We start from the raw sequence: 1,020,752 nt of genomic DNA, 5'->3' as shown, positions 1-1,020,752 counted from the left end.
GTACCCACGGAGAGAGAGTAAGTTAACATTTAAAGTCTAGATGATTCTTTATCAGAGCTGAAATGAAGTATGGAGAGGCTAATGTTTATGCTATAGTAGTGGAGGGGGGTGTGGGGGATGGTGAGCAGGATGGAGGTTACGTGGGAAGGTGCCGTGGAGAGGGCAGGGGACGAGTGGTGTTGGTGGTTGTGGAATGTACTAGGGTGTTCCAGAGGAACAATCCCTGTGAAATGCAGACGGGGGAGTGAAGGGAAGATGTGTTTGGTGGTGGTGTTCTGCTGGAGTTGTCTGAAATGGCAAAGAATAATCCTTTGAATGTGGAGGATGGTGGGATGAAAAGTGAGGACAAGGGGAACCCGATCATGCTAGTGTGAGTGATGGGAAGGGGCAAGGGTGGAAGCACGATTGATAGGTCAGGTACAGTTGAGAGCCTTGTCAACTACAGTAGGTGGGACATTTGGCTAGATTAACTACTTCACTGGTAGATAAAAATGGGAATTTAGTGGAAGGAGATTAGAGTCAGAGAGTCATATAGATGGACAGCATGGAAACAGACCCTTCGGTCCAACTCGTCCATGCCGACCAGATATCTCAACCTAATCTAGTCCCATTTGCCAACACCTGGCCCATATCCCTCTAAACCTTCCTATTCATATACCCATCCAGATGCCTCTTAAATGTTTTAATTATACCAGCCTCCACCACTTCCTCTGGCAGCTCATTCCCTACACGCACCACCCTCTACGTGAAAAAGTTGCCCCTTAGGTCCCTTTTATATCCTTCCCCTCTCACCCTAAACCTATGCCCTCTAGTTGTGGACTGCCCAACCCCAGGGAAAAGACCAGAAACCCACGGACGTAGTCTCTGGGAAGCAATAGTTGGGGAAAATTCCCTACACTTTGTGCAGAAGGCGCAGATCATAGTTGCTGCTTTATGAGAGATGAAAGAATGCTTGGGATTCTACCAAACATTAGTGAGAGCTGAGAATTCTGAAGAACCTGGAAGGAAAACTCCCACTCCTCCTACTCTATAAGAAGTTCAGTGACCAGCAAAGTTTCAAAACCTACCTGGGCCTTCTCTGACCAGTCACTTATCCAGTCATGTTGCTACTGTCCACCTGTAGACAGCATAAAACGCAAAAACTGAAAGAACTACAGATGCTATAAATCAGAAACAAAACCAGAAATTGCTGGAAAAGCTCAGCAGGCCTGGAAACATCTGGAAGAACAGTTTTGAGGAAGGACCACTCTATCTGAAATGTCAACTCTCGATTTCTCTCCACAGCTGCTGTCAGATCTGCTGAGTTTTTCCAGAGGTTTCAATTTTTGTCTCTGACAGCACAAGACATGCCTGCATTGATTATAAAATCATCTTGGAGGTATCAATGACATATTCTGGCCATGATTTTCAGTCTTAAGTATGGTCCCCATCTGCTTTAAGTAGAAGCCTGGTCTAAAGCCCGAATTACCATCATCTGTGATCCACTGGTCAGGAACAGAGCTGCTTGGCAGCAGAACTCTCATTTTCAAGATTTTAAGTAATCATCTCTCCATTTCCTGCACGGAGACTAATAGGAGGGGGCAAAAACCAAAGTCACCACTTTAGGAAAGTAAATTCAATTTCACCCCCTCCCCAGCATCATCCCCTTTCCACTCCTCCCCCACCCCAAGGTGTAGGGCTTGTCTGTTAGCTTTGCTATTCGGGGAAAGATGAAACCACTGACCATGGTCCACACTAATTAGTCCCTGTTGACCAGCAGTCACAATCACTTCTTTATTTTACTCTATCTTCTTTCATGTTCCATGCATCCAAAAGGCCAAATTCATAAACAAAACTCCATTATCTTCCAGTCATACAGAATGAAGACCACCAAAGAAACATTGGGAGATTGCCTGGAGATTTTGAACCTTTTATTTTGCATCGTACAGTCCCTTTATAAAGAAATCTTATATGCTGTAATTTTTATCCTTTTATCCCAGTGCCACTGGCTGCCTCCAGGGCAGTTTCACAAATTTCCAGCTCCTCTGTAAAGGCAGACACCTGAGAGCTGCCTGTGGTGGTGCACATGCCTGCCAAGTTTATGTTAATGAAAGAACATCCCCCTGATCGTGCATAATTTGGTACAGTCACAGCCAGAAGTTCCCAGAAGATGGATCTCATCATTTATATCAAGATCAAAGGCCCACAGGGTTTCAGGACCCTCTGCATTGAGAGATGGAAGAAACGCAAAGTACTTTGTTCTCAAATATTTCCTTTCTGAAAATAATTGCTTGGATATTGCTGTGAGCATGTGAATCCATTTCTAATATAAACTGCTTCATATAATGAGCATTTTGATGCTGCTTCCAATTCTGCAAATATCTAATATTACAAGGCTATGGAACTATCATAGATGCGTAAGTTTTCAAATGTCACTGTCTCAATTACCTTACCACTGAAAGTGCATGGAAAGTGCACTTGTTTCCTCTGAGCCTATTATGATGCATTAATAGCTATTTTACTGAATGGATCAAAGCTTTTCATAAGAACAAGGATACAAGAAACAGACTTGAACAAATGGATATCAATTTATACAACATGAGTAGAGTTTGCTGATCGGTTGGGCCATCATTGGAATGAGATATAGCAGGAAAGATTCATTGTCAATCTTAGTTCCCAGACCAGGAAGGTAAACTCTGATTTGGTCAGAATGGTAATACAGCAGAGATTAGAAGTCTTTGTGACCCTTTTTTTTTCCCAGTGAAAAAGGTGCAACATCAGTGTGAATTCCTTTTGTCTTCTGTCATGAAAATAAATCATAACCCAAAATTACTTCCAGATACATTGAACCTCAAAGTGAAACTTGTACATTTTAAAGCAATGACATACAAGCCACAAGCTGACTAACAGTGTAAATGCAGTGTTCTTCTGAAATCCATGTAAAGAGTTCTGAGAAGAATCATGTAATCCCACATCTGAAGAGTGCCATGGGAATTTCAAAGTTAAAAATCACACAACACCAGGTTATAGTCCAACAGGTTTATTTGGAAGCAGGTAGCAGTGATGACGAAGGCGCAGTGCTTTGAAAGCTAGTGCTTCCAAATTAACCTATTGGACTATAACCTGGTGTTGTGTGATTTTTAACTTTGTCCACCCCAGTCCAAGACTGGCTCCTCCATATCATGGGAATTTCAGACAATAGTATTTTGAAGGGAGATACGCCATTGAGAAAGCGAGCTGTGATTTCCCTTGGTTTGTCTCCCAAACTGTTGACGTGATGAGTTGATAGAAAGGCTGGTCTGGAAAAAAAGACATATTTGTGTCTTGCTCTTCCAGGAAGTCACAAGAAAGAGGAACAACCATCAGTTGCAAGGCCTTGTCCGTGTATTGTGTGCTAGAGAGCTGAGGTGCGAGTATGCCAACATGTTTGGCTTGTGCTTTCAAGTCCTGTTGTGTTAAAGTGTGCTGTGAAGATGTGCAGCTGAGAAATTCCAGCAAATACCCCTGTGTCCCAGATATCCCAGCACCTAAAGAGGAATACAATCTCTCTGACTGCTGAAAAACAAGTAAAGCCACTTGAGAAGGAAGCAGGACAAATCTCTCTGTGGATTGCAGAACCAGGATTTTTCAAATAACCACTTAACTGCCAAAATCAACATTATCCAAAACACCCACCTTAGCATTGCTTTGTTTCACAATCTATTTGTCATTGGTCACCCAAACTGCTTCATAACTCTTTTCCATTTTTCACTCACCTTGCATTTCTGATCCATGTGGATTTATGCCACATATTTTCATCTTTTCTCTCAATTTAATTGCTAATGACTCAAGAAAGCCTGTTTAAATTACAACATAAATATATTTCAGATGGTGAAAGCTATCCACAAGAGAAGTGATCCTTCATTAATCTTGTTGTTGAGAATATTCTTAGGAGAAGATCAATAAAGGAGGAGACTAGTTCATCCATCCTCATAAGCAACTGGGACCCTTCCTCAAAGACTGGTCGGACACCTACATAAAAGAGGGTCCTGTGTTAATATGCATAGTTTATAGCACACACCTAGACACCCACTGCGAGCCCAACTGCTATTCTTAAATTGGTTTCCAGTGTAAAGTTCAACTTCTTTCGCAGAATCAAATCGAATGAAGTGTGTACTGTTCTGAGTTTTGCAAGCTTGGGAACTCTAAGATGCATTTGTTGCAAAATCTACCAATGAGTTCCTATGGTGTAATGCATTTGCATGTGCAGTAGGTAATACACAGAACCCCATTTTATGTAGGCAAAAGGAATTTTTACGTACAATTTGCCACAGTCCCAGGGTAACACAATAAACAATCAGAGTCTTCCTGCCTGATGTGAGAACAAAGATTGTCAGTTAACAGTCCTGCTGCATCTTCATGCCAATGCTCAATCCTTTTACCCAGCCGTAAAAATTGGTGCCTCTTTTTTCAAGTCTATTTCTTACATCCTAGTCCTAGATGAGTGCAAGGCACTATGCTTCAATGTCTTGGCTCCTTTTAGCAATGTTTAAGTTCTGTATTGCCAAGCAATTAGTTATAATTATACACATGAACAGTATAATTCTTGCAATGGGATAAGCTGAATATATTATTTTCAATGCTTTGGACCTAGCTAACAGGGAAATTTAGATAGGATATTAATGGTAATGAAGAAGATAGGGTTAGCAATGAGTGCACAGGAGCATAAAAGGCTAAACTAATTTATCACTGTGCCCGATTTATACATGACAAATATATGCTCTTCCTTTCCTTGCATAGTGGATTTGTAATGGTGCAAATGTAATGAAGGCACACTTGAACAACACCATCCATCAGCTCTCTGAGAAGGTTGTATTCGACATTTTAAGTGCTGAGCCCTGGAGTAGAACAGACAATGCAACATTTGGGAGAAAACATAGTGTCTCTCAATGGACAAATTTGTGCATTTCAATACAACACCAATTGAAACTTTATTATCTACAGACAAAGCACGTAATGGACTAGAATTTTTTTGGGGGAACTCCCAATACCTGAAGTTCATGTAAACCCAGTCTTTAAGAAGACCATTCATCCAATTGTATGAAAATATCCCTTTTGTTCACGTATTCTGCTGAGTAATCCATAAAGAGCACAATTGAACCAGATAGTTCTTTGCCTTTTTGGTTCTTCAGTTTTCTAATCACTACGTGGTAAAACACATTGCAGTTTGCAAAAGCTGTCGCTACAAATAAATCAAAACTGCCTTTGTCTTTCTTGCAGCTGATGTAAAGGAGGTAAGGTGTAAGTTACTAAAAAAAATTGGCACTGTAACTTGTCTTGATCATGCCATGCCTGCTGCTGGTCACTAGCGAGTCCTTGATAAACAGAGCTTCAATGCAGTAGCTACTTTGATTGCTACTGAGACAGTGATACGAAGAGCTAAGTGTATCTCTAGGTCTAATTCTAAAAGTGGCACATATTCCCAGCCTATTTTTTAAACTTGGTTGGAGACTGCTTTAGCATTGGTTCTGTGACAGCTCGAAATAACAGATCCAGAAGCTTTACAGTCAATAATAGTAATAGGGATGTGTGCTGAGTGTTCGCCAATACCGACTACTATCTACTCCACCCTCTCCTCCCTGACCTATCACCTTCATCCCCTCCCCCACTCACCTATTGTACTCTATGCTACTTTCTCCCCATTCCCACCCTCCTCTAGCTTATCTCTCCATGCTTCAGGCTCTCTGCCTTTTTTCCTGATGAAGGACTTTTGCCCGAAACGTCGATTTCGCTGCTCCTTGGATGCTGCCTGAACTGCTGTGCTCTTCCAGCACCACTAATCCAGAATCTGGTTTCCCGCATCGGCAGTCATTGTTTTTACCTCTACAATCTGGAGTTGTCAACTTCTCTCGATTTCCTAATACTTCATTATTATTGGTGCTGATTGTCCCATCTTGCTGATGTGGACAATTTAAATTAAAAACCTGTTTTAGAAATTGAGTTGATGCTGAGCATTCCTATTTTCAAGAGCTAACTCTTCGGAAAGAAATGTTTTAAAATATAACCAGTGTGCGGCTGCTGGATTTGGCAAATGGTCTTTGCACAGACATTTTACAATGAAAGCGGGGCAAAGGTGATAAAAAAGCAACTTCAACAGCTTTGGGAATGAGGCTGTAAAAGGATAAATCATTGCCACTAGATCACATTACTCACTGCTAACACATAAACAATTGCTGTCTCATGTAACTGATTTCTCCTCAAATGTTGATTTTGATACAATGTGAATAAATTGACTTATTGTCCCCAATTAAAATCTTTTTGATTAAGATTGTTTAGGTATTTGATTTATTATGTTGTGTTTAATTTAGCCATAGAATCTCATTGAAATGCCAATGTTATCTTGAAATCATAGTATGGTGAAATGATACAGCAAATAAAAGGTAAAGAAAACACATCATGCCTGTGGGAGTCTAATTCATTGGAAGAGCCATACAATTATACCTCTGTTCTTTCTTCATACCGATAAATCTTCCTATTTCAACAATTTGCCAATTTCCTTGGAAAATGATTATCGAATCTTCCATCAGATCATTTTGAGGCAGTGCATTTCAAATCACAACAACTCACGGTGTGAAAATATGTTTCCCCATGTTACGTCTTATTTGTATGCTTGTATCTTTTCACCATTGTGCTTCTGCCACTGGATACAAGACGGTGCACATCAGTGGGGAGGCAATAAGTGGGAAAACCAGCTTGGTATATAGAGAGCCCCTAATTCACACAAAACTCTACCCCCCCCCCTCCCCAATCGAATTCACTGAAAATCAGTCCCCTCTCTCTTCGACCTACCCTCCCACTGACTGCATTAGGGCATGTGGTATATTCTTGACGCCATTGGCTTCCTAACAAGATTAATTGCCGAGTAAGGATTTTTAAAAAAATGGCAGGGGAGCTGTCTATTTCCATGTCTAACCCGCCTAACCTATAATGAAAAACTGACAGGTTAACTGCAGGTTTGTAACTTGATGTCATCGTGCCGAATTTTACACATTCAGCTTTGCAAACACAAAACCCCAAGCTATATAATTATTTAAAAGTACAGAACAGAGGGAGGCCATTTGGCCCATTAACTCTGCACTTGCTTTTCAAAATGTAGTCCCATTAGTCTCAATTTCTCAAACATTTCAAATATCACTGGAATGTTTTGTCTGTGTCTAATACCCTTTTGAAAGCTACCACTGAAGCTACACTCACCATTCTATCAGCAAGTACATTCCAAATTCTGAAGTTCATTTGCCAATGAATTTGTGGCCTTCAATTCAAGCGCAGGAAACTGTTTCCCTTGATTTACTGTATATAGGCATCTTAAGATTTTTTTAAAAACTTCTTTCATGTTCACTTTTAGCCTTCTGTGCTGTAAGGAGAACTATTCCAGTTTTTCCAGTCTATCCATATAACTGTAATCCATTCTATTAAATCTCTCCTGTATCCTCTTGAAAGACTTCAAGTCCTTCCTAAATTGTGGCACCTAGAATATGACACGATGCTTCAGCTGAGGCCAAAGAAATTCAACATAACTTACTGGTTTTGATATGCTATGGCTATTATTTATAATGGGGAATCTTTATAATGGGGAACTTCTATCACTTACAATTAACCTGGAAATAGAATTAAGGGCAGAAAGGGCAAATGTTCTTAGATTGTGTTCAAAAGAATTTTTTGACAGCACTATGAATCCAGGAGAAAGTGAGGTCTGCAGATGCTGGAGACCAGAGTCGAGAATGTGTTGCTGGAAAAGCACAGCTGGTCAGGCAGCATCCAAGGTGCAGGAGAATCGACATTTTGGGCCAGAGTCCTTCATTCCTGAAACGTCGATTCTCCTGCTCCTCAAGCACTATGTATCCAGTCCAACCAGAAAGGAGGTACTGCTTGACCTTGTTCTTATAATATCTAATGTATATCTATAATATAATCTTCTAATATTTTGAAATATCCCTTTAAATGTTTATTATTGCATCTCTATTCATTTATCCTGCAATCCAATTTCCCAGTTTGGTTTAGCAAGCTCTGCTTTCACGTCATCTTAATTGCTCTCATGAAAAGTTTAAAACTTTGGTCTTGGATCTAATCTTCTTTCCCTGAAACTGAATGTAAAATTCAATCATATTATGATCGCTGCTACCTAGGGGTGCCTTCGTTATGATGTCTTGTTGCAGCATGTCAGGTCCAGTCCAGCCTGCTCTTTGTGCCCGAGAATGTGCTTTGCTCAGGAGACTACCCTGAAAGCATTCTATGAACTCTTCAACAAGACTACCATTGCCCATGTGTTTTTAAAATCTATATGTAAATTAAAAATACCCATGATTATTATCATACCTTTCTGACAAGCACTCATTTGTCTTCCCTTATTTCCATCCTACAGTTAGGTGACTTTTTTACATCATTCCCACAGGTGATGTCTTGTCATTTCTGTCCAAATTTCTTCAACATCCTTGTTTCCTGAATTTAGGTGCTCCCTCTCTATTGTCCTAATGTTATCATAATTAACAAAGGCACTTCTCCCTATTGTCCAAGATTCTAATACTGGAATGGCATGTGCTAATCTATATCATCCTGCAACCATGATTCTGTAATGGCTATCAGATGAAGAAATTGTGGAAAGACCTATCACATTTCAGGCTAAAGCCTTTACTTTGGATCTAGGAAGAAAAGTGGAAGAAGCAGTGTGGGATAGAAACAGCTTAAAGACCAGTTACATTCATCAGTTACAGATTTAATCAGGAGATGTAGACCAGTCAGAGCATTTCAAGTAAAAAATTCCACTAGGAAGTAATTGTGTCAGAACACCATGACTGAAGTTAAAAATCCCTGTTGGGTAATGGAAAAAAAAATTTAATTAATGACACAAAAAGCAGAATGAGAAGGCTGGAGGTAAGAAAAAATAAATACTTTTAATCTCAGATTATATGTCAGCTTCTTCAAAAGAAAGAAGCCTACTTTATCCCTTTTCTTCTGAAGAAAGCTCTGCCTTTTTTAAATTAAATGCTAGCTATAAACAAAGGGACCCATGGGACACAGCTTTCTATTTTAATTGAAGCAGAGGGTGCTCATGGTGGAAATGGAGTGTATCAAACCCCCTGGATGGAACACAGTATGCATATTTTGCTTTCAGAGACAGCTGAAAAGTCACCCAAAATATATTGGTGACAGTGGCTCAAACAAGCTGATCCCAGTGTGGGATAGTGAGAATGCATATGTTAAATATATGACGCTGCATGTGATAATGTAAGTCTGACCTCAATTGTCACACACTATCGAGACTCTTGGGGAAATCTGTGTTAAACATTTGCAGCTCAAAGAACATTGGATCCAAGTTGAGGAACTGGAGTCTGAGCTGCAGCCATTGTGCCGCATCAGGGAGAGGGAGAGTTAGCTGGATACTTAGCTCCAGCAGGTGATCACACCCCTAGGTCATTCAGTTTGATCTATGATCAGGCATGAGAGGGTAGGACTGAAGGTGAGGCAGATATAGGGATGCAGAGCATAGGATGAGATGAGCTTCATTCTTTACAATTATTCTACAGTTACAAGGCTCTTGTAAACTATATGCAAATGAGTGGGAACTGCAGGGAGGATGATTACAGGGGACCAAATGAGGAGAGCCATTAAGTATGTAATAGTGGTAGGCGACAGAATAATTAGGGAGGTAGATGCTGTTCTCTACAGTTGGGAGTGTGAGTCCTGCAGGCAGTGTGGTCTTCCTAGTGGCTAGAGTTAAGGACATCTCCTCAGGGCTAGGGATGAACTTGGAATTAAGGGGAGGTTCCCAGGTGTTGTCATCCACTTTGGTACAAATGGATTTGATAGGACTAGAAAGAATGTTCGGCTGGAATATTTTGAAGTTAAGAATTGAATTCTTTAGATTACTACCTGACCCAAAAGCAAAATGGCAGAGGCCAAGTAAAGTCACGGAATTAACTGTATGGCTTAAAGATTGATGTGATTGGAATATGTTTCAGTTCATGGGACACTGGCACCAGTACAGAGTTGGAAGGGAGGGGCTTCACTTGACCACACTGAAAGCAGTGACCTTGTGAATCAAACAACTGAGGCTCTAGCGAGGGATTTAAACTAACTGGGAGGGGAGGGAGAAGTGTTGGGGAGATGAGAAATATACGTTTAGAAAGCTGAAGGAAAAAGCAGCATTGCAGGCCAGCTATTTGGATAATGATATCCGGAATGGAATAGGAATGAGAATAGTTTACACACACAGCAGGAAATTGAGTCATAGAGGTGAACAGCATGGAAATAGACCCTTCAGTCCAACCAGTCCATGCCAACCAGATATCCCAACCCAATCTAGTCCCACCTGCCAGCACTCAGCCCATATCCCTCCAAACCCCTCCTATTCATATACCCATCCAAATGCCCCTTAAGTATTGCATTTGTACCAGCCTCCACCACATCCTCTGACAGCTCATTCCATACATGTACTACCCTCTGTGTGAAAATGTTGCCCCTTACATCTTTCCCCTCTCACCCTAAACCAAGTCCTCTAGTTCTGGACTCCCCAACCCCAGGGAAAGAAAAATTGTAAGGAGGAAAAATTAATGGCACTTTGCATAAGTACACTTAGTATTCAGAAAAGAAAAGTGAATTAACAGCACAAATACAGGATTTGATATGTGTGATAATACAGCCATTGCAGACACACAGCTACAAGAAGCAAAACTATACAAGACACTAGTCAGACCACATCTAGATTTTGTCCCCTAACTTAAAGAAAGATATATGGCATTGGAGGTGGTCCAGAACAGCTTCACTTGGTTGATGCCTGGTATAAAATTATTTTCTTATGAAGACACACAGATTAGATTGAGCCTGGAAAATGAGAGACAACCTCACTGAAACAAAAATGATTCTTAGGCAGCTTGATAGGGTAAATGCTGTGAGATTTTTTGCCTTGTTGGAGTCAAGGACCAGAGGACCTTATCTCAGAGTAAGGAGTCACCTAATTGGGACACAGAAAAGATGTTCTCAATGACTCAGGAGTCCTGAACCAGGAGTCACAACATAAGGATACATTGCCATTTAGGACTGAGATAAAGCAAAATTACTTCACTGACACAATGGTAAATTGTAGAATTTCCAGCGCCTCACTGTTTGACTCTGATCTCCAGCATCTGCAGTCCTCACTTACTCCTTGTGGAATTCTCTGGCATGCAAAGTGGTTGAGGCCAATATATTAAATGTTTTTAAGAAGGACTTACACCTTCAGACTAAAGAGATCAAACGGTATGGAGAGAAAGCAGGAAATTGAGAAGAATGATCAACCTTGATCATATCGAATGGTAGATCAGGGTCAAAGGACCAAATGGCCACTTTTCCATGTAATGTATACCAATTCACAGTGGCAGTACAAACTACACACAATCTATTCTAGGAGGTGTAAATAAGTGCAATTTTTCTATCTCTGACTCTTTATTTGAGTACATTAATCATTCATTGTAGCACGAGGTTTCCACTTTTGATTGTTCATCAAGCCTAATGCAAATTAATGAATAAAATAAAATTTCTCATGGAAGGGGAACTTTATTGTTTGACATTGTTTTGAGTCTTAACAGATAACAGATTAGAAGGTGACATGTATCAAAGTTTATGTATATCTCCCAGAATATTTTTCTGATTGGCAGCAAACTGGCTATTCATAAACCAAAATGAAATGTGAAAATGATGAGTAGGAAAAGACCATCTGGTCTGTCAGGCCATGCCTGAAGTTAATTCCAGTAAATTGTGCTATCTATTCTCTTGTCCTGTAATAGAGTAGAACTGGTCGCACAAAAGGCAAGAATACATTATTAGGCTTTTGAAAATAAGTTATAAACCTGTTTATTTTGAAGATTTAAAAATCAAACAGCTAAAGGTGTGGTGTAGCAAACATTTCAAAGATACAACTCTGATCTTAGTGTGGTTGGCGCAAAGGTATTCCATGTTAAAGAATCTTCAATGTTTTGATGGAGAAGGATATCGAGGGACATAAAACAGCCAGAGATGAATGAAATGGAAGTACAGAAGCAAAGCAACATTGACCTTATTGGCTGTGAGGTGCTTGTTTCCAATCATTCAAAATGGCGACAACCCTTGTCCGTCAAGCCGCCTCATGCTTTGAATCCAAAAGCCTTTATGATAGATCAGAGCAATGGATCAGATCAGAAAGAAAGCCCTGCACTCCAGATCTGACTGCCTCATGGGATACCTGTCCTATGTGACCAAAGATTTGCAGGTTCAGAATCAATCTGTTCAGTCACGTGAAGACATGGAGCAGAAATTCCAATATTGTTTAGACATTATTCCCAAATTGATGGACTGCTGATGTAAATCAGTAATGACCTAATTCAATAAAGGGATGGGCTCTGAGGGCTGAATGGTTTGGGTCTGTTTCAGTGTCCCTTTTCACTGTTCCAGACGCAGATTCCTCCATTATCCTATTCATTCACTTCATGCTCTCCCAGGAACATACTTAGATTTCTCATACAGACACAAGCTTAAATATCTGGGAGTTGTATTCAGTCCTTGTAACATCATAACTTCCAACTCATCATGAATTACACAATGACAGATGTGACCTAGTTCTGTATTAAAAATCTTGCCTCCAGTTCTGTCAAAGTGTCACATTTTCCATTTCTGAAAATACTACTCGTGCTAACTATTTCTGATAATCAGAAACAAGTCACTGCCCAACAAGTAGGAAGCTTCCTAGAAAGGGATAGTGATAGAGTAGGTATAGAGAAAATGTATCGACTTGTGGTATGTCCAAATCATGTATACACCATAAACACAAGGTGCTCACAAATGAATCCAAAATAAAATGATAATGCATGGAAAAGTGGAACCAGGCTTTTGAGATAAATGAGGAGCTGATCAGGATGGCACGGAGACAATATTCATTCAAAAAGGGATGTAAATGATGTTAGTATTAAACTGGAGGTGATGAAATTGGCCTCACTGAGTGTGGTGACTGTTGTGCTGAAAGGTCAGGACAAGCAGACCCTATTATGATTCTGGGATGGAAGGCTAGGGGTCACAGCAGAAGACAGAAAATGGAACAGACAGAATCTTGTCAAGTGTGATAGAGAGGAAGCCTTAGCCAAGAGAAAAGGTAATATATTTAAAACTGTTGCACAAAGAGGCACAATCACAACAAATACAACAGAAAACTGAGGTAATGGAATACAATCCTTACAAGAAAGAGGGTCAGAGGATGTTTATGCAAGGTGGCCAGTGGATTAATTAAGAATATTAGTTAGGGGCCTCAGTCCAAACATGAAAACATGAAGAATGAGGTGACAGAATGACAGAAAAGACAGAGGTGAATTATGTCAAAGTGAGGGAAGAGTGTAATTGATAGATGATTGCATTTCTTCTCCAGTCAAATTACATTTTGTGGCGACAAAGAAGCTTAGTTAATTAAATATAGATTTGTCTGTTGTCTGTGCTTTGGACAATTGAACCAGTTTACATATGAAAACCATTTTACCCAAGTGCTCTGGTCGGTGAGGCGGACAAAGGGACACAGAATTTGGTTAATGGTTCAATTTGATTTTATTAATGAAATATTTCTTATTAAAAACATTATGTGAGCATTTCTGAAATTCCCACAATATTTACCTTCCATTTAGCTCTATCGGTCTGGGGAAGGATATTACCCGCAATGATCCATAAGTTTGAGCTAGACCATTGGAAACTCCTTTTTCTTGGATGTAGGGCTGGCTCTCTTCCAAGAAGGTGGATCTTGCATGGGGCAGGGTGGATCTTTTCTATCCCTATCCCTATCCCTATCCCTATCCCCCTTGCTCCCCCCTCCCTCTCTCTGTCTCTCTCTCTCTCTCTTTCTCTCTCTCTCTCCCCCTCCCTCTCCCACTCCCTCTCTGTCCAGGTGGTCAGAGCCCTGCTGCTGGGTCAAATCATTAATAGTCTAGGTCAAATCATTGTTGTGTGTCTTTGCTGAGGGATGTAGGACCAGGGCCAGGTGGGGTGGGGGGAAGAGGGTGGGGGTGTTCTTAAACCCCTCATTCCTGGAGCTTCTGGAATGTTCTACGGCTTTTGGCCAATGGGGTCATGAGCTGAGTTCAAAGCATCCGATGGGGGCCACGCCAATACCCTTCACTTGCTCTGCTAGATAGGTTAAAGTATACGGGTCACTCACTACCTCCTAGTCAAGGTACCAGGAAATCCAATCTAAGTTTCTCCAACACGCTATCCTCAGGCTGGATATAACTGGTTCCCCCAAACCTTTGTGACTTCTTTAATCTTGGTTACCACTGTTCTATATAGCTGATAGCTGCTGTTTAAATCAGGTTGGCCAATTTTCCGTCAGTCTCGATTTCTCTGTTTAATTTTGACCTGTGGTCGCTTGACCACACACGCAAGTAGAAAAGTGATGGCATCATGGTAGTCCCTTATTTCCTGTTAAGAAAATAATAGAAAGGCATAGCTACTCCTCTAATCAATATACAATAAGAGATTGTGAACTGCACGATTAATGCTTTTGATACTGTATCTTCCAACTTATAATAAGCAATGCCTTAATAAATTTTGTAATATTTTAAAAAGAACTCTGTAAATGTAAGACTGTTGTGGGAGTAAATTCATAGCTGCATTTTTCCATAACATTCTCCTTTAAGTTTGCACATGTTTCCTTTACACCAAAGAGAATGGTGCTGAAAATTATGCATTAATGAATCTTAACAACAATAAATCAAAATGTCATGTTTCAAATCAAATCTGCATGACTGTATTGTTATTCACATCACGTTGGGATTATTTTTGGCTGATTTCCAAAACCTTTGTTGTCAGCATTATTATGGAGGGATTTTTGTGAGCACTGCTCACTTATCTAGTTTAATATGTGTTTCTATTCATATTAAGATAATTTGTTTCTGTTGGAACAATACAATGATGAAAATCTGTACTCTTTCAATGTGAGATAAGAGTATCTATTTTGTTACAGTATAAACTATATTTAGTGCTGTTTTGCTTTGATTTGAGTAAAATGAGTATTATTTTAGCACTCTGTACAGTCAGTTACCATGCCCCACAACATGAATAGTCCTGCTGATGAGATTAGGGACAACTGGATCCCTATGGCACCAAGATTGAATTTATATTTGACAATCTGCTAATATCGCCAGAATCTAGTGTTATGTTTTATTTTTTCCTCAAAAATGTCTATTCTGTTCAATAACTCAAGAATCTTGTGTCTATTCCTGCGATGGTCCATAATTAATTAAAAATCAAAAATATCCCCGAGATTCTAGATTATTTTCTCCCATTTTTAACACTGCTCAGACAGCAGGAATGGGCAGTACGATGAGCCAAAAATGTCAGTTGAGTGCTGACAATTGAGTTTTTAATGTATTTCACTGCCTGATATCTTAATGGCAAAGCACTTGGAGACAGTTATTGATTCCTATGTTTTTAACTAGTTTCAGACATGGGTGTCTTAGATGTAACACATACCATTCCACCAGCAGTCTTGCCCCCTGTCCCATAAAAGCAATGTAATTATCTTTCCCTCTCTATCGATTTTGAAACTGTTAGGCGAGTGCGTGATGCATGCTCTGACCAATTCCCTCCTAAAAAAAGACAAAGAGATACGATGTATATAATAGATCCTTTTTTTTTAATGTATTGAGGAGCTTCCTACCTGAAGCAAGGAGTTGCTATGCTCAAAACTTAACTTGGCTTTCTCTCCACAGATGCTGCCAGATATGCTGAATTTATCCATCACTATCTGTTTTTGCTTCACTTCCTGTAAGTGACTGCAAACTGATTATCAGCATGAAAGTAGTAGTAAATCCAATAACTCCATTTTGAGTCTTTTAACAGGCCACACCTTTTGATTTTGGCAAGTTGAAGTTGATTGAAGTTTTCTGTTGAACCAAAAACAGTTGTCTGAATTTCAAAGACAACTGATAATCTTAGTTATGATTTGTGAACAAGCAGAGAAACCAAATGCTCTGATTGGTTACAACTGTCAAACATTGATGCTGCTAAAAACTATTGAGAAGGGCGAACATGAGTAATTTGAATTGTCAAATAAAATACACTTAGAGACATAGAGTCATAGAATCATACAGCACAGGAACAGACCGTTCAGTCCAACCAATCAATACCAGCCATACACCTACACTAAACGAGTCCCATCCACCTCTTCTTGGCCCATAGCCTTCTAAACCTTTCTTATTTATGCACTTATCCAAATAACTCTTAAATGTTGTAACCTATACTCCATTGAAAAATGTCCCAGCCTGACCAGCCTCTCTCTATATCTCAAAGCTTCCATTCCCAGCAACATCTTGGTAAATCTTTTCTGAACCCTACCCAGCTTGATACTATCCTACCTATAACAGAGTAACCAGAACTGAGCATAGTACTCCAGAAGAGCCTCACTAATGTCCTGTATAACCTCAACATGATGTCCCAACTCCTACTCAAAGGCCTGAGCAATGAAGACATGTGTTTTAAATGTCTTCTTAACCACCCTGTCCACATGTGATGCAAACTTCAAAGAATTATGTACCTGAACCCTGTCTCTCTGTTGTCCAACCCTGTACCTGTCTCTCTGTTGTCCAACACTACTCAAGCCCCTACTTTTAATTGTATTAGTCCTGCCCTTGTTAGTTTTACCAAAATGCAATACCTTACATTTATCAAAATTAAACTCCATCTGCTACTCCTCAGCCCATTGACGTAATTGATAAAGATCTATTCATAATCTTAGATATCCTTCTTCACTGCCGACAGTACAACCAATTTAGGTTTCATCTGCAAATGTACTAACCATGCCTTCTAAATTCTCATCTAAATCATTTACATAAATGATGAACAAAAGCAAACCTAGCATCAATGCTTGTGGAACACTGATGGTAATGGTCCTCCAGTCCGAGAAACAACACTCCATAACCACTCCATGTCTCCTGCAGTTAAGTCGATTTTTTATCCAATTGGCAAACACACCTTGAATGCCATGTAATCCAATTTTACTAATTACTCTACCATGTGGAAGTTCGTCAAAGGCTTTACTAAAGTTCAAGTAAACAACATTTACTGCTCTGCCATCATCAATCTTTTTGATTACTTCCTCAAAAACCTCAGTCAAGACATGATTTTCCTCACACAAAGCCATGCTCACTATCCCTAATCATTCCTTGCCTCTCCAAATGCATATAAATCCCATCTTTCAGAATCACCTCCAACAGCTTACCCACGACCAAAGCCAGACTCACAGGTGTATAGTTCCCCGTTTCTCATTACATCCTTTCTTAAACAAAGACACATTAGCTGGTCTCCAGCTATCCAGCACCTCACCCATAGCTATAGATGACACAAATGTTTCTGTAAGCACTCCTGCAATTTCCTCCAATCTGCCCCATGATATCCTGGGATACATGAGATCAGATCCCAGAGAATTATCCACCTTTATATTTTCTAAGATCTCCAGCACACCTTCTTCTGTAATATGAACTGTTTCAAAGCGTCAATATTTATTTCCCTGCACTCTCTAGCCTCTATTGCTTTTTCTGCGATAAAACCAAGTACAAAATATTCATTTACAATCTCTCTCATTTCATGAGGTTCAACACAACAATATTTTCTTTGACCTTTAAGAGGTCTGACTCTCTCCTTAGTTGCTCTTTTGCTCTTAATGTGCTCATAGAATCTCTTTTGATTATCTTTAACGTTACCTACCAAGGCTTCTCATATCCTTTCTTTGCCCTCCTGATTTTCTTCTTAAGAATGCTCCTGCACTCTTTTTATTGTTTAAGAGACTCATTTGAACCCATTCATCTATATCTAATTTATGATTCTTCTTTATTCTTGACTGGAACCATTCGTCATCCATTGATCGCTAATCCTATCAACCTTACCTTTCACTCTAACAGGAATATAATGAATTTGAACTCTCGTTATCACACTTTTGAAAGCTTTCCACTTGTCAGACGTCCCTTCACTTACTTCAATCAAGAAAGCTCTTGTCTCATATCATTAAAATTTGCCTTACTCCAATTAAAAATTTTAACCATTCTCCTTCTCCATGAACATTTTAAAACAAATAGAATTATGATCACTAGATCCAAAGTGTTCCCCTGCTATCACAATATTTCACTTTATACATTAGTGATCTAGATGAAAAAACTGAGGACATTCTGGCTAAGTTTGCAAATGATACAAAGTTAGATGGAGGGGCAGGCAATACTGAGGAGGCAGGGAGGCTGCAGAAGAATTTGGACAGGTTAGGAGACTGGGCAAAGAAGTGGCAGATGGAATGCAATGTGGGAAAGTGTGAGGTCATGCACTTTAGTCCCATAAAATTTCTAAATGGGGAGAAAATTAAGAAATCTAAAGTGACTTGGGAGTCCCAGCCCAGCGTTTTTTTAAGGTAAACTTGCAGGTTGAGTCGGTAGTTTAGAAGGCAATACACCTGTACAATGTTGGCATTTATTTCGAGAGGACTAGAAGAGAAGAGCAGGGATATACTTCTGAGGCTTTACAAGGCTCTGTCAGACCACATTTAGAGCAATTTTGTGTCCCATACCTCAGGAAACATGTGCTGGCTCTGGAGAGGGTCCAAAGGAGGTTCAGGAGAATGATGCCAGGAATGAATGGCTTAACATATGAGGAACGTTTGAGGTCTCTGGGCGATTTCAAGTTAAATGTCACAACAGAATAAGGTGAAATTACCAGACTGAATGGATAATTTGAAAAAAACACAAAATGTATTTTTATCCTTTCATAGTTTGTGAGCATAAGCGATGAGGCTAACATTTCTTGTGGTACTGTGTATTCCTTAATTCAGTGTCCCCAGTGGCAGGGCCGCCAGTTTAATCAGTACTTCCAAAGTAAATGAAATACCTATGAGCGTGCAACTCATCTTTTACCAGTGGACTGGTTAAATATTTGTACTAATTGGTCTTGGATGTATCCTTATCTGGTATGCTTCTGTCATTTTCTCTTCCACATGCTCCTGTTTGAACTTTGCTTTCAGGATGTATTGGTGAATATGTTTTCTGCACTCTGTGACCACTGGATGAGAAACAAGTCTCTGTTGTCTGAAATTACTGAAAAGCAAAGTTGAAGGAATGCAGAGATCTTGTGGCAGGTGGGGAGAGGGGAGGCATGCGATTAGTGGATGGTTGAAATCAAAGCCATGTTACAAAGGAGAGGGGGACTAGGCCATAGAGACATTTGAACATGAGGATAGGAATCTTTAATTTTATGCATTAATACACTGAGTCATAATGTTGGTCAAATGGGTAGATGAAACTTGCTGTAAGGGACAGAAAATAAGAGATACATTATTAGATTTTGAAGGGATATGGAGAGGAAGTGAGAGCATGAAATTGAGATGGAGGAGAAGCCATGACCATACTGAATTGCAGAGCAGGTTCAAAAGGCCAATCAACCTACTCCTGTAATGAATTACTATGCAAGCACAGATACAGAACTTGATTTGCTGAGAGATTGAAATCGAACCAGTAGAGAACTGGAATAATCAAATCTAAAGATGATGAAAGACGAGGTGGGCAAAAGTTGGAGTGAGGCAAGCCTTTTTTTTATTCATGAGCATACAGTAAGTCTAAGCTTTGAATCCCTCATGCCTTCATTCCTCATAATTTAACTATAAAGTTAGGATGAATTATTCATAATAACACCCCTAGTTATAAAAGTTGCTCAGCGCTACAACAATGATACAAAGTAGAATGACCTGAAACTGAAGTCTGGAAGAAGGCAAGAGGAAGCTGGAATAATCTTGGAATCATGACAAATCAAGTAAGGAAGATACAATAGAACTTAGACATTTATTGTCACTGTTCTTTGTTTAGTTTCTTGGGTAGCCACAAAAAATGTTTGGCTTCAGTACATTCTCACCTGATTTGATATTGGACAGATTCATAAATTCATACATGAGGCATCTGGATGTCCAAACCAGTAGTGAAAATATTTCAGCTGTAGTAAAAATACTAAAAATATTTCAGCGACTGCTAGGAATATACAAAATTATAATTTCAAATTTCTGTGCGAAGTCTGAGAGTCTCAGTATCGTTCACAGATTTTGGAGAAGTCTTTTTAGTAGAGATTGTTTTATTTTCCCTCAGAGATTACTTCTCTCCAGAGTTGTCCAAGTGGAAGACTGCATTGGACAGCATCTGGTTTATTTTACAGTTTTATATAACTTAGTCAACAGCAAGTATCTCATTGTCATTTCTTAAAGTTTATTTGAACCACATTTTTTTTTGTTTGAGATGACTACAAGTTGAAACATTCCCTCGCTCTTGTTTTTGGTCCCATCTCTTGCTTTTCTTCATTTTTAATGCTTTCCACCTTTAACATTGTGGTCAACTTCCAACTCATGATAACTAACTTGTTCAAATAAACAGCATTATGGGGTTCAGGTGGATGAGAGGGACTGAATTCCAATTTTAGGAACAATGATGGAAAGGAGATTCCTGAGTGAAGCACAGAGCATCGGCACCGACCGCTGCCCCGGACCCTGTAATACTCCTCACATCAGCTCCTGTGAAGCTGGGTGCAAAATTACGAATGCCATGCAGCTAATTTCTGTAAGTTGCACTCTTATTCATTCAGTTATAATTATTAAACCTGGGTGCACTATCATGTTTCTCAACAACTGGACTGTTTAAAACTAGTGCAATTTAATTAATTTAATTTGCAATTCTTTGATAAACTACTGCATAAAGTAAAAACTATCATACTTGTCAATAAAGATTTCTCTTCAGTGTTTGTAATAATGTTAAAATCATCCTTTTAAAGAAAATAGATTGCAAATATGCAAATCTTATTATCTGAAGGCAAAACATTTTGTCTATTTTGCATTTTACTTCGTTTTCAGCCTTTTGCACCAGCAGTACTGCAGTGCAGTAAATAAGGATCAGTGAATTTAACGATTAAAAGAAAGGTCAGTAATTACGGAAAAGCCATTGCAAAAAGGCAAGAATGACATTTGGATGGATCGGACTTCACAACCTTCGCTCAACAAACATTTCTGAGACATTGCTTCCCATTTTCAATTCAGTCTTGGACCAACTTGCCACGCCTTTAAAACTCTATTTTCCTTTAAAAATACAATTTCTGTTCAATATTTCTTTAAACGGGTACATTGGCTAGACATGTTCTGAAACAGAGTTACCAGCAAATTCATTGGACAGCAAACTGTGGATTAGTAAACGTTTTTCTGAGACCGAAGAGCAGAAGTAGGTCATTGGTTCCTTAGTGTCTGCTCTATCTTCCATCAAGTAAACTCCACTTTCCTGGCTTTTCCCCATAATCCTTGATTCTCTTCCTTAAAAATCTATCTCAGTCTCAAAAATACTTAAGAACAAACCAGGATAGCCCTCTACCAGAGAGAATTCCACAGATTTACTACCCTTTGAGAAAAAAGATTCTCCTCTTCTCTGTGTTAAATGTGTCATCCCTTATTCTGATACTACACACTGTGGTCCTAGACTTTCCAACAATGGGAAACAACTTCTCTTCATCTATTCTGTCAAGTCCCTGAATGATCATACATGTTTCAATAAGATTCTCTCTCCTTTTAAATTCCAATAAATACAGGATCAGTTTAATTAACCTCTCTTCAGAAGAAAACCTTTCATGCCCAGTGATCAATCTCGTGAACCTTCTCCAGATTGCCTCCAATGGCAAAATATTTTTCCTCAGATAATGGGCCCAAAGCTGTGCACAGTATTCTAGATGTGGTCTGACTTAATGTTTAAATATTTTTATACTCCATTCCCTTTGCAACAAAGGCTAGCATTCCATTTGTCCTCCCTATTTTCTGCTGAACATGAATGCTAGTTTTTTGTGATTCATAAGAGGATTTCCAAATTCCTTGCCCAGACCATTCTCCACCTAAATAATATTTCCAACATATCTACTCCTGCCAAAGTACATTATTCCATCTATTAAGTTTTGGCCCATTCAGTTAGCTTGACTATATTCCTCCCAAGACTGGCATACAGTCATAGAGCTGTACAGCATGGAAACAGATACTATGGTCCAACTTGTCCACGCTGACCAGATACCCTAAACTAATCTAGTCCCATTAACCAGCTTTTGGCCCACATCCCTCGAAACTCTTCCTATTCATATACCCATCCAGATGACTTTTAAACGTTGTAATCGTATCAGCCTCCAACATTTCCTCTGGCAGCTCATTTCATACACGCATCACCCTCTGTGTGAAAATGTTGCCCCTTAGCTCCCTTTTAAGTCTTTCCTCTCTCACCCTACACCTAGATTTGGACTCCAAAAGACTCTGGCTATTCACCCTATGGATACACCTCATTGTTTTATAAACTTCTATAAGCTTACCCCTCAGCTTCCGATGCTCCAGGGAAAACAGCCCCAGCCTATGCAGGTTCTCTCTGTATAGCTCAACCTTTCACTTGGATTACATAAATGCATTCAATATTGTGTTCATTGCTTCCCCTTTGTCTATCCTGCTGATTACTTCTTCAAAGAGTTCTAATAAATTTGTCAGGCATGATTTCTCCTTTCATGAAGCCATGCTGACTCTGTTTATTGTGTGTTTCTGAATACTCTCTTTTTACATTCTTTATAATAGACTCTAACATTTTTCTAATAGCAGATGTTAATGTAACCAGTTAATAGTTACCTATTTCTTTTTGTCTCCATCTCTTTTTGCATAGGGATGTTACATCGGCATTGTCCCATCCTCCGGCACTTTTCCAGAATCTAAGGATCCTTGGCAGATTACTGCCAACGCATCCAATATTTCGGTAGGTACTTCCTTTAATATCCTGGAATACATCCCATAAGATCCTGCGGACATATCAGTATTTAGCTTCCTTTTCATTTCCTAGTACTTTTTTTCTCTGTTCTATGTATTTATTTCCTCTCCTCCTTTTGTCCCTTGACTATTTCGTATTTTTGGAGTATCTTTAGTGTCTTTTACCATGAAGACTGATGCAAAGTATTTTCTGGTAGCCCATTATTATTTCCCAGTCTCAATGTCTAAGGGGCCTTGATTCACTTTTGTGCTTCTCTTCCTTTTTATAGTTAAGAGGAGCTTTTACATCCATCTTCACATTACTTGCAAGTTTACCCTCAAGTTTACCTTCTCTCTGTTTATTATGTTTTTGATCATCTTTGGCTTTTAAACCTTCTCCAAACCTTTAGCTGACCATTAATCTTTGCCACTTTGCATTTTTTCTCTCAGTTTGATACTATTCTTAATTTCCTTCATTAAACACGGTTGACTCATCTTCTTCCTACAATCCTTCTTTCTCACTGAGATACATCTTTGTTGTGAGTCATGAACTATGTTCTTAAAAGTCTGCCCCTGTTCCTTACCTACCTTTGCTGCTAAACCCCTTGCCCAGTTCACTCCAGCTAGCTTTCCCCACAGTCTTACTTAGGTTTAGCACAGTAGTTTCCACCCCAAGTTCTTCCCTCTCAGACTGAATGCTGAGTTCTACCATCTTATGGTCACTTTTTTTTAAATCTAGGGGATCAATTTTCACTGAGATCATTTATTAAATGTGCTTAATTATGCATCATATTCAAAATAGCCTGGGTCCTTTCCTACAGGATTTACTCTTAATGCCATTTTTGAGCCTGTGGTCTACAAAAACAGAGAGTCTTGCCCCATACATGTGGTCATTGATGGCAAAATAGAACATATGCAGCAGAGTGATATCAGGGCTTAAAGGATTAAATAGTGAGGGCATGTTTCATAAATGTTGTTTGCGTTTCCTTTTATGTAGAAAGATGATAGGTGTGATGGTTAAGATGTGTAAATAAGTATTAATAATGTAGATACATAGAGGTAGTATTTCTAATGGGGATTCCAAAGCAAGGTACTGTTTGAAGTAAAGCTAAGCTATTTTGGAGTGAAATGATGAAATATTTGTCCTGTTGAAGGCTTGTGAAAATTTGATCTTGCTCTGCCATTGCTCCAATCAATACTGAGCAAGTTGAAATTTTCAAGTCTACAATGATGTATTCTTGACAGCTAACATGCATTAAGAAAACTGGATCAAAGGGAGGTTAATTGAACTTGAATGGGTGAGGTGGATTTCAATCAAATAGAATGGTGGAATAGACATGAAAATCGAAATAGCCAACTTCCATCCTCATGGGAAGGAAGCAGCTCAAACAGTATCATTGAACAGGTTATTGGATGATTTATCTAATTTTTGTGAGTGGAATTTTTCTGTGTAAGATATCTGCGATGTTTCTCATGTTTAAAACATGATTATAATTCCTGATTACTTTATTGGTTGGTTGTGAAACACTTGGGATGTCATTAGGTGAAGGAAATGTTTTCAAATTTAGTGACTTTGACAGAACTGTAAGCACATCCGATATAAGTCACTGTAAGTCATAAATGTACATGGCCCCCAAACCCAAAGATATCTAATGTACCAGGTATAGGAACAGGTACCAACACTTCATCATTTTCAAAGTGATTGACACACTTGCTCTGCCCTGGCATTTCACGTGTGTAAAATCCCAGGGTCCTGCCCGAAACATTGACTCTCCTACTCTTCTGATGCTGTTTACCTGCTGTACTTTATTCAGCTCCACATTTCACCGTCTGCAGTGCTCAGTATCTCCAACATTTTTCTCGTACAAACATCAAAAAAATTTGGATTCCACGCAATACAATGGAAGTGTCAAGTGTTAAGAGAACAAACTGTCCTGTTTCTAACATGCCAGTAGCAGTCACCAGTCAACTTCTTACATAGATTAAAGCAAAACACGGAAGATTCTGGAAAATAATCCAGATGCAGTGTTATCAAGTTGAAACTCAATATTCACTGATATACCCCAAGGGACTGAGTTTTCTGCTTTTTTTTGTATGTTTGCATGTCGCAGCTGGAGGAAGAACACCTCACCTTCCACCTTGGGACCTCACTACCTTATGACCACAACACAGAATTCAACACCTTCCGAATCTCCCTATCCCAGGTCCAGACCCACCCCCTTCCCCCTCCACCCCACCTGACCTAATCTGTCCCTCTTCCTTCCCACCAATTGGCTGCAACTCTCACCTGCATCCACCTATCACCATCCCAACAACCTTTCCACCAGCCTCACCTCCCTGACCCCTATTTATTTCTCAGCCCCCTTCTCTCTCCCCATATCTGATAAAGGGTCCTGCCCATAACGTTAATGCTCCTGCTTGCCCTGCTATGCTTCTTCCAGCTTCACATTTTATCGACTAGAAAAATATTGTTTGAGTGTACTTTCCTTCAAAATGTTAACACTGAATATTTAGCTGAGTGACCAGAATCTGAAGGAATAATATTAAACGGATAAATATGCATTGAGTTACTCTTTGAATTCCTCAACTCTCCTTTTAATATTGCATAGGACTTTTTTTGTTGATGTGTAAGAGGGCAGCTGGAGCTGCAAATTAACATCGCTTTTAAATGGTGGTCCATTGAACAATACAGCAGTCAGTCTAGCCTGAGACTTCAGTACTTTCTCTTTAAGACACAGAATCGCAGACACAGACCCAGTATATCTACACAGGCTCTTAAAATGAGCGTTATTACCTTCTGCCAAGCTCCTGCTTTTCCCTAATCCATTGCACACTGTTTCTATCCAAATAATCATCCAACACTCTCTTGAATACCTCACTTGGAACAGGACTTCAATCTTCTGACTCAGCAGACACAGATGAAGAACAAAGCTTACTTCATGGTGGTTTAACAAGCTGCACAAGTATAGCTTCTGATGTTTTAAATCTGGAAAAATCAACAGTTTAGCAGAATTGCATCATGCTCTCAATTGTCATTGATTAGTGGCAAAAGTAAAGTCCTGCTGAGTTTGTAATCTTGACCAAAAGCAACAACTTGCGTTTATTTAGCTGCTTTAACATAGTGGAAGGTTTCATGGCATGTCACAACAGTGTTATCGACAAAACAATTGCACCAGGACTGATACCCAAAAACATAGTCAAAGACCTTTTTAAGCATTGCTATAAAGAAGCAATGATAGAGCTAGAGAGGCAGAGAGTTGGTGAGGGAATTGCAGATCTTCCTTCCTAGGAAATTACAGACATTGCTGAAACTAGTGGAATCATGAATTTTGTAGGTGTGCAAAGAACTAGAATTTGATATGTATAGAGGTTTGGAGGGTAATAGGGCTGGCAGACTTTAGAGTTAGGGAGGAGAAAGGACATACTGTTATTCAGCAAATAGGAAATAGTTAAAATTAAGGCATTTGCTTCCTGTTTGATTGAGGTGATCAATGAATGACAGTTGAATTGAATTGAATTGGAATAATAGGTATCAATGTTTTGAATCATAACATCATTTTTGAAGTTACACATTGAACGGCTGGCCAAATGAATCTTCAAATAATTATGTCTGGAGCTCGCAAATGAATGGATGATACAGGCACACAATCCTTTATCCAAAATTCCAAAATCTGGAAAGCTCCAAAATCCAAAATTCTTTTCACGGAGTGTCGAGCGTCATTTTGGTGTGCAAACAGGTGACCCAACTCCACACCCACTCAAACCATGTTATTCAGATGTGACGTGGCAGTGTGGCCCAGCACTGGCAGGAGTCAATTCTGTCATACTATTCACACATGCGTCTGCTGTTAGGTAATTTTTTTTAATTTCACTGTGAAAATGTAGTTTATTCCGAAATCCTAAAAATTCCAAATTCCGAAAAACAACTGGCCCCAAGGATTTCAGATAAAGGTTTGTGTGCCTGTAGTTTCTGCAGCAGATGTGCTAGGACAAGGGACAGAGATTAGTGATGTTTTGCATGTGGAATTATGTGCTTTTGATGATCAAGTAAACATAGAGCTGGAACCTCACCTCAGGATCACATTTGATATTACATTTGCATGCACTGTGCTTTACCTGCAGGCAGTAGCAAGGAAGTGGTGTGAAGTTATTAGCTAGCAAAGTGACTTTGACACAGGGTTGATGGTTTTGATCTTGCCTATATGTCACTTGGAAGATGTTTTTGCTCATTCAATGTAGACTTTTTGACAATTGGAGAAAGAAAACAATGGTGTTAATGTAGAGATAGGAATGATCCTATATGCAGTGTACGGTGTTTTGTGATGTTGCTGAGATTTTAAGGGCTTCACAGTCACACTAGCTTCTCAATGTGCCCTCTGAAACACAGCCTTCCCACTGCTCTAGAAAAGCTGGCCAGTGCTGGTAGTAGTGGCCAAAAAGCTGGGGTTTCATTCCCATCGCACTCCACTTGTTTTACCAGTCTTCCAAAGCTATCGCTCCAGGGTCAGTAAAATTTAGCCTTGACTACTGTGTTATTTAAGTTCAGAGATAGCCCACCCCTGTACTGACTATTTCTTCAGTAATCACTTCAGTGGTACAGGAACCGTGATTGGGATCCGTGTCGTAGCCAGAAATGTGGAAACTGAACAAATTAATCAGACTTCTGAACTAGTCTATCTAGTGATAGGATTGCAGAAGTCGAGAGTGTGGTGCTCGAAAACCACAGCAGGTCAGGCAGCATCCGAGGAGCAGGAGAATCGACGTTTCAAGCATAAGCCCTCCATCCGGAATGCATTTGAATGCATAAGCAGTCATTTGTTTATTTATTAACCTTTGTATGAATTTTGCTGGGTTGGTAAAAGCTACACTACACTCCTGACATCTTGTCTCTTCCATCAACTGCCTTTAGCCTGTTACTTTATATTGGCATCAATTTCCAGACCATTAACTACAAATGGTTGGTTGGAATTGAATAAAATGTATAATATTGCAACTTCACAAGCTCAAAACGGGGAAAATTAATAAAGTAGAGTAGTATTCTATTTTGAGCACATTTATGTACATCCATTAATGTGAAATTGAAGCAAATTATTGGTTAATCAGTAAGAAATCGTAAGTATCACTTCCTGGTGTCAGTTTGTGATAGACACGGCAGGCTACCCAACTACATATGAAAAATATCGTATTGACAGATCAATCTGTGAGACTGATGATCGGAGAAATGTCAGGCTCTTTCGAAAGAAATTCTAAAGAAAGCTGCTGCTCTGAGTACATAGTTCTTCACCAATGCTATTGTGGCAGAAATGGAACAATGACTTCTGTCTACTAGAAGTGATTATGAGAGATCACTGATGAATTAGACTGAAGCAATCATTGCATGTCATGAAACATATCAATATTTGTTTTCCACCCTGATGCTTGAATCATTAGTTTCAAGGTCTATGATTGTTTGCTCAGGGAATTCGATTAGGCTTAAATAAGACTGTGGATGATACACAATGAACCAGCTCGGATTGCTCCTGATGCAGGGGGCACACCACCTTCTCATCCACTTGATTGCGTTCTGCACCAGGCTGCAAACTTCTGTGAGGCCAGTGTGGCTTTCAGCTAGTCTGTACTTCTTAGAGCTAATCTTTACCCCTTAAATGAGAGGTACATTTTGGCTGGACATGGGTGCTGGAAGCAGTCAGGGAAATCTGTATGACTTGCATGAATACTGCCTGTGGGTGCAACAGGTTTCATAGTGTTCCCTGCCTGAGCAATTGGAGAGGGGAAGCCTGTTGGGGGAAGCAGACAGGTCGATAAAAGGTTCTCTACAAACATGAGGGAACATAGCTTTCAGATTCAATGCCAGCAGCGTAGCCCTTCTTCACGGATGTTGTGCTGCAAGAAATTCAACAACCTCACATCATATTCTACTAACTGTGCCATGAGGAGAAAATGAGGATTGCAGATACTGGAGATCAGAGTCGAAAGTGTGGTGCTGGAAAAGCACAGCAGGTCAGACAGCATCTGAAGAACAGGAGAATTGATGTTTCAGGCATAAGCCTTTTATCAGGAATGCAGCCCTCATTCCTGATGAAGGTCTTATGCCCAAAAACATCGATTCTCCTACTCCTCGGATGCTGCCTGATCTGCTGTACTTTTCCAGCACCATAGTCTCAACTCTAATTGTACCACTTGCCCCATAGTGCTTCATACTACAATAAATAACTAACAGTAAATATCTGGAATTAGGAGTCTAATGATGACCATGAAACCATTGTCGATTGTTGGAAAATCTCATCTGGTTCACTAATGTCCTTTAGGGGAGGAAATTGCTGTCCTCACCTGGTTTGGATTACATGTGACTCCAGACCCACAACAATGTGGTTGACACTTAACTGCTCTCTGGGCAATTAGGGATGGGCAATAAATGTTGGCTTGGCCAGTGATGCCCAAATCAGTGATTAAATGAATAATGAATAAAAACGAAATACACACCATCACTTCACAAAAATCTCCACTCAAATCGCTCATACCTCACATTCATGGCCACATCTTCCCATCACAGGAAGTACATTTAAAAGTGGCTGATCGTGTCTTTAAATAGTGTCCTAAAAGAGGTACTTTCAACTACTTAACACATGCTGAGCTATGCATGATTCTGAAACAATGTTGGTTGGAGTACAGAGTTTGAAAGTAGCCCTGTTAGAGTTAAATAAGTGTTCCACATTGACTGACTGGATGACTACTCAGCACAGCTGCCCAACTCTCACGTCAACATCTACTTCACAAAGTCCTCACCAGAAACATGCGTCCATGGGGCTAGTGCAACTTTTGAGTCAAAACTATACTTGTACTGCCCAAAGTACATAAACTCCCAAATAATATTTCAGCCTTTACCTCTGAAGATCAGGACTCACACGGCTGTTGACTTCTGATCAATTGCTCCTTAGGAACTTGACAGCGTGCACTTTATAAGAACAGTAGGACCAACAAACAATCAGGAATATTCATCCAATATACAAGGACACATCTGTGGTTTGACTCCCATTCAAGAGCAGGGATGAAAGATAGCTAAAGGTAGCAACATCTCCAGAAATTTATTTAACTTCCATTGGAATTAATTGATGGGGAGGAATCAGTCAGTCTGGGATGATGATGCTTTCTTTCCTTCAAATTGCAGTGATTCACCTTTGTCCTTTCCATTCCTCTTGCATCAGGCTGCTATTGGATAAATCCTGGGTAATAGTATTAGAAATATTTAGCTTGAAATTCAACTCACTTAACCGATCCAGCTCTTTCTCTCTTTCCATTAAAAATACATTTTCATTCATGATGATGTAGATGATAGATTACTACATGGACCAATAAAAAGACCAGAATTGAACTGTTTCTTACTGTTACGAACACAGACATTTCATATCAGTAAGTTGCAATTAAACTTCTTCAATTCTGTCGTCCAATTTGAATGGTGTTAGAAACATACACCTCTTCTAATACCTAGCGCCTTATACAAACATATTATAATTCCCAATAATCTTCACATCCATGAACAACTGGCACGTAGATATGCCAGGTCACTTATTTACTCTTTGCTTTCTCAGATTGTTGCTAACTTAAGGGTTACACAGGGGCTCAGCTAAGACAATATATTTTTATGACCCTTTTAACCATCTACAGACATGTGATCTTGATGGCTTCTCTTCTCTCCCTGGTAAGGAATGTTTGTTGCATTATGCTTTTGTGGGAAAATTGGCACTCATATTTTCACAAGCAATCTGAGGATCATTTTGAAGAAATTGCTCCAATACCTTCCTTAGATTAACATTACAGCTGGCAGTTTGTTAGCTGTCAATGTTCTGACATAAATTCAATAATATCAACATGTAACAGCAATCAAGACTATAATTTGAACATGAAGCTTTTGTTCAATATTCAGTATTTTAATTGAATTTCATGTTTAGTCCCACTGCTGGTAATTCTGAAAAACCGTTCAGCTGAAAAACCAAAAACAAATGATTTAGCCACATTTTTATTTATAATGTTTAGTTTAGATATTAGATTAAACTACCCTTTTAAATCCCTAAAGTTTGCAACAATCTGAGAATAAATAAATGCCAGTTGTTCATTGATGTGAAGATTATTGGGAATTACAATATGTTTATATAAGGTGACAGATATTAAAAGAGCTGAATATTTCTAACACCATTCAAACTGGATTACAGAATTGTAGAAGTTTATTTGCAAATTACTGATATGTGATCCCCACAGAGAATGATGCGCTTGAACTTGCAGTAGCTGCCTGAGAAGATCACGCAATATTTCGAGTTTTAAGCCTTTTACTGTAACAAGTGTAAACATGAAGCGCTGAAATAAAAGCAGAAAGTGCAGGAGAAACTCATTAGCTCTGGCCAGAGCTGTGGGGAAAAGAACAGTGTTAATATGAGTCCAACATGACTCTTCTGCTTTTAGATCAGATTTCCATCATCAGAAGCACTTCACTTATATTATCTAAGTATTCTTCAGTGGGCAACTTATACTTGAAATAACAGGCAAGGATTTTTTCAACTAACTTCTAGCATGGCAGTCAATCTCCCACTACAGTATATGTTACACATGTCTTAAATGGACACTTCAGCCCAAAATCAAACTTCCAATCTAAGCTTATTTTCAGTTCTGAATAGTTTGCTTCCTTTATCCTTTCCCCAGTTGAATAACTTCTCATCCCAGAACTGATTTTCACTGAGGATTACATTGAACACTGACTTGTGTTTGTGAATTTCAGCACATTTTGGAAACACTCTAACCTGATATTACAATCGTTAGCTAGGAACATTTTTTATAATTCATTGGCAGCATATAACATCGCTTTCTAAGCTACCATTTATTGTCCATCCCTCATTGCCCTGGAAAAAATAGTGGTGAGCTTTCTTATTGAATCACAGGGTTCCCTGGGAGTAGGTTGTGGGAATTTGACCCAGTGATAGTGAAGGGATGACAACATAGTTGCAAGTTAGGATTGTGTGCAACCAGGAGGGAAACCTGCAGGTTAAAATGCTTCTATGCATCTGTCGCCCCTTCTACATGGCAGATGTTTTGGTTTTGGAGCTGTTGAAGTAGCCTTGATGAGTTACTACACTACATCTTATAGATGGTACATCCTGCTGCAACTATGCATCAGTAGTGAAGGGCTGAATGTTGAAGCTGGTTTATTGGCTTCTAATCAAGCGGGATGCTTTGTCCTGGATGATGTCAAGATTCTTGACTGTTTTGGATCTGCACAAATCCAGGCAGATGGAGAATATTCCATCATACTCCTGATTTGGTGAACAGACAGGAGGTGAGTCACTCACCACAGAATTTCTGATTTCTGACCTGCTCTCATAGCAACAGTACTTACATTGCTGGTCTCATTCAATTTCTAGTCAATGGTAATCACCAGGATATTTATAGTGAGGAATGCAACAATAATAATGCCATTGAACTGATCTTCTTATGACTTCAATGTCAACATGAATCACATGCATCATGTATTCAGCTGGAAATGCTAATTATCTTTCTTCTGGACCCCACTTTATCTTGGAATGAAATAAATCACTTAAAATGTAATCATTTATTAAGCCTAACATTTCCAATACCTCCCTTTGAGACTTGGAGACTGCCTACCCACAGTGAGCACAATTGTACTTGCTGCTTCTATCGGTGAGAAAGCCAAGTGCCTTCTTCTCAGTAAATCAACTTGTACCTCTTCTGGCCTTTAACCATCCAGCCAAGAAGGCTTGTCTTCAGAAATAACGTGGGGAAAAAAATGCCTTCACTTCTCCAGTTTACCTTAAAGAGACAGTCCCAAAGCATACCACTTACAAATATGAAGTTTATAAAATTAGTTATAACTTTGTTAAAGGTGACTATTCTGCAGTTACCTTTCAAAGCTAGAAATGTTTATTCAAACTTGGCTAATAATTTGTCTTTGCAGAATGTTACTATTCTCTGTCAGTGGATTTGCAGCCAGAGGCCTTGCAAAATTCAAAAGTGATCTTCCCTCCTGTCCCTGACCTGTTCATGTTTTTATGTGGATTGTGAGTTATTGGCTGACCTACTAACTTTGCCTGAATTGAGGCCTTTACATGGTTAACTCGTGGTTTAGTAACAGCAGATTTTTTTTGACAAACTCGTTGATTTTAAAAAACTTGATACATTAAAAATACTTCACTAAACTCTAATAAAAACAATAGATTGTATTCTACAACCAATTAAGACTGCTAGTCAAACTGTCCATTTAACAGGCACCCCACTATGACAAGGTTAGATGGTAAAATTAGTCATACAACACAAATCTTACAATTGTAATCCTCAGACTCTTTTCAAAGATAGAGAGAAACAGCAAAAAGTTGTCTATATAAAGCAAAATATCTACAAACTGTATTTTAAAATTTAAAGCCCAGAGTGTTCAGCCACTTGATAGCCTTGACAGTTCACTGAAAGGTTTGACAATTGCTGAATAATTTTATAGTTTGGTAGATCTATTAGACATATGCACTTTTTAATGTAAATTTATGCATAATCTACATTATCACAAAGGAATCCTGAATTCCAAACCACCGCCAGCTCAAGCATGACCTCTCAACCCCCAAACACATATGGGCACCATATGCAAATGGTATTTTATGTCTCCAAACGATTACCTGGGCCATCCAACTGATCTATCAAGTTTAGACCTGCTTTTAGCAGATTTGTTCACTTCAGGCTGTTACGTGCTATTGTAATATCTCATTGGTATATCTTGCTGAAAATCAATCCCAGTATACCCAGAGCTATCACAAAAGGCAAAGATTTTGGAAAGTACACAGAATTCCCAATTTTAGACCTAGGTTGACAGAAGGCACCAACCAGGTTTCTCTACTTAACAAGAGAGAATATTTATTCCAAATAAACAGACTCTAGCTACAGGTAAACAAATATGGAACATTGGCATATAACTCCATTAGTTAAAATTCTAACCTCTTATAAAACCTCCCTACACAATGACACAGACAGACAGACAGACAGACAGATGAGGTAAAAAAAAAACAAATATGGGTGCTATGTGTAAAAGGAAAGACTGGAAAGGCAGGTCATTGACTCCTGATCGCAGGGTTTGCTCAGATGATTCTTGTGCTGATCAGAATGCTGCTTCACGTTCTTCCTTCTCTGGAAGCTTTCACTTGTTTATGAAATAACTCCACCTTGGCCAGTATCCCATCATCAAGTCACCCTTTACTTACACGTGCATAATACTTGACACTGGTCTGACATCCTCAGAGCCAGCTCTCAGAGTGAATAGAACTCCTGACACTCCTGCTTATATCTGTCAGCCAGGGCTCCCTGATTGGACCAGGTTGGCAGCCCCAATCAGGAAACTCATATTCTATGAGGTCCACCTGGCTGACCTCGTTTCAATCATTACAATTTATAGGAGGCACAGAGTGACCAGTTAACACTTATGAAAGCCCCTGACCTATCATTTAAAAATCGCAGCTTACAGCAACTACTGAATAAAAAAATCTGCCTTTCTTTAGGCTAAAAGTTTTTGTTACTGTACAGAACAGAAAGAGTCCTTGAACCTGCGGAGATCTGATAGTCTGTACGTATCTTGTCCACAGCCCCAAGCTGCTCAGCTACCTGCAAACAAAGCAAGTAGTTATTGGTAGGCAGAAGGCCTTTGTCATTGATAACTAGTTAGTAGTCTAGAAACTTATCAACTATTTTCAGCTGAATCTCTACTTGTAGACAATCCTTGGCTCTCTTCTGTCTGCAAACCGTATACAGTTCGAAGACAATACTCACGGTGAGTGTCAGGTTACCAACTTCCCAAAAAAATGCAGTAATCTCTCAATAATAATTTGTTTCAAACTAGTTCTTTCCCCATTTCAGTCCACTATCAAAATACAGCGAAAATAAAAAAGATATTGTCATTACACTACAGGGATGTTAAAATGTACTTCATTGGAAGCAGATGATGATTTAAATAATCAGATGCCTCTATAAATTGCATATGTGCAGAACCTGAACTGACACTAATCTTAATTCTGTGAATATGAGAAGTGCAGTGTACATAGAAACTATTAATAAGAATTGGCTTTTCAGCATTTTAAGCCTTCTCCTTTATTCATTATGATCAAGGCTAATCCTCTATTCCTCTCTCTACCCATACCCCTTAATGCCTTCAAAATCTATAGAAAATTTATCTATTTTTAATATAATTTAGTGATCACACAGTCTTCTGTGATTGAAGATTCCATAAGTTCACCACCTTTTGAGTGGATAAGTTTCCACATCGCAATCCTAAATGCTCAATCCAATTTCTAGAGATTGTGTTCCCTGATTCTAGACTCCCCACCAAAGGAAAACATCCTCCCTGAATTTAATCTGTCCAGTCCTGTTTGAATGCTATATGTTTCAATCAGACCCCCTCTCATCCTTCTAGACTCTAATGAATACAGGCCCATTCAAACCAATCTTTCCTCATAGGTTAGTCCTGCCATCCCCAATGACACCATGCTGAATCTCTGCTGAATTCTGCCTATGGCTGCTATATCCATTCTGAGGTAGGGAGATAAAACTGCTTATAATACTCCAGGTATGGCCTCACCACGGCCCTGTGTAACTGCAGTGAAACACCTCTATGTCATTTGACTTCCTAATTGCTCGCTGCATCTGCCTATATACTTTTAGTGAATGCTCTATCAAGACACACATTGTATGACAACATTTGCCAATATATCATCATTTAAGTAATACAGTCTTTCTGTTTTTCACACCAAAGTGTATGCCTTCATATTTAATCATGTTGTGCTAAAGGTGTTTTGCATCATCATCGCAACTCACAATCCTGCCCGGTTTTGTATCATCAGCAAACCTGAAACGCTGCATTTGGTTACCTCACTCATTTATTTATAAATATTATGTATGTTGGGGGAGCAAGCAGTGCCTCATACACATTCAGTTTAGGTGGATTGGCCATGCAAAATTACCCCATTCTGTCTAGGATTAGCCATAGTAAATGTGGAGCTATACGGATAGGTTATGAGTGGGTCTAGGTGTGATGCTCTTCAAAGGGTTTGTGTAGACCTGTTGGGCCGAATAACCCATTTCTACACTGTCATGAGTCTACGATTCTATGAATCACTGCCTGTCACTTGGCAGAAGACCAGTTTAATCCCGTTTCATGTTTCCTATCTGTAAACAATTTGCAATCCATGCCAATTATTCCCTATCCTATATGCAATAACTTTGCCCATTAAGTTCTAATGAGGGACCTTCTTGAAAGCCATGAGAAAATCCATTGACACATATTCACCATTTCTCCCTTATCTGTTGTACTAATTACATTGTCAAAAAAAACTGAAGTAGATTTATTAAGGACGATTTCCATTTAATAAATCCATGCTATCTCTGTCTTGTCCCATTCATGCTTTACAAAGGTTCTGTTCTCATGATTCTTATAATAGACTCAAGCATTTTTTCCATGACTGATGTTAAGCTAGCTGTCCATAATTTCCTTTTTTTCCCCTTTTCGCAAATTTTTAAATAATGGGGTTATACTTGCCACCATCCAATCTGTAGAAACTACTCCAGTTCAGGAGCAGGAGGTCTAAGTTTGGCCACTTGCACAATTTTCACTGGACAGAAAAGCTCCCTGTTGTGGCAACGTCTGGGTTTTATTTTCTCTGAAAGCTGGGAAGGTCAATTTCCTTCCTCAGCTTCCCTTTTAAGTTACTTTTCCAATTATAATCTGCATTTTAAAAATAAAACAAGCTTTGAAACCACTGATTCATTTCATTTTATGACTCTGGAAACACAGAGGAATGTATCGATGACTAGACAGCTTCACTTACAATCAAATTTGTAAATTTACCACTTTTAGAGAATGCGGTCCAATTTGACAAAAGGTCAATCAATTTTTCATGGTGCAATAGAACCTTCTTCTTTTAATAAATGAAATCTTGTTATAATAAACAGAGAAAATAATGAGCTTGCAGAACAATTTTTAGAATTAGAAGATGAAAAGCCATTATAGCTTTGTAATGTTTTTAAAAGCACTCAATTTATGAGTAAAGGTATAAGCTGAATGTTGAATTCGACTAATTTCATTTTACAATTAATCTTGTAGCTCAGGCTCCCTTTAAGAATCATGTGCTCTTTTTGCAATGTGGTTACAAAGCCCAAAAAATCTATATTTCAGCTCAACAGATGACAATATTCTTTTTGTTATATAACTACAGCAATTACATGAGAAATTAATCAGAATTCTAAATAAACAATTTAAATTAACCTTTGCATAAAGTTTTCACAATTGTAATATTTTTAACAAGTCTTTTTAAAATATGTAAATTAATAATTGTTGTAGCTTTTATAAAACTGCATACTAAAGAATTGCTTTTGTTTCACAGTAAATTTGTATTCAGAGTATCTATTTAGCAGACTAATTAGGCAGCTTACAGGTTACTTCATAAAAATTCTTACAGGTGCAGAACTATCACGAGGTGTTACAGAACAAGATCATTCATAATTTCAGAATATGTTTGAGACACTGCACTTCAATAGTTCTTGTGGTAGATTTTAGTCATCTGTCAGTTCTTTATTTTTGCTGGATCTTTACAGTTTTTGCCACACTTCCAAAAATTGAATGGACTGTGTTTGACTTCAACAGTTTTTGCAATATACAAACAAGGTTGAACGTTCAAGCCTCCCGCACAGTGGAACTAAGATAGTAAGGCCCACAACTCACAGGGAAAGATTTACTGTCCCGTCAATAGCAATGACAGTGCCTTTTTTCCCCAAGGACCTCAAGTTAGACAGTCTAAACCCACACACTTTTGACAATACTAATTACTATGACAATATTAAACAGAATTATGCTAACAGTAAAGAAACATTAGGTGAAGTGCTGGCTGAATTGACTCTTTGCCTCGGGGGAGTTCAGTGGGAAGAGGAGAAATGGAAATGATTCAATAACCCAAATTATAGTCAGAAGAGATAAAACAGCAATAGGAGCAGCAAAGGCAGCATGCTGGAGTTGCACTAGGCCTCATCAAGACACCACATTGAAGGGGGAGCAATCCTACTTGGATATTCGACTTGATGACTACCTACCATCAAATGATTGGGAACTTGGAAAATGCCACCACTGCTCGGAAAACCACTGAGTTATTGCCTGCATCATAGAATTCCTCAGTCTGGAAACAGACTATTCAGTCCATATCAATCATCCGTTGAGCATCCCATCCCTGTTACCCTGCATTCCCAAGACCAATCCATTGTAGGACTTTGGCTCAATCTACCAACTTACTTTCTTCTATGTGTGAGCCCAGTCCTGCGTGTTCTTTAAATAAAGCAATAGGAGAAGATATTCAATCTCACACTCTTAGTTTATTTTAGCAGTAAGTGGACAAAGTATACAGAGCTCTGGGTCTAGACCTTTCTGTCCCTGACAAACTACAAAGTGTGTCAGTTCAAAAAAGTAAGACCTATTCCTGTCCCTGACCCAGTCTTTTATATAATAAAAAACGTCATGCGATCACTGAGGTAGGATTGTCTTCTGATTGGCTGTTGATCTGACTCCATTCTCCACCTCCTCGCGTTCCCAGATGTCCGACCCCACGTGACCTTCGTTTGCCCGCGAAACGGAGCACCACGTGACCTCCTTTGGCCCGCGAAACAGAGCATCACGTGACCTCCTCACCCTCCTCCGGCGCGAAACAGAGCATCACATGACCTCCTTCTGCGCGCGTTACACAACATCACCACAGGCTTCCGAATGCCGAGTATATTTACACTCGCAGCCAGCCATCTATTTTACAAGTAAGCCATATAGTTACAAGTCCCCCTTTTGGTCTCATAAAAATGAGACCAACCAACCAGTTCTATACATCACATTCACTCTCCGATGCATAGTCATCCCTTCTTGCCAGAGCCATGGTTTCCGTCTCCATCTGTGACATCCGGTAGGACGGGGCAGCCTTCCCTTCAATTGCTGTAATGATTACCCTGTTCAACAAAGATCCAATACAGGGGATACAACAACATCCAGACAACACTAACACAATGATCACACCAACGAGGGACATAAACACAGACACAATTAATCCTTTCCATTTCCCAGTCCATGAGTTGAAAATGCCTCCTAGAGGGTTGTCAATACCTGAATGTTCATGCATTTCTTCAGACAAGGTTCTTAGTCCTTCCAGAGCCCTGGTTACCGAGCCATCAGGTGCCGTATTGTTGGGGATGAACGTACAACATTGATCTCCGAACATAGAGCACACTTCCCCCCTTTTCTGCTAACAACATACCTAAGGCCATTCTATTTTGGACTGTCATCAATGAGGTCGCTGCCAATTGTTCAGAGTCCTGCACCGCATTTCTAGTTCTATTGGCTAGCCTGAGTACATTATAATGTACATAATTAATTCTGTCGACATTTTTATTCGGCGTAACTGGGAATAGAACACCGATAATTGGGAGATTCTCAAATCCTGCTGCTATCTTGTCTGCCAATTTATATTCATCAGGTGCACCGCGCGGAACACCTATTGCATCTATGTAAGTGGTTGAGCCAGATGTAACATCAATCAAATCCCTGCGTGTTCGTGTATATGGATTTATTCCCTGTTGTCGTTCTCCTAAGAGGAATAAGGGTACCCCTAACCTGACCATTGCACAGGTTCCAGACCAGTCTGGAGGTAGACTAATATGCAGTGTTCTATCTCCACAGTACCAAAAAAGATCAGCTCTGGCCCAAACCATTGTGCTAGCATTCTGCCAGCCGGTTACATTAATCGTATCCTGACACCAGTCAGTGGGCATGTCTCCCAAGATTATATTAGACCTTCGAGCAAAACAAGTGTAATTGTTTGCCCTTGGGGTAAACACTGGAGGTAACGTGGAATTCTTTACAGGTGGGAAAATAGCACTTAAGGTGGTACAATTTGGAGGGTCCGCCTGCATGCTGAGGGCCATCATGCAGTGAAATCCTGTTGGGTCTTATCTAGGGAACAATGGGGCTGGGGTAGTAAATAGGGTTGGCCTGGCCGAGGAACACGCGACGCCATTACTCATATTCATTGAGGTTGCGGTCGCTGTCATCCAGTCTAGCCATAGGTTCTTATCCCCGTACCCGATGGCTAATTTAATAATGTCCCTTCTCGTGAGGTTGTTGTGGTCTATTACCACGACTCCTGAACTTGGTCCTACCACCATACTTGTGTTTTCAGTTTGTGGCTGGCTCGTAGGAGGGTCCACTAAGGTTACCTTCACTAATCCCATGTTATCCACTCCAGATTGATCTACACCTATTACAAAATAAAAGCTTCTGTCATCACTCTCACAGTAAATCTGTACCTCTTTGGGACTAGGATTAATATCGAATTTTGTCAGGGTTAACAAGAGTGGATTTTTTAGCTCTGAGGAATGATCGAGTTGCCCCTTAGTCAGGCTCACATGGTCTCGAATGTTCCATCTATTATCCTAGGGTGACGACTTCTTAGGGATTCATCGTACCCCAGTCCAAGTTAATACATGATCCCACGACGGGCATGAGTCATAGTAAATGGCATAAAAGCAAAGATATACATCATACTCCCTCCAGCTCCCTGTATCTTGGCCACAATCAATTACTTTGCATAAGTCAAACTGGTATGTTGTACCATGGTTTCTATCATGTCTGATGTGTACCTGGCACCTCGTCTCCCTTAAACATTTGTCTGCCTCTTGTCCTGTTGATCTTTTGTTCCTGGGACTTCCTCCCTCGCCTGTGTGTTTGTCCCTCATGGTTAATGCCCCTATTAACAGTGACATAACACTTATACATAAAATAATAGCAAAAACTCCCAACCTCAACAGCCTAGGGTAATGTGGGCTGCTTACAGAAATAGACATTATATCCTTTACACAACCTTCCTATATTTTTAAACAAATTCTTCTTGTGTTCCGGTCCTGTCCTCACTTATGCTCTCCAAGAAAAAAAAAACTTTCCTTGGAGATCTTGAGAACCTCTCCCCCTTTCTCCAGAACCCTTTTCCTGCCAAAGTTAAAAGTTTAAGACCCTTCTACTCTTTTTCTGTTCTTAGTTGTTCTAGAGTTCTTGTTGGCAGTTCCGTAGCTGCACATTGGCTCCAATGGTACCAGCTTTCTCCTTTCCCCTGTAGTCTGATCGCATGAGATGTCCTCTCCACCACCTTATAAGGTCCTGTCCACCTTGGCTCTGACCACTTCCGTTTGATCACCTTCAACAGGACCCAGTCTGTGGTAGATGGCGCCTGGCTCTGTAGATCCCCCTTTACCGATCCAACCTGTTTGGAGAAAGCTGACACCAGAGCTGTTGGTTGGTCATAGTAAGGTTTGTACCTTAGAGAGGCTCCTCCTCCCTCTAACATCTGTATTCCAGCTCCTGGTCCCGGGAACTGCTGCCCTGTTGTTAGCTCATACGGGGTAAACCCTGTGATAGAGTTTACTGAGCTTCTAATGGACATTAAAGCTAAAGGTAGGGCATCCACCCAGCTTAACTTCATTTCTGCACACACTTTTCCTATTTTTCTTTTTATGGACTGATTCATTCTTTCCACTTTTCCCTGTGACTGAGGATGGTACACTGTTGCTCTCACATTGTATTCTGTACACGATCTACATTCCCTGATATAATTTTGAATCATTGCTGGCAAGAACAGATGCCACCAATGTGTCAGATACCTCTGCATCTGTGTTTTTCCACAATGTGTCAACCCATGAGCTTCCTGGAGCATGGAAGCTGTCAAACCTGGGGGTAGCACTGGTCTACCGTCCGGTGACCTCGAAATCCCTTCTGACTCTGTGGCCCCTCTCTCTCTCCATACTGTCAGTTCCTGAGGAGAGGCTTTCTGCTGCTCTTTTATTAACACATTTGCATCGCAAGCGGGCAGGTCATACACTGTTCTCTCTGTTTGCATCATTATATACTGTGCTGTATACCCTGCTGCTTTCTTAGCTGCTAAGTCTGCTTCCTGATTGCCCTTCGCTACTACTGTATCTGCTTTATCATGTCCTCTATACTTGAACACCGCCACTTCTGCAGGTTTCATTAGGGCCTCTGCTAATCTTTTCATATCTTTTTCATGTTAAGTTGGGGTTTTTGCTGCTGTTAAGAATCCTGCCTTGATCTATTGACTGAGTTCTACCTGTATAGCCTCTGCCACATATGCAGAGTCAGTGTAGATATTTACTCTTTTTCCCTCTGACCATTCTAACACAGCTATCATTGCCTGTAGTTCAGCCAGCTGGGCTGATTCTTTGCCTATCACTTTTCCTGTCAACACTTCCTCAAGTCCCTCACTTGTCTGTCGCACCACTGCATAGGCTGCTTTAAGTGCTTCAGTTGGATGTCTGTAACAGCAACCATCTGTGAACAGCACTTCTTCTGGGTCTACTAATGGAGTTGCCTGTAAATCTGCCCTAACTTTGGTGTCTCTCTGTACCCTTTCCTCACACATGTGTGGATCTCCTTCTCCCATGTTATCAGCCATGTTAATTCTTTCATGTGTGAAAATTATATGTGGTGCATTCAGGATTTTCTCTAACCTGGTTTGTCACAGTGACGTCATTGTAAAGGCTGTTGAGTTCACATAGGCCACTATACTGTGTGTCGTCGGTACTGTTAGTGAATGGCCCATGCCTATATGTGCCACCTTTTGGAGAATTTTTGCTACCCCTGCTGCATGTCTTGTACATGGCGGGTGTCTGTCCTCTATTGGGTCAAGGGTAACACTTACATACATCAGCACCTGCCTGCCTCCCCCTTTTTTCTGAAAAAGAACACCATTTATTGTGTGTAATTTTTCAGAAATATCAAGGAAAAATGGCTCTTTGTAATCCGGGACCACTAAATCAGCAGCCCGCGTTAAGGCCTGTTTAAGAGATATGAAACTTTCGTCTGCCTCCGTGGTTCACTGCAAATGGGCCGACAAATTTCTCACGCCTTGCTCATTTACCATGGCCCTTAGAGGGAAAGTGAGCTCCCCATATGATGCAACAAATTGTCTGCTGTATCCTGCCAACCCAAGAAATGAGAGCATGTCTTTTACAGTGACTGGTTTGGTATGATTCAGAATGGAGGATCTATGGGACGGAGACACACCTGTTCCTTTAGCGGAAATAACTCTACCCAAAAAAGACACCGTTTGTCTGCAGCATTGCAATTTAGCCCGTGAGACTTTGAAACCGACGCTCTCCAGGTGAAGCAGCAACAGCTTTGTGGCTGCCAAACAAGAAACATGGTCGGGTGCCGCCAAAAGAATGTCATCCACATACTGGATCAATACCACCCCCTTTGGGAGCACCAGATCCTTCAGCTGCTGTTTCAGTACCTGATTAAACACCCCAGGCGACAAAATAAACCCTTGAGAGACCCTTGTATAACGTAGTTGTTGGCCTTTGTAGGTGAACGAAAAAATGTCCCTCAAATGATCAGCTAGGGGCAAACAGAAGAACGCGTTGGCCAGATCAATGCACAAGAACCACTTATGGTCAGGGGTCAGCACAGACATCGCAGTGTAGGGGTTTGGAACTGGAACTGTTGGAGTAGAAATGACACTATTGATCCGTCTAAGATCATGCGCCATCCTATATTTACCTGTATTCTGCTTCTCTACAGGTAAGATAGGAATGTTCCAGGGTGACCGGGAGGGTTCTAGCACCCCTGCTGCTAACAATCCTTCAATTGTGTCGGCAATGCCGGCTTCAGTCTCTGGTTTGTGTGAGTATTGTCTCTGCCAAATCGGAGTGTGGTCTATTAAATCGAATGTGATTGATGTGACGTGTTTGCAGTGACCAACGTCCGTTGAACCTGCTGACCACAAGGTATCTGGTAGAATGTCAAGCATCACTGCAGCCTGTGGATGATCTGTTTTCTCCCTGCCATGAAACCTTTCAATCTGCCTATGTTCCAGCAGCACCTTGTCAGTTGTCCTGTACATAATTCTGTAGGCTTCCTCTGATGACGAATATTATAAACCAGGTAACTGAGTCCAAACCCAGTCCGTCAGCGCCATCAAGCATTTGGACATAGGTCCCAGATCCTTGGCCTGATATTCAGCATGCATGGCCAATATAACATGAGGTATAGCTTCTTCAGACATCTCATAGCATTCCAACTGTTCTGCAGTTAGTTCAACAATACCCGCCACACCTTCTTTTCCTAGCAGAATGCAACTGGAGGAAATATCCCATTGAGTCCCTTCTAGGTGCTGATAGAATGCATGCTGATAGATTTCATTATCATCTCCATCATAATATAGGGTAACAAGAAGGGGATCTGCAGGAGGAGCATAGGGATGCAGCATCTGAACCCAGGGTCACCATTGGTTGTATAAAGACTGTATGCTGTTGTTCTGCCTGTTTTCGGGTTCGAGGAGTCCCCAGTACATATCTGCCCACTGCCCTTCTGCCATTGGTGATGTGTCCGCTGATAACATCATTTGAGATCCAGAGTGAATCATTGTCATAGAACAGTTGACGGAATGGCCATTAGGAAAGGTCACTACCAGTCCGTCTGGTCCGCACAGAACCGAGACCCCGCATCTCACCAGCAAGTCACGTCCCATCAGATTCACAGGGCATGCAGGTGATGAAATATACTGGTGACGAAAGGTCTGTCCAGCCACTGATGTGATCAGTGGCGATGTCAAAGGCAGATTTTCTGGTTTACCTGAGAACCCTACTAACTGGATGCTGGAGGATGACATGTTTGACCGAAGTATATCACAAGTGATGGTAGAAAATCTTGCACCCGTGTCAACCAAAAAAGACAGATTCTTGTCCATTACCCTCATTTGCATACAGGGGTCTGCCAACCCCACATGCCCCTGGGTTCTCGGGCCCCGTCAATAGTCGTACCCCTGCCCTTCCGGCATAGTTTGGGGGTACTGTCCTTGCACCGGGGCTGCGGCTACATTTGAGACTTGGCAAGGCTGAACAGCTTGTTGAGAAGGAGGCTGACTTGAGCGGACATACTGTCCTCGGATCAATCCCTGGCCTCCCTGGGGTCCCCACAGCATGGGACAATTTCTTCTCCAATGCCCGGGTTGGCCACATTCAAAACAGGTGTTGGGTGGCTGACCTCTGAGTCCTCCGCGGCCCCTTCCTCTACCACGCATTCCTCCTGGAACACCTGTAGGCCTGCCCCCATAGTGGGGGTGGTGTGGCATCCAATCAGGTGTTGGGTCTAGACTCGGCGGGTTGTTTTGTGGCGGCGGTCGCTGAACCATCTGATTAGTCATCTTTTGGGAGACTTCTTTGTATCATTAGCCTTCCCTCTAGCCTCATCGAGCTGTAACGTCAGCAACTGCACTTGAGCTGACTCATTGCTGTTTATCTTCATCCTGTTTTGTCCTGTAACGCTTCATGTGGTGCGTCAAGTGTTTTTCCCACTGTTCTGTAGAACAATCTGGGATATCAGGATTACTCTCCATTGCCTCTTTTGCTTCCTTAGGCATCCCTGCCATAACGGCATTCCTAAATAGCGTGGTCTGTAGCTGACCCGACCCTGGATGGCTCCGCACAGTATCTGTCCACGTGCCCATACACCTAGCCAAAAAGGCAGGCATATCCTCACCCTCCTTCATTGTGAAGGTTAGTGAGTGAATCGCTCCTGGTGGAATCGGGAATCTCTCCCTCATTGCCCTTCCCACACAGGTGGCATGCTGCGCAAACGGGTCCAAATCAGGTAGTAAGGTGTTCCCCGCAGAAGCTTCAATCTGCTGTATTCCCACATACTCAATTGCTTACCCAACAATGCTCTCCCCAGTCGCCCATAGCTAACTTGTAGCCTAGTGTATATTGAGAAAATTTAGTCATCCAGTGCCCACCTCCCTCCATGGGTGGGGGCATTTTATCCAGAATGCAGTTCATGTCAGTATATGTGAAGGGCTGATAAACATCCCCCATATAAGAGCCTCTGTAAAGTAATGGCATTTTGTGGTGCTGATACTTTATGGGTTGTCGTAATGTGTCTCTGTGACGCAGGTTGTAACTTGGTTCAGGTAGGGGCTTCAGTGGAGGGCCATATACAGTATGCATTGTGAATGAGCCTTTCAAAATGACGGGGTAGGTGTGTGGGTCATCGTCTGTCAGGGATTCTTCGTCCTCAATGTCTGTACTATTTTTAGACTCCTCCCCATCCAATTTCTCTCTATCTCATTCTTCCCTCAAATCTCTCCTTCTTCTGTCTGAGAACCCATCATCTAGTAACTGACCTGAGCTATATAATCTTCCCCTCTTTTCATTTTCAGCACTATACGGTGTCGAGTAAGCATCTGGCTCTTGCACTACTGAATATCTCCCCTGTTTTGGCTGTTCTTTATTTCTGCTGTGCGTCATTATCACCCTGTTTGCTTCCTCTGCTTCCTTAACCCTCTGTTCAACTTCTAGTGTTAATTTTTCTACTTTTCTGATGCTTTCTTCTACTGCTTCCGCCAGTCTCTCTTTTGCTACGTTGTACTCTCTTGTTCCTACTTCTTGCACATCTAACACCCCTTCTTGAACATGCATAAGTGGCATTTGTGTTACAGGATATGGGGGCGGTGATTGTACCCCAGGCAATTTAGGATATAATGGCGCGGATGGTCCTGCCATTTCTGTCTCCTTTGCCAGTTCTGTTTTAGAGGTACCACCTACTCTCTTTTGTAATGTTTCTACTGCCATACAGGCAAATGTCATGTTATGCAGATGAATCCTCCTCTCTTCTTTCTCCCTGCCTTCTTTTGTCCACTTTCTTCTAACTAATATTGACCCTCTCTTTCCCTTCATGTGCTCTTCTACTTCTAATTTAGCTTGCTCTTCTGCTTTTCCTAAAAACGGTGACAATTTCTTCCTCTCCTCATCTTTAGGGACTTTGCCCTGTTTTTGTAATTCTTCCCAAACCTTGTCATATTTCTCCATCATTGTTTTTTGTTTGTGCTTTGCAAGCCCACTGACTAACTGACTTCTGGCTTTACCCCACTGCTGTTTTACGGGCAACATTAAGTCGGAAGAACATCCTCCGTATTCTTCACACTCTTTATCAAATTCCCCTTCCATTTTATGTATTTTTGTTTTTAATCCTCCCGTCCAGTAGTCAGTTGGTTTGGATATAAATATAACCGAGCAACCAACCCAATCAGAGACAAATCCGGTGGCCAGTCAGTTTGTATGGAGTACACCTGAGTAACTGACCCTTTCAGCGAGATTTATCAGCAGTTTCATTGTCACCGTTAGGTTTCCACTGCCAACTCTCTCTCGCTGAGACACCACCGTCTTTGTCTTCAAAACACTACTGGCTTTTCTGCCACCCTCCGTACATTCCCCAATATAATTTTTAAAACTTACAACACATCAATCATAAACCAAAATTTGTGAGCGTTGCTTTTATGAGATCCTGCTCGATGGACTTTAAACCTCCTCATACTTACGTACCTTGTTGCTTTTATGGGGACTCTAACCCCATGGGACTTTAAACCCGTACGTACCTTGTTGCTTTTATGGGGACTCTAACCCCACGGGACTTTAAACCTGTACGTACTATATCAATACTTTATCCACTTACTATTACTAGGACACTTGCAGTATAATGACAACAATCAATTTAGTATCTCCAATTGCAGAACTTCGATATAAACAGGCGTCTGCTCACCTTTTTATGCGGCGCCGCTTGTTGTTGTCATCAGACGTCAATTGTCCGTTGTTACTATTTTTCTCTCTTTTCCGTCACTTCTCCATCTTCATCATGTCGGGGTCACCAAATTGTAGGACTTTGGCTCAATCTACCAACTTACTTTCTTCTATGTGTGAGCCCAGTCCTGCATGTTCTTTAAATAAAGCAATAGGAGAAGATATTCAATCTCACACTCTTAGTTTATTTTAGCAGTAAGTGGACAAAGTATACAGAGCTCTGGGTCTAGACCTTTCTGTCCCCGACAAACTACAAAGTGTGTCAGTTCAAAAAAGTAAGACCTATTCCTGTCCCTGACCCAGTCTTTTATGCAATGAAAAAAGTCATGCAATCACTGAGGTAGGATTGTCTTCTGATTGGCTGTTGATCTGACTCCATTCTCCGCCTCCTCGCGTTCCCGATGTCCGACCCCATGTGACCTTCTTTTGCCCGCGAAACGGAGCACCACGTGACCTCCTTCTGCGCGCGTTACACAACATCACCACAGGCTTCCGAATGCCGAGTATATTTACACTCGCAGCCAGCCATCCATTTTACAAGTAAGCCATATATTTACACCATCTAGCCTTCAAATCTCTGGACACTTTGGGTAATGTAGCATGGCCAATCTAGCTAACCTGAACATCTTTGAACTGTGGGAGCCTATGATTTTAACCCAGGGTTCCTCTGCACTTTAAGATCAAGATTTTCACTATGATAGAGAGCATCTCTGCTATTGTGAAAATGTCAGAAGTTGAGAATCCCAAGTATTGTCCTCTAACCCAGGGATTTTCATTTTAGCAAGGGTTTGGATTGTTATACACTTAGAAGATAAACAGTTCTGAACAGTCCAAGTCCATTTTTTTAAAGAGATCTTTCTTTTAGTTAACCACATTCCATAAAACTCAGATCCCACTGCTTATTAGCTCCCTGCATATGCAATTAATTTTCACCCAATCAACCCTTAATATATGCAACATTTGTTCCATCAAGTCTTCAGACTCAGACTTTAATAGATGATAACATGTGGGCTTGGGGGAGGTTCATGGTTAACACCTGCACAGTTCCAAGAAATCAGAGTTCGGAGTCTCCATAGTGCGTATATTAAATTAGGTTAGAGCAGGTCTGTTCTCCATGTATTTCTATTGAATAGTTAGGGTGCCCTGAGAACTATGGTACCTCTTTGCATCTGGTAGTAGAACACCAATGCAAAAGTTAACTTGCCCTTAGGAGTTGAGAAAAACAAGCATTCTTGTGTAAGTACTTGCTGAACTGATAAATACATTCTATAGATAAGTACAGAAACTTAGATTTTTATATTTGTTGATGGGATGTAGGCATCAGTGGCTAGCCTAGCATTTATTATCTGTCAATAATGGTTCTACAGAAGATAGTGGCAAGTTTTGTTCCTGAACTGCTGCCATCTCCTGGGTGTAGCGATACCCACAGTGCTGTTGGGAAAGGAGTTCCAGGATTAGTGCTTGGTGAAGATGAAGGAATAGCAATGCAATGGACCAGACTAAAGCCCCTCAAAATATTCAGAAGGATTCCCACCCTCTGATATACTCTTATAGCCATAGTATTTAAATGTCTGCTCCAATTAAGTTTCTGATCAATGGCAACCTCCAAGTTGTTAATAGTGGGTGATTCAGGAATGGTAATGCAACTTCAGTACCAATGGACACTGGTTAGATTTTCTCTTGTTTGACATAGTCCATTGCATAGAATCCCAACAGAAGCAGGCCATTTGGCCTATCAAGTCCACACCAACCCTCTGAAGAGTATCCCAACCAGACTCCACTCCCCTACTCTATCCCCATAACCCTGCCTTAACTAGGGCTAACCCACATACCCCTAGACACTATGGGTAATTTAGCACAGCCAATCCATCTAACATGCATAGCTTTGGACTGTGGGAAGAAACTCACACTGACACAGGGAGAACATACAAACTCCCCACAGATAGTCACTCAGGGGTGGAATTGAACCCGGGTCACTGGCAGTGCAAGGTAGCAGTGCTAACCACTGAGCCACTGTGCTGCCCAAGTGTCATTTCCTGACAGTAGTGTGTTCAAATGTTACTTTCAGTTATTAGCTCAAACCTGGGTGTTGACCAGGTTGTGCTGCATCTGAACATGCACTGCTTCAGTATCTCAAGAACTGTGAATGGTATAACCATCAGCGAACATCCCCACTTCTGACTTCATGATGAACCAGCTAAATGTGGTTGAGTCTCGGATACTACTCTAAGGAATCCCTGCAGTGATGTCCTGCAACTGAAATGACTGACCTCCAGCAATCACAATTATGTTCCTTTATGCAAGGTATGACTCTAACCAGTGCTGAATTTTTACTTGATTCCCTTTGACTCCAGTTTTGCAGGGATCCTTGATGCCACACTTCTTCAAATGTGGCTGTGATGTTGAGAGCAGTTACTCTCACTCAACTTTGGAGTTCAGCTTTTTTATCCATGTTTAGACCAGGGTTAGGTATCTCTGGCGGAATATAACTAAGCACCAGTGAGCAGATTATTGCTGAATAAATGTTGCTGAGGAGCACAGTTCATGACCCCTTCCATCATTTTGCTGATGACTAGAATGATGATTGGGACTGCCAAAGCTGTCAAGGAACTGTCAAACAAATATGTGGAGTTAAAGCAAAACTACAACACTCGGTATTTCAGTGTTCCAGTTGACACACGCCTATTTTCAGATTTATGTTGTACGACTGATTTCATAGAAGTATGGAAGCAGGCCATTTAGCCCATCAAGTACATACCAACCTTCAGAAAATTTCCCATTCAGACCCATCCCCCCTACCCAATCCCTGTAACCCTGCATTTCCTATGGCTAACCCATCCACTTGCACATCCCTAGACACTTTGGGAATTTAGCATGGCCAATCCACTTAACCTCACATCTTTGGACTGTGGGAGGAATCTGTAACATCCAGAGGAAGCCCACACAGAGACAGGGAGAATGTGCAAACTCCACACAGACAGCCACCTAAGGCTTGAATAGAACCTGGATTGCTAGTGAATTGGCAGTGCTAACCACTGCGCCACTGTACCATCCAAGCTATAGCTTTTGATGACAAGCTCCTTATAGTAAGGCTTTCCAAACTCTGGGTCCTGACCCACAATGGGATCAGAAGCTCAAAAATAGCAAGCGTAGCTGTGGAACATTGAATGCTATCAGCTGAATGGTCTCTTTAATTCATCAAAGCTTTGTTTTTAATGGTGAACTAGATTTCCAATCTTATCCTGAATAATCTAATGGAGAGATTGGTTGTTTTATCATTACAATTAAATACCTCCACACCTCCACAACTGCTGCTCACAAATGTCTTTGAGTTCCTCCCCATATAACTCTCCTCAGCACAGTTTGGTCAACTACCATTATACCGCCACAACCTCCTGGCTCTTTCCCCACAACCTCACAACTCCACCCACCTTAGCACCAATCAACTCTTATAGTTCTAGGATCTCAGCAACTTGAAGCACCAAAACAGGACTGCAATATGAAAACGGTTGGGAAGATCTAGCCTCCCAAAAGTTCTAGATTTTGTTTTGGAAGAAATCAATCTGTCTGGATGTGTTTTCATGCATCTTGGCATCATATCCTGACATAACACTAGGAACCAGACCTTCTAGTTTCTGTACCACAAGTCTCTATTAGAATAGAAATCTGCGCTTAGATAGGGATTGAGCACTTCAGTGAAATGTCAGCTTTTATAAGGGATTAGTTGAATAATTTTCAATGTATTGAATTTTTGTATCAATGAGTGCCTTTTTTTCGGTAGTGACATCTTTAATAGACAGAATTTTCTATCAATATGTCTCCTGAGATAGACTCCTGATGGATACCAGGTGGCATGGAGAGGCAAGTGCAAAGGGTAGATCATGCAAGGAAATGCATTGACACTGAGATACATGGAGTTATAAAATGACGCAGGAGTAATTGAATGCATGGGTGGATGAAGGGTCATGGGGGCTGGGTTGATGCGCATAGAGCTTACAGGCTGGCATGAAGGATGGTTACAAGTGCATAGGTTGATATGAAGGGTGCGATGGCCTTGAAGGGTCTGCAGTGCGTAGGTGGCATGGATGAAGTGTGGAGAGGGATTGAGAGCAAGAACAATGCTTTATACTTTAAATCTTTATTCCAACTTTGAATGCAATGCTGGAGTCCCCAAACTGTATTTTCACACAGTCTGCCTCAAGAACTACCATCCTCCCCACTCTTCCTGAGTGAACTTGCCTGGGTCCTCCAGCAGATCACCACCTCTCGTCCCACAGACCAAAGTGGAAAGTGTGGGCATCCATCTTTTGAAATTGAGTTTGTGAAGCTGGACTTTCTCCTACCTCTGTACGCCTGACCAAGGATTGAAAATCTGGGTTCATGTACTCCAAAAGTAAATTATGACAGCAACATTTAAGCTAGGAGCTAGAAAATTACACATTTCAGTTGGAGTAAGTGTTACATTAAGTGAATCAATCATAAGAAACTTGGCACAGAGTGGGTGTTGAGGCATTAATTAACATTCATGGCTTAAACGAAATACTAATTATTTTGTGAGAAATGGAATTGAGATACTTTTCCTTAGATCACAGATGACAGACTGAGACCAGTTGTTTGCAATTCCTGCGCTACATAGGAACTTTGGGCACTTCTTGAAGGACTACACGCGTAATAAACATCTCTGGACTCCTGAGCTTGAGCACTGGATTTTTAAGCTTGAGGGTTAACTGGAGTCAGTTATTATTTTTACACCTAATTTAGGTGCATCTCCTCCTTAAAAAGAGCACTGGGGGGATGACAACTCCCTGGATCTCGCATTCAAAGAGATAGCCAGTTCCACAGCAGTGAGAGGTCAATATAATAAATTGGCGGCCATTAAGAAGAAGCAGGAAGTACTGGAGTCTTCAGGGTATGCGCCATTTTCATTAGAGATGGCTGTGAGTGACAACACCAGTTCAGACCATGGGACAATAGGAAAAGGATTGTACTGGAGGAAACAGCAAAATGCTGAAATATGGTTGTTTGGAGAGACTCCAACATTAGAGGGACAGACAGGCAATCTGACAACTATCATCAGGAATGTCAACGATATTGTAGAAAGGGTGCAGAATATTCTGTTGGGGGAAGGTCTGAATCATAAATTATGTTTCATAACAGTTTCAACAACTGTACATGCCTTCTGGTCCTGCAGTCTGATTTCAGGAGCTAGGACAAATTTAAAAAGTAGGACTACCAATGTCATGGACAGGCAAGAGTGAAAATAGATGGATGGAGAGAATCAATGCGTGGCTTGTGGAATGATATAGGAGGGACGATATTAGATTGCACTGGGATCACTTCTCTGACACCTATTCAAAAGAATTAAATGATACCTCAAAGGATAGGGTCAATTTTCTTTTATTTGTCAATGGGATGAGGATGTTGCTGGCCAGGCCAGCATTTATTGCCCTTTCCTAATTACCCAGAGGGTTTTTTTTAAGAGTCAACCACCTTGCTGTGGGTCTGGAGTCACATGTAGGCCACACCAGTTAAGAATGACAGTTTCCTTCCTTGAAGGACATTAGTCAACCAGATCAGTTTTTCCTACAATTGGCTACGATTTCAAGGTCATCATCAGATTTTGGATTTTTAGATTTAGATTTTATTGTCGCGTGTACTCAATTACAGAAGTATAGCAGTACAAAGTGTATAATGTGGCCACACATTGCACCATCTTAGGTACCAAGGTACCCAGGTACAAAAAAAACATAAGTACAAAGTAGTAAGAGAAATGAGAGTTAAAAAGTTAAGTATTACTTCATAGAATAGTAGAAAAATAAAGAAGTAGGTAATACAGTCAGTTCTGCTATAATGTGATAGTTCTATTCTGGTGCAATCCTGTCTCACAAGAAAATCGCATAATAGCAGTACCATTAAACTAATGGAGCTGGAATTGCATTATCACTAATACACACTTTAAAAGTTTGCGCTACAGAAACAGTGTCCCCAATTCATCAATGGCATTATAGCAACATTACCTGGGTCTCTGGATTTATAGTCTAATGGTAATACCTCTAGACCATCATCTCTCCTGCACTGGTTTCACTGGGGAAAGTTTAAACTAAATTGGAAGGGGGTGGGCACCAACATGTAAAAGTTGAAAAGGCAATTCAGGTACATTGTGAGATTGTTGGACAGTAATTGAAAAGGGAAAAGTTCCACATGAGATAAAAACAAATCAAGGAGAGCTTCAAAAATTCTGTCACATGCAGGTTGCTGAGCTACAAATAGCCATAAAGAAATATGGTGTTGTGGCAAATGTGGCTTAAAAATGGTGAAGATTGGGTGCTCAAAATGCAAAAGCATAATACTGTTAGATAAAACATAGCAATGTTGGAAAGAACAGATGTCCTTGAGGGAGCAAGGTTGATAGCTATTTGGTTAGATTTGAGAAGCAAAAACCCTATAATAGCGACACTGGGATCTGTGGACTTACAAATAATGGGAGAGAGAAATGGAGAAGCAAATCTGCAGAGAAATTTCAGGCATTTAATTATTATCCAAACATCAATTGTGTTAGTGTTAAAGTAGGGGGCACAGAAGGTAATGGAATTTCTGAAATGCATTGATGAGAACTTCATTGGGTATGTTCTTAATTCAATTAGAAAAGAAGTATTGCTGGACCTGATGCTGGGAAGCGAGGTGAATCAAATGGAGCAAATGGTTGCTTGACAGCTCTTGGATGAGTGAGTTCATTGTATCACAAGTTGTGAATTTGATGTGTCCCTGCCTGTTGTGTTTCTGACAGGGTGGCACATGAAACAAATCAAGTGTCGAACTCACCATGTTCCTAACTATCCAAACGTTCACCCCCACAGAACTCCAGGATGCTGCAATTGGCAGTCAACTGGCTATCTTCAAAGGAGCAATTAAAGATCTATGAGACTTTGCTAACAAGCCTATTGACCTGAACAGCGTACGGTCTACATTAAATTACCATTGGTCTCGGCAGGGCTGCAACTGTGGGTCAGCATTTTTCCATGAGCTATATGAAAAAATATGGAAAGGAATGCAGCACATTGTTTGCTTTGTGTGTACTGGAGTCACCTCCAAAGGTGTGAAGCATGTTTTCTTGGCATGAGTTGACTTATGGTCGACTTTCCTTCAGGGGACCTGGAATGCTCAACCACCACCTACAACACAACATTAGTAATGCAGAAAAGCAAGGAACAGTTTAGCGAGAACTCAATTATTTTAAAAAAAGGGCTATTTTAAATTGATGAGAATGGACCTAGCCATAGTTAACTGAATTGAGCAACTGCAGAAAAAGATTGCAACAAGCAGTGGATGATTTTTAAGGAGGACATGCACCTATATTTGGGGTAAAAATAGTGGAACCAAAACTACAACTCTGGATGATACAGCAGATAGAGAATATGATGAAATAAAAGTGTGCATATTGTTCAGGTCAGGAGAATAGGTTCAAATATATTAGTTTGAGAGGGGAAGTGGAGAGGAAAATAAGACTGGAAAAGGTGGAACGTGAAAATCAACATAAAAAGGAATGATAAATCTTTGTACCAACAAGTAAACAGAAAGCAGGCAGTCAGCCTTACAGCAAGTCCCATTACGGACAAAGAACCTGATACGTTTTTTTGAAGTATGGGCAAGGTTAGACCAAGTAATTACTTTTTTGCATTGGTATGTACCAAGAAAGAGGAATCTGACAAAAGCTGGGAGAAACAGAGATGGTAGAAATATTTGATAAATGAAAGTTGAGAGACAGGGTGTACTGGAAAGACTGGCTAAATATAGAGTTAATAAGTCATTTGGGCGGGGTAACCTGGATCCAAGTTGCGAAAGGAAGTAGGGATAGAGATTGTGAAAAGGCTGATTATAATCTTCTGATCTTCCCTAGACAAAGAGAAGGTACCAGAGAGTTAGAAAATGGCAAATGTGAATTTTTTTTTCAAGACAGCGTGTAAAGACAATCCTGGCTACTATCGGTCAGTCCATTTAATATCAGTACTGGGTAAGGCTTCAGCAACAATAATCAAGAATAAAATCAACAAACTCATGAAGACGAGTCGAAAAGTGTCTTACTGGAAAAGCACAGCAGATCAGGCAGCATCTGAGGAGCAGGAGAGTTAATGTTTCGGGCATAAGCCCTTCATCAGGCTTTTCCAGTGCCACACTTTTCAACTCTGATCTCCAGCAGCTGTCATCCTCACTTTCTCCGAAACACATGAAGATGTTTGAGTTTAATTAAAGCGAGGCCTGGTCAGGCCATCTTAACTAGATGATTGTGTGTAATTCTGTTACCACTATTTAGGAAGGATTAGAGGATCCTTAAGAGTTACCAGAATGGTTCTAGATTTCAGATTTTAAAAAGAAGAATTGGTTGGAATAGTTGGGGTTGTTCCCCTTAGAGCAAAGGAGATCGAGGGAAGATATGATGGAGGTGTACACGGGTATGACTAAAGATTGCATCTTTTAATCTTTCTTTATTTTTGTTACCTGATTAAAGGGTTATTAAGCAAAGACTGTAGAAGGAGTTAATGCACCTTTAAAAACTAAAGGAACTCTGAATTAGCTTTACACAGCTGCTTTGCAAGCAGTGGGGTGTGTGTGTGTGACAGAGAGAAATAAATTCACAATTAGTGCACCAATCATGCAGGACCTCCTGTGAACAAGTGTGAGGATCTAGAAAGGAGATTGGAGAGTAGTATGGCTTGCAAAGCAAAAGGAACAGCTTATTAAATTGTGGTGTGAATAAACTGTTTCCCCGGTAACACCGATGTTCTGTTTATATGTGTGAAGAGGTATTAAGAGGGGTTTAGCATTTCAATTAGTCAAGTTATATGTTGACCATTCATAAAATTATTTTGCCTGCAGTTTGCACTTATTTATTTGAAATAAATGGTAGTTCATGTCAAGATGTGGAGGTGCAGGTGTTGGACTGAGGTGGACAAAGTTAAAAATCACACAATGCCAGGTTATAGTCCAACAGGTTTATTGGGACGTACACGCTTTCGGAGTTCTGCTCCTTCATCAGTTCTTGTCAAATACAGGAACGTGGTAAGTGTTATCTATTATCCTGCATCAATCAGGCAGAAAATTTGAGGACACCTTTTGTGACAACCTCAGGAATGTTAGGCTTCTGATATCAGTGAACATTCCTGAGTGGGTTCTAATAACCAGTTTAGAGAAGGTGGACAAGATATAAGTGTTCCTGTTAGCTGATAGTATAAGACTAAGTGAAACATATTTAAGAGATGTTGAGGAAGAATCTCAATAGTGATTGATTATGACCTCGAATTTTTGAAGTCCATGAGGCTGTGGAAGCATCAAAAAAGAACAATTTCACAAGGAAATTTGATGCACGCTTGAAATAAATAAACTTGCAGGGCTATGATGGTACAGCATGGAAGTGGAACTTAGTGGATTTCCCCGGAGGCTAGCTAATATATATTTGATGAATGGATTGACCTCCTTTGTGCTATAAATGTCTAAAGGACTCTAATAAAGGAAACTTTATGATTAGCTGACCATGTTACAGAGTAAATTTTTCTCATGTTTAGTTACCAGTCATGACCATACCATCTCAGAGTTACTTCCCAGAGAAGTCACTGCAGTTGCTGCTGTTAATTAATTACCTAATAGATGCAATCATTCAGTGGCAAATAAATAGACCTCAGACGTTGTTTTTTAAGGTTATTTATAAATAACAATTTTTTTTAAATAACAAAAGGAAACCAACTGATGCTCATCGTTTTTTTAATATAATGTAATTGACATGCTCAGACATAGTACACGGCACAGGGACAGACATAGTACAGGGACAGAAAATTTCATGATCGCTGAAACCTGATAGTCACAAGGATGAGGTATGTAAGAAAATAAGTCATGATCACTGCTATATTGTTTTTACTGCAAAAAAAACACAAGGATGGATGAATTTAGCTGAGCTGAAATATGAATCTAAAAAAATAGCAAGAGTAGAACATTTGGTTGGACATCAGTAATGTTCAATTTAGTTGGAATAAGGTTGATCAAGAATAGTTATAATTTTGCATGACACTGTGTAATATTTTGCTATAAATTCTGTATCTTATGTCCTCCACAACCTCCTGAAGAAGAGTGGCACTCTGAAAGTAAGTGCTTCCAAATTATCCTGTCCGACTATAACCTCGTTTTGTGCGATTTTTACAATTTCGCAGTTAGACCTAAAAGGATAGGGCTGTCATTTCTGAGGGAATTTAGTTGGCTCAAAATGATGATTGGCCGGGCAGTCTTGGAATAGTTTACAATGCACTAACAAATGATTTATTTTGTCAATAATAATGCTAATCTTGGCCTACAGAAACAATGACTGCCTGTACTTCTTCAGAACTCAAAATATATAGACCCAAGTGTGTCTATATCTTTGTGTGATTGTTCCTTAGCAACCTGCATCTTCTTTCTCAGGACATGTGTTCAAAGAAAAATGCAAAATTCAAGGAAACAGTGAAGATCATTTCCTTACAGGGATGCAATATAGTTAAGAAGTGGTATATTGAAAAAAAGTTGCAATATTTAAGAAGGAATATCTTGGCTAATGAGTGTGTCAGTTTTAAATTTGCAGTGATGTCCTATCCATTGTTTAGCTCCCCTACTGACCAGCTCAGAATTATGTTTCAGAATTATGTTTCCAAATGACCTTCTGCATTTCTTACTTGGTACTTACATACTCATTTTTGTCAATTTGCATTCTTTAAATATCATTTGCTCCCATTGTTGAATCCAAAATATATGCAATGAAGAGAAGTTGGACACTTGAAATATGATAGGTTTGAACCTTCTCCACACTCCAACTTAAACTGTAGAAATTTCAGGAGGCAAGATCTGTTCCTTCCTCACTATATTACCAGTATTTCCTGCCCTGTCCCTATTCAATCACTACCAACCATGCCTTGCCTCAATAGTCCATTGGAAAGAAGTTCAGGTTCAAGTCTAATTCTGTTCCATCTTCCTATTTTACTGCCCTTCACATAATATGTAGATAAGAATGTCAAGAGATCCAGGAAGTCTTAGTAAACATTCTGAAGCCCTCCCTGTGGAAGAAGAGGTAGCAGTCTCCCCTGCATTAATAACTTGCTAATGGTATTTTACATTTTTTGAAATCTATTTTGATTTGAATTTGTGAACTGAGTTGAAGGCTAAAGGTGACCTTTGGAATCTGAGCAGTGGCTTAATTTTAAAAAAACAGCATTTAAACTAATATTTGGTTATGAGGCTAAGCTTGGAAGGTAATTGTAGGTTGATTCATATTCAAAGAATGCTCTCGACATTTCAGTTCTCAAGATGCATTATACTGAAACGGATTGAAGATGTTAACTGGAACCTCATAGGGAGGCATCCAGTTAAAGAAAGAGAAATGAAAGTTTGAACTGGTTTTGGAACTGTTTAAGTCAGAAGAATTGTGGCTGTAAAAGTTACAGGGCGGAGATTTGCTTGTTCTCTGATTGTCCTCCCATTAATGACTGACTGAAAGGTAGGAGAATAAATTCTCAGTAATATGTATTAAGTAAACATTCCTCACAGCCGCCTGGAAGCTATTTGCTCGTATTGGCATTTCAAAAGTCAAGCAAGATACAATCCCATGTGCCTGTGATGTTACAGATTTTGCATTTTGCTGAAGTGAACTGGCCAGTTATGTCTCTTTTTGTTTTGTTTTGATTTATCCCTTAACTGTGTTTTTTTGTCTGCCTTTCTGTGTGTGGGGAGGGAATAGAATCAAAGAAAATTGGTTTTAAGTCATAGACATGAATTAGATTCCTTTATCGTTTAACTTTTTTCTGATAAAATTAGAGTGAACAGCATGGTGGCTCAGTGGTTAGCACTGCCCTCCATGGATTGTCACCTTGTCATTGTGGAGAAGATTGTGTGGTCCAAGATCTCGTAAGCGATGCCGTCTGGAGCTGTGCTCCTGGGAGTGTCACCCATGGCAGTCAGCTCAAGGGTGAGGGCCTTGACAAAGAACAATCCAATGAAGAACTCAACGTGGAACAGGTGGACAAAGTTATCTCAAACTCAACAGCTGTGGAGGTGGATGAAGGCTGCAACAAATCCACCAGCTCCAATCATCGTGGTCTCCGTGTCAGTGGAATCAATTGGTTGATTTGTGAAGTATTGTGTGCTTCTTGGAGTCCGACATCGAGTATACATTAAACAAATACACGCACAGGCGTCTTCGCTCTGTGGGCTACTTCGACATCAACAATTGGGAAACCAAAGCCAAGGACAGGAAACTCTGGCAAACCCGTGAAGGAACAGCAACTTTCGAACCCAACAGTTGTGCAGAACTGGAAGAAAAGAGAAGAAAGCAGAAAGCGAGGCAGCAACAACCAAAGCCCAGTCTGCCACCTGGAACTGCTTGTTCTGAATACGAAGGAATTTTCAAAGCCAAGATTGGACTCATAAGCCACCTGAGAGCCCATAAATAGATCAACAGAACGAGAACCATCATCCTTGACCTCGAGGGATAGCGACTACAATGGTTAGCACTGCTGCCTCACAGTGCCAGGGACCTGGGTTCAATTCCATCTTTGGGCAACTGTCTGTGTTGAGTTTGCACATTTTCCTGTGACTGCGTGGGTTTTCTCTGGGTGCTCTGGTCTCCTCCCACAATCCATCGATGTGCAGGTTAGGTGAATTCATCATGCAAAATTGCCCATGGTGTTCAGAGATATGTAGGTTAGATGCATAGGCAAGGGAAAATTGGAGTAATGAGGTGGGCGAATAGGTCTGGGTAGATTACTCTTCAAAGAGTCAGTGTGGACTTGTTGGGCCAAATGGCCTGTTTCAATACTGTAGGGATCCGATGAAAGCTACAATACTATTAATAAACTGTTAATTTTTTTTGTTTAAACTATAGAACTAGTGTCTGCTATCAGTTACTCACAAAGTCTGGTACTGGCTACTCAAAAGGTCTGGTTAGAAAGCATTGGAATTAATTTTGAGCGTCGTTGACTGTTACTTTTACTGTGTTACAAATAGAGGAAAGGGAAGCAGATTTGATTTGGCTGTCTGCCTTCATTCTCCATGTCATAACACTAAATACTCTCCAATTCAAGGAGATATTGCTTACAGATTTCTCAACTCTGTGATAGCCACCTTTTCTGCTGCCGTATTAACATTCCTGCTGAACCATTGGCATGATCCTCAGCCAGGCAGTGAGGATCTATTTTCTTGGCAGTAAAAAAATTCTTAGAAGCACACAATGTATTGTTGGGTCAGATTCCAGCCAATTCCAGTTTCGAAGAGAAGATGGAAGTTCCTCCCTCTGGTAGGTGAATCCTGACATGCTCAGAGAGAGATGAATAGCCTTTTGTAGACATTTTTAATCAACTTGTTCAAAAATATCATTATACACCTCTTCAGCAGGTGAGACTTGAACCTACAACACTGAAAAAGCCCTCATAATCATTTATATCCCTAATAGATCTTACATGGAATTGATAATGTTAATGCAAGACATGAAGGGGAAGAGCATCATCTCCTGTGAAAGAATTAATATTATTATTTCTCCCCAGGAAAAATGAAACATGTTTACTCATTTGTAATTATTTTATCCATAACAAGGTATAAATAAATATCTAGTACAGCTACTTAATTAAATGCACCTATAAACAATTATTAATTTATAATTTGGAGTACAAGCAAAATAAAGTGCAAGCTATGTTATTTTATCATTTTATCTATGTTATTTTAACCTATTTTATCTTTCTTCTGTATTCAACCTTCAGAAGTAAAAACAATGGCATATTACTCGAAGCTTCATAAATTTACCTACCAAATCATTTGGAGAAAGTAACTCAAATATTTATGATCTGAACATACATTTCTGTCATTGATTAATTTCTAAAACACGTTAGTATTACAAAATGCACCATATCACCATTTCATCTTTCTAGAGTTTAAAAAAACCTATTATTAGTTTAAAGTTTACGCTAAAAAGCTTCTAAAATATATTCTGCAATTCATAGAATCTCATAATTGTTCGGAGACCATTTGACCCATTCTGCTTGCTCTGCCTCTCTGAGCATTTTAACTTGGTGTTGACCTCTTGCTTTTCTCCATAATCCTGCAGAATGTTTCTGATTTCTGATATTGCCTTTGATTTTTGCATTATTTTGAAAACAAAGAAGCAAAATAGCAATTTGTCTTTTACCAGTTTAAATCTCCATGATTTTCACAATTAAAGCATGATGCATTTTCTCAACTATATACCTGCATAAGATCACAGTGAGGCCTTGCCTTTTATGGGCTAGATTTTTTTTAAAATGACCACGTACCCAAAGAGTTGTGGCAGCCCCGCATGTATTTAATATGCTGAGGTGTATTAATTGCTTGGAAATGGGACCTTCATCTGAGCAAGGGACAAAAGTTTAGTGAGACCCCATCTGGAGTATTGTGTGAGGTTATGGCCTCCCTACCTAAGAAAAGATATGTGTCATGGAGGGAGAGCAGACTGATTTCTGGGATGGCAGGATTGTCAAGTTAGAAGAAATTGTGTCAACTGAGCCTACATTCACTGGAGATTCAAGGAATAAGAGGGTATACCATTGAAATGATTACATTTCTAACTGGATTGGACAGATTGAATGCAGGAATGCTGTTTCCCATGCTGGGGTAGAGGTGGTGTGGTAGATTTGATTTGATTTATTATTGCCATACATACCAAAATATAGTGAAAAGTATTGTTCTGCATGCTAACCAGACAATCATACCTGACATAAATATATTAGGATAATAGAACAGAATGCAGAATATAATGTTCCAGCTACAGAGAAGGTGGAAAAGGTGAACAAGGGGTCATGGTCTGGTGACACGGAGTAGACCATTTTGGACTGAGATAAGGAGAAAGTTCTTCTCTCACAGAATACTGAACTTGAGGAATTCTCTCCCACATTCCTAGAAATTGCAGAGAAGCAGAAGTAGCTCCTAATTGGCTACTTAAGGGCCAATTGGAATCAAGCTGGGCAATTTGACTTCGATCTTCACTGCCTATGGTAAAATTGTGGACAAGTGGAGGTCAGGCAGGATGGTGTTGGGGAAGCCTCCAAGTGCAATTTAAATCTGCCACCTGCCAATTCACTGGAAGAAATGATAAAATTATGTCAATTTCTCTGGTGACTACAACTGAGAGTGCGAATATGAATGAATTATCTTGTTGTATAGACTTCAGATGGTTTAGATAAATTTATAAAATATAACATTCAGGTCCATAGTAATCTGGAGAAATGAAAATAAAAATCTCAGCATCAGTTTAATAAAGGGAAACTTTTGGTAAAGAGTTTGATCATTATTTTTACTAGTGGTGTGATTTATTAATATTTCATGTCTTGAGTACAAATTCCTTATGGGTATATTAATAAAGGATAAATGGAAGAACACACTGTAAGCTAACTTAATGAGTATGAGTCTTGAAACTACATTTCTGGTTTGCCTCATTAAGTTTGAATTACAGTATTAACAACTATTTATAGATTAAAGCAAAATGACACAGGAAGGTTTGTTTTAAACTTTGACATAATTCATTGATTATTTCTGAAAAAAATCACAAACTCCAAATAATCTGGAATTTTCCATTTGCATTATTAGAATATAAATATGCTAAGCCTCTGTAGAACATTTCATCCTATTTTTAAATAGAGGTATTAATCCATTTGAAAGAAATACATTATTTGTCCCATTCATAACCAGGCATGCCACATGGATGTAGTAGCATGTTTGACATCCTTACATGAATGTCATGAGCAATATATTTCAGGCTAATTTCTTTTATACAGCGAGGAGTTGCAGCTAGCTTTGCCTTTGCAGGTACAATCCATAGCTTTTATTGTTTCCTGTCAACTGGCTGCACATAATAACTTCCGATAAATGGGTGCTATTAATTCTACTGAATGAATTTACACAGTATCTTCCTGTAACAGACAACGTTGTCTGAAATTTTTTGTTTTTTTTTCTCAAGGTATTTTTGTCCTGCATTTGTCTTATGCTGTCCTGCACAGTGGATATGTTGGATTCTTTCTCATTTGCTCTTATTTGCTGTTATACTAACACGATTCACATTGCTTGCTTATGTGAGGAAAGTGAAGAAGGCCAACATGTCAGAGTGAGAATATCATGTGAAGCCATTGTCAATGTCTGCTGCAAGCAACTATTCCTTAAATTAGCAGTGAAAATTGTTAATTAGGAGGGAAAATTGCCCAATTAGTTGAACTAATTATGACCTGTATTTCATATCTGGTGGTAAGTGGAAATCTCATGCTCCACAACTTTCCACAAATGCAAATATCAGAGAGAGTTTGGTTTGCGAAAGCAGTTGTTATGTTGGTCCCATGTTTTTTCATACAAAATCTTCAAATTATATCAAGGCTCAGTCTGTTTTGTTCTGTAGTCCATTTTATCATGATGGTCATTGTAATTACTTATTAGATGACACAAGTGCGCAAATGGTTATAGAAAATATTGCATTTACAATGGATTTTGAAAATATTCTGGTTTCCATTGGCATTATTATTTTCAGTTACAGTTCACAACGTTTCCTGCTATATCTGGAGGGCAGCATGAGAAACAGGGGACATTTTATGTGCATGTTGCCTGGACTCAAAGAACAAGGAAAATTACAGCACAGCAACAGGCCCTTCAGTTCTCCAAGCCTGCACCGATCCAGATCCTCTATCTAAACCTGTCGCCTATTTTCTAAGAATCTATATCCCTTTGCTCCCTACCCATTCATGTATCTGTCTGACTACATCTTAAATGATGCTATTGTGCCCACCTCTACCACCTCTGCTGGCAACGCATTCCAAGCATCCACCACCCTCTACATAAAGAACTTTCCACGCATATCTCCCTTAAACGTTCTCCCCCCTCACACTGAACTCATGATCCCTCATAACTGAGGCCCCACTCTGGGGGAAAAAAACGTCTTACTATCCACCCTGTCTATATCTCTCGTGATTTTGCAGACTTCAATCAGTACCCCTTCAATCTTCGTCTTTCTAATGAAAATAATCCTAATCCACTCAACCTCTCTTCATAGCTCGCATGTTCCATACCAGGCAACATCCTGCTGAACCTCCTCTACATCCGTCCAAAGCATCTACATCCTTTTGATAATGTGGTGACCAGAACTGTACCCAGTATTCTAAATGTGTCCAAAACAAAGTCTTATACAACTGTAAAATGACCTGATAACTTATGTACTCAATACCCCATCCGATGAGGGAAAGCATACCGTATGCCTTCTTGACCACTGTATGGGTCAGGCATGCAATGAAATATTCTTTATTTGTCTGGATGGGTGCAGATCCAACAACACTCAAGCAACTTAAAGCCATTCAGGACAGAGAAGCCTGCTTGATAGACATCCCATCCATCATCTTAAACATTCACTTCCTGTAGAACTGGTGCACAATTGGTGCAGTGTGTAGTGTCTACAAGATGAACTGCAGCAACTAACCAAGCCTTTTTTAAGTGAACCTTCCAAACCCACAACTTAAGCATTAAACATTTGTGAACACTCTACATTGAAGTTCCTCTCCAAACCCCAAGTCATCCTGGCTTGGAACTGCATTACTGCTCCTTGAATTGTTGGGGAATAAAAATCTGCAACTTCCCTCCTAACTGTTAGTGATGTGACTAAACCAGTTGAAACCGGTGACTCATCATCACCTTTTCAAGAGTCAATTACGAATGAACAACAAATTCTGGCAGAGTCACATATATCCACACCAAATGAAAGAATAGAAGAATATATTTACTCTAATTGCAGAACAGCTATATTTGCATCATGATAAGAATCTAATTTGCATATAGTTCTGAGGCAGGTCAGTCCTTTAACAGCTCAAGGGACTGTCACAGGGTCTCGGTGCTGTTAGTTAAAGGGAATACTATTTCCACCTTATGTTCACTTACACACCTGCACCTTAAAGAATATATGCATTGCCCATTTATACGTACCGATCCCAAACTTAATTATTTTTTCTCGTAAATTAAGCAAACTGTCCAAACGTCCCAAAATAATTTGATTTGTTTGGTCACCTCTTCTGAATACCATATTTTGTCAACTTCTCCAACTTAGTCCTCCAAGAAAACTATCTTCTCCATGTCTTTACAAGAAATAATATTTATGGATACCCTACAATAGGACTGTAATATTTTCAAATTGTAAGTAATACACAGCTCTCAAAGGGTGACTCTACTGTTGCTGAATAATAAATCCTCAATGTTGTCTCTGTGAATTGCAGTGAAATGCAATGTCCATTAAATTGAAATGATTCTTTGATTTAACAGTTATGAATACAGATAAATCAGTCTTTGTTCTGTTACATTACTTGAGATGTGCACAGTGTAAGGAGCTAACTCTCATTATCCTATCACTTTCTCTGATTATGGTGAAATTGTTTTGCATAACTAGGATCCCTGGCATTTCTTACAAAATATAATTTTAATCCTGCATGAAATTTCTTTAAAAATATGTCTGTACCACAATTAATTTGAAACAACAGCTTACATCGGTTACATAAGTGCATTGGTGTTTCACATTTGCTTTTGACTGTAGATCTTTGGACATTGTTCCTTTCATGGGGCAGTTCTGTTCTGTGCTTTTAAATACCTCTCACTGATGTAGAATCCCTACAATGTGGAAACAGGTCTTCATCCCAACCTGACCTACCCCACTCATAACCACTCCCCTACTATATCCCTGTAACCCTGCATTTACCACGGCTAAAGCACCTAACACACACATCTTTGGACTGTGAGAGGAAACTAGAGCATCCAAAACAAACCGAAGCAACCATGGGGAGAATGTGCAAACTCCACACACAAAGTCACCCAAAGATGAAACTGAAACCAGGTCCTTGGTGCTATGAGACAGCAGTGCTAACCATGCCACTCTCAGTTCCTTAAACCACACCTGGCAGCATGTAGGTCATTCTGCTACACTGTGCGTTTCTTTAACCTGAATTTGCTGAAATACAGTTGATGAATTGTGACGCTGTTTCCAATGTGCGAACTTTTAAAATGTGTGTTGGCTACAATGCAATTACATCGCCAACACCTTAAGCGCTGTTTCTAAAGCACAATTTTTGTATAATATGGGGTTGTACAAGAACCCAACCATTTTGCTATAGAAAAACTGTCTCTAGTTGACACCACGGCAAGGAGGTAAGAAATAGCCTTGCTCTTTTACGGTATTATTGAATATATCTGTATATTGCATTTATAGAAATCTTTTATTTCTACATTAGTGATGATTAGACATTCTGTATAATGTTGGAAACTATTTGTGAGCTAGTTATAGATTAATGTTAAAGTAGGGATTTGTAATTACATAATTCACTTGCACATTGTTACAATGTATCTGTTTATCTTCATTGCTTGGGAGTTAATCTAGAAGAGCAGATCACCCAAGCATTGTCAAATCTATCTGTTATCCATCCTTTAACAGAATGAAGATCAGTTGTCTTTGTCACAACACGCTGTTGATTTATTCTACTAGCATATTTCCCAGCTGTTGACAATAAAAATAATGCCAATGTATATTATTTCAAAGCCTCAACACAGATGTTTATGAGCAGGAATATATACCAAAGTATGTTGTTATTTTACAGTGATGTTCCAAAGCATAATCCTATACTGTACAGATCATTCCCTCATTAAAATGTTGGTGGTTTACAAACTTTAAGCTATCTCCTGTGCTCCATATATTTTGTGAGTAGGTACCTCAAAGACTTAATGCGTGGTTTGCACACAGGTTCTTAGAAACAAACATGCAGATACATTGTAGTCTCAAATATGGATTGTTAATTAATCTCTCAGAGCAACAAGACAAATTTGAAAATAGGATTAGAGAGTGTGAATAATAAAAGGAATAGAGAGGAGGAGAAGGAGGAGAAAGAGGCAAACCAATAAAGACAGTGACAGAAAGAAGTCAAATAGATAGAAGATGAGATAGAATAAGAGATACTGAAGAGAAAGGAGATATTGAAATTAGTGGGATGATAAACAGAAGGGAGAAAGAGTAGAGAAGCGCAGTTGGACGATAGATAAAATTGACTCAGGAGAGAAAGGAAGGAGGAGTGAGGTGGGACAGAGAATAGAGAGGGTATAGGGGATGATGAACAGATAGAGGAAGAAGGACAGAAAAGGGGTAGAACAGAGAGAACAGGGGAAAGGAGAATGAAGAGGGAGGGAATTAGGAGAGGGGAGATAAGGCAAAAGAAGAAGGAAAAGTGAATGGAGGAAGGGCGACCACAGAACAGAGGTCAAGTGAAGGAAGGAAGAGATTGGGTGTGAATGGAGCAACAAACAGGAAGGTAAGGGGAAAGAGGAGGAAAGGTGGAGGGATGAAAAAGGCGCAAGAGTAGTGCAGTAAGTGAGAGGAGCAATTGCATAAGTGGTTGGGTGTATCTGTACCTATTTAAGTGGAAGGGGATAGGGATGCCAATGAATAGAGAAATGAATTGGCAGTCAGTAGGTGGGGAACAATAAGAAATGGAGAGGAAGGCATTTGTAAGGGAGACAAACAAACAGCAATAAACAAATACAAAGCTGAACCAGTGAAGGGTTTGACTGGCAACCAACAACTTATTGCTCTTTCAAGTAGCAATGCAAGATTCCCTCCCAGATGGGGGTTTCAGTCAGAGGGTCAGGTGTGGAGAAAGGGGTCTTATTTATAGCTTGTTTCAATCAGATGCTCGAAACTTCACTATCTCTTCTGGGTTTGAGTATCTAACAATCATTTGATTACTTGTGCTCACTGTCTTCCAGCTTATGTTTACCAAGAACCTTTGGTGACACTACTCCGCTCCTCCCCCCCCCCACTCTCAGTTTGTATTTTTAAAGAGAATCTTTCTAAGGGGTCAAAACTTGCTCAATAGAGGGAGAGGGGCAATTGATACATCTGGCTACATGCCAGGCTGAGAAAGACTAGATCAAAGCTTGTTCAGTTGGGTTGAGGATTATAGGAATGGAAACTAAATTGATGCTTCATGGTACAAAATATTTTTGTTGCATTAGTCCTGTGTAACCATAATCAATCTAATTTTTTGTTTTCAAGGCCCTGGTAGCTTTCCACATCAGAACCAGAAATTGCTTTTGTCTCTCACTTGTACCTACACTTTCTCGATTTCTTTTATTAGCAAGACATTTCTTTTGCATCTCATAATCAGTGACCTTTTTAATATTCATTCATTTGATGTACATGCAGCTGGGGAAGGTGGTAGTGAGTTGCGTTCTTGAGTCACTGCAGTCTATGGGTGTAGGAACACTCACAGTGCAGTTCGGAAAGGAGTTCCTGGATTCTGACATAACAACCATAATATAGTTCTAAGTTAGGATGGTGTGCGGTTTACAGGGGACCTTGCAGGTGATGGTATTTCTATGCATCAGCTACCCTTGTGTTTTCAGATGGTAGTGATTATGGGTTTGGAAGGAAGCTTAATGGGTTGTTGTATTCCACCTACCTCTGTGTATTACTTGTGAGAAGGAATGAATATTAAAGATGGTAGATGAGGAGCCAATCAAGCAGGCTGCTTTGTCCTGGGAGTTATCAATTTGCTTCAGTGAAGTTAGAACTGCAGTCATTCAGGCAAGTGTAACACCACATTCCTGTCTTGTGCCTTGCAGATGGTGGACAGGCTTTGGAATTCTAGTCTCTTACCTGCTTTTGTAGTTAGGGTTTTTTTATGACTGGTCCAGTTCAGTTTCTGATCACTGGTGACCCCCAGGATGTGGAAAATGGGGAATTTAGAATCGATAATGCATTTGAATATCAAGGGAAATGTTTAGAAGGTTATTTGTTGGGGAGAGTCATTGAGTGGCTCTTGTGAGGCAATGAAGCACTTTGGGAGCCCTTTCTTTTATCAGATTTTTCAGACACTTTGTGATTAAGGACAGAAATGACAACCCAAGGTCTTCATTGAGAAATCCACAATTTTGATCCCATACAGACTCTCCCACTAAATCTCTCAATTGCACATTGCAGCTTAGCTCCTTGGTTTTGTCATAATTTCTCTAGGACGAGCCAGAAAAAAATATAAAAATTTGAGATCATTTTAAGAACCATAAAGAAAATAACTTAAATGTGTTATAAATAGAATTGCTCAGCATCTCAGCTTGGAAAATATAACAATTTAACATGCTTCATTACTCAGTCCTTTGACTATAGGAATTAAGAAGTCATACTGAGGTTGTACAGGACATTAATGAGGCCTCTTCTGGAGGACTGTGTCCAATTCTGGTCTCCCAGTTATAGGATGAATATTATTAGGCTAAGGTTCAGAAGAGATTTACCAAGATGTTGCCAGTATGGAAGGTTTGAGTTATGAAGATAAGCTGAATAGGCTGGGACTTTTTTTTTAATGGAACAAGGTAGGTTGAGAGGTGAACTTAAAGAATTTTATAAAATCTTGAGGAGTAGTCTTAATGGTAGGTCCTTCGTCTGGGAGATTTCAAACCGAGGGGACATTATTTTAAGATGAGACTAGAAAGGTTTAAAGGAAGACATGAGGGGTAAACTTTTTTACACAGTGTGTGGTTCACATATGGAATGAACTTCCTGAGGAAGTGGCGACTGCAGGTGCAGGTGCAGTTTAATAGACATTTAGATAAATACATGAATAGGATATGCACCAGCAGCAGGCAGGTGGGATTAGTTTTGTTTGGGATTATATTCAGCATGAACTGGTTGGACCAAAGGGTCTGTTTTCATGCTGCATGACACTATGACTCTTTCACTATTCACCTTTAACTTCACAAGCCAGGTATTAACTGTATTTTAGACAAAAAAATGATTTTCTTCTACAAGTTCTTTTATTTCATTACTGTATTTGTGTCAATTCAAGAGTAATCCAACTATTACAGCACAAAGAGTCTGTTTCACCTAACTTCTGAGATGTGTGTTCTTTTGCCAGCCTACTGTTATTTCAACTAAATCTGATCCCAGCAGATGGTCATCCCATAAATATGTCAGTTTGCTACATGCAAAAGAATGAGTGGTTTTACATAATACTCCAAACTGCACCCCTAAAACATGAAATAAATTGTTTCAAAATAGCATAAACATCTAGCTTGAACAACTATCCACTCGCAATTCTAAAATAATTTACTTGAATACCAGCATGATTCCAACTTAACATCAGTGCGTGTATCGGTGCAGTTTCTTGCACTAGTCTTTACATTGCTGTGTAGATTCAAGACCTGACAGGCAGTGTATCTTCAGGACAGTTACAGGCCATCATTATGTGCAGTATTGTGATATAAAGATGCCTTCAATCAGGCTTTCAATGCAATGGGATTAGTCATATGTGTTCAGTTAGTAAGTTATGTGTATATCATGAGCAACAACATCAAGAGTTCAGCACCAAAACTCTGTAAAATATGTGACATGAGAGTAATGTAACCTGCAAGTATTGTTGATAAACTTCAAGATATCTGTCTCAACAAGAACTTCTTTGTGGTACAGCAAACATGTTTTAACTGGTATCTAATGAACTAGAGCTGCCAATAAAGTGGAAAAAATACCTGAAATATCAGAAGTGGACTGTCCTGTATTATTGTAATCGCTGCATGTCCAAGTCATCATTTGAGGGTATGAGTGAAAAGGTTCTCTGTTGGTAAGTTTTATTATTGTGACTCACACTGTAAATAAATTATAACAGTGATGTATGTACCCACCTGCATCATGTTTCTACTGTTTCATTTGTTTTTACACTGATCATGGGGACCTCTTGATTCTCCATAAAATTTGATCAACCCATACTCTCCAGGTCTCATCAGTGCCAGTTAATTTAAAAATTGGTTTACGTGAAAACTGATAAGGTAACTCAAGAATCCATGTCATGATGGCAGCACTCAAAGCTAATAGTGATAGATAGTTAGTGGTAGCCAATTAGCACCAAAAGATGGTAGCAACAATTGTAGAGTATTTATTTTTCTAGCAATCATTCCTCGTCGTCCATTTGAGTTCAAAGCTGAAGTTACAACTAAAACCAAGACCCAAATGTTACTACGTGTACTGAAACAAGGTAACCCCAAAGGAGAAGAAACCTTTGTGAGTAACCTTCCTCTTTCTTTAAAAATGGGGGAGGCCATGTTTGATTTGATTTTTAAAAAGTGAGTTTTGTAAGTACTGAAGGACATCTCCAATCTACCATGCTTGACAGGAATCTTGACCTGTCCAACCAATTCTTGTCCTTTCACTCTATTCCTTCTCCTTTCTCCTAGAACCTTAATAAGCATGCTCCCTTCTTCACCATTCACCAGCCTTCACACTCACTACATCATTCTAAATCAATGCAGGCATTTCCAGCATTATACTACCAACAAACCCAGTTCCCCTCCATGTGCTCCAAACTTTTTTCAATATTTGTCACAAAGCTGGTCCCTTATTTCGAAAAGCTGCTCCTTTTCTCAAGGATGCTGTGTCCTTGATTTTTTTCAGAGGGGTCGTGAAACTCTCCCAGTTCCAATTAGATTGGTTTGGTACGGAGATTAAAGGGCATTGAGAGGCCTTTTGTGTATATATAAACAGATGAGACTTCAGGCCAAAGTGGTCAAGTGTTAGTAATGACCTGTATAATGGAAGGGGAGTAGTTAGCTCTCTAGCTGAGCAGTTCAGCCAGAACTAGTTGGAAGCTCAGCAGTGGACTGTGTGAACAGGCTCTCTCTCTTTCTGCCCCTGTAACTTCAACCTGTAAGCATCGGTTCTATTTTTTAACTGTTTTTTAAGGCGGGGGGGTTGCTCATTGGGACTGTTGCATATATTTGGAACAGCACAATTAAGTCTAGTTTGGATAGACTGAGTTCTATTTGGGTTCTTTATTCTGTTCTTTGTGTTTCATTGTGTAATCTTGTGAATAAATGTTTGTCTATTTTAAAACCTAGTAGTCAACCTCACTAACTTACTCTGGGTAATTTTCACTGTACACTTACAGAAGCAAATAGCAAAGTTATGGTCTGGGCTGCCTGCTTAAGAATGTTTTGAGTGGTCTGGCCTCGTCCATAACACCATTCTCTCTTCAATATTCTTCTACAGACCTCAATCACACTAAAACCTTTCCTTTTTCAACGCTTCTTCCTGTTCAAATGAAGAATATGCAAATTTATATCCACTTACACTGCACTCATAAGTTATGTCCAGTCCACTCTGTGACACTTTCTGTACCTCTAAATAGTGAAATAACGATTTACATCCTTAAGGTTATTGTCTTGTCATTGATGCTCATGTTGTGGTCTCTACAGTGGTGATATCAAAGCACATTGGTTGATCCAATGGCTCTACTTAATGTGTAAGCATGACCCTAAGTTTCTGGTTGTTTGCTACTTTAAATCTTAGTCTCACTCTGATACCCTGTCCTTGGACTTCTACATAGTCCAAATGCTAAAAGCATTTCATCTATCTAAGAGGCAATTTATAGACTTTGAACTTTACCAGTGAATTGAGCAATTTTCAATGTTAATTATTGCTTCCACTTTTTTTCAGACAGTGTGCATCAATAATGGGACGATGGCTGCATTTGAGTTGTTTGGAGTGAATAAAGTGTGGGGGCTGGATGTTGGGGGGAGAAACCCCAGTTGGTACATGGGCTGTGAGGTGGATTATTAACATGGGTGCTACCCACCTTTCCTCTATTAGTTCCAAGGCCACACCAAATCTGTTTTGTTGGATTTTTTTTGTACTTCACAGGTGATTCTCAGTCACTCTGCATCAATCACTTACACCTCATCTGGTCCACCTTTGCTCATGTTTGTCTCATTATCACCACCCATTGCCTTCCAGAATATTGCAGCAATGCCAAAATAGATGACAAACTAGCCACAGACGGGGCCATTGATGTCACTTCATTGAGACACAGCCTTATTCAGCAAGTTGCATTTGTTGATACCACAGACAGTCAATGTGAAGCCAATCCCCTTCCAGTTGTTATTGTAACAATTGAGATACAGGAGTATCAGTAAAATCAGGGAGATATTTGTTCACACAAACCAACCTCCTCAGAATTTCTTTTGAAGTTCCAAATTGTGTAAAATGTTCATTACTTTCGGCGAGCTGACAGTCAGGCGTTTGACACGACTCATAGAATCCCTACAGTGTGGAAGCAGGCCATTCAGCCTATCGGGTTCACACGGAACCTCCGAAGAGCATCCCACTCTGACTCCTATCCTATAACCCTGCATTTCTCATGTAAAGGGTAGGTGGATTGGCCATGGGAAAAATGGGATGACATGGGTAGGATAGGGAGGTGGGTCACTCTTCAGAGGGTGGATGTGGACTCAATGGCTGCTTCCAAACTGTAGCCTGCCCATCCCTAAACAGGATGGGCAATTTTCATGTGGCAATCCATCTCATGTGCACATCTTTGGACTGTGGGAGGATACTGGAGCATCAGAAGGAATCCCATGCAGACACTGGGAGGGAGAATATGCAAACTCCACATGGACTGTCACCGATGGTAGATTCAAACCCAAGTCCCTGGTGCTGTGAGGCAGCAGTACGAACCACTGAGCCACTGTGCCACCCCACATACGTTGCAGTGTCATCATGTGGGCATTTTGTTCCACTGCCAAGCAGGGTTTGTACACACGCATTATCACCATTTAGTGCAGCTGTAGAATTTTAGCTTTGTTACTTAGTAATTCCAGCTAATTAATTTCATTCTTCTCCTGTCTCACTTACCCCTCTGTTCACTTTAATATCATTTTGTGCTGATGAAAGATAATTTCAGGTCAAATGTTAACTCTCTTTCTCCCTCTATAGATGCTGTCTGATCTGTTGAGTGTTTGTGGCATTTTCTGTTTAATTACAGATTTCCAGCATCCACAGTATTTTGCCATTGTTTGGTCTTTGCATTTTTGATGAGGGCTAGCATGTAACCAAAACTATTAAACTTTATTGACAGTTGTAGAGATTAGATCTCTGTTTCCAGCCATTCGCAAGCAATGCTCATAAAATCTACAGAGGTGGCATTTTATCTTCAACACCAATATTGCTGTCTTCTATCTGCAACATCCTGAGAATCATCACTGACCAGAAGCTGAACTGGACCCATGATCAATAAGAGAACAACAATTAGTGATTGACGCAATGAGTGGCTCAGTAAAATTGTTTAAAACATAATGGATAATGGTACTTTATCACATTGGGTGTGTTCATTATTCTTTACATTCAGAGTGGCAGTAATTGGGGGAAAGTTAAATCCATTGTTGTGAGACTTGATCTGACTCAGGTAAATTGAAGATAGAGTTGCAGATAAGATCATTGGCTGCCTTTACAGGGGAGATAGTTTTGCTCCAGTTGAGGTAAGCTACTTTTTGGGAAAGGGAGGCCAACCACAGTAAGAGTCTGAAGTGAGACAACTTGAGAAATTTGATTAAAGTTGATATTTAAATGCATATTCATAGTTTTAGAATAGAAAACATGTAGCTAATAGCACCATTTTTAAGTTTGATGGGATATATATCCAATACTATGGGAACTTAGCTGAGAATGGAAGTTTCTAAAACAACTAAACAAACTTCACTAAGCTGAATAAACACACTAGAGGTGATAAAGCAGTAAGCAGAAGGAGTATGTAGAGCTACTGTGATAAAAATGCATCATTGGATTAATAAGAACATGAAAGGGACATCCACAGCCCTGGTTATTGATAAGAAAATGTGATGTTATTGCTAAAATAGTCAATGACAAATGAACTGTGAAATACTGTAATGAAATATGAGAGTTAAGACTATAAATTATCACACTGTTTTTGTTTCAGGGAGAGAATATAGTGAGCTTTTTATCAAGTGTAGTTCCAGCATATGCTTGAATAAAAACTTTAATTAATGTACTGAAGCCTCAAAGTGATTGTTAACTTCCAACAACAATTCCGTGGATCCGGACTGAGGGAAGAGTGAGATGAAGCTAAAGAGATCTGCACTGACTGTTTATGACAAGAGCCATTCAATCTAATGCCAAGCAGCCGTGGGCAATGCCAGCAGTGGATAGGTGGAAAAGGAGATAGGCAGGTCAGACAAGTCCGGACAAGTCATGGGGACAGTGCTGAGCTGGAAGTTTGAAACTAGGATGAGGTGGGGGAAGGGGAAATGAGGAAACTGTTGAAGTCCACATTGATGCCCTGGGGTTGAAGTGTTCCGAGGCAGAAGATAAGGCGTTCTTCCTCCAGGCGTCTGGTGGTGAAGGAGGCCCGGGACCTCCATGATATTAGTGGATGTGCAGGTAAAACTTTGGATGTGGAAGGCTTGATATCATTTATTGTATCCATTGCTCCCGATGTGGTCTCCTCTACATTGGGGAGACTGGGCGCCTCCTAGCAGAGCGCTTTAGGGAACATCTCCAAGACACCCGCACCAATCAACCAAACCAGCCCGTGGCCCAACATTTCAACTCCCCCTCCCACTCTGCCAAGGACATGGAGGAACTGGGCCTCCTTCACTGCACTCCACTCCACCCTCCCCTCCCTGACCTATCACCTTCATCTCCTCCCCCACTCACCCATTGTACTCTATGCTACTCTCTCCCCACCCCCACCCTCCTCTAGCTTATCTCTCCACGCTTCAGGCTCACTGCCTTTATTCCTGATGAAGGGCTTTTGCCCGAAACGTCGATTTCGCTGCTCGTTGGATGCTGCCTGAACTGCTGTGCTCTTCCAGCACCACTAATCCAGTATTTGGTTTACAGCATCTGCAGTCATTGTTTTTGCCTCGCTCTTAAATGGTACATTATTGGTATCTCAACAGCCCCACCTGGTGGTGACATGGGCTGTTTGGCCATGGACCCTCCAGTTCTGAAAGGAATTCCATTGGAGGAAGGAAGAGAGTCGCGTGCAGGTATGACACCTTACTTAATTAAGGTGACCTTCCCACCTCCAAGCTCATCAAATCCGGCAGCACAAGATTCCTCCCAGGATAGATATCATACAAATTTGATCTCATTTGATCATACAAATGAGAATCAATCTGAATATAGAAAGTTCACTGCGAAAGTGAAAAAGAATCAAGCAAAAATGCAAAGTAGAGGCAAAATCTGGTAATGGTGTTAAAAAGGAATAAAAATGTATTCCATGGATATGAAAGGAATACACGAGTCGGGCAGGTTAAGGATCTAAAAGGAGATTTACATGTTGTAGCAGAGGGAAAATCTCAGGTACTAGATGAATATTTTGGATATGTCTTTACCGAGAAAAAATTGCCAAATTCAGTGAAAAAAAGAGACAATTGAGACAATTCTGGGATTAAGAATTGGTGATGAAGACATATTACATAGTTTGGCTGCAGTTAAAGTTAATCAGTCACCAGGACCAGATGACACGGGGACGATACTGGGAGAAGCAAGGGTGGTAATTGTAATGGCACTGGTCATAGTTTTCCAAAGCTCCTTAGATATAGGTGTGAACCAGAGACTGAGAGAATTGCAAATGTTCAAAAAAAAGGATGTAAGGATAAACCCAACTATTAGAAGTCAGTTAGTTTAATCTCAACAGCGATAAATCTTTTCAAAATGATTACCACATTTAATTAATTAAATTTAGTTTTTATGCATGTTTTCTTCCAAAAGGCGTCCAACAAGACTCCACATAACAGTATAATAAGCAAATTGAAGCTTATAGAGTAAAAGAGACAGAGGAAATATTAATATGAAGTTGGCAGAATGACAGGTAAAAGAAGATAATGATAAATTGTTGTTTATTCAACTCAATCTCTAGTGGGTGTCTCCAGGGGTCTATATTAGGACATGGTTTTGCATCATGTATTTCAAAACTTGAAGATGACACAAAACTTGAAGTATTGCAGGCTGTGAAGAGACAGTAATAGACTTTAAGAGATCACAGACAGTCTGATGAAATATGCAGAAATGTACCAGGCGATGTTTAATACAGAGAAGGTTGGGAGGTAATAAAAGGTACAATTCTAAAAGGGATGCAGGGGCAAAGTTACATTAGACCTGTTGTGGCCATCACTTTTCTTCTTTATTTTTCACATTTTTGGTTTGAAACAGTGAGCCAAGATTGGGAGTTAAATGCTGGACTCTGATCAGCAGCATTTTTTTCTAAAGAACAAATGCATACTTTTTTATGGGAACTAGTCTGAAAAGTTAATTGCAGGTTGATTATTGTTCTAAGAATGCTGCAGACATCTCATTACTTGAGATTTTTGTGCTCAAGGACTGACAGCTGCTTGGTCTTCTTACGGCACAGTGGTAGTGTCCCTCTCTTAGATTGAATGGCCTGGGTTCAAGCTTCACCTGCTCTGGAGATAACATCTCTGAGCAGATTGATTAGAAAAATTGTTTAATATAAAAAGAACTTGAATGTTAAAATAGTCAATTAAAGGGAGGCCAGTGTCAACCAGTCAATAAAAAGATAATGTGACATAAAAAAAACCATAGTTTGAACTGATTTGGACAGAAGGCAGTGTGGCTGTGATAGTTGCTGGACAGCATTTTGGCTCCTCTCTAGTTATTCATCTGTTATTGAATAATTGAAAGTTCTGAGAAAGAACCCCAGTCTGTAAGACATAAGTAAATGTCTCCACTAGTCTGCTGAAGCTATTGTATTGGCCTGTGATTTCGGAATTCAAACAAAATACACAGAGCTAGGTACCTGTGAACAACTTAACATCCAAGGATTGCATGACGGTTGAACAACCATCATTTGAAGTTACTTAAATGAACTGGCCTTTATTTTTATTTTCTTTTAATTTATTCCTTAACTGTATCTGTCTGCCTACATGTATGAATGAAGATTATGATCAAAGAAGAAGAGGCTTAAATGGTAGACATTAATTAGACTACCCATATTATTTAACTTTGCTAACTTTAGAGTATTAAGCATAAACTGTAAATTAATGTTTCAGCTATAAACTTGGTGTCTAATATCTGTTATTCATAAAGCCTGGTTATGAACAATTGGGCAATTTGAGTGTCATTGAATATTTTAATTTCACTATGTTGCAATATCCAGAATCAGCAAGTCTGATTTGCGAGCTCATTGGGTTGAATGGTAGATTCTTCTTCCTAAGAAGAAGCTGGTAGGAGACAGAACTGAGGTTAGTGTATTCATAACAGTCCCTCGGCTATGTAGGTCACATTCATGTAATCTACAAATAGATGCAGTAATGCAATAAACTTCAACTTTTTTACTCAATGAGACTTTTCTAATTAGACAAGAAAGCTGGCTAGTGTCATCTGATCCATAGACTCCCCAGTGTGGAAACAGGCTAATCTGCCCAACAAATCCACACCAACTCCCTGTAGATCATCCCACCCAGACTCACACCCTTCCACCCGGTTCCTGTAACCCTGCATTTCCCATGGCTAATCTTTGAACTGTGGGAGGAAACCGGAGCACCTGGAGGAAACCCACGCAGACACGGAAGAATGTGCAAACTCCACACAGACAGTCACCCAAGGCTGGAATTGAAGCCAGTCCCTGCCACTGTGAGGCATCAGTGCTAACCACTGAGCTACCGTGCTGCCCCATGCAACATTGGGCTTGAAGGAACCTAATGACACAACACATATGTGTTTAGATCACTGAAGGTAAAAAGGCTGATTGAGAAAGTATTATGAAGGCTTACAAGACCCTGGGCGTTATAAATAAATTCATAAAGCACACAAAGCAATGAAGTTATAGCAGACCATTGTATATGCTCAACTTCAACAGAAGTCTTGTGTCCATGTTTGAACACCACACTTTAAGAAGAATGTGGAGGCACTGATGAGGGTTCAGAAAGGATTTGAGAGTATCGATCCAGGAATGAGGCTCTTCAGTTATGTGGATGGATTCAAGAAACTAAGTCCTCAAAAAAAGGTTGAGTGTAATGTTCAAAATCAGGTGAGGTATGATCAGAATAGATAAGGAGAAATTGTTTCTTTTGAGGAAGAGCTGAGAACCAGAGGACACTGATTTAATGCCATCCAATAAAGAGTCAAAGGTGACATAAGGATTTCTTTTCACACAGTGAGTGGTTAAGATCTGGACTGGAGTGTAATGGAGTCAGATTCAATTGTCACTTTAAAAGGGGAATTGATAACTATTCGAACAGAAAAAAGATGCAGGTGTATCGGGAAGTGGTTGAGCAATGTATAAGTTGAGTTTTTGCTTTTACAGAGAGCTAGCATGGGTATGATGGACCACATGGCCTCCTCTGTGCTGTAACCACTCTGTGATATTCGTGAAATTATTCTGTAATTTTAGAAGCAACTTTGATTAAAGTTAGCAGGAAGGAGAGGTTCATTAGCTCTAACAATTAGCACTTTTCTTTGAAAATAAACCGATGGGTAATTTCTCCTTGAACTGTAGAAAATTGTCTCCCAAGACTCAAAAAAGCAATAAAAGGCCAGACTAATTCCAGTATTTCCATATGTTTCACATAAAGTCTCCTGATAGCTAAGAAAACATTTTTGTTTCAATCTAATATCATGGTTATTTATTCTGTTTAGATCTAAAATAATCTAATGCAAGTCTGTCATCTGTCTTTACAATAACAAGGTCAGAAACAGACCACACAATCATACAGAATTGAGTACTGCATGTATCTAGAAACAACTTTTGATAAATGGTTTTCATTTTAATTTCTTTTCGTTTGATTCTGAGGATGGCATGCACACAATCAGCATCCAATGTATTTTTAGTAATAGGTCATGCTTCCCAATCAACTACAATTCTTTACGAAGCTCACTAAATTAAATGAGCTTTTTTTTCAGATTTTTCTAAAGTGTTTAACTTCTACTTCATTTCGGAGTCCAAGGGAAAGTATACAATACTGGTTGTAAAAGGAGAAAAGCTGATGGTGGATCTGAATCAACATCCCTGTTAATCATGTGCTCTATAAACAATGCATAAAGAAAGTGTACTGCTAACAGCATCATTACATTTGGGAAATATGCCAATATGAGGCCAGATTTCAAATTAAAGGGAAAGATATTATTCAAAGAGAACTAGGCCACTTCAGTGCTGCACAGAGGAACAAGAGAAGTAATGTAATCTGGGTAAATACGAAGTTGTGCACATTTCAACAGGAAATACCAGGCATTAATGACAGGGTGTAGAAGAAAGGTGAGCTAATGTGATTATTGAGCATTTATTTAAATAATTGAGTCAATCTGACTCTGTGAACAACAAGGCTAAAACAAGCATTAAGATTAACCTTAAGGTTAATTTGATCATAATTTGATGTAGAGTATTGGTAAGGCATTAAAACAATTTTTATCTTGATGCTATTGAGGTTTTTGCATTGTCAGTTACTGAAGTGGAAGTGTTGTTCAGCTACTGGAATATTAATGTAAATTGGATACATTTGCTGGGACAGCCATCAAATTTACTGCTGAAGCCATAGAATAATTTGTTGAATTTCAAAACATCATAGAATGGTTACAGTACAGAAGAGACTTCAGCCTATTACATCCATGCCAGCAGTCTGTAAGAGCAATCCAGCCAATCCAGCCAATCCCACTCCTCTACCTTTGCCATGTGGTCCTGCACATATTTTCTCTTTTAAAAAAAATCCTCTCCCTTTAAAAGCCACAGTCGGAACCTAAGACCATCATACTATGAGTCTGAGCAAAAAAAAACAATGGCACTTTGATGTATTAATACTTTGTGTAGAATGTAATTGATTTTTTATTCATTCATGGGATGAGGGCTTCGCTAGCTGTGCCCACATTTATTGCCCATTCCTAACTGGCCAGAAGGCAGTTTAAGAGTCAACCACAGTGCTGTGGGTCTCAAGTCACATGTAGGCCAGATCATGTAAGGATAGCAGTTCCCTTCCCTAAAGGACATCAGTGAGCCAGATGGGTTTTTCTTGACAATTGATAGTAAATTCATGGTTATCATTAAAGTTTTAATTCCAGATTGTTATTGAATTCAAATTCCACCATCTGCCATGGCAGGATTTGAACCCAGACCCCCATAACATTATCTGGGTTTCTGGACTGACACAAGACTATGTATAGACTATGACATGTCTAGCTTGATTTCTAATCTAGATTCTAGCTTGATTTCTGCCATGCTTATGCAATCTATAATTTAACTGTGTCCTACTATTTTATCTAATTTTATTAGCACTTCCTCTCACCTCTCACAATCTCTTTAATCTCTTCCCTCACAGGTATTTTGTCTGGCCTCCACTCCCCTCATCATGAACCCTTCTCTACTGCCATTCCCCAGAACAATTCTCAATTACTGTAAAGGTCTCACAGCACCAGCATCACTACCATATCTATGGTTTACCTTTTGAAGTTACCACATCTGTCACATCCTTCATAGTCACTGATGTTTTTAACCTCCTTTTTGTCCTATTCATTTACCTACTATGATACCAAGTATTTTTCTGTAACATCAATCTGCCTTCACTCTCCTTGCTTCACAACAGAATTGCATACGAAACATTGGCCAAGAAACAATTTCTTTGTAGGTGTCCATGTTAATATTCTGACTGTAACCAAGATGACACAGACAAATAGCGACTCCTCCCATCAGCGAGACCTTCTTGCCGGCTGCACTTCACACAGGCTACCCTCTGATGCTAAAAAATGTCATGTGATAAAATGGAACTCATTAGCAATGCTCACATTGGCTCCTCTGCCATTATCCTCCTTCATAGCTCTCCAGAAGCTGCTGATCATTTAACACTGCTCCCAAAAAATCTGCCTGATATTGCACCAAGGTAATTACTTCCTTCAGCCTCTCCACCAAAGCAGCTGCTGATCTTCCATGGTTTTGATGTTCACTTCAGTTTCCCTTTCCTTTCTATATGTGCTATTCTTCTGTCCTTTCTCACCACTTTTATACTGATTTCTCTAATTCATGGTTCGTCCCCCAATGTGGCCACATTGAGAAATAGTACTGCCTCTGCTTCAGAACTTGTTTTTTGTTTAAGGTACCACTCCAGAAACCTCCAGTCCTGAGAGAAGCTCAGCCCAGATTGCTTCACGCAATGGAATTAAATGCAGAACTAAAACAGAAACTGCTGGAAAAGATCAGAAGGTCTGGCAGCATCTGTGGAGAGAAATCAGAGTTAACACTTCTGATCCAATGACCTTTCCTCAGAAGTTTCTAATTTATAACATCCACTGTTCTTTTGGAATTAAATACAAATGCGGCAGCCTTCAAAAGCAAGCACAGAGCAAATCCCAAACCGTCAATCCATTCAAAACTCTATCATGTGTGGCACCCTGACATTTTGCAGCAGAACCTTCTGAGAACAGATTGACCTTAGCAGTCACCCCTCCAACCAAACCAGCCAGGTGATGGAAGTGGTGGCCATCTTCACCTGAATGAACAAAGAAGAAAGAGAAAGACTCGGAAACTCTTTTTGAAAAATTCAAGCCTTTGAGAAGAAAAGCAGAGACGTGACATTTGAGCCTTCAAGTACAATTCAGCGTAGCAGCAAGATCCTGATAGCAAAGGAATCCAAGGGTCAAATGTGAAAAGAGCATAAAAAATGCAGAACTGGCAAGGTCAGAGAACGGGCAATGTGCTGTGTAGCTCAATCAAGTTACTCCCTTGTATCAGACAGCACCCCCATAAATTTGAATTAAAACAGAAACAGTTGGAAATAACAAGTGGAGAGATAAAAGTTCACATTTCATATTATGAATCTTATTGCATAATGATGTAGTTGTATTAAATTCCACCCCATGTGATGATGTCATACATTCTTTGGTTGGAAAAGTGACAATCCAACATGAGGTTGACAGATGTGTCCTATCTGGCTTCCTGATAGTCAATCTAAGTATATTTAACTAGTCAATGTAGCTAATGACAAGAGGAGGGAACAGCTCAGTGGTTTTATCACTGGGCTGTTAATCCAGACAGGCAATTAAGGGGTTCTGGGGAACTGGGTTCAAACTCATACCACGGCAGATGGTATTTGAATTCAATAAAAGTTTAGAGTTAAGAGTTTAAAGATGACCATGAATTCATTATTAATTTTTGGGAAGACCATCTGATTCCCCTTTAGGGAAGGAAATCCTTACTTTGTCTGGCTTGTATGTGACTCAGACCTACAGCAATGTGGTTGACCCTTAACTGTTCTCTGGACAATTAGGGATGCATCTCATCCCATGAATGAATAAAGAAAAATAAATATTTATCATGGTAGTTGTTGTGTGAAGCTGACAAAGTTATAGATAGGAGAAAGTGAGGACTGCAGATGCTGGAGATCAGAGTTGAGAGTTGGAAAAGCACAGCAGGTTAGGCAACATCCAAGGAGCAGGAGAATCGACGTTTTGGGCATAAGCCCTTCCTCAGGAATGAGGCAGTTCCATCACCATTGAATACAGATATGGTTATGTAGCTCACATGTGGATGCACACAGTTAAAACGTTGAGGTAATCAAGCTCCTATGTTACAATATAGATAGATGCTGTGCTGTGACATTATTCATAGGCAGCAATGAGAGGTTGACAATGATGTTTTCACAAATAACAGAAAGTCAAAGGATCAGGGCTCTCAAGTTTAATTCATAATGGAATCAAAGATTAGAGTGAAAAGTCTGGAAAGTGGAGTTGAGAATAATCAGATCAGCCGTAATCTCATTAAATGGCAGAACAGACTTAATGATCTAAATGACCCACTCTTGCTCCTATATTTTATTATCTTAAAGTCCTGCTTGTGGTGATTCTTCCATCTCCTTGAACTTGATGCCACATCACTTCAGGTTTTCCTTCGGCATGCCTTTGTAGTTCTTGTGTGGCTGACGTTGGTTTCTTTTGCCAGACGTCATTGCTCCATACCGTAACTGTCTTGGAATGTGATGGACCTCTACTCTCATCACATGCCCTACTCAGCAACATTGGGTTTTCAGGACCTTTGCCTCAATATGAGGATCTCAATCGAAGATTTTGAGTTTGGTGATCTGGCCTCACCAGTTGATGTTGAGGGTAGAGCGAACAACATGCATATAAAGTTGTTCCAACAGCCTTATCTGTTTAGCCATAATGAGTCCAAGTTTCACAACCATAAAGGAGAAGAGTTTTGACAACAACATTGTTAATGTTGATATCTGTAGACAGTTTAATGCCGTGGCAGTCTAGTACTCTGGTGCAAAGCCTTCCTCGCACTGGCTTACTCTGCTCATCCTAGCAGATATCTGTTATCAAAAACATCATCATTGAATTCAAGGCATTTAAAACTATCAATGTCCTTCAACTTTGTGTCATCAATGGAAATGTATGGTTGAATGGTGCTTGAATTTGGCGGTTCATGTTCCAAAGAGGAGTAACCAGACCTGAAATGCTAACTTTGTCTCTTTCTCCACAGATGCTGCCACACCCGCTGAGTTTCTTCAGCACTTTCTGATTTTATTTCAGATCTCCAGTATCCATGACTCTTTGTTTTAATTAAGCAGTTGGCAGCATTCAAGGAGGCAGCAGTCGGTCAAAAGCTGCACACCAAAAGAAAACCTTCACCTCGGAGTTGGTAAGAGGTACAGGAAAAACAGCGTGGGTTAGGAAGAGATGAAGAACTGGTCATGCTGGGAGGTGTCCGAATCCTCAGAGAACAAGGATCTGTGCATTCTGAAGCAAGGTCACTGGACCTGAAATGTTAACTGATTTCTCTCCACAGATACTGCCAGACCTGATGAGATTTTTGAACAATTTATGTTAAGGATCTGTGCAAATTATTTGAAGTTCTGTGTGTAAACTTTTCCCTATGGGAAAAAGTGAAAAACTCCAAGCTATCAGTACAAATGGAGGATAAGAGCTAAAAAGGAGTCCGTGTTTTTCAACACAAAAATTGCCAAGAAAAGCTGTGGAAACAGGTTCAATCGTCGCATTGAATAGGGCACTGCATGATTGATTGGATAGAAAGAGTGTGCAAGAGTATGAGGAAAATGCAGGAAGTTGGAACTAGAGAAAGATGCTCGTTTAAAGATGCAGGCACAATGGGCCAAATGGCCTCCTCCTGCGCCACAACAATTCTGTGATTCTGAGAAAATGTGCATCACCACCATTGTAAGCAGATTACATGAGATATAGCTACAAGGACAGAGCAAGCATCAGGCATTAAATTATATCAAGACCAGAGTGCTCGAAAAATGACAATATACATTTAAAGCAACAAAAGAACAATTTAAAAGGTTTTGAAGATAGAAGCTAATGGAAGATAGTTAAGAGAATTTCAAGATTCTGGTTAGACTAGGACATTCATGATTTAAGCCACAAAGATTTATTAAAGCATTAGTCAAAAAAGTGTTGCAAAATTGATCAAGGGAGCATGTTTTAGACCATGAAGGGTGGGAAAATATTCAGTCTGACTATGAAGGAGCTGGAACTATCCATCTTGGCAGCAGATGGTGAGAAAAACATCAAGAAGGTGGGAACAAACCATTTTGATCAGGAAAAAGGCAGAAAAATTCCCAATAAGCAATACGAAGATACAATATTGGCATAAAACAGAAGTTAAACATTTATTGGAGGAACATCAGATTGCATCATTATAATAGAGTTCATAAAAGATGCAGACAAAGAAGTATTGCAACATTATATAAAGTTTAAAAATTTAAATCAAGAGAATTAAAACAACTTTGATCTAACATGTATACAGAAAATGCTGGTGAACCTCAACAAAACTTGCTAGCATTTATAGAGAGGGAAACAGATTAATTGTTCATAGTCCAATATGATTCCTCTTCAAACTAAAAGAGGTTGGAAAATAGTGCGTTTATGTACCCATTCTATATCTCTATTTCTCTTTTACCACAATTAGCAACAACAATGTCTTTTGCATTGGGCCTCCACACCATGCATTCCCCTTTTTGCTCCACATCTGCCTGAAGTAAGTAGAAAAACCATCGTTTTCCAAACTCTTTCAGTTCTGAAGTAGTAATACTGGACTCAAATTGTTTCTCTACCAATACAATCAGATCTTCTAAGTTTCTCCATCATTTTCTACCTTTGTTCACATTCCCAGCATTTTGCTTTTATATAGCCTTGTTTAATGTAAGAGTAAAAACTTTGAAGCCAATCATATCATAGAATCCCTAAAGTGTGGGAGGAGGTAATTAAGCCCATCGTGTCCACACCAACCCCCTGAACAGCATCCCATCCAGAGCTACCTTGCACATCCTATCCCTCTAACCTTGCATTTCCCACCTAGTCTACACATCTGTGGACACTTTAGCATGGTCAATCCACTTAGCCTGTATATCTTTGGACTGTGGGAGGAAACCACAACACCCAGAGGGAACCCACGCAGACACAGGGAGAATGTGCAAACTTGAAACAGACAGTTGCTCGAGGCTGGAATTGAACCCAGTCCCTGGTGCTGTGAGGCAGCAGTGCTAACCACTGAGCCACCATGCAGTTATCATTGCAGACTCATTAAACTTTTGAGGACATTAAAAGAAATGAAATTGAGATGTTACAGATTTAAAACGGCTTGAAAGTGAGAAGAATACTTCACTACCTTAAAAAGAAATGGCACGAGAAATAATATTCCAACAAGAATTAATGTCTGGGAAGGGCTGAACAGAACACAGGATTCGGTATCCTGAATTATTCAGTTCTTAAGATACAGCATTGCTTTAAAATTAAATTCTAAATCTCAAGCTGAACATGTGATAACAGAACTGTATTCAATAAGTCCTACAGCAGACCATTGAATCAAAACTTTACAGGACGGAAGGAGGCCTCAGCCCATGATGTCAATACCAGCTCCAAAAAGAGCTACTCAACTTGTCTCATTCTCCAGCCCTATCTCTGTAGCCCTCAAAGTTCATCACTTTCAAATATATATCTAACTCTCTTTTGAAATCTCCAATGGAATCTAACTCCACCATTCTCCAACAGCACATTCCAAATGCTAACAACTCTCTCAGTAAAAAAGTTTCTCCTCATTTCACTCTGAGCTCTCTTGCTGACAATCTTGAAATTTGATCCCCATAGATATTGACATACCAACTCATGGAAACACAAATCTTTCTTTGCACTGGCCAAATTGTTCATAGTTTTGAATACTTCAGTAAGGTCACCTCTTAATCTTCTCTGCTCCAAGGGCAATAAGCCCAATTTCTTTAATCTTTCTTTGTATTTAAAGTCCCTCAATTCTAGTACCATTCTAGTAAATCTTCTGTGTAGTTTCTCTGGCACTTTAACACCTTTCATGAAATAAAGTACCCAGATCTGAAAACAAAACTTCAAATGTAGTCTGACCAATGATTGGCAGAAGTGCAGCATCACTTGTTTGCTTTTGTACTCTTTGCCTCTATTTATAAACACAAAGATTCCATAAGCCTTCTAAATAACTGTTTCAGCTTGCCTGCTCACCTTAAGACAAGTTGTACATTGAGCTTGTATTTACTGTCTCTCTGTGTTTCTTCAATGAACATGTATTACCTGCCCATTTGACCAACTTGTCAATGTCTTTCTGAATTCAATGAAGATGATGTTATAAATTGCCAAAACATAAATCAAGGCACAGATATATTTCATAAAGTTTGAATAGCTTTTGATAATGACTTTAATCCAAGAAAAATCAAAATATTTGAACGGGCAAAATTTAACAGAAGAATTCAACATCCACAATTAATATAGTTGAGAACTTTACAGATTGGTGAAGAACTGTGAAAAACTTGTATGAAGCTTTGAAATTAGAATTCAAAAGAGACAGAACTGTTTTCCTTTACATTTGCTCATAGGATTTGGATATCACCAGCTAGACCAGCGTTTACTGCCCATACCTAATTGCCCAAAGAGCAGTTAAGAATAAATCACATTGCTTTGGGTCTGGAGTTGCATGTAGGCCAAACCAGGAATGGATGGCAAATGTCCTTTTCTAAAAGACATTACTGAACTTGATGAGCTTTTGCACCAATTAACTGTAGTCACATAATTTCCATTAGAATAGATTGTATTCCAGTTTCTTTTTAATGAATTAAAATTTTACCATCTCCTGTGGTGAAAATTTTGAATTCATGTTCCTTGAAAATAGCCTGAGGTTCTGGATTACTCATCCAGAGCTAAAATTATTGATGAGCTTGTGTCCAATTTATTACACTCCGAGGAAGATTTGACTTTGGAGAAAACCATTCAAGTGATACTGGAAGCAGAAACCAGGAAGATTCTCAGACAAGTCCTGAGGGAAGAAGAATAACTTCACTATAGGAGACCAACAGAACACAACCACTTTATAAGATGCAACTACTCTGCAGATCTAAGTCATAAGTTAACACAGAGTAATTGGTAGAAAATATCATTGGGCTTTCCAGATGCATGGCATGACCAAAAATAAGGAAGTATCCACTGAGCTTACCTAACCTGGCAAAGGAGATTTGTTTCACACTGTCAACAGGAGTGAATTTTCAGATTTTACAAAGAGTTGGGGAAATGTGTCTTGCTCTGCTTGTCACCGATGAAACAAATATTAGGAACAAAAATGAGCAGTGCACTCTTCAGCTCATTATTAATCTTTAACTGAAGTCGTTCAAACAGCAAAACAGTCTGTTGCGCAAATAGATACTGGAGATTGAAGTTGATTGTCAGATAATAAGCTGACAGAAGTTCAAAAACAATATTTTATCCTTTGCCTTTCAAAGAAAAGTGATCAGTACCAGAGATAGAAAAAGGGAATGCTTAATAAGTAGCAATCCTCCTGTACAGAGCTGAAGATGTGAAAGTAGCTTTTTTAGATTAGATTACTTACAGTGTGGAAACAGGCCCTTCAGCCCAACTAGTCCACACCCATTCCCCTACACCTAACACTATGGGCAATTAAGCATGGCCAATTCACCTAACCTGCACATTTTTGGACTGTGGGAGGAAACCAGAGCAAACACAGGGAGAATGTACAAACTCCACACAGTCAGTCACCTGAGGCAGGAATTGAACCCAGGTCTCTGGTGCTGTGAGGTAGCAGTGCTAACCACTGTGCCACCGTGCCACTTTTACTGGTACGGCAGAAAGGAAATTAAGATATCCAACCCACTCATCAAGTTAAAGAGCTTAGATACTTTAACAGAGATGTATCAGCAGATTGAAAGTAAAAAATTTGCTCGAACAAAATGTAGATGAGCTGCATATGACCCTAGGGAAATGAGATGGATGGCAATAGATTCAGGACATGGCCAATCAGGAATGTTCTTGTTTCAATCGAACAACTGTCTTCTATGATCAACATTTATGAGATTAACTCCCTGTCCCAGACCAACTAACTCAAGCTACAGATGATGCTAAGGGATCAATGTTAGGCAACAAGGAAGAGTTCACCTGTAAGTGAATTTAGGAGATTAAAGGCCCTCTCATTTAAGGTACCTGACCAACTACAGTATATGGTTTTGCAGAAGGGACAGTCCTCAGATAAAAGATCATCTAGCAGAGAAAAGGTTCACTGTTATGATCAAGATCAATCTGAAGGTTAACAGTCCTCAAACAAAAGGTCTAGCAATGTTCCAACTTAGAAGAAGTTACTGAAATAGGAGTCATATTGTTGAAGCTTTTTTTTTGGCAGAATGCATTCAGGAAGAATTGTGAAACTCTTCAGTCAGTCTGAATATGTGAAGCTAGAGATTTGGAGTAGGGAAGAAGGGGTAGAGATAAATACAAATATAGTAACATAAGTTAATGTTAACTAAATGGGTTTAAGGCTTTGGGGAAAAGGGCTTGGGGTGGAAATATTTCCTAAGTTAATGGTGCTGAAAATTTAAACATTGAAATAGTAGAAAGCCCCTTCAGACCTGAAGATGTCATGAAATAGTTGGGTGGAGAAATGGCAGTCTAATATGGGGTCCTGATGCAGACATTGTGTCATTGCTGGCAGTAAAGCCTGAATGCCACGGATGCTGGAAAAATAAAACAGACACAGAGAATGACAGAAAAGCACAGCAGGCCTTACAGGATCTGTGGAGGAAGAACAGAGTTAATGCTGCAAGTTAGAAATGACTCTTCTTCAGAACCTGGAAGAGACATTACACGAGTCATACCAGACCTGTTGGTCACTTTGATCACTCCCTCAGAGCTTTTATTGAAGATACAGGGGATGCTCACTCTTGCCTTCGGGTATAAAAGGCAGCCTTGGGTCAGGTCTGAGGTTCTGAGTCTCCTTCTTACAAAGTGTGGGCAGACACTGGCGTGCCTTCACAGTCAAGCCGTAATTTTTCATCTTTTGATCCTGCAGAGTTAACTTTATGTCAAGCCTCCACCTAGATGATGAAGTACACAGGTACACAGCCTCGATTCAGACATGCAGCTTTATTGCTGCTATCCTTCTCATTGAAGCAAGAGGTCATATTCTCACAGAGGGTAATATCACACCCAGCCAAGGTATCATGCTCTCCATGTGATTCTGCATTGCTGTGTGGCTTGAGAGGACATTGCCTTGACCACTACTGTTGGATCACCTCCTTGGCTGACCATTGCCATTCACAGTGACATTAATTCTGACCTCATGCAAGATGACCCAAGAAATGTGATGCAGTTGCAAGGATGCAGCTACTAGCGAACCGTACCAATTCAACTGTCCTCTCTCCTTGCAATACTGCCAGAGGAGAGCTCTCCAACTACACTTCATCTCATGTGTGAGGACTTGCAGTCCTGGTGACTACATTTCATTTCCAAATGGGGAAAGTGATGTTTTAAGTGAATGCACCTTTACAATTGCCTCTTGTTAACCTGAGAGATCACGAGATGACAATCAGACCATAATATACTCTATATACTCTATATACTCTATACGCCATGTGAACAGTTCTGAATCAAATGGAGTGAAGTTTAAAAAAATGTTTTTGTGAATATTTTAAAATACTAAAGCAGCCTATTTAGATGTGTTATAATACAACTCCATGGTCATCATATTCTGAGGTAAGACTTGACTCTGATCTTCGGGTGTAGATACACTCCCACAGTGACTAAGTCCCTTCTAATCACATTGCCATTGATTGGACAGAAAACATACTCAGACGTCTGCACTGCAGGCAAGAATTTGCCACTCAACCACATGATGGTACAATGCAAAAATGAATAAATAAGCTATTGTTAATTCATTTATTCATTTTTTGTATAACTGTGCAAGATAACTCATTGCTGGGCACTGGCTGATGTGATACCAATTAAGTTTCTTGCCACACTTAACTCCAAAATGGACAATCCAGGCCATTGATAAAATGGGATTATTGGGAGGTAATTCATGGCTGGGAGCAAAACTAATCTTCTCGTGCAGAGCTTTGTGAAGCCGTTCAGTGCAGTACTGGATTTAGTATTTGTGGCTGACCTCATGTTAATATCTAAGAATAGTTTAGAAAGGTAGTGGAAGGCAAGTTGAAGAACGAGAAAACTAAAGCAAGATATGACAAAGATGCTGAGACCTAAAATCAAAAGAGAAATTTCTGGCAAGTTTTTGCATGTATGGCAGTATTTTTGGACAGAAAGAGTTAATGTGCTTAATGTTAATGGCCTGACGTGGTTCTGGGAAGTTGAGTGCCAATTCTCTTGGCTAAGGCTCTTTTTACTGATCCACTTTGCCACTGGCAAGGGCAGCTCTCCATCTTGTTCAGACGCTGCTATCTTAATGGAGGCATCCCTACCAACAGTCCTTTTCTCCTCTGATCCTTGATCCCCTGAATTTTGTTTTTGAACTCTAGGCAGTGCGGTGGCTCAGTGATTAGCAGTACTGCCTCACAGTGCCAGGGACATGTGTTCGATTCCACCCTTGGTTGACAGTGTGTTCTTCCTGTGCCTCTGTGGGTTTCCTCCTACAGTGGGAGAAAGTGAGGACTGGAGATCAGAGCTTAACAATGTGTTGCTGGAAAAGTGCAGCAGATCAGGCAGCATCAAAGGAACAGGAGAACCGATGTTTCGGGCATAAGCCCTTCTTCCTGAAGAAGGGCTTTTGCCCGAAACATTGATTCTCCTGTTCCTTTGATGCTGCCTGACCTGCTGCACTTTTCCAGCAACACATTTTTAAGTTCTTTCCTCCTACAGTTCAAAGATGTGCTGCTTAAGTGGATTGGCCAAGCTAATCTGCCCATAGTGGCCAGGCATGTTCATGCTAGATGGACTAGACATGGGAAATGCAGGGTTACAGAAATGGGATGAATCTGAGTGGGACGCCCTATGGAAGGTTGGTGTGGACTTGATGGGCTGAATGGCTCACTTCCACAGAGTAGGGATTTTATGATTTTAACTTACCTGTCGAAAGCTTGAGGTCTGTTACTTGCCTCAGTAGCAAATATCCCTCACAATGATTTCAGATGTGTGTGGGCAAGGAGCATCAGGAACCTACTGGCTTCGTAACTGGACAGGGCATACATCGGGAGATAATAAGGAAGATGCCTACATTCAAATCATCAAGCTGGTTCTCCCTGGCAATTTTTTTTTTACCCCACGTCCAATACTGAAACCAGCAATAAATTTCAGCTTGTTGACTTCTCCTCAAAACTAGAAGGTGACAAAAGTGACCAGCTTTTTGAAACAAACATAGTGCCAGAGACATAAGTGGTTGGAAAGATTGAAAGGGAAAGCAATGGTCATCAATCTGAAATATTGCCACTATTTCTCTTCCACAGATATTGAGTGATCAGCTGAATATTTCTTGTTTTTAAATCAAAAGGGAATGGTCTGTGATAGATTAGATATTGAGCGTGATTTATGTAACAAAAGTGCCAAACCCACAAGTAATGATGGGTCAAGTAATGGAGTAAAAGATGAGTCGAAGTGCAGCATAAACAATAACAATAGAAGACTAGGGGTAGGAAATTGTAGAAAAGAGAGGGCTGCTGTTGCTATGGTTGATGAATCTGATAAGTCAAAAAAGGTGGACCTCAGGGATGTGCATGACCCATTGATGATCCTAAACATGAGAACAAATTCGTACCTCCTTCATTCCCTGTAACTCTGACATTGCTGACTTCCACTATCAGCCCTTGCTAATTGAGGGAAAATGACAGTGAAAATCATGTTGGATCTTTGTGCGCCATCAACTCCAATTGCAGTTCATTTCAGTTGAAAGGGCCATCAAGGTGCAACATTGATTCTGTTTCTTCCTCGACAGAAGTGTTAAGCATTTTGTATGCACAATGAGATATGGACACAGAATGAGAACATCAAATTAGGACTAATGCACACATGGGGAATAAACAGCTAAACAGACTGTGTGGTTGGTACAAATATGAGGGTGGCTAATGTGGCATCAGTATTTAAGAAAGGTGGTAAGGAAAAGCCTGGGAACTATAAACCAGTGAGCCTGACATCGGTGGTGGGCAAATTGTTGGAGGGAATTGTGAGGGACAGGATTTACATGCATTTGAAAAGGCATAGATTGATTAGGGATAGTCAATACGGCTATTTATGTGAGAAATCATGTCTCATGAACTCGACTGAATTTTTAAAGAAGTAACAAAGAGGATTAATGAGAGCAGAATGGTACACGTGATCTATATGGACTTCAGTAAGGTGTTCGACAAGTTTCTTCATGGGAGACTGTTTAGCAAGGTTAGATTTTATGGAATACAGGAAGAAATAGCATTTTGGATATAGATCTGGCTCAAAGGTAGAAGACAGAGGGTGGTGGTGGAGGGTTGCTTTTCAGGCTGGAGGCTTATGACCACCAGTGTACCACAAGGATTAGTGCTGGGTCCACTGCCTTTTGGAATTTATATAAATGATTTGGATGTGAACGTAGGAGGTATAGTTAGTAAGTTTGCAGCTGACACCAAAATTGGAGGTGTAGTGGACAGCGAAGAAGGTTACCTGAGAGTATCAAGATCAGATGGGCCAATGGGCTGAGGAGTGTTGGATGGAATTTAATTTAGATAAATGTGAGGTGCTGTATTTTGGAAAAGCAAATCAGAGCAGGACGTATTCACTTAATTTTTAGATTACACATTAGATTACTTACAGTGTGGAAACACGCCCTTTGGCCCAACAAGTCAACAACAACCCTCCAAAGAGCAACCCACCCAGACCCATTCCCCTACATTTATCCCTTCAGCTAATACTGCGGGCAATTTAGCATGGCCAATTCACCTAACCTGCATATTTTTTTTGGACTGTGGGAGGAAACTGAAGCACCCGGAGGAAACCCACGCAGACACGGGGAGAATTTGCAAATTCCACACGGACAGTTGCCTGAGGCAGGAATTGAACCCAGGTCTCTGGCGCTGTGAGCCCAGTGGTAAGGTCCTAAGGAATGTTGCTGAATTAAGAGACCTTGGAGTGCAGGTTCATAGCTCCTTGAAAGTATAGTCACAGGTAGATTGGATAGTAAAGAAGGCATTGTTATGCTTTCTGTTATTGGCCAGAGCATTGAGTTCAGGTGTTGGGATGTCATGTTGCAGCTATACAGGACATTGGTTAGGCCACTTTTGGAATATTGCATGCAATTCTGGTCTCCTTTTTATCGGAAAGATGTTGTGAAACGTGAAAGGGTTCAGAAAAGATTTACAAGGATATTGCCAGGTTTGGAAGATTTGGCCTGTAGGGAGAGGCTGAATGGGCAAGGGCTATTTTCCCTGGACCGTCAGAAGCTGAGGAGTGACCTCATAGAAGTTCATAAAATCATGAGGGGCATGGATAGGATAAAAAGACAAGGACTTTTCCCTGGGGTGGGGGAGTCTGGTTTAGGGTGAGAGGGAAAAGATATAAAAGAGACCTAAGGGGCAACTTTTTCCTACTGAGGGTGGTGCGTGTATGGAAAGAGCTGCCAGAGGAAGTAGTGGAGGCTGGTATAATTACAGCATTTTAAAGGCATCTGGATGGGTATATAAATAGGAAGGGTTTAGAGGGATTTGGGCCAAATGCTGGCAAATGGGACTAGATTAGGTTAGGAAATCTGGTTGGCATGGATGAGTTGGACCGAAGGGTCTATTTCATTGCTGAACATCTCAATGACTCTGTGATTCTATGTTACAATTTCTGTATTATGTTATTAATTAGGTTCCATGTTTGGAGCAGAAGTAATAAATGCATCAAGCAGTCTCCCATTTTCTGCTAACCTATCATAACTGCTACTGATGTACAAACAGAGAGGCCTCTCCTGTTGAGGACATTCAGGCCCATGTGCAAACTTTCGATCGTTGCAGAAAATATAGCCGCACTCATTTATAAAATTAACTAATTTTCATACATACAGGCAGTTCCTGGGTTGCAAATGAGTTCCATTCTGAAGTCCATTCACAAATCGATTTGTATGCAAGTCTGAAAACAATGCAGGCCAACATAACGGAGCCATCGGTAAGTACAGGACTATATATCAGATTGTATATCAGATCTCTAAAATTATCCCCCTGTGTGAGTTTGCATTCCTAAGTCAGATATTCATAAATTGGGGACCCCCTGTACTGCTCCTGTAATATGAAATTATGGATTTGATGTGAATTTCCTGTTTGACACAGTGCTTTCTCACAGTAGAAGTCTGGCACTCGGCACTATGGGCCAAATGTGGTGTACCATTCTGTAATTTCAAGTAGCAGAGCTATTTTCCAAAGCAAAATATAAAGAAACAAAAGCAACAGGACAGGAGCACAACAGACCAACTTTGTGCATTTTCTATCCATTATGTTTCAAATGTCATATGTTCTTAAAAGAAAAGAACTTTCTAGAACATCACACTTGAGCTGGAATGTCTACAGCCTTTTAATTAACTTCCATATGAACCCATCCACTTCTGTCGAACAAGACTATGATTTGATTATCATTAGATAAATCCTGATATTTTTCTTTTCTTTCATTCAACTCAAACAATGGTTCTGGAATCAAACTTTAGTTTAATATCTAAAAATTATTTTTCAACATTGTCAAATTTCATATTCAGAAATTGCACCTTTGCAAATATTCAATACTTTTATGGTATATTGGAGTGTTTATCACAAAAGCACACTTTTTAAAATAGAAGTAGCGCATTTTAAAGCATTGAACCTAAATTGATCACAATCTTCTTCATCTTCACAGTTTACATGTTTTCTGTCTGAGTAATTTGATCAATACAATACACACTATGCACAGATGTATTTACATATTTTAATTTAAAATTATAGCACAGCTTTCATCTTGCTTTGAACATTATTGTTTTGCTTATTTCTCATTCAGGTGTCAGGTTTTCCATGTTCACATAATTTCCTGCAATTTTATTTTCTATGCTGTTAAAACAATTATCTGTCATTTTCAATTTGCATTACAAATGAAATATTTTTTGCAATAAAGATGGGAAATGTCGATATGGAAATATTGCAAATTCTATGTGCAGTTTATTGTAACAGGCAAAAGAAGAAAAATCAAATGTAAATAAAATGCAGGCAGCTCTCTTCTTGGCTAGGACAAAACATCAAAGCATTATTTGTGTGTAATGTCTTCAAAGGTAATGTAACCTTCAATACTTCACAGTGGCGTCACTGTAAGCCGACATCCACTTTCTTCTTCTTAGCCTTTGCGGTATTTCATTCGTACTCTGCAAGTCATTTTACTCACAATTTATTCTGTGTGTGTCAGATGGTTGACTTCAGAGGACTTGATGGACGCACTGTTACAGCCAAACCTTCATCCTTGTGATGGCATTTTATTTGACTTGATGATCAAAAGTCAATTTAAGCAATTCAAATATAGTCAAACTAAACATTCTGATCATTTTTAAAATAAAATTTACAGTTGTTTGCAAAGTAATTTGTTCATAGATGTGTAATTGTCAAGTTAACACAGCTTTTATTAATGAGATGCAACAAGATGATAGGAAGAACTCTAGAAAATGAAATTAGACACGGCAAAAAACCAGCGCAAACACATTGAGCCAAAACACTTCCTTCTTCACTGTAAGGAACGAGCAGTTCACATAAATTGAGTATAAATTAATTATTCTAATGATACATATAAAGTTCCTCCAAATCCAAGCTAAAAACACTTGCAAAAGGTGGCAATTGTTCAAATATTGTACTAAAGTATATTGTTGGGCATGAAGCAAAAAGAATTTTGTTTCATGTGGCTCACTAAAGGGTTATTGATAATAACCTTCATTTAGAGCAGTACATTAGATGTTAAGTATTTTCCCTCATATAGTTAAAGGAAATATTTACTAAATATTTTGGTTACTTAGAAGTGATTCTCTTTTGATTTCTTCAAACGGTAAGTAGTTTCTGGTGATTTTTTTTTACCGTCCCAGAAACCTTGCACCTTAAAACAACTTAGCACCTTAAAATGAATGTTCTTCACTGTACCTACAGTCACCATGGTAACCCAAGGCAGCAAGCACTGAACTTATAACCCAACACTTATTTAACTGAGTGAATGAAAGAAAAACCTTACAAGCAGAGCATTTACTAAAGAAAAATACAAATCTGTGTCTCTTTTTCTTGTTACAAGGTCAGTTGCTAAGCTAGGTAACACTATACATTATGGCATTTTGTGAGATGGAAACTGTCACAGTTTCTTTCAGAATACCATTTATACAACTCCAAAGTGAAAATCCAAGCAATAGGCATTTAACCAAATTGACAATACCAGATCTAGCTCTCTTGTTCATTCAAAATCAGATTCATGCATTATATAGCAAATCCAAACCAAGCAAAACATTTGGAATTGAATCACTTTTCACATCTGTTAATTTGAATGAGGATGTAGCTTTGAGTTGAAGTGGTAACAGTAGGATCGGAACAAAATAAGGGAATGAAAACTAAGCTGATAATACATCACCAGTCCTTTGTCTTGAATGAACTGTACCAGCACAATATGGATACAACTGAAAAGATTAATTACTGTTTCATATTCTCCTTGCTGTAACAAATACGTAAATTTGCATATTTTCACTTTCAAGCATCACGACAGAGCAAAATAGCTTGGACCAGAAAAAAATGACTTGGGCAATGCATTTTCCTGCAGATACACAATATGCTTTAATGTCAAAAGAATAAGTCATCTGTAATGAAAATGGAATTTGCACTTTTGCACCCCTATCCCTGCCTTAATTTTTGTTTTGTTCTTTTTTCACACTTCATAGTGGCATCATTAAGCTGACAGTCAACTTTGACTCTCCAATCACATCATTGAGACCAATTGTGTTGTGTAATCATTTGCTGGAGCCTCATTCTTCAGTTTTCCTTGCCTTCCAGTCGAAAAGAACTCTACTTTTGCTGCCAGTCCCAAAAGTTCCACAAAGATTTTAAAGAAGTGTCAAAACTGAGAATCATGGTTTTTCTTAATGATTCTTTGTGTACTATCCTCCCCTCTGCACCCGACATGAATTTATGTATTCAAGTTTGTGTGTGCTGAATTTGTGCATCCCATTTTTATGTAATTTTTGATTGTGTCATTTGGAGAGTAACCATAATTTACTCTTACTAACAAATGTCAGCTTGGCTCAATGGAAAACCTTTCAGTCAGAAGTTTATGGATTTAATTCCCATTGCAGACTCGATTACATATCCTGCACTGTATCAAAGGAGTGATGTACTGTTAAATTTAAAACCAAGTGGTGTCCATGTAGACATTAAAAATTACACTGCAATACTTAAAGATGGACAGGCCACTGCTCTGTTCAATGCTTATTGACAAAAGATTGATGTGTAATTGACTTGCTCTTTGTGGGAAATTGCTGTTGACTTTGCATCTTAAAAAAGCATAATTCTCTCATTGCAATCCATTTGAGGTTTGAAGATTCAATGTGGCGCTAAATAAATGTAAGTTTCCTTTTTTTAAATTGCCAGTACATTGCAGGCAAACAGATATCTATCAGAACACATTAATATGCATACCATTTAAGTTTAGCAAAGTGCTTTGTAGTTTATCAGATTTAATATATTGCTTGTTAAGTTGCTTTAGCTACGCAGAACTAGAAAGTACTGAGACATAGGCCCTGAAAGGTTGCACAGGGCATGTGATGTGCAATTAACCCTTGGCCATTGTCGACAATGCAAGCAGCACCAACTTTGTGCTGCCTGCAAATTTGAATGATCATTGCATCCAACCACAGAAGGCTTTTTGACTGACGAGTTCCACTCTAAGCTAACGGTGCACTACTTAAAGGGATGGCTCATTAAAGAGGTGGATTTTAGACACCCATTCTGTCAGATCTGAAAGCATGGTCACATGCAATAAAGGGGTTATCTACTCACCACTCCTTGCTGCACCTGAATCGTCTGAAGTCTCATTGGATTGGGGGAGGCATTAGGAAGCCTGGTGGTCTTTGTTCCTATGCATGCCCATTTCAGGGAATCATCCTGCCCCTTTCTGTATTTTCTCCATGAAACAGGAAGGCTCGTGCCAGCTAGGAAGCAAAGTAGCTTTAGCTGTGTAGGTTGGTTTCAGGCAGGACCTCCTTTCCCTAGTCCCACCAGAGGCACTGCCCCTTCCGCCCACCCCCTCCCCAGGACACCTTACCCCTTCCTCTGGCCGATTATACAATCCCAACACATCACCTTCATTGATAATCTTGACCTCAGATTCTCAATGCAGTAAGACTGCCTGTAGTTCCAGCAGATGCCACTTCCTCCTGGGTGGCACGGCTTGGATTACAGAGCTTTAAGCTATGTGATTGGTTGGCAGTTCGATAAAATGAGACTTTCTCTTGAGACAGTGTTGAATTACTAGAGGTAAGTCATTAGAATTATGGCTTCTGCTTCCCACTTCCTGTCGCTGTCCACAACCCACATTTGAGATCACCATAATAACGGGGTAGCACGGTGGCTCAGTGGTTAGCACTGCTGCCTCATAGTACCAGAGACCCAGGTTTGATTCCCACCTTGGGTGACTGTCTGTGTGGAGTTTGCACATTCTCCCTGTGTCTGCGTGGGTTTCCTCCGGGTGCTCTGTTTACCTCCCACAATCCAAAAATGTGCAGGTTAGGTGAATTGGCCATGCTAAATTGCCCATAGTGTTAGGTACGTTAGTCAGGGGTAAATGGGTCTGGGTGGGTTGCTTTTCGGAGGGTCGGTGTGGACTTGTTGGGCTGAAGGGCCTGTTTCCACACTGTAGGGAATCTAATCTAATCTAATATCCAGTAAAACTCAACCTAACGAGCTTAGAATAGGTGAGGTAATTCATGATGGAAGAAAATCTTACTTAGGAATTAGACAGTGGGGGAGAGGCTGAGCTCCAAGATTTTAAGACATAACACTGAGTGGAGGAGGTGGAAAGGAAGAGAGATGTTCTCTATTCGGGGGAGATGGGGGAAGGTCCTCCATTACATTGCCAAAAAGTAATGGAAAGGGATAGCTGTGGAGGCAAATGTAGGAGGACAAACCCAAATGACTTGTGTAGTGATTGTAATGAGGTCAGCCATGCGGACCTCTTAGAATATGACTTCCCTGCTTGGGGCTGTTAATCTGATCTAATCAGGGAGCCCTGGCTGGCAGATATAAACAGGCGTGTCATGTTTCTCAATCAGAGAGCTGGCTCTGAGGGAGCTGGATCAGTGTCAAGGACATTCCACATGTAAGTAAAGGGTGATTTCGTGACAAGATACCGACCTCAGGATGCATTGCTACAAGATATTCGCTGTTTTCACAAAAGAAACCAAAGTCAGGGAATGCATCTTCAAACTCCAGATTCCAACATCTGCTCAGTAACCATAGGCCACTGCTTAAATCATCCTGCTCCCGTCATTCCTTTCCCAAAAATCTCGCACGATTAGGCCTCATATCTAATATTCATATGCCCTCACACTCAGCATCGCTTCAAGCTTCACACACACAGCTTAACTTGCACACACTGCCAGCTATCCATCCATGATAACAACAATACATATGAGAGTGTGCTGCTGGAAAAGCACAGCAGGTCAGGCAGCATCCAAGGAGCAGGAGAACTTACGTTTCAGGCCAGAGCCCTTCATCAGGATTTGCCAATTCTCCTCACCGGCTGTGCTTTTCCAGCACCACACTCTCAACTCTGATCTCCAGCATCTGTAGACCTCACTTTCTTCAACTACAAACCATACACCTGTTAAATAGTACTCACTGAAACAGTTCCCTATTAATTGCAGACATGGTGGCACACAATAGGAAGCAACATGTTTCAAAAATTCATTATTAGAGTTGGAATTAGAATTCCTCCAGTGTGGAAACAGGCCCTTCGGCCCACACCGAACCTCTGAAGAGTAACTCACCCAGACCCATTCCCCTACCACTGAGTATTTACCCCTGATTAATGCACCTAACGTACACATCCCTGAGCACTATGGGCAATTTTAGCATGGCCAATTCACCGAACCTGCACATCTTTGGATTGTAGAAGCACCCGGAGGAAACCCACAAAGACACAGGAAGAATGTGCAAACTCCACACAGACAGTCACCAAGGCAGGAATCGAAGCCGTGTCCCAGATGAGGTAGCAGTGCTAACCACTGACCCACCATGCCACCCCTTTTTCTGTACTATAAAATAAAGAAAAATTAGGAAGCAAACATTGCTAGAAAGACTTATATTCATTGCCTATTCCCACTGCCATTGAAGTAAATGACTTACCAATAGACCATTCTAGAGGGCATTTACGAGGCATGAACCAAATTTACTTATTCTCCCGATTTATTAGTTAATTGGATATAAATTCTGCTGTGGTGGGATGTCAATTCATCTCCTCAGAGCATTAGTCCAGGTCTGTAGATTTCTTGTCTAGTGCCATTAGCACTGTGCATCCAATCCCATTCTCAAAACATGCTGTATTGTCAGGAGAAAGTGCAAGTGCAATTATGTTTGGGAGAAAGAAGTTCATACAGAAGGCTTGAAGTTAGTAAAAAAAACCTTGCAGCACTTTGCTGCTTCACTCCTTATTGAAGTTTGCAACTAGGAGCCATTAGAAAAAGAATCAAACACATTTAACATCAAAGCAACAGCCAGCAGAAATTACTCAGCAGTTAATCTGCAAATAATTGCTGGTCCATTTGAATTGCAAGGCAGGGGTTGTGGGAGTGAGGTGGCAGAGAGATTCCATCCTACTATTGAATGTGTCTTTGGTTGTGAATACATGAAAAAAGCGGGTGTTTAAAAATCTCACTATCAGCATAAAATCAGTGCTGCTCTATATGTGTTCAGCAAATATTCAATGCATAAATAATGCAGGCAAGAATTTATTTGCATCACTGGCTGCAGACAATATTTTGGATTAAGGGCGGTTATAGTGCCCCACAATTCAGACCAAACTCTCCCTCTGTAAGTTTCAAATCATAGTTGTTCTTAAGCCAGTAGACGGTAGTAGGAACATTAAAAGTGGTGTGGTTTAGGAAAGGAAAGTCGATCGGACATACTGTGGCTAATGGCGAGCCAATATCTGCTACTGGCATTGGGTTAGGGTGAAATAGTATTTGCATCATAATGATCCTACAGTTGAAAATCCTGTTGACACTTTCTGGCTGGGCTAACAGGTCAACAGTTCCAGAAGTATCACAACCAATTCAAAACCAAAGTCTTGATAATTGGACATTTGAAAGTGCACCTGTAAATGGCTTGTTGCCATTTTTTTTTGCAGAAGTGGCGACAGAAGAAAGTGGGTAAAAAGTTAAATATAGGTTGCAAGGAATAAAAATAAATGACCATAGATGACCTTGTCTGTTAATGAGATTATGGGAATAGAGAGAGAGGTCAGGAGAATTGGCAGAGTTGGCAGCTTGTTGGCACATATGGATCTTTGAGTTGTTACTGAATTATAATTTTTCTTACAATTGGTAAACAAGAAAAGAAACCTGCTGTGTTTCCATTTTGTACTTCAGAAATACATAAATTAATTCACTCCTTGGAATCACCTGGCTGAGATCAGAATCTACACTATCTTTTCAAAGTTTCTGTAGCTCTCCTGTCAAAGGTATGACACAACTAGGAAAACATCTGTAGCAATTCATTTTCTCAATGCTGGCACTATGGAAGAAAACCTGTTAAGATTTCAACAAACAACACCTTTTAGAACGTATGTACCATGCAGATAGATAACCATGTATACCTGTCAATCAAAAATGACACTGTTGACCTCAAATAGTCGTCGTATCGTTCATCTTTCAAAAATGGGTTAAATATTCTATGAGACAGAATCTTTAGTTTCTTTAACAGCTTATGTTTGAAACATAATGCGAAAGATAGTAAAGTGTATTGTGAATATGCAGTCTTTCTCTCTTTAACTGATCTTTCTTATTGCAAAAGAAACATGCTAGTAATGCTTTAAAACATAAAGCAAATACGAAGGTGTTCATTATGCAAGTGTTTGCTGTGCCCATGGAAGATTTTTTTATTTGTACTAAAAATCTAAAAGGGCTCATGACTACAGTCAATTCAATTCTGTTTTTCATTTGAATTTAAACAGTAACATTGCAATATCTTGCCTCGCGGATGGTTTTTTTGTGCTTATTTTGACATTTTAAGACCCGTTAATCAAAATGCGAATGCTGACCAGTTTCATCTTATTAATTTATAAAACATAAATTCAGCAGCAATAATGACAAGAAACTTATAATTATGCTGCCTTCACATTTCTGAAGCAACTAAATTGCTTGATTAAATCTTTTAAGATTCATTGATTTAGCTATGGATGGAACGACAAATCAATTACAGATTGAAATAGCAGAGTTGGAGTACTGCTATCACATATACCACGAAAGGAATAGTAAAATAACACCATCCGAAATGGATGTAGATTGCATAATTTTCAATTCACGCAGGTCATTCTGTTCACCATCAAAATTGATATACAAATAGTATCCTGGGGTTCTGCAGTCATATAATATTGAATAATCAAAAATAGATGGAAACCTTCAATGACGATGACCTGATAATAACAAAGAGGCTGGAAAGTTCCAAAAAAATCAGTCAAGTTGTGAGTACCTTGTGGACCAGCTCAGACCAAATAAATAGTCTGTTGAGCTATTTGGAAAGAAGACAAGTGGTGGAGGCTACGGCAACCAAATCCTGGCATTTGGGGTAATGGTCATCAATCAGAGCTGGGGTTGAACTGGAGAGAAGGGTTGCCATTGTCAGGAATTGGAGTTTAGACAGGCCACAAACAGGGGATGGAGGGGAAAGAGGCTGCCATTAGGCAGGTTGGAAGAGAAATGCTGAAAATGGCAGGTGAAGGGCCCAATTTTCCTTTTGCAGCCAGTGAAAAGGCACATTCCTTACTCATATGGAATGATGAATCAGGCACTCATCTTGAATGTGGTAACTCCTGTCTCCTTTTCACCGCACAGCAACAGTTAATTACAAATTAGGCTCTCAAGTTACAGTGAAAGCTTGATTATTGTATGCTAATTTATGAGTTCTACCACTCCACAGTGACTCATTTGGATGTCCCAACATCCATTGATGAAAGAAAGGCATCAGGCATATTCTTGAGAAGCATTTCACAAATTTAAATCTTGAAACCAACCCCACAGTGTCCTACCCTGTGCTCCAAACACTTTCCTTTGTTGTAAGGTGTTTAATATTAAATCCATCAAGTTTATGGGAGGATCCCCCTGCAATTAGTAATAAGTTACAGAGTTTCCATTCACACTCCGATTGCCATAACAGTTTACTTATTTATTCATAGGTTATGGGCTGCTGACTGGCCAGCATATATTGCCCATCCCAGTTGCCCTTAAGAAAGTGACAATGAGCTGTCCTCTTGAACTGCTGCAGTCCATTTGGTGTGAATACATCTACAATACCATTAGGGTCAGATTTTAACATAGCAACACTGAATGAACAGTGATATATTTCCAAGTCACTATGATGAGTGGCTTGGAAGGAAACTTGCAGCTGGTGGTGTTCCCATGTATCTGTTGCCCTTATCTTTCTAGATGGAAATGGTTGTGGGGTTGGAAAGTGCTGTTTAAGGAGTTCTGTTGAATTTCTGCAGTCAAGGGTACTCACTATTACTACTGTGCATCAGTGGTGGAGACAGTAAATGTTTGTGGATGTGTCGCCAATCAAGCAAGCTGTTTTGCTCTGAATGGTGTCAAGTTTCTTGAATTTTGTTGGAGCTGCAAGACAATCTAATGTTTTGGTGCAATGTCGATATGAAAGACATAGATTATTGTGGTTATAAACCAAGAAGTCAAGACCATGTTCTCTTTGCAGATGCACATGCAGTAAAAGAAGCAATATCATGTCGGACGACTTGTCATTCTTAACAGGAAGGGGGTTAAACTAGCTGCCCATTATAAAGTGCTGTATACTACAATGTGAACTGCTCCTGTCTTCTGATGGAGAATGTGAACAACTTGATTGCACTAGTCAGTCATATTGCTGTATGTCTGTCCAGCATTAATGGCAACTGGAATAGCTCACTTAATAAGAATACATGCAGAAACCCATGGTTGATCAAATACAGTCAAGCAACAGGGAGAAATTTGGAGTCCTCATTCAAACCCACTGGGAGTAATTTTCAACTCCTGGCTGCCATTTCTCATCTGTTTCCAACAGAGATCTGCTGAAGTGCGTGGATCAGGGTTTTGTGCTGATTGTAGAAGCCTGAGTGCACATTTCAGGTGGAAACAAGTGGAATTTGTGCCAGTGCATTCCATTTATTTGTAGGATGTATTGAGCAGACTGGACTGTGTTAAGACTGCCTTTAGACTGCTAAGAACCAGGTTTATCAATCTTTTATTGGGGCAGAAAGAGCTCATAAGCAGACTGCACCTCCCTGCCAATATTCCCTTTCATCTTTTTTTGAGAGTATGCCATGATTTGTTTTGTGCGTATTCTCTTTATTTTATTTTCCACAGCTGCACTTCACACATGCGGTAATTTAAATGGTCTGATTTGAGTATGGCCTGTGGGCACTTTAGGATTGTTATGGAGCTCCTCAGCTAAGTGCAACCATTGATCCCAACCCCAGACTGGATGTGCTTTCCAAATATTCACAAATTGTTCTCCCACATCTGCTGAGCTATTATAGGATGCCTGTAGCTACCTGCCAGCGTTTAAATGTGGTCCAAAGTTGGAAATAATTCAGACTTCCCAACAAAGGAATATAAAGAAAGACAGTAATTTGGTTTAATTGTGTGATTAAGTTTTTCAAAAGGCTATAAAGAGAGTCAGTGCTTCTTTGAGGGGCTCTAAATTAGTTAATTAGTTTAATTGTTTTCACAGAAGTGTATAAAGAAAGATTATTTCCGTCCAACCTGATCCGCAATCAGACAAAATTCCACTTTGGTGGATCCCAGACCTCGTTCAGGAGCCCATCACCACAAGTTGAGCAAGCCCATGAAAATTCCCTCCGTGTCCTTCCATTCGGTGCAGCGAGGTTTCCTGGCCAGGCTGCTTCCGTTGACCCTTGACCTCCTCACCCTCATCCGCTGTCTGGACACACCTTGATATTCCATATGTCCTGCAGTGGCTGAGATGCACGATAGAGGACTGTCTATAGGAGTCCTCCATTTTACCATCAGAGACTAGGCATGTAGTTGTTGCATGCAGCAATGTCATACAAGGGGCACTGAAGTGGTTCATAGACTCCCAGGCTGCCTGCATTTTGTGGTCATGTCAAGTTTGTGTTCGATGAAGGTCTTTAGGATGCAGCCTCTATTTTGCTTTTTGAGCTTCTCAGGTTGCGCCTGCACTTCAGCTCCTGACCTGAGGTCATCCGTGCAGAGGGATTTGATTGCCCTTCTGTCTCATGCTCCTGATCCTTTGGCAACCAGTGGGACATGGGCAGGTACAGCAGACAAACCCTCATAGGTCTGGCCAAGGCAGTCATTAACAAGCCAGGGAGTGGGCCCTGGGGTAATTTGTCAGACTCCCCTGCCTACCCCTCTTTAGTAGTTATGTCTGTTCTAGATGAAGAGGGGGCATGAGGAATCCATTGTACACTTGAGGCTTTCTGTGACTTCTTAACACCATGGGGACTGGAATGCATTCCCTCCTCCCAAATCCAATTTTAATTATTGTTTCCTTTCATGGTTTGAAATTGCTTCTTTAAGTAACCATTCTCTGGTTAAATTGATGAATATGTTGCAATGGGTTAATGAAAAGAATATATCATGAGACTGTCTGCTATGACCTTGGCTAATGATGGGACTTATGGTGTCAAAGCATTGTAGGTTAGTGGTGGATTCCCATCTAAACAATTCCAGTTTGTACAGAATTTCACATTGGCCCAGCTCCAAAGGTGCACTTGTAACCTCAGCCTCACAATTTGAGCTATGCCGTTGGACAAGTATCCCAGAAGCCCAGGCTACTGTTGTTTGGACATGGATTCAAATCCCATTATAGAACAAAACAGAAATGTATTGTAACCTGCACTTTTATCTGAAAAATACAGTGAAAAGTTTTGTAAGTTTCCACATTAATTCTATTCGTTTTAAAATAGTGATGGAAAAGGATAGACCAGATCTAAAAGTTGAAGTTCTAAATTAGAGAAAGGCCAATTTTGACGGTATTAGGAAAGAACTTTTGAAAGCTGATTGGAGGCAGATGTTCACAGGTAAAGGGACGGCTGGAAAATGGGAAGCCTTCAAAAATGACATAACAAGAGCCCAGAGAAAGTATATTCCTGTCAGGGTGAAAGGAAAGGCTGGTGGGGATAGGGAATGCTGGATGACTAAAGAAATTGAGGGTTTGGTTAAGAAAAAGAAGGAAGCATATGTCAGGTATAGACAGGATAGATCGAGTGAAGCCTGAGAAGAGTATAAAGAAAGTAGGAGTATACTTAAGAGGGAAATCAGGAGGGCAAAATGGGGACATGAGATAGCTTTGGCAAATATAAATAAAGAGAATCCAAAGGGTTTTTACAAATATATTAAGGACAAAAGGGTAACTAGGGAGAGAATAGGGCCCCTCAAAGATCAGCAAGGTGGCCTTTGGGTGGAGCCACAGAAAATGGGGGAGATAATAAATGGATATTTTGCATCAGTATTTACTGTGGAAAAGGACATGGAAGATATAGATTGTAGGGAAATAGATGATGACATCTTTCAAAATGTCCAGGTTACAGAGGAGGAAGTGCTGGATATCTTGAAATGGTTAAAGGTGGATAAGTCCCCAGGACCTGATCAGGTGTACCTAAGAACGCTGTGGGAAGCTAGAGAAGTGATTGCTGGGCCTCTTGCTGTGATATTTGTATCATTGATAGTCACAGGTGAGGTGCCGGAAGACTGGAGGTTGGCAAACGTGGTGCCACTGTTTAAGAAGGGCGGTAAAGACAAACGAGGGAACTATAGACTGGTGAGCCTGACCTCGGTGGTGGGCAAGTTGTTGGAGGGAATCCTGAGGGACAGGATGTACATGTATTTGGAAAGGCAATGACTGATTCGGGATAGTCAACATGGCTTTGTGTGTGAGAAATCATGTCTCACAAACTTGATAGAGTTTTTTGAAAAGTAACAAAGAAGATTAATGAGGGCAGAGCAGTAGATGTGATTTATATGGACTTCAGTAAGGCGTTCGACAAGGTTCCCCATGGGAGACTGATTAGCAAAGTTAGATCTCATGGAATACAGGGAGAAATAGCCATTTGGATACAGAACTGGATCAAAGGTAGAAGACAGAGGGTGGTGGTGGAGGGTTGTTTTTCAGACTGGCGGTCTGTGACCAGTGGAGTGCCTCAAGGATCGGTGCTGGGTCCTCTACTTTTTGTCATTTACATAAATTATTTCGATGCGAACATAAGAGGTATAGTTAGTAAGTTTGCAGATGACACCAAAATTGGAGGTGTAGTGGACAGCGAAGAGGGTTACCTCAGATTATAACAGGATCTGGACCAGATGGGCCAATGGGCTGAGAAGTGGCAGATGGAGTTTAATTCCGATAAATGCGAGGTGCTGCATTTTGGGAAAGCAAATCTTAGCAGGATTTATACACTTAATGGTAAGATCCTAGGAAGTGTTGCTGAACAAAGAGACCTTGGAGTGCAGGTTCATAGCTCCTTGAAAGTGGAGTCGCAGGTAGATAGGATAGTGAAGAAGGTGTTTGGTATGCTTTCCTTTATTGGTCAGATTATTGAGTACAGGAGTTGGGAGATCATGTTGCGGCTGTACAGGACATTGGTTAGGCCACTATTGGAATACTGAGTGCAATTCTAGTCTCCTTCATATCGGAAAGATGTTGTGAAAGTTGAAAGGGTTCAGAAAAGATTTACAAGGATGTTACCAAGGTTGGAGGATCTGAGCTACAGGGAGAGAATGAACAGGATGGAGCTGTTTTCCCTGGAGTGTCGGAGGCTGAGGGGTGACCTTATAGAGTTTTACAAAATTATGAGGTGCATGGATAGGATAAATAGACAAAGTCTTTTCCCTAGAGTCGGGGAGTCCAGAACTAGAGAGTATAGGTTTAGGGTGAGAGGGGAAAGATATAAAAGAGACCTATGGGGCAGCGTTTTCACACAGAGGGTGGTACGTGTATGGAATGACTGCCAGAGGATGTGGTGGAGGCTGGTACAATTGCAACATTTAAGAGGCATTTGAATGGGTATATGAATAGGAAGGGTTTGGAGGGATATGGTCCGGGTGCTGGCAGGTGGGACTAGATTGGGTTGAGATATCTGGTTGGCATGGGCGGGTTGGACCGAACGATCTGTTTCCATGCTGTACATCTCTATGACTCTATGACTATGGCACTGATATTATTGCAGGTGGAGAAATTTAAATTAAATTTATAAAAATTCCAGAAATTTAACTTTCCCTCAACACTGGTGGCCATGAAATCATAATCAATTGTCATAAAAATCCAATTCCTGGGTGAGATTCCCTAATTTATTCCCCAGATGGGTTACCTCAAACCGTCAACCTCCTGGATGAGGAGGGATGAGCTGGCTCACCTGCTTTCTTCACCATCCACTTGCTTAGTTGCAGCAAGGTTAGTTACAAAAGAGCCCTTCCCTTGCCACTGTGCTTTTCCCAGATCAAATGAATTTCTGTTTAAAGGTTTCAATTGACCCAGATTTTCTTCAGCTAAAGGAAAAGTGAGTTGTTTTAGCCACTAAATGTGAAGTGAAGCAGTAATGTAACACAAATACACAAATATTAGAAGTGAGAATTGACTGAAAAGAGATAAAGTTGAAAGATATCCAGATCAGTTGATCATATAGAATAACATTGGAACATTGCATGTTGATAGTTGTGCAGTTGATTTCAAGATTTTCAGCTTTGCAGGCTAACTTATTACCAAACATTTTTGTACCTGTTTATTTTCAATGATGGGTGGTTTGTTGACTGGTTTCCATTACTCAAAGTGAGAGTTCCTATATGTTTTACTTTCAGTGTAGGGGTATTTAATGGTTGTCCTTAAGCAAAGCCTTCACAGCGCATTAGTCCATGCCAACACATCAATCTACACACACACCTGAACCTGGAGTTGCAGTCAGCTCTTAACCACAGTTTTGCATACTTTTGGAAAGGTAAGACACAATAATATAATTCGACTCAAGTCCACCATAAGAATATAACCTGCAATAAATGTTTTCCTGCGAAGATCATTAGATTCCCATGCTTCTCTTCTTTTTTGAAGGTTGGAGGACCTTCTCATGGATCTATTAATGGGTCTAGCCCTCGTGACCATTATCAGGTCCAGATAGCATGTCATGTGGAGGGCACAGGGTTATTGAGAGGACCCAGTTGTCTGCCTCTCTTTTGTGGTTATGCCCACGCCAGGAAGACCATAGAAAGACACCACATACACTTGAGGCTATTGGAGCCAGTGGGCACGACTGGTGCTGGAGTTTTTCCCTTTGTCTAAGTACTTAATTTTAACCAATATAGAAGTTTCCTTTTAAAGTTGGATTTTGTTAGAACACCCCTTTAAGCAATAGTTCCTCAAATAATTAGTTGATTTAATGGGGTTTTTTCAATAAAAGATTGCCCACAATTATGGGCTCGTGTGACAGGCTGAAAGGTGGGCTTGGGCTGCTGGAATGAAGAGTCAGGGTCAATGAGCCAAATGTCAGCATTAGGTCTGTGCTGTGTCTATGTGAGTGTACAGCCAGTGCAGCCGAAGGCATTTGGTGCCTTAAAAACATGGCGCTCAGCCTCAACTGCTTTTATGACAAGTTGCCTTAAATCGTGTGGAGGATACCCATCTAAACTGACCTGAGTTCAGATGATATTTCACATTGATCCCAACCCCACGAGATCATCCTTCGCAACACCAGTGCAAATTTGAGCCATCTCAGAGAAACTCCTTCTGTGTCATTCCATTCTGAACAGTTTCCTGCTTTGACTAATGCTGCAAAGTCTCCACATTCTCCACAAAGTCTGGAGGTAACCAGGCCCCATCCCCATGGGAGGTTGTCCCATGTAACATCTGCAATCTGACACAGAGGGTGGTGCATGCAATGATCCTGGCCAACCATATCCTGAATAAGCTCATGGATTCCCAGGCCTCCTATAATGTCTGTGGCCACCTGTAATTTCTGTGGCCTTGAGGAGTCTGTATTCCATATTTGTACAGGTTGTGTGAGTTTGCAGCCCCCTACCTTGTTATGTGAATGGACTCCTCCTCGGGTTGAGACTGTACTTCAGTCTTACACTCCTAAACTTTAGGCACTGATTTCAGAAGGGGGTAGATTGGATGTGGCAGTGGAATGGGATGTGAGATCCACCTATCTGGCTGTCTTCAGTTATTACGTCCACGTCTAGGTGCCCCTGAAGAGCAGTATATAGTGCCTGGCGATGTGCTTGAGGCCTTGAGCAACCAATGGCCACTGCAGGAGTTGGAATACATCATCAGGCCCGGCGATGATACTTAGAATTGATAAGTTTCTACCGAAGTTTTTGCTTTAGTTACAGTGCCCCTTTAAGATATCATCAATTCATTCATTTACATCATAATCATTTGTGTACACCTCAAAAATACTTAAAGAGATTTGATTGCTCTTTAAAAGGACTGTCAACTTGCTATTGTGTTAATTTGATTATGGTTTTCTCAAAAGACCATGTGTAATGCTGCAATCTATGAATAATCCCATTAACAAGAAATTTACTGAGCTTCACACTTCACTAACTGGTTTGAGATTGAAACAAAATAAGTTACAAGACTCCCCCCCCACTGTCCTGCAGTCATATAGAACAGTAGCTGACAAGTGGAAATGCCTTCATGATACAAAAGGCAAGAAGATCTAAGGAAAAGTAAAAACAGAGCCAGTTCTGTGCCAATATCATGACTTACACTAGTGAATTTAAGTGAGATAAAGTGATCTAAGTAATGCACAAGCTCACTGATGAGGAAATTTTGTGGTTAGTCACCCTGCAACAAATGCATATCATTTAAAATTGGACACTAAAGAGTTTATACACAATTAACTAGCAGTTCTTCACCCTCAATGTGAGAAGCACATGAAGGAAAGGTGCAGGCAGTTGGCACATAATAAAATTTCACAGTTTAGAAGCTTATGGGGTAAGAGCAATCATAAAACATTTTAAATAAGTTGGGCATGTGCAAAAAGTGATCACATGTACCTAAGAGAGCACTGCATACCTAATAAACAACAATAAAATGTTTCCTCAGCACAGGCACTGTGCACAACATATTTATTCTGAATACATAATTTCATCACTTTCTAGAATATATTGAATAGTAATATGTAAGTATCGCTGTAAGATATAAATTGGTGAACATTATAGCACATAATAGGCCTCATTGAAGGCACTGCACAATTAGAATAATGTGAACTTATTTCCTTGGCGGCTTTTCGAGGCTGATAGTGGTAACTGTTGCTTATTGGCATCCTTTTTGTCCAACATATTTCTTGGACAAAATGAAGCAAGCAAGTTTAAGTTTTTCCAACATGACAGGCAAATATAAGAATCTCTTTCTTCTCCCTTCATTTTTGATTCTAATATTTGGATCATTTCTTTAAAATTCCCCAGTTTGCTATGAGATCAGTTTGGTTCTCCCAAAGATGTATCTTTGTCTCTGATCCTGCTCAATGCAGAAATTATGCAAATCAGTTACAAGCAAAGTTAGAACCTAATAGCCTATATATCCCAGGAGCTATTCTTTAACATTTTCCTCCTCTGGAAAACACCGTTCATGTTTAATTGCCTCACAAATAAAAAATCATCCATATTTCATTGGAAACATTCATTAACATGTAGAAACTTGCAACAGCTATCACACACAATTTGCACACTGATGAAATGAAATCCTTTGCAATTGACGCACACATCTTGATTGTGACTGGAAACATGAATTACAATGTGTGTACAATCAATCACCTTTGGCACATTGGGAACCTGGCAACCCTGCAAGTTGCAGTTGTTTCTGCTTCTGTTCCCTGCTGAATGTAATGAACCTTTCTGCAAAGGAGCTTTCTGAATGTAGCAGTTCTCTATGTAGTGATTCATCCATGATAAATTAATCACATAATATTTCAATGCTGTAGTCACCTTGACTTCAATTGACAGTAACAATGGAAAATGTGATTGGATGAAGTGATACTACTCAGAACCTGCACAAATGGACACCTATGGTCACAGGTGTGAATATTTTTCTGCAGGTTGAGGTCAGTGCATTGGGACCATTCATTTCTCTCCTGGGAATAATTGCTTAATTCCATTGTGCACCAATTTTACTTCTAATTTTTACAGATGTGTTGTCAATATTGTGTACTTGCAAAGTTTAAACATGAGAAATGCAAGGACACAAAGCTTACAATCTTAAATTGCATTTACTTTTATTTAATAATTGGATGGCTTACTTTCAATTTTAAAAACATTGTTTATTTCAACTGATAAAAATCTTCTATATAAGGAAACAATGTGGTTAGCAAATAGAAAAGACAGTAAAAATAGATTTGCATTTTGCAAGGCTCCATAAAATGTAACTTTGTAAGAATCACACTGAAAATACATATAGTGCTGTACTGGTAGAAGTACCCAACAGGTGGTAAATGCAATTGTCATTAAATGCTGCTTGAATCAGAACTTTTTTTTGAAGTTGCTGTTTCTGTGGTCCTGGAAGGTCATCTCTGAAGCTCACTGAGAAGATCATGATGGGAACAACTTCACCAGCAAAATTTAAAAGGATCCAAACTTATTAAGTTAACTATCTACATTCTCATATAAGTATGTTGGGTACTTTTGGGTCAGGCTTCTGATGACTGTACTCAGTATTTGTAAACAGAGATAGGAATTAGGAGGTACCTTAGTTCATATTTTGAAGTTATTTTTGAAATTTTGTTATGAGCTAATATTCCAAGAAACTTCCTCTCCAATGTTTTCCATACCGTCTGAATGCAGGCATCACTGGAAAATACAACTGCTCAATTGATCCTCATTTATGTCCTGGGTAGATTGAGGGGCCCTTTCAAATTCTGCCCAGAGCGAAGAACCAGTCTCAGGTTCACTAAGTCAGTGTCACTGGCAGTATTACTCCATAACATACCTGTTTTTTCTAAAACCTCTGACTCACCACCAGCAATAGCAGGAGAGATCTGCTGTTTAAACAATACACTATAAAAGATTCTGAATCATGCTGATGCTTTGCTTCAGTGTGAAATAGCAAAAAAAAATCGTGAATTATTTAAACCTAACAACACCGAAAATTAAAACATTGGTATTATTTGTTACTGGACAACACAAAGCAATTTTATGCAAATTTGAAATGTGAAACTGGAATGAATTAAAGAGCAATAACACCTGAAAATATATCTTAAATACCTGCAGCATTAATTGGAACAAGCCGAATGGAAGCCTTTTTCTAGGTACAGAAATGCTGTAACCTTCTTTAAATCAAAAGACAAGGTCATTCCAGTCCTACTAGACCATACAGCTGCTCTTTCATTATAGGGGGGTTTAACCTGAGCATCACCTCATGTGAGGGGAGAAGTTGAGAGGGAGAGACTTTCATGGTAAACGCAGCTGATGGAGGAATTAAACTCATAGTGAGCACTACTCTGTAGTGCAAACGAGCTGTCTAACCAACTAAGCTAACCACTCACATCTCCCTTATAAACATTGATATACATAATTTGAAGCAATAAATGACAATTATGCAAATTTTAATTTGGATAAAGTAACAAGCTTTGTCCTGATTTAATCACTGTAAACACATAATATCCCGTAACATCATTTTTCATGCATATATCCTCCAGTTAATAAAGAATGGTGATTTCATTTTAAGTTATAGATGAAAAAAAACTAAACTAATAAACTAAATATAGGAAAATATCTGGAGTGAAATTTCCTGGCTTTATACACAACATCAATTGGGAATTGCAAATATTACAAAATCTGGGAGGTCATACCACATTTTAATTTATGGAGAATACTTTGGTGGGCTTCTTAATGAGCTCGCACTCTTTGACACACCCCATTTGTATTCCAGTTGATCCAGACGACCAGATGCAGATTGTAGAAACTTGAAAATTTCTGTCATGTTTGCATTTTGTTGCAATAAATACATTCTTGAATTTAGACAAGGTCTCTTCATCTTTCATAACAGCGTTCAATTCCAAAGGAGGGTTGCTCGGTTAATTTCCATTGTTTCACATAATGACTAATAAAATACAAAACCATATTAGACATATGCAGGATTAAATTTTTTGTTATATTTTTCATTTGCTAATTTAAACTTTGAATTAGATTTATGGTGCTATGATACTATAACCAGTTTATCTGGGTGTGTGGCATTTAATTTTATCTGAATTTGTCAGTATTTATAATATTATTAAGTACATATGTTGAACATTTGTTCTCCTAAAGCACTTGGACAGAAAATCCACAGGTTAACATCTCAGCAAACACTTACATACACACCATACACATATGCATATAAGCAGTCCCCCTGCTGCGAATGGGTTTTGTTGTGGAGTCCATTGCTTTATGTGCAAATCGGAACACAATTCAAGGCCATTTAAACCAGCCATTCATAAGTACAGGGAATATTTGAATGTCAATCATTAAAATTACACCCCAGCATGGATTGCATTTGACCCTATGAGAATTCGTAGATTGGATTTTTATAAGTTGGAGACTCCTGTATTCATAACTCTCCCATGGCACAGCTCATTGTAGTTGTACATTCCTGCGGCTTAATAGCTGATAAACATGTATAATATTATTAGTTGGAATTTGGATTTTAACATAGAAGCAAATGGGTTTTTTTGTTTCAGTTCTGTGATGCTAAGTTTTTTTTATTGAGGTCAGAAACTAAACAAACCATTTCTAAGAAAGTTGTTGACTTAAGTTAACTACTTAGCAAGATTAGTAGGATTAGTAGGATTAATTGATGGAGTGTTTACAGTGCTTGACTTTATGACATAGACAAGGTCCATTAGGCCCACTAGTTCAAAGGTGTCAAGTGTCAAATCTGAATTACAGTAGCACCTGAGCAGAAGATCATTTTATTTAGCTTGTAGAATCTCTAGGTTATGACAGCACATAGAAGATTTCTGGCTATCAGAACTGAAAATTAATCCAGGCCCTTAGAAGTAGAAATAGGTTTCTATAATATTCGAAACAAAAGGAAGTCTCAAAGCTGTTTCAGCAGTCCAAGAAGAAGGGCTGGAAAGACTTGGCTGAGTATGAAATCTTAAAGTTAATGTAGTAGTAATTCGCTGGGACTGAGTGAACGTAAAAGATATTGCTGGGAAAGGGATGAATCTTTATTTTAGCTCTCTAATAAGAATTTTCTAAGTTGTCATATAAATGGTCTGGTACTAACCATGATGTTAAGATTGCTGCACTGAATCAACAAATACAAGTAACTGTAACTAATTGTAAACTATTGAGACCAATCAGAGGCAAACTGCCAAATAAAAACAAAATACTGCAGATGCTGGAAATGCAAAATATAAACAGTAAGCGCTGGAAAAACCCAACAAGTCTAGCAGCATCTGTGAAAGGTAAAACAGAGTTAATGTGTAAAGTCCAATAGAATGGCCATAAATTGATACAAAAGCTGTAGCATTGTTGCAATTCCTGGGACCCTGGTGCCTCAGGGACAAGATCATCTGGCTACCTCCATCTACATGTTGGTGGCCACCACTGAAAGCCAATCTAGCAGTCTCAGAAACTGCTGGAAATGTGAATGAACCTGCACTTCATCATCCTCGTCACTGGTTCTCAATACCAATGGCAGGATGACAATGGGATGAAGGATCATGACCCCAATGACAAGGATCTGGATTAGTGGTGCTGGAAGAGCACAGCAGTTCAGGCAGCATCCAAGGAGCTTCGAAATCGACGTTTCGGGCAAAAGCCCTTCATCAGGAATAAAGCTCTGGATTAGTGGTGCTGGAGGAGCACAGCAGTTCGGGCAGCATCCAAGGAGCTTTGAAATCGACGTTTCGGGCAAAAGCCCTTCATCAGGAATAAACGTGGATTTCGAAGCTCCTTGGATGCTGCCTGAACTGCTGTGCTCTTCCAGCACCACTAATCCAGAATCTGGTTTCCAGCATCTGCAGTCATTGTTTTTACCCCAATGACAAGGAGATAGGGTAGAGCCAGTAGGAACCATACACAAAAGACTTCTCACAGGAGATTCCAGCGGTGGTCAGGTCTTCCAAGTCCAGCTTACCACCCTCAGGAGTTCAAGGCAAGGAGTTTGCACTTGCCTCTGGAAAGGAAACATTTAGCATGTGTAGGCTGCCTGTACTGAAACACTCCTGACCAGATCACCAAGGTGAGTGGGCACCATTGTAGGGCAAGCTCCCTCAACCCCAGCTATGGGATGTGGGCATACAGTGAGATGTAATGGTAGGGAAAAGAAAAAGAAGATATTCTGAGGGCACATTGATGGCACGCATGATACATTAATGATATCAGTTGTCTGCATCTTCTTCAGTGCATAAACATTGCAATTGTATTACTGGGATCAGTAGGATTTGGTTGTTAGCCTGTGTGAAATGATCAGGGGGTCCTTGGAGAAAGGAGTTGGACTGTACACAGTTGACTAATGTCATAAGATCATAAGACATAGGAGTGAAAGTAAGGCCATTCGGCCCATCGAGTCCATTCCATCATTCAATCATGGCTGATGGGCATTTCAGCACGACTTACCTGCACTCTCCCCGTATCCCTTAATTCCTTGTGAGATTAAGAATTTATCAAGTTCTGACTTGAAGACATTTAACGTCCCAGCCTCCACTGCGCTCTGTGGCAACAAATTCCACAGGTCCACCACTCTTGCAATGTTTATGAACTAAAGAAGATGCAGGCACCTGCAATCATTAATGTGTCAATTCATCAATGTCCAAGGGGCATAAAGACTGCTAAGCTCACAGTATGTCTCACCTTCACTGTATAGGGGTGTGTCTAATGGTGTTGCCCTTTGAAGAGCCTCACTTTGCTTGAACTTAACCTGGCCACTGCCATTTTCTTTTCCATTGTGCACTTGTGATTTACAGGACCGTGGAAAGCAACAGTGGTCACTCCTCGGCCTGTGAGTTCCAGGCTTTGATTCTCTGTGACAATGAACACTAAAACATAAAGATTGTCTTTCTGATAGTCCTCCACACCAACCTCATAAGGTTTGCACCTTTCCAATTTGACACTCAACCCCTCTATCTAAGTTTCCATCTGTCCACTTCACAACTCCAGCTACCTCAAGCACATGAGGTAGATACGCTGGGCATGATAGTACATGTCCTTCCCAGGAAACCAGAATGCAGCTCATGTTGATGACCCTATCTCTCGCATGACTCCTTTCCCTTCCATGCAATATCATCTTCTTGCACCTTTCATATTGACTGCTCCCCGTGAATATTGTTATCCTCTCTGCATCCCAGTAATCTGACTCCAAGCCAAACAATTAAGTTCCCTAGCCTCCCTCCTGCAGCACTGACCCCTTGATAATATTTCTTTCTCTAAAGGATAGCAGTATACAAATGGGTTTTTTACAACAATTGATGGAAGGTTCATTGTCATCATTACTCAGCTTTCAATTCCAGATTTTGTGAAATAATTTTCAGTGTTATGCCTTGCCAAGTGGTAGCCAGACCTGTGGATTACTAATCGAGTAACATTATGAAAATGATATTGTCACTATCTGATGAACATATAGCAAATCAAATCTGTTAGGGATAGGGTGGCTTCATATCTTGCACCTTTAGTGATGGCTAATACTCTACCAAGGCATATTGTGCAAAGGTGCAGCAGAGGGCAGGAGTATTGCATTGTTGTTATGTCATGTTGCTATGAAACGTTGTAGCAACTGATTGTCCAGCTGATCCATAATGATCCACAGGTGATGTCACCATTTCCCCCTCTTGTCAGCTCGTGCCTTCTGGTAATCTTTAGGATCTCCGTGTTATTCTTACCAGCAGTAAGATTGCAGATGACACCTAAAATAGAAGTGTAGTGGACAGCCAAGAAGGTTTTCTCAGAGTTCAATAGGACTTTGATCAGATGAGCTGATGGGCCAAGGACTGGCAGATGGAGTTTATTTTAGGTAAATGTGAGGTGCTGCTTTTTGGAGAAGCAAATCAAGGTTGGACTTATATATCAATGGTAAGGGACTGTGACCGAGCAAACAGGCCTTGGAGTGCAGGTTAATAGTTCCTTAAAAGTTGAGTCGCAAGTAGTCAGAATAGTGAAGAAGGCATTTGGTACACTTGCCTTTATTGGTCAGTGAGTTGGAAGGAAATGTTGCAGCTGTACAAAATGTTGGTGAGGTCATGTTTTGGAATACTGTGTTCAATTCTAGTCTCCAGGTTATGTTGTGAAACTTGAAAGGGTGCAGAAAAGACTTACAAGCATGATGCCAGGGTTGGAGGATTGAGTTATAGGGAGAGGTTGAACAGGCTGGGGCTGTTTTCCCCGGAGCATCGATGGCTGAGGCGTGACCTTATAGAGGTTTATAAAATTATGACGGATGTAGATAGGGTGAACAGCCAAGGTCTTTTCCCCAGGATGTAGAGGACATAGATTAGATTACATTACAGTGTGGAAACAGGCCCTTCGGCCCAACAAGTCCACACTGACCCGCCGAAGCGCAACCCACCCATACCCCTACATTTACCCCTTACCTAACACTACGGGCAATTTAGCATGGCCAATTCACCTGACCTGCACATCTTTGGACTGTGGGAGGAAACCGGAGTACCCGGAGAAAACCCACGCAGACACGGGGAGAATGTGCAAACTCCACACAGTCAGTCGCCTGAGGTGGGAATTGACCTGGGTCTCTGGCGCTGTGAGGCAGCAGTGCTAACCACTGTGCCACCGTGCCGCCCAAGGGTTAAGGTGAGATGGGAAAGATATAAAAGGGACCTAAGGAGTAACCATTTCACGCAGAGGGTAGTGCATGTACGGAATGAGTTACCAGAGAAGCGGTAGAGGCTGGTACAATTACAAGATTTAAAAGGAATCTGGATGGGTATATGAATAGGAAAGGTTTCGAAGGATATGGACCAAATGCTGGCAAATGGGACTAGATTAATTTAGGCTATTTGGTCAACATGGACAAGTTGGACCGAAGGATCTATTTCTGTGCTGTACATCTCTATGACTCTATAACTCTGTGACACTGGTTAAGCAAAGCTTTAGACACCGACTTGTGTAGAAAATCTGTCTGTCTTTCAACTTCAAACGTACTCAAGTTAGCAGAGTCCTGTCCCTTGATAAATACCAACATTTTTGGGAGATCTTACGTTTGAGAAGACACACCAGGCAGAGTTACTCACAGGCTAGTCATCCACCCTGACTTCTCTACTTCCTCATCAAGTAATTTTATGATAAGAATGGTATATTATGATCACAAAAGCACTTCCTATTTAGTTCGCACATACTGGGTAATTTATGCATGCTTGGCAAACAAGAATAAAAGAAAAAACCAAACATGTTTTTGTAATATGGTTGTTTATTTAGACATCTACCCAGTCACAATTGCAGAGGCATCAGATGACCAAGCTTTGGCTCTTCAGTTATTCGTTTCCCTGTGCCTGAGGCAATTGTTCAATATCCAAAATCTCACTCCATTTTTTCTATTGAAATAAAATTCACAGCAGTAATTTAATTCTGAACATCCCTTTTGAGCTAAATATCATTTATGATTCTGCACATCTTCCTAATTTCTAACAGAACTCCTGCTTTAGATACACAGAGTATTAGTTTGGTCACACCTGGAGGCTTTGAGCAGTGCAGCAGCACCATTTAAGAAGTATAAAGGGCAAAGCTTTAGAGGAGATATGAGGATTTTTTTTTCACTCAGAGGGTTATGGCTATCTTGAACTCACTGCCTGAAAGGGTGGTTGGAGTAGAAACCCTCAACAGATGTACGAATGATTTAAGATGAGAACTTGAAATGCAATAGCATACAAAGTTGTGGGCAAAGTGCTGGAAAATAGAATTAGAATAAATCAATGTCTGATTGCCAGTACAGATGCGGTGGGCTAACAGGCCTCTTTCAGTGTTGTAAGAACTCGCTGATTAAACTTTCAAGATTCAATGCACTCTGGAATAGTTTGTATGGACTGGGGGACAGTGAATGTAATCCTACTATTTAAAAAAGGTAGAAAGAAAATGGACTTACAGACAGGTTAGCTGAACACTGGAAATAGTGATAAAACTAGAGCATATTATAAAAGCTTTAATAGCATAGCACTTGGAAAATAGTGACAGGATTGATCAGAATCAGTATAGAGTTACGTGGGGGACATGGTGGCTCAGTGGTTAGCATTGTTGCCGCACAGCACCAGGGACCTGGGTTTGATTCCATCCTCAGGTGTCTCTCTGACATTCTCCCCTTGTCTGCGAAGGTTTCCTCTGGGTGCTCCAGTTTCCTCAGTACAAAGATATGCAGGTCAGGTGGGTTGGCCACGGTAAATGCAGGGTTGCGAGGATGGGTAAGGGGCTGAGTCCAGGTGCAATGCTCTTTGAAGGGTCAGTGCCGACATGACAGGCCAAATGGCCTCTTTGTACACTGCACAGATTCTATGAGTCAGCATGGATTTACAAAAGGAAAATCATGCTTGACAAATCTATTGGAGTTATTCAAGGATGTAGTTGGTAGAGTTGATAATGTGGAACCAGTAAATGTAGTTTACTTGGATTTACAGGAGGCTTTATAAAAGATCCCACATAAGAGATTGGCATGTAAATTTAAAGGGCATGGGATTGGGTGTGATGTACTGACACAAACAGAGAACTGACTGGCAGTCACAAAACAAAGAATAGGGATAAAGGGGTCATTTTCTGAGTGGCAGCTAGAGACCAGAGGGGTATGTCAAGGATCAGTGCTTGGACCAAAGCTATTCATAATATATATTGATTATTTAGATGAGAGAATTAAATGAAGTAGCTCCAAGTTTGCAGATGATACAAAGCGAGGTGGCAGGGTGAACTTTGAGGAGGATAGAGAGATGCTTCAGTGTAATTTGGACAAGGTGAGTGAGTGTGCAAATGTATGGCAGATGAAGAATAATGTGGATAAATATTAGGTTATTCACATTGGTAGAATAAAACAAAAAAGCAGATTATTATCTTAATGAAAATAGATTGAGAAAGGGGGAGGTGTAATGAAGCCTGGGTGTCCTTGTATACCAGTCACTGAAAACGAAGAACAGGCAGCTGAGGTCTCCCGGAGAGCGAGATGAGAAGAGGACTCATCAAAGACTGTTGAACTTTTAATGTATTCCTTTATTTTCCCTGTTTAAACAACAAAAGACTTTAATGTAAACTATTAGCTTATTTCATTATTGTTCTACTATTCTATGAAGTAATGTTTAACTTTTTAGCTGTTGTTTCTCTTACTACTTTGAACCTAAGTTTTTTTGTATCCGGGTACCTTGGTTCCTAAGATGGCACCAAGTGTGGCAACATTATACACATGTCAAGATACTCCTGTATTTCTGTACTTGAGTACACATGACAGTAAAATCTATAAAACCTAAATCTAAAAAATGGTAAGTGTGCAGGTGTAGTAGGTGATCAAGAAGGCAAATGCTATGTTGCCCTTCATAGTGAAAGGATTTGAATACAGGAGCAGGAGTGTCTTGCTGCAATTGTACAGGGCATTGGTGAAACCACTCCTGAAATATTGTGTGCAGTTTGGTCTCCTCACATGGGGAGGGATGTTCTGGCTATGGAGGGAGTGCAGTGGAGGTTTATCAGACTGATTCCTGGTATGGCAGGACTGACACAAGCCAAGAAACTGGATCAGTTAGGATTATATTCATTCGAGACTAGAATGAGGGGGGAATCTCAAAATCCTATAAAATTCTAACAGGACGCTACAGGGTAAAGGCAGAAAGGATATTCCTGATGACCATGGAGTTGTGTTCTCGGGTGTCATAGTCTAACAATACAGAATAGGATGTTTAGGATTGCAATGCAGAGAAATTTCTTCACCCAGACAGTGGTGAACCTATGGATTTCTCTGTGACACAAACCAGTTGAGGCCAATGGATTGAATGTTTTCAAGATAGGGGTGAAAGTCACAACAGCCTTTTGATTTGGATGATCAGCTTTGATCAACTTGAATGTCAAAATAGGCTTGAAAGACTGAATTGCCGACTCCTGTTCTTAATCTCTCTATTTCTATGACATTTTCTTGGAGAAACTTACCAGATTGGCACTTGGCCTCCAACAAAGATTACCTTAACAGGTTTATATTTTCTGAATTTTAAAAGTTTAAGACCTAATCAGATCAAAGCTGATTTGATTCAATTTATTAATAATATCTGGAATTAAAATTTAGTCCCAGTAATGGTCCCTATAAAACAATCGTCAATTGTCATAAAATCTCATTCAGTTCACTAGCATCTTTCCAGGAAGAACATCTGCTATTTTTAGGCGGTTTGACTTGGATCTGACTCCAAACACACAACAATGTGATTGACTCTTGTCCGCCCTCTGACAGGGCTGCCAGAGCTACTCAATTGTACTAAATTGTTTTAAATTCAAACAGCAATGAAACCAGAAGGATCACCCAGTACTAGCCAGTGGACCCTATAAATTTCTCCTAATTAATTTCTGAGAACTTGTGCCAAAATTGGGAGAGCTGTCTCATAGGCGAGTCAATACAGTCACATTCACAGTATCATACCTTCCAAACAATGTCCTGAAACCATCACCAACCTCTCCAACCAGTCGGACAGACCTAACAAGGGTAGAGGCACAGTGGTATATAGAGACAGGAGGTAGTCTAGTCCTATGTAGTTATGCGGCATGATGTCACGCTTTGGCAAAGGAAAGTTCTGTTGATTATCATGTACTGTCTGCATTTTCACTCCTCTCAATTTATGAATCAGTACTAGTCCACATTCAGAGCTAATTAGAAGAAACACAGAGAGTGAAAAGGGCAGTGTATGTACTAAAGGTTGGGACGCCAGTGGCTCAAACAAACCACGAATGACAGAACTGGCCAAGTCCTAAAGTCCAAGTCTGAGTACAACTCTGAACAATGGTCAGGGTCTATTCCATACTTAAGGTTCAAAATCATATCGGAACTGGTGGCAAGATTAATAAACTATATAAAAAGAAAAATAAACAATGAAGTAAATTAATTAATTAATTAACCACATTGAAGATGGTACAACAGGCGATAGCTCATGGATGTAGCATATGGGAACTCCTGGATGCCATCTCATCCAGTACAAACATGTCTTTAAAAAGTGTTTGCAGCTTTAGAAGGTTATTCAACTACTTGCATACTTTATTTCAGGAGGTGGTTACACCCCTTGGCACAGCATCTTTTGATTTGGATACTAGTCAGGAGAATACGGGTGTGACTGCAAATGAAGCAGGTAAGGACAAGAATGCAGGAGCCTCAGTTTTTGCAATTATCCAGCAAGTTTGAAATCCTTTCAATTGGTTTCATGAGATTGAGACCTGAAGGGTAAATTAGTTAACTGACCATTGCATTGTGGTACAGGAATGCGTTCAAGAGCAAAGAGGAATGTAGCAATAATAGAAATAATATATTGTAAGAAATTCACACTGTCTTCAGCAAAAAAGAGCAGGAGTCCAGTAGACTGTGTTGCCTAAAATAAAAAAACCCAGAAAATGCTGGAGAAAGCCCAGCCCAGGCAGCATCTGAGGAGAAAAGAACAGAATGAATGTTTCTTGCTGAGTAAGGTGAGGGCCCATGGTTTTCGAGGTAAATTACTGGCATGGATTAAGGAGTGGCTGTCTGACAGAAGGCAGAGAGTTGGGATAAAAGGTTCTTTTTTGGAAAGGCAGCTGGTAATAAGTGGTGTCCCACAGGGTTCAGTGTTGGGGCAAGGCTGTTCACTTTATATATAAATGATCTGGATGAAGAACAGGGGACATTCTGCCGAAGTTCGCCGATGATACTAAGTTAGGTGGACAGGCAGGTAGTACTGAGTAGGTGGGGAGGCTACAGAAAGATTTAGACAGTTTAGGAGAATGGTCCAAGAAATGGCTGATGAAACTCAATGTGAGCAAATGTGAGGTCTTGCACTTTGGAAAAAAGAACACAGGCAAGGACTATTTTATAAATGGTGAGAAAATTCATAAAGCCAAAGTACAAAGGGATCTGGGAGTGCTAGTACAGGATTCTCTAAAGGTTGTCTTGCAGTTGAGTCCGTGGTTAAGAAAGCAAATGTAATGTTGTCATTTATTTCAAGAGGGTTGGAATGTAAAAGCAGTGAGGTGCTACTAAGACTTTATAAAGCTTTGGTTAGGCCCCACTTAGAATACTGTGTCCAGTTTTGGGCCCCACATCTCAGGGAGGACGTGTCCAGTGGAGATTCACATGGATGAACCCTGGAATGGTAGGCCTAACCTACGATCAATGGCTGAGGATCCTGGGATTGTATTCATTAGAGCTCAGAAGGTTGAGGGGAGATCTAATAGAAACTTACAAGATAATGCATGGCTTAGAATGGGTGGATGCTGGGAAATTGTTTCCGTCAGGCGGGGATACTAGGACTTGTGGGCACAGCCTTAGAACCAGAGGGAGTCAATTTAGGCCAGAAATGAGGAGACATTTCTTCAGGCAGAGAGTGTTGGGCCTGTGGAATTCACTGCCACAGAGGCAATGGAGGCCGGGACGTTAAATGTCTTCAAGGCAGCGATTGATAAATTCTTAATCTCACAAGGAATTAAGGGATACAGGGAGAGTGCGGATAAGTGGTGCTGAAATGCCCATCAACCATGACTGAATGGCAGATTGAACACGATGGGCCAAATGGCCTTACTTCCACTCCTATTTCTTATGGTTTTATGGTATAAGTCAATTAGATGAGTCTGAGATGCAGTTCTAAGAAGTTATTCCCATAAAAAGAAGTAGACTCATATTGAATTCAAAGCATTAGCTCTGTTTCTGTCTCCACAGATGCTCCCAGACCTGCTGAGTTTCTCCAGCACTTACTGTTTCATTTCCAATTTCCAACATTTGCAATATTTTCCTTTGCTTTTATTCGATAGTGTTTCCTCCTGGTGACCAGGGTTTGGGATATCTAATCAGGAGAGTAACTTTTAGTGGTCCGTGTAGGTGCCAAATACATAGGCAGGGCAGGGAAAGAAGTTCTGCACAGGCAATATGAAGTATTAGACATCAAATTAAGAAGCAAAGGTACTAATTTATGGATTATTACCAAGGTCATGTGCAAACCAGCAAGAGGCAAATAGGATTGGAGAAATTAATGCATGGCTTACAGAATGGTAGGTAGAAGTGGGTACTGGTTTGTGTGGTAATAAAACCAATACTGGGGAAATCGGGACCTCTATCTCTGAGACAGTCTCCATCTGATCAGTGTTCCAGTGAAACAAAAACAGAAATTGCTAGAAATTCTTAGCAGCTCTCTCAAATTTGATGAGCTACGTAACTACTAATCAATGGGACAGGGATCAAATTAGTGAAGAAATGGTAGAGACAAGGCAAAAGAGAATGTGATCAATGCCTATGAGAAATTGGCCACATGGTGTCTCAAGCCAGGTCCACAATTCAATAAGATCATGGCCTTGAATTCCCATTTCTCCCTATTCCTGATAAGCTCTTACTTCCCTGTTTGACAAGAATCTAATTACCTCTGCCTTAAAAAGATTCAAGGACTCTGCTATCAACACCTTTTCAGGAACAGAATTCTGAAGACTAACAATCTTTTGGAGAAAAAAAATGCCTTATCTCTGTTTTAAATTGGCCATCTTTAAATAGTTGACCCAAGTTCTTGATTCTTTTATAACCAACCCATTAGGATTTCTCGGGGTCTAATATATTTCAATCAAATGAATAGGAAATAATGTGACAAGAAGGGATAAATAGTATCAATGTAATACATAGTAAGTCAACAGATAAAACTAGAGGTTACAAAATAATAAATGGGCAAAAATAAAGATGTTCTGTTTGGGTGCATGGAGTGATATACAGACCCCTCAAACAGTGTAGGATGGAGTATAAAGGAAGAAATAATGGAAGCTTGTCAGAAAGCATGTCAATACACAGGGTGTATATTTTATATATAATATAATTAACATAAGAACTATGAGATGGAGTGGTAGTTCAGTCTCAAGCCTACTCTGCCATTTAATATTACCATGGCTGATCTCATCTTGGCCTTATCTCTACTTTCCTTCCCCTTCCCAAATCCCTTCCACTTGTTATCTGTCTCTTTTCTCCTTTAACTTTATTCTGTTTCCCTGCATCCACCAGTGAATTCCACAGATTTACAACTCTTTGAGAGACGTAATTTGTCTTTTTAAAATCTGCCACCCCTTATCTCAAAACTGTTGGTCTTAATACAAGAGGAAACATCCATTCTCTGTCTACTTTGTCAGTCCACTTTCATAGAATCACTAAGAGTGGAAGCAGGCCATTCAGCTCATCAAGTCCACACCAAGCCTCCAAACAGCCTCCCAATTAGACCCACACCATCCCTATAACCGTGTATTTCCCATGGCTAATCCACCTAATCTCCACATCCCTGCACACTATGGGCAATTCAGCAAGGCCAATCCACCAAACTTGCACATCTTTGGACTGTGGGAGGAAACTGGAGTACGTGGAAGAAACTCACACAGGACACAGAGAGAATGTGTAATTTCCACACAAACAGTTACCTGAGACTGGAATCAAACTTAGGTCCCTAATGATGTAAGGCAGCAGTGTTAACTACTGAACCACTGAGCCACCCCCATTTTAGCATCTGGAAAAGTCAAATGGGCAAGGGTAGTAAGATAAAGAGTTCATACAACGTTGGCAGGATAATTTCTTAGAAATGCATGTCTGAAGCCAACCAACGGGGCAAGCAAAACTAATCCTACAATAGCACCTTGAGATAGGATTAATTAATATCTTCATTATGAAGGTGTGTCCAGGTAGCAACAATCATACTATGATTGAATTATTTTTCAGTTTGAGGGAAAGAAGAGTTGATTCAAAATTTATATTTTGAACTTAAATAGGGCAATCATGAAGGCATGAAAGCAGAGCTGGCTAAAGTGAACCAGCAAATTAGAATTGCAGTGGCAGATATTTAAGAGGACATTTCAAAGTGTGCAGAATAGATACATTTCAAAGAGAAGGAAAAGTTCCAAAGGGATGACTCACCGTCTGTGGATAACTGGAAAAATGAAAGATAGTATCACACAAATAAAAAGCATATATTGTGCAAAGATGAGTGACAGATTAGAAGTTTGAACAGAATATAAAAACAGCAAAGAAACTAATAATTCAACAAGGTGAGGGAAATTCAATAGGTGAAATTAGAATGCTTGCTACAAATATTAGATCAGAAACATGGATTTTGTTAGATATTTAAAAGGATAAGCTAACAAAATGAGCAATGGTCATGTAGAACATGAGTCTTGGAAATTAGTAAGGACAAATAAGGTGATAGCAGAAGTGAATGGGTATTTTGTATCAGTCTTCACTGTAGGGAATATAAGCAACATTTCAGAAATAGCTGTAATCTGGAGATGGAAGGGGAGGAGGAATTCCGGAAGATTATATTAAACTAGAATTAGAATTAGCTTTATTGTCACATGTTCTCAAGTGAGTAGTCATATGAGTACATGTGACAATAAAGCTAATCCTGAACTAGGAAGTGGTGCTGAGCAGATTGTCAGCGCTGTAGGCTTCCAGTGCTCGGGTCCTGATGGACATCATCTTTACAGAAGATCCTTCTGGAATGTGCCTATGCAGAGGAAGTCTGGAGAGGAATGCAGTGGTGCTTGTCGAGGTTCGTCCCGAGCAGCGCCGTGACGCGGGACTCCGTGCTCTACGGCCTGTTCCCCGGGACTCACACCGAGACGAACATTAACTGCGCCTGGAAGATCATCAACTCGGTGAAGGACGCTCTCTGGGCGGTCCGAAACCTGTTGATCTTCCAGCTGAAGGAGTTGACCCCGACCGAGTGTTGCAGACTGGCACATTCCAAGGTCCAAGACTACGTGTTGAGGGACGCGCTGAAGCTTGGGGCAGCTGCCGCCAAGGCGCGGTGGGGAAAGACCACCGTGTAAGATCGGCCTGCCGAAAAAAGAACAGGGGGCCCATACAGACGTTTTTTTGGGCTCTGCTGATGCCTCAGCCAAATATATGTATATATACAAGATTGAAAAAATGCACAGGATTGTAAAGGACAAGAATAAAGTCGAATCTGTGTTTGTAAATATGGACATATGTATGGCATGATCCAATGTACAGACCATCAAATCATTTATGAATAAAGTATATTTTTGAAATAAAAAAAAAAATCTTTACAGAAGATCACGTTAATCAGAGAGAGAAAGAAAGAAAGAGAGAGAGAGGTTTTGTGAACTGGAAATCATGGTTCATCAACTTATTAGTGTTTTTTTTAAGTTACATGTGGTGTGGATAAAGGGGAACTGGTGGATGTACCATCTATACATTTCAAATAGGCAATTAATAAGATGCCACATCAAAAGTTGTGGAAAACTAAATTTCTTGGTGTAGTGTTAATATATTGGCATGGATAGAAGATTAACTAGCTAATAGGAAAGAGTGAGTGGACATAAATAAGATCAAATCCTGGTTAGAAAAATGCATCGAGTATTATCATAGGCATCAGTGCTAGGGTCTCAGCATCTTAGATTTGTACGAATGACTTGGATGCAGGAACTGAGGTATGGTTGATTATTTTGCTGATGATACAAAGATAGGTTGGAAAGTATGTTGAGAAGAGGACATAAGGAAGCTATAAAAGGATATAAATTGATTAAGTAAGTGGACAGAGGTAGACAAATTGAGTATAATGTCAGAAACTGTGGAATTGTCCATTTTGACAAGAAGAATCAAAAAAGAAGCATATTATTTAAATGGTGAGAGATTGCAGAGAGACTTGCATGTTCTAATGCATTAATTGCAAAAAAAAGGTATGCAGATACAGAAAGAAGTTAAGAAAGTGCATATGTTGTTTTTGACTATAGTGGAGAGAATTCAGTACAAACAGAGGGAGGTTATGCTTCAGTTTTATGAGGCATTGCTAAGACTACAGCTATAGCACTAACTACAGCGTTAAATAAAAACTGAAAGAACTGTGGATGCTGTAAATCAGAAACAAAAACAGAAATCACTGGAAAAGCTCAGCAGATCTGGCAACATCTGTGGAGAGAAATCTGTAAAGAGTAAACAATAGGTGGGGATAGAGCCCAAAGAGAGAGAGATTAACACTTTGGACAGACAAAGGATTGGATAACGATCTGGCAAGGAGGGTGGATAGCTGTGAATGGCGACTATTAGTTGCTAAAAATGGGTTATGTGTAATAGAAGACTATGCGATAGCAAGGCCTGATGTGTGGGGTTTGGGGTAAGGGACAGTCTGCAAAACAGATCCCAAGCTTCCAGTTGCCTGCCACTTTAACACACCACCATGTACCTGTGGACACTGCAGCTTTCTTGACTCAATATTGAGTTCAATAGCTTTAGGGCTTGAGATCTCCTATGTCCTTACCCCAACCGCCCACGTATCAGGCCTTGTTATCACCTGTTATTACAGACAACCCATTGTTAGTCACTAACAGTCCCCATTAACAGCTATCCACTCTCTTTGCCAGATTGTTATCCAATCCTTTGTCGGTCCAACTGTTCTTCTCTCTCTTCTGGCTCTATCCCCACTTATTGTTTACTCCTTACCCCCTCTCCCCACCCTACATATAAATCAGCATTTTCTCAGCTACCATAAGTTCTGAGAAAGGGTCAAAACGTTAATTCTGATTTCTCTCCAAAGATGCTGCCAGACCTGCTGAGCTTTTCCAGTAATTTCAATTACTGCAGTATTGTTCTCTTTATTCAAGAAGGTTGTAAATATATTGGAAGCAGTTCAGGGAAGGTTTACTCAACAGATAACTGGAATGGCAGGTTGTCTTATGAGCTGAAAATGTGTTGCTGGAAAAGCGCAGCAGGTCAGGCAGCATCCAAGGAACAGGAGAATCGACGTTTCGGACATCAGCCCTTCTTCAGGAATGAGGAAAGTGTGTCCAGCAGGCCAAGATAAAAGGTAGGGAGGAGGGACTTGGGGGGAGGGGCATTGGAAATGCAATAGGTGGAAGGAGGTCAAGGTGAGGGTGATAGGCTGGAGTGGGGTGGGGGTGGAGAGGTCAGGAAGAAGATTGCAGGTTAGGAAGGTGGTGCTGAGTTTGAGGGATTTGACTGAGACAAGGTGGGAGGAGGGGAAATGCGGAAACTGGAGAAATCTGAGTTCATCCCTTGTGGTTGGAGGGTTCCCAGGTGGAAGATGAGGCGCTCTTCCTCCAACCGTCGTGTTGCCATGGTCTGGCGATGGAGGAGTCCAAGGACCTGCATGTCCTTGGTGGAGTGGGAAGGGGAGTTGAAGTGTTGGGCTACGGGGTGGTTGGGTTGGTTGGTCCGGGTGTCCCAGAGGTGTTTTCTGAAACGTTCCGTAAGTAGGCGGCCTGTCTCCCCAATATAGAGGAGGCCACATCGGGTGCAGCGGATGCAATAGATGATGTGTGTGGAGGTGCAGGTGAATTTGTGGTGGATATGGAAGCGTCCCTTGGGGCCTTGGAGGGAGGTAAGGGGGGAGGTGTGGGCGCAAGTTTTGCATTTCTAGCGGTTGCAGGGGAAGGTGCCGGGAGTGGAGGTTGGGTTGGTGGGGGGTGTGGACCTGACGAGGGATGCTGCCTGACCTGCTGCGCTTTTCCAGCAACACATTTTCAGCTCTGATCTCCAGCATCTGCAGTCCTCACTTTCTCCTCAAAGGTTGTCTTATGAGGAAACATTGGACAGGTGAGAGTTTATATCCATTGGAGTTTAGAAGGCAGGCAGTTTAAGTCATGAAGCCTATCCTCAGATACCTGCTTCTGGTCTTGCCCTGGTGAGTTTGGGAGAATCTGAGTTAGCTGCTCTGGATCGGGTCTGCATTTATAATATTGAAATGAGGCACTTTTCGTCACATCTTGGGAACTGTTTGCATTTTGCTGCTGCAGACCAGGTTTTCCTGAGTTAGGAAAACCCAACAGCTAATAGAATTATGGAATCTCCACAGTGTGAAGGCAGGCCATTCGGGCCATCAAGTCCACACCGAACCTCTGAAGAGTATCCCACCCAGACCCAATTCCCCCTACCCTACACCCGTCACCCTGCATTTCCCATGGCTAATTCACCTAGCCTGCCCATCTCCAGACACTATGGGCAATTTAGCATGGCCAATCCACCTAACCTGCACATCATTGGACTAGGAATAGGATGGGAGAACCACCAGATGCAGCATGTGAGAGTGATTTGAGCAATGTTTGTGAATCAGGAGGCGTGGGAATGCTTTCACCTGGTCCCTCATAAGGAATATATCCTCCACCCAGCAATTTGTTTTCCTCTTGAATACTTCAATCCATACTACCACAGTACTGTCTTGTCCAGTGGGCTCTATTTAACACATGTGGCCATGGTTGAGGCCTGCCCACTCCCTTTCCCAACTGATCCTTGACAAAAACCTTTTGCTTCAGGGTGTCCCACAAATACAAACGTAATTTGACAAAAGCAGCAAAAACAATGCTCAATAAAATCTTTTAATGCTGTGGTTTCAGTTTTGGAAAGCACTATCTGAGAGTTTGGTGGAAGCACTTGCAATCAAAGCACTAAAGAAGGAATTCCACTGTTATCTCTATGGAAAGAAAGTAGAGGGTTATGCGTGAATGCAGGAGAATGGCACCAAGTGAATTGCTCATTTAGAGAACCAGTGCAGACATGCTGGCTCTTTCTGCAATAAAACAACTCTGTGATTCTGAGATCCTATCATTAAATTTGGCACAATATCTAAGTTGTGGGTTTTGTGCAGGTCACAAAAATGTACTGGCCCCACCTCCTGATATACTTCAGAGTTATTGTCTCACTTTCTTTCATGCTGTCTGACAGCTGTCAGCTATATGAATGTTTATGTCTCCTGATCTGTCAATCTACATTTGATAACCAGTCTGTTCTATGTGTGGGAAGGTAACAATAATTAGAGGCTACTTGCTTCAAAATTAAACATTTTTTCTTGAAATTTAACAAATGGACAATGAGAAAAGGCACAGTAATTGAGTTCAATGCACTCTTTTATATTCAGTGGTCTTTTTCCCATCGTTTCTCTCACTTTCTCTATGAATATCATACCATAAGATGTAAGGGCATGAATGCACCCATCACGTCTGCTCTGCCATTCAATGAGATCATGACTGATCTGATAATCCTCAACTCTACTTTCCAGCCTTTTCCCCATAACCCCTGATTCCTTTACTGATTAAAATTCGGTCTACCCGTTTGAATATTCTTAATGATCCAGCCTTGACAGCCTTCTGCAGTAAAGGATCCACAGGTTCATTAGCCTTTGAGAGAAGAAATTTCTCATCTCTGTCTTAAATGGTCTACCACTTATTCTGGGATCACACCCTCTGGTCCTATATTCTCATACAAGGGGAAACAATCAACCCTGTTAAGTTCCCTAAAGATCTTATATGTTCCAATAAGGTCACATCTCATTCTTTTAAACTCCAAACCAGTCAACCTCTCCTCATAAAAACTCTGTTTTTTTCCCATAGTCAACCTAATACTTTCTCTGGATTGCTTCCAATGCCTGTATGTTTTTCCTTAGATAAGTAGATCCAGCCTATTTAGTCTTCTTGGTGTTCTCTAACTAGTGTCTTGTACAATTTTAGCAAGACATCTCTTTTTTTAATCGTTCATTCTCTTTGAAACAATGACCAACATTTAAATAATATTCAACTCTTCTATTGTTCCTGCCAGTATGTAAAATAGGGTGACACAATGGCTCAGTAGATAGTAACGTTGTCTTACAGTGTCAGGGACCCAGGTTCAATTCCAGCCTTGGGTAACTGTCTATGTGGAGTCTACACATTTTTACTGTGTCTGTGTGGGTTTACTTCGGGTGCTCTGGTTTCCTTCTACAGTCCAAAGATGTGCAGGTCAGGTGAATTGGCCATGCTAAATTGCCCATAGTGTGAGTCAGAGGTCTGGGTGGATTACTCTTTGGAGGTTGGTGTGGACTTGTTGGTCTGAAGGTCCTATTTCCACACAAGAAGAAATCTAATCTATTAACCTCACTCTTTTCAGTGCCAAATTTTTACCACTCATTTAATCCATCTACATCCCTCTGTACACTTTGTCATTCTCACCTCTTGCCTTCCCACTTATTTTTGTGTACATTCACATCTCTCATCCAAGTTAATACTACACATTGTAAATATTTGCAATCCCAGCACTAAGCCCTGTGGCATTCCACTAGTTACAAGTTGCCATCCTGAAAATGTCTCCTTTATTCCAAATCTTTATCTTTTATTAGTTAGCCAGTCCTCTATGTTTGCTAAAATACTATGGCAAGCATCACTACCTCTTATCTTGCAAAGTAATCTAAAGTGCAGTTTTATAACACATGTATTTTGGAAATAATAAATAAACTACAGTACATGTACTGGTTCCCCTTTATCTATCCTGATTGTTACCTCCCACAGGGTTCTAATAAGTTTGTCAGGCATTATTTCCCCTTAATTAAGCCACGATGAATCTACCTTATTACATTATACATGCTAAATGCTTGCTATTACATCCTTTATAGTATTTTATCAATGACAAATGTTAAGATAAATGGCCTATAGTTACCTGTATGTTATCTCCTTCTCTATTAGTTTCCCTCGCACTATTTATGCAGTGATAGTTATTGTATTTATTTCCTGACCTCGTTTCCCCCGATTTAGTGTTTTAGAATGCTATTAGTCTCCTCATGAAGATTGATGCAAATTAAATATTCAATTCCTCTGCTATATCCTGGTTCCCTTTTATTATTATTATCTCAGCATCATTCTCTGAGGAGCCTATGTTAACTTTGGCCTCTCTCTTCCTTTCTTATATATGAAAATCAACTCTTCCTGTCTGTTTATATAATGCGGGGTCGAGGGTGTGCAGCTGGAAAAGCACAGCAGGCCACGTAGCATCTGAGGAGCAGGAGCAGCATAAGCCCTTCATGATTCCTGATACTGCCTGACCTACTGTGCTTTTCCAGTGGCACACTCTCAACTCTGATCTCCACAATCTGCAGTCCTCACTTTCTCCCTGTTTATATAATGCAAGTTTACTGTCATTGTTGGTTTATCTTCTCTTTTAGTATTTTTTGGCCATATTTTGCTGGATTTTAAATCTTCTCCAATCCTTTGATTTACCACTAATCTTTGCCACTTGATTCTTTTCTTTCAATTTTATATTGCCTTTAACTACCGTGGTTAACAATGATTGGTTTATCCCCTGCCTAGAATCCTTCTCCCTCACTAGGATATAGCAATGCTGTTTTTCATGAACTGCTTTCTTAAACATCTTCCATTGTTCATCAACTGTCTTTTCTGCTATACCCCTTTCCCAGTCGGCCTTCATCCCTATGTGATTGCCCTTATTTGGGGTGGCATGGTGGCTCAGTGGTCAGCACTGCTGCCTCATGGTTCTAAGGACCTGGATTCAATTCCAGCCTCAGGTGGCTATATGTGTGAGTTTGCACATTCTTCCTGTGTCTGCATGGATTTGTTCTGGGTGCTCTGGTTTCCTCGCACAATCCAAAGTTTAGGTTTGATTGGTCATGGTAAATTGCCCATAGTATCCAGGGATGTGCAGGTTAGGTGAATTAGCAATAGGAAATATAAGGTTATAGAGAAAGGGTGGGGCTGTGTTGGTATGGGCTGATGGCTGGATTCCACACTAGTGATTCTATGATTTAAATTTTGCAGTTGTTTTGGACCTAAGTTTCTCATTCTCAAACCAAATGCTTGATTCAGCTATGGTATGGTCACTATTCCCGAGGGGATCTTTTACCGTGCGATCATTTATTAAGTCTGCCTCATTACACAATATCAGATCCAAAATAGCCTGATCACTGGTTCTAGGAAACTCACTTAAATACACTGCTTGAACTTTTCCCCATGTCTACCTCTGCCAATTTGATTTTCCCAATCTGTATGAATATTAAAGTCACCCATAATTAATGCATTGTGTTTTAAACATGCCCTCTTATTTCTTGATTTATTCTGTTCTAAGTGCTGCTACTGTTAAGGGGTCTATAAGCTACACCCATTAGTGTCTTTTTCACTTATTATTTCTTACCTCCACCCACATGGATTCTACATTTTCCAAATCACGATCATTTCTTGCTATGGTACTTATAGAACCTCTTGTATACAAAGTTGCCCCACCACACCTTCCTTCCTGCCCTTTTGAAAGCTCACATATCCCTGAATATTTAGTTTCCAGCTATTATCTCCATGTAACCATAATGGACCCATTAACTTCTATTTGGCAATTAATTCATTTATTTTGCTCGAAATATTGTGTGCATTAAGAGCCATGCATTTTATCTTTCTGCCATTTTTCTCCCTTAGATCTTATTTGCTGCATAACAAAAATATGCTTGCACATTCTGACCCTTCCTGTCACATTCTGGATATCATTACAAAACAGCTGCACTGAAAGGTTACCATATCCCTTTGCTTTGTGAGCTTATGATTTCCATCTCCTGAACGTACCCTCCCTATTTCATTTAAAGCCCTCTCAAAGACCTAGTTATTCAATGTGCGAGGGCAATAGTCCCACCATAATTCAAGTGAAGCCCACTCCACCAGAACAGCTTCCTACTACCTAAGTGCCCCACAAACTGAAATGCATTCCACCCACACCAATCTTTGAGCCACGCATTTAGCTCCTTGTCTTTATTTACCTGATGCTAGTTGGCCAGTGGCACAAGTCATAATCTTGAGATATTCCCTTACAAATTCTGCTTTTTAGTTTAACTTCTAACTATTCAAAATCTTTCAATGACATTTTTACCAAAATGGACAAGTGGATCCCCGACAAATGCTCACAAGGAGCCCAATAGCCTGCAAATTATTTGCAATAATTTAGGAGATGTGGGCTTCACTGGGTAGCCCAATATTTAATGCCCATTCCTACCTGCCCTTGAGAAGGTGGTGATGAGCTGTCTTTTTGAACTGCTGCGAGGTGGCTCAGTGGCTAGCACTGCTGCCTCACAACACCAGGGACATGGGTTTGATTCTACCTTTGGGCAACTCTCTGTGTGGAGTTTGCAAGTTCTTCCCATGTCTGCTTCCTTCTGTTTCCTCCATAGTTCAAAGATGTGCAGGTTAGATAGATTGGCTAAGCTAAAGTGTCCAGGATGCGCAGGCCAGTGGATTAGGCATGGGAAATGCAGAGATAAGAAAGGAGGGGTGAATTTGGGTGAAATGCTGTTCAGGGTTAGTGTGGACTTGATGGGCTGAATGGCTCACTTCCACACTCGTGGGATTCTATGCTGCAATCTATTTGGTGTAGCTCCATATACATTGCAGTTAGGAAGAGTGTTTCATCAGTTTGACTGAGAGATAGTGAAGGAATGGTAATATATTTCCAAGTCAAAATTGTGAATGACTTGGAGAGGAGCTTGTAGATGTTTCAGTCTTATCTTTTCCACTGATCTGCTGGGCCCCAATCACTGAGGATGGGGATGTTTGTGGACTCTCCTCCCGTCAGTGATTTGTTTATTTGTCCATCGTCATTCATAACTAATATATTGAGAAGTAACTGGAAATCTCTAATTTTGGATGCATTTAGAAGTTAAATCTTATGAAAAATACAAAGTATGAATGAAGAATATGATTTTGTTTCAAAAGTGTCACAAGTGAGCGACAGATTAAATAGTTAGGAAAATGACAAACTATTCAGGTGAAGTACGAGTCGTCGATCATCGTAATGTTTGATGTCTATAGGCTTGACACATTTAAACCAGTATGATTCAGCTGCAAGTGCCGTCTGTCAAGGAGAGTTTATTTGATTTCACTTTGTCACCTATTTTCCACTCCTGGCAAATATCATGTGTAAAATGGATGAGTATTTATGATCAAATTATTTGAACTGAAGTCTTAAAAAGCACCAGTTTACTCCATTCTACAAGGGACTAGTATATCTAGCCTAACCAATAACAAAATTGAGAGTTAAATGACATGGGCATGGGTGTGTGTGTACGCGTGCATCTATGTGTATCTCACTCCCCTCCCTGCAACATTTGACACACACCATGTGAATATGCTGCCATGCTCTGATAGCATTATTTTTGGGGAGGTTCATAGTTGAAAAAATTACTGCAAATCCAATTTTTCATTTGTTGCTAACGTAGGAATGAATATGATATATGTTAGTAAGGTGAAAAATACCGGCAATAATTATTGCCTGCCATCTTGTAGTTTAAGCTGGCCTTTAGGAATTGTCCACTCACCTTCTCAAATATATCTCAATGAAAGAGTGGTTCTAAACCCTGCAAATAATAAAGAACAATGGCACTAATGAGTATTTACTTATACCCTCTTGAATTAAAGAAACTCAATATGGTTATGGTTTGCATTTGATAATTTGCCAATAATTCTTCTGTAGAAGCTAAAAAAATGTTCCGGTGTAACAAACTGCAAGTTCAACAGGAAATTCCAGTTGGTTCTGTTTATTAGCATAAAATAAAACATCATTCAAGTGCTGAAACTATTGTTTCCATTTTGAGTTTTATTTTCATTTCCATGCACTATAATTCATGAGATTGCTAACTGGTGTGTAATAAATAGCACGTAAGTGATAATATATGTTCCATAAGATTATAATTACAGTACTGAGACATTTTTCGTCTAATGTTCAGATTTTGCCTTGTGTTCTATTTAACCGTGGCGAACTAAAATACTGTGCTGATGCAAGAATCATCAAGTATAGTATTCACCCAAGGTTACATCAAGGCCAAAAATACATTTGAAGGCAACAATGAACCGCCTTGGTACAGTTACTTATAAATAATTATAATTTTTCCTAGTCTCTGGTGCAGTGCAGTGCCCACCATTAAAAAAATGCAGGCTGTAACTTGAATAGCTAGGTTCCATACAGAGCGAAAAAAAAACCTCAGCTTGGGCTTCTTCGAAGTGCTGATGGCCCCAAGTAAAGGTGACAGTTCCCCTGTGGGTCCTAATGATTACAAATCATCTGCTGCAACAGAACGTTTGCCCTACTCGTTTGCTTTGTGTGCTTCTGCGCAGCACTTTCCATTACCTCTCTGCTCTATTGCTTCACACCAGTGAGAAACATTTCAAGTCAAAGTCCAGAGCAGCTTAAACCACCCCCTCCAGACACACAGTCATAGATATTTACAAAAAAAAACCCTGATATCTTAATGTGAAACAAAATGCTAAAAGGACAAACTGGGGAGGGCTAGTGTACTGGAGGCAAAGAGTGTTTGTGGGGTTTGACAATAAGTTTATTTCTTTCTGCACGTTAGTTTTTCAAATGTGAAAAGCAATGTAGAAGTGATTCCCCAAAATTGGATGTCAATCGAGATGCAGACAACCACTGCCTCGGCGTTACCTGAAGCTGCTGAAAAAAAAACTGATTCGAAAGTGGCAGTATAAATCAAAAGATCCGATTATCAAGCACACAGCAGGCATGACACTTGATGGCGGATGAAATCAGTTCTGAGTTTCATCCATCCTCTCTCCAGTTGCGGGTTTGGCAACGACTGAGTGCATATAATTGTTTGAGACCAGTTTTAAAAATTCTAACACGTATTTCTTTCTAAGGGGAAAAGAGAATATAAGTAGATGGACAGTTGCAAATCATTTTGAAATTTCCGATCAACAGTTTTATAATAATTTGCGAAGCCGACAAATTTAATGGGAGAAGTGCACGATAAATAGTTGTGCTTCAATCAATCCAGCAAAAAAAACCCACCTAATAAACATCACTCTGACCCCCGCAATACCTGAAATTGATTTTCTTTCACTTTTACTGTCAAACTAATTCACTAATGAGTTGACATCACCACTAATTTCCTACTTTAAAAATATTCTGGGTGTAGTTCATATTTAGAAAATAAATAGTTCATATATATGTAGTTCATATATAGACGTTCACTTTGTCGCAAATGGGGCCGGAAAAGTTACCTGCAAGTCGTCACCAGTGACAATTTACCTGATGCCCTTTTCCCAGGCGCTAGTGTGAATATTGCATCAGTTTGGGATGCGTTCCAACTCCCCCCTTTAATCACAGAAAGGACCTGCAGCACACAGTGCAGCTTCACGGTCAAAACTCTCAGTTATTTCACATTCCAGCTCTGAAGGAAAAGCCGTCAGTGTCACGATGAGACGCTGTCCTTTGCACGAGTGCACTGTCGGTCTGTTACTTTCCTGCTGTGAGTGTGCAACATGGGCATTGAGGGAGAGAGAGAGAGAGACAGACAGACAGACAGAAAGAAAGGAAGGGGATGATTTGGTGAGTGCGCGGCCAACCAGCAGAGGACGCTCTGGCCTCCCTCCTGCTCTGTGAGTGTGTGTCTGGGTGACGTCAGAGGCTGGCCGGGGGCTCCTCTCGCTGTTACAAAGTATTGAAGTGGAGGGGAATGTATCGGCCAGGTTCTGGGAGCGCTGAGCTGGAGTGAGGAGCCTGAGAGTGAGAGAGAGAGAGAAAAAACACAACCACGAAAACAATCTGCAGAAGTCTGACTCGAACATTATGAATGCAGCGCCCTTAGTGCTTTTGCTGTTGTTGTATGAAACTTGTGGCAGTGCCGCTGTGGAATTCTCCTCTGGTGAGTCTCACCGTTCCAGGGAGTAGCAACTACCCCCCCCCCCCCCCCCCCAGCCCCGAGCCTCCTCCTCAAGGTGTGTGTGTGTGTCCCGGGCTCCTGTGTGCTAGAATTGTTTTTGGAACTGGACTCGGCGACAACAAACAAAAGCTATTGATTCAGCAGCTAATGAGAACAGTTTTCTTTCTATTTAGTTTGTGTTGTTGAGGAGAGGAAGAGGTTTGCTCAGCTGCTGGTAGTTTGTTGAAGGGGTGCCGGTGAGAGCCAGGGGAACGCGGCTTGTTGAATCTGAGCGGTTGGGGCAGTGTGAGACGGCGGGGTCGGTGGCTGAGCTTCGAAGTTTGTTTTAAAATTCTCTTTCGTGTCAGGCAGAATGAAGGAACACTTTTTTTCCCCCAGTTGTTTAATTGGTGATTTATTTCCATATTGTTCTGTTTGCTGTGGAAGTGTGAGGAGTGGGGAGGCTGCTCAAGGTTAGCCACTTGCTGAGAGGTGAGGGGACCGTGGCTTTGACTCCGGGTCGAGCGGGTACGTTGTTACAAACGGCCACTGCCTCCTATTTCCTTTTTTTAAAAAAAAATAATGTCGGTAGGTATTTATTTTCTTGACTCCACGTCGCAGGATATATGCAGAGATAAATATCTTTCTTTCGCCTAATGTTCATCCCACTTTACAGACTAACATTTAGAGCCGAAGAGGACATAAAGCAACTGGTTACTTTCGAATCTAGTTGTAATTAATCCAGCTGTAATTTCGCTGACCTCACTCACTTGGTAAAATAAGTTTGCATTGAAAAGCGAGGGGGAAGGTGGCGTCTTTCAGGACAATAGGTATGCCCCAGTGGTATGTAATTTAAAATGGAGTACCTTAGTAATGAAAAAGTACAAGCAAGCAACTCATTGATTTCCTGGTAATTTTACACCCAGGGAAAGTTGCTGTCTTTCTGTTCAACAACAGTACAATGCTTTCATTGTAATTCTATAGTTTGTGTGAAAGGTACATCCTTTCCTCCTCGTTCACACACAATAAAATCTAAACTTATATTTCTTAAATGCGGCACCTAACAATTAGTAGCTTAGTAAAGGGAGGGTGGAGGAAGTACTGTAGATGGAAAGAGTGGGAGGTAAGACAAACTGTTTCAAGTATTCTTAAATATATTTTTGCAATTCCAGAGTGATGCTTGAAATCACTCTTTCCTGCAACTGAGTGGGTTAATTAACATTACAGTATGTGTAGTGCAATTTATTTTTTCCCTCAAAGACTATTAGAGTGCCCAATAAAAAAACAACTCTTAACAGTTACTGCAAAAGCAGCCTCAAACCTGTTTTGCAATGTGAAATTGAAGACTTTATCCATACCAATCCAGAACTTGGCCAAATAACTGACAAACCTGTAATATATTGCAATTCTATACAATGAACATTCTGGTTTGTTCAATGATGTATTGTCATTTGGAATGTTGTCAGATCATAAACAACTCAACAATTCTTGTGTATGATTTCAATTGCAGGTGGATTTAGGCCACCATGTTCTCAAAAAACACAGGGTATGAGGGAGAAGAGTTGAATGTGAAGCACAATTTAAAAATGCATGCCACTTTTGAGTACAGTTTTGAAAGGAATAAAGACTGCTTGATGGGTGTCTAAGTGATAAATAAATCTATTATCTCAAATACTCGGATCGATATTGGAGGTACAAAGTTTGATCACTATCGAATAATTTAATGGTTATTGCGCATGAATCCTTGCTGTGAAAGTCCAAAAAGTATTTTGTCCATTAGAGTTCAAGATTATTTGTTGAATGGTTTCACAGTGCAGCCAAATGTGGCAAGATTCATAGGCAAGTTGCAACGTTTTTGTTAAGCGAATGAAATATACAAATACGTTAATTGCATTATTAAAGATAAACATTAAGTAGAATTTTTTCCCTAGTAGTGTTACCCCCTCTCATTTGCTTCTGGAGGATATCATTTATTTTCCTGTATGTAATAGCATTTCATTGTATGCTTGAAAGAGGAGCAGCAGGCTATTTCACCCCTCCAGCCTGTTGATAAGATCGTGGCTGATCAGATTTTGACCTCCGCTCTTAATTTATTACGCTATAACATAAGATTCCCTTGTCTTAGAGAAATACAGCATGGAAACAGATCCTTTGGTGTAAATCGTCCACGTCAAACAAATATCCTAAATGCTGCATTTGGCTCATATCCCTCTTAACCCTTCCCATTCACATATCCATCCAGATGCCTTTTAAATGCTGTAATTGTACCAGCCTGCACCACTTGCTCTGACAGCTCATTCCATACACACATCACCCTCTGTGTGAAAAGTTTGCCCTTAGGTTCCTTTTAACTCTTTCCTTTATCACTTTAAATCTATGTCCTGTAATTTTGAACTACCCTATCCTGCCTAAAAGACCTTGTCTGTTCACCCTATGCATGCCCCTCATGATTTTATAAACCTCTGTAAGGTCATGCCTCAGCCTTCGATGCTCCAGCAAAAAGAGCCCCAGCCTATTCAATGTCTTCCTACTGCTCAAACCCTCCAACACCGACAACATCCTTGTAAATCCTTTCTGAACCCTTTCAAGTTTAACAACATCTTTCCTGTAGCAGTGAGACCAGAACTGCACACCGTATTCCAAAAGTGGCCTAGCTAATGACCTGCAACATGACCTTTCAACTCCTATACTCAAAACACTGACCAATAAAGTGTATCAAATGCCACCTTCACCACCCTGTCGACTTGCAACTCCACTTTGAAGGAAGTATGAACCTGCACCTCAAGGTCTTTTTGATCAGCAACACTCACCAGGACCTTACCATTAAGTGTATAAGTCCTACTAAGATTTGCTTTTCCAAAATGCAGTGTGCATTTATCTTAAATTAAACTCAATCTGCCACTCCTCGGCCCATTAACCCATCTGATCAGGGTCCAGTTGTATACTGAGGTAAGCCTCTTCTGTCTGTCTGCAGCATGAACTTTGTCATCTGTAAACTTATTAATCATACCACTTGAATTCGCATCCAAATCATTTCCATAAATGACACAAAGCAGTGGACCCACACCAACCCTTGCAGCACACTATTGGTTACAGGCCTCCAGTCTGAAAAGCAACCCTCCACCACCATCCTCTACCTCCTACTTTCAACCCAATTTTGTTGCCAAATGGCTAGCTAGCTCTGTATTCGATGTGAATGCCTTCCTGAAGTTCTGATATGGAGATGCCGGTGTTGGACTGGGGTGTACAACATTAAAAATCACACCACACCAGGTTATAATCCAACAGTTGTAATTTGAAGCACTAGCTGGACAGCCACCTGATGAAGGAGCAGCACTCTGAAAGCTAGTGCGGACTATAACCTGCTGTGTGATTTTTAACTTCCTGAAGTCCATACAGGTAATGCCCACCGCTTTGCCTTCATCATTTCTTCAAAAAACTCAATCAACATGTTTACTGTTGAAGTTTAGAGGGAGAGGAGGAAAGGTATTGTGTGTTTTTGGTTATTAAAGAAATCAATAGTTAAGGAGACTTCCTTTTGGATGAGACGCATTTGTTTCAAATGATATGTTTTCTGCTTGGTGCCAGACTGAGGGACAGTGCAGAGCAGCTGAAAGAAAGATATTGGGAGGGTTGGATGGGTGGTGGATGTGGAAAGAGAGAGGTTTCAGTGATTGTGATCCATGCTGGAACTACCAATGAAAATATACAAGAGTTTCCATTTGGAGAATGTCAGCAGTTAAATTAAAGAACAGGATAGTGGCATTGTCTTTGTTGATTAATAGGTAAGCCATGTGCAAATTTGCCCAAGAATGGTATCAGTGAACGCTCAGGTGTGAAGAGCAAGGGGTATTTAAACCAACACTGAGACAGCGAGGAACTGTATTATTGAAACAGGTTCCACCTAAAAGTTGTGATCAGGAATCTAGTAAAAATAAAAACAAGGCAGTTTTTATTGCCAGTACATTGTTGGCAATAAGAGCAGGCTTCAGATGTAAAATATGACCTAAATATCCATTCCAAAGGAAAGACAGTAATAATTGCAGATTTTACATAAAACACAGCAGGTACAAGAAAACTTGCGGAAAAGAAATGTTTCACCAGGGTACTTGGCCTCTGGCCTTATTATAGCCTTTGCCTGAACATGGGCGATTCATTTACTGAGCTTGGAATGAATGCCATTGATGTGCAGGTAGCAGTTGACCAATTGTGGCATCGGAAATGTTGAGAATCAGCTGGTAGGAAATCTTCAGTGGTTGGAGTTAGAGTAAGCAACCAAGTAAAATGATCATAATGGTTGGACATCACTATAGGCAGTCTCGGATGGTTATTTGTTTTGACATGTTGTGGCACACGTCTGGGGCAGATGAAACTTGAACATGAACCCTCTCTACCACTGTGCCACAAGAGTCTCTTGCATGAGTTTTATAATATACTCAGTTCAACCATCTTCAATAGCTTCATCAATAGTCTTCCGTCATAAATGCACAAGCAAAGATGTTTGTTGATTATACAGTGTTCAGTCCCATTCATAACTTATTGCACATTCATATGCACCAAGCCCAGGACAATATGCAGCCTTGGGCAGATAAATGGTAAGCAGTATTTACACTACACCCAGGCAGTGACCATTTCCAATGATGGAGAATTTAATCATCTTTCCATGACATTAAGTGATATTAGAAATGCTGAAGCCCCCACCATTAACGTTCTTGGAGAGGCTGGTAGAAACTAAACTTATCTGGAACCAGCCATATAAATACTGTGGTTACAAGAGTAGGTCAGGCTTGCAATTTTGTGATGAGTAGCTCACCACTTCACTCCTCAAGGAGTCTACAATGAGTGTGATGGTATATCCTGTAATGGATAAGACCAAACTTCTCTCAAAATATATGATGATGGTCTAGACCCTAACCTTTTCTTATTTTAAAGTTAAGTGTAAGGCATTGCATTCCAGATGCAATTTGATAGTTTAAACTATCATCTTCAAAAGAAAAACACATTTCATTTTTCCACTACAGATAAAATAGTCAAAATAGAAATAAAAGAATTGGCGTAATTGTATCTCTACCACAATGCTGAACAAAATAGTATATATTAACTATTAATTAACAGTTCCAATATAGTAACGTCCCATAAACACACCCTTAGCAAATGCAAATTTTGTAAAATAGGTTGTCTCACATGCAATACAATACAAAATACTCCTCTTAAAGCCTATGGCATCATCGTAATACACTTCATTTGCCTGACTGAGTGCGATTCCAGCAACACAAAGCTTGACTCCAGGCAGAAAAAAGCATACCACTTGATTGGCAAACTCCCACCCCCTTCACTGGTCAGCTCTCTGTGACTGAAGTACAGTGGCAGTAGTGTACCTCGTCCAAATGACAGTGCAATAATTGGCTAATCCTTCATCAGCCCTTTCCAAACATGCAACTTCAACACCGCGAAGGCCAACAGCAGTAGATGCGTGGGAACACTATAACCTGCAAGTTCTCCTCCAAGCCAGTTGGCATCCTGACTCAGTCTTGCTATGCCTTCATGGCTAATGGAACTCTCTGCCAGCACTATAGATGTATTTCTGCCAGGTGAACTTGTGTGGTGCTGGAAATGCACAGCAGGTCAGGCAGCATCTGAGGAGCAGGAGAATCTGCATTTTGGGCATAAGCCCATCATCAGGAATGAGGCTAGTGGGCTGAGGAGCTGAGAGATAAATGCGAGGGTGGTGGGGCTGGGGGGAAGTTAGCTGAGAATATGATAGGTAGATGAAGGTAAGGGAGAAGAGGAGGTTGGAGAGGAAGTTGGAGCGGATAGGTGGGAAAGGTGATGGAGAGGTTAGGAGGGCAGTGCTGAGTTGGAGGCTTGACTGGGATAATGTAGGGGGAGAGGAGAAATGAGCAAACTGTTGAAATCCACATTGATCCCATGTGGTTGCAGGGTCCTAAGGCAGGATATGAGTTGTTCTTCCTCCAGGCATCGGGTGGTAAGGGTTTGGCAATGGAGGAGGCCCAGGACCTACATGTCCTTGGCACAGTAGGATGGGGAGTGGAAGTGTTCAGCCACGGGGCGGTGGGGTTGGTTGGAGCGGGTGTCCAAGAGATGTTCTCTGAAATGATCCGCAAATAAGCGTCCTGCCTTCCCAATGTAGAGGAGACCACATCGGGTGCGATGAATACAGTGGATGACATTGTTGGAGGTACAGGTAAATTTCTGTCAGGTGTGGAAGGATCCTCTGGAGCCTTGGACAGAAGTGAGGGGAATGGTGTGGCTGTGGGTTTTGCACTTTCTGCAGCGGTAGGGGCAGGGGAAGGTGTTGGGAGGGAGGTTTGAGCTGTTGGGGGCGTGGACCTGATGAGGGAGTCGTGGAGGGAATGGTCTCTCTGGAACTTTGATAGGGGTGGGGAGGGAAATATATCTCTGGTGTTTGGGTCTGTTTGTAGGTGGTGGAAATGGCGGAGGATGATGCAATGTATGTGGAGGTTGGTGGGATGGAAAGTGAGGACTGGGATGTTCTGTCCTTGTTGCATTTTGAGGGGTGGTGTTCAAGGGCAGAGATGCAGAAAGTGGAGGAGATGTGCTGGTGGGCATCATCAATCACATGGGAAGGGAAATTGTGATCTTGGAAGGAGGCGGCCATCTGGGATTTTCTAAGGTGGAATTGGTCATCTTCTGAACAGATGTGGTAAAGGCGGAGGCATTGGGAATAAGGGATGGTGTATTTACAGGAGGTAGGGTGAGAGGAGGTATAGTCTAGGTAGCTGTAGGAGTCGGTGGGCTTGTATTAGATGTCCGTGGTTAGTTGGTTGCCAGAGACAGTGATGGAGAGGTCCAGGAAGGAGAGGGAGGTTTCTGAGATGGTTCAGGTAAAGTTGAGGTCGGGGTGAAAGATGTTGGTGAAGTTGATGAACTGTTCAGTCTCCTCGTGGGAGCACAAGGTAGTGCCGATACAGTCATCGATGTAGTGGAGGAACAGGTGGGGGGTGGTGCCGGTGTAATTCCAGAAGATGGACTGTTCCATGTACCCGACAAAGAGGCAGGCATAGCTGACACTCATGCGGTAGCCCAGGACTACCCCTTTGGTTTGGAGGAAGTGGGAGGATTGAAAGAAGTTGTTGAGGGTGACGACCAGTTCAGCAAGGCAGATGAGGGTGTTGGTGAAAGGGTGCTGGTTGGGATGTTGTGTGAGGCTTGGAGGCCTTTATAGGTGTGGATGGATGTGTACAGGGACTGGATGTCCATAATGAAAAGGAGACTTTGGAGGCCAGGGAAATGAAAATCTTGGATGTGAAGGGAATGGGTAATGTCCCGAATGTAGCCAGACTGACTCCCACAGTTCAGAAAAACAGCTCCTAACCACTTTCAGCGTAAGTGCAGATGGGGAGCAAAGATCGGGTTTTGCCATTTATGCTTACTTCTCATGAGAGAATAAAATATTCCATGGATTAACAAACATCACAACCAAATGATGGATTAGCACGTGTAGTCCAAATAATTCCAAACAAACTTTTAGTTCAAGGGATAACTTGATTTGTCTGCACAAACTCAGCTTGTCAGGTGTGCCATTGTGGTTAACACTGATGCATGGCTGCATTGTCAACACCGGGAACTAAATATTCCAAACTTTTGGATGTACAGGAAGGATAGGGTAATAGTTGACGGAGAGAGTCACTTAAATGATTCAGGCTCAAAACATTTCAATGAGGGGTACATTGGGGAAGGGAGCAGACAGAAAACATTATTGACTTTAAAATAGAGGTGGATGGGAATTGTGCACCTGGTAGTAGTAGGGAAGTGGTAGACTGTATAAATGCAGCAGAGAGGCAGAGGTAGGTAAGGCAGAATGATATTAATGAGGAATGTTACAATTTCTTGAAAGATTGGCATAAGAGTAACTCATGTCAGAGGGAACTTATTGTATTTAGATCAGTTTTCTGCAACAATATTCGTTGTCACTACCATGGAGGTAGGCCAGATCGAGCTAACAACGCACAAACATTTCTCTGACATTGATCATAGCTTGATTGAGTTCATTGCAACTACTCAGATTTTAGACTTGGGTGATGCTGACTTTAACATGATGAGAAAGAGGAAACTGCAAATCTGTTAATGGTTAAAGTGATAAATCATCAGTGGGAGGTGTTCAAGGAAAAAAAGGGCTGCAGAACTTGTATATATCTCTGAGGGATAGAGTTCTACTTGCCAGTTTTAACAGAAAAGGAGTGATTGAAGAGGTAAGGGACAGCGTAAGAAAAGACAAATGCAAATACTTGCACAGATTCTGGTCGCAGGAATAGATACAGAGAACAAGATTGGATGGGAAAACTGCTTGAAAGAGTTACAAAAGCGATCTGTGTTATGAAATTTGAGAGAGAAAGAGAGAGATATACGTTTTTAAAATTAGATTTAAGGGGTGGGCTCCTTGAAGACTGACAGCAATGATAGAGTCATTGAAAGGAAATGCTGGCCATATGAAATATTCATTGCATCAGTATTTGCTGTTGAGAAAGAGGATGATATAACCAACACTGTGACAAAAGTAACATTGAATCAAATGTTCAGCAAAATTAAAGGAAGCAAATGAATAAGAGTGAAGAAAATATTGGGACTTTAAAAAATCCTCCATTTTTAATATATACCAGGACCAGATGCTTTCCATCCAATATTCTAAAGGTGGTAGATAAAAATATTGCAAATGTCCTAAGTATAATATTAAAAACAATGTGGGATCTTTTCATTTTCTTTCAAAAATTACACTTGTCTTTCTAAGAAAGGTGACAGAGGGAAACCAGGGAATTATAGATCAGTTAGCTTAATATCTGTTGTTTGGAAATTACTAATCTATAATTCAACATAGTGAATTAATGCTGTGACGTTTTAGCTCATCGGGAATAGCAGCGTGGTACTGACTGGGAATGTCTGATGTGCCTGACTGTTCACTAGTCACCTCTACAAAAAAAAAATCAAGGGATTTCTCTGGATTTTATTTATATGAATATTCAGAATACATCTGAAAGCCATGTCATAGCTTCCAAGTTGAAGTTACACCTGTGTTTGTTCAATATGTTCTTCATATTCTTTTATAAAGTTAATTCACCTTAAATTTGGGCATTGGTGGGTCTCTAACTGACACCACCTCAGAAACTCTAATTTAAAGACAGTGTCTTAGATTGTTAAACCATTCTGTCCAAGATAATTTATTCTTTATAATTTCTGTTTTTGTCCGAAGAAAATATATTCAAGCCATAAAATCTAAACACACAGTTCTACTTTGAAAATTAGTCTCATAGTGACTGAAAGTTCAAGCTGCAGATCATGAAATCGAAGATCAATTATCTACACGGTTAGGAAATTGGCTGAATGGCAGGAGACAGAATAGCAATGGCAGGCAATCCAGTTTGCGAAATATGGCTAGTGTTCTTCAAGGGTTAGTGTTGATGTCAGAATTATTAACTGAATTCTTAACGACTTGGATACAAAATCATCTCATCCCAGTAGTCAGATACAATTAAAAGCAGTGTAGATAGAAGCATGAAACTGCAAGATATATTAATAGGATAAGTGGGGAAAAAGTGTAGAAAAGATTGGATCAGCATACGATTATAATAATTTGAAACAGTGGAGTTCTGTGTACTGTACAAAGCTGATTAAGATATCAAGAACTGTTGAAGAATATAATTAAAAGTCAATGGAATGCTCACCTATATGTATTGAATGTAAGCTGTTAGAAGTTATACTACTGCAAAATCCCTGCATATATGAAAGAGAGATTAGAATAAACCTGGGGGCTCGCTGAGAAGTTTTGAGCTCTCTGTACCTCATGAAAGTTATGTTGCACTTGGAGGGAGGAAGAACAGTTTAGATTTTATGAGAACGACTTGACTTCTAAGTGTTATCATACCTTATAATTTAACATCAGTGGGCTTCTTAACCACAGATTGATCACCATCAATCCCAATACTATTTTGACTGGTTGCAGAATTCCCAAAGGAACTCAATGGCTATGTATTCTGTGAAATTTAGAAGGTTTGTTGATTTAATCAAGTTTTTAAAAAATGAGAAACTGAAGGTAGATAAAAACTATTTCCGCTGATTGGAAAATCTAGGACAAGATGACATTGTCTAAAAGTTAGCACTGCATCAAGTTAGGAGGCATTTCATAAGCAAAAGGTGTTAGAAGTTTGGAACTCTTTTCTGCAAACTGCATTTGCTGCTTGAGCAATTGAATGTTTTACATCTGTGATTGATAGATTTACGTTAACTAAAGGTCTCAAGGGTTATGGGGCAAAGCCACCTTTGGCACTAAGTCACAAATCAGCCATGAACTTATTGTCTGGCATAATATCTTCCAGAAGCTAAATGGCATTCTAGTATTAATGGGAACATGGGAAATTGAAGCAGGAGTAGGCCATTTGATGTATTTTTACGTTCTTGCCTAGAAGAACTATACTGATGCTACAAGTAACTTCAGTTTCTCCAGGCTAGGGAATACAATTACTGTACTTACATTGAGTTTAGTTGGGAATTCTGCAACCAGTCAAAATAGTATTGGGATTGATGGTGATCAACCTGTGGTTAAGTAGCCCACTGGTGCTATTTTCTTGGGTTACAATGGCCATTTAGATACAAAGTGCTTTGACGCTTTTTTTTTTGATTCCATTCTAGCAAAAAGATAAAACTTAAAAAGGTTTAGAAGGGCGGCACGGTGGCACAGTGGTTAGCACTGCTGTCTCACAGCGCCAGAGGCCTGGGTTCAATTCCTGCCTCAGGCAACTGACTGTGTGGAGTTTGCACATTCTCCCCGTGTCTGCGTGGGTTTGCTCCGGTTTCCTCCCACAGTCCAAAGATGTGCAGGTCAGGTGAATTGGCCATGCTAAATTGCCCGTAGTGTTAGGTAAGGGGTAGATGTATGGGTGGGTTGCGCTTCGGCGGGGCGGTGTGGACTTGTTGGGCCGAAGGGCCTGTTTCCACACTGTAAGTAATCTAATCTAATCTAGAAGGATTATACTTCAAATTACCATAAACGGGCAACACATTTTATTTTCTATCCTCTTGTTGTAAAGTGAATTTCAGCAATGTATAATTACTGGTGAAAAGTACTGCGTTGTTACGTAGTTAGAGAAGATTAATGCTAATGATTATGTGACATTTCACTCCTGCATGTCTGTTGCAAACCTTTTAGATACTTCGGGTATGAATTGTAAAACTGTTGTGATTATTGCTGTAGATAATTTATGTAACATGGGTTTGCTACGGATGTTGAATTTAAAATGGAAAACATTTCAGGGAAGAATATATTTTCTTAATCCAAGTAAAGAGAAACAATGTGAGCAATGCACAACATCATTGGATGTATTCAACCACTTGCTCACTTTCATTGCTGTGGGTGGAATTTTGTTTTGCTTTTATGCCAAACACAGTAAAGGGTGCTATTGGGATATCTTCATTTCAGTCATCTAGGTTCAACATCAAGCACTCCAGATCAAATATTGTTCAGGTAGATGCTGATGCAGATTGCTAGTCAGCCTTGCCCGATGAAATGTACCCTTACAATACCGAGGTTGTTTTGTTTTTCACTTATTAATAATGCCAGCAACCTTGTAACTTCTCATGTCTGACTGAAATTGCTAAACAGTATTGAATTAAGAGCAGAAATTTGGTCTGTGTCCAAGTCCAGATTAGTACTGGCCCAGTCTGACTCACATGAGACCATTTCAGTTGAAGGGCATTTTTATTCCATATGCTTTGACTTGGGTTGAACCATTGTTGTTTGGTGATGAGATTATGATGCAGCTGAGCCCCTTCCAACTGTACATTATTAGTTACAGCAGATACCTGCTAATTTATTTATAAGTGAATATGTTAAATGACTCAAGCATTCAGAATTGTATATTCCTGGAAGATTAAACTTTTTCAATGAAATAGAACAGATTTTGAAAATTACCTGTAGGGTTATTATAACAACAAACTTGATGCCAAATGGCATGGATGCATAAGTCCAAACTAATTTACTGCATTCCTCTATTTCACTTGAAAATAGTAAAGCTACTTTATGCAAACTGCGTGCAATATGGAAGATAAAATGTGCAAGACAATATTATAATTATATTTATTTATTAAAACTGGCATTGTGCACCTTTGCATTTAGAAGTATAAATCCTGTCCACAGTTTTGACAGGAATATTACTGTGATTTCTCGAACATCTTAATACTAAAGGTTTACAGAGGATGAAATATAATTAATGTTCAAGGTTGTTCAGAATTGGCTTCCTATTGCTGACTATGTCTCATTCACAATTGTTTTACATTAAACTGCAAATATGTTTAATGTTGTTGCACAGCCCCTCACTTCTGTGTGTTCTGTTGGCAAAACTGAAAAATGCCTAGTTGAACAGCTCGCTGGCAGTTCTGAGATGTAGGTAGACATCCTTATTTGAATTACTGGAAGTGAACAACAATAACATGAAGAAAAGTATGCCAAATAGAGTTGGTGCCAGGGTGTAGCCCTGTTTTACTCTGTTGCTAATATTGAATGTATTCAATGTCACTCCAAAGTAACTCGTGAAACTGTGCTTGTTCTTGTGGAATGAAATGTAGACAGGAAGTCTATTATCCACTGCAGTTGAAAGAATCTATCTCTACTGACAAGATCCAAGGTTTTGATGAAATCTTTGGAGACAATGGCATATATCAATGTTGAGGAATTGAGAACGGAGTAACTGAAACTTAATCAAGAATGCAAAGCTACATGTGTTCTTGATTAAAAATCACACACCAGGTTATAGTCCAACAGGTTTAATTGGAAGCACACTAGCTTTCAGAGCAATGCTCCTTCATCAGGTGATAGCTAGTGTGCTTCCAATTAAACCTGTTGGACTATAACTTGGTGTTGTGTGTTTTTTAACTTTGTACACCCCAGTCCAACACCGGCATCTCCAAATCTTGTGTTCTTGATAGCTGTGTTTACGGTGATAAAACATGGATAATTTATGCAAACCAAGAAAAGGAAGCTAAATAGTTCAATCTTCCATTGTCTCCAATATTGGCAATGTCTTGCTAAGGCAGAGGGCCAAATATGTAAGTAAAGGGGTATTACTGTGTTTGTCTATGTTGTTAGCAATGACTTTGTTGGTTGGGTCAGGTCAGCAAAATAAATAATGGCTGCATTTCAAAAGATGTGCTGTATAGGTATTTTGTTGGTGCATGTGACCAGCAGATTACCTACATCTGCAATGCAAGGATGTCTGTAAGCAGAACTTGAGGTCAATTTGGCATTAGAGTCATTGACTGGAGATAAAAAGCAGGATATGGAAAAGAGAACCCAGTGGAAGGAACATGCAAGTCAATCTCTGGCCAATGTTGCATTTTCTCTCTGTTGTTCTTCCTCTACCTCTTTCTGCTTTACTCTTTCTCTGCTCACTTCAATCACTCTTGAGCTCCTCTCTACCGACCTCGCTTGCCATTTCCTGATTTTGATTTTAACAGGCATATATGATTAGATTAGATTCCCTACAGTGTGGAAACAGGCCCTTTGGCCCAACAAGTCCACACATACTCTCCGAAGAGCAACGCACCCAGACCCATTCCCCTACATTCACCCCTGACTAATGCACCCAACACTATGGGCAATTTGGCCTGGCCAATTCACCTAACCTGCATATCTTTGGAGTGTGGGAGGAAACTGGAGCACCTGGAGGAAACCCACGCAGACACAGGAAGAATGTGCAAACTCCACACAGACAGTTGCCCGAGGCAATTTTTTTTACTCCTGTGTTCAAGAAAAAATATCCAGTCATCTCACATACACTTGCAGCAGAAGTATTTGCCCATTGATCAGGAGTAGAGAACATATGATTTCCTCTTGCTACTTGTGCCACTGTGGCTGCTGATAGCACCCTGTCCATTATCAGCACAATTGAAATTGATAATTGAGCACACATCAGGGATTTAAACTTGGAAACTTCCTGATCTGTATGATGTTAATTGCTTTAGATATTGGGAAGATGGAAGTCTGATTTTTCTTTCTCTCTCTTTTGAGATAAGCACTTGCTAAACATTGCATTAATGCTTTGTAGTTCAGTCCCTCCCTCAAACCATGGAAGGTATGTTTTCCTCATCAATGTTTGTTAAAGTGGCAAAAAGCTTAAGTAATCTGAGTTCAGGTAAATGCATTAAATGTGTAATTTCCCCAGATTGTCTGTGATGTGAAAATTATTAGATGCTGGATTATAGGCTTGGTTGTGTGATTCAAAATGTATTTTATATATAGTTAGAAATTATATACTTGCTCTGTAGCTTTTTAAAGGAGTTTAACAGTCAATTGATTTGACTTAGTGTTATCTCTTTCTCTATTAGATTGAATGCAACTTTCTATAAAACAAATAACTGGGCTTCAGTTATTTTGAAGTCTTTTGATCAAATTTGTATTGTATCTGCTGCCTTGAAAATGTCTTCCTTCGGGTTAGTTGTTGTCTTTTCCTTAACCTGGAAGTTATAAATTACATTTTATATTGCCTGTCTAGTGCAGAATGTACTGATTTAATAAACAGAATAGTGAATTCTATTACTGAGTTACATATACTTGACTCATTCATTCAGTTTGATTTTGAGAGATATTTATGTTTTTCTAAACCTTTTTGATTTAGATTTCTTCAGTGTTTTGTTCAGAGTTGATAAAGCCTTTGAACTCCTAACGTACTGTTTACTATTCTTCAATACTTCAGAATGATCTCATTTGGTTTGAATTGTTAGTATACTTTTCCAGTGGAGGTAGGAACATAGGATAAATCATTTTGTGGCTACTTGAATAGTAGATCTGTAGGAACAGGAGGTGGTCATTCAGCTCATTGAGCCTATCCTACCATTCAGTAGGATACTGGTTGATCGAACACTTCAATGCATTTTACCCACTATATCCCTATAATCAGGTATGCCTTGGAAACTGGTGGGGTGGTGGGGTGGTGGTGGGGAATGGGAGTGGGGGTAGAAAATGGTCAATTTCTACTTCAAATGTACTCCAAAGACTGAGTTTCTATAGTTGGCTGGGCTGGAGAGTTCCAAAGATTCCTAACTCTCTGATTTAAAAAAAAATCTTGTCATCTCAGTCCTTCATGGCATCCCTTATTTTTAAATTGTATCCCGCCCTTCCTCCCTACTTCTAGAATTCCTAACTAGGGATGCACCTTTAAATATCTTTGTAGGTTTCATGCGATCACAGCTCATTCTTAAACTCTAGAGAATACAGGCCCAGTTTTTCCAATTTCTTTTCATAGGATAGTCTCACCATCCTAGGAACCAATTTGGTGCATGCTGTTGTAGTCTCTGACTGGCAATATTATCTATCCTGAGGTAAGGAGACCCAAACTATTCTTATTTCAGATACTGTCTAACCAAGCTGCCAGACAGTTGAAGCAAGACTTCACCTTACCTGTGCTCAAATCCACTTTCAACAGAAGCTAACATTCCATTAGCCTTCCTAATAGCTTACTGCACTTGCATGACAGCCTTCAGTGATTTTTTTGATAAGTCCCTTTTCATATCTACACTTTCCAACCTCTTGCCATCTAAGAAATGCTCTGCGTAGCTGTTCTTCCTCCCAAAGTGGACAGCATCCCTCATCTTTGCACATTATATTCCATCTCCCATGTTCTTGCTGCATCATTAAGTCTGTCCAAATATTCCAGTAAATGTTTTACAACTTCCTCGGCACACTTGTACCTGTTTAACTTTGTATCATCTGCAAACTTGGAAATATTATAGTTGGTCCCCAAGTCCAAGTTACTTAATATAAAATCTGAATAGCTGGGGCCTAACTACCAATCCTTGCAGTTCACAGTTAGCAAATCCAAGAATGACCCATGTATTTCTCACTGTTTTCATGTCTGTTAGCTAATCCTTAATCCATTCCAGTACATTACTACTTAACACGTGCGTTTGTGTTGCTAACCAACCTTCTGTAGGGAACCTGATCACAAGCCTTCTGAAAATCCAAATAAACTACATTGAGTCTGCTTAATCAATGTTGTTAGTATCCGCAAAAAGCTCTTAAGTTTTTAAGAGTATGATTTCCCATTTGCAAATCCATGCTGACTACATCCAATCAGAATTTTTGTCCGAGTGTCATTTATTACATCCTTAATGATAGTCTAATTTTTTTTGTAAGGTTGACTACTCTGTAATTCCCTGTTTAATTTTTCCTTGCTCCTTTCTTCAGTAGTATGGTTGGCATTTGTGAGCTTCCAGTATGCATCAATGATTCCAAAATCAGTGGCATTTTTGAAGAGGATTACCAATGCATTCGCTCTCTCTATAGTCAGTATTTTGTGATGTAGACTATTGGATCCTGGGAACTTATCAAGTTAAGCCCTGTTAATTTCTTCAGTACAAACTTGTTAATAATTCCAACTGGGGAGAGTGAGAAGTTCAGGGCAGTTACTTGACTCTAATTCTGGGATATTTCTTATATTGTCGTCCTTAAAAACAGACCCGAAGCAATTGCTGAAGATCTCTGCCATTTCTCTAGTCCCCATTATAAATGTTCCAGACTTGACATTTGGTGCATCCACATTCGTCTTGGCCAAATGTTTCCTCTTTATGTAGAAACTTATACAGTTCGTTCCTCTGTTCCCACATACTTCAAATCTGCAAAAGAAGTACTCAAACCTTTTACTTAGGCATTCCTCCCTTGTCCGCTACAGAGCGGAGATTGACACCAAAACCAAAACACCCAGAGAAGGTTGCCAATCTGATGAAGAAGTGTGACAAATGGTATAACCTACTCCTCAGGGCCCCCCCCCCCCCAATCTGTTATAAAGGAGTGGTAAAATGAAATTGAATCTGTTCACCCACTTTATAATTGACAAGTAACAATTTATTTATCTAACTCCAACAGTGAACAAATTAACTGAACTAACAAACTGAGCAATTCCTCTCTAGCCACCTATTCCCAAATAAAACAAGATTCTAATAGTATGTTGTTCAAATAGATACAAATCCCACTTGTATAACAAAACAATAAAAATTTTAGAACTTCTTCTCTATGAGCTTTGAGTGACAGTGTCTTCCGAAATGCTCGTCGCCCTCTCCACAGATCTTCTTTCCAAAATGCCTCTCTGTCAAATTCTTGTGACAGGGACTGTTCTCTCTGTGAATACTGCAGTCTTGAATAGTAGGTAAATATGCTGTGGTACCTTTATGGAACAATGATGCTTCTTTCTGAGAGTTTGAAGTTGTTACCTCTTCAGTTGGTCTCCCCAATTTTCCAAAATGCCCTCATCTTTATAGCCTTGACGATCTATTCTTTACAATCAGATTGGTTCAAAGTTGGCAACACCACCAGATTTAAATTTGATAGGGTTTTAGTACCTAAGTTTTAGTATTTAAGTGTTAAGAATTAAATTGGCTAAATTTGAAATGACTTTTTGTATTGGTAAAAATGCTGTCTGGCTGTTTAATATATAATGTTTTGATTTGTGTGCTCTCTGTAGCTGTGCTTCAGGCTGCTGTTCAGATATTCATTTTTTTTCAAATTGCATTGCTAAGTACAGAAAAAAAAACTCTTTTAAAGCAACCATGCACTCTTCCACTATTGTGCACTTTTATACATCAACTTCATAATGTGTGTGACAGACAAAAGGCAGGGAACTGACTCAGAGTTTAATTAAACAAACCTTTCTTTCATTTAACTCTTTCAGTGCCAATACTCAATATGAACAGACATTTTTATTGTGACATTTTCATCTCATTTCATCTAACCTAACTTGAACTTCAACTCACTTCATTTAACTTTACCTTAGTTTTACTGAACAAAGAGACCTTGGAATGCAGGTTCATAGCTCCTTGGAAGTGGAGTCACAAGTAGATAGAACAGTGAAGATGATGTTTGGTGTGCTTGCCTTTATTAATCAGTGCATTGAGTATTGGAGTTGGGAGGCCATGGTGTGGCCGTACAAAACATGGTTAGGCTACTGTGGGCGGCACGGTGGCACAGTGGTTAGCACTGCTGCCTCACAGCGCCAGAGACCCGGGTTCAATTCCCGCCTCAGACGACTCTCTGTGGAGTTTGCACGTTCTCCCCGTGTCTGTGTGGGTTTCCTCCGGGTGCTCCGGTTTCCTCCCACAGTCCAAAGATGTGCAGGTCAGGTGAATTGGCCATGCTAAATTGCCCGTAGTGTTAGGTATAGGGGTAGATGTATGGGTGGGTTGTGCTTCAGCGGGGCGGTGTGGACTTGTTGGGCCAAAGGGCCTGTTTCCACACTGTAAGTAATCTAATCTAATCTACTGCTGGAATACCATGTGTAATTCTGGTCTCCCTGATATAGGAAGAATGTTGTGAAACTTGAGAGGGTTCAGAAAAGATTTGCAAGGTTATTGCCAGGGTTGGAAGGTTTGAGCAATAGTGAGAAGCTAAATAGGCTAGGGCTGTTTCCTTTGGAGCATCAGGGGCTGATTGGTAACCACATCGAGGAGAAGGGATAGGGTAAAAAGACTAGGTCTTTCTCCTGGGACCTAGGAGTCTAAAACTAGAGCATAAAAGTTTAAGGTGGGAGGGGAAAGATTTAAAAGGGAACTAAGGGGTAATGTTTGCACGCAGAGGGTGGTGCGTGTATGGAATGAGCAGCCAGAGGAAGTGGTGGAGGCTGGTGCAATTACAACATTTAAAAAGCATATGGATGGGTATATGAATAGAAAATATAGGCCAAATTCTGGGAAATGGGATTAGATTAATTTAGGATATGTGGTTGGCATGGTTGTGTTGGACCAAAGGGTATTTTTTATGTTGTAAATCTCTGACGCTCTGACTATGTTCAGTGAAGGAGAATGTGGAGAAGAGAATGGTTTCTGTTTCTTTTGGCAGACTGAATGGCAAAGCAATTAGCTATGTTATTCTTACTGTGAATATTGGACAGGAATTTCAAAAAAAAAAGGAGAATGAATGAGTGAGTTACTGCTAAGTAATGTGGAGATGGGTGATTGCACATTAGAGAATGCTGAGAGGAAGAGGGGAATTATTGAAATTGAATGCATGCCAGGGTCAGAGGTAAAGAGGAGGAAGACAAAACAACAGAGCCATAACTATTTTCAAGTGGAGGAGTGGGTTGTGACCCAAAAGGGGAAGGTGTGTAGGATGGTACGGCTGAGTGATCAAGAGAGAAAAGAAACTGAATAATGGGCCTGAATCCAGCAGAGCAATGTATTTTCCATGAACAATGAACGAATCAATCAACTTGTTGCAGTTGAATTATGACACTGACATCTATCCGAATGTGATGGATGAACCAAATATGCCAAGGATCAATTGAAACCTGGCAAAGAACACTTGATTGGCTGAGCAAGGTGATGAAAGCATTCCTCAAAATAATGGCAGAGTTCCTGTTCGTTGATATCTTTCTCACTAATGCTAAAGTAAAGTTCTCTCAGAACTATTTTGCTCCAGACCCCAATGGCCTCCTGTAGAAAAGGATTAACTGGGGTTCGTGCATCCTCAATATCCAAGCAGCATGAAATGAATGTCACCGAGAAGCATCAGAGTCTGATGCCATTGTGAGCAAAGAGAAAGACTCCCCTTTGGCTGAGATTATTTCTATTTTGCCTGGTATGAGAGGATGAAACTTAGCATTAACAAAGGCCACATTCTGCAGTTTTGAGTTGTTACATGAGTAACCCAGGATCCCTGATCCACCTTCAGTTGTTCTGCCAACTGCTCAATCATAATATCAGGAGTGGAGTTGCTTGATGGTTCCAGAACATTCAGACTTGTACACAACTCTCATAGAAAATACTTAAGAGCGACCATTCCCTTAACTCCAAACTCCACTCCAGATTTCTGCCCAAAATATAATTAATTTCTCTGTCATTTGCTACACAAAACAGCTTCTCGTCCACAGTGAGTTCATCTTTCACCTTTGCTCTCGTGATTACTCCTCATCTGTATTCAAGCCCTCCCTAAACCTTTCCCTCCTTGTAACCAGCATTCTTAGCCATCACCCCCCTGGATATCATTAATCATGATAACCAGAAGAGCCATGATAATCACTGGCTTTTATTCCACAGCCAATGAGCTCCTGTGTCATTGACTTTGGAATTTGATTTTGTTTGTTCATGGGAGATATCTCAGGAACTATTTATTTGAGGTGACAGTAGTGGAGTGTGGACCCGACTCAGATTCACATGATACATTAAATGCAAAATGTTGGGTTGAATATTCACCTAAGTACTGAGAAAGGAGATGTCTTTCGCAGTGTCAGTGGTATAATATTTGAGATTGACATTCCTTCCCAGCAACCATCAAAAAGCCAAGTTATTTTAGGGGTGTGTCATTGTGGTGCACTTCAATCAGTGAGTTGATGCCACCCATCGATGTACTTTCCTGAAATGTCTTGGTCCATTGCAGTTGTCTTGTTTATTCAGAAGTGATTGTGCATACATAGTACACACAAAAGCAATGCATGATAATGATGGTTTTTGCAGGTACCTTTTGTGCATTAGGTCACGACCAGGTGAAATTTCTGAATTAGTTTGGCTTTTGTGTTAAGTGAATACTGTAAATTCTGAAAAAGTTTGAATCTTCAGGGAACACTTATCTTTGCACTTGTACTTAGGACCTTACCATTAAGTGTATAAGTCCTAGGGAGTGTTGCTGAGCAAAGAAACCTTGGAGTGCGGGTTCATAGCTCCTTGAAAGTGGAGTCGCAGGTAGATAGGATAGTGAAGAAGGCGTTTGGTATGCTTTCCTTTATTGGTCAGAGTGTTGAGTACAGGAATTGGGAGGTCATGTTGCGGCCGTACAGGACGTTGGTTAGGCCACTGTTGGAATATTGCGTGCAATTCTGGTCTCCTTCCTATTGGAAGAATATTGTGAAACTTGAAAGGGTTCAGAAAAGATTTACAAGGATGTTGCCAGAGTTGGAGGATTTGAGCTATAGGGAGAGGCTGAGCAGGCCTGGAACATCGGAGGCTGAGGGGTGACCTTATAGAGGGTTACAAAATCATGAGGGGCATAGATAGGATAAATAGACAAAGTCTTTTCCTTGAGGGCGGGGAGTCCAGAACTAGAGGGCATAGGTTTAGGGTGAGAGGGGAAAGATATAAGAGACCTAAGAGGCAACGTTTTCACACAGAGGGTGGTATGTTTCTGGAATGAGCTGCCAGAGGAAGTGATGGAGGCTGGTACAATTGCAGCATTTAAAAGGATCTATGAATAGGAAGGGTTTGGAGGGATATGGGCCAGGTGCTGGCAGATGGGACTAGATTGGGTTGGGACATCTAGTCGGTGTGGTTGAGTTGGGTCTGTTTTTGTGCTGTACATCTCTATGCCTCTATAACAAATGAAATTTTAAAATTAGACAGTGTTTGCAGGGTATTCGCTGTAGCTGTTTTTTATTTAGCAAAATGCAGTAATTCAGTTTTGTTTATACCTTTTAAAGCAGTTGCGTCCCCACAGTGTGCTCAACTTTGTGTTGTCACTGAACATCAGGAATTATTTCCAAGATGGGAAACAAACTGATATGAATACATTTTGAAAGCTGAAGCTTTGCTTCAAGTAAAGCTACAGGCTGCTTTAGGTTTTCATTTCAATTTACAAAGATACAAATTGTAGCAATAAATGAACATTTAATTATTAGCTGATGCTATGGATTTATAATTGCAATAGAGGCCTCAGGCAGCAGCCTCAGGTGGATTAAAGACCCCATGACACCATACGTAGCGCTGTTCAGAGGAGGAGAGTTGTTTTGATGTCCTGGAAAATGTTTTTTTCTTGACCATCATTCATCAAACATTATGTAGTTTTTTTCCTGTTGTTTATAGTGTCTAGTTGTAATTTTCTCCAACATTGTTTTCACATATTTAAACGAAGTTAGAAAATAGGTAGCAGAAATGCTATTATAACTACAACTTCATAAAAATTAATTAGAAAAAGAAAATGCACCAGAGGAATGGCAGATAATTCACGTTATTACTTTATTTTAAGAAGGCAAATAGTCGAGAAAGCTATAGATCAGTTAGCTTAACATTTTAAAAGGTAAGATTATTAAGCCTTCAATCAGGTCAAACAGGAGAATTCAAAAGTATGACAACAGCAGGGACTTCAAAAGGGAAGATCCTGCTTGACCAACCTTACTGGCTTCTTTGAAGAAATGCAAAAAAGAGCAGATGACGTAATGCAATAGCTGCAATATATTTGGGTTTTTAAATGGCTTTGGATGAGGTACTGCATGCACTTTGATCTTGGTGTGGGGTAAAAGGGATAACAAAACTGTACATTAAACAGAGAAATGCATTGGTTTAATATAGCTACTGGAGACTTGACCGGTTAAGAAAAGATGTTTCCGAGGGGTTGGTGCAGAGATTACTGCAGTTTGTAATTTATATTAATGATTTGCATTCATATGCACTTTGAAAATTTGTGAATGACATTTTCTGGATATCTTTAAAGAAAAGGAAGTTTGTGACTAAGCACAGGAAGGCATAAATGACTATTTTAACCTGGGTAAGGAGCCATGTAATATTTGGAGAAAAGAGGAACAAAACATATGTTGTGATTCAGATACACACATAATTAAAACAGCAGCATTGATTTAAAGGCTTTTTTAAAAAAGAACGTTTCTGCAGAGATAAAATTGACTGGTAGAGAAATTATGTAAAACTTGTACTGAATCTTGTTAGATTGCATGTTAAACAGTGAAAAGCATTGTTCTCTATAATAAAACAGTGGTGAAGCCATTGAAGAAGGCACAAAAATGATTTGCAGTGATAAAACCTCCCACTTGTCTTATCAGAGAAGTCAGAATAGACTTAGAACGCTTCTGTCAAATGATGTAAAGACTGATTGTGGGGTAACCTGATATAAATCTCAAAACTAATAGTATGGCTGAAAGGAATAGACATATGGGCAGCCTCCCTCTGAAGCATGGTGCAACAATTGTCTTTTAATTCTTAATAATTGCTCTTAACAATTAGTGACAAATAGGGCCCTCTTGTGGTGCAGTGGTCATGTCCATACACCTGGACTGAGACCTGGCTTCAAGTACCACCTGTGTTCCAGAGGTGTGCAATAACAACCTCAGGTTGATTGGGAAAAATAGATCAAATAAGTCCAAGAAGGACTTCAGGAAGAAACCTATAGTACAGTACAGAATAGTTTGGACAGATCATATTGATGAGCATAAAGGAGAAGTAGAAAATACACTAAGGTCAGATGAGGAAGGGATGAAGCAGGTTCGTGGAGCCAAATGCTGGTATAAATCAGTTAAATCAATCACTGCAGTGATTACAACTTTGGAAGTAAGTGTTTCATTGGCTGCAAGGAACTTTGGGAGCTCCTGAAGTTTATGAAGCTCTATGGTAGATGTAAGTTCTTTGATGTAACATTGGTTAAATCTAATATTAGTGAGAAATTGTTTTTATTTAAATTGCTTTAATTTTCTAGAGAATTACATTGTTGTATAATTGAAGAGTTTTAAAAAATCTTTCCATGGAAAGCAGAACCTCTGTGGCTATTGAATTTACAGATTCTAAGACTAATATTTGAGGCCTATTCATAGTTCACATTCAATTTGTATAAGCGTGTGGATTTTGCACGCAACAGTGCAGTCTTCACATGAATTGTACACTTATTGAGCTGAAGATATTTGTGTAATTTCTTTTATCGGTAATTTGCAGTTTAGATTTTGATTACCCAGCTTACCCTTCTTGGGTCTATCCTTGCTAAATGTCAGTTTCTGTCCAATGCTTCCAAACTTCTGTTATCTTAAAATGCTTTCCTACCTGTAAATTCAACTTTGTGGAATTTGACAATGTCATGTAGCAACAAGCTTATGTTTCTTGACTTGTCTCTTGAATTTGTTTTTGAACTGCACATAGCATTGAAATCACTCTGGTCAAGCTAACTAATCGCATCCTGTGGAACTGCAACTACATTTCATTCCCTCATCAATCATTTACTGCCTTTAATGCTGCTGACCATTCCATTTTCTGACTCCATTTGATACATTGCACTGCTCTCTTGTAATTCCATCCTTGCCCCCCCTCAGTGCAAATCAACGCAATCTCTACTCTGCCGGCGTTGTCACAATCACATACATTGACTGTCCCTGGGTGCTCCAAGTTTTTGAGTTCTTTCCTATATTTTAATAATTTCGCTGACCATCAGTGGACATGAATCCATTTTGTTTGAGACCCTACAATGTTAGTATTGTTGTGACAGAGTGATGACTAACTTTGGAAAATGACTCTTTGTGTGATAGTAGCACTGGAACTTGGACAAATAACAAATCGTGCATTTCCATTTTCTTCAATTGATGGGAAAATGCAGTTTCTTTGGGTCTTATGTTTATGTTAAAAGTGATTCATTGAAAATGTTAAATATACACTGAATAAGATAACAGAAAGCAACCAGCAGTGTACATAATGGAGAATTTTATTTTAGATTGGTGTTCAAGAATTTAGAGATTCTCCCAAATTATATTTTGTAAACAGTTCCACAGAGTATAAAACTACTTAGTATGAAGATCATATCTTTATACAGCAAATGTTCCTCCTGAAATTGAAATGTGGAAATGGCATTTTGAACATGACTTAAACTAAGAAGCCTCCAATTGGTGACTGTCATTCATTGGGAGTACTGGGCATGAACCTTTTGAAGAAGCCGCAGTTAGTGTATAATATACATTTGATGTGCTTTATGTAATATTCTATCATTGCTCATTATAATCCAGTAGCTATAATTACTATTTTCTCTTCTTGTATAAAACCAAGACTTCTAAAACATGTCCACATTTCTAGACTTGTTATTGTGTTTTTTTTTTCAAGTTAGACACCAACACAACTTGTTTTCCTACATAAATAAGAAACTATCTCTATACCAGGTTTTGTGTTATTATTTAACTAGAAGCATTATTATTTTCCCAGGATTATCCTTAAACTTAAATTTTTACACCGAATGAAATGCAGAACTGAAATGTTGACTGAATTTAATGTCTCCTGGAACTTTTCTTAAGTTAACAAATATCCATTGAAGATGAAAATGCACAGACCTGAAGTATTAGTTCCATTTCTCTCTCCACAGGACCTTATTATTTCTAGCTTGTTTGATTTCAAATTTCCAAAATCTGCAGCATTTCACTTCACTGTAGATTCCTTCACAGTGCTTTTCACAGAAAATTAAAATGGAGAGTTTGGGGCCCTGCTCCTGTAAATATGTATTTCTTTTGTGTGATACATCGAAGTTAAGAAATCTCATTTTCAAGTTGTCTTTCTGTTCAGTTGTTTAAACTTGTTCTTTATTTTTGACACTATATATTTTATGGGTTCAGGTTTTGGACACTGTCTAAATTTACTAACCCCACTTTAACTCATGGCGTTGACTGCTTATCCCAGTGTTTTGGGAGTCCAGTGTCAAAACACTGGATGTCGTAGAACATGAAACTATCACGTGAGAAGTCCTTTCTCATTGAAACCACATTCACTATCGATGATTTGAGAGAATTGTAAATTTGGCTTGCATGCTTTTCCCCCTGGCAAATCTAAGTTCAGTAACAGGAATACATTTGGATAAAATTCTAAGATTATTGCCAATAGGTTTATTAAGATAAAATTAAGGCAACTTTAGGACAGTGAAACCAGCCAAGTCTTCCTCTGTAGTATCTGAAGCACCTCTGCCAATGAAACACTCCTTTAGTACTAGAAGTCAGCATGTGGCACAAACTGTCATCTTTCTGACTGAGGGGACAGTGATAGCACTGACCCTGCAGTTATGTGCATGAGGACTGAAGGACACATCTGGAAGTTTGGTTGAGAAGAATTAATTCCTGAAATCTTGCTAACTTTAAGCTCTGACTAGAAATAATTAGCATTGTAGGCAATTTTTTTTCTCCAATAGTGGTTGTTTGAAATTGAGCACTGAGGCTCCTTGCCAGAAGCAGGACAGTCAAAAGTTAACCATACTGTATTAAATCAGTAAATGTTAGCCCTGCCACAAAATGAAAGAAATGTTCCATATATTGCAGCTGACAATTGGGTGAAGAAGTGAACATATCATTCTAATCGAAAAATTGCTTCATAACTGAGTAGGTTTCTTTCTTCTCCCTGGGGATGTGAAATAGGTTTACAAAATTGTTTTGGTGTCAGACAACTCTTGTCTAAAATTTTGAAATCACATGACAATTTCACTTTTTAGTTCAGTATAATATTGGTTATCAATCTGACTCAGACTGGTCCGTTTATTCACTCATCTAGTGGTCCCCTAAGGTTATGCAGAGATCAAGACAGCAATATGATTTTTGATAGGTAAACAGAACTGCTTTTCCTCTCCTTGCTCCTCTTTCTCCCACCACCACCACCACCCCCCCCAAAAATCCTTAAGTGCTTTGTGAATCTTTTGTGTTGTATCGCTTTCATTACTTGGCAACTTCAGAAGGGTTTGTGCATGATGTTGCCACGGATACAGAATGCTACCTAAAGGTGGTCATGTTGATTAAAAGCCCTATGTGTCCCTACTAGTATTTGCTGTTTTGAAGTAGGTCATCTTAATTTTTGTCTATTTAGTATTAGAAGAAGGTGAAAGAACATTTGATTGAAAAATTCAAGTAACTGGAATATTGCAGTGGTAGGAATACTGTGCAGTCCAAGTATAATGATCTTAAAAATTGCTCATTATTATCTTATTGGGAATGTGCGTGCATTTGGCAATTTCATATGTTGTGACAAAAATGATGAAATTTGTATGGAGTATTCAAACACATTGTTTTCATGTATATTTATGAACAGGGACAAATGTAAATGTTCACTCAATTTCATGTTACAAATGTGTTATGTGTTGTATAAAACTAACCATGGATTTACAGCAAGCAGTCATTACTGAACTAACTTTATTTTCAATCCACAGCAGGAAGGGCAATGTAACAATGTTTAACCATTACAGTATATTGTGGCAACGCCTTCAGATTTTGTTCCTTTCCTGGTTCAAAATTAATAGATATTCGGCATTCAGATAGTTTCAAATTAAAATAGATTTTTCTCCCAACTAGAAATGAGGCTGAAGGTTTGATTGGTGGATTGGGGAGGGTGGCGGTTATACACAACTGTGTTCGGGAAAATTCCAGAAATGTTGCATTGATTCATTTAATCTCTGGTGTACAGCTTTTGTTTATGATTAGAGTGCACTCATGATGTGTGGAGAGGCAGTTGAAAAAGAAATTGAGCTGTGTTTGTCATATTGATTAGAATGATAAGCATCTGTGTTCAGGCGAAATCCATTTATTGCAAACATTCTCAATTACAATTTATCAATAAATATAGCCTGAAAATGTAGAACTCATTTCTGTAACAGTATTCCTGTACTAGGAATATAATTAGGAATCAATGCATTTCTTCTGAAATTTTAATAAAAGGTTGTGTAAATAAAGCATGAGATTATGAAGTGTTCATGCTGCAGATTCAAAATAAGTATTTGAACTGCTTTTTTAAAATATGTTGCTTCATGTCGCTAACCAGTGAGAACAGGTAGATGATTCATGGAGTGCATGCATTTAAAAAAAAACTGATGGTACTCTTGTTGCAAGATGATGAATCCCACTGGTCATTCTGAGTACCATTATGTAACCTCTGAATTCTCATGGGACTTAGACAACTGAAACAACCCAGAATTGATTCACAATTGGCTAAACAGCCTGAGACAAACTTTTCAATATAGTTTTCCTCTGTTATGAATTGTAGAGAAGGGAAGAATTTTGGCTCTTGCCTCTTGTTTAACAGCTTCTACCTCCAGCATGTCATGTAAGTGCTGAATTAAGTTTGGAGTGAGCTCAATTTGGTAACATTCATTTTCCAAGCATTTGCTGCACAGCTAATGACCATTTGAATGAAGTACAAAAGACTGGGTGTTACTAACTGACTTGTGCACCTGTGAGTGAGTGGATGTCTTCAGTATGGAAACTTCAGGAGTTCTGCTTGCCTTATTTCAATTATTTTTAGGGTTTTTGAAATGACATATGGAATGTAGGCATTGCTGTTTGGACCAGCATTTATTGTCCATTCCTAGTTGCCCTTGAGAAGGTGGAAATGAGCTTCTGTCATGAACCACTTCAGTCCCTCTTTTAAACAATGGATCAAGCAGTTAGAGTCATATAAATGTACAACATGGAAACAGACCCTTCTGTTCAAATTCATTCACGCCAACCACATATCCTAAATTAATCTAGTCCCATTTGCCAACATTTGGCCCATATCCCCCTCAATCCTTCCTATTCAAATCCGAAACTGATGTTGTTTTGCCAGCTTCCATCACCACCTCTGGCAACTCATATCATACACTCACCACGTTCTGAATGAAAAGTTGCCCCATAAGTCTCTTTTAAATCTTTCCCTTCTAACCTTAAACCACTGCCCTGTAGTTTTGGACCTCCCAACCCTGGGGAAAAGAACTTGGCTATTCATCCTATTCATGCCCCACATGATTTTATAAACCTCTGTAAGATCACCCCTCAGCCTCCGCTCCAAAGAAAATAGCCCCAACCTATTCAGCCTCTCCCTATGTCTCAAATCCTCCAAACCTGGCAACATACTTGTAAATCTTTCCTGAACCCTTTCAAGTTTCACAACACCCTTCTTATAGCTGGGAGTCCAGAATTGTATGCAGTATTCCAAAAGTGGCCTATCCAATATCCTGCACAGCTGCGATGTGATCTCCCAACCACTATACTCCATGCTCTGACCAATAAAGTCAAGTGCATCAAAAGCCACCTTCTTTACCCTGTCTATCTGCGACTCCACTTTCAAGAGACTATGAACCTGTGCTCCAAGGTCTCTTTATTCAGAGACACTCCCCAGGACCTTACCATTCAACGTATAAGTCTTGCTCTGATTTGCCTTTCCAAGATGAAGCGGCTTACATTTATCTAAATTAGACTCCATCTGCCATTGCTCAGCCCATTGGCCCATCTGATCAAAGTCCCCTTGTGCTTCTTCAATGTCCACTATGCCACAATTTTGGTATTATCTGTAAACTTAGTAACTACAACTCTTATGTTCACATCCAAATTATGTATATAAATGATGAAAAACAGTGGACCCAGCACCTATCCTTGCAGCACAGGCCTCCAGTCAGAAAAGCAACTTCTCCACCTTTTCAAATTTAAATTGCTGAAGTTATAACCTGGAGCAACTTTGAATCCACAAGTACCAACTCGTAACTTGATCAATGCAGTCAGCAACTTCTGAGTTTTGTCATCTTGGGCATTATTAAGTTTGCTAGAATTTACAAGTTTATGTCTCGAAGCCATTCGACTGAAGGCTTGTTTGATCAGAATGACAGCATCATTTGATGCTCTTTGCCTATTAAAGTCAGAGCTTCTCTGACTGAACTGGTATTTACTAAGACTTGGCTACGTTCTCTGAGCTTTGTCAGCATGAGAACCTTGTTGGTGTTTGTAGTCCCAGTGACTTTCTTGCAACCCATTGCCTAGAGGTTTGGGACATGCACACGCATGGCTGTTATGTGCTACTTTTGGATTAGAGTGAGCTTATATGTCATGAATTGTTTGTTTATCCCATGGGAGCTTTGCTGAGATGGTCAGCTGGATTGTTTTTACAATGAAATCAGCCCCATGTCTTTGTTGTTTCTCAGCTTTGCCCTTCCAGAAGAAGTTGTATATATCACCAAGTATTTTGAGCTGACCTTCCCCTGCTTACTGTCTCTCACCTCAGCACAGTAATGTCAATGTCACCATGCAGGAATTCCCAGCTCTGATAATGTGTGATACTCACTCTATCATTGCTGGGGCTGTCCAAGAAGATCATATTTCCAGGTCCTTCATTTTGACAGGGTGCATGGTGCTTATGTGGGTCCTCTTAATAGGAGGTAATTGTTGCACACTGACAGCCACATGGTTTCTGGTAGGGCAGTGTCGCTCAGAGAGATGATAGAAAACCAGGATCTGCACTGGTTGACACAGGTTGCTCAGACCTACTCCCATTAGGAACCCAATGAATCTACTGCACAGTAAAGCTTTATGAAATGCGTAAACTGGGGCCAAGCACGGTTATGTCATTGTACCAAAGTGGACATATCTCCATGACCCCAGACCTCGTCTCTGCAGGAGAGAAATGGGATAGGAAACTGTTCAAACGGCATCATTTCCAACCCACTGCCAAGACTGCTGTAACTTCTGTTATTCGGCTGAAGTATGCAGACGACACTTCGATATGCGTGTCTTCAGAGACCACACTCTAAACCTTGTTGGTACATTCTTGGAAGTGCAGGAGAGAATAGGATTTAACTGAAACTTCGAGAAGACAAAGGTCCTTGACGGACTTGCTGCCACGGCATAACATTGAGAGTCCTTCATATTAACTTCGTGTAAGAGAAAAAAAAATTCTTGTAATTTTGGTCATTGTTCCTATATCATTATTAAGTTGAAATTGTGTGTGTCAATTAATACACAAAATAACAATATTAAGTTTGTGATTCATTCCATTTGTACTTTTTGTTTAGTATAGCCGAATTTACAACAATAGAGGGAAACAATTGAACCTATTAAAGGTTCCTCTATAGGCACACAACATTGTCTAAAAGCAATGATACAATGTATTCTGATGGAATTTAGAATGCAGCAGCACTACATAAAGTTGATTATATTTTATATGTACATTGGAGTGTGTTCGGAGTTTTGGCGCAGAGGGGTCAAAATATCTAATCACAAACTTTATTTATGTACGAGAACTGATGCTGCAGTTTTACCTCCATAATTAGCTCCATTATCTTTCTTTCTCTTCCTTTTGGTTGATCGTTTTCTGTTTCCGACCATGACAGGTTACTGTTTTGCAGTAAGATGAGTTCATAAAATTGTCAGATGTGGTTTTCCTTCGACTCTGTAAAGCCGAGCGATGTGGATACATTTATACAAGTGAAACATATAAAAGGTGAAAATTTGATTGCTAACTTGAGTGTTCTGCCTTAACTGCATTGATAAACATGGGAAATAGGAGAGAAGAGGAGGATGGATATAGCTATGATGACATGAAAATATTAAATTGTTGCTCCATGTTTTTGGCTTGTATTATTGCCATGAAACACAGAAGTCGATTTCCTTGTGTATCTCTTGACAATGAAGAAGTGGTGAAACTGTCAGGTTAAATAAACAGTTTGTGCAACCTCTGAATAAGCCAGTTAACCAAATAATTTAAAGGTGTAATTTTATCAATTTGTTGATTGTACTGTGCACAAATTTTAAATAATCAAGTATGTCAAAAGCAATTGCCAAGGAAAATGTTTACAATGATGCAAGTAGGTTTCCCCAGGTGATCAATATGTTACCTTTGTTGGGCTCCTAATCAGCTGATCAATCACTATTAAAATAAAGATTTGGTTTCCTACCTTCAAATATATTTTGTGTAAAATGTTTTTCATTAATCAGAAACTAGTTGAATAGATTTGCTTCTATTTAAGCATTTAATTTGTTCAATGTCTATGCCTGCCAGATTTGTAAAATGATGCAAGAATTCATGAAAATATAACTGAATATTGTTTTTAAAAAATAGGTATAAGGCTAGTATTATAGGTTGTGTTCAAAGTACAATCTCATTTTAAAATGGCCAACTCTTGTATTTTTTCATATTTTTAAGACTCATTGCTTTTCTTCTTGTTGCTCATAAGTTATAGCAGCTCATCCTAATGTGTGCAGCCACTGGTTAGGTTCCCTTTGACTTGGAGAAACCTGATTTTGGTTCTGCTCTAAATGAGTACTTTCCAGTTTATGCATTCATCTGGATAATATGGGCGCTCCATGAAACATTTGTTGCAAAGTGTTGCTTATCCAGAGCTTTAGTGCATATCAAATAAGTCATCTGTATCCATTATTCACAGTGGAAAGGAAATGAAAATGACTGCTGTGCTTATAATATATTCGATTACATTCTGGATAAAACTGGATCTCCTGAAATATATGGAATATTTGTGAAAAGAATTTTCAAAGAAACTTTGTGTTAAAGGTTGAAGCTTTATTTTAATAGGTATATTTTAAACTTTTTTTTACTGCAGACTGAGGAATTCATTTATTAACTAATATGTGGCAATTATTGCCGGCAAAGGAAAGCTTTCCAATGGGGACTGGTATCTAACTCAAATAACTTTACACTGTGAATGAATTTGCCTTTATGTTACATTGTTTTTTTTATTGTGCTCAGTATAATTGGGTGTATAGTGTATGTTGAGAGTTTGTTTTACTGTTGCCAGCAAGGTCAGTTTTGCTATTTTGCCTCATGATCCAAATAATTTGCTTATTCTGTTGATGTATGTTATAGTGAATGAACTCCATTTTTTGTGCTCTGCCTGTTCCTGTCCCCCGGAACTTCTCTTCCTAGCCCCGTGACTTGTGACTTGTTTTTTCCCTTCTCCCCTTGTCCAGTCCCTTCCCACTTGCATATGCAATTTGTCTGACGCTTTCTGTCTGTTTCAGAGTTTACAAGTTGTGAACTCCAGCAGCTGCCTCTTCATGAATGTGCAGTCCCTTTACATGGCCATCCCCCATCAGGATGGTCTCCGGGATCTCTACTACTTCTTGGGAAAAAGGCCTGAACTGCTCCTATTCACCACTAGCCTCCTCAGCCTGGCTGAGCTTGTTCTCACTTTAAACAACTTCTCATTCAATGTATGTCACTTATGTCGTATTGAAGGGGTGGCCATGGACATCCACATGGGCCCCAGTTATGCCTGTTTCTTTGTGGGGTACGTGGAACATTCCATGTTCCAATCCCACACAAGTCTTTCCTTCCAGCTCTTTATCTGGTACATAAATGACATCATCTGTGCTGCTTCCCTCTTTTATTAGGAATTGAAAATAATTGTCAATTTTACTCCTAATTTCCATCATGGTCCACTGTCTACTTGCACCTGGTCCATCTCTGACTTCTCCCTTCCTTTCCTTGACATCTCTGGGAATATCCTGGACACAAATATCCACTACAAACCCACTGACTCCCACAGTTAGCTTGATTATACATTCTGTAAGGCTTGCTGTAAGGACACCATCACATTCTCCCAGTTTCTCTGTCTCTGTCATATCTGTTCCAATGATCTGTTCCTCAACCATAGTTGGTGACAGCTGTGTTGGACCCGTCTCCCACACTTCAGCCCTCACCCCTTCAATGCCCTCCCACAACAGCGATGGGCCTCACTTTCCACCCCTCAGCATCCAGATCCAGAGGATCATAAGCCTCCATTTCTGCTATCTCCAGTGAGATGCCACCACCAGACACATTCCCCTGCCCTCCCTTGTTGTTAGGTTCCCTTCTTGAGATTCTTACATGCTTGATGCAACTGCAATATGCCAACCTCTCTGCATAACCACAATTTATTTCAGCAAGTACAAGCTTTTGGAGGATCACTTACACTCTGCTAGCATTGCGAAGAGTGCTATCAAGCGAGGGTGTCTGAACAAGGGAACTATCCTTCCTTTATACCGGGTTTTACATCACAGTCAGTTGTGCATGAAAGACATAATCCCCTGCCATTCCCCCATACTCACATGACACCCAGAAATAATGTAAAGCAATTAGATTATTTCCTTAGGTTCTACCTTAAACTGCTGCATTCACAGAGTATGATTAGATTGCCACATCTTGCCTGGAAGACAGAAGAACACCCCACCCCCAGGGACATCTAGTTTCTTAAATGTCAGCAGAACAATTAACCCTTTAGCATCTCATTGTCAGCCTTCCACAGGGGCCATTCAGTCCTCCTCCAATCATAACATATCCCTACGGCACCTTCCCCTGCAATAGCAGAAAGTATAACACCTGCCCGTTTACTTTCTCCCTCCCTCCCCCCTCATCACCCAAGGCTTTGGGCACACCTTTGGTTGAAGCAGTGATTTACCTGCACTTCATCATTCTTGTCTACTGTACTTGCTGCTCGCAATGTGGTCTCCTCTACATTTGGGAAACGAAACATAGACTGGGTGACTGCTTGCAGAAAACCTCGCGATCTGTCCATAAAAATGACCCCAAACTTCCAGTTGCCTGTCACTTCAACATAACATTGTGTTGCCTTGCCAGCATCTCTGTCTATCTATGGCTTGCTGCAGTGCTCTAGTGAAGCGCTGTCATGCTGGAAGAGCAGCATCTCATTTCTGCCTCTGGATCATGTTTAATAAGGTATTTTACCCACCCTCACACCCCAGAATCTGTCATGACATAGGCTGCTTTCAGCACAACCACCACATTTTCACCTACATATGTTCTCTTAGCAGCATTCTTTTTAACTCCCTTATATACGATTACTCATCCCTTTAACCCCTTAACTGTCATTCTTTCTCTGCCGGCTCTATATTCACCTATCTATTCGCTCTGTCCTCCCTCTTCTCTGTTCCTCACAAACCACTACTTCAGTATGTATGCAACCTTTTCCTAGCTGCTCTCAGTTCTGAGGAGTCGTCACTGGATTTAAAGTGGTAACCCTAATTTCTCTCCCCAGGTGCAGTCAGACCTGTTGAGTTTCTCCAGCAATTTGTTTTTGTTTCAAATTTCCGCATTTGCAGTTCTTTGTTTTATTCCTTTTTGTGGTATTTAGAGTCATAGAGATGTACAACATGGAAACAGACCCTTCAGTCCAACCTGTCCATGCCGATCAGATATCCCAACCCAATCTAATCCCACCTGCCAGCACCTGGCCCACATCCTTCCAAATCCTTCCTATATATTTATTGGGGAACTAACTCTCGTGCTTTGCAATAAAAGTGTAACTATTATGTAGCGTCAGCTTTCTAACAAGATTTATTGATATTCTGGAAAAAATATGCACTTGTGCAAATGGGCTATAACGTCAATATACATGTTTGGTTCAGCATTTTAGATTGTTTGCTTGAAAGAGCAAATATTCAGGAAATAGTGCTTCCTTGTAATATCATTTTGGTATTCCAATACGCAAAGTTCCCACTCCAGACATTGCGCAACCATTTAGAAGCGCAGTCTGTTCTCAGTTATGCTGATAGATAGTGGGAACATTTCGGATGGATATAGTGTGAAACAAAAAGCTCTTATACATCCAACTTTAGACATTAAAATTTTACTGGCAGTACTGCATTTGCACCCTTTAGTGTAGGTATAATGGAGCAGGAGGCATTCAGCATTGCTAGTTCTATGTAGAATAGATAGAAATTTAAGTAAGCTGGCCTCTGCACACTGTTGTTGCAATGTGACTGACAAGAACATTCTGAAGGAAAATATAAGAGAACTAAAGATAACCACCTGTGAAATTTTGTGAATAAATCTTCAGGAGCCTAAAAATGACCTGTGCAATCTCGAGCCTGTGCAACTGGAGTTAGCTTGGTTCATTAATTTAGAAGTTCAAATTCACTTAAATGCTCTGAGACAAAATCAATGTCAGTATCAATTTAAGGTTTAAGATACAATAAGAAGGATTTTTTAAAAAGTCTTTAACTGTACAAGGAACCAGACTGAAATCAACTTTGAGGTAAATGGCTCAGAGAAGAATTAATTTCCTTCATTGCTTATGAATGGAGAAATTGGTTTCTGTTACAGTGATCTTGCGAAACCTATTATTTAAGCGGATACTGCTGGATACATGTTTGAAGCAGAAGATTCCAATGAAAAGTCTTTTCAGAATACTATTTGGTTCATTTGCTACACTGAAATAGGAATAGGCTTTTGAGCTTATTGCATCATTCGGTAAGGTAGTGACTGACTTAATGTGGTCTCAACTCTACTTTTCTTGTCTGCTTCGCATATGCCATGACCACCTTGTCTGTCAAAAATCTATCCAACACAGCCTTGCAGAAATGCAGTCACCCAGCTTTGACTGCTTTCTGGAGTAGTGAATGTCATTTCGTAGCGATCCTCCAGTGAGAAGAAAAAAAAACCTCTCCTCCTGTCCATCTTGTCCTTGAAATGCATCCCCTAGTTCTAGTCTTTCTCTAAAAATGAAAACATAATCCTAGTGTGGCTGAGTGGTCAAAGGCACTGGATTTATCTCCAATCTCTATCAACTGAGAGTTTGAATCCCACAGCAGTTGCTTACGAAGGCACTGGGCAACTTCAAGTTTGCGATGTTTACTTCAGGGTGGCACAATGGTTCAATGATCAGCACTGCTGCCTCTCAGCGCCAGTGACCCAGGTTTGATTCCAGCCTCTGGTGACTGTGTGGCGTTTGCACATTCTCCCAATGTCTTTGAGTTTCCTCCAGGTACTCTGGTTTCTTCCCACTGTCCAAAGATGTGCAGGTTTGGTGGATTGTCCATTGTGTTCAGGGATGTGTAAATTAGATGATTAACTGTGGGAAATGCAGTGTTACATGGATAGGGTAGGGGGCGGGTTAGTCTTTGGGATGGTCTTTGGAGAGTTGTTGTGGACTTGTTAGGCCGAATGGCCTGTTTCCATGCTATAGGGATTCTGTGATGTCCCAAGGTCCATCCTGTCAAGTTCCCCTAGGATCTTTATTCAAAGATATACGATCATCTCTCATTCTTTTAAAATCCAATGTGTGTCGGCTCAACTTTTTCTTCATGAAATAATCTTTTCTTTCCAGAGATTAGTCAAGTGAATTTTCTTTGAACTGCTGCTAACACTGATCATAATATTGTCTAATCAACCTGGTCAGAGATGTTAATACAGACCTCTGTAGAAGGTGGGACTTGATTCGAGCCTTATGGGAGACTGCTTTAAAAAAATTGAAGAAATATGGATGCTGGAAATCAGAAACTAAAGCAGCAGTTGCTGGAAGGCCTCAGCAGATCTAGCAGCACCTGTGGAGTGAAAGCAGAATGAAGATTTTAAGCAACTAAAGTCATTAGACTCAAAACATTAACTCTGCTTTTTCTCCTCCACAATACCAGACCTGCTGAATTTCTCCAGTAATTTCTGTTTTGTTGCAGATATGCTGCCATTATGCCATGATAATACTCAAAGTATCCTTTTTTTTTCAAAAGATTAAAACTGGACAGTTTTAATTTTCACTTGCATTTCTGAAAACAGCAACTTTGACATAAATTACTTTAAGTGAATCAGTGATTCATATTGGAATCTGTTAAAGTCAGAGTTAGGATCCTTTGAATGTTTTACTCAAAAAAGATACTGAAAATATTGAAATCCTGTACATATATGCATTTCAGGCTGAACAATCAAATACCTCATTAAATATAAAAAAAAATTAACTGTATTTTAAAATATTTTTGAGAATGCACTTTAGGTTGACCAGGCTCCCCGACTGCTAGAAATTCATTGCAGAAAGCTGTATAGTTCCTACAGCTTCTGCCACTAAATTTTCAAAGGAGTGACCTAAAGTAAGAACAAAAGGTGTTAATGCTAGAAGGAAACAAGATTGAAGGGATTTCTGTCTGAAAGACGAGCCTGGGTGGGAGGAGAATTTAATACCGTGAAACTGGGTGACTTGACGTCAGGACTTGCTGTATACATAGTTCCAGATATATTCTTAATGATGCCCTATTCAATGGTATCTATCTATTTTGTTGCAATGCAAGACAACATTTGATTTCCTAATCACTTACTGTACCCGCGTATTAATGTTTGTGTACCAGGACACCTCGATCCCACATACCACAGTTTCTGCCATCTCTCTCCAAATAACTAATGTATTGCTTTTTTAATCTTCCTACCAAAGTGGAAGGTCCACCTCTTCCTACATTATACTTAAACATTTTTTATCCACTTGCCTACTCTCTATACCCCTTTCTGGACTCTTGACAACTTACTTTCAACCTATCTTTGTGTCATCAGCAAATTTAGCAATTATGCGTTCAGGCAGTTAGTCTGTCGTTGATTGAGTTCAGTGTCAAGTTCTGTGGTGCCACACCAGTTACAGCAAGAAGTGTTTTGACCATGTTCAAAAATGCTTGCAATTGGCTTACAATCTAAGTGGCAAATGTGTCCTTTAGCCTTGGGATGATGAACTCTCTTTCTTCATTAAATTTAGCTGAAGTTTGTGGTTCAGTTTCCACAGTCAAGGGCAATGTGAGAGAAACATGGGATAGAGCAACAGGCCGAGCATGGGCAGTACTAGGCCACAAGCTCTCTTCTTTTTTTTCTAAACTGCAAGGCTGAACTCTTCTACAGCTAACAATCTGACATATCTTTGAAACACAACTGTGAGGTTCCAGGGATAAATGGACTAAAATTCATGGACCTTGGAGCTGACACTTGGGGGATTCTATCAATAAGTTCAATAATTACACTCTGCAAATCTTGCTTCTGTGTCCCACCATAAAGCTTGCCATTGACCCTAATCCTTCTATATCGATGTTTCCTGAATTTAAATGTATTCTTTCCAAACCATGACATTTTGTACTGCATTTTCCCGGAAGTGACAATCTCTCACAGGTTGCCAATCCACCCCCTTTTTTTTGTTAAATGAATGGAGATATTACAGCCTGGTAATTCTAGTTAGGACTCCTTCAGAAATATGGAAGCACATTTCCATTCTGACCCTTCGTTCATAGCACAGAGCTGTTCAGGGAAGACGAGCCATTCCCTACTTTGATAGCTGTATTCCAGAATTGAAAGGTTCAGAATCACAGACAGCCACTTTGACAGCTACTATCTATTGCCAAGTACGTCAGGTAAGTGTGATGTTGTGATGCTGGTAGAGTAGGGACTATAGTTCCAGCTTGATATGGCGTCAAGGTGTGGAGGTAGTGAGGGCAGTGTGGATCAAATCCAACAGTGAGAGTGAGGGTTGGATGCAGGGGGGAAAGGCGTGTTGAGCCAGGGTCTAGGGGTGCAAGTGATCCGGGAGAGATGAATGAATTAAGTATAGTGTCACTTGAATAGTCTTGACTTGATTTATTCCAGTGATAGCCTTACTGATCAATGTAAACAATTTGGAATGCAGAACCAAAAACCATGAAGCTTGATCTATCCAAACAATAGCCTCATATTGCCACTTGTGATCTGTTGTGGTTCCGTTTGTATTGACATTTTACATTTCAAACCTTTCATTCTAGTCTTCAAATTCATCAATGGGCTGAGAAGTGGCAGATGGAGTTTAATTCAGATAAATGCGAGCTGCTGCATTTTGGGAAAGCAAATCTTAGCAGGACTTATGCACTTAATGGTAAGGTCCCAGGGAGTGTTGCTGAACAAAGAGACCTTGGAGTGCAGGTTAGTAGCTCCTTGAAAGTGGAGTCGCAGGTAGATAGGATAGTGAAGGCGGTGTTTGGTATGCTTTCCTTTATTGGTCAGCGTATTGAGTACAGGTGTTGGGAAGTCATGTTGCGGCTATACAGGACATTGGTTAGGCCACTGTTGGAATTTTGCATGCAATTCTGGTCCCCTTTCTATCGGAAGGATGTTGTGAAACTTGAAAGGGTTCAGAAAAGACTTACAAGGATGTTGCCATGGTTGGAGGTTTTGAGCTGTAAGGAGAGGTTGAACAGGCTGGGGCTGTTTTCCCTGGAGTGTTAGAGGCTGTGGGGTGACCTTATAGGGGTTTACAAAATTATGAGGTGCATGATTAGGATAAATACACAAAGTTTTTTCCCCTGGGGTGGGGAGTCCAGAGCTAGAGGGCATAGGTCTAGGGTGAGAGGGGAAAGATATAAAAGAGATCTAAGGGGCAACTTTTACATGCAGAGGGTGGTATGTATCTGGAATGAGCTGCCTGAGGAAGTGGAGGAGGCTGGTACAATTGCAACATTGAAGAGGCATTTGGATGGGTTTATGAACAGGAAAGGTTTGGAGTGATATGGGCCAGATGATGGCAGGTGGGACGAGATTGGGTTGGGATATCTGGTTGTCATGGACTGGTTGGACCAAAGGGTCTGTTTCCATGCTGTGCATCTCTATGACTGTATGATTTCATCTGTGACTTAGATCAACTTTAAATTCGTAATTGGCTGCAGCTTTTGGGAATCTAGGGATGAGACTTTATGCACATCTCTTACTACTCAAAAGTGCCAGTGTCTTAGACCAATTTACTTTCTAATCTCCTACATTTCATCACTATGCTTTTTTAAAAAAACCTTGCAAACATGTTCATAATTTTTCTCACTTTTAATGAGTCACTGTCCATTTCATGAATTAGTTTGTACTTTTTCAGATATTTCGGTATAAGTTGTTGCAAATAAAAATAAATAGATGTGATTGAAATGGTATAGCAGGAGCTGAACAAGTATCTGCTGAGATGATTTTAGATTAGATTACTTAGTGTGGAACCAGGCCCTTTGATTAGATTAGATTAGATTAGATTACTTACAGTGTGAAAACAGGCCCTTCGGCCCAACAAGTCCACACCGCCCCGCCGAAGCGTAACCCACCCATACCCCATCATCTACATCTACCCCTTACCTAACACTACAGGCAATTTAAGCATGGCCAATTCACCTGACCTGCACATCTTTGGAGTGTGGGAGGAAACCGGAGCACCCGGAGGAAACCCACGCAGACACGGGGAGAACGTGCAAACTCCACACAGTTAGTCGCCTGAGGCGGGAATTGAACCCGGATCTCCGGCGCTGTGAGGCAGCAGTGCTAACCACTGTGCCACCGTGCCGCCCACAAGTCCAACAAGCCCAACAAGTCCACACCGACCCTCCGAAGAGCAACCCACCCAGTCCCATTCCCCTACATTTACTCCTTCACCTAACACTACGGGCAACTTAGCATGGCCAATTCACCTAACCTGGCACATTTTTGGACTGTGGGAGGAAACCGGAGCACCTGGAGGAAACCCACGCAGACAATGTGCAAACTCCACGCAAACAGTCACCTGAGGTGGGCATTGAACCTGGGTCTCTGACGCTGTGAGGCAGCAGTGCTAACCACTGTGCCGTGGTGTTCCATATCCTTCTGTCTAGCCTGGATTAGCTCAATTTTGGAAGGTTTGGAAAAGAGACCTGTCTTTAACTTGAAACAGTCAATTTTGAAACAGAAAGAGAGTATTGAAAGTTTTAAATTAAAAGTACAAGTAATGACTGATGAAATTGATACACTTTAATGAAGTCTTGACATGTAATGTGTACAGGAAATGTATATTGAGATGCAGTTATGCTTGTAATGTTGTAAATGTTGTCCACTTGACCAGTATAATAATCGGACTGCTGTCCATTTTTATGATGGGAGTTGCATATGGTGTTCGGGTGAGAGAAGCTTTTGTTTACTCATTAGCTACTTAAGCTGTGCACTTTGTCAGAACAAATCAATGGATTCAATTAGACTGTGTTGATGGTGATCATTGTTTAACTAATGGCACATTGATAGACTTGCTTTCCTAATTACAGAAATTGGCACATTGTAACTGCTTGTGGCCAGTCAATGAATGAATTAAGAATTATCGAATCGGCGGGGGGGGGGGGTGCAAAAAATGTTTTTATTTAAACTGCTTGAGCAACTACAAGTTATCAAATTACCACAAAAGAACTGCTGTCCTTGCTTTATGGAGAAGGAATTAAAAGGCCCAACGTAGGATTTTGGAATCATAGGCATAGAAAATGCTTTGTCAGAACTTGCTGACTTACAGTAATGGTATTAAATTGCAAATGTTGGCATCAATTTTTATCTTCCAGCGAGATTCTCTTTGGCCATAATAGCTAGACAAGCTGTTGGGGTAGTTAACTGAGCCAACGTTTGCAAGTAAGCTTTGCTGTTACAAAGGGTTCTTTGTGTTGTCAGTCAGAATTGGAACGCAATCAAAATAAATGATTCAACAAGACTACAGCAGACAAGAAAACAAAATTACTGTGCCACAGTAAGTATTGCTTTGTCCTTCCTATTCGATACAGTATGTGAGAAGCTAAATAAAGATAGAGGTGAATCTGTGATTTTAAAAAAAATTTTGTCTGATGTTGAGTGTTTTCTAAGTCTGTCTGTGGGGATTGAAGTTGCACTTATGTGAATGACATGAATGTTCCGGTTAATTTGTGAGATGCTGCATCATGCTTCCAAATTCTGCAATATGGAAAAATATTAGACAGTGTTAACTTTTACTTGACCCAAGCCATCCAAGAATGCTTCCAGAATGACCAGCATTGTGCTATTATTTCCGAGAGAATATTTTCTAATCTATCTGATCAGTTAGATGTCAATGCACACCTCTGGTGCAGGTGGTTATTTGAACCTGGAACACCTAAATTCAGAGGTAGGGGCATGACTACTGCACCACGAAGAGCCTGAAAAAGCTGCATTCAAAACTTCATAATGGGTTTTTGGCTGAAACGCAGACCATCCTTGATGAGATGGGGGCAGTGATAATGTTTTTGGATCAGTAATCCAGTGACCTAAGAGAGTGCTCTGGGATACGGGTTCAAATCCCACCATGACAACTGGTAGAACTTAAATTTCCTTTAAAAATCTGAAATATAAAACGTTGCTGTCAGTTGTGGTGACCATGGAATCATAGAATCCCTTACAGTATGGAAGCAGGTCACTTGGCCCGTCAGTCCGCATTGACCCTCTGAGGATCAGTCCAGTCGACCCACCCTACCCTATCCCTTGTACAGGGCAATTTAGCATGGCCAATCCATCTAACCTGCACATATTTGGACTATGGGAGGAAACCGGAGTAACCAGAGGAAACCCATCCAAACTCCATAAAACACAGTTGCCTGAGGCTAGAATCGAACTCTGGACCCTGGCACAGTGAGGCAGCTGTGCTGACCATGGAGCCAACATGCTGCCCATGAAACCATTGTTATAATTAAACAAAACTGTGGATGCTGAAGGTCTGAAACTGAAACGAAAACAAAATTGCTGCAGAAAATTAGCAGGTCTGACAACAACTGTGGAAAGAGCCAAAGAGATACTATTTTGAGTTCAGTGAAGAAGGGTCACTGGATTCCATGTTAACTCTGCTTTGACTCCTCAGATGCTGCCAGACCTGCTACGTTTCTCCAGCAATTTTGTTTGGGGCGCAGGAGGAGGAGGAATAGAAGACTGCAAGTGGGGTGTGGAAAGGTCTCATGGTGAAAGGATGGTGTAACAGTGCTGTAGAGCATTTAAATGGAGTAACTATAAGAAGTTTGTTTGATGGGGCGTGAGGTGAAGAGAAGGAGGCTCCAAGTTGTAAATCTCTCGACAGGAATTTTTGGATAGCTGGATTCTAAGACCCATTCCATTAACCAAAGTGATTAATTCCTTGCAATTGAATGAATCCAGGTTAGGGTTATAATGTAACAAAAAACTGTAGATGTTAAAGATCTGAAACTAAAACAGAAATTGCTGGAGAAACTCTACATGTCTGGCAACAGCTGTGGGGAGAAAGCACAGTTAATGTTTCAATTCCAGTACTCTTGGAGTTCTGGCTCAAAATGTTAACTGTGCCAGCAAATTGTTTTAGTTTCAGGCTCTTAAGTTTTAGAGCTATTATATTGGGGAGGGGAGCATGTGGATCATACTGTTATATTAGTGTAAATTCTTAAACTACAATTTATGATTGACATATAGCAAAGTGAGTTGTAACTGCCTGTTTCAGCTTTATATTTATGTGATAAAAATACATTAGCTGTGGCCTCATCAGTCTTATGGATGATGTTTTGGCCTGGTGGGTTTTCATATGTAAAAGTTTGTTAATTTGGAAAAGATTAATTTGTTACCTTGTACCAAAGTAAAGACTGTGGATTCTATGCTTTCCTTGTCTTGAGGCTTTAAATTTATTGGAGAGATGATATTGAGGATATTGATGAGTTATTCTAATTTTAGATTAGATTACTTACAGTGTGGAAACAGGCCCTTTGACACAACAAGGTAAAAACAATGACTGCAGATGCTGGAAACCAGATTCTGGATTAGTGGTGCTGGAAGAGCACAGCAGTTCAGGCAGCAGCCAAGTAGCTTCGAAATCGACGTTTCGGGCAAAAGCCCTTCATCAGGAATAAAGGCAGTGAGCCTGAAGCGTGGAGAGATAAGCTAGAGGAGGGTGGGGGTGGGGAGAGAGTAGCATAGAGTACAATGGGTGAGTGGGGGAGGAGATGAAGGTGATAGGTCAAGGAGGAGAGGGTGGAGTGGGTAGGTGGAAAAGAAGATAGGCAGGTAGGACAAGTCCAGACAAGTTATGGGGACAGTTACTGAGCTGGAAGTTTAGAACTAGGGTGAGGTGGGGGAAGGGGAAATGAAGAAGCTGTTGAAGTCCACATTGATGCCTTGGGGTTGAAGTGTTTCGAGGCGGAAGATGAGGCGTTCTTCCTCCAGGCGTCTGGTGGTGAGGGAGCGGCAGTGAAGGAGGCCCAGGACCTCCATGTCCTCAGCAGAGTGGGAGGGGGAGTTGAAATGTTGGGCCACGGGACGGTGTGGTTGATTGGTGCGGACGCCCCTGGTGCTCACCTTCCACACTACCAGCCTTCGCATTAACCAACTCATCCGCCGACATTTCCGCCACCTCCAAACAGACCCCGCTACCAGGGATATATTTCCCTTCCCACCGCTTTCCGCCTTCCGCAAAGTCAGTTCCCTCCGCGACTACCTGGTCAGGTCCACGCCCCCAAACAACCCACCCTCCAATCCTGGCACTTTCCCCTGCCACCGCAGGAACTGTAAAACCTGTGCCCACACCACCTCCCTCACCTCTATCCAAGGCCCTAAAGGAGCCTTCCACATCCATCAAAGTTTTACTTGCACACCCAGTAATATCATTTATTGTATCCGTTGCTCCCGATGCGGTCTCCTCTACATTGGGGAGACTGGGCACCTCCTAGCAGAGCGCTTTAGGGAACATCTCCGGGACACCGCCCCGTGGCCCAACATTTCAACTCCCCCTCCCACTCTGCTGTGGACATGGAGGTCCTGGGCCTCCTTCACTGCCGCTCCCTCACCACCAGACGCCTGGAGGAAGAACGCCTCATCTTCCGCCTCGGAACACTTCAACCCCAGGGCATCAATGTGAACTTCAACAGTTTCCTCATTTCCCCTTCCCCCACCTCACCCTAGTTCTAAACTTCCAGCTCAGTAACTGTCCCCATAACTTGCCCGGACTTGTCCTACCTGCCTATCTTCTTTTCCACCTATCCACTCCACCCTCTCCTCCTTGACCTATCACCTTCATCCCCTCCCCCACTCACCCATTGTACTCTATGCTTTCTCCCCACCCCCACCCTCCTCTAGCTTATCTCTCCATGCTTCAGGCTCACTGCCTTTATTCCTAATGAAGGGCTTTTGCCCGAAACGTCGATTTTGGAGCTTCTTGGATGCTGCCTGAACTGCTGTGCTCTTCCAGCACCACTAATCCAGAATCTTTGACACAACAAGTCCACACCGACCCTCCAAAGAGCAACCCTACATTTATCACTTCACCCAACACTACGGGCAATATTTAGCATGGTCAATTCATCTAACCTGCACATCTTTGGACAGTGGGAGGAAACCGGAGCACCCGGAGGAAATCCACGCAGACACTGGGAGAATGTGCAAACTCCACATACAGTTGCCCGAGGCAGGCATTGAACCTGGGTCTCTGTGCCTGTAAGGCAGCAGTGCTAACCACTGTGTCACCGTGGCTTGAGAGAGTTAGCAAAGAAAATTCCCTCTGTCAGTAATAGCAGAAGATATTGTTACTATGTGACCGCATTGCCTATTAAATGAAAATGTGTGAATGGACAAGTAGCTCGAGAGGAACCCCAGAGGAGAAATCATTTGACCACATCCAGTGGTCCAGCCAGTGTTCCAGACACCATCTATACCATCCTTGCTATGGCTTGTCTTGTATAGTCAGAAGAAAGTTGCCCTTGCAGTCCTCTGCATTGACTCTGAATCTCATGGTTACATGTCAAACATTGGCAAGGAAAGCTTCTGCTGATGACTAATTCTATTCTGTCCCTTTGCAACAACAAAAGTGATGAAACACTTCTCCTCGATGTTGAACACAAACTGAGAGAAACAATATTGGCACAGAATGTTTGGGAACTTGAATGCCCATCACCAAGAGTGGCTTGGTCACTACTGACCAAATAGCCACATACTAAAGGGTACATCTTTGGACTGGTTCTGTAGCAGATGGTGAGGGAACCAATAAGAGGGAAGAAGTACATCACCCCATTTGATTGTCTTCTCATCAATCTCCTTGGAGGAGATGCATCCGTCCGTGACAGTAGTGGTACGAGTGATTGTTGTACAGTTCTTAAGGAGATGAAATTCTCCCTTTTTGTATTGAGGATATTCTCTCTCCCCAATATTGTGCTTGTTTTATCAGGACAATGAGGACACTTGCAATTCTTTAGAAGTCTTCACTCCTGTGAACACCACAATATTCTACATTTTTATAGCTTTTTCCTATTTTGACCCAATTACTTTCTTGGTATTGCTATTTCAGTTGATTGCTGTGGAGTATCCATCTGTAATTTATGCCTGTCTGAACTCCAGACTTGACTCTGCCAGTGCTTTCCAGGCTGGTCATCTAACCCACTCCCCATTGTAAATCTGAGCTTTTGTCATTCCCTTCATTCTAACTTGCATCAGATCCTGCATCAAAACTTTGAACAGTTTTTAGTTTCAGGTTCACCAACACTTCACTTTAAAACTATCAGTTTATATTTACATCTGTCCAAGCCTTGCTTCTTTCATTCATTAAAATCTCCTGCAGGCGCATAAAATGTCTGAGCGTTCTTCATGCCTTTTGTACGTACTCCATCTGCTTTGCCACACTGTTGGCGACCTGCAAATGTTTGCCCTATCCTCTCCAAATCCTTGCATAAACCTTTCCCTCATGCAAGATGTCCCTCAAAATCAATTCTTTAGCAAGCCCACTCTTAATGTCACCCAGTTTGGTGTCAATTTTTGTTTGTTTTGTTATTTACTGGGATGGTTTATTTATTGAACTGCTGGCCTGAAATCTTGGTGATTGTCGGTTCAAATTCCTTTTGAGCAAGGGAATAACTTGAAGTAAAAAAATGGTATGAGAGGAATTTATGTAACCCATTGTGTTGTTAAGAGATACAGTGCAAATTCACTGAATGATTAATCCACAGACTAAATCTGGATGAGTGCAGATACCACCATACAGGTGGTGGAATTTTATATTTAATACGTCTGAAATTAAAAGAATAGTGGTCCTCATGAAACCATTTCTAATTGTTATACAAAACCTGTATTGTTCACAATTTTATTTTGGGGTTGGTTAGCTCACTTGGCTGGGCAAAGAGAGAGGGGCTCTGATTCATGCCAGCTGCACATGGTTAAATCCAAGTTCTGGCTGAGGTAGTCTTTTTCAACATCCATGCAGCTTTTAAAAGAAATCATGTTAATTTTTGCTGTGGTCAGAAAACTCAGAAAGAGGAGAAGATGGAAGTGAAGTTGAAGGCAAAGGTCTGCCGTGGTCACGAGTATGGTTCCAGGGATCAGAAACGTTGGTTGCCGTGATACACAGAAAAATTTACCTGGTGTCTTTGGAGGAAGAAGGCTCAGACGCGATCAAGTAAAAGTTTGCAGAACCATGAGACGTCTGTGTAGAGTAAATATGGGGAAATTGTTCCCACTCAAAGGTTGAGAATGGGAGGGCACAGATTTAAAACTATGTGCAAAAGTAACAAGTATGATGTGAGAAAAACGCAAGTGGTACAGGATTGGATTCAGTGCCTGGATGTAGGGGAGGCAGGTTCAACTGAGGTATTCCAGAGGACATTGTTGCTCTCTAAATAATCATCTCGTCTGTAGGGGTGCAGGGAAAAAGGCAGAATTAGGCATTGGAGTGGCTTGGTGGAACAATGGTTAATACTGCTACCTTCCATTAATGTGGATCCGGGTTCAATTCCAGCCTTAAGCAGCTGTCTGTGTGAAGTTTGCACATTTTCCTCGTGTCTGCGTGGGTTTCCTCCAGGTGCTCCGGTTTCCTCCCAGCCCAAAGCTGTGCACCTTAGGTGGTTTGGCCATGTCAAGTTGCCCGGTACTGTCCAGGCTAGGTGGAATAGTCATAGTATGTGTGGGGTTCCAGGGGTTGGGTGGGTTTGGGTTGGATGCGGTTCGGAGGATCATGCAGACTCATTGGGTCGAATGGCCTCTCCCTACACTGTAGGGATTTATGATTCTATAGTTCAGAATGCTCATTCAGTGAGCCAATGCAGGGACAATGGGCTGAAGGTCATCCTGCTGCACCCCATTACTTGTGATTCCATGAGAGTAATATTGTGCAAGTTGTTAAATCTGCTTCTGACTTGAGTTCTCATGTGTTTGTCACAGCAGTTTGATTGTCTTAGATCATACTCTACAGCTATCTCTTCTCCTTTTAAAAGTTGTTCTTAAAAGTTATTTGCATTTTACATTTAGTAGTCACCCTTCTTAATCTCCTTTGGTTGTATCCATTTTTTAATTCCTCTATGAAATGCCTTGGGTTATATTTCCATGTTGAAGATAGTACAGGAATGTAAATCATTTCTTCTTGTCAGCATGGGAAGGGCAATGGGAAGGATTGTCTTCGTACTGTTAGGCCATAGATTGCAATTTAAGCAGTGGGTATATTTCAATTGCAGAATCTTCATATTCATAAGAGAGCAGCAAATTAAAAAATCTCATGTGCAGAGCAAAATAAAACTGATCAAAACTATTCTAAATAGACAATCTGATCCTTTGTGTTTTGCAAAGAGCTTTCTTGTAACATGCTAAATTGAATAAATAGCTTCAAAGGAAAGTCACTAATACTCATAGACAGTTGAGATCTTTCACGAAGGAATTCTATCATACATTTCTCAATATTAGACATCCAACGAACAATGCTAAGAAGATGAAAATACAGAAGATCCATCTGTCGAACACCCAGCAAATTGCAAATGCAGTAACTTAGCTTTGGCCTTTGGTGTTGCTATTGTGCAGGAATTTAAATCTTTTTTTCTGTGGAGCTTATTTATTTCAGAGAATTGCAAATTACATTAGGCATAAGGTGATTTGTACAAGAATCTAAAAGAATATATGATTGAAATTTCTCTTTGTTAAACATTGAAACTGATTTATCCAAATATTGGTTTTTGCTGATATTTGAGATTCTAAAATACAAGAGGTACAAGTATAAATTAGTATAAGGTGTGGTGCAAGGCAAGAGAAATCTAAAATGAGGAGGAAAAATGTTTTCTTTTTTTAAAGTGTACGGCCTGCCTCTATTGAGAAATTTGTTAGTAAGGTTTAAGTTCATGTTTTATGACTGAGCTTTAAAGAGATTTACAAGACTATGATATAATTTTGTTCCCTCAGTAAACATTATTATAATGGTTCAATTATGTGGATGATGAGTTATGCGAGGCAATTGTAACTTGATGGATGTAGAATAAGCTGCTACACAAGCAAATTGCAATGTATTGTTCAATTGCATTGTTAAGATATTGGACAATAGTTTCTCTTAAATAGAAAAACGAGTTTTGCAATTGATTTTCTTTAGGAAAATTATTAGTCTACTGAAGTACAGCTTGTCATGAGCTGTGACAGCATATACACTACATTCGAGAAAATTGGCCACCGTTATTTCTAGGCACTCTAAATAGCCTTTTTTTCAGAGGATGTTGATGTCAGCATTTGTTGCCCATCCCTAATTACTCTGGAGAGATTAATGGTGACAGCCTTGTAGAACTGCTGGAGTCAGTCCAGTTTAAAAGTACCTACAGTACTGTTGTGAAGGGACTCCAGACATTTTTAGCTTATCAGCAGAAAAGGAACTTGTAGTTTGAAGTCAGGATGGTGTGCGGCTTGGAGGGAAATTTGCGGGTGATGCATCTACTGCTCATGTATTTCTAACTGTTAGAAGTCAAGGCTTTGGAAAGTGTTGCCAAAGGAATTGTGATGAGTTGCTGCAGTGTATCTTGTAGATAGTGTATACTGGTGCCACTGTCAGTAATGGAAGGAGTGGTAGAGGAGTGCCAATCAAGTGGGCTGCTTTGTTGTGGGTGCTGTTGACCCGCTTGAATACTTGAGCTGCATTCATCCAGAATATGCCATCTCTATTCTGACTTGTTCCTTGTAGTTAAATACGTTAGTAGCCCATCACAATCTTGCACCATACCAAACTGATGCTTCTCTGTCCATCTAATTTACTGGAAAAGTAACTTTATTTTCTGTGTATTATGATTTTCTGCATTCTTCTAATATCTATTCCTTTTTAAAAAACATTCCCACCCTTGGGAGAAACTGCTTTTTTTTCCTCCTCTTTGCAACACAGATGTACTTTCACAGGTACTGGCTGTCCTCTGTACTGACCTCTGTTGTAAAATGCAGCCTATTGCAAGTGAAATTGGAGTCAGCATTGCGACCACGCTTGTTGCTTCCGAACTTGGCTTCCATACACTTTACAAGTGGAAACATCTGTGTTTTTTATCCTTTCATCACTGACAGATCCAGAGTCCAATTTCAGAACTCAATTTGATTCTTCATCAGAATCAATTGATTATGTACAGATCTAGACATTGAACCTACAGGTTTTGATTCAACTTCAATTTTAATTAGGAACAATTCATACATTATCATGTAACGCTCAGAAGTGTTGCCAGTTCCATGGTAATGACTTGTAATGTCACAAACACGTTCACCCTGCTTTTTTTATATAAAGAGAAATTCCCATTGCCTTTTAAATGTTTCACTGTTTCCTTCCTATAGCATTTGGGAAGAGGAACACTAGGTTTGAGTTCCTGATTTCTTCCCTGATGCCCTGGAGAAGTGACAGTCAGTAAATGGGTTGAGGAATAGGCAAATTGAGTTCTCTGGATTGCATTCTGAGGCGTTATCTCCGTGCTCAGTTGGCCAAGCCTTGAGGATTGTTAGGTGCATGATGTGTGTTCAAGGCAATTTGAAAAGGTTTTTTTGGATCCAGTTGCACACTTGCATGTTTTAATCTGTAAAGTGTCCCTTGCATATGACAAACTCTGATCAGTTGACTCTTTGATTATTTCATGTCAGACTGTGACCAAGTGAAAATTTGCCATAGCAACCTTATCGGGCCCTGTGTTGAATGCTGTAATTGACTTGGTTAACTTATCCTGGTTGTCATGTATTTGGGTTAGGAGCCAATTGCTAGTATATCACCAGCAACATGTAACTTATGTGTACAGCATGTCAAAGTCATTGCAGATGACTTTCTAGTGAGCAAAAGAATAAAAACTGATCTACATTGGTGGAGCATTTATTAGTTAAAAGAAGTATTGCAGAAAGCTCCACACAAGAACAAGAGCAAAAGACACCTAGTCAAATATAGAAAGGAGTTAGAGTAGGGGAAGCAGATCTGTGTGGTGTTGAAATGAAAATTGTATTGATAGAAATGTTGAAAGGTTTGCAACTTTCTGCTTTAAGGAAATGTCATAAATGTTTTAAAATACTTAATAATTATGCATACCTTTAGGGAGCAGTGCTCAACCCTGCTGCAGCCTCTGCTGAGAGAAACGTCCAGGCCATTTAATCTGAAAAAAACAAAATAGTCTGTTTCTGTGGTGTTGATTGAGGGCTATTTAATGAGCTGTGCACTAAACCACCTGCTCCTCATGGTAGTAGTACCATCGTTTTTTTTACATTATTTGGGCAGGCATGAGGGATCTTGGCTACACCTCAACTGTGAAATGGTGCCTAGGATATGGAATTGGCCGAGAATTTTGTACTCGAGTCCTCAACCTTGCAACTCAAGTGCAAATGTGGCCACGATTGAGCCAAGGTTGTCTAATACTGTGAGTAATCTTTTCTGATGTGGTCTCTCTGTATTTAGAAAAAGTGTTTATTATAGTGAAAAATAATACTCCAAGCAAAGCTGAGGTTCCCAGAACAAATGGGCCATTGACAACATGGAAATGACTTTGACTATCTGATGGGCAGCAGAGAAGAATGATGAATACCTTGTGTTTTGTGGCATGTGCATGATATGCCTTTATCCCAACATGTGACGTAATAGTATAAAGCTCAATTTTACTGTGCCTAACCTGTTTAGGGAAGGGAGCTGCAGTATATCTCAATTGCTTAGTTGGTACCCTGACTTGTAAATGCCTGGGATTGTAATGTACTTGGGTAAATACCAAATGCAACAATGAAAATTCATTGATTTCAGTGATGTGAGCTACATCTTGGCTTTGCGTTAAAGAAGCTAATAAAGATATCACAGTGTGATAGTGGCAGATCATCAGTAAATCCTGCTACGTCACATCATGGTGGCATGTAGAGTTATAGAGATGTACTGCACGGAAACATTTTCGATCTAACGTGTCCATGCCGATGAGAAATCCTAAATTTAACCTCGTTCCACCTGTCAGCATTTGACCAATATCCCTCTAAGCTCATCCTTTTCATATACCCATCCAGATGCCTTTCAAATATTGTAATTGAACCAGCCTGCACCACTTCCTCTGGCAACTCATTCTATACACAGATCATTCTCTGCACATTTCGATCCCTTTTAAATCTTTCCCCATCACCTTAAAGCCCTCTAGCAAGTTTTGAGAAGATTTGGTAGCTCGGGTTGAGGTTTCAGATGTAGGTTTGCTCGCTGAGGTGCAAGGTTCATTTCTAGACATTTCGATACCTTACTAGGTAGCATCTTCAGTGGGCCTCAGGCGAAGCAATGCTGAACACCCACAAACTAAGCAGCATCAGAACAGACAAAGGAAGTACATGGTGAGGACAGTGCAGGAGAGAGAGAGAACCTGCACAGTTACTGCCTTTGCTATTTTTGAATTCATGTGTCGCTGGACATCGGAGTGCATTTGGAAAAATTAACAAACAGTGAATTTCACAACTAATTTTGGAGGAACCGGTTTGGGCGAAGTTCACCACCCAGAATCAGATAAGTTAATTGTTGTTTTAAGTCTGCCCAAGAGAAAGGCTGTATTGGTGAGTACAGTGGGTTCTTTCTTGATTATATGTTTTTGGAGATAAGTCTCTTGATTCAACTTAAAATATAAGCCATAGCTATTAATTTAACCTGGTGCAGTGTTTTGTCGAGGAATAAGATGATGATGTTTTCTGGGTCTGTAGATTGTGAAAGACCACAAAAGGCCTTTGCAGTGATATGTACTACTTGTCAGATGAGAGAGTTTAAAGGTTACTGTGGATTATATCTGCCATAAATACTGTTGGATGCGAATCTTATCAGATTGAGTGGATCGGTTGGAGAGACAGATAGAAGTGATGAGGAATTTGCAACAGTATGTGATGGATGGCAGTTATAGGAAGGGGGGAAAAGTCTCAGATACAGTCACATAGATGGGTTAACTCCAGGAAGGGTAAGAGAGGTAGACACCTAGGGCAGGAGTCTTTTGTGGATATACCCATTTCAAACAGGTATGCAGTTTTGGAAAATGTAGGGGGTGATGGATTCTCAGGGGAACATAGCACGAACAGCCAAGTTTCTGTTATTGAGACTGGCTCTAATGCAACGAGGGGTACGTCGGTTTCCAAGAGATCAATTGTGTTAGGGGATTCTGTAGTCAGAGGTACAGAGACATTTCTGTGGCCAGCAGACAAAAAGCAGAATGGTATGTTTCCCTGGTGTCAGGATCAAGGATGTCTAAGAGAGGGTACAGAATGTTCTCACGGGGGAGAGGGGCCAGCAAGAGGTCATTGTCCACATTGGAACCAACGATATAGGAAGGGGAAAGGTTGAGATCCTGAAGGGAGATTATAGACAGTTAGGCAGAAATTTAAAAAGGAGGTCCTCAAGGGTAGTCATATCTGGATTACTCCCAGTGGTACGAGCTAGTGAGGGCAGGAATAGGAGGATAGAGCAGATGAATGCATGGCTGAGGAGCTGGTGTATGGGAGAAGGATTCACATTTGTGGATCATTGGAAGCTCTTTTGGGGTAGAAGTGACCTGTACAAGAAGGATGGATTGCACCTAAATTGGAAGGGGACTAATATACTGGCAGGGAAATTTGCTAGAACTGCTTGATAGGGCGATGAGACACAGGGAGATAGAGGAAAAAGATCAATCTGAGACTGGTTCAGTTGAGAACAGAAGTGAGTCAAACAGGCAGGGACAAGGTAGGACAAATAAATTAAACTGCATTTATTTCAATGCAGGGAAGGCAAATGAACTCAGGGCATGGTTAGGAACATGGGACTGGGATATCATAACATTTACAAAAACATGGCTCAGGGATGGGCAGGACTGGCAGCTTAATGTTTCAGGATACAAATGCTACAGGAAGGATAGAAAGGGAGGCAAGAGAGGAGGGGGAGTGGCATTTTTGATAAAGGATAGCATTGCAGCTGTGCTGAGGGAGGATATTCCCGGAAATACATTCAGGGAAGTTTTTTGGGTGGAACTGAGAAATAAGAAAGGGATGATCACTTTATTGGGATTGTATTATAGACTCCCTAATAGTCAGAGGGAAATTGAGAAACAAACTTGTAAGCAGATCTCAGCTATCTGTAAGAATAATAGGGTGGTTATGGTAGGGGATTTTAACTTTCCAAACATCGACTGGGACTGTCATAGTGTTGAAGGTTTAGATGGAGAGGAATTTCTTAAGTGCGTACAAGAAAATTTTCTGATTCAGTATGTGAATGTACCTACGAGAGAAGATGCAAAACTTCACCTACTCTTGGGAAATAAGGCAGGGCAGGTGACTGAGGTGTCAGTGGGGGAGCACTTTGGGGTCAGCGACCATAATTCTATTCGTTTTAAAATAGTAATGGAAAAGGATAGACCAGATCTAAAAGTTGAAGTTCTAAATTGGAGAAAGGCCAATTTTGACGGTATTAGGCAAAAACTTTCGAAAGCTGATTGGGGGCAAATGTTCGCAGGTAAAGTGGCGGCTGGAAAATGGGAAGCCTTCAGAAATGAGATAACAAGAATCCAGAGAAAGTATATTCCTGTCGGGGTGAAAGGGAAGGCTGGTAGATATAGGGAATGCTCAGTGACTAAAGAAATTGAGGATTTGGTTAAGAAAAAGGAGGAAGCATATGTCAGGTATAGACAGGATAGATTGAGTGAATCCTTAGAAGAGTATAAAGGGAGTAGGAGTATCCTTAAGAGGGAAATCAGGAGGGCAAAAAGGGGACATGAGATAGCTTTGGCAAATAGAGTTAAGGAGAATCCAAAGGGATTTTACAAATATATTAAGGACAAAAGGGTAACTAGGGAGAAAATAGGGCCCCTCAAAGATCAGCAAGGTGGCCTTTGTGTGGAGCCACAGAAAATGGGGGAGATACTAAATGGATATTTTGCATCAGTATTTACTGCGGAAAAGGATATAGAAGATATAGACTGTAGGGAAATAGATGGTGACGTCTTGCAAAATGTCCATATTGCAGAGGAGGAAGTGCTCGATGTCTTGAAACTATTAAAAGTGGATTCATTCCCAGGACCTGATCAGGTGTACCTGAGAACTCTGTGGGAAGCTGGAGAAGTGATTGCTGGGCCTCTTGCTGAGATATTTGTATCATCTATAGTCACAGGTGAGGTGCCGGAAGACTGGAGGTTGGCAAATGTGGTGCCACTGTTTAAGAAGGGCGGTAAAGACAGGTGACCTATAGACCGGTGAGCCTGACCTTGGTGAGCAAGTTGTTGGAGGGAATCCTGAGGGACAGGATGTGCATGTATTTGGAAAGGCAAGGATTGATTAGGGATAGTCAACATGGCTTTGTGCGTGGGAAATCATGTCTCACAAACTTGATTGAGTTTTTTGAAGAAGTAACAAAGAAGATTGATGAGGGCAGAGCAGTTGATGTGATCTATATGGACTTCAGTAAGGTCTTCTGGGAGACTGATTAGCAAGGTTAGATCTCATGGAGTATAGGGAGAAATAGCCGTTTGGATACAGAACTGGCTCAAAGGTAGAAGAGGGTTGTTTTTCAGACTGGAGGCCTGTGACCAGTGGAGTGCCACAAGGATTGGTGCTGGGCCCTCTACTTTTTGTCATTTACATAAATGATTTGGATGCGAGCATAAGAGGTACAGTTAGTAAGTTTGCAGCTGACACCAAAATTGGAGGTGTGGTGGACAGCTAAGAGGGTTACCTCCGATTACAACAGGATCTGGACCAGATGGGCCAATTGTCTGAGAAGTGGCAGACGGAGTTTAATTCAGATAAATGCGAGGTTGCTGCATTTTGGGAAAGCAAATCTTAGCAGGACTTATACACTTAATGGTAAGGTCCATTGGGTGGCACGGTGGCACAGTGGTTAGCACTGCTGCCTCACAGCGCCAGAGACCTGGGTTCAATTCCTGCCTCAGGCGACTGGCTGTGTGGAGTTTGCACATTCTCCCCGTGTCTGCGTGGGTTTCCTCCGGGTGCTCTGGTTTCCTCCCACAATCCAAAGATGTGCAGGTCAGGTGAATTGGCCATGCTAAATTGCCTGTAGTGTTCGGTAAGGGGTAGATGTAGGGGTATGGGTGGGTTGCGCTTCGGCGGGGCGGTCTGGCATTGTTGGGGCGAAGGGCCTGTTTCCACACTGTAAGTAATCTAATCTAATCTAAAGTCCTAGGGAGTGTTGCTGAACAAAGAGACCTTAGAGTGCAAGTTCATAGCTCCTTGAAAGTGGGGTCACAGGTCGATAGGATAGTGAAGAAGGCGTTTGGTATGCTTTCCTTTATTGGTCAGAGTACTGAGTACAGGAGTTTGGAGGTCATGTTGTGGCTGTACAGGACATTGGTTAGGCCACTGTTGGAATATTGCATGCAATTCTGGTTTCCTTCCTATCGGAAGGATGTTGTGAAACTTGAAAGGGTTCAGAAAAGATTTACAAGGATGTTGCCAGGGTTGGAGGTTTTGAGCTATAGGGAGAGGCTGATCTGCCTGGGGCTGTTTTCCTTGGAATATCGGAGGCTGAGGGGTGACGTTATAGAGGTTTACAAAATTGAGGTGCATGGATAGGATAAATAGGCAAAGTCTTTTCCCTGGGGTCGGGGAGTCCAGAACTAGAGGACATAGGTTTAGGGTGAGAGGGAAAGATATAAAAGAGACCTAAGGGGCAACCTTTTCACGTAGAGGGTGGTCCATGTATGGAATGAGCTGCCAGAGGATGTGGTGGAAGCTGGTGCAATTGCAACATTTTAAGAGGCATCTGGATGGGTATATGAATAGGAAGGGTTTGGAGGGATATGGGCCGGGTGCTGGCAGGTGGGACTAGATTGGGTTGGCATATCTGGTCGGCATGGACTGGTTGGACCGAAGGGTCTGTTTCCATGCTGTACATCTCTATGACTCTATTATTTCAATGAGCCAACACACTGCAGCACAGAGGGACTATGCAGAGCAGAGGAAAATCACCTATACCGTGTACTCAAAAAGAATGGATACGCAATGAATACAGTCCGCCAATTTCTCAGCAAGAAATCCAAACAAGCAGACAAAACACGCCCAGAAACCCTAGCCACTCTCCCCTACATCAGAGACATCTCTGAAATGACTGCCAGACTATTCAGACCCCTTGGCATCATGGTAGCCCACAAACCCGCCAACACACTAAAACAGCCGCTCATGAACTTGAAAGACCCTATACAGACAATGAGCAAAACTAACGTCATTTACAAAATACCATGCAAGGACTGTAACAAACACTACATTGGACAAACAGGCAGAAAACTAGCCACCAGTATACATGAACACCAACTTGCCACAAATAAGACATGACCCCCTCTCACTAGTATCCTCACATACAGATGAGGAAGGACACCACTGCACTTCGACTGGGACAACACAGCCATCCTAGGACAAGCCAAACAAAGACATGCACGAGAATTCTTAGAAGCATAGCATTCCAACCGGAACTCTATCAACAAACACATAGAGTTAGACCCCATCTACCACCCCCCCATAAAAAAAGGACAGGACAGGTGATGACTTCATCAACCCAAAGAAACCCAAACATATAAATAGAAAGTAGGAATTTTCAGCATTGCTTCACCTGAGGCCCTCTGAAGATGTTACCTCGTAAGGTAATGAAATGTCTGGAAATGAACCTTGCAGTTCAGCGAGCAAATCTACATTCTATGTCCTCTAGTTTTGTATTCCCCTTCCCAGGGAAATGATGGCTATTCATCCTATCCATGCCCTTCATGATTTTATAAACTTCAATAAGGTCACCCCTCATCCTCCAATGCTCCAGGAAAATTAGCCCCAGCCTATCCAGCCTTTCCCTTTAGCTCAAATCCTCCAATCTTGGTAATGTCCTTGTAAGTCTTTTCTGAACCCTTTCAAGTTTCTGAACATCGTTCAAATAGCAGGAGACCAGAATTTCTCTCAGAATTCCAAAAGTGGTGTCACAATGTACTGTCAATGAACAGTTGTTTTTCTTTGGGTGTTATGTGCACAGATTGTTGAAGGTGGCAGGGCAGGCTTATGGGTAACTGAACTTTATAAATAGAGGCATAAGAGTATAAAAAATAATGGGGGCTTGTGATAAATAATTATAAAACATTGGTTTGGCCTCAACTAAAGCATTGTGTCCAATTCTGGGTTCCACACGCTGGTGAAAATGGCCAGGTATTAAAGAGTGCAGAAAAGATATATGCCAATACTTTTAGCAATGAAGAACAAATTTATGAGGACAAATTGGAGAGCAGTTTAGAGGAAATTTACTAGAAACGTTTAATGAAAAATGAATGGGCTGGACAGCGTATATTGGGAGAAACTGTTCTTATCATAAAGGGTCCAGAGCAAAAGGGAATGAGTTTAAAATGATTCGCAAAAGTAGAAAATATGTAAGGAAAATGCTTAATTTATGTACTAATAGTTTTATTTGTATACATAATTTTCGACAAATAACCTCTCCATTTCAATGCACTAATGAAATACCTTATTGCTGTTTTCCATTTTTCATATTTTGTGCTACGAGCTGCATTCTATTGAGTCTGTCCTGTATCCTCTCTAGTGACATATAATTCAATGTTAGTGTGGAGCCCAAAATTGCACACAGGACTCTGGCCATAGTTTAGAAAGGGTTGATTTGAATATTTGGATCATCGATAGAGCTGTTGAGGTGCTGGAAGACTGGAGGTTAGCTAACATAGTGCCACTGTTTGTTAAAGGTGGTAAGGAATACCAGGGAACTATAAACTGGTGAGCCTAACATCGGTGGTGGGCAGGTTATTGGAGGGAATCCTGAGGGACAGGATTTGCATGTATTTGGAAAGGCAAGGACTGATTTGGGATAGTCAACATGACTTTATGCATTGGAAATCGTGTCTCACTAATTTGGTTGAGTTTTTGAAGAAGTATTAAAGAGGATTGTTGAGGGCAGAGTGGTGGACGTGATCCAATCAGGCATTCAACAAGATTCCTTGTGGTGCACAGATTAGCAAAGTTTGATCACATGATAAGTAGAGAGATTTAGCCATTTGGATACAGAACTGGCTCGAAGCTAGAAGACCATGTGTAGTGGTGAGGGTTGCTTTACAGGCTGGGGGCTTGTGACCAGTGGTGTGCCTCAAGGATTGGCACTGGGTCTATTGCTTTTTATCATTTTGTATAAATGACTTGGATGTGAACATAGGATGTATGGTTAGTAAGTTTGCAGATGACATCACAATTGGAGGTGTGGACAGCGAAGAAGATTACCTCAGATTACAACAGGATCTTGCTCGGATGGGCCAATGGTCTGAGGAGTGGCACATGGTGGTTAATTTAGATAAATGTGAAGTGTTGCATTTTTGGAAAAGCAAATCAGAGCAGGACAGCGCACACTTAATGGTAAGGTCCTGGGGAATGTTGCTGAGCAAAGAGACCTTGGAGTGCAGGTTTACAATACTTTGAAAGTGGAGTCCCAGGTAGATAGAATAACGAAAGTAGGTTGGTATGCTTGCCTTTATTGGTCAATGCATTGAGTATCGGGTTGGGAGGTTATGTTATGGACGTACAGGACATTGGTTAGGTCATTTTACAACATTTTAAAGGCATCTGGATGGGTATATGAATAGGAAGGATTTAGAGGGATATAGGCCAATTGCTGGCAAATGGGAGGAGGTCAAGTTAGGATATCTAGTTGGCATGAACGAGTTGGACCGATGGATCTGTTTCCATACTTTGCAGCTCTGACTCTAAAACCCAGTTGGTCATAGTTTCGTTATGAATTTGAATCACGGATTTTCTGGTGTTATGCATGCCATCTAATCTTCCAATTAAGGGGAGCAAATCTATTTCTGATATTAAATTCCATCTGCTTTTCTTCTCATAGCATCATTTTACCATTATCACTTCTGACAGCAGTGCACTGAAGATTGTGCTCGAGTCTCTGGAATGGGAATTGAGCCTTCATGCTCTTGACTCAAGCAAATGTACATCATTGAGCCAAAGCTTCACTTAAAATTGTTATAATGAAAAGAACACTGGTTCCTAATTATTTCAATTTGTTTTAGATTAATGATGAGGCAACATTAATCAAAGTGACACAATACATTCCTGTCAAGTTTTCAAAGAAATATTATTGCACTAGAGAGGGTTTAGGGTTGATCAGCATATTCAAGTGTTTGGGATTTTATGTTTGGTTAGCTTTGTGATAACTGACACTAACTGGTTTGGGTCCTTTTTGCAGCTCATACCAATCTCTCAAATAACCTCATGTTGCCCGTAAGTATTGCACATATATCTTGAGACACCACTTGTACCACTGTGCTCTTTGTGGACAACTACCTGTATTTTGATAATGACATTAACCATTTATCTTTGCCATGGGAGTCTATTGCAAATTAAAATACATGAAGCACGCAGGCTGCTTCTTGGAGCTGAGCATTTACTGATTTTAAGAACTCTGCTGATTTCAGGCGAAGTCAATTATGAAAGCAGCTTTAAACAGCTGTTTGGATTGTTAGTAATTACAGGAGGCAGTTTGCAAGTGGTGACTTCCAGGCAGCTTCAATCAGCTTGTCGAAGCTGCCTGAAGTCTCCACTTTCTGACTGCCTCCTGTAGTTGTTAACAGTGGAAGTAGTTGATTGAAGCTGTCAAGTAAGTAGGAGTCAGTTCTCCAAACCCTTACGACCTGCAGCTTTATGCTTCACTTTCACGTCTGCCATGATTTCTTGTGTTAAGAGTGGCAGTGTTTGGACTAATTACTGCTCTAGGGTTTGTTGCTGCACTCTTCTGTTCTGTCTACAGGTACCTCCATCACAAGCTTAAAAATGTGTTCCAAGTCTTGCATTCTCTGCAAAATGACAATGTAATCAACTGACTGAAGCTGATAACACAGTTACCAATTAAGGAAGGCCGTTAAAAAGTGGGGCCTTTAGGCAGCTTCATTCAGCTGTATCATAGCTGACTCCACAGACTGGGAAAACTGCATTAGCATGAAGAAACCAACTGTATGAGATGGGGTTTGTATCATCTTGGATGAAAGCTCATCTTCCCCATCCTGGTTAACAGCCAGTCAAGCCTGTATATTTTACTTTGGATTTTGGGAGTCAACTCCTGACATTTATTCTGCCATATTTAAGCTTTTCATAGCAGACCTGTTAACCTTGTGTCTACAAAACTGTGGCTGAATACTTAAAGCTAATCAAGTAGCTATATAAATTGCTCATAGGACCTGAAATATTAACTTTGATTTCTTTGATGCTGCAAGGCCTGCTGAGGTATTCGAGCAATTTGATCTTTTGAAATATAACAGGATTTGGGCTCATGGGTGCTGACCCTCCAGAATCCAAGCTAAAATAAAATAATACCAGTAGTGAATTATTTTGCCCATGTTCAACACCCCTGCATATTTCAGTATCAAGCCCTGTAAAATGCTGCAGAGGCAGAAAAATGTGATTAATCTACTTTTGTTTCACTTTGAAATATAAGGAATACTTCAAAAAGGCAAGGTCTGCATCCTAAAAGCTAAAGTTGAGCATTAAGGCCCCATTGATTTTTTTTTCAAAAAAATGGTTAACGTTCTGTATTAAACTACAAAAACAGGACAGATCCAACCCAACCAAAGAGCACTCCATCAGTCTATTCTCTCTCATTAACAGATTGATGGGAGGTTTAATTGACAGTGCTATCAGTTTGGAGGCCAGTTCGCTCCTGACTACATTGCAGCCTTGGTCCAAGCATAGGCAGAAGAGTTGAACTAAAGGTGTGAGATGAGAGTGACTGCTCTTCATATGCATTTCTCTGTGTGGCATAAAGGAGTCCAAGCGAAATAGGAGAGTCATTCAAAATCGGAGGAAAAATCTCAGTTCCAAAGAAGGGTCACTGTACTCCAAGCATTAACTCTGTTTTTCTCTCCACAGATGCTGCCGGACGTGCTGAGTTTCTCCAAGAATTTCTGTTTTTGTTTGTTATAAATATCCACATCTGCAGTTCTTTGTCTCATTTTAGGGGGAAAAACACTGCAGGTTAGGGTTGTACCTAATGAAAACATTGTGATTATTGGAAGTCAATCATCTCCGTCTCAGTTCACCTCAGGCACTACCTTTCGGAGTTTCCTCGGTGACCTGTCCAACATGATAACATCAGAATTCGGGATGTTTGATGTTTGCACAATGTTCAGCATTATTGTGACTCTACAGATATTGAAGCAGCTTTTGTCTGTTAGCAAGACCGAAGCAACATCATATTTGGGTTGGTAAATGGCAAGTACAATTCGTGCCACAAATGTGCCTGTTAGTGATCAAGTCTGACAAGAGAATATTATTATCTTCCCTTAATATGCAATGGCATTAGCATCACTGAATCCCCCAATATGCACATAGTAAGGTTATCCGACTGCCTTTGTTTTAGTCTTACTCCCTTTCTTCCAAACACTTTGTTCTACTGCTGCTACTTTTTCTAAATCCCATGTACCTCCCAGAGGCCATGATGCATTTTCCCTATTTGCTGTCCCTGACAGCCAACATAACTGTTTCTCATAACCTGGATGTTTGTGACACATTTCTTCCACTGGGCACCTGCCTGTTGTTTTACCCGGGGTCGCACCCGTGGTTCTATTTAAATCTTAACCTATTTATACAATCTCAATTCAGGGTTCCATCAAAGAACATGTCTACCAGAATTGGGGAAGACTACCTTCATCAAGCAATGAGAGAGCAACCAAGGTTAAGCTTACCTTGTGGGCCCATTGGTCTCTTTAGGCTGGATTTGGCAGTCTCCTCTTTTCTAGTTACAGTAGGAAGTCATGTGTTGGAGCCCTGCTCGCAGCGCGAAATTTGTCGAAGCTTCCCTGAGAGCTTCAGTGGGAGGACTCCTGACTGGAGTCTACTCCACCTTCCCTGATTCTTTCCCTGAGATCATTCAATTGCCTAGAATAAAACTTTTGCAAGCAGTCCATTAAAGGTTTAGCACATTTATTTAAACTGCCCTTGTACCAACTCAGGTGATGTCATTAAGTGTTGACATCCTCTAAAGTTTGGTCACATTCTCATCCTTGTTTAAACCTGATTATTGACTCTGTCTTTTATGTCTTAAACCCATTCCTCATTGTTTTCCACCTCACATGCTTGGTCAGTAAACTCATTATTCAAGCCCCTATTGTCTTTCCTCATAGGTACTTTAAGTTTGAATTGATCTGCCAAAGGCGCTTGTTCCTCCTTAATGACTAATTTTTAAGTTTCGTAGCTGCCTAAACTTGTTCTTCTGCAGAGTTGGACTTCCTGCTTTTCCCAGCAAAGCTTGAAACCTTTATTTGAGCTATCTTACTTTAATACTTTTTTTCCTTGAGCTTTATTTCTAACATTTTTTGGTTTCTTTAATTCTATGCTTTCCCTTTTGTGCCCTTTCTCAAACTGGACCAGCCATATAAATACTGTGGCTATAAGAGTACATCAGAGGCTTGGAATTCTGTGACGAATAACTTGGGTCTGAATACTCAAAGCCTGTCTGTCACTGCCAAGGCAGGCAGTACCATAGAATACTGTCTGCCCTTGAGAGGGTAGGTCCAACACTCAAGAAACTTGACCCATCCAGGACAAAGCACACTGCTGATCTATTCCTGTAATCACTGTATATGGTTGATCCAATTTGAATTCTGGTGAATGGTGACCCCCGGTGTGATGATGGTAAATGCAAGGAGTGTTGGATCCTCTCTTTCAGAGGTCATTGCAGGACATGTGTGTGGCAAGGATGTTATTTGCCACTTAGCAGCCCAAGGCTGAATGTTCAAGGAGAAAGTGAGGACTGCAGATGCTGGAGATCAGAGCTGAAAATGTGTTGCTGGAAAAGCGCAACAGGTCAGGCAGCATCCAAGGAGCAGGAGAATCGATGTTTCGGGCATAAGCCCTTCTTCAGGAAGGCTGAATTTTGTCCAGATCTTGCGGTGTTTGGACATGGATTGCTTCAGTGTCTGAGGAGTCATGAGTGGTGCTGAACTTTTGAGCAAGCGTCAATAAATAACATCACTTCTGACCTTATGATAGATGGAAAGTCATTTGAAGCAGCTCAAGATGTTTGGGCCTACGATTTTATGCAGAGGAATTTCTGCAGTGATTTCCTGCAGCTGAGATGATTCACTTCCAACATCCACAGCCTCCTTTTCCTTTATGTTGGATATTATTCCAACCAGTGGAGTGTTTCCCTCTGCACTTAACTTTAGTTTTGTCAATGCTGCTTGATGTCGTACTCAGCCAAAACGGGTCTTGATGTCCAGGGAGTCACCTTTACTTTTCTCCTTGTGTTCAGCTGTTTTTCCTACTTTTTAGACCAAGACTGTAATGAACTCAGGAGCTCAGTGAGTCTCTTTGAACCCACATTGATCACTAGTGAGCGGATTATTGTTAAGTGCCGCTTAAAATCACTTCCATCACTTCACTGATGATCCAGAGTAGATTGAGAACAGTAATTAGCTAGGTTGGTTTTGTCCTGCTTTTTGTGGGCAGGTTATATAGGCACTAGTCCATGTTGCCAGTTAATGTCACTTGTTGCAAAGAAGATTCAAACTTCTTCGTCAGAAGAGCAGCAATTTGTGGAGCGCAAGTCTTTGTGATTATTGCTGGAGTATTGGTTGGGGCTTGTAATCTTTACAGTATCCAGTGCCTTTGGTTGTTCCTTGATATTGCGTGGAATAAATTGAATTGATTGACGATGGGCTTGAATGTTGGTAACCGTGGGAAGAGGCTGAAATGGATCATTCACTCTGCACATCTGGCAGAAAATCCTTGCAAATTGCTACGTTTGTTGCGATCAGTGAACGCAGAGCACCCTTGGACAACGCTTTGACTGCCTAAAGCAGTTCCCAAGTACTTATCAACGAAAGAGCTCTTCATTGAAGCTTGAATTTTCCCTCATAGCTGTGGGCAGAAATTACAATATTTAGCTCTGACTGCAGTGTTTATGTTGTAGTTCATAGCTCCTAGTGCTTCTCTCTTCCAGCCTGAACATTCTACGTATTACTATTTATAACAGTATAGAAGTAGTTCATTGAAGGCGCCTTGAATGAGGAGGGACTACTTAGTGTATGCAGTGCTCCAGCTTGGTCTCGGTCTCTCGCATTCCCTGGCCCACCGCCCCAGAAATCAATGATTGTATAAGCGCTGACATCCTTTCTGTTACAAGTCAAGTTTGGAACAACTTCCAAAGTTTCATCTCAAAACAGGAATAACAAAGCATTTAGCTCCAATAATACTAAACATGGCAGCAATATCCACAACCAAAGCATTAGTTTTCATGGAAGCTGAGGAAACCTGACTCTGTGTCACCGCCACCTGTCTCGATTCATCCACAGTTGCGAACTTACCAGGCTGCTTTATAGAAGTGAATGAGCAGCAGTTCCCTACATTTAAATATTAGGACGACTGAAGCCATTGTTTTTGGATGCTGCTCCAAATTCCACTCTTCAGCTACAGATTCCATCGCTGTCCCGTGCAAATGTCTAAGACTATCACTACCCTATTCACAATCTTGGTGTCATACTCTACTTCAGCTTTGGTTATGTGGACAGCAGTGACTTTTCGTCCACGTTCCATTAAGATTTATGCCTAAACTAGGCATGACCCACTAATATTGTAGTGTCATGATAGTGATAAGATATGGACTATCAATTTTCAAGTTCCGTAATCTCTCTTTGTGGACTAAATTGGATTTGTAAAGTAAGACTCATGGGCCTAAAAATGACTGCAGCAATCACTGACAAAAGGTTGAAAGAAGCTCAGAAATCACACGTGTAGAGTAAATGAAATTGTTGAACTAACATTACTATTTTATCTCAGGTTTTGGGAACCATTCAGCTGAGTCAGGTCTCAAAAAAAGTCACATTCTCGGCTCGAATTTGCAGTTGCAATGTAAATTGCACAGACTGGACATAAAAGATTGTCTACCAACTATCCAGCGTGGAAAGGTAATGAAACCACTCTGGAATGTGTAACTGCCTATATTTCAGTAGCTTCTTGGCAGGGAAGCAGAGAATGAGAAGATCAGGAAATCAATTGATAACAACAAGGATTGGAAGTGTTTGCATCGCAAACCACCATCACCATCACCACCACCACCCCACCCCCTCGAAAGAATGAACAGATGAGGTTTCAATTGCAAAGTGACATCCTCATCCTCTCGTTGTGTTACATAATCAATTAATTACTTTTGAAGCATTGCCATTTTTATTATGTGGCCAAAAATGGGGATTGGTTCTACAAAAGTACAACAAGATAAACAGCTAATTTGTTACCTTTTTAAAACAAAACACAACTGCCAATGATGGAAATTAGAAACAGAAATTGCTTGAAAAACTCAACCAGTCTGGCAACATCTGTGGAGTGAAAACAGAATTAATGTTGTGGGTCCAGTGAATCATCTTCAGAACTGATGCTAGCTAGGAAAAGGTTGCTATCTTTGCTAAAGAAGGAGAGAGGAGGAAGTGATAGCCTCAGATGGAGCCCAGAGAGAGAAACAATTGGGCAGAGAAAGGAATGAGTAAATTCAGCCTGGGAGAATGAATAGCTGCTAATTGACGTCATTTATGGCTGATAATGGGTTGGTTGTGGTAGCAGTCCAACGTGATGACCAGGCCTGGTGTGTCTGAGTTAGGGGAAGGATATGGGAGAAGGTGCTCAGTCTCTAAAACGATTGAACTCTATACGGAGTGAGGAAGGCTGTTGCGTCACCAAGTGAAATATTCCTTCAGTTATATTTACGGAATATGTTACTTACCCCACTAAGGGAGCTCTCTGCACTTAGATTAGTGCCATATAATTGTGTGTCTCCATTTGTAGACTGAGGGCAGTTTGGATTTGCAAGTTGGTGAAAAAGATCCCATGGCACTATTTTAAAAACAAAGGGAGTTACCCCTGGTGTCCTAGTCAATATTTATCCCCAACTGGCAAAGCAAAAATAACAAATTATCAGGTTCTTATCACTGCTGTTTCTTGCAACTTAGTGTGCAAATTGTGTGCTGCATTGCTTGTCTAGTGATAGTCAAAACTACTTAATTGAGTATCAAGTCCTTTGAGACATCCTGAGGTCATGAAAGGCACTATAGAAATCAAAGTCTGTATTTTGTATCATGAAGAAGTCATCTCTATTAACGGAGCAGTCCTTCATGTGGCATTGAAGTATGGCCTGGATTATATGAAGAAGTCTATGGAATGGGACTGAAACCTAGATATTTCAGGCTCAGACAAGAATACCAACTACTGGCAAACACAAGCAACTGGAAAAACTGATATTTTTCGGATAGACTTATCCATCTGAGGTTTGTGTTAATTTTTAGGGATTTCTCTTAATGCTTGTGAAATTTGGCTTGCTGCTGGTACAGATGCAGTAAAGTAGAGCCATCGATTGGATTGCTACAACTCACTGTTCAGTTTGAAGTGGAAACAGGATCCAAGGGTGCGTTCAGTTTTTGAAGTGATGTGATGCGACATAAAATGAGATCAGAAAATTGGGCATGTAAGAGAAGGAGAAGGATCAATACATTGTATGTCAGGAGAGAAGCTGCTCTGTCAAGAGCAAACAAAGATGACAAGGTAGAGAGTACAATAGACTTTTAAATTTGTCCAAGCATTCAAGTAACACAATGCGCAAATGTAAGGAATAGATGCAGGAGTCAGCTGTAACTTCCTTTGAGCCTTAAAATTTTCAATAAGATTGGAGTTGATCATCCACCTACATTCCATTTATCTTCTGCATCTCCATACCCTTTGAGACTTTGGTGTACAAAAGTCTGTTGAACTGAGTCTTGACTTTACTTGATGGCTCTATCTCAATATGCTTCGCATTTATTACAAAATAAACAAGTTGATAGCACATAAACTCCATCTAACATTGCTCCTGCCACCAACCCCGCTCCCCGTCCACCCCACCACCCCATCCAACACTGCCCCCCCTCCCCGTTTGCCCCTGCCTGCCCCAAACCCTGTCCAGTACTACCTCCCCACACCCCGCTTGACCCCTGCCACCTCTCCGGAGCAGCCAGACTGGACACCAACGATAAGGCGGCTGCTACCTTTTGGGGGAGGGGTGGGTGAGTCACCAAATAGCACGTGCACACAGCCCCACACACAACCTTTTACTGCAACTTTTTGACAGGTTCCACCTTTGCCCTGTACAGAACAATGTTACGGAGATTTTCTGGGGAAGGAGTGTTTAGGGTGCACGCCTGTGTAGAACTCCAGGGGAAGTGTGTGGGGAGAGATAGAGAGGGCAGGAGGTCAGTCATTTGAAGACAGTGCCTGGGCTCCCATTGATGTCCAGGACTACTCTTGGCAACATTTTGGTAAGCTGAGTTCACTTTTAAACTTTGTAAACAAAAGACACGATCAGTGTTGGAAACACGTCTTTGATATAATGTTTCCATCGGGACCTTCAGATCTCCTTTGGATAATTGAGGTTTCTCAGTATTTAAGGGGATATTTTGGAATAAGTATATTCCCATTTTCAAAACAAGTTCTCATGGAAAGACCTGTCATCTATGATTAAGACTTGGGTAATTAGAAAACATAAATAGAAAACAAGACACTAAAAACATGAGTGGTGAGTCAAGTGATTGGACAGCATGAAAGGAATGGTTCAGAACTACTTCATCGGGAGGAAGAAATTAAAGCTTGAGAGGAAGCTAACTAGGAACAAGCCTTTCGTATTTGGAAAGGAGGAGTGAATGTTAAATGAATCTTGGTTCACGAGAGTGTCAGAATGGAGAGTTAATAGTAGGTAGTAAGGAAATGGCAGAGAAATGAATAAATGTTTGTTTATTGTTTCTAAACATGACAAAATTATTTCAGTAATAGTTCTACGTAAAGAGGTGGCAGGGAGAGCGGAACTTAATGAAATTAGAATCAAGGAAAAAGTCGTACTGAGCAAACTGGTGATCAGGGTCCAGATGGAATGCATCCTAGGGTTTTAAGAGGTTGCATTGATAATGTTTCAACGTTCCCTAAATTCAGGAAAGATTCCATTGAACTGGAAAACAACAAATATAACTGCAGTAGTTAAAGAGGGAGTGAAACCTACAGGTCAGTTATTCTGTGGTGGGAAACATAGAGTTGTAGAGGTGTATAGTACAGAAGTAGACCCTTCGGTCCACCTTGACCATGCTGACCAGATATCCTAAATTAATCTAGTTCCATTTGCCAGCACTTGTCCCATTTCCCTCTAAACCCTTCCTATTCATATACCCATCCAGATGCCTTTTAAATCTTGTAAAATGACTCCTCCTCCCCCCCCCCCCCCCCCCCCCCCCCCCCCCCAGGGAAAAGACTGTCTATTTACCCTATGATTTTATAAACCTCTATAAGGTCACCTCTCAGCCTCCGGTGCTCCAGGGAAAACAGCCATAGTATATTCAACCCCTCGCTGTAGCTCAAATCCGCCAACCCTGGCAACGTCCTTGTAATTCTTTCTTGAACTCTTCCAAGTTTCACAACATCTTTCTGATAGGAAGGAGACCAGAATTGCACCCAGTAGGCTCAAAGAGCTGAATGAGGTAATAGATGAAGGGCTTTTGCCCGAAACGTCAATTTCGAAGCTACTTGGATGCTGCCTGAACTGCTGTGCTCTTCCAGCACCACTAATCCAGAATCAAAGGGCCGAATGGCCGCCTCTTGCTCCTGTCTTCTATGTTTCAAAGTGTTGACAGCCCTCTGCACAGAACTCCAAAGATTTGTAATGGGCTAAAGAAGAAATAACTCCTGAACATAGTCCCAAATGACCACCCCTTATTCTGAGAGGATAACCTTTAGTTCTAAATGCTGTATTTAAAAGGAAGTAATTTCTCAGCCTTCAACAAGGTATTGCTTCTTAAAAGTGCTGTCTGTGTCAGCTTGTTTACTATTTTTGAATGGCTTTGCCAATGTTTCTTTTGTAGATCTTGCCTCGGCACACACTTTCCTTGTATATTTCCCAGCCTGTAATTGAATAAGGAGGTGATGAGAAAGCATTGCTTGTTCCCACACTAGTTCAAAGTCTGCTCTTCTTCCATTGTCTTTGTTATTGAAATATTTCACGTCCAAATAAGCTAAACTTTAAGTGGCTAGATATTTCACATTTATCCATTGAATTTCCTTTTGCCACATACAAAGTTTTTTATTTTGATTACTTATCCAAAAGCTTACGCTTGTGCAATTCAAATGCTTGCAACGTATACAGTCTGTTTGCCTCAGTACCATTTCTGGGAGTTGCATTAGATATTATTCTTCAACCAGGAATTTGTTCACTGTATTCCAAGCTTTTTTGAAAAATCGAAATTTCAAAATGTTTCTTAGCAGAGAAACTTTAGTTTTTTTTCAGTTTACATTCTGCCCTTCATATTTGTTAATGTTTCAAAAAATTGCATTTTGAATCTTACTCATTACTGTGTTTTGGAAGTTATGGATTCATTATACGGTGTCAAACAAAGTTGGGCTTAAAAGGCATCTGGATGGGTATATGAATAGGAAGGGTTTAGAGGGATATGGGCCAAGTGCTGGCAAATGGGCTTAGATTAATTTAGAATATCTGGTCGGCGTGCAGGAGTTGGATCAAAATATCTGTTTCCATGTCTTACATCTCTCTGACTGGATAGCCTCGCATAATGCTTTGTGTGCATAAGCATATTTAAAATACTATTGCTGAGCAGTGGGACTTCAGTGTACTTAAAATTGAATGGGTAGTGAATTTAAACTAGAACATAAGAACTGCTAGATGAAGCAATATCCAGGCCGACCTAGTTTGCCTTATACCATCCTGATAGGTATTTGATCTAACTTTGGTGAGGGTTGACTAATCATGCTTTGAAGTTTTAAATTGTTTCCAGGTTGGTAGACTTAAAAATCAAACTCCTAAAATTGTCTGGAGGAACATGGTGCATTTCTGGCTTGTTGTAGTGGGATGAGGGATGTTTTTGGAATTTGGGATAACACCAAAATACATGGGATTCCATTCCTTGAGAACGCCTTTGTTTGATTAGTAGAATGAATAAAACTCCCCTCCCAAAGCATGTGATTATTGAGGAAAATCTGGTGTCTTTCCTGAGTACTCAGAGTTTGGGTCGCCACATTCTCATGAGGCCCAAGCAGAAATCACAGCCATTACGAGCAGATGATTTTGAGAAAGCTGGAAAAGTAATTAAATTGCAGACGGAAGCAATTCACTGTGACCTTGTTTTGTGGAGAAAACAAGTCTTTATTTCTTGCCCATCAATTTACTTCCCTGTTTTCTGCTGTACTTTGGATAGGTATATCCATTACACAAGCCTGAACTATTTAAACAGCAGTAATTTGTCGCAGTTGTACCTGGAAGTTTAGGTCTATTATAATTTTGGGTTCATAGTTTAAATCAATCTGCAATACTAATGCCTTTAAGCCCAGACAGGCAACAAGAAATAGGATTAGTGGAAAGCACTTCAAGCATTTTTTTAATGTGGATGAAGACTGATTAAATAATTTGATTTAATAAATCAAAAGGATGTTTTTGAAACTGCTGGATCCTGCAAGATAAAATCTGTCTGGATCCTGCTTTAGAACAAAGGATGACCTACTATACCACCATGCATATTTCTTCAGGTTGAATGCAAATCACATTCAATTCTGTATCATTCCAGGAATTATTGCTCAAGGCTATTGGACCCTCCCATGTTGCTTAGCAATTGCATGCTTTGTTTGAAAGGCTTGATCATATGAATCACTGTTTATGGAGCAGGCACTCAGGTGGTTTTTCCACATTGCCTGCCAGAAAAGTTAAGTTGAACTAGGTTTTCTGAGAGAAACTGTGATGGGGGGGTGGGTGGGAGAGAGAGAGGGTACACTGGTACATTCTTATGGAAACATTTTGATTTTGTGCTGTCATTATATGGTCTTTATTCTACTTGCAGCAGTTTTGAAACAAAACTTTATTGTTTGCCTGATGGCTATTAAAGACAAATTTAGTTTAAGCTATGTGGTTTGTGCATAATCTATTATACAAATCAGTTGTATGCTTGTGTGAATTTTACTGCTGAATCCCTGTTTCTGTAACTGGCCAATCTTTACTGTAACCAACCTGTTGAGAATTGGCAAAGCTGTTTTAAACCTGTTCTTCAAAAAAAAGCAGAAGGTGACTTTTGTTCATGAGTTTTCATTTACAAGTAACAAAATAGTAGCAATCATAGAATGGGTTAGTTCTCACTGTCTTGGACAGGTAATGTTAAAGTCTAAATAATCCTCGTGGATCATGGGTCTACTCTCGCTAGAGAGAGATGACTGGAGGTGGTTTAAGCTGAGGGGTCAGCGCTTCTCAGACGAAGGGACAGGTTGAGAAAGAAAGTCCTTCATGGTAACCTCAGCTGGTGCGGGAATAGAACCCAGAGTGTTAGCTTTACTGTATTTTCAAAACAACCATCTAGTCAGTTAAATGACTTTCCCAGCGCTATCTATGATAGAAGTCATAGCAAAGCCTGATTCTACGCACTTCAAGAAGAGCCCCTGTGTGGTGTTTAGGAATGGAATCCTTGGCTGAATTTATCATGTCACCTCCCTGGCACCAAATGTAGGATTGTTTAAATTAACAGCTTTCCAACAACTCCACATACTGAGATTAATCACAGATTCTGATTAGGAGATGCCTTGCACATGGCTTGTTACAAAGTTCAGGTATAGGATAAAGAAAAGAATAAGACAGTGGTTTTTGATTGGCTTGAGAAAGTGATATTGTCCAGAGGGTGATGCTGGTTTAAAACTTTTTCACCAAAGCTTTGCCAATGGTCACTGAGAAGCAGGTTGGCAAACTGAGGAGGAATGTAAAACCGTTTAGAAGAGGTGTATTGATGCCATGACATGTTCATTTTGGAATTGCGTATGGTGATGTATTTTGAAGTAAAAGTTAGGAGTAGAATTGTAAACTCAAGAAAAAGGTCATTGAATTCAGCTGCGCATCAAGATGTTGAAATATTATACAGCCTGACAGCGACTATGACAGTAGATAAAACCAAAGCAATACAAGGGCAGATACCAGAGGTGAAAATTTTAGAATTTAACCCTACCAACACATAGTTGCATCAATGATGCCTACATCTCTATTATTAGTTTCAATTGCAATCAATACCACTAAGATGTGGAAGAGAACAGCAAAGGTGTTGTGCAAGTTGAACATCTTTTAGCTGTGTTGCCTCCATAAAATCATGGTTATCACATGGGAGACAATTTGGATGAAGAAGAACTGCAGAAGACATTGTGATGGAGCGATGACTCTCACACCCCCAGAAACTGGTAGGATGTGTTCGAACTCCTGGATGTGGTGCTAGAGTGGCAGTTGAATGGACAACATCCGATGGGATAAGAAGCCTTGACTGGCAAAACAACACCTGACAAGTGCATTTCAGGAGGACCTTCAAGATGAAGATACCAATTGAGTGGTGCAAAAAGTTGCAATGGAATGGGGCCCACTTAGAAGTATTGTTGTCTTTGTTGTGTACCGGCCCAAAGAAATTAAGTTGTCATTAATGAGAGTTGAGGATACTGCCTGTGGTGGTGGTTGCTGTTATTGAAAAGACCTTGTAAAACTTTGAGTATGTGCAATATTGCTCAAATGGGATAGCTGCAAGTATGAGAGCCTAGAGCTATGAGGAAATAGAAAGATGGTTTCCGTTTAACAGCAGAAGTCTAAGAAGGCGTTAAAGATATTTGTAGTGCATGTAGAGTATGGGAAACTCTATTTCAGCCTTCAGTGGTCCTAGCCAAAAGCTAACTGTGTTTTATTCTCTCTCAACCTTGCTTGCCACCCAACTCCCATCTCCCATCTCCACCTCCCGCACTCCCCCCAAAACAAAAGCACAAAGCACCTATTAGAAAATATACATTAACTGAGAAAAATTCTCATCTCTGGATGAAAGCAAGTCTTTAATCACCTTTCCAGAGAACCGAACATCTTTCCCTTTGTGGGATGATCATACTCCCCCCTTCTTGTCCTAGCCTGTGGAATGTAGGATTCCTGCCCATGTTTTGCAGCCCTTCCCAACCAGATTCCTCCCTATTCTCCAACCAAGGCAATGTGTCATTCTGATTGGCTGATTTAGACATCAACAATTCCCCCTCTGTACCGTTACCATAACAGCCAGTAGCGGAAGTTGGCCATTCAGCATATTGAGTTTACTATGCCATTCAATGAGGTCATGGCTCATTTGATAGTCCTTAAGGTCACTTTCCTGCCCCCACCCCACCCCACCAACCCTACCAACCCTCACCCCACATATCTCTTGATTCCCTTACTGATTAAAAATCTAGCTATCTCGGCCTTGAATGTACTAATGACCCAGCCTCCATGGCTCTCTGTGGTAGCAAATTTGACAGGTTCACTACCCTTGAAAGTAATCTCCCCTCTGTCTTAAATGTGCAATTCCTTAATTTGGGAGTATGTCCTCTGGTCTTAGATTCTTCTCACAAGGGTAAACTATCTTTCTGCATCTACCCTGTCAAGTCTGCTAAGAACCTTGTATGTTTCAATGAGGTTGTGATGTTCTTCTGTGTTTTAATGTGACCAGACCCAACCTACTCAGCCTGTCCTCACAAAAAAGTACTTCTGTTTAGATTCTGCAGTTCTCACTTTCTCCTTCCATTCCTGGTGTCAACCACAGTGAACCTTCTTTGGACTGGCTCCGATGCCAGTATACCTTCCTTAAAGGACACAAAGCTGTTCATGGTATTTCAGTTGTCTTAATGTGTGCCTTGTATAGTTTTAGCAAAACCTCCCTAATTTTATTCTCCTTTCCATATGCCTTTGCCATTTCCTGCTGAACATGGATGCTGGTTTTTGAATCTTAGGTAAGGAGTCCCAAATATCTCTTGTTCCTATCGCTTACTGTAATCTTTCTTCATTTCAATAATATTCAGCTCCTCTGCTCTTCCTGTCAAAGTGTGCAATTCTGCACATTGTATTCCATCTGCCAAATATTTGCCCACTCCCTCACCTGTGCTTTTTTTTCAGTCAGCAGACTGTGTCATTCTTGCCACTTGCCTTCCCACCTTTTTTTTTGTTATCTGCAACTTGATTATAGTACATTAACTTTCCTCAACCAAATCATTATGATATGCTGGTAGAATTGTTTGGCTAGGCAGAAAGGAAAATGTCTGATCATGCCTGGAGAGTAAATGCTTGTGTCTCCTGGTCAGATGAAACTCTGGGTTTCCAATACTTGCTGATAAAAAGTTTTTTAGTAATGTTTGTTGTCCACACTATCTAACTGCGCCTCACACATTCCAAGTAGCCTTTTGGAGAGCTAATGTATGTACAGTGGACGGAACAACTTTCTACATATTCCCTTTAGACTTTCTCCTACTTGTTTCTTTTATTGCTTTCAAGAAACTGTGTGATGAAAATATCTAGGCACTTAACCGTTATCTGGATGTGCAGGAATGGGTCCTCTTGGAGAATCAGGAATGTTGGGTAACAGTTAACAAAACCAAACATTGCTATGTTTGCATTTCAGAAAGCTATCTACACATTACCATGTAGGAATCAAAACTTGGGGAGAACTGGTGCAGGGTAGAACTTTTTGAAACCTTAGGCTAGCAGGGAAATTAACTATACTGTAAATACATTTGTGATTCACATTTAAAATAGTGATAAAACGTTAATGTTTCTACATTTCACTGTGGTCAAAATCTGCTGGAAACATGTTTAACTTCATGCACTTCATATTCACAAATGGAGATTATTTTTATTCCATCCTTCTGAGGGAATAATACGATTGAACATTGCATTTGTTATTCTGCATTATCTGTGTGGTTTTATTCAGCTTCCAGTTTTTGGTAGAGGAGTGATTAAATACATCAAGAAAGTACTCCTCAGTACCCCACTTCCTTAATCCGCTATTAACTGTTGTTTCGACTAACATGTGTTACATAACACATTCCCCAAGCTTACCTGAGAGCATTCCTGCATTTAAAAGCTTCCAGAAAAATCATCTCCTTGGTTGTGCTTTCAAAACAGTTACTTTTTTTTCATTTACAAAATTGAATTGGGGATGAAAAATGAAGGATTGAGTGCCTTAAACAAAGGCATTGACAAGGCTATGTATAAAGTGTTGGCTAAATTGGACTGGGAAAATAGATTAAAAATGTCAAGGTGTAGAAATGGTAGACATTTAAGGAGAAACGTATTTGGTGAAAGATAAGAACTACTCCTATAGGGAGTGAGAAAGAAGGATGGCTAACTACGGAAGTTAAGAATGGTATCAAATGAATAGGAAGGGTTTGGAGGGATGTGGGCTGGGTGCTGGCAAGGTGGGACTGGATTGGGTTGGGATATGTGGTCAGCATGGGCAAGTTGGACCGAAGGGTTGGTTTCCATGCTGTACATCTCTATGACTCTACGACTAGAAATGAAAGAACTAATTTACAAGGCTGCAAAGATGAATGATAGCTCAGAGGATTGAGAATGTTTAAGAAACCAGCAAAGAATAACATAAGAACCAAACTTGAAGTATGAAAAGCCAGCAAGTAATATAAAAAAAGATAAAAAAGTTTCTATTAAAAGGAAGAATGTTATTGAAGTGAGCATTGGCCCATTTGAGGGCAAAACTGGAGAATTAATTATGAGGGCATAGAGTGTTTGAACCAATATTTTGTATTCCTGACAGAAGGTATAAAAATCATCCCGATAACAGTAGAAAATGGGGCAAAAATGAGAGAAAAACTTGGAACACCCACGAATGGAAATACACTGGCTAGCGCCTGCTGCGGTGTCCTTATCGATCTCGAGGAACAGCACCTCCTCTTTTATTTAGGCATGTTACAGCTCCAGGACTCAATAATTTCAGTCTGTAAACTCTCTTCCCAATTTTGATAATGTTGTTTTGCCATGGTCTTGACCTTGTTTTTCATACTTTTTGCTTTCAGACAGAGCTGTTCATTATTGGCCCATTCACACTTTAGATCAATATTGTGTTTTTCTACCGCAGCTGTTATCATTCCCTTTGCATTTTTATTCCTTTACTTGTCGCAATAACTAATATCTCTGTGCATTCAGCTCTGCTTCTCTCAGACCTTCCCTGTTGTTCTCTCACCACCTCCCCACATTCAATGATATAGAAAGTTCCACCTACCTTCACTTCAAAAGAAGTGCCATATTTTGACTGAGTCAACCCTGATGCTCCGCACAAATACTACATGATCTGCTGAGTATGCAGCTCTTTGTTTTAATTGCTTTTTTGTACTGCTGGAGTGGGACAGGGCAGAAACCTGAGACTGTGTTAGCTACCTTCCAACTCTGGAGTTTACTGGCATGATATCCTTGACTTTTGAAGTATATGCTCAAACATGATCCTCAATGATTTCCGAAGTTTTCTTTGTTTTCTTTGCCTGTTGCCAATTCTGTGGGTTTTTTTATTTATTTGCGCTATGAGTAATAGCTAACACGTTGTACATTGATTTGTTTTGTTTGGTATTGAAGCTAATAATAAATGTTTTGAGTACTCCATCCTGTGTGCTAATTGAAAATTCAAGTTTTATATGGCTATCGTATTAAACAGCTGTTGAATGCATACGAGTAACTTTAGCCTTTAAAACAATTGCAGCACTTGCAAGAATTAAACTTTGTCTTATGGAACAATTATATCATTGTCTGTGTTGGTGTAAAGTGGTTTTGAGGTCCAGTCGACACTGTGTCAACATTGCTATATAAAATGGCATGAATGAATTTGCAGAAATTGAATTGGGTAAGTGATGGAACTTGAGGTCACTGCATATGAGCTTAAGTTACAAACAGGTCATTAGGATGTCTGGAATTTTCTGAAATATGTTTTAGAACTATTTACTGTGAGTGAAATATTTACTCTTTTCATGTTCTTCAACCTTAGTTTAAACATTGGATTTTGCTAAGTGGAACTTTATCTGTGTTAGAATAACCCAACAGAACATGGATTCACTCCAGTTTTCTAATGCTTGCAGTTTAACTGTGCCCAAAGCATTTTGATTCTCATATACAAGTTTTGCAAATTTTTGTTCAGGCTTGTGTTCATTTCAGCAGTACAATGAAGGTGCTGACTTCTTGAAACCACATCATTATTTCGCTTGTTTTGCTGAATCTAAACATAATGTGTGAATCAAGTCTCAAAGTTTTTATAATACATATAACATGACTTTTTGGAACAGCATTTGCAGAAGCCCTCCATTCTGTTACTTTTGTTTCTGCTTGCTGTTCTTTTTTCCATTTAAAGGCTACTGGTGTACGGCTATGACGAATACTTTTTTAGCGGGTTAGATTTTATTTTATTTATTATTGTCACATGTACCAAGGTACAGTAAAAAGTATTGTTTTGCTTGCTAACTGGACAAACCATACCTTACATAAGTACATCAACATAGAACCAAACACAGAATATAGTGTTTATAGCAACAGAGAAAGTGCAGAGAAAGTTGAACCCTAATGTGAGAGGTCCGTTCATAAGTCTGATAAGTGGGGAAGAAGCTGTTCTTAATCTGTTGGTATGTGTTTTCAAATGTTTGTATCTTCTGACTGATGGAAGAGGGTGGATGAGAGTATAACTGGGGTAGGAAGGGTCTTTGGTTATGTTGGCTGCTTTCCCAATGCAGTGGGAAATGTAGATAGAGTCAATGGAAGCAAGGCTGTTTTTTGCGATTGACTGAACTATGTTCACAACTCTTGGCAATTTCTTGCGATTTTAGGCAGAGCAGTTGCCATACTGAGCTGGGTTGTGTCTGGATAGGCTGCCTTTTATGGTGCATCTATAAACATTGGTTTAGAGTCATTGTGGGCAGGCTGAATTTCCTTAGCCATCTCAGGAAGTAGAGACTTTGGTGTGGTTTCTTGACTGTAGCGTCGATGTGAATGGACCAGGATAAATTTTTAGTGATTTTTACTCCCAGGCGCTTGAAGCTCTCTACCATCTCCACCTCAATATCATTGGTGCAGATAGATGTGTCTTCCACTTCACTTCCTGAAGTCAGTGACCAGCTCCTTCATTTTACTGACATTGAGGGAGAGATTGTTGTCTTTCTAACAGGCCACTAAGCTTACTATCTCCTTCCTGTACTCTGTCCCATAGTTGTTTGAGGTTTGACCCACTACTGTGGTGTCAGCAGGAAATTTGTAAATGGTGTTAGAGCTGAATTTGCCCACATCAAGGGTGATAGGATGGGGTTAACTGCTACTATGCTCCTGATGGGCAAGGCTTAGAGAAAGCAACACCAATTCAGAAAGTAATTTTTGGGATTTGTAAAGCAGAACTAAATTTATCTGTTTTCTCAGTTTTCTTTCATGTTACAGACCTGAGGTGAGGGACATTAGAGAGTTAAAGGATTGTCAGCCAGGTTTGATTGTTTTTTCACGCCGCGATAGATGCTAGAAGCCTAATGTCTACAAACTTGGGTTTCTATTTATTCTGAAAATGTGTTGCTGAAAAAGCGCAGCAAGTCAGGCAGCATCCAAGGAGCAAGAGAATCAACGTTTCGGGCACGAGCCCTTCTTCAGGAAGTCGGATGCCTTGCTATTTTATCGTGTCACTGAGCATGTTTTCCAAATTTAGATTTCCTTCTATGATATCCTTGTATTTGTTTTTCTTGCTGTCTCCACCATTCTATGTGTGCGTTTGAGGTCCCATCAATAGTGTGTCAACATTTCCTTGTAAAATGGAAAGAGTGAATTTGCAGCAATTGAATCCGGTAAGGACCTAAGGGGCAACTTTTTCATGCAGAGGGTGGTGCATGTATGGAATGAGCTGCCAGAGGAAGTGATGGAGGCTGATACAATTACAATATTTAAAAGGCATCTGGATGGGTATATGAATAGGAAGGGTTTAGAGGGACATGGGCCAAGTGCTGGAAGATGAAACTAGATTAGATTAGGATATCTGGTTGGCATGAACGAGTTGGATCGAAGGGTTTCTTTCTGTGCTGTACGTCTCTATGGCTCTAAATGGTGGGACTTGAGATCTTCCCACTTGAGCATAAATAAAATTGCAACCAACCTGTATCAAGAACAGTGCAGCTCATTCTAGTACGCCAAATGTTAATCATGCAAACTGGTTTTGCCGGTGAATGATTGATTTGCTCTACATATTTATCTAAAACGTAAGTAGTTTAGGTGCACGGTTAAGAGAATGCTAATGTTTTATTTCTGAAAGTAATGATTTTTGGTTCTTGAAGCATCATATTATTCTTGTTTGGTATAACACAACTGAGTTGCCGCTCAGCTTTATTGTTTAAGATTTTAAACACCTATCCTACTATCAGGTAATTTTTTTTATGATAAGGTTGTTCCTGTTCACAATGGGAAATAAGAGGAGTATCTGATTGAACTTAACTGAACCAGTAACCTACTAGAATCTAATCTCTTAGTGCATCTTTATACACAAAGGTATTTTTTGAAAAGCTGATAAAATGTTTTGTTTCCAAAATGCAATACAGATAGCATCGGTATGTGTCTTGGGCTGTGGAGGATCAGTGTTGGTTTCAAATGATCTGTTAATTTTTAAAGCTTTTACATGCTGTTCTATTTGGGGTTGATACTAAGATTAATAGTTCTACTTGTAGCCGTCTAATCTCTCTTTTTTCAGTTTCAACGTAGGATTTAATTTTTTAATAACAGGAGAAGCTAATGGTGACATTAATTTCCAGCCTCCATTATTGATAGAGAACTCCATTTCCTTGCTCCCACAGTACTATTTGACAAATATCTGAGTTCTGTCTGACATCGTGGCTAACATTTATTGTAAAGTCGGTGGTCTACTCATTTATCATACTGCCATTGTTGAACCTTGCTGTGCTGAAATTGGTTGCTGCATTTCTGGGATGACAGCCAAAGCCCTGCTCACCAGTGCAGTACCCCCATCTGTCATCCCTTTGAGAAAACAATGCAAAATGTAAAGGTGGCAGACATGAGGATCTTGGTCAGCAAAAGAAAATTGTTGATGGGACATTTGCCAGAAGCTCCTCTCATGATTGTATTCAACTGCAGAATTTTGAACGGTCTAATTCAGCCTCTCACTTGTCAGGGAGACAGACAGCTCAGAATTGGGATAACATGAATGTAGTCCCCAGTACTGAACCATAAAGAGGTATTGGAGATTGGTGTAGTTTACGTTAAAGGCTACAGAGAGGAGTGGAGAGACTTGTGTACTGCGGTCGTCATCAGAAAGAATACAATTTATTACCTCCTTTTGAGGCCATTTTGGTCTGCTGTCAGAAGTGAAACATGATTGAAGAAGTTTAGATTTGTTGCTGTGAGTAATATGGGTATAGATTTCAGAATTTACATATTCAAGGACTTTGGAAATAGGAGGAAGATTGTTGATGGACTAGAAGTTTACACGATCATCGTTTTTCTGAGGGTGTAACAGTAGTACTTCTGTAATGAAAAGATCATTTTTGTCTGCCATTTCCAGATTGCTTCTGCCACCACCAAACCTATCTTTCTGTCTCTTTTTAACATTCTCTGAAGGGATCATTCTCTCTGGTCCACACCTCAGTCATCTATTTCCGATAACATATTTCTAGACCAGTGCAAGAGACTTTATATCTGCACTTTAGATTAGTGTATGTGGAAAACATGGAAATAGATTTGAGAGAGAGTACATTTGAGGACTTTGAAAGAGAAGGGCGATAGTTAATGCTGATCATTTGCCAGGTCGCAACCTTTCTGAGGGTGCAACCATGGTGTTTTGAAATGGAAACACAACCGTTTACAATGTCAACAAATATTTGGAACCACAATCAGAGTTTGGCTGGTTAGTGACAAACTTTTCAAGTGAAAGGGGGACCTGTCTAATGATTGGATTGGAGAGGACATAAAGGAAGCTGAGACTGCAATTAGAGAACAGATTGACGGCTTGAGTGTTGAGAAGGATGGAGTTAAAGAGGCTTTGTATCATTTCTTAGATGTGAAATAATAATGTAAGATATTTCATTTCTGTGGAGCAATGTTGATATCTAGAACAGCATCTGAGTTCTTGAGCAGTACCGTTTATTGGAAATATTTTGGGGTACCAGTCTAATTGTGATTGATTTTTGGCACTAAATGTCATTTGAGGATAAATGACTGGAATGTCATGTCCTGACAAGCTAGCCAAGGAGGTTTAATAATATATCAGTATATTTACAGACTTTGAGTTGTTTTACCTAGTTGATTAAAGCAATGCAATGCATTCCTTATGGACAAACTGTTTGGCATTTGCAAATGCCAATCTGAAGTATTCAAAGCAAAAGTTTCTGAATTCAGTTTCTAACATACATTAATTTTAAATGTCTGTTTGCTTATTTCTGGAAAGAAATTTAACTATTGTCAAGTTTGAAAAAAAAACATGGAGTTTCAATTCTTATCTTCCACATTCATGAAATGCTCCATTTAATTTATACACATACTTTTGAGTGTAACTACTCCAGTGCAATAAAAGTGGCAGTGACTATGAAGGGAATTAATTTAGAATAAAAGAGCTCTGCTTGTCCATGTAATGACTTCGCACTAGTACTCTTCTGGGTCCTATAATTGCAAATAGAATCATAATGGCATAATGCACATTATTGCAGTTGTTACAACCTATGATGAAATACATGTTTTTTGACTTAAGTACACATTCTCTTAATAGTCTTTTCAACCTTGGAGGTTTTGGGTAGCCTTCAATCCTGCTTTGTTAATTCTTTGCATCACTGTTTTGTTCCACTTCTTTTGTGATGCTTGTCTTCACTTTACTATATTGTATATAAGAGAAATAGAACAAAGAATTCTGCAGCTTTTATCATTTCAACAATGAATTGTAAAATAGGGAACTGTGAAGTGTCTTTTCTGAAAAGACATTTAAGTTTGGGCTTGGAAGGGACAAGAAGAGGAACACCGTTTCAAGTAGTACTAACTTTAAAATTGAGAGAGAGAATTTGGAGTATGCTGTTTACTAATTTCAAGGACAATGGCCAGAGTCACTTAAACAGTTTCTAATTTGTTGGCCTGAACAACCTCTACTAAACATGGACTTCAATCCATGTACTACACCAAACTCACCAGAATGGACTGAGAACTTTCCATTTCCACTGTGAGCTGTCACATTACGCTGTTGTGATCTACTGCTGGTTGATCATCTTTAAACAGTTGCTTCTTCAACAGCATTCACTTTGCTTTTACCCATACTTGCCTTTTAATGGGATACAAGCCTCCTAGTCTGACTTTGGCCTTCTCTGTCACCTTTTTTTAAAAAGTTCAGCACCAACAATGGTACTGCTGAAGCTGAGTTGGAGAATTTATTTGATTTTGTTTCCATGTTCAAACTTGTCTCAGCATTGCATCATCCATCTCCAGCACATCATTTTCCTTCCCTGACTTCTCAGGCTAACAGTTCTGCGAAATGAAGATGATCAGCTAACATTCGCTTTAACCAGTGGACACCTGCAGATAGCTTGACTTCACCATCTCTGTGTGTGTCCTGTATAGATGCCATTCCACTATTCAGGTTCCTCCATTTTGCTATCTTCTGATTTAATCTTCCTTGTTCATCAACTGAGGATTACCTTCTCCCTACTGCCCAGCTTCATTGGATGACAAGGCTCTCCATGGTGTCTTTCATATCGCTTGCTTCTGCTGTCAACTATCCTTACCCTTTCAGAGCCATGATCAGCTTTCCCTATCTTCAAACTTCCAATATTGAACAAATCGGGGTCGGTTCCTGAGGATTGGAGGGCGGCTAATGTTGTGCCACTTTTTAAGAAGGGTGGGCGGGAGAAAGCAGGAAATTATAGACCAGTTAGTCTGACCTCAGTGGTGGGAAAGATGCTGGAGTCTATTATAAAGGATGAAATTACGGCACATCTGGATAATAGTAACAGGATAGGACAGAGTCAGCATGGATTTATGAAGGGGAAATCATGCTTGACTAATCTTCTTGAATTTTTTGAGGATGTAACTCGGAAGATGGACGAGAGAGATCCAGTGGATGTAGTGTACCTGGACTTTCAGAAAGCTTTTGATAAAGTCCCACACAAGAGGTTAGTGAGTAAAATTAGGGCACACGGGATTGGGGGCAAAGTACTAGATTGGATAGAGAATTGGCTGGCTAATAGGAAACAAAGGGTAGTGATTAACGGCTCCATTTCGGAATGGCAGGCAGTGACCAGTGGGGTACCGCAGGGATCCGTGCTGGGACCGCAGCTTTTTACAATATATGTAAATGATATAGAAGATGGTATCAGCAATAACATTAGCAAATTTGCTGATGACACAAAGCTGGGTGGTAGGGTGAAATGTGATGAGGATGTTAGGAGATTACAGGGTGACCTGGACAAGTTAGGTGAGTGGGCAGATGCATGGCAGATGCAGTTTAATGTGGATAAATGTCTGGTTATCCACTTTGGTGGCAAGAACAGGAAGGCAGATTACTACCTCAATGGTATCAAATTAGGTAAAGGGGCTATTCAGAGAGATCTGGGTGTTCTTGTCCACCAGTCAATGAAGGCAAGCATGCAGGTACAGCAGGTCGTGAAGAAGGCTAATAGCATGCTGGCCTTCCTAACAAGAGGGATTGAGTATAGAAGCAAAGAGGTTCTTCTGCAGCTGTACAGGGCCCTGGTGAGACCACACCTGGAGTACTGTGTACAGTTCTGGTCTCCAAATTTGAGGAAAGACATTCTGGCTATTGAGGGAGTGCAGCGTAGGTTCACGAGGTGAATTCCTGGAATGGCAGGATTGCCTTACACGGAAAGACTGAAGCGACTGGGCTTGTATACCCTTGAGTTTAGAAGACTGAGAGGGGATCTGATTGAAACGTATAGGATTATGAAAGGACTGGACACTCTGGCAGGAGGGAACATATTTCCGTTGATGGGGGAGTGCCGAACCAGAGGACACAACTTAAAAATACGGGGTAGACCATTTAGGACAGAGACGAGGAGAAACTACTTCACCCAGAGAGTGGTGGCTGTGTGGAATGCTCTGCCCCAGAGGGCAGTGGAGGCCCAGTCTCTGGATTCATTTAAGAAAGAATTGGATAGAGCTCTTAAAGATAGTGGAGTCAAGGGGTATGGAGATAAGGCTGGAACAGGATACTGATTAGGAATGATCAGCCATGATCATATTGAATGGCGGTGCAGGCTCGAAGGGCTGAATGGCCTACTCCTGCATCTATTGTCTATTGTCTAAATTATTTTTCCACTATTTCCAACATGATGTCATCCACTAGATGCATTTTCTCTCCTCCCTTTTAATATTCCAAAAAGACTATTCTCTTTGACTGAAGAATGGACCAATGCCAACATCCCCTTCCCTTTCCTACAGTACTAAGACAAGTGCAAGAAATTCTACATCTACACTTGCATCGTTTTTCAACACTTGAACCTCATGCACTCCGAAGTGAAAGAGCAATAAAGTTGTCCTACTTTGTTTAGTGTACTAAATTTTGATCTGTATATAATGGACATCAAGCATTGGTTGACTGCTTTGTGGAACTTCTCTCTTCAGCATCATAAGCACATTCCTGACTCCCTGTCTTCTGTCATTTCAATTCTTTATCTTAGTCAGATGCCGACATGCTTCCATGTTCCACTGAAATGTAATGCAAGCTTGAGGACGCATGCCTCCTCTTTAACTAGACTCTTCATAGTCGAAATGTGTGGTGCTGGAAAAGCACAGCAGCTCAGGAGGAGCATCTGAGGAGCAGGAGAATCCATGTTTCGGGCAGGAGCCCTTTATCTTGAATCTGGATCTACAGTCTTCACTTTCTCTTGGATTTTTCATAACCTTTTGGATTGAAGTATTCAACAATTTTAAATCATGACTTCTGCCCCTATTTAGTTTGTTTTCTCGCTTTGTTTAATGCTAGTTTCTTTCTTAATTCCTTATTCAGACAGCTGTTGACATAATGGCGATAAAACAGACTGATTGATAACTACCCTGAGGAGATGTGCATTAGAAAAGAAGGTGGTTTATTTCAGTGTCAAGCAAACACATAATTGCATTTATCAGTAGAATTAATGTCTTAGTGAGTGTGACTACTATTGTTCCAAGGCAATATTATTAGACCCCAACAGAGAGATGTTAATTGAGGAGCAGTATAGCATGAAAATTAAAACCGATACCACAGGACACTGTAATTGCTCATTGATTAACTGGGCATTCAAAGTATTTCTGTACATCACAATACCAAAGGCAAATGCAGAGATTGCTGGGCAAACTCAACAAGTCTGGCAGCATTTGTGGAGAGATGAACAGAGTTAACATTTCAAGTCCAGTATGATTGTTCTTAACTAGAGCCCCATATGAAAATCTTAGTTGGGTAACCTATAGTCCCCAAGGAGACTGCTATCTTTTTAAAAATAGATATGAATTTCCCAGTGACCAGCCTACACTTGGATGAGATTTCACATTTTAAAACTTTTATTGTAATGAACAAACTAAAATCAGCATGTCCAGTCATCAGTGAGTAAACAAATGATCCACTAAATTATTGAAAAGAGGTGTTCTGCATCAATTAAACAACCCATCTAAAAACACATGACCTTTTCAATTTTACATCACACTCTCAGCAAATATGAAGTCTTTTTTACTGTGATTCCACAGTTGTGCCCACTTTCACATTAGGAAGAGTCTTCTAGTGTCCTTGTTTGAACAAAAATCCCTTCTCTCAATCTCTTTTTGGTTTTGTCACATTAGCTTTCAGCAGCCATGCAACCTCTGGCAACTCCTGGGCTTTAAAATTGCCACAGGTCCCATCTCTTCTCTCAGTGCATCTATTCTCAAAAGCATTCTCATGGGATTCACATGAAAACAGTTTCTCCCTCTCCTTGGCAAAGCAGCCACTGTTTTCAGTTGTCCTCTCGAGGTCTCTGACAGATTCAGAATCTGTGTCCAACAAGACCAGCTGTCTGTCATTGTGTCCAGGTCTGAAAACTGGCACTCAAGTTTCCTCCAATTTTTAATCTCTGTCCCCATGGCAACTGAATTACGTAGGTTTCTCTTGGCCAAATTTCCCCACCTTCCATTCCAGAGCATTGTTTTACCTCGAGTTTACAGAAGGCAATTTAATGAGAACCGCTTCATAAAATTCTGATTTATAACAAATGGTATATTGATCCAGTACATCATTTGGTATACTGTTTTCATTATTAATTAATAATCATGATTATTCCATCAAGCAAATTGTAGGTATGGGCCTTTTCTGTTGTGGTTATTTTTGTTAGTCCTGTGTGTTGGTGCAAAAATGTTTTGAGATCCTAATCAACCCTTTGGAATTAGTTTGCACATCTGGTTACAATTATTCTGTAACATTTGGTCTCTGTTTCAGTTTAGTTTCTATACATACTAGACTAAAATTTTGTATTTCCTATTTTGGTTAAGAGAAAACTCTTAGTTTTAGGCTATCACTTAAATGGTACTATTGCAGCAGGGAGAAAGAATTATGATTTATCCACATTATAATCACACCCCTGACGATTATATATGTACTTGAATTCTTAATCTGAACTTTGGCAATTTTTAAATTCACTTGTGAAAAGGTGACATCACTGGCTCAGCCAGGATTTATTGCCCATCCCAAATTACCCTTGAGAAGGTAGTGCTGAGTTGACTTCTTGAACTGCTGCAGTCCATTTGCTGCAGGGAGGGAATTCCAAGATTTTGACCCAGTCACAGTGAAGGAACAGTGATAAATTTTTAAGTCATGTGGTGAGTAGTTTGAAGGGAAAATTTGGTATGGTGGTGTTCCCATGTATCTGCTGCCCTTATAACTTCTAGATGGACGTAGTTGTGGATTTGCAGGGTATTGTTGAAGGATCTTTTGCAAATTTCTGCAATACAGCTTATAGATGGCACACACTGCTGCTACTGAGCGTCGGTCGTGGAATGACTAAAAGTTGGTGGATGTGGTGTGAATCAAGTGGGGCTGCTTTGACCTGGATGGTGTCAAGTTTTGAGAGAATAGTTGGAGCTGAACACAACCCAGGTTTACCTTGCTCCGTGACTCAGATTTTGAAATTTATAGCATCACGTTACATTGAAAAGACTGCGACTGTTTCTCTTCAACAGGTGACTGAGACGTGAGAAATCAACTTCTCCAGGATTGTGAAGGAATTATTTGGGGTATATGATTTAGATTACTTAGTGTGGAAGCAGGCCCTTCGGCCCAACAAGTCCACACCGACCCTCCGAAGAGCAACCCACCCAGGCCCATTCCCCTACATTTACCCTTTCACCTAACACTACAGGCAATTTAGCATGGTCAATTCACCTAACCTGCACGTTTTTAGACTGTGGGAGGAAACCGGAGCACCCAGAGGAAAGCCAAGCAGACACTGGGAGAACGTGCAAACTCCACACACAGATATTTTTCAGTTGTGGGGATTTAAAGAAATGAGACTATAAATATGGTGTAGTCATTAATAAATTTAATCAGGATCTTGGAAGAAACCAAATGACTCTGGGGATTAGAAAGTGGCACTTAGTACCATATGGAAGTGGTTGAGGTGCAAAGGATTCATGTGCTTAAGGAGAACTTTGGTAACTGAGGGAGAAAGGAAGAGAAGGCTATGTCTGTGTAGGATTACTTTAAAGTGGAAAGAGAGTATTTTGGAGTGCAGTTACCAGCATTGACCAGATGGACCAAATGCCTCTGTTGCAAATTCTATGTATTGCATAGAATTGCATAAAACATAATTGAATTACACAGAATTCACAGCTCAGAAACAGACTGTTTGGTCTGATTCTTGACAAAAATCTTCACCCATTCAGGTTAATTCATCATAACCTGTATGAAATTTGTCTAATCCTTTCTTTTGTTGCAAATATATCAAGCCTCCCTTAAAGGAGTCAGTGTTGCCTTTTGCAGTCTTGCTGTGTGTCAACTGGTATGATATAAATCTCAGAATAAATTTCTCTTAACAAATATATTATGTGAAGCATAAATCCATAGTATATACACAGAAAGCATTCATACCAGGTGAATTTTATTTTGTTCTTGTGTAAGTGTCTTTATCTATCAGAAATTAAAATTAGATTTAAGAAATTAATCATAATCAGACCTGTTAAGCAAATCACGTGAAGATGTTGGGAATTTGAAACAAAAACAGGAAATTCTGGAAATCGATCAGATGACATCTGGGGTGGGGACTATGAAATTGATATGTTTAGGTGCATGCATTTCAAAATAGGGATTAAATTACTGATGAGCAACACTTAAAAATGCTTTTATTAAAAGGGACGGGAAACACGAGCATATGCGGGTGTAGAATTAATCTGTGCACTGCTTGGGGAGAAAACAGGAAATGGATAAATGGCTTGAGCAACATGAACCTGAGGCAATAGAAAACAACATTAGAGACAGGACAGTGAATAACTGAAATGGTGCGGAGAAAGCAGCAAGAATATTTGAAGACCGAAGTAAAGTGCAATCTCCTGAACTGAGAGAACATTGTAATCTGGGCATTCGGAGAGAATTTGCAAGTCTTTATTATGAAACTTCATTAGTTCTTCACAGTGATGAAGTGTTCATTTGTCTTACAGAAATTAATAGGAAACTGAGTGCAGGGTGGAAAACAACTGATGCTTCCAGAGGCGTTATATTAGAGTGAGGGAATTGTTCTGAGTAGGTGTTCTTGTATTCATTTAGGGCCATTCCTGTCTCTACATCGAATTTAGAAACTCAGTTAAATTAGTCAAACTTAGAATCCCTACTGTGTGGAAAGAGACCATTTGGCCCATTGAGACTGCACAAATGCCATGAAGAGCATCCTATCCAGACCAAGCTCCCTCCCCTATCCCTGTAATTCTATGTTTACCATGGCTAATCCACTTAACCTGCACATCTTTTGACTGTGGGAAGAAACTGGAGTACTGGGTAGAAACCCACGGTAATGCAGAGAATGTGCAAATGCTACACAGACAGTCAGTTGAGGCTGGAATCGAACCCGGGTCCCTGGTGCTGTGCGACAGCAGTGCTAGCCATTGTTTTGCTGAAATTTGCCATGGTGACCAAAGAAGAATGGGAATTAAAATGAAGATAGCTCAAAAGGTATAGATCAGTCAAAGCTCAAGTTTAACAGTAAGCAATGAAAAGTTATAGACATGGAACTTGAAGTGGTTGGCAAATGCGATATTTAAAGGATGAAATAGCAAAGGACAAAGTTGAAGGGAGCTGGTGTGCCCAATCTTTTCAGAGCAATAGGAAAGCCAATAGAATGTTCAATTGCATGACCAAAGGTAGTGCCAAGCTGTGACAAATCTGGTCAGTGTATTTTTGCACTCTGCACCATTCAAATTGTTGGACAAGAACAGGCATCAAAGAACTCAAGGCAGAGAGTCAAACCTCAATGCTAGAGGCTAAGTTTGTATGTCAGTACTGGATAAAATTGGACACCTCAAGTAAGGATCATTTTTAGGAGAGGATCTTCTATTTTGTACGATGATAAAAGACATCTTATGTTGAAGCTTTTCATTTTGCAGTCATCAGGACTGTTCACAAAAATTCAAGAGGCAAGCCAATGTTTGGAGTGTGCTAATTGGTTGGCAGGTGGACTAGGGTAGAGGCATTATCTAGGAGAATTAATGATGATTGACAGTTAACAGCCAGGCTTTATTTTATTTTTTTTAAAAAATAAAACTAGGCAGGTTTACTCTGCTTGGAGTACTGTCTTGAGAAATGAACTGGTGAATGGTTGTTATATGTTTTGATGAATTGAAACTGGTGTAGTGTGTATACATGTTCTTTCTGTCGGTAGAGACTTGTGTATTAATAGAGCCCACTTGTCAAGCAGTCTGCCTCTTCCACTCAGACAGAATGAACGTTGATTTTTTTTTTTCCCCTTGAATTTGTATCCTTGCAAAAATATCCTGATTAGTGCAAGATGAAAAGCTTTCATAAAGGTTTTTTTTCTGCAGCTTTACTCAAATTCTGTACTACCAAACAGCTGTCTTCTATTTGGTAATTTTATGAATGGAAAAGCTGAGTAGTATTATTACTATAAAGTGACAGTGGGATTAGGGCACGTGGTTTCTACCTGATTTCAAGGCAAAGAATGCTATTAGGAAATACAGTATCACATAGAGTGACAACTAGTTGGATTTAACTGCAGAGAATGTTTATAGACATCATTGAAGGGAATTGTTGAATCTTGCTATGTGAATGAATGAATTCTCTTATGAATGGAAAGGTTAATGGATGAGAAGCAGTTAGATGTATCAAGATCAACCCATAAGACTTGTAGAAAACTTCTAAATGGAAAATGTAAGATGAACCAGACATTTCTTTGATCTATTACTCCTTTAGCAATTTATTTTATCTCGTTTTTGGTCACAGGAGGCTGCACTTTCGATGATGGCCTAGAACCATGTGGATATTGGCAAGATCAGGAAGATGACTTTGATTGGAGGCATGTCAGAACTGAAGATATGTTGCATTTGCAGCATAATGTGCCACAAGGTGAGAAAAGGGCAATTTGTTAACTATTTTGGGGTTTTGCTATTGATTTGATAGACTCTGTTTCAATTTTATATAACAGAGAACTCTCAAAAAACAAAGGCCTGAATTTTCAATGTTAATGCCATGTTGGCAGATGATGACAAGATGCCTGAACCTGAATAAGTAGGTTTATTGCTGGGAATTTATATTTAATGAAAATCATTTGTCAGGTTTTAACCTGATATGACAGAAATTGGTTCAAAGAAATATTGTAGAGCATTAATGTGTTGAACAGCTTTTTGAGGAAGCATTTAAGCAGGCAATAAAGGAAGATTAGATACTGCCAATAGTTTTGGTTGTAGTTCTAAAGTCATACTAAATAACACCAATTTTCTTTGCAATATATTGTCAAGAAAAGATTGAAAAACTGGCTTCACTTTATGGAGCTGTTGCCGAGTTTAAGTAACTCAGTTGATGGATTGCAAATCATTGGAAAGCTATTGCTAAAATGACCTTGTCATCCTTTCTTTTGTGAATATCTGAATTGACTTTGTGTCGAGTGGGTAAAGAAACTAAATGGAATTTTAGTTTCAATTATGGGACATTTTACTATGAACATAATTAATCTTTCAGTAGTGAGAAGGTTGTCTTGTACATGATTTAAATGAACTTATACAATTGCCCAAGTGATGTTTAGCACCTTGTGATGTGACCTACAACATTAGTTTTTTTAAATTGATTCACCCAAAAGAAAGATTTAAATAGTTGAATTTCAGGGCACCCTGTGTAAATGTTAAGGTGATAGGAGAACCTTGAGGGCTGATACGTCATGACAGTAATCAGTGTCCTGATCATGGATTTTTCAAATGTGTTCACTTGCATGAACTTATTGACGGTAGTTAACCTACTTTAATTTTCATTTTAAACCATGATGACGTTCCCATACATTTTTGGGTGGGGGGTGGGGGGCCGTGCGTTGGGAGAGATCGAAGTTTACACTGGGACTCATTGTCAGCATTTTTGCTTCTCGTCAAAATAATCAAAATGGAAGGGACCTAGAGTTGTAGGTACATAGCTCTTTGAAAGTGGAGCCGCATGTAGACATGGTGGTGAAGAAGGCATTTGGCATGCTTGCCTTCATTGGTCCTTGCATTGCATATAGGAGTTGAGGGGTCATGTTGTGGCTGTACAGGACATTGCTGAGGCCACTTTTGGGGTACTGCATTTAATTCTAGTCTCCCTACCATTGGAAAGATGTTGTTAAACTTGAAAGGGTTCACAAAGATTTACAGGGATTCTCGTGGGGTTGGAAGGTTTGAGCTAAAGGGAGAGGCTGAATGGGCTGGGGCTATTTCCCTGAAGCATCAGAGGCTGAGGAGTGACCTTATAGAGGTTTATAAAGTCATGAAGGGCATGGAATAGCCAAGGTCTTTTCCCCAGGGTAGGGGAGTCCAAGACAAGAAGGTATAGATTTAAGATGAGATGAGAGGGATTTAAAAGGTACCTGAAGGGCAACATTTTCATGCAGAGAGTGGTGTGTGTATGGAATGTGCTGGCAGGAGGAAGTGATGGAGGCTGGTAGAAATTGCAACATGTAAAAGACATCTGGATGGGTATATGAATAGGAAAGATTTAGAGGGGTATGGGCCAAATGCTGGTAAATGGGATTTGATCAGTTTAGGATAGCTGGTTGGCGCAAATGAGTTGAATCAAGGGGTCTGTTTCTGTGCTGTATAACTTAGACTCTGACAGTCCAAGAGTTGATTGCATGCTGTGAGCTGTGACTTCATTGCAGTACAGAGAAAGGGCTGTATAGTCAAAGCTGTTATTGAGCTGCGATGCCAAATTCCTGTGTACCCTCTCAGATGGGAGCAGTATCAATCCCCTGATGATGTCATTAGCAATTGATAGACCATGAATGATGGAAAGTAAGGAGATTTGGATGCAAGCATCAAAACCTTAGTGCACTGGTACAAAAATTAATTAAGAGGGTGATTGCAAAGATGGTCTTTTTGGTTAGGAAGCAAAAGTGGGGAAATTTTTTATTCTACATAATCTTGGTCCACAGTCTGTCTTGAGTGATCACTTTGGGATACTAAACATAAATTATCTGACTGCCACTTTGGTATCCAGTTTGGGATGAGTACAAGTTTCCTTCAGTTAAGTACTGAAAAAGGTTAGAAGTGTTCAGTCCCTGTCACAGTTTATTTCTTGGCCAAGCCCACCATTCCTCTAATTTGATGCCATTCCTTTCCCTAGCAAGTTTTAGGGGTGGAATCAGGAGGTTTGTGTTTGACAGGAATATATGCTGCTGATGACATCTGCATGATTACTTTTTGATTAACTATACCTGACTAATGTGAATATTACTCTCTCTCGAGATGAGACAGGTCCTATTTATTACATTGCTTGAAATAGGAAACTACATTGACAAGTTAGGTGTAATCCTGAAGACTACCAGAAGCTGGAGATGACTTGTCTGTGTCAGTCAAAGCCTGAATAATTTTAAGAATGACAAATGGTTACGACTGAAAATGCGTTGCTGGAAAAGCGCAGCAGTCAGGCAGCATCCAAGGAGCAGGAGAATCGACGTTTCAGGCATGAGCCCTTCTTCAGGAATGAGGAGAGTGTGCCAAGCAGGCTAAGATCAAAGGTAGGGAGGAGGGACTTGGGGGAGGACTGTCCTGCTAGTGAAGGATCATTACTGTGGTGTCAATAATTTACATGAGTTTGATCAAGGAACTGACATGAATGTAGCCACAGATCCAAGAACAGGTAGGAAACCAAGATATGAGGACACTACAGAGTTTTCTACGTGGATGGGCCAGAATGTGGAAAAATGCGCATTTGTCCATTTTGGTTGGGAGGAGAGAAAAACAGAATATTAATTTTGATGGAGAGTGTGCAGAATGTTGTAGTAAAGAGGTATCTTTGTGTTTTTGATGAAATGAGTGTGGCAGTGCCTTGTTATCCATCTCTACGTGTCCTTGAACTTGATAGTTTGCTAGCACAATTCAGAGGGCAGTCAAGAATCTGCTGTCACAAGCAGGTCAGGTGTGATAAGGACAGCAGCTTTCCTTCCTTCCCTATAGGAATAGCAATGTATTTCCAAGTCACCGTGGTATGGGTCTTGGAGGGGAGCTTCCAGGTGGTGGTGTTCCTATTTATCTGCTGCCCTTGTCTTTTCTAAATGATAGTGGTCATAGTTTTGGGAGGTGTGTCCAAAGTGTTTTGGTGAATTCTGCAGTGTAACTTGTAGGTGGTACACACCGCTGCTGCAGTGTGAGGGTTTGTGTTGGAAGGAGTGAACACCTGGGGATGTATTAACTTTCTAGTGGATTACTTTGCTCTGGATGTTGTCAAGCTTTTTAAGTATTATCGGAGCTACTATCATCCAAGGAAAATGGGAAATATTCCATCACACTCCTTATTGTTTCCTTGTAGATGGCAAACAGACTTTGGGAAGTCAGGACATGCGTTACTTGCCTCAGTATTCCTTGCCTCTGCTCTTGTAGCTAGTGTATTTGTATAGTCCAGTTCAGCAACTGCTCAATGGTAAGCCTCCAAGATGTTGATAGCAGGATTTTCAGAGATGGGAATGGGTGATGTTTAGAATCTTGCCTGTTGAGATAGTCATTACTTTTACTTGGGTGATGCAAGTGTTACTTGCCACTTTTCAGTCCTAATCTGGATACTGTCCAGATCCTGCTATGTTTGTGCATGACAGTTTCAGTATCTTAAGAGTCAGGAACGGTGCTGAGCATTGTGCATTAATCAGAGAACACCCACACTTCGGAACTTATAATAGATGGAAGGTCATTGAAGCAGCTTACGATGGTCAAGCCAAGGGCACTACCCTAAGGACTTACAGCAGAGACGTCCTGGAGCTGAGATCACTGACTTTGAACAACCGCAACTATTTTCCTGTGTGTTAGTTATGACTCCAACCAGTGGAGGAGTTTCCTTTTGATTTCCCTTATTCTAGTATTGCTCGGGCTCCTTGATACCATGTTCTATCTTGATGCTAAGGGCTAGAACTCTCTACTCACCTCTGGAATTCAGCTCTGATGCAAGGCTGGAATGAAATCAGGAACTGAGTGGTCCTGGCGAAACCAAAACTGGGCTTTGCTGAGCTGGTGCTGCTTGATAGCACTGTTTATGACACCTTCCATTACTTTACTGATGATCAAGCATCGATGATGGGACAATAATTGGCCAGTTTGGATTGACCTGTGTTTTGTCTACAGCACTTAACTGGGCAATTTTTCACATTATTGTGTAGACACCTGTGCAGAAACAGCTTGGCTTGAGAGACAGCCAAGTTTTGGAGCACAAGTTTTCAGTACTGTTGCCAGAATGTTGTCAGGGCCCATAGCCTTTGCAGCCATTTCTTGATATCAAAAGGAGGGAATTGAATTGGCTTAATTAATATCTGGACCTCTGGAGGTGGCAGGGATGGATCATTCACTTGGCATTTCTGGCTGAAGATTGCGATGAATGCTTCAGCTTTATCTTTAGCATTGATGTGTTGATCTCCACCATTATTGATGATGGGGATATTTGTGGAGATGCTCCACCTGAGTTGTTTAACTGTTCACCACAATTAACGACTGGATGTGGCGGGACAGCAGATTTTCTTTGTGATCCATTCATTTCAGAAGTCTTTACCCAATCTATCACTTACTTTTTCTGCTGTTTGGCACCTGAATACTCCAGCAGTGTTGCTCCAGCTTGATGCCTTGTTTTTAGTTCTGCCTGGTGGTACTGATCCTGGCATGCCCTCTTCAGTGAACCATGATTGGCCCTTGGCTTGATGGTGCTTCTGGAGTTGGGAATTTGCCAGACCATCAGTTTGCAGGTTGTGTTTGAGTGCCAATGGATCCCACTTAGCAAGGCTCTGGTGCCACCCACCAGCTTGCGGGGTATACTCAGTGTGAAGATAGATTTTGTCTTAACAAAGATTGCTCTGGTAGTGAGACTGTAATGAGCAGAAATATCTATTGGTTCCCTCTTGGTTCCATTATCACCTGCTGCAGACCCAGTCTAGCAGCTATGTTCTTTAAGACTCCATCAGGTACTGTTGAGCTACTCTTGGTGACCAACATTGAAGTCTGCATCCCAGAGTATATTCTTTGCCTTTGCTGCACTTATTGCCTTTTCCTGGTGGTACTTAACAGTGAGGAGTCTTTATTCATCAGACAAGCATTGGAGAGTATGAGGTAATCAGCAGGAGGTTTCCTTGCCCATGTTTAACCCGATGCGACAAGATTCATGGAGTCTGGATTTAATCTTGCAAGCTTCCAGGTTGACTGAATGTATCAGGCTTTCTAGGCAATTTAAGAACATTGTTAAGAATCCATCACATTATCAGTCTGGAGTCCCATGTAGGTCAGTCCCAGGTGAGCACGGCAAGATTCTTTCCTGAAAGGCTATTTGTGAACCAAATGATTTTTAACGACAAATGCCAGTGGTTTCTTGATTAACATTTGACTTTCAGTTCCAGGTTTGGTACGTTATTTTATCCTACCTGCCATGATGGGATTCAAACCCAGGTGCCCAGAATAGTCCAGTACAATAACACTAAGTCATCGCCTCTGCCTTTTATGAAGGCAGGTTTTATGAGTAGGTTGAGCCCATATTCGTTGAAGTTTGGAAAAATGAGAGATGATTGCTTTGCAACATGTAAGATTGAGAGTGTGTATGAAAAGATGTTCTACTTTGTGGGCACATATGTTCTACTTGGGGCACAGTTTCTGTATAAGGTAGAGAAACATAAGGTAGTGATCACTCTTCTTTTTCTCAGTGGGTTAATGATGGGTATTTGCTGTCCGAGAGAGCAGTTGGAGGCTGGGTCTTCTACATCTGACAAACAATCTCACATATTCGAAGGGAGTGGAGGGAAACAAAGAAGCAGAAAAATGTGGGTGAAGCCATACACCGATTAGCCATGATCTTATTGATTGACAGAACAGGCTCAAGAAGCCTAACTGCCTATTTCTTCTCATCCGACTGATCTCCCATTTCTCATTGAAATGTTGTCATTTAAAATTCTGCTTCCACAAGCTCTTGTTACTGACCACCCTGTGCTCTCTTCTGTGTAAACATTGCCTCATTTTTAACATTGTTCATCTTATTTTCAAATCCCTCCCAAAGCTTTACCCCACTATTTCTTGGTAACTTTCTGAACCTGACAACCCTCCACATATAATATTTGTGCTCTTCTAATTCTCACCTTTTGTGCAGTCCTGAATTTAATCATCCTGGCTTTGACTTTAGCTACTGTCCTTAATCTCCTCCAACTCTCTCCTTTGACTAAACACAACCTGTGGTGATATCCTCTGGTGCTTTGTGTGTCAAATGAGTTCAACTTTTTGCCTTGGTGTGTTTTAATATGTTAAAAGACGTTATATCGTTCTCAAGGATAGGGCTGTTGTGGGGCAGTGGCAGTGTCCCTAACACTAGGCAAGAAGGTCTGGGTTCAAGTCCCACTGGCTCTGAAGGTGTCTCAAAAAAATGTCTGAATAGATTTGTTTAAAATAATTTTGTTTTTTGGTATCAGGCCATGGAGGCTGTGGATTGTGGGTTAAGTAGGTTTTAAAATTAGGGCTAATCATTAAGCTATGTATTCAGTTTGCATATGCTTCTCTGGAAGAGGTTGAATAGTGATTTAATTAAGATATTTCCACTGGAGAGACTAAATAAGAGCCATAGAACAGACGATTGAACAAATAATTAATGAAATAAAAGGGAAGGACCCACTGCTGAAATTGAGTTAAGCTCTCTGTACAGCCAAGCGAATAGTATATATAATAAAATGAGGACTGGAGGCAATAACATGTTGCAAGGAACTGGTATCATAAGGATTACTAAGGCATTGCTTGTGAATGGTTGGGGCTGGAAGCGAAATGTTGTGGAATATTGATATTGAGAAAAGCTAAAGAAGGGAAAAAGGTAAGGTGAATGAGTTGTATTCAGATAATGGCATAGATTGAAAGGTAACGTAACCACCAGTCAGACAAAAATTAAATTAATATGAATAGAAGCACAAGATAATAAAGGATCAAAGGTAGTAGTGGGGTGGGCTGTAGACTAATCTTAAGAGATGGGGAAAAAAGATGCAATAATTTAAGACCGAGAGTTAAAAAGGGCATAAAATAGTTGAGGATTTTAAATTATGTTGAAATTAATTATCTTAATATTAATTCATAAATATGATAAAGGAATGGAGTTGCTAGAATATGTATATGATTCTTTACTCTAGTGTGCAAGAGACCCGACAAGGAACGATTCACTCTTGGAGATATTTGCTAATCAAACTGTTTAGAGATATTATTACACACCTCTGGAGCAGGTGGGACTTGAACCCAGGCCTTTTGGCTCACAAATAAGGATCTTAGACTGCACCATGAGGTCCATTCAGAAACCAGAACAGAAGAGAGGTAAAAGCAGCAAACGTTTTGGCTGTGGTAACCATAATATAACAAAAGTGAAAATAATAACTGAGAAGGAAATAAGCATAACAAAAGGGTAATGGATTGAACAAAAGCTGGTTTTGACTGGCTGTGAATAAACCTTGGCAAAACAAAGTGGATAGTGACATGGGCAAATGATAATAAAAGACCAGAAAATGGGAAAACATTTGTAGTGACATTCAGCAAAGTGATATTTTGTAAACAAACAAGAATAAACTAAATATTACCACTGAATAGATGAATAAAGACATGAGGGAAAATGACTGCATGGAAGAGGTTTTTGCAGAATATATAAACAGCAGGGGAATCCAAGGCAGGAAAGAAGGCTGAGAGATTAGGAGTGAAGAAGAATTAAAAGGTTAGAGAGGAATTAATGAAATATTTTAACTTGAAAGGAAAAAATATATTTTACAGATACATAAATTTGAAATAAAAGAGCTCAAAATGGAAATGAGACCATGAAGGATTGATAAAGTCACAGCAGTAATGGTATTAAGTAATTACTTTGTATTTATTGAGGAGAAAGGTAATCTGAGAGTGATATTGGAATCTGTGTTCAGAAATGATATAAACACACTTATTTCAGATTTAGAGAAATTTTAAATAAACTAATTAACCTGAAATAACAAAGAAATTGAATATTTTTAATGCTTTGTTATGAAAAGGATTATGTTGCCATAAATTATCATGGTCAATATTTGCTGAATACTGTTAAGACAGTATCCCATTAACTGTCATTGATTCTGTAGATTTTGGTGCTCAGAGTGGATGGTAGCATGTTTCTGGATGACTATGAAATTGGTGAACTTTTCAATTATTTTCCAAACCACATCTCCAAGCTTTGAAGAGAGACCTTCAAGGTGAAATGGAAATATGGTAAAGACATACTGTTTCAAAATAGCTGCCAGAATAATTGAACACTCCATTGCAAAAGTGACTGACTAAAGATGAAATTTGCTGTACACCACGGCATTTCCTCTTTCTGTACAATAGTGCAAGCTAAATCTGTTTATCAGCTTCGACCAGTTCTGGAATTCAGCCTATTTTTGTTGAAAATGCAGCATTTTCCCTTTTGTTATGGTGCTCAGATCAGGAGTAGTGTGGTTTAAATAAATTGATGACCACTGTTTTTGATAATTCCTGCCACTCCTAGAACCACAGCAAAGAGGAAATCAGTTTTATCAGATATGCAGACTTCAAGATTCGTAACCTTGGAACCTGCAACTTTTTCTAAGTTAACATATTCAACCTGAAAGCAATGATAATTCCCTTTGCATCTTTATTTATTTCTAAATCATTTTAAATTTTGCATATTCAGGTGAAGGATGGGAAAACAGACTTATGTTCAGATTTGGATAATATGGGTAAATGTGCAACAAATGCTGATGCTTCCCGATTTACATTAAATCATCTGAGCTTCAGTGGACTGTTCAGTATCAAATTTGCTGCATGGCTTTACTTTTGACTGGAAGAAGTATTGTGTTTGATCAGTTTTGGTGTTGTTTTAGTGAACATAAAAATAAAGGTGAAGATGTGATTGGCAATATTTGGATGTTGGTTTTTGTGCTGAAAAATATAATTCATTACATTCCTGTTGGAAATCTCCAAATATATTGCCTTTCTTTTAGCGATTGACAAATTTTGAGATCCCAGGTACTTGAAGAATGAAGCCATTTTATTCCATGGTTTTGAACAAGCAAGTAAACTTTACTCTGCCAAATTTACTCTTGTAAAAAGAATTGTATATTGTAACCTACAGAATGAACCTGAGTGAAATGTGAGTAGAAGGCAACCTGGAGTTGAGCATCTCTGAGCACATGAAATATTAAGTACAAGCTAGACAGATTCCACAAATTTCTGAGCCATGCCCCCTCCACCTGACATGGTCACACAAACTCCAGTCATTAAAACGTTGCCTCTTTTAAGCGATTCCAATTCGTCTGAAGACCTAGCTTTGAAACTTCCTTAAAAGGTGCTAGTCACGGACTGCCTCAACTATTCTCCTGATGTTTCAATCTCCTCCTCCTCCTCCAGACCTTCAACCCCCTGGATTCTTGAGACTGTACAGGTGCAGCCCATTTCCAAGTAGCCAGTGTCACTATGGCTAGACAAACTTTTAGTTTCTTTGAGCTCCAATATTTCTCAGCTGCACCAGGCAAATGCTGCTTATTATTTTCCTTCAGCACACACTGAACTAGCACTGGCTCAATGCTTCTTGCAAGCCTTAACCCTCTGGATATTTTTCTGGGCTTTTCTAAACCATGAACCCAACTCTTGTGGTGAGTAATCAAAGCACATTTCCATGTTTGACATCTAGTGTTGGCAAGAGTGCTGATCATGCAGCATCCAAGGAGTGAGGAGATGACCTGGGAGTTCCAGTGAGAGAGGGAGAGGGGGGGAGAGAGAGAGAGACTCACTGAAATCCTTGTAGAAAGCGGAAGAGAGCTTCTCTAAGGTAGGCATCCTTGCAAGAGGATTCGCAGTAAGGTTAAAATCAACTAGGCAAAAGTGAGGACTGCAGATGCTGGAGATCAGATTCTAGATTAGAGTGGTGCTGGAATAGCACAACAGGTCAGGCAGCATCTGAGGAGATGCTGCCTGACATGCTGTGCTATTCCAGCACCACTCTAATCTGGAATCTGATCTCCAGCATCTGCAGTCCTCACTTTTGCCTAAGAGTGCTCGTCAGCCAATAATATATAAACATTGTGTGAGCAGTGCTGGGAATTGCTTATCCAGTTCAACAAGTGCAAAATACCTCTTCTGAGGTTTGTATAAAAAGTTTGCACTCCACATTTTATGATTTGGCAAAGTTGTGATGTAAGACAATTACCTATGCAATTTGAATGAGTGAAAATATTTAAGATTTCAGTGAAGCTTCAAGTGGTATCAAGCTAAAATAGAACTAATTGTTCCTTTCTTCACCATAGGACAACACAGAATAGTCTCTTTATTGGGGCCTAATATTGGTGTGATTTCTTTATTTCTTGACTGGGTACCCAATTGGAACTCTGGAAAGAAATGATTTGGTTCTGCTAAGTCATTGCATCATCCTTTAGTGAATTCAAATAATGATTTTACTTGCTGCTGAACGTTAATGGCTAAGGTCCATTGGATTCTAATGCAGCTCAAATATTTCTTCTTGTCGTTGCACTAAAGCTTTTCATAATCCAAAAATTGCTTCCAAATAGTGGAGAACTCAAGCAGCCTGTCCTCTGTGATGCCTTGTCATGCCTTCAGGGTTTTTGTAGTTGGATTGAAAACCATTTCTATCTTGACCTACATTTTTGCAGTGCCTGGCTTCTTCAGCTTTACTGAGTGCACACTTCTGTTCTGTTTAATTGAACCCATTCTTTACAAATAGAGTATAAAGTTGGTACTGTCCAAATTCAACACTTTCATTTAAGTAACTCGCAAATTAAAGTAACTGCAAACAACAATACATTAGTTTACATTAGCCTCTAATCATCAATTTCTAGGTACAGGGACTTAAAGATCAACTGTCTTGTATAACTTTAGTTCCTGGTCTTTCTTCTGTTATTCGTAGGAAATCTATAATGTTTATAGATTCTATCTTACTCATCATTGAGCCAAATGATGTAAAATACAGTCTCTGATTTATATCTTATATTCTTATATTGATCATTGTAAAATACTTAATATTTTTGATTTCTTAAAACACATTGGTTAATCATTTAACAGTAGTCTTTACATTGAGTTAGATGCTTCCTGTTTCCTATCTGTTAAAATTTAATCCTGGCACCATGGGTTACTTAATTCAAATGAGAGTTTCATTCTTTGATCTGCCTACTGCAGTTCTATTAAAACTGTAGTTAAATCAAATAGCTATCCTTCAAATCTAACCATGGTCTTTAATGTATGGGTACGTTGGTTAATATTGCATTCCAGCGAGTTTCAGCAATTTTTAAGTCTCACCAGTTCCCAATACCCTGGTGCTCACTGGCTTATATGGGTATTTAGTGCTGCACTGCCTTGATTTTACAATTCTGTTCTATGTTTTCAATCTCATATGCCGCCTTGCTGCTCTCAATTTCCACAATTGCTTCATCTCTCTTCCCAGTATTCTTCTGGTAGTTGGGCCTTCAGTTATGAAGAATATGAATTCTGGCATTCCCTCCATAAACTGCTCTTCCTTTCCACTCTTTTAAGCTGGTCTTTAAAACCTATCTTTTTGACAAGTCATTATCTCTGTATGTGGCTTGGTGTCCAGTCTTGCTTCATGATGCTTCTGTGAGGCACTGTAGCATTTTGTAAGATATTAAAGGTGTTTTAAGTGCAAGTTGTTGGCCATGTTAGTTGTTTAAACTGGGTTTAGCCAGATTGCTGTGCTGCAGATTCTTATATATCCTTGGTCCATACGTAGGAATTTCAGAGGTGAAGTGACGGTGAGTGCCTATGATAACAAGACAGAGTTTCTCTGTGTCACCATGGATCCTCAGAAAAATAGAAATCTAATCTGATAGGGGCTAAGAACTGTTGAGAACAAAGGGTAATTTTCAATATAGAAGGAAAATAGATTTGTAAGGCCAATCATCTCAGCGCTTGAATTTCTTTGTCGTGGAGGTTATGCGTTGTTGCTGGGTGAAAATCCTGGGGTCTTATACTTAACTGATATATACCTGGTTTGTATTACCAAAGAACATTAGAGTCAGTTTAGGTAAAGAAATCTTAATTTTATATTTGAGAAATGTGTTTATTGTGCTTTCATCTTGCCACAAGGCTGCAAGAGAAAGCAAGATCATGAGATGTTATACCACAGGAAATGATGCATTTTGCCTTATTAGAATACCATAGCCAAATTGACATCTAAAACTTGCAACAACAATATGAGAGTGTAATCTCCATGTCAAATTGAGGCGGGATGGTTACCATTAAAGCCCACACTCCAGGAATAAACAAAGTAAATCCTTGTACTACTTCTCCATAATTTTCTTTTACTTCTAATCTTTGCATTCAAAATCAGATTTTGTTTAGGACAATCAAAGTATCTAAAGTATGATCAGTTATTTAAGATTGTATATGTGACTGAATTCACACCTATTTTGTCTCTGACTGTGCCTTCTGCTAGAATTCTCAGATCATTTATTTTTAAATATGCAATTTGTAACATGATGTTGGCGCTTCACCTTAATTAGGACAAGTGAGTGTTTTGTCCAGTGCTTTTTATTGTAAAGCTTTGGAAGTAGGCTGTGTCCTCCATTCAGAGTACCCTGAAAATAGATTTGACAAACATTACTATTTTACACCCTCTTCCCTACCTATTAAAATTTTTCTTTAACACCAGAAGTTTTTAGGCAATAATGAAGTTGAATGCCAATTTTATGATTTGCTGATGTTGTCTCTCATGACTCCTTGGATGTGTCAGTGCATGCTGCTGTATCAAAAGATGTTATGGGATTTAAAAAAAAGTGTTTTATTTTCCTCGGCTGAATTTCTAATGTTCAAAATAAAGGTTTAAACCATCAAAAACAGAACCATATTTCACCACAGCCTGTCTTAACTAGCCATTGAACTGCCTCTTGTGTCTTTTAAAGTCTCGGCCTCTCCCAAGAACCTGAGCTTGTATTTGATATTTCTGCCCTGAGCTTTGAATCTGAGCTGAATATAGAATGTGCAGTCTGAGCCTGTGTGATGCAACTGAAGCATGTAGTCAGCTGAGTTTGTGGAACATTTTGCATAAATATGTAGCAGATTTTCAAAAGTATTTGAGGAGAACCTTGAGGACAAATTTCACAAAGTTTTATTCAGGTACATCGTTTTTTTTTAAAAAAGCAGCAATTTGAGCATGAAAAATGACGAACATTTCTGATGCTATAAAATGCTGCCATATTTGTTTGATGTCCTCTAAATTTCAGAAAACCATCCCCAGTGGGGTATATGCAATGTGCATCATGTAGAGGCTCTGCTTCCTGCAAATCTTCCCCTCACATTGCTTCTGAAAACAAAAGATAAAAGCAGAAGACTGCAAAACAAGCATATAAAACTGTGACGATGCAAAAGATGTGAGGCAGAGAAATAGCAAGAAGGAGATAACTTGGTTTGTAGAGGGTTCATATTTTCTGAATTACCTGTTACCATGCCAGGAAAGATCCATGAGGATGTTATATTCAGAATCTTGAAATTCAACTGTCTTACGACCCATGACTAGCCTTCACAAACATGAGCACACAGAAAACTGTGCTGCTAGATGTAGCTTGTTCTATTCAGCCAGCATCCCTACACTTACTGACCGATATTGGCTCCCAGTCTGACAACTCGAGCTTTAAAATTCTAATCCTTGTTGTCATGCTGAGCTGCCTGTGCTATTTTTCTGACCTGCTCCAGCTTTACACCATGCTGAGCTGCCTGTGCTCTTTCAATTTGGATATTTGCACACTTCCATTCTCATTACTCTGCCATTAGTGGTCATGGCTTCAGTTGTCTTAATCATACTTTCCTGGAATTCCCTACCTAAATCATTTGCTCACCTCTCTCTTTCCTTTTAAACGCTCTTAAATCGATTTTTTTAGCAATATTTTTGGTCACCTGTCTTTGTGTCTCAACGTGTGAATTTGTGTTAAATTTCAATGTTCCTAAGGAGTGCCTTCATGTTTTTCTATTTTAAATGCACAATGCAAATTTAAGTTCTTGCATGTATTTCCTGTTTACAAATCTATCTCTCTGCAATTTCTAGTCATATATTTTAACCAACTTTTCCCATTGTACACTCCTTTTTATATATTATACACATAATTTTCCTTTATCATCTTTCACTATTGTTTATTGAACCAATAAAAGAAACAAAAGCAAATGTCAGCCGGTCTGGTTGCTTTTGGGATGAAAGCAGGTAACATTTTGAGTCTGGTGACTCCTCTTCACACCTGATAGCAGCCAGGAAAAGTGGTTCCCTGAGCAAACAGTCACTATGCAGGGGAACAAAGGAGGGGAAGGAAAATGTCACATTCTGCGAGAGGTGGTGGAAATGACTCCTTCTCATCCCTTGAATCTGGAGGTTGGTGGGGAGGCAAATGAGGATCGGGGGGCACTATTGTTGTGTGAGGGTAGAAGTGAGAGATGGGTAGTGTGACATGAGCCCAAGATCACGGTTGAGGCCATCTTCGTGGTTATGGATGTCATGCTATATGTGACTCCAACATACTGTTCTGTGAAATCTTCCTTAATGTCCTGTTTTGACACTACCACTGTGATAACTTGTTAGGATCACTCTACCTTAATTAGTTTGTAAGGTTTAGATTCCTTATTAGGGGAGAAGGTGAGGACTGCAGATGCTGGAGATCAAAGCTGAAAATGTGTTGCTGGAAAAGCGCAGCAGGTCAGGCAGCATCCAAGGAGCAGGAGAATCGACGTTTCAGACATTTGGTTTGTCTCCAGCACCACTTTATTTTAAACTTTTTTGTAATTACCTCACTGCCTCAATTAATCAGATTATAAGTCATCCCTTCACTTGTTATTCAGCTGTTGGCACTTTACTCTCACTGTCTGACACTCTTGATCACCTGCAGACACCTATTATTTGGCTTGTCAACACTCCACTCACTCCATTTGTATGATCATTATAAACAGAAATCAAAAGTCTGTGTCTGGGTCCTCTCTTCACTTCACCTGACAAAGGGGCAGCACTCTGGGAGCTAGTGATTTCAAATAAATTTGTTGAACTATTACCTGGTATGGTGTGACTTTTGACCTTGTCTATCCCAGTCCAACATTGGCGCTTTCACATCTAGGACTCAATATCGAGCTCAATAACTTTAAAACCTGATTCAGTTCTTCCATTTTTTTTAACCCACACCCACACCCTGGACCTGTCATGACATGGATTGCTGTCAGCACAGCCTACCCATTCACTGTTACTGTCAGTTCTCATGATCACTTACTCAGCTTCTCTTCTGTCTTGGCTTACTATCAATAATACCCTTGTTTATCTATCAGTTTCCTGTCTTTTGCTGTTTCTTGCTGTCTCTCTGGGCTTTGTCTCCACTTACCCACTTACCTCTCAGTAAGATCACTCCCGTGTCCAGGGTGCAGATATGTCTGCAGGTCTCTATTGAATACAACTTTAATTAGTCATTCATCACTAAATCTGCTGATCTTTGCTCAGTTCTCTGAGGTGCTAGGCACTCAGTTTTGACTGTTTTTCAGCAGCTGGATTAAACAATTGGTTGAATTGAGCGCTGCTATCACAAAGGTGGTTGATTTTATTTCGTTGCTTAGTTTAACTGTGTAATTGTGATCACAAGTCTGATAAATATGCCATTTTATAGAATGACCTATGCATGCTGTTATCACCTATGCCAGTGCTGCACAAATGTTCCTTGCCAACAGGTGTTTTGTGAAGTATTAGTTCATGGAAATACATGCCTTTTAAACAATGCAGCATAAGTATAAAAGGAAAGGAGAGGAAAGAGCTTTTTGCAATCTGAAAGCATCCCAAAGTTTTACAGTGGCTCAGTGGTTAGCACTGCTGCTTCACAACACAAGGGACCTGGATTTGATTCCATCCTCTGTTTGGATTTTGCATGTTCTTCCCGTATCTCTGTGGGTTTCCTCTGGGTGCTCCGGTTTCCTCTGACAGTTGAAAGGTGTGCAGGTTAGGCCATGCTAAATTGCCTATAGTGTCCACTGATGTGTTGATTAGGTGGAATAGCAATGGAAAATGCAGGCCAACAGGGATAGGATTGGGGATTGAGTCTGGATGGGATGCTCTTCAGAGAGTTTGTATGGACTTTTTAGGCTGAATGGACTGCTTCCACACTGTGGGAATTTTAAGATCAAAATTATCTTTTGGAGGGTACACAGTGTTGCATTGTCAAGGCATCATGGTATAGAGTTTGTGCATGATAGACCAGATCATTTGTTTTAGTGATGTTGATTGAGAGAGAAATATTGAATCTCTGCACATTCCAGTATCTCATTTCCTAGTGTGCTCATCTATCATGGCAAACTCTGTTTGTATTGAAAACCAAGGTACAAATATCTCATTTTAGTAGGTGTGAATTGCTACTGTGCAGACAGTCATTCCTTCGATGTTTTGCTGAAGCAATGTTTGCTCATTAAATCATCAAATGTTTGGCTTTCTCAGTGTGATTTACAGATTTAATGGATAATTTTATTAAGATCAAAATTTTAATGAAATGAAATATGTTTTCAATTTTGTCTTCCTAATTGTGAAATAATATTGACTGAGCTAAGCAGTTTAACAATGCAATTTCTATTTTACCTTCACAAGGCATTTTAAGTGCAGTAAATGTTAGTGTGGTGAAGTTTAAAATGTACGAAAATGTCTGCGTGGGTTTCCTCCGGGTGCTCAGGTTTCCTCCCACAGTCCAAAGATGTGCAGGTTAGTTGGATTGGCCAATCTAAATTGCTTGTAGTGTTAGGTGCATTAGTCGGGGTAAATGTAGGGGAATGGGTCTGGGTGGGTTGCTTTTCAGAGGGTCGGTGTGCACTTGTTGGGCCGAAGGGCCTGTTTCCACACTGTACGAAATCTAATCTAATTGGAATGAAATGGAAGATGCATTTTTTAAATAATGTACTCATCAGGATTGAAATGCAAGGAAATAAACTGCGGAAAAGGAACAATAATTTTTTGAGCAGAGGTTGCTGAGAGGTTGGCATTGAAGTGCAGCAGGAACTATGAACTGTCCATGATATTTAATAGATTAAATTCAAACTGGGCAAGTTCACTCTGGTTCTGGTCAGGCCAGATCGTTGCTGTGCTGCAGCAGGGATTTGCTGTCTTCATTATTCTTTGCTTATTCAAGGTGTCATGTGTGGACACATTCCTTGTGCCTACAAAGGACAAAGCCCATTGTGTGAATAAATGGGCTCAGGAATGAGTTCAGAAAAGTACCCAATCAATCATTCTGGAGGGAGAAGGCTTCTCTAAAATTTGAGCATCATGTAAAGTGCATAATCTCTCCAGCAGGACATTGCTACCAAGCCAAAACAATGTCTCAAATTATGATGTGATGAATTTCAGTATTAATGATGCCAGGTTTGGAGGCCATAAGTCCCAATGACTTGGAGTGATAGAGTTGTACAGTATGGAAACAACCCTGTTCAGTCCAACTTGTCCATTCCGACCAGATATCCAAAATTAATCCAGTCCCATTTGCCAGTATTTGGCCCATATCCCCCTCAACCCTTCCTATTCATGTACCCAGATGCCTTTTAAATGTTGTAATTGTATCAACCTCCACCAATTCCTGTGGCAGCTCATTCCACACATCCTGTCAAAGAACACATTCCTTTGACTTTCTGCAGTGGAGATGTTGAGGATTATGAGGAGATGTTGTTTTTAAAAGCATGTATGGATTATGGTTTGATGGCTCCAGGCGCCAGGCCTCAGGGTTAACTCATTTATACCATGCGCACAGTTTGAAATTGATGCAAGGATTTAATGCCGTGTTGTATCTTCGTCGTAGCCATTGCTGCATTGAAGCTTGTGACCACAAGATTTATATTTGGGGTTGCTACCCCCACTTTAGGAAGTCTCGAATTAAGGACAGTAGGGATGGTAACAGTATCTTGGTGCAAATTGTTGCTTAATCAAGATAAACAATGCATCCAATGCAATTTAGAATGGTGCAGACAGGAAGTGAAACATAATGAAGTTCTTTCCCTCCAACTTGCCAGCAGCATTAAATTTCAAGTCATCGTTTTAAAATTGCTTTGTGTGCTTGTATTATGTTGTTCACTTTCCTCAGGTTTTTGCCTTTTCCCACAGGTTCGACTTTTCTGGTTCTGACCTTCAGCCTCTGCACTGATTTCTGAAATTTCCTCCCTTTGCTTTGATGCTACTTTTAAAACTCCTTCAAAATCCACCTCGCACTCCAACCATCTGTTAAGATGTGAAATGCCAGTTGTGCAAGACCAGATGGGTTCTGAGGACTTTAGCCTCTGGGAGTGATTAGAATACAAATACGGATGTTTTCCTTTGGTTTAAAATTAATTTGCTTCCTTTTTGTTGCTCAGTGTTGGTAACTGATTAAACCTCTGGGACACCCGCACCAACCAACCCAACCACCCCATGGCTGAACACTTTAACTGCCCCTCCCACTCCACCAGGGACATGCAGGTCCTTGAACTCCTCCATCGCCAGACCATAGCAACATGGCGCCTGGAGGAAGAGCGCCTCATCTTCCGCCTAGGAACACTCCAACCACAAGGGATGAATGCAGATTTCTCCAGCTTTCGCATTTCCCCTCCCCCCACCTTTTCTCAGACTCAGCACCGCCTTCTTGACCTGCAATCATCATCTTGACCTCTCCGGCCTATCACCCTCACCTTAACCTCCTTCCACCTATCGTATTCCCAACGCCCCTCCCCCAAGTCCCTCCTCCCTACCTTTTATCTTAACCTGCTTGGCACACGCTCCTCATTCCTGAAGAAGGGCTTATGCCCGAAACGTCGATTCTCCTGCTCCTGGGATGCTGCCTGACCTGTGCTTTTCCAGCAACACATTTTTAAGCACTGATTAAACCTCTTTGGTAACTTGGCTGAGTTGAAGCCATTGTTGGGTTCTTTTCCCAAGGTTTCACACACGAGATGCAACTCGCATACACCAACTTCTGCAAACAGTTAAAGTTTGTTAAAGCTTGTACAAGCTAGGTGGCCCCCTTTGACCCTTCTTGCAGGCGTGTGAGGTGGAGTTAAAGTGAGGCCCTGAAAAAAGAAAACACATCCCCTTTTTACACAGGTCAGTTGACCATGTTTACAAATACTCTGGCCACTCCACCATAGTCACATGCCACTCAAGACAACCCTGAGTCACTTCCTCACAGTCACATGTTACCCCAGGTACAATGGTGGGATGAGATCATCCTCAGGGATAATGTAAATGTAAATGCCCTAATCCTGGGGAAATGTTATGCAAATGATTTCCTGATTCAGTGATTTCCCCAAGAAAATGCAGGTGTGACATACCTAGCTTCAGGGGATGGCTAGAAAGCATTTCTGAATGGAAGCGATTGAATTATAGTTTAATTTGGTAATAATAGGAGAGAGATAGCAAATGACTGTCTAATCAGAGTGGGGGTCATTTGCGCTCTTGCCTGACTGTCGTCCCCACCCACTTCCAGAATGTTCAGCTTTGCAGTCTAACTCTTTAATATTTCATTAATGTCCAGAGAGATATTCCCATTTTAACATAATACCATAATATTTAAGTCATCAGGCTGACAGTATAAGTGTGCTAGTTTTTTTTGCCTTTGTATTTGTCTCTTGACTGAATTAAGTTAATATCCCTAATGAGAAATGAGACTGCAATATGCTTGGAAAAGGCCAAAGCATTGTGAATGTTAGTTTTAGCAGGAATTCAGCATTATGAGGCATTTGCACTTGTATTTTATTTCCGTGAAGTAAGTGAAATTTATTCTTGAAGTTCAGAATATTAGGAAAAATTAAAATTTAGCAATAGACCATTTGGCCCTGAAGCCTGCTACACCAGTAAATAAGATCATGCTACTCTAACATGACCTTAACTCCATTTTTCTGCCTGTTCCTAATAATTCTTGATTCCCTTGTCAATCAAAAATTATATCGAACACAGCTGTTGAATAAAGCTGTGATGCAACCCCTACTACTTCCTGGGGAGTATTTCCCAAGGTCATCAACCCTCTGAGAGAAGAAATGTTTCTCCATCATCTTTTTATTGATGAGGCAAAATTAGATGTAAAACTAAATGAAAGCCAGAAAAGGAAATAAGAGCTATAATTGCATGTTCATGGCAGTGGAATAAACTAACATATGTGAATGCACAAAACATTGAAAATAAAGTTAAAAAATTAGATGTTTTACTTATAATGGAAGAATATAATTTTGGGTTGCTGCTTGGATTGTAGAAGGGCAGGAGATTTTAAATAATGGCTAGTACTTTATGGGTGGCACGGTGACACAGTGGTTAGCACTGCTGCCTCACAGCGCCAGAGACCCTGGTTCAGTTCCCGCATTGGGCAATTGTCTGTGTGGAGTTTGCACATTCTCCCCATGTCGGCGTGGGTTTCCTCCGGGTTCTCCAGTTTCCTCCCACAGCACCAAAGATGTTAGGTGAATTGGCCATGCTAAATTGCCTGTAGTGTTAGGTGAAGGGTCTGGGTCGGTTGCTGTTTGGAGGGTCGGTGTGGACTTGTTGGGCCGAAGGGCCTATTTCCACACTCTAAAGTTGAATTGAGGGGACACTATCTATTACCTTTCTTTGTGACTAGCAGGCAGCAAAATGGTTTGTAAAAAGCTTTGGGAGGTATAGACATGGGTTAGCTGAACTAGTAAATAGCTGGTAAATGTGAAATGGCATTCACCATTTTGAGAGAAGAAGCATAGTCAATAGACTGACAGATTGGTGGTGGTATTATTTTAAAACTGTATCGCAATTTTAAAATGTACGGATTCTCCAGGTTAAGAATCAATTTAGAAGTAACCACAACATGGGGAATTCTGAATGCATACTATAGGTTACTAAACAGTAGATATTGGGAGATACCTGCAGATATTTGAGAGAGATATGAAAATGTAAGATAAAATTTGAGTCTTTTTAATTATCCCAATGAAGCAGGTGGCTACATAGGACAATTTCTTTTTTAACCGATTAGAAAAACAAAAGCTAGCAGATCAAGCACCTTTTTGGGTATTTAAAAAGTAGAGGAATAATGAACCGGAAGGTGGGGAGACCCTAGGATGAAGGAATCGTTCACATCCTAAAGTGTTGTTTGTGTTTTCAGTTTTGTAAATAGGCTCTCACTACCCTATTGTCCCTTGAATAAAGGTTTAACCCAGGGTGGAATGATACATGAGATCTGGACCAGATGTGTGTATTTGGCATGTGTATGTCTTCAGTCTCTGAAGGCAGACTGAATTAATATTAGATCAAGCACAGTTTGGCTGTGTAAGGTGAAATGTGCAGTGGTGGGTTGAATCAAAGTCACCTAATGTAGGTACAACTTGGCTTCATACAACATACAAAGAGTAAATTTAGGGGACTATTCTACCTTTTTGGTTACCTTTAATTCACATAAAAGGGCACGCCTGCATACCGACCTACAGGCTAGGGCAGAGCCTCATCTGTGCGGTATACTGGATTTTCAACTTCCTAACACTTTGACTGACATTGTGCTGTCTGTTTCTATTTAACAGCCAGTCTGCAATTCTTATTTTGCCAGAACTACACTTCAATCTATGTTGACAATGACCCTTTTGATTTCAAAAGGATAGGAACTGTTGTAATGTTACACCTGAGTACGTACAAGAAACGTTGTAGAAATACCTGTTCATGGAATTTTAAAAGACATTTAATAAGAGGTATTGAAAGGCTTGCCAGTAAAATTTGAATGCAAGGTAATGCAGCTGCATTGAAAGAAAATTATCTGGCAGAAAAAAAAAGCAAGTAGATTATTGCTGCTTTATTTGTGGAAAGGCAGGATGTATTATGTACTAGTTAGGCTAAATCCACCTTTGTACTTGGTGCAAATAGGTCTTTGAATTTGGAGAGAAAGGAGACTGTTCTTGCTGATTCACCTATCTTCATGGCACCAGCAAACAACAAGGTAAATTATAAAAGGCTTTTGTACACATAAATGTACATTAGTAGAATAGGGAAACAAGTAGCAGATGTAAGGTTGTATTGTGCGAGGTCATACATTTTGGGAGAAGATGCATTGTCAATCTATACTAAAGCATTTAGACAGCAGAAACCTATTTGTGCCCATGTACATTCCTTGAAAGTTTATGTACAAGTAGAGAATCCTATGGCCAAGTGTTATTGTCTTTGGTTTCTTAAGTCAACACTGAATCTAAAGAATTGAGTGAATATACTCAGGGTAAGTTTGTCATTTAAGTTAAAGTATGTAGTAATGAATCAAATAATTCTGCCCTAAAGAAGGGTCACTGGACCCACAGTTAACTTTTCTTTCTTTCTCCGCATGGATCATGTCAGGCCTGATGAATTTTCAAGTCATTTATGTTTTTGTATCTAATAATTAATTTGCTTGGATTTTATGATTCTTCTCAAGTTAACTGTTTGAGAGTAAGTGTTGTGAATAAAAATTACCAACCTTTCACCCAGAGGATATTTTAAATTCGGAACTTGCTACCCGTAAGTGTATTAGAGTTGGAAACATTTAAGAAGTCTTTGGATGTGCATTTGAAGTACCAAGGTCTACAAGGCGAAGGGTGATGTGCTGGAAAATGGGACAGAAATAGTTAAATACTTATGACTGGTAAAAATTTAAAGGACTTTATTCTTTGCTGTATATCCATATTACGCTATCTACGTACCACTTTTCTTGATTCATTTCACATTTGGTTGACTGCAGTTCAAAAGATCTTTTGTAAAGAGTAACATTATAGGAACAAAGCTATTATGATGTGATCTTTGTGTGTGTGCTTCTTCAGAGTTTGGTGTGGAGACCAAAGCAGAAAATGCCTGTTGCATTGTTGATAAATGCATTCGGCAATCTTGTAATCGGTAAGCAGTTGTGTCAGTTTAGAATAGCTGTCTACAAAATACTTGCTTTCACGAGTTGATCCAGATGTCAATTCAATGAAACTAAAATATTGATAGGAATATATTTGTAAAGATGTCATAGTTTATCTTTGTTTTAATGCTTGTTTGCTTCTTACCTTGTTATGCACTGTGCAGTTTAGGTTGTTCCTGTATCACATCCTTTGATGAAAAAGAACTGACACTAATTAGGATGTTTCTCAGCTGTGATTCTAGGTGGTAGCTGTGGGAGTAACATGATTATGTTGTGCACCTAACCCAAGTCTGGCATTCTGTTTTTCTGACACTTATGGACAGGGTTTGGCTGATGTGGCTACAAGGTCAAGTACGAGCCAATATTCCACCCTTTTTCAATTCCACTTTGCCCAATGTGAGCACGTATGTTTAAGATTTTGGGATTCTTTTTAGTTGTAAGACTTGTGTCAATTAAATTGTAGACTAAGCTTGATAGAGCCAATCTAAACTTTACTCGTCCAAATTGATAACAAGACCCATTCCAATACAAGCTTATTTTTGCAAGGTCTACAGAATTTAAGTTTGTCACAACAAGTGCAAAAGTGATGAATAAAAACAGTGGGTTTTGTTTTGGTGTAACCACTCAGGATGTAAGTTGACAAAAGCTACTTGACTGGGCACTGGTCACTTTTTCTGTTCTTTGGTCTTTGTTAATGTGTACTGAACCTAGGCTTAAGCGGGTCCAAAGGTGGGCTGTAACCATCCACGTATTAATCCTTCTTGGTTGCTACTCTGTCTGCATGAACAGAGGCAGCCTCAACTCTCATTGGGTTATTAATACATGAACAGTTCATGGTCAGTCTTGGATTGGTTAGGTACTGTCTGCTGAATTTGATTTGGTTTCTTTAAAAATAACAGTATCCGAATGGCATTGCTACCATTTGTCTTCTGATTAGTTCCCTCTGATGTCAGTTAGTTATAGTACAATTCTCTTTTCATAGTTAGCTTTTTTTAAATGATTGCTGACTGAGATAATAGAAAATTTTACTGTACCTTTGTTAGTTCAGGCTAGAAGGCATTTGTTGTTGTGTCCTGGTGATAGATGCCCTGAACTCAAGGTCTTAGATTTCCTTAGTTCACTGATCTGCTCATCCTTAACTCAACCTTCCTGCCTTTTCCAGACAACACTTGATTCACTTACAGATTAAAAATCTGTCGATCAGATTCACTACCCTCTGACAGAAGAAATTCCTTCTCATCTCTGTTTTAAACATCTGACCCCTTATTGCGAGGTTATGCCCTCTGGTCCTAGACTTGTATCTTTCAATAAAGCCAACTCTCATCTAAGTTTCAACGACCAGTGTCCAATGGCAACCAGAACATTCAGTTCATACCTAGTCTTGAATAATGCAGGTTAAAAAGTTCATAAAACTAATTGAACCCAGGTCTCTGGTGCTGTGAGGCAGTAGTGCTAGCCACCGTGCCGCCCAAATTAGGTGAATTGACCATGCTAAATTGCCCGTAGTGTAAGGGGCAGGAGTAAAATGTAGGGGAATGGGTCTGGATGGGTCGCGCGTCGGTGTGGATTTATTGGGCCGAAGGGCGTGTTCACATGCTGTAAGTAATCTAATCGAATCACGCACCAACATTTAACACACTCTAACATAGCTTTAGTAAAATGTGATCGCTTCACTCTCTAAAAATGAAAACAAGTTTCATGTAGGGTACAGGTGTTAATTTCTTCTCTTCCCCTCCAACTGCACACAATCCCTTGTAAAGCTTTATCTTGACATAGAATCACAGAAAATAGGTGCACTTGGTCCTTTGAGTGTGCATGAACATTCAATATGATTGTGGCTGTTTGTGCAATCTCAATATCCTATTCTCATTTCCTGTCCATACCCCTTAATCTCTTTCACTGCAAGGGCCATGTCCAACTTACTCTTGAATATATCTAACTAACAGCTCTCTGTGGGAAAGAATTCTGCAGGTTCACAATGCTGAGTGAAGAAATTCTTCATCTCAATCTTGAATGGTTTACCCCTTCTTAGATTGTGACGACTAGTTCTGTACTTCCTTAACATCGGGAACATTTTTCCCACCTGTAGCCTGTTCAGTCCCATCTGGATTCTATATGTTTCTCTGAGATACCCCCATTCTTCTAAATTCCAGTGAGTACAAGCCCAGTTGATCCAGTCTGTCTCCAAATATCAGTTCATCCATCCTGGTGAATCTTTGCTGGACTCCCTCAGTAGCAAGAATGTCCTTCCTCAGACTGCACACAAACTGAAAAACTGCACATAATACACAAGGTGTGGCCTGATTCAGGCCCTGTAAAACTGTAGCAAGACATCCTTACTCCAGTACTCAAATCCTCCCAATATGAAGGCATGCCATTAGCTTTCCTTATCAACAACTGCTCCTGCACACCTACCTTCAGTGACTCTTCCACCACAACACCCAGATCTTGTTGCACCTCACTTTTTCCTAAACTGTGTCCATTTAAATAATAATCTGCCTCCTTATTTTTGTGATCAAAGTGGATAACCTCTCATTTATCCACATTATATTGCATTTGCTCTCTCAGCCAGTCTGTCCAATTCACCCTGCAACCTCTTAGTATTCTCCTCACAGCACACACTGCTGCCCAGCTGAGTCCCATTTGCAAATTTGGAGATATTACATTCAATCCCTTTGTCCAAATCACTAATGTGGGCAGCAAGGTCGCAGCACTGAGCCCTGCTGTACCTCACTTGCCACTGTCTGCCACTCTGAAAAGGACCTGTTTATTCCAACACTCTGCTTCCTATCTGCCAACCAGTTCTCTATCCATGTCAATACATTACCTCCAACACCATCAGCTTTAATTTTCCTGACTAATTTCTTGTGTGGAACCTTGTAAAAAGCCTTTTGAACATCCAGATACACAACATGTACTGCTTCACTCTTATCCACTCTACTGGTCACATCCTCAAAAAATCCCAGAAGATTTGTCAAACAAGATTTCCCTTGAGTGAATCCATGCTGACTAGGACTGATTCTGTCCTACTTTTCAAACACTCAGTTATGACATCTTTAATACTTGACTCCAGCATTTTCCTCACCACCGATGTCAGATTAACCGGCCTATAATTCCTCATTTTCTCTCTCCCTCCTTTTTTTAAAGACTGGGATTACATTAGCTACCCTCCAGACATCTGGAACTCTTCCAGGATCTACAGAATGCTAGAAAATGGTGACCAATGCATCTGCTATTCCTAGGGCTGCTTCCTTAAGTGCTCTGAGATTCAGACCATCAAGCACTGGGGACTTATTGGGCTTTATTCCTTACTTCCTTAACACCATGTCCTGACTAATAAGGATTTTCTTCAGTTCCTCCTTCGTGCTTGACCCTCTGTTCCTAGCATTTATAGAGTCATAGAGATGTACAGCACAGAAACACAGACCCTTTGGTCCAACTCGTCCATGCTGACCATATATCCCAATCCAATTTAGTCCCACCTACCACCACCTGGTCCATAACCCTCCAAACCCTTCCTATTCATATTCTCATTCAGATGCCTTTTAAATTTTGTAATTGTACTAGCCTCCACCACTTCCTATGACAGCTCATTCCAAACGTGTACCACCCTCTTCAGTGAAAAAGTTGCCCCTTAGGTCTCTGTTATATCTTTCCCCTCTCACTCTAAACCTATGTCCTCTAGTTCTGGACTCCCCCACCCCAGGGAAAAGACCTTCTATTTATCCTATCCATACCCCTCATGATTTTATAAACCTTTATAAGGTCACCCCTCAGCCTCCGACGCTCCAGGGAAAACAGCCTCAGCCTGTTCAACCTCTCGTTATAGCTCAAATCCTCCAACCCGAGCAACATCCTTGTTAATCTTTTCTGAACCCTTTCATGTTTCACAACATCTTTCCAATAGGAAGGAGACCAGAATTGCAGGCAATATTCCATCAGTGGCCTCAGCAATGTCCTGTACAGCTGCAACATAACCTCCCAACTCCTGTACTCGATGCTCTGACCGATAAAGGAAAGCGTACCAAATGTCACCTTCACAAGCTGCGACTCTACATTCAAGGAGCCATGAACCTGCACTCCAAGGTCTCTTTGTTCAGCAACACTCCCTAGGACTTTACCAAAATGCAGCACCTCATGTTTATCGAAATCCACCTGCCACTTCTCAGCCCATTAGCCCATCTGATCAACATAACATTGTTATCCGAGGTAACCTCCGCTGTCCGTTACACCTCCAATTTTGGTGTCATCAGCAAACTTACTAGCTATACCTCTTATGCTCACATCCAAATCATTTATATAAATGATGAAAAGTAGTGGACCCAGCACTGATCCTTGAGGCACTCCACTGGTCACAGGCTGAAAAACAACACTTCACGATTGTATCCAAATGGCGAGTTCTCCATATATTCCATGAGATCTAATCTTGCTCACCAGACTCCCATGGGGAACCTTGTCGAACATCTTACTGAAGTCCATATAATCACATCTACTGCTCTGCCCTCATCAATCAAGTTTGTGAGACGTGAGTTCCAACACATAAAGCCTTTTTGACTATCCCTGATCAGTCTTTGCCCTTCCAAATACATGTACATCCTATCCCTCAGGATTCCCTCCAACAACTTGCCCACCACCGACGTCAGGCTCACTGGTCTGTAGATCCTTGACAGTGGCACCACGTGAGCCAAGCTCCAGTCTTCCGGCACCTCACCTGTGACTATCGATGATACAAATATCTCAGAAAGAGGCCAACAGACACTTCCCTAGCTTCCCACAGAGTTCTAGGGTACACCTGATCAGGTACTGAATAGTTATCCACTTTTATGCATTTCAAAACATCCAGCACCCCCTCTGTAATATAGACATTTTTCAAGATGTCACTATCCATTTCCCTACATTGTATAACTTCCATGTCCTTTTCCACAGTAAATAATGATGCAAAATACTCGTTTAGTATCTGCCCCATCTCCTGCGGCTCCACACAAAAGCTGCCTTGCAGATCTTTGAGGGGCCCTATTCTCTCCCTAGTTACCCTTTTGTCCTTAGTATATTTGTAAAAAGCCTTTGGATTCTCCTTAACTCTATTTGCCAAAGTTATCTCATGTCTCCTTTTTACCCTCCTGATTTCCCTCTTAAGGATACTCCTCCTGCCTTTATACTCTTCTAAGGATTCACTCGATCTATCCTGTCTATACCTGACATGCTTCCTTCTTTTTCTGAACCAAACACTCCATTTCTTTAGTCATCCAGTATTCGCTATACCTACCAGCCTTCCCTTTCACCCAAACAGGAATGTACTGTCTCTCGATTCTTGTTATCTCATTTCTGAAGGCTTCCCAGTTTCCAGCTGTCCCTTTACCTGCGAACATCTGCACCCAATCAGCTTTTGAATGTACTTGGCAAATACCGTCAAAATTGGCCTTCCTCCAATTTAGAACTTCAACTTTTAGATCTGGTCTATCCTTTTCTATCACTATTTTAAAACGAATAGAATTATGGTCACTGGCCCCAAAGTGCTCCCCCACTGACACCTCAGTCACCTGCCCTGCCTTATTTCCCAAGAGTAGGTCAAGTTTTGTACTTTCTCTAGTAGGTACATCCACATTCTGAATCAGAAAATTTTCTTGTACACACTTAAGAAATTCCTCTCCATCTAAATCTTTAACACAATGGCAGTCCCAGGAAATGTTTGGAAAGTTAAAATCCCCTACTATAACCTCCCAATTATTCTTGCAGAAAGCTGAGATCTTCTTACAAGTTTATTTCTCAACTTCCCTCTGACTATTAGGGGGTCTATAATACAATCCCAGTAAGGTGATCATCCCTTTCTTATTTCTCAGTTCCACCCAAATAACTTCCCTGGATGTATTTCCGGAAATAACTCCCCTGGATGTATTTCTGGGAATATCCTCCCTCAGTCCAGCTGTAATGCTATCCCTTATCAAAAATGCCACTCCCCCTCCTCTCTCGCCTCCCTTCCTGTAGCATTTATATCCTGGAACATTACGCTTCCAGTCCTGCCCATCCCTGAGCCATGTTTCTGTAATTGCTATGATATCCCAGTCCCAGTTCCTAACCATGCCCTGAGTTCCTCTGCCTTCCCTGTTAGGCCTCTTGCATTGAAATCAATGCACTTTAATTTATCTGTCCTAACTTGTTCTCTGCTTTGTACCTGCCTGCCCTGACTGTTTGGCTCACCTTTGTTCTCAACTGTATCAGTCTCTGATTGAAATCTTTCCTCACTGTATCCCTGGGTCCCTGCCCACTCCACCACCACCTTACTAGTTTAAATTCTCCCGAGCAGCTCTAGCAAATCTCCCTGCCAGTATTAGTCCCCTACCAATTTAGATGCAATACGTCCTTCTTGTACATGTCACTTCTACCCCAGCTTCCAATAATCCAAAAATGTGAATCCTTCTTCCGTGCATCAGCTCCTCAGCCATGCGTTCATCTGCTCTATCTTCCTATTCCTGCACTCACTAGCTCGTAGCACCAGGAGTAATGTAGATATGACTACATAGAACATAGAAAAATACAGCGCAGTACAGGCCCTTCGGCCCTCGATGTTGCGCCAACCGAAGCCTACCTAACCTACACTAGCCCAATAACCTCCATATGCTTGTCCAATGCCCGCTTAAATGACCATAAAGAGGGAGAGTCCACCACTGCTACTGGCAGGGCATTCCATGAACTCTCAACTCGCTGAGTAAAAAATCTACCCCTAACATCTGTCCTATACCTACCACCCCTTAATTTAAAGCTGTGTCCCCTAGTAACAGCTGACTTCATTAGCGGAAAAAGGTTCTCACTGTCAACCCTATCTAAACCCCTAATCATCTTGTACACCTCTATCAAATCTCCCCTAAACCTTCTTTTCTCCAATGAGAAAAGCCCCAAGTGCCTCAGCCTTTCCTTATACGATCTTCCTGCCATGCCAGGCAACATCCTGGTAAACCTCCTCTGCACTCGTTCCAATGCCTCCACATCCTTCCTATAATATGGTGACCAAAACTGCACACAATACTCCAGATGAGGCCGCACCAGAGTCTTATACAACTGCAACATGACCTCAGGACTCCGGAACTCAATTCCTCTACCAATAAAGCCCAGTACACCATACGCCGCCTTCACAGCACTATTTACCTGGGTGGCAACTTTCAAAGATCTGTGTACATGGACACCAAGATCCCTCTGCTCACCCACACTACCAAGTAGTCTACCATTAGCCCAGTAATCCACCTTCTTGTTACTCCGACCAAAGTGAATGACTTCACACTTAGCTACATTGAATTCCATTTGCCACCTTACTGCCCAGCTCTGCAACTTATCTATATCCCGCTGTAACCTGCCACATCCTCCTTCGCTGTCCACAACTCCACCGACTTTCGTGTCATCCGCAAACTTGCTCACCCAGCCTTCAAGCCCCTCCTCCAGGTCATTTATAAAAATGACAAACAGCAATGGTCCCAAAACGCATCCTTGTGGAACACTGCTAGTAACTGCGCTCCAAGATGAACCTATACCATCAACTACTACCCTCTGTCTTCTTCCAGCTAGCTAATTCCTAATCCAAACCTCTAATGCACCCTCAATGCCATACCTCTGTAGTTTTTGCAGTAGCCTGCCATGGGGTACCTTATCGAATGCCTTGCTAAAATCCATGTACACCACATCTACTGCTTTACCCTCGTCCACTTTCTTGGTCACCTTCTCAAAGAATTCAATAAGGTTTGTGAGGCACGACCTGCCCTTCACAAAACCATGCTGACTATCCTTGATCACATTATTCCTATCCAGATGTTCATAAATCCTATCCCTTACAATTCTCTCTCAGACTTTGCCCACAACAGAAGTGAGACTCACTGGCCTATAGTTACTCGGGCTATCCCTGCTCCCCTTCTTGAACAAGGGGACCACATTCGCTATCCTCCAGTCTTCTGGCACTATTCCCGTAGACAACGACGACATAAAAATCAAGGCCAATGGCTCCGCTATCTCCTCCCTAGCTTCCCAGAGAATCCTAGGATAAATGCCATCAGGCCCAGGGGACATATCTATTTTCACCCTTTCCAGAATTTCCAACACCTCTTCCCTACATACCTCAAAGCCGTCCATTCCAATTAATTGTGACTCAGTATTCACATCGGCAACAATGTCCTGTTCCTGAGTGAATACTGACGAAAAATATTGATTTTGTGTCTCACCAATCACCTCCGCCTCCACACACAACTTCCCACTACTATCCTTGACTGGACCGATACCTACCCTAGTCATCCTTTTATTCCTGACATACCTTTGGGTTTTCCCTAATCCTACCAACTAAGGACTTTTCATGTCCCCTTCTCGCTGCTCTTAGCTCTCTCTTTAGATTTTTCCTGGCTACCTTATAACTCTCAATCGCCCCAACTGAACCTTCACGCCTCATCTTTACATGGGCTACCCTCTTCCCTTTCACAAGGGATTCCAATTCCTTGTTAAACCACGGCTCCCTCACAAGACCCTTTACTCCCTGCCTGACTGGTACATACTTATCAAGGACACCCATTAGCTGTTCCTTGAACAATCTCCACATATCATTTGTGTTCTTCCCTTGAAGCCTATTTTTCCAATCCATGCATCCTAAGTCATGCCTCACCTCATCATAATTTCCCTGCCCCCAGCTATAACTGTTGCCCTGCAGTGCACACTTATCCCTCTCCATCACTAGAGTAAAAGTCATCAAGTTGTGGTCACTGCCCCCGAAGTGCTCACCTACCTCCAAGTCAAACACCTGGCCTGGTTCATTACCTAGAACCAAATCCAGTATAGCCTCACCTCTTGTTGGCCTGTCTACATATTGTATCAGGAAACCCTCCTGCACACATTGGACAAACACCGACCCATCTAACGAACTCGAGCTATAGCTTTCCCAGTCAATATCTGGGAAGTTAAAGTCCCCCATAACAACCACCCTGCTACTTTCACTCTTCTCCTGAATCATCCTCACAATACTTTCCTCAACTTCTCTCGGACTATTAGGAGGCCTGTAGAAAACTCCTAACAGGGTGACCTCACCTTTCCTATTTCTAACCTCCGCCCAAACTACCTCAGATGACAAGTCTTCCTCCATCACCCTTTCTACTGCTGTAATACTATCCTTGACAAGCAATGCCACACCTCCCCCTCTTTTACCCCCATCTCTGACCCTACTAAAACATTTAAACCCTGGAACCTGCAACAGCCATTCCTGTCCCTGTTCTACCCACGTCTCTGTAATGGCCACAACATCGAAATCCCAGGTACCAACCCATGCTGCAAGCTCAAGGGTTGTACACATGAGGACCTCCTTTTTAAATTCCTTCCTAACTCTCTGTAATCTCCCTTCAGAGTCTCAACCTTTTCCCTTCCTATGTCATTGCTTCCAATGTGTGCAATGACCTCCTGCTGGCCCCTCTCCTCCTTGAGAATATTTTGCACCCTTTCTGAGACATCCTTGATCCTGGCACATTTCCTACAAGTTCTTTGTGTCCTCCTTAGTGAAGACAAATCCAAAGTACTTGTTCAACTAATCTGCCATCTCTTCGTTGTCCACTATGAATTCTCCTGATTCTAACTACAAAGGACTGACATTTGGCTTCACCAGTCTTTTTTTTCTTCGCATATGTATAGAAGCTTTTGCAGTTAGTTTTTGTTTTCTGCAAACTTAGTTTCGTATTCTATTTTCCCCCTCCAAACTGAACCCTTTGTCCTCTGAATTTTAAATTTCTCCCAGTCCTCAGGTTTGCTGCTCTTTCTGGCAAATTTATGTACCAACTCTTTGGCTTTATCACTACCCCTGATTTCCCTTTTTAGTCATGGCGGAGCCACCTTCCCTGGTTCACTCATACACCAGAAAGGGTTGTACAATTATTGAACTCCATCCATGTGTTTTTGAAATGTCTGCCATTGCTTATCCACTGTCAACCCCTTAATTATCTTTGGCCAACTTATCCTAGCCAGCACATGCCTCATACGATCTTAAAAGAAAGTTAGCTTTCTTTTAAGTTCAGGACCCTAGTTTCAGATTTGATTGCATCACTCTCCAGCTTAATGAAGAATTCTACCAAATCATGGTCACTCTTCCCCGAAGGTTCTTGTACCACAACATTACTAATGAATCCTCTTTCATTACACAGTACCCAGTCTAGGATGGCTTGCTCCCTAGTTGGTTCCTCGACATGTTGGTCAAAGAAACCATCCCCCATATGTTCCAGGAAATCCTCCTCGATTACAATTTCGTTAGCCCCATCGATATGTAGATTGAAATCACCCATAATAACTGCTGTACTCTTACTACATGCATCTTGAATTTCCTGTTTGATGCAATCCCCACCCTCTCGACCTTTGTTTGGTTATTTGTACACAACTCCCATAAATGTCTGTTTCCCTTTGATGTTTTACAGCTCCACCCATACAGATTCCACGTAGTCCAGGCTAATATCCAGGCGGCATGGTGGCACAGTGGTTAGCACTGCTGCCTCACAGCGCCAGAGACCTGGGTTCAATTCCCGCCTCAGGCGACTGACTGTGTGGAGTTTGCACATTCTTCCCCGTGTCTGCGTGGATTTCCTCCGGGTGCTCTGGTTTCCTCCCACAGTCCAAAGATGTGCAGATCAGGTGAATTGGCCATGCGAAATTGCCCGTAGTGTTAGGTAAGGGGTAGATGTCGGGGTATGGGTGGGTTGCGCTTCGGCGGGGCGGTGTGGACTTGTTGGGCCGAAGGGCCTGTTTCCACACTGTAAGTAATCTAATCTAATCTAATCTAATCTAATCATCCGCTACTATTGTTTAATCTTTTCTTTCACCAGCACGCTACCTCCTCTCCCTTTCCTTCATCTTTCCTGACAATTAAATAACCCTGGATGTTGAGTTCCCATCCTTGGCCTCCCTGGAGCAAGGTCTTCATGATCCCAATTATATCTTATCCATTAATAATTGTCTGGATAGTTAATTCATCCATCTTAATACAAATGAGACAGAGCCTCCACGTTCATTTTTTAAAAAACCTTTATTGCACTTTAAGAATCATGGTGTCATGTGATCTTTTTAAATTTTTGTCTTCAGTTTCTATGCCTTCCACTTTCACTTTTCCCCTTGTTACCACACGGCGGTAAGCCCTTCTGCTAATTAAACCAAACACACTCACCTCACCTCATAATCTGTTAAAGTATGAGTGACAGAGAACTACCCAAATTCCACTATTTAAAGAAAAAAAATTAATTCTTAATTAATTTAAACTGGTTAAATTCTAACTGCTGTGAAAACAGCTGGTATCTCATGAGTAGCTTTTATTTTTCATTTCGACCATATACAACAGTAAAAACGAGACAGCGTTTGTCCAGGACCAAGGGTGCTACATGGACAGCACAATCATACATGGCCTAGAACATTACAACGCAGTAGAGGCCCTTCTGCCCTCGACGTTGCGCCGACCCGTGCTGTGGAACTGATCTGAAGTCTATCTATCCTCCACTATTTCATTTTCATCCATATACCTATCCACTGACCATTTAAATGCCCTTGAAGTTGGCGAGTCTACTACAGTTGCAGGCAGTGCATTCCATGCCCCTACTACTCTGAGTAAAGAAACCACCTCTGATATCTGTCCTATATCTGTTTCCCCCCTCCGTTTAAAGCTATGTCCCCTCGTGCTAGCCATCACCATCCAAGGAAAAAGGCTCTTACTGTCCAACCTATTTAACCTTCTGACTATCTTTTTATGTCTCAATTAAGTCACCTCTCAACCTTCTTCTCTCTAATGAAAACAGTCTCAAGTCCTTCAGCTTTCCCTCCATACCAGGCAACATCCTAGTAAATCACCTCTGAACTGTCTTCAAAGCTTCCACAACCTTCCTATAATGCAGTGACCAAGTGTGGCCGCACCAGATCTTTGTACAGTTGCAACATGACCTCCTAGCTCTGAAATGCAATCCCTCTACCAATAAAAGCTAAAAAACCGTAAGCCTTCTTAATAACCCTATCAACCTGGATGGCAACTTCCAGAGATCTGTGTATGTGAACACCAAGGTCGTTCTGCTCATCTACATTGCCAAGAACCTTAACGTTAGCCCAGTACTCTCTATTCCTGTTGCTCCTTCCAAAGTGAATCATCTTTTTCCCACATTAAACACCACTTGCACCTCTCAGCCCAGCTTTGCAGCTTGTCTATGTCTCTCTGTAACCTGCAAAATCCTTCAGTGCTGTCCGCAATCCACCAATCTTAGTGTCACCTGCAAATTTACTAATGCCCTCATCTAGGTCATTTATAAAAATGACAAACAGCAGTGGATGCAAAACAGATCCTTACGCATAGAATGCATAAGAAGTGCAAAACACAGGTTACGGTGTAATAGAAGAATGATAAATAATAGGCATTTTTCTAGCAGCAATTCAAAGTTATGCAAAGAATCGCAAATGGGAAAGAGTCCAATCATGCACTGTTAAGGAACCTGATGGCTTGGCTGAAGAAACTGTTGCACGGTCTTGCTGAAAGAGACTGAATGCTCTGGTATCTTCCTAGATAGCAGGAAGGAGAAGAGTTTGAGTGAGGGGTTTTGTACAGTCTTCCACAATGCTTTCTGGATGCAGCAGGTGGCATAAATGTCTGTAATGGTGGGAAGAGAGACTCCTCCGATCTTCTCCGATCTCCTCACTATCCGTTTAGGGTCTTATGATGCAAGATGGTGCAATTTCCAAACCAGGCAGCTCAGGATACTCTCAATGCACCCTCTGTAGAAGGTGAGTGGGTGAGTGGAGGGGTTGTGATAGATGGGAGGTGGGCTTTGCTCAGCCTGTGCAGAAAGTAGATACACTGCTGGGCTTGCTTGGCCATTGAGCTGGTGTTGAGGGTCCAGGTGAGATTCTCCGCAAGGTGTATGTCAAGAAATGTGTTGCTCTTCATGATCTCCACTGGGGAGCTGTCGATATCCGGCGGAGAGTGGTCGCTCCGTGCCCTCCTGAAGTCAACAACCATCTCTTTTGTCTTGTCCATGTTCAGAGGCAGGTTGTTGGCTCTTCAGCAGTTTGTTAGCTGCTACGTTTCAGCCAAATGTTACATCTTTCAATTTTCCAGCACGCTGTGGGACATGACAGGTGCTTGTCAGCTTTCACTCACTCTTCAAGATACAGTACACCCCTTCAACTTCATAACACTCTTACTGTCTTTTGATTCTACCCCCACTTTACTTCCCTCCGACTTCCTGCATTGTTTCCCATATTAGTTTAAATCCTCCCCAAAAGCATGAACAAACACTCCACCTTGGCCATTGGTTCCAGTTCAGCCCAGGTGCAGTGTGTACTGGTCACTTCTCCCCCAGAACCGATTCCAACATCCCAGAAATTTGAATCCCTCCTTCTTGTACAATCTTTCTAGCCATATACTCACCTTAGCTATCCTGCTATTCCTACTCTGATCAGTCCGTGGCAATGGTAGCAATCCGGAGATCCTTAACTTTTGAGGTCTTACTTTTTAGTTGAACTCCTACCTCCCTAAATTCAACTTGTTGGACCACGTCCCATTTTTTACCTGTATCATTGGTACCTATATGCATGATGACAGCTGGCTGTTCATCCTTCTCACTCAGAATGTCCTGCAGCCACTCTGAGATATCCTTGACCTTGGCAGCAAGGAGGGAACATATCATCCTGGACTCTTATTTGTGGCTGAAGAAATACCTATCGATTTCCTCTTACAGTTGAATCCCCTACCACTAAAGCTCTATCACTCTTTTTTTCCTGTGTACCAGAGCCAGCAACAATGCCATGAGCTGCTGTCTTCCCTGGTGGGTCATCTCCCCCAACAGTTTCTAAAATGGTATACCTGTTTTGGAGGGAGATGACAGCATCTACCTTCCTATTCTTTGTCTGTCTGTCTGTCTGTCTGTCTGTCTGTCACCTATTTCCTATCTTCCTCATTAATTTTTATCTGCAGTGTGACCAACTTACTGAACATGTTATCCACGAATTCCTCAGTCTTGCGCATTGTCCAACATGAATCCTGCTGCAGCTCCAGAGCTGCTAAGTTGTCAGACAGGAGCTGCAGCTGGACACTTCCCACGTGTGAAGGAGCCAGGGCATCGGAATAATTCCGGAATTCCAAAATCGCACAGGAGGAGCATCACTGCTTAAGTTAACAATAGTAGCAAAGGGAAGAGAAAATAAAAGAAAAAATACTCACCAGTCACCAGCCACACATTCACCTGCTGTCTGTGACTTCATGGTTAAATTATATTTTACTTCGCCTTCACCCAACACCAGGTATTTGGTAAAGATTTAATAGTGTAAGCTTGCTCAGTCAACCTTGAAAGGCTGCAAATTCTCAGTCTGTGATGGGAAACAGTGTGGCGAGCTGTTCCTGGTGAAATCAAGTCGAGTCAGTTACATGGTGCAGAAATGCCTGCGTAGACTACAATTAACCAGAATAAGATTAATTTTTCACTTTCTTAGCCAAATCAAAATTGTTAAACTAGAACTTAATACAGTTACATTATTAAACATTGACTTGCCTGAATGCGCATACTTGAATTTACATACTGGTTTAGGACTAAATTTTCAACAAATTGCGCTGTCCACTGTCCATTGTATAGAAAAATTGAGCTACTTTTGCACAAATGCTTCCATAGCCCTAGATAAGATAAATAGTGTGATATTGCATTAGATGGCATAAGATAAAATAAGAACATGGATCAGAGAACAAATTTCTTATTCTTATAACAGTTTGGTTAGATTTTTGGCAGAAGTATTTGGTGAGAATTAGTTTTAATTGCCAGATATTGTAAACTTTGAAAAATGATAAAAGCTGACTAATGTATTCAGAAAAGCTGATTTAGCTCCTAAAATAAAGAAGATCTGGTTTTGTATAAAAGCCTCACACACATGAAAAGTCTAAAGTGCTTCAACATGCACGTCGATATAGATCTTTAATTGAAACTAATTGTATATTCTCCACCCATCTCAATCATACTAGAGGGGAAACAAAATAGATCAAAATTCAACGAGGGAACACAAAGTTGACGTAAAATGCAGAATCGAAGGAAATTTGTGAAATTCGTTTTGCCATCTCTCCCGACCCCGATCCTCATCACTTGCCACTCCAGTAACACTCGATATTTTGCACCATATTTGGTGAGATTATTTTACATTGCCTAAAAATCTAGTTATCTGGGTACTTATTTCACTTAATAGTGGTTCAGAAAAGATTTACAAGGATGTTGTCAGGGTTGGAGGATTTGAGCTATAGGGAGAGGCTGAACAGGCTGGGGCTGTTTTCCCTGGAACGTCGGACTGTGGGGTGACCTTATAGAGGTTTACAAAATTATGAGGGGCATGGTTGGGGTAAATAGGCAAAGTCTTTTCCCTGGGGCGGGAGAGTCCAGAATCGAGGACATAGGTTTAGGGTGAGAGGGGAAAGATACAAAAGAGACCTAAGGGGCAACTTTTTCACGCAGGGGGTGGTACATGCATGGAATGATCTGCCAGAGGAACTGGTGAAGGCTGGTACAATTGCAACATTAAGAAGCATTTGAATGGGTATATGAATAGGAAGGGTTTGGAGGGATATGGGCCGGGTGCTGGCAGATGGGACCAGATTGGGTTGGGATATCTGGTCGACTTGGACAAGTTGGACTGAAGGGTTTGTTTCCATGCTGTACATCTCTGACTCTATGACCATTCCTGAGATTATTCTTGTGAGCCTGCTCTGAACCCCTCCAAGGCCAGCTTATTCTTTCTTTGATACAGGGTCCAAAGCCCCCCTCAATATTCCAAATGCAATATGATCAGAGACTTAGAGCCTCAGCAGTTTCTCTCTGCTGTTGTATTCCTCTTGAAATGAATGCTAACAGTGCACTTGGCTTCCGAACCACGAGGTGAACGTGCATATTAACTTTAAAACAATCCTGACCTAGGACTACTAAGCCCTTTGTGTTTTAGATTTCTGAAAGCTTTCCCCATTCTCCTCTGTTCTTCTTACCAAAGTACATAACCTTATACTCTACCATATGGTATTCCATTTGCCACTTCTTTGACCACTCTCCTCGCTTGTCCAAGTCCTCTTGTAGCCTCCTTGCTTCCTCAACACCACCCATCCATGTAACTAACTAACTTAGTGTCATCTTCAAATGCACTCTGTTTGAGATCATTAATGTATTACATGAATAGTTGTCCCAACACTGACACCACTAGTATCTTGCTGTCATCCTAAAAAGACCCCTTTATCTCTACTCTCTGCCTCTGTCAGTTAGTGGATCCTCTATCCGTGCTTGTACCTTGCTGCTAGTACAACCTGTTACCTTACCTAGTAGCTTCTTATGCAGGACTTTGTCAAAGGCCTTCTGGAAATCGAAATACACGTCTAAAACAAAGTCTTGCAATCTTTTTTTTCATATTACGAAAAGCTTACTCTCATTTCATGTTCTCTCCCCATATTAATTTTTTGATTCTTTGCTGGTTTTAAAGGCATTCCAATCCTCTGGTTTTCCTCTAATCTTGACTATATTGCATGCTTTTTCACTTAGTTTTAGGCTTTTGGTTTTATGCATAGCGAGAGGATTTGAGTATAGCAGTTGGGATATTTTGCTGCAGTTATACAGGGCTTTGGTGAGGCCGTATCTAGAGTATTGTGTGTGGTTTTGGCCTGATCTGTGGAAGGACATGCTTGCTATTGAGGGAGTCAAGCAAAGGTTCTTCGGACTGATTTGAGATGTGAGGACTGACATATGAAGAGAGACAAGATCAACTGGACTTGTATTCACTGGAGTTTTAGAAGCATATAAAATTCTGATGGTACTGAACAGACTAGATACAGGAAGAATGTTCCCGATGTTGGGGAAGCCCAGAACTAGGGGTCACAGTCTAAGAATAAGGGATAAGCCATTGAGGACTGAGATGAGGAACTTTCTCATTCAGCATTGTAAAGCTATGGAATTCTGTACTGCAGAAAACTGTTGGGGCCATTTTGTTCGATATGTTCAAGATATAGTTAGATATGGCCCTTGCTGCTAAAGGGATCATGGAGTATGGAGAGAAAGCAGGAGCAGGAAACTGCATGATCAACCATGATCTTCTTGAATGGTGGTGCAGGCTCAAAGGGCCAAATGGTCTACTTCTGCATCCATTTTCTATGTTTCTATGTTATCATTGACTTTCCCTTGTCCATCATGGTTGCCTCACCCTCCCCTTAGTATCTCTTCTCCCTTGGATGAATTTCTGCTATGCCTTCTGAATTGCCCCCAGAAATTTGTGCCATTTGCTGCTTCACTGTCTTCCCAGCTAGGCCTCCCTTCCAATCAATTCTGGTTAGCTCCTCCCTCATGTCTTTGCAGTTTCTTTATTCAATGGTAACGTCTAATTCCGGCTTCTTTCTTGAACTACAGGGTGAATTCATCATATTATGATCACTGCCCCCTTGGCATTCCTTCACCTTAAGCTCCCTAATCAAGTCTACCTCATTATATATCACCACATCCATAATTTCATGTTCCTTAGTGGGCTGTACCACAAACTGCTCCAAAAATAATCTTGTAAACGTTCCAGAAGATCAAGATGACAGATGAAAAAAGCTTTGACAATTGGAGCAAGATTTCATTACTCCTGCGCTCAGCCTCTTGCAATAAAGGCTAACATTTCATTTAGACTTCCTAATAGCACCTGCACACGAGCCTATAGTGGTGTATTGACAAGGAAACCTGAGTCCCTTTGTACATCTAAATTTATGAACATAATCATTAAGGCAACATGGTGGCTCAATGATTAGTTTGCACTGCTGCCTCACAGCATCAGGGATCCGGGTTCGATTCCAGCCTCTGGTGATTGTGTGGAGTTTGCACATTCTCCCCGTGTCTGTGTGCGTTTTCTCTGGGTGTTCCTGTTTCCTCCCACAGTTGAAAGATGTGCAAGTTGGGTGAATTGGCTATATTGTTCATGAATGTATTAGCTAGGTGCATTAGTCAGGGGTAAATATAGGGTAGGGGAATGGGTCTGGGTAGGTTATTCTTCAGAGGGTCACTGTGGAATTGTTGGGCCAAAGGGCCTGTTTCCATATTGTGTAGATTCTAATTTCTAATTTATGAAATATTCTGTATATCTGTTCCCCCTACCAAAGTGGATAACCTCATTTTTACACAATATATTCCATCTAATATGTTCTTACCCACTCAGTAAGCTTGTCCAAGTGTTCCTGACATCTTTCACATCTTCACAACACATCTTCCCCTTTTGTATCGCCTTTTGTGAATTTGCAAAAGTTACGTTTGGTCCCATTCAGATTATTGAGAAATATTCAGGGCCAAATACTGACCCTTCAAATGCACCATGAGTCTCTGCCTGCTGTCATAAGGATGACCTGTATATTGTAACTCAGTTTTCTACCTGGTGACTAATTGTGGCTGTATTTTATTTCCAGTACGATGTCTGTCTTTTAATTTTGCCTGCCAATGTGTTTCTCATGGGGCACTTTATCAGAAGCATCTGGAAAATCCAAGGGCACCAAGTCCACCATCAATTCTGTTCGTAACATTCTCGAAAAAACAACTCCCGTGCTCATCAAACACAGTTTCCCAGTACAAATCCATGCTGACTCTGCTCAGTCAGTTCACTATAAACCAAGAGTCTATTGATCACACTTTGGCACAGCACTGAGGGAATTCCGGATTGCTGGAAGTTGTTTGCATTTGAATGATGTGTTAAACCGAATCTATATTCCTGCTGGAGTGAACACAAAATATTTCATGACATTATTCAAAGGAGAGCAGAAAGTTCCAAGCAGCAGGTTTCCCTTCACAAAAATCACCAAAACAATTCATATTACTTCATGTTTATGGGACCTTGAAGTACATATGATCTGATCCATTTCTTTCCCTTTATGTTACCAATAACTTGCCTTCAATATTGAATATACTTCAAAGATGATTTATTGTCTGTGAAATGTTTGAGAGATTCTCAAGATGTGGAAAATAGCATAGAATAGTAAATAAGTGAATTCAGGCTATGGTTCTCAGATTATTCCAGTCAGATCGTAAAATTGGAATTGTCTCTACTCTTTCCATTATTGGACATTTTTCACCACTTCTTTATGGTATTCTGGGTCTTGCAGAGCCTGATTCAATCTGCGTTACCACGGTTTGGCTTGAACCAGTATTGAAGACAGACTGACTTGGCCAACTCTGTAAAAACCTCCCCATTATGACAAATGCAAAGGTTTTGTATGTAATGATTTGTTTGCACCCTGGTGGCCATGCCTGCTTCTATTCTAGACAAGAAGTGCTTTGCCACAGGTTGTAATTTTCAGTAAGTTCTCCTGGACCTAGATTCTTGCTGTCTGGAGGCACGAGGATGACAGGTGTGTGGGAACACCTCCAAGGTAACTCTTAAAGTTTCATATTTTGGATTTCCGTAACTCAGCACTGGTGTAGAAACTGCTTCACCATGTAGACTCGAGTGTCTGTTAAAGAAAACCTATTTCCATTTTTTTTGTCTGAAGACGTGAAACATGAGTAATTACTACTGACCCCGTGAACAACAGCTAAGTTCCAAGTATGATAAGAGAAAAATGAAACTGTTGATATGCCACATTGAGTACTAGCACATTTTGTTAAGCAGCAAGTCCAAATTTAGTTATGTTAATTTTTTCAAAATGATCCAGTTTTGTGATTTTCTACTTCTGAATTCAGTTCAGCTTTCTCCTTTAGTGCTGTATCTACAAAATTGTATGATGCCAAGTTTTGAGGAGGTACTGCATGTTGAGTGCAAGGAAGAGGAGCTCTGTTGTGTGGTGTACCTCTTATGCTTTCTAACAGCCATGAAGAACTGCTTGGTTCAGCTGGCATTGAGTGGAAAGTCTGGACATTCGGTTAATTGGGGAAGAAAGTGTACTTTTGCTTTTCTGAATCTGTTTGCAATGCACCATTTCAGTTGCTCCAAGCCAGTGCAGGTGATTCAGTTTGGATAATAAACCATGAAAAACAAGTATAATGTTGATGGAGTTTAGTTGGCTTGTTGGCCAGTAAGTGCTCAGCATGAGGCAATCTATAAATAGCAAATGCAGAATGCTGGAGAAAACTCAGCAAGCCTGGCAGCATCTGTGGAAAGAACAAATTACATTTTGAATCTGGTATGATGCTTCTTCAGAAACTTTAACTGTTTCTTTCTGTACAGATGCTACCAGACCTGCTGAGTTTCTCCAGGATTCTGTGGTTATTTTAAATGTCCGAGCATCCACAACATTTTGCCTTTGTGTGTAGTGTATAAGTACACAAGTCAGGGAAGGACTACAAATAGAAAGTATTAAAGCATTAAGTTGGATACTCTGGGTATTACCTGTTTAAGAAAGAGGTTTGCGTCTTTCAATTATAAGTGGTTACAGCATTTAATGGATGCATTATCATGCATTGCGTCCACAAACTGTGGGTAAGAATTGCAATTAATTTTACACGACTGATTAAGTTAATAATTTACATATAACTCATCATGCAGCGACGAGACAGACATTGTGTTGCAACTTTAGAATGAGAGCGCTTCTGGAAGTGATCCAGGGTAAACATAAATGCACCAAATAACTCCTTACTCTGAGATTAAGCCTTCTTGACTTTGTCTTTCCCACAAAGGAAACAACCTATCCGCATCTTGGAGGAAGTGAGGACTGAAAGTCAGAGTCGATAAAATGTGGAGCTGGAAAAAGCACAGCAGGTCTGGCAACGTGAGAAGAGCAGGAGAGTTTATGTTTTAGGCAGGACCCTTCATCAGAATGCAGGTGAAAACTCAGCAGCCCTGGCAGCATCTTTGTCAAAAGGATGGCACTGGAAAAGCACAGCAGGTCAGGTAGTATCTGAGGATCAGCCCTATAATCAGGAATGCCTGACCTCTGCTTTTCCAGTGCCACCCTTTTTGACTCTGACTCGCCCACATCTGCAGTGCTCACTCTCTCCTTGCAGCATCTGTGGAGAGAGTAAGTTACGTTTTGAATCTGGTGTGATGCTTCTTCATAAACATTAACTGTTCCTTTCTGCACAGATGCTGCCAGACCTACTGAGTTTTTCCAACATTATGTTTGTTGATTCTCCTGCTCTTCTGATGCTAATTGACTTGTTTTGCTTTTGCTATCTCCACACTTTATCAACTTAACCTCTCCAGATCCAGCCTGTCAAGTCCTTTCAGAATCTTGTATGTTTCAATAAGGTCACCTCTCATTCCTCTCCACAGGCCCAACCTCTCCTCATGCTGACAGTAACTTTGTAGCCTAGCTAACTTTCTCTGGACTGTATCCAATGCCAGTATATCTTTCCTTTGATATGGGGCCCAGAACTGTTCATATTCCACCAGTGGTCTGACCAGTGACTTGTATAGTTTTAGCAAGACTTACCTCTTTTGTATCCCTTTTGAAATAAAGGCTAACACTTAATTAATCTTACTGATTACCTGCTGAAGGGCGGCACAGTAGCTCAGTGGTTAGCACTGCTGCCTTACAGCACCAGGCTTCCAGGTTCAATTCTAGCCTCGGATGTCTGTTTGGAGTTTGCACATTCTCTCTGTGTCTGCGTGGGTTTCCTCCGAGTGCTCCGGTTTCTTCCCACAGTCCAAAGGTGTGCCGATCAGGTGAATTGGCCATGCTAAATTGCCCATAGTGTTAGGTGCATTAATCAGAGGGAAATGGGTTTGGGTGGGTTACTTTTTGGAGGGTGGGTGTGGACTGGTTGGGCTGAAGGGCCTGTTTCCACACTGTAAGGAATCTTAAAAAAACTAATATGTAAATTACTTTTTGGCTTATGTACAAGGATCCCCAAATCCCATTGAGCTGTGACTTTCTGCATTTAGATGACTTTCTCTATTTATATGATATTCAGCTCCTTTATTCTTGCTGCCAAAACTTACATTTTCCACATTATATTTCATCTGCCCAATTTTTTGTCCACTCCCTTAACCTGTCTGTTTTTCTTTGTCGACACTATTTATCATCCTTTCAACTTATTTTTGGTTAATCCTTAAAATTGGCTGTTATACAAGTTACACTCATGACCTCTTGATAGAGGATAAGCTTTGGGGATTCAGGAGATGATTTACTTGTTGCAAGATGCCTAGTTTCTGATGGGGTGATAGTTAGATTCCCGTTATCATTGCTTAGCACTTGTGGGGCATGAATGTTAGTGACCACTTGTCAGCTCAAACCTAGACTTGATAGTCTAGGTCTGGCTGCATTTAAACATGGGACTGCTTCAATTTCTGAGGAATCACAAATCCATCTCAATTTCTGATGGGTGCTATAGTTTGAAGTTGAGAACTTATCCAAGTGCGGAATTGCATCTATTGTTGTATGTTTTGCAAGCATGGACTGTTTGGGTGTGGTCATACCTTGTTTGTTCAGAGCAGTCAAAGGGATATGTTGTTGGATGAGATCCCCCAGACTTGTATCTATGTATCTGGCATTGTACAAGCATTGAAATTCATATACCATATTACTCATTTGTGTGATAGGGCAGAATTTTTTTTTGACTTGGTGGCAGCATCCTGCTCCTGCTGAATCCCACTTGTGTTTCTACTACAAAGTAGTATGCTTCAGTAAAATGTGTCCACTTTCAGTGGCATTTGATAATTTCCTTCAGTTTGTCACTGTCGCTGGTCTCTTGGAATTGGAATACTTCTGGGTGATTTCTTGTACTTTCTTCATTGATGACAGCTTAAAATGATTTATCTATTGTTCCATTTTTCTACTTTCCATTATAAATTCTCCTGTCTCTGTATGCAGCGGTTGCTAATTTAGACTTTGATAGTTTTGTTCTTATTTTATATCTGTCGAAACTCTTGCTGCCTGTTTTCATATTTTTTGCTAGTTAACATTTGTATTTTCTGAACAGGTCAGACATCATTGTTGCAATCCCTGTAGATGACTTGCATGTGCGCAACCCCCCCATGTGCACCCGTGCACACCCTAACATGCACACACATGCTGCACAGGCACCCCCATCTCATGTCCCCACACTCTTTAAGAAGCTGCCCAAGAGCAGGAATCACATGTTGGGATGGGTCATTGAAATGATTATTCCCCATGTTTTTGTTTATTTTTTCAAAAATACAATGTCTGGATATATGTCTTTTGTTTGCAGAGGACAGATTCCTACCCTTGGCCAATGCTCGCCTGCTCTTTTCCTGAATTTATGGATGGAAATGATTGGACCTTTGGCAGGTGATTCATTCCAACTGTAAAAGTGGCTTGTGACAGACTTACCACAAGTGAATAACTTTACTCAATTAGGTTGCGTTCCTCAGAATCACTCACATCAGAGCATGCTACCGATAATATACAAATGGTGGCTAAAGTCCATGTAATCAGGCAAAGTTTGGATTTCTGCATTTCACACATTGAAGTGGATGTGCAGGTTTCTATGTAAAAAAAAAAGAGTTAAATGGACCCGCCATTATGAAACCCAGTTGAGATTACTGAATATGATTAGCCCAGGATTTTTTCTGTGACCTTACTGTGTCTCTTTTCTGTGTGCTGCCTCTACGAACTTTGTTTGAGATTTTGATTTCATTTTAAAATGTTTACAATCTCATTCTAAGTATGGTTAAATTACACCATGACAGTTAGTGCCATCACTGGTCTGAGCCATTGCAGCCATTACCAACATTGAATGTATTTTGGTTGTCATCAGTCATGTGTGTTTTTTTTTCCCAAGGTTGTTTCTTTTAGTTATACTAGCTGCTCATCTAATTTTAATCAGCTTCTGTGATTTATATTGGACTCCTTTTTAATAAATCTGGGTTTAAGATGTAAAGTCATCCTCCTTGGTGACTTTAATCATGATTGGCGTAGTGCTTAACACTTGAGCTCAAAATTTGTGTTATGCATGACAAGTTTAGCAATGTGACTTGCTCTCCCAATATTACCAGGCGCTCATATAAACTGGAGAGATTGAATTTTTGCTTTTCATTACTGCGTGGAATTGGTGTTTTTTTTCCATCATAAAAGTGATTAAATGTATCTGCGAAGGCATAATAAATTAGATCATGTACAATATTCTTAGGAATTTCTGTACAAAATTGGATATTCACAATTTTTTATTGTTGAATCTGTAGGGAAGTATAAATCTATAAATGACATACACCCTTGATTTAATCAAATATGAAAGCATGTTCAACTGTTTTGAGTTTATTGCATTTGTTAGTATGTTTGTGTTTTGAAAAAAATACAACTAAATTATTTGAGAGTCAAACAGCGTAATTCTATGCTTCTAATATAATTTATAAACTTTAAGTATATTGAGGAAAATAGAGTTGGAAGCCTGAAATGTTTTTTGGATATTAAATGTACTCAAACTATAAATTTTTTCATCGAAAAATAATATCTATGGTCCCTTCCTGTTAGCTGACCTTTTCCTGCTGGTTTTGAATTTGGAAAATAAACCAATCCGAAATCTGAATAATTTTTCTTCCTGATCTTTGTGCATTTTGGTCATTCTTGGATGTGCTACTAATATTATCACTTTTTCAGACAGATGCCTCTGCAGGTAGAAGGTGAGATCATAATGGATCGGAGTCCATGTAAGATGTCCGTTCATTTCAACCTGCTCTGACATTCAGTATGATCATAGCTTGTCTTTGGTTTCAACTTCACCTTACTGCACATGTTCTATATTCCTTCAGCAAGTGAAAGGCCAAACATCTCTCTTTCAGCCTTAAATATGCTCAGTATTGAACCATCCAGGACACCCTGAAGTAGATGATTCAACAGATTTGCAACACTTTGAGTGAAGGAATGTTTCTTATTTCAGTTTGAACTGGCTATATGCTTATCCAGAGACACTCTTCTTGTTAGTTTCCAGATCCTGAAATCCAGTTGCACAAATTATAGTATGATTAGTATGTGATTTACATATTGATCTCTGTTATGAGGTGGGCAATACTCCTCCTCTTTGAATCTGAAATTACTTTGAAGGTTAATGCTTTCAAGTGATTTGTTTTGTCTCTGCTCATTGCGTCTAACCGGTGATACAGCAGAGATTAGGGATTCTCCATGTGAAGAATGCCACCTAAATGGATAATTGGTAATTGAATATGCAGTTGATATTGCAGGCATACAGCTTGAACAGCTCATGGTTGTTAGTGTAACTTTCAGTATTCTGACAGTTTGAGCCATCACCAATGCATAAACCATTGGCTAGCATCTTATTCCTGGTTAAGCATGCTGTGGATAATTTAAAAGTATGTCACTGCATTGAATATATACAATCTTGTATATAATTTCCACCTAACATGCAGATCTTTCTATCCTGAGTAGTATCCATATTCCATGAATGCAATTTCAAATCTTCATTTGTGATGAGATAGTCATAGGCCTTGTCTGCTGCAGTTTACACTGTCTCCACGATGATTTTAGTTTCTTAAGTTGCATGTGCCTAGGGAGAGCAGTGTGTTGTTCAAAATAATCTTCTTTCCAAACAATCTTTCTTGGAGGGGTCCACTGCTCAGTTATGGACTGGCAGCGTTATGGACCAACCATAAAAATTGATGATCTGAAAAATGTTGGAAAATAGGTTTGGGCTGTCAGTGATGGAGGGCTTTGAATTCATTCAGTGAGTGGTGTGAGGGTGAAACATTCATGAGACTAAAAGGAAAATATTATAGATTCAGGAAATCTGAAACAAAAACAGATAATACTGGAGAAACTCAAAAGGGTTAGTAGCAATCTGTGCAGGTCATAAAGTTGGCATCTGAAGTCCAAAATGACTCTGGATCTGGACATTGAGTTCACCGATTTCAGAGTATAACTCTTTTGACTTCTATTTTAATTACAAATCCCTTCCCATCCATATCTTATTGGCTTTGCTGTCAGTGGAGCCCTCATTTTGTCCTTTTCTCACATAATTTCCACCTAATTTATATCTCAATACTTGTATAAAAACACCATTTTCCAGTCTCTTTCAGTTCTGTTGAGGAGTTGCATTGGACTCTAAACATTAATTTTATTTGTCTTCCTGCAGGCATGGCCAGACCTCTAGAGGTTCTCCAGCATTTTCTGTTTTATTTCCAACATGACTTTTTATTTTCCCCCAGAATTGAAGAGAGAGGTGACAAAGTGGAGATGAAGCTGGGGGAGCAGCAAGTATAACAGAAGGGTTAAGTTGGAGGGTCATGGGGATCTGGACGACTGATGTCACTGGTTTAAAAGACAAAAGGAGTGGTAATGGTTGTAGAGAAGAGAGAGAATTACAGAGTAGGTGTTAATCGTAGACATGAGTAATTAATTACAGAGTATAGATCGCATATAATGAAAGCAAAACAAAGAAAACCAGAGGCTGCCCTCTCCCTTTAACATTACTTTGCCTCTCCTGGTCCATATGCTTAACCCCATCTTTTCTTCCAGTGCAAAAGAATCACTTTTCTTTTCAGTGTTGATTAATTGCCACATTGGAATGAAAACTTTCACACTTTCTGTCTCCAATCATGTGTGACTCGTGAGAAAAGTATCCACATTCAAGTCCGTGGAGCTAAGGTTATAAATTCTGCTAGTTTTCATATTGTATTCCTGTTGAGGACAAAAATAGATATGTTATCAAATAAATATTTATAATTTATTATTTTGACTGTTTTTAGTGCTACTAGATATTTCAGCATGTTTTCATTTTTGCTTAAAGGAAATATTAGGTCCTCATGTCAAATGGAAACATATTTCAGCAATGCTAACTGGACTTGACTTGCTTTCAATGTTGAAAACCTAAAATTAAAGCATATAATACTGGAAATGTCTTCGATCAGTAACACGATTACTATTTTGGTTGTAATTTGGAGTTCAGATGCTAATCTGTGCATTTCCAGCAATTAGAAGCTGTTTTAGTTTTTACTTGGTATGCTTGGGCGGCACGGTGGCACAGTGGTTAGCACTGCTGCCTCACAGCGCCTGAGACCCGGGTTCAATTCCCGCCTCAGGCGACTGTGTGGAGTTTGCACATTCTCCCCGTGTCTGCGTGGGTTTCCTCCGGGTGCTCCGGTTTCCTCCCACAGTCCAAAGATGTGCAGGTCAGGTGAATTGGCCATGCTCAATTGCCCATAGTGTTAGGTAAGGGGTAAATGTAGGGGCATGGGTGGGTTGTGCTTCGGTGGGGCGGTGTGGACTTGTTGGGCCGAAGGGCCTGTTTCCACGCTGTAATGTAATCTTTAAAAAAATCTATAGACCTTAGTCTTGAGCCTTACTGTGTAACTGATTAGCAGATAACCATAAACAAAAATCTATTCAACCAAACTACACACTTCCATTTTATGAATCCTCCTTGAATGGTGGCACTGATTAATTAGTTTGGTGGCTACCACTGACAGTTACCAGTCCTAAAAGTACAATTGCTGAAGACATTGGTTTACTTGTCCGCTTATAGACAGCTTTGCTTCCAATTTGGTTTATTAAAGCTATTTTATGCCTGTATTATGGAGTACTAACCAAGTGAAAAAATGTATCTAATTTCAACTTGACAGAGAATGGCTAATTGGTTAGCACTGCTGCCTCACAGTGCCAGGGACCCAGGTTCAATTCCAGCCTTGGGCGACTGTCTGTTAAGAGTTTGCACATTCTCCCCTTGTCTGCGTGGGTTTCCTCCAAGTGTTCTGGTTCCTCCCACAATCCAAAGATGTGCAAGTTAGGTACATTGCCTACACTGTTCAGGGATGTGTAGGTTAGATGCATTAGTCAGGGGTAAATGTAGGGGAATGGGTCTTCGGAGGGTCGGTGTGGACTTGTTGGGCTGAAGGACCTCCCGCACTGTACGGATTCTATGATTGTACGATTCTAACAGCATCAAGCCAGTCTAGTTGTGGAAATGGTAAACCCGTATCTCTGAAATAGATGTTCACATATGGCAGTTGATTTTCACTTGATTAGAGGTTGAAATGCTGAAAGATTAATGGCATTATGATATTGATGTAAATGCTATCTGGCATTTGCCTGACGTTACAACTTGAAGTATCAGATTGTAGAAAATAAATGCTAACTTTTTCAATACATAAGATTATGTTAAAAAACAACATGGTCATGCTTAAAGTTTATTTACTGACTCCTTTACTTGAAAGTGCCTGAGTAAGTAGTCTATCTTTGACTCATACTGTACAGTTATCACGTAGTTGTGTTTAAATTGCTTGGCGGTATTCTAATCTTTTGTTTTCATTGGTAAACATAACTGTTTAATTTAGAATATGTAGTGTAGCAAGGTAGTGTTTAATTGTAAGCGGCAAATGTCCCAGTGCTGTTTACAGCGTGCATTCCATTTTTGCAGTAAGCTTTGTTTGTTTGCTCTTTATGAAATTGAATAATGACAATATTGTTTGAATGTTTTAATAATATGAGCATAAGCTTCATCAAGCTCTCTTTGTGTCTTCGTTGTAAGATACTTTGGTATAAAGGATCTGCTGCAGTTTGAATGGTTTATTGATCAAAAAATATACTGTGAACTGTCTACTCAATATGTTTTGGAGGTATAAAACAGATCCAAATAGATGTTAAAATTATTCTTGTGGATGCAGGAGTGTTCTTCTGGGTCCTGAAGAATAATTGGGAGTGATTATGGATCTGGGCTTGATGCTACATCATTCTGCCAGCTGGGTCAGTCTCTGGGCTACCTGATATTGCGCTGGCACAGAGAAGCGCAGTGCCTCTCTGGTGTGTGCACAGCCTAGCAATGAGGTCCTGCTCACTGGGATGGGGTTTCCAATTGCAGATTAAGCTGACTTGTCTGTGGACTCTTCTGACAATCTTGGATGGCATTTTCCTCCTTTCCTAATTGACTTCATATCAAAGTTGTATGACAAATGCATTAGTGTATTCAACTTTTCATGTGTTTGATTCCGCTGAGTTAGGTTGAAAGAATGAGTCTGGCTGTAACATACTCATTACCTATTTCACTTATGCTCATAGTGCAAATGTGCTTCCAATTTCTAAGCCTATTTGTTTTCTGTCAGAAAAGCCACAGGGTTGTTTGTCTGCCAGGAATGGGAAATGCTACTCTGGTGTTGTAAACCTTTCTTAGGTGTAATTATTGGCCCAGAGCACTGAGATTTTTGCTCTGCAATTAACTGGACTACTCTGCAATTAACTGGGCTACAGCCGAGTCAAGTGCTTCATTCTTCGGCTACAGGTCAAATTTTTACCCTAGATACCTAGTAGGAATTTGGCAAGCAAGTAATTAAAATGTCTTACTAATGTGCCCAACTTAATTTTCTGTGAGCCCTCAGGTGACTAATATTATTTGCTTTAACCAAGAGAATCTTTAAACAGGAGACTCTTTTGAAAAGTGCCGACTAGTCCTTTAAAATATGCAATTGACATCACTGGGTTCTGAATGTAATTTAAACCTGAGATTTGTGAGGAAGCCATTAAGATCACCTTGCTGGAATGATTCACAAGAACATCAGAAAGGAGTAGGAAAAGGTCATTTAGCCTCTTAAGCGTGTTCAATTATATGATAACAATATGGCTGATATGTTTGAGGCTTTATTCCACTTTACTATTCTCTCCCTCTACCATCGTTCCAAACCACTTGTAGCGATCTCACGACCAGCAATTGATTAAATTCATTAATGGCCCTGACTGCACTGCTCTCTAGCAGAAGAAAATTCCGCAGGGCAGCGACCTATTAAAGAAACAAAAGAATACAGCACAGGAACAGGCCCTTTGGCCTTTAATGCCTGTGGCGACACATTTTGCCCTTCCATACTAAAACTGCCTTCACTTACAGGATCTATTGAGAGAAAAATATTCTCCTTGTCACATTTTAACTGACAATCTCATCATTCTAGAATACCCCACAAGTGAAAATATCCACTTGGCATCTAAAGAACGGGATCCCCTCAGTACCTTATATATTGCAATAAGATCGCTTTCATTCTTTTAAATTCTAATTACAGTCTGCCTGACCTATTCAACCCTTTGTTCATACGATCGCGACTTCATCTTGTAAATCTGAGGGTTAATATTTGCATATGTATATAATGGAAAGACTTTGAAAAGAGATGCTGTTGTGCAGACTTTGTGTCACATCGAGAGTTGTAAATAGATCACAAGGCTTCCAAAAGGATCATGTCCTCTAGCAACCTCTCTCACGTTATGTAGAGCACAATCTCCATTGAGGCTACCACATAAATAACAAAAAATCAGTCAGGTGAATCTTTTTGAACTAATGCAATTATTGCCTGGGATGTTCTGAGCCCACTTAGATTTGATGGTTTTTAATGATAATCCTCCCACCATCCCCCACAATCCCAAACATTCCAAGCTCCAACTGAATTGTTGAATTCTGTCATCCAGTTTCCTATTGTTGCTGTCCTGAAGATCTAACTTCTACTGACCAATTCAAACTCAACACTGGAGATACACTGAGAGATGAGGCCTGGGAATTAAAGTATTAGCTTGACAATGTAGCAGGCTGTGCAGTTCGCCTTCTCTTTCCTTCACTCCACTTGCGAAGCTTCCACTTTCAATTCTCTGCATTGAACCTCTGCAGTTTATCAGCCTTTCCCAGTCCCTCTTAAAACCTCAATAATTGGAATTACAGAACGACCTCGGTTATCTCCGTACTTTCAGTCAGGCCTTGCTAACTTCCTCTCTCTTTTAAAGGTACAGTACACCTCTACACCTTCATAACAGTTAATGTCATGTGATGGTTAGTATTGGTGTCAGTTAACTATGGGGCATTCCATTGGTTAAGGGAACTGATTTAAAATTGACCAGGCCCCATCCGGCAACCCCTTACCGACCCTGAGAATTGACTGGCGATGACCTTTTCTGGGGATGGGGTGGTGGGGCAGCAACCCCCCGTAAATCTGCAGAAAGGAGCTTGGAGGAAACCAGGTAATAACGAGACCAACCCCGTGGTGGAAGCATTGAATTTCAGATTATCCGAACAAGATCTCAAGATCCCGTAAATTGTTATGAACTCTGTATAACATCTATGAGATAAATGCTCACCCACAATCTCTCACAAGACATCCACCAGGACAAAAACTCTTCCTTTTTTTGAACACCTTGACACGCACGGGAAGTGAGAAGGAACAAACTGCAGTGTATTTAAGATTGTGCATTAACAACACCACCAAACAATACAAACAAAAACTGAGCTGCAACCTGAATTTCCAGTTTTTCGGGAATCTTAAGAATTGGGAATTATGTCCCGATCCATAACACCACATGGACTTATGTTGGATCCACCTCCCCTCCCCTCCCCTCCCCCTCCCCGCCCAGGTTGCTTGTGCTGTCCTCTCACTCTCACTCTTACTCTGTCCTGGTCATTTACACCAGGGGACTGGGGCCGGGGCTGAAATTCACTCATTGCACCTGAACAGGAGTTGCTTCACCCTCGCCAGCAGAACCCACTCACTTTGTCCTCTACGTCTGTGCACGCATAACTGCATCAATGAGTTAATTAACCTTTAGCCTGCTCTTGTCCCAATTCAAAATGTTGAGAAGGTGAAAGACATCAGACATGAGTCATTGCTCAGGAGTTGGCACAGACACGGGATGCTCCTGTTCAGTATGGCTTCCTTTGTATACAATCAGATCAGTGATCAGTTATCTGAACAATCAGTTCTCCGAATCAAATACTCCTCACCCATCTCGTTTGGATAATTGAGGTTGGTCTGTATATCAGAGATAAAAATGTGTTGCTGGAAAAACGCAGCAGGTCAGGCAGCATCCAAGGAACAGGAGAATCGGCGTTTTGGGCATCAGCCCTTTGCTGATGCCCGAAATGTCGATTCTCCTGCTCCTTGGATGCTGCCTGACCTGCTGCACTTTCCCAGCAACACATTTTCAGCTCTGATCTCCAGCATCTGCAGTCCTCACTTTCTCCTGGTCTGTATGTCAGTTTGGCACAATGAGGCTTCACTGCTGTTGAAAGGTATGGTCAATATTTGTGAATTGCTTCTGGGTATCTGTTAATGTCTGTTTAAGCATAAATAATGCTTTTATCACTTTGGCTGCACCCTCTGTTTTGGGAGATGTGTAGAAATAGTTTTGAGACCTTCTCGGTTGAAATTTGCTTGGACAATGTCTCTGAAGGAAATGAATTCTAGTTTCCTATTGAGAGTATTCTGCATTCTTGGGAGAACGAGTACTTAAGCATTCTCTGGAATCTTATAAAAGAGCAGATTAATTTAACAATTAGCTACATATATTTGGCATATAAACTGAAGAATGAGCATAAGTTAGTTACGCTAACTGGTCCATCTGGTGCATGCAATATTTTAAGTATTTTGTGATGCTGTATCACATGTATAATCTTTTTTTTTGTGTTTTTTCAACAGGATCCTTCTTGATGGCTGAGTCTTCTCAGCATATGCCAGGAGATAAAGCACGACTCTTGCTTCCATTAATGAAAGAAAATGACACTCACTGCATAGATTTCAGTTACTGGTTATACAGCAAAGATTACTTGAACCCAGGAACACTGAACATTTTTGTCCGAGTGAACATGGGAGCCTTTGCAAATCCTATTTGGAATGTGACGGGATCTCAGGGAGCCGAATGGCATCGGGCCGAGCTGGCAGTGAGCACCTTCTGGCCAAATGAGTATCAGGTAATGATGGTTGTCAAGAATTTGAGCAGTTAGCAATGAAAGGATAAAGGGCCATCTACAGTATGAATAATGTTGAAACCACTAATGGAGAAGCTATTAACATGCAGTTTCTTGTGCATTTGTTTCGAAAATGTTCAGTCAAAGCACAGTACAAATCAACAAATAATTGTCTAGTGAACCTAGTAGAAAGCACAGTGGAGGTCACTGTGATCGAACTGAACATTGCATTGTTAGATTGTTCCTTAGTTAGTGTGTCCAGTTTAATGACATAAACAAAAGGAAGACATTCCCGCTTTAGAGTTTGCAGACAAAGGAGCTGTCAGGATCTTCAGTCTTGGAGGACCCAATTAGGAGGAAAATTCCAGAGAATATTGAGGTTTTCAACCTCCTAGGAGGATGTGAAACATAGAAAATGAGAACAGAAACAGGCCGTTCAGCCTTTTGAGCCTGCTGCACTGTTCCATACGATCATGGCTGATCATGCAAATCCGTCCTGTTCCTGCTTTCTCCCAAACCCTTTGGTCCCTTCTGCTCGAAGACTACATCTAATAACTTCTTGAAAGCATTCATTGTTTGGGCCTGAATCACATTGTGAGCATAGGCTCACCACTCTGGGTGAAGAAATTTCACCTCCGCTCAGTCCTAAGTGGCCTACTCCATATCTAAGGAGACTGTGATCCCTCATTCTGGACTCCCTGACCATTGGGAATATCCTTCCTGCATTTACCCTGTTCAGTCCATTTAGGATTTGATAGATCTGTATGGTTGCCCCCCCCCACCCTCCATTCTACTAAACTCAAGTAAATGTTGTCCTAACCAACCCAGTTTCTTGTCAGTCCAACCCTTGTCGGTCCAGCCATTGCGTGTGGAGGCTGAAGAGATTGGGGAGACATTGAATGAATACTTTTCATCAGTATTCACTCAGGAACAGGACATTGTTGCCGATGTGAATACTGAGTCACAATTAATTAGAATGGACGGCTTTGAGGTATGTATGGAAGAGGTGTTGGAAATTCTGGAAAGGATGAAAATAGATAAGTCCCCTGGGCCTGATGGCATTTATCCTAGGATTCTCTGGGAAGCAAGAGAGGAGATTGCAGAGCCATTGGCCTTGATTTTTATGTCCTCGTTGTCTACAGCAATAGTGCTAGAAGACTGGATATAGCAAATGTGGTTCCCTTATTCAAGAAGGGGAGTAGGGATAGCCCGAGTAACTATAGGCCGGTGAGTCTCACTTCTGTTGTGGGCAAAGTCTTAGAGAGAATTGTAAGGGATAGGATTTATGAACATCTGGATAGGAATAACGTGATCAAGGATAGTCAGCATGGTTTTGTGAAGGGCAGGTTGTGCCTCACAAACCTTATTGAATTCTTTGAGAAGGTGACTAAGGAGGTGGACGAGGGTAAAGCAGTAGATGTGGTGTATATGGATTTTAGTAAGGCGTTTGATAAGATTCCCCATGGTAGGCTACTGCAAAAAATACGGAGGTATGGCATTGAGGGTGCATTAGAGGTTTGGATTAGGAATTGGCTGGCTGGAAGAAGACAGAGGGTAGTAGTTGATGGTAAAGGTTCATCTTGGAGTGCAGTTACTAGCGGTGTTCCGCAAGGATCTGTTTTGGGACCATTGCTGTTTGTCATTTTTATAAATGACCTGGAGGAGGGGCTAGAAGGTTGGGTGAGCAAGTTTGCGGATGATACGAAAGTCGGTGGAGTTGTTGACAGTGAGAAAGGATGTGTCAGGTTACAGCGGGATATAGATAAGCTGCAGAGCTGGGCAGAAAGGTGGCAAATGGAGTTCAATGTGGGTAAGTGTGAGGTGATTCATTTTGGTATGATTAACAAAAAGATGGGGTACTGGGCTAATGGTCAGATACTTGGTAGTGTGGATGAGCAGAGGGATCTTGGTGTCCATGTTCACAGATCTCTGAAAGTTGCCACCCAGGTAAATTGTGCGATGAAGAAGGCATATGGCGTACTGGCTTTTATTGGTAGAGGAATGGAGTTCCGGAGTCCTGAGGTCATGTTGCAGTTGTATAATTCTCTGGTGCGGCCGCACCTGGAGTATTGTGTGCAGTTTTGTTCGCCATACTATAGGAAGGATGTGGAGGCACTGGAACGGGTGCAGAGGAGGTTTACCAGGATGTTGCCTGGTATGGTAGGAAGATCGTATGAGGAAAGGCACTTGGGGCTGTTTTCATTGGAGAAAAGAAGGTTTAGGGGTGACTTGATAGAGGTGTACAAGATGATTAGGAGTTTTGATAGGGTTGACCATGAGAACCTTTTTCCACGTATGGAGTCAGCTATTACGAGGGGGCATAGCTTTAAATTAAGGGGTGGTAGGTATAGGACAGATGTTAGGGGTAGATTCTTAGTGAGTCGTGAGTTCATGGAATGCCCTGTCAGTAGCAGTGGTGGACTCTCCCTCTTTGTGGGCATTTAAACAGGCATTGGATAGGCATATGGAGGATAGTGGGCTTGTGTAGGTTAGGTGGGCTTGGATCGGCGTAACATCGAGGGCCAAAGAGCCTGTACTGCGCTGTATTGTTCTATGACTCAGTCTGGTAAATCTTTGTTACACCCCGTTCCATAGTTAGAACGTCTATCCTCTGATCAGGAGACGAAAATACAGTCCTCCAGATTTGGTCTCATCATAAAGAGGAAAAACCATTTGGTGCCTTTACCACCTGCTCTACCTGCATGTTTGCTTTCAGCGATTGTTATGCAAGGACTCCCCGGTGTTGTTGCACTTGCCCTTTCCCAATCTATTGCCATTCAGATAATACCTTGCCAACTTGTTTTTGTGACCAAAACTGAGAGCATCATGTTTATCCACATTATATTTCACCTGCCATGTATCTGCCCATTCACTCAACTTGTCCATATCAGTAGTGACCTTATACTCCTGCTAAGTTGAAAACTATATAAATGGGGGGGAAAAAAAAGCTAAACCTGGAAAAAGAAATTAATCTGAGTGGGATGTAAGCCACAAATTCTTCATACAGCAATCTGCACACAGAAGCATCTCCTGGCTGGAATGAAAGTGCTGAAGTCTCATTCAGCTTTGATTGAATGTAATTCTCAGTTTTTACTAATAATGACATGTGACAAGATTGGTAGAAGGCTTCTTTGGATTTTAGGTTTTGGTGGTACTGTTTGCTTAATTTGCAGAATGCAGCAATATACAAATCAAAATAGTATATCGGGGGAATATGAAATTGTCCATTTTGATAGGAAGAATTAAAAACATTAGCACATCCATCTAAATGATGAGAGAATGTAGAGCAACGACATGCGGAGGGATTTGGATGTCCTAATGCATGGATCACCGGAGGTTAGTATCCAGATAAAGCAATTAATGAGGGAAGCTAATGGAATATTATAATTTATTATGACTGGAACTGAATACAAAACTGAAGAGGTAAGGCTTCAGTTATGCAGGGTACTGGTGAGTTCTGTGAAGAGTGTTGGTCACCTTTTTTAAGGAAAGATGCAAATTTATTGGAAGCAGTTCTGAGAACGTGTAGCAAACTAATGCCAGGAATGAGCTGGTTGTGTTATAAAGAAAGGTTGGATAGGCTCGTTGTTTACAAGATTGAAACATGGATGACTCTTGGGAAGTTTCTGTCGGAAAATCCAGAGCTAATCCTTTAAAAAGGAGCGGTCACTGAACTAAAACGGATGAGGTAAAATTTATTCTGTCAGCAGATCATGAGACTTTGGAGTTTTATTCTTTAAAAGTACCTGGAATTAGAATAATTGAATATTTTAAGGCAGAGGTAGATAGATTCTAGTTGAACAAGAGTGTGAAATTTTAACCAGTGGAGGCAAGAATGTGATTTTGACACTCCAGTCAGATGACTCATGACCTTATTGAATGTTGTACCCTGAAGACTAGTGGTCCAGAATTAGCCATGTCCCTGGCCAGGCTGTTCCAGTACAAATATGAAATTAGTATTTTCATGACAATGTGTAAAATTGCCTAGGTTTGTCTGTTCCACAAAAAGCAAGTCCTACCTGGCTATTTACCGTCCTATAAGTCTACTCTAGATCCTGCAAACTGATGGAAGAGGTCATCAGCAGTGTTATCAGGCAGCACTTTCACAGGAACAAGCTGCTCTCTGATTCTTGGTTATACTTATGACACGCCCGCTCAGCTCTTAACTTCATCGCAGCCGTGGTCCAAACATGGACAGGAGAGCTGTACTCCAAAGGGGAAATTCAGGACTCTTACCTTGACTGAGTCTGGCATCACGAAGCCCTAGCAAAACTAGAGTGAACTGAGATTGACAGCTTTTTAAGTGGGGCACAAAAAAAAGTTGTTGTGAATTTGTCATCTTAATCCATGGATATCACTGCAGGCTTTCCTCAGGTTAGTGTTCCAAGTCCAACCATCTTGAGCTTCTTAATTATTTACCATCGCTTCATCATAAAGCCGAAAGTAGGGAGGTTCACTGATGATGGCACAATATTTAGCACTCCTCGAATACTGTAGCAGTCCAAGACCATGTATGACAAAACTTGGACAACATCCAGGCTTGGGCCAATAAGGGGCAAGTAATTTTAATGGCGCACACATGCTGGGAAATGCCCATCTCCAACAAGAGACCATCTAACCATCATCCATTTGACATTCGGTTGTATCACTATTTCTGACTCCTCAATTATCAACATCTTTGGGGTTAGCATAGAAATTGAACTAGACCATACTGTGGCTACAAGAACAGCACAGCCTTTGAATTCTGCAGTGCGTACATTACCACGCGTCTTCCCAAGGCCTGCCTACCATCAAGGCATAAGTCAGGAGTGTGATAGAATATTCCCCATTTGCTGAGGGCACAGTTCCAACAACAATCAAGAAATTTGACACCATCCAGAAACAAGGACCCCACTTGATTGGCATGTTATCCATTTCTTTCAGTATTCTTCCCTTTCAATACACATACACAGAACTATAAAATGCATTTCAGGAACTCATCAAGACCAGTTAGAGTGAGTCTAGATAAATGTGAGGTGCTGCATTTTGGAAAGGCAGATCAGAGCAGGGCTTATACAGTTAATGGTAAGGTCCTGAGGACTGTTGCTGAACAAAGAGATCTTGGAGTGCAGGTACATAGTTCATTGAAAGTGAAGTTTCCAGTAGATTGGATAGTGAAGGTGGTGTTTGGTCTGCTTTCCTTTGTTGGGTAGAGCATCGAGTATAGGAGTTGGGAGGTCATGTGGCTGTACGGGACATTGGTTCGGCCACTTTTGGAATGTTATGTGCAATCTTGCCTCCCTCCAATCAGAAAGATGTTGTGGAACTTGAAAGGGTTCACGGAAGATTTACAAGGATGTTGCCAGGGTTGGAGGGTTTGAGCTATAGGGAGAGGCTGAATAGGTTGGGGCAGTTCTCCCTGGAGTGTTGGAGCCCGAGGAGTGACCTTATAGAAGTTTATAAAATTATGAGGGGCATAGATAGGATAAATAGACAAGGTCTTTTCCAGGATTGGCGTAGGTTTGAAGTGAGAAGAGAAAGATTTAAAAGGGATCTAAAGGGTAACCTTTTTGTGCAAGGGTGGTGTGTGTATGTGGAATAAGCTGCCAGAGGAAGTGGTGGAATCTGGTACAACAACATTTAAAAGGCTTCTGGATGGGTAAACGAATAAGAAAAGTTTATAGGGATATGGGCCACGTGCTGGGAAATGGGATTAGATTAGTTTAAGATATCTGGTCGGCAGGGTGAGTTGGACCGAAGGGTCTGCTTCCATGCTGTCATTCTCTATGACTCTACTACCTGGATGGTTAGATGCACCAGGTATGTGGGCATATCACTAACTACAATTCCTTCCGCCTTATCATTGTTCCTTCTCTGTCGTGAGGTTAAAATCCTGGAACATCCTTCTTAATAGCATTGTGTAGGTGTTCCAGAACTCCAAGGACTGCAACAGTTAAAGAAGGAAGCTATCTCAGCTTCTCAAGGGCAATTTAGTGTCGCAGTTAAATGCTGGCCCAACCAGTGACATCCACATCCCAGAAATTAATTTAAACATAACTGTTAATGGTACCTTCAAGGATAGTTACAGCTATATCTTGTGAATTATTTTGACAGACCATCCAGATTTTACTTGTAACAGTGAGTCACAAACTCCTTCAACTTTGTGTTTCCCCAGAAGATGTTGTGTTTATCATCTTCAGAAATCTGGTTGCTACTATTTATTTGATAGTTCCTCTAGCACAGCTATGCTCTATTGCGGCTTCTACCTGCAAGTAGTTGTCAAGCCCAAGTGATTAATCTCAGAATATCTTGACTATTGTTTACTGTCCAGCCACTCACTCACAACTTCTGACACTGCGTCACATTTGGTTGGCTAGGCTATGTCCCAGCATCAAATCACTGGCATAATCCCAGCTCTCTCTCTCTCTCTCTCTCTCACACTCTGACCCGACAATGGCTGCTCCCTGTCTTCTGTCCATGCCCCAGCTACACTGGGGAGCCTGCTCACCCAGAAGCTCCTCCATATGGCCAAGCTTTCATACTGTGCAACAGCTCATACAGTTGCATCCTCGCACTGCACACTATGGAAGCACAGTGCTGATTCATGCCCTTCCTAACCGTTAACCAGGGCTCAGACGCAAACACAGACATTCCAATTTACAAATTAGATTCCCTCAATTGTATAAAATAACTATATGTGAATGGTCCCCTCTCTGCTTATTTTTTATAATTGGAAGATTTGGATGACGCACTGTTTAGGATGTTAAGTAGTGGATGTCGATCTATCCATTTGATACCAATGAATTTTTGAAAGATGGTTGCTTTCGGCAGCTTGTCTTAAAGGTTAAATTTATGAATATTGAAAATGCCTTTTCTCAAGAAGAGGTAGAATCTACTATCTTATTAAAAATCAAAACCTAAAGGCAGAAGTGAAGTTGTGGATAGGAGTGATTTTTCTCCAGCACAAGTCATAAATGAAAAGGGATTTTCAGCAGCTGCCAAGATGGTGCTGGAGGGTAATCATGTCTCATTTCCATTGATCTAGAGAATTAAAAGAATTCCCATCCTCTTGTCAATGAGATATGTGCACAATGTTAAGCATTTTTCTATTCAAGTTTCCTTGCCATCAATCTGTTTGCATACATTATACTCTTTTGACTGTCTTTACAAGCTACTTTGAAGTTTGTGTTGTAATCAGAAGGCTGCAAGTACCCCCAGTCAGCTTCTAAAATGAAAATAAATTGTATCCAGTTATATACCTTCAAGATGTTTGGGTAAGGAATGAGTTCACCAAATATTAAGACATCCTAAACAAAATAAAAACAGAACAGCAGATGTTTGAAATCTGAAACAAAAGCAGCAGCGATTTTCTCAGCAATTTCTGTTTTCGACTGAGACATCCTCTTGGGTGCCAGCAAAACACCTCAAGAAAACAAAAAGTGAGTCTTCGTAAAACAGCTTTTCAGTAGTTTGGAATCAAAGGAGCCAGCTACATTACCAACAACAGAAATTGTTAGGAAAACTCAACAGGACCGGCAGCATCTGTCGAGAGTTAACGTTTAGGGTCCAGTGAAGCACCTTCAAAGCTTGTTATTTGTCTAACCAGCTAAACTAATTCTCTTTCCTATTCTCCACTGATAATCTGATTTCTTTACCAGGAAATTGGAAGGAGAATGAAATAAACAACATTGTCATTTATTTGCAATATGAGGTCTTATATTTCAAAGATCTTTATTTGTTTGGTTACCCAAATCTCATGAATAACTAAGATCAAAGACATTGGCACCTTGCCCCTTGTTGCTTTTATCCCCAGTAACTGAGGAATGGTACAATTTAATCTGCCCAGAGAAAGCAATAATATAAATTTATTTGACTGTCTTCTGCTAGCCTTTATCATTGATGTCTGTCAAATTAGTAGGTTTGATCTCCTCCATAATCCTCAAAAGTAACTTTTATCTCTTGTACTTGTACTTTTTAGTAAGCATTTCATGTTTGAAGAACTCGTTTGAATTGTGATTACTGTTGCTTTCATTTACTACTTGTCTGGAGTGTTGAGACAGTACTGAAATGAGTCCTTCTATTTGGGTGATTGGAGCTTCCAGCTTGTTACGTGTAGAGAGTTTCAACATTTCAGATTGCTGGGAAAAGATGGTCAATCAATAAAACTGCCTTATACTAGCATAGATGTTGGTGAAATGCCATGAACATGCAAGACCTAAATTACTTCACAGGGGTGGCACAGTAGCTCAGTGGTCAGCACTGCTGCCTCACAGGGCCAGGGATCTGGATTTGATTCCAGACTTGCGTGACTGTCTGTGTGGAGTTTGCATGTTTTCCTGTGTCTGTGTGGGTTTCCTCCCACAGTCCAAAGATGTGCAGGTTAGGTTGATTAGCCATGCTAAATTTGTCCATATTATCTATGGATGTGCAGGGTAGGTATGTTAGCTATTGTTAATGCGGAGTTATGGAATAGGTTGGGGACTGGGTTTGGGTGGGATGCCCTCTGCAGACTCTATGGGCCAAATGGCGTCTTCCTGCGCTGTAGTGATTCTATGATTTTAAATGCAAGATAGACGCCCAATAGGAGCATGCTAAACTTGTGTCTGATTTTAGTCATTGAAGACAATGGAACATAAAATTGGACATCACACGTGGATCAGACAGAAACCTGCTTTGTTCCTGCACAGTGTGTGTTAACAGAAAATGTTGGCTTCACTTTTTCATACTTGAACTTGGAGAATTTGAGCTATGTCATTTTTATCACTAGTTGCACATGATCTTGCTGCGATTCTCCCCAGCCACATCCCTGCCAATTCCCATCCATATTGAGATAAATTATAGTTCTAAACAAACTCTTCAAGCGGATTAAAGGGTAGAGAAGACATTAAGAATCCTACTGCTGTTCTTTATTTTCTCTCTTTTTAAAAGTTGTTCATAGTATGTAGGTACCACTGACTGGGCTAGCATTTATTGTCAATCACCAATTGCCTTTGAGATGGTGTTGTTGAGGTACTGCAGTCAGTGAGGTGGAGGGGAACTGGCAGAGTATGGTCCATCATTGAATGCGCAGAGGAGGGAAAGCAGAGATGAGGTCTCAGAATAATATGATTGAGCAATGAAGAATGGTCACAGTGATAGATGTTGTAATTTATGACTAGTTAGATAAAATCAGAAAGGATATTTATTTTAGTTTAGAAATAGTGACTGATTTGGTTCACTTCTGGTTGGAGAGTAGGAATTCTACCAGTCAGGTAACCAGATCTTCAAATCTTAATGACAGATATTGTTGCTGGAAAATGGACGATTAGAGTACAGCAGATAATTGTATGGTTCTATATTCAGAACTAAGATGTGATTTTGGTCTAATTGCTAGTTACAGTTGAAGGCAGACTTTCGACTAAAATGCACAGAACATGGTGCTCCAGTTGTTACCTTGTGAGCTGTTGATTGAAACTTACATATACCTAATTTAAATGCAGCACTGGGGGGAGCAAAACAATGCCTATATTAATTGGAGGTTTGTGTTGCCTTAAGGTAAATTGGAGGAGGTGGGTGGAGAATGGAGCAGTAATTGTGTTCCTTGCAGTAAATTTAACATCACAAATGATTGCACTTTGAGCTGGTGAAAGAAGCAGAAAGTTTTCAATATTTTAAAGTTCAGTTTAATACTAGGAGTTCATTCTTCAATTGCCTATATCAAATAGGGTGAATAGTCTCAAGGTTTTGTTGGTGCTGTAAATGTATTGTAAGGCCTAACCTATCAGCTCCTGTGCGACATTTAAACTTCTGCTTTGGTTCTTTTGGAGAGAGGGAAAACCGCAGACCTTGTAAATCATGATTATCTTGTCTCATCTGAGTTGAAGTTGAAACAACCTCACGATTTTGGAGTAAAGCTAAGAAATGTTTGGATGAGGTTAATGAAAACATTATAAACTTGTGCACACAGAGTGGAAAGCAACTCTCCACTTTGAGCAGTGTCTCAGAAACAAAGCTTGCATTCACCTTTCTTGCCAAGATAGATTATATAGCCACCTATCTGACTGAAGTGAAATACTGTCCCCAGCAGAACTAAAATTGACTTATTGCCAGCTTTCGATATTAGTGCACAAACTTAACTTGTTAAGAAGTCTCAACAAATAGGTCCTAAATGGGAATACTATTGGCTACCCCCTCAAAAAAAATATTAAAATATGTTTAACACACACAATCTTCTATATTCATGTTTGTTCCTTTCTCTCTGCTTTCATATATTTTCTCCTCCCAATTCTTTGTTGAATTTATTGCTCTCTCTGGTTTTCTTCACTCTGTCTTGTTCCCACCACTCTTACCATTGTGCTGTGAAAAATAATTGCCTCAGCTCATTGTTTTACGGTTGTCCTTTGATCTCCTTGTTTTTGCCCCTCTGTCTTGTTGATCCCAAACTCTATCCCCTTTTTACTACTTCCCCAACTTTGGCCCATTTATTCCACTGTTTTATAACCTGCTTGTCCTAAATCTAGACTTAATCTTTATTGCTCAAATGATTACAGTGGGAGATTGACTATTGATGATGCCTATTTGTTTTAATTTTTGTGCCAAACTTTATATACCCATAAGTAACAGATGTTTTGAATGTTATTCAGTTTATATCCTTTCTATAATAGTTAACTTTAAGCCCTCCAAACTGGGAATGGTACGGCTGGAAGTCCAGGTTCTGTTTAGTGGTTCTTTTCACAACTGTTTAAAGTAGCACAGATTGGGGTCAACAGTTAAAATTTTGTTGGAGGAATTCCAAAATTTTTATTCATGGGATGCTCGCATACAGTCCTTTTTTTTTACCCCCAGCCTCCCTGCTCACTTCATGTTTCCAGCCAGGCCCTTTCTTAACCTCTTGTTAGTCTGCATGCTTGTGCATTGCTTTCACTAACTCATTCTGGCCTCTCGCATCCGTCTTCATTGCTTTTTCTATTTTGACTGCCTCACCAAGCAAGTCTTCACTCTTCCAACCTCTGTTTTCTTCCTCACTTTTTTTCCTGCCAGATCTTTGGATTTTCTGGCCTTAACTGCACTATTCTCCTCTTTGTTTTCTCGGCATTGATTTGTTAGTTTTTATTTTTTAATTGTTGTTGCTGAGAAAATAATTTTTTCTGGACCTTGTGTAGATGCAGGTGATTGTGGGGATTGGTATTCAGAAGTGGCTCCATACTCGAGGTGTGGGGTTTGACAGTACTGCATGAGGAAGCCCCCAGTTTTGGGTTTGTTATTGAATAATTCGTCGGATGGTTACATGCAAGAGCATTCCCAATTTCTTGATACTCCGACAAGCTTCAGTAAGTCAATTGAGTGGAAGCCTCATGTGGAGTGTCACAAAAGAGTACAAATCATAGAATTAGACTTGTTGGTGTTGAGGAAGGCCATTTGGCCCATTGTGCCTGAACCAGCTCTCTGAACATCTGATTTCATGCCAAAATAGACTGCATGTTATTTCTATTCAAATAGTCATCCAATGCCTTACCGAATACTTCATTTGAACTGACCACCGTATTTCCAGGCAATGCATATCAAACCTGGACCACTCAATGTGTGACATCCAGAACTATGTACAAATCTCCAGCTGAGATCTAACCAGTGTCCTATAGAAGTTCACCACAACTTCCCTGCTGTAGTGTTCTGTGTCCCTGAAGTCTATAATGTTGGAGGTACTTGTAATTTACTTGTTCATACTTGCTGTGATGTATCTCTGGAGCAGGTAGGACTTGAAATTGGGCCTTCTGAATCCACAAGAGCGCTAGCCTGGAATATGTATCCTTTATTAACAATTGCCTCCTGTAATGAATTATGAACATGTATACCATGGTCTCTCTTCACCACCATACCATTTTAGGTGTATCCTTTATGCTATTCCTTCATGTTCTGTGTAACAAAATGCATTATCTCTCACTACTTTGCAGTGAGCTTCATCTGCCGCTTCTCTGTTTACTTCACCACCTTATCTTTTTAAAGTTTATACGTTGTCCTCTAGTTTACACTTCTTCCATATTTTGTGCCATCCTCAAGGACTGAAGTTGTCATCCTCACCAGGATCTAGATAATTTTTATATGTACAGGATAAACAAGGAACCCAGTACTGACCCCTGGGAAGCTTCAGAACAAGCCTTCAGCTAGCCCCAGCAATATCCCCATTGACTTTATTAAAGCATTGGGTAAGTTCCCTCATGGTAGGCTGGTCCAGAAGATTAAGTCACACAGTGAGTTGATCTGTTGGATACAAAATTGGCTTGACTATAGAAGACAGGATAACTGTGGAGACACATTTTTCTGACCTGAGGTCTATGACACGTCGTGTTCTGTAAGAATCTGAGCTGGACGAAATGATTTGGACGAAAATGTAAGTGGTTTGATGAGTAAGTTTGCAGATGACGTTGGCGGAGTTGTAATGAATATTGGCAAAGAATGCAGATCAGCTGTAAAGTTGGCCAGAGAAGTGTTAGATGGACTTTAATCTGGACAGGTGAGTTGGTGTATTCTTGTAAGTTAAATACGGGAGGAAAGTGTACAGGAAATAGCAGGGCCCTGAGGAGCATTGATATACAGAGGGATCCTGGAGTGCAAGTCCGTAACTCCGTGTGTAGCAATATAAATGGCCTTCATTGGTTGCGACCTTGAGTATGAATTTGGAAAGTCATGTTACAGCTGTGTGAAACGTTAGTTAGGCCACACATGGAGTTTTGTATGCGGTCCTGGTCACAACACTAAAGGAAGGATGTGGAGGCTTTGGAAACTGTGCAGAAGAGGTTTACTAGGATGCTACCTGGATGGGAGCATATTAGCTATAAGGAGAGGTTGGACAAAATGAATTGTTTTCACAAGAACATTGGAGGCTGATGGGTGATCTGATAGAAGCATATAAAATTGAGAGGCATGGATAGTGTGAATAGTCAGTTTTTTTCCCCCAGGGTTGAAATGTCAAATACTAGGGGCATAGATTTAAAGTGAGAGGGAGAAAGTTTAAAGGCGATATGTGATGAAGAGTTTTTTTGAACAAGGGTGGTAGGTGCCTGGAACATGCTGTCAGGGGAGGTGGTGGAAGAAGATACAATAACAATGTTTAAGAGGCTTTTAGGCAGATACATGAACAGACAGAAAATACAGGGGTATGGTCCATGTGCAGACAGATGGGGTTAGTTTAGACTGGTGTCATGGTTCGAGCTACAGTGGTAGGCTGAAGGGTCTGTTTCTGTGTTGTATTGTTCTATATTCTGTTAACTCTCGCTTTCCTATCACCCAGCCAATTTGATGTAATTAATCATACAAGGAGCCTAACCTTTGAGATAAGTCAATAATATGGGTGAACAGTAGTTAAGCGCTACTTGATTGAATCTCCATGAATCGTTAAACCAGAGTTAACAGTCCAAGTCATGGAATCGAACCCAAGAAGAAGGTGGCCCTTGTGTCCCAATGCGATTTGGCTTGCTCTCCACAGATTACCGCTCAAATCTGAGACTTTATATGGTTCAAGTTGACTAGGGCAGATCTAATGGTGACGTATGTTTTAAATTAGGTTATTTTGCTTATGCATGGTATTTGATTTTACTTTGGTGTGCTAAAACAATTTGTATGCATTTGATTTAGCATGTGAGAGCAGGAATCCCAATAGCTTTTGCTGTTACCTCATTTTGAGGCTCAAGTTCTTAGACTCTTGGCAGAGCCCTAAATCCTACATCAGGTAATTTCAGCTTACTCAGCCCAAACCTTGAACTTTGCAGCATTAAGCTAAACCAGTAAATTTCTCATTGCCTTCAATTACTAAGCTTATGTGGGCTGCTTTGGAGTGTCTGGACCTTTCTTCCTTAAAAAAAAATGCAAGATTGCTAGCACCAGAAATATCATAAACAACCTGATAATACCGTCTGAAGGGCTTTTACCATGCTCTATGTAGAAATGTAATTCATTGGTAAGCATTTAGCTCTTCCTCTCAGTTAAAACAAAAGACCTAACAAGCTATAAATTTGTCTTCATATATTTAAAACAAGTGTAGATTTGTGAAAGTAGTTGACAGCATGATCAATTGAGATTAATGCAGCAAACCTAATTTCCCCAGTGCTTTGTCTGAGAGCAGTATTCTGTAACCCTTTCCCTCATTGCAAATTTAATCTGGAAGGGAGTTACTTCCCCTCAACAGTATTTCTGAATGGTTTGAGATGTGCCAGAAATTTAATAAAACTGGGAGTTCAATTGATAAATTAGAAACAAACCTATTGGAAACGTTACTGTGTACTTGATGAGCACTAACTGTGGCAGATTGTCTTTTGAAGTACGACGGAGGGAGAAGAAAGTGCTGTAAAAATCATCTCTAACAGTTGTCAAATTAAGCTTATATAAGGTCAAGAAATGTAAATCCGATATTTGCTTTTGATTTCTGAAACATTGGAGGGTAGTTGAAGTGGAAGTGTGTTCAGTTTAGTGCATTTTCTCCAGTAGCTCTGACTACAATATTCCTTTATTTCACTGTGATATTTGATGTTCAGTATGATGCTCCATAGAGTCTTACATTCTGTTATCCAGGTGCAGCTGGGTAAATGGCCTGGTATGCCAATCCAGCTGAGGAAAAGTATTTGTTCGGGAATGTATGTTATAATGTGTGTTTAATTTTTCAAAATACTGTGGTGAACATAATCTGGAATTAATATATAAATCAAAAGGCAAGTTCTAGTTCCTGTCTAACAGTATGTAAAGAAAGGCTCATTAGGTGCTCCGTTTCCATCCACAATCCAAAGATGTGTAGGTTAGGTGAATTGGCCATGCTAAATTGCCCATAGTGTTCAGGGATGTGTCGGCGAGGTACATTACTCTACATTTACCCCTGACTAATCAGGGGTAATGGGTCTGGGTGGATTACTCTTTGGAGGATCGTTGTGGACGTGTTAGGCCGAATGACCTGTTTCCTCACAGTAGGGGTTCTATGATTCTACTTGTGGTCTTTATACTTTAGGATAATTATTCATCTATTCACTCTTAATCATAACAAATAAACATTCCAGACATGCTGTCCTCATTGCTAACGTGGATTAATTTTAAAAGATTTGTTTGCTTTAAAGCTTTCTGGAAATTGCTGGGAATCTTACAGTTGAGAAAGGAACAGAAATGTACAAAACATGGAAAACAGCTTCAAAATGGGAGGAAATGTAAAGGAATATGAATCGAAAGATCCAGCCAGTTAGAGTGGAGATTCACTGCTAAACTAGTCTAATCAATGCAGATATTTACTAACAGATCCAGCATTGCTGAACTACACTGTCAAAACAATTAAGCAGAAGTGACGAGATCTTATAGTTTTCAAGTTAGGTCTTAGTTGCAATTATTTTTCATAGCACATGGATAAAAGTGAAAAAAGGCAAATCTAAACATTATTTCATAATAAAATAGAGGATAGAAAGGCAAAGCAGTAGAACAGTAAATGAAGAATTTTAAATTGATGTAACATTCTTTATATATGATCAATGCTTGGAATGATCTCCCAGTTAATGTAAGAATAGCAAAATCTTGGAGGTATTTGAAGAAATATTTAAATATACAAGGGTTAAGGGAAAACTACAGAAGACTTTTTATAAAGAAATTAATTAGATATTAATATCATTTAAAGGTTGTTTATGAAAAGAATATTACACTGTTTTCAAACTGTCTGACCTTGAATATTCAGAATTGTATTTTGTTCGGGGAATGTTAATTGTATGTTGATTGTGTTTAATTATAGGCAGATATTGGGTATTAACTGGTAATTCGGTTTTTCCCCTATTAACAAACACAGGCTGAAACATCTTGGGTTAAAATATGCGTATTGTAATTTGTAATCGTGTGATTAATTCCTTATATAAAACTGTATGAAGATTGGCTGAAGTTATATGCTTCAACTGACTTTCTAGACTAGAACCAAAAAATATTAAAATTGCAACATTGTTTGAAGATGATACCAAGAACCTTGAGATGAAAAAATTGCACTGGATTCTTCCTGAATTTGTAGTTTGATTTCACTTGAAGTAATTCCTTCCTGAGGTTTGGTTGTTTTTCTTGGTAACTGGAGATAATAATTCTCAAGCTGTTGAGTAACTCTATACTTTGATGTTAGCCGTCTTTGGTCATGTGGTATATGTGAATGCAGAATCAGGGCTTCCTGTGTACTTTTGTTTAAAGTATGATCAGTTATCTATGAAGACTGGAGAAATGTCTGCTGTCTCCCTGCTTGGTCCAGTTAACTTTGCTGATATGAAACTGAACAATTATGGGAGGAAGATCTTGATTCAATTTTGGTGCTAGCTTTGCCAGTTGTAATATCACACTTGAGTCACCTTCTGCAAACACTTTTTTAAAAAGGATACTGTCTCTGGTCATTTGTTGGTATTTTCTGTAAAAATGAGAATTGTTGCATGAGTGCTTGAGTGGACCTCTTTGTACATAGCTTGTTCTCAGTTGTTGGCCAGGCACCTGAAGAATGGTCATCTACAGGGCATTGGTACCTCAAGTGGAAAATAGAATGATCAGAGGATCCCTACAGCATGGATACAGGTCATTCGTCCCATTGAGTCCACACTGACCCTCTGAAGAGCATCTGACCCAGACCCAGTCCCCCCCCCTCATTCCAGTAACCCTACATTTCTCAAGGATAATCCATCTAGCCTGCACATCCCTGGATATTATGGGAAATTTAGCATAGCCAATCGACCTAACCTGCACACCTTTGGGCTGTGGGAGGAAACCAGAGCAGACACTGGGCGAATGTGCAAACTCCAAACGTTGACCTACAGCTGGAATTGAACCCAGGTCCCTGAGAGTCAGTAGTGCTAGCCACTGTGCTGCCCCTAGGTCCAAGGGCTAATGAAAAACATTTCCTACCTTAGCACAAGCAGTCATTTTTTTTCTGCATCCACTGGAGCCATTCTGTCTTCCATTTATGATGTTTACCCCATTTGTGATTAAATATTAAAAATCAATATCACTGTATGATCCTGTTGGGGGTGGAGTGTTAAGAGGTATGTGGGCAAAACTTTTTTTTGGTAGCTTTTGCCAGTATCATGGCCAAGTGAGAAAGATGAAATGAAGTGTTTGTGGTATTGTCCTTTCATGTTCATAATGGGGTCTCTTATAAATATTTTTTTCCCTTTTTAAAAATAGGTGTATATTGTAAGCTTGGGTTTTTGGTTTTTGAATTGGTAACATGTGGATGTTCTGAATACCTGAAATTAATGTTTAGTGCTTAAGCATTTCTCCAGCTATGGTGATCCCTTTTAAAATAGACTTTGAGGCCTAGCTTTAGAATGAATGAGTTTTTGTGTACATTGGTAGAATTTCACAACTGAATAAAGATACACAAGCTCCAGGTTAGAAGATCATGAGAAATTTGCTTAAGCTTCAGGGAGACATCCATAAGCATCTTTTGGACTATTGTGTTCAGTTCTGGTCACTCAGTTACATTTTCAGCTGGAGGGGGTTCAGAAGAGATTTCCCAGGATGTTGCTGGGTGTAGAAGATTTCAGTTATAAAGAAAGGCTGAGACTTTTTTCACTGGAACTTAGGAGGTTGAGAGGCAAACTTACAGAGGCTTATAAAATAATGAGTGCAGATAGAGTTAATGGCAGTTGTCTTTTGCCTGGGATGGGGATTTGAAGACTAGGGGGTCACTTTTTTTTAGATGAGAGGAGAGGGATTTTAAAAAAAGACGAGGGGCAAATATTTTACACACGGTGGTTTGCATGTGAAATGAATTTCCTGAGGAAGTAGTGGATGTGGATCCAATTGCAATGTTTAATAGACATTTGGCTAAGTACATGAATAGGAAAGGTTTGCAAGGATATGGGCCAAGGCTGGCAGGTGGGATTTGGTTTAGTTTGGGATTATGTTCGGCATGGACTGGTTAGACCAAAGGGTCTGATTGCTTGCTGTATGATTCTATAAATAGCGAGATGGAGACTTTTTTTCTTAAATTTACCTAAAGTTTGGGCAGTTCATGAAGCCCTTCTATGAAGATGGTTTTACTCATCAGGTTTCCTAGACTGGAAGGATATAGTTAAAATAGATTAGCTTCAAGTAAAGAGTTGCATTAATTCCAGACTAGAAATGTGATAGAACCATGAAGAGGCTTCTTGAAGCCGAGTACTTTTTTTTTCAAAATATCCTTTATTCATAGAAATAAATCTTTGGTACTTGTACAATTTGCCATGTCGTTCATAGATATATACATTGCATGTCTTAACATTACAAAGAACAGATTGAATTAATCGAATTTACAGTTATCTTATTTACAGTTCCCTTTATTAACCATCCAGTCTCTTAGTATTTAGCTGTGGCTTCAGCGGAACCCACCTACTGAGTGGGTGCCCTGTTATATGAAAGCAAAGGAAACTTCTTTAACCCCCAGTTTATGGGGTTACCATTGTCCATTTGACTGTCCTGTCTCTGGGGTGGCTGTCTACATCCCCATGGTGAGCACGAACTGCTGGACCTTCGCTGGGCTGAGGTAGCTATCCAGCTCCTCACTGGAGTCATTTACCCACTCTGATGTCATTGAGCCAAGGCAAGGGTCCACACCGTCCAGTTCTGTGTCTGACAATGGGACTGTCAGAGGATCACAGCTCTCGGTTGCCAGTAGTTGTGGGGCAGTGCGTACCCCCTGGTTTTCACTGGGTGGAGGGTGGACTTCGGGGAGTCCGTTGTTTCCTGGTTGGGAGGAAATGCCCTCCTCTTTACCGACGGCGCTCTGTCTCTTCTTCTGGAGCCGAGTACGCTCAGATTCAGGTGTGTGATGGCTCCAGGAAGAATCTGTTGGTGATTCCAGTCTATATCTGAAGTCATGAATACTTTAAACCTTCTGAGATGTGAGTACTGTGGATTGTGTTTTTTTGGGTGCTTTGCTGGATATTTTCAGGTACAAGATGAGAACTAATGATTTTCGTTTCAATATATAAAGGAGTTTTTTCAGATTAAAGGGATTTCACGTTTTATGTTTACATTTAAAAATATTTTCATTTGTATTCTGAGTAGATAGTCAAGTTTATTCTACGTTAGCTTCATTTCTTGTGTTGGTAAATGTATGTTTTATTGTAAAAGCAAAATCTGCAGCATTGTGTGCTTATGATTCAGCAGGAGAACCACTTTATTACAAACAAAAGAAAAGCAAATATGATCTGTCAAGCCAGGTTTCAGTCTGGGATCTGACTTGTCCAGTAATAAATAACATCAGCTGGAATCATAACAAGTTTAATTGAGCAAGCTCTTTCAAATGAAACCAAAAGAGTTTAATACTGCTTTCAAAATTTGAAGATAGGTCATGACACACATTCACACTTCGCAAAAAGAAAATAAATTACAATTGCAAGTATTATAATGTTATCAGGATTAGTTCATGTGAATTAGGGATTAAATCACTGTCCAGTGAATTAGGGATTAAATCACTGTCCAGTGAATTAGGGATTAAATCACTGTCCAGTGAATTAGGGATTAAATCACTGTCCAGTTGAGGTTCTTTCAGTTGGCTGTTCTCCAATCACTTTCAAAGAAACATGGGTGCAGTTGAATTGCTGTTGAAGGTGTAGTATGTAAACAGAGATTTTGGTTCATTTTGCAGTCGAAACACAGTTTGTTTCCAGAAGCTGAACTTTTGTAAGATATTCAGATCAGAACCCGGCGTTTAGGTATGTCTGGAACTGCTTGCTACGATTCCACCAGAAGCCACTGTGGTTTGAGACAGAAGGCAGTGGAATTATTGGCCCCAGCTTGGAACACAATGGACTTTGATGGTTTCCTTTGTTCAAAAGTGGCTGAGGTGGACGCTTTGTTGCCTAGTCCTTCATGTTGGCCTGCAGAGATGTTCACACAGAGAAGTAAGTGTTACATTCCAGAAAGCTGAAGTAAGCTTTTTGTTGTCTGGTTACGACTGGTCGGAACTTTGCAGCAATGGTCATTAACTGGTATCCGGATCAGTGGCATCCATATTGGAAGTCCAGCAGTGTGTCCATATTTTAAGAAAATTTAAGCAAGGAAATATAGTTTAAAGTTGAGAATTTAGAATGTCTTCCTTTCTGCCCTCTGGGCGTTATGCAACTTTTTCATTAATGGTAGAATTTTGCAGCACAGAGTTATTCAGCCCATTGAATCAGTTCCTTGAAGGACCTGTTAATTTGCATAAATTTTTATCAACTTGATCTTTCTGTCCCCGATTTCTTTTGCAAACTTTGATCTAGCTCTGCTTTTGAAAAGAAATGTATAAAACATTTTGCTTGCATTGGTGCTTTTGCTGGATTAGTTGGATATTGTTTGATATTGTAATCTTCTGTGTTAAGAGGAAAGTTAATACATTTTTCACCATACTCCCTTTTTTCTTGTTAAATTCATATCCTTCAACTTTCAATTCACTGACCAGTAGAAATAGTGTCTTTTATACACTTGTCAAAATCTGACTGTTGTATTTTCTGACACCCTGATTTATTTCTGTGGTCTTTTTATTCCTTATTGAACTTTCATGTAGTCTTTGCTTTGCTTCCCCCTTTTTTATCTTGTTTATCCTTTCCCCTCCTCATACCAGGCAAAGTGCTTTTTCCTTCCAAGAAATTTTGACAATTGTCATGGCCAAATATACAAGTGGGTGTAAAGAAACAAAATGCCCCATGACTGGAAATAATAAAAACTATTCCGTTCCCATAAAAGAGAACTGAGCAGTGCACAGTAAAAATGTCATTGTTGCAGACAAACAGAACAGCCATGGGTCGCAAATTTGTACACCAATATTTTCATGCACAGATTTGAACAAGACTTCTTTACATAGGACCTCCAACCAACACTGTACACTAGGTATATTGACGACATTTTCTTCCTCTGGATCCATGGTGAGGAGTCACTGAAAAAAATTACCCACGGCGAGTTTCACCCCACCATCAAACTCACCATGGACTACTCTCTAGTATCTCTCATTCTCAGACACATGCATCTCCATCAAGGATGGGCACCTCAGCACCTCTCTCGACCGCAAACCCATGGATATTCTCACGATGCTATACTTCTCCAGCTTCCACCCAAAATATATTAAAACAACAGGAATAAAGGCAGTGAGCCTGAAGTGTGGAGGGATAAGCTAGAGGAGGGTGGGGGTGGGGAGAAAGTAGCATAGAGTACAATGGGTGAGTGGGGGAGGGGATGAAGGTGATAGGTCAAGGAAGAGAGGGTGGCGTGGATAGGTGGAAAAGGAGATAGGCAGGTAGGACAAGTCCGGACAAGTCATGGGGACAGTGCTGAGCTGTAAGTTTAGAACTAGGGTGAGGTGGGGGAAGGGAAAATGAGGAAACTGTTGAAGTCCACATTGATGCCCTGGGGTTGAAGTGGTCCGAGGCAGAAAATGAGGCGTTCTTCCTCCAGGCGTCTGGTGGTGAGGGAGCGGCGGTGAAGGAGGCCCAGGGCCTCCATGTCCTCGGCAGAGTGGGAGGGGGAGTTGAAATGTTGGGCCACGGGGCGTTGTGGTTGATTGGTGCAGGTGTCCCGGAGATGTTCCCTAAAGCGCTCTGCTAGGAGGTGCCCAGTCTCCCCAATGTAGAGGAGACCCAATGTTGTCTATCTCATACGCTGCAGGCAAGGATACCTGAGGCATGGCACATTGGCGAGACCGAGCAGAGGCTATGACAATGGATAAATGGACACTGCACAACAATCACCAGTCAGTAGTGTTACCTCCCAATTGGAGAACACTTCAGCAGTCTGGGACATTTGACCATCCTCCAAGGCAGACTTCGGGACAGGCAACAATGAAAAGTGGCCGAGCAGTGGCTGATAGCCAAGTTCGGTACCTATGAAGATGGTTTCAACCAGGACCTTGGGTTCATCTCACAATACAGGTGACCCCACTGCACTAAGCTCGCTCTTGCTTTCTCCCTCTCCCCACCTCCCCCGCCCCCCCCCCCCCCCCCCAGTCTCTCTTTCTCTCCCCACCCCCCCCACTCACGTGCTCTCTCGCTCTCTCTCTCTCCCCTCACTCTCGTGCTCTCTGTCTCCTCTCTCCTCATGTTCTCTCTCCACACTCGCTCATTCTGCAGACCTCTACACTCTCGCAAATCCTCTCTCATACACAAGCTGTCTCTCACATGCTCATACACACACAGTCATGCCCACACACACCCTCTATCAGACTTATACCCTTTTACCCTGTCACTCTCTCTCTCACACACACACACACATACATACACTCTCACATACGCTCATACCCTCCCCCACACGTACATGCACCCCCACATGCGTACACAAGTTTGTGGGGTGAATTTTACTTACCAAAACTGCATGAATCCATGTAAGATTCTGTAAATCCTTTTTAGAAATAGAATCAGTCTGAACATTGGGACACAGACCATAAGACACAGGAGTGGGAGTAAGGCCATTCGGCCCATGGAGTCCACTCTGCCATTCAATCATGGCTGATGGGCATTTCAACTCTACTTACCCACATTCTCCCCGTAGCCCTTAATTCCTTGTGACATCAAGAATTTATCAATCTCTGCCTTGAAGACATTTAGCGTCTCGGCCTCCACTGCACTCTGCGACAATTAATTCCACAGGCCCACCACTCTCACAGGCAGACAGTCTCACACAGGGCACCTCACATCTTCCAAAACATTATCTGAGCTGACCTGGCACATATTGTTAAAGTTCACTTGAGAATATAACTTTAAAAAAAGGTTCTGGGATTGATATATGAAAGAACTGAAACCAACATGGTCATTCTAAAAGATGAGATTCTTAACAAACAATCCAGGTCTTTTTCAATATATAATTTCAGTTGCATCTCACTATACATTTTTGCTATAAGTAATATGATCTTATACTCCATACCCACCTGATGAAGGAGCAGTGCTCCAAAAGCTAGTGCATCCACATAAACCTGTTGGACTATAACCTGGTGTTGTGTAATTTTTAATATTGTTGCAAGAAGCATTTGTAGATGGTTTGTTTGCATGGTAATCAATGAGTATTGCGTAAACCACCTGAGAATAAAACATGGTCCAATGTACAGAAAATGAAATGGAGTAGTCGGTGGATCAAGTTATATATCTGGGCACCTATTGTTGATTTTTCATTTGCTTTTGTTGTTCCCCCTTGTGTGCTGAAATGTAAAATGAAATAAACTGAGTAGTGCTGACAAGCCAATAACTGTTGGGTACTGTTGAGCTGGGTGCACTATAGATTTCAAACCAGTTGCATGAGAAAGTTTGAATTAGATTCATGTACCATATTTGGTTCTGATGCATGTTATGCAACTCCCAAGCTTGCTTCAAAAATTGTGGTGCTGGAAAAGCACAGCCGGTCAGGCAGCATCCGAGGAGCAGGAGCGTTGACGCTTTGAGCATAAGCACTTCTTCATCATAATTTAACAGGCAAACAGTTTTTCAGCAGCATGATATGTTTTTGGCGTAGGTCGAAGTTAAGGCAAGTAGCTTTAATCCTCTTAAATGGAATCTTGATACACACACACATGACAATGGAATGAAGCTTATGTTAATAAGATTGCATGAAGAGATGTGTGACGGTGTTTGTCAGCATCAGGGGTCTGTTTCCGTCCTGTGGATTCTAATATTGGACCATTGTTCAGACATTAATGGCACTATTTTCTAATAAACCTGGTTTTGAACAGGCAGATGATGATCTTAGCCAATTTTGTTTGCATATCTAACCAATTTTATTTCAGTCTGCATGGGTTAGTGCAACTGAGTGGAAGGGAATATAACTTTTATATTCCAACTATAAATATTATACCATTTTTATTTAAATATGTGATCTATGTTCATATGAAGTAAATAATGTAGCAAATTTAACTAAAGTCCACAACAAAGTTGATATTTGTTGGGGGAATTGGAGGACAATTTTTCCAAGTTTTTTTAATCATTTATTGTTTCAACTATTGTCATCATAGCAACTGAGTATTCACATTTCATGGCATTAAGAGCCTTGGAGAATTGGAAACAAATACACAGGAGTAAACTCAATGGCAGACAATATTTCAGAGTCATAGTCATACAGTCCAACTCGTCCATGCCGAACAAGATCCCAAGCTAAACTAGTCCTACTTTCCTGTGTTTATCCCATAACCTTCTAAATCTTTCTTATTCATGTATCTATCCTATGTCTTTTAAATGTTGTAACTGTACCGGCAACTACCACTTCCTCTGGCAGTTCATTACATGTACACACCACCCTCTCTGTCGCAACCACCTAATGAAGGAGCAGCGCTCCGAAAGCTAGTGTTTCCGATTAAACCTCTTGGACTATAACCTAGTGTTGTGTGATTTATAACTTTGTATCTCTGTGAAAAGGTTGCCTCTCAAGTTCTTTATAAATCTTTCTTCTCTCACCTGAAAAATATACTCCTGAGTTGTGAACTCCCCCACCCTAGGGAAAAGGTCTTTGCTACTCACCTTATCTATGCCTCTCATGATTTTAAAAGCCTCTATAAGGTCACCTCTCAACCTCCCACGTTCCGGTGGAAAAAGTCCCTGCCTCGGCTTTTCACTCAGATCCTCCAGTCCTGGCAACATCCCGGTATATCTTTTCTGAATTGTTTCAATAATGTCCTTCCTATAACAGGGCAATCAGAACTATACACTAACTCGAAAGTGGCCTCACCAATGTTCTGTGTAATCTCAACATGACGTCCCAACTCTTATATTCAATGGTCTGAGCAATGAAGGCGAGCATGTTAAAAGCAAAGCATTAACCACTCTGTCTACCTGTGATGCAATGTTCAAAGAACTGTGTACCTAAACTTCTACTTCTTTTTGTTCGACAACACTACCCAGGGCTCTACCACTAACTGTACAAGTCCTACCATTTATTTGTTTTACCAAAATACAATACCTCGTATTTATCCAAATTGCACTCCATCTTCTAATCCCCAGTCCACTGACCTAATTGCTCAAGATCCCTTTGTAATCACAGATAACCACCTTCCCTATGGACGAGAGACCAATTTTAGTGTCAGCTGAAAACTTACTAACCATATTCCCTACATTCGCAACCAAATCATTTATGTAAATTACAAATAAAAGTGGACCCAGCACCGATCTGTGTAATACCGCTGGTCACAGGCCTCCAGTCCGAAAAAAAAGCCATCCTTTATTATCCTAAAGGATCTACCATCCTTTATTATCCAACTGTCAAGCCAATTTTGTATCCAAGTGGCAACCTCTCTCTGAATCCCATGTGATCTAACCTTACTAATTAGTATACCATGCAGCAGGTTTTACTAAAGTCCATTTGGTCAACATCTACAGGTCTGCCCTCCTAAATCTTTTTGGTTCTATCCTCAAACACAATCAAGTTTGTGAGACACGACTTCTCATACACAAAGCCATGCTGACTATCCCTAACCAGACCTTGCCTCTCCAAATGCATGTAAATCCTATCTCTCAGAATTATCTCCAACAACCTACCCCTCACTGATATCAGACTTGTGCGTCTATAGTTCCCAGGCTTCTCCTTACAGCCTTTCTTAAATAAAGGCACAACATTTTGCCAACTTCCAGTCCTCTGGCACCTAACCTGATGCTTGTAGATGATGCAAGTTTCTCTGCCAGGTGCCTCACAATTTCTTCCCTAACTTCCCACAACATCCTGGGAGGAACTTGATAATGTCCTAGAGATATATCCACCTTTGTTTTTTTTCAAGACCTTCACTCCCTCTTCTGCAATGTGGACTGTTTTCAAAACATCGGTATTAATTTCTGAGTTCCCTAACCTCCATTTCATTCTCCATGGTAAAAACTGATGTGAAATAATCTTTTACTTTCTCTCCCATTTCCTGCAGTTCCACACATAGACGACCTTGTTAATCATTGAAGAACCCTATATCTCTCTAGTTCCTATGTCTCTCTAGTTCCTATGTTGCTCTTAATGTACTTGTATAATCTCTTTGGACTATCCTTAACCTTTATCTGCCAAAGCTACCTAATATCCCCTTTTTGTCCTCCTAATTTTTCTCTTAATGCCCTTGTACTTGTCAAGAGATTGATTAGATCCCAATTGTTTATACCTAATATGTAACTTATTATTCTTGACCAGACCCTCCCAAATCTTTTTTCATCCGTTGTTCCCTTGCGCCTTACCTTTCACTGTAACAGGAACATAAGGCTCCTCAAATCATTATCTCACTTCTGAAAGCCTTCCACTTGTCTGTTGTCCCCTTGCCTGCAAACAGTCTACTCAATCAACTTTTGAATGTTTCTGTCTCATACCAACAAAATTTGCATTACTCCAATTAAGAATTTTAACTTCTATACAAGATCTATCCTTTTCCATAACTATATTAAAACTAGTAGAATTATGATCACTGTTCCCAGAGTGCTCCTCCATTAACACTTCACTCACTTGTCCTGCCTTATGTTGCAAGAGAAAGTCAGGTTTGGCACCTTTTCTAGGAGGTGCATCTACATATTCGGATTGTAACCTTTCATAATATAACCTCAAGTTTGGTTGAACTGACTGCAACATCAACCTTACAAGTATTTGATCCATAATTTTGCCATTTAGTTAATTCTTCCAGTTTGAATTAAGCAAATTCTTGGCAAACCTCTGTGTTTCTCTGTCAGGTTCTCTCTTGTTGTACAGCTGGAAACTGGCTCCTGGCACCAAATGTGCAAGTAACACAATAAACCAGCAGTTATGTGACAATACTAAAGTAAATTTCTGATGTTTTCACATCAGATCTCTTTTTACTTTGCATTTGATGTTCTTTCCATTATGATCTTTAATTTTATTCAAACAAATGTGTGCTAAGTGGAATCTTAATATTCTAAACACGTGTAAAGATCTCGCATCAATGGACAGTGAGCCAAAATTATCTGTTGTAATGCCTAAGCAGGAGTGTTACTATGTTGATGCTGCATCAAGTTGACACCAATGGGAACATCCAGATGGTTACAAAATGTTTATTTTCCTTTCATCTAAGATTTATTTTCATTAAGCTAGATACATTGATGTTTCTGTGTACTAATGTACCTATAAGCCTGCATTAATAATGTAAGATGTCTAAAAGCAGTTATAGGCTAATGGATGCCTTGAATATTTGACCTAGGAGGGACCTTTGGGTTGAATTATAGCATGTTAGGTGTATTCCTACATAGTAATTTTCCAAAGTTCCTTCTATTCTTTTGTAATTTGCCAGCAAAATCCTCAGGGCAGGAAAGTTTAATCATTACGATTATTATCCTTAACAGTTTTGAAAGAAGAAGAAATTAGCTCATTCCAAAAACACTTGCAATTTTAACAGAATAATAACTTCCATTCTATTCATGAAACATGAAGTTTGGCTGAATGAGTAGTGTTCTGCTCCCATAACAAGAGGGGAATGCTCTTGACTCAAGATGGCAGCTTGATTCCAGCAGTAGAAATTGAGCCTCTCAGTAGCAAGTGGAAAGACAATTGGAGAGTGAACTTCACTCTTATTCTTTTTCTTTAATGAGGGTGTCTGCCACATATTGGTCTAAATTCGTAAAACGATTCAAGGAAATTAGCTTTCTAATTAACAACTTGGAGATGTAGTATTTCCTAGCTGAGATATGAGCATGTGTTCTCTGTCTTATTAGTGCCAGCAAGCTCTTGGTTTCTTAGCCTATTAATTAAACTTAGTCTGTTAACCACCTTGATTATTTTCCAAGGAACATGGAGCAGTAGCTATATTACATTCAGTGACAGTGTTAGCTCATTCATGTTGAAATATAACCATGCTTATCAGTCCATTTTCCAAAAATATAAGAGAAATGCACAAGATAGCACATGTGACATTGTATCATTGACTGCTATTGTAACAAACAGGGTCACGGAAGACTAAAGTACAATAAAAGTGCACTTCAAATTTTAGTGAATTTGAATTCTGCAAAATTATTGGTGATGCTATGCCTTAAGAATGTTGAGAATATTAGCTGTTTTAGCACAATTAGGAGATGTATTAAGCCACTTAATGCAGTACAGAAGAGGCAATTTGGCCCATTGTGTCTGCACTGACAAAACTATTCTAATTCTACATTAGTCCCATTATCCAGCACTTGGCCCAGAGCCTTGAATGCTAACATTGAATCCCTACCATGTGGAAACAGGCCATTCAGCCCATAAGTCCACACCAACCCTATGAAGCGCATCCCACCTAGACCCACCTACATACTGGAGGAGGCGATGGCCTCGTGGTATTATAACAGGACTGTTAATCCAGAGACCCAGGTAATGTTCTGGGGACTCGAGTTTGTATCTCACCATGGCAAAAGGTGGAATTTGAATTCAATAAATATCTGGAATTAAGAATCTAATGACTACTATAAATTCAATACCAATTGTCGGAAAAACCCATCTGGTTCACTAACACCCTTCAGGGAAGGAAACCTTACAATGCAGGTTTATAGCTCCTTGAAAGTAGAGTCGTAGGTAGATAGGATAGTGAAGAAGGCCCAAGGTTTCGAGCATAAGCCCTTTGTCCGGAATTAAGCTAGTGGCGCAAGGGGGCTGAGAGATAAATGGGAGGGGAGTGGGGCTGGGGGGAAGATGGTTGGGAACGCAATAGGTAGATGATGGTGGGGGTGAAGGTGATGGTTTGGAAGAACGGTTGAAGCGGAGAGGTGGGAAGGCAGACAGACAAGTAGGACAGTTCAACAGGGCGGTACCAAGTTGTAAGGTTGGATCTGGGCTAAGGTGAGGGGGTGGGGAACTGAGGAAATTGGTGAAAACACGCACATCTATTACAAACTCACTGACTCCCATAGCTCCCTGGATTATACCTCCTTCCACCCTGCCTCCTGTAAAGACATTACCCTTTTTCCCAATTCCGTTATACTTTAACTCCCCCTCTCACTCAGCCAAGGACATGCAAGTTCTGGGCTGCTTCCACTGCCAAACCCTAACCACCTGAAGCCTGGAGCCAGCACACCTCATCTTCCACCTTGGGGCCCTCCAATCACATGGGATCAATGTGGATTTCACCAATTTCCTCTCTTTCCTCCCCCCCCCACCCCCCCCCCCCCACCTTATCCCAGATCCAACCTTACAACCTGATGCCACCCAATTGAACTGACCTACCTGTCCATCTTCCTTCCCACCTATCCACTTCACTCCCTCTCTGATCTATCACCTTCACCCCCACCATCATCTACCTATCACTTTCCCAGCTACCTTCGTCCCAGCTCTTCCCCCCCCCCCCCCCCCCCCCCCCCCCCCCCCTTTCCCATTTATCTCTCAGCCCCCTTGGGCCACTAGCTTAATTCCAGACAAAGCGCTTATGCTTGAAACTTTGGGCCTTCTTTGCTATACTATCTACCTATGACTACTTTCAAGGAGCTATGAACCTGCAATGTAAGGTCTCTTTGTTTAGCGACATGGCCTAGGACCTTACCATTAGGTGTATAAGTCCTGCTATGATTTGCTTTTCCAAAATGCAGCATTTATCTAAATTAAACTCCATCTGCCGCTCCTCAGCCCACTGGCCCATCTGCTCACCTGTTGTACCTTGAGATAACCTTTGCTGTCCACTGCACCTCCAATTTTGGTGTCATCTGCAAACGTGCTAACTATACCTCCTATGTTGCATGTAAATATTGCTAGTTTACGCAAAGCGAAAATCAAATGAGATAAGTAATAGGTTATTTTGAGGAATTGGGGTGGCAAGGGCAATGTAAGAATGTCGTATAATTTTTTCAAAAATGCAAGGGTTGGTTGTATTTCATTCACGGGCAGGAGTAATCTGTTTAAAGCCTGAACATGTGAAATTGTACAGTGCAGACTATTTGGCCACTCGAGCCTACTCTGCCATTCAGTGTGATCATAACTGATCTGTTTATTTTTAAAAATTCCTCAATGCCTTCTATCCTGATAAACTGTGATTCCCTTGCCGAGCAAAAATGTAACTTGCTCTGCCTTAAATGAAATGCCTCAAGTGAAAGACAACACCTCCAAAAATGTAGCATTTCTGGACCTGAAAATTTTAGTAATGAGTTTGAAACCCAGGAAAGAGTTGTTCAAGCAAGAATACTGTCCTTGAGAAAGCTGCCATCTATGACTATAAAAAAATTAAAAACCAAACACGCTATTTCAGCATGAACCATGAGCAACACAGAGCAGATAATGTTGCAAAAGGTAGGTTTAGGACTAATGCCAGGAAGTACTGAGTGGCAAGTAAATTTTGTTCCATTAGTCTACTTTTACTTTCCTGAAAAGAATGGCTCATGAACGCCCATAAAGCTCTCTAGTTCCCAATTATGCCTATTTTGTTTAAACATGAATCTCATCCATCCCTATTCAGTTCAATAACTTTGCCAACTGTGCAGGCCTGGCAATTTCTTTAGCAAAGGCAGAATCCAGCTGGCAAATTACAGCAGCATTTTGCCTGATATTGTCAGTGGCACTAACCCCCACTTTGTTTTCTGTTTTCTACTTCCTCTTGTTCTGTTTGGTTGATACTGGCCACTTGTCAGTACCTCCCCTGAGTGACCATTCCTGTTTATAACCTCCCATAATGAAGAAAGCTGGATGTTCTGTTGCCTGAGGCAGCATACTGAAATCTAACCTATCCTCAGTAATTGCAGAAATCCATTCTGGGATATTCGCATAGCTGCTTCTGCCAAACTTGAAAAAGAAATCCTCATTTATCAGTCCGTTTAATTTGTAATGAAAATGTGCTTATCCCCTTGCAATTTTTGCTTAAGTATTTGAATAGCATTTTAATATCGACTGCTCAGTTGGAAATTGGGATCCTTTCTCTGTTTAAATGATATTAGATAGGCAGATTTAAGCAGTATGCTGTGTTTATGTGGAAACTTCAAACAGCACTGCCTTCTCAATTTGTATTAACATGTACAAAATGTTCTATCTAGCAAATGAAATAGCATTGCAGTTGAAACATTTTGGAGTGACATTAAAGTGCAGTAAATGGAGGTGAGTAAGATTGATTTGAAATTAATATATCTGAGCTGGCATGTGACTAATGTGTTCATTGGTATGTCTGCATTACTAAGTTAGAAAGCCATGCACCTTCAGAATTCGGATAATTTGAAATGGGAGGGACAATATATTAGCTCATTAGTAGAGGGAAGTGCTGTAGATACGATTGAACTATCTATCATTTTACAAAATTCTGGAAAGATTGCCAGAAATAAATTGCATATAGCCCCAGCATTGTCATTGAATTTATTGTTCATGAATCATTTTGCTTTAAGTTTGAACTGTATTGCTTAACATCAAAACTGCTTAATATTATATGGAGTTACAGCTTTTAAAGAAATAATGTTGTGGTGGATTGCAGATGCTCTTTGAGTTTTGACTGAGTTTAGATGCCATAATGAAAAATAGCATTTTTTAAAGCTTCGTAAAGCTTGCAGATCTCCTGGAACGTTTATTCTTATGAGTTGGAGGTCGTATAAGAAATGTTACGTCAAAAATCACCTAAGAAAGACCTGAATTCTGGGAGTCTTGGGTTAGGAGGGAACAGAATTGGATCCAGAAGGAGAGGCCCAGTCACGGTATATGAATTCTGAAAAGTTTTCTGGTACTATTGGATAGGGAAGCAGTGGGAGCACTGTGCATAGCACAAGATGTGGATCATTGGAAAGGAACCCTGGAATTGGGAGGATTGATAAAGATGGCCTCAGAGTCTTGGAATGCAAATGCTTCCAAGATTCATGTTAATGGCTTAGGAGATGTAACTGTCTAATGTGCTCCATGTTTGTGATTTTTTTGTTCTAAAGAAACACTTTAACTGCATAGTTACTAAGTTAATTAAGTTGTGGGTATTGAGGTGAGGGGAAAGGAATCATGCAAGTAAGTTCAACCTCAGCCCAACCCAGGTATGATGTTGAAGGAATCATACCACTATTGGGAAACCAAAAACAAAAATAAAACTTGTTGGAGAAACTCAGTAGATCTGGCAGCATTTGTGGCAATAAAGCATGTCCAGTGACCCTCCTTCGGAGCAATTAGAGTGGGTAGCAGCTTACAGTGGGGAGCTCAGTAAACTGGGCTTGTACTGCCGGTAAACAAATAGCTTCAGGGCGAATCAATCTGCAAGAAAACAGTCCCTCTCCATGTCTCTGAAATATATCGTTAAACATTTTTAGGTCTCTTCATAGAATCATTGAATCCCTACTGTGTAGAAGCAGGCCATTTATCCCATTGGGGCAGAATGGTACTCAGTGGTTAGCACTGCTGCCTCACAGCACCAGGGACCCAGGTTCAATTCCTGCCTCAGGCAACTGTCTGAGTGGAGCTTGCACATTCTCCCCTTGTCTTTGCTCTGGATGTTCCGGTTTCCTCCCCCAATCCAAAGATGTGTAGGTTAGGTGAATTGGCCATGTTAAATTGTCCACAGTTTACAGCAATGTATAGGTTGGGTGCATTAGTCAGGGGTTAAATATAGGGGGGTGGGTTGCTCTTCGGAGGGTTGGTGTGAACTTGTTGGGCTGAAGAGCCTGTTTCCACACTGTAGGGATTCTATGACTCTACAATTCTACACTGACCCTCCAAAGAGCATCCTATTCAGACCCTCTCCCCTACCCTAACCCTGCATTTCCCATGGATAATCCATGTAGCCTGCACATCCCTGGACACTGGGCAATTACCCATGGCCAATCCATCTATCCTGCACATCTTTGAATTGTGGGAGGAAACCTGAGCACCCGGAGGAAACCCACACAGATATGAGGAGAATGTGTGAATTCCACGCAAACAGTTGCCTGAGGTGGGAATTGAACCTGGGTCCCTGGCACTGAGAGTATGCAGCACTAACCACTGAGCCAGTGTACTGCCCTTCTGGGCCAATCTTCAATAGTCTTGCTTTCTCCATTTGTGTCTGAATATTGCCATAAAGCAAACAAATTCTCAAGTGCTGTCAAAAACTTTAGTCCTGAAATTTCATCTGCAAGACTGAGTTTACGTTTCAGTCACCACCAGATGCAAGATATTACTGTTGAGGGCACAAATCCCAAAGTTGTGGAATGATCACTGGATATGAGACCCACTCATTAGGGCGGCATTTATTGCCCATCAGTAATGATGAGCTGTCTTCCTAAATCACTGCAGATCTTGTGGTTGAGGGACATTGTGTATACTGATAATTTCATTCTGATTTACTTATTAATGAAAGTTCTTCCTTGGCCAGCTTTGTGCAGCGTTGCATTAAAGTTGAGACTAAATTCTCTGACCAGACCATTAATCTTATCATAAGAAATCTGGGTCTGCTTTCAAAGCCACATAAATGCTCTGGAATGCTGCCATCAAAGACAACTGAGGCTTGTCATGAGATTTCAATGGTAGGACAAAGTCACAAATGACAAAGGCCTGAATTACACTGGGCTCATTAGCATGCAGTCTACATTCCAGAAACATCAACTTGGATGTCTCCCTTGTGATGACTGCAGATTTCCCCAGCAGATCTCCTATGGATCCTCAGTGATGAAGACATCAAGATGACAAGTAAAATAATATTGGGACACACTTAAAAAGAGCTTATAAATGGCTGCATTCTAGGCCCACATCTCTTGAGAAAACATTGCTGAGTGACCTATGTGGGGGTGAGCACTGAAATTTGCTGAATGCTGTGTTTGCCACAGGTCAGGGAATGTAGCCTATGGTGATCTGGTTCATTGGAGGGGTAGGGATGCTGGTGGAGAGGAGAGAGCCATGGAAGGAGATGGTGGGGTTTGGGCCCAACTCTTGGGCCCTCAGTGTAGCCCCAAGTCTTCCTCATCAACTCCCTGCCACCCCCCACCCCAAACCTCCTTAGTCCTTTTGTCTCCCCCATCATCCCCAGCTTCAAGGCACTCCTCACTCCAGAGACTTTTTTTCTCCTTCCCTGTCCATTCTCCACTGCTGAATCCCATTGCAAAAGTGTGCATGTAGGAACAAATTACTGCAGATGCTGGAATCTGTACGGAAAACAACAAATGCTGGAGATCACAGTGGGTCAGACAACATCCATGGAGAGAGAGAGAGAGCAAGCTAACATTTTGAATCTAGATGACTCTTCAACAGAGCTGAAGTGTAGTGCAGATGGGACAGCATTTATGTTATAATTTGGGACGGGTGGGGGTAGCTCGTGTAGGGTACTGTTGAAGAAAAGATGTTGATAGTTCAGATTAAGTGATCAGAATGAGAATGGTAGAACAAAGGTGTGTCTCCTGCCAGACTTGAAAGGACAGTAAGTGAAATGGGGAGAGGGGAGGACATGATAAGCTGAAAGAAAGGGGACAAATGGGAGTTGGTTCACTATTTGCAAGTATTGAACTGACTGTTTAAGTCCAGAAGGTTGTAAAGTGCCTTGTCTGAAGATGAGATGTTCCTCCAGTTTGCACTGTGATTCACTGGAACGTTACAGCTGCAGCATGCCGAGGACAGGCATGGGGCATGCAAGCAGCACACTGTGTTAAAATGATCAGCTACAGGAAGGTCAGGGTCCTGCCTGACCCGCTCTTACCAGAATACCAACTGCCACTTCCACGCCAGCCTTGCAATAGCTTTTCATTCACAAAAGAACCTGTTGAGGACAATGCGGTCTCTTAGAGTTTTGGTATACTGTAGCAGTTTGTCACAAACTGAAGCTAGAAAAGATGGTAAACAACTTGTCAGAATCAAACTTGTATATTTGCAGAGCCTGGTGCATTACTTGCAAAACTTGCGCCCTTGCTTCCCTCCAAGGCCCCAAAGGATACTTCCATATCCGCCACAAATTCACCTGCACCTCCACACACATCATCTATTGCATCCGCTGCACCCGATGTGGCCTCCTCTATATTGGGGAGACAGGCCGCCTACTTGCGGAATGTTTCAGAAAACACCTCTGGGACACCCCGTAGCCCAACACTTCAACTCCCCCTCCCACTCCGCCAAGGACATGCAGGTCCTTGGACTCCTCCATCGCCAGACCATAGCAACACGACGGTTGGAGGAAGAGCACCTCATCTTCCACCTAGGAACACTCCAACCACAAGAGATGAACTCAGATTTCTCCAGTTTCCTCATTTCCCCTCCCCCCACCTTGTCTCAGTCAAATCCCTCAAACTCAGCACCACCTTCCTAACCTGCAATCTTCTTCCTGACCTCTCTGCCCCACCCCACTCCAGCCTATCATCCTCGCCTTAACCTCCTTCCACCTATCGCATTTCCAGCTCCCCTCCCCCAAGTCCCTCCTCCCTACCTTTTATCTTAGCCTGCAGGACACACTTTCCTCATTCCTGAAGAAAGGCTTATGCCCAAAACGTCGATTCTCCTGTTCCTTGGATGCTGCCTGACCTGCTGTGCTTTTCCAGCAACACATTTTCAGTTAAAATTTACAGCACCAGGTTATAGTCCAACAGGTCTATTTGGAAGCACTAGCTTTTGGAACGCTGCTCCTTTACCCACAACCACCTGATGAAGGAGCATCACTTTGAAAGCTAGTGCTTCCAAATAAACCTGTTACTATAACTTGGTGTTGTGTGATTTTTAACTTTGTACAATTAATGGAGGTCCCTTCCCCATTTTCAAACGGCTGACTACCCGTTTTTCTGGCGAAAACTATGAGCAGCAGTTGAAAATTGTCTCCGTGCTATTTAATAAATTTTCTACAAGCAAAGAATAACTTAATGAAATGAAATGCTCAAAATTGCAATTGCTAAATTTAACTTGAGTTTTCACAGAAAATACCTGTGAACAGTTGAACGGTCACAAGCATGTTTTTTTCTTTTCCAATTGTTAACAAAGGACTTGCAAGTAGAACTAGGTGGCTGAACAGCCCATAATGCTCTACTAGCATGAAATTGGGCAATTTATTTCAAAATCTTAACAGCCACGTTTAGCACCACCTATGTTGGACAAATGGCATTAACATTTTGCAATTACCATAGGACCGTATCACAAAGTAGCTGTTCAAACAATACTAAGTTTATTAGAGTCATAGAGGTATACGGCACGGAAACAAACCCTTCCGTTCAACTCGTCCATACTAGCCAGATATCCTAAATTAATCTAGTCCCATTTTCTAGCATTTGGCCCATATACCTTTAAATCCTTCCTATTCATATACCCAGACAGATGCCTTTTAAATATTGTAATTGTACCAGCCTCTACCACCTCCTCTGGCAGCTCATTCCATACAGGCATCACCCTCAGTGTGAAAAAGTTGGCCCTTCAGTCCCTTTTAGATCTTTATCTTTTCACCCAAAACCTTTGATTGACTATTTTGAGCAGTTCATGTGTGGTTTCAACCAGAGCTCGTTTTCAGAGCTGTTTCCTTAAGCTGCTCCCACTTTGTTAATCCATTGTGTTGTTTTTCTAAACCATTTGAAAGGTTACACCGATTTCAAACGAGCTCTGGTGCTTTGGCAGTTTCCGTTTCGACTAAATGTTCACATCTCGTTAAAATGTGATTGCCTTGTCAAAGAGATTCTGGGTGCAACTGCTTGCAATTGAAGTGTAACAATACCCAGCTTTCAGCAACATGTTTAGTTTCTAGTCCAAAGTGCTGTTTCTTATAAATATCAATTGAACTGCTCAAGGCATCATGTGAGCAATCCCTATATTGTCTTTCATTGTGGGTCATTGGAACTGTAGGATTTTGAGCTCAAATCACGGATTTGTTCGGCCCATTGTATCTGCTTTGACTCTTTGAGCAAGTCTCGTTACCTAGTGCCAATCCCTGCTGTTTCCCCATAACCTTGCACAATCGTTCTTTCCATTTCTATAAAAGGTTTAAAACTGTAGCTCATATCAAGTATGAGTTTTTTTGACATGTGAAACAGCTTGCTTCAAAACTGTCCTGTGCAGCCTTTCCTTCGGTATAAGGGACACTGTAAGTGTACATAGGAACAGAGCGAGGCTATTCAGTTTCCTAAATCAGTTCCACCTTTGTTTTTACTGCTGATTTCTTGACTGAAATGTCTGGCTGTAATGTTCAGACTAATCCCACCACGATAGTTTTCATAACCATCATACATAATTTATTCCTGCACCTTACGAGTTTCCCTTCATTGCCTGAAAACTTCAATCAAGGATCATTCCCTGTTAAAATTCCAGTGATTGAAGCACTGCTTTGTGTAATAAGACATAGGAGCTGAATTAAACTGACCTATTGAGTCTCCTCCATCATTTGATCATGGCCCATGAGTTTTTGAATGCTTTTCTCCTGCCTTCTCTCTGTAACCCTTGATCCCTTTTCCAGTTGAGAAATTATTGTCTTAAATGCACTGAATGACTTGGTCTGCATAGCCCTCTATGGCAATGATTACAAGCCGTCTGGGTGAAGCAGTTCCTCTTTATCTTAGTTCCATAGGGTTGTCCCTTCACTCTGAGGCTGTATCCTCAGATCCCAGTCTCTCCTATTGGGCATCTTCTCCACATTCCACTCAACCCAAGCCACTCAGTACTCTGTATGCTTCAATGACATCACCCCTCAATCTTAACTACACTGAGTACAGATCCAGAGATCCCAACCATTTCTCATATGGCAAGACTTTCATTCCTGGGATCATTCTTGTTAAACCTGCTTTAGACCTCATCCAACCAGAGGGAATGGAGTTGACGCTCATTTGCATTCTGGGAGTGGACTTCACAGTAATCATGGGCGTCAAGGGTATTGTGGAAGAACCTACTGTTAAGGAACCATTACCCCCAAAACATGACATGACTTTAGTGTTTCCATCCCTGCTTCCTCCTCTAACCAAAATAAAAAGGAGGCTTAGCAACAATGCCCTCTGGTCCTTTGTCCAGATCATTACTGTATAATGTGAGTACTTGTGGTCCCAACATGCAGAACTCCACTAGTCATAGAAATGCCATTCTGAAAAAAACCCCATAATCTCCATTTTCTGCCAGTCAGTGAATCCTCTATCCATTGCCAGTCAATACCTTGCTCCTAACATATTGAACTCTTCTTATTTCGCAGCCTCGTGTACAGGACCTTGTCAGTGACCTTCTGGAAATCCAAATCCATCTTGCCCACTGGCTCTCCTTTGTTTAACTTACCTCCTCAAAGATTTCTAATTGATTTGTCCTCCCCTTGCTGAATCTATGCTGACTCATCCCTATTTTTACCATCGACTTCCAACTACTCTACAATCCCATCCTTAATGCACTCTTACCAACGACTCTTACCAATCTTACAAACGCCTAAAGTTTGTAAGGCTAACCAGCCCATAGCTTCCTGTCACAAACAAAAACAAAAACAGAAATTACTGGAAAAATGCAGCAGATCTGGCAGCATTTGTAGAGAGACATCACATTTCGGGGCCAGTGACCCCTCTTCAGAACTGGATATGCCCTGTTTCTTTTCTTTATGGATTCTTACATTTGCGTACAATGAAATTCATTGTACGCAATTCATATAAATAGCTCCTTTAATTTTGTGTTTTCAACTGTATTGTTTCTTCATTCTGTTATCTAATGTCTTTGGCAGATTTGGATATGTGGTTTACTGTCTGATCATTGAACAGGTGCTGAATAGTATGACTTTCAGGAAAACACTCATCTAGCCAGTTTGAATATTTGCACATTTTTTTAAAAAAGGTCTTCAGCTTGCCGCAGGATATAAGAGCTACTGAGGGTAGTTTCCTTGGCCCTAATGTGCTCACGTGCTAGATCTTCTCTCCTTCTTTAAAGTCTGAAATAGGGATGCTATTTCAATATTCAGCATTATTCATTGCTCTTCAGATAGTGAACAAGTCCACATTCAAATGCAGCAAGGTCTGGAAAGCATTTTGGCTTGCGTGGTTGACAAGTAATATTAGTACTTTGTAAGCACCAGGTGATGACCACCTCCAATAAAGGAGTATCTCACCAAATGTTCCTTGAGCTTGGTGGTATTACCATCACTGCATCTCCTCCTATCAACATTTGCAGAGTTACCATTGACCAGAAACTTAACTAACCTAAGCATACAAATGCTCTGACTCAAAGAGCTAGTTACAGACCGGCAATTCACTATTCATTAACTCGCCATTTGTCTCCTCAGTGCCTGCCCACCAAGGCACAAGTCAGGAGAGTGTTAGAATATTTTGAATTTGCCCAACAACACTTGAAAAGCTTCATACCATCCATGACAACGTAGCCTGCTTGATTGGTGAATTCATTTGCACAGTGGCAGAAGTGTATGCTATCTGTAAGTCGTGCAGCAATGACTCACCAGGCCACTTTGACAGCACATTTTTTTTTTTGGAAGTACGGAGGAACCTCGATTTATCCGAACGAGATGGGTGGCCTTTATTTTTGTTTGGATAATTGTTTATTTGGTAATTGATTTACAGTAATGCCTCTCCTCTGGGGCTTCAAATTTTCTGAAGTATCCTTCTTGGTCGCTTTGCCTGCCTTGGTCCCCCTCTCTGTCTCAGGATTGGTTTCTGAGCAGAGAGACACTTGTGTGTAAGGGACCTGCAGCATTGTTGAAGCCCCCCACCCCCCCAAACCTCTTAAATCTGTCGAATGGGACTGACCGAGCAATTACTTGCTAAGTCCGCTCCCTGTTCAGGAGACTAGGCAGCAGCATACTGCGCATGAGCCCCCGGCGCGCAATTCAAGAAGGCAGCTCCGCACCACCTTCTCCAGGCTTTTTTTCTAGACTCACCAGTGATGCTCACATCCCTTGAATGAACTTAAAACAAAAACTAAATGCTAGATACTGATGATTATATCATGTTTATGAACAGGGATTTCGCTAATCTGTAATGTTCTTTGCAGTTAGTCCTGATCTGTTTGTATGATGTTCTGTTCTTTGTATTAGCTTTTCCCTTTTCTTGGTAATTTAGCAGAGTTTTCATTGAGGAAAAAGTGCTATTTTGAACCATGATGAGAACAGAGTGCAATTTTGTATATTCTAGTGTGCGTAATAAGCTATAAATTGTGCCGATCCTATGTTCTTCAAATAATAAGGTTTATTGCAGTGAAGGAGATATATTGAACTGTTGATGCTAAACTAATATAAATGTTAGCCTGATTTGTTGTCTGGCTTCTGAAATTGAATATCAAATACAACATATAATATGATTTATGGTAACAATTGACTGGACTCCAGCTGCCTTCGATTTGGTGCTGCAGAATAAAATATGACTCATTATTCCATGACCAGGTCAGTACTTTGGTCATTTATTGAAGTTCTGTTTTGTATCGTGAGATTACAGTTGCATCTCATTTATGTCATATGGAAAAAAAAGTAACTTTAATATTCCTTTATTTCATTCAAAGCAGTATTTTAATTGCGTTACCATGTTTTAAAATTCAGGTTATCATTTCATATGTTTTGCAGAGCTACTGATGTTTATTTGCTTGCATTACAATATTGTTTAAAACTGCAGTGGTGCGTTTCAAAATAATCTCTTTGTTAACAAAAATCGATTTGAATGTTGCTGAAAAGAGATGTACTGCTGAAGCTTTCTGTGTTGCACTCACCAGGACAGGTGCAAGAATGGCAAATTTCAAATGGTCATAATATTACAGGAGAAGAGGGTTCTGATTGGCTTGTTTTCACTTGGAAAGGCCATACAGGATTGTACACAGATACCTACTCTCCACCAATAATAGGAATGCTGTTGAACTTCACTTTCTTCGAATTGCTCGAAAACTTAAGACTTTCTCCACTATCAATCGCAGTCAACTTGTCAACCAGTCAGGACCCTTTCTCCTGAGGTACAAATTCTTGTGAATGTTTGACAGTCGTAAGCAAAATGTCTGTCTTTTCAGCAAGTATTAGTGAGCCACAGCTATTAATTTAACCTGGGGCAGTGTTTTGTAGGGCAATAAGACAGTGTTATTTTCTGGGTCTGTAGATTGTGAAGAAGCAAAAATGGCCTTTGCAGTGATATGTACTGCTTGTCAGATGTGGGAGTTTAAAGAGAGTTTAAGGGTTACTGTGGATTATATCTGCCATAAATGCCGTTGGATATGAATCTTATCAGATTGAGTGAATCGGTTGGAGAGACAGATAGAAGCAATGTGGAATTTGCAACAGTATATGATGGATGGCAGTTATAGGGAGGAGGGGAAGTCTCAGATAGAGTCACATAGATGGGTTAACTCCAGGAAGGGTAAGAGAGGTAGACATCTAGGGCAGGAGTCTTTTGTAGATATACCCATTTCAAACAGGTATGCTGTTTTGGAAAACGTAGGGGGTGATGGATTCTCAGGGCAACAGCCAAGTTTCTGTTATTGAGCCTGGCTCTAATGCAACGAGGGGTACGTCGGCTTCTAAGAGATCAATTGTGTTCGGGGATTCTGTAGTCCGAGGTACAGACAGACGTTTCTGTGGCCAGCAGAGAAAAAGCAGAATGGTGTGTTGTTTCCCTGGTGCCAGGATCAAGGATGTCTCAGAGAGGGTACGGAATGTTCTCACGGGGGAGAGAGGCCAGCAAGAGGTCATTGTCCACATTGGAACCAACGATATAGGAAGGGAAAAGGTTGAGATCCTGAAGGGAGATTACAGAGTTAGGCAGAAATTTAAAAAGGTCCTCAAGGGTAGTAATATCTGGATTACTCCCAGTGGTACGAGCTAGTGAGGGCAGGAATAGGAGGATAGAGCAGATGAATGCATGGCTGAGGAGCTGGTGTATGGGAGAAGGATTCACATTTGTGGATCATTGGAATCTCTTTTGGGGTAGAAGTGACCTGTACAAGAAGGACGGATTGCACCTAGATTGGAAGGGGACTAATATACTGGCAGGGAAATTTGCTAGAAATGCTTGGGAGGATTTAAACTAGTAAGGTGGGGGAGGGTGGGGGGCCTGGGTGGGTGAGTGGGACCCAGGGAGATAGTGAGGAAAGAGATCGATCTGAGACTGGTACAGTTGAGGACAGAAGCGAGTCAGGGACAAGGTAGGAGTAATAGATTAAATTGCATTTATTTCAATGCAAGGGGCCGAACAGGGAAGGCAGATGAACTCAGGGCATGGTTAGGAACATGGGACTGGGATATCATAGCAATTACAGAAACATGGCTCAGGGATGGGCAGGACTGGCAACTTAATGTTCCAGGATACAAATGCTACAGGAAGGATAGAAAGGGAGGCAAGAGAGGAGGGGGAGTGGAGTTTTTGACAAAGGATAGCATTACAGCTGTGCTGAGGGAGGATATTCCCGGAAATACATCCAGGGAAGTTATTTGGGTGGAACTGAGAAATAAGAAAGGGATGATCACCTTTTTGGGATTGTATTATAGACCCCCTAATAGTCAGACAGAGGGAAATTGACAAACAAACTTGTAAGGAGATCTCAGCTGTCTGTAAGAATAATAGGGTGGTTATGGTAGGGCATTTTAATTTTCCAAACATCAACTGGGACTGCCATAGTGTTGAAGGTTTAGATGGAGAGGAATTTGTTAAGTGTGTACAAGACAATTTTATGATTCACTACGTGGATGTACCTACTAGAGAAGGTGCAAAACTTGACTTCCTCTTGGGAAATAAGGCAGGGCAGGTGACTGAAGTGTCAGTGGGGGAGTACCATAATTCTATTAATTTTAAAATCGTGATGGAAAAGGATAGACCAGATCTAAAAGTTGAAGTTCTAAATTGGAGAAAGGCCAATTTTGACAGTATTAGGCAAGAACTTTTGAAAGCTGATTGGAGGCAGACCTACGCAGGTAAAGGGACGGCTGGAAAATGGGAAGCCTTCAGAAATGAGATAACAAGAATCCAGAGAAAGTATATTCCTGTCAGGGTGAAAGGGAAGGCTGGTAGGTATAGGGAATGCTGGATTACTAAAGAAATTGAGGGGTTGGTTAAGAAAAAGAAGGAAGCATATGTCAGGTATAGACAGGATAGATTGAGTGAATCCTTAGAAGAGTATAAAGGGAGTAGGAGTATCCTTAAGAGGGAAATCAGGAGGGCAAAAAGGGAGCATGAGATAACTTTGGCAAATAGAATTAAGGAGAATCCAAAGGGTTTTTACAAATATATTAAGGACAAAAGGGCCCCTCAAAGATCAGCAAGGCGGCCTTTGTCTGGAGCCACAGAAAATGGAGGAGATACTAAATTAATATTTTGCATCAGTATTTACTATGGAAAAGGGTATGGAAGATATAGACCGTAGGGAAATAGATGGTGACATCTTGCAAAACGTCCATATTACAGAGGAGGAAGTGCTGGATGTCTTGAAACTGTTAAAGGTGGATTAATCCCCAGGACCTGATCATGTGTACCCGAGGACTCTGTGGGAAGCTAGAGAAGTGATTGCTGGGCCTCTTGCTGAGATATTTGTATCATCGATAGTCACAGGTTGGTGCCCTAAGACTGGAGGTTGGCAAACGTGGTGCCACTGTTTAAGAAGGGCGGTAAAGACAAACCAGGTAACTATAGACCAGTGAGCCTGACCTCAGGTGTGGGCAAGTTGTTGAAGGGAATCCTGAGGGACAGGATGTGCATGTATTTGGAAAGGCAAGGATTGATTAGGGATCGTCAACATGGCTTTGTGCGTGGGAAATCATGTCTCACAAACTTGATTGAGTTTTTTTGAAGAAGTGACAAAGAAGATTGATGAGGGCAGAGCAGTAGATGTGATCTATATGGACTTCAGTAAGGCATTCCACAAGGTTCCCCATGGGAGACTGATTTGCAAGGTTAGAGTATTGAGTACAGGAGTTTGGGAGGTCATGTTGCGGCTGTACAGGACATTGGTTTGGCCACTGTTGGAATATTGCGTGCAATTCTGGTCTCCTTCCTGTCGGAAAGATTCTGTGAAACTTGGAAGGGTTCAGAAAATGTTTATACGGATGTTGCCAGGGTGGGAGGATTTGAGCTACAGGGAGAGGCTGAACAGGCTCTGCCTGTTTTCCCTGGAGTATTGGAGGCTGAGGCGTGACCTTATAGAGGTTTTCAAAATTATGAGGGGCATGGATAGGATAAATAGACAAAGTCTTTCCCCTGGGCTGGGGGAGTCCAGAACTAGAGGGCTTAGTTTTCGGGTGAGGGGGAAAGATATAAAAGAGACCTAATGGGCAACTTTTTCATGCAGAGGGTGGTATGTGTATGGAATGAGCTGTCAGACGATATCGTGGAGCCTGGTACAATTGCAACATTTAAGAAGCATTTGGATAGGTATATGAATAGGAAGAGTTTGGAGGGATATAGGCCAGGTGCTGTCAGGTGGGACTAGATTGGGTTGGGATATCTGGTCGGCATGGACAGGTTGGACCAAAGGGTCTGTTTCTGTGCTGTACATCTCTATGACTCTATGACTGTGTAACATTTATCTTTGTTCATATTTTTTCATATCTGGAGTCATTTAGCTTTTTTTGGTTCTCTTGGAAAAATCCTTGTAAAGTTGTATATTCTGTCTTAAATACCAGGCTTTTTAATGCAAATGTCCAATAGAATACCAAAACACTTGAACAAAGCAAAATACCGTGGATGCTAGAAATATGAAATAACAATGAAAAGTAGTCTGGCAGTGTGAGATGAGGATTAGACAGCATGTTTTGTGGTCAATATCACTCCACCTAAATGTAAACAAAAGCCATGTTCAACAGGGAACAGTTCCTTTATCTATCTCCAAAGTTGCTACCGTACCTGAGTTTTTGGAATATAATTTTTGTTACAGCACTTCAAAATTCCTCACATTTCAGAGAAATGTAAAGTACTCCAGATGCTGGAAAGCTAAATTTAAAAAGTGGAAGTGCTAGAAGAAAATGTTAATGGTCCAAATCCAGTGGTTCTTTGGAAGAGTTTAGTAGTTACCTCCTTTAAAGGTGTAAAATTGGCCCTGTATTTGTAGGTATTAAGAGTTCTAATGGATTATGTTATGGAATGTTAGGATGCTGAATTTTGTCCGACGATTGTTCTTCTCAGAAGTTTTTAAATGCTGTCTTGTCAGCCGAAAGAATTGACTAATGCATTGTCTGAACTGAGATGTCACTTTTTAAATAAAACCTTAAGTTATCTGTGAATTGTAAGAGTTCTGTGATTTTGGATGTAGGTTTGCTTGCTGAGCTGGAAGGTTTGTTTTCAGACATTTTGTCACCATACACGGTAACATCTTCAGTGAGCCTCCGGATGAAGCACTGGTGGTGTAGCCTGCTTTGTATTTTTAGAATAGAATAGAATAAATAGAAAACGGGCTACACCACTAGTGTTTCATGCTCACTGAAGATGTTACCGAGTATAGTCAGAAAACATCTGCAAATGAACCTTCCAGCTCAGTAAACAAAGCTACATCCAGAACCTCAACGTGAGCTCCAGATCTTCTCGTCGGCATGGATGAGTTGGACGGAAGGGTCTGTTTCTGTGCTGTACATCTCTATGACCCTCGTTATGTGATTTATATATTAATCAATTGAAACCTGCATCCCCATTCTAAGTGATTAAAAACTTGACAGCAATCTAGGTTTGTTCAATGCATTGTATCAATTGTATGACACATTGATGTTTTACTATAAATTCTGTGTCCTCTGATCCTGCTCGACAGCTACCTGCCAAAGGAGCAGTGCTCCGAAAGCATGTCCTTCAATTAAATCTGTTGGATTATAACATGTTATGTGATTTTAAACCTTTATTAAAGAGTAATTTCAGGCCAGTTGCCCATGCCATACTCTGCATTTTTTAAACTGATCAATGGGTGTAATGCTGTTCTTTGCAGCTCGGAGAAAGTGAGGGCTGCAGAAGCTAGAGATCAGAGTCGAAAGTGCAGTGCTGGAAAAGCACAGCAGGTTAGGCAGCATCCAAGGAGCAGGAGAATCGACGTTTCAGGCATAAGCCCTTCATTGGGAATCCTGATGAAGCCTTGTATGTCAAGTTATACATCAAGTAATAATGGCTGTTAAAAGATAAATTGCTACAAGAAGAACAGGCCAAACATTAGTGGTACAAAATTTATGTGCCATTTTGCTTCGTTGTTCCCGGAGTATCCTGTTCTAACCAATGCAGAAATAGGGACAAGTGGAAGCAAAATTAGACAGTGATTGCAGAGCATTGGCAAGCCAAATCATCTCAAGGAAATCTAAAGCATTTTTTTGTAGTTTACTTTCGTTTTTAAAAAAAACTGTAGAAATAATTTGTCATTTACAAATGTGTGCAGATTTTATATTTTGGAATGTCACTGAATGCATAATTCTTGAAATAACAACAGAATCCTTATTCCACTGAAGTTGGTTTTCACCTGCAAGTTGCAAATTTGAAATGTAACTTGAACCTTTGTACAGTCAACACAATATCCCTGTGTACATAATCAACGTGTGTAACACATTATCAGTAGATAATAATTAACTGTCACAACTTCTCAATTTTAATGAGCCCTTTTGTTTCACGATTGGATGTAAGACTTGAGAATACCCATGCATTTTCAAATGAAGCTCAAGTTGCCAAGAGCACCATGCTGCCTCGTGGGAATTAATGGTTAGCAGTTTAGGCAATTTAGTTACATTGGAGTGTAAATTATTGTTACATGACAGATAATCCATTTGCATGATTTGAAATTGTAGCTGGTTACTCTTGCCTGATCTTGTAAGAATATCAAACTTGGTTGGCATGTATGGCTGTGGACCACCTATCCTCATATGCCTTGTGCTGCCCTAGTTGGGTCCATTCGTTTTAAGAATGGCCACCTCTGATCATAAATGATGATTCTATCAAGGAATCTGTGCTGTCTGTGAATTGCTGCAGATTTCTTGCCATCAATGCAGCAAATTCAATGAAAATTCCTTCTGATGAGTACCACCGCTTTTAAGGTCCAGCAGAAATTTAAAGCTAGGCAAACAAGTCTTGCGAGAATGTGTGCTTATGATTATTTTGCGAGAGGGTTCCTGCCTTGTGTCAGCTGGGGACACGATGATCAGAGTTGAGCTTCATATGCCATGATGATCTGCAGATATCTCCATCGACATTTTACTGCTAATGGTTGCTCAGGCAGCAGTGTTCTAAACCTCCGTGATTTGGGAATCTTGCAGGTTTTCATTGAAGGCGTAAACCAATCAACTGTGTGTAGATGTATTGAACAAATTACTTGAACAAGCAATTTCATTTTCTCCTTGGAGAGCCACCAACATTAGGATAGGACATAGTACATACAAGGCTGAGTGAATACATTTCACAAGTCTTGACTTCAGTTTAGATCATGTATTCAAGGGACTTTGACACCTATTCAGAATGAATTGAGTTAAAGTAAAAATCTTTTTGACTGGCTTGTTACAATAGTCAGATTGCAATTAGTAAGTCAAGTTCGAAAAGTCTCCATTGTTGGGTTTGCTCTCTTTGTAATAATTTAAGAGTTGCTTTCAGCTATCTGTAGTACATTCATTACAATTTATTTGCTATTAAATGACATGATTATGGATTCATGAAATTTCCCACCGGGGGTGAACTTCTAGCTTGTTCCACCTGTTAGCCTGTACATGTCATTTCTTCTTGATTGAATCGAAGTGGATTTTTAAACTATTTTTAATGTATTACATGGGAAACCTTGCTTACCCAAATTAGTCAGTATGAATTAAACAAGACCCTGGGGAGGATTCAGATAAGTGGAAGATATGTCACTACTCGTGGTTGGCAGCTGATTTATAGATATTTATACTATGTAACCGGTAAGGGAAAAAATCCTGCTGTTGTACTGCTGAGAATAGCATGCATTCTGATTTTTACAGAAGTGATAAAATTTGAGTGTTTTCAAGTAGTCTTTTATCTTCTCAAAAGAATTCTTTACACTTTTCCAATTTGGTATTGTTTCAAGGTAAAGATTCAACTACCTGAAAAATTCTTTTAAAATCATCAAGCACTTACGTTATTTCTGAAGAAAAAAGTTTTCAAATGTTTAGTATACTTTCGGCATGGTAAAGTATTCAGGATCTAGAGCAAAGATTATAAGTTTGCATTAACGACCGAATAATGCAATTAATTTTAGAAGGTGCTTAGACTAATAATAAGGCCATTTAGATTTAGGTGTGGCATTTGGTCCTTTGTTTGTTGCATGAGCCTTTACCCACAAAGGAAGCTCCTTGTAAAAAAAACTGAAAATGCTGATAGCTATGCTTCAGAAGAAAGTTTACTTTGCTATTTTTCTGCATTTTCTTCAGCATACTTTTACTTCTAACTTTAATACTACACAGTAGAGGAGCATGCAATGCATAATCTACAGTTGAAGAACTGAGAAATGCAAGTCTAATGAGTTCATCAGGCAGGTAAATGCCTGCAGATAACTATCCTCAAATGTGCACCTGGATGTATCCAAAAAGCTGTGACCTTGTTTCAAGCTACACATCCCAGAGATTTGTGCTATCTGGTACGCAGCAATCGGCACACATTATCTGATGGCCTTTTCCATTCAACTGAATGTTTCCAGATAATGAATATTTCACAATATTGCATCCCATCGTTCCGTCTGGGGGGAGAAAAACCTAACACCTGAAGCAGTATGTGGTTGACATGTATTAGGCAAATGACAGCCAGGCTGTTTATAAGGAGGAAACCTTTATTCCTTCTACTGTGGGAAGATTGACACTTTCATTGAGTCATAAGGCTCCTTCAGTGCTAAACTGTGCTAATGGTACTTGTGGAGATCTAGATGTTTCACAGCAGCTTCTCGAGCTGGATGAGAAGAAATTATTTTTAATGAATCCTCTATTGGGAATGTTACCACAGAAACAACATTTGCACATTAGTGTTTGAGAGTTTCTCAGTCAATATATTGCCTTCGTTGTTCAGCACAGTTCAGAGTCTGGGTTGTTTGAAAGAACATGAAAAAATTGTGGCAACCTTTTGGTGAAAAGTATTGTCTTTAATGTGTACTGTTGTCAACTCCACATCAGAGCAGCACTTAAAAGAAATTTGCCATGCCTTTCAGGCAAAAGGAAAGTATAACCTTCCCTGCACTTTCTGAATTAGGACTTCCCACTCTTTTGCATAAAGGGCAATGGTGTTTCCCATCCATCTCTACCATCCCATTCTGATAAACCTTAATTCGCCTTTCATTCTGTTGCCATTGTCAATTACTTGATGGGTTTGCTGCTTCCAGGCAGTGTGCTAGAGGTTTGTCAACTAACTTTCCCTCCTGTATGAAGACAGAGTGGGAATATTCGATGATGATTGCACAGTGTTTAATTTTGTTCGCAATTCTTGGAGAACGAAGCAGTCTGTACTAGCTTGCAACAAGAGTTAAACAATATTGCAGTGTGGACCGAGTAGTGGCAGGTAATATTGATGCCATACAAATGCAAAACAATGACCGCCTCTAAAAGAAAAGAATCTAACCATCTCCCCATTGCAGTCATGACATTATCATTATCAAAGGCGTCAAAATTGATTAAAAATTTGACAAATCTAGCATGTTAAAACTCCGGCTGCAAGTTCAGGTTGGAGTCTAGGAATTGTGTGATGAGTGACCCATCTCCTGACTCTGCGATCAATTTCTACCATCTACAAGACGACAAAACAGTTCAAGACAACTCTCACAGCATTCAGTTTTATGGAAAAGCTGGCTTTTCATTGACTTGACCTGACCTGACCCAGTCAATCCTGGCACCACTCCATTCCTAACCCAACTTCAGAGGATCAGACATCAATGAGCCCCTTTAATTCACTGCCACTGAAAGTTGTGGAGGCCAGGTCATTGACTATATTTAAGTTAGAGATAAATAAGTTCTTGATTGTAAAGAGCATCAGGGGTTATGGAGCGAAAGTGGGAGAATAGGGTTGAGAAACTTATCAGCTGTGATTGAATGGCGGAGAAAGGTCGTTGGGCTGAATGGTCTAATTTCTGCTCCTGTGTCTTATGGCCTTATGGTCTTTTCCAGCAATGCACAGCGAGGATTATTGTTGGTTAAATCTGTTCTAACTGTACTCTGAATTTCTGGACCAATAACACTGATCTTGCCATTATAAGTTTGAAGAAGTTGTGGTAATTCCAAGTTGAGATGTCAGACAAACAGTCTGATCACATGGAGTTGATGTGATGTTGAGGAATTTGAGTCATCATTGATTGCGTTGGAGTTAATCCCCGTATTTTCAGATTAAATGCAGATTGCATTGTATTTATGCAGCCAATGTACCGAGCATCTCCAGATGTAATGGGGAGGAAGGAACACCATTGCTGTGGTAAAGTTGAGCAGTTAAGACTGCCAAACAAATGAGATCATTCATTGGAGGAAGTCTTTTGAAATGGGTCGAATACAGCAGACAGCTCAAGAGAAACAAGAAAATAAAAATGCACATTGGCCGTGGTGTAATTTCTGACTTTGTTCAGGGCTGTTGGAGTGTCCTTAGCTCTTTAACTCAAGTTTTTAACAATATCTTAAATGGTCTATAAATTACCAGATTTAGACTTCAATGTGAATATCTTTGGATTAATAGTCTGCTACTAAAAATGCAACACTCTAACACTTGGGTGCAAATGTAAGTTAACAGATAATACTTTCAGATCTGTTCAAATGTATTTTTAATTGCTTGCAATACTGCATGTTTAAAGTGGAGAGAGATTATAACATAAAGGATACTATTCTAAAGCATGTGCAGGAGCAGTGTGATCTGGGTGTACATGTGCTTAAGTCATTAAAGTTGGCAGAGCAGGTTTGAAAAAAAATGCTACAGTATTTTAGGCTTTATTAGGTGGGGCAGGAAAGTAATGTAAAGGCTGTGCTGTCACTGCTTAGATCTCAGTTGGAATTTTAGGTGCAGTTCACAGGAAGGATATGAACATATTGGAGATGACAGAAGAGATTTAAAAGACTGGTTCCGGGAAAGATTCACTTTAGTTAAGAAGATAGTCTGGAGCATTTGGAACAGTATTCTCTGGAGAGGGGAAGGTTGAGATGAGGTTTGATATAAATTTTCAAAATAATGAGCAGTCTGGCTATAGTATTTAGGGAGAAGCTGTTCTGCTTATAAGGATGGAGAAGTTTTGAAATGTTTTGCACAAGAAGCAAATTGTGAGGTGAAAATAAACCTTTTCAAAAGAAAGTGGTTCAGAATTGGAAAGCATTGCCTGGAAGTGATGAAGTGCAGCAGGTTCAAATAAAGCATTCAAGAGGGCTTGGAAAATGATTTCTATTTAAGTAATGTGCAGTGTGCTGGGGAAGAGACCAGAATTGAACACTAACTCAAAATGCTCAGCAAGTCAGTGCAGACAAGGTCAGTCGAATGGCCACCTCCTGCACCATAACAATGCTGTGTAAATGTAAAGCAGAACAGTTTCTTGTTCTAAATTGTTTTTCAGCAGTCCGAACCTGGGCCCTTGGGATAGCTTAATATTTCCCAGGTTAAGAGGCTGGCAAGTTTTTACTTGTTTCCCACTGATAGTAATCCTGCAAGTTAGGCAAGGTCAGAGTCATTCTGGTTATGCTTTTGGAGCCTTGTTTGGATGCAACCTCTGTCTCCCCAGCCCCTGTGTGAAGTGGCATAGTCTGAAGGAGAGGGCACCCAGATTGGCCCCAGTCTGGGATCCATCAGGCAGCACAAATTGCCAGTTGAAAGACAATTTTATCTGACAGTACTCCGATGATATCCTTGTGAGCATTTTACTATCTAAAGACATAAAGTAAATATGTGTTCGTTTCTGGAACTTTAATTGCCTGAATTTCTTATCTGAGCAGGGTGACCAAACTGTGAGGGGACTTTGGGAGTGCCTCACAGGAGCATTGACACAAAATTTGGCAGCCACGCAAATGAAATATTGGAATAGCCAATAAAAGCAATTGTGTAGAGAAGTAGATTTTAATCAATATCTTGCTGGCAATTAGATGTAGCCCATTGAACTTTCAACTGTAGGTACTTAAATGCATGGCCTCTAGTGATTGGCCATAGGGCATCCATTAATCTAGGGGAATGATAAAGTAAAGAAGTAATTTTGCTTAATAACAAAGGGGTGATGGAGCATCTTATTTTTGAGTCACAGTATTGAATCCAACACTTGAAATGTTATCTAACATTTCGATTGGATACTGAAACGTGTAGCTTAGATTTGGATCCATTTTTCAACCATAGGCCAGTTATGAAAATATAAATTCTTCTCATCATGTACACATTTAGAAAATGCTAACAATTTTGATTGTGGCTTCAAAGAAATGAGCCAAACAACTTTGCAGTTATGTGACAATGCTGAACTGGTTTGTATGTGCAGGTTGATTGCAATCCAAACCCACTACATAATGGCTTAATCAACATAGAACAGTACAGTACAGGCCCACCGGCCCTCAATGTTGTGCCAGCCTTTTGTCCTACTCTAAGGTCAGACTAACCTACATACCCTTCATTGTACTCTTCCATGTGTGTATCCAAGAGTTGCTTAAATGCCCCTAATGTCTCTGACTCTACTACCATCGCTGGCAGTGCATTCCATGCACCCACCACACTCTGTGTAAAGAACCTACCTCTGACATCTCCCCAAAACCTTCCTCCAATCACTTTCAAATTATTTCTCCTCATGATTGACATTTCCACCATGGGAAAAACTCTCTGGCTATCCACTCTATCTATGCCCCTCAACGTCTTGTACACCTCTATCAAGACAGCTCTCATCCTTATTCACTCCACTGAGAAGAGCCCTAGTTCCCTCAGCATTTCTTCATAAGCCATGCCCTCCAGACCAGACAGCAAGCTGATAAATCTCCTTTGCAATCTCACTAAAGCTTCCATGACTTTCCTATATTGAGGCAACCAGAACTGAACACAATATTCCAAGTGTGGTCTAACCAGGACTAGATAGAGCTGCAGCACGACCTCATGGCTCTTCACTTAATCCCCCTTACTAATGAAAGCAAACACCATATGCTGCCTTAACAATCCTATCAACCTGGATGGCAACTTTGAGGGATCTATGGGCATGGACCCCAAGATCCCTCTATTCCTCCTCCACACTGCCAAGAATCCTGCCTTTAACCCTGCATTCTGCATTCAAATTCGACCTTCCAAAGTGAATCGCTTCACATTTTTCAAGTCATTGGTGGGCAAAGTATTGGAGAGGATTCTAAGAGACAGGCTTTATGACTACTTGGAAAACCATAGTTTGATTAAAGATAGTCAGCATGGTTTTGTGAGGGGCAGATCATGCCTTACAAACCTTACTGAATTCTTTGTGGATGTGACAAAACACATTGAAGATAGAGAAGTGGATGTGGTGTACACAATTAAGAAATGCATTTGCCAATAACTTATTAGTTTTACTGAACAGATTATTGATATAAATTTGTGTGAGTATATTTTGGCTCATTCAATGGTTTGCTGTTTCTAAATTTATTCAGAATAATTAAAAGTTGTACTGTTCGAGAAAGGGAGAGCCAGGTGCCTTAAGATCCAACTATAAGAATACCTGCAGTATTCTTGTGTTTTGATGTATTTAATTGTAGTCCTTTTTAAATTTAGAGTCAAATTAAAGCTCGGGATTAGGAAAGTGGGAAAGTTTCACTGCGTTTAGAGAGAAACTTTGAAACAAGAAAATGGAACATCTCATATTTTACATTTCCAATGCTGAATACAGCAATAAAATCTTTTTTTTGAGATTTGCATAAATCAGTTTTTAACTCTCGTCAATGACTAGTCTTCAAAAGTACTTAATTGTCAGTGATGTGTATTGGGACCATAAGAAATAGGAGCAGGAGAAGGCTGTTTGGCCTCTTGAGGCTGATCTGCTGTTCCTCACATCCTGAGCGTGTGAACAGCACTGAACAAATGCAAATTAAATATTTTACTTAAACTCTCGTCCAAACAAATCTTCAAAAAGAATGACTCAAAAATAGTTTCATTTTGGAACTGAAAATGATATTATTTTAATCTAATTTTATATTATGCAACTTCCAGTCTGTGCTTTCCTATCCCCTTTGTCTGTCAATAACGATGACATCATAAAAAGACAATTTCTAGCAGTAAGTATCCCTTGATGAAAGGATAAATTGCAGTCATTTTCTTTATATTAAATTATGAATAGTCTCCAATAGTTAGGTCTTACAGCATAGTTTTTTTTCGCATTCTCTCAGACACTATGCAGAAAACAGTAAAATAAAGTAACTTTTAAAGGTTTACATAGTAGAACAAATTAAAAGTTGAGACAGAAGCTTCTGTCTTCACCCACATCTCAGTTCGAGACTGGAATAATGTTCAATGACTCCAGGATTAGGCACTAATCTGTACATTTGGAACCTTCCACATCCATCAAAGGAGTCTTCCAAATGCATCAAAAATTTACTTGCACGTCCACAAATGTCAGTTACTGTATCCGTTGCTCCTGATGCGGTCTCCTCCACACTGGGGTGACAGGGCGCCTACTCGCAGAGCGCTTCAGAAAACATCTCCGGGACACCCACACCAACAAACCTCACCGCTCTGTGGCCAAACACTTCAACACCCCTTCCCAATCTGCTAAGGACATGCAGGTCCTGGGCCGCCTCCACCCGCCGCTCCCTTACCACCTGCTGCCTGGAGGAAGAGCGCCTCATCTTCCGTCTCAGGATCCTCCAACCCCAAGACATCAATGTGGATTTCACCAGTTTCCTCATTCCCCTTCCCCCACATTATCCCAATTCCAACGTTCCAACTCGGCACCGCCCTCATGATCTGTCCTACCTCTCCATTTTCCTTCTCTCCCACACCCCCCCCACCCCACCCCATCTGCTCCACCCTCCTCTCTGACCTATCACCATTACTCCCACCTACATCGACCCATCGCACTCTCAGCTACCTTCCCCCCCAGCCCCACCCCCCTCCCATTTATCTCACCACCCCCTCGGCTCTCAGCCTCATTCCTGATGAAAGGTTTTTGCCTGAAATTTTGATTCGCCTGCTCCTCGGATGCTGCTGTACCTACTGTGCTTTTCCAGACCCCCACCCCCGCCCCCAACTCTCAACTGTAGTCTCCAGCGCCTGCAATCCTGATTTTCAACTAATCTGCACATACCAAACATACTAATTTGTGGTCAGTTTGAGAGGCTAATGATTTTGAATGCTGACAATCGACTGTTAATTCCCCGCCCCAAATCTGACCTGTTACTTTCAGCGCTATTCCCATACCTCAGCTCCTTTTCCTCGCCTTATTCTTCCATACTCCTCAGCTGTTTGATTTCCTTTTCCCTCCTGTTTCACTTCCACACAGTTATCTTGCAAATGAGTTTTTACTTGTACTGAGTGACTGCAATGTGAGGTTAGGGCGCTATACCTAATAGTTTTTTTTACAACTACAGATAAAACATGCTTAAGATTCAGCGAAGATTTAAGATTTGGGCAGATTGGACTTGATCTTGTTGAATGGTGGGGTTGGCTTGAGGGTTCATATGACCTACTCCTGCTCCTGTTTCTTATTGATTTCTGTTCTTAGGTCCATTCATACCACTGTGGACTGTCATACCTTCAGCTGTTTTGGCTTCCACTTCTAATTTGTATCTTTCAAACAACTTGGCCATCATTGTTCTCAAAAAGTCATATTAGACCCAATGCTTTAATTCTTTTTCTCTCTGTGGCCAGAGCTGCTGGGATTTTCCAAGGCTTTTTATATTGTATTGACATTACTGCATATTTCCTGATCTTGCTGGAAGAACAGACCCCGCAATTGTGTGGATTGATGAGGGAGTGGCACTAGATGTGTTAATATTGACTCTGATTCTGATCCTCATGAAGTTTCATGACTTGGACAAGAAATCTTCCAGCTGATTCCTACTTATGACCCTTCCTTGGCATAAGAATTATTGCTTTTCCATGTTGAATGCCAATTTTAACAAGTACTGAGGGTAGCAAAGGCACAATATATTCCAGGTAGGAAACTTCAATGAACACCACCAAGAGTGGCTAAGTAGCCCCAGGACTAATGGATCTGGTTGAACCCTTTGAAATTTACTACCAAATTGGGTTTTTTGCAGGTACTGAGGGAAGGAATATGAGAGAAAAACCTATTTGGTCTCGCCCTCACTAATCTGCATTTCACATCTGTCCAGTTATGGTAAGAATAATCACTGCATGGTCTTTGTGAAGACAAAGTTCGTTTTCACACTGAGCATACTGTCCATTCTGTGTAAGCACGCACTATATTGAAATGAGATAATTTAGAACATCTCTGACAGCTCCCAATATGCCACCTATGAAGTGCTGTGGGCCAACAGCAGCACTCGAATTATATTTCACCACAACCTCATTGCTTAACCACCTCCTCATGCTACCATTACCATCAATCCAATGCCCAAACCCTGATTTGCTGAAGATATAGAAAAAAGTGCTCAGAATAACATGAATGGTGTACTTAGAATGAACTGCCAAGTTTACAGGATTCTGAAGGGGGAGGGTGAGCAGCAGAAATCGTGGTACATTTTGGCACCAATGATATCGCCAGGAAAGGGATTGAGCATATCAAAAGTGACTAAAGACAGCAAGATTGGAAGCTGAAGAGCAGGATGAGTAGAGTAGTCATTTCAGGTTTGCCATGAGACAGTGAGGTGAGGAGCAGTCAGCGAGTGCAGCTAAACACATGGCTGTAAGGCTGGTGCAGGAGGGAGGGCTTCAGATACTTAGACCATTGGGATACCTTCTGGGGAAGGTGGGACCTGTACATAAACAAGGGTTGCATCTGAACTGGAGGGGCACAAATGTCCTGCGTGGGAGATTTGTTCATGTGGTTGGGGAGGGTTTAAACTAGTTTGACAAGGGGATGGTATACAGTGCTACATATCTGAGAGGGGGGTAGTTGTAGATGAGGCAGTGACAGGACATAGTGAATCTATTGGCAAGGTTTTTCACGTGATGAAACAAAGAGAATGGTTAAAAGTGTGTCTGCTTGAAGGCAAGGAGTGTCAGAAATAAGAGTTATGAATGTAGAGCATGGATCGCTACTTGGGACTATGATGTTTCACAGGGGCAGGAATGATTGCTCGATGTTCCGGGGTTTAGAACGTTTAAAAAGAACAGGGAAGGTGGAAAAGGTGGAGGGGAATGTAGCATTGCTAATCAGAGAGTGCATCACAGCTATAGAAATGAAGGTTATTGAGGAAGGTTTATCCACTGAGTCAGTATGTGTGGAAGTTAGGAACAGCAAGAGAGCAGCTACCTCATTGGGGGTTTTCTACAGCCCTTCTCATAGCAGCAAGGAGATTGAAGAACTCATCGGCCGGCAGATTTTGGAAAAATATAGATGTAGCAGGCTTGTTGTTATGGGTGACTTCAACTTTCCCAATATTGGCTGGAACCTCCTTAGTGCAGATGGTGTGGACGGAGCTGTTTTTGTTAGGTGTGTTCAGGAGAGTTTCCTTACTCTGTATGTAGACAGGTTGACGAGGGGAGAAGCCATTTTGGATTTGGTGCTCGGCAATGAGCCAGGACAGGTGTCATGTCTCGTGGTGGGAGAATACTTTGGTAACAGTGACCACAAGTGCCTCACATTTACTATAGCCTTGGAAAGGGAAAGGAGCAGTTACCAAGAGAAGATATTTAATTGGGGAAAAGGAAATTATGACGCTATCAGAAAGGAATTGGGAAGTACAGACTGGGAGCAATTGTTCCACAGAAATGGCACAACAGACATGTCGAGATTGTTTAAGGAGCAGTTGCGAGTGATGCACAAATTTGTTCCTCTGAGACAGGCAAGAAGAGGTAAGATTAAGGAGCCTTGCGTGACGAGAACATAGGAGCTTCTCCTCAAAAGGAAGAAAGCAGCTTATATAAGGTGGAGGAAGCAAGGATCTAGTACAGCTTTAGAGGATTACAGGCTTATTAGAAAGGAGCTCAGAAATGGACTGAGGAGAGGCAGGAAGGGGCACGAATAAGGCTTGGCAGGAAGAATTGGGGAGAACCCAAAGGCATTTTACTCTTATGTGAGGAATAAGAGAATGATTGGGGGAAGATAGGGGTGGTCAGGGATAGCGAAGGGAACTTGTGCGTGGAGTCTGAGCAGATACGTGAAACCCTAAATGAGTTTTTTGTTTTGGTTTTCACTAAGGCAAGGGACCTTGTGAATGAGAACTTTGAGGAGCTGGGAAACAGGCTTGAACAGATTAAGATTGATTAAGTTGATGTGCTGGAAATTTTGGCAAACGTTAAGATTGCTAACTCCCCAGGGCCAGACCAGATTTATCCTTGGTTGCTCTGGGAAGTGAGAAGGGAAGTTGCTAAGCCGTTGGAGAAGGTCTTTGCTTCCTCCCTCTCCATGGGAATCGTATCGGCGGATTGGAGGGAGACGAATGTTGTTCCTCTATTCAAGAAAGGGAATAGGGAAATCCCTGGCAATTATAGACTAGTCAGTCTTGCATCTATGGTCAGCAAGGTTCTGGAAAGAATTCTGAGGGATAGGATTTGTGATTATTTGGAAAAGCATCGCGCGGTTAAAGGCAGTCAGCATGGCTTTGTGAGGGGCAGGTCATGCCTCACAAATCTTATTGAGTTCTTTGAGGAGGTGACGAGACAGGTCGACAAAGGTCGAGCAGTGGAGGTGGTGTATATGGACTTCAGCAAGGCATTTGATAAGGTAGGCTAATTCATAAAGTCAGGAGATTTGGAAGATGGGGATTTGGCTGTCTGGATTCAGAATTTTTTGGCTGACAGAAGGCAGAGTGGTTGTAGATGGAACTGGAGGTCAGTATTGAGTGGTTCTTGGGCTTCTGCTGTTTGTAGTTTTTATAAATGATTTGGATGAGGAGCTTGAGGGGTGGGTTAGTAAAATTGCCAATGACACAAAGATTGGAGATGCAGTTGATAGTATCGAGGGCTATTGCAGACTACAGCACGACATGGACAGGATGCAGAGCTGGGCTGAGAAAGGCCAGATGGAGTTCAACCTGGATAAATACGAAGTGATGCATTTTGGAAGGTCGAACTTGAATGCTGAGTATAAGATTAAAGACAGGATTCTTGGCAATTTGGAGGAACTTGGTGTTCAAGTGCATAGATCCCTCAAATTTGCCACCTAAGTGGATAGGGTTGTTAAGAAAGCACATGGTGTTTTGGCTTTCAATAACAGGGGGATCAAGTTTAAGAACCGGGAGGTTTTGCTGCAGCTCTACAAGTCCCTGGTGAGACCACAATTGGAATATTGTGTTCAGTTCTGGCCGCCCTACTATAGGAAAGATAGAGCGGCTTTGGAGAGGGTGCAAAGAAGGTTTACCAGGATGCTGCCTGGACTTGGAGGGCTTGTCTTATGAAGAGAGGTTGACTAAGCTCAGACTTTTCTGTCTGGAGAGAAGGAGGAAGAGAGGTGACCTGATCGAGGTATACAAGTTAATGAGAATAATGGATAGAGTTAATAGCCAGGACAGGATTGACTGGCACAAGAGGTCATAGTTTTAAGATATTAGGAAGAAGGTATAGAGAAGACATCAAAGGTAGGTTCTTTATGCAGAGAGTTGTGAATGCATGGAATGTGTTACCAGCGGTGGTGGTGGAAGCAGAGTCATTAGGGACATTTAAGTGGCTGCTGGACATGCATACGGACAGCAGTGAGTTGAGGGGTGCGTAGGCTAGGTTATTTTATTTTAGATTAGGAATAATCCTCGGCACAACATCGTGGGCCGAAGGGCTTGTTCTGTGCTGTCCCTTTTTATGTTCTGTGTATGCTGATATTACAACATGAGACTCTCCATCATTTGATTTGAGGATGCATTTACTCTGGGTTGCAAAGCTACCTCCTGAGCTTTCATGCGGCTGAACAGAGTGATTCTCAATCAGGTAGTTTGGGCATCTGGGGTGGGATGTCCCATGCATTGGTGGGATCTGAATTGCAGGATTTTTTTTTCTCAGAATTCTTTTCTCTGCTACTGCTCTGGCTCTTGGTTTAAATGCAACTCCTAGGGTGATGTAGCTTGCTGGCATTCTGAACAGTTGTGAACAAGTTCCCCCTAGCTTTTAATGTTAGTGTTGCTCTGCATTAAGGAGAGCTTCAGAGGGAATATAAAATTTGTTTTTCGAACTCTGTAAGTGGGAGACAAAACATACTGTGGGTTATTTCCCTCTTATCCATAGCAAGTATAATCCTGGCACTTTTTTTTCTCTTGAATTTCCTATGGGAGTGATAATCTTCCCAGAAACACATACTTTTCAGAACTGATATTTTTCCATGAAAATGAAAGAGAAAGTGAGAAGAGCTTCAAGAACACAAGACTGTATGCATGCTCAACAGTGGACAGGTCATGTTGCAAATAGTTGTAGTTCAAATGAAAGCTCCGCACTGCCACCACTTCCATTCATGGGATTTGAGCAACTAAAGGAGGAGATTTTGCGATTGATGTAGCCCAAAATGTGAGTGCGAAAGACAAAAGTAAATAATTTGGAGTCAACTAGGAGTACCCATCAATGTTTTCTAACCCATTAGGTTGCATATGATGTGCCATGGATAAATATTTGGTAATGACCATTTCCAAAAAAAAACTCTTGGGGTGGCACGGTGGCTCAGTGTTCAGCACTGCTGCCTCACCAGGGTCCCAGGTTCGGTTCCAGTCTTGGGTGACTGTCTGTATGGAGTTTGCACATTCTCCCCATGTCTGCGTGGGTTTCCTCCGGGTGCTCAGGTTTCCTCTCACTGTCCAAAGATGTGCAGGTCAGGTGAATTGGCCATGCTAAATTGCCCATAGTGTTAGGTGCATTAGTCAGAGGGAGATGGGTCTGGGTGGGTTACTCTTTGGAGGGTTGGCATGGACTGGTTGGGCTGAAGGGCCTGTTTCCACATAGGGAATCTAATCTAATCATTTTGTCTTGCCATTCAGTGAATTACCATTGTTAAATCCCTTACAATAGCAACTCGAGGGAGCACCATCCATCAAAAACTTAACTAGACCGCCAAACATAAATACCTGCTGGGAAGGTCAGATGCTGGATATTTAATGGCAAGAAGCTCCCTATCTGAGTCTAAAAGGATTTCTGCTCTCTACAAGGCACAAGTCAGTGTGTGATGAAAAGTATTCTCTACTTAGTTGAATGAGTATAACTTCAACATTCAAGAAGCTCAACAACATACAAGCCCGAGCTTGAATATTCGCTCCCTCCAATCCATGTCTACCAAGATGTCTGCAGCACCTCAGTAATGTTTCATGGACAATACTTGCACAACCTGTATTACAGGGAAAGATGAAGCACCCGGTACCACTATTTTGACATTAAAAATATGTAGTACCTTCTTTGTCCTTGGGTCAATATCTCAGGTATTTTACTCCTTATTAGCACTGTGGTGTAGCTGCAACACGCAGTCCAGAGCGGTTTGAGAAGACACTCAGTTCCATCTTCGAAGGGGTTATCGGAGACAATAAGTTCTGGCCTTGCTGGTGTCACCTACATCCATGAAATAAATAGATATGAAAATAAATAAAATCTTCTGCGGTTTCATTTGCTTTAAGACTCTCTTTGAAGCATACCTGTTTGACCAATATTTCTCTGCTTGGGTCTGGTCTCCTTTTTTGCTGTTGTATTTCTTATGTTAAAATGTTAATGCTTGTATGTGTGATACTCTTTTCGTTAATTAAAACGAGTAAAGGGATTCATTACTTTTTAAAGGCAGTCATCACTCCTTTCCCCATATTGTTGTAATTCCATTATCCCTTTTAACTTCAGATACTAGTTCGAACAACAAAGAACTGTGTTGTTTTGATCGGTAATAATTGCCTCTGGGTGTAGCTGGATTTGTGATGAAACTCGCAACTGAGCTGACTCAAGAAGTTTGAATACTAATGGCACGTTGTTATTTGCCAGGACCAGCATCACTTTAAGTTTATTAAATATTGCTGTCATCATATATTATAAAATGGGCCAGTTCCTGATATCTTTAAAGAAAGAAAATCTTTATACGCCTCCGGTAATTGCAGGCTGTCTGATAAAGCACCATAAGTCTTTCAGAGGGACAGCTTGGGAATGAGACATGGGATGGGTCTCAGGATCGATCATTGGGAGAACCCAGCAAATGCGAAACGATCCAGCTGAATTATGGTGAAAAGAGTCATCGAGGATTTTGCTGTGGTCACCTGTGCTACAGGCTGCAGATGGGTTGAGTAGGGAAAGGGGGGACAGATTTCTGAGGATAGGATGCCTTTATCTCATCATGAAATATGGTTTCAGTAATTTCTTTTAGACAGCTACAAATGCAAATATAACAATGCACAGTACCTTTTCTCTGAAATCATCACTAACCCCAGAAGTGGTGTTTATGGAGTTCTCGCCAATTATTTAGATAAATGGAACAAAAACATAAAGTTTGGAAGAAACTCAGCAGGTCTGCAGCATCTCGAGAGAGGAAAAACAGAGTTAACATTTCGAGTCCAGTGATCTTTCATCCAAAAGGATCTGAAACATTAATTCTGTTTTTCACTCAACCTGCTGAGTTTTTCCAACACTTTGTTTAATTTTAGATTTCCAACATCAGCAATTCTGTGTTTTTGTTACTTGGGATGCATGATTCATCACTTAACTTTGTTACCTCTCCTTTACACAGCTGGCAGTCAGAGTTATGTGAGCTGCTGAAGGATACTCAAACCAACTTTGCAACAGGAGCAGCACTTCCTTTGGAAGTGAAAGCTACAACAATAGACAGCTTTTGTGTTCCTGGATCTTTTCCAATCATCCCTTCCTCAAATTGCAAAGAACTTTGCCACTTAGGATGTCATTGATAAGCAAACAGGAAATGATCCTCTCGTGTTCAGGATGTATAAAATCATAGAAACATCATTATGCACATCATAAGTGTCTAGAAAGCACTTGATTATACATTAGTCCGTGGTGCTAACGTCATTCAGATGTTTCCTATGAGATCCCAACATCAGTAACTCTCAGCCATCACTGCTAGTTGCAAGGGAGCTATGCTGTGTACCTTTGACTGCTAACATACATTACTTTGCATAAATATAGAAAAATTTTACATCATTCTTCACAGTAGAAGCGACTAATAGTATTCTAAAGTTATTAAATAATCAAGGAACAAAAGGAGGAGAGGAATTAAATACAACAATGAAAATAGAAAAAAGTGGGAGTAAACTAATGAGGCTAAAAACTGATAATCCCCTCAACCTAGTTGTAAGATATTAAAAGTAGTAGTTAAAGATAGTGGATGCACTAGTAGTAATCTTCCAATAGTCCTTAAGCTTCTGGAGAAGTTGCAGAGAACTGGAAAGCTGTCAAACAGCCTTATTTAAAAAGGAAAGGAATAAAAAAACAGCTAACTCTAGGCCAGTTAACTTAACCTCTGTTATTGGGAAGATGTTAGAGTCTACTATATAGCAGAACATTTGGAAATACTTGGTATGATCAAGCAGAGTCATAATGGCTTCATGAAGGGAAAAATCATGCCTGACAAATTTACTAGAATTCTCAGGAGGTAACAAACAGGATATTAAAGGAGAGGCAGTGGATGTAATACATTTGGATTTTCAGTAAGCGTTTGACGAGGTCCCACACATTAGACTATTTAATAATGGATGAGTCTATAGCGTTGGAGATAGTATATTAGTATAGTTAGAAGATTAGCAAACTGATAGACAGGTGGGATTTTCTTTACGGCAATCTTTAACTCGTGGCGTACTGCAGGAATCAGTGCTGTGGCCAGAGTTATTTACGATGTAGATTAATAACTTGGATGAGGAAAGTGAACGTACTCTTGTCAGTTGTGTGTCCGGGGGTGGGGGGGGAAAGGAGAGTGTTGAGGATGCCACAGTCAGCAGAGAGACAAAGACCGATGAAGCAAGTGGGCAAAAATTTGATGAATTGATATAGTGTGTGAAAATGTGAGGTAGGAAAAATACAGGAGCTGAATATTTAAGTGGAGAAAAGCTACAGAAAACTATAGTACAGAGGGATTTGTGAGCTTTCATTCATAAGTCACAAGACACTGGCAACCAATTTCAACAAATAATAGGGAAGACCAATGAAATGTTGCCCTTTATCCCAAAGGGATTGGAGTATGAAACTAGGGAGGATTTGCTGAAATAATACAAAGCACTAGTTTGATCCTAGGTTTGGAGGGACTGTCTTAGGAGCAGAGGTTGAGTAGCTTGGGCCTGTATTCTTTGGAGTTTCGCAGAAATAGGAGCAACTTTATTGAAACAAGATTCTTGAGGGACTTGACAGGGTATATGCAGAGAGGTTAGTCTCTGTACTGCCTCCAATGAACCAATATCTTTCCTTAAGTAAAAGGACCAAAACTGCTCATAGATTGTCTCACCAGCACCTTGTACATTTGTAGCAAGACTTTCCTACTCTTATATTTCAACCCCTTTGAAATAAGATCCAGTATTCCATTTGCTTTCTTGATAACCAGCTGCACCTGTGTGCTACTATGTGCTTCATACACAAGTAACCCAAATTCCCTTTGTGTTCCAGCTTTTCTCCATTTAAATAATCATCTTTACTTTTGTTCTCCCTTCTAAATTAGCAACTTCATATTTTCCAACATTATATTACGTTTGCCAACTTTTATCCCACTCACTTAACCTATCACTATCTTTGTGTAAACTGTTTCTATTCCCTTTACAACTTGTCTTTCTACCTATTTTTGTATCAACTGCAAATTTGGCTGCACCTCCTCCCTACAAGTCATGAACATATATTGTAGGCAGTTGCAGTGCTAACCCTGATCCCTATGGAACCCCACTGGTTACAGGTTGCCAATCTGAAAAGGTATGCCCATTCCCACTTTTGTTTTTCTGCCCATTAGCCAAGTCTCCATTCATGTCAGTGTACTGCCTCAAACACTATCAACTCTTATGATTAACCTTGCTCCTCTTTTTGTTCTTTAATTGTCCATTGCAATCTCCTTTTGCTTTGCAGCATCAACCTTTTTGTCATTAATGTCTCCTGCCTTACACTCCATAAATGACCTTTACATTTTTCTTGACTACCTCCATCATTCCCCACATCTACTTAATTAAAACACTTTTCAGCATCTCCACTTTTTTTCAGATCTAATGATTGGTCACCAGCCTGAAAGGTTAATGCTGTTTCTTTGTCTGTAGATGCTGACAAACATGCTGAATATTTCAGCATTTTCCATTTTTCTTTCAGACGTGTCAAATCTCAACCTTATTTTCACTTCACCACTTCTTTGTGGTTCTAACTCTTCAGATAAAAGAGTGCAGTGTTGCAGAAATGTCTAGCCTGTGCCATTGTGCACAATGAGTACTTTGAGTTTCTTATGACATTTTTCCCTTCAATGGCAGGTCACATCCCTTTGAGAGCTGCAGGCTCATGTATTTTACAAGCCTCTGCATACCCAACCAAATGAGTTATAGGTGAGCTGTCTGACAGAGGTTTTATGTGGTGAGACTGAGAAGTTTGCAATTTATTGATAGACTGTTGTATTCTCTATAGTAGTAGTTATGGTATTTTACTGTTGTTGGCATTGTTAGCATATTATGCCACCTACAGGTTACCTTGCCATTTAAAACCAAACCTTAAAAGTATGTTCTATGTGATGAAGACAATTCACAGTTGATGAAGAGGCATGCAGTACAACAAATTTTGTCCATCTTGTATGTTAACTCACTTGGGGGCATTGTTTCCATATTGAATAATTCTAATTTTTTTATATTTGTAAACGTTTTTCACATTGAATATAGTTTGATACCTATACAATTTAGTTCTCACAAATTTTCCACTTAATTTTCATAAATGCCACTGTATTTGCTGTTTTCTTTTCTGACAAATGATAGCTGTTTATTTTGTGTTCATAATTGCCTTGCAGGATTGTTTGAACGTTGAGGTGACCTTTTCTCTTACCAGTTTGTCATTAAAGGACACTACTAATTCACTTTCAATTACTGGTTACTTTTGTGCCACAATTTTCTTTTAATGGTGCGAATTGATTTACAGTATTTCAACAGAGGAGACATGCATTGTAATAATGTTTACAGTGAAAGAAGTACATAATGTGCAAAACTAAATAGCATTTGTACTGATTAGAAAAGATGGCTGTAATTGTGCCTTGCAGTGAACTTTAATAAAACAGTCCATTTACTGACTTATTTTACTTATTGGATAAGCCAGTGTCAAAACTACATAGTTAAATTTGCCTAGTTTTTAATTGTTCTGTAAATAGTATAAATAAGTATTATTTTATTTCCTTTTATTTTGATTTCTTTGAAGGATTACATCAGGGCTCTCCAATTTATCTCAACGACTACATTGATATCTGTTTCCACTTAGTAGAAACTTTATTGGTCGCTTGTTACCAGTAAATGACCCTTTTGGGATATTAGCTGATCTTAGCCATAGTCCCTGGGTCATACTCATTCAGAAGGTATTCAGTGTCCTGGAAATATGGTGGTGGGGCATTGTTGGGACCGTTTCTTTTGTGTAGCAGTAGAAGAGAGGTTAAGTTTCAACCTGATTTTATTTGGGGCACGGTTTTGGTCAAATTGCAATCAGACTGTCTGGCGTTTCCAGTATTCCATTTTGTCATTCATCACTATTTTAGATTCTCATCTGTCCCATGGATGCTCTGTGTATCCATTTATAAAGGAAGCGTTCTTGTAATGAGAATACATTGTTCTCATTAGTTGGCTACCCAAGCAAATAGAAGTGGGCTGAGATGGTGATGTCGTAGTAGTGTCACTTTATTAGTAAACTGCATGCCCAGTCTCATGCTTTGGGGACATGGTTCAAATCTCACCACAGCCTCTGGTGAAAATTACGTAGAATTAATAAATCTAGCATGTGAAGCCGTATCTGTAATTTTGACCTTGACAACCATCATTGATTGTCATAAAAGCCCATCCAATTCACTGATGTCTTTTGGGGAAGGGTATTTGACATTCTCATTTGTCTGGCCTTTATGTGACTCCAAATCCTGTTAACTCTCATCTGATGTGGACCTGCAAGCTAGTTGCTCACTGGCATCAGGAATGGACAACAAATGCTGGCTTTATCAGTAACAGTCAACCATGAGCAAATTAAAAAAAAAGTTGTTGGCTCTTGTGTAGTGTACTAGTTTCCTACTTTGACTAGGTTTTTGGGAAAAGGCTAAAAATAACCATTATATTCATGGGTGGGGTCGGAGGGGTAGTATGCTTTCATGGAGGAATTGGATGATTGATAGCTGCAGTATGCTAAAATAAAATCAGACAACAAGTGGTTATATTTTCTATTCCCAATTACCTGCTGGTAATGCAAATCTGACCACTAACCTTTAATAGAAGCTATTTTACTGTTTATCCGCTTAAGAGAACTATCCTGCTTGCTTCTCACTTCAGCGAGAAAGAAGGTAGTCCAGTCATGAAACCCCTATTTTACATTCATCTAAACAACTGTATGTTTGTTAAAATTTTAAATTATTCTAATTTTGCCATTCATTGCCTTCAAATTTGTCGCATTAGTTCACAAAGTATGCAATTTGTTTAAGGTCCAGAATAACACATTAATGTAAAGAATGTTGAAATTTTTCATTTAGAGAGTTTCGATTGTACCTGGATCCACAATTTCATCGTGCTGTTTGTATGGTTCTGCAACCTGCTCAGAATATGTGAATACAGACAAATTTCTACATCAAAGGATTGCAGTAATAGAAGTGTGTTATGGCCTGATTTGAAAGACCAGCTGATATAGATAGGAGTTTTCGCGAGTTGGGAAAGCAGACACCAAATACTTTACATTTGAGCAGGAAGCAAAGTAGAGTACAAGGGCATTGTGCTATCAGTATGTACTAGTGCGCTCCCTAACCTGCAAGTTCAAAAGCAAAAAATTGAACATGTCATTTTATTTAAAAGTTAATCTTATTAAATCTATTTTTTCAGTCTGTGGAGATCCAGCACTTCAGTCAGTTTTGTCAACCACATGAAAACCAGTGATATCTTTATTCCCAGTGTACAGAATACTGAAATTGGCCTCTGAACTCATCAAGGTTATAGGTACTTCCAAAAGTACTACTGTCTGGAGAGATTCACAATGAGTCTCTATAGGGCTAAGACATAAGCAAAAGAAATATTATGAAAATATTGCATTTCTTGCCTCCAGTGGTGAAACTGTTTCATTGAAAGCTAACAAACCATCGTCCTTGCTTTTTACTTCTATTATGCAACAGAATATTTTAGCAGTCTTCTAGTAAATAGTAATATTTTCTGATTCTTTAACCTGAATGATATATACTGATGATATTTTCTTTCCTTTTCTCTCCTGCTTGTCTAATGGAAAGTAAATTATGCTTAGCTACCATTGAAAAGATGTGATTTAATCTGAGTTTGGGAGACCTCAACCAGATGTTTGTCAGTTAAACACAGATTGGTCTTGCTTTTGTACTATAATTAACTTTGGGGTAGCTTATCGTTGCCAGAATTTGCTTGTGTTGACAGTATCTAATACGCAGGATGCTGACCGTGCTGCATCATTGCTGATAATGTTCTTGGAAAGAACATGATATCAGAACACCTTCACTGAGAAAAGACATTTTCTGTTAATTATAATGATTAATTGATTAATATTTGCAGTCATATGATTTGAGCAAGTATCCACTTTTTTTTTGAACTCTAGAAAGCAATTCAAATTTCCTTATAGAATTCTCTTGGCGTTATATTGAAATAAAGAACATTGAAAGCCTTATGCTGGAACATTACTGTTACCCAAGAGTCAGGCTAACAAAAGCGATATTTTTTGTTAGCTAGATGCTTTGCTTAAGAGTTAAAATGACAGCAGGGTGTCTTTTACAAGTTACTCCTATTTTGTAAAACTTTTCCTTTAGCTGTGAGGTATGTCTGCATTTGTGATGGGGGTAAAATTCAATTTGGAAGCTTAATGTGGGAATTAATGGAAAGGAGAATTGAACATAGATTAAATTATTAGCTATCCAAATTTGCTGGCAAGACAAATAAGATTGTAAGAAGTTGAAGCCAGAGTAGGAGCAAAGGTTTTACCAAGGTCTCTGCAGCAGATGATCATATCGTGAGTTCTACGGTAGTTGGGAATATTGGGTGAAGATGGGAGATGCTCTCATGTTTGAGTTGGTTTTCATTGCTCAGCTTTGGCTCCTGCATACATATCCACCACTGGGTAAGAGTCATTTGAATCGTTTGCGAGACCACTTTCAGGAAAGGAAGTCGGGAGGAGGATTTTTTAAAAAAGATAACAAGTACTCAGAAAAGACTAGTAAGTAACAGTTTTCAATATTATTGTTTGCAGGTGATTTTTGAAGCAGATGTATCTCTTGAGCAAGCTGGATATATTGCCATTGATGACATTCAGGTTTTGAGTTACCCATGTGGTAAGTGCTCATGAATTAAATTATGTTTCTTCTTTAAAGCACAGAAGTGTGAGGACTGAATTTTGATAGGTTTTTGCAAACTAGTGAAAAACTAGTTTGTATTTAAAATAAGTCTTTTGTAGGTTATATCAGTACTTAGTTGCCAAATAACCAATTTCAAACTTGGTGTGAAATTGTTGTTGCTAGCCTCTCTAAACCCACAATGATTTACATCCATGCGTAAATACCAAAGGGGAGCTAATTTTCTCTTCCCAAATTTGTTCACTGATTATTCCATAGTTTCAAGGGTAAACAGTGAATCAACTCTGCCAGCTTTTCTCTTTGCTTTTGAGTGAAGTACTCTTGCACAAAACTTTCTTGCGGTCTAAGTCAAGCCTTTGTTATTTATGTAGGTCAGACAGGAATGATGTCTGCTTACAACTTCATTCCTTTGAAGAAGTGAACTTGTTCCATTGTAAGCCCTCTTGAGATTGATTTCTGGTTTAGAAATTGCAAGATTAATAATTATTATGATTGATGTCAACAGCAACAATAATCAAAAATGCAAATATTAAAAATGTTTGGATTGAGTGTCTGTATAATTTAACTCTATTACTCTGTTATATATCGATCTAAATTTAGATAACTTATTTTCATAACTTGAGGCATCTGAGAACTTTCAACTGTATGAAGAGAAGGACATTTTGTGAAGCAGCTGAAGATGGTTGTACCTAGAACACAACTGCTGGGACTCAGATGATTAACTTCCAACTATGCCCAAATTTCTTTACGCTAGCTCTGACTCTCCAGTCAATTGGGAGTTTTACCCAGCTTCCACTTTGCGAGGATATAATGATGTTCCACTTTGTTACATGCCACCTTGCCCTCGTGCAACTTGAATGCAGCTCGTATGCTCATGTCTGCACAAAGGCTGTAATGACTAACAATGATCGAACCCAAACTTTCTGTCAGTGAGCAGGTGTTGGCTCCACAAATGCTGCTTCATAAAGCTGTCAATGAGTCCTTCCATCACTTTGCTGATGATTGAAGGAGACTGACACGGCCAAAACCAGCTAGATTGGATTTGTCCTGTTTTTGTCCGTATCATATATCTGGCCTATTTGCAACATTGTCTTGTAGTAAGGTGTTGTCAATTTACTGGAAATGTTGGTTACAGGTTTAGCTCGAGCAAGTTTTTTTTTAAATGACTGCTGATATACTAGCAGGACTATAACCTTAGCTGGAATAAATGCACTCTCCTATCTCTTAATAGCATATGGAGTGACCGAATTGAAGGTTGTGTAATGACCAAACTGGAAACAGTGCACTGATATAATCGTACCCTGATGTTCAACAAGCTGTTGCAAAAAACGTTTAAAATTTCAATTGCACTGCCATAACAAGAGGGAGAAATATTAGGTTGAAATTGGGCAGTTTTTAAGGGGAACTTCTGACAAGGAAATTTCCCCAGCTATTCATTACTGATATTTTGAACAAGCCGTAAAAAAGATGCACGTGGGAGTAGCTAAAGATAATTTCATTTTGGATTACAAAGGGTGGCTTAAATTGTCTCTCCCAAGTTCTTTGGTTTTTAGCACAGATGATTTTCTGTTTTCTGTAAAGCAATGGATATTGTTCACTTCTATAGCTGATCCACTGAATCCTTGTCTGTTCTTGTTAGAATTCTTGATTTTAAACTTTGTTGGGTTTCTTGTCTTTTCACTCACACAGTCAAAGAGAATGGGTGGGAGGATGAGAGAGATGTTTACATGAGCAGGTTCTGGATGTCTCTGGCTACCTTGTACCTACAGATTTGCAGCAAACTGCAGTTCTGCCAATCCAAGGACTGGCAGCAGGCAGTCATTTCTCAACTCAAAAGATTTTGAGTGCCACTCTGTCTCAAAGTATCTCTCTCACTAATTTGAAAAGCATTACTGTTTTGCACAGCTAAAAATATGCACCACTTGATGTTTCAAAGGGTCAAAGCTCTACTGGTATTTCAACTACGCACCAACCTGACTTGCATTTCATTTTCCAGTTCAACAAGAAAAATATATTACTGGCACCTATAACATTGGAGACCTTAGGAAGACACTGCAATAGCCGTGGCATTTGCTGCAGATGAAAATATTTAAGACTTATTATTTGTACTGATGTGTTGGCCTACCACTGAAGATGATGATAATAGGACCTCTTTCTCTGACGAATGCATTCATGGCCAACCATTAGTCATAACTGACAAGTGTTTTATTCGGAAAACCTACATGAACAAATTAGAAAGACTGTAATAAGCTTAAAAAAGTTAAACATTGTCAAACCAAGTATTTGCAAACTTTTCTGGTGGGAGCAGGGGATGTTTATGGTAATGGATCTGGTACAGACTGACAAAGGCTGAAGTCACTTTATAAAAGGTTATCTGCAACTTTGGCATATGCACTCTGTGCCGCAGTCCACATGTTGCAAGATTGGGTTTTTGTTCTTCCAGAAAAGAGTTGCATGTGATTGTGCTTGAGTTGGTTTGATGGAAAAATAAGGATAATGTTCAAGCAACTTAAAGAATACACATTAAATTTATCTTGCAGGATTGCTATTGATAATGTCATCTGTATATTGCTGCAAATTCAAATAAAACGTCACAAACTTGTCAAAATGTTAATGTTTTACAGATAAATCACCTCACTTTCTGCGACTCGGAGATGTGGAAGTAAATGCAGGACAAAATGCTACATTTCAGTGCATTGCAACAGGCAGGGATACTGCAAATAACAAACTATGGCTTCAGGTGAGATCTGGCAATACAGTATTTCTGAATCTCTCTATCTCATTGTGTCAAAAACAGAAAGAGTTGTCATGATTTCTGCATTATGCTCACTTTATCAATCAATAAGTCAACTGTGGTTAGCACTGCTGCCTCACAGCGCCAGGGACCCAGGTTCGATTCCACCCTCGGGCGACTGTTTCTGTGGAGTTGCACATTGTCCCTGTGTCTCTTCCGGGTGCTCCGGTTTCCTCCCACAATCCAAAGATGTGCAGGTCAGGTGAATTTGTCATCGTGAATCAGGGATATGTAAGTTAGGTACGTTAGTTAGAGATAAATATAGGATAATAAGGTAGGGGAGTGGGCCTGGGTGGGTTACTCTTTGGAGGGTTGGTGTGGACTTGTTAGGCCGAAAGATCCTATGATTCAGAACATGTTGTGATTATATTTTCACTTGGAAATTTTTTGTGGCTTAAGAGTTTCAATGTATTGTCTCCTTTTGCTGTTTCTTATTTGTATGCGAACACCAGCAGAATCTGCAATCTGGGATGTTGTTTAATAGACACAGCAATCACACTCGGAACATTACCCTAGAGAAACATTTGTTTCACGTTTTGTAATGAGACTCCAATGACTGTTAGCTTCAGAAACCTAGGAGCAGAATCAATCATTGCTTTTGCAAATTACAACTGGGGGTGTGGTCATTGTCAAAGCTATCTAAAAAGCAATTGATAAAAACAATGGAACATATAATAGATGAAAATGTCACATTGATGTGAAACATGCAGACAACTGATGCACGATTCATATGGGTGATTTAAAATGTGGGAAGTGTTTATTTTGTTTTATGTAAAGTAGTAGGGATTGCTGTGATCTTGATATTTGAGCATATTTAGAAAACAGTTGAAAGTAAGAAATTTGTGTATGAAAAGCAGAACCCCAAAGGTTATTATTTTAGGATTATCCGCTGAGCCAGGTCAAACTGGCATAAAATGAGGGAGATGAACATGTGGCTCCAAGATTATTGTGGGAGAAATGGGTTCCGGTTCGTGGGGTGCTAGCACTTCTCCTGGGAAAAGTCGGGGCTATCCCTTGGGATGGTCTACACCTAGACCATGCTGGGATCAGTGTACTTGTGAAATGCATAACTAAGGAAGTAGAGAAGACATTAAACAAAATTGTCGAGGGAAGAGATCAAATGTAGAAAGATGTGTATATAATAGTTAGCATGGTAAAATGGGATTTGATCAGAGAATGGCAGGGACTGAGACGGATTTTAAAAAAGCACAGACTATACTAGATATTACAAAAATAACCAAAAGGGTTCTGCATCTGAATATGCGTGTAATGCATATCAAATTAAAGAAACTGATAATGCACATCAAAGTAAACAAATACATTCTGCTAGCCATTATGGAGATATGTCTTCAGGATGATGAGAATTAGGGCCTGAATATTGAAGGGTATCTGAGATTTGAGAGGAATAGAAGGATATGTAAAGATGGCAGGGATAGCACTCTTATTCGAGGATGATATTGGCATTATAATTGAAGATGACCTTTGTTCAAGAAGTTAGGATGTCAAATCAGTTTTCGTGAATGTGAGAAAGAGCAGGGGAAAGAAGTCACTGGTGAGATGGTCCACAGGCTTTCAAACAGCAACCACAATGTAGGGTAGAGTGTCCATGAAGAAATATTGTTTGCTTGAGATAATGGAGTAGCAATGCGCAACTTTAATCTAGATGTAAACTGGTAAATTCAGTAGTAGCTTGGATATTGGGTCCATAGAATGATTTCAAAATAGTCTATATTTGGCAAAATAGCTCATCCTGGAACTGATGAGAGCTTGCTATATTATACTTGGTAATATGTGATGTGACTGGATTAATTCAAGACCTTAGAATAAATGCACCTCTAAGTAGCAGTGACCACAAATCAATTGAACTTACAATTTAAAAGGAAAATTATTGGATCTAAGAGTAGTGTTTTGAATTTCAATAGGGGTAACTATATGGACATGGAAACTGAACTAGCTGAAGTGAACTGGGATATTAGGTTGGGAGAGAAATTGAGAAGCACAGTGGCAAACATTTAAGGAGATATTTCAGAATACACCAACTAAATATATTCCCATCAAGGGAAACAAAATTTTAAAGGCCAGACCTACCATAAAGTTAACTGGAGAAATTAGCAAAAGTAACAAACATTGGAAAAAGCAGAGAAATCAATATGTATGAGTGGGCGGTCAGATAATTGGTTAGAACATAAAGATTGGCAAAGACTATTCCAAAGGTTGAACAGGAAGATGAAATTAAGGTATCTGGGAATCAAGCTACAGAAGTTAAAATAAAGCAAAGTGAATATTGATCCTGTAGAGAGTGAAAATGGGAATTAATAGGAAATAATATAAACATGGAGGATGAAACAATCAAATATTTTGCTTCTGTTTCACCATAGAAAAATATATACCAAGTATTTGCTGTAAATCAAGAAGGAGAATGAAGAGAAGAGAGTAATGAAAATGCAATGATCAGGGAAGTGGTTCTTAGCAAAATCACCATGTAACCAACAAGGCTCATGGGATGCTGCCTTTTTTTAATGTGAGGAATTGAAATTAAAAGTTATGTTTCAGTTGTACAGTTGAGGTCAAATTTTAATTATGTGCTGTACTGGTCTCCTTACTGAACGGTAGCAATGTGCTTACAAAATTAGCTGAGGGATGATAAGCAGATCAATAGTTAATTGGTATTGTTCAGACTGGAAGAAGGTTTGCAGTGAAGTTCTGCAGGGGTTGGAATTTGGATTCTTGCTTTTCCTGACATATCAATGCTTCAGACAATTTGCAAGTTTGTAGCTGAGACAAAACATGGGAGTATTGTAAACTGAAGGGGACAGTGTAACCTTGTAAAGGACATTGACAAATTGGTGGAATGATGGATGGACACCAAAGGTAACCAGTGAGGTTCAAAGCTGAGATGAGTGAGGTGATGCAGTTTGATGCAAAGAACATGGAGAAAAAATTGATAATAAAGGGTACTATTCCAGTGGGTGTAGAGGCAGAGAGAGACCTTGGTATATATTTAAGTCATTAAAGGTGGTAGGACAGAAGAGTTGTTACTAAAGCTGAAAGTATTCCAGGTTTCATAAATAGTCACACAGACTACAAAAGCAGGAGCTTAACCTGAAATTTTACATGATAATAGTTAGGTCTCAGCTGGAGTATTGCGCACAGTTCTGAATGCCATTCTGAGAACAATGTAAATGTATTGGAAAGAATGCAAAATAAATTTATAGAAATGGTTCCAAGGATGAGACAATTCGGTGATGATGAAAGATCAGCAAAGTTGGGACTGTTAGGGAGAGGTGGGCAGAAGCTATTCCTACTCAAGAGGATTGAGAAACAGAGGGCATAGTTTTGCACAAGAAACAAATATGAAGAGAGAAAAAGTTTTTTTGCAGAGAGTAGTTGGGGTATGGAATGCAGTGTCTGGATGTTGATGGAGACATGTTCAGCTGCCGTATTCAAGAAGGCACTGGATTACAGTTTAAATAGGAACAATATCCAGGGTTACAGTGAAAAAATTGGCACTAATTCAAAATACTGAGAGAGCCAGACATGATGCAAACACGAAGAGCCGACAGGGATCCTTGTACAACCTGTGATTCTGGATGCACATGTGAGGGAGAGGGTTCGAAGGATACTTATCCAACTCTTGCCTGAAATAAGCAGGATGTCATGTGAGGATAGGTTGAGCTTGTTTTCACTGAGTTCCTGAGTGAGGATGACTCAGTTGAAGTGTGTAAGATACTGAATGGTGTTGACAAGGTGGATGTGGAAAGGATGTTCCCTCTTGTGGATCAGTCCAGAAAAAGGGGCAGTGTTTGAAAATTAAAGGTTGCTCTTGTATGACAGAGGTGAGAAATCTTTTCCAAGGCTCACATGAATTTAGAAATCTCTGCCACAAAAGCAGGGTTATTGAATATTTTTTAAGACAGGTGGACAGGTTTTTATTTGGAGGGAATCAAAGGTTATTGAGAATAGATGGAAGTGAAAAATTTGGAATACAGACATATTACAAACATATGTTGAACGACAGAGCATACTGCTCCTATTCTGTCTGCTCATATCAAGACTTTGACAGGATTGAGGGAAGAAATAAATCCCATGATTGCTTTCAAATGGCACTATTTTGACATGGTGCTTGATGGAGTACAATTGGTTTTATTTATGGGATCAGGACCGTCAGTTGAGAAGAGAGGTTGAGTATTGTTTTCCTGAGAATCATTAGAATCCTCAGTGTGAAAGTAGGCCCTTTGGCCGAACAAGTTCATACTGACCCTCCGAAGAGTAACCCACCCAGACACATTCCCTGACCATATTATCCTATGTTTATTCTGACTAATGCATTTCACCTATACATCCCTGAACACAATGGGGCAATTTAGCATGGCCAGTTCATCTAACCTGCACATCTTTGGATTGTGGGAGGAAACCGGAGCACCCGGAGGAAACCCACGCAGACACGAGGAGAATGTGCAACTCCACAGACAGTCGCCCAAGGCTGGAATCGAACCCGGGTCCTTGGTGCTGTGATGCAGCAGTGCTAACCAATGAACTACCTAGACTGAAAGGCTTAGAGGTGATTTGATTGATATATTCAAAGCTACAAGGTCTCTAGATAGGCTAGAGCAGTAGAAACTGTTCATACTTGTGAAAAAATCAAGAACAAGAGATCGCAAGTAAAAGAAGCAAAGGCGACATGAGAAAAACCTTCGTCATCCACTTAAAGGTCTGGAAGGCCACTGCCTGAGTATGTGGTAGAGGTCGGTTCAATTGAAGTATTCAAAACATATTTAGACTATTATTAACATTAGATAATATTCAGGGTTATGTACGAAGGTGGGAGAATGGCACCAATAAGTTGTTCATGCAGAGAACCAGTGCAGACACACTGGGCCAAATGATGGCCTCCTCTGCTGGAACAATTCTGAAATTCTGTCTAATGAAAGCACTGATACACAGTTGGTACAATGGTATTTATTAGATTGCTGATTTGAAAACATGATAACCTATAAATTGTTCAGTGATAGAACTCTCAGGAAAAATGTTTGCACTTTACAGAAATGATTGTCAGTAAATAGAAAATTTAAACCACCTAACTTTTCATGCTTTTATTTTAATGTTGATAAATCTTGACTGTCTGAAGTAATATATATTAAATAATGTGCATTCACTCCCTTCCCCACCAATGCTGAAAAGCATGAGTGTGCACTATTGCAAGCTGCACTGCAGCAGCTCACCAACGCTCCTTTGGCACATTCCAAACATGTGATCTCTAGTACCTGGAGAACAAGAGCAGGGAATGCATGGAAACAACATAATCTGTGAACATCCCTCCAGCCATAGACAATTCTGACTTGAAATTATATCACCATTCCTTCACTGTCGCTGGGAACAGTCCTGGAAATCCTTCCCTGACAGAACTGTTGGGTGTACCTACTCCCCAGGGACTGCAGCAGTTCAAGAAGGCAGCTAAACACCATTTTTTGAGGTGTTTAGGGTTAATTAGGGCTGGCCTACAAATACTTACTGAACCAATGACACCCACATCCCATGAGCAAATAATTTTTTTAAAAGTTTGAAAACGTGCTTACTCATTCAAAGTTTGTGTAAAGCCGGTTGTCATGGTTTTGGGTATGTTCGCTGAGCTGTGAAGTTGATTTGCAGACGTTTCGTCTGATGCCTAGGTGACATCTTCAGTGCTTTGGAGCCTCTTGTGAAGTGCTGTTGTATTGTGTCTTCTGAGATTTATTTGGTTCCATTCATGCTCCTTCCGGTCGCTGGTTGTGGTTGTTTGTTGTAGTGGCCAGTATATTGGGTCTAGGTCATTGTGCTCGATGATAGAATCCGTGGATTAGTGCCATGCTTTGAGGAATTCTCTGTCTGTCCTTTGTTTGGCTTGTCCTATAATTGTTGTGTTGTCCCAAAAGAATTTGTGCTCCTTGTAATCTGTGTGTATGGCTACTCTGGACAGCAGGTTGTGGCGTTTAATGGCTAGTTGGTGTTCGTGGATTCGGATTCTCAGTTGTCTGCTGTTGCCCTATAGAGTGTTTTGTGCAGCAAAAGCTGATTTTAATATATCATTTCTGTATTCTCAACTTCATAAATGGAGTCACTGAACACAAGAGCATGGATGTTAGATTGAACTTACTTTGGATATTGGTTATACCACAATTGGGTGTCTTGCATACAGTTTTGGGTGTCACACTTACAGGAGGGCTGTGAATGTATTGGATGCAATGCAAAAGCAGTTTGCAAGAATGGTTCCAGAGGTTAGACATGAGGAAAGATTGGAGAAGTGGGACTGTTGTCCTTGGGGAAGAGGAAGCTAAGAAGAGATTTATATTTTTTCAAGATCATGAAGGGATAAATAGTTTGGGAAAAATAGTTCCTGTTCTCAAATGGGTTGAAAACCAGAGGGGACATTCTTAAAGAGCTTTGCTAAAGAAACAAATCAGGTGAGAAAAAGATCTTCCTTACACACAGCAAGCAGTTATGGTATGGAGTGTCCTAACTGGTAGTGAGTGATGATGTGGAGGTGTCAGTGTTGAGCTGGGATGGACAAAGTCAGAAGGCACACAAACACAAAATTATAGTCCAACAGGTTTACTTGAAATTGCAAGCTTTCAGAGCACAGCTCTGCTGTCAGGTCAGTTGACCGAAAGCTTGTGATTTCAAATAAACCTGTTGGACTATAATCTGGTGTCGTGTGATTTCTGACTTTGGAAGTGAGTAGAGGCAGGTTCAACTGAGATACTCAAAAAGGTATTAGATAATTGTTTCTATTGAAATAAAGTGCAGAATTATCTGGAAAAGGCAGGACATCGGTACCGATTTAAAATAGACAGCGAGCTGGTTCACACATAATGAGTCGAGTAGTAAATTTCTGTACTGTACCCAATTTCTCAGCATAGCAGCAGGTTCCTGATGTAACAAACTTGTATTAAGGCCTGTGATGACTTCTGATAGCTGTGTTTGAGATGCTACGCCAGGAGCAATGTTAACTTCATTGACTATTGAAAAGACTGTTGTAGATGCCTATGATGTTAAAGGTGTGCCTTCTCTGGTGTATTTGATGGAATGTATTCTCGCACCACAATGTTGAGGAAATAGATTAAGATATGGTCTACAAATAAGATTGGCTGTCAAAAAGTAAAATATAACTGGGAACCTAATGACTAACTTTAGGCAGTATTAAAAAAAAAACTGTTCTCATCTATTTCTTAATATAAATGTCAATTCAATAATTGAATTGCAACTTGTGTGCAGTTACAGCAGCTCAAGGGTGAAAGGATTTGTCTTTTGAACCTGCCTAGTAGGGTGTAAGTATTGCCAGGAGCTGTGTATTACTATAGTGGCTGAACTGATTGTGAACTCTTGGCGAGGGATGGTATTAATTCATTGCTGTGTGGTTGAATTAGCAGATGCTGCTTCAGATATCTTGATCTCCTTGGACATTATTTCGATTTTCAGAGTAAATTCTAATATCATACTAATATCCTCTGCAAATTGTGTCTTAATGGTAATGTTGCACAAAAACTTTCAGCCAATTGGTTGTGACATACTCTACAGTCTTTATCTGGCATTCACAATTCGGAATCAAAAACATTGAGGTGCCAGAGATACGGTTGGATTTATAAGAAAAACAGAAACTTATTCGGTCAACAGCATCTGTGAAGACAGAAACGCTTAACCTTTTTAAGTCCAGTATGACTTTAGTTTATGGAAGAAGAATGTCAAAGTACTTTGCTTATATTTGAAGATTGGATTTCTCATATTTTATGCAGTTGGACCCTATTTGGGCATTTTGGGCACTGTTGGGTAGATAACCAGCATTATAGTTTCAGAATAGCTTGGCTATTCAACCAGCTAACTCTGGTACAAATCTTTTCTGTCATAAAACTAGGGGTGTTGTCAGAGTCATCAACTTTGCAATGTCTTTTACTTTGTGTTTGTTTTTGGAATGCACTAAATTGGCTGGACACTGACATGTGACTTCCGACCAACAGACATTTAGTTGACTCTTTAATTGCACTCACTCGGTTCATCAGTAATTACGGATAAGCTTTTAAATGTTGTCCTTGCAAGCACTATTGACCTCCCATAAATAGGGAATAAAGAAGATGGAAAATAAATCACTACAAACTGCCTAAAGTGGCACGGATCCCCTGGCAAACTCGAGAGAATACAAAAACATGAGAGCTTCATGATGTGGTGACATTTTTTGTGGAAAAACTAAAGTCCACTCATTGGAAGATGGCCTAATGGAAGCAGATGTAATCCAACAGTCCTCTTAGAGAGGCACCTCACCTAAAATGGTTTGTTTTTAAAATAAATTCCCCAAGCTGTCAATAACTGCATGTAATATCAATTTTAAATTTTTGGACAGATTTGGCATTTTGTATTATCTCTCATCATGCTACTTTGGCTGTAATGATTGTCTGCAAAGTACTAAAAACCAAACTAACGCAATTTTATATTGGTCTAAATGTAGTCACTTGGACTGATTGTCAAAAGATTGGAACAAAATTTCATTTATGACCTGTATTCATTTTCTTTTAAAGTGGAAATGTTATGTAAACTTTGCAGTCATTGATACAATGATTGGATCATATTGTGAGTGGGAACCAAATGAAAAATAACTGTATTTTTGCACCAAATAAAAAAAAATTGGGGTGGGAAAGAAATAAAATATTATTTTCAGTTTCTTGCATGTGATGTTTATAAAATGTATTAAATAAACTTAGTAATGTGTCAACTGACTCTCCAATTATGTCCTAGGATATATTAAGAAATAGTCACATTTTCACTTTTTGTACCCATCAGAGGCGGAATGGGGAAGACATACCAGTAACCCAGACAAAGAATATTAATCACAGGCGGTTTGCAGCATCCTTCAAATTGAAAGAAGTCCAAAGGAATGATCAAGATTTGTACCGTTGTGTGACACAGTCTGAAAGAGGCTCTGGTGTATCGAATTTTGCCAAGCTTATTGTTCGAGGTATTGTAACTTCAACTTTAAATTATCCCATGTGATGCACATCATTGCTTCCTTTGTGAATTATTTTCTTTTGAAAAGTGTCATGTCGCAGGTTCTGTGGGTGATGTTTCTCAATTTCAGAAACTTACCGGCCATGGTGGGTCTCAATGGCTTTGCCAGTTAAACATTGGGCAGCCAGTGGAACCCAAAGTCAAATATGTAGGACTGGCTGTCGAAAGTTGTTTTTTTTTTCAGTTGGGAATTTCTGAATGACCTTGAATGTTTGGTGTGCTGACAAGTCTTTCTTTGACCATTTGGGGAAGAAAATGATGGATCTGTTAATGTGCTGGACATGGATGGGGCACTTACATAGAGTAAGATGAGGTGTATATGGGCTGGACTGATGGAATCTGGGCCTGGAGAACATTTTCGAACTCAAAGACAAGTATGCTTATTCCCAGAAAAGTATCAATTCCTGTGGAACTCAATAATCCTTTTCTCTGACTGCAGTGATTAGGTGTCCATATTTTAAGGTGTAGAGAACGGAGCAGGTGAAGTTCCCTCCCATTTGTCTTGCTCTATCCAACTTGGTCCAAACTGGAGGACATCTATGTCTGTATTTTCAGCACTTGCCGTAGACTTTTTGTTACCTTCTCCTCTGACTCCCCTGACAGCCCTCACCTCTGACTTCCTACTCAGCCCCTAGCACGAAGTCAGCCATTTTTTAACTTTGCTCAGCAAAACAAATTTTAAACAAAATAGGAAGAAGTACTGCAAACAGATGACATAAGAAATACGGGAAGACAAAACAGCATGTTTAGCCCGCTCTGCCATTCAGTGAGACCATGTTGGTCTTGGACATCCACTTCCCAATCCAAACCTCCCATTCATTGATGACCAAAAAATCATCTATTGTAAAAATTACTAGAAATGCTGCTGAAGCTTTTCATTCTGCACTAATCAGAATAAATAGAAGGATAACCGTTTTTGAGCAGTTGTAACAATTTATATCTGAGTGCATTGAGGAAAACTTAACAAACAGTGAACTTCACGACAGACCTTGGAGGAACCTGTGTGGGAGAGCTCACAGCACAGGAACAGACAAGTGCGCAGTTTTTAAGTGTAGCCTTGCTGTAAACCTACAATAGTGAGTAAAGTGGATTCTTTTTTGATGATATGTTTTATTGAGCTCTGTCTCTTGATCAAAGTTTTTAAAAAAAAATATAAGCCATAACTATTAAGTTAGCCTGGAGCTGTGTTTTTTTTTTAACAGCAATAAGATGGTGTAATTTTCTGGGTCTGCAAATTGTGAAGGAACAAAGATGGCCTTTGGTAGAATGTTATGCTGTTATTGTTGGATGTAGGGGTCTAGGGAGTGTTGACATGTTGCTGAGGATTATGTCTGCAGGAAATGTCTTTGTCTGTGATTTCTGTTGAATGGATTGTTTGGAATGACAGTTAGTGGGAGTGAGAATTTTACAAGAGTTCAGGGGTGGGGTGATGGAAGGGAGAAAAGCCACAGATACAGTCAGGTAGGTAGGAGAGGTACACAGATAGTTCAGGAGTCTTTTGTGGCAATCACCATCTCAAAGAAATATGCTGATTTGGAAAATATAGGGGGTAGTGGACTCTCAGGGGAGTGTAGCACAAACAGCCAAGTTTCTGGTATCGGGACAGGCTGTAATGCAATGAGGGTGATGTTGGGTTCCAAGTGATCAATTGTGATTGGGGGCTGTCTAATCAGAGGCACAGACAGATGTTTCTGTGGCAAGCATTGAAAAATCAGAATGGTGTGTTGCCTCCCTGGTGCCAAGATCAAGGATGCCTCAGAGAGTGCAGAATATTCTCAAAGGGGAGAGGGATCAGCAGGAGGTCATTGTACATATTGGAATCAACGAAATAGGGAGGGAAAAGGATGAGATTCTGAAGGGAGAATATAGAAAGTTAGGCAGGAATTTAAAAAGGAAGTCCTCAAGGTAGTAACATCTGGATTATTCCCGATGCTACAAGCTAGTGAGGGTAGGAATCGGAGGATAGAGTAGATGAATGCATGGCTGAGGATCTGGTGCCATGGGAGAAGGGTTCATGTTTTTGGATAATTTCAATTTCTTCTGGGGTGGAAATGATCTGTACAAGGTTGGGGGAGGACTGGGAGTGCGGGGGTGGCCGGGTTAGGACCCAGGGACATAGTGAGGAAAGCGATTAATCAGAGCCTCGTACAGTTGGGAAAAGGAGAGTCAAACTGTCAGTGCGCCAGGGACAAAACAGAGAGGAAGATAGAACTGATAAATTAAACTGCATTTACTTCATTGCGAAAGGCCTAACAGGGATTGCAGGTGAACTTGGACATGGGACTGGGATATCATAGCAATTACAGAAACATGGCTCAGGGATGGACAGGCCTGGCAGCTTAACGTTGTAGGATGCAAATGATACAGGAAGGATAGAAAGGGAGGCAAGTGAGGAGAGGGAGTGGCATTTTTGATAAGGGATAGCATTACTGCTGTATTTAGGGAGGATTTTCCTAGGAATACATCCAGTGATTTTATACGGGTGGAACTGAGAAATAAGGGATGATCACCTCATTGGGATTGTATTATAGATCCCCTAGTATTCAGCGGAAAATTGAGAAACAAATTTGAGGAGATCTCAGCTATCTGTAAGAATAATAAGGTGGTTATGGTCGGGAATTTTAACTTTCCAAACATAAACTGGGACTGCCATAGTGTTAAGGGTTTAGATGGCGAGGAATTTGTTAAATGTGTACAAGAAAATTTTCTGATTCAGTACATGGATGTAGCTATTAGAGAAGGTGCAAAACCTGACCTACTCTTGGGAAATAAGGCAGGGCAGGTGATTCAGGTGTCAGTGGGGGAGTACTTTGGGGCCAGTGACCATAATGCTATTTGTTTTAAAATAGTGATGGAAAGGCTGGTAGGTGTAGGGAATGCTAGATGACGAAAGAAATTGAGGGTTTGGTTAAGAAAAGAAGGAAGCATATGACAGGTATAGACAGGAGAGATCGGGGGAATCCTCAGAAGAGTAGAAAGGCAGTAGGATTATACTTAAGAGGGAAATCAGGAGGGCAAAAAAGGGACATAGTTTTGGCAAATAGGGTGAAGGAGAATCAAGTGTTTTTATAAATACATTAAGGACAAAAGAGCAATTAGGGAGACAATAGGGCCCCTTAAATGTCAGCAAGGCAACCTATGTGTGGAGCTGCAGGAGATGGGGGAGATACTAAACAAATATTTTGCATCAGTAATTACTGTGGCGAAGGACGAGAAGATACAGAATGTGTGAAAATAGATAGTGACATTTTGAAAATGTCCATAATTCAGAGGAAGAGGTGTTGGATGTCTTTAAACACATAAAGGTAGGTAAATCCCCAGGACCTGATCAGGTGTACTCTAGAACTCTGTGGGAAGCTGGGGGAGTGATTGCTGGGCCTCTTGCTGAGGTATTTGTATCATTGATAGTCACAGGTGAGGTGCCGGAAGTCTGGAGGTTGGCTAATGTGCCACTATTTAAGAAGGGTGGTAAAGAAAAATCAGGGAACAATAGACCATCGATGATGGGCAGATTGTTGGAGGGAATCCTGAAGGACAGGATTTACATGTATTTGTAAAAGCAAGGTCTGATTAAGGAAACATAAGTTAGTTAACATAACTTTGTGCATGGGAGATCATGTCTCACGAGTTTGAGTTTTTTAAAGAAGTAACAAGGGGTTGATGAGGGCAGAACAGTAGACATGATCTATATGTACTTCAGTAAGGTGTTTGACAAGGTTCCTCATGGGGGACTGTTTATAAAGGTTAGATCTCATGGAATACAAGGAGAACTAGCCATTTGGATACAGAACTGGCTCGAAGGCAGAGGATGGTGGTGGAGGGTTGTTTTTCCATACTGGAGGTCTGTATGGAATGTCACAAGGATTGATGCTGGGTCCACCACTTTTTGTCATTTATATAAATTATTTGGATGTGAGCATAAGAGGTATAGTTAGTAAGTTTTCAGATGACACCAAAAGTGTAATGGACAGTGAAAAAGGTTACCTCAGATTACAACAGGATCTGGGCCAGATGGGCCAATGGGCTGAGGAGTGGCAGGTGGTGTTTAATTTAGATAAATGTGAGGTGTTGCATTTTGGGAACGCAAATCACAGCAGGACTTATACACTTATGGTAAGGTCCTTGGGAGTGTTGCTGAACAAAGAGGCCTTGGAGTGCAGGTTCATAGCTCCTTGAAAGTGGAGTCACAGGTAGATGGGATAGTGAATAAGCCATTTGTTTTGCTTTCCTTTTTTGGTCAGAGAATTGACTGTAGGAATTGGGGTGTCATGTTGCGGTTGTATAGGTCGTTAGTTAGGCCACTTTTGGAATATTGTGTGCAATTCTGGTCTCCTTCCTATTGGAAGGAAGTTGTGATAATTGAAAGTGTTCCAAAAAAAATTTACAAGGAAGTTGCCAGGGTTGGAGGATTTGAGCTCTTGGGAGAGACTGATTCGGCTGGCGCTGTTTTCCCTGGAGTGGCTGAGATTGTGGGGTGATCTTATAGTGGTTTACAAAATTGAGGGGCATGGATAGGATAAATAGACAGTCTTCTCCCTGGAGTGGGGGAGTCCAGAACTAGAGGGTATAGGCTTAGGGTGAGAAGGAAAATTATAAAAGAGATGTAAGGAGTAACGTTTTTGTGCAGTGTGTATAGAATGAACTGCCGGAGGAGGTGGTGGAGTGTGGTACAATTGCAGAATTTAAAAGGCATCTGTATGGGTATATGAATAGAAAGGGTTTAAAAGGATATGGGACTAGATTAGGTTGAGATATCTGGTTGGCATGGACAAGTTGGACCGCAGGATTCATTTTCTGGGCTGTACAACTCTGACTCTTGGAGATAGTGTGCTGATTGGCTGAGTTTTTGCCATGGTAAAAACAGTGGGGAGATATAAGCCCCTCTAGTTTCTGGCTAATTGAGAATTTATACGATTTGAACGTATTTCTTTTATTTGTAGAGAACAGATTCTTGTGTATGAATGTATGGTATTTCTAGCAAGTATAAGTTAACCACTTTGAGCTCAAGTGATTTTCTTAAATTGTTCATTAATATGGCTATTTATGCACTCCGTTTTGCTATACCGTCACTTAACATGGAAACATGCTCTTCAGTCCAAATCATCCATGCCGACAAGGTTTCCCAAACTGAACTAGTCCTATTTGCCTGTGTTTGGCCCATATCGCTCTCAACTGGTCCTATTCATGTACCTGTCCAAATAGCTTTTACATGTTGTAATTGTAACTGCCTGTACCACCTCCACTGGCAATTCCTTCCACGCACCACCTCCACTGGCAACTCATTCTGTTTGTGTGAAAACATTATCCCTCAGGTCTCTCTTCTTTCCCTTCTCACTTCAAACCTATGCCACCTAGTTTTGGACTCACCCACCCTGGGGAAAAAAATCTTGGCGATTCACCTTAACTATTTTATAAATCTCTAAAAGGTGACCCCTCCATCTCCAACTCTTCAGGGAAATAGATCCAGCCTATCAAGCCTCCCCATATAACTCAAACTCTCCAGTCCCAGCAACAACTTTGTAATTTTTTTCCTGTACTCTTTTTAATTTAACAACATTCTTCCATATCATGGTGACCAGAATTGTATGCAATATTCTAAACCTGGCCTCATCAATGTCTTGTTCAGCTGAAATATAATGTTCAAATTCCTATACTTAATGCTCTGTCAATGAAGATAAGCGTGCCAAACACTGCCTTCACCATCCTGCCTACCTGCAAAGCCACTTTCAGGGAGCTATAAACCTGCATCCCTCAGTCCCTTTGTTGAACAACTCTCCCCAGGGCCCTACCATTGACTAGCGATTGAGAAGATTTGTAGCTCAGGTTGATGATATGTATGTCAGTTAGCTCGCTGAGCTGGAAAGTTTGTTTTCAGACATTTCTTCACTATACATGGTAACATCATCAGTGAAAGTTTCTGGTGAAGCGCCAGTGGTGTGTTGTCTTACCAAAATGAAAATCTTGTGTTTATCTAAACTCCATCTGCCACTTCTCATCCATTGTACCATCTCGTTGTACTCTTAAAAACCTTCACTGTCCACTATACCACCAATATTGGTGTCATCCTCAAACGTACTAACCATATACTCATCCAAATCATTGATATAAATGATGACTAACATAGGTCCCAGAACCAATTCTTGCGGGACACCACCTTCTACCATAACAATAGTTTCTCTTACTGTTAAACCAGTTTTATACCCCGTTGGCTGGCTCTCCCTGGATGCCATGTGATCTAATTTTACTAACTAGTCATGGGATTGCGTCTAATCGTAGGCAGTACATTTGGATTTTGCAAGCAGAGGATTGATGACTGATCTGTGTTCTGCCTGTTGTAATAAAAATGGAAGGACCAGAATATTTGGTTTACTTAGCTAATGGCTGTGATGTGTGACCTGTGTACCTGGTTTCTCACTGGCACTGAAATTAAATTGTGATATTATGTGGTCTTTTTGCACTAACAGACCATGCTCTTTGTTTTCAAACTGAACCCTATCTATTGTGTTCAGGTCAGTTTTTGAAGACTTGAAGAATTTTAATGAGCCAGTCAGTGGAGATATGAGTGTGAAGTGAGTTGTTGGGGGATTTGGTGGAGAAGATTGGAGATTATACTGTGTGGACGGGATTGAAGTGGGTGGGATGGTAAGTTTAGCTTTGCTCTATATATTGACCTGCGCCAGAAATGAATTGGGGACAGCAGAAGAGTTAAGCGTTAGGTAACTGTTGCAAAGCCATAAATGCACTATTTCTGGGAGGGGTTTGGGCACTGCAAATCTGCCTGTCTGAGAATTGTGTTCTGGGCAATTACTTTCCATTTTTGTGGGTAAGAATTTCTAAAGGTTCCTGATGCACAGTAGTGGTGGACATCAGGATCCACTGCTGTTGGCACTGGATGATCCAGCCGATATTGTCAAGTTGTTTATGATAATGTCTTTTAATATATTGTTTCTGATAGTTCCACTATGCGTTCTCTCCAGTGCTAATTTTTTTTTGTTCAGGTTGGATGTTGCTAATCATATATCTAATTAAATTTATTACTGCAGTGATGCAAGTTCAAAGATTTTGTAAGATGCAGAAATTGATATTGCAAGCAGAACTGCCTATCTGCATTGCATCAAACATCTGTGTTTTATGCATGTGTTGTGTACCAATTATCAAATAAATTGGATTTATGCCAGCTGTTTTGAAGATGCCGAATATTCAGAAAAATAAATTAATCCTGCAAAATAAACTTGTTTCTTTTGTTACAAGAAATGCTAACACAACTGTGTAGTCAGAAATTGTTTTATAATGCTTACTAAATGATGCATTCACTTAAAACATAGCTTTGGGTAATCCAAGATTGCATCCTGGACGACAAGCAATCATTGAGGTTGTCTTGTGAGCAACTATAGAAGCAATTTATTTGCAGTTTTATTATGTCTGTTTCCCATGTCAGTAACATCTACCTTGGGGCACGGGGAGGCAACTTGCTTTTTGTCTTGGGGAAACCTAGTGAAATTATACAGAGGACTACCCAGATTATATGATGCAATGAACGAATTTAAGTCTTTTAGACATAAAGTTGTTAATTCTGCAACAAATGTTGGAAAATGCTGCATAATCAAGTTTTTTTTTATTGTGTCTTGGTTGGTTTCCAACTGCACAGCTATATTAGTGCTCCTTGCTGATCTGAATAACTGTAAAATAAATCCTGTTAGTGTAGTGAAAAATAGCCTATGGCTAAGAAGCCCTGGTGTTGAGACTAAGTTGAAAATTAACTGCACTGACAGGTCCGATATCTCAGTTGTGCTATAAAAGTGACATTCTGCTATACAGAGACAGAAGATGATAATTTTAAAAGAAATTTGGTTCCACTGATATGGATTGCATTTAATAAGAGGTGGCATAGTGTTGCCCATTGTCAAAGATGACCGAAAGATAGTCCTTTATTAGCGACTTTTCCTCCTAACAGACAGTGACAGGACATGCTTAAAGCAATTTTGCTTTTGTCTGTAACAAACAAAAAAAAATTGCCGTGACTCCCTGAATTCTGGAGCATTGATCTTGAATGCTTGCTGCTGGAGGAAATAAAGACGAGATCAGGCGCAGTATACTTGGCCATAAGTTTTCTACTGAAAGCATATCATGTTGCGTTATGAAACCGTCTTGCTTTTGCTAAGTCTTGTTGCTATTAAAGTGTCTTTCAGGGCACACAACATTTTAGAAGTAATGTTTATGCTATCTTCCTTGCAGCTAGAGCAGTCGCATTCCATGACGCAATTGTACATCTTTAAATACAGATTGCCACCTTTTTGCAGTTGCTTACAGCAAAGCAAATTTTAATATCTTTACAAATGGGCACTAACGGCCAAAACTGAAGCCAGAAGCAGTTAAACCAAACAGATGGAGCATTTGTTGCCGGCGATATTCTGTTAAGGATCGTATGAGAGAAGGAGATTACTTGCCCATGTCAAGTCCACACTGGTTCTTTCAAAGAACACTCCAATTAATCCCACTCCTCTCTCTTTCCCCATCTTTCTTTTTACTTTAAGTCTTTAATAATTTCCTAATGTTGGTTGCAAATACTATCCTATCAATCAAAATATTCCAAATGCGCACCACTCCGGTTCTCTTAGTTCTTCCTAGTGTTAGCTCTGGTTTTTTAACCAGCAGATGCCCTTGGTTATGTACCCTTCAGCCATTGGAACCCTTTGCACTTCATTTACTTTATCTAAACCATTTATGATTTTAAATACTTCTGTCAAATCTCCTCTTAGTCTTATCTGCTCAAAGGAGTACAACTGCAGCTTTTCTATTCTATCCACATAACCATAGTCTCTTATAAATATCCCTCTTTAAAGCTTGGTCTTCCTAAAACATGCTGTGCAGAATTGGCCACAATGCTCCACAATTTCCTGGGTTTTTTTTTGTAGTCTGTGCCCCCACTTATCGAGCCCAGGATTGTGTACACTTAAGTAACTGCTGCATTATTAATATGGAATGGCCTGACATCTGTATTCTTGAACCCCATTTCAAATTCTACAATTTAACGTGTATTGTCTCCCCATATTCTTTCTAAAATGTATCACCTGTCCCTTTGATGCTTTGAATTTCATCTGGCATGTGGTCACCCATTCCATCAGTCAATCTGTGTCTTGTTTATGTTTATTGCTGTCTTCCCCTCTATTATTATGCTTTCAAATTTTGTGTCCTCTGCAAGTGAGAGAATTGTGCTTGTACCCGCCATGTCCAAATTATCAAGATGCACCAGAAATAGAAGTGATTCCCCTCATGAACTCTTAAATGTTCTTTGGTATACTTCCCAAAAAAGATGATATTTTTCCATAAGAGCAAGGAGCAGGAGTAGGCAATTCAGCCCCTCTTGTCTACTCTGCCATTTAATATGGTCATGGCTAATCTTATCTCTGTCTCAACTCCACTTTCATGCCCACTTTTCATAACCCTTTAACCCATTACTAATTAATAAATCTGTCTATCTGCTCCTTAAATTTACTCGATGTCCCAGTATCTACCACAATCTGGGGTGGCGGATTCCACAGACGCACAACCCTTTGAGAAAAGTAATTTCTCCTCATATCTGTTTTAGATCTGCTACTCCTTAACTGTTTCTTCTGTGTTTTGGATGTTATCACTCTGTGGCACTATGCTCTTTTAAGTTTTTGAGGGCAAGTTTTAAAAAAAATGGTAGAGAGCTAAATTGTGGCACCCAAAGTCAATCCAAGAAGGTGGGAGGAAAGGAAAAGATGAAGCAAAACATGATACAATGCTATGAAGTAGAGTGTGTAACTTGCAGAAAAGGAGTCAATTAGACCACTGAGGGAGGGAGAGAGCAAATCAGGAAAATAGTGCAGAAGTGAATCAGGAAGCACAGAAAAGTGAGAAAGGAATTGGAAAAGATAGAAATAAAGGAAAGTTGAAGAGCTAAAGGAGAAGGGAAGAGACCCATTAAGGGATGACAAGGGAGTAAATAAGATAAATAGGATGGAACCAATTTTCGTACGTATTCTAAGTTGAGGGAGCTTTGTTTATAAATATCCCATATGAGCTCCTATAGTATAAAGCAAGGGTGGAAGAAAAAACAATTGGTGTGAGTGGTGCTAGAAACTGGAAGTGTTACAGTTCGTCAAATGACAAGTTTCCTTGATTAAATAAAATAGATGAGATTTGGGAACCGTTTGCTACAGTGGAAACACAACTTTAGAACTTCATGCAGACTGCAAGTAATGCCCTATTTTTCCAGTGTTATTAACTAGACCCCCTTTAAAATATTTTTAACGTAACCTAAATATAACTTTTCTTATTTTAAAGGTAGATGTGAAATGCTGTGTTCCAGGTGCGATGTGACTGGTCAACCTACTTGACATTAAGCAAAACACAATTTATTGAAGTGCTATAATTCACGTACAAACAAAAGGAAGAGGAATTCAGAGTAACAACAATTGGAAAATTTAACTGAATGATAGATACAGTAACTGCTACTAATTGTTCCAATATAGTAACATCCCATAAACACGCGCTTGACAAAAGGACAAATTCAGACAGATTATTACATGCAGTTCTCCAATCCAGAAGGAAAAAAAACAAGAAAATTCAGAGAAAATAGCAGCCAAGAGACATTGACTGCAGCTTCCAATACTTTTGAGACCCCAAAGCCTTCTGCTTAAAGCTAAACCTAAAAATGGTTTTAAAAGCTAGAAAGTCTGAGAGAGCTGGCCACCCCCAGGCTGCTTCCGTTGTTTCAACTTTTTTAAAAAAAAGTTCCAAAGCCCCTCTAATTGTTTACTTGCTTAGAGATAACTTGGCACCTTTGTCTTACAACCCCTCTTCAAAAGAAAGGAACAAATAGCATCTTAAAGTGACAGCATTGTCACAGCAGCATGCTGAAATGTCAGGAGGCTGTATTTGTTTGAAAAAAGGACCCTTTATGTTGTTGGTCATTTAAAATTGCTGTGCACCTAATTTGATGAATGTATTGAACCTTGTCAAGCAAGACACTTGTAAAAATGATCAATTTTTCAGTCTGTTACAATGGAACTCAACTGGGTAAGATCCAAGATGAAGACTGAATTATACACTAACTCGTACACCCCTGAACCTTTTGATTTCATGGGATGTGACATTTTTTGGCTTTGAAAGCAAGCAACTCTATTGCTAATTTTCATCAGCTGAGATTGAGCTGCAGTGATAGTTTCTGAACGTCCATTATCTGATACAGGATGAAAGAAGCACTTGGATCACATCCATTACAGGGTGGTGTCAGATTACAGTCCACCCAGACAATCACATAGACTGAGGTTAAACTGGAATGAAAGTTTCATTGTGAAAATATAGAAGGCATTAATCTCCAGTTGAAATTAAGCATTTAATTAAAACTCCATCAAACAGATATATTTGTTGGGTTAAACTGAAGAAGCAATTTGTCAGTGTAAGGTTATGGCTTGTTAAGAACCAGTGTCCATCATGTGGATGAGCTTTTAAGAAGTTGCATTACATGGAAGTTTGTTCAGTGTCTAACCAACTATTAGACTCAGGATTGAGTGAATTTATAGCAACGTTTCTCCAATCCATCTACTCCTTGATGAGACACTGGTGACAATTTATTGGTAAGAATGAAACAGTATCTTCCATTTTAATTTAAGGATCCCACAACGCCAAGGCATCTCCAAGTATTCCATAGCTAACTAATTGTTATAATGTACAGTAGTTTCCCCCCCCACCTCAGTACCCGTGGGGGATACATTCCAAGGCCTACCGCGGAAACCCCAAACTGTGGATTGTCATGAACTCATTGGGAAATTTGCCTTCACAGCAGCTCCTGATCTCTGGCCCTGGACTATTCCCTGTAACATGTTCGGGCTGCGGTAAACCATGGGTAACTGTGAAACTGTGGTAAACGCACCCACAGGTATGGCAGTTGGTCTGTAGTCACTATTGTTAGATAAACAGGGATAATAATTGCTTTGTATGTAATGTGGCTGGCAATCAAATGTACGATAAATGATCACGTGAAAAGTCAACATTGATAACAATGGCAAAACTATTTTTGTGTTTCAAATATTTTGCATCTCTAGAGTTCTGTTTTAATGAGTAAGACAGCACCTCCAACTGAATTTTTCTGAGCTGCAATTAACTGGAGAATTAAATACCTCCCTTTGTTTAACAATAATAGAAATTGCTGGAAAAGCTCAGCAATTCTGTCAACATCTGTGGAGAGAAATCAAAATTGATGTTTCTGGTCGTGACTTTTCCTCAGAACTTTAGTTATATTCTTGCCGGTCATCAATCACCAGATATTTCAAAGGCTGTCTTTGTTTTAAAAGATGTTCAAAGACCTCAATGTGTGAATTCTGCAAGAAAACTAAAACAAAAAGTGGGAATATTTAGCTATTCAACATGAACTGAATAACCTGCATCATTAACTCTGTTATTCTCCATAGGTGCTGCCCGACCTCATGAGTGTTTCTGGCCTTTTCTGCTTTCTTATAGAATTTCAGCCTTTTCTGTCTGTCTTGAGGCTTCCAGCTTTCATATTCTTGACTGTTAATATAACGGGATTCATTGGGAATGGCCACTTTATAGATGAGCATAGGGAATGGCTGGAATTTATCATTTTGATTGTGTATATATTGTGATTTCCTATGGGTTTGATCAGTGAATTAGTGAGTATGCTAATTCTTTGACATATATTATCCATAGAGGAACTTGCAGAAAGCACTACCAGATTTTTAGTTGGATGCTGAGCCCGATTTTCTTCCCATTAATTTTAACAAAGCTTGTGAATTGAGGGCAGCTGGTAAATCTGAAATGAAAATCCCATTATTGATGGCTTTGCTAAATTGTGAGAGAGGGATTCAAACCCCACTAAAGCAAATTGTGGAATTTGAATTGAATGTATGTCTACAATACAAAGCTAGCCAAATGATGACCATGTAACCACACTCAATTATCACTAAAACCCAGCTGTTTCCCTACCCTCTATTAGGGATGGAAATCTGCCATCCTCTCTCAGTCTGACCTACTTGTGACTCCAGACAAACAGCAATTTGATTCCTGACTTTGGGGTGATGAGAGATGGTAAATAAATGTTGGTCCATCCAGCAACACCTACATCTCCCGAATGAATTTTTTAAAAATCTTGAACAATTCAACATTAAATAAATATAAAATCAGTTTTTCAGGGACAGTGGAATTGGTCAGCAGCAATGATGAAATTTGTAATTCATTTAAAATCCAATTACATTTATTGAGCAAAATGTAACTTTTTTTGGTTTGTTTTTTCAGCAAATAGAGCAATGTTTGACCAGTTTTTAGTATGTTATGCTAGATTTAATTGGGCTGAGGTGGGGGGAGGGAGTGGAGGTTGGGGCAGCTTCACCAGTTCAGTAATGCCTAGGGTGGCCAATGGGAAAATAAGAATATCATTTAACAGACTGCCTGCTTTAGGGGAAAGACATACTGAAACGATGCATCACAGGACGCAAGCCTGTAATTAAAAATTGTACCAGAGTTTATGTCTTACAGTATAATGGCTTAACTTATAGTGAAAATCATTGAGAACACCAAACTCATTTGTAATACATTCTTGACTAATCATTGTCATTGGACACTTGTATTTTATGACCTTATTTAAGGTGCAGGGCGTCTCAAATTATTATTCCCTCAATTATAGTATAACTGACATGCAGCCATTATTGACACTGGACACACCAGCTAAAAACTGGTCTGATAGCCATAATGGATTCGTGGCTTCAGGATGACAAGGATTGGTCCTGAATATGGGTATTCGTTTATAACATTCATGAAAATTAGGAAGCTATGTAGAAGTGGAAGAGTATCACTGTTAATTAAGAATGGCATTTGTGCAATAGTCAGAGATGACCTTAGTTGAGATGAGGATGTGGAATCAGTTTTGGATGGACAGGAAGAATAGTACAGTAAAGAAGTCACTCCATATCCAGCCCAACCCTGTCTAAATGTTTCTGAAATGATGAAATTGTACTCGCTTCCACCTCTACCTCAGGCACTCACCACCCTCACCTTCTGGACTGTTTTGTTTGTATCTCTCCCCTCTCACCTTAATTAAACCTGTGCTTTCAAGTTTTAGTTGGAATGGTCTATTGATTTCCTAATAATTAAACACAATATGGGACAAAGTATACAAGTAGTATTTGGTGCTTGTAAGAATGAGGCAGCAATGATCATAGATGTCTCTAATCTGTAAATAAACTGGAAAACTCAGCTTGACAGTAGTAGCCTGGATGAGGCATATATAGAAAGCTTTTGAGAGAGTTACTTAGAGAAGCAAATATTGGTGTCAGCCAGGGAGCAGTTTATATTTGAGTTAGTGTTGACTAATGTGGCAGGATGAATTAATGACTTGAGTTGTTCTTAGTAAAGAAATTGAAGGGTATGGTGAGAGGGCTGGTAAGTCGAGCTGAGATCACAAAAAAAAATCAGTCATGATCTTATTGAATGGCAGAATGGACTCGAAGGGCCAGATGGCTTACTCCTACTCCTACTCCCATTTCTTATGTTTTGTAGTTAAGGCACCCTAGATGATTGAAGTTTAACTGGAGAAGATTGAACTGGAGAAGACTGGGTCTAAGACAAGTCTTTTAAAACCAAAGAAGGGTGCCTATGTGAGCATGAAAACTGAGTTGGCTGAAGTGAACTGGCATACTGAGCTAGGGGGAATTGATCATGAAGAGGCAATGACAGAATGGCTAACCAACCTTAAGGGCATTTAAATGGTCATTGGATAGGCATATGGGCGAGAATGGAATAGTGTAGGTTAGATGGGCTTCGGATTGGTTTCCCAAGTTGGTGCAACATGGAGGATCAAAGGTCCTGTACTGCGCTGTAATGTTCTATGTTCTTTCGAGGACTTCAGCATGAAAACAGGCCCTTTGGCCCAACTTCGCCATTCTGCCCAATTTAAACTAATCCCATTTGCCTGTGTTTGGTCCATGTCCCTCCATACCCAGCCCGTCTGTGTACCTGTCTAAATGTTTCATAAATGGTGAAATTGTACTCTCTTCCATCAGTACCTCTGGCAGCTTGTTTTAGACACCCACCACCCTCTGTGTGGAAAAAAAATGACCTTCTGGACTGTTTGCCTCTCACCTTAAAACTTGTACTCTCCAGTTTTAGACTCCCCTGGCATGGGGAAAAGCTGTCAGCTATCTACCTTATCTATGCCTCATGATTTTACATACCCCTATAGATTCACCCATCAGTCTTTGATATTCATGGGGAAAAAACTACCAACGTATCCAACCTTTCCTTATAACCCAAACCTTCCAGTCTAAGTAGCATCCTGGTAAATCTTTTCTTCAGTCTTTCTAGTTTAATAATATCCTTGCTTTGTCGGGTGACCAGAACTGCATTCAGTACTCCAAATGTGGCCTCACCAATGTCTTGTACAGCTGCAGCAAGACGACCCAATTCCTACACTCAGTGCTCTGACCAATAAAAGCGAGCATGCTAAAAGCTGTCTTCACCACCCTGTCACTCCACTTTCAAGGAACTATGAACCTGTACCCCTAGATCACTTTGTTCTATAACAGTCCCCAGGATCCTACCATTGACTGTGCAAGTCCTATTCTGGTTTGCCTTATCAAACTGCAACACCATGCATTTACCTAAATCAAACTCCAACTGCCGTTCCTCAGCTCAAGATCTCACTGAATTCATAGATAAATGTCTTCACTGTCCACTATGCTACCAATTTTGGTGTCATCCACAAACATACTAACTATATCTTCTAAATTCTCATCCAAATCATTTATATAAATGATGAATAACAGTGGACCCAGCACTGATCCCGATGGCATACCACTGGTTGCAGGCCTCTAGTCGGAAAAACAACCCCTGTTTTCTACCCTCTGACCTCTACTGTCAATTAGCTAGCTTTATCTGGATCCCTTGAGATTTAAACTTACTCAGTAGTCTACCATGCTGTACCTTGTCAAAGGCCTGTAAACTGTCTACCGTACTGTCTTCATCTATTTTCTTGGTCACCCTTTCCAAAAGAAACTCAAAACAAATTCATGTGACATGATTTCCCATGCTGACCAACTCAAATGAGTCTTTGCCTCTCCAAATGGCAGTAGATACCGTTGCCCAGAATCCTATCTAATGGCTTGCCCATCATTGACATTAGGCTCACTAGTCCGTAGTTCCCAAATAAATAATAGCAAAACAATAACCACCCTCTAATCTTTGGGCACTTTACCTGTGGCTGTTGATGATACAAATTTCTCTGCTAGGGGCCTTGCATTTTCCTCCTGAGCTTCCCACAAAGTCCTAGCATACACTTCAACTTTTCTGGGGATTTATCCACCTTTAATGCATTTTAAGAATTCCAGTACCACTTCTTCTATAGTGTGGGGTGAAAAGAAAGAAAAGGAGTAAATGAAGTGACTGTTCATCCTTTCGAGAGTGAGAATAGGGAGTTAAGTTCCATTGGACTGACAAGTAGCAAATATAGCCTCTATTAACCAGCGTGGTTTCATCAAAAGGGGATTATGTTCAATGAATTTATTGGAGCTCTTTGAAGAAGTATTGTGGTATCTGTATAAAGGGAAACCTGTGGACTACTCTATTTCAATTTCCAAGATCCCTGTGGCACTCGACTAGTTACAGGTTGCCATGCTCAAAATGCCCATGTTATCTCAACTCGCTCTCTCCTATTAGTTAGCCAACTATCTAATTGTACTAATAAACTACCTCTAAAACCACAAACTCTCTTCTGAGTAGGCTAAGGTGTGATACCTTGTCAAATCCTCCAAAAATCCAAATATGTTATAAACGTTGCTTCCCTTTTATCTATCCTGCTTGCTATTATCTCAAATAATACTAGTAAATTTGTCAGACATGATTTCACCTTTAAGGAGCCATGCTGATACTACTTGATCATATTATGCTTTTCTAAATGCTCTGTTATCACATCCTTTATAATAGGCTCAAGACTTGAGTATTTTCTCAATGACAGCGGTTAAACTAACTGGCCACTACTTAGTTCTTTCTCTCCTTCCCTTTTTAAAATAATAGGGTTGTGTCAGCAGTCTTCCAATTCTCTGGGATTTTTTCAGAGTTAAGGACTCTGGCAGATTACTACCAATGCGTTGCACTATCTCTGGAGTGACTTCCTTCTGCATCTTAAGATGCATCCCATCAGGCCCAGGGGACTTCACAGCCTATTAATTTTCCTAGCATGTTTCTCGAGTGATTGTTGTACTGTATTTGTTTCATCTTGATTATTTGGTAATTTTGGAATGCTATCCTTATGTTCAACTGTGAAGGCTGATGCAATATATTTATTCAACAACTCTTGCTGTTTCCTGGTTTCCCCCGTTCTGATTTCCCCCCCAGTTTGATTCTCTGAGGGACCTATCTCCGGTTTGGCTTTTTTTTTTCCTTTGTTTAAATATGTGAAGATGCTCTGGACATCATCTTGATATCACTTGCCCATTTACCCTCAGAGTTAACTTCCCCCTTTTTAAAATTTTTTTGGTCATCTTTTCGTGGTTTTGAAAATGTTCCCAAACCTCTGGCCTACCATCAATCTCTACCAGATCAATCATGCTATCCTTAACTACCATGGTGAGCCCTGGTTGGATTATCCCCTTCCGAGATTCTTTCTTTATGCACTGGGATATATCTTTACTGAGAGCCATGCATTGTTTTCTTAAATATCTGCCATTATTCCTCAACTGTCTTTGCTGCTAAAGACCTTTCCCAGTCCACTCTAGCCCGTTCTGCCTGCATTTCTTTTCAAAATCACCCATATTGAAGCTTAGAACAGTTGTTTCTGATGCAATTTCCTTTTTCTCAAAGTGAATGCTAAATTCTCCCGAGTTATGGTTGCTGTTTTCTCGGGGATCTTTTACTCTGACATATTTTATTAAAGCTACATCGGCATACATCACCAGATCCAAAACAGTCTGAGGGCTGGTTTGATCCACAAGAAATTGTTCTTGGAAATTGTCCTGAGTGCACTCTATGAATTATTACTCAAAGCTACCTCAACCAATGCGACTGTCAATCTTCATGCCGATCAGTCATCTTTGATCAATGTTCTGCCTTTGTTAGATGTCCTCATTATATCTTGATTTATTCTCTGTCTCATTGTATAGCTATTGTTAAGTGGCCTCCTCCTACCAATGTCGTCTTTCCCTTTGAATTTCTTACCTTGCCCATATGGATTCAATGTCTTCCGATCCAAGCTAATTTCTTGTTGTACTTATTCCAACCCATACGGACAATGTCACTACACTACCCTTTCCTTCCTGTCTATTGTTTTGAAAAATCCCAAATCTTAAATATTTAGTTCCCAGCTTTGATCTACTTGAAAGCACATCTTCGTAATTGCTACAAGTTCATACCCATTAGCTTGTATTTGTGCCGTTAATTAATTTTGTTCTCAATACTACGCACACTCAAGTAAAGAACTATTACTTTTGCCTTTTTACCATGTTTACCATACTCTTTGACCCTATTTACTGTGATTTACTATTTTTCATGCTGTCCCATCCTGTTCCACTCGATGATGTCAGATCAGCCATGGTATCATTGAATGGTGGAAGAAGATTTTTTTTAAAGATTCCCTACAGTGTGGAAACAGGCCCTTCGGCCCAACAAGTCCACACCGATTCTCTGAAGAGTAACCCATTTCCCTCTGACTAATGCACCTAACACTATGGGCAATTTAGCATGGCCAATCCATCTTACCTGCACATCTTTGGATTATGGGAGGAAACCGGAACACCCAGAGGAAACCCACGCAGAAACAGGGAGAATATGCAAACTCCACACAGACAGACAGTCACCAAAGGCAGGAATTGAACGGGCTAAATGACCTACTTCTGTTCCCATGTCATTGGAATAGTTGCCCTGTAATGCTGCTACGTCCTCCAGCTTTCTAAACCTACATTTCCCTTCTCCCAAAACCTTAGCCACCCCTAATTATTTTCTTTATCTCAACAGCCTTAGTTATTTGGTTCACCAGGACAATGATCCTAGCATGGTTCAAGGGACGCCCATCTCATCAGAATAGCTGCCCTCTCTCCCCGTACTGGTGCCATTGCCCCATGAACTGAAACCCTCTCCACTCACCAATCTCTGACCCACGCTTTTAACCCCTTGACTTTCGTTGTCATATGCCTGTTTGCTTGTAGCTCCGATAGTTATCAGAGATTATTACCTTAAAGGTTCTACTTTCTAATTTAGTTCCAAACTTCAAAGTCTTTCAGGGAAACCTCTTTTTTGCAAGGTTTCTGAAGGTTTGTAGCTCAGGTTGAGGTTTAGGGTGTAGCTTTGCTCGCTGAGCTGTAGGTTTGATATCCAGACGTTTCATTACCTGGCTAGGTAACATCATCAGTGGCGACCTCCAAGTGAAGCAAAGCTGTTGTCTCCTGCTTTCTATTTATATGTTTGTCCTGGATGGGGCTCCTGGGGTTTGTGGTGATGTCATTTTCTGTTCGTTTTCTGAGTGGTTGATAGATGGTAGCTAGATCTATGTGTTTGTTTATGGCATTGCGGTTGGAGTGCCAGGCCTCTAGGAATTCTCTGGCATGTCTTTGTTTAGCCTGTCCCAGGATAGATGTCCCAGTCGAATTGGTGTTTTTTTCATCCGTGTATAGGGCTATGAGGAAGAGGGGGTCGTGTCTTTTTGTGGCTAGCTGGTGTTCATGTATCCTGGTGGCTACCTTTCTTCCTGTTTGTTCTACGAAGTGTTTGTGGCAGTCCTTGCATGGAATTTTGTGGATGACGTTGGTTTTGTCCATGAGTTGTACTGGGTCTTTTAAGTTTGTTAGTTTTTGTTTGAGAGTGTTGGTGGGTTTGCGTGCGACTAGGATTCCGAGGGGCCTTAATAGTCTGGCTGTCGTTTCTGAAACTTCTTTGTATGGTAAGGTGGTTAGGGTTTCTGGCTGTGTTTGGTCTGCTTGTCGTGGTTTGTTCTTGAGGAATCTGCGGACTGTATTTGTTGAGTATTCGTTCTTCTCGAATATGTTGTATATGTGGTTCTCCTCTGTTTTCCGGGACATCCAGGACAAACATATAAATAGAAAGCAGGAGACAACAGCTTCGCTTCACTTGGAGGTCACCACTGATGATGTTACCTAGCCAGGTAATGAAACGTCTGAATATCAAACCTACAGCTCAGCGAGCAAAGCTACACCCTTAAACGTCAACCTGAGCTGCAAACCTTCACAAACCTTGCAAAAACCTATGGGCGCAACACGCTACAACTTGCCCGAAGATGGCAAAGGAATGCCATCTGAGAGAGTTCCATCCGTGAACAACTGTACTTCCTGCATGAATGTTTGAGAAAACAGGTACTGCCAAAATGTCTCCAATACAAACCGCCAATAAAAACACCTCAAGCCAGAAGTTTAACAGAACAAAATGGCCGCAGAATGCTCTGAGAACTAATCAATGACGCCCACCACAGACTCCGAAAATACAACCGGGAAATTGTGCGCCAAAAACCGTTATTCAAACAAGCAACAAATCAAGAATAGACAGACGTGGTAGAATGAGCCATAAACACCAAACAACGACAAACACAGATTAAGAAAAATTGGGACCTGAAGAAAAAAACTTGACAAACTCACAAACAAAGACAAAACCGACAACACAGGGGCATGGATAAAGAACTTATCAGACCGGACCCTATCAGACACAAAAAAAGCGGCACGAGTAAAAGGACTAAACTTCAATTACCAGGATGCTGACAAGAAGGATTTCCTAGTGGCATTGGAAACCACATTGAAGGACAACAAACTCACGGAAGAAACACAACAAATGATCAGACAGATGGTTGCACCTACTCTGAGCCGACAGAGGGAAGGAAACAAACTGAACACACAAGAAAAAGCCCTAGAAAACCTCAAAAAAGACAAAAACATCGTTATATTACCTGCAGACAAGGATTGGCTCACAGTCATCCTGAACAGAAGGCACTACCTAGAGAAAGCCAATGCACTACTCGCAGACACCAACACCTACCAACAGGTGGTGCTAGACCCAACCCCATAACTAGGAAACAAAATTACCTATCTCCTAAGGAAATTACACAGTTCCGGACAATTAAGCAAGACGGAATTCCAAAAAATGCAACCAGATGGGACCAAAACCCCACAATTCTACGGACTATCAAAAATCCATAAACCAGGAGCTCCCCTCAGACCTATAGTCTCACTACCCGGAACACCAACTTAGACTGGCCAAAGAGCTACACGCAAGACTGAAATCCCGAGTAGAAGAGTCACAGCACTTCATCCACTCCACCCAGGAATTCCTAAAAATCATCAAAAACACCAAAATGGAGGAAGACAAAACAATGATCTCATTCGACGTAACAGCACTGTTCACCTCCATCAACATCGACCTGGCAAAGGAAACACTTACCACACTTTTTTCGAAGAGACCATCACACACACACACCCAACCACCATCAATCACATTAGCAATGAAAACATCATGAAGCTAGTGGACCTGTGCCTCACCACCCACTTCAGCTTCAACAACATAATCTACAAACAAACCAATGGCACACCCATAGGATCTCCACTATCAGGATTCATAGCAGAAATGGTAATGCAAAGACTAGAACAAACAGCCCTACCAACCATCAAACCAAAAATCTGGGTCCGCTACGTAGATGACACCTTTGTCATCACAAAACGAAACAAGATAGAAGAGACATTTATCATCAACAACACCCTCACAGGCATAAAGTTCACCAAGGAGAAAGAAACCGACAACAAACTCGCATTCCTGGATGGCACAGTCGAAAGAGAGGGCAACTGAAAACTACAAACATGCATATATAGAAAACCGACAAACACTGACCAAATACTTAACTACACCAGCAACCTTCCCAACACACACAAACGAAGCTGTATTAGAACACTATTCCAATGAGCCACCTCACATCGCAGCACAGACGAACTTCGGAAAACAGAGGAGAACCACCTATACAACGTATTCGAGAAGAATGGATACTCAACAAATACAGTCCGCAGATTCCTCAAGAACAAACCACGACAAGCAGACCAAACACAGCCAGAAACCCTAACCACCTTACCATACATCAAAGAAGTTTCAGAAATGACAGCCAGACTACTAAGACCCCTCGGAATCCTAGTAGCACGCAAACCCACCAACACTCTCAAACAAAAACTAACAAACTTAAAAGACCCAGTACAACTCATGGACAAAACCAACGTCATCCACAAAATTCCATGCAAGAACTGCCACAAACACTTCGTAGGACAAACAGGAAGAAAGTTAGCCACCAGGATACATGAACACCAGCTAGCCACAAAAAGACACGACCCTCTCTCCCCCGTAGCCCTACATACGGATGAAAAAACCACCAATTAGACTGGGACAACACATCTATCCTGGGACAGGCTAAGCAAAGACATGCCAGAGAATTCCTAGAGGCCTGGCACTCCAACCGCAATGCCATAAACAAACACATAGATCTAGGTACCATCTATCAACCCCTCAGAAGACGAACAGGAAATGACATCACCACAAACCCCAGGAGCCCCATCCAGGACAAACATATAAATAGAAAGCAGGAGACAACAGCTTTGCTTCACTTGGAGGTCGCCACTGATGCTCCTAGCCAGGTAATGAAACATCTGGATATCAAACCTCCAGCTCAGCGAGCAAACCTACACCCTAAACCTCTTTTCTAGTTCAACCACTGTCATTGATGCAAATGTGGACAAAATCTATTATACTGCGCCTCTCCCCCTCCAAGTTCTTCTCCAGCCCCAAGGGGGATGTCTTTAACCCTTTTACTGGGAGTGCAGCACAGCCTTTGGGACTCATGCTCATGGCTGCAGAAAATAGCATCCAACCCTCTAATTTGATTTTAACAAGTCGATTGTGATTATATTTGGAGATTTTATTCAAGAATTTACAAGGTGCAATTTCTAATGTGAATTCTATTCCTTGACGAGTGTAGTTAGATATCACATCACTTCATTCAGACGTGCACCCTTCACTTTCAGAGATAAAGGTTTGATCAATTTATCAAATACAAAGTCCAGGGAAATCTGAGTTTCAGTACTGTTAAGAGTATAATGATCTGTTTGTTTTTGTTTCACGTTATCAAAGGATTGTGTTATTCCTTCATTGAATTTGCTTTCAAAAATAGAGGTTATTTACCTAAAAGGTTTTGGCTAAAGGAAATTTGTTGAACAAAGTAATACAAATGCAAATTAATTTTGATTGTACATTGAATGAACAGCTGTTTTTTCGAGATGATGAATTTGGCACATGTTATTTTATCTGACATTGCACTGACAAAGCATTGAACTAAATCATTGGCTTTTCTTGTCCCTAAACTACAGGAATAATTCAAGAAAATAGGAAGGTTGATTTGTATTATAATTACTACTCTAGTTTTGAAGCATTTATGAATAGATTATAATCATTTAACAATCTTCCTTTGTTCACCCGCTTTGAGTCTCTTAGTCTAAATCTGTTGGAAGTCTGCCAGTAATGGAATCTCTTCATCAATAATCTCAATGTTTGATTTGTGAACTGACTCCTTTCTGATATTTCAAGGCATTCCTTGTTTGTCCAATTTTTCCCCAGCAGCTTCATTTTTTTTCTTTTTTCTAACATCATGGTTATGCTGATTTGTGCTTCTCTAAGTGCAGAAACCTTTTCATATATTCTGAGGATCTGGGTTTGATGTGCACAGCAGGACAAACACCCACCTTGAATGTGTTGCTCCTTTGTGCTTAAGCATGTTCTCTCTATGCAAAAGCAAGTTTAGATGTTTGATGGTCAGTTTTAACCTGCTGTTAGCAGCCTGGGTTCTGAGTTAGAAGGCTAGGGACCCAGTCATGTGAAGACTTGAGTATGAAATCATGGTTGATCGGCTAATATATTGCTGAAGGATGGTGCTACACTGTCTGAGATGACCCATAAAGCTTATGCTGGTCTCTCCTCTCGGGCAGATGTCAGAAGCCCCATGGTCAAGGAAGTCCTTTTGGTTTCCTAATCATTACCTCGTCCTTCTGAAATTCCACTGAAAAGAACCATCATTGACATCTATGTGATTTTGATGTACACCAATTGACTGCTCGGTTTTCCTGTATTCTAGTGTTGGTAAAATACAAATATATGGAATTGGATTATGAATTGTGTTGTGTTTGAATGCTTTAGGTATTTTTAACTGACCTCTTCAGACATATAATGACACCCCTTTGGGGCAGGTGGGACTTGAACCAGGGGCAGGTACATGACCACGACTTCAGAAGAGCCTGTGAAACGCAATATATATTTGCTGGCTCTTTAATTTCAGAAAAGACTTTGTTACCTTTGTCAGAGACGATAGCCAAGTGTAGAAATACGTTTTCATTCTTCAATCATAGCCAAAAATAAAATGAGATTGAGAATCCTGGCCTGCACAGAACTCCTGTAAGGCTGACGCACTGCATTATTGACAAGCTCCAGTCAGCTTACAAAAATCAACTCTGCATACCAACAGGAGTTCAGTGGTGGAATGGATTGGCTCCTCAAACTTAGTTTCTCTGTTACTTTTCTTTTATCAACAATTTTTAGGAGGAGTAGGCGAGTGAGTTCTCAAGGATGACATTTAATGAAGCCACAGTCATAAAGTTGTACAACATGAAAACAGACCCTTTGGTCCAACTCATCCATGTCGACCAGATATCCTAAATTAAATTAATCAAATCCCATTTTACAGCATTTGGCCCATATCCCTCTAACCTTTCCTACTCATATACCCATTGAGATACCTTTTAAATGTTGTAATTGTGCCAGCCTCCATCACTTTGCCTGGCAGCTCACTCCGTGCACCCACCAGCCTGTGCATGAGAAAGTTGCCCTTTAGGTCCCTTTTATATCTTTCCCCTCTCACCTTAAACCTCTGCCCTCTAGTTTTGGACTCCTCTACCATTGGGAAAAGACCTTGTCTGTTTATCCTATCCATAATCCTCATGATTTTATAAACTTCTGTAAGGTCGCCCCTCAGTCCCTGACACTCCAGGGAAAACCAGTCCCAGCCTGTTCAGCCTCGAGTTCAAATCCTGACAACACCTTTGTAAATCATTCTGAACCATTTCAAGTTTCACAACATTCTTCCTATAGCAGGGAGACCAGAATTGAATTCCGTATTCCAAAAGTGACCTGACTAATGTATAGCCACAACATGACCTCAGAACTCATATACTCAATGCACTGACCAATAAAGGCAAGTATACCAAATGCCGCCTTCACTATCCTGTTTACCTGTGAGTCCACTTTCAAGGAACTATGAACCTGCATTCCAAGGTCTGTTTGTTTAGCAACACTCCCCAGGTCCTTGCCATTAAGTGTATAGGTCCTGCTCTGACTTGCCTTTCCAAAATGCAACATCTCATATTAATCTAAATTAAATTTAATCTGCCATTCTTCAGCTCATTGGCCATCTGATCAAGATCCTGTTGTACTCAGCTAACTTTCTTTGCCGTCACTACACCAGCAAATTCGATGTTATTGAAAAATGTACAGACCATACCTCCTATATTTACATCCATGTTTTAAAGTATCACTATTCTTTTTGGTGTGAATGCAACGCTGTGATAACCTTTCTGTTTAGGAAAGAAATTGATTTTTTTTTAGGTTTGTCATCGTTTCATTGTTCTTACATTTGCAACTAAAATTTCAGGTTTGAATCAAAGAAAAATGTATTCTGAGCCTTTGATCTTTCTGAAATTTCCAGAATTTTCCTAAGAATTCTGAACCTCCCTTTTCAATGTTGCTAGTTCCTGATGCTCTCAAAATGGTATTCAATTCTGAGATTGTATTGTAGCACTGGTGGAACATGGTAATCTTGTGGGTTTCAGAAACAACCCCACCCCCATAGCAACCATGTTACCAGTGAAATTGATCTATCATATCCCTGTTCCTATAAAACTTGCAATTTATAAAGTGTATCATAATGAAAATAAGCAAATGTATCAAATAAAGGCTGATAGTTTACAATTTGTGTGATGAAGAGCAAAGTAATGGAATTTGATGTCCAAACTTGCAGTAAAAATCCTTTAACACTATTTGATATTGGTTTTTCTTTACTCAACGCTCCATAAAGCAGTGGCACTGATGTTCTTTCCTCTTAATAGCCAATACAAAGGATGATCAGTTTGTTTTTAAAGATAATTTCTAACTGGCAGCTCTAGTCACATTCATTGAAGTTATGTGTATTTTTTTCAGCCAAACACTTGTTGATTTGTGCCTGGCATGTTATGTTTATCAATGTTGCTTTGATAATGTCGACTGATCTTTAACTCTATTGATGTGATTTTAATTTAGATGGTGATTTGGGCTATTCACAAAATTACACACTGGAACAGTAACAAACCTATTCACATGTAAAGGCTAGGAGATTTTATCATCGTTGAAATATTTTAAGAGTCTGGTACCCCATCATCAATTCTTTATTTATACATGAACTGAGCTTCATTATAGTACTGCCTCATATAGAGTCAGGCACCAGAATGTCGCAATCTCTTGACACTCACTGTTCTTTTATCAGCCAGGGCTCCCTGATTGGGCTGTTAATCTGGTCCAATCTGGGAGCTCATATTCTATGACACCTAGCTGGCTGACCTTGTTACAATGACTACAATACTGTCTAAGCCTTTAAAACTCCTCGAGCACTGCAAAATATTTTCATATTTCTCCAGCATGTGTTTCATTTCTAAAACTTATCATTGATTATACAGTTACAACAATTAAATGTTTTAAAATTCCTATTTACTGTTGAATCCAGTGCTTGACTTGGGGAAGTGATGGTTTAGTGGTATACCCATTCAAGAATCCTAGTGATGTTCTGGAGATTGGGGTTCAACCCATCAAGGGCACCAGCAGTTTGAATTCAGTAATCAAAATCTGGAATTAAAAATCAAATGATGGCCAAGTTTGCTGTCTAAAAATCCAATGTGTCTCCAGACTGTCAACAATATGATTTGACTCTTAACTGCCCTCTACAATGGTCTAACAAGTCATTTAAGTTTTAACAATCACTAGAATGTCTCAAAAAAATGAAAAACTTCCATCAAACCATCTGACCCAGGCACCGGTAAAGATTAAGGCAAACAAATCTGGTTGGCCTGACAAAGTCCTCCTTTCTAATGTCTGGGGGCTGGTGCCAAAATTGGGAGAACTGTGTCTCAAGTTCATCAGGCAAACGGCTAGATTCATACCTTACAGCCCATGTCCCAGATACCACTATCATCATCCCTGGATATGTCCTGTCTCACTGCACGACAGGCCAGAAATGAGACGTCTGATGGAATGCTCCCCATTTTCCTGGATGAATGCAGCTTCAGCAGCACTCAAGAAGGTTATGACTCTAAGACAAAGCAGATTGGCATAACATCTTCAAACATCCACTCCCTGCACCACTGATGTGTGTACCATTTGTAAGGTGCATTGCAGAAATACCCATAAATGAATGAAATAACAAGTTTCATGATTACTAAGCCCTTGAGCAGGTATTCTGTTTGGGTTACTTGTGCTTTTTATTGAGAAACTAATGTTAAAATTGAATTTTAAATATTAGATTTTACTAATGAGTCATGACCAAGAAGCTTAGCCTGGTGAAAAGTGACTAAAACAGGCCCCTTAGAAAGCATCTTTCAAACATGCTCATTTTTATCTCTAAGAACAAGAGCTGCAGATCCATGGGAATACCAACCCCTGCAAGTCACCTTCCAAGCCACCCACCATCCTGACTTGGAAATATATCATTGTCCTTTAATGCTGCTGTGTCAAAAACCTGCACTTTCCTCTTCCATGGTGTTGTGGATCTACCCATAATGCATGGACTGCAGCGGCTCGAGAGCCATTGAAAGGCAGTTGGGATGGGCAGTATATGCTGGCCTAGCCAGCGACTACTGTGCCTCATAAATGTATAAAAATACTCACATTCTATGATTAATAAGCCCTTCAGTAGGTCCTCTGTTTGGGTTGTTTGTCCTTTTGGTTAAGGAACTAATGTTAAAATTGAATTTTAAATGTTAGGTATCACAAATGAGTCATAACCAAGAAACTTAGCCTGGCAACAAATGACTGAAACAGGCTCTTTGGATTGAATCTGCCATTAAAGTGCTATGATGGTATTCTCATTAGGAAGTCATGCTGAGAAACTATGAATGTGGGGCAATGAATTTTTTTTTTGCGCTCTCATCGCACATTTCTGTGTTGTGAACTTGCTATTAATGTATTTCACCCCTGAGATGCAGAATTAGTCCCTTAATTTCCAGTTTTGCTTACTGCTTGAGGGATTTTGTTGCTATTATGGCAATCAAAATCTCTCTACAGATAAATTGCCTGCATAATTTCATGGGGGATATGAAGTTTCAGTGCCTGGTTTTAAATAATCTATAACAGTAAACCTTAGGGGGAAAATCTTTAATGTAACAATCACACTTATAATTTATCGCATTGTATATGTAATTTATTTCTACTGATAAAGGAGTTGTGTTGCAGCATGATTTATTTGCAAGCAAATCTCCAAGTACAGTAATTTGCTTCACCTATCTTCTCAGAATTATTCTTTGGCGGTTTTATGTATCAATATCAAACCTCTAATGAAGTTAAAATGTATTTTATTAGTTATATCCTTTTGTTGTTAATCCTTCTAGAATCCAATGTGTGATTTCTCCTCCCTCTCTCATCCAGCTAAAGAGAAATGCTATGTGAGGCCAGGCACTTCTATAGGGATATTGCTACCCATTTCTGTAGTCAGGTTGAATGTCAAAGCATGGAGCAGTTGAACTAAGTTTGCTGTAGATAATGTGTTATCTAAAAAGATTGACTGGATACAAGAGAGGGGAGAAATTGAAGAAGAGAATGTGTTGGTGCACTTTCTTTCAAGACATGACTGGTATTAACAAAAATTTCTTACAGTGAGATGAAGTATACTTGATTGCTATTAGTAATTGCTCGAAGAGCATAAGATTTGACATGCTACCTGCAGTGAAGGATAGCTAAAAAGACCTGAGCTGATGGATTTGGATTGGTTAAAGCATACCAGTGATTGAAGTGAAATCATTTGAAATTCACAGTTGATGATAGAAAATACGAGATGTCAGAGAAGCCATCTATTAAAGGGAATTTGAATTGGAAACTGAATCCCCTCCTGCTGCTTGGGCATTTTGATCACTTTGATTTATTAAACATTTATAACCACGTTCAGATGAAGTGGAATTAAAGTATTTAGTCTCTTGATGGTTATCCTGCAGAAACCTGCATCTTATATGAACCCATGTAGCACCATGAATGCTGTAGTTTAAATTGGGTGTATGATGACTAGGTTTACGCGTAAACCACACCAAGTGTCAATCTTAATAATTAGAGGATGAATCTTTTGGTATGGAAATAAGTCGCCATGTTCGATGTATATTCTCTTAGTACTAAGATGTCCATTAATTTTAAGAAGAGGTTCCTTTCGACTAATTATTGGATACATTATATTTCAACAAAACCTTCTATGAACAGTCTTATTTTAAATTGCAGGATTTAAACTGCAATGCATAAATGAAATACCTTTGTGGCAGTGTTTTTGATTGTTCTATGTGCAGGCAGACTAAGCCTAATGTTTAAGTTTCTTTTCCAATTGATTCCGATTAGATCATCAACGTTAAAGTCAGTACAGCTTGACACTCTTTTGAAGTAGCATGATACTTAACAGAAAATCTCAAACGATGCAAAAGATGGATGAGACAGAGTTCAAGGAGCAGTAATGTGAGGGTCCAGACCATCATTTCAAGCTGTCTCAGCTGGATGATGGATGTGTTGGTGGCAAGAAGCAATAACACTAGATGATGAAAGATTCATCTTTAGCCCTTCATTCTATTGCATACTATCACCTGTGTGTGCTCTACTGGCATAATGATTCCTGATTAGTTCAGATCAGAATTGCTGTATTTAAGCAGCAAGACAAGGGACAGCGGTGAGCAGAGCTCTGCTGCCACAGGCTGCTGTAGGCACCTGTTATGTGGGCAGGTAGCTCAGTACTTGTATGTTTAATTACCTAATATATTTATTCAATATCTTGTGAGCTATGCTAATAGGATACACACCTTGTTACTTTCTGAAGATGTCTTTGTGCAGGCTAGTAGGATTTTGACGCAGGAAGAAGCACAGCGCTATTCACAAAATTTGAAGGTGAAACACAAATATGCATATAACTCATTGACTACAGACGTTTAAACAGTTTCTGTTGTATTGTAACCATAACTTAGTACAATTTATTCATGTAACACATCAGAACGTTTCATATATATCATTGTATTTGTATCAAAGCAATCCCGGGATGCTCACTTTTACAGATATGTGTATGCAGTAACTTTGAAGTTAATTTTGCCCATTCTGCATGTTTTCCTAAGGTAAAGTCAGGGTGCAAGTCCTAAGCAGGAAACTATCCTATATATACCAAAATGGTTTCCAGTTAGCAAATTGTTATATTTAAACTTCTAATCGTCCCTATTTTTCAAGCTTTCACTAATCCAACAAAATTTGTATCTGAACTCCCATGTACCTAACCTCTTCAGCAGCATTGATTTGAATTACTGTACCATTGATTAACCATACATTTCCACTTTGAACTTATCCATCTCTCTATCTCTGTCTCTCCAATTAAGACACTCCTTAAAAGAGAACGGTTTGAACCAGCTTTTTATCATCAGCCAAATATTTGCTGAAGTGACTGTGTCAAATTTTGACAGATAATATTTTTTGTGAAGCAAATTTCAGTATTCACGATCAGTTTTGGTGAAAGGCAGAGGACAATAACGTAAAGATAAATTTAATCAATCTTGAGATATGTGGCATGAAGAAACTATATGTTTGAAAGCTGAATTGTTGCTCGCTCTGTTGGTCGAAACATGGTAAAGGGCATTCTTTTCGTGGGTTGAAAATGTATGTCTAATTTGAAGCCGGCCAGATCAACCTGTCATCAATGTTCTGAAAACATTGTTTTGCTAAAATGGTTTCGCTTTTTTTCCTGAATATTAAACTGTATCTGAGGGTCATTCTTCAATTGCCATGAGCCCTCTCTGACCTTACAAAATGGTTCTGTCTTATGTTCCTCTGTAAAATGTTTGTTTGCAGGAGTTTTAGCGTAAGGCGAGCATGTTTCAGTGTGAACGCTGAACTGTTGCAGAATTCAAGATTGAGAAACAGGAAGTGCTGGAAATCAAAACAATTAGCACTTCAAATCTATGACCTCCAGACGGTTCTTGGAAGAGTTAGAAATGCATTAGGTTTTAAGGAACAACATGGCAGGTGGGTAAAGAACAGAAGGAAAGGTCGGTAGTAAGGTTTAAGATGAGAGAAAGGGAGACAAATGGCAAATGAATTGTGGGGCAGAGCTAAATTTAGTGAGAATGGGACAAATAAAGAAAGGCCAGATGTATCATGAGGTGATGTAAATGGCTGCTGCCTGAAAGCAAAAGCAAAAGATCAAATTAATACCAAAAGCAAATCAAAGGAAAAATAACTAGGACATATCTTAAGGATTGAAATGATTCAGTTCATCAAGCTGCAAAATGTCTAATCCACAATTGAAGTGCTATTCCTTGAACAGTCTTTATTTCATTGAAATGCTTCAAGAGGTGAGGGAGAGATGCCATGAGAACAAGGAACCAACCTATTTCAGTAAGGAGTGTAGAAGGTGTAACACCACAAGTTAACTTGATGAACCTACAGCACACACAGATTAGATAGCAGAAACAGCATGCAATAGATCAAGCTTTATTGATCCCAGAACCAAGCTGTTAGGCAAGTCCTTTGCAGTTTTGTCGCATCCAGTACTCAGTGGTGGTGGACAACAACTGACTCGAGGAGGAGGCTCCATTTATATCTCCAGCCTCAATAAAGACGGCAGAAGTGAAGTGTTTATAGCCATCTTTGGCCAGAAATGCTAAACAGTCAATCAATCTTAGCCTCCTTCTGCGACTCCAGCATCACAATTTTCAGCCAATTCAATTCAAGTCATTCGATATCAAAAAACATTGTGTACATGAGATACAGCGAAGGTAATGGCCCGAGCAATGTCCTATCTGTGGTGTTGAAAACTTGTGGTTCCTGACTAACTGCAGCCGAAGATATTTTTCTGTACAGTTACAAATGTGATCATCTTGGTAAAGTGAAAATTTCTCAATATGATCCACAAAAAAGCAAGATAAATCCAATTTCATCAGTCTACTCGCAATCATTAGCAAAGAAATGGAAGATGTGTTGTCAACGATGCTGTTAAGTGACACCTTTTCAGCAATAATCTCAATTGATGCTAAGTTTGGATTCTGTAGAGACCACTTGACTCCTGACTTCATACAGTCTTGATGCAAAAAATGAACCCAAGAGCTCAATTACAGACATGAGCTAAGAACAAGTGCCCTTGCCTTCAAAGCAACATTTGACAGAGTGGCATTAAGGGACACTAACAAAAGTGAGTGGGAATTGGGGAAATCTCTTCACTAGTTGAAGTCATACCTAGTCTAAAGGCTGTGAATATTGGACGCAAATCATTTCCTACAATATTGCTGCAGGGGTCTTTGGTTTGTGTCCTTGGTCCAAACGTCTGTGGCTGGTTCATCAATAACCTTTCCTCAACCTTAAAGTCCAAGCTGGGATAGGTCATGGGTAGAGGTCAGTCCCATTCATTGGTGCCTGAAAGCAGCAGCCAACATTTAGGTTTGGATTGAAAAGTGGTGAGTAATATTCACAATCGATAAATGTCAGCTACAAGCAATCTTCACTTGGATAGACTGTAACCAAGGTCAAATTGTCATTCATTGGCATAACCATTGCTGAAACACTCCAATCACCAACATCGTAGGGAATTACTGTGTACATCGAACTGGAACAACTGTGTAACTGCTGTGATGACAAGAACAGGAAAGACACGGGAAATTACGCAGTGAGTAATTCATCTACTGACTTCCCAAAGCTCGTCTACCTTCTCCAAGACACCAGTCAAACATATAAAGGAATACACACTACTTGCTTGGACAACTCCCCAGTCAGGGTAAATATCTTCCCAGCATCTACTCTTTTAGGTTTCTAAGAATTCTTTATTACAGTGGTAAAGTAGAATTATGTTGGACACGCAATGTTTTCTCTGTCCACCTACTGAGCTTCTCCACTACTTCCGATTTTTTATTCTAGTTTGATGAACCACTTTGCACCAAAAGCTTATTTTCCAGTGACACATGATCCCAATTATTTGAGCAAAAGTTAAGCCACCTGAAAAATTTCTCAACTAATGGAAGTTATGCATTCCATTTTAAACTGATTTTAAAATCCACTGTTTATTTTAGTGAGTTTATGATCACAGTCACCTGACATAGAGAGTTGACAATTGCAGCAATTTGCGATAGCTTGAATTTGTTGCACAGCAGTTTTATTAGATTAGATTCCCTACAGTGTGGCAACAGGCCCTTCGGCCCAACAAGTCCACACCGACTCTCTGAAGAGTAATCCACCCAGACCCATTCCCTCATTTACCCCTGACTAATGCAGCTAACACTATGGGCAATTTAGCATCGCCAATTCATCTGACCTGCCCATCTTTTGGACTGTAGGAGGAAACCGGAGCACCTGGAGGAAACCCACACAGACACAGGGAGAATGTGCAAACTCCACACAGACAGTTGCCTGAGGTGGGAATCAAACCTGGGTCCCTGGTGCTGTGAGGCAACCATACAAATCCGTTTTGTATGTAATGGAGTAGAAGTAGTGCACTCCCATGTGTCAGATGTTTTGCAATCTTTTGTGGTAGTTCTTTGTGACAGCAACCTTTGTTCTTCTATCAAGTAGTTGTGGAGGACCTCCTTGTCTTCCTTCTTGAAGATGGTGGCTTTTCTCCCCACTCTTGTACTCCTCTCTTCCTATCTGTCCCTATTGATATGTTATTTTGGGGCTAACCATCTCTGGTATGTCAATTACCCATGAAAATCCTTGTGGCCAGTGACAGCTGCCTCATGATAGTGGATGACTGTTGTCCACTTATCCATCTTCACCTGAGGATTTGTTTGCCATTCTTTGTCTGAGCAAATACTACTTATTTTCAAAACTAGCAACCTGATGATAAATTATTGACACCTCTTCCAATGGATATCATGACCTCTTTTTTTTTATATAATGCTTCTCTTTTGTTTACTAAATGCTATATAGTAGTTTTGAGAAGTTAATTACTGCTGTTATAGCTGTTAAATGAAATCTCATGCTATACAGTAAATACTAGGAAAATTCCATTTTCAAGCGAAGCCAATTTCCAACAGTGAGTACGTGAATAAACTGTTTGACAGAAATGGTGTTTCCAAATTCAGCACTTTGGAAAGAAAAGAACTTCATTAAATTTTAAAGCATTGTGGTTAAATTAGTTGTTTTGTTTATCTTTATGTAATAGGATTGTTAACTTTCATGTATTGAAGTCATCTTTGAAAAATATCAAAATTAAAACATTTTGAAACATCCTTGAATTTGCAACTATTTTCTCACTAGGTGTCAATTAAACCTAGAGTTTTGCAGTCCTTCATTTTGTTTTACTGTTCCTTGAGGTTTAATTGATATCTGATAAGATATTGCTGCAAATTGAAAGAGGATTGTAAATGTTTGACCTGCAAGTTTTCATGCAAGATTTAATGCACGCTGGATGCTTTTAGGCAAACCTCATAAGATGCAGCACTTTCTTATATGTCTCAATAAATAGAGGCTCTTCAAATGTGGATGCTATGACAAAACATTTAGCTAAAATTTCCATATGCAGACCGTAGGGCAAATGAAGAGGTACTTAAGACTGTAAAAGCCAAAAGAGCTCTTTAAAAAGTGACATCTAGAAACAGAGATGTCAGAATTTCAGCTACTTGAACAGAAATGAAAGCCACAAAGATCTGTTGGAGAAGGCCAAGTGCAGGGCAGCAGAAAGAGAGGCTGAATTTAAGTGTCATTGGATACGATCACAGAGCAGTTGTAGATGAGATGAAGGGAATGGGGCGTGACACTAGGCAGATGAGCATGCAACACAAAAACAGCAGATATCTGAGCAGGACTAGCGACAAGCAGCAGTAGGAGCATAAAAATTACGTGGGTGATCTGAGGGGCATGGAGGATAGAAAGGGATAGAGATATCATGTGGGTATGTTGGGAGTGAGGGATGAGGTGTAGGGGGCCTTTATACATTGTTGAGAGTTAAAATACAGTACTGGTAAATTGAAGCAGGCTTTCTTACTGACCTGCTTCCACACACCTTCCAGCAAACGGGCACTGCCAGCAAGAGCATGAATATAAAAGCAAAACCGAATTGTGAAGTCACACATGGATCGGGGTACATTTTGCAAGCTGCTGAAGTGCCAAGGTCAGGGTTTTCTCTGAACAAAGGAAGATTCCGTTTCATGTCTCCAAGACCTAGTCTAATGTACATGCTGTTAAATGCCCTGCTTCAGCAAGTTATAGCCCATAACATTTACATGTTTGTTTTCTGAGGAGGGACTGCTATCCTTTTCAATTTTAAAAACTATAAGTTTATACTTTGACAGCATATATCACTGCATGATCAGAAGCAAAGCCAGTATTCTGGGCAATTATTTTGTGTGTGGCAGAATTTTCAACTAAGTTTTTTTCAGAACTGTGCTAGCTTTGAATCATGAAAGATAAGGTTCTGCAATGTAGGATCTGACACTTTATTCTGTATGCAGGGGTTTGCTTACACTTCCTATGTGAAAGTCATACCTTCCTTTCATTCCTTCACCCTAATGGGACTCGTGATGTCTTTAAGATTAAATGCTTTAGGCTGTGCAAAATGTATACAGTTTGGCTCTTGCTGTATGAACTGAGTTTATTCCTGTCATCTTGCATTTGTGTAGAGAAATAATTTCTCTGAGCTCAACTCTGACTTATTATCTTGGGACCATTTTGAAGAGATTTAAATTAACAATTAAAGCACATGACTTCGAGAGATATATCTGCACATATTTGGCTTCATGCATGTCTATTGTGTTAACTCATGAAAGATAGTTTTAATAGTGTTCCACAGTCATCAAGTGTTTGTACCAAATTGTTACATTATTATTTAGTTTCAGTGGAATTATTGTCAACATGTAGTGTATTTTACTATTCCCTGCAGGATAGAGAAGCAGAATTTGTCTCGTCCCAGGGTATCTCACTACTGCATTGAAATTTGCTAAGAGGACGTTTAAGATGAAATTATCTGGCTGTTGTATCCCAGAAGAATTTTATTATTATTCACGGGGCTATTGAACATTACCTATTTTATGAGAGGGTGATACTTGAAGAAATTAAACTTATTATTTAAAAGCATGTTTCATTGAACATTGCCGACATTGCACATGTTGGGTAGATTTTCAGAATTTCAATGACTTCTCTCAAATCAGCTTTGACTGTTGTGGATGCGCTAATGAGAGGACTAACCCTGAATGCACCTATTTGATGACTTTTGACTCAATGAGATGGTTTGATAAGTTACCTTTGCATAGCAGCCTGATTTTGCAACCTAGCATGTTTAAATATGTTTGTATCAAGTTCACGGATGAGATACTGTCATGTAAATGAATTTATGTTCCTAAGTGTGTGGTTAAAGGCCATGCTGTAATCTGACAGAATTAGTATGTCTTTATGGTGTATCATCTGTTCACATTTATTTGACTATCCAGTTTCAAAATTTCTATCAAAGATGGCTTTGAAATTTATAAAATCCCATATGTCAGCTTGACTTTTTTTCTGATTTATTCATGGGATGTAAATACAACTAGACAGGCCAGTATTTAAGGCATATCTTTGGTTGCTGCCAAAAGGATGGGGTGAGGTTCCTCCATGAGCTTGTGCAGTTTTTGAAGTGTAGGGGCATCTACAGTGGTGTTTGGAAAGTAATTCCACAACTTCATTGCAACGGCAGTATAGGAACAGCAATATAGTTCCAAATCAAGATGTTGTATGGATTAGAAGGAAACTCATAGGTGTGGTATTCCAATGTGTATCCTTGTGTTTGGCAATGGAGGTCATGGATTTGGAAGCTTTCAGAAGAGACTTGGTGAGTTACTGCAGCGCATCTTAAAAAGTGGACACACTTCTGTCATTCTGTGTTGCTGCTGAACATGATGGATGGGGTTGGGCTGCTTTGCTCTGGATTGTGTGAAACCTCCTACGTTGTTGTAGCTGCACTCATCCAGACAAGTGAGAAAATTCCATCACATTCCTGACTTGTGGTATTAGGTGGTGGACAGGCATAGGGAAGGCAGGAGGTGACTTAATCATTACAGAATTCCTGGCCCCTCTCCTGCCCTTGCAACCACACAGCATTTATATACTTAAATCCTGTCTCATTGGAAACATTATGAAGAACTGTCCAGAAGCAACTATTGGCGAGCTAGGCAGAAAGCTATTGTTTTTTCAGAAATAATCCGGTCTCGATAATTTGGCTTGTCTGTCGCATACTTGAAATGTTAGCACGTCTTTGCAAACTCTCATTGGAGTTTTTTTCCTTGTGACTGCATGCCCAGAGAAACTGACTTTGAGCTGCTTTCAACAAATGAAATATCTGTTTGTTCAGAAATGATGCTGACTCCTCAAGCTTTCAGAAATCTTCCCGTTAGAGACCCAGAAAAGATATACAGAGGAACCTTGATTATCTGGCATTTGTTTATCCAAATTTCAGATTATCTGGACAAGATCGCAAGAACCCGATGCTTGGCTGAACTGTGTTATCTGGCATTCGATTGTCCGAATATTTGATTATCCGAAAAAGGTGCTCCCCGCCCGTGTCATTTGGAAAATTGAACTTCCTCTGTATGCCACTTCTGTATTGATCCCTGCTTTCCATTTTCTGTTTTCACTGCATTATACATTTGATTGAGGTGATGAAAGAATGCATGGTGCTACTTGTCAATGTGATATTGAATCAAAAACATCAATTGAAATGTTAACCAAGATTCAATCTCCTATCATTTCAGGAAGAGTTTATATCGGAGGAAGTGTTGTACTGTAGGGTGCTTGTATTTATATTTCTATAAAATTAAATGAATTGTGGATAAATCACTGCTGGTGTTAGCCTGAACATACAACCTGACTGTGTGTGCAATTCTCTCTACCCTCACCAACATTCCATTTTATAACCAATCCAAAAATGTGATGAGGAGATCATCAAAATGTCCAGTGTATTACACTAAGCAAAATGAAACTCTGCTGATCATAGTCAATGGGGCCTGTTTATAGAAATTATGACTTTAATGTGAGCAACAGTATAGTGTTGAGAGAAAATTATGACAGAATTCAGGCTGCATTTGAATCCTAGAAATCAAAATTTGTTGAAGTCAGTAGAAAATATCAACTGAACATAATTAATTCCAACTGGAATTAACAGGCCACAACTAGTTTTAGCTACAACTTGGCGAGATAATATCCCCTGTTGTTCAGTTGATTGTAGCTGGAGCCATTTGAATCGAACTAGAACTTAGTGACTGTTATAACTAGATATTTGTGGAATAACTGGGCATGTTTGATATATATTAATGATTTTGGCTGACAGAAGTGAATGTACTATTGCCAGATTTGCTTATGAAGCAGAAATAAGTGGGCAAGCAAGGATGACACAAGGAGTCTACAGAAGGATATAGATAACTTAAGTGAGTGTTCAAAACTTGGCAGATGATGTATAATGTTGGAAAATAAGATTTTATCCAATTTAGCAGGAAGAATAGACAGGCTAATTATGTAAATACAGAAAGGTACAGTGCAGAGTTTTAGGGTTGCTACTGCATAAGTCACAAATAGTCTGCTTCCACCTTCAAAGGGTAATAGGGAAAGCAAATATAATCTTGGCTTTCATTTTAAAGGGAATGGAATATAGGGAGAGCTTGCTAACACTTCATAAAACACTGGTCAAACTTCACTTGGAATATTGTGAATGGTTTTGGCTGTCTTCTCTAAGATAGGAAATACTGGCATTGGAGGCAGCCTAGATCACTAGGCTGATCATGGTATGGAGGGATTTGTTTATGAGGAGAGGGTGAGTAGGGGTTAGGCTTTTAAAATTGGAGTTTAGGAGTTAGAAAGGAGACCTTCTTGAAACATACAAGTATCTTAGGGTGGCTTGACAGCGTGGATGTGGTGAGATTGTTTACTCTTGTGGGAGAGTCTAGGACCAGAGTCAGCCATCTCAGTGTAAGGAATTACCTATTTAAGACTGAGATGAGGAGGAATTTTGTCTCTTGGGGTAGTCAATCTGTGGAGCTCTTTTCCACAGAAGGTTGTCGAGGCTGAATCGTTAAGTGTATTCAAGGCTGAAATAGGCATAATTTTAATTGGTTAGGGATTCGAGGGTTATGGGGATTAGGCAGGAAAGTCAAATTGAGGATTATCAGATCAGTAAGATCTCATTGAATGGTAGAGTAGACTCGATTGCACAAATGGCCTACTTCTGCCCCTCTCTCTTATGGTCTTTGGTCTAAATCAGTTGATAACCTTGTTTGTTCTATCAAAACAAAAAAAAACTCAGCAAAATAAAACACCCCAAGGTATTTGTTAAATACCTTGTTAAATAAAGCATTGTTAAATAAAGTGTCTCAAAATTATGCAAGGACATATTGGAATGGATTACCAAAGGCTTGGCCACAATAATAAGTTTGAGGAAAATTGTGTGGAGAGGGTTAGAAAGGGAATTGTGGAATTTATGGCCTAAGCAGCTGAAGGTATTGCCACAAATAGTGGCACAGTTAAAATCAAGAATTCTGAAGATGCTGGAAGTAGATAAGCACAGATATCTGTCGTGGGGCTGGAGGCGATTATAGAGTTTGGCTGGTGAAATAACATTGAAGGATTTGAAAAACAGAATGAGAATATTAAAATCAAGACATTGGCTCCTGATTCAGCAATGTCAATGAGCAAACACATGGATGGTGAGTGAATGGGAATTGGTGCAAGACAGGAACAGCAGAGCTTTGGACAACCTTCAGGTTTCAGAAGGTAGAATGTGGGACACTATGTTGGGAAAGTAGAGTCCAGAGGCAACAATGGCATGAAATGAGAGTTTTGGGAGCAGATCAGTTGAGACGGGCACAGTATCAAACAATGCTATGTCTTAGGGATGACTTGAATATAGGAACAGAAGGTGACCATTCAGCCCATTTGAGCCTTCTCCACCACAAAATATAATCATGACTGATTTGACGTATCGTGCCGTTTACCCACATTCTCCCCATAACCCTTGATGCCACTGATCAAAAAAATTATCAAGCTCTGCTGTAAGTATACTCAAAGATTGAGCTTCCACAGTCGTCTTTGGTATTGAGTTCCAACAATTCACTACCCTATGACTAAAAGCAAATTTTTATCATCTCAGTCCTCATTGGCATCCCCCTTTAATTTTAAATTGAGATTCTCCCTATGTGGTTGGAAGTCTTTGGGTCAAAAGTGACATCAGAATTGCAAGCAGTCTGTCTTGGTTGATTGCCAGGGAGAGGATGAATTCGGAAGGTAGGGAATATAGTTTAGAGCAGTTTAAAACAATGTCTTCCTCAATTTAATTAGAAACTGTTTCTGTTCATCCATATTGGATATAGGGTAAGCAATCTGGTGATACAGCAGCAGTGGAAAAGTTGAGAGAGTTGCTGGTGTGTAGGTGTCTTCAGCATACATGTGAAAACAAAACCTTTATTTTTGAACTGTGTCCTGTTCATTGAAAAGCATAATGGACTTTGGCCAGTGACACATCCTTGAGAAATTCTGGTGGTAATGATACTGAAACAGGAAGAAAAACAATTGAGAGTGATTATTTGGCTATGATTTAATAGAGAAGAATGGAGAGCAGTCCAACCAACTGGACAATAGTGGCGAGGTAATGGAGCACGATGGTGTGACCATGTCAGAAACTGCCATTAGGTTGAGGTGGGGACGTTTGGCTTTGTCACAATCACTTGGAGAACATCATGACTTTGCTAAGAGGAGTTTTGACAATGAGGCATGAGAAGGACTGGAGGGAGTCAAATATACAGTTGTTGACAAAATGAATATTTGAAGTTGGATGAAGCGTCAATAATTTATTAGACAGTTTCCCAATGTTTCCATTCATTTAATTATCAAAATAGAGGAACATTGTGTGTGATGTCTTTTGAAATTTTCACACTATTCTTGATCAGCTCTATCATAGGGCACAATAAAAAAAAAATCACAAGTCTGTTAATGGGACTTATTTCATTAAGATTAATCCAGCTGAGTGATAATAAAAGCTCTATAAACTGGATGAATGCCCTGCTGAAAGAAAAAAAATATCAATATCTAATTATTACTGTTTGTTTTTGAAGCACATCTTAAAATTACAGCAAGTCCCTACTACTGTGAAATTGTTCCAGTGAGAACTTATCTTACACTTCAGTTGACTTGAGGAAGTGATCCATTTCTTAAAATTCAGGCTGACGTATTGAGTTGTCTTGCATGAATGATTGACGAAAAATGGCCTATAGCCTTTGGTGGTTAATGCTCTCGCCTACTAATGGACATGGATGATCTTTTGTAAATTGATCAAGGAAGTCTGAAGTCACACCTAATCATAAGCAATTTAATTATATTAAATGCTATGAAGGATTACTGTCTGGCATTCTGAGAGTTTAAACCCTGAATATTACTATGTAAAAGAGGCTTAGGATAACACAGAAGCTGTGACCATAAATAGCTAATTAAGGTATGCTGTGAAAAGAAGGATTAAGACTTGTTATGCATGAGCTAGGTATCTGTGCAAATCAAAAAAAAGCTAGCTGTAAAGTTTAATGTGATGTATTGAAGTTGCAGTTGTGTAAGCGAATATTTTGATTTACATTGGAACCTTCCCTTGAGCTATATGACAAAATTATAGTAAATAAATTAACCACTCACAGTTGGAAGGCTGTTATCAAAGGCAGTGCAAGTCACAGATAAGGCTACAGCATCTCAGTTACAATTTATTGACCCATGTTCAAAAGGATCACTGAGTTTGAAATAATATGTCCAGTATTTTGTGGCTTAAGCATTTTTCTCTTTTAGTTTATTTGATTAAATATTAACAGATTTAAATGAAAATGCTGTATTTTAGTCAGAAATTAATAGTTAGCAGTTGATCCAGTGCACTGGCACCATTTAGACGTCCAAATAAAAGCCAAATAGAATTTTCAAAATAATTCTTCTTGCTATTATCTGCAGTAAGCATATTTACTATATATGTAGGTTCTGACTGTTCCATTCAGCCACCCATAAATGAGAAAAGCCCTGGATATATGGCAATGCGAAGGAAGTACACGACCAGACATGCATCAAGATAAATGGTCCATATTCAGATGTATCTATTTCAGTGGCCAGCATTCAACAGATTTATTTTTCTAATCTATTTCTTGATATAAAATCTTGTCTTGAATATGTCTTAGTGCTTTAATAAAATTTTCCCCCTTTTCTTCGAGAAGAATGATGCTTAGAATTTGTCCATATGAATTTCTTTGCTTCCTGTTCTGTAATCTGTCTTAAACCCATGCATGCTGTGGTAGGACGCATAACTATCAGGTGTTTTGTGTCCTGATGGTCCTGTGACACTATTTGAAAGACAGTATAAGAGTTATCCGATTGAATTGGTCAACAATTGTTCCTCATTCAAAAGGACCAGAAAAACTTAATCTGAGCAGTTATTCATCGAGTTCCTTCACTATCACGGGGTCAGAGTCATAATTCTCGAATCTTAACTGCATTTTGGGAGTACTTTCACCACTTGAACTCTCAGGATTGAAGAAAAAGGCTCACCACCACTATTGCAAAGGCAATTAGAGATGGTTAATCAATGCTTACCTCCCTCAGAGTAGAGTTTTGAAAATACATAATTTATATTACTGAAAGCTCATTGTATAAATTAGCTGTGGATTCCTAGTGCACCGTAGTTTTACCAAAAGTCTGAGAATGAAGTGTTAAACTTTTACATGACACATGAAACAAACACAATCTTTGCTGACACAATATGTGTTTAGACTTTCACTCGCTGTATAAGTCAACTGCCCTCCTACCCCACCCCATTTTTCAGCTCATTAGTGTATGTTTCAGACAATACCTTCATTGGGTGTTGGCCTCAATCTTTTTTTTGACTCAAAAATACAGGCTAAAGGTTATACTTGTCTAATAAGTCAGTGCACAGGATCGTGCTGTGTTGCCAAGACGATGTATGGGCATGTAGACTTGTCCATATACAACAATCCATACATGGGGAATGGCAAGTAAGAGATGGTGTAAATCTAAAAAGTTTGTCATGTGCTAACTCCTTGCTGCAGCAAGGAAATTCACTGTGGAAGAACATCTGATGTAAGAATGGAAGGTGGAGGGATCAAGATCAAATGTGTCGTAAAGTCAGGAAACTGCTACTGGCCAGATCTTGTAAAATATGTTTCAGAATGGGTGCACGACAATCATCAGAATGGTTTCTTTTGTCACTGGAAGTGTATTGTGTATAGAAACATAAGTAACATATTGAACTATGCTTCCAGCAAATATAAACTTGGTTGATTAGATTACCTACAGCGTGGAAACAGGCCCTTTGGCCCAACAAGTCCATACCGACCCTATATTTACTCCTGACTAATCCACCTAACACTACTGGCAATTTAGCATGGCCAATTCACCTAACCTACGACTGTGGGAGAAAACCGGAGCACCCGGAGGAAACCCACGTAGACACTGGAGAATGTGCAAACTCCACACAGTTAGTTGCCTGAGGCAGGAATTGAACCCGGGTCCCTGGCGTTGTGAGGCAGCAGTGCTAACCATTGAGCCACTGAGCCACTTCAGTTCTGTAGTCGCTTAAACCCCTGCATGGTCTGATAGGAAGGGTTAATATCAGGTACCTTGTGTCTTGATTATCAACTGCTAACTTGTCCAAATTAAAATGTTAGTGGTTGCAGCAGAAGACCAAGATGACTAGCAGACTACCAAAATTCCTCTAAAAATGTTATAAGCAATTCTTTTTCATGCAGCAGCAAAAACATGAATATCAGTTATGCCATGTGGGTACCATGAATGAAATGCCCATATATTTTGATGTGCCGAGTAGCTAAACTGTGGACTGACAAGGTTTGGAAAGAATTCCACTGAAAACCACAGGAAAGTAAAAGATAAGATTTACAGTGTACTAACCTGTATGGCCATTGGAACAAATAAACTATGTTGCAACATATAAGCGTGCTGATTATCCATGTTCTGTTGAGGAGTTTTTGTTTTGTCTCTGAAACAGGTTGAATGGATGAGATTGGAATGTCTTTGCAGATCAGTTGAATCAACATCTTGGTGGCCTGTGAAAAGAATGCTGAAAAATGTGTTGCTGGAAAAGCGCAGCAGGTCAGGCAGCATGCAAGGAGTAGGCGAATCGATGTTTCAGGCATAAGCCCTTCTTCAGGCATGAGGAAGGTGTGCCAAGCAGGCTAAGATAAAAGGTAGGGATGAGGGACTTGGGGGAGGGGCGTTGGGAATGCGATAGGTGGAAGAAGGTTAAGGGGAGGGTGGAGGTGGAGAGGTCTGGAAGAAGATTGCAGGTCAAGAAGGCGGTGCTGAGTCCAAGGGTTGGGACTGCGATAAGGTGGGGGAAGGGGAAATGAGGAAGCTGGAGAAATCTGCATTCATCCCTGGTGGTTGGAGGGTTCCTAGGCAGAAGATGAGGTACTCTTCCTCCAGGCGTTGTGTTGCCATGGTCTGGCGATGGAGGAGGCCAAGGGCCTGCATGTCCTTGGCGGAGTGGGAGGGGGAATTAAAGTGTTCAGCCACGGGGTGGTTGGGTTGTTTGGTGCAGGTGTCCCAGAGGTGTTCTCTGAAATGTTCCGCAAGTAGGCGGCCTGTCTCCCCAATGAGGAGAAGGCCACATCGGGTGCAGCGGATGCAGTAAATGATGTATGTGGAGGTGCAGGTGAATTTGTGACTGATATGGAAGGATCCACTGGAGCCTTGGAGGGAAGTGAGGGAGGAGGTGTGGGCGCAGGTTTTGCATTTCTTGCGGTTGCAGGGGAAGGTGCTGGGAGTGGAGGTTGGGTTGGTGGGGGGTGTGGATCTGACGAGGGAGTCGCAGAAGGAGTGGTCTTTCCGGAACGCTTCAGCCTCCACTCCTGGCACCTTCCCCTTCAACCGCAAGAAATGCAAAACTTGCGCCCACACCTCCCCCCTCACTTCCCTCCAAGGCTCCAAGGGATCCTTGCATATCCGTCACACATTCACCTGCACCTCCACACACATCATTTACTGCATCTGCTGCACCCGATGTGGCTGCCTCTACATTGGGGAGACAGACCGCCTACTTGCGGAACGTTTCAGAGAACACCGCTGAGACCTCTGCACCAACCAACCCAACTACCCCGTGGCTGAACAATTTAACTCCCCCCTCCCACTCCGCCAAGGACATGCAGGTCCTTGGCCGCCTCCATCGCCAGACCATGGCAACACGATGCCTGGAGGAAGAGCGACTTATCGTCTGCCTAGGAGCCTTCCAACCGCAAGGGATGAGTGAAGATTTCTCCAGCTTCCTCATTTCCCCTCCCCCCACCTTATCTCAGTCCCAACCCTCGGACTCAGCACCGCCTTCTTGACCTGCAGTCTTCTTCCAGGCAGCTCTGCCCCCATCCCCTCTCCAGCCTATCATCCTCACCTTAACCTCCTTCCACCTATCGCATTCCCAACGCCCCTCTCTCAAGTCCCTCCTCCCTATCTTTTATCTTAGCCTGCTTGGCACACCACCTTCATTCCTGTAGAAGGGCTTCTGCCCGAAACATCGATTCTCCTGCTCCTTGGCTGCTGCCTGACCTGCTGCGCTTTTCCAGCAACACATTTTTTAGCTCTGATCTCCAGCATCTGCAGTCCTCACTTTCTCCTATGAAAAGAATATGTCTTATTCATACAGGGCATGCTTAGATCCATATAATTGATGAAACGAAATGTAACTCGTAAAGAATTGACGCTCAATTTCTAGTTCTCCTGGGCTATTCTAATGCCCATCATGCAATCTTTGGTTGTGCCTCAACAAGGCACTTGAGGATCATGTTTGTGCTGAATGACGGTTGACAAAGGTGAAAAAAATGTGAATGCTGTCCATTTCTGGCGCAGTTTCATCACCCAACCTGGCATGCTATTAATGCACAAATTGTGATTAGATTGTTCAAAATATGTGGCATATTCAGTTCAACAGATGGCGAGGAAGGTGTTTTTGTTCTGCAGGGATAATTAGAAAACTGAAAATACCAGATCTGATCCAGAGTGGGGTCTTTATGATGATGCCATTGCCAAAGTGAGTGGGGATGAATTCAGTGAATGCTTTGTGATGGATGCTGAAGGCAACAAAATTGACTGTTTTTAACACATTCTGACTGTAGTACAAACTATCCTTGCAGAATTAGTTCATGAAATAAAATGTAGCAAATTTAATTTAAATTACTTGTGTAATTTTTTTCACGTTTTTAAAATAATGGTCATCCCCATCATCACTTTTTATGATCAAAATATAAATTGGACCCCATTTTGGAAGGATCTTTCAAAGCTTTAGAGTTTAATTTACACATTGCACCTTGTCCATTTCTAATTCTTGCTGTTTACATTTAAAATGAAACTTAAATTGCTGTTTATGCCTAATACTGAGAGAAAAGCTTCTGAGAACTTAACTCGCACATCAGTTGACTCCCTCTATGTCTTGGAAGTGATCCATTTCTTCGCATTGAGACTCGGTGGTACGTTGTATTTCATAGAATATTAATATTGCAGCAGAACAATTGCATGCTTGTTTTCTAGCTCATTTAAATTCAAGTGTTCTGCTAAAATCTGATGAAGCTGTTAATACTTATGAATTTCAAGAGAGACTTGAATGCTGATATCTATTCCTGGGTGTCTGAGGTGTCCACTAAATACTGTGGTAAATCCATTCATAATTACAGTTATGGATTACCAATGCTCTATTTGCATTTCTAAAAGCTTATGCAAAGTCATGAATGGCAGTCACTTTGCAGCAGAAATGTTGTTTCTCACTAACTGAGTGCAATTGATAAAACAGGCAATGTTTCATGCATTAATGTTGGAACTGTCAAATAAAGGTTATTTGAATGTTTTATGTAAATGTCTTTTGTCTTTGCTCATTGATTGAAATTACTTGGATTACATGCAGTACATGGTATTTGGCATTCCCTCCACAAATGGTAATGTTTGTTTAAAAGGAATATTTGATTAAATCCTCAGCATGTTACAAAACATTTGATTTACTCTGATTTGGGTTATTTCAATTAATTTCCTGTCTGGCCTCATGTCACCCATTAAATTTCAACTTTTCTAACATAGTGTAGCCATCGGCTGCCTTACCAGAAGTCATGTTCTGCATTTGTCATCAGCCCTACAGGTTCACCAACTATAAATGTATATGAAGATGATAATCATAACAAAAAAAATTGGAGGAAAAACATTGAGATGCTCAGAATAGGACTTGGCAAAATATTGTTTGCCAATGATGTACAAAAGCAATATTACACCTTGGACAGTGTGTTCAACAGATTTGGGAAAAATAAGAGCAAAGTTACCATAGTCCCAGGGGACTGTAAAGCTGTTCAGTCATTAGAGAGATGACTGGTCTAACCCAAGGGTCACCACACCTCAGGCAAGGGAAGAGGTTGAGAAGATGAAACCTTCATGGTGACCTCATTTGATGTGGAAATTGAACCTAGTGTGTGATTTGCGACACAGTGGCACCAACAGTATAGGTTCAATTTCTGCATCGACTGAGACGACCACAAAGGTCCCACCTTGTCAATCTCGCCACTCACCTGAGGTGTGGGGTTCCTTCAGTTAAATTCACCACCAGTCATCTCTTGCTAATGAGTGAACAACTCTGCGGCCCTGTGGATGAGTAAAGGGACCTTTTGAGATGAAGGAAAGTGGCATATACTAATTATGTACACAGTAAGAGAGCATGATGAGGAAGAATACAGAAAGACAAGCAGAGAAGTCAGTAAATTAATTTGAGTTCCAGTATTTGAGAATACTAATCATTGAGAAAAGAATGGAAAGCCGGAACTTTAACATGACCATCAAGAGATGGTCAAGACAAAATTACTGCTAATGACTTGACAGACAAATTAACTAATTACTTTCCTTTTATTGTTTACCAAGAACATAGACCAGGTGAATATGACATTGGACTTGGAGATCAGAAATGATACAACTGTATTTAAATTAGAAAAATTGAGATGAAATAAACTAATCCACCATGAGGATAAAATTTCTCATCCTGAGGAGTGACATTCAAGAACTACTTATGAAACACATGTACGCGCGCACATACACATTTATTTAAAAAAACTGTGTAGAGCTGGATTGGTGGATAGAAATATTGTGTCATAATTTAAAAAAGGATCTAAATAGATGAGAAATTATGCACCAGGTCAGATTCAGAAGTGATTAAAAATGGATTCCCTAATAAAGGACAAATTGAATAGAAAAGTCTTTATTGTCACATATGCTCAGAGTATAGTAAATGATTTATACGCCAAGAGAAAGAAAAATCTAGAAGCCAAAATACAATAATGAATATTGAGAATGAAATGTAGTGCAAACACACTTTGATTCATACCCTTGTTGAATTCTTTGAGTTGGTGGAGTAGTTCATTGTAATTTGGCAGATTAAAAAATAAACTAGTTTTACAAAAGGTTTACAATTGGCAACTTGTAATAGATGAGCATGTGGAGTCAGGATATGAAGCAGAATTGATAGCTTGCTGACTGCAAAATGGGAAAAATAAGAGATGAGAGGAGCTAGAGAGTGGTGAGAATGTAAAATTTGCTACAATTTGAGCCAATTAGAATTAGGTTTATTTTCATAAGTACTCACATGAGAAGAGTCATCAAGATATACTGCGCAGAACAGACCATTTGGTCTAACTCGCCCATGCTGACCAGATATCCTATATAATTCTAGTCCCATTTGCTAGCATTTGACCGATATCCCTCTGAAGCCCTCCTATTCATATACCCAGGCAGCTGCGTTTTAAATGTTATAGTTGTACCAGCCTCCTCCACTTCATCTGGCAGTTCATTCCATCCATGCACTGCCCTCTATGTGAAAAGGTTGTCCCTTAGGTCCCTTTCCCCCCTCTCATCTTAACCCATGTTTTCTAGTTTTGGACTCTCTCACTCCAGGGACAAGACCTTGCCTATTTACCCTATCCATGCTCCTCCTGATTTTATAGATCTCTGCGGTCACCCCTCAGCCTCCGTTAGCCCAAGTTTATTCAGCATCTCCCTTGCTCAAGCTCTCCAACCTCAGCAACATCATTCTAAACCTTTCCTGAACTCTTTCGAGTTTCACAATATCCTTCCTATAGGAGGGAGGCCAGAATTGCCCGCACTAATCCAAAAGTGGCCAAACTAATGTCCTGTGCACGTGCAACATAACCTCCCAACTCCTGAAGAAGGGCTTATGCCCGAAACGTCGATTCTCCTTCTTTGATTCTGCCTGACCTGCTGCGCTTTTCCAGCAACACATTTTTAAGCTCCGATACTCAATGCACTGATCAGTAAAGGCAAGAATACCAAATGCCGCCTTCACTACCTATCTACCCGCGACTCCACTTTCAAGACAGGGTGGTGATGGAGGGGTTAGTTCTCAGACTGGAGGCTTGTGACCAGCAGTGTGCCACAAGAATTGCGATTGGATCCAATACTTTTTGTCATTTATGTAAATGATTTGGATATGAACATAAGAGGTATGGTTAGTAAGTTTGCAGATGACTAAAATTGGAAGTGTGATAGCGAAGAAGGTTACCTCATAATGCACTGTGATCTTAATCACATGGGCCAGTGGACCGTGGACTGGCAGATGGAATTTAATTTAGATAAATATGAGGTGCAGCATTTTGGTATGGCAAATCAGGACAGGACTTATAAAGTAGATGGTAAGGTCTTGGGGAGTGTTGCTGAACAAAGAGACCTTGGAGTGCAGTGAATAGTTTACAAAGTCACCACTTATGATGCCTTGTTAGGTACAAAGCTACCTAGGTACAGGTGTTTACAAATAAATTAGAAAAGTAAATAGATAAAAAGTCCAGAATTACAGTCTTTTGAAGCAGAGAAGACCGAGCAGATGAATCTCTGCTGGGTTTCACCTGAGCCTCCTGAGGCCAGAAGTCCAGCTGGCTTCACCTCAAAGCCAGGTCTATCATTGTCTTCACTTGAGACCAGGAATCTATGTAACCTGGACAAAAAAAAAAGATTTTCATTTTAATTTTCCACCCAACTGCACAGCAGTGATGATCTGGGTATGATTAATCTAAATTGAGGTTGACGAAGCTTACAAAGGAGAATGAAGTTAAGCGTCAAACTGATAGACTTAGATGGCATTAGACTAACCAACAGTAAAATGGGATTTGCTAGGTGGCTATTTGTTGACCAAATGAGACATGTCAGGCCAAATGACCACCTTCCATATTCCATGTTCTGAGAGGAAGCTGGAGTGGGGTGTAAATAGGAGAATGGACCAATTGAACCAACTTGCTGCTTTCGGAGTTGTGGTTTCAGTGTTATTCTGTAGCTTTTGCTTCCTCTTACTCTGAGCTGTAAAATAAATAATGGAAGGAAAGATTTATGAGAGAGGAGATTTGGGAATTTAAAGGTAAAGGACAGGGAAAAATTGCAGTTTCGGAATGAACAAAAGCTGCTGTTAGTTATCCTTTATTTCCTATGATGTGGAGGTGTCAGTGTTGGACTGGGGTGGGCGAAGTTAACAATCTCCCAACATCAGGTTATATCCAACAGATTTATTTGGAAGCATAGCTTTTTGGAGCACTGCTCCTTCATCAGGTGGTTGTGGAAATGGATCATAAAGCACAGAATTTATAGTAAAAGTTTAGTGTCATGCAGCTGAAATGATATGTCCTGTTCCACAGCGTCCTGGCAAAGGAGCAGCGCTCCAAAAGCTAGTCCTTTCAAAGAAACCTGTTGAACTATAACCTGGTGTCGTGTGATTTTTAACTTTGATTCCTATCACTGGGGCAAGTTTGATCCATTTGCCATGTTCCCCTGTATCCCATGGACTTCACTTTTTCTGACCAGTCCACTATTTGGGACCCTGTCAGATGCCTTATTAAAATCCATGTGGACACCATCCACTATGCCACCCTGCTAATTCTCCTTGTTAATTACTGAAAAGAAATTAAGTTATGAAGACACTTTTTCCCTTAATAAAAAAGTAATGAACGTCCCTGATCAACCTGTGACTCTCAAAATAGCAGTTTAATATTGATTCAAGTAATTTGCCCATCACTAGTCCTATGATTATATTGCCGACGTACACTCTATGAATAATGGCACAATGTTTGCAGACTGCTGAACTTCTTGTACCTTGCCTGTATACAGTGAAAACTTCATTATTCTCTGAGTATCTGCTATTTCACCCTGCCTCCCATTAATAGTCTAGGATAGAATTTATCTGGTGATCCATGCACCTTCAAAGAGGTCAGTCCCTTCAATATTTTCTTTCTTATTTTGATTATTTCTCTTTAACTGGAATGTCTGCAAAATACTCTTTATAATGCACGAGACGTTCAACCCTTTCCATTGTCATCGTTAATGAGTTGTGCACGTACCCTCTCTTTGCTTTGCAGTATCATTTTTTCTATTGCTTTCTATAGTGGCTGAAGCTTTGCAAAGTATTGCTTCTTTTGGTTGTCATAAATTTTGTTTTTTCTGTTTTATCTTATCTTGTAGCTTCTTGTTAACAAAGGGACTGTAGATTTGGCTGTACCACCTTTTTCTATTGGGGGACATAGCTACATTATGCCTATAGATCTTGCTTTTGAATGCCTCTCACTGATTTGCCACTGATGTTCCTTCAAGTAGCTGTAACCACTTCAGTTTTGACAGAACATCTCTCAGCTTTATAAAGTTGCCTTGCCCTACTTTAGAACATTTAATCCTCTTTTATCTCTAGCCCTTTCCAAAATGACTTTATTATGATAACTATTTCCAAAATATCTCACAATACCAGGTTATAGTCCAACAGGTTTAATTGGAAGCACTAGCTTTCGGAGCGCTGCTCCTTCATCAGGTGGTTGTGGAGGACACAATTGTAAGACACAGAATTTATAGCAAAAGTTTACAGTGTGATGTATCTGAAATTAAATGTTGAATAATTCCTTGATTGTTTAAATTTTTCATCTGTTAGAATGACCATGATAGTTTGACTTCTTTCATATGTAAATCACAAAGCTTTTTTAAAAAGTTACATTCTCAGATTAACTGTTACAATTGGTGTCAGCCAGATAAGATGTTGAAGGTGTTAGCCCCCTGTGTTCTGTTGTTTGTGCCATAATGTTTAGACTGATTCTAATCTAAAAAATGAGTTAACAGAGTCTTAGATGGATTCGTGCAGTTTTTGAGCAAAGTACCATGTAACTCTGCAAGTACAAATTAACCCCACAAATATGTGTATGCGTGCATGTGGGTTTTTGTGTGTGTGGGTGTCTGGGGTGGGGGGTTGTGAGTGTCTGTGAGAGAGTGTGTATATATATGTGTATGTGTGCGTGTGTAAAAGGGTCTAAGTCTGTGAGAGGATGCATACAACCCTGTCACGGTAGGCGCTGCAAGATGTGTCAGAGTGTGGGCATGGATACCACCATTACACATGGGGACACCTCCCACCATGTTTGCTTTGTTTACTATTTGCACGAGTTTAATTTGTTCATGCAATTTGATGAGAGTGCTGTTTTCTCAATTTCTTAAAGGGATAATGGCCCAGTTAAAAGATATTTAACAGCTACGTACTAACTGGGGAATCTATTCAGGTCCAGGAGGTGGTTGGTAAGGGCTGATTAGTATTATGATGTTTCATGGAAACATGATGGTGTGGATGGTATTGTCCTGCATGCTACACTTATTCGCAGATAAACACTGCTGGTAGCAAGGGCTGATAAGATGTGCAGATGCAGTAATGGGTTTGAAAGGGTTGTTTTGGTCTATCTTATGGTAAAATATACAACACGACTGTGGTTTTATGAATGAACGAATGAAACCTTATGATAGTAAATAATGGGTAGTAAAGAGTTATGAACGAATGAACAGGAACCAGGTATTACTGAATATAGTGAGCTGGTGAGTGAGTTAATAAAGATAACCTAAAAAACAATAACACACATTTTCAAGGATAGACTCACCCTCTGGTAGAGTTTCAGTGATTGAGTAAAAGCAAAATACTGCTGATGCTTTCGATTTTTAGCGAGCAGAAGAAAATGCTGGAGAAACTCAGCAGGTCTGACGTGTGGAGGAAGAAACCAAGTTCACGTTTCAAGTCCACGATGATGATTCTTTGGAGCTCTTCTACTCTGAACAAGCATCATATTGGACTCTGAACATTAACTCTGGCTACAGGTGCTGTCGACCTGCTGAGTTTCTCCAGTATTTTCTTTGTTGGCTTAAGAGATTGTGAGTGGTCAGTGCAGTGTGGGCAATAACATGGAAGTCATCTGCAAACTATAGATCTCGTGTGGCTGTGGTGGGAAGTATAGACATTACATGGAAGGAACTGAGAGAGATGAGGATCTGGACATAGACACCAGCACTTCAGAGAGAGAGAGAGAGAGTGAGAGACAGACACAGAGAGAGGGAGACACAAAGGGAGGCGCGCGCGCACACACACACACACACACACACACACACACACACACACACACACACACACACACACACACAAATAGTGCAAGTAAAATAGCATGAGAGGAGAGATACGTATGGCATTGATATTACAGGCAATATCAGTTTATTTGTTGAGAAGCTGCTTTTAGTCAATATGTTTCAACGTCTGAGATTTTGGAGAAAAATAAATTTCCAAACTAGAGCAGGGAGAAAGATTGATGAAAGAGGGAGTTAATTTGTGAGTAAGGATGTTGAATTTCTACTTGCTGCTATGCTCCAGTTTTTTGTTAATAGTACAAGAGTAAAGTTCAAATAAATTCAGGGAACTCCAGTTACAGTAAATAAGATATAAAAATTTGTATTAATGATGTGGCAGGGCAGATTGGCCAAGTGAATGAGATGCATCCTAAGATATTAAGGAAAATGAGAGTGGAAGCGGCAGAAGTGCTGGCATTCTTTCAGCATTCCCTGGATTTGGGGATGGTTTCAGAGAACTAGAGAATTGCAAACATTGCAAAAAAGTAGGCTTAAAAGAAAAGGTTATAAAGATATGCTCAGTGATTACTGACCATCAGTTTAACATCGGTGATGGAAAATCATCCAGAAATAGTTATTTGGAATAGAATTGATTGTCACATAGCAAAATATGGGTTGATTCAGAAGACTGGGGAGGATCTTTGAAGGGAAAGTTGCGTCCAACTTGCTGGAGTTTTTTCGAAGGAGTAAGGTTTTTGATGAGGACAAGCGGTTACTGCTGGACTGAGATTTGTGAAGAAAGTAATAAATCATGGAATATCAGGGACAAAAACAATATAGATACAAAATTGAGTAATATGAAATGGAGGGCAATAGCTAATGGGTGGTTCTGAGCTGGACAATTTTTTTAAGTGGAGATATTGGTATTGGTATCCTTGTTTTTTCTGATAAACATAAATTATATGGAATTTGTTTTGCAGGGGATAGTTTCCAAGTTTGTGGTGGCATCAAATTTGGGAAAGTTGTAAGCTGTGAGGAGGACGGCGTAGAACTTAAAACATACATTATCCTGTTGTTGAAATGGGCTGATAAAATTCACTGTTGAGAAGTGTGAGGTGATGCACTTTGGTGCAAAGATGATGGATGGACAGTATAAAATCCAAGGTAGTGAGATCTGGGTATACATGTACAGAAGGAAAATGTGGCAGGGAAGGTAGCGAGATATGTTATAAAGCATACAATATTCTGGACTGCAAGATGGAGGTTATGCTGAACCTCTATCAGACCCTGGTTAGACGTTGTCTAGTATTGAATATAGTTCTGGGCCCCTGCTGTACAGGAAAGATGTGCATGTATTGGAGAAAGTGGGATAAAAGTTTGAGAATGATTCCAGGGATAAGACATCTTAGGTAACTGAAGAAAAATGGGAGAAGTTGAGACTGTTTACTTTTAAGAGGAGAAAGGGATTTGATAGAATTTTTAAACATCATGAAGCCTGTACAGAATTGATAGGGAGAAACGTCCCATTTATTAACAAGGATTTGAAAACCAAAGGGCACGGTTTTACAATATTTTGGTAAATAAACATGCAAGATGAAAAAGACCGTTTCATGCCGCAGGTGGTTTGGTTTGAAATGCATTGCGTGAAAGTGTGGTGGAAACCAATTCAGTTGGGGGAATCAAGGGAATTTGATGATTATTTAATTGGAACTACATGCAGAGTTAATGCATAAGGATGGAGTTTAGTACCAAGTTAAAATGCCCAAAGATTCGATGCAGATAAGATGAGCTGAACAGCCCCTTGCTGCATCATAGAAATTTTGTGATTCTGAAGCTGTGATTAGAATGATATTTAATACTGGCACGAGAGGACAGTTGACCTTTTGAGGTGAATAGCTATTATCAGGAATACTTTAAATAGTGCATGGGCTACCAGGCATGCCTGATTGACAGTGGTCTGGATTTTGAAGGTGAACATTTCAGCTCTCACAGTTGAGAGTTGTATTCACTTCACCTTGAAGCACTTGCTGATTGTAATGAATCTTCTTGGCCATCCACATCTTTGGAGCTCAGTCCACAGATTCACTTTGTCACATACATTTGGTCGTATCAATGAATACAGTAGGAGTTAAGGGACAAATAAACATTGCCCCATTGCTGATGGTCTGGAGTCATATGTAGGCCAGGCCAGGTAAGGATAACAGATTTCCTTTCTGAAAGGACACAACACATGTGCATGAACCAGATGGGTATTATGCTAGTTTGGTGGTTGCCATGAGGCTAGAATATTAATTGCTGATTTTAAAAAAAAATGAATTTCTTTATTTTTCATGGTGGAATTCAAACACATTCTCAGAATACAGTTAAAAATCACACAACACCAGGTTATAATCCAACAGGTTTAGTTGGAAGCACTAGCTTTAAAAAACAATCTGGGATTTACATATGAAAGAACTGAAACCACAACATGGTCATTCTAAAAGATGAGATACTTAACAAACAATTCAGGTCTTTTTCAATGTATAATTACACTGTTAAATTTTGCTATAAATTCTGTGTCTTATGATCTTATACTCCATGACCACCTGATGAAGAAGCAGTGCTCCGAAAGCTAGTGCTTCCAAATAAACCTGTTGGACGATAACCTGGTGTTGTGATTTTTAACCTGTACACCCCAGTCCAACACTGGCACCTCCAAATCACAGAATATAGGCCTTCTGTTTTGGATTACTGCTCCAGTGGCATTACACTTCACCTCTGCCTCCCCTTTAATGAAGGAAGATATTATATATGTCATCTTAAATAGCTTATCAGCTTGTACTGCTAACATCAGGGATCTGTTGACATTCACTTCAAGGTTTTTCAAATTTTCTGTATCTCATTAATTGTGTATTTCTTTGTCGAGTTTGACCTCCCTAGATACATCACCTCACATATCTGGATTGAGCTCCAGTTGCAACTTATCAGTTCACCAGATATCTTGTTGATATCTTTCTGCAGTCTCAAGCTATTTTCCTCAAGATCAACCATGCAGCCATTTTATTGTGTCATCTGCAAACTTCTTGATAAGGGCCTTCGCATATGCAGGTCGTTCTGGTATAATGCGCATTTAATTAACGCAAATGAGTTATAATGCAATTAATAAATTGTGAACACTGTTTGTTAACGCGAACTGTCTGCTGAATGGATATAGTGATCTTCGACTGATTTCCCATGGCAGTTTTTCATAGTGCGATTTTCTATAGCATGATGTTGCAGAGGAATGCAACTGTCATGTTATACCAGAACACACTGTGTATTGTATTCATTAATATATCCCACAGAAAGCATGGTCCCAATACCAAGAGCACAATGGGGTGCTACTGAAAGCAACCTTCCAGTTGCAGTTGTTCACTGCCACTTGGCCAATTCTTTATCAAGCTTGCTACATTTCCCTAGACCCTTGATGTTTTCCAATCAAACAGATGTGTGGGACCTTGTCACAAGACTTGCTAGCTTCCACATAACCATTTCAACTGTCCTACCCTGTAAATTCTCTTTGTTAATTCATCATTTAATCAAGTTCATTAGGCACTATCTTCCCTTAACAAATTCATACTGACTATACTTGATAAATCTGTGACTTTCTAAGTGACCGATTACCCCATATCTCCAAATTGGTTCCAATGATTTGCCTACTTCTGAGGTCAGACTGCCTACCCTATAGTTGTTTAGTCATATCTAATTCCCCTTTTAAAGGAATTTAACAATCCTCTAATCCTTCAATATTATGCATATTTCCAGTGAGAATTGGAAAATAATGGAGAGACTCTGTGCTATTTACCACACAGCTTCTTTCAAGAGCTTGTGGTGTATTTCATGCTGTCCTTGTAATTTATCCACTTTAAAGGATACTAATCTCATTAATTTTCTTCTCCTCCTCATGTTTAAGGTATCCAATATCTCATGGCCCTTGTTAGTTATGATCTGTGCCTTTCCCTCTTTGCTATGTCAAACAATACGTATTCATTAAGAATCATATCAACATGTTCAACATCTGTACATAAGGTGCCTTTTTGGTATTTTAGGAGCTCTACTTTTTCCTTTAGTTATCCTCTTGTCCTAACAAAGAGAAATTGCAAGTTTGCTTTGATTTTGTGTGCGAATATTCCTCTTGTCATCTGTTATCCAAATTTTTCTATTGATTTCACCCCTTCTGTATTTCTCTTTATTTTTGTAGTGTAGATAACAGTTTGTAATAAGATTAAATATTTCTTGAGTTAATTCTTGTATAGTGAGTTTAAAAGCTTTGTGGCATAATTAGCTAGAATAAATTACTCAGTGATGAGTCATCCGAAGTGGTTTGTGAATATGGCATTTGTCAGTATACTTTAATTAAAAATATCAAAATTGCAGACATTAATTCATAACTATTTGCTTCAAACTGATGATACATTACTTGGTGCTGTTTTAGGAATAATGCTACAAAATGTGTGTATCTGGTTTAGAAATTAATACAAATTTATTTTGGCTTATTTACAGCTCTCTCCAAACAGATGCAATACATGACTGATATGTAATCTGGAATTAATATTCATAGATCTATTAAAGATTTTGGAAAAAGGCTACTATACAAAAAAAAACTAATCTTCAGTGTTCAAAAAAGCTGTTCCCTTTGTCAAAGCTTTGACATAACGTATTGTACCAACGTGTGAATGGGTTTAACCATATTTGTTGGTATTTGTGGTTCAGCCTAGTCCCTATAACTAAAAAACAAGCTCTGTCACAATACTCCCTTGGATTCACAATGATCAATCTACGGTGTTTGTACAATTCAGGTGAATAAATTGCAAAACTAGTGACAAAGATTCAGAACATGTATGAGGTTGGACAACCATTGGATTTTTATTGATGCCAGGCGAGATGGGTGTTGACAGAAATGTTGTGAAGTGAAAACAAGCAGCTAAATTGTTCTGTTTGAACTATTTATGTTATGGTCAAACGAGACAAGAAGACTTCATAGAATATAAGAGCTATAATGCAGGCTGTGTAGCCAACGTAGATAGAAGTGGTCAAGCTCAAGTGCAGAATGTTGCTGAGATCTACAGGGGTAATTGGTGTAACTTCAAAGTATGTTCTGTAGGTAAAGAGGAGTTAATGCGTTGAATCCAGTGTGAGTTCAATTCTAAAGAAGAGTCATGATAGACTCAAAACATTAACTCTGTGTGTGTGTGTGACTCTCTCACTCTCTCACTCTCTCACTCTCTCACTCTCTCACTCTCTCACTCTCTCACTCTCTCACTCTCTCACTCTCTCACTCTCTCACTCTCTCACTCTCTCACTCTCTCACTCTCTCACTCTCTCACTCTCTCACTCTCGCTCTCGCTCTCTCTGTCTCCACAGTTGTTGCCAGACCTTCTTTCTGGTTGTTCCTGAGAAATTTGGCTATATTTGAGGTTTGATAAAAAGGATTTCGAAAGAACAGGGCAAGTACAATTGCTCTCAAAAAAGGAATCTAAGCTCCTCATAGCTTTTGTCTTAAGAAGACCTCAGAAATTGTCAATAGTTGGGAATATTTTGCTTTCTAGGTATAGTGTAGGGCAGCATGAGGATTTGTTCATGGACTAGGAAACACAGTATTGTTGAATCATTTAGTTTTGTCTTGTAGGTACAGATCAGTTTGCACCTTGTAGACTGAAATCTGAAAACTTCAAAATGTTATACCTAATGAGGAAGAGGCTAAGTGTTTTGATTTGTCATGACAACATATTTCTCAAGGAGATGAATGGTCAGACTTTGAGAAATTAATTTCATATTGTGTTAGTGCAGATGGGGATCAAGTGACTTGACTTTGTGGCTTGTGTAACTTATGTGGAATTCTGAGAAATTTAAATCTATATGGCTAAAATGAGGCTATAAATAGTAAAGGTTGGCATCTGCATTGTGTTGAATCTTTGAAAATAGTGATGAATTTGTATAATTAATACATTGACTTCGGTTGACTGTACCAAAAACACGTGTTGTTTTTAAATATTGATTTTCAAGAGCAATTGCTTGTTTGACTGATGATAAATTGAAGTTGAATAGTAATGAATTTTGTTTCTTACCTTTTATAGAACCACCTATGCCAATTGCACCACCTCAGTTACTTGGTGTTGGTCCGACATATTTGCTGATCCAACTCAATGCAAATTCAATTATTGGCGATGGTCCGATTATTCTGAAAGAAGTGGAGTATGGGATGACCAGTGGATCTTGGACAGAAATTCATGCTGTAAATGCAGCAACCTACAAGCTGTGGCATTTGGATCCAGATACGGAGTATGAAATCAGAGTTTTGCTGACCAGGCCAGGTGAAGGAGGAACAGGGTTACCAGGCCCCCCACTCATTACCAGAACAAAGTGTGCAGGTTAGTCCAATTCAGCTTCAAACCATGGTATTAAATGTGTAGTTTCGTTATTGCAAAATTGACAGCAGCATGAAATACAGGCTTCACAAATTTGAATGTGAGGTGAATGTGTGTATTGTTGACATTATTTTTAGAATACATCTGCTGATAAGTTGATAATCCTGCATCAGTGTTAATGCCTGTGCAGAACTGTGATATAATTAGTAAAACTATTGAAGTCATGAATTTCTCAATAATAGAAGCATTAATGACTGGTAATAAATCAAAATATTGGAAAAGTTGAGTCAACAAACATTTATATCAATACCTTAAAGGTTTCTATGGAAAAAGTCAAGTACAAAATAATTTGTACATTTAATGTCTTTAACTGATTAGATGATGTGTAATCCTAGCCATTTCCAGAAAGTAGAATTCTGTCCCCTCCGCATGGTATTGCTTTGTTTATATACTATCCATAAATTTACAACTTTTCGCATTTAATATCTCTCTCTCTCATCAAATTGGAGCACTGTGTTTTGTTGCGTTTTACTTTTCTATGTAGATCTATTTTTCTGACTGGCAAATCAAACAAAGGGTTTAGCAGGCAGACTAGAAGGAAGAGACCACAATCAGATCAACCATGATCTAGAGTTATAATTGGGTTTCTTGTCACATGTATTCACCTGATTGCAATGAAAAGTTTATAAAGTTGCCAGTAACTGTGACATCAAAGGAACAAAGGTACCTTGGTAGAGATTCCTATGAAAGAATCAGAAAATTCAAAAAATATAAAGTCCAATATTACAAACCTTCGTGCAATAGAATCCCGACAGTATGGAAGCAGGCCATTTGGCCCATCAAGTCCAAACCGACCACTGAAGAGCATTGTGCCCAGAGCTCCACACCCATGCCCTATCCCTATGATCCTGCATTTCCCATGGCTAACCCACCTCGCACTGTGGGCAATTTAGTATGGTCAAACCACATGACCTGCACATCTTTGGACGGGGGGGAAGGAAAGTGGAGCACCGACATAGACAATTGCCCGAGGCTGGAATTGAACATGGGTCCCTGGAGTTGTGAAACAGCAGTGCTAACCACTGAGCCATCTTGCCATCTTAGGTACAAAAAGTATCTAGGTACAAAAGCTTAGGAATTACTTGGAAGCATAAATGGTTCAGAATTACAGACCTTCCAAGCAGAGGAGACAGAGCAGACAAGCCTGCACTGGGACTTGCCTTGAGACTCCACCAGGCCTCGCTTCCAGTCCTTCATCTTGATGGCTTCACCATGAGGCTCTGGAGGCCGGGGGTCCGCCCTGGCTTTGCCTGGAGGCCGGGGGTCCGCCCTGGCTTTGCCTGGAGGCCGGGGGTCCGCCCTGGCTTTGCCTGGAGGCCGGGGGTCCGCCCTGACTTTGCCTGGAGGCCCTCAAATGTCAGAGTAGGCTTGAGGGCCTGAATGGCCTATTCCTCCCAATTCATATGTTTATATGCTCTCTGTTGATTTTGTGTTTGCCCAGTGTTGTAGTGGTAAGGCCATAAGAATTTGGAATGGAAGAAAGCCATTCGGCCCCTTGGGCCCGCTCTGCTGTTCGTTAGAATCGTGGCTGATCCGACATTCCACATGTCCACTTTCCTGCCTTTGAACTAAACTAAAGTTTAAAATGTTCACATTTTTTATTTGATTTATTTTCCAATTTTCTCTCTTCAACAAGCGGTGATACCTTGGCCTGTGTTTCTTAATAATTTAAATACAACCTTAAGTGCTATGCTTGGGATTTATTTTTGAAATAACTACAAAACATTGAGTTGTTCAATTCCAATGAAAAGCCAGTTATAATCCAGGTAGAATTACTTTACATCTTGCATTCAATTATTCCTACTCCACAAGGAGTATACTTGCAATTTTGTTTTTGTAAAGCACCTTAATTGTAAACATTAGTTCTTGAACAAAATGCCAAATTGAGCATTTATGTGTTTTACTGCTACTTCTGCTCTGACTTCCTGAACTTTTGTTCACCCACTCGTCGTCCAACCCATATTATTAACCAGAATTGTCAGGATTGGAGAATTGTTTTGCTACAATTCAGAGAGGGCGCGTAACTTAAGAAATTTAATGCATATATGTTGTTATGATTGTGGTAAAATTTGGTTTGCCAATTCTTTGACTTCCATGATTGGACTTCAATCGCTGAGACCTTTATTGACTATGAAATGATTTTGAAAAAGGAAAGTCAGTGACTTAAAAGGTTGTAGTAGTCAGCTATTTTAAAAAATTAATAAGAAAGAGCCAGTCTGCGCTGAACTTAATGTAATTATCACAACACATTGAAACAGGAAATCTGTGTCTCCTGGGTGACTTTCATGTTCATGGATATGTTTCACTTAATAAACTGTTCACAAGTTTATTCAGCTTGGAAAACCAATGAAGCCAGGCATGGGAATGCTCAGGAGTTCCGAGGTATTTCCAGCAACTGATTTGGTAGATCAACAGAGAGAAAAGAATGGATTTGTAATTGCCGAAAAGGAAGATTCCCATTTTCTCTTGACCTCAAAAGACAATAGCCAGTGACAAAGCAAACTGGAGAAGCATCCATTCAGTGATAACTCAAAACGTCTATAATTCGTGCTACCTGTTGAGGTGCATCACCACCGTTCCCTCTAAACAGCATGGTTGCACTATCCATTGGAGAGTCTGTGCTTTATACGAGTGCAGATGCTTGACTTGTGGTTTAGGAACCTTAGGGGCTTGTCTCGCAAATGAAAGGATTAGACTGGGAAAAATAAATTGTTCCTTTACAAGTTGTTTTAATATCAGTACAAGATGTTTTGTATCTGATATAAATGCTTTCTTGATCAGGACATGGTCACTGACAAAATAGAGTTAAAGGGAGTGTCCTGGAAAGAATTAGAGTCATACAGACACAGTATGGAACAGACCCTTTGATCTAACTCATCCATGCCGATCAGATATCCCACCCAGCACTTGCTCATATCCCTCCAAACCCTTCCTGTTCCTATACTAATCCAGATGCCTTTTAAATGACGCAGTGGTATAAAAACGATACCGAGACACCTACAGAGGCTGAATTCTGTATGAATCCCAGAACAACAAGTTGCAAAATGGATGACAAAATATCTAGAGGTATAAATTGAGTGAACTGAAACAGATAAAATCAGAACAGCTATGATTTAAACTGAAATTCCAGCACAAAACAGAAAGAGATTCCCTGGAACAAGGACAAGGGGGAGAGAGAGGGAGGAAGATATTAGAATGAGAGAAGGGGAAGGAATGAGAATGTGGGAGAGAGAGAAGCAAGTATGGGGGATGGGGGGTGGGAGATGGAAAGAAGGGAGAGAATTTTGGAAGGAAAAAGAGAGTAAGTTGAGACAACTTCAGTGTGAAAGGAGAATTCCAATTGATGAGAAAATCGCACCTGACTCTCAAACATAAGGGCTGAAATATTCACATTTATTCATTTAAAACTAACTCCAAGAAAGGCATTGACAACTTTTTCACTTTTATTTTGAAATGGTCGTTGACACAGCAATTGATGTGGTCAGCCTAACAGTGAATATTGCTGTTGCAGATCTAGCAGGAAGCTCTCAAAGTTTACTCCCTTTTGTCTGAGGAGAGTGCACCTGACCATGAGGCATAAGAAAGGGCTACTTGAAGTATGAACTAGTCAAATTTGAATGGCTTTAACAACTCCCAAGACTACTGGGGACAGGCACTCAAAACTATGGCCATATGTCTTTGTGAAGTAACGCTCCTTGTGTTCAAAAACTGAAATAATGTTACCTAATGTTGACTGGAGTGGTGGAACAGTAGGTAACAGGCCCCAGGTGGCTTTTCTGGCTGATGGCCAAGATTTGGCACACAGACCCATAAACCCAAGTAGATTTACGTCTAGAAAGTAAAACAGTGTCAGGGAGTGATAAAGGTGAGGCAAATACCACCAGACAAGTTGTAGAAAATTCAAGTAGAGAAAATAGGGCTATCCATAATTGTCAAAGAAGGTACATCAATGGAATACAGGTGGAAACTTCCCCCAAGTGTTGCCACTGTGGGAACCCAAGGCGCACAAAGCAGAATTGTTGGTTCTGGCATCCTCTAGAAACACAAGCTGTTGAATTCAAGGTGTTCAATATCTGCTCAGGCATAACTGTTGATTACGATAGCTATCATGAGTTTATGTCCAAAGCAACAATGACTACTGGATTGTTTTATGCATCCAAGCAGAAAATCGAGCTTTCTCCAAGTCAGTGGATGCTTACAGAGCTTTCTGTCTGAGAAAGTGAAAAAATTTCCATCTTGAAGCAAGTTGAATTCCAATGCTCTGATAAAAAGGCTCATGAGAAACAGTATGGCGATGGCACTGGTTAACGTTTACTCAGAAAGCAGACATGCTGTAGGCCTTGTAACTGTGGGTGTAGTTCCAAGCTTGCTAATGCCAGCAATAGGACATTTACTGGAAAGACATTGGCCTGAAACAGAAAACAGCTGTCTAGTTTAACTAGAAATGCTGGGGAAAACCAGCAGCCAGCAGCTGAAAGGTTAAGAAAGTTTCAGAAGTCCTAAAACAGGTATTTAGAACATGAGTGGGTCCAGAAAGGTTGCTTCAATGAAATGAACAGGAAGCAGTTGAGAGGCTAAGACCCAAGAAAGCATTGAAGGGCTTTTGCCCGAAACGTCGATTTTCCTGCTCCTTGGATGCTGCCTGACCATGGTGTGCTTTTCCGGCACCACTCTGATCCAGACCCAAGAAAGCATTGAAGGTCCAGCAGGGGGCAGTAGAACCCATGAGGTTTGAAGTAACTCAAAATGGGTGACCAGAATTAAAAAGGTTAAAATCCAGTCTGCGGTTGTCAGGAAGGGTTAGGGCAGAACACATGGAGTTCAAAGGGCCAGATTTGTCCAGTAAATGAAACAAAACATAAATAAACCAAGAGAAGGTGACAAAAGATGACAGGGAAGACCCAGAGGTACAGTTTATAGACACCATTATGGTCAGTTTACAGGGGAACCAGTGGATTTTTCAGGTCAGGTAAATGTGAAGATGAAGCCTCACTTAATAGAGGAGGCCCAGGAGGGTACAGCAGAAGCCTGAATGTCCACCTGAGGGCATTTGTGTTCAAAGAAAGAGTGATCAGGGGAAGACCCACTCTGCCCCACAGCAGATGACACTGATGGGGACCACCAGGATACCAGTGAGCTAAAAACAGGGCCGACCACTGATCAAAGAAACAGAACAAGTTTTAAAACCTCAACCAATCTATTTGAATTGGTGTAAAATTCAGTGAGACCAAAGTGCAGGATGCAAGTTCAGAAACCTGATGAGAGGCAAGCAAGCAACTGCCGCCAAATAACCTCTGTGAAAGAAAATAAGTAAAATTGGCTGAATCTAGTATGTTGATTATGAAACTTGGGCTGTTGAAAATCAGACGTGTGTTCCCAAAAAGGGGTTTTGAGCCCACGTTAGGATGAAGAGAGTGAATACAGAATGTGTGCTCTTTCTTGTTGTCTGTTTTTGTAATGTTACTTCGCATATCTCTTGTAGCAGAATGCTCCCTCCAAAGCAGACAGGAGAAATATTGTTCATGTACTTTTAGGGTGGGGAAATATTATGATAGTGATAAAATATGAGCCATCAGTGATTCAACCGATCATTTGCTTTCAATACCTCAGATTTTCACAGGTTGAAATGGTTTTAGAAAAGGATCACACCAAACAGCTGCAGTCCTCAGTTGGTAACGGGTTGCGCCCCTCATGAAACCTCCCCTGGTAAACATGTCCCAGTCTGAGCTGAACTTAATCTCATGATCAAAACACGTTAAAACTCGCTTATCTTCTGTTTGATTTGCACCTTAATGGATAACTTTTACATGTTGGGTGAGAAAAACACTTGCCTGCAAGTTAACCAACTTGGAGGAACAATAAAGACAGTGTTTGAAAGGAATGGAGCTGACTCACTCACCCCCTCCCCAACATGGTTGTAACAATTTATCTGCTACTTCAAGGTGATCTCCCTCTGATTTTACACCAGCAATCTTGTTTTGAACTTTGCTATTGATTAGTTTATTCATTCCATTAATATTTCCTGCATTTTAAAGCACAATGCTGTTTTGTTTAAAACCGTGAGATTTTGAGAGTCGCCGAACTCTGTAGAGTTTTCTGTTCAGCAGAGTTTGAGTTTTATATCAGTTAACACTTCATGCTAGCCTATATAATACCCTTCTTGATAAGCAGTTTGTTATGATTTTAAAATTCAAGTTCACTGCCATGGTATTTCCCAGTAATGCAATCATATAACACCTAGTTTTGCACTCTCCCTTTTTGCATAATTTTGAAGTTTGAAGTCCCAAGTTGGTATAAATTTTTTACACAAATGATTAATTTCCTGAAAGATGACCTTGATTACAGGAATGTGAATAGTGAGGATGAATAAGGGCTAGTCTGTTCACTGTACTTATCCCTTGGGTGCCATAATTTTTCCAGCCTAGCACATTATTGCATTTTCTAGAGGTTCAAGGTCTGCTTCTTAACTGCCCTGCTTTGCAGGCTATTCCTGCCATTTATCAGTATTCAACTGAATAAATTATTTCTGATGCTATCTGATTTAAAGTAACTCCTCATTTTTATGCGTATGGTCTCTAATCCTGCTTTCTTCAGGCAATATATTTCTGGATTTCTCTTGTCTTTGGAAAGGTCCGGTCAATCCATACTGGATGTGCTATAGTTTTCGTACACTAACGGCTGCCTGCTTACTTTAAGGAGAGCCAAACTGTAAACAGCCTCAATGGTCTGTTTGATTCCATGTTGATCCTCGGTGCTCTGTATGCCGTTTGTATTCTGTTAAGTATCAACATTTATTTATTCCAGGTTCAGCCTTATTTTCTTCTACAGCTGCTAAGTTATCTATATTCTGTGGCTTTCTGACTTAACTTTTATGGCTTTTCTCACAGTCCACCAACCTCTACCTTACCTAGATTGCGACTTGCTCAAGACTCCACCCAAATCCTCTTTCATGTCATGCTTTCTTTATCCATTGTCCTACCTTTATTGGGTTCCTGTATTTCACTACCTGTGCTTTTTAAGTATCATGTGTCACATTTCACTTGTCTCCCCATATGCAAAAATGTTTGTCATAAAGTAACCATACCAAGGTTACCATTAGCATTCAGACCAAGAAAAATAATCTCACTTATATCTCATCTTCCATCACCCACTTACATTATCCAGTGAAAACAGAATAGTAAGGCTTGTATCCAGTTCAGATATGCCACTAGGCTTTGTTGAAACTCAGTGGATGATTTAAAAAGAGAGCTGCACTCTTAAATTTCTGAGTTTCTCTCTGAAAACCGGGAGAGTTATTTTTCCTGTAGAAAGGATTTTTGGTATTCCAAGATGGAGGGTAAAAAAAATTCTAGCTCTTAATAGGCTGCACCTTTTTTTTTTGAGGCATTTCAGGTGTTGGAGGTGATCTCTTTGAATTCCAGAAGCAGCAATTATTGTGTTATATGCTGTTGCAATTGTTTTGGAACTTTGAAAAGAAATGTCAAAACAACAGCACTTTTTTAAGGGAGGCGGAAAGACAAAGGCAGCAAGCACCTTGTCTGGAAGGGAGAGAGAGAAGGAAACCCACACTGCGAACTGACACTGCAGTGAATCTGACAAACAGTGAAATTCACAACTGATCTTGGAGGAACCTGTTTGGGAGAGGTCACAGCACAAACAGATGAGTAAATAGTTTTAAGTACAGCATTGCTGTAAGTCTACAATAGTGAGTAGAGTAGGTTCTTTCTAACAGTTGAAGTTCGAAATTGGAGGAAGGCTAATTTTGACAGTATTAGGCAAGAACTAAGCTGACTGGGGGCAGATGTTCACAGGTAAAGGGACAGCTGGAAAGTGGGAAGCTTTCAGAAATTAGATAGTGAGAATCCAGAGACAGTATATTCCTGTTGGGGTGAAAGGAAAGGCTGGTAGGTCTAAGGAATGCTGGATAACAAGAGAAATTGAGATTTTGGTTAAGAACAAGAAGGAAGCATATGTAAGGTATAGACAGGATAGATTGAGTGAACCCTTAGAAGAGTATAAAGGCAGTCGGAGTATACTTAAAAGGGAAATCAGGAGAACAAAAATGGGACATGAGGTAGCTTTGACACATAGAGTTAAGGAGAATGCAAAGGGATTTTACAAATACATTAAGAACAAAAGGGAAACTAGGGAGAGAATAAGGCCCCTCAGAGATCAACAAGGCAGTCTTTGTGTGGAGCCGCAGGAGATGGGGGAGACACTAAATGAGTATTTTGCATCAGTATTTACTGTGGAGAAGGACATGGAAGATACAGAATATAGGGAAATAGATGGTGACATCTTTGAAAATGTCCATATTACAGAGGAGGAAGTGCTGGCTATCTTGAAACCCATAAAGATGGATAAATCCCCAGGACCTGATCCGGTGTGCCCTAGAGCTCTCTGGGAAGCTAGGGAAGTGATTGCTGGGCCCTTACTGAGATATTTGTATCATCAATAGTCGCAGGTTGGGTGCTAGAAGACTGGAGGTTGGCTAACGTGGTGCCATTATTTAAGAAAGGTGATAAGGACAAGACAAGGAACTATAGACTGGTGAGCCTGACGTCTGTGGTGGGCAAGTTGTTGGAAGAATCCTGATGGACAGGATTTACACATTTTTGGAAAGGCAAGGGATAGTTAACGTGACTTTGTGCGTGCGAAATCACATCTCACAAAATATATTGAGTTATTTGAAAAAGTAACAAAGAGGATTGATGAGGGCAGAGCGGTGGGCGAGATGTGTTTGGACTTCAGTAAGGCAGTCAACAAGGTTCCCCATGGGTGACTGGTTAGCAAGGTTAGATCTCATGGAATGGAGGCAGAACTCGCCATTTGTGGATACAGAACTGACTTGAAGGTAGAAGACAGAGAATTGTGATGGATGGTTGCTTTTCAGACTGGAGGCCTGTGACCAATGGGGTGTCACAAGGATTGGTGCTGGGCCACTTTTCGTCTTTGATATAAATGATTTGGATATGAACATAGGAGTTATAGTTGGTAAGTTTACAGATGACACCAAAATTGGAGGTGTCATGGACAGCGAAGAAGTTTACCTCCGATTACAACAGGATCTTGATCAGGTGGGCTAATGGGCTGAGGAGTGGCAGATGGAGTTTAGTTTCGATTAATGTGAGGTGCTGCATTTTGTGAAAGCAAATCTTAGTAGGACTTATGCACTTAATGGTAAGGTCTGAGGGAGTGTTGCTGAACAAAGAGGCCTTGGAGTACAGATTCATAACTCCTTGAAAGTAGGGTTGCAGGTAGATAGGATAGTAAAGAAGGCATTTGGTATGGTTTCCTTTATTGGTCAGAGTATTGAGTACAGGAGTTGGGAGGTCATGTGGTGGCTGTACAGGACATTGGTTAGGCCATTGTTGGAATATTGCATGCAGTTCTGGTCATCTTCCTATCGGAAAGATGTTGTGAAACTTGAAATGGTTCCGAAAAGATTTGCAAAGAGGGTGCAAAGAGAATTGGAGGATTTGAGTTATAGGGAGAATAGGCTGTGGAGCTGTTTTCCCTGGCGTTTTGGAGGCTGAGGGGTGACCTTGAAGAGGTTTATAAAATCACGAGGGGCATAGATAGGATAAATAGCCAAAGTCTTTTCCCTGGGGTGTGGGAGTCCAGAACTAGAGGGCATAGGTTTAAGGTGAGAGGGGAAAGATATAAAAGAGACCTAAGGGGCAACATTTTCATGCAGAGGGCAGTATGTGTATGGAATGAGCTGCCAGAGGAAGTGGTGGAGGCTGGTACAATTGCAACATTTAAGAGGCATTTGGATGGGTATATAAATAGGAAAGGTTTAGAAGGAAATGGGCCAAGTGCTGGCAAATGGGATCAGATTAGGTTGGGATATCTGGTCGGCATGGGCAAGTTGGACTGAAGGGTCTGTTTCCGTGCTGTACATCTCTATGACTCTGACTCTATCTGTGTGTGAGGAAAGGACATCATAAAAGATGTTTGGTTTTATTGATGTTTGTAGGGGATAAGTAATGAGCAATATTTTCAAAATGTTATACATTTTCAAACATTGCAAGTTTTGATGCATCTTGAAGTTGCATGAATTAAGATTTGTTTTTTTTTGAAATGGTTTTCAGTGTAATTAAACAGAACCTACTAACTTCCACCATTGTCTATTCAGATTTAACATTACTATTATATGTGCATGTACATACAACAGATGCAGAAAACACAAGTGGAGACGGGATCAAAGAATATATTTAGAGCTGCTAAGTCAGTAAATGACAGATGTAATGAAGAAACTGCAGTACCAGGCTTTATAGGTAGTGAGCCTGATCATTGCCTGCAGTCCCAATGCCAGCGCACTAAAATTACCATACATTCTACCTCTGCTCCCAGATTCGAATGTTTCAACAGGTCGACCAGCGTAGTGGCCTTTCCAAAGCTTCTGCTGTCCGTAATTTCTATGGAATTTCCAGGGAGGGTGAATAGTGGAATTAGAAATTTTTGTAAAGCTTTGAAATTCAACTCTGCTTGAGACTGCATCAGAGCCCTCCAGGATAATCAGGTTAAATCAGCACATTATGTTTACTGGCAAGCAACTGTTCCTGACTTTGGAGACCTCACCTGATGGTGCATGCTTGAGAAGCCTGTATCTGTGCATTACTTTGACTCCTGCTGTTCTGTGCCAAGCACTGTCAATAGCTCAAGGAATGTATCCTGGCGATGCTAGACTGGGTGTAATGCCAGCTGTGCTGCTCTTGTTCAGTGTCACATCGGTTAATGGAGGTGGAGTAGGAGGGAGATCATGGCTATAGCTCGAGCGCTGATCAAAAGTGGAAAATGGTAGATAATTTGCTCTTCACTTTTGCATTATTGAGTCTTACAAGCAAAGCTCCTGACTATTAGAAGCTGCTTTGCCATTCCCTGTCCAATCCGTTTAATAAAAGCAAAGCCGTGAAAGTGCTGGATATCTGAAATAAAACAGCAGAAGGTGATTCGGGTTCTCCGTAGGTATGGTAGCATTTGTCGAGGCAGAATTAACGTTTCAAATTTGTTCTTCAGAACTGAGTTCAGTGTGATATGTCATCAAAAGCTCATCAATCACTAAATATCACACCAAGATTGCAAACTGTCTGGTTCAGACTTTTGCTGGGAAGATGTCTTTATGCTTCCCAGTACTTAATCTAGAACATGACTGTTGAAGGTGAGTTTGCAGGTTGGTGCTGGTTTGTAGATTTGGATGCAAAATTATATAATTGTGGAAAATGTATAAGTCAGCAATGTTGTGGAAACATGCTAAACCACAGAGCAAGACCCATCTACCTTATTTACCTTGTGAATAGATAGAGCTTGGGCAATTTTCTATTCATTCAAAAATGAGGGCATTGCTTTGTGGACTTGTAAAACTTTGTCCTTGATATTTAAAAATTGTTGACAAGGCCAGCATTTACTACCCATCCCAAATTTCCTTTTAGAGGGTTTTGGTGTGTGGCGACCTTGAACCCCACTTGTGATGTACATGACATTCACAGTGATGTTGGGATGAGAGTTCCAAAATCTTCCTTTAGTATTCACAGGGGAACAGCAATGTAGATCTAAGTCAGAGTGGCATGTGACTTGGAGTAGAACCTGCATGTGGTGATGTTACCATGCTCATTGCCCTTTCCCCTGCCATTTTCAGCAGTAGAGGTTACTGGTTTGGAAGGTATTGTCAGAGGAGCCTTGGTGAATTGCTTGAATGATCTTGTATATGATAGACATCTTAACCATGATGCCAGTAGATGGAGGGAGAATATTGAAGGTACTGAATGGGGTAACAGTCTAGTGAGGGGGAATTTGAGCTTTACCTCATCCAATGGGAAGCATTCCATCATCTTTGTGACTTGTGCTTTGAATATGGTAGACAGACCTTAGAGAAAGTGAAGACTGCAGATGCTGGAGTTCAGAGTCAGGTGCTGGAAAAGCACAGCAAGTAAGGCAGCATCCGAGGAGCAGGAGAATTGAAGTTTCAGGCAAGAGAAAAGATATGATTCCACCTCCGTTTGTTTATAGTCCTCCTGTAATGCAGTTTTCCCATGAGCCATTGCTTGGGCTAGTTTCTGCAGAGTTCCTGCTCTTGGTGTCATAGTGTTTAACTTTAAACTTCTTGATTTTTGGTGACCTCCAGTTAGTGGGAGGATCAATAACACTGATACCATTGAATCTCAAAGTGAAATAGTTAGGTCCTTTTTCTTTGGAGTTGGTCATTTCCTAACATTTGTTTGATCTGAATGCTCCTTGTCACTTATCAGCCCAAGCCTGAAAGTTTTTTGCTGCTTTTGGCACTGACTGCGTCATTATCAGAAAGGTGGCAAATCGCGCTGAACACTGCATGACCATCTTTCAACATCCTCACTTCTGACAGTACTGTGAAGACAAGTCATTGATGGAGCAATAGAAGATGGCTGGGGCTGAGGTACTGCTTTGAGAAACTTGTGCACCTGTTTCTCTGAAGAGGAGCAGAATGACAACAATCTGGGTCTGATATGGAAATCACTTCTGAGAAAGAAGTAACCATGCATGGTTATACTGTTAAACATTGGAGCAGAACCTTTGATTTCCACCAAAGTTTAACACGGAACTTGCCTATTTAAATATTTTTTCATATTATTCTTTCATTTGCTGTGCCTTGAATATTCAGTGTGTTGGAGGTAATTAGCAAAGACGAGCTGAATTTTGGCTTCATAACAAATATCTTGGATTGATTACATTGCCTTTAGCCTTCACAAAGTGTACAGAAGCTGCAAGAGTGTCAAATGTAAATTTAAAACCTCTGATTTCTGTCCACTAATATTGAGGAGGATATAAATTCGGATGAGATTTATGAACTTGAAAGCTCTAAAGTAAAATCATAGAGAATCAATGAAATGTAACTTTCTTGATATTCAAGGTTTGTGTGATGATTTGTAGCTTGGGTGCTGGTTGCCATAGTTGTGGGTATGTTTGCTGAGCTGGGAGGTTGATTTGCAGACATTTTGTCCCATGTCTTGGTGACATCTTCAGTGCTTTGGAGCCTCCTGTGAAGAGCTGCTGTATTGTCTCTTCTGGAATTTATTTAATTCTGATTCTGCTGCTTCTGTTTGCTGGTTCCAGTTGTTTATTGTAGTGGCTGGTATATTGGGTGCAGCTCAATGTGCTTGTTGATAGAGCCCTCGGATGAGTGTCACGCTTCTCGGAATTCACTGGCTGTCCTCTGTTTGGCTTGTCTTATGATCGTTGTGTTGGCCCAGTCAAAATTGTGGTCCCTTTCATTTGTGTGTATGGCTACTCAGGACAGCTGGTCATGGCCTTTACTGCCAAGTTGGTGTTCGTGGATGCAGATTGCTAGTTGTCTGCCTATTTCCCCTATATTGTGTTTCATGCAGTCTTTGCATGGAATCTTGTAAATTACATGAGTAATTTAATTAAATCTGTGTGAATTCCAAATAAAGTAAGGAGCCATTTTAAAAAGAAAAGGCTCAATGACAACATATTGAACCATCATTGGGATCCAAGTCTTTGTTTTTCCGCCAGGGCACCCAGAATAGAAGAAACTTCAAGATGGAGTAATGGATTCAGTGTAAATAAAATGACATGCTAAATCTTTTGCATTTCCAGGCAAAATTGACCAGATTTAATATACAATTTATTTCTAATATTTGAACTGACTCCACATATTTGTTGGAAACTGCATTTCTGTTACCAAGATGCACCATTGTTCCAGTTGCAGAGTGAATTTTGGATTTTCCCCAATTCTCCTTGCTCTTCGATGGAATAATCAGGATTAAATGTAAATTGCGTTTCTCATCAATCGTATGTTTTACATTATGCATATTTTGTGCATCATGCAATATGTGGTATACTGCTATAAGCAATATCCATTCAATCTTGGGATTATATTTTAATCGAAAGTTAGTTCCTTGTGATCTGATGCCCAAGTAACTTGACTTGTTTTTAATTAAAGTTGGTAAGAATGAATTCTAACTATCTGTCAACAATTTACTGGTTTTATGTTGTTTTCATTAGTGCATTGTAATGTAGTAACGTGTATTCTGTGTAGCTCTGAAAGAATTGTGTTTTTTTTAAATTGTTGATATTCATCTGTTTGATGAATGCCAATAGTTTTGAGAAGACTGTCACATTTGTGATTTTCTGCTTCCATGGGAGGCCCAGATTGTGTTGCAAACAAAGGTGTCTCCTGATAACTGTAAGTCATCTGTGTTTTACAGCCATTTAACAAGGTGCTGAGAGCACCGCCTCATAACCCTGCATCTTTGTCCAAAGAATCTGCTTGATGTTATTCTAAATGTATTTTGAGAGCTCGCCAAAGGTGGTAGCTGCTTTGACAATATGGGTAACAGGTTCTGCATCAAGAGACGAATTCTATGACCACAGTCCCATTATATAAGAATTTGCTAATGATTTCCAGTGGTGTGTTAATATGTTCAGGACTGGAGATGTAACTCCCTCTCCTTGGAACATAGTTTGCTTGACGCATATACTTGAGGATAAATTATAGGTCTGGGAGAAATCACGCAACATCTGGTTATAATCCAACAGATTTATTTGGAAGTATCCACCACCACCTGATGATGGTGCAGCGCTCGAAAAGCTAGTGCTTCCACATAAACCTGTTGGACTATAATCTGGTGTTGTGTGACTTTTAACTTTGTACACCCCAGTCCAACACTGGCACCTCCAAATCTTTGTAGCTGTGTGATTGAGAAGTTCAGCATCATCAGTAGAGGGGAGTTGTCTGTTCATGATTGCTGTATATAGAGTTTGTCATTTGATCAAGAATCCAGGTAAACCTCTTATTTCTGGGCAAAACAATGGCCAGGAGTTTGGAGAGGAAAAAAAACTAATGAAGTGGAGGAGGACAGAGTTCAGTTTCCTATATTGTTCACCCTCAAACATGCATCTCTGTGGCAATCCAATCGTTGTTTCTAAAAGAAAATGGAACAAAAAGTAATTGGAATAATCTATTTCATTTCTATGTTTCTGTATGCCCCACTGGGAACACAGGTGTGATTATGAGAATTCATTCATGAGCATTAGATTACAGAATTCGCCTGAATTCCACAAAGCACATCTTCCTTCGCTTAACCTTTTTGCTTCTTGTCAGATTCTCTAGAATGATAATTGAAATTGGGCATGTATAAAAATGGTGTGAGTCATTACTGTTTGCTTCAGAAAGATGCAGAGAGTAGAGGAAAACCCACCAGATCAAAAATTGGCCGCACAGTGATGAGAGGGTTTGTGGAAGAGTCATCCTAGACAGTTGCAATAAACAGATATGAGATTGAAAGGAGGGTGCTGATTTGGTGTACTTACTTATATGGATTTTATGGGAAAAGTAACAGTTTGGAGAAAAGTTGTGATGTAATTAGTTTTGTTGTATTTTTCATTGTATTTTGATAATGGTTAGTCACAAAAATATAATTATAAATGGAATTATGGTCATCCTCTAATGGGAATTTCCCCTGGGCCATTGGTTCCATCTGTGTTTGTGCTGCTTTAATTTGCTTTTGTAGTTGTATTAATGTCCTGATATATTCTTGATGAAATGGTAGTTATATGTATTGAAGGTACTACTTTTTCTTCAGATAGGTCATCGTGGTTTGTCACTTTTTATATTGGCTTTTGAATCTATCATTTCTGTGATATTGTTGTTGGTTTGGTGCACACAGTGAAGCAGCAAAGTTACTGCTATCTCCAATCAATTTGATTTAAGTTTCCAACATTGGTGATCAATTGCAGTCAGCCAATCAGCATCAGTAACCGCTCCAGTAAGATTAAACCTGCACTCCTCCTAGTTTCAAGTTTACGTAAAATATCACATAAAAACGATTCGCAGAACCATTGGTAATTTTACACTTAGTTCAGCATGGAAGATTTTGAGCCATTTAAAAAACATGTTCTGAATCTACTTATAGAAGTCATACAGCTCGAACTTCAAGCCATGGTTATGTTTTCGGAACTTACTGAGAGAGTTGTTTTGAATACTTGCTGAAGTTAACTACTGCGAATGAAATATGAAGTACTTGAAATATCAGTCTTAACATTAAATGTAAAAAGAAGGTTGTACATCTATGTTGAATTTTCTATTCAGTTTCTACTAACAGTATAGTAAATAATTTTAAAAATTACTACATATTTTTTCAACAAGTTAAAACTCGACCCTTTAAGCCAGGAGGTTGGCATTTCTAACTGAGTCATTTTGAATAAGGTTGAAGTACTGCTGGGTCCACTGCATTTTATCGTTTCTATAAATGATTTGGATATGAATATAGGAGGAATTGTTACTAAGTTTTCAGATGACACCAAAATTGGTGGTGTAGTGCACAGTGAAGATGATTACCTCAGTACAACAGGACCTTGATCAGATGGGTCAGAGTGCCACAAAGCAGCAGATTTAATTCAGACAAATTTGAAGTGTTGCATTTTGGTAAGGCAAATCAGGGCAGGACTTAGACACTTTGTGGTGGGATCTTGGGGAGTGGAGGTTCATATTTCCTTGAAAATGGAGTCGCAGGTAGACTGGATAGTGAAGAAGGCATTTGGTTTGCTTACCTTTATTGGTCAGTGCATTGAGAGTAGGGTTTGGGAGGTCATGTTGCAGCTAGACAGGACATTGGCTAGGCCATTTTAGAAATACTGTGTTCAGTTCTGGTCTCCCTGCTATATTGTTAAACTTGAAAGGGGTTCGGAAAAGACTTAGAAGGATGTTGCCGGGGTTGGAGGGTTTGAGCTATAGGGAGAGGCTGAATAGGCTGGGGCTGTTTTCCCTGGAGTGTTGGAGGCTGAGGGGTGACCTTACAGAGGTTTATAAAGTCATGAGTGACATGGATAAAGTGAATGGCCAAGGTCTTTTCCCCAGAGTAGAGGAGACCAAAACTACCAGGCAGAGGTTTAAGCTGAGAGGGAAGAAGCCCAAGGGTGACTTTTTCACGCAGAGGGTGACATATTTGAACTGAGCGGCCAGAGGGAAATGATGGCGGCTGGTACAATTATAACATTTTAAAGGCATCTGGATGGATGCATGAATAGGAAGAGTTTAGAGATATATGGACCAAATATCATTTAAACATTTGCTTTACTTTAAGCTTTTGCTTCCTTGCTGATAGTTAGCAGTGTTATTATATTTTTTGTAGTTTTCATAATTTAAGGTAATGTTACCTGTGCTCTACATTTCATGAGCAGCTCAAAAGGAAGGTGTGATTTTGTTTCCAAAATGTTAATACCTTGGTTCTGTATTTTTCTTTCACATTTCGCCATCTTTTGGTGCGTGCACTCGTTCTTCTGCTGACAGGGAAGGTAAACTGACATGTTGCCAGGCTTTTGTCAGACAGCTCTGGATTGAGCCACAAGAAAATTCCTGGAAGTATCGAGGGAATTATGTTGAATTTCTTGTCTCTCTGAATGCAGAATTGTCTTGACTGAGATTGGAATCACCTATTCATAGAATAGTCTTTATGAAATTGAAAAGGAAGCTATTACCAAGTTAATATTTTTTTTATTAGAAGCATTGTTAGTTTAAGTGGTGCTTTGGATAAATGTAGAGTTGATGAAGTGTGAAGCTGGATAAAGCAGAGTGGGTCAGGCAGCATCAGAAGAGCAGGGGAGTCAACGTTTCAGGTCAGAACCTCTCATCAAGATAAACATAAACAAAACAAAAGCATGTAGCCAGACTCAGCATCTAAAGCTGACCTGGTGAAGAGGATTGTGTCAATCCATTCTCTATTGAATTATTTGATTTCATGAAGGAGACAAAGATACAAAATCACCACTATTTGTATCTGAATAACAAATGAGATTATAAGTGTCAAGTGCAGACCAGAATGACCTTGCAGACTGTTGATTGCTGAATGCTCTTGTATTTTGTGGATTTATATTAACTGCCTTGCTTGGCTATGCCATCAGCAGCAACTGCTGTAAGGAAGCTTAAAGTCTTCTAGCAATAGATATGCTCTCACCTACCCAATACTGAGGTAATTTTTTTTATACACTTGTGGAATGTGGCTGTTACAGGCTGGCCAGCATTTGTTGCCTGTCTCAGCTGTCCTTGAAAAGGTGATGCTGAGCTGTAAGTTAACCTACAATGCCCTTAGGGAGGTAATTCCAGGATTTTGAAGTTGTGGCAATAAGTTAGCATGGTTAGTGGTTTTGAGGGGAAATTGCAGGTGGGTGGTGTTCCCATGTTTCTTTTGCCCTTGTCCTTATAGGTAGAAGTGGTCAGGGGTTTGGAGAGTGCTGTCTGTGGATCTTTGGTAAATTTCTGCAGTGCATTTTGTAGGTGGTACCCATTGCTGCGACAGAGTATCCGTGGTAGAGGGAGTGAATCCTTGTGGATGTGGTGCTAATCAAGCAGGCTGCTTTGTCCTGGATGGTGTCAAGCTGCTTCAGTGTTGGTGGCGCAACACCCATCCAGCCAAGTGAGGAATATTCCATCACACTCCAACCTCGTGTCTTGTAAATGATGGAGAAAGTGAGGACTTCAGATGCTGGAGATCAGAGTTGAGTGTGTGGTGCTGGAAGAGCACAGCAGGTCAGGCAGCACCCGAGGAGCAGGAGAATGGGAATTTGGGAATAATCTCTTCCTGATGAAGGGCTTATGCTGCCTGACCTGCTGTGTTTTTCCAACACCACACTCTCAACTCATGTAAATGCTGGACAGACTTTGGAGAGTCAGGCAGTGAGTCACTCACCATAATATTGCTAGCCTCTGACCAGTGTTTATGTGGGAGTCCAGTTGAGTTTCCAGTCAATGGTAACCCCAAGAATGTTGATAGTGGGGGATTCAGTGATGGTATCAACATTGAATGTCAATAGGCAGTGGTTAGATTGTCTCCTATTGGAGATGATCATGTGCTAGCATTTGTGTGGCTCAAATGTTACTTGCCACTTGTCAGCACAAGCTGAGATATTTCCCAGATCCTGTTGCATTTGAACGTGTATTGCTTCAGTTTCTGAGGAGTTGTGAATGTGCTAAGCATTGTGCAAGCATCAGGGAGCATCCCCACTTCCAAATTAACATGGAGGGATCTACCTGATAAAGCAGTTGAAGGTGGTTGGATCTAGGACACTACCCTAAGGATCTCCTGTGGAAATGTCATAGAGTGGAGATAACTGAATGCTTACAACCGCAAATACCAGGTATGACTCCAACCAGCAAACAGTTTGCCTCTGATTCCCGTTGAGTCCACTTTTGCCAGGACTTCTTGATTCCACACTCTGATGACATCAAGAACTGTCAGACTCACCTCACTTCTGGAGTTCAGCACTTTTGTCCGTGTTTGAACCAAGGTTATGTTGAGGTCAGCAGCTGAGTAGCCCTGGCGGAACTTAAACTGGGCATTGCTGAGCAGGGGTGCTGCTCGAGAGCACCTTTGATGACATCTTCCATGATCTGATGATCGAGAATAGCTTGATGGGTAAATAGTTAGCTATGTTAGATTTGTATTACTTTTTATGTACAGGACATACAAGGGCAATTTTCCATGTTGTTGGGTAGATACCAGTGTTGTAACTGTAGTGGAAGAGCTGGCGAGAGGAGTTGTAAGTTCAGGTGCAGAAGTCTTCAGTATAATTACTGCAGTGTTGTCGGGGCCCAAAGTCTTTGCAGTACCCAGTACCCCCAACCATTTCTTATCACGTGGAGTGAGTTGAATTGGCTGAAGACTTTTATCTGTGATGCTGGGGATCACTGGAGGAGGCCAAAGTAGATCATCCAATTGGCACTTCTGGCTGAAGATTGCTGTGAAAGCTTCAGTCTTGTCTTTTGCACTGATGTGCTCGGCTCTTCATCATTGAGAATGGGGACATTTGTAGAACAGCCTCCCCTAATGAATTGTTGAGTTATCCACCACCATTCACAACTGGATGCGGCAGGATTGCAGAGCTTACATGTGATCCATTCATTGTGGGATCGCTTAGCTCTGTCTATCACTTGCTGCTTATGCTATTTGGCATGCAAGTAGTCTTATTTGGTAGCTTCACCAGGTTGACACCTCATTTTCAGGTATGTCTGGTGCTGCTTCTGTCATGTCCTACTGCACTCTTCATTGAACCTGGGTTGACCCCTTGGCTTGATGATAATGGGGATTAAGTGGGAAATCTGGTGGACCTTAAGGTTGCAGATTGGACTGAAGTATAATTCTGCTTCTGTCCATGGCCCACAGTGCCTCATGAATGCCCAGCCTCGAGTTGCATTTAGCGTGTTGATAATGCTATACAACATTATGGAAGGTATTCTCAACATGAAATCTGGACTAGTCTCCAGAAGGACTGTGCTGTGGTTACCATTACTGATACAGTCATGGACAGATGCATCTGCAGCCAGCAGATTGGAAAGGATGAGGTGAATGTGTTTTTTCCTCTTTTTTGGTTCCCTCACCACCTACCACATACCCATTCTAGCAACTGTGTCATTTGGGACCTGACCAGCATGAAAGGTAGTGTTGCTGGTAAGCCATTCTTGATGGTGGACATCAAGATCTCCACCCTAGAATACATTTTGCACCCTTGCCACACTCAGTGCTTTTTCTAAGAGTTGCTCAACGTGGAGGAGTACTGATTCATCCGCTGTGGTATATGGAATCAGCAGGAGGTTTCCTTTCCCCTGTTTGACCTGAAGCCATGAAAATTTGTGGAGTCTGGAGTCAATGTTGAGGACTCTCAGAACAAAACCCTTTTGACTGTATCAAACTGTTCTGCCATCTCTTGCTGGATCTGTCCGATCTGCAGGACAGGACATGTCGAGGGATGGTGATGGTGGTGTCTGGGACATAGTCTGTAAGGTACGATTCCATGAGAATAACTATGTCAGACCGTTGCTTGATTAGTCTGTGAGATCGCTCTCACACTTTTGGTACTAGCCCATAGATGCTAATAAGGAGGATTTTACAAGGTCAACAGGGCTGTTTCTGCTACTATCTTTTCCAGTGTCTAGGTTGAGACCAGGTGGTTCATCTGGTTTCCTTTCTTTGTTCAGACTTGGTAGTGATTGACGCAACTTGCTCAGCCATTTCAGAGGGCAGTTGAGAGTCATCCACTTGCTATGGGTTTGCAGACTCACATTGACCAGGCTAGGCGAGGCTAGGCCAGGCTAAGTGTAGGTGGCAAATATCCTTCTCTTAAGGACAATAATGAGCCAGATGGCATTTCCTAACAACTGACGATGGTTTCATGGTCATCAGTAGAATCTTAATGGATATAAATACAAAATTCAATCCATTGACCAGAAAACATTTGATCCCATTCCCCAATTTAATGGAACACTGGCATTTGGAGTCACCATGTGATTCTGCTTGTCTTTTCATATAGATTGGGTAACATTGATTCTTTTAAATGTTGTGGGAAAACCAAGCATTCTGACTGAAGAACATGTTTGCTACTGTAAGCTTTACCTTCCTTTTGAGGTATCACAATAGAAATGATACTTATGAACTTCGTGTTGATGTGCATTCACTTTTGAAAACCGAATGTTCATATCATTTGTAGTTAAACTTAACGACAAGTCTCAATGGCAGTCTCAAATGCATGCTTATTTTAAATATAATTTCAAACACAAGAATGTGCATTGAAGAAAACCACAGTTTGTTTCCTGGATTAAATTATTATTTTTCATTGAACTGCACTTAAATGGTCTTTTTTTATCTTCTCCATATTATCAGACTAAGCTCTCTTCTGTTTGACAGAAACCAAAATTGTTTTCAGTCTACTGGATTGAACTGAATATTTGGTCACTTGCAGAATCGAGGAACAGGAACCAGCATTAGCCCATTTTGCATAGTTGTGAACCAAAACAAAGCAACAGAATAGTAATTTGCAGTAGTCTTAGAAATATGAAAACTGAATGGAAACTACTTAACATTCTTGACAGTCTTGTAACTATGGTAAGTGATAAAAAATAACTATCTAGTAGAGATGTTGGGAATCTGAAACAAAAAGAATGAACGTTAGCAACATCCAGTATGTTAAGCAACCACATAAAAGGACTTTCGGCATCAAATGATGTTCAGATGGAGCTGTGTCTAATAATATTCTGTCTCTTTACATAAGGTCCCTGACTTTGCTAAATGTTGCGACAGTTTTTATTTTTTAACCTACAAATAATGTTGGATTTTTTTTCTGAAAATATGTTTTGAAGACTACTTAATGCAAGGTTAGGTTTTAACAGTTAAATGGTGACGTAGGTATAACGAGCTATCCATTTCTCAGGAAGTGCAGAGGTACAATTCAGTATGCTCAGATGAAATTAGCTTGAGGTAGGAAATATCTTCAAGAGTTCAGTATAAAATCGATTTATTTTTATGTTATTAACGTATAATCTCCAGTAGAGTGAAAATAGAGCATTTATTTGATAGCCCAAATCTTTACTCACTGCATAGAGTTGGAAATTAATTAAGCTTTTTATAAAATTTGGTTTACACTTAATTTAGTACACAACCATGCAGAATTTAACAAGTGCAAATTTAGATGTATTTTATAACTTTTCTGTAATGCGACCTTAAAATGACCTCCTGTAAATTTGCCTTGGGTTAAGTTGAGTTATGAGACAATAATTATTCCTTCATTGTTGTCTTGCATCGAGGCTGAATACAAAATGACCTAAAGTTAAATACATTTTGACCTTGATTCGCCAAATTAATTCTCATGTTCTGTTTTATTCAGTGTTCATCTATGTCTCAAGTATTTTTGCACAGCTGCTGTTTGTGGTGACAAAGTTATTAGCTGTGTTGTTGCCTTGAGGCCATCCACATGAGCTATTGAAAGCCATGGTTTTACCAGAGAAAATTAAAATCCCTGTTTCCTTCACCCCTGAGATGATGAAATCTGTAACAACCTGTAGTCGAGGATTGATATACTCTTGTCGGGTCTCTTTCGGTTTCACGCATTTTCTAATTTTCTAAAGTTTAAATTAAAGATAATAGTACTAACAAGGGGCAAATAGTGGTTGAGGGGTTTGAACTAAACAACTTTCAATCATCATTAAAACAAATGACTTTCTAGCAGTGAATGTCAGTGAGTATTAGATTACTTTCTTTACCCCAGGCATTTTAAGCCTTCTCTAGTGGTAAAACTGATATTGTTCTTTTGCACATGTATTGCAGTGTAATTGGAGTCTGGTGATTTTGACTTCAGCTGATGGAAATAAATCATGCAAAAGCTACCAGAATTTGCATTGGTAATTCATAGAGAGTTAGTGGAAATATGTACTTTTCCCAAAGTGCCATCGAAATTCCTGAAGGTAGCTCAACAAAATTCTTTTTCTTAATTAAAGTTGATATGCTCGATATTTTGTGACAGATCTTCCTCCTAAAACCATGCTTTTCTAATCTACTGGTAACTATGACTTCCTCAGCTTAAATAGGTACAATAAATCTATGAAATGCGATGCTATGGTGAACATCATTTTACCTTAAACTTCTGAGACCTGTGTTTTGAGTTAACCTGTGAGATCATCAGAAATAAGAGGTAGGACATTTAGTGCATTGTGCCTGTCCCACCATTCAATAAGGCCGTGGTTGATCTGATTATGAAATTCAACTCATTTTCTTGCCTGAGCCTTTTGATTCCTCTGTGGATTAAAGATTACCCCTTTCCACTTTGAATATGTTCAAGGACAGAGCCTCTATTCCAAAGAGTAACAACTCCGAGAGAATAATAATTTGTCTTTGACTGTTTTATTGGCAACTTTTTTTTTAAAGTTTTGCACCTCCGTTTTCACCCATGAGGGAAAACATCCTGTCACAAACTATCCTGTCCACTCCTGTCAGAAACTTAATTGTTTGATTAAGGTTCCCACTCGTTCTTCTAAATTCCAGCCAGTACAGACTTAGCCACACAAACATATCATGGCACAACCACGTTATCTCACCTCATTTCATCTTCAACTGAACTGCTTCCATGAAATTATGGACCAGAACAGCTCATGATGCTTTGTGCAGGTTGCTGTTAGATTTTCCTATTTTTTGATTCCACTTCATTACAGTAAAGGTCAACATTTCATTTGCCTTTCTTAATTACTTACTCTATCCACATACTCACTTTTTGTAATTCATCTACCAGAAGACCCACATCTCTGTTTAACAGAATTCTGCAACCCCTCATCATTTAAATTGTGTATTTCTTATCTTGTCTTCCTGCCAAAGTGGCTAATCTCACATTTCCTACGTTATATTCCATCTGCCAAACTTTTGTCCGCTAACTTAATCTATCTCATTTTCTTTTGCATACTCTCTATATCCTTGTCACTGCTGGCTTCCTTATCAATCTTTGCAGAACCACACAGTTTGGCTATGATACATCAGTCCCTACTTCCACATTGAAACATAAGTATAGAACGCAAACAATGAAGGCACCAATGCCTGTTGTGCTCTAGTAGCTAGTTAACCAAACTGAAAATGAATCTATTTGACAGATCTTTGCTATTCATTTAAGCGATTTATGTCTCCTTGCAGCCGGCTTATGTCCTAACTTTCCTACCAAACTTAGTGTCACCAGTAAATTTGGCATCTGTATTATTTGCCCCTTCACCGAAGTTGCTGATGTAAGTTGTAAACAGTTGAGGTCCCAGTAATGATCTCTGTGACATACTACTTGTTCCACCTTTTCGATGTGTAAAAAGACCCAATTATGCCTACTGTGTTTTGTAAACCTGCCAATCTTCTATCCATGTCAATATGCTACTCCTAAACCGAGCACTTTTATTTTGTGCAATAATTATTGATGCAGCAATTATCATACATCTTCTGGAAATTGAAAACAGTACATCTGCTAGCTCCCATAACATTTTTGCAATTACAGATGTAAAGCTAACTGAACTATAGTTTCTTCTATCTGTTTCCTTGCTTCCTTGAATAAAAGGAGTTAGATTTGAGATCTTCCAAGATAATGAGATGTGGCATGACTGCAGGAATTAGATTTCATTTATAGAGTCATAGAGATGTACAACATGGAAAAAGACCCTTTGGTCCAACCCGTCCATGCCAACCAGATATCCCAACCCAATCTAGTCCCACCTGTCAGCATCCAGCTCATATCCCTCCAAACCCTTCCTATTCATATACCCATCCAAATGCCTTTTAAATGTTACAGTTGTACCAGCCCTCCACCACTTCCTCTGGCAGCTCATTCCATACACGTACCACCCTCTGCATGAAAACGTTGCCCCTGAGGTCTCTCTTATATCTTTTCCCTCTCACCCTAAACCTATGCCCTCTAGTTCTGGACTCCACGACCCCAGGGAAAAGACTCTGTCTATTTATCCTATTCATGCCCCTCATAATTTTGTAAACCTCTATAAGGTCACCCCTCAGCCTCCAACACTCCAGGTAAAACAGCCCCCGCCTGTTCAGCCTCTCCCTATAGCTCAAATCCTCCAACTCTGGCAACATCCTTGGAAATGTTTTCTGAACCCTTTCAGATTTCACAACATCTTTCCGATAGGAAGGAGACCAGAATTGCGTGCAATATTCCAACAGTGGCCTAACCAATGTCCTGTACAGCCGCAACATGACCTCCCGACTCCTGCACTCCATATTCTGACTAATAAAGGAAAGCATACCAAATGCCGCCTTCACTATCCTATCTACCTGCAACTCTACTTTCAAGGAGCTATGAACCTGCACTCCAAGGTCTCTTTGTTCAGCAATACACCTAGGACCTCACCATTAAGTGTTATAAGTCCTGCTAAGATTTGCTTTCCCAAAATGCAGCACCTCATATTAATCTAAATTAAACTCCATCTGCCACTTCTCAGACCATTGGCCCATCTGATCAAGATCCTGTTGTAATCTGAGGTAACCTTCTTCGCTGTCTGCTACACCTCCAATTTTGGTGTCATCTGCAAACTTACTAACTATACCTCTTATGTTACCATCCAAATCATTTATATGAATGATGAAAAGTAGAGGACCCAGCACCGATCCTTGTGGCACTCCACTGGTCACAGGCCTCCAATCTGAAAAGCAGCACTCCATCACCACCATCTGTCTTCTACTTTTGAGCCAGTTCTATATCCAAATGGCTAGTTCTCCCTGTATTCCATGAGATCTAACCGTGCTAACCAGTTTCCTATGGGGAACTTTGTCGAACACCGTACTGAAGTCCATATAAATCACATCTACCACTCTACCCTCATCAATCCACTTTATCACTTCTTCAAAAAACTCAGTCAAGTTTGTGAGACATGACTTCCCATGCACAAAGCCATGTTGACTATCCCCAATCAGTCCTTGCCTTTCCAAATACATGTACATCCTATCCCTCAGGATTCCCACCAATGACGTAGGCTCACTGGTCTATAGTTCCCGGCTTGTCCTGACCACCCTTCTTAAACAGTGGTACCACGCTAGCCAACCTCCAGTCTTCCGGCACCTCACCCGTGACTATCGATGATACAAATATCTCAGCAAGAGGCTCAGCAATCACTTCCTTAGCTTCCCACAGAGTTCTAGGGTACACCTGTTCAGGTTCTGGGAATTTATCCACTCTTATGCGTTTCAAGATATCCAGCACTTCCTCCTGTGTAGCATGGGCATTTTACAAGATGTCACCAGCTATTTCCCCACACTCTGTATCTTCCATATCCTCGTCCGCAGTAAATACTGATGCAAAATACTTGTTTAGTATCTCTCCCATTTTCTGTAACTCCACACAAAGGCCGCCTTGCTGATCTTTCAGGGGCTCTATTTTCTCCCTACTTACCCTTTAGTCCTGACTGTGTTTGTAAAAACCCTTTGGATTCTCCTTCATTCTATTTGCCAAAGCTATCTCATGTCCCCTTTTTGCCCTCCTGATTTCCCTCTTAAGGATACTCCTACTGCCTTTATACTCTTCTAAGGATCCACTCGATCTCTACCGTCTATACCTGACATATGCTTCTTTTTCTTAACCAAACCCTAAATTTCTTTCGTCATCCAGCATTCCCTATATTACCAGCCTTCCCTTTCACCCTAACAGGAATATACTTCTCTGGATTCTCGTTATCTCATTTCTGAAGGCTTCCCATTTTCCAGCCGTCCCTTTACCTGCAAACATCTGCGCCCAATTACCTTTCGAAAGTTCTTGCCTAATACAGTCAAAATTGGCCTTCCTCCAAATTAGAACTTCAACTTTTAGATCTGGTCTATCCTTTTCCATCACTATTTTAAATCTCATAGAATTATGATCGCTGGACCCAAAGTGCTCCCCCACTGACACCTCAGCCACCTGCCCTGCCTTATTTCCCAAGAGTAGGTACGTCCAAATACTGAATCAGAAAATTGTCTTGTACACACTTAACAAATTCCTCTCCATCTAAACCCTTAACACTATGGCAGTCCCAGTCGATATTTGGAAAGTTAAAATCCCCTACCATCACCACCCTATTATTCTTACAGACAGCTGAGATCACCTTACAAGTTTGTTTCTCAATTTCCCTCTGTCTGACTATTAGGGGGTCTATAATACAATCCCAGTAAGGTGATCATCCCTTTCTTATTTCTCAGTTCCACCCAAATAACTTCCCTGGATGTATTTCCGGGAATATCCTCCCTCAGCACAGCTATAATGCTATCCCTTATCAAAACGCCACTCCCCCCTCCTCTCTTGCCTTCCTTTCTATCCTTCCTGTAGCATTTGTATGCTGGAACATTCAGCTGCCAGTCCTGCCCATCCCTGAGCCATGTTTCCGTAATTTGTTGGTTGTGGAATCACATAATCTGTCACTTGTTGCTGCACAACAAACCCTGTGTTTTATTTTCAGCATATCGATGCCTCATATTTAGTTATGCCTGCTGCTGCTCCTGGCGTGTCCACTGAGCCAGTGTTGATCCCCTCGATGGAGGGAAGTAATGGAAGGAAGGATATGCTGGGCCCCAATGTTGCAGATTATGTTGGAGTATAGTTCTGCTGCTGGTGACCCACGGGACCTCTTAATTGCTCAGTTTTGGGTCGTGAGATCTATTACGAATCTATCCCATTTAGCACAGTGATCGTGTCATACAACATGATGGTGAGCATACAAAATAGAAGCAGGAGTGAGCCATTTGGCCCCTCAAGCCTGTCCCATCATTTAACATGATCATGGCTGATGTGCACAGGCTTCAACTCTTTTTTTTTTTTTGCCAGCTATTCATATCCCTCAACTGATTGATATTTCAAAACAAAAACCTCGACCTTCTCTTTAAAATTAAAAATTGCACAACACCAGGTTATAGTGCAACAGGTTTATTTGGAAGCACTAGCTTTCAGATACTGCTCTTTCATCAACCACCCATTGTCCACCCCAGTCCATCACTATTACCTCCAAATTCTCTTTCAATCCTTTTATTTCATCTGCCGTCTACAACCCTGTGGTGTAAGAAATCCCAGGCGTGCCCAGTCATACAGTGGTACAAGTTTTTTTGCATCTCAGTTTTCAATGAGTGTCCCTTTATTTCGTAACTATGTCCTTTAGTTTGAAATTTTGCCTCTGGTAGCAGCATCTTGTCAACATCCACTCTACTAAACGCGCTCTGAATCTTTCAGCGAGATCACTTCTCATTCTTATTAACCTGAGTGAATAAAGTCCTAATCTGTTTAGCTATTTGTAATAAGTCAACCCCCGTCATCCCTGGAATCAGTGCACTGGATCTCTTGAACTGACTCCTGGACCAGTACTTCCTTAAATACAGAGGGCAAAACTACACAGTACTCAAGGTGCACCTTTACCCAACATCTTGAACAATTTTGACACAACTTTGTTTCATTAAAACTCCACCCGCCCCCGCCATATCAATAGGTGAAAAGATCAATTTGCCCCTTTACTACAACATGCAAACTTTTTGTGCATGAAACCCAGGTCTCTTTATGCTACTTTTTTGGAGTTTCTCTTCAGTTAAATAATAGCCTGCCCTTTGATCCTTCCAACCCAAGTGTGTGACCTCACATTTTCCTACATCAAACTCATCTACTAAATTTTAGCCCACTCACTCAACATAATTAAATCCTGTTGCAGATTTCTTATGTGCTCATTGTAACATCACTGTTTGAAAGTTCCCCTCCAAGCCATTCACCAAACCGAACTTGGAAATATCACCGTTTCTTCATTGTTCCTCGGTCAAAATCCTGCTTTTCTGCTCTAACAGCTTTCTACCTACAACACATGGCCTGCAGCAGCTCTGAAAAGCTGCTTGCCACTACCTTTTAAAGGCAACTAGAGATGGATAGTAAATGCTGTCCAACGCGCAGCATCCATGTCCAATGGGTAAATAAAAAAGGGTGCCCTTTCACCTTTTTTTGCCTGCAAATTTTAATACATGGCACTCTACCCCCTCCTCCAGGTCATTGATGTGGATAGTAAATAATTGATGCACTGCTCATTCAGTGATTTTTACCCATAGTCTATTTTTCTTGCCTATCTTGGGTAAACCTTTCTTCATCTCTTTGTAATTTCCCTTATTTAGATAGAGGATTGAGATCTGAATTGCTCTCCCTATCATATTGTCATTGCCACTCTGGGAGTTTGCTGAACTATGAGATTTTAATACAAGCATTACAAGTTATTGGATCTCAAATAATGTGTTCTCTGATGGGTTTTGCAATGTACTGCTCTACAATCTGTGATACACCCTACAAGTTGGTACTCTATGTTACCTTTCATGTTATCCTTGCCTATCTGATTTGTTCAGTCAGTGTGCAGATTAAAGTCACCCATGACAATTATGGTGCCTTTCTCATGTCCTCTATTTTTCCTGCTTTGTACTTAGTCCTTCAGTGAGACACTTTTTGGGGGCCTATAGATGGCTCTCACCTGTATCCTTTGCTATTCCTTGTTTCCACTTGAACTGATTCCACATCACGATTTATTGTACCAAAATCACTCTTTGTGACTGCACTGATATCCTCCTTCATTATCCAAGTCATTCCACCTCCTTTTCATTTTTGATTGCATCCTCTTGTAATTAACTGCCCTTGAATATTGAATTCTCAATCTTGATCGCATTGCAACCACATCTCTAACACCTGTCAAGTCATTTGCACTCATTTCAGTTTATGCTGTCAACTTATCTATCATTTTACAAATGCTCTGTGAATTCAGAAAAACTGCTTTAAGATTTGACTTTATTTGTTCTTGTTCTAATTTCTTCTCCTTTCTGTTACACTTTGATTACTATTTCATTATGAAACATCCATTACATTAGTGCCATGTAGATAACATACCATCCTGGATTCATGTTGCTATGGGCTGAAATGGTCTGACCCCTAACTATGAAATCCCCAATCATTGTTGCTTTTCCATTCTTCTTCCTTCTCTTGTAGCCAGCAAACGTCCACTTCACATATAGAACCAATGCAGATCTCAATGCTGACAAAGCAACACTGAGGCATTTGTCTTGGTTTTTACTTCCCACAAGCAGCTGATTTCAGCTTCAAAAAGAAACGTTTAACCAACCACTAATTAGCGAGCTGTAGCTTCTCTCAGAGCTCGTCAACCCCTGAATTAAAACTGCAATGCAACTTAACAATACACTAAATTAAGCTAAGTTTAGTTAATTGCTAAATTAAATGAATATGAAAGTTCAGATAACAATTAGGTCTCAGTATTCTCTGTCTTTTCAGTTTCCGGTGAATCCTGGAGCAAAGACCACAATCAGCTCAGTCATGATCTAATGGAATGGTACAGCAGGCTGGAAAGGCCACACTGCTTAATCCTCCTCTTCAGTTCTGTGTTCTGCGTTTTGCTTATTGTTGCCTGGACAGTATTACTGCCTCCAATTATACTCTCCTTTCTTGTTAACTTCCAAATCACTGCTCACTCGAGGACTCTGTAGAATTATCCATTTTAAAGCCCATTTTGCAGTCCCTGTTACACAATTTGCCAGTGCACTCGTTCCAGCACAGATCGTGAAGGCTGATGTAACGATACATCTCCATCTTTCACAGTACGTGTAGCAGTTCCACACGAATTGAAGCCTATTTCTCCCAAACACACCTTTGAATCATGTGTACAATCTCTGATCTTATTTATCCTTTTCAAATTTATTTGTGATTTAGATAGTAACTGGGAGACTATTATCTTTGTGGCTTTGCTTTTAATTTTATCCTCAGCAGAACTTTTGTTAGGTTTATCCATGGCATTACTACCCATATGGATCATGACAAGTGAATCCTACCCCTCCCACTCTTAAGTTCCTAAGTTAATTGTGTATGCCCCTCCTCAGTATTCTGTGCTGTACAATTGCTGCATTTTCTTTTTCAATGCACCATAAGAAATAGGAACGGGAGTGGGCTGTTCAGCATCTCAAGCCTGCTCCACCATTCAATAGGATCAAGACCGATCCAACCTTCCTTACATCTGCTTTCCTGCCTTTTTGATGTAACTCTTGATTCCCCTACTGATCAAGATTCAATCCATCTCAGTCTTAAATATACACAAGGACTCTGCCCTCACAGGTCTTAATGGCAAGGGGTTAATAGCCATTCAACTCTCTGAGAAGCAAATCCTCCTTATCTCAATCTTAAATTGGTGCCCCTTTATTCGGAGACTATGCCCTCTGATCCTAGACTTTCCCATGAGGCGAAACATCCTCTCCACATGGCTCTTCTAAACTAAACGCCTTTTGCCTATATGCGGTCTGTATCACTATGGTCCCTCCCGATTTAGATATCTGTCTGGATACCTTTTAAATGTTGCTATTATATCCAACACCACCACCTCTGGCAGTGCATTCTGGGCACTTACCACCCACTGTGTAAAGATGTTTACCTTTCACCTCCTCTAATTTTACCCACCTTTTTACTTTAACCCTCTGTCCCCAAGTCAGTGACATTTCAATCCTGGGAATAAGACTGTGACTGTCCATACTGTGCATGCCTCTCTTTGTAAACTTCTGTCAGGTTGCCCCCCCTCATCCTTCCATGTTCAAGTTAAAAACAAACCAAGTTTAGCTAATCTCTCTTCATAGCTAATACCCTCCAAACCTCGTAAACCATTTCTGTACCCTCTGCAAAGCTTCCAAATCCTCCTTTAGTGTGGTGACCAGCATTGTACGCAATATTCCAAGTGGGACCTAATTAAAGTTCCATATAGCTGCAACATGACTTGCCAGTTTTTATATTCTATGCCCTATTTGATGAAGGCAAACATTCTATATGCCTCCTTGACCACCCTATCCACTTATACTGTCATTATCAGAGAACTGTGGAACCTGTTCACCTTGATCCTTCTGTATATTGAATCTACTAAGGGTTCTGCAGTTTATTGTATATTTCCCTCCTGCTATATCCTTCCAAAATACATACTCTCACATTTGTCTGGATTAAACTCAGTCTGCCATTTCTCTGCTCGAGTCTGCAGCCTATCTATATCTAGCTGTATCCTCTGGCAATCGTTCTCCGTATCTGCAGCTTCCCTGATTTTTATGTGGTCTGCAAACTCATTAGTCAGACACCTGCATTGTCCTCCAAATCATTTATGTACATGATAAGCAACATGGGTCCAGCATTGATCCCTGCGAACACCACTGGTCACAGATCTCCAGCCAGACCACATGACTCAGCAAGTTCTGTATTCAGCTTATCAGATCACTGTGGATCCCATGTGCCTTCACCTTTTGTATCATCCTGCCATGTGGTTAAATCAATTAGATTTTGTTTTATATTCATTCATAGGACTTGACTTCAGTGAAGGGAGTCCCAATCTATTTAGCCTTTGCTCACTAGACAATCCCTCCATACCAGGACCATCCCAGTGAACCTTGTCTGAACTGCCTTAAATTGAATGATTTCCCTCCTTCGATAAGAGATCCAAAACAGCGCTCAGTGCTCCAGATGTGGTCTCACCAGCAGCTTGTACAATGGCAGTAAGACTTCCCTCCGATTATATTCCAACCCCTCCCTTGAAATAAGGGCCAGTTTTTTTTATTAGCCTTCCTGATTACCTACTGCACTTGTGTGCTAGCTTTTTATGTTTTGTGGAAAGGTACCCCCAAGTCCCTTTGTGTTGCAGCTTTCTGCAGTTTTTCTCCATTTAAATAATCCACTTCTTTTGTTCTCCTTCCAAAATTCAGGGCATCACCTTTTCCCACATGTTACTCCATTTACCGACTTTTTGTCTACTTACTCAACCGATCGCGATCTCTCTATAAACTGCTTGTATCCCCTACAGAACGGGTCTTTCCCGATTCTTGTGTCATCTGTAAATGTGACTACATTCACTTCCTTTCTCCATGTCATTAATATATATTTTAAATAATAGTCACAGCACTGATCCCTGAGGAAATCCACAAGTTACAGGTTATCAAACTGAAAAGCCCCTTATCCCCACTCACTGTTTCCTACCCATTAGAGAATTCTCTGTTAAAGAGAGTATATTACCTCCAACAACATGGGCTCTTATGACTTAACCTTCTGTGAGGTACCTTTGTCAAACACCATCTGCAAGTCCAAATACAGCACATCTATTGGTGCCCCTCTATCAAGTATGGAAAGATTTAATAAATTAATCAGATATGACTTTGCTTTCATTGTGCCATGCTGGCTGTACCTGATGAGATTATGATTTTCCAAATGTGCTGTTATTGCTTCCTTAGTAATTGAATCCAGCATTTTTCCAACAATAGATGTTAGATTAATTGGCCTATGTTTACTCACCTTTTGCCTCCCTCTCCTTTTTAGAATAGGGCGTTGTGCTGGCAGTTTTTCAATCCTCTGGTACTTCTCCAGAATCCAAGGATTTTTGGAAAATTACAACAAATGCGTCCACGGTCTCTGTAGCTATCTCTTCTAGAATCAGCCATAATAATGTCCACAGACAACACAATACTGTGGTCATTGCTCATTTACCCTGCAGCCTATTCTCTGTAATGTGCTGGTTGCAAGAACCTTGAGCATTTCAGAAATGTGCACGAACTCCACTGCCAACATCTCCATTACTGCTTCGATAGAACATCGAACATTACAGCGCAGTACAGGACCTTTGGCTCTCCATGTTGCGCCAGCCTGTGAAACCAACCTACACTATTCCATTATCATTCCTATGTTTATCCAATAACCATTTAATGTGCTTAAAGACATGCATTCCATGCCCTGACTGAGTAAAGAACCTACCTCTGACACCTGTCCGATATCTATCACCCCACAGTTTAAAACTGTCCCCTCGTACTAGCCATCACCATCAGAGGAAAAAGGCTGTCACTGTCCACCCTATCTAATCCTCTGATCATCTTGTATGTCTCTATTAACCTTCTTCTCTGTAACAAAAACAACCTCAAGCCCCTCTGCCTTTCCTCGTCAGACCATCCCTCCATACTAGGCGACATCCTGATAAATCTCCTCTGCAACCTTTCCAACGCTTCCACATCCTTCCTGTAATGCGGTGACCAGAACTGTATGTAATACTCGAAATGTGGCCACACCAGAGTTTTGTACAGCTGCAACATGACCTCATGGCTCTGAAACTCAATCCTTCTACTAATAAAAGCTAATAGAATGTACACCTTAACAACCTTATCAACCTGGGTGGCAACTTTCAGAGATCTGTGTACATGGACATAGAGATCTCTCTGCTCATCTATGCTACCAAGAACCTTACAGTTAGCCTAGTACTCTTTATTCCTGTTGCTCCTTCCAAAGTAAATCACCTCACACTTTTCCACATTAACCTCCATTTGCAACTTCTCAGTCCAGCTCTGCAGGTTATCTATGTCTCTCTGTAACCTGCAACATCCCTTGGCACTATCCACAGCTCCACCAACCTTAGTGTCTTCTGCAAATTTACTAACCCATCCTTCTATGCCCTCATCTAGGTCATTTATAAAAATTACAAACAACAGTGGCCCCAAAACAGATCCTTGCGGTACACCACTAGTAACTGAACTCCAGGATGAACATTTCCCTCTGTCTTCTTTCAGCTAGCCAATTACTGATCTAAACACGAAATCACCCTTAATCCTATGCCTCCATATTTTCTGCAATAGCCTACCATGGGGAAGCTTATTAAACACTTTACTGAAATCCATTTTCACCACATCAACCGCTTTACCCTCACCTACCTGTTTGGTCACCTTCTCAAATAACTCAGTAAGGTTTGTGAGGCACAACCTACCCTTCACAAAACCTTGTGACTATGCCTAATCCTTTCTTGATTATTATAACTGCTATCTCTTACAACATTTTCCAACATTTTACCCACAACCAAAGTAAGGCTCTATAATTACCAGCGTTATCTGTACTCCCTTTTTTGAACAAGGGGACAACATTAGCTATCCTCCAGTCTTCTGACCCTATTCCTGTAGACAATGACGACATAAAGATCAAAGCCAAAGATTCTGCAGTCTCTTCCCTTGCTTCCCAGAGAACCCGAGGATCAATCCTATCTGGTCCTGGGGATTATCTATTTTCACACTTCACAGAATTGCGACCTCCTTATGAACCTCCATCCCCTCTACTCTAACAGCCTTTATCTCTGTATTCTCCTTGAAAACATTGTCTTTTTTCAATTTGAATACTGACAAAAAATATTCATTTAGCATCTCTCCTATCTCCTTGAACTCAACGCACAACTTCCCACTACTATCCTTGACTGGCCTTACTCCTACTCTAGTCATTCTTTTATTCCTCATATACCTATAGAAAGCTTTTGGTCTTTTCTTGATTCTACCTGCCAAAGACGACTAATGTCTCCTTGTGACTCCTCTTAACTCTCTCTTTTGGTCTTTCCTGGCTAACTTGTAACTCTCAAGCTAAGCCTTCACTTCTCATCTTTACATAAGCTGCCTTCTTTCTCTTGTCGAGAGATTCAACTTCTTTAGTAAACCACGCTTCCCTCACTCGACCACTTCCTCCCAACCTGACAGGTACATACTTCTCAAGGACACTCAGTAGCTGTTCCTTGAACAGCTCCACATTTCAGTTATGCCTGTCCCCTGCAATTGTGCCCATTCCATCCTATGCATCCTAAATCTTGCTTATTACATCATAATTGCCTTTCCCCCAGCTATAACTCTTGCCCTGCGGTATGTACCTATCCTTTTCAATTGCTAAAGTAAACATAACTGAATGTGGTCACTATCACCAAAGTGCTTACCAACCTCCAAATCTAACACTTGGCCTTGTTCATTACCCAGTACCAAGTCTAATGTGGCCCCGCCCTTTGTTGGCCCAACTGCATACTGTGTCAGCAAATCCTCCTGCACACATTGGGCAAAAGCTGATCAATCTAAAGTACTTGAGCTACAGTGTTTCCAGTAAATAGTTGGAAAGTTGAAGTCCCCATAACAACTACCCTGTTACTTTTGATCCCATCCAAAATCATCATTGCAATCCTTTCCTCTACATCTCTGGGACTTTGCGGAGGCAACAGGGTGACCTCTCCTTTTCTGTTTCTAACGTAAACCTGTACTGCCTCAGTAGACGAGTCCTCATCAAATGACCTTTCTGCCACCATAATACTGTCCTTGACTAACAATGCCACACTTGCCCCTCTTTTACCACCTTCCCTGATCTGACTGAAATATCTAAACCCCGGAACCTGCAACAACCATTCCTGTCCCTGCTCTATCCATGTCTCTAAAATGGCCACAACATTGAAGTGCCAGGTACCAATCCATGCTTCAAGTTCACCCACCTTGTTCTGGATTCTCCTGGCGTTGAAGTAGAATTACTTCAAACCATTTTCCTGCCTGCTGGTACACTCTTGCGATCTTGAAACCTTATTTATGACCGCATTACTCTCAACCTCCTATACACTGGAACTACAATTCAGGTTCCCATCCACCTGTTGAATTATTTTAAACCCTCCCAAAGAGCATTACCAAACCTCCCCTACCATGATATTGGTACCCTTCTGGTTCAGGTGTAGACCATCCCATTTGTAGAAGTCCTACTTTCCCCAGAATGAGCCCCAATTATCCAGGTATCTGAATTCCTCCCTCCTGTGATCACTACTTCCAGTTCCTGATTACTGGCCAAGTTTGAAGTACCTACCCTATGAGTTGTTCCTGCTTTTGGGAGAGAAGTGTTAAGATTCTCCCTCCCTATTACATTGCAGCGTTGCAGTTTGGACTTGAGGTGATTCATTCTTGGGCCAAGTTTCTCATTTGCTGTCCATGTGGTTGCTATTAATCACTCTGGTATCCATTAGCTCCCACATGCTGCTTCTGCAACACATCATTAACCATGTCACCTTTGAAGAACTTTTTCTGCCTAATTAGAGTTTAAAGTTTAAAAATATCACTAAGTAACCTGAAGTAGTTTTATTTATTGTGTTATAAATTTAAACAGTAGCTGTATCATCCACCCCCCAGTACCAGTTTTTGCTGTGGTCCAAGTATAGAGAACAGAAACCGGTAATTGTGACCAATCAATCGCCTGCTTACCCCATGTGTCCCTGTGGATCATTGCTGTTGTGCTCAGTGCTCCCTCTTTCAGACCATGCCTTGGTCTGTAAAAGAACAGTATCATTTCCCTCAATGTTTGGAATGCTCTGCCAAAGCTGTTTTCTATTCAGGTGCTAGCAAAAATCTCCAGTATCTCACTCCTCCAACTGGAATTCTATTGACACAAGTCCAGCCGTGTTAACTTGGAAACTATTTTGCATTAGTCACTTAATTAATAGTATGGCTTCAACACCAAGCCCCTTGTTTTCCACTGACCAAGGCAGACAGAAACTACATGTTACTCATAAAATCAAGTTAAAAGAGAAATGCAGCACTTGACTAAAGAGTGAGATTAGCCCTGAAAACACTTAGTTCCCTCATTCCTATGAGATCATCATGCTGCAAATCTGGATGGTGATTGGGTTCTGTTCAGTTTTAAGGTTAACGTTCTAGAAATTTTCAAATGTGGAAGAGCCGTGAGTAAAATGGCTCTGTGCGTACAATGGCTTTGTGTTTCTTTACACTGGGAGCACAGTAAAAACTGGTACTGGGGGGTGGAAGATACAGCTACTGTTTAAATTTGTCTTGAAATTTGGAGATCTGGGCTGCTGAACAGTTGAGGTCAGCTGAAAACCCACCATGACTGTAGGCAAATTTAAAATCATTTATTTAAATGCATCTAGGGGGAAAAAAGAACCCAGCATCAGTAATGATAACTGAAACAACTGGCTTCTTTTTTGTGTATTAGTGTCGTTAATTGTCTCTGTTGTCCTTCCTGGTTTTACCTTTGTGATTCAGATGCACAGCAATATGGCTGACCCTTAATTACTCTCTGAAAATGGTTCAGTAGGTGTCTCATTTGTCTCAAGGAAGTTGCGGATAGGGAAGAGATGCTTGGCCTTTCCTGTGACATCCTACAAATGAACCAAATACATGCTTTTAATCTTCACAAGAAAACAATAATGGAAGTGCTGTCAGACATTGCTCAACACTTTGTCAAATTTGAACCTTCATTAGTGGGATCCCTTCAGTCACTCATACATACTTTCATTCCTTTATAACTTAAGGGATGCTTTATGCACCTCCAGTTTATATTTCAAAGCCCATACAGGATGGTAATTTCACATGTTATGGGCTGTAATTTTGATTGTTCCTGAATTGACAGCTTTTTAAAGGCTTTGTCAGCTCTTTACTAGTCTCCTAGAATTGCATGTATACCAGCAGGTCTCCTATCCCTCACTGTTTTTCCCTGGCAGACTGTGAGGCTAATTTCCTCCTTCTATGTGGCCCCAAATGGAGACATCTAAATTATAGGCATTGTCAAACTAAAGCAATTGCACTGACATTTTCTTTGACTGCAGTTTTAACTTCATGCAGAGAAATAGAAGCACCAACAAAACCCAAATTTTAATGCAACTGGAAGAAAAATACTTAACAAAGCCACGAAGCCTGCAAGATTGAAAACCCCAGGTATAGTTTTAACAAGAAAGATAACTGAATAGTAATGAGATATGAAATATGTGACATTTCCTTCTGTGACTAAAATGCTTCCATTTTATTTGTTGTAGAATGACCAGTGTTCTTGGGTGAACAGGTGAACTGTCCAATATTTACCTGATGTTCCTCCAAGTGAGAATTAATCTTAACCCTTGACACAACCTGTAACTGTTTTCTCAGCACTGTTGTTGAAATAATTCGACTGCAATTGCCATTTATTGTCCTGTGTGCATTATGGTGGACCAAAATGGGAATAGGACTGTTTCAAAAGAAAAAGAATTCTGCATATTTTAAATGCAAACAACCTGACACACATTGTAAATGCTGTTTACACAGTTGACACAGTAGTGGGAGTCTGGTCCAGCTGAGCTGAAGCCAGGGAGCTCTACACAAGTGAAGAATTGGCTGTCAATAAAAAAGCTGTTTGGCCAGTGGATTGGTAACTAAGGCAAACAACTGTTTTTGGATCCCGGGTAGCTGGACAACTTGGAGTATGAAAAATTGGAAGAAGCCACTGGATCTCTGCAAAGGATATGAGCTGTCTGTTTTCTCTGGACTAAAAACAAAACTTAAACCCAAAGAAGGTCAGGTTATTTTTTCTTCAGTTGCTGTAAGCTTTGGCTCTTCAGAGTTGGTGCGAGCCAGCTACCCTGCACCTTCTGAAAACAGGTGAAAGTATCTGGAGAAGCAGGATCAATGAGCAGCCTGCTCCAACAAGCCACAAAGATCAGCTCAATGAATAGGGGCCAATGAACTGCCTTCCCAGTCTTTGCCTCCATTCTTCACAATCATGTAATTATTTCTTGGCAGTGTCTGTCAGTATGTGCATGTAGGAGGGGCAGTTATTAGTAGTTTAGAGTTTTAACTGGTAGAATTAAATATCAGCTGTTCAGAATTGTTTATTTCAGATTTGAATCTATTTATTTGTAATTGATGTTGAATTTTCTTTTGTACATAAACCTGGTCCTTACTATCAACCTGGGTTTAAAGGACCGATAAGTTGGTGAATTCTCCATACTATATAAAACCTTTAAAATTTTGTGACAAATCTGGGAATAGCAGCACTTGATTTCCAGTATATTAACCCAGTAAGACATAGCACAGATTCTTTCTGCCAATGCATCCTTTTTCATTTACCCCTTGCAAATCTATATTCTGCACTTGAACTTTGTATTTAATCTCTCCCAGCCCAGTTTTATTTTAACCTCAATTTAGTTTCCTATTCAGGAAGCTGAAGCTTTTGATGCCCCGTCTTTGCTTATTATTACATTTGGCTGACTTAGTACACACATTGTTACCTTTAAGGATCTGTGATGAATGTTGTCCTGGTCAGTCTCTGTTTCTTGTCCTATTAAGCTCGATCCTCTCTTTAGATACTGGCTCAGGCTTTGCCTCAAACTCTCCACTGCAATGTCTGTGCCCCTATTGGGTACTTGGCTCAATGACTAGACTCCCATTGTGTTAAGTAGAGAGTACTTTTGTTCCAGGTTGACCAACCCCATTTGTTTTAATTTTTTCATTGAGGTTCAGTAGAGCGCTGTATTGTAGCAGTTTCAATGTTCATGAGAATGCAAGAAAACAAGGTTTCTGCTCTAAGGCAAAATATAACAGCTGGCTTGGGACTGCTGCCTGCTCCAAAGCTGCCTAAATGCTTTCAGATCCACACATCTGACCTGAGCATGTGGTTTGTGGACTCCCCTGCGCTTATCGCCATGTTGAAGCTGCTGGACACATCAACTGAGGTTAGCAGTAATCATTCATTCTCTGAAAGCATCCATTTGTACAAAGTTTGGCCAAGGTGAATACCGTCCAGCCTGGATACAGTTGTTTGTAGTGGCTCATGACATTTAGTTACATCTGACATCATCTTTGTCTGTTCCCATTTTTGTATTTTTAAAATGTTGATATGTTTGACATATAATGCATGCAGCCAAACGCAGCAACAAGAAAAGTTTGCTAAATGATACCTGAAAGAAATGTTTACTGTTTATTTCACAGGTACTTTGTTTATAATGATAACTGAAGTTTTCAATTCTGTCGTATCATAATAAGAAGAGTGATGTTTTGATGAGGTAGTTAAAATCTTGTAGACCTGTAAATCAGTGAGCTTTAATTATGGCTGATAGTACTATCTTCTCACCATTGATCCTAACTAAACCCCCAACTACAATATCTCTGCATTTGAATTCAATTGCTGGAGATTTAATAGCTTTTGCTTGCGCAAGAAAAGTTGACATAATTCAGTTGTGACCTTCAAAACAGGGACTGTCTGTTCCTGGATAAATCTTGCAACTGATCGAATTAATGATAAGTTTGCCAATACAATGTATTTAGAGACCAGTTCCTGAATGCAACTTTGACCCCAGTCAGTGTTAATATCTCCAAGACATTTTGCTGAGTTGCTCCTGTTTTGAAATGGCTACCAAGCTGATTTGATTCTCCTTCTTAGACCTGCAGCAGAATCGATATTGTCACTCCGATATTGTTTTGAAATTGAGATATCACTGTCAGTTAACTAGCAGACTTCCCAACTGTGGCCAAAAGTTTGTACCTGCCATGATGTGTGTACATGATGATGAGATGCTTAAATCAAAACCTTGCCTGACTTTCCAACTGATTGACAGAACTAAAATTTGTTTTCTAAGTCCTCAAGATGATTTTCTATCAGTATACATCAGAAAAGTAATTGAAGATATTTCATGATCACATTTCCTGTTTCTCGATCTGTGTTGCATATAAGTGGTTGCTTCAAAAATTACAGAAAACGTGAGTACAATTAAAAACTTAAGTGTCTTGTGGCATCCTGAAGACAAATGGCATTGCATAAAGAGAAATCTATTCCAAACTACTGTCTTCTCCCTCTCCCTCCCTCCTCTCCCTCTCTGTCTGTCTGCCTGCCTCTTTCTCCCCCTCTCTTCCCCCTCTCTCTTCTTCTTTCTCTTTGTGTTCTGTCTCTCTCGTCCTCTCATCTGCATAACCCCCTTGCCCTCAATTCCCTTGTCTCTCAACGAATTTCTTTTATCATCATCTAGGGTCTGACAGGGGTGCATGAGACTTAGTGGAACTGGGACTCGGTGATAGTTCTTTGTTCATTTAGGGGTACTTGGATGAAAACTGTGGATATAGATTTAACATATAAATATGTGTTGAGTTTTGTGGTTTGAAAGTCTTGTAAAAATTTAGGCCTGGACTCTGCCTAATCAATACTTAACATCTGGTGCCTATTAATGGTAGCAAAGGATAGTTAGGTGTTTGTAAATCAAAAAATAATTTGTGGAAACTTCAGAGTAACGGCTGAATCAAAATCTAATGTTTTGGCTACAATGATGCACTTCTCCATCCCTCTTTTCTGAAAATGAGTCTTATGACCAGTGAAACCATGTGGACCAACTTTGTTTCTTTATCAAAGAATTTTAAGATACAGCCTTGACTGTTTTGCTAATTCAAAAGTAGGATAAGTAAAGTTACGTTTTTAAGAATTGGAGAATAATGACTTGGTCATAGATGATGAAATTATTAGCCTCCATGGATAAAGTTTGTCAAAAGATGATTTACCAACTGTTATGACACCAGGGATAGCAAGCAAGACCAAATCAGCTTCAGTATCACTGGAGCCACAATTCCATAAAATTAAAACATTCAGTGACTGCAACATTCTCAATTGTTCTGAATCAGATTTTTACAAACAGGCCTTGGACACCAAGTTTATAATGTAAACAAAAATTAACAATTTATTAGATCTAGAAATTTATCAGAACACAGAGGAACTACAAAGCAGCCTAATTCATATATTCAATCTAAGCTCAATCTTCTTTGATAACCAATCCCCATTCACACCAGGTAGGCACAGTTATGAGATAAATTTGAAAAAAGAATCAGTTTGTCAGTCGGATAACCATTTCAGTGATGCAGCCCAAGCTTGAAGGAAATCCGATGGATTGTATTACAGGCACATAGGCTTATATCTTGCTTGAATTCTGGAGATATTAGTTAATGCAAACATCTTCCGCCAATCTCTAGAAACTTTTCTTATTTATTCTGGATGTGATTCTTTTCTCAAAACTTCAATGAGTTGGTAACTGGAGCAGGCAAAACCAACACCAATCAGCCCTGCAGTTTTCAAAGCTATACTGCCCCTGCCCAAAAAAAAAAGTCAAAACACAGTTCACCCTTTGGTTTCTTTTTCTTTTCCAGTGTTCTCTGTGGTTGGCTGTGGCCAGCACGGGTCCTTCCTTGATTGACCAGTTCAACATCCAGCCAGCTACCAGGTGCTGAGCATTGTGGCATGTCTATGCTGGTTCATCTGTATGAATGAGTTGGACAGAAGGGTCTGTTACCGTGCTGTACATCTCTATGACTCTAGTGTTCTTCAAGCGATACTTAATCTGCATTACCTGCATTGTATTTCCAGGCTGGTTTCCAACAATAAACATCCGCCTTTTGTTCCCTGCTTTTGTATTTTTTAAAAGAAAACAAGCTGCTGTTTCAAGCCCAATTCTCATCTGCAACTCGATTCCAAGCCAGAAAATTAATGATCGTCTCAACATACTTGGTTCTGTCGTGTAGCAAGATTGTGACAAACTCAGGGAGTGTGAGGTTAATCCAAACAAGAGTACACCATAGAATTCAGTGGAATGTAAGCAAACCTGCAGAAATTCTAGCTCACTATTACTCAATTTGTGCCAGCTGTGCTGGCATGTTGACTTTAAACAGCTTTGTAGTTTTTATGGGATTGAAATTTACAGATAAACACACACTGCTAGGAAAATGTTGGAAGTGCTGGAAAGCCCCTCAGAACAGGTTGCAGGTAGCAGATTGACATTAATTTTTTACAAAGAGAAACAAGGACAGAAACAAGGACAATCTTTTGGCAAGTTTGAGAAGAGAATTTGAGACTTGGAAAGAAGAATGAACTTGAAAATTGATCAGGGTGTGATTGATTAATGTTTAAGATGTAATTCAAAATTTTATTAAGTCATGAACTGTTCCAAATAGTATTTGAAACTAAACATGAGTTGGAATATTTAGAATATGGAGATGGACATTTGGATTAAAAAGGGCATTGCATTAGTCGCAAAATTGAGTTTTGAGAAGAGTTGTAGCTCAGGTTGAAGTTTTAGATGTAGGTTTGCTCGCTGAGCTGGAAGGTTCATTTTCAGACTTTTCGTTACCTTACTAGGTAACATCTTCAGTGTGCAGTATGAGACAGTGGATGTATATCTACAGTGTTGGGCACAGATTGGCTCAATGCTACTTAGACTCTAAATAATTAAAATTGGAACAAAGTCGAGGAATTGGAAAGTTCTTCCAATATCAGGTTTGAGGCAGATAACACACTAAAATGTTTAAGAGATGTCATTCCTTGTAATGTGAGTGAAATTGATTGTTTTATTAACAAAGACGTACTGTCCAGTGAAATAATATTGTTAGAGAGTAGCCAAATATTTTTTAAAAGCACCCCAAATGAGGCGATGTGAAAAAATGCCAATGTTATTGTGTTTGGAAAATGTGCAAATTTAAATTCACACAATTGGGTCAATATTGTGATTCTTAAATGAACCATAACCACTCCACTCAAGAAATTAGAATCATAGAATTCTAAATTAAAGTGGTGTTATTAGCTTCGGGGCAGAACATTAGCTGAAAGAAAGTTAATTGTGTTGCATTGGCAATTTTTCAATCTATCCAAATGATGTTTGCCACTAATAGGATGCTGCTGTGGAACCAAAAAGATATTTTGCCATTGACACAAATGATTAATGTGGTATCACAGTTTGAGTACTCGTGTGATGCCTGATTTGTGTGTTGTACATCCCAAAGACTAATGGACCATATCAAAAAATATTTCCCTTCAGATGTTCACACAATTAAGGTCTGCCTATACCCAATCATTCTGCATGTGTAAAACTCAATGTAGGATCTAACATAAGATACAATTCTGCAATTCAATACCATTTGCAGAATAATCCTGAATGTACAAGGAATTTGGACCAGAGTCCAAGTGAATGGCATTACTTAGGGCTGTAGACAGGGCTTTAAACTAAATGAGGTTGCGGGGGGAGCAAGGGCTTGGTTATCAAGGAATTGAGAAAACCCGAATTAAAGGTGGAAGAAAGAGTGCAGAAGTCAGGAGAGATTATTAAAATCTTCAGCACGGACACAAATAGGATAGAATACATGGAAAAGGTTAGCAATCAAACTTGAGGACACTGGACAAATGAACGAGAATGTGAAGAGGGTCAGTTAATACAGGACTGAAGGTGTTATATCTGAATGCACACAGTATAAGAAATAGTGTAAATGAGCTTGTGGCGCAGATCAAAATAGGCAGCTATGACATGGTGGGCATCACAGGGATCTGGCCACAAGGAGATCACTTTCCACCAGCATGCAGACCCTAGTTCCACTTAATAAATTTGTGACTCCTTCCCACCACTGTGCTCATGTTGGAGGGAATTCTGAGGGTCAGGATGTACATGTATTTGAAAAGGTGAGGACCGATTAGGGATTGTCAGCACGGTTTTGTGCATGGGAAATCATGTCTCACAAACTTGATTGAGTTTTTGAAGAAGTTTTTGAACAGTGGACTGATAAGGGCAGAGTGGTGGATGTGATCTGTATGGATTTCAGTAAGACTTTCAACAAGGTTCCCCATGGTAGACTGGTTACCATGGTTAGATTTCATGGAATACAGGGAGAACTAGCCATTTGGATACAGAACTGGCTCAAAGGTAGAAGACAGAGGGTGTTGGTGGAGGGTTGCATTTCAGACCGGGGGGGAGGGGGCCTGTGAATAGTGGAGTGCCATAAGGATCGGTGCTGGGTCTACTACTTTTCATTATTTGTATAAATGATTTGGATGTGAACATGGAGTGACAGTAAGTAAGTTTGCAGATGACACCAAAATTGGATGTGTAGTGGACAGCAAAGGAGGTTACCTCAGAATACAATGGGATCTTGATCAGTTGGGTCAAACGGCTGAGGAGTGGCAGATGGAGTTTAATTTAGGTAATTGTAAGGTGCTGCATTTTGGAAAAGGAAATCAAAGCAGGACTTACACACCTAATGGTAAGGTTCTAGGGAGTATTGCTGAACAAAGTGACCTTGGAGTGCAAGTTCAAAGCTCCTTGAAAGTGGAGTCGCAGATAGATAGGATAGTGAAGGTGGTGTTTGGTATGCTTTCCTTTAATAGTCAGAGTAGGGTGTGCGGGGCGTTGGTTAGGCCACTGTTGGAATATTGTGTGCAATTCTGGTCTCTGAAGGCTGTTGTGAAACTTGAAAGGATATTGCCAGAGTTGGAGGATTTGCACTATAGGGAGAGGCTGAATTGGCTGGGGCTGTTTTTCCTGGAGCGTCGGAGGCAAAGGAGTGACCTTATAGAGGTTTGGATGGGCATAGATAGGATAAATAGACGAAGTCTTTTTCACCAGGTGGAGGAGTTCAGAATTAGAGGGCATAGGTTTAGGGTGAGAGGGGAAAGATACAAAAGAGACCTATGGGGCAAACTTTACATACAGAGGGTGGTGAGTGTATGGAATGAGCTGTCAGAGGAGGCGGTTATACAATTGCAATATTTAAAAGGCATCTGGATGAGTATACGAATAGGAAGGGTTTTGAGTGAAACATGCCAAATGCTGGCAAATGGGACTAGGTTAGATTAGGATATTTGGTCGGTATGGATGAGTTGGACCAAAGTGTCTGTTTTCGTGCTGTACATCTCTATGACTCTAAGTAATGAGTCAGTTAGACCAATGAGAGTCAAAGGATGTATTTAACTGGACTTCAAGAAGGCCTTTGACAAGGTACCACACAGGACGCTACTGAGTAAGATAAGGGCCCATAGTGTCAGAGGCAAGGTGCTCGCATGGATAGAAGCTTGGCTGTCTGACAGAAAGCTGAGAATGTGGTTAGAAGGGACCTTCTCAGGATGGTAGCCCATGTCAAATGGTGTTCCACTCGGCTCAGTTTTGGGAGACAGCTTTTCACTTTATGCATTAATGAACTAGATGAAGGAACTGGGGGCATTCTGACTAAGTTTGCAGATGATACAAAGATAGGTAGAGGGACAGATGGCATGGAGGAGGCGGGGAGGATACGGAAGGATTTGGACAGTTTAGGAGAGTGAGCAAAGAAGTGGCAGATGGATTACAGCGTGGCAAATTGTGAGCTCATGTACTTTGGTCGGAAGAATAGAGGCACAGACTATTTTCTAAAAGGGGAGAAAATTCAGAAGTCTGAAGTGCAAAGAGGCTTGGAATTGTAGGCCAGGATTCTGTCAAGGTACACTTGCATGTTGAGTCTGTAGTTAGGAAATTAATTGCAATGATGGCATTTATTTTGAGAGAACTTGAATATAAAAGCAGGGGTGTACATCTGAAGCTGTATAAGGCTCTGGTTAGACCACATTTGGAGAATTGTCTGAAGTTTTGGGTCCCATTTCTCGGGAAAGATGTACTGGTCCTGAAGCATGTTCAGAGGAGGTTCACAAGAATGGTCCCAGGAATGAAAAGCTTAATATATGAAAAATGTTTGAGGATTCTGGGTTTATACTCGATGGAGTTTAGAAGGTTGAGTGGGGATCTAATTGAAACATACAGAGTCGACATTGAGAAGATTTAGAACAAAGATAAGGAGAAATGTCTTCAGCCAGAGAGTGGTGAATCTATGGAATTCATTGCCACAGAAGGCTGTTGAGGCCAGGTCATTGAGTAGGTTTAAGACTGAGCTCGATAGGTTATTGAGTGTCAAGGAGATTATTGGTTACGGGGAGAATGGGGTTGAGAAACTGAAGAATCCTGAAGAAGGGCTCACGGCCAAAACGTCGATTCTCCTGCTCCTTGGATGCTGCCTGACCTGCTGCGCTTTTTCAGCAACACATTTTCAGCTCTGATCTCCAGCATCTGCAGTCCTCATTTTCTCCTGAGAAACGTATCAGCCATGATTGAATGGCAGAACAGACTGAATGGGCTAAAATGCCTAATTTCTGCTCCTATGTCTTATGGTCTTGTCCTGCCAGCCAATTTTGGAAGGTATTTTTCTAATTAAACAGTTTAGCGATGCTGTTACCATCTCTGGAACAGGTAACATTTGAATCCAGGTTTCCTGCCTCACAGATAAAGATATACAACTGTGCCACTGGAGCCCTTCCCAATTTAGGTTGGTCAGTTGGACTCACAATATGATGCACCTGCAAACACTGGAAGCTGTGTATATTAATGCAGAAGACCTTGTTGAATTCTGTAGTTTGCAGATATAAAGAACACAAAAACCCTGCATTTGTTTGAACTGAACAAAATAGGTGATAGCCATTTGTTGGTTTATTTCTAAGAGGAACACTGTGACCAATCAGAGTCAACTTGCTTGATTTAAAATTTAAATCTTAGCTATTTGTTGTCAATGGGTGTATCCTGAATAGTAAAACCTCTAACAATCACAGTTCATTCATCAACCAATTAGCGCACACTTTTGTGGCGTGAGTGTAGATTTTTTTGCTTGAATTTATAGTTTCTTTTAATCAACATATTCAAAGATATTATGATACACTTCTAGAGCAGGTGGGACTTGAACCCAGGCCTTCTAAACCAGTGGTAGCAACATTATTGCTACACAATGTGAGATATCTCTCAAATTTGTATTCCTCTAAAATGTCCTGATCAGTGCAAGACAAATAGCTTCGGCACTGTCTTTCTCAGCCATGTGAAAGGATAACTGCTAATAGGTGGGAATGAAAGAGTAACAGATCACAAAAAGATAGAAGGCAATGTAAAGGGCATAACAAGGTAAAAAGATATAATGCAGACTAAACATGTCATCAGAAGACGAAGCCAGTGTGATCACAAAATCTTAGTGGTTGCAAATTAACTAGGCAACAAGTTAATTCTTGTTAGTTTGCAGCTTTTATTACAAAGCTGGAAGTAATTTGAGGTGTAGACTGCTTTGTTAGAGAGGGAACAGCCAGCACAATTACATAGGCACAGAAAAGGCATTTCTTCATGGGTCTTCAAAGGCTAATTATAAGGATTTTGAAGACGCAAACCAAAAAAGATCTCAGTAGATTCAGCTATGGCAAGAAAAAACATTTTTTGAAGCTTTGTTTTTGCATTGTTAGCAACAAATGCTTGAAATACTGCAAAAGAATCATTGAATCCAGTAGGAGCAGACTGGATGTTAAAGATGCATAAGGTCTAAATGATGTCTCTAGAGTTTGGCACTTCTTTCTAAGATCTGTAGTCTTCAAATTGGACTATCTCCAGTTGAAAATAGACTTCATTATGTTTTATTGGCATTGTGGGGGCCAGCTAACAAGCAGCATCACCATGATGCCTATGAATGTTTCTTTGGGGTACAAAGAGTATATTCTAAAAAGTCATAAATACGCCTAGATCAAAAGTGTTTGGGATTTCCAAGTACATTGAATTGGAAATTGGGAAAAATGGCTTGAATGTGCCTTTGTAATTTATCAAAATAAGGCCACAGGGAAGGCAGCAGCTTCCAAAACTCAAACAGAAGGATAATGAAGACTAATTGGACAGCTTAAATGCTTCAATGCCCCAAAAAGGCTAAGTGCTAGTTTTGATGCCTTATAAATTTCAACCAAATCACCCCTTACTTTTCTTAAGGCTAATGAAAACAAACCCAACCTGCCCAATCTTCCCATGAAACAAACTGCTCATTACACAGTTCTCCATCTCATAAACTTCCTCTGAGTGTGCAGTTTTAAAACAGATTATGGAGAATGGAGAAATCTCCACTTTGAAGTGTGTGGATAGCAGCCGTCAGCTATCTGGTTGTTTCCTGAAGAAAGGAACAAACTGTAACAAACTATTATAAATTATTATGATTTTGAAGGACATTTGAAACTTTAATGTCCACTTGAAGAAGCCGGAATATAATACTTTGACATTGTGCGCAATGTCTTTTACTATTTTTTTTCTTATAATGTGTACTTTATAAAGTAAAAGGGATAAAGGACAATCATTTATCATCTGGCAGTGATGCTTGGGTTCAAATGGTATTCAGTAGGAAGTGATGGCTGTATCTTAATTGAGGAATAATTAGATGAAAATGGATGTGTTATAAATATGTCAATACCAAAGTGTTGAATTTTGTGATGCAAGATTGAACCAAACTCTGACTACGAGATGAGTAGGTCTGGGCACTAGCTAAACCATGTTTTAACCTCTTGCCCTCACTAACCCATCATCTCTCACGTATACACATGCACTTGACCTAACTCAATCCAACCTGTCTCCTGATACCTGACATTGACATGTAATGAAAGGTTCTAAAATAATTTAGTTACATTGTTCAAAAGACATTGCTTCTCTTAAAGATTATCATGGAAACAGCTGAGGTGCTTTATAAGGACTAACTGGTGTCTTCAATGTATATTTGTTCCCATCTGAAAACCTCAGAACCTGCATTTTTGAAGGGCTATTAGAAAGCAGCTGTGTAGCACAAGATAGCAAAGAAAAAGACTTGTAATTTGAAGGTATAGAGAGGGGGAATCAATAAATTAGGAATCTATGTTTATTTTTGTTTGGTGTTATAAAAGTTGGGTTTGTTTGTCACAACATAATTGTTTTATTTCAGACTGAATTCGCTGCATTTTGAGGTACCAGCGGGCAAATGACGAAATATTTCTTTGGCAATCTAGTCAGCATTGGCTCAGCTTTGATGTGGAAAATCTTAACATATTGAGCTTTTCTTCCTGCAGCTTGTTCTACTAATATTGCATAATGCCCTTTAAGCTTTGAATTTATTAATTGAGCTTTAAACATAAAAACCTGTACATTTGGCATACTGGTTTACCTCTGAAAAGTGAAAATATTAAAATTTCCAGATGCCTGGAGAGTTGACCGTATTTCAGTTGTTGTGATGATGCCATCGTTATTAATTGTTTTTTCGAGGATTAGTGTTTTAAGGATCTGAAATTTATTTGTTTGAAAGACTGAAGAGGTACAAATGTGTTTTTATTTAAAAAGATAATTTATAAGCCACCTGGGAAACTTTGAAAGATGCTTCCTGGATGACAAGTCACAAGTTTTTAAGTTAGCTGCTTGAACTTGTTTAATGGATTTTAATTGAGACATGGCTGTCAGGGGTTGTAGCTACTTGATATTGTTCGGACATCAGTTGATGTCTAACATGTTGAGGGAAGCAATCCAATTCATCCTCCCCCATCTTTCTGTCGTGGCCAAATGTTCATAGCATTGTCGCTTTTTAATCCTTTAATGTCGGCTCTTAGAATCATAGAGATGGAAGCAGACCCTTCGGTCCAACTCGTCCATGCCGACCAATTATCCCAACCCAATCTAGTCTGACCTACCAGCTCATTCCATACACGTACCACCCTCTGTGTGAAAAGTTGCCCCTTAGGTCTCTTTTATATCTTACCCCTCTCACTCTCCACATATGCCCTCTAGTTCTAGTGAAGCAAGCATTGGATTGTTCGTCACTAATAGGGAACGCGAGCTGTATTTAGACTGTCGTGCGATAGGTTATTTCTATCCTACTGATGATGCGTTGTTTCAAAGCAGTCTTGCTTAGTGTGAGAGGAACCGCAGATTCAGACACATGGTGTATTTGCACATCTGAGGAGCCAATAATGCGAAGCTACCATCTGTGGGATTATGACTGCAAGCCTCTAAGTCAGAATTGCACCTAAACATAACAGTACCTAGCGCCGCGAATCACTGTTTGGGCTGGGGTAACTGACTGTGGTCAGTGCGTACGCTGCTCAAGAGCGTGGGTATTGCCCCTCTGCTGTAAATGCGCAACATGTTCATGGGGCATCTGGTGCAAAATTATTTGTAGATGACCTGATTCTGACTCAGGATTTTGTAAGCTGTAGAGCAGATACCTCGCTGCAATCTATTTTAGTAATTGCTTGAGCCAAAAAAAAACTAGGGAGGCATGTGGCACAGTGGTTAGCACTGCTGCCTCAGCACCAGGGATCTGGGTTCACTTCCACCCTCAGGAGACTGTCTGTGTGATTTTTGGACATTCTCAATGTGTCCACATGGGTTTCCTCCGGATGCTGCACTCCTTGCAGAGGGTCAGTGATCTCAGTGGGCTGAATGGCCTGCTTACACATAGTCATGCTTCTATTATTCTATGAATTCTCAGGAGACTTTTCACTTTAAGAACTGAAAACTGATGTAGCTTCTTTCCTGAGAAGCTTCTCGAACACTTGTTCTTGATATCCCGTGAATAAACTGGCAGCATGATGGTTCAATGGTTAGCACTGCTGCATCACAGTGACAGGGACCCAGGTTCAATTCCACCCTTGGGGGCGACTGTCAGTATGGAGTTTGCACATTCTCCCATAGTCTAAAGACATACACAGTCTAAAAATGCAGATTACAGAGTCTGGGAGGGCTGTTGTTTTGAGGATCAGTGTGGACGCGATGGGCGAAATGGCCTACTTCCACACTGTAAGGATTCTGTTCTATTAATTGCTTCTGAAATGATCCCAATGACAGTTCCACATGTCTAGTTACACACATCCATGTGAACCAGGAATGCAGACTGTTAGACATATGAAAAGTTTAATATGTAATCCTTTACTTTTCGTGAACTCACTTTGACGAAATTAGGTTTTTTATGGTGGATCTCTGCAGAGAAAATCTATTCATTTTCCTCAAACGTTGTATTTTTGCATGTTGGGTTATTTGGAAAGGGTGTATTTATATTATCATATTCCAAATTTTTATCGCATCTTTATTGAATAAATCCTGTTTTATAATAAATCAATAGTTTATTGCTTAAATGTGTTTGACAGATTTGCTTTCTGAAATTAGTGGATAAATATATAAAAGGCCATGTTGATAACTAGGTAAAACATTTTTTAACATGTTGTTACTAGAAGAATAGTGGGGCCTCAGACAGACCATGCATTCCTCCAAGCTCAGTCTCAGCAACATGTAGTGATCCTTGTTTTAGCCAGACCTCTTCACAGCAAATTTATTGAACAGTGTATTTCAAGCGAACGCAATTTCTAGATGATGACTGAAGGAGTACTCCGGTATTGCTTCAAAAAGCATTATAGCATTCATTACTTTGTAAATCTTGCCAGACAGATTCCACATTTGACTCTTCCTTTCTCCAATGCATTTTAATGTTGCTGTATGGAAATCATATAAAAGATTTATAAGTTATTAGTCCCACAGTATGCAGTATTGAAGTTTTACAACAATCCTTTCCCATTTGTTATCCCCTGCAGCATTTGTTCATAGCTTGTTTTCTTATTTCTTCTTGGGATTTGTCTTGTGATAAGGTGATACCATAAATTCACGCTTTTATCTATCGTGAAGGCATTTTAAAGCTTTGTGGAAGCACATGCACAGGGTACAGCATGGTCAAGGTGTCATGCAAAATTTATAGGAATATTGAGGTAAAATCTGCACTATATTAACTAGGCATACACCATTCTGCTTGCAGACTTGGTTATTGAATTCCATGAGATTAAAAAAGTCACGCAATTTTTATGCTTATGCAGTAATTAGTATATGTGGAGTTGATTGTTGATACTTGAATTGAATTTCTTGATCAAAAGAATGGCCTTTCACGTTTTCAAACAAAAAAATCAAAGCAAATGTTGGTCAATATAGTTGATGTGCACTTGAGTTGCGTTTACTTGTCTTTGGTCAAGGCCCATATTTCTTAATGTTCTCAGCTAACCCTATTTATCTATCAAGAACATTTGAAGATTCAATTGAACCAGCATTTGGAACATTTGGAGATTCAATTCCAGATTTCTGCTACTTTGGCTGAAAATCCTTCCATTTTTCACTCTTAAGAGGTCTAGCTCCAATTCTTTAAGAATTAGTAGTTTCCCATCAAAATCCATTTATCATTTTGGTATCAGCTTTGGTATTCATACTTCAAAACATAAAAGGATAAAATGCAAGTTTTATGTTATGCAACACCATCTAATGTTGAAGGTGTTGGTTGCATCCAGGTAAATTTGCAAATTAAACTCAAGGGCAGTGCATCCTGACTAAGGTCTGGGGTGCAAACTGAATGAGTATTTGAGATGATGTCTAATTAAACCTCTGTGCTATTTTTAACAAAAAGAAATAAGCTAGCAAAAACTTGTAATCACCAGGTTATTCTTAGAGTGCTGTATTGTGTATAAAAAATAGGAGGATAGAGGAGATCAGTAAATTGCTGTCAAACTTTTCTGGTGCTCATGCATAGTTCTATCTTTTGCAAAGAACCTTGACCTGAAATTTTGCTGATTTGATTTCTTTTTCCCACATCTAATGTCTTCTGGAGCTGGGAAGCTATGTTCTTGCAGTTGAGCAGATTGTTGGCAAAATTGGTTATGGTTGACAAATTGTAATCTTCTGTTGTCTTGGCTATAAACTCAGGTACCAAAATTTGATTGACCATATTTCACAACAGTGGCAAAAGAGAAGCATGTAGTTCAGGAGATAGGAATTGAGGCTTCTGGGACGTTGTATCCTGTTCTGTAGGAAGATAGATCTGTACAAGTTGAGCATTTTACATCTCAACAGTGTCCACAACCAATACCTTTGAGGGGTGATGAGCTGTTCTTGCTATTTGAGATAATTTAAAAATCTTATCAGTTGGCAAATGGGTTGTAATATGAGAGAACAAAAGCAATGTGTACAAAAAAGGAATTGGGAAACACATAACGTGCAAGAGTAAGAAATAAGAATGTATTGGATGAGATCACAGTTAGAGGCAATGAGGTCTAAATTATATATACAGTGCTTGCATAGGAAGATAGAGCATGTGATAACTTAGGTTGCAGAGCTACAAGTGCAATAACCAGTTGGAATCTGATGTAACAGAGACCTAACTCAGAACAACAGCACTGGGTATCAAATACTCCTGGATAGATGATGATCAAGAAAGATTGGCAAAGAAAGAAAGGAAGATCAGTAGTAATATTGATTAAGGAAAAGCCAGCAATGGTTCTAAAAGTGTTAGGGACAAAATCAATCTTATTGTGAAACAATAGAGGCACTACTACCTTTCGAGGCTTATTCTAGAAACCACCAAATGGGAGTATCATAACAGTAGGAGAAAATGAACTTATTTTTAAAAAAAGCTGTCATCTGTTTTTAATACCTGGGAACATCATGGTGATAGAAAGCAAAGACACCCTGATCTTAGATGGCAAACCAGCAAACCACGTAGATTAACCATGTTTTGTAAAACCAACATGGAGTAAACAAAATTACCTGAACAGAAATTAACTTTTTAATCCAAAGACACTGAAGAAAGCTCCTATTTTGCTTTACATCTGGATAATAAGTTCCACATATTAATGGTGAAGTATAACATCAACAATTATCAAGCTTGGAAGGAAGGAACACACGTTTGAATGCACCAATCAGCGGTAATTCAGGGATTTGCCTTTCATAGGAAAGATGGATTTGTGACTGGAATCAGCTGGAGCAATCTCTCTCTTTCCTTTTCTTTTTCTCTCTCTGTCTGTCTCTCTCTCTCTCTCTCTCAACGGACAAAGCATCTGCTGATGACAAACTGGAGAGAAACATCTGGACATCATGAACTTGGAGATTTGCAATATGTACTATTGCTGAGTGTACATCAACTTAGCAATAATAATCTCAAGTTAAAATCTTACATATCATGGAGACACTAGATACATTTCAAGCTGGGTATTCCTCTCATCGCCCTTTTGAACTGGATGTTATTCCTTTTTGTTTCACACCTGAATGCATATATGTTTGACATTGCAGCTTTTTTTTGTCAGACTTAACAGAGTAAAATTTGTTCGTTCTTTCATCTGAGGAAACCTTCTAATTGCCATTTACTGCTGTTATAGTCATAGGATAGCTGTTTTTATTAGACAGAGGTACAGCTAAAAAAGATGTAAGGAATTTGGAAAGAGGAGCCATTTCCAACCTGGTTGTAACAGGGAACAAATGTGCAAGTCAGGCAGATACAAAATCTATAGATTAATTGTAATAGGAAGTATCAACTATTCTAATGTAGACCGCACTGGCAATAACGTACAGGGAATAGTCAAAATCTTTTTCTGAAGTATGTTTAGGAGCATCTTCTAGATCATAGCTGCAGTGATGGCACATTTGTCGCTTCATTTGGGAAACAAATTAACAATTTTTACTTCAATGTTTGTGTTGTGAGTATGCCAACCAAGCCACATTTCTTGCCTGTTCTTACTTGCTTTAGGTATTTATAGAGTCATGCAGCATGGAAAACAGGCCCTTTGGTCTAACTTGTACATGCTAACCATGTTTCTCAAACTAAACTAGTCCCCTTTGCCTGCGTTTGGCATATATCCCTCTGAATCTTTCCTTTTTATGGACATGTCCAGATTTTTAACCAATTCAGAGAGCATTGGCATTAACCTGTGGGACTGGTCTTGCCTGGAGATTGTACATTGGTTCAGGCTATGTTTTTAATGACAAATTTATTTAGTCATCTTTCATATGTTGATTGATGTATTGCCAGACTAATTGAATTCTTTTTCAATTTTAAGTCTTGTTCTCTGGGTTGCAGGAACAGTTAGACTGCTGTAACCTGATATTGTACTCAAAATCTTGTGGCCCTACACACTTTGGTTCGATATTTTATTTTATTTTATACTTTCTAACATCCATATTTATAATGGAGGGTGAATACGGAAACTTGTCATACAATGGTTCCACAGCATGGTGGCTCAGTAGTTAGCACTGCTGCCTCTCAATGCTAGGGATCAGGGTTCGAATCCAGCCTCTGGCAACTGGCTGATTGGAGTTTGCACTTTGTCCCCGTGTTTGTGTGGGTTTCCTCTGAATGCTCCAGTTTCCTCCCACTGTTCAAAGATGTGCAGGTTGGTTGGATTGGCCATGCTAAATTGTCCATAATGTCTAGGAATGAGCAGGCTAGGTGGATTAGCCACGGGAAATGCAGGGTTACAGGAGTAGGGTAGGGTGGAGGGGGAAGTGGTGGTTGTGCTGGTAAGGGGACTTGGGCAAAATGGCCTTCTTCTGCAGTGTAGGGATTCTGTGATTTTTGCCACTGGTGATGCTGTAGTTCCATCAATTTGGCCATTTCTATCTCCACGTCATATGTTGTTGATAAAATTGTATATTTGTACCCTCTGCAATTGGCACTTTTGTTTGTTTGTTTTGAATGTTATTTGATTTAGGTGTAGGTTTGCTAGCTGAGCTGTAGGTTTGATATCCAGACGTTTCATCATCAGTGGCGACCTCCAAGTGAAGCAAAGCTGTTGTCTCCTGCTTTCTATTTATACTTTTGTCCTGGATGGGGTTCCTGGGGTTTGTGGTGATGTCATTTCCTGTTCGTCTTCTGAGGGGTTGATAGATGGCATCTAGATCTATGTGTTTGTTTATGGCATTCTGGTTGGAGTGCCAGGCCTCTAGGAATTCTCTGGCATGTCTTTGCTTAGCCTGTCCCAGGATAGTTGTGTTGTCCCAGTCGAAATGGTTTTTTTCATCCGTGTATAGGGCTATGAGGAAGAGGGGGTCGTGTCTTTTTGTGGCTAGCTGGTGTTCATGTATCCTGGTGGCTACCTTTCTTCCTGTTTGTCCTACGAAGTATTTGTGGCAGTCCTTGCATGGAATTTTGTGGATGACGTTGGTTTTGACAATGAGTTGTACTGGGTCTTTTAAGTTTGTTAGTTTTTGTTTGAGAGTGTTGGTGGATTTGTGTGCTACTAGGATTTCAAGGGGTCTTAGTAGTCTGGCTGTCATTTCTGAAACTTCTTTGATGTATGGTAAGGTGGTTAGGGTTTCTGGTTGTGTTTGGTCTGCTTGTCGTGGTTTGTTCCTAAGGAGTCTGCGGACTGTATTTGTTGAGTATCCATTCTTCTCGAATACGTTGTATCGGTGGTTCTCCTCTGTTTTCCGAAGTCCGTCTGTGCTGCGGTGTGAGGTGGCTCGTTGGAATAGTGTTCTGATACAGCTTCGTTTGTGTGTGTTGGGATGGTTGCTGGTGTAGTTAAGTATTTGGTCAGTGTTTGTCAGTTTTCTGTATGCGCAGGTTTGTAGTTCTCAGTTGCCCTTTCTTTCGACTGTGACATCCAGGAATGAGAGTTTGTTGTCGGTTTCTTCCTCCTTGGTGAACTTCCTCCTTCACTTTGTTTCTTATATGCTCCCTCTGAATTTAACAATGAAAATAAATCACACTCTTCTGATACTTTTAACTCCTATGAGAGAGAGTAAAAATACTTTTAGCAGTAGAGTGCTTTTCCCGATTTGTAATTTGTTCTCGTGAAATTAATTTTGAAAGCAAGAACAGATGAAGTTAGAGGAAGAGCAGAATCTGAAGTTGTTGAGGAACTTTGGATCTTTCACAAAGTCTTTGAGTGGGATGGGTGTTGATAAAGATTGAAGGTGACCTAAGTGAAACAAAATTGAGGCGACGAGCATAAGACAGAACTTGAATTGGTAGTTGGAACAGTGATAGAATAGAGTATTTTGGGAAGCCTTTACCATATGTTTTGATGTTACGCTATGTGTTGAATTCAAGACAGACGAGTTGAGATGATGGTAAAGTCGAGAACTCTTCAGGCTTAACTTCAAAGTAATGCTACTTATTATATATTAATGCCACACATGGTCATTGTGGCTGTATCAGGCTCTTGGTGTTATATTAGGTTAGGATTATTCTGCCTTCTGTGTGTTCGTGTCTTATGTGTTCTCAATCTTTATAGTTCAGAACAGTCCAAGCTCGTGTCTAATAGTATGGTCTAAGTTCGCTAACACTGTGCAAGTTAGTCTAAGTGATATGCAGCTCTGTGACACCATTACAAGTTTGCTCCAGTCTCTTGGATCCTTTACACAACTGGAAGGGAAGAGGCAGGAGTAATTGGAAAGTGAATATGGAAGGGCAATGATAGGGCAAAACTGTGGATATGCATGAATGACTGGAGACAGAAGTAAATTAATGGATCGATTAAGGGACACGTTCTCCATATAAACGCTGAAAAATATAATTGCCAGTAATGTGTGAGCTACGTACTTCAATGCCTCTCTGGTAAAAGACAAAACTTTTAAAAAAAACAATAAATTGGGAGTGGGATATAATAAGAATTGAGATCTCGGAAGTTGGACGAATGAGAAAAAGTAGGACAGGCCAAAAAAGGCTCAACAGGATAATGTTAACATAAACTGACTGTCAGGAAGCTGACTGGATCAGACCGACTGCCAGATTTTATTTTCCGTGGAAGTTAATTAGCGTTACTTGATAAAGTTTGTAATGGATGCAGATTCAAGATATTCCAGTTTGACCTCTACTGAAATTAAATTGTGCTCCCAAAGTGAAGTATGTTGGGACCATACAACAAATTGTTGATATTTGCCATCTTCTTGGTGTCCTCAGTGTCGAGTGGCAGTGGAGTAACAGTGCTGCATGCGGGTTCATGGACTGGGTCACATCTGTCCCATCCGCTTTCCTTCTTTGTTTTATTTTCACTTCTGCTCTTTTCTTTTGCTTTATTTTCTTTTTCTTTTGTTTTTTCTTCTTGTTTTCTGTGGTGGGTTGGCTAACAACACCAACGAATCAATGTGGTTTATCCTGACGATCGGAGCCAGCAAGGTCATTCTCCTGGTGTCAGGGCCAGTGGCAGCAACAGCAAAGCTCCTCCAGCGCTAGGGGTCAATGGCACCAGCAACAGCGGACTCTGCAAGATGGCAGTGCCAGCAAGGTGACATTTGCAGCCAAAGCAGAATTTGTGGCCTGGTGGTGATTGGTTTGGGGAGGGCGAATGTGCATTTAGTGGCGTGAGCGAAGTGGGCCCAGTGGTAAAGAGATGATGCCTAAAATGGGGTCACTCTTATATTGGTGGGTCTGCACAGGTGACAGCGAGGCAGTTGAGGTTTCCCTTGAGGCTAGGTGCCAGCATGGACTGGATTGGAAAGACTTATATTCTGAAATGTTTTTACTTCTTTATTTTTCTTATTTATTCCTATGATCCATAGTGCTGGACTATTTTGTTTTATTTTTCTAATTTTTTTTTTTGTTTCCTAAGAATCTTCAGTATCTGTACCTAGAGATTTTTGTACCTAGGATGGTGCTGTAATGCGGCAAATGTAAACTTTTTGCTGTACTCATTTGAGTACACGTGATAATAATGCTAATTCAATTCAATTAAGCCAGTGGTAGGTCATCTAACCTGATCTTTCCTTCAAGTGTAGAACCTTTCGCATTATCTACTTTAATGCAGGGTGGATCTTGAAGCTGCAACTAAATTGTTGCATCCATAGGCTTGGGTACTTCAAGGCAGTTCATTGTTATTACAGACATGGTACAAAGTTGAGGACAAACACAAAGTAGAAGCAGCCCTTCAAACAAATATTGCAAGAGTTAACATATTTACTTCAACACCGCTGCAACCCCTAGGCTCTCCAGATTCCCCTCAAGGCAGAAAAATAGAGGTCAGCATGGAATAGGTAACATATCATTGTGCAGGCAGAGAATAGCTCAGTCGGCATATCTTTGAGGTGTATGACACTTAATTTCTCCTCCCCACCCTATAAGCTACCCATGCTTTCAAAGTTGCTGTTCATACAATACTGTTAACCATTAATTCGGAATTCTTCTCAAATATTAAAATTATAACAGATTTTTACCAATGTGGTAACTATTCCATCTATTTACTAGCTACTTTCCAAATGGTGAAATGCTGCAGGTCTATGAAGTTCTAAACTTAATATATACGTTTAACAGAATGAAACTTGTGAAAGGGGGTAAATTAATCAGTAATTATCACATTGGATACAGGGAGAAATGAAATCGTTAAAGTTTGAGTCATTTGATCTTTGCTTAAAGAAATGAAACTAATGTCAGCAAGATTTTGTTGCCAAGCATGAAAAGTATTTCTGACATCTTTATTAGCTAAGTGATGTGTTGAGCTTAAACGGTTTTCCATTATCTGTTCGAGATTATGTAAAAAAAATCTTCAAAATTTTTTTCTGCACTTGTAACTGAATTTAAGAGGAACATTTAACCAGTTCTTCTGTCACCAGCATTATAGTTAAAGCCTTTTCTTTTAGCTGAAAGGTACTTGCTTCAATGAATACCCTTTATTAAATTTCTGATTCACTTTTTAAACTTGCTTAGGCACTGCATTGTTTTCCTCCCAGTGCACTGTGAAAAATGTGCGCAAACTGTTATTACTTATGTTATTTGATTCATTACACAAAATCCACCTGTGCTAGTTAGTAGGGTGTAAGCTGACTCATTTTTCCACTTTACTACACCACTTATCAGCTTCTTCACGCGCTGCTTAATTTGAATTTCAAAACTGAAGCTGAATGCGTTCTGCCAGCTGCTGAAGTTCCATGCTATGTTCCTTCTGCGCAACAGCATGATAACAGGAGCACTGTGATGAAGTTTCAGTGACGTTATTTACAGCTTCTGCTCACAGGTGGAATCTGATTCATTGAGATTGATTAGCATTACAACTGCAGTGGCACATCATTTTATGCATTTCTATGTACAAGCACATTATATCATGAAAAACATTTTTTTCATATTCTTCACGGTGTTCCCTTGTAGAAGAGACTTCTGTTCAAATCATGTTTTGTAAGTTTTGCTGCATGAGAAGCAAACTATTAACAATCTCAATAATTATATTAGATGGACAGGTCATAGGTCGGTCTATCGTATATTTTTAAAAACTAAAGAGCGATTTTTAATCTAACCATACTCTTACTGACTGGAATAATTCCTATTTATTAATAGTTTAATCTGCATTTGCTCCATTGAAGGACATTTTGATTGGCATTGTTCCATAAAGAATAAAACACTTGAATTTATTTTCCCTGTATATAAATGAGTTATCACTATTTTGCCAAATTTGCCCAAAGCTTGCCCAATCTCACCAAATAGATTCCAAATTTATGTGTAAATGGTGAATCTCCTATGATGGTGTTGCTAATGTATTGGAGGATGTGCTGTTTTACCATGTGGGTAGTAAGGCATGTTACATATATATGGCATAATTGGTGGCAGTTTATAGTGATCAAGAAAGACAACTAATTGTTTTGCATGATATTTTTGGGATGTTTATTGGTGTTGCTAGGAGCCCGTATTCTCAAACTAGTCGTGTATGTTTTAAGTGACTTTGTTGCAAGTAGTAAATCGGCATACTGCTGGAAAATAAACATTTTCTCAAACATTATCAAAAATCTGCTTTTATATTACATGCTCTTTTAGATACACGAATAAATGATTGAACTGCACCAATAGCTAGCACCATAACTGTGGAAGGAATGCAAAATGATAAAAGCTCATTTGTTGCACCTTCAGCTAGCATAAGAGTTCAGAATAGAAAGTATTGAGGCAAAGACCTTGCTGAGAAAATTTCTAAAATGAAGTATTCTGACACAATACCAAACCTGTTGCTAAAGATTTAATTATCTTGACATGCCTGTTTTATGATACAATCCTGAGGTCACCTTTTTAGCCCAGTTGATTTCTTGTTTCTGCTGTTACAGGTGTCCAGTAGCAGTAAAACTAACGTGGCAGTGAAATGAGGTAAAAACAATGACTGCAGATGCTGGAAACCAGATTCTGAATTAGTGGTGCTGGAAGAGCACAGCAGTTCAGGCAGCATCCGAGGAGCAGCGAAATCGACATTGCGGGCAACGTCGATTTTGCTGCTCGTTGGCAGTGAAATTAGACAGTGATAACCTTCCCGTATGTTGTACTAACGCAGACAGATTTTCACTATAACTGTAAGACTTTATGAATTCATTCACAGCCAACCTGGGAGCTTGAATATTTCAGCATTGTATATTCACCCAGGTATGGTATTTTCCCTTCTCTCTGGAATAATGCTTGCTGTTAGTTTTATGTTTCCCTCTGTTCTCTCTGAACGATGGCCCATCTTTTCCATTGCATATGTAACTGTTTTTTAAAAAAAATCGCCAATGCTCTGACACAGTAGTGGTACTTGAAAAATTTCTGCTGTTTGTTACCTCTGATTGGAGCACTGACTTAATGTGATATTTCCCTTTGTTGACTTTGTTGTGCAGTGAGGAACGCTGTAAGTTTAATGATCTTAAAAAGCAAGAATAGGGTTCTACTCAATTAGTTCACTTCAATGGCTATTAATTCACTTTTTAAATGGATAGAATATCTTTCATCGTTTCTTTTTAATAAAGAGTAGATTTCATAATTTTTCACAATCTGAAAATAGTAATTTGATGTGACAGTGCAAGGTGAAAACTGCATACAAAATACAAAATTGGGAAACCTTGATTTCCCAATAATACAAAAATATAAGTACTGTCGTAAGAAAGATTCATCCTGAGCAGCTGTTTTTCAATACAGGATGTAGAAGGCTGCAAGGGGAGTCTGTGGCCTGAAGCATTACTCTACTTATATAGTGGCATGTCATTTCCAGTTTCCCATTTGGCAAATTGTGAAGCTTGCCTGAGGCAGCAAAGGGGAAGACTAGAGCGAAAAATCCAAGGCTAGGCTTTTGTCAGCGAGAGGGAAGGATGGAAGTCTGAAGCTGGGACAAGCTAGCCAATTGTACACTGTCTTGTAGTCTCTACAAAAATCCCAGACTGAATTTGATAAACTGCCTTTTCTTTGTGTTGCAAGCAAATTCTCAAGAAAAGGAATACTGGCAAAATATATGTTTCTGCAGTAGGACCTATCAAAAATAAATGTTTTTTTCCTAGAAATATTTTCTGTAATTCAATGTACAATGCATGTATAAAAGAATAGGTTTAGTTTGTAATGGTATAATTGCTAAATAAGTTTTGTTTTGAAATTGTAAGTATCCGTACGCTCCAAGTGTTTCTCCATGAATTTGAAAGTTGTGCATTTATTGTAATTATAGTAGGATTGTGTTGGTGTTTACTGATTTGTGGAGGAAAATTATGGGATCTATGAACTTTAAGTAAACAACACAAAAATCTGATCTGTATTGTCCCTTCTCCACTTAGGTGAAAGAAACACAGCTCTCATATATAAATTAATGAAAAAAAAGATGCATGTTAAACACTATTAAAACCGGCAGAAAAGCTGTTTTGTAAAACCCTTGAAAGACAAATTGATGTATCTCTAGTAGATGGGAATGAAAAATGACAGTTTGTAGAATGAAACCCCAAGTGAATTGCATAATGAAGTGTAAACAATACATATTCTGCTGAAAGAATAAGCTTATGAAACTTAAACCACTGTTGACATTTTCTGTTATGTAAACTTCAGCTGCTGTGAAGTAAATGGGCCAACTTTTGCTGTAGCGGGAGTTTTAATGATGTTTGCCATTAGTCCGATTTGCTTCAGCACTCTTCAGCTTAGTTTCCTTTTGCCTGTTAAGTCACAGAAGTTCAAGCAGGATAACTAAACGTACTGGAGGATTGGAAAGTAAACTGTTAGAGGGCGAAGAATTTGTGTTAGTTACAGGGGTTGAAGCCAATGTCAAACCAGATAGAGAAAGACAAATAAAAAGTCTAAAAGAATATTTGGATGATCAGTTTTTTTAAAAAAAAGACAGATAATTAAGCAATTGAAGTTTGTTACTTTACATTATCCTCCTGTAATTTGACAACTTGAAGAAATGAGGCTCCATTCTGAAAGCAAATGTTTGCTGCCAGAAAGTTTGATATTCATTAACACTTACCAGCTCATGAAAGGAGTGTTTATGTATTACACATCTACAGAGAGTATCATTGTCATCTCCTAGGCAAATGCCGAAGTATCACAACATTCAATGCATATTGGTGTGGCAACCTTCAAAACCTCATTCTTGCAAATTTAATGGTGCAGCAGCACACCCTGCATACCAGCAAGATGTTTTTAGCCCGTGTTAATTATGGTACATTCATGTTACGCAAAGATACTTCAATAGGATGATTTTAAATTTGGTACACTCTTTGTACCAAATACCATATTCTGTAATTACAGATCTGTTTAAGAAATATGCTCCTAATATTTGCAGAACACTCATTTATGAGTAAGGCAAATCCCTGAGCAAGTATTCTGTCAGTCTTTTGTGTCTTTGAGAACCAGAGTTTTGATCTCTAATTTGTTCTTGATTCTTTATTTAATCATCTGTACAGATTTCAACTTGTTAGTGATTCTTTTTTTTTAAAAGAAAAACCACATTAACGCAAAATGTTTAACATCCAGCTGACACTCTATTAGTTCTAGTCTTTTATTGATTGAGATAGAAATATCAAATCATAAATTGGGTGAAGGAAATTAAATTGCCTTTTTTGTCAAGTAATTGTTCTAAAATTATAAAGTGAAAAAATATCTAATTGTTTTAAGTGCTATCTTGCTTTCACTGTGACACGAGTTGAAACTTGTGAAATTACTGTACTATTGTTTGTTTCATCCTGTAGTGTTTCTACTGCCCAATCACCCTGACTAAAATTCCATCTCATTACTATGGGAATTGTCCTTTTTTGAAATTACTTTTCTTACTGTCTCATTTCAGAATCTCTGTGCTCTGTATAATGATCCTACAACCTAGAATATTTATCAGAAAATTATAAAAACACATTGCCAGATTAAGTGACAGACAAAACCGATGAGTTTCAAAAAGGATAAGTCTAAGATTTGCGACTAAAGAAATTAGATCAGAGTTTATTTTTAAAGGGGAAGTAAACTAGGAATATTGATGTACTGAACAGGTTTAGGGTCTGTGTAACCAAATCACTTAAATGTAGCTGTCCTCTTGAAGAAAATAAGCAAAATGGTGAAAATGGAATATCGGCCTTTATAACTAACAGATTTGAATATGCCGGGAAGGTGGTTTTACATAAGAGGTAACAAGGTATGTAAGAGCAATGTCATAGAAGTAATCTCTTTACATTTTCAAAGATCTTCTAAAGGAAGTTGATTAAAATCAAAACTGGTTGGGAGTCAAGTAGCTGCAGAAAGAATATAGGGGTAAAAGCTATTTATGCAGACTGGTAAAATGTGGGCAGTGGTATTCCACAAAGATCAATGTTGGTCTACTGATGTTTACCATACAAGTAACTGATTTTGAATTAAAAGGCAATTTCAAAATTTATAGACAGCAGCAAACTGCGAGATTATGAAATGCAGAAGAGAACTGCACCAACATGCATAAACTTGCAAAATGCAGTTTTCAAGTTAACTTCAATATAGGGAATTATAAGGTGCTAGATTTTGATTGAAAATGTAATAATTAAGTGCCTAAATATGCTAGAGGAATAAAGGCACCTGCAGAGAGCAGGCACATAAACACTTCAGATGACATAGTTTTGATCTCGATACTATAAAATAAATAGAGAAACACAGCATGCATTGCAAACTGGTTTTGTTTGGGCAATGCCGGAGCTGAGAGGTCTTGAACATAATGATCAATACCCCAAGCTAAGGAATCCCAAAAACCTGCCACATTTAGAACAAAGAAATTCCTCCTCATCTTGATCCAGATGTATAATCCCTTTTGCTATGATTGAGACTCTAATTCTAGACACCCAGCCATGATTTAAAAAAAACTTTAGCAACTGCATTTTCAAAAAAATCTTCATGTAAATACACATGTACTAAGGTAATTCTTTAGAGTTTTTATAAATCAAGAAAAAACAACATTGGAAATTGATGTTGTCTTCATTTCCTACTCATGCCAGACACTATTTACACACTGGATTAGTGGTGCTGGAAGAGCACAGCAGTTCAGGCAGCATCCAACGAGTAGCGAAGTCGACGTTTCGGGCAAAAGCCCTTCATCAGGAAACGTCGATTTCGCTGCTCGTAGGATGCTGCCTGAACTGCTGTGCTCTTCCAGCACCACTAATCCAGTATTTGGTTTTCAGCATCTGCAGTCATTGTTTTTACCTTTACTATTTACACACGTTTGAAACGAAGATAACTAAACAGAACCTCACTATACTTTGAAAGAAAGAGTTTAAATAGCTGTCTTTCCCTGGCGGCAGCTGTCCCAAGCTTTCGTGCTTCTCTCAACATGTAGCCTTGGACCTTGGAATGTGTCAGACCGACTCTTTACACTGGAAGACCAACGCGTTTTGGGTAGATCAATGTGTCTTTCACTAAGTAGATGAGCTTCAAGGCGCAGTTGATATTTGTCTCTGTGTGTGTCATGGGAAACAGATCATAGAGCACAGAATCCTCCATCATAGAGCTGCTTTGGACGAACTTTGACAAAGATCAAAATAATGTGCAATAAAACTAGTTCATTATCTACCAATCAAGTACGAGAACTTCGTTCTGTTGAATCCTTTTGAATGAGGAACCAACAAGACACATTTTTGCAAAACAACTCAGGCAACCACTTTTGAATTTCTGCATTTTACTAACAACTACACTTTCTATGCAACTGTGTCAGAAATAACATTAAATGCCATTGGCCTTATCATAACAGTAAAGCCTGGCAAGAAATGGCTGATAGTTTTTTTACAGGAATCTGTCAGATTCTCAGCCTAACATTGTGACAAAGACTGTGCATTGCAGTGAAAAACCCGCATCAGAGGCTGTCGTGTGGTTTCAGGTCAGTCAAAACCATTAAAAAGCCTCTGAAAACAAGAAAAAAGTTAGAAATAAGACCAGTGAGTAGCGAATGTCATTCAACTGAGTATAGGACAGATGAGCTGACAGCTGATGCAGGGAAATAACTGCTTACACTACCTTACAATCTCATCATCCAACCCAGTTTGCAAGCCTCCATTCCTGAAATTCCTTTGCATGGATTTATTTTATGATAATATGCCATAAATTTGCAAATCTAAGTTAGTGATTTTAGTTTACATTCTATAAGATATATTTGCATTATCTTTACAGTCTGATAGGTTAAGTTGTTTCTCACCAGATTCTAACGTATGTCAACATATTTTCTAAATGATCTGAAACTTCATACACTGCAGAGAAATAAAAGCCCAAAATCAAAGAACATTTCGGGCAACCTATTTATCAATGTCACGTCACTGTTGGAATTTAGATTCATCTGGCACACAAAAATCTTTTTGTCTCCAGTACACTCTTAACAGTGACAATCTTTTAATGGCACTTCATTGATTTTTTTATGAAAAGCAATATTGTACTTTAAATTGTACCAGGAGTCAGATTTGATACATTTAGCACATTCAAGTGTTTAAATCATCTACTAGTGATGTACCTTATCCCCTCCATAAACATCTTTGATTTTTCTGTCCCAGTTTGCTAGGTAGTGAATAGTTGGGATGCAAATCACGGTATGTTGCCGGATTCATTACAAGATTAGCAAGATAAAATATACAGGATGCAGGAAATGTATGGTGGGTGCACACGTACTTTGACTCGACACTGCATTCAAAATTCATAAAAATACAGATTTTGCAAGTTATGATAGTACAAGCACAGTGGGCGGCACGGTGGCACAGTGGTTAGCACTGCTGCCTCACAGCGCCAGAGACCCGGGTTCAATTCCCGCCTCAGGCGACTGACTGTGTGGAGTTTGCACATTCTCCCCGTGTCTGCGTGGGTTTCTTCCGGGTGCTCCGGTTTCCTCCCACAGTCCAAAGATGTGCAGGTTGGGTGAATTGACCATGCTAAATTGTCCATAGCGTTAGGTAAGGGGTAGATGTAGGGGTATGGGTGGGTTGCGCTTCGGCGGGGCGGTGTGGACTTGTTGGGCCGAAGGGCCTGTTTCCACACTGTAAGTAATCTTTAAAAAAAAACACTGATGATTGTTACTGTTGTTCAGTTTTGAGGTTAATAAAATTGATTCAAATCTGGACACTTGTCGCCTTTAGGATTAATCAGAGTATTTGATTTGGTCTGAGTGCAACTGTGAAGTCTAGTATTCACCTGATACAGGGAAATCTCAAGGCTGATGTTTTTGTGATATTTATCGTGATATCCATCTTTGTTCATGGATTTTTATTTATTTTACTACAAATGCTTAATGTGCACCTGAGATTTGTATGACACCAACAGTGAATGGATTCATACATATTGACAGACGAGAGAGAATGGAAGGCAGAACATAGTTGGCATTTCTTCTGATTTATAATCTCAATCTTGAAGAGGAGCCACTCGCTTACTCTATTCTACCAGTGCGACTGAGAGTTGAGAACACTGGTAATTCTTGACCACAGGTTAAAGAAGCCCAAGAGGGTGAAAAGGAGGTGAAAGGCCTCCGGTGCTTTTACTGTAATGGAATGGGACACAAAATTACAGTGGTGGCAGTTCAGGAAGGACATTAGGAAAAGTAATTACAAAACAGTAATTACAAACTTTATTTTGGTAGATTTTTCGGTAATTTGGTTTGAAAATGGTTGAAGGACTTATGCACATGCCAGTTATCCAAGAAAAAAAACTAAATCGTCATGGAAGCACAAAAAAGAAAACTGCATAATAAAGACAATTTAATTGTTAGAAGGCATTTTATCTGGATTGGAGGTTTAGGTGGCGGTGGTGGAAAACAAATGTAGCGTATGACAGAAACTTGTGTACATGCTATTTGTGATGTCCACTGTGGTTTCCTTAAAATTGGAAAATTAAATACAGATTATGTGGTCACTTTAGTGAATAAACTCCATTTGTTTGTGGCACTGCTTAGTCCACACTCTATTTGATTCCCTATCTGAGCACATTATACTTTTGCGTCTTAGCTTCACTTTGGGCCAGATTGTCTGAGGAGTGACAATCTCATACAGGTTATTATTATATCCCTTTTTTTTATGAAAGTTCAGAACTTTGCAGTTCTGATGGGAGGTACCAATCAGTATTCCTTTAGAAAAGCTGAGCCTACTTCCATTCTTTGCATTCTCTTGTTATGCAGAATTGTCGGGGGAAAGCAAATTGCATTCCCTTTTCAAAGCAGACCACCATCATGTTCGGAAACTTAAAGATCCGAGTCACAGCCACTTTGAAAGCTGCTGTCAAATGCTAAGTGTGTAATGAAAGTGAGAGGTTAGAGTGATGGGAAGGTAGAATGGTTAGGGTTCCCAGTGGGTACAGGATAGGGTGCCAAGAGATCAGAGGCAAAGTGACATAGGGGCTCGGTACAGGATAGGTTGAGATTGGGGGTATTTTGGGCCTGGTGCAGAGTGAGGGAGACGTAAGTGGAAGCGAGTATGGATATTGGGCTGGGCTGAGTTGGGTCTGAGAGAGTGTGTTGACTGGGTCATATTGGGTATAGAGACCAATGGGATTGTGAGCTATGGAAGGAGGTCAGCAGGTCCAGAGTAGGTGATGTATGGGGTTTTGCATTGGGGGAGGTGCAGGTCCTGAGTAGGGGGAAGGTTCCAGAATGGGCCAGTAGGAGTCAGGTCCAGAGCGGGGGAAGAGAAGATTGGTCTGGAACATGGTCCTGGTCCAGAATGGGTGTAAGGCAAGGTCATTGGTCTGGAAGCAGATTACAAGGTATTGTCTGGTCTTTGGTGAGTAGAGAGAGGGGACAATCAGATCAGAGTTTTAGGTGTGTAAGTGGTCACCTGAGCAGTTACTCAGAAGTGAGGCTTGATTTGATGGTTTAACATGCTCTTGCTAACTCTTTACTTCAGTGGAACCTTGCAAATTCTCTTATTTAAATGCATACTTTCTGAGGGTTCTAGATGTAGAGGAATCTTCCAGTGGAATCTTCAGATTTCTGGGTAGTCCCTTTGGAGTTTGCTGGCATGGGAATTCCACAGGGTGCCCCCATGCACAACTCCCATTTTCACTGGAACAATAACTGTCTGACCATGGAAAGTTCAGGCCCTTCTACTTTGGTATTCTACAGCCCTTGTCTCCAAATATGTACTTCAGTAACTTGGAATTTTGGTTGTGTTTCCCATTTTCATCTATTTGGCTGTCAGTGTCACTCTTGATGTAGACTCATCATTAGAATGGAGTATTAGGGGAGAAATTACTCAGAGGTCCAAGGTGTGTTTTGTTTTGATGATTTGAGCTCAGCTTCTAACTACATCCACCTTTTCTTACTAAATCTCCATTTGCGCTTATTTTTCTTTGTCACATTCATATCATGGAATAGATTGCTGCTTCAGTATTGAGCAGTATATAGGTGATTCAACAAAAGGATGTGTTCTTGACTTTGAGAATTGCTTCTCATTTCTCTAAACTAGCCTCCCATTTTCACACCAGAAACAGTCTTTTTTCTCTTTGTTTTCAACCGTAATAAAGGTTCAGTTGAAACACTGGGGATGTGATAGCCAAGTGGTATTATCGCTGGACTATTAATCCAGAGACCCAGATAACATTCTGGAGACCCAGGTTGAATCCCACCATGGCGAATGATGGAATTTGAATATAATAATTCTTCTTGGAATTAAAAGTCTACTGATGACCAAAAAACCATTGTCGATTGTTGGAAAAACTCATCTGGTTCACTAACATCCTTTAGGGAAGGAAACTGCCATCCTTACCTGATCTGCCCTACATGTAACTCCAGAACCACTGCAATGTGGTTGACTATTAATTGCCCTCTGGACTGGGCAATTAGGGTTGTGGAATAAATGCACTTGTCCTGAATAAATACACTCATTTGTCAGATCCTTGCAAGCCATTGCCTACCCATCTGTTTGCTCTTTGGAATGAGACGATTTCAGATCAGTATGCAGAGTATTATTTAATATACCAGTCTTTTTCAGTGGCCCATTGATGGTTACATAATGTAGGAATAGGACAAGGAATCGGCCATTCGACCACTCGGGTCTGTCCTGCCTTCCAATAAGTTCAAGTCTGATCTGCACCAGACCTCAACTCCACTTTTTGTCAGCTCCTCATCACCGTCTCAACCCCATCCCGTTTTCCCCCTCTCAACAGATTCAAAAATCTGTCCCCTTTCTCTGTAAGTGCTAAGTTAATTACAAAACATAGATTAGTAGTGGGTACTTGAGGTTCTTGGGACAACTAGCCCACAGGTGAGAAGCAAATTCAAAGAAACGAACATCAAAACTGGTCTGAAGCTTAAAAAATAGCAGGAGAAGCGAGTGGATCAAATAATGCACATGTAGGAAAACACTTGGCATTGCATTTAACAATGCTGCAAGGCTGTGCTATGGTACAGAGCTGGATCAATCCTAACAAGTCTAGTGCATGAGTACCATGTCTTGCAATGCTCAAAGTTTAGAAGTGACATGTTAGAGTTATGATCAAGAGGACAAGTTAAATCACTTCATATTGTGTCCAGGTATATCTGAATGTTTAGGCATCTGAATGATGATTTCTTCATCCAATTGGAGATGGTTATCAATCTCTCTATTTTCACATTTTCTCCACTTGGTCATCTCCCCTAATCGTTTGTTCATCTCCCCTAATCACTTGATCACTCTTCTGTATTAAATTAAGTACACTTATTGGGTCGCTGGAAGTTGATTTACTAGTGCAGTATGCTAGGGCTGCAAATGTTCTCAGGTTATATGGCATGTAAGGTCTGATGGAAGTTTCTCTTTAATGATTTCATACCATGGTTCTTTGTGCTCAAGAACCCCATAGTTGATATTTATAAATACTTTTGCATCTTACAATCTTCTCCCTGTACTTGGATGTTTATGGGCTTTACCATTTTCTTACTGTGAGCCTTTGTTTCAATTGCTACCTTTCAAATCACCTCTTGCTTGGACTGCCTTCTCACCATTCATAAAGCATGGAACTTCTGCAATATGTCTAACTTCTACATACATACAACCTGAATTTACTTCCCTATCTCATATCATTTGGGATTTAAATAAATAAAGCCTATTAGCGAGCTACCTTCGCTCTTTTTAGTTTATAAGTACGTACAATACCTGTATTGCAGACAGATTTTTGTTTTATTTAATTATCATGCCAAAAGCTAAGTTTATTGTGCATCGAATATCATAAATCCTAATACAATGACAATGAATGTTGCTGCAGGCAGTCAGTTAGTAAACACTCTTGAAATTCTGTCAGTAACCATTAATGTTTAAAGAAGAAATCCAAGTGCCTGGTAATTAAAAGACAAAGTAAAAACAATGACTGCAGATGCTGTAAACCAAATACTGGATTAGTGGTGCTGGAAGAGCACAGCAGTTCAGGCAGCATCCAACGAGCAGCGAAATCGACATTTCGGGCAAAAGCCCTTCATCAGGAATAAAGGCAGTGAGCCTGAAGCGTGGAGAGATAAGCTAGAGGAGGGTGGGGGTGGGGAAAGAGTAGCTTAGAGTACAATGGGTGAGTGGGGGAGGAGATGAAGGTGATAGGTCAAGGAGGAGAGGGTGGAGTGGATAGGTGGAAAAGAAGATAGGCAGGTCGGACAAGTCCGGACAAGTCAAGGAGACAGTTACTGAGCTGGAAGTTTGAAACTAGGATGAGGTGGGGGAAGGGGAAATGAGGAAGCTGTTGAAGTCCACATTGATGCCCTGGGGTTGAAGTGTTCCGAAGCGGAAGATGAGGCGTTCTTCCTCCAGGCGTCTGGTGGTGAGGGAGGCCCAGGACCTCCATGTCCTCGGCAGAGTGGGAGGGGGAGTTGAGATGTTGGGCCACGGGGCGGTTTGGTTGATTGGTGCGGGTGTCCCGGAGATGTTCCCTAAAGTGCTCTGCTAGGAGGCGCCCAGTCTCCCCAATGTAGAGGAGACCGCATCAGGAGCAACGGATACAATAAATGATATTAGTGGATGTGCAGGTACAACTTTGGATGTGGAAGGCTCCTTTAGGGCCTTGGATAGAGGTGAGGGAGGAGGTGTGGGCACAGGTTTTACAGTTCCTGCTGTGGCAGGGGAAAGTGCCAGAATGGGAGGGTGGGTCATAGGGGGGTGTGGACCTGACTAGGTAGTCACGGAGGGAACGGTCTTTGCGGAAGGCGGAAAGGGGTGGGGAGGGAAATATATCCATGGTGGTGGGGTCTTTTTGGAGGTGGCGGAAATGTCGGCGGATGATTTGGTTTATGCGAAGGTTTGTAGGGTGGAAGGTGAGCACCAGGGGCGTTCTGTCCTTGTTACGGTTGGAGGGGTGGGGTCTGAGGGCGGAGGTGCGGGATGTGGACGCGATGCGTTGGAGGGCATCTTTAACCACGTGGGAAGGAAAATTGCGGTCTCTAAAGAAGGAGGCAATCTGGTGTATCCTATGGTGGAACTGGTCCTCCTGGGAGCAGATACGGCGGAGGCGGTGGAATCGGGAATACGGGATGGCATTTTTGCAAGAGATAGGGTGGGAAGAGGTGTAATCCAGGTAGCTGTAGGAGTCGGTGGGTTTGTAAAAAATGTCAGTGTCAAGTCGGTCGTCACTAATGGAGATGGAGAGGTCCAGGAAGGGGAGCGAGGTGTCAGAGATAGTCCAGGTAAATTTAAGGTCAGGGTGGAATGTGTTGGTGAAGTTGATGAATTGCTCAACCTCCTCGCGGGAGCACGAGGTGGCGCCAATGCAGTCATCAATGTAGCGGAGGAAGAGGTGGGGAGTGGTGCTGGTGTAATTACGGAAGATCAACTGTTCTACATAGCCAACAAAGAGACAGGCATAGCTGGGGCCCATACGTGTGCCCATGGCTACGCCTTTGGTCTGGAGGAAGTGGGAGGATTCAAAGGAGAAATTGTTAAGGGTGAGGACCAGTTCGGCCAAACGAATGAGAGTGTCAGTGGAAGGGTACTGTTGGGGACGTCTGGAGAGGAAAAAACGCAGGGCTTGGAGGCCCTGGTCATGGCGAATAGAGGTGTAGAGGGATTGGATATCCATGTTGAAGATAAGGCGTTGGGGGCCGCGGAAACGGAAGTCTTGGAGGAGGTGGAGGGCATGGGTGGTGTCTCGAACGTATGTGGGGAGTTCCTGGACTAGGGGGGATAGGATAGTGTCAAGGTAGGTAGAGATGAGTTCAGTGGGGCAGGAGCATGCTGAGACAATGGGTCGGCCAGGGTGGTCAGGCTTGTGGATCTTGGGAAGGAGGTAGAACCGGGCAGTGCGGGGTTCCTGGACTATGAGGTTGGAAGCTGTGGGTGGGAGATCTCCTGAGGTGATGAGGTTCTGTATGGTCTGGGAGATGATGGTTTGGTGATGGGGGGTGGGGTCATGGTCGAGGGAGCAGTAGGAAGAGGTGTCCTCAAGTTGGAAAGACAAAGCTAATCCACGAGATTTTGCATTTTTAAACAAAAGCAAAATTTTATTGTCTGACAAAAAAGACTGAAATGAAGTGCTGTTAACACTCTAGCTTATAAAGTATTATGTTATCGCTCAGTTATACTCTGCATTTCCCCAGCACTCTCTTAACTCTCAAAACTTTGTAGGATCATTCACTAAGACCAAATCAAAAGTTATCTCATTGGTCTCTGAACTTCACTCTGATTTCTCTTCAGTATTCCAGCTATTTTCCAAGCCATAGGATTCCTTGGGGATTTTTTCATTTCCTTTTTGACTCAGCGGGCCTCCAGTTTCTTCACCGACCTTATGATTTTGAATTCTACAACTGAAGTATAGGCCTTGCTGTACTTCCTGTGCACTAGCTTTAGAACACCCTTGGTTTCCAGTAGCCTACAACTATGTTTTCAAACTGCCAAAAATTATTTTGAGACCTCTAATTGCCTTCTCATGGGAATTACTGTAAGTTTTGTTCTTTAGCTCTTCAAGTCTTTTTCCCCCTTTCTTATACTGAATACCTGCTCTGAATTGTAGGCTACATCACTGACAATAGATTCACTGTACTTCACATGTAGCTCTGGGATTATCTGCCAGTTTCCAAGGAGCTGCAATCTATTTAAGATTCGAAGATGACGTGGTCTCTTAGCTGCTTTTGTGAACATTAACCAGTCTTACCTGTTTTCGATACTCTGAATTCACAGAAATACAATCGGAACAAGAACGTCTCACTTAAATCCTCCCATCTCCATATAATTCCTATGTAGAAATGCACCTTTTCATTCCAAATCTTTCCTGGATTCTGGGAAGCCGCAGGAATAATCTATATCTTGAATGAAATGATACAGAGGAATATCTCCACCTGCTAGTTTTTGATTATATTTCTACATATTGACCTCTAAAATTAGCATGACCAAACCTTTCAAGTGTAATGAACCCTGAGTTTGTTTGAATTCCATTTACATCAGAGTTACTATTCAGATTCTTAACTGTAAAAATTGGTGGCAATCTTGTTAAGTTTTTAAATCTTAAAGCTAAAATTATATTCTAAAATATCTGGATTATGGGTGGGATGTTTGCTACCAAGCATACATTTGTGTGCCTATATTTTGGCATATCTTGATTTTAAAATTCTCAATCTTGTTCTGAAAGCTTACCATGTACTTGCCTCTTTATGACTCTTAAATTCTTAAAACTATGAGAGATTTATGGATTCCTTCACTTGTGTCATTTTGAGCATCCCCAGTTTTTACTGCTCCACTGTTGTCACTCAACCTTCAAATGCATAGAATTTAAATTCTGAAATGTTGTTAAAATGCTCTGCAAATACAAATTGTCTGTTGGGCTGCAATGCTCCCACAATGTTTACAGCTGCTCGCTGAAGCAATTCATTATCAAAGTTCATGAGAATAAATGAGTTTTGTATAAGAAGTGACCAAATATGCTTCTAAACAAAATAGAAAACATTGGTAATTGTTGTGGTTCTGTTCACCAAGCTGGGAATTTGTGTTGCAGACATTTCTTCCCTGTCAAGGTGACATCCTCCATGCTTGGGAGCCTCCTATGAGGCGCTTCTGTGTTCTTTCCTCCGGCATTTGTAGTGATTTGAATCTGCCGCTTCCGGTTGTCAGTTCCAGCTGTCCGCTGCAGTGACTAGTATATTGGGTCCAGGTCGATGTGCTTGTTGATTGAATCAGTGGGTGAGTGCCATGCCTCTAGGAATTCCCTGGCTGTTCTCTGTTTGGCTTGTCCTATAATAGTAGTGTTGTCTCAGTCGAACTCATGTTGCTTGTCATCTGCATGTGTGGCTACTAAGGATAGCTGGTTGTGTCGCTTCGTGGCTAGTTGGTGTTCGTGGGTGCGGATCGTTAACTGTCTTCCTGTTTGTCCGATGTAGTGTTTTGTGCAGTCCTTGCACGGGATTTTGTATACTACGAAACGTCTGCAACACAAATTCCCAGCTCGGCAAACAGAACCACAATAACGAGCACTTGAGCTATAAATCTTCGCACAAACCTTGAAAACACTCAGACTTAACATATTAGATTGTTTAGTTTTCCAACAAAACTGTAACTTCTGTATTTTGCGTTATTTCAAACCAAGTTAAAATGATAGAATTCTGCAAGTCAATAAGTGAGTGATTTAAGTACATAATGTTGAATTATCACGAGAAATTAAGGTTGTTTCTTTATAGGTAGGATTGTTTAACTTTGGATCGCTGTATTGGAAATAATGATAGAAGCAGATCCAGAACACCTTTCAAAAGGAAAGTCAGACGCGTTTGAAAAAGGATGTAATACTGCATGAGGGAAGCAGATTCATATAATCTTCACAGGTGTGATAAGCCAAATGGTCACCACTTGCTGTAAAATTCCATAACTGTATATAACTTTGGATTTTTCTCTTTGAAGACAGCTTGGTTTGCTTTTACTCAGCGTTCATAGATCAGTGTTTGGAATCTGACTGAAGAAGATGAAAGGGAGCTAGTCGCCTAGTTGAATTAGTCATTAAAAGTTAGCATGTGGATGCAAAATATAATCAAAAAGATTTTGGAATGTTGAGATTAATCAAAAGATATGTAAATATAAATTTGGAAAGAGTGTTGCTGTGATTAGAGGGTTTGAGCTATAGGGAGAGGCTAAATAGGCTGGGGCTATTTTCCCTGGAGCATCGGACACTGAGTGTTAATGTTATAGAGGTTTATAACATCATCAACGGCATGGATAAGGTCTTTTATCCCAGGGTGGGGGAGTCTAAAACTAGAGAGCATTGGTTTATGGTGAAAGGGGAAAGATTTAAAAGGTACCTGAGGGAGTATTTTTCATGCAGAGAATAATGCACGTGTGGAATGAGCTGCCAGAGGAATTGGTGGAGGCTGGACAATTACAACTTTAAAAGGCATCAGGATGGGGCCATGAATAGGAGGGCCTTGGAGGGATGCTGGCAAATGGGAGTAGATTAATTTAGGACATCTGGTCAGCATGGATGAGTTGGACTGAAAGGTCTGTTTCTGTGCTGTACAGCTCTATGACTCTAGCTATTCAGATCTTATTTGGAATCTTGTTTGTTTTGAGATCCTAAGTTTGGAACGATGTTTTTGGCTTGGGAAGATGACACCTGCATTGTATGATGTTAGCTAAATATGAACCTTTCTCAATTTGTTCTATTCACTGGAGTTCAGAATACTTGAGATACAGAATGAAATTAAGAAAGTATGACCTAAATGGCTACAGTTGAAAAAAAACAGATCCACAGTGTCATAATTGGTCTCAAACCTAAATTGTTGAAAGAATGCAACTTAAGCTAAAAATTTAAGAGTCGAAAAGTGTAGTGCTGGAAAAGCACAGCTGGTCAGGCAGCATCTGAAGAGCAGGATAGTCCCATTTTGAGCGTAAGCTCTTCATCAGGATTGAGGGGGTGGCCCAAGGGGGCTGCGAGACAAATGGAGTGGAAGGTTGGGGCTGGGGGGAATGTAGCTGGGAATGGTCGAAACGTCACCTCTCCTGCTCCTAGGATGCTGCCCTGACCGGCTGTGCCTTTCCAGTACCATACTGTTCGAATCTGATCTCCAGCATCTGCAGTCCTGACTTTCTCTGAGAAATTTAAGAAGCAACATTAATTTATTGATTCTTTTAATTGTTCTTTTTACCCTATTGATATTGGTATTGATATGGTGTAGGTTATGTTTTGACAGGTATGTGTCAAAGTAAGCAAATTTGTAAACTCAGACTTTTTTGTAATTTATATTTTGGCCAGTACTTTTCCAAGAATGAAGGTGACTGTGAAACTTTAGGTTACAACTGCAGCTGGTCTGTTCTGAATAGTCTAGTCAGGCTAATAGGCATGAAAGGCCTGTAAGCACCAGCTGAGTTTCTGAGCAAGAGTTTGATTCATATTTTGGAGAGTGTGCCAGCTTGAAGACCTACAAACTTATGTGCATTTATATTGTGCCCTTGGTCATTTCTTCCAGCAATCATTAAAGAAAATATATTCGGGAAAGAATTTCAAGTTCAGGAGCGGAATAATATTGGACTTGAAAAATTAACTTTATTTTTACCTTTCCACAGATTCTGCCATACCTGCTGAGTTTCTCTAGCATTTTCTGTGTTAAGGATTGCAATAGTTTTGAATAGCTTTAAGACTACCCTTCAATTATCTGACTTGTAGGGAGAAAAGGAGGATTTGAGCTATAGGGAGAGGCTGAACAGGCTGGGGTTGTTTTCCCTGGAGCGTCGGAGGCTGAGGGGTGCCCTTATAGAGGTTTACAAAATGATGAGGGGCATGGATAGATTAAATAGCCAAAGTCCTTTCCCTGCGGTCTGGGAGTCCAGAACTAGAGGGTGTAGGTTTAGGGTGAGAGGGGAAAGATATAAAAGAGACCTAAGGGGCAGCTTTTTCACACATGTATGGAATGTGCTGCCAGAGAAAGTGGTGGAGGCTGGTACAATTGCAACATTTAAGAGGCATTTGGATGGGTATATGAATAGGAAGGATTTGGAGGGATATGGGCTGATTGCTGGCAGGTGGGACTAGATTGGATTGGGATATCTGGTCATCACGGGCATGTTGCACCGAAGGGTCTGTTTCCATGCTGTACATCTCTGACTGTATGACTAAATTCCAAAATATCTGATAGCCAGAGACTGAGTGTCGATACAGAAATAAGTGGCATGGACGTTATCCATATACTGCATTTTGAATTCCATGTCTTAAACTGTGTGGAGAACAAACTGCAATAAATGAACAGAGGCAGTTATATCAAAGGCTCAACTTTTTAAATAATGGTGATAATTGTAGTGGATGCATAAACATAATTATCGCCAATGGTTCTTGCCTAAATGTAATGCTGTTGAACTGCACGATTAAACTTCAACTGCCAATATTTCATTTTCAGCAGGAAATTACAGGAGTAGTCAGAAATTAAAATGTGTGCAGATGGCTAGAGGTAGGGGTTCATTGGTTTGCTCAGCTGTAGAAAAACTGAAAGGGATCAAATTAAATCTCTCTAAATGGCTGCTTGTTTGTTCAAAATGCTAATTTTGTGTTCACTCCTCTTTCCAAATTTTTGGTTTTGTTTGTCCTTAAGAGAGTGCAAATGCTCTACAGATAAGTGACCAGTGTGCTTTGGAGGGTAAACATACACAGATGATTACGATAACAAATGGTAATCGAGGTCTAACCATAACCTTTAACTGATATAGTGACCAACCAATAGTAGCAGTTCTGTCAGTTTGAATAGAACTGTCAACGTTGACTGATTTGAGATCATAAAACATTTGGCAGCCCTCGGTTTAAGATTTTCAGTTAGCTGTGCATCTAAAGTACACAGTCATATCAAAAAGATAACTCTTATTTAAATCTGCATTTGTATTGTGGGTCCAAAGGGACTGTCAAGTGACAGTGTATTCTCTCTTCATTGTCTGTTTGTTAATTTATCCATTTTGTCTATAGTTTGCATTTTGTTTTCGCTACCTTGTGTCTGATCACCATCCCTGAAACCAATAAGGAAGGACTAAGTTGAAAGGCTTGAATTATAAACGGCAGCCTGGTTATGGCCAAGTAAAGCAACTTGCATAGGGATGCAGGGGTCATGATAAGGTCTTAAGTGAATGTTTTGCAACTGGCTTTATCAAAGAAAAAAATTTTGAGCAGGTCAAGTTGAAAGAAGAACAAGTTCAAACACTTGATAGGTTTAAAGTTGATCAGAAGGAATATTGGGTGGGTTATCTATATTTGATAAGGCAACCAGGACCAGATGAGATCTATCCAAGGATACTAAGAAAAATTAGAGTACAAATTGCAGATGCATAGGTCACAACTTTCCAGGTTTCCTTATTTGGGGTGCTGCCACAGGTCTGAAGAGTTACTTGAGTTATAAAGTTGAAGACATGTACTGTACCTTTAAGAGAGAGTGAACGCTGTTCAGAACCGAGAGCTTACAAGCACCTGTATGATATGACTAGATGGCAGTCTCAGTGTATACTGGAAAATTGAAAATACATAGCATTTGGCTGTTAAATAGATATCTAAGTTGGTTAGTGTTTTGACAACAATTCTAATTTGGCCAGTCAGTCCAAATTATGCCTCAGGATATTAAATCTACTCAAGTTTGAATTTATTGTTTTGCCAATATTGAGCCAATGAGATGATCCAACATTGGGGATATAAAAATGCATGCATTTTGAAAATTAGACAGAGCAACAGCCATCAAGACTGGTCCAAGAAATTAGGAAGCGCTGCCTATCAAAGGTACCTTTTCATATGAAATATATTCACAGTAAAAAGAAAGATGATGACCCAGGGAGATCCTCAGCCAGAAGAAGACAGCCACGTGTGGTTTTGAAATTAAGTTGATGTAATTTTAATAAGTGTCTTATTGGGACTGCATATTGTTGAAGAGTTGGAGATAGATAATCAGTTAAGTGAAGGGGGGGTGGCTTAGAGTTGTGAACAGTTGTTTAATGTTCACTTATTGAGCTAAAAAATAAATTGATGTTATTAAATCATGGAATTTGGGAGTTCTCTTATCACACATATTTTAACAGATTACAAGGTGAGATGAGCTTTTCTGGGGCTTTGGTTTAATTACCAGAAGGGTTTACTGCCATGTCAGTATAAACATGACTGTAAAGAAAAGCCCAGCAAATACAGATCAGTCAGTTCCACCTCCATGATGGAGAAACATGTAGAAATGACAGTTTGGAACAAAACTGTCACTTTGGAAGATATGGGTAAATTAAATCAACTGACACAGATTTATTGGAGGCAAATTACGTTTAACTAATTGTTGGAATTCTTTCAAGAGGTCCTGGAAAAGGTTGATGAGTGCAATGCAGTTGATGGTGTGTCCATGAATTTCCAGAAATCATTTGACAAAGTGTTGTACACCAGATGTTTCGACAAAATTATAGCTCATTAAATAAAAGGAGCAGAAGCAACATAGTTACATACTTTTGAGAACGACTGAAAACAGAGGGTAGTGGTGCATGGATGTCCTTCAGGCTGGAGAAATATTTGTCGTGGTGATCTCCAGGAGATCAGATTTGAGACCTTGCTTTTCCTGAAATGTATTATGACTTTGGTATTGGGGCACAGAACACTATTAAAATTTGGTGGGCATACAAACTTGAAAACATTATAAACAATGGAGAACCGTTATTTTGAATTTCAAAGGGCATTGTTAGTGGCACAGGTGGGCAACTGACAGATGAAATTCAAATTGATAAGTGTGAAGTGATTCATGTTGCGAGGAAGTATGCAGAGATACCATGCAAAACAAAGGCTACAATTCCAAATCAGATAAAGGAGCAGAGAGACTTGGGCTCAGTGAAGTAAGCATTGGTTTTAGTTTTCAGGCATAATTATTTCAGCAACTAGGAAAGTTATAATTGTAAATACTTGTCTGAGAGCCTTTATAAACTTTGAATGCAAGTTGTTGACTGATTTCAAGATGAATATTTTCAGATTATCTGTGTCTTTATATTCTGTGCCTGTGTATTATCCTGCCTTCACGTTGATTATATTTTGTATTATGTTGTGATACCATCACTCTGCTGAATGGGGCAGAATTTGAATAGATACAGCATCCATCACTTGACATCCATGAGGCACTCTGCGCCATCTGCAACAGCGCAATTGCATTCAGTCACAATCTCATGGTCCAGTGTGTCCTTCACTTTACCATAACCACTGAACCAAAGGATAAACTTTGGCTTAATGAAGAGTGCCAGAAGTGTGTGTCAAGAGCAGCACCAGTGTCATCCTTGTGAAGTTCCAAAACAGGATGACATGCATACCAAGAAACTGATAATAGGTGGAGCTAAGACCAGCATAACCAGAAGATCACATCTGCAATCCTACTGCATCAGTTTTAGATTAGATTAGATTCTCTACAGTATGGAAACAGTTCATTTGGCCCAAGAAGTCCACACCGACCCTCCAAAGAGTAACCAACCAGACCCATTCCCCTACGTTTACCTCTGACTAATGCACCTAACACTATGGGCAGTTTAGCATAGCCAAATCACCTGACCTGCACATCTTTAGATTGTGCGAGGAAACCGGAGCACCTGGAGGAAACCCACACAGACAGGGGGAGAATGTGCAAATTCCACACAGACAGTAGCCTGAGGTGGGAATCGAACCTGGGTCCCTGGTGCTGTGAAGCAGCAGTGCTAATTTGTGAATGGTGTTGGACAAATAAACGACGCACTAGAGGAGGAGGCTCCACAAACATTACCAACCTCAATGATGGCCCAGAATATCAGCAAAAAGATAAAGCTGAAGCATTTGGTTTCAACCAGAAGTACCAAGTGGATGGTCCATCTCCGGCTATTCTTGAGGTCCCCAGCACCACAGATGCCAGTCTTCAGCCAAATCAGTTCACCTCATGTGATATCAAGCAATGGCTAAAGTGCTGGATACTGCCAAGGCTGAGCCATGGCATCATTCTGGCAATAATACTGAAGACCTGTGTCCCAAAAATACCGTGCCTCTAGCTAAGCTGTTCCAGTACAGTTGGAACAGTGACATTGAATCTCAGACTGAAAACGCTGCTAGTTGAAGTAAAACATCACTCAAAGAAAATGATTATAGTTACTGGAGGTTTATCACAACAACCCCTATTTGGAAATTTATTGAGATTGTTAATTATGGAATCTGGGTCTTATTACTCTTCTGTATTCATCGTCACCAGTTGTTTTAATTAGTGATAAAATTGGGTTTTGTGACTAATCATGAGATATCAAAAGTGTGGGTCAGAGAATCACAGGAGTTTACAATGCTCAGTATCATGAGAGTTGGAGGCAGAGTGGTGATAGGTAACTTTGATGTGGTTTATCCTTAAGACGGTAGTCAATAATGTGATTTGTATCTTTTTATGCCTCCTTTAATCTGTGACTACTGTATTGAGAGATTTACTTAGAACAGCAGTTCACATTCACTTTTTTCTGTCACAGCTGACTTTTTTATTTTAAGATGACACTTGACGCATCAAGTTACATTTTGAAACCTTATCATGGGTTTCATTCATCTCGTGATGCAAATTAAAAGAGGTCATACCACGTAATCTCACTGCTGTTCCTTCAGCTTGCAGACCATATATCTCATTTTAATTTAAACTCTGATAAATGTATCAAGGATTTCAGTCTCTAGGCTTTTAAAATCAGGTAAATTTATTATAGAGGGATCCCTCTATCTAATCTGTGGAGGCATTGCTGGCCTTCACAGTTATTGATTCTATGTGACAGGCACGCAAACTGTTAATCCAACATAGAATAAACACAATAAATAATACTACTCAGCATTTAAAGACAGAATAGGTAATTCTATCGCACTCTGGGCTGCTGATTGGTATCTTGCCACTACACCAACCAACAACCAGCACCTGACAGTTTTATGCGAAACATTAATATATCTGTGATAAAAGTATCAGCATCCAGTTAACTGAATTAATGAAGTGCGCTGTTGCATCAAAGTATCATTTCATCAATTTTTTTTTCCGCAAAGGTATTGTGAATTTTTGTTTAACTATCATTAAATCTCTGCAATTTCTTTTTGTAAAACATGCCAGTGCATCCTACATGTTTTATATATATTTGTAAGAGCTTGAAGTTAAAACCTGTATGGATTGCAAGCTTCATATTTAAACGTATGCAATCAATCAAATTCTGTGACCATATATTCTTCCTACTGACAATGATTTCTTATCATTCCCTGCTGGCTTCTGCATTTGTTATTAGGACGAACTAAGGCTGAAGAGTGGACCTTAGGAGCAATGTTGAAATAGGTCACCGGAAACTTTGCATACTGGTTAATGAAATAACATTACTGAAAAAAAAAAGCTTGGTTTTTTTTAAGTCATGAGTATTTTTCTTGATATCAATTCTAAATCCAACATGTTCATGGACCACTGTCATACTAATCCCAGACACCACTACGTCTTTAGCAAATAAAGATTTGTTGCATTGAAGGCTTGTGAAATTATCTTATATTTTTCTCTTTTCAGAATAAGATACTCAAATGATACCATTAATTACTGAATAATTTTACTTACTTTGTGTGGGAATCAAAGACTGCTCAAGTGTCATGTTAAATGTCTATTTGCATTTGATTTTGGCTGTACGATTCACAGTCATAAACACAAGCAAATTGTTAACTTGCCTCTGCTCTCCCACCTATACTGCTGCGATCAGTTTAAGTTATTAACATATATAGTCATAGATATTAAATTTCACCCTGTGTCCCTTACACTCAATTGTTTTGCTTAGATATGTTGTGCCTCTGTTTAGAGCTTTGCATAGCAATATTTGTAGCATTTTGAGACTTGTAACTAATTAAAATGCACATATAGTGTATGATTGTATACTAGGTGTTTCACGATGTACACTAACTCATTGAGGTTTTCAAAATCAGACCAGTTCCAAAAATAATTCTGTGAATACAGAATACTGAGTGATGATCAATCTTAAGCAGTAACCTTGTCAGGGCAATACTAAAGGAGCAACAAATGCATACATGTTCTTGGGTCTGTCACTAAACAAATATTATTTATAATGCTAATTACTTTGTGTTTCATATGTACAATTATTGTTGTTGTTATTATTATTATTATAATCCTAGAAAGATTTTATAGAGGGAAATGTATAGCGAGCATACAAAATTCAAAGTGAGTGCCATAAATAGAAATGATATGATATGCAACCACATTTGAGGAGCTTTTATTGGTGTAATTTAAATCAACATATGTAGCCACTTTTCATATGTTTTTATGATTATCAAAGAGTTTACTGTAATAGATTCCTCTACAAAATTGGGTGCATCTGGAATATTAAGTAACTTGGTAAAGATATTGTTATCAGAATAAAATACCTATGATAAAAAAGGACCCTATGTGTTGACTGTAAGTTGAAACCAGTCTGCCAATTGTTTAAAAAAAGTAAGATTGCACTCTGTGATCTGTTTGTTACTTTCTGCTAAATTCAGCTCCTGTCAGTTTCAAGGCAGATGGATTACAGTTAAATTACCTCTGCGCATTTAAACATACAAAATGAATCAGAAAAAAATGTGTAATCAATTTCCTAACCAACTATAGTGAGTGCTGTACCATTAGGCAGGCTAGGAGAATTGTTTTTCAGTTAGTTTAACAATTTGAATGGACAATATATATGCACTAATGATAGAATTGAAAAGTAGTCTATTGCTATCCAAATCCGAAGGACAAAGTTCAGTTTTTCAGCTGTGTTATTTTGTTTGATGTAAGTTAATTAAGTTGCTCTAACATGTAGTTTTGGAACTGTAGAATAAGTCATTAAGATAATAGTCCATAGTCCTATCCTTCTTAGTCAATAAACTCACTCATGTGAAAGAAATAGCCCACAGTTATCTCCATTTCATTATTGTCTTTTTACCTAATGTTCAGTAACACAACTTTGTACCAGCCAAGTTCTTCGTTTAATGTAGCCTGACTTATGCTTTGAATGAAATAAGAATGTTATTGCTTACTTTAATTATAATTAATGTTTTGGAAATAACAAAAAAGGATATATGACTCAAATGTGCATGAATTGGCCCTTGGTGCAGACTTGTCTATTCTGCAAACATGACTGCACTGTCCAGAATTGTGTGAAAGCAGACTCTTTGCTTATTTGAACAGACTTCTGGAATATTAAATGCTGAAAGCCAGGGGAGTTTGGCATTTGGCTGGAGAGTGGAAAACCTGGTGAGGCAGCAGGCCTTAAAAGCCAAATTAAAACAAAGATTGGCTGATGCATAATTACACACAGTCATTAGATAAAATAGCAAAAATGAAAGCAAGATTACTTGTCATTAAATTACAAGTTGTGGTGACAGAGAGTTAACTTATTGATTACTGTGGCAGAGGCATTGGACAGAGTTGTTGCCGTTTTGGTGCTGAGGGCTTGGAGTCTAACTGCAAGAGAAACAACAGGAAAGGTTGACTGGAAAGGACCTCCCAATTAAAAGACGCCTCATCCACATAGTGCAACTCTGGTGTCAGTAAGTGAAGATCTGCTAGCACCCTGCAGTACAACCATCAAGGGCCAAGCTGAAAGGAGGCAGGCTGCCATTTGTTACAGTTTTCAGGATCTCTCAGCTACTATTAAACAAGCTATCCTGTAAGGACTCAGAGAAATCATAAAAACTTCAAGGAGCAGGTTTGAGAATGATAAGCATCTGATCTTCCTTTTTCTCTCCTATTCTCCTTTTAGTCTTATTGTTTTTGTCGATCATAGCAACAGGAAAAAATGAGGTATGTCAAGACTGGATGAGCATCATTTTGTTTCAATTAAACAAAGATCGGTATGAAATCAATTGGATGCCTTGATCACAGTGCAGGACACAATACAGCATTAAACCATTGCACCTTGAAATTCAGTGACCTAGCCCCTACATCCACAGTCTCATTCTGTTCTTTTTATATCTCACCTGTAAACCAGTTCTATTTATAGCAGCTCAAATGAATTTCAAATTCATGTGCACCATCTGCATTCAATTAAACATACTTATTACTGAGCAGCTATATTCATGATATTTCTATGGAACAAAAGACATTGCCCTTTAATTTGGGAAGGCAAGTAAAGAAAATGTTCCATAAGGCACTCAAGTTGATGAAAAACTGGCTGTTTTGAAAGTAAGGGATAAGCGTATCTGTCAAATATTTGATTGAAATTCAATACAATGGGCTTACAGCAGAGGTGCATCTATTGAATGTCATAGCATTATACATGAAAGGAGATTGTTAGTGTCATAAAGTCAATGTTTTGCTTTCTGTATAGAGCAATCTAACCAGTCCCATTTCCCTGATTTGTTCCTGTATCCCTGTAAGCTTACTTCCCTGATGTTCCTATCCAGTTTCATGATTCATCACCGGCTTCCACCATCTTTAAATTTAGTTGGGCACTTGCAAGACCAAGACGTACAAGGCCATTGGCTACATATGGAATATGTGATTAGAATATCAGGTGCATTTTTTTTGACCAGCACACTCTTAATAGGACAAAGGGCCTTTTTCTGTGCCTTTAAACCATTATGACTCTGTGACTCTATCCTCATAGGTTACAAATTCCAAGTCATTATTATTCAACATGTTAAAATGAAGTTGTCCCCTCATAATGTAGTTGTTTCCTTTAGTCCTTGATACATCAACTACTGCAAAGAGTTTTTGTTTTTGACTATCCTATGCACACCTGTAATTGTCTTGTATTCTTCCATCAAATCTTCCCTTGATCTCCTTTGAGCTTCTCTAAACAAACCCTATAGCTAAAATTCTCTCATCTTGGGAAACAGTCTGGTGAATCTGCTCTGCACCCCCTCAAGAGCCCATACTTCCGACAATGCAGTGATTAGAACTGGGTGTAGTGCATTGTGGCTTAAGCAGAATATTTTGAAGGTTCAGCAAAATGTCTCTAGTTTTGAACTCAATATCTCTATATATGAAGTTAACTATTCTCAATATGTGTCTTTCACCTTAAAAGATTGATGCCCCTGAAGCATCAAACTCCTTTGTACTTGTACACTCTTCAAAACTGTACATTATCACTCTTATGGCTTCTGCTAAATTGCATAACTTCCCACTTCTTTATATTAAAGTGCATCAATCTCTTGACTGGTGTTCTTCTATCCTGTCAATGCCCTGGTGTAGATTATTGGTATCACACTACTATGCTCTCTATTTCCAAGTTTTGTATTTAGTGGCAGTTTTTGAACTTTTACTCTGTTAAGATGTAAAATCATATTCATATATTTATATTTATAATAAAGCAATGGTCATAACTCTGACTTTATGGACCACCACTGTGTACCCTCTTCCAGTCAGTGATATTAACTCTCCATTCTATAAACCCCAGTTTTATTAACCACCCTTCAGTGTGGTGTTTCATCAAAGACATTATTAAAATACATATGGATGACATCCATTGTCTTTCCTTTATAAACGTTCTGTTACTTCATCAGAATTTTAGTTAGTTTGGTCAAGCATAATCGACATTTACACGTCTGCGTTGACTCCCCCTAAATCACACTAATCTTTCCCAAAATGCCGTTGATTTTTTCCCCAATTCTTTTTCATATTTCATTCACGTTGAAGTTAACTGAAATCAAAAACAGAGATTAGTGAAGAAACTCAGCAGGTCTGACGTCATCTGCGGAGAGAAATCAAAGTTAGCATTTCAAGTCCAGTGACCTATCTTCGGATTGTCAGTGCTCAAGGAGCATCACTGGACTTGAAACACTAATTTCTGCTCACAGATGATGCCAGACCTGCAGAATTTCTCCAGAAATTTCTATTTTTGTTCCTGATTTCCAGAATCCACAGTTGTTTGTTTTATTCTGACGGTAACTGCATCGGCCTGTTGTTACTGGGAATGTCCCCTTGTCTTTTCTCAAATGGGGGTGTCACATTTGCTATTCCCTAATGCTCCTACAACTCCCCTATATCTTGAAATTAAATGATGATGACAAACCTTGCAGTTGTTTCCACTCCCACTTGCTTTCACAACCTGGGATGCAAGCCAGCAGCACGAGGTGATTTATCCACTATGAGCAAATTCAACATTTCAGTACCTCCATTATTTGTACCATTCTGACTGATATTTTTTACCACTTCATCTTGCTCAGTCAGCACCATTATAGAGCACTATACATCAAGTATACTCACTAAGTATTCTAACCCTACCCTGACCCTCCCAGACTATATCACCTTCCATGTCCCTAACAGGCCTCAATGCACTTCTTGTCCTGTTTGCATAATATTTATGCAGGGTGGGAAGGGCCTTTGCTGTTGATGGCAGAATTTGCACAGCAATGAGAAGTGAAAGTGGAGTCCATGGATGGGAGGTTGGCATCCTTGATGGTCTAGGCTGTGCACACCACCTTCTGTAGTTTCCTATAATCAATTGCTGTACGCTTTCTATGGTATGCTTTCTATGGTGCATCTGTGAAAGTTGGTGAGGGTCCTTATTGGGCATGCTGAATTTTCTAAGTCACCTGGTGTGCCTTCTTGACCACCGCATCTACATAGGAAGTCCAGGATAGGTTCTCGGTTATTGTCACTCCTAGGAACTTGACGCCCTCAACTTTCTCAGCCTCTGCTCTGTTGATGTCGATGGGGGTGTGTTCTCTTCCTTTCTTCCTGAATTCGATGATCAGTTCTTTTGTTTTGCCGATGTTGAGAGAGAGTAATTATCATTGCACCACGACACCAAGCCCTCTATTTCCTTTCTGTACTTTGACTCGTCTTTGTTTGATATCTGTCCTATTACAGTGGTGTCATTAGCAGACTTGTAGATGGCATACATTCGCAATTTGGCTACACAGTCTTGGCCATACAGGAAGTACAGTGGGGGGCTGAGACTGCATCCTAAGGGGGCTCCAGTGTTGAGGGTTATCTTGGGGAAGGTGTCTATCTTTATTGATTGTGGTCTGTGGGTCTGGAAGCTGAGGACCCAGTTGCAAATGGCTAATGGTGTTGACTACAGCTCTGCCTTCAATGAGCAGGGGTCTGACTTAGATGTCCTTGTGTGTCTAGGTGTCCCAGGGATGAGTGCAGGGCTAGAGAAATGGTATTCACTATGAACCTGTGACATGAGTAGGCAAAAATTGCAGGAGATTGAGGCAGGCTGGGAGGCAAGAGTTGATGTAGACCATGACCAGCATCTCGAAGCACTTCATGATTATGGAGTTCAGAGCCACTAAGCGGTACTCATTAAGGCAAATTGCATGTGTTTTCTTAGATGCTGAGATGATGCTGGTTGTCTTGAAGCAGTTGGGGCCTTTGGTTTGTAGGAGGTAGAGGTTGATGATGTCAGTGAATACCTTAGCCAGCTGGTCTGTAGAGGATCTAAGTGCACGACAGGGGACTCTGCTTTCCTTTAGTTGATTCTCATTCGTGTATACTGTCTTTTCAGGTCACAGTTTGCTCTTCACTTCTCTCAACTTATTAGATTTGTCAAGTTCTTTTACTGGAAGATTCACTTGACGTGCACTTCATATCCTCATTTAATTTCTCCATCTATATATCAATCAAAGAGCCCTGGCTTTTATTTCCTTACCTTTCAACTTTTTTGGAATATGTCTAACCTGTGCCTGTAACATCTCACCTTAAAGATCAGCTATTGTTCTGTTACAGTTTCTCCTTGTCAATCTTTGGTTCAATTTTTACCTGACTAGATTGCCTTTCATCAAAGTGAACTTAGCCTTGTTCCAATTTTAAAGTTCTACTTTAAGATTGTTAGACATAAGCTTTGTCCCAAAGGAAGTGAATTACTTGTAATGGGGTTGAAGCAATGACCTTTGCATGATGAGTACTACGCTCTGTCTAACTGTGCTAATAGGCTATAATGTAGATGATCATTTATTGTGGTATAATTACATTCTATTAAAATTGTGAGTGAGAAAACATCATGGATTGACCTTTCTGGCTTGAAACAAATGCTGAATAGAAATAAATTTTGAATTGTTTTCCAAAAAGAAATATATGTATAAAAATAATTGTTTGGGATTCTGGAGAGTGGATGCTCCAGTGCAATACTTCATTTAGAATATGAAGATCTTGGATTTAATTTGTTTTGATATTTTGGTTGTGCATAAAAACTTTTTCTCATCAAACAAAAAGGAAATCTGCTTAGGAAAGGCATAGAACTTGGACTTTAAAGAAAAATCAAATACAGAGGAATCTCGATTATCTGAGCGACATGAGTGGGGGAGTGTTTTGTATGGATAATCGAATGTTTGGATAACACAGTTTAGTCAAGCATCTGGACCTTGCTATCTTGTTTGGAAAATCTGAAATTCGGACAGTCGACGTTTGGATAATCGAAGTTCCTCTGTACATTTATGTGACGTGGGCATCACTGGCTAAGCCATTTATTACTCGTCCCAAATTGCCTTCATGAAGGTGGTATTGAGTTGCTGCCTTGAACTGCAACAGTCCATGTGCTGCAGGTAAAATCACCACACTTCTAGGGAGGGAATTCCAGAGATTTGTCCTAGTGACATCTCAAGAATGCCAATATAATTGAAGTCAAGATGGTGAGTGGCCCATCTCTGAACGAACTCCTGTTTTGGAGAAGCTGCTTCCTTTCTCTAACTGCAGACGGGGCTTGCTTTTCTTTCTCTTCACTTTCAATCTTCATCTGTTTCCTCTATTTCTATTATCCTCTGTTTTTCTTCCAACTCAATTAAGTTAATCTCTAACTGTATCTTAGCCAGTTCAAACTGACAGCTCATCTTCAGTGTACTTTTCTTCTATCTCTCAATGTTGAATGATTACTTGGAGTATCTCATGCTTACAAGAACCTGTTTTTACATTTGCCTTCAGTTTCCCTGCTAACTCTGTTTGGTTTGAGTCAAATATTTCAAATAATCCAGTTAAATAAAAGCAAGATGCTGTGGATGCTGGAAATCTGAAGTGGAAACAGAAAGGACTGTGGAAATTCATCAGCTCTGGGAAAGAGAAGAAGAATCATATCAGACTGGAAATGTTAACTGTTTCTGCTATTGGACCTGCTGAGTTCTCCACTTCAGTTTCCATTTCAAATAATTCAGTGTTATCTCTTACATGTCCTGAAAATGCTTTATAATATTTAAAACCATCATCAAATTCCATGCAATTATCTTGACCCTCAGTGCAGAACCACCACATTGCCATTACTTTAAAGAGAAAAATGTAGGTCCCCATTAGATCCAATGAATGCAAATCCCACAAGATCTTTGATTGTTATAGTCCCAGAAGTTCTTATTTTTGGGCAAGTCATAGGTTCCATAGAACGAAATCTGGCTCAATGGATCATGTTTTTTTGTTTTATTTTTCATGAGATGGTCTTTCACTGAAACACAAATACAATATTTTAACAATATAACTAGTTCAATACACAAAAGATGCTAAAATAGAATCAACCAGACTATATTAAAAAAATTGACACATCCCGCAGTAGTTACTACTGTCTCTGTGTCAGGGACCCAGGTATGATTGCAGCCTTGGGCGATTGTGTGTGTGAAGTTTGCATGCTCCCCCATGTTTGCATGGGTTTCTGCCGAGAGCTCTTTTTTTTTTTCCCACAGTCCAAAAAAATGTGTATTCCTGGTTGAGTATGTTAGCCATGGTACAAATTTCAAGAGGAGTTACTGGGATAGGGTGGGGAGGCATGCGTTTAAGCAGCATGCAGTTCTGAGGGCCGCTGCAGACTTGTTGGGCCAAATGGCCTCATTCTGCACTGTAGAGATTTTATGATGCTATGAATTAAAACATTTTGAAATAAGCAATAACCATAACATCCTACCTATCCCAACACCGTCACTTTACAGGAGCATAACATCAGGGTTTACCCCTCTATCACATTCAGGATTGAACTTAACTGTTACTTTGAGAGTTTTTTCTGAGTTTGGTAGCCCCATGCTTTATTAGTCACCCAACTGAGCTTAGGGTTTTGCAAATTGGAATATCCCTATGCTGGAGCCCAACCAACTTCTTTGGTTATGAAACTTGCAAAAATGAAGTCCTCATGCTGTTTCCGAGCAGATTTAATCTGTCTCCAGGAGAAAATGTTTCATAACATTTAATTTCCACCTAACCTCTGAAAAATGAAAGCTTTCCAAGCCAAGGATGCTTTCTCTAAGCAAGATGATAAAACTCTATTCATGCTTAACAGGAAGCAAGCAAATGTTCTGTATGTTTACTCTGTCAATTTCTAAAACTCTCTTAATGCAGTCAAGTCTTAAATATCACTCCAGGGTGTCTGTCTCTCTCTCTCTCTCTCCCTCTCTCTCCTACTGTTTTTTTTAGAAAAGCCTCCAGAAATACTGTTAAGTTAATAATTAAATCCTTCATGTACACAGACCAAACCCACATGCCAAAAGTTGAAAATCCAAACTCTGAAATAAATGATATTAAATTATATATAAATCACACCCCCAAATGACAGCCGAATCATACTCAAATTTTAAATTATTTGGATTTTGCTTCTCAGTCTGCTTGTTCCAAGCCTGAGAGACGTTTGTAGAAACATTCCTTGCATGTGGCATGATACTGTGGAGTGTGACTGCAGTTCAATGGCAATGCTGAAAAGTATCTTGTAAGTGATAGTGCAAAAATGTGATGGCCTGAGACAATGATGAAGTAACTGTAGTTCTGACAGAGTTGTAGGAATTATTCTTATTTTTTAGTTTTTAGGCTTGTTTGCTGAAACGTTACATTTTGATGGCATTGGCAGAAATCATTGAGTTAGCTTCCATGTGTCAACTGCTGTCATCCTATTCTGTCGATTTTTCTCCCCATCTGTTGAAGAACTATTGTTACATTTTACAACTGCCTCTTACAAGCAGACCGGAATAAGCCAAAGAAATCCCCATTGCAAAGTTGTCAAACTTGAAGCCAGGACTAAGTTGTCTGTGCTCTTGACCCTGTGAACTGTAATCTGCCACCTGAGCCTAACAGGAATTCTAGAACCATAACCAGCTGTTGAAGCTTAAACTCTTACACCATATCGCAGATCTGCTTTCTTCCAATTTTGTAATAGTGCCAACTTTGACCTTTTCAACTTCATGCTCCCTACCCCTTTTCCCCCCCTCCGTCAATCCACTCACCCCAACCCATAATCTTTCTCATCTTATCCACCATGCTGAAATCACTTTGATCTTCAGATTTTCTACCACCTTCCTAATTAGCCTTCCTACTGTATACTTGCTCTACTTCAACTCATTCAAAATGCTACTGTCCATGTCATTATGTAATACCTTAAATATCCTTTGGATATGTTTTTCATGTGACCTTCTTTACATGAAAAGGTAGAGATATGAGATTTGATTCAATCGTCCAGAATTCTCAATATAGAATTGCAAGGGCCATATCTCGGGGAATAAATTATGTGCATTTGATTTTGTGTCCATGGTTACAATGCAATCCAAGTTTATTTATAATTAAAGTAGAATGCTGAAATATCGAGTCACAGTGAAAGTAATACATGTCACAACCATCAACCTTTCAAAAATGTACCCCGCTTGACTGGTTTAAAAACGAGTGAAATTTTTCAAGAGGAAATTCTCTGGGATACCTATGATTATTGTTTTTATTATTTGTTCATCAGATGTGGGTGTTGCTGGTTGGGCCAACATTTATTGCCCGTCCCTAGTTGCCTTGGAGAAGGTGATGGGGAGCTACAACCTTGAACTGCTTGTAGCTTGTTTGTTGTAGGTGCCCTTATAATGCCAGTCGGTGGCAAATTCCTGAATTTTGATCCAGTAACACTCAAGGAATGGTGATATATTTCCAAGTCAGAATGATGAGTGGCTTAGAGCGGAATTTGTTGGGTGGAATTCCCATGTATCCACTGCCCTGGTCCTATGATATGGAAGTAGTTGTGGGGTTTAGAAACTGCTGTTGAAGGAGCCTTGGAGAATTGTGGCAGTGCATAATGTAGGATGGCATACTATGTCTACTGAGCATTGGTGATGGAGGGAGTGGATGTTTGTGCCAGTAAAGTGGTCCACTTTGTCCTGGATGGTGTCAAGCTTCTGGAGTGCTGTTGGAGCTGCACTCATCCAGGCAAATAGGGAAAATTCCATTATACTCCTTTCTTGTGCTTTGTAGATGTGGGTCAGCTTTGGAGGATCAGGAGGTGGATTACTCACTGCAGCATTCAAACTTCTGCCGAACTGTTAACCACGGTATTTATTTGGTTAGTTCAGTTCAGTTTCTGGTCAACAATAACTCTTAAGAATGTTGATAATGTGAAATTCAGTATGGTGATACCATTAAATATCAATGAATGGTAAGATTCTCTCTCATTGAAGATGGTGATTATTTGGAAACAAATGTTTCCTGTCACTTGTCAGCTGAAGTCTGTTTATTATCTTGTTCTTGCTGCATGTAGACATGGGCTACTTCAGTCTCTGGGGAGTTGCAAGTGATGCTGAACGTTGTGTCATTACTTAGCGAACATCTCCACTTTGTCATTGACAAAGCAACTGAAGATGGTCAGGTTTCAGACACTACATGAGGAGCTCCTGCAGGAATGTCTTGGAATTGAGATGATTTATCTCCAATAACCGCAACTATCTTCGTTTGTTCTCTGTGTGACACCAACCATCGGGGTGTTTCCCCTTTGATTTCTGCAGGGCTTCAATCTCATCAGTTGGTTATGGAATTGACCTGCAGCAGATAGATTGATGAAAGTCAAGTGCAATATTTCCTCTTATTTCTTAAGGGATATATTATAACCAATGGAAAATTTAACTGCCCATTTTTGACCTGATGCCCTGAGAATTAATGTTGAAGGTGCCCAGGGCAAGTCTGTCCTGAGTATAATACTACTGTGCTGCCACCTCTGGCATTTCTGTCCTATTGGTGGGACCGGACAGTCTGAGAATATCGTGGAAACTGTACATAAGATATGTTTCCATGTGTATGACTATATCAGGCTGTTGCTTGACTAGTTTGAGATGATAACTCTTCTGCGAGTATTTAGATGCTCATAAGGTCAAATTTGTAAGACCAACAGGGCTGAGTTTTCTGTTGTCATTTTTAGTTGTCTGTCCAGTTTCATTTATTTTGTTTTCAGACCTTTAGCAGTTTGACCCAACTGAGTTCACTTTGCACTCACGTGAATGTGAGGACTGCAGGTTTCATTTTCTAAAGGGCCTTAATGAACCTGATGGGATTTCACTTGGCTGACTTGTCCATCAATAATATCATTGCATCATGACTTTCCTCAGTCAGTTGATGTTTATGTAATTTTGCCTATCTCCTGAGATGTAGAGTGAAAGGTATAAGAACTAGGGGTAGCAGTAGGCAATTCAGCGTCTCAGGCCTGCTCTGCTATTTAGTACAATCAAGGCTGATCTCATCTGCAAATTTGGCTATAATAATTCTGTTACTGCATCTAGCTCATGAATATAGATGGCAAATAGTTGAGGTTGCGGACCAAACCCAGTGACACCCCATTAGTTGCCAACCTGAAAAACGTCCATTTACCCAGCACACTGCTTTCTGTTGATTAGCCAGTTCTCTATCGAAAACAGTAAATTATCCTGACCTGATGTGATCTTACCATGTGAATTAACTTTTTGGTTTGCACTTTTTGAAAGGCCTCTGCAAGTCCTGGCATACGATTTCTGAAGTATCCCCATTGTCCACTTTGCTTGTTATATCCTTGAAGAGCTCTAGCAAATTAGTCAAACCTGATTTACCTTTCATAAAATCAGGCTGACTTTGATGGATTATATTCTTACTTTCCAAATATTTGTTGTTAGAATTTTCCTTAATAATGGATTTTAACTTTTTCTCATTGACCGAAATGAAACTAACTCATCTATAGTTTTGACTTTTTCCTCCCACTCTTTTGAATAACGGCATTGTATTAGCATTTTCTAATCCACTGGAACCTTTGCTGCATTCAGGGAATTTTGGAATGTTGATATTGAATGGAAAATGAAAAATCCTGCAGGTTCTGACAGTAGGGTTCCTTTAATGAAGAAGTCTCTTTGAAGACACTAACTGAACAGGCTAGCTTTCAGTAAACATGGAAGGATGGCTGTAATAGAAAGTCTATCCACTAACACTTCTTAATATATTTACCTCCTGTTTTACAGTGGTTTTTATAACATTCCTTAGCATACCAATGTATACTCCAGCAGGACTCATTAGCTGTGTAAGGGGAAGAAATCAGATTGATAGCACCATCGATGTTAAATATTTTGAAACTGCTGACAGACGCCAAAGACTTAGCATGAGGCCACCACAGCTGTTGCGTGTGACATGTTCAAAACTGCTAAATTACCCTATACATCATACTAGAAGAGAGTCAACAAAATCTGGATTGTGATCTATCATGCCAGCTCGCCATACTGGGTTATAATTACACTAATTGTACAACTTAACTGCCACTTAGAAAACTGACGCAAATTATTAATTATTGTTTATCATTTTCATTACACTGCTATTCTTCTCCATAAAGGCTTGAACGTATGTAGCATCACTTTGACATATTTGCATTAAAAAGTCATCCATTTTCCCCTGAATTACAGGCAGATGCAGATTTTTAGTTGACATCACAGTATTAGCTGACATCTGGTGATCACCATGCTAGCAGGATGCAACTGTGTTTACAAGCATCTAAAATCAGCTGGCATACATGGACTATTCCCAAACCTGCTGCTAATCTTCCGAATGATATGCATCTTCATTTCAGCAAAACAATGTCCTGCAGCCTGAGTTGAACTGAAACTTCATATTTTTCATGGACTGTATTCTTATTAAATTTGCTTATGGAGTGAAAGTAAACCAAGAAGTGTAGCCTCTATACTTGTTAATTCTGGCAATCTCTCATGCAAAAAAATAACTGCATTGATCCACTTCAGCTTTTTAAGAGACCATGTCGTTTTAAGTTTATAATACTCGGAATAAAGACGTAGAGGGCTTTTGGCTTTTGACAGCCTCACAAGACTCTGTAACATGTAAAATAGTCACTCTGACTCATGACATAACAAAGTGGCACATATGCATTACCAGCTTACCAGCCCATGAGTTTGAGGTGGGGGTGAAGATGCTTGGCACGGCCGCACCTCCTAAACTTATGTATTGGCTATGCAGCAGACAAAGAAAGGTAACCTTTCAGCTAAGTGAGACCTTCACAGCTATCAGCGAAGGTGCACCAAATGAAGCCATCCCATCTGAATGGATTTCTTGCTATGAGTCCATCATCTGTTGTAAATGGAAATATGTTAACACCATTACAAGCTGTCCAATGATTTTATAGCGGCAGAAGTGACAACAGAATGGAGAGCAAATTCTAATTCTTTCCAGAAATCAATTGTACACAATCACATTAATTGGTAACCTGGTAGGCAGTTCCACAGCCAGCAATGAATAGAGAGGCAGCTTTCAGCTCATAAGAGATGCTGTCGGGAAACCATTTGAAAAGCAGCAGACACTAGGGGAGGATGCATGAATGATTTAGAATCTCTTGATGTTGAATTCCTAATTTCTAACTCCTGGTTCTGAGGAAAGCATTAAACTAGGATCATAATTCTCAGATTACAGTGGTTGAATGTTGATAGGAAAGTCATTTGTAAAGCACATTTTCAGCATTCTTAATTGCAACTTGAAGCTACTTTAATATGAGAGCATGTTTACCATGACTAGATCAATGCATGACCTGTGCACCACTTTTCAGCATACCAGCCAAATACTGGAACCTCCACCTCCTAAGGTGCTTTACCAACACCATTCCAACACTTACCCAATAAGCACTGTCAGCCAGTTCCATGAATTTCAGTCGGGATTAATTGAAATTTGAGCAAAGGTGTTTGCTCTCTGTTTAGTTTGTAGGGGGTGTGCAGTGCTTGCACTGTTGGTGCCTTCACAGTAGGCTGGTATTACTGTGGAACTGAATGGAAGATGTCAAATAACGTCAGGATCATTTGGTTAATGAGGCATACCCACATTATTAAACTGTTATTTTCAAAACTAATGTTGAGTTGATCTTTATGTGAGTTCATTTTTAAAATAAAAATCATAAAATATGAGCATCACAGACAAGGCAACTTTCATTGCCCACCCCAAATGCCTCTTTTGAAAGATGATGGTCTTGCAGTGACCCAGCTTTTTGAATTGTCCATGTAATCTGGTGACATATTCAATGCTTTAGGAAGGAAGTTCCAGTATTTTGACAGAGTGACATCGAAGGAGCAATGATGTAGCTTCATGATAAGTTGTTGTGTAGTCTGGAAGGAAGCTTGCAGGTGATGTTCACATGCTTTTGTTTGCTTGCTTCTAAGTAGTAGTGCGAATGCGTTTTCAATCTGCAGTTAAGGAATAGTTCGTGAGTTATCATACAATCATAGAATCCCTGCAGTGTGGAAACAGGCCTTTTGGCTCAACATGTCCACACTGACTCTCCAAAGAGTAACCCTCCAGAGCCATTCCCTCCATTTAACCCCTGACTAATGCACCCAACCTACACATCCTTGAACACTGTAGACAATTCAGCATGGCCAAATCACCTAACCTGCATATTTTTGGATTAGATTAGATTAGATTTCCTATAGTGTGGAAACAGGTCCTTTGGCCCAACCAGTCCACACTGACCCACCGAAGAGTAACCCACCCAGACTCGTTTGGGCAATTTAGCATGGCCAATACACCTGACCTGCAGGTCTTTGGACTGTGGGAGGAAACCGGAGCACCCAGAGGAAACTCACGCAGACATGGGGAGAATGTGCAAACTCCAAACAGACAGTCACCCGAGGCTGGAATTGAACCTGTGACCCTGGTGTGGTGAGGCAGCAGTGCTAACCACTGAGCCACTGTGCCGCTCCAATAAGTCTACACTGACCCTCCAAAAAGCAACCCACCCCCCTCTGACTAATGCACCTAACACTATGGGCAATTTAACATGGCCAATTCACCTGGCCTGCTTATCTTTGGACTGTGGGAGGAAACCGGAGCACCTGAAGGAAACCCACGCAGACATGGGGAGAATGTGCAAACTCCACACAGACAGTTGCCCAAGGATGGAATTGAACCTAGAACCCTGGTGCTGTGAGGCAGCAGTGCTGACCACTAAGCCACTGTGATTGTGGGAGGAAACCCACACAGACACGGGGAGAACGTGCAAACTCCACGCAAACAGTCACCTGAGGCTGGAATCGAACATGGGTCCCTGGCGCTGTGAAGCAGAAAGTGCTAACTACTGTGCCACCCCCATCATGACTATAAGCGCTTAACATGGTCTTTAATGTCTGATGGCACCTTTCTGACCCTCCCTGCGATTCTGGATGGCAGGCAGTAGATGTGAATAGTTTTATTCCTAAGCTATCCATAGCCTCCTTGAATTATTTTGATGGAAAGTTTGACACTTGATCTGATTGTTTCTCTGTGGGTAGTCCATATCTAGTGAAAAATGTGAGTAACTCTTGCATTTTGTAGATGGACACTGCTGCCACTGTACCAGTGGTGGAGAGAATGATTGATTAAGGTGATGGGTAGGGTGCAAATCAAGAAGCAGGCTGCTTTATCCTGGATAGTGTGGTGCTGGAAAAGCACAGCAGGTCAGGCATCATCTGAGGAGCAGGAGAATTCATGTTTCATTCAAAAGCCCTTCATTAGGATGAAGGGCTTTTACCCAAAATGTCAATTCTCCTGTTCCTCGGATGTTGCCTGACCTGCTGTGCTTTTCCAGCACCATTTTCTCAACTCTGATCTTCAGCATCTGTAGTCCTCACTTTCACTTATCCTAGATAGTGTTGAGCTTCTTGAGAGTGCACTCATCTAGGCAAATAGAGATTATACTAGTGTGTTACTGACTTGTGCCTTGTGGTGCTTTGTGAAGTTAGCAGCTGAATTAATGGCCACACACTTGCCCTTCTGTTATATTCATTATATTTATTTGGATGGCCCAGCTAAGTTTCGGGTCAGTGGTAATCCCCAAAATATTTGTGTGTTAAAGGCTTGCCTTCAATAATGGAAATGCCACTAAATGTCATAGAGAAATCATTAGACTTTTGTGGATGATAGTCATTGCCTAGCACTTGTGTGATATGCCTGTTAATTGTCATTTTCAGTCCAAGACTGAATTGCATCAGCGTGTAAGCTCAGTATCTGAGTATAGCGCGACCCCTATATCTATGGGTCCTGTTACTGCGGTTTCAGTTACATGCGGTTTACTGTGGCCTGAACATATTACAGGAACATTCCAGAACCAGGAGTCTGTCAGGAAGGTAAATTTCCCATTTAAATGAATGGTTTCACTCCTATCTGCGGTTTTGTGCTTCCATGGTAGGTCTTGGAACATATCCCCCGCGAGTCGGGTGGGGGGGGGGCTACTGTAATTACAAACAGTACTGATATCATTGGTGAACATTCCTATTTCTGACATTGTGATGGAGCCAAATTCATTGATGAAGTAGCCGAAAATGATTAGGTCTGAGTCCTTACGAGCAACATGAGAAATTCCTGTTACAGTGTTCTAAATTGGCCTCCTGCAACTGCAACCAAATTCCTTTATGTTAAGTATGCCTCCAATATGATATTAAATTAACGTCAGTATAGAGAAAACTAAATTGGCACAAGGGGAAGCAGTTGCACTCAAGTAACACTAACTGGCCGATAGAGCAAACACAGTAAAGAGATTCATGAGCATTTCTGTAGGAATTTTATCATTTCAACTCTCATTTTGTAACAATCTTTTTGTAAAGTAAGCATTATTTTTCAGTGGACCTAGCAAATTTAAGGAATTTCATCTTACTGTATTGTGATAACTTAAGATGACATGAACTTAGAGCAAAGTAGATAGTCAATGCCTTGAGACTGCAACACCATTTAATAAGATCATGGCTGAATTGATTATGCCTCAAATGTGCTAACCTGTCTGTTTCTCCATTACCCTTGATGACTTTTCAATCAAAAGTCTTTTCCAGCTCAGCCTTGAAAATACTCAAATGACCCAACTTTCACTATGGTATGAGGACGAACATTTTATAGACAAATGACTCTCTGAGAGAAGATTTCTTATTAGTTAAGTCTTTTTTGGGATCCCTATAATTTTTAAAGTTAAAAATCACACCACACCAGGTTATAGTCCAACAGGGTTAGTTGGAAGCACTAGCTTTTGGAGCACTGCTCCTTCATCAGGTGATTGTGGACTCTGAAAGCTAGTACTTCCAAATGAACCAGTTGTACTATAACCTGGTGTTGTGTGATTTTTAACTTTGTACATTCCAGTCCAACACTGGCGTCTCCAAATCATAATTTTTAAACTGTGCCTTTTTTATCTACATTTCCCAGAAGAAGGGAAAGAAAACTTTCCCCACATATCTGCCTTAAGTTTTTCCCTTGTTAAGTTAAACCTATGCCCCCCAGTATTTGACATTTCTATCCAAGCCTGTCATAATTTTATACACTTCTATCATGTTGCCCTTGAGCCTGCAGTGCACCAGTGAAAGCAATCCAAGTTTGTCCAACCTTTCCTTATAGTTAATACACTTCAATCCGTCAAAATCCTGATCAACCTCTTCTGCACACTTTCCAAAGCTTCCACATCCTTCCGATAGTGCATACAGTACTCCAAATGTGGCCGAACTAAAGATTTATGCAGCTGCAACTGACTTGCTAGCTTTTGTACTTAGTGTTCCAACTGATGAAGGCAAGCATGTTGTATGCCTTCTTTATCATCTTATTTGCTTCTATTGCCACTTTGAGGGAACTGTGACCTTGCACATCAAGATCCTTCTGTATATCAATGCTCCTTAGGGTCCTGTCATTTACTGTATACTTCCTCAGGCATCTGACCTCCCAAAGAGCATCGCCTCACACTTGCAGATAGGGTTTAATCTAGACTATTTCTGTGCGAAACTTTCCAACCTACATTTTCATCTAAGTCATTTATATATATATATGAGACAAACAACAGAAGTCCCAGCACTGATCCTTGCAGAATACCAATGGTCAAAGACCTCCAGTCAGAAAAACACCCCTTTGTCTCCTATGACCAAACCAATTTCTAATCCAGTTTGCCAACTTAGTTTGGCTCTCAAGTGACTTAATCTTCTAGACCAGCCTACCATGAAGAAACTTGTTAAATGGTTCAGTAAAGTCCATGTAAACAACATCCAATGCTCTACTCTCATCAATTGTCTTTGTCACTTGCTCAAAAGCTTAATCAAGTTTGTGACTCCCCCTGTAAAAAAGCCAAGCTGACCATCCCTAATAAGTCCATTCTTTTCCAAATGCAGTAAGTTCTGTGTCTTAGAATCTTCTCCAATAATTTCTGTACCACTGATATAAGGCTCACTAGCATACAGTTATCCTGAAACATCCCTGTTTTCCTTCTTAGACTTATGAACGTTATTGGCTATTCTCTAGTTTTCTAGAACCTCGCCTGTGGCTAAAGAAGATAAAAAGATTTCTGTTAAGGCCCCAGCAATTTCCTCCCCTGCCTCATCAATCCCATCAGACCCTGGGAACCTTTCTACCTTCGTGTTGCACGTTTTGAAAAACATCACCACCTCCTTAATATCCTTCCGATATGCCCTAAAATATGAATACTCCTCCCTAATCTTACAATCATCCATGTCCTTCTCCTTAATGAGCACTTTGCATGTATGCACTAAGGACCTCATCCATTTCATCTGACCCCACACATAAATGTCCTCCTATGAAAATGAGTGGATCTGCCCTTCCCCTCATTACCCTTTTGCACCTAATGTTTGCATAAAACGCGTTGGGATTCTCCTTAATCCTACCTGCCAACTCAAATAAATCTGTTAAGCACATTTGCAGTGTGCACTCTTCTAGTCTGCTGTGACTTTTTCAGGATCATGAGAATTTTGGAAGATTAGAATCAATATGACCACTTTGTGCAGCCTCTTCTTTCTCAGACCCTCGGATGCAGACCATTAGATCTGGAGGCTTGTCCACTTAATTCCCGTTATTTTGTTCACCAGTGACAGTAATTATTCCAAGATCCTTCCTCCCTTTTGGTTCTTGGTTATCTGTTGCTCTTGGGGTGCCTCATATATCATCTGTTATGAAGACAGATATAAAATTCTTGTTCAAAGTCACAACTGTTTTGGAGTTTCCATTATTAGTTCCCCAGATGCACTGTTTAAAAGAACAATATTTAGTTTAACTATTCATTTCCTTTGTATGTACTTGTAGAAGCTTTTTCTCTGATTTTAAAGTTCTTTCTAGTTTTCTCTCTCACTTCAATTTCTAACCCATCTCCTTCATAATTCACGCAGTTTTTAAACATTCTGGAGTTCTGTTTGTTTGTGCAATTTTCACTTGTTTCTGTTTTAATAGATTGGAGCAAGATGTGTGCATATCTGAATTGGGAGTTGGAGAAAATGTTCTTCACTCTTTGCCCCTAGAATGCTTATTGTGACCCTGAGGTTTATTGCAATTGTAGTACGGTAGCAGAAGATTGGAGGAAGAAGATAAATAAAAGTTTTAAGAATAAATGCTCAATGTAAGGTTATTTTATTGAACGGTAGTAAATAGAATAGTTCTGCCTAATTGTTCGTTGACAGTGTTATGTTACAATGAGGTTGCATTGATGCAAGTTTTCTAGTCTGATCTTTGAGTTCATCCTATCTCCCACCTGCAGTGTTTCAGATTTCAAATTCACTGAATTTTGTTAATGTGGTGTTGAAGTGCAGAAACAGTCATTATTTAATCAGCAGTCCAATGCAGACTGGCATTCTCAGGAAGACCGAATGGACAAGGTACTCTTTGTGGGCTGCAAAGGCCAGGATGAAGAATTGTCTCTGTTACTTGCACATTTCCCCACAGTTAAATTAGTACCTGATATTTTCCTATTTTTGTTAAGGGCTTAAGTTGCTGAGATTCTTAAGATACGAGTTTCCTCATATCTGAAAGTACTTTACAATCCTGTTTTTTTTTAATAAGCTTCAAGTGAAGATTTTTTAAAATCCTCACACAGTATTTTTCATTATGTAAATGTTGAAGTGGTGAAAACAAAAATATCTAAAATGTTTTAACTTTTGTTTTTGTATTCTGAGCAGAACCCATGAGGTCACCAAAAAGCCTGAAAATTGCGGAGATATATGCTAGACATCTGACTGTTGAATTGGAGTCTCTGGGCTACAATGTCACGCGGTGTCACACATTCAATGTCACTGTGTGCTACCATTACTTTGGTCACAACAAAAGCCAAGCTGACTGCATGGAAATGGATCAGAAATCACCCCGACATATTATTGAACACCTGCCACCTTATACAAACATCAGTATCAAAATGATTCTGACGAATCCAGAAGGAAGAAAGGAGAGTGAAGAGGTTGTCATCCAGACAGATGAAGATGGTAATTATTACTTTTTCATTACCATAATTACTGTGAATTTTTTTAACTTTATGCAATTTTTCCATTTTATTCAATGAGTTTGAAAATGCATTAATTTTCTGGGGCAGTTTTTGCAGCCCTCTGAAGAGTGTGCCTTGCATGAAAAATGATAACATCTTTAGGTTAAATTTATGGAGATTTCACTAATTGTGGGCAAGTTCATTCAAATTAGTTAGATTGCCAAGGACACTAGTAAGGTTATTGGTGCAAATCACACTGGCTGCATTTAAAAATATATCTGCTGAAGTGCAGCCATATTTCATCTTTTAGTAAAATTAAAGAAAATATATTTTGTGGCACTTCACAATTGCATACATTTTTAAAAAATAGATTTTGAGCAATATGTAAACGGTGGGGGATGAGGTATTGGCCACAGGGGTAGAGGAGTTGGTGATACTAAAGGTGATGCAAAGGTGTGGAAATATACTTCAGCTTAAAAATCAAGTTCATATAGAAATGGGCAAAATTATGGAGGTAACATTAAAATAGAGTACGTCCAGTGACTGAGAAAGCATTGGAGTTGATGGCCAGTGTACAGAAATAGTTCTTATTTTCCCAAACTTCTCCTGAAGAGAATTAGAATTTTTCTTTCAAGATGAAATGTCAAACAATCAGACTGACAGCAGGTAAGCAGTGGGTGAGCACGTACTGCAGTAATCAGGCAGTTGAATGAAACAGGGCAGGGGCCATTATACTTAGTTACCCAACAGAGGAGATACCTTGGAATGGAACTGAGGTATCAATTTTGGCAAAGCAAACAAAGAAATGAAGGAGAAATTATCAGACACATACTTAATGTCATTTGTAATGTATGTTAGGGTTATTTCGTACTGTGGGTGGGAATGAAAATTTATTGCAAGGATTTGAATATGGAAATAAGGAAGAGGTAGATACAGAACTAGGAAGGTGAACTCATGTTCAAGAACCTGGAAAACAAACCTGTGGAGAAGTGGTAGTAGTTTGCAAGGTCAGGTGGGTGCAGCATATTTTTTCATTGCACTGAAAATTATCTCGATAGGAGGAGAATAATATTTGAGGTGCACTCAGTATTTGCAGGAAATATCTTTACAGTTGTAGTTCAAGTTTCAATTAATGATGTAGTTTGTTTTAACGTAATTCCCAAGCGTGGGATATTAATTGGTAGAGAGCACTTAATAGCATTCCAAAAATACTAACTCATTAAGGGGTTGGGGGTGGGAGAGGATGAGGTGGATAAACACAAGAGGTATCACTAATGGGACTAAAGGCGGACGGATCCCTGGATCTGATGGCTAGCATCCGTGCATTTTAAAGGATGTGGGTGCAGAAGTAGTAATCTTCTAAGAATCCTTAGATGTTGGAACAGTCCCAGAGAGCTGGAAAGTTGCTCATTTAAAATGGAGGGAGAAAAATAAACCAGTAACTCTAGGCCAGTTAGCTTAACATCTGTTGTTTGGAAAATGTAAATTCATTCAAAAGGATGTCATAACACAGCATTTAGAAATACATAATATAATCAAGCAGAGTCAGCATGGCTTCATGAAGGGGATGTAATCTCTGCCAAAATTATGAAAGTACTTTGAGAAGGTAACAAGCAGGATAAATAAAGGGGAACCAGAGATGTAATAAATTTTGATTATCAAAATGTGTTCAATAAGGTGCCACAGGTTAGGCTAATGAGGTCATATGTTATCATAGCTAGAGGATTGGCAACCTGTAACTGGTAGAGTGCCACAGGCATCAGTGCTGGATCTGCAATTATTTACAATACCTATGAATGACTCCGGTGAGGAAAGTGAATATAGTTTGGAAAACTTACAGGTGATACAAAAGTAGTGTGAATTAAAGTGGTGACGTTGACGTGAGGAGTCTACAGAACAATAGACAGGTCAAGCAGTGGGCAAAAACTTGGCAGATGGAATATAATATGGGAAAGTGTGAAGTTAGGCACTTTCATAAGAAGAATAAAGGAGCTTTTGATAAGAAGAATAAAGGAGCTGAATGCTACTTAAATGGAGAAAAACTGCAGAAAGTTGTAGCACAGAGGGACTTGGAAGTCCTCATGCATGAATCACAAAAGCTAGGACCTGTGTCCTGCAGGTAATGGGGGGACTACTTTTATGTAAGAATGTTAACCTTTAGGTTGAATAAAGTATAAAAATGGAGAAGTCTTGGTAAAAGTACACAAGGCAGTAGCTGCAACCATGAACATTATTTGGTCCTTTATCTAAGGTAAGATATATTGGCAATAGAGACAATGTAGAGAAGGTTCCCTTGGCTGATCCAGGGGATGAAGGGATTTTCTTAGGAGAAAAGGTTGAGTCTGTTGAGTTTATACTCATTCGAGTTAAGCTGAATGAGACACCACTTCTTGAAAAAAAACTTTTGAGGGGCTTAATGGGATATAAATTGCAAGGTATTTTCCCCTAAGGGAAGCATAGTCTTAGAGTGAGGTGTTGACCATTTAATGAGAGGTGAGGAGGAAGTTTTTTCTCAGGATAGTAAATCTGGGGAGTTCTGTAATGCAGAAGATTGCTGAGGCTTGTGCCATTAAGTATATTTAAGACTGAGATAGACAGATTTCCAATCAATAAGGGAATCAAGGGTTATAGGAAAAAGTCAGGATTACCAGATTAGCCATGATCTAATTGTGTGGTAGAGGAGACTTAATGGGATAGGAGACCTACTTCTGATCCTACATTTCTTGGTCTGAGGGCAGCCCATCCAGTTTGGAGGTTCACCTTGATAATCTGGGCTTTCATTATTTTAGAACCCTGGCCACATCCATTTTAAATGAACAAGGTGTACAATTTGGCATTTATTTTAGGCTCTCAAACTGTAACAGTCCACTGGCCAATGTCTGCACAAGTCCACTAACATCTGAGGTGTTGTTGGCTCTGCAATGTTCCAGGAATAATTTTCACTTTCATCTTTGCTTGTATTGCAAGTCGACTGACTGAATTCTTCACCTACTATTGTAATGTAAAACCTGTTACACTGTGGGACTCCATAATGCTTACCCTGTCTGCCTTATATTTGACCTGTGCAGAACTGTGGAACATTGGCATCAAGTTTTACACTATAATAACAGATTAATGACCCAAATTTTATAGTCCACAAATTGACAGTGCTTGTTCCTGACCCCAAATTCTGCCTTCAAAGATCTATCTCTGTGACTTCGACTTCACTTTATGCAATGCTAATTTCATTCTAGTCTGTTGTTGAAAATCTTTGGAATGATCATGCAGTTAATCATGTTCAACAATTCGAACTTTTTAAACAAAACAAGATGTTGAAATCCTATTCTATTTTGAATTGATCATTTCATTAATTAGTATGACAAAAAGTTTCTTCATTTTTGCGTGGTTCCTCTATTCAAATAATGAATGGCTCAGGGAGTCATTTCTCATTCCCCTCAAGAGAATGCTGATTTCTCGGGTCTTGCTGAAAGATACTTAAATATCAGGAATTTGTTGCAATTATGTACCTCTTCCTAGGGATATGATTTCTCTTCACACGTTTGGAATAAATTGTACAAAATTTGAAGTGAGACGGTTGATATGTTGAATCAAAATTTGAACTGGTTTCCAATTTAGGAGGTACAATGCAATCTAATTAGTGGAAGAGGATAGACGTAGCTATCTGCAACAGTGTACATCTTACTGAATTGGGCAAATTCTACCTCAAACATCAATTATTGTAGGTTAGTATCTATGCACATGTGACAAAACTATATTCCACAATAACCAGTTAATCTAAAGAAGCTATATGTGGCCCTGATCATTTTGCCAGACTCCACCATCAACAAAAATATAAATGCAGATTGAGGGATGAAATCTTAGTTCTATTGTTGCACGCCAAGTGTTACCCCCTCAAATCTTTCTCTCTCGCTTTTCATTTCATTTCTGTGGTGCAGGGCATCTGTATAAACTTCACTTTCAATGTATTTGTAAAACCTAATCAAAATAAAACAAATGTTCCAATATTATCCTGGTATAATTTTTGGATTATTCAGGATTTGCTTGCCACATCTTGAACTCCTGACATCCCAAACTTCTAGCTTTTCCAGAATGATTTAGTGTCTAATAATCTGATTACTGTCCACCCCACTACTAAAGTGAGTGGGTCTAAGAGAAGACACATACAGCTATGGCAGCTGGTTAGTTCTTCTAATGACAGGTTTTCAATTTGATGGGCAGAGATTAAGGATCCGATCAGATCCTTAAACCTTCACATTTCATTTGACTCTGAGCTAAACTTCAGAATCCCCATCTTCCCTATTATAAAGACTGCCAACTTTCACATTCACAACATCACCCATTTCCAATCTGCTTTACCCAATCCTCTGAAAATCACCATTCCAGCCTTTGTCTCCCCCTAACCCTCCATAACTCTATATAATTCTCCAGTCCTACACCTTCAAGGCCTCTGTGTTCCTTCATCTCTGGTTATTTGCCCTACCATTTGCAGCCATACACAAAGCAGGTTATGCCACAAGGTCTGGAAATTCATCTCTTAGTATCTATGCATGTCCATCCCTCACTGCACTTTGTTCCCTTCTTAAACCACACTTTTTGATCCGGCTTTCAGCCTGCCTCTCACCTGCTTACAATTGATATCTTTGATATTTAAACACAAGTTTTTCTTCAACATTATGTCTTGTGCTTAAATGATCATGTAGGACTGAAAAGTGAAATACCTGTTTATAATCTATAATGATATTTCCTGTTACAATTATTAGCAAACTTTTCCCTCATGAATTGGCCTGCATTGACTCAATCAGTGTTTTCTGACTCTTAAATTTAGTCTTTGGCCCTAATTTAATACATGTAGTATTCGTTCAATTCAAGTTTATATTTTTTTTGTAGTTTGAGTGTTTCATTGAGAGTAATGGAGCACTGATTAGTGAAACTTATGAACCTCTTTTTAAAAAAAAATAGATTCAGGTTCTTGAAATCGGTTCTTACTGCCTTGAGTCAGATATTTTTTCTATCAGTCACATCAGTTATACGTTACGCCATCAGTGAATTAAAAACAAAATGCCCCATTTCTATTTTTTGAGTATTTGTGTTTGGAAAAAGACCCTTGATTAGATTGAGTATATTTTTATTTGTTTTCCTTCCGCATATTATGTTTTCATAAATTTCTTTTCAAGAAAGTTCTGAAGGAGCACAAGGTGCAACAGGCCTGAAGAACCCTGGAGGTTAAATAGCACAGTTCAGTACTAGTAATAAACACTTCTGTGGTTTGACACAAATTTCTTAGCTGTATTTAGCAGCATGGTTTGCCTGCCTATTTTAAGGGATTCAATATCTATGTTAAAATAGCAGACAAAAGAATTTTATGTAAATGTACTAATGAGTTTGAGATTATAAATGGGCCCTGGGGCACCAGAAATCAAACAAAACTTGCTTCATCCTCTGTTTACATTCATTCTCATGATGAAGCAAATCTAGTAGTTTGGACAAATCTAACAAAGACTTAGTATTTGTCATTCAGATTTTTTTTCGAAATCTGCAGCTGTTGCTTTGTGTTCTGTATCATTGGGAGGAATGTACTCTCTGAACTAATTATTCTATGTTGTGTACCAACCTGTGACAAGATGAGAACGCTATTTGACTCCTCAATGCTGCTCTGCCATTCAACAAGAGTTGTTTCTGTTTCAAATTCCATCTTTCCATCTACCTCTGTTAACCTCTGATTCCTTTGCCTAAAAGGGGTCTGTGCACCTCTGCCTTAATAAAAGAGTCAATGATACCGCCGTCTGATGCAGAGTGCACCAAAGTTGTACAGCCGTCAGAAAAATGTCTCCTCATCTGTATTGAAATAGCAACTATTGATTTTAAAACAGTGCCCCCTAGTTCTGGACTCACCAGTACCATCTTTTTCATGTACACAGTATCAAGACCATTTAGGATCTTACATGGTTGAAACTTTACTCTTCTGAACTCCAGTAAACAAACAAACTCAGCCTGTCCACTCTATTGTCATAAGGCAAGCTGCTCATTCTAGTTTCAATCTAATAAACCTCCTCCACCTTCAGTGTATTTACATCCTTTCTTAAATTAGAATCCAAATTTGCAATGTTGGAGATATGGTCTCACCAATGCCCTGTGTAACTGTAGAATACCATTCTTTTATGTTCAATTCCACTCATAATAACGGATAGCATCCCATTAGGGATCTTTATTACATACTGTGCATTCATTCCAATTTCTTGTGACTCATACATGGGAACAGCTAAAGCACGCTGTGCCTTTGAAATCTGCTGTCGTTCTTCATTTAAGTAATACTTTTTTTTGTTCTTCCTGCTGTAGTGAATAATCTCACAATTTCCCACATTTTACTTCATCTGCCAGATTTTTGCATATTCTCTCAACCTACCTATAGCCATCTGTAAAATCCTAATGTCGTCTTCAAATATCTTTCTGTTTTCTGTGAACTTAGCTTCTATTTCTTCACCCCCCTCATTCTAAGCCTTTGATGTAAATTGTAAAAAGATCCAGCACACTTCGCTGCACGTCAGCACTCATTACATCTTGCCATTATTCTTTTATCAATATGAACTTCCGCAAAGAATGGATGGAAACTTGACAGGTTGAAAGTGTAAAATCCATAAGTGGGCCCTAGATGGATAGTAGAATCAAAGTTTGCAGAGCAAAACGTTTTCCTTCTGATCATTCTATTTATTCTAAACACAGCTGAATGTTGGCTGAGAACAGGCTATTGAATTAATCTTACATTATATAGCAAAACCTTTATTAAATATATTAAATGTCTTAACCTTTGCACACATATCAAAGTGACTTTTGTTTTATAAGCCTTAAATTTATAATTAAAACTACCAATATACAGTAGTTCTTTAATACTAGAATCAAACTCTGCCAGCAGTATTACACATCGTAAGATGTTTCAGGGTCAGGCAATGAATTTCAGATGGGGAGACATTTGGAGTTGTACTTGGACAATTTATTAAGCCACAATTGTTATACTCCACATTTAGTTTGATCTTGATTTTCTGTTTGTTAGTGTCTACTCAGGAACACAAAACCTTCAGCAATTGGACATATTATCATTAACATTTGCCGAGATAACCATTTGCTGGAATTATCAACCTTACTTAATCAACCGTACTTAATTATAGCTCCAATTCATTGACCTATACATTTCCAAACACATTCATTGATCACAATGTGTAATCTAATTTGAATATCTGTCCTTACTTACCATTTGCTATTCATGTTACATCATCAATTATGGTTACTATTCAAGCCACAAAGGGCATATTTGCAGTTGGACAAAGCTGAATTCTAGTGGTGAGGTGAAAGTGATGGTCATTGACATCATGGTCACATTTGACCAATTGTAACATCTCGGGGCCCTAGCAAAACTGGAATCAATTGGAATTAGAAGGAAAACCTTCCAGTGGTTACAGTCATCCTTGGCACATAGGATTGGTGGAGATCAGTCATCTCAGCTCCAGGACATCTCTGCAGGAGTTCTTCATGGTAGGGGTCTAAGGAAAACCATCTTCAGTTGCTTCAACAATCACCCTACCTCCATTGTAGGAGCAGAAGTGGGGGTGTTCGCTGATGATTACATCATGTTCAGCACCATTCGCGATTATTCGGATACTGAAGCTGTCATGTTCAAATGCAACAAGATATGGACTATATCCAGCTTGGGCTGAAAAGTGGTAAATAACATTGTGCCTGTCAGGCAATGACTACCTTTAATAAGAGACTATCTATCTGCTGCCCCTTGTCATTCACTGATGTTACTACATCTGAAACCACCACTATAACATCCTGGGGATTGCTGTTCAGCAAAAAACTGAATTGGACTAGCTATAAATAAAATGGTTACAAGAGCATGCCAGAGGTTAAGAATCCGACAGCAAGAAACTCACATTCTGACTCTCCAAAGCCTGTCAACTACCTACAAGGCACAAGCCAGGAGTGTATGGAATACTCCTTATTTGTCTGGACGAGATCAAATCCAACAACACTCAAGAAGCTTGGTGCCATCCAGGACAAAGCAGCCCACTTGATTGGCACAACATCCAAGCATCAATTCCTTCCAACACAGATATTCATTAGCATCAGTGTGTGCTATCTACAAATGCACTACAGAAATTCACCAAAGGTCCTGAGACAATACTTCCCAAACCCAAGACACTACTGTCCAGAAGGCCAAAAGCAGCAGGTACATGGGAACACCACCATGTGAAAGATCCCCGCCAAGCCACTCACCATGACTTGAAAATATATCACTCCTTCCATCTCATTCAGTCAAAATCCTGGAATTCCCTTCCTATTTCATTATGGTCAACCAACACCATGTGGACTGTAGCAGTTCAAGAAGGCCACCCAAGAGCTACCATCCAGAAAGACAAGGCAACCGATACATGAGAACACCACCACATGCAAGTTCCCTTCCAAACCACTCACCATTTTGACTTTGAAATATTCCTATTCCGATTCAACTATTCCTTCCATGTTGATAGGTTAAAATCCTGGAATTCCCTTCCCTTTGGCACTGTAGTCTGACTATATCACGTGGACTACAGGAGCTCACCACCATCTTCTCAAGGACAACTAGGGATTGATCAGTCAATGACACCCACCTTCCATGAGTGAATGAAATACTTTCAAACTAGATGATTAGAATTAATACTCCCTCTAACCGGGGGAACATGAAAAATGCACATCAAGAGGGAATCATTGCACAAAGCTCAGAGGTTCACATTTCCCATATATTTTCATGTCTCTGATTTGTATGTTATGAGTCTTTCATCTGTATTGCCAAGAAATTTTTGAAACTCCATCAGCTCTTCTTTTTGATTTCCAACTTGCCAGAGATTTTGAGCAGGGGATGGAATGTATAAATTCAAGTAGGAATTAAGTTGTGCTCTCTCAGCCTAGTACAATTATCCTGCAATCCTTAAATGCTTTGTCTACTTTTGGTCTTCATTTCAGTGCAATTACTGGAAAAGTTGGTTTGTCACAGAAGTGTTGTTAAGTGCTGTTAAGTGTTGTTAAGTGCTGTTCCACCATCTACAAGGCTCAAGTCAGGAATGTCATTGAATACTTGTCTGAATGAGTGCAACACTAATAATATTCAGGAAGCTTGACATCGTCTGGGACAAAGCAGCCTACTTTATTAGCGCCACATTCACAAGCATTCATTCCATCCACCACTGACACTCAGTAGCAGCAGTATGTACTATTTACAAGATGCAATGCAGAAACTCACCAAAGACCTTCAGACAGCACCTTTCAAACCCATGACCACTTCCATCTAGAAGGACAAGGGCAGCAGATACATGGAAACACCACCACCTGCAAGTTCCCCTCCAACCAATCTACATCCTGACTTGGAAATATATCGCCATTCCTTCACTGTCACTGTGTGAACATCCTGGAGTTCCCTCCGTTATGGCAATGTGGGTCTACCAACAGTATATGGTCTATAATGGTTCAAGAAGGCCTTCACTACCAACTTCTCAAGGGCAACTAGGTTTGGGCATTAAATGCTGGCCAGTCCAAAGCCCACAAGAGAATTAAAAATTTGTCTTTATTGAGTACAGCATCTGAAGTTTCCACATATGACAATTTCAGGTCTCCCTGACTTGATGCAGTAAAGAAAATTATTCACTGAGGAACAAATTTCATTTGACTTGGGTAGTCTTGTATGCACTCACTGCATTTTTAATTAATAACTGCAGTCAAAGTCAATTTTATGATTTAAAGTAATTCATTTTTTAAAAACAAAGTGTGATATAACTAATGCTGAAAGATATCTGACCAATATGGTTATATATTCCCAATTGGCAAAATTGACATTTTTAAGAAAGAAATGTGATTAGCTTTTTATATAGTCTGTGTATTCATGAAACAACAGAGGAACAATGTATGCTGCAAATGATGAATACCCTTAATAAAGGAAGTCTTGCAGAAGCTAGACATCTCAAAGCATTTTAATCCTATAATGAGCAAATAAAATAAATGCACAATATTTGCTTTGTTTTATACCTTTCCATGGCTGAGGGTGGGATGGAATTTAGATTCATTTGTGGTGCTTCCACAGCTATAACTATTGTGGATATACATTCAGGAGTGGAAGATGGGTTAAAAACTGAAGGGCTTTTTGCTGCTGATATATTTTTCATTTCAGCTGCTGTTATGTTGCATGCAGTATTTAATTTCTGCTCAATTTCTAGTTGGTCAAATGTTGAATTGCGTAGGTAACAGCGTCTTATTTGGGGGATGTGAACTTGTGCAGAAATGATACTTGCATTAAAACATTTCTCATTCCTGTTGCTGAAGAGCACAACAGTTGACACGTAAAATCTATGCTTAGAAATTTATGATTGCTGAGGATAAGGATGTACTGGTTAAACAGTATCATTTTGGATGTTCAGAAGGGAAGAATGATTTATCATTAAACAATGGGTAGAGAAATAAAAGATATAACTACTTCTGTGTTTTTTTTTAGCCGTCGTTGTTACAGGAAATCCTTGGGAGACTGAAATTAGGAGCAGGAGTAGGCTATTCAGCCTCTTGAGGCCTGCTTTACCATTCGATATGATCGCGATTGATCATCCAACTCAGGAGCTTGTTCCTGCTGTCTTCCCATACCCTTTGATCCCTAATAACGAGATCTAACTCCTCCTGGAAAGCATTCAATATTTTAGCCTCAACTGCTTTCTGTGGCAGAGACTTTCTCAGGCTTACCATGCTCTGGGTAAAGAAATTCTTCTTCTCTAACTTCAATGGACTGCACTCCTTCATAGCTGGAACATCCTTCCTCAAATAATCAGACCAGAATTGCTGACATTTTACCAGGTTTGGTCTCACTAAAGCCCTGTACATTAGTAGCAAGAAATCCCTACTCAAATCCTCTCGTTACAAAATCCAACAAATCTCTTTTACTGCCTCCTGCACCTACATTGCTTATTTTCAGTAACTGGAGAACAAGGTCACCAAGTCTCATTGCAACTTCCCCTTTCCCAGTCTATTACCATTCAGATAATAATCTGCTTTCCTGTTTTTTGTTTCTCATATTTATCCACATTATACTTCATTGGCCACGTGTTTGCACACTCAGTCAACTTATCCAAATCACACTGAAGCACCTCTGCAAGCTCCTCACGGTTTATTCTCCCGCCCTGCTTTGTGCCACCTGAAAACTTGGAGTTATTGCATTTCATTCCTTCATGTAAATCATTAATATATCTTGTGAATAGCTGGGGACCAAGCAGTGATCTCTGAAGTACCCCACTTGTCAATGGGTTGCTACTCACATAATGACTATTTTACTCCTACTCTTTGTTTCCTTTCTGTGAACCAGTTCTGTATCTATTTCGGTAGACTGGGTGGATACAAAGGCATCCAGACAGTTATGTTTAGACATAATATACAATATTGTTCTGAAGGAGCTAATGCTCTTAGCATATTGGCATTACATTGTTAGAATGCCATGAATTTTTCCAGCCAACCTTAAAGCAATGTTGGTCATTAAATTTTAGTTTGGCCAGTGTCTTCAAAAAAACTCTTCATGAGCAGCAACTGCTTACAATTCTTTCAAACTGCAGCTGAAGCTGTGAGCAAATTGGTGCCAAAAACAGCAAAGCTGCAAATAGAATAAAAGCTGGAAATGCTCAGAATCTGAGAGGAATGAAGTTGATTGTTAGCTCAAAACTCTTTCAACAGAACAGTATGTTTGCTTAAATGCCTGCCATTACCCAGCTATACATTCTTTGTTATAGAATTGTTAACAGTTTCCTTTCATATAGCACCAATTATTTTCTGTACTATTACAAAATGTTGGGAGTTCAGAAACTCCAGTGTGCTTAGGTTTTCTGATATAAAGAAAATTTGGCATTTTTCCATCATTTCATGATTCTTCTGCCTTCTGGAATGTTTCCGTCAGCTCAGCAAGGACATTAAATATTTTAAGTCTAAATTTGGAAGACTCTTAATTAACAAAAGAGTCAGAGATTTTTGGGGAGATGGGAAAGTTGTTGAGGCCAAAGTCAGATTAGCCATGATCCTTTTGAGTGATGGAACAGGCTCGAAAGGCTAAATGACATCATCCTCCTCCTAATTTGTATGAATATAGCATTTCCACATCAGGTCATTGATATGAGTTCTCAAAATTACTGCAGAGAAACTGGGAGATGAGCTCGTCTTACCCTCCCAAGCCAAGATGAGTTGCAGCAGGAGCGGAAATCAGCTAGTAACATGACTTATGTCAAATAACAAATTGTTGGAAACTCAGCAGGTCTGGCAGCATCTGTGGAGCAAATCGCAGTTAGCATTTTGGATCCAATTCTTCAGAACTGGTTATGTCTTTTGTTCAGCTCATATTGCTGGCTGCCTTCCATGGTAGACAAGCAGGAGGCTGGAAGAAAACAACCAGTCATGTAGCATCAGGAGGTCTGTAGCCTCAGGAGGTCAGCTGAGGAGTGGCAGATGGAATTTAATTTAGATGAATGTAAGGTATTGCATTTTGGAAAGGCAAATCAGGGCCTTACCTGTAAAGTAGATGATAAAGTCCTGGGGTGTGTTGCTGAATAAAGAGACTTTGCAGTGCTGTTCAGAATTCCTTGAAAGTGGAGTCAAAGGTAGATACGATAATGAAGAAGGCGTTTGGTATGCTTTCCTTTATTTGTCAGAGCATTGAGTATTGGAGTTGGGAGGTCATGTTGCAGCTGTACAGGTCATTGGTTAGGCCACTTACGGAATATTGTGTGCAATTCTGATCTCCCTCCTATCGGAAGGATGGTGTGAGACTTGAAAGGATTTAGAAAAGATTTACAAAGATGTTGCTATCGTTGCAGGGTTTGAGGCTACAGAGGGAGGCTGGATAGGCTGGGGCTGTTTTCCCTCGAGTGTCGGACGCTGAGAGGTTTATAAATTCGTGAGAGGCATGGATAAGATAAATAGACAAGGTCTTTTTCCCTGTGGTGGCGGAATCTAGAACTAGAGGACATAGATTAGATTACTTAGTGTGGAAACAGGCCCTTCGGCCCAACAAGTCCGCACCGACCCTACATTAACCCCTGCCCCTAACACTATGGGCAATTTAGCATGGCCAATTCACCTAACCTGCACATTTTTGGACTGCAAACTCCACACAGACAGTTGCCTGAGATGGGAATTGAACCCGGGTCTCTGGCGCTGTGAGGCAACAGTGCTAACCACTGTGCCACTGTGCCGCCCTGTGGATTTAGGGTAAAAGGGGAAAGATATGAAAGGGACCTAAGGAGCAACCTTTTCATGCAGTGGATGGTGCGTGTATGGAATGAGCTGCCAGAGGAATTGGTGGAGGCTGGTACAATTGCAACATTTAAAAGGCATCTGGATGGGTGTATGAATAGGAAAAGTTTAGACGGATATGGGCCAAGTACTGGCAAATGGGCCTAGAGTAGGTTAGGATATCTGGTCGGCATAGATGGGACCCAAGTGTCTGTTTCTATGCTGTACATCTCTGTGACTTTAAGTCAACGTTTTGGGTATAACCCTTCTTCAGGAGTGAAGAATTATACTTGAAATGTTGACTTCTCCACCCCTGATGCCGCCTGGCTTGCTGTGTTCTTCCAGCCTTCTGCTTGTCTACTTTGGATTCTGCCATCTGCAGTTTTTTTTAAAGCTCTACCTGCTTTTCATGAGTGAGCATGTATGAAAATAACAGTTGGGAATCATTGACAGGTTCACCCTCAGTTGTCAATCTCCAGAATCCCCAACACACTTCTGACAGAGTGAGAGGACTCCAGCTGGGAGCTGTAAGTCTGTCCATATTCTTTTCTCTCTCACTCTCACTCCCTCCGTCCCTATGCTCTCTCCCTATGCCACAAGGGACTCAGGAACTGTACATTCCATTGTTGCCCAGTCTCGGAGCTTGAACTCAGCCCAGAGCAAGGAAGTAAACGAGAACAAATTTTCTTTGCTGCTCAGACACTGCATGGATAGGTTAATATCTGGAATTTTTTCATTATCAGATGAAATAGCTACCTCATATTTTCCACTGATTTGCCGTGAAGATTGCACTTTGCATGTTTCGACCTGAAGAACAGATCATTTTTTTTAGATCTCTATTAACCTTCTTTTATGCAATGTTGCTTTCAGTCCTACATTTTTTTGAGAGGCTGCATCTTCTGGTCCATTTCATTAAAGCACATCTCAACATGCTGCTTAATCATGTGCTCGTGCCTCTACTCTTCTGCCAGAGTTCTAGCCCTCAATTGTAGTGTTCATTCTTAAATGCAGCAAAAACTGTTATCAAAAGTCAGCTCATTCATTTGGTGGATGATGCAATTAACTGATAGAGCTGTGTGCATGATAAAGGTGATTGAATATATTGACACCTCTCACCCTGTGACAGGAGTAGCAGGACTTGGTTGTGGATGAAAGGAATTATTCAAGATCGTACAGATCAATTTATTTCTAACTAGAAAACAGTGTCAATGTCCACGTGCACGAGGAAAGTGGAAACAGTCAAGATATAATGAGCCTATAATTATAATTTAATATGTACTGCAGAATAATTACACATTTTTGGTAACTATAGATTATCACTCAATAAACTTGAAGTGATTAGATTACAGTTAACGATCCTTCACCTTTCTCACATTTTTCCTGCCTGCCATCTGTTGACAATAAAATAAAATTACTAAAGCTATTTCTACTTGCATCTTAAGGTTCAATAAAATTATCGGAGTTATTGCAAGACCACATTTGTTACAAAACTATACAGAGTTTTAGTTTTTAATCTGTTTAAGCTTTACCTTGTAGTCTTTCATTACATTTGACCAAGTCTGTTAGACTCCTGTTCATATGTACATACATACACTCCTGCACAAAAGTGAAAAATAAATCAGTTGCATCAACTATGTCTGTAAATGCCTTTGCACCTTTTAAGTAGCCTTTAAATGTATTTATGTAACTAGGTCAAAAATGAAAATCTGAGAACAACTTTTTTGGTGATTGCTTTGTTTAACTCTCTTCAATATACTGTCAATTTGGTTTGTGTCCTACTGCGAGGAATAGAAACAATGAGAGCAGTACTTTTAATGAGTTTACATTTCTGTAAAGCCTGATATATCCTCAAGACACCCAGATAATTCGTTTTCAATGATAACCATTACTACTTGAGCAAATGTGGCAGCCATGTTTGCATAGCCAGGTCCCACAGGCATCAAATATGGTGAATAACAATTAACATAATAGTCGATTGTCGAGTCTTGACTCTTCTGACAGTGATGATTGTTTAGTGAAAACAATGAAGTAAGCATAGGTGTATTTTCCCTTTCCTGTGCTTCTCTTTTAGCTGGTAAATGGGAAGCTCATGTCCATTCTCTGAACCTGCACACAAAGCACACATTGCTTTGAGATTCAGTTAGTCTGCAAGAAAATGGAATCTTGTTAGCCATGACCCTGGGGAAGGCTTTTGCAGTGTTGCAAAGACGTGAGATGCCCCTGTGAATTGCCTCTACTGTAATTTTCTTTTGCCTGATATGATTTTTGTCTCTTCTGTGGCCTGTGGAACGGATTCTACTTTCCAACAGCAGCATACGATTTAGAAGGAGGACCAAGTTGTCCTTTGAGTCTGTCATGCATCAATATCATTGTTGATTTTGTTGTGGTCTCAATTACACTTATCTGACTGCGCCCATAACAATTGCTTCCCATCTCCATTAAAAATAAAATTCAGCCTTGAAAAAATTAAATGAATCACCCTTCCCTGTTTTCTGGGCAAGAGAATTCCAAACTGTCAATCCTCTGAAGTATTTCTCCTCATTGCTGTCTGAAAAGTGAAATCTCTTGCCCTTAAATTGTCCCTTAGTTCTGGTTTCTCCTGCAATCAGAAACCACCCCCAACCCCAACCCTGCTATGTCCCCTCTGCTGGCAGCATCTGTGGAGAGTTGACCTTTCGAAGAGAAGTCATATTGAGCTTATTATGTTCGCCTTCCTGGTCATTTGCCATTCTAGCAAGTAAACATTTTGGGATTCTTGCTGAAGGGCACTCAGATCCCTCTATACAACCAAATTCTGCAATCTCTCTCCTCTTAAATAGTGTGTTTTTTTTTTATTATGCTTGCCATGTGGACCACATTGAACTCCTATCTTCCAAATTTTTGCCCACTCACTGAACCTATCTGTATCACTTTTCAGACACTCTACTCCATTCTTACAACTTACTCTGTCAGCTATCTTTGTATTATCGAGAAATGTAACTATCATACTTTCAACCCCTATATCCAGGTTGTTAATATTGATTGGAAATGATTCAGTCCACTCCACTGATCTCAATGGGACTCCATTAGTTCAAGCTTGCTAGCCCAAAAAGACTGACTCATCCCAACTCCTGGCTTTGTATTAACTAACCACTTATTTATCAGAGTTAAAATAATTGAGCTCTTGCGTCATGATCATTGACATCCTATCAAGTGCCTTTTTGAAACCAAGAACACCAATTAGATGAGAAATGTTTTTCACTCAAAGGATAGTGAATAAATGAAATGCTTTGCTGCAGGAGGCTGTGGAGGCCAGGTTACTGAATATATTCAAGGAAAAGATTGATAGAATATTAAAGACATCAAGGCAAGTAGAAAGAAAGCAAATGTTGGAATAAGGGATTGATCATGATCATATTAAATGGTGGAGCATTTTCTAAGAGCTGAATAGTCTACTGCTGTGTCTCATTTCTACCACATTTTTATGGTCCTCTTTGTTCATCTTGCTTCTTTATTCCTCACAAAAGATCTGAAAGATTAGTTCAGCAGAATTTTCCTTTCATGGTCACATTCATGGGTTTCTAAGTGATGTTGCTTAAAAGTTTTCTTTGTGACAGTTGGTACACTAACTCTAGTTTCCCATCTCCCTATTTCCCCAGTCATCAGGGAATCTTGCAGAATTTAAAGAATCATGGAAGTCTATAATTGATGTTGTTGCTGACTTTACAGACACTTGAAGATCTGAAGATGCATACCATCTGGTCCTGGGGACTTGTCAGACTAGTGGTTTTCCCAGCACTTGCTTTCTTTAAAGTCTCATTCACACTGTGTAGCACAATGTCACCATGTTATACCTGACTGTCACCAATAAGGTATTCTCCATGTGAAAATGAGACTTCAGTCCCACAATGACAATGTGGTGGTCACTTCTACTAATATTGTCACAGATGGGTGGATCTACAGTGTCCAGACTTTTCAAAATAAAATCAAGTATGTATTCTCTTTTTGATTGCCTCACCATCTGCCACAGACCTAGTCTAGCAACTGTGACATTTTCGGACTTGACTAGCTTGGTCAGTTGAGTCAGTCTTGATGATAAGCATTTAAGTCCCCATTGAGAGTACATTTGTACTCTCTTCTTCCATGTGGTGTTCAACATAGGGTGGGGATAATGTGCTAACCAGCAGTATGTTTCCTTGCCCGCGTTTGACCTGTTGTCAATGTTGAAGACTTTTTGAGTAATTCCATCCTAACTGTGCCAGCACCTCTGCTAGGTCTGGCTTGCCAGTGGGACAGGACATATCTAGGGATGGTGATGGTGATGGTGTTGTCTGGGACATGGCTTGTAAGGTTTGATTCATGAGTATGACTGCATCAGGCAGTTGCTTAATGAATTTCTGAGGCACTTTTCATAATTTTCTGACTAGCCCCCAGATGTTAATAAGGAGGACTTTGTCACATCAACAGGGCTGAGCTTTCCATTGTCATTTCTAATATCTAAATCAATTCCAGGTAACCTGTCTGGTTTCTTTCTTCTGAGACTGTTTAGCAGATTTTACTATCAGATAGCTTCCTATGTCTTCTCACGGAACAGCTAAGAGTCAACTACATTGCTGGAGTTGCATATAGGCCACCAGCTAAGGATGGCAGACTTCCTTTTCTGATTGACATTAGTGATTCCTGTGATCATTTTATTAAGACATAACATAATTTGAGCAGGCCCAGGTGAGTTTAAACTGGGAACATAGCACTTGAAAGAGATTTTCTTTTCTAAAAGTTAAACAAAGACAAAGTCAAGGTCCAGCAAGGACAGCAGGAGAAGGTTAATTTGCTTTAGAGTTTGGAGATCACCAAAAATATGTCATTTAACTTGATGTATATTAAGCAAATGTTCACAATTTTCTCCCAGTGTGCATGGATCTAGAAATGCCTAGGGGAAATTGCCCATCATCTGATTAATGTAATTCAGTAGGATTATGTATAAATATGGATGAAACCATTTTAATGTAGATTTTTTTTCTCTCAATGCAGTTAATGACTATGGTTTGATGAGCTTGGAAACCTTCAGCTATTATTTATAGCATTAACCTTAAATCATTTGTTGCTTTCTTTTAATATTTTACTTTAAATGATAGTTTGGAGCCAAATCTTGTTCCCTCAGAGAGGAGGATTCTGTGGGAGCAATTTGGTGTGGTGGTTCCCATGACATTCTAAGATATACTGAAGTGCCCTTTGCCTTCATAGTTCCGATGGAAAATATTTTGGAAAAAAATAGTAGAGTTATTATTGGAATAAAATAAACACCTGACTAATGAAATAATGAGTTGATGTTATTTTAGCCATAAATAGCAGCAGTCACTCATTCGTGGAAGAAGGGAACTGCAAAACTTCGATTGACACGATTGAGACATTATGTTTTTGCCTCTGCTATGATTAATAAATGAAAAGGCACTAAAGCTTACGAAAGACGCAGTTAACTCCACTCACCTTGTGTACCTCAAAATGGAGCTCCATTGCATCTAGTCTGTTCACGTCCAAGATTTGTTTGTTTCTCTTACCTCTGAATACATTGTATTATTTGCATAGTTAGTACAAGGATCAGCATTGGATCTCATGGACCCATTGCTAATCTAAATAGCAACTTGTGCTTGGTACAGATTAATTAGAATGTGGGGAGGAAATGTCTGTTCTGGTTAAGCCTGAAGAAGAGAAATTAGATGAAGAGATATCATTTGCCAAAGAAGGATGGCACTTGGGCACAGTAAAGTAAAAATAATCTATTAACATCATATTTTATACAATCAGTTTATCAGCATAGTTCCAGGAATAGGAAACAATTCATGCACCAGCTCTGATGAAATATTGGCAGGTCATTTGGTGGTTGAGCAGCTGCTGTTCAGGATTGTATTTCAACTCCAGTAATTTTGAAGAATGCTAATTTCAGAACTAGAACAGGCAAAGTAAGAGTGTGCAGGCGTAGGCGAGGGAGTTGATTTGTTAGTAAGAGCAAGAATTTCTGCTTTGTAATAGTCTAATTCCCAGTTTATAGTAATTTTTTTTAAAAAAAGATGTTAAGTGAATTCCAGTAGGGAAAATTACTTAAAATTACAGGGTTTTTTTTATTGGATATGGTCTTACAATCAGAATTTAGATATCTCTAATGTAATAATCTCCAGATTGTTCCCACTGCCCTGTGCAAATAAGTCCAGAACTAGTAAGGGAAGAAAAATAAATGTATGGCTGGAAAGATGAGTTAGGAGGAAGGGCTTTAGATTCTTGGAATACTCGGCTGCCTGTGGGGAAAATGGCTCCTGTACTGGTCAGACAGTTTGACTACTCCAGAACTGAGCATCTTGCTGGAGGTTTTGTAAATGTTATTGCAGGGAGTTTAAAGCTAAAACAGGGGTGTAAGAACCAGGTGAGAATGTTTGAAAGTAACACAAGGATACACAAAATACTGCCAGAGACAGAAAGTACTAGAATAGTAAATGTTGAGTTAATGGTCAGAGTCAGAGTAAGTGAGAAAGTAATGCAGTCTAAACAGAGTTTCTGCTGCATGTATGCAAATACATCAGGTATAGCCAATATGATTGGAGAGTTAGAGGCGCAGCTTTGTGGAATTGTGATGCTATAGCCTTTACAGAGAAAAGGCAGTTATGGGTGTTAAAATTCCTTTTACAAGATATTCAGACAAAAAAGGAAAGGAAAACCTAGGAGGAGAGGTGGTAGTTTTGGTTCAGGGCATCATTGAGCTACTGAAGAACAGTGCATGTCCCAGAGTGTTCAAAAACAGAAACAATTTGGATAGAGCCAAGGAACAAGGAGGATACAATCACTTTGCTTGATGTAGTATATGGACTGCCAACTACTGGGGATAATATAGAGCAATAAATTTGGAAGGGAATTACAGAGAGGTGTTAAAGGTAAAGGGGCCGTTAGTCCGAAGAGGGCTGTCTGGCTCTTTTTGCAACAATGGTGGTGAGTTTAACCTGAAGGTCAATGTGCCTCAAGCAAGGGATGAGGTTGAGATAAGGTGGAACCTTTATGATAACCTCAGCTGGCGTAGGAATTGAGTTCCATGTAGTTGGTATCACTCTGCATCACTGATGATGAAAGGTTATCAGAGGTACAGGGAGTGTGGATTTGTGGTTACCATCAGGTCAGTCATAATGTTATTAAATGGTGAAGTAGATTTAGATTTAAGGGAATGTATGACCTGCTTCTGTTCCTAATTCATACGTTTGCATATCCCTGATTCAGGACCTATCTTGATTTTAAAATTCTCAACCATGTTTTCAAATCTCTGTTTGGCCTTGCTCTCTCTCTCTCTCACTCTCTGCAAATTCCTCTAATGCCAGAACCTCAAGATATTTGTGCTTCTCTAATTCTGCCCTTCTCTTCACTCCTAGTTCGATTTATTTTTATCACTGACTAGGTCGGCATTTATTACCCATCACTAAATATGCAAGGGGCTGTTGAGCATCAGATACATTGCTGTGGGTCTGGAGTCACATGTAGGACAGACCAGGTGAGAATGGTAGGTTTCCTTCTCTAAAGGATGGGTATTTCCAACAATTGATAATTGGAACAGTTTCATGATGCCATTGGACTCTAATTCAAGACTTTTTAAAGTTGAATTCAAAAGCCACCATCTGCCATGGAGAGATTTGAACCTGGATCCCCAGAACATTGCCTATGTCTCAGGATTAATGGTCTAGTGATAATTCCACAAGGCCATCACCATTCCTGCAAGTGTTGGTGGTCATGGTTTCAATTGCCTAGGCCCCATGCTCTGGAATTTCATTCCTTTTCCTCTCTGCCTGTATGCCTTGTTTTCTCCCATTAAAGTCATTTGTTAAACCTATCTCTTTGACTAAGCACTTAGTCATTAGCATATTATCTCCTTATGCAGCTCAGTGTCAGATTTCAATTTATAAATCTCCCATTGAATACCTTAGGAATGATTCACTTTGTGAAAGGCAAAATAAATCCAGGTTGTTGCTCAGTAACTAGAATGATGTTGATGCAGACGATACTCTTGGGCGGTGTTGAATGTTTTGAGTTTTGTGTGGCTGGATGTTGCACTGATGACTTGTGACTTTTGCAACTTAGCTATTCCTTGTGTCTTATATCTAATCGTGAAACTTTGAAGGGCCAGAAAGTGAGCCATTCATCACTGACTCACCAGTCTCTGTCCAGCTTTGTGTGCATACAGTCAGACCATAGTAAAATGACAGAAGGACCACGACTTTTTATAGTTATTTGGAGATTTTGGATTGCCATTAGTATTTTAACATGTCCAAAAGAAATGTTAATCTATTTGCCTCACAGGCAACTGCCACATGTTGTGTAATTAAATAAACGTTAGCAAGTATATAATTTAATTTTGAACATAACAGAATATTTCAATTTCAATGGAGATTTTTAAAAATGGAATGACATGTTCTAGAGAAAGGAACACCATGCAAAATGTTTTCTGTTTCATTGGTATTTTATGTTTGTTCATTACATAAAGGTAGATTAGAAAATGATATTTATGTTTCTTGAATTCTAGTACCTGGCCCTATACCGAGTGATTCATTAAAAGGAACACCGTTTGAGGACAAAATCTTTCTGCAGTGGAAAGAGCCTGTGGAAGCAAATGGTGTCATCACACAATATGAGGTAATAGATTTGATTACTCAAGACTTTTGCACCCTTTGCTCCCATTTACATTTTGTAATGTGCATATCCAAAACTGACCAAATCTCAGCTTCCAAACTTTGCAGACAAATTCCTTACATATTCTGTCCATATGCTTCAGAGTAGTTGTCCATCAGAGCAGCTGGAATCTACAGAAGGGTGGTTTGTGGTACCATACTTGTTTTGGAATACAAGTGTAGTTAGAGAGCTGCAGCTCCATGACTTACTGCTAGCCTTAGGACCTTCTGGCTTATGATAGTGCGACAGCAGCCTAAAGCCTCAAGGCAATAAGATCATTGAGAGAAACTGTAATGGAGGGTTTCACTTACCAACTGAGGCCCTTCTTGCCTTGCCACCTGACTACTTTAGTACCACTGTGTTGAAGTCCAAGTGTAAGCTGCTTTGGAAAAATATCAAAAACTGTGACATTTATGTCTCAAAGAAAAAAGACTGGATCAGCAGTGTGTGGGAGACCTAATTCCATTGTCTTACATTCCTGGCTCTCCATGTTCTGCACCCATTGTATCTGGAATTTAAGTTCAGATGTGAGGCGATCAGATGTTACAATATGGCATAACGTGAACCTATTGTAAATGGTTTATCTCCAGTGTGTCCACAGTACCTGAAATTGTCCTTAGATATTACAGCTGTGACCATTTGGATATGAATTGATCATTTTAGTTTTCAGCAAATAATGAATCTGAATTGTTTTGATTAATTATCCTGGATTTACTGGTTGTGCACGTTTTTTAAAAGCTTGATTTTTTTTTGTAACAATAACCATTTCAGAATAAACATTAGTTTGGCTATGACTGTGCCAGGAGAGCTCAAAATAAATTGTTTAAATAGTAGTGGAGATGTACAGCATGGACAAGACCTTTTCAGTCCACTCATCCATGATGACCAGATATCTCAATACAAACTAGTCCCATTTGTCAGCACTTGGTCCATATCCCTCCTAACCCTTCCTATTCATATACCCGTCCAGATGCCTTTTAAATGTTGTAATTGTACCAGCCTCCACCACTTCCTCTGGCAACTCATTCCATACACGCACCACCCACTGCGTGAAAAAGTTGCCTCTTAGGTCCCTTTTATATCCTTCCCCTCGCTCCCTAAAGCTTATGCCCTCTAGTTCGGGACTCCCCCACTCTATGGAAAAGACCTCGTCTATTTATCCTTTCCATACTCCTCACGATTTTACATACTCTATAAGGTCACCCCTCAGCCTCCGATGTTCCAGGGAATACAATCTCAGCCTATTCAACCTATCCCTGTAGCTCAAACCCTCCAACCCTGGCAACACTCTTGTAAATCTTTTCTGAACCCTTTCAAATTTCACAACATCCTTCCTAAAGGAGGGAGACCAGAATTGCACACAATATTACAAAAGTGGCTTAGCCAATGTCCTGTGCAGCTGCAGCATGACCTCCCAACTCCTGTACTCAATACTCTGACCAATAAAGGAAAGCATACCAAACGCCGCCTTCACTATCCTATCCACCTGCAACTCCACTTTCAAGGAGCTATGAACCTGCAGTCCAAGGTCTCTTTGTTCAGCAACACTCCCCATGACCTTACCATTAAGTGTATTTGGTCCTGCCCTGATTTGTCTTTCCAAAATGCAGCACCTCACATTTCTGTCAATTAAACTCCATCTGCCAATCCTTGACTCATTGACCCATCCGATCAAGATCCCATTGTAGTCTGAGGTAACCTCCTTCACTGACCAATGCATCTCCAATTTTGATGTCTTCTGCAAACTTACTAATTATCCCTACTATGTTCACATCCAAAACATTTATATAAATGATGAAATATTAGATGAAAGCAGGAAAACATTCAATTTGAAAAAAAAATCTTTCCTTGATGGGATGTCACTGGCTAGGCCAACATTTATTGCCTCTTCCTAATTGCCTTGAGAAGATGTGATGAACTAACACTAAAGACCAGTTTGTGCTGCAGATGCTGTTACAGTACTTGCCTAGGAATTTGGTCTAGCAACTGTGAAAGATTGACTGTATAGTCCCGTTTAAATTGCACCAATCCCAAGTTCTTGTTTAATCAGTCACCCATTACTTAGATACAGGAAATTTTATCATGCCATAAACACAATGTTCACTTTATTTGTGCTATCATTTTTATTTTGTCTCTTTAGGTTTTGAGAATGATTCCACTTTCTGTGCCATTATAAAAGTTCTCTGTTAACATATCACACATTTTCTCTGTCTAGGAGTTTTTGTTACAGTTCAATGCGTCTTCTCAATTTGCCTGATTAACCACACCCAGAATATTTCAAAATTAACGTTTTTGTGAAATATTGGTACTCTTGATCCCCAATGCAGCATTGTTTAGCTGCTTGTTTTATATAGAGAAACTGAATGGAATCTGTATCCTAATAAATTTGATATATAGCGAGGTATCCTGGTAGCTTGATGCAAAGGAGGAAAACGGCTTGCATTCTCAATGTGTGCCAGGGCAAGGCAGCCAATGATCAGCCCCAAAACTTTGCATTAATCACACAGTGCTGTTCATCTCCCACCTGGCCTAGCCCTCTTTGGGATAATTTTTGTCTTCAGTGATAGACAGAGTGGGTTACCCACTTGTTGCACCGCCTTTGTCAGTTTTATTCCAACCTTTTCAATGGAATCACAAACATGTGAATGATCTCTCACCTCAGCAGTGAAGATCAAAGTTTAACCCCATAGGATTTTTAATCTGTTCACAATTAGAGGGTCTGTATTTTCTTTATTTCATTTTTCTCAAACTTGGTCTCTATACTGCTTCCTCCAATGAAAGGGTGAGGGCAAGACTTAGAAGAAAATGTATACTTAAAAATGTGAGGGAGAATTAGTTCAGACAATTCATTTACAACATTTCTGAATGCTTCCACTTAAAACCATATAACTGAAGATTTTTATAACAAGGTTGTACCATTATATTTCTATTCCAGATTTGTTCTTCCAAAATACAACAATTGGCACTTACTTTTTCTGTATTAAATTCTAAGGCCTCCTAACATCTGGTATTATTCTGCTCATGGTTGCCTACTTTCCTCAGTTTGTCTCTGATGAAAATGTCAAAATTATGCCCTTTGTACCCCTGTTTTTGTGGTTATTTTGTCTCAAAAGGAGCAGAAGTCCTATTACCAACTTTAGGAATTCTGAAAATCACTGCAATACTGCTTTCTTTGTGTCTAAATAAGGTTCTTGTCCCTGTTGCTGCTGTCCTTTTTAACCTTTACAAATTTTAATTTGCTAACAACTCTATCGTACCTCACTTTGTGTATATGGACTTTGAGAACACAGTTCACAATGCCAACCATGTTAACAGCATGAATCCCTTTTACTGCTTCAACAAGTAACTTCACCTTTTCACAAATTAGATCAATTTAGAAATGTTAAAGATTGGTAAGAACATTATTGCAATTTCTTATTTTAGAGTTAGCAGGGAGGAAAACTACCTGGTTTTATTTTTTGGTTTCTTCATGTTTGGCAGATCAGTTACAGCAGCATCAAGTCTTTTGACCCAGCTGTTCAAGTGGCTGGACCTGTTCGGACAGTGCCAAAAATGTGGAACAGTACACACCATGTTTTTTCACATTTGAATCCTGGAACTACCTACCAGTTCTTAATTAAAGCTAGTACAGTGAAGGGATTTGGTCCAGCTACTATTGTCAATATCACCACAAATATATCTGGTAAGGACACCATTTATTAATGAAAACTGAAACAAAAGTAACAGTGCTTGCTATAAGTCGATTTGAGTAGAACATTTTGCATAGGATTAATTGTAGTGTCTTGAAATAAAGTCCAAGCTAAGCATGCGCACAATATTTACATTACATATTTAGGCTACTTTATCTTCTTGAGAATGTTTTCAATCTAAGAAAATGTCATATCCAGAATAAAATTAGTTATATTAACTGCTGAAGAACTTACTTTAAATCAATAATACTTTTGTAATTTGATACTTTCTATCATTACATTCTGTGATAAAATGATACCTGTAGAGATCAATAACTTTTAAAAATGTACTTGAATTTTGTTATTTACTAGAAAGATCATATCACATTTTAAGGTTTTTACTGTAACAAGCTAAAAGCAACGTTGGCTAAATGCTATTTCAAGTGGCAACATATTATTTGAACTACCAACAAAGTTCCTACTTAACCTTTGAGATGACCACTAAACTCCACCACTGTTATACTTTAATCTGTCCCTTAAACCAGAATTTCATCCATCAGGAACAAGTTTAAATATATGGTCAGCGTTAGATTGAATGTTCCATTTTGTTCTCCAGCCAGATAATTTTCACTTCCCGAAATGACTTTCTCCCTCAAGCCAATTTTTGCACCCTCCTCTAAATCCTTAAAACTTGTTCAGCTTCGTCTGATATGAACCCCACCCAGCAAAAACATTGTTGGTATTGTCGTTACTCTCTCTCCCTGTCCTCTTTGTAATATGAATCACTTGAGCCTTGTATCCAGTCATAAATACTGATTAACTGTCTTCCACACTGATCCCATAAAACTCCATTCTATTTTGAAATGAAGTGGATTATTTTGTACTATCTTCATTGCAAGATCCAAGTTTAACAATCAGACAACCCAGTCTTAATGTTGAGCAGGATTCAGCACAGGTCATGTGACCTTCTTCATTCTTCCATCTTACCCTAAAGTAAAAAGGCAGCTCCAAAACACAACAATCGTGAAAAGCTTTGCATTTTTAATGCATTTCAAAGATTATTCAATTCATTCCTTAAAATGGGGCATTTTACTATATCTATTGTTTTGCTTTTACGATTAAAATGTATCACATCTAGATTTATCTTAAGCATTAGATTGCAGTTGATGCATTGTTTTATCGAGTTACTTCACATTCCGAACATGCAAGATTAAAACTGCAAGCTTAGAATTAAAAATAATGTCACAAACAAAGTTTGTCATTTTCAAAAAAATTCGGAAACATTAGTGAAGACCAAATTAACTCATCTGTTTAAGTATGAGGTTGAGGCATGCTACATTTGTAAAAGGAAATTGCAAAATGCCCTTTGTGAAGCTGATGTGTTGATCAAAAGAAACCAAAGCTCTTGAATGCACTGTCAACTGCCAAATTACAAATTTCAAACTATAAAAGCAATCCTTTTGAATAAAACATTGATAATTTCAATTAATTCAAGGTGGGTTACAGCCCTTCAAAGACACAATTACTGTGTGCTTATCTTTAAAAGATGCCTGGGGCACAAGAAACATTTAACAGTTGTAAAATTATTTCCTATTCATCTGCTTCCATTTCTTCTTTTATATAATTTGAAACAGGGTAGAACAGAAATGTTACTTTTCTGTGACTCATTTTATGAGCTACATTCTGACATGTCAAAACAATTAGTATCTTTTATTCATTAAATTTGATTACCTCTAAATGGTAAGACAAAGAATACTTTGAAAAGTAGGAAAATTTATGGGTGGCAGTTTACATTGGATTCTTTGAAAATGCATCATTATGTGAACATTTAAATGACTTGTGCACATTTTCTTACAATAATTTGAGATGAAACAATTTTTACCCTATCTCTACAAAATCGATTAAATACCAACTTAATATTTTACTTTAATCTGTTGTAAAGTAAAATGATATACCAATGGCATGTCACAATTGCAGAATGTGACAAGTTCCTGCTGTCAATCGTGTTTGGGTTATGTACCGAATAAAGGCACATTTTCCCACTGGGAAGAGCACTGCAGATATTTTCTCAAGCAGCTTTTATGTTCCTACACAGCTGTTTAATGATAGAATGTAAGGATGATTTTTTTTGCCTCCATTCCCTAGAGAAAATGTATGCTTGCAATATTAAAAACTAGATTTCATTTTTTTTCATCTACAAGGACTTTGAATAGAACCGTTGAAATTTGCAATAGGGTTAGATTTGTTTTATTTGTCCTACTCTTTTAATTTCTTTTGATTAAATCTTAACAGCTCCTATTTTACCTGACTATGAAGATGCAATTCTTAATGAAACAGCAACCACAATAACTGTCATGCTGAGACCTGCACAGGCTAAAGGTGCTCCAATCAGGTAAATTTATTAGCAGCAAACTGTTTCTTCTTAAGATTCCCAGGCTGCTGTCTGTTAATGTTCTTCATTTCCAAGTGATATTTTCAGTTGACATAGTTGTCAGGAGGTTTGTTTACTCTGTTTAACATAGTGCCCAAAATTAGCCTGTAGTTAGAGACTATTATCTTCAGGGATCTTATAAATTGTGAGGCCTTTACTGTTTCATGGAGAGTCATACAGCACAATAATAGAGCCTTTGGTCCAATCTGTCCATGCCGACCATAATCCCAAGCTAAACTCTTCCCACCCGCCTGTGTTTGGCCCATATCTCTCAAACATGTCTGCTGTACTTAAGTGACTTTTCTTCCAGAATACTGTTATTTTTATTCTTCTGACCATATTGAAGTAATAAATTTGCAGGTGTTTCTTAAAGTTAATTAAAATCTAACTTAGGTCTTCAAAAACTTGAATCAACAATCATGCAATTTGCTTTATACAAATTATAGAGGTGCTAGAGAGACCAGAATATTAGTGAGGAAAGAATTTTGATGAATTAAACCCATGTGACCTCACCTCATGTAAGTATACTACTAAAATGTCATGTAGTATGTATTAAGTTTCTCCTGCGCTGTCATGATGTTTACTCTTATATTCTATGTAATGTTAATTTTTAGTGGTAACAGCTTTTCATCAGACCAAAGAACTGATAAGAAATAATTTGTTGACTTCAGTTTCTTTCGTGCAGCTATTAATATGGTCTGAATACTCCACTTTGTAGATACAGTTCTTGATTTTTAACTGCCTCCTTATTAAATGTGATGTTACCAATGTTGATTCAACTGCAATTTTCTTTTTAAAAAAAGCTTTATTATCTGTAATGCAAAATTCATCTTGCAGTCAGAAACCATACTTTTGTGATTTTGACTGTCAATAAGCTAAACCCTTATTCATAGTGATAGGACAGTTCTCCCCCACCGCACCATATTCTCCAGGGGTAATGTTAGTGTTTTTCCAGGATTGATTAGTAAACCTTCCAGAGGCTCATTTATAACTCATGGAAGTCACATTTAGGGGAAAGTGGCAGTCAAGTTGTTTATAAACTTAAGCCTTCACTACAGAATTATGCAGGTGAATCATCTTCTACTAAATTGATAGGAGGAGTGGACTTGTATGTTTTATGGACAGTTGCACCCTCTATCATGTCATTTGAGGGGAATTTTATATTACCTGTCATTGGCTTTGAATGGGTTCGGTGTTTTTAGTCACTTGTTCCTTCAGTTTATTTGACTGAATATTTTGAAATTGTTTTGCTTTGAAAACATGGTCAGAGGCTCATGAAAAAGGGACTAGAAGAATGATTTAACTGTGTTTCCTTGCTGGAACAGGCAGTAGACCATCTGCTTCAGTAATTTGCGATGGTTCATCATTTAGAACCATATAGCAGTGAGATGGTCTATTTTAGTGGACTGGACAGATTTCAGTCCATCTGTGCCCATGTTACGCTATGTCACTTATATTTTAGATCTGGATAGCTCCAAGCAAAGATAGATGCAATGTCAAGGTCATAAGATGTATATGTGTCTCAGTGCATTCTGTCTCCAGTTAGATGACAACTGTAAATAAGCAGTAATTATCCTGCACGATGTGCCAGTGAATCTTACAGAAGAATTTTTGAACAGAATTTTCATGTTCAACCTGCATGGGAAAAGGTATTAACAGTAGAAGTACAAAAAAATTGCCGTTGGTATATACTTGAAAGGAGATTAAAGATTAAATGTATGCAGAAGACCCAGACTAATGTCATAAATATTTGACTGTAATTGTGTTATATATAAGGTGGGACATTACTTGCACCCACCTGGTGTGGTTTGGGAGGGGTGTGTAATTTAGGGAAGGTATCCAGCCTATTTCTACCAACTCTCTACCATAATAGAATGTAGACTGGATCCAAAAATGAAATCATAACTCAAAATTGAAATAAATAATTCAAGATCAAATAAGCTTGACTGTAACTTTGGTTGACTCCAGTATTACACTGCCCACACCATAAGAAGGTTGGCATAGGCAGCCTTTTGTTTTTAGTGCATTTAAAATGACAGCATGGCAGGGGAGAGTGCTATCATTGAAGAGCATTGTTTACTAATCGAGCACACACACTTCCTACCCATCCATATTATGAAACCCAGTTCCTCCCAAAGGTACCAAACCCCACCCGAAGCCCTTGCATCTGGAATCTATTGGTCTTCCTGCGTGAGCTCAGTCCGATTGTCTGGCAACTCCTGGGGAATAAGACCTCCTCTCAGTCAGGGATAAAAGCCCCACAAGGAGCACATTGAACCCACTTGTCGTGCTTTATGTCTGTGAGGTGGACTTCTCGTTAGCCAGTCAGAGTGGTGAACCATCTGTCCATTTGCCACCAGAAACATTTCCAGCCCATGATTTAATTTTGTGCATTCATTTTCAAAATGATTAACCATTTCTCACTCAGAAAAATGCAAAATAATTACCATATACACATTATTTTCCACAGATTATACACATTATTTTCCCCATTCAGCAATTAGCAGAAACCTGAATTTCTTTTAAAACATCTCAGTCCCTGTAGGGGCTGTCACAGACTGAACCTAGTGGTTGAAATCCATTTTCAACAAATGATTTCACTGTTTTGTTAAAACAAAACACATTGCACCAAAATAACATTTTTCTGGTCATTCTCTGTTTCTTGCTCACATGTTCACTGTTGGTGTAGAATCTTATATTAGCCCCATTATTATATCCAACTGGCTAAATTTCCTTTGTTCCTTTTACGTCTGAAAACAATGTCTTTTTATTATTCTCAGCTTTCCCATTGTTATCCCTTCTCCAATGATCTCCAAAAATAGCACCCTCCCTTGCAGCCATTTTAAACACACTGAGAAACAAAAGGAATGCCAATGCCAACCATTTTATGGTGTGGGCAGTATAATACTGGAGTCAGTTGAACTTTCCCGCTGCCCACCCTGGCTCACATTCAACAAGAACATTCTTTGTGCCTACATCAACCTTCTTTGACATCCGTCTGGAATTTGGCACTATGAACTGTTCTGATTGTTGTCTGACATTGCCATGAGTTGTTGCAAATTTTCCTTAGCTTGGCATTAGGAGGACTTGTTACATTTAATGAGGTTTTAGGATTGTTATATTTTGCAACAGTCCCTTTCACATAAGGGAAGCATGAGAGTTATCATATGACTCAAAGTCTGCTTCATCACAAATCTGGAATGGTCAAGATCAACAGGAGGTCCAGGTTGTGTTACTGGGGCAATGATGTAAAGTATTCATAGTAGGAACTAGCAGAAGCATCCTCTGCCTTCCCAATAGCCTCCCAAAGTTCCAGAAAATTGTTGAAAGTAAGGTAGTAAATGGTTATGCTGAAAGCTGTCCACTAAATTATTAATTTTGAAGAGAGTTGAGGTCAAGAACACCTAATCTGCACTTCTAACTGGATGTGCTTTGCATTGCATGGAGAAGAGTACAGAAGTAGCCATTTTTGCATTCAGGTTACAGGCTTCCCTTCAAAGCAGGCAGTATCACTGGCAGACACCAGTTGATGTAGTTAGCAGTGAGATGATGCTGCTGCTCGGTAAGCTACTGAACCAGATGTGGGGGAGAGACAGTTTCCAGTGGAAGACTCCATTCTGCAGCCATCTAAGCAATCTGGGAGGTTCACCCAGGCATGGCCAGGGCAAGAAGAATTAGTGGAGTGGGCTGTACTGCCTGGAGTAGATTTAGAAACTTTTTGAAAACTGAGGGGAGAACTTGGCAATAGCCAAACTCACCACTTTGTAAAATGGGGAATTGTGAACTCATTCGAAGCTGGAACCATCTAAGTTCTTTGCTGGAAGGACTGTAATTCTGTGCTAAGCAGAGGACAGGAATGTTGCTTTGTGTCGTTTCAAATGCCAGTTGTCTTCCAAAAGAAAAAAAGGTGCAATCGCTAGTCATTTATTATAGTAAAAAAGTTCACAGTGTCATCCATTTCAGTACTTAACTGAAAGACTAAATCTCTTTTTAAACATCATCAGTCTGTACAGGAATTGTAACAGACTGAACCTAGCTCCATTCATCTGCCACTGCAAGTGCTGAATTAATAAGAACATGAGAACGTAAGAAATAGGAGCAGCAGTAGGCAGTTTGGCCCCTTGTGTCTGTTCTGCAGTTGACAAAATCATAGCTGGTCTGATGTAGCCTTCACAACACACTTGTCTACCTGTTTACCGCGCCCCCCCCCCCCCCCCCCCCCCAAGTCCAAACTCCCTTGTCAACCACAAGTATGTGCAACAGAAATTTGAATATGTTCAATGACTCAGATTCAATTCCTGAAATGAAAGAGATTTCTAAACACTAAATTTTCTCAAAGAGAAGAAGTTTCCTTTCTTGCTCCATCAAAGTTGGGAAAACATCTTTATTTGAAGTTGTGCCCTTAAATCTAGATTGTTCCAGGAGGGGAAACATCCTTTTAACATCTATCTGTTAAGCCCTTTCTATGACTAATCTCCAATGAATATTGGTCCAAACTCCCCACTCTTTCCTTGAAAGACATTCACAGCAATTGACCTAGTGATTCTTCTCTGAACCAACCCCAAAGTAAGCATGTACCTCCAAATGCAAGATGATCAAAACTACATTCTCTTCAATGTTCTCAATTTCATCACATCCATGGCCTCAAAGCTGCCTGTTTACTCCCACCCAGTACTTGTACGCACCCACCCATTTGCAATAAAGGGACAATGCCCCAGTAAAGAAGCTATTCACCCTCTTCATTACTTGATGTATCCACATCCTAATTTTTTGTGATTCACCTGCAAGGGCACCCATATTCCTCTGTACCTCAGAATTCTGAATTATCTCTCCAAGTATCTAATACTCTGCTTTCCTATTCTTCAGACAAATGTGGGCGTATTTTCCTGCATTCTACTCTGTTGTCCAAATTTCATCCACACACTTAACCTATCTGTATCCCTTTGCATATTGTTATACTCTCCTTGTAACTTACTTTTCTATCTGTTGTCTTGTTAGCAAATTTTGTTTTCATACAGTGCAGTTCCTTTATAAAACTCTTTGAAATGGGTCATAAATAGTGGAGATGTCCAGGTCTGATCACTGTGACACTTCACTAATTAGTTTGCTGACCTGAAAATGAGCCATCTATCATCATCGAGAGTGTGGTGCTGGAAAAGCTCAGCAAGTCAGGCAGCATTGAGGAGCAGGCAATTCAACATTTTGGTCAGAAGCCTTTCATCCGGAATGAGAATTCCATTTCCTGACTCACTGTTTCATTTTGTAACCCAATCCTGTAAGCATGCTAATATATCTCCCCTACACAGTTTTGTAGTGAAGTAACCTTTAAGTGACATCTCATCAAGTTTGGAAATTCAAATACACTACATCTGCTAGTTCCCCTTTAATTTCTTTGTTTTTGTTACATTCCAAAATAAGTTGTAAATTAGTCAAATGTTATTTTCCTTTCAAAAATCTCTGCCTGACTGTATTAAGATTTTTCAAAATATCTTGCTGCAATCAATTTAGAAATGGATTCCTACAATTGTTCAAAGACACATTAGACAAACTAAACTGCATTTTCCTGCTTTGTGTGTCAGGTTAGTTGGCTCAATGGTTGATTTGTGATGCAGAGTAAAGCCAAGAGCGTGGGAGTTCAATTCCCACATGGGCTGAAGTTACGACTGCTTTTCAGCCTCTCCCCTTGCCTGAGCCATGGTGACCTTCAGGTTAAAGCACCACTAGTCATTTCTGTCTAATGAGTGAGCGCTCTATGGTCAAGTAAGACTATTGCAACTTTACCATTAAGTTTCTTTAACCTTCACAGTTTTTCTTTCTGTTTGATACCACCCCTAACTTCCTTTGTTGGATAGTACACCTGCTTTTCAATTCAGCCCCTAGGTGTTCATGTTCCATTTTTAAAAAAAGCTGTTTCTTAGTCTTTCCTATAATGTTGTTACCCATCTGGACGATGACAACTGGATCTTTTCTGTTCCATGCCATGTTCTTCTCCATTCTAAAGGAGATGTCCCTAAACTTGGCCTGGGGCAGTTGTAGGATCTTTTTAGAAACACACTCTTTGCTGCAGAGAATGATGTTTGTTCCCTAACTATATTGTCTCTAACTACAAATACATTCTTTTTAACTACACAACTTTAAATATCCTCTTGGACTGTGGTGCTGTGATTGATATATTCATCCTCCCTTCAGTCTCTATTCTTGCCCACACAAGCTGCAAGAACTCAAAGTCTGCTGCACAATTCTAAATGCTTCTCCAGTGCTACTTTCTAGAACCTTATATTTGCCTCATTCACAGCCATCCCCCTGACTACAAACTAATTTCATAGTAACCGATATGTAAATATGTTTGCGAACGAATTCTCCACATAACTCACTCATCCTTGATGCAATGCAGCAACGAAAGCTCAATCTCCAGTTCAAAGGTGAGCAAGAGTTCCTCAAACTACAGCTGCTTACTGCTCATGTGGTTGCTGTGGGCCACAAACATTCTGCAGGTCTTATCTGCTACAACTGCCTTCTTTATCATTTACTTTTGATTCAATGAATTGCAGTTGGAAATATCACTCAATTATCTGTAGTTACATCAAGTAATTCACCAGTTAAGCTATAAATTTAATTCAATACTTGTGTTGCCACAGTGCCAGTTTAAACTACTGCCCCACCTAGAAAGGAGATAAATATAAAATTCACCAGACATTCACCTTACAAATACCTCCAAATTTCAGTTCCCACATTCTATCACTGATCTTTGACTCCCTCCCTGGACTCTCTCTTCCTATGTAAAAGCACCTCAGAAAAGCACTGAATTATTTCACTGACCAAATTCCCAACTTCTCATTGTCTCAAACTGCATTCAGTGATGGCCTGCTATCTTGTGCACTTAGTGAGAGCACCTGTATTTATATGAATCGAAATTATAAAGAGAATCTGAATCGGGTGATTGCAATCTCGGTTTTCAATATGTTGTCCCAGTCACTACCAAGCTGAATTTTATACTCCATAACTTCTTTATTTCCACCTACACACATTTCCAATCTAACTAAAATCCACCTCCTTGACAAATCTGCTCCAGACATTCACTACAGCACTGTGTCTTACCCATGTGTTTACTTCTTGGAGGAGCAGAGGGATCTGGGTGTGCAAATACATAGATCCCTCACAGTTGACACCCAAGTGGATAGGGTTGTTAAGAAAGCATATGGTGTTTTGGCTTTCATTAACAGGGGAATTGAGTTTAAGAACTGCGAGGTTTTGCTACAGCTCTACAAGTCCCTGGTGAGACCACAATTAGAATATTGTGTCCAGTTTTGGTCGCCCTACTATAGGAAAGATACAGAGGCTTTGAGGAGGATGCAAAGAAGATTTACCAGGATGCTGCCTAGACTGGAGGGCTTGCCGTATGAAGAAAGGTTGAATAAGCTCGGACTTTTCTGTCTGCAGAGGAGGAAGGGAGGTGACCTGATCGAGGTATACAAGATAATGAGTGGAATAGATAGAGTTAATAGCCAGAGACCTTTCCCCAGGGCAGGATTGACTGGTATGAGGAGTCATAGTTTAAAGATATTAGGAGAAAGGTATAGAGGAGACATCAGAGGTCGGTTCTTTACACAAAGTTGTGAATGTCTGGAATGCGTGGCCAGCTTTGGTGGTGGAAGTAGAGTAATTAGGGACATTTAAGCGACTGCTGGACATGCACATGGATAGCAGTGAGTTGAGGGGTGCATAGGTTAAGTTATTATATTTACATTAGGATTAAACCTTGGCACAACATTGTGGGCCAAAGGGCCTGTTCTGTGCTGTACTTTTCCTCACCATACTGAATTAAAAATTCTCATCATTATTTGCAAGCGATTGTATCGTTTCAAAATTTCCTGCTTCTGCTATGTTTTCCATATAATGTTCCAATCTGTACACCCACTTGTCTTCAGACTCCAGTTTTCTGTACAACTCACCCTTACTTTTGTTGCACCACAAGTGATTCAGTTTTCGATTAGCACAATGTTTATACTGCAATGCAGCCCTAAACCTGTCTGACTCACCGTAATTGTCCCTTTTTATGAGCACATAAAGACCCTTCCTTCTATGAGAGTTTGATGTTCAGTCCTCCTTGATGAGGACACTTTATCATATCAAAGGCATTGTACGAGTGCAAGATGTTTAATTCCCTTTTGGTATTTATCTGGCTTGATGCCCATAGCTGAGGGATTGGCCAGTTTCCACCATGTTGCCACTGATATTGGCTGACTGCAGGACCTAACTAGACATATTTTTATATTTGATATGGCTTACTTTGTACAAGATCATCATTCCTTGCAAGACCTATGGGAAGGGGCATGGGATGGCACTGTTGACAGATCTTCAGAAGATAAGACTGTGCGATCACTATTGCAGAGGATTTAGATGTAGGCAGATTATCATATACCAGGAATTCTGGATTTCCTGGACAAACCACTAATCAGCTTGCCCTTGTGTCAATACATGATGATATTCAGTTCCAACTTCTGTGTCAAAGCTCCAACTCCTGCAACGCATTTGTTACTGATACATAGACATTTGGCTGAGACTGTAATGACCTTGCTGAGAAGTTACAGTCCGCAAGTGAAACCTCAAGGTTCACAGCAGTTTTCGAGTCACCCTCCATAGAACCTGAAGTACCTTCAACAGAGAACTGACACAGAATACGTTAAAGATGATTGTGGCAGTAAACAGTGCAGTGTACCACAGAGGTGATGGGACAAAGGTAACACCTCCAGATGAGTAATCCAAAACCCCAGACTTATGCTGTGAACGTGAGTTCAAAACTCTCCGTAATAGCTGTTACAATTTAAATTCAATTATTAAATAGATCTGGATATGAAAGTTAATCTTGGTTCCAGTTGTAAAACCCTACCTAAATCACACATGCCCTGTCAGGAAATAAATCTGCTTTCTTTGTCTGGTGTACATGATTTGAGACCCATTGATTGATGTGATTGATTGCCACCTGCAATGGTACGGGTCTACTCAGTTCAAAGGCAATTAGGGATGAGTAACAGGTGCTTGCCAGTGGTGTTCACATCCCGTGAAGCACTGAAGAAAATGTGTCTGGCATCACAACTGTAAAGCTGTACAAAAAGATGCTACATTGATGATGGGGAAGTTGGAAGGGATTGTGGGTAGTCTGCAGGCTGGGGAAGGCTGCCATGGCGGCACAGCCCAATATAATGTTGTCGTAACTCACTCTGTCCATGGGAAAGAGCTATCATAGAATCCCTACAGTGCAGAATCAGGTAATTCAACACATCGATTCCACACCAACCCTATGAAAAGAATCCCACCCTCCTACCTTATCCCTGTAACCCTGCATTTTTCATGGTTAATCCACCTAGCCAGCACATCTCTGGGCTGTTTAGCATGGCCAATCCAACTAACCTGCACATTTTTTGGATTATGGGAGGAAACCAGAGCACCCGGAGGTAACCCACACAGACACAGGGAGAATGTGCAAACTTCACAGATAGTCGCCCAAGGCTGGAATTGAACTTGGATCCCTAGAGCTGTGAAGCAGCAGTGCTAACCACTGAGTCACTGTGTTACCCTGGTATAGAAAAGCTCTGAGTGCATTAAACTATTACGACATCAGACTGCAAACTTTGAGATGTCATTGATGATACATACTGCATTTTGGAGGAAGCTGATTACATTAAAACGAAAGGGTCAAACTGGTATGAACAGCCATAGCCAGTGCTGTCCTTGCGCTACTATGAGGTGCAGGTTTTGGCTGCCATCTTAGTGGTCATCTCCTTTGTGAAGCCTCTGAGGCATTGCTCATCAGTGAATAGTCAACCTAATGGGGGTGGCGGTGGGTAGGGGTGTGGGGGGGCTGCAGGGGGCAGTGGGGGTGGTGGTGGAGGTGCAGGTGGAGGGGTGGGTCACTGTCGCTATAGTTTCTTGCTCTGTGAAGTTCTGTGTTCCTCCCACTTCTGCAAGCTGTTTCTGTCTTAATCCTCCTGCTTTTGCTCCTCTGCTTTGTTCTCCTGCCTCAAAAGGAGGCCTTTATGAGAAGGTGATAAAACTGTTGAGCAGGCTGCAAAGGCAGTGAAGCACAAACGAAAGCCAACTCTCAGTTCCATTAGAAGTTTTTTCAGACCGAAAGCAGGTTTAAAAAAATGCTGCTTTCAAGCACCAGCCTCAAATGACAAGGCAATTAAGTTGTGTGTAATCAATGAGCCTTTTAAATAATGCTGCTGTAGGGTTTTCCTTGTCTATGTGAACCATGAATTGCTGGGCAGGTTAGTTACATGGCTGATTGGGCACTGAGGAATCCAAGTGTGGCAAAACCTTATATCAATATTTTAATCATCAAGCTTCTGATGAATGCCTGCAGAATGACTGAATCCTAAATGATGGATAGCACACATGTCGGATGTACCAAGCTCACCCACCTGGTGCCTTCCCCCTCCATCACCACTGCCACCAGCAGAATGTGTTGTTTTGAGCATAATAAATGCCCATTTAATGCTTGGAGAAAGGAGTGCACCCCATCAGATTTCCAGGTCCTGTTGAGGTAGCAATATCATTTAATTTTCACATTGTTATTTGTATTCTTGAACCACACTGAGGTCACTGTGCATTCTGGCAATGAAGAAAATAGAGTTGGAAAACCACTGACAGTGTAAGAAGAAAAATTGCACAGTATGCAGTGAACCCTTTAAAACTGACTGTCTGAGGTGATTCTCTGCTCAGTAGCAAAAGTAAATTGGAACCAGGATTGCTTCTTAGTAGGTGGCTCGAGGGCAGCATTGATCTTGAAGCCATTGCCTGCCTATCTATCCTCTTGTTCACAGGCAGTGATTGTTCCTGAGAGACTGGGAAACGAAGGGAGAAAATTATATGAAATGCAAAGGGTATAGTACTTGCCTTGACAACAATGAAATATATTGATGAACCAGAATAATAAATATTTTGTTCGCTAAATTCTGTTTCAAACATTGCATTCTAATCTCAGAACTGATGTGAGTTTATGCTGCTGTCAATGTAGTAAAACTGAAAGCACTCTAGAAATCTTTCCTAATTTAAATCAGTTCAGATACCTTTAAAAGTTTCAGTTCAGTAGTGGGAAGAATGTTTGAAAAAAATGGATATCTTTAAAATTGGCTGAATTGTTGAAAATAAATACATTAAATCAAAAGCTAAATTTAAACTATGTGCTGTTCATACTCAACAAGATCAATAAACTCTTCAGATAATACAAAAGATGTCATAGATACTGAGGTAAAGCTCCTGTTATGAGAATCTTTTCTGCATAAGTGTAATTAAAATATTTTTTTTCTGATTTGAGCTTTTTTTGGTGTCAAGCGTAATTTTCACTTTTATTTGATAAATAAGCTTTTGAACTCGAGCAATTGAATATCAGTACTGAACAAACCATTTTTAATGTTTGTAAAAGCTTTGCTACTTGTTACAGTCTTAGATTGAAATGTCAGTAAGAAATTGATAAAGAATTAAGAAGTTGTATAGGCACTCACTAAGTTAGCAAGAGGTGGGGTACATATGTGAATAGACAAATCAGTTGGTCAATGTTTATGGATTAGAAGTAACTTCGAGGACCCACGTGAGTATGAACAACATTAATATTAGCGGCCACCCAAAATTGGTAATAATAGAATTTGCAGAAGCTTTATGTAATTATTTCAAGTTGTCATGCCATGACATGCATAGCGATGCTAATGCGCAATGAATCTTAAATCTGCCATGAACTTCCAAACTGCTGACCTGGTAGATTGGTAGACTGGAGGACAAGAATATGGGGGAAAAAAAGGTGAATAAGCTGATGGAAAAAAGCACCAGAATTTTTAAAACATGAATTAAAAAACCTCTACGAGATGTGGTGTTGCAAATAGGCACGACCATACATAATCAAGTACTGGTCGATCTCCCGTAAAGGTCGACCCCCTATTTTTTTGCCAAAAAATCTGGAATTTTCCTTCTATCTCATGCAAACGTTGACTCTAGTTCTTCACAGATAACAGATTCACATTTATGAGTCAATGTTCTGGCTGTTACACTCCGCTCCAGCTTTCCAGTCCGCTGGCTGTAATGCTTCGCTCTGGGTCTTCAGAATTACCATAAATCATTTTGTTTTCTCTTTATTCATTTTGAAATCAGGCTTCTGCTACTGATACGGTATGAATTTTAACGGTCATGAATTTCAGCCACTCAAAAGTAGTATTCATTTAATAGTCAACCTCATAAATTTAACCTTAAAATGTAGTCAAAAAATTTGACTATTAGTTGAGTATGTATGGTAATTTATTTAATCACATGGATCAAGGAAATGAACTAGTGAGCAGAATAACGACATACATAGCGTTAGAGTTACCTTAAGAGTTAAAAGGGATATCTGGCATTATATGTCATTGTGGCTCATGAATTAATGGCAATAAAAAATGAAAAGGCATACTCTCGTAAGGCTATTAATATTTTCTAGATTGTATATTGGTAGGCATAAATGCCACCAGTTTATATTTCATACATACTCAACATTATGGACACCTGGTCAATGTTGTCAGTATTTACTGACAATCACGACGGTGGTCTCCTCTCCTCTTTGTGTCAAAGCAATTAGAGTTCAGCTGCTCATGGACAGATGAAGCTCCTCTTTCCTCAGTCTACTCCCATTCAGATGACAATGCTTCCCATCTCTCTGGACTGGAACCACTACTACTTACAGAGTAGTAAGGAGGGTTTAAGCGATATTCTAAGCATCATGTTTGTCGATAACATGAAAAAAAAACTTCCTGAATGAATGTAAAGGAAAAACTCAATGGACTTTCATTTTTTAAATCTTTTCCTTTAATGCTCAAAGCAAAAATCGGTGTAGGCAAGAATCAACAGACACATTGAATTCTGTAGAAATAGTAAATTGTACCTTGAATAGCTGGCACAGCAGCAATTGTTTTACAGATTTCCCAGGATGTTCACTCGCGATATCACAGCCTCAGATCTCAAATCCTGTCTTTTTGATGAAGAATTCTACTTCTTCCTCTTTCAGGATTTTAGCCAGATCCTGAACTGCTAGCAGTGCACAGCCAGCCTGACTTCCTTACCATAGTCTCCAACATGGCACACTTTTGGGTCAGCCCTGCTTACCCTGGTGTGGTTCAGCCAATTTTACAGTCAAGTTGCAGAGACAGCAGGAGTAACTGTGGATTTCCTATTCCCAGCTCCTGGATCCAGCCTCCATCCTCAACCTGCCTACTCTGCACCGCTCAGTCAACTAAGCTAGGAAGGCCCTCTGACTTGGAATGGTTTCAACCTGTTGCAATATCCTGAGATATTTGCACTTTTGCATCCATTCCAGTTAGAGTTGGGTCAAAAAAAAAATATTCTTAACACAGTTAGTGCAACAGTTTGCAAGCGATAAAATGTCACAAGTGTTGAAGTGAGTTATTGGTAATGAATGAGAAAATAATTGATGAATTGGAGTTGGAAGGCTTAAATAATGAAGCAAAGAAGGGAAGATAGGAAAACCAATGGAAATACAAAGGAGATGGAACTCCATGGAGTTAAATGTAGCCGAAACTAAGAGTGACACAGAATGATGTCTCAATGAATTGAGGAATGCCAAGTGTATAAGCTGAAATTAAAAGTGTTGAAAAGTCAGCATGAGCAGAGGAGAAAAAAAAATGGATGTTGAAGTTAGAAGGAGAATTAAAAATGTCTTTGAACTGAACTGGAGGAGTTTAAGGCACGAGTGGTAGACAAAATTAAGATGGATGGAGAGCACCACCAGTTTTACCTCTATGAACTGTGAGGGTTGAAGAAAGCAAAAATGTTTTCTGGAAAATGTCACGAGCTGGCTGGGTGACAGTTTTGAGAACTCTTGCTGTGAAGTGTGCAAGAGTTTGGAAGTGAGAACATAATTGTTGAAGCAACTTTGGGTGCTGATGGTCTGGTGGGTGTATTGAAAATCTGACTATTACTTGGAAATATAGAAGTGATTAAAATGAACTGCTATTTATAATATCTAATATAAATTAAATAAAATGAAATCTTGCTTGGCTACTTTTAGAAACATGCCACCAATTTTTGAATTTGTTTTTAATGTTTCCCTGCAGTGCACAATACAAGTCAGAAAATTTGGACAAAATATTAAAACCAATTACAACAGCATGTCTGTTTTTTGAGACCTTTAGCCATTGTATGTATATAAGTATATATATGAGCACATGGAGAAATGTGTGTGTGGATGTATTTATATTTCTGTAATTACAATTTGTGAATAATAATTTGCATATCAAATGTGGGAAGTAGCACCTAAGGGAAAAGATTGGAAATGTGCATTGAAATCTGACTGGCCAATTTTAATAAGACTCAACCTGTTTTGACTAACACGTAAGGTGTTATAATTTGGCACATGCAAGGACTCTATAAACTGATTAGTTAAATTTCAAAATATAAAATAATTTTGAATTGATCAAAGAGCATCCACATTATTCCAGTCATTAAACTTCCTACATAAAAGGCATATGTTCATGGGAATTTACTGTCACCAATTGGCTGTTGTGTTGCCAACATGACAACAAAGATTACACTACAGAAGTATTTGGCTATACATCACTTTTGGATGTCAGTGGGCATGAAAATTGATGCATAAATGCAAGTTTGTCTTTTCTTTCTTATAATACATCTTCGACCGAAACAAATGCCAATGCTACAGTCTGTTCAAAGTTTGGGAGAAGATTTGTAGCTCTGATGCTCGTTGTTGTGGTTCTGTTCACCGAGCTGGGAATTTGTGTTGCAGACGTTTCGTCCCCTGTCTGGGTGACATCCTCAGTGCTTGGGAGCCCCCTGTGAAGTGCTTCTGTGATGTTTCCTCCGGCATTTATAGTGGTTTGTCTCTGCCGCTTCCGGTTGTCAGTTCCAGCTGTCCGCTGCAGTGGCCGGTATATTGGGTCCAGGTCGATGTGCTTATTGATTTAATCTGTGGATGAGTGCCATGCCTCTAGGAATTCCCTGGCTGTTCTCTGTTTGGCTTGTTCTATAATAGTAGTGTTGTCCGAGTCGAACTCATGTTGCTTGTCATGTAGCGTAGTGTACAAAATCCCATGCAAGGACTGCACAAAACACTACATAGGACAAACAGGAAGACAGCTAACGGTCCGCATCCATGAACACCAACTAGCCATGAGACGACATGACCTGCTATCCTTAGTAGCCACACACTCAGATGACAAGCAACATGAGTTCGATGAATGATACGTGGTGAAAGCACCACGAGTGATACGTGGTGAAAGGTAAAAACAGTTGGATTTGGGTAAGGGCAGAATTATATGTAACTATCTTCCTTCCCTGGGTTGAATTGTTTAAGTCCCATGCTTGTTGTTACTGTAGCTGAGTTGGTACCTTGGAGTGGAGACTAAAAGAGCCTTATGTGGTCATCATGATTGAATATTTTTACCTTTGTTTTTAATTGCGGAAATTCCTTTTGAAAATATGAAGATATTTCTCATGGATTTTCTTTTTAAATAAGTTAGGTATTCTACTTTCTTCTTGACCAAATCTTGCTTTACATCCAGAAAACTATAGTTTTGAACTGTTGATGCAAGCTGATAGATATTTATATCTTGTAACATGCATAATAATACACATTATTGTACACATTGTACACATTATTGAGTTAAATGTTATGTTTGTTCTCTCAAAGTGCCTACCAAGTTGTTGTTGAAGAAGTGAATTCGCACAGATCAAAGAGGGAGGCCAGCACAGCAGAGTGCTTCCATATTCCTGTCATCTACCAGTCTGCTGCGGCTCGAGGGTCACCATACTATTACGCGGCAGAACTTGCTCCAAGTGGAATTTCTGAACAAACTCCTTTTACAGTTGGTGACAATAAAACCTACAATGGGTTTTGGAATCCTCCTTTGACCCCCAGGAAAGGATATCACATACACTTCCAAGCTGTCAGCAGTGTTGAACAAGTAAGTGGTATGCATTTGTAACTAAACAATTTTGTCTTATCTGATGCTTTGCTGTAATTTCTGAGTTAATACCCTACAATTTATGACAAACATCTAAATGATGCTAAGTGTGAAAATCCTTGGACATGTTCTGAGTGTACTGAGATCTTGTGCAGACCAGCTGGCAGGGGCATTTGCAGACATCTTAAACCATTCCATACTATGATCTGAAGTCCCCACCTGCTTTGAGAAAGCCACCGCCATCCCAGTGCCAAATAAAAATGATGCACTCTGCCTCAATGACTATCACCCGGTGGCTCTGACCTCCATAATTCTGAAGTGCTTCAAGAAGTTAGTCATGGCTCACATCAGCACCAGCCTACCAGATTGACTTGATCCTCTGCGATTTGCCAACCGGTGCAACAGGTCCACACCAGACACTATATTCCTGGCCCTGCACTCATCCCTAAAAAGTTGGGATAACAAGGATCCTACTTAATGACTACAGTTTCACCTTCAACAACATCTTTCCAAACAAACTCATCTCTGCACTCTGAGACCTGGGTTTTGGCTCCCCACTCTAGCTGGATCCTTGACTTAGAGTCATAGAAATGTACAGCATGGAAACAAACCCTTCAGTCCAACCTGCCCATGCCAACTAGATATTCCAACCCAATCTAGTCCCACCTGCCAGCACCTGGCCCATATCCCTCCAAACCCTTCCTATTCATATACCCATCCAAATGCCTCTTAAATGTTGCAATTGTACCAGCCTCCACCACTTCCTCTGGCCGCTCATTCCATACATGTACCACCCTCTGCATGAAAAAGTTGCCCCTTAGGTCTCTTTTATATCTTTTCCCTCTCACCCTAAACCTATGTCCTGTAGTCCTGGACTCCCCGACCCCAGGGAAAAGACTTTGGCTGTTTATCCTATCTATGCCCCTCATAATTTTGTAAACCTCTATAAGATCACCCCTCAGCCTCTGATGCTCCAGGGAAAGCAGCCCCAGCCTGTCCAGCCTCTCCCTATAGCTCAGATCTCCAACCCTGGCAACATCCTTGTAAATCTTTTCTGAACCCTTTCAAGTTTCACAACATCTTTCCGATAGGAAGGAGACCAGAATTGCACGCAATATTTCAACAGTGACCTAACCAATGTCCTGTACAGCCGCAAAATTACCTCCCAACACCTGTACTCAATACTCTGACCAATAAAGGAAAGCATACCAAACGCCGCCTTCACTATCCTATCTACCTGCGACTCCACTTTCAAGGAGCTATGAACCTGCACTGACTTCCTGACCCACAGGCCGCAATTAGTAAGAATAGGCGACAACATCTCCTCGACCATAATCCTCAACACCGGTTCCCTGCAAGGCTACATACACAGTCCTCACAGCCGTGTGGCCAAATTCCACCCCAACTTCATTGACAAGTTTGCCGATGACACCATCATTGTAGGTTGGATCTCAAACAACAACAGAAGGAATACAGGAAGGAGAGTGAGTGCTTAGCAGCATGATGTTAAAACAACAATCCCTCCCTCAATGTCATCAAAATGAAGGAGCTGGTCATTGACTTAAGGAAGCAGAGTGGAGGGCATGCCGCCCCCCCCACACCCCGGTCTGTATCTGTCGTGCTGAGGTAGAAATAATTGAGAATGTCAAGTTCATGGGAGTGATGATCACCAACAATCTATCCTTGTCCACGATGACACAATTGTCAAGAAAGAATAACAACATCTCTACTTCCTCAGGAGGCCAAGGAAATTCACCATGTCCACAAAAACACTTACCAATTTTTACCAACTCTTACCAAGCATTCCATCTTGGAGCCATCACAGCATGGTATGGCAACTGCTCTTTCCACAGCCACAAGAAATTACAGAGAGTCATGAACATAGCCCAGTCCATCATGCACACTTTTCATCCATTGACTCCATCTATACTTCCCGCAGCCTCAGGAAAGCAACCAACATAATTAAACACCCTCTTCCACCTTCTTCTGTCAGACAGAGAATATATAAGTTTGTATATGTGTATGAATAGATTCAAGAAGAGTTTCTTTCTTTTATCAGACTTTTGAATAGACCTCTCAAATGTTAAAGTTGATCTATTTCTCTGCATCTTTTCTGCAGCTATAACACTATTATGCATTCTGTTCAGATATTCCTGATGCCTTTTGTATGGTATGATCTGCCTGTATAGCATGCAAGACAACACTTTGCACTGTATCATGGGACAGGTAGCAACAATAAATCAGTCAATCCACATTTAAATACATAAATTCTGAAATATTTAGGCCATCTATCCTTTACTTGGTAATGTAGAACCAATAAAATTGTAATTACTTACAGATTACATCATCATTACATGATATTCATGATATATCTTCCGTTTCAGAAATAATAAGCTCCTCTGAATGTTTATAAAATCAACTTTTTATTGGTTCAGAGACCAGACAGATTTTGGATTTGATGCATTAGTATTGGGTCAGTTTATTAAATGGCAAAAGTTATACTTAAAGACCATTTTATCATAATTCAGATGGTTTTTGCATCCCACTACCTTCGTACCTCAAAAAACAATGATTTCTTTTCTCTCCCTATGTCTTCTTGAAATTTGTGTGATGAACCTGTGTTCTCTCTGTTTTATCCTTGATGGCTAGGGCCTCTTACTATGTCCTGATGTTGCTCTCCTATTTTGATCTTGTTATCCCGTCAGTCATTTTCACAACTTGTCGTCACAACCAGAAGAGGATGTTCTTAACACGTAAATAGTTCATCATCAACATTTTAGTTCATATAACCACTTAACAGATTTAATGACTCCTACACTTATTTAATTCTAGCCCTAAAGTTCATTGATCTATAAATTTGAAAGCATATCCTAATTCACAACAGATATTATCACTCAGGCACCTGTCCTGTATTTCCTGTTTCCGATTCATGTTATCAGCCATTAATTCCTGTTTCAGTATCAGTGTGATTTAACCCAAGTCACGCGTGCAATGTTTCCTTATCTGTGTAGTGTTAACATTTTATCATCCATAAGCCCATATAAAATACACACAAGAATTCATCCCATATATCATGTAAAAAAAATTCACATTTCATACAATTCTCATTATCCAAAGAGTTTTGAACAACAGAGTGGCATGAGATTTATTCTTGAATGTAAAACATGGTATAAAAATATTTAAGAAATTACTCATTGCTTTAAGTTTCTTTCCACAATAAGTTTCATTTTAATTAAATGGGTCCTTTGATCCAGCTTTGAATAATTTGATGCAGAAAAAAACATTTTGGGACAGACATAGATGGATTGAATTCAACTGATAGATTTATGGCATTTTTACTTTACTTTTCCTTATCCCACAAGTGAATCAACAATGAGGTGACCATTCATTGCAACATTTTTGGTGAATTTGAATCTTTCTTGTTTTGACTATCATTCTTATAAACAAACTGCAAACTACTTTTTAATAAAAAGGCAAGAGCCAAAGTGGTGAGTGAATTCGGCTGTGAATGAGTAAACTGGTTCTATGAGAAACAGAAAAGACTCACTATGGCAGTAATTTGTTTTATTCATCACTGGGGTTAAGCAGGAATTTGCTTGGAAATGCTCCTGTTCTGTCACTACAATCTCATTGGGTATTAACAAAGATTGGGTAAATTGGGTTTCTGCCAGCAATACAAAAGCCTTTTGGCAGACTCCCAAGGAAGTACAACTGGCTAAAATTGATGCTTTGCTGTGCGAGTGAAACATTTGGTATAGTTTTTCATATAATGCTCAATCTTCATTTCTGAAACACCACTGAGCTGTAATTACGTACTTAATTCCTAACCTAAAAACTCACCCTCACCTCCGGGGCACCAGGGTAAAGTCAGGCACTGGTTTATTTTGTGCAATAAAGTAATGGGCTTAATTTATTGAAATCTTTTTGTGCGGACAGAATGTCTGAATGTTAAAGGCCTAGTGGAGTATCTTGAAATGAGCTTGATGGTGGATTTTTGCTTGCACGTTAAGCACAATGATTGTGCCTCAGCGGCATGGTGAATCATTTGTTTTCGTTTGTTTCTATGATACGGGTGCCTCCTGACATTATTTACCAGTAGCATTGGCTTTGTAAATCCTCATTTCTGCATTGGAGTGAATGTAATCTTTAGAGCAACTGACCTTGATTAAGCGAATCTGGTTGGGTATTTAGCCAGATTGTAATTGGTCTTTCATGGAATTTTGGTGTGAGTTCCACCCTAGTTACATGTACTCTTGAAAAGTCTCCGGGACAGGTTGCACATAGTTCCCACAAGTAGCTTCCAGTATCCTGCATGCTAGTTTATGACAAATCAGCTATGGCAATACCTAATTTTAAAAGGCTCTAGTTATTAAACTTAAATTCACAATATTTCAGTCACCTTAAATTTTTGTTTGTTTGTTTTGCTGAGTTTTCAGCCAATATTGGGCTTTTTTTTTGGTAATTCCTTTGCTCCACCACTAGTACTGGTACCGTTTCTAAGTTGCTTGGAAGAAAGTGAAGGAAACAATGGTAAAAATGCCAGAGAAAGCAGTCGTCAAAATAAATACTTTTTGTTCACCTAAGAATTCCTTTCCATCAAATTAATGGAGAGATGTGGCTGGACTTCAGTTTTAAAGACAATGATAAGCAGCCATCCCTCCGCCCAAAAAAAAAGCTGGAACAAAAGATCTCATATGACAATGAATAAACATTGAATAGACAATTGAATGACTGTCTGACAAATAAGGTGAATGTTTCCATAAATTATCCCAAAATAAGTTGTTCTTCCACTGACAATGTATTAAAGAAGGTGTGCAAGGGAGATAGAGGTTGGCACTGATCTTAGAGAATTCTCTTCACGTTTCCCAGATTTATGCAAAACCAGTTGCAGCATTGTGCTTACTTTGCAGGGATATCCACAGTATTACATCAGACTGAAACACTAAGTGATTGTAATTATGGCTTGAAAATCTGCTGTGCTTACCTGCTGCAGTACTGTTTAGTTGGTTAACAACATGAAGTAATACTGAGAAACAATGTTCTTCTGCCTTACAATTTGTACTTTCATGAGTGTGACCTCCATAGCCAAGGCAGGCATTTGTTCTCTGCCTGTAATTGCCATTGAGGTGGTGGGGGTTTGCAGATGTATAATTTCAGCAGATGTAAATTATGGATTGGGCACTGGTTTGCTCCATGGCTATCCATCCCTTCAATTTTTCCTATCATTCATTCTTCCTTCACAGCCATTCGCTTCCTACTCCCTCAGCTTCAGTAGAGATATTCATAATTAGAAATTAATGTTGAGGTTTCCAAGGATTATTCAAGTTTTCATTCTGGCATTAGGATAGTTCCACTTAACTGATTCTAACCCATTAAATTTTAAACAGAGCAAGTCTGCCACTGGTGTATTCTTGATATCCACACAGATATGTACCTGAAATTATATAAATTTAGAATGACCTGGGAAAATTGGGTTTTACATACTTTGTAGTGAAGCAGTAGTAAATCCTTGTGTTGTGACTGTTTTTATTTCCTATTTTTTTCCTAGAATTTTCTTCCTTTATAAATAATAAATACACTAAAGAATTGTTGTATTTGCATTTTCAGGAGACAAAGATACAGTGTGTGAGGATTGCAACAAAAGGTAGGAACAGCGATTTGTAAAAGGAATTTTCTTTTTAAAAACTCCCCACCCTCCTTGAAATTGATAGATTTATAAGAATATATTTGACTACTTATGCTAGGATAACTTTCAGAAAATTACTGAAACTCATTTATACTCATCTTTTAATGGGAGTGTGCTTTGATTCTGTATAAACCTATAAGGGAGAGATTGTGTATTGGCAACCTGGATTTTAGCAGACATTAAGAGCCGATTATTTTCTGTTATTTGCACTATGGACTAGTTTTTGTCACTGAACAGCTGGAGTATTAATGTTGAAAAGCAGATTGAAGGTTTTATTGTAAAAGCTCCCATTCATATTTGACATTTATCTAGTGTATGCAATAAATGAAGGTAGATTTTGTTGGAGTCATTAATGACTAAAACTTAGATTTAGTGTGTATGTGGTAGTTATCCCGAGAAAGGCTTTTAAATCTTAATGAGATTTAACTTTATATTTGCTGCTGCTTTCATGTACTTATTTATCAAAAGCCATGAAATTGCTTTCTGATGTAAGCTGGTTTTAATGTATAGCCAAATATTTACTTTGTTTTAAAAAAAGTCACTTTAACGAATTGAAACTAACATATTCTGAACATTCCAATACAAAATTAGGAAAATTTGCAATCTCAGCAACTTTATTCACTGCTTCTAATGGAAGAAAATAAAATAATTAACGTTATGCAACTGAGTTGTCGATAGTATGGGTCTGGTCCCTCGAAGTCCTGATTTCCATGTTTTTTTTAGTTTTGACCTTGAGGACAACTTGTCCCTTTGCATAATTTTACTATTTATTCTTCAATGCAAATCTCATAAAGTGTTAAAGAAAATTATGCACACCAATATAAATGCATCAGTGCCTATCACTCTCCCTGGCAATCTGGGAACATGTGTTCTCCAAACTTCAAGTATTGCGATTACTGGACAAGTAGTTACAAACATCCATTATATTTTACTTTTGGTATTAACTGGGTATTGTGGTCTTACAAGTAGGTCATCTCTATTTGTAACTTGGGACATGGAATGACTTAAAATGACATCACTTAAACAAAAAGGTTAAATGTAAAGATGTAATTTTCCTTAAGTTAATGTCTTGCTTTCTTTTTACAATTGTAGATCATAATGGCTTTATTATGTGTAGACTGCTCTTGCCAGTGCAGGAATTATGTGTACCCCAGAAGTAGTCATCAAATCATCGATATCTCGCTCAAACAGAGTCTGTGGAAGTTTTAATTTAGAAGTTGTTGTTAAATATCAGGGGTTTTCAAATATTCTTGATTGTTTTTTCCCCTCCTTCCTGTATTAGTGATGCATCCCCCAATGTTGTTGGGTCAGTTATTAATAGCTAAAATACTTCAGTCAAAAAGGTAATCATCATTGAACAGAAATTGGATGACAGATTCATTAAAGTTTAAGGCAAAAGAGAGAAAGTCTAACTGGACTTCTATCAGGCTCTGAAAATGTGTAATAACTTTGGAAGAAAAACATGTTATTCACTGAAATTCAAAAAAACTGAAATATTTTCACTTAGAGTCATAGAGATGTACAGCATGGAAACAGACCCTTCGGTCCAACCTGTCCATGTCAACCAGGTATCCCAACACAATCTAGTCCCACCTGCCAGCTCCTGGCCCATATCCCTACAAACCCTTCCTATTCATTATACCCATCCAAATGCCTCTTAAATGTTGCAATTGTACCAGCCTCCACCACTTCCTCTGGCAGCTCATTCCATACACGTACCACTCTCTGCGTGAAAAAGTTGCCCCTTAGGTCCCTTTTATATCTTTCCCCTCTCGCCCTAAACCTATGCCCTCTAGTTATGGACTCCCTGACCCCAGGCAAAAGACTTTGTCAATTTATCCTATCTGTGCCCCTCACAATTTTGTAAACCTCTATAAAGTCACCCCTCAGCCTCCTACACTCTTGTTAGATGAAGAGGAGCAGTAATGATCCCACAGACAAAAGAAACCATGAACAATATAAAATAATTACTAGCAGTTGAGATTCTGTTATTGGGTGCAATTGGGAAATAGATGCCAAAATCTATTTGAAATATTGTTGCTTATGTTCCACTTCAGGTTTATGCTAAAATTCATTTGCATAATTATAAAATAATGTCTGCATTTTTCGGTCAACCTCAAATAAGCAACATCAACCATTCACTGCATTGAGACTCACCCACAGACCCACTATTGGTTTTGTGATTTGCAGTAATAAAAGCAGCAAATATTATATCCCACTCTATAAGGAGATGGGTGACCTGGGTGAACAGGTAAAGCACTGTTGTTTTCCCAGAGCTGAATAGATTTTACTGTGAAATACCAAGCCTGAACAGGGAAGTGGAAGTTAAAAAAGATAATTGAATGTGAAGTGATGTATTGCAAGTGAAATAGGGAGGAAAGGAAAGGATGAAGACTCTATAGAAAGGAAAAGTAAAACAAATTTCAATTTCTAAAATCTCTAACAATATTTAAAATTTAATGGAATGACACTCCCCACTATTAGGAGAGACACCAACTTCACATGAAAGAGTAAGGAAAAAAATCTTTTGTAAGTAAATTTTACATCATTTAAGAATTTACTTGCATTTAACTGGACAAGTCTTAACATTTTGCAGTATCTTCAATGGGCATCTAGTGCATAAGTGTTCAAATTTTGTTGATTGCATGTGTTTAAATATTACATCTCTCAAAGTGCGCATATAAGCAAGTTTCTAGAGGAGAAGGCAATCCAGGTAGAAACTTACACAGTTAAAGCATGAAACTTGGTTTTGTGTAGATGGCAGAAGTTACTATCTGATTAACTCCTATATGATGGTGAGTATCCTGCAATGTGTAGGCCAAAAGCTCTTGAGAGCCAATGAAATCAGATAGTGTAATAGAATGTCACTGTTCTCATTCCTTATTTATGTTTAAAAGGAAAGTGTTTCTTGATGTATAGAAGTATGGCATTAACATACAGCTGAAAATGAGTTCCCAAAAAAACCTAATTTTGACATGTATCTCATCCTCTCTTTTTGAGTCATCTGCTTTGAAACCATTGAAAGTGACTTACTGAGCTTTTATACTGAACTCTGCACTAAATTTAAAAGCACTAGTTATTATTATTAGTGGGAGGGACAGGAGGGAGGACAGCCCAGTTTCTTTGGTGTACTCTTGTCAGTTACCAAATATTCAAATTATTTATGGTGTTAAATAAAATGTACCTCCTCTAAGAAAATCAGAATTTAGACAGCTTTTCCACATTAGCACAATTAATGCATTTCCAAACAAAGGATATATGTAGTTTTGTGTGCAAGAACTAATTCACAATCTGAATCTTGGAACTGTGTAAAATTCTCAGAATGAGAATTTGTTTGGAGACTAACAGACACTGATTTAAAACTTCTCAATAATTTGTTTTAATTTGACTGATTTTACCTGGATCGCACTGATTTAACTAACAGAAATGAGTGGAAACCGGACCCCGAGATATTGATTTTGAATTGACAGGAAAGTATTATTATACTTCGCGCTCCTTGATGCACTCTATTTAACATCAGTGAATCTTATTATGGATGATTTCTAATGTAAGCTTTAATTTAATTTGGAAATGTTGTAAACTGAAGTATTTTTGAGTCTAATTTTTTTTGAGAATGTACAACATTCAAACTGTCAACAAACCACAGTTGTTTAACAAGTGCTTCATGATGCATGGATTAATGTTGCATTGATTCAAATCCACGTAAGAATAGCTTAATCTTTTTTTTAAATTTAAAAACAACTAAAATATTTGTAGTACGAGAGTAATTTGGTCATTTCATTTGTGATTTTTGAGTTCTGTATGTTTGTTGTATTATGTCAGTCTCAATTTATGTAGGACATGACTGGGTAAGTTGCTAAGTACTGAATTTAATTAGTCATTGGTGACTAGTACTTTGACAATCACATTGTTTGGAATTGGAAGATTTTTTTAAAATGCTTATTTAGAAAAGGTATTGTTAGTTTCTGCTTGTTCTCCTATTAAAATGTTAGGGTTAAACTTTTCGGTTTCTCCAAACACACTAAACTTATGCTATTAAATCTAAAATCATATTAAAATTAATGCATAGTAACCAAATGTTAATTGGTAATTCTAGATAAGACTAAAGTCAATTTCAAATGAATTGCTTGAAATACTGATGTTTAAAGATGGAAGTGGAAAATGTTTAAATTATTTTCATGCCGAGTATTAATATCAAAGCTGTGCATTAAGCATTACTGATTAAATTTCCCTGCCTAGTGTGTATTATTCATTGCCAAATATTTTTCACTTTGGGTAAAGAGGACTTGAATGTTGCACATGATAAAGCTTGAACCCTGAATGGGGCCAGTTTTCAGAGTCATCAGTCAATCCATACTCAATTTTGTATCCAAATCTGTGGAGGTACACAGTTTTTAAACTCAGAAGATGGGAAGGATGAGAGAGGACACAAAAAAACTTTGTCTTCCTTCTGTGATTCTGTATCAATATGCAATTCTATTATGTCCATAATAATGCCTCTCCTATGAAGTTCATGACTCAGTTTGAGAGCCACTGCTATAAATTAACCTTGATCAATGTAATTAAGGCATCAGAAGAAGGGAACTTGTTCTCTTATGCATGCTATCTCCCTTTGCCTAGCTGCACTGTTAGTGACTCAGCTTACAGCTCCATACATAATCACCGCCCAAACTCCTGCTAGTAAAGATGTTGGCGAAGATCAACTAACAGGTCAGAGGTCAAAAGCTAAACATCCTCTTTCCACCTGAAATTCCCATATCTCCCCTTTTCATTTAATGCATTCTTGTTTTCTTTCATCAAAGCTACTTCTATACAATAGTATGCATGCGTTAATTTATTTTGCCTTGGCTATGTGTAGATCACAGAATTCATCTTCCATTTTCATAGCCAAGTGAACTTAAGCTCTGCATGTGTTGTAGTTTTTCAGCAAAGATATGTCTATATGTACTTGAAGATATATTGGGCTTGACCTGTGACAATTTTCACTGCTTAGTTTGATGTCTCTTATCTAGTTAGCCTTTGTGTCTAAAGGTTTCAGTAATACTGTTGCATCCTGCAGACTGAGAACAAAGCAAATTTTACTTTTGCAAAACAAAAAAAATCTTGTTGTGCTTGTTGAATATATGTAGGGTACATATAAGGTAAAGATGCATACTGCTCAGAATATCTTAGTGAGCAGTTTAAACTTTACAAGTTAAATTTCCAATGACTGCAACCTAACATTTAAACAATCATCCATTGCCAAGCCAGTCTTACATTGTTTCTTTAAACAAAAACACTTAACGTGTTTGAACTAATCGCCTTCAGATGTTCTCTTCTGCAATGGATACATTTTTAATGTATTTTCGATAAATAAACTCAATCATCAAATTGGCTGAATTTCCAGGTAATTTTTGAACAAGTTTGTTTGAAATTTTGTGTTGGAATGTGTAACAGGCATATGCAACATGACACTTCATCACATTAAATGTCTAAACATTTGACAGAGATAAGTGCTTTTAAAATGCAGTGACTGTTGTAATCATAGTTGTAATTTAATCTGTTGGAATGAGCAGAATGGCATAACTGCTTTCAAAAGTGATAAAGCTTTTGATGTGTGTGCTTAAACCTTTCTAATTTGAGCTTCAGATTTTATAATAAGAATCATTTTCAGTGCATTTTTTAAAGAAGCAATTTGTAACTATTCCACAATGTTTTGGTGTATAGGACACTGAAATACTTGAAGTGGAATGATGATTAATATCATTATTTTTAATAAACTGGCAATGCAGAGTTAATGAAAATATAACAGCATATTTGATTCATTTCCCTCTACTTGCAAATCATTTGCAATTTTCTTGGTTACAAATTTCAGGCTGTTGAAATCAATTGATGATCGTAGTTATGAGAGGATACTTTTCTCTCAGAACTTAAATTCATGCAGTAAGTAATATCATTTGTATCAGATACAGATCGGATTGTAGAGGAAGCATTGATGAATACGGTGATGTGATATGCTTAGCTGTCTTTGCAATCTGTGAATTCAATTTATGATTTCCCAATTTTTTCAATTAATCTTTTCGTAGTATTATTTCAGTTTAAGTATGTCTATCCAGTTACTAGTGGTGTGCCATAAGGATCTGTTTTGGGACCATTGCTGTTTGTCATTTTTATAAATGACTTGGGTGTAGGCATAAGTGGATGGGTTAGTAGGTTTGCAGATGATACTAAAATCGGTGGAATGGTGGACAGTGTGGAAGAATATTGCAGGGAGACTTGGATAAACTTGGGCTGAAAGGTGGCAAATGGAGTTCAATGCAGATAAATGTGAGGTGATTCACTTTGGGAAGAATAACAGGAAGGCAGAATACTGGGTCAATGGAAAGATTCTTGGAAGTGTGGATGTGCAGAGGGATCTTGTTGTCCATGTACAGAGATCCTTGAAAGTTGCTATCCAGGTTGATAATGCTGTTAAGAAGGCATGCTGTCTGTTAGGCTTTATTAGTGGAGGGATTGAGTTCTGGAACTGTGATGTCATACTGCAACTGTACAAAACACTAGTGCAGCCTCACTTGGAGTACTGTATGCAGTTCTGGTCACCCCATTCTAGGAAGGATTGGGAAAGGTGCAGAAGAGATTTACCAGGATGTTGCATGGTCTGAAGCGAAGGTCTTGGGAGGAAAGGCTGAGGGACTTGGATCTGTTCTCATTGGAGAGAAGAAGGCTAAGAAGCCATTTAATAGAGACATGCAAGATTATCAGAGGATTAGATAGGATGGACAGTGAAAGTCTTTTTCCTAAGATGATGACATCTGCTTGTGTGAGGGGGCATAACTCGAGATTGAGGGGTGATGGATTTAAGACCAATGTTAGAGGCAGGTTCTTCACTCAGAGTGATAAGGACGTGGAATGTCCTGCTTGCCAATGTAGTTAACACAGCCACAGGGCATTTACACAGTTTTTGGATAAGAATATAGATGATGATTAGTTCACAGGTCGGCACAACATCGAGGGCCGTACGGCTTGTTCTGCGCTATATTGTTCTCTATCTGATCCCAATTTAAATTAGACTTGATGACCCTTCCCTGAGTACTGGATTATGATCTGGCTTGACCCGTTACCAAATCTTCCACCTGGAAACCAGCTGTGATTCTGAAAGATAGAGATAAAAAGAAACTAGCAGAAGTAGAGTCGAGCAGACCATGAGTGACAACTGGCAGATACATGAAGTCAGGTAACTTGCAGAAATGAGCCCTCACTACTGAACAAAGGAAAAATGATGGAAGAAGAAGTTAGTGAGGGAAAAATAAAATATTAAACGTTTCCTCAAAGTAAATTAACAGCACAGAAATTACAATGAAAAGATTGAAACAAAATTGAGAATCTAATGTAGTCCAGAATTGTCCAACTCCCATAGGGAAATCTAAACAATATGGACAGAAGTCATTAACTTCCACAAAAAGACTGTTGAATGTTAGAAAAAGAAAAGGCATTGAATAGAAAAAAAATGCAATAGCGGTCGCTGCAGATGGGGCTTTTACAAAAAAATGACAAAATACTTGAGACAACTCAAAGGTTCGAGCAAAGCCATCAAAAGAGAATTGAGATGTGAGCTTCGTCAAAGATGTGTGTTTCATAGAAGGCAGTGAGGTAGGAGGAAAACTTAGAATTCAAGTTAGATCTGGAGACACAGCTGCCAATGGTGGGGTAAAAGATATGGAAATGTACAAAATGTGATGTAGTAAGAAGAGGAGACAGGATATTAAAGATAGCAGTGGTAGTGAAGATTAGAATTGGGTACCCTCAAGGATTCAAACATAAGGATGAGTTTATTAGAATTGAAGAGTTGGGAAATGGGGAGTTAGTGTAAGTCAGACTGGATGGTAAATTAGCAGTAGAGTTTTAATGCAGTGAATTTAATGGAAAGTACAGAATGGAATACCTGCCAGGACAGCTTCAGAATAATTGAGTGATGAGGTAGAAAAAAGCTTCAGCAGTAGATAAGTGGAGGTGAAAAGACAATTTGAAAGGGGTGACAGTGAGCAGGTAATAACGTCCCTTTGCTTTGCAGCAAGTGATCCTGGATCTAAAGTATCACCTGCTTGAAAGCAGTAATATATTGTGTACCAGGAACTTTTGGCATTGTTTTAGAGACGCAAACAGTCAAAGCATTGAGAGCTATGCAGAAGACGTCTCTAGAGTGCATGTGTATTGTTGAAGGCCTAATAATTTCAAAAGTCTCAAATTGTTTTCAACAAAATTTGCTGAAAGCAAAAGGAATAAATGATTGATTTTTGATAATTTAGAAATAGATTAATTTAATTTACAACATCAGGGAGATGATGTGAACCCCAAATATGTTGGGGTCATTTCATAGTTTTTAAATTTATAATCACCCAAATTAAGCACAGAAAGAGATAACTCAACTGTGTCCATGACTTTCCTTCGTATTTATATGTCACTTTTTTCCATTATTTATTCACTTATTCATTCCTTTGCAAATGATAGCAGAGTTGTGAGGTCAAGAAAATCAGGAAAGACTTGAACAAACTGCTGTTCTTTTCTGTCAAGGAAGTTTGAAGTATAATGTAAAAGAGATCATTTATGTGGGTAAAGCAGTTTGATTGGATAATTGTGGCTGTTTCATTTATGAGGTAGTCCCAAAATTAGGGTCCATAAATACAAAATAGTAACTAATAAATCCAGTGAGGAATACAGAAATGTTTCTTTATTATGAAATAGTTGAAGTGAATAGTGTACATGCATATATGGGTAAACTTGATAAACTGACGAGGTGGAAAGGAATAAGCAGGGGTTAGGGTTAGATTAGGGCTCAGGGTGAAGTGGGGTGGTGATGGTGGTGGCGGCGGCGGGCAGGGTGCAACTGTGACATGGTGGTCTATCAGGACTTTGGGACTCCGGGCACTAGGAAGTTTCATGCGCTGAGGTTGGGGGCATGTCTGGTGTCTGGTGTTTGGTGTCTGGGGTCCTGGGGCTGAGGGACTGGAGGGGGGGGGCTTGTGCTTGGGTCAAGGCTTTAAGAAGGGCTTGGCACCCAGGGCAGAAGCAGCACTGCGATCTGTCATTTCTGTTCTTAGCCCTCAATTAGGTGAAGTACTGATCACTCAATAAGGGTCAGGATAAACCAGTTAGATAGTTCTGGTAAAGCGCTTCAAATTCTAACAATTATTAGCATGAAAAATAGTGCTCCTATGTTTCCCATACACTTTCCTTGTAGTTATCCTGAATCTCTGCCATATTGACATGACTTGCTTACTGCTGAAAACCTGCAACAAATGACCCCCTTCAAAACTGCTCAATCCTCCAATCCATCTATCGTAACTCTTTTCATTCCTAATATTATTTAGTGTATCTTCTGTATCCTCTATGTACAGCTCTTAGATCTGCATACTGCAGCTAGTAAATGTCTCATGTAATTCAAAACCAGCTCCTTGTTTTTGCATTGAAGGGGTGGAAATTTCCAGGCCTATTTTAAGCTTTTAGGAGGACAGGATGCAATTTCCAGACAGTGAGTTAAGGTTTTGCTGTTACATTCACAGAATCTTTCAGGCAGGTCGGCCTTCCCAAACTTTGTGATTGCGAACTTGTTTTACATTCAGTAGTAGGTCATGAATAGTCTCTGACACTTCAATTCACTCGAATTGCATTCATAGGCGTAATGTTGTTAGCCAGTAAAGGGGGCACCTACTGTCATAAACCCAGCAAACCTGGTGGGACAGAATTCTTCAACCAGTCTGTAGTGGGTACCATGTCTTCAGTACTTGGTTCCTTCATAAACCAGCCTCTTCTCTGCGCAAGCACTTAGTGTTAGTGGTGAAGCTCCTCCATGCTGATCAGCTCTTCGGAAGTCTCAGTCATATGCAGCCTGCCTTGTAGTGTTGAAAACTTGCATTGTTAGGGGTCACGCCTGACCAGGTCAACAAGCCCACCCAAGTGAGGCAGCCAGCAACCTGATTGGGCAGGGAGGTGAGGCTGAACTCCGAGCAGGACTCAACTCCAAAGGTCAACTTTCAAAACTGTATCCTTGTCCATATAGGCTTTTAAAGAAGCGCTATCAGATGTATCTATTCTCCAAGTTATGATGAAAGGTCTGGGACCTGATGATACGTATGGTAGCTCCTTTCATGTTTTAAGTGTGAATGCTGGCAATTTGTACAAGGCAATGCAACTCTATTGCCAGTAGTGCTACATTAGTAGCTGTAATAAAGTAAATAAATACATAATTCTTTGTGCATGAACATGGGAGCAGGAGTAGGCCATTTACCCCACTGCTGATCTGTCACCTGACACCATTTACCTGCCTGAATTCTAAACATCTACCACCATTTATATGTAGAAATGCTCCCTAATATCACTTCTAAATGATCAATCCCTGATTTTCAGATGATGCTCTTAGTTCTCTTTATCTGCCCTGTCTTTTCTTGTTAATATTTTTAAAACTTCATTCAGATTATCACTTAACTATATTTTACTACATACGTTCTACCAGTTCCACACACTCACTAGGCCCTTGGATCTTAATAATTTCAGTGACTGTTTGTGTTTTCCTCTGTAAAGTAGTCAATTAATGCCCACTGATAACCAGGCCGGTGAGAAAAGTGACCACTTTCCTAATTGGGAACCTGGAGAAGTCTGCCTGCTAGGGTAGAGGGTGGGGTGGGGGGGGGGGGATGTGTGCACTTGCCTAATTTGGAGTGCTGATGGAGGGCAGGAGGTGGGTGCTTAAAGCCACTGCTGGCCCTCGCTTGAGACCACCGAACCATACTTACTCAAAAATAACACTTTGTCATAGAGGGTTGCAATTTGGCCCATCATATTCACACTGATCTGACCACACTGGGCCTACTTTTCACCTGTTTGTCCCTTGCTTGGGAGGCTTTGGCAATGCAAGTGAGCGTCTTAACAACTGCTAAGATGTTTTGAGAGTACCTGACTCAACCACACATTCAGGCTGACTTTCAGACTCCGACCATCCTTAGGATAAAAAGAATTTCTGCTCAACTCTTATCTTAGCCTTCTTAAATCTATATCTAGTCCTTTTGTATCCATCTCATTTACAGTCCTTACAATTCTATCCAGCTCTGTCCACTCTCAACCTTTCCGCTGAAGACGGGGTTCTTCATAGCCACACGGCCTGTGGCTCCATTGATGCTGTTCAGTTGCTTGTAGTTGCTGGCCTCTAACTGGTAAGATCTGCAAGACGAGCTTCACTGGCAAAGCGGAGATGTCTGCTGGTCACTACTCCAGTGCTTGATTGGTGCTTTGCCTGGTGGGAGCAATGTGGGGTGGGGTCACTTGGCATTGGAGAAGCCCACTCCTACACTTAGGACAAAGAAATATTTCACATTTCTAGGGTATTGATGAACTTTCTGGGAAATCCTGAACCATTAACATAGAGGACAACCTGGACCATACTAACATGACTCAATTTTAAGGGGGATTGAATTGATTATTGGGAGAGAAGGGCATGGAAATAATTTGTAACATGAGGTCATGATACAGAGGTTGAGTGGCAGGCAAGACACAAAACCAAAGATGTTGGAGTTAGGGAAGAATGTACCAGATTTTGCAATTTGGAATAAAACAACAGTGCTTGTTGCTGATCTCTAAGAAAGGTCTCCTGTGAAGATCAAGCAGTCTTTGTGGCCTAAATCACCTCTATCCTAAGTTGGGTCAAGGGAGTTTCAAAACCAGTTGCTTTGAATCGGTTGTGCTGACTGCAAACCTGTGAATCAAACTGCTGAGTTTTCACATTTAGTTAAGATTTAACAGTCAAATAAATGATTTTTATCATTTTGTAAATCAATGTCACACTAAACATATTGTGAAAAATATGTTGTGTTCTATAAAGAAATTTGGTATTCTACAATATATAATTAGCTTTTCAAGGATAATAGGAGATTTTGACAGTAATTATGAAGTTAGCACACCATTAAAAACTTAGATCAACAGGTTTAACTCTTTCATGGCGTTTTACAGAGAGGCTTCCTGTATTAAAATGGAACTTCTCAGATGAGATTGATTGCAGAACCGGGTACCTCAATGGTACACCCTTTAGGAAAGTGCAGAATAACTTATGTCAACATTTGTATTTCCTTGAAATTCACAAAACAAAATAAAATTAAGAAGATAAATGAATGTTGAAGATTATACACCACAAGGAGACTTGTGAGATGCTTAAAAGAATTACATTAGGAACTAGAAGCAATAATTGCAGTCAGAGAAATGTGACATCCTTACTTATCAGGGAAAACACAAAACTATACTTTGGTCTGAGAAGTGATAGTAAATCAATACAAATCAAGTGGAGCATGTCATTGTTTATTAAATAATAGGGGCTGTTTGCTTATGCTGCAACAGCAGAAAATGTGATTCCCAGAAATGCAATGTCAGTGCCTACAATGTCATAAACAGATATGCTCCAGGCATCTGACAACAGCAAAGATGTTGTGATCACCCTATTCTCTGCACCACGTCGCCTGCAATACGTTGCTTCCTCTCAGTTTCCAATTTCCTTGCCACAATCATCTGCTTCCTGAGTTGTCCACCTCCTGCTGCTGTTCCTTTCCTGACTCCCTCCCACTCGTAGATGGCAATGGGAAATCATAGATACTGATGAGGAGAGCGGAGGGAAACCTAAGCAAATTAAGTCAGAGCAAACAGGAAGTGGTAGAATGGATGACAGCAAGCAATGGGGGAGCAGATAGCAGGATGTATTGGTGCAGATAACAGGGAGCAGCAAAGAGATTGGTCAACAGGTACACAATATTGATGGCAGCACTGCTGGGTGAAGTGGAGTCTTGTTTCTGGTAGGTGGCAGGAGTTATAGTGTAAGTAGTATATTTCAGGATTAGCAAGGAAAGGTATTGCAAGTTTTATTAAAAGACTAATATCTGAGTTGATACATATTGAGGGACCATTTACAGGCCACAAAGTAGAATAGGAAATCTTTGGAAAAATTGAATGGGGATATGAAATGATAGAGCAAGATAACACAACAGAGGATGATTGTTAAATTCAGAAGTATTACTGTTTTGTGATTGTTTGTGGGTCTGTATACAGCAAAGTGAGATACAATCCCGTGCTTGGTTCTTTTTCATGGATTGGATAAGTTAGTTTTCTGGAATGACATTATGCTAAAACATATTTGCATTTTTCTGGGGATGGGGCCACCTTTCTAGTATTTAAAGCAATAGAAAAGATTTTGTGATCAGTAGCCAAGTGCCACCTTGCACGGCTGACCTCCAAGGAAACTACCCATATGTGCAAGAACTCGCTGTCAGTTTCACGGTTGTACTGACTGCACATACTGACAGTTTTATCATCATCACATTTGCCCTATAGCTAAACATGGGACAAGTTCAGGAGAAAATTGATGGAAAGATTTGTGGCATTCTACACAAATCTTGAAACCAAATAATTGCACATCATAGTGACCACAAATCTATGCCAATCATGGTCAAATCAGTCAAAAATGGCCTTGAGGGTGCAGTTCACAATGACATTGATCAACCACAGACCAAAACTATTCAGTTTGACTCCACATACAAGGATAGTGAAGAAAATGAATTTATTTTCACTGAGTCTTGGGAAAACTTTAAGCCATAGGTGGGGGCAGGGTACTTAAAGATACTGTTCTTATGTATCATGAGAGATGAGACATTATTCTCAGTGTCTCAAGGGGAACAAAATACCGTTTTGAAAGGGAGGCTGTGATGAATATAGCTGGGGAGAGGTCAGTTCATGCCAGAGGGGAATCTATTGTCTGGGAACTATTTCTGATTTTTCGTTCCCATTGGATTGAGGTCATTTTTAACTAAAGGCAAAGGTTCAAAGATTATTTCTTTAAATGGTGAGATGTGATGCTGCAATTTAAATAATATTTTTAAAATCCACTGTAAAACTGCAGCTGTGGATTATATTGAAAAGATAACAGTATTTCGATGTGAAACAATCAACAGTGAAGTTGTTTATATTCTTGCAAGAAAGCCGATTTAGATTTGAAGTTAATTACTTAGGTTCTGCAATTACTTCTGCATCTTCAAGCATATTCACAGCACAAAGGGTGCACTGTGCCTTAAATGTTGATGGTTCACACATCAAAAAATAAATTCTCTGTAATTAGTCTAAACAAATTAGAAATGCTTTAAAGTTCAGTTCTCAACTTTGAGGTAATTTATAATTTACTATAGTTGCATGATAGCCTTATCTTTGTAGGACTGGATAACTGTCCTCACTATTTGTGTATTACATGATTTTTTCACATTTAAAGACACTGATCTGAAAGTTGTCTGAGCATAAAATATTCAGCATGTGCTGTTGCAGAGTTTGGATGTGTTCTGTAATTGTGAAAACGAGCATATTTGTTGTGGTTTATGCTCATTTAAGATCTCACATACTTGTACGAAACAGATGACAGTTGTGCTGTTTGCCTGGGACACTCAGTTAATTAACTTGGTAAAAACAAGGACTGCAGATGCTGGAAACCAGAGTAGATTAGAGTGGTGCTGGAAAATCACAGCAGGTCAGGCAGCGTCCGAGGAGCAGGAAAATCGACGTTTTGGGCAAAAGCCCTTCATCAGGAATAGAGGCAGGAAGCCTGCAGGTTGGAGATATAAATGAGAGGGGGGTGGGGTGAGGAGAAAGTAGCATAGAGTACAATAGGTGAATTAGGGTGGGGATGGAGGTGATAGGTCAGAGGGGAGGATGGGGGAAGGTAGCAAAGAGTAGAATGGGTGAATGGGGGTGGGGATGAAGGTGATAGGTCAGAGAGGAGGGTGGAGTGGATAGGTGGAAAGGAAGACAGGCAGGTAGGACAAGTCATGGGGACAGTGCTGAGCGGGAAGGGGAAATGAGGAAACTAGTGAAATCCACATTAATGCCATGGGGTTGAAGTATTCTGAGGTGGAAGATGAGACGTTCTTCCTCCAGATGTCTGGTGGTGAGGGAACGGCGGCGGAGGAGGCCCAGGACCTCCATGTCCTCAGCAGAGTGGGAGGGGGAGTTGAAATGCTGGGCCACAGGGCGGTGGGGTTGATTGGTGTGAGTGTCCTGAAGATGTTCCCTAAAGCGTTTTGCTAGGAGGCATCCAGTCTCCCCAATGTAGAGGGGACTGCATCGGGAGCAACGGATACAATAAATGATATTGGTGGATGTGCAGGTAAAACTTTGATAGATGTGGAAGGCTCCTTTGGGGCCTTGGATGGAGGTGAGGGAGGAGGTGTGGACGCAGGTTTTGCAATTTCTGTGGTGGCAGGGGAGGGTGCCAGGACGGGAGGGTGGATTGTTGGGGAGGGGGGCGTGGACCTGACCAGGTAGTCACGGAGGGAATGGTCTTTGCAGAAAGCGGAAAGGGGTGGGAAGGGAAATATATCCCTGGTGGTGGGATCCGTTTGGAGGTGGCAGAAATGTCGGCGGATGATGTGGTTTATGCGAAGGTTGGTAGGGTGGAAGGTGAGCACCAGGGGGGTTCTGTCCTTGTTAAGGTTGGAAGGGTGGTGTTTGAGGGCAGAGGGGCAGGATGTGGATGAGATGCGTTGGAGGGCATCTTTAACAATGTAGGAAGGGAAATTGCGGTCTTTAAAGAAGGAAGCCATCTGGTGTGTTCTGTGTTGGAACTGGTCCTCCTGGGACCAGATGCGGCGGAGGTGAAGGAATTGGGAATATGGGATGGCATTTTTGCAGGAGGTAGGGTGGGAAGAGGTATAGTCCAGGTAGCTGTGGGAGTCGGTGGGTTTGTAAAAACAAATGTCAGTGTCAAGTCGGTCGTCATTAATAGAGATGGAGAGGTCCAGGAAGGGGAGGGAGGTGTCAGAGATGGTTCAGGTGAATTTAAGGTCGGTGTGGAATGCGTTGGTGAAGTTGATGAATTGCTCAACCTCCTCGTGGGAGCATGAGGTAGCGCCAATGTAGTCATCAATGTAGCGGAGGAAGAGGTGGGGAGTGATGCCGGTGTAACTACGGAAGATAGACTGTTCTATGTAGCCAACAAAGAGATAGGCATAGCTGGGGCCCATACGCGCACCCATGGCTACCACTTGTCCATTGAATGCACACAGCAAAACAAGAACCCTGCACTTGTATCACCAGACTAAATTTCCAAAAGTGGCAAGGAATTATTGAGGGTATGCGAATGGATATATAGGCATCAATCAAATATTTAGTATCATTTTAGACAATTGTCTTTGCACTTTGAGTAATGTTGGAGAGGTGGTAGAAGGATTTCCAGGCTGTTTATAAGCCCATTGAATATGCAAATTCACATAGGAGTTAGAATGAGAAGTTGCAGCCTCAAGCCTGCTCTGCCATTTGATAAGATGATAGCTGGCCTGTCTGCTTTGAACTCTATATTCCCATCTCCAATGACCTTAGATTTCTTTTAGACAAATGAATCAATCTACCTCCGCCTTAAAAGTATTTAATGACTCGCCTCCACTGTCTTTTGAGGCAGAGTTCCAAAGTCGCACAGCCCTCTGAGAGAAATAAAATTCTCTTAATCTCTGGCCTAAAACAATTACGCCTTAATTTTAAAACCATACCCCCTAGTTTTTGACTCATCCACAAGAGGAAATATCCTTTCTGCATCCATCTTTTCAAGACCATCTAGGATCTTATACACATCAATCATGTCCTCCTTCACTCTTTTAAACTAGAGTGGAAACAAGTCCTGTCTGTCTAATCTTTTCTTATAAAACCACGCACTAATTTCAGGTTACAGTCTAGTAAATCTTCTCTGCATCGCCTTTGACAAATTTACATCCTTCCCTAAATAAGGAGACCAAAGCTGCAGGCTCTTTTCGAGATGTGATCTCAACAGTGTCCTGTATACAGTAACTGAAAGTTAGCATACATACTTCTAGGTTCAATTACTCTTGTAATAAAGGATAATTACTAGCTACATTATTATACTAATTCTTTGTGACTCCTGCAGTAGGACACCTAGATCCCTTTGCATTTTGGAACTCTGCAGTCATCTCCATTTAAGTACTCTGCTGTTTTTATTCTTCCTGCAAAAGTGTACAAATTTAAATTTTCCCACATAATTCTCCGTCTCCCAGATTTTTGCCCACACACTCGATCTATCAATACCTGCAACCCTTTATGCCCTCATCACGACATGTCTTCCAATTATTTATGTGCTATCAGCAAATTTAGCTATTGTGTCTTGGCTCCTACAACTAAGTCATTCATATATATTTTACAAAGTTAAAGCCCCAACAAACATCTCTGCAGGCACCACTCATCATATCCTCTGTTTTCTACTACCCAGACAATGTTCTATCCATGCTGTAAATCTTGAGCTCTTACTTTGTGCAATATCCATTTATGTGGCACTTTGTCAAATGCCTTCTGGACATCTATATGCTCATCTTTAACCACAGGGCATATTACTCCTTCAAAGCGCTCCAATAAATTGGTAAAACTTGACTTTCCTTTCACTAAACAATGCTTGATGTTCCAATTTATCTTGAGCTTTCGCCTCCATAATAATCAACATTTACCCCACAGCAGGTGGCAAGCTAATTGGCCTATAGTTCTGTTTTCTGCCTCCATTCTTCTTGAATCGAGCAAATGCCATTAGCTAGTTTCTGGCCTGATGCAACCTTTCCAGAGTACAGCACATTTTGGAAAATTAATACCAACATATCTGCTACCTAATTAGTCACCTCCCATTAGGCCCTTGGGTGAGGCCGATCAGGACCTGAAGCTTGTCATTCCATACCTCCTCTAGTTTTCTCATTACCAAATGATTGTTTTTTTTTAAACAAGTTCCTCTCTTCCTTCTACCTGCTCTACAGCAGTGAAGGAATCTTGTGCAGTGAAGACAGAAACAAAATGGTTGTACATGTCATCTGCCATTTCTTTCTTATCTAGCGTCCTCTTTTTTTTGATTGTCATAGACCCCTCTGTGATCAGAACCTAATTCTTGTTTCCATACAGCCATGTCTCTGACACAGTCAACAATCATTTTTATTTATTTTTGTGTTATCAGTTTATTTGCTTTGTGAATACTATGCACATTCAGATGCTGAGCCTTTAGTCTTGTCATCTTATTAGCCTAGTAACAGCTAATCTTGACTGTTGCTGTATCTTTTAATTTCTTCTCTCTGGCGCTTGCTGTCAATCTCCGATCTTCATTTCCCATGCTAACGTTTTGCTCTCATGCCTTGACATGGACTTAATCTTGCTCCTGACCTGCCTTTTTTAGTTTTAGCCCTGTCTACTCACTTAGTCGCACAATTTGCTAGAACACTAGCCAAGCAAACCTTCAGGTGCAAGCCACCCCAATTGTACAGCCCACTTTTTCCCTAATAATGATGCCAGTGTACTGTAAATCACAACCAATTTGATTCATTCCACGTAAAAACAAGAATTGCTGAAGGGGCTGGATATTGCAAAGGATAGGGATGTTGATAATATTCCATCGATAGTACTGAAGATATGTGTTTCAGGACTGGACATGCCCCTAGAAAAGCTCTTCCATTACAGTTACAACCCTGGCATCTGCCTAACAATGTGGAAACCTGCTCAGCCGTGCCTTGTACACACACAGCATGGCAAATCCAACCTGGCCAATTACTGCCTCTTCGGTCTGCTCTCGGTCATTCAGCCAAATAATGGGAACAAATCAAGGGGCACTTGTAGAGGAATAATCTGCTGAATTGGAACTCAGTTTAGGTTCTGTCAAGTCCATTGAGCTTCTGACCTCATTACAACCCTTGGACACCAGATTTGAACTCCGGAGGTGAGGTGAGAGTGACTACTCTTGACGTCAGTGAAGCATTTGACCAAATGTGACATCAAGGAGTACTGGCAAAATTGGAGTCAGTGGTAATTGGAGCAAACCTTTCAGCTGGATGGAATCGTATATCCAGAGAGGAATGTAGCAGTGATTGTGGAGGTTAATCATGTCAGTCCTAGAACATTATTGTGAGAGTATCTCAAAGGAGTGTACTAGTCCCAAACATCTTTAGCTGCCTCATTGGTGACCTTCCCTGCACCATAATGTTCGAAGCAGGAATGTTTGCTGACAATTGCCCAGTTATCACCAACCTATATGATTCTTTAGATACTGTATTTGAATGGACGACATTCGAGTTGCAGTAATAGTGGCAGATAATGTTTGCACCAGCGAAATGCCAAACAGTGATGATCTCCAACAAGACAGAAAACAACTATTGTCCCTTCACTTTCAGGGCCACTCCATCATTGATGTCCCCACTGTCAACATCCTAAGTATTATAAATTGACCAGCGGTACAACCAGCCATATAAATAAATTGGTCATAAGAGCAGGTCAAAGGCTGGGAGCTCTAAAGTGAATGTCTCTCTCCTGACTCCTCAGTGCTTGTCCATCATACTGACATTGGAAGCAGTCGAGAAAGGTTCATTGGGTGGATCCTCTATATGAAGGGAGTGTCTTTTAGGGAGAGCTCATGTAGCTTGGAGTTAACCTTGTAAACCTTGGAGTTTAGAAGAATGGGAGGTAACTTATGGAAACATGGAAGATTCTCAGGGGGTTTGACAAAGCAGATGAAGCAAAATATTTCCCTTGTGATAGTGTCTAGGACCAGAGGGCATAATTTCAGAACAAGGGATCACCCATTTCAGACTGATGATAAAGAAATTCTTTGAATGTGTGGAAATTTTTACTGAGGAAGGTATTAAAGACTGGATGATTAAGCATATCCGAGGCAGAGATATACAGGTTTTTAAATCAGTAAGGGAGTTGAGGGTTATGAGGAGAGGGTGGGAAAGTGCAGTTGAGGATTATCAGTTGAATAATTCTATGCTTCTATTGAATAGAAGAACAGACTTGATGGGTTCAACGGCCTATTTCAACATCTTATGTGTTTTGGTATTACCTACAAAACACAAGTCAGGAATGTGATGGAGTAATCTCCATGCATCTGGATAGATCTGGTAGGTTTCTAGAAGCCCAACGCTATTCAGGGTTAAGTAGTCATCTAGATTGACAAGCCCACCACTACCTTCAATGTACATTCTTGTCCCCACCTATGAGCAGCACCAACCACAGTCGATAAGCTGAATTGATTGGATAGCTGGTTAGTGATGCAGAGTGATATCAGTCGTGTGGGTCTAACTCTGTACCAGCAGAGGTCATTATGAGGTTGCCTTCTCCACCTCATGCCTTGCAGAAGGCGTGGTGACCCTCTGATTAATCTCACCACCACTCCTACCTCTCTAATGAGAGGTCCTCAGGGACTGTGGCAGCTTTCGCTTTTGCCATCTAAAAAAATGTCAACAGCAGCAACTCTCAAATCTCCAACAGCACGATTTAGACTTGTAAAAGAATAAGGGCAACAGATACATGGTGTTATGGACCAAGCCAAAGCCCCTCAAAATATATTAGGAAGATAAACCTAGAACCTAACTTTTTCTTACTTTTAAAGGCAAGGGTAACGTTTTGTGTTCTGGATGCAATTTGATTGGTCAAGTTAGTAGGCTTGAAGCAAAACACTTTATTCTCACACTATAGTTAAAATGCAAAATGAGAATCTTAAAAAAAAAAAAAAAATTAGTTTAAGTATAACTCTATCAAAATACTTAACAAGATAACATATATATTAACTACCACTGATTAGCTGTTCCAAGAAAGTAACATGCTATAAACACACCTTGGCAGAGGCAAATTCAATAAAATTGACTGTCTCACATGCAACGTTTGTCCAGTCCAGGAAAAAAGAACATGAAGAGAAAACTGCGTGTGTGAGAGAGGGAACTCGAGTGTTTTGCACTAACAGGGAGAGATGTATAGCAGCTTCCAAACCCCAACAGCTACAGCAAGTTAAACTAAAATCCTGGTTCTGTGGGAGTTTGACCCCCATCTCTTCATTCTGCTTCTGTTGTTCCAACATTTAAAAAAAACCCAAGGTCTCACAAGCTGTTTCCTTATTGGCTTACTACAGACGGCTTAGTATCTCTCTCCTTCTATAAAAAAGGACAAAATGCACATCTGAAAGCCATAGTATCATCATGATGGGCACATCACATCATGAACTATAAATCATCTCCAGGCCACAACCAGCTCTGACTTCACATTTAAATCCATTCCTCTACTGTCACTGCATCAAACTCCTGGGCTCCCTTTTGAACAGCATTGTGGGTGTACCTTACACCAGATAAGAACATAAGAACTAGGCCATCTGGCACTTCGGGCCTGCTCTGCCATTCAAGAAGATCATGGCTGATTTCTTTGTGGCCTCAGCTCCACTTACCTGTCCCCTCACCATAACCAGTCTACTCAGTCTCTCCTCATAAACTAACCCCCTCCGGAATCAACCTAGTGAACCTCCTCTGCATTCCTTCCAGTGAACTGCAGTAATTCAGAAAGATGGCTTGTTAGAACCTTCTTGAGGGACAAATAAGGATGAGCAATAGATGTTGACTTCACTATTTATGTCTATATTTGTAATATAGTGTAAGAAAAAGATACAAACCAAAAAGAAATGAGAGGAGGGATAGTGCTGACAGAAGAGACTATTACCGTTCTGGAGAGAGATGATCAGTAGAGTTAAGAGACAACAAAGATACGGTACACAAGTACATTTTTTCCCAGGCCATCAACCAATGGGAAAGATAAATAGGAAAATTACAGTGAAGTGCAAAAACTATAGGTTAAATGGAAATTTCAAGTATCCTTATGTAGACTGGGATCATCATGGTATATATAGCAGACAGGGTAAAAAGCTTCCAAAGTGATCAGGTGAATGTTTCTCACCCAATGAGGAAGGAGGCATCAATTTCTGGAGAATGAGGTGGTTGTATAGCTCGTTGGTTCATATTTTAGGAATGCTAATCAAAGCATCATAAAGTTTCAGATATGTACAGAAAAGGATAAGGTGTAACCTTGAGTTAAAGTAAGTTGAAGGAGGGTTAATTTCAATTGGTATTAAAGATGAACAGGCAAAACTATAATGGAAGTATGGATCCTCTTTAAAGAGGGAATAGTTTAGATCTATCTGTGGCACATTTCCATAAGGGGAAAATGTAAGATTAGCAATGCTAGAACTCCCAAGAAAACAGAGTAAAATGGAGTAGAAAGAGTATATGTGTGACAGTAATGATAACATGATAGATTTTTGCATTCAGCTTGAGAGTGAGTAATTTGGTCACAAATAACTGTGCTACATTTAAATAAGAGTAAATACAAAGGAATGAGGACTGAGTTGTCTAAAGTAGGCTGAGAAAAGGGTTTTGTAGAAAAGGTGTTTGATGAACAATGACACTAAGAAACTAGATCATTACATTGCAAAGATATATCCCTGTGAGGAAGAAGGATTCTGGGAAGGGGATAAGCCAACCGAGGTTAACTAGGGAAGTTAAGGATAACATCAAATTGAAAGAAAAAGCATACACCGTGCAATGTGGTTTACAAAGTAAGCCAAAGCATTTGCAAGATTTTAAAAATCAATAAAAGATGAACAAAAAATAACAAAATCAGAGAAAATAAACTTTGAGACTAAATTTGTAAGTGATATCGAGACAGAAAGAAAGATTCCTTGAAACTTAAGAAAGAGGGAGAGAAGCTGAAGTGAACATAGGCTGCTTAGCGAATGAGGCTGGGGAAATTAAGAGTAGGGAACCAGAAAATAGCAGAATCGTTTAATAAATACTTTGTATCAGATTCATGGTGCAGGACATGAAGAGCATTCCAGCAATACTAAATCAAGGACAAAAGGTAGGGAGGAAATAAATATAATGACTTTCACAAGGAAGAAAGTACAAGAGAAACAATTGGACTAAAGATTGATAGGTCTTCTGGATTTGAGAGATTGCACCTTCGGATACTAAAGGAAATAGTGACAGAAATAGTGGATGTAATCTTCTAAGAATCCTTAGATTTGGGAAAATCCCAGAGAATTGGAAAACTGCCAGTGTAACCACTTTATTCAAAAAGGGATGAAGTTTAAAAAAGTGTAATATAAGCCATTTAGCTCAACATTAGGAAAATGGCAGAGTATTTAGAAATACATAATCTAATCAAGCGGAGTTACCATTGCTTCATGAAGGCGGAGTTACGTGTGATAAATGAAAATTCTTTGAGGAGATAATGCATTTAATAAATTCAGTCAGTTCGATAACACAGTAGTTCTGTTCTTGTGCAATCCTGTATATAAGAAAATCGTGTAATAGCAGCACCATTTAAACTAATGGGGCTGGAATTATATTGTAACCTATACACGCTTTAAAACATTGTGCTTTAGAAATAGTATCCCCAATTTGTCAATCGCGTTATAGTGAATTCACATTAATCAAACGTGCCTGATAGCAGAATGACCTAAAAATGGAAACCAGTAATATATTTGGTTTTCCTAAAGGCCTTTAATAAATACAAGAATACATGAAGCTACTAAATAAGATAAAAGTCCGTGGTGTTGCGAGTTGAATGCTAGCATGGATTGAGGGTTGATTAACTAATAGAGATGAAAGAGTTGGGATAAAGAGAACATTTTCAGGATGGCAACCTGGAGCTAGTGAAGTACCACAGGGATCAATCCTGGGATCACCATTTATGATGCATATTAATAGCTGGAGAAGGGAAGTGAATGGACTATCTTCACATTTGGTAATGACACAAAAGTAGGTGCGAAGGCAATTAGTGAAGTTAACACAGTATTAGAGACAGATTAAGTGAATGGGCAAAAACTTGCACATGCAATGTAATGTGGGAAAACATGAGGTAATGTATTTCAGCAGGAAGAATAGTGATAAATATTATTTAAATAGAAAAAGACTCCACATCACTGAGGCAGAGAGGGATTTGGCGATTCTCAAACAGAGATAATGATGAAACCAAATGGAATGTTTACCTTTATTCAACAGTGAACAGACTATAAAAATAAGGAAGCCTTGCTTTGACCACACCTAGAAAACTGGGACCAGTTTCCTTTCCTCTTTGCTTCAGTGATCTGCAGACTTTCTCCATTTAAATAATATTCACCTGTTTTCTGTTTTAAGTGCATAACCTCATGTTTTTGATCTCCTAATCTAAGGAAAGATATTCTGACATTGGAGGCAGTTCAGAGATGTTTCACTGAGTTTATCTGGGGTATGGAGGAATCTTCTTGGCAGTGATTAAGTGGTTTGCCTGTAATCGTTGGAATCATTACAGTGAGAGGCAACTTCATTAGGTTCTTCAGCGTTTTAATGGAATAGATGTGGAGAGGTGGTTTCCCTACATGGGAGAGTCTATTCCTTCTCTGAGGGTAGTGATTTTGTGGAATTCTTTACTGTAGAGAACTGTTGAGAATGAGTTTTGACGAATAGTCAAAGATGATACACATGTTTTTAATCAATACGGGGACAATAAGAGGAGAAAAGGCAAAGTGGAGTTGAGGGTTATCAAATCCGCCATGATCACTTTGAAGGGCAGGGCAGATTCAATAAGCCACATGGCTCCTATGTCTTTTGTTCTGATGGTCTTATTTTCTTTTTTAATGCACAAGAAAGGAGTTGAAATAGTAGACTGACAAATATCCTGTTCCATCCTAAGCAGGGGTTACTGTGCCCTTGCTTCTTTGAATATTATCCCCGCAACTGATTAAACTTTCAAATGAATAAAACTGCTTGAAGCCGAAACACTTGCCTTGTATAAAGAGAATATTTGATGATTTTGAAATGTAACTTGATTTTGCTTTGCAGAAGTATTCAAGAATCCATTAAGATGAGAAAATGGTAACAAAAATTCAAAAATGACTTGGAAGGAGGTAAATGGTACATGGCGGTAGTTTTCAGACAGACCAACCTCACTGAAATCAAGAGGCAAAGATTTAACAGTCAAGACATTTGATATGAAAATCTCAAATTATTTTCTTTTTCAAACATGGTCACCAATTTTTAGAAGCACTTTGTATCTAGGTAACTATACAGGTTTAACAAAAAATGTTCATTTTTCTCTGAACACAGCTCAATCAGTCCTCAGGCAGTGTTGATGCTGAGACACTTTATGGTAGATGTCTCTGCAGACTAAAGGAGAGCTCTTGGTGGATACAGGGCAAGAGCCAGCTGAACAGTGCGTTGGGCAGAGCTGGGGGCAGCATTAGTGGAATATGAATGCTCATTTGATGAGTCTTGTCTGTGTAACACATTAAGCTGTCTCTCACCTGCAACTCCTGCATCTTGATCTCAAAAGATCTCTGTGGGGGTCCCAGTGTTTTAAGAATGCTGCACTTGTGAATCAATCCTCTTGCCAACCTACTGTCAAGTTTCACTGTCGGAAACCTTATATTCTCCATTATTTTCCAAGGGTAAAAATATACCTGTCCTGTTATTACATTGACTAATTTCTGAGACATTTGCCTCCACATATTCTAGCAGCAGATAACCCCAGGAAGCATGATGAGGATTGACATTACACCAGGCCGTTTATTAGAAAAATTAGTGAGTTTTGCAAGTCCTGTTGTAAGTGGGGCGAAATTTTCCTTGCCTATCACATCTCACAATAAATACACAAGAGTTGGCAGTAATGAGTTTGTCTCATAAAAACCTCGAAAAAACTTCAATGACATTTATCCAAACTTATGTAAGTTTATCCTAATATCCAGGAAAAATATAACCTGTACATGTTTACGAATGAACTCACGTTTAAAAATTGATTAGCATGATAATATTTGACTCTCAGAAATAACATTGTAGTGTATATGGTCAAGGCTCAATTCCAATAAAAGCTGTCTGTTTAGTTATTCGGGAATGGCATCAGCCCATGACCAAATGTCACAATTATATCTTTGTGGTAAAAGTTCACAATTTTTAAGTTAATAAATAATATTTATTCCACAAAGCACTCATACTAGTGTCTGGCATTGTGATTGATTTGGATGCTCATATTAGAATGCTCACATTAGAATCTTAACCAATCTGCAAATTTTGATGGATCATTGTTTTAAAAGGAAATCACTGGGTTTCATCAAATTTTTGACACAAAGTTCCCTTCCAGTATCTAGTATAATTGATACGGTTGTGGTTGCAAAATAGAATTTTGTGTGTGGCACTTGCTGTGAAAAGCCATTTACAGCTTCAGCAAGATAGTTAATACATTTCTGTCAAGAGACAATGTTGTACTGCTGGGTAATATGCATTTGGGAACTAAATATCAACAGTGATCTGTTTTAGTCAACTAAACTCATTTTTATTCATGATCAAACAAAAGAAATTTGTTCAGTTTCCTTCTGTTTGAATTGACAGAGAAAACTAACAGATGAAATTTATTGGGTTTATCAAATTTCGGTCATTTTGATATTATAACCTGGTGGCAAATGCTTCTAAAGGATCATGACAGAGCAAATGATCTCCTTTTCCCAGTAAGCAGAAACTTGTTTCTGTTTAGCACTGAAAAGACAAAGTAGGACAATTTTTCATTTAATTTATCAGCACCTCAGAGTTTTCTTTCACACACATTTAATAATGTTCCTCAAATTAAGTAATGATTTAGATTAGATTAGATTACTTACAGTGTGGAAACAGGCCCTTCGGCCCAACAAGTCCACACCGCCCCGCCGAAGCGCAACCCACCCATACCCCTACATCTACCCCTTACCTAACACTACGGGCAATTTAGCATAGCCAATTCACCTGACCTGCACATCTTTGGACTGTGGGAGGAAACCGGAGCACCCGGAGGAAACCCACGCAGATACGGGGAGAACGTGCAAACTCCACACAGTCAGTCGCCTGAGGCGGGAAAAGGGGATATCTTAAATATAAATTCTGATGCAGTGATGGGCTATTATGACCACTATCTCTCTGAGCTGGATTGTTTTGTCGAATTCAGAAGATTGTTGAGATAGAGTTCAGTAGGGTATTGTGCAGAACAGTAGGGTATTGTGCATTACTAGACATATGCAGCAGTTAAAATTGGTCTTTGTTTTCAACATTCTGAACCAGATATAATAAAATTCTTACATTCGATATAAGATTTAACAAGGAGGATAAGTTGCCTTTTCTGTAATTCAGACTTAAAAGCTGAGAATACTGGAACCACTCAGCAAGTCAGATAATAACTGCGGAGAGAGAAGAACTAGGCTAATATTTCGGGTTGTTGACCTTTCATCAATTTTTATCGACTATTTAATTTTGATTTTTCAGCTGGTTGCAACATCATTGTCAAGTTTGGCTTTCGTATAAGTTATGGTCAGTTCGCTAAAGTTTTAAAAGTTAATACATTGAGAACCAAACACTAACCTGTTTTGTCAAATTGACACACTTGAAATGTAATTTTAGAAGTCTCTCTTAAAGTTACACATCTGTGATAATGGGTTACTCTGCATTATTTACAGTACTCCTAGACATGGGTGAAGTGGAATAGCAATAATAAGTGGAGAGGCTTTGCTACCCCCTACAGGACTGATTATGACTAACTTGTTAATAGGATTTGCACTTCAAAGATTAATGAGAAATTTATTTATGAAGTCCTTTTTCCTTTGCATTTTGGATTTAATCATACAACTTTTGTAATTTAGTGAAATTATCTGATTGATAGAATAAACTTGCACAACACTTGCCACTGAACAATGAACATTTGTTTACAAAGCATAATGACCACACACATTGCTAGAACATGATTTGGAGATGGGGTGGACAAAGTTAAAAATCACACAACACCAGATTATAGTCCAACAGGTTTAATTGGAAGCACACTAGCTTTCGGAGCGACTCTCCTTCATCAGGTGATTGTCACCTGATGAAGGAGCGTCACTCCGAAAGCTTGTGTGCTTCCAATTAAACCTGTTGGACTATAACCTGGTGTTGTGTGATTTTTTTTAAATTCCTAGAACAAGTAGCAGTGTCATCAAAGAACATGCAAGTTCTTCCATTCATGGCTACACATCTCTACAATGTATCCATAACCATGTCAACTATGTTGGGAATTTTGAAATAAAATGCACCTGAATTGCTGGTCACTTTTTTTTTAGAGTTTTCAATTTTCATATTTCCCTTTTTTTTAACCAGCTCCATTAAATTTGTATTTTAAATGGTACTTGTTTAACAAGGGTAAAATTAAAACAAAAGTAACTGTAAAACAAATGGAAGTTTTTTTTCCTTTTTTCAGTTATTGGGCAGACAAGTTATTAATAAGTACAGAGCAGGACCACCTACCTGCCCTAATCCTATTTACTTCTAAAAACAAAAATAGACTTGCGTAGAGGATTGATGGTTCATCTCTTATGGAGTAGTTTTAGAATTATTGACAAAATTTGTCTCTTTAGATGAGCAAAGAAACAAATTAATTTCAGAAACCAATATTGTTCTTATAAATTTAGCATACAGACTTTCAGTATGCCACTAAGTCTCTTGTTTCCCAGTTGATTTGCGGAGAGGAATTTATGCGCGTTACACTTTGTAAAGTTTTTGCATGTGTATTTGAGATTCTACATTTGAAAGTTCAATGCAGAATGGATTAGGCTTGAACTATGGAGCAAAACAGTATCTGCATTAAAATCAATCACTTTTTTTTTTACAAAGAATGGGTTCAAGCATCTTTCTGCAAAGTTAGTAACATCATTTGCAAGGTGAGAGAGGTTACGTTTCAGCAATATTTTACCATTCACTCTTCACCCTTTGAAAGTGTAGACGTAATTGTTGTAATTGAATCTGTTCCTGTTTTAGTGGCCAAGAAAAATTTATTTATTGATTAAACGTGATTTTCAATTTGAGACTTTTTATGCGCAGTGAAACATAGAACATAGAACATAGAACAATACAGCACAGAACAGGCCCTTCGGCCCACGATGTTGTGCCGAACTTCTATCCTAGATTAAGCACCCATCCATGTACCTATCCAAATGCCGCTTAAAGGTCGCCAATGAATCTGACTCTACCACTCCCTCGGGCAGCGCATTCCATGCCCCCACCACTCTCTGGGTAAAGAACCCACCCCTGACATCTCCCCTATACCTTCCACCCTTCACCTTAAATTTATGTCCCCTTGTAACACTCTGTTGTACCCGGGGAAAAAGTTTCTGACTGTCTACTCTATCTATTCCTCTGATCATCTTATAAACCTCTATCAAGTCACCCCTCATCCTTCGCCGTTCCAACGAGAAAAGGCCGAGAACTCTCAACCTATCCTCGTACGACCTACTCTCCATTCCAGGCAACATCCTGGTAAATCTTCTCTGCACCCTCTCCAAAGCTTCCACATCTTTCCTAAAGTGAGGCGACCAGAACTGCACACAGTACTCCAAATGTGGCCTAACCAAAGTCCTGTACAGCTGCAACATCACCTCACGACTCTTGAATTCAATCCCTCTGCTAATGAACGATAATACTCCATAGGCCTTCTTACAAACTCTATCCACCTGAGTGGCAACCTTCAAAGATCTATGTACATAGACCCCAAGATCCCTCTGTTCCTCCACCTGACCAAGAACCCTACCATTAACCCTGTATTCCGCATTCTGATTTGTTCTTCCAAAATGGACAACCTCACACTTGGCAGGGTTGAACTCCATCTGCCACTCCTCAGCCCAGCTCTGCATCCTATCTAAGTCCCTCTGCAGCCGACAACAGCCCTCCTCACTGTCCACAACTCCACCTATCTTTGTATCATCTGCAAATTTACTGACCCACCCTTCGACTCCCTCCTCTAAGTCATTAATAAAAATTACAAACAGCAGAGGACCCAGAACTGATCCCTGCGGAACTCCACTTGTAACTGGACTCCATGCTGAATATTTACCATCTACCACCACTCTCTGACTTCTACCGGTTAGCCAGTTTTCTATCCAATTGGCCAAATTTCCCTCTATCCCATGCCTCCTGACTTTCCGCATAACCCTACCATGGGGAACCTTATCAAATGCCTTACTAAAATCCATGTACACTACATCCACTGCTCTACCCTCATCCACATGCTTGGTCACCTCCTCGAAGAATTCAATAAGACTTGTAAGGCAAGACCTACCCTTCACAAATCCGTGCTGGCTGTCCCTAATCAAGCAGTGTCTTTCCAGATACTCGTAAATCCTATCCCTCAGTACCCTTTCCATTACTTTGCCTGCCACAGAAGTAAGACTAACTGGCCTGTAATTCCCGGGGTTATCCCTATTCCCTTTTTTGAACAGGGGCACAACATTCGCTACTCTCCAGTCCCCTGGTACCACCCCAGTTGCCAGTGAAGACGAGAAGATCATTGCCAACGGTACTGCAATTTCCTCTCTTGCTTCCCACATAATCCTAGGATATATCCCGTCAGGCCCGGGGGACTTGTCTATCCTCAAGTTGTTCAAAATGTCCAACACATCTTCCTTCCTAACAGGTATCTCTTCTAGCTTATCAGTCCGTTTCACACTCTCCTCTTCAACAATACGGTCCCTCTCGTTCGTAAATACTGAAGAGAAGTACTTGTTCAAGACCTCTCCTATCTCTTCCGACTCAATACACAGTCTCCCACCACTGTCCTTGATCGGACCTACCCTCGTTCTCGTCATTCTCAGGTTTCTCACATATGCATAGAATGCCTTGGGGTTATCCTTGATCCTATCCGCCAGGGATTTTTCATGCCCTCTCTTAGCTCTCCTAATCCCTTTCTTCAGGTCCCTTCTGGCTATCCTGTATCCCTCCACTGCTCTGTCTGAACCTTGTTTCCTCAACCTTATGTAAGCCTCCTTCTTCCTCTTTACTAGACATTCAACCTCCCTCGTCAACCAAGGCTCCCTCACACGACCATTTCTTCCCTGCCTGATCGGTACATACATATCAAGGACACGTCGTATCTGCTCCTTGAAAAAGTCCCACATTTCCACCACATCCTTCCCTAACAGCCTATGCTCCCAACGTATGCTCCTCAAATCCTGTCTTACAGCATCGTAATTTCCCTTCCCCCAATTGTAAAATCTACCTTGTTGTGCGCACCTATCTCTCTCCATAACCAAGGTGAAAGTCACAGAATTGTGGTCGCCATCACCAAAATGTTCACCCACCAACAAGCCCACCACTTGTCCCGGTTCGTTACCGAGTACCAAATCCAATATGGCCTCCCCTCTGGTTGGACAATCTACATACTGCGTTAGAAAAGCTTCCTGGACACACTGCACAAACACCGCCCCATCCAATCTACTTGATCTAAAGAGCTTCCAATCAATATTTGGGAAGTTGAAGTCGCCCATGACTACGACCCTGTGGCTTCTGCACCTTTCCAAAATCTGTTTCCCAATCTGTTTCTCCACATCTCTGCTGCTATTGACATGTTGACTTCCTAACTCTTCTCTACCTTTTGGGCTGAAGTTTGATGGCACCACAGAGGTGAGACTCAGCAAAGGATGCACTAGCTTGTCGACTAGTCTCATTCATGATTCCCAGTGATCTTGCATATTGGGCAAGAGATGTCATTGCAAAGAAGATCTTTCCAACAGAGACTGAGCTTGGAATTGAAAAGGAGATGAACTCCTAGTGGCATGCTGGGGAAACGATGGCACCTTTTCACTAACATCCCAGCACTATCTTACTGGGAAGCGATAGGATATTTCTTTACCATTTTAAAATTTAACAGAGAACAATTCCATTCTGGTATGCCCTTGAGGACTGCATCCTTGCCTTAGCACAGTCCATCTGCCCTGGTGGGGCAACAAGCCAGTTGTCACAGTAGACCCTCTGATTGGACTCCTTACTTCACTGGCCCACCCATCATCCTTAATTTACAGAGTCAGGAGAAAGTGAGGACTGCAACTGCTGGAGATTCAGAGTCAAAAAGTCAAAAGAAAAGCATAGCAGGTCAGGCAGCATCCAAGAAGCAGGAGAATCAACATTTCAGGCATAAGCCCTTCATCAGGAATGCTAGGGAAACAATGGCACCTTTTCACTAATATCCCAGCACAGACCTACTGGGAAGTGATAGGATTTTTTTAACCATTTTAAAATCCAACAAATAACAACTAAATCGCATGATAGTCACTTTGACATCCCAACAATCTCTGCAAAAATCAGCCCTTTGTTTTGCTGTGTACTATGCCTAAGTGTCTGAGTCATAGACTTAGATGCCATTCATTAAGTATCAACAAAGGTGATAAAGAGTGTAAAGAAAAATGCACATTTGAATCAAATGCTGTTATTTCATAATGGTTCAGGTAGATCATCAATGTTATAAAATTGGTTTGAATGTGCTTAGGATTCTTTTTAATAAATGCTTCTAAAATCTGTGCTTGGTTTTGCTCAATACATCCTGGTACGAGATCAAGGTCACAGTGCAAATTAGGAAGGCTTGCCCAAATTTCTACGGTAGAGTTAGTGTATTTAATTACTCGGTACTCACTGTATTAGAGAAGCAAATTATACTAACCAAAAGGAGAAATCATTGAAAGTGCACTTACTTGCTGAACATCTCACAGGTAGAAAATTTAGCTACTTGGGTAGTCCATTTTATTTTGTGATAAGTGCTTAGTTTCCTTATTTCTGGTTGTGTAATAATTGACCAGTATTGAACAAAATGTATGGGATGTTCATGGCAGTATAGATTACTACAAAAATAATTTGTGTACCATATTACTGCATAGGTTGTCCTGCAAATTCATCCTAAATATCTTACCCTTCTGAGATCCAGCATCCAAACCAATCTTATGTGATTTTTTTATGAGTGGTGATGTACCATTTTAATATGTTAATTTTTTCATGCTTATTAAGAATACATTTAATCTATCATTTACCTCTCCAGACTTCAATTAAAGTTTCTTTGCACGACTATCTTCCACTGCTTACAGTTTGAAATGATAATGCAGTGGCAGGGTTGCTTTAAATTTTATTTTTTTAAAAACTGATTAAAGTGTAATTTAGAATTTGCATATAGATTTTGCTGTGGAAATATTTTTTGACCAATGCCTGAATCTGTAATATCACCAGCTTATGAAAACTTAATGTTGCTAAACAATAGTACTTGAAATTGTTATTTATCTTTTTGGCTACCTTTCAAAAAAAATCTGATAAATGAGTATTACAACTATTTTCATTGATTTTTGAGACTTGAATAAGAATGATATCTCAGTATGTAAAACTGCACTGATAAAATGCATAACTCTGAAAACTTCTCAAATTTAAATCGACCGAATTGAGTTACTTTCAAAATAGGTTGTGCGAAAAATTTTAATTCCATTTATGTTAATTGTATTAATATGTCTATTTTTAAATTCATCATCCTTGTTCTTTAATGTTAAAATTAATACGAACTTTCAGTAAGTTGAAAGTATAGTTTGCATCGCTGAAAATTTAGCATGGCAAAATCTAATAATCTCATAATGTGGGATGCAATATTTTATGAATTGTTACCTGCGTATTTTAAGTGTACTTTAGGAACATGACATTCAAGATTATTTTCCTGTCAGAAATGATTACATACTTTCATACAAAGACTTCTTCTGACTAATTTAGCAGCCACAACTGAAGAACCTGAGGTGGTCCCTGATCCTGTCAAGCAAACTGATCGGGTAGTGAAAATCGCTGGAATCAGTGCTGGAGTTCTGGCTTTCATCCTCCTCCTCCTGGTTGTGGTAATGATCGTCAAGAAAAGGTACTGTACTGTTTGTGTTTCTAGAATGAATGCAGCTACTAATTGACTTATTGCACAGAATCCATAATGCATTTCTAAAGCAGTTTTAGGTAGTTTGATGATAATTGCACTTTGTAACAGTGTTTGTCTCTTTTAACAAAATAACTAATTGCTTTATATAGTAATACCATGATATTTCATATAACCAAGAAAAAACTAACAAGAGTGCCTACTGCTTACACATTTTATTTAAGGAAAGAGTGGCCAATGCTCATTTCAAAACTGCAAGAGGAAGTAGACTTGATCAGTTCTTGACATCTAAATTACGAGTGACATGAACTTGGTAAATTTTTTGATCCCAAGTTCTGTAATGAGTTTCACCTTGAACGTTTGTGCCTGTTTTCTAACCAGCCATGGCTTATCTAAAATGTAAAAAGCCCAATGATTACTCAAGTTTTCACGCACCGTAATTTTTTTGACATTATTACTGCTGATGAGAAACTCTGCCTAGAATTGTGAAATTTTCTAACCTGAGACACCAGCTGGATCTATAATAATCCCTCTGGTTGGTAAAACCGCCCAGCAGAAGGCCACAGTTAGAAGTTAGTACTGCAGCTTGTTGAAATTGAAACTTTCCTGTGAAGTCTGAAAGGAAACATCGATGGACCTTCCTTAATTTATGATTGAGGTACCCAGCATTTTTGCCTTTGTAAGCTGCAGAATTGTAATGTGGAAAAGACTGATTTTTCTGAAAACTAAATGACTCAATGAAATATTTTGAGATTAAGCAGAGAAGGAGAAATAATAGAGCTGCTGGTTTGACTTGGCAAATGGGGATGTGACTGAATGACATGAATGTAGGAGGAAGGTTTATCAAGTGGACTACAAAGGAAGCATGGTGGATATATTATGGAGTAGAAAAGGAGAAGAGTCAGAGGAAGGTGAAGGCCACTTAAAGACAGGGTGAACTCTGAGGTGTGCCAAATAGGCAAAGACAAGTTGACAAAGTGTGGAATAGTGGCAGATGAATTTCAAAGTAGAGAACTATGCAGTGATTCATAATGGTAAATCAAACGTAGAGTAACACTACAAACTACATTCTAAAGCAGAGGAATTTGTATATATGCATAAGTCATTTGAGGGTGTTGGTGCAAATGAGATACAGCAGTATATAAAGCATAAATAAAGTAATAAAGCTTTACTTAATAGCTTTTCATTAATAGAGTATAAGAGCAATGGGGTTATGCTGAAGTTGTAAACAACACAGGTTCAGTGTCAACTTCAAGTATCACCTCTAGGTCTGGGCACCTCACTTTACAATGAGTGTCAAGGCATCGTTGGAGAAGGTGCAGTGAAGATGCATGAGGATGAATCAGAGATGAGAAACGTAAATTACATAGATTGAAGAATCTGAGATTGTTTTCTTTGGAGAAGAAAAGCTTGAGAAGAGATTTGACAGAGGTACTCAAAATAATTTGAGGAATTATTTATGGGGTCTGGAGCGATCAGGCCAAGGAAAGTTATTCTCACGAATGAAAAGATCAAGTATACAAGGGAAAAGTTTTAAGGTAATTGGAAAAAGAAGCAATTAAGACAAAGGGCAAATGTTTTCTTGCAGCAGAATGTAAGAATCTGGAATAGAACATAGAGTATTGCAGCACAGTACAGGCCCTTTGGCCCTTGAAGTTGCACCGCCCTGTAAAACCAATCTGTAGTCCGTCTCACCATTCCATTCTCACCCATATGCCTATCCAGTGACAGTTCAAATACCTTAAAGTTGGCAAGTCTACTACTGTTGCAGGCAGTGCGTTCCACGCCCCTACTACTTTCTGAGTAAAGAAACTACCTCTGACATCTGTGCTACATCTATCACCCCTCAATTTGAAGCTATGTACCCTCGTGCTATCCATCATTATCTGAGGAAAAAGGCTCTCACTGTCCACCCAGTCTAACTCTCTGATTATTTTATATGTGTCAATTAAGTCACTTTTCAACCTTTTTCTCTCCAATGAAAACAGCCTCAAGTCCCTCAAACTTTCCTCAGAAGACTTTCCCTCCATACCAGGCAACATCCTAGTAAATCTCCTCAGAACCCTTTCCAAACCTTCCACATCCTTCCTATAATACAGTGACTGGAACTGCATGCAATATTCCAAGTGCACACCAGAGTTATGTACAGCTGCAGCATGACCTCATGGTTCCGAAACTCAATCCCCCTACTAATAAAAGCTAACATGCCATATGCTGCCTTAACAGCCCTATCAACCTGGGTGGCAACTTTGAGGGATCTGTGTACATGGACACCAAGATCTCTCTGCTCATCTACACTACCAAAAATCTTACCATTAGCCCAGTGCTCTGTATTCCTGTTACTCTTTCCAAAGTGAATCACATCACACTTTTCTGCATCAAACTCCATTTGCGACCTCTCAGCCCGGCTCTGCAGCTTATCTATGTCCCTCTGTAACCTACAACATCCTTCGGCACTGTCCACAACTCCACCGAACTTAGTGTCATGCACAAATTTGCTAATCCATCCTTCTACACCTTCATCCAGGTCATTTATAAAAATGACAAACAGCAGTGGACCCAAAACAGGTCCTTGTGGTACACCACTAGTAACTGAACTCCAGGATGAACATTTCCCATCAACCACCAATTTCTGATCCAAACCGCTAAATCAACCTCAATCCCATACCAGTATATTTTGTGTGGCCTACCATGAGGAACCTTATCAGACACGTTACTGAAATCCATATACAGAGGAACTTCGATTATCTGAATGAGATAGGTAGGCACTGTCTCGTTCAGATAATTGTTATTTGATTAATTGATTCAATGCCTTTCCTCTGGAGCTCAGAGTTTTCTGTTTAGTCCGCTCCCCGTTCAGGAGACTAAGCAGCAGCACACCATGCATGAGCCCCTGCCCCCACCCCCCTCCCGATCCCAAACCAGTCCAACCCTGTGTAACACTGCCACCCCTGCCCATCCCCCAATCCCATGCAACACCGTCTCACCGTCAGCGCCCCCATCCGCCCCCGCCCATCCGTGCTCCCCTCTCCAGGGCGGCCAGACTGGACACCAACATCAAGACAGCTGCTGCCTTTTGTGGGGGGAGGTGAGTTTACAAATAGCGAGCGCCCACACACACAGCCACACGCGTGCGCACACACAACTTTTTACTGCAACATTTTGACAAGTTCCACCTTTGTTCTGTGCAGGGCAATGTTAGAGAGATTATCTGGGTAAAGGGGTTTAGGGTACACCCCTGTGTGGAACTCCAGGCAAAGTGTGTGGGGAGAGAGAGAGGGGGCAGGAGGTCAGTCATTTGGAAACGGTGCCTGGGCTCCCATCAGTCCAGAACTGTTGTCGGCAGCATTTCAGTAAGCCAAGTTCACTTTTAATCATTGTAAACAAAGACGCAATCAGTGTTGGAAACACGTCTTTGATATAATGTTTCTATCGGGACCTCAAGATCTCCCTTGGATAATCTGATATTCGGATAATTGATATTCGGATAATCGAGGTTCCTCTGTATACCACATCAATTGCTTTACCCTCATCCACCTGATTGGTCACCTTCTCAAAGAACTCAATCATGTTTGTGAGGCATGTCCTACCCCTTTAGGGTTTTCCTTGACCTTATCCGCAAACAACTTCTCATGTCCCCTCCTTGCTCGTCTTAGCTCTCTCTTTAGGTCTTCCCTGGCTAACTTGTATCTCTCAATCACCCTTGTCAAAACCCTGTTGACTATCCCTAATCAACTTACTCCTATCGAGATGATTATAAATCCTATCTGTTATAACGTTTTCCAACACTTTACCCACAACCGAAGTAAGGCTCACTGGTCTATAGTTACCAGGGTTGTCTCTACTCCCCTTCTTGTACAAGGGGACGACATTTGCTATCCTCCAGTATTCTGGTACTCTTCCTATAGACAATGACTAGATAAAGATCAAAGCCAAAGGCTCAGCAATCTCCTCCCTGGCTTTCCAGAGAATCCGAAGAAAAATTCCATCCGGTCCAGAGTATTTATATATTTTCACACTTTCCAGAATTTCTAACATCTCCTCCTTGTGAACCTCAATCCCATCTAGTCTAGTAGCCTGTTTTTTCAGTATTCTCTTTGACAACATTGTCTTTGTCCAGTGTGAATACTGATGAAAAATATTCATCTAACACTTTCCCTATCTCCTCTGATTCCACACGCAACTTCCCACTACTGTCCTTGAATGGCCCTAATCTTACTCTCGTCATTCTTTTACCCCTTATATACCTATCGAAAGCTTTAGCATTTTCCTTGACCTTATCCACAAACAACTTCTCATGTCCCCTCCTTGCTCGTCTTAGCTCTCTCCTTAGGTCTTCTCTGGCTAACTTGTATCTCTCAATCGCCCTAAATGAGCCTTCACATCTCATCCTAACATCCGTCTTCTTCAAGTGATTCAACTTCTTTAGTAAACCACAGTTCCTGCGCTTGAAAACTTCCTCCCTGTCTGACAGGCACATACTTATTACATACACACAGTAGCAGTTCCTTGAATAAACTCCACATTTCTATTGTGCCGATTTCCTGCAGTTTCCTTCCCCATCTTATGCATCCTAAATCTTGTCTAATCGCATCGTAATTGCCTTTCCCCTAGCTGTAGCTCTTGCCCTCCATGTGTATACCTATCACTAAAGTAAACATAACTGAATTATTGTCACTCTCACCAAAGTGCTCACTTACCTCCAAACCTAACACTTGGCCAGGGTCATCACCTAGTACCAAATCTAATGTGACCTCTCCCCTTGTTGGCTTGTCTACATACTGTGTCAGAAAACACTCCTGCACACAATGGACAAAAATGGACCCATCTAAAGTACTTGAACTATTGTATTTCCAGGCAATATTTGGAAAGTTAAAGTCCCGCATTACAAATACCTGTCACTCTTGCTCCTATCCAGAATTATCTTTGCTATCCTTTCCTCTACATCTCTAGAACTATTCGAAGGCCAATAAAAAAAACTCCAAACAGGGTGACCTCTCCTTTCCGGTTTCTAATCTCAGCCCATACAACCTCAGTTGACGAGTCCTCAAATGTCCTTTCGGCAGCCATAATGTGTCCTTGACTAACAATGCCACACCTCCTCCTCTTTTACCATCTTCTCTGTTCTTACTGAAACATCTAAATCCTGGAACTTGCAACAACCATTCCTGTCCCTGCTTTGCTCATGACTCTGAAATGGCCACAATATTGAAGTCCTGAGGTAACGACCCCATGCTGCAAGTTCACCTAATGTATGCCGGATGCTCCTGGCGTTGAAATATACACATTTCACACCAACTTCTTGCTTGCTGGTGCCCTCTTGCAACCCTGAAACCTTATTTCGGAGCTCCCTACTCTCAACCTCCTCTATACTTGAGCTACAATTTAAATTCCCATCTTCCTGCTGAACTAGTTTTAAACCCATCCAAAGAGCATTAGCAAATTCCCCCCCAAAGATATTTGTGCCCCTCTGGCTCAGGTGAAGACTATCTTGTTTGTAGAGATCCCAGAAACCCAGAAAGACCCCCAATCATCGAAGAATCCAAAATTTCTCCCTCCTGCATCATCCCTGTAGCCACATGTTCAGCTCCTCTCCCTCTCTCTCTCTCGCTCTATTACTCACCTTGCTGGCACCTGGCATGGGTAACAAACCAGAGATAACAACCGTTTGTCCTAGCTCTTAGCTTCCACCCTAGTTCCCTGAATTTCTGCTTTAAGTTCCCATCTCTCTTCCTACCTATGTTATTGGTGCCTATGTGGAGCATGACTTGGGCATAAGACATAGGAGTGGAAGTAAGGCCATTCGGCCCATCGAGTCCACTCCGCCATTCAATCATGGCTGATGCGCATTTCAGCTCCACTTACCAGCGTTCTCCCCGTAGCCCTTAATTCCTCTAGACAACAAGAATCTATCAATCTCGGCCTTGAAGACATTTAGCATCCCGGCTTCCACTGCACTCCGTGGCAATGAATTCCACAGGCCCACCACTCTCTGGCTGAAGAAATGTCTCCGCATTTCTGTTCTGAAATGTCTCCGCATTTCTGTTCTGAAATGACCCCCTCTAATTCTAAGGCTCTGTCCACGGGTCCTAGTCTCCTCGTCTAACGGAAACAATTTCCTAGCATCCACCTTTTCCAAGCCATGTATTATTTTGTACGTCTCTATTAAGTCTCCCCTTAATCTTCTAAACTCCAACGAATACAATCCCAGTATCCTCAGCCGTTCCTCATATGCTCGACCTGTCATTCCAGGGATCATCCGTGTGAATCTCCGCTGGACACGTTCCAGTGCCAGTATGTCCTTCCTGAGGTGTGGGGACCAAAACTGGACACAGTACTCCAAATGGGGCCTAACCAGAGCTTTATAAAGTCTTAGTAGTACATCTCTGCTTTTATATTCCAACCCTCTTGAGATAAGAGACAACATTGCATTCGCTTTCTTAATCACAGACTCAACCTGCATGTTTACCTTTCGAGAATCCTCGACTAGCACTCCCAGATCCCTTTGTGCTTTGGCTTTATTAATTTTCTCACCATTTATAAAGTAGTCCATGCTTTTATTCTTTTTGCCAAAGTGCAAGACCTCGCACTTGCTCACGTTAAATTCCATCAGCCATTTCCTGGACCACACTCCCAACCTGTCTAGATCCTTCTGTAGCCTCCCCACTTCCTCAGTACTACCTGCCTGTCCACCTAACTTTGTATCATCGGCAAACTTCGCTAGAATGCCCCCGGTTCCCTCATCCAAATCATTAATATATAATGCGAACAGCTGTGGCCCCAGCACCGAACCCTGCGGGACACCGCTCGTCACCGGCTGCCATTCTGAAAAAGAACCTTTTATCCCAACTCTCTGCCTTCTGTTAGACAGCCAATCCTCAATCCATCCCAGCAGCTCACCTCGAACACCATGGGCCCTCACCTTGCTCAGCAGCCTCCCGTGTGGCACCTTATCAAAGGCCTTTTGAAAGTCCAGATAGACCTCATCCACTGGGTTTCCCTGGTCTAACCTACTTGTTACCTCTTCAAAAAATTCCAACAGGTTTGTCAGGCATGAGCTCCCTTTACTAAATCCATGTTGACTTGTTCTAATCAGACTCTGCTCTTCCAAGAATTTAGAAACCTCATCCTTAATGATGGATTCTAGAATTTTACCAACAACAGAGGTTAAGCTGATTGGCCTATAATTTTCCATCTTTTGCCTTGATCCTTTCTTGAACAAGGAGGTTACAACAGCCATCTTCCAATCATCCGGGACCTTTCCTGACTCCAGTGACTCTTGAAAGATCTCAACCAATGCCTCTGCTATTTCCTCAGCCACCTCTCTCCGAACTCTAGGGTGTATCCCATCGGGGCCAGGAGATTTATCAATTTTAAGACTTTTTAACTTTTCTAGCACTATCTCTTTCGTAATGGCAACCATACTCGGCTCAGCCCCGTGACACCCTTTAATTTTTGGGATATTACTCATGTCTTCCACTGTGAAAACTGACGCAAAGTACTTGTTAAGTTCTCCTGCTATTTCCTTATCTCCCATCACTAGGCTTCCTGCATCAGTTTGAAGTGGCCCAATGTCTACTTTTGCCTGTCGTTTGTTTCTTATGTACTGAAAGAAACTTTTACTATTATTTCTAATATTACTGGCTAGCCTACCTTCATATTTGATCCTCTCATTTCTTATTACACTCTTTGTTATCCTCTGTTTGCTTTTGTATCCTTCCCAATCTTCTGATTTCCCACTGTTCTTAGCCACTTTATAGGATCTCTCTTTTTCTTTAATACATTTCCTGACTTCCTTTGTCAGCCAAGGTTGTCTAATCCCTCCCCGGTTAATCTTTCTTTTCTTGGGAATGAACCTCTGTACAGTGTCCTCAATTTTACCCACAAACTCCTGCCATTTTTGCTCTAGTGTCTTCCCGGTTAGCCTCTGCTTCCAGTCTATTTTAGTCAGTTCCTCTCTCATGCCCTCATAATTACCTTTATTCAACTGTAACACCATTACATCCGATTTTGTCTTCTCCCTTTCAAACTCCAGACTGAACTCTACCATATTATGGTTGCTACTTCCTAAGGGTTCCCTTACTTTAAGATCTTTTATAGAGTCTGGTTCATTGCAAAGAATAGCCTGCTCTCTTGTGGGCTCCATGACAAGCTGTTCCAAAAAGCCATCCTGTAAGCATTCCATGAATTCCCTTTCTTTAGATCCACTAGCAACATTATTTACCCAGTTCACCTGCATATTGAAGTCTCCCATGATCAATGTAACCTTGCCTTTCTGACATGCCTTCTCTATTTCCCGGTACATGTTGCATCCCTGGTCCTGACCACTGTTAGGAGGTCTATACACAACTCCAATTATGTTTTTTTTGCCTTTGTGGTTCCTCAATTCCACCCACACAGACTCCACATCATCCGACACTATGTCATTCAATACCATAGATTTAATTTTGTTCTTAACTAACAAGGCAACCCCACCCCCTCTGCCCACCTCTCTGTCTTTTCGATATGTTGAAAAACCATGGAGGTTTAACTGCCAGTCCTGACCCCCCTGTAACCAAGTCTCTGTGATGCCTACCACATCATAATCATTCACTATTATCAGTGCCATTAGTTCATCGGCTTTGTTATGAATGCTACGAGCATTCAGGTAAAGTGCCTTAATGCTAACTTCCTTATCATTAGAGATGTTGGAAGTCATATGTCCTAAGTTATCCTTGCTTTTTTCTGCATTCTCAGTCTGCCTCAATTTTAAATCCGCCTGGAAACATGCTATCCTGCTGCTTATCTTTCCATTTACCTCCATACTCCCTGTTGCTTTCACTTTCCCTTCCCCCCCAACTCAGAAGTTTAAAGTCCTACCGACCACCCTATTTATCCTCTTCGCTAGAACATTGGTACCTGATCGGTTCAGGTGGAGACCGTCCCAACGGTACAGATCCCCCCTGTTCCAAAACTGATGCCAATGCCCCATGAAGTGGAATCCCTCTTTCCCACACCAATCCCTTAGCCACGTGTTTACTTGCCTAATTTTCTTGTCCCTATGCCAATTGGCACGTGGCTCGGGCAGTAATCCGGAGATTATGACCCTTGAGGACCTGTGCTTCAATTTCCTGCCTAATGCTTGCTCCCCCTCCCCCGCAAGGATCCTGAAAACACAATCCGAGACATCACGAACCCTGGCACGTGGGAGGCAGCACACCAACCGTGAGTTCTCTCTCATTCCCACATTCTCTCTGTCCCCCTAACTTTGGAGTCCCCAGTGACTAATGCTCTGCTCCTCTTCCCCCTTCCCTTCTGAGCAACAGGGACAGACTCTGTGCCAGAGACCTATGCTCCATTGCTTATACCTGGTAAGTCATCTCCTCCTCTCTTTCCCCCCCACACCCCCCCCAATAATATCCAAAATGATATATACTTGTTGAGGAGAATGGCCACAGGGAATCCCTGCATCCCTGCACTGCCTGCCTTTTCCCTTTCCACCCCCAACAGTAACCCATCTACCTTCTTTTACCTGAAGTGTGACTACCTCCCTGTAACACCTCTCAATAACCCCCTCCACCTCCTGAATGATCAAAGTTCATCCAGCTCCAGCTCCTGGAGTTGAGTACCTATGAGTGTGATGGAGGTAGGTTCAGTTGAGGCATTCAAAAGGGTATTAGGTAACTGTCTGCAAAGGAATAATATGCAGAGTTGAAGGAAAAGTCCAGAGACCATAAGGAAATAGCTAATTTAAAGAACTGGAGTAGACATGTTGGGCTGAATTTGTTTTTTTCTGTGCTGTAGCAAATCTGTGAGAATGTTAGGTGATGTGGGAAATGGTCAGGATGCAAATGGAAAATGGTTGTGGAGAGCAGTTTGCAGAGTGCGGTGGGGTGACACAACGACGAGAGGGGCTAAAATGGATGTAGAAGCAATCATGAAGAGGTTACATTATTCAAAGAGGATGTTTTAAATATTGTGACACACGTGGAAAGGGATAAGTGTGAACGGTCATTCCTCTCCTTGCCAACAAAATTGAATGTTGAAAAGCATAGTATTTGTCTTTATGATAGTGTTTCCTGACAAACAGTGGGTTGTTTGGTGTCTAACATAAATTGCAAGAAGAGAGGCAAAATGCTGCTGAATTCAAGTGCAAAATAGGCTATGTAATATCGGGCAGTCAGATTCCAGAGAGGAGCAGGACCATGCAATGTTAAAATATCAGAGTTGAAAAATCTACAAACCTGCATTGGAACATCTGAACAATTGTAAACCATAGATGTGAAACGGATCCTGTCAGAGATCCTAGGAGCAGCAATCTGAATGTGTAACTAACAAGAAATGCCACACAGGAACATAGGAGCAGGTGTCAGTCATTTAGCCATTTAGGTCTGTTCTGCTATATATTAAGGTCAGGTCTGATCTGCAAGCTAACTGTATATATCTGTCTCTGCACTTTGTATGCCTTAATATCTTTGGTTGGCAAAAACATATCAATCTCCAATTGAAATCAAATATGTTGCCTAGCATCAGATGCTAAACTGTAACCATACTTTCGGTGTTTATTTATTTTCCTGGTGAAAAGTTGGCTAAGTTTTTAGACTACTCCCCTAGTTCTCATCTTGCCAAAAAGGAGAAATAGCTCCTTCTGTCTGGTTTATCAGTTTACCTTAACATCTTGAAAGTAAATTGATCTTAATCTCCTAATTTGTAAGAGAACTTCCTACACAGACTGAACACAATCTAGCACCTTGCAAATGCTCTGCAAAGAAGTTTAAAGGCCCCACACATTTAAATAAATAGGCTGTGCATAATAAAAATATTAAATAATTTTTGAATGCAACCCTAGTTTGTGTAATCTCTCCCTTTAATTTAATTGCAGAATAGGTATCGTGCTGGTAAATATACACTAAGCTCTCTACAGTGCCATGACTTCTATCATCTTGTACATTAATCCTCTTAATATAAAAGTAAGAATTTCATTAGCATTTGCTGGTATATTTTTTGCATCTGTTATGACCCGGTGAGGAGCCCCTTTTAATCAACTGCAACAAAATTTTTTTTTCAGCAAGTGGTTATCATTTTCCAATTAACTTAGTTAACCAGATCAAAAATTAAGGAGAGCCCATTCCAAGGAATGTTTGTTCAATGAAAGAGTTTTATTACATTTTGAATCCAAGAAATGTACTAAATATGACATCAAATGCCCACATAAACAAAAGATAATAATGTTTACCAATAAAGAGGGTTAGGAAAAAAATGTCCAGTACGGGTAGGGTAATAAAAGCAAATGTAGATCTTAAGAGTCCCTTGAGTTTCAAGAAAAAAGAAATCTTGAGTCCAACTGCTTAGCTGTAGCCCTATTTCACCAGGAGTGGCCACTCTTGCAGATCACCTTGATTTCCCTATGAATGGCTCTCCAAGTTACTTTTTCGCCAACACTGGTTTTTTGAGTTTGAGAGAAGGGCAAAGAGCAAAAAGCCTTTTGTCATCTTAATGTTAATTGTTAATGTTGCTTTTTCTGTCCTTGTTTTAAGCAAGCCACTGAATTTTGGTCAGTTTGCATCTTTCAAGTCTAGATCACTGGTTTTTCAAACTGAACACTCGACAGGTAACCTTTCATCTCCATTATGTGCAAGTTGAGATGTGTAAGATGAGAAACAAATTTCTTCACACATCATTGGATTTCAGTGCCTCCTAATTAAGATGGTTGTTCTGTTGCAGCCAGTTTTGTATATTCCATGTGAGTTGCCTATCCTTGTTAGGTGATGACACCAGCTATTTTGGGTCAATGTTGTCCTTTATTAAAATTGTTTTTAGTCCATGAAATTCTTGGGTATTCAAATCAAATGATTAACGGGTAAGTACAGAGAAGCTATCTCCTGGAGTGTGGCAAGTCCGTGACAAGCAGACAAAGAATTAGAGCAAGGGCAACAGGAATAAAGCCAAAAACACTTCTTCGCATAATGGGTAGTGGAAGTCTGGAACTCCATTTTGAAAAGTTGTTGATAGATCTTTGTTAGACAAGGTTTTTAAGGATTCCTGACATTCTGAAGAGGAGTCCTGAGCAGACTCAAAACATAACTCTATTTCTTCTCCACAGCCCTGCTGAGTTTCTCCAGCATCCTCTGTGTTTGATCATATTTCTAGTCTCAGAATGATTGGCCTTTATCACTTTGAAGCAAGCCCTGGCTATGAGTCCTGTGAAAGAACAGAATGGGACAGTGAAGGGATACAATGAGTCAGTGATTTCAATCAGATCACTTGCACATTTATTTTGTATGAATTGAAGGCTGGAGAGCAGAACATTTTACGTTTCAAGAAGCCAATGTCAGTTTTCATTCGAGAAGATGTAATGAAATTAGAATTAAGATAACACTCCTTCAATAATACACCCAAGTCCCAATTCCAGAAAAGCTGCTCCCACTATAATTAAGTGGCATTTGCCCCATTTCTATTACGACCTGTCATTGGATGCTTGTAAATAATCTGGTATTTAGTAAATGAAGCTAATTTTATGCTCAGGCACTAGGATAACTAGGAACAGATTGGAGCCAACCTAACTTGTGTACCATCAGCAGAAAAGATCAGGACACCTTCATGTTTTCACATTCTCAGGATGTCATCCATATATACACAGAGTCACTAAAAGGATTGTCATGCCACCTTGTTCATAGGGTTTTATAAAATGCCTGCAATCAGGTCACGATATTCACATGGAGATTCAATGGTATTTGGAAACCGTACGTACTGGTGTAATTTATCCTATGACCACCTATGATTTGTCACAGTCTTATAATCTGTAAGCTGAATGGTTGGTTAAATTGATCTCACGTATAAACAAGCAATTTCTATTAATAATGAATAAATATGAACAAAGCAAAGGCAAATGTTTATGCTCTGAAGGCCAAACTTGTATGTGACTAGTTTCTCCTTTTGTGCAAATTCTTGGTCCCCGAAAGTCATGTTTTGTTGAGCATTTTGAAATCAAGGTACAATGTGGATGAATGATGTGTGAATAATCATTGGTCATCTGTAATTGTAGTGTTTGTTATTGATGTAGGTCTTGTGGTGGAGCAGCATATAAAACCTTTCACTGTATTTTTCATGTAAAAGTACATGACAGTAAATTTCTATTCTATTCTGTTGTTATCAATAAGGTGATAGGCTTGTGAACAAAAGAATAAATGAATCTTCATCTGTGACAATATAATTTGCTGACTTTTTTTTATTAGTAATTCGAACTGTCATTATCTCTTACATAATAATACAGAAATGGAGCGTACAGTTTTTGTTTGGTTAGCCTCGTGTCTGTTACTTGCAGAAGGTTATTGTATAAACCAAGTCACAGAGAAATTCAAGTATGTAGGGTTTCTGTTTGCCTGATGTGCAACTTTACACTTTCCTCAAAACGAGTTATATCTTTCTATTTTATCTGACGGAGTTTGAACATCAGGCTTTGCAACAGTAGTGGACTCACATCATTAAGGGCATTTAAATGGTCATTGAATAACATATGCACGATATTGTCATGATTTGGAGATGCAGGTGTTGGACTGGGGTGTACAAAGTTAAAAATTACACTACACCAGGTTGTAGTCCAACAGGTTTAATTGGAAGCACATTAACGTTCAGAGCGACGCTTCTTCACCTGACTACAACCTGGTGTATGATTTTTAGCATGATATTGTAATAGTGTAGGTTAGATGGGCTGTAGATTGGTTTCACAGGTTGGCACAACATCAAGGGCTGAAGGTTATAATGTTCGATGTTCGATCTACACTGCATACTATGCTACCTGTCTTTGAGGCATTAACAAATTTGAATACGTGGGGCTTTCTGTCCATCATCTAAGTTGTTAAACACTGTAAATAGTTGAGGCCCAAACACAGATTTTTTCAAGCCACCACTAACTACATCTTTAGGACGCCTGCCCATTATCCCACTATCTCTTGTCAATCAGCCGAATCCTAAACAGGTCAATAATTTGGTTTATGTTCAATGAGCTTTAATTTTACTTAACCATTTCTTATCACGATTTATGAAATGCCTTCTAAGAGTCCATATAAATAACACCCATAGGCATGTTGAAATAATTCAGTTTGAGTCAACATTTGTGACTCTCCTTTACAAATCCATTCTGGTGCTCTCTGATGAATTCAAAATATTCAAGGTAATCAGCCATCCAATTCTTAATTATAGACTCGAACAATTTCCTGACTGTAAATGTTAGGCTAATCGCTCTGTAAATTCTCTGGTGGTCTCCCCCACCTTCCTGAAATAGCAGAAGGATAGATATAATTTTCCAGTATAAAACACAGGTTCCTGAATATAGAGAATTTTGGGGATTGTGGTCAGTGCACCTACGATGTTTCTTCTCTTCCTTTAAAATCTTTAGATGGGACGCATCTGGTCCTGAGAATGTATCACTTGTTAGTCACTTTCTTAATTGCATTTTCTTCATTAAACTAATTTTGATTTGATTTGTCTCTGATTTCATATTAGTTTCTTTGGGAAGTCTGGTATTTTGACCTCTTTCTCTGGACATGCTAATACAAAGTGACTATTCAGCATGCTTGCCATTACCTTCCCTTCATTGAATTCTTAACGAATAGTGATATATTTTTATCTATTTTGATATGCCTTGCAAGTTTCTTTTCAGACTTCCGTTTTGTAGCTCACGCGATGTGTTTGCCATGCTTTATTGCTCTTTATCTCTGGATCGGTTCTTTTTTGCATCTTTATATAAATTTATTTTTTAGTCTCTTACCTCTTTAATCATCCAAAGAAAATGGAGCTCTTGCACCTCAGACAAGATTAGGTTTTGAACATCTCCCACTGATCTTAAATATTTTACTCATCAACAAATTTGTGCAGTGCTCTGTGCAGGTCTCTGTCACTTATTGAATTCAGACTTAACTAAGCCTAGAATCGGAGCAACTGTTTTACATATTTTATCTTTGAAGAATATGTTAAACTTGACTATATTACAACCTCCCTTTGATAAATGTTCATGCACTGTTAGGTCACTAACTAAATCTGGCTCATTACTCATTACTAAATTTGATGTGACATGCCCTCTATTTGGTTGTAGGACATATTGCTGCAGTAAACTATTCTGAAACAACTTAAGAATGTCACCTAAATAAAAACTGAAAGGATTGCAAATGCTGTAAATCAGATGCAAAAATAGAGATAGCTAGGAAAGCTCAGCAGGCCATGCAGCGACTGCAGAGAGAAATCAGAGTTAACATTTTCGGTTGAGTGGCCCTTTACTGATTTCATTCCACAGATGCTGCCAGACCTGCAGAGTTTTTCCAGCAACTTCTATTTTTGTCAAGAATCTTTCTCTCTGTCTCCGCTCGCCCCTGACCTTTACTACCTGGTTTTCTAATTCCTGCATTTGGAGGAATGCCTACTTGCATCTGCCTCTGTTCGTGGGAATCAATACATCTCCCCACTAATGTCTGAAATCCCTTGTTGCTTTTTCTTAATTCTACCAATCACCTATCTATAACCAATTATTTGGCGTTATATCCTGTCTGACCATTTGTGTGATTTTGTTCTTATTTACTAAGGCTAATTCTTCCCCTTCAGTCTTTCCTGTTAGTCTTTAATTTTGTGCTTAATTTCCAATTCGAGCCATTTTGTAGCCATCTCTCAGTGATGGTTGTGATATTGGTGTCTTCTAATTAAAATTTCACCTTCAATTCATTCAATTTGTTTCTACTGCCCAATGTGTTTGTATAAGGAAGAATCCTTATGGTCTTGATACTGTAACTCTTCTGTCAGCTTCTATTATGTCACTCAGATGTTTCGGATTTTTCTCCTAGCTTTGCATGTTCTAATTTTCCCTCTTTCCTCCAAAGCTCAATTTCTGTTACTCTCTCTCTCCTTTCATTTATTTTCAATCTGTTTTCTATGCTATCTTTTGATTTTGAGCCCATCTCACTTTTCTCAAACCCTTTGGCCCTAACTCAAAGTTTAAAGTGCCTGTCTACTCCCTATTTATCCCTTTTCATTCTTTGCCACAAGGAGTCTGATCCCAGCTTGGTTTAAGAGAAGTGTGTGTCTTATGAACATGGAGCGCGAGCAGGCCATTCAATAAGTTCACGATTAATTTGTTTATTAATAATTTTATAATAATTAATCTGTCACCTCAAGTCTACAATTCTATCTATCCCTAATAGCTTTTCAATCCCTTGCCTAACAAGAATCTACCTACCTCTACCTTAAAATATTTAAGGACTCTGCTTCTGTTTATACATTGCATCTTCTTTTCAGTAAAGCTACCTAATCTAAACCTTCATTTCATTGCTAACATTCAAATTACCCAGACGCCAGACTCACTGCAGCACAGGTTACATATCCCTCTTCATTTATTAGAAAATGGTTCCAAAATATATTGACCCTATAAATGTCATTGTGGCACGATTCTCTTCTCTCAGCTAGGTTCACATCATTATATATGTAATTGGCCGCACCAGCTCGATTCTGCGCCTGCATTTTTTTGAAGTGTTGCCAAAATCTTGTCTAAATTTTTCAGATACTGATCTCCCTCCTTATGTATCAGTGGGTCTCCAATTTGTACTCAATCACAGTGACCAAGTCAGAGAGAGAGAGAGATTCAATATGTAAAGATAACATTTTGCGATTTATGCACCAGGACCCTGAAATTCTGCAGCCTTTCTTCTTTTCAATAATATGCACCACTTCTATTCTTCCTGAAAAAAATCCATACCTCTGATTTCCCCACATTACATTCCATCTGCCAAATTTTGCCCACTTAATCTTTCTGTATCCCTCTGCAGTTTCATTATCTCATTTTCACCATTTGATTTTCCATCTGTTTTTGTGCAATAGTGCATTCACTTCCTTCATCGAAGTCTTAATAAATTACTGTCACTCCAGCACTGTGACATTTCACCAGTTATAGCTTGCCATATTAAAAATTTCCCTTTAATTAGCCATTCTCCATCCATGTTACCATACTGTCCTCAACACCTTAGGCTTTTATTAAAGTATTCATCACATTGATTCATCGCATGTTCAGTCTGGGTGTTACAACCTTCAACACTGGTATGTTATTTGTAACTTGTACATCAGAGTCTCACTGTTTGTTTAAAACCATGGCATCTTGTGCTGTTATTCTCTTAAACACTTAGATGTGCCTTTTTGTCTACTTTAAAAATGAGTTCCACAAAAGATCTTAGCATAAATTAGTGGTCTGGTCTAGGATCTTAACTCTGTGTGTGGGGGAAGGGGGGAGAGCAGAGCATCTGCTCTTTTGACTACATACAACTGTAAGACCTTGTATGTGGAATGATGATACACACACTCATGTGAGGTCTCGTTAAATTACATAAATTCCATAAATTGTCTCTAAGGTTTTTCTGCATCTTCGAGACAGATTCAAAACTACTACAACCACACAATTTAAAGTGAGTTATAAAAAGATTGCTTGTGAACAGTACCCTAATCTGGTGCAAAAGATAATCATACAATCAATCATTGACAGATGGTCAGTCCTTGTTGGTAGTAAGATCTTCAGACACAAATTCAAATCATCTCCTTCCTGCAACCTCTCTCAAAGTTATGCTTAGAGAGTTATACAGATGGTCACTAAAGTAAAAGAGTTATTTTCAAGGTGATTAGCTAATACTTCTACTCATACTGCAGTAAAACATATAGAGTTGCAGAGTCATACAGCATGGAAACAGACCCTTCTGATCAACTAGTCAATTCTGAACATAATCCCAAATTAAACCAGTCCCACCTGCCTGCACTTGATCTATCTCTCTCCAAACATTTCTTGTTCATATACTTATCTAAATATCTTTTCAACGTTGTAACTGTACCTGCATGCACTACTTCCTCTGGAAGTTCGTTCCCAACACGAGCCACTCTGTTTAAGAAGAAAGTCCCTTTTTTTAAAAAATCTTTCTCCTCTCACGTCTAGTCTTGAATTCCCTTACACTAGGGAAAAGACGCCTGCCATTCACCTTTTATGATTTTATAGAACTCCATAAGGTCATCCTCAGCCTTTTATGCTTCAGTGAAAAAAGTTCCAACCTATCCAGCCTCTCGTTATAATGCAAACCTTTTTGAAATACTTTTTTTGAAATGCTACATCTTTTCCTCTATAAGTTCTCCATCTCCTTTGGAGTGCTGAATTTTTTTTGTTAAAACCCACCTTCTAGCTTAGTTCTTCATTATCTGAATTAAAAATATTTCCCAGCTCTGCCCTAACAGGCCGAGGCACAATAACAGCTTCTGCAAAACTGTTTTTCTTAGCAGCATATACCACTTATTCAAGGTTTTTGCTTATCTGCGAAGAGGCAGCTTAGAACCTACAGCATTTTGGTTCATTTTCTTAAAAGCCTCTGGCCTCATAAGGTATGCTCATAAGAACTTTGGACAACTTTCGAATTTCATCAGATATTAAATCTGTATGATCTGAAAGAGATGTAGGCGATTCTTCTGCTTTCATTTTCCTTTCATGGAACTTGGATAACCCCGAAGAAGGTAAAAACAATGACTGCAGATGCTGGAAACCAGATTCTGGATTAGTGGTGCTGGAAGAGCACAGCAGTTCAGGCAGCATCCAAGGTGCAGCGAAATCGACGTTTCGGGCAAAAGCCCTTCATTAGGAATAAAGGCAGAGAGCCTGAAGCATGGAGAGGCTCTCTGCCTTTATTCCTGATGAAGGGCTTTTGCCCGAAACGTCGATTTCGCTGCACCTTGGATGCTGCCTGAACTGCTGTGCTCTTCCAGCACCACTAACCCTGAAGAAGGATCATGCCCAAAACTTTGACTAACTTGCTCCTCGGCAGCTGCCTGACCTGCTCTGCTTTTTCCAGCACCAAGCTTTATCAAAACTGGATTTTTTTTTCTGTATGCGCTCTTCCCTTCAAAGGAGGAATTGGCTGCCAGAGGATCCAAATGTTCTGCTTCAGACATTATTAGTTTGAGAGATAAGCCAACTCCCTTTTCCTATGAAAGCCAGAATTTTCATAGACTCATAATTGAAAAGTATTTTCTTTTTATTTCAATCATTTAAATCATCATTCAGTGCATTTTCAGAAAATAGTATAAAAGTATGGAACCTGTGAAGACTTGATTCTGTTTCACCTTCTACAAAAACAAATGAATGTAAGAATTAGGAGCCACCCATTCGGCCATTCAGCTCATCAAGCCTACTCCACCATTCCTGCTCCATCAGTAAGATTGTGGCTGATCTATCCAATAATTAATTGGATTAACTATAACAGTTGCATGCCCTCCATAAGTGTTTCCCAGATTTTTTCCGATTGTGATTCTGTTTTAAGGAATCAAAGTTGTTGCTACACATCTGAGCACCAAGGATCTGGGGTAGGAGGTGGAAAGACTTCTGAAAGCGGAGGGCAGGATTCAAAACATCTGTAAATGATCAGGGGGATGAGGAGCAGAACTGTACACAGGTCACTGATGCTTCTGAGCTCACTAACCCAAAGTTTCAGCTTGTAACACAGCTTAAGGTACTGGCCCCAACCTCAGGAAACCCTGCCCAACATGTTTTCTATCCCTTGCATTTAGTTAAATTTAAATTACCTGCTTACTTTCTATAACTGAGATCAAATTCTAGAGTGTGACTTGATCCCAAATACATCGACAAGATTATTTGGATCTATGAGTTTTTGCCAATCTTGAAAATGTGAATGGGGCCTTAATTTAACACACACACCTTGTGTTTCTTAGTCACCAGATTAAAACAGATTAAAATCTTTGCTGAACCTAACCTATACAGGGTACTTGGTGTCAATTTTGCATTTTTTTCCTGCAGTGCCTGGATGTGCATGCTATAGTACAGTGATGAAGATTGTATAGAGTGGTAAATTAATAAACCATCTCTGTATGGCCTCCAATACATAGTCCTTCTTCCATAAATAAGGATGGCCAGCACTGTGGGCAGTACTTCAGATTTAGTCTGACTACTGTGCTGTATAATTGAAGCACAACTTTGATTTTAATCTTTAATTCCTTGCAATGAGTGATAGTATCACTATTTTGCTAAGTACTTGATATTCTGCATACTAACCTTTTGTGATTCATGCACGAGAGCACCCAAACCCCTCTGCATCCCAGAGCTCTTCAATTTCTCATCATTTAGATAAAATGCTTTTTTTCTTACTGCCAAAATGGACAATTTCACATTGTTCTACATTTTACTCTATTTGCCGTATCTTTTGCCCACTCACTTAACTTACCCTTATCATTTTGTAACTTCTTTGTATCCTCCTTAAGCAGGCTTGCTAATTTTTGATAAAGGAAAGTGAGAGAAACTTGCTTGTTGCCGTTTGTTTGAATCCTTGACATTCCAAAAATTTTCTGGTGTATCCCATTCATACCTGAAGATGTATCACCATTAATCCAGTTTTTCATAGTCCATGCAATCTTGTGTTTTTGTCTGCGTATGTGATTAGTCTCTGTCATTAGTTACATTCCAAAGAGAGAGGCTGACATGTTATGCGTTGTCCTTGTAGAAATTGGTTTAGATATGAAGTACAGACTGACATTGTCAGTACATTTAACTATAGCACTTTATAATGCATAAAATCAGATTTTTGTTTCACAAGTATATCACATAAACAGTGGAGTTTGATTAACCGGATGCTACTACAGAAGACACACTTTTATTGCTTTATTAATGTGTAGTAATGTTGTACTTGTGTAACAAAAGCCTTTGTGCTGTTGTTGCATGTGTTATGAACATAGTAAGTTGTTAATTCATGAAAATGGTTGGCACAAACCATCCTTATATGTTGGATATTAGGTTTGTCTTCCACTCTCTACTGCTATTAAAATGTTAGTTCTTGTTCTATTTTATGTGAAGTAGATAGTCCTAGTCTAGTATAAGCATTGTATCGCCCCAATTTTTTTAATATAATACCTGAACTCATTGATTGGGTTGCACATTCATCAGCCATTATTCTAATTGATTGATGGAGAGGCTCAGGAGAATGAATGAGCTACCACTGCTCAAATTTGTTCCAATGTATTTTCCTTTCTGTATTTTCTTTCATATTGGCTTGAAATTTGTGATGCTAGGGTTGGAAAACTAAGTAATTTCTGTCATAACTCTGTTGGGACTTGACAGCAAGTTGAGGAGTCTACATGAATGCAGAATAAGTGAATCCATGCTCCTTCAGTGCTGTCCTGTTAAGATTCCTCTAGTATGCAATCCCAAAGCAATCACTGAATTGATAATACTTCACTTTGACTCTTTAAATCTTCCAAATGAAAACCCTCTCAATATTTTTGACATCTTGAATGAGATATAATTGGATTTTCAAAATGAATAGGAGGAGTAGGCTTTTTGTTTTATTCAGCCTTCTTCATAAATGGACTGCTAGCTTCATCATTACTGCTAAATCCTTTCAATGGCCCTGTAAATGTAATTTTATAATGGTCAACTTTTGACTTTCCATGTTATAACAAAAAAAAACATTACTTGTTAATATCAAAATATTAGTTTCTATCTTAATCAAATTGCGGTTTGTCTTGTTACCTGAAAATTGAAATAAAATGGTGTGCTACTTTGAACTTCTTGGTGGGAATTGGCTAATTGGTGACGTTGTTGTTGCATGCCTGGAGATCGTTTGATTTGGTTCAAATTTAAACTGCCATAAGGAAAGGGGAACCGAATGCCACAGAGACTGTACTGGGAAACTTTCTTCAAGTCAGGGGCAAGTGTATTTGATTCACTACTGATTGAAAAAATTGAGCCCATAAATATGGGAGCTTCCTGATAGCCCCCTTTTCTTGATCTGATTCTGTGATTTCAAAGTAAGATTGCTGTGTCACCAAACAGAGTTATGTAAATAAAATTGCATCATTAAAACACTTCAAGTTGGCATTTGATTTTCATCATTTAAAGACATTCACCTTATGCTGCTTACTATGTTAATTAATGCTTAATTAAGGAAATTTTACTTATCAAAATTAATTTCATTAAATATTGAACTAAAATGTTTATGTTGAAAATCAGTTAGCTTTATAATCTTTTATCATAGTATCCTATAGTTTAGAGCATAGAAAGAAGCCATTTCACTCATTGTGGCTGTGGCATTGTTTGCTGAAATGTCTACTGAAATTCCATGTTCTTCCTTTATTTCTGCTCCTTGTGTAGTTGTCCATTCCAGACAACTACCTAAGTCTTCTGTAAATGACTCTTTTGACTCTGTTGCCATATAAAGTTTTTCACTCTACAATATCCTAGTTGTTTTAGAAATTTTGAGAAGGTTTCTCCGTTTCCCCAATGACTTTGCTGCTTATAGTTATATACTGAATTTCATCACCTGGTTATCCAACTAGCAATCAACGGCCACAATCATTTGCTACTTCCCCTCATAAAATATTCAAACCAATGAAAATCCAGTTAAAAAATATCCAACTTTTGAATCCAAAAGGCATTTATCTATTTATATCCTTCTTGTCACTAGACATCTGCCTTTCTATGTGGCTGTACTGGCTTACATAAATATGTTTTATTTTAAGAAAAGCCAATAAGTATGTTAAGTTGCATAAACAATAACTATTTTATACTCTATCCAACTTATGCAAGAAATTCCATTTGCAAAGTATGGCTATCTGTCTTCTCACCATATGTATCAATCCAATGCATGTTGTTGATTTTTAAAAATCAATTTCTGTCAAACTCATTTTTAGAATATATGCATACAAATCCTGATGATCATATTGAACTTTCCCATAACAACTAGGGAATATACCAATGTGCTACAAATAGTTAAAGACTAACATAAATTAGTATTAGAAATTAGGGGGAGAAATAGCTAAGAATTTTGTCGTTCACTGTTCAAGAATTTGTTATATATTGGCAAAATTGACAGAAAGAAATGATAATTATTTTTGGTGGTATTTAAATGCATCAATACAGTTGCAAGGTTAATTAAGAAGTAAAACATTGTTCATTTAGAAAATGTCAGCTGATTCAAAATCGTTAGAACATTGTTTTAGCCAGTGACTAATTTCAAGCTAATCAACTGATCATCAATATTGACCTTTTGTTTGACATGATCATCCACAGGGCATTGCTATAATTGATGTGGCTTAAGTGGCTTTGTTATTTTTAATATCTAGAATGCCCATTATTTCATTGACATAAATATTTCTGTGCAAAACAGCTTACTTGAATCGAAGTTATTCTGCTCAAATGTGTATTGTTTTTCTTATATGTGGATGTATTTTTAATTTTTCTCTTGTTGAGATGGATTCATAGCAAAGACAAATTAGTAATTCTGATGCATTATATGGTGCATGTAAGAAATGTGTAATTAATTTTTTATTCATTTACTTTAATGACTGATATCTGGAACATAATTATCCACTTTCCATGCTGAACCCATTATTTCTATTTTATTTGCAAGCACTTAATTGCATGAAATGTAAGATTAATTTTTGCATGATTTGTTTGCAGTAAAATGCTAACCAAAGATGATCATTATCAAAAACAACTAGCATTTGCTTTGTTGATTGTAACTGATTCCACACTTCTATTCACCAATAATTCTTTCTTCACTGTCTGATTTGCTTGCCAGGAGGAGCTACTATTCTTATTCTTATTACCTGTAAGTAGCCAATAGAAGCAAGTCTATTGTTATTTTAAACTTAATGGGGTATTTGGGTACAAATGGTAAGTTTTGACACAAATGATCCTGTTCTAAATCCAATTGGCTGTTAAGAAATATTATATACAGAAAAGAGGTCCTATTTTAAATATGTAGTTTAATTTAAAAGTGAAGACCCCAAAATATTTTTAGCAAGTTCAATAAGTATCAGTAGCTGACAAATAATTTTGACTTTTTAGAGTTGAAATTTAACTTGAAACATCAATTTTCCGTTATTTCAGTCCAAAATGTCAAAATGATCCACTCATTGATCATTTAATTAGAATCAGTCTCATAACCTCTCTGTTTCAGCTGCAATCAACATTCAATGTCAATGTGTATAAAATGGCAGGGTCGCCACTTGTACCTCATTAAGAACTGTTAAATTTACTGGATGACATTTTTATGACAACAAACTCTAATAAATGCGATGACTTACTCTTGTCAGCGCGTAGTGTAATGCTTACTTTTACATGGTGCGCATAAATACTTTTAAAGTAATGGAAACAATTTACAAGTCAATGACAGTGGGGAATTTCCTCATGAAATATGGTCATTCTGAGTGTCCAAACGTAGACTCAGTAGTGACCTTCCAACAGGCTAGTGTTTAAAATAGAATGGGAAAAGAGAACTAAAGATTTATTGTGGAATTATAAGATTATGCTGTCCTCAAAATCAAGAATTTTGCAAGTTAGCAAAACTCTGCACAAGCAAAATAAAGATGCAATAGGTTCCATCAAACAAATACTGCTCAAAAATCTTTATCAATAGCAGCCTTCTATCTTGTAGGCTGAGGGTTTGTATCCCAATGGTGGCCTCTTTGCTGCTGAGGAAGAAACTAGGCTAAGAAGATGCATGATTCGTTGACCTCTGTTTCCTCTGGGCTCGATTAATGACCATCTACCCTTTTTTTGTTTCTGCACTGTTCTTTAGACATACTTCCAACTGGTCAGTTTCTAGAGATCAAGGCCATCAACAACTGTAGTTGTCTTTGTAGTGAAGGTAAAGTTGTCAAGTAAATTGTGACACCCATGGCCAATTCAATTTGGGAAATCTTTAGATATAGGGTCATCATACATCCAGAGAATGTGGTCAAGTGAGTGCAGACATCATTGCTGAGCAACATGTGCTGATGGAACTGGCACATTCTGGTACCTCTAAGTTTGTGGTATTCTTCTGATCAGAGATGTCATGGATACATCTGAGATAGCACGGAGAGAAACGATTTGTTCTGGAAGGAAGTATCAGCTACACAAAACTTGTGGTGATACCAAAGCTCAAGTAATATCTGCCCATTCTCATTTTTTTCCAGACCAGGATGCCTGAGACAGAAGGTCTTAAGGTCACTCTTATATTGAAATCTCCCAGTAGGTAAAGATGTTCTGACTGAAGGTTTCAGCTGATGGCATCCAGATTCTCTATGAAGTGAACTTTGAGCTTCTATAACAGACTGAGCATGGGGCCATGAGGTTAACTGCTCCCGTTTGAGTTGAGATCCAAATTGGAGTGTACCATTATCGAAAGTAGAAATTTTGTAAAAGCCACGAGGAATCCGTTTTCCATTGTGGCCATGAGGATGCACAGCTCAAGACTTGGTGAACAGGTTGTGTACTGACAGGGAGGCTCTTGGTTCTTCTTCAAACTGCTCCGAGCTGGGAACTGGACTAAGAATGAGAAGCAAAGTAGCACATCAAATCAGAAAGCATGTGAACTCTCTTCACATATGTCACATTGACCTGAATACAACCTTTAATTAATTATAAAACTTAAGGTTCTTCTCAGCAAAGCATGTTTGGTTTCACAATATCATCTGCATCATGATTTTCTTTCTCTATCCCCTCTGTAGTGCTTGCACCACTGCTTTGTGTATGTTCCTCAGCTTTTCCATTTAAGAGTTTTGTTTTGTTAAATATTGAAAACTGGCTGCTCTCATTCAATCTCAAATAGATACTAAATTGTTTTGTTTTGTCTGGGGAGAGGATGCGTAGGAAGTACTTGGCTGGAAACAAAACAGTGCAATTGAAATATGCCACATGTTCTCTGGAGTCCTGCAGAGAGATTGTCAGTAGTTTGAACAGAGAATTGAATTACTGAAAATAAATTTTCATTTGAAATCTTGACATGCATAGATATCATTGTATTGTCTTTTGGTTTTTGTGTCAAAGCTTATGAATTTGGCCTCTTACTCTTGACATCTGTTATTTTAGTGTATGCTAAGTGTGAAGTGCAAAAATCAATGAAAGATCTGAGGAACTGTCATTTATTTTAGTTTGAACAATGCACATTGATGTAATCTGAGTGTCTTATTGTGAATAATGCCCTCTACAACACTTTGTAAAGTTTCCATTATCCCACACATAACGTTTGATTGCTTGAATGATAGTTTACAAAAATAGCTGATCAGTTTGTAAAGTGGTAAAGGAATGCATGAAGAAGTAATACTTTTAAGTTGATAGTTACAATTGTAAAATTATTCTGTTCAAGCCCTGTCATTATCCAAAATAATCTTGTGGATCCATGCAAATAACACCAATTGTATGTTAACTTAGCAGACTCATCATCTCCAAGGGAGTTAACTTGTTTATAGAATCACATTTATCATTCAGTAATCAAATCACTCACTCCATTAATTAGATCACTGATGGGCACTGTCAAACAGCTACCAGCATCAACATAAAATTTCCTATTGCCCACAAATGAAATCACAAGCAGCATTGGAAGCTGTCAAAATTACAGAAATTATATTCCACACATTTTTCATATTAAAGTAACATCTGATAATTTGTTGAAAAAGAAACATTTCAGTTGAAATAATTTCATGGAACTAAAATTTAGATATCTATTTATTGCATGGCAGCAATTTAAGATCTAATGGTCTTTGGGCAGTCTTTGCTCAATTTAGCTCAAAATCAAAGATCTTTCAAACATAAACGAACTGGACAATATGTGGCCACACCATTCCCAATTCTAATAACCAGATGTAACTAACTCCTGTCCTTCCATTTGTGCAAAGAACGTGTTGACCTAGATCCCTACCGAAGTTGAGATTGATACGCTTTTGTTTGTTGAAATTATGAAGGGATATATAATAAGTGCTGAGTGTTGAGGTGCAGATCAACCATGATGTAATGAAAAAGCAGTACTGCCTTGAGAGGCTAAATGGACTAGTCATGCTGCTATGTAAATTAACCCTTTAGATATGCAATTTTGGAGTTGTGGTTTTGTATCATCTGCAAAAAGATTACGCTCACCAGTGCTAATATATCTACATGCTGTGAAATTTGGAAAAACAAGTTACTTTGTTGATAAGTAATTCACTGTGTAAAACATCTGAGCAGTAATTGAATTCTTTTATCATGCAATTCAAAAATAAATGCAGACTAGTATTTGAACAGTTCCTTCCATTGTCAGCTGTGGCTCAATGGGTAACATTTTGCTCTCTTGAGTCAGAAGGTTAAGGGTTCAAGCCCCAATCCAGCATGTTAACTCAAAATAAGTCTAAAACTCCAATGATGTACTGAGAGAGCGTTGCACTATCAGAAGTGCTGTCTTTCACGAGATGTTAAAGAGCTCAGGTCCACCCTCAGGTAGAGTAAATGACCCTGTCACACTATTTTCTTAAAAAAGGGAAGTGTCCTCTCGTCTTATGGCCAATGTGTATCCCTTAATCACAGCAACAGATCAATTGAATATAATCATATTTCTGCAAAAGATATATGCAAGTCTTTTTCTTATGACCGCAGAATATCGAAAGCACTTGGCAACTAATTAGATAGATAGTCATTTTTTTTAAAATGTAGTTTCCTCTCTAAAAGTTTCCTTATCTCGCAAAGTATATCAAGTCTTTGTGTTAAACCTAAATATTTACCATACTGAAACTGTGCATAAAAGCTGTTTAATTATTTGCTTTTGTGGATTGCAGTAAGCTTGCAAAGAAACGTAAAGACGCAGTAGGGAATGCTCGCCAAGAGATGACTCATATGGTGAATGCAATGGACAGGAGCTACGCTGATCAAAGCACACTTCATGCTGATGAGCCGCTGTCAATCAATTTTATGGACTCTCACAACTTCAGTCCTAGATGTAAGTATTATATGTTTCACTATTATTGTTGTAAAACATATCTTTGAAAAGTTAGATGGAGATCACCTCAGGGCATTTAAAACGATAAAAGGTATAGACATGTATTTTTTTAAGAAGCACAAAAAACAACATTAATGTTCAGTTAGCAAAAGACTAGACTAGCACTCATGAATTCTCAAAAAATATAGTTACGTCAGCTGAAAAGTGAGGCCAGTTACATTAGGTATCTTACCAATCTGGCAAATTCAGAAAATCGAGTGGAGTCAAATCAAGGGGTCAGAGAGGGTATGCACACCAGATTTCAGGCAACATGAATATTGGGAATCCTGCCCTTCCCAGGACATGATTCTGATGTGTAGACCAGGATTGCGTATTCCAGCACCAACCCAGCAATTGGCAGGATGGGACTACTTTAACATGTGATTTACCACCATGTTACGGGATTAAAGGGTTTGAGTTCTGTGGAGAGGCTGGATAGGCTTGAACCTTTTTCACAGGAGCATTGGAGGCTGAGGGGTAACCTTATAGAGATTTATATGATCATGAGGAGCATGGGTAAAGTGAATGACAAAGGTCTTTTCCCTAGGATGAGGGAGTTCAAAACTGGGGGACGTTTTTTAAGGTGAGAGGAGAAAGATTTAAAAGGGACATATAGAGGGTGGTTCGTATGTGGGATGAACTGCCAGAGGAACTGGTAGATACAGGTACAATTACAATACTTAAAAGGCATTTGGATAAGTACGTGAATAGGTAAGGTTTAGATGGATATGGGCCAAATGGAGACAAGAGGGATTAGTCTAGTTTGGGAAAAGTAGTTGGTGTGAACAAGTAGGACGAAAGGTTCTGTTTCCGTGCTGTATGACTGTAAGCACAGGTAAAATTAAGTTCTGATATCTGATGCCCAATTGCTGCAACAACCAGAAAGTCAAAAGCCTGTTTGCCATAGACAGTGGGTGTCTAGGACCCCCAAATTCCCATTGAAGCTGACCAGTATATACTCCTTATTCTTCAAAGGTCCAACAACCTACCTTCCCTGAGCACATAACCCCAAGCCCCCCCTGCAGTGTACCAATTTCCAACTCAATTCACTGGTGAGCCAGTGGGAAGTGAGAACTCCAGCAAAGGAAATCCCATTACTTGTACTGTGTGAAGTTAGCAACTTTCATTTCCTCGTTTGCTGACTTCTGTTGATGCCATGAATGATGTCTAGTCTATTTTCGGAGTTATTAAATGCTGCACAAATACGTTGTTCCTGTTACTATGACATCTTATCTGACAGACAGTAAAAAAATGTGATAAATTAGATTTACCTTTCTTCTTTTCTGGTTGGACATGAGAAAAAAATTTGTATTCATATGCCTAGAATATCCTGGGGGCCTAAAAAACCAATGGATTTCATTTTAAAGAGCAGTGGAAGCTGATGCATCATCTAATTTGTACACAATAAGATCTTAAAAATGGCATTGAGGAGCTTTATTTGTACTTCAATGGATGTAACTGAAACCATACCATCTTTTGCATCTAGTTGAAATGGCACATCTGAAAGACAAATTGTGGAGTGTGTAATTTCTGGTGCCTCACTCACGTCAGGTGGTCCGTTTGGTTTTGTTTTATTCCTTTGAGGATTTTTAGTGGTTAGGTGCAACTGAGGGGCTTGCTAGACCATTTCAGAGGGCAGTCAGGAATCAACATTTCTGTGGGAGACCAATCAGCTTATTGGGCCATTTGACCTATCTTGTCTGGATTGGCTGTCCAAATGAGCCCTGTGAATTAATGCCTTCTCCTGCTTTTTTTTTCCCCACATACCTTTGCACGCTGGATGATTTGATTTAAAAATAGAAACCGTTGACTGAAAAAAACTCTAATAAATTAGTTGACACTATTTTTTCCTGGAGCATCAGAGGCTGAGGGGTGACCTTATAAAAGTTTATAAAATCATTAGGGGCACAGATGGGGTGAATAACCAAGGTCTTTTCTCAGGGTAGCGGAGTCTAAAACTAGAGACCATAGGTTTAAGGTGAGAGGAGAAAGATTTGAAAGGGACCTAATGGGCAACCTTTTCACGCACCAGGTGGTGCGTGTATGGAATGAGCTGCCAGATGAAGTGGTGGAGGCTGGTACAATTACAACATTTAAATGGCATCTCGATTGGCATGTGGATAGGAAGGGTTTAGAGGAATATGGGCCAAATGCTGGTAAATGGGATTAGATTAGGATGTCTGGTCAGCATGGATGGGTTGGACCCAAGGGTCTGTTTCTGTGCTGTACAACTATATGACTCTATGACACGAGTTCCCTTTCATGAAGCCACGCTGACTCTGCTTGATTAGATTACGATTTTCCAAATGTTCTGCTATTACTTTCTTAATATTCACTTTAGTACTGGAAGGATGCTGTGCTTTCGGAATGCTATCTTGGTGATCAGATATAAAATTGCAGTAAAGTACCACAGGTAGATATTTAGAATCACATGCAGAATTCATCCAATGTATGAGATCGTGCTCTGTGCAAACTGGCAGTCACATTCAGTATCAAAGGGACAGACCCTTTGACCCACCAAGACTGCACTGACCCACAAAGCCTTTCTAACTAAAAACCTTTTACTTCTATGCAATTCATACCCCTGTATTCTCTGCCTATTCATGTATCTATCAAGATCAAAGTTTGGGAGAAGATTTGTAGCTCGGGTGCTCGTTGTTGTGGTTCTATTCACCGAGCTGGGAATTTGTCTTGCAAACATTTGGTCCCCTGTCTAAGTGACATCCTCAGTGCTTGGGACCCTCCTGTGAAGCGCTTCTGTGATGTTTCCTCCGGCATTTATAGTGGCCTGTCTCTGCCGCTTTCGGTTGTCAGTTCCAGCTGTCCGCTGTAGTGGCCGGTATATTGGGTCCAGGTCGATGTGTTTGTTGATAGAGTCTGTGGATGAGTGCCATGCCTCTAGGAATTCCCTGGCTGTTCTCTGTTTGGCTTGCCCTATAATGGTAGTGTTGTCCCAGTCGAATTCATGTTGCTTGTCATCTGCATGTGTGGCTACCAAGGATAGCTGGTCGTGTCGTTTCGTGTCTAGTTGGTGTTCATGGATACGGATCATTAGCTGTCTTCCTGTTTGTCCTATGTAGTGTTTTGTGCAGTCCTTGCATGGGATTTTGTACACTACATTGGTTTTACTCATGTTGGGTATCAGGTCCTTCGTTCTGGTGAGTTGTTGTCTGAGAGTGGCTGTTGGTTTGTGTGCTGTTATTAGTCCTAGTGGTCGTAGTAGTCTGGCTGTCAGTTCTGAAATGCTCCTGATGTACAGTAGTGTGGCTAGTCCTTTGGGTTGTGGCATGTCCTCGTTCCATTGTCTTTCCCTTAGGCATCTGTTGATGAAATTGCGAGGGTATCCATTTTTGGCGAATACCTTGTATAGGTGTTCCTCTTCCTCTTTTTGCAGTTCTGGTGTGCTGCAGTGTGTTGTGGCCCTTTTGAATAGTGTCCTGATGCAACTTCGTTTGTGTGTGTTGGGGTGGTTGGTTTCATAGTTTAGGACTTGGTCTGTGTGTGTGGATTTCCTGTAAACCTTTGTGGTGAATTCTCCGTTCGGTGTTCTCTGTACCATCACGTCTAGGAATGGGAGTTGGTTGTCCTTTTCTTGCTCTCTAGTGAAACAGATTCCTGTGAGAGTGGCGTTGATGATCTGGTGTGTGTTCTCTATTTCTGTGTTTTTAATTATTACAAAGGTGTCATCAACATATCTACCCAGAGTTTGGGTTGAATTTGCGGTAAGACTATTTGTTCTAACTTTTGCATTACTGCTTCTGCTATGAGCCCAGAGATGGGTGAGCCCATGGGTGTTCTGTTGATTTGTTCATATATCTGGTTGTTGAATGTGCAGTGTGTTGTGAGGCACAAGTCCAGTAGTTTAAGTATGCCGTCTTTGTTGATAGGTTCAACGTCTTGTTGTCTATTATGTCTGTCCAGCAGGTTGGCTATTGTTTCTCTGGCTAGGGTTTTGTCGATCGAGGTGAACAGTGCCGTTACATCGAATGAGACCATAGTTTCTTCCTTGTCTATGTGTATATTTCTGACGATGTCCAAGAATTCCTGTGTCGATTGTATAGATTGTCTGGATCCGCTGATCAGGTGTTTCAGTTTCTGCTGTAGTTCTTTGGCCAGTTTGTGTGATGGTGTCCCTGGTAGTGATACTATGGGTCTGAGTGGGATGTCTGGTTTGTGCACTTTAGGTGGTCCATAGAATCTGGGGGTGTTGTTGCTTTCAGGTTTCATTCTTTGTAGGTCAGACCTGGTTATCTGTCCGTTTTTTTTTGTAGATTCCTCAGTGTGTTGTTTATCCTATTGGTGAGCTGTGGGGTGGGGTCAAACTCCCTCTTTTGGTAGGTGTTGGTATCTGCAAGTAGTTGTTGTGCTTTTTGGATGTACTCTGCTTTGTCCAGGATGACCGTCATTCTGCCTTTGTCTGCTGGTAGTATGATTATGTTCTTATCGTTTCTTAGTGATTTTAGTGCTTCCCTCTCTTTGGAGTTGAGGTTATGTGTTTGTCTTTTTCTTGTTATCAGGGGTACGATACTTTGTCTCACTGTTTGTTGTGTCTTTTCTGTCAGTCCATTGTTCCTGAGTGTGCATTCTAGTGTTGCTCGGAAGTCTGCTGTCTTGGCGTCCCTGTGGTTGTAGTTGAGTCCCTTGGCCATTATTGTTCTTTCCGTGTCTGTGAGCTGTCTGTGGGAGAGGTTTTTAACCCAGGTGTGTGTTGTGGTGTCCTCTTTGTGTGTTAGTTTGGCCATTTTTTCTTTTAGTGCCATTTTTTTGCGGTGTGTTGTCCTGTTCTGTCCTATGGTGACGGCCTGTTCTATGGTCCGGGTCCATTCCTGATTGGTGATTTTTGAAATTAACGATTTTTGGCGCGCAATTTCTTGTCTGTATTTGTGAAGTCTGTTGTGAGCGTCTGTAATCATTTACTTGGATCATCCTGAATCCGTTCTGCCTGGCTGTGTCCCTGGCTTGTGGATTGTTGACTGGTGGTCTGTATCTGACACATGGTGGAAGGATTCGATTCTTTCGGCATTCGTGCAGGAACCGGAGTTGTTCGTATGTGGCGCTTAGGCGGTTGGCACAGGATTCCCATTTCCTGGCTTGTCTTAGCGTCTCTCGCCCGTAGGTGTTCAAAGTTTGGGAGAAGATTTGTAGCTCGGGTGCTCATTGTTGTGGTTCTGTTCGCCGAGCTGGAAATTTGTCTTGCAAACATTTTGTCCCCTGTCTAGGTGACATCCTCAGTGCTTGCCTTTCTCTTAGGCATCTGTTGATGAAATTGTGAAGGTATCCGTTTTTGGCGAATACCTTGTATAGGTGTTCCTCTTCCTCTTTTTGCAGAATTCTTCTTTTGTGGAGAATTCACCACAAAGGTTTACAGGAAATCCACACACACAGACCAAGTCCTAAACTATGAAAGCAACCACCCCAACACACACAAACGAAATTGCATCAAGACACTATTCAAAAGGGCCACAACACACTGCAGCACACTAGAACTGCAAAAAGAGGAAGAGAAACACCTATACAAGGTATTCGCCAAAAATGGATACCCTCGCAATTTCATCAACAGATGCCTAAGAGAAAGACAACGGAACGAGCACATGCCGCAACCCAAAGGACTAGCCACACTACCATACATCAGGAGCATTTCCGAACTGACAGCCAGACTACTACGACCACTAGGACTAATAACAGCACACAAACCAACAGCCACTCTCGGACAACAACTCACCAGAACGAAGGTCCCGATACCCAACATGAGCAAAACCAATGTAGTGTACAAAATCCCATGCAAGGACTGCACAAAACACTACATCGGACAAACAGGAAGACAGCTAATGATCCGTATCCATGAACACCAATTAGCCACGAAACGACACGACCAGCTATCCTTGGTAGCCACACATGCAGATGTCAAGCAATATGAATTCGACTGGGACAACACTACTATTATAGGACAAGCCAAACAGAGAATGGCCAGGGAATTCCTAGAGGCATGGCACTCATCCACAGACTCTATCAACAAACACATCGACCTGGACCCAATATACCTGCCACTACAGCGGACAGCTGGAACTGACAACCGGAAGCGGCAGAAAAAGGCCACTATAAATGCCAGAGGAGCATCAAAGAAGCGCTTCACAGGAGGCTCCCAAGCGCTGAGGATGTCACCTAGACAGGGGATGGAACGTTTGCAAGACAAATTCCCAGCTCGGCGAACAGAACCACAACATATCTATCAAGATGCCTCTTAAGCATTTCTATTTTATCCACCTCCAGCACCACCTCTGGCAGCTCATTCCAGGCACTTAACATCTCTGTGTAAAAAAAAACACATGACTCTCACATCGCCTTTAACACACACATCCCCGCTGCCTCCACCCCCTCTTTCACCCCCCCCCCCCCCCCCGCCCCTTGCCTTTTACCTTGAGGCTATGTTCCACAGAAATTGAGATTTCTACCCTGGCGATTCTTTTTGTGCTTCTCATAGATTTGTTAACCTCTATCATGTCGCCCCTTTTCCTTCAAGGTTTAAGTGAAAGCAAACCAAGTTTGGCCAGTCTCTCCTCATAGCTAATATCGTACAAACCAGGCAAAAGTCCTTTAAAAAAACATTTCTGTAGCCTCTGTATGGTGTACACAATATTCCAACTGTTGCCCAACTAAAGTTCTATACATCTGCAACATGACTTGTCAACTTTTGTACTGTGTGCCCTGACTAATGGAGGCAAACATGCCATATGCAGCCTTGATGATCTTATCCATTGTGTTGCCACTTTCAGGGAACTGTGAAACTATATGCCTCAATCCTTCTTTCAGTTGATGCTAGCAAGGCTTCTGCCATTTGATGTATTCTTCCCTCCTGCATTAGAGCTCTCAAAATACATCACCTTGCATTCGTCTGGATTAAATTCCATCTTCTATTTCACTGCCCAAATCTCAAACCTATTTGTATTTTCTGTCAATCCACTTCAATATCCACAGCTCCCCTAATCTTTGTGTTGTCTGCAAATGTACTAATCAGGGCATCTACAGTCTGCTCCAAATCAATTGTATATTACAAACAACGGGGGACTCAGCACTGATCCCTTCAGAACACTACTGGTCATAGACCTTCAGTCAGAACCTTTCCACTGCTGCTGTCTGTTTTCTATAATGAAGTTAGTTCTGAATTCATCTTATCAGCTCACCGTGGATCTCACATGACTTCAAATTTTGTATTAGCATGTTTTGTGTAATAAACATTTCACTTTAGTTAAAAGTAAATTTGCAACTTTGTGTGAACGTACTCAGTGTCTGACCACCACAGTAACCAAATTGCAAAAAATAAAATACATGGACATTCACACTCTGGATTCTGCCTTGACCAGGATTATCATCAGCTGAATCATAATACAATCTCAGAAACTGTGTTGCATTTGACTATGTGGTTAGAGCACAGGGACCTTCTCAAAGGCCTTGATTTTGCATTTCGAGTGTGAGGTGGTTGTGCAACTGGCAATAACTGGTTTGTTCTAAAGATGCTAGAGTCAGGAAAAAAATGTATTGGTGCACATAAAGGTTAAATGATGTTGCTCACCCTGTCAATTTAATTTCTTCATACTATTTCAAGCTAGGAGAGCAGTAACCAACTCACGACAAGTTTTTTAAAAATCTACACACAAATAAAAAATCTACACACAAATAAAAGTTCTTGCAGCCCAGCTGCTCCTTGTACCCAAAGCCACATTTAAAGTCCCAGTTCCATGTCAAATTGTTAATCTTAGTAAACATAGAAATTGAGAAGCTAAACTTTCTAAAGTGCCTTTGAATTAGGAGAGCAGAATTAATGAGATGTGTGCTACTGATCCCTTCAAACTACAAAAATGGTGTGCTTATGTAAATGTTAGGTGAGAATAGAATCAAGTTTTGTTGAGATGTCACCTGGTATTGAATAGTCTATCTGCCCACTGTGAAGGTACAAATAAGAAGAGTTGCTATTTGGTTGAGATACAAAACTCCTGTTGGTGCCTTCACAATAGCCCATACCTTCAGAGAAGAGGATAGCAAATTGAGTAATGGGGAAGAAAATTTCAAGTTAAAGTACTAAAAATTGCATTTTCTTATTCCATTGTCTTTTAAATCATCTTCTCTTACTCTTTGAAATTAATTTGAATATGTTACTCCTACGTAGTTCTTTTCCCGCCTGCCTGCCAACTTTCTGTTCAATAGTGGAAAAATAAGTGTACAAGTCATTGAAAGGAGAGATGTTCTGTAAATGCTCTTACCCCATAGTTAAATGCAACACTGTTTCTGAGACTGTGTTATGACTCAACTGATGATAATCCTGGTCAAGGTAGAATCCAGAGTGGTATTGTCCATGTATTTTATCTTTTGCAGTTTGGTTACTGTGGTGGTCAGATACTGAGTATCTTCACACAAAGCTGCAAATATACTTTTAACAAAAGATGAAACGTTTATTACACAAAAGAAACAAAAACAAAACTATATTTATGTGAAAATTTAGAAAGGTCTTTCAAGAAACAACAAACAGAATCAACATTTCTTTTTCCTCAGCAATATCCTTTGCAGATATTCAATCTTGGTAAAGTGTCACTCTTCACTCTTAAATATTTTCCTCAACTGCTGAGGTCACAAGCATTTCCTTTCTGCATATCCATCAGACATGATTCTCTCAGTCTCTTCCCAAGTCACATGCAGGTTAATTCACTGAAATTCCACTGCCTTGGCCTACTTTGAGATTGCTGAACTGCACATCTGCCGGTAGAGGTCTTCTGAACTGAGTCTGCTTCTGACCACTCCATCTGTGTTTTAAAAGCTCAACTTAGGAAACACTTCAGCTATCTCACCACCTAACGTATCTCATCATTTTACTTGAGTCACATAATTTTGACCCACGGTTTAAAAAATACTTTCTGATCATTAAAAATAAAGTTATCTTCATAGAACTGAAATGAAAATCCATTTATCTCTATTTTAGAACCCAAGTATCCAAATAATATATTATAAATCACAATCACAATCACAATTGTATTATATGTTCTTTCCATCATTAATAAAAATGTATAAAATGAGAATGAGTCTTCTCTCATTCTTGTTTGCAATTAAAACTGCATTTAATGATTGAGGAATGCATTAGTTTGTCTTGTATTTTGAAAGGGATCCATTTGATTGACATTTGCCTGTTTTTACTAACAAGTTCCGTTACTGATGTTTTGTCCCATGGTTAGATGATATGAGTGGTTTCATTAAGTATCTAACTTAATTATAGGAATATTGGACAATGACACTTGCTTGCTATATCTCACTATTCAGACACTATAGTTGTTTCTGTAATTACAGAAAATTAAATTGTAATTAATGGTGCTTCATGTAGATGAGAATTTCGCAGCTTCATATTATCGAACGGAATATTTATTGTGGTTTAATCTGATCTCTTTAAATGATTACGTGATATTACAAATCAATTACTCAACAAGACAACAATTAAAGATAACAATGTAATTAATTTATTAGCATCAATATTAAAACAAAAATGTGGAATCCTTGAAATTAAAGTGAGTTTTCTCACTTCTGTCACTTTCTTCAAGCAATTAAAACAAAACCTGAAACCGAAAGTTGGTTATGCTACTGCAGCCATAATAATTCTTTAGCTAATCTGTCTGGCAGTGCATACCTGTCGAGTTTCTAAATCATCCAGGTAATTGACAATCCGTCTGAATCCCATTAAAAGTCTGCGTTTATTTTTGTGCTACTGCTTTTTAATAGAAACAGCATATTAGCAGTGAGCATTTCTTATTGTGATCAATGGATGCAAGCAGCTGAGACCCTGGTCTTTTTTAACTAGCTAACATGAATATCTAAGATGATTGACCTGTGGGTTTTCTTCATACTAAATTTCAGCAATTTGAAGTAATATAATGCTTATATCTTAAAAATATAACTGATGCAGATCTGTATGCTTCATGCGATATGTTTTCCTACAGTGCCTAATGATCCGCTTGTTCCGACTGCTGTGTTAGGTGAGGACTGAACCCTATATCCTCAACTGATGCATGACTCAGTTTGTTTTGCATGTTTAATAGCTATGTAAGCATGTGGCTGTATGAATGTTTAATGGAGTAGAGAAGGAGATCTGCTGTTTTTCAGTAGGAAATAATGGGTTGATAATGGAGAAAGTAAAAGGAGAAAAAGTAACAGCAGACAAAAAGAAAGCAATACTTGTGCCAATTATAAATTTTGATCAGGCAGTAGATTTTAGAAGCACCTATGGGTACTTTAGGAATTCAACCAGAGTTGTCTTTTTTCAAAGGCGTAAACTTGTTTTAAAATCAAGTTTCGAAAAACTTTAAATTTCTTCTTGAACATTTTCTTCTCTGTGGACTTCCAGCAAACCTCAGGGTGATCTTATCCCAATTTTAAAAATTTACTTTTAGTACCCTTTCCAAACAACTATAATGTCTCTGAGTACTATTTCCTGACTTTGTACAAGCTCGTGTAGTGTAAATCCTGCTCTAAATATTTGCAAAGCTTTGTCTCAATCAGATTGTTTGCTCTAAAGATCTCCAGTGCCTTACTGGATATTTTCTGTCTTGCTGGAGTTGAAAGTACATATCTTGGTAGAATTGACACTTCATGTCTATTCACAATTAAGTTTTGATATACTGAGATAAACCTTAAGGTGAAGGATAACTCCCACTGAATATTAGCAACCTCAGTTTAATGCATTCCAATCTTTATCCCCCGTTCTTCCCTCTTTGTGCAATAACTGAGATCATCCAAGAAATTTCAGTTGACCAGAATCTTGCTTTAAGATTTAATGGGTTAGAAAGAATTCTAATTGAAATTGAGCCTGTTTTTATACAGTCTCTTGCTATCTGTCAAATTTTAGCCTGTGCATGAACTAAAGGAAGTTGCCTTTGCAAAGCCAGCTCCTATTTCATTTTCAAGAAAATACATGAGAACCGTTAAAATGAAACAAAGAACTATGGATGCTGGAAATCTGAAACAAAAGCATAAATTGCTGGAGACACTCATCGGCTCTGGCAGCATCTGTGAAGAGCAAACAAAGTTAAGATTTCAAGTCCAATGACTCTTCATCAGAGTGAAGAGATTTTGATCACATTCCTGACTTATGCCTTTTACAGTCTACGAGGAGTCAAGAGTTGAATTACCCATTTGGGAATCCCCAGCTTCTTACCAGCTCTTGCCACGTCAGTATTCATGTGGCTGCTTTGGTTCAGTAGAAAGATATATTATGCTATATTCTATGACCCATATCAACCAGTGTGAAATAGTTTCAATCCAATGTTGCTGTAAATTGGTTGGCAAGAAGAATGAGACGATGCTGTGATTTTGAGGTTCCCTCACAGACGAGCAAACGTTTCTTTTTTTTTCTCAGCCAATGCTGAACAAACCAGTTCTGGAATTGATTTTACTGCCAGTGCCCCTACCTTTGGCCAATTAGCCTCTGACTTCAAATCCCCTTCTCACTCTGCCAAGGAAATGCAGGTCCTCCTCCACTTCCACTCCTTACATCAGACATCTGGAGGAAGAACACTTCAACTTCAGCCTCGGGACCCTCTGACTTCAAAGCATCAATGTGAATTTCACCAGTTTCCTCATTTCCCTTCCTCCCACCTTATCCCAATTCCAACCTTCCAACTCGGCACCACCCTCATAACCTGTCTTACCCATCCATCTTCCTTCCCACCTACCTGCTCCACCCTCCTCTCCTATTACCTTTACCCCAACCTCCATTTACCCATCGCACTCTCAACCACATTCCCCCCGGCCTCACTCCCTCCCATTTATCTCACCACCCCCTTGGCTCACAGCCTCATTCCCGATGAAGGGCTTTTGCTCGAAACGTCAATTCTCCTGCTCCTCGGATGCTGCCTGACCTGCTGTGGTTTTCCAGCACCACTCTTAATCTCCAAAATCTGCATTCCTGAATTTCATCCAGTTAACCTCTGGCACTAATGACCCCAGCCTTTTGAGAGGCTGCCTGTTCGCATGCTGCCTGGCTTGCTGTGTTCTTCCAGCCTCCTGCCTGTCTACTTTGGATTCGAGCATCAACAGTTCCCTCCTGCTAACAGTCAGCTTCAGGGGCCCTTATTTATTTAAGTACCTTCCTCGGCCTGAGACAGGTAGCCACTACAGTTGCAATCATACCACTGGCCAAATGGCCCAGCAGCAAGATTCCACCAGGAAGCCATTCCAGTTAAATTTCATGGCATTTTATTTACTCGCTCAGAACAGCTCCACCTACAATACCACCTGGAGACTGGGTGATCAGTCTGTCCATCAATATGAAATCATGAAGACTAGCTTTCAAAGCTCCCTTAAAGTAAATAAATTAAGAAAAGTAGGCAGTACATTTGCCACTGAATATCTGGACTCCCTAGACATGTAGAAATTTCTCTTTATTAACATGAGTAATCTGGTGAGCCCCTGCAGATCTGTAAACATGTTAATTTTACAAGTGCACAACTCCATTAATACTGAAAAATAAATATATTTAAGCACATGGATGTGATGTGCTTCTAAATCATTTTTACTGACCTATTTTTCCAGGTTAATGATGAGAATTGTGGAATCTTTTTCTCCTTGTAAGAGAAGTTAATTTCCTGATATTATTTTTCACTCCAAAAGTCTCAAATTCCAGAAGTGATCAGTTTACATTTTCTGTAGCTGGACATTATTAATTTTAAGGTGTGCTCCAAAATAGATGATGATAATTTGATTGTGTAGCAATAATGGCAAAAAGGATCAAAGCAACCTTGTGATTGATCATATTATAATGTGCGTGGTCTTGTTAGGCCTAATGACTTCCTGCATCGATGTGCTTTTGACTGTATTACACTTATTCAGCCCTCTGTTGAATTGAACAGCAAAATAATTTGTGCAGTTAATCCTTACTTGAATAATGGCTTGAAAAATTATTATTTTTTCTGTCAAACTATCTTAAGATTTTATCTTCCATGTTTTGCAAATGTTTTGCAGTTCCATTTTAATGTGCATTGTTGTGTGAGGTGCACAAGCTGTGTCTATGTTGAGCATGGCAAAAATTGTAATTGGTTTTATTTGTGTGACTCTGCTTTGACCTCTCTAGTGTTGTCATTTTGTGGTTGCATATTGCACATTTTCTATTGGTTACACGCAATGCAGAAAGTAAAATTAGGATTATATTTGAACAGTAAATGCAAAAGGGAATGGGATGCAACTGAATTCAGGGCAAAATCTTAATCATATTAGAAGATTTTTTTAAAAAACAAAAATGCTTGACTTGTCATAGTCTAAATTCCCCTCACTCTAACAGAGTAAAGCAGTTCTAATAATATAATGTGGTTCTGGAGATAGTTTCTTAAAGGACAAATGCCACGTTACAAGTAAAGTAAACTAACTGCTGAACCAAACAAATCTCGATCAGGTTTGGAATAAATTTGGGGTTTTGGGACATGAAAATGTTTTAAACATGTAAAGCAACAAGTATGGTGCATGTTAGAATTACGTGTTGATTTCAATCTGTATATTTTGATGCATTTAAGCTTTTTTAAAATATATCTATTTAAATGTTAATCATGTCTTTTCTCCTTGCTGCTCAATTCCACAAAGTACCCATTGCTGGTGAGTGTTTTGTTTTGCAGTTATAGTTTACGCAGGGTATATACTGTGATATAGGCAAATGTATGTTTGTCAATGAGTTCTGTTTTCAAAGGTGGGATTGTCAACATGGTGATGGCATGTGCAAGCACAGTATCTGAAGAAAACTGTTTGGAATAATCATTTTGGTCGATATTCAGATAGACATATTAGGAAAGAGAATCTTGAATTCACAGCATTAGTTTGTTGGAAATGTTATATTTTTGTGTTTAGTGATTACGTTGAACCACAATTTCTTTTAATAGAAATAGAAATGAATGAAACATGCCAATAGTGAAATACACATTTTCATATTCAATCCTTGTTCATTTGCCAAGAGTACATGAATTCTAACTTCTAGTATGTTGAAAAATGTTAATATGTCAGTAAAGCCAATATAATAGAACTCATTGAGACATTTTGTTCGTCTGGGCGTTGACCTCTTCGAGCCAGGAGTCGATGGTATCACCTGATTGCCTCCTCATGCTATCAACACCTCTGCAAATATATGGTTCTGAGTAAGGGTTGTTTGAGCTCGTTAGCTGTCACCAATCTGTTGTCTCGAGCTGATCTAATGACCAGTTGTAGAGGATGGATTACAGCAGAGTCTTCACAGAAGAGACGCTGTTTTTAGTTAGCAAGATGATTTACTACATGGTAGCAATAATACAATGATATTTCTAGTCAGGTACAATTACTACGATTCTTGGGAGCTTTACAGAATACATCTGCTCCCAGCAAAGGTGAATGTAGAGTTCATCTCTACCATAGACTATGTGTGACATTAGCAAATTGGGTGGAGCTGAATGTGACATGCAAGTTAATTCCTTCAGAACTTTACATTATAAAATAAGGTTAGGAAGTTGGGTTCTGGATTAATTGACTTCCAACGTTACAACTGTCAAATTTTGCACATGAAGGAGTCAATTGAATTAAGACTTAGTGTTTCCATCTGAAACTAACTTGTATTTCAGAAAGGTTTTTTCCTTTGTGTCATACAACAAATGGGCATGTTTCAAATTGCACAATACACCTTGAGTATTGGATCTTGTATATAGAGAAGTTGTGTATTTAAAAATTATCCTTATTTCCACAGATGAAAACCACACTGTCTCAGCGGAATCAAGCAGGTTATTAGATGTTCCCCGTTATCACTGTGAACCCACAGAGTCTCCATACCAAACTGGCCAGCTCCATCCAGCTATTCGTGTTGCAGACTTGCTACAGCATATCAACTTGATGAAAACATCAGAGGGCTATGGTTTCAAGGAGGAATATGAGGTAAGAAAATTAGAAAATAATCATAAATGCCTGCATTGTGAGATGATGTGCAACTTGAAACTGAGATTCTCTTATGAAACAGGCACTAGCAAGGTCAGAACCCAGTATGTAACGATACCTAACTCCAAAATTACTATTTATTCACATTGAAAACTAAATTATCCAATTTTAATTTCACAATACTGAAACATCTGTTAATGATTTGGGGTTTGGCTTAATATCTTTTCAAGTTCCATGGAGTTAATTAAACTTGTAAGTGATCTGAAGATCTTAATATTCTAGAAGTTAAACCAAATTGCCTGTAACTTGCTTCTTCCGAACAAAAAAGCTGACATGCAACAATCGCTTGTTGTGGTCCATATAAGATATGTCTTTTCTGGTTTTAGTTTTCAGTTTTCAGTTTTCCTGAAGGTGAACTAGATTCCCAGTGGTTTGGATCTTTGGGCAACTTTATTCCGATAGCTCAGACCTATGGATTTCATCAGATTCAACGAGTTTACTTTATTAACACCTACCTCCATGTACTGAGAAGCAAACATTAAAAATAGAGACATGAATATTCAGTCCTTCAAGTCTGGTCCACATATCAGTCAAATCACAGGTAAGATCCTAGCCAAATTGGGATTTGTATCCTGAAGAAACATTTCTGTGATTCCTCACCCTCCCTCTGTGTCCATAAGCTGTGAATATTGAAGGCGATGGAGTGTAATTAGGAGGGGAGTATAAGCAGCTTAACAATATCAGATGCTCTGGTGGCGTGAGGTTGACCATCTTCTTGTCAGGCTTTTACTGTTGCTCCTGACTGCAGATGCATACTGGAAATCAAGTCCTGCTATTTCCAGAATTGTCAAAAAATGAAATACTTTGTAAAATATGTAAAATTCCCCAATTTACATATCCTTTAGACCCAAATTAATGAACTGAAAGGGTTCAGAAAAGATTCATCAGGATGTTGTCAGGGTTGGAAGGTTTGAGCTGTTGGGAGAGACTGCATAGGCTGTGGCTATTTTCTCTGGAGCATTGTTGGCTGAGGATTACCTTATAGAAGTTTACAAAATCATGAGGGGATATGGATAGGGTAAATAGACAAAGGCTTTTCTTTGGGATGGGGGAGTCCAAAACTAGAGGGTGTGGGTTTGAGGTTAGAGGGGAAAGATTTAAAAGAGACCTATGGGGAAACTTTTTCGCACAGAGGGTGGTGCATGTATGGAATGAGCTGCCAGAGGATGTGGTGGAGGCTGGTACAATTACAACATTTAAAAAGCTTCTGGATGGGTAAATGAATAGGAAGGGTTTAGAGGAATATGGGCGATATGCTGGCAAATAGGACTAGATTAATTTAGGATATCTGGTTAGCATGGACAGGTTGGACCAAAAAGTCTGTTTCTGTGCTGTACGTCTCCAAAACTCTCTGACTCCAAAGCATGATCCATTTCCATACTTTACAATAACTCTTTACTACAAGTAAATACAGATAAACAATTATGAACTGCTAATATGTGCTACTAGTGAAAGCTCTAATCTCCTTGCAAAAGCCCCTCTATACACCCCTGCAGACTGACACAGACAGGGAAAACAAGTGGGTGTTACAGGCAGAGCATAGACCACAAATTGGTTCCTGATCACAAGATTTGCTGAGATGATTCTTGTGCTGATCAGAATGCTGTTTGTTTGATCTTGCTTCTCCATATATGGATACTTGTTTGCAAGAGTCACAGGGTGACTGTTTCCAGCCTGTGAATGCTTTTTGATTAATTCATTAAAAGTAATAGCTGATAACAACTCAAAGGGGAGGTATTAACTCACTATATTCAGGCATGAGGTGGTCTTTTACTACATAGCTCCCTCTCCTCCAGAGGTCCAATGGTCTCTGCAAATATATTCACACACCAAGCTGTTCAGCTACCTGAGAGCCTGTCACCCTGTTGGAAAAGAGGAGGCTTTTGTCATCAATAATTGATCACTAATCAACAGACCAATGAGCTACTTATTACTAGCCAAAGCTCCACAATCAAAGCTACAGGAAACACTAGGCCATCCTGTCAGCCTGACCCCATTATGGTAAATGTCTTCTGTGGTTCTTATTGGATATTGGACTGTCCTGTGAAGGGAGATTGGTTTGACTGGGCCTTCATTCTCCAGAGTTTAGACAGATGATAGAGGATCTGGTCAAAACATGAAAAATTCCAACAGGGTTGGACAGCCTATCTGCATGGATGATGTTCCTCCCTGACTGGGGAGTTTAGAGCCAGGGATCACAGCCTCAGAATATGGGATAGGCCATTTAGAACTCCAATAAGACCATTCAAAATAAATACAGGAGTTGGCCATTCAGCTCCTCCTGTCTGCTCTGCCATTTATTATGCTCTTGGCTGATCTGAGATCAGGGACAATTCTTCACCGAAATGGTACTGAACGTATGGAAATCTCTTGCCACAGAAGGCTTTGGAGGCCAAGTCACTGAGTATATTCAAGAAAGAGATTGATACTTTTTTTAGAGGCATCGAGAGGTATCGCGAGAAAGCAGGCATATGGAGTTGAGGCAAAGAATCAGCCATGAAGATGTTGAATGGTGGAGCAGGTTCGAAGGACTGATGGGCCATTTCACCCTAGTTTTAATGTTTGCCTCAGAAAATTGGGTTCCCTGTCCTTGAGCATTTTTTATAGAACCATAGAATGGTTCCAGCACAGAAGGTGGTTATTTGGCCCATTATGTCTATGCTGGTTCTCAGCAAAAGCAATGTATCTAGTCAACTGATGCCACACTCCTATTTTATTTTACAGACCACTGCAAATATTTCTCCTTCAGATATTAGTCAAAGTTTCTCTCAAAAGTTGATACTGAATCTGTCTAGGCCACACTCTTGGGCAGTGTATTCAGACACAAAATGCTTGCTTTATGAAAAATGTTATTTTGTAAACAAACTAATGTCTTATGGTTCTTAACCTTTCCACACGTAGAAATAGTTTCTCCTGATCTACTCTGTATAGATTCTTCATGAACTTGAAATTTTCCATCAAATGCCCACTCAACTTCCACTTGTCCAGGAAGAGTAGCCCCATGTTGCCCCACATCAAAAAGAAGGAAGGTTTCCTGGACACTTTGCTTCAGAGGGGTAGTCGCACCACTTAAACTTGGAGACAGGAGGTTGTGACTTCAGGTGACACAGATTATAGAAATTCAAAGGATTACATTTGAAATGTCTTGGCCCTTGCCAATAGTTGTCCAACAGTTACAACATCCTTTCAAACTGTCTGTTCGAGGGTGGGAACAACAGGGAGGATGAGCGCACTGATCATAGCACTATGGTACCAGAAGCCACACAAGTAGGGGGAGGAAATAGGAATGTAGTAGCGGTAGCGAATGGTATAAATAGGGAGATATATATTGTACTGTGTAGCTATGAGCACAAGCCCCAACGGCTGCATTGTCTGCCTGGTGCCATGGTTAAGGACTTCTCCTCAAGGTTGGAAAGGAATATGGAGGGCAAGGGGAGAGTTCCAGTTGTCTTATTGACTTGAAATCAGCGACATTGATACAACTAAAAAAGGAAGCTCTGCTGAAAGAATTGGAGCAGTTCGGAGCTAAAGTGAAAAGCAGAATCTTCAAAGTAATAATCTCTGGCTTACTTCCTGAGCTATGGGCATACTGACATAGAGTAAATCAAGACTGAGTTAAATGCGTGACTCAGAGTTCGGTGTGGGTGGAAAGGGTTTCAGTTCATGGGGCAGTGACACTGAAAGGGAGCCATTATGTGGAATTTTGGAATTCTGCCCCATGCATCAAGTTTAGATCTGTAATCTATAAGAAGAAGAACAAGGGTCCTAACACAGTCACCTTGAGGACGCAGTTATAATGTTCCTTCAGTCAGATAAACAACTGTCTACCACTACATTGTTTCCTGCCACTCGGTTAATTTTATGTCAATGTTGCTACTTTCCACCTCAATCCAATGTTCTGGGACTGTTGCTTTCTCTTTCGAACAATAGCAATTGTATGAAAACTTTCAAAGAATGGAACGGTCAGAGTGACGAGGTGAAGACTTAAAATTAAGTAGGGAGGAGGGCAAATCATTCTCTTAATCATCCATTCATGAGGTCCATTCTCTACCCTGGATTTCTGTTTCTCCCCATATCTCCATTTGTCACTGTGCTCCATCTCTCAAATGTCCACTTCCAGTATTTCACTATTTAACTTCTTCCCTGAATTCTCATCCCAGTTTGCGTTGCTCCCTGATTCGCCCATTCCACAATCTCCATATCTCCTTTGAACCTCAGTTCTTTGTGCAAACATTCATTTCCAGGAATAAAGCCCTTTCTCCACCATGATGAAAACTGGGTAAAGTGACTTATTGCACAAAAGCTATGAAAAGGTTGAGGCTCTCCTTAGTTTGTAGCTTGAGAAATTAATTTCGATATGCAATTTGTACACTACAGAAGAGTTGGACTGTGAGTAAATGTCCATTTTTGTATGCCATTGTTTGTTTTTCCATGGTTACTGTGTAGATTTCATGGTATATCATAAAATGCCTACAGCACTAAAGGAGACTACTTGACTCGCTGTGCCTGTGCTCTCCAAAGCAGTAGCTTCCCTACTACCACTTATGGACGACTTCCTGGAGCCCTGCATAGTCTCCAATTTTGGATAATAATGCAATGCTTCAGTTGACTCTGCCTTCACCGCATTCTCAGGCAGTGCTTTCCAAATCCCAACCACACATTGCATGTAAAATATTTTTTTGAAGTCGATGGAAATTAAGTTCAGGCAAAGTGTGCAAAAGGTGCACTGTTGTCCAAATTAGCATTGCCTCTATATCTACTGTACCTCCTGCCTTAGTTGAAAACTGAAGGGTCTCGTGATGAGAAATATTTTCCAGTTACTCAACTAAGTAAATGAATAGGTATGGCGTCTTGCTGAAAAATATTTTGTCAGCGCTTCATATTTCATTCACAAGAATACCGATTTAGAAAGGAAACAGATTTTATACAGTATGAGAAGAGAGTGCTGCTTGGTTGACAAATAGACTCTGCCTGGTGGAGGTGGTGCTGTAGGGATTGCACCAGTCAGATGATGACTGATATTTAACTGTTCTGTTTAAATTTAAGCCAGACAGATTGACTCTGATTGGGCAAGACATGGCTGTAAGAATGAACCAGAGATTGATGATCCCCTACTTTGTTGAGTTGAAACAAGCTCAATGTGTGTACATTATTTTTTTGTCTGCCATATACAGCCCTGTGTGGTAATATATGCTGATTCCTGTTGCCAGTCTCTGAGACACAAAAGTATATACATAGACGAAGATACAGCACAGACACTTGGAGCTCTATAAAGCTTAATTAGTTCATTAAGTACTTAAACAAATAACACACACTTTTAACTACTCTGGATACCTCAATCACTATCTTTCACTACCCTGGTTTCTGTACCTAAACACAAACATTATTACCTGAGAGAGTTGGTAGCTGGCCAGGCTGAAACTCTGCTTGATGTTTTCACCACACCTCCTAACATAGGGTACCTTCTTAGAATGTGAATTTTCAAAGTGCTGCTGAAAAAAGAGATTTCTTCAGGCTTTTCATACACAAGTCTCTGTACCAAGTATATGCCTTCTTTGAACGTATCCATGCATGTGAGCAATCCTAAATGTTTCGTCCAAATGCATGCCTTATTTGGTAGAGACAGCAGTTACTGATTTCCTGCAGTTTTAACTCTTAAGAGACCTGAATGACTCAGTGTAATTTAATTTACATAATAGCCAATGATAATGCCTTTTATCAGTTCCTGTTATCTTCAGCCTTATCCAACATTCCATACCAAGTTCCTACTGCATAGCAGCAGCATACAACAGTTAGCTTTCCTGTTGCTTGTACTTTTGAGATGTTATACCCTTCCGGAGAAATTGTGGTAGATTGGGTAAATTGCAAGACTGAAAGTGATGGCCTTCAGCCTGTTCATGAGTTTGCACCATTTGCACTGAACAGTGTTCTAATCAGGATATCTTGTTCTCTCACGATGGCTTTGGTGTATCCTGGTTCAGCATCAATGTTACATAATGAATAAATGGATCAAGCCCATTTTATGAGGTTGCCAATAAGGACAGTCGAATAGCATGTAGAAGTGTAGCAAACCCCACATGTACATTCACCAGTGAAGTTACGTTTCCGGTAGACAGTAGAGATTTCTCAACTGTCATGGCAAGGAAAAGGAGCATATTTGACTGCTCCACTTCAACATGAACTTGTAAAGGATGGATCGAAAAAAGTGGAAGGAAATTTGAACTTTCTCCTCATAGCTGAAAGAATGATAGAACAAAATTCAATCTTCTAAAATGTTTACTGTTGCAAAATACAAACACTATTGACCAAATACTATTTTGCACACATTATATTCTATCTGCCAAATTTTTACCTGTTCACTTAATGTGTCCATATCCCTCTGCAGACTTTGTCATCCTAACATGCCTTCTGATGTATTTTTGTGTCATCCAAAAACTTGGCTACAATACATTCACCTTCCTCGTACAGGTTATGAATATATATAGTAAGTAATTGTGGCCCAACTTTGATCCCAGTGGCTATCCACTAGTTAGAGGCTACATCCCTGAAAATATCCCCTTCTGCCAACACTCTGCCTTCTATTAGTTAGGTAAACCTTGATCCATGCTAATATGCTACCTCCAATGTCAAGGACTCTTATCTTATTGAGTAACCTAATCTGTGGTGCCTTGTCAAATGTCTCTAAGTATTTTACATATACTGTTATTTCACCCAACTCTATTACATTTGTTATGAATCCCCAATATATCCTTTATAATAGACTCTAACATTTTCCCAACAACAGATGTGAAGCTAACTGTGTTTTGATCCCATTCCTTTTTTTCAAATAAAGATGTTACATCAGCAGTTATAGAGTTACAGAAATGTACAGCATGGAAACAGACACTTTGGTCCAACCCGTCCATGCCGACCAGATATCCCAACCCAAACTAGTCCCACCTACCAGCAACCGTCCCATATCCCTCCAAACCCTTCATATTCATAAACCCATCCAGATGCCTTTTAAATGTTGCAATTGTACCAGCCTCCTCCACTTCCTCTGACAGCTCATTCCATACACGTACCACCCTCTGTGTGAAAAAGTTGCCCCTGTTACATCTTTCCCTTCTCACCCTAAACCTTTGTCCTCTAATTCTGGACAGTCTCATCCCATGGAAATGACCTTGTCTATTTACCATATCCATACCCTTCATGATTTTATAAACCTCTATAAGGTCACCCCTCAGCCTTTGACACTCCAGGGAAAACAGCCCCAGTCTGTTCATCCTGTTTCTTTGGCTCAAGTCCTCCAACCCTGACAGCATCCTTGTAAATCTTTTCTGAACCCTTTCAAGTTCACAACAACATTCCACTAGAAAGGAGACCAGAATTGCATACAATATTCCAAAAGTGGCCTAACCAACCTCCTATACAGCCGCAACATGACTTCACAACTCCTATACTCAATACGCTAGCCAATAAAGGAAAGCATTCCAAACGCTGCCTTCGCTATCCTATCTACCTGTGACTCTACTTTCAAGGAGCTATGAACCTGCACTCCAAGGTCTCTTTGTTCAGCAACACTTGCTAGGACCTTACCATTAAGTGTATAAGTCCTACTAAGATTTGAGTTGTGTTATCATTTGGGACTACACCAGAATCTGAAGGTTCCTCGATGATTCATATCAAATGTATCCATCATCTATATAGTTACTTCCTTTTAACATCCTCTGATGTATTCCATCAATCCAGGGGCCTTAGCTATCTTTTGCCTCATTTGTTTCCCTAGTTCTCTTCTTTTGTCATAGCTATTGTATTCATTTCCTTCCTTCATTTTGTTCCACATAGTATATAGTTTTGGGAAACTATCCTAAATAAACTCTTGTGAATTCTCCCTTATGGCTGCTTCTGCCAATCTGACTATCCCAATCTACATGAAGTTTAAAGTCACCGATGATAGGTAAACTGCCTTTGTTAAATGTCCTCACTATCTCCTTATCTATTCTCTGTACCACAGTGTAGCTAGTTTTAGGGTACCTACATACTACTATCTTTTTATTTCTTACCTTCATCTATATGGATTCTATGTCTTCCAATTCAAGGTAATTTCTTAATATTTTACCTATTCCATTCCATGTCGGCAATGCTACCCCACCTTCCTTTGTTCCTGCCTATCCTTTCAAAAATTCACATCCTTCGAAATATTTAGTTCCTCGTTTTGATCTCCTTTCTACCATGCCTCAGTGATGGCCATAATATCATACCTGTTCATTTGTATTTGTGTCATTTATTCATCTGTTTTGTATCAAATTCAATGTATATTCATGTATTGAAGGATCAGGATATTTTTTTCCTTACGCCTACTCTGTCTCTTTCTGTCGCACTCTGGGTATCATTATCCAAATAGCCACCCTGTAATGCTGCCATATCTCTGGCTTTGTAAGCCTATCTTTCACTTCTCTCAAAACCTCCCCCACCCCTAATTAGTCTCAAGCTGTCTCTACAGCCTTGGTTATTTGATTTGCTAAGATACTGCGCCAGCACCATTTAAGGGAAGCCCATCCCACCAGAATAGGTGCCTTCTCGCCCCACGAAATGAAACCCTCTCCACTCTCACCAATCTTTGAGCCGTGCATTTAACTCCTTGACTTTATTCACTCCATGATAGGTTGTCCACAGCTCAAATAGTAAGGCAATATTAATTTGCCGATTCTGCTTTCTAATTTAGCTCCTAACCATTCAAAGTCTTTCAGCAAAATTTCCTTTTGAGTCCTACCAATTGTTCCCAATGTGAATGATTGGATCTCTCCCTCTCTCTCCAAGTTTTTCTCCAGGCTTGAGATATCCTCAGCCCATACTTTCAGGACTCCCACTCATGGCCACAGAGAACAGTGTTTATCCCTCTAACTCTACAGTCCTCTGCCACAGCTATATCCCTGCTTTCTTCTTCCACTTAAATGGCTCCCTGTACCAAGATGATGTGGTCAGTTTGTTCATCCTCCCTGCAGTCCCCACGTTTATAGAGTCATAGAGATGCAAGCATGGAAACAGACCCTTCGGTCCAACCCGTCCAAGGCCACCAGATATCCCAACCCAATCTCGTCCCACCTGCCAGCACCCGGCCCATATCCCTCCAAACCCTTCCTATTCATATACCCGTCCAAATGCCTCTTAAATGTTGCAATTGTACCAGCCTCCATCACATCCTCTGGCAGCTCATTCCATACATGTACCAACCTCTGTGTGAAAATGTTGCCCTTGAGGTCTCTTTTATAATTTTCCCCTTCTCACCCTAAACCTATGCCCTCTAGTTCTGGACTCCCTGACCCCAGGGAAAAGACTTTGTCTATTTATCCTATCCATGCCCCTCATAATTTTGTAAACCTCTATAAGGTCACCCTGACTCAGCCTCTGACGCTCCAGGGAAAATAGCCCCAGCCTGTTCAGCCTCTCCCTGTAGCTCAGATCCTCCAATCCTGGCAATATCCTTGTAAATCTTTTCTGAACCCTTTCAAGTTTCACAACATCTTTCCAATAGAAAGGAGACCAGAATTGCACGCAATATTCCAACAGTGGCCTAACCAATGTCCTGTACAGCCGCAACATGACCTCCCAACTCCTGTACTCAATACTCTGACCAATAAAGGAAAGCATACCAAACGCCTTCTTCACTATCCTATCTACCTGTGACTCCACTTTCAAGGAGCTATGAACCTGCACTCCTCGGACCTTACCATTAAGTGTATAAGATTTGCTTTCCCAAAATGCAGCACCTCGCATTTATCTGAATTAAACTCCATCTGCCACTTCTCAGCCCATTGACCCATCTGGTCCAGATCCTGTTGTAATCTGAGGTAACCCTCTTCGCTGCCTGTTACACCTCCAATTTTGGTGTCATTTGCAAACTTACGAACTGGACCTCTTATGCTCGCATCCAAATCATTTATGTAATGACAAAAAGTAGAGGGCCCAGCACTGATCCTTGTGGCACTCCACTGGTCACAGGCCTCCAGTCTGAAAAACAACCTTCCATCACTACCCTCTGTCTCCTGCCTTTGAACCAGTTCTGTATTCAAATGGCTAGTTCTCCCTGTATTCCATGAGATCTAACCTTGCTAATCAGTCTCCCATGGGAAACCTTGTCGAACGCCTTACTGAAGTCCATATAGATCACATCTACTGTTCTGCCCTCATCAATCTTCTTTGTTACTTCTTCAAAAAACTCAATCAAGTTTATGAGACATGATTTCCCATGCACAAAGCCATGTTGACTATCTCAAATCAGTCCTTGCCTTTCCAAATACATGTCCATTCTGTCCCTCAGGATTCCCTCCAACAACTTGCCCAAGGTCAGGCTCACCGGTCTATAGTGCCCTGGTTTGTCTTTACCGCCCTCCAGTCTTATGGCACCTCACCTGTGACTATTGATGATACAAATATCTCAGCAAGAGACCCAACAATCATTTCTCTATCTTCCCAGAGTTTTCGGGTACATCTGATCAGGTCCAGGGGATTTATCCACCTTTAACCGTTCCAAGACATCCAGCACTTCCTCTTCTGTAATATGGGCACTTTGCAAGATGCCACCATCTATTTCCCTACAGTCTATATCTTCCATATCCTTTTCCACAGTAAATACTGATGCAAAATATTCATTTAGCATCTCCCCCATTTTCTGTGGCTCCACACAAAGGCCGCCTTGCTGATCTTTTAGGGGCCCTATTCTCTCCCTAGTTACCCTTTTGTCCTAAATATATTTGTAAAAATCCTTTGGATTCTCCTTAATTCTCATGTCCCTGTTTTGTCCTCCTGATTTCCTTCTTAAGTATACTCCTACTTTCACAACTTGCAACAACAGCAATGTATGAAGCCAAATCAATTTGACTTTGAATGAATACACCTGAAGAAATAATTATGTTTTTAGTTTGGGAGGTAGAACAGGAAATTATAGGCTGGTTAATGTGATCTCGATCACTGCTAAGATTTTAGACTCCTTTACTAAGGAATTGATGGAGGAGTACTTGGATGTGCATGGTAAAGTAAGGGTGAGTCAGCACAGTTTCATCAAGAGGAGGTCCTATCTGACAAATTACTTAACTCCTTGAGGGAGGTAATCAACAAGTGCGACAAAAGAGGCAGCGGAGATGATTTATCTGGATTTTTCCAAGGCCTTTGAAAAGGTGCCACACACCAGACTGCTAAATAAGATACATACCCATGATGTTAGGGCAAGGTGCTGGCATGGTTAGAGGTTTGGCTGACTAGCAGAAGGTAGAGAGTGGGGATAACAGGTCTTTTTCAAGATGACATCTGATGACTAGTGAATTTTCACAGGGGTCAGGATTGGGACCACAGCTATTCACATTAAACATGAACAATCTGGGTGTTGCTAGGTTTGCAGATGGCACAAAATAAATGGAGAGGCAGGTCGTGATGAGGAAGTGGGGAGGCTACAGAAGTACTTGGACAGGCTAGAAAGTGTGCAAATAAGGGACAGATGGAATACAATGTGGGTAAGTGTGTGGTTATACACTGTGGTAGGAAGAATAGCAAATATTTTCTAAATGGGGAAAGATTTCTGAATTCTCGCGCACAAAGTGACTTAGCAGTCCTGGTTCAGAATTCTCTTCAGGTAACATGCAGATTCAGTTGGCAGTTGGGAAGGCAAATGCAATGTTAGCATTCACTTCAAAAGGGTTAGAATATAAGAGCAGAGAGTGCTGAGGGTGAATGAGACACTGGTCAGACCACATTTGGAACATTGTGAGCAATTTTGGACACTATCTAAGGAAGAATGTGTTCGTGTTGGGCGGGGGTGTTCAGGAGAGGTTTGCAAAATGATCTTAGGACAGAATGGCTAGTGAGATGAGTAGGATTTGAGGATTCTGGGTCTGTACTCGCTGGAGTTTTGAAGGATGGGAGGTGATCTCATTTAAGCTTACAGTATATTGAGAGGCCTGGATAGAGTGGACATGAAGAAAATGTTTCCACTAGTAGGAGAGACTAGGATCCGAGTGCACACTCTGAGATTGGAGGTGTGAACCTTTTGAACAGCGATGGGTTTCTTCCTCCAGAGGATGTTTAATCTGTGAAACTAATTGCTTCAGAAGGCTGTGAAGGCCAGGTCACTGGGTGTAATGTGAGACAGAGGTAAATAACTTCTTGATTTGTATAGGGATCAAAGGTTACGGGGAGAAGGCAGGAAAATTGGGCTGAGAATCACATCAACCATAATCAAATGGAAGATCGACGTGATGGGCCGAGTGGCCTGATATTCTTATATCTTATTGTCTTATCCCTTCAGACAATGTGTTAGGTTTTTGACTCATTCAACCACAAGTTAGCAAACATATTGTATAATTATGCTCTTTTGCACCAGGATGTTTAGGATTCATGAGAAGTGAAATGAAGTATGCTGAGAATAGATTTTAAAAAAGCAATTGACATTTATTTTTTCCTAGAAAAGCAATGTATTCGTTAACTATAGCACCAGACATCAGTATAAATTCTGCTCTATTGCTTTTAATGTTCTTTTTATGAATTTATTGCTTAATTGTTAGCTTTTTGTCATCTTAACAAGGCAAACTTCAAGGTTATGTTACTAAAAACAATGCAGATAGTTCTAACCCTTAAGCCAGTAGTTGTGGTTTTACTGGCAACGTTTCCTGTAGAAATTTATTTGTGTGCATCTTCCTGTATGCATTTTATTGTGAGCTAGAAAAATAGAGATGAGGCCATACAGTGCATTATATTTGTGGCAGTTGAGTTCCACAGAAAAAAAAATTGAACTATGACTTTTAAATAATTTATTTTCTTAAATTGTCTGGTAATATTTCATAAAATGTATGATCTTTAAATCTTGAGCATTTAGAGACATAAAAGCCGCCTTAGATTAAAGAAGGCTACTCAGCACATGATGTCAGCCTAATGCTCCTTTCTACTACTTGATCCATAGCCCTGAAGATTACAGAAGATGATCTGAACTTCCAGATATGTTTTGAATTCAAAAAAGGGCACCCCATGTTATTTTCATTCAAAATATTTGTAGTTGGGTGTAAATATAACAAATTGTCTCTGCTCATTATGTGTAAACTTTCAGATTATTCTCACTCGGTTAAAATAACGAAGCTATTACAGTGAATTTCAGTCAATAAGACATTAATAAGATGGACTTATGAAATTTTGCACAGTTGATTTTAATAAAAACAAAAATAATTGCTCAACAAAAAATATTTGTTCTTTTGCAGAGTTTCTTTGAGGGGCAGTCTGCTTCCTGGGACATTGCCAAGAAGGACCAGAACAGAACTAAAAATCGCTATGGAAATATTATAGCTTGTGAGTTGTTAAATAAGCAGCTATGGCCAACATTTTGTTTTATTGCAGTCTTATTCGTGAAGTGTAACTTTTCATCTAAATTTCGGGTTATTCTATAGAAGGGCTACATGTCTAACACTCAACAATCTTTAGAATGTTTCAAAGTCAAGCTTGTTTTTTTTTTCTAGCTATGTTCTATTTATGTTACTATCCTTATTTTATTATCAAGTACCTTGATTTTTGCAACGTCTTTTTATGAAGCATCTTACCAAGCAATGCATGAAAATCTGTGTCTATGATGTCCACCGTTCACTGTAACATGTGTTCATCTCTTAAAAAATTATTGGTCGGTTTAAATAGAGCTGTCCTTTATAAAGCCATGCGAACTGCCTCTGATTTTACCAGTAATTAATTGTTCATTAATTCTGTGTTATGGGTGCTAGAGGTTAACTCACACTGTGAAAAGACTGAAAAATTTTGAGAAGAGTTTGTGATCTCACGCTCCCAGTTTAAAACTGTGTTTGAGAGAGGAGCAGATCAGGGATTCTGATTTGGAGCCTTACCCACTGTCCTGAGTTCCCTTTGAATCCTGGAACATGATATCGTATTCTTTCTGTACTGAAACAAAGATATAAAATTTGCTGTTTATCAGAGATTTAAAATTCTTCCCCCTTGCCAATTTCTTTATGAAGTTGTTTGGGTGATAGTTGAATGTATGAATATCTGGCAGAGGTGACCAATGAGCCAAATGAGCAAAGTATTTTTACTGCATAATTTAATTATATGTTAGCATTAATACTGATATAACATTGTAATTACTTTTTGAACTACTCTTTCTAGTTTTCACTAATAATCAATCAGAACTGTAGCATATAATAAGATTCTACAAGGAGCAAAATTTTCAATGGAATCTTCTCTAGTTCCAGATGTTCAGCAGTTTGTGGCGCTCTTGTAGCATGTTTAATATTGAAAATCCAGAGTTTCAAGGAGTCCTGTATTGTTGCATCTATGCAGGGAAGGAAAATTATTAGTTGAAACAATCCTTGCTATGAAATATAATTTTTTTTTGTGAAGATACTGTTCAGTTTTTACATTTTGTTCTGTTCCTGGAAATAAAATTAGCGCACCCAGCTGCATTTCGAAAATTTGCTGTCCTCCCCAAGATCACTTTCACATATTGTCAGTTTTTGAATAAATTAATTTATGATTTTGTATTGTCTATTAATAACTGAAATGACAATAAATTATGTGTTTATTCTGTTTCCTATAGATGACCACTCCAGAGTCATTTTGCAGCCCCTGGAGGATGATTCAACATCAGATTACATTAATGCAAATTATATTGACGTAAGTTATATTTCCCAGCTCTACAATATCTTAACATTTGATTTTTTTTTCCGGTGTTCTGTCTAAAGATTGCTGCTGTTAAAATTTGCACCTTGTATATTAAATTTGTTGGCACTCACTGACACTGTTGTGCTTTTCTTTCACATCTGGCTTTGGTTTGGGCTGTAGATATGGCTGTACAGGGATGTAAGTATCACACTGAAAAAGCTAGATTGTCTTCATTTTAATACCAATTCATTTAATATATCAACATGTTACTAAAGCAAGCAGTACATAGCTGAGCAAACCCATTTGATTCTCTTCATAAAATACGTTCTGATTTTTAAAACATCTTCTGTAATTTCGAGTAGTAATAGCATTTATCCATGACATTATTGTCTGCTATTTTGAAGAAACCATCATGTAAAATACACAATAATCTTACTGATTTAAACCAATTTGGTCTATATTGTGAGTTAGCTTATGATGGGGAAAATCAGCTTTGAAGTACATTACATAGAAATAAACAAAATAACTGTTCACTAGTGGCTGCACTTTAAGCACCAGCTTTATTTGATTATTAAAATTCTAAGAGCTAAAGTTGAAAGTTGTTTAAACTGCAAGACACTAAAGAAACGCTGCCTAAAAGCATACACTGTGAAGAGAACAAACAGGTGAACTCCTGCATGTAAGTTAGTCATCATTATATATATTTTATGGTTATCTGATCTCTTTAGAACTTTGTTTAGTGCTCATGTTTGAGGTGAAATTACTAGCTGCATGTTTATAAAACTGTATAAGGTGGCTAAAATTTTAGGATCTGTGATATTTCAAAATTTACCAAATTTCTTAATTTGGCAAGTTGAACTGTGGTTTTCTTTCATGATCATTGTATAAATGTAAATTTGTGTATAATTGGCTTGAAATGCCCAGAATCTCAGTCTACCTCAAGTTCTCAAACATCTACACTTATTATTGCCCTGAAGACCAAACACACACACTTCTAAGAAATAGGCTACTGAGTAAAGCAATCTGCCCCTTTTTTTAATAAAAAGAAACAGTACCGTGCCATCTTAAGGTCTAAGAATATAGAGGGATGTAAAAACAAAAACTACGTCAATGCAAAATATTGCAATGTATTCCTGAACATTTCTTCATCTCCCTTGTACTTTAATGTACATATTAATTTTGAAATCATAATTGTTATCTGGACAACTGGTTAAAACAGAATTAATACTGTTAACTCATTTCAGTGCCACAGTTTTTCCACTGGCCACTGATCATAAATATGAATAACCTGCTAATCTAAATTAACACTGCATTTTGTCTCTTAAAAAGACTTGCACCAAGATTTTTTAGTAACAATAGAATTCCAAATTTAAGTCCATTTATAAAAAAAAGAATGTAATCGAAGTACAATTTTAATTGTATTCTCTAATACCTCGCTGCTTGTAAAGAAAGATCTTTTGTTTTCTGTGAACATTATCTTGTCGACTTTCAATGCGGCTCCTTTTTATTTCTGTATTTCATAATTTAATAATTACAAAAACATTTTAATAGATTTCCATAAAACTTTCAAAGTTTCCCTACGTGGGTATGATTTATGCTTACACGTACAACTTGTCAATGAAATACTTACTGTATAGATTGTTTTCAGCACAGATGTTGTTAATAATTTGAGTCACCATGATATTCTCTGCAGTAATCTAAATAGAAATGAATTTGAAATATCAAAATAAGCAAAATACCATGACCAGGTTAACTAGATGTTTTGACGTTATCCCTTCTAAAAATAAGAATGCCATTGTTCAAAAAAAATCTACAGCTGTTAATGCCCTAAAACAGATCCCACATTCAACTTACATTTAAATTTCATGTTTAGGCAATTTCAGAAAAGTTTTTTTCTTAGTCTATTCTTTTGCTCTTCTATTACTTCCATTCCCTGTATCAAACAAAAATGAACAGCTACTGTTCTGAGATTCATGACTGTGGCATAGATTTCAGCCGGAGATGACTGCTTTAAGATCCCTAACCCGAATACAATAAAGTTAAAATTAAACAAAATACTTAAGAACGTAAACAAGAGCTTGTCTGCTCATAACTATTTGTGCTGAAGTCGGATATATTTGAAAAAAATGTTTCCAGGAGCCAAGAGAACTTTTAAAATGTGGTTAAGTCTCACCCTGCCAGCAATCACTCAATGCTACTTCTGCCTGACTCTAAATTAATATTACAGCACTCCTTTTGCTGTAAAATCAAACTACTTCATGGCAATCCTGAAGGTGCACCTTTTTGAAGATTATTGTAGTTTTATTATTTGCAAACATTTCTCGTGCTTTGATTCATTTTACGTTAATTACAGTATTTTCTTTCTTCCTTCCTTCAATTGATTTATTTGTGCATTTTAATCACCTTTTTAATGAGGGGATTAAATTCTGATAAATCACATTATATGTGATGACAAACATGCTGTTTCAACATAAACATACCATTGTTGTGTTTAATCAGTCATTTCTGTTGTGTATAATAAGCCATACATATATGTGTTACGAGAAAAATGTTCACAAGTACCATACTGTATAAGGTCACTGAACTGCTGTTAACCTGCGCTATTATAAGAAGTTGAGCAAAAGAAGATACAAGTGTAAACCTGACTATTATTTTGCAACACTATCATTGCAGTTCAGTTTTCTCCTGCTGCTTCAAATCAAAATAATTCTTTCAATACAAATCTGTTTGTGATCAATTACAGCAAATGTTTAAATTCTGATTCCTAAATTGGCTTCAGTCTTTATAACTTGCTGAAATTCACTTCAACACACTGACCTTTAACATTTTGGTGCTTTTAGGCATGGTAGTGAAGTTACTGTTAATTCATTAAATCATTGTCAATGACAGATTTTGACATTGTACATTTTTTTTAAGTAGGACTCGTAGAGACCAGATCAATCCTCTTTCTTGCTGATGTAAATTTATGATACTTTTTTCCTTTGTAGGGGTATCACAGACCAAGTCATTATATAGCCACACAAGGTAAGAATCTTGCATGATGTAACTTAAGTACAATTTAGAATTTAATGACAAAATAATGAGAACAGTCCTGTGATCTAATGTTGCAGCCCTAAGTTTTGTTCTAGAAACTGCAGTTAATGCACTTATCCTGGAAATTATAAACTTCAAATTGTAAATGAGGAATAGAGACCTGGATGAAATACAAACATGTGTCGTGACAAACTCCAGTGCACTCATAATCCGTGGTAGTTTTAATTCCTGCACTGTATGGAAACTGCAGCCCGCTCACATTTGTAACAACATTTAGAAAGGAATATCTGGAAGGTTGGGGGTGGGGGGGGGAAGATTCCAAGCAAAGGAAGGAGGGTAACAAGGGGTATCCAAAGTCTAAAACAAAAGGATGGAAATTCAGGGGAGTCAGGGAGAAAAGTGGTTCAGAGGCAAATTTTGGGATAGAATTTCAGGGAATAGCATCTGGGAAAGAGGAACATATAGGAGACAGAGGAGAGGATGATAATTTAATCAGAATTTTTAATTAGAATCCCTAGAGTGTGGAAGCAGGCCATTCAGCCCAACAAGTCCACACCAACACTCTGAAGAGTAACTCGTCCAGACCCATTCCCGTATCTTATAACTCTACATTTTCCTCTAATCTATACATCCCTAAACACTATGAGCAATTTAGCATGGCCAATTCATCTAAGCTGCACATCTTTGGACTGTGGGGGGAAACTAGAGCACCCAGAGGAAACCCACACAGACACATGGAGAACTTACAAACTCCACGCAGACAGTCTCCCGAGACTGGAATCGAACCTGAGTCCCTGGCGAGGTGAGTAGCAGTGCTAACCACTGAGCCACCTTGCCAATCTTAGTAAGGTTGGAACACACCTAGAGTAGTGTGTGCAGATTTGGTTTCCTCATTTGAGAAAACAAAATTGCACTGGAGGCAGCTCAGAGAAGATTCACTGGATTGGTTTGTGAGATGAAGAGTTTACCTTATAACGAATGGTTTATCTGGTATAGTTTATCCTCAAAAAGGTTTAGAATAATAATGAGTGATGTTATTGAAACATAAAGTTCTGACCAAGACTAGGCAGGGTACATGCTGGCAGCGTATATGCTGAAAGGATATTTCCCCAAGTGGAGAACCTGGATCTAGAAGACAGTTTAAAAATAAGCACTCTTCTATTTAAGACTGAAATGAAAAGGAATTTCTTCACTGAAGATCATCAATCTTTGGAATTCTCTATCCCAGGAGCAATGGAAACTGATTCCTTGAATATATTTATGTCTGTATTCGACCCATTGTTGCACTATAAGAGAGTTTTAGGCTATATAAACTACACAGGATAGTGTTGGCAAGACTACAGTCAGGTCAGTTGTGATCTTATTGAATCTTGAGCAGGTTTGAGGGTCCAAGCTGTTCCATTCTTATGTGAAAACTAGCGGGAGCAATAACATCAAAGGGATTCAAACATTAGGCTGAAGAATTTCAAAAGACAGGCATTCAGCTTGGATGATTCTGTGAGGACAGGAATAAATGTGAAACAAATTTGATTCAGGATATGTGCATGAACTAAAGCTTACAGAGAATATATAATAGTAAGTTGACAAGGTGAGATTTTGAATTGTTGACTCTAGAAGTGACAAAGATGATCTGAAATTGGATATTGAAAGGCAACCTTTTGGAAATGGAAGTGAGTTATCTTTTTGATGAAGAGGATCTGGTATTGGTTGTTCATTTTAAGATTAATGGAATATCTAATGCAAAGTGGAAGGATGGCATATTCCCCATTATTCTGGGAACTAGGTGTGAATGGTCCTTTGTTTATAATACCATAGATGATAAACTGTAATGGATTAAGTACAGCAACTTTAAAATTTGAGGAATGTCAGAACCCAAGAGGCAGCCCATTCTGTATTGTAATGAATGTAATTTGCTCTGGCGCTGACATTTTCATCATTTAACTGCATTGGAGGACTTGACATTCTGGATGAGTTACTTTTATAATCATGCAATCAAAAGTAGTGATTGTTGCACATGCCCTGCTTTGCAAGTTTAAATAAAATTTGCTTCTCTAGATTCAGATAGTTTTGCCAAAACAAAATCTTACTTAACCAATGTATTAGAGATTTTTGAATGAATCATATGTGCTGTGGATAAAGGGAAGCCTGTGGACATAACGTACTTGACTTTCCAGAAGGCACTTGAGAAGGTTATTGCAGAAATAAACATTTGTGGTGTCATGGGTAGGAGGTTAACATAGTTTGCAAATGGACTGACCAGTGGAAAACACACTTTTTGTAAATGGATTTCTATCTTGATTGGCAGAATATGATGAGTGGAGCCTTGCTTACGGCCTGAAATTCTTATGATTTACATCCATGATTTAGGGGAGTAAAGGCATGCTACCTAAAGTCTCAGACAATACCCTGAGATGTGAATAATATGTTATCAAAAATAAATGAGGTTGTCATGGATGAATAGAGAGAGGTTGAACGAGTGAGCAAAAGTTTGGCAGGAAGAAAAAGAGTATTGCTTAAATGGAGCATTAAAGTTGAGTTCTATGGTTTGCGGAGGGATTTAGGTGTTCTACTGCATGAATCTCATTCTGTTAGTATGCAGGTCCAGCACGTAATCAAGAAGGCGAATACAAAGCTATCTTTTATTGCAAAAGGACCTGAACATAAAAATAAGGATGTTCCACTTCAGTTTTACAGGACATTATTGAGACCGCATCTCAAATACTATATGCAGTTTTGGTCACCTTATTAAAGGAAGGGTGTAAGTGTATTGGAGGAAGTTCAGAGGAAGCTTATCACATTAATAGCTGCAGTAAGTTTGCTATCTTATGAAGAAGGGTTATGAAGACAGGCTGGGCTGGTTTGCACTGAAGATTAGAAGAGTGAGGGGTGATTCATTGACATGTATAAGATTCTGAATATTCTTGACAAGGTGGATGTGGAAAGGATATTTCCGCTTGTGGGGCAGTCAAGAACAAGGGCAATGTTTTGAAATTTGGTGTCGCCCTCTGATGACAAAATTGACTAGAGTTATTTTTCTCTAATGGTTGGGGACTCGGCCTCAGAATGCAGTGAAGCCAGGTGTCGGGGAACATTTTTAAGACAAAGGTGGATGGATCTTCAGTTAGCAAATTAAAAGTTAGTGGGGTAAGATTGGCATATAGAATTCGAAACAAAATCATATCAGCCATGAGCTTATTGAATGGTGATGCAGATTCTAGAGGTTGAATGGTCTACTTCTGCTCCTATTTCATATGTTCATGTCCAATAACAATTTTAATGTACTTTGTGCACATCTCAGCAACAGAATTTCCAGGTTTAATATTCTTAGAATGTTCTGTTGATGCTCTCCACATTTGTGAGTGGTTTAACACAAACAATTGCTCTAATTGGTTTTATCAATGAAGACTACTTTCTGGCAAGTTTCCAAAGCAGGCTTTTAGGTGAACTTGCAGTCACCTCCTAGAGTGTTTTTTTTTATGGAACAAAGATTGTTTCTAGTAGTTGATTGTAATGGATTTAAATTGACGAGACAAAGTGTGGTATTATCTCTGAAAGTGTGAAATATTGACCTGTCTAGTTTATGCTCATGTGAGCAATCTATTCATTAAGTGCACATTTTCTAATGAAACCAAAACCTATTTCTATCTAGTGTGCCAAAACCCATCTTTATATTTCATATCCTTCACATCTTTCCGTTGTATATTACCAGTGTAGAGAAGCTACTGAATATGATTTAATTTATGTTGTCTTCAAAAGATCCATATGAATTTTGTGTTAGTTTTTAAACTTGTCACTTTTGAAAAAAAATGCTACTGGATCCAAGCAAACCTTTCTTGTCTAATGCTTTCAATTATAAGTTTTTGATCTATAGTAACTCAGTGCATCACATTGAGTCAGCTAAACTCCAGCTGTTTGTCATCAAATTCGACAGGTTTATTAGTAATGCCAATCGAAAGACCATTTTGGGATTTTACTAGATGATAATAATTGATAAAGCAACCTGAATGGAGCACTCGTAAAATTACTTCATTAATTCTTCAATCTGTTTTCATTTTGAAATGCTGTCTCTGATTGTTTCCAACAAATGTTAGAAATGGACAGAAACATTAATAGGAATTCCATGTTTAAGTAGAATTTGGTTGAAACAAGTTTCACCATTAAAAATACTTCAAAGATTTATTAATAGATACAAGAGGTGGAATTTTCCCAGCCCCTGATTGACATGGACAATGACCAATCATGGAAGATATAACGAGATCAGAAAAATGAGTTTCTCAATATCATGGGGGGAAAAAGTGTGATTTTCCACTCAGCATTTGAATGATGAGACAAGGACCTTCAGGTCCCTGTTCGCAAGGCTGGGTGTCAACTTGACTGTTGGCTATCTCTGGGAGGATTCTTCACACATTACAACTGTGAAGGAATATTCCTAACTGTCAGTGATCTGATGCAAAACTGAGGCAGAAATATCCTGCCAACAAGCCCCAGCAGTGGTGAGTACTTCAGGTGAGCACAAAGTAGCACAAGACCAACACCATGGTGACATTGTGCATACATACTGAGGTGGGCTGCATAGAATTGTGTGAGAGAACAGCTGCACTTTGTTTCTGAGTTCATACGTTTTGGAGGATTTGCATATTATTTTGGTTAGGAGGTCAAATTGAAAACTGTTCAGTCCCAGAATGTTGTCAGCAGGGTATAAATATGTTGTACTCATGTATTTGTGAAGTTGTCATATAGTCACGTTGGGCTGAATTGAGTAGTGATCTGCACTGTGGGGACTTTGGTGGGAAATCTAGGCACATTGCATGGGAAGTCCAACAAGGCCTTTTTCAAATTTGGAAGCAACTAACTGCATTTCCCAGACATTGAGATGACATTCTCATTACTATCTTCATGAACAAAGATGTGCAGCTTAGGTGGATTGGCCAAGCTAAATGTCCATAGTGTCCGGGGATGTGCAGGTTAGGTGGGTTAGCCATAAGAAATGCAGGATTACAGAGGGTGGAAAAGTGAGGTGCTTTTTTTGAGGGTTGGTATGGACTTGAGCCATTTGGCCCACTTCCACACTCTGGGGATTCTACCTTCAAACACTGAATCTTACCTCATCAGTATGCAGCTTCCTAACCTACCATTCCACAACCAGGAAAGTAGATATCAACAATTCCTGACATGAAAATCAGAGCTGGTACCTAGCAACTCTAGCAACACTTGCACCACCAGGCCACCACCTTGGAGACCGGGCAACAAATGCCTCACGGCATGGTGCAGGGCATCAGCCAGATGCATCCCTCATCCATGGTTATTAGCATCCATATTCCTGCCAACACCTCTGATCCCTCATGGTATCTCCCTGATCCACTTAGATGATGTTTCTGCACCTTGGAGCACTCCTCCAACATGCATGGCAATGCTGCTGTAAGGACATTTTGCTTGCAGCGATAGGCCTGTTTTCTCATTGACTTTGAGTTAGCTCGCTTTGACCTGCTCACAGGATGGTCAGGATCTTCTCCTTGTCAGGCATGAAGCAGAAGATGGGGCAACCTGTCTTGAAACTTTCTGGCCTATTGTGCATTGTTTCTCTTGAAATGACCAAAAAGGGGTGTCGGGGGAAATTGAAGAAGGTGGAAGTGGTTGGCACAACTGTTCATGCTGGTGCAGATTGGAAAAAGTAACGTGTTGTTCTGAGTGAATGAGTAGGTAGCACAGAGGGCATATGCAGGATTGGTGATGTCAGTTATTGAAGTGTGGGAGCGTAAGTGAGGAAGAATGTTACATGTAGTAGTAAGTGTGGTAAAGTATGCGCCGTGGTGAAAGGTGCGTGCAGTGGCTCTTTGGTAAAGTGGAGAAGGTAAATGACCTCCTTCTACACTGGGCATTCCTTGACAGAGCTGAGACCGCACTGACCTGGGTGGCAACCTCAGCTTTCTGTCCACAAAGCAGGTGCCAATTTCCCTGCTATATCTCAGGCAAATGTTAGTCACCTTGCAAACCAGCTTCAATCTGACAGTGGTCAACTGGGTGCACAACAGCTTTTAAAATTGGGATTAGTACGAGGGATGCAGGTCTATTCCGGGATATCCTGGTAGTGGCGAAATGTTCTGGGCTGATGAATGATAGAATCAGGCTAGTATTAGAAGACAGCGAGGCAGAGTAGATAGTTAATGAGGCAAGTTTGAGATGATGTAATGAGAAGTTTTGCTGGGGCTTGCAAAGTTGAAAGCCTCTGTAAAATACATCAAAATTTATATTTATCCAAAATAGAAGATTAAGCCCATTGTAGTTTCTCCTGAAGTATAAAGATGCTTATGCAATATTTTTATAGTATCGCACCACATGCTTACAGAGTTTGGCCCTTACAAACATTGGTGGTCTCTTCAGCGAACGTTTCGAGATGAATAACATTGACGTGAAGCTCTGATGATGGTAATGCTCGGTTGTTTTGATATAGGAAATTGATGATGATGTTAAGAAGTGTTGACATGGCGTTAAAATATATAAAAGGAAATGAATTTTGTAGTGTGTTGATACCAAATGCTAAATGTCAATTCTAAAGATTCTACATTCCATGGCAATAGATAGAGGAATAGTATTAAACAAGGATGAGGAGTGCTCATCACAGCAAATTAATAAGCTTCTGCAAGATAAAAGAAAGATTTCAAGTACCAGAGTGGAAAGGAATTGAGCATGTGAAGACTGGCAAAATTTAAAAAAAGAGGGTAGTTTGGAAAGGATATAGCAGATAGACTTGTAGGTCAGGAATGCTGATCACAGTTAGCTTTTAACATTATCCACCAATAATCATCACCACCCAAAAGCAATGCAAGGACCATTGAAACCATTAATTGCCTCTTTGATACAAATCAACGGAATTGAGTATTGAATTCTGTCAATTGTTCCATTCGGTTGGGTATTACATTACATTTATCATCTGGTTTCCCATCATGATGTGGGGATAACCTGCCTTTTCCCTTTCCAGGTAACCTCAGAGCTTTATTCTTGGCATTTTCTGTTTCAGTTGGTGATTTCCAAAATTTCACTTCCTTATGTTTCAACAATGATGCTGATTTTCTGAATGCACCATCTTAAAATAAGGCTTCACCTGTTGTTTGCATTTCTGTGACTTTTTTTTTGTATATACTCCTGCTGGTGAAAGTCTGTATCAGAATTTTGCATTAAAAAAAAAATTACTTGGATAACAGTGAAGTAGAACGTTAATGTTATGATAAAATGTGAATGAATGTCATGTATAATCATGCATTTTTGGCATTATTTAATCATTATGGTATCATAACCTCCTAGGACCAGTTCATGAAACTGTTTATGATTTCTGGAGAATGGTTTGGCAAGAGCAATCGGTTTGTATCGTCATGGTCACAAATCTGGTGGAAGTTGGAAGAGTAAGTCTGCTTTTAAAAGTAAAACAAATGTTTTTGGTGTGAATTTTAAAATATGAAGAAAATAATTTTTAAAATTTGTTGATGGGATGACAGCATTACTGACCAGTCCAGTCTTTATTACCCATCCCTAGTTACTCTTTGAGTGGGTGTCGAGCCACTTGGACTGCTGCAGTCCATATAGTGTATGTACAACAACTGCTATTAGGGAAATCCAGGTCTTTGACCATGTCCATTAAGGAATGTGATATGTTTCCAAATTCAGAATGGTTTTAGCTTGGAGAGGAACTTGCAGGTGGTGGTGTTCCTATGTGCCTGTCTCTCTAGTTCTTAGATATTATTAGAAAGAAGGCACATGTGAAGGTGCCCTTGCTATTTGCTGCAGTTTAACTTTTACATGTATTTAACACTCCTGCGTTTTGGAAGTGGAAGGGTCCTGATGAAGAAAACTTTATTTTCTTACATGATGTTGAGCTTCTGAAGTATTATTGGAGTTAGAGAAAAGGATGAAATTCTGTGGAGAGACTGTCAGGAGTTAGGCAGAAATTTAAAAATTAGGTCCTCAAGAGTAGTAATATCTAGATTATTCCCAGTACCACAAGCTAGTGAGAGTAGAAATAGGATAGAGCAGATGAATGTGTAGTTGAGCTGGTACAGGAGAGAAGGATTCATATCTTTGGATCATTGGAATGTCGTCTGGGGTAGAAGTGACACATATAAGAAGGACGGATTGTACCTGAATTTGAAAGGGGCTAATATTCCAGCGGGGAGATTCGCTGCAGCTGCTTGGGAGGATTTAAACTACTAAGATGGGGCGGGGGAGAAAACCCAGTGAGATAATGAGGATACAGATTAATCTGAGTGTGGTACAGTTGGGAAAAGGAGTAAGTCAAACAGACACAGCAGGCAAAAACAAAGAGAGTAAGGTGGGACTGATTATTAAACTGCATTTATTTCAATGCAATCGCCCAATAGGGAAGGCAGATGAACTCTGGGCATGGTTAAGAACATGGGCCTGGAACTTCATGGCAATTACAGACACATGGTTCAGGAATGGACAGGACTAGCAATTTAATGTTCCAGGGTATTGATGCTATTGAAAAGATTGAAAGGGGAGACAAGAGAGGAGTGGGAGTGGTGTTTCTGATTAGGAATAACATTATAGCTGTATCTAGGGAGGATATTCTTGAAATATGTCCAAGGAAGTTACTTGGGTGAAGGTATTGGGATTGTGCTATAGACCCCCCACGAGTCAGTAGGAAATTAAGAAACAAATTTGTAACGAGATCTCAGTTATTTGTAAGAATAATAGGGTAGTAATGGTAGGGGGTTTAAACTTGCCAAACATACACTGGGACTATTATAGTGTTAAGGGTTTGGATGGAGAGAAATTTGTTAAGTGTGTACAAGAATATTTTCTGATTCAGTATGTAGATATGCCTACTAGAGAAGGTGCAAAACTTGACCTACTCTTGGGAAATAAGGCAGGGCAAGTGAATGAGGTGTCGGTGGAGGAGCTCTTTGGGGACAGTGACCATAATTCTATTAGTTTTTAAATAGTGATAAAAAAGTATAAACTGGATCTAAAAATTGAAGTTAAAATTTGGAGGAAGTCCAATTTTGACGTTATTAGGCAAGAACTTTCAAAAGTTGATTGAGGGCAGATGTTCGCAGGTAAAGAGACAGCTAGAAAATGGGAAGCTTTTAGAAGGGAGATAACAAGAAACCAGAGACAGTATATTCCTGTTAGGGTGAAAGGAAAGTCTGCTGGTATAGGGAATGCTGGATGACTAGGGAAATTGAGTTTTTGGTCAAGAAAAAGAAGGAAATATATGTCAGGTATCGACAGCAGAGATCAAGTGATTCCCTAGAAGCGTATAAAAGCACTAGGAGTATACTTGAGGGAAATCAGGAGGGTAGAATGGGGACATGAGAGAGCTTTGGCAAATTGAGTTCAGGAGAATCCAAAGGGATTATACAAATACGTTAAGGATAGGAGAGAAGCAAGGCCACCTATGTGTATAGCTGCAGGAGATGGGGAGATACTAAAAGAGTATTTTGCATCAGTGTTTACTGTGGAGAAGGATATTGAAGGCAGACAGCATGGCAAAATAAATAGCAACCTCTTTTAAAAAAAAATGTCCATATTACAGAGGAGGTGGGTCTAGACATCTTAAAACATATAAAGGTTGATAAATCCCCAGGACCTGATCAGATGTACCCTTGAACTCTGTGGGAAGCTCGGGAAGTGATTACAAGGCCCTTTGCTGTGATATTTGTATCATGGATAGTTGCAGGTGAGGTGCCAGAAGACAGGAGGTTGGCTAATATGATGCCACTATTTTAAAAAGGTGATAAGGAAGCGTCAGGGAACTATAGACTAGTGAGCCTGGCGTTGGTGGTGGGCAAGTTGTCGGAGGGAATCCTGACGGCAGGATTTACATTTAAGGATAGATTAGGGATATCAACTTGGCTTTGTGTGTAGGAAATCATGTCTCACTAACTTGATTGAGGTTTTGAAGAAGTAACAAAGAGGATTGATGAAGGCACAGCAGTGGATGTGATCAAAGTGGACTTCAGTAAGGCATTCAGCAAGATTCCCCATGTGAGCAAGGTTAGATCACACATAATACAGGGAGAACTAACCATTCAGATGCTAAACTGGGACAAAGGTAGATCTTAGAAGGTGTGGTGGAGGGTTGCTTTTCAGACTGGAGGCCTGTGATCAGTTCAGTGCTATAAGGATCGGTGCTGGTCCACTGCTTTTCATCATGTATATGAATGATTTGGATGTGAATATAGGAGATATGGTTAGTAAGTTGGAGGTGTAGTGGACAGTGAAGGCTATCTCAGTACAACAGGATGTTAATCAAGTGGGAAAATGAGCTGAGGAGTGGCAGATAAATGTGATGTGCTGCATTTTGTAAAGGTAAATCAATGCAGGACTTATACACTTAATGAAGATTCTAAAGAGTGTTGCTGAACAAAGAAACCTTGGCGTGCAGGCTCATAGTTCCTTGAAAGTGAAGTCTAGGTTAGATAGGATAGTGAAGAAGGCATTTAGTATGCTATCCTTTATTGGTCAGAGTATTGAGTACAGGAGTTGAGAGATCATGTTGCAGCTTTACAGAATATTGGTTAGGCCACTTTTGGAATATTGCGTGCGATCCTGGTCTCCCTCCTTTAAGAAGAATGTTGTGAAACTTGAAATGGTTCAGAAAAAATTTACAAGGGTTTGCCAGGGTTGGAGGGTTTAAGCTATCGGGAAAGGTTGAATAGACTGGGGCTCATTTCCCTGGAGCATCGGAGGCTCAGGGTGACCTTTTAGAGATTTATAAAATCATAAGGGACACGGATAGGCTGAATAGACAAGGGCTTTTCTCTGGGTGGGGAGTCCAAAACGATAGGGTGATAGGTTTAAGGTGAGGGAGGAAAGATTTAAAAGGGACCAAAGGGGCAACTTTTTCGGGCAGAGGGTGGTACTGCCAGAGGATGTGGTGGAGGCTGGTACAATTACAACATTTAAAAGGCATCTGGATGGGTATATGAATAGGAAGGGTCGAGAGGGATATGGACCAAATGCTGGCAAATGGGACTAGATTTATTTAGGATATCTGGTCCACATTAGACAAGTTGGTTCGAAGGGTCTGTTTCTGTGCTGTATATCTCTGACTCTGTGAGTTGCATTAATTCAGACAACTTGAAAGTATTTCTGACTTGCACCTTGTAGATTGTAACCATGTTTAGGAAATAGGAAAATGAGTCAATTGCTGCAAAATTTCCAGCTTGTGAACTACTCTTCCAGCCAATGTACCTTCGTGTTCTGTATTTAACTTCTGAGGTCGGGATCCCATCACCAAGTCACTCTTTATTTGAACACGGAGAGTCATTGGCACTGATACAGCTCCTTCAGAGTCAACTCTGAGTGAGCAAGATATCTGACACTCCTGTTTATATCTGGCAGTCATGACTCCGTGATTAGACCACAGTAACAGCCCCAATGTGGGAGTCCTGGCTGACAGAACCAAGCAGGAGGTCCACTTGGCTGACCTCGTTTACGGTCACTACATCCCTCCCCCTCTGAATCCCAGGACATAGGCCAGTACTTTTCTGTATTGTAGCTCCTCCTTTGTAGCATTTTAGCATCAGGTCAGGTTTCTCCAATGGTGAACAACCACCTGATGAAGGAGCAGCGCTCTGAAAGCTAGTGCTTTCAATTAAACCTATTGGACTATAACCTGGTGTTGTGTGATTTCTAACTCCAGTGTAACACACAGTAGCTCACCTCTTGAGCCCAGAGTGGGTCAGAAGAGATTCATTCTCTTCTTCATGGCAAAAAATACCATATCCAACTCAGATTCTGAGTTACCTTCAACGCTTGATGGAAAGGGAGAACCCTTGGGGGTTCTGGAACGGTAGGAAAGGCTGTCGAGGAGCCTGGCACATTTTACTCCCACACCGTGAGCGAGTTTGCAGCTTTCATGTGGGCCACGTGCTTGGTCAGGACCGTCAGACCTATCTGAACTTTACATGTCACTGGACCTGACCTTGTGTTGACCATGCTTCTTACCCATGTAAGGCAATTCCAGTGGTTCCTATACCAAACTTCGACACCTGACATAAACTCTCTCTCTCACTTAGCAGAGTCTTTTATCTGACACTGATGTTCCTGATGCTGCCCTCCCCATAATAATGTGTTGTCCTGTACTGTGATCATGTCTCTCCTACTCCAAAAAGGTTTCAATTCTTGTTGTGGCAGCTCTTTGGCTCCCCCCATCACCACCAGCTGTTTCATTTTTGCCAGGACCAGATCTTTGTGCATCCAAAGTCTAATATTGTCAGCTGTGATTGCAAGCGTGTCCAGAAGATTTATAGCTGTTATGGACTCTTCCAGTGGCAGTGCCACCGGTGATGTATCTGACAGTGGGAGGCGGCTCAATGCATGCATATTTGCTACTTGGCCACCTGAACGGTGTCGAGAATGTGGTGCTGGAAAAGCACAGTAGGTCAGGCAGCATCTGAGGAGCAGGTGAATTCCCATCTGAATGGTATTCCAACTTATAATTATATACCCTTAATATTAGAGCTTACCGCTGAATTTGGCCTGAAGCTATGGGTAATTCTCTTTAAGTAGGCCCAACAGGGCTTTGTGCTCCATTGTTATTACAAATTTACATCCCAAGAAAGGTGTTGGTGGAACTTTCTGACTCTAAATGTGACCACCAAACCTTCCTTCTCTATCTGGGCATATTTACGTTCTGCATCAGCTGCAATTCTGGATATATATACTATTGAGTGTTCCTCTCCATTGGGCGACCTATGAGCTAATACTACCCCAATGTTGTGCGGGGAGATATTGCATATCAATGCCAGATCTTGCTTTGGATCATAACGTGTCAACACCTTAGAAGATGATAGCTTTGACTTCACTTTCCTGAAAGCTATGGCTTGACAATGCAACCATTTCCCAGGCTGACCATTTAAGAGTTGATGCAAAGGTGCCAGAATGGAGGCCAGGTTATGTCGGCACTTTCCATAATAATTCACCAACCCAAGGAAAGACCTAAGCTCTGATACAGATGTGTGAGCCGGGGCACCTTTGATCACCCTCATTTTATCTTCCAGTGAGTGTGACCTCATCTTGTTGACTCTAGCCCAAGTAGATCACTTTGGGATCCTGGAACACAAAAACGTCTGCCTAGGTCATGCTCCTCATTAGTTTTCTCTGTTATGAGCACATCATCTGGACAAATAGTGACCCAGGGTAGACCTTGTAAAATGTTCTCCATTGTCTACTGAAACATTACACAAGCTGACACTACTCCAAGTGGCAGTTTCATATATTGGTACAAACCCTTATGGGTATTAATTGTATCATACTTCTGGGAATCCTGTTTTAGCCGAATTGCAAATACACATGACTTGTGTCCAGCTTTGTGAAAGACAGCCTTCCTGCCAGTTTTGTGCATAAATCCTCTGTGAGGGGGTGGATATTTATCCAGCTGCAAAAAGTGGTTTGCTGTTTGTTTAAAACCCCACAAATGCAAATTAGATTAGATTAGATTAGATTACTTATAGTGTGGAAACAGGCCCTTTGGCCCAACAAGTCCACACCGCCCCGCCGAAGCGTAACCCACCCATACCCCTACATCTACATTTACCCCTTACCGAACACTACGGGCAATTTAGCATGGCCAATTCACCTGACCTGCACATCTTTGGACTGTGGGAGGAAACCGGAGCACCCGGAGGAAACCCACGCAGACACGGGGAGAATGTGCAAACTCCACACAGTCAGTCGCCTGAGGCAGGAATTGAACCCAGGTCTCTGGCACTGTGAGGCAGCAGTGCTAATCACTGTGCCACCATGCCACAGTGCCAAATTGACCCGTCGGGCTTCGCAATTGGTATGGCCAGTTCTACCCATTCTGCAAACCGTCACTTTCCAGCCTTCTGATTCTGCCTCTACTTTTTCACATATGCAGATTCATGGAGTTGCTTCCTGGTCAACAAGGTGTCATTGTCTTATTTCATAGTCCTTCCAGGAAAAACTTTCGAGTATTTGATTAAGATTTCACTCAGGCAGCCATTATCTAATTGAAAAATGTTGAGCCAATCGAATCAAATCTTTCTAAACTAACTTCAACCCATCAAGCTTGTGCCCAAGCCTTTTACTACAATAAGTGGTAACTGAACCTGTTGCTTATTGGAAGAGACCAGGACTGAAATTGTATCCTTAATCTCTGGGGTTTCCCTGGTATAGGTTCTCATCCTAGCCAAGGTCTTACGCAAACCTAAGGGTTGGAGTCAGAGTAAATTTTGGTAAAGACTGGTTCTGTATTGTGTGATATAGCCACGTTGGCTTCAACCTCCATTAAAACTGAGTGACCATCTGAGCAGATGTTTACTTTGAGTGTTGCTCAGCAATTTAACTGTTCCAATTTGGACTTTCAAGGGTGTGCACTCTCCTGGATCCTGGCCTAAGACTTGTCTTACTCAGTTTAGGTCTAATGGGACTCTTGCTGTCTCGAGTCACATACCAGTAATGACGACAATGGCTTGCCTGCTCAAATCCTGAAGAAAATTTTAATCTTTTGGTAGAGGCTTGGCTTTGCTTTGTGTTTTGCTGTGGGCTGATCTGGAGTCCCTCTGTTCACGATAAGTCTTGAGTGAAGTTTTACTATTATCTTCACTGAACTGGTGTTCCACATGCTCAGTCAGACGGCTGGGGGTGTTCTCTTGCAACAGAATACCCTGCAACTCATATATACTCCACTTGCTACATTTTCCATTGATAAAGCCTGTTGTAGTGCCTGTTTAAAATCCAGTTGGGCTTCAGCTAGTCATTGCTTTCACATTGTTACATCATGAATCCCAGATCCCAAACAGTCTCTCAGCATCTCATTAAGAGTTAGACCAAAGTCATATGCTTCTGCCAATTGTCATAACCTCGTCAAAAATCCCAAAATGGATTCCCCTGGTTCTCAAATTGCCAAGTAAAACCAATAGTGTGTCAGAAATAAAGGAGGCTTGGAGTCACAATATTCCTGAACTAAATCCATCGACTCTTGAAAGGTTTTAGTATCTGGTGCCTCAGGGAAAGGTAGGCTCCTCATAACCAAACATACTGCAGGTCCACAAATTATCAGGAAAATCACTTTTCATCTGCTCTAGTGTCATTTGCTCGGATAAAATAGCGCATTCTTTCCACATACTGGGCCGAGTCTTCAATGGCAGGATCAAACAAGACAAGCTTCCCAACTAATGGGACATGATGCCAGAAATGCCAACTAAAAGACTAATGTTGTGAGCAAATTTCTCTGGATCGTGCTTCTCTGTGGTTGCCACCGAAATAACTCCACAAAGGCCAGAATCCTATCACCAAGTCACCCTTTATTCACACATGGAGAGTCCTTGACACTAATTCATCATCTTCACAGCCAGCTCGCAGAGTGAACAGAATCTGTGACACTCCTGTTTCTGTCTGTCAGCTAGGAGTATCTGGCTGAACCAGATAATCACTAACTACATTCTGATGAATGGTTACTGGATTCAAAGTGTTAACTCTTTTTTTTCTCCACAGATGCTGAGTTTCTCCAACAATTTCTGATTCTGTTTCTGGTAAATGGGAGCATCTAGATAGTTGATTATCAGAGATTCAGTCTTGGTAATGCAATTGAATGTCCAGGGAAAAGGTTTGATTCTGTCTTTTTGGAAAAGCTCATTAGATAGTGATCTGTCGGAGAACAGGATTCTACTTTGGAAGGAGGCACTTGCAGGGATGACTACATTGTGTATGATTCATTACAATCTGTTGTGTGGTATATTTTGAACTAAACTGACAAAATGCTATTAAGCGCATTTTTAATATAAACTATTTTAGCATATATTCACACTGGATGTAGTCAGTACTCTTTATGAAATGATACGGGATTCATACTGACACACAGCTTGCAACTTGAGTTCAAGTGAAGTGGAGTGAAATTTTCTGCAGGAAATGGTCTTGCAGCCTGGATTTGATATCCTATGAACTTGATATGTATTGCATTATCAAACATAGAAATTGTCAGGATCCATTGGACTCTCTGGGGCTTTTATAAAGCTATGTGATCTCAAACGGAGTTTTACATAAATTCGTGCAGTTTTTGAGGTCAGGTAACTCCGTTATCTCACTTTTTAGATTAGAATCAGTCTAAACATCATGGCATAGACAGAGAACACAGGGAGCCAACACCTTCAACATATTGTCTAGCTAGCACCATTGTTAACAGCTAACCCGAGAATGCAACTTTTTTTTTAAAAGAAGGATTTGTGATTTACACATAAAAGAAGTGAAACTATCACTGCATTCTAACAGACGAAAGGCTTAACAGACAATCAATTTTTCAATGTATAATTTCAGTTACATCACACTGTAAACTTTTGCTATAAATTCTGTTAGGATCGAGCCCTCCATTATCACCTGATGAAGAAGCATCGCTCTGAAAGCTAGTGTGCTTCCAATTAAACCTGTTGGACTATAACCTGGTGTTGTGTGACTTTTTTTAACTTTGTACACTCCAATCCAACACCGGCATCTCCAAATCATAAGGATTTCCTTGTCATCATTTAATCATTTGAAATGTACAACTGTTGGGGGAGAAAATATGTAAGTGTTTAACGCAGATGGAACTTGCTCTGAGCAACTCTGTTCGCATTCCAGCTCAGCTTCTGCAAAGCAATGTGATCATACTATTCATACTTCAGTAACCATGCTAAAACTGGGGCTTGTAATATAAATTACTTTTTACTATTCTCAATCATTTTTATTTTGAAATTTAAGGTAAAGTGCTACAAATATTGGCCAGATGATTCTGAGGTTTATGCAGATTTTAAAGTTACATTCATGGAAGAGGAACCGTTGGCAGAATATGTGGTTCGAACATTTACATTAGAAAGGGTAAGCTGATATTCTTAACTTTTTTGTGTATTCCCTCTTTAGTATTTATAGAATGTTTATTTAATAATGCTCAGTAAAGTGAGATTCTGATAAGTTGATACTTCAAATTATCTTTCACCTGAATTGCCTGAAACACTCAAATGGGAATTGTCTGCAGCGAAGGGCCAGAAAAGAAAATTGATCAGCAAAGACCTGACAATGGTAAATAAAATCTTGCTAATACATGCCCCAGTACCATATAGTACGCCTGATTAGATTATATTAGATTCCCTACAGTGTGGAAACAGGCTTTTCGGCCCCACAAGTCCACACCGACCCTCCGAAGAGTAACTCGCCCTAACCCATTTCCCTCTAACTAATGCACCTAACACTATGGGCAATTTAGCGTGGCCAATTCACCTCACCAGCACATCTTTGGACTGTGGGAGGAAACTGGAGCACCCGGAAGAAACCCACACAGACACAGGGAGAATGTGCAAACTGCACACAGACAGTCACCCAAGGCTCAATTTAAACCTGGGTCCCTGGTGCTGTGAGGCAACTGAGCCATCGTGCCACCCCTGATCTGTAGCCTCAACACAACCAGCAGCAAATATGCATTAAAACCTTTTAGGCACCTACTGAATTGTGTATTTCACTAACAATTTAAGGCTGCTAAATATGCAGTTTCCAAAAAACGAATAAGCTAAGCTAAAATCTATCGGGGGGAAAAATTCCATTTACGATATTTATAGCAAGCAAAAATATGGTGATGATATTACTTGTGCTCGTTTAGTCGCATTTTTAAATTATGGAAAACTTATGATTGAGAGCAACACTAGAGCACAGCTTAGGACATGAAATATATTAATTACATTACCTGGCAGTGATTGGATTTGACTTTTAACACCCTGAAGAATGAAACAGCATTGAATGACTGGGAATGTAACAAATTAAACAAAAAATTTTAGAGTCTAGAATTGAAAATAATATAACTTTAAATGGTGATGATGTCCAGAAGAAGGAGAAGACAAAATTTGGTACAATATTCAAATATTTAACATCCAGGTTTGGGACAAAAGAGAATTTGTTTTGCAAATCTTCAGTGGTAGAATTGTGTCAATTTATTTGTCATCAACTGACTCACTAAGGCTTGGATTATGGATAGGCAAGTGGGTGAAAGTTGAAACAATCCTAAGTAAGAAATGGTAGCTGTCTGTTGCGCTTTCAAGAGGCGCAGGAGAAAGTGTCTTTAAGTAATTGAAATCAATAAGATTTAAGCTCCTTTTCAAAGGAAGTGCAGGTGATCTAGCAATTCACCTATTAAACTGAGAGTTGAATCTTGTAAGCGTTCATTGCAAAGGATCTGAAAAAACATTAGTTTGCTGATTGAAAGAGATATTGGACATGAAGAACAAGAATAGTGGAAGAGCATACGGGCAATATGAAACACTAAGCTAAAAGACTACAATAAATGTCTATAATAATTTGAGATGAATCTAAAGGATTATGAAAATAGGCCACAATATGTTTAGATGATTATAACACACAGTGTGTTAATTTGGAAAGGAGTATATTCTGTTGCTCCTATTTTCATTTTTTCCTTTTGTCCCTTCCCAGAGAGGTTTCGATGAAATACGTGAGGTTAAACAGTTTCATTTTACTGGTTGGCCTGACCATGGTGTTCCTTATCACGCAACCGGTTTACTGGCATTTATCCGTCGTGTGAAAATTTCGAATCCCCCAGGAGCAGGACCAGTAGTTGTACATTGCAGGTTAGCAGTGCTTATTGTATAAATTGCTGTGATATTGTTAAACCTCTTTGTGATGTCAACATTAGTTTATCAAATCTATAACTGACCGTGACATTAACATCACTAGATTTCAGGTATATCTGCATTCCAGGTAATTTCAGTGAAACCTTAACTTTGGAGTTTGTAAAAACAGATAGTTGGCCCAGCTAATGAGTATTCTTATGATCCATCTCAACATTACATTCTCTCTGTATTATTGAATTCTTTACTTCTTCAGAAACAGTGCTAATTGCCTCCTAAAACTATTGCTTTAATGAATTTCTCGTGTAAGGTATTTACTGTTTCTATTATACTTTGCATGGAACAGTTTCCACGTGAATTCTCTTCTCATTCTTAATGTTCGGTATTGTTGAATATATTCTACATTTATGCTCAATATTTGAACCCTTTAATATATGAAGCAATTCGACTGGGTCAACTTTATCAGTCCATTTTACTTGGAATTAGAGAGCAGTTTTTCTCAGTTTTGGGGATTATAATCTGCAATATATTGTTTTTAACTAAAGTATGTTTTTAATCTGTATTCATGTTGATGCGGACAAAGTTAAAAATCACACAATACCAAGTTATGGTCCAACAGGTTTATTTGGAGGTACTAGCTTTCAAAGCGCTCTTGTATTGTATGATTTTTAACTTTGTCCACCCCAGTCCAACACTAGCACCTCCAATACATGTTAAAGTGATTTGTAAAGATCTGTGTATACTCTCAATAGTATGTTTTTGTCAAGTGAACTTCGTTGTCACCAAAAATTAAGACTTGTTATGAAATTCTCGTTCCTGTTTGTATATTTTCAGTGCTGGAGCTGGAAGAACTGGCTGCTATATAGTTATAGATATTATGTTAGACATGGCAGAGCGAGAAGGAGTTGTTGATATCTATAACTGTGTTAAAGCATTACGATCAAGGCGCATCAATATGGTTCAGACAGAGGTAAGATTTAAATCAATATAATCAAAGGTCACAAAACTTAATCTTGAGCATTTGTGGCAAAACAATATTAGAGTGTGGAAGTGCCATTATTTTGTCTCTGTCACTAAGAGAATGTTATCAAAAATTTTCAGCGCCAAAGGAAACACTTTGGCTCACCATGGTCATGTCAGACAGGAAAAAGCTATCCAGCCTAATCTTTCTTTCTAGTTTTTGGTCTGTAACTGTGTAGTTACAACACTGGTTTTGAAAGATGTATACTTTGTATGTGACTTGCATTTCTGCTTTTATCCTTCTACCCTCCAGATAAAATTGATCCTCCAGCATCCTTATATTCTTTTTGCTGATTATTTTAATCCGACCCACCCCCACGCACAAGGAGCACTGCCCTTTTTGCTAAGAGAAATGAGCCCTTCCGATCCACCGTACTTATAGAACATAGAACATAGAACATAGAACAATACAGCGCAGTACAGGCCCTTCGGCCCTCGATGTTGCGCCGATCAAAGCCCACCTAACCTACACTAACCCACTATCCTCCATATACCTATCCAATGCCCGCTTAAATACCCATAAAGAGGGAGAGTCCACTACTGCTACTGGCAGGGCATTCCATGATCTTACGACTCGCTGAGTGAAGAACCTACCCCTAACATCAGTCCTATATCTACCCCCCCTTAATTTAAAGCTATGCCCCCTTGTAATAGCTGACTCCATACGCGGAAAAAGGTTCTCACTGTCAACCCTATCTAACCCCCTAATCATCTTGTACACCTCTATCAAATCACCCCTAAACCTTCTTTTCTCCAAAGAAAACAACCCCAAGTGCCTCAGCCTTTCCTCATAGGATCTTCCTACCATACCAGGCAACATCCTGGTAAACCTCCTCTGCACCCGTTCCAGTGCCTCCACATCCTTCCTATAGTATGGCGACCAAAACTGCACACAATATTCCAGAAGCGGCCGCACCAGAGTCTTATACAACTGCAGCATGACCTCAGGACTCCGGAACTCAATTCCTCTACCAATAAAAGCCAGTACGCCATATGCCTTCTTCACTGCACTATTTACTTAGACTCCTCAAAACTTTATAAACCTCAGTTAAATCTCCCCTCAGCTGCCTCTGTTGCAAAGAAAATGATCCAACTCTATTCAATAATTCCTTGTGGTCAAAATTCACCATTTCTCGTAGCACCCTTGTAAATCTGCTCTGTACCATTCCCAGAAAGATCACATCTTTGTGTAGTTCAGTAATCGAGAAATGTACATAGTACTCTAGCTGTGGCATAAACATGTCTTATTCAGTTCTAGCGGGATCTTCCTTTTGTTTAGTATCACTGGGGTTTATTCTGTCTTTGGCCACCGTGAAGACAAAGGCAAAATAGGTGTTGGTTTCATCTGCTATTTGCTGTCAATTTCCCATTTGCTCCCTCTCTCCAGAGAGCCAAAACTGACTTTGCTTACTCCTTTTAAGCAATTGTAGAAACTCTTGCTGTCTGTTCTTGCATTTCTAGTTAACGTCCTCTCATAATCTTAATTTCTTCCTCATGATGGGCCTTTACTCATTGTTTCCGTTCTTTGAGTTCTGACCAATTGTCCAACCTGTCACTCTTTGCCCAGTTAAATACCTTTTCCTCAAGTTTGATGCTTTACCTAACTTTTTAGTTAACCATAGAGCATGGGTCCTCCCTATGGGTTTTTTTTCTTTACTGCAGCTATATACCTATCCTGAAATATCCCTTCAAAGTCTGCTACTGCATCTCATTTGATACATCCATTAGTTCATTATAACAATTAATTTTACTTAACTTACCTTTTGATATCCACATCGTTGCTCTTTTTCAGGTTTAAATACTTGTCTTAAATCCAATGTTGTCCATCTCAACTAATATAAGGTTCTATCACAGTCTATCATATAGCCTCCTACCTAGGGGTGCCTTTACTCCAAGATCATTCATTTATGCTAACACAGTAGCAAATCTAATATAACCTGCTTTCTAGTCAGTTCCAGAATGGGCAGCTCAATGAAAATATTTCAAATATTCTGTGAACTCCTGTTTCAGACTGCTACTACCACATATTATGTCAATTACAGTCATTCATGACTATTGCTGTCCTTTTATTATAAGCAGTCAACATTTCTTGTTTCCTTTGTCCTACATTGTGCTAACTGTTAGGGGACCTGTAGACCAAACCCACAATGACTTTTTCTATACTATTACTAATCTCCATCCAAACTAATTCTACATCCTGATCTCCTGAACCAGAGTAATTCATATGTACCAATGCCATCCTTGATTAACAGTGCTGCCTCCACCTTTATCGAGCTTCCTGTTCTTGCAAGTAATATTTCCAGTTTTTTGACTTGAGATAAATTCTGCAAGCAGCATTGCTACTCCCTTGTTCAAAGGCATTCAGGACTAATCAAGGGGCTGAGTATCGGGACGCCTGCGGAGAACAAAAACATTGCTCTTTCTGCTGACATTCTGAAATCATCATCCCTACCTCAGTTAATTGTGACCTGGTTCCATGAGTAATCCTGTAGCACTCCCAGTTACAATGCTGACAGCACATTGTGTTCCGTTTGGAACTACTGAGTGTGTACAGGTGTCAGCCTATGATTGGCTGGCAGCTCTGTGTGCCCTATCACTATCTCCACAAGTATCTTACTATGGCACCAGAGCATTTGGCAGCTTGGCATACTCATGGTCAAGATTCTGGCATGTGTTCAATGTCTGCCTCCGTTATAGGGAAAGGCCTTTTTTCCCCCCTTTCCCAATATGATTTCCAGTGTACTAGCTCGCTGCAGTCTTTGGAACTTAATAGGCCAATTAGTGCTTCACCAATGTACACGGTATAGCCAAATATTTAGACAACAAATTTGTTCATAGATGGAAACTGCATTATATTTAACATAACAGACTATTGGTAAAGGAAGTGATTTGTTTGTTAGTTTTGCTGTTTCACCAGATTGTATTTATATCCCTTAAACCTCTGGCAGCTTGAGGGAGGTGATGCTTTCCAGATGGGCTTTACATTTCATAGTGAATACTGTTAGACTGAAACATATACTTCTTTTATCATATTAAAATTTCACATATATCCAGATCAGTGGAATATTAAGCACAAAGTTAAATAATTTTGATTTTTAAAAATAAACAATTTATTCTGCTTGTTATCAAAATTTGCTCTTTTCCTTTACCATTTCATAATCCAAATTTCATATTTTTCTTTTGTTTAATTAATCATTCCTGTTGTTTATTTCTCAGAAGAAAGGGAAGGTCAGTTGGGATTGAATCTTAAAGGGCCACCCATCAGTTGGAGGACAGGCGGGTAGACATGTAACTCAGCAGCTTACCGGCCTTCCATCACCTGCCCCTTCACCTCAAGAAATTTGCAGGCAGCAAAGGATCCATTCCATGGATCACCCGCGCAGGACCCATTTCAGTCCCTTCCTCTTGTGGGAAATTACTTATCCATTAAAGGCTTCATCTTACTCCCAGTCTGATTACAATGGGTCACATGAGAGACTAGCACCAAATGCATCATTTCACAGCCTTAATTCTGCAGGCTGCTGGTTAGTGAAATGGTGACATACATCCTTCCCAGCCCACTTCACTCAACTGGGGGTTGCCCACCCATGACTTTGCCTTTCAAATCCTTTATCCTCTCGATCCTCGCTGTGGGCCTGTCAGTCTGTCCTAAGTGAGATTTCATATGAATGTCTGCTCAGCACCACCTTGACCTACCTGCACTGCCAATAACCATCACTCTTGCTGGCCCATGTTAGGCCCCAATAGGTTGGCAGTGGTGCAGGGAGCCCATTTTCAGAATTATTTTGCAATTGCAATTCTTCCACCTGGGCCTTTGGCATCCTATTTGGAAATAAATGTATTATCAACTACATGAAAATTTATTTTGTCACTCAAAGTCAAATTGTGAAAAATCATGGGTGTGAGCTCCAGTGTAATACAAAACAATGTTATTTACTTTAACCTTTATTTGCTGACTTTTCTGTTTTTCCCATGTATATGTGGAAAATGAGAATTGCACTGTAACCAACAACTTTAGTTGAGCCTTTACAAAATATAAATGATGGCTTCAGAGTTTAAAACTTGTTTCTTCCTTAGTTGAATTGTAAAAATATAGATTATGTCAGAAGCTTGGTCTCTGAGGGCATGTGTTTTGTTTTAACTCCCCCCTCCAGTGAACTACATCCTATTTCCTCATATCCAATTAACTTGTTAATAACTGCAACTTGAAAGATGGTACTAATTAGATGTGTTATTTTTAAGGAGCAATATATTTTCATTCACGATGCCATTCTAGAGGCTTGTCTCTGTGGGGACACCTCAATACCAACATGTGAGGTCAAACCAACGTATTATGAAATGACAAGAGTTGATTCACAGAGTAACTCCTCACAACTTAAAGATGAATTTCAAGTAAGTAAGCTTTAGCTACAAGTTATCAAGTATTTCACATTCTAATTCAATTCAAAGCCGCTCTATATTCACATTGTTAAGGAAGGATGGTTTTCTTCATTTAACTTATGGTGATAAGTTTGTGTCCGTCAAGTTTGTAGTTTGGGGAAAGCTCATATCAAGTGATGTAGCAATGTGTGTATTTGGCCTGACCAATTAGAATTCACTTATTAAAGATGTGAAACTGTGCAGCACCTTATATTATTGGTGTGCACATAGGTTTGTTTTATTTAATTACAGTACTTAAATTGCATCTATATAGATGTATCAGAATGGATGTTAGACCTAACCTTTTCACATTTTAAAACTTCTATCAATTGTTTGTTGCTACAGCCTTCATTCAAACTCATCTTCCACTTGCAAAAAAACACAAAAAGTTATCTGGATGCTGGCTAGAGATTTTGGGTAGATGGGAGAAAGGGTGAGGTGGATGGGGGTGGAGGGAAGAAAGGAGATGAGGAGGAGGGAAGAGGAGCAGGGGGAAGGGAATGGGGAGGAAGGGGGGACTGCTAAAGTTAACCAGACACAGAATTTGTTGTAGCCGGCAAGGTTACCAAAATGTACAGACTGTTGAAGGTGACATACTATATTGACCATTAACTGGATTAGTGGTGCTGGAAGAGCACAGCAGTTCAGGATGCTGCCTGAACTGCTGTGCTTTTCCAGCACCACTAATCCAGAATCTGGTTTCCAGCATCTGCAGTCATTGTTTTTACCTCCTATATTGACCATTAAGCTGATTGTAGGAAACCGTGTTGAGCAGGCCTTGGAACTTAAAACATACAATAGAATTTTTCAAAGTTTGGTAGAAGATTTGTAGCTCGGGTGCTCGTTGTTGTGTTTCTGTTCGCTGAGCTGGGAATTTGTCTTGCAAATGTTTCGTCCCCTGTCTAGGTGACATCCTCAGTGCTTGGGAGCCTCCTGTGAAGAGCTTCTGTGCTGTTTCCTCCGACATTTATAGTGGCCTGTCTCTGCCGCTTCCGGTTGTCAGTTCGAGCTGTCCACTGTAGTGGCCAGTATATTGGGTCCAGGTCGATGTGTTTGTTGATAGAGTCTGTGGATGAGTGCCATGCCTCTAGGAATTCCCTGGCTGTTCTCTGTTTGGCTTGCCCTATAATGGTAGTGTTGTCCCAGTCGAATTCATGTTGCTTGTCATCTGTGTGTGTGGCTACTAAGGATAGCTGGTCGTGTCGTTTCGTGGCTAGTTGGTGTTAGTGTATACGGATCGTTAACTGTCTTCCTGTTTGTTTGATGTAGTGTTTTGTGCAGTCCTTGCATGGGATTTTGTACACTACATTAGTTTTGCTTATGCTGGGTATCGGGTCCTTGGTTCTGGTGAGTTGTTGTCTGAGCGTAGCTGTTGGTTTGTGAGCTGTTATGAGTCCTAGTGGTCACAGTAGTCTGGCTGTCAGTTCAGAAATGCTCCTGATGTATGGTAGTGTGGCTAGTCCTTTGGGTTGCGGCATGTCCTCGTTCCGTTGTATCTCCCTTGATGAAATTGCGAGGGTATCTGTTTTTGGCGAATACTTTGTATAGGTGTTCCTTTTCCTCTTTTTGTAGTTCTGGTGTGCTGCAGTGTGTTGTGGCCCTTTTGAATAGTGTCCTGATGCAACTTCGTTTGTGTGTGTTGGGGTGGTTGCTTTCATAGTTTAGGACTTAGTCTGTGTGTGTAGCTTTCCTGTAAACCTTTGTGGTGAATTCTCCGTTCGGTGTTCTCTGTACCATCACGTCTAGGAATGGGAGTTGGTTGTCCTTTTCTTCCTCTCTAGTGAATCGGATTCCTGTGAGTGTGGCGTTGATGATCTGGTGTGTGTTCTCTATTTCTGTATTTTTAATTATTACAAAGGTGTCATCCACGTATCTGACCCAGAGTTTGGGTTGAAGTTGTGGTAAGACTGTTTGTTCTAACCTTTGCATTACTGCTTCTGCTATGAGTCCAGAGATCGGTGAGCCCATGGGTGTTCCGTTGATTTGTTCGTATATTTGGTTATTGAATGTGAAGTGTGTTGTGAGGCACAAGTCCAGTAGTTTAAGTGTGCTGTCTTTGTTGATAGGTTCAACGTCCTGTTGTCTGTTATGTCTGTTCAGCAAGTTGGCTATTGTTTCTTTGGCTAGTGTTTTGTCGATGGAGGTGAATAGTGCCGTTATATCGAATGAGACCATAGTTTCTTCCTTGTCTATGTATATATTTCTGATGATGTCCAAGAATTCCTGTGTCGATTGTATAGATTGTCTGGATCCGCTGATCAGGTGTTTCAGTTTCACATTCAATAGTGTGCATTTCAACATATAATAGTGTGCAAGCAGCTGAATATATTTTGAAAACTTTGCATTAGCAACCAGCTATTCCCTGCACAGGTTTTACCAGGACTGGGTAATCAAGGGCATGTCCTTTGCTCCGCTTCTTGAAGTCAATAACTAATTCCTTCATTTTGCTAACATTGAGCAAGGGAATGTTGTCTATACACCATTCAACTATCTCTTTCTTGTCTAAAAACAGAAATTGTTGGAAATTCTCAGTAGGTCTGGCAGCATCAGTGGAGACAAATCAAAGTTTAACATTTCAGGTCCAGTAACCCTTCTTTAAAACTGATGGTAGCTAGGAAAAGGATGGTCTTTATGAAGAAGAGTGAGAGAGTCAGCTACTAATTGTCTCCATTAGCAGCTTTACATTCCCCATACAGATCTTGAGCCACTCCTTTGTTGTTCAACTGTTTTTCTCTCTGTTTTGGCTCCATCCCCACCTACCAATCAACTTGTTATGGTGGTATCATCAGCAAATTTGTAATGGAGTTAGACCTGAATTTAGCTACATAGTCATGAGTATATAAGGAGTACAGTAAGGGGCTGAGTATGCAGCCTTGCAAGGCGCTGGTGTTGAGGATTATTATGGAGAAGGTATTGTTGCCTGTCTTTACTGATGGTAGTCTGCAGGTCAGGAAGTCAAGGGTCCAGTTGCAGTGGGGGAAGCAGAGTCCAAGGTCTTAGAGTTTGGAGGTGAGTTTGGAATTATGGTATTGAAGCTGGAGCTAAATGCACGAAAACGTACAGGATCCAGGAATGTACAGACGTCGGAATCTACAAATATACAAACCATTAACACGATTATGTCATGCTTGAAGTGACACTCCATGTGTTCAGTAAGCACAGTCATATTCCTATCTGATTATGCTTGGTGGATTAAGTAAGATTTGCTTCTTTTACTTCTCCTATTCTGGGGATATCATCGTAGTTCTGTGGTTAGCACTGCTGTCTCAAAGCGCCAGAACCCGTGTTCAATTCCAATCTTGGATGACTGTCAGTGCAATATTTGCGCATTCTCCCTGTGTCTGCATGGTTTCCCTCCAGGTGCTCCAGTTTCCTCCCATAGTCTGAGATGTGTCGGTTAGGTGGATTGGCCATGATAAATGCCTATAGTGGCCAGGGACGTGCAGGCTAGGTGAATTAGCTAGTGGAAATGCAGGGTTACAAGGATAGGTCAGGGGAGTGGGTCTGGGTGGGATATTTTGTGGAGGGTTGGTATGGATTTAATGGGCTGAATGGCCTGTTTCTACACTGTAGGGATTCTCTGGTTCTATGATCAAGTTCGGTCTCATTTAGTCTTCAATAGCTGATCAGGTAGTGAAATGATGAAACTGAAACTTTAATACAACAGTTCAATTATCAACTAACCTGCTGACTCAATTGGTACTGCCTGTTCTCCAAAACATGTCATAATACTTTGGTATTTACAGAGTATGCTCTTGATGAAGCCAACATCCTAACATATCACTCATTAGTTGAAAAATATCAATTTTTGCAATGGTTATTAGTAAAATGTGTTTCCTTCTCTTACTTTTAGACACTGAATTCTGTTTCTTCTCAACTGCAACCTGAAGACTGTAGCATAGCTCTTCTTCCCAGGAATCACGAGAAAAATCGATACATGGATGCACTACCACCAGACAGATGCCTGCCTTTCTTAATTACCATAGATGGTGAAAGCAGCAACTACATCAATGCTGCCCTTATGGATGTATGTGTTTCATTTTAACACTAGATTTTTTTTTCAAAAGCACTGCATGTGTTTTTGGAGATTGTCAGTTTGATTCAATACTGCAATATATAGTATTATTCTTCACAGTAAAGGTTCAAGTTTGATTTCTCCTGTCCTCTCCAACCAAGGAGATTGCAATTCCAGCTGCACCTGGAGCCAATGGAAATAAGCCCATTGAAAATTGAAGAGCAAGTTTTCATTAGCATGGTTTCTGGAGTTATGTTGTTAATTGTGGTAACAAAAACACTGAAACTGGGTTCCTACTAAGAATAAGTATCAGAAGACTTATTCATAGAGCAACTGAATACGTGACAAATGTATCACAGACTTGGTATAGTCCAGGCTCAAGCTGGCTGGCTAATTAACTTTTCCTGATGATTACCGTGTACAGCAGTAGCTAGTCAAGACAGAGCTGATGCTTTTATGCAAAAGTATCAGACGGCATGATGCCAAACTGATGTCATTGCTTGACTCTCTCAAAGGTACATGTTTGCTTGATGCAATGTCACACCAATGGAAAACTGTTTATGCATATACTTGGAACTAAAACATAGAGTGAAACATTTGAGTGATTTCCTTAACTGCCCTTAATTTCACAGTTCAAAAATCGATTGAACCTACCCTCAAATTGTAGTTAACTAAGTTTTGCTTGCTAGCTATAACTTTAACAAAATGCTCCTTTCTCTGTGTGTAATGTAAGTTTTTGTTTTTCATTTCCTTGCAGAGTTACAGACAGCCAGCTGCCTTCATCGTCACCCAGCATCCATTGCCAAACACAGTCAAAGACTTCTGGAGGCTAGTGTATGACTATGGCTGCACTTCCATAGTCATGCTCAATGAATTGGACCTTGTGCAGGTAGTTATAGTGACCTTAAAACTGTGGGAAAATATTCCAAAGTTTGAACGATTTTAAAGTTTTTGCTTACTGAAACAATTCTCTTGTGTGATTTAATCATCTTAGCCACATAAGTGGACAGACTGATTATTGCTGTTGATAAAATAATTTTTAAAATGCTCCAGTTATATTACTTTGTAGTATTGACTCTTCATATAAAATTAGAGCTTTTAAGTTCTGTTCCTATTTCTATTTTTTTTTGTATTTGGTCAATCAACTTAAAAAGATTTCTGGTGCACTTGGGGTGTTTTGCATTTTATTGATAGCCAGTCTGAGGAGGTTTTTTTGCCACATTTCAATAAGATTTTACTTGAATACACCATCAAAAATCATTCACTGATCCATGCACGGTGGCTCGGTGGTTAGCACTGCTGCCTCACAGTGCCAGGGACCAGGGTTCGATTCCAAAGTTGGGTGACTGTCTGTGTGGAGTTTGCACATTCTCCACATGTCTGCATGGGTTTCCTCCCACAATCCAAAGATGTGCAGGTTAGTTGAATTGGCTGTGCTAAATTGCCCGTAGTGTTCAGGGATGTGTGCATTAGGTGCATTAGTCAGAGTTAAATTTAGGATAATAGGATGGGAGAATGTGTCTGGGTGGGTTACTCTTCAGAGGATCAGTGTGGACTTGTTGGGCCAAATGGTTTGTTTCCACACTGTAGGGATTCTATGATTCAAATGTTGATTGAATATTCAAAATGTATTATGTTTTAGCATGCTCATAACCAGAATTTTTTTTAAATTTAATTTTTGAGACAAACTTCTAAAATGCCACCATATTGCCCATTGTACTTTATTTGCATGTTTCAGAATAAGTGGATTCATGTGGTCCCTGCTCAGGATCAAATTATCTTCAAAGCATTTACACAAATTTGCTAGCTTAGCATGAATTTGTTTGTCTTTGGAGTATTTTTATTCATTTTGGTCTCTTTCCAACAGCCTATATTTGTTTTTCCAGCAGTGGCATTCACAATTATGTAGTGAACCTGATCATCTAGTTGATTCATTCTAAAATCTGACCAACTTGGCAAGCATTTGGATGAATCAGCCAGCATTGGGTTAAAGTATTCACAACTCAGGAGCAATGCACTTTCTAAGATGTCATATGTGAGATGTGAGGGAGTATGCAAGTGAGGAGATAGATGGTGAGGGATAGGAGAGGTGGGAGGAACATGGGATCTGTGTGTGAGGGGTGATTGGTAGGGGGAATAAAAAAGGAAGGGCAAGCCAGTTTTGGATGTGAGATCAGTGGGGAATAGAAGGAGTATGAGGGGAGGGACAATGGGAGCGTATGAGAAGAGAGGGTAAGCAGGTTTGTGTGTAAGATGAAGGGGGGAAATGGACAGTGAAAGAGGTGGACAGCTAGGAGAGGAGGTGAGGTCGGATGGGACAATACGTGATAGGAATGAGAGTTGGAGGATGTGAAGGGAAGGGAGAATACGAGCTGGTGGGAGGACAGGTGGGTGTTTGTAGGGAGGGAGAATGGTGTTCTGTGTGGGAAAAAAAGAGGGAACGGGGGATTGTGACAAGAAAGAAAAATGTGGGGAGGGAAGCACAGGAGGATTTAGAAGATGAGGGGAGGGAGGAACATTAATGAGTAGTTGTAACCAAGTTGACCCTGGCGAAGCAGCATTTATTGGTGACCTTTTATTGCCAAGAAAGTGGCCAGCGCTTGAACCACATCTGACATTTGACAATGATGAAAAGAATTTGGGAATGATAGGTTTTCCATGATCTAGTTATTGTGGGTATTGAGGTGCTGGATGTAAGCCTGGTGAATTGGTTCAACATGCCCTCTGGTGAGTAATTGGGAAGGGCTGAATTTAGTTCTCTTATTACTACAGTTTGGCCTAGATGTTAGACCCATCCAGTGAACTGGTGACTGTTCCATTAAATTCATAGGTTTAACTTAGTAAAAATTGGAGAAATACATTGAGAGTCAGGTGGAAAGTCACTCTGCCTTGCTCCTGTTCCATAATGTTCATTTGATTTAACCAGGTAAGCTTTGTAAAAATTACTTTACATGATGTGGACACCAGTGTCAAACCCAGTATCTATTTTCCATCTCTAACTACCCTTGATAAGCTGCCTACTTGACCCACTCCAATCCTTTAGCTGTATTACTCCACATTGCGATGGAGTGGAGTTTTCAAGGATGTTGGGAGCCCATTAATGGCTTGGAGGGAAACTTGGAGATTTGTTTGTTCCCAGGTATCTACTGTCCTTAACTTTCTTGGTGATACAGACCTTTAAGGATTCGGCAAATGCTGAGGAAGGAGTGTTGGTGAGTTTTTGCAGTGTACCTTGAAGATGGTGCACACACTACTGCAGTGATCTTGAAGGTGATGGTTGTGGTGCTAACTAAAGGAGGCTGCTTTGTCCTTGATGATGTCAAACTGCTTGGGTGTTGTTGGAATTGCACTGATTAAAGCAAGTCAGGAATATTTCATCACACTCCTGATACAGGCATTGGGGAGATAGGTGAGCTACTTGGTGCAGAATTCCAAGTCTCTGACTGATCTTCACAATTTTGCACGTTGCTAGCTAGATGCTAGTACTTGAACAATTTGGTTGGTTGTGCAGCAGGTTCCCAATGACAGGTCTTAAGTACTGTTGCCAGATTGTTGTCAGGGCCTGTAATTATTTGCATTATCCAGTGCCTTCAGTCCTTTCCCACTATCATCTGAAGGGATTGGCAGAAAATTAGCATCAATGATACTGGGTTCCCTGAAGGAGGCCACTTGGCACTTCTAACTGAACATGGTTGCAAATGCTTCAACCTGCCTTTTGCACTAGTGTGCTGGGCTCCTCATTATTGAGGATGGCAATATTTGTGGAGCCTTTTTGTTTGGTTAATATTTAATTTCCCACCACCAATGATGATTGTTTGCATTAATAATACAGAACTTTGGTCTGATCTGTTAATTGTGGGATGACCTAGTTCTGTATATCATGGGTTGCTTCCACTGTTTGGCATGCAAGTATTCCTGAGTTGCAGCTTTGGCAGGTTCATACCTTATGTTAAGGTATGCCTGGTGCTGTTCCTGACATGCTCTCCATGATGAGTAATGGTAAAGGGGAGGATCTGCTGGGCAATAAGGTTAGTTTGTGGTTGAATACAGTCCAAGTACTGCTGATAGCCCATATTGTCTCACGATGCACAGTTTTCATTATAAAATTCTAACAGGATCGGAGAGGGTAAACACAGGAAAGATGTTCTCTGACTGGGGAGGCCAGAACCAGGGATCACAGCCTAACAATACAAGGGAGGCCATTTAAGACTGCGATGAAGAGAAATTTCTTCACTCAGAGTGGTGAACCTATGGAATTCTCTGCCACAGAAAGTTGTTCACACCAGAATGTTCATTTATGTCAAAAAATTTTGGTATTATTCTTAGGGCTAAAGGGATCAAAGGATACAGGGAGAAAGAGTGAAAAGAATACATATTTTGATGATCAGTGGTGTGTTTGAATGGTGGAACAGGCTTGAAGGACCAAATGGCCTACTTCTGTTCTTATTTTCTATGTCTTGAGTTGGCGCATCTGTTCAAAATCTATCTCATGTAACACAATGACAGTGCACTGTGACAGGATAGAATGACTCCTCAACGTGAAGTTGCACTTTCATCTCCACAAGGACTTGTGGCATGGTCAAACTTACAGGCATGTCATTGGAGATAGATCAGTATCAGCTGGATTGGTGAAGCAGGTTTTTCCTTTTTAGTGATTGCCTCGGCATCTGCTGCAGTCCGAATCCATATTCTTTCAGACCAGTAGAGTCAGTTTTAGTGCTACCAACGCAGTCATGGTGATGGACATTGGTGTGCCCACCAAGGATGCAGTACCCAATTTCAGTGCATCTTCCATTGGTGTTCAACATGGGGGAATACTGATATCAGCTGAGAAGTGCTGTGCTGGCAGTAAGACAAGACGCACCTAATGATTATGTGGTGTCTAATATAATGCCTGTATGATACAGTGGTGTGTTTGACTGTTAGCTTTGTGCTTGACTGGTAATAGCTCTCTAATGTTAGAAAAGTGATCGTTGGTGACCTATTTATGGTGATGGTAGAGGACAGTGATGGTAATAACAATGTTGGTTAGGCTTTTTTGTGTGATGTTTACTGATATTTTTATGGCAGATGTGTTCCTGCTACTTAGTTATCCATTTATGGAGGCTGTCCCATTCCTGGTGGTGATTGGCTCATCGTGTGAGTTTTGTATGGCTTTTCTCTCAATAAATCCTCAACTGCAATTTTGTGCAGAATTGTTCGAGGAATCAACACTTTGTACAGATGCATGTGTTTTATAAAATGTAGAAAATAATTTGGTGTTTTATATGCTGAAACATTCAGTACAGCTACCTCATAATTGCAGTTTGACCTGAAATAACATTGGTGAATCCTTTCCCATGACATATAATTAAGCTGACAAGTAGTTCAGCAGACCCAGGGTTCATAGCTATTTTAATCATTGTATGGATTTGTTGCTTTGTGGCTCATGTAACCTGAAGTACAAATTTGTTTTTGTATATTAGGGATGCCCACAGTACTGGCCAGAAGAGGGGACACTTCGATACGGGCCAATTCAAGTTGAATGTATTTCTTGTTCAATGGACTGTGATTTAGTAAGTCGAATCTTCAGGATATGCAATCTTACCAGGGTAAGTGTAAATGGCACGTATTTCTATCACAGGAACCATGGATAAGAAAGTACTTTTGTAATTTTTATTATACTCAAAGTTTCCATTTGTTCAAGCTAATAATATTCTCATCTTCCTTTCCAATATTTCAAAACTTCAAAACAAAAGTGTGCAGCCTGTTTAACTGATACAATAATGATTTGAAAACGTTTGCTTATACCATGAAAAGCCTAGCACATGACCCGGAAACTTATTTGAAGAAAAGAAGATGCAATGCAGGAGTATAATTTTTTATTTATTCATTCATGAGCTGTTGACTTCATTAGTTGGGTTAGCACTTATTGTCCTCTCTAGCTGCCCTTTCGGTGGTATTGAGCTACCCTCTTGAACCACTGTAGTCCATTTGCTGTATTTACATCCAGAATCCTGTTAAGGACAGAGTTCCAGGATTTTGACCCAGCGACCCCAAAGGAATGGTGATATATTTCCAAGCCACAAGGTTAAGTGACTTTTAGGGGAATGTTTAAGTGATGGTTTGCCAATTGTCTGCTCCTTGTCCTCTGAGATAGGAGTGATCATGGAGCTTTGGTGAATTTCTGCAGTGCATTTTCTGGATTGTGCATACAAATGTGTGTGAATTTGGTTCCAATCAAGCAGCTGCTTTGTCCTGGATGGTGTCAAGCTTCTTAACTGATGTTGGAGTTTAACTCAACCAGGTAAGTAGGAAGTATTCCATCGCATTCTTGAACTGTGCTTTGGTGTGGTCAGGCTTTGGAGAATTCCGTTTATGAGTTACTCATTACAGGATTTATCTAGCTTTTGACCAGCTGGTGTAGCTTCAGTATTTATATGGCATGTTAAATTCATTTTATGGTCAATGGTAACCCCCGGGATGTTGATTGTGGAGGATCTAGGGATGGCAAGGTGAAGGGACAGTCATTAAATTTTCTCACGTTGGAACTTTCATTGTCTGACATTTGTGTGATGTGAATGTTACTTACCAGTTACCAGCTCGAACCTGAACATTGTCCAGTTCTTGTCATGTTTGTACATAGACTGCTTCAGTACCTGAGGATTGCAAATTTTGTTGAACATTGTGCAATCATCAGAGTATACTCATTCCTAAAATAAAATAAATCCTCAATTTAAGTTTACATTTTGTACCATCTTTGTATTCATTTGGGTGGTAACAGTTATTGATAAAGTGACAACTTACAACTAATAATGCTATTTGGCCTCATTCAATTGAACACCCACTTTTTAAATGTGTTTATCTATAAATCATCTGGCAATTTCCAAACATGATGATGATGCACTGCTGAATGATTTGGTGAGATTCTATTGTCTTGTTTTCACATGGTTGTTCCATTTCTTTTTGTTACAAAATTATTTTACTTTGGCTCCTAGAGTAGCACTAGGTTAAACGGAAGGTATAATCATTAAATAAGTTGTGCATTTAGAATAAGTTAGAATCACCCACCCAACTCTGTCACTTTATGAATTTAACCTGTAAATTATTTATAGAACAATTAACTTCTCTGCAGGTAATTCTTCTGAAATATTGTCACATGGGTTTTTCAATCTACATATACACCACATCAATAACTTCAATAATTCACATGGAACAGATGTGAACATTTTACTTTACAGATCAATCACAATTTTTAATATAAACTGTAGCCACAATTCTAGGTCAATACGTATAATTTAATATTTTAAGTGAGCTTGATTGTATAAGAGTATGCCAGTTATAATTTATGGAATAGTGCAGTATACAAAATATCAAATTTTTGTACTGGTAACATGCAGTTTTGCTTCTCCAGTATCCACTTAATATTAATTCATATCCATTGTGGGTGGCCTAGTAGCTAGCACTGCTGCCTCACAGTGCCAAGGACTCTGATTTGATTCCAGCCTTGGGCAACCATCATACTGGAGTTTGCAGAATTGTGCAGGTTGGGTGGATTATCCATGCTAAATATGAGCTTATGGGGATAGCGGGATGCTGGGTCTTCAGAGGGTTGGTGCAGACTCTAAGGGCCAAATGGCCTCTTTCTGCACTGTAGGGTTTCTATGTCCAAGGTAACACTGTCCCTGATTCTGAAATTGCCCCATATGGAAGAAGGGTATTTTAGAGGTCAGTCACCCATTGTCAATCTTATTTATTTTCTGATACCTGTCGAGTAACCTTGGTAGAATTGGTTATATAGTCTGTTCTTTTAGTTGGTCAGCACTAAATTTGGAGATATGTCAAATGTTCAAATTTTTTTTGTATTGTCTTGTAAAAAGATGTAGAAACATAAAATGACTGTCATAACTGACTGTGTTTTCCAACACTTTTTCATTTCTATGTGAATTAGTTGGGCCAGCTGAAATTTATGTATGAAACACTGTTTTAAGTTTGAGAAGGTAAGAAACTGACACATAATGTTAGTTCAATTCTATCTCTCAACACTGCCAGGGAACACATTACTTTTCCAATTGTACATCAGTTTTCTGCCATGAAAATGCCTGATTGTGTGAGCTATGTGATGAGCGAAACATGAAATTTTGGCAGAGACATAAACTCCAGTGTCACAAAATATTTTACACATTTGAACTTTTTACAGTAATTAGTATTTGTTTTGGTTGCTTCTCAATGCCTTCCTTTCCATGTTTTTTTCCCCCATTTTCTTACCTGGAAGAGTTTCAACCTTGCAATACTTTGCTGTGGAATTATTTAATGTCTGGGACTCAGCCTCCTCTGCTGCATTCAAGTCCCTTCGGAAACCTTTTCTGTTCAACATTCAGTCATGGGTACGGTTTGTTTCTGCTGCCAGTTCTTCTCTGTCTGTCCATAACCCAGCACTTCAATTAGTTGTATTTTTCTTAAATGATATGAATGTATAGGTGGCCATGACAAATTTGTATTTATAGTTCATCCCTCATTGTGCTGGACACACCTTGAGTTAATTGAAGATGAACAGTTTTCATGTACTCTTGCTTTGTGTGAAATTCAATTCACACATTGAATTAATTAGAATATCTGTTCCTCAGTAAGTGTAATATTGCAGGTTAATCTCAAGAATTGGGCGAGATTAGGGGCAGTTATTTTAGGAGAAAGTGAGTACTGCAGATGCTGGAGATCAGAGTCGAGAGTGTGGTGCTGGAAAAGCACAACAGGTCAGGCAGCATCAGAAGAGCCGGAGAAACAACGTTTCGGGCATAAGCCCTTCATCATTTTAGCCAGATGGATCAAATTTGCTTAACACAATCAAACAAATTAATTTCTTCATATTTAGCTGAATGGATTCAATTTTATAATTTATTTCTTAATGAATGAGATCCAGTTGATTTGTTTTATCATTTATGATTCACTCATTTGAATGCAGAGAATTAATTCGATTATGTTACTAACTCTGATCAAACATATACATTTTGCTTGACTGAAGTGCTCAGCAAATTGGTGCAATCCTATGTTGTTGAACCAGGGAAATCGTAGAACTAAAATGCATGCTTGAAACCTATTCTGTTTGGAATTTAGTCCTGGATTTAGACTGCAGTCTGATCAGTTTTTGTAAATGAATATATTCAAATTGAAGGCCACAACATCTTTATAGTCTGTAGTAATCTAACGTAAAGCATCTGTGAAAAAATAACACACATATAAACGAAGCTGGCAATGCTGCTGAAAAGAGAGTGTCTTAAAGTCATTTTAGAAGTCCTGTAATTTACTTTAATACATTCTTGTTGCTAATTAATTTTGTAAAGCTAAATTAAAAATGTTTAATTGACACAATTGAGCTATAATTTGTTAATCAAATATAAAATACAATGGTAATTAACAATCTTCAGTTATTCTATAAATTTTATGACTCCTCTGTGGCGCTAATCTGTTTTACAAATTGCTCCATTGAAGATAAGAGGAAAGAAAGTGAACAAAAAAACTTGTATTGAATTTTTTTAAAAAGTGAGAAACATCCTATACAATTTTTTTCAATAAAAAAGGTACAACCATTGGTTTGATAAATTGGTATAGCAAGAATAATTTTGAGGCTAAAACTGTTTTAGATCAGAATGGCAAGTCAAGGCAGCATGCTGAGGAGCTGAAGAGTTGGACTTGAAATATTGTTTTTACTCTGAAGCGGAGGATGAATAAGTTATTCTTGTATGAAACGTGACAGTATAAAAGGTAGCAGTCTCAATGGAATAGAGAGACAAGAAAAAGAAAATAAACCATTGATACATGAGAGCTATTGGGATGCATGATTTTTGACAGATACAATCACTCTTTATTGATTATGCAAGTCCTAAACCACAAGTCAGCTTCCATAGAACTTTTCACAGGCAAAATCCAGATGCTGGAAGTCTGAAGTAAAACACAGAAAATACAGCAAAAGCACAGTGCTATTTATATTTTGACAAGATAGATATAGCACACAGACCATTAAGTGAAGGCATTTTTCCAGATTACCAACACTTGAATTTCCACTTGAGAATGATAAATATTGATTGCAAGCCAGTTTTTAAAAAGAATGTGCGGAAGAAAAAAAATACAATGCAGTAACGTTGGGTCAGAGAGGCTCCTTTTCAGGTTGTTTTAAGTGAACTCAGTGCCCAAGTAATGACATCACAAAGAAGTGAAGATGATTTTAAAATGTACATAAAGATATGATCCAGGCAATAGCTTGTTGTTTTTTCCCCGGGCAGTGGTGGAGTTACTGATTATTTGATTGCAGTTTAAAGCCACACTATACAGTTGAATGACGTGTATTGTATGGTGTACTGTTTAGACATTCAAATGAGAGAAAGTGGTTTGGCTAATTGGGAAATTTCAGCGGCAAAAGAGGGTTTGCATGAAACTTACAATAGGACAATTGCCATGGGACTACAGTTTCTGTAAGTTTTTACTCCACTTAAAGCAGCAGACTTTGGATGGAGAATAAATTTCAGAAGTCAGATATGACCATCCGATATCTCCTGATTGCAAGTGGCAGTTCAGTATCTCCACATTGACTCTGCTGTGGTCACGTCTCCTGATAATATCACGGACACGTACAGACAGATATGTCCTAGATTTGGTAGTGATGCTGAGATCAAGCAGACTTTACCCCTTTTTCACAGCCTGACTCAGTCTGTGTGGATCGACTGGACTTGTACTACTTGGAATTCAGAAGAATGAGAGCAGACCTCATAGAGACATATCAAAATCCTGATGGGACTGCACAGGCGAGATGTGAGGAGAATGTTCCCGATGTTGGGGAAATCCAGAACTAAGGGTCACAGTCTAAGAATAAGAAGTAAGGACTGCAATGAGGAAGAGTTTCTTCACTCAGAGAATTATGAACCTGTGGAATTCTCTACAACAGAAAGCTGTTGGGGTCAGTTCATTCTATATATTCCAGAGGGAGCTGGACATGGCCATTGTGGCTAAAGGAGTATAGAGAGAAAGCGGGAATGGGACATTGCAATTATACGATCATCATATTGAGTGGTACTGCAGTTTTGAGGGGGCGAAGAGTGTACTCCTGCACTTATTTTCTCTGTCCTATCAGCTTTATCCCTCAGGATTCAGCCAACTTGGTCAGTAATGGTGCAACCAAGCTACTCTTAGTGATGCATATTGAAGTCCCCTATCCAGATTGCATTTGTATCCTTGCCACCCTTGGTATGTCCTCCAAGGGATGTTCAGTGTAGTCAAGAACTGATTCATCAGAGAAAGTCAGTAGGCAGTAATCAGCATGAGGTTGAAGGTTTGATTAAGAAAAGGAGGGAAGCATATGTCAGGTAGAGACAGGATAGATCGAGCAAATCCTTAGAAGAGTATAAAGGCAGCAGGAGTATACTTAAGAGGGAAATCATGAGGGCAAAAAAGGGGACATAAGATAGATTTGGCAGATAGGGTAAGGATAATCCAAAGGGTTTTTATAAATACATAAGGACAAAAGGGTAACTATAGAGAGGATAGGGCCCTTCAAAGATCAGCAAGGCAGCCTTTGTGTGGAGCCACAGAAGATGGGGGAGATACTAAATGAGTATTTTGCATCAGTGTTTACTGTGGAAAAGGACATGGAAGATATATAATGTAGGGAAATAGATGATGACATCTTGAAAAATGTCCATATTACAGAGGAGGAAGTGCTGGATGTATTGAAATGCATAAAAGTGAAAAGATCCCCAGGACCTGATCAGATATACTCTCGAACTCTGTGGGAAGCTAGGGAAGTGATTGCTGGGCCTCTTGCTGAGATATTTGTATCATTGATAGTCACAGGTGAGGTGTCGGAAGACTGGAGGTTGGCTAACGTGGTGCCACTATTTAAGAAAGTTGGTAAGGACAAGCCAGGGAACTAAAGCCTGGTGAGCCTGAGGTTGTAGTGGGCAAGTTTTTGGAGGGAATCCTGAGGGACAGGATGTACATGTATTTGGAAAGGCAAGGACTGATTAGTGACAGTCAGCATGGCTTTGTGCATGGGAAATCATGTCTCAACTTGATTGAGTTTTTGAAGAAGTAACCAAAGAAGATTGATGAGGGCAGGGCATTACATGTGATCTTTATGGACTTTAGTAAGGCGTTTGACAAGATTCTACATGGGCAATTGGTTAGCAAGGTTATATCTCATGGAATGCAGGGAGAACTAGCCATTTGGATTCAGAACTGGCTCAAAGGTAGAAGACAGAGTTGTGGTGGAGGATTGTTTTTCAGACTGGAGGCCACAAGGGGTGCCACAAGGATCGGTGCTGGGTCCACTATTTTTCATCATTTATATAAATGATTTGGACGTGAGCATAGGATGTATAGTTAGTAAGTTTGGAGGTGTGGTGGACAGCGAAGAAGGTTACCTCAGATTACAATGGATCTTGATCAGATGGACCAGTGGGCTGAGAAGTGGCAGTTGGAGTTTAATTTAGATAAATGTGAGGTTCTGCATTTTGCGAAAGCAAATCTTAGCAGGATTATACACTTAATGGTAAGGTGCTAGGGAGTGTTGCTGAATAAAGAGACCTTGGAGTGCAGATTCATAGCTCCTTGAAAGTAGAGTTACAGGTAGATAGGATAATGAAGAAGGCGTTTAGTATGTTTTCCTTTGCTGGTCAGAGTATTGGAGTTGGGAGGTTGTGTTGCAGCCTAAAGGACATTGGTTAGGCCACTTATGTAATATTGTGTGTAGTTCTGGTCTCCTTCCTATTGGAAGGATGTTGTGAAACATGAAAGGGTCCAGAAAAGAACTACAAGGATGTTGCCAGGGTTGGAGTATTTGAGCTATAGGGAGAGGTTGAATAGGCTATGGCTGTTTTCCCTAGAGCGTTGGAGGCTGAGGGGTGACCTCATAGAGGTTTATGAAATCATGCGGGGATAAATAGGCAAGGACTTTTCCTTGGGGTGGGGCAATCTAGAACTGGAGGGCATAAGCTTAGGTTGAGCGGGCAAAGATATAAAAGAGACCTAAGGGGAACTTTTTCACGCAGAGGGTGGTGCGTGAATGGAATGAGTTGCTGGAGGAAGTGGTGGAGGCTAGTAGAATTGCAACATTTAAAAGGCATCTGGATGGGTGTATGAAAAGGAAGAGTTTGGAGGGAAATGGGCCAGGTGCTGGCAGGTGGGAGTTGATTGGGTTGGGATACCTGGTCGGCATGGACGGGTTAGAACGAAGGGTCTGTTTCCAAGCTGTACATCTCTATAACTATGACTCAATGAACATGTTTGACCTGACATTTGATGCTATGAGACATCATGGAGCTCAAATTGAGACGCGTCTTCTTCCCAACTGTATGCTACATTGCTGCCACATGTGATCAGTCTGTCCTGCTAGTCGAACAGCATATATTTAGGGGCAGTGACAAAAGTGTCTGTGATGTTATCTGTGTATACAAAAAGTATAATCCCATTCAATAAGATGCTGTCTGGCTGTTGCTTGGCTTCTCAGTGAGGCAGGTTCTTCCAATTTCAGCACAAACCCCCAGATGTTACATAGGAGGACTTTGCAGTTGTCTTTTGAAATGCCTATGTTGATGACAAATAGTCTATCCAGTTTCATGCCTCACTTTAAGCTTTCAACATTTTGAAATAACTGGATTGCTAAGTAATTTGAGAGCAGTTTACAGAGTCAACCACATTTCTGTGAGTTTGAAATGACCATGCAGACTAGACGAGGTAATTGATGTTTCTTTCCCTAATGGACATTTGCTAACATGATGAGTTTTTAGGGCAATCTATAATGATTGTCCTTAGATAATCTTTGAATTTTGTTTTTTTTTGTTCAGTTCAAATGTCACTATCTGTTGTGATGGGATTCATGCCCACGTCCCCAGAACATTTAGCCTGGGCCTCTGGATTACTAATCCAGTGATTTTAGCATTGTGCCACCAACTCCCCAAAAGGATTGACTGTTGCCCCTTTATGGGTTATACTTTTATAGTAAATATACTTTAATAAAGTACTGGTGATTACAGTTTCATAAACAGTAAATCACATGGTGATTCCTGTTAACTGATTACACCAGATATTCAATTGTCCGCTATTGAAATTTTGTATTTCGTGCAATCCAGTGAACAGTTATTCCACACAGCTCAATATTACCTTATAAACTCTGTGACCTAAACCATTACTTATGAGACACGTAAGCTATATCCAGCAAGGGAATTGTTCACTGTGATTAGAAAATAGACTATGAGTAGTTTCTTCCCCTAATTGAAATTAGTAATCCAAAGCCACTTTATAAATTGACGTGAAATTAATTTGGATAAATTACCATTGTCCAGCTCAAAGTGCCTAAAAGGCTAATTTCAAAGACATATATGGCTTGGAGCCTGGTATGCATGCTAAATAAATCCTTGACGTGTGTCAAGTTATAAATTTTCAGCTTTCCTAAAAAAAGCATCTATTTGAAATTGACTAAGTGACTTCATGATTGTTACATTAGAAGGGACATTAGCAGTTTTGCCTACTTCACCCCGAAAGTGAGAATCACTTACAAATGTAATGAAATGATAAGTAATTTCAATTTGCTATTTGAGAAGTTATGCTTGTAAAATTATCAAATGTCAAGGAGCTTTCTTCATTCCATTTGATTGTATTTGATTTTTAGTAAAGCAATATGTGTCAAACTAACTAGATTGGAAAACTAACGCACAATTTTTCTACTGTTTATGATTTAAACCTGCTGTTAGAAGTAGGAAGCAGGTGCACCTTTCTGAAGCTTGCTTCTTTAAATATATAATTTGGGGTCTTATGATTTTTTTTGGCCCCAAGTGCAATTTTATCTTAGACGAATGTCAGGAAGCATAATAGCTCTGCAGAAGAAAACAGTGAGAGGGTAGGACGAGAAGATGCACAAACAGGAAAGTTTCAACCTCCTGTGCTCTGGGCTTCGTGACTAACTTGGCTTTGGTGCAGACTGATGGCTTTCTGGTCTCTCTCAGTTACTTCCTGTTACCATTTTGGATTGATATCTGACCCAGCATGTGCTGATTCAGCCTGAATGTTAAAATCATGTAAGCCCTAACACTGCTGATAATGGCTATATTTGGCGTTTGTCCAGCCCTGTACTCAGTTAAAATTTCCTCCAATGTAAGTAGTGAAGAAAATGATACATTGAAAGATTTAATTATTGTGAAGGTTATTGGGACCTGACCTATTCTTCTAAAACACTTAAAATTTTAGTCTTGCCAATGAGTAGTGCCCTGGAAGAAAGTCTTGGGAAAAGAAAATCATAGTAATATTTTTGCAACCCATGAATACTTCATTATGTTAAGTACAATGTTTAGACCAAAACAAATTATTTTAAAACTCTTAGTTTAGCTTGGATGAGAACAGGAACATAAGTTTTCTCGCTGAGATGGAAGGTTCGTTTTCAGATGTTTTGTCACCAAACTAGATGACATCATCAGTAAGCATCCGGTGAAGCACAAGTGTTAGTGACCTGCTTTCCGCTTATGTGTTTAGGTTTCCTTTGGTTGGTGATGTTATTTCTGTTCTTTTTCTCAGAAGGTGATAAATGGGGTCCAAGTCAATGTGTTTGTTGATAGAGTTCCGGTTGGAATGCCATGTTTCTAGGAATTCTCATGCGAGTCTCTTTTTGGCTTGTCCTAGGATGGATGTGTTATCCCAAAGTGGATGAGAACATTTTGCTTACTTTCAAATAAGCAGACGTTTTTAAAGAAGACCCTTCTATTTGGCATAGCAAGGTCCATTTTTCCTAATCCCACATATTCTGGATTTTGCAATAAGAAGTGAAGTTCCTGTGACTTGGTGTAATATCCACCAGCTGAGTGTTTATCTGATGCATAAATGTTTATGCATCCCTATATAAGAAGCAAGATGTAAATATTGTAGTATTCAGAAATCCAGTAGATATTTTATTCCATCTACCCATCATGTGCAATCATTATATTCATAAGCACATAGTGTCTGAGCTAACAATGAGCTGTTAGATTAGATCAGAGCAGAATGACAGAAACAATGTAAGACAACAGACAGTGATGATGGAAATGGGAGGAACGACTTCTGTGTTCATAGGCACGTTTTCTGAATTCCTCTTTAAGTATTTGTCAACCCAATTAACATTATTTGAAAGTTAGGAAAGAGCTTCTTATTTATAGAGTCAAAGAGTCATACAGCACAGTAACAAATCCTTCAGTTCAACTCTTCCATGCCAACCTGGTATCCTTAACTGAAGTAATCCCATTTGCCTTAGTATGGCCTGTATCCCCCAACCCTTTCCTATTCATGTACCTGTCTATTTTTTAAAAAAATTGTTGTACCCACCTCCATCATTTCCTCGAGCAGCTCATTCCATCCTCTGTATGCACCAGCCTCTGTATGGAAAAAGTTATCCTTCAGATCCTTTTCAAATCTTTGCCCTCTCACCTTAAACCTATGCCCTCTAGTTTTGAGCTACCCTACCCTAGGGGGTAAAAAAATCTTGGCTATTCATCTTATCTATATCCCCTCATGATTTCATAAACCTCTGTAAGGTCACCCCTCAGCCTCTGACACTCCAGTTCTAGTCGCCACATTACCAAAAGGATGTGGACGCTTTGGAGAGGGTGCAGAGAAGGTTTACGAGGATGTTGCCTGGTATGGAAGGTGCTAGCTATGAAGAGAGGGTGAGTGGGTTAGGTTTATTTTCATTAGAAAAAAGGAGATTGAGGGGGGACCTGATTGAGGTTTACAAAATCATGAAGGGTATAGACAGGGTGGATAGAGACTAGCTTTTTCCCAGGGTGAAGGATTCAATAATGAGAGGTCACGCTTTCAAGGTGAGGGGTAGAAAGTTTAAGGGGGATACACGTGGCAAGTACTTTACACAGAGGGTGGTGGGCATCTGGAACGAGTTGCCAGCAGAGGTGGTAGAGGCAGGCACGACAGATTCATTTAAGATGCGTCTGGACAGATGCATGAGTAGTTGGGGAGGAGAGGAATATATATGTTTAGGAATTGGGCAACAGGTTTAGACAGTACATTTGGATCAGCTCAGGCTTGGAGGGCCGAAGGGCCTGTTCCTCTGCTGTAAATTTTCCTTGTTCTTTGTTCTTCTTTGAATAAAGATCCTAGCCTATTCCAGTCTGTCCTTATGACTCAAACCTTCCAGTCCTGGCAACATGTAATTTTTTTCTGTACATTTCCTAGTTTAGCAACATCCTTCCTACAGTAGGGTGACCAGAGCTGTGTGCATGATTCCAAAATGGTCCCACCAATGTTATGTACAGCCCTAACATGATGTCCCAACTCCTGTGCTCCATGCTCAGACCAATGAAGGAAAGCATACCGAACACCTTTTTCATCACCTTGTGTAAATTATTCTAACACTGCTATACATCTTATTAGTGTCAGTAACACCTAACCTGGAACTTGCATACATCAGGTTAAGAAATACTTTAAAAGAAATTCAGAAAATGTGCTTATTAGTGAGCTGCAAAGACAGTTCTCACTTCCTTCATCATTAACATGATGTCTTACATTGCTTCTGTCATTCTCTAGTGGGTGTCTAGATTTTTTTTAAAGATAATACAATATAGTCTAGATTGAATTTATTAATATTTGGGAATATTGGTTTAATAAAATTGTGAATACATTGCATCTGCTACAACATTGGGAAGAACTATCATAGAAGTACCAATTGTTATCATGATAATATTGACAGCTACTGTAGCATAATCATAAAGTAAAATCATCAGCCAGCAATAGGAAAATCTAATCTGATCAAGTCAAAATGTTAATACGGCACCCACGCTTTACTGTTGCAGGCTTTGTGGTGATTGTATTCTCTTGATTAGATTCTGCACCTATTGTTCGATTAGCCCATGTAAGATTATCAACAATCTAAAGATGGTGGTGCAGAGTTAGTGTCACAAGATTAGTAATCCTCACATCTAGGCTAATACTTTGAAGATAGGTGTTCACATCCCACCACCGCAGCTGATGGAATTTCAATTCAAATAATAAATCGGGCATTGAAAGTTTATCACAGCTAGGATGACTACCAAATTGTCCTTGATTGCCTTAACAACCTAGATGGTTCATCAAGCAAATTGGCTGTTCTTTCCTGGTTTGGTGACTCTGGACCAATCTAATGTGGTTCACTCTTAATGGCCATCTGAAGTAGCTCAGCAATCCAATCATTTAAGAACAATTATAGATGGATAACAAATGTGGACTTTTCCAGTGACACACATCCAATTAAAACCATTTTTAAAAACCACAAAATGAATTTAAATATTTTTCTTTCAGTTCTTGATGGGTCTAGATATTGGTTTGATCCTAAATTCAACCACAAGTGGAAAACACAAACTGCCATGGTAAATCTAATGCATAAGGTGCCTAACAAAAATTGGCCCTCTGGCATCATGATACCAGAACAAGTAGGAGCAGAAGTGGGCCATTCGCCCCATCAAGTCTGCTCTAGCCTTAAATGAGAATATGACTGATCTAATAACCCTCGACTCCATTTTCCCCATAGGCTTGATTCCCTTACTAACTCGCAGCGTGGGTTGGTACCTGGGACTTCGATGTTGTGGCTATTACGGAGACGTGGCTAGATCAGGGACAGGATTGGCTGTTGCAGGTTCCAGGGTTTAAATGTTTTAGTAGGGTCAGAGGGGGGGTGTGGCTTTGCTTGTCAAAGATAGTATTACAGCGGTGGAAAGGAAGATGGACGAAGATTTGCCATCTGAGGTAGTTTGGGTTGAGGTTAGGAATAGGAGAGGTGAGGTCACCCAGTTAGGAGTCTTTTACAGGCCTCCTAATAGTCCTAGAATCGTTGAAGAAAGGATTGCGAAGATGATTCAGGAGAAGAGTGACAGTAATAGGGTGATTGTTATGGGAGACTTTAACTTTCCTGATATTGATTGGGAAAGCTATAGCTCAAGTTCGTTAGATGGGTCAGTGTTTGTGCAATGTGTGCAGGAGAGTTTCCTGACACAATATGTAGATAAGCCAACAAGAGGTGAGGCCATACTGGATTTGGTTCTGGGTAACGAACCAGGCCAGGTATTAGAACTAGGGGTAGGTGAGCACTTTGGGGACAGTGACCACAATTCGGTGATTTTTACTCTAGTGATGGAGAGGGATAAGTGTGTACTACAGGGCAAGAGTTATAGCTGGGGGCAGGGAAATTATGATGCGTTGAGGCATGACTTAGGATGTGTGGATTGGAAAAGTAGATTCCAAGGCAAGAGCGTAATTGATATGTGGAACTTGTTCAAGGAGCAACTATTGAGTGTCGTTGATAAGTACGTACCTATCAGGCAGGGAGGAAAGGGTCGTGTGAGGGAGCCGTGGTTTAATAAGGAGTTGGAATCCCTTGTTAAATGGAAGAGGGCGGCCTTTGTAAAGATGAGGCGTGAAGGTTCAATAGGGGCAATTGAGAGTTATAAGGTAGCCCGGAAGGACCTGAAGAGAGAGCTAAGAGCAGCAAGGAGGGGACATGAAAGGTGCTTAGTTGGTAGGATTAGGGAAAACCCTAAGGCTTTCTATAGGTATGTTAGGAATAAAAGAATGACTAGGGAAGGAATAGGTCCAATCAAGGATAGTAATGGGAAGTTGCGTGTGGAGGCTGAAGAGATTGGGGAGGCGCTGAATGAATACTTTTCGTCAGTATTCACTCAGGAACAGGACATTGTTGTCGATATGAATACTGAGGCACGAATAAGTAGAATGGATGGCTTTGAGATATGTAGAGAAGAGGTGTTGGAAATTCTGGCAAGGGTGAAAATAGATAAGTCCCCTGGGCCTGATGGCATTTATCCCAGGATTCTCTGGGAAGCAAGGGAGGAGATTGCAGAGCCATTGGCCTTGATTTTTGTGTCCTCTTTGTCGACAGGAGTAGTGCCAGAGGACTGGAGGCTAGCAAACGTGGTTCCCTTGTTCAAGAAGGGGAGTAGGGATAATCCTAGTAACTATAGGCCAGTGAGTCTCACTTCTGTTGTGGGCAAAGTCTTAGAGAGAATTGTAAGGGATAGGATTTATGCACATCTGGATAAGAATGATGTGATCAAGGATAGTCAGCATGGTTTTGTGAAGGGCAGGTCGTGCCTCACAAACCTTATTGAATTCTTTGAGAAGGTGACTAAGGAGGTAGATGAGGGGAAAGCGGTAGATGTGGTATATATGGATTTTAGTAAGGCGTTTGATAAGGTCCCCCATGGTAGGCTACTGCAGAAAATACAGAGATATGGCATTGAGGGTGAGTTGGAGGTTTGGATTAGGAATTGGCTCTCTGGAAGAAGACAGAGGGTAGTAGTTGATGGCAAAGGTTCATCTTGGAGTGCCGTCACTAGCGGTGTTCCGCAAGGATCTGTTTTGGGACCATTGCTGTTTGTCATTTTTATAAATGACCTGGAGGAAGGGTTAGAAGGTTGGGTGAGCAAGTTTGCGGATGATACGAAAGTCGGAGGAGTTGTAGACAGTGAGGAAGGATATGGCAGGTTACAGCGGGATATAGAGAAGCTGCAGAGCTGGGCAGAAAGGTGGCAAATGGAGTTCAATGTAGCTAAGTGTGAAGTGATTCACTTTGGTAAGAGTAATAAAAAGATGGATTACTGTGCTAATGGTAGACTACTTGGTAGTGTGGAAGAGCAGAGGGATCTTGGTGTCCATGTACACAGATCTCTGAAAGTTGCCACCCAGGTAAATAGTGCAGTGAAGAAGGCATATGGCGTACTGGCTTTTATTGGTAGAGGAATTGAGTTCCGGAGTCCTGAGGTCATGCTGCAGTTGTATAAGACTCTGGTGCGGCCGCATCTGGAATATTGTGTGCAGTTTTGGTCGCCATACTATAGGAAGGATGTGGAGGCACTGGAACAGGTGCAGAGGAAGTTTACCAGGATGTTGCCTGGTATGGTAGGAAAATCCTATGAGGAAAGGCTGAGGCACTTGGGGTTGTTTTCATTGGAGAAAAGAAGGTTTAGGGGTGATTTGATAGAGGTGTACAAGATGATTAGGGGGTTAGATAGGGTTGACAGTGAGAACCTTTTTCCACGTATGGAGTCAGCTATTACAAGGGGGCATAGCTTTAAATTAAGGGGGGGTAGATATAGGACTGATGTTAGGGGTAGGTTCTTCACTCAGCGAGTCGTAAGTTCATGGAATGCCCTGCCAGTAGCAGTAGTGGACTCTCCCTCTTTATGGGTATTTAAGCGGGCATTGGATAGGTATATGGAGGATAGTGGGTTAGTGTAGGTTAGGTGGGCTTTGATCGGCGCAACATCGAGGGCTGAAGGGCCTGTACTGCGCTGTATTCTTCTATGTTCTATGTTCTAAATAAAAATCTGTCATCCTTGAATATGCTTAACCACCCAGCCCCTCCAGCCTTCCAGCAGGAATACTTTCCACCAATTCATTGTCCTCTGGTCCTAGACTCTCCCACAAATGGCAACAACCTCTCTACACTTACCCTATCAAGCCCATCAAAGAATCTTGTATGTTTCAATAAAGTTGCTTGTCATTCTTCTAAACTGCTCTGAGTTCAGGCCCAACCTACTGAACATGTCTTTAGATGAAAATCTCTCCATATCCAAGATCATCTTTGTGAAACTTGTTTGGAATGTCTCCAACGCCTGTATATCTTTCCTTAGATAAGGAGACCAATTTTAGGCGTGGTCCAACTATTGCTGCCATAGCATACAGCAGGGTGTGGACAAGTTGAAGACTTGGGCAGAGAAATGGCAGATGCAGTTTAATGCAGGCAAATGCGAGGTGATGCATTTTGGAATATCTAAATCAGGAGAGAAGTATACAGATGGGAGTAAGACGGAACCCTTAGTAGCATCAATATACAAAGGGATCAAGGCATACAAGTTCGCACTTTCCTGAAAGTGGAAATACAAGTGGATAAGGTGGTCAAGAAGTCATTAAGCATGCTTGCCTTCATCGGTCAAGGCATACAGTATAAAAATTGGCAAGTCATGTTGCAGCTGTATAGAACTTTAGCTAGGCCACACTTGGAATGTTGCGTTCAGTTCTGTCGCCCCACTGCTAGAAGGATGTGGAAGCCTTGGACACAATACAGAAATTGTTTACCAGGAAGCTGCCTTGTTTGGAGAGTCTTGGCTACGAAGTGAGATTGGGTATACTTGGTTTGTTTTCACTTTAAAGATTGAACGATGAGAGGTGATCTGATAGAGGTTTTGCAAAATTATGAGAGGTATGGATAGAATAGATAGTCAGGTTCTTTTTCCCAGATTACGGAGGTACATAGTTGTATAATAAAAAAAGAATTAATAACGTTAAAGAAGATATGAGAGGCAAGTTTTTTCCACAGTGGGCGATAAGTGCTTGGAATTTGCTGCCAGAGGAGGCGATGGACGCAGATAAAATAGCAATGTTTACAAAGCATCTTGACAGATAAATTAATAGGCAGCGAATACAGGGCTACAGACACATAGAGGCAAAAGGTTTTTAGTTTAGGATGGTATCATGTGTCAGTGCTGTCTTACCGGGGCAAAGGACCTGCTCCTGCGCTATACTGTTCATAGTTCTTTATTCTTTGGGTTCTATAGGTTTAGCAAAACTTCCCTGTTTTCATAATCCATTCTCTTTGAAATAAAGCCAAACTTCCCGACTGCTCCCTAAACTTGGATGCTAGCTTTTGTGATTTAAGCACAAAGGGTCCCACATCCCACTGTGCTTAGCTTTATGCAATCCTTCACTATTTAAATAATAAACTTCTCTTATTTTTCTTACAAAAGCAAATACCCTCACATTTCTTCACATCATATGCCATCTGCTAAGTTTTTACCACCTCACTTAATTCGCATACATTCCTTTCCAGAATATTTTAAAAGCTCTTTCTGTCCATTTTCGCACTACATATACATTTACCCTCCATAGTTATTTTTCTCCCTTTTCTGTGGCAATCTTTAGTTGGGTTTTAAAACTTCCCATCCTCAGGCTTACCTCAGGCAATCTTTTCCACATTGTACGTGTTGTTTTCTCTTTCAATTTGTTGCTGGCATGCCAGGCATTGGGAAAGAGGCTGGCTCTGCACCGGTTAGGAAGAAGTGGACAGCCAGGTAAGATGCCAGCTGAGAGTGCAGAAGAGAGTCAGGATTGGTTGGATGGCCAAGATGAAAGGAAGATGATTAAGAGGGGAGAAAGCAGGGGCTAAAAATGGATTGCATTTAAATGTGTCAGGAAGAGTAACTTATTCAAGTACATGTTTAATGGAGAGAAAAAAAACTTATTTTGCTGGTAGCCTTTAGTAGACCTTTTATGGATAATAGAAAATGCTGGAGAAACTCAGCATGTCCGGTAATATTTGTGGAGAAAGAAACAGTAAATGTTTTGAGTTCAATATGACTGTTCTTTAGTACAGTCTATTTATCGATCACTGATTATGTTGGTGTTCTACTTTGAAAACAGATAACATAATCACACATGAAGGAACTTGTAAATGGAGTAAAGTAGCACATATGCACATGCAATGGGCTACCAACATACTGTGACTTTAACAACAGGTCAAAGACTCGGAACAATGTGCTAAGTACTTGACCTCCTGCTTCCCCAGGGTCTATCCACCGTCTACAAGATGCAAGTTAGGAGTGTGATGGAATACACCTCACTTACTTGGATTTGTGCAGCTCTAACAACATTCAAAAGTTGAACCAGACATGTGCCTCCTACATCCCATTTGTCACCATAAACATTTGCTCCCTCCACTAATGATGCACTGTGCACTGCTATTTATCTGTGAAATACACAGCAGTAACTCACTCAGCTTTCTCAGACAGAATCTTCCAGAACCATAATCTCAACTGCCAATACTGTGTTTTCAGCAGGAACATGGGAACTACAACTCTGCAATTTCACCTCCCCACCCCCCCCCCCACCCACCCCTGAATTTCCTCTTCTATGTGTCACTGTTTTTTTATCATGCTTATCCTCTGTATAGTATGTATTAGTTGTACTGTGGAGTTAACCTACAGTAAACCCATACATTTAATTTCATCCAAATCAATTTTCAAATACCCTTCTGGTTTGTTCATTGTGCATTTTCCAGGATGTAGCAAACCAATTAAAATTGTTATCTGCTCAGCATTATTAAAACAGTTGTATGAAAATATGTTACCTCACATATGCAAATTCCAGAAGAAAATTTAGGCAGTCAAAGACTCTTTTTTATGTTAAGTTGGGAATTTAATAAGGATTATATTTCTAACTCTGTTTTGTTCTCCCTCGGCAGATTATAATGAAGTGTCTGATATGTGGATGGGGTTTTGGGTATGGGTCTGAAAGAGTTAATACTGTGGAGTGCTGCAAGCACAACCCACTATGATAATGTAATATGGACTTGTGGAACATTCAGGTTAGGATCTCAAAGGAGTGAGATCTAATAACCAGGACCGCCACCTAAACTCTGTAATAATGTCTAACGTAACTATAAATTGTCACTATATGCTCACATTCAATAGACAACTACGAGTTCAATTCAAGAGTCTTTTCTAGTTCAACCAGAAAGGGGCTTTCCTTTTCTACAACAGGCCAAGTAGATCCCTAAAGGTGATTGTGGCAGTAAATCTACTTTAGGATGACGAGCAGATGAGGTTAGGGTCTATCCATCTGTGCATACTATGAAAGGTATTGTTTATGTTCAGAGGCTTGTCATAATGATCCAGAGGCATAAGTTCAAAGCCTAAATGATAGTTGGGAAATTTAAATTCAAGTTCATTCTGGAATAAAAATCTGGAGTAAAGGGTAATGGTGTACTTGAAACTACCATATTATCTTTTTTTTTGATTCACCAACACTCTTAAAATAAAGTGATAAGCCCAAATAGCCGGTTGTGAATTCCAGCCCACGCAAGGCGGTTGATTTTAACCACCTTTAGACATGGCCAAGTAAGCCACTCAATTACACCAAACCACAAAGACAATGTGCAATCAGCACACGGACTGCAGATCAATCAAGAGATTGGTCCCAAGACCATTTCAAAATACTTGGAGTTGGATAATAAATGCAGGCCTTGCTATCAATTTCATTATTCAACTTTTTAAAAGAAACTTGTGTGAGACATTATTCCACTAACAAAAACTGCAACAAAAGAATGATTTATTGGAATGATATGTACAGGAATGTAGTTTGTTACTCTCACAAGCAAAACTAGCCTTGTTGATAACAGCCGGTTATTAGTTTTTTATATTGAAGTCAGTATGTCAATGTCTATTCTTTGTTTAATCCTTCAGCCACAAGAAGGTTATCTCATGGTGCAACAATTCCAGTACTTAGGATGGGCTGCTCACAGGGAAGTACCTGCCTCAAAGCGATCATTTCTGAAGTTAATTCTTCAAGTTGATAAGTGGCAAGAAGAATGTGATGAAGGAGAAGGACGCACTATTATTCACTGTCTGTGAGTAATGTAATTAAGATACCCATGGATGTGGGTCCATTATGTTTACAGTATATATAGCTGCTATTGACAGTGCACTTGTTCACACTAATTCTTTCTGTTTGTATTTATAAGGTGTCTTTAACTCAATTTGAATGTCATGATACCTTACTTTCCTTCTAGATTAAGTGTGGGGGCCTGAGATAAGTTGTCAGCAGTGTACAGGCACAAAAGCACCTTATCAGTGTCTCTTCTGTTAAAGGGACATTTATTGAAAGAATGATTTTAACGCTTTATTCCCTCTTTAGACCAGATGATATTTGGGTTTCTTTGTTTAAATGTTTATTCATATATGGGATTTGTGCATAACAAAAGATAGCAGACAACTCAAGCCTTATTACTAAAGCAAAGGTATTATGCTATTTCTACTGATAGCAAGGTTCAATTCAGCTAGTTCTGTCAATAATTATCAATCAAAATGTTTACCCACTCAAATCGCTACATAAGTGTTCTCACAGTTCTAGTAGAGTCATAAAGTTGTACAGCATGGAATCAGACCCTTTGGTCCAACTCATTTATGTCGACCAGATCCTAAATTAATCTAGTCCCATTTGCCAGCATTTGGCCCATATTCCTCGAAATCCTTCCTATTCACATACCCATCCAGATGCATTTAAAATGTTGTAATTGTACCAGTTCCCACCATTTCCTCTGGCAGCTCCACATACAACACCCTGTATGTGGAAAAGGTTGCCCCTTGGGTACCTTTTAAATCCTCCCCCCCCCCCCCCCCCCCCCCCCCCCCCCCCCCACCTTAAACCTATGCCCTCTGGTTTTGGACTCCTCTGTCCTGGGAAGAATTTGGCGATTCACTTTATCCATATCCTTCATGAATTTATAAGTCTCCATAAGGTCACCCCTCAGCCTCCAACGCACCAGGGACTGTCATGCCTTACTAGATGCTGATCCTTGTTGTTGGCAGCAGTCCCTCGGTTTGAGGATAATGTCTATCTACTTAGCTTCGTGAGTCAGTGCAGTGACTGAACAGATCCCCAGCTCAGTAGATACATGAGGCAGGATGTTAGTGCATGAGGTGGTGTGACACAGAGTGCAGGAATTGCTTCCTTCTCTCTCCTCCTCTGTTATGGCTCTGCCTCAGCATTGTGAACTTGGGACTGAAAGCCTGAAGCAGTTTTGATGGACAAGTTGCTCTCATTGTGACATGACAAAAATGATCAACTCCCAAACCATTGTTCCCTTATAAAATGGCCATTTTTACATCATCTAGCAGCAGGTATGTACATGTAATTATTGGAACACCTGTACTCTCCCCTTTTATCTTCTACTTATTGAAAATAGCTTTAGCAAAGTTGGATTAGGAGTTATAATCACTAGTGTAGTGAAAAAGAAAAATAAGTCTTCAGATGTAAAATTTCATTGTAACTGTGGACAGAATCTTGCAGGGGTCTGAGCAATGTGGCCAGATTTGTGACAGAATCAGATGAGAAATCCAGTGAGACCTGGCTCGACATCAGGAGCAACTGGTATTTTTTATGCTTTTCACAAACGGCGTGGTGAAATTCGACTCACCACTTGCCTTCAACAACCCACATCTCGGACACTGGGCAGGAAAATATTTAGGGCATGATGCCCAGATACCAGCCACATGGATCTTTTGTCCAGGAACATCAGCACCTGGTGTCTGCCAACCTGTCATGGCCATCAAAGCACCTCACTGACCCACAGGCAGACAGCTTTGGAAGTGTAGACTTGCATTGTGGGGCACCACAGCAACTAGCTTTGAGAAAGCTACAGCAGGGGAGACTTTGACAGGGATTTGGTCAGGCTGCATCTCACGGCTGTGCATTTGCTCTCTTAGCCCATGAGTAATTATCAGCTACCCAGATGATTGTACCACCCATGCCATGCCAGTCCTGTTAACATGTTGGCACTTCAGCCAGAGCCAAAGACTTTCATACTGCCATTTTGAGGTGCTCCTTCGAGCAGGAACACAGGTAGGTTGCATATCTGTAAGGGATCAGGCTGGGAGACTCTGTGCATGTGGTGGTGGGGAGAATCTTGGGTGAACAGTACATCAATCTCACATCTACAGCGCGTGCCAGCTGCCTGCGTGGCAAACACACATATGTATATCCAACCATGTCGGAAACACTGCTCGGGGCTAATCGCCAGTCTAAGTTGAGGGAAGGGGGTTCTGGCACTATAAGTTACAGGCACAGTGCACACACAGACCAGGGACTTTGTCACTGTCAGGGGATCTGTCCCAATGCATTTCAAGGGCTGTTCAGTGGTCAGTTGCATCTTGTCAATCAGTGAGCTGTCAAGACTGCAGTTATGGGTCTGCTCAGATATATCTAGGGGTTGTTCATTAAAGTCAATCAGACATTTGTGGCAAATACAGTCCTGGGTGTCAATCCGGTTGATCTTTTGGGAGGATTCCGGGATTGGGGAGATCTGTAACGATCGATGCGAGACAGGGCAAGAGGGGAATCAATGTTGGGGTGAGGAAGTAGAGGCATTAGAAGAAGTGTAGGAAAGGGCTTGACTAAGATGGGATGTGGGTGTGGTGGGGGAGCAAGTTGGGAAGATACGCAGAACATTATTGGAGGGCATGGTTCGCTTTGGGAGAGGGGTGTGGTTCTTGACTCTGACCACTGTGCCCTTAACAGGGACAGTGTGAAGGAGCAGTGGGTGTATCGTCGAGGTGGAATGGCAGGTTTTGTGGAGGACAGTTTTAGGTAAATTTCAATGGGACATGTGAAAATGGGCTGTCAGGTTGATGAGGTAAAAAACTTTGGATGCTTTGGGGGAATGTGGTAGGGGGTGTTACCTGCAATGCAAGGTGGGATCTGGGGGTTAAGTGTTCACCATGAGCTGTATTTCCAGTGTGTAGACACAGGGTGCTGCTGCAAAATGGCTGGAACATTGCCCAGTGTGGCAGAGTAAGTGTTAACATGATGGGCAAAAGTGCAGGACCAATTTTCTGGATGCCATGACTTGATAGCAATCAATACATGAAGCAGCCATTTGGAAAGTGCAGTTCCATGTAATTTGCACAAAGTTTATTGCTCAGTTTCCTATGCCTGCAGAGTGCGGGTGTTTAGGGATCAGATGCTATTCAAAGGTGATTTGTATCGCACTGTTGGTGGTTTCTTATTAAATTTGGGCATCACGATAATGAGGAAGTGAATAGAACTGATTGTACAAAGCATCCGGGGCTGGCAGAAGGAGAACCAGTCCAACTTCCAAAGATTCCATGTGTGACAGCCACATGACATTGATGTTTCTTCTATTAGTTAAATGAATAGTAGTCTGTAATCAATGCATTGCGAAATTGAGTGTTTGATATTGGTCTGGGTTAGGTAGGATTGGAGTGCTGTAAACACTCCCTCCTCAATGACTCACCCAGCATAGTACCTACACCACACTGGTGCACAGGATGAGCCCGAATGTGGGTGGATGATGGGGTCATTTCCCTCATTACAGGGTGCAGCGTACCTCACTGTGTAGAGTAAGGTCGTTGGGCCTCATCTGTCGGACATGCTATCGATAATTGTTCTGAAGTTTAAGAAATTCTTTTTCTTCCTTCTGTTCTCATTTTAAGTCAATTCCACAGAGGGTAGTGGGCCCTGCTGCTGTTGTGTTAGCCTCTGGCTGTCTGTCTGAGTTGGAGAAGCAGGAGGCCAGCACCGAGTGTGACAAGCACCCAGCTCAGAGAGGTCATGGCCACAGGGCCCTTCAGGATGTGTGGGGTGCTCAGGGGACCCAGAGTTTTCAGACCCCAACCCCTTATCTTGGGGATGAATGAGACACTGTGCTGATGTTGGCTGCATGTACCCGGGGACACAGTGATGAAACTGTGCCAAATGATGAATCGGAACCTGAGGGCTCTGCAAGTGGCTGTGAACTGTATCCTGAGCAGAACCTCCATGCAGCTGGCTCCTTCCAGGGCGCGACCGGTGACTTGTGTAGGATCTCTCACTCGTGCATCCCAAAAATACATCAGGACAGTGACGTGTGCCATCTGTACAAGGTCACACAGGTTCATTTTGTTCCTCATTGGCAAGGTCAGTGCTGCAGCCCAGGCACTGGTATTCAGGAGCATAGCTGGGTTTACCAGTTGCAGAGTGCCATTGACTGCACATAGATGGCACTGAGAGGGCGGTATTACAAAGTTGCAGAATGCATCAACCGGAAGGGCTTCCACTCCATTAATGTTCTGGTGATATGTGATCACTATAACCACTTCTCGGATATGTGTGCCCACTATTCTTCCAGCTGCCATGATTCCTATATCCTAGAGCATTGTCATGTACATGGTGATTTTGAGGGTCCAAGCAGTTTACAAGGCTGGCTACTGGGGAGCAAGATGATGAATCGGAACCTGAGGGCTCTGCAAGTGGCTGTGAACTGTATGACCAGGACCCACAATGACCAGGACTCATAACACCATTGCACAACATCTTGACTGATGCCAGGGGCAGATACAATGCTGCCCAGACCTCGACCAGGGCCACATAGAACAGGGAATGGAGCTGCCGATGATGCAGTTCTGCTGCTTGGACTGGTCTGGGGGTGGCATTAGGCAGAGTATGCCACAATATCTTGGCATGCAGTACCCTACACAATTGGAGCAGGCAACTAGGCGATGTACTTGATGCTGAAGAACTGGGAGAATGGGAGTTGTTTCTGGGAGAGGTGGATGCTAAGTTGGGGTGGAAGTTGGAAGTGATAGGTAGTTAATTATAAGAATTTGGCAAGATAGAGGAAAACAATCTGTTAACCCTCCAAAAACTTTCCATAATTCAGACTTCACCAAAACAAATCTAAGATTCAGCTCAAAGTAAATTGTTAAAATAATTAAACATTCATCCATTAAATATTATTCAAATTTGATATATATTTGTTTTGTTTCACTAAGAGGTTTCATTCTTTAGAAACACTTTAAATATTTAAAGAACACATTTTCTGGGAAATCAAAAATGATGTATTCATGAAACAAGACAAAAGTAAAAATGATAATTTGATTTTTTAAAAATTTGACTTTCAACTGATTTCAGAAATGGAGGAGGTCGGAGTGGGATGTTCTGTGCGATTAATATCATATGTGAAATGATCAAAAGACAAAATGTGGTTGATGTTTTCCACGGAGTAAAGACACTTCGGAACAACAAACCAAATATGGTGGAAACCCTGGTGAGAAATTGTTTGAATAAGATAAAGTTTCCTTTATATTCTCCTCTCTGTTAACAAAATAGGTGAACTAAACATGCAAGGCAGATGTTAAGCTTTCATCCATTTGTAGTCACAATAAAGTGCAAATTTTAATGCTGTTGAAGTTGAATATAGGTATGCGGTCTTAATTTCCCTCAGTTCAGCCTGAAGAATGCTTTGTCAGTGTGTCAAAAGATCCTATGTTTGCACTTAGGCAACTTAAATACCTATTTAAGGAACCTGACCTTTGCATTGTAATTGCAAGCTAAGGTAGACAGCAAAGTGGAATAATTGGTGATTTTATTTTTAAATTTCATGCCATTTTGGTCATTTTAGTATCTTGCCATTTTGCACATTGTCATAAATCACAAGTGTTGTTTAAAGCAGAGTGGCAATTAAATGCTGTTAAAGGGTGGCAAGGAAGTGCTGTTTCAAAGGTCAATTCTCTGGTGCATTGTCCCAGTTGTTTTGTTAAATATTTTGACACTTAATTACCAACCTTCCCAAACAGAAGCACACACTTCCCATGCCCCATCCATGCCAAATCATTGTACCATTCATCTAATGTGCACTCTGTATTGAACAAGTGGACTCCAGCACAACAGTGAAATATGTTAAAGCACCTAAAAGAAGGGACATTCCTAACTTTCTTGGGGAAAAAAAAACCACGTGCAACAATCTGATAAAAGTTAATCAATTAAACCTTAAAGTACTGGTAATGGAAACTAGAGGCATTTGGAACCTCTTTATCTTGCATAAATAAACATTGAGCCAGTGACAAAATAAGGCATCAATCAAGGCAAAAAAGACTCTAGGGTGAATCTGTATGAAAGTGCGATGAGTTCATGTAGAATGTATAAGGGGCCATTGAGAATGGCAACAGCCGTGCATTGTCATGGAGATTTTGAGGACCCTTCGCAACGATGATGGGGGGAGAGGGGAAGAGATTGTGAGTTGGCTTGAGAGTATGAGTAACACCTTTTGAAGTTGACTTTCAAAAGATTCCACCGAACTAGAATATAGTTCACAACTCCAGGATTCTTGTGAAATTGGCCTGACTCCATGAAAATTACTGAGAGTTGGGAAATGCCAATCTTCTTAAAGGAGATGGCCAGATCAGGAATTTCTCCTTCATCAGTAAAAAGTGAAAGACACTGGGAATGGGGGCAGGAACTTTGTCCACCATTTCTAAGGTTTGCAGGGTCTCTACGACTCTAAAATAATCAATTCTGTGGTCTCTGATTTTAAGTGTTTCCCAGAATTCATGTCAAATAAAAATTTGACGATGAATGGTTTTGCAGACACTTCATCATATGCAGCTGTGAACCATGGTCAGTATTTAATGGAAGGAACCGCAATATTTCACATCTGGTTTGCAGCTTGAATAGAGCAGCAAATGAGGGTTCAGGATAAGTGATAAGTCACCAATCTGCAGTTTAAAAAGAGATGCAGAGAGATGTAAATATGTTTCTCATTATGCTATTGAAAATGCTTATTGAAGTATACTGCAGTTTATTTAGTAATTGTGGAAGAGTCACAATGCTGTGTTACGAACACATGTAACACTTGTCCATGACCTGACAGCTAGCACATTCTGTTCAGTTCATAGATTAACTGCTCTTCAGTTTGGTTTTACATTGTGCATTACAACCTCCTGTGAGCTCAGTAAAATGAGAACAGCCCATTGCCGAGTTGCTATGGAATTAAAACCATTGTGGTATTTCTGCTGCTGTAGTGTATGTGGAGACAATCAGATAGCACAAATGTGTGCAATTAGCCCCAGAGGTTCTCCCCAACCACATCCTTTCCAGAAAGCTTCGCATCAACTAAAACAAAATGTTAGACGTTAGTTCAGCTATGTTAGAATTTTGGTTACCTTTATACTTTGATAATTACAACAAGAGTTCAGTGTTACTTACTACTTGTTATACTATTTTTAAGCCAGTGTGCAATAATGTTTAAAAAACATGTTTTGTTTCTAAATATTTTTTAAAGTATGACCTAATTGAAAGCTGTGTTTTGCCCATGGCCTGACATATAATTTGATGGCACTTTTCACTTTCATTTTAAGTTGATTTTATGGATAGATTTTTCTTTTTATCTCTGGCTGTGTATGTTTTACAGGAAACATTCACAATTGATTGTTTTCATCTGTAATACAAAAAGGAAATAATGCCATGTGGAGAAAATAAAAAGTACAATAGCAGTATAGAGGTGAATTTGACTGGGTGACTGGAGACAGCTTGTACTTGGTCAACAGCGGTTTCTCAGACTGAAGCAAGGAATGCACCAGGGTTCCCTGGGCATCTGTGTCAGGATCACCAGTTTTCATCATCTAGGTTAATGTCCGATATTTGGGTGCCTAGGGAGCTATTACAAAACCTGCTGGTGCCAAACTTGGAAGTTTTGTGAGGCTAGTGGTTAAATTCGAGGGCACATAGACTGGTGAAATGGACCAATATTGGCAGATTAAATTAAATGCAGAGAAGTGTCACCAAATCTGAAATTTCATAGCACAGGAAGAGGCCGTCAGCCATCGTCTCCGGTCAGTCAGCAAATATCCATTAATTGGAATCCCATTTTTACAGCCGTTGACCCTTCTTAGCTCTGGCATTTCAAGTGCTCATCTAAATAGACCTGAAATATCTCGAGGATACTTGTTTCTATCTCCCGTTTCAACAAGGAGCTCAAGATTCTCAACACTCTCCAGGTGAAAAAGAATTTCCTCAAATCACCTCTAAACATCCTGTTCCTTCCTCTAAAATGCTACCCCCTCGTATTGACCCCTCTGCTAAGGAAAAAGTGGGTACTGCAGATGCTGGAGATTAGAGTTAAGATTAGAGTACTGCTGGAAAAGCACAGCAGGTCAAGCAGCATCTGAGGAGCAGGAAAATTTCGGGCAAAAGTCCTTCATCAGGAAAGGCAGTACCCACTTTGGCCTAGCTGATTTTAACCCTACTGTGAATCCTCTTCCAAAGATGCCTCCCTTGAAGAAGTTCTCCTCCTCCCTCTACATGGATCTCAGTGAGTATCTCTCTCACTGCAACCTCCAGGTCATCTCTTCTGCTATTCCTGATGAAAGGCTTTTGTCCAAAACGTCAATTTTCCTGTCCCTCTACTAAGGGGTAAAGTTTCTTCCTAGCCACCCTGTCCATTCCACCCTCAGCCTTCTCTGTTTCAAGGAAAACAGCCCCAGCCTATCTCATCTTTTCATAGTGGATTCACTCCAGCCCAGATGACAAACCGGTGAATCTCCTCTGCACCTTCTCTCGTACAGTCACGTCCCTCCTATAGTTTGGTGAACGAATCTGCAAACAGGCTTAATTAATGTTAAGTACAGTTCCACCATAACCACCTTGCTCTTTTGCTGCTTTAACCAACTTATCTGCTTGTCTTGCTGCCTTCAATGATCTATATGGACATGCACACCAAAGTCCGTTGACCCTCTGTTTCCTCAGTCCTCAACCAGAACCGGAAATAAAGTCAATTTTGCTCCCAATTTCTACCTTTCTCTCGATTTCACCGATTCATCTCATTCTTCCTGTCCCTGACATCTCTGTCTCCATTTCCCCAGATAGGCTGTCTTCTCACAACCATTACAAGCTCACTGACTCCCACAGCCATCTCAACCACATTTCCTCGCACCTTGCTTCCTGTAAGGACTCCATCCTATTCTCTCAGTTTCTCTCTTACTCTCCTCAACACATCAGTTCTGATGATGTTACGTTTTACAACATATCTTGCATTTTTCTCACCTGAGGATTCCCACCTGCTGTGGTAGACACCGCTCTCCCATACTTCTGCCCTCCTCTGTTTTTGTCTAAATACATCATCCCTTCTCCATGAGCATTCTAAAGGAACGGTTACACCCGTGTCACAATGGTCCACTTCTCTATCACCCTGTACAGCGCATTCCTCTTCCACGGTATCTTCCTACAGCGTGTAGCATTTTCACCTTTTCCCTTCACATGTCCAAGGTCTGAAACTGGTGAAAGCAGTGATTTGCATGTACACCCCTCAATCTAGTTTGCTGAGTTAACTGCTCAAAATGTGGAGATCTCTCCATTGTGATGACCAAATACGGATTCAGTGACTGGTTTGTGGAACACCTCTGCTGCACGTCTGACTCCAACCTTCCAATCACCAATTCAGTACGCCATCTTGCTGTCATGCTCCTGTTTCCACCATAGGGCGGCTGCTGAGTTCCAGTGAGGCCCAGCCCAATTTAGGAAACAAAAACACCTAATTTTCTGTTTAGGCGCTTTGCAGTGTTTTGAACTCAATACTGAATTCAGCAAATTTAGTCGATAAATTCTGCATTTCACTTTGTTTCTCCTGCCTTACAACATGCATGCACACCCTCTCCCCCACTGATACTTTTTCACATTCAGTAGATATGACCTATATTCTGTAATTATAACCAATTATTAGCACCTTCTCTGAACTTTTCATGCTTCTGTACAACCACTTCCACTTCCTTTGCCTTCTGTGATGACTGTTATCTTTGACCTTCTCCTGACTATGCCTTCTGTTTCACTTGCTCCCTCCCATCTTTGACAGAATAAACTCCATAAATTTTTCAACTTGCTCTTCAGTTTGGAGGACTCATTATTAGACTGGAAATGCTGATACATTTTCTTTTTCCATCAGATACTGGCAGATTTATTGAGTTTCTCTAGCATTTTCTTTGTTTATTCCAGATTTCCAGTATCTGCAGTATTTTGATTTTGCCTCTCTTATTGATTTGGTTGGAATTAAAAAGAGTCCTGTCACCAGAATATTGTAATAAATGATCATTAGTTTTTGAAACTCCCCTTTTAAAACTCCCCTTTTATCTGTCCACTTTCTTGCCTTTTTCTCCCTTCTTTACTGTTCACTCAATCAGGAACATAACTATGTTAGCTTTTCTTTTTTGCATTATTTCTTGATTTACTATTTTCAACTTAAATCTGACCGATTTTGCTGTCACTTAGCACCTTCCCCATTTTGGAGAAGGGACCCATGTCTGTAAAATCTGGCCCTGATTGGTTGAAAACTGCTTTCAATAACCAGTTATGAAGTGAAGCATTGAAGTTCAATCCAATTGCACTATTGTAGTGACTGAAAAAGGTTCTTTTATTTTTGGATGGGAGGTGAGGTAAATAAAAATGGGCCCAAGATTAATGAGCACTTTGAAGTGGTTTCTGAGTGACTGACTCAACAATTAAAGATTATTGTGTGATCATATATTGCCTTAACATTGCTGCAGCTGAAGTGTATTGTATAGACATAGTTTGATTAAAAAATGAATTACAATATTTTAATCAACATGATTTCTTAGAGGATATGTTCAGCAAATTGTTAAATATGTACTTTTCAGCTCATAGTTATAAAATTGCATGTTTATAATTCTGCTGGAATTAAATGTTTTTGCAATTTAGAACATCACCGCATATAGCTCTCGTAAGTGTTGGCAATGCTGTCTGCTTTATTCATTATGTGTGAAATAAACAAACAGTTCAGACCAGCAAATGCGATTGAAGATTATCAAGCTCTTAGCAGTAAGGTGTTGCTGGTTAGAAAATTTTAAACACAAATGTAACCTAAACAAGTGTACTTTCTACTGATTTTATTTATTATGTTTAAGTTTTAAAAATTGAGAAATCTGACTGTATGCCTTTTTTCTCTTCCCTCCAACCTCTTCCAGGAACAATATCGATTCTGTTATGATGTTGCTTTGGAATATCTTGAATCGTCATAGTGACTACAGTTACATCTTTGAAATATTGTGCATTTTTTAAAAAAAGTAAATTGTCACTGAACCTGTGCATGATGAGTATATATTAAAATGAGGGGATTGGTTTTCACTCTCTTAAATATTCTGCTTCTGTTTTAACACAACATGTATCCAAACTATTAACCAGAAAGCATTCAGTGCCATCATAACAATGTGATCTGGTACAGATTTCATTGTTCAGTAAGATGTTAAAAATTTTTCAGTGTTAGTCAACAAGCGTTTTGTATTTTTTAAAAATACTACCAATCTCTTGGGTTGCACGCACAGATTTGTACACATTGACGCTACAATCGGTTTTAAATTGAGTTTTTTGAAAGGTAGAAATGCGTGCAGCAATGTAAAACTGCTATTACATTCTACCACAGTAAATGTGCAGATATTTGGACTGGCTTATTAACGTTTAAAGTGTAACTTGCTGGATCACACCAGATGATTTGAAGTGTAACTTTTATTATAAGCCAAAGACGAGTGTAAATATGTCTATATGAAGAATGCACATTGTATTTATTGTTTGCTTGTAATTCTGTTGACAGCTGAACAATCATTTTTTTTTTCAGAATTGTTTTTTGGCCAGAGCTTTTACATTCAGATGTTTTTAAGTAGTTTACTTTTGTATGTAATGGTCAATGTAGGTCACCGATTCTTTTTAAAAGTAAGGATTAGTAATGTTTACGTACGCAAATTAGTTAATTGCACCCATTGAATAAGAGAACATTGATATATTTGGGAAGTATATAAATTGGGACCAAATACAGTTTTTTTAATGCTACATGGGACATTCTAAAGTTTCCTTCAACAAATGTTAGTAAACTAGTCTAAATAAAGCTTTGTGATTTCTTGTATCTAGTTTAAATGATAACTTACTACTGCTGATAGCTGAAGCAGTACTAGCAATGATGTAATTTCAGAGATGTCTATTTTAAGGTTACAATGTGTTCTGAGTTTGTCTAAGGGTAATCTGGCAGGGCAATCAACAAAAGAATAGTCTTTCCGTTTCGGAAGAATGGTATAGTAAATTAGTTATTGTGATGTTCTTTCTGTGCCATTTAAATGTTTAAAATAAATCAAAATGACTTTGGGTCAAGCAAAACAAGTGATTGAATAAAGACATCATGTGATCTGAAGTGTTGATGAATACTTATGAACGTTTTTTAGTTATCTTTATATGTTGCAGCATGTCCCATAACATAACTCCCTTCTTTATTAATAGACCAGGCTGGAAGTTTCCTTCTCTCTGTAATCAAGTGATGAGAAATGCATAAAAGCATCAGAGTGACTAAATTCTAATGCTTCTGTCCATTATAATCAAAGGTTATGCCTTTTACACTTTGCTGTTTTTCCCAACTTAGTGTGCTAACCTTCGCGTAGTTAACATTCCCTAAATTCGAAACCTCACAAAGCTTTGTCAATGTGGAAGAGTGTGTAAGTTATGAATTTTCTTGTGATGACCAATGCAGATTTTGTAGAAGTCACTGCAGATAAGAATTGGGCGAGATTCCTAATGAGCAGCTGAATTACTATTGCAACTTCCCTTCCAAGTCCCACACCATAGTGATTTAGAATTATACTGTATAATTGTTCTTCATGGTCACTTGGTCAGAGATCTAGAACTGCCTTCCTGACAGCACTGTGAGTATGTTTGAAACGGATGAAATAAGAAGACAGTTCACCACTGCTTTTTCCAAAGGGAATTCGGGATGGGATGGCTAAATCAGGGATGCTCACATCCTGTGAAAGAATAACAAACAACAAACCAGAGTCAAAGTCATCCAAACATTTGTTGAACTAAAGGGCTTTCTTTGTCAGGGCAGAGTCTATTTGAAAGCTGAGTTTGGTTAGAATATTTTACAAAATAATCTCAGGAACCTTGAGGTACAGGTCAATGATTATTTATGGAGCCAGTGATGGGAAAATAAACCCCCAAAAAGATTTCAAGGTAGCCCTGTAACTCAATGAAGGTTCGTCAAATAATTATACATTGTAAGTCAAGTAGAAAGTAAATTATTCAAATTCTGAAGCTATCTATTTTAGACAAATACCTCGCTTTTCACAAATTTTAAAAGTGATAAGGCACCTCTGATCCCACTATTCCTATTTTCCCAGGTGCCGTCTCCTCTCCAAAGCCTGTGCTTCATTCCCATCCTTAACTAAATCCTTTAAAAAAAACATTGCTTTACCTTTCTTGGTGTGGGTCATCCTGTGAATCCATTTCCACATAAGGCCTCAGGGCAGTGCTGCTTATACTCTCTGTTTGCCATGTCAGCATCCTGACTGAGCCTGCTTGTATGAGATTATTTTTCTTTTTAACCTGCCTACTTTCCTTTTATACGAACAAATGAGAAATAATTTTAAATGATTTATTTGATTATTTCTTATGAGGTTTACTAAAATTCTGTACCTCATTCAAATCCCAGCTGGAAATTCATGTGGATTTATAGGTTAACTCCTGGCACACCTAAATTTCCCCCTAACAGCTGCACATAGCACTGATTCATGGCAGCATGCTCATTGATGTGCACTTCTTCCTGTTGCACTTACAAAACATGTAATTCCTGTTCATTGAGAGGTCAGGGAACCTAGGACATTATTTCAATTCTTTATTTACATCCAGTGCAGTTTAGGAATTAATGGGGGTCTGAAAGTACCATAGGGTAGCAATCAATGATTGATTGGTTGATCAGAGACGCTGAAGGTTAGAAGTATGGGAATAAGGCAGTGTTGCAGAGGTGAGAGTCAGGGGGAGAGAGAGAGAGAGAGAGAAAAACAAATCAGTGTCATCAGCACAAGGAAATGATTTGTGCATAGTGCCAGAAGTCTTTAATAAATCTTTATGAAAGTGTCTGCTGATGCCAATGGTACAACAATAAATTCCAAATGGGAAGCATGATATAAGGCTGATTTTTAAAACAAAAGTATTGTATTTTGTTTAAGCTTTTTTCATATATTTTTCTTTCTTTTCACATTTTATATTTTTTAAATGCTCTTTATTTTAATTCAGAGTTGTCTCTGCTACTATACTTATTTCAGTGTATGTCAGCAAGCACAGCCTTACTTAATTTCTGTTCTGTTTATTTAACATCCCTGCCAAATCTGTAATAAACTCAGTCCAAGAGTACATATATCCTGTTCCATGTGGGAACTTGAAGAAACGTCTCCTATTTTGGAGACCCACATATGCAGGAAAAGTCATCAGATGGATGTAATATTCTAAAGGGTTGCAAGAATAGAGAGACCTCAAGTGGGAGTGTGTATGTGCACAGATCATTTAAAGTGGGGGTCTGGTTGACCAACTGATTAGAAGGAATCCTGGACTTTATAAATGGAGGCTGAGCTTGCAAACGCAAACATAAATAAACCTTTTTATTCACTTCAGTTGGAGGCTGAAGGACTTCTGGGTATCTTATTTTAGGAATGACATGAAAGATTTACAGTATGTTGTAAAAATGGACCAGAAATTTTCTGGGGATGAGGGACGTTAGTTACATGAATCAATTTGAGCATCTGGTCGTGTTTTCTTTAGAGAAAAGAAGTTTGACAGGAGATTTGACAGAAATGCTCAAAATCATGAGGAAACTGTTCCCACTAGCAAATTGATGTAGAACCAACAGATATCTATTTAAATTGATTGGCAAAAGAAGTAGCGATTACATGAGGAAAAAAATACTTTAATGCAGTGAGTAGTTTTATCAGGTACACACTGTTTGAGACATGCAGTTAGAACTTTCAAAAGAGGACTGCATTAGCATTTAAGGAATGCTAGGAAAATGCAGCAGAATGGGATTGGTTGAGCTAAACTTGTGTGGGGATGATGGACCAAATGGCCTCCTGTGATTGCTTGCTTGAAGGCCAAGTAGCTAGCAACAATGCAGACTTATGTGTCAAACCAAAGGGAAAGGTCGGTACATCTTAGTAAGTTCATCCAGTAAAGATCCTGTGCCATTCATTTTTGCAGTGTTGCTGAAAATACATCATACTGTAATTGGAAAGGAGGGTGTCTAAGGACGCATTGAAAATAGTTGAGCATTGATACATTTCAATATAGCTATTGTGTATTGCACTTTGAAACAAGGGATATTGCATGCAACATTTGTCAAAGTTGATAGATTCACTTCTGTTAGTAGATGTGACCGTCTGGTCTCTGATAAGCATTAAAAAACATTTCCTTTGCAATTGACATAACTGTGAGGTCTCAGCTGGTTGTCACCTTCTTCCAATTGGGACAAGTAGGAGGATTCCAATTAGGTAGACCAATAGTGCAACTGAGAGCTATCTGAGGAAGAAAAAAATACCAGAACAGTTGTTCCAATATGTCTGAAAATCTGAGTGGCAGTAGAAAAATAAACGAGGAGCTTTTGTGTAATGGTTGAAACATACCTACCTCAAGGTCTGATATTTCTTTTCGGTCTCTTCATTGTACCTAATTATCACTAGGATTATTGGATGCTGCTTTCACATGGCAGAAAATAACATGCACACTCTCCTATCTTATTCTACACACTGAGGACATGAATGGCATTAGGTTGTAGAGTGGGCAGGGATTTCTACCTTTTTTTTCCAGTCTCCAGTTGTATTTTGTAGCAAGAATCCAAGAATGGCCCATCTCAATCTGTTTGGGAATGAGATTTAGGTGGTGTCAATTGGGAAAAAAAAATCAGATGCAATGTGGTGAACATAGTCCTATGCCGCAGTTGTGAGACTTTATATAGTGTCTGAACCAAGGTATGGTTTTGATTAAATACCCATTAATTATACAGTCATCTTTTGCCCAGGATACATATTAAAGTTAAAAATTTATTTTCTGGGGTCTGTTATTTAGATCTCAATTGTAAACCAAAACCTTTTGTGTTCAGTACTCACAGTTCTCTTAGTCTTTAATTGGAAGAGTAAACAATGGTCTTTGTCCATGTTTCCCTCCCCCAGTGAGACAAGGATGTCTGCACACCGTAATCATGTTTGCTTATTTTGCTATATATTAGAATACCTTTCGCCATTTTATCATGTTAAGAGCACTGGGCATCACATATTATTATCATTGCTAAATATAAATGATTCATTTAATATTGTATTTATACTCAATGGAAATCATAGTTTCTGATCGGAGCTCTCTATAGAAGCTCGAAGAAAGAACGTTAGAAGCAGTCAGCCATGTGTATAAGTTGCAACAAGCATTGCATTGAAACGAATAGTGTCATTAACGGCTTAGAGCTAGGGGAATGCGCTTTGAACACAATCAATTGTTGCAGCATGCTTATACCCCTCTGCTGAGCCAATGAAAATGGACATTATTCTTCTATGCCTGACTCATGGGTTTATGGTTTTGCACAGCAAGTTGTTCTTTTCTGGAATGCACTGCATGAAAGAGTGGTGGAACTGTATTGCTGCAGGAGCTTCCAACTGGGAATTGCATATGTGAAAATATGTGTTTCAGAGCTGTGGAAAAATTCAGGGGAGTGGACATAATTAGAAAGATCTCTCAAAACTAGCACAGATACAACTAACTGAATGGCCTTCTTATGTGCTGTATGACACTTAAATAGACATTTAATTCCTTGAACAGCTGCTCTGTGCTTTCAAAGTCTTTGCAAACTTTTAAAAATAAAGCTCGGTGATTCAACTCATGTTGTGCCCAGTGTGGTGATGCCAAATATGGCTCACACTCAAAGTATCAATTACTAATAAAAAATAATTCTAATTAGCATCACAGGTGAAATCTGTGCTATACAAAACATAGTGACAGGAAATGCTGAGAATTTGGGCAAAAAATGTAAGCTAATTAATTCATTTGTGAAATCTTGAGCCTGCTAAAGTCTGTTTCAGTTCCTGGTATGTGTCCCTTGTGAGTGAAATGCCACCACAAGAGCGCAAATTTATAAAATAAATCCGGTATTCTACGGCTGCTTACTTTACAATGAATACACCTTTAATGTTTTAAATAATTTCGTAATAGAATGGTTTTGTTCATTTTTAACAGAAAATTTGCATCAGATTTATCAAATTGTCATACAAGTATTTTATACTTTGGTGAGATTGACAAACACAGGGTTTTGTAGCTCTAGTTTCTGACTTGTTAGAATATATAGACATTGAATCATAAAGGAGAGTCATAATAATTACAGACATATGACATTTATTTTCCTCTGGTTAAAACATGTGTGATAGAAAATCCTTTAGAAATACTTATACCAGTTACATGAATATAGCGCTCATTCTGTAATTGGCTGAGAGTAATGAGGTGTATTATGATTAAATAATAAATCATTCAGAATTCCATTTAATAGAACATATTTAATGTCTGAGCATTAGAAACTATATAATGGAGTATTCCCTGTGGCTACATATTATAGCACTCTTGCTGTTTGTTATGCTTTATGGTATTCAATTGAGTCCTTAGAAGGGGTTTCTCATTATTATTTCCTTACTCAAAATTCTGTTCGATGTTCTTGATATTATTTACTTTCCATGCACTGAGATGCATCCAGATGAACATAGGCATTAAACTATATTAAGTTGTAATTTGCATTACAACAGTAATTTTCCCTCCGTCATTAAATGCACTTCCAAAATTGATGCTGGAGACTTTAAAAGAGATGATTTGTTGCAGTGTATTAATGCTAAAATAATAAAACTGTATTACGTACTGCCTACTGCGTATTTTTCATTAATTTTTGGACAAGTTTTTTTTGTCCAAGACATTTGTAAGACCACATCACCTCAAACTTCAAATATAGTCTTCTGGAGCCAAAGTGAGGCAGCAATGATTAACACAGACTACAGACAATAATGAGCCAAGGAATTTATAGAGCAAAAGAGACAACACAGGAAACAGCATTCAACTCAAAATGAAAGTTGGGGCAATTATTTCAAATTGATTCCCGATTTCAAAATGATATTAGACATGTATCTGCTATCATAGAACATAGAACAGTACAGCACAGAACAGGCCCTTCAGCCCACGATGTTGTGCTGACCATTGATCCTCATGTAAACACCCTCAAATTTCTGTGACCATATGCATGTCCAGTAGTCTCTTAACTGTCCCCAACGCTTCTAGAACTGCTGCTGGCAATGCATTCAATGCTCTCAACTCTCTGTGTAATGAACCCGCCTCTGACATCCCCTCTATACTTTCCTCCAACCAGCTTAAAACTATGACCCCTCGTGTTCGTCATTTCTGCCCTGGAAAATAGTCTCTGGCTTTCGACTCTATCTATGTCTCTCATTATCTTGTATACCTCCATTAGGTCCCCTCTCCTCCTCTTCTCCAATGAAAAAAGTCCGAGCTCACTCAACCTCTCTTCATAAGATAAGCCCTCCAGTCCAGGCAGCATCCTGGTAAACCTCCTCTGAACCCTCTCCAAAGCATCCACATCTTTCCTATAGTAGGGCGACCAGAACTGGACGCAGTATTCCAAGTGCGGTCTAACCAAAGTTTTATAGAGCTGCAACAAGATCTCACGATTCTTAAACTCAATCCACCTGTTAATGAAAGCCAAAACACCATATGCTTTCTTAACAATCTTGTCCACTTGGGTGGCCATTTTAAAGGATCTATGTACCTGCACACAAAGATCCCTCTGTTCCTCCACACTGCCAAGAATCCTATCCTTAATCCTGTACTCAGCTTTCAAATTTGACCTTCCAAATGCATCACCTCGCAGGTTGAACTCCATCTACCACCTCTCAGCCCATCTCTGCATCCTGTCATGTCCCGCTGCAGCCTACAAAAGCCCTCTATACTGTCAACGACACCTCTAACCTTTGTGTCGTCTGCAAACTTGCTAACCCATCCTTCAATCCCCTCATCCAAGTCATTAATAAAGATTACAAACAGTAGAGGCCCAAGGACAGAGCCCTGTGGAACACCACTCACCACAGACTTCCAGGCAGAATACTTTCCTTCTACTACCACTCGCTGTCTTCTGTTGGCTAGCTAATTCTGTATCCAGACAGCTAAGTTCCCCTGTATCCTATTCCTCCTGACCTTCTGAATGAGCCTACCATGGGGAACCTTATCAAATGCCTTGCTGAAGTCCATATACACCACATCCACAGCTCCACCCTCAAAAACCTTTCGAGTCACATCCTCAAAGAACTTGATAAGATTTGTGAGGCATGACCTGCCCCTCACAAAGCCGTATTGACTGCATTTAATCAAGCCATGCTCTTCCAGATGGTCATAAATCCTATCCTTCAGAATCCTTTCAAACACCTTGCAGATGACAGACGTGACACTTACTGGATGTAATTGCCGGGCCTTTCCCTATTTCCTTTCTTGAAGAGAGGAATTACATTTGCCTCTCTCCAGTCCTCAGGTACAACTCCAGTGGAGAGCGAGGATGCAAAGATCTTCGCAAGTGGCGAAGCAATTGCATTTCTTGTTTCTCAAAGCAGCCGAGGACAAATCTGGTCTGGGCCTGGCGACTTGTCAATCTTAATATTTGACAAAATTTTCAGCACATCAGCTTCCTCTATCTCTATCCATTCCAGCATGAACACCTGCTCTTCAAAGGTTTCATTCACTACAAAGTTTGTTTCTTTCGTGAAGACAGAAGCAAAAAACTCAGTTAGGGCTTCCCCTACCTCCTCAGACTCAACACACAAATTCCCAATGCTATCCCTGATCGACCCTACTCTTTCTTTGACCATTCTCTTATTCCTCACATAAGTGTAAAATGCCTTTTGTGTTCTCCCTAATCCATTCTGCCAAGCCTTTCTCGTGCCCCCTCCTGGCTCTCCTCAGACCATTTTTGAGCTCCTTCCTCGTCTGCCTGTAATCCTCTAGAGCTGAGCTTGACCCCAGCTTCCTCCACCTTATGTAAGCTACCTTTTTCCTTTTGACGAGAAGCTCCACTGCTCTCGTCATCCAAGGTTCCTTTATCTTACCCCTTCTTGCCTGTCTCAGAGGGACATATTTATTCATCACTTAGATAAGATGCACATGGGGGAGGGTTTGGGGTGTTTGGGAGTGTTGTTTTGGGGGTTAGACAAAAGAATGCAGCAGAGCTAATTGAATGATGGTCTCAGAAGACAAAAAAAAAATCCGTGGCCATTGAACAATAGTCCTTAGAAATGAGAGTGGAATGGCCAGGGCAAAATTGATTAAACAGGTTGTCGTGGATAAAAACAGTTAGGGTTACATTTTCCAATCAATGCATTCAGACAGATTATTACACACCTTTGGAGTAGGTGGGACTTGAATCTGGGTCCCTGGCTCAGACTTAGGGACACTACCACTGCAGTATGAAATCCCTAGGCAGCTAAGGTTACCTTGATTTTCAAATGATAAACATCTGAAAGCAAATGCAACCATGTACTTTAATGATTTTGGTGGCTCACCTTTTATAATTATCAGTGTATTTTTAAACTGGAAAACACTGACCAGTTGCAATGCTAACATTTATTTTGCTTATTTGTTTTTTTTGTATTATACCTACTGAGAGAATCCACCACTCACTGATTTGTCCACTTTCAAATAAATAAATACTGTGGAAAATTCATTTCAACGAATTGCTTATTTTATATTACTAATATGTGTGGTTTTAGGTGTAACCAGTCAGTTCTCCTATAACACGGTAGTTTCATTCTTGTGCAATCCCGTGTTATAAGAAAATCACAGAATAGCAGCACCATTTAAACTAATGTGGCCGGAATTGCGTTCTAACATGCTTTAAAACTTGCACTTTAGAAACAGTGTCCATAATTCGTCAATCAATATGCAGTGAATTTGTGTTAATGAAATGTGCATTATAGCAGAACACAATAAAACCACAGATTTTTTGTTGTTGGTTCCTTTGCAGTAAGAAGGAGTTTTATTTTGAAGTTCTTTTTAAAAAAAAGAAAATAAAACCACAGATTGAAAGTTAGTTATACACTAATTACAAGATTTTATAGATTTATTGCTGAAGATACTATTATGTTTAAAATTCCATACGTAATGATTTTCAATGTTCATTGGTAAAATGTTTTTCTTGCATCACATAGTGCTTCATCTCCAGTTTTTAAGCCTGCAGACTCATTATTCTGTGGGAGTCAGGATAATGGAATGTCTGGGTAATGCACATACGATGGAGGTTCTGTTCAGTAGCTTTAATGAAACTTCAGAAGGTGCCTGAAAGTATAAATGTTATAATTATTTGTGGTGTAAAGGGAAGCAAAAATTCCCCTCTCAGCTTCCCTGCCCCCACTAACCTCAGGTATTCCTCTGAACTGCACTCATACAAGGCTATCTGACAGCAGGAGGCCCATTCAGGATGTACAGCTCACTGGAGTTTGTTAAGGATGATAGAGTCATAAAGATGTACAGCATGGAAACAGACCCTTCAGTCCTGTCCCCACGTAAGTAATGGAGCAACCTGTCTCTGACAGCCAGATACCAAATCGCACCACAGCTACGTAAGGAAACTTATCCTGTACTGCTCTAACAATAATTATTTTCCATGTTCTAAAATATTTCTTTAAATTTTATTACAAGTTTTGCATTTAGTTTAGCAATGCTCTTCATAAATAGGTCCAACATTTTAGTCTTTGCTTTTAAATCATGTTTATAGTTATAACCTTGTAATAAATCTTTTTGTTTTACCTTTCTTCATTTGGTTTATATTTTAAGAATTATTTCTGAACTTCGTTGTAAAAATTTCCTTTGTTTCACTTCACTACATTCATTAAAATTTGCTTGCAAATGTATGTGTTTTTATCTTCGTCTCAATTTGTAAGGATTGAAAACAGTTATGTGTTTATCATGCCTATTACATCATATATCTTGAATAAGTTGTTCAGTTAATTGATTTATTGAATTCTGCATCTCACTATGTTGAAGAAACTGTACTATGTGTTCATTGTTTATCAAGTGTGTTCTTTTAACAGATGAAACATGAAGATTTTATTTAAGAGCAGTGTTGATACAGATAAATATTATCATTTGTCTCCATTAATTTACAGAATTGATTGTAAACTCTGAACTACTAACAAGGAGTTTTCACTAAAAGCGTTAAATGATAGGTAAAACAAATTCTGTTTTATTTAGACTAGGAGATGTATTTGCCTGACACAAAATGCTCCTAATTTCTTGCGTGCCATAACACTGAACTGTAGCAGAAGGCATATAACTGGATTTACAGGCCTTAAAAATCTATATGAATATGTAGTTTATGCATTGGTTTATAATAATTCAAGCTGTTTAGCAGATTGCTCTCACTGTAAAACTAAATGGAATTTGAAAAAGAAAAGAATTTTATATCAGAAATCAACATATGACTTTCTAGCATTCGTTCCACTGAAGCATGATTTCTAATACTGATAATTTTGACCACAAAATAATCGTAAGGATGGAGAAGATGGGGAAAAGGGAGTTTGTTAAAGTTCATCTTAAGTATCTAGTTCACCATTTAGTAATTTTAAATTGTGAAGCTGGTCTGGCCATCTTCTTTTGCCTGAGGAAGCATTTTGTCTCTACTTGTGATGGAGCTGAAATCAAGAACTTAATGATGTATTTAAATGTAGTCACAAGTTGCTATTCTGATCATGGCTGCACAGGCCAGTATGGTATTATTTTGTGTTAAAATGAAAGGTTAAATTTCACTATTTAGGTAATACAATGCAAAAGAAAATAATGTAACAAATAACAATTCCAGGTTATTACATGTAACTAACAGGGATGGTCTAGTGAGGTAGGGTAGAGGTTTGCTCATTGAAGCTATTGGAGGGAATTCTCAAGGATAGGTTTAACACACATTTGGAAAAGCAACCTAATTAGGGACAGTAAGCATGATTTTAAACAGGGCTCCTCATGTCTTACTATCGTGATTGAACTTTTCAAGGAGATGACAAAGGTAATCAATGAGTATAGAGCAGTGGATGTTGTCTACATGGATTCCAGTAAGGTTTTGACAAGGTCCCTCATTGTAGGTCCATCCAGAAGATTAAGAAGCATGGAATCCGTGGTGATTTGGCCACTTGGATTCAGAATGGACTTGCCTATAGACGATAGTGGCTGGAAGTGTGTTCCACAGGGATTTGTACTTGGACCTCTGCTGTTTATGATTTATATCACACAACACTAGGTTATAGACAAACAGGTTTATTCGGAAGCACTTGCCTTCGGAGCACTGCTTCTTCAGTTAGTTGTGAAGCAGGACCCAGCACCTGATGAAGTGCTTCGAAAGCTAGTGCTTCCAAATAAATCTGTTGGACTACTGGTTTTGTGTGACTTTTAACTTTGTCCACTCAAGTCCAACATCGGCTCCTCCACATTCTGATTTATATAAATGACTTGAATGAAAATATATATGTGGGTGGATTAGTTAGTTTGCAGACAACACAAAGAATGGTGGAGTTGTGGATAGCATAGAAGGTTGTCAAAGAATACAGTGGGATATAGATCAGTTGCAGATATGGGCAGAGAAATAGCAGATGGAGTTTAGAATGGGCAAGAATGAGGTGCTGCACTTTGGGAGATCAAATGTTAAGGAAATGTATAGAGTTAATGGTAGGACCCTGAACAACCTGAATGTACTGACGAATCTTGGGGTTCAAGTGCATAGCTCCCTGAAACAGGCCACACAAGTAGCAAAGGTGGAAAAGAAAGCATATGGCATGCTTGCCTTTATTGGTCGTGGCATGAGTACAAGAGTCGAGGTATCATGTTGCAGCTTTATAAGACTTTGGTTAGGCCACACTTAGAGTGTTGCATTCAGTTCTGTTTGCCACATTACAAGAAGGGTGTGGAGGCTTTGGAGAGGGTGCAGAAAAGGCTTCCCATGATGTGGCCTGGATTAGAGTGTAGGAGTTAAAAGGAGAGGCTAGAAAAACTCTGGTCGTTTTCTCTGGCGTGGCAGGGGTTGGGGAGGGGAGACTTGATAGAAGTCTATTAAGTTATGAGATGCAAAGATAAAGTTGACAGTCAGAATCTTTTCCCCAGAGTTGAACTGTCTAATGCTAGGGAGCATGCATTTAAGATGAGAGGGGGTAAGTTCAGAGATGTGAGGAGCAAGATTTTACACTTGAGTGTTGTAGGAGTGTGGAACATGCTGCTGGGATGGTGGTGGAGGCAGATACTGTAGGGGAATTTAAAAGATTTTTAGATAAGCACATGAAGATGCAAGGAATGGAGGGAGATGGACCAAGGGCAGGCAGAAGGGATTAGTTTAATTTGGTGACATGTTTGGCACAATATTGTGGGCCAATGGCCATTCCTGTTCTGTGTTTTATATGTGCCTGTTATATGCATCGAAAGAAAGTCTAGGGAACAGAAACAGAACTGTGTGGCTAAGCATAAAGCCATTTCATTTGAAAATAACTTTATGCTAGCCTGAGGCCATCAATCAGTAATAAACCTATGAATGTGCTTTTCACCTAAGCCCATTGGTAAAACTCACTGAACAGCAAAAGTGTAACGACAAAGGCTGTTTGTTGTGACATAAGTAACCACAATTAAAGAAAACATAATAATAATATTTTTCTTCCTCCTTCATTACGCATGGGCGACACGGTGGATCAGTGGTTAGCACTGCTGCCTCACAGCTCCAGGGACCCAGGTTTGATTCCAGCCTTGGGCAACTGTCTGTGTGGAGTTTCTACATTCTCCCTGTGACTGAGTGGGTTTCCTCCCACAGTCCAAAGATGTGCAAGTCAGGTGAATTGGCCATGTTAAATTGCCCATAGTGTTAGGTGCATTAGTCAGAAGGAAATGGGTCGAAGTAGGTTACTCTTCAGAGGGTCAGTATGGGCTTGTTGGGCCGAAGGGCCTGTTTACACAATGTAGGGGAATCTAATCTAAAAATTACACATTATTATTCAACTAAAAGTTGTGTTGAACAAACTCAGTCCCACAATGGAGAGCTGTGTGTTTTCTTCTCAGCTGTCATAAGGCCTTGCTTCCAAAGTATGCTTTCATAAATATGGGAGGATGTGGACACGAAACTCTCCCCAATCAAAATAGAAACTCCGTTTTGCTGTGGCATATATCCCTATATCATTGATAAGTGCAGCATTAATTTTGTTACACTTTCCACAACTTATAGATTTTGCATATCCTTTTCCTATGTTATGAGCACATTTGACCACAATGCGACCAGAGAAGGAAAGAAAACAAATTATCCAGAGGTTCTGTCTTCGCTAACTATCAAATGATGTCTACTGAAAGTGATGGACTTTTTTGGGTGACAGCCAAACAGTGGGCTCAGACAAAATATCGCTGAGGCGAGTGACTAGAGGAATTCAAGCCAAACACGACTCACTATATGCATATCAAATCAATGAACCGAAAATCATGAGTGACGTGCTAAATTTTCAATGAACACTTCTGATGTTTGAAGCTGTGTGCTGGGAACACTGACGATGAAAAATAACCTCAGGGAATGTTGTGGAAATCATGACAGTGTCTCTGCTTGTAACATTTTTTGATTATGTGTCAACATTAAATGAGAATACTTCCCCTCTTAGTCACTTGCCTTTAGCAAAAGGCTTTTGGGTCATTTATGCAGTAGTACTGTTTCATGACACAATAAGGTCTCACTTTCAGAAAGGGCACGTGGATAAAGTTGATTCCCTTCAGGATACTTTCAATAACTCCATGGATCATATTGTCTGTCTTGCACTGAGTACCCTTCTGAGTCAAAGGTTTAATAAACTAGTCTGAGAGTGCTCACATTGCAAAAGTACTGACTTTCTAATGTCTGGAAGATTTCTAATCGCAGGGCCTTTTCAAAGGCCCCAAGGTTGGAAAAGGTAAACAGCGTGTTAAATTGGGGCTTCAGTCAGGCTTTTTGTCAAAGGACAAGGCACACTGTCCTCCATAAAAGATGGGTAGTGTTTCCTTGAGAAAAGATCACCTTCCATAACTTCCCATTAATGCTGAAGTCATGGGTAACTAGACAGCAACTGTCCTTCACTTGTCTGATAACAATGCATTCTTCATTAATCCTTCTATAATTGATTATCTTAACAAATATGAAAATTCATAATGGAGAAAAAGCAGTAAATAAATATTAATTTAATCATTACAAATGGATCTTTTCTTACAAAGTGTCCTGCTTCTTCTTCATTTTTGCACCTTATAAGCAATTAATGCAATACTGCTTGTCAATCCAGCCGCCCTGAAAACTGAAGGAGATTAATAGTTATTCATTGTTATGGCAAGGGATTTACAGGAAAAAAAAGTCTTGCCATCAAGTATTAGGAAAACTTCAAATCTAATATTTTCAAACATTGATTAAATTAATCAAGTTATTATACAATAGGACTTTTCTGAAGAAGACATTTTGTTGAAGATTCTTCCCTTTCACTAATCAGGACTAATTTGTAAGAAATACAATGTAAAGGGAAAGCAATATTTTATGCTGCATTAGAAGAGTGCTGATTGATTGGTAAATGGACTCTGACTGGTGCTATGAGAATTATGAGTTGAAAAGTGAGGTGCTGGAAAAGCAAAGCACGTCAGGCACCATCTGAGGAGTAGGAGAATCAACGTTTTGGGCATAAGCCCTTCAGGGATGTGGGGGCAGGCAGAAGGGGCTAAGAGATAAATAAAGGGTGGGGGTGGGGGTGGGGGTGGGGCTGGGGGGAAGGTAGCTGGGAAGGCGATAGGTAGATATAGGTGGGGTGTGACAGTAATAGGTCAGAGGAGAGGGTGGAGCGGATAGATAAGTAAGATGGACAGGTAGGACAGTTCAAGAGGGCGGTGCCAAGTTGGAGGGTTCGATCTGGGATGAGGTAGGGTGAGGGGGGGGGGATGAGGAAACTAGTGAAATCAATGTTGATGCTGTGTAGTTGGAGGTCTCAGGGTGGAAGATGAGGCATCGGGTGGGTTGGATTTGGCAGTGGAGGAGGCCCAGGACTTGCATGTCCTTGGTGAAGTGGGAGGGGAAGTTGAAGCGGTCGGCTACAGGCTGGTGGGGTTGTTTGGTGCGTGTGTCCCAGAGATGTTATCTGAAATGTTTCATGAGTTGGTGTCCTGTCTCCCTTATGAACTCTACCAATCAGAGTCTATATGCACTATCTCCCCATAAAGCATAAAATGTGCATAAGATAAAAACCTTTGACAAAATGTTCCTTTTTTGAGCAATCTTCAAGGTTTGTGTTACCAAATGAGATTTTATTTCATAGGTATCTGCCAGAGGAAGTGGTGGAGGCTAGTACAATTGCAACATTTAAAAGGCATCTGGATGAGTATATGAATAGGAAGGGTTTGGAGGGATATGGGCCGGGTGCTGGCAGGTGGGACTAGATTGGGTTGGGATATCTGGTTGGCATGGACGGGTTGGACCGAAGGGTCTGTTTCCATGCTGTACATATCTATGACTCTACGACTCTATATAATAGGTATCTTTCCAGACAAGTGTACCCTTCTGAGGGACATTCCTAGCAATGTTTATATTTGTCAACAGATTTTGGTCCTGATTTTATACAGTTGTTAAACTGGGGTTGGTCTTGCAGCTTACAAGCCAGGCTGTGATCAATTTTGCATTTGGAATCCATCCTCTGATATGAATACGCTGCTACCAAATAATAAATATGCCCAGAGGGTTTGCAAAATGGCTACAACAACTTTTAATGGCACTCAATTAACTTATGATATTGGTTTAATTGTTCATAATAACATTGCAGAGTTCATGAGCACAATAACTGTCTTTGATAATGAATGGCTAAGCCATGTTGAAATATAGCCCTTTTTGGAGATGCAAGTCAACCTTATCCTCATATACAACTGCAAATGAACACAATAACTCTAGAGAGTGACTTACTACAACCTCGGCATTCCAAAAGGTTTACTTTTCAAATGAGAGCATTGTTGCCAGCTAATCTACACACCAAATGATCAATGAATAAATTATTTTGGGTGGCATAGTTAAGTAGCAAATGTTAACCCAGAAGATATTTGGTCCAATCAGTAGCAAAACAAAGGCTGGTATGTTCCTCACTTCTGCATGCAATTCATAGGTTGATAGTGGCTGCCCACCACAACAAAAATCGAAGTTGGGAACTACTGTACATTCCCTGATAATGCCATTTAAAGCATTATTGAGAACTATTGTCCATTTGTGGACTGAACGACTTAATAACGGTTGTTCAAATGTAACTATGGGAAAATCCAGTACAAATAAAGCTGCTACAATACTCACAAAAGATAAAAGTAAAGATAGGCTTGGATGGACGTTGTGAAAGCTATATGTAATTACTAAATCCACAGAGAAACCCCATTTCTCATTGAGGCTTACTGGCTTTTCCCTTGCAGAACTGTTTCACCAAAGTCAAGCAGGTCTTGGACTTGCAATGCGATTGAAAACAAAATAACACTAAAAATGCTTATTACAGCAGCAAGCATTTGGGGAGGAAGAAACAGTTGACATTTCAAGAAGGTGAACTTTAGTGAGAACTGAAAAATGTTTAGAAAATGGCAGGTGGGAACACAAAGAAAAGATTGCAAGAGGATGGAAAGCAGAAGAGCAAATAGAAGAGATGCAAGGGAAATAAAGCAACAGAAATGGAACAAGAGGAAATTCTAAATGAAAGACTTATTGCCCACAGATTCTCAAGAGTTTGAAGATTATAAAGTGTCTTAATGGATAAGGTGCTGTAAGCCACATTGGAGCAATCGAGGAAAAGAGGGCAGTGAGGTCATGGCGACAGTGAAACTAGGAACTAAAATGACAGGCAACCAGAGGCTTTGCCTCACACTTGTGGATGAATGGAGATGATCCAAAATTGATTGACTTTGGTTTGACAAACATTGAGAATGCCAAATTGTGAGCAACAAATACTGCATGTTAAGTTAAAAGATGTATAACCTAGTCCATTCTCTTGCTTGCATAGGAAGGTGTTGTGAAAAGACGTTGAGAGTGATTGAACAGTGAAGCAGGAAGGTGAGGAATGCATGGTCTCTTCTGCTTGAAGAGGAAGTAAGGAAAATATGTGTCTCGAACAAGAGGGAATCTAACCATTGACATTCTACATGGTTACCACCATCAAAAGTAGCACTATTCGCAACCTACTGGAACTGGAGCACCACTATCCACAGGCTCTCCTGTAAGGCGCACAAAATTCTGATTTTGAACTGTACCACTGTCACTGGGTCAAAATCGTGAAACTCCTCCAAAACAGAGTTCCACAGGGGTCAGTGTTGGGACCAAAACTATTCACTTTATACATTAACAATCTGGATGAATGAATGAGGGTATTCTTGCTAAGTTTGCAGATGACACAAAGATAGGAGGATCAGATAATGTTCAGGAAGTGGGGAGGCTGCAGAAGGATTTGGACAAATGAGGAGAGTGGGCACAGAAGTGGTTGATGGGATACAATGTGGGAAAGTGTAGAATATTTTCTAAATGGGAAAAGGCTTCAGAAATATGAAGCACAAAGAGACTTAGAGAATCTTGAACTCAGACTCCTTAAGGTTACCATGCAGGTTCGGTTAGAAGTTAGGGAGGGCAATGCAATGTCAACATTCATTTCATGTGAGCTAGAGCACAAGATTAGGGGCATACGGCTGAGGCAGTGTAAACCTCTGGCAAGACCACATTTGACTTATTGAGAGTAGTTTTGGGCCCCAAATCTAACGAATGATGTGCTAGCCTTGGAGTGGAACCTGAAGAGGTTCACAAGAATGATCCTGCAAATATATAGAAAGAGTGGTTGAAGACTCTGGGTATGTACTCATTGGACTTAAGAAGGATGACAGGTGATCTCATTGAAACATATAGAATACTGAGAGGCCTGGATAGAGTGGACGTGGACGTGGACAAGATGTTTCCATGAGTAGGAGAGACCAGGGCCCAAGGGCACAGCCTCAGAGTGAAAGGATGAAGTTTTAGAACTGAGATGAAGAGGAATTTCTTTAGCCAGAGGGTGATAAATCTGTGGAACTCATTGCTGCAGAAGGCTGTGGAGGCCAAGACATTAAGTGTATTTAGGACTGATAAATAGGTTCTTGTTCGTAAAGAGATCAAAGGTTATGGGAGAAGGCAGGAGAGTGGGGGTAGTCATGATCAAATCACTGGGCACATTTGTTCACCTAATAGCCTTATTCTGTTCCTGAATCTGAGAAGATGGGGTGGAGGGACCCTTCTTACATGGTTCTAGATGGGAAATGGAATCGTACCCTTGAACTCAGTTACCCTTTAAGTAACAGGAAACTATATCAATATCATTGGTGTGGCAAGAGGTACCAACAAATGTAATGATGAAACTACGAGAATGGATTGGAGTTCTTACAGCAATTGAGTGGCAGGCAGTGCTGTCAAGGAGCTGTGCGTGGCAGTAGCTATTAATCAACCGTCTGTTCACAGAAATGAAGGCAAATAAGTTGAAGACATCAGAGGATGGGCTGAGAGAAGAGCAGAAATTGGACAGCTAGCTGGGGAAAATTGCTGTTCAGAAGTGAATAAGAAACAATCATCTAAGAATTGTAAAAAAAAAAGTGGGTAGGATTGGAACAAGCAAAGTTTCACTTGCCACCTCCAAGATAGGAGCAGTTCAGACCCAAAAACAGAAATTGTTGGAAAAGCTTAGCAGGTCTGGCAGCATCTGTAGGGAGAAATCAGACTTAATGTTTCGAGTCACGTGATGGTAGCTAGGAAAATGTCAGTTAATTTGCAGAAGATAGGGTGGAGGGAGGAAGAAGTAAACAATAGGTGGGGATAGAGCCCAAAGAGAGAACAGTTGGACAAAGGAGTGGATAACATTTTGTGCGGAAGATAGAGTGGGGGTAATGGGAAAGGCATAAAGGATGGGTGGGGGGAGGGGGTAGAGAGTAAAACGACAGTTCAGACCCATTTGGGTTCCTGTAGCAACAGCTTTCATTTGTAGCATGTGAGTGCAGTCAAAGAAGAAATTGCACAATGTGAGACAAAATTTAGTTTTGCAGAAGAGGGTAGAAGAAGCAGATAGCTCTCAAAATGACCGGTTGGAGGACACAGGTGTAAAAGATTGAATCAAGATTAGAGTGGTGCTGGAAAAGCACAGCAGGTCAGGCAGCATCTGAGGAGCAGGAAAATCAACAAAAGCCCTTCGTCAGGAATGACGCAGAGAGCATCCGGGGTGGAGAGATAAATGGGAGGGGAGTGTGTCTGGGGAGAAGGTAGCCAAGAGTACAATAGTGGATGGAGGTGGGGATGAATTTTATAGGTCTGAGAGGAGGGTGGAGCAGATAGGTGGGAAGGAAGATTGGCAGGTAGGACGTGTCATGAGGATGGTGCTGAGCTGGCAGGTTGGAACTGGGGTAAGATGGGGGGAGGGGGAATGAAGAAACTGGTGAAGTCCACATTGATGCCCTGGGGTTGAAGTGTTCCGAGGCGGAAGATGAGGCGTTCTTCCTCCCAATGGTGACGGAGTGGCGATGGAGGAGGCCCAGGACATGCATGTCCTCGGCAGAGTGGGAGGGAGAGTTGAAATGTTTGGCCACGGAGCGGTGGGTTGATTGGTGCGTGTGTCCTGGCGATGTTCCCTAAAGCGGTCTGCAAGAAGGCGTAAGTCTCCCCAGTGTAAAGGCGACCACATCGGGAGCAATGGATACAATAAATAACATTGGTGGATGTGCAGGTGAAATTTTGATGGATCTGGAATCCTCCCACTTCCTCTAGACGAAAGGCGTAGCCATGGGCTGAAATGATGTGTCTCAGTCGGAGAGACGGTTGTGCATCTAGTGAATCAGGTAGAAATCAACTTTGTGAAGTTGCAAGTCACTGAGTTTGGAAGTTATGGAAGAAAGATTTCGAGACAAGGTGAGGTCAATCACAGTCTTATGGATATACAAAGTAGGAACAGGAGAAGGATATCTCAATGGTTAGAACCTGCTCCTTTGCTTAGTAAGATCATGGCTGATCTTAGTTACCTTTCCACATACTCTCCATATCACTGGGTAGTATCCAGAAACCTATCAGTCTTTGAATATATTCAAAACCTGAGCATTTATGGATCTACAGACTATAGAAATCCAAAAGATGATAATATTTTGAATGAAGATCAATCTCTCATCTCAGTCCTAAATAACTGACTCCTTATTCCAACCAGGGTGGCAAAGCTCTTACCAATATCTACCCAGTCAAACCTCTTAGGTATTTTATGTTTCAATTGCACTATCTCTCATCCTTCTAAATTGTAGGGAATATTGACCTCCTCTACCAATCTCTATGATTAGAACAGTTCTTCATCCCACAATTCAGTCTATTGAACATTTTTTTGTATTTTCTCTCAGGTAAGGAAGCAAAAACTGTACATAGTATACAGATTTGGTCTCAGCCATGCCCTGCATAACTGCAATAAGCCTTGCTAACTCATACTTCACTCCCTTTGCTGTGAATACTGACTTTTTATTTCCTTAATCGTTTGATGAGTTGTAAGTGCATAAATCTTTGTATATAAGGACACTGGGTTCCTTTAAGTATTCACATTTGCCAGTCTCTTATCATTTAAAGAAATTCAATTTTTCTGACCAAAATGGTTAATTTCACATTTCTTCGGATGGCACGTCATTTACCACTCCCAGTTTTGGCAATTCATTTAAATTGTGCATATTATTTTGCAGCCTTTTGTGAGTTCTTCTCACAAGTTACATTCCGACTGAACACTTTAGTATCAGCAAACTTGGATATGTGACATTCAGTTCCCCACCCAAGTAATTGACATGGATTGCAAATGAGTCAAGAGCAAACACTGATCCTTGTGCTCCCCCAATAGTTTCAGCCTGTCAACTGACAAGGGTGAACCCATTTGATCCTATTCTGTTTTCTCTTAACTAATTCTCAGTACAGTACTACCTAAAATACTATCCTGGATCCAATAAACCCTACTTTTGTGAGGTAACACGTTGTCACACCTGATTGAGCAATGAATATCAAATGTTCAGTATTCCCCCTTACCCAACTTGCTAGTCACAGCCTCTTACTTTCTTTGCAGATGAGCCAATCACTACTTATTTTCCATAGATCTTTGAGAAAGTGAGGACTGCAAATGTTGGAGATCAGAGTTGAAAAGTGTGATGCTGGAAAAGTACAGCCAGTCAGACAGCATCTGAGGAGCAGGAGAGTCAATGTTTTGGGCATAATTCATTCCTGATGAAGGGCTTATGCCCAAAACATTGACTCTCCTGCTCCTTGGATGCTGCCTGACCTGCTGTGCTTTTCCAATGCCATACTTTTTGACTTCCATAGATCTTTGTTGACTGCACCTAATCATTATTTTCTAAGTGCTTTATTATCTTAACTTTTAACATTTCTCCAATACTGGTATCAAGTTAACATACCTGGACTTCTTGCCCATCTTTTCCTGAATACAGTGGCTGACTTCCAATCATAGAATCCTGGAGTCATATAGCATGGAAACAAACCCTTCAGTCCAACCAGTTCATGCTGACTATGTTGCTAAACTAAACTGATCCCTCCTGCGTGGATTTGATACATAACCCTCCAAAATATTTCCTGTTCATGAACTTACTTAAATGTCTTTTAAACGTTGGAATTGTACTGCAAGTACCACTTCCTCTGCCAGTTCATTTACACATTAACCACTCTCTACATAAAAACAAATTGCCTCTCATATCCTTTTTAAATCTTTCTCCTCTCACCTTAAAAATATGTCCCCCAGCTTTGAAACCCCTCCCCACCATCCTTGGGATAAGACTTTTGCTATTCACCTTATCTGTGCCCTGCTTGATTTTATAAACATTTATAAGCTCACCCCTCAAACTCCTATACTCCTGCCTATCCAAACTATTTTTATAACTCCTTTCTCAGCAACATTGTGGTAAATCTTTTCTGAACCTTCTCTACTTTAACAGTTTCCTTCCTACCACAGAGTAACCAGAACTGCACATGGTACTCTAGAAGAGGCCTCATCAACGTCCTGCACAACCTCAACATGACATCCCAACTCCTGCACTCAAAGGGTTGAGCAATGAAGGCAATTGTGCTAAATGCCTTAATAACTATGCTGTCTACTTGTGACTGAAAATTCAAAGAATTATGTACCTGAAACCCTAGCTGTCTATAACACTACTCAGGGCCTTATTGTATAAGGGTTGCTCTTATTTGTTTTACCACAATGCAATCCATTTATTCAACCCATTGAGATAATCTAGAATCTTAGGAATTTTGCCAATTCAAAATCAATGCATCAACTCTCAGTAGCCCCTTCTTTCCAAACTATCAAGTGTAATATATTAGGTAAAAACAATAACTGCAGATGTTGGAAACCAAATTCTGGATTAGTGGTGCTGGAAGAGCACAGCAGTTCAGGCAGCATCCAACGAGCAGCGAAATCGACGTTTCCGGCAAAAGCCTTTCATCCTGATGAAGCTTTATTCCTGATGAAGGGCTTTTGCCCGAAACGTCGATTTCGCTGCTCGTTGGATGCTGCCTGAACTGCTGTGCTCTTCCAGCACCACTAATCCAGTATTTGATTTTCAGCATCTGCAGTCATTGTTTTTACCTTAATTCCATTTCTTGGCTAATAGTCCTGAAGGCTATGGAAGTGTAAATGGATGTCTAATTACTGATTAAATAATCCCAAGAGTTTCTGACTCAACCATTCATTGAAGCACTGAGTTCCAGACTCCCACCATTTTTTGAGTTCTCCCAATCTCTCCTCTTCATCTTTTAAATTTCACCTTATATCAGTGTCTCCCACTTTTTAATTTAAGTGCAATTTAAGATCAATTTTGAATGTAAGTGCAACCCTGGCTCTACCACCAAGAAAATGCAGAACAAACAGTTATTTCAGTGCTCAAAAAATCTGAAAAAAGTAGATATAATTTTTAATTTTGTCCTCTATTCACCAAGTCTCATTGTGACATCTGACTGCATAATATCTGCCAGTGCCTTAAAGTCTGGGTTGTACTTTGACAATGCTTGTCAGATACATTGCATCAAATGGGTATCTGTAAGAGGAGTGCGATACTTGAACTTGATTATCTTAATCTGAGGGAACACTATCTTACAGAAGTATGTGGACTCAATGTAAACCCTAACTTTAAAAGCACAGGATGATAGGTGTGGGCATTTTCCTTTGTACAAGTCACTAAAAATCATGATCCATTGTCCTGACTTTCAGCTCAATATAATTTCTCATATTAGTTATCTCCATATCAACTCTACTGCTGTAAATCAAACACCTTAGAATTTGGTGGCCATTCCACTAATGCCTACTTGAAGGAATGGATTTGAGTCAAGCACATCAATTTGTTCAATAACATCTAATCTCTAAAATCACCTATTGAATTCCTCTGCTACTTTGTGATTTCTTAATTTCCATTTGGGTTTTTTTTCTCTGTCACAACCAGTAAAAAAATTATTTGTATTTGTACTAGGCCTCTGGACCATCTGACCCCTTGATCTTCCTCCACCTTTGTTGTAAGGACTGAAAAATCATTTTCCAATACCTTTAGTTCCAAAGAAGAGTCATATCAGACTTGAAGGGTCAAATCTGTGTCTCTCTCCACAGATGCTGCAAAATCTGCTGAGTTTCTCTAGCATTTTCTGTTTGTTTTGGAAGTTGTAAATTTTTGTTTCAATTTTGATGGTCCAGATTTATCACTTACCATTATTGCTTCATTTTGTACTTTTTGATGTCAATCTGCCATTGGTCACACTGCAGATACACCCATAAAATTGAAATGTTGATCTATTAAGAATTATTTAGTTTTAGAAGTATCTGTTCACTGTTTCAATCAACTGAATGTATTCTCTCATTCATTTGTATATAGAACAAACATATTCTGATTACCCCTTTACCCTCTTTCCTCACTGTTAAATAGTTTTCTTTCATGCCAGATGGCCTTTTTACAGGCCTCTAAATTTCCCAAATCCAGATTAAATTGGATTTTTATAAAATCTCTTTCTTAATCTGTTAGTCTCTGCAAAATCCCTACTATTTTGAGAGAGATTAGCAATTCGGTGAATTTGGATTCGGGGATGTGCAACAATTTCTCTTTTCAACAAGCTAACATTGCAAGCTAATACTGTGTACCACTGGGAATGATCTTTACCCTTTCTAAAGTCAATGTAAGAGGTGGGCTACGGTGCAGATATGTATTTAATATCTAGTTTTTGCATTAGAGTATAACTTCTAATTTAGTGTTTCAAGTATTAAATGTAAACTAAATGAAAGTCCTGATATTTTGTAATAATATTGAAGTAAATGCAATTTAAACAAACTTGGAGTTCAACACTTAAAATAGGGCCACATTAATTTAGAGATTAACAGCTCGCAAGATAGATTCATAAAACAGAAGGTGGGCTCACTTAAGACATACCACTTTCAGTTATTACAGTAAAGGATGAGTTATTCACGTGGTTCCCTCAGAAAAATCTTGGAATTGAAAGTTAGATAACTTGCATTTTTAACCTGGGTGTGATGTATGTGTCATAATGCCATGAAATTCTTAGTCTTTGAGTTTATCTCTGTGCATTCAATTTGGGTATAAGACTGGTTGAGAGAAACCGTTAACAGACTGTGTCAGCTGCGGAAACCAAAGTCATATAGTCTATAAGGATTGGATAGTTGCTAAGCCACTGCTTAATGGAAAGACACCTATAAAATCTTGTAACTTGGTGAATAGCCAGAACACTTTAGAGAAATTGAAGTGAGTTCAGGAAAGGGATGATGTACATTTTGAATTGATCCCAGCAAAAGCTAAGCTTTTCTGAGAGAAGGGAAAGTGGCAAAGTGACAAGAGTAGTGCACGCCATAGAGAAAACGCACTTAAATATCAGTCTGCTGTTTTTTTAAGACGTCTGTTGGGCGCATAAATCACGCATTTCCCATAACTGAGCAGATGTTTTAGGAATGCCAGTTCACCACACGGTATTTGCATTTCTGGCTGAGGGTACGTCAATACACTTCTGCCAACCTGTACCATGCATATAGGGTACTTTGACCCCGCAGACTCTGGCAGGAAGGAGACTGTCTGTGAGAGTTTTGATGGATGAGACCGTGTGGTTCTGCAGTGTGTGGGATCCATGTTTGCACAAAAGTGAAACCCTACCTGCACCTCCACCTTCCTGCTAATTCAAGTTGTCAAACACCTCCTGAATTTCCGTTAACACATCTTAGTCACGGTTCTTACACTGAACTCTGCGCACCAACACCTTGCTTCCAAGTGTTTTGACCCAGGTTGGGGATATGTCAGGACAGGTCGAACTCTTTCCCCGTTTCCCGATGACTTTTTAAATGAAGACTTCCACCATTCTGACATTTTTAAAACAAAGTATTTAACATCTGTTTGGAATCAACCACTCCTTAGAAATAACAAATAATATAAAAGCTAAACAAGTCTGAGAATGAATGCAAATGTCACGGCCACACTATCTCTTTAAGAGTGAGAGAAAAAAACAACCTTTTGAGGAAGGTTGCAAACGTTGACAATGTGCGAGTTTGCCGATTGAGTTTCCGGGGTTGCCGCCCACCATTGTTCTGCATTTTGCACATTTCGGGTGTCGTGGTGATGAACTGACTCATTTGTTGAGATTTGGAAAACATTCTCTAATGCGAAACCACTCTCAGAGTGTGAGTGGGAGTAGAATGGGACACTGACTTGTTGTCTCACCTTGCACCGTCGGGGAAGACTGCCCTGTCTTCCATTGGACAAGGGAGACTGACCCAGGAGCACCTTGAAAGATGGACTGCACTCTTCGACGCTAATGCTCTGCAGCTTCGTGAGGGAATTTCAACACAATGGCGCAAACTCTGGAGAGTTTCATCGACTCGCTTGATCCCACCACTCTTCCGAGGATAATACAGATCCAGTCTGGAATTTACTTTCAAGGTAAAGGTTGGATTTTAGACGGTGCGATTTTCCGGTCAATTCGATTCTGTTGTCAACCTTTATTTTATAACCCCCATTTGCTTAATGCATAATTTCAGCCTTTACCTGAATAAAGCATTAGACTTTTCAGCGCAACAAACTTCAGGACACTGGAGTTATGCGGTTTTCAGATATTTTGCAGCACCTTCAGTTATCTCAAACCACGTTTCATTTGAATCCTGTTAATATTGTTTTTTTTTATTGATCCATTTCGCTATCAAATGCAGTTAGCCAGGGAAACCCCCCTCAGTTTGACTAAAATGTTGCAGTACTCAACAATATGTAAAGACATTGGATGGTTTGCACTTTAAACTGTTTGACTTTTCGCATCGTCTAGGTGCATTGCTTAATTCAAATCCACGTTGTTTCAAACAAAAACAAACTTCCGTCTGAAAGGTAAATATAAGTACTAAAAATTCTGTGGAAGTTGACTCAGGAGTTTATTTGAGATTTAATTTGCTGAAGAAATGGGAATAGGGCTGCCATCATGTTTTAACATTTATTATTTGAATAAAGTAAATCCAGTAATTTCAGTCAATATTTAGAAGATGGTGATTGTAACATTTTCGGAAACCACATTCACTGGGAGTTTGCATGTAAATGCGGTCAGTACCGGTTTAAACAACACCATTGTTGAGCACGCAGATCGATTCTGGAAATCATTCTCATTAAAAACCAATTCATTTCACTAATGTCACATTTCATTTCAGTTACACGAAGCCCTCTCCTGAGAGATGTTCCTATATGAAGGATTGCCTCAATGTGTAACAAAATTAGTAGTTTATTTCGTACAATCACTGAAGTGTTACAGCTCAGAAAGGTCTCTTCAAACGAGTACAGTTTACCCAGTGCAAATCTCCTGCTTTCACCCATAGCCTTTCGCACTGTTTCTATCCAATGACCTCATGTATGTCTCAATTGAAACTGCCATTTCCACGCAGTGCATTTCACAGCCTAACTACTGAGTACAAAAGTGGTTTTTACCTCTTATATCACCCTTGCTTCTTTTGCACATCACTTTAAATCCAAACTTTAAATCAAATCTTCTTCTCGTTTCTTGAAGAGTGACAACTTCTCTCTATCAGCTGTATCCAAACTGCTCATGACTTATGAAAATCTCCATCAAATGTCCTGTTAGTCTTCTTCTCTCCAAGGAGAACTGTCCCACCTTTTTAACTGAAGTTCCTCATACCTGGAACCATTCTTATAAACCGCTTCTACACTCTATCCAATGTGCTTGCATCCTTCTGATAATGTGGCACTCACAACAGTATTCCAGCTGAGGTATGCTTTATTTACTGTGCACATATACAGCTCCCTATGCTCCTGCACCCTGTTTTGAATTATACCCACTATTTTATGTTCTTGTAGAGTCATACAGCATGGAAACAGACCCTTTGGTCCAACCAGTCCATGCCAACCATGTTCCCGAACTAAACTAGTCCCACCTGCCTGCGCTTGGCCCATAATCCTCCAATGGTATCGTATACATGAACTTTGCCAAATCTCTTTTAAATATTATAACTGTACCTGCATCCACCACTCTCTCTGGTAGTTTATTCCACATAAGAGCCATTCTCCTTTTTAAATTTTTCTCCTCTCACTTTAAAAGTTTGCTCCCGAGTTTTGAACTGCCCTACCCAAAGGAGAAGACCTTTGTATTCACCTCATCTTTACCCCCCATGATTTTATAAACCTTAATAAAGGTCAACCCTCAACCTCTACACTCCAGTGAAAAAATTCACAACGTTTCCAGCCTATTTTTATAATTCAAACTTTCCACTCCTGGAAACATTCTGGTAAATATTTGTGAATCCTCTCCAATTTAATAATACCATTCTTATACAGGTTGACCAGAACTGCACACAGTACTACAGAAGCGGCCTCACAAAAATCCTGCACAACCTCACCATGACATCCCATCTCTCATACTCAAAGGTCTGAGCCATGAAAGCAAGCATGCTAAATGCTTTCTTAACCACCTTGTCTACCTGTGATACAAATTTCACAGAATTATGTGCTTGAACCCTTAGGTCTCTCTGCTTTACAACACTACCCAGTGTCCTACCATTAATTGTTAAAGTCCTGACCTTGTTTGTTTTACCAAAAAGCAATACCTCACATTTATCCAAATTAAACTCCATCTGCCATTTCTTAGCCCATTGACTAAATTGATCAAAATCTCTTTGTAATCTTAGATAATCTTACTCACTGTACACTCTACAACCAATTTTGGTGTCATCTGCAACCTTTTTAACCGTGTCTCCTATATTCTCATCCAAATCATTTACATTACTGACAAACAAAAGTAGACCTAGTACCGATCCCTGAGGAATACCTCTGTTCACAGGCATCCAGTCTGAAAAACACCCCTTCACCCTCACCCTCTTACCATAAAGCCAATTTTGAGTATCCAGTTGGCAAGCTCACTGAATCCCATGTGATCTAACTTTACTGATCAGTCTAACGTGTGGAACTGTGACAAAGACTTTATTAAAGTCCAGGGAAACAATGTCTACCACTCTGCCCTCATTGGCTGTTTTGTTTACTTCATTAAAAAAACTCAATCAAGTTGCAAGACACTATTTCCCTTGCACAAAACATGTTGAATATCCCTAACCAATCCTTGCCTGTCACAAACATGCTTACTATCCATAATCAATCTTCTCCCAGTGCATATACTGTCAAATGTGTCTCAACTATGGTCAACCGCTCAGCAATCATTGCATTTCCAAAACTGCCATTTTGCAATTGAAATAGAGTTCATTGATGGTGCCTGAATCCTTGCTGTTCAAGTTCTATGTGCTATCCTAGGATCTAATATTTCCATGGAGCTTGTTCTCAGCCTCTTCAGGATTCTCCAAACTACCCTTACATTATGTAATGGCTGAGCTCCAAGCTTCTGATCTAACCCTATTTTCTGACTTGCCAGTATTCTTTGCAACTCATTTTCCAGCTACATCACCCAAAGTTCAAGTGCAGCCAGCTTCCATTATTTCAACACATATTGTTGAGATTTTTTCATGTTTCTCCATGACCTTCCTCTATACAGCTCCCTAATGTTTCAAAATAATCTGTTCGCTAGCTATCTACTACAGTAGTATTGTGCATGCAACCTTCTGTCTGCTGTTTCTCAGCAAAGTGTCCTCTTGATTCTCTGCTTTTCACTTGAGTGTTAATCTGAGACAACTACAAGCTTAACATTACCAGACACAGAATATTTATACTGAAAATTGTCTAGTTAAGGAAACCATAATCCTCAAGTAATGTGATTTTGTGAAGAGGATTTTATAATAAACTTAAAAGGTGATAGAGCAGAAAATGCGACTGATTAAATTGCTTTATAAAGCATGGATTTGATGGCCAATGGTTCCTGTACTATTTTGGCTGCCTATACTTCAATAATTTCCTTCAGTTTCAGTAGTTCAATCTGCTATTTCAACGGACTCTGTCTTGTAAATTCTGTCCTGATTTATTGTCTACGTTTACAATTATTATGTATGTTTAGAAAAAAATAATTTGGTCTTTATGCGATGATATTCCTCTAATTACCACTTACAGAATATAAGGTATTTACTTAAACAGATGTGAATTTTAAAAACAATCAACTATTAAGGAGCAATATTATATGGGCGCAGAATGAAATACAGTTCTGAATTGTTTTGCTGTTGAAAATATTATAACATCAACTTCCTTTAAAAAGATTTGTTGCAGTGCAGAAGGAGACCCTTTGGCTCATTGCATCTCTCTCCCAGCATTTAATTTTATGCCACTCTCCTTGCTAATTTTCTGCAATTCTGGACACTGCTTCTACTTAAATAATCATGCAATGTGCTCTTAAATGTTTCAATTGAACCTTTGTCAGCCCCAGTTCCAGGCAGTGCATTTCAGACTAACTACACAGTGTGGGGAACAAAAACTTTTTCTGTCATTACACTTCCTTCTTTTGAAGAACAAACTGTGGCCTCTGTTTTTTTGATCCATTTACAAGTTACTCCCAACATCTCCGACCTTGTTATAACAAAAGTTTCTCGTCCCTAGAACCATTTTGTAAACCTCTTCTGCACTCTGACCAACATATTTATATCCATATCAATGTTAGTTTTCAGATTATTAGCAATGATATTTTATTGTTATGCTGTAAATATATGTTGGAAGGTAGTTTCCATACAAATGAATTGAAAGAGGTAAATTTTATAGTTTAAAGTAGAGCAAAATTGCTCAAGAATTGTTTTTGCTTTTCCATTGGGCTCTATCTTTAAGTTTCCTCTTCCACAACATTTGAGTGAAAAACAGTAAATCAACAAGAAAATCAAGAGATAAATTTCCCTTCCCCATCTACATAACTATTTTATGTTTCTGCATTGAATTTTAAATACATTTCTTTATCTTATCTATCAATAAAGTCCAATTCAATGATTTACTTCTTCATGCTTCACAGTGGAAAAATAAATGTTCAGTTGTGCTTGAAGTGATAGTTTTACTTAACTATGCTACATACTATATCACATTTGGAACTATTTTCAGAAGTTGTAAAGCGCAAATGTTATATGTAAATCTTATCTCAAGCATTTATGCACCTGAAACCTAAACTGTGAGCAAACTGCCATGTGGTGTGTGGCCAGGAGCTAGGCCATATGATAACTGAATCTTTGCAGTTGTTTGTCCCTTAATGCAAGCAGCTGATTCTACTGGGATTCAGAGGTGGGTGTTGTGCTGTTCCTACCCCTGAGCTGGAAGACCTGGGTTCAATTTCTACCTGCCTCAGGCATGTTTCGCTTGTTTATTAAAAATATTTACTGAGATCTGCTAATTCACCACCGTCTGAGATTTGAATGAGGGACCTTCTAGGCATGCATAGCTCAAGTATGCGTTGCATTAACATGCTGAGCAATGTTTATTCTTTTGCAAAACTTGCATTTGTGGAAAACATCATGTATTCATTAGATTGGACTTTGCGCACTTGTGTCCCCATCATGGAGTCTCAGGCACTCAGACTACATACCAGGAATTGGGGCATACAAATCAGCAGGTACCATAGAACTCTTTTTTTAAGTCTGCTCAAGACCCCCCCCGTGTGACAAACACTGAAGTCTCATGTTTGTGGTTCAAGATCATTTGACAATTGCCTTGAGAACTGAACATACTTCAATAAATGATCATGAGGTAGTCATTTTGGAATTTCTTCTTTAAGTATAAAATAAAAGCAATTCCTATAAATTTTCATTGTTATGCCAACAAAGTCTACAATTTATTCATAAATTTACAAGTACTTTGTATGTTTGGCAAACCTGATACTGTTTTAGGATATTACCAGCACAGTCAGACTGATGTATATGAGTTTTCAGAAGGTTTTTGATCAAGTGTCATTCAGTGGTTTAGTAAATGAAATTAAAGCACGCAAACTTTAGAGGTAATACACTAGCATGTATTGACGATTGGTTAACAGGCAGAATGTAGGCCATAGGAATAATTGGGTCATTCTCAGGTGAGCAGGCTGTGACTAGCGGAGTACCACAAGGATAAGTGTTTGGATTTCAGCATAGAATACATTTTGATGATTTTGGATGAGGGGGTGATGTGCAGATGATGTATGATATCATGGAGTTGTGAGGAGGATGGAAAGAAGCTTTAAGGGGGTTTTAATAGGCTGACTGTGTGGGAATTAGCACATAGATGGAATGTAATATGGATAGATGTGAGGTTATCCGCTTGGGTGAGAGGAACAAAGGTGCAGTGTACTTCTTAAATGGTAAAAGATTGGAAAGCTCACCAGACTGATTCATGGGACAGTCAGATAATCTATGAGGACAGATTGAGTACTCTTGTGCCTGGAGTTTAGAAGAAAGTGAGATTATCTCACAGTACCTTAAAACATTCTTTAAAGAGATAGAGTAGATCTAGAGAACTGGGGAACACAGTCTTAGACTGAAAGAAAAATCACTTAGGACTGAAAGGAGGAGAAACTCTCAGAGCGCTGAACTTTTGGAATTCTGTACCCCAGAGGATGTGGAAGCTCACTTAATAATAAGTTCAAGACAAAAAAGTTGATATGTTTCCAGTTGTTAATGAAAACAAGACATATTGCATTGTGGTAAATGATAAACCATGAACTGTAATGGTGGAGAAAGTTCTGGGGGGAATGAATAATCTATTTCAGCTGTTATGTTCCTATGAATGTTTCTTTCTCTATACAATATAGCTTTTAGTTTCAAAATGTTCTGTTGTTAACTTCACTCATTACACCTACTATCCCATAACAAGAAACTATCACTGCTCCAGCAGTTGACTTCTGCTTGTTATTTTTTTTCCATATTCAATCATTCTAACTTTTGCACCATTGAGACATACCGTTCTTTGGTTAGACAGCAAACTCCCCCATGAGAGCTTTTGAACTGATACTAGAAAATGCATGGTTGCAACTCCAAGATCATAGCCTTTTCTGTACTTGATAATCTTCACTGAAAATTGACATTCTGTAATAAAACCGTACTGTAACTCTTGTGCTTATATGGTGCATTGCCCATTACCCAAATAGATTGGTTCATAAAGTTCTTGATGCAGATGCTCTCAGAAAATTAATTTTGAGCTGGATATAATCTGTGCTTGAAACCCCTCCATGCTTTGCATTGGTTTGGCAGATTTTGTTGGGATTGCATTTAAAAGCCAATGGAACATGGTAGAAACATTTTCTCTTAAACTGTGTTCATTCTTTTGTGTACAGTACTATAATATCTGTTAAAATCTGTAGTACAGTTCAGTTCTCAGGAACATAGAAGCAGGAATAAGCCATTCAGCTCTCTGAGCCTGCTCTGGCATTTAATATGATCACTGTAGTTTGTCATTTATAGCAATGATTTGGATGAGAATATAAAAAGCATGGTTAGTAAGTTTGCGGATGGTATAGTGGACCGTGAAAAAGGTTACCTAAAAGTACAATGTGATCTTGATCAGCTGAGTCAAAAATTCAATAAAAAAAACTGAACTAAGAAACAAAATGATTAACTGTAAATGGAAACAAAGTAAAATACTGATTTTAAAAATTAAAAAGCTTATACAGTCCAGTATCCTTTGTCCACACCTCCAAAAATCTAGGTAACCAAAAAAAAAGTGTCTATGGGTCAGTTTGTGTCTGTACAGGCATTTTAAGGGAAAACAAAATCTTTGCTTTTACGTCTATTCGGGGCCATTCAGGTTAAGCAAAGTTTTTCTTCAGAGTGCCCGATGGTGGACTTAATCTATCCAAAAACCAAAAATATTCTTTAACCTGAAAAACAGTTGGCCCTGAGGTTTTTGGATAAAGGATACCCAACCTATATTTTTTAAAAAAGTAAGACTCCAGGGTGGAATGATATGGAATATGAAGGAAAATACATCTTTCTAATGGAATAGATAATGAACAGTGTGGAGATTACAGTTTGTGATATGAGCAGAATAATGCTCAATTGACAGGTGAATGTCATAGGAATGCATTAGACACTTAACTGCTAATGTGCCAATTGATATTTCTCGCCTCCTATTTCAATAAATATACTGCAGAAAGGATTTATGTATTTTAAATCATCAGCAAGAAATCTGAGCAAGTTTATCATTGTAAAGATAACCATCCTTTATCTGAAATTCTATTTAACCTATTTAAATTGGAGCCTTATTTAGAAAATGATTTTGCAGAGTTGATGAGACAGCTTTAAATGTTGTGTAAAAGTTGACAAAATATTTACATTGTAATTAGTATTTGTCACAACTTTTTACATAATTTAGCCAAGTGAACAACTTCTTGCACAGAACTTGCCATATTCTAACAATCCTCTGGCTGGGAAACAAAGGAATAATTTTCTGGTCCATTCATCCTATGGACTGGACAGCTTCTTGGGTCCAAACATTAGGAAACCCCTTTCTGCTCTTCACTTTGGTGATCAAGCTTAGCTCACACCCATGGTCTGACAGATCTGAAAAGAGACTGACAAGTCTTTCATCTCAATCTGCCATCTGATTATTGGCCAAAAACCCAGAGGAAGGTTATCCAGGGAACATGATATTAAATAATTTACTCCCACAACCTGGAGGGTCTGAGGAATTCCTGATAACAACATTGAACTAGTTTAAAAAGCATAAATTCCACGGTCAATGATGAAAAGCCTTCTAATTTTCCTCTGCGCTCACCAGCATGAGTCCTTGCTTATGAATTGACCTGGACTGGAGCTACTGTCCATGCCTCTTAAATAATTCAGACCATTTTAAAATTTCAGTGATTCTGAAGCTCATCAGGAGCAGTATTCTTTGAAACTGCTTCTATCTAACACTGGCTGAGGCTGCAATGGAACAAAATTGAACTTAAAAACTGATTACTTTTACATAAAAACAAATATATATTATTCATATAAGTAGTACCAAATTACATACATCTTGCATTTTAAAGATAAGATGGGTGGCACGGTGGCACAGTGGTTAGCACTGCTGCCTCACAGCGCCAGAGACCTGGGTTCAATTCCTGCCTCAGGCGATTGACTGTGTGGAGTTTGCACATTCTCCCCGTGTCTGCGTGGGTTTCCTCCGGGTGCTCCGGTTTCCTCCCACAATCCAAAGATGTGCAGGTCAGGTGAATTGGCCATGCTAAATTGCCTGTAGTGTTAGGTAAGGGGTAGATGTAGGGGTATGGATGGGTTGTGCTTCGGCAGGGCGGTGTGGACTTGTTGGGCCGAAGGGCCTGTTTCCACACTGTAAGTAATCTAATCTAATCAAAGATGCCTGCTGTAACTATTGTTAAGTTGCATATGTTTGTAAAAACAATTCTTTCATGATAAGATATTTAAAACCCTTAGATTAGCTATGTAGAGGATTCCAAAAAATCATTTGCCATGACTGCTTTCAAGAAAGGAAAGGCCTTTTGACAAAAAAGCATTGCCATGCAGAGCTTCTACAACACCTTAGTCGAATACAATGGCTGTGGGCATCTGCTGGGAGGAATGTTTGGAAAATTAGCTATGTAGTTTTGTGAAGTAATATGTTCAAATATATCTTTAGTATTGCTTTAAAAAAAGCAACATGCAGTCAAAGTTCAGCAAATTGCACTGATCAGGGCAGGCACAAGAATGGCACATTTACATGGAAGAATCATTTTACTATGTGAAGAAAAGATGCTGATTGGGCAGCAAGTCTTGACTCTGGTCAAGGTCTTGCATAGAATACATTAAAAAATTACTGACTTTCATACCTTTACTTAATTTTTAAAAGAAGGTCCAATTCCTTGATATGTTTTTTCTCCTGCAAAAAACAGCTCTCTGTGTATGAAGGTATGTAACTTTTTTTAGCAAACACAAGTGACTCACATTGTGTGCCTTACTGATGGTCTTAAGTTGGTTGTTCATTTAATTCTTGGCACAATTGGAGTTGTTCAGCAAGTGTGATGAAAGCACAATATCACACCCAACATTAGAAAATAATGTTACTATATTTTTCTTTTTACCAATCAGATATTTTTGTGAAGATTAATATTAGACTAGATTACTTTTACTTCTTTGTTTTAACATTTTTTGTATCTTACTGCTGACAGTACCATTAAGGAACCCTGGCAAAATTGAAGTCAATGAGATTCAGGGGGAAAACCCAGCACTCGTTGGAATCTTGGCTAGCATACTTGTGGCTGTTGGAGGCCTATCATCACAGCCCAGGGCGTCATCACTGGAGTTCAAGTTAGTGTCCAGGGTCCAACTATCCACAACTGTTTTTTTTCTCCAAAAGCAAATAAAAGTATAAACACAGTGAAGGGGAAGTAGAAGATTTACAAGAAAGTATCAGTGTTACCTGAAAGGAGTACTTCAATTTTCTCCCAGGTGTTCTTCCCTTGTGTGACAGACAAAGGACGGGGAAATAATTCAGAATTTAGTTAAACAACCCCTTCTTTAAACTCTATAAGTTTGGTTTCAAACAAATACGACCCCGATATGAGCAAAGCACCCAACTCTTGGTGTACATCTTGTGTCATGTTTCTTTGTCTCTCTGAAGATAACTTCAAGGCACATATTCCATAGATGACAGTCTTGAGTGCTCGTTTCTCAAAATCCTTTGTGCTGTTGACATTTATCCCAAAGTATACTCTTTTTCCAGAAGCTTCTCTGGCACTAAGCCATTGAAGTGACCAAACCCGACTGCAATGTTCAATCCTGCCAATGGAGTTTACTGGATGAACAGCTCCGCAATATTTATCCCGAGTTGCAAACAGCTTTTTACCATGCTCCATATAAGATAATAGTGGTCTAACAGACCACTATGACACCTACCTTACGTGGTCAACATACAAAACTACAGGTCACAGCTGACAGGACAAGTCAAAAAATGTCCTGGCCCCAGTTTTAACCTGGGACAGAGCTTAAGCTAGTTGGCCAAATTTTCTGGCATGCTGGATTGTAGCTCTTAACCAATCTTGTAGCCATTTTTGCTGCTAACCACCTGACACATCAGAAATGCATGGTTATGCATATTACGAAAGAGTTGACTCTGTGCTCTTGAGAAAATGGTGCTGAGGAGTGATCTTAAGAAACTTCAAATTATGAGGGGTTTCAGTAGCGTTGTACAGACAAAATGTTTTCTCCTGTGGGGAGGTTCATAATCAGACATCATCTATACACGATAATCACCATGAAATCCAATGAGAAATTCTTTATCCAAAGTATGGTGAAAATGTGGAACTTGGTACCACTGAAAAGCTTAAAGCTAATAATATAGATACATTTAAGGGGATTCTGGGCATTATTTGAGGGGAATAGGAATAGTTACAATAGTAGATTTAGATGGGAACAGCATGGGGCAATACCCAAGTGAAGCGTAGGCACTTGCATTGCTTGGTTGAGCCAAATAGACTGTTTGTGATGTATATCATACGCAAAAAGAACACTAAGAACATAAAAGTTCCACAGTCATGTTTTGGGCACAGGATGGTAATGTATGATTGCGCAGTGCAATTCAAAATGATGCCCATTTTCTTTGAAGGGACGGTACATTCCGCTGCAACAGATGATGAAGTGCCTCCAAAAGTATTTCTAAAAAGAAATCAAAACAACAAATGGAGCAGCAGACCAGAAACAGAGGCTCGCATGAGTTCTCTGATACAGCACTGCAGGCCTTAGTACAGAACATGTAAAGGAGAGACATATTTCCGTAGGGGTCAGGAAGGCCTTGATGCATACATTACAAAAGGGAATGGAGTAGATTGTCATCAAGGTCAGTGTGAGACAGTTGGCACCAAGGCTGTGGACAGCAGTGCTCTAGGAAGTTTGCTGACCTCACCTGACTGGCCAAATCAGTGACTGGAACTACAGCCTTATGTCTTAATGTACTTCATTCTTAACAACTGTCTCCAGCAATCAGAGTGCATGTATAAAATTCTATATGCTCCCACATTTGCCATTGCTAACTCATCCCCATATCTCTCATTTCCCACCTACTCTCAAAACCTGGTGTGTCACCCAAACATATTAGACAGGGTTTTTAGATGGTGAGGTATCAATTTGTTCATTGTGGCTTGTTGTCAGATCTTTTTTGTTAATGCCTCTGCAAATGAGTTTGGGACATTTTACACATTAAGGGTAATAGATTAATGTTTTTAATTATTGTTCTTTTGGTCCTTTTGAATTATAGGTGTGGTGTTGGGTTTAAGGCAAAACAATTACAGAAGCCTTGGGAAAAAAAATACTCTGCAGCTTCGCCTGCTTTGTCGTATTATTCCGTGTGATGTTCTCTGTTTTCAGTGGGGAAATCTAACGGGAACTTGGTTCCTGGAGTCCAACAACAAAATAATGGCAGCAAACAGCTCTCATGAAAGGTTGTCAAACTGTAATGTTAACTCCTTTGCTCTTTCTACAGAAGCAGCCAGACCTTCTGAATAATTCCAATACCTTTTGTTCTTCTTTCAGATTTCCAGTGTACTACCTTGATTTTGTACTACTCTGTTGGGGATGGAATGACCAAATTAATCACTTGACACCTAGGTCCACTTCTATCATTAATGAGTTTATTATTTTACACTGGTGGGGAGAAAACCTCTATGCAATCCAGGGACTTCTCCAGTGAATAGAGGGAAACATACACTACTTATACATTTGCTATTAGCCCGCTTTTGACTGTTACAAACCAATCATGTTATTTATTTATTACTTACACATCCAATCAAGTTAATCATGTGAATAGATGATCAGCGCATGACAGCTGTCTTCCAACCCATGATCTCATGATGTTTACCAGATCCTCTCATAAATTTCCTTGGCCTTCACAGTAAATCTTACTCAACCACATTCCATGCTTTAGCTCCCTTACAGATAACAGGGACTCTCTTCAATCTGCCTTAGGTTGAACTTCCACTGGAATACACTTATAACTGCTATATATTTAAAATACCATTTTAATGTTTGCTAAGTGGCTGCAATTTATGTTACTTCGCTATAGAATGAATGGCTATGCTTTGCTGCATCACACAATATGTTGCAATATAAGTAGCTCCACTATGGTTTTCTATACAAGCATCTGCATGTGTTTCTCTGTAACGGAGCCCATAGTATGTTATCTTTATCTAGTTATTTTGGATTTATTCCCTCAATGAAGGCATCTAATTACTCTGTCCTATAGCTTGACTTGGAACAGCAGACTGCTCAAGCTGCTGTTTCAGCTAAGATCTTCCATTTATATCAACTGAGAACCACTTTCAGCCATTTTGTGCTTTTTCAATCATGGGAAACCCTAATAATTGCAGTATTTATTACTTTTGCTAAAAGTTTAGTTTTGCTGCATGCTTAGTCTCTCCATTGAAAGACAAACATTTTTGCTTTGATATTACATTTTTCATTCCCACTGGGCATAAAGAAGTACGTTACAGTTAATGACTTTGTTTTTTTTGTAATTGTAGTCACTGTTTTAATCACACAGCAAACTTCCACAAACACCAATCTGATAATGACTAGAACCTCTTCTTGAGATGTTGATTAATAGATATTAGTCAGGACACTGGATATAAGTTGGTTGCTTTTAGTAGAGCCATGGTATCTTTTACATTCACTCTAAGAGCCAGATACAGCCTTTGGTTAGTCGTTTAAACAAAACATAGCACCTGGAGCAGGGCAATATTCTTTTAGTAATGCACTAGGCTTTTTTTTAAGTCATTCACAGGATGTGGACATCACTGGCCAGGTAAGTATTTATTGTCCATCCCTAATGGCCCAGAGGGCAGTTGAGAGTCAACCATATTGCTGTGAATCTGTAGTTACGTATAGACCAAACTGGGTAAGGATGGCAAATGTTCTTCCCTAAGGGACATTAGTAAACCAAATGTGGTTTTCCTGACAATTGGCAATTTTTTCATGGTCGTCTTCAGACTCTTTAGACCCAGATTTTTATTAAATTCAAATTCCACCATCTGCCATGACAGGATTTGAATCTAACTCCCCAGGACACTATCTGGGTCTCAGGGTTAATAGTCTAGTGATAATACCACTATGCCATCACAGCTCCTCAAAGCTGTCAGCCTTGACATTAAAAATGCTTTTTGCTTAAATCCAGACTAGGAATTCAGCCCAGAACCTTGTGACTCAAAGAGTACTACCAATTAAGGTTCAATCAACAAGGGATAGAATCCCACTGTGGCAAATGCTGAAATTTCAATAAATCTGACTGGTTAATCTGGCTGTTCAATTGTATCAGAATGCTACAAAGTCTAAGAAACCAGAAGGGCCACTTGGTGTCAACCTTTGCCCCACAACAATACATCCCTGTTGACACTGAAAAATGCCGCTTACCAACATTTGGAATTTGTGCCACAATTGAGAGAGCTGTCACATCGACTAGTCAAGCAACTTTCTCATGCTTTCTGTAACCTGTGCTTCAGTGATTAGCACTATCAAGCAGCACTTGCAAAGTAATAAACTGCTCACTGGTAGCCAGTTTTGGTACTGTCAGGGCCATTAGCACCTGACCTCATTTTAGCCTTGGTTCAAAAATGGTGAAAAGCGCTGAACTCCAGGTGAGAATCATTGCCTTTGACATCAAGTATTTAAACAAGTGTGGCATTAAGGACCGTCAGTGAAACTCAGGGAAGATCTCTGCCGGTTAGAGTCCTGTCTGGCACAAAGGAAAATATTTGTGGTTTTTGGAAGTTAATCTTCACAGTTCCAGGACATCTCTGCAGGAGTTCCTCAGGTCCAATCATCTTCAGCTGCTTTATCAATGACCTTCCCTCCATCATAAAGTCGAAGTGGGGATAATCACTGATGACTGCACAGTATTCAGCACCATTTATGACTGCTCAGGTACTGAAGCTGTCCATGTCCATGTGCAGTGAGACCTAGACAGCATCCAGATTTAGGCTGGCAGGTGGCAGTTAACATCTGTACCACATAAGCGACAAGCAATGATCGTCTCCACAAGAGAGAATCGCTTGCAATTCAATGGCATTATGACTGCTGATTCCCTCATCGTCAACATGTGGAGAATTACCGTTGACCAGAAATGTGTGCCTTTTATGTAGCCCCTATGTTTCCTGTATCGGATCAAAATAAGAAAAATAAATAAAGGCAAAATTGGAACAAGAACTAGCAATTTAAAAGATAGCAAAAGCAGATGGGAAAAGGCATACTCAGGGCTCATTGATTCTAATTGCTGAGCAATATAATTTTTTTGTAGCAAGGGCTGCATGTAAGGGCGACAATTCAAGTAATTTAAAAACCACTGCAAAGAACTATTTTATCTTCATTTGGGGTTTGATTCATGGAAGATGCTTTACTACTGTTAATTAAACTTTCAGATTCAATGTACAATATGAAGGCAATGTGATGGTGCTCCTGTGTGCTTTGCTAGCAGTTAATTGTACGTGAATTGATTCCTACAGCTTCTCACAATGATTTGCTGACCTTCCATGACTTGGCTGTTAACTTTTGCTGAACGGTACTAGCCTTACTTCTCAGTCAGAACTTTGTGGTTTTAGCTCATGTATAATCTAGCTGATGTATTATATCCATACTGAGGTGCCATCTTTTCGTTGAGGTATTAAACCAAATCCTCGCCTGTCAGCTGTGAGACATGAGGAATCCCATTGCATAAATCAAAGAACATTGTCACTGCTATATACTCTTTTACCAACACTCATTAAAACATTTTTTTTCAGTTGATTATTGTGTGGCTGTTTGTGAAATCTTACTATTTGCAAATTGCTTGCTGCCTTGCCCTGCTAGACAGCATTGACTACCTTTAAGATTGCTGCTGGTGTTCCTTCTGCCCTACTTTGAAATAAAACATCATCTCTGCAAATCTTACAGAAGATATCACAACATCGCACTTCTGTCCTTATCTGAGTGTGCTAATCATCACCTGAGGGCAGATGTCAGCTCTGTTTCCTGTATGAATCCAACCTCCATCAATAATAAAGTGTTGCGTGCGTGCATTTTTTGTAGTAATAATGCTATGAACCTACTTTCTCTTAACACCGTACTTTCCCCACATACATGTACAGACCTTTCTTTTATCTACAGCTTCCTTTGTGTTGTGGTCTCTTTGTGTTCTTCAAAAGTGCAATGGAATCTTGCTTCTGAGCAGCCTGATTGTGCCTTCCACGTGTCACCACGCTGTAAGAGGGAAGGCCAGAGGCCAACAGTGGTGTGTCTCCAGAGGAACGCTTGAGATTTCTGGACAGACTTGTCCTTATTATTTTCTTCTCCTCATAACTTCCAACAGCTATGGGCAAGAAATCGCTTTTTGGCTAATTTTGCAGTTCATTTTCACTACCTTCCATGATCTCCTGTTGCAAGGTGCATATACAAAAAAAAAGTTGCTACCTCTTTGGGGGTAAAGAAAGCTCAATGGGGTTATAGTCAAATGTTGCTTCATAGGGTGACTTACTGACCACCTGGGAATTCAGTCACCAGTTCACCACTGTTGGTCAATTAGGGACATGGTCATCTCCCTTTGAAAGAACTAAGCACCTCTTCAGAATGTGGTCACGGATTTTTTGCAGAGGGTTGAGGAGCCAAATACTGAAAATCTCCTCTTCACTTGGCTTCTTCTGGTTGACATGTACACTAGTTTGTCCACCAGCAAATAGCGTTCATGAGGAGAATGTTGGCACTTATCTGTATGTCATGTTTTGTTGGAAAAGTGAGCCTCTATTAGCATTTTAAAGTGGTGGAAGAAATTGATACGGTTAAATGTGTAAGTTTAGCCATTAAGGGTACTGTTTAACCATGATACAAGATGGTGCTAGAGAATGTTTTTAACTAGCATGCACTATGAAGAATATTTGTCTTTAGAGTGCACAGCAGAAAGTGGTATCCAGGCTTGACAAGGAAGAAAACCAAGGCCATCCATTTTCTCTTATTCCCTCATGGGATGTAGGCATCACTGCATTGTTGCTCACCTTTTAATTGCCCTTAAACTGAGAGAATTGCTAGACTGTTACAGAAGGCAGTTAAGTGTCATGTCACATTGCTGTAACATGCTGTCACATGTTAGCCAAATTGAGTAAGATGACAGACTGCCTTCCCTGAAGGACATTAGCAAATCAGTTAGATTTTCTACAAAAATGGTCACTGGTTTCATGTTCACCCTTACTAATGGACCAGGCCAGACACACCTCAAAATATCTTAAGAAGGTAGCCCAACAGACCCTAACATTTTCTTATTTTAAAGGCAGATGTGAAATGGATATTCCAGGAGTAATACAGCTGGTCAAATCACTCGGCTTTAAGCAAACAAAATGTATTTAACCCCACAGTTGAACCATGAACAAAATAAAACAGAATTTAGAATAACTTAGCTATTTGAAAACCCAACTGACTCAATGTAGCAATCTAACTGAGGAGCTGTTCCAATTCCCATAAAACCCCTTGACGAAATGTAAATTCAAACTCAGGTTCTTATAGGCAAGATTTCAGAAAGAAGGCCAGTCAGGCACCATCTGCTGAAGCTTGGAATCTTTCTCTGGACTGCAGCAGCTTCTCACTGTTACAATTAACCGAAACTTGAAAAAAAAATCTGAACTGGGAGAAGTACCATTGTTAAACTAGATTCTTGCCCAGACATTTTGGCACCTCTGCATTTGCCATCTCCCTTGGGGGAAAACGACGACCTTTGTAAAGTGATAGCATCATCACACTAAGATGAGCATTTACTTCCACATTTTGTTAATTGAATTTAAATTCCATTAGAGTCATGCAGCATGGAAACAGACCCTTCAGTCGAACCAGTCCATGCAGTCAGTAATCCCAAACTAAACTCGTCCCACCTGCCTGTGCTTGGTCCATGTCCCTCCAAACACTTCTTATTCGTGTGCATATCTAAATGTCTTTTGAATGTTATAACTGTACTAGCATCCACTACTTCGTTTTGAAGTTCATTCCACACACAAAACACTCTATAAAAAAGAAGTCCCTCATGTCTTATTTAAATCTTTTCTTCCTCTCACCTTAAAAAAATGCCTTCTAGAAGTCTGTCCCCCAGGGAAAAAACACCTGCTATTCATCTTATCTATATCCCTCATGATTTTATAAACCTTTATAAGATCATGTCTCGACCTCCAGTGCTCCAGTGAAAAATGTTCCAACCTCTCCTTATAATCAGATGTCCGCAGCAGGACTTTGAATGTATATTCGCATGACATTTGGCAGGTACTCTGGATTTCTAGTCCAGACGTTACAATGACACCATCTGCTCCTCTAATTGCCTTGCTTATCTGGGTGAGGTCCTTGAATTTACCTGTTTCTTGTCGGAGGCATGAGTGAATTTGCTGGATGACCTATTGATGCCCACACCTGGTGTCTTCACTAGAATTCAGCCACCTCAACATGGGCATGGTAATTTGAACCACTGAAGTTCTGGTTTTTTTCTTTGCTTTTGAGCTAAACCTTGTTGCACGTTTGGTGTTTATGTTGTCACAATTATATATATTTTGTGAGTCATGCAATTAATTTATCGGAAAGGCAAATGAGCCAAGCAGTGTTCCTTTGCTCGTTATCCCTTTGCTGAAGAATGGAGATTGATCTATGTTTATATTTGTTTCACGTGGGATTTATGCCAATTACTATTCCAGGGGTTATTTAAATGACCTGACCCAGGGAACTGTTATGTAAATACCTCCTTGAGCCACCAGCGAGTACAACAACTAACATTAGAGTGAAATTTGTGCAACATTTTGCCTTTTAATTTGGGGTCATTATCTTGTTCCATGCTTTTCTCTATCTCTATAAAAGCAAAGACAATGCTGAGATTTAATCATTCAAGACTGAAAATAACCTAAAAGCAAAATATTGGGAAAATAGACTGAATATTTAAAAAATTTAAAGCAATAGGTATGCTGGGCTGTAAACGTTTGTTGAACAAAAGCAAAGAAAAAACAAATCTGAGGAAGATTATTAAAATAAAAAATGTTGGTAAATGTAACTTGACATTTAATAGATGATTTATGAACAGGGCTGTAATCAATTGCATAAATTGGAGATTTTGTAAAACCACTGAAAAGAAATATATTTCTGACTTAGTAGAAAGTAAAACATTTACATAATCAGCAATGACACAATGAAGATTATCTGTCTTGCGTAGTCATGTTACGTCCCTTTTTTTAGCTGTTTAAATTTGACGTTACTAAATTAACCAATCCTATGAAAAGAAACTTGATTTTTTTTGGCTGATGTCTAAAATTGATAGCATTTTGATATAAAATTAAGATCAGATGTCTTGTAGAAAATAATTTCTACTTTTACGTGTTTCTTTAAGTCAGATTGACAATAACTAGTATTCAAATTTCATATGTAAAATGGAAATAAAAATAAGCTTAGCTGAGGAATTCAGTGCACAAATAGTTAAAAATAAAATGCACGAAACTGAAATGTAGAGAGGAATTACAGAATAGAAATTAGAACGTCCTTTGTTTTTGAATGCTAGAAGTCTGTATCAGAAAATCAAAGGAGCACTTGAGCTCAAATGAATTATTAACCAAGTAAGTGGTGTAATTGAAAATCTTTGTAATGATAGATGGGCTGTGCTAGGAAAGAGTAAACACTAATGAGTAAATTAGACAAGAAATCCTTTTAGAACAACATTTATCGATAAATATATAGGAATGAAAAAATGTATCAGCTCAAAAACATGTTTCAACATCAAATTCCTGTGTTAAGAACCACTTTGACTATATGTTAACGTTTTGATATTCATAATTACATTCCTGTACTTCACATTTGTCAGAGTTAGTATTTCATGCACTAGGTAGACATTTAGTATTGTATTATTTTTATTCATCATACGGATATAAGCTTTGCTGAGAAGGCTAGCATTTGTTGACCTTTCCTAGTGAGAATTATAGGAGCCATCAGCAAAAATGAAGCTCTTTGACTTGTCGTGGCTGTGCTGGATTTGAAAGAACTGTTCTATTTAATCCCCAACCCTTGCAATTTGCGACTCTTCCAGTCTTTTCAAAGTTTCAAAGATCAACTCATTCTTTCAAACAGTGTATTCCAAATGTCAGAAATCTTTTCTGTGAAGGAATATCTCCTTGTTTTCACTTTAGACTTAAAACAAAATGACAAAGTAATGATGCCTCTGGTTATCAGAAGACGTTTCTTGTTTCTGGCACTTCCAAAGCTCATCATAATTTTGAAAACTACTTTTGAAAGGAGAGCAGTCCTTATACAGAGAAGTTTAAGGGGATACCAAGAAGCTACCCTTGATATGGTGCTGGGCCCGTTTATTAGACTACTGTGATGTTTAAATGGTGAACGTGCAGTAGATTAGATTCCCTACAGTGTGGAAACAGATCCTTCGGCCCAACCAGTCCACATTGACCCTCCGAAGAGTAACCCACCCAGACCCATTTTCCTCTGACTAATGCACCTAACACTGTGGGCAATTTAGCATGGCCAATTCAACTGATCTGCACATCTTTAGACTGTGGGAGGAAACCGAAGCACCCGGAGGAAACCCACACAGACACAGGGAGAATGTGCAAACTCCACACGGTCAGGCACCCGAGACTGGAATCGAACCCAGGATCCTGGTGCTGTAATCCACTGCTAACTACTGAGCCACTGTGCTGCCCACCCCCACCCCCCAAGAGTTCTAGGATTTTCATACAGTGACATGAGAGGAGGTCACAGTATATTCAAGGCATGGCAGTGTAAACCTTAGAAGGGGAAAATAGAAACAATGTTGTGCTCCTGCAACTGCTACCTCCACTTTGAACAATCATTTGGAAAAATAATAATAAAAGCTATTTTTTTCAGTGCATGTTTCTCCCAATTCATTCATAGATTAAAATGCATAAAGAAATAAATGTCTTAGCAAAGTGAAGAGAAACTCAACAAGGACAAAAACATATAATTTGTAATGTGTGTAGCCACATAATTAATCTTGCTTGTGTCTGAATGTCTTCATTAACATTTTTACCTATTGACCCCAGCTCCATTTGTAATGTCTGGGGAATCAATTGATATTCTTTGCAGAAGCTATCACTGCAGCTACACCTGTATATACAATTCTCCAAAGGCCTGACTAAGTGCGCTGTGGAGAATTTAAATCATCAGTAAGCAAGCTGCACCATGATAAGTTATGACAGGAAAACCATATATTTGTAGTTACCTATAATTTGCAGGAGGAGGTTGAGTGAGACAAAAGTTTTGCATGAAGGATTGAGAGCGCGGCAAATAAAATCAGACTTGTAACCTCATTTGAAAAGCCAGCAACAGTATGAAGATAATGGTCTAAGGATATGCTTCATAGCTTTTTATTATTGTTGTGATCTGTAATGAGGAAGTTGCTTTGAGCTACATTTATGTTGCCTCCATAACTTGCAATCCATTTTATCCAAAGTTTCTGCTGCACTTCCAGCAAAGTTCATAGTGGCTCCTACAAGGTTACAATCTGTAATCAAAATAATGATGAGGCTATGGCATTCATCATTGTTTATACACTAATATTATAGCAGGCAAAAGGTCGTGGTGGGCTTAAATACAGAAATCCTGAAGTTACTCCCTAATACATCTGCTAGTAGTTTTATGAAAATATCATCTTGCTGTCTGAATGGGGTAACGTTGAAGCATTTCCACAGCAGATCCAAGCTTAACTTGCCACAGGAGGTTCAATCTTGTTTGTTTCAGTCTACGTGCCTTTTTAACACTAAATGTGTTACTTGCAGTCAGTCAAGTTTTCTGGCACTGAAATGTAGTGATTATAAAAGTATAGTTTAATTCTTTCTGGTTTTTAATTGTTAGTAGAGATGATAAAAGTATGACGTTTTCACTTAGTGCAACATTATCAACTCTCACTTTTAAAGAAATTTTGGTGCCAAATTTCAACATAATTAGACAAATGAGAATCAGACAAAGTGAATCAGGCTAAAGGTAAATAATGTTTGCAGCATTTCTACTGCAAATTATACCCCTTTACTTAGTCATTTCTTTATGAGGTTATATATTCTTTTAAAGTTTATAAAATATATGTTTCATATTTAACTAATTGCGTCATGCCTTATTTCACTTTCTTGTTTAATTATGTGAAACTACAGAAAACTTTCTGGATTTCCTGTTGATGACTTGTACACAAAAGTAAATTAGCTGTGGTACATGACTGCAGAAAATACCTTATATAATTTATAAGCTTTTTAGTAAAGAGCTTTGTACGAGCTAACAAATATTATTAAGTATATTGTGCAGTTGTCAACAGTTTCGCAGTATATCCTGTGTGCCTCATCAAAAGTAAGATAGTTTGCCTTGAATTATTACCACCAAGTAATAACTGTTGTAACAGCAAATGTAAAATGGATGCAAAAATTCAAGAGTAGCTCAAATCACTTTTAATTATCCAATTCTTGTGGGAAGGAGTTTGTAAGCAAAACCAAAAATGTCAAAAAGATCAACTGTGCTTTATGTATTCTTTAGATGTTGCTTACATCTAATTGTGTACACCAAAATGATTTGTTATTGAAATGACACTTTATTTGGTAAACTTACATATAGAGACATAGAGATGTTCAGCTTGGAAACAGACCCTTTGGTGCAACTAATTCATGCCGACCAGATATCCCAAACCAATCTAGACCCACGTGCCAGCACCTGGCCCATATCCCTCCAAACCCTTCCTATTCATATACCCATCCAGATGCCTTTTAAATTTGTAATTGTACTAGCCTCCACCACTTCCACTGGCAGCTCATTCCAGACACATACCACCCTCTGAATGAAACAGTTGTCCCTTAGGTCTCTTATATATCTTTCCTCTCTCACCCTAAACCTATGGCCTCTAGTTCTGGGCTCCTCCACCCAAGGGAAGATACTTTATCTATTTATCCTATCAATGCCCTTTGTGATTTTATAAACCTTTATGAGGTCACCCCTCAGCCTCCGATGCTCCAAGGAAAACAGCCCTAGCTTATTCAACCTCTCCCTATAGCTCAGATCCTCAAACCCTGGCAACATCCTTGTAAATCTTTTCTGAACCCTTTCAAGTTTTACAACATTTTTCCGATAGGAAGGAGACCAGAATTGCACACAATATTCCAACAGTGGCTTAACCAATGTCCAGGACCTCCCAACTCCTGTACTCAATACTCAATACTCTGACCAGTAAAGGAAAGCATACCAAACTCCTCCTTCACTACCTGCGACTCCACTTTCAAGGAACCATGAACCTGCACTCCAAGGTCTCTTTGTTCAGCAACACTCCCTAGAATCCTTACCATTAAGTGTATAATATTTACTTTCCCAAAATGCAGCACCTCACATTTATCTAAATTAAACTCCATCTGCCACTTCTCAGCCCATTGGCCCATCTGATCAAGATCCCGTTGTAATCTGAGGTAACCTTCTTCGCTGTACACTGCACCTCCAATTTTGGTGTCATCTGCAAACTTACTGACTATAGCTCTAGCGTTGAGATGAAACAAACAGATCATTGAGAAGATTTAAGACTTAGCTGCTTTCTCCTGTGTTACCATACAACATACTAAGGAGACTTTCTACAACGTACAGAAACACAACTGTAAAACCATTTGTAAGGTATCTGAGAGCAATGTAAGATCACTCCTAATCACCTTTCATTTTAGGCAAATGTTTAGTCTTGTTGAGCAATCTTTCCTCAATAATGGCATAACTATAATGATAATTATAGTGACCCCTAACATTCTTGAGGCTATGCTGGCTTTATGATCCTGATGTTGTTTACAAATTTGTTTCTTGCTTTCAGGTATGTAGGGCATTATTAATGATGTATGTTGAGAACGCTCACTATATAGTTAATAGGGCAGAGAATTTTCCTAAGTGACAAAATGTTATAAATTAAGAGTTTTCAATAGAGTAATGGAGGTGAAACCCTGCAATTACTTAGCAATAAATTGATCTGTAGTGGGAGGAGTTTGAAGCCAGTCAAGATGGATGAACCACATATGATTAAATGGACTTTTTATAATTACCATGCCGTACAAGTAAAATTTCTCAAGATAACTTAAAAATAAGCAATTTTGTTTTTAAAAGACAAAGAAAAACTGAAAGGTACTGAAAAACCAAAATCTTTTCTTAAAATCACAACTGCTCCTTTATGAAGTTCAATATAAATTGAACAGCCCTTTGCGTTTAACTGTGTGCACAGAATGCACAACATAATTTTGTCATAAATGAATGAGAAACTGTTCTGTATCTTAGCTTAAATTCATTTTGATATTTAAATGAAACTGGTCTTTTTTCGCTCCAGGGTTGCCTACTGTACAAATAAGATGGATGCAATGGAAGAAATTCCAGTTTGAATCACCACCCCTTGATTTGCACATTCTGTGCATTTCATTACAGTCTGCCTTGGAAGATTAAATAAATAAAATTATTCTTGAAATATGGCCCAAATCTGACCCTGGATATATTTTTTTAAAAAGGTACTTTTGGAGGGTCAGGACTGTTCAGGTGGCTGTGAGCTTAGTAGGAAGTGTCTAAGTAAGAGTTTTCAGGGCGGGGTGTCGGGGCCCAGGGTGGTGGTTAGGTATCCATGTAGGATTGGGGGATATCATTGGAGAGTTAATTGGGTGTGGGTGGGGAGGGATCAAATTAATCGTTAGCCACATATGGACAAGTTTAATCGTATTACCTTTTGTGGGTTGCGATTACCTTGAGTCAGTTGGAGCCTTATGAAATATACAACTCTAACATCCCTACGAGAATTTTTCTAGAAAGTTCCAGGCCCTTAGTAATACCTGAAAGTCAGCTGCATCAGGATTTCTGACCTTCCTAGTACAAGACCTGACTCAAAATGATTTTTACTAGAATTATTATGATACATTATATTTAGAATATCAGTATTTCTGCATTTTATTTCTGGAGATAAAGCCATCTTTGCACAAATAAAAAAAACTAAAATTAGGTTTTGGAGAAAATATAATTTATTCTGTCATAATATACATGAATCATATTTATTAGGGGTGTAAAACTGCAATGTAATGGGCTATTTGCACTATAAAAGTTTAGTCTGATATTATAAACTTTCAAATTGTGAGGCTGAGATATTATTTCCTCATCATTAATGTCAGCATTTTGTTGTATTCAAAAATGTTGATATGTATATGATGTCCATTTCCTACTTTTGTACTGATTCAGAATCTTTAAACAACAAATTCAATCCAATTTCTTCCATTTTCATGATTCTGTAAGCACATTTTAATGACTTAAAAGTTGTAAAAATAATTCTGGAAAATGTTTTTATAGGTTCTGTGTATGAAATGCATGGCCACGAATGTTGCCTGGCTACAGGAGAAGTAATTAAAGTCATTGGTTTCAAAATTGCAAAAATTAAAGCCGAAAATTGTGATGGTACTGAAAACAATGATTTCACAAATAACATGGAGCTACCACTGGACTACCCAGGTATTTTTATATTTTGCTTGTATATTTTATGGTCACCACCATTAATTCTGTGGGTGGAATTTTCCCCTTCCTGGTGTGGTGTGAGCAAAATCGAGAAAGTTGGGGAAAATATGGCGAGAAAAACAAATATCAGTATCTTAGCATTGAGAAACTTCTTGCGGTTTCCTCCTCAAGCCTTAAATGGAAGCGTATTACGTTATTACTTTCTGAGTGAAAAAGACTTTTCTCGCATCATCTTTGCTTCTTTTGCATACCATTTCAAATGTATGCCTCCTTGTTCTCGTTCCTTTTACAAGCAGAAACCGCTTCATCCAACTACTCTGTCCAGCCTGCTCATAAATTTGGAAATGTCATGCAGATCTGCTCTTGGTCTTTTGCTCCCTTCTGGAAGAACTGCCCCAATTTCATCAATCTGTCCTCATAAAGTGATGTTTCTCATACATGAAACCATTCCACTAAGTTGCTTCTGCACTCTCCAGTGGATTCATATCTTTTCTTTAATTTGGCACCCACAACTGTACACTATACTCCAGATGAGTTCTAACAAGTGTCTTGTACAAGTTCAACATCACCTCCTTGCTCTTATACTCTATGCTGCTATTAGTGAAGCTAAGAACACTGTATGCCTTATTCACTGCTGTCTTCACCTGTCCTCTCACTTTCAATGATCTGTGCTAATAAACATCCGGATCCCTCTGCTGCTGCACCCCATTTCGAATTGTACCCGCTATTCTAGTCTCTTTCTGTATTTTGACTACTTCTTTTTGATTTATTTCACTTCTTATTTTTCACTTTTATTTACATTTCTCCACATTGTACCTCATCTGCCACCTATCCACCATTCACGAACTTGCCAAATGTCCTTTTTTGGAGTTCTACACAATAATGACCCTGGTCAACTCCACTACAAACCTTCCTTCAGCCCAAAAACAAAGCATTGACCACTACTCTCAGTTTCCTATCACACAGCCAAGTGTGTATCTATCTTGCTACTGTCCCTTTTTATACCATGACCAATAACAGTCATTGAGTCTTTTGCGTGGCACCGTATCGAACGCCTTCTGGAAACCCATGTATATTGCATCAACAGCTTTACCTTCATTCTTTACCTCTTCAAAAATCTCCAGCAAGTTAGTTAAACACAATTTCTTCTTTAGATATCCATGCTACCTCTTCCTAACCAACCTACTTTTTTCTCATGTGATTACTAATTCTCTAACTAATAATTGTTTCTGGAAAATTCCCCATGAAAGTTAAACTAACTAGTCTGTGATTGCTGGAGTTATCCTTACAACCTTTCCTGAACTAGGCTGTAATGTTTGCAATTCTCCGGTTTTCTGGTACCTTCTCCAAGTCCAGAGAAAACGGAAAGATAAAGGTCACTGCCCCTGGAATTTCTACCTTCACTTCCTTTCAAATCCTTGAATGCACCTTATCCAGTCCCTAGTGCCTTGTCAATGTTAGATGCCAATATTCTATCCAAAGCTTCTTCCTTATTACTTTTGAACTCCTATAGTGAGAGATTTCCTTCATCTGACACCATGGTCTGGGTAGCATCCTCCTCTTTTATTTTTATATATAGACAGCTGTAAAGCATTCATTTAAAATGTCAGCTGTGCCCCCTTTATTTGTAAATCCCCTTTTTGGTCTCTGATCATCCTACTCCTCCTTCAGCCACTCTCTAATTGCCTATGTACCTATAGAAGACTTTGGAATTTCCCTTTGTGTTAGCTGCTTGCCTTTCTCATAGTTACTCTTTGCTTTTCCTAAATGCTTTTTCATACTTCTATTCCCCCCAAAAATGATTGGCATTCCTGTGGAGTTCCAATTGTATTTTTTGCCATTCACTTGTCAAAGGTACATCTTTCTAATGTTAATTTCTACCTTCTCTGTCATCTGGGAAGCGCTGGATTTCTTTGTCCTACCTTTTCTGTGATAGGGAATATACCTCAAATGTACCTGGATCATCTGCTCTTTGAAGGTGGCCCATCATTCTGTTCCTCTTTCTTATGCCAACCTCTTGTTTCAGTAAATCCTATTCTTAAGTCAGTTCTGTTTTTACCCCCTAAAGTCAGCTCTCTGCCAATTGATTTTTCTTACTCAGGAATGTTGCATGTGATTCTTCAACACCATTCCAAAACTTATGATACAATGTCACTGTTTTCTAAATGTTAGCCCCTAAGAACTGGAGCAGACTAGGCACCAAAAATCCCAATTGACGCAACATTTTGACATTCCACTCCATTGCCCATACACTAAATTGCATCTAGCCCTTTTCACTCATCACCATTTGTATCCCGGCAAACGTCAACTCTGGGTTGGTAAGACTTCAATTTTAATGTTCTTATTTTCCCAATCCCTACATTAGCCTGAGCCCTCCTTCCTTGGTGACCTCTTTCAACTCTGCAACATTATGAGATACCTGCAATGTTTCAATTAGGACCTCTGTTCCTTCCCAGGTTTAATCATTTAACCACTCACACCTCTTTCTGGTCTTAAAATGCTTTTAGTTAAGTATTAAGTCATTTTTCTTTTTGTCACTGGGTGTAAATTATTGTTTGTTAAGACCTCAAGGAAGCATTTTGGGATGTTTTACCACATGATATGTGCTGTATACATTAGAGCTGTAAGGTAAATATGTTGATAAATAATTTGATGTAATTTGCACATGTATATGAGCAAGTACATCACATTTTAGGCACAGAAATGTCAGTATCCAGTTTGCTATTACATCCCTAATTGTTTCCAGGAAAAAGAAAGTGATAATGAAACATTTCTAAAATAATTTCTGCTCTAACTATGAGAAAAATGTTAGCAAATATAGTTTGTTGAGTGAAGTGCAATTTGCACTGCAAAAACTTGAATTCAATTGCACTGATTTTGTGATGAGATGTATAGCATGCAGAATCGTAAAATTGCTCTCAAAGGCTGCATTTGGACTGTTGTGCAAATATTTCGGCATGAAACAATATTTTAGTGTGACATAATTGGTAATTTGGTTTACACAATGTCTTAAAAATGTCTTGGCAGTAATCTATAATTGGTGAACAACAAAAGCAATAAGTTCAAAATGGGCATGTTTAATATAGTAATAATTTATGCCTAACATAAGTGGTTTAAATTTTGCTTCAGAATCTAATTGATACCCATGACATTGATCTGATCTGGGTCTACGTGGAAATTCAAGCAAAGTTGCATCAATATGTGAAACCATCTATATGTATTTGCTGCAACAACCAATGCATGTAAAGGAAATAAATTGATATAGCATTTCAGCTATACCATGTGTTTGGATATAGAAGTTAACATCTGACATGTAACTTTGAATGATTCTTGCATCAGGTTTCTTCAAGATTATTGCTGATCCAAGCCCCTACACCAGTGTTGGTGACATTACAAAGTCAGTACAAATTGGGCACAATCGTTTGGGCCATCCTCACTTTTTCAGTGATGTGGATATTCAGGTGGGTGACATCTTAATAACAGAACACGAACACATAGTGCTAAACTCGTTGGCCGAAGTGGATGGAGAGCAGTATGTGAATTGTACTGTTAACAGAGGAGATAAAAATGAGACATTGAGGCTTCCACTGTCCTATGAAGGAACATTTTACGAATGTGAAGATGACCAGTTTTATACACTGAAGGAGATTATAGAATGGAAGATGCCTAAACACCGAAGGAGAGTTGTGAAGCTTGCAAAAACATTGACTGCATGGGATCCAAATCCTTATAATGAGTATCTTCAAAATGACCTGAGCCTGGTGCCTGTGTATGAAATACAGGCAGTGATGAAATGTAAGCAAAACATTGCATTTTTTGTCAATTGAATTCTACTTTTTAAGCTAAACAAATAGTTTGAGATTTTCTGCTTTTGCACCTGCCCTCCCACAACTTGGGAACCAACATAGAATGTGTGGGTTAAGAATAAGAAAGAGGAAAATACTTGCCAATTTGTTAGTGGTTTATCACAGTCATTCTGTTACAAAATCATAAATTAACACTTGCTATAACAAAGGTCAGTTGTAAAGTAGAACAGTGTCAAAACAAAGTCTGCTGTATATAAAATAAGCATACAAGTGTAGACATTCATAATTCGCAAAGTTAATAGAATCTATACTGTTTTCATTCTCAGTTTAAATGAAAATAATTGCTAGTTAGGCGAGCATTAAAAATTTGTAAAATTTCAGAAGTGCTTTGCTGAGATGCTTGCCCCATATATAGATTTTGGATTATCTAACAATCACAACTTAATAATTTAAACAAATTTAAAGGGCATCATAGTTAAAATGGCACATAGCTCATTCTGGTCAGTTATACGAGTCTTGATTTATCCAAACCTGTTTTCAGACAAACATACAACCTGTGCATGAGCTTGCTGGAGCTTCCCTAACATTTGGGTCTTCAGTAATTCCCAGGTACTGGTTCATTTGTGATTGGGTAACTGTTTTCTCTCCTTTGTACATTACCCACTTATTTCCTTCAGAAAGGAAGACTTATTTCCTTCAGTCCGAAAGGATATTGTATACATACCATCTAACCTTGATGTAGAGGTTATAGACGTGACAGAGCTTTATGACATTAACTCCTTTGTACAGCCTCTGACATTAATTGATGTTCAGGGGCAGAAGTTCAGGAATATGCTCACAGATATGCCCTAGCCTTTTTACTGATAGAAATATAGGAGCAATTTCTTAGGTTCCCAAAGGCAAACCTACATCCTTGTATTTGCTCAAAGATGCAGACATTGAGAGTTCAATAAATGCATATTTGATGTTTAGATCTGTGTAGTTATTTATGTAAAGATGAGTCAAAAGGTATAAAATTAGTGTTGCAATGCTTCTTCCTTTAGAGACAATCAGAAAGCAGGAAATTTGCAAGAAGAAATTTCCACAGAGCAGCTATGTAGAATTTAATAAGTTGTTCTATATGTGACCATTTTGTTTTAAGATCATATATTTCCCACCAGTGTCAGGGCACAAATATTCCATTTTATTCACCATTTTATCTTATGATTCGCACCTTTGTCACTTGCCCCCATAAAAAATTTTCAGCAACTGTAGAAACTATGTGTAGGAAGAAAGAAAAAATAAACATTTACTACAGAGAAGTATCAACATTTTGTAGTGGCAGTGCTCAAGTCCAATCCCTATGGTTCTGTTTTTATTTTCGTTATATTTTAAAGATGGTGAGGAGTGAGGTGTATGGTGGGCATGGGGAGCATTCCTTTGGAAACCTTTGCACAATTGCATCTGCCAGAGTGAGCAGTTATTCATTTGGTTTCTTCTGCACGTTTCAGAGGAAGAACAGTAAGGAGGTGTTAGGAAGGGTGGAATTAAAATGTGACTTTTCAAAAGCATCTCTTGACTCCAAACTGTGACAAACAATTTTGTGTGTTTCAGTGAAGAAAAGCAACTGATTTTTTTTTTCTCTCTTAATTATTTCCTTCAGTCCGAAAGGATATTGTATACATACCATCTAACCTTGATGTAGAGGTTGTAGACGTGACAGAGCTTTATGACATTAACTCCTTTGTACAGCCTCTGACATTAATTGATGTTTTTAAAAGACCGGATGAAGACTTCCCCATATTGGCTGAAATAATTGAGTGCCCTGACCACCAGCACATTTACAATTCCCTGAGAGCAGAACGAATAATAGTTATTCACGAGAAGCACTTTGCCAAGAAAGCGATTGCATCGGAGAACAGAAGCGATTTAAATAAAAAGCACTTTTTAATTCCCAAAACCTACAAAGGACGATTCAAAAGAAGACCAAGAGAGTTCCCAACAGTGTATGATCTGAAGCTGGCGATAAACAACAATGACCACTTGCACGTCATTGCAACAAAGATGTTTGAATCAGAGTATGCAGAGTTTTCGTCTGTAGAGGTGGGTGACCAGTTTTTTGTTCATCAATGTCAGAGCACCGAAGTCAGCTGGGAAGGAGATAAACGGATAGTTGAAGCACTGGCTTGTGAAAAAATTGTGGGAAAAGACTATGAACAAGTCCTCCTTCCTACATATATGGAAGGAAGCTTTGTTGAAGTTATTCATGATAAAAAGCAGTACAATATTTCTGACATTTGTGAACATTTTAGCCTTCCCTTTAATGTTAAAGTATCTGTAAGAGATTTGTCAATCAATGACAATTTAGCAGCCTTGCCTTCGTTACGAATTGAGGAAGAAATTGCAGATCCATGCTTGCTCGTGAGCATGCTGGACAGTCCATCAGAATGTTTCAAAATTCCAGTTCAGCGAGTCAACTTGTCCGTTCAAATGTTACAGAGGCCAGCAGTAAATGTTCCATGTTCTACTCCAAAAACCATTGTAGAGGAGATCAGTGAAGATGTGTACTACATGCTGCGGAGATATGAAAATTCCACATTGCATCCTCCTCCCCGTCCTCCAAAAAAACCTCAATCACCTATATCATCAACAAAAATATTGAGACTGTACCCACCTCAACCTCGAAAACGGAATCCCCATAAGTCTCCAAAGGTAAGGCAATACTTTCTATCAAAGAGGGACAGCAATACTGAGGATTTAGAATTGTTTACACGAAGCAGTTACTTTTATTTAAAAGCAAAAGCAATGAAACTTCAAACCTTTAAAGTGACTAGCGTGGAATACATCAGAAGGATATTAGAAGAAACAGCTTGGTTCAAAGTCTGTTAACTATTTAGTTGACATGTACAGAGTAGGAAGATCCCAAGTACTAAATCAGATTATCTCGGGCAGAATGACAATGAGAGCACGACAATTAGCCTGAGAGTCTTGTTTCTCAGAAGAGAAGAGAAGTTCAATAATTATTCTGGGTTGCTACTCAGAAAAATTAATCTGGAAATGTATTTGGCCAGCTATGGAGCAAGGAGGGTTTTTACTGTCTCATCTCGCCCAGCTGTTAAGTAGTTTTATCTCATTGAAAGGTGAAAAATTCACAGAGGAGTTGACAGGATAGATATGAGAGGATAGTTCCCCAGACTTTTGGGTTTGGAAGTAGGGGTCATAGTCTGTGGGTAAGGAGGAGGTAATTCAGGAGTGAGATGAAGATTTTTTTCAATCAGCATGGTGCAAATCTTTGGATTTCTCTACCCTAGGGATGTCTGGAAACTTGATTAAAGGGTATATTCAGATTGGGATTGATTGATGTTTTTTGGGCAATAAGGGAAGTGCAGGACACAAGGATAGAGCAGGAGAGTTCAGCCATCGTGTTACTGAATGGTGAACAGGCTAGGGGAACCATCTGGCCGATGGCTGCTAAGAGTTTCTGTGTTGTTGCAGAAGTTAACTCTTGAATAATTGTTCACTTAGGTAAAGTAGGGGAGGGTAACCAATGTTTGTGGAACAAACCCATGAGTGTATTCAGTAGGGAAGGAGGACAATTTAGGGTTGTGGGGAGGGTAGTTGAAATCATAACTCAAACACAAGCCTGTCTTTGGAAAGCTTAGAAAACACGTGTGGAATCAAAAGTGTCATACAACAGATGTTTGGTTTTTTTCTTTAGTTCAAGAGGCTAGAAATAAAAATGTTTCAGTATGACAATGTTTTATATTGCAGTTACTGTATTTAAAAATATTTAAAATAGTTCTAGAGATGTAGAGGAAAGATTATTATGGATAAGAGCGAGAGTAACAGGTTAATTGTTACGCGGAACTTTAACTTTCCAAATAGTGACTGGATATGCTACAGTTAGAGTACTTTCGTTGGGTCAGTATTTGTCCAAGCTTGCAGGAGGGTTTCCTGACACAGTATGTAGACAAGCCAACATGGGCCGAGGCCACATTGGATTTGGTACTGGGTAATGAACCCGGCCAGGTGTTAGATTTGGAAGTAGGTGAACACTATGGGGATAGTGACCACAATTCGGATATGTTTACATTAGCAATGGAAAAGAATAGGTATATACCGCAGGGCAAGAGTTTTGGCTGGGGGAAAGGCAATTATTGATGCGATTAGGCAAGATTTAGGCTGCATAGGATTGGGAAGGAAACTGCAGGGGATGGGCACAATTGAAATGTGGAGCTTATTCAAGGAACAGCTACTACGTGTCCTTGATAAGTATGTACCTGTCAGGCAGGGAGGAAGTGGTTGAGCGAGGGAGCCATGGTTGACTAAAGAAGTTGAATCTCTTGTCAAGAGGAAGAAGAAGGCTTATGTCCACATGAGAGGTGAAAGTTCAGTTAGAGCGCTTGAGAGTTACAAGTTAGCCAGAAAGGACAGAAAGAGAGAGCTAAGAAGAGCCAGGAGGGGACATGAGAAGTTGTTGGCAGTTAGGATCAAGGGAAACCCTAAAGCTTTCTATAGGTTTATCAGGAATAAATGAATGACTAGAGAATGATTAGGGCCAATCAAGGATAGTAGTGGGAAGTTGTGTGTGGAGTCCAAGGAGATAAGGAAGCGTTAAATGACTCTTTTTTTGTCAGTATTCACACAGAAGAAAGACAATGTTGTCAAGGAGAATATTGAGATACAGACTACTAGACTAGACCGGATTGAGGTTCACAAGGAGGAGATGTTAGCAATTCTGGAAAGGAATTTCACTTTGGAAACCCTGGTGTAAGGTGGCAGAAGCCAGCAGTGCTATATTATCTACAACACTACCAGGAGCAGTGCCCACTGCTAGTATTACAATTCAGCAGGTAACAAGGTGTTTGCAGAGGATGCATTAGGATCCAAAAGAGAGGTTTAATTGAGAGAAGTGAGTTCATTTTTACTCATTGGATGTGGGCATGCTGGCTGACCAGCATTTTTTGCTTGTCATTAATTGCCTCTGAGAAGGTGGTGGTGAGGGGGTTGGGAGGAGAAGTTTACCTCCAGGTTCCTCTATTCCTGCTGCTGGATGCCTCTAATGGAACTGGGTGCTCCTACGACCCCATCCCAAACTTCAATGGCCGCAGTTGGCCTCCAGGTGGGAAGGCATTATCAAGTTTTCCTTCCTAGGACTAAGTCAGAGCACCGTCAGGCATTGGGGTCTCCAGTCTGCACCTTACATCCTGGTCACTGCACCTCCACCCCATTCAGACTCGTTTATAGAATCATTAAATCGTACAGTACAGAAAATGCCAAGGTCCCATTGAGTCTGCATTGACAAAACACTAATGTAAATCCACACTAGTCTCACTTTCCAGCACTTGACCTTGAATGTCACAATGTTTCAAGTGGTCATCCAAGTACTTTTAAAGTTGGGAGCATTCCCCCCCTCAATTGCCTTCCCACCAGTGCATTCCAGATTCCCACCACCCTCTGGATGAAAACATTTTTCTGCAAATCCCTCGAAGCGTCCTGCCTTTCACCTGAAAGTATGGCCCCTTGTTATTGACCCTCATCAACGAACTAAATCTCAACTGAAAATAAACATGCATTTTTGTTGAAAAGTTTGATGAAAGTTGAGGAATCGTAGCACTTTTGAAGATTTTTGCATTTAACATCAGGCCCTATCAATCCTACGTTGGGTAAAACATAACTAAATATGTGGTAACAGTGCACCTACTACTCCCTAACAAACAGATTAAAGTATTGCTATCCGATGTAATGTAATTGATAAATTTTATTTATAATTGTTTATCTGGTATTTTAATAATCAGATTATGCGTCATTTCCAAAAAAATCTAATAGAAACTTGGAGCTAGTTATAAATTGTGTAGCCTGTGGTTTCAAACACTGTTTTTTTTTAAGTCACTTTGCAAAATTCCAACTGTTAATGAAACCTCTTAGCCTGGCAATTTGTGCTGAAATATGGCAGTTTTATATTCTGTTCACACGCTCTTTGAGTAACTGGATTCATGACACAAATGTATTTCACACAACTGTCAGACAAAAAGAAAAATAATAAGACTATAATCTTTCAGTCCTGTCTGGGTTTAAATCTCTATCTCACACTGTCTAAAACCTTTAATCCAGCTTCTTAAAATGAGATTTTTTGACTCACCAAGGCGTGAATGAGATATGAAGATTCAGTGCACTTATAAAGACAAAGTTAAGTAATAATACTTGCAAGCTTTACTCTACAAGACCAAAACGATTGCTTGTTAATGGATTAAAGAAAGGAGAGAATTACATTAGACATGAATGGAGTTTTACAAATGTGTTCATTCATGGGATGCAGCCTTTACTGGTTAGGTTAACATCCATTGGCCATCCCTAATTACTGTTAAGAAATAAGTGAGTTGCGCTCTTGAACTGCTACAGGTCTAGGGACATGTACAGACATGTTAGGGTGGGAGTTCCAAGACTTTGTCCCTGCAGCAGTGAAAGAATGACAGTCTCGTTCCAAGTCAGTAACTAGATGTGAGTTTGGGGGGAACTTACAGGATATGGTGTGTTTCCATGCATTTGCCTGCCCTTTTGCTTCTAGATGATAAGATTTGTGAGTTTGGTAGGTGCTGTTCAGTGATCCTTGATGAATTGCTTTTTGATCTTTGTTGGATATATGTAGAACCATCATTCAAAAATATCTTTTGAGGTAGTTTTTAAAGGAGAGAGAATGAAGGTTGAGGTTTTTTGAGGGTTCTCCAGGTGATTGGTTGAGACAGCATAGTTTGTTCCATTACTGATTAAGTGAAGGACAAGAATGCAGAGAATGCCCTACTTGGCTGGAGTACACAGGCTTGAGATATGAAAGTTCAGTATATTGCGAAGATAGAGTAGGGAAACATCATGCGGGGATTTCTAAATGAGGGAAGCATTTTTAAGTTGATGCTTTAGGGAACAGGGAGCTTAGTAAAGTTTACTGAGAACAGTAGTAATGGAAAAATCAAGTTGCTGTTGGATGAAGGTGGAGGAACTCAAAAGGGTGCAACTGAAAAGACATAATTTAACTAGGTTTCAAACCATTACTTATAGGTTACATAATTATTCAGTGTTAGAATATTCTGTGGGGTTTTTTTGATATTACTTACCACTGGCTTTTTTTAAAATTAGAATTCACCAATCGAAATGCCAAGATGCAAACCAAAATCTCAGAAATACATCCCTGACATTGTTGCAAAACCAGAAAATATTCTTCATAGTGTAACAATTACAGACCACATGAAAGAAAGTTCAGACTACGTTTTACCAGAACCCAATGTGATGCTGCTGAAAGGTATGTAATACTTGAATTGCAGCTGCACTTTCAAGAGTCAAAAGTCAGAATGCATTTGTATAATTTGTAGGGATGCACACTAGTAGATGAATTCACATTCAGTGTTTGGATTTGGTTTTAGGTTTCCTTACAAAGCAATTGATTTTCTTTCAAGACAGGGCCACAGTTTTAAATTTAAACCACATTTATTAAACTGCAGTTACCAGCTGTAGCCAGTTTAGGTTAGATGAATTTGAAGACAAATCAGAAGTTCCCAAATTCATTGTCAGAAAGAACAAACTCAGTGAGTTACTGATTCTGTGAACAGTGAACGCATTTATTTTGTTCATAAAGTGAAAATATGTCTTATAATGGTAAAGGAGATCACTCAAGTTCATCCAACATTTTGAGTTATAATAGTTAGCTAAGGTATTCAGTTGATTTTGTGAGAGAGACATTGATTTCTGCTAAAAAAATTACAAAGCTATTTGTGTATCTTTGCATATGTACATACTGTGTGTAACGATGAGGACTCTCACAAAACATTATTTTTCAATTATTTAGTTAAAGTTTGAAGCTGCCGTGGTTCGTGTGATCAATGTATTGAGATTGTTGCATTACGCATCCTATAATTGTGCAGTCCTTCTTTGTAGCAATATAATAATGTGTGCTGCAAGTCTGCTAAACATGATGTTAACACTTCTCTGTGTCATTATTACTTGTAATTGTTCCCTCGTATGACCCTGACACAGTGTTTGTGTTACTATGTTGTACTGTTTGTTCTCCAGAAGCAAGTGGTATGATGCTCATTAGCTGGGGCTTTCAATGCTAGTGATTGGCAAAACATACAATGGACCCCACAGTTCTGTTGGGAATCATGTCTAGGTGGGAAATGCTGAGATCAAATGAGGTAAACTTGCCTGAATATTGGCCTTGGTTCAATGCTGATTTCAGAAGCAAGTAAACTTAGATTTTCTAAAACCTGGCTCCCTTACCCAGATAGAAAGCTAATAAATCAATGAAATACTGAATTATCAATTTTGATTCACCAAATCTAAATGAATGAACCAGTATTGAAGTAGCTAGAAATATAAACAGAAATTTAAGGCAGGAATTTCTTCTGAAACCCCCTTAGTAAGTATGTGCGAAAGGTGCATGCACTGTCAGTGACGTCTCTTCATTCCATTCATATTTATTGGCTTATTTGGGCATCACAATATTTTTACTGGCAGGACGTTTAACGAAGTGTGCATGTGCAGAACTTTCCACATGCTCAATGTGAACCTTTCACGGGTGTCAGGAGGCACAGTCTTTCTTGAACCATTTAGGTGGTCAGGTAGCATCAGTGGGGTGTTGATATTTTGAGTTATAATGATAGGTCACGGATCTGAAGTATTAACTCTTCTTGTCTCTCCAAATATGCTTCCTGGTCAGTTAGGTATTTTCAGCATTTTCTGTCCTTATTTTAGATTTCCAGCATCCAGCAGATTTTGCCTTTGTAGAAGAAACCAAAGTCAGACTTTCAGTAACAGCAGTGTCAGGAGAAATGGTTGTAACTTTCAGCTCATCTACTACTGAAGTGTGGAGCAATTATCTATATCTCTGGCCATTTGATGATGAGCTCTGTAATGTACATGGCTTGTATTTCTTCAGCAAATTGACAAAAATACAGCATTGCATTGATTTTCAAAGTTTGTGATCCATTTTTATAAATTCACAAGTTAAAGGAATATACTGGATTTTGAGTGACTAACATCAAATAACTTGATAAGTTATCAATAATATTAAATAAATCACAAAAATATACAGTGGTTAGTAAAATAAGAAATCTCTTATCTCGGACCACTAAATAGGAATTGAGACCCGGTTGACAATAATTTGTAAAACAGTGTGTGCTCATCTGTTTTGCAAACATACACTTAGACTCCAACTTTCCCTTCTGCAAAATTTTGAAGTTCCACTTTTTGTGTGCTTTGTGTTCTTCACTTTCCATTAGCCCCATAAACTGTCATTTGCTGGATTACTCAGTTTCCACAGATTGCTAGATTCTACACTCTGACATCCTTCACTGTCCTGGTCACCTCCCTGAACCTCACTGACAGCCTTGTACTGTTCACCATTGTAGTTTCCAATCCAACAAAAGCCAAAAGGTTGGGGGAAAAGGGGAAGTGAAAAGAAGTGAAGGCAGACGATGAGAATAAATATGTAACAGGAGCTGAGAAAAGATATGAAATAGTTGAGATTTAGCAATTAATAGGGAAAGGAATGGAATGTTAGCCTTCATTTCAAAGTGAATGGAGTATAAAAATAGGGAGGTTTGGTTAAAACTACACAAGACATTAGTCAGATCACAGTTGGAATACTGTGAACGATTTTATAAAGAAGGGGGCAGTCCAGAAAAAGTTCACTCAGCTGATACCAGGGTGGAGGGACTGTCTTATGAGGAAAGGTTGAGTAGGTTTGGCCTGTACTCATTGGAATGTAGAAAAATGTGAGGTGACCTTTTTGAAACGTACAAGATTCTTAGAGGATTTGACAGGGTAGATGCATAGAAGTTGGTTCCCCTTGTAGCAGAGTCTAGGACCTGAGGGCATTATAAGTGATCACACATTTAAGACAGAGATGAGGGGGAACTTCTTCTGTCAGAGGGTAGTGAAGCTATGTAATTCTTTATCACAGAGGGCTGTTGAGGCTGGGTCATTAAGTATATTCAAGGTTGAGGGAGATGGATTATTAATTAAAAAGGAAATCAGTAGTAATTGGGAAAAGGTGGATAGGTGGAGTTGAGGATTATCAGATCAACCATGAGCCCATTGAATGATGGAGTGGCCTTGATAGACTGAAAAGCCTAGTTTCTGCTCCTAGTTTTATGGGCTTATACAAAGATAGGAATTAAAATAAGAACATGAACAAGCCATTCAACCAATTAGCCTCATAACCCATTCAGGCAAACTCTTACTAATCTATATCTCAACTTGATTTAACTACCCATGATACCTATTTTTAGAAGAAAGCATAACTAAATAGTAAACAGATAAACAGAAGTGGAATGGCAGCAAAAGAGAAACAGAACTAGAGGCAAGGAAGAAAGAGGAGTGTGAGAGAGTGAGATAGTAACATTTCTTCTCTCTACAGACTTAGCAGAGTAGAGAGTTCAAATATATACTATTGGTGGCGGTTTAGGATGGAGTTAGGGAGTGAGGTGCTGTGAAAAAATTGAATTACATGATGATGGCTGCATTAAAAGAAAATTGCTAGTCAACTCCATAATGATCAAATGGTAATATTTGTGAATTTCTCAATTACTAACATGTGACACGTGGCTTTATTGTAATTTGTTTCTGTAAACCATCCCTTTAAATCTTTTCTTTAGCCAAAAGCCTTCCTTTGGATATTGATAACTTGGATTTGTCTGACAAGCATGACTATGAATATATTGATGACAGTAAAGTCGAAGACTTAAGGAAGCAATTAAATGAAAATGACCATCAAAACAGGAAAAACTGCAAGAAAAAAAGAGGTGAGGTTAACTTCTCAACTTCAAGCTAAATTAATAGCTTGATCTTTGAAACAGAAATATCATTTGTGTTAGCTTGCAAATGAATTATGTTCAGTGGAAAGAAATATGTAAGCCAGAATTTGCTGTCCGATTAATAGTGAAACTAATGATGCTTACTATTACGTGTAAATAGTACAGCAGCATCAGGCAAGGGATTGTAAAACATGAAAGTCCATAAGTTGCTGTCCAAGATTCATCACCACAAATTTAGCTTCAAAAAATGATATTTTGCCCTGCATTGGAAAAAGAATTCTTGTCATTTCAAACATAGCTACCATTTTAATATTATATAAATGCTCATTATTGCCAGTCACACCCTTAAGCTCTAAAACTAGTGTATTACAAGCATGAATCCAATTGCATCAATTTTCATTTTTCTTAGCAATGTTAAAATGTACACAGATTCTTGTCCTGTTTTTTTCAGAACCCAATGGCTCTGTTTTGCTCACCTTGACATTTTCAACTTGTACTTTCAACAAAGTGCAGAGCATAATATTCTAAAACCCTAATGTACATAATCACGCTAACATTAGACCTGTTGAGGAACCCTAATAAAGAAAATTATGCCCAATGTCTTAGCTTCTAATCTAATAGATGTGATTCTGAGTGGCAGATAGTTCTGTAAAGCGTAGAGGATTTTATTTATTTTAACATGTGGCAGATTGACCTGGTTGGGCAGTTATTCAGGTTGAGCAATCATGTAACATCATGGGCTGCAGTTGTTGCAGTCAGTGGCTAAAAGCATCCCATCCTGTCTGCTGTCAGGGACTGAGATCATGCTGTGGCAAATTAGTAACAAACGCATTAATGGACTCATTAAAGTCCACTTCAGCGTAGACATGTACCAGCTGGGTCTTTTTGTTATGAATGTTGCACAGCATGGGTTCAGCCTTGTGCATCAGTGCAAGCATTTTGTGAGAAGGGAATGTACAAGGTACTTAATAAGTAACTATAGTCACAATTTGGAAGTCAGCCCAAAAATAGAAATGACAGAGGTGACTGTTTTGGATATTTGATTTTGAAAAGTAGCCTTTACGATAATCCAAAGAGATTCTACAAGTACATTAAGAGCAACTAAAGAGAGAATAGGGTCCCTTGAATGGATCAATGAAGGGCCTCTTAAAGAGGTCATAGACTCAACGAGTCATCTATATGTTGAACCACAGGAGATGGAAGAGATACTAAATGAATACTTCACATCGTTTTTTTACTGTGGAGAAAGGAATGGAGGCTAGAGAACTCAGGGTAATTAATATTGATGTTTTGAAACAGTTCACATTACAGAATAGGAAATGCTGGAGGTCTTAGAAAACATAGGGGTGGCACAGTGGCTCAGTGGTTAGCATTGCTGCCTCACAGCGCCAGGAACCTGGGTTCGATTTCAGCCTCAGGCAACTGTGTGGAGTTTGCACATTCTCCCCGTGTATGTATGGGATTCCTCCGGGTGCTCTGGTTTCCTCCCAAAGTCCAAAGATGTACAAGTTAGGTGAATCGGCCATTCTAAATTGCCCATAGTGTTCAGGGATGTGTAGGTTAGGTGCATTAGTCAGAAATATATATAGGTTAGGGGGAATGGGTCTGAGTGGGTTACTCTTCAGAGGGTATGGTCTTGTTAGTCTGTTTCCATACTGTAGGGATTCTCTGATAAGATGCATAAATCTCTGGGACCTGATCAAGTCTATCCCAGGGCATTGTGGAAAGTTAGGGAGGAAATTGTGGAATCTCTCGCAGAAATATTTGTATCATTATTAACCAGAGGTGAGGTACCGGAGATATGGAGCTTGGCTAATGTTATGCCTTTTAAGAAAGGCTGTAAGGAGAAGCTTGGGAACGGAAGATCCGTGAGCCTGACATCAGTGGTGTGGGTAAGTTGTTGGAGGGGATTCTGAAAGATAGGATTTGTGCGCATTTGGAGAGACAAGGAATGATTAGAGATAACCAGCATGGCTTTTTGTAAAGGTGATCATGTCTCACAAACTTAATTGAGTTTTTTTGAGGAAGTAACCAAAAAGATTGATGAGGGCAGAGTGGTTGTCGTTGTTTACGTGGACTTTAATAAAACCTTTGACAAGGTTCTGCATGGTAAACTAATTAGCAAACTTAGATCACGTGGGATTCAGGGAGACCTTACCAATTGCATACAAACTTCGCTTTATAGTAGGAAATAGTGGATGATGGTAGAGCATTTTTTTGGACTGGAGGCCTCTGACTAGTGGTGTTCCACAGGAATTGATACTGGATCCCCTTTTGTTTGTCATTTATATAGACAATTTGAATGAAAATAAAGGAGACAAGGTTAGTAAGTTTGTGGGTGACACCAGAATTGATGGTATATTGGACAGTGAGGAAGGTTATCTAAGATTACAGAGATCTTGATCAATTGGGTCAATGAACTATGGAGTGGCAGATGAAGTTTAATTTGGATAAATGCGAGGTATTGTATTTTCATAAAACAAAAAAAGGCAGGACTTATACAATTAATAGTGGTGAACTGGGTCATGTAATAGAACCTCGGGTTCAGGTATATAATTCTTTGAAATTTGTATGACATGTAGATAGAGTGGTTAAGAAGGTGTTTAGCACGCTTGCCTTGATTGCTCAGATCTTTGAGTATAGGAGTTAGGATGTCATGTTGAGGTTGTATAGAATGTTGGTGAGGCCTCTTCTGGAGTACTGTATCCATTTCTGCTACAGGAAGGACATTGTTAAATTGGAGAAGGGTTCAGAAAAGCTTTACCAGGATGTTGCCAGGAATGGAAGGTTTGAGTTATAGGGAGATTCTGGGTAGGCTGGAACTTTTTTCACTGAAGCGTAGAAATTTACGGGTGACCTTATCGATGTTTATAAAATCTTGAGGGGCGTAGATATTATAAATAGCAAGGGTCTTTTCCCTAGGGTGGGAGTAGTTCAAAACTAGAGGGCATATTTTTGAAGTGAGAGGATAAAGTTTTAAAAAGGGCATGAGGTGCAACTTCTTTTACACAGAGTGTTTAGTGTGTGTGCAATGAACTACCAGAGGAAGTGGTGGATGCAGGTACAGTTACAAACAGTTAAAAGACATTTGGATAAGTATATGAATCGGAAAATTTGGAGGAGAATGGGCCAAACACAGGTAAGTAGGACTAGTTTAGTTTGGGAACATGGTTGGCATGGGCTAGTCTGTTTCTATGCTGTAGTACTCCATATAAAGACAGAGAATGAGCCAGTGAGGGGCTGCTGACACAGAGAAAGATTAGGAAGGCTAAGGACATAGATTTCTGCTATATTTAATAGCAGGAGCTTATTTTAAAAAGAGGTTTTTGACCCTCCTGGCAGCTGGTCAAAGTTATGGACCAGTTACTGGGCGGAGAAATAACAGGGGATCACAGATGGAGATTGTTGGTCCCCAGCAATCAGGAGAGGGAGAAAGCAGCAGATGAGGGCTTGGGGAAAGAGGGGATGTTAGCATCACAGAGTCAGTTATTAGTACTTGAATAGAATTAAAGTTGTCTTGATTGCCAGTGGAAGGCCAAAGGTTTCCTTGTGATACTGAGGGAGTATTTCTGCCTCCTGTGGCCCTCCGTGTCCAGCAAAAGGTAGTTCCTTTCATGAGCAGGAATTGTTTCCCTTTCACTGGCAAGTGTCTGAAAGTTCGAGAAAACCTGGCTAGCAGCATTTAAGGGAAATTGCTCCCTGGGAACCTGTCTTAAATAAGCCTTTCCGAGACATGGTTCCTTGCATGGTTCAAAACACACAGTTGCAGTAATGATTTTGGGCACATATGCACAATGATATTTTGTATTCACTACCTTTTAGGGTTTCACCCTCCCATCCCCGTCCTCCTCCTATCGTAGGAGACTGCAAGAAGGATGGAATGCAGGAGAAAGGTCATGAACAAACAGCTTTAAGTCAATGCAGAAAAATGGGGTTGCAAAGCAGTTTTATTTATTGGGATCATTATACAAAGGGAAGTTGTGTTGATGGAAAGAAATGAATTTGCTTCTCACTTGTTCTCTGTGATCTCCTAATCAAGATAAAACAGCTTAACAATTTATTCTAAGTCTTCTGAGTCCAGATCATGAGGGAATACAGTTATTACATTCCTGGGTTCTGCTCTTGTGTGGCAGTTACAGTAAAGGTATAACACTCAGTCCACCATCACCCTCTTGAATTAGATCAAAATGTTTTGTGCACTTCCACTTAAAGTAACAGGTAAGTAAAGCACTGTTGATTATGTCAGGTTAAAATTGCTACAAGAATATTATCATTTGGCCCATCATGTCAGGAGACATCTTCACTCCAAGACACAGCTTTCAGATGCAAAGATAATAACCTTGCCATTTTCTGATAGCTGCCTTTAAAACTACATCAACTACAGTGCAGCCTCTTGCTTGATATAATGCACACACTCTGGGTAACAGTGTCAAAATTGTTGCATTGTTGTAATTGACTCCTAATTAGTTTGATTAGATTCTTACTGCAGTAGGGCTTCTGTCATCACCTTCATGTGCTCACCTCAACGAGGCGGTAGCACGTCAGGTAGCCAGATTATTTTGATTAATTTTCCCGGTTTCCCCCTACTGCACTATCATGAGCCCAACTGTCGACTTCCGATATCTCCTGGCCGATAAATTCTCTTGACAGAGAAGTCATTCAGGTTTGGTTCCAGATGAAGAACCTGCCTAGAAATCAAAGTCAAACGCTACCTTCAAACAGCACATCATGGGGCAAATTGGATTACAGGATTTCCCAAACAAACCACTACAACCTTCAATCTCAAAATCCACACAAGTTTATGGTTGGTGCCATTGCATTAAAATGGCTGCTTTAAACTCTCTCACAGAAATTGGGTAGTGACAAACAGGGAAGTGTCGGATCTGCCCTACTGGTTGTTATACATTAAACAGCAGCTGCTGTTATATTTTAGTAATGACCTTTCTAAAAAAAACTTCCCTACATAGCCATGAGAAATAGGAGTTCCTCAACCTTCCTTCAGTTTAAGCCCTGATAGTTCTCTCCACTGTCTATGTTCGCTACTACAATTCTTGCCTATGTCTTGCAGTCAGGCCGAAAATGGGTTGAGGTAAATATCTATCACAACATGTACAGTTTGTACTGATGTAATCTCCTATTTGTGTCTCAATTTTAGACAACCATTAAGAAGAATGAACATGAAAGATGTCTTCAAGAACACAATCAGGCATAATGTTTACATTATTTCTTCCCTCCAGAACACAAATTTGTAAAGTTTGATTAAACTTAGAACCACTGAATCTGCCTGGAATAAATATTTTATTCACCACTTTAACATCAGATTATGGTGCCCCCATTGGTTGTGATTTGGAAATGAAGTGTTGCTCTGCCTTCTTAGAGGAATAGATTTATTAAGATTTTTGCTGTGTATTTTTTTGATTCTCAGGATTTTAATACTTTTTACAATCCAGAAGCGTTGCAAGTAATTGAAATTCTATGATGCAATTTTTCCAAATAATATTGGTTGCAATGGTGTTTATATATCTCGGGATTAATTTATTCACTGCTACTTAGCAATGCTGTAGTATTTATTTTGCTTGTATAAACGTGACCTAAAAATAAGAACCAACATTGAGTTATAAAAGAATTTGTATTTCTTATTAAGTTTAAACATTATCAGTGTTTGCAGATGAATGAAAAATGTTAGTAATAATTTTGTTAACGTAATTAAATTTAAACCATTATTATAACTTTAAACCAGTTACAAACATCGATGTTGACAAAAAGTTGTGTGTGTTTCCATAATATAGCATCCTTGATGACTGTGGATTTTATCCATTTGTTGTTGAGTAAATGGTGTTACCAAGGTAATTGACTGGTAAAGCACATTTTATTTTCTTTAATTATTTCTGTCTGTCCTATTTCCAGGCGCTAACCTGCTATGCCATTCTCCTGCAACTCTCTCCTCTGCTCCAGCATCTGCACATTGGTGCCTCAGCTGTCTCAACCTGACATTTCGGTCTAACACCAATTCTCCAAACGTTATCATAGAGTCATAGAGATGTACAGCATGGAAACAGGCCCTTCGGTCCAACCTGTCCATGCCGACCAGATATCCCAACCCAATCTAGTCCCACCTGACAGCACCCGGCCGATATCCCTCCAAACCCTTCCTATTCATATACCCGTCCAAATGCCTCTTAAATGTTGCAATTGTACCAGCCTCCACCACATCCTCTGGCAGCTCATTCCATACACATACCACCCTCTGCGTGAAAAAGTTGCCCCTTAGGTCTCTTTTATATCTTTCCCCTCTCACCCTAAACCTATGCCCTCAAGTTCTGGACTCCCCGACCCCAGGGAAAAAACTTTGTCAATTTATTCTATCCATGCCCCTCATAATTTTATAAACCTCTATAAGGTCACCCCTCAGCCTCCGACGCTCCAGGGAAAGCAGCCCCAGCCTGTTCAGCTTCTCCCTATAGCTCAAATCCTCCAACCCTAGCAACATCCTTGTAAATCTTTTCTGAATCCTTTCAAGTTTCACAACAACTTTCCGATAGGAAGGAGACCAGAATTGCATGCAATATTCCAATAGTGGCCTAACCAATGTCCTGTACAGCTGCAACATGACCTCCCAACTCCTGTATTCAGTACTCTGACCAATAAAGGAAAGCATACCAAACGCCTTCTTCACTATCCTATCTACCTGCGACTCCACTTTCAAGGAGCTATGAACTTGCACTCTAAGGTCTCTTTGTTCAGCAACACTCCCTAGGACCTTACCATTAAATGTATAAGTCCTGCTAAGATTTGCTTTCCCAAAATGCAGCACCTCGCATTTATCTGAATTAAACTCCATCTGCCACTTTCTCAACCCATTGGCCCATCTGGTCCAGATCCTGTTGTAATCTGAGGTAACCCTCTGCGCTGTCCACTACATCTCCAATTTTGGTGTCATCTGCAAACTTACTAACTGTACCTCTTATGCTTGCATCCAAATCATTTGTGTAAATGACAAAAAGTAGAGGGCCCAGCACCGATTCTTGTGGTATTCCACTGGTCACAGGCCTCCAGTCTGTAAAACAATCCTCCACCACCACCTTTGAGCCAGTGTATGCAAATTGCTAGTTTTCCCTGTATTCCATGAGATCTAACCTTGCTAATCAGTCTCCCATGGGGAACCTTGTCAAATGCCTTACTGAAGCCCATATAGATCACGTCTACTGCTCTGCCCACATCAATCTTCTTTGTTACTTCTTCAAAAAACTCAATCAAGTTTGTGAGACATGATTTCCCACGCACAAAGCCATGTTGACTATCCCTAATCAGTCCTTGCCTTTCCAAATACATGTACATCCTGTCCCTGAGGATTCCCTCCAACAACTTGCCCACCACTGAGGTCAGATTCACCGGTCTATAGTTCCCTGGCTTGTCTTTACCATCCTTCTTAAACAGTGGCACCACGTTTGCCAACCTCCAGTATTCCGGCACCTCACCTGTGACTATTGATGATACAAATATCTCAGCAAGAGGCCCAGCAATCACTTCTCTAGCTTCCCACAGAGTTCTCGGGTATACCTGATCAGGTCCTGGGGATTTATCCACCTTTAACCGTTTCAAGACATCCAGCACTTATTCCTCTGTAATATGGACATTTTGAAAGATGTCACCATCTATTTCCGTACAATCTATATCTTCCATATCCTTTTCCACAGTAAATACTGATGCAAAATATCCATTTAGTATCTCCCCCATTTTCTGTGGCTCCACACAAAGGCTACCTTGCTGATCTTTGAGGGGCCCTATTCACTCCCTAGTTACCCTTTTGTCCTTAATATATTTGTAAAAACCCTTTGGATTCTCCTTAATTCTATTTGCCAAAGCTATCTTATGTCCCCTTTTTGCCCTCCTGATTTCCCTCTTAAGTATACTCCTATTTCCTTTATACTCTTCTAAGGATTCACTCAATCTATCCTGTCTATACCTGACATATGCTTCCTTCTTTTTCTTAACCAAACCCTCAATTTCTTTAGTCATCCAGCATTCTCTATACCTACCAGCCTTCCCTTTCACCCTGATAGGAATATACTTGCTCTGGATTCTTTTTATCTCACTTCTGAAGGCTTCCCATTTTCCAGCTGTTCCTTTACCTGCGAACATCTGCCTCCAATCAGCTTTCGAAAGTTCTTGCCTGATACCGTCAAAATTGGCCTTTCTCCAATTTAGAATTTCGATTTTTGGATCTGGTCTATCCTTTTCCATCACTATTTTAAAATGAATAGAATTATGGTCGCTGGTCCCAAAGTGCTCCCCCATTGACACCTCAGTCACCTGCCCTACCTTAATTCCCAAGAGTAGGTCAAGTTTTGCACCTTCTCTTGTAGGTACATCCACATACTGAATCAGAAAATTGTCTTGTACAGACTTAAGAAATTTCTCTCCATCTAAACCTTTAACACTATGGCAGTCCCAGTCGATGTTTGGAAAGTTAAAATCCCCTACCATAACTACCCTATTATTCTTACAGATAGCTGAGATCTCCTGACAAGTTTGTTTCTCAATTTACCTCTGACTATTAAGGGGTCTATAATACAAGCTCTCCACTGCATCTCCTCCACTTCCCGCACCTCCGCCCTTGAACCCCGCCCCTCCAATCGCCACCAGGACAGAACCCCACTGGTCCTCACCTACCACCCCACCAACCTCCAGATACATCGTATCATCCTTCGTCATATCCGCCACCTCCAAACAGACCCCACCACCAAGGATATATTTCCCTTCCCTCCCCTCCCCTATCAGCATTCCGGAAAGACCACTCCCTCCGCGACTCCCTCGTCAGGTCCACACCCCCCACCAACCCAACCTCCACTCCCGAAACCTTCCCCTGCAACCACAAAAATTGCAAAGCTTGCACCCACACCTCCCCCCTCACTTCCCTCCAAGGCCCCAATGGATCCTTCCATAACCGTCACAAATTCACCTGCACCTCCACACACATCATTTACTGCATCCGCTGCACCCGATGTGGCCTCCTATACATTGGGGAGACAGGCTGCCTACTTGCAGAATGTTTCAGAGAACACCTCTGGGACACCTGCACCAACCAACCCAACCACCCCGTGACTGAACACTTAACTCCCCCACCCATTCCGCCAAGGACATGCAGGTCCTTGGCCTCCTCCATCGCCAGACCATGGCAACACGACACCTGGAGAAAGAGCGCCTCATCTTCAGCCTAGGAACCCTCCAACTACAAGGGATGAATGCAGATTTCTCCAGCTTTCTCATTTCCCCTCCCCCCACCTTATCTCAGTCCCAACCCTCGGACTCAGCACCGCCTTCTTGACCTGCAATCCTCTTCCCGACCTCTGCCTCCACCCCCTCTCCGGCCTATCACCCTCACCTTAACCTCCTTCCACCTATCGCATTCCCAACGCCCCTCCCTCAAGTCCCTCCTCCCTACCTTTTATCTTAGCCTGCTTGGCACACCCTCCTCATTCCTGAGCAAGGGCTTATGCCCGAAACATCGATTCTCCTGCTCCTTGGATGCTGCCTGACCTGCTGCGCTTTTCCAGCAACACATTTTTCAGGTCTATAATACAATCCCAAAAAGGCGATCATCCCTTTCCTATTTCTCAGTTCCACCCAACTAACTTCCCTGGATGTATTTCCAGGAAAATCCTCCCTCAGCACGGCTGTAATGCTATTCCTTATCAAAAATGCCACTCCCCCTCCTCTCTTGCCTCTCTTCCTATCCTTCCTGTAGCATTTGTATCCTGGAACATTAAGCTGCCAGTCCTGCCCATCCCTGAGCCATGTTTCTGTAATTGCTATGATATCCCAGTTCCATGTTCCTAACCATGCCCTGAGTTTATCTGCCTTCCCTGTTAGGCCCTTTGCATTGAAATAAATGCAGTTTAATTTATTAGTCCTACCTTATCCTTGCCTGCCCTGACTGTTTGTTTGACTCATTTATGTTCTCAACTGTACCAGTCTCAGATCGATCTCTTTCCTCACTATCTCCCTGGGTCCCACCCTCCCCCACCTTACTAGTTTAAATCCGACTAAGCAGTTCTAGCAAATTTCCCTGCCTGTATATTAGTCCCCTTCCAAATTAGGTGCAATCCGTCCTTCCTGTACAGGTCACTTCTACCCCAAAAGTGATTCCAATGATCCACAAATGTGAATCCTCCTCCCATACACCAGCTCCTCAGCCATGCATTCATCTGCTCTATCCTCCTATTCCTGCCCTCACTAGCTCATACCACTGAGAGTAATGCAGATATTATTTCCCTTGAGGACCTCCTTTTTAAATTTCTGCCTAACTCTCTGTAATCTCCCTTCAGGATCTCAACCTTTTCCCTTCCTGTATTGTTGGTTCCAATGTGGACAATGACCTCTTGCTGGCCCCTCTCCCCCGTGAGAACATTCTGCACCCTCTCTGAGGCATCCTTGATTCTAGCACCAGGGAAACAACACACCATTCTGCTTTTTCTCTGCTGGCCACAGAAACGTCTGTCTGTACCTCTGACTACAGAATCCCCTAACACAATTGATCTCTTGGAAGCCGACGTACCCCTCGTTGCACTAGAGCCAGTCTCAATAACAGAAACTTGGCTGTTCATGCTACGTTCCCTGAGAATCCATCACCCCCTACATTTTCCAAAACAGCATACCTGTTTGAAATGGGTATATCCACAAAAGACTCCTGCCCTAGGTGCCTACCTCTCTTACACTTCCTGGAATTAACCCATCTATGTGACTGTATCTGAGACTTACCCCCTTCCTATAACTGCCATCCATCACACACTGTTGTTGTTGCAAATTTCTCATTGCTTCAATCTGTCTCTCCAGCCGATCCACTCCATCTGATAAGATTCGCAGGCCCTGACCAGTTGAGCTTCTTTGCCTCACAATCAAACTCACTAGATACCTTCCCTCAATCTTTAGCATAGCATGAAGACAGGACCGGATTCAGATAACTAAACCTGAAGAGAAATGTGAAATAGTGTCACAGAAGCAGATTTCAAACGATAATATGGAGTGAGAGCCAAAGAAGAATGGAACAAAGCTAAGTGAATTGAAAATATACAAAATATAGAAAGGAAGAGTTTGCATAGTCCATTACACATCCTCAGCTCATTGCAAAATAATTCAGGACCAATGAAGTGCAATCATTTTGTGTTTTGCAGGCAACTATATGCTCTAGTTTGCAGAAATACAGCACTGACATAAATTACCAGTTATTTCAGAGATAAAGGTGGCCATTGTTCTGGGAGAGCTCTGTGCTCTTATTCAAGTGGTACCATGGTAACTTTTACAGAACTGAGTTTAATACCTAAACTGACAGATGATATCTTTATGCCAGGTTTTCCCACAACTCTGTGCTTATACACTATGGGAACACATTCTGAGACCCTTGCTAAGTATTGTTGGTCTGATTCCCATGGAGTCTACTAACATCAAAGACTCAATTTCCCAAATGACCCCGAATGAAAAACCCAATGAGCCTGTGTTTACTTTTTAAAACTTTTCTTCTCACAGTCTAACCCAAAATAAATGTAAATCAACCACGAATTAACAGGCAAAATTTGGTTGATACAAAGAATGAATTAACTGTTGAGCAGAAGATACCGATTTCGCTGATTTGCTTGAAACTCCCCTCAGCCTACATGGCACTGTTTTCACCCACAAAGGCCTTAAAAGCTGTGAACGTTCTCTGCTTACTGCACCTACACCTTTTCTTTGAAGATTTAGATGATCAGCAATACCCAACAAACGACTCAGGTTTCACAAGCATTGAGTTCACCAATATGGCACATGCTATACAGTTCCTCAATTTTTGATGGTATGAATCTACCAATGTTATCTGCATTAACAGAAACAAATACAGCAACTGTGTTTGTCCATTCCAGTTCCTGCATCCAGCCTCCATCTACTCAGTCTGCATGTGCAATATTTCTTTTTCAGTTTTAATCTTTGTACAAACGCGATTCAGTTTCTCTTTTAGTTTGCTAATGTTTGCATTAAGAGACCACATCAATAAATACCACCTTTGAAACCATGGTCGTTTATATCAACAACTTGTAAACTATGGATTTTAAACATATCAGGCAGCTTACCAGAAAATGCAGGATGTATGCCCATACTTTTCCATCTGTGAGGTGGCAACATTGCCTCTGAGGAAGAAATTGATTCAGATCTCGGTCTGAAACAGTCATGATGGACTTGAAAAGTTTCTCTCTTCCCAGGTGCTGCTAGATCTGCTAAGTTTCTCCAGCATTTCCTATTCTTTTCAATATCTGCAGCAGGTTGCTTTTAGTTTCAGCAGTATACACTGCTGGTGTGGTAATATATTTCAATATTCTGTTTGATTTTGTAATTGCTGCTCTGCAATGACTGGGTATTGTCAATGCTGAGACTGTTATCATTCCAAGCTTCCTTTTCGAGCTCAACACATTCAGTGAGTATGTCCCCTATTTTCCCTTCAAATCACCTTTAAAGTTAGCTGTATTTAACATCATTTGATATGGATCTTTATTAAGGTAAAATAGTTGTAATCAAGGATTGTTTGTCAAAGTAGATATTTTGCAACAGTCAACTCAACAACAATTTGCATTTATAAATCACTGTTTACAGGTTTATAAATCAAGTTGTAAAACATCCTATACATTTCACAGAAGCATTATCAAACACAATTTGACACTCTGCTATGTACAGATTAGGACTGGCAAAAAGTTTTGTTAATGTGTCTTAAAGTAGGAGCAGGAGGTGAAGAATATAACGTGTGACTTTCTTGACTGACTTAAGATAATCCTGGGATGAAACCAAGTGAGTTGGAAGGTCAAAGAGTACTGAAGGGCTTGCTAGGATTTGTGAGGACAGTGTGGTAAAATGGGTACTTTGGAAGAAGTTATGATGACAGGAGAAGAAGAAGTAAAAGTGAATAGTTTGGGCTTTTGTTGTTTAGGAGTATGCTTTTAAAATTAATGCTATATGCGGTTAAAAAATTCTATTTTTCTGTCTTGTGCATTGACACATTGCAACTTCCAAATGGAACAAGTAAATTTTAAATTGTATCTTTTGCTAAATGTCATTAAGTGCACACAGTGAATCACATTCATTGACAGTGTGTCATTTTATAACCTGTTTTCTGTTTATAAATTCTCATCTAATTTTCAGTAACAGCCTTTCAGTATCTCTAGATGTCCTATGCAATATTTTCACTGCTGGATCCCAATTATCATTTTAACAGCCATTTCCTGTGCTCATGCACTGTATGCAATTTTCTCACCACTTCAGGATAACTACAATTATCTACCTGACAGTTTTCAGAATTTTAAAGGAAGTTCCCCTGAAACAATTTTAAGTGTTAGTTTAAATATAAACCAAACTGTAATCTTATGATTTGTAAAGAAGAAACCGAGATAATAGATTATTTAAATACCAACAAGCTAAACTTTGATGTTTCTCAATAGACTGTAAGTAATAAGCTGTTTGTTAGCCTCTTTCAATTATTGATTTTAAAAAAAAGTCACTATAGCTTTGAGAAGTTTATCATTGTCTCACTGAGAAGGGAGAGATTTTTAAAAAGTGGCAGATTGGTAGTTAAGTGCAGCAAATTCAGTCAGATCTTCAAATTGCAAGTCGTGAGATCATGCTTTGAACAAGCTGAGAACTGCACAGAGGCAAGTGGTTAGAAATTTTTTTATATGTGACAAGTCACTGAAATGGGTTTGATGGGGCGGAAAAAGCTTTATCTGCACATTCACATCATCTGAAATAAAGTGGCTTAAATATTGGCCTCATCAAATATTTTCTTAATCCACCTTTGAAGAGGTTAAAGAAGCATGTCCTAACATTAAAGATTAGCTACCGACAGTGTGACGCATTGCTCATGTACCCAACGTCACATAATAAGGCAATTATTATTGTGTGGAAAGAGGCTCTTTCACAATTGTGTCTGCACCAGCTCTCCAAATGAGTAACGCATCTAATGCCATTCTTCTATGTTCTCTCCATAAACCTGTACATTCTTCCTTTTCAGATAGCATGATCTGTTACCATACATATTTTCCATTCATTCATATGGGTGCCATTGATAATTACAGCAGTTATTTCCCATGTCTTGAAAACATGAAGCATTTTCTCGAGCTTCTACAGTTCATGTGGTGAACTTACTCGCACAATTCTACCAGGATTTTGACACACTAATAATGAAGGAATAGCAATATATATCCAAGTTGGGACTGCGTTTGGTCGAAGACAGATTTGTAGGCGATAGTATTCCCATGCATGTGCTTCTTTTGTACTTCTAGCCAGTAGAAGTCACAGGTTTGGAAGGTATTATTAAAGGGATTAGTGGTGTTGCAGTGCATCTTGTAGATGGTTTACATTGCAATAGTGGAGGAGGGAGTGAATGTTTAAATTGGTGGATGCCAATGGTTTTGTCCTGAATGGTGTTGAACTTCTCAAGTGTTTTGTAAATGTCAAAAAGGTATTGATGAGTAAGGAGGTAAATTAATCATAACGGATTACCCGTTCTGGCAACAGCATTGATTTGTTTGAGCTTCTGCTCAATAACTAAGTGGTTATTGTTGGGATTTACAATGGAAGTTCTGCTGTTTAATGTCATAAGAAGATGTTTAGATTGAAAATGGCCATTGCTCGGCACTTGTGTGGAACAAATGTTACTTGCAACTTAACAGCTGAAGTCTGGATGCTGCAATCAGGCATGGATTGCGTGATTACCTAAGGGGTTGCTATGGCAACTAAATACTCTGCACTTTTCAGTGAGCATCCTCACTTGTGACCAAATAGTGCAGGGAAGGTTGATGAAATCATTGAAAATCATTAAGCCTAGGACATTACCCTGAGCTACCCCTGGACCTGTGGTGCATCCAAGGTGATGGTCGGAAAATTGTACAGGACACACTCCACTAATTGAAAACTGGTGGAATAGAACTCTCATTCATCTACAAGCTTATCTGCTAACTCAGTCCAACTAAGAGATGGGATCACTTAAATGGTCTGGGCAACTTCAAGACCTAATTTGATAGGGTGATGTGACCCACAATTGCTTCATCTATTAATTATGTTTCCCAGATAAAAGTTGGCTGGGGTAGTCACAGCTCCAAAATAAGTAATTGCAGCTGATCGTCATCAGAATTGACTACTTCAGTCTCACGATGATATGTGGTCTTCCGAAAGGAATTGGGTTGGTGGGCATTGACTATATGTGCCCACTGCTTCCTCTAAATAGCAAGTCCCATCATTTCTTTATTCTGAGTCAGAAGCACCATTAACAGATGCCTAGTGGCAGAAAAAATGGTAGCCTGTAGGAGAGGTGAAGAGTGACAAACTAAAATACTGTAATTTTACTACACAAAATCAAAATTGCAAACCTTCCATACCAATCTGATGCTGCTACAGAGACCTATAATTTTATTTAGTGCACTATATGGAAATGAGAACTTCTTCGTGTTGTCATTTTTGCTTCTGTATTTCTGAGATGTGAACGTTTATTATAGATGTAGATGGTAAAATATTAGGCCACTTAATTATACAGAATTCTTATATCATCTGTTTCTAAAATAGTATAAGCAAATGAAGACTCTTAGGGGTCTAGACATTCAGTTTTTGTTGTTCTTTTTGTCCTTGAGCAAGTCGTAAATATGTAAGCACTGCAACACTTCATATTGCACATGGCTGAGGTCAGTGCTTAGAATGTCACAGAGGGCATCAAGTTCTACTGATGGATCTGTCAGACAGATTGTATTGTATTCTATCCTATCATTTATAAGAGACATATAATTTAGTACCCAATTACGTAACCATAAGAAAATGCAATGTAAAACATAGCATTAGATTTAAAAGGGGGAAAAAATGCCTTTTTAATATTTCTTCAAGGATAGAACTTGGAATTTGATCACAGGCCATAAGAGTGAATGTAGGTACCTCAAAATAGCCGAACATTTCCTCGTGTTACATGCCCATTTGCTGCAGTTAGTATGTGGTATTGGGGCCCGATACAAGGTGTGCAAGTGACAGAAAGATCCAACAGAATTAGGACAAAAATGGCATGAGTGTGGCACAGTTGGAGACTGGCTCTTGACTAAGTCAAATAAATATAAAGCATGGACAATACTCCCATTTATTATAACAGACAATCGTATCCAACTTACTGAGAGGAATTATTTATAAACACCATTATTTCAGAGCAGTTTTAGTTACGGGTTGTTAGAGTTCTTGACAGTTACTCCATACCCAGAATTCTTGTGATTCTGGGCAACCTCTGCATGTGAGTCAGAAGCTAATGGTCGAGTAGGAGTGTTCATAACATGGTCAGAAATGTTGATTATTTACCATCACTATCCTTAACTCAAGGTCACAGTATGCAAGTTGTCACAGCAACGTACAATGCCTAAGTGTTCTGGAGCATGCACATACACTCCTTATTTAATCTTGAACTTCTGTCCAAAAGCATAGAAAAATGACATCAAAATTTAGCAGCCTGAATACACAGTCCCAGAAACAGTTAGTATCTGAGTGGAAATTTTCTAATAAGAGGGAAAGAAAAACTCAGATAAACAGATTACGTATTTGAAATATGGAAACAAATGATTGAGAGCCCGAACCAGCTGAGTCATCCTTTAGTTGAGATTTGTGAGCTGCCTTGGCAAAATGAGATTGTTATTGCTTAATTATTTCAATGCTCATCGGACCAAGGGTTCTCACAGTTAGAATTCACAGGAGAGATGGATATTTTTAATTAACTTGTTCAGACACCTCTGGATCAAGTGGGACTTGAACCTGGTCCTTCTGGTTCAGCAGTAGGAAAGAATACCATTGCACCACAAGGGTGCCTAACACTGAAATAGAAAGGATTGTCCATTTACCAGCATCAGATGATGTTCTAGTACCATTTTAAATAGGCACATAAAGTGCAAAATGCATTCCCTCTGACTTTGAATGCTGTGACTGTAATGTGTGGTATGTCCATGTTAGTTGGAAACAGGTGGAAATTTTGTTTACCCACTGATTCCTTAGGTTGCTGTAACAGATCAGAATTGTATGCAACAGGTAGAATGACTTTCTCCTGCTCTGTAACCATTTAATGATTCGATGATTTTCTTAAACAGGAACGAGCAGCATGAGCAAGAAACTATGTCTCCTTATGTCACAGTGTTGTCCCTTTAAAAGGGAAGCAGCAACAATACTGAAATAACTCACCCAAGGCATCCTTTATCTAGAGCCAGCCCCTAGAGTGAAGAGAACCCTGACACGCTTGTTTATATAGGTCAGCTAGGACTCTCTGATTGCCCAGGTTAACATCCCCAATCAGGGATCTCCTACTCAGTGAGATCCATCTTGCCAATGTCATTCCAATCACTATAAACACATTGCAAGCTGCTGGATAATAGCATCTTCTTCCTTTGATAGACAAGGTGTGACATTACAGAGAAAACATACAGGTTAGGTGGGTTGGTCGTGCTAAATTGCCCATAGTGTCCAGGGATGTGCCATGGGAAATGCAAGATTACGGTGATAGAGTAAGGGGGTTGGGATTGTGTGTGTATGTGGGATTGTCTTCGGAGGGTTGGTGTCGACTCAGCTGGCTGAATTCCACACTGTAGAGATTCTATGATGCTGTGACAGCCTGTGGAGGAGAATGTTACAGTTGGTATTTAAACAAGAAATGGCAATACAACACACAATGATTATAACGACAATAATAACCAGCCAATGCAGCAAATAAGATGCCCAGTAGCCACCCTAGCCGCACCCTCTCTAAACCCTTGACGACGCAGTTGGTGAGGGTGCCCCCTAAGGGACACTCCTCCCCTGATATGGAGCCCCAGGCCTTGCTGCCCTCAAGATCCTCCACTACAGAGCTCAAGGCTTATTTTTATGATTCTGAACCCCCACCACCAGACAACCCACAGGGCTCTGGTTATGTTCCCCCATTTGTGGAACCTCCTGACCTGCTTTTCTGATTTACTCATTTGATCTTATGATCAAAGAGGATGGATTGTGGAGGAGAATTTGGGCCCCCTAGAATTAGCAACCATTTTGTCATATAAACTGGTTTTACAGGACAAAACGATAACTGCTGACATGCCTGCTCAGAGAAGTGCTGCCTTAGCTGTTTTCGAAAGATAACCTTGTGACGACTTGAGAATCAGTGTTTTCCCTGAATTCCAGTCTAGTTCTGCTTTCATAACGATGTATGCCTCATTGTGTCACTTACCTTCCTGATTTCTGATGTTTGTGTCGCTAGTCTTCCTGATTCTTGCAGGATCTGGTGCAAACACTGAGTGTTTGTTATCCCTCCAGCCCTGCTTGATAAGGAAACATCTGTGACCACAACCTGTGCTGACTGGTGACATCAACGACCCCATGACTTTGTGACTAACGATCAGCCCCTGCTTAAGATACGATATAAGCTGTCACATTTTGTATTACTTCAGACTACACCTGTCTCTCGCTGTGAGGCATGACATTTTCCCCATGGCCATGTAATAAAGTCTGTTAATGCTCAAGGTCTGACTACCGAGAATTTGTTCAATCGACTCAATGTCCCAATTTCATGGTGTACCGTGAAGAGCTTGAGGCCAGGAAGGAGCTCAAGTTTCTGGCAAGGATGAGGGATCAGGGTGAAGTGGTGGTGGTGGTGGTGGTGGGGTGGGTTTAGTAAGTGCAGGAAATCTTCAAGAACAATCCCTGCATATGTGAGGATCAGAACACAGAGCATGGCTCCACAAACCTGGCTGCAGGGATAAAAGCGAAGTATTTTTTAAATGATATCACTCATACATGTGGTCATGCTGAGTAGTGTCAGTGGCATGTCATTCTCAACTGTACAACTGGAAGTGTGCACTATATCTGACCTTCTGTCCTTTCCCATTTTCTGCATGATTACAATTAAAATTATAGGTGAGATATTATTAAACAAGGGAGGGATCAGATTTACCAGGATGTTGCCAAGTATGGAAGGTTTGAATCATCAAGAAAGGCTTGGACTTTTTTCATTGGAACATAGGAGGTTGAGAGATTACATTATAGCTGTTTATAAAATAATGAGGGGCAAAGATAAGGTGAAAGGTAGGTGTCTTTTCCCTAGGATGGGATATTTCAAGGCTAGGGCATATTTTTAAGGTAAGAGGAAAGAGGTTTAAAAAAGACAGGCAACTTCTTTTACACAGAGGTTTGCATGTGGGATGACCTTCCTAAGGAAGTGATGGATTTGGGCACAATTGCAACATTTAAAAGACAATTTTAGATAAATATGTGAACAGGGAAGTCTTGGAGGGAAGAGGGCCAGGAGCAAGTAGGTGGGACCAATTTGGGATTATGTTCAGCATTGACTAGTTGGACCAAAGGATCTGTTTCTATGCTGTATGACTCTGGGAAGGGTTAGCAGTTTGCATGGGAAATAATTGCCGTTTCAAACACATAGATTTCTGTGAGAGGGGAAGCTTTTCGCAGGAGAAAGCTGCCATTAGCTGACAATGCAGCAGATATGAGTGGGCTATTAATGATCCTGCTGCTGTAGGAAGGTTGTGCATCACTGCTAGGACACTGCAGATGAAAAGATTTTTCCGCGCGGAGATTCCCAATCATATGTTAAGCATTTACATTGCACTGTCCCATGGTTCAGAGATGCCTTTTACAGAACTTCCTACAGAATCAGGGAAATCTGCTCTTTGATTGTATCAGAAAGTTCTCCCAGCTGGCTATTGTGGCCTGGATAATGATATCTGAGGACCATTAAGTACCACTAAGTACAAATATCGCACTTTCCAACAAGAATCTCTCTTGGGGTCATCAGTTGGTGTGAGTGCGTAGCTGCACCAGAAGAGTGTTTGCACGTGATTATCCTTATTCCCACATGCAATTGATGCCAAAGCATTTGGAAATTTGGTTTTATTGGGTGCTTGGATGTGATTTGTGACTAACCAGTCCACGTGTGTACTGGGTATGAAAACCGACAATATCACTTGATGTGTCACTAATTGTGCACTTTATCATGCGAGACAAGCAGACCAGACCAAACCCTTCAAAATATATTAAGAAGATAGCCTAGACCCCAACTTTTTCTTGTTTCTAAAGGCAAGTATAATGCATTGTGTTCCATGTGTAATTCAATTTGTCAAACTACCAGGCTTGAAGCAAAACACCCTTTGTTCTTACACTACCGTAAAAATACAAACAAAAGAAATAAGAATTGGAACAACAGCTCTACTGGAAAACTTAACGGAATAGTAGATTATTTAACTAGTAAACAGCAACTGTTCCAATATAGTAATATTCCATAAACACACCCTTGGCAAAAGCAAATTCAGTAAAAATAAATTGTCTCACATGCAATTTTCTAGTCCCAGAGGAAAGAACATCAAGAGAAAACTCAGAGAGAGAACTCAAGTGTTTTGCTGTCGCAGGGAAAGATAAATAGCAGCTTCCAAACCTCAACAGTTCCTGAAGGTTTAAGTAAAATCTTGTATCTGTGGTAGCTTGACCTGACCCCTATCCATTGCAGGGTTACAGTGGAGATCTCATGGTGGGATACCTTATTGGTTGAATCTTTATCAGATTGTTCTGGCTTCCAAAGAAGGTTCATTTGTATTCAATACCTCCTCCTCAAGCCCCAAAACTGATTATCATCTGAGGAGTGTTGATGTTCCTTGTGCTATGTGTCCATGCCACAGTCCAATTTATTCATGACATCCTCTCAACTGCTTATGACAAAGTTCTTTCAGACTAGCCAAAGCACAAGAAGCCCTTTTCTAAAAGGTTAATGTGCTCAACAATGGCTCTGGTGGATACATGTGCTCACCTGCAGCATTTGTCCGTCTCACTGGAGGCAGTGTAGGGGAGACAGCCCTCATCATTGTCACTGGCCTGCAGCTTTGGAAATCTCTGAGAGCTGGAGGTGAGCAAAGATGCATGTATTACAACAGCTCCCTTGGGGATGAGCACATACCTGCAATATTCTAAGCCTGTAGTCACATGCCAGTTCGATATTCAAGGAGTGAAAGCCTTTGTGAATCACAAAAACACTTGTTGTTTCTGAGAAGCTCTCAAGGGCCACAGGAATGCAGTTGATAACCTCTTTCACTCATGGAACCAAGCACTAGCACTGAACATGGCTGATACTGCTGCCAACTGTCTTCCTCAATGGAAACATGGATGATGCATGTGACACAACAAAATAGAGCATTGGTCACCTCCTTTATATGCCAATGTATGACAGCCTGTGAGAAGTCACCTGCATACCACAACTGTGGGTAAGAATTAAGCTACACAGTAATCTTACGAGATACCAGCATGGGGTTCTCCCAAATTCGTGAGGCAGCAGGTCTTAATGGACAATCTGACATTGCTCGGTTAATATTCCCAGGACCTAATCAGTCATCGATGGCATCATCTCTTTGACATCTCTGGAGATAGTTGGTTCTTGTCCTCAGGATGTGTTGACAGGACTATGTCCTTCTTAGAAAAGATCTATCCTGGATGACTGCATCCAGCCCTACCTCCTCTTCTAGTGATGCCTGCTGTTGCCATTGCACTCTGTTGTTAATAGGCAAGAGGTCTTCTTCCTCTCATCCTTTGCTGCTCACATTGATGGAGGAATATTGAGTGAATGAGACTGATAGTTACAAAATGTAAAAGAGGGAAGACATAGGGATGAGGGAATGCATGCCCATGGTTTTCTTCCATAGAAATAATGATCAGGGAGTCTGTGATGATTCTTTTCACACCCAGAACTGCACATCAAATGTCCTTCTCTCGTGGTATGAGAACTATGAATACCCAATGCTGGATTTCCTCACTGCTGGATCCAACTCTTCCCCCTCCCCCCCATGATTGTTCCATCTACCACACAGTGCCCTCAAAGGGAACCAAACAGCCCTTACGTTGACAGCACCAAACTCACCAATTAGGTCTCTCATTCACCGTCTCTGCCTGGAAGTACTCACTCCACATACAACCACCACACCTGTGCCTTCCATCCTCCTGCCAGCACCTGAACACACTCCTCTGTCCTCCAACCCTTGTCTCGTTTGCCTACTCTGAACTAAATGCCAAACTTGCCACACATTCCATCCCCTCCCCCCCAACCACCTCCTGTGCCACAGAGTTCAATATAGACAACTGTTCATCTCAGAAACAACAGCACAAATTTGAGTGGTGAACTGGGTTGCATGAGATACTGATGTGTCACTGCTATTAACTTCGAGGTAGAACCTAATTTTAAAAAATGTTTTACACTAATGAATATTCATGGTAGCAAATGTATTAGAACATTTAATCTATCATAGGATGGTGTGAGGCTAAACCTGTGATATACACACTGTTGACATAATTCCTGTCTTTGGGAAATTCATTCAGCAGTTCCTGATAGTCAACACTTAGCTTGTATATTCTGACACTACATCTCACCATCACATATCAATCATACAGGTCAACCTCAGAACCCACCTGCCATAGCTCTGCATGCTTCCAGCTATTCAGTTATAGCAGGTCAATTATCAAAATACCCCATCACTGGCATTTTGCCTTCGTGCTTGCAGGAGGCCACTCACACGAGGTAGTGAGGCAGTTGGTAAAGTCTCTGTAGCCTTAACAGTCCTTGGGCTACTCTCTCAGAGAGACAGAGAAAGACGATGATTTAACCTGAGAGGCACCATGCCTCAGGCGAGGGCAGAGGTTGAGAAGGAGAGCCCTTCATAGTCGATGCAGGAATTTAACTCATACTGTTGATATCATGCTGCATTGTAAGCCTGACAACCAGCCAACTGAGTAACTGACCCCCAGTACTTGAGTAAGATGACACACAGAGGAACCACAATCCATATCCTGAGTGTTCCTCAGGTCACGGGTACCAATGCAATAAATTGAGTAAAGGAAAAACAATTTTACCATACCTGTGTACAGAAGCAAATAACCCATAAACCTGTATGCCTCCTGTGTCTCGCCCACAGCAGGCCTTTTTGAAACTCCAGAAGTTTACATCAACGAACTTAATACAGAGAGGAACAGCCTTGGTTTCTCGTTTGCAAATAAAAACCTTTAGATACTGTACAGGTGTTTCTCCTCAAAATTTTTGTTTTACAACATCAACATTGCTTTGATTGCAAACAACTTTCTCCCATCAGGATTAATATTACTGTCATGACTCTGATGTACAATGATGCATAATTAAGGATAGTGAACATGTAATGATGAGCAGCAAGGTGGCTCAATGGTTAGCACTGCTGCCTGTCAGTGCCAGGGACAGAGTTCGATTCCATCCTCAGGGGACTTTCTCTGTGGGGTTTGCATGTTCTCCTGTGTCTGCGTGGATTTCCTCTGGGTTCTCTGATTTCCTCCCACAGTCCAAAGATGTGCAGTTTAGGCGGATTGGCCTTGCTAAATTGTCCAATGTGTCCAGGGATATATAGGCTAGGTAGATGAGCCATGGGAAATGTGGGGTTCCAGGGATAAGGTAGGGGGCTGGCTGCATAGGGACATGACATGCAATGACGTGTATACGTCATACATTATGATAAAGTGTAACATGGACAATAACTGAAATGATACTAAAACAAGTGGAAATTTTATTTGTAGAAATAGGTCCTGAAAACAAAATAATATTAAGTCAAAACATCAGCACAACAATGTAAAGTGGGGACCTCATGCAGTGTGGTTAGTGTCCGCTACAAATCAAAGTGAAAGCAGGCTACAGCAGAGGTCAAGGCCAGATGCCCACAGCAATCCAGTAGTACACCTGCATAAATGTAACACTCCAAACAGAAAGTATGCACCAAAGAATACTGAACATGAAATGTAAATATGCGGTGTAAATATAATCTGTAATGGCAAGTGAGGTGCTTTTGCACTGTATTGAAGGAAAATAATCTGCATTGCACTTTATTGAATGTTAAATTTGAAAAGTTATGTAATGTATCTTTATAAATGTTATGAACAAAATACATTTATCCAAAAAAAATTAATAGCTTTGATTTGTTTTCCCATGAAAAGAGGCTGAGGGGCAGCCTATTAGATGTCAATAAAATTATGATACAATGTGGGTATTTCCACTTTTGAAGAAGCTCGAAGTATCAATGTAAGTTATTTACTAATTAAACAAATAGGAATTTATTTGTTTAATTAGTAAACAACTGAGAACAGGCAGTACTAGACATGAATGGTATAGGCATATTAATGGAGAAACTAGATAATCATTTGAGGGAGAAAGAAATAAAGTGTTAGGTTAATATAGCTAGTTGAGGAAAGCTTGAATAAACAATAAACGCAGATAGGGACTGCTGAGTCGAACCACTTGTTTGTGGAACCTTTATATCATTCCCATAGATTTTGAGAGTTTTGTACTGCAGCGCCCTCTACAGAGGAGCAGGGAACTGTGTGCTCAAGATAAAGTGCATTTCCATTATGACAGCTTGTGACCAAATGTGTATTTGTACACTCAAGCCCTGTCAATAAACAGGCAACTGCTTCCAGGGTACTCTGTTGCTGTTTGGGTTCTGGGTATAATAATGTGAGATTTACATTCGAGTGAATGAAAAGAAACAGATTTTTGTGCATGTAACTATATCAGAGGATGATAAAGGATATCTTACATAGATCCTGCAGATCAAGGCTCCAACTTCATGTGATCTGACAACACGATGACATGGCTTCTTTGATACATGTTCTCTATAGTCAGAGTAAAGGTATAATTTCCCATACTCTACACTGAAGACAGCTAGGAGGATGAAGAGAGTCTGGATTAGTGGTGCTGGAAGAGCATAGCAGTTCAGGCAGCATCCAAGGAGCTTCGAAATCGACGTTTCGGGCAAAAGCCCTTCATCAGGAGAGAGTGTCTTGCGGCTGCTGTTACTTCCCTCAATATGCCCTGTTTATAACCACCCTGGGTTCTGCACAGGTGAACCTGAGAGTGAAGGTGGTTGATTTCCTGGTCACTTTCTCCTACACCTGGGTTCCCTATGGTAAGGATCTGCATTGAGGTTCCAAGCATTAATTAAAGGCTATAGTTGAATATTAAACATAATAAATGCAGTGGCGTTAGATAAAGCCGATTGTTGGAGATGACACATAGTATATCAAACAGATAGGTATGTGTGCTATATCATTAAAACAAGCACTGCAGCTCTAATATGTGGGAAATGTGCCCTCTGCAGTGTGTGACAGACCAAATGCAGCCATTTCCTTAATAGATGGGCGAATGGGCTGAGGAGTGGCAGATGGATTTTAATTTAGATAAATGTGAGGTGCTGCATTTTGGGAAAACAAATCTTGGAAGGACTTATACACTTAATGATAACATGATAAGGAGTTTTGCTGAACAGAGAGACCTTGCAGTGCAGGTTCATAGCTCTTGAAAGTGGAGTCACAGGTAGATAGGATAGTGAAGAAGGCATTTGGTTTGCTTTCCTGTATTGTCAGATCATTGAGTATAGGAGTTGGGAAGTCATGTTGCGGCTGTACAGGAAGTTGATTAGGCCACTTTTGGAATATTGTGTGCAATTCTGGTTTCCTTCCTATCAGAAGGACGTTGTGAAACTTGAAAGGATTCAGAAAAGATTTACAAGGATGTTGCCAGGGTTGGAGGATTTGAGTTATAGGGAAGGCTGAATAGGCTGGCATTGTTTTCTCTGGTGCGTCGGAAGCTGAAGGGTGACCTTATAGAGGTTTATAAAATCATGAGGGGCATGGATAGGTAAATAGACAAAGTTTTTTCCCTGAGGTCGGGGAATCCAGAACTAGAAGGCATAGGTTTAGGGTGAGAGGGCAAAGACATAAAAGGGACCTAAGGGGCAACTTTTTCATGCAGAGGGTGGTGCGTGTATGGAATGAGCTGCCAGAGGAAGTGGTGGAGGCTGGCAACATTTAAAAGGCATCTGGATGGGTATATGGATAGGAAGGGTTTGAAGGGATATGGGCCAAGTGCTGGAAAATGGGACTAGATTGGGTTGGGATATCTGGTTGGCATGGACGCGTTGGACCAAAGGATCTGTTTCCGTGCTATACATCCCTATGACTCTAAAACTGTTTAGAATACTACCTGAAGTGAGCCCAATAGTTAAGGTTAGTGCAAATGAACATCTGAGATCTCTGAACCCAAATTTCCTGTACTAGCTTGTTGGCCAGAGGTTGCTCACACATAAAAACAGCGGCTTGTGAACTGATGTTACCCAAACCCCAGCCGCTGGTTCAACTCAGAGGAATGACATAAGGTGTGAATCCTTATTTGGTGGAATACTGAGGTAATCCTCACACTGTCCTCAAAACAGAATTAGTGTTGTCTGTCTTAAAAAGGATTGGTTTCCATTGGCAGCAAAGGTCTGTTTCTTGTCCTCTGGATAAAAGAAGGGTTGGCTGCAATTGCCCTTGGTGCAGAAAGTTGTTAATCTTTGAGACTTAAAGACATGCAAATCTCAAGGGCAGGAAAAGACTGTCAAGTCTGTTTCACACTGATGCTGGTGAACATCATGAACAATTTCCTCTCTGCCCTGGTGGCCATGGATCTCCTAGGATAGGCAAACAAAGCTGAAAACTCAAAGACTAAGAAAGGGAAAGAAAACCCTCAAAATGTCTCTGAAACACTGAGCCAGGTGATCAAAACCAGGCCATCTCATTTTATGAAGGCCATGTTTAACACTGTGCTCCTCATCCCATCCTTTTGTGATTATTGTTTGTAGAAATGCAAATGAGGAAAAATAACAATCAAATCCTTTTTAACCCTTCCTGAGATGATTGCCCTTGGCCCTAAATACCTGGTTCACTGTCACACAGTAGGAACCCTCCATACTCTAACCAGGTACCTATACCATTTCACTTGGGAGAAAGAGAATATCTAGTGCTCTCTTCCTATTCCTGTTAGACCCTTTTACACACCCAGCTGTCTTTCCTATTCTCCCACCTACCGCTTAATACCACAATGCCAACCTGCTGCCTGTTCATGGGATATTGCTGCCATGATAGCACAGCACAGCAGCACAAATGTATTTACGAGGGATACAGATTTGACCACTAATTAACGCTCCTCATTAGATGGTCTGTGAATAGAAATTCTGCCCCAATTTCCTGCCCAAAAGTTGTTGATCCCTTTAAAGCAGCTTTATCATACACACTTTTTCCTTTCTTAAAGGGTGTAGCCAATACTGTTAAGAGTGGCATATGACACAACCCTATTGCAATTAAGGCAAAGGCACTGAGGTCTGGGTGTCATTTGAGTTCATTGAAGAATTAGCCTGAGAGGTTTCTCTTTAACTTCAGGTTTGAGTAAAAGTTATGGTTTCTTGTCAATTAAATATTTTGAAATTCTGTTGTAACATATTTGCTCTTTATTGCAAGTTTCATCTCCACAAAGAATCAAACAAGCTTAAGCATCAGTTATAGAACAGTTATAATTCTTAATAAACTCCACAAGAATTTTACGCATCCCAGGTAAAATGAGGTCAGGGTTTGAAACAATATTTTCCAACAAATTTCGACCTTCCTCTCTCCCTCTTTCTGAGCACATTGCTCTCCTCCAGAACTTCAATAATCCGCCATCTGAATAGAAAGAACATGTTTAATTTTTAAAACCTAATTTTATATAAAGAAAGCAATGAAATGCAATCTTACTAAGACAAAAATAATAGTTTAATATAAATGTTAATTACAGATCAAGCAGTACAATATCATCTAAAGATAGTCATTAGTTTTAACCAACAGAAAGAAATCTATATAGTGCCTCATTGAAATATTGCTGTAATTGTAGGACTTCATGAAACTCTTCCCTCTTTGTCACTTCTGAGCATTCTTTGCAAATTAATTTTCATCTCAGCCCTGAGTGTGACTGACTGAATTGCAGAAACAGCCACAATTGAAATATGGATGATCCTGAAGAGTATGGATAGTTTGAATACTGAAAGAATATATCCACTTATAATAGACACTAATAAAAAGGGAATGCAGCTGATAAATTGGAGGTCTTCTTTTAAGATGGAGATGGGTTTTTGTTTCTCTGTCGGCCAGTTGTTTGTCTGTGGAATTCCCTTGTCTAGAGAACAGGATCATTTTGATATTTTTAATACTGAGTCAGATAGCTCCTTGACTGATAAGTGATTCAAAGGTTACAGTGGTGTATAGGAAAGCAGCTATCAACTCTTAAAATGGTGGAGTAGGCTTGAGGGGCCAATTGGCCTACTTCTGCTCCTAATTCATATGATCATAATTTAGCCTGGCATTTGCAGAGAGACTATAAAGATTCTGCTAGAAGAATTTTCAAAAATCATGTAGTTTCAGTAGTTGGTACTCTTCTGAATTTGGAACTAAAGGATCAAATGCATTGGTAAATATGTGTTGTCAACTATTTCAGAAAGAGATTGGGTGTTGATGGCTCCAGAAATAAAACCGACAAAACATTCTAACAAGTTATTATAACATTGTGTAAAACTCAACTGTAAGGAGTCCTACTGTACTGTAAGTAATTTGTGTACATTGGAAGTTAATGTTTGAGGAGTAGATACATTTCCATTTTGCAGTTGATGCTAAATGGGTGAAAATTGGTCCTGTCATAAAACTGAATTTTTAATGTAAGCTGTCAGAATGCAAACGCTGTGGATCTCAAAGAACTAAGAATGAATACCTATCACAAATATACAAAGTAAAAAATTGATCCAATCTCGGCACTGATGTTGGTTCAGTTGTATGAAGGCACACAAAAATATCTCTAAGAGTTTAATTGGAAAAATTGATTGTGTTCTTTAGTATGTTGTAATAAGTATGACATGAATTAAAATGTGTTTTGGATTCTTTGTTAACAACTGTCCTGAATTAATTCAAAGGTAATAGAGGATGGTATGTGTGAAGTAAAGCACAACATTAAACAGTGCTTCCTGTAATTAAAAGATTTGGGAGAAGAGGCTCCATGATGGGCAGTCAGCATCATTGTGAAGACCAGGCCCTGTGACAGAGCAGAATTCAAGGCCATAAAACCAGAGGGAGTAAATGTGAGATATTGAACCAGTCAGAACAGCAGTTAATCCCAATAGGAAGCTGAACAGTACTTGTAAAAACTGATGGTAGTTACATCAATATAAAGTAGAAGGTTGATTGCTAGTTGGTTTTTCTCTCTCCTTTTGAAAACATTTTGGTGCTGGGCACTTTATACTATGCTAGTACACAGTGGCATCTGTATACAATTCTGGTCATCACACAATCAGAAGGATGTGACTGCACTCGAGAGGATGTAGAGGAGATTCACCAGGAGATTGTCTGGGCCAGAGCAATCTATAGGCTCGCGTTGTTTTCCTTAGAGTAGAGAAGGCTGAGAGGGGACCTCATTAAGGTGTACAGAATTATGACAGGTGTACTTAGAAACTTTTCCTGTTATTAAAGGGGTCAATAAGCAGGGACAGAATTTTAAGAGAATGGGCAAAAAGTTTAGAGGGGATTTGAGGTTTTTCACCCAGATGGTTGCTGGTTTCTGTAAGGATTATAGAGGCAGGAACACGCACAAAAATTCGAGAAGTGTTCAGATGAGCACTTGATACCTCACAGCATGCAGGGCCACAGGTCCAGTGCTGGAAAATGGTACTACTTGATGATCAGAATGAACTTAGTGGGCCAAAGGAGCTCTTTCCATGCTATGTTTAGTTGATATGGATCAAATATGACAATGAATCAAACATAGTTATTCAGCATTTTGATTGTTTTTTAAGATGTTGTGAACATAAGAAGAAAGGAACGATTGAGTACTGAAAAGCAGCAAGTACATTTCGAAGCCAGCTTCATTTCTTTACTCCAATTCAAATGACCACTGAGGGGCACTACAACACTAGAAGAAGCCGTTTGGTGCTGCTATTCATCAATTGTCATTTGAAGTTTCAGCTGCATAACTTTCACAATGATTTTGAGGATCTAATTTGTCCAAGAAACAAATTGTCATTTATTCTTTATTATTTATTCAAATTATTATTTTTTTGAAAATGTGATTGTAATGTTTTTCTCTATCAACATATAAAATAAACAAAATATCATTTTGGACTTTGTGTAAAGTCAATCATACAACGTTTCTTGAACAAAGACTGCAGATTGCAAACTTAAAACAGTGTCTGAGCCTGGGAGAAGAGTTGATATTTCACAAATCACTAGATTGCCTGAAATGAAATGGAGGAGAAAAGAACTGCCTTATTATTCTTTACCAGTGCTTTAAAGATGTAATCTCTTATATTTCTTCTTAAAACTCATTTTCTGAGAAAAAAGTAACTTCATTTTCATATAGATTTTTTTTAAAATGGTGGAATGTTAAATAATTAGGACCATCCACGCTTGGCTGTATTCTGTCTGGTCAAACAATAGTTACAAAAATGTTATAAAGAATTATTTACAATTTTTCAATAAATGTATTAATAACCATGATTTTCCATTCTGCACAATGAAAAGACTAAGTCTATGTGTCACTAGTGAGTCCGATTTCTCAATACACCAAGCAACTTTCAGCAATTCATTCAGACCTTCAGATGAATTACATTGTTTTACATTGTCTGCAGCAGGGATTTTCTGACTTTCAGTTCTAAATGCATATTAGGATTGGTGCTTCATATACAGCTTTAAAAAAATCATTGAACCATTTTAATCAGATTATCTACTGTTATTTCTCCTGAAACATACTCATGTGTTTTAACAAAATTTGACGCAGCCTATACTAACTTACATCTGTTTGTACAAGATGTACTCACAAAAAAGTTCAGTAAATGAAAATATATTTAATGTTGCTTTGAACACAGCAAAACTGGATCAGTTACCCACCTGTCACTTTGTTTCCTTCATATAGGATGTCAAGTGCAACCAAGGCCCAGTTTTCCTTTTTACTCAGGTCAGGAATAGAAGGTGCTTTATCGTGTGCCAATAGCATTCGCTGAGGAAGGTACACTTGGAAGACATTAGTTTGATTAAAGTTCGTGGGAAAATGAGCAGCAGCAATAAATTCTACTGCACTGCCCCAGCTGACACCAAATTGTGCTTCAGGAGCTGAAATGTATGTTAATCTATCAAAGAAAATAAAGCAAGATAGGCAAAGTTAAATTTATTATGTTTACATCACAATTGCTCTCTGTTTCTTACAATTAAGTACTTTTTAGAAAATGTAAAGGATTAAATGGTGGAGCAAGATAGAAATATTGATCTTCAAAAATCTTTGTAAATTATCAAGGTACAAGTTGAGGAAGAGTTCACAAGTACCATCAAAGGCTGGGGCTGTTGTACAAGGTGTGGTTCTGCAGTAACTGAGAATTTACACTTTCAGGCCTGATTAGGAAATAGGCAGAAATTTCAGAGATTTGAAAGGCTGGGGGTGGTTACAGTAATACAGGCACGGTCTTAAGGAAGTTTAAAAATGATGATGAGAATTTTAAACAAACTCAGGAAAAGCTGAAGAAACTTAACAGGTCTGCCAGCATTCGTAGAGACACAAATAGTGTTTCGAGTCCAATGTGACTCTTCTTTAGAACTGAAAGGGGTCAGAAATAGAAATGTAAAATAGGTACAAATTAAGGTATAGGAGGGTGAAGATGAGTCAAGTCAGCTGAGAGCAAAGTAAATAAGATATAAACCAGAAATGTCTGAGAAGGGAAGCTTGTGGAGATAAAAATGGAGGAACTGTCAATGAGATCAGGCTGTGACGCTGTGGAATTAAATATTTGGAGGCTAAAAAAAGTGCTTCCGCAGAAAATGAGATGTCATTTCTCTTGCTAATGTTGTGTTTCATTGAAGCATTGCAGCAATCCTGGGACAGAAATGCTAGCAGGAGAATAAGGTGGTTTATTCAAATGGAAAGCAACTGGAAGGTTGGGAGCATTCCTACAGACAGAAGAGAGGTGTTTTGCAAAATGTTCACCCTGTTTAGTCTCACCAATGTAAATGAAAATGCATTATGAACAGTGAATACAATAGATTGAACAGAGATAAAACTGCTTCAGCTGGAAGGTGTGAGTGGGGTCTTAGACAGTGAAGGGGAGAAGATGAATGAGCAAGTGTTGCACTTTCTGCATTTGAATGGGAAGGTGCTTTGGGGGGGGGGTGGGGGCGAGGAGGCGGGGAGGGATTGTGTGGAAGTTTTAGGCATGATATGGGAGAAGTGGACCATACTGTCACGGAAAGAAGTTACTGCAGAATGCTGAGAGTGGAGGGGATGAAAAGATGTGGTTGGTCATGGCATCCTGCTAGAGATGGTGGAAATTGCAGAGAGCAGTCATAGAGTCATAGAGATGTACAGCATGGAAACAGACCCTTTGGTCCAACCCGTCCATGCCGACCAGATATCCCAACCCAATCTAGTCCCACCTGCCAGCACCCAGCCCATATCTCTCCAAACCCTTCCTATTCATATACCCATCCAAATGCCTCTTAAATGTTGCAATGGTACCAGGCTCCACCACATCCTCTGGCAGCTCATTCTATACACACACCACCCTCTGCGTGAAAAAATTGCCCCTGAGGTCTCTTTTATATCTTTTCCCTCTCACCCTAAACCTATGCCCTCTAGTTCTGGATTCCCCGAACCCAGGGAAAAGACTTTGTCAATTTATCCTATCCATGCCCCATATAATTTTGTAAACCTCTATAAGGTCACCCCTCAGCCTCTGACGCTCCAGGGAAAACAGCCCCAGCCTGTTCAGCCCCTCCCTGTAGCTCAGATCCTCCAACCCTGACAACATCCTTGTAAATCTTTTCTGAACCCTTTCGGGTTTCACAACATCTTTCCGATAGGAAGGAGACCTGAATTGCATACAATATTCCAACAGTGGCCTAACCAATGTCCTGTACAGCCGCAACGTGACCTCTCAACTCCTGTACTCAACTCCTGTACTCAATACACTGTACAATAAAGGAAAGCATACCAAACACCTTCTTCACTATTCTATCTACCTGCAACTCCACTTTCAGGGAGGTATGAACCTGCACTTCAAGATCTCTTTGTTCAGCAACACTCCCTAGGACCTTACCATTAAGTGTATAAGTCCTGCTAGGATTTGCTTTCCCAAAATACAGCACCTCGCATTTAACTGAATTAAACTCCATCTGCCACTTCTCAGCCCGTTGGCCCATCTGGTCCAGATCTTGTTGTAATCTGAGGTAACCCTCTTCGCTGCCTGCTGCATCTCCAATTTTGGTGTCACCTGCAAACTTACTAACTGTACCTCTTATGCTCGCATCCAAATCATTTATATAAATGACAAAAAGTAGAGGGCCCAGCACCAATCCTGTGGCACTCCACTGGTCACAGGCCTCCAGTCTGAAAAACAACCCTCCACCACCACCCTCTGTCTTCTACCTTTGAGCCAGTTCTGTATGCAAATGGATAGTTCTCCCTGTATTCCATGAGATCTAACCTTGCTAATCAGACTCCCATGAGGAATCTTGTCGAATGCCTTACTGAAGTCCATATAGATCATGTCAGTCCTTTGAATGTGTGGCAGGTGAGGACAAGGAAAACTCCAAGGTGTTCTGGGAAGTATGGGAAGGAGTGAGGGCAAAGGTTATCGGAAATGGATCAGACACAGTTGAGTGTTCTGTAAAACAACAGGATGGTGGAGTCTTCAGTTAAGGTCAAAGAAGAATTTTAATTTGAATGACAAACTTGGAGAATTTTAAAATAGGTTCCTGGTTAAGCAATGTGTCAGTGTAGATCCATGAGCACAGGGGTGTGGGTGAGCAGAACTTGATATGAATTAGGAAATGAGGAGAAGATAAGACAATTAATTTAATCTGTAAAAAAGCCATCTGGTTTATTGGCCAAAAACAGTAGAATCAGCAAAATAAACTGAAACCAATAATTAAAACATGCAAATTAAACCTTTCAGAAAATTTTGGAAGTGCAGCTTCGATTGAAGATACGTGTGCTATCCAGATATGACGCCAGACATTATCCTTCTCTGGGGAGATGCTAGGTAACAACCGGCTTTGGGAAATATCCCGTGTTTTTTTCAAAAGCTGTTGAAAAATGTGTTGTAAGTAAATGCCAAGTGTCAATCTACTTGAGTAATTTGTTCTTAAAAGTCAAGATGAACACAGAGACTATACAAAGTTGACAGGATACTGGTCAAAATTGAGATTTAATCATCTCTACCTCAAATATTGTAAAACACCTGCCATTCAGCTTTGGTACTGATTGGAAAATTTGCACAGCACAAATACACCTTTCTCATGCACACACACACCACCTGTCATCCCACTGGTCTAACACTTCCCTCTTCCACTTCAAAGCACCATGGACAGATGAAGACCGTTTGGGCCAAACGAGTCTGCACTGGTCAAAAACAGTCACCTACCTATTCTAATTCCATCTTCCTGCTCTTGGCCCATAGCATTTTATGCCTTTGTATCACAATCCAATCTCATTTATAACCAGAACTCCTCAGCCCAATCAACTTCCTGGTAAATATCTTACGCACTCTCGCCAGTGCAATCCCATCCTTCCTATCACGTGGATACCAGAACTGCACACAACACTCTTGCTCAGGCCTAACCAACATGTTTTAACAGTTCCAGCAAAGCCTCCCTGCTCTTAAACTCTATGCCTTGGCTCATAAAGGTAAGTATTCCAAGCACTTTTGTAACCACTTTATCTACACTGCCTGTTACCTTAAGGGATATGTGGACATGTACACCCTTGGTGCTTCCCAGGATCCTCCATTATGGATTCCTTCACCTGTTTGTCCTGCCCAAATCCATCACGTCACACTTAACCAAATTGAATTCTGTTTGCTACTAATCAACCCGTCTGCCCAGCCCATCTATGACCTTCTGTAATCTAAGGCTATCCTCTTCACTATTTACTACCCAGATAATTTGCCGGTCATCCGCAAACTTACTGATAAATCCTCCTACATTCCTTAATTATTTATATCTACCACAAACAGCAAGGACCTTACATTGATCCCTGCAGATCCCCACTGAATATTGGCATCCAGTCACAATAACACCCTCGACCATTACCCTCTGCTTTCTGCCAGTCAGACAATTCTAGATCCAATTTGTCAAATTTCACCATCAACCTCCCATGTGGAACCTTATCAAAAGCCTTGCTGAAATCCAAGTAAACAACAGTTCTCATCTCTCGATCTCATCTCTATGCCTAGTCACCACTTCAAAAAATTTAAAATTTAAGACATGACCTCCCCTTAACACAAACCATGGTGACTGTTTTTGATTAATCCCTGCCTCTCCTAGTGCAGATGAACTCTGTCCCTGAGAATTACTTCCAATAGTTTACCACCACTGAGGTTAGACTGACTGGTCTCTAGCTTCCTGATTTATTCCTTGTTCCATTTGTATATAAAGATACCACATTGGGCTATTCTCTAATCCTCTGGCACCTCATCTGAGAGGAATTGAATACTTTTGCCAGCCCCCCCTGCTATTTCCTTCCTTGCCTCCCTGAACATTTCTTCTAGCCCTTCCCAATGTATAAACCTGCCAGATCCCTGAGAACCTCTGCTCTGTCTGAGCTAATTTCTTTAATTATATCACAGTCATTCTCCTGATTCCTAGATCCACATCATCCCACTCACTAGTGAAGCCAACACAAAATATTCATTTAAAACCCCACCCATATCCTCCAGCTCCACACAAAAATTACCACTGTGATCCTCAACAGTCCTTACTCTTCAAAGTACCACATTCCATTCTACCTCTTCCCCTCTTCACCCTCATTTCTCCATTACTGTAACATGTGAAATGTTTGACCATGAGAAGAATATTCTCACTAGGTGAACACAAACACATTCCCTTCTTTCATGCAGAATGAAAGTTATTCACAATATAAGGAAGCAGGCAGCAGCTGGAAAGTGTGGATCCCACCCCATGCGTAGTTACACAATTTGAGAAAAACACACTCTACTGGTAACCCAAGCTCAATGCCAAGTTCCTTGGTGAGATATTCCTATAGCTTGTTTCCCTCAACTTTTGCACCAAGGAAGCTCTCACCCACCAACTCAACCTACCATTTCCTCTCATCATTACTCTTCTATTTTTCTCAGTTTCTCTCTGCCCACATTCATGGTGATCTTGGCAGGTCAGGCAGCATCCAAGGAGCAGGAAACTGAAGAAGGGCTCATGCCTGAAATGTCGATTCTCCTACTCCTTGGATGCTGCCTGACCTGCTGCGCTTTTCCAGCAACACCTTTTCAGCTCTGATCTCCAGCATCTGCAGCCCTCACTTTCTCCTTCATGGTGATCTCCTCAACCTTACCATTTCACATGGCCTATTTTTCCAATTTTATTTCACACCTTGACGTTTTCCTTGTACAACCTTAAGCCTTTCTTCCCTATGAAGTGTATTCAAGAAACATAGACTTGGATGCTTATGGCAGATAATGGCTTTACATTCCTCAGCATAGCTGGCTCTGCTGGGTTCTGCTGTCATCAGACAAAACTGCTGTCTATTCCAGGATCTAACAATGGCTTCCCTTTGCCACAGCCTTCTCAAGTCCTTTCCCCAATTTCTCCATGAATAAGTTGAAGGATATTATAGACTTCTCCCATACAATTGAGACCATTTGTTCAGCGACCTCTGCTGCTTCCCTCCCTTCCCCTGCCCAGGACTTTTAAAAAATGTATTCATGGTGGACAGTTGGCAATTGTTGCCCATCCCTAATTGCTCTGGAGAAGATGGTGGTAAGATGACTTCAAGAAACATTGCAGTTGTTGAGGTATAGAGACACCATTGTGCTGTTGGGAAGGGAATTCCAGGATTTTTGAACCAGTGACAGTGAAGAAATGGTGGTATATTTCCAAGCTGCCTTGGTGTCTGGCTTGAAGGGAAACCTGCATTTGGTAGTGTTTTCATGTATCTGATGTCCTTGCCCTTTTATGTGGTAAATGTCATGAGGAAACGTGGTAAGCTACTACAGTGCATCTTGTACTTGTGCCACTCGTCAAGGGAGTGAATACTGAAGGTAGTGATGGGGAGCCAATCAAGTGTTGTTAATACAAGAAGGTACCAGTGCAGTTATGAGTAGTGAAATAGTTGCAATGAATTATTATGTAGAATCAATAGGGTGTAAATAAGGAATAGCAAGTGAAAGAAGTGACAGCTGGAAGTTGTCTATAGGTCCCCAAAGAGCTGCCTCTCTCCAGGAGAAAATATAAATCAGGAAATGTGGAAGTGTGAATGAAGGGTACTACAATTCTTCTCGATGATCGTAATCTGTAGTTTGACTGGACTAATCAGATGGACAAGGGTAATATGGAAGACAACTCTTTAGAGTGCATCAAGGATTCTTTGTTAAAGCAGTGTTGTTGCAGAACCTGCCAAGGAACAAACTATTTCCGATCCCGTCATGTATAAATGATGTCAGGTTAATAAGGGTGGCATGATGGCACAGTGGATGGCACTGCTGCCTCACAGCGCCAGCGTCCCAGGTGTGGAGTTTGCACATTCTCCTCATATCTGCATGGGTTTTCTCTGGGTACTCCGGTTTCCTTCCACAGTCCAAAGATGTGCAGGCCAGGTGAATTGGCCATGTTAAACTGCCCATAGTGTAAGGGAGATGGGTCTGAGTGGATTGCTCTTCGGAGGGTCGGTGTGGGCTGGTTGAGCTGAAGGGCCTGTTTCCACACTGTGGGAAATTTAATCTAATCTAAAAACATAGTAGAATTTCAACTTCAGTTTGATGGAGAGGAACAGTATCCTCAATTTAAATAAAGGCAATTCCAGAGCTCTAAGAAAGGAACTTTCTTGAGTGAGATGGGAAAATAGACCATTAGATGAGTAGTGCCAGACATTTAAGCAGATAAACAGAGAGACGTGGGGGTGCAGGTTCATAGTTCCTTCAAAGTGGAGTCACAAATAGACAGGACAGTGAAGGCGGTGCTTTGGTCACAGCTTTGAGGATAGGAGTGGAATGTCATGTTGTGGGTGTACAAGACATTGAGGCCAGTTTTAGAATACTACTTATAATTCTACTCACTCTGCTATAGAAAGGGTATATAAACATGTACAAGGATATTGCCAGGACTGGAGGGTTTGAGTTATAAGGAGAGGTGGATATGCTGGGATGTTTTTCCCTGGAGTGTCAGAGGCTAAGGGGTGACCTTATTGAGGTTTATAAAATCCAGAAGGGCATAGATAAGGTGAATAGCCAAGGTCTTTTTCCAAGTATAGGAGAGTCCAAAACTAGAGAGCATAGTTTAGGATGAGAGGGGAAGATTTAAAAGGGACCTGAGGGTAACTTGTTCACACACAGGGTGATGCATGTGTGGAATGAGCTTCCAGAGGAAGTGGTAGAGGTGGGTACAATTACAATATTTTAAAGACATTTGGACAGGTACATGAAAGGTTTTGAGGGATATGGACAAAATGCAGACAAATGGGACTAGTTCAGTTTAGGATATCTGATTGGCATGGACAAGCTGGACCAAAGGGTCTGTTTCCATGCTGTATGTCTTGTAACATGCCGCAAAAAACAATTCCAATCAAAAAGAAGGACTCATTGAGAAGCATGAACCACCCCTGTTTAACAAGTCAAGGAGACTGTTCAATAAAAATCACAGATACACAAAGCAGTGAAAGTTGTTGGTAGGTCAGAGAATTGCGAATTTTTTAGGAACCATAGAGTCATAGAGATGTACAGCATGGAAACAGGCCCTTCGGTCCAACCTGTCCATGCCGACCAGATATCTCAACCCAATCTAATCCCACCTGCCAGCACTCGGCCCATATCCCTCCAAACCCTTCCCATTCATATACCCATTCAAATGCCTCTTAAATGTTGCAATTGTACCAGCCTCCATCACTTCCTCTGGCAGCTCATTCCATACACGCACCACCCTCTGCATGAAAAAATTGCCCCTTACATCTTTTTTTATATCTTTCCCTTTTGACCCTGAATCCATGCCCTCTAGTTCTGGCCTCTGCCCCCTCCAGGAAAAGGACCTTGTCTGTTTATCTCATCCATGCCCCATGATTTTTATAAACAGTATTTGACAAATTAATGAGACTGAAAGAAGACAAGTCACTCAGACGTGATGGCCTGCATCCAAGTGTGTTACAGATAGCGGCTGCAGAGATAGTTGAGGGATTGCTCAAAATATTCCAGAATTCACTGGATTCTGGAGGGTTTCAGCAGATTGGAAAACCATTAATGTGATGCCCCTGTTCACGAAGGGTGGGAAAAAGAAAGCTGCAAATTGTAGGCCAGTTGCCTACCAATTGAAAAATTAGCCTAACAAAGGAAAAATTCGAAAGTCTATTATTAAGGAAGAAATAGCAAGACATTTAGAAAATGTAATGTAATGAAGCAGTGTGAATATGATTTATAAAAGGGTAATCATATTTGACAAATTTGCTAGCGTCCTTTGAGGGCATAACAAGAAGAGTTGGTTAAGAGGAACCTAGAGATGTAGTTTATTTGGATTTCCAGAAGGCATTTGATAAAGTGCCCCATTAAAAATAATGCACAGTTTGTGGTATTGAGTTTAGTGTATTAGCATGGATTGAGAATGAGTAAATACACAGCAGAGAGAGAAACAGGATTAATGGGTGTTTATTCAGGTTAGAAATTTGTAACAAGTGGAGTGCAAAAAGGATCAGTCCTTGTTCCTCAATTATTTACAGTTCATATTTGTAACTTGAATGAGTAGGCAGAGTGTAATGTTTCCAAATTTGCTGTTATAAAAATTGGGTGGGAGTGCATGCGACAATGAGGGCATCAGTAATCAGCAAGGGGCTATAAATAGGTTCTCAGTGAGTTGGCAAAAATTTAGCAGATGGAGTTTAACGTAGGAAAATATGAGGTTGTTCACTTTGGTAGGAAGGATCAAAAGGCATATTATTATTTAATGGAGAGAACTCTCGAAGAAAGTGCAACAGAAATTGATATCAATGTTCTTGTGTTCGAAATACAAAAGGTTATCATGCAGTTGCTGCAAATAATTTGAAAGCAAATGGCATTTTGGCCTTTATTGCTAGAATGTTGAAGTTTAAAAATGGGGAAGTCTTGTTACGACCATATAGAGTCTTGACAAAATTGCATCTGAAGTATGTGTACAGTTTTGGTCCCCATTTTTAAGAAATGATAGACCAGCATTGGAGGAATTTCAAAATGGATTCACAAGGCTGATTCTGGGATGAAGGGATTGACATGAAGAACGGCTAAACAAGTCAGGCATTCATTCATAGAACAAGCAAATTACTGCAGATGCTGGCAAATTACTAGCATAAATGCTGTCCTCTCCACATTTCACTTCAGCTCTGATGAAGAGTCATCTGGACCTGAAATGTTAACTTGCCTTCTGATGCTGTCTGACCTGCTGAGATCTCCAGCATTTATTGTTTTCAGTCATTCATTCATAGAGTTTAGGAGAACGATGGGTTATCTTATTGAAACATACACGATTTTCAGGGGGGTTAAAACATTAGGTGTTGAGAGCGTGTTTCCATAAGTCGGGAATCTCAAACTAAGGGACATAGCTACAGAATAAAGGGACACTCATTTAAAACTGAGATATGAAGAAAATTTCTTCATTCAGAGGGTAGTGAATGTTTGGAATTTTCTATGCCAGAGAGTTATGGAGGCTATTTCACTGAAAGTATTTAAAAGGGAGGCAGATAGGATTCCGCAATATAAAGAAGTTGGGCCAAGAGAAACTGGCACAAAATAAGAGTTGAGGCCTGGAAAACATCAGCCATGATCTTGCAGGGCATTTCAAAATGGATTCACGAGGCAGATTCTGGGATGAAGGGATTGACATGAAGAACGGCTGAACAAGGCAGGCATTCATTCATAGAAGGAGCAAATTACCGCAGATGCTGGCAAATTACTAACATAAATGCTGTCCCCTCCACGCTTCACTTCAGCTCTGCAGGGCAAGCTTAAGGGACTGAATGGCCATGCCTGCTCCTATTCTTACATTCTTAATTAGGTGTTCTGCTTTGCCCTGATTGGTATTGAATTTCTTGACTGCTGTTGGAGCTGCATCTATCCAGGCAACTGGAGATTATTCCAACACACTTCTGACTCGTATCTTCTGGATTGTGGACAGGTATTGAAAAGACAGGAATTGAGTTATTTGCCACAAAAAATTCCCAGCCTGTAACCCAATCTTCCAGACACAGGATTATAAGGCTGGTACAGTCCAGCTTTTAATCAACAGTAATCTCTAGGATTTTGATAGTGATGGATACAGCCATGGTAATATCAGTTAGCTTCAAAGTGTAACATTTGGAATCAATCACCAAACTTGTCTGTTGTTTCCCTTGCCCTATACCTGAGCTCACATCTTTCTCTATCTTCTTTGAGCTCACCTTATTTAAACAATCCACCTCCTGCTCCCATTGCCTGATTCCCATCTTATTTCCCTTTCTGGTCTCCGTGTTAGCTAATATTTTAAGCAGTTCTTTTACATTAGGTTCTTACCATTCTCCTTTGAGTCTATCACTGTGACTCCTCTCCCCAGAAAATGTTGTCCTTGTTACTTCCTACTCTTGTTCTCTGTGAGCTCACAAATCATTTAAACCTCCTCATCTCCAAAGTATTGAATGTCTTGTTGTTTTCTAAATCTGTGCCCATCTTTTCAGCAAATACATATTTGAGCGTTTTCAGTCGCGTTTCCATTGCAGCACAGAAAAAAAACCCTTATCAACGTCACATATACCATCCTATGTGACTGTGACTGAAAAACAATCCTTCTACAACCTGTCTCTGACCATTGGCACCCTTTTCCAATGTTTTTCTCTGTCATCCAGCTAGTTGGGATTGTTCTTTGATTCCATTGCTACGTATTCAGTAGTAGTGAGATAATAATTTGCAAAGATCTCTTCTATTTCAGGACTGTTACTTTTGGAGTCCACTAGGTCCTGTTTTTCATCTGTGTGTGAGCTCCTCAACATCATCATCCAAAAGCACCATATTAAATTTCCACATGTTTACCCTGATTTGCTTTGCCACCACTAGCATTACATGTTGAAGTTTCTTAACACATCCTACAATCGCATATTTCTATGCGATGCATCTTATATTTCTATAGGCACCTCATCCAATATGACGAGGCAGGTGAAAGTGAGGACTGCAGATGCTGGAGATTAGAGTCGAGAGTGTGGTGCTGGAAAAGCACAGCAGGTCAAGCAGCATCCGAGGAGCAGGAAAATCGACATTTCGGGCAAAAGTCCTTCATCTGGAATGAGGGTCTAAACCGAAGGGATGGTGAGATAAATGGAAGGGCCGTGGGGCTGGAGGGAAGGTAGCTGAGAGTGCTAGATGGAGATGGGGGTAATAGTGATAGGTTGTGCTCCCGCAAGGAGGCTGAACAGTTCATCAACTTCACCAACACATTCCACCCCGATCTTAAGGTCACCTGGACCATCTCAGACACCCTCCCCTTCCTAGACCTATCCATCTCAATCAATAGTGCCAACCCATCCTCCCCTCCCGGCACCTTCCCCTGCCACCGTAGGAATTACAAAACCTGCTCCCACACCTCCCACCTCACCTCTGCCCATGGCCCAAGAGGAGGCTTCCACATCCATCAGATTTTACTTGCCCTTCAACATATCATTAACTGTATTCGTTGCTCCTGGTGCGGTCTCCTCTACATTGGGCAGACAGGATGCTTACTTGCACAGCGCTCAGAGAACAGCTCTGGGATATCCACATCAACCAACCCCACTGTCCCATAGCTGAATACTTCAACCCCCGCTTCCACTCTGCCAAGGACATGCAAGTCCTGGGCCTCCTCCACCACCAAACCATTAACACCCGATGCCTGGAGGAAGAATGCTTCATCTTCTGCCTCAGGACCCTCCCACTACATGGCATCAATGTGGATTTCACCGGTTTCCTCATTTCCCCTTCCCCCCCACCTTATCCCAGTTTCAACCTTCCAACTTGACACTGCCATTCTACCTGTCCCTCTTCCTTCTCACCCATCTGCTCCACTTGCCTCTCCGAGCTATCACCATTACCCTCATCTCCATCTACCTATCATACTCTCAGCCATCTTCCCCCAGCCCCACCCCCCTCCCATCTATTGCACCACTCCCTCAACTCACATCCTCATTCCTGATGAAGGGCTTTTGCCTGAAATTTTGATTCTCCTGCTCCTCAGATGCTGCCTGACCTGCTGTGCTTTAACAGCACCACAATATGATGAGGCACACTATTTTGGTTTAGTATAGGTATGACTGCATCTTTTACTGTTCACATGTTCACACCAATTTAATGCTTGAGAAACTAAGAAGATGTGAAACAATTAGTACACCATGATCTTTCTTATTGGTTTCCATGCTGAATCAACCATCATCTGTCTCCATTCTTTTTAGATGCGTGATAAATAAATGTGCAATATTCCAATAACTTGAAAGAGCAACATACCTGAAAGAAATTTGTCCACTTAGCCATTGTATCAGGAATGAGTACATGACAGTCTCTTGTGTTGTAACAAAAATCATCCACATGTTCTTCAGGAGGTGACATTTCTATCTCAAAAGGCCATTCATCAAAGAAGCCTGCTTCAACTGCACCCAGAAATGGTATGGTGGCCAGATAGTAATTCATGCCTAAAACAGGAATGGATACAAAATTTGTGTGGAGGCCATAAGATCATCTTGTTCCTCAGATCTCCAAACATGTACAAGTCAGTAGGCAGCATCTAAGTCCTCTCAAACTCTCATGATTGGACATATATGAAAGTAATGGAATACTTGGCAATTTGTATCTATTCCAGATTCCAGCAGACAGCAAAATTCAGTGGAACCTCCCAGTTTGAGTGTGGAGAAGTGAAGATATTCCTCTATAGAGATGATCAATTAATTACATATGAGTCAGATGACCTAATCTTTCACCTTTGTCTTTGAACACATTCACACCTTTAGTCAGAACATGATTTTCACAGCAGATTTACAGAAAACAATTGATTTTTTTAAAGTTACTCAGATGTTCTTGTGCAACTTCCATTCCAACAGCCTCAAAGGTCTTTTCCGAAACTACTGGAGATCCCAATACCCTATTCCCCGGCAATTCATTTCTTAAGTAAAAATCAATTCCTCAACATGTAAACTAGGAGTTACATGTAAACAGGATCAGAAACTAAATTCACATTTTACATTAACCTTAGATCAATGCATTTTTAATTCAGTTAATATTTTGGAAACCGTAAGACAAAGGAGAAGAAGTAACTTATTTGGCCTACTTTTTGAGTACTCTGCACAGTTCTGGTTGCCCCGCTATAGGAAAGATATTATTAAATTGGAAAGGGTTCAGAAAACATTTACCAGGATCTTGCTAGAACTAAAGGGTTTGAGTTATAAGGAAAGGCTAGATAGTCTGGGACATTTTTCACTGGAGCATATGAAGTTGAGTGGTGACTTTATAGAGGTTTATAAAATCATGAGGGGCATAGAGGTGGTGAATAGCAAGGGTCTTTTTCTTAGGGTAAGGAGTTCAAAACTAGTGGACATACTTTTAAGGTGAGAGAATGATTTAAAAGGGGTCTGAGGGATAACCTTTTTACACAGAGGGTGGTTCATATGTAGAAAGAACTGCCAGAGGAATTAGTGGATGCAGGTATAGTTACAACATTTAAAATACATTGAATAGGTACATAAAAAGGAAAGATGTAGACGGATATGGGTCAAATGCATTTGGTCAGCATGGATGAGTTAGACCAAAGGGTCTGTTTCTGTGCTGTATGACTTTATGACTCAATGAGATTGTGGTTGCTATCATAATCTCCATCTCCATTTTTCTGCCTTTTCCCCTTAACCGTTGATTATCTTACTAATTAAAAATCAGTCTATTTCAGCCTTGAATATACTTAATGACCCATCCCTACAGCCCTTTGTGTTAAAGAATCCCACAAATCCACTGCACTCTGAGAGAAGAAATTTCTTCTCATCTGTCTTAAATGGGTGATTCCTTATTCTGAGATAATAGCCTATAGCTCTAGACACTTCTGCACGAGAAACAACTGTCATCACTGTTAATCTCCAAGACATCTCTCGTTCTTCGAAACTCCAATGAGTACAAGACCAACCTGATCAATGTCTTGTTGTAAGGAAATCCTTCCAATGCAGTTGGATCAACTGAGTAAAGCTTTGGACTGACTCCAGTGCCAGCGTATATTTCCTTAGATAAGGGAACCAAACATTATTCTAGGCATAGCCTAGCTATTACCTTGTAAAGTTTTAGAAAAATGGATATCAACATTCCATCTATTAATGCCGAATTTCAATGTTAGGCTCCAAAATTGATTCCAAAATCCTTCTGTGCTTCAGCTTCCTGCAGTCTTTCTCCACCTAAATATTATTCAGCTCTTCTATTCCATCCTGCCAAAGCACATAACCCATGTTTTTCCATACCAAATTCCATCCAGCAAGTTTTTATCCACTCAATTAACCAAACTTTAACCTCTACTTAATTTGTGAATGCAGGAACCAATTGATTTGTACTACACTTGGATTGTATTCTCTGGAAAGACATTACAACTTTACTAGTTTTGTTTATTCCAATTCCAATATTCAGCCTTCACTTGTGAAAAGAATAACCTGCCAGTTTCCTTGAATCATAATCCATTTACAGTACACTTCTGAAGTTCAATCTTATACGTCGGAGTGGACAGGTAGCTCTCATTATAATATTGTTCATGTACACTTTGCTTCCAGGGACAAGCACCCATCTCATGGATTGGATCAGGATGCATCTCAGGTCCCTTCACTCACATTCTTAGTACTCATTCACTATGTTCCTACTTTGATGCTTACAACAATCCTGCTTTGGCTTGCCATTCAACACTTTGCTCCCTCAGCTGCTTTGAATATTCACAATGCTTCTGTTTTTCTGAGTTGCTTAGTGCAGATGCAAAACCAGGTAGCAGGTCATGTTTGTCAGCATCCTTAGCCAAATGGGTCAAACTACAAATGGAAAAAGGCTGCAACCACATCCAGAATGTGCAGAGTCAATGTTTTACTTTTCTGTCCCAATGTGCGGCTCTTTCTAGGGGATGGGAGGCTCATCAAGGAGCAGGTTCATGAATCATGCTCTTGTACAACACAGGTTGCAGTCATTTGCAATCATGTCATTGTGTTCTGTCCAACTGTGTAAGGTGCAAATGTTGATCACAAGCAACTTTGACCATGTTATTCATCATTGCAGAGTGAAGATAGTTATTTCGGTGAAGCAGAAGCAGGCAACCTTAGAAGTTGTACATATGGGCCACAACTGCAAAGCTAATGCAAGACCTCATTGGCTACACAGGGGTAGGAAAGGATTTGTTCTCATTTGAAGTGTAATGTAAGATGCTTTTATGCGCAATGATATTCTCCAAGGATGCTGGGGGATTGGGAGGAGAAGGGTTTCATATTCATGAAGCACTTAATCTTCTACTGTGTCTTTGCAACATGACTGGACCTTATTCAGATGAATGCACTATTGTCAAAGCATCATGCAGGGACAGTATATGTCCCTCTTTCTCAGAGTGCTCCATGTCCTACTGTATCAAGGAATGATGCCAATACTAACAGCTCATATTACTGAGAACTTGCTCTGGTTCTTACATTCCCCAGACAGATTCATTATGAGCATGACCTTTGGATGCAACCACAGCAGGAGTTATCCCTGTTGTTGTGCAGAGAAATAGAGAACGGGATGTGCCAAAAAGTCATGTACCAGCAGCAACCTCCAACAGTTGCTAAACAGCTTCCATATGTAGCAGTTGAAGCTAAGTGTCCCCTCAAGAGGTAGAGGACGGCCAGAGTATTTTTATTGTTGATATTGTTTCCTCCAGATGATCAAGGCACAGTGTTGACTCAGGCTGGGGATGTCCCGGGGCACTATGATTGACTGCGCCAATTGGTAGAGCAGGACCTGTGACCTGAGGGAGTGGGTGGCCATCCTATACCAGTAACTGTCAAGCTGACAGCTGCTTTGAACATTTATGTGGGATCTCTCAATTGTCAACTCAGAAATATATCAAGCCTGTTACTGATGCCAATTATGGCAGGACCCATCACTTTATCCTGTTTCCCTATGATGAGGTCAGTTCTGCAACTTGGGAAATAGGATTCGGGAACATAGCTGGCTTCCTGCAGCTGCAGGATACTATAGGCTGTGTACATACTGCACCATTTCAAAATTCCATTGAATTCATCAATAGAAGGGTATTCTACTCCTTCAATGTACTAGTGACCTGTGATCATCAGTACCATTCCTTGGAAGTGTGCGCTGATACCCTGAGAGCTGCCGTGATGCCCATATCCTTGAGACTCTCATGTTCCTACCGTGTATGAGCTGGCCAGATGCCTTACTAAGTTGTTACTGGGGACAAGAGCTTGCAGCCCTAGTATTCCCCCATAACAGGAAATAGCCTTTCCACTTCATCCATGTCAAAACCCCTCAGGAAGTTATGTATTTCAATGAAGCTGCAGTAGTACTGTGGCTGGATTGGGTTTATCTGGTTACGCTTCTCAACTCCAGGGGTTGAAATTCTAGCCTGTCCAACCTTTCCTCACAATACAATCTTCCCATTCCAGGTATTAGTTTGGTAAACCTTCTCTAAATTGCCTCCAATATATTTACATTGCTTCTCAAATATGGTGACTAATACATTGCACAGTATACTCAGTGTGGTCTCCCAGTGCTCTGTAAACTGAATCGTAACCTGCCAACTCTCTGCTTGTAATAAGTGATTATATTCCATTAGCTTTCCTAGTTACTTGTTCCCAAGAACCAGGTCTAGCAGTTCCTCCTTTCTTGCTGGACTGGACACATACTGCTGTAGAAAATTCTCCTAGACATTATCTAAGAATGCATGATCCTCTCTTCCCTTAGCATTGCCATTATTAACTAAGTCCTCTTCTATTAAGTAATAAGTCCTACATTATAATTAGTCTATAATTCTTGCACCGCCTTGTAATTTATTTGCAGATTTATCCCTCTACGTTCTTTGCATGAGTTGGTGGTCTATAAACTGCATTCTCCTTGTTCCTCAGTTCTAGTGTAATTAATTCAGCCCTTAAGCCCTCTGAGACGTCCTCTTTGCCCAGTACTGCAATGTTTTCCTTAACCAAGACTGCCACTCTGCCTGAAATCTTCCTTTCCTATCTTACCTGAACATCTTGCAATCAGGAATATTTAACACTGAGGAACCATTGCTCTTTACAGTATCCAGATGGAACACCATCCTTGAGTGGGACATTGGCAACTCTTGCACTAGCTGTCTGATTGTCTTGACTGTCTAGCAGTCATCCATTTCCTATCTACCTACATGTAGTAAACCTAGAAAGTGACCACTTTCTGGATGTGCAATCCATCCAACTCAGACTTTTGGTGCACCACAATGACATCAGCCGCAATTTGAGTTCAAAAACCAAGAAGTCAGGCTCCTATATCCAGAAGTAGCTCCTGCTCATATATTCATATTAGTCACATGAAGTGACCACAATTCCCAAATACCACATGAGAGGCACTGTACATGACCTAGTTACTAAATATGTGCAACATTAGCAACAATATGGATGAATTGATGCCACTTATAAAAATAAAGCTTTAACTGCCATTATGAAGATGTGCCACACCCTGGACTGAATGTGTAAAAGGTATTCAACATTTAGGAGCATTAAGCAAAAATGAAAATGAGGTGGGGTAGTGCTCCCCCAGGAAATTATCCTGAACTTCACATCTAGGCTACCTTTGCCCATTTGATTGTTCCAGTCTATATGTAGATAATACGTCCCCATGATTATTGCATTAGTTTCTTGACAGGCTCCCACTATTTCTTCCTTTATATTTCATCCTACCATGTAGTTACTGTTAAGGAGCATGAACATCACACCTACAAGTTACTCCTTGCCCTTATCGTTTCTCATCTCTACCTAAGTTACTTCTACAACCTAGTTGCTTGAACTTAGATAGTTCTCATTAATTTGCTAATGCCATGACTAAATAACAGAGCCATTCCTCTACTTTTTCCTTGCTTGTATCTTTCCCAAATATCTTGTAACATTCAATGTTCAGATCTGAATCTATCTTACCTTGCAGCCATGTCTCAGTAAAGGCTTTCAGATCATACTTATTTGCTTCTATTTGTGCAAGTGGTCCATATTGTTTTGAATATTATATGCATGTTATATGAATGTAATATAAAAGAGCCTTAAATTTTGTCCTTTATTATTTTGTAACCTCTAGTCTTATCAGATGATGTACTCTATTTCTTCTTGGCTGTTTGTCATTTTGCACATAAATACTTTCTCTCCTGCCCTATCTTTACACTTGGATTTACCACATATGCCTAAATTTGATCTCTTGCCCCTTCCATTTAGTTTCCTTTCTACTTTCCTAATGATGTAGCTCAATAGAACAATGGTCCCAGCTCAACCCAGATGTACATCCTTCTAATGTTACTGGCGTTTATTTTTCCAGTAACGGTGTCAGGGCCCAATGCACCAGAACCTACTTCTTCACACTAATCTTTGGGCCATACTGTCATTTCTTGAATCTTATTTGCCTGATGTCAATTGCTCATAATTCAGTAACAATCTGGAAATTACTACCGCTGAGGTGTAGCTCTTTCATCTTGTGCTGAGCCCCTCATACCACCTATGCAGAACCTTTTCCTTGTCCTGTCATTGGTACCACCTGGACCATAACAACTGGATCATCTCCTTCCTATTGTAATTTCCTCTCCAGTCCTGTGCAGATTTCCTTAACTCTGGCATGTTGCAGGCAATACCAAACTCTCGGTCTTTTCCACTGGGAAATGTCAATCTCTGATTGTCCCTGCTACCACTAGATCCCTTTTTGCTGCCTCCACTTGAATGGCTTCCTGCACTATGGCACCATTGTTAGTTAATATATACACCCTGCAGCCCCCACTCTCATCCAAGCAAGCCAAAACTACTTCAGATGGGTTGGACAATTGCAAAGGCTGAGGTTTCTCCACCTCCTCTGTTCCCGTATGTGCCTCACACACAGTCACATTTTTCTATCCCTGATCAGTGACAAGCAGAAAACCATATGCTAAGGGGTCTGACTGCTTCCGAGGATAAGGTGTCCATCTAATTTCAACACCTCCTAATGTTTCAGTGAGTTTTCAGTCCAGCCTACAGTTCATAAACTCTGGGCCATACTTGGGGTGCAAACACCTACTGCAGCTATGTTTGCCATGGATTACATTGGAATCCAGACGTTCCCACTTGCTGCACATGTGACACATCATCTTTCCTAAAAGCTATAATTCATTTTAATTAACTATTTAATTACTTTATTCAATCTTTAGTTTCCTGTATTTTTATTTACTTCCTTTACCTTAGCTCTAGTATTCTTTTAAGTCTTTGGAGTAAAATATACCTTAATCAATTACCAGATACTTGCCAAACAGCCAAGTTCCATGATCCAAGGTGGCGGTGGTACCAGAGTTCGTCCCCTCCATCCATTTCTTTCCCTTTTTTTTCTCTTTTTTTCTCTTTTGTGCATTTTTCCTTCTTTCTTCTTGGCAATGTCATGAACTCCCAGCCTCAATTCAGACTCGGATTCTTGGCCTCAGCGTGGAAGCGGCACAGTGGTCTTTCAGCCCAGCGTGATGTGGCGGTCTCTCAGCAGCCCAACATGGCAGTCTCTTGGTGGCCCATAATGCCAGTACTTCAACAGCTTGGAGTGGCCTCAGCGTCGACTTCTGGTCTCAGAATGATTGCAGAGCGGTCTCTCTCTGCCTCAAAAGCCTCAAAGTAGAACCTGGCAAAGTCTGGAATCAAGGCCCAGCACAGCCTAAAGGGTAGGTGCTGGTGTAGACTGGGTTGAAAGGACTGTTATTCTGAACTTTTTATTTCTTTATTTTTCTAATTTATCCTATGATCTATAATGCTAGACTTTTTAGTTATTTGCTTTTCTAATATTTTTCCCCTAAGAAATTGTACTTAAGAATCTGTACCTAGGTATCTTTGTATCTAAGATGGTGCCATAAGTGGCAACTTGAAAACTCTTCACTGTACTCACTTGATTACATGTGACAATAAAATTAATTCTATCCTATTCTGACCCGTCACCTACCTGCTTCCGTGTGATTTCATATTAGATTTTTCTCCAATTATGCTCTTTCCACTGGAGTGACAAGGGCAGGGATATGAGAGAAATAGACCAAGTAGTACAAGACAGCCTCTCCCCGCTCTTTGTAAACTTGCTGCTGCCTTCGCCTCCCCTCAGTTCTGTCTTTGTAATGAAACATCTCACCTTACTGGGTTATTGTAAACATTCAACAAATTGGCACTGCAAAGAGCGAACTACTTTGACTAGTTTATTAATTAACTTTAGCTGGTTCTTAATTGATTCCTGCAGTGCAGTTAGTTTGAATTATATTTGAAAAATATAGTCGAGGAGTGTGATAAAAACAATTTTATACACTTTCGTTAATTCAAGAAATGTTACTACTCACAGGACCACCAACTTGTTGTTGAAATACATAGTGGGTCACCAGTTTGCTGACCACAAGACGTTGCATCAGATGGATCTGCTAATCTACCTAGAATAACAAGACAAATTAGTTATGCTCACCAATATACTATTATCCAATTCTACATCTCAGTTAATATTATTAGGGTCATTGCAACAAAACGATATTCAAAACCTCTCAGAAATCAAATAAATGTTTTAACAAACTGATTGCAATGATAATAAGAACATATTCCCAAATTTGTGAGTTTTTGCTTTTAAATAATTGCTGTTTTTTTGTTCATGTTCCCTTTGCAACATTTTATACAAAGGCTGACAAACTCTTCTTAAGTCTGTCACTTCTGCTTTGAAACTATTTGTTACAAGATATATGAGAACCCCTGAGACTGAGACTGATGTTAGGGGTAGGTTCTTCACTCAGCGAGTCGTAAGTTCATGGAATGCCCTGCCAGTAGCAGTGGTGGACTCTCCCTCTTTATGGGTATTTAAGCGGGCATTGGATAGGTATATGGAGGATAGTGGGTTAGTGTAGGTTAGGTGGGCTTTGATCGGCGCAACATCGAGGGCCGAAGGGCCTGTACTGCGCTGTATTCTTCTATGTTCTATGTTCTATTGTTCACGAACAAAATTCCCTCTCTTCTCCCTATCAATAAGTCTTTTGACCTGATTTGTTGTTACTCAGATTCCATTGGGAATTCAGCATGTGAAGAATTCTGAGCACCATTTCTCATCCTACCTGTCTGTATATTAACACCTAAGAGGAATATATCACTATGCTATGTTGTTCCTTTGTAATTTTTATTTGGTGTTCAGTGAACCTCTGTTGCAGCGGTTCTGTGGTTAGATTGGATTTATCTAAATACTTTCCTACAAGTACTTTGTGTTGCAATGAATGGTTTCACATTTTCATTGGCAGGCCAAACAAATTTAGTAAATTAAAGCAAAATACTGTGGATGCTGGAAATCTGAAACAGACACAGAAAAATCTCAGTAGATCTGGCTACATCTGCAGAGAGAGAGATAGACACTTAAAGTTTTGAGTCCAGTATGACTCTTCTTCAGACTCTTCTATTCTGCTGAGATTTTCTAGCAAATTTTGTGTTTGTTTCAAATTTAGTAAATATTACTCCAATTGCTAAGTTGCAAAGGAGGTCTGAATGATTCAAAGTGTTGCTATGTAATTAGAAACAAAGAAACTATTATTTAATAGCTTTTTGAAATCAACATCATTCTTGTTAAATAGTAAATGCTCTAACTTGGATGAAATCGGACCATAAAGGAATAGCATCAGCGTTGACCTTCAGTTTGTCCACAACATTTTTAGGAAACTAACCAGACAAACCCACCTAGCCACAGAAATATAGTGAACACCAAATAAAAATAACAAACGAGAAACATAGCATGCTGATATGTTGCCACAGAAATATAGTGAACACCAAATAAAAATAACAAACGAGAAACATAGCATGCTGATATGTTGCCTTAAGTGTTAATATACAGACAGGTAGAATGAGAAATGGTGATCAATATTCTTCACATGCTGGATTCCTGATGGAATCTGGGTAGCACAAATCAGGGCAAAAGATTTATTCAGAGGGAGGAGAGAGAGAATTTTATTAGTGAACAATTTCAGGGATTCTCATAAATCTTAGGTTTGTTGATCTGAGACACCAGAGTTTATGCTACATTTAGGATCATTAAAAAACAAAAAGAAAGCAGAAATCTCACAGATATTTTTAATCAATCAGTTCAGATGTATTATGTCACACCTCTGTTGTAGATGGGGCAAAAGATGTAGGCCTTCTGTTCCAGAGGTAAGGACAGTGCTACGGTATTGCAAGAGTCTCCATTTAGAAATATCCCATACATTTATTTAGTATTTTTATTTTTGATGAAGTATGTGTGCATTTGCTTATCTATTTGATCATTGGAAAGGACAAGAATGGTGCCTTTAGTGAATCCAGACACCCCACTAATTAGACTTCTAACACTTCAAAATGTAAGCCTTTCATAAAGCAAGAAAAAAAGTAGTTTGCTAACAAAGACAGAGAGTAACAAAGGAGTACCTGTAACATGAGGAACAGATGGTGAGTAGACATGGCAAAGGAAATGTTACATCATGCTTACATGAATGATATCTGTGGCACCTTTACTGCTACAAAGATCATTTACGGTCTGAGCACTCCAGGTTCATCTCTTCTGAGATCTAAGGATGTGGGAAATCAGATCATGGAAAAGGAAAATGTCAACACCTATTGTAGGGAGCCTTTTAAGACCTTTTAAATCAAGAATTCACTGTTGATTTTCAATTGCAACCCTCAGCACTCAGTTAGAGATGAGCTCAGATCTTAACAACTGCCTAATGGGGTGATGAAAGCCATCAGATAAGTGAAGAACAACAAAGCACCTGAGGCAATGGAATCCTTGGGGAAATAATTAAATACAGAGTGAGGAACTAACATTACATAGCCGTGCTCTCATCCTACAAATTTGGAATGAAGAAGATGTTCTGAACAATGTTCAAAGTTGTAACAATCTTCAAGAAAGAACAAATCCCTCTGTGAAAAATTACAGACATCTTCCTGCTCTTCATTGCAGGAAATATCATTATATAGACTGAGGATTGTAAGGGCACAAAATGTACTCTGCTTGGGGGATTTCAATGTCCATCACCATGAGTGGCTCAGCAGCAGCATTACTGATTGAGCTGGTAGAGACCTTAAAGATATAGCGGCTCAACAGAGTCTGCAGCAGGTGAGGGAACTAGCAAGAGGGGAAAACAACTTTACCTCAGCTTCACCAAACTGCCAGCTGAAGATTAATCTATCCATAACAGTATCTTTAAGAATGACCACTGCACAGTCACGTGGAGATGAAGTCCTGCTTTCATGATATTCCACATGGTAGCTCAGTGGTTAGCAATGCTGCCTCACAGAGCTAGGGACCTGGGTTCAATTCCAGCCTCGGGTGACTGTCTGTATGCAATTTCACATTATCTTTGTATTTGCTTGGGTTTCCTCCGGGTGCTTCAGTTTACCCCCATGAGCCAAAGATGTGCATGGTCATGCTAAATTGCTCATCGCTGGGCATCCATGAGGTGCTGTGGGCCATCTGCAGCAGCAGAATTGTAGTCTAGCATAATCTGTAACCACATGATCAAGCCATGGGATCAATCCTGGTTCAACAGAGAGTACAGGAGGGCATGCAGGTTCAGCACCAGGCATACCTGAAAATGAAGTGTCAACCTGGTGAAGCTATGAAACAGAATTACTTGCATGCCAGACATCATAAGCAGCAAGTGCTAGAGCTAAGTGATCTCACAACCAACAGATAAGATCTAAGCTCTGCAGTCCTGCCACATCTATTTGTGAGTGGTGGTGGACAATCAAACAACTCACTGGAGGAGGAGACTGCACAAATCATAGAATCATAGCATCCCTACAGCGTGGAAGCAGGCCATTTGGTCCATCAATTGTCCCCATCTTTAATGATGGAAGAGCCTGGCATATCAGCGCAAAATATAAGACAGAAACATTTGCAGCAATCTTCAGCTAGAAGTGTTGAGTGATGAGCCATCTCAGCTTACTCCAGTGATTCCTAGCATTATAGATACCAGTCTTCAGCCAATTCAATTTACTCCACATGATATCAAGAAATGTTTGGGGACACTGGAGACTGGAAATGGAATCAGCTCTGACAACATTCCGGCAAAAGTGCTGAATACTTGTGCTCCAGAACTTGCCACTCCCCTATCCAAGCTCTTCCAGTACAGTTACAACACTGGCATCTATCCAATAGCATGGAATACTGCCCAGGTACATCCTGTACATAAAAAGCAGGACAAATCCAACCCAGACAATTACTGCATCATCAGTCTGTTCTTGATCATCAGTAAAGTGATGGAAGGTGTCATCAACTGTGCTATCAAGCAGCACCTGCTCAGTGACGCCCAGTTTGGGTTCCACCAGGACCACTCAGTTCCTGACCTCATTAAACTGTTGGTTCAAAAATGGACAAAAGAGCTGAATTTCAGAGGTGAGGTGAGAGTGACAGCCCTTGGCATCAAGGCTGCATTTGAACAACTGTGGCATTAAGGAGCCCTAGCAAAACTGGAATCAATAGGTGTCAGTTGCCAAACTCTCCACTGGTTGGAATCATACCTAGCACATAGGAAGATGGTCATGGTTGTTGGAGGTCAGTCATTTCAGCTCCAGGACATCTCTGCAGGAGATCCTCAGGGTGGTCTGCAGGGCCCAAACATCTTCAACTACTTCATCAATAACCTTCCCTCCATCATAAGGTCAGAATTTAGAATGATCATTGATGATTCTGCAATCTTCAGCACCAATCATGACTCGTCATATACTGAAGTAGTCAATGTTCAAATGCAACAAGATCTGGACAATATCCAGGCTTGGGCTGACTAGTGGCACATAACATTCATGCCACACAAATGCCAAATTATGACCATCACCAATAAGAGACAAATTAACCACCATTCCTTGTGAATCAATGGTGTTACCATCACTGAATTCCCCACTGTCAACATCCTTGGGGTTACAATTGACCAGTGCTCACTGGTGTCACCACAGCAGCTACAAGAGACTAGGAATACTGTGGTAAGTAACTCATCTCCTGATTCCCCAAAACCTGTCCATCATTGACAAAACACAAGTCAGGAGTGTGATGGAATATTTGTCTGGATGAGTGCACTTCCACCAACACTCAAGAATCTTAGCACCATCCAAGACAAAGCAGCCTGCTTGATTGGCACCACATCCACAAACATCCACTCCCTCTACCACTGATGCTCACTAGTAGTAGTCTGTACTATTTACAAGATGTACTGCCAAACATCCTCAGACAGCACCTTCCAATGACCACTTCCATCTAGAATGACAAGGGCAGAGCATATATGAGAACACTATCACATTCAAGTTTCACTCCAAACCACTCACCATCCTAACTTGGAAATGTATCAGTGTTCCTTCATTGTCGCTGGGTCAAAATCCTGGAATTCCTTCCCTAAGAACATTATATGTCGACATGAAGGCAACTCATCACCACCCTCTCAAGGGCAACTGGGGACTGGCAATAAATGCTGCCCAGCCAGTGACGCCCACATCCCACAAATGATTTAAAAAGTATTCTGAACAGACTCATTACACATACTGGGCAGCAACCCTCTAAATCTCAAGGTGGGTTCACGCTATCAATGGTCACAGCAAACTTGATTTTCACATCTTGCCAATGACACAAAAATCTTGCAGACAACATTAAATTCTTTATGTGTTTTTTTTTTCAACTTAAGCAAGGCCTTTAAATCTGTAAATTATGTGGCACTCCAGCAAGTTCTACTCATCTATGGGTGTACTCCAAAATTCGTCACCATTCTTTGTGACTAGCACCCTGGTGGACTGCAACTCTATTTATCAAATGTTATTATCAAGCTGGAGGGTGTTCAGAAATTTTATCAGAATGTTGTCGGGATGGAAGATTTGAGTTATAAAGAAAAACTGGATAAGCTGGGGCTTTTTTTTCACTGGAGTGTAGGAGGTTGAAAGGTGACCTACTAGAAATTTATAAAATAAGGAGGTAAAGATAGCACTATGGTAGTTGTCTTTCCCCTAGGATGGGGAATTTCAAGAGTAGGAGGCACATTTTTATGGTGAGAGAAGAGAGATTTTAAAAAGACATTAGAGGCAATTTTTTTACACAGACGGTGGTTCACTTGTGGAATGAACTTCTTGAGGAGGTGATGGATATGGGTATAATTACAATGTTTAAAAGACATTTGGATAGATACTTGAATAGGAAAGGTTTGGAGGGGTATGGGCCAGGAGCAGGCAGGTGGGGCTAGTTTAGGTTGGGATTATATATTTAGCATGGACCAAAGGGTCCATTTTCATGCTATATGAATCTATGACTCTGATGACTCCAATTAAAATCTAAAACCATCTGACTTCAGACAATGATCTCCAAAAAAGTGATGATTCACCAGTAATATAGGGACTTCTGATCGTGGTGGTGAGCAGTCTACTTGAACTACTGCAGTCTATTTGGCGTAGGTACACCCACAATATTGTTGGGGAGGATTTTGACTCAGTGATGGTGAAAGAATGGATGGCATATGGTTGAAAAGGGAACTTGCAGGTGGTGATGTTCATTTGCATCAATGCTCTTGTCCTTCAAGATGTAAGTGGTAATGGGTATGGAAGGTGCTGGCTAATGGTGAATTCCTGCAGTGCATCTTGTGAGTGATACATACTGCTGCTGTTGAGCATTAGTGACGGAGGTATTGGATGAGGTGTAATATTGGACAAAGTGCCAGTTAAGTGGTTGCTTTCTCTTGCATGGTCTAAGCTTATTGACTGTTGTTGGAGCTGCACTCATCCAGGCAATTGGGGAGGATTCCATCAGACTTATGATTTGTGCCTTGTAGATGATGGACAGGATTTGGGGAGTCAGTGGATGGGTTACTTGCTGCAGGATTCCTAGCCTCTGATCTGCACTTCTAGTCACATTATTTATCAGGCAAGTCCATTTTGTTCCTCATCAACAGCAGTGCCCAGGATTTTGACAGTGCAGAATTCAGCGATAGAAATACCCAAGGTCAGTGGATAGAATCTCTCTTATTAGAATTGATTTTTGTCTGACATCTGTGGTATAAATGTTATTTTCCACTTATGAGTCCAGGGCCTACTGCATTTTAACATTGGCTGATTCAGTATCTGCAACATTGCAAATGGCACTGAACACTGTGTCATCATCAGCAGACACTTCTACTTCTCACATTATGATGGGTGAAAGGCCGTTGCTGAAGCATCTGAAGACAGTTAGACCTAGGACACCATCCTGAGGGACTCCTGCAGAGATGTCTTGGGTTTGAGCTGACTGAACTCCAACAACCACAACCATCATCCTTTGTAATTGGTATGATTCCAACTAGAGTTCAGTTCTCTATCTCCTGCAATTCCCATTGGCCTTTGTTTTACTTGGGCTTCTAGGTGCCTCATTAGGTTGAATGTGGTCTTGAAGTCAAGGATATTGAATCTCACATCACCTTTTGAGTTCAGGCCTTTTTATTCACATTTCTGGGTAGATACCCGTGTTGTAGCTATACTGGAATGGTTTGCCTAGGGACATAGAATGTTGTGGAGCATGCCTTCAGTACTTTTGCTGACATGCATTGCTTTCAGGGGTTTACTGATAAGACATGGAATGGACCAAATTGGCTAAACATCTGTAATGCTTAGACCTCCAGAAGATGCCAAGATGGAATATACACTTGGGACTTCTGAACAAAGATTATTGCAAATGCTTCAGCCTTATCGCTTGTACTGATGAGCTGGGCTTGCCTATCATGATAATATTTGCCTCCTTTTCCTCCAGTGAATTGTTTGATTGTCCACAATCATCCATGACTAAATATAGCAGGACTGCAGGGCTTAGATCTCATTTGTGGGTTGTAGAATTTCTTAGCACAATGTATCACTTGCTCCATATGCTGTTTGTCACACAAAGGGTCCTGTGTAGTAGCTTCACTAGGTTGACGCCTCATTTTTAGGGACTCCTGATATTGCTGCTGGCATGTCATGCTGCACTCTTCATTTGAACCAGGTTGTCCCTGGGCTTGATGGTCAGTGATGTGTTGGAGCTGATCTCCAGAAAATCATCGCCATATATGCTGAGGCATATGTGAAGATGGGGCACATATTCAACATTCAGAAAATCAAAGTCTTCCATCAACAAATTCAAATGCATACACCCCAGCCCATTTGTTAGATTTCATAATTAATGCTTGGAAAATGCGGAACTCTTCCAATAACTTGATAATTACCTTTCTCAGAAAGTGAACACATGTGAAAGTGGGTGTTTGGAGATCACAACTACAAAATTGAAACAAAAGTCATGATTTATCACAAGCTCATGGCCTCTTCCTTACATTACAGGGCTGAAACATTGTCAGTGTACAGGAGGCACCTCAACATACTGGAGTCTTACCAACAATGCTGCTTGTAGAAAATCTAAAATATCAAGTGAAAGGACAGATGCACCAATATCATTGAATTCTCATAAGCAGGTTCCGCAAACGTCGAGACTATGCACTTCTGATATCAACTTCTTTGGTTTGGCCATACAATTTGGAAGCCAGATTTCAGCCTCCCAAATCAGAATGTCTTCATCCACCTCAGTCAGGGCAGATGCATGAGAAACAGAAGGCAGAAGTGGATAGATTCATGTTAAGTGAGGGAATCAAATATTGGATTTATTGACTGCCAGAGTAGGTTTGAGGCAGTACTTTTGTTCTTATTTTTATATGTGCATGAGTTCGCGAGTGCTTCTAGGACATGCAGAAAAACAACATTAAAAAAATGCAACATTGTCAACAACTCCTGGGCCTGGACCAAACTAAATGCACTCAGTGTCTGTGGAAAATCTCAATGACAAAATAAAGATGAGGAAAAGGATGAGTGGCAAAAAGCACAAGACATTTTTCAAATGCATAATACAAATCCAGACATCCCTCAGGGCAAAAGAATGTCCTATACAAAGCCTCAAGATCCCAAATCATTCTTATGAGCGTTTTCAGAACCACGGAAAAAAGTGATTCCTGCTGGTGATGGATAGTAGTCAACAGTACTCCAAACCGTATGCGTGGACAGTATGCAAATTGCATTTAGATTTAAGACTATTATCCTGGTATTATCATGTTTATATATAATTGTACTTTTAAATAACATTTGTTCCTGTACAGTCCATTTGCAGTGCTCAGAATGACATGAATTTTGCACAGGGTTATATCATGAACACATTTAATTAATCTCATACCTGTGTTAAACTGCCATCCATGTTGCAGTGGCAGACCCCACAACACATTTCCTGTATTCCTGGGTCCAAAACTTTCCATGTACTTAGCTGTGACACTCAGAAGTATTTTATACATTCCCATTCGTTCCAGATAATTCCAAGGATTAATAACCGTTTTGTTATGGATGGTAACAAAACCAGCCAGTGAGTTCGGAACATTATCCCATAGTGGTGGATAATTTTCAGCTTCTCTCATGCTGTCATGTCCGTTTACATTTGAACAAATTATCAGTAATGCAGAAAGGAATGCAGTGGCAGGTGCTTTGCAAATTGGAATAGGCCACGCCATTTTGAATGACTTCAAAAAAATGTTCGATTCTCTTTTTATAAGCTCCATGGTCTCCTCTGTATGTTTGCTATGAATTATCATGAATTTCACAAGTGTTTCTTTTCCCAGAGTCATTAATGAGCTTCAAGCTCATTCATGTGACAACTGAATTAACAACAAATCAATACAATTGGATAATGAACTATGACTTCTTAACAAGACAGTACACGCTGGGGGCAAAGCTTAGAAAATCAGGCGTTTACGAGTACAAGAAAGAGCTAACTATTAAATGATAACATTTCAATAGAGATTACAATGCACTACAAGAATCAATGTTTTATAGGGAAATAGTTATTTTATAGATCTATCTTATTCAACTATAACAAGAAAAGTCATTCAATTACCTGAGGGCTACCACAATGCTAACTTTGGCTGAACATTTGTCTTTGTTGCTTAATTTTTCACACAACTACTGTTTGATGAAAATGAGGTCTGGTGTGGTGCCTCTCTCATCAGGGTCCGATGCCATGATCATATTACTCAGAGTCAAATTCTGAGAAATACAAGGTAGCCATCATCATTCACCCAGTTAAAATTTTCTTTAACACCATCAAAGAGTAATTCTTAGCAGCAGTATGTTGCTCAAATATCCGTCCAAGTTTTTTTAATATTCATGTTGCCTTCTGCAATCTGCACACCTTTAACTTGTAAAACAATTATAACTGACTGAGAGGTACGGAATGGAACTTCCATAAGTCAAGAGGCAGCTTTATTGGAGGTTCTTCAAAATAAGAAGAGCTTTATACCACGTTTAATTATATATTAGATCTATATTAGATCTTTCCTTCATGCTCCAAGTGAAAAAGTACTTTACTCCCCTATATAGATATCCTCACTTTAAATTGCTCAAAAATTCAAAAAGTGGAAGAATGTCTTAGTTAATTTCTTTATGTGTCATTAAATATATTCTACAAGGCTATAGCCAGATATCCTTCAGTAATGTCAAGATTTTATTCAGAAATGCGCTAAAAATAGGGACACACACTAACAAAATCCACGTTTTTCGGGTATGTATTATGAAATTTATAAGGTATTATGAAATGGTGTACACCAAATATTTTTAAAATCTTCTACATTCTAAATTGACTCTTTTATGAACTGCTGAAATAACTTCATTTTATGAAAAAATAATCAAAGTTCCTACATATGAGAGAGGTGATTGAGTAACAAGTGTAATGTAAAGACAAATTGACCAATTATTCATTACAGCTGTTTTGTACATATGGAGGTGTTCTCTTTCCATTGGTTGTGAAGTGAATCGTTCTTTAGGGTAATTTATCTTTTTTTAATTTTCTTGCTATCACTCTAAGTGACCTTCATCTCTCCCTTTCTCACAATTTAGACTAATTCACTGTTATAAGTGAGGCAGTTTAAGGTGGTGTCTGAAATCAAACAGCTGCTATTTCTCCCATTGTCAATGTCTTAAATTTAACTCCATGGGGTTTGTTTCAAGGGCAACAACAGAATTGCTTAGTGAATTAATAACTAACATTAGTTAATCAATTTATTACATGTTGGAAGAAAATTCTTCATGGCCAACTGAGTTTTGCATTTCAATTCTCCACGTACATAGTAATGCAAATTCACAATGTTTAACTTCACATTTACTTTTTTTACAAATGTCTTACTGATACAAATTACACCATTAGCATTTCATTTGCATTACTCAGGCCAATATACAGCATACCAATCATTCATGAAGATGTAAAACAATTTCTCTCATCTCTCCTCAAAACTAACGTCTTTAATTCCTGGTATCATTCAAATAAATAACCTCTGCCTGCTTTAATTCACAGCTTTTTTCCAAATATGGTGCTCAGCTTTGAACACAACACATAGACTAAATGATGCCATACCCACTCATACACATGTACAATGAATGAATATAAACAAAAAACAACATAGTAACATGTTTCCAATCGGGTGTCATGCTTCACAAGATCTGAGTTAAGATGGACCAACATTCATAGAGTCATAGAGATGTACTGCATTGAAATGGCCTCTTTGGTCCAATTCATCCATGCTGATCAGATCTCTTAGATCTTTAGGAAACATTCTGGTCACATGATATAATACAGTGATGATATCATAAGCATGTCTTTTAAAGTTATACTGACATACTAACAATGAGATGTAACACAACATACCCTTTTTGAAAAGTTTAAAATTTATGCTATGATTGTATATGTTATCAAATTGATAAATATATAAACATCTAAAATATAGTTGACAAAATCAGTATTTCAAACTTGAGTATGACACTTCAGAGGTTTGACAATTTGTTATGTTTTTATAATCATATAACTGTCTGGAGAGGTAGACAGTGTTCTCTGTTGAACTTGCTTGAAAACCTGACTGTCTCACTGCTGATTCCTGTCACTCTGCATCACTGCATAATCATCAAAATTGGAGTGTTCTTCCTCATATTCTTTGGTCCAAGATGGTTTTTGTTCCTTAGCAATGTAACGCCAGCATCAGAAATTACTTTCTGTGATCATGGCTGGTTACACATTCTGGAATCCTTTGTTGGTTTCCAATTATTTGCATTTCTAACTTGCAATTTCTACCTAAAGTCCAATTTTAATTGTTCTCTAACTGCATGCACATTGTACACCTCTTTGAGTGTCCTCTCTCTTTAAGAGAATGTCCTATGTATCAAACTGATTAGATAATTGCTTACAGCCTCTGAGCATAAGTAGTTCTGGGGATAAAAATCCCTTCTCCACTGATGTTGCACAAGAATGCAGTAACACAAATTAAAAATCTTGTTCTGTTGCTTAAGACTTTATTATCATTGATTTGACATGCACCATATTGTCTGTTATGCAGTCTGAATGTAGATAGTGGGATGATAACATACTATAAATTGATTCGCCACTTAGTCCATATCTCTTTGAATAGATACCAGTGAACTGTTGCACTTTGTGATCAAAGATACTGAGTAAACTGAAAATAACACTCATCATGCCAACAATAGTGACTAGGGAGGTAATGCCATGGCAAGTAATCAAATTTAAATCATAAGTATCTGGAATTAATGGCAACTAGGGTCAGGCAATAAATGCTGGTCCAGGCAGTGATGTCCACAGTCCATGAGTGAATCAAAACAAAACAGAGATACTCATCATGTTGCTAAGTGATTGAACAATGGGAATTTAAAGGAAATTATCTGTCATAAGGATGTAATCTTTGCTGAGCTGTGAATGCATCTGTCACTATTTTCTTCCAAGGTACGGATGTAACTACCCCTTCCAATGTAGGGTGATACACTTGGCCAGCCTTATATGCATTCTTGATCTGTTGAATATCCTAATTTTCTTTGACCCACACATAGGTTTACATGCTACTAACCGTGTGTATTCAATACCCATGTGTTCTTCATGTAGCCCAGCATGATATCTTGGCATAATCCTTTGGGAATTAGGATGTATTTCCCCTTGAAAATGGCTTGACATGAGAACAAATATGAATCTGTATAGCCAAAAATGAAGAACCTCTCTCAGGTACTTCTTCAAATGCAGTCAGACCGTCCCTGGGCAATGATCCTTTGCAAGGAAGTCTGGAGAGAGAAGTTTTCTCAAGGTTTGTTCTGAACAGCTCTGTGACTCAGGACTCCATGCTCTACAGTCTGCTCCCTGGGATGCATAGCAAGACAAACATCAACTGCACAAGGAGGGCCATCATCTTGGTGAAAAACGCTCTTTGGTCATTATTGGTCTTCCAGAGCAAGGAGTTGACCTCGATCGAGTGTGGCAGAATGACACGTTCCAAGGTGCAGGACTACATGCTGAGGGACGCATTAAAGCTTAGGGCAGCTGCTACCAAGGCATAGTGGGGAAAGACCACCACCTAGTGTCTTTCGGCCAAAGTACAATAAGAGTCTGTCCAGTTATTGGACCCTCTCGGTGCTTCAAATGTATGTAAATATAGTCTGGTATAAGTAAAAATTGCCTTGGGTTTGCTTTATTCTCCATATGTAAAGACTGTATGGAACTGAACTGCCATAGTGACTATGTATGTATATAAAGATTTTTATAAATAAAGTATTTTTTGAAATTTAAGAAACCCTTTGTAAAACTTTATTCATATTCAGCAGTTGTCGATTGCATCTGCTCACATTGGCTAAAGTGTAACAGGGGGTGGCACAGTGGCTCAGTGTTTAGCACTGCTGCCTCAGAGAGCCAGGGACCTGGGTTCGATTCTAGCCTCGGGCAACTGGCTGTGTGGAATTTGCACATTCTCCCTGTGTCCGCATGGGTTTCCTCCCACAATTCAAAGATGTGTAGGTTAGGTGGATTGGCCATGCTAAATTTTCCATAGTGCCAGGGCTGTGTGAATTAGGTGCATTGTTACAGATTAAATATAGGGGAATGAGCCTGGGTGGGTTACTCTTTGGAGGTTCATTGTAGACTAGTTGGGCCGAAGGCCTGTTCCCCACACTACAGGGATTCTATGAAAATTCATCAGATCAATAAAATGAAACAAAGAACTGTGGATTCTGAAAATCTGAAACTTAGCAGATGTGACGTTATCTGTGGAAAGAAAGCAGCATTAATGATGGGACACATCTGAAGAATCTTTGGACTTGAAATGTTAATTCTGATTTCTGTTGATAGATGCTGCCAATCCTACTAATTTTCTCCGGCATTTTCTGTTTTTGTAATTGATCAACCTTGTGTAAACCTTCATAGTCGAGAGCATCAATATGTAGCACAAGTATTTGTGAGGTTGAGGTCGGCTATTTATGCTTTAGATCCTGGTACCTATATTTCTTACTTCAAAGTCCTTGACCCTTGATAAGTTAATGCCTTATGACATGCATCAACTATGAATTTGTTGCTAAATAAGCACGTGTGATTCCAAATAACAGAGCCAACATTTTCACATTATGTTTTGAAATAGTTGGCTTGTGCAGATAACAATATTTTCGAGTCAAACGCAATAGAGTTAGTATCTTCCAAAAGACATGTGCTCATGCATTACTGCGATGCATTCAGTTTGGAAACTATGACTCTCCTGGATGACAAACTTGCTTGAGACAAATCAAAGACACATCATGTTAGATATGTCATTTTGCCAAAACCAGGGAATGTCCATCTTGAACAAACCTCTCAGGCAGAGATACACTTCTGAGAAGTTAAAAATATATAGTGAGATTAAATTGTAAAATCTCATGCAATTTTGCAAATCCTCTTTATCTTAAGGGGGTCAGCATTTGTTTAACATTCTCAGTACTTACTTGGATCAGAACAAACTTCATGGGCAGACTAAATGGATCCAAAGAACTTTATCTGACAGGGGTTGACTGGGCACTTTGTGCTGTCAAATACAATTCCTTGTTGTGTTGCAGTCATCAGAAGGTGAAAGTTGTGGTCATGCTTTACCTCTTCACAAAAGACCACAATATTGTCAACTATGCAAATATAGCATGTTGTGTTCACGATAATCCTATTCATGTGCTGCTGAAGAATATCTTAGCTAACTTATAGCCCAAATAATAACTGTCAGAAACAATAGCATCAAAAAGGCATGCAAATTCTAAATGTAATGAGCTCTTGGGATTCTTCCTTTAAATGGACAGACCAATATGCATGCCTTATATCTTGATTAGAAAAGAATATTTTCCTGGAAAATTTAAGATTCCAACAGAACTACTTTGTGTGGACACATTTTAAGTGAAAGATTAAGTGCCTTTGATCTAAGCATTCGGTTATTCTGCCACATGTATAAATGAGAAATGAAATGACCGGGGGCTTGTTCTGGATGCCTCTCCAGTGGACGTAGTACAAATGTGGTGGTAGTATATGATAGCATAGTGAGCCGGTTAGCAACTTTCTGTACAGCCAAGGGTGTGACTCCAGAAGATTTTGTTGCTTTGTTGGATTTCAGAACATTTGCTTAGTGTGGGTTGGAACTTAGAATGAGAGGTGAAGGATCATAACTAGGAAAGAGATTCTGTTTTGACAGTATGAGAATCTGGGAACTAAACTGAAATGCAGAACCTCAAGGATAATATTTCTGGATTAATACAAGAACCAAATTGGTAGAAAGCACATAAGATGTTTGGAATACGTAGCTCAATGACTGTTGTAAAAAAATGGGTTCTGCCTTGTGTGGCATTGGCACCAGTACTGGGAAAGTGGAACCATATCATTGGTAGGATGTGTACAAGAACCTTGCTGGGATTAGCGTTCCAGGGAGCCATCTGGGGAAGTACATAAGGGCTGAAACTAAACAATGAGTGTAAGCAATCAATGTGGGTACACGCAGTACATCAAGGCAGCAAAACAATAATACAGGAAATGGGGGGGGAGGGGGGTCAGAGGATGGCAGGAAGGGACGGAGAAAATAAACCTTAGAACAAAAATAAATCAAAACTAAATACTACAAAGTTAACAAAAAGATAAAACTAAATACTTTATATCTAAGTGTGAAAAGCAGATATAACAAAATAAATTAATTGATAATGCGAATTGAAGTAAATAAATACCATCTAATATTCATTACAGAGAATGTTGCTTTATGGTGACAGCAATTGGATTCTATGTATTGAAAGGTATGTGACATTCAAGAGGAATTTTGAAGCTAAGTAGAGGGGTAGCACTGTTAATCAAAGATAGTGTTGGTGCAATAGCGAGAGATGACCTTACATCAGGAGATAAGGATGTAGCATTTATTTAATTGAGTGAAGATGAGGAATAGTAGGAGAGAAAAATCACAAGTGAAAGTCATTGACATGCTGCCTCACAGTAATTACAAGAATGTTACCTCAGAGTACAATGGGCTCTTGATCAGATAGGCCAATGGGCTAAGGAGTGACAGAAGGAGTTTAATTTAGATAAGTGTGAGGTGCTGTATTTTGGAAAAGCAAGTCAGAGTGGGACTTATACACTTAATGGTAAGGTCCTAGAGAGTGTTGCTGAACAAAGAGACCTTGCAGTGCAGGTTCATAGTTCATTGAAAGTAGAGTCACATGTAGATAGGATAGTGAAGAAGGCATTTGGTATGCTTTCCTTTATTGGTTGGAGTATTGCATACAGGAGTTGGGAGGTCATGTTGCATCTGTACAGGACATTGGAAAGGCCACTTTTGGAATATTGCATGCTGTTCTGGTCTCCTTCCTATTGGAAGGATGTTGTGAAACTTGAAGGGTTCAGTAAAGACTTACAAGGATGTTGCCAGGGTTGAGGATTTGATGTATAGGGAGAAGCTGAATAGGCAGGGGCTGTTTTCCCTGGAGTGTCAGAGGCTGAAGAGTGACCTTATAGAGGTTTATAAAATCATGAAGGACATGGATAGGATAAATAAACAAGGTCTTTCCCTGGGGTGGGGAAGTCCCGAACTAGAGGGTGTAGGTTTAGGGTGAGAGGGAGAGGGGATAGAAATTAAAGGGGACCTAAAGGCTAACTTTTTCACAGAGAAGGTGGTGTATGCATGGAATGAGCTGCCAGAGGAAGTGGTGGAGGCTGGTACAATTACAGCATTGAAATGATATCTGTGTGAGTATATGTATAGGAAGGGTTTTGAGGGATATAGGCCAAATATTTGCAAATGGGACAAGATTACGTTAGGATATTTGGTTGGCATGGATGAGTTGAACCAAAGGGTCTGTTTCCGTGCTGTACATCTCGATGATTCTATGACCCTATGACACTTTAACACGAAGTATACAAGAAAGAATACTGTGTGCTTGTTAATAAAATATGGCATATGAATTGGAAGTTCACGTCTGGAAGAAGAATACTTTTGAAATAGTTTAATAGAATAGCACATTCTGGAATAGACTAGACAGCAGGTTATACTGCATTTGGTATTGTGTAACATGTCAGGTTTAATTAATGACCTCAAAGTGAAGGGATCTCTCAGTAGCAGTGACCATAACATGATTGAATTTTATATAAATTATGAAAGGGAGAAGATGTAAGGAAATGTTTTAAACTGAAGTAAGAACCAATTATGTGGGCATGAAAACTGTAGCTAGCTGAAGTGTTCTGGGATACTAAGCTACATGATAGATCAATTAAGAAGCGATAATGGAAATTTACAGGGATATATTGGAATACTCAGAATAAGTATATTCCTAATACAAAGAAAGTCTCTAAGATGGGAATCTATCATAAGAAAATGAGAGAAAGAGCAGGATCAGCACAATCAACCCATCAAGCCTGCTATACCTTTTATTAAGATCGCGTCATTGAGTAAAAGAGTTGAACAGCATGGAGACAGACCCTTTGGTCCAACCTATCCATATCATAAATTAATCTAGTCCCATTTGCCAGCATTTGGCCCTTATCCCTTTATACTCTTCCTATTCATATACCTGTACAGATGCCTTTTAAATGCTGTAATTGTGCCAGCATCCACCATTTCCTCTGACAGCTCATTCCATACATGCAACAGCTTCTACATGAAAACATTGCCCCTTAGGTCACTTTTAAGTCTTTAATCTCTCAATTTAAATCTATTCCATCTAGTTTTGGACTCCCATACCCTGGGAAAAAGAACTTGGCTATTCACCCTATTCATGCCCCTCATGATTTTATAAACCTCTATCACATCATCTCTCAGCCTCTGGTGCTCCATAGAAAATAGCCCCAACCTACTTAGTCTCTCCCTATTGCTCAAACCCTCCAGCCTCAGCAACATCCTTGTAAATCTTTTCTGCGTCCATTCAAGTTTAACAACATCTTTCCTATAGTAAGGAGAACAGAATTGAAGACAATATTCCAACACAAGGTATCATCTCTTTTGTGTCAGCTCCTCATAGCCCTTATTTCTAAAATCCATCTACGTCTTCTTTAATTCCTTCAGGGATTGGGTCTCCACAATTCTCTAGGGTAAAGAATTCAAGACATTCACTATCCTTCTAGGCGAAGAACTTCCTTTGCATCTTAGTTTTAAGTGCATGTTCCATTATTCTGTTACTATGTTTCCTACTTTGAGGCACCCATGAATGGAAATATCTTGTCAATGTCTACACAGTCAAGACCCTTCAGATTCTTCTGTGTTCAAAAAGATCACCCCTCTTTCTTCTAATTTTAAATGAATAAAGGCCCAACCTGTTTAACTGTTCTTGATGAGTTGACTCCTGCATTTCAGGAATCAGCCTGGTGAATCTCTTTTGAACTGCTTGCAATGCCAGTATATCCTTTCTTAAATACAGGGACCAAAACAGCATACAGGGCTCAAAGTGTGGCCTCACCAATACCCTGTTCAGTTGCAACAAGACTTCCCTATTTTTAATCTTCAGCCCTCGCAGGAAAGGATAAAATGCCATTTGCTTACATAATTAATTGCACATTCATGGTTAACTATTAAAGTCAGGAAAAGCATAAAAGCATATAATTCCACATTGTTCATGAATTAGTAATTAAATATACCCATAGTTGTTATTAAATTATACTTTTAAATAAAAACCAAAAATATTTTACAAAAATATTTAAAGACTACTGGTACAGACTGAGATCTTTATATTTTGATCAGAGATTTGAAATAACTGTCAGGTACTGTTGCTATTTGAATGGTGGATGATGGGGACTCTGCATAAACAGAAAATACATGATTGTAACAGAAATAAAATCACCAAAATGCCATATGAAGTAATTCATAGCAACATTTTGTCAAACAAAACAGGAAATATGAAAGAAAAATGAAAAATTGCCTCAGTGCTAATCTATTATCTAGATGTCTGAACAACCTCCATTGCAGCCCAATTACCACTATTGCCTCCCACTACTCCCTACCAACAGGAGTCGAAATGAATGCACAATTTGATATACAAACAGGTCATCCATCGTCTTATAGATGGCAGAGCAGGGTCAAGGGGCTAAATGGCCTACTTCTTCTCCTATTTTGTATGGTTGTACTTTGGCTGTTCAATGGAGTCCATCAGTTCTGTAGTCTTTTTCATCTCAGATAAAGTATTACAATTATTAACCTGCATTGAAAATCAAATTAATAAGTGCTCAAACAAGTTTATACATAAGCTGCCTTAATTAATCATTAAAATGTTATTTACTTCTGCACTTTGTTGGTGGGGAGTAGTGGGAAGCAATATTCAATGACCTCGAATTCACTATCTTTTAAAGGAGAGTTCCAGAGTCATACAACCCTCTGGGAGAAAACAAATTCTCCTCATCAGTTTCCTGAAAGGGTGATCCCTAATGTTAAAACGGTGTCTCCTCGTTCTTGAGTCACCAAATGATAAAATATCCGTTCCACTTCCACGTTGTCAAAAACATCAGGATCTTATACACCGCAATCAAGTCACTCTTCACCCTTCACTCTTCTAAACTTCAAGTGGAAACAAATTCAACCTGTCCAACACATCCTTATAAGCCAATCCACTCACTCAATGTTTCAATCTTATAAACTTCCTCTGAACTTCCACTAATGCATTGATATCATTCCTTATATAAGGAGGCCAAAATTGCACACAGTACTCAGGATGTAGTCTCACTAATGTCTTGCATAACTAATGATAACATGATTATTTTTATGTTCAATTCCTCTTACAATGAAGTTAGTTATCCTATTAGCCTTCTTGATACATGTTGTATCTGGTGGTGAATTTCCTGTCACTCATTCACCTAAATTCCTCTTCACATCGGATGTCTACAATCATTCTCCATTTGCCATACTCTGTGTTTTTCATTCTTCCTGAAATAAAAAAAACTTTATAATTTCCCACATTATATTTCATCTGTCAGATTTTTGCCCAAACACTCAACCAATCTGATTGCAACTTCTGCCCATCTGAATAGGCTCCACAGGTGAGAAGGCCATACAGAATATTCAAGGCTGTCGGCAGTTGGCATTGAGTAACTGAGATGGGCATTGCCAATCTATGTAGGAGATCATGAAGGCTCATTGCGGTGGAGGCTTCTTTTGATGAGTTCATAAAAGGAATAAGAATGGGTAATAAATACTGGTCAAATCAGTGATGCTGACATCCAAGAACAGATTTTTTGGAATGGTATAACTGCTTGTAGCCAGAGCTTCCAGGATATTAGAAACAAAAACAGAGGTTGCTGCAAAAGCTCATCAGATCTGACAGCATTTGTGCAGAGAAATCAGAGTGAACATTTCGGGTCTGGTGATCCTTCCTCGTGACCTGAAAAGTTAACTCTGATTACTCTTCACAGATTCTGTCAGACGTGCTGAGCTTTTCCAGCAACTTCTGTTTTTGTTTCTGATTTACAGCATCCTCAGTTCTTTCAGCTCCTAGGATATTATTGCAGAATAGAAACTCCTCCAAACGAACGGCTACTCCCTATGGCACCCACAGTATCTGAAGGAGAGGGAGGAGAATTAAAGGAGGCCTTTCTGGCCTCTGCAGAGACCCTGACTCACTGTGAGGAAAGTACTGGCAGCAATACTAATTGATCCGTAGGTTGACAGTTAATTGACACTAATTACAACATTCTCAATGGTCAACCACTGATGCCAAGCAAGTCAATCATGTCAGTCTGACCTTACCCAGCAAGAATACTCAGAGGCAGAGTAATCAGCTCAACAACTTGATGGGTAATTTTCTAAAATTCCTCCCCTCCTTTTTTCAAACTACGGAATAAGATTCTACCCTATTGTTAGCAGTAAACACATCTAGGTCAGGATCACATAACCCGATTATTCCCAACACACAGATGAAGAACTCTTACCATGCCTTGCTTTTAGTTTCCAATGACATTCTCCAAGCAAATTCGCCTGAGGTTTCCTATGTATCCAATTGTCCAAACAAAAATCAGCTTTAAATGCTTTTATTTTTTACATTAGAAAATATAGTGAAAAAGAAAAAGGTGGTATTCATTTATTTTTCTAACTTCATATGTCCAATTGGTTTCCATTCCTTTTCCCTTAGAATGATTCTTTGACTATATTTTATAAAGGACACAGACAAGGCTGACTCAACTACAATATTGTTGTTTATTAAAATATACATCCTGACACACTGATATAAAACCTCTAAACTGCTTTAAATGGTACAACACCTTAATCAGTTCATCCAGTTTAAATCCCTCCATGATTCAACCTCAGCTTTAAAACTAAAACACATAAAGTTAACATGATTTATTAGCAAAAACACTTTTGCCAAGAAACCTCAGACAAAACCGATGTTTCTGCCCCAAACTGTACTTAATTCAGACTCAAACCCATTGAATTTGATTGTCACCTCGAAATTACCCTAATGTCTTAGCCCCATTATCTTTTGGATTTGGCTGATAACTTACAAACCTGCATGCGGTTAGTCCTTCAGGTGGGAACTACTGGCTGACCAATTCTGAAGCTCCATCTTGAAAGCAGTGCCAAACCCTTTACTCTTGTCCTTCTTATGATGATCACTACTAAAATGTCATAAACATGCTTCCTGAGGCCATTCTGCCAATGGTCACTGTTTAACACTCTCTTTGATTCTTCTTCACAGACATATACAGTGCCGATGTTATTTCCACAACTTGAAAGCAATTAATTCCTTCAAGATGAGGAATCCTTGCTCCAAAGCTGATCTGTATTCAATATGATTCTCTCTTTCAAATTGAGTGACATTTATTTTTCAGTCATTTCTTTATTATTAGATTCCCTACAGCGCAGAAACAGGCCCTTCGGGTCCACAACAACCCCCCAAAGAGTAACCGATCGCCCTACTTGTACACTTATCTCACTATGGGCAATTTGGCATGGCCAATTCACCTGACTTTCCTCCCACATCTTTGGACTGTGGAGGAAACTGGAGCACCCAGTAGAAACCCATGTAGACACAGGTAGAATGTGAAAACTCAACGCAGTCACCCGAGGCTGGAATTGAACCTGGGTCCCCAGCACTGTGAGGCAGCAGTACGAACCACTGAGCCACCGTGCTGCAATGGCTTCCTCCATTTCTTAGTTTTATTATATGATGATGGTTATCTTGTGTCATTGTTGTGAGGATGTCTCAAATCCTATTCTGTTTTAATATAATCAGTTTTGTTGTGATATTTGCATACCTGAGATTAACACTCTCACCCTTCCCTAACCCACTTCCCCTCACCATGGAGGCAGCCTCTGCACATTTTGAATCGAGAGTTGGTTTATTTACAGCACTCGTGTCCATTAGGCTTTGGATTTTTCCATCATATTTCATAAATTGGTGGGGGTGCCAATCCCACATACTGTCGAGTGGTTTGGCTGATTCACTTCTTTAATTTTATTTACTGATAACTTCTATTGATTGATCATTTGTGATGAGTTACTTTCACAACTCCCATTTAGCTCTTTCTCTTTATCAGTTTTCTAGTTGGTTATGTATCTTTTGGAAAAATGCTTCAGGGTATTAAGCATTCCTGAACAGTAAAATTTTCAGGAGCTGGAACTTATAAACACAGAAGTCCATTACTAATTACATTTCATTTAGAGGCATAGAATTGTAGAGATGTACAGCACGGAAACAGACTCTTCAATCCAACTTGTCCATGCTGACCAGATAATCTAAACTAATCCAGTTCCATTTGCCAGCACTTGGCCCATATCCCTCTAAACCCTTCCTATTCGTATACCAATGCAGATGCCTTTTAATTGTACCAATCTCCACAACTTCCTCTGGCAGCTCATTCCATAGGCGCACCACCCTCCACGTGAAAATGTTGGCCCTTAGGTCCCTTTTGTATCTTTCTCCTCTCACCCTAAACCTATGTCCTCTATTTCTGGACTTCGCCACCCCAGGGAAAAGACTTTGTCTATTTATCCTATTCCTGTCCCTCAGATTTTATAAACCTCTATAAGGTCACCCCTCGGTCTTTGACATTCCAGGGAAAACAGTCCCAGCCTGTTCAGCATCTCCCTGTAGCTCAAATCCTCCAACCCTGGCAACATCCTTGTAAATCTTTTCTGAACCCTTTCAAGTTTCACAACATTTTTCCGATAGGAAGGAGACCAGAATTGCACGCAATATTCCAACAGTGGCCTAACCAATGTCCTGTACAGTCGCAACATGACCTTTCAACTCCTGTACTCAATGCTCTGACCAATAAAGGAAAGTATACTAAATGCCTTCTTTACTATCCTATCTACCTGCGACTCTACTTTCAGGGAACTATGAACTTGTAGTCCAAGGTCTCTTTGTTCAGCAATACTCCCTAGGACCTTACTATTAGGTGTATAAGTCATACTCTAATTTTATTTTCCAAAATGTAGCACCTCGCATTTATTTAAATTAAACTCCATCTGCCACTCCTCAGCCCATTGGCCCAGCTGATTAAGATCTCGTTGTACTCTGAGGTAACCTTCTTTGCTGTCCATGACACCTCCAATTTTGGGACCATCTGCAAACTTACTAATTATTATCTCCATGTTCACATCCAAATCATTTATGTAACTGATGAAAAGTAGCGGACCCAGCAGCGATCCTTGTGGCACTCCACTGGTCACAGGCCTAGAATCTGAAAACAGCACCAGCACCCTCTGTCTTCTACCTTCGCGCCAGTTCAGTATCTAAATGGCTACTTCTCCCTGTATTCCATGAGATCTTACCTTGCTAACCAATCTCTCATGGGGAACTTTGTCGAAAGCCTTACTGAAGTCCATCTAGATCACATCCACCGCTCTGCCCTCTTCACTCCTCTGTGTTACCTCTTCAAAAAACTCAATCAAGTTAGTGAGATATGATCTCCCAAACACAAAGTCATGTTGACTATCCTAATCAGTCCTTGCCTTTCCAAATACATGTAAATCCTGTCCATCAGGATTCTCTCCAAAAACTTGTCCACCACCGATGTCAGGCTCACTGGTCTATAGTTCCCTGACTTTTCCTTACCACCTTTCTTAAATAGTGGCACCATATTAGCCAACCTCCAGTCTTTCTGCACCTCATCTGTGATGATCGATGATACAAATATTTCAGTAAGAAACCCAGCAATCACTTCTCTAGCTTCCCACAGAGTTCTAGGGTATACCTGATCAGGTCCTGGGGAATTATCCACTTTTATGCGTTTTAAGGCAAGCAGCATTTCCTCCTCTGTATTATAGATATTTTTCAAGATGTCACCATCTATTTTCCCACATTCTATATCTTCCATGTCCTTCTCCACAGTAAACACTGATGCAAAATACTTATTTAGTATCTCCCCCATCTCCTGCAGCTATACACATAGTTTGCCTAGTTTATCTTACACGATTTAACACGATATGCTTTGACAAAAGGTTTTTCAGGAGAGATGTTAGTCTAATTCAGCTTATTATAGTTGAGCTTTAGTACCATAAAGTTGCTCATTCTTCCATAGAGACAGTACCTTCCATGACTACTTATATGACAATAGACAATAGACAATAGACAATAGACAATAGATGCAGGAGTAGGCCATTCTGCCCTTCGAGCCTGCACTGCCATTCAATATGATCATGGCTGATCATTCCTAATCAGTATCCTGTTCCAGCCTTATCTCCATACCCCTTGACTCCACTATAGAACATAGAACATAGAACAATACAGCACAGAACAGGCCCTTCGGCCCACGATGTTGTGCCGAACTTCTATCCTAGATTAAGCACCCATCCATGTACCTATCCAAATGCCGCTTAAAGGTCGCCAATGAATCTGACTCTACCACTCCCACGGGCAGCGCATTCCATGCCCCCACCACTCTCTGGGTAAAGAACCCACCCCTGACATCTCCCCTATACCTTCCACCCTTCACCTTAAATTTATGTCCCCTTGTAACACTCTGTTGTACCCGGGGAAAAAGTTTCTGACTGTCTACTCTATCTATTCCTCTGATCATCTTATAAACCTCTATCAAGTCACCCCTCATCCTTCGCCGTTCCAACGAGAAAAGGCCGAGAACTCTCAACCTATCCTCGTACGACCTACTCTCCATTCCAGGCAACATCCTGGTAAATCTTCTCTGCACCCTCTCCAAAGCTTCCACATCTTTCCTAAAGTGAGGCGACCAGAACTGCACACAGTACTCCAAATGTGGCCTAACCAAAGTCCTGTACAGCTGCAACATCACCTCACGACTCTTGAATTCAATCCCTCTGCTAATGAACGATAATACTCCATAGGCCTTCTTACAAACTCTATCCACCTGAGTGGCAACCTTCAAAGATCTATGTACATAGACCCCAAGATCCCTCTGTTCCTCCACCTGACCAAGAACCCTACCATTAACCCTGTATTCCGCATTCTTATTTGTTCTTCCAAAATGGACAACCTCACACTTGGCAGGGTTGAACTCCATCTGCCACTCCTCAGCCCAGCTCTGCATCATATCTAAGTCCCTCTGCAGCCGACAACAGCCCTCCTCACTGTCCACGACTCCACCTATCTTTGTATCATCTGCAAATTTACTGACCCACCCTTCGACTCCCTCATCTAAGTCATTAATAAAAATTACAAACAGCAGAGGACCCAGAACTGATCCCTGTGGAACTCCACTTGTAACTGGACTCCATGCTGAATATTTACCATCTACCACCACTATCTTTAAGAGCTCTATCCAATTCTTTCTTAAAAGAATCCAGAGACTGGGCCTCCACTGCCCTCTGGGGCAGAGCATTCCACACAGCCACCACTCTCTGGGTGAAGTAGTTTCTCCTCATCTCTGTCCTAAATGGTCTACCCCGTATTTTTAAGTTGTGTCCTCTGGTTCGGCACTCCCCCATCAACGGAAATATGTTCCCTCCTGCCAGAGTGTCCAGTCCTTTCATAATCCTATACGTTTCAATCAGATCCCCTCTCAGTCTTCTAAACTCAAGGGTATACAAGCCCAGTCGCTTCAGTCTTTCCGTGTAAGGCAATCCTGCCATTCCAGGAATTGACCTCGTGAACCTACGCTGCACTCCCTCAATAGCCAGAATGTCTTTCCTCAAATTTGGAGACCAGAACTGTACACAGTACTCCAGGTGTGGTCTCACCAGGGCCCTGTACAGCTGCAGAAGCACCTCTTTGCTTCTATACTCAATCCCTCTTGTTATGAAGGCCAGCATGCTATTAGCCTTCTTCACGACCTGCTGTACCTGCATGCTTGCCTTCATTGACTGGTGGACAAGAACACCCAGATCTCTCTGAACAGCATCTTTACCTAATTTGATACCATTGAGGTAGTAATCTGCCTTCCTGTTCTTGCCACCAAAGTGGATAACCAGACATTTATCCACATTAAACTGCATCTGCCATGCATCTGCCCACTCACCTAACTTGTCCAGGTCACCCTGTAATCCCCTAACATCCTCATCACATTTCACCCTACCACCTAGCTTTGTGTCATCAGCAAATTTGCTAATGTTATTGCTGATACCATCTTCTATATCATTTACATATATTGTAAAAAGCTGCGGTCCCAGCACGGATCCCTGCGGTACCCCACTGGTCACTGCCTGCCATTTCGAAATGGAGCCGTTAATCACTACCCTTTGTTTCCTATTAGCCAACCATTTCTCTATCCAATCTAGTACTTTGCCCCCAATCCCGTGCGCCCTAATTTTACTCACTAACCTCTTGTGTGGGACTTTATCAAAAGCTTTCTGAAAGTCCAGGTACACTACATCCACTGGATCTCCCTCGTCCATCTTCCGAGTTACATCCTCAAAAAATTCAAGAAGATTAGTCAAGCATGATTTCCCCTTCATAAATCCATGCTGACTCTGTCCTATCCTGTTACTATTATCCAGATGTGCCGTAATTTCATCCTTTATAATAGACTCCAGCATCTTTCCCACCACTGAGGTCAGACTAACTGGTCTATAATTTCCTGCTTTCTCCCGCCCACCCTTCTTAAAAAGTGGCACAACATTAGCCGCCCTCCAATCCTCAGGAACCAACCCCGATTCTATTGAACTCTGGAAAATAATCACCAGCGCATCCACGATTTCCCGAGCCACCTCCTTCAGTACCGTGGGATGCAGGCCATCAGGTCCCGGAGACTTATCAACCTTCAGACCTAACAGTCTCTCCAACACCAAATCCTGGCAAATAGAAATTCCCTTAAGTTCAGGTCCTTCAGCCACTGTTACCTCAGGGAGATTGCTTGTGTCTTCCCCAGTGAACACAGATCTGAAGTACCCATTTAATTCCTCTGCCATTTCTTCGTTCCCAGTAATATATTCCCCTGCTTCTGTCTTCAAGGGCCCAATTTTTGTCCTAACCATTTTTTTGCCTTGGACATACCTAAAAAAGCTTTTACTATCCTCCTTTATATTCTTGGCCAGTTTACCTTCGTACCTCATTTTTTCTCTGCGTATTTCCTTCTTACTAATCCTCTGTTGTTCTTTAAAAGCTTCCCAGTCCTCCGTTTTCCCGCTTATCTTCGCTAAGTTATACTTTTTCTCTTTTAACCTTATATGTTTCTTTACTTCCCTTGTCAGCCACGGCCGCCCATGTCTCCTCCTGGGATCTTTCTTCCTTTTAGGAATGAACTGATCCTGCATCTTCTGCATTATACACAGAAATATCCGCCATTGTTCCTCCACGGTCTTCCCTGTTAAGGTATTGAACCATTGAACTTTGGCCAGTTGCTCCCTCATAGCTCCATATTTCCCTTTATTCAACTGAAATATTGTCACTTCAGATTGTACCCACTCCCTCTCAAATTGCAGATTGAAGCTTATTGTATTATCTTAAAGGGCAAGGGCAGCAGATACATGGGAACACCACTTCAAGTACTCGTCAAAACCGCTCATCATTTTGACTTGGAAATACATCACAGTTCCTTCACTGCTGATGTAAATTGCTCCCTAAGGGCATTGTGGGTCTATCTACAGCACATGGATTGTGGCAGTTCAAAAAAGCAGCACTTTCACAAAGAAAAATAGAGGTGAGCATTAAATGCTGGTAAGCCAGTGATGCACATGTTCCATGAGTGAAAAGAAAAAAAGGACATATGAAGACTATAACATGACCTCTAAATTGCTATTCCTTGAGATACTGCTTTCTCTGTTGTGAATTTGATAATAATCACCAAAATGGAAAAAGGCTATTCAGCTCAACCAGGTTATGTAGGAACTTATCCTCTATATAATATAGCGCTATTATATTTGTCAGTTTTCTTCCCATATGCTTCAATATACTGTCTTGTTTTAGCTTTCGACCTTCTTGAAATGATGTCTGTTTCAATCATGAAAAGGTATTTTGCAAACGATTGCGAGTGTGTAAAAGAGAATTTCTTTTTCTCTGTGCATGAAATGTACAGTCACAATTTTTCAAGCCTGCCTCAGCATCATCTTACTAAATTAGATTACTTACAGTGTGGAAACAGGCCCTTCGGCCCAACAAGTCCACACCGCCCCGCCGAAGCGTAACCCACCCATACATCTACATCTACCCCTTACCTAACACTACGGGCAATTTAGCATGGCCAATTCACCTGACCTGCACATCTTTAGACTGTGGGAAGAAACTGGAGCACCCGGAGGAAACCCACACAGATACAGGGAGAACGTGCAAACTCCACACAGTCAGTCGCCTGAGGCAGGAATTGAACCCGGGTCTCTGGCGCTGTGAGGCAGCAGTGCTAGCCACTGTGCCACCGTGCCGCCCTAAAATCCACAGTGGTTCTTTACTGTTGCATATTTGTCCTACAATATAGAGCCTAGAATTGCACACAGTACACTGAAAATAACATTATTGTTGTTTTATATGGATTCACCATTACAAAATCACAGAATTGTTATGAAAGGAAGCCATTTGGCCCATCAAGTCTGTTCTCTGAATGAGCATCATGTGTTAGTGTTTTTTCCTAATAACCCAACACACAGTTTTGATTAAAATAATCACCTAATGCCATCTTGAATACCTCAGTTAAACCTATCTTTACCACAGTGAATCATAACTTTTATATTTAGTATTACATAAACTTTTTCTTTTATTATGGTTTTAGTCAATTAAAATGCAACTACAACCCCAAATCTCTTTTCCTTTTAAAGGATTCGAACTTCTGCATTCGACTAAAATAGTAAAGCACTTTGGATGGCCAGTTGTAGGCTGTCTTTGATTAACAACCAGATCATCAGCAGTGTTACTATGGCGATAAGCTTACCGACACTATTTTAAGGCTGTTATAGTCCAATTAATTTCAGGCTTGATAGTTGGAAATAATTCATTTATCTTTGTCTTTTAATTGTATTTAATATTTCTCCACATGCATGCTACAGGCATTGCTTAGTTTCAAAACTGAGGGTTCTTACTCTTTAATTGGTGTTTGAAAGGAAGCTGATGTGATGATAATTGGCTCTGTTCAATTTATGGATAAATGATAATCCACATTGTTTGGTGGCCTTTACTTACTTAGGGTTGGCTAGTAAAATAGATAGTTTTGCACAAGTTTTAATACTGCAGCTGGGACGTTATTAAGGCTTTTATGCTGTAGTCTTCTCTTTTATAATGCCGCATAAAGTGAATCAAGTTTACTGACGTCATCAAAACAACCCATGTGGATGTCGAGTGATAAAAATAGATGGAGACGCCTATATGGACTGGTGCAATGATAAAATTTTAAAGGATTGGTACATAAACAGGAAGGGTTAGAGGGATATGGCCAAATGCTGGCAAATGGGACTAGATTAACTTGGGATATCTGGTAGCATGGACGAGTTGAACCAAGGGCTCTGTTTCCATGCTGTGCAGCTCTATGACTGCTGTAAGGGCAGATTGTGGGCATGTGCCTCTCCCTAAAGCTAGAAGAAAGCCAGATAGTTTTTCCCACCAGTTCCTGTAAGCTATTTCCTTTAACCAGTAACTAACAGACTTAGTAATTAAAATGCAAATTGCCCTATGCTTCTATAAAGATATGAAAGAACCTGGAGAGAAGAGATTGAAGAACATAAAGTCCTGGCAAGCCAAAAGGCACATATCAAAGAAGCCTGTGAATTGGTGGTAATGAACTTTGTTTCCCAATTTTGTTTTCCCCTTCATCCATAAGACCAGCATATTTTCTTTGTTTATCTGTGTCTATCTATATCTGTCACAGGCATTTTAAAAGAGTTTAGAATTTTAGTTAGTAGATCTATATGTTGATAGTTCATAACTGTTTAGTTCATATTAAGTACAGGAACCTGGTCAGTGTTTTCAGTTAATGTGATTTCAACTGACAAGTAAATGGAGGTCTTTGCATACTTTCACTGAATCATTAATACACACCTATGATTAACGGAATAAAAGCAAATTACTGCGGATGCTGGGATCTGAAACCAAAAGAGAAAATGCTGGAAAATCTCAGCAGGTCTGGCAGCATCTGTAAGGAGAGAAAAGAGCTGACGTTTTGAGTCTAACTGACCCTTTGTCAAACTGCTTTGACAAAAGGTCAGTTAGACTTGAAACAGCAACTCTTTTCTCTCCTTACAGCATTTTCTCTTTTGGTTTCATGATTAACAGGACTTGAGGATGAACATGCTTTTTCAAATGAGTCACAACAGCCTTCATCCTGGATGCCTGCATCAGTCTTGATCTTCCTGAATTCTCTAGGTTCTTGAATTGTCCCTACGAGTTGGGCAGTAGCAAACGTAACTGTGATATATAAGAGGGGAAGAAAGAAAAAGCAAACCATACCACAGTTAGTCCTAATATCAGTAGTAGCGAAAATGTTAGAATTTGTTATAAGGGAAGTGACAACAGGGTACAGTACTTAAAAGATCATAGTATGATTAGATAGAGTTTGTGCTGTTTTATAATTAATCATAAACACCCATAGCTTGGGGAGTGAAAATGCTTTATTTAGAATTTTTGACTGAAGTTTAATGTGTTAAGCAGTTTCTCACGAAAACGTCAGAAGATAGTTTAGAATTGTTAAAAGGTTATATCAGTAAAGGAATTTAGTAAAGGTTCCAGACCAGAATTGTTTTTGGTAAAACCATAAAGGATTTTAATTAAAGCGGAGAAAGGCCAACCTCAGTTATACAAAGGTTCCTAGAAGAGCCTATCAGTTTATCAAAACTGGCAGTTGAAGCCACAGTCCTGTAGAGAAGACAGAGAAGGGAATTCTCTCTAGTCTGAGTACTATAAAGGGATTCTTTTGGGAAGATAGTTTTTTCCACATGTTTTAAAACTGTTAAATTTGTGTTATATGAAAATGGTTTGAGTTATTATGGGTTATTATATTTTATCTTCCTTTCTTTTGTGTAATTAAGTTCAGTTTTAATGATGAAACAAAATCTTCAGCATTGCATGTTTATATTTCAGTGACAGACCACATCACTAAAATTAAACAAAAACAAAATATGATCAATCAAGCCAAATTTCAGTCAGGGATCTGATTTGTCCAATGAAAATACTGGGATCATAAAAATTCCAAGAAATGTCATCCAGGGATTAAATGCCAGAAGGAAGCCTAGGACTCATGGGACTGGGAGTAATATATTAAAAATGGATTGTAAGATATAACTCAAAAGATTGTTGCATGGATCAGTACATAGGCCAAAGCTATTTACATTTGATAATTATCTTCACTTTGAGGATACACTCCATCATATTGTGTAACTCTATCCCTTGTTAAGTGCAAGAGAATTTGAACAAATCTTACAACTCAAGACTGTGCATTCATAAGGTGCTGCCGACCATTGGTAACAGTAGAATTGTATTCATCTTCTATCTGTAACCTCATGGCCTGGGATATTCCCTGCTCTACTATTACCATTAAGTCAGGGTATCAACATCAATGTTCAAAATCACATTGGTGACATCCAAGTGGCAAGTAACATTCATAGCACACAATTAACAGGCAATAACTTTCTCAAACAAGAAAGAATCTAACTATCTCCCCTTGACATTCAGTGGCACTAACATCACCAGTTTACCATCTATCAACACCCTGCAGGTTACTATTGATCAGAAACTGAACTGGACCAGCCATATAAATACTTTGGCTACAAGAACAAAATAAGTCTAGAAACTCTGTGGTATGAAGCTCACCTACTCCCAAATGCTTGTTCCCATCTGCAAGGCACAAGTCAGCAGTGTGATGGAATACTCTCTACTTATTTGGATGGATGCAGGTCCAACTTTGCTCAAGGTGTTTGAAGCTATTGAGGTCAAATCAGCCCACTTGATTGGCATCCCGACCACCAACTACAACATTGACTCCATCCACCATCAGTGCGCAGTGCAGCAGTGTGTAACTTTCGCAGGATGAACTGCAATGATTTACAAAGATTCTTCAACAGAACCTTTCAAACCTCTGACCTTTACCATTTAGTAGCAGATACATGGGGACACCACAATCTGCAATTTCCTCTCCAAGTCACACACCATCTTGACTTGAAATTATTGTCACTGAGTCAAAATTCTGGAATTCTCTTTCCAACAGCACTGAGGGTGTACTTTCACCTCAGAAACTGCAACAGTTCAGGAAGGGAGCTCATGACCATCTCCTCGAAGCTGATTAAAATGAGCAATAAATGCTGGCCTGAACAGTGACCCCACATCCTGTCAAAATAAAATGGTTGAGATGTGAATGTCTACAATTGGCCAATGTTAAAAGGCTGGACGGGGAAGTTAGCAGTGGAGAAAACATTCACTTTCTCCACCATCAATACACAATGTCATTTGTGTGTACCATCTGTTCACCAAGGCTCCTTTGATTTGATTTATTTATTATCATGTATATCTTACAAAATATAGATAAAACTGTTGAAGTGTCGCCAGTCTCCAGTGCCATCCTAAAACATAGAAAAATAAACAAAATGTAGAATATAAATGCTGAAAAATGAAGAAATAAAGAAAGTGTCCAACTTTACAGTGCATCTTAAGTGCTCCATCATGGATCATTGGTCTGGTGGCCAGGCACAAGTCCCCTTCACTGCACTGCTGCTGATGGAACAAAAGTTGCCACTCTTTGGTGTCATCTCACCACCACTGACGCCCTCGCCACAATGGGTTCTCACTGGACTGCACCAATGAAAATGTCACCAATGCTGCAGGATACTGTACTGGCCCCAAATCAACTCTACCACTGCCTTCAGTGCACTTTGGACTCACCTCATCGATGCAGTGATGCCACTGGATCTTGTGCTGGGCCCAAACCCATCTCTGCTACCACCTCCATGAATCTGTGTCCATCCCAATAATGGAGGCAGACATCACCAGGATCCTAAACTCACCTCTGTAGCAGCAGCTGTGAGTCCGTGCTGGGACTGCCTCACTAATGCAGAAGCCGCTGGGCACTCAAACGCTCCTCTGATAATGCCATCATGTATCCACGCTGGGTCTACTCAATGTGCTGACAACATGTTTGAAATATGTGCCTTTCACCGCTTGGAAGGATGAGTGTAGCCAATGCATGTGAACATCATCATGTGAAAGATCATTCCTCTAGCCATACAGTATCCTGAGTTGGAGAAAGGAAGTACTGCAGATGCTGGAGATCACAGTTGAAAAGTGTGGTGCTGGGAAAGCACAGGAGGTCAGGCAGCAGCCGACCAGCAGGAGAATCACTATTTCGGGCTATAGCACTCTGTCGGGAATGTTGGGACATAAGGGAGCTGCGAAGCTGAGATATAAATACAAGGGTGTGGGTGGGGCTGGGGTGAAGGTTGCTAAGAAGGCGATAGGTAGATGCAGGTGCGGGGTGGCTGGAGACCATAGGGGAGGGTAGAGTGGATAGGTGAGAAGGAAGATGGATAGGTAGGGCAGTTCAATAGGGCAGTGCCGAGTTTGAGGGTTGGATCTCGGATGAGGTGGGGGGAGACGAGGTGAGGAAACTGGTGAAATTGACATTGTACTATATCGCTATTCCTTCACTGTGACTTGGTCAAAATCCTGGAGCTCCTTTCCTAAACGCACTCTGGGTATATCTACACCAGATGGACTGAAATGATTCAAGAAAGCAGCTTGCACCTCATTGACATTTGTCAATGACAGTCAGTAATAGGGAACAAATGCTGGCCTAGTCAGAAGCACACATGTTCTGTAAAACAATTTTTAAAAAGCTGTGAGGAGGTTTCAAAGAGACTGCGATGGGATATAGATTAAAGATGTGATCAAATAACAGTATAATGTGAGGAAGTGTGAAATTATCTGCTTTGGGAAGAAGCATCAAAAAGCAGAATTTTTAAAAAATGTGAAACTAATAAATGTTGATATTCAGAAGAAATCGGAAGTCCTTCTATACAAATCATAATTTTGAAATGTAAGTTGAACAAGTGATTACAAATATAAATAGCAGGCTTTCTGTTATTCATTTACAGGATGTGACCATTGCTGGCTGGGCCACCATTTATTACCCATCCCCAATTGCATGTGGGCAGTTAGAATTCCATTGCTGTGGTTTTGGAATCAATTGCTGGCCAAACAAGATAAGGATAGCAGTTACCTTCCCTAAACGTCATTACTGAAACAAATGCTTGTTTTCCTCCACTGATGGACTTCATTACTTCTAATTCCAGGCTTTTATTGAATTCAAACTTGATCATCCGACACATGTGGGACTTGAACCCTAGTCCCCAGGTCATTATTTGAGTTCCCACATTAATAGATCTGGTGATAATACTGGTAGACCATTACTTCCCCTGCTTTATCCAAGCATTTTCAGTAGAACCTTACATGGGGTTTTTCTAAAAACATATCAAGAACCCAATGAACAATTTTGGTCTCTATCAAAGAAACAACATTCTTGCTTTAGAGAGCGCACAGCAAAACTTCATTAGATTAATTCCTGTGATGAGAGGGCAGCCACTTTTTGGAATAATGGAATTTACAAAGATGAAAGATGATGTCAGTGAATTGTATTAAATGTTTGGACAACTTGACAGGACATATGCTGAGAGATTGTTACTTCTGGATGGAGAGTCATTGTCTTACATCAAGGGCAGAAGGGAACAGCCATTCTGAACTGTGATTAGGAACAATTTCTTTACTTTAAAGGATACAAACCTTTGGAATACTCTATCCTCGAGTGTTGTTAATATATAATCATTGAGCACAGTCAAGAATATGATCAATAAATTCTTAGACACTGAGAGAATCAAAAGGTATGTGAATAAGGTAGGAAACTTGGCAGAAGTTTGACTAAAATTTTTTAAATTAACAAACAGCCTTTAGGGGCTATACGCCACACTCCTGTTTCTTACACGGTTGCACATTGTGGCGATTTTCTTTTACTTATTTGTGGGTTACGGATGTCGCTGGCTGGCCAGCATTTATTGCCCATCTCTAGTTGCCCTTGGGAAGGTGGTGGTGCCTTCTTGAACCACTGCAGTCTACTGCTCAAAGGCCACAATGCTTGAGGGAGCTTATGATACCACTGAACTCAGAAGGATATTTATGGAAGAGATGAATTTGTACATTGCTTGATTTTGTCACAATAAAATTAAATGCAAGTGATATGTATTAAATAGTATAGTGAAATTTAGCGTCAATTGCTCCGATGAAGTTGTCAGAATGTCAATATACCTTTCAGAAGCATTACATGTCAATGTGCCTTAGACTCACTTTCATGATGTCGACATTGTATCACAGCATATGACCGTTTTCATCTGTTTTCATCTTAGCCAAGGATAACCTGAAGGATGACACGCAATTAAAAGCGTGATTCTCCTTTGTAATATAATTGCTTATTGTTCGCCCAGATACTGATATGTGCCCAGTGAATGCAGTGTTCGCATGTAATTATTAGCTGCGTTAAAGGTCTGTTCGATTCTCCAGTTCTATTACTAGTTTCTGAGGTAACATAAGCACTGCCGCATCAGGTAAAGTACAGCTGGACGCACAGCTACATTAAAAATAAGCATCAAAGAAATACGCCTTTACAATCGGCCAATGCCCCTTTAAGTCACGCTGGCAATCTCGAAGAAGGGAAAGTGACGAGATTCTAGAAACAAAGACATTTCCCCATGTTGTACAATAGTGTCACTTCCTGTGAGGTCGCAGCAATTGTCGGGAACACCGGTGATTCAGCTGATCCAAAAGTGGCGTATACAGGACCGCCTCAGCAGCGAGTGTATGATAAGTCCCTCCCTCTCTGGATATCTTATCTATCTATCAGGTCAATAGTCTGTAGGGGAGTGTAGATGCAAGTAAAGCAGCAAGCCGAACTCAGCCATGGTAGCTCTTCGAGCAACACTAGCCGAACATGGTGAGTCCCTTCTTCCTAAGACCTTCCGCTTGCCAAGCCAGGAGGCTCAATTACTAAACTCACTGGTACATCTTCGCAAAGAGAACAAAAAAAAGTATCTTCGGATTTTGCCAATAAAACTTCTGCTTTAGATTTAATGATGTTAATGAAGAATCATTTGTTCACTTTCTACGACTGAGTTTTTTTTTCACTAATATGACTTTGTTAGATTATCCGCGCTCGTTGTTTCCTAGCTTTTTTGCGGGCTCTCTTGGCTGTTGAAATATGCCTGTCACAGCACTTTGCACAATAGCGGCTGCAGGGATGTCGCTTCATGTTCCCGGTTACTGGAGGATGCCAAAGAAGTAATCATTTCCGTTCCTGTAGGAAATGGAGGACTTAGAAATTTTCCAGCAGATTTTTATTCTAGTTAATGGTGTACCAGCAGGAACAGTTAAAATATTCGCGTAATCTAAGGTATACTTTCTATTATTCTTGGTATCGAAATATTAGATCCTGTATCTCCGCCCACTGAGCCGCGCCCATGGAACCAAGATGGTTACGAGCACATTTAATGTTACATTGTGTTCTGAAGAGCAATCTCACAATTCATTAAAAGATATTCCTGAGAAAATGGGTAACCTCTTTTATATTTTGAGAATAAGGTATTTCATGTCATTTAAACTGTAACACACCAAATATCCACCCACTATACCTTAAATAACGTGATTGTTTGGGGAGATTTGATGTCTTCGGGATATGCCTTTTAAAAAAGCTGCATTGGCCAATTACTTAGTGAATCCTGGGCCAGGCTGGTTAGTAGTCTCTCTTGATAGCTGCATGTTTTATAATTCATTTATACTGGGTTGCCGAAAGGAAATTGCTTTTGTAGGGGTTTGACACTCTGTGGTTTAACGAACTGACAGTAATGGATTTTTGCAAGGTATGGGATAAGTAAGTAAGAATACATATCACAGCAATGATACTGTGTAGAGGTAGGCCAGGAAGAGGAGGGGAGGAATTTGGCTTGTGGTATTGAAAGAGCAAAGGCTGTACACAGAGATAATGGATGTGTCTGGGAATAGGGACACTAATAATGAAATTTATTACTTCTGGTTTCTAAATGTGTGGGGACCCATCATGCCTGATCCTGCCACTCTATCTAAGAATGCATCCCACTTACATCAATCCCTTTAGGCATGGCTAGATTAGCTGAGCCAAAAACTTGGAGAATTCATATGTCACTAGAATATGGAAATGCTGCTTGAATTTAGACAATGCGGGTGGCTAGTAAAGACTATCAGTATTACTCCTTTTTGTTTTTCATCATATATTCCGCATGATTAAGAGATTGCTTGTAAGGTTCTGGAACTGAATGGTCAGTATCCCAACCTTCAGTAACTACCTTTCCAATTCCAATAAGTGAGCTAGACTGGATAGTCAGTGCCCAGTGCTGCCTTGGCATACTGTGGACGAATCTGATGTAAATATCAGGTTGGCAGTTCTATCACTAATGGTTTACTTGGTTTTGGTTTTAGTTCCCAGGTGTGTTCTGGAAGAGAGCTGAACTACAAAAAGAATGGTCTTTGCCTCTTCTATCCTCGGGTTAATAGTCATTGGTCATTAGGCAAAGCATTGATTTGAGCTCTCTCAAAATAGATAATGGGTACAAAGAATGAGCAGTACCCCTTGCCTAAAAATGTATGCATTTGTTCCAACTGACCTTTCTGAGCATGAAAAATGCTCCATTATATCATGGATTTACCAGTTGGAGGTGCAGAGCTTGAGTATCTACTTGTCCTTTTGCAGCATTAGAATGGTAGGTATGATTTTTTTCATATAATGCACACATTTTCAATATCGTCCCCCTATTGGAATCTGTCAATAGTGTTAATTCCAAGTCTCTTGAGTTTGTCATGAACAACATGATACATGTCCACATACAAGATAATGGCAGGACCTCTGCAGAATATGTCTGATGTTACAGACATTTAAAATGTATCAACTAAATATAATATATGCAGGTATTGAATAATGCTTACCACTTAACTGGTTAACATTAATGGAGGTCAAGATTTAGAGAAATCTCATGATTGCTGTATTGCATAAAAGTTTTAAATGTAATTAATAATATTTGTGACTCACCCAAAGATGATCCTATAAGCATAATTGTAAACTGCAAAAATAGTGTACCAATTAGTCAGACCAAATTAGAAAATAGGCTGAGAGAATTAGAATGTTGCTTCACTCTTAAATATAAAATTGGCATTTTTAAGTTGCATTAGTTCACGTAGGGAGTGAATTTTGTGGCATTTTAAGTTATAAAATGGATTTCCATTAGTTGTGTTGACCTACAATAAGGAGAAAAGTACACTGAATCACATTAACAAATTTACTTCGATTTGAAACATGATCATGAGAATTGTTTTTAAACCTCAACTTAGCTTGATAGATGATTCATAAAATAGGTTCATCCAAGATACTGTGCAGGAGTAGTGTTCTGAAGCACAAAGTCTGTGAAATAAATTTATTTCTTAAGTTATTCTGCAGGGAAATTACCACTCCTGCATTCCATGTGAGGCACTGTGCTGAAAGGAATTTTGCCAGAGATGGGTCTCCAATGCTGATGTGCTTATTCTATCCAATCCATTGTCCCTTTCAGCATGTCTTTGCAATGAACCAGTATATTGGTGACTTTACCCTAAATTCAATTGTTCCAAGACATACTTTGTTAAACTCCTTGCATGTCATCACTACAAAACTGACTATGTTTTAAGTTCTTCAGTGATCGGGACATCCTGAGGACTTAGACATTGATACATAAATGCCATTTTATTCTTTTTAAGGACAGGCTAAATCATTTAAATATTGCATAATATATGATTAGATTTTACTGTTCCATTAACAAATTGAATTTGTCAATATTTCCTTTTGTTTTAATGTATTCCTTGTTGGTCATGCTTGCATCTTCAGTAAGATGGGTAAAAGCAATGACTGCAGATGCTGGAAATCAGATTCTGGATCAGAGTGGTGCTGGAAAAGCACAGCAGTTTAGGCAGCATCCAAGGAGCAGTAACTGCTCCTCGGATGCTGCCTGAACTGCTGTGCTTTTCCAGCACCACTCTAATCCAGAATCTTCAGTAAGACGGCAGGTAGCCTGCTTCAAAAGATTACAGATTGAGCTCTTTACCCAGTCAATAGAGTTATATTTTACAGATCTACACTTCTTTTAAATTCAGCCATATACAGGGAGAATATCTCATCTTCTCAGACCTCGTATATAATTAAATGCACACCAACAATACATTATTTTACAAATAATGTAAGGAACAATACTTATTTGCTGTATACAGTCTTTAGCACTGTACACAAGCATACTGGCACATAAACATAGAGTCCACTTTAAGACTTGTTAAATGAATTTGTCCGGGCAAAAAAAAATTAACAACAGTTGTAAAAACAGTTACTTATACCACTGAAAGCAGAATGATTCTTTATCATACTGGAATCTGTCTTGAGGTAGGATAATTATACAGTAGGTGTCATTGTGAAATATACATTATTACAATGAAGAAATAATGAAATATGTACCTCTTTAATGAAGTGGGGAACCTAGAAAATATGGCAAAAAGTCTACATACACCAAATGGAATGATACTAAAAGCAAATGTGAGAGCAAGTAGATTGAAAAATTTAAAACAGACTTTATAAGCAGGCACATTGAGTACATGGGCAAAGAGGGTATGATAATTTTGTATATAATGATGATTAGATTAGAATTACATATCTCCAATATTGGGGAGCAAAAATGGCCGACCAGTTTTGGAATAAAGTTGCTGATTAAATATAGAAGATAAGCATGAAGGTAAGCTAATGCAACCAACTTCTGTGTTGCAGGAAATTGCCTTCACAGAAAGTATAAACAAACTCACAGAAATCTTCTGCAACTATTGACACATTTTCTGGCAATCCTCTACAAATATGGAAATGTTAGTTGCAATTCCTTCTAATATTAAGCATTGCTGGTATCCTTTGAAAATAACAGCATGCTCTGTGGTCACTGGCAGTTGTTTTTTTTTCAAATTTCATTAGAGTTGTGGGAATCAAAAAATGCACTTTTTGGGTGAGTGGCAAATACTAAAACAAATGTTATTGCTAAATAATGACATGAATACTGTGAAAGTTAGTGAACAGATTTGATAGTTGATGGGGAAAAATGACCTCAAGGAACCACTAGGTTAGGAATTCCAATTTGAAAATGTAAGATATACAGAATTTAACTTTGTAATTTCGAGATTTGGAAATATAAACTAAAGGTGATAAACAACTTCCCCTAGTTAGCAATTCTTGCAAGAAACCGGACATAGTATAAGGCATCAGTTTAACTTGCACTCGAAGTAAGATTTACATCTTTACAGACTTTAATAAGCTTTAATGGGTTATTTTCCGAAAATAAAATCTTCTGTTTATTTTTGCAATTTGATTCAAACAGCTATATTATCTTTTATATTGTTTGTATGTTATTAATTTAATATTTATACGTCTATTGTCATTAAAAATCACAGGCATTATAATATCACAAAATTATGCAGAAGTAATTGGGTTTCCATATTACCCCTAGCTATGATGCGCCGATGAAGTAGTGAAGATGGATGATATAATGCCTTATGTATAAAATGATTTCTGATGTCCAACATTATGGTGCAGACGTTACGTTAGGAACGTATTTATTAACCGGCCTGTTGTAACCACCGCCAATATTCCCATCTTGAAAATAAATCCAGTTTGCGTTGACTTATGTCTCCCTGCCTACATTTTCTTTTGAAACAGTTTGCATGAAATACAGTCACACGTAATGGTAAAGTAAGCTTTCTTGTTTTGTAATTTACAGGGGTCTGTTTTGTTGTAAATTGAAATTTCCTGCAGTCCGGAAGTGGATAACTATCTAAGTGGTATGCATGGAGCCGGCTGAGAATCGCGTTTAGATGACAGTAGCACCATGAACCCAGCCAGTGGCGCTGCTGAAAACCGACAGCATTCTGACAATAAGAAACAGCAGCGAGCCGCTTCACCCGCCAGGTTCCGCGACATTAACTCCAGATCCTCCATCAAGACGTCGTTCGGTGCCAAATCGACTGCACTGAAACAGGGTTACCACCCGAGCCGGGTTCCCAACCAGGGCACTGCAAACGCCAAGGAGAAAGGGAGCCGAGTCGCGGCTGCTGTCCGTCCAGCTGGTGCTGAAAAGGAGCTCGCCGCCGCGCCCGAGGACCTCAGAAAGGTGGAAGGGGAGAGCTGCCACTTCACCCAGAGCAAGAACTCGGAGTTGACCCTCGCTCAGAGCGGCCGTGCCGGGGCCATTCCGGATAGAACAACGAGGGGGAAGTCAGGGGAGCAGCAGCCCCCAGGAGGAGGAGGAGGAGGAGGGGGGGAGGTGGCAGACAGGGGGGAGCAGGAAGGTGTCAGGGGCGGTACCGGGGTCGGCCTTCAGACGGACAGTGAGGGCTCGGCGGCGCTGCCGCCGCCCAATGCTGCGATCATGCACATGAAGAACGCGACGGCGGAGGCGGCCGTGCCCGAGAAGGCGGCGGGCGGCGGCTCCAACATGGAGGCGATGACCGAGCAGGAAAAGAGCCTGCAAGATGAGGTCGAGAAACTGCGCTCGGAAAATCTGGGCCTCAAGGTAGGGACGGCATCAGGCGCATTGCAAAGACAGATTGGGGGAAGGGGGAGGGGAGTGGGTGCTCTCTGCTTGAGGACACTAATGGACAGAATCCAACAATATCAACTCACACACACATAGAAAAACAAAACATCAGAGGATTTGTGGAGGAGAGGCACCATTCCCTCTGGGGTCGGGAAACTGCAATGTTGGCCCTTGGGGGGTGATGTTGATAATTTGCTTGATGGCCATTGTATTGGGAAACGCCTGCCGCAGATTTGGTAGAGGTTTTGTTTTGTTTGTTTTTTTTCTTTTGGTTGTTATTTTATTTTGATTTTATTGTTGCGTTGATACGTTTTTCTTTGTTTTAAAAAAAAACAAGAAAATGTTTGTCGTGGCAGAGCGAGATCGAGGAGATGCGGAACGAAATGGACGAAATGAGGGACAGTTTCTACGAGGAAGACGCTTGCCAGCTGCAGGACCTCCGGCGGGAGCTCGAGCGCGCCAACAAAAACTGCCGGATCCTGCAGTACCGCCTGCGGAAGACTGAGAGGAAAAGGATGCGATTCGCCCAAACCGGCGAGATGGACAATGAGCTACTGAGAAGTCTCGAGCAGGACCTCAAGGTCAACTTACTTTCAATGCGTTGGGTGCTATAGGGTTCCTTCAGTCATGAATGATAAATAATTTCCGCGGCTTTGAGACTTCTAAGTAAAATTGCATCCTCTTTCTCTTGTTTTATTTTCGGCGAGGAGAAGGATGATGCTATTTATTGTTGTCCTCGCTTCCAGGTCGCCAAAGACGTGTCTGTCAGACTGCACCACGAATTGGAAAACGTGGAAGAAAAACGCACCAAAACAGAGGAGGAAAATGAAAGCTTACGTCAGCAGTTGATAGAAGCTGAGATCACCAAGCAAGCTTTACAGAATGAACTGGACAAGATAAAAGAGGTAAGTATAATATTGGTGACCGTTTCACGGTCAAGAATAGAATAGGACAGATTACAAACTCAGGAATCATCTTCGACGATGTTAGTGAAAGAACATATTCGCCTGACGTTGCTTCATTACATTAAACACGGTTTAGGGCCCCGTTAAAAGTTGCTCCATAAGTGAGTTGTGTTCAGTCAGAAATAATGCCAACTCTTAATTAAAACATATGCCAGTCTTATTAGGCTTTTATGTTCATTTCAAAATGTTATTGCCCGTGAAATTTAAAATCTTAAGAATACTTGGTACTTCTTTGGAGCTATTTTGTTTTCGCAATTTTCTAAAAACGTCGAGGAGCTAGGGGAGTTTCTTTGGTGTGTGCACTCCTTATTTCAATTCCAAATCAACCATCCCCCCGCCCCCCACCATGCTTTAAGTGCTTGGCAGCTTCTGTGAAGTGTTTTCACATTGTGCTTTGGGTCCTAGAGAACAGAACAGTGCAGTTCAGAGGAAGCCATTCAGCCATCAAGTCAGTGCTGTTTTTTTGAGAGAAATCCAATCAGTCCTCCAACTTCTCCCACCTATGCTTCCCTATGTATTTTGCTCCAAGATTATTCAATTTCATTGGAAATATTAATCAGTGTCCTCTATAGTATCATGTGGGGATACATTCTAAATCCTCATCACTGTGTGTATGTGCCAAAGCCTTTCAAGCGTTGCCTCTGGTTATTTTGCCAAACAACTGAAATTAAGTTGAACTGTGTCATGGCACTGAAAGACAGCCAAATCCAATCAGCCTTCCTGTCCCTCTGTTCACAACACAGTAAAGTTTAAAATATTCAATGACCCTCAAAATTGACACGAATGGTTCCTAACCAAATCTGTTGAAAAACCAGTAGCATACTTTGCAAATAACTATAATACACAGGTCTATATCTTTAACAAAAGATTTAACAATTATTAATATAATAGCTTTAGCAGAGCAAAGTTAAACCTCAAGCAATCTACTTCATGTCTATTATTTAAAACCATTTTTCTTTGATTCTAGCCCCCCACTCTCCTAAAAACAGATGAACAAACAGACACCATCAAAGGATAAACCAAAAAGAAAAATTAAATACAACTGGCAGGTTAACTGAAGCAGATTCCACAATCCATAACCTTAAAGGCACACGGGATTATATGTTGCTTGGTTTTTGAAGACACCAATGCATACAACTAACTTCTTGTAATCCTTGGGGAATATTCATTTTATACAAACAACTGAGATTCTATTCTCTGAACTTTTAATAAGTTGATAAGCAATGAACATTCAAACTTCCATCCTGTTGCTTTCGTAGGCTCAATCCATCTCATTTGAACATGGTTCAAAAACCAGTTCAAACTTTGGTTTCTCTTTGTGAACTTGTTGTTTCTCTCTGAGGCCTTTGTTAACTTTTAAATGTTTGCCATCCATTTGAGTGTATTGCATCTCTGGAACTGAAATATCTAGAGTGTCCTTTGAACAAGAATCAACCTGCAGTTAACTTCCAGGCCTGGTCTCATAAGCAAATTTCAGTTTGTTTGTTCTCCATTTTTTTTTTAAGTTGCCATTCATTCCAGAGGTCTCCTTCATTCTCAGCTCAGAATTCACTGCAGTTGTTTCTGTTGCCTAGATCAGTGCAGTGAAGTGTGTCCAGTCTCCAGTTTAATTCCTTTTTTAAAGACTTTTTGGTGGTCTGGTACAACTGAGTGGCTTGCATGGTCTTTTCTAATAATAACTAGAAGTTGCCTATGTTGGTATGGGTCTTGAGTCAAAAGTAGGCTAGACCAGGTAAAGAAGGCTGTTTTTCCTCCCTAAAGGACATTATTACATCAGATGGGTTTCCCCAATAGATAATAATGATTTCAGGCTCATCATTAGACTTAATTTTTATTTTGTTTTGTTTAAACTGGAATTCTGTACATGGAGGGCTGATATGAACTTGTTTGATTATTACATTTGGTTCTACATGTAGGCAGACATCTTTGTAAAGGCCTGCTATATTATGGCACATTGATGGATATTTTTGAAACTGAATCCTACAGTGTCTCTCTTGAATGTGCAGCATGCTAGAAAGACTGATGCCACCTCAGATATTTCCTGCTGCTACTCCAGAATTATCCTCTTTGGTGGTGTCCTCCAAGGCTCAGTATCCACATCAGTTCAGAGAATAGAATCTCAGTTGTTTGTATAAAATGAATATTCCCCAGGGCTTACAAGAAGCGACTTGTATGCATTGGTGTCTTCAAAAACCAAGCAACATACAATACCATGGGCCTCTAAGGTTATGGATTGTAGAATCTACTTAAGTTAATCTGCCAGTTGTATTTAATTTTTCTTTTTGGTTTATCCCTTGATGGTGCCTGTTTATTCTGGATGATCCAAAGTGCTGCACTGCTGTCTCTGTCTTCATCATTTGCTTTTCTTCACTGTTGATGTGAGACATGACCTGAGAATGCATTGTTTGCCTAAGAGGTTCCACTGAGGTGTATGCATCTGAGCTAATAGCTTCTTTGTATGAATGCTTTGATGGTGCATCCTTAGAGTGAGTGATTTCCTCTGAGTAATCATTATTTTCCTCCTCGTGCAACACCTGAGAGATGCTTGATATGCCTGTGGGAGATTAAAATTGCTAACTTTTTTTTGAGAAGATTTGTAGCTCAGGTTGTTAAGTATCTAAGTTAGCTCGCTGAGATGGAAGGTTTGTTTTCAGATGTTTTGTCACCATACTAGGTAATGTCATTAGTGAGAGTCTCCAAAGAAGCGCTGGTGATATGTCTCGCCTCTGGTGGTGATGTCATTTCTGGTTCTTTGACTGGGACAACACATACATCTTAGGACATGCACGAAACAAAGACATGCATGAGAATTCTTTGAAGCATGGCATTCTAACCAGAACACCACCAATAAACACATTGATTTAGATCCTATCTACCTTCTCTTGGGGAAAATAAAGAACCGTAAATGACATCACCGTCCTTTATTAACCAAGACCTATAAATAAAGAGGCAGGACATACCACCAGTGCTTCACCAGAGACTCTCACTGATGGTGTTACCTAGTATGGTGACAAAACATCTGAAAACAAACCTTCCAGCTCAGTGAGCTAACTTACGTACTTATAAAAATGTCTAATTTAGAACTGTCAAGGTAGGAAGGTGTTAAGACTTCATTGTGCATTTGATCATATTTTACTGGCACATGATATCAGCATAAGTAAGAGCTATATACCAAGACTACATTGTATCTAATTCTGTTACCAGGCAATTGAGAGACTCTGACTTCTCTATTGCTAAAGATCAGCTGTGATGAAAGTCATTTTATTTCCAATTCCTCTGTCCCTGGCTTCCTCTTGCAAGGAGAAAGAGAGTAGACCTATGAGTGAGGTAATGTGTGGATGATTGGACATTTGATGAGGGTCATTGTGAGTGCTAAGTGGCATTAAGATGTACATGATGGTCATACAAGCATCTTCCAGTTGGTCTCATATCCACCTCAGCAGAGATGGACATCACCCTGTGAGCTCTTATGACACAGCTACATCTTTGGAGGGACATCAGTGAAGCTCAGTTCTGCCATACAATACTATGAGTGCATTGTCACAATTTCTTCCTCTGCTGAAACACCTGGACAATCTTTAAATTTCAAACTATAACTTTAAATATTTAATCTGAAATAAGCTCGTGAGTTTTCATCATGGCTGCTTGCCTTAATTAATCAGCAAACCTGAAACCAGGCACTAATGCAGTCTGATGGGAGAAACCTTTCCAATGATGCCAAGCAGGGAAATGCCTTAATATGTATTACAGTTGATGTGGTTGCTGTTCTTTTGGTACAGGGTTACAGTTATTGCATCATGCATATTTTGTGGCATTAATTCCAGTGAAGTTTGTACAGATGCTGCAGCAGTCCTGATTACAAATGCTTGATAAGTTCAGATTATATCAGATCAATTTCTGAGGCTTTTCCCAAGGCTGAGGGTCAAAGCTTTGCACTGTGGTTTCAATATCTAACTTTGCCATAACAAGTAGCTTCATCTGGTGTCAAGAGTTTCCTCAGCAACAGTGTCCTTCCTGGTGTGTGACTCAGGGTAATGTTCCACCTATCAAAGGTACAGCAAAAGTGAGCCAAGTCCTTTGTCAGAGTTGCTGTTTGCTGGCAGTGCCACACAAGCGTTCCAAACTGATGAATGCTTGCACCAGTAAATAGACAGACGCTATCATGCCTGGAAAAAGTTTAATTTGACCATCTGTGTCAGGAAGGCAAAAATCATAATTCAGGAAGCTGCAATTATACCATTTATTGGCGTTGAAAAATCTGACACTAGAAGTTGTTGATAGCTTCACATATTAGGCTGCACAAACCTCAGTCAGTTGGTGCTGAAATCAACATGTATATCGCAAAGATTATAGCTAGTACTCAAGAATTATGTTCATCTTCTGTGCTTTATTAAATCTGCTTGACTGTTTACTCTATAGTACATAAATGTTTTTAAGAATTGATTGTAAGCTCACCTATTGCTGTTCCTTGTGCTGGCTGAATAATATTTTAGATTGTCAAGCATCAATAAAACTGAAAATTCAGTTCAATTTCTTATTGAAATTGACCATATTGAAATTTAATTTTGTATACATTATTCATTAAGTAAGAAAATGCATAATAACAAAAAAATTATGCTATAAAAAGTCAAACTTTTCAATTAAAAGAATTAAACTATTCCAATGGATTAAATAGTCAGTCAATAACTCCCATCCCTTATTCAATCATTATATTCCTGTTAAAAGTTTTTTAAGGAGGGTACAAATAAGTTTGAGAGCAGATTATTCTCTGAATAATACATCCCTGAATGTATTCCAAGAGTATTACTGAGACATAGGATGGTTTTCATTGTTCACAATACTACATTTATCAAAATTCTTTGAGCAGTTTTCATTGAGAAAGATCTGCTCAATAAATATTCTTCCTGTCCATTTCAATAATCTCTTTGCCTTAAAGGAATCTACTTTCCTGAGGCACAGTAATAGGAGAGATATCCAAACTGTAATTACTCATAACTATGTTTGGAAGAATCTCATGATTGTTGGATCTACTCAGTTTTCTGAGGTAGTATAATTGTATATGTTACTTGGTCAAAACAGGGTAAAAACAATGACTGCAGATGCTGGAAACCAGATTCTGGATTATTAGTGCTGGAAGAGCACAGCAGTTCAGGCAGCATCCAAGTAGCTTCGAAATCGACGTTTCGGGCAAAAGCCCTATTCCTGATGAAGGGCTTTTGCCTGAAACGTCGATTTCAAAGCTACTTGGATGCTGCCTGAACTGCTGTGCTCTTCCAGCAGCACTAATCCAGAATATGTTACTTGGTCACCAATCAAACTATGGTTCCCTAAAATTTCAATTAATCATCAACACTGATACCTAGTTATGTGATTAGCTCATTTCATTTTCTTGTACGTCCGTTGCTTAGTATTTGTTTTGGACACTTATGTATTATAAGTATGAGTATGGTTGGGGAAATCCCTTCAGTTAATCCATATATTTAAAGAATAAACAACAACATTTGAGTAAAATTGATATTTACTGCAATTCTGTACAATAATAAAATGTAGGTTTTCTGGCATGCACTGGCAATGATGGTAAACCAAGAAGTGTACATTAATAGGGAGTTTCTCATGAGAAACTAATAACTAAGAATAGCATGTGTGTACGGCCAATGTTAAAGTTCTGGTTATTTCTGACCAAGGTTAATATTGATGCGTGGAATGATTTGAAAACTTAAGACCAAACTGCTATCTTCCTTTTCTCAAAAGAAAATCTGTCAGTATTGATGATAGTTACCTGAGATGACTGGCTTTTTAAAAACAAGTAATGTTGGAAATTCTGGTTACTGGAGATTCATGGTTGCTACAGTGTTATCCAACTTTGACTGTAAATATATTTTACTCTCAGGTTAATTCATTACACACATTGATGATCCCTTCAAAATGGATAATTGTGAGGTTGTCCACTTTAGTAACAAACACAAGAAGTAAGATTATTATCTGAATGGCAACAGATTTGGTTAAGGGAGAGGTGGAATGAGACCTGGATATCTTTTTACATCAGATGCTGAAAATAAGGGAAATGTTATTGACCTGCACAGTGAGAGGATTCAAGTACAGGAGCAGAGGCCTTCCTGAAATTTTACAGCACCTTGGTAAGATCACATCTGGAGTATTGTGTGCAGTTTTGGTCACCTAATCAGAGGAAGGGTGTTCTGTCTATGGAGAGAATGCAAAAATGTTTACCAGACTGACATATGAAGAGACTGGATTGGTCAGGAATACAATGTGTTCACTGGAGCTTAGAAGAATGGGGGTTGATCTCGTAGAAATCCACAAAATTCTAACTGAACAAAACAAGGTAAATGTGGGAAGGGTGTTCCTGTCAATCAGGAACCAGGGATCACCACTTAGGACTGTATTCCTGTCAACTAGGGATCATCATTTAAGGATATAGGGTCGCCATTTAGGACTGAGATAAGGAGAGATTTTTTTCACCCAGAGAGTGGAGAGACTGTGAATTCTCTGCCACAGGAAGCGGTTGAGGTCAAAACGTTGAATATTTTCAAGAAGGAATTAGACATAGTTCTGCAGGGTAAAAAGATCAAAGGGTATGGGGAGAACCTGGTGCTGATTGATTATTCTAATCATGATCATACTGAATGGCAGAACAGGTTTGAAAGTCCTATTCCTGTCCTTATTTTCTAAGTTTCTATATTTCCTTTTCAAGTTTATACTAATGTTAGCCATCTTAACTAAGACATTTGCTCATGAATTGCACGTCATTAACCTCATCTTGCCTTTCACTGATTTGCCTTTTTGGACTCGTTCGAGAAATATGCTACAGTTCAGCTGTTATGGGGTTCTGCAGTGTTGTGATGCATACTTTAAGAGATGAGCATACTTCGTTCTGTTAAAGCAAAATAGTGAAACCTGAGAGAAAAACAGTTTGTTGTTTTCTTATTTTTGAAGCCCACCTTTGCTTGCAAAAAAAGTGCATAGTCTTGAATATGTTAACAAAAAACTATCTAGTTTAATATTTCTCAAACATTTTAAGATGGATGTTCAATTAAAATCTGGGAGAATCTTCCAAATCTCCTGTCATTCATGGAAAGATTGCTCCTTTTTGCTAACAAACAATATGTTTAGAACTCATTTCTTAGGATCATCAATTGCTTGGTCTGTAAAATAGAACTCGATGCGTTGTTTGACCAGTTGTAATCCATTAAAGGTGTCACTAGATGTCCAGTCTATAATTGCATTTCTGTTATCTAAAATTCTGTATTAAAAAGCCTGAAGTCCCTGACTTTGTATCATCCATAAATTAATCTGCTCCTTCAATGACTTAAGCACATATACACCCAACATTGATTGAGGGCAAGTCACACAATCATGGTTTTCTTTTCATAAATGCATTGTCCCATTGTTTTCTTCGCCAGAGTCACTTGCCATACTAGAACTCAGTAGAGAGCTCATTTTGGAAGCCTTGTGTTAGACGTGCAGATACCGTGGCTTGCCCAATGCAGCTGACTCAATACTGCATCACCCAGTTCTTAAACATACTTTATTTAAAGAATATGATTACGTTGGTAGTCATAACCAGGACAGCAAGGCAATCTATTAAGATGATTATAAATTTTGGTTTTGATAAAGCATTCCAGCAGAGATGGCAGCAAACAGAAGAGATTTTAGAATTTGTGGAGATACTCAAAAAGATGTTGCTCTATGAGTTAGCTAGGGATCTGCCTTTTCTTATTGTGCTGTTTTAAATGCGCCGCTTGGGAGCACTGTGCCAAAAGTAGAACAGAAATGGCCTACATAGGTCAAGTTCCAAATTTACATACATTGTAGGGCGAGTACCCAGCTGATTTTGAGAATTAAATTGTGTTTTGTGGTGAGGCCATTTCTCATCCTATAATGGCTGTACTTGCATTCCAGTAGGATCTGTTACATTGGATACTTGCTTTTGTCAATTTTGTTATGAATTCATTAGCATATATTCTATTGAGGTTCACCAACATTGACAGGTCTAAAATGTAGCCTAACAGAATATGCATAACTACTGATAAGATCTAGAAAATCCACTGTCTCTTAAAATTAGTTTATAATCCTGGATGTACTTTGTAGCCTAGGGGATCTATGAGAGGTGTTCACTAGAACTGTAGAATTTAGAATGTTTTGATTTTGCTTTCACTTGGTTGGTTGAGACAACTACCGAGTTTCCTTGATAAGGCTTCAGGAGCTGTTTAATTTCTGTTGAGAATATAACCTGCACAGTGGTAACTTGCTGTTTTCCCTGTCTAACCTTTGCAGTTCATAAAAGCTTGATATATCTGGGCATGCACTTTCAGCTGCTTTAAAGGTACAAGTTCCTAGAATGGAGCATCATAAATAAAGATGCTTGAAGGAATTAACAATTTACCAGTGACATTATTTGGCTGGTTAATATGAACTGAATGTGAACTGTTCCTTAATTTCTGCAACCTTTTTACATAAATTCCAATTCCATTAACAGAATTCCAGGAAGCTTTGGTCTAATTATTTTTTCTCTCTAAGCTTCTCCATGGTGAATAAACAACATTTTATTTTATTGTGTCAGCCATAGTTCAGTTAGTAACACCACTGCCTCCGAGTCAAAACTTTAAGCTGTATTCAAGAAACTTGAGCACAAACTCTAGGTAATTCTGAGAATGAACTGATCATTATCATGTTACTTATGGGGTCTTGTTCTGGACATATTTGCTGCTGTCTTTCTATCACTGATTACTCTTTGAAAGTCCATAATTGACTTTTAAAGTGCATTGATCATCCCAAGATTGTGGAAAGTGCTAATTAATTGCAAATTTTTCTGTTATTTGAATTCATCAGGGGCAACCTATATTTAGTGTGATACTTAATTCTGTTGATTAAAGTGACCCAATGTCTCATTGTGTCCTCCTCCTGAGAGAGAAAGAGAACTGCTGCTAGCAGCAATAACTGAGCATCATCCTGCATAATCTGGAGTCGCTGTCCTTCCGATTCATATGCTTTGCATTTCTCTCATGTACGTTCCTTGCTTATGATCCATATTTTAAAATTTAATTTGGAGCATTTTTCTCTTGTTGTTTTATTTACTTCTCATCTGGATCCATGTTCTCACTTATTGACAATTAAAACTAAGCTTCATTTAACTTCCTGTGACTAGCTTGATCCTTTTTCAAAAGGTTGGTGCATACATAACTCTAAATATAAGATTACCAGAAGAAAGTTTCATTGAAGCCCTGACTACAACATCTTCGCATAGTGACTGTGCAGTAAATATTATGCTGTGAAAGTTATCCTATGCTCAGAAATTGCAGTTGTTTTTACTTTTATATTGATATTTTTGTTACGTATCTGCTTCCTACCTATACTTTTCTCATTAATGCATGTGATATTTGATATGTGTATTTCCATGTTGTTAACTGAATACCAGATTCCTCCCTGGTGGATGTAAGTGCATTCTTGCAAGTACACTTCAAGGTGTCTTTGGCATTGCTTTCTCTTTTGTTATTCTTTAACAGAATACCCTAGAGAGTCTGGAAATCAAATAAGTAGCTAGTTGTTATCGTACTCTTTCAAGGCCGCATTTTCTGTTCCCAGGGTTGGATGTTAAAATTGGGAGACAACCTGGCAAGGTGAACTTGATCTTTAAAAATGGCTACCACACATCTGCTATGTTTCAATTCTGAATAAGTGACATTGCTTGGGAGTTAGGTTTTTCCCAAGTCATCCAGCTGAAGAGCAGCAGTTCACCAGGCCAGCTGGGCAGAAAGAATGCCTTGAAGCTCCTGCACTTGCTCAAATTTCAAACCTAATGATTAAAAAAAAGAAATGGTCACTTTCCCTCAGCTTCACTTCCTACACCCATGCCACCCTCTGCTTCTCTACCCTTTTCTGTTACTCCTTATACTGTCTGTCCTAGCCTGTGCTCAATTACCTGCCTCCCATAGTCTTTTATACCTCTGTGATGAATGATGGCATAGGCTGGTACAATGTTCATTTACAATCCCTATGCTGCAAATCCTCTGTATCTGTGAGTTTATGACTACTAATTCATCTATCTGAGGCAAAAAGTAAGTTGCAATTAAATTCAACATTCCCAGGCAAACTCTCTTATCTGCAATTTTTAACCTATTTTGAAAAGGCTCTGCACTTTTGAAGTTCATCATTCGCAGGAGTTCTCAGAAACAGAACCCATGTGAATATGGAGGAATGACTGTACCAACTCTTACTCCCTACTCACCAGCCTTTGCTCTACCCTTTCCAACTCACCACACCTAGAAAACTGTGGAAAAATCTCAAGAGGTGTGCTGACAGTGTCTAGTGGTGATGTAAATGTTGGACACAAAATTCTAATTGATAACAAAAACTAATCCCTTAGGCAAACTAACATTTTACTTCAGTGCTTAATTCTAAGTGTGTAACCCCTAATGGCGACAAATGTTTCCATCCATTAAGCTATCAAACTGATTACTTGGTAGGCATGCCATTGTATAATTGATAGACTGGGAAATCAGTTATACAGCACAAATCCTAGCAACAAAATAGCTTTTTTTTTAAACTTTGTAGCTTTTCTTCAGACAATCTCTTGAAAGTGTTGGCAATCCCAATGAGTTTATGCACACTTTGTGCACAATCATGCCTTGTGGAATCCTAAGCCTATGTTACTTCCACCAAAGGGCACCTTATCTCCCAGGACTAGATCCAAAGAGATACATGGTTTATCCAAATAGGAAGACACATAAACATTCCTCCATCATTTGCACACTCCATCACTTCCCTTCACCACATGCCCTAATTAAGCCCAAGACATGCAGCCTAATGCCCTTTGTGCATTTCCATAGTTCTGTATGACCCTCTGCCAACTTAGAGCCTGTTTCCACCCACCATGCAATCCCTTCACCTATTGTGACAATTTGTTAATTATCCACTCATGTTAATGCAAATACTAGAAGAAGTATATTTCTATTATGTTATGGACCAGACCAAACCACCTCATAATATGTCAAGGAGATAGCCTAGACCCTAACATATTTTTATTTTATAGGCAAGTGCCAGACATTGCATACTGGATGCAATCTGATCAGTCAAACTATCGGGCTTGAAGCAACATGCACTTTTTTCACACAAATGTAGGGCCTGATGGACTCATAGGGAAATATTGCGCCAACATCCATTGTGTTGGTGCCAAGACTGGCTCTACTGTAACAGGGGGTCTGTCAGATTCCAAGTGATCAAATGTGATAGGGGACTCTTTAGTCAGAGGCACAGATGGGCATTTCTACAGCCAACAGCAAGATATCAGAATGGTCTGTTGCCTCCTTGGTGCCGAGGGTAAAGGATGTCTTAGACAGGGTGCAAAATATTCTCAAAGGGGAGAGTGATCAGCAGGAAGTTGTTGTACATGTTGGTACCAGTGACATAGGAAGAGAAAAAGATGGGGTTCTGAGGAGAGAATATATGAAATTAGGCAAGAGGTTAAAAAGTAATTCCTTGAAGGTGGTAATATCTGGATTACTCCAGGTGCCATGTGCTAACGAGACTAGGATTATGAGGATAGAGTGGATGTTTTCGTGACTGAGGACCTGGTGCAGGGGAGAAGGATATACACTTTTGGATCATTTGGAATCTTCTAGGGTAGATGTAACTTGTATAAGAAGGACAGATTGCACCTGAATCGGAAGGGGGACTAATATACTGTGGGGAGATTGGCTAGATCTACTCGGATTTAAACTAGTGGGGTTCGCAGAGATTGTGAAGAGTGATCAGTCTGAAGCAGGTGCAGTTGGGAAAAGGAGCAAGTCAAATGGTCAAAGCAGGCAGGAGCAAGGCAGAGAATGCAGTAGGACTGAGAAATCAAACTGCGTTTATTTCAATGCAAGAGGTCTAAAAAATAAGATAGATGAACTCAAGGCATGGTTGGGAATATGGGAATGAGACATCATAATCATTACAAAGACATGGCTCAGGTATGGACAAGATTGGCAGCATAAAGTTCCAGTGTATAGATGCTATAGGAAGGCTGAAAGGGGGAGGGGGGGCAAGAGAGAAAAGGAAGTGGTGTTTTTGGTTAGGGAGAACATACGGCTCTACTTAGGGAGGATATTCCGGGAGTGCATCCAGTGAAGTTATTTAGGTAGAACTGAGAAATAAAAAAGGAATGATCATCTTATTGGGATTGCATTATAGACTCCCCAGTAGTCAGCAGGAAATTGAGATGCAAATTTGTAAGAGGCTCTTTTATCTTAAGAATAATAAGGTGGTAATGGTAGGGGCTATTAATGGTCTAAACATAGAAGGGGACTGCCATAGTATTAAGGGCTTGGATGAAGAGGAATTTAAGTGTGTACAAGAAAATTTTCTTATTAATTACATGGACGTAACTACTAAAGAAGAAGCAAAACTTGACCTAATCTTGAGGAGATAAGGCAGGATAGGTGACTGTGGTGTCAGTGGAGGAGCATTTTGGGGCCAGTGATTATAATTCTATTAGTTTTAAAATAGTGATGGAAAAGGATAGACCTGTTCAAAATATTCAAAGTTTTAAATTGGAGTAAGACCAATTGTTTTTGGTATTAGGCAAGAACTTTCAAAGGTTGTTTGGGAGTGGACATTCCAGGTAAAGGGACTGCTGGAAAGTGGGAAACCTTCAAAAATGGGATATCGAGCAGTCAGAGACAATATGGTCCTTATAGTGTGAAGAGAATGCTGGATGACTACAGAAATTGAGATTCTCTTCAAGACAAAGTAGGAAGTATATATCAATTATATATAACAGGAATCGAGTGAATCCCTAGAAGAGTATAAGCGCAGTAGGATTATACTCAAGGAGGGAAATCAGCAGGGCAAAAAGGGGACGTAAGATTGTTTTGGCAAGTAGGATTAAGGAGAATCCAAAGAGGTTTTACAATACGTTAAGGACAAAAGAGCGACCAGGGAGAGAATAGGGCCCCTTAAAGATCAGCAAGGCCACCTATGTGTGAAACCACAGCAGCGGGTGATACTAAACAAATATTTTGTATTAGTGTTTACTGTGGCGAAGGATATGAAAGCTAGAGGAATTGGGGAAATAAATAGTGATATCTTGAAAAATGTCCATTTTACAGAGAAGTTGGTGCTAGATATTGTAAAATGTATAAAGGTGGATAAATCCCCAGTACCTGATAAAGTGTATCCCAGAACTTTGTCAGAAGGTAGGAAAGTGATTGCTGGGCCACTTGCTGAGATATTTCTATCACCAACGACGATGGTTGAGGTGTTAGAGAACTGGAGGTTGGCTAACATGGTGCCACTATTTAAGAAAGATGGTAAGGAAACGCCGGGGAACTTTAGCCAATGAGCCTGACATTAGTGGTGGGTAAGTTGTTGGAGGAGATTCTGAGGCACAGGATTTACATGTAGTTGGAAGGTATGGACTGATCAGAGGGATAAACAATGTAGCTTTGTTCGTGGGAAATCATGTCTCACTAATTTGATTGAGGTTTTTGAACAAGTGATGAAGACGTTTGTGGGCAGAGCAGTGAACGTTGTCTATATGGACTTCAATAAGGTGTTCAAAGGTTCTGCGTGGTAGACTGGTTAGCAAGGTTAGATCACATGGAATACAGGGAGAATTAGTCATTTGGATACAAATTGTCTCAGATAGGAGAAAATGAGGACTGCAAATGCTGGAGATCAGAGTCAAGAGTGTGCTACTGGAAAAGCACAGCATGTCAGGCAGTGTCCGAGGAGCAGGAGAATCGATGTTTCAGGCAAAAGCCCTTCATCAGGAATGAGGCCTGTAGGCCAGGGGGCTGAGAGATAAGTAGGGGGGGGGAGGATGGGGAAGGTAGCTGGGAATGTGATAGGTAGATGAAGGTTGGAGGGAAGAGTGGATAGGTCAGAGAGGAGGGTAGAACAGATAGGTGGGAAGATAGATGGACAGGTCAAAGGGCAGTGCTGAGTTGGAGGCTTGGGACATGGATAATTTTGGAGAGGGGAAATGTGCAAACTGGTGAAAGCCACATTGATCCCATGTGGTTGTAGGGTCCCAAGGCGGAAGATGTGGTATTCTTCCTCCAGGCATTGGGTGGTTAGGGATTGGCAATGGAGGAGGCCCAGGACCTGCATGTCCTTGGTGGAGTGGGAGGGGGAGTTAAAGTGTTCGGTGATTTTCCAACTCCAGTTGCTGTCTGACTGCTGTGCTTTTCTGGCACCACACACATGACTCAAAGATAGGAGACAGAGAGTGGTGATGGAAGATTGCTGTTTGGACTGGAGGCCTCTGACCAGCATTGTGCCCAAGGATCGTTGCTGGATCCACTGTTTTTTGTCATTTATATAAATGATTTAGATGTGGAGAGAGGAGGTATGGTTAGTAAGTTTCCAAATGACACCAAAATTGATGGTGTATTGGACAGTGAAAAAGGTTATGCCAGTATACAGCAGGACCTTGATCAGATGGGCAAATGTGCTAAGGAGTGGCAGATGGAGTTTAATTTAAATAAACGTAAGGTATTGCATTTTGGAAAGGCAAATCAGGGCAGGACTTATACACTTAATAGTATGGTCCAGGGAGTGTTAACAAGGGTTAACAAAGTGACATTGGGCTGCAGGTTCATAGTTCCTTGAAAATAGAGTCGTAGGTAGAAGAGGGCATTTGGTACGCATGCCTTTATTGGTCAGTGCAGTGAGTATAGGAGTTGAAAGGTCCTGTTGCAGCTATACAGGACATTGGTAGGCCACTTTTGGAATGCTGTGTTCAATTCTGATCTTCCTACTATAGGAAATGTTGTGAAACTTGAAAGGGCTCAGACACGGTTTACAAGGATGTTGCCGGGGTTGGAGGGTTTGAGCTACAGGGAGACGCTGAATAGCTTGGCCTATTTTTCCTGAGTGGTGACCTTATAGAGGTTTATAAAATTATGAGGGGAATAGATGAAGAGTCACAGTCTTTTCCCCATGATAGGGGAGTCCAAAACTAGAGGCCATAGGTTTAAGGTGAGAGGGAAAATATTTAAAAGTGATTGAAGAGACAGTTTTTTTCATGCAGAGATTTGTGTAGAGAAATGAGATGCTGGAGGAGGTGGAGGAGGCTGGTACAAATTACAGCATTTAAAAGGCATCTGGATGGGTACATGAATAGGAAGGGTTTGGAGGGATATGGGCTTCATGCTGGCAAATGGGACTAGATTTATTTTGGATATCTGGTTGGCATGGATGAGTTTCCATGGTCTGTTTCCATGCTGTACATCTCTATGACTCTATAGTTAAAATACAGACAAAACGAAAAAAGAATTGGCTTAACTATAACTCTATTGAACTACTGAACAAAATAGCAAATGACTCATTAACTGTTTCAATATAGTCATGTCCCATAAGCACATCATTGGCAAAGGCAAAAGGAGCATAGATTGTCACACATACATTTCTAGCACCAGTAAGAGAATCCAAGTGTTTTGCTGTTGGGAAGATGGAGAGAGATGTCGTAACTTTCACAACCACACCAGCTACTGAAAGTTAAGATTAAAATCCTGGTTCTGTGGAAGCTTGGCCCCAACCATTCAGGCTGCTCCTATCATTCTAACTTGTTTAAAAAAAAACCCAAAGCGTCACAAGCTGTTTACTTTATTGGCTTGAAGCAGACTGCTTTATAGCTCTGTCTCAATCTCTCTCTATTTAAAAAAAAATGAAATACACTTCTTAAAGCCATGATATCATCACACTTTCCCCTCCCCCACCTTTTTGAAACCGTCAATATATAAAGATGACTTCATTTTTAAAAACCTTTCGCCTAATGCTGTTAGTAGACTACAATACATTACATTGATTCTTAAGCATGCAAGCGTTCACCGATACTGTCCGTTTCAGTCTGTTTTCTTCCCATCACCAAATGCATCCATCTTCCTTCATCAAAGTCATGCCAATGTGTTGGCAACATGTCCTGCCAAATGTATAATTTTCAAATTGAATGGCTGCAATAATAAGCTCCATCTAAATGGTCTGGAATTTTTATCTTTTTTTTTCCAAACACTTTAGGTGGTTATGATCAGTATATACAGTTTTCTCAGACATGTTACTATCAATATAAATGTTGAAATATTGTAATGTTAACACCAAACTCAAGGTCGTCTTCCAAATTATGTAATATTTCTGTTGATGATTACTCAACTTTCTGGAAAAATGCCCAATCAGTCCTTCTATCTTCTTATCGTCTTGCCAGAGTATATTACTGACACCTACTTCACATGCATCGATAGTCACTTTGAATGGCTTTGTGTAATTAGGTGTGGCTAGCATTGTTGCAGTGGTTTTAAGGCTGTCAAATGCCTCCTGATATTCGTCCATCCAGTGAAACTTTCTGCGCTTCTTCAACAAATTAGTCAGTGGAGCAACCATGGTGTCAAACTTCGGAACAAACTTCCAGTAATAACCACACTGTGCCAGGAATAGTAGTAATTCCCTCTTCGTCAATGATACGGAAAAACTCCTAATAATCTCTGTTTTCACATACTATGGGGCAATTTGACCATGTTCAATGACATGATTCATGTACTGAACGTGAGTTTTTGCGAACTCACTCTTATCCAGGTTTATCAGCAATCCCACTTCCCGAAGTCTATCAAACAATTCCAACAGATGCTCCAAATATTTCTTCCATGTGTGACTAAAAATAACCAGATTGTTTATGTACACCTCACAATTGGGTAATCTCAAAATAACCTTATTAATTAATCTTTAAGATGTGGCTGACACAGTTTTCATACCAAATGGCATGACTCTAAACTTGTGCGGTCCGTTCAGTGTCACAAAAACTGAAATTTCCTTCACTGCTTTGGATAAAAATAAACCAATATCCTCTGGCTAAGTGCAACTTTAAATGTAAGTTGCTTGTCCCTCCTCAATATGCCTTCCAAGTATGGAATAAGGTAGGAGTCAGATTTTGTAACTGCATTGACCGATAATCCACACATAATCATTAATTGCACTCCATTCTCTGAAACTCACTTTGATTATGTTGCCTTTGAGCGTGCATTCAATCTCGCTTAGAGCTTGTGCCAACTTTAGATGGCTAAGCCATAAGGATATTGCTTATTTGAAACAATATTTCCTATATCTACATCATGCATAATTAGATTAGTACTACACAACTTATTCCCACACATCTCCCCATGTGATTGTAATAATTCTTTCAGGTCATTTTGATTTTCCTCTGGAAGGTAACTCAATAATTTGTCCCAGTTTTGGAGAATTGCCCAATCTAATTTGAGGAATGTCCGATACAAAATCATTTGAACTTGCTTTTTCACCCTGTTGTAACCAGTAACACATTCTCCTTTTACTTTTCTTCACTGTCAACATACCTGCTGAACATATTCACATGACACACTCTGTGAGATTTCTATCTGGCATTTTCTAATCAAATAATTAATCTCACTCAATTTCCTTTCAATTTGATAAACCCCACTAAAGGTGTAAAGGTTCATTTACCACTGGTAGAAACACTAACATTTTATCTCTTTATCAAAACTACAAATTTTTGATTTCTTGTCTACTACTTGTTTCATCACATACCATGCTACTTTTTAAATATTGTCCAGCCAACTCACCTGTTCTATTTAATCTTCTCTTAAAATTTGACAAATAGTCCAAATGTGTGGTCTCTGAACTTGACTCACCAAATTAACTTCAGTGGTCCTCTCACCTCATGCCCCAAAACTAATTTAGATGGGCTGAATTTAGTTGATTCATTAGGTGCATACCTAACAGCAAAAAAATACAAATAGAATTCTTTTATCTAAATTCTCTGGATATTCTTGACTATAAACCCTCAACATTGTCTTTCAAGTTTGATGTCACTGATCTAATGTTTTGTGAGATTCTGGATGGTATGCAGTGAATTTTAATTGTTTTACTCCTAAGTTATCCATAACTTCCTCGAAAAAGTTTGATGTGAAATTTGACCCTTCATCTGATTCTATGTTTGTGGGTAATCTGTATCTAGGGGGATAAAAAATGCGTAACTCTTCAACAATCCTTTTAGCTGTGATACGGCAAAATGGAATGGTCTCTGGAAATCTATTAGACGTATCAATTATGGTCAACAAATACTGATGCCCAGTTTTTGTTTTAGGTAGGGGTCCTATGCAATCAATTAAGACTGTTGTAAAAGGTTCCTCAGGTGTGGGAATGGGCATTAAGGGTGCTGGTTTTATCATTGCCTGACATTTTCCAATTACCTGACAGGTAAGACCTATTCAATCACATCCTTATGTAGTTTTGGCCAATAACATTAGTTTTGTATTTTGGCTTGCATTTTCCTTACTCCCAAATGACCACCTACTGGTGTTACGACACGGGGTACACTCTCCTGCTTAATTTAAAACCAGCAACACAGAAAAGATTTATCCCATGCAGTAATCTGTAAAATTTTGAGTGACCAAGAACTATTTAAAGTAAAAAATAATAACTTTATTTCTTCAAGTATAACAGAGAATAATTAACTAACAACTATGTCCAAGTCCTTACTCCAAGTTATCTTTTGGCTTCCCTTCTATAATACTAGTCCAATAAAACTCCCGATTACGATTTACCAAACAACACTCCTTATCTCAAAACTCGGCAACTTTCGGTTCTTCTGTTTTGTCTTTTCTTCTTCTCAGGGATTCTGCATCACAGGTTACTGATCAAAAAGGTACTTTTCAAGAGAGCTATTTTTCAAGCAGTCTTTTACTGGCTGTGGCTTGTCAGTTCTCCCATCTGTTTAATTATTCCCCGGTCTTATACCCCAGAACATCGGATTGTGTCATTAGTTTTAAGATTGTCAATGTACTCAATTCAAACTTGGTTTGAAATTGGTATTTTTTTTGGGAATAATTTAAATTTATTGGCCTAATTCAAATCTGTTTTTTGTCGTTTCCAGGAAACCAGCTACTCCAATAGCTGGAGCACATGTTTCATTGTGTTTTATTGAGAACACTTGGTGCTGACAGTGCTAGCTTTTAACTCCCTTATTTTTTCAACACTGGTAATTCATGTGCTACCCCTTCCTATAACCCACTGATAATACAACTTGATGAGCTTCTGCCCATTTCTCATCCGCCTGAATATGTGATGGTCTCCATTTCCTCATCAAGACTTCATTATTAAGAAAGTAACATTCCGGATTACACAGATTCGTCTTCTGTCTATTCCTTTTGATACAACTGCTTTAGTTTATCATCATCTTGTTGTTATTCAGTTACTTTCTTTGAACTAAAAATATCTACTTTGTCCTCCACCTGTTATTGTGTTTTCTCAATCATTTGATCAAATATAGTCTCTTACAATTGTACTTCAACTTCCTTATTTTGATTTCTCCTCCTATTTCAAACTGTGTTATGACCTTGTTACTGCAAAGAAAGATAAAGTCCCAGGATATACTACTTGTAACACTTAGTTGTCTAATTTTCCATAGCCTTTTCAGCCACAGCAGTCATTACTACCAGCTATGATCCAGCTATATCATTACAAATGATAAATCATATTTCTGGGGTACCGAGAAATTCCCTATTACTCCTACCACTTTTTTACCGGACTCTCCAACCTCACTTTACTTCTTGGAACACTGCTCTTCTCATCATGAATTCTATGTATTACCACTTGTTTCGGGCAATATTCCTTTTGAATTACATATCTGCTCATTGACATTCAAAAATTGATTTGCTCCTGTATCTCTTAAAATTTGTAATTTTTTTAACGACTCCTCCTGGTACACATGGGTAAATCTTACCGACGCAAGTAAATTCCTCAAAGATATACGGTCATAATCATGCAGCATGGAAACAGACCCTTGAGTCCAATAAATCCAAGCTGACCATAATCCGAAACAAAACTAGTCCCACCTGCCTGCTCTTGGCCCATATCCCTCCAAACCTTTCATATTCATGTGGCCATCCAAATGTTCTTTAAACGTTGTAATTGTACCATCATCCTTTCTCATCTCAGGAAGTTCATTCCACATGTGAACCATCTTCTGTGTGAAAAAAAAGCCTCTCATGTCTTTTTCAAATCTCTGTCCTCTCACCTTAAAAATGTGCCTTCTAGTCTTGAACTCCCCTATTTTAGGGTAAAAAACAACAACCATTGACTCTATCTGTAACCCTCATTATTTTATAAACTTCTGTCAGGTCATCGCTCAATCTCCTACAATCCAGTGAAAAAAGTCTCAGCATATTTTCTTTTTAGCTCAAATCTTCCGTGCCTGGTAACATCCTAGTAAATCTCTTTTGACTCCTCTCCAACTTCATAATCTCTTTCCTTTAACTGGGTGACCAGAATTAGACACAGTATTCCAGAAGAGGAATCACCAATGTTCTGTGCAGCCTCAAAAATGACTTCCCAGCTCCTATACTCAAAGGACTGAGCAATGAAGGCAAGCGTACCAAGTGCCTTTTTAACCACCCTGTCTATATGTACTGCAAATTTCGAAGAATTATGTACCTGCACCCCTAAATCTGTCTGTTCTACAACAATGCCCTAGGCTCTACCGACCCTTATTTTTTGTATTAAAATGCATTACTTTGCATTTATCCAGATTGAACTCTATCTGCCATTTTTCAGTTCATTGACCCATTTGATCAAGATCAGTTTGTAATCTTACAAAACTTCCTTCACTGTCCATTATGTCACCAATTTGGGTGACATCCACAAACTTACAACCATTCCTTTTATATTTTCATTCAAATCATTTATACAAATGACAAACAAAAGAAGGCTGATCCCTGTGGAACACCGCTGGGTGACAAGCCTCCAGTCTGAAAAGCAACCCTCCACAGTCACTCTGACTCCTGCTTAATTATGTATCGAATTGGCAAGCTCACCCTGAATCCCATGTGACCTAACTTTACTAATTAGTCCACCAGTTGGAATCTTGTCAAAGGCTTTACTAAAATTCAAATAAACAACATCTAATGCTCTGCCATCATCAATTTTTTGATAACTTCTCAAAAAACTGTATCAAGTTTGTGTGACATGACTTTCCTCACACAAAATCATGCTGACTATCCTTAATTAGTTTTTTCCTCTCTAAATGTCCATAAATCCTATCTTTTATAATCACTTCCAGCAATTTACCCACAACCAAAGTCAGACTCACATATCTATAGTTCCCTGGTTTCTCCTTACAACCTTTCTTAAGCAAAGGTACAACATTAGCCACCCTCCAGTCATCATACATCTCACTCGTAGTTGTAAATTATGCAAATATTTCTGCAAGGAGTCTTGCAATTTCCTCCCTTACTTCCCACAACATTCTGGGATATATTAGATCAGATCCCAGAGATTTATCCACCTTTTATATTCTCTAAGACCTCCAAACTTCCTTTTCTGAAATGTGAACTGTTTTTAAAACTTCAAAGTTTATTTCTTTAGACATAATTTCTTTTTGCACAGTAAAACTGACATGAAATATTCATTTAATGTCTCTCCCATCTCCTGGGGTTCAACACAAAGACAACCTCCTTGAACTTCAAAAGGCTCAGCTCTCTCTAGTTACCCTCTTGCTCTTCATGTATTTATAAAATCTCTTTTGATTATCATTAATCTTATCTGCCATTGCTATCTCATGTTCCCTCTTTGCCTTCCTGATTTCTTTATATTGATTAAGAGATTTAATTGAACCAAGTTGTCTACATCTAAGATTCTCTTTTATTCATGACTGGAACATCAATGTCTTTATTCATCCATTGTTCCTTAATCTTACCAACGTTGCCCATCACTCTAACAGGAACATAATGCCTCTGATCTCTCGCCATCAGACTCTTGAATGCCTGCCACTTGTCAGACATCTTTTGCCTGTGAACAGTCTAATCAACTTTTGAAATTTCTTGAATCATACCATTAAAATTTGCCTTACTTCAATTGAAAACTTTAACTTTTATGGAAGGCTTATCCTTTTCCATAACCTTTTTGAAACTAATAGAGTTATGATTGCTCAACCCAAAGTGTTCTTCCACTTTTACTTCAATCATCTGCCCTGCCTTGTGCTGAAAAAAAGGTCTAGTTTTGTTCTTTCTCTAGTAGGAGCATCCAAATGTATTCAATTACAATGATACAATTACAACATTTAAATCTGGATGGTTATATGAATAAGTAGGGTTTAGAGGGATATGGGCCAAGTGCTGGCAAATGGGACTAGATTAGGTTAGGATATCTGGTCAGCATGGACAAGTTGGACTGAAGGGTCTGTTTCCATGCTGTACGTTTCTGTGACTCTGAATGTTTGACAAATTCTTTACCATCGAAATCTTTAACAGTATGGTAGCCTTAATCAACATTTAGAAAGTTAAACCCCCCATGTTATTACAACCTTATTATGCTTACATATGTCTAAGATCTCCTTACATATTTGTTTCTCAATTTCCCTCTTACTACCGGGGCTGGGGGCTGTAGTGCAATCCCATCAAAGTGATCTTTCCTTTCTCTACCCATATATTTTCACTGGACAATTTATCAGAAATATCTTCTTTAATTACAGCAGAGATGTATTTCTTAATCAAAAACACTGTCCCCTTGCCTCCTTTCCTATCCTTCCTATAGCTTCTAAAACACAGGACATTGAGCTATCAGTCTTGTCCAACTCTCTGCCAAGTTTCTGTAATAGCTATGACATTCCAATGCCATGTTCTTAAACATGCCCTGAGTTCATCAGCCTTACCTGTAAGACCCCTTGCATTGAAATAAATGCAATTAAGAGTTACTGCGTACTCTGACACTCTTTTGACTTTCTTATCTAATTGACATACTCTCTTCACATTCAGAAGCTTCCCCATCAATCCTTCTATTTACACTGCTACTTAGAATTTCTCCATCCCCCCCCCCATGTAAAATCTCTGTTAATGGAACAACCAATCTGACTGCTAAAATGCTAAAATATTGGTCCCTTTCCAGTTCAGGATGACCCACCCTTTTTGAACAGGTTTTTTTCTATCCCAAAAGACATTCCAATTGTCCAAAAACCTGAATCCCTGAACAATAAACCAGCTCCTTTGTCTTTGATTTATCTCCTTTATCCTTTTGTTCCTTCCCTCGTTTGAGTTTGGCATAGGCAGTAAATCAGAAATGACTAATTTTAAGGTTCTATTTTTAGTCTTCTACCTAACCTTTAAATTCACTAAGTCCTGCTTTAATCTTTTTCCCTAAAAATGTTATTCCTATCAATGTGTACAATAATTTCTGGCTTCTCAATCTCAGCTTTAACAATATGCTTGTAATGTTTAGTGATGTCCTTCAATCCTATCACCAGGAAAGCAACAAACCATCCTAAATCTACACTCACTGCTGCAGAATCTCCTGTTTGTGTCTTTGATAGGAAAGTCCCCAATAACAATAAATCTATTAAATTTTGGCAAATGTTACTTAACATAAGAATCATTTCAAGTGTCCAATCGCTGACTTCCATTTGCCTTGGAGAGACTATCCCTTTTAACAGTTCCAAAAACTGAATATCTATTTGATTGACAAATAGCCACCGGAGACCTTTGAATTATATTCTTACCTTTCCTGACAGTTACCCATTTATCTGAATGATCCTGCTGTGTAATCACTTTTCTAAATTTATTAGCCATCTCACTCTGTACATGCCCTTTAACAACATTAAGCCTAAAAAAGAACTTTTAATAATACCTGATATATGAAATATATTAAAAATATATAAAAGCTTACATTACCTACGGAAAATAATGTTAAAACAGGAAAAAAAACAAAAGAACTCACTAAAAACTTAAATAAAATCAGCCACTTATCTAATTAATTGAATAAAAATGATTCCTCTTCAATAAATTGCTCAAAGAAAAATAATCTTCTCCAGAGCTGCCCATTTATAGGATTCCCTGAAACGAAAACACAACACCCTACTTAAAAAAAATTATGAAAGTTTGATTTTTAAAACAAAATGTAAAAAAAAACTTCCCTTTAAAACACACAGCCTTTTTAAATTTCTGAATTCAGAATAAAAACAATCTCTGTCATTCACTGTAGACTCTGAAAGGCTTGTTTTTAAGAAAAAGTCAATTTGGAAAAGAAATCACAATTTTTTTTGTTGGCTTTTTGTTTTTATTTTAACGTTAATGAAACAATGAATAAAAGTTTTATTAATGAAATACAATAAGTAAAAAATACTTAATAAATCTTTAATTAAGGCCCCTTCAGTAGTGGCTCAGTGGTTAGCACTGCTGACTCACAGCACCAGGCTCCCAGGATCGATTCCAGCCTCAGGCGACTGTATGTGTGGAGTTTGCACATTCTCCCCGTGTCTGCGTGGGTTTCCTCCGGGTGCTCTGGTTTCCTCCCACAGTCCAAAGATGTGCAGGTCAGGTGAATTGGCCATGCTAAATTGCCCATAGTGTAGGTGCATTAGTCAGCGGGAAATGGGTCTGGGTGGGTTACTCTTCAGAGGGTCGGTGTGGACTGGTTGGGCCAATGGGCCTGTTTCCACACTGTAGGGAATCTAATCTGAATTGTTTAAGGGAAAAAACAATTGGAGGTAGCACGGTGGCTCAATGGTTAGCACTGCTGCCTCACAGCACCAGGGACTCTGGTTCAATTCTAGCCTCAGACGACTGCATGTGTGGAGTTTGCGCATTCTCCCCATATCTGCATGGGTCTCCTCTGGATGTTCTGGTTTCTGCCCACAGTCCAAAGATGTGCAGTTAGGTGAATTGGCTATGCTAAATTACCCATAGTGTTCAGGGTTTTGTAGGTTAGGTGCATGAGTCAGGGGTAAATATAGGGTAGGGGAATGGGTCTGGGTGGTTTAGTCTTCGGAGGGTCGGTGTGGACTTGTTGGGCCAACGGACCTGTTTCCATACTGTAAGGATTCTATGATTCTATGAAGCCTGCGATCCCAGGACCAACTGCAAGATCCATGCTGCCTCCAAAGGAAGTTTTCTATTATGTACACACCCAAATCGGGTTTACCTTCTTTTGCAGCTTTTTAGTTTCCACTGTGCTTTCCTTTACCACTTCAACAAATCACACTGTCCGATCTTGTTTTCCCACATCCATCTTCCCATTGCTTTTTCTAAGCCACCAATATGGTGACTTCATGAGGCCTACTTCATTACTGTGAAAACGCCTGAGCTTTTTCACTTCTCTTTCCCCCTTCATGGGTTTCCTTTCTACCCTGTGGTAAACTATCTTGCCATCTTCAATGAGATTTCCTTTTCCCTTACCATCTGAGTCATGGAGTCATACAGCATGGAAACAGACCGTTTGTTCCAACTAGCCCATGCCACCCATGTTCCCAGACTTACCTGTGGCTCATTTTCCTCCAAATTTTCCTATTCATATACTTATCCAAATGTCTTTTAAATGTTGTAACTGTACCTGCATCCACCACTTCCTCTGGTCGTTCATTCCACACACAAAACACTGTCTGTATCAAATAAATTGCCCTTCCTGTTCTCCTTAAATGTTCCTCTCCTTACCTTAAAAAATATGCCCCCTAGTATTGAACTCCCTCACCCTATGGAAAAAAAACCTTGCCTCGTATGATTTTATAATGGTCACCCTTTAATCCCCTGTGCTGCAGTGAAAAAAAGATCCCAGCCTATCCAGTGTATTTATATAACTCAGACCTTCCATTCCTGGCAATATGTTGGTAAATCTGTTCTGAACCCTCTTTGCTAATATCCTTGCTCTAGCAGGGCAACCAGAACTGCACATAGTACTTCAAAAGAGCTCTTACCAGCATCCTGTACAACCTGAACATAGTGTCCCAACTCCTTTACTGAGGTCTGTACAATGAAGGAAAGCATGTTAAACATGTTCACCCTGTCTACCTGTGATACAAATGTAAAAGAATTATGCACCCGAGGTCTCTCTGTTCTACAACACCATCCAGGGCCCTACCATTAGTTGTACAAGTCCTCCTTAATTTGTTTTACCAAAATACAATATCTCACATTTATGCAAATTAGACTTAATCTGCCACTCCCTTTGCCCATTGCCACAATTGATCAAGATCTTCTTGCAATCTTAGATAACCTCTTTTACTATCCATTATACTACCAATTTTAGTGTCATACACACAATTGTTAACCATGTCTCCTATATTCTTATCCAAATTATTTATGTAAATGACAACAAAAGTAGATGCCATACTGATCCCTGTGGGGTAGTGGTGGTGGGTTGTTTTTCAGACTGGAGGTCACAGGCCACCAGTCTGAAAACAACCCATCACCAACATCCTCTTTCTCCTACCATAAAACCAATTTTGTAACCAATTGGTAAGTTTACCCTGAATCCCAGGTGACTTAACTTTACTAATTAATCTACCAAAGGGGACCTTGTCTACTCAAGGCTTTACTCAAGTCCATATAAACAATGTTTGCCATTCTGCCCTCATCCATCTTTTTGGTTACTTTCTCAAAAACCTCAAACAAGTTTGAGACACACTATTTTTCTTGCACAAAGCTGTGCTGACTATCCTTAATCAGATCTTATCTCTCAAAATCCTATCTTTTAGATTCATCTCCAAAAACTTACCCACCAGCGATGTCAGGCTCACAGGTCTATAGTTTCCAAGCTTCTCCTTACAGTTTCTCTTAAATAAAGGCACAACACTGGCCACCTTCCAGTCCTCTGGCACCTCACCCGTGGTTATAGATCATGCAAATACTTCTGCTTGGGGCCATGCAATTTCTTCCCTAACTCCTTACAACATCCTGGGATACACTTAATCAGGTCCCGGAGATTTATCCACCTTTACGGTTTCCAGCACTTCCTCTTCTGCCATGTGAACTGTTTTCAAAACATTAGTATTTATCTCCTTGAATTCTCTGACCTCAATTTCTTTCTACACAATAAAAACTGACACAATCTGCACACTCCAGGTTTAAAGAGAGCAGGAATCTCTAACATCTGAGTTAGATTGAGGGAGCTGGTCATTTAAATGATCAGTTGCCACCAGGAATTGTGTGTATGCTAACTATATTGTTCCTCCCATCCTATTTCTGTGAAAATGAAAGATGTTAGGTTTGGTTGCGATTTCTTGGGTTTCCCACCTTCTTTCGGCATTTTTGCTGCAATGAAGCCATTCTTTAACATAGCAAAAATCTAGTTCTGAGTGTTTATTCTAAAATAACATTGACTAATTATTTTTTTAAAAGAATACTCTTGTCATATTTAAGCATGTACAGCATTAAAATGGGAATAATTCCCCCAGCAAATAGGTAACATAAGAATCTATTTCTTTTTCATCTCCATTGCTTTAAAATGGCAAATTTCCAAATGCTGCGTATGTTTCCTTAGATCTTTACAGAGAGCACAGCAATAGTCAAGAAGCTGACACCATCCAGGATAAAGTAGTCCTCTTGATGGGCACCACATTCACAAACATTCACTCCTTTCTCTAGTAAAGTTTCAGTAGCAGCAGTGTGTACCATCTACAAAATGCACTGCAGAATTCATGAAAGATCCTTGGACAGCACCTTCCTAACTCTCAGCCACTACCATCTTGAAGGACAAAAGACAGCAGATAAATTCACCTGCAAGTTCCCCTCCAAGCCATTCACCCTCCTGACTTGGAAATATATTGGTGTTCCTTCATTGTTGTTGGATCAACCTCCTGGAACTCCATCCCTAACAGCATTATTGGTCTCATTGCACCAAATGGTCTGCAGTGGTTCAAAAAAGCAGACCCCACCACCTTCTCCAGTGTAACTAGGGATGGACAATAAATGCAGGCCCAGCCAGCAGCATCCACACTGCATGAATGAATAAACAAAAATTGCAGAAAAATCGTGATCCAGAACTTAGTGGTTTTCAAGTTTCTTCATAAGTTTGGTTTTATTTACTAGATTTCTTTTTATTTTTACTAAATTATCAGATTTTAAGCTTTAGACTGCAGCCAGTTTTCCTGAGGCAGGCTACTTTCTAACGATTTAGCTCACAGTGAATCTAAAACAATTAATATTACAATTAGTTTTAGATAAATAAGCAAAAGGATCAAGATCAAGTTTACCAATCACTTGTTGAACATCTTGAGTCAAAGTGATTATTATAAGCAAGTGCTAATATGATTGATACTCTTACTTTACTAAGTAAGAAACATTTGGGTTCAAGCTTCACTCCAAGACTTGAGCACAGAATTCTGGCTGATATTTCAGAGTAAGTGTAAGAGAGTCCACATTTTATATTATAAACCTTTATCACAATGTGTAAGTTATATTATTATCACTAGTATTATTTGGGAACTTGAGTTCTAGAGATTAGTGGATTTTTGGTTTTTAGTTCTATAAAGAGTGCTTTTAAGGGTCTGAATTTTTTTTTTAGCAGTGGGTCTAAATAGCAATTCCAAAAAATCATGTGACTTAGCTAAATGATTAGACAAGCTACCTGATGAGATAATTGCTGTCTACTTGAGAATCAATATAGTCCAACATTTAAGGATAGCTAAATTCATCCAACAACTGGTGTGTGGATTCAAATAAATATCTTTGAAATGTTATCTAGGTTTTTACTGCTGGCATAACAAGACAACACAAATTCACGAACTTAAATTTTTACTTTCAACTTGCGTGAATATTCACTTCAGTTTTGTAATTGAGTTACGAATTGTATTAATTTAAAATGTGCTTATGAAGTGTATGGTACTAGCTGATGTATAAAATTTGTCATCATGTAAAAATAAGGTTTATTCTGACTGAATTGGAAACAAGATCATTGTATACATAGAAAAACTTGCATTTTTATAATGTCTTGTCTAATGAACATCACAAGGGGATGACAGCAAATTAAATACTAATGAAATGGAGAAATTATCATGTAGAAAATGTTACAGCTAATTTGTGTACAGCACACTTCCATGAACAGCATTAAGGTAAGGACCAGATTTTCATTTTTTTGTGATGTTGTTTGTTGGATAAATACTGGCCAAGACATCAGAGTTAAGACCCGTAAAATTTTTTTGAAATAGTGTCATCAATTGTCTTATGTCCACCTAAGAGGGCAAATGAGATTTTGGAAAAGCATTTTAGCCAAAACACACCATCTCTAACACTGTTACAGTTATACACAAGAATGTCAAACTTGATTTCTGTGATCACATCTTGGAGTGAAATTTAGAACCCATAAACATTTGACTCCAAGACAAAACTGTGCATCAAGTTAGGCTCAATTTGGAATAAGGACAAGAAACATATATACAATTTTTTCTTAATGAGGTTTCCTACTTCAATATGGCATTGCATGAGTATTTCAATATCAATTTTGCCTTGTCATATTAGGATTTTTCTATTCAAAAGCAAAATATTGCAAATACTGGAAATCTGAAATACAGTTAGAAAATGTTGGTTTCAGCAGATCAGGCAGCATTTGTGGAGGGTGCGACATACTTTAGGTGTAAGATCTATGATCGTTCATCAGATTATCTTCACAGCCGCTTTCAGACCTGCTTAGTATTTTCAGCATTTCCTATTAGTGTGATAGTCTATGACTCTGTAGTTCCCTGTTGTGATCACTAGGTGGTACCAGGAACAGATTCTGCCTTGGAAGACTTTTTAGTCGTTTCTCATTAATTGTAGTTCCCAGATTTCACATGAAAGCTTCAAACACAGTTTTTTTTAAATTAAGAGTTACAATAACAAAATGAAAAGTATATTTTCCTTTTTATCTTTTAATGTTTCATTTTTACATGAAGATGACAGTCATTTTCTAAGGGCTGAGCTTCGCTAAAATTTTTTATCCCATTGTGTTTTTCAATCATGTGCATTCCAAGCTAGCACAGAACTTTTGTTTAGAGTACAAGGTTATATATCTGTAGGAGTTTTCTTTACCCTATGGCGATCTGAGTTTCCTTGTCTTTTTCCAAAAACATGAATTCTCCATCTCTGATGTGCTTTAATAATCAGTGCTTTCACCTTTTGTCTCTGATGTACATTGTGGATGACTATTGTGATTTTCTGAAGTCACAGGTAAAGTAAAGCAATACATGTGAACAGAAACACCTGTGGAGGTGTAAAGTTTTATTTTGTATTTGGTGATTAGAGAAGTAAATAGAAATAGGTGATAGATTTTTAATTCATTTTTAATTCATTATCAGTTTTGACCATACATATGAAAAAAAACTCCTAACTCATTTTTGAGGTTGAACAAGTTTTTGTCAAAAATTAGTAATAATATTGAATTTTTTAGCATTCTGAAGAAGAGTCATATCAAACTTGAATCATTAAATCTGTTTCTTTCTGCATAGATGCTGCCAAGTTTCTCTAGTATTCTGTTTGTTTTTATAGAACAAATTTGGAAACTGCATCATTACTACCCTTTATTTTCAAAATTGAATTATTTTAGTAATGGAAACTTCTATTTATTAAAGATTGCATAAGTCAGCAAGTCTACCAATAACATATTCCTGGTTCACATCAGGATGCATGTCAGAATGTTATACATCCCCAAACCATGATTTTATGTTTAAATGAGCATAACATTTATGCTTACATGTTGAATGCCAGAACATAATCATGGGAACTGATTTCTGTTGGCACAGTAATGATGTGCAGTATCAAATAGGGGTGAGAATTCACTGGTCCTAAAAAAAGGCCGTGGCAATTTACATTGCTATTCTCCAAGAATAACTTTCTCCAAAATGATGTGAAATCTTGTTTGTTTTCCCAATATTGCCATATCCCAATAACCTCAAATTCTTCAAAATTTCATGGAGTCCTGTTGATGTTTTCATTAGTTTACTCCTTTCAAGGCTAGATTTTGTTATTTCTTGTCCATTTTAAACCCTGTCTAGAGACCAGTCCTAGTGCTCTTTAATCCCCAACTGCTTCTTATATTTTCAATACAGCAGAATTTAATCCTGGCAACTCATAAATATTAGGATCACTCTTGTTGCAGATCCTAGCCTGCTGTCATGTTACCAGGACTTAATAATGTTCAAGGAATCTAAGGAAGAGTTCCTATGTTCTTCCAGCAGTTCAATGCGCTACTACATCCTGAGACTATTTTGCAATTCTATAATCATTGTCCTATGTTATATTTGAGCATTACCCTAGGAGATCTAATAAATGATGTTCCATTATCGCCCTTGCAATTTAGAGAATATGTTGATTCTCATACTTATGTCTTCATGTAGTTTTTCTTTTCTCTGCCTCTTGATATTGTGTCACCCCTTTCTATCATTGTCCTAATAATTATAAATCACTGCTGTATCTTATTTCTGTGGGTACATTTCCTTTTATAAGATGGTTGGACAGTATGGCATGATTGGATGGGAAAAAACCCTGACTCTATTTTCATTGGGAGCTTTGGCAATCAAAGGTCCTTCCAATTGCATATACATTTCAGCCCCATTCTTCTCTCCTTTTGGTCCAACATAACTTTCTTCTCTTCTATCTCTTTATCCACTCTTCCCTTTACTGGGTTAGTCCCAAAAGAATGTGTAAAAGTCCTCACTCTCAAATAGTTTCCCTTCTCCCCTGCTCACTTCCTATTCTATTTCTTATTTGTTTCACTCAAAAATTTGCTTCAAGATTCAACTTTAATAATAAAAATCAAATGTGTTTCTTTATATTTGCACCTTTTTTGTTTGTATCTTTATTGTAAATTTTACTTCATCTTTTTTTTAAAACCACGGACTGAAATGCAGAAAAAAGTTTTAAACTAGGAAATTACAAAGATTGGCTACATGGTTTGGAAGTAAGGAATTTAATATGTATTGTCAGCTCTGTTTTTGTAGCTGTGAATTCCAGCAGAAGTGAAGATGAACTGGAGCTGAGGAGTTATTTCCAAGTTAGTTGATCATTCGTCCCTAGTTCTCAAACCAATGACAAAGGTCTTCTCCCTGCCAACAGCAAAATGTTCGGTTATCGGTTAGCTGAACAGCTTGGGCTGTGAGTGACACAGAGTAGCTCTGTTGGATCAAAGAGAAAGCAGCAGGCCTGCAGCAACCAAAACACTTTCTCTTTTAGTTCTTTGCAGTCACCACTTTAAACCTGAAGAAAACCAGTTTATTTTTCCATCAGCAGATGCTGCACATTGTGACTTTGAATTGGATATGTCAGAGACCTTTCATAAGTGAATGAGCCACTCTATGCCTCTTCCAAACCTTTGTGCAATTCTTCATGTATGCTCTGCATCACTGGCACATGAAGCTTGGCAATAAAAACATTCTGGGCCTGAAATATGGTACAGACCGAAACCTAAATCAACTTAAGTCAACTTCTTTGTTACTAAGGCAAAAAGATGCTGGCCTAAAACGATTTCTGAAGATAGTTGAATGATTCTTGTAAAACTGTCAGGCAGCTGTCTGTTATGCATAATGTACTGTTAAGTATAAACTAGCAGCTGTGGCCTATCACACGTCTCTAATGTTGAAAAATACAGGTCGTTCAGCTATAACACGCATTTCATTAATGTGAATTTGCAAAAATTCCGTTGATGAATTGGGGACACGGTGGCAAACTTTAAGGCATATATTGGTTATAATGCAATTCTGGCCCCATTAGTTTAAGTGGTGCCTCTTTTATATGGTTTTCTTATGACATGGGGTTGCACAAGAATGGAACAACTGTGTAGCAATTCCTACAAAACACTGGTTATTGAAAATACTTGCAATACATTTACAATGCAAGTCTTGCATATTGGATGTGACATATACAGATGGGTGTGCGTGCTAGGCTAAGTTTTATGAAGGGTGACTAAGAATTTTGTATCGTGCAAGTAATTTTAAAGTCTTGTTTGTACAAATTAAAAAGTTTTATTATAAGACACAGCAGCTACATAAAAATTAAAACTATTTTAAAATAATACATTTATCTAGAAACATTAGCATATGTAGCATTTGAGGTTGGGATGCAAATTGCACAATTTCGTGCCAAAATATTTTAAATTGTATGTTTGGTCTCGCTCAGTGTAGTTCATTAAAACTGAGTTGAATATAAACAAAGATTACCTGCTAACCAGGTTGTGTGCTGATTTTTCATTTGCTAATTTGTTGCTTAAGATCTATGCAATACATTAAAATTAAATAAAGTATAAGAAATGAACACTGAGTATAGTACTTGGGAAGGATATTGCAAAGGATTTTTCATGATGATATTATTTGACTTGTTAATAGTAATTAATATTTTTCCAGTCATTAATGATTGTCTTATAACTTGTGATATCTGATTTCTTTTTCTTTCTAGTCTTCATTAAAGCGACGAGGAAGTAAAGACTTCCAAAAATCTGAAAAGAAGTCACAACAGATAGCTCATGAGGTATTGTGATTATGTATCAACATTAAACAAATTTACACTTAACAGAAATTTAACTTAATTACTTTGTATAGTACAATCAATCTCTATTGGTGATAGAAAACATTATTTGTAAAATTAAATAATTTCACATTGTATCAATTTGTTGACAGAGTGAGATTGATTTAAGTGAGAATATGTGAAATGGTCACTAGCAATATGAAGAATAATGTTTAATACATGATCCCTGATGAAGGGCTTATGGCCGAAACTTCGGTTCTCCTGCTCCTCGGATACTGCCTGACCTGCTGTGCTTTTCCAGCAACATACTCTCGACAACATGATTGGTAGTATGACATCAAATTTTTGATGAGCTTTTGAAGACTAATGCTGGTTACAGATACCATTTTTAATAGATATTAATACATACATTATTTTAGGATTAATTTATGCTTAAAAATCTTATGGAGGTTAATTTCCCATTGAGCAGGAACAGGGCAGAAGCTCTAAAAGAATTATATTTTTGATCATATTGCCTCATCCTAGTCTCTGTGACCGATAGTAGTTCCAGCTGGCCTTGGATGTGGTCATCCAGAACACCTGTCTGTTTCAAGCTGACCCTTCACTTAGTCAGGCCTGTAGGAGCACCTATAATCTATTGGTTTCTTAATGCAGTTTTTCCCAGAGCCTATGGATAGAATATTTGCTGAGTAAGATCTACCCACTAGGATGAGCTTAGAGTAATCTATCCATCAGTGCTTAAAGGCATCACAGTGGACAATTTTAAAAAATGATCTGATTGAGTATTAAAGACATTTGTTGAGTCAGAAAGAGTATTAAATCATATATAAATCTTTTGATTGATGAATGATCCTTTATATACTGTCAGCCTTGTTTCCCCATTCACGTGATTGCCTTTGCTGTTCTCTTGTACTTTGCAGCACAACTCATTTTGGAAGCCACCAAATTTGGTGTGCTTCTATAGTTTTGCTAAGGTGTTCTTTTGAAGGTTGATCTAACTATCACACCTCCCTATTTCCATGCATCACTGACCAACCAGAGAGCCAACAGCACCACCAGGAATGATGGCAACTTCTGAGATTCAGTATCTCAGGCCCCAGATTAGGTCAACAATTGAGTGACATGGTCACTGGCAATCATACATCTGAAGTCTTTCGAAATAATAAAAGCTATAAATTTACACGCTGTCCCCAATTTGTGAATGAGTTCTGTTCTTTAATACATTCGTAAGTCAATTTGTATGCAATTGGAACACAATGCAAGATAATATAAAATAGCCATTCAAAGTATGAGAAAATGTTTGAATGTCAGATCTTTAACACTAAGATTAATACACCTGTGTATGGAATCTCATTTGTAAGTCAGACATTCATAAGTTGGGAACTGTGTCCAAGTGGTGAACAGAGGTACACAGGTGGGGACATTGGTGTGCATGTTATCTTGTCGTTCTCCCACCACTGGGGAAGGTGGAAGATGGCCCTCCTGCCCTCATGTCAGTTGACCACTTGCTTGGTCAGTTAGAGACCTTTGCAAACTAGCATTTGACTAGCACCAGGTAGGCTGTTCACCAAATGGGAAGACTAACTTTTGAATCCTGGACTTGTGATGGAGCACAACTTCCTCCTGATTGAGCATCCTGTGGCCCATAATGGGATGATCTGGCTACATTGGTTGTCCATCCTACCTAACCCGTCCTCAACATACTCATCTATCCTTATCAAATTCCTAATGAGCCTTTCTGGGGCCTTCCTGATTGATGCCAGTGACCTCAGACTCCACTTACTTTCTTGTGAGAATGATGTCTGTTGTTGTGTCCTCTCAGATGCAGTTCCATGAGTGGCCATCTCAGCTTTGGTACTGCTGGGACTAAAGAGCTGCGGCCCACTGTTTGCCCACTATCTTTCTCCTTTAAAGCGATAGAAGCCCCAATGGTGGGTTATTAGTGATGGGTTGTTTGAAAAAACAGTCGGGATGCCCACAAATAACTGATGTGATGCTCCCTCCAAACAAGATTCCTCATTCATCTCAACCTGTCTGACTGCACCATCCTTGTCTATGCCAGTTATCCAGTGTGTTGTAACTCCCATCTGGTTTTGTTCTTATTTCTCTAATGATTATCAGATAATCACTTGCAATGATTCCTCTTCCTGTTTCAGCACATTACTTCCCAAGGGTATATCCTCAGTTTTATCCTATTTCTCAGCCACATAGTGTCCCTTGGTGACATCATCCAATAGCGCAACATTAATTTTTACACGTACACTCCTTCCGTTGTGCAATGCAAATTCAGATGTGTTTTCCTGCATCTCCCTGAAGCTGGCTTTGTTTTAGCACTGAACACTTAGATTGAGCGCTAATTTCTGGGACTCGTTACTTAAAGCTTTTCAGCGTTCTATCTAGTGCACACTCCTTTTCCTCCAGGAACTTCACTTTGTTCTTAGAAACTAAGAAGTTGAAGACTGAGATATGCTTTTGCCAATTCTATGCCACCGCTTTTATTTGTGGACTTCTCACACATTTCTCTTTGGACTGTTTTTCTTCTCTTGCACTGATTGTCACCATTGTTTAGCTGCAGTCTTGCTCTCTGGTCTGTCTGCTTCCCATCAACTACTTTTACTTGTTTGCTTTTTGCATTCTTTTTCCCTTTGTTCCAAGGGCAATAAACAGGGGGCATACCTTTAACATAATTGACACTAGAATTTATGGGGTGTTGTGGAGAAATTGTTTAATCTAAGGGATGTAAGAGATGTGGAAGTCACTGTCTGAAAGGGCTGTATAGGCAGAAACTCTATTTAAAAGGTACTTGAATATACTGTGTCCTACAAATCTTTGGACCTAGACTTGGACAGTAGGATTTGGCACAACAGCTGTTTCTTGGATGCATAAACCAGATGGCTTCCAGTGCCTTAAATTTCTATGATTCAGTGATTAAAGCCAACGTTTAAACTCTTTAAGGTGGAATTTCAAATTTCACTAATTATCGAGGTTATTGTATACTGACAAGATGGCACAGATTATTATTATTTTTCTAATCAAATTTTGTTTAGGATATATATTAATTTGGTCATAGCTAATTGATTACCTATATGGACTGCTCCTGTTTCTGTCTCCCTTTTTAAATCCATGTGTGACCTGGGCGTAACTTTTCATAGTGACCCTTGGCTGTCCTTGTTTGATGGGCATAGTCTTTAAATGTAAAAATCATTGTTCTACCAAAAAGAAGTGCTGTAAGAAGATGCCATCCTGGCCCCGAACCCAAAATTTGGGGCAAGAATCATTTTCAACTAATGATGGGTCATCATCATGAATCTTTAACAATTTTTGTCTCCAAACATGTTACCATATTTGCTGAGTATTTTCAACATGTACTACTTTCATTTTAGATTACCAACATCCACAGTATTTTTGTTTTGTACAGTTTTTATCTATCCACTCATCCACTCAAGGCTCAGTCTTGCGGACAGGTTTTCTGTTCTGTAGATTGTAATTTTTGGGTTACTGCATGCTGTAGAGATTTGACTCCACAGGGTGCATATTATTTTTCTCTATAGAAGGATCACTGACTGGAGGTCAACCTGTTGGATGGACTTGGTTTCTATTTGGGCACAAAAAACTTCAGAACAGATTTGTATTCCCAGTAAGGAGTCTCCAGCAGCTAGTAGGAATGGGCAAAGTACTTGTCAGTCTGATCTCCGGTGGGTGTGGGGTTTGTTCAGTGAATTCCATTCTCCTTTGAGAATGGACTGTGTGTGGTGGGGCTGTATTGGACAGTTTGGGTATCTTTGTATCAGGATGGGCTTTGCCCTAATGAAAGGGAAGCTGGTTGGTTTGATCTGAGAGGAAACACTACTTTTTCACACGGCCCACCAGAAGTGATGTAAAGGCACTTAATCTCGGGCACTCATGAGATGCTCTATTTCCTGACGCCTGGACAGTCTGGTTGACTAGGTTTAACCTAAAAAACAAGTTAAGTGTGAGGTTGTCATTCTTTTTAAAGTAATTAGGGGGAAAATGTCATAGTGACATTGACTCTCAACTGATAAATCAGGTAATGTTCTGGGCAGCCGAGTTTGAATATAACACATAGGTGATACAATTTGAAATCAAAAATAATTTTGAGTCAGAAGTTTACTGGTGACCATGAATCCAATGACAATTGTGGCACAAAACTCAACTGATTCACTAAAGCCTTTTAGGGAAGGAAAACTGCCATCCTTACCTGGTCTGGCCTTCATTCGATCCTAGACCCACAGCTTGAGTCTTGGTTAAGCAAGTCATTTGATTGTATCAACTGCTTAAATAGTCTCAGGGGAAAAACACAGACAGCCAACCTAGCTTGCAGTAAGGCACTAGAAATTATGATGGCAAACTCAGCCCTGTCAATCCTGCAAAGTCCCCCTTTGACAGAACTGAGAAAGCAGTCTCACAGATTAATCGAGCAATAGCCTGACATAGTCGTACCTTTGGAATCATACAATTCAGAAAATGTCCCAGATATAACCATCACCATTCCTGGGTATGTCTTGTCCCACAGCAGCACAGAGCAAATAGAAATGGTGGATAGTGGTATACATTTGGAAGGGAGTAGCCCTGGGAGTCCTTAAATTGACTCTGGACTCCATGAAGTCTCATTACACCAGATCCACTGATGATTAACTGATTCCACACTCCCTTGGCTGATTACTCCTACATGTTGAGCACCATGATAGTGCAGAATTTGCTCTAGGTGGATGACTTCATTGTCCATCTTGAATCATAGCTCAGTAGCAGCATGACTATTCCTTCAGTGTGACTGGGTCAAAATCCTGGAACTCCCTTCCAAATGGAATTGTGGGTCTATTTACAACAAGTGGATTGTGACAATTGAAGAAGGCATTTTGTACCCACCATATCAGTGGCAACATGGTGTGGACATCAAATGCTGCAGCCATCAATACCCAGATCCCCAAATTAATTTTTTTAAAAATGACCAACCAAGTCCCCAGAAGTGGTTCACCTATCCACTGCCAGTCACACCTTTGTTAAACATGGCAGAATATGGATTGGATTCAAGTGAACTGTTCAAATATTAAAATCTTGATCTGACCCTAACACATCAATTTTGTCATGAAAATTCACCCCAGCTGTTTATTTCCATGCATTTATTAGAAAGTGAGATATTAGAACAAAATAGCCATGCAATGTAAGCTGTGGAATAAATGAAATATAGTCTGAAGTGACTTTAAAGCGTACAATGTACAGGTACTTCTATATTCCAGAGTTCTATTTTGGTTTTGAAACCGACTTTAGAAGATCTCACCTTCAACCATAAGATGTAGGTGCAGCAATAAGCCATTCAGTCTATTGAGTCTGCTCCATCATTCAATGAGATCACAGCTGATCTGAAGTCTCCACTCCACTTTTCTGCCTTTTCCCTATAAACCTGATTCCCTTACTGATTAAAAATCTGTCTGTTTCATGCTTGAATATCCTAACAACCCAGCCTCAACAACCCTGTGCAGTAAGGAATCCCACGGATTGACTACCATCAGGGAAAAAAGTTCCTCCTCATTCCTGGCTTAGATGCATGACCCCTGATCCTGAGATAATACCCTCTGGTCCCAGACTCTCCCACATGAGGAAACAACTTTTCTGCGCTACCCTGTAAAGTCCTCTAAGAATCTTGAAGATTTCAATAAGGACGCCTCTCAGCCTTCTAAATTCTAATGAGCAGGTCAAGCCTACTTAACCTTTCCTCATTAGAGAGTGCTTTCTTATCCATATCAGCCTAATGTATCTTCTTGGACTGCCTCCAGTGCTAGTATATCTTTCCTTAGATAAGGGACTCAAAAGTTTTTGCACTGTGCCAGCTGTAGCCTGATTAGTGACTTGAATAGGTTTAGCAAAACCTCTCTACTTTTGTGTTCCACTTCCTTTGAAATAAAGGCCAACTTTCCATGTGCTGTCCCTATTACCCATTGAAATTAGATGCTAGCTTCTTATAATTCAAGAATGAGGACCCACAAATCCCTCTGTTCTGTAGCTATCTGCAGTCTCTCTCCGTATAAATAATGTTTTCCCACATTATATTTCATTTACCAAATTTTTGCCTACTCATGTAACATGCTTATAACCAAGTGCAGTTTCTTTGTCAACCTCTCCTCCTATTTTAGTGTGATCTGCAAACATGGCTATAGTACATTAATTTTCCTCATCCAAATCATTCATATATATTGTAAATAATTGTGGCTGCAGAACTGATCTCAGTGGCCCTCCATTAGTTGCAAGCTGCCATCCTGATGATGTCTCACTTATCCTGACTCTGTTTTCTATTAGTTATCTCATCCTCTGTCCTTGCTAGTATACTACCTCTAACAGCATGGGCTCTCATATTATTAAATAGCCACTGGTTCTAAGAAACTTTGAACTATTCCTTTACGAGCCTTTTTGACATGACTGCCAGAGATTAGCTTTTATTTCAGATGAATATATTGCAATAAGTGGCAGTGTTGACATCTGAGAACAATCAACTGTATGTGCCTGTCTTTCAATCTGTTCAATTTAACCTCTTAAAAATTGTAAAAATCCATCTGTAGAAGTAATTTGTGTTTAAAGAAATTTACTTCCAATTTTGATATTATGCAAATTGTCATCAGATTAACGTAAATAAAGTAAACCCCAAAAATCTGAGTATGGCTTGCCCTTAAACAAATACATGAGCTGGAAGCATGGAGCATCCTTCCTCCTAAATCTGAATCTGGATCAGCCGATTAATGACATAATCTTTGACAAAGTAATGCTGTCAATACATTTTGATGTATTTCAAGGAATTGAGATGGATTTTAATTTGAAAAGTGCATTTCTATGATCCATTTCTAATGGACTTTACCTGTCACCCCTGAGTTTTCTCCTGGTTAAGTAACACCAATTCTCATTCTTGTTTCCAAATCCCTCCATGGGCTCACCCCACTGTTTCTCTGTAATCTCCTCCAAAGCTCTATGATGTCTATGCTGTAATTCTCACATCTTAAGCATTTCCCATTTTAATTGTTTCAACATTAAGGGTTGCGCCTTTAACCCTAAGCTCTGGTATTCCCTCCTTAAACCACCCCCTTTCCATGTCCACAGCCCCAGTTCTCATTCCTCCCTTAAGATAATCCTCTAAAAGCCCATCTCTTTGAGCAAGCTTCTGGCATCTTGTGTAGCTTTGGCACCATATGTAGCTCAGAGTTAAATTTTGACTGTTCTAAGGAACTTGGCATGTTTGCTTATGTAAATAGGGCTATGCAGGTATAGATTTTTTATTTTGAACTGCTCACAGGCTACTGTCTGAGATTATTTATTCAACTAAAATCTACTGAAGCATGAGAAGAAACCATTGTACCGATTCATTGATTCTCAGTTTTATAAAATCACATTTGTTTGTTTGTCATGCTTCATTGATATTTGTTACTTCAAATTGTAGACATGAGGTTTTTTTTATTATTTATGCCCCAAGGAGGACAACGATGACATAAAATGCCAGCTACAGTTTGTCAAAGAAGAAGCTATTTTAATGCGTAAGAAAATGGCAAAAATTGACAAAGAAAAAGATAGACTTGAATGCGAGCTGCAGAAGTACAGATCCTTTTATGGGGATCTGGATAGTCCTTTGCCAAAAGGTGAAGCAGGAGGGCCTCCTACAACCAGAGAAGCTGAACTAAAACTTCGTCTCCGATTGGTGGAAGAAGAAGCCAATATCCTAGGGAGAAAGATAGTTGAGCTTGAGGTTGAAAATAGAGGATTGAAGGCTGAGTTAGATGATATAAGGAGCCACTATGAAAAAGAAGGAGCAAGTGGTGAAGATTATATTGGAGTTGGTGCTTCTGCTTTTCGGGATCAAAGTGAAGCTGTGTCCGAACTAAGACAGAACCTGCAGCTTGTTGAGGATGAAGCTGAATTGCTAAGACGAAACCTGGCTGACTTGGAAGACCAAAATAAACGACTTTCCGCTGAAGTCAGTAAATACAAGTATAAAACGGGAAGCATGCAGGATGCCTCCCGGAATAGTGATAATTCCAAAGTAACAGAAGTTCTTCAAGAAGAACTAAAGGCAGCCAGAATGCAAATCAATGAACTCAGTGGCAAAGTCATGCAACTACAGTATGAAAATCGTGTGCTGATGTCCAATATGCAGCGCTATGACCTGGCTTCCCATTTGGGCATCCGTGGCAGTCCCCGAGATAGCGATGCAGAAAGTGACCCAGGAAAAAAAGAAAGTGATGATGATTCTCGACCTCCTCATAGGAAAAGAGAGGGTCCCATTGGTGGGGAAAGTGACTCAGAAGAAGTTCGCAATATCAGGTGTTTACAGACTCCGCCTAGGTCTTTATTTTCTACAGATGGCAGATTGCTTCAAAAAAACCTCAAGGACAGACAACAGATGTCAGACATACGGCTGGAGGCAGAGCGACTGAGTAGAACTATAGATCGATTGATTACAGACACAAGCACAATTATAACTGAAGCAAGAATTTATGTTGCAAATGGTGACCTATTTGGCAGAATGGAAGAAGAAGATGACAGCAGCAGGATTAGAGAACATGAACTTCTCTACAGAATCAATGCTCAGATGAAAGCATTTAGGAAGGAGCTGCAGACCTTCATAGACAGACTAGAGGTTCCAAAAACAACAGATGAAAAAAATACAGAGGAACCTTTGTCTGTCAGTCAGGTAAACAAATCAAGTATCCCATGTTAAATATAGTTAAATTGTTGTCAGCTCCATTCTATGATTTACGTTTCTGTATCATACATCTTAAACTGTAGGTGGGTACATTATTGATTATTATATTGTAAGTAACAGCACATTTAGCACAAAGGGCCAGTTCACTATATTTTGAGTAGCATTTAAGAGAGCAGATTACTGACGTACACAATAATATTCTGGTAGATTCCCAAGTAACACATGATGTAATATTTCATAGATTTAGTTTAATGTTATCTTTTAATTCCAAGAAACTGTGGATAAGGTCAGTGGTGTGCATTGCAAGCTTTATCTGTCATGACATGTAAAGTTCAGCAAGTCATTAGTTTTGTGTACAGAAATTGTTCAATGTGTTATCTGCAATAATATATTCATGAGACTATACTGTGATATTTATCTATTTACTGAAAAATCATTTTGCTACTGTTGATATATGTATGACTGTTATTTAATGGTAATTCTTGCTTTTTGTATTTGCCTGTCCAGATGTTTCAACCTATTATTTTGCTTATACTCATCCTTGTATTATTTTCATCATTGTCCTACGCTACCATATTCAAATTGGTTTTTCTTTTCACGCTTTTCTTTGTTCTGTAGAATCTCCATCTACTTGAGTATACCATCTTTTTAGTTTGTTTATTTGTTTTAATATTTCATCAAGACTTCTGCAAACACAAAATAACAGTTTTCAAGACATTTTGGAATTACTATATGCAAAGCTTTGTAAAATATTGGAGACTACCAATTTTCAAGATGACCTTTTATATGAAGCCATTGGGTGAGTGATCTTCTGAATTATTTCTCTTTTTGTTAAAGTTAGTGTTGGATGATATGAGCTGTTATAACAGTTGCTGTACTTCACTTGTATGTATGTTCCCTATAAATGTAACAAATTCTTATCACAAAGGTAGGGATAGAAAATGAAAATAAGTGCTATTTTATTTCACTGTGACATCACAGTAATGGTCTCAGTCCAAATTTGAAGAAGTATATATTGTTCAATTCTTAAATAATTCAGACAAAAAGGAACCATGTCACAAATACATTTGATGGCCATTTCTCTTGAGGTCCACAACATTTCTTATGCCAGCATGAAAAGCACTCAAGACTACAAGGATGCCGTATTTTGATGTAAGCTTCTGTGCAGTGAAGAGTTCATTTTTAATCCATTGTCTTTTTAAGACCAAAACCAAGAAATTACTATGCAAAATACTAGTTGGTGACTGTTCAACAGGTTTATGTAACATCGTTCTGTCCAACATTTTAAGATATTTTCTAATTAACTTGTTCAAGAAAGTCATAACACACCTCTGGAGCAGGTGTCTCTTCTGATCCAGAGACAGTGGTGCTACCACTGTGCCACTACAGCCCTTGTCCAGCATTCTAACAGAATATTTAACAACTTAAAAACATTATGTCCACATTGCTAAATAAGTGATTGGAGATATGCCAGGTGGTCTAATTAAGGACCCATTCATTAACATCACCAGTAAATTCCAGACTCAAAATGGACAGTGATAGATTAAGAAACATTTCAAAATAAATAAAAATCAAGAAATAAGCGGATTACAGGTATTTAACTAATAATGGATTAGCAATACATATATGATTTACCATTTTCATCTAATTATGTAATAATACGGCAGGAATGGTAGCATTATGCTGACGTTAATGCACTAGTAATCCAGAGGCTTGATCCACTGTAATAGAGACGTGGAAATACAGAGACCTCAGCAGCTGGATAATTCAAATTCAGTCAATCAAATAAATTTCTGTAATGGTTGCCATGAAACAATCAGATTGTCCCAATACACTTTAGAATCATAGAATCCCTATAGTGTGGAAACAAGACATTCAGCCCAACGAGTCCACTCTGACCCTCTAAAGAGTATCCCACCCAGACCCATTCCCCTACCCTATTACTCTACATTTTCCAATACTAATGCACCTAACCTACACATCCCCAAACATTACAGGTAATTTAGCTTGGACAATTCATCTAAACTGCACATCTTTGGACTGTGGGAGGAAACCCGCACACACAGTGGGAGAATGTGCAAACTCCACACAGACAGTTGCCAGAGTCTGGAATCGAACTCGGGTCCCTAGCATTGTGGGGCAGCAGTGCTAGTCACTGAGCCATTGTGCTGCCCTGCAGTCACTGTGCCGTCCTTTCCTTCCCTGTTTTGGGGAAGGAAATTTATTATCCATACCTGAACTGGTCTCTATGTGGGCAAAACTAGAGTGTACTGCTTTAAAAATTAAATGTCAACCTTTCATGATAGAGATGAGATTTCTTTTGTCTCAGAGGATTGTGTGACAATTTTAAAATTAATTTCTGTGATATGTGGCTAACTGGGCCAGTATTTACTGCCAATCCTTAGTTGCCATTTAGAAGGCAATACCTGTAGTGAGCTGTCCTTTTGAACTGTTGCAGTCCTGGTGTTGTAGGTGGACAACAATGCCTTCAGGAAGGGGATTCCAGGATTTTGACCAAGTGACAGTGAAGAAACAGTGATTATATTTCCAAATCACGATTGAGTGCCTTGGAAAAGAACGTGCAAATGCCCTTTCCTTGCTAAATTTAAGTGGCCATGAGTTTGGAATATGCTGTTTAAGGAGCTTTGACATTTTGCACTGCACATTGTAGAGGGTACATACTGCTGCTGTTTAGCATCAGTGATGGAGGAAGTGAATGTTTGTGGTAACAATCAAGTGGGCCACTTTGTCAGAGATGGTGTTGAGCTTCTTGAATGATGGTGAAGCTGCACCCATTCAGGTATGTTGACTGCATTCCATCATACTATTGACTTGTACCTTGTAGATGATGGACAGGCTTTGGGGAATCTAGACATAAATTAGTCATTGCACAGTTCCTTGCCTCTAACCTGCTCTTATGACCACTTTTTATATGGCTAGTCCAATCCAGGTTCTGGTTAATAGTAACTTCAGGATTCAAAAGCCATTAAATTTCACAGCTTCAGTGACAGATGAAAAGTGTGAGGTGATGCATTGTGGAAAAAGTAACAAGGCAAGGAAATAGTCAATGAATGGCAGGACCTGAGGAAACTGAGGAAAGGGGGAATCGTGGGGTTCTTGTCCACAGATCCTTGCAAGGGACACAGGTTAATAAGATAATTAAGAAGCATAGAGGACACTGCCTTTAGCAGTTGTAACATAAATTATAAGAGCAGGGATGTCTTGTTGGTTAGACCACAGCTGGAGTAGACGTAAGGTTACCCAGTCCCATAGGGCTGCTGCTGTCTCATTAGAGAGAGAAAACTGGTGGCAGTTTAACTTGAAGGACACCACACGTCAGATGAACGGTGAAGCTAAGAAGTCAAGTGCATTATGGTAACCTCAGCCGGTATGGGAATTGAATCCATGCTGTTGGCATCACTCTGCATCTTAAACAAGCCATGCAGTCACTTGAGCTAACCAACCCTAGCCAGAGTACTATATACACTTCTGGTTATCCCACTATTGGAATGCGGTTTTGGAGGGGATACTGAGGAGATTCAGTAGAGTGTTCCCTGCTCTGGAGACATTTAGCTATGAAGAGACCAAAAAACTGCAGATGCTGGAATCCAAGGTAGACAAGCAGGAGGCTAAAAGAACACAGCAAACCAGGCAGCATCAGGAGGTGGAGAAGTCAATGTTTCGGGTGTAACCCTTCTTCAGGACTGGGGATGGGTGTAATGGGAGCTGCAGATAAGGAGGCAGTGGGGTTGAGGTAGGGATAGGTAAACACAGGTAGAGGGTATGACCTGGTTGGTCGATGGGAGGTGAGAATCTGGTTGGTAGCTGGAAGGGAGGGTTGATGAGAGGAGTGGAATGGAAGGGGAGGGACTAGAAAGGGAGTCGGAAGATGACAAGGGAGGTTATTTGAAATTGGAGAACTCAGTGTTGAGTCCTGTGGGCTGTAGACTGTCCAGGCAGAAGATGAGGTGTTGTTCTTCCAATTTGTGGTCTGATCGGCTGTGGCAATGGAGGAGGCCAAAGATGATCATGTCAGAAAGGGATTGGGATGGAGAATTAAAATGGGCAGTGACTGGGGAGGTCAGGTCGGCACTTGAGGGCCCAGCTGAGATACTTGGCGAATTGTTCCCTAAGTTTATGTTTGGTCTCCCCAAAGTAGAGAAGACCAGACGTAAACTTGGGGCATGTTTCACCAAGCATCTCAGCTAGGTCTGACCTCCCCAGTCACTGCCCATTTTACTTCTCCTTCCCAATACCCTTCTGACATGACCATCCTTGGCCTCCTCCATTGCCACAACGAATCAGAACACAAATTGGAGGAACAACCGCTCATATTCTGCCTGGGCAGCCTACAGGCTGCAGGACTCAATATTGAGTTCCCCAATTTAAAACAACTTCCCTTGTCATCCTCAGACTCCCTTTCCAGCCCCTCCGCCTCCCCTCCATTCCCCTAATCGACCCTTCCTTCCAACTGCCAAACGGATTCTATCCTCCCATTGACCAACCAGTTCATATCCTCTACTTGTGTCCACCTATCCCTACCTCACCACTCCTTCCCCACCCTTTATCTGCAGCTCCATCTATGCCCACCCCCAGTCCCTGAAGAAGGGTTACACCCGAAACATTGACTTCTCTACCTTCTGATGCTGCCTAGTTTGCTGTGTTCTTCCAGCCTCCTGCTTGTCCAGCTATGAAGAAAGGTTGGATAAGCTTGGGTTGCTTCCTTTGGAGTAGAGAAGGTTGAGATGGGACCTGATTGAGGTGTATATGATTGAGTGAATAGACAAGGTGAATAGTTACTCCCGTTAGTTGAAAAGTCAGTAACAAGGGGCATAAACGTAAGGTGGAAAGCAGGAGGTTGAGAGAGGATTTGAGGAAAAGTGTTTTTTGATCCAGTGTGTGATGGGAATCTGGAATGCACTTCCGCAAAGGTAATTGAGGTGGGAAACCTCATTACCTTTTAAAAAGTACTTGGCTGAACATTTGAAATCTCATAACATTCAAACCTTTGGGCCAAGTGCTGAAAAATGGGATTGATTTGGATTTACGTAGTTTTACTGGTGCAGACTCAATAGGCTGAATTTAGACAAGTTGAGTGGGCAAATGCATGGCAGATGCTGTATAATGAAGATAAATGTGAAGTCAATCACTTCAGTCAGAAAAACAGAATGGCAGGGTATTTTCCAAATGATAATAGTTTGGGAAATGTTAATGTACACCAGTCGCTGAAAGCAAGCATGCAGTTGCGTCAGGTTAGAAAGGCATCTGGTATGTTGGCCTTCTTTGTAGGGTCATGTAAGTCTTACTGAAACCGTACAGCCTCTTGTTGATCACAGTTGGAGTATTATGTGCAGTTTTGGTCTCCTTACTCAGGAAGTTTATATACTTGCCATAGAAAAATTGCAGACAAGGCTTCACCAGCTTAAAATTGATAAATGATGGGTGATGGGCCAGTACTTTGGTTTAACTACTTTGGTATAAAACACAGGAACACAGGTTGGCTCACCAAAGAGAAGAGTTGAAGTATTTAATCCTTTCCGGGGAGATTACCATTTGAAACTGAAGCAGAGAGAAGCTATGGAAGAGAGCATAACAGTGAGATTAGTTTCAGATTCCTCATATAAGGACCAGCACATACTCAATAGGCTGAAGACTGTCTCTTGCACTGTAAACTTGCTGTTGCTACTTTTTTGTCATATTGTAAACATAGCCCAAAGGTTTTCTATGCTCATGATTTCTCTCTCTCTCTCTCTCTTCCCCCCCCCCCCCCCCCTCCTGTCTCTCACACATGCTCTGGAACTGTTACAAATGTCATGTTTGGATATTAATAATTAAACCAGCTAATTTGTCAGTAATGGAGTTATTCTGGTATAGTGAGTAGTATCCTTACTTCTGACCCAGATGGGCTAGGTTCTAGTCTCACTTAGAAATTTATGGCCATTGTTGCGTTCATGATGTGACCAAGCAGATTGATTATCCACCACAAATCCTTCCAGTAGCCTATAGCAGGTAGTAAAAACAGGAGAGTCTCCTGTAGGAGATACTGGTGCAATTACCAGTGCTCTGGATATCAGTTCCAAATACCAGAACATTGGTCTCATACTACAATGCTATTTTTTTCCCCCTGCTGGGTAGTAAACCATACTGGACATAGATTGGTGGCCCTCATGCTATGACTCAGGTGACAGGCTGGAAACTATTTCCAGGAAAATCTAGCCATGGAAACAGACATTAGCACGTTATTTTGTCTGCGATATGTACCACTCAGACATAGAAAAGTTTTGAAGTTCTATTTAACAATCGAGAAGTGAATATACTGAGTAATGGTTTGAGCAAATATCACCTTGCTCAAGCTAACTTCTGTTCCTCTATGAAAACTTGAGAGATTGTTATGGTTTCCCAGTAAAGTTGCATTTATTTGGACCAGCTGAATCAGATAAGTGCCTACTTTGGGATTGGCAAAACTCAGTCTTTGACTAGACAAAAAATACATTATACCCCTCCTGTGTTATTCAGCAGCTTTTGCCAACCATAAACCTTCAAAATTGAGGAATAACCTTCAACTAGTGTTCTGTTTGCAGATTAGTCAGAAGTTCCAACTGAGCCAGCTATCACTACAGCCTGGATGGAAATTTCTGTCAATCAACTCCTCCTGTATCTATACAGAATTTAGTCCTTCCCAATACTTCAGTTGTAATTGTTGATCAGAAGTGTTTGAACCTATTTTCCCATTTTATTAATCATAACAATTCAGCAGTTGGCTTTTAGGGGAACTTGTAAGCATACAAACTCATATCGCTGTTCCAATATGGCCATCTTTTGTATGTAATACTGTTGAAAGCAAGAATTAATGTGGAAGTAACGTATTTATTCAAGTTACTTCAACAGTCCTTCTGTGTCAAAATGATTGGACATTTACAATGCAACTAGCAACTACCTTGATACTTCTGAAGGATGGATGTGTGTCCTGGCACGAGGTGAAGAGGAACTTGAAAATACCCCATCTATTTCCAGGTGATTTCTTAAATTTATTTTGCAACAAGTTCAGTCAATGTCAATTTTATTTGCAGAAATCTATTTGCAGAAGTGATCTTGTCATATTTCTGGCCAATTTAATGAGAATGGTAAAATGTTATCAGTACCAATTATTTTCAGAAATCAGAATCTTACAGAATTTTGAATCATTACTACTATATAAAATAAACGAAAATACTTGAGGTCCAGTAAGTAATACTCAATTGTGGTTAAGTGTTCTTGAAGGCAGCTCAAGACTGAACTATACTGAGAAAGTATAAGTACTTCATTCATTTCCTCATTCTTTAAGTCTGGCCAGATATTTGAGTTTTAACAACAGATTTTTCACTACACAGGTATCACAATTCACAACCCAGGAAGGAACCTGACTTTTCTTGATAGCTGCATACATATCATGTGCCAACTTTTACTCTGCACAGCATAATCTGTGTTGCCTTCTACCACCTTCTGAATTAGAAATGTTCAAATGGAAATTAAAAATGGCTGGTACCACAGTGTTTTTTGGATCTGAACATGAGATCAAGCTCTACTTGTGACCAATGTTTCTTCCTTTTAAGAGGAAGTTGCTTTATCAGGTACTTATACAATGCAAGTTAAAGTTCTCTGAAATTATAGAATCCTCCATCAGAAACATACTTGATGAGCAAATGTGTGGGATACAAATCCTGGCCACAAATAATCTTAACTATGTCATTGGTAACTACGGATTTGAGATAGTCATGTTTATGAAGCAGAATTACAGTTGATCTTAAAAGTGTCACCTACAAAATTCACAAAGACAATCCAAAATCCCATAGGCTGCACCAAGGGAGGGAACTGATTTCCAAGCACTGTGAATTAAGTATTCAATGACATGCTCTTAAATGCAATGTTTTCATTCTTGTTGATATGGGGATCATGGAATAGAATCCTTACAATGTAGAAACAAGCCACTTGGCCCATCAGGTCCACACTGACCCTCTGACACCCCCCCCCCCCCCACCTTATTCCTGTAACTCTGTTTTCCATAGCTAAGCCACCTAATCTGCCCATCCCTGGACACTATGGGCAATTTGGCATAGGCAATTTAGCATCGCCAATCCAGCTATCATGCGTATCTTTGGACTGCGGGAGAAAAACTGAGCACCCAGTGTTAACCCACGCATACACAGAGAATGTACGAACTCCACACAGACAGTCATTTGAGCATGGAATCAAACCCAGGCCCCTGGCACTGTGAGGCAGCAGTGCTAGCCTCTGAGTCACTGTGCCACCCTTGGAGAGCACGTGCAATCAATGACTGACTGTATTTGCATGACATAGCTTGTGTTGTATTCATCAGAATGAGGTCCCTATGTCAAAGTAGCAGCATTCCATGATCTTAACAGACTCGTTCCATGGAATCTGTGTCACACTGTATGAATGAGTATACTAAACGTTTGTGTGAGATAAGAATCCTGACTTCGCACAATACTAAGGATCTGTTCTGCCTCTGATAGACCCACACAGTTTCACTGAAAGTATGACTGATGGATCCAGCCACAGCAGGGATGACTTTTATTCTGGCTGCAGTACCAAAAAGGCACAGAGAAACTGACAAACAGGATCAAGTCTAGGACCAGCTGCTACTGAGTAGCTTGTGCTGTTCACATCAGAATAAGGCCTACTTTGTCGTGGACATCCTTGTCAGACTCTTCCAGAGAGACAGCGAGCTTTTATTTGTCATTTCTACCATATACAACTGATACAGTAAAGATGAGACAGTATTCATCCAGGACTGAGGATGCTACATGGACAGCACAAACTACACAATTGTACACGACATAAGGTGCATAAGAAGTGCAAAACATGCAAGTTACAGTGTAATAGAAGATTTCTTGCTATATCAAGGACCATGCCAAACTATCATATGTGTGAGATGCAAATAATAACCATTCACAATACAGAACACTGTTTATGATATTCCCCCAGGTATGCTCATTAGAACTGTGACCAATGGATCTGGCCACAGCAGGGGTCATCATCACTGTGCTCACAGTGCAGCAAAGGCACAGAGAGATTGAGGAACAGATGCATCACTGAGTCCAGGACTAGCAACAACCTCTTGATGCTGTCAAGCAGCCTCCATGTGAAGAGGTGAAGATTTTCTCAGGATGCAGAGTACCGGATGTCCAAAATATTGTCCCCAATGTAATCCCTCCAGATGAGTGAGAAACAATGCGGTCGCAGATTGAGGATATTCTAGGATACCGTCACAGAACTTTACTCTGCACTGGAGGGGTGAATGGTCATTTTATATGTCAGCAGTCAAGACAACAGCTGAGGTAAGTTATTGTACAACTAACTGCTTCCAAGGATCCACTGTGGCCCTATGTGAGATCTCTCAATCTTCAATCCACAAATCTATCATGGCTGGTAATGATGTAATTTATATCATGTCATAATCGCTTTATCTTGTTTCCTTCATGATGTCAGTGCTGCAGCTTGGGAAGTGGGCTTTGGCAACATAGATGGCTTCCACTTGGTGCACAGTGCTACTAGCTACACACTCATTGCATTGAGAGTACCATTTCAGTGTAGGTAGTGGAATGTCTTTTTTAAATTATGTAACAGCTGTTTTGGGACACTAAAAGCAACTTTGGCCAACTGAATGGTCTGCTGTGAAAACTGGCCAACTGAGCAATGTGCTAGAAATTCGATCAGACCAGACAGACATGCGGACTGGTTGATTTATATTGAATAGGTCTTAATGAGACAGTGGAACTAAGATATAAAGTGAGTAAGCTTACAGCATTCACTATCAAATTAAATCAAGCCAGATATGCAAGCCATTCGCCTTAAATGATTAATGAATGGGTTGTTGATGAGACAATGTTGCAAGGTTTTGGGTGGAACACTAAATCTGAGTTTCGATTTAACTGTTTTTGACACATTACTGCCCCCTAGGGTCAACTCAATCATTAGGGGAAATTACAGTATCCAATACTGTCTTTGCAGTACCTTTCCTGATACAGAAATCCAATTTACATTGAGTAACTAACTCATGCTAATTAAATTGCAATATCAAACTGCTGCTAAGCTACTACCCGGAAATGATCTAGATAACTAGTTAAAGGAAATCAGAGGTGTCACTCTCCACTCCAGAGAACATCAGGACCAAGAAGTAGGGAGTTTGGCAACAAAAAGAAAGGCCTCAACTCCAGTTTGACAAGCTGCAATCGAGGTATAATGCTTCAACATCTTGCCCTCTCAAAGCAATTTTAAACTAGTGTGTGGGCATAGACATTTAAGAACTGTAAGATTACTTGGGATATTAGAGGGAAAGATGTAAAATTGTACATTTAAAACTATGTTGTGTTTCAGCAATAATAAACTATGACTCATAGTAAACCATGCCTCATTATTAAAGTAAAATTAAGTAAATAGATCAGACCATGTGAAAACTAAGCTTACATCGTATTGTGGCTAAGATCACCAACAGTAAAGATGTCTATTCTATTTATGTACAAGTCATCTGTGATCATAGGTTTCACATCATAAAAGTCTGCATCAGGTATTCAGGAAATTGCTATGATGCCTATATCTTTGAACTGTCTCAGGTTCCTTCCTCATTTTAAAGGCTGGATGCCTTTCTGGGAGGCAAAAGTCTACTGTCTACATCCATGGCTGATAATGTAACCCCCGACTGAAGACCTGTGTCAATACAATGCTGTCCATTCATCCACCAAGGCCGTGGTGAAGCAAATGAGAGGCCACTTGAAAGTGAGGCTCCAATGCTTGGATCAATCTAGTGGGGTGACGCAGTAGTGGACAGTGTGTCACATAATCCTTCCATGCTGTGTTCTGCACAATCGGAGCAAGCAAAGAGAGTTGTGCTGGATTTTAAAGAGCTAGGAGAGTGGCAGCAGCATTCTGAGGGGGAGAATGAGGACAATGATCAAGAGGAGCATCACTTTCACTGTAATAGCAATGTACACCATTGGGTGCAACAAGCCACCAAGACTTAACTGATACCCACTTCCAGCATATGAATTGGATGAAATCATTGTGTAAATTTGTTGCAGCTCAAAAAGCAAGCAGCCTTCTGTTTATTCCCAGAAGCATATACTGCTTTTGTTTTCTCCTCTTCACTTTCCCTGTTGTCAGTAACAGTTAATGTTATCAACAATTTGGAGGTTTTCCAGCATTGAGTCATACCGCACGGAAACAGACCCTTCAGTCCAGCTCATCTGTGCGGACTAAGTTTCCCAAAGTAAACAAGTCCCACTTGGCTGCTTTTGTCCACATTCCTCTAAACCTTTCCTATTCATGTTTCTGTCCAAATGTCTTTGTAACTGTACTTGCATCTACCACTTCTTCTGGAAGTTTGTTCCTCTGTGTGAAAACATTGCCCCTTAGGTCCCTATTAAATCTTCTCCTCTCAACTTAGATTAGATTACTTACAGTGTGGAAACAGGTCCTTCAGCCCAACAAGTCCACACCGCCCCGCCAAAACGCAACCCACCCATACCCCTACATTTACCCCTTACCTAACACTACGGGCAATTTAGCATGGCCAATTTACCTAACGTCCACATCTTTGGACTGTGGGAGGAAACCGGAGCACCCGGAGGAAACCCACGCAGACACGGGGAGAACGTGCGAACTCAGTCGCCTGAGGCAGGAATTGAACCCGGGTCGCTGGCGCTGTGAGGCAGCATGCTAACCACTGTGCCACTGTGCCGCTTAAAAATGTGCCTGCTAGTTTTGGACTCAAAGTTTGTGAGAAGATTTGTAGCTCGGGTGCTCGTTGTTGTGGTTCTGTTCGCCGAGCTGGGAATTTGTGTTGCAGATGTTTCATCCTCTGTCTAGGTGACATCCTCAGTGCTTGGGAGCCTCCTGTGAAGTGCTTCTGTGTTGTTTCCTCCGGCATTTATAGTGGTTTGCATGAGCAAAACCAACGTAGTGTACAAAATCCCATGCAAGGACTGCACAAAACACTACATAGGACAAACAGGAAGGCAGCTAACGATCCGTATCCATGAATACCAACTAGCCACGAAACAACACGACCAGCTATCCTTAGTAGCCACAAACACAGATGACAAGCAACATGAGTTCGACTGGGACAACACTACTATTATAGGACAAACCAAACAGAGAACAGTCAGGGAATTCCTAGAGGCATGGCGATCATCCACAGATTCTATCAACAAACACATCAACCTGGGCCCAATATACCGACCACTGCAGCGGACAGCTGGAACTGACAACCGGAAGCGGCAGAGACAAACCACTATAAATGCTGGAGAAAAGATCACAGAAGCGCTTCACAGGAGGCTTCCAGGCACTGAGGATGTCACCTAGACAGGGACGAAATTCTGCAACGCAAATTCCCAGCTCGGCGAACAGAACCACAACAACAGTTTTGGACTCCATGCCCTTAGAAAATGACCTTGGCCATTCATGTTATCTCTGCTTCTCATGATTTTATAAATTTCTGAGGTCAGCCCTCAGTCCCCTACACTCCAGTGAGAAAAGTCCCAGCCTATCCAACCTATGTTTATAACTCAAACTCTCCATTCCTGACAACATCCTGGTAAATCCTTTCTGAACCCTCTCCAAATTAATGATAACCTTCATATATCAAGTCAACATCTATATAATGATAAAGAAAATTATCTTTAACATATTTTACAAATTCCTCCCCATCCAAGCCCCTACCACTATAGTAATCCCATTCTGTGTTTGGAAAGTTAAAATCCCCTTCTTTACAACCCTATTATTATTACACATATCTGAGACCTCTGCGTATTTGCTCCTCAGTTTTCCACTGACTATTGAGAGGCCTATAGTGCAATCCCATTAAGGTGAGTAACCCCTTATTTCTGAGTTCCACCCATATAGCTTCATTGGACAATCCCTGCAGAATCTCCTCTCTAACTACACAGCAGTAATGTTTTCTTTAATTAAAAACATCGCTATCTCCTCCTCACTTTCTATCCTTCTTTAAGCATTTGAATCCCAGAACATACAGTCCTTCACTATAGTACAGCCTCATACAGAGTAAGGCACCAGAGTGTTAGTATCTCTGACATTCATCCTTTTTTTTCTTTTGCCAGTGATAAGCAGTGCCGTTCTCGAGAGAGGGCAATGTTGCATGATCAAAAAGTGAAGGCGAGGGCAGGGATTAAATCAAACTAATATTGGGGGGAGTTTACCCTTTTTATATGCCAACCAGCTCTCCCTGATTGGACCAGACTAACAGTCGCAATCAGTGAAATCATATTCTATAGGCTGACATCATTGCAATCAGTATGCTATCAGGGTTGGAAAAGGTGGTGAGACGATTGGTGAAATGATTAAGGGTCAGATCGCTTGGGTGAAGAAGTCCTGTGGCTCAGTGAGTAGACACGCACAGACATATGCTTTCACATTGTTTCCCTCTAGGCCTCTGAGAAATAATGTGTGCAAGTAGTTTTTTTTAAATCACACAATAGTTTGATAAGGCGAACGTATCAGAGTGTAATTGGTGGTGGAATAGTTTACTGAAGGTGGTGGTGAGGTTTGGATAGGGTGACAGTATTTGGAAGCAGGTGTTTAGAATGGAATATCCTTGCAGTGCAGGATATGTATGTACAAGAATGAACAGACACTGGGTAACCTACACCCACCATCACCTCATCCTCTACTTAAACAATCGCCTGTAGTAGGCAATCTCAGGCTGATGTTAGTAAAACCCCTGGGAACTTCTTCTCCCCTCGAAGGCAAGTAGGCAATCTCCAGGAGACCACAGTCACTGATCTCACTTGTCCCCACATCCTACTTACCTGCTCCTGCTCGAGATGTCTCTCCTCAGGCCATTTTAAATGGGTAGTTAATCCACACTCACTGTACAGCCTAGCATCTTATGCAAAAGATCACAACTGAGTTCTTCTAGGCTATTGTAAATTAATCTTTACAACTCATTCTGCTGTATTCTAGTTCTAACTGCCATAGCTAATTGTAGAAGCTAATCCCTCATCATCTCAATTAGATCCCAGAGTAGTAAGTTTGCTCACTGAGCTGGAAGGTTCACTTTTAGATGTTTCGTCACCATGCTAGGTAACATCATCAGTGAGCCTCTACTGAAGCACTGGTGTTTTGTCCAACTTTTTCTATTTATGTGTCTTGGTTTCTTAGGGTGGGTGATATCATTTCTGGTTCTTTTTCTTAGAGGATGGTAGGTGGGGTCCAAATTGATGTGTTTATTGATGGAGTTCCAGTTAGAATGCCGTGCTTAAAGGAATTCCCGTGCATGTCTTTGTTTAGCCTGTCCTAGAATGGATGTGTTGTCCCAGTTGAAGTGATATATGGGCAAAGAAGGACATAAGGATACTAGGGAGAGTGGGTCATGTCTTTTTGTAGCAAGTTGATGTTCATGTATCCTGGTGGCTAGTTTTCTTCCTGTTTGTCCAATGCAGTGTTTGTTACAGTCCTTGCATGGCATTTTGTAAATTACATTTGTTTTGCTGGTTGTTTGTATAGGGCCTTTTAGGTTCATTAGCTGCTGTTTAAGTTTGTTGGTCGGTTTGTGGGCTACCATGATGCCAAGAGGTCTGAAAAGTCTGGAAGTCGAGAGAGTGGTGCTGGAAAAGCACAGCATGTCAGGCAGCATCCGAGGAGCAGGAGAATCAATGTTTTGGGTATGAGCCCTTCATCAGTAGTCTGGAAGTCATTTCAGAGATGCCTTTGTAGGGTAATGTGGCTAGAGTTTCTGGGCGTGTTGTGTCTGCTTGTTTGGGTTTGTTGTTGAGAAATTAGCAGACTGCATTTATTGGGTATCTGTTCTCTTTGAATACACTGTGCAGACATTTTTCTTCTCTTTGTAGTTTCTGTGTGCTGCAGTGTGTTATGGCTCATTGAAATAATGTCCTGATGCAGCTCCATTTGTGGATGTTGGGATGATTGCTTCTGGAGTTGAGTATTTGGTCCATGTGTGTTATTTTCCTGTAGATGCTGATTTAAGGTTCCCTATTCATTTTGCTCTACTGTGACATTGAGGAATGGGAGTCTGTTGTCATTCTCCTCTTGTGAATTTTATGCCAGTAAGGATATTGTTGATGGTGTTGTAGGTTTCCTCTAACTTGTTCCGTTTTCTGATGACAAAGGTGTCAACCATGTAGCAGACCCAAAGTTTGGGTTGAATAGGTGGGAGGGCTGTTGCTCAGGTCTCTACATTATTGCTTCTGCTAGGAACCCTGATACTGGTGATATCAGTCAATGAGGAACTTCAAACGGGTGCCTACAGGAAAACAACACACAGACAAAATACTTAACTACGGAAGCAATCATCCCAATAACCACAAACAGAGCTGCATCAGAACATTATTTCAGCGAGCCACAACACACTGCTGCATCCAGGAACTATGAAGAGTAGAAGAAAAATACCCATAAAGCATATTCAAAAAGAACGGATATCCGATAAATAGAGTCCGCCGATTTCTCAACAACAAGCCCAAATAGGCAGACACGCCCAGAAACTCTAGCCACATTACCTTACATCAAAGACATCTCTGAAATGACTTCCAAACTACTCAGAACTCTTAGCATCATGGTAACCCACACACCTAACAACACACTTAAACAGCATCTAAAGAACCTAAAAGTCCCTATACATACAATCTGCAAAACAAATGTCATTTACAAAATGACTGTAACAAGCACTACATCAGACAAGCAGGCAGAAAACTAGTCATCTGGATATATGAACATCAAATTGCCACAAAAAGACATGATCCACTCTCACTAGTATTCTTACATATAGACGAAGAAGGACACCACTTTGACTGTGACAATACATCCATCCTAGGACAGGCTAAACAGAGACACGCATGGGGATTTCTAGAAGCATGGCATTCTACCCGAACTCCATCAAAAGATTCACCGATTTGGACCCCATCTACCATCCTCTGAGAAAAAGAACTGGAAATGATATCACCCACCTTAAGAGACCAAGCACATGAATAGAAAGTGGGACAAAACACCAGCACTTGACGACTGGAAGCTCACTGATGATGTTACCTACCGTGGTGATGAAACGTCTGAAAATGAACCTTCCAGCTCAGTGTACAAACTTACTTCCAGAACCTCAACGTGAACTACAAATCTTCTCAAAAATAGCCACATGCATGTTCAATATGGGAGTATTGCAATGACAAGATGTGATGCAATGTGAGGTTAAGGGAGAATTAGCATTTCCTTAGATGGGGTTCTAAAATGAGGTGGCTCTAAGGACTGGTAGTCTGTGCAGATTAATTGTTATTGGTTTTGGTAGCTGCAATTACAATCAGATAGGAATGATAAAGTCTGGTGGCACGGTGGCACAGTGGTCAGCACTGCTGCCTCACAGTGCAAGGGACTCGAGTTCGATTTCAGCCTCAGGTGACTGCGTGGAGTTTGTACATTCTCCCCATGTATGCATAGGTTTACTCCGGGTGTTCCGGTTTCCTCCCACAGTCCAAACATATGCAGGTTAGGTGAATTGGCCATACTAAATTGCCCATAGTGTCCAGGGATGTGCAGCCTAGGGGGAGTAGTCATGAGAAATGCAGGGTCAAAGAGAGAGGGTATGGGGGTTGGACTGGGTGGGAGTGTCGATGTGGACTCAATAGGTCGAATAGCCTGCTTCCACATTGTAGGGATTCTATGATTAAATGAATATGAGCTTCTGTTTACTTCTCGCTATGTGCTTTGTGAGTGGTTATGTGTGTTTGGCAACATTTGACCTGGTGTACAACTTGGATTTAAATATACCGACTGTTACAGGAATTCCAGTAGGCCACAGCAGTAGTAAGTATTTCTGCTGTTGGTATACATGTGATAGTACAAGTGCAACACTATAAATGCATGGTGCAAACATAATGATGATAACAGCAGAGGATTGAGAGGGGTAACTCACTAGTTTTAAATGGGTGCCTTGTTATTTTTAACCAATGTCCCATGTTCTCCCACAAATGGAAACTCTCCACGTTCATCAGAGGATCATGAGTTTTTGGCATTGTTTTTGTGAAAAAGTGGTGGAAGCAGAGTCCTTGAATATTTTTATAGCAAAGTTTTTCTAACTTTTGATTCTTGATTAGCAATGAAGTGAAAAGGGTCTGGAGTCAGTGGGAATATGGAGTAATTTGACTAGCCTTAACTCATTGAATGGCAGAGGAATCTTCAAGGTCTGAGTGGTGTGCTCCTACTTGTAATTTGCATGTGTGTTCAGGTGTACAGAGAAAGCAATTTAATTTTTACATTGAGTGAAATCTTTCATAAGAAATGAATAGGGAAGACATTAATAGAAGAGATCAATTCACAAGGTGAACAAGTAAAGATCATCAGGATATGTTTTCAATTTTTTAATAACAGTGGCAAGCTCATTTGCTTTCTTGGTGCAGAACCGCCATTTGAAAGAATTGGACACAAATGGAAAGATTATTACGTACTGTATGGCCATTAATTATACTTGCTGCTGCACCCTTCTGCACAAAAAGCTTTTACCCTATTATAGCTAAAAGTCAGAGTTGATTTAAGCACAACAGGGAAACAGGCAATTAGGACCTGTAACCTTAACCAATGACATTTGAAGATAGGGAAATAAACATTAATGCTAATGAAAAGTGAGATTAAAGTTGGTGAGCTCGCTTTCAATTCAGGTATGAAAACTAAGTAGAGGGAAAGAATGATTAGATTAACAGAGAGAATAAATAGTTCTAAGGAGAAACAAGACATCTTTGGAATCTGAAAAATTTAACATCTGAAGAAATGAAAAATGACACTTCTTCATTAATCATTAATTTCCTTTGCCAATGGGGTTTCTTAACAATAATTAACAGTTATGATGTTAAAAAGGCACTTGCATTATAAGCTGAAATGCCTCTGAGCGATTTATTTCATATCTAACATACAAGTATATCAACTAAATCAAATGCATTTCATGTTATTGATTCGGCAGATCACAGAATATTGTATCATGAAACTAACAGGAAGGCATAAGGTGATCATACATTTTGTATATTGATGTTGTAGCATGAATCTGCTCCTCGCTGAATTACTTACTACTTATCTACCTGCCCTATCACCCTATGAACTTTTTATGGTATGATTTTCCTGTACTGCACACAAAACAAACTTTTCACTGTACCTAGATACATGTGACAATAATAAATCAAATCAAAAATTTAAAATGTTAAAACAAGTCTATTCTTCAATTTATCTGAAAACCTTACTTAACGCTAAGAGGGGAATCGTAACTGTAGAAAATGGATGGTTTGGGTTCAGGAAATGGGTCAATTTATTCCAATTAAAATCCCAATCCAAACTCTCCCTCAAACTGCTTAAATGGAGGTGAAAAGGTGAATGGCAACTAGCTTGTTCCAGGGAAGCAAATTAATGCTTTAAATATTATGAGGCTACAGCTTAATTTTTATTCAGGGTTTTGAATTTAAGCAGCAATCAACACCAAACACCCCCCACCCACCCCCCGCACACACATTTAATGGACCTGACATTAAATATATTACAATACTGTGGACACTTTTTAGTATAGGAGATTTTCCTGAACACAAGCTATGAATGCTTACCCTTCACTGTCCCTTACACTACCACAAGCCCAGTTTAAATGTGGATTATTAATGATCCCATTATAACTATTCTATGATCTTTGTGTCGCTAATTTCTTTGTGCATTAATTCCTCTGCAAATTTCTCACTAATTGGTAACCCATAAATTACACGGAGCAATATTACTATGGCCTTCTTATACCAAATTGATTTTGTCTGTCAAGTCTTTGAAACACTCAAGTACTGCAATGCTCTTCCTAACTAAAAACACAACTATTTCTTCTTTTCTCCTTTCCTGTTTTAGTTTCTGAATACCTTGTAACCGGAATATTAAACCCAGAGCCAAGTCTCCGTTACTGCCACATCCAGCAACTTCTGAATCTTGACAATATGCTGTGCAGACATATACATGTAATGTCACCCTAATTTAGACTTCATTGCTTTCTCAGTTGTTCCAATTCCATCCATTTACTTGCTATTCTATATTTTACTGCTAGCTGCTTATCCAAGCAACTAGCTTCATCTCTGAAAAATGCTGCATTTCGTTTGCTTGAAGGCCTTGCCAGAATTTTTGGAATGGTTGATTGCATTGCTGAACATTAACAAATGTCTTTTGAAATATAATGGAGGTTACTTAATCTGTTTAATAATTCTGTTAGGCTGAGCACAGATAATTGCAAAGTTTTTTTTGAATTCCAGTATTTTGATGTAAACCATTGAGTAGGATTTGATTAATACATAACTCTGATTCACGTATTTATCTTTATGCAAATAGAATTATTTAACAATACAAAAGCTGGATGGAATTTAAGCTGTGAGGAGTATGCAAAGTAGCTGCAGATAATTATATATAGGTTAAGTGACTTGAGAACATGATGCCAGATGGAAAATAACATTGAAAGTGTCAAGTAATCCACTTTGATAGAACAGAAAAACAAAATGAGCTGGAATTTCCCATTTTTAGGCTGTTGGCCTTGGGGAGGTTCATGCAGATGTTCCATCATGGCTCACAGTGACTTTTCTTATGATATTGAACCATGCTTTTCCCTTGCATGGAAACAGACCGCTCGGCCCAACTTGTCCACGCCGACCAAATATCCTAAATTAGTCTAGTCCCATTTGCCAGCATTTGGCCCATATCCCTCCATACCCTTCCTATTCATATACCCAATCAGATGTCTTTTAAATCATTGAATCCCTTCAGTCTGAAAATAGCCATTTGGCCCAACAAGTCCACACCAAACCTCTGAAGGGTAACTTACCCAGACCCATTCCCCTACCCTATTACTCTAGATTTATCCCTGACTAATGCACCTAACCTATATATCCCTAAACACTATAGGCAATTTAGCATTGTCAATTCACCTAATGTGCACATCTTTGGATTGTGGGAGGAAACTGGAGCACCCAGAGGGAACCCACGCAGACACGGAGTGAACATGCAAACTCCACACAGACTGTCGCCTGAGGCTAGAATCAATCCTGGGTCTTTGGCGCAGTGGGGCAGCAGTGTTAACCACTGAGCCCTTGTGTTGCAAATGTTGTAATTTTACCATCCTCCTCCACTTCTTCTGGCAGTTCATTCCATACCTGCACCATACTCTGTGTGAAAAGGTTACCCCTTTGGTCCATTTAAAATTTTTCCTTTTCACCTTTAAACACGTGCCTTCTAGTTTTGAACTCCTCTGTCCTGTAGAGAAGACCTTGACTATTCATCTTATCCATGCCCTTCATGATTCCATTAATTTCTGTAAGATTACCCCTCAGCCTCCTATGCTCCAGGCACAATAGACCCAGTCTATTCCGCCTCTCCCGATAATTCAACTCCTACATATTCTGCTCCTTACCTCATTTAATATGCAACCACACTCATTGGCAACCTTCTTATTCAATCGTGTGGTGGGGAGGGTATGTTCCCACTGCTGCCAGAATATTCCGATGTATAAGTGGCTGATGCAATATTTAAAACTCAGCTGCAAACTGCTTCAGATGCTGCAAACCAGGCAATATCTCACACTCTGTCATGTTAGGAAACCAAATTCTCTCCAAAATGGAAACTGGCAACCTACTTTCCAGATTGTAACATAGAACATTACAGCGCAGTACAGGTCCTTCGGTACTCGATGTTGTGCCAACCTGTGGAACCAATCTGAAGTCCATCTAACCTACACTATTCCATTCTTGTCCATATGCCTATCCAATGACCATTTAAATGGCCTTAAAGTTGGTGGATCTGCTACTGTTGCAGGTAGTGCGTTCCACACCCCTACTACTCTGAGTAAAGAAACTACCTCTAACAACTGTCCTATATCTATCACTCTCAATATAAAGCTATGTCCCCTCGTGCTAGCCATCGCCATGCGAGGAAAAAGGCTCTCGCTGTCCTACTAATTTAACCCTCTGATTATCTTATATGTGTCAATTAAGTCATCTTTCAGCTGTCTTCTCTCTAATGCAAACACCCTCAAGACCCTCTGCCTTTCCTCATAAGACCTTTCCTCCATATCAGCCAACATCCTAGTAAATCTCCTCTGAACCCTTTCTAAAGCTTCCATATTCTTCCTATAATGCGGTGACCAGAACCGTACACACTACTCCAAATGTGGCCGCACCAGAGTTTTGAACAACTGCAGCATAATCTCATGGTTCTGAAACTCAATCCCACTAGCAATAAAAGCTAACACACCACATACCTTCTTAACAACCCTATCAACCTGGGTGGCAACTTTCAAGGATATATGTACCTGGACACTGAGATCTCTCTGCTCATCTACATTACCAAGAATCTTACCATTAACCCTATATTCTGCATTCTTGTTACTCCTTCCAAATTGAATTACTTCACACTTCACCACATTAAACTCCATTTGCCACCTCTCAGCCTAGCTCTGTATCTTATCTATGTCTCTCTGTAACCTACAACATCCTTCGTCACTATCCACAATTCTTCCGACCTTAGTGTCATTCGCAAATTTACTAACCCATCCTTTTATGCCTTTATCCAGATCATCTATAAAAATGACAAACACCAGTGGACCCAAAACAGATCCTTGCAGTACCCTATGAGTAACTGAACTCCAGGATGAACATTTCCCATCAACGGCCACCTTCTGTCTTATTTCAGCTAGCCAATTTCTGATCTAAACTGCTAAATCACCCTCAATCCCATGCCTTTGTATTTTGTGTAATAGCCTACTGTGGGGAACCTTATCAAGCGCCTTACAGAAATCTATATACACCACATCAAACACTTTTTACCCTCATCCACCTGTTTGGTCACCTTCTGAAAGAACTCAGTAAGGTTTGTGAGGCATAACCTACCCTTGATAAAACAGTGTTGACTATCCCTCATTAGCTTATTCCTTTCTGGATGATTATAAATCCTATCTCTTATAACCCTTTTGAACAATTCACCCACAACCGAAGTAAGACCCACACTAGTCTATAATTTCCAGGGTTGTATCTACTCCCCTTCTTGAACAAGGGAACAATGCTTGCTATCTTCCAGTCTTCTGGCACTATTCCTATAGACAATGACAACATAAGCCAAAGGCTCAGTAATTTCCTCTCTGGCTTCCCAGAGAATTCAAGGATAAATCCCATCCAACCCAGGGGACTTATCTATTTTCACACTTTCTAGAATTGCTAACCCCTCCTCCTTGTGAACCTCAATTCCATCTAGTCTAGTAGCCTGTACCTCAGTATTCTCCTTAACCACATTGTCTTTTTCTAGTGTGAATACTGACAAAAAGTATTCATTTAGCACTTTCCCGATCTCTGACTCCACGCACAACTTCCTAATACTATGCTTGACTGGCCCTACACTTACTCTAGTCATTCTTTTATTCCTGATATGCCTTAGGATTTTCTTTGATCCTGTCCACCAATGACTTCTCATGTCCCCTCCTGGCTCTTAGTTCTCTCTTTCGGTCTATTCTGGCTAACTTGCAACTCTCAAGTGCTTTAACTGAGCCATCACATCCTAACATAAGCCTCCTTCTTCCTATTGTCAAGACATTCAACTTCCTTAGTAACTTGGAGTCTTAGTGGATAGGGTGGTCAAGAGGAGGCCCACCCTTTACCTGTCAGACTGCCAAAGGACATTAAGGAATCAAATACAGTGACCTTGTCCAGTGCTGACTCCAATGTCAGACAGATATACAGTGTTGTCAGATGATCTACTGCACTCCACACTGTATACCAAACCTTATTGACATTCATGGACTACCAACCTCACTCCACAACCATTCTTGCTCATCCCATCCTCAATAACTACTAACCCTTCCTGCTCTTTGACCAAAATATTTTTTCAATCTAGAGAGATTAGCTACCTCCAAATGAGTGCTAAGTAAGTAAACTCAGACATAAGATGCATTTTCTGTAGATGTATAAGATGCTAGATGCCTTGATTATGTAAAACAACCTAGCAAGAGCATTTGATTCCCTACAGAATGGAAACAGGCCCTTCGGCCCAACAAGTCCACACCAACCCACCGAAGAGCAACCCACCCAGACCCATTCCCCTACATTCACTCCTGACTAATCCACCTAACACTACGTGCATTTTAGCACGGCCAATTCACCTAACCTGCACATCTTTGGACTGTGGGAAGAAACCGGAGCACCCAGAGGAAACCCATGCAGACACAGGGAGAATGTGCAAACTCCACACAGACAGTTGCCCGAGGCTGGAATTGAACCCGGGTCCCTGGTGCTGTGAGGCAGTAGTGCTAACCACTGAGCCACTGTGCCGCAAGACAAAGATGTCGCTGAGCTCCAAAGTCTCCTGAAGGGCTGAAATCGATTCTGAGTTAGTACAAGATCAGTTGTGACAGTGTGATGCTGATGATTTCTTGATGCCATCATCAGTGAATGAAGGGTTGAGGAAGATGCCATCTGGGAACAGTCAAGAATGCGCTGGTGAACTGACATTAAAATGGAGGTATTTGAGAAGCAAGTGGTGACTTTTTGACTTTCAATTCAGGAACTATCACCATCATATTAATTACGAAGAGAGAAAAATTGCAAGCTACACAAAACTGAGATGAGTTTATTAGTAACGAATTGCAAATTAATGGAACTAAAGTAGTCACCACTTACCACTGAGAATCTGACCTCGCCTTTGGAGGTTTAAGGTGAAAATTAGAATTTATTCTCAACAAATGAGATATGTCCATGTGCTCATTTGAAATTGCTGTTCTCTGGTGTACTTCTCAAAAATGGCCAAAGACATCTGCACCACAACATTATATCAAATGATTTAGGCTACCACCACCATTGCATGAATTAGTATTCATTGAACTTAGGAACTCAGCAACTTGTGCAGTTGAGTTTCAGTGGCTCGTTTTATGCCAAGTAGATTGTATTGCCATGGGATCACCACTAGGCCCAGCTCTCGCAAATGCATACATTGAATTCCATGAGAAACGTGTCTTCATTTCTACCCTTTGCATATTTCTGATAAGTAGGTGACATATTTGAATCCACAATTGCATGTAAGAATTTCCTTATATTTCTTAATGGATCCATCATGCACACAAATTCACTTTGGAAATGGGACATCAAACCAGCTCAGTTTCCTCAATACCCTCATTGAGAAATCAGTTGGGGCTTCTTTCTTTCACTTGTCAGTACACACATTGGGATTCCTGCAGATGCACACATTGTAAGATTAGTCTTATTAGCAACCTACCTTCAATACAAATAAGTATTGGGTATATGAATTTCACTCCTGGTGTGATGCCAGATATGTAGACCATACATCTTAAAAACTGGAAGGTCAGGTCAAACAGCAAGTCAGCTGTTTGCAAGCAAACTACTAACCATACTAATTAGCCTATGCTTTCAAAACATGAAATGGTGTTCACCATTAGATGTGATTCCATTTTAACTAGAAAAGGACAATCTTTTCCAGTTAATCCTGAATCACACTGGCGTTCAGTTTAGGGTTGTCAGTCAGGCTTACGGTGTATCACAACTTGTGTGTACTGGAAGCTACATGCATTAACATACAGTGCCTTTTTCTTTGCAGGCAGAACGATCAATCATGCATACACTATACCTGTTTCAACTCAATAAAACAGGAGACTGTTCACTTGTTCATTTCTCAGGACAGTGCCCTGACCAGTCAGTCAACCTGGCTGGTCTAAAATGCAAACAGTCAATGGATGGATTCTCTATGGCAATATCTCCATTAATCAGAGTCCACTTGCCAACCAATTAGTACTGTCCTCTCATGCTATGTAAGTGTTGAATTAGCATTCTTGCAAATTGTTCTCAGGAGTTGTAAGACAAGACGTTTTGACAAAATGTGCCTTTTTTTCATTCTCACCATATTTTCCCACATTTCTTGCTTTGCCGTGTTGTTCAAGGCATGGGAAATGTCATTTTATATTTTCAAAAGGCATGCAATTCCTAAAAGTTGATGTTCAGAGGGACTTGTGCATAGGAACATCATAAGTTAGAAGTCATGTACAGCATGAAGGTAAAAAGATAAACAACATGTTGATCCTTATTGAAAAGAGATTGAAGTAGAAGAATAAGTAATCCTTGTAACAGTTGTACAGGGGTTTAGCAATGCTGGGTATTGCTCTTTTGGTATCCATATCTTAGGATAGATGCACTTACAGTGAAAGTGGTACAGTGAAGGTTCATTGGATTCATTCTTGGGTTGAAAATGTTGCCTGATGAGAGGCAGAGTAAATTGAAATATACTCTTTGTAGTTCAGAAGAATGAAAAGATTTCTCATTGAAACAAAAGGTTTTGAAGGGGTGCGCCACGGGTTAATGGTGTGAGGTTATTTCCCCTACCTGGAGAAACTATAATATAAAGCTGCAGTCTCAGAATAAGAAGTCCATCATTTAGGATTGAGTTGAGGCGAAACCCTTCACTCAAAGATATGTAAATATTTGAATTTCTCTACCTAGAGTTTTGTGAATGCTCTGTTATTAAATACATTTAAGGCTGAAAGAGACAGATTTTTGGTTTCTCAGGAAATCAAGGCATATGGGAAGGGGACCTCAAAGTAGATTAAGACAGAATATGAGCCATGATCTTGTTGAATGATAGAATAGATTCATGGACTGTATGGTCTATTTCTGCTCCTATTTCCTGTGCCCTTATATTCTTGTGTTTAATTACATAATGTATTGTAATGCTGATGAGGTGTTTCTTTTCAAATCTGATACATCAATTGTTTAGTTTCCTGCACATATGTTGTACATGAAGTTTTGACACAGACCAATATTGATTGAATTCTGGCATAGCAGTTTTTAAATTTGCTTTTTTTTATGTTGATTACTTGTAGTGAGTGCATGTTTCATTTGACTTAAAATTGGATGATTCAGTTTGTTAATATAGGATTTTAGAGCAGTTTTTTCTGGGTTATACAAACCATTTTTTTGGGGTTTTACGCCCTTGCCGGGGCATAGTGACATCTTCCTTTCACCAGTATTATAGCTCATCTGAGTGGGAATATCCACCTCCATGTATATATTGAGAACTTTAGTGGCCAGAGTAGCTGGAAATCCCAGCGTTCGCAGTTGCTTTTAGATTACTTACAGTATGGAAACAGGCTCTTCGGCCCAACAAGTCCACACCGACCCGCCAACGCGCAACCCACCCAGACCCCTACATTTACCCCTTCACATAACACTAGGAGCAATTTAGCATGGCCAATTCACCTGGCTTGCACATCTTTGGACTGTGGGAGGAAACTGGAGCATCCGGAGGAAACCCACGCAGACACGGGGAGAGAGTGCAAACTCCACACAGTCAGTCGCCTGAGGCGGGAATTGAACCCGGGTCTCTGGTGCTGTGAGGCAGCAGTGCTAACCACTGTGTCGCCCCTGTTACTGCCCTTTCTCCTGCAAATGACTTTGTAATGGCTGGGAAGATACTCTGCTGCTTGCAAAAGTCCTAGGTTTAGCCTGATTCAGCCATGGTTGAGGTGTTTCAGCAGATTTCACCAGATTTATGACAGATGTTCTCCAGAGTAATGAAGAAATTTGATCCCTCCAATAAGGTCAGCAGTGTGTTATAGTGATTTGGTGCTTTGCCAACATTATTTCTGGCAATGTATAAAGACGTGGTGGTGTTTAAGCAGTGAAAATGTTTGACCATATAAGTAGTACTACGTGCTTTTGATGATCGGTGATTAATGCTAATTTCTGCATGCCACGTGGAAAACCTTTGATGTGAAATATAGCTGGATTAAATGTAAACATTTGTTTATGCCACTTTCATGGTATCTCATTTACTTTTGCTTAGTAAGTACAAGGAAAACTGTCAGTTATTAATTTTGTTTACAGAAGGAGTTTTCTTAATGTGCTTAAGATCAGTGCAGATTTCTGTGTTAATTGTACTGACTGGAGACAATCTCATGTAAGATTATGTAACCTTGAAAAGCTAGGTTACACTGTGAAGTAGGAAACATATATGGGCATTAACAGAAGTAAATTAACAGTCAAAATGCCAGAAAGTCTGAAACTAATGTTAGCGGCTTGAAACGTAACTTAAAGCATATGTGTTGTTATATATTATTTTTGAAATTATTAAAGAAGTAGATATTCCACCAAACCATTAATTGGAGTTATTTATCATGACAATCAGGGAAAACCTATTTTTGGGTTGAAGATTCAGATGAGGTGGAATAATGCTTAACTTAACCTCTAGACTCTAGCTTGCATGCTGGATAGAGACTCTGAATGTCATACTGATAGAAGAAAAATTTGAGATTGTGGTTTGAGATAGTTTGGAAGTGGAAGTGTAACAGAGGTTTGCATTTGCAACTGCTATGCCAGATAGCAGAGGAATTCATCTTCTTGCTGGATATAGAGTAAATGATTTTTGGAACAATTTGCATTTGTGTGAACTTAAAGAACATCTGAGCAGGGAAGAAAATCTTATTGTCTTTTTTTTGTCTCAGTTTAGATGTTCTACAGATGATTAATAGAATTGTTTTTGTATTTGAGTAACTGATGTTCATGTGAAACCCAGCATGATTATTTTAGTACACAGAGTCTATAAGTAAAAGGAAGGTAATATTACAAATAGGCAGTGTGTCAAGCATATTGGCTGGGAGTTCCTTTGTCCTGATGCAGCAAGAAGTCTAACACAGCTTGTTCCTACAGAAATTTGGGAGCAGGCATTCACTAATTTATTGTGCACTGGCACTGCCAGCAGAGAATCCAGTGTATTGAGAAATCTGCAAAATTCAGGAGGTGGTAACACATGGTGTAACTGCCCTATTTAAATGTACCATGCAATTAAAGACCAAAGCAAACTTTATTCTGCTAAAGAAGGGAAATGGTGAGCATCTAAATTCCAAGAGATTGATGTAGCCGTTTTACTGATTCAAATTAGGTAAAGGAGGGACATGATAGTACAATGTAAGAAGCCAGCTCATAGGGCCATTCCACTGAAATTGTTTGTTGCTATAAGTATCCCTCCACAATCTCAAGGTTCCCTTGTAGTGTCAGAATAAGTTCATGACTTCATTAGATCAACAAAAGAACCAAGAGGAATATAAAAGGTTTAGAGGGGAGGTGAAACACCAGATAACAGAAGCAAAGAAAAATATTAGGAAAAGATTGGTAGCCAACATAACGGGAAGTTCCAACTCCTCTATAGACATATCAATAGTAAAATAATGGTAAAAGGAGTGGGGCCGATTAGGGACCAAAAGGGGGGTTTTGCCACACAGCAGAAGGCATGGCTGAGATGTTAAGTAAGCTCTGCAGCTGCCTTCATCAAAGAGGAAGATGCTACCATGCCACTGTGACAGAGAGAAAACTCTGTCACTACCAGGGTTCAAAGTTGATAAGGAAGAAGTGTTAGATAGACTGTTGGTATTTCAACTAGGACAAAGTGAGGACTGCAGATCCTGGCAATCAGAATCAATAAGTGCAGCACTGGAAAAACACAGCTGGTCAGGCAACATCCGAGCAGCAGGAGAGTTGACGTTTCGAGCATAAGCTCTTCATTTCTGATGTTTCTTCACTCCTTGAAACGTCGACTCTCCTGCTGCTTTGATACTGCCTGACTGGCTGTGCTTTTCTAGTGCCACACTTTTTGACACTGTTGGTATTTAAAGTTGACAAGGATCCAGGACCTGATGAGTTGCATCAAGAGGAGTAAAGGAACTGTGAGTGAAAATTTCAATTTTCCCTAGATTAAAGAAGTTGCCAGAAGACTGATGAATTGCAAAAATTACAGCCTTGTTCAAGAAAGATTGTAAAGATAAGCTGCACCATTGACAAGTGAGTTTAACTTCAGTAGTGGAGAAATTCTTTGAAACAATTATTCAGGATAGAATGAATAGTTATACGGAAAAAGATGGGTTTATAGGAAGTATTAGCATGGATTTATGAAGAGAAATTGTGTTTAACTAATATGCTGGAGGCTTTTGAGGAGTTAATAGACTCAATGCGGGTAATGTTTTTGATATGGCATACTTGGAATTTTGGGGAGAAGGAGAGTCAATATTTTGGGCATAAGCCCTTCCTGATGAATGACGCGAAATGTCAACTCTCCTGCTCCTCAGATGCTGCCTGACATAGAACAAGAACATTAGAGTGCAGTCCAGGCCCTTTGGCCCTCAATTTCGTTTTCATCCATATGTTTATCCAATGATCATTTAAATGCCCTTAAAGTTGACAAGTCTACCACTGTTGCAGGCAGGGCATTCCACACCCCTACTACTCTCTGAGTAAAGAAACTACTTCTGACATCTGTCCTGTATCTATCACCCCTCAATTTAATCTGTGTTCCCTCGTGCTAGCCATCAGTATCCAAGGAAAAAGGCTCTCACTGTCCACCCTATTTAATTCCCTGATTATCTTATATGTCTCAATGAAGTCACCTCTCAACCTTCTATCTAACAAAAACGGCCTCAAATCCCTCAGCCTTTACTTATAAAACTTTCCCTCTACACCAGGCAACAACCTAGTAAATTGCTTCTGAACCCTTTCCTAAGCTTCCATATCCTTCCTTTAATGTGGTGACCAGAACTGTATGCAATACTCCAAATGCGGCTGCACCAGAGTTTGTACAACTGCAACATGACCTCGTGGCTCCAAAACTCAATCCCTCTACCAATAAAAGCTAACACACTGTATGCCTTTTGACAGGCAGGTTCAATTAAGGCATTCGAGAAGGCATTGGATGATTATTTGGCTAAAAACTACAATAAGGAGAAAGCAGGATAAAGATGCTCATTTGAAGTGTGATGGCCAAACACATTGCTCCTATGCCATAATCTTCTGTGATTCTGTGGAGTCTAATAGTATCAGGACAAACATAGACAGGTTAAAACAGTCTGTTGATTACCACTCACTGATGCCATCTTCCCCCAGTTGCGCACCATTGTGCTGTGTGGCATTATCATTCTCTTAAATGGAATTGATTTTGAATAGATCTAGAAACTCAAATCATCCATGAAGTTCTGTGGGCCATCAACAGCAGCAGAATTGTATTCAATCACAGTCTGTGATCTTATGGCTTGGCAAATCCCTCACTGTGTCATTACCATGAATCTGAGGGATCAACATTAGTTCATTGAAAGGTGCAGTAAGATGTACCAGGAGCAGCAGTGAACATATGTGAAAATGAGGTGACCACTTGCCAAGCTACAAGTTAAGCAACAGTTAGTAAGCGGGTGATGAATAGAGCTAAGCAATTCGATGACAATAAATAAATCTAAGTTCTGTAATCCTGTCACATCTAGGCAAGAATGGTGGTGGAAAATTAAACAATTAATTGAAGGAGCAGGCTCCAAAAATATAGTGGTAGTGAGGACTGCAGATGCTGGAGAAGTCAGTCAATAAAATGTGACACTGGAAAAAGCACAGGCAGCACCTGAGGACCAAGAGAGTCAAGGTTTCATGTTTAATCCTTTATTATTGGTGAATGATCCATCTTGACCTCCACCTATCACCCCCACCTTCATAGATGCCAGTCTTCAAACAATTAACATGATACAGCTGAAGATACAGAATGTTGCATGTGCATTACAGTTTAATGGTTCAGTGTTCAGTGAGTTCTTTCAGTTGGCTGGTCAGGCAGAGTTCCTTTTCATAGAAGCTCAGGTACAGGTGGAGGCAGCTGAAGTGCAGCAATATGTTTCTTGTCAACTGGGAAGTTGTTCACTTCTCTGGCAAAATAGAAGTTTCTTTCTTGAAATCAGACAAGGTTAAGACCAGGCATGGATCTGTTTTGCTGTTTTCTGTCCTTATGAGGAAAATAGATCAAGGAAACACATTAAAAATGTATAATTGAAGCTATTCAAAACTATAAGTTTCAATCACATGACTGAGTCTCCAGATGATGGCTTTGGTGCGTCTGTACACTTAAAAGATAAACTGTGGGGTCATCTATACCATCTCAGGAATAATGGGTTTTGATGGTTTTCTTTCAAACCAAACTCGACTATGATGATGCATTACCTGGATTCTTTTGTGTCCATTTCACTGGAATGTCTACATGATGTAAAGGTTTGATATTTTGGAAAAATGACAATTCCACAGGAGGTTTCTATATAACTTCCTGTATTTGCTAGCTGCTATCTTAAGACTGGAACATATCAATATTTGTGTAGAATTTAAGCAAGAGAATATTTGTTTTCTTAAATAATTTGGATATCTCTCTTCATGCATTCTGGATGCAAAAGCTTGACAAGAGCCTCATTGTAGTGTGGAAAGCTCTTTCTCAGCTTTCCATACCTACCACAGTATCAGGTAATGGGTTTCACCACTCAAAATCTTCCTATACAATGTGATCATATATTTGCTGTCTACATCACTTATACTTTTAATATTAGTTTTAGTTGTAATTATCAGTAACCAACAACAAGCACAAGAACTGATGAGGTACCCACTTCCTGTTTTGCTGCTGGGGACAGCAGCCACAATTAAAATCCACCCTTTACATGAGTTCAGTATAACAAAATTTGTGAAACAAATTCTAAGGATGATTACCACATGCGCAGCAAAATTTGTTGATTTTTTTATAGAGCCAGTATAGTTTTTGCAAACTCCTGGTAACCTATTTTGTGGACTTTAGAACTGTATAAAACTCTTTTAACAATTCATAACAGTGATAGCATCTTACCAATTCTTCAATTCCCTTTAGCTAATTGCAGTAAAGTCAGAGACAGTGTTGGTAAACAAAATAAATAATATGTAGCATAATGGATGATGGCCAAGTTTACTATTCCTAAGTGAGTTAGTGAAGTGTTGGTGCTTTTTCTTTGATTCAGAGGGAATACAAATCAAATAAATAGAGAACTGTGAATGCTGGAGATTGAAATAAAATGTAAAGTGCTAGAGAACTCAACCGGTCTGGCAACATCCCTGAAGACAGAAAGCCCCCTTAAAGCCCCAATGCCAGCTGTGCACTGATGATTAAAGGAAGTTGTCACCTGCAGAGTAAAAGTGTTGCGATTATCTTACACGTGTTTAATTTATAAGATACATCTTCGCCATGTATAAGTGAGCAACAATCCAGTCATTTTAAAGAAAGTTGTTATCCTCAGCTTATCTGGATTAACTTCAAGAGCAATATTTGTTCATGTGATCTTTGCTTTTGTTATATCTGTGAATATACATATTTTTGCCCTTCTGACAGAAGCTGTTATTCTCCGTTCCCTTTCCCATTAGCTCATGTGTTTGTCCTTTCAGTGCTTGCTTATGTATCAACGATATGACTAAGTGGATTGAGCGGGTTAAGTCACTATTTTTAACATGAGTTCACTCTGAGTTCACTAAAATCTCTTGATTACAGAAACTAAATCTGATTACAGAGACACACAGCAGAAAAAAAAGCTATACTTCTCAAGATATTGCTTCCCCCACCTCATCCTAGTTCCAAACTTCCAGCTCAGCACTGTCCCCATGACTAGTCCGGACTTGTCCTACCTGCCTATCTCCTTATCCACTCCATCCTCTCCTCCCTGACCTATCACCTTCATCCCCTCCCCCACTCACCTATTGTACTCTATGCTACTTTCTCCCCACCCCCACCCTCCTCTAGTTTATCTCTCCACGCTTCAGGCTCTCTGCCTTTATTCCTGATGAAGGGCTTTTTCCCGAAATGTTGATTTCGCTGCTCCTTGGATGCTGCCTGAACTGCTGTGCTCCTCCAGTACCACTAATCCAGAATCTGGTTTCCAGCATCTGCAGTCATTGTTTTTACCTCAAGATATTGCTAGTAGATTAACAGTCTCAAGATGATTTTTAGGAATCAAATCTTCAAAAAGAACACATAATCCACAATTGGGAATGAAATTACCACAGTGTTCCAAATATTGAAGAAATAAAGTGTTTTCCTCCAAACCCCACTTCTATTTAATATGACCCAAGATTTTGACAGTGAGCAGGTGGAAAGTATATCACAAATGTCTATTATTTTAGATACTGGAAATCTGAAATACATGTATGCTGGATAATTACCTGAAGAGAATTTTGGCTACAGTGGGGTTAGGACTAGCTGAGTTGCTGTTGCAGAGAACCAGCAGAGAGACAGTGGACCAAATGGCTTCTGTTTGTGCTGTATGCTTTGTTCTGTGCAATAGGAGCTGAACATTAATATATATAGATCTGTCAGTAGCAGTGGATGGAGAAACAGAGTGAGATTTTCTGGTAGATTACCTTTATTTAGAGCTGAAGTTGGCTCATTATTACTCCCTTTTATTGTGCACTGTTATGGCTTTTGTTAATTAGTCACTTCTGCCTTCTATCCTATTTATCGACCTTTACCTTTGTTCTTTCCTATTTTACCTCAACTCTCCAATCCTATCACGGTTGCTAAAAAGCTATTCACCATGAGCATTTTTCCAGTTTTGATGAGAAGAGAAACATGAAACATTGGCATTCTTTTCCCACAGATGCAGCTGACTGGTTGCATATTTTCAATATTTAAACTTTTTTGTGCATAATTATTATTTTGATATGATTGGTGGAAGGATACATAAACAATTTTCTATTTCATTTATTTGCAGAATAAAGGCTCCTACCAATGATCAAAGAAGGAAAAGAAAGTGGAAAATTGAGACTAGGGTGATCCTGTGAAAGGTGAGTCAGCAGGTATAGGTCAAACTTGTGTTATAAATTTACCTTCATGATTGACTTACGACTTGGTGGCACTCACTCACTCTGAGTCAAAAGGTTCAGTTTCAAGTCCAACCCCAAGAATCAAGTTTGACTCGCCAGTGCAGAACCAAATGTTGCCCTTTTAGGGATGCCATTTTTGAAGATGAAACCTGTAATCAACCTCAAGTGCCCTTTGAATGTAAAAGACCCCATGACACTATTTCAAAAGGAAAAGAGATGATATCTCCAATGTGCTGGCTGTATTTATCCTTCAAGCAATGTAACTTAGAACACACAAGATCATTTGTTCATTGTTGCTTTGTCATTTGTTCTGGGCGGGGCGGGTTTTGTTTTTAATCCAAACTGGCTGTCACAGTGACTGTACTTCAAAATTACGTTCCTTTCTGTAAAGCAAGACACGGGGTTGCGAAGGGCGCTATATAAGTGCAAGTATTTTTTAATGTAACAGGTCTGCACAATGTGATGGCAGAAAATAGTTAAATTCATCACAAACTGTTTGGTTTCTTAAGGCATCGTCAATGACGCAAGTTCACTAAGAGCACCTCAAAGCTTGGTCATTTGGGTCACTCAATGTAACACTTGTTACCTGATATTTAGGTTGTGACCTTTCGCCACAGATTTCACTTATAAACATCCGGTTACGTTCCGTGTGTCATTCACGACCAGTAATGACAAAAACACACAAAGATTGGGCACAGATTTCTGTTCTATACCAAGGAGAATCTGCAGATGTCCACATCCGTTTTAGAAGGGATAAGCGGCGAGTTTATGTTTCCATAATATTCCACCATCCACAATATGTAGTCGATCAGACGCTCCTACATGTCACAAAGTCCTAGCACCTATTTTTGCTTGGATTCTGGCGGTTGTGCCCATGAAGGGGTTGTGACCTCTGGATTAACGCGCTAAACGGAATGTGACATTCAGCCTGGGTTTGTCTCTACAAGCCCCTGAATCATTTGACATCACCACTAAAAGTGGCCTCGATCTGGGAGTAGACAGGGAAGGGTCAAATTTCCCGTGGTAAACCTCGGCTTGTACAAGCAGGCTGGAAAATGTCTTTACAATCACATGTTCTGAAGTGGGCTGCCTTTGGGCTGGTGGAGAAAGTGGAACAATGTTTCTGACGTCTCTTTGCCTTTCGCAGAAGTTACAGGAGCCGCGTCAACTCTGCATCCAGTATCCCGCACTCTTCTGGACCGGCCCTTTCAGCCTATTCCGAAAGGGACAAGACTGGGGCTAACTGTAAGGAGGAAGCCAGGTGAGAGACAACACAACACTTTTTTTGGCAGCTGTACTTACTGACAGATGCTCTGATATTGCTGTTAGCATTTAAACCAGATTTGGTGAAAGGTAAAATACATTTATTTTTATGTCAAACAGCACACATCACCAGGTTGTAATCCATATGGTTTATCTTTATGAGCTGATGCATTGAAAAATGCATTTATTCAGTGAATTCCTGTTGTCCAGTGAAACCAGTTAAGTACCCGGGCTTCTGCCAATTTTCGTTTCTGTCCAGAATATAGCCAGCTGTTGTCTTCTGGAGGAACGGCCCGTCAACATGGCAGTAAATGGCGTTTTGTTTACTCCATCCTACAACCGAGCATGAAATGCAGAGCAGTGGAAGCTTTGAAAGTGTGTGGAACAGCTGGAGGGAGAACAGCTCACTCCATTTTCCCAGCTGCGAGAGGTGCCGTCTTGCATCACCAACTATATTTAGGAACCTGGACGTTGAGAGCATTGAAGTGGTAGTTTTGCGAAGTGTTGTTTAAGAGTGGGTGTGGAGAGTTGCATTTATGTAGCGCCTGTAAAGATAATTTTCTCGAGGCACGAAACGGCAAGGGTGGTGTGAAATAAACTGGACACAAGCGAGTGTAGGGATCTGCAGAGTTAGGTGGGGCGACCTTGTGGCTGACTTGAGGTGTTCCCGACTTGACCTTGCGAGCGGGCGCCCTGGTGTAACCGATGCTGCTGACCCATATTAGCAACGCCGAGAGGCGAGGTTTCCCGGAGCCAGGGCTGGTTTTAGATGGAGCGGCTGTCCACTCCTTTTCTGGATGATTTGCTCGGGGTTGGGGGGGGGGGGGGGGGGGGGAGCTGATGGGGAGACAAACAGCACATTCCCTGCTGGCTCGAACGCCGGCGGTGTGGGATGAGGTTGGACGCTGTGTAGACACTTCTGGCGGGAGACTGTGCGAGCGGAGCTCTCAGCTAGAGTAGTGCAGGTAGCTCCGGGAGAAGGGGAGCGAGAGGAGCCACACTACCGCCAGGAAACATGTCAACTTCAGGCGGCTCTGAGGAGCCGAGACGACGGGGAGCTGTGCAAACGATCGACTGCGGAACGCAACCTGATAAATACGAACTCCAGTATCAGCTCTTCCAACTCCGGAGGAAATACGAGGAAGCTAAGAAACGCTACAGACAAGAGAAAGAAGCCTGGCTGACAGAAAAGGAGATGTTATTGAGGGAACTCGCTGAGATCCAAGTAAATACAGAGCAACAGGGTCTACTCACTGGACAGTGTCAGCGAAGTCCAGGGGAGGGGTAAAGTTATTTGGGGAACACTTCATTCGTTTCTTTATCAGTGTTCTCACCATTAACGTCATTCGCGAGTCAGATCGTATAAAAATAAAGTCCCTTGTATTTTACAGTCCTATGTTGGATTAAAGAAGCAGATTGCAGCTTGTTCACGTTGAGTTCTAAATTTACCGTTAAATAAGTTAATAGCTTTCTGTTTGAGCGCAACTGCTCGGTATACTGCCCCATTTTAAAATTAGCAAAGATAGTACTTTATGAAGAGCTACATTGCACGGGAAAGGTTCTCTCGCCACAGATGCTGCCAGACCTGCTGAGTTTCTCCAGTATTTTTCTGTTTCTGTTTTAGTACTCTATGTGAAGTTTATCAACATAAAAAGTTGGAGCTCAAAGTTAAATAATCAAACCCTTCTCTCGTTCAGATGGTGCATAACAACACTTTACACTCTTAACTATTCTATATGTTGTTGCTTCCTTAAGTACCCTCGCTCCCAAAACGTCAGTGTTGAAGATTGCTGTGTTGTGAATGCGGACAATGACATTAACTTTCAAAACAATACTTAAATAATCTGATTTAAATACCAAGTTGTTATCTATTTTTCTGCGGGTGCCTTTTGAGTAGTTACATAAGAAGGCACTTAGCGAACTACAAATAATACTTTACATGCTCTATTTACTGATGACAACTGTAATTATATTTCCATGCTGGTTTAAAGAACTGTGCGTGAATATGAGTAAAAAAAATGGAACATGCATTCAGGACTTTCCACAATTTTTAACAGCCAAAGTTTTACTTTTGAAGTGCAATCACTGTTGTAATATGGGAAAACACATCAGCGAGTTTGTGTACAGCAGTGTTGCATAAGTATGAATGAAATAAATAACCAAATAATCTCTTTGCAGCTTCTCTGTGTCCTTACAGCTTATGTTTCCACCTAGTTTTGTAATGTCAGCAGACCCATTTATTCTTACATTTTGCTTCTTGTCCATTAACCAAAATTCAATCTATGCTAATACATTATCTCCAACTTCATGAATCCTTTTTTTGCCTATTAATCTTTGTGTGGCATCTTATTGAATGCCTTCTGGAAATCCAAGTGTACTATATTGCCAGTTTGCCAGTAGTGAAGAAAACTAATAGCATGCTGGTCTTCATAACAAGAGGGATTGAGTATAGAAGCAAAGAAGTTCTTCTGCAGCTGTACAGGGCTCTGGTGAGACCGCACCTGGAATATTGTGGGCAGTTGTGGTCTCCAAATTTGAGGAAAGACATTCTGGCAATTGAGGGAGTGCAGCGTAGGTTCACGAAGTCCATTCCTGGAATGGCGGGACTATCTTATGTTGAAAGATTGGAGCGACTGGGCTAGTATACCCTTGAGTTTAGAAGACTAAGAGAGGATCTGATTGAGACATATAAGATTATTAAAGGATTGGACACTCTGGAGGCAGGAAACATGTTTTCTCTGATGGGTGAGTCCCGAACCAGAGGACACAGCTTAAAAATAAGGGGTAGGCCATTTAGGACAGAGATGAGGAGAAACCTCTTCACCCAGAGAGTGGTGGGTGTGTGGAATGCTCTGCCTCAGAAGGCAGTGGAGGCTCAGTCTCTGGATTCATTTAAGAAAGAGTTGGATAGAGCTCTCAAGGATAGTGGAATCAAAAGTTATGGAGATAAGGCAGGAACAGGATACTGATTGAGGATGATCAGCGATGATCATATTGAATGGTGGTGCAGACTCGAAGGGCAGAATGGCCTACTCCTGCACCTATTGTCGATTGTTTGCCTATTTTTACCAAACTAGTTGCACCCCCAGAATAGCCTCTAATAAATATATCAGACATGATTTCTTATTCAAAAAGCTTTATTGGCTTTGATCATACCGTTAGTTTCTAAGCGCATTGTCAAAAAAAGATCTATACGAATTCAACAAGGCTCCTTCAACAATATCTTCCAAATCCATGACCTGTACCAGAAGCAGATGGATAGGAATACCACCACTTCAGTTGCATATCGCCCTGACTTGGGACTACAACACCATTCCTTCATTGTTGCTGGACCAAAATCATGAACCCACTTCTTAACAAAGAGTCATAGAGATGTACAGCACAGAAACAGACCCATCGGTCAAACTTGCCCATGCCATCCAGATATTCTCAATAAATCTGGTCCCATTTGCCAGAGTCTGGCCCATATCCCTCTAAACCCTTCCTATTCTTGTACCTTTTAAATGTTGTAATTGTAGCAGCTTCCACTACTCTCTGGCAGCTCATTTCATACAGACACCACCCTCTGCATGAAAATGTTGCCTCTTAGGTCCCTTTTAAATCTTTTCCCTCTCACCTAAACCTATGCCCTATAATTTTGGACTCCGCTATCTTGGGGAAAGTATCTTGTCTATTTGCCCTATCCATACCTCTCATGATTTTATAAACCTCTATCAGGTCACCCTTCAGCCTCCAACACTCCAGGGAAAGTAACCTATTCAGCCTTTCCCTATACCTCACAGTATTGAGGGCCCCCATATCCCAAAGACTTCAGTGGTTCAGAAGGCATCTCACCAACATCCTCTCCAGTCCAATTAAGGATGGTAATAAATGCTGGCCTAGCCAGTGATGCCCACATCTCATGAACAAATAAAATTAAAATTAAAATTTTGGACTGAAACCTGTCACAGTTTGGCGATGTCAATTTGCTTGAGAGTTTCACTCTGATACCTATTGAGATTTCTTGCCATATTGTCCCAAACATGCCTACTCTGCCCCCATAATGATTATTTCTTGTTTGATGCTAGCTTGATTCTCCCCACCGCCATAACCTGAAGAACCTGCTACCATTTAGGTAACCTGGAATAGACAATCCTCCTTGTGCTGGCACCGTCTTTAAAAAGACATTACGCACGTGGAGAAGTGCGGTCAGATCCAGAGTTGCCTTTACAGTGACTGGCATTTGTCCTGAACACAGCAGAGGAGGGGAAACTGTTGCCTCACCTCTATGGACCAAGAGCTTCTGGTGGATGAGGTGATGCAGTGGGGGCTGTTGTTTTCCCAAAGGACCAGCAGTGAAGGCCAGGATAGCACACTCTGCTAGCCTGTCCGAGGTTGCCACCCCTGTCAATGCAATCTCAGCTATCTGAAGGAGTACCCAACAGTACAGGAAGATGATCAATAATCTTTCATTCCACCAGGGTAAGAGCTACCATCTTATCTCTGGTAATGCACACGCTTGGTAGGTATCACCCTCACTATTGCCTGCTACATCTTCACTTATTCTCACCCATCAACATCTGACCCCACTAATCATTTATGCCCTCTGCACTGCCTCCTCAAGCATTTGGGGTAATTTACCAATTTTCTCTGACCTGCACCAACATTAACAGCTGTGACACCAATTTTCATGTCATTCAACCTGTCCCTTTCTCTCATTCCAGGAGAAAATCCCTGTATTGGGGCAGAAATAACCAAGTTAGGTGGTGGGCTGCCTGAAATTTGGGTCCTTACCCTATATTAGCAGAAGATGCTGACGCTGACTGAATGGCTGACTGACTTTGCCTCTGGTCTGGAATCAGAAATTATCTTTGACTTAGGTACTGAGGGCCCACTGACTGAAGTTCTATCACCTTTCACTGATTGAGACTGGTGACAATCATGACTTTCCTGGTTTTGTCTGCACTAAGTAGCAAGGCAGAAGTAATGTGAGCTTGGTGGTGTTGAGGGGGAGAGGATTAGGGGCAAAGTACACAAAGGACAAGGCAGAGATGCTGTGAGCTCAAGGTGAGCAAAGACAGCAAGTAAGCAGCCCTTCTGAGATGCAGCCTAGTCCACTCAATGAGCTGGCTGCCTGACCTCACACACAAGGTCCTTGGAGCAATTTTTCAGTGCTAGCTTCTGGTGCACCCTGAAGTTCAGCTTTAAGGTGTAGAAGTGCTCTGCAAGTGAATTGAGACTGTGAGCTAGCATCAGATACCAGTGAAAAACCTGCACCCACACGTCCTCCCTCACCTCCATCCAAGGCCCCAAAGGTGCCTTCCACATCCATCAAAGTTTCACCTGCACATCCACCAATATCATATATTGTATCCGTTGCTCCCGATGTGGTCTCCTCTACATTAGGGAGACTGGACGCCTCCTATCAGAGCGCTTTAGGGAACATCTTCGGGACACCCGCACCACTCAACCTCAACGCCCTGTGGCCCAACATTTCAACTCCCCTTCCCACTCTGCTGAGGACATGCAGGTCCCGGGCCTCCTCCACCGCCGTTCCTTAACCACCTGACGCCTGGAGGAAGAACGTCTCATCTTCCACCTCAGAACACTTTAACCCCATGGCATCAATGTGGATTTCACCAGTTTCCTCATTTCCCTTTCCCCCACCTCACCCCAGCTCCAGTCTTCCAGCTCAGCACTGTCCCCATGACTTGTCCTACATGCCTATCTTCCTTTCCACCTATCCACTCCACCCTCCTCTCTGACCTATCACCTTCATTCCCACCTCCATTCACCCATTGTACTCTTTTCTACCTTCCCCCACCCTCCTCTCTGACCTACCACCTCCATCCCCACCCCCATTCTCCTATTGTACTCTCTGCTACTTTCTCCCCACCCCCACCCCCTCTCATTTATCTCTCCACCATGCAGGCTCCCTGCCTCTATTCCTGATGAAGGGCTTTTGCCCGAAATATCGATTTTCCTGCTCCTCGGATGCTGCCTGACCTGCTGTCCTTTTCCAGCACCACTCTAATCTAGACACAGATATCAGTGTCCAAGGATGGGTAGGGGGAGTGGTGTGGTTGAGTGTGACTGGTGTCCTGGAGAGTTCCCTGACATTTTGTTGCTGGATGTGCACGATGATGGTCTGAAGGAATAACCAGCAAACTGAAGTCGCCAAGTACCCGCTCTGACTTTCATGATGGGAAGTGTTGATGTCGACTTGCCTCACAGTAAATAGTACACTAGGAAGCTGCGCATTAGAGATAGTTAATGAAGCTGTAACAATAATAGTGCCTATTCATAGGCATCATGCTGCTATCCAGTCAGAATCTTGTCCTGAGGTGTGTTTGAAAATGCAACAAGTTTTTCTTGACATTGAGAAAGACTTCACTTTTCCTGTGATTATCCCAGATTTCCTATGAAAGTCCACATTGCTCAGAGCCTGTTTCCATGATACTAGTCAAAAGCTGAATGTTTGGCCAGGACAAAGGTAAGAAACATCCTTTAAACAGTACCATGGGATACAGACCTTGTGACTGTTTATTAAACAGAATCCCTTATTTTGATGTCCAGTTTAACAATTCTTTGATTTGTGGAAATAATTTGATTAAATATGCCATTAACCAGATTAAAACAGCTCCAGAAATGCAACATTTGATCAAGTTCCATTCCCAGCCTTCCTGAAATACTGACTCACATATACCAGTTTCAGCAACACTTAACACTGGCATCCCATGGAAAGTGATTTTTTGGTAATTTTGGTGAGGCTTGAATGCTGACCAAATAGTGTATGAGCACTTAGCATCTATCAGAACATATAGAGACAGCCTTTGTGTAATGACTAACCTTCTAAGCCATTTAGTTTCAGTTTTACACTGCAGTGGCATCCTACATTATGTGCTTAGAATTTTCTTATGGAACATAACTCAAAACAGCAAAATTTGGCACAGGAGTTAGAGTGTTGTTCTTCACCCATGCTGATACATAACGAACAAAATATATATTTAATTTGTTTTTCAAATATATATCTAAAGTGTTGTAACTTTTATTCTAGGCTGCTGAAAACAGAAGAATTTTGTTTGATCTTAAGTCGGTTTTGGAAGGTGTTCAGCTTAAAGTTAAAGAGGAGGAAGATCAAAGAGCAGAACTGCAGCAACAGTACTCAAGTGACAAATATGCTTGGGAACTAGAGAGAGCAGAACTGAAGTGTCGTATTGAACAGGTAAACTTTTCCATGGAAAAATTTCTACATGATTACAAGACTAACAATTACTAACCACTACTCTTTATGTATGATCAGAGATATCCTGAGTTCTAATTGACCTGTTAGTTTGTGAACAATCTCAGATAAACTGTTTAGCCAATGTACCCAAATCCAGATTGATTTCTTTAACAGTAAAAGTAATCAGAGTAGCATCGCTTCCGGTTTTCTCCTGATTGGTTCCATAAGATGACTATTGTCACAAGACCATTCTTTTCTTGCAGTTCGTTTCCTTTATTTGATGATTTCTCACCAAGATAGCAGGACATTTTACATATCTTCTTCAGTTCAGGATAGAAGATGTGTGTTGTCTTATCCTTATGACTCATCTCAGACTTAATTAACGAGCCTTCCTCAATCAATCAAACACGATCAGTTACTATTCATTTTGAAGGATGTTCTGTTCGAGTTTGTGTCTGACATGTGGCTGTTGGTACTTAAAAGATTAGCTTTTATTATAAATGCTAAAATTGCATGTAATGTTGGAACTACACAATTTACAGCTCATACGGAAGACTACAAAAGTCATACATAAATTTAAATTATAGAGTATATATAAAATGTATAACAACAGTAAGTGTCCACATTCCGTTGATAGAGACTTGAGTACTAAAAGACAAAACTTCTCTTTTTCAAAGGCAACGTGTTAAAATTAGTCCAAAGTAGAATGCAGATGTTATTTCATTTACCCCCTTCACAAAATATACCTCTCAACTTTCTGTTATAATGGCAATGCTGGGTCCTTTAGAGGATATCATGTTGTGAAAGGATGTAAGCTTGTCCATGTGACAATGAAAGGTTTCACGTTCTTGTTCTGTGATATAAAACTAAATAGAGCAGGGCTTCCACTCTCTCAAATAAAGTAGGGTTAGAGCTGTGTCAGTCAAACAGTACTTAGGTGTTCTACATTGACTTGTGTAAAACAGAATATAATGTCGTTCCTCGCTTAATCAAGTAATGATGATTAATTATTGAAAAAAACTCAATCCTACTTGGATTCCAAAAAATGTTTACTTTCTGGCAGCACACTGTAACAATTTAATGGGATATTTACACTGTACTTTAAGGTATTACAAATTTAATGAAATCATTAATTGACAATAAAAAATACAGCTGACCTAAGCAGCATTTCACAGCAAGGATGAGTGATGATCGGATCTGCCTGTAGTTGGAGGATTTGAGAAGCCAACTCATTAATTATGATTCATAACAATCATAACTAAGATGACAATTGAAGCAGGGTTTCTCACCTCTCCCAGCTCGCAGGACCCAACTAATCCTCATTAACCAAAACAAAACAAGTTGTGTACAAGAAATGCAAAACTTACACCCATACCTCACCCTCACTTCCCTCCAAGGCCCCAAGGGATCCTTCCATATCCATCACAAATTCATCTGCACCTCCACACACATCATTTACTGCATCCGCTGCACCCGATGTGGCCTCCTCTACATTGGGGAGACAGGCCGCCTACTTGCAGAACGTTTCAGAGAACACCTCTGGGACACCCATACCAACCAACCCAACCGCCCCGTGGCTGAACACTTTAACTCCTCCACCAAGGACATGCAGGTCCTTGGCCTCCTCCATCGCCAGACCATGGCAACACGACGCCTGGAGGAAGAGCGCCTCATCTTCCGTCTAGGAACCCTCCAACGACAAGGGATGAATGCAGATTTCTCCACCTTCCTCATTTCCCCTCCCCCCACCTTATCTCAGTCCCAACCCTCAGACTCAGCACCGCCTTCTTGACCTGCAATCTTCTTCCTGACCTCTCCGCCCCCCCACCCCCTCTCCGGCCTATCACTCTCACCTTAACCTCCTTCCACCTGTCGCATTCCCAACGCCTCTCCCCCAAGTCCCTCCTCCCTACCTTTTGTCTTAGCCTGCTTGGCACACCCTCCTCATTCCTGAGGAAGGGCTTCTGCCCGAAACATCGATTCTCCTGCTCCTTGGATGCTGCCTGACCTGCTGCGCTTTTCCAGCAATGCATTTTTCAGCTACAATCCTTGACCCACATTGTTTCCAAACAAGCACCAGTCATACTGAGAAACCTGGTTGTACACACAAATTCCACATGTTTAGAAACATGAAATCAAAATCACAACATCCTTAGATCTACCTTTAAAAATTTAATCACCAGTTTCCTGATATACTTCATTCCAGTGATTTGTGGCTGCACAACTTCTACTACTTAGTGTCTGAACTCAACACAAAGAATAATAACAAATGGGCAGTATACATGTGTTTTATTATCTTTGAACATCAAGTTTAAATTGTATTTGAAATGAACATTTTTTTGTGTGTTCCTAAAACAATTTCACCCCATAATCAAGAGAGTGTCTGGTTATGGTCCATGATGTACTGTGTGCAGAGCATGGTGACAATCATTTGTTTGGTTTACGTCTTGATACTTGATCTTTACCTTGATAGTTAATTGAGTACTAAGTCTTAAGTTTTGTAATTTAGGTAACTTCCATCAATCTTCAGGAAGCATATTAAAGTAGTTTTTTTTGTCTTGAGCATAACTGAATTGAAAACATAAATCTTTTTAAATAGATTTAACTTGTATACAACATATAGAATAGTCAATAAATTTTAATCTCTTATTGTTTTAATTAATTGTGTAATAAACAGTGCTCTTTTGGTCTGAGAGTAAAATTTCATTGTGGCATTATCCAATTGAAATGAATGCTGTAAAGGCTAGTGAAGAGCACTGCTGACATTTGTGGTGAGAAGTCACAGTTTAATGAGTTCTAACTGCAAATTAAAAACTTCATAATAGGTACAGTGTTAGCATTTGTACATATTCACTAAATAACAATATGTTCATTTTTCACTTACTCAAAATTAAAACGTCAAAATAAAGTGAAGTTCTTACAAATCAAACAATATCTATCATGAACACATTTCTTGAGATCACCTTTCCCAGTTTTAATTCAAGTACCTGTTGCATTTTTTTAAAACAATGTTCTAGCATTGCTAGAAATTCCTTACCAAAATATCTACAGAAGATAAACTACACAGACTTCTAACTATAGAGTAGTGACTAATGGATGATCCAAAGTACTGCTGTTGACATGGGGTGAAGATGAGATCACATTGAATCATGCTATTTTGCTTCATTTTCTCATCCTGTTCCTTCTCAAGGTTGCCCAGCTCACACTCCACACTAAAGAACTGCTATCTAATGTTGTCATGTTAACTTTCACTATCAGAGTCTCAAGTCTCAAGTCTGATAATTAGAGGCCCATTTGACCAAGTCTCAAAAGACCCTGGGATAGCAGAAAGCCATCAAAATGCCCAGGAATTTTCAAACTGGGGGCAATCAATGGGGGGCAAAATGCATAGAATGGGCAGAATCTCTGAGGAACTGTTCCTCTGATCACAGGCCATTTCTCCCACATGTGCTGCTCATGGGCTCATTAGGTGAAGGGTGATTCCAATATGGAGATTAATGTTGCTCATGAAGAAAAAAGGGAAATGAATGGGACTGGGGAGAAGGGGATTTTAGAGTGGTTGGGAGAAAGAGATAGCAAAGAAAAAGGGATGGTTTAAACAAGAAATAAAGCTCTGTGGAGAGAAAGCAGAAGTAACGTTTTGAGTCCAGTGACTCTCTTTCAGAACTCTGATTTGCTCCAACTCCTGTTTGAAAACAGCTTAATAACTGTCAATAAAGGAATACCCAGCTAATTTGGAGTTAGAGACACTTAAATCACTGAGTTAATATATTCCTTGAAACTTAATGTGGAGTTTCTAGTTTAAAGTTGTATATGTTCAAGAGGTACTATATTGGATCAATTTTAGTCAATTCTGTTGTAATGAACACTTGTCAGTTATTAAATTTAAATCTGGGACTGAGGTCAGAGATGCAGTGAGTCAGGTACTAACTGCCTAGTTAAAACATTCCAGTTTTGTACATATGCCTTTGAGATGCCTTAGCTGTGACCTCACCAGTTTGAAGATGGTGTGATAAAGTAATGTGTACTTTTTTTATCAGAAGTGTATGTCAGTTATTTTGAAAAGTACACATTTGTTGTTAAATTATGCCTATTGTCTTGTGCCAGCTTAAGTACTATAATTTCTCAAAAAAATGATGCTTTTCTTATATGCTGTTGCTTTAATTTTAATGAAGAGTTGATAATTAAATTCTTCTAATCCTGTTATTGTGAAAGTCAAATTCCTTATGTTAAACAAATAGAGTAAGCATTGTAATAGAGCAAGCATTGAATTACCTCATAAATTAATTGGTAAAAATAATAATGAGCATTCAAAAATCAAAATGTAGCCCAAAAATTGAAAGTATCACACTTGAGTAATGTGCTGTGGATGGGGGTGCATTCTCCTATTTTATTACAGAAAGAAACTGTGATTCACTTTACTAGACATGTACACCAAATACCTGTATGTTAGAGATATTTTCCTAATCAATCTGCTCAGAGATACTGATATGTAATACTGTATGTTAATACTTGTGGAGCAGGTCATACTTGGAATCTGGCTCTCCTGGCCCTGGTGTAGGGATAATACTACATAGTACAAGAGCCTCCCTCCCACTACAACCAGCATCATAACCTTTGAAATTTTTCAGCAACCCTGGAGAGCTGGTTACAATTGAATTATCACATTGACCAGCTTCAAAATGCCTCACAGGACCTGGATGCTCCTTACTAATATTAAGAAAATCTTCTCATCCATTTACAACAGAAATTTTCAGTACCCTGTCTAAGCCTATGCAGAAATTTGTACAGGCTCAAAATTAAATGACAGTCAGGCAGAACTGACCCCCACCCCATTTTACAATACAGTCCTACTTTCTTGTGCTCAAACAACTTTAGTTAAGACACAGTGACTCAGTGGTTACCACTGCTGCCTCATAACGCCAGGGGCCTGGGTTCATTCCTTTGTTTCTGTGTGGACTTTACACACTCTCCTTATGTCTATGTGGGTTTCCACTGAGTGTTCTGGTTTCCTCCCACAGTCCAAAGATGTGCAGGTTAGTTGGATTGGCCATGCTAAATTGCCATAGTGTTCAGGGATACACAGGCTAGGTGGATTAGCCATGGAAAATGCAGGGTGACAGGGATACAATAAGGGGGATGGATCTGGGTGGCAGTCTCTTCAGAGGGTTAATGTAGACTCGATGGATAGAATGGCTTGCTTCCACACTGTAGGGATTCTGTGATTCTGTATCAGACACTTAGAGCAGCTCCCACTAACAGTTACTACAAAATGATAATTTTTGTATGTGAAGTGTGCCTTCAGGAAAATAATTCAAAAGTACAGTGCTTTTTTGACCTTTTACAGCAATCTACTGAAAAAAGGTTAATTATGTTAATGGTTCTGTGTAGAATTGATTTGGATATAGATTGTATTGTTATTGTGTCGCTATTTTCTATTTATTTATCTCAGAATTCTGCTGAATGGATGAATGTTGGTGTCTTAATATTTAAAACATTTGCATGAAATTTCTATTTACGTAGACACAGTTTATTTTCTCTGTGAAAACAATAAAAAGATCAATATTAATGCAGCAATGAAATGTAGACTAATAAGTTCATGGCATGATTTTAAGGTCATTGCTTCCACAGCTTTTTGCCAATTGCCTTTGTAACATTCTTCAAATTCCATGAATTTTGCTGTTAAATCTATTTTCTACGGTCTTGCAGCAAATATGTAGAACCGGATAAAACTGGATAAAACTTGGCCATCGGGCCATAGAAGTTGATTTAGAAATATGGATGTTGGCAGCCAGTATAAGAATCTAACCAGATAAAAGCAAATGCCATAAAATCCAATGACATTTGTAATTAAAACAAGACCATTTAACAATTTGGGAGTTTTTGTGCGTGTGTGTTTTGTGTGTGTATATATATATATATATATATATATATGTATGTATGTATACATAAACTGAGTATATTTAGTAACTGTCAACATTTTAATTACTTTGGGGAAATATGAGCCATTTTATGGCCTAGTTTTAGTGGTTACCTCTTTCACAAATAGTACATGGCACAGTATTGAAAACCTTGAACACATTACTTATAAATTTGTAATTCTTAGGTATGAAATACTTAAAAATAACTTTGTTACTTGTATCCATATAGCTGGAAGTAAAGGCAGAAAAACAGGACGTGGAAAAAACAACTCAAGAAACAAGAGAAGTGTTTGGATCGGAAGGGAAAGAGCAGAAGCAGCTGTTGGCAAATATCCACTCAGCAGCCATGGACCTGAGGAAACAGCTGGAGACCAGTGAGAGAAACTGGAGCAGGGAGAAGATGGAGTTACTTGAACAATTTGATCATGAAAGAAAGGAATGGGAAAGTCAACTAAAGGACATGCAGAGGAAGATAGAGCAGGTGCTGTATTTAGCATATGTAAAATGTCATGCAGAAACACTTTAGAAAGATGTTAAAATGTCACTGCAAATAGGTTTTTTAAAATAATTTTTATTAACCAACTTGAATGTCACCGTATATGTTCACAATTATGAACATCACAGATTGTTTTGTCATGAATCTGAAGTCTAATTTGATTCTCTAAGGAAAAAAATATTTAAAAAAAAATATCCATTGCTCTAGATCATAATTCTATGTTGCCTCAATTGTTTTCAATCCACAGGGAAATATTTTATCTGTCTAAAAAAAAACTTAATATGTTTTATTTATTTCTGCTGGCGTCCCACAGTATATTACAGAAGTTCAACAAAGCAGTAAAAGAAAACCAAAACTACCTAATTTTGACAAAGCTTTTCCTCTTGCTTTTAGGGCAATTTGCAATAATACCAATGTAAAAGGAAAACCAACATAAATATTGTGTGAAAGGAGAGTGCTGATTAATTGGCAGGTGGACTCTGGTAGACTCATGGCACAGAGAATGTACCAGATAAATGCTGACTGACAGTCAACTGTCAGTTAATTTTTAAACCAGGTCAGTTGACTCTGGTCAAAACAATTACACTGAGATATGAAGTAGAAAATGTCTGTCAAATCTTAGAGTTCAACCAAGCTAGTGCATACACATGTTCCTTCTGTCATAGAGTCATAGAGATGTGTAACACGGAAACAGCCGCTTTTGGTCCATTCATGCAGACCAGATATCCTAACCTAATCTAGTCCCATTTTCCAGCGCTTGGCCTATGTCCCTCTAAGCGCTTCCTATTTATATACCCATCCAGATGCCTATTAAATATTGTAATTGTAGCAGCCTCTTCCACTTCCATTGGCAGCTCATTCCATATACGTACCAATCTCTGTGTGAAAAATTTGCCCCTTAGGTCCATTTTATATCTTTCCCCTCTCACCCTCAATCTATGCCTTCTAGTTCTGGACTCCCGCACTCCAGGGAAAATACCTTGTCTATTTACCCTATCCATGCCCCCCATGATTTTATCAACCTCTATAAGGTTACACCTCAGCCTCCAACACTTCAGGGAAAACAGCCCTAGACTGTTCAGCCAGTCCCTATAACCCAAAACCTCAAACGCTGGCAACATCCTTGCAAATCTTTTCTGAACCCTTTTCAAGTTACCTAGCATCTTTTTGATAGTCATGATTTGGAGATTCCGGTGTTGGACTGGGGTGTACAAAGTTAAAAATCACACAACACTAGGTTATAGTCCAACAGGTGTATTTGGAAGCACTAGCTTTCGGAGCACCACTCCTTTATCAGGTGGTTGTCAACCACCTGATGAAGGAGCAGTGTTCCGAAGGCCAGTGCTTCCAAATAAACTTGTTGGACTATAACCTGGTGTTGTGTGATTTTTAACTCTTTCCTATAGCAGGGAGACCAGAAATATTCCAAAAGTGGCCTAATCAATGTACTGTACAGCCGCAGCATGACCTCCCAACTCCTATACTCAATGTTCTGACCAATAAAGGAAAGCATACCAAACACCACCTTCACTATCCTATCGACTTGCGACTCGACTTCCAAGGAATATGAACCTGCACTCCAAGGTCTCTCTGTTTCGCAACACTCTCCAGGATCTTACCATTAAGTGTATAAGTCCTGCTCTGATTTGCTTTTCCAAATGCAGCACCTCGCATTTATCTGAATTAAACTCCATCTGCCACTCCTCAATCCATTGGCCCATCTGATCAAGATCTTGTTGTACTCTAAGGTAACCTTCTTTGCTTTCCACTACACCTCCAATTTTGTTGTCAACTGTAAACCTACTAACTATACCTCCTATGTTACATCCAAATTATGTATATGAATAATGAAAAGCAGTGAACCCAGCACTGATCCTTGTGGGACATAACTGGTCACAGGCCTCCAATCTGAAAAGCAACCCTCCACCACCACCCTCTGTCTTCTACCTTCAAGCCAGTTCTGTATCCAAATGGCTAGTTCTTCCTGTATTCCATGAGCTCTAACCTTGCTAAACAGTCTCCCATAAGGAACCTTGTTGAACACCTTACTGAAGTCCATATCGAGCACATCTGCCGCTCTGCCCTCATCAATCCTCTTTGTTTCGTCTTCAAAAAAACTCAATCATGTTCATGAAACATGATTTCCCATGCAGAAAGCCATGTTGACTATTCCTAATCAGTCCTTGCCTTTCCAAATATATGTAAATCTTGTCCCTCAGGATTCCCTCCAACAACGTGCCCACCACCGATGTCAGGCTCACTGGTCTATTGTTCCCTGGCTTTTCTTTACCACCTTTCTTAAACAGTGGCACCACATTAGACAACCTCCAGTCTTCCAGCACCTCACCTTTGACTATCGATAATACAAATTTCTCAGCAAAGGCCCCAGCAATCACTTGCCACAGAGTTGCCATTCAAAAAAAAAATGAGACAAAGAAATTGGGGTATAGAACTATTACACATTCTATTGGTATTTGATTCAGAGATTAGCTTTCAGATCCACCAAAACATGCTGGTCTGTATTAATAATATGTGCTCTGCATATGTAATCCACAGACTCAACATTTCATGTAGCTGGAAATCAGAAGTTTCCTCTGAGAGAGACAGCAGTCACAAGAGCACTTAAAGGGCCATAAAAAGCTTACTTTTTGCTCTTTAAGAATATTTCTCATCCATCGTTTATCATTAATGTTCAAGTCAAACAAGGTGTTGCATGTCTTGGTGCCAGAACTTTATTAATTTGTTTCCAAAACTCAATCAGAATAATGAATGAGTTTTCCAATGGGAACACTCAAGTCAGGTATTAGAAGAAATTGAATAACTTTGAGGGAATGGCATGTTGGATGGGACGCATTAAAAGTCCTCAGTGTATAACTAGCAGTATCTACATACCTGTATCCACACAGAGGTTGCAAAGCCTCACTTTGACAAGCAATTGGGAAAGATCGAGGCTCCATTTCTCAATGTGAGTATGAAACCAGGCTCCTGACCATAGATATATCAAGAAGGTCTCACAAATTACTGTGTTACTTGGCTTTTTGGAAACACCCCAAAATATAGCATGCCTTCATTTATTTAATGCTACACAAATAAATGCTGTCAGTGCAGCATTTTGCTCTTTGGAGGGTCGGTGTGGACTTGTTGGACCGAAGGGCCTGTTTCCACACTGTACGTAATCTAATCTAATGACTATTTAGAAGAAATTAACTTCAGTTATAACTATTTTTGACTGTGAAGAGAAATCAGAATTAATATTTCAGGTCAACTGACCCTTCCTCAGAACCTCTGACAATTCCGAGGAAGGGTCACTGGACCTGAAACATTACCTCTGATTTCTCTTCACAGATGCAGCCAGACCTGCTGAGCTTTTCCAGCATTTTCTGTTTTTGTTTCCGATTTACAGCATCTTTCGGTTTTTTGAATATCTTCAACATCATTTTGACAAAATGGGGAAAAATCATTCTCCATATGAGTGGTGAATTTAATAAGCTATTTTCATTTTTTTTACAGAATAGTTCAGGATAAAGATAATGATTTAAGGAAGTTGTAGCATTATTATGACCGAAAGGGGGAGAAACCTATTTATGTGGTGCTGCTTCTAGCATATGTCAATTCCCCAGGGCCAGGCAATGCATAAATCACACAACAAGCAGTTTGCATTGGTATCAATGAAGAACACGCCACAACTTGTGACCCGCAGTACTGCCTGTGCCTGTCATATCAACATTGTCAGTGCAAGACCATTGAAAGCACCAAGTGATTAAATTTCTTCTTCAATAGCTTTAGGAAAAGGTCGAAGTGGGAACTCTTCAGGCTCATTTTTAAATCTATAAACGAAATGATGTTCTGGATCAGATTTTATGGTAATGATGGCAGAATGGCATGTCATAACTGCCCTGAAACTGACTTGTTCCTTGTACTTGGTGGACAGGCTTTGCAGGTATGGAAGGTGAGCTACTTGTGGAAGATTTCCCAGGTTCTGACCTACCCTTATAGTCATTGTATTTTTGTGTTTGTTCAAATAGATTTTTGGTAAACATTGCCTTGAATTTGGTTTTTGATTCACTCTGATGTCAACTTCAGATTCTGAAAGTGACATAATGGCAACCAATCACATCACCTATTCCATAATGGTGAATTAACTGACATTAAGGAGGGTACCAGTGATCACTTGTTCCACTTCAGAATTAATAAATCATAAATATATTTGTTTGCTAATTATTGAAACAATGCAGTTTGTATCAGCATAATAAATCATTTTTTTCTGAATCTACAGATTTATTGGGATGTCAAATCAAGTCAAAAGTGTAAATTGAATGAACAAAAAACTGAGCGGAGACAAGAAAAACTCACAAGAGATGATTGTGCATTGTTTAATTTACATGAATGCAATCAGTCACATGATGAAAAAGACCAACATTACACAAATGGTGCAAGGGCCCGTGGTGCAGAAATGGAAGATATTGCTTTGCATGATACAGATCGAGGCATCAAAAAGAGTGGGAGTGATCTATTGTTTATTGAGGAATCATCACTTGAACACATTGAGGATGGTGGTAGCATTCAAAATTTTGGAAATATCCAGAATGATAAAAATAAATTCTCCAGTGTTTTGAATGCAGTAAGTAGTATATTTCCTTAAATTATAATGTATCAAAGACTGTACCATGTTGCTGATATTTGGGCACATGCATCTTACAATTTGTCATTTTCACAGGCTTTACAAGAGTTGGCAAAAGTAAGTGAAGAGCTGTGCAGTTACCAAGAGGACGTCAAGAAAAAAGTGAGCCATGGAAGGTATTAATAGATCAGCAATATTTCAAGCTGGAATTCTTATGTCTTAGTTCGTGCAGATTGAAATATCAGAAAGGGGAAAGATAGGAAAGAATATTTCACAGATAGCTTCTCAGTAGGACTTCGTGACAAGGTGCATTGCTTTGAGAATGGGATGGCACGTGGTACGTAAAGTTGATTCAGGCAATAGCTGTGTTTTGAAGGAATAGTTAGACTGTTAAGCCAGCATAGTAATCACATCACATTTTCATCCAAGTATAGAGTAAGGAGTGAATTTTCACAGCTGTCAGACTGAGAAATTGTACAAGGACTCTGGAGATCGGATTTCACTGAAATAACAAACAAGTACAGTAATGCAGTTTCATAGCTGATGTGGGAGGTCAAATATCCAGCTTCAGGTGCAGCTGCAGAGGTATCAGTGAGTTTTTCAAAAATCACTTCCTAAAACTACAGGAGAAGAGGATGACGTTTGGTTTTTGAGCCTGATCAGCTAAGTGTTTGAATTTAAGATTTATCAAACTTCTAAATCTTATTTTTTTTGTTGTATATCTATAATAATGAGGAAGGTAAAATTATGTTTATACACAGATCTGTTTCTTGACTGTCTTTTAATATTGAGAATTGGTATTAAGTTATCACAGAGCAGTGTTTATGAGCAATAAGACTATCCTAACGCTGCATTTTGAGCAAAGTGTGTTGTGTTTGTGTTTAGGTCATTTCTGGATCTGTACATTGTTCAAGGGACAGAAATGGCTTTTAGGAGAGTGATGTCAGATTAGGGAAAATTTGACTGTTCCTGGAGACTATGTCTGCAAGAAGTGTGTTTGGTTGCAAATCCTATCAGACTGCATGGATTGGTTAGAGCAGCAGTTAAAGGTATGAAGAGTTTACAAGACCAAGGGGGTGTGATGGACAGCATAGACTCATAGAAATGTACAGCACAGAAACAGACCCTTCGGTCCAACTCGTCCATGCAATTTCAGGAAGATGGAGAGACCACAGATACAGTCAGGTAGATGGTTCATAGAAACCCTACAGTGTGGAAGCAGTCCATTTGGCCGATCAAGTTCATACCAATCCTCACAAGAGCATCCCACCAACCCTCAGGAGCATCCCACCCAGACCCACCCTCACCCCTGTAACACAGCATTTCCCATGACTAATTCACCTAACTTGCACATCCCAGGACACTGGGTAATTTAGCACAGCCAATCCACCTGACCTGCACATCTTTGGACTGTGAGAGGAAACCAGGGCACCCAGAGGAAACCTACACAGATACTGGGAGTATGTGCAAACACTACACTGACAGTCGCCTGAGGCTGGAATCGAACCTGGGTCTTTGGCAATGTGAGGCAGCAGTACTAACCACTGAGTTGCCGTGCTGCCGCAGGCTGACCAATAGCAATAGTAGGAGAGGTGGCCAGGTAGTGCAGGAGTTTAGTGTGGCTATCCCCATCTCAATCAATTATGTCGCTTTGGATTCTGAGGAAAGGGTGGCCTCTCGGGGGAGTATAGCACTGACAGCAATGTTTCTGGTACCATGACTGGCTAAACTTTAATGAGGGGTACATCAGGTTCCAAGCGATCAATTGTAATCGGGTTTCTCTCGTCAGGGACACAGACAGACATTTCTGCAGCTGGAGAGTGTGTTGCCTCCCTGGTGCCAGGGTCAAGGATTAGATTACTTACAGAGTGGAAACAGGCCCTTCGGCCCAACAAGTCCACACCGCCCCGCCGAAGCGCAACCCACCCATACCCCTACATTTACCCCTTACCTAACACTACGGGCAATTTAGATTGGCCAATTCACCTGACCTGCACATCTTTGGAGTGTGGGAGGAAACCGGAGCACCCAGAGGAAACCCACGCAGACACGGGGAGAATGTGCAAACTCCACACAGACAGTCGCCTGAGGTGGGAATTGAACCCAGGTCTCTGGCGCTGTGAGGCAGCAGTGCTAACCACTGTGCCACCGTGCCGCCATGTCTCAGAGTGTTTAATATTCTGAAAGGCGAGAGTGACCAGCAGGATGGTGTTGTACATGTTGGTACCTACAATGTGGGTAGAGAAAGGGCTGAGGTTCTGTAGAGGGAATATAAGAACCTAGGCAGAAGGTTAAAAAGTAAGTTTTTGAGGGTAGTAATATTTGGACTCCTAGTGGTGCCACGTGCCAGTGAGAGTAGGAATTTGAGCATAGAGCAGATGAATGTGTGGCTGAGGAGTTGTTGCAAGGAGCAAGGATTCACACTTCTGGACAATTGGGATCTCTTTGGGCTAGAAATGACCTGTACTTGAGGGATAAGTTCCACCTGAATTGGAAGGGGACCAATATCCTTGAGAGATTTGCTAGTGCTACTCAGGAGGCTTTAAACTCATGTTTTTGTTGGAGGTGGAGGAGAGAGAAGGCTGAGTGAGGGTGGTACAGTAGATAAAGGGAGCAAGTCAAATAGTCACGGCAGACAAGAGCTTGGCAGAGAACAAGGTAAGACTGATAAATTAAACTGCATTTACTTCAATACAAGAGGCCTGACAGGTCAGGCAGATGAACTTAGGGCATGGTCGGGATTATGAGACTGGGATATCATAGCTATTACGGAAATGTGGCTCAGGGATGGACAGAACTGGCATCTTAATACTCCAGGGGATAGATGCTATAGGAAGGATAGAAAGGTAGGCAGGAATGGAGGGGGAGTGGTGTTTTTGATTAGGTATAACATTACTGCTGTACTTATGGAGGATATTCCTGGGAGATGGTCCAGTGAAGTTATATGGATGGAACTGAGAAATAAGAAAGGGATAATCAACTTGTTGGGATTACATTATAGGCCCTTCAATAATCAGTGGGAGAATAAGAAGCAAATATGTAAGAAGATCTCAGTTATCTATAAGAATAATTGGATTGTAATGGTAGGGGGTTTTAAGTTTTGAAGCATCGACTGGGACTGACATAGTATTAAAGGCTTAAATGGTGAGGAATTTAAGTGTATACAAGAACATTTTCTTATTGAATATGTGGATGTGCCAACTATAGAATGAACAATACTTGACCTTTTGAGAAATCAAGCAGGGCAAGTGACTGAGGTGTCAGCAGGGAGCACTTTAGGACAAATAAGCATTAATTTTGTTAGTTTTAAAATCGTTATGGAAAAGGATAGAACTGCTCAAAAAGTTCAAGTTCTAAATTGGATTAAGGTTTATAAAATATGTAGTGATGCCCAGAAAAGAGTTCTTCTTAAAGAAGAGGAGGTGCTGGAGGTCTTGAAATGCAAAAAGACCACTAAATCCCCAGCTGATCAGGTGTTTCCCAGAATTTTGTGTGAGGCTAGGTAAGGGATTATTGGGCCCCTTGCTGAGAGACTTGTCTCATCAACAGTCATGGGTAAGGTACCAGAAGACCGGAGGTTGGCTAATGTGGTACTACTATTTAAGAAAGTCTGTGAGGAAAAGCCAGGAAACTACAGACCAGTGAGCCTTGCATCAGTGGTGGGTAAGTTGTTGGAGGGGATTCTGATGGACAGGGTTGATAGGTATTTGGAAAAGCAAGGAGTGACTAGGGATAATCAGCATGCCTCTGTGTATGGGAAATTGGGTCTCGCAAACTTGACTGACATTATTAAAGAGCTGACAAAGAAGATTGATGAAGGCTGAGCAGTAGATGACTATATGGACTTCAGCAAAGTATTCGACAAGGCTCCGCATGATAGACTGGTTAGTTAGGTATATCACATGGGATGCAGGGGAAATCAGCCAATCTAATACAAAACTGGTTTGAGAGTAGGAGAAAGAGGATTGCTTTTCAGATTGGAGGCCAGTGAACAATGGTGTGCCATAAGGATCTGTGCTGGGTTCATTTCTTTTTGTCATTTAGGTAAATGATGATTTGGATGTGAATATAGGAGGATTGATTAGTAAGTTTGCAGATGACACCAAAATAGGTGGTGCAACGGACAGCGAAGAAGATTATCTCAGAGTACAATGGGATCTTGATCAGATGGGCCAATAAGCCAGGAGTGGCAGATGGAGTTTAATTTAGATAAATGTGAGGTGTTGCATTTTGATAAGGCAAATCAGGGCAGGACTTAAACAGTTACTGATAGGGCCCTGGGGAGTATTGCTGAATACTAGAGGTGCAGGTGAATAGTTCCTGGAAAGTGGAATCGCAGGTAGACAGGGTGGTGAAGAAAGTGTTTGTCACGCTTGCTTTCATTGGTCAAAACACTGAATATAAGAGTTGGGAAGTCATTTTGCAGCTGTACAGGACATTGGTAAGGCCACTTTTAGAATACTGTGTTCAATTCTGGTTACCCTTCTATAAGAAGGATGTTGTTTAACTTGAGAGGGTACAGAAACGATTTACAAGAATGTTGCTGGAACTGGAGGGTTTAAGTTATAGGGAGAATCTGAATAGACTGGGGCTTTTTCTCCTGGTGTGTTGGAGACTGAGGGGTGACCATATAGAGGGTTATAAAATCATGAGGAGCATGGATTGGTGAATGGCCAAGTTCTTTTGCCCAGTGTAGAAGAGTCCAAAACTAGAGGACATAGGTTCAAGATGAGAGGGCAAAGATTTAAAAGGGAGCTGAAGGTTAGCTTATTTACAGAGAGGTTGATGCACTTATGGAAAAAGCTGCCAGAGGAAGTGGTGGAGGCTGGTATCATTACAGCATTTAAAAGGTATCTGGATGGATATATGAATTAAAAGGGTTTAGAGAATTATGTGCCAAATGCTGGCAAATGGGATCAGGTCAGATTGGAATGCGTGATCGGCACAGACAAGTTGGACCAAAGGGTTTGGTTCCGTGCTGTAGGATGCTCTATATTGGCCTGAGAATTGTGCAAGGGTGTGTCAGGGAGGACCATAAATGACCCTATCTTGTAGAGTAAATGGCTTACAGCTTTTAATTAGAATCAGAATTAGTTTCATTGTCACGTATACTTAAGTATAGAAGTACAGGAGTACAATGAATAGTTTATAATGCTGACCCTCACAGGGCCATTTAGGTATAAAGTACCTCAGTATAAATCTTAGATACAAAATAGAGAAGTGAAGAAGAAAAATGTTACCTTACCTTACAGCAATTCACAATATAGGTTGCAAAATAAGACAAAGTTAAAAGGGTAAACATTACAGCCAGATAAACAAATTACAGATAACCGTTACATTGCATTAGATCAGTGCAGGGGTTTCCATGTGTGGTCTGATCGGCCTTGCAAGCTGCTTAATGCCTGCACCGGTCTCCAGTCCAACAACCCTCTCCACTCCATTGCAGTCCTCAGCTGCTCTGCTTTGGGCATCTAGTCCACTCTACTCCAACTCTCAGCCATTCTGCTCTGGCCTTGAGCAACTCCATTCCATCCTTCCAGCCTGTTGTGCTCCAGCATTCAGCTGCTCTGCTCTGCGTCTTAGCCACTCCACTCCATGCTTCCAGCCCACTCCGCTGCTGCTCTGACCAACATCTGCATAGGCTACCATCAGTGTTCTTTAAAATCTGGGGTAGGTATTGTTGCCAGGGGCTCAAAGGAATGAGTCCAGTGCTTGACTAAATTTTGATTCAGGAAGGCAACACAATTAGGGAGGAAGGTGACAGTAGCCTTGGCCTTTTTTTAAAATAGGACTTATAAAAACATTTCTGTGCTCCAAACAAAATAAACAAAACCACTTATCTATTTGGATCGCCTTTCACCGAAGCTCTTCTCCCATCAGATTGCACCAGCAGGCAAGCCACAATGGCTTACCAAATTCAGTCATTAAGAGAAGAATAAATGTCATTAGTAATTTTATCATTATCAATCACCTTTTTTTAATTTTTGACACAGAGCAAGATCAGTTTCACAGCTGCAAGAAAGTAAAGAGAAGCAAAATGAAAATACACTTGTGAGAAATGGAATCGCTTCAGAAGAGAGTAGCAGCAAACCAGATGATAAGGCATTAAGTCCTACTCTTTCAGAGTTTAAAAAATCTTCTGAAAGGCTCCACAATGAGAAGAACTGGAATCACTCCAAGAAGAATGGGCATGGGGTTTTTCCTGGATTTCCAGGAGGAGATGACATAAATGATGTATCTGTCTCAAGCAAAAGAGCTCCACCAGTTCCACCAAGGACATCCTCTTGGTACCTTGCCAGTTTAATGTTTCCAATCGATCTTGGAGATTTGCTGAAGGAAGGTACCAGTAACTACACAACACAAAATTGCATTGTAGAAAAAAGTTGCAGTAGTCCTTGTGTTATGAGAAAATTTCAAACCTCCTTGCAGGAAAGTGAACAGAAATCTTTCACAGGTGGAAGGCCTTTCAAGACTTTAGCACCGCAAATTCAATGTGATGAGAGATCTGAAAACAATAAGAACAATAAATATAGCAGGTGGTCATGCAATGCAACTAAACTTGGCTTTGGATCTGGAAACAAGTGCTTTGGTTCAGCAGTAAAGACATTTGATTCAGATAAGAATGTTTTGCCATCTCAGGAGCAGAGCTGGGGTAAAAATTTCAACACTGACCATAGACAAAAAAAAACTCAATTTCCCAAAAGTAATTTGTCAGAGTGTAACTTTTCATGCCCTACATTAACAACAGGGGTTTGCAGTACCAGCGGTATGTTTATGCAGTCCGCAATAAGTGCACCTTCAAAACAACCTGATAATTTCAGAAAATCAGCTTTAAAAACTGAAAGCTGTGATCCTGTTTCTGGAAAATCTGTGGAATTTGCACAGAATGAGACAACTGCCTATCCAGGATCCAGCTTTGCACTTCACTCTGCAGAGAATGTCCATCCCACCAAACAGTTTCATTTAAAGTACACTGGTTCAGCTTTTAGACCTTACAATTCACGTTACATCAGCACCACCAAGATAGTAGGACCAGACAAGCATAGCAGTGGATTTCCTATTTGGATTACTGATAATGACAAGAGCCACTTGTTTGACAAGGTTGACTTGATTCCTAAACATTTTTCAAGTCCAACAGTACCATGTACAAGATCGGATATTGATCTTGTCCAAACAGTGTTGAGAAACGGTGAAAGATCAGTAAGTCCTTCCCTTCTTGTGAAGAAAAATATTGCCAATCTTACTGATGGCAGAACAAAGCAACAGGCATCTCGTTCAGAATCTTTGCACGATAATCCAAATAAGATCAGCCACGTTTTTCAAATGCTTCACCTAAATCAAGAAAAACAAGAGGAAAGGAAGAAGTCAAGACCATCCCAATGTGTCACAGGACAACGAACATCATTACCTGTGGTAAGTGAAACTTCTGTTGTGTAAATAAAGTTCGACAACGGTGCATAACAACAAAGGCTTCTTATTGTAATCCTCTGAAAATCGTTGTCAATATTGCCTCTCTACTTTTAAAACTGTTTTCTATCTGATCTCATGGGATGCATATGTCTGTTCCCAAGCTTGTCAAGATATCCTTTTAGAGATACATTGCCATTTGCATGAATATTACTGATGTTGATTAATCTTCTGTTTTCTTTATTTTCCACCTAACATTTACTGCATATTGCTCTCAGCATTATGTCTAATACTGACAATCATAAGCTGATGAAAAAGATTGTGTAATGTTAAAGGCCTTCAGACCAAACAACTCCTTCCCATTAATGTTGATCTTACCTACCAAATCTTTCAGAGTACAATTCAGCTTTTCCTCTCCCACATGTAGAGGCAGGTACCTGTCTTACTTATTTACACCATTTGCTTTACTTGCTCTTTCTTTCAGAAGTCTGTTTTTGGTCTGAAACAATGCTTTACTAGAATTGTATTGTTATTTTAACTTGTCATCCTGTAATTGAAGATCTTGTTACAGTGAAAAATCTGATATCAGTCTCCTTCATAGCTTGAAACATTTGAAGGAACAGAAGATTCCTGAGGTCTGGAATAACATTTTCTTCTGCACACTCAAGGGAACCAATATGTTCTCCATGCTTAAGTGGCCAGGGTTTACACACAGTACACTAGATGGCATCTGACTAAACTCATATATAGTACTGATCTAAGGATGTTACTACACAGAAGCTCTTTTGCAGCTTCTGCCACAAACTGAAGTGAAATCTTTGGCATGACAGTGCTCAATTTTACAATAAGGACTTTTGCCAAAGCATGGTTTTGAGGAAATAATTGGTCCCAGCCTTTTAATTTGTATTCCCTTTGTATTATATCAATTTTCTGTTTTCAATATGTGTGAACACTATTATGGGTCAGAAATTCAGCTTTGGCTGCAAACAACAATCCAGTTGCAAATTGTGCCTCAATTTCTGCTCAAACCCATTTACTCCTCATTGAGGAGAAAATCTATCACGTGCCAGTCCAGTCTGGCAGTGTTTCATAAAACAATTCCAAAACTAAATTGTTTCAAGAAATATTGAGAGTGATAATGTGCAACAGTTTTAGCAATATAGCTGAAGGTCATTTAAAAAAAAGCATTTTTATTCAGTGATCAGTCCTCCACATTTGACTAACCCAACTTTAAAGAACTTAAAATGATCTTTTTTAAGAAAACTGCAGTGAACCATTTGCTAGTTATGTTTGTGGACACTAGCCAATTTGTCAGTAAATGAATAGCAACATTGAAAACCATTTTAAAATGTTTCCTGTGGTCCTTGCATTCAAAGCGAAAGCTTAACTTTAAGTAGCTCCTCTAAGCTGTAAGGATCACAGAAACTCTTTTTGCACTAGATTTATTTGGTTTGGAAATTCCTTTGTTTTTGCTGACATGTGGGAGATTGCAATGAGAAAAGCAATGCAACTGTATGGAACGTTCATATGCTCAATTTAATAAAAGTGTATTAAAACCCATATTTTCTGCTCAACATGCTGTAGGCTATATTTTATTAGTTTCTAAGGATGGAATATCATGGGATTTTCAAATGGTGAGAGAAGCTGAAGGTACCTGTCATCTTCCAGCTGCCATGGCTTTTTATCAGCAGTTGAGTTAGACTGCAGTGCAGGTGGCTCTACAATTAGCTGGCACCTCTTAGAGATGGGCAGCAATCATTTAAAGGAGCATTTGATTAGTTGCCAGACAGCAGGAAAATATGATTCGTAATCCCACAAGTGGTCAAAATGTATTGACCCTGGGTTTGAAACCTGGCATTCCATCTTCATCGCACAAGCACACACACCTAATGCTCATCTAATTTCATTTTGTTTGTTTGATCTTTTTAACACTAATTCCATTTATTGCTGCTTTTTTTCCCTTGCTAAGCAGTCAGCTACTCGCCCAGATATCAAAGATACTTTTGTTTTTGCAGTGCTGATCATTTTTGTGCTATTTTGGAATCATCTGAAAACTTTGTTTACAATGCACTTGTCTAAGTTGTAACCACAGAATATATGCACTATTCTACAGGAGTATATGTATTTTAACTTTACGTTGTTGCATTCTAAATTGAATAAATATGCATTGACTACAAGTGTTGGTTGAAGTAACAATATTTTGACTCAGACATTCCGATTTCTGGATTGTTGGAGACTGGTTATACCATCCAAGATATGCATTGGAGTCCCTCACAAGTCCTGACACAGTGTATGGGAACAACTTAGAAGTTTAAACTTGCCATGGGCAATTTTCCAGCTGTACAGAATCCTCTGTGAATATCTCTAATTTTGGATTTGAGTTGGAAGCTTGGAACAAATCCATTCTTCTTAGTGGATTGGTTATCCAGGAAACATTTGATGGATTATAACCCTGGACGTCTGACTCCCCCACCCCATGACCACTTAACACCCAATCCTCCCCCTCTCCCAAACCGTTAGACTGCCCAAATCTTCCAAATGCCCCCAATCTATAGACTGCTGTCTCTCTGATCCTTCAACCACACTTACCCTTTGTCTACTGATCATCGAGCCCTCTAGCATCCTTGACACTTCACCCTGATTCTCCAACTCCTTCTCATGATCTCCAAATCCCCTCAGCCCTCTGACTTCACCCCTCCACAAGATGTTTCAAAAACATTTAACCCCTCCCTACCTGATCTCGCACCTGCCACCCTTCCCAGCTGGCACTTTACTACATTACTGCCCTACCTTGCAATGCCCTACTCTCTGTGCCACTTTGAATGGCATTCTGTTATTGAATTCCTTCACTATTTCTGGGTCAAAGTCCAGAACCTCCTTCCCTAAAAATATTCTGGTCTTCCTACCCCAAAAGGAGTAGTTCATGAAGACAGCTTACCATTACCTTCTGAAGGACATCTCGGGATAGGTAACAAAATGGTGGCTCAGCCAGTAGTGCTCGCATTTCATAAATTAATTTTTTAAAAAAATTTACCTCACTGACACTCATTCACTAATGTGGTGAAAAACTTTCAAATGAAGACTTATCAGAATGCAACAGTTAGCTCTATAAAAATAGACCATGTTGTCTGCTCCCCCACCCTCACTGCCTGAAGATCATGTACTCAATATTAGGCGCTCTGCCCAATCAGGGACACACCATCGTCCTGTCCTTATTCCAACCCCAGCACTCCCCCTTTCCCGCAATCCCTATTTCATCCTCACCAGTGCAGAATTCCAATAATGATTTCTGGTGAAGTTTCTGGAGAATTACTGGAGCAGTAACTGCTCCTGAAGGCATGGCCAGCAATGGAAAACTGCCTCTGATTGGTCAGCAGCTCTTAAAATGTGGATTTCTGCCATTTAAAACTCTAAATTCTGACTGACATTTCATTTGATTGGGCCTTGCCAACAAAGATTTCCAACTGTTCTCCAATTGTCAGACAGAAGCTTTAAAGCAGAAAATACACTAGAAATAATTGACTTTTTAAGTACAAATATGTCTATACAGACCTGCCATTGTTTTGCAAGATCTAAATGGTAGACTTTGTGCTCGCAGGCATAGGAAGTGTTAATATGCAATATACCTATTGGACTTCTTAAAATATGTGAATTTTGAGATTTGTTGGTTTGCTAAGTATTACCGGTTCAATTTGTGTACTTTATCAGCAATAATACAACAATGTGGATTTTGTTTGTATGTGTAACATGAAATGTCACAAAGAGTTTCAACACATTTGGGTAAGAATTATGGATGCATTGGAAGGGAGAGATAAACAAAAGTGACCGAGCATTTTGTTCAAGTTTGCTGTTGAGGAGGCTTTCAAAGATCCAAAGCAAATTGATGGACTTGATCTTCCTATCGCCAGAGGAAATTTTGATTTGTCAAGGAATTAATAGCGCCAGAGACCCGGGTTCAAATCCTGCCTCTGGCAACTGTCTGTGTGGAGCTTGCACATTCTCCCCGTGTCTGCGTGGGTTTTCTCCAGGTGCTCCGGTTTTCTCCCACAGTCTAAAGATGCGTAGGTTAGGTGAAGGGGTAAATGTAGGGGAATGGGTCTGGGTGGGTTGCTCTTCCGAGGGTCGGTGTGGACTTGTTGGGCTGAAGGGCCTGTTTACACACTGTAAATAATCAAATATCATGGATGTGGTGAAGAAATGTGCAAGAAACAGAAAGCTGGATAATCCAGAATAACCATGAAAGCAGTTCCTATGACTGTAGAACTTGTTGCCGAGAGGGCATATGGCTTTTGAAAAAAGCAGCACCAGGGATTTATCCCCGAGTGATCCCCCAGAGGTGGTGATGTGCTAGTCAAGTGAGTAACTGAAGGTGTGCTATCTATTTAGACAGATGCATGAAACTCTTTCAGGGTAATCCCACAAACCTGGATGATGAAAGAGGGGTTTTGGAGAGGAATAAGGTATTTTGCAGTATTGTAAGATGTTAAGAATTTTAAGTGATGTTATGCTGGGTTATTTTTCAAGGGAACCTTTCTGATTGTGTTCATTTCAAAGCTATACCAGACAAAACAACAAAAAGTTACTCCTGAAAGAAAACCCCTTCAAATGTAATGTGTCATTGCTGGTTGTTTGCAAGGGTGATCTGAAATTAATCTCACTGCCCTGTCCCCATAAAACGTAGAATACTGTGTATCTCAATCAGTCCCGATGGCAATGTATTCCAAGCTCCAGCAATCCTCCGTGTAAAGATGTACTTTCTAATCTCTATCTTCACCCTGTGACAAATATGGATGCATAGCCTTTTTGCTGACACCTGAATCAAAAAAAAACTTTGTCTACATGCTCTATGAATCCCCTTCATAATTTTATGAACCTTTGATTTTCTAAGCCTTCTGTTCAAGAGAAATTTTTCCAGCATCTCAAGTCTCTCTTAACTGCAGCTTTCCTTACCATGTGTCTATAGTGTATTGGTACTGTATGCTGGTGCTTCCAAAAGTGATAGTTGTAAATCTGTCTGTCTCTCACTCTCTCTCCCTCTCTGTTATCCTCTTTCTTTCTCTGGCTCTCATATCACCTCCCACCACCAATGCCTCTACCATCAGTCTGGAAGTCTTCTGGTCCCCCTACTTGCTCTCATAAGTGTTACCACCCCCCACCCCACTGTCAGTTATTACAAAAGTGTTGCAATCATTTTCCAGCCGTGAAATGATACCACACTGGGAAACAGTTTAAACAGCACTGCTAGCATGCATTCTACAGTTTAAATGCCCTTTCTAAAAGGACAATCTCTAAAGCTACAAACATAAAAATAAATAGCTTTTGATAAATGTTTTATGAATTTTCCATTACATGCTATGTTAATTTTAATATTTATAGTGTTATTTCAGATTTTAAAAGGGTTCAGATTTTTACTGGATGTTGTAGAATTTAATAATGCCTTCCAAAAACCTCTCTCTATTAGACCTTGCCACCTGAGACAATGAGATTGAATGGGATGAGCTTTCCACGTCCTGCCCGACCACAGAACCGCCGTTTACCGTCACGATGGGCAAGAAAACCTCTATCTGCAGGTGCTGTACATGACCGAGCTCCTCAGAAACAAAGTCAACATTTCTTATTTGATATAAAAACTTCGATCACATAACATTTTAAAGTGCACTGTGCAGGTTAGCAAGTGCATTCCCTGTATATTGACTTTCTTAAATGCTACTACATTTTAATCCTCTGTCACGTTATATAGCAAGCATCCCTTTCCATAAACATGGCTCAGATGGAAAAGTTTGTTGAAGTTTTATAATTGGTAGTCTCCAGTACCTATATTGACTTTGAATCCACACACTTTGCATATCCATAACAAATTAATTCCCATTACAAATTTATTATTTTATGATTTATTTATTAGTTAATGTGAATGTTTATTTTACAAAGTTTATGTATTCTTCTGTATTTTGTTGTAAAGTTGTATATCAGCTCTATTCTATTAAGAGCAGAAGGCTCAATTATTTGCATGCTAATGTGTTTGTATATGCATGTGTAGTTGAAACTTGCAGCCATGTTTTGGGTATTTAGGTAACATGACATCTATATTACCTGTTTATGATCAGGAGCAAGTTTCCTTTGAAGTAAGGTTTTCTTTTGTAATTATATGGTGGAGGTATAAAAGAGAGTGGCCTCATTTCAGTTTCAAGGTGTCTTCTCATTATTATTCATTTAAGGCACTTTGAAGAACAAAATGTTGTACTTAGTTAAGCTTTTGCTCAATGTAAAAAAAAGGCAAATGTACAATATTCAAATAAAACTGACTGTTCAGGTATTTCAGGTTTTATACTGTAATTCTGCAGTTGAATTTTACATATCCTGTAATAGTTCTCATGGTTTCATGAGAAGCACTTATTACTGGGAGCCACACATATTAACATTGAACTTCTAATGCTGATGGCAAATTATCTAAAGCCTGGAATGTGAAATTTGATTAAAAGCAGTGAAGGTAATCAAGTAGAGTCAGTCATGGCTCAAAACATTCACACTGCTTCTTTCTCACTTGGGAAAGCTTTCAAGAACTAACAAAGGAGACCACAAAAGTTAAGAAAAAGGAAGAAGAACCTTGAAGGTAAATGAATTAATTAATGTCTAGATGTACAAAGCAAGCTTTTAAATATATAAGAAGGAAGCAAGAAGGCAAAGTGAACACAGGCAACTTAGAAAATTGGGCTGGGGAAATAATAGTGGGGAAACAAGAAATGGCATGGGTTGTGAATAAATACTTTGCAACAGTCTTCACAGTAGAATACAATACTAGCATTCCCAAATTAATCAAGATGGCAAAAGGAGGGGAAGAAGTAAATACAATAACTGTCACTAGAGAAAAAATGCTACAGAAGCAAATGGACCGAAAGATCAATACATCTTCTGGAGCTGATGGAATGTATGCTAGGATGTTAGAGGAGGTAGCTAGAGAGCTAGTGAAAGACTGATATTAATCTTTCAAGAACCCTTAGATTCTGGAAAGGTCTGAGAGCTTGGAAAGCTGTCAATGGTGTACCTTTATTTGAAAAGCAAAGGAGACAAAACAGGTAACTGTAGACCAGTGAGCACCTTTGGGAAGATGTTCAAGTCTTATAAAAGATATAATAGAATTTAGAAATACCATTTTTGAAGCAGAATCAGCAATGACTTCATGAATGAGAAACCATGCCTGACAACTTACTAGAATCTTTTGAGGATATAACAAGCAAGGTAGATAAAGGGGAACCAGTGGATCTAATATATTTGGATTTTAATTACTTTACATTAATTTGTTTTAACCAGGTGCCATATATTACGATAGTGAATAAGATAAAAGTCCATGATGTTAGAGGTAGTATATTTGCATGAATACAGGATTGGCTAACTAATAGAAGACCGAGTTAGGATAAGGTGGGAATTTTCAGGATGGTAATTAATGGATTGCCACAGGGATCATTGCTAGGGCCACAATTATTTCCAATATATGTTTGTAACTTTAATGAGGAAAGTGAATGTACTGTAGCCAAGTTTGCAAATGACACAAAACTAGGTGGAAGGCAAATCGTGACACAGAGTCTGCTGAGGGATATGGATGTATTAAGTTAACAGGTAGAAGCTTGGCAAATGGAAAATGTGATGTTCCTGCACTTTGGCAGGAAGGATAGAAGAGCTGAACATTAATTAAATGAAGACAGATAACAGAAAGCTTCAGAACAGTGGGATTTGAGAGTCCTCATGCATGAATCATAAAATACTAGCAACCAAGTTCAGCAAGTATTGGGAAAGAAATGGAATGTTGGCCTTTATTTCAAAGGACATGGAACATAAAAGTAGGAAGGTTTTGCTAAAATTGTACACTAGTCTGACCACAGCTGGTCAAAAGTGTGGTGCTGGAAAAGTGCAACAGGTCAGGCAGCATCCGAGGAGCAGGAGAATCTCCAGCATCTGCAATCCTCACTTTCTCCTAGTCTGACCACAACTGGTATATTGTGAGCAATATTTGGCCACTTATTGAAGGAAAAATATAATGGCATTGGAGACAGTCCAAAGAAATTTCACTAAACTGATACCAAGTATGGAGAACCTGTCTTGTGAGGAGAGGTATGCATGTGCTCACTAGACTTTGGAAGAGTAAAGACAATCTTATTGAAATCCAAGATTCTGGGGGATTTGACAGGGTAGATATGGAAAGCTTTGCTCCCTAATGGAAGAGTCTAGGATCAGAGGGTATCATCTCAGAATAAAGTGTTCCACACTTAAGACAGATGAAGAGAAATTTCTTCTGTTAAAAATTTGGTGAATCTCTGGACAATTTTACAATTGAGGCTAGGTTGCTGAGTATTTTCAAAGCTGAGATAACGAGATTTTTAACTTGTAAGGGAATCAAGGATTATGGGGAAAAGGTAGGAAAGTGGAGTTGAGAATTGTCAGATTAGTCATGATCTCATTGAATGGTGGTGCAGACACGATGGGCTGATTGGCCTACTTCCACTCCTATGGTCTTATGATCTTGGAGTACATTAAACACTTCAATCGCAAGTTACAACCCATAGCCAAATATGTCGATAGCTATGATTTTCCACTGTCTGAAGTTAATATTTTCACATTTGTGAAGGTCATAGAGCTATACGTCATGGAAATAGACCCTTCATTCCGCCTCGTCCATGCCAACCAGATATTATAAATAAGTCTAATCCCACTCACCACCATTTATACCTATTCATTTACCCATTCAGATGCCTTTTAAATGTTTTAATTGTACCAGCCTATACACACACCACCCTCTGTGTGAAAAAGTTACCCCTTAAGTCCCTTATAAATCCTTCCCTTCTCACCTTAAAGTTATGGCCTCTAGTTTTGGACTCTGATACCTTGGGGGGAAAATCCTTGGCTATTCATCCTATCCATGCCCCTCATGATTTTATAAACTTTTGTAAGCTCACCCTTAGCCTCTGATGTAGTAGGGAAGATAGCCCCGGTTTATTCAGCCTCTCCCAATAGCTCAAACCCTCCAGCCCAAGGAACATGCTTGTAAATCTTTTCTGAACCCTTTCACGTTTCACAACAATCCCTCCTATAGCAGGGAATAGTTTCATTGCATTTAAAAATATGCTTTGATGGTCATTTTTAAAACAGACTAAATCTGGAGTCATAAGAGTCATGTCTGAAATGGTTGCATTGATGTCTGATACAGTTTTACAATTTAGAATTGGAGACAATTTGTAATAAATTGTAAGCGTTTTGTTGATTAAGAGGAAGAGCAAGCTGTTCTATAGATGCTTATAATTTGAACTTCAGCGCTAATATTGTACGTCTAATATTATCAGAGTCGAGTATCTGTAATGATGTAATCTTGCAGTTATCTGTCAGTCAGCATCATTGGATATGATGTTGGCAGCATGGTTACTTTCATTGGCCCCACCAGGATTAGCATACTAATCATCAGCTAATTCTGGCACATAGGTTACATTCAGTGAATCAAGTCAATGGAAAATAAAGTCAAGCAGAGCTTAAAAGAGGTGAGTTTTTCTCTCCAAGTTTATATTTTGTTAATTAAATTTGCAACAGTGCATGACAAGACATTGAACATTACAGGATTTGCAATAAAATTCAAATTGTTTCCATGCAGTATTTCTATACTTGGACACTTCAATATGACTGCATTGGTCTTAACATTTACAACTATGCCAGGCAAACAGCCTGTGTGTGAAATATTTCAAATTGGACATTATAAAGTACAATAGAACAAGAATTTTTCTTGTTCACCCTCTCTACCTGCTCTAAGAAATCAGATGTGCATCATGTTTCCTTTTATTTATTTCAACTGGGAACTTGTATTATAAACCGCGAATACTAAAGTAGTAAAAGGGATAATATTATGACTCTATTTAGGGAAGATATTCTTGGGAATACATCCAGGAAAATTCCTTGGGTGGAACTGAGAAATAAGAGAGGGATGATCACCTTGTTGGAATTGTACTATAGACCCCCTCCCCCAAAAAAAAAGTCAGCAGGAAATTGACAAATTTGTAAGGAGATCTCAGTTATCTGTAAGAATAAAGGGTGGTAATGGTAGGGGATTTTAAATTTGCAAACATAGACTGGCACTGCCATAGTGCTGGGGTTTAGTTGGAGATGAAATTGTTAGATGTGTACAAGAAAAGATTCAGTATGTGGATTTACCGACTAGAGAAGGTGCAAAACTTGATCTACTCTTGGGAAATAAGGCAGGGCAGGTGACTGAGGCGTCAGTGGGAGAGCAATTGGGGCCAGTGACCATAATTCTATTAATTTTGAAATAGTGATGAAAAAGGATAGACCAGATCTAAAAGTTAAAGTTCTGAATGGCCAATTTTGATGGTATTAGGCAAGAACTTTCAAAACTTGATGAGGGGCCAGATGTTCACAGGTGAAGGGATGGCTGGAAAATGGGAAGCCTTCAAAAATAAGGTTATGAGAATCCAGAGATAGTGTATTTCCATTAGGGTGAAAGGCAAGACTGGTAGGTGTAGGGAATGCTGGATCATGAGAGAAATTGAGGTTTTGGTCAAGAAAAAGAAGGAAGCATATATCTGGTATAGACGGCAGAGATTGAGTGAATCCTTAGAAGAATATAAAGGCAGTAGGAGGGGGAAATCAAGAGGGCAAAAAGGGAACATGAGATCACTTTGGAAAATAGGGTTAAGAAGAATCCAAAGGAAGTTTATGCATGCATTAAGGAGAAAAGGGTAACTAGGGAGAGAGTAGACCCCTCAAAGATCAACAAGGCACTTTTTGTGTGGAACCACAGGAGATAGGGGAGATAATATTTGAGTGTTTTGCATTAGTGTTTACTGTGGAGAAGGACATGGAAGATATAGAATGTGAGGAAATAGATGGTGACATCTTGAAAAATGTCCATATTACAGAGGAGGAGGTGCTGAATGTCTTAAAACACATAAAGGTGGTTAAATCCCCAGGACCTGATCAGGTGTACCCTAGAACTCTGCGGGATGCTAGGGAAGAGATTGCTGGGCCCCTTGGAGATATTTGTATCATTGATAGTCACAGGTGAGGTGCTGGAAGACTGGAGGCTGGCTAATGCGGTGCCACTATTTAAGAAAGATGGTAAGGACAAGCCAGGGAACTATAGGCTGGTGAGCCTGACATCAGTGGTGGGCAAGTTGTTGGAGGGAATCCTGAGGGACAGGATTTACATGTATTTGGAAAGGCAAGGATTGATTAGGGATCATCAACATGGTTTTGTGTGTGGGAAATCATGTCTCACAAACTTGATTGAATTTTTTGAAGAAGTAACAAAGAGGATTGATAAGGGCAGAGCAGTGGATGTGACCTCCATGGATTTTAGCAAGGCCTTTAATTTGGATGTGAACATAGGAGATATAGTTAGTAAGTTTGCAGGTGACACCAAAATTGGAAGTGTTGTGGACCTCCAAGTGAAGAAGGTTATGTCAGAGTACAATGGGATCTTGATCAGATGGACCAATGGGCCAAGGAATGGCAGATGGCGTTTAATTTAGATAAATTTGAGGCACTGCATTTTGGAAAGGCAAATCAGGGCAGAACTTATATACTTAACGATAACGTTCTGGGGAGTTGTTGCTGAACAAAAGGATCTTGAAGTGTAGGTTCATAGTTCCTTGAATGTGGAGTTGCAGGTAGATAAGATAGTGAAGAAGACTTTTGGTCTGCTTTCCTTTATTGGTCAGAGCATTGGGTATAGGAGTTGAGAGGTCATGTTGTGGCTGTACAGGACATTGGTAAGGCCACTTTTGGAATATTGTGTGTAATTCTAGTCTCCCTCCTATCGGAAGAATGTTGTGAAACTCGAAAGGGTTCAGAAAATGTATACAAGGGTGTGAGCTACAGGGAGAGGCTGAATAGACTGGGACTATTTTCCCTGGAGCATTGGGGGTTGAGGGGTGACCTTATTAAGGTTTATAAAATCATGAATAGGGTAAATAGACAAGGTCTTTTCGCTGGGGTGGGTGAGTCCAGAACTAGAGGACATTAGTTTAGGGTGAGAGGGCAAAATTTAAAAGGGACCTAACGGACAACTTTGTCACCCATAGGGTGGTGCGTGTATGGAATGAGCTGCCAGAGGAAGTGGTGGAGGCTGGTACAATTACAACATTTAAAAGGCATGTGGATGGGTATGAGAATTGGAAGGATTCAGAGGGATATGGGCCAAGTTCGGGCAAATGGGACTAGATTAGTTTAGGATATCTGGTCGGCATGGATGAGTTGGACCAAAGCGTATATTTCCGTGCTGTACTTCTCTATGACTTTAACTTTGATATCAATGTTTGAAACTTCCAGACAGGTGTGAAATAAGCAGGAAACAGATCTGAGTTCCAATGCCTTTATACAAGTTAATTTTAGTTCAGATTGATTACTAATTATCAATGTTTTCCTGATCTAGACTCAATATGGTCAGGAGATTACAGCAGGCATCTTTTTCTTTTCCTTTTTAAAAACCATTTTCGTCTTTGAAGGTCCCAGGCGTTCAAATCAGATGATGGAAGTAGGAAATTGATAATTCATGTTTATACTGTTGTAAAAGTTCTTTATTTTAGTTGTCAGTTCATGTTCTTCCTATTAAAATAAATCACTTTACACTTTTCTCCATTGTCATCTCATTCTGGTCATGTCTGCCCATGCCACCAATTAGTCTCGGAGCTTTTGAAGTTAGATATTATGCTCCCCACAGTTCAGAATATATCCAAGTTTTTGTTGTTCACAAAGTATAAAATTGTGTATTGTACAGCAAAGTTTAGGTCATCAACATATATATCTGGAAGAACAGAGTTCTGACCACAGCTGGGGTCTGAGGAACTGCTTTATGATCCTTCATCCAGGCTGATAAACAACTATCCACCATTACTCTCTCCTTCCTGTCATTCAGAAAGCCTAACAGCCTTTCCTGAAATTGATATCTTATTCCATGTAGAATTATCCAATCATCCTTACATATTGTCAACATTGTATAATTTTACAACAGATAAATATAGGTGTTGTTCCCATTGTGGAAATAAACAAGCATTTGACTGCTATTTTATTCTGTATTTCTTTGGCTACTCATTATTTTAAAGGTAAGCAGAAATCTGAGCTTTGTTTCTGTTTTTTTGGATTGTAGTATGAAATAAACAGTTACTACGTGATAAACTGATAAAAAAAAAGCATTAGCTTTTAGGAAGTTATGTCATGGAACAAAAACCTCTGTGACTGATACAACTATTTATTAGATCTTTTAATGTGAACTGATATTGATCTATGTGGTTATATTACACTGAAAATATACTGGTAAGTTTCCAGTCTGTTAAATGATACTTCAACCATGAATGAAGTGATAGAGGTCAACTTTAATTGGGGGTTGTGTTTGCTTCTTCTTCTGTCTGAACCAGTCTAAGTGTCCACTGCCTTTTTTCCAATGTAAAAATCACTCAGGACAAAGTTGGAGCCACAATACATACAATGGAGGATTGTAAAGTTGTCTAAATTGTATAATATTACCCACTGTTATGAAGATTAGACTGGACCAACATGATTGTCTTCCACAGCTTCAGATACACATTTAGTGTCTTGGCTTTCCATAGCTATTTCAAATTTGTGTTTGATCCATCTCTTTAGTATAAGAAGCTTGAGAAACATTTGAAATTCATATTAATCCCCTTAATTTAGACTTGGATAGGGCACAATTTTTTTTTGCAAATGACACAAAACAATGATATAGTGAACTGTGAGAAGGATAGACATAGACATTAGGCCAGCAGAATGTGCAGACACACGACAGATGCAATTTAACAGAGAAATGTGAAGTGATACATTTTATTGGGAACAAAATGGAAAATCAATATAGATTAAATGATACCATTTTGAAAGTGCATAAACAATGGTAGCTGGGTTGATATCAACATGAATTGTTGAAGGTCATAGGGTAGGTTGAGAAAGCAGTTAAAAAGATATATGGGAATATTTGAGAACCTGGGCCAGATTGTTGTGGATATTCTGAGGAATTTTAAAAACAGTGTTTGTGTCTCAGGTGTGGAATTGCCACCTCTATTTCCGATTGATCCTACTTTCACTAGCAGGAGAAAGGGGTGGAGCATGACTAACACACAACAGAACCTCAAGTTTAGAGCCATTTGACCTCAGTGTTAAATTCAAATATAGATCCCATTTTCAATATAGCAAGAGCATTAACTCAAAATGTGGAGGTCATTACTTTTTAGTTAAGACATAAAATCTTGAAGGTAGGATAAGATCTGTAGAACTGTTTTGATATGAAGCGATTTAAATCCTCAGCCCTTTAAGATTTTAAAAGAGAACAGGCTACACAGTCTGTGAGAATTGAAAACCTCTATTTGAAAACAGATACAGTATCTTGTTGACATTTCTCCAAGGGCTGTCATTATGTAATGCATTATGACTGCTTGGTTGCTTTCCACAGTTATAATTATTTGACAGCTCAATTAGATGTTTAAGGATTAGCTTTATTTTATGTGTAGTTACGAATAATAGTATCTTTTAATTTTTATGGAATTAAGCATGTGAGGGGATTTTAAATGGTTAAATGTGTTTTAATGAAGGAATGCTATTTAAATTTAGTTAAGGCTATGATAAATATTTAGAC

At 39.8% G+C, this 1,020,752-nt stretch overlaps 5 protein-coding genes across 18 annotated transcripts; 4 read left to right on the top strand and 1 right to left on the bottom strand.

Annotated features, from left to right (window-relative positions):
- Window positions 1–141,069: 141,069 nt before the first annotated feature.
- On the top strand, window positions 141,070–744,155 carry ptprk (protein tyrosine phosphatase receptor type K). 7 transcript variants are annotated; one of them, XM_072556023.1, is made up of 33 exons: window positions 141,070–141,290; window positions 232,706–232,828; window positions 288,060–288,331; window positions 357,262–357,343; window positions 359,989–360,104; window positions 368,967–369,141; window positions 428,972–429,265; window positions 534,664–534,963; window positions 556,777–556,886; window positions 560,403–560,604; window positions 562,883–562,982; window positions 578,710–578,983; window positions 584,591–584,627; window positions 618,050–618,188; window positions 641,774–641,803; window positions 645,765–645,925; window positions 655,942–655,977; window positions 660,696–660,880; window positions 674,167–674,254; window positions 675,504–675,580; window positions 675,749–675,766; window positions 678,556–678,592; window positions 685,904–686,001; window positions 695,321–695,437; window positions 697,037–697,191; window positions 698,026–698,161; window positions 702,454–702,603; window positions 706,484–706,657; window positions 707,403–707,534; window positions 712,111–712,236; window positions 731,878–732,041; window positions 737,102–737,237; window positions 742,942–744,155. In XM_072556023.1, the coding sequence occupies exons 1-33, from the start codon at window positions 141,215–141,217 to the stop codon at window positions 742,993–742,995; spliced, it is 4,374 nt and encodes a 1,457-aa protein (XP_072412124.1). In that variant the 5' UTR covers window positions 141,070–141,214; the 3' UTR covers window positions 742,996–744,155. The 7 variants fall into 7 exon arrangements, with proteins under 7 accessions (XP_072412124.1, XP_072412126.1, XP_072412125.1 ...); XM_072556025.1 differs by lacking the exon at window positions 641,774–641,803; XM_072556024.1 differs by lacking the exon at window positions 675,749–675,766.
- A 25,302-nt stretch (window positions 744,156–769,457) lies between these two features.
- On the top strand, window positions 769,458–814,948 carry themis (thymocyte selection associated). The gene is made up of 7 exons (XM_072556018.1): window positions 769,458–769,786; window positions 794,533–794,691; window positions 798,034–798,489; window positions 800,143–801,191; window positions 805,614–805,776; window positions 809,129–809,275; window positions 814,443–814,948. Exons 1-7 carry the CDS (start codon window positions 769,696–769,698, stop codon window positions 814,451–814,453), a joined length of 2,076 nt encoding a protein of 691 aa, XP_072412119.1. The 5' UTR covers window positions 769,458–769,695; the 3' UTR covers window positions 814,454–814,948.
- Window positions 814,949–836,657: 21,709 nt separating this feature from the next.
- leg1.1 (liver-enriched gene 1, tandem duplicate 1) lies at window positions 836,658–896,456 on the bottom strand. Its single transcript, XM_072549039.1, has 6 exons — window positions 896,253–896,456; window positions 860,687–860,773; window positions 852,637–852,821; window positions 843,120–843,256; window positions 840,074–840,312; window positions 836,658–836,830 (listed from the first exon to the last, which is right to left on the bottom strand). Exons 1-6 carry the CDS (start codon window positions 896,263–896,265, stop codon window positions 836,658–836,660), a joined length of 834 nt encoding a protein of 277 aa, XP_072405140.1. The 5' UTR covers window positions 896,266–896,456.
- Window positions 896,457–896,713: 257 nt separating this feature from the next.
- Window positions 896,714–976,829, top strand: LOC140462502 (microtubule cross-linking factor 3). Of its 8 annotated transcripts, none has more exons than XR_011954536.1 (10): window positions 896,714–896,934; window positions 901,805–902,596; window positions 902,977–903,201; window positions 903,367–903,525; window positions 936,741–936,812; window positions 944,287–945,501; window positions 946,132–946,312; window positions 952,390–952,527; window positions 952,884–953,123; window positions 954,027–954,122. XR_011954536.1 is itself a non-coding variant. In XM_072556013.1 (9 exons), the coding sequence occupies exons 2-9, from the start codon at window positions 901,913–901,915 to the stop codon at window positions 954,122–954,124; spliced, it is 2,760 nt and encodes a 919-aa protein (XP_072412114.1). In that variant the 5' UTR covers window positions 896,714–896,934; window positions 901,805–901,912; the 3' UTR covers window positions 954,125–954,489. The 8 variants fall into 8 exon arrangements, 6 of the variants coding, with proteins under 6 accessions (XP_072412114.1, XP_072412111.1, XP_072412112.1 ...); XR_011954535.1 differs by lacking the exons at window positions 952,884–953,123; window positions 954,027–954,122 and adding exons at window positions 954,499–954,851; window positions 976,763–976,829 and having other exon boundaries at window positions 896,715–896,934; XM_072556013.1 differs by lacking the exon at window positions 952,884–953,123 and having other exon boundaries at window positions 952,402–952,527; window positions 954,027–954,489.
- A 4,505-nt stretch (window positions 976,830–981,334) lies between these two features.
- mtcl3a (MTCL family member 3a) lies at window positions 981,335–1,012,427 on the top strand. Its single transcript, XM_072556017.1, has 7 exons — window positions 981,335–981,690; window positions 987,502–987,669; window positions 993,820–994,071; window positions 998,363–998,707; window positions 998,804–998,883; window positions 1,004,701–1,006,120; window positions 1,011,576–1,012,427. The coding sequence occupies exons 1-7, from the start codon at window positions 981,481–981,483 to the stop codon at window positions 1,011,756–1,011,758; spliced, it is 2,658 nt and encodes an 885-aa protein (XP_072412118.1). The 5' UTR covers window positions 981,335–981,480; the 3' UTR covers window positions 1,011,759–1,012,427.
- The last annotated feature ends 8,325 nt before the right edge of the window (window positions 1,012,428–1,020,752 follow it).

Source organism: Chiloscyllium punctatum, chromosome 3, assembly GCF_047496795.1.
Source record: "Chiloscyllium punctatum isolate Juve2018m chromosome 3, sChiPun1.3, whole genome shotgun sequence".
NCBI lineage: Eukaryota > Metazoa > Chordata > Chondrichthyes > Orectolobiformes > Hemiscylliidae > Chiloscyllium > Chiloscyllium punctatum.
This window is presented reverse-complemented; position numbering and strand designations above follow the sequence as displayed.

Bases quoted from the DNA above. Each gene is read 5' to 3' on its own strand.
- mtcl3a (XM_072556017.1), top strand. From the start codon at position 981,481: ATGTCAACTTCAGGCGGCTCTGAGGAGCCGAGACGACGGGGAGCTGTG. The intron at 987,670-993,819 runs GTAAACTTTTCC...GTATCCATATAG, and splicing joins TGAAGTGTCGTATTGAACAG to CTGGAAGTAAAGGCAGAAAA. The intron at 1,006,121-1,011,575 runs GTAAGTGAAACT...TCTCTCTATTAG, and splicing joins AACGAACATCATTACCTGTG to ACCTTGCCACCTGAGACAAT.
- LOC140462502 (XM_072556010.1), top strand. From the start codon at position 901,913: ATGAACCCAGCCAGTGGCGCTGCTGAAAACCGACAGCATTCTGACAAT. The intron at 945,502-946,131 runs GTAAACAAATCA...TTTGTTCTGTAG, and splicing joins AACCTTTGTCTGTCAGTCAG to AATCTCCATCTACTTGAGTA. The intron at 952,528-954,026 runs GTGATTTCTTAA...TGCCTCTGATAG, and splicing joins AATACCCCATCTATTTCCAG to ACCCACACAGTTTCACTGAA.
- leg1.1 (XM_072549039.1), bottom strand. The intron at 852,822-860,686 runs GTGAGTAGTAAC...TTCCTGTTTTAG, and splicing joins AACAACAAGTTGGTGGTCCT to GCATGAATTACTATCTGGCC. The intron at 840,313-843,119 runs GTTTAATTTGCA...TTTCTTTGATAG, and splicing joins CTTCCAAAATTTTCTGAAAG to ATTAACATACATTTCAGCTC.
- ptprk (XM_072556023.1), top strand. From the start codon at position 141,215: ATGAATGCAGCGCCCTTAGTGCTTTTGCTGTTGTTGTATGAAACTTGT. The intron at 232,829-288,059 runs GTGAGAAAAGGG...TTTTTTCAACAG, and splicing joins GCAGCATAATGTGCCACAAG to GATCCTTCTTGATGGCTGAG. The intron at 288,332-357,261 runs GTAATGATGGTT...TATTGTTTGCAG, and splicing joins TCTGGCCAAATGAGTATCAG to GTGATTTTTGAAGCAGATGT.
- themis (XM_072556018.1), top strand. From the start codon at position 769,696: ATGGCGCAAACTCTGGAGAGTTTCATCGACTCGCTTGATCCCACCACT. The intron at 769,787-794,532 runs GTAAAGGTTGGA...ATGTTTTTATAG, and splicing joins GTCTGGAATTTACTTTCAAG to GTTCTGTGTATGAAATGCAT. The intron at 794,692-798,033 runs GTATTTTTATAT...TTCTTGCATCAG, and splicing joins GCTACCACTGGACTACCCAG to GTTTCTTCAAGATTATTGCT.